This window comes from Caretta caretta, chromosome 1 (genome assembly GCF_965140235.1).
Source record: "Caretta caretta isolate rCarCar2 chromosome 1, rCarCar1.hap1, whole genome shotgun sequence".
NCBI lineage: Eukaryota > Metazoa > Chordata > Testudines > Cheloniidae > Caretta > Caretta caretta.
The window spans coordinates 281,477,965-282,476,018 of record NC_134206.1 but is presented as its reverse complement, the minus strand read 5'-3'; the positions used below and the strand labels follow the sequence as shown (position 1 = coordinate 282,476,018).

The following is a 998,054-nucleotide window of genomic DNA, read 5'->3' as shown; positions in this document are numbered from 1 at the left end:
AAGAATGGGGCCTCAGGCTAGACCGCTGTGGAAAAAAATGTTTGTCTCCTTTCAAGGTGAGGCAAAGGTGGAGGGTTTTTTCCACTGTATGTATTGTTTTCTCCATGTATAACTATCCATTGTTATAGTTCAGGTTGCATTTGTGTGTATTATAAGGCTGTTTCTAACATTCCAGCCATTTTATATTGTGTTTGAGGGAGATCTGAAATGCAGGCTGTGAGCCCAGACAAACTCATTTTATTTTGCAAAAAAATCCCAAGGAGCCATATCATTTGGTCACGCAGATACGGGATAATGTTTAATTGTCAAACTCTGTAAATTTCATCTCCAGGAGACCCATCACATGGAGGCTGCAACTGGTACGCAATTCAGAGGCTGATATGAGGGCACCACATTTGTGCTCTGCAACTTCCGGTAGCTCCCCATTTCCAGACCAAATTCAAAATCCTGGCCCTAATCTAACAGATTAATAGAGAATTAAAGGAGGGTAATATAATTAATGCAAATTAACATGGGTTTATGGAAAATAGACTGTAAATAACTTGATTTTTTTACAGGAGATTACAGGTTTGGTTGATAAAGATAATAGTGCTGACATAATATACTTAGACTTGGAACTGCATAGAATTGATATTAAAAAATTAACATGCTATAAAATTAACATAGCGCATTGTGACAGGTTTCAATCAGTCCTCCAAGCCCATAGGGGGCGATGGAGAGCTATGGTCCCACTGGCGGGCCTTAGTCACACCTTTCGGGCACTGGGGAATTAGCGGGAAAAGATGTGGTGGCCGGAGTCTGCAGCGTGCCCCTCAGGCAGGGGAGCGCCGGCACGGGTCTGCAGCGTGCCCCTCAGGCAGGGGAGCGCCGGCACGGGTTGGTAGCACACAGTTTTGCCACCCAGGCAGGTTGGCTGGGGTAGGGGAACGCAGGCCCACCCAACTCCACTGCTTTCCAGCCCAGGGCCCTGACAGTGGCGGGAGCCGAAGGTCCCGCCGCTCGGTCAGCGGGGGGCCATCCGCGCCCGCTGACCAAACACTCCCCCACCCCACAGTGCAGTTCTGCCCCTGGGCTACTTCCTACCCGGTCTCTCAAGCGGGTCTCTCCGGTCCCTCCAGCTCGTCCGGGTATTCCGCTGCTGGCAGCTCCAGCTCCCTCTCTGTGTCGGACTCATGCTGGCATGGGCTACAGCCGGGCCCCTCCAAGTCCTCCGGGTACTCAGCGGCTGGCAGTCCTGATTGCCACAGGCCTTCCTCCCGGTCAGGTTCCTCCTGTCCCAGGGCCTCCCCTGGGTCGGCAGCAGGATCGCGAGGGAGCAGCCTGTGTCTGTCTCCCTCCCTGGTGCTCTCCTCACTGGGCAAAGGGCCCTGCCCTTTGTACTTCCTGTCCCACCCCTCCCCTTCTGGGGATTGGCGTAAGCTTGGTCTGGCCCCGCCCACTCAGGCTGAGAGGGTGGCTCTTTACCCTCTGGTTCAGAGGGGAGCCACCCTGGCTCCCTTCATACCCCACCCCTCAAATCCAGCTCCCGATCTTCGGAGCTGGAGTCCTCACCCTCTCCGAGGCGGGATAGGAAATCCGCATTGGTGTTGTCTCGTCCCGCCCAATGGTGAATCATGAAGGCATAGGACTGCAGAGCGAGATACCACCGCATCAGCCTGGCATTATTGTCCTTCATCTTATTAAGCCACTTCAGGGGTGCGTGGTCCGTAACCAGTATAAAGGGGGCCCCCGAGTAGTAGCGGAGAGCATTGACTGCCCACTTAACTGCTAGGGCCTCTTTCTCCATGACAGAGTAGTTCCGTTCTCTGGGGAACAGCTTCCGACTGAGGTAAACAATCGGGTGTTCCTCCCTGTCCACCTCCTGTGAGAGGACCGACCCAAGCCCTACGCCTGAGGCATCAGTCTGAACAATAAAGTCACAATGAAAGTCAGAGCTGAAGAGTATTGGATCACTACACAGCCGTTCTTTGATAGTTCGAAAGGCCGTCTTGCACTCGTTGGACCAATGCACCCGGTGGGGACTGTCCTTGTCAAGAGCTCCATTAGCAGGGCCATAATGCTTGCGAAGTGGGGTACAAACCGCCGGTAATAACCAGCTAAGCCCAAGAATTGACGCACCTGCCTCTTCGTGGTCGGCACCAGACAGTCCTGGAGTGCTTGGACTTTCCCGATGAGGGGGCGGACCTGTCCCCGGCCCAAGGTGTACCCCAGATAAGTGGTTTCCTCCTGCCCAATTCAGCAGTTTTTTGGATTGGCCGTGAGCCCGGCTGCGCGGAGGTCCTGGAGGACCGCCGCTACTTGGTTAAGATGTTCCTCCCAGTTATTGCCATAGATGACCACATCGTCCAGGTAGGCCACAGCATACTTCGTGTGTGGTTGCAACACCCAGTCCATCAAACGCTGGAAGGTTGCCAGGGCCCCATGTAGGCCGAAAGGCATCCGGGTGAAATTGTATAACCGTGAAGGGGTGGCAAACGCGGTCTTCTCCTTGGACCTGGGATCCAAGGGGATCTGCCAGTATCCTTTGGTGAGATCTAAAGTGGTGATATAACAGGCCTCCCCAAGCCGGTCGAGGAGCTCATCGACGCGGGACATCAGATAGGCGCCAAATTTTGAAATGGCGTTAACCCTCCGGAAGTCAATGCAAAACCGCCGGCTCCCATCTGGCTTTGGTATGAGGACGACGGGGCTCCGTCACTCGCTCTGGGAGCGCTCAATAACACCCAGATCCAACATTGCCTGGACTTCCTCCTCTACGGCCTCCCGCATTCGCCTAGGCAATGGCCGGGTTGTCTCTTGGACCACCACCCCGGGTTCCGTCTGGATCACATGGTAGGTGAGCGTAGTCCACCCAGGTTTCGTGGTGAACGTCTTGGGGAATGCCCTTACTAAGCAGAGTGCCTGTTCTTGCTGCTTGACTGTGAGTGTCTCTTCTAGCTGGGGCTCACCATTATCCGCCTCCTTGGGCAGATGGGGCCCCATGTCCGGTTCGGGGGGATATGGGGCAACTAGGAGCCCTTCTGGTCCTACCAGGGTTTTAAGAGGTTTACATGATAAATCTGTTTTTCCTTACGGCGACCAGGTTGCCGAATCTTGTAGGTGACCAGCCCTACCTGGCGGAGGACCTCATACGGACCCTGCCAGCGGGCAAAAAGCTTGATTCCTCCGAGGGGAGCAGGAGGAATACTCTGTCCCCTGGCCCAAATGATTGAGCCTGGGCACCCCAATTGTAGTGCTGCTCCTGGGCTCTTTCACCTGTGTTTAAGTTCTCCTTCGCGAGCTCGCCCGCCCGCGCCAGCCGCCCCTGCAGTTGTAAGACGTATTGCAAGAGACCCTGTGTTGCGGATGGGTTGTGTTCCCAAGTCTCCCTCAAGAGGTCCAACACCCCACGGGGTCGCCACCCATAGAGAAGCTTGAATGGGGAGAACTTCGTGGATGCCTGTGGGACTTCTCGAATTGCCAGTAGTAAAGGATGGAGCGGCTGGTCCCACTGGCGGAGGTCCTGGGTGGGGAAATGCCGCAACATTCCCTTCAGGGTCCGGTTAAACTGTTCGACCAATCCGTCAGTCTGGGGATGGTAGACCGAGGTCTACAATTTCTTAATCCCCAATAGGGCACATACCTGACGGAACAGCTTAGACGTGAAGTTGGTCCCTTGATCAGTGAGTATCTCCCGTGAGAGGCCCACCCTTGCGAAGATCTTCACGAGCTCCGCAGCGATAGTGCGGGCGGTGATACTACTTAAAGGGACGGCCTCGGGGAAGCAGGTGGCATAGTCCATCAGGACGAGGATGTATTGATGGCCCGCCTTACCTTTTGGAAAAGGTCCGACCAGGTCCATTGCTACCCACTCAAATGGTACACCTATGACTGGTAACGGGACCAGTGGGGCCTTCCATACCCCTGCCGGGGCTGTATGTTGGCAGTCCGGGCACGACTCACAGTAATCCTTCACCTCACGGTGGACGCCAGGCCAGAAGAACCTGGCCAGGGCCCTGGCCACAGTTTTTTCCTGCCCTAAATGGTCGGCAACCGGGATGTCATGAGCAAGCTTCAGGACCGCCCGACGACGAATGCGGGGAACCATGAGTTGGGTCCGGATCTCTTGGGTCTGGGGGTCTCGTTCCAGGCGGTAGAGCCACTCGTGGTTGAGTTCAAACCTGGGCCATTGGGTGGTGCACCACATCTCCACGACCTCACCATCCACCTGGGCCAGCTGCTCATAGGCAAACTGGAGCGTAGGGTCCTCCCTTTGATCCCAGCTAAAGTCCACCAGGTCAAGAGGAGGACCGGCCATTTCCAGGCCATCCTGCCCAGGGGTGGGACCTGGGTCAGCTCCAGGGTCGGAGCTTGAGTCAGGTCCTGTCTTCGTCTCAGGCAGGGCTCCCTCGAAGGCCTCTTTGGTGGGTAGGGATTGGAGCACCTTGACGAAATCTGGCCAGTCACGGCCCAGGATCACTGGATAGGTGAGGGATGACGCCACCGCCACATTCATTAACTGAGTTGCTCCATTCACCATGATGGGGACCCGAACCGTGGGGTACGATTTTACGTCTCTGTGGATGCACTGAATCCGTACTTCCCCAATGGTCCACTTGGTGTCTGAGAAGAGTGCCTGACAGACAAGGGTCTTCCCACAGCCCGAATCAACTAAACCCACCACGGAGACCCCGGCAACTTCCATGGGAGCTGTCAGTTTGGCCACAGAGGGCAGATGGGCCCGTCGCTCCCCAGTGCACACCAGGCCAAAGTTGCAGTCCATCACAGGACAGCCCCGTTGCAGATGACCGTACTCGCCACATTGGAAACAAGGTCCTACCTCTGGGCACGCCGGCCGCGTGGGGGCACCAGTGGGGCTGCAGAGTTGGCTGGGGCCTGGTGGTCGGGTTAAGCGACTAGGGCCGGAGAGTGGAGTGGGCTCGGGGCATCGGGAAAACTCAGTCCTGCCGCCATCTGGTCTTAGGGTATGGTGGGGTGCGTTGGTTTGGGAAGTGGGCCCCCTCCTTACAAGTTTCTGTGCATTGGGTCCAGGGTTTGGGGGGCAGGCGGCCGGCCCTATCGGGGCCTGTGCTTCGAGAAAGTCCTCCATAAGTGCGACGGCCGTGCTCAGACTTTGTGGCCGGTGCCGCAACACCCAAGCCCTCCCCTGGGGCGGGAGGATGTGCACGAATTGTTCGAGGATGACCTGTTCAGTCACTTCAGCTACGGTTCGACGCTCAGGTTGGAGCCATCGGGTACCTGTGTCCTTCAGTTCCTGGGCCACGGCCCGGGGTCTGGCGCCCGGTGGGTAGACCTTTTCCCGAAACCGTCGCCGAAAAGTCTCCGGGGTAATGTCGAAGGCATCCAAGATAGCCATTTTCACTCGAACATAAATGCAGGCCTCATCATCTGGGAGCCCACGGTAAGCCTTCTGGGCCAGCCCCATCAGATATGGGGCGAGGAGGGTCGCCAATTGGTCAGGTGCCCAACCAGCCACTAAGGCAACCCGCTCAAAGGTCACCAGATAGGCCTCCGTATCATCCTCAGGCCCCATCTTGGCCAGATGGATCAGTGGAGCGGGAGGGGTCGGGCAGGCTGCCCTCTCCGGTTGAGCCCCACCATGGCCCGGCCACAGAGTTGCAAGCTGCTGGAAGCATTGGGTTTGTTGTTCATGGTGCTGGGCCCCCAGAGTTTGAAGCAACTGCTGCTGGTGGGCCCCCAGCTGCTGTACGAGTTGGTGCTGCTGCTGGCTCTTAGCCAGGAACTTGATAAGCCTTTCCATCTCCATCTTTCCAGTAGGGGAGCTTCAGAGGCCCCCTCACACTAACCCCTTTCTGCAGGGATAGGGGTTGACTGCCCGCATTCTCTACCACTTGTGACAGGTTTCAATCAGTCCTCCGAGTCCCTAGGGGGCGATGAAGAGCTATGGTCCCACTGGCGGGCCTTAGTCACACCTTTCGGGCACTGGGGAATTAGCGGGAAAAGGTGTGGTGGCCGGAGTCTGCAGCGTGCCCCTCAGACAGGGGAGCGCCGGCACGGGTCTGCAGTGTGCTCCTCAGGCAGGGGAGCGCCAGCACGGGTTGGTAGCACACAGTTTTGCCACCCAGGCAGGTTGGCTGGGGTAGGGGAACGCAGGCCCACCCAACTCCACTGCTTTCCAGCCCAGGGCCCTGACAGTGGTGGGAGTCGAAGGTCCCTCCGCTCGGTCAGCGGGGGGCCATCCGCACCCGCTGACCAAACACTCCCCCACCCCACGGTGCAGTTCTGCCCCTGGGCTACTTCCTACCCGGTCTCTCAGGCGGGTCTCTCCGGTCCCTCCAGCTCGTCCGGGTATTCCGCTGCTGGCAGCTCCAGCTCCCTCTCTGTGTCGGACTCACGCCGGCCTGGGCTACAGCCGGGCCCCTCCAGGTCCTCAGCGGCTGGCAGTCCTGGTCGCCACAGGCCTTCCTCCCGGTCAGGTTCCTCCTGTCCCAGGGCCTCCCCTGGATCGGCAGCAGGATCATGAGGGAGCAGCCTGTGTCTGTCTCCCGCCCTGGTGCTCTCCTCACTGGGCAGAGGGCCCCGCCCTTTGTACTTCCTGTCCCACCCCTCCCCTTCTGGGGATTGGCGTAAGCTTGGTCTGGCCCCGCCCACTCAAGCTGAGAGGGTGGCTCTTTACCCTCTGGTTTGGAGGGGAGCCACCCTGGCTCCCTACACACATAGTAAATGGATTAAAAACTGGCTAATGCACAGGTCTCAATCTGTAACTGTAAACAGGGAATTGTCATCAAGCAGGTGTGTTTCTAGTGTAGTGTCACAGGGATCGGTTCTGGGCCCTATGCTGTTTAGCACTTTTATTAATGACCTGGAAGAAAACATGAAATCATCACTGATAAAGTTTACAGATGACACAAAAATTGGGGGAATGGCAAATAATGAAGAGGACCGGGCACTGATTCTGAGCAATCTGGATTGCTTGGTAAACTGGGTGCACGCAAACAATGTGTTTGACTCTAAAAAGGGTTTTGGGATTGTGATAGATAAACAAATGAACATAGCTCCTAGTGTGATGCTGTGGCCAAAAGAGTTAATGCAATCCTGGGATGCATAAACAGAAGAATCTCAAGTAGAAGAATTGGGTTATTTTACCTCTATATTTGGCACTGCTGCAACCGCTGCTGGAATACTCTGTCCAGTTCTGGTACCCACAATTCAAGAAGGATAAATTGGAGAGGGTTGAGAGAAGAATCACGAAAACAAATAAAACATTATTGGGAAAAAATGCCTTATAGTGATATTCAAGGAGCTCAATCTATTTAGCTTAAGAAAGAGAAGGGGTGACTTGATTAGTCTATAAGTACCTACAAGGGGAATATTTAATAATGGGCTCTTTAATCTAGCAGTGAAAGATATAACATGATCCTCTGGTTGGAAGTGGAAGCTAGACAAATTCAGATTGGAAATAAGGTATAAATTTTTGACAGTGAGGGCAACTAAGCATTGAAACAACTTACCAAGGTTCATGGCACATTCTCCAATACTTGTGATTTTTAAATCAAAACTGAATGTTTTTCTATAAGATATGCTCTAGTTCAAAGGGAACTATTGCAGGAAGTTTTATGGCCTTTGTCATACTGGAGGTCAGAAGAGATGATCACAATGGTCCTTTCTGGCCTTGCAATCTCAGTCTACAAGACACTAAATGGAATTTTAGTACTTATTTATCTCATAAGACCAGCTCATCATCTGTGAGCCACTGGAGATGCCTATGCCCCACAGTAGCAATGGAGCTGCAAAGACTCTCAGAGTAAAGCTCTGAAGTGCTGGGTGGAGAATTTGTGGCAGCCGGACTGCCAGATCATGGACCACTTTGGCAGAGGAGATCAGACCAAGCTCAGACCTACATTTAGGTGAAATTTATGGCCTGTGATGTGCAGGAAGTTAGACCACATATTTTAAGTCCCTCTAGGCGTTAAACTTTATGAAAAGCTATTCACATCAAAAGGTCAGGCTCACATTTTTGATTAAGCATTTTCCCTAGCACTGACTTCCCACAAACCAACAAATCCCTAAAATGTGGGCCAGAGCAGAGAAGAGGACAGTTGCTGGAGTTTTTGTTTGGCCTTTAGGAACTAAATTGATAGTCCCCTAAGAGAGACTTAGGATGTAACCCAAACGATTCTCCCTTTAAGTGAAAGAGTAGCAGCTGGGAGGAGGTGCAGGCAGTGTGGGCTGCCGGTATCTTAGTGCCTGAGGATCCAGAAAGAATCCCATACAAACCAGGTCACTGGGGGAAAGTGCCTTCCCCTCTGCAATTAACAATCCAATGAGGTGTGCTCCCATTGGTTGCTTGAATACTCTTACCCTTTTGGAGGGGGCTGGAAATTGTGGAATGAAAATTAATGCTGGAATGAGGAAAAATTGATGTCCTGTGTTAACCAACAATTCTTCCACTGCTGATGCTTACAGCTGTTGAATGGCTTCATCTGTCTTTGGCTAGTCACAGCACCATTTCCCCCTAGTGCTTCAAATGCATATTTTGTAGAGGGGAGTATGCCACCTCAGCGGAAAAGGGGGACATACAAACTAGCCTTATTTCCCCTCCTTCCTTGATTTATGATTGTTTGGCCAGTATTTCTGGTCCTTTGGCTCCCTTGTTCCCACACAGCAGAAAACATTAGACTGTTGCATTTAATTGATGACTAGATAGGTTGATGCCTGCAGTTTAAGTTGAAGACGGTAGTTTTCATTTTCTACATTAAACGGTTGTAGGCACACGTAAGAACTTGCTGCAGTGCATTTCAGACAAAGTGTGGTGGATAAAGTGGTCCCTCCGTGTAGTTTTCATATTATCATTTGCACTTACATAGCATCTGACATCTGAGGATCTCCAAGCACTTTATAAACACTAAGCTAAATGTCAAAAAAACCCTTTGAGATCAGGAAGTACCATTATCCTGTTTTACACCTAGGAAAACTGGAGTACATACTGTAGAACTTAATTGATTTGCCTAATTTGGCACAGAAGACATGAATAGAACCTCGTTCAAAAGTGTAAGAAGAAAAGAAGACAGGACTCCCTATGGCCAAGCTACACCCAGATGTAGTAAAGAGAGGAAGTCAGTGGCTGCCTCCTGATTCAGAACCATCCAACTCCTCTGCCAGTTAAATCTGCACATAAGCCTTTCACCAGGGGAGGATTAGGAGTAGCAGCTCCTCTCCTTGTTCAGCCTACTCCCCTCCCCTGGAACCCCCTGTGACACACATGCTCATTCCCCTTACGCTGCCTCCACCAGACTTATGCTGGCTGAGACTTCCCTTGCACAGGGGGAATTTTCCACTGGCCATTTCTGACTACTTTAAGGCTATGTGGTGCAAAGTGGCCCTAGTGGACCAGAGAAGCTGGCCTGCAGAGAGAGAGATCCCTTGACTCCTGTTACAAGAGATGTCTGTGTATATATAAATAGTTAATAGGCAAGGTACCAGTAGAGGATGCTCTATATTATGTTGCCAAGTTCCTGGGTTTTGTAGGACCAATAAAACTTCTTGTTATGCACAGCAAATGGCTTCCTTTGTGCAGGTCTTTACATCAGCTCTTAACGACTCCCAGTTCTGTGCTTTACTAGCAATACCATCCAGCTGAAGTTTTCAAAGCCACCTTGGGGAGTTGAACGTCCAGTTTCCCATTATAATTAATGGGATTTGGGTGACCAAAGCCTCTAGGCAGCTTTGAAAATCTCAGCTTCCTTCTTCTTGAGTTTGTAAGTGCTTTGAAATCTTCAAGAGAAAAGCATGAAGTAGTTCTTAAAGAATTGATATTAATTCCATAGGCACTAGCTTGTCACCTGTGAAGTCAGTGTCAAAACCTGCTTTATTGTGCATGAAAGGAAATTTGGTTGATTCAGCTAAAATTATGAACATATGTCCAAAACTGAGTGTGTGTTTGGTGGTCTCTGCACTTACATATTATTGCTTAGTAATAAATTGATTAAAGATCCCAGAACATTATCGGTTGCTGTTCAGCAGGGATCCCAGAAATCTGATTCCCATGGAAAAACATGGAATTTGTGTTTTTACAGAGAATCTTTAATCTTTATATTTTGTGAAAAAATAAAAAACATATATTAACTGTGGCCATAAGAATGGCCATACTGGGTCAGACCAAAGGTCCATCCAGCCCAGTATCCTGTCTACCGACAGTGGCCAATGCCAGGTGCCCCAGAGGGAGTGAACCTAATAGGTAATGATCAAGTGATCTCTCTGCTGCCATCCAGCTCCGCTCTCTAACAAACAGAGGCTAGGGACACTATTCCTTATCCATCCTGGCTAATAGCCATGAATGGACTTAACCTCCATGAATTTATCCAGTTCTCTTTTAAACCCTCTTATAGTCCTAGCCTTCACAATCTCCTTAGGCAAGGAGTTCCACAGGTTGACTGTGCACTGAGTGAAGAAGAACTTCCTTTTATTTGTTTTAAACCAGCTACCCATTAATTTCATTTGGTGGCCCCTAGTTCTTATATTATGGGAACAAGTAAATAACTTGTCCTTATTCACTTTCTCTACACCACTCATGATTTTATATACCTGTATCATATCCCCCCTTAGTCTCCTCTTTTCCAAGCTGAAAAGTCCTAGGCTCTTTAATCTCTCCTCATATGGGACCCGTTCCAAACCCCGAATCATTTTAGTTGCCCTTTTCTGAATCTTTTCTAATGCCAGTATCTTTTTTTGAGAGGAGGGAACCATATCTGTATGCAATATTCAAGATGTGGGCATACCATATATTTATATGAGGGCAATAAGATATTCTCCTTCTTATTCTCTATCCCTTTTTTAATGATTCCTAACATCCCATTTGCTTTTTTGACTGCCGCTGCACACTGCGTGGACGTCTTCAGAGAACTATCCACGATGACTCCAAGATCTTTTTCCTGATAAGTTGTAGCTAAATTAGCCCCCATCATATTCTATGTATAGTTGGGGTTATTTTTTCCAATGTGCATTACTTTACATTTATCCACATTAAATTTCATTTGCCATTTTGTTGCCCAATCACTTAGTTTTGTGAGATCTTTTTGAAGTTCTTCGCAGTCTGCTTTGGTCTTGACTATCTTGAGTAGTTTAGTATCATCTGCAAACTTTGCCACCTCACTGTTTACTCCTTTCTCCAGATCATTTATGAATAAGTTGAATAGGATTGGTGCTAGGACTGACCCTTGGGGAACACCACTAGTTACCCCTCTCCATTCTGAAAATTTACCATTAATTCCTACCCTTTATTCCCTGTCTTTTAACTAGTTCTCAGTACATGAAAGGCTCTTCCCTCTTATCCCATGGCAACTTCATTTATGTAAGAGCCTTTGGTGAGTGATCTTGTCAAAGGCTTTCTGGAAAGCTAAGTACACTATGTCCACTGGATCCCCCTTGTCCACATGTTTGTTGACCCCCTCAAAGAACTCTAATAGATTAGTAAGACATGATGTCCCTTTACAGAAACCATGTTGACTTTTTTGCGCAACAATGCATGTTGTTCTATGTGTCTGACAATTTTGTTCTTTACTGTTGTTTCAACTAATTTTCCCGGTACTGATGTTAGACTTACTGGTCTGTAATTGCCAGGATCACCTCTAGAGCTCTTCTTAAATATTAACTAAATTTTACTGAAACTACCAGTGTCACTTATTCAGTGTGCACAACTTCACCCTCTTATGGTTGATTTTTGAATGCGTTTTAAATTGACCTTGGAACCCCATGTATCTGATCTAATTTGGACCGGGACCAGATCGGATAACCAAATTGGGATAACCAGTAGAATTGGCAAAAAGTTTCCTATCCCTATTTTCAGATGGCGGGGGGGGGGGGGGGATGCTTGGGCCATCAGTCCTGTGCCAAAGGGTTTAGATGGTCAGCCCCACATGTCCGTGGCAACCCGAGCCGTAGCTGCCTGGGGCTGACCACCTGAGCCCTGCTACTTTCAGCCCCAAGTGGCTGGTGGTTCGCGTAATATGGAGAGCCGGATGGTGGAGGCTCAGATAAATGGGATTCTACTGTATAGCAATAAAACATTGTGTTCTACTGATACCTATATATATTGTGACTAGGGAAACTAGAGTTCAGTGTTTCATTTTAATCATTGCACACAGACTTTTACGGGTTTTTTTAATCAGAGAATTTTGGGGTTTTATCACAGAAAACTAGGATTCCTGCTGTTCAGAAACTATTTTTTTTAAATGTCTTACAATGTGGCTGAATTTGGTACTCATAAAAGCGTATAAAGGCAGCCATAGGGTAGGCAGCCCCCAGGAATACAGTAGCTTTTACACATATCTAAGGCAGCTAAATCCTGACCTCCTGCTGCTGCTCCAAACCTGGTCCTTCTAGAGCAGCAAATATGTTGCTTGTGACAAACAGTGTGCTAGTTTTGATGCCCTCGGGTAACTGGCAAATAGCTTCCTCTACCAGCCAGAGGTACCCTCCAAACACTTAGGGAACACTTTGATGGGCTAAGTGATTGCTTGTTCTTCTGAACTCTGATGGGGACATACATTCATTAGAGACTAGAATGACTAGGAGCTACTTGGGGGTCTGAGTCTGGACTTGACCCTCAGTCATGCTAGTATAGTACATATATCCACCTATGGTTGTTTGTTAGTTTTTATAAAGTAGTGTTATAATTTTTAAATCTTCCAGTAGTTCATCCTACTTTATCATGAGCCACTTATAGCTTCAAGAGCACTAAATCAACACCTGCAAAAGCAGTATTACCTCTTATTCCCTTTGAGATACTACTTTCTGGGGTGCTCCAGGTACCTCTAGACAATGTACTATTGTGATACTAGTGGAATCAGCAGCCAAGGAAGGATGGTCGGACGCTTTAAAATAATAGATGGTGTAAAATTTGTGGGGGCTTAATGTAGAAGACAGACATTTGTATCTAGTCCACAATTAAAAGGTGAGTAGCAGATCAGTCACAACATTGCCATGCTGGTTAAAATCCAGTCAGGCAACAGTCATATGAGAATTCAGATAAAAATCTCTTACTTGGTTATGCTTACAGTTAATATCTAACAGTTATGTTGTACATTGCCATAGCACTTATGGCCATTAACCTAGTAGGGTTCCCATTGTGCTAGGTATTGGGCAGACACACAATAATGGTTCTTTGTTGTTGTTGTTTTTTTTTTTTTTTTTTTGAAAATTCATTCAAGAAAGGGGCTGTACTACCAATGTTCTGGCACAACAGCCTTTGTGGGGGCTTTGAATACATTGCCTCAACTCAGATAAAATTGCTACTGCATATTGGGTGTGTGTGCATTTGAATAGCTAAAACAAGTTGTGGAATGCAGAATTTTTCTGTGTATAGCTGTTGAGAAATTGCACAGGTTTCTTTTTAAGGGACCACTGGATCCCCAGTCTTTACCCAGTACAAGCCAATTCAGAAAAATAATTAGTATGTGCAGTCATTTTCTTTATTAGAGAGCCAGATGGGCTGCCTCTCAGACCTATATTGGGGAAAAAAGACAGCAGGTTTCCCAGGACGAAGCCACGTGTTGTGAAATAAATGCAGTATGTAAAGGATGTGACAGTGAGCTCAGCAGGATGTCAAGAGATAGGGATATGGTAATTTCTGCATTATTATTTGTTATGAATTTCAAAGACTGTAGACTGGACTCTAGAGCAGTTTATTAGCTGGGTTCAGTGAATCACCTCTACCCTTGTTTACTGGTATAACTGAGCAAAGAGGGAATAATACTGTAATTCAAGGAATTATAGAGAATTCATTACAGGGAGTGTTTGCACTATATAGCCAGTTGCTAAATGATATAAACATTAAAAGGCAAGACCCCACTTACGCTTTTGGAATGGGTAAAACCTCTGTATCTAAGTGAAAAATAATGCTACCCTATTTGTAAGCAATAATCCAAGAGGGTATTGTTGATTCATGTACACTTTAAGAAAAGCATATCATCATTACCAGCTTCTGCAGGCTGATAATTTTCTTTCCCCCGCCCCCCTCATGTTTGTTTCCCCCCCCCCCTGTAGCTGGGCTCCGATTGTACTTATTGGTTTTTTCATCCCCCAGATGGCAGTGCTGCATTCCTAAATTATAATGCTCAATAGCTCTTGGAGAGGAGTGCATGCAGTCTCTGCTGGTATATGTGCCGTGTTTCTTCATTTCAGAGAAAATAAGCTACAGTTTTCATGTAACAAGACTTTTGTAATGAGGAACAAATAGCTCATTCCAATCTAACACAGAAGCCATCTCCTACCAGAGGCATGTGTAGGATCATAGCCAATAATAATAAACAGATCCTTTGAATGTGATCAGATGTTAGAATTTACCTTGAACTTTATTTTAAACATTTATTTGGTTACGGTTTGAAACGGTCTCCCAGATGAAAAAGGCTGAAGAGGAAAAGAAGTGTTCATCTTGGGCAAGAAGTCCTTCACTGAGGGCCCAATCCTGCTTCCATTTAAGTCAGTGGCAAAACTCTCATTAATTTCTTTGGGATAGGATGGGACCTTAAGAGAAGCAGTGTTACTCAGTGGGTAGAGCTCTCATTGGGACTGGGAAGACCTTAGTTCTTTTCCAGTTCTGCCACTAGCCTGCTGGGTGACCTTGAGCAAGTCACTTTGCCTCTCTGTGTCTCTATTTACTATTTTGCTAAATGCTTTCACATCTATGGATGAAAGATGCTACATACAAATTAAGTATTTATTATTATTAATTAGTATTATTTTATTAGGGTGCAAACCAGCTCTCATAATCTTGAGAGCGAGTAATGCTGGGCCGTTAGTGGACAATAGCTGACACTACACACTCAGAGGGACAATTATATCCTATACACAACGAGTACAAATAACAGATACAATAATAGGTGAATGGAAACCACCTGGGAAATCATAACAACCAAATCTTAAAACTTCCCATCACTTCAAAGCCAAATCACATACACAATATCTCTTTACCAGACAAAAATAAATGACTTAAATAAAGAGGGGCCCTTGCCTAATAGAAGTTTTGGAGAACATGTGAACCACAGTGAGAGCTCGGCCCCCTAGCTCCAGTTCTTAGATCGACTGAGGAGCACTCAACATATCCCTTGCAGAGGATTGCAGAGAACAGTCTGGGGTGAACAGCTGTTATGGCTGGGTGAACTTGGGTAGGGTGTGATAAGCTCCCTTAAAGGTTTAGAACGCTCTCTTCTGTTCTGTTTAGATTGGGGAGGGATGGCCTGCCCAAGTAGCAGTAGAAGTGGGTTTCCTAAGCTCTGGCCTCCCAGTGCAGCCTCTTAAGTTGTTTGTGTTTTTTCTTTTTGGGTCACTTCCTGTTTTTTGGTTTGTTTCCAGAGCTCCCCTGCAGTCGGGCCTCTTTCTGATGAGGGAGAAAATCATACTAGGCTAAATCACAAAGGGCAAGATTGTGCTTTACTCTATGCTCCACGTAGAGTAATGAGGCTTAAAATGACCCTTATTCCCCTGCCTGGGCTACCTGCTTTGAGGGCTATGGAGCAATGAGGAGAGCAGTCTTCTGGGGCTGCTACTCTGCTTTCTGTGCAGCTGGGCACGGAATGAAAGGTCAGGGTAAGTGAGTGGAGGCTTGACTCTATCTCGTCTCCCCCATGCCAACCAGCTGGCCAATGTGACCAAGACATCAGAGAGGGGGAAATGAGCTGCTGCTGATACAGGGCTGGTGCAGATTACTTCCTGCTGGAGCAAGGGAGGAGGGAGACCAGGAACTGAATTGTGACTGTCTGAGTATCAGTTTTGTCCCTCATTTTTTCTGGGGACAGTGCAACTCTGAGCTGCTCTTTACTCAAGATTAATGGTAAATCTAACCCATAAGGTTGGGATAATAGGATAAGAGAGACACAAATTTGTTTTGGCCCAGATACTCCTATTGCTTAAATCACATATCCTGTCCTCAGTCTCCTCACAACCTGAACAGGAGCATTCTCCCTACATTCCTACCTGATGAAGTGGGTATTCATCCACAAAAGCTTATGCTCCAATACGTCTGTTAGTCTATAGGGTACCACAGGACTCTTTGCCATTCCTACCTGAGAAATCCTTCTCGAAGAAGGAAAATGTCTCTAGTCCCTCCTCTCTCTGTCTTTAATTCACCCCACCTCAGCATCCCTGTCATTCCCAGAGTTACAAACTCTTATTCCCATGACCATCCCCTCTGGAGTGCTCCTCTGTATTTAATCTAGGCAAAGCTAATCCGTGCTTCCTAAAATGAAGAGATAATCATACATAAATCATACAGTCTCCGCTCTGCTGCAGCATGGAATTTCTCTTCTCAGCTTTCCTAGCTGTAGAGAAGCATGGGGGGAAAATACAAGCAATAATTTCTTTTAGCTTCTTGATTAGGAGTACTCAGCCCTCCAGTCGATTGACAAGTCCAAGACCTCCTCGTCACTCTTGTACAATAGCTCAACAAATACGCATAGTTGTTAATAAAAAGCAAAGCCATCTATGATATTTCAGACAGAGGGGAAGCAAGCTGTCCTTCAAATGATGCCTGGGTGTAACACACTGTTTTCTCAACCTAAAACCCTTTCTCCTCTAAACATATTACCAAAGATGGCAAAGAAAATGATGTAGTATGGTTAGTGTTCAAGAGCTGAATTAATTATATCTTTAAATTACTTTTATTTTTCACTTAAATCTACCTGCAGTGGGAATCTGGAGGGGGGATTCTGCCATTTAAAGACACATCTGTTCATCACAGGAATCTGATTTCAGCTGTCACCAACTCAGCTGAAACGATTATGTGGGAAACCAAGCTTATCAACTCCAGTTTTCCATTTCTGGTGATTATAGCAACTTGCAATTCTGATATTCTTTGTTGCCTGCAGAATGTGGCAGGCTGAAAAAAAGTAATGATTTATTTTTAAAATAATAAGATTGCTCAGTTCTAAAGAAAAGCAACACATAAGAATGGCCATACTGGGTCAGACCAAAGGTCCATCCAGCCCAGTATCCTACCAACAGTGGCTAATGCCACGTGCTCCAGAGGGAGTAAATCTAACAGGTAATGATCAAGTGATCTCTCTGCTGCCATCCATCTCCACCCTCTGACAAACAGAGGCTAGGGACACCATTCCTTACCCATCCTTGCTAATAGCCACTAGTGGACTTAACATCCATGAATTTATCCAGTTCTCTTTTAAACCCTCTTATAGTCCTAGCCTTCACAACCTCCTCAGGCAAGGAGTTCCACAGGTTGACTGTGCACTGAGTGAAGAAGAACTTTTTTTTATTTCTTTTAAACCTGCTACTCATTAATTTTATTTGGTGGCCCCTAGTTCTTATATTATGGGAACAACTAAATAACTTTTCCTTATTCACTTTCTCTTCACCACTCATGATTTTATATACCTGTATCATATCCCCCCCCTTAGTCTCCTCTTTTCCAAGCTGAAAAGTCCTAGCCTCTTTAATCTCTCCTTATACGGGACCCGTTCCAAACCCCGAATCATTTTAGTTGCCCTTTTCTGAATCTTTTCGAATGCCAGTATAAATAAAATAAAATAAAAGCAACATTTTTGTTGCTTGTGCATTTTATAGATTCTTGCACATCTATCATAAAAACATGCAGTTCTTTGGAATAAGAATTGGTTGCCAATGTGTTTTCAATGCTATGAATTTGCTATGAATTCACTGCTATGAATTTACCCATAGCTAAGAGATATAATTTGGAAAAATGAAAATATTCAAGGTTTACTTCATACAAAGATGATTTATTTCCAATATGACATACAAAGCCCCCTCTCTCTCTAAAGTAGAAATAATCAAGTTTGTAACTCACTTGGAAAATATTCCATTGTAAATTTTGAAGTGGTTTTGAGGCTTTCCTTTAAATGAACCGAATAGATGAATTCAACACAATACTCAGAAATGATGCCTGCTTTGTTTCAAATATTTGAATTGGAGGATAAAAAGGTACAATATACACTTGATATAACAGAACATATTATATCTTAGCCTGCAGAAAATGGATACATTGTACACTGCAAATTTAGTACCTTTCAAAATAGAGATCATTAAAAGATTCAAGATGTGACAAAACCATCCACCTCAGACTGTCAGTGGCTTTACTTTATTCTTTAGTAGTCCTATTTGCTACATTTATAAGGAACAGTGTTTAAAAATCATTTTGCTAATCGAGTGCCACCCAGAAGGATCAATAATAGATCTACCTACTGTGGGAGAGAGGCAAGACCATGGCTCCTCGTCGTCAGTTTAAAGGTGAAGGAGACCTTCTCCCTTTGTACCTCTTCTCCGAGTTCTGTGTAAACTGTACTTCCCACAGTGTCTCCTCTTGGATTAGTGTGGTCAGAGTTCCCACTTATGTTTCAATCTACTTCAGTCATTGTTTATTATGCAGCTGGATGATAAAAATTCACTTTAATTTTAATTTACACCCGAGCCTGTAATGTCAAATGGTGGAAAGAGCAAATCCCTTGTTGTGAACCATTTTGGGTATGTCTAGGGGTATTCCACCAATGGCAAAAGGTTTCATAAAGCTTTCCGTCTGACTCAGATTCTGCAATCCTTAGTCATGTTTAGTACCTTATTTTGTGAGTTGTCCCATTGATTTCAATGGTTCGGCCTGAGTGAGACATCAACATGCTTAAGGGCAGCAAAATGTAGCCCACGGCAATCATTACCAACCAACATTATCTTCACATGTACTTGGATTCAGGCTCATCCAGATATTGCCAGATTCAATTAGCTTTTTCTTACTCTGACCCTTGAGTGAGTGAGAAGCATCCATAAAAGAATCTGATTTTTTTTAAAAAGGTCATCACTGTCAGTCTAGTGGTGAAGCCCACCACTCTCCATTCAGTAAGACATCTTAACAACTGCTGAGGTAAATGTTGCCAACATACCTGTGTATGATCACTGAGGGACAGATTCTGTCATCCTTACAATGAGCAGTGTCTTAAACCTCAAAGTTGACCCATTTAAATTTAGAAGCTAGATTAAAATGCAGAGAATGACTCTAGAGGGAACTGTACTGGGTAAGTGGGTTCTGACCCTACGGTATGATAGAGATGCTGAAAGGGGGTGAACTGGGGTGAGGGGGAAAAAAAGAAAGGAAGGGAAGACTAAAACCAGTTCACTTCACCTAAGGAGCATATATACTTTTGTGCAGTGCTTCAGTAATCATACCCTCACATTCAGCTAAATTCTGCTTTAGAGTCCCAGATTGGAAAGTGGTCTATACAGTCTGGGACATTGGAGTATCACTTCTGCTGTAGGCTTGAATGGGTTTGGCATTAGGCACCAGCTAACTCGACAAACACGCAGCCTGTGGTAGAACCAGGAACTGAACCCATATCTAAGTCCCAGTCCAGTGCCTTAACCACAAGATGATCCTTTTTCTTTATTTTTGGTTAAAGATTAATGACCTGAACCAGTTCCTATTAAAGTCAGTGGAAAAAACTTCCAATGACTTAATTGGGAGCTGGATCAGACCCTGTTACTAAACCAGAAACATTTTATCGTCAGTTGCTCTGGTGTTTTACACCATACAATTGTCCTAGCCTCCCCCTTCTGCCCCCTGGAAGATGTGCAAAGATGTTTTGGCATTCTGCACCAACCAATGTAAGAAGTACATGGGTATCTACTCCTCAGAAATAGCCTCATAAACTTCTACCAAACAGCATAAGATAAAACTTTTAGATTAATTTCCCATGCAATCAGCCAGATCCTCACAATGATCTTTGCAATACTCCAGATTGATGGTTTCTGGTTAATTGATCCCACTGTCACTTCTCTGTGATGCTGGATAATCAGTTGTCTGAAGAATTTATTTCACTGAAGAATTTGTTGCGTGGACATACAACATGATTCTTTATCTCAGCGTGATTCAGAAAAGTACATGATTAATTTGGTTCTGTGTGGTACAGCAAATCCCTCTCATGGAAAGAGGATGACTCCTTCAGAGAAGCAAACAAGTTTTGGATGGTGATAATATCAGCTGTTAAATACAGATTGTATTTTCTTTACCAAATTGGAAAGAAAAACAGTTTATGGTTCAGATTCACCAAAGATTCTACACTGAGACATAAATTTTCAAGCCTGGCCTGCAGTGCCTAGAGTGTTTTACCCTAGGCAGGCAGTGGGATTGCTGCACTCTCGCTCTCTCTCTCGAGGTTTTCTATCCAGGGGAGCACCTGAAGTCATGGCTGGAGCTCCATGGAGTGGAAATGGCTGAGAGACTGCCATCAGTCCAAGGGAGCAAGAGTTGGTAATTCTCTTACTTTTTGTCTCTGCTGGAGGATCTTTTTGTGGTTTTGCTCAATACTCAGGGTCCTAACTATAAGATCAAAAAGTTGTACAGTCCAGTTCTGCTTCCTTAGATGTTATGACTTGATTCTCCCAAAGGTGGTTTAGCTTACTTGACTCTTTCCCTGCTGAACACACGGGAGTCAGATCCTATCATTGATTTACATATGTTAGTATTCCTAACCTGAAAAAAATTAATATATTTTCCAAGTAAGTCTGCAAATATTTCTTGACACATATCCAAAATTCAGATTTGGGGGTGATATTTGGAGCTTAGCGTTAGTGAAATTTATAAAACTTTTCAACAGGGAGTTCCGTGGCACCTTAAAGATGCATTTCTTCAGATGCATGGAGTGAAAATTACAGATGCAAGTATAAATATACTGACAAAAGAAGAGAAGGGAGTTACCCTATAAGTGGAGAACCAATGTTGCCAATTCAGTCAGGGTGGATGTGGTCCACTCCCAGTAATTGATGAGAAAGTGTCAATACCAAGAGAGGGAAAATGGTTTTGTTATGAGCCAGTGACTCCCAGTCCCTATTCAATCGCAAATTAATGGTGTTAAATTTGCAAATGAATTGTAGCTCCGCAGTTTCTCTTTGAAGTCTGTTTTTGAAGATTTTTTTTTAAGTATAGCTACTTTTAAATCTGTTATAGAATGTCCAGGGAGATTGAAGTGTTCTCCTACTGGCTTTTGTATGTCACCATTCCTGATGTCTGATTTGTGTCCATTTATTCTTTTCTGTAGAGACTGTCCGGTTTGGCTAATGTACATGGCAGAAGGGCATTGCTGGCACATAATGACATATATCACTTTTATGCCTGTAAATGCCACACAAGCTACATCTGTAATTTTCACTCCATGCATCTGAAAAAGTGGGTTTTTTTACCCATGAAGCTTATGCCCAAATAAATGTGTTAGCCTTTAAGGTGCCACCAGACTCCTCATTGTTTTTGTGGGTACAGACTAACACGCTACTCCCCTGATATAAAAGTTTTCAGTTTTGTTTAGTATTCTTACAAGTAAACCCATCCATATCATAGAGTTGTCTCTTACCCCACTATCTATTCAGTTAAATATCAGTTAACTTTACTGTGATAAAGGAGAAAATGCAATTCCTAGGATACCTTTCCATTTCTAATGGCTGGATCCTTTTTGTTAGTACTCACTAGGGATCTGAGGCAAAGCCTACCGCAGTCAAATGGAAGATTTCCATTGACTTTAGTGGGCTTTGGATCAGACCCAAAAGGAATATGACAACTTTCATTTTAAGGGAAAAAAGCCTCCTTACAATGCATTGAATTGGACCAAGGAGGAGAGATAAAGTTTCTGTCCTTTCCTTTGCTCATTTAAAAGTAGAACCAAGCAGTATTGGTAGAGAGTAACATAGATGATAGAGTGGACTACTGTTAGGGTGACCTGATAGCAAGGGTGAAAAATTGGAACAGGGAGTGTGTGTGTGTGGGGTAATAGGACCTATAAAAGACAAAGTCCCAAATTTTGAGACTGTCCCTATAAAATCAGGACATCTGGTCTCTCTAACTATTCTCATGGCAACCATGGGGTAAAATGGCACTGTATTTTTGCTCAGCGCATTTTTCCACTGGTTGTAAGGGCAGTAAAATTTGAATTAATGGCCCCATTTGTACATACATGGATATTAAGATTTTGATGGGCAGGTAAGTTGGCAAGAGTAGAAATAAGTTAGTGGACCTTCAGAAATGCAGTGTTTTGCCACACAATCAATGCCTAGAGGCTGAAAATGTAATTCTGTAGTTAAAGCAATGTGCTGTGAGATAACAATAGCTCCCTGTGTTCAGTGAAAATCTCTAAGTATAGATTGCCTGCAGTATATCCTTATTGTTCAAGAGCTTACGCGTACTGCCAAGAGATTATTAGTATTTACTAAGGAAAAGCACTGTGTGGAGGAGTGAGCTGGCAAATGTAACAAACATCTTCCTGATTTCCTCCTGCTACTACCTGACTCACACTGTGACTGCAGAATGTTCTGGAGGGAATTTCCTGTTGAGAAATGCCCTGGTGGAAGGACTCTTCAGAGGGTCAGAAAGATAAAGGGCTACTAATGGTCTCACCAGAAAGTTTGGGGATTTGGATTTGGACTTGTGTCCCACTAATTGTAAGATACAAGGTTCAGGGTGGGGTTCCATCAAATCCCTATTATACAAGTGCATTATCATGCACAGAAGTTGAGACTGTGGATAAATCTATTACCCCGAGAAATCAGCACTGCACCTAAAATTAAAGTACAGTACAGTAGTTGAGAGGCACAATTCTCAGTTACAAACCCAGTATGGATGAGCTGTAACTTGATTTATTTATTTGTTGCTATATTTATATCCCTGAAGTACCCATCTGAACTGCTTAATTTGTGACTTTTCATTATACTAGTACAGGCCATGTTTGTGTACCAAACCCAAACTTCTCTTGGGTTTGGTACACAAAACAAAATAATTATTTTATTCCAGAAGGTCAGCCTTTGGCAAAAAATGTACTCCCTCATTATCTATGGCTCTTTCAAGCATGCAGCGAGGGAATAGATGAAGGCTTGTTAGTGCTGCTGACTAATTTTAGAGCAGAGCTTAGACTACTCTACTGTGAAGAGTCCAGTCAATCTCAGAACCTCAAGAAACTTCAGGGATCGATCACAAGCCTCATTTTATAGGAGAATGAGCTCAGGAAAGATTACTTATCACAAAGGGATGCTGGAAACTGGCTCTTTTTCCTCCAGTGAATTGCTTTGCATTTTCTCTCTAGTTAGCTATTCATCAGACATTTCACAGGTAATAGTGGAAAAACTTGGCAGAAAATAAATCACCAAAACCTTAGATTTTTGCACCTGAATGAAAAGAATTCCAGCAAATCTCAATATTTAAACAATGTGAGCTGTGAAGAAAAAATGATCACCACTTTGATAAACCTTCAGTTTGCCAGCTTTAATTGAGGAATTTATGCCCTGGTAAAGACTGTGTGCTGCCGAATTATTTTTAGGAGTGTTTATCACAGGTGTTCCACATGTGCACAGCACACCTTAATTCTAATCCTTTTAATATGCTCAGTAATAATAAGACAGTTTCCTGATAAAAGGCATACCATATGATTTTTGTTTTCCCAATTACCTTGGTCATCAGTTTTAAATAAGGACTACCTATATGAGATTTGCATTCTTGTTCTATCAGTCAGAGCATTATAGTTGCAGCTTAATCTGGCTAAAGGGCATCTATGCTGGATAACTCCTACTATGTAAAGATAACTGATGATATATAAATGAAAAAAATCTGAGTGTTATACAATTCCCTCTGTACACACAGGGTTCAACAACTGGGAAACTGACCAGTTGCCAGAACTTTTTCTTCTGCTGTGCCCCCTCTTGTGCTTCATTCATCTTGTTGATGAGAATGCAGTCCACACCCTAGGGTGACACTGTTATGGTGTTAACAGGAGCGGAAATAACTTGCCCTCCCCACAAGACACTGATTAGTCTCATTAATTCATTACCTGAGACAGAGTTGCAAGCTTCCCTGGTTAGATGATGGATTGCGGCAAGATTAATATGTATCTCAAGCAAAAGGCGAGGGCATATAACGGACAGTAATGTCCAGGAGACAAAGTTTAGAACTGGCAGTATCCAGTACGGAATGTTGCTCTGTGAAAAAGTTTTTTAAATGTTATTTCTGAGTGGCTTATTCAATTTTTGTCAAAATTATATGACTTTTATTAGAAGTGTATGCATTCATTTAACATAATGGGAAAAATGAGGAGACTGAATGTCCCAGAGGGCATGTAGCACCTGAATAACGTCCTCTGGAACATATTCAGAATGGTGATCCACACCATTTCTAGCTCACCCTATGGATCAGTGCTGATGTTCTAGCATTAAAATGACCTTCAGTGTGTGAAGGTCAAATATGCAAAAAAAAAAAATGAAATGGCCTTTTCTTTGTAAGCATTAGCAGAAATATAACTCACCCAGGAAGTGCATCTGTTCCTTAGCAACATTTCAGAAACTGGAGGCTAGAGATCTGCAAGCCTATTAACATATGGGAGTAGTATTTCAGTGTCTATACCAATATGCATATCACAAGCTTAAAATAAAACCCATCAACATACTGTATTACTTTATATAGCATTTTAAGTATGCTTTTTGTACTGGGATCCAGTTGCATGTGGGATTTCTTTCGGTAGCATGTAGTAAGAAGCATTGCTTCCTCCTGGTCCAAGCCCTGTGTTAGTGTTCTTTTTTGACTCAGTGGGGAGGGGAAAACCAAAAAGTAAAATAACACAGTTAGTAGGTGTTACTTTTCCCATACACAAAATGACCACATTCTCAGCTCTGCTCAACATATTCTAAGTCACCTTTCTACTCCTCTGAGCCAGGGATCATTGGGGGATGTTTGGGCTGCTTTAAGCAGAGGGAGCACTCCACCAGATGAGAATTGGCCGAGCTTCCCCTTACATGCCTCGCCCCTCACTTTATCCAGCTTTGCACCACTTTAGGCTTCTCCTATGTCAGGGGAATCTTCAGATGCTCCTTGAAAGGTAACTTTCCTACTGCTTTGCACTGCTTCAGCCATGCAAAGCAGACTGAACAAGGTCAGAGATGTGATCTCTTGTTTGTATGAGGATTGCATAAGCAAACAACACGCATGCACTGAGCACTAGTGGAACATGCCTACCCACCTCCTGTTTGAATGTTCCATGGTATTTTTCTTCACCAGTCGATATTGCAAACAGTTGCATTTTGCACGACTCTCAAATACTTAATACACGGAATGATTGCTCCTTTATTGTCTGTAAACACTCAACCCCGCCCCCCAATTTTGTCCAATATTAATCCTTCCGGCAGCTCATCCAGCTGAACCATTGTTCTCTTCTATATAGGCTCCTAAACCTTGCTTATCACCATAGTATCCGAATGCCTTCCAGTAGTGCATTAAGCATCATGATGACACATCTGGCATGTGTCTGCTTCAAATTAAAAAAGCCATTTGGAGAGATTTGGACAGGAGAACATTACTAAATACAAAAAGAAAAGGAGTACTTGTGGCACCTTAGAGACTAACCAATTTATTTGAGCATGAGCTTTCGTGAGCTACAGCTCACTTCATCATGCATCTGATGAAGTGAGCTGTAGCTCACGAAAGCTCATGCTCAAATAAATTGGTTAGTCTCTAAGGTGCCACAAGTACTCCTTTTCTTTTTGCGAATACAGACTAACACGGCTGTTACTCTGAAACCTATTACTAAATACAGTAGATCTCGAACAGCTTTTGTTCCTTCTAAACAACCTCCAAATCTTGCCAAAGTATTCTTCCTTGCAAAGATACTGTTTATACTTGTAAGCAGCACACCACACAACCCTCAATGAAAAGTGATACATTTGGTGGTTTTTTTGTTTTTTGTTTTGTTTTTCAGGATACAGCCCAAATACCCTCCCTGCCAATCTAATTTAACATCAGCTAATTAAGTATGATACAACCACTGATTTTGACTTCTTAGCCATTTTTAAAAAGAAAGTCTGAAGGCATATGCAATGTTGGCAAAAAAGGACAAAGCTATTTTTTATCACTGCAAGTGATTTAAATAGAGAAGTACAAAGGCCTACACAGTGAAGTGCACAATGCTCTGAGACTGGCACAACATTATGGAGCATCTTATTTCAGCTGTCAAAAGGCTCATATTGATTTTCTTTTATTACGTGCTATGTGTGCTTTTATGGATACTCTAAATAGAGGCTCCATTTTACTTTTATGAAAGCCACCTTGCTTAGGAAAAAGGGAATAGTGTTTTCCACTTGGAAAAATAGCAGCTTGGGTTGGCAATTCACAAGAGAGTTGTGCACCCTCATGCACAGATAGGCTCCTAATCAAGAACATAAGTGGGAGATGGGTGCCCAAGGAATGTTTAGAAGGGTGATTTCAGGACCAGAAAGGCTGCTGGGTACTCTGGCATGAATGTGCTCATATTTGCGTGTTGTGGGCATGCTCAAGGTAAAAAGTGCCTATCTGGGGAGATGAGATGAGCCAATCCTAAGTTGCTAGGTAGTGATTCAGCTTTCTTCTCAGATGTGTCAGTACTCGAGAAGCTGTCACACCCACCCTTGCCTCAGGGCTGGGCCGAAAAGTACAATCTTTGGCACTCAGATAGGGAACCTAAATTTCAGCCATTCCTCAGGTCTGAATAACTGACAGGTCAGGCCCCACTACAGCAAACAACCCAGGACTGCTCACAGTGTGGGCAGTTAAGCGCATGCTTACGTCTTTGCAGAACATGGGCTGTAAGCTAGAGGGCAGATTCACCAGCCAGGGAAATCTAAATAAAACCCAGTATCAGTTTAATATCCGCTCAATATCCGTTCCATATTGTTTTCCTCAGATTGGATTTTACTAATAAAAAAGATGCAAAAGGCTTGAAGTAACAGAACTCTTATTAACTGAGACCTTTTTTCCAGAGAGCAGAGAAGGGAGAGGGCTCATCCATCCTTTTTCCCCGTAGGTTGCCATTCCACTAAAACTTCCTGATTTTGGATCTTTGTGTGTCGTCCCTCCCCCTTCACCCCCCCCCCCCCACAAAAACCAGGCAGGAATCCTTATATCTGGCATTCTTTGTGTCACATGCTTTCTTGTAGTCACATGCTCTGTGAATACAGCATCTAATTTTAGAGTGGCCTGGGTACATAACAGGTGCACTACATGCATGTGTCCCCAAGGTCAAGTGCCTTGTTACAGGCACCCTATTCTGTTGCTATTTAGGACAAGAGAGAGAAAAAATGGCTTAATGAGCTCCAGAGTAAGATACTAACAATTTTAGAGAAGAAAAAAAAGAATCTTATGACTCAAACATTTTCTTCTTCTTATCTGGCAGAATTAAAAAGCCCACAGGAAATTAAACATATACACCTGACAAAGTGTAACTTAGGCACTGTGAAGTGTGATTATGCCTGACTCATTCCCATTCTGGGACACCGGGTTTCTTTAAACATCTGGTTAGGTCCTGTTTAAAAAATGGCATTTTACAGCTCCATTTTCAGAATGATTTTTAGTTATTGTTTAACAACACTCAAATAGGAAATTAATTATTTTATTTGTAATACGTACTTAATTCTAACTAATCAAGTATTATAAGTTTACATGCCGGATTATTAATGACAATATTTCAGCAGTATGTTTTTATGTTGTGTTGAAATAAATCTTCTGTAGGTGACTGTAAACTGTATCATTGAGTTGGTGTTGATATAGTCCCTGTTGCTTCATGTTCTACTGCAAAGGGAATTGTGCATCTTGACCTGAGGATGACAGCTTACTGACCATAAATAAAAATAATGCTTAGGATTTATACAGCACTTTTTATCTGAAGAAATGAAAACCCTATACAATTATTAATTATTTTTCATAACACCCCAAAAATGTTGTGGAGTGATATGTGGGGAGCGCTCTATCCACCACTGAATGTAACCACTTCTTGTGGATCACAGTTGCTATTGATAAGATTTCATCAACAATACACAGCAGTTTAGGGTATGAAAATTGTTTGATACCATTGAAATTGTAGAGGGATTTGGGTTTTCAGAATGTAGTAACTGGGGATGGACTTTGTTCTGGACACCTGGGCTGACAACCTTATTTACAAAAGGGTTTAAGGCTCTCAATTTTAGATCCCATCAAAACATTAAACCTCCAGCATCACAGTGGCCTCTGATAAAATCCTGTTGTGGCACTGATTCAGTCCTGAATCACCAGCGCTACGTAGCGCTGACTCAGCCTAACATTGCTTAACTTGAAAGATGTCTCAGGCTGACAGCACAGGGTGGCTCAGTGGTGGGAAGTACAGCCAACAACAACAACTGAGGACATTTTCAGACGCGTTTCTTTTATTTGTTCACATCTGAGTATTTCTATCACCTTACTCTTATTATAGATGGTGCAGGTAGCGATGCCGACAGTTACAGTTATTTGACAGTTTTCACTGAAAGACCCTGTCTTCTATTGCTCCTAACATTTGCAAACCATTCAGTCTGAAATTTTCCATGCTGCCTGTGCCGCAGATGGAATTGGTTCTGGAAAGTTTCAGCTGTTGGCGAGACCAAGCTCAGAGAAAAAAGTGATGTTTTGCAGGTTAAACAAATTCTTACATCCCATTTTATTTTAGAAGCTCTAGGGCCTCGTGCCTTTGCTCAGAGACTTGACATTTAGCAGAGGCTGTGCTGGTATCAGGGATATGCTTTTTGCTGTTACCATGGGGAAAAAACCACACCCGCATATGGCCAAAAATCTCAGTTTGCACACGCTCGGTCGCAACTAGTTAGAGTTTGGCAGCTAAATTCTCTGATGTTCCTATGTGCCAACTGGACTATGCAGGCACTGTCCCCACAGAGTGACTAAGCATGCTTCAGCCCAGGGCCATAGGGGCTGAGCAGGACTTTCCTTGCAATTGCTTCTCTGGTCAGGTATGCGCCACTGTGGCACCAGGCAAAGGAACTGACAGCAGAGACTCTCTCTCCTGTGCTAGTGCGCCCAGGCGACATGGGGAAACAGGGGGGTGAGGAACTCAGAGGAATCATAGGACTGGAAGGAACCTTGAGATGTCCTCTAGTCCAGTGCCCTGCACTAGTGGCAGGACTAAGTATTATCTAGACCCTTCCTGACAGGTGTTTGTCTAACCTGTTCTTAAAAATCTCCAATGATGGAGATTCCGCAACTTCCCTAGGCAATTTATTCCAGTGCTGAACTACCCTGGCAGTTAGGAAGTTTTTCCTAAAGTCCAACCTAAATCCCCTTGCTGCAATTTAAGCTCATTGCTTCTTGTCCTATCCTCAGAGTTAAAGAAAAACATTTTTCCTCCTCCTTGTAACAACCTTTAACATACTTGAAAACTGTTATCATGTCTACTCTCAGTCTTCTCTTTTCCAGACTAAACAAATGTATTTTTTTCCAAGCTTCCCTCATATGTCATATTTTCTAGACCTTTAATCACTTTTGTCACTCTTCTCTGGACTCTCTCCAACTTCAGGAAGGTTCACATCCTTCCTGAAATGTGGTGCTCAGAACTGGACACAATACTCCAGTTGAGGCCTAATCAGTGTGGAGTAGAGTAGAAGAATTACTTCTCGCTTATAACACTCCTGCTAATATAACCCAGAAGGATGTTCACTTTTTTTGCAACAGTATTACTCATATTTACCTTGTGTTGACTCATATTTACCTTGTGTTCCACTATGACCCCCGGATCCCTTTCCACAGTACTCCTTCCTAGGCAGTTATTTCCCATTTTGTATGTGTGCAGCTGATTGTTCCTTCCTAAATGGAGTACTTTGCATTTGTCCTTATTGAATTTCGTCCTATTTGCTTCAGACCATTTCTCCAGTTTGTCCAGATCATTTTGAATTTTAATCTTATTCTCCAAAGTACTTGCAACCCCTCCTAGCTTGGTATTGTCCCCAACCTTTTAAGTGTACTCTCTATGCCATTGTCTAAATCGTTGATGAAGATATTGAACAGAACCGATCCCTGCAGGACCCCACTCGTTATGCCATTCCAGCATGATTGTGAACCACTGATAACTACTCTCTGGGAACAATTTTCCAACCAGTTATGCACCGACCATATAGTAGCTCTATCTAGATTGCCTTTCCCTAGTTTGTTTATGAGAAGATCATGTGAGACGATATCAAAAGCTTTACTAAAGTTAAGGTATACCACATCTACCGCTTCCCCCCTATCCACAAGGCTTGTTACCCTGTGAAAGAAAACTATTAGGTTAGTCTGATATGATTTGTTTTTGACAAGTTCATGATGACTTATTTATCACCTTATTATCTTCTAGATATTTGCAAATTGATTGCTTAATTATTTTCTGGTCTTTTCGGGTACAGAAGTTAAGTTGACTGGTCTGTAATTCCCCGGGTTGTCCTTATTTCCCTTTTTATAGATTGGCACTATATTTTCCCTTTTCCCGTCTTCCATGACTTTTCAAAGATAATCGCTAATGTCTCAGATATCTTCTCAGTCAGCTTCTTGAATATTCTAGGATGCATTTCATCAGGCCCTGGTGACTTGAAGACATCTAATTTGTCCAAGTATTTTTTAACTTGTTCTTTCCCTATTTTTGGGAAGAGAAAAGATGGAGTGGAGACAAGGGGGTTAGGAACAGGAGCTAAGGGGGGTATAGAGACAGAAGATGGAGGAATCTAACAAGAGTTGGGGAGGAGACCAGGAGCAGGAGAGAGGTTAAGATATAACAGGCTATAGGGACAGGAACAGAGGGAGGTGCAGCAAGTGCTATGGAGGGTAGGGATACAGGCAGGAGCTGGTAAGGAAGGTATAAGGAGCAGGGATGGGGAAAGGGGCAGGGACAGGGGATGGGGGAATAGGAGCATAGGGGACAGATAGAGGCTGGGGGGGCCAGAAGCCAGAAGGGCCTGTAACCACTAGAGCATACTCTCCTACAGAGTTGGGAATTGAACCCAGTAGTCCTCAGTCTTAACACCTTTGCTGTCTAGCAAATACCTGTGAAACCCACTGGCAAATTGTGTTTTACCATCCTTCCTTCAGTGTCAGGTCCATATAGAAGATTATAGCCTTTTACTGCTACCAGTTACTGTGTTAGGTCAAGTAGTAGAGGGCAGTGCTGTGGACCTAAGATCAGAGTCTTGATAACCCATACTCGAAAGGGGGTTAGGATGGTTCCATATGATTACATTTTTGCTGCTTCAGTTTTTCAATTTATGTCCCTAGGAAGGGAAATAAAAGGCAATATGAGGTTCTTTAAATAATTTAGAAATGAGAGAAAGAGGAAGAAAAATGTAAGCCCTCTACTTAGTGGGAAAGAAGAACTAATAACTGAAGACATCACAAAAGGAGAAGTTTCAGAATAACAGCCGTGTTAGTCTGGATTCACAAAAAGAAAAGGAGTACTTGTGGCACCTTAGAGACTAACCAATTTATTTGAGCATAAGCTTTCGTGAGCTACATTTCACAAAAGGAGAGGTATCTAATGCTTATTTTGAGTCAGTTCTTCACTAAAAAGGATAATAGTGACAAAACAATGAATATTAACAACACAGGAAAGGAACACGAGCGAAAATAGGGAAAGAACAGGTTGAAGACTATTTAGGTAAGTTGGATCTATTCCAGTCCACAGGGCGCAGTGAAACTTATGGTAGGGTACTTAAGGAACTAGATGAAGCAATCTCAGAACCATTAGCAATTATCTGGATGAACTTATAGACATTGGGTGAGGTCCTAGAGAAGTGGAGAAGGGCAAAGATAGTACTTCTCTTCAAAAAGGGGAACAATGAGGGCCCGGGGAATTATAGACAAGTCAGCCTAACTTTAATACCCAGAAAAATACTGGAAAAAATTATTAAACAATCAATTTGTAAGCACTTTAAAGGACCTTCTTAAACCCATGCACTATTCTCATAGATAGCACAAGAGATTTACAGACCAATGGAAAAACAACAAACAGCTGAACAGAGTTCCTTCCCTCAGAAGCCTAACAACTCCTTGGAGTCCTTTGAGGTTTAGTCAGTGTCCTTCAAGAGCTCCTTCTGGCTCCTACTCGTCTTACTCTGTCTTCTGATTCTGGTGGTGGTCTGCCTCTTTTCTTGCTAGAGAACCTGTCCCTTTTAAAAGCAGTGTCTCACACCACTTCTTGCTTCTCTTCCCATGCTGGGTTTTTCCATTTTCCCTGCCCAGGAGTAGGGTTACTGACAGAAGATCATTAAGTCTGTCTCTCAGCCAGCCACAGTATAACTGAGTTAAGACTGTTCAATTGTTCATAGCCCTTGATAGCTCTGTTTCAGATGCATAGACATGGTCTGTCTTCTGCCATAAAATGGAAGTTTTAATCTACTCTGAAGATTACAGCAATAAACTGAGCTCATAAAATCAAATGGGATTCTTAAGATTACATAGATAGATTCCCAAAACTGTCACCATCTCTAATGCATTTGGAAAATTGTTGACACTTGAACTTAATTTGAGGATTTTTCTGTGTAATGTTTTTTGGCTACTACTGTATGTTTACATAATTTGGTTAAAGAGTAAAATTATGGAAATTTCTGTGAATCATTTCAGATGTTATTCACTACTTTATTGCAGTCATTAAGTCCATTATTTAAGCTCTGACTGATGTAACTTTCCATTATCGAAAGACATAATTACGACACTGTTGTGTTCGTATGCCCATGAGTTTGGAGGAATAGAAATTTTCTGAGAATATTCTTACAATTTTCCCCCCTCAGGAAGCCCTCCAAATTCTTTGGGATTCTGATTATTTCTCCATTGTATGCACTTTCTATCTCTTTCCTCATAGGCACCACAGTGGTGTAACCTCTCCTCTAATAGAGGAAGTTGGACAAAGATATCATTGGACTTTGTCATTTCTTCTCTTGTATAAACCAGATGGGATCAATAGAAAGCAACAAAAGTCCTCCCTCCATTTCCACAAGCATTGAGTTTACTACCACCACAACACTCCTAGTCTCTGCTAGTTGGAGTGCTTAGGATTTGAAATTAGATTCTATGCAGGGCAGCTTGTTGTTTGACAGCAGGGCTATTATTTTTTTAATGGTGTCACACTTTGCCCTTTTGAATTTTTAAGTAGTGAAAAATGCATTGTGAAATAACAGACTGCCTGACTTGCTTGATTTTGAATGATCAGAAAATGCTTTACCCAGTAAGGATTTTTATATTGTAATGAAGAATTAAACACCTTAACTGAATGTCAGGGAATTTGCCAGATTTACCCAGGAGCTTGCAGATACAAGATAGCAACCAGTACAGAGCAGCAAAGAATCTGGTTATTAATGGAAATGACAAGGAATCAATTTCTGTGATGGCTAGGCCATAGCTTAATACAAGCTTTCTGTGTTACCCACCAGCCAGCATGATGTAAACAGGATGAACGCAGGCTTAGAGAAACCAATACATTCATTATGTCATTCACTGTGTTCTCCGCAGAGCTCCAAATTAAGATTTCAGCCCTTCTGACCAAGATTACTATTTTTTTTAGACAGAACGCTAGAGCGAGAAGTTGGCATTATTTCTAGGGAGATATAATAGTCCGTAGGAAACAGATATTCAGAGTCTCTGGACATTGAATAATACACTTATATTAAGTAAGCATGATACTTGTAATTTCTGTGGCAAAATAAAACCTTGGCTCTTCCCAAAACATGAAAAAGCTGAAATTTTATCCCACAAGAATGTCACACCATCACAAAGCGTTTGGAACCTGTTACCTATTAGCCGTAGTTCTATTAGAGCCTTCCTCTATAAATAATATAGCAACAGCTTTGTTCAGGAAAAGAGAGAGTGAAGACTTAATTTCTACAGCAGGATTAGCTGGAGGGGGTGGGATTTGAGAATCAAGCCTTTTACTTTGGGAAATACAGAAATGTAGTATTCATCTAAGATGAATGCTTTAAGGGATTCTAATGTTAAATTTCAGATGAGTTCATTAAGAGTATGGTTTGCAGGATGCATAAATAACTGGGAATGGTTTAGCATGATGTTATCCCTAACCTTCAACTACCTGAAGGGGGGTTCCAAAAAGGATGGAGCTAGGCTGTTCTCAGTGGTGGCAGATGACAGAACAAGAAGCAATGGTTTCAAGTTGCAGTGGGGAAGGTCTAGGTTGGATATAAGGAAACACTATTTCACTAGGAGGGTGGTGAAGCACTGGAATGGGTTACCTAGGGAGGTGGTGGAATCTCCATCCTTAGAGCTTTTTTAAGGCCCGGCTTGACAAAGCCCTGGCTGGGATAATTTAATTTGTGTTGGTCCTGCTTTGAACAGGGGGTTGGACTAGATGACCTCCTGAGGTCCCTTCCAACCCTAATATTCTATAATTCTATGATCAGATTAACTGAGATCCTTTAGGATCCCAAATGTATTTCTGCTTATCATGTTTCAGTTGGTGAGGGGATTATGGAATATTTAACTCCAGTTATTGGTATCTCACAAATGATACTACAGTTTTCCCTTGACAGCCATAGAAGTGGTAGTCATAGAAATAACATTACTGCATTGACCAATCAGCTATCTAAGTAACCTTTTTGTTTATTATGGGTGGTGCTACCAGCCCCACCTATTATTAAGGTTGTCACACACTTCCCATTATAAAACGCTGTTTTAACTGTTGTTTTTAACTTTGCCAAACTTTAACCAGTCAAAATGAATTTTTCCATGCCGGGTGTCTGCCTCAGGCTGATTTCTTTTCTGAACATATCAGCCAAATGGTTCAGCCATTTACAAGAACAGAGGTAGGAAAAAACACATTGTTTTGCCCATGTTAAAAAATTCTGGAAACCTTTTATTTGAAACGCTCTAGTACCCTCATACTTTGGCACAGGGACTTGGAATCTGGCAGGGGGTGACTTTCGCCATCCCTGTGAAAATCTGTCAAAATTTGGCCAAATTATAAAGCCGTTGAAAAATTGTCATTTGCACATAATCAGTGGTGATTTCTTTGCCTTTAACAGCTAAAATCTCTGAAGATTCTGTCCCCACTAAGCTTGCTCAAGTCTTTCACAGTTACTAGTCCTAACCAGACTGCTCATGTGCATACGCTCTACAGAGCGACTGAGCTCCTACATGTAACAGGAACTCACATGTGCCATCCCCACAGAGCAAGTGAGCAGGCTCCATCTCCTCACAGCTCCTACATGTGAATAGTCTGTGCATATGCTATCCCCACAGAGTGAAGAAGCATACTCCAGGTCAGGGCCACCAGGGCTCGGAAGGACTTTCTCTGTAATGGCTGTTCCAGGCTGGAGTGCGCCAGGCACTGAGAGCAGGGAGCCTGTCACCTCTATGTTCTCACTGACCCTCCCTCTGCTGGCACCCAGGCAGCATGGAACCAGAAGCCATCTGATTTAAAACGTGAACCAGCGTGTAGTGAAAGAAGTACATATGGACAAGCATCGATAAGTTTGGGAGTAGGACAGGGAGAGAAACTTGGACTTGCTGGGCAAGAAGACTAAGTCACAACCAGGAGGAAGAGAGAAGGCTGGGAATGGTCAGATGGGAGGCTGGGACTTGGATAGGGAGAGACAGATTGGGACTGGGAGCTAGTAAGAATCATAGAATATCAGGGTTGGAAGGGACCTCCAGATCATTAACGAAGATAGTGAACAAAACCGGCCCCAGGACCAACCCTTAGCGCACTCCGCTTGATACTGGCTGCCAACTAGACATGAAGCCATTGATCACTACCCGTTGAGCCCGATGATCTAGCCAATTTTCTATCCACCTTATAGTCCATTCATCCAGCCCATACTTTAACTTGCTGGCAAGAATACCGTGGGAGACTGTGCCAAAAGCTTTGCTAAAGTCAAGGAATAACATGTCCAATGCTTTTCCCTCATCCACAGAGCCAGTTATCTCATCATAGAAGGCAATTAGGTTAATCAGGCATGACTTGCCCTTGATGAATCCATGCTGACTGTTCCTGATCACTTTCCTCTCCTCAAAGTGCTTCAAAATTGATTCCTTGAGGACCTGCTCCATGATTTTTCCAGGGACTGAGGTGAGGCTGACTGGCCTGTAGTTCCCCGGGTCCTCCTCCTTCCCTTTTTAGAAGATGGGCACTACATTAGCCTTTTTCCAGTCATCCGGGACTTCTCCCAATTAGGAAATGTGTGCATGGGGGACTTTGGCCAGTTGGCTGGGGTGATGAAGAACATAAAATTTTGGTCACGGCACTTCACCCACAATATCAAGGACAGTTGCAGACCACAAGTGTATGAAACCATAAGAGACCTTTTTAGGAGATTTTTGATAAAACGGATTTTTCTGGTTGCTGCTACTTTTATTTGGCAGAGTCTCAACAGGGTGGTCCATACTTGCAGCTATAACATTGTGAAAATCTTCCAGTCCACTAGAGACCTGAGGTAATAGAGACACTGAACTGCTTCTCAGTCTTGATCCCTTGGCTTCAGTGGTAGTATGGGAAAACCCATGGAAAGCATGCTACAAGCAGTACTTCTCTGAGCTTCATGAGGATTAGGTTAAGGCCTGTTAACACTCACAGATCAACCTTTGGAGTCCACTGCAGAATTAGTTTTTCCCAAACAGTAGCCTGAAGAACTTCCTTCTTCCACCTTGGTATCTCACCAGAAGATACGAATATGAAATGCTACCGGAGATTTTGGAGGGTGTTACTGAAAGGCCACGCAACATTAGTGAAGGAGTGCTGTGTAACTGCACTTCCTGCATTCATGATTCTGGAGCATCTAAGAGAGATACCCAAAGAACTCAATGCCAGTATGGATGTCACTCAATGCCAGTATGGATGGTGTTAATGGAGGGCATGTATATTGTAAAAATGCATTGGTTCTGTCACCCATTAAACGTTGTTGATTTACTTGGAAAATGAGAAATAGAAAGGTGTGTTTGTGGATAAGCATTCAAGCTTGTCACTCAGTATAAAGGACTGAGAATGGAGGTGAAGAAGCCAAGGAATGAGAAGAATACAGAAGACACCCATGCATCTAGTGAGTACCATCTTGTACAATAAGTGACATGCTAATTTCCTTTCTGAGTATTACATACTGTGTCCTTGCTAAAGTTTATTATCAAGTAAATTAAGCTGGTACTTACTGCCTCCAGTACATCACCAAGTCTAGAGAATAAATACATTCCATTACTTTTTTTAAATGCAGAAAAGAAAATTGACTTTATTTCTACATTACCAGTCAAGTGGAGTAATGTGTGCTGTCTACAGTGTGTATTAGGTGCTGTATCATCTGGTTACATGACACTGCATGGGGTTGCTTGGAAGCCAAGGCAAATTAGGAAAATGATCATAAAAAAGTCCCAACTTCTGAAAAGCTTGTTAATTTCATTGTTCCTCTAAGAACTCTTTTAAATAATGTGAAGTGATTGAGGCAGAATGAATTATTCTAATATTGACCTCTTGACCCTGAACTACTGTCTGAGAATAAGGTCTGTGCTGTTTCTATGATCATTTTAAAAGTAGTGTATTCACAGAACTGTGATCTCATCTTTACTTCCCCTGCTATCAAATCTCATGTACAAAAGACAATATTTTGACCAGCAGGAGTTCAGGGCCCTTATAAGGTTGAACTCGTGGATGGTCCCCAGCGAGAAACAGAAAATACAGGGATAGCAATTTGCAATAGTAGTTGCTCCCTTTGGGGGTTGGAGTGCAAATCAGACTGTTGTCTTGGCAAGTTGACACAGGTTATTTGATGTCTATATTGACAAGGTTTCTTCAGCAACAATATCTTTATGAATTGATTTTGACTTCACTTGAGGTACATGTAGTAACCTATGCTATGGGAGGTGGCGGAATGTTTGGCTGTCCATGCTGCCAATGAAGCTGCCAGCTCTCTAGCTACCATTATCTGTTGTCTATTCTCCTTTATTGGGTACAAATCTCCTTTATTGGGTACAAATCAGCTAGTTACCACAGATTTTAGGGAATCATATTGCATTGACTCATATGACCCACTAATTTCTTAATATGGGATCCTGTTCAGAACTCTCAGAATATCTCCTATCTGCACCATAGGCGGTGCTGGAGAATTTCACTGTAAAATATACAAATCCATGAAACCATAACTCTGAACAGCTACCTCTTTATGAGGTACCATTTCCCCAAACGAAGTAATGTTTCATTGGAAATAAAGAACTTTCTAGCTGATGCCATTACTGAGCTCACTGGTGTCTCTGTGTGGGCGTTCCCTATTGTAGTTATGCAGAATAAATCGGGGCTGTATGTGTGATTTAGGGGAAATTAAGAAAGCAATTACAGCAGATAGTGGCATAAAACTGGGGCAAGGTGGAGGGGTGCAGAATAGTGTTTCAGTAACATGCTGGCTCCTCACCTAACATGGCCATGAACAGTTTAAGTGGGGGGAAGGAATGGTTGGGAGTTAGGAAGAGAGATTGGACTGACCTGGAAAAAAAAAGGAGAGAAAGAGAGGTGGAATTAGGACAACCACGGAGAGGAGGAAACTGTGGGAGGAAAAAGAGGGGCAGATACAGGGGAGAGGACAGAGTGAAGAAGGAGAGGAGGGAAGTGGAAAGAGGCTGAAAAAATGCAGACCATATTACTGGGGGACTAACAGAACTTCAGAGGAAGGGGATATGGACAGAGGGGACACTGGAAAGAAAGTCAGAGGGTTCTGTTAAAAAGAGATGGAAGGCTCAATGGATCCTGGCAAAGGTAAACAGAGGCTCAGAGACTTGCAGGGGCATGCACAAGGGGGGGACAAGCACGGGTGCAGGTCCCACAATAATTGTCCGGGGCACAGAACTCCTCCAGCCCAAGAGCCATGGTGGTGGGAAGAGTGAGCTCCTGCCAGGGCAGGCAGGGGGAAGGGAAGAGCAAGCTCCTCCCAGGGCTGGAGCAGAGGGGGCACCCAAAAGGAGTTAGAGTTAAATTTCCTGGGGACTTGTGAGGAAAACAGGGATTACCCTACTTGCAGGGGTGGGTAAGATAAATACTGCAATACTTGGTTTGGTGGATCTGAATATATAATCCCTGATTTCAAGTATCACCTGAATTTTTTGACACAGTTTGCCCATCTCTAGTAGGAATAGCTGCTGTAGTGAATGCTAAACTTTGCCACCCTCATTTCATACAAAACAGACTAAACAGGGTCAGCAGCTAAAGCTCCTGTATTCTGAACAAGAGTCTTGTTCTAGTAATCCATCAGTGTTATCTCCTGAACTGCCGCCTTCTCTTGTGAGCCTGCAGTGAATGCAGCCGCAATGCACAAAGCACACAAATCATCTTTTAAAGTCATTTATATCAGGAACATCAGCTAACTAAAGGGGTGCACCATTGATCAGTTTCACCAGGTCTGAGTCAGCTTCAGCGCCTGTACTAATTCATGCTGGGAGAGGTACTGATGGTGCCAGACATTATGAGGTGGAGTAGAAGTTCAAAAGCCCCATGATAAATTCTAAAATGAAGAGCAGTGTGTGTACTCTGGGCGTAAAAATGAAATAACACAAATCTTACTGAGCTGGGTTGGGAAAAGCATGTGATCAGCAAAACAGACAACTACTTTCTCTGGCTGTGGATAGTCATGTTTTAGACCAGGTTCTCTGCTGGTGCAAATTTCTCTAAACCAATGTAGTCTATGTGTCAGATTCTCATTTACTGCAAATCAGCAGGGCTTCATTGACTGTGGTGGTGCTTATCTGACTGATAAACTGAGAATCTGGTCCTGGATCTGCCTCTAAAACTTTCATTTACACATTTGCACAGTCAACCTGTGGAACTCTTTGCCAGAGGATGTTGTGAAGGCCAAGACTATAACAGGGTTTAAAAAAAAAAACTAGATAAATTCCTGGAGGATAGATCCATCAACGGCTATTAGCCAGGATGGGCAGGGATGGTGTTCCTAGCCTCTGTTTGCCAGAAGCTGGGAATGAGTGATAGGGAATGCATCACTTGATGATTACGTGTTCTGTTCATTCCCTCTGGGGCGTCTGGTATTGGCCACTGTCGGAAGACAGGATATTGGACTAGATGGACCTTTGGTCTGACCCAGTTCTTATGTACTTCAAAATTTTTTCATGTTCCTGTGAAATAAAATGTATCTTTCACAGCTGTGGCCTAGTGGTCAGAGTCCAGAATTGGAAATCATGGAGTCCAGAGTTCTAATAGCCCCATTGACACTGGCACATCCTGTTGCCTCAAGCAAATAATTTAATCTAAGCACTTCAGTCTCCCCATGTGGGAAACAGTTTCATGCACCCGGGTATTGTGAAGATTGATCTGAATTCACCCCCGCAGTAAGTCAATGGAGTTTGTAGTGTGCTTGGAGGATGTAAATACTAATCATTTTTAAATCTCTATTTTCACTGCAAAAATGGTTCAAAAATTCCTTAGGGAAAAGTTATATCTGTGCTGTTATTTTTAAAATTGGTTTTAGCATAGATTTTGGATTTTTTTTTAATTGCCATAAAAGATGTATTTGTTGATTAAAAATAGTGAAATTTCACCTTTAACTGAATTAGAAGAAAAGTTTATTTTTTCACTGCAAAAAATGAAGCGAAGACCGTTTGATACAGCTCAATCATATGGCTAAACTCTTTTCCGCTCTGCTCATGGTTATGGTCTCTCTCCCGTGTACTGCAAATAATAGCTAGTAGTTAGATTCAGTGGTCCAGATTCACTGGACTCAAACCTGGTCAGCAGATGCTGACCCAGACCCATGAGCCATAATAAAAAAGCTTCAGGGCAGCTCTCTCTTATGCCAGCTGGTTGTTTCAAAGGGCCAACAGGGGACTGCTGGGGATGAGGTGGGCATTGACTCCCCATCTGTTCCCTTTAGGTTGGTGCAGAGGAGGAGGGGCATGACGTGGGAATCACTATATCATCCAGGATTCTCCAGTGCTGTGATAATACCTAGATCAGCCACAGTTCTAGCACATCCACATAGCATCGGTTTTTATTTTGCTGACAGTACTGCTAACCTCTTTCATGGCACAAATATTCCTGAAAAATGTGTGTGTTGGTTTACTTTAAAGTTGAATTAAATGAGAGCACAACTGTTTTCTGAAGGTGCCTGGCACTGTGCTGTTGCTCCACAACTACAGCCTCCAGACTGCAGGAGCTAAAGGGAGTGACATGACCAGTTATTTATATTCCAGATCTGAATCCTTTCCATGCTGTCTTATTGCAAAGAAGACGTGGCACTTTGGTCTGAGATTATGTGTAATGTTCTTCAAGATTGATCTGTAGTTTGAAATCCACTGATCTCGCTCACCCTTCTCAGACTTCACTTCCTCTTTACCCTGAGGACACAGGGTACAGAGGGCCGCCATCATCCCAAACCCATAAAGCAGGGTGCATGGTACATCCTGGGCAGCCTCTCTTTATGCAATGCAATCTTGGTAGTTCTGCTGCTGTTTGTACATTGCACGCCTGTGCAAAGCAGGATTTGTCCTTATACAGAAAACTGAATATATATGTATTCATCTGAGATAAATGTGCTAGAAAGATTGAGACACTGTTACGCCTGCCTCCTCCAGATTGATTCCTATTGTCTGTCAGTGTTTGATAGATGATAGTGCTTCATATCTAGCATAGCTGGTTCCTTGCTTAAATGTTCAAAAGAGAAAATGTAGCAATTTACTACAAAAACTGCCTGTAAACATTATGCACAAGCTAAAACCTACTGCTTTGTACTGCACAACCCAATGACAAAAAAAACATGGTGCCCACCAAAGATCTGCAAACTCCAAGAAACCAGGTGTGGGCTTGACAATTGCAAGAAGAGTAAAGGGAAAGCCAAGGTACTATATATGCTACATAGACAAATCAAAAGGAACAATAAAGTAGTACTGAATTAATACTGCTCAGGTCAGTGTTAACTGTGTATATTGCAAAAGTGTACACTTCTGTGTCACAAAATATAAGCATTTCAGAAGATATTTTGAGTATACAGGAGCCATCAGTAAATAGGTGGTGTATTGGATTTGTCTCAGACTGGAAAGGACTTGAAGAAAGGTCACTGCACATTTCCATATGCTGTGGTCTCTTACTACAGATTCTGCTATATCTGTAATCGTGCAGAGTTCTTCATTTTATACCACACGCTGTTCCCATGTTTTTTTATTTAGTTCACCAATGGCTGTTATAGCCACATATATAGCCAGTGACAATAAACGTTTTTTAATAATTGTTGGCATTATATGAATTAATTTATACAGTTTAATTCTGTAGTAACTGTTCCAGATCTTAGCCCTTTTCACACCTTTCTATAACAAAGCAGAGCATACCCTGTGGCACTTAAGTTCTAGCATAGATGTAATATTCTCCTAGTCTTGTTTATGCCTTGTCCCATTAAGGGAAAACAGTCAACATTTTCAAACGTGGGTGTCTAAAGTTAGGCATATCAATCCATACAATCCACCTAAATAAGTAGCCTGATTTTCAGATGTGCTGAGCTCCTGTAGCTGCCACTGGTTGCAATATATACAAAACCTTGCATGCTTTGTGTCCTATTGCACTTTAGGAACAAGTAACTGTCGGAACAAGTCACCATAGCAAGCAAAACCAGAAGAAGCTGGAAACCCAGAAAATCAAGAGAATTAGCTACTTGTGCATAATGCTTGGAAAATTTTCTCCACCTGTGTACATACTGGGATATGGTGTGTGTAAACACACATTACTTTGGTGAGCTTAGCCATGTGATAAATTGTAGCCCTGTATGATATATTACAGAGCCATGGGATGAACTTCATTTGCATGCATTTTAACCACATCACCCGCACTGTGCCCATTACTCAGTCTCCACAGGTAGTACTTTGAACATTCCAAACTTATCAAGAAGGCAAAATACCAGCATGCCAGATAAATGTTTCCTTTTTTCTGCAACTGATGTAGAATTTATATTCAAGCCTTTTCAAAACCAGAGAAAAGGGAAGGGTAAGTCTGTTTATAGGGAGGTTCAATGGCTTTACTGTGGATAAAAAAATATTTATCTCTTCTCCCCCTGTCCCCCCCGTCCCCAACATCATTTAAAAAGTGGTGTGACAACCCATGTGTGAAAAATAGTGTGGTTATGTTCCCTGATTTATAAATAGGAATTTATAATGGAAAAGTTGTCACAACCTAAAGTATACTTGTCTCAAACACACTGTCCTAATCAACAATGCATTAATTAGCAGAACAGAGATAAATACATCAGGGAAAATGTCTTTAGTTTCTCACCAGATTTCACTATTTGAATACCAGAATTCAGTATATGCTATTTTCTGTGAAGGGGACACTCACTTGGGTTTCATGGGCATATCATGTGTGGTGTAGCCTTTATTCACCAAGGGGTATAGGTTATTACCTTTAAAAACGACTGGAAAGCTCTGCAGAAAAAGACATTCTGCTTAAAATATAGAAAATAAATATTTGTTTTACCATTGATTCTTAGTATTAAGGACATTTGCCTAAAAACCATTATCTTTATTCCTTAAAGCTCTGATCCTGCAAGTGACTTCATGCAGGATGTTAGGACTGTGCAGAGCAGAGTTCCACCCACATGGAGTCACAAGCAGGAGTGTGACACAAGAGTGAGTTAGCCTGCCCTGAAGCCATATTCTTCTATCTGAAACATCATAGTTAGTTAACATGAAGAGTCTGATGTTGATGGTAGATGCTGTAGGAGAAGTGATGAACTCCTAGATAGTGAAATTCCTGTTTTCAAGCAAATGTCCACAGTAATAAAATTTGAGGGGAAAAGAAATACAGAAAATGGATGATAAATAAGCAGAGCTCTTTGGACATTCAGAGTTTGGCTGTGGTCATTTGAAAAAGAAATGAATCAGACAAATTGTTCTCAGTGTTTGTCCCTAAGGCTAGCATTATTGATATTTAACAAGTACCTGTCACTTTACTGAAATACCAAACTACCTATTTAAATCTAATGTTATAGGCACCCCTGAATCGATAAATGTTCTGTATGTAAATCAAGCCATTACTAACTTCCACATGGGTTTCAAAAGACAAATGAAATGGTTAATCAACTGATCATAAAATTTCATAATCTGTAATTAGCAATGTAGTTCTTCAACTATTCAAATTTCACTTGGAATCCCTGATTGCTTTCCTCTCAGAGTACATTATATAGCCCCATTTTTCCATCTTATTCAGATACTCAACTACTAAAACTCTTTCAGTGAAAACAATTTAAAGTACAATTTAAAATCACAATCTGGGATATTTCATACAGAGAGATACAATATACCTATATATAAATACAGAAGTATTTATACACAAATGAATATACACAATCTCACTTGGAAAATATATTCACTTTGATCATTAGCATGATGTCTATTTAATAAGGATGACAGCAGGGAGTGCATTAGGATGCATAAAGTCACTTAGGCCCTGCATTCAGTTGAACAGGGTACTTCCACAAGGAGGATGGTCTCTTGTTTTGCCTGTTTCCAATGTCCATGCTTTGGACTTGGTTCTTACAGTGTATGTGCAACATTCTGGTAAAGTGTGTGTCATGCCATCCCACAAACAGAATAACAGCCCACTACTCCTTACCTCAAGTGGTGGAGATCTGTGCTTTGGTGCAGAAGTTTCAGTTCAAACATTGCTGACAATCCGTTGTGGACATAAGGCTTTTTTTTTTTTTAATTGTGTGTAGCTGTGGGAAGAAAGGGTTCTGCCTGGATATGGAGAGGACTGTTTGTGGTCCTGTGTAATTTTATTACCAGCACATAAGTAGGACTGGTCTTGCTCAGTTTTTGCAAAGACTAGACCCCCCCCCCCCCAGTTAAATCATCAAAGAAAAGTCCAAAATAAACCCAAAACAAAAGTCTTCTAGCCCCAGTCTCAAATTGGTCACCATCCATTCTTCCTGAGGATCTGTATTTTCTTCCCAGCCAGGGAGAGAGTGGTGTGTTTAAAACTTATTAGGCACAGTATAGGTATCAGTTAATTCCTTAGTCCTGGAACATATTAATACTATATATAGCTAAAAATCAATATAAACCTTAATATGGTTAAATCTTTCCAGATCCATAATCTATTATCTAATATATGGGGCTGGAAGAACAGCCTATTATTAATGTTGCCCAACACTTCCCATTATAAGACTCCTGTCACAGGTTGCGTGGCCCTTTAAGAGGAAATGGGTCCAATCTCACTTGTGACATACTTAGCTCACTCAGCTCCCTGGGTGGAGAAAATGAGCAGTGTCACACGAGACATGTCCTGTTGCTAAGTTAGGCTTGGATGGGTGGGGTGGGGGAGGTAGTTCAGAGAAGCCTGGGGAGATCTTGGAGGAGAGACTAGATTTGACTCCAAGCTGAAAGCAGGGAAAGATTGAAAGGTTCCCAGGAGAGGCTGGAAAGAAAAGACAGGTCCTCAGAAAGAAGTGGCAGTGATCAGCTTGGGCCTGGGGCTGGAAGTATTGTTTCATGCTTACTTTGGACTTTTCTTTTATGACTTAACCAGAGGGCCTAGTCACTACAAAAACGGAGGCAGCGCCTAGCCTGAAGCCAGACTGTGTATGTGGAGCTGTTACAAGTAGTGTAATCAATAGGATTTTGTGAGACCTACCTCCCATTAAGGAAGGATGACAGAGGAGCAAAGACAGCGACAGAAGAGGTATATATAGTATCAAGGAGAGATACTGGAAAAGACACTGAAATACCTGCTGCAGCAACAGCAGACTCAGGCTGTCCTCTTGCAACATCTGCAGGATCAGCAGAGGCAGCAGGAGATACTGAGAACGTCCCAACAGAAATGGGAGGTGTGTCTTCAGGCCCATGACGGTCAGCAACAGAGGGAACACCTGGGCTCCTCTTTCAAAGGTAGGGAAACCTGGAGGCAAATGTTTGAATGCCCCAGGTGGCAACATGATGACTGTGTGGTCAGGCCAATACTGGAGATGCTGTGAGGAACTGACCTGGAAAGGTATGAATGTTTTAGGTGTGGAAAGGTGGGACACAACCATCAGGTCTGCCCCTTGAATAATGAAGAACATGGGGGCAGAGGCAACACTTTCGGGAGGGGACAGAGGGTCATGTGCCCCCCTGCTCCAGATTTCTGCCAGGGTGGGAGTCAGACTGAGCATGGCTGTGGGGGACATGGCTGGGGACATGCACCAGCACCCAGCATTCCTGCGGAGCCCAGCTAGGAGAAGGGATGAGAGATGGGGCTGGCAGCTCAGTTCTGCCAGAGCGGGTGCAGGGGAGCCCTCTGAGTCCCATCCTTTCCTCGCCACCACAGCTACTTACTCAGTAGTAGGTGTCTGGAGCCCACTCTGGCCTGTGCCACACCCACAGCAGAGAGGCGATGGGAGAAGTAAGTGGCGAAGGAGCTGTGAGGGAAGTGGGGCAAGGTGCTGCCAGCTTGGAGCAAGTGTGGGAGGCACAGTGGGAGTGGAAAAGGGGCCAGAGGCTACAAGTGGGGTGGTCACATGCCCATCCCCAATCTTTAAATTTTATGGTTCTCCCCCCCATCACCATCAAGAGTTATGGGTCATCTCTGCATGGGTGGGAGGGGCATGGTGTCTATTAGAGCGGAAGAGACCTGTGGACCCAGTATAAATATTCCCCAGGCAGAGGCCAAGGAGGAGACTTTGCAGGAGACCCCAAAGCAGAGACAAAGGCTGAGCAACCATTCACAGCATCAGAATCTCACTTTTCAGGGAAGTGTAACCTGCTGGGAGAAGTACAAGGGCTGGAGAAACTGATATCTTTCCTAACTAAGGGTGGGGATAGGGATTCCAATCAGAAAGAGGAGCTGGAGAGGCTCAGACTCCAAGTGGAGAAGATGAAACATAGGGTGAAAGTGGAGGTTAAGAAGTGGAGAGAGCTCATTAAGAAAACAGAGCAACTGCAGGCTTGGGCAGAGGCTGTACAGCAGCAGAGGAGGAACAGTGTCTGTGAGAAAGGCACAAAAAAGGTGGCTATAGAAAAACTGGAATGTGCAAATATGGCAGTACTTTGTACAGCTGCCAAGCTGACTATGTGCATGAACAAGGCTGAGAGGCACCAAGTGGTACTTGCTGCCTTGGAAGAAGTATTCTGGCCTTCAAACAACCCTCCACCCCAACCTCTCCAAGCTCATCATCAGATTCAAGCTCTCCACAGAATGATACACACAACTCAAAGCAGGACCAGAACCTGCCAGAACAACAGATGCAAAACCTGCAGACATATCTCCACTGCTACAATGATCAGTGCCCTCCCAGAACACACCTTTCAAGATCCATGGGTCCTACACATGGCTATCATAGCATATGGTCTGCCTCATTCAGTGCATCAAATGCCCCAACAACAGCTATGTGGATGAAACCAGATAATCACTATTCTCTCAAATGAACTCACACAGAAAAATTATAAAAGACACACACACACACACAAAAAACCTATCATCCCTGGGCAAACACATTTCACAAAGTGATCACTCCATATCTGACCTCAGTCCTCATCTGCAAAGGAAACCTGTACGACACCTTCAAAAGACAAGACTGGGAACGTAAATTCATTACTCTGCTGGACATCAAAAACCATGGACTTATCAGAGATACTTGATGCCTACTAACCCTCCTTTGTCGAATAACTGTGGACATATTAATTGCCCACTTCATGTTAAGTGGTCTGCTACACCATGTGCAAACCCCTTATGTTTAACAATCTGTCCCAACTTGTATTTAGCTATTATACTCTGGTTATCTTCTCCGGAGCTGAAGAAGAGCTCTGTGAAGCTCAAAGGCTTGTCTCTTCCACTATTATAAAATAAATATTTTATAAAATAAAATAAAAGATCCAATAAAAAGGTCCAATAAAAGATATTACCTCGCCCACCTTGTCTCTTTGAAAGAAGTCAGGCAGCAGGCCCTAAAGAAAAGGATGAGCTCACTTCAGACAAGTGAGGCTCGGAATTCCAGGTAGAAATGGTGGAGGATGAAAGGGATGAACTCCATTTCCAGATAGTGAGTACTCCAGGAGAGAGATCAGGTACTTTCTGAGATCAGCCAGCTGGAAGGGGAGCTGGAGGGAGTGCAGACTAGAACATAGACTGTCAAGGGTCTGAGCGAGAAATGAGGCACTCATGACTGCTGAGGATATAGACTGTAAAATTTCCCCAGGGGCTGTACAAAAAGCTAAGGGGGAGGTATGTAACAGCATGATCTGCTCCTTTTAACGCCACAAGCTGTCACCTTCAGCCCCAACTAAAACCTCTCCAGCGCATCATCAAAGATTTACAACCTATGCTGAAAACTGATACCTCAGTCTCACAGATCTTGGGAGACAGACCAGTCCTCGCTTACAGACAGCCCCCCAACCTGAAGCAAATACTCACCAGCAACCACACACCACACAACAAAAACACTAACCCAGGAACTTATCCTTGCAACAAAGCCCGATGCCAACTCTGTCCACATATTTATTCAAGCGACACCATCATAGGACCTAATCACATTAGCCACACCATCAGGGGCTTGTTCACCTGCACATCTACCAATGTGATATATGCCATCATGTGCCACCAATGCCCCTCTGCCATGTACATTGGTCAAACTGGACAGTCTCTACGCAAAAGAATAAATGGACACAAATCTGACATCAGGAATCATAACATTCAAAAACCGGTAGGAGAACACTTCAGCCTCTTTGGCCACTCAGCAAAAGATTTAAGGGTGGTAATTTTGCAACAGAAAAGCTTTGAAAACAGACTCCAAGGAGAAACTGCTGAGCTTGAATTAATATGCAAACTAGATACCATTAACTTGGGTCTGAATAGAGACTGGGAGTGGCTGCGTCATTCCACATATTGAATCTATTTCCCCATGTTAAGTATCTTTACACCTTCTTGTCAACTGTCTAAATGGGCCATCTTGATTATTACTACAAAACTTTTTTTCTCCTGCTGATAATAGCTCATCTTAACTAATTAGCCTCTCACAGTTTGTATGGTAACTTCCAACTTATCTGTATGTGTGTGTGTGTGTATGTATATATATTTATATATAATCTTACTATATGTTCCATTCTATGCATCTGATGAAGTAGGCTGTAGCCCACTAAAGCTTATGCTCTAATAAATTTGTTAGTCTCTAAGGTGCCACAAGTACTCCTGTTCTTTTTAAGGACTAGGGAGTTTTGGGCTTGCCACCCCTGATCGATTAGCAGATCCAGAAGGGAAATCGTCAGGTGATCCCTATAAAAAGCTCAATTGAGAAGGACCTTTTGGAGGGAGAAAAGTTCCTACAGTAGGCAGTGACGTGAAGTGTGTATCCTCCTTTCAGCACTCAGAGGCAAGGGGAGCTGTAGCCACGGTAGACAGAACTGCTTTTTATTGTGAGATATTGCCTTAATTTTATGTTAGAAAAACAAAACTCTGTCCTGAGAGAGTTGGGCAAGGCAGAGAGTCCTCCAGGGCTGTGGAAACAGCCAGTAGCCTACAGTGGTGGAAAAGGCTCTTGGCTAGAGGACTATTACAGACTGATTGGCCCTTTAAGGGGAAATAGGTTCAGCCTCAAGAAATCAAAAATCATTAGATTGGCCCCAAAAGCATGATTATTTGACTTATTTTTTTGATTTTTTTAAATCTTTCTTCTGACTCTCTAATTTCCCTCAACACCACTGCCAATGTGTGTGGTGACAATTTCAGGTTGGAAAGTCAACCTTTAATGCGCACAAATTGGACATAAAGAATCAAGATGTTATTTTAGATCGGAGTAGGCAAACTACGGCCCAGGGGCTGCATCCGGCCCTTCAGATGTTTTAATCTGGCCCTCGAGCTCCTGCCGAGTAGCAGGGTCTGGGGCTTTCCCCACTCTGGTGCTCCAGCAAGGGAGAAGGGTTGAGGGCTTGTCCCACTCTGTGCATTCTGTGGCTCCATGCAGCTCCCGGAAGCAGTGGCATATCCCCGCTCTGGCTCCTACACATAGGGGCAGCCAGAGGGCTGCGCATGCTGCTGCTGCCACTGCCACTGTCCCTGCCCCAAGCTCCCATTGGCTAGGAAGTGAGGCCAATGGGAGCTGCGGGGGCGGCGCCTGTGGACGGGGCAACACGCAGAGCCACCTAGCCGCACCTCCGTGTAGGAGCCGGAGGAGGAACATGCTGCTGCTTCCAGGAGCTGCTTGAGGTAAGCAACACCTGGAGCCTGCACCCCTCCCATGCCCCAATCCCCTTCCTCAGCCCTGATCCTCTTCCCACCCTCTGAACTCCTTGGTCCCAGCTCAGAGCACCCTCCTGCGCCCCCAACCCCTCATACCAGAGCGCCCCCCCCCCAGACGGAGCCCTCACCCCCACAAACACCTCAACCTGCTGCCCCAGCTGGAACCCCCTCCTGCACCATGAACTCTTCATTTCTGGCCCCACCCCAGAGCCTGCACCCCCAGCCAGAGCCCTCACCCAGACCGCTACACTTCACAGGCCTGGTTTGGTCACATGACCTAACAGATGCCTATGGAAATTGTGGAGGAGAGAGAGAGAGATTCCAAGTAGAAAGTTCTAGGAGTTGCTGCTTGATAGAGAGAAGGGAGAGATTCAAAGGAACCCAGGAGGGGCTGGGAAGAACAGATACCCTCTCAGAAAAAAGGGGTTATGATCTGCCTGATTCTTTGTTTTTTACTTATTTAGCCTTTCATTGATGACTTAATCAGAGGGCTAGGTTACTAGAGCGAACAAACCAGGTTGGCAAATTGAGAGATCGTAGCTGAGGAAGGAGAAACTGAGGTAGTGGTTAGCCTTCACCCAGACAGTGTAGGTGGTGCTGCTACAATTCTGTTTATAGCTGTTTATAACTGTAACTGCTGTGGGGTTGAAATTTCCCTTGCCAAGTGTAGACTTGCCTTAGGCAGACACTTGGCAAGGAATTTAAATTGGCAATATATATAGATTAAGTTAATAAATAAAATAAACTTCAACTAAAACAGCTGAGCTGTTTTAGAGAACAAGGCTAAGGAAAGATGTTTTGACTACGTTAACAAATTCTAGTGATCTAGTCTTTGAAGAGCTGCAGCACCCGCGTGCTTTGAAGCAGGGACTTGAAATTTGGCAGGGAGTGACCTTTGTGTCAGGGATGTGCCTTTACCGTTTACATAAACATTTGCCCAAATTTGGCCAAATTACAAGCGTTTGAAAAATTACGCTTTGCACATGCTCAGATTTCTTAGATTTTTAGCAGCTAGGTTCTCTGAAGATTGTCCTGGACATGTTCTAGCCTATGGCTGAGCAGCCCTTTACCTGCAATTGCAGCACTGAACTGCCATGCAGAGTCCAGGTAGATAAACTGAAAGCAGGGAGCCTGTCTTTACTGTGCCCCAAATGCTCCCCAAATGTGCCCCAAATGCTTGCTGGGCCCAGGCATCTTGCAGGAATAAACTGCCTGGTTTGAATGATAGGAGACAAAAGACAGACCTGTGGGGTGGAGAGAAGACTATGATTGGAGGTTGGTGGGGGAAGAGAGAGGAAATGGGGACTGAGTTGGTGCGGGGGGGGCACTGGGATAGGCTGGGCAAGAAGTCTAGGAGTGGAGGATGGATGGGGAGCAAGTGTTTGTGAGGTTGGGAGACTGAGATTGGATGAGGTGCTGGGGGTGGGAGTCAGACTGACTGGTTACGGAGACTTGTGTGGGAACTAGTGGGATGGGGAGGAAGGAAGTGAGTGGAAGGGGAGACTGAATTTGAGGAAGAGTCAGGGTGCAGTGGGAGAACGTGGATTAGGTGACACTGAGTTTGAATGAGAAGCCCAGGGAGGGAGACTAGGGTTGGGATAAGTGGGACTGGGCAACTAGAAGCCAGGGTGGAAGGAGAAAGACAGATCAGATGAGGAGCCCAGTGGAGAGGAACTGGGACTGGCCTGAGTAAGAAGATTGGGACTGAAATAGAAAACCTGTGCACTGAAGAAGACAGAGGTTCTGTGGAAATAATAGTGATCATGGAATTAGAGACTGTATCAGTGTGCATATTCACAAGGGGGCTGAATTAAGGTTATGCAGGCAACCTTAATTCTGGCATTTCCTAACTTTTGAGTGTTTGACTTTGCAACCTAACACTGTTCTTTTAACAGTTGTGTGTAATTTTTATATTTGGCCTTTTAAAATCTCTGACATGTTAGCAAGCTTCAGCATTTCTTTTCTTTTTATTTACTAATAGCAAGTTCTGTTAGACCATAGAATAGACTCCCAAGGGAAATTATGGTTGCTTCATTGCTTGTCATTTAAAACTAGAATGTACAGTACAAAGAAATTAACTGTATACTGTAGGGAACAACACCGCATAGGTAAGCCAATGGACTATGGCTTAGTAGGCTTTTGTCTCTCTTTGCTTTATATGTTTCTGGGGAAGGAAGTTACCTGTTCTCATTATTATCTTGTGACTCAACCTCAGGGAAAGACTGAACCAGGGTGAAATAATTCTGATACCTCTCCTTCTCTTTCTCCTGGCCTCACATGCAAAGTTACTGTGGTTATATGGTCAAAAGGTACATGAAGCATGTAGCTGATCAGTTCTGCTGCCATCAGCAGGAATATGTGTTACTCTGATGGCACGAGAGATTATGGAGATATTATCTGACCAGCAAAGTGAAGAAAAGCCACCCAGCCTTTAATAAATTGGTGGTATCAATGGAAGCTTGGGAAGCACTTGATAAGTTTAAACAGGATAACATTTAGAAGAAAGCTGGAGGATTATCTTTTAAACTCTATTTGACATTGAAAATGGCTAAGGCAAACTGTTTAACTATGAAAACCAAGTGCATTTTTCCTCAAAGCATGCAGCATATATGCATAAATCAGAACTCAGACTAATTTTTTCCCCTCTCATTTGCATTTCTTTTCTTTTCCTTTGTGTAGGAGTCACTCCTGCAAGATTGCCTGAAAAGAGCTTTAGCTGGAAAGCCCTAAGATTTCCACAATTGGGCCCTGCCTCCTTGATTAGTTACTAGGAAATTGGGAGCACCTGTCTGAACTGCTGTCTTTCTCTCTCCTAAAACACTGTTCTAAACTTATAATCTCCCCTCAGCAGCTGCTTGTCTTTTTGAAAACTCAGGGCATGGAAACCCAGCTTTCAGACTGAATGTCAGTGATGCTGGCATGTGAACAAAGAGCTATACATCTCAGCATCGGTGATGCCTCTAGAGTAGGCTGGAGAAAGAAGTGTTGCTGTCTAAACAGGGTAGGTAAGAAGGGGAAACAACTTCAGCAAATACAGTTGTAACTAGCACTGTGACATTTGACATGATTTCTTCAATTACCTGCTCCAAAAATCATGTGTTCCTGAATTATAGTTATACAGGGTAGTGACTACTATAGTGAAGTCTTTACAACAGTTCCAGCTGTAACCCCCTGCGCTCAGATGCTCATCACCTTGTTGAAACATTCAACTGTTGGCTAATGTCCTACCTAATGTCTTCTCAAAGGTAAAGTCAGAACAAAATCAAAATTATGTAAGATGTGCCTACATACTATTTCCAAATAATACATTATAGTCTACTGTCTTTCACTACCACCTTAATTAAACGTGTTCTAGATTAAATGTTCAAATCCCATCTACTCTGGAGAATGGAATTCGTTTGTTGTTGTTGTCTTCCTTAATTGTGTCAGGGAAAAAGTATTTTTGTATAACAAGTTGCTCTGACATGGTTACATAGTGGGTAAGACAGGTCCATTTTTTCAGTCTCTCTACACATTTGGAAGATTGTCATCTTGAGTCTGAACTAGTGCAGGGTCTGGCTTCACAGCTAAAAGGGCTAGAACTTTTTCTTTAAAAATAACACCTTAAATTTTACAGTTTACGTTAATTTGGTGGGCCTAGCCTGTGTTGCCTTGTCATGTCCTTAAGCCCCTTAGCTCCACTATTGAATAGAGGAGTCATCACCTCAGTAGAGGTTACATGTCTACAACTTTGATGCTGGATTATTACTGTAATGGTTTCATATAGGCAACCTAAGCTTTAATGTGTACTGTTAATGATGGCTGTGTAAAACTGATCTCCTGCAGGTGGTGTTTCAATGGGATGAAACTAAAACTGTGTGAAAGCACCTTTCACTGTACTAAAAGTTTGCTACTTCCTTCACAAATGATTCAATCATTTAGAGGCATGGAGTTTCCTTCTCTGTTGTTCTAGGAGACACTTCCTCGTCTGCTAACTGTTCCCTTCCCTTGAGACCTCCCTGCCTCCATTGTATGAATGCATACAGCCTCTTGTCATGGCTTCCTATTGCCTGCAGAAGATAGAAAACAGGGAGAGTAAATAACCTTCCCTGAACTGGATGTCAATGATATGCTGCACCCTGGCCACCAGAGAGTGCCTAGAGAGCAGACCAGCCAGCTCAGCAACCCTCAAGGCAGTTTTGTCTAATGGTGTGAATATTGGACCGGGAGCCAGAACCCATTTGCTGGCTTTGTTGCTGAGTTTCTAAATGGCTTTGAGAGGTCACTTAAATGCTCTCTTGCTTCTGTCTACCCAACTGAAAAATGGGGATGGTATTTGTTCATCTTTGTATACTGCTTTGAGATTTTTTTAATGAAAGGTGCTACGTAGTGGGAAACATTATCCTCTCTTCTTAGTAACATGGCAGTATCTATGGGGGAGGGAAGAATTGTCCTGAGGTCATTCCCAAAACTTTGCTCTAGTTTGTGACTTACTGCTAAATTCCAACCTTGATTTATAAAGTTTTGTTGGAGGGAAAATGTTCTATCAAAGCCAGCAGGCTATCACTCGGTTCTTAAATGTCGTGCACTAGTTTAGCGGGCACTGCCCTTGGTCGAGCAAGCAAGAGACTTCTTCCTCAATGAGTAGCATGAGATGAAGTTGAAAAATGATCTGCCACTTGTGTGAGTTGGAGAGATTTAAGAGAGCTTCATCATGGTGGACAGAAAAGATTAATGGGAGCTGGGACTTGAGTCAATCGGTGTCAAAACTAACCAAAGCAATTGGTTAAATCAAACCACTTAACAGAGCTTGTATCAATAAATAAAGATGACTATTGATGCAGACTCGAAAGAAAGTGTGACTGCTACAAAGAACAGAAATCAGTTGAAGGAGAAGAATTTCATGATCTCTCAGTAACTGATCATCACTCCATTGGGATTTGATCACTGTGGAGAAAATAAAACTGTTCAGCAGGTTTGATTCTTGACACTCTCCTAGAGTTTGCTCAGAAAAACAGACTTGTGCCATTTCCTGTCACATAGTAGTTCTGCATGTAACAAATATTCCTTCTGCAACTAGCCCATACCTCACTTACATGGCACATGCCAAATCTCGCTTGTCTTATTCATTCTGAATGTGAATCATTCCATTGACTTCATTGAGACTCATTATATGACTAAAATGAGCAGGATTTGACCACTTTGTGGGGGCTATTTTAATAACACTTTAGTATAAAAACTAATGTTCAGACCATGCTCTTCCCTGTAACAGGGTTACTGCAGGGTGTGTGTGTGTGTGGCAGGGAGTTCAGCTCGGATTGTTGGCCTGTCTTGGTCTTAGCAGCAGGCATAGGGGTGGAAATTAGTGTGAATAAGTTGATTATATTGCTGATAGCAATCCTGTGAATGGAAGCAGGGAGTGCTGAAGAGACTGAATGTAGTATGAATGTGCATCTTTCTTCTTCTATGGTGGCAAAGCGGGGAAGGGAGGAAGTTGGCCCTCCGCAGAGGGAACGAGGGGAGGAGATTGCCACTGCTTCAGGCTCCTGTTCCAACCCTAGAGTCAGGAGGGAGGAGGGAAGTGTGACAGAGACTGAGCAGGATGAGGTCTTGGTTGTAATCAGGGCTAACCCCCAGTATAGACACCAGTGTAGTTACAACAGCAAATTGTAGGGTAGATGGGCAAAGCACAAGTGGTTGCATTAGTGCAGCTACGCTGATCATTGTAACAGGGATACATTTCAAGTGTAGTCCAAGCCTGAAGGTACTTCTGCACCATAAATTAAGGTGTGATTATAGCCCAGGTAGGCATGGACTTCAGCATGGGCTAGCTGCCCCAGTACATACCCACCAGGGACCCTGGGGGTACACTTGGGTTGCTGACCCATGCTGAAATCTTTTCTTCCTCATCTTTCCTAATATTGTGACCTGCACTAACTAGATTAAAGCTAGTGTGGACAGGCATACCTATTATATGCCACAAATTAAGGTGTGATTGTAGGTGTACCCTGAGAGAGAGGAACAGAGTCAGGGTGTGTGAAATGAAGAAATGACTGTTGTTGGAGACTAGAGAAACAGAGGTGTGTGAGCATGAGTGAGTGATTTAGGGTGAGAAAGGAGAATAGAGCGTGACCTGAAAAGTGTTTTAGAGATTAATCTTGAAAACCATTTTCTTAAAGGGCTGGAGTGTCATGTATTGTAAGGGAACCCCTGGATTCTGGCATAACCTGGGGAATATAACACATTGTTACTAATACATTCTATATAGAGCTATTTGATAAGCTTTTAATAATAACAACTCAGCTAGGTTTTGGGTTTGGTATTTTTTTTTAAGGGAACTAGAATTCAGGGATGTCTGGTCAACTTCATGGAAAAACTGGAATGGTTTTACCTCTTGTTCTGAGCCCCATAATTCCTGACTACAACCCTGGTAACTTAGGCACTGGAAATACATTTAGAAAAAATATAAAGTTTTCCTAATAGCTTAATTTGTGCTTAGTGTACAGTTATCTTTAAGGTATAGATGCCTTTCATAAAGCGATGCAGCTTGGAGGGGAATATGAAGTTCCTTGTATAGAATGAAATTGAATTAAAATGCCCTTCTGAGCTGGGATCTGTCTTGGATAGATAGAAGAAACAGAATAGAACAACATCATGTGGCTTAAATTCATCTTTCTGTATCTCAGCTTCAGGAAGTTAGTGTATGGCATGACCTCACTGAGGTTGATCTTGTTGCTAAAGGGATTTTTTTTCCCCCTGAGTAAGAGCAGCTAAAAAAGCTAATGCAAAGGGAGAAAATGAATGCTACAAATACGACACTGAATATGAGAGAACAGAATTAACTCTTGGCCTTAATGTTGCTGCTAATAAAATAAATTGTGGTTTTTGCTATTAATTTAATTCAGAGCAGGAACAAACTCAGTAAGTATTACACTTTTATAAAAAGAGAGCTGTTTCTAGTACTTTCAGGCAACATCAACAGTAGAATGCTATAATATTTTTAGAAGTTAAATGTCCCTAGTCCATGTAAGTGAATGTCTGCACGCATTTAACTAAGAGCAACATTTTGCCAAATATGTCTTGTTAATAGTGGGGGGAGGTTCCTCCCAGGTTTTGGCAAAGGAACCCTGTGATTTCCCCCAAATTTGGACCTACTGTAATGAACAAATTGACTGTCTAAAAGATGAGCATTGTGACCAAAACAACACCAACTCTCATTTCTTGCTTTTTCCTTCAGACTCTTCTTTGTGTTTGCCTACCAAGGCTTGGTGTACATGTGTACAAGTGCTGTACATGAAGACAACTCCGGGCTTGTCTTCATGTACAGCACGACAACGGCTCTGCTGCACCGGTGCAGCTGCGCCCCTGTATGTGAAGATGCTACTACACCGACTGCGGAGTGTCTTCCATCAGCATAGTTAATCCACCTCCCCGAGAGGTGGTAGCTATGTTGACGGGAGAAGCTCTCATGTCGACAGAGTGCAGTCTACATGGCAGGGTTAGGAGATTTTTCACACCCCTGAGTGTTGTAGTTATACTGATATACAGGTCTGCAGTGTAGCCTTGGCCTCAGTAGGAATGGCAACTCTGTTCGTGCCCCTTGCTTGAGACTGAGGGGAAAGTGTAGGTTGCAGACTTGGCCTACGCTTAAAATGTTTTACTGCCATAACTATGTCTATAAGGGATGTCTGCCTGTCTCTGTCTCTCTCTTGCTCTCCTTTTTTTTTTTAACAGACCTATTTGTACTGGTGACAGTCCTAGCTCAGATGCACTTATGCCAGGACAAGGAGTTCTGTAGCAGTATAACTCATTTTGCTTCCCTGAACTGGAATAAACTGAACTGGGAAAAACACTCATATCAGGGTGTGTGACTGTCTCCACTGATGTGGATGTAGCCCCCAATTCAAATTACTAAACTCTAGTGTAAATTCATGGGGGGGGGGACAAAAATCATAGGCCAGCGTCCTTCTCCTCTTCCACTGCCACCACCTCCTCCTCAGTCTGCTAAGGGGGCACTGACCACCTGCAACAGCACCATCTGCCCCAGCCCCACAGCCCTTATCCCGGCCCAGTGTGGAGGGGAGCCCCGGAGGTGGGGACACTGGGGGATTGGAGAGCAAGCTTGTCCTGCATTCACCCCACAGCAATGACTTCTGTCCCACAGGGCTGCTCCCTGCTCTGGGTGTTTCAGCCTATGAGCCACATTACACCACCACTCACGCATATTTGGCCAGGCCACCCCCTATCATGACAGAGGGGCAGTCAGGCTAAACCTGAGCTGGAAGAGGAGGCCTGTGCAACTGCACCCAGTGCACATTGGTTAATCTGGGCCTGACTTCTGCAGGTGTTATTGCACCCTGGACATTTCAAAAGCGGCCACTCATGTACGCAGTGGGATTTTGCTTTTTTTCTATGCCTGCATAGTTCAAATGGCAACATTTTTCAGCATGGATAAGGTTAAGAAATTTCACCTGTCATCACCTCTCCTTAGAGGCTGCAGGTTTCTCTTCCCTGGGTTGTCGGTGTGAAATTATCCATATAACAGCAATTTCCATGCGAGAGAGTGAAAGGACGTCTATGAGAGTCACAAAGACAGGGGAATGGTGCTGCTGAAGCAGCAGTCTCCCCATACCCTGTTCTCTGGCTGCCTTTGCATACCTACCCTCAGAGGAGATGTTCAGAACCTGTCGCAAAACTGTCTCCGTATAAGTTGTCCTGTTCCCATCAGTTATGTCAAATTGATAGGTGTATAGAAATGTTAACTTTAGATGTAATCACTATGACATGCAAAAGGTAGGAATGGATAGGAGTTCTCTTGCTTTCAGTTCCCAAAATCATAGGCCAACGTCCTTCTCCTCTTCCACTGCCGCCACATCCTCCTCCTCACTCTGGTTACAGGGCACTGACCACCCCCAACAGCACCATCAGCTCCAGCACCACAACCCTCATTCGGGCCCAGCGTGGAGGAGAGGCCCTCCCTTGCTAGTGTGAGATTCTAGCCTCTCCTGAAGTTAATTTAGGTCAGGGATAGTCAGTAGGTGGAAAATCTGGACTGCCAGATGCTTTTGAACGGAACCTGAAATCTTACTATTTACTTATCATTATTGTTGGGTTTTTTTATTTATTATTTCCCCCTGGAATCTGGATCTTAACTATGCATTGACCAAGAAATTTGGACCTTGACAAAAACTAATTGACTACCCCTGATTTAGGTGGTGGTGTCTGTAATCTTAACTTAGTGTGGGTCTTTCACATTAGGCACTAGGAGATTTAGAGAGAGTCTTGTGGGCTTTTATAGGCTTTTGTTTGTTTGCATTTCCCTGAATTTGCTTTAATTAAAACAAAACAAAACAAAACAAAAGGTGGCGGGGGGGGAGGGGGGAAGGGGGTGTTCGTTCCTGAAATCCCAGAACAGAGGCAGAGGAAAGTTTTGTTTTTTTTTTGTTCTGTGATACTTCAGAGAAACTTTCTGCCCTAGGTACTGCAGGGTGTAATAAGAGTTTTAACAATAACAAGTCACTGTTGTTCACTTTATATTCTTGAGATACAAGCCTTAGATTTCCATTGAATCCAGTATCTGGATTTCTTTCTGTGTCTCCTTGTCCCATAGGATAGCTATGCAGACTAATTGGAAAATCCAAGTAGCCATTATAAACACTGGAACAAATCAAGAGCTTTCAGTTATAGGAGGGCAGTGAGAATACCAAGAGAGGACTAAAACTTGCTTCTTGAATCCGTATTTAAATATTTTACACTTTCTCACTGAAAACTGTTTACAAGAAATGCAAGCTAAGGTCCTAATCAAACTTCATAACACCAGTATGAAGTTGGTGGTTCTATATATATTTTAGCGATGAGTAAAATGAGGCACAGAGTGGTTGTGCTTTATCCAAGTCCTGCAGGGAGTCAGTGGCAGAGCTAAAAACAGAACCCAGAGTCTTGGCTCCTGGGGCTAGATTCACAAAGTGACAGGGGCACGTAAAGTAGCAGTTAGGCACCCAAGCCCAGGTGTAGGTGCTATTGGTATTCACAAAACCCCCACTCAGCTGCTGTCTAACCTTGTAGTCACCTAATTTTTTGCAGTAAAAGTTCCATAGATGCTTATGTTTGGGCCTCTGACCATGTGCACTGCTGCTTCCCTCTAGGCAACCAGAAGTCTGACCCACAGGACTGGTGGAAGATAGGCTCTCCTTCATCTAACTTGCTTGTAGGACCTGATCTAGTGGGCACGCTCACGCAAAACTGCCAGGGAGTGTGGGGGAATCTTCTTCATAACTCTTAGCACGTTGGTTGAGGTTCTTATCTTCCAGGGGGGTAAAAGGGATTTGAACAGGGATCTGCCACCTCTCAGGTGAGTGCCCTAGCCACTGTGCTATGCGATATTCTGCTCTGGGGCTTCCTCAATCTCCCCTATTGAAGCTGTTCCATTGCGTATGAATTCAATCATTGGAACAGAGAGAAAGAATGGCTTCTTAGCCTGCTGGCTAGGGCACTTACCTGGGACGTGGCAGATCCCTGATTAAATCCCTCTTCTCAAGGGGGGGTGGGGAATTGAAGCTCGGTCCCCCATGTTATGGGTAAGTACCCTAACCACTGGGCTGAAAGTTATGATAGAGGTCATTCTGTGGCTGCCACCATCACCACAGCCACAACAGCATTTCTGGCAAGAAATGCCTTAGCCACCTGACTCCAGGAGAGGGTCCACGACTGAATCCCAAGCAGAGGTAGGTGCCTCCTAGACTTAGGTGCCCTCTCCAGAGCAGGATAGGGCTTGGCACACACCCTGCTCTCCTTGACATCTGTCATGGGCTAGGTTTAGGTGTCTCTGTGCTCATCATGCACCCTTTGGTGAATCCCATTCCTAAGTGCCCCTCTCTCCTCATTCACTGTGTAGAGACCTAGGTGCTGAACCCAGGCTTTGGGAACCCCAGTGATTTTTTTTTGTGTGCCCCTATAAGTTGAGTTTTGATGCTTAGTGTTCCCAGTGTCCAAGTCCCTTAGTAAATCTAGCCCATAATATCTCTTCCTCTGGAGAAAGGGTGATGCTTCAACTGTCTAATCTTCTACAGTCACGTGGTATTTCATGATGGTCCCAATGGTTAACATACTGAAGGACTTGGTGTTTTACCCTGTGACTATAAAACAATCTGCTGAATTGCTTAGGGATAAATTAGTCACAGAAGTCAGATTTGGTACTTCAGTGTTAGCAGAAAGTAGATTATTAATATTTTAATATTAATATTAAAATTAGTGACTGTATGAGGAGTGCAGTGTTGTTTGTGTGGATAGGAAGAGTTGTCCCCATGTGTTTCGAAGTATTACTTTTTAAACTAACCAAGAGAAAATAAGCTGGAAGTAACTTTTTGATATTTATTCACTGAAAAATCTAGGTGTTTCTACACAAACTTAAATCCTTTCCTGGTGTAACTCCACTAAGCTCAATGAAGTGTCACCTGGAATGAATTTTGCCGTGTGTGTTTCCATTGTACCTACCAGGAATAAATGTTTCTCAATTGACTAGACATATTAATCACCCCCCAAATTGTAGACAAGCCTTGAAACAGCTTTGTGTTCTTAATATAGGGCTTCCAATTCAGTTTTTTTATTACAATTTTCATAATGAATTGAGTCAATACAATTAATTAATAGTGTTTACGCCCTGAATTTAGGATTACAATGGTCCCTCAATTAGTCATCCATTACTAATAAGCACTGGAAAGGTATGACTTTAAAAGCATATGTAAAGCATATTCTATTTCCCAAAATGATGCACCAATAAAAATGGGGCCTTTTTGACACTTCAGTGACTGATTTCCCACCCACAATTATGCTTAGTAAGTGCTAAACTGAAATTGCGTAGGTCTTAGCTACTGTAATCTTCAGATATATGGTGAAATATTCCTGGTTTACTGTATATATGAGAAATACGTGGGGCTGTGGTGCACTTTGACAATACTTTTAATTGGGCAGTGGGTGGGGGGTGGATGTCAAAGTTGTGTTTAGCAACTAGATCCAGTATTATTCACGTTTCCAGAAACTGTTACTATTTTGGATAAGGAGGCCAGATAAGCAGCCTTATTTTATAGTACAGAAAATATTTGTTTTGCTGAAAGTGATTTGGAATTCAGATAGCTGAGATAGTTATTGTCTAGCCACCCCTCATGACCCCAGCACAATATTCCTGTCCTCTCCCTCATTCCTGGTATCCAAATCTGAATTCCGTATCTGAGAGCTCTTTAGGCAAAATTCTTGGGACACGCTTAGTCGTGTGTCTCCCCTCCCTCCCACCCGTCCCGGTCCTCATTCCCCCCAATAATTGCATCCTGACAACCAGCGAGGATGTGCCTTCACTAGGGGAGAAGTGTGTGTGTTTAACTGGAGTTAAATAACACAAGGTTAAATCCTAAAGAAAAGGCAGTCTGCAGCTTTCATCTGAGTGTTTGCAGGTCAAGTTAGACTACGGGGGGAGCATTTTACTTTGACCACCTAACTTGGTAGGGTTTACCTTGATCTCCTAGCTCATGTGCTAACTACAAACTGCCTTGTCTTCAGTAGCATTTTACCTCATGTTATTTAACTTGAGTTAAATCACTCTTTCCCCTAGTGAAGACAGAGGTAAAGAGAGTTGGTGGATGAGTTGTGAACATAGCGCTGCCGCTTGGCTGAGAAGTGTGTGTGTTTTAAGAGAGGTATTGTTTGCACACAGAAAAGGCTTCATTTTGCAAATAAACCCAATAGCTATGGTATCTTGGATAAAATGGTTGCTTTTTTGACAGTCACTGAATATCTGCTTGCCTGGGTGTTGGCCTTGGTAGCTACTGGAGGAAGGGTGCCTTTGGTAAGGGGGAAGAAATAGAAAGAGGACTGAGCCACAGCATGTTGAGTGAGGGATGTGGGAGCCCTGAAGCAAGGACAGTTCTACAGTGTGCTCCTCAGGCAAGTCTGTGCTAGTCTGCTGCCTGCCCACGGACTGCACACGTCTGCGGGCTAAAACTCAATGGATAGACTAGCCCTAGGATACAGGGAAATGTCAAACATTATTAAAGCAGTTATTTTCTATCCACACCTAACCTCTGTCAATTATTCTTCTATTATCTTCTTCCCAAATGTTATGCTACTTTAAAATCAGACTGTATCCAAAGATCCGTAACACACGCCGTCTGAGAAAGCTTTAGTTGCAACCTTATTCCTCCATCTGACCTATTTTTGAAATCCAACTACAGAGATGTTTCCTGATCAATAAAACACTGCCTCTAATACCTACACCTCACCTATATATTTGCAGACCTAGCTAAAATAGTTTTGTGAGGGAGTTAGAGCCCCAAATCATCACATTACTTTTGATGTTAAGAGGATCAGATCAGCATTACAGCAGCATATAGTAGAAAATGATTTCTCCTTAACCGAAGAGGTTGTTTTTTTCTTTTTTCATGCCACCTTGAAATAGTCAGAAGGCCAGCATGCATTAGGCGTGAGCAGCATATATCAGGGGCACTTGAGTCAAGCTAAAGTCCTTCAAGCATCAGTTTGTAATTAGAAATGAGAGTAGAGGCATGGTCCTTAAATCCTGATTAGAAGTCACTTAAAATAATTACAAAAGCAATGCATGCAATTTGAATTATTCACACACTGCTAGGGAGCAGCTAATCCTGATCAGTGAGCAGACATTGCCACAAAACATTCTTGAAACTGCTAATGTAAAATTTAACACATTTCAGAAATTCACAAGTCAGATGCCAAACCAAAAACCAGCCCAGAGCGTAGAGAGCCAAATCCTCAGAGGGTGTAAATTAGCATAGCTCCAATCTCTCTGGTCACTCTGTTACAGACCTAAAAGTGGCAATACTTCAACAAAAAAAACTTCAAAAACAGACTCCAAGGGAGAGGCTGCTGAATTGGAATTAATTTGCAAACTGGATACAATTAACTTAGGCTTGAATAGAGACTGGGAGAGGATTGGTCATTACACAAAGTAAAACTATTTCCCCATGTTTATCCCCCTCCCACCCCTCACTGTTCCTCAGACATTCTTGTCGACAGCTGGAAATGGCCCACCTTGATTATCACTACAAAAGGTTACCCCTCCCCCCCCCCCGCCCGTCTCTCCTGCTAGTAATAGCTCACCTTAAGTGATCACTCTGGTTACAGTGTGTCTGGTAACACCCATTGTTTCATGTTCTCTACGTATATAAATCTCCCCACTGTATTTTCCACTGAATGCATCCGATGAAGTGAGCTGTAGCTCACGAAAGCTTATGCTCAAATAAATTGGTTAGTCTCTAAGGTGCCACAAGTACTCCTTTTCTCATAGCTCCACTGACTTCTGTGGAGTTCATATGCTCTATTTACAACATAATACTGATCTCATTATTTGTTTTTGCCTGAACCCTTCTCTCCCTATGTTTTAACCTGTTCCTTCTGTCTGCCCCTTCCTAAGTTTGTCTGATTGCGAGTATATCTACGCTGCAATGAAAACACCCCTGGCTGGCTGACTCAGGCTTGCGGGGCTAAAAAATTGTGGTGTCGATGTTCCGGCTTGGACTGGAGCCCAAACATCGACACTGTGATTTTTATGGCCTGCAAGCCTGAGTCAGCTGACCCGGGCCAGCCAGGGGTGTTTTAATTGCAGTGTAAGCCTGTAAAATTGTCCGCATCAGTGAGCCTTGTCTCTCTACCCTTGGAAAAGTGCCCAGTACAATGTGAGTAATAACTATTTAAGGATGAGGTTAGAAGTATGGGGGATTTGCTATTTTTTTTTTTCTGTTTTTAAATCTGAACAGTGTGACACACACGTTCTGTAGTGCAGTTGTCATCTCAAGGCAACCATCCATAACGCATTGACCATGGCTACACTTATCTGCTTAATCACATCATTTGCATGACTCATCAGAAGCAGGGAAAGACCAGTTTGCTTTTTCTGGCTAGTATACAATCATCCTTAATGTGTTTTCTGATATTCTAATTCAATGCAGAGTATTACAAGGCTATTGGACAATGAAATGTCTTTAAAAGCTTTTGTGTTGCCACTGTCCTCACCAAAAAAAGCTTTGCAGCAAAAAAGTCTTGTGTTTTGTCACACTGTAGGTGGGGATAGCTGTTCTATGACCATAATTTGCTTTTATGACCAGTAGCATTTCAGTCCTTGCACAAGTTTTTGATCCATTCATAATCTGCAAAGAAAAATCAGAATTCGTAGTAACTCTTTTCCCCATTTTTACAGCTATTGTTTATTGAATAGGAGACCAGCAGGCAACAACATGACTGTGAGGTTTATAAGATACTCATTTTTCTTGTTGGTTTGCAAGGAAGTGTAAATACTTAACATTTTTAAAGTTCCTACTGCCTTTTGGCACTATTTACATAGCTCCTTAATTGTCACAGGTGCCTTACAATGAGTAGATTTTATTAAACCAAGAACAAAACCTCTGCACTAAATTTCCAGCTTAAGTACAAGACAGCACAATAATAAATCTTTTCTGATTCATGAAGTGAGCTGTAGCTCACGAAAGCTCATGCTCAAATAAATTTGTTAGTCTCTAAGGTGCCACAAGTACTCCTTTTCTTTTTGCGAATACAGACTAACACGGCTGTTACTCTGAAATGGTGTATAGTATGACTCTGAAACATTATAAGCTATGGTGCAATCAGTACTTGATAAAAAGAAAAGGGGTACTTGTGGCACCTTAGAGACTAACCAATTTATTTGAGCATGAGCTTTCGTGAGCTACAGCTCACTTCATCGGATGCAGTGAAGTGATGAAGTGAGCTGTAGCTCACGAAAGCTCATGCTCAAATAAATTGGTTAGTCTCTAAGGTGCCACAAGTACTCCTTTTCTTTTTGCGAATACAGACTAACACGGCTGTTACTCTGAAACCTGTCAGTATTTGATGTTTATACAGTGCCAGAAGTATGCATAGTGCTTAACAGGCATGAGAGACATAGCCCCTAAAGATCTTATAATAAAAAAGGAGAGTGGAAGAGGAATATGGCAGTCCTTGTAACTTGGATTATTTAGGTTAGGCATCCTTCTTACTTTTGTGTTGACTTCACCATGAAAACAAGAGAAGGAAGATGGCCATTTTAACACGTTTGAACCTGGCATTTTGCAACTAAATGTATTCATTTGTATGCATGACTGCCACTGATCTCTACAGGAAGGAATATCTATTATGTCTGCTCAGTGTATTCATTCCCTCTATTGGCTAAGTTAGTCAAGGTTGCTTTATTAGCACACCAGGTAGAGATTTGTGTGTGTTCATGTGAAGCTCTGTGGTGTTTGCTGATGGACCAGCTTGTTTGTGTATTCACAGATCCTTAAGCTACTTATATTTTTTCCAGGGACTCATAGAAAAGGAAAGGTTGAGCATGTGTCCTGAAAAGGGTAGAAAATGGGACGGTACAGAAATATGAAGATTTGTGTTCCCCTCTAAAAATCTTTATATTTGCAAATGAGCAGATTACATACTAACCTATATGTTCAAATGCAACTCTCACATTTTAAAAACTTTCACACTGACATTAGAAAATATGTAATTTTATGCTTTGATTTCTCTCTAACTAAAGGCACATGTTGGAGTTATTTTATAATTCATCATAACATCAGATTCTAACAGTTCTTTACTATGTTACCTTAAATACTAAAATAGCTGGTACTTTCATGTTTTAATATCAGGCTGCATATTCTTATGGTATTCTTTGCGGGAGCTGCAGATGTTTTGGCTTGTCTTTTTCTGTTTGGATTTGTCTCTTTATAGAAAGTACAACACAAAGTCTCTCTCTCTCGCTTTCTCTCTCTCTCATTATTTATTTATTTCTATTTTTTTTTTAAAGAGAGAATTGCTTTCTGAGGCTCCTTATTTTTAGGACTCTCTGGAAAGGACCCACAAGGACTATTCTGTGGCTTTGTGACAAACTTTTAATTACAAAGTCAATGAATTTCTGATCCATGGTGTAATTAACTTTGTTTCATACTTGATTTGTTACCAAAATGAACTTTGAATTAGTTGGTTAAACATTGATGATAATAAGAAAAAAAAGTCATGTCTTTGGGTGAAATATTTAGATTGAATTATGAGATGAAATTATTACTTACTATCTATATTGGGGTAGTTCCTTGAGGCTTCAGTCACAGATCAGGATCTCAATGTGCTAAGCACTGTACAAAGACACACAAAAAGACAGTCCTTAAATATAGGTGGCAATCACAGTTGCTTGGTTGTGAACTCATTGCCATTGATATTTGGGAACTCTGTTCAAGAATGAGTTGAATTTTAAATTGAACATGACAGGGATATGCAAAGGCAGCACTATTGCTTAATTACACACAAACTACTTTAAAGAAAACTAAGGTTGTAAATTCAAACACTCAAAAGTTAGGCAATTCCAGAACTAAGATGGCCTGTGCACAAATCCCCTATGAAAGGGGATGGCTGCTTAGCCCCATTTTACATATGACAGGCTGGGGCACAGGGAGATTAAGGTTAAAAGTAGCCACTAAATTGGGGAGGGGTCCAATCTGAGATACACAGGACTTGATTTTTTTCAGAGTACTTAGCATTATAGGGCACTTATATGTTCAAAGCAATATCCCATTGATTTCAGTTGCAGCTGTGAGTGCTCAGCACTACTGTATCTCAGAGTTCAGGACCTCAGGTTGGACACTAAGCAACTGAAGAACACAGTTAGTAACCATGTGTGAAAAGTTTGGTTTAAGAGACTTGCCCAGCATCACATGAGAACTCTGTAGCAGAGGCAGAGATAAAATCCAGCACTCCAGGGCAGCATTCAACTTCCTTTCTCTTCCTGCAATCCCTGCCTTATTCACCACACTCCTTCCAACTTCTGCAACAAATGAGGCAGGGGCACTTAGATTCGCTATGCAACCCTGCTTCATTCCCAGAGCAATTCTGTCCTGTGGGAAAAAATTGTCTTTAATTACATGAACACATAATGCACATGTGCAAGGAGATGAATTAAGGTTGCCTATGGAACCTCAATTCTGGTATTTCCTAACTTTTTTGGGTAAGTGACATTACCACCTTCATCTTTTCATGGGGTGGGTGGGAGTGAGTGAGTCTGTGTGTGGGAGATTTCCCAGGATTTTGAAAAAGCAAATTGAAAAACCAGAAAAATCGATCAAGTGACATCATATCGATATCAATATTGTTCATCACCAGGACTGAAACCTGTAAGTCCACCACACAGATTTCTGCCATTTGAGCAAATGAGTAACTGATCGAGGATGACATCTGGCTATTGCTGTGTGCACTAAAAGTACAAGTGGACTTGATGCACACATTGCCATTTGAGTTTTGCAGCTATTTGCTGACAGCAAAGGAAGGGTGAGAGTTTGGAATCCTGGGTTGCAGTCTGCCCTCTCAAGTGTGCTCTAGTGGGCACAGACTCTTTTTGCCCCGCCCCAAGCTTGATCCCTTCTACCCCTTCCCTTCCACCCTGTCCCAGTGCTGTCTCTACTCCATCACTGACTGCTTGTCCTAGTCCCATGCTCCTCACCTAGTTAGCTCCAGTCTCCTTACACAGTAAGTCATAGTCTTATCCATCCAACGTCCTTCCCTGTCCTAGTCCCAGTCTCCAGCCCCTGCCATTCCCAGTCTCCTTGACCAGCCAATCCCAGTTCCCTTCCTCCCTCCCTGATGTCTTGCCCACTCATGTTCCCCATCCCCCTGGCTCCCAGTTTCCTCCCCAGACATCTCATCCAAGCTGTGTCCTCAGCTCCTTATCCCAGTCTCTTTGCCCAGGCAGTTCAAGTTCTCCCTTGCTCACTCCTGATCCTCGTCAGATCTCTCTCCTCTCTTCTCCTACCCCACACCTCCTCCCCCACCAGCTCCTTGTTTCCTTCTCTGGCTCCTAATCTCCACCCCAAGGTTTCTTGTCCCAATCTACTCTCCTGCCGTGCCCTAGTCTGGCTCTCTCCTCTCCTCTGCATTTGAATTGGATGCTTGTTCCTCATTGCCTGAATGCCTGCAAGGTGGGGTGGGGGTGTCATGGAGACTGCACAGGAGACAGGCTCCCTCACAGGTGCCAGCTTCCTCCTTTCCCCAAGGGCTCAACCCCTGCTGTGCCCCCAGTCCACCCCTTTGCCCGAGCCCCCACCCTGCTCTTCCCCCAGTGCCTCCTGCATGCTGCAGATCAGCTGATCATGGTGGATGGGAGGCACTGGGAGGAGGAGCTGGCTGCCAGTGGGTGCTGAGCAGCCCTGGAGCACCTATGGAGTCAGTGCCTATAGGATCCCTACTCTCCGTTCCAGTGTCTAGCTGGAAGCAGTTACTACAAAAAAATCTGTCATTGCACTGTAACTCTGGGCTGGAGGGAGCATGCTCATTTGATCTATAGGATGGCTGGTGCATGGCCTAGTCACACACAAGCTGTGAAATCTGGAGTATGCTCACTGCGCTGTGGGGATGGTGCATGTGTAACCTTTGAGTGGGCGGTGGGCTACAGTTGACTTCACTGCTCCTGTCTCAGTGCTTAAACAACTCCTGTAGAAAAGCACATGGAGACCCAGAATTCAGTCACTGAGGATTTTCACCAAGGGTTGCACAGGGTCAACCTCCTCACAATCAAGTCCAGAAAGAATGAAATCAGGTACTAACTTTATAAAATCGTATAATGATAAAGAAACATACTAGCCTTACTAGACAGCAGAATTAAGCTATTTCATAATCCACATGAAGTATCTTCAATTATACATAAATATAAACAAAAAACCCCAGGAAGCTAAAGAGGTTGGTCCCTGCAAACGCACCGGGGGAAGTAACTCAGAGTTCCAAAAGCTTAGCTTGATTTCACCTGACTCTCAGCTAGAGTTTTTGTTCATCAACTCTTAACCATCAGCTGAGTCAAAAGCACTGCAGCGCTATCTTCCCTCCTCTAGCTCACAGCAGTTTCCAGCTGGAATCCAGGCAGACCGTTTCTCCTCCTCTTCTGGACTGTGGAATTGCTATATTAGCGTGTCGGCTCCCCAGCTAACCAATCAGTCAGTATTAAGAATAAAAATAAAAAATCTTGTTACAAGAAGATTGGCAACATGTGACCTCCAGAAGAGGTAAGCGGAATGTCCGGGTTCCAGTAACACAGACACAGGTAACTAACCGCTTTCATGTTCTCTCCACAGGTATCGTTGCGGAGAGTGGACCAGATGATATGTCTGGGGCGAGAAAGCAGAAGGAGACTCCGTTGGTTGGAAGGCATGAGATGCTATGTCCTGAGGTTGGGGGTTCCACGACCACCACTCCCAAGAGGAGAAGGCGGGTGGTGGTGGTCGGGGACTCTCTCCTCCGGGGGACTGAGTCATCTATCTGCCGCCCTGACCGGGAAAACCGAGAAGTCTGCTGCTTGCCAGGGGCTAAGATTCGCGATGTGACGGAGAGACTGCCGAGACTCATCAAGCCCTCGGATCGCTACCCCTTCCTGCTTCTCCACGTGAGCACCAATGATACTGCCAAGAATGACCTTGAGCGGATCACTGCGGACTATGTGGCTCTAGGAAGAAGGATAAAGGAGTTGGAGGCGCAAGTGGTGTTCTCGTCCATCCTCCCCGTGGAAGGAAAAGGCCTAGGTAGGGACTGTCGAATCGTGGAAGTCAACGAATGGCTACGCAGGTGGTGTCGGAGAGAAGGCTTTGGATTCTTTGACCATGGGATGGTGTTCCATGAAGGAGGAGTGCTGGGCAGAGACGGGCTCCATCTTACGAAGAGAGGGAAGAGCATCTTTGCCAGCAGGCTGGCTAACCTAGTGAGGAGGGCTTTAAACTAGGTTCACCGGGGGAAGGAGACCAAAGCCCTCAGGTAAGTGGGAAAGCGGGATACCGGGAGGAAGCACAGGCAGGAATGTCTGTGAGGGGAGGGCTCCTGCCTCATACTGGGAATGAGGGGCGATCAACAGGTTATCTCAAGTGCTTATATACAAATGCACAAAGCCTTGGAAACAAGCAGGGAGAACTGGAGGTCCTGGTGATGTCAAGGAACTATGACATGATCGGAATAACAGAGACTTGGTGGGATAACTCACATGACTGGAGTACTGTCATGGATGGTTATAAACTGTTCAGGAAGGACAGGCAGGGCAGAAAAGGTGGGGGAGTAGCACTGTATGTAAGGGAGCAGTATGACTGCTCAGAGCTCCGGTACGAAACTGCAGAAAAACCTGAGTGTCTCTGGATTAAGTTTAGAAGGGTGTGCAACAAGAGTGATGTAGTGGTGGGAGTCTGCTATAGACCACCGGACCAGGGGGATGAGGTAGATGAGGCTTTCTTCTGGCAGCTCACGGAAGCTACTAGATCGCATGCCCTGATTCTCATGGGTGACTTTAATTTTCCTGATATCTGCTGGGAGAGCAATACAGCGGTGCATAGACAATCCAGGAAGTTTTTGGAAAGCGTAGGGGACAATTTCCTGGCGCAAGTGCTAGAGGAGCCAACTAGGGGGGGCGCTTTTCTTGACCTGCTGCTCACAAACCGGGTAGAATTAGTGGGGGAAGCAAAAGTGGATGGGAATCTGGGAGGCAGTGACCATGAGTTGGTTGAGTTCAGGATCCTGACGCAGGGAAGAAAGGTAAGCAGCAGGATACGGACCCTGGACTTCAGAAAAGCAGACTTCGACTCCCTCAGGGAACGGATGGCCAGGATCCCCTGGGGGACTAACTTGAAGGGGAAAGGAGTCCAGGAGAGCTGGCTGTATTTCAAGGAATCCCTGTTGAGGTTACAGGGACAAACCATCCCGATGAGTTGAAAGAATAGTAAATATGGCAGGCGACCAGCTTGGCTTAATGGTGAAATCCTAGCGGATCTTAAACATAAAAAAGAAGGTTACAAGAAGTGGAAGGTTGGACATATGACCAGGGAAGAGTATAAAAATATTGCTCGGGCATGTAGGAATGATATCAGGAGGGCCAAATCGCACCTGGAGCTGCAGCTAGCCAGAGATGTTAAGAGTAACAAGAAGGGTTTCTTCAGGTATGTTGGCAACAAGAAGAAAGCCAAGGAAAGTGTGGGCCCCTTACTGAATGAGGGAGGCAACCTAGTGACAGAGGATGTGGAAAAAGCTAATGTACTCAATGCTTTTTTTGACTCTTTCTTCACTAACAAGGTCAGCTCCCAGACTGCTGCGCTGGGCATCACAAAATGGGGAAGAGATGGCCAGCCCTCTGTGGAGATAGAGGTGGTTAGGGACTATTTAGAAAAGCTGGACGTGCACAAGTCCATGGGGCCGGACGAGTTGCATCCGAGAGTGCTGAAGGAATTGGCGGTTGTGATTGCAGAGCCATTGGCCATTATCTTTGAAAACTCGTGGCGAACGGGGGAAGTCCCGGATGACTGGAAAAAGGCTAGTGTAGTGCCAATCTTTAAAAAAGGGAAGAAGGAGGATCCTGGGAACTACAGGCCAGTCAGCCTCAACTCAGTCCCTGGAAAAATCATGGAGCAGGTCCTCAAAGAATCAATCCTGAAGCACTTGCATGAGAGGAAAGTGATCAGGAACAGCCAGCATGGATTCACCAAGGGAAGGTCATGCCTGACTAATCTAATCGCCTTTTATGATGAGATTACTGGTTCTGTGGATGAAGGGAAAGCAGTGGATGTATTGTTTCTTGACTTTAGCAAAGCTTTTGACACGGTCTCCCACAGTATTCTTGTCAGCAAGTTAAGGAAGTATGGGCTGGATGAATGCACTATAAGGTGGGTAGAAAGCTGGCTAGATTGTCGGGCTCAACGGGTAGTGATCAATGGCTCCATGTCTAGTTGGCAGCCGGTATCAAGTGGAGTGCCCCAAGGGTCAGTCCTGGGGCCGGTTTTGTTCAATATCTTCATAAATGATCTGGAGGATGGTGTGGATTGCACTCTCAGCAAATTTGCAGATGATACTAAACTGGGAGGAGTGGTAGATACGCTGGAGGGGAGGGATAGGATACAGAAGGACCTAGACAAATTGGAGGATTGGGCCAAAAAAAATCTGATGAGGTTCAATAAGGATAAGTGCAGGGTCCTGCACTTAGGACGGAAGAACCCAATGCACAGCTACAGACTAGGGACCGAATGGCTAGGCAGCAGTTCTGCAGAAAAGGACCTAGGGGTGACAGTGGACAAGAAGCTGAATATGAGTCAGCAGTGTGCCCTTGTTGCCAAGAAGGCCAATGGCATTTTGGGCTGTATAAGTAGGGGCATAGCCAGCAGATCGAGGGACGTGATCGTTCCCCTCTATTCGACATTGGTGAGGCCTCATCTGGAGTACTGTGTCCAGTTTTGGGCCCCACACTACAAGAAGGATGTGGATAAATTGGAGAGAGTCCAGCGAAGGGCAACAAAAATGATTAGGGGTCTGGAACACATGAGTTATGAGGAGAGGCTGAGGGAGCTGGGATTGTTTAGCCTGCAGAAGAGAAGAATGAGGGGGGATTTGATAGCTGCTTTCAACTACCTGAAAGGGGGTTCCAAAGAGGATGGCTCTAGACTGTTCTCAATGGTAGCAGATGACAGAACAAGGAGTAATGGTCTCAAGTTGCAGTGGGGGAGGTTTAGATTGGATATTAGGAAAAACTTTTTCACTAAGAGGGTGGTGAAACACTGGAATGTGTTACCTAGGGAGGTGGTAGAATCTCCTTCCTTAGAGGTTTTTAAGGTCAGGCTTGACAAAGCCCTGGCTGGGATGATTTAACTGGGAATTGGTCCTGTTTCAAGCAGGGGGTTGGACTAGATGACCTTCTGGGGTCCCTTCCAACCCTGATATTCTATGATTCTAAGAAAAATATCAAAAACTTTCCCCCCCACATCACATTTAACTGAGAAGAGAGTTGGTGAAACCTACTGGTTAAGACAATTTAACTAAACCTATTTAGCTAAAATCAAGTAACATTCAAGGTGTACTACTGAAATGAAAGAAGTTAGTTTTCCCTCCCACTTTCCTATTCCTTTAACTAACACTGCCAGGGCTTCCCTGGGTTGGAAAGTTAACGGTAGCACTAATCTGCTGCAAAATGCTTCTGAGTTAGGGGAAAGCAGCCTCTGTTCTGCTCCTAGTGGCTGAGCTTCTCCCAACTTAGCCATGCAGGTCACATGCCCTTATGTAAACCAGCTGCCCTGACTGCTCGTCCTCAGCGGCGTCAGAGTCCAGTTATGGGGAACCGGTCCCAAACTACCACACTCAATTCCAAACATTTCTGGGTGTGGAATGCTAATTGTACATCAGCCTAGCAGCAATGACCCAGATCCAACTCCTCTCTCCCCCTTCTCTCTAGCTCTGTTCAAGATATCTTCCCTGTTAGGCACATGTGTTACACACATGCAGTCAAGAGAGTACTAGGTGCTTTGAGAGGCTCAAGCATGCTCAATGAGGATGGAAATGTTGGAGATTTGTGCCCTTAAGCTCTAGCAAATCTCTCCTGACCATGTGAGAACTGTGACATTTATTTTATTTTACTTTTCAAATGCTTTTAACTTGGCCAAATCTGGACAGATTTTCTTATGGACAAAAAAGGCACATCCCTGACACACAGGTCACTTCCTGCCTATAAGTCCCTGTACCAAAGTATGGAGGCACTAGAGGTTTTCAAAGGCAAGGTCATTTAACATTGAAAACCATGTATTTTTTCCTAGCCTCATTCTCAAATGGCTAACCGTTGTGGCTGAAACTTTATCAACTCTCCTCCCTCTGCTCCCTCCTTCCCCAAAATCAGCCTGAGGCAGACACCTGCCATGGAAAATTTCAGTCTGAATGGGCAGAGTTATAGGTAACTGAAAATGGGGAGTTATAATGGGAAGTGTTGGGCAACCTTCATAACAGGTGGCACTGCCAACCCCACCTATTATACCCTATAGCAGGGGTTCCTAAAGTGTGGTCTAATCAGCATTTGCTGGTGGCCTGTGGAGAGATGGCACATTGAATGAGGCTGAGATCCTGTACCAATCACATAATTGAAGACTCTATCATAAAATATATGAACAAGGGGGTTGAGCTAACCTGGCCACGATCAAATTCAGTCTGGAAAGTAGCAGGCTTCTAACCACTGGAGGAGTGAGGTTCTGGAACAGCCTCACAATAGGAGTTGTGGACATAAACAACATAGTTCTAAGAAAGAGGTGGACAAATTTGAGTGGGATTGTATGACTGGGTATTTTGTCATGCCCTGGGGGTCCCTTATCATTTGTGTCTTACGTTCCTAAAGCTCATGCTTCAGGGCTTCAGCCAGTCATCTTCAGGGGTCAGGAAGCGACTTATTTTTCCCTCCAACAAAATCACGGGGTGGCTTTTTTTATTTTTTGATCTTCTTCCTCTGAAGCATCAGAGATGGTCATAGCTGGAAATGGGACACTGGTTTGTGTGGGCCAGGGCTCTGAGGTAGCACTGAACATTCTCTCTTTTGGGTGCTTGGCTGGATGGCTCTGTTACCTGGGGTTCTTTCAAACCAAAGCTCTTGGTAACTTTTACTCTGTTCCAGGTGGTGTCAGGAAATAAATCAGGGGAGACACGGCTGTCCGACCGATAGATGGCTGGCACAAACAGGACAACACGAGTGCTTTCACTTAAAGCTAAACTTTATCTAGTCTCAAGCACTTACACACGTCCGCAACAGGTTAGTAAAACACCCCCAAACCCTTGAAAATTACCAGAGCTGAGTGTGGCTCTCGAGTGGCACAGCGGCAGGCTTCCGGTGGCCAAGTCTTCTGTCTGCTGGTGGGGAACGCAAGATGTATCCAGAGGGAGAGTCCAGAAGAGTCCAACTACCTCAAGCTTTTCCCCCTTATTTATACATTAGTAATAGAATGACATGTCCCTTAAAGAAAAACTGGTTTAGGCACTTTACCGGTTTGCTGACATCTCCCCATACAGCTCTTGCTCACATGCTCAGGGTCTAACTGATCATCATATGTGATCAGTGAAGAAGGAATTTTTCTCCAGGTCAGGTTGGCTGTGACCTTGAAGATTTTTCAACTTCCTCCAAGACATGAGGTAGGGTCATTCCCCAGGATCATCTGGATATATCTTACTTAGTCAGTTCTCTGCTATTGCAGGGTCCTCAGACATTGGTCCATCTTGAGCCCTCCTAATCTTTGCCTATTGTACATTAGGGGTTGGTATACCCAGGACTGTGATACTTTGGTCTAATTTTGGTTGTTTGGTTTAGTCTGTGGGTGCTGCGCAGAGTTGGTGTCTTGTAATACACAGGAGCTCAGACTAGATAATCTGGCGGTCCCTTCTGGCCTTAATTTCTGACTCTATTAAGGTTTCATGGAGAACCTTAAATCTGGCATTTCCCCACACTGGCTCTGGAACTTTAATGTTCTATTTTAACTCTTTCCAACATATTGATTATCTGTGAGGCACTGCAGAGAAAGAATACAACGAATTATGAGAATACCCAAAGAGCTAATATCCTACATAGCTTTGCTATCAGTGTATTTCAAAATATGGCCTGTGCTCATTGACATACCCACTGTAACTCAATGGAAATGTTTTCGTTATGAACGTGTCTATAAATGTTTGTTCATCCCCCAAAATTAAAAATAGATTTCACGTACTGTAGGGCAACCAAGAAGATCACAAGACATGAATAGGAACATAATGCTTCACAATTAAAAATGCTTTAGCAGTTCAATTCCCCATGACATTACATGCTCTGCTAGAGGAAAGAAACAAATTTTAAAAAAATCATTGTTGAAAAGTGGGAAATGTCATTCCCTGTGCACAAAGTTAGCATTTAATATATCCTCAGCTGTCTATGAAAAATAATGAAATGTTAGTTTGAGGGCTGGAAAAACATTGTTAGATTATATTTTAATATGGCAGGAGGGATGCAGTAAATTTCATACTGTAAAATAAACAGTGGTGCCCGTGACACTTGTCAAGCATGTTCACAAGCACTGCCTTTCAGATGAAGGAAGATGGTATGTGTTTACTGAAACATGACTGTATATTTTTAGTAGGATGCATGGGAAATTGGGTATATTGCTTCAATGGTGAGAACAGAGATGCTGACCAAAAAAAAAATACCCTATATACTGACCAAAAAAAAAAAGTTAGGGGCTAGATCCATGCCAGGGTCTTCATTAACTTTTGCTTCCATAGACCCTGGTTAGAGAGCATGGTAATGGAAAGACCACAAGGGGAGGAAAGTATAGGTATGAGAAGTTGTAGTTGTTGTCAGATGTTCGGCTGCATGTGTGTGTTTGCGCAGATCTAGACAGCACATAGAGCAGACTGTTGGCACAGCAGACCTTGATCGGACTGCCAAATAACCATAGATGCCAACTTTCCCTCTACCCGGGGGGGGGGGGGGGGGGGAGGCTCGACCCTCCACTCCTCCCCTTCCCCAAGCCCCTGCCCTGCCTTTTCCTGCCCCTGCTCTGCTCTGCCCCACTCCACCCCTTCCCCCAAGCTCCCGCTTCCATCCCGCTTCTTTCTGCCCCTGCCCCGCCTCTCCCCCAAGTACGCCCCATCCCCACTTATCCTCCTGGAGCTCACCTGCATGCCACGAAACAGTGGCTGCCAGCAGGGGAGAGGTGCTGGGGAGCAGGGCGGAGTTTGGCTGCCAGTGGGTGCTGAGCACCTGCTAACTTTTCTGCATGGGTGCTTCAGGGCAGGAGCACCCATGGAGTCGGTGCCTATGCAAATAACTACAGACTCAGTTCATAGCAAAGGCGCTTGGTCCTAATGTCCTGGATCCATGGTTACAGGTACACGAACACATGTATGGCCATTGCAATGGACTTGCTCAGTTAGTGGTGGGACTTTCCACTATGCCCTAGGCCAGCCAAAGACACTTCCTTTGAGATACCTCTTATTACACCAATAATAACAAGTTACATATTGCCCCTGATGTTGCTTGGTGCCACCCTCTGATGTAGCAAACCAACACCCATTACCTTGTACCCTGTTGGTTTGATCAAAACATCTTTCTCCATCATGCTGTCATCATGACCTTGTCTTTAAGATGGGTCAGCATATTCCTGTTATCTTTTGGGGAATGTGTTTGTACCAACTTGATATTGGGTTTTCTGGTAACTACCCTTCTGGAATGTGTCTGCAAGAGTATTTTGTGCTTAGCACTTCTTAGGAATGTGTCTCTGCAATATCAGCCCTGATGCCAGATTTTCCTCACAACTTAACTTTGCTTTATATCAGCAAAGCTTTGACCACTACTTTAGCCCAGGCTTATGTATCAGGCTCTCTTCCTACTACAGTAGCTACCTCCCTTGCACATGAATAGCCCTAAAAGTGGTGACATTGATTGGGAAGTGGGTATGACCAGGACAGGATTTGAGCTGATTTAAACACCTTTGCAGTGGATCCTGCCCAAAGAGCACATGTTGAGCCACCACTGGGAGACTAGAGGAAGACTGGCAGTTAATACTCTTGCCCTACCTCAGAATGAACATTTCCTAGTGTGTAAGGGTAGTGTGGGGGGAAGTGATTCTCATTGGTGCAGCCCAGTCTAATTCACATTTCACTGTTCCACCTTGTTGTTCTAGCCCTGTGTCTATAGGAGGTATAAGAAAACATGTAAGACTGAGATTTCCAAATGATTCAATCCTCTTAGGCCCCTTTGAACATTCCAGCCTATATATTTAAACAAGTTATGTATATCAACATGAAAACAAGTCAAAATCAATACTGTGGCAGCTAACAAAATGTGATCTGAATTTCTCCGTGGTGCTGAGTACTAACACTTCTCATTGAAACTGAGGGACGCTGTGGGTGCTCAGCATGTCTGGAAATTGAGCCACTCTTGTTTTATGTACCCACTGTACATAATGGAACTGGGAGCCTATCTTTAAGCACTTGGGTGTCAAAATATTGGCCATCGTTCAGCAAAAGTTTCCTTTTCTAAATATAACCTTTCATTTTCTTCACAGTCCTCAGAGATAGGAAAAGGAAAATGCCACCCTCTTCACAGTGTTTTGTGCAAGATGGCGGATAGCTGACTTTAAAAAAAATCGTAGAAAAACATTCTATTCAGGAGCAAGTCTGGCTGAACAATGTGCATTTTCAGCAATTCTTTTCTCTCGGTTACAAAGAAAATTTATGAAAAGCTCCATCTGCTTATTTCCTTCATGAAGTTATAATTATGGTTGTGACCTCTTAACTATTTTCACAGCAGCCAAAGATGTCTCAAACAGATATCAGAAATAAAGCCTTACATTTCACGAAAATAACTCGGGTGGTGATGGAAAAGGGGAGAGGAATAGAAAGTGTGGCATGTTAAGCAGAACTGTTTCTAAATAGGATGGTTTCTCAAAATTCTCCATAAGCTGCCAGATGAACTCTAAAGGCTTGTGTGTTTCTGCAAGTACAAGCTATGTTTCAGCAAGTCTGAGTCTAAGTGACAATACCATAAAATGAATATTGCCCACTTCTGAAAAAAGAGCAGTAGGAAAAAAAAATCACACTTGTCTAAGGATTCAAGAAAAGGGTGATTTGTGGGTGGATGAGATTTAAGTGTCATATAAATAATCTGACTTGTGTTTCTGAGACAACTGGAAGCTGCTTTAGAAAGCAATAGAGACATAAGAATCACTGAATATAGCAAGGCTTTATAGTAAGTATATACACTGCTGGAATAGATGAAAAGTAAATATCGTATTTCTGGCTTGACATTTGTACAGTACATGTAGTTCCAATGACAACAGATAAACAGCAATGGATGTAACTTCTTGGTACAATAATGTGACAGTGAACATTACCTTGTGTATACATATTGGTAAAGAATTGCTGTAGACAGAATATATCTAGGTACCTCCATTGTTAAAAATATTTTATAAAACAGAAAATTTCTCTAGAGCTTCAAAGTATTACACTAAAATTAAAATGATCACAAGTCACTGCTATGCAATAATATTTAATATCATGTTTATGTACAGATACATATTGTAGATAATGAGTATATGGAAGATCTCCCAAATGAGATCCAGAATTAGATTGTTCTATGTGGGAGTCATTGGCGAATTACAGATCGGATCTGATGTAAATTGATTCAGAATGTAGGAAAATCTTTTAATAATAATACTTATTTGGGTACTTTCTATTTTGCAACCTGTAGAGCTTTATCATTTATTTGTAAATGAAATCTGAAAATGCTTAATTTTCCTCTTGCCTCCACAATCTGAAGTGGCTCTCTAAAGCACTTTTCAATATGTATCTGCTCTGAGGTCAGTTTAAATGACTGGGGAAATAAGGCCTCAATTCTGCAAATGCACTGCATGTGTTTAACTTTCACTTCAATGGGATAACTCACATGCTTGAAGTTAAATATGTGTATAACTTGCTTCCAGGATGAGGGTCTATGTTTGCTAGGATGACCAGATGTCCCGATATTATAGGGTCAGTCCCGATTTTTGGGTCTTTTTCACACATAGGCACCTATGTTAAGGAAAAGTTAGCACATGTGACTCCATTTTGGTTTGGGGCCCACCATTGTTTAAATGCCAGCACATCATACACCAGGAAGAGTAATCCTTAGATATTGAATCCCTGTGAAAATCCTCCTCCTTGTCTCCAGCCTGCCTTGACTCCCAGTATCTGGTTTTTGTCAGTCTCTAACTCCCTGTCTCTTGACCTTGATGTGAGGCCTCCCATCCTGATAATAAAAGTTACTGATGCATGGCTTTAGGACCATGCTGTGTAATTAACATACTGGTATAGCACGAGGAATGCACCAAGCAGGGATAGGTGGTAGATAAGACAAGGGTTTGTTTATTGGCTAAGGTTTCTGATGCACGAGGGCAACATGCTTTGCTAAAAGGTATATAACCTTTGTATAATCTGCATTCAGGGTCCCCTCCTGGCTAGCAGGGGGGCACCACGCTCGAGCGTAATAAACTTAGTGTCTTTTGGGAACTCTGCAGTTGTGGACTTTGTTTCTGTGCCTCAGCCTAGATTCGAACTGTGCGTGACCTATCAGGTATAATTCGCAGCACTGGTGTGCGTGTCCTACCAGGTGTAATTCGTAGCACTTGTGTGCGTGTCCTATCAGGTGTAATTTGCAGCACTTGTGTGCGTGTCCTACAAGGTGTAATTCGTAACACCTATTACCCCCTACCTCCTGTCCCAATTTTTTACCCTTGCTATCTGGTCAGTCTAATGTTTGCAGGCAAAATCTTCTTGGGTATTTGGATAGCCCATTCCATGATGTGATCCACTTCTCTGGTGGAGTGAACTTGTTTAGTGAAGGTGGTTTTAAGTGTGTATCCTGGACTTCCTCTTCAGAGCAAATTCTGTGATATCTGAGTGCCTGGATATAACATAGATGGATTCCTTGTTTTGTTTTGGGGTGGCTGCTGGATCTGTGGAGGTTTCTGCCCACTAACCCTTAATTGCCCACTTCATTTTAAGTGGTCTCCTACAGCTTGTGTGATCCCCTTATGGTTAATCTGGCCCATCTTGTATTTAGCTCAGAGACTCTCTCTGGTTACATTGCCCAGACCTGAAGAACTCCTCTGTGAAGCTTGTCCCTTCTACCAACAGAAGTTGGTCCAAAAATAAATGATATTACCTCACCCACCTTGTGTCTTTCATATCCCGGGACCAACATAGCTACAAACTGCAAACAACTAAAGATTAAATGTAGTACGTAATTTCTCTCAATTGATCTGCATACTCATTTGTCTGATACTAATTCATTTTAACTGACAGGATAATTCTTTGCTGCTGCTTTAAAACATGTTAACATGTTCAGAGATCATTTATGTATTTTTTACTGCCATTTATTTCTAACTCATCAAAAAAGAAAAGTCTATGAAATTTCTTGATTTAAATTTTTACTTTTAATGTTATAAACACACAATTACAACTTCCTGGGGGCTTTATCCAGGTATGGGTCCCATTGTTTGAGGTGCTGTACAGGCATATAATAAAAAATGTGGTGATTATAGCCTCTGTGTTCATCTGTAAGTTGAAGTTGCTTTGTGGCTAGTCCTCCAGACAACAATTCTCTTATTTCAGAACAGGTATCCTGTAACGTGTCTTAATTTAGATTGCTCAGCCTCATGTCATTTTAGATCTTGTACTGCTTTCTAAAAAAATTAATGTTATGATATTTATGAAGAAAAATCTAGGTCTTTTTAAAAAAAAAAAAAAAACTACGATGTTTGGTAGGTTCGTATAAGATTCTTTTTTGGGTTCTTCCAGGCATTTCAAATGAGTTTCTGGTTAGTAGTGGCTTTAAGTTGTTGCTTCCCTTGACCTTCCAGTAGGCTCTAGCTGTTCCCTCAATCTTGATGTATCTCCAGAGCCTCCAGAGGCTGATTTTTTCCCTTGTAATTCTTCAGTAAGGCTTGGACCCACTTTTCTTTACTCATCAATCTCCACTTGGTCTGTATTGCCCTTTATTAAGGTCCTGATCTAAAGCCCTTTAATGTCAATGGGAAGACTCCCATTTATTCCACCAGATTTTGAATTCAGCTCACCTCCACGCTGTGACCCTGCCAAATACCTCCAAATGTCTCTTCCTTTCACACAGTTCTCTTCCCTCCTCCTAAATTTGAAGATCCACTCCTGGGTCAAACAGCTGTCATCCTCTGTACTATATAATGAAATCTGGAGCATATATCCCACAGCACAAGCAAGCTGAATTCAACTATCTAAAGCATGATTTGAAAGCAGAAATTCATCATAAATTCATAGTTTCATTACTTTGGCATAGCTTTAAGCAACGATATCTAACTTTGCCCTCATAAAAATCTTGCTCCTTTTAATACATGATTAGCTCTTTTTGTATTCCAGCTACCCATAGAAGCAATTGAACTTGTTACTCTTTCTCAAACCATCACTATGCTGACATTTTTTTCCTTGAAACTATTGGCATATGTAATGGGAGTGGAACACATCAAGGAGAGAACAACAGAGACTGCACAATGTGCACTGAATATTTTGTTTCTTTAGGATGAGGCAGCATGAAATTTTGCCCAATAGATACAGAGAAGGTTGATTTAAGCTTACACAATAACTTTTCTTACTGACTGTGTTGCCTGTTTTTTACAATCTTGAAGAGCACAGGTATGTGTGATGGAATGGGTCTGTCATTTGTCAGAATGTTGCAATAGGAGACTCTTGCCTCCCCTTTTAGTTATTCTGCCATGTAATCACAGCCACTATTTCAAAAAATGAGTCTGGACTGCTACTCAGACTCACCACCGTGCCGCCTCCATGACAGATGGTGTTCAGTGATGCAGAGGACACAGCTGAAAGTAAGTTGTGGAGGAGGTTTTCCACCGTAAAGATCTAGCACTGCTTCGAGCAAACTCCAGTGAAGGAAGGTAACAGCTTTAAATTCCTCTGGTGTACATTAAAAAGTACACAAATGGCTTGAATATATTGCAGTGCCCGTTAACACAAATGGGAGTTACCTGACTGCCATAAAACCTCTTGAAAGGCAAGGGTGGGTGAGGTAATATCTCTTACAGGACCTACTTCTGTTGGTGAGAGAGACGAGAAGTTGGTCCAGAAAAAAGATATTACTTCACACACATTGCCGGTCCCAGGATATCAGGGAGACATGGCTACATCTACGCTGCATGCATAAAATCTCTTGTACATCCAAAGAATAGATCTGTGAAATCTTAGTTTGCAAAGATGGTGGTGAAAAATATATTCTGCCAAAAGATACTAATGTCTTGCACATTAGGGGTCATTGATGTTTAAGCATCTACAGAAAAATCTCACCCAGAGAGTTAAGGGTATCTTGTAGGTTAAAATATTCTTCTTTGTCTGGGACTACTAGCTCTTGCTGAGATTTCTTTCCATTGCAAAGCAGCTGCACAAAAGAAGGGTAAACAGCCAGGCTCATCTTTCCAGGACATTTACTCTCAGGGCTTGTCTAGACTTACTATGCAGTTGTGCCACAGTAGTGCTTAGTGAAGATGCTACCCACACCAACCAGAGAGCTTTTCCCGTTGGCGTAGGTATTGCACCTCCCTGAGAGGAGATAGCTAAGTCAACGGGAGAAGCTGTCCCATCAACATAGCACTGTGGACACTGGGGGTTAGGTTGGTATAACTACAGCACTCGGGGCTTTGGAAACACCACACCCCTGAGCAACATAGTTATACTTACATAAGCTTGTAGTGTAGACCAGAATCAGTGATCAGCCTTGCTCTGGGGATTTTCCAGATGAAAAGTGCTGGGGCTGAGGGAGGAAAAGGTGTACAGAGTGTGTGTAACCAGTTGGATATTTTTTGAGACTTACTTGAGGCCCTGGAGAGGAGCAAGACAGCTGCTTCTGGGAAGAGGACAGAGCTGTAAACCTGAAGGGGTTTTTTTTGCAATATGGGGTTGCCTATATGCAGTCTGTTACCACACCTGTACAACAGAACACGATTTGTGCACACTTAAACACATTATGCTAAGAGAATCTTTATTTATTGACTTCCACATAAGTGATTTCTGCTGCAAATGGGAAACTGACCTGCAAGGCCCCAAAGGCTACCTCTCATTGAAGGGGAAACTGTATAAATCCATTTATTTAAATTTTCATATTGTGCACATTGTGGTATCTGGATATGTGATGTAACTCTTTCTATAAATCAACTTCTATAAAATACTAGGGCCTCTAACCAGGCAAATATCTTACAGGGAAAAAAAAATTCATCCAGCAGTCTCTCTCTAACCTCATTTGGCATCTCTTAACCCCATCACATCCCTCCCGTTTATCTTCCCTCCAGTCAGTCTACTACCTCCCCAGGAAAAGTCTGGGGAAACAGACAGACAGGTCCCTCAGCATCTTCTGAATGTCACAATGTCTGTACTCTGAACCGAGGATGGAAAAGAATTCCAGATTGTTCACTAAGAACATCCTCTAGTTCAAGCAGATGTTACGGACTTGATGCAGAAATTAGCATGTGACAATCTATGGCTTGTGTTAAGCAGGAAGTTAGATGATGGTGGTCCCTTCTGATCTTAAAATCTACGTATCCTTAGAGCAGGCCCATCCAGTTAGTACAATTACTGAGTTAATGCACAAGGATAGCCATGAGCCAAGGTATTTAGGGCTTTAATTTTAATTTAAAAATACCACCTTTAATAAACACCTGCAAGTTAATTGGCCATGCAGAGAAAAGCACAGGTGTAAAGTGCATAAAATTCTGTTTAGCAACCTACATTTCCTTCTCTTCCCCTTTGCCATATCCCATCAGTTGGGCTCAGGGTTTGCAGCTCTTGTTCTTTGTCTTGTCAAGTGCACCTTTCAGGCTCTTCCTATCTCCTCTAGCATCTCGAACCACCATTTTTCTAGGTCTTCTGTGTGGTCTTTGTCCTATAACTACTTGCTCTGATATTCTCTGGCCAGCATGCCCCACATATTGCCATCTCACTAACTACTCCCTAAGCTTTTCTGTGATGTGGGCTACCTTTTTATGGCTCGTACAGTTTCAGTGGCTAGTCTATCATCTCTTATCTTACCCAGCATCCATCTGAGCATTCTCATTTTGGCAATGTGAAGCAGTTCTCTCTTCCTCACTGGCCGGAATTCCAATCCATACCTCACGGCTGACCTAATAATGATCTTATATGCTCTCCAGAGGGCCTCTTGGGGCATGGACAAGTGGTGTCTGGAAGGCACTGTGCTCTGGCTATCCACTGGTCAAGTATGGTTCCTTGGGTACTATAGGTTTTGCAGAGTTGTACAGAGCAGAGAATCAAAGCAAGGCTGGAGATTGTAGATAAAATTTAGTCCTCCCACCGTTCAGGGTACTAGACTAGATGCACTACTGAGGTCCCTTCCAGTCCTACATTTCTGTGATTCTATGATTAATAGTGTAATGAGGATCTCTGGGGAAAATATGGAAAATTCTCCAACCGTGATCTTGTTATACTAAGAATAAGTAGGGAAAAACATTGTTTGTTTTTCATAGAATATCAACTGTCTCATAGAAAGCCAAGGCTGCAGATAGCTTTGTGAAGACCCCAGAACAGGAAAGAATGAGGCGGGTGAGCTCTAGAGGGGAATGGATGTGTTGGTGTTTTTCATAAATTCTAAGGCCAGAAAGGACAACTGTGATCATCTCATCTGATTTCGTGTAGAACACAGGCCATAGAACTCCCCCAAACTAATTCATAGAGCATATATTTTAGAAGGACATCCAGTCTTGATTTAAATATTGTCACTGATGGAGAATCCATCAAACTCTTGATAATATGTTCCAATGGTTAATTATTTTCCTTATTTCCAGTGTGAATTTGGATTGTGTTATATCTTCCTCTTCTAGATTGAAGAGCCAATGATTAAATATTTGTTCCCCATGTAGATGCTTATCGGCCGTAATCAAGTCACCCCTTAATCATCTATTTGTTTAGCTAAGTAGATTGAGCTCTTTGATTAAAGTATGAGAAAATGTTTTACAGCAATTGAGTCAATCTCATGGCCCTTTTCTGACCCCTCTCTTCCTTAGCAACATTTTTCTCAAACTGTGGTCACTAGAACTGGAAACAGTGGTCCAGCAGTGGTCACACCAATGCCAAATGTAGAGGTAAAATATCCTCTCTACTCCTACTTGAGATTCCTCTGTTTGTCTCCTAGGACTGCATTAGCTCTTTTGGTCACAGTATCATGCTGGGAGTTCATGTTTCACCATGACCCCCAATTTTTTTTCAGAGTCACTGCTTCCCATGACAGTCCCTCATTCTGTAAGTAAGACCTGTATTCCATGATCCTAGATGTATACGTTTACATTTAGATCTATTAAATACACTGTTGGCTTGAGTCCAGCACATCAATCAATCCAGATCTCTCTGAATCAGTGACCTGTCTTCTTCATTATTTACCACTCACCCCATTTGTGTGTCCTCTGCAAACTTTTAGTGATGGTTTTGTTTTCTTCCAGGTCACTAATAAAAATGTTAAATGGCGTATGGCTAAGAACCAGTTCCTGGGAGACCCCACTAGAAAAACACCCATTTACAATTAGTTTGAGACCTATCAGTTAGCCAGTTTTTAATCCATTTAATGTGTGCCATGTTAATTTTATATCCTGCTAGTTCTTTAATCAAAATGTTGTGTGGTGTCAAATCATCCATATAGAACAGAATGTATTAGTAGATTAAAGAAAAAAAGGACAAATACAATTTCAGGTGAGAAAGCAGAGCATGTCTCTCATGAAAATCCTCTCTCTGTGATCCCCTCACAGCCCTGCCAACTAACAGGTGAGCAAACCTATTTATATTTAAAGGCTAAAACAGAATTGGAACTACATGATGATCACTAATGAAACCACAGTACCACTTACATGTACAAATACGCTACAAGAAACCATGCTACTGATTCATGTCACTTGCTCTCAATGGGACAGCGCATGTGAGAGTGGCAGATGGGTTAGTGAAGGTGGGCCTAAAACAAATAGATATAAACTTGCTTGGGCCTCCCACCATGACCACCCTGATTCTGAGAGGCCTCTTCCCCCATGTTTTCCCAGTTTTATACTTTTCATTTGAGGCATTGTGGTTTTCTTGTAAATAACTCTGTTGAGGGACATGGCTCTAAATTGCTTTCAAGCTGATGACTCTGTTTTATAAGCTGATACACACTGCTCAGCATGTTTTAATGTTTTTTATTTTTCTACAGAAATTAAAACACTTGCCAACATTCCTGTTTAAATGTATCTTTTACCATCTTGTTAGCTGGTGGGATTTTTATCCTACAGGTGCACGGTTCTAAGCACAGTTGTGTCTCTTGTCCTTTCAAGAAGACTTGTCATAGGTTGGCAATATTTTTATTTTCTGACTTCTCAGAGGAAAAATGTGTTACTGATTATCCATTTTTGTTTTCTCCTGTAAAATAACATGCAGGTGTCCAACTCCTGTACACACCTGCCTCTTGTGCCCCCTTGTAATCTTGTTGCAGAAAACAAAAATCTTTGCCAATTTGTCTTTAACAAATATATATATAGCACATTTTTTTATATATATAAATGTGCATCAAAGTGACAGTCTTACCATCAGTCTGGCAACCAAGGGGGAAAAACAACCTGATGCTGTTGCAATTTGGCAGCCAAAATGGGTTTCCGTTGGTTGGTGTTGGCAACAGCTTACATAGGATTAGGGTCTAGTCTCAAAGGTAGACTTTAATAGTTGGACACTAAGGCGCCTATCTGTGCAGGCAGACCTGTGTGCTGCATGAAATCCCCTGGAATGACTTGTCCACTGTGGATAAATACTTAGGTCATCAATTGGCCAGAGGAAGAGTGTAAGTATGATTGTTGTTCAGTGTTCAGGGAACCAACCTGGGAAGCTCCAGTCTAGGCCTCATGTGCCAATGACTCTATTTAGCCACAGTGGAGTAGCTTCATCAGGAGAGACTGAGGGAGCTCCACATCAGAATATCTGATAGTTCAGTGGTTAGAGCACTGTCCTTCCAGGTGGGAGACCTCTGTTCAAATCCATTCTCCCCCTCAAGCAGAAGAAAGGAATTCAATTTGGGTCTCCCACATCCCAGATGAATGCTCTAACCACTGGGGTAAAAGTTGTAAGGTGGACTGCTCCTCCACCTTAACAAGCATAGGTGCCTAACTACAGGACAGCTCACAGCTGAGAATGGCAAGCACACATAGGTGCTTCCCTGCAGCCTGGACTTAGGGTGTATCTACACTGGAAAAAAATACCCACAGCTGGCCTGTGTCAGCTGACTTTGGGCAAAAGGGATGTTTAATTGCGATATAATGCTTGGGCTCACTGGGTCCCAGAGCACGGGCTTCAGCCCGAGCCTGAACATCTACACCACAGTTAAACAGCCCCATAGCACGAGCCCTTTGAGACAGAGTCAGTTGACATGGGTCAGCCATGGGTGTTTACTTGCTGTGTAAACTACCCCAGGGGCCTATTTTGGTGTGAGGGGCAGGTCTTAGCACACACCCATCTTACGTTGGCTAGTTTAGGTGGCTTCCCATCTCCTGTGCTAGCTTTTTGCGAATCCCATTCTTAAGCGCCTTTCTCTCCCCATTCCTTGTAAAGTGTGCCTTTGTCAGGCTTTGGGAATAGCAGTGATTTTTCTAGGTGCCTACGAGTTAGGCACTGTGATGCCCAGCTGTAGCTTCTTTTGTGCATTCAGCACACACTGTTTTCTTTTACAGTGCTAAAAAGTCCTGGAGAATGACGGCAGGGTTTCCCTGCAATAAGAATGAAATAATATTCCAGCATACTTAGAATAAATATTTTTGCTGTGGGTAACTGCTGTGTAATTGAATTCTTAAATATAATAGTGTGAATGCATTTTTGCTGATATAGGCTTAACAAACAAAATAGCCTGGGATCTCTTTAACTGGCATTGATTGTATTTGGCAGAACCCTCAAAATTCAACCCCCCCCCCCCCCAAAAAAAAAAAAATCCTTGCCACTACTGAACAAATCCTGGTTATTCTTCTGATGTGACTGATTTCTTTGACTATTCCTTGCCTGCAGGGCCGGCTCCAGGCACCAACTTTGCAAGCAGGTGCTTGGGGCGGCATTTAGAATGGGATGGCAGTCCGAGTCCCGCAGCGGCAATTCGGTGGCAGCAGCAATTCGGCAGCGACTGCTTGGGGCGGCAGAATTGGTAGAGCTGACCCTGCTTGCCTGATTAAGATGAGCAGAATTTAGCTCTTTTAGAACCCTCGGTTGGAATCATGAGAATGGTGATTTAATGTTTTACTTTCTTCCAGTGTGATAGCAGGGAGGGAATTAATCAGTAACGCAGGACTATGAAAACAAAACCAAAACAACCAAGCAAAATACTTAGCAAGGGCTACTACTATAAAACTTTTAAAAACCTCTTTAAAATGCAACAGCTGACAGAAAACTCTTTAAATTTATCTTTGTTGCTCTTTTAGTTGAAGACACACCCACAAAACAGTTTGTCAGAATGAAAAGCTCTTGAAATTACAACATTCCTAGAAGAATGTAATTCAAAGCAGCAATATAAAAGATGTAGACAATATTGTTTACGCAATGTGTATTTTAACAGCTATGTTTTTTTTCTTCTAATAAACAGCTCAATCCTGATTCCATTGAAATAAATTGAAGTATTCCTCAGTGAGGCTAGGATAAGGCCCATAGTGCTTACTTGTTAACTGTGATTTTCTTTTTCTTGTTTCTGTTTTAGCTTCCTGAAAGAAATCACTAGTTTGCTGTGTGGGATATCAAAGCAGTAAAATGTTGGAGTTATAGTGACATGTGCTTTATTATCTCTTGTCTGCTGACAGCATGATTTTTGCCTTTTGTATTCCAACATCCATTTCTCCTGTACATAAAATGAGATTGTGCCATCTCTTCAGAGTAACAGTTTATTTGATATTTCTCATTCCACCACAATAAAATAGTTTGCTGTGGCTGAGGCAGGAACAGTATTTTATTTTATTAAATATGGAATGATAGCCTAGAAATTAGTTTGGTACATCACTCTAACAATGCAGGATTATTCATTAAATTCCATTAATAGTACTTCTCCTGATCCAGTTTTAAATGTTCCATTCTTCCTCCATTTTACTTGAGAGATTATTCCTCACAGCCCAGAATTGTTTCCTATTAATGCCAAATTTTATTTATTAATTTGAGCCCATATTTCCTATTTATGCTCCATTGTACCAATTAAAAAAAAACCTTCTCCCTTGTTAGTATTTATTCTTCAAATATTTGTAGACTTATATCTCCTTTTAGTCATTGCTTAGCCAAGCTGGCATTTATTAGCTCATCTAATAAATTCTCATCTCATTCCATAATTCTATCTCACATGCACTTAATCATTTCTCTTATACTTCTCTGAACTCATTCCAATTTGTCACTGGATCTTTGTAATGAGGTGTCCAGAACAGAATGCTACTGTAGGTACAGTTGAATCACAGTCCTACATAGAGGAAGTAGCCTCTGTATTCTTATGCAATACTTCTAAGTGCAGTTTAAAATGCCTATAGCCTTTGTGCTGTCTGCCATACCACAATGCAAAATCACTGCCAATTTGCTGTCTATTACCACTGCTAAGTCGTCTTTTTATATTACTGGTTTCACATTTCTCCTATCCGTGGACATGCTTGTTTCGGTATTTTTTGTATTTAGCTTGCCTTTTCCTAAACTAAATATCATTTTTCTAGCTCAAATACCTATTTATATTGTCAGTCTTCATTGATGCAATAATCCAGTCGTCTGTTCCCTGTTAAGCATAATCTACAAACACTATTAAACTACTGTTTACCATCCTTTCCAGCTAATTAATGCAGATCTTAACTCAAATGAGGACTAGTATCAATCCTATAATAACCTCTCTGCCCAGTTCAATAGGTTGATTGTTAGTCTTTTGTTTTAGACCTTCCAAATCCATGTAACAGTTTTCATATCATGCCAATTAAATTTAGTTTTTAATTAATTTCATGACACGCCATATTAAATACTTCACTAAAATTCTCCATTGGATCATAACGTCATCCCTCGATGTTTGTTTGGCAGAATGTGTTCGCTGTCTGGTAGCTACTCTCTCCCTCCATTTATTAGAGTCGCCTGTGGTTTCAAATACCTTGTTTTGTTATTTGTTTGGTGCTCTACCATCAATGCTCAAGTTGTAAAATAAGGCCTGGGCCCATCTTAATGAACTTTCATTCTGAATATGCAGGGCAGAAAAGGTGGGGGAGTAGCACTGTATGTAAGGGAGCACTATGACTGCTCAGAGCTCCAGTACGAAACTGCAGAAAAACCTGAGTGTCTCTGGATTAAGTTTAGAAGTGTGAGCAACAAGAGTGATGTAGTGGTGGGAGTCTGCTATAGACCACCGGACCAGGGGGATGAGGTGGATGAGGCTTTCTTCGGGCAACTCGCAGAAGCTACTAGATCGCACGCCCTGGTGCTCATGGGTGACTTTAATTTTCCTGATATCTGCTGGGAGAGCAATACAGCGGTGCATAGACAATCCAGGAAGTTTTTGGAAAATGTAGGGGACAATTTCCTGGTGCAAGTGCTAGAGGAGCCAACTAGGGGGGGAGCTTTTCTTGACCTGCTGCTCACAAACCAGGAAGAATTAGTGGGGGAAGCAAAAGTGGATGGGAATTTGGGAGGCAGTGACCATGAGTTGGTTGAGTTCAGGATCCTGACACAAGGAAGAAAGGAGAGCAGCAGAATATGGACCCTGGACTTCAGAAAAGCAGACTTTGACTCCCTCAGGGAACTGATGGGTAGGATCTCCTGGGGGACTAACATGAAGGGGAAAGGAGTCCAGGAGAGCTGGCTGTATTTCAAGGAATCCCTGTTGAGGTTACAGGGACAAACCATCCCGATGTGTCGAAAGAATAGTAAATATGGCAGGCGACCAGCTTGGCTTAACGGTGAAATCCTAGCGGATCTTAAACATAAAAAAGAAGGTTACAAGAAGTGGAAGGTTGGACATATGACCAGGGAAGAGTATAAAAATATTGCTCGTGCATGTAGGAATGAAATCAGGAGGGCCAAATCGCACCTGGAGCTGCAGCTAGCAAGAGATGTCAAGAGTAACAAGAAGGGTTTCTTCAGGTATGTTGGCAACAAGAAGAAAGCCAAGGAAAGTGTGGGCCCCTTACTGAATGAGGGAGGCAACCTAGTGACAGAGGATGTGGAAAAAGCTAATGTACTCAATGCTTTTTTTGCCTCTGTCTTCACTAACAAGGTCAGCTCCCAGACTGCTGCGCTGGGCATCACAGCATGGGGAGTAGATAGCCAGCCCTCTGTGGAGAAAGAGGTGGTTAGGGACTATTTAGAAAAGCTGGACGTGCACAAGTCCATGGGGCTGGACGAGTTTCATCCGACAGTGCTAAAGGAATTGGCGGCTGTGATTGCAGAGCCACTGGCCATTATCTTTGAAAACTCGTGGCGAACGGGGGAAGTCCCGGATGACTGGAAAAAGGCTAGTGTAGTGCCAATCTTTAAAAAAGGGAAGAAGGAGGATCCTGGGAACTACAGGCCAGTCAGCCTCACCTCAGTCCCCGGAAAAATCATGGAGCAGGTCCTCAAAGAATCAATCCTGAAGCACTTAGAGGAGAGGAAAGTGATCAGGAACAGTCAGCATGGATTCACCAAGGGAAGGTCATGCCTGACTAAACTAATCGCCTTTTATGATGAGATTACTGGTTCTGTGGATGAAGGGAAAGCAGTGGATGTATTGTTTCTTGACTTTAGCAAAGCTTTTGACACGGTCTCCCACAGTATTCTTATCAGCAAGTTAAAGAAGTATGGGCTGGATGAATGCACTATAAGGTGGGTAGAAAGTTGGCTAGGTTGTTGGGCTGAAAGGGTAGTGATCAATGGCTCCATGTCTAGTTGGCAGCCAGTGTCAAGTGGAGTGCCCTAGGGGTCGGTCCTGGGGCCGGTTTTCTTCAATATCTTCATAAATGATCTGGAGGATGGTGTGGATTGCACTCTCAGCAAATTTGCAGATGATACTAAACTAGGAGGAGTGGTAGATACGCTGGAGGGCAGGGATAGGATACAGAGGGACCTAGACAAATTGGAGGATTGGGCCAAAAGAAATCTGATGAGGTTCAATAAGGATAAGTGCAGGGTCCTGCACTTAGGACGGAAGAACTCAATGCACCGCTACAGACTAGGGACCGAATGGCTAGGCAGCAGTTCTGCGGAAAAGGACCTAGGGGTTACAGTGGACAAGAAGCTGGATATGAGTCAGCAGTGTGCCCTTGTTGCCAAGAAGGCCAATGGCATTTTGGGCTGTATAAGTAGGGGCATAGCTAGCAGATCGAGGGACGTGATCGTCCCCCTCTATTCGACATTGGTGAGGCCTCATCAGGAGTACTGTGTCCAGTTTTGGGCCCCACACTACAAGAAGGATGTGGATAAATTGGGGAGAGTCCAGCGAAGTGCAACAAAAATGATTAGGGGTCTGGAACACATGACTTATGAGGAGAGGCTGAGGGAACTGGGATTGTTTAGTCTGCAGAAGAGAAGAATGAGGGGGGATTTGATAGCTGCTTTCAACTACCTGAAAGGGGGTTCCAAAGAGGATGGTTCTAGACTATTCTCAGTGGTAGAAGAGGACAGGACAAGGAGTAATGGTCTCAAGTTGCAGTGGGGGAGGTTTAGGTTGGACATTAGGAAAAACTTTTTCACTAGGAGGGTGGTGAAACACTGGAATGCGTTACCTAGGGAGGTGGTAGAATCTCCTTCCTTAGAAGTTTTTAAGGTCAGGCTTGACAAAGCCCTGGCTGGGATGATTTAATTGGGGATTGGTCCTGCTTTGAGCAGGGGGTTGGACTAGATGACCTCCTGAGGTCCCTTCCAACCCTGATATTCTATGATTGTATGATTCATTGGCCTAAATTCTGCTGACTCACCCTTGTGGAAACCCCACTGACTTCAGGGAGTTGACAGTGTGTAATTTAGGACAGAATTTAGTCCATAGGCTATATTATATGGACTGCTAGGAAAGAGGTTTATCTTAACTATAAAATCAGTTTTTGGCTGATCGAGCAATCTTGAGAGTTCGCTAAAATGAAAAAAAGAGCTCTTGTACTCTCCTCCAGTTCCGGTGGCCTATTTAATGTCAATTTTCCACATGAAGTTCCAGGCAATCCTCTTTCAGCACCTGAAAAGGATGGTCATCTAAAATGTGACCTACCTAGTATATGCTTGTTTACTATATTTAGAAATGGTGAAGAGAGAAGACTGGACAAAGAATCTTGTAGGTGCATCCAGGCCATTTTTAGTTTGTAGCGTTTAGGTTTAAGCTTAGGCTATTTTTGTGGGGAAAGTATACGCTCATAAGTTAAGCTTGCTGTGTCTGAGAGTGTTAGTTTTTTTTCCTTGCAGTTGGTGGTGGTGAATATGTCAACGATAAGGTAACTCTCCCATTGGGAATTGTTCTGTCAATTCATCTTTGCTATCCCTGATGCAGCTGAAGATGTTTCAAGAAGTAGCCAGTGATCTTTCGCGTCTCTATTGGGGATGTAAAAACAGAGTCCTAATTAAAGAGTTGTCTTTTTCAGATATTAAGCTAGTTACTAGTAGACTGTCTCGGCTCCTTTCTCATTCTTTTTAAAAACAAATACCCAAAAAGAGTCAGAGGATGCTGCTGGTGGTGGCTATTATTGCTGCTGCGATGATGGCTAGATAGCTAGCCAGCCGGAACCTCTGATGTTTCTCATTTTTATGTAGCTTAAAAAAACCTCAGCCATCTAGCTGTGCCTCATCTAGCTGTGCCTTATAACTGGCCAGTAACAATGGATTTCATTCCTGTTCTCTTCATCTTCCTCTCTCAGCAGCTCGCTGTTGCGTGTGGTCTTAATTTAGGTTCTGATCCTACAATAAATTACATCTGGCTTCACTGCCGGATTGGGGCCTTAGATTGTAAACTATCTAGTTTACGGACTTCATGTGGATTTACCTGTATAGCTCCTAGCACAATGGAGTCCTGATCCTTACTGGGGGCCCTAGGTGCTATTGTGATGCTGCTGTTGATTATTTCTTCATTGAAATCCTGATCCAAAACACATTAAAGTCAATAGAAAGACTCAAATGATTTCAGTGAGTTTTGGATCAGGCCCCATGTTTTCAAAAGTGTACTAGGTGCTATGCAGACATGACAGACATGGTTGCTGGCTAAAGAGCTGTGGGTGGGATTTTATAAAGTCTCACAAAGGTGAGTAATTGCCTCTTTAGGTGCCAAGTCCAACACTTATACATCACTGACTTTCACAAAAAACCCTGCTCATCTGCTGCTTAATCCTATCGGTATCTAAAGTTCCTCAGGTGCCTAAATTCCAGTAGGATTTACAAACTATCTTGCCTTAGGGACCCTATCCTATATGCATGCTCAGAGCATGTTGACAGCCACACAAAACAGCAGGAGGTAGAGGTGGTGCCTTGTTTATAACATTTAGTCCAGTGGCTAGGGGACTCTCCCAGGATGTAGAACACTTGGATTCAATTCCTTTCTCTGCCCGATGTGGAAAATGGACATAAACTTGGGTCTTCCACCTCCCAGGAGTGTGCCATAATCTATAGCAGGGGTGACCAAACTTACTGACCCTCCGAGCCACATACAACAATCTTCAGAAGTTCGAAAGCTGAGGCACACTTGCCAGGACTAGGAGCTTCTGCCCTGCAAGAGGCACCTGCCAGGGCTTGGGGCTTCAGCCCTGCTCTTGATGAAGCCCCGAGCCCTGGCAGGCATGCCCCATGGGGCTGAAGCCATGAGACCCCCCTCTCCCCAGGGCAGAAGCCCCTAAGCCACCATCTCCCTAATGAGATCTCTAATCTCATTTAGGGGGCTGGGAGGAAATGCAGTGTTTTGATAAGTGGTTTTTTTTTTCTGTTTTAAAATGTATTTTCATATTAACATAAAATATAAACATTTCAAAATTGACACACAGTTTAATTTTAATAAAATTGAATCCATTTTTATTAACATGAAAAGTTTCAATAGAACCCAAACTATGTTGTTGGTTGTTTTTTGTTTAGTTTTTCCTCAGAGATTTCATTTCAGGGGAAATTTTGATTCTTCATCGGACATTTTTCTTTAAAACAGCAGAATTTCCTGTGTAATAGAAATTTCAAGTTTCAACTGCCTCTAGTGTCAAAGTTGGGATCATGAGTGACTTGGGCAAGGGCAATATAGTAGGAAGCTAAATTAGATCGTAACCAAGAGAAGTGAAAGACATAAACTGAGCGCCATTAATAGTAAAGCATTTAGGTTTTGTAAAAACAAGTTGTTTGTAGTTTTTTTCAAATGTGAATTCAGATAATACAGGTTAACATGAGCACAATCTAGATTTTAAATTATTTAATAATCCTCTAATTATTCCTACAATATTTATCTGATCTTCGCCTTTTTGCAGAGCTTGGTCCTACTGAAGTCCCTGTACCTTGTGCAGCTCCAAGCACATCAGTGCTTAACAGATCAGAGATATGTCACTGCAGCCATCTAGAGGTCAACATAAGTTCTAATAAACCATTTAACAGAAACTTTCTTCTGAAGAACAGTTCTTCTGCCTAAGGGAAACTTGTAGTTTGGCAGCAGCTTTCCATCCCCCTGGTTTGGAATGCTGTAAAATTTCCTTCACTTTTTCCAGAGGGCAAGTAACACAAACTGAAGAAAACAGTGCTGATTTTCCAAGTAATCACCAAGAAACATAGCACAGCAGTCAAAGAATACTCACAATTAGGCGCAACTGTGCAAAGGAGATGGAAAGCTCAGACTGATGGAAATCATAATTAATACAAAGATAACTTTGAAGTGTCCAAATTCCTTACTTCTGGATACTTTATGGATGCATCACGCAATGAACATCACTTAATGATTTTGAGTAAACAGAGTAACAACATTCGCAGTTGAACATCAGCTTCTTAAATATTTTTATGAGGAGACGGTAAAGGAGAATAAATTGCATATAAAAGCTATGCTGGTAACTGAATTCATAGTGTCCAACAGTTATTTCTTTTTGAATCAGATCATTAATTTACTTAGAGGTGAAATCCAATTAAGACTTCAGTGAATACATACAAACAAAGAATGTACCTTTTGTTCATTATTAGAATGAATGGCTCTCACAGACCTAACATTTACAAATACAGAGTGACTGTAGTTATGTTTACAGCGGGCAAACATAACGGAGAGGTGCCTAGAATCGTTCATAATACAAGCAGCATGTTCAGTCCTGGACAAGGGATTATGTTATGCTTCTAAATATAACTGGAGTTGCTGTAATTAAATATTGTCAAAGAAAATCCATTGTGGAAAGACAAGTTGTTGACTCATGATTCTTTTGAGGCGTGGCCGATAGTGTTTGTTTTGTGCAGTGTTGTTATTGCTGCTGGTTCTGGAGCTCCTGTGTTTTCAGCATAGAGTGCAGTTTGCTGATTCATCAGATGTCGATGTTACTAATAAAGACCACAGGCTCGGTTCAGTGGCAAAAATGCTCGGCCAGGTTTATTGTTGACAAAGCATGGTATCAGTGCCCTGGTTCAATTGTTACAGGTACACTAGCACGTGTATGCCCTGACAAGGTAGCAGCTCAATCAAAATAATATAATGCTGTCCCCTAGGCTGGTGCAAAGATGCCTCTCCTATGACTTCTTCCTTTATACTTTGATACAAACAAGTTATGTGTTACACTCTAGATGTTTTTAGTTACCAACCTTATACCTGCTAGTTCAAACAAAACATCCTCATCCATTATCCTGTCATCCCTTTCTTGTCTTTATGAGGGGTTGATGTGTTCCTGCCATCTCTTAGAAATGTGTTGATGTAGGGCATGGCTACACTTGCAAATATAGAACGTTTTATGTTAAACCCGCCTTTGTAGAGCGCAGTAGGGAAAGCGCTGCAGCCTGTACACACAGACAGCTGCAAGCATGCTGGCGTGGCCACATTTGCAGCACTTGCAGCGGCATTGGGAGCGGTGCATTGTGGGCAGCTATCCCACAGAGCACCTCTTCCCATTCTGGCACTGTGCCGTGTGGAAAGGGCCGGGGGGGTGCGGGCATTCTGGGTCCTGTCCCAACACCCCATGATGCATCAGTTTGCAACCCAGCAATCCCTCTGCTTCCGTCCACAATTGGCATGATCTTTCAACGTTTTTTGTACTGTGCGCTCTGTCTTCCCTTTTGGTCTGCGGGAATGGAGCCCGAACTTCTGAGGAATATGCTGACGAGTCATGCCAGCACATCACATTTGGCAGTCGAGTTACTCCTTAAGATCCAAAGTGACAGTGATATCGACGCGAGTAACGCATACGACACGAGATTGCTTGTGGCATTCACAAACATGCTCACCACTGTGGAACGGCGTTTTTGGACTCGGGAAGCAAGCACTGAATGGTGGGATCACATCGTCATGCAAGTCTGGGATGATGAGCAGTGGATGCAGAACTTTCGGATGAGGAAAAGCCACTTTCATGGGGCTGTGTGAGGAGCTCGCCCCCACCCTGCGGCGCAAGGACACAAGATTCAGAGCTGCCCTGATGGAGAAGCAGGTGGCTATTGCAATCAGAAGCATTTCCTAGTTTAGGCCCATGATAAACTTGTTACATTTTAAAACAAGCATCTCTGTGTTTTCTCCCTTGCAACCCATTGCACTTGGGAGATGTGCCCCATGCACATCTACAAAGCTACCTGACTATTCCCCTTCAAATCCCTCCTTAAATTCTCTCATTTGTTGTGACATGCACATAAAACTTGACAATGGTTAGGTGGCTGGTGTGCTGAGACCTCTGCTGATCATGCTGACCAATCTAGTTTCATTGTTTACTTGTACTCCCCTGCCTGCCTATCTGTATCTATTTGTTGCTGCTTGTCTTAAACTTAGATTGTAAGCTCTTTGGGACAGAGACTGTCCTTTTGTTCTATTTTTACAGTGCCTAGCACAATGGGGTCATGGTCCATGACTAGGACTCCTAGGTGCTACGGTAATCAAAGAATAAGTAATAATTTAGTCTAGAATACTATGAAAACAGTTGTTCTGTGGTGTTCCTAGTTTTGCAGATTCAAGTGGTTTGGATAAGTATCCTAATTTCTGGAGTGAAATTCTGGCTCTACTAAGTCAATGGCAAAACTCTCATGGGGCTAGGATTTCACCTTTGCTTGTCTAGACAATACAGAACGAATCTCTGACCCATTAGAGAGTCACCCATTACTATAAATTGTAGACATTGGAGCCAATCCGATGACATGCTGCATTAATAAAAACTGAAAGACGAATATTTTAATTGTGATGAGATACTTTCATAAAACTATAAATTAGGGGTTTCAAACACATGGCCCGGGGGCCACGTGCAGCCCAAGGAGTTATTTCCTGAAGCTCACCATAGGCACTGATGCCACCGGCAGCTAAGCTCCCCTCACCCTCACCCACCCCGTCCCCTCATTCCCCACCCCGAAGTGCACTGCTTCCCTGCTCCTCCACCTACCTCACAGTGCTTCCCGCCGCCAAACAGCTGTTTGGCAGCGCTTAGGACTTTCCAGGAAGGAAGGGGGAGGAGGTGGAGAAGAGGTGGGGGATTTGGGGAAGGGGTTGGAATGGGGATGGGGAAGAGGTGGGGCAGGGGCGGAGCCTCATGGACTAGACAAGCAGTCGGAGGTATGAAGTTCAACATGTATGATTCTTTTCTGTGAGTAGTTGGGAAGAATGTTTATTAAAAGTGGCAACGTATTTTGTATGAATAGTTACTTTAAAAAGTTCCTGCCATTACAGCTATGTCGATAGACATCAGTGTTACTGACCACATAAGGAATAGTTAGAGGTGTTTATATTTTATTAAACCCCCTCTTCACATTACAGTTCTAAAAAAGTTAATACATTGACTTTTAATAGCATACTATATTACTCTTCATTTTTTAAAATTTTTGCCAATACTTCTGTATCATTGTATGAAAAGGTTTCAGTGATGCAGCCCTCGGGCCAATGTACTAGTCCTCACGTGGCCCTCATGGTGATTTGAGTTCGAGATTCCTGTTATAAATGTTCTGTCCAAAGTGCAGCATAAAATTGTTAGACTGCTATTCCATTAGCTCAGAAGCCAGAATGAAACTATATAATGTTACTGACATAACATCAGAAGTCTTTACAAAAAAGGTGCGGCTTTTCTTTTTGTGATCGAAATAAGAGGGAGTATGGTCAGTGGAAGAACCATTCTATTGGCTCAACACTTGAAGCCACAGAATAATTAACAAGGCACTGAGGAACAATGGAAGAAATGTTCCAGGAGGGTGTACTATTGAAGTGCAGTTGATCCAACGCCAACAGTGTGGAGGTTCAGACTTGCCCACCAGTGCTGACCTGAAAATAAATATGGTGTCTTCCAGGTTTCGAAACAACAGTCTTCTAATCTCTAATGCTAGTAAATGAGAATTTACTTTAATACAATGTTAAGTTTGAGAACATGCATTCTTTGAGAAAATTCAAAATTAACTGAGCCAAAATATATATCCTGTATATTGTATGGTAAAGATTAAAGACAACACTGCAAGGTTCATGCTCCTTTGAAAACAGGAATAGAAAATATTGCAATACCTATATGCAATATGACTGATGTAACATTGGGCCTCTCTGGCAAGATGAATCTGAGTTGGGATGGCAGAGGGGCATTTTCTGTGCCCTTCTACACTCATTGGCACCTGGGAAGCACCCTGAAATGACCATAGTATATCTGTGTGAAAACAACTTGGGATTTTGTACATGGGTTGTACTAAGATTTTTCCCAGACCTTTTCCCAAGGGTGAGTATAAACTGGTCTGAAATGCTACAGTGGAGAGGTTGGCGGGGAGCTGCTAGGTTTCCATCGGTTGACAAGGCCAGAGGTAGTGTGTGTAATTGAAAATGGGAAGGATTAGTAACGACCCACCAAACTGTCATATCTGGTACCTGAGGGATGTTGGGGTACACCTCTCTGAGTGGAGTTGGATATATTTTGGCTGATGTTAGTTAACAATTCCCTCCCTATCTGGAAATCTGTTGCATGTGGGAGGGGGAGGGAGAGGCAGACAAGCTAATTGCTAGTGCCTCTTTGTGGCAGATGTCCAGTACAGGTACTCATTCCATTGGGGTGCTAGTTCCCTGATAAAGAGGAACTGGAGGTGGATTCAGGAGAAGGTATCCTCCAAAGAAGCTGGTGGGTGAGGTGCCCAAATTCTGGTACAGCAAAGAGACAACCCCTTTACCTCTCAATGGAGGGACGGATGGTGGGGTTCCAGCAATAAGCTGGGGACCAGCTCTGGAGGGATGGGGGTCTGATGGCAGCCCTTTCATAGAATCATAGAATATCAGGGTTGGAAGGGAACTCAGGAGGTCATCTAGTCCAACCCCCTGCTCAAAGCAGGACCAATCCCCAACTAAATCATCCCAGCCAGGGCTTTGTCAAGCCTGACCTTAAAAACTTCAAAGGAAGGAGATTCTACCACCTCTCTACATTCCAGTGCTTCACCACCCTCCTAGTGAAAAAGTTTTTCCTAATACCCAACCTAAACCTTCCCCACTGCAACTTGAGACCATTACTCCTCATTCTGTCATCTGCTACCACTGAGAACAGTCTAGATCCATCTTCTTTGGAACCCCCTTTCAGGTAGTGGAAAGCAGCTATCAAATCCCCCCTCATTCTTCTCTTCCGCAGGCTAAACAATCCCAGTTCCCTCAGCCTCTCCTCATAAGTCATGTGTTCCAGTCCCCTAATCATTTTTGTTGCCCTCTGCTGGACTCTTTCCAATTTTTCCACATCCTTCTTGTAGTGTGGGACCCAAAACTGGACACCGTACTCCAGTTGAGGCCTCACCAATGTCGAATAGAGGGGAACGATCACGTCCTTCAATCTGCTGGCAATGCCCCGACTTATACAGCCCAAAATGCCATTGGCCTTCTTGGCAACAAGGGCACACTGTTGACTCATATCCAGCTTCTCGTCCACTGTAACCCCTAGGTCCTTTTCTGCAGAACTGCTCCCGAGCCATTCGGTCCCTAGTCTGTAGCGGTGCATGGAATTCTTCCGTCCTAAGTGCAGGACTCTGTACTTGTCCTTGTTGAACCTCATCAGATTTCTTTTGGCCCAATCCTCTAATTTGTCAAGGTCCCTCTGTATCCTATCCCTACCCTCCAGCGTATCTACCTCTTCCCCCAGTTTAGTGTCACCTGCAAACTTGCTGAGGGTGCAATCCTCCAGATCATTAATGAAGATATTGAACAAAACTGGCCCCAGGACCGACCCTTGGGGCACTCCGCTTGATACCGGCTGCCAACTAGACATGGCGCCATTGATCTCTACCCGTTGAGCCCAACAATCTAGCCAGCTTCCTATCCACCTTAGAGTCCATTCATCCAACCCATACTTCTTTAACTTGCTGGCAAGAATACTGTGGGAGACCGTGTCAAAAGCTTTGCTAAAATCAAGGAACAACACGTCCACTGCTTTCCCCTCATCCACAGAGCTAGTTATCTCATCATAGAAGGCAATTAATTTAGTCAGGCATGACTTGCCCTTGGTGAATCCATGCTGACTGTTCCTTATCACTTTCCTCTCCTCTAAGTGCTTCAGAATTGATTCCTTGAGGACCTGCTCCATGATTTTTCCAGGGACTGAGGTGAGGCTGACTGGCCTGTAGTTCCCCGGATTCCTTCTTCTTCCCTTTTTTAAAGATGGGCACTACACTAGCCTTTTTCCAGTCATCCGGGACTTCCCCTGATTCCCATGAGTTTTAAAGATAATGGCCAACGGCTTTGCAATCACATCGGCCAACTCCTGTAGCACTCTCGGATGCCATGCATTCGGCCCCATAGACTTGTGCTCGTCCAGCTTTTCTAAATAGTGCTGAACCACTTCTTTCTCCACAGAGGGCTGGTCCCCTCCTCCTCATGCTGTGCTGCCCAGTGCAGTAGTCTGGGAGCTGACCTTGTTCGTGAAGACAGAGGCAAAAAAAGCATTGAGTACATTAGCTTTTTCCACATCCTCTGTCATTAGGTTGCCTCCCTCATTCAGTAAGGGGTCCACACTTTCCTTGACTTTCTTCTTGTTGCTAACATACCTGAAGAAACCCTTCTTGTTACTCTGAACATCTCTTGCTAGCTGCAACTTCAAGTGTGATTTGGCCCTCCTGATTTCATTCCTGCATGCCTGAGCAATATTTTTATACCCTTCCCTGGTCATTTGTCCAATCTTCCACTTCTTGTAAGATTCTTTATTGTGTTTAAGATCAGCAAGGACTTCACTGTTAAGCCAAGCTAGTCGCCTGCCATATTTACTATTCTTTCTACACATCGGGATGGTTTGTCCCTGTAACCTCAATAAGGATTCTTTAAAATACAGCCAGCTCTCCTGGACTCCTTTCCCCTTCATGTTATTCTCCCAGGGGATCCTGCCCATCAGTTCCCTGAGGGAGTCAAAGTCTGCTTTTCTGAAGTCCAGGGTCCATATTCTGCTGCTCTCCTTTCTTCCTTGTGTCAGGATCCTGAACTCAACCATCTCATGGTCACTGCCTCCCAGGTTCCCATCCACTTTTGCTTTCTTTACTAGGTAGAAACAAATGAAAGAAGGAATGATGACCTGTACTGTGCAAGTTATTGCTGCATAGTTTCCAGATGAGTTAGGTTTAATTAGGCAGCAATTTTATTAACTTATCTCATACAGTTTTTGTGTCTGGAACAAATGCCTGATGCAGAATCAGACCTGTAAGTTTTCACAGAATTTTATGGGTCCTAGGTGTAAATAGGAACACTTTTTGAAAGTTCTATCACAGCCATTACTGTGAAAACCATCCGGACATATTCTGTTTGTGCAAGAATTGTATAAAGAGCTAAGCAAGCTGAGATGGACAGTCCCCACAAAAATCACTCAGACAAAAGGAATATAGAGATTTTAAAAAGAAAAACGTTTTCCATGGATGTGTCCTATCTCTCCCTCAGCTGATCACAAAAACAATGGCCGACAATAATGTATGTCTAAAGACATGAAAGATAGTGAAATATCAACTGTAAGCCAGGAATTCAAACTCTTAATAATTAACCCAATCAGTTTCACTTACAGCAAAACATAAACCGTTACACATCCAATTCATAGTTACCATGATAAACTAAAGTACACAGTGCAACCCCAGCTGTGAATCATTATCCAAACATTTAATTATTAATTCAAGTATCTTCAGTCACAGCACCAACTATTGCCATGTCAAACTAAGGCGCATAGAACAAATACATTTAGATCATCCATGCTGCAGTACATGCAGCTAGGTGATGCACTATTCTTGAGTAGTTTTTAATGCTAGTAATGGTATTTTCAGTCCTTAGGCTAGAGAATTAATATAAATCTACAGGTTTCAGAGTAGCAGCCATGTTAGTCTGTATCCGCAAAAAGAAAAGGAGGACTTGTGGTACCTTGGAGACTAACAAATTTATTTGAGCATAAGCCATCAGATGAAGTGAGCTGTAGCTCACGAAAGCTTATGCTCAAATAAATTTGTTGGTCTCTAAGGTGCCACAAGTCCTCCTTTTCTTTTTATAAATCTACAGTAACTAATATGTATCTGCATTCATAACACAATCACTTACTGTATGAACATGTGATGGGGCAGTGAGGCCCCACACCAGCAATGAGGGGTGTTAAGGAAGCTCACAGGCTCTCCACGGGCAAGGAAAGGGCTAGAAAAAGCCTGTGGACTCAGGTGGCCCTGCTCTGCTTCGCCTGCAGCCAATGTCCGGTATGAAGAGGAGAGCTCAAAGGAGGAGAATAGCCCACTTGGAGGCTGACCAGGAAGGAAGAGAGAACTCTGTCTTTCTGGAGGGTGATTGCAGCCCTGAGATGGTACTCACTTGCCAGCCAGATCTGCCCTCCTTGAAAGACAACCAGATTTGGGCAGGGACTGGTGGAAGCACAGGCTGCTTCGGAGCCTTGAATGGAAAGGCAGGGCCCCACCAAAGGTTCATGGGATGACCCTGTTTTTGAGTTGTGAGTGTTTTGATCACCTTTGAACCTTAACACCTGAAAGTGGTAGGACTAAAGGGTGTTTTGTCTGGAAGCCCAAATCTCCATTACACTGGTCCTCATAGAGTATGTCTACACTGCAATTAAACACCCATGGGCCCAGGCCTGAGTCAGACAGAACAGTGTGAAGATGGAAGGGGGATTTTGGCTCTAGCTTGAGTCTGAGCCCAGGCTTTCTTTGCAGCATAGACATACCCTCTATTTCTTCAGATCTTCTAAAGTACAAAGCAGTACTACTGTAATAGATCTGATAAATCCAGAATGCTTTGACTCTCTAACAAGGTCATGTTTCTCTGGCTGCAAGGATTCTTCAGACTTCTTCACTGACGATGAGATCCAATCTGTTCAGCTTGCCACAACAGTAGCAGATGGTAGTGAAACTGAATGGAATTCTACCATTCAGGTTCTTTAACTGAAGTTTTGGTTATATGGGGAGTTGCCGCTGACCACTTTAAACTTGGACTTTTGGCCCTCCTGTCTTGGAAACACCAGCCTGGCAGTCTTAATTCCACTATTGATGGACATTTGTAATGTCCACTTTCTTACTATCCTGAGTGAATATTTCTTACTGAGCTCTAGCCACATGTGAACTGTTAATGTTCTGTCATTTTTTCTTTAGACGGTACACCTGTGAGTAAAGTCTTAAAAGTTAACTTTTTTCAAGCTAAAAAAGTATATTTATATCCTACTAGGATATCTCAAAAACCACTGAAGTGACTTTCCAGATCAATTAATCTTTTGCCTGAGAACAAGCATTGAAAATTTCAGTCCAAATGAAGAAACTTTCACACAATTAAATTAGTGACAGAAATGAAACTTATGAATAGCTTTTCTATTTCCTTTCATTTGGATTTATCAAGTAGCTTTCCAAAGTTCTAGCTGTTAGACATATCTTATAAACATCCACACATAACAACCATAACTGTAGCATTAGCTACCCTAAACAGTGGTTTAATTATTTTCCTCTAGAGCTGTACGAAATACAGCAAAATTGAAAATGCATAGGAATTGGCCTTTTTGAGTCTATGGAGCACCACGATATTTCAGAGTCTTCTGCGGAAGTGAAATTTTGTCCAGAATGAACCCAGAACATTTCCCATTGAAACTTTGTGGCAACTTTTCACGGTGCATTTATTTTATTTGGATGCGGATTTGTTTGGCAATCCAGTTCAATAGGATTGATATGGATTTGGCTGGGATTGGTTGCATGGTTTCAGTTATATAGTCCAGTGGAGTGAGCATTTTACTGAGTGGAATCAACATGATTGGCTGGACGACTTCTGGTGATCTTAGTAACTGGGAAGGCAGGCTGGCTGCTGGGAAACTGAACTAAGCTGAACATCTGACCCATGCCCCCCAATTCAAGTTCTCTCTCTCTCTCTCTTCCTTTTATTTTTTTTAAGTTTAAAAGACTAATTTAGGATAACTAGTGTTTTCTCCCTTCATTGAGTGTGCAGAAAGATCCTGGTTATTGACACTGCTTCTACACCCTTTCTAATTTTATTTTTCAATACAGTATTCCTCTCATGCTAACCTGAATGTAAATTGTAAATGTAAACTGAATGCATCTGATGAAGTGAGCTGTAGCTCACGAAAGCTTATGCTCAAATAAATTTGTTAGTCTCTAAGGTGCCACAAGTACTCCTTTTCTTTTTGTGAATACAGATTAACACAGCTGCTACTCTGAAACTTGGATGTAAACATGTCTTTTGTCCTTCACAGTTTTCAGCTGACAGAGGCATTTTAAACTTCTTTCTCTGAAGGAATAAGCTTCATCCAGCGAAGCACTGGAAAGCAAAACATTCACAACAAAAATAGTTGTCTCACTAAAATAATTCTCATGAGAATTTATTTTTTATAATCCATTGCCATATTTCATGATGTGTTAAGTTACTATGTGCTATTTACAGTATTTTATGTTGACATAATGGGAAGAAACTGAGGTAATGAGCTGGAAAGTACTGTAACTTGCAAGAGAGAAATTCAGATTTTCAGTCTGTGTATGTGTGTGATGGGAGGAGGGAAATTTCCCATTACACAAGGTCTTACGTTGGACTGAGGCCTCCTTTTTCGTTAATAGATATAATAGATACCAAGCCAAATTTTCAAAATGTTGTGCACAAATTATTTGTGGCACAAATGAGGGTATCTACATGCACAAAATTCCAATTGTATACAAACGTAAGTCCTGATCCAAAGCCAATTGAAGTGAATGGGAGTCTTTCCATTGACTTCAATGAGTTGTCGATCATTTCCATAGTGTTCATAGTGTCTGCATGCAAAAATCATATCTTATGTGTGAGTACAAGTGATAACATGGAAAAAATCTGCATGCCCAAGTGATTTTCATGCACAAAAAAAAAGGCCAGATTGATTGAGGGCCCTTTCAAATTCCTGTTCCTCTCCTACCTACACATTCTGATACGTGAAGGGTTAGATGCATTCTGTTTTTCTTGTGTGCCATGTACAAAACTCCCAACGAAATTCAGATTCCAAAGTCTCCATGCTGGAGAGAGAAAGGCAGGAAGCAGAGTAGCAGCCATGTTCGTCTGTATTTGCAAAAAGAAAAAGAGTACTTGTGGCACCTTAGAGACTAACTAATTTATTTGAGCATAAGCTTTCGTGAGCTACAGCTCACTTCATATGCTCAAATAAATTGGTTAGTCTCTAAGGTGCCACAAGTACTCCTTTTCTAAAGGCAGGAAGAGAACTTCTGTTTTTGATATCAGATTCAGTTTGAAGTTCCGGCAGTTGGAAATATCTTGTAAAGTGAGGAAGCTTCATACAAAAATCAGTGATGGAGAATAATTGTGGAATGCCATAAAGAACAGATTTTTGGGGGGTCATTTTGTTTTTGTAACTTGTAAAACAGCAACAGTCCTTTTCTTTATAAGGTGAAATAGGCAGAATGAGTACACTGGGAAGTTCCAGTCCTATGGCTCAATCTTGCCCCTTTTGAAATCAAATAGAAGGAACAGGGCTATATAAAGATGTGCAAACATATTTTGCCTAATTTTTTGGTACCTCACTAACATCCTGGGTTTGAAATGTTGACTCTAATATTAGTGGGGTTATTGGCACTTGAGAGACTATTAAAATGGTCTAATTCTAATTATGATAAATAAGGGTTCATATAAAGAAAAGGAGTACTTGTGGCACCTTAGAGACTAACAATTTATTTGAGCCACAAGTACTCCTTTTCTTTTTGAGAATACAGACTAACACGGCTGTTACTCTGAAAAGGGTTCATATAGAGGCTGTCCAGCATTGTCAGCCTTGGTTTTTCTATTGTTGAGAAAATGGTTACAGGAAAAAATGGATCAAAACTCTCACTAACTTTGTGAACTCTCCAAAATTGCTTGTGATTCACCTTTGTTTACTGATGACCCTAATTACCATTTTTGGGGAAAAGAAAAGGATCAACATCTTTATATAAACTGTAGACATTTTTAAAAGAGTCGGGGGGTATATAATGGACTTTCTTATACCCTCAACCATTGTTCCCTTCTTAAGACAGGGGGATTTTCTTCAAATAAATATGTTTGAAGAACATTAGGCAATGTTGATGTACATTAGAACACAAAAATACTTTAGTTTGATTCATTACCTGGTGGAATTGCTGATTGTCTGCTCCAGACTTTCTGCATAGCTCGGAAATTTGGATATGTAGAAGTCTGTTATAAATTGACCAGAAACTTGTTAATAAAAGCACCTGAATCGTCTGGTTCTGCAAAGCTGCTTCGGGAGTCTACCCATTTAAAGAGCAAGCAAGGAAAATGCTATGTTGTTCTGTCTGAATGTAAATTAGGCAAAGCCAATTAAATCCTTTGTTGTGTGTTTCGAATGTAATAACAATTTGAGATCTCCTAAGAACAGGCTCAAATGGAATTATTTAATCAGATTAGTACAGCGCCATATGGAATACAGAAAGAATAGATACATTATCACCTTTGGCGTAAGAGCTGACCTCTTTCAGGTAAGATGCCGACAGTTTTGTATTCTCCTTCTAATTCCCAATACCCCTGTCTTTTTTTTGTAGAGTATGAGACAAAGAAACCCCTTTTGTGGATGGAAAAATACTTTCCCATGATCAATTTCGCCATATGATGTGTGTTAACATTTTTGTTTACCTCACTACTTATAGAATTTCCACTATGGTATCTTTATCTTACAAGATTGATAAGCAAAAAGAGAATTCTAATCTTGTCACTATCCCTACAAGATGGGTCAACTGGCAGTTCCGCAAACCATCTTTTCATGGATCTCCATTTCTTCATTGCAGCCTGCATCTGCAATCACAATTGTTCCTGATCAATCAAGCAGTCCTGCTTATGTCACTGTAGACACTTTTGGTAGTTCGACGGGGAACGTCTCTTTTCTGGACATCTGTTTTCCTATAGACTTGAAGGTGCCAGCCAAAATGGATTATAGTCCAATATTCAATCCTAAGAAATTCCTGGATATAGGTCACTCACAGGTTATGGACCAACACTCTGGCCTTACTATCCAAAAACACTCTTTGCTAATACCATACAGATTTTTGGTGAATAGTTAATACGTAAACAAAATTAATCTTCAAAGAAGAGGATTAAAAGGGTCAATATTTACTGACAAGTACCAACACCTTTTCCCAATGTAATTTATGTGGCTGCTTGGTTCGCCCTGTGTGAAAGATCATCTTCCAAATTGTATGTCTCTGTGGCTTTTCCCCCTCCTCCATTCAACTCTGAATTGAAAGTATACACAAAGATAATCCAAGTAACTGATGCTCAGACATGATCCAGAACTATCTTTTGGCGTCCGCCCACCCAAATTCAGATGGCCAATATCACAACTCCATAGAATCACAGAAATGTAGGTTTCAAGAGGTCATATAGTCCATTCCCAGACCATGCTCAGGCAGGACCAAGTATACCTAGACCATCCCTGACAGGTGTTTGTCTAATCTATTCTTAAAAACCGCTAGTGATGGGGATTCCATAACTTCTTTTGGTAATGTATTTCAGTACTTAACCATTCTTGTAATTAGAAAGTTTTGTCCCAATATCCCACTAAATCTACTTTGCTGCAGATTAAACCTATTACTTCTTGTCCTACCTTCAGTGGACATGGAGAATAATCGACCCCATCCTCTTTATAATCCTCAGCATATTTGAAGACTGTTATCTGGCTTCCTCCCTCCCTCCCTGGTGTCTTTTTTTCTCAGAACTAAACATGCCCAGTTTTTTTTAACCTTTCCTCTTAGGTTAGGTTTTCTAAACTTTTTTATGATTTGTGTCCTTCTTCTTCCCTGGTCTCTCTGCAGTTTGTCCACATCTTTTCTAATCCTGTCGTCCAATGTACTTGCAATCCCTCCCATCTTGATCATCTGCAAATTTTGTAAGCATACTCTCCACTCCATTAGATAAATCATTAATGAAAATATTGAATAGCACTGTACAGACCCCTATGGGTTCCTGCTAGATACGTACTACTAATTTGACAGTGAGCCACTGATAACTATTACTCTTTTAACTGAAGCTCTTAATTGTAGGTCAGTCCCCAGTGAATAATCATAAAAACAGCCACAAGTAAGCCACATGATTGGCCATCTCCATGCTGAGGAGAGATGCTGAACTAAGAAAGCATGAGTACCGAATCATTTCCTCATATGTCAGGGTAGAGTCACTGGTGAAGTGCTTTAAAATGCAGCTGCCTTTAATGCCCGTGACATGGCTATAAACAGACTTTGGGCTCCATACTCACTGTGGATCCTTCATGGGTACAACTAAACAAGAAAATGAAAGATAAACTGTGAGACAAGTCCCTTGTTTATGTACACTTCAGCAAAGTGCAGTATAGGGACCTTATAGTCTCTTAAGATGACCACAGGGAACTATCTTTTAGGATAGTCAAAGACAGAAATTTTATTTCTCATATTTCTTCTCTGCTTGCCTTTTTTCATCAAACTGCAGACTTGCCTGGAATAAGAAGTGAAGTGTCTCAGGAAACTGAAACTGTCATCCTTTAAATCTCTTGCTGCAGATTTGTTCTGGTGATCAAATCAGTCTACCCATCCCAACGGAGGTGTTAGAACATCAGGATTGCAGATATGAAAAGGTTGGGATAAACTAATTACTGTTGCCAATTGCTTTTTAGGTGGAAGTGTTTATTCATGTTGGAGAGTCAGAGGATGAAAGAATAACTTTAGAAATATCATGCAGCCCTGACGGAAGAGATTGCTAAAACAGTGCATGTTCTGGGTATGTATGTGTAAGACATTCTACACAAGAGTGTAGTTTCATAATAGCTTGTTCATGGCTGGATACTATAGATCATGGGTTAGATTCCCTCCTGGATTGTGCTGTCCTCTGCTGACATATAACCCAAGGTACAGGGCTCCTGGCATCAGAAAATGTATCTGAAGGGGATTTTGGGGACCCAGCCACTAGGGGCCTGCACTTGCATCCTCAGAAGTAAAGAAGTGCAGTTTGGAAGAGGACAGGGTTAGGGAGGCTGTGGGATGTATTAATTCAGCACATGCCCCGGAGAGCCTTTGCTGGTGGAACTTTTATGAAGCTCCAACTGTTCGCTGTTCAAAGCTGCCCTCAGCAAAACCCCCGTGGGAGGGCTGCAGAAACCTGTATGCTCTCATCTGTGGTGAGTCCTTAAGGGGCACAGCCCTCATTGGTCAAGGAGGTGCAGTTTGTACTGTCTATGGCAAATAAATGGTCTGTGGCAAATCCAGCCAGTGCCTGTAGCTTATATGTTATAAGGGGCTATATTCAGTCCCATTTTCTGTGGAAAAATGGACAATGAAACATCATAGCATATTTAAAGTATGGTTACCACTAGCATTTGTGGAGCTTCTTGCCAATCAAAGAACAGTCTGTGATAAGTAAACTATTGCACAGCTCCTTGGGACAGAGACCACGTCTTCAGATGTGTTTGCACGGCGCATGGCACAACAGCTATGCAAAACAACAATAATGCTAGAGCTTGTTCCCTGTTCTCCGTCATTAAGGAACTCTCTTCCTTGTAGAAAATGGAACTCTCAAGCCATCCTTTTGCTGAAGTTCACCTTTAGCAAAGCTAGTTTTGAAAATGTGGCATGTGCAACTGTGAGAATGTCAAAAAGGCCTGAAAATTCATCGCCTCCACATCCATTACTGTCAATGTTCTTTTCATTATGATTTCATCAGGATTAATTAGCAGGATCTGTGATAATACGATGCATGTATTTGATATACAAAACCAAATTAGCTGTACAATTTATGCTTCCGTGCAGCTGCTACTCTACGTTTTGATAGTCAGGAGTATAGATTGGATGCGTTAGCCTACACCAGCTGTCTGTGACTAGCTACTTGGCTTCCTGCTGTCTGATACCCATGAGGTCACAGGCAACGCTGGTCCTAGTGGATGAACTTGCTGGAGTCGTGGCTTCTGAAGTGGGCAACCGATACAGAAAATCATAGGTTTTCTTACAAGCATATGTATTAAATGCTTTTATATTATGTTAGAATACTATATTTTAAAAATGTTTGAGGGCAGAATCACGGAATGTCTAATAGTTGGTTTTTTGTGTGTTTTCTCAACAATCATTCATGTAATAAACTTGTAAGATATATTACTGGTATGATTTACGAGTAGCTACAGTAAATCCAGGCAGAGGCTGCTTGTAAAATTGTTCCGAGGAGGAGGTCAGATTTAGCACAGACAAGCTTTAGTCGATAACGCCAGTAGTATCTGGTTAATCTCCTTTCTGCATAAATACCTGGTTCCGACATGAGAAGTCACTTGTACAGGGATTATTTTCTCAGCAATTTAGTAGAGCAGATAATAAGTTAAACCCTGGAGTCATATTTCTATTTTTTTAAATATAGTATACCATTCTATGCATGCAAAAAATGCAGTATTGACTCTTTTGAGAGCCTGATCTGAAGCACTTGAAATCAGTGGGCACCTGTTCCCTGCCTTCACAGGGTTTTGCATTAGGCCTTTAATATTTACATTTTAATTTTTCCATTTGACTTTAGTATGTGTTCATATTTGGACTCAGTCTTGCGAAAGATGCCAGGCTGACTGCCCAGGAGACTGAAGCCTTCTGTTTATTCACAAAATAGGTACAAAGTTTAAGCTTCCCTCACCAGTTGAAGTGTTTCTATCCTAAACTGGAGGGACCACTACAAGAGATGAGTTTGTTCAGTTTCCATACACAGTTCCTTCACCTCTTTGCTCAGAAGGCCAACAAAAAGAAGCCGATTTAATGTCAGCTGTGGGGAGGTGCGGGGGCGGGGGAGGGTGCTTTTTGTTGTTGTTGTTTATTTTTTTAAATGGATATGCTTATCTACTAGTAATGAAGCCACCAAATAGCCATAAGATAGTAAACAATTTTGGGTGACTACTGACCTGGGCTGGATTTGAACTGAGGATCTAGAAGCAAAAGACTACATTTCACTACAGGTCCCAATGCACTATAATTAGAGCTGGGTGAAATTTTTTAACCAGGACTTCTTTTTTTTCAGTGAAAAATGCAGATTTGGCAACACTAAAATATTTCACATTATATCCATTTTGTCAAATTGTTTCGCATAAAAAAACAAAACAAAAAATCCCCCAAAAACTAAATGTTTTGTTTCAACATTTTTGAAACATTTCAATTTTTCAGTTTGGAACAACTTTCTGTTTCGAAACTTCTTTGACTTTTATCTTACAAAATTGCAAAAAATGTTTATAAATGTTTGAACTGGAGACAGTGTTTTGATTTACTTGAAAAAATTTCCCCCCAACTTTTTGAAATTGCCAACAGATTGAAAAATCCATTCTGTGGTCAGCTCTAGTTATAAAGTTCTTGTGAGGGCCTTACCAGAAGCTCAAATATTTTTAAAAAGTTTCAGCTCATGAAGGAATGCAAAACAAATGGAAACATGTTCCATGAACTTGAAGTAGGGGTCTCTGTACTGAAATGTGATTTATATTTAATAGGTGAGGGTAGCAACTCCGATTATAAATGTAATGCCTTTGTATTATACCTGGTGCACATTTATCTCAACAGTGTCGGGCTTTAAAACAGCTTACATTAACTCTGCATGTGTGCTGTGAATCCAAAAAGGACTTGAGGTTTGTTCAGTTAAGTCATTTTTCATGGTTTTGGTAGGTGAGAAAGAGCTTGTTACTGATACATGTTTGCTTCCCTCCACCTTGTCCCCCCCATTGCACGCTTCTAAAATGGATATAATAAATGAGGAAAGTAGACTGATTCTAAGATAACAAATGGAATGAGAAGGAAGGCACCTTAAGCAACAAAGAGGAGTATATTGCAGCTAGGTGGATTATGGGAAAGCTCCAAAAAGTTTCCGGTTCTCACTTTGCTCCAAGACTATTAGGCCTGACAGTTTAACATGCATGTGCATTAGAACAGGAATTTCTCCAGTGTGTTTCCTTTGAAATGGTATTTCATGGGACACTGCAGATCTAGCAATCCTTCTGCTAGTAGATAAACATTGTGCCACCTCTTTATGGGGTTCAGTTCATTCATTGTGCTTTGTGAAGTGGTACAGAGGGGGAGAGGGAGAAATGAACTTGCTTTCTCCTTTAGGGCACTGTGCATCCCTTATGGTCCCCTCTCCTGCCTTATGTACAGTGAGGCATGCGTCTGCGTCCCCCATAGTATAAAGAAGTCTTTTCTGATTGCCCACAACCTCCCTCTTCTCCACGCTGCACACCCACATAACACCCAGGCAAGAATATGGCCTAGAATAAATTATTTGTGCAAAAGTGACCCTCTTATCAGAAATCTATTAGCTGATGCTCTGTTTCTCCATCTTTAAATATCGAAATAATTGTCTTGTGTGGGGTAGGAGAAAATACATTAGCAGGCCAGTGATTGCCACTTGGCTAGCAAATACCAGGTCATTCTCATATCCAAGTCTCTTAACTGATGCAAATAATTTCTCCTTAATGCCAAGGTCCACGTGTCTATTACAATGGGCTCTTCAGTCTGCTTGCAGTTGCAGAACCACACCTGACACTGAGAATAATAAGTCTGTCAATTCCCAGTGGTGTCCCAGGCTGCATTTGATTTTTGGGGATGTTGTCCCTTCAGCACCACTTCTCCGTCTGAGGTGTTTTCAAGCTTAATGAAGAGAGGTAGGGCGGGGAAAGCTAGAGGCAGAAGGGAAGGGTCTCTGTCTTCTGCTCCCTTCCTTCTTGAGTGACTCATTGGGGCGCTCAGTGAGCACTCTGAGAACAGAGCAGTTTCCCACACAGGCCCAGCAGAGTTACCTTGACTCCCTGCCCCTCAGCAGGAAAGCAGGCAGGCAAGATGGGAAAAGAACTGGCTCTTGGACAAGGTCAGCCCTGCATCTCCATGAGGGGAGCAAAGCTAGAAGGGCAATGCACTGCACAGAAGATTGCAGAGCTCAGTCTCCTCCCTCTCTGCTTCCCCTCAAATCACTGATGGAGGGTACCAGACACAGAACAGGCGCCATCAGCACCAGGGAATGTGGTGAGGGGCCTTCCGTCTTAGTTCCCTCCACCTGCTCCTGCTTCTATAACAGCCCCCCACACTCCCACTGGGTGTCTCTACTCCGATCCCAGGTCAAGACCTTCAGGGGAAACACTGACCTCTCCAGCCCAAGTGGACCCCATACAACAGAGAGGGGTCTAGCTTCTGGGGAACCCATCCTTGAGCCCCAGGCCCTAGTACCTCCCTTGAGAGATCCAAAAGGGCCCCATGTTGTTGGAGCAGGGACATTACGTCAATCATAGGCCTGAAGTGAGGATGAATACTATCAGATAGAAGGTCTCATCTCAGAAGGCTGGTAACAGAAGATTCAAATGGCCATAACAGCAAACAAGGGGTATCACAGAACCAAAAATCCAGTTCTGATTGGTGCCTCATACAGAAGCATGCTTCAGTGAGGCAGGGTTCATATGTTACATATTCACTAATTCTGGCTATTCCCTCTGCAGCTCAACTGTTGGCAGAGATCTAGCTCCAATTGTATATTCTCTGCTCCCTCAAATGGTGAATTCAGAGAATCAGATATTTTTAAGGGATCCTTCCAATTCAGTTCTGCAGCCTGGGATAAGTTTGGGTGCACATGCACGAGCCATTAATAACTGGTGAGCTATGTACATTATTTAATAGATGAGATTGGTGAGTCACATAAGTATAGTTTTATTTACCATCCAAATAATTAGTGTGACTGAGAAAAATACAGATGCATACAATAGAAAGGCCAATTTCAAACTCCTGGAAGCCACGCAAAATACATAGTAGAAGATAGTTAGTGGAGTACATCATAAGTGGAGGCAATGGCTCAGTTTACACCAACCCATCAGTCCCGATGTTTCTAACTATGGTCAGGCAAACACCTTTAGTAGACCTTTTTCCCATTCTAGCCACATAGATCCTGAACCATATTTGATGAGGTTTCAGACCCCTGCCCACGTGTGGTATTCCAGGAAGATTTCTTTGGTATTGTAGTTAACCAAAATCAAACTTCCAAGGCCAGCCTACTTTATTTGCATCAACTCCTTTCCCAGTACTTTTGACATGTCAGTGCATTTGGCGTCATGGATACATTTACTATAAATCCCCCAAAAGCTACTATTTTAAACTTGTTTTTGCTGCTTTAAGGTTTAATTGTTTGTCAAAAGTTGTATATTGCTAAAGCCTGTGACCTTTGGTCAAGTGCTCATGCTAAGGTAGGCTGGGCCATATTTAGGCCTCAGCCTATTGCCAATAATAATATTTTATATCTTATATATGCCCCTTCTTGTGTTTCTGCTATATTAGCATCACTTATAAAAGCACTTTTTGCACATAACATATGAGTTAAGATTGCCTCATAACTTCTATAATATCAAGCCACAGGTCACAGCTCAGAGAATGGGCACCAGAAAAAGAGAGCACAGCATCTACCAGCTGGAACACAATGATTCACTGAGGTCTCAAGCATGGCTGCTTCCATGGATAACAGACCCGTTCTGGTTGTAATAGTCAATGTGTCAGAGAGGGTTTTCAACAATAACTGGGAAGAAAACACCATCAGCCCTATCCCAAAGAGTGAGTCTCCTGTCCTGGATGAAGTAAAGCTTCCTACCTCAATGTGCACTGCTCACCCAGGGAAGATGAACTCTTACATAGCAGAAGTCGGATTAGAAGAGTGGTTCTATATATTTCTGTCATCACAAGTCAGTGTGGCTGGCTCGAAACTGACCTCTTTGCATTTGAAAAGGGTAAATAAAGTGTCCTGCAGTCTCTCTCTTTCAGGACTCAGGTTGTGGAGATGCTATATGACCTCTTGCAAAGCTGGGCAAGGTCCCTGCTATGTCTTCCTACCTTTTCCACTGCTCCCCAGGAGCATACAAACAAGACAGTGGCAGGGATAGTGTTTTCCCCATTCTGGCTGAAAAGGCAGTGGCTGCCAGGCCTCGCTAACCTAGCACTGAATCATCGGATATTTCTGTGTCTCAGGGGATGGCTGCTATGGCAATACCAATCCTCCATCCTGGACCAGACATGTTTAAAAAGAATATTTGGATGAAGTGATTTTATTGCTCTCATGGACCCTAAAAGAGAAGTGAACAAATAGAACTTATTCTACTGGCTGGTTCAAAGTTTGCAGTATAACTACTATGCTAAACCAGTGAAACATAGTCTTGAGTGGCCATGTGCCAGGAAGGCTTTAGTATGGGTTTATAAAACTGTCCAAGCAAAAAGGTCAAGTCTCTGTAGTATTATATTCTCAGCATGTTCAAGAGAGTCATGCTTTGTACAAATCCCTATATTAAATGTCCCCATAGGGCACCAATCTTATTGCAATCCGGTGAGGTCGTAGAGCAGGACTTTGGAACCCCATTGTGCTCCTGACAGCACTGTCTGAGCTGAACTCCTGCTGGATGTGTCTCTGTACTTTCTAAGCTACTACCTCCAATCAAATGAATGTCTTTATATGAAGCTGGGAACTTTTCTCTGAGACGCAGTATTGTACTTTTCATTCAGACAGGAACTCCTCACAACTGTGTCAGTACTCAGTGCTTAAGTAAATTCAAGAAATATTCCTCCTTCAGTTAAGTATCAGTCCAGTCCTTTGGTGCATTGATAATATCAGGGCAAAGTAATCATGTCACCTGTATTGAGACCATTAGTTCACCACATGTTGTATATTGGCTATCCTGTTTTAGCTGATGCCATTTCCTTCCTTTTGGCAGAAGTCTTCACCATGCTTTAGTGACCAGGAGAAAATGGAGGAAAGAGGTTATATCATCTATCTTGTTTTAGATTACCATCTTTAAAGGATGATCCTCTTTACCACCATGGAGGTATCTGTCTCTGAAAATGTCATTGTGCTTGCTTGAAAATTTCCTTTCTTTTGAGTAATAGGGTTCACAAATCCAGTCTACTCTAGGGAGAAATGGATTATGCATAAGGCTGCGATTTAGTCATGGAAGTCGCAGAATCCGTGACTTCCAAATACCTCTGTGACTTCAGCCAGTACTGCCTGGGAGCTGCAGGGTCCCCTGCTGCCTGTGGAGGCGGGAAGCTGCGGGGTACCCCCGACCCCCCAGGCAGCGGGAGCCCACCACAGCTCCAGGCCACTGTGAGCAGCAGGGGGGGACCCCCAGGGCTCCCAGCTCACCAGAAGCTGCCAAGGCTCCCCATTTTGTCATGGATATTTTTAGTAAAAGTCAGGAACAAGTCACAGGCTTCCATTATTGCCCATGACGGGTCCATGGCTTTTACAAAAAATATCTGTGACAAAATTTTAGACTTAATTATGCAGAATAGAGATGGAAATTTACATCCAAAGATTTGGGTTTGTTGTCAGTAGGTAGAATATACCATTCTCTGCAATAGGAGAAATTGTTGTTTTCCCACAATCTGTAATATAAGAAAGTAGGTTTGAATTATTCCAGCTGTAGAGGGAGGAAACTTCAGAAGGGAGGGCATTCTCCTCTTGCCAGTGAATGACAGGTCTGATTTTGACCCCAACCTGTAAGAAGGGGGAAGTATCATTATTACATCTCCGTGGATCTTACTATGTAACGGAAATGTTTAAGTAAATACTGATATAATTTCCTATTCTATCACCTACTAGCCTCTTGAAAAGGCTTACATACAAAACATCTCTGTAAAATCTCTCAGATAAAGTTCAATTTACAGACACAATTCATTACTAGTAGTTTACTGTGTATATTTTAGAAATGGTTTCATTCTTTGCCTAATGAACAGTTATTTGAATTTCACTGTCCCTCAGATCTCCTTTCCTGCTGCATACCCACATTTCTGGTCTGTATAACCCAGTTTCAAATGCTTTCTCTTTAAACAGAAAGGGAGCTTGCTTTTCATTATATGGCTTCCAAAGGCAATTGCTCCACCAGGAAGATAAGGTGAAGAGGCGACTGAAATAATACGATATATCATTAAAACTAAAATGTGTTACAATTTTGGAGTAGTGTTACTGAGGGAATTCCACTTCAACATCCTTCCATCTGTGCCCCAAAGCATAATAGACAAGTGAGCATTCCCACTTTTTGCAAAGTCCCAGTTATGATATACACTAGAGTATATGTGCCGCAAGCAAAAAACAAAACTTGTTCCCCCAACATAAAATCTCACTAACCTTAAATCTTCCATTACTGCTGGCTACATTATAATGGAGTGCTTGTACGTTGCAAAGTGCTTGTATATCCTCACTCCCTGAGAAAAATACTTTGGGTAGGGGGGTCTCAGACAAATAGCTGTACAGTATCCTCACAGTGTGGCCATGCAAAATTGTCTCAGTTAATCAAGTCACTGACATGCTTTTGGTACCATGTGGTGAGTAATATCTCTTGAAAGCTTTGTAATAGCAGTCTGTAAACTCTGTGATTAGTCCAGCACATCATCAAATCTGGACTTTCATGTCTCATGCTCAACTGGAAGCTCCACCTATTTATTTGTGTTACATTAGCCCCTAGAGGGTCAGGAGTGAGGATCTGTTGTGTTTATACATCATTTAATGCAAAGTAGAAGAGCAATCCCTGTCTCGAAGAGCAAGATATAACAAATGGTGGGAAAAGGGGGGATGAGGAAAACAACAAAAAGGCTCCCTCTCCTTCTTTCCCCACCACTCTCTCCCCACAAATGTTCATGGGGTCAAAGAATAAAAGTCAATGAGTTGGACTCTAATCCACAGGATCAGAAAACCTACCGAAGTCCACTTTAAGAGAAACAGTTCTCCAGGACTGAATAACAACTCCTGTAATTTCCTGGGTTGATACTGAGGAGGGATGCAAACAGTAACAGCTCCTCTCTTCCCATTCTCATCTTTGTGTGTGGGTGGAGGGCTTATTTCCAACAGTTTATTTCAACTTGGAAAAGGTTTTGGATGAGGGTGTCAGAGGAAGAGAAAATAAAAGCAAAATAATTAGGAGAAGGGAAAAATAAGAAGAAGTCAAAAAGAAAAACTTCCATAGTTTTCAGGTATATTTAGTGAGGCCAGCATAAGGCTTCTGCACTACTAAGCCCTATTTTGATGGCTTATGGACCTTGTATTGACCTCTGCATAGAAGTGTATTTCATCTTCATTTTATAAGCTAATCTTAATGGCTGAAGTAAATTCGATCCCTGTCACATTGTGGGCCTAATTCTGTGGCATTAACATCAGGATAAATGTGGAGTAATTCTACTGAAGACAAGGGAGTTCGTATTTATACTGAGGTAACTCAGAATTTGTGGAGTAATTCCTTTTAAAGAGTGCAGGTTGGATGGTGTAAAGTCAAGAATTCAGGCATCCACACAGAGTTTGGTTTATTGAGCAGTAAGGATAAAAATAATTAATTTTGACTTCTTTGAAAAAATAATGTGCTTCTTTTGATAACAGAAATTATATTTTAGTTTTCGTTGATGGCAACTGTACTCTGTGCTGTCTTGCTCTTTGCATCTGTTTTAAGTACTATTTCAAAGTGAAAATGTCAGTCTCTTTCCTCATTCACTGTACATTGTCCTTGGTAGATTTTTATCTAAATCCCATTGAAGTCCTTTGGAAAGACTCCCGAGGATTTCAGTGGTCTTTAGATCAGGCTTTAGATGAGGCGGGGGCTCCTGTGGAAAATAATAGTGTGAGATCTTGTAATTAGAGGTGTATGCAAAAGGGGGAAGATTTAAGGTAGCACAGGCATCTGGAACTTTATTTCTTGAGTGCTTAACTTTCCAAATTGAATGTTCTATTAATATAATACTTTGTTTGAAGTTTTTTACACTGTAATTGTAGGATCATTTCCCAATCTTCTGTGCCCTACAATCCTTATCAAGAGATTGGAGTCTTGTTGCGCATTTTTCATTTCCTATTCATAATCTTGTTCACCAAACTGGGCATCAGGAATTGAAGGTCTAATATAATCTTGGAAATTATTGTAATGTGCTAAACTAATTTTGACCTTTTCAAGGCTCTCCATTTTGATTGCCTGCCTATCCCACCCCTTCAGCATGAATCAGTGAGACTGCAGTCAAAGGAGAAATAAAAATAAGCAGAAAAATGTGATGTTTAAGTTTCATATCCTACATCTTTTGATATGAGCCAGAGCTACTGTCAAAATCTCAGGGCAGGTCTACACTACTGCTTAAATCGCTGTAACTTGCGTTGCTCAGGGGTGTGAAAAAGACCCCCCGAGAGAGAGAAGTTACAGTGACCTAAGTGCTGTCTACACTGGCGCTATGTCGGCAGGAGACGCTCTCCCACTGACATAGCTTCCACCTCTTGTGGAGGTGGAGTAAATTTGTCGACCGGAGAGCGCTCTCCACTGGCATAGAGTGTCTTCATCAGACACGCTACAGCTAGTGCGCCGATGTAGCATTTCTAGTGTAGAATTGCTCTTCGTATCAATGCTTCATCTGTCCTGGAAACACAGGAGATATTAACATTGGTTTAAATGGAATTAGTCACATACCACTCCTCTTGCTCTTGTGACTAAATGCTTGTAGGAGTGATTATTCTCACCATTCCCACTAGATTTTGACTGCATGATATACTGGAACAACCATATTTTTGTGATTTTTTTTGCTTATGTTTATGATTGGGAGCTACACAACAATTAACTGAGAACAAGACCCATTACAAATGATTGATTGATTTATGTTGCTTCTGTGTATCTGTTACAAATTGCCAATATGAATTGCATTTTAATTAAAATTACTGCTTTTATTAATAAATGTGACTATAACCATCTGAATATAAATTAGGAAAACCTTGTATGCTACATCCCCCTTTATAGATACAAAATGATTTTCTGTTTCTGTTATCAGGATAGTGTTTTGTGTCTCAAATCAAGTGTTTAACTCCATTAATAATATAAGAAAGGTTGTACTACCATCAACAAAAGAAAAGAAAAACCTGAAAGTTATATCCATGGGAATTTGTAAAGTGCTTATTGTCAACAAATTTCAATTGCTTGCAAAGTCTTACCCCCAAATCTGGGCCCCTGGCGCCTTTATAGCACGTCTGAACTATTATTGGTAAGAGATTTGATTGAAAACTGGATTTAATCCAAGTTTAGAAATATATTGGGGATATCTTGCATGGTTTATTCTGTAAAGCACTGTCCCACAAGATAAGTCTGTGGATCAAATGTCATTGAAAGCACGTGCCTTGAATTAAATGGAAGCCTGTTTATATGGTTGTATAGCTCTCAGATATACAATCATAGACACAGACATTAGAAATTGAAGAAACCTAAAGTCATCTAGACCATCCTCTTCTCCTCTCAATGCAAGATTTTTCTTTTGGGGGTATTTACTAGTTCTTTCTCTCATATAATTTTAAATGTTTGTACCACCATTCCCTTGAAAGGCTATTGCACAGCCTAATAGATCTCAGCATAAGGAAACTTGTCCTGATAATCAACCTAAATTTTCCTTTTTAAATTCAGTCCGTTACTCTTAGTTGCATCTCTTTAAATTTGTACTAGCCTAATTTCTGCATCTCCTTTGTGCTTACATTTGGTTACCTGCCACCAGAGATGACTTTGACCCAGTATGTTCAGTTGGTTTGTGAAAAGTAAAAAGTCAAAAATGAAAACACTTGTAGAGCTAATTATTGGCATCCTGTTGAGTATCATAGTTATTGATGAGGATGTTGTTGCTTAGAAGCAATTTGTAAGCGGGTCAATATTCTTACCTTAGCAAACAAGGTATTATATCTAGTATGTTTGTTTTGCATTGAATGTTTGTTTTTGCAATTTGCTCAGTTGTTATGTTGGGCTGGGGGATTAAGCTAATCATGTTGGACAGAAGATTACAAAATTCCATCCCTATTTATAAAAAAAAAGTATACAGGGTTTGTATAGCCACAAATGCAAATTATGTTTTTTCTAGGGAAGAAAAATGAACATCTTTGCAATACAATAAATGTAATCTTTAAAAAATAGTATGAAAGTAGCATCTGCCTACAGGATACATCATATGACTGTTCCTATTTTAAATCATGTTCTTCAGGGGTTTCAGGATATCATGCCATAGATGAAGCTCACTGTTTTATATAACTTCTTGACCGCATGGAGTTAAATCAAAGGAGGCTGGTTGGGGCGGAGGAAGGGGGAAACAAAGGAAATGAAATAATGACAAAGATAAGACTCCTTAGGGGAATAAAGGGATGGGGCAGCTATTCATTGGGCAGAGGGTATGTAGGAAGAATTAAGGAAGAGAATTCAGCAAGGAGGGAACAGCAGTAAAAGAGCTATTCTGCATTAAGAACATGTGGAGAAGGAAGTTAGAAGATAGAGACAGAGAATGGATGGAAATCAAAGCAATAGAAGCCAAGGAGGCAAACAATATAGAGAATTCTAAAAAGCTTTTTCTAGTATCCAAACAACTGATATCACAATTCTTAAAATGTGGCATTATGAAGGCTCAGGATTTTTCAATATTAAACCACCAAGGAAGGACAGAGACCCCATTGATAGGAATATTTCCAGGCTGTGCCTAACGAGACAGACCCACTAATACATTGAGAGATGTGAAAAAATAGTGGACTTAACTGTCTCACTAGGAATAATTGCCTTTGCAGAAGTAACTAAGGCCATAAAACAACTGAAGAGTGGTAAAGCACCAGGCTATAAGATAGATGCTGAAATGTTAAAAGCTGGAGAGGAAGGGATGTTGAATTACATGTGCATGTTGTATACAATAGTTTGGGAAAAGGTCTGTCCTAGAGACTGGAGAAGAGGTGTTATCTGTAAAATGCCTTAAAAGTGGGACCAGTTTGTTTGTGGTAACTGGAGTGTTTTGTATTATCATTTTGAAAAAAATGAAAACTGCTGTTGACAAAGTATGCAGCGAAGAACAGGCTGGATTTTGATCTGGTGGGTAGCATTCAGATCAGATTTTCACTTTGCAATGACTTATTGAGAAAGGCTTAGAATACCAGCAGAATACTGATTTTTACAAAATCATTTAATAGTGTCCACAGAGAACCCCCCGGGAAGTTCCTGAGACACTATGAAATTCCAGAAAAGGTAGTTAATTTGATCAAAGCTTTGCATGATGAATCTGCAGGTTGCATCAGGACAAAAAGTGAACCCATTGAATGCTTTAAGATTGTTACTAGTGTAAGGCAAGGTTGAGTACCCTCCCCACTTCTCTTCTGCATAGTCATACCCTTTGTGATGAGAAGAGTGAAGGCGGCTGCCAAGGACACTGGTATTGTTTCAGTAAGACATAAGTTGCAGGCCCTAAATTTTGCAGATGACATAGTCATGCTGGTGTCATGACTGGGCCATGGGCGGTCTGATCTAGTGGTGTGAGCAGGGATCTGGAGTCAGGCCAGGTCAGATACCAGGCGGAATCTGAGGGAAACCAGAGGACAAAACCAAGAGTCACGTGTAAGGAGGCAGGCAGGGTCGGGTTACCAGGAGATCAGTAGGAGCAGGTATTACACGGGGAAGCAGTCCTAAGCAGGGAGAACCCAGTTGCATGGACAACTTCCTGTTCCTGTGCTTGGGTTAAATAGAAGCTGGGGACCAACCAGGAACCCCTAGAATTCCACCAATTAGATCCCAGAACTGGAGTCCTCTGTCAGAGATCAGCTGCTATTCTGGCATCTGTTAGCAGGTCACTGGCTGGAAGGTCGGACTGCCTACCTCCTAAGATCCCTGTGGACTAGCATTCAAGATCTTCAGTCCCATACTAACTTTGATGGGATAAAGACTCTTTATGAGGATAAAAGTAGAAACTGCTAAAGTGGTACATTGTATCAGTAGATAAATGACCAAGATCATGGTGATAAGATAGAATGCCGTCAGATGTGGGACTGATGGAGCAGAGTACAGAAGAGTTGATGACTTTGTTTATTTTGGAAGTCCAGTATCTGTTAATGGCCAGTTCACTTAAGAAGTGAAGGCAAGAATTGGCAAAGCCAGTGGATCATTTTCCCACTTGTCAAATATCTGGAAAACTAAGAAGATACATCTACATACTAAAATTAGATTTATAAAATGTTGTTGTCCTTCCATGGCTGTATCTTTAGGAAATATGGCAGATGGTGGAAGTACACAGCAGGAAGTTCAATGCATTTAATCAGCTTCATTTAAGAAAAAATTTTTAGAGACCCTGTGTAACCAGTGTGGAAGTGTTGCACCACACAGGTCAGCAGATAGTGGACTCAGTAATTACACTGTGATGGAGACTGGGGATCAGTTATGTCATCAGGCTACCTTGTGGTAAAGGCACAAAATATATCTTCGATTGGATTTCACTTAGAGGGAAGAGAACGCATGGAGGACAAAAAATGACCTATTGCAGGATGATCATCTTTGCCATTGTGGAGACAACTTCTGATAGTCAGCCATCTTGCTCTGAACAGACAGCTGTGGGGAATATGGGTTGCCTCAGGTGCCACTGGGCTCAGGTGACTCTACATCTGAATAAGTGAGTGGCTAGTGATGAGTCACTGACAGAGAGATACAGAGAAACTGACAGCTTGCTTGTGTCTCTTCCAACCCACAGATGGAGGTAACTGGGCTGAATGGATTTAAGCAAAGCGTGCCAGGAAAGATTAGGTGATGGAAGCATACATGTAGACCCTCATTGTTTTTACCCTTTGCTCTACTTTTGGATGAATAAACAAATAATGCTTTGTTTTTAATACACTTTTTTTTTTAGTCGCTTGAATCAGCTGCTATCACAAGCTCCTGGAGGAAAAAGGCTTACAGGTGCCAAGCTCAGTTGGGTCTACCATGTTAACACTGTTGGTATAAAGAGGGGGGCTGCAGATCAGAGAGCCAAGCTAGGAGTGGTAAGATTGCATGGTGTCACAGGGGTGAAGGTAGTGAAACCTGTCCTCAAAGGGATGCACTGGAGATGGACTAAAGAAAAAAGCTCACCCTATAACCATGACAGCTGCCGTTCAGTATAATTGAGACAAGATGGGTGTAGTCAACTGAGCCATGGGCTGTCAGGCCTAATGGTGGAAGTGGGAGTTCAGCCTACAGGTTAGAACTGAGTCCTGCATGGGCAGAATCCAGGAAATGAGCTGAGGGACAGAAGCCAAATGCCGGAGCTGGAGGGTAAACTGGAGTTGTGAGGCAGAGGCAGAGCCAGGAATCAGTACCAGAAAGGCAGAAGCCAAATGCCAGAGATGAGCGTCAACCAGATTTATAAACCAGGGATTAAAGCCAGAGGCCTGAAGCTGAAGGGGAGCAGAGACTGAAAGCAGGTTGGAACAGGGACTGGAATAACGGCAAGTGCAGCTGCGGGCATGGTACATGTTGAGCAGCTCCTCGTCTGCTGTCGGGGCCAGACTTATAAGCAGGGCTGCTAAATCAGAGCAGCCAGTCAGGGGCTGTGACCACTCTGTCACTTCCAAGGCAGTGCAGTTGGGCTCACTGGTTGCGCAGCAGCAAAATTAGTTAGGGAGCAGGCCAGCAGCTGGTCATAGCTTGTCTGGTCCCTTACGGCAGGTAAGGTAATATCTTGGGACCAACACAGCTACAACTCTGCTTTCAACATAACTGTAAGTCAACACCTTTTGGCAATAAATTGATGGGTATGTTAGCTAGGCAGATCCTATGAACCATTTTCCCAAGATTAACTGTACAATCTAGTAATCTGGAATCAACATAAAGGCTAAGAAATTTGATTGTACTGTGTATACTATAACTGGATACACAGTAACACTCTGTCAACCTGGTGTATTGGCCTCTACACAAAATTTATATGTGAGGCAAATGGTGCATTCAGCCAAAATGTGCTTATAAAAAATTGCCCATGCTTCACCCCAGATCTGGGACATATTGTACACACATAGTCTTGTAATATATACTCTCGCGTAGAAGCATTAGTAAAATTGGGCAAAGGAGTATGACACGACTCCAAAAATTCCATGTACATCAGATATTTTGTAATGATTTTTTTTTACAAGGCAGCCCATCAACAAACTAACCATGTGACAAACCTAGAGGCGATTCCAGAGCTACTAGCTTAACTGCCAAGGGAGCCTGCCAACACGCCAGATGTCACTAGGAATGTTTCTGTCACCACTTAGCTTCTGGGTCCTGTGGCTGCCCTCAAACAAGAGAAGAAATGGGACAATATATCTCACTACTTTAGGGCAGCACCCTTTCTATCACTCTGCTGGGACTTACTGCAGCCATTTAAAGCAAATACTGGGAGTGGGGGACAGAAAAATGTCATTCCAATAATGTATAATGAAAATCCCTAATTTATTAAAAACTTTCTAGTTTGGTTGCAGTGGTTTGGTTTTGTCTGTTAGAAGCGTTCTCCATGCAGATGAGATGCACTTCAAAATTTCCCAAAGACAGGGAGAGTTCACATCTGGAGCTTGTGCTCAGACCCATCTCTGAACCAAACATCAGTCGTGTTTGTCCCCATCTTTGCTTTGGTTACCACCCATCACTTTATATATTATTGATGCATGTTAATTCAAACATTTTTCTTTTCAGAAAAAAAAATGTTTGCAGTTTCCCACTTGACTTCAGCGAGGTGGCACCTCTGAGAGTAAAATTAATGATGAAAATCGTGGTTAAGGAAGTACAGATATGGACTACTGCATGCTGCAGAGGAGGGAAGGTACAGATATACAGTAAGATAATGCTCCAAGTGGCAGTGCAGAAAAATTCTGATTTGTCTCTATTTTTAGACACATGGCATGACCTATATCTTTAGTATACTGTTACTGTGTGTGAGTGACTGAAATGCTCCGTTCATCTAGATGGCAGTTCATCTCTGTGCAAAGGGCCAGAAAAAGACCTGTGCACTACTCAAATCCCATTTGAGTTCTCAAGCAAGGGCTTTATTGTAACTAGTGTATAGGCTTTGTGTTGGTCCTCTGTATGGAGGTGATTTTTTTTGCTCTCACTGAATAGCACTGTGTGGTCTCCCCAGCACCAGCCTGCCAGCGTGCCTTATAGCTGCTCTTGAGTGACCATGCCTAGGGTTAAACGCACATTTCTATATTAGTGGCTCTTCAGTCCTTTCCTTCGCTGCTGAGACTGCCAAGGAAGGAGAAAACTGTACTGTTGATGTCTGTGCAATGGAAGATAGACTGAAATCAGAAATTTATTAATGTAAGCCATTAAATAGCCTTCACAGGATGGGGACTGGCTCTTCCTACAGCCGGAGATGGCCTCACATCATTGAACTAAATCAGCACTGAACACATTGGTGATCCCCTGAGCCAGCCAGTGTCTCTGTCCTCCTGCATACATTAAATTGTACAAAGATTGGTCCCTTATGTAAGTGTATGTGTAATACCTTTTATGAAAATTATATCTTGCTAACTGTGGAAACAAAAAAAATTACCCAAAACTAAGTGCAATGCCCCCCATTGCCTTGGATGTTATGTTGAGAGAGTCTAGGAGAATTCACTCCTTTGGTAATCTGAGACTGACAAATTCATAGTTGTTCTTCACATTTTGCTTCTCCAAACCCCTTACTGCCGCTGTAGCTTTACCTCTCTGATGATGGGGGACACCTCCACCCCTTCCCGCATTAAAATAAAATAGGAGTAGGTTTCAAAGGCCCTAATGCTTAGTGGGAGGAAAAAGAAGATTCTCATGTTCAGCATCAGCTGCTGCTACGATCATTACAGCATCTGTCCTCTGCCTCTATGGTGATCAGTCCTGTGGTGATCAGGCTTTGCAGCAGTGGGATCTGTAACTGCTATTTTCCCCCGTTTCTTTTAAATTGAAGAAAACATGTTTAAAAATGTATTTGGTACTGGATGGTCTTCCCAAAATCTGCTTGATTTGAATGGGACTATTTATGGTTTCAGATACTAATGCGTGTGAGTAAAGGCCCTTAAACTAGAATTACAATATCCCAGACCTGAATTAAAATATCCATTCAAGTTTAAAAGGAATAATACCAATCTCTCTGCAAATTAAAACTGAACAAAACATCATAGTAGGCTCTTGTAGTCTTAAATTTCCCTTTAAATGTTTTTCAGATTTTTTAAATAAGATAATACAAAACTGTGATTATGATTACTAGCAGTTTTGCTTTATTTCTTAGTCTGATATATCAGTTTCTGACTGGGAGATAGGAAATCTGAGTATAGAAAAATTGGGGGATAAAAATAAACAAAAGACACTTAGTTTTTTGACATTAAGTAATCCTGTTTGGGTTTTTTGACCTTTCTAGTTCCAAGAATTTGGCAAATTTTTTAATTGATGGTAAAAATTGTCAATACTCTACATATGTGTGTTATTTAATGTTCATAGGAATATTTTTAGACCTCCTATTTATCCAACCAAATGCCTTTAGCATATTAGACTATTCTAGAGAGATCACTTTATTGAAGGTTACTAAAATGAAAGCAAGAGCCCTGCACGTTAAATTCTTATTTAAAAAGATTTCCATTTGCTTCTGCAGGCCTGCCACTTTACTCTCCGGCTGCATTATGAAACGCTGTGCTAATAGTAAACCTATTGTCGACTGAAAATAGAAAATGCTTTGCTACAAGGGAGTAGCTAATTCAGTATTCTTCAGGGACTGATATTCATCTGTCCTTCAATAAAAGCGAATGGTTAAATAGACACAATGCACTCAGCTAATCTAGGAAGAAGTCAATGCTTGGGGGTTTGGATTCAAAGTTCACATAGAAGCGCTTGTATTGCAGGCAAAAATATACTTACATTTACCTTTAACATATGACAATGTTATCAAAATAGTCTCAAATAGTTGGGGGGTTTTTTTGTCCTGTTTTGTTTTTTAACAAGAGGAAGTACATGTCAGCAAACTGGGTCGTAAGCAGTCAGCCTAGTGGTCAGAATCTAAATGTCAGAGCCAAGAGTTTGAAGCAGAAGCAGAGACAGAACCGAAGTTGGAACCGGATTACCAGGAGTCGGGGAAGTCAGAAGTAGGGCTGGCTCTGAGGCAGAAGGAAGGCTGGAACAGGATGGGAACAAAGCTGAGTGCACGGCAGGATCTGGGCTAGAGCAGTGGAGGAGCAAAGCAGGAGTGGAGTTTGGAGAGTCAAGCACAGAGAGGCAGAGAGTCCCCCAGCATGTGTATTGAGCAGCCAGTGAGCTACTGCTGCTGCGAAGTTTAAGAACCAGCCTGTTGATTTCCTCAGCCAATCAGGCAGGGTGGCCCATCAGGCAGCCTACCTGGCTCATTAGGGCATCAGAAGTACTGAGCAGACACAGCTGAGGGCCTTACTCCTGATAGTACTGGAAAATCCATTTGGTTGCTTCTGCAAAAAAGTGTTTTGTTGTTTTTTTAAACATATAGCACTGTGTTGTACTTATTTTATTGGAAAGAAATTGAAATATTTAAACAATAGGGTGTTTTTTTTTATTATCTTCTGTTTTGGTTTCATTTAGGTTGGTTTGTTTAATAACCCACTGGCTGGTGTTTTGCCATTTGGATTCTAACATGAAAGGCAATTTTTGCTGTGCATTCCCAGGGGGATGGGAGAATAGAAGAAGTTTCTCTCCATATGAGCATCGTTCTAGTTACAGGTACCGCTGTGCTGTGCAGTACGTATCAAACAGTCCCAAGAAGGGAAGAAGCTCAGCTGAGAAATCAGTAGCAAAAACACCCAACCAAACCAAAACCAAACAAAACCACCCACAACCAAAATAGCAGCCTACAAAGTGCAGAATGGGTTTTTACAAGCCAGGTTACAACTTGAAGTAAAATATGCAGGAAATCATGTGGCTTCTGGGCAGCTGCAGCAGCCTGTGTGTGTTTTGGCTAGTCCTTCAACAGATGTAGCAAAAATGTTTCATCTATACTCAAGGGAATAGTAATATAGCCATTCATACATGCACACCAAGAGTTATATAATGGCCTGAATACGCCAACTTTTGATTTAACTGAAGTATACAATCAAAACATAGATCACAAACAGCCTGCTCCTGCTCCCACTGAAATCAATGGCTGGTTTCAATGGAAGCAGAATGGTACCCAGACTGACTGTGAGTCTGTCATTACTTGAGCAAGAATTCAGGGGGAATGAAATAATGTATTTTGTATTCAGACCCTGCTTGTGGATGTAAACTGATAACCACCAGAATGGAAATGTTTTCATGTGAACAACATGACACAATTGGATAGGTTCTCTGTGAGAGGGGCAGAAGATGCATTGCTCTCTTTGACCCATTAGGCACTGGTCACCGCCAGGTGGAGGATCCCAGACTGTGGGAATCAACTCCTATTCTCCAAATAATCTCCAAACATACCATTTAAATTTTTTAAAATATTATTCCTCCTCAGCCACTACTGCATAGCTGAAGAGATCTGTACGGATCCCTAGTGCGCCGTCACTTCAGGGTGCCTCCGGATGTGCAAGAAGAGGGAATCCTCTTGAGTTGGACACTGATACTAGGAAGATGGGATTCTCTTGTGTTTAAGGCACTGGACTTAGAACACCTGAGTTCAGTTACTACCTCTCCTATTTCTGTATGACCAAAGTGCACTGACGCGACTTCTTATCTGTCAAATTGGGATAATATTTCACTATTGCACAGAGGTGTTGTGAGATTAAATAAATTAATGTTTGAGACACGTTTATGTGCAGATATAATGGATTCCATATATGAAGTCTTTCTAGTGAGCTGGCCAGCAGTTTTCGTATGGTAAAGGAATTGCAGAGTAACGGCAACTAGTTGTCATGTATGTGAAAATGCAAATGTATTTGGATACTTCAGAGGGTTTTGTTATATACTTCCCCTTTGATACGAAAGATTTGAGTTTGGGGCCTGGGCTCTGCCTCAAGTGGGGCAATTGGAGGGAGGAGCTGCCCCAGGGGTTGGGGATGGGTGGGAGGAGACCAGTCTAAAGGGGAGAAGGGTTGGGGAGCATTACCTTTTTCTATGGTAATGGCTTGAAGAGTTATTGTTAACTTCTGGAACCAGGAAACATTCCACCTCTTCTCTTCTTAGTGGAGAGTTTGAGAGAGTTCATCTATTTCTGCCCCCCCGCTCCCCGCCCCGCTTCTTCATGTGGTGTGCATGCAGCTACTAAGCATCCCCTCTCCCTCCCTACTCTTGTGGGCTGGCCTCCTTCTGTTCTCATTTTCTTCTCATTACACTGGCACCGGTCTTTCTGGTAACAATCACATGCCTACTTGTTATTTTGTTGTCTTGTTTTATAATGAAAATAAGATCACAGTACTGTAGGGTTTTTTTTTTTTCTTTTTTTAACTCTTGAGCTTAAAAAAGGTTGACCCTTTATTTTAACCAGTGACCCACATTTTTGAAATTCCTTTCTGCTTCAGTAGGAAGGACAAAATTATGGTTCAGGTTTGGTTCTGGTTCACATAAAAATACCAGTTTAAATTGGTTCTTGTTCGATTCCCCGTTTGGCACAGCCACCAGAGTCCGATAGAAGTGGCCTGGGTTCAGCATTGCAATCAAAGGACCAGACGTTAGTGGGTAACTATTTGAACAGACGTGGCTAGTGCAGTTGCACTGGTGCTAAGCTGCTAACATAGACCAGATTTGTGAGTTTCTGTTGCTGCATCCTGAAAATCTACTCCGAGCAAGTCTGTTACGTAGTGGTGATAACACCTGAGCCCTGGCTGTGCTACTGCTTACTCTCATTGCTGGTAGTATAATATGGGTACTAGTTTTTCTAGTGTATACACTGTTGTACATATGCTAATGTTTGTATTACCGGTAGGAACCTAAAACCTGGTGGGGGAATTGAATTTATGACCTCCATAATGGAGAATACTATCACTGTGATGCCACTAGTGTCTTATCCTATCATTTAAAAGCTGCTCAGTATATTCCTTTTTAATTGCACATGAGGTTCCAATTAGCAGAATAAAATATTCTAATTTAATAAACAACTATAGTGTTATTAATTACTACTGTTACAATAACGACCTCTAGCAAGAGTAACTGCCACACACAGCACAGTTAATATACAGCAGGTAGATAGGTACTTAGATCTGCTAAAATTACTCATCTTCCAGTTTACACAAGAAGGGAATTTTAAAAGTTGTTCCGTGAAAGATCTGCAGCTGCTGTTTGCTATCATTTAGAATGTCAATGACTCCTTCAAATCGGTTTGTGAGTGACAGAATTGTTTAAGGAACGATCACTGAGGGCAATGATTGATTTAAATCACATCTTAAAACAGTTTATAAATATGTGGTATTTCATTTCCCAGAATGGTGTTTTTACTAAATTAAAATGACCTTGAAGAACTAAAATATTTGGTGAGTTCTCTGAATATGATGATTCTGAATCAATTGTGCTGAATGGTTATAAGTGGCCCATTCAAATGCATGGTTTTTCACTGAAGAGTTCTGGTAAACAGATTGCTGAATGTAGATCAGGCATTTAATACAAGATAAAGGGGTCACAGTCATCTTGAAAAAAACCGAAAGAACCAAGAGTGCAAACCAGTTGATATATGTGAGGAGGGATATGGAGTAAAAAAAAATCTCCCATAAATTCACATTATGTTTCCTTTTGCTTCTTCTGCTTTTGTAGAAACTACTGACTTTGTTTTTTAAATATCATCCATATTTATCAGACTGTATGGTTCTTGACATTTAGGAATATTTTTTCATCAAACTGTAACTGAAGCTTTGACAAAGGGTGCTAATTATCAAGGGACTGGAGGGTTTGGGGGTTTTTGTTTGGTTTGGTTGGTTGTTTTAAGAACCAGCAGGCTATGGAGACAGTGTGAATTATCAGCCACTCTCAAAGCTGTCTTTTCCCTCTACAGTTACAAATGTAGTTCTAATTCTGAATTAAAATAATGACTGAAGCATGCACAAAGTATAGTGGGAGTTGAGTAGCAGTAGATGCCAAATGACAGACAAGTCATTAGGTTAGTTACTCAGGTCCTAAAATCTAATGTTCTCTGGTAGTACTACCTGAAATAGTAATTATGAACAAAAAAGGGCTGACTGAAAATGTTGATTACTTGTTGGTGATGATTTCTTTGCCTTAGGGATGTCCAGTTTGTACAATATTAGTACATGACCCGTAACAAAAATTGCCCCTAGAGTATGGGACTAGGGCATAGAGAAGTTGTACGAGCAAATTGCTCTAATACTTAAACAGAGGATTAGAAAATGTCCACAGGGAAGAAAGCTGCATTTTTGATAATCTGGTGTTTGTCACTAAAAGTTGTGCATAATGAAAACACTCTGATGCTCTTGTCCCCCTTCATAGTAAAGATGTACTGAGCTCTGATCAGCCACACAGGGACCGTTTGTACCAATCCTTTCCATGCGCATCCAAATGAAGGCTAATGTAAGTATATGGATATACATTTGCATTCTATTATTAATCCATCCTCAGTTGCCTAGCAATGGCACAACTTAGGAAGCAAGAAAAATATGTAGTGTAGAATAAATTTTTATTTGTATCGATAATCTTGGCTCCATATAGTTCTTTTCCACTGTGACCCTGTATGCCATCACCCATAAATGATTTGATTTCCGTGACTGCTCACGTATAGCACCCTTTTGGCTTGAAGCAGGAGTTTTGTCTAAGTAAAAAATGTAGTATCAAACCCATTTAAAAATCAGATTTAATTTAGTTACTGTGTCAAAGGTTACTTTGAATATGTACTCCATGATTTCATCTGTGCTAATAGTGACTCTAAGGTCAAGTTATCAGAATGAATTTGATAAGAGCCCAAGGTAAACAGCACTTCTATATTTGGTATAGGGACACTTTAATGTTATTAAATGTAAACTGACACATTGTCCTACTTTAATGACAGATGGGCATCCAGCCCTGGTTTCTGCAGTGAAAGTATAAAGGCTTTATTTGCTGCACATGCGATGCCAGTCTCAAGTGGGCACCTATGGCAGAGGAAAAGTAATATAGACTTAAGCACTTCTGATAAGACTCTGCACTTCTCCTAATGGCGAGCCTATCTTATCTTCACTCATTTTCACCATCTGCATAGTATTTCTTAATACAAGTATAAAAATAAGAAACTTTAAGATGGACATCTGCTTGCATGCTTTGAATCCAATAAGGGAAAATAAGTAGAAGTGCCTTTGAGAAGAATGCACCGTAGGTCCCAGATTGTTCTCGCATCACTCATAACCTTATTTTATGCACTTGTTTTTATCTCTTAGAAATAATTCTGGCATTAGTGAAAAATCCATCTTTTCCAGGTTACTGAGAAAGTAAGAGTTTTGGGACTATCATGTCCTTCATAAAGGTTATTCCCACTTAGAGAACTTTGTACTCATAGGGTTTACTTCCTATGATTTTATGCAGAAGGTGAAGATTTGGGCCCCTATGCCTCCCACCCCCCATGTAATTGGTAGTAGTTTAAACCATATAATCTCTGGATTTTAGAGGATCAAAGAGAAGGCTTTATGTTGCCTTCTAATACATAATATTTCTTATACAAATATTATACCTTAAGTTTTCCTACCTTGGAAGTCCAGCTCCAAAAAAGATCTAGAGCATGGACTGGGAACGCCAATCTGCATTAACGTAATGAGGAAATTTGACCGCTGAACTGGAGACAATGCTGCAAAGAACAATACATCTTTTTGACTCCACCTCTTTCTTACCCACATGGCCCAAGCCCTACAGAGAACCAGTAGAGGGACTTCAGTGTTGGGGAACAATGTCACAGCGGTGGTATTCTCCCTTAGCCCTGGCATAGAGTTGGAGAGGATGATTTGGCCCTTGGTGCTTCAAGTGGTAGGACTTCTGCAAATTTTTCTAGAAGTCAGAGAACTGAGAGAATGTATTCTGATATCAATATAGAACACTGGATTCAGCAAGTAAACCAATAGATAACTGACATAGATAGCATTATGTCAGTTACTAGACAAACTTAAGGACTACTAAGTCCTTAAGTTCTGTGTTATATTAAACTAGGTGTGGAATTATTAAGACAAATTCTGTAGGATTTGTCCCATTTTATATATATAGCTAATTCATTTGCATACCTGGGCTTAATTCTCCATTATAAGCAGCTACACTTGAATAAAGTGGGTATAAAGTTTACCATTATTGGATTTTCCTCTTGTACAAAGTAGATGCAATTATTGTTAAGCTGTCTGTCTGTGAGCTGAGGAGTGATCATTAAAAAGGGTGTGATTAGCAAAAATCTACATTGCCCTTATTCTCTGCCGTGGTGCCTTAGTAAATCTGGTTTAATTGGCAAGTGTCTAATGAGACATGTCCCTTTTCATATTATCTGTTCTGTACTTCCACTTTTGTATATTTATTGTCTGACTGGCAGATCATGGAAACTGCATTTTTGTCTGATATGGAGGCACTCACTCACTGACCACATTTGCATGGGCATAATATTTGAAATTCACTGAGGGCTTGTGCACACAGAGAGGAAAAAGCAGCAAAGCAGCTGAGAGGATGGGACTATTTAGAGAATCTATCTACATTTATTAATTCTTTTGCGATTGTGAACTCTCTATGTTTAAGCATTTATGATTATCTTTACTGCATTCTTGCCTCAGACTCCTTGTGCAAAGGAGACAGGGAGGAGCATCTGAGTCTCTCTCTGAACAGCTGAGCCACTAAAGACTATCAATACCCGAATAGGTCTTACCTGAACAGAGCAAGAGGATGGCTGCATCCTTGGTGAAATCAGCTTTTTCCAGCTTGTCTGACGAGAGCTAGGGTATGGAGAGGTAGAAAATCCCCAGAAGGAGAACAAAGAAACCAAGTGTTAGTTCAGGCCTTTTTAAGACCACAGAGGCTGAGAAATTTGGGAGAGAGGAACAAAAGGCCAGGGTTCCAGAGCGAGGAGGAACATTTTTGACTGACTGAAAAGACACGGATGCAAATTCCACAGAATGCACAAGGGTGGTGAAAAGACTGAGGCAGTGAATAGTGTAAAGGTGTTTCTTGTTTTACCTGAATCTGGGTTTATCTTGTGCCATCCAAAGTAAAGAGTGATTGTCTTAGAAACTCTTCTGCCAAACTGTTATCATGTTCCTGAAGCAGTAAACTGTAAACTGTCATGCCCACAAGGAGGGAGCTCTGGGAAAGGGTGTTCTTAGGCAACTGGGTTGACTTGGAGGGGTGGGGGTTAGCATGGGCCTGAGGATGTAGGGCAGCTGGGCAGTGGGATCCTACTTCCAGAAGAGGTATCAGACAGAGCTTCCACCCAGGAAGTATGCCAGAGAGACTGGAGCCAGAGAGAGTTCTGGAGCGTACCCAGAGCTAGGGAAGCTTAAAAGTGCATGGGTCTAGCGTGAGGGACCCAAACACTGCAGCTTCATGACTGTTCAGCAGTGGAAGCATGAACAGGGTTATGACAGAAGGTTATATTGGCTGATAAAGTGGAGCTTCCTCTTTTCCAGCTCGGCTTTGTCAGGAGTAGGCAAAAATCACTTGTAGACTGAGACTTGATTATTGAACTAGTGCAGATGTGGAGAACTTTAGTGGGTTTGACATGGGCATGAGCATCTCTTCAGAGATGCATTCTTTTCCTCTGCAGAATTCTTCTGCATTTGCCTTAGAGCTACTTGTGCCTTTTTTCACATAAAGCCAACACAGATCTCTTTTACCAATGTGCTGCTCTTCAAGTGCCCTAAGAAGCAGTGACAGGATGAGCAGGTCACGGATTGCAGTGCCCTAGAGAGTTACAGCTATAGAAGGAAAAGAAGGAAACAAACATGTGATGGAGAAGCGGATATCTTTACCCAAAGTTGCTCCATCTGTACATCGATCTATTCATCATTCTTCGGTACTCATATGGACCTCGCTACTGTAGTATCTGAGCACCTCACAATCTTCAGTGTATTTATCCTCACAACACCCCTGGGATGTGGGGAAGCATTGTTTTACAGATAGGGAACTGAAACGTAGAGAGACTAAGGCCCAGATACTCAAAGGCAGTTAGATGCCTGACTTCCATTAATTTCAGTGGGAGTTAGGTGCCTAAATACCTTTTTGAGGGTCTGGGCCTAAGTGATTGCTCAAGTCTGAACAGGGAATCTTTGGCAGAGACGGGAATAAACTGAGATCTTTTGAGTCCCAGGTTAGGGTTGCCAACTTTCTGATTGCCAGAAACCGAACACCCTTGTCCCACCCTCTGCCTTGCCCCTTCCCTGAGGCCCTGCCCCCGCTCACTCAATCTCCCCTCCCTCTGTCGCTCGCTCTTCCCCTCCTCCCACCCTCCCTCATTTTCACTGGGCTGGGTTGAGGTGCGGGCTCCAGCTGGAGGTGTGGGCTCTGGGGTGGGGCTGGGGATGTGGGGTTTGGGATGCAGGAGGGGGCTCCAGGCTGGGGGATGGGGCCAAGGGGGTGAGGGCTCTAACTGAAGGTGCAGGCTCTGGGGTGGGGCCAGAAATAAGGGGTTCAGAATGTGGGAGGGGGCTTCGGGCTGGGGCAGGGGGTTGGGGTGAGGGGAGATGAGGGCTCCATCTGGGAGTGTGGGCTCTGGGGTCGGGCCGGGAATGAGGGGTTTAGGATGCAGGAGGGGGCTCCTGACTGGGTCTAAGGGGTTCAGAGTGCAGAAGGGGGTTTGGTGGTGCAGACTCTGGGAGGGATTTGGGATGTAGGAGGGGGCTCAGGGCTGGGGCAGAGGGTTGGGGTGCGGGAGGGGGTTCGGAGTGTGGGTTCCAGGCAGTGCTTACCTCAGGCGGCTCTCAGAAGCAGTCAACAAGTCTGGCTCCTAGGCTCTCAATTGCAGGTGCTGCCCCTGTGGCTCCCATTGGCCGTGGTTCCTGGCCAATGGGAGCTGCAGAGCTGGTGCTCAGGGTGGGGGCAGTACGCAAGCCCCCCAGCCACCCCTGCGCCTAGGAGCTGGAAATGTCAGCCACTTCCAGGAGCTGCGCGGAGCCAGGGCAGGCAGGGAGCCTGCCTTAGCCCCTCTTGCACCGCCAACCAGACTTTTAGCAGCCTGGTCAGCAGTGCTGACCAGAGCCGCCAGGGTCCCTTTTCAACATGGCATTCCAGTAGAAAACCATACGACTGGCAACCCTATCCCAGGTTAGCACCCCAACCACTATACCATCCTTTTTCACTCAGGCATTTCTGTTGTAAAATCCACTGAAAAATCAGGATGCTGAAACTCACATTTCCGTTGTCCAAGAACTATCCATGGAACTGAAACTGCAGTGTGCATTTTACACCAGCACTATCCACTCCATTGTCTCTTCATTCCCCATCCTTGAGATGTCTGTTTGGTACAGCAATTAGCAATGTAGTTGAATTGTGATGGGGTGTCTACCCCCACACAAGACTAGAAGGGGTTAAGATGACCAGGTGGGCCAATTAACTCCACAGGCTGCACCTGGAGGAGGACCCAGGGTGCAAGGAATTGATTGGGAGCAGGTTCAGCTATACAAAGCCCAAGAGATATCATCAGAAGAGGCTGCAGGGAAGTAGGCTGTAATCACTCCCTAGGAAAAGGAAGGTGCATTAGGGGCTAGAGGTTAGTCCATAGTTTCCCTGAGAGGAGGGAGTTGGGAGGCTGGTGAACCTAGAGACGGGGAAAGCAGCAAGATTGGACAGTGCAGGCCATTGCTGCTGGTCAGAGGGCTCCTGAGCTGGAACTCAGAGTAGAGGATGGGCTCAAGTTCCCCTACCAACCACTGGGAATATGGCACAGTCCAGACAGAGGACATCAGACTGCCTGGGATGGTTTGTCTGCAAAAGACTTTGTTAGATCCCCACCCCAGAAGGGGAATACATATGGTGACTCAGCCAGAGGACCAAATCACAAAGAGGAGGCTGCAGTTCATGGAACGCGAGAGGCCACAGATGAAGATAGGTTGGGTGAAGATACCACCAGAGGAGAGTTCAATGCCTGGAAGAGCTAATCCCCAGGATGGCCAGGAGGAGGCACCACTAGCAGTGAGTGGACCCCATCACATGAATATAAACCTATTTTGCCCCCATTTTAATTGTAATGCATGTAAATAATGGTACATTAGAAAAGCTAAAGTTTTTACTAAGTGCTGGAAAATCAAAGGAATCTTATTACATGTTTATATATTCAAGGTAGTTTTAAAATAAACTTAGTTTCTGGAGTTATGTTTTGAAAGTTTATTTGATCTGTTCAATCCGTTGTCTCAAGCACTGAGGCTTTCGGTTTGTGCTGGGTCAATGCATGGTCAAGCTCCCTGGCTCAACAAGCACTGAAACAAAAAGCTTTGATGTGGCGATTGCCAAAAGCATATAGTTTTCAAACTGTAATAGTACAGTGGGGGTGTACATATAAATGTCATATTATAAACATAGCTATCTTGTTGCTGACCTGGGGCATAAACGAGGGCAAGCTTGGGTTTGCACCAACTGAGCAGTTCCAGCCCTGCAGAGACCAGGATCCAGAGTGTCAGAGATGGGACCCAGCACTGGCTACCAAGACTCAGCCTAGACCCCAAAGGGACTCCAAACTAGAGAGCCAGGAGAGGACCATGCTCCACGGAGGGGTGAAGACAACTTTTGTTTTAGCTAACCAGTGTTCTCAGCACTCTTCACTAGACTTGTCCTCAATGTGTCATCCACCTGAGAAAGTGCCAGGGAAGTAGCTGGGAACTTGGGATAAATTGCATGTTGCAAGATGGGAAATTTGTTGATTTATTAATGTTTAGTACTTAGTAGTTAACTCTCTTCTTCCCCAAATCCTTTTTTCCTGTTCCTAACAAAGTCCTCCTTTGTTATATTGTTGTTTGGGATGTGTCGACTCCTTGCTGGGGTTTGTGTTGATGTACTTGGTTTCTTGTGTAGTAGGTTTTTATACACCTTGCCAGCTGTGGTAGCATTATTCATTTTCCCAGGGACAGCACCCTTTGTGTCCCATGTATAGTGAGGAGGCACCGGGTGTCTGAAAAAAAGAACTGAGGACCTAACCCATGAAGGGGAGAAGCCAGGCCAAATAGCAAGCACCAGGAAGGCAGCTTGAGACACACCTCTGGGGAGGATCTACATTGGAATTTTGCTTACACTGGTCACCAAAATCAGGCAACAGCTCTCTCAGGTTGGGCAACCACAAAGTGAAGCACCAAAAATCAGTGGCCACTTCTGGAAAATGTAGACATTACCCTTTCTATTCCTCAGTTTCCCTATCTGTAAAATAGAGACCACAATATCTATCTCGTATGAATGTTGTAATATTTTATTCATGCTTATAGAGTACTCAGTCAGCAGGCACTATTAAAATACATTTTTTTTCATTAAAAGCCATTCCATGGCCTTGTCCTATTTTATTTATTCCTGTTTGACCTTTGAAATTGGTGAATCCTGAACTTCTTACCTTTCCTAAATATCATCTGAAGTCATGTGGTTACAGAACCTTTAGTCTCTTTGCTCTTTAGCTTTACTTATCATTGCTGATTGAAGTAACTGCATCACCTGCTGATGCTTTTGAGAGGGAAAGGTTATGTTTTCTCTTAAGTATTTTTATAATCATTCTTTTAGGAAATAGCCATGCTTTGGTATTAACAGTCTTTGGCCTCAGTGCGTTAGACAACTGGATTTGCAAACAGTCACTCCAGGGACTGAGTTTGTTTCTGTAGTGCATAAGAATTGACCAGCATTCCTTTAAATAGTTTGGGGTGCCTTTTAATGGCTCTCCCTACCTTCTATTGCAGTTGCCGCCAGAATCCCACCAGAGGGGCACTGTATATAGGGAGACAGGCTTTGTATACAGTTAGTAAACTTGGTTACTTGGAACTCAGCTGTGTCTCCTTATTCTGATAGGTGTGTAGAGAGCAAAGACTCAACAGTTCCCAAATTAGAAAAGATCCTGATTTGGAAAAAAGTAACCATCTGACCAAATACAATATGTGCAATGGGCTGGGATTCGGGCAGATATGATTGGTAATAACTGCACCCTGTTAAATTTCCTTAATAGTATGTTGCTTGAAGCTAAACCCTTAGTTATCTGACAATGCAGAGGTTCAGTTATCTACCAAAAGACAGGCAGAACATTTAAATTGAAGCCTGCCTCAGTTCTTTTTTTTTTTTAAAGGCAAAGTGATGGGGGAGGGGGATGTATTTTCTTTTAGCGAAATAGCATAAAGGTCTGTGACTTCAGAGGACCACTTTAGTATAGCCAGACAGAGAAGCCATTTCTAACAGATAAATACTGCAAAGGCATGGACTACATGCATAGACATAGACAAGGAGTGCTTAGATCTTTAATGGGCTGTAAAAACCGTGTTAGCTTACATTAAAATGGTATGTGAAGGATTTAGGGATGTAAACCCTCTCCATAAAATTTTAAAAAGACTACTTTCCTGCAAAGCTTTCTAGCTGCTACCTGGCAAGGATATCACTACTAGGGGGAACAGATGGATCTCATTACTGCATTGTCCATCTTCAGGAAAACACTAGGTAAAACTACCATTGAAGAGATTCCTTATGGTAAATGGTGCTACTAAACCCTCCGGACGACATATGGGAATAATGGCTTCTCCTAGAGACTTCTTCCCTCCCTTGTGTGGAAATCACTGTATATTTCCCTCAGACCTGTTTCACGTGCATTTAATCCATTCTTCAATATAATTGAGCCACTGTATCAGTTCCTTCACAGTTTTGAAAATAGTATGACCACTTATGAGTTACATGACCGTTAACCTTGAGAGCCATTCTTTTTACAGGCCCTTGTAGTGTATTTTAAGGTGCAAGGAACCAGCTCCTGTATGATAAAGACAAGAACCTCAAAAGCCTTGCCAAGTCACAGAGCAAACTGCAGCTTAGGTGGCTCATTTAGGATTTTCTTACGCTTATTGGATGTCTGTCTGTTCACTGGAGATACAAAAAAATGTATGCAGGGTTCCAAGATTTTACAGCATCTCAGAACTTCCAACCTGTCCTCCCTTATCCTAAAAACCAATCTGCAACCTCCTTTCCCACTCTCACAGCTGCCCATTCTCTTTTAAGAGTCAATGAGCATACAGCAAGTCTGGTGGCCTCTTGGCTGGACTAAACATGTCATTCCTTTCACATTTGTCATCTTTGGAGTGTCCGGTTCTGTGCACCAGTGATGAGGAAACTCACAGAATAAAACTTGGAAGTTCAGGTAACAGGAGTAATAGTGCAGCCCGAGAGTGCTGTTAGATATAAAGATATGAAGTGCAGCCCAAGAGTGCTGTTAGATATGACATCAGCAAAATCTTGTCCAAATTGCTGCCAGTCCTTATGGGTCTTTAGCAGATATCACAGGTTGTGAGGCGGGAGAAGCTATTCAAATGGAGACCAAGGATTGGACTGGGCCTTGCTGAAGGAAGGAGGATAATGTAAATCTAGTGGGAGGGACCTCAGTAGGCTCAGAAGTTTGGTTGGGGGCTGGGTTAGCATTCAGATTCATAGGTGCTCTTCCAAGCTAATGTCCTCTGAATGTTTTGAGGTTTATCCAGTGCTTAATTCAGTGGTGGGCAACCTGTGGCCCACAGGCTGCATGCAGCCCATCAGGGCAAGCCACGGGCAGGCCGCCAGACTGTTTGTTTACATTTGCAGGGCTACTCACAGCTCCCAGTGGCTGCGGTTCGCCGTTCCCAGCACCGCTTTCCACAGCTCCCAGTGGCCGGTAACAGCGAACTGAACTGAAGGCGGTCTTGCAAATGTAAACAAACGGTCTGGCATCCCGCCAGCAGCTTGCCCTAATGGGCCGCAGATTGCCCACCACTGGCTTAATTTGTGCCAGGGCTAGTCAGAGCTGAGCCCTAGCCACCTCTAGGCTTGGCAGTTTATAGCCCCAGCATGTCTGGGCTTGCTACATCAGTTATGAGTGTAAAAAAAACTTGCTTGAACCCCGGCACCTCTTTCTTTACAAATTAAGCACTGTGTATCCATTACTAATCTGGATTGACTGCCTTGATTCCCTGCATATCACAAACCAGCAAGTGAGCTATACAAAATACTTTTGTCATGGAGGGAGTCTTATAGGACTGGTGCCAGGCTACCAAAAGTTAAATAAAACAATAGGGTGTTCGCCTAACAATATTTTGGGATGTTTCTGCAATATATCTTTCTGTTTTCAGAGAATACATTTTCACTTAAGAAGATATTTATGAGTGATGTGATGGGGGATGTAAAATGAATCTGTTTGGGGCATTTCAGCAGAGCAGCATGGGTTAGTAGATAGAGCACTGGACTGGGACTGAGGAAACCTATGTTTTAGTCCCAGCTGAGCTGCTGGCCTCCTGAGTGACCTTGGGCAAGTCACTTCCTCTCTCGGTGCCTCAGTTTCTCCACCAGTAAAATGGAGATAATACTGACCCCCTTTGTACAGTACTTTAGTTTTCTTTACAGCTACTGGAGTGGCAAAAATAAAGGGCAAGCAATGTGTAGAGGAAGGAGCTTTTGGGGATTAAAATAAAATGGTTAGGTATTGTTTGGTAGCCAGAGACCCAGGGTCTATAACTGTTTGTTTATTAGCTCTGTAACTGTGCAGTTTAATCTCATATCCAATAGTGGTGATTCACATTCTCCAACATACATCAGTCTGAGCATTTCATTCATTTAACTCATGTACGTGGAGGCTCCAAAATTGTACTTTATCTGGGCAATACCATGGCTGCTTCGCATGCCACGTAAGGATTCAATCTCCACAGGAACCAGTTATAATCTTCTCAGTGACTCTGGGTTTGTCGTTATACTTTAGCTGTTGCTGTCTGCTGCACAGTAAGTTTCTTCATGCTAATGGTCTCCTCTTTCTGTCCTTGTGACCTGGTGTGAAGTGTTGAGCACTACACTAAGCTGCTTCTTTGCTGTTGACTTGCTGTGTAGTTGGCACATCCATTGAGTGGACTTGGATGTTCTGTGCCAGGTGGTGAATTTTGAAATCAGCCACAGCTGAGCACTAAGTGATGGCTTTGACTGCCTTTCTGATTGAAGCTGTGATGGCAAGTGAATCTTAGGATGAGTAGGGTAAAGATCTATTTTAATTTACACCCTGCAGCTTCAACACCCTTAGCCAGATTCAGATCTCAGTCACACAGGCTGACATCCAAAGTAATTCCGCTGAGCTCAGGGGAGTTATTTCAGAGGTAACCAGTATAACTAAGAATAGAACCAAGCCCCTTTTGCTCACTTATACCCTGCAGGATGATCTTATCTTTCTTTTATCCTCAATACACCCACTGTTGCTACAGCACCTCTTTTCTGTGTTACACTCCCCTCTGTTGACTATGATAATTTAGGCACTGTTCTACATCAGGATGTAGGATAACATCTTATACCTTGTCCAGTCACACCCCACTGCTGCCTAATTTACTCTTGCTTAACTGGTTAAAGGCATCTTGTGTACCACTGCAAGATCTGGTCCACTCTGCTTCAGTTTCACCATCTGTACAATAGGAGAATGATACTTACTGACCCCACAGAACTAGTCTTTGACTGCAGGGGGGATGTCACCTTATGCCAGCGTATGACCCCATTTCCTCTCCACCCCTCCCCATCTCCCTTTCAGTGGGGACAGAGCACAGGTATTACTATAGAGGGCAGCACCTGAGAAGATGGCAAATAATGTGTCAAGGTTCCTCCCCCGCTCTGAACTCTAGGGTACAGATGTGGGGACCTGCATGAAAAACCTCCTAAGCTTATCTTTACCAGCTTAGGTCAAACCTTCCCCAAGGTACAAAATATTCCACCCGTTGTCTTTGGATTGGCCGCTACCACCACCAAACTAATACTGGTTACTGGGGAAGAGCTGTTTGGACGCGTCCTTCCCACCAAAATACTTCCCAAAACCTTGCACCCCACTTCCTGGACAAGGTTTGGTAAAAAGCCTCACCAATTTGCCTAGGTGACTACAGACCCAGACCCTTGGATCTTAAGAATAATGAACAATCCTCCCAACACTTGCACCCCCCCTTTCCTGGGAAATGTTGGATAAAAAACCTCACCAATTTGCATAGGTGACCACAGACCCAAACCCTTGGATCTGAGAACAATGAAAAAGCATTCAGTTTTCTTACAAGAAGACTTTTAATAAAAATAGAAGTAAATTGAAATAAAGAAATCCCCCCTGTAAAATCAGGATGGTAGATATCTTACAGGGTAATTAGATTCAAAAACATAGAGAACCCCTGTAGGCAAAACCTTAAGTTACAAAAAAGATACACAGACAGAAATAGTTATTCTATTCAGCACAATTCTTTTCTCAGCCATTTAAAGAAATCATAATCTAACACATACCTAGCTAGATTACTTACTAAAAGTTCTAAGATTCCATTCCTGGTCTATCCCCGGCAAAGACCCAGCATACAGACAGACACAGACCCTTTGTTTCTCTCCCTCCTCCCAGCTTTTGAAAGTATCTTGTCTCCTCATTGGTCATTTTGGTCAGGTGCCAGCGAGGTTACCTTTAGCTTCTTAACCCTTTACAGGTGAGAGGAGCTTTCCCCTGGCCAGGAGGGATTTCAAAGGGGTTTACCCTTCCCTTTATATTTATGACACGCCCCCCAAATCTCAGCTAGGGTGAAACACTGGCTGGGATTTCTTCCTGGAGCTCTAGGAAAAACAGAGTTAATAAGACACATGCATCTCTAAATATACTACCAAGTACATAAAGACTAACAATATTTTCCACATCTCAAGGACGATTTTAACCAGTTGATTCTGGGAAACTTTCACGGGAGAGTGCATCAGCCACTTTGTTAGAAGCTCCTGAGATGTGTTGGATGTTGAAATCAAAATCTTGGAGAGCTAAACTCCACCGAAGAAGTTTTTTGTTAGTTTCCTTGATGGTGTGAAGCCACTTCAGTGCAGCATGGTTGGTTTGCAGGTGGAAACGCCATCCCCAAACATATGGGCGTAGCTTTTCCAGAGCGTAGACAATGGCGTAACATTCTTTTTCAGTGACTGACCAGTTGCTTTCCCTCTCAGACAGTTTTTTGCTGAGAAACACTACAGGGTGGAATTCTTGATCAGGTCCTTTCTGCATTAAAACTGCTCCCACACCACGCTCAGATGCATCTGTGGTTACTAGGAACGGTTTGTCAAAGTCTGGGGCCCTTAGTACAGGGTCAGACATGAGTGTCGCTTTAAGCTTGTTAAAGGCCTTCTGACACTTTTCAGTCCACTGAACAGCATTTGGCTGTTTCTTTTTGGTTAGGTCTGTCAGTGGGGCAGCGATTTGGCTGTAGTGCGGTACAAATCGTCTGTAATAACCGGCCAAGCCTAAGAAGGATTGAACCTGTTTCTTTGACTTTGGGACAGGCCACTTTTGGATAGCATCCACTTTGGCCTGTAGGGGGCTGATAGTTCCTTGACCCACCTGGTGTCCAAGGTAAGTCACTCTGTTTAGGCCTATTTGACACTTCTTAGCCTTAACAGTTAGTCCTGCCTCCCTTATGCGCTCAGGGACTTTTTGTAGATGTTCCAGATGGTCTGCCCAGGAATCCGAAAATATGGCCACATCGTCAAGGTAGGCGACTGCATATTCTCCTAATCCCGCTAGGAGACCATCTACAAGTCTTTGGAAAGTGGCGGGTGCATTTCGCAGCCCGAAAGGGAGTACATTAAATTCATACAGCCCGAGATGTGTGATGAAGGCTGACCTTTCCTTGGCAGATTCATCTAGCGGTACCTGCCAGTACCCCTTGGTTAAGTCCAAGGTAGAGATGAACTGGGCCCGTCCCAGTTTCTCTAATAGTTCATCTGTGCGAGGCATTGGATAGTTGTCTGGGCGAGTTACAGCATTTAGCTTACGGTAGTCCACGCAAAAATGTATTTCCCCATCTGGTTTGGGAACTAGAACCACTGGAGATGCCCATGCACTTTCAGAGAGGCGGATTACACCCATCTGTAACATATCCTGGATCTCCCGTTCTATAGCAGTTTTAGCTTGAGGAGACACCCGGTAAGGTTGGACCCTAATTGGGTGAGCATTACCTGTGTCAATGGAGTGGTATGCCCGTTCAGTCAGTCCTGGGGTGGCTGAGAACGTTGGCGCGTAGCTAGTGCACAGCTCCTGGATCTGCTGTCACTGCATATGCCCAAGGGTCATGGAGAGGTTCACCTCTTCCACACCACCACCACATTTCCCTTCGTAGTAGACACCTTCGGGCCACTCAGCATCGTCTCCTCTGTGGGCTGTAAACTGACAAACCTTTAATTCTCTGGAATAAAAGGGCTTTAGAGAATTAATATGGTACACCTTAGGCTTTTGGTTGGAGGTGGGGAATGTTATGAGATAATTAACAGCTCCCAGGCGCTCCTGGACAGTGAATGGCCCTTCCCACAATGCTTCCATTTTATGGGCCTGGAGCGCCTTTAAGACCATGACCTGGTCTCCTACTTTGAAGGAACGCTCTCTGGCATGTTTATCATACCAGGCTTTTTGCTCTTTTTGAGCATCCTGTAAGTTTTCTCTAGCAAGGGCTAAAGAGGTTCGGAGGGTGTTTTGTAGGTTGGTTACAAAGTCCAGAAAGTTAGTTCCTGGAGAAGGTGTAAATCCCTCCCATTGCTGCTTCACCAACTGCAATGGCCCCTTAACCTCACGGCCGTATACAAGTTCAAATGGGGAAAACCCTAAACTGGGATGTGGTACAGCTCTGTAGGCAAAAAGCAACTGCTGCAACACTAGGTCCCAATCATTGGAATGCTCATTTACGAATTTACGTATCATGGCCCCCAAAGTTCCATTAAACTTCTCCACCATGCCATTTGTTTGATGGTGGTAAGGAGTGGCAACCAAGTGATTTACCCCATGAGCTTCCCAAAGGTTTTTCATAGTTCCTGCCAGGAAATTAGTCCCTGCATCTGTGAGGATGTCGGAGGGCCAACCTACCCTGGCAAAAATGTCTGCTAGTGCCTGGCACACACTTTTAGCCCTGGTGTTGCTTAGAGCTACTGCTTCCGGCCATCGGGTGGCAAAATCCATGAAAGTCAGTATGTACTGCTTTCCGCTGGCTGTCTTTTTCGGAAAAGGACCCAGAATATCCACAGCTACTCGCTGAAATGGAACTTCAATGATGGGGAGTGGCTGGAGAGGGGCTTTGACCTGGTCTTGGGGTTTTCCCACTCTTTGGCACACCTCACAAGACTGGACATAGGTAGAAACATCCTTGCCCATTCCCTCCCAGTGGAATGACCCCCCCAAATGGTCTTTGGTCCTGTTCACCCCAGCATGGCCACTAGGGTGATCGTGGGCTAAGCTCAAGAGCTTGACCTGGTATTTAGTTGGAACTACCAACTGTCTCTGAGGATGCCAGTCTTCCTGGTGTTCCCCAGAAAGAGTTTCCTTGTATAAAAGTCCTCTTTCTACAACAAACCTGGATCAATTAGAAGAGCTGAGAGGCGGTGCGTTGCTCCGTGCTGCCGTCCAAGCTCTCTGGAGGCTTTCATCTGCTTCCTTTTCAGTCTGGAACTGTTCCCTTGATGCTGGAGACATCAGTTCCTCATTGGATTGTGGACCTAGGCTTGGTCCCTCTGGAAGCGATATAGGGGATGGAGCTGTTTCTGTTGACTGTGAACCGCTCTCCGCTGGTGCACTATGTTGGGATTCAGGCTCCGGCTGAGCCTCTTGTATAGGGTTATCGGCTGCTGCCAGTTCAGGTTCGGTGGGGCCCTCTGGTGTTGAGGTTGCAAGTACTGGATTCAGTGCTGACATGGGGTCTGGTGTTGGTTGTTCGGCTGGTTCCGGTTCTGGGACTGGTTCCGTCTGGGTCTCTGGGACTGGATCCACTACTGCTGTTACAGACATTGGCCTGGGGTCCGGGTCCATCACCTCTGACCGGGTCCTGATAGAAGTTTCCGGAACAGAGCTAGGCCTCACGGCTTGTTTAGCCTGGCTGCGGGTGACCGTTCCCACCCTCTTGGCCTGCTTCACATGATTGGCCAAGTCTTCCCCCAACAGCATGGGGATGGGATAATCATCATAGACTGCAAAAATCCACATTCCTGACCAGCCCTTGTACTGGACAGGCAACTTGGCTGTAGGCAAATTGAAAGAGTTGGACTTGAAGGGTTGAATCGTCACTTGGATCTCTGGGTTGATTAAATTGGGGTCCACTAAGGAAGCATGGATAGCTGACACTTGTGCTCCAGTGTCCCTCCATGCGGTGACCTTCTTCCCGCCCACACTCACAGTTTCCCTCCGCTCCAAGGGTATCTGGGAGGTATCTGGGCCTGTGGACCTCTGGTGTGATTCCGGTGCAATGAACTGTAATCTGTTGGGGTTCTTGGGGCAGCTGGCCTTTACATGCCCCAGCTCGTTACATTTAAAACATCGTCCAGCTGACGGGTCACTGGGGCGAGGTGGGTTGCTGGAGAATGGGGTGGTGGGACGATAAGGGGCCTGGAGGGTTCTTTGGGAGGTAGGTGTGGCCTTGGGCTGCCCCCGGTAATAGGGTGTGGTCTGGGGTGGTCCCTTCTGGTCTCTGCTCCAACTGTGACCCGTTTTCTTCTTCTCTGCCACCTCCACCCATCTGGCTCCAATCTCTCCTGCCTCGATTACAGTTTTGGGTTTCCCATCTAGGATGTATCTTTCTATTTCCTCAGGAACACCCTCTAAGAATTGTTCCATTTGCATTAGGAAGGGCAAATTTACTGGAGATTCAACACTTGCTCCTGATATCCAAGCATCCCAATGTTTCACAATGTGGTAGGCATGTTGGGTAAATGACACGTCTGGTTTCCACCTTAGGGCTCTGAACCTCCGACGAGACTGCTCGGGTGTTATCCCCATTCTGACTCTCGCCTTGGATTTAAACAGTTCATACTTGTTCATGTGTTCTTTAGGCATTTCAGCTGCCACCTCAGCTAAGGGTCCACTGAGCTGCGGCCTCAGCTCTACCATGTATTGGTCAGTAGAGATGTTGTACCCAAGGCAGGCCCTTTCGAAGTTTTCTAAGAAGGCCTCAGTATCATCACCTGCCTTGTAGGTGGGGAACTTTCTGGGATGGGAAGTGGTACCTGGAGAAGGATTGCTAGGGTTTGTTGTTATATTCTACTGGCCTTTATCCTCTCCACCTCCTCCACATGCTTCCTCTCTTTTTCCTTCTCCTCCTCCACATGCTTCCTTGCCTCCATTTCCCTCTTGTGGGCAGCCTCCTGTACCTCCTTCTCCAGCCGCATGAGTTCTATCTGTCTTTCATGTTCCCTTTGTTTTTCCTCAGCCTGAAATTTGGCTAATTCCAGCTGTAGTCGAGCAGCAGATTTTGTCATTCTAACCTCTCTGTTTTTAACTAAATTTACACCCGAGGTTTAGAAATAAACAAACAAAACTTGGCTGTAAAATTTTGCTGTGCTGGAATAGAATACCTATTCTCTGATAGTGATTGTCAGCCTACAGAAAAAGACAATTCCCTTGTCTCTGCTCTGGGCCCAAATCAAAGCAAAAAACCTCCAACTACTTGGAAACCTGCTTACCCAGCCCAAAGAAAGAGCAAATGGGTAGAACACACACCCCCTATTTACTTTTAGGAAGAAAAAAAACAAAAAACTCTGGGTTGGAAGACTGTGAATTTCCCTGCAGGAGTTAAGTACCCTGCCTCCAGGCAAAGAAAACCTGTAATTCACAAAGATAATCCCCTTTTGTCTCTGCTTGGCCACAAAGCAGAGAAAAAACAAGCTGCTTTCAGTTTCAGCTGCTTCCTGGACTTCCTTTCCAAAGGAAAAAAAAATTTCCTTTTTAAAATCTGTATTTCTAGTTCAAAAAATCTCAACTAGATCTCAAAATGATTTCAGGTTAATCCCACCACTATGCCACCATGTCAAGGTTCCTCCCCCACTCTGAACTCTAGGGTACAGATGTGGGGACCTGCATGAAAAACCTCCTAAGCTTATCTTTACCAGCTTAGGTCAAACCTTCCCCAAGGTACAAAATATTCCACCCGTTGTCCTTGGATTGGCCGCTACCACCACCAAACTAATACTGGTTACTGGGGAAGAGCTGTTTGGACACATCTTTCCCCCCAAAATACTTCCCAAAACCTTGCACCCCACTTCCTGGACAAGGTTTGGTAAAAAGCCTCACCAATTTGCATAGGTGACCACAGACCCAAACCCTTGGATCTGAGAACAATGAAAAAGCATTCAGTTTTCTTACAAGAAAACTTTTAATAAAAATAGAAGTAAATTGAAATAAAGAAATCCCCCCTGTAAAATCAGGATGGTAGATATCTTACAGGGTAATTAGATTCAAAAACATAGAGAACCCCTCTAGGTAAAACCTTAAGTTACAAAAAAGATACACAGACAGAAATAGTTATTCTATTCAGCACAATTCTTTTCTCAGCCATTTAAAGAAATCATAATCTAACACATACCTAGCTAGATTACTTACTAAAAGTTCTAAGACTCCATTCCTGGTCTATCCCCGACAGAAACCAGCATATAGACAGACACACAGACCCTTTGTTTCTCTCCCTCCTCCCAGCTTTTGAAAGTATCTTGTCTCCTCATTGGTCATTTTGGTCAGGTGCCAGCGAGGTTACCTTTAGCTTCTTAACCCTTTACAGGTGAGAGGAGCTTTCCCCTGGCCAGGAGGGATTTCAAAGGGGTTTACCCTTCCCTTTATATTTATGACATAATGCTTAGAAGTTTGGGGTTTTTTCCCACTTGCTATACAGTGTTTTAGGTAAGAGACTAGATTATTTGGAACTAGGGTAGAAATATAGATGAGGAATAAAGATGTTGATTGTTGCCTTTTAAATGCCGTATTAAATAAAATTGTGTTCACACTGGGCTGGATCATGTCCTTCTGTGGAAAACCTGGAAGAGAGGTCAGGTTCATTTTGCAGTTTCCTCAGTGTTCCCTTCCAATGGGAGTGCAGGCTTTGCTTCCCACCCAACCCTACAGTGGGATCACAGGGGATCTGCTGGAGGTCCAGGGCCACTGTGCTGAAGACCTGTTGTTCCGTGCTGCCCTCAGGCACTGTCTTGACTCCCTGTCAGTGTAAGTCCCTTGAGATGTGTTGACAAGATTTCCCAACTGGGCAAATGTCCTTATCCTGCAGAGAATTCTCAAGGCCTAAGTCCAGGGAGATGGTGACCCTAAGGTGGTTGACCTTGCCTCTTCTGAATAGAATGGAGGAAGTCCCAGAAAGGGGACCCTTTGTGCACAGATCTCAGCAGCATGGTCTCATCCATTGTTCCATTTTCACCAAGTGCATTCTCCTATCAATTTATTGAACACAACATTTAATTAAATGGAGGGAGAGAGGCTTCCACTTAAGGAAAAAAAGTAATTTTTTCATATCTTGGCCATCTGCAAAGCTATTTGCTCCCAAAGGATAACATGAGATGAAATAATTCCTACACTTTCAAAACTGTCCATTTACACCATTTTGAATCATTTCTTCTTTTTGGTACTTGACAGCATGTAAAATAAATGGACTGTATTATGCTCCTATTCACTACATATCTGCTACTTCCTGACAATACAATGCGGCTTTATAATAAATCCTTGCTGCAAATCATTTTAAGAATTCTGGACCCATAATTCGCCAAAAGCTTTTTGACCTTGTTAACTGCAGATTTTAGAGTAGGAGTTTGAAATAAATGTCAACCTGGCTGATGCAGTCTTATTGTTTCCTTCCATTAAGATAACTTAATAGGCTTAGACGGCTGGAAGTGAATATCCTTTATAAATTTTAAGAGCAATCATTAATTTACCTTAATGAAAAGCAAAACAGAATGACAACAACCATTGTAGTGGTCTATGTATACTAATGAAGTACTGAGATCTGTAATGAAACACTGTTAAAGATGAAAGGAATAACCAAAAGAAAGTCCTCTTACTAGATATTTGTTATCCATTAGATTATCATTGCTAAGACTGGTCCAGATAAATGAATGTACTGACCCTGTAACAACAGAGGGAAGTGTGTTTTTGACGTTGCTGCTATTGTAGCAGAAATAAAACAGCAATATATACCTGGGATGCTTCATTGAGGGCCTGCTCCTGCTCCCATTGAAATCAACAGGAGGTTTGCCATTCACATCAATGAAGTCAAAGTCCCACCAATTATTAATTTAAACATAACCAAAAAAAAGTTTGTGGCCAATGCTCTTCTTCCTTTCGCTGCCTTTTCTTCAGCTGCACAATGGAGAGAAGGGGGTGGTGGGGAGGCAAAGAGGGGCTGGCAGCATCTAGTTCTTTTTGGTACAGTAGCACCATGAATCCAATGAGGAGTGGTGGGCTGGTGACTTCTGGACACTGAGATTGCTCCTCCCTCCACTGAAGGTATAGAGCAGCGCTGAATTCAGTGCATGCTCACAAGTTTGTTTTCTTTGGGGCTAAAGATTTGCATCAAAGGTCTTGCTTATGCTATGGGTGCTATAGCAGAATAGCTACTGATTGTTCACACCATGAGTGCCATAGGTATGCCAGCCTAAGTTTTAAGTGTAGTCCAAGCCAAAGAGTCTGAGTCCAGGTGCAGTGCCAGTGTAGCCTAGCAGAATCCAATTATCACAGGTGCGAATAGGAGACCTAGTGCTTCTCCCATGATAGTTACTGTTGTGTATTCCCAGAAAGACCTATCTGGAGTTCCATCTGGGAGTTAGCCATAAACATCTCATGCCATTGTCAGGCTTGGTGGGATCTCCCGCTAAGGAGCCTCATGTCTGCCTGTCCTGCTTCTCCCACATAGTGCACCTACTCTGTTACAGCCACGTAAATCCCTAATATAGTACTACACTGGCTCTTGTGTGCAGCAGGTGCAGGACAGAGTCACAGCCAAAACCACAAAGGAATGATGGATTTTTTAAATTTTTTTAAAGAATTTATATTTCTGAAAAGCGGGGTAAAGTATTTGGGGCTGGTGACAGTTTCAAAGGGACAAGCCCCCCTAGTGTACAAAACAAAATGATAAATACACAAAATAAGCATGGCATGAACCTACTGTGGTTCCATGCAAGTGGACCTTTGCACCTGTGTAGAGCAAGGGACTCCGCACAGGTAAAAGGGTCTATCTGTCCTGAGTGGAGCCAGTCACAGGATTGGAGCTCACTGCCTGCTCTTTAGAATTGTATTGATGATTTTAATCTACAGGAGTTCCTGAAGACTTTGTACCTGAGGCAAAACGGGTGGCTACTGCTACAGTCTTTTAACAAGATAGTATTTGCTCCCACTGCATCAGATCAGCTCTGCTGAGAGCTCCTTTGGGCCTTCTAGTGCTGGCTGCAGCACCAGACACTCAGAAGCACAGCACTGAGGAGACACTGCCTCAACATTTTTTTAAATGTTTCTGTTAAAGAATGGTTTCCATCATTCCCAAAAGGCTAATGCCTGCCAAGGCATCTCACTGCTCTTTGGTATCAATTTCATGCAACTCTAAGCTGTCTCACTTGTTTAATGACAGAGATTCACAATACATTTAAATGGAATTTTTTTAATAAATCATGAGTGAATTTAGTGTCCCTGAAAGTAAATGACTAATACTAGGGCCTGAAGCGAAGCATAATGCAAGCAGGTGTTCGTGTGCAAGCTGTCCTAGGACATTCTGCCAGTGATCCTCTGTCCTGAATTGCAAAATTCCTACCACAGTCTTAGCTCTGGGTTTTTCTTGAGTAAATCCAGCCCATTGGCCTGTATTTTGCCATGTAATAATGGAGGTGTATGTGTGAGGCGTGTAGAAAAATAGGACTACTAGAGTGAAGCTGACACATGCATTTTTGTTTGTGACTTGCCCAAACCAGAATATTAATCATTTTGTTTCTTTATGAAAATAAACAAATTAAACAGAAAATACAAAAAGGTGCCATACATTTCACAGGATATCCCCATAAAATTATGCAACTTTACAACCTGCCCAAGCTGCAAGACCAGACAGTACAAAACCAGACAATATTACACAGACATAACATGTTAGGGCAGCAGTAACAATATATTTTAAAAATGCATAAATAGGCAAAAAGGGGAAAAAGGGAGCGGTAGGAGAGGGAGGGAAAAGGTGGAGAGGTCGGGTGGAATGAAAGTCTGGCATCTGAGCTACTCAGCATTCTTTATCCAAATGCTATTCAAGAAACAGGGTCCAAATTTCTTCAAATTCAAATAATTGCTCTTTACGTCGATAAAACTATTCTTTCTTTCGCTGCTAACTCAGACAGGCCTCAATACCTCTCCTCTATTCTGAGTGTAAGCCTAAGGTCATTTGCTTGGCTATCACTGTCGCCTTGTGGTAGAATTAAACCCAGCGCAGTAGGTACGTAACCTAAGATATAATTTTCAGCTGAGGTTTGGTTGCTGAATCCAAAAATCATTTGCTTGGCTATCACTGTCGCCTTGTGGTAGAATTAAACCCAGCACAGTAGGTACGTAACCTAAGATATAATTTTCAGCTGAGGTTTGGTTGCTGAATCCAAGCACTGTTTTCACTCTTGTGTCCACCTCTTTCCACAGCTTCCTGACTCTGGAACAGTCCTGTAGCATATGCATCAGGGTTCCTTTTCCTTTATGACGACTCAATAAAACGGTCAGGGAAAAGGCTGCCATTTTGCACAACTCTGTGGCATCCAATACATTTTGAATAGAATTTCCTGATGTAGTAACAAAGCCTGTGGTCCACTGAAGCATTTTTAACATTCCATAATATGCTCTGCCATTATCTGTTCAGGGCTGTCATAACTCCCCTTCCCATACTTTCACAAACAACTCCTGATCAATGGAATTCCCCTTCATTAGTAAGGCAGACAGAGTGGACATGGGCCTGGGGAGTTTCTAAAGCGTTTCCAAGGTTCCAGAGCCTCTGGCAGACCAAGGGCCATCTGCGGCCGGAGCGAGAGAAGGCCACCAGGCCAGCCTGCGACGCCGCGGCCAGGGATCGGGCCCCTGGAAGTCGGAAAAAAAAATTTTCACCCACCCCAAAAGGGGTGCTCGGGGGACATCCAGACCACTCTCCGGACAAAAAAAAAAAAACAGAAAAAAGGATCGGGCCCACCCGAGGCAGGGGCGTCACCAGGTCAACCCGGAGCCTGTCCCCACCAGAGAACTCCCCCAGGCCAGCCTGCGACGCCGCGGCCAGGGATCGGGCCCCTGGAGGTCTAAAAAAAATTTTTCACCGACCACCAAAGGAGTGCTGGGGGGGCATCCAGAACACTCTCCGGCCGAAAAGGAAAAAAAAAAATGGAAAAAAGGATCGGGCCCACCCGAGGCAGGGGAGTCACCGGGTCAACCCGGAGCCTGTGCCAGAGAAGTCCCCCAGGCCAGCCATATAACTTGGAGGGAGAGGGAGGAATTGAGTTGATCAGTGGGGCCCACGGACCCCCTGGAGGACCCTCGAAGGCCCCCAGGGGTCCGTGGACCCCAGTTTGAGAAACGCTGATATAATAGGTCTTTTTCATCTCCAATGTATATCTGAAGACTTGTAAGGATGTCAGGTATTTTAAATTACTAATCTGGAGGGGTATTACCATGATTCCACCTTGTTGCAGCATCACTGTTGATGCCATACTCTTCTTAGAAGCTCACCTTCCCCTTTGAAATGCCTATGGGTAGGTTTGATATTTTGTGATGCTTGAATGTGTCCTTCCTTTCACCCCCACATATAATTTATATTGAACATGCATTGTACTCATGTTAATATATTGTGGGAGGTTGTGTATAAGAGGCAGGCAAATGTAGGCAGGTATTTTACTTATTATGTCTGATCTGAGCAGGATCACTTAGCTGGTCGCTAGCGCAAAAAAAAAGGGATCGTAATGGATGTTTAGCCTTTCAGATTCTCTCTGATGTTGAAGATACGCTTTAGTTGGCATTATAAGAATTTTACCACTTGATGGTTAGCTCATTCTTCTGAACCTGCTACAATAAGCATGAAAAAATACAACTTGCAAAATAAATTAAGCAAATTATAGTGAGGGCTTCAAAGAAGAAAATTATGTGTTGTTGCCAACTTCGGCAATAGAATCATTTTAATAACTTTCTTCATTAATTTTGTCATTCCCTTTGTCACTTGTACATTTCTGTTGGATGACTAAACATTATAATTGTTTAGAAAGGCATAGATTAAAAGTTTTTTGTGCATAAAGTAAAGATTTTCCAAGCACACTTACAGGAACTATGTTTATTTTCTTATTCTTTGTTTTCTCTTACTATTCATTTAAGATTCAAAGATCAAGAATAAAATTCCAGCTCAAAAGGCAGCCAGTGTTTAATTTGTACATGAATGCAGACTATATCCATTTGGGCAATTGATGTTTTGTTTCCAACTGACAGCACTGACATAAATATATAGTCTTTTGTCTTGTAATTATATTAGCCTGGGAAGATAGCCCAGTAGAGCAGGTCACACTATTATGATTTCAAAAGAGGTCATTTTAAATGCTGAGCTGCTAGAAGTGAAGAATGCAGTCTGTTAAGCCAGATAGCTGCATGGCCAGTGGGTGTTGGTCAGCCACGGAGTTCGAGCAGGAAGACAATGGGGAAAAAAAAGATGGGAAATAGCCAAAAAACTGTGTTTGAAAACACATGAACAATTGCAGGCCTAAGGCACTGTGGATAACCATAGAGCTTCCCTAGTGACACAAAGTATTGCTAGAAAAGAGACTCCACCAGGGCTGTAACAATTTTCAGATGGAGCCACTAAGCACCAATTCATAAACAGATATGATGTGCCTCCTTTCCCTGACCCTTTCTAGCACCCTTATCTTTTCTGGCCACCCTGTGCCGTGTCTGTCCTAACATGTGCCCCCCTCAAACAAACAAAACAAGGATCTACAATCTATCCTGAAGGATGATCCCTCACTCTCACAGATCTTGGGAGACAGACCAGTCCTCACTTACAGACAGCCCCCCAACCTGAAGCAAATACTCACCAGCAACTACACACCAAAAATACTAACCTAGGAACCTATCCTTGCAACAAAGCCCGTTGCCAACTCTGTCCACATATCTGTTCAAGGGACACCATCATAGGACCTAATCACATCAGCCACACCATCAGGGGCTCGTTCACCTGCACATCTACCAATGCGATATATGCCGTCATGTGCCAGCAATGCCCCTCTGCCATGTACATTGGCCAAACTGGACAATCTCTACGCAAAAGAATAAATGGACACAAATCAGACGTCAAGAATTATAGCATTCAAAAACCAGTCGGAGAACACTTCAGCCTCCCTGGACACTCAGTTACAGACCTAAAAGTCACAATTCTTCAACAAAAAAACTTCAAAAACAGACTTCAACGAGAAACTGCAGAACTGGAATTAATTTGCAAACTGGACACCATTAAATTAGGCTTGAATAAAGATTGGGAGTGGATGGGTCATTACACGAAGTAAAAACTATTTCCCCATGCTAATTTTTCCCCTATTGTTACTCACACCTTCTTGTCAACTGTTTGAAATGGGCCATCCTGATTATCACTACAAAAGTTTTTTTTCTCCTGCTGATAATAACCCACCTTAATTGATTAGTCTCGTTAGAGCTGGTATGACAACCCCCATTTTTTCATGTTCTCTGTGTGTGTGTGTGTGTGTATATATATATAATCTTCCTACTGTATTTTCCACTGCAGCCATCTGATGAAGTGGGTTTTGGCCCACGGAAGCTTATGCCCAAATAAATGTGTTAGTCTCTAAATGCTGCCACAAGTACTCCTCGTTCTTTTTGCTGATACAGACTAACACGGCTACCAGTCTGAAGCCTAAAACCAAATCAGTAATTCTGCCCCTTCAAATATTTGGTGTTTTGCTAAAAGCTGGACAAAATTCTTAAGACAAAACATTTTTGCCTCAAAAATGCAGATTTGATCAACCAAAATATTTCACAAATCCATGTAAAATTTGCCAAATTTTTTTCACTTTAAAACATTTTTTCAACTTTGATTCAAAACAAAAAGTTTTTTTGAATTTTACTTTGATTTTAAGGGTTTTCTTAAAAAGATTTTAAAAATACAAAAAACCCTCAAAACATTTTGTTTACCCCAAAATTATTATTATTTTTTGTTCAGCCACCAAACCAAAATATTGGTTATTTACACAGCTCCTCTCTTCACTCCCCATGATTTCTAGTCCATTCCCCTTCTGCTGCCTGGGATGCCTCTGGCAAACAAGCACAACTGCTGCTGGTTGTCAAAAGGCTACTTATGCCTATTGCTACTCTCCTGTATTCCTCTCACAACTTGCTTCTGCAGGGCCACTGGAGGGGATGTTGGAAGGTAACAGGCTGACAGTTCAGCAGGTGACTTCAATGAAGTTTTACTCTGCTTCCCCTACTCCCTTTCTGCAATGAGGATGGGATCTGGCAGGGTTTGGTTTTTTTTACTTTCTCTGGTGCCTCAATCTTTCTCGTTTCCCTTGTTCTCTATCTTGTACCTCTACCTCTCCCGTTTTATGCAACCTCTTTGCTCATCTCTTCACTCTATGGTTTCTCCTTTACCCCTTAAGTCTTACCCTTCATTGATTTCACCACAGTTTCCCTTGTCTTTCATTTTCCCTTTTCTATTTCCTCTTCACCAGTTTTTCCTGTTTTTTCCCCTAAATTTCTCTGTTGATTCTCCATTGTTTTAGTGTTTCCCTGTTTTCTTTCTCTTTGCTGTATTTTTTCTTATTCTTCATCTTTACCAGCACAGTTACACAGCAAGAGAAATCCTCTTAGCTTTGATTATCAGCCTTGGCCAACTGCTATACTCTGTAATTGATGATGTCTTTGTGGTATGTCCTGCCTCTGTGGAACAATAGACGCTCATTAGTAGCAACATCTTGGTGCCCTTTTGCTATGTTGCTCCCCATAGCACCTGTTGCTATTATGGGGAGTGGCCACAATTCACAGTAGGGAAAGTGTTCCCTGGGGAAATGTTGCTCGTGAGCAGCAGTTGCTGCAAAAAAGCATCTACTGTAACCTGAAAGAGGGGATGTCATGGTGGCCTATGGGGATTAATTGCCACGAATTACCCTTGTATGCTGCCCAAAGATGTAGACAATTACTGTATCTTCCTCCAAGCAAGAAGGTAGAAAAGTAGCTTTCAGATGGAAGAGAGTAGCATGAAAGGGGACATTTAGAAGGACATATTCTTGCTTTGAGATGGGTTATCTTACTTGGGGGATCTCTGCCATTACAAAGCATGTTTACACATGGGGCCATCCTTACCCATATGCAAAGTATGCAGTTGTGTTGGGCACCAAGAAATTTGCTTCCTGCCCTGAGTATTCCAGAAGTGGTCGTCTGGGCCGGCGCTCACCGGTAAGTAGAGCGGCCCGGCCCCAGCCTGCTCCGCTCCCCTGGCTCCCAGCAGAGCAGGCTGGGGCCAGGTCACTCCACTTCTCGCAGGAACTGGCCAGCCTCCCTCCTCCCCCCCCCCCCCCCGTCCCTGTGAAGGCCTGGGGCCAGTCCCCCAGCAGAGGCCTGGGGCCCCACACAGCCCCTCCCCCCCCGTTTGGGCACCAAAATAGCTAGGGACAGCCCTGCTTACACATAACAATATTGTGGTACAGACAGCACTGTATGACAATTGATTATCTAAAAAGAAAGATTATATAAAAAGAAAAAGAGGCCAATCAGAGATTTAAAAACATAAAATGAAATTCTTTACATAAGCAAAGAAAATGTCAGGTAATTTCACTTAGTTTTCTCTTCTATTTTTAGTTTCTATTGTTTAAAATGTAGCTGCTTACCAATTTTATCCTTTGAGAAATGAGGAAAAATTTTTTTTATTCTTTGGTTCTAACAATACTTGAAATAAGTACATTTTATTCACTTTTTGTATAGTGCGACCATCAGTGATTCAGGTGCATAGGGAATAGGTTATATTTGTGTTCTAATTCTGTAAGCAACCCTGTAAAATAATATTTAATGTTATTCAGGTCCTGTATAAAGAGTGATCATTTTCTGTTACATTTGCATAATTACAATAGTAATAATTTCTCATTTAGAAGCCAACAGGCATTTCCCAAAAGATTTGTCTTTTTTCAAAGTATACCAGGTTGGGATTTAAATAGGCTGACAATGTCCCTTTAAAGATGCACAAACCAACATATCGTCTCTGAAAGTCAGTATCTAAGGGTATGTCTACACTACAAAATTAGGTCGATTTTATAGAAGTCAATTTTTAGAAATCTATTTTATACAGTCGATTGCGTACGTTCACACTAAGCACATTAAGTCGGCAGAGTGCGTCCTCACGACCGTGGCTAGCATCAACTTACGGAGTGGTGCACTGTGGGTAGCTATCCCACAGTTCCCACAGTCTCTGCTGCCCATTGGAATTCTGGGTTAAGCTCCCAATGCCTGATGAGGCAAAAACATTGTCGCGGGTGGTTTTGGGTACATGTCGTCAGTCGCCCCTCCCTCCGTGAAAGCAACGGCAGACAATCGTTTCGCGCCTTTTTTCCATGCAGATGCCAAACCCTGGCAAGCATGGAGCCCACTCAGCTCACCATCACCACTGCTGTTGTGTCCTGGGTGCTGCTGTCAGCAGATGGTGCAGTACGACTGCTAACCATCATCATCCACCACTTCGGCTGCAACTGTGTCCTCCTGCTTTTGTAAATGAGCTCAGTCTCAATAGCAAATTTCTCCATGTTGTCATCATCCACTGCTTCTGCTGCAACTCTGCTCTCCTGCTCTCCTGGTGCCCTGAATCCACCTCACAGGTCCTCTCGTCGTTCCGTGTAAAATCTATTCTTGTGGCATCCGTCGTCATCCACCTCTTCTGCTGCAACTCTGCTCTCCTCAGACACCGTACCATGGCAAGCATGGAGCCCGCTCAGCTCACCACTGCTGTTGTGAGCATTGTAAACAGCTTGCGCACCTGGAGTACATGCAGAACCGGGCAAAGAGACACCAGCCTGAGGATGATTTTGATAGGACATGGACACAGACGTTCCTGAAAGCACGGGCTGTTGCAATTGGGACATCATGGTGGCAGTGGGGCTGGTTGATACAGTGGAATGCCGATTCTGAAGCACAGACTGGTGGGACCACATAGCGTTGCAGGTATGGGATGATTCACAGTGGCTGTGAAACTTTTGCATATGTAAGGCCACTTTCCTGGAACTCTCTGAGTTGCTTTCCCCCGCCCTGAAGCACAGGAATACCAAGATGAGAGCTGCCCTGACAGTTAAGAAGCGAGTGGCGATAGCCCTGTGGAAGCTTGCTATGCCTGACTGATACCGATCAGTCGGGAATCAATTTGGAGTGGGCAAATCTACTGTGGGGGCTGCTGTGCTGCAAGTAGCCAATGCAATTATTGACGTTCTGCTATCAAGGGTAGTGACTCTGGGAAATGTGCAGGTCGCACTGGATGGCTTAACTGCAATGGGGTTCCCTAAATGTGGTGGGGCGATAGACGGAATGCATATCCCTAGCTTGGCACCGGACCACTTTGCCAACCAGTACATAAGCCGCAAAGGGTACTTCTCAATGGTGCTGCAAGCACTGGTGGATCACAAGGGATGTTTCACCAACATCGACGTGGGATGGCTGGGAAAGGTGCATGATGCTCGCATCTTTAGGAACTCCAGGCTGTTTGAGCAGCTGCAAGAAGGGACTTACTTCCCAGACCAGAAAATTACCGTTGGGGATGTTGAAATGCCAATAATTATCCTTGGGGCCCAAGCTTACCCCTTGCTCCCATGACTCAGGAAGCCATACACAGGCAGCCTGGACAGTAGTAAGGAGCAGTTCAACAATAGGCAGAGGAAGTGCAGAATGGTGGTAGAATGTGCCTTTGGACGTTTAAAAGCTCGCTGGCGCTGTTTGCTGACTAGGTTAGACCTCAGTGCAACCAACATTCCCATTGTTATTGCTGCTTGCTGTGTGCTCCATAATATCTGTGAGAGTAAGCGGGAGATGTTTATGGCGGGGTGGGAGGTTGAGGCAAATTGTCTGATTTTGAGCAGCCAGACACCAGGGCGATTAGAAGAGTGCAGCAAGGTGCGCTGCACATCAGAGAGGCTTTGAAAACCAGTTTCATGACTGGCCAGGCTTCGGTGTGAAAGTTGTGTGTATTTCTCCTTGATGCAAACCTGCCCCCTTTGTTGATTTTAATTCCCTGTAAGCCAACCACCCTCCCCCCTTCAAAATAAAGTAACTATTGTTTTGAAACCATGCATTCTTTCTTTATTAATTAAAAAAAAGGGAGATAGCTGACAAGGTAGCCCGGGTGGGGTGGGGTGGGGGAGGGGACAAGGGGAGGACAAGGCCACATTGCGTAGTGTAGCCACACTACAAATCAAAACTGCTTGAATAACAGCCTTCTGTTGCTTGGGCCATGCTTTGGAGTGGAGTGGAGCCTCCCGCCGCCCATGTTCTTGGGCGTCTGGGTGAGGAGGATATGGAACTTGGGGAGGAGGTCAGGCGGTTGTATAATGGGTTCAGTGGGGGTCTGTGCTCTTGTTGGCTTTCCTGAAGCTGCACCAGACGCTTCATCACGTCTGTTTGCTCCCCCATTAGCCTTAGCATCGCACTCCTGCCTCTGCTCTTTGTGCTCACTTAATGCTTTCCTAGCCTCTAATACCCTATCAATGCGGGAGGTCTGCATGAGCTCAGAACACATGTCATCGCGAGTGCTTTTTTTTGCCTTCTAATCTGCAATCAGGGATGGAGATGATAGGGGAGCTTAGAAACATTTGCACCTGGGGGAAGATAAAAAGGGAGAGTAAAAATTAAGATGATACATTTCTGAGAACAAAAGGGAGACTCTTTTACAGTGAATCAAGCAATTCACAGCAGACAGCACATGTGCTTTAGGGACAAGGTCGCATTTTGCCTTTTCTATTGAGCCCCTGCCGGTATGGTGATACATCACACACGGGTGGGCATCAGAATTCGGTTTCCAGGCAGCCATGATAAGACAAAGGGTACGCGGGGTTGTCTTCTTACACATAACATGTGGGAATGGTTTCAAACTGCAGCGCCCTCCTTTCCCATAGCAAACAATGGGTTGGGTTTCACATTTAAAAGGAGGAGCTCTGGTTTTAGGGTGGATGTGCAGCACACACCTCCCCCCACCCCACTGCATGGCTATTCTCCAGGATGATCCCTTTTAGCCAAGCGCAAACAGCCCAGCATGAACGGGGTCCTTTTACTGTTCCCTTACAAAAAGATTTCCCTATTTCAACCAGGTGACCATGAATGATATCACTCTCCTGAGGCTAACACAGAAAGATATAGACCGAATGTTGCTTGAATGCGACCAAAACCCAGGACCATTCGCTGCCATGCTTTGTGCTGCAATGATTCCAGAATACTTTCAGAGTACCTCCAGGAGAGCTTCATGGAGATGTCCCTGGAGGATTCCTGCTCCATCCCCAGACATGTGAACAGACTTTTCCAGTAGCTGTACTGGCCACGAATACATCCCAATTCTTCAGGGCAAATCAAACATTAAATACTATTGCTTTTAAACCCTGTACTGTAGTTACAAATGTGCACTCACCAGAGGTGCCTTCTCCAGCTTCAGGGTCGGGGATCCTGCCTTGGGAGGGTATTGGCTCCAGAGTGATGAAGAGGTCCTGGCTGCCGGGGAGAACGGATTCACCACTTGCCTGCTGCGCATTCTCCTCCTCCTCCTCTTCCTCATCCACAAAATCCTCCTCCCTATTGCTTGAGACTTCCCCCTTGCATGTGTCCACGGACAGTGGTGGGGTAGCGGTAGGGTCCCCTCTGAGAATGGTATGCAGCTGATCATAGAAGGGGCTCTGACCTGGAGCGACCATTTTTCTCCTTTGTCTTTTGGTAGGATTGCCTCAGCTCCTTAACTTTCACACGGCACTGCTGTATGTTCCTGTCATAGCCTCTCTCCAACATGCCCTGTGAGATTTTGGCAAATGTATTTGCATTTCTTCTTTTTGATCGGAGTTCTGCCTGCACAGATGCTTCTCCCCATACAGCAATCAGATTCAGTGTCTCCCTTTTGGTCCATGCTGGAGCTTGTTTGCGATTCTGGGGGGACTGCATGGTCACCTGTGCTGCTGAGTTCACCACGCTGACCAAACAGGAAGTGAAATTCAAAAGTTCCTGGGGCTTTTCCTGTGTACCTGGCTAGTGCATCGGAGTTCAAAGTGCTATCCAGAGCAGTCACAATGGAGCACTCTGGGATAGCTCCCAGAGGCCAATATGGTCAATTTGCATCCGCACTACCCCAAATTCGACCCAGCAAGGTCAATTTTAGTGCTACTCCCCTCACCGGGAAGGAGTACAGAAGGTGATTTAAGAGCCCTTTAAGTCGACGGAACAGGGTTGGTTGTGTGGACATATTCATTTTAAAATCGACCTAATGTGGCTAAGTTCGACCTAACTCTGTAGTGTAGACCAGGCCTAACTAAAGTGGGTTGGTTTTTAAAGAACTACAGTAAGTAATTATTTCTTTTAACAAAGCACACTAGGTCATAAATGTCAGATTTGCAAACAACTGTGCAAAGCATCCATTTGTGTAGATTCTGAACACTGAAAAGAAACAGAAACAAAACTGGACGTTATTAAATACCAACACAGTCAACAGTAAGCTTAATGTTCCAAACTAGTGAAGAAAGATTTTGTCCTTTCAGGCTGAGGCTAAATGTATGGTTTGCTAACACAGATTAGACAGCAAGCTGAATTCAACTAACATTTATTCAAAAACAGCATTGTCATAGAAAAACACTGTACATTTTAGAATACAGTACAAAAAACAGTGCTTGTTTGTGCACAAATCCACTCCCTATGTCTATCTAGGTAGCTTGTGGATCCAATCATCATAGTAAATGAGTACCATAAACAAATATGTTCCTCATAGAACCACAAGTTGTCTCCATAAAAATCTACGTTGATTTGCTATTTTATTGGTTTATTGGCAATTGTCAGCTGGCAAATGTTATGAACTGTGTCAGGTTGATTATAGTATGTGGGTGATACTCCTCAAAGCTGCAGTGACATGAATCCCACTTTAGAATTCCTGCTGGAAGAATGAAGTAGCTCTGTTGGGAGCCACTTTGTTAAAGTCAGGCCTACCCCACATTTTGAAATATCCTTGATACCCTAAATAAAATGTGTTTGAGAGCTCACTATAGTAATCACCAAATGATAAGCTGACTATTAGCATCTAGACACTTTGACAAGTACCCATCACTAATATATTTTTTAAAAGCTTATATTTTGTTACGTTGGGGGATGTCTGAATAAAACAAGATCAGACCACAATTGTCAAAAAACCTGATGCTGTCAGAGCCCTCCTCACAAAGCAGTGCCTGTCTATTTATGGAGCAACCACCCCTTTGCCCACACTGTTCAAAAGAATATTTTGTTTTAATTTAATTTCCATTCCCTCCATCTCAAGACACGCTCACCTGCAACACTGCTAACCTCTGAAAAACCAGTCGCATGAGGCTGTTGGTAGATTCAGTTTATTGCTGAACTGACTTGAAACGAAATGTTTTGAGTCTGTTCAACAAATCAAAATGAAGCATTTTAATTCAGGAATATCAAAATGTTCTGTTTTAACAAAGCATGTCAAAAATAACCTGTTTTTCCCTTTCCAATTCAAATTATTTCAGAACATTTCCTTCAATGAAAAATGTTGATATTTCAACTTTCTCCTGATCCAAGATGAAAACAAACATTGAAATTTTGGATTTTTCGCTTAGCTCTGCTTATATCAAAGATGCACTAAATGTCTTACACTGGTGAGTTGTTAGTGGTTTGGAAGGTTTCTTAAAGTGAAATGCCCATAGAGTGTTCACATTTTATGGTATAAATCTTACTTTAGTTTAGAAAAAAAGTTATGAAATCATGCACATAGAGAAAAAAAATAAAAACTGTACAATTTATTTGGGAGACCAAGTGCTGCTTCAACCAGGATGTTCAGCACCTTGCAGGAGTTGCTCAGGTTTTGGTTCCTGGTTGTTTGTTTGCAGTTTATGCTTACCTGGATAGCCCCTTTTTTCGTTTATGACCACATGCATATTCATGAAGATGCCAAGGGGAGACAGCAGTGATACAATCACATTCTAGAATACTTCCATAAATCACTCACAATATAATTTAGGACATTAGGTTGTAACAACAACATTCAATGTAACAATCATCACTCAATCAAATAAACAATGCTCATTCTAGACAACTGGGAAGGCTCCTTAAAATAAGGAGAGATTTTTCATAACAAAATAATGTAGGTACCTTTTTCAATGGGTTTTAATATTGGAGGGTTGTACCCCCAAAACCCAGCCCCTTGCCACAAAATATAGGTGGCTTTCTCTATAACTGTCATCTGAAAAATATTGAAAGTTAGCATAATAATGAGTCAATTTCTATGGAAATAGTCTTGTTATTATTTAATCAAGCCAGCAACTAAGCAATTCATGAGCGGCCTGTTGAAATTCAATAAGCAGTTCATGTATCTCTCAGTTCAGGATGTCTGAAGGAAAAAAAGAAAAAAAGAAAAAAAAACCCACCCAGGAATCAGTAAATACTTTGTGTCAATGATGAATGTCACCCAATTTACTTCAAAGCAGTTATGAAGCTCCTTTAGTACCTCTGCTCATTCTGAATCCACTTAAAATCATTGTAGCATTGCTCAATAAATATGACATCTAAGCTATATGCTGAAAATATTTATTATTTGTATTGTGGTAGCATGTAGGAGCTCCATTCATGGATCTACTGCCCATTGTGCTCGGTGTTGTAAAAATCTGGAACAAAAAGACAAGCCCTTGTACAAAGTTGTTTATAGACATTAATGTGGCCAAGTGTGCTCACGTTGCTTATCCTTCATTCATTGCTACCACCATCCATTCTCCCACTGAAATTTGGGGGTATGTTGAGTAAAGTCGGAAGCTTTGCTGTACTAAAGGGTAGGAACTGAGACATTAGAATAAAGCTGTCACATGTACTTCTAATGGGAATTATTCCCATGTGAGAGAATTATTTTTAATTGTCCTCTTAAGATTCCAGGCAACAACTCCAGAGGAGGAAGATGTCCTCCACCATTATCCTTATGTTTTGTGTGTGTGTGGAAACTCTTAAGATTCTACACTCTTTTTCGTTAAAGAACAAACATAAAAAGAGACATGCTCCTGAGCTAAAGACTATTCCACTAATGTTTCCACAGAGTGATCTTAGTAGTCTATTAAACATTTATAATCAACTGAAGCTTAAAATAGGTAAATGAAGGAATAAGATTTGCATTGTATATAAGCTCATTGCGCAGAATGAACCAAGGCAGCTAAAGCAAATTTCCAGAAGAGTGGTACTGACTCCTTGGGGACTTGAAGCTTATCCACCTTACTATCATTGCTGCCACACTTAGTCTCCTACCCAATAAGGGTAGGAGGAAAAGGAAGGCACTGAGGGGAGAGGTGGGAGGATGGAATACAGCTTGCCACTGGAACAAATGACACACATTGAATTCTATTGGTGTTCTGTTCCTGTTTTTAGACTGGTGATGTGCACAGCTTTTTTTAAAATGAAGAAAAAAAATGTAATCCTTTTAAAGTACCTGACTGCCTTGCTCTTGACTTGCATCCGTTTTCTGTCTCCTTTCATCTGCTTTTTTAATTCACAGTATAAATGCAGTTCCATTGCTTTAACAGAGCACAAAAAGAAACCTTGTGATGTTTTACCAAGGCAGAAATACATTCTCTCTGCCAAACACACTTTCTTTATTATCATTGCTAGCTTTAGAATAACAAAAGCACAACTACCACCTTAATCACAGAACTTGGAAGAAATATGATTGTTTTCCAGATCATTCTGGATGTACTCTGGCTATTGAAGTCGGTGGAAATTCAGCTTGTGCTTTAGGCCCATACCCTCAAAGGTATTTTGCCACCTAACTCTCACTGAAATCAATGGGAATTAGGCACCTAAATACTTTTGAGGATCTGGGCCTAAGTACTTTGCTGAATAAGGATGAACTGCTGGATCTGGGACATGGTGCTTATACAAATTTGATTACAAAGGTGATGACAGAGTGTTGTAGGCAAATAAAAAATAAACTGGGTAATAAACGAGGCTATGTACACAGGGACTTTGTATAAAATGAAAAAGAAAGCTGAGAACTGTCTGTACCAAATAGCTGGGCTTGCTTCAACTTCTACCTTCTCTAGAGTGAAACCGGGCTGCTTGCTGTCAGAGCAAAGCATGTGTTCACAGTCTCTCTCTCTATGCTTATATCTGCCCTCTTGATTATTGTAACCTGCCCTGTAGGAGGAGGTCCTTCTATAAACAACCTCTTTTCCATTTTGGATTCTTTGTTTCTACTGGTGCACAGAGCAGCCAAAAGCAGGGAAGCTTTTATCCCAAAGAAAAAGGGAAAGAAAGACATTGTGCAATTTTCCTGTTGGTCCTAGCAACTAGTGGGATCCTTGATACTGTGTTGCTACCTCAGAGTTTTTAATTAATGGGAAGATTTGGTTTGCCTGACCATCCGTAAGAAACTATGGAGGAGGAGAAGGCTACTGGCTTTTCTCCCATCCAGTTTCTTGCCCCAGTTTGTTTGTCTGAGGCAGATTTTCACTTTCAGGCATCTGTCTCCCTGTCATGGGGCCGGTACACTCCGTCCCCTTGGAGGCGAGGCAAGGGAGGGGTAGGCCACAGTTAAAGTCAATCGGGCTCACCTTGACTGCGGGGAAGCGCGGTCCAATGGCCGGAGTCAGTGGGGGGTGGTTTGGTGGGCCACCCCACAAAGGGGGCAGCCGGGTAGGGAGACCCAGGCCATCCCTGCTACACCAGGTCTCAGTCCAGGGCCCTGGTAGTGGCAAACGGATTCACCACTAAGTCAGCAGGGAATCCACCCACAACACACCGACTGCTTTCAGGACACTGGCCTGTCCCTCCCTGGGCTATTTCTTATCATGACTCCTGCAGTTGAAGTCAGGGTGTCTTCAGAGTCTCTGGGCTCCTTAGGTGGCAACTGCAATCTCTCTGGAGTGTCCACAAGTACCTGGGCCCCTGCCTGGGCATCAGCATCTCCTGCTCCCGCGGTCTGGGATCCTGGCTGCTACTCAGCTGGTGTCAACAAGATCCATTCTTCCTCCTCAGCAGCCAGCCCAGACTGACCTAGGTTGCTCCCTTTTATACTGCAGCAGCGGTTGGAGAATGTCCAGCACGTGGCTTCTGCTGCTAGGAGCGCTGCTTTAGCCCCTTTCGCTCCAGTGTGGGGCCAGTACACCCCATCACACACTCCCATGATTATTTCCTCTTATTGGGTAAAATCAGAAATTCTGCAGTCCCCCACAAACTGATCCCCGGGTGCAGAGACCTCTATCCCTGGATTGCATCGCTATTAAGTATTATGCCTTGGGAGGGCTGCAGTTTCTAACAATAATTGCAGAAACACTCAAGGGAGGGGAGTCACATGACTGAACAGAATTAGCTGATAAAAGGGCTAGCTCTGTCTGTGTTCAGTCAGAAGAGACACCAGTAGGGAGCAGTTACAGGAAGCGCTTGGAGACTCTTGGCTTCACAAACAGCCAAAAAGGGCAGAGAGGGGAAGACTAAAGGTTAGGGAAGCCCTGGGAAAGGTCTGTCTAGGCAGAGAGCTCCCTTGCTCAGAGGACTCTGTGGAACTGAGAGAGACCCAAGGCCTAAACAGGAAGGAATCCCTGATGCAATGGTAACTTGGAAGCCCTAGGTAACAGATCAAAGACTTGGGGAGTCCTGGTGGGTTGGAAAGCCTGGAGAAGGGCCAGAAGGATAGCGGGAGCCCTGAGCTGGGGGTGAAGCATGGAAAAATACTTTTATTTTGTTAGTATTTTTATGATTTGGCTTGAGGACTAACTCATTTAGAAGCACTGGAACTTAGCCATCTGAGAGCAGAAGACTGAAGCCTCTGGAGCCGGAAGAGGGAAAACCGTGGCACAGAGCACTAGGTTAGAGGCCTGCTTGGGCCTAATTTTAAAGCCCAGTGTGGCCCTAAACCTGAGCTGAGCACAGTCAACCCGAACCTGACACTAGGCTGTCGAGTTGTTTTCAGAACCGACCCGACCCTGACAGTTCCCCCTGAACCTGTGACAGTGCTGCCTCTGCTGCCTCATCCTTGGGGCTTGGCCTGGTAGAGATTTCCCCCTCAGTGCGCTCCATGCTTGTGATCCATCTCTGGTCACCTCCTGCCCATGGGGTCAGTGCAGTGAATGCATGCCCTGCTGCTGTCTTGCTGCAGAGTTAGAAGTGCTGAGACTCCTCGGCACACACATACACAGCACAGCGAGGTGGCAGCAGCCAGCAGGATTGGGACGTGAAGTTATCTGTGATCAGAGATTACCTGACCCAACCCTGAGAGGGTTGGGTTGTTTTCAGATCAGACCCAACCTGAATCTGACACTTGAAGTCACTGGGTCCTGTCAGGCTTGGGTTGAGTTTCAAGGCCCTACACCAGGTTCCAAGGCGAGTGAGTTACACTTGCCTCAACAAACTTCCTAGGTGTGTGAGTTACACTTGCCTCAACTGCTTGTTTGCATGTTTATTTTTAAGTTGTGGTAGCTGTGGGAGAAAGTTTCTCTTTAAAAAACACCTAGGGGGACATGTTGAGGGGAAGGAGAAAATTGCCTCGCTAAACATTTAGTAACTTTTTTTTTAGGGCTGTCAAGCGATTAAAAAAATTAATGACGATTAATCACACGGTTAAACAATAATAGAATACTCTTTAAATATCTTTGGAGTTTTTCCACATTTTCAAATATATTGATTTCAGTTACAACACAGAATACAAATACTTGCACTGTAAAAAACAAAATAAATAGTATTTTTCAATTGACTTAATACAAGTACTGTAGTGCAATCTCTTTATCATGGAAGTTGAACTTACAAATGTAGAATTATGTACAAAAAATGCATTCAAAAATAAAACAATGTAAAATTTTAGAGCCTGCACGTCCACTCAGTCCTGCTTCTTGTTTGTCTGAGCAATTGGCTGAACAAGTTTCTTTACATTTGCAGGAGAAAATGTTGCCCACTTCTTGTTTACAGTATCCCCTGAAAGTGAGAAGAGGCATTCGGATAGCACTGTTGTAGCCGGTGTCGCAAGATATTTATGTGCCAGATGCGCTAAAGGTTCATATGTGCCTTCATGCTTCAACCACCATTATAGAGGACATACTTCCATGCTGATGACAGGTTCTGCTCGATAATGATCCAAAGCAGTGCAGACTGATGCATGTTCATTTTCATCATCTGAGTCAGATGCCACCAGCAGAAGGTTGATTTTCTTTTTTGATCGTTTGGGTTCTGTAGTTTCTGCATTTTGAGTGTTGCTCTTTTAAGACTTCTGAAAGCATGCTCTATGCCTCATTCCTCTCAGATTTTGGAAGACATTTCAAATTCTTAAACCTTGGGTTGAGTGCTGTAGCTATCTTTAGAAATCTCACATTGGTACCTTCTTTGTGTTTTGTCAAATCTGCAGTGAAAATGTTCTTAAAACGAAAAACATGCTGGGTCATCATCCGAGGCTGCTATAACATGAAATATATGGCAGAATGTGGGTAAAACTGAGTAGGAGACATGCAATTCTCCCCCAAGGAGTTCAGTCACAAATTTAATTAACGCATTCTTTTTTAGTGAGTGTCATCAGCATGGAAGCATGACCTCTGGAATGGTGGCCAAAGCATGAAGGGGCACACAAATGTTTAGCATATTTGGCATGTAAATATCTTGCAATTCCAGCTACAAAAGTGCCATATGAATTCCTGTTCTCACTTTCAAGTGACATTGTAAATAAGAAGTGGGCAGCATTATCACCCATAAATGTTCAGCCAATTGCTGAGACAAACAAGTTTCTTTACAAGAAGTAGGACTGAGTGGACTTGTAGGCTCTAAAGTTTTACATTGTTTTGTTTTTGAGTGCAGTTACATAACAAAAAAACCTCACATTTGTAAGTTGCACTTTCATGATAAAGAGATTGCACTACAGAACTTGTTTGAGATGAATTCAAAAAATACTATTTCTTTTGTTTATAATTTTTACAGTGCAAATATCTATAATCAATAATAATAATATAAAGTGAGCACTGTACACTTTATATTTTGTGTTGTAATTGAAATTAATATATTTGAAAATGTAGAAAAACATCCACGAATATTTAATAAATTTCAATTGGTAGTCTATTGTTTAACAGGGTGATTAAAACTGTGATCAATCGCAATTTTTTAAATTGCAATTAATTTTTCGACTTAATCGCACGAGTTAACTGCAATTAATCGACAGCCCAACTTTTTATACTTCTACTCACAAATTCTTATATTATGAAAGCATTAAAATTTGGCTCAACCTGGTTGCTGCTTGTGGTCCGCTAAGTCCATTTATTGTGCTGTGCTGAAAATAAGAGTCAATGCGTAAATATTTATAATATTCCATTACTGGGGAAGGTATTCTAGAGACAAGGGTGAAGGAAATATTCCTATCCGGGAGTGCTTACAACACAGGGAAATGAGCCTGCAATCAGACCCTTATGGACAGACACATGGACCTTTTTAGAGCCCCACTGACTTCAGTGGGGGTCCATATTGACATAAGGGTCTGTCTGTTTTGATCAGCCAGTGGGATCAGGGACTAAATTAGACAAAATGCAGATCAAGAAGGCAGGGAAGCACTGTGACACAAAAAGCAAAGGGACTCAGTATTTTTAGCACAGGTCTTGTTAGTGTGGGATTTTCAAAAGATCTATTTTTAACCATCTGTTATAAGGTGAGCTCAATTGAAAGCTTTATGAATGTGAGAACTGTAGCAGAGAGTAAAAGGTGGACAGCTAGCCACAGAAGTGAGAGCAATTATTGTAGCTACTCTGTGCTGGGGTACATCAGACCTCTAGGGGTGTGCCAGATGTACTGTGAGTCAGAGGCAAGCATTGCAGGCACTTTAGTGGCTAGCCCTTGTAAGCACTAGTGGGTCCCAATCACCACTCAGACACATGCCTAAAATGAAAGGAAATGTTGGGAAAGGTTGCAGATACCATCGGTTCAGTGGCTTAAGCAGTTACAACTCAGTGATACAACATTAGTTTTTATTTGGTCCCCTGGTGGAGAGAGGGAGGAGACCCATCAAGGGTTAGGGCTCTTTGGGTTTCCTTCCCCAGGGCAGACTTCTGTTCAAACCAACGAGGAGGTTGCAGGTTTCCAGGCCAGGTTTACTTGGTGATGTGAATCACTGGGGCTCCTCTGCACTGGGTCCTTCTTCAGTCTCAGCACAGTAGTGTCTGGGGGCACATTGTTCCCCAGCTTCTGCATACTCTGTTGTGTGCCTGGTTCTGAGGGGGTTCTCTCTCTGCATGTGACTTCTCTGTTGCTCCTGGATTCCCAGCAGCTTCTGCATCTCCAGAAATGCGTGGTTATTTCCTAGGTTAGAGTCTTTCCTTCTATCTGGCCAAAAGGAAGGGGATGTGCAGTGGGGTGGGGGTTGATAGGAATTGTAGTCTCCTGCTTAACAGGTTCATCACATGAGTTACAGGCATGAAGTTGCTTGATGAACTGGAAGAGGAAGTCTGTTAGGGAGTGAGCTGAAGTCTGTTAGGGAGTGAGATGAGATGAATAAAGGAGCAGAATTGTGAGTGGGACAGGAGAGATGTAGGGCTTCAAGGGGTAGGAAAATCTGGCTGAATATTGTGCACTAAGAATAAATGTAATAGGAATAGAGACAATGTATGCAGTGGTGATGATCCCTTTCAGAGCCTTGAAAATGAGGATGAAGAGTCTGGTAGTAGTTATATGTAAAGCTATAACCTGTTCCTTACCATACATGCAAAACTGGAAATTCATATTTTGCAATCTCCAACCTCAGCCTTGTTATCCAGCGACTACCAAACTGAATAAATAATGTGAACCATTTAAAAGCCCCATAGACTGTTCAAATGACTCGAGGCCACTTGCACTAAGCTCTGCTGCCTGGCTGTTGCTTGCTGTAAATGTGGTGCTCCCTAGGAAGGCTGCTGTAAGGCTCCATGGAATGCCTGTCCTCACTTATATGCTGACACAGTCAGATTAGTGCTCACACCATAGCCTTGCAGGCCCTGGATGAATAAATGTTCTATGCAAGTAGCAGCTCTACTTTCTGGGACACTGCGTTCATAAGGCAATAATTTATTCTGCACTTACTGTTGTGTATGACTGAATAATCAGGAAGAGCAAGGGGAACATGCAGCTGCTTACCAAAAAAATGCTGTAAATAAGAGAATCTGTGCAAGAGGCAGAAATAAAAACCTGGAGAGAAGAGGCTGCTTTCTACAGACTTCTCTGTCACCCTAGAATCTCTCCTGAGAGATGGCCAGCATATAGCTGCAGTGCCCCAGGAGTAGGACAGTAGTAACTTTTGGGGCTTCTCTTCACTGCAGAGTTAACAAAAGCTCTTACTCAGGTGTTGCATAGTTTGCTGAGGTGATAAGAACCAAGAGATGTGACCCCGGAAGTCCTAACACCTCACACACATGAGTTATGGCACTAGTGTGGACACAGTTGAGTGGACACATGTGGATACGGTTTACAGTTTGGCCACTCACTCCTCAGTGCTGATCACCTGACTTAATGCTGCAGTGAAGACATACTATTAGTCTATTTCTTCACTGCAGTGTTAATTTGCATGATCCCCTCTCAAGTGAGTGCTAACTTGATATGTAGCTTATACTTCCTGGTGGGCCATATAACTTGAGTTAAAAGCACCAGCACCCTCAAGTTAAGGGGTTTTGTGTGTGGATGGGACTTCAATTAGGGGCAGTGCTCGACTTACAACTCTAGTTACTTCAGCGGTCAGGACCAGTCCTCAGCCACAATCAGGTTGCGGCTTCCCCATTGCTCCAAGTTGGGGAGCAGTGATTGCATTAGCCCTTTGCTGGCTCAGTTGCACTGGTTGGTGCATGGTGGGTAGAACCAATGCTTTGCTCACTCCACATCCACCTGTATGAGATGGGAAGCATCAGCCCAGTACAGGCTGAGTTTTCATCCCCTAATTGGCTTGCAGGTAGCCTACACAAACAAGTAATGAAGATCCTTTCTTCCCTTTTCTCCCCTCAGATGGTATGCTACTGGGCTTACCATTGAGCCCTACATGGTTGGTTTAAACTCTGGGTTGCAGTGAATATAGCTTGAAACCATTAAAAATGTTATCTCAGTTGTGTAGATAAAATAGCTGCTTTTCATTTGAACTGCCTGCTACCTTGCAAATGTATAATATGGTCATTTCTTTAATAAAATGTTTTAATATCAAAAGTTTTATAATTCGGGAGAAAGGGAAATTTTGTGTATTTACCTCCAGTCTGATGGAAAATTTCCCACCATCTTAGAGATTAAATACCTTTTGGCAGATGCTATGTCAATACCCTTATTGCCTTGTTGCAATATCTAAACCAATCATTGTTGCTGTCAAATTGGATTTCATACAGGATTTGGGTCTCAGTGCATATGGTATGGGCACTACGAAGCCTGCACTTGAATCCAGTCAGACTTACAAGAAGTATATTTCAGATTCTTGAGCATCTGGAGACTGTGGGCAGACTGCTCAAAGAACATGTAAACTACTTAATGCATCCAAACTGGCAATATCCATGCCATATTAGCATGTGGCTTGTGAAATGCAAATTAAAATGAAAGGTTAAAGATGAGTTGGATTAGCAACATTCTGGTGTACGTAGGAAATCCATGCTTGGAAATGGCGTCAGGTCTCCTGCCATCCAACATGAAGCATTACACAACAGGTGATACACTTGAATCTTGAAGGCGTGGGAGCAATTTGGTACACAAGTAGATACACCTATGCAAAGTGGCAGAAAAAACACTACAAGACCAGCATGGTAGCACTTTACATTAAGTGTGCACTCACTCTGCGCAGTTGTTTTTTTTTTTTTGTGATTAATTTCTAATTGATTTTCAAAAAAACCAGACACTAAAAAGTACAAAAAGGCAAATGATTTACAGCTTGTATGTTTCCAAATACCGCATGCTTCACGGGATTGCTAATATAATTATGCAGTTTTATAACTTGTCAAAGCTGCAAGCCCAGCCAATAAAAAAACAGCCAGCCCTACATAGACATAACATGTTAGGGTGATAAAATAGGGGAAGACAAGCACGAACAAAGAGAGGAGGGAAAAAGTGGAAGGGGTCAGTGGAATGAAGGTCTGCCCTTCTTTGAGCCATCTCAATATTTTTATCTAAGTATATCTAGAAACAGGGTCTAAATGTCTTCAATTTCATATAACTGCTGTTTAGGATAGTTGTAAAGGTGTAAAAAGAAAAGGAGTACTTGTGGCACCTTAGAGACTAACCAATTTATTTGAGCATGAGCTTTCGTGAGCTACAGCTCACTTCATCGGATGCATACCGTGGAGCAAGTTTCCACGGTATGCATCCGATGAAGTGAGCTGTAGCTCACGAAAGCTCATGCTCAAATAAATTGGTTAGTCTCTAAGGTGCCACAAGTACTCCTTTTCTTTTTGCGAATACAGACTAACACGGCTGTTACTCTGAAACCTGTAAAGGTGTAGTCATTTAGCATTTGGCCTGTGGTGCATCAGGAGAAATAAAAAAAAAATAAAATGAAAACAAGGATAGGGAAAACAAATTAATAGCTCAAATGGTTCTTTAGAAAGTGGGTTCTTTAGAAAGCTTGGTGCCAATGTTACAAATACACACACACACACACACGCACACACACAGTGTGATTGTACATGTTAGGTGATGACAGGGGCTGTGATTCTGTAGAATAAAGTGGGCTAGAGGGAAATGAAAAATAGAAAGTTAAAGAAAATTTGTCAAACATCAAACAATCTTCAGATTGAGCTTGAGAAAAAGGTTTGTTGATTTGGGTGTCAACATTACTTTCGATACTCACCATCTCCACCTTTAATGCTGCCTATCAGTACTGAAAAGGCTGAGCTATAGTAGAAGAGAGTAAAATATCTGTGTCTGCTCTTTGCTATTGGGGCTGTTTTATGTAGTGACTCCTACGTGCCCCTGTGTCTTACTTGTTAAAATATATTATTACAAAGGAATAAACTCAGCTAATTGCTTGGGTAAGGAACCAAACTTGGTCCATCTAGTTTGCGTTTGCCACCCTTTCTTTAGTAGTCAGCATGTGATGACTCACTGGAAGGCAAAAGCCCCTCCCTCTCTCTCTCTGGAAAAACAAAACAAAAAACAACCAGCATACTGTGACCCTGCCCCTTGTGCAATGCTGGGATTTCTTTCTGAACCTTGAAGGTAATCAGTTTAGGCATAAGACTAAGATTTGATTGCTCTTAACTTACATAGGTACACAGTTATACAATTACCCTGCCTGTTTTCAGACCCATTCAGTGTTTATTGAGCTCTTGCTGCAGCATATTCCACATGCAGACCATAAGGTGTATCAAATAGTATTTGTTGTACATATCTTGCTCTTTAACCTCATCGGAAATATAGGATGCTGGATGTTAGTTTCAGCTCAATTATGTTCTTATTTTCAGGTTTTGTCATGTGTCATCATCACTTATATGTTATTTCAGTGTAGCATGAGCCTGAGAATCAACTTGTTAGTAAATAATTTGTGTCTGTTTTGTTGGCTGGCATTGGACATGTTACAAGCTGAAGCTACTAGTTCGGCAGTCAATTCAGTGAACAGAGAAGCAACTACAGATCTACTGAGCTGTGTATTTAATAAAACAAGCTAAAATTGTCACGGGATCTCTAGATGAGACCCTGTTATCTTTAGAAATATGCGATTTCTAAAAGATTTCTAGCAGCTAGGATGTATAATGGAAGTTGTCTTTCCTGGGACGTTTATATAATCATTTAATTTGATGCTTCCTGAGCTATTTCTCATCCACCACTTTAGTTCTTTGATTGTAATACAATAGGACAAATGTCAGAAAATACGAGCCTACAAAGTGATGTAAATCTTGTTTCCTATCGGAGAAATGACTAAGAACGTTACCTTCATGATAATTGCATTCACATGAATTTTTTCTGCTCTGTTTTCCCAGTTCCATGGTGAGAGTGAATGTCGATTATTTTTTTAAATTAAAGAAGAGATCACACCTACTTATCAGGTAATCAGACCCTGGCATCAACTGGTAAGGAAATATTTTGTTCATATTATAAATATTATACTACTTGTGGAGGAAAATATTTTTGATAAAATTGTCCTGAATATTTTTTGTAAACTGAGTGGTGTTACATTGCTTTTAACGAACCATAGGTATTGTCTTAACTAACTGGTACTTGCCATCATTTCAACTCAATTGCTATGATGTGTGACAAGACCTATATTTATGTGTCTCTCTCATATCAGTCAAACAACGAACAGCACAAAAAACAATGCTTTCTTACTCTTTGATAGCTTGGGTTATTATGAATTACTGTAAATTGGAAAAATAAAAGTTTCAGAAGACAGTTGATTTAGATCATTTTATCCATAAAAACAGCAACAAAGGGGACCCAGACAGATCTGTGTAGTTTCTTGCAAGTTGTATATTCATCAGTTTAAAATAAAGGGAGCTAGGAAACATTCCAGTCCTGTGATAATCTGACTTTTATATCTATTTCATCTGAGTTTCATATGAAGATATGGTACCATTCAAGATTTTACAGTAAAAGAAAAATTGGAGTAAAATGTGGAGGCCCTTGAAACAGAGTCAAAAACTGTTTTATATGCTGCCATCAAATATTTCAATGTTTTGTACATAAGGATATTTTTTCTCATCAATGAAATCCTAGCCTGCTTTTAATTAATGCCACATTACTCTTTGTAATAACATCAGTTAGATGTCTCTAACATTAAATTAATGGATGCATTCCATTGGCATTCTATTAGGTTTTCCCAGTTAAATTAGCATGATGGTCTTTTAATGGATATTTTAATAGACATTATTAACCAGAATATTGTAAAATTAAAATGAAACTCAACGAGTACTTTGAATTCCTGTTGTAATAGTCTTTGCAGTCATTGCTGTTGAGTCTCTGAGGAATAACTAGATATACATTAATTTAGTTTGTGACATTTGGCAAGAAATAGGACATGAACATGTACTGTTTATGAAGAGAAAGAACCCCAAGTGTTTACCTAATTAAATGGTTGCTGATTTAAAAGGTAATCTGATTCTTCAATTCTGTGGCTTAATGATCTTCTTAAAATATTGGTGGTACAGAGAGAAACTAAATTAAACTAGATTTAGAAACTTTTGATTATTCCTAAACATTGGGGGCAGAGGGTATCGTGGCTACTGCAGAGAGTTTCTACATCTGATGTGTATGATGCTTTGAATTGTCTACTGAAGTCAGCCCTAAAGAAGTTTTCTCTTCAGTACTAAGGAGCCACTTTCTCTGGGATGGGATGCTTTTCTCTTTATGCAGCATCATCAGCCATTTCTATTTGTCTCTGACATTAAGTCAGACCCTTCCTCCAATTTTTTTATAAAATACACATAACTAAGACAGAGATACCATTTCTTCACTAGATTTATTTGCTTATCCTCATCCCCTTCCATTCATCTTTTACACTGTAAATCCTTCAAGGCAGAGGATTGTCTGTCTTCCATGTTTTACAGCACCCAGCACAATGTGGGGCCTCAATCCCAACTGGGACCTTTGCCTGCTACCACAGCATACTTAATAATAATTAAGGTATATTGCATCAGACAAAGAAGTACTCCAAAACTGTCCAGAAGGAATGCTGCTGATCTAGTTGCAACTCTTTACAGTAGTTTCTTGGCACAAACTGAATTGAGACTAAGGAATACCTATTTAGTAGACTCCATGAATCAGTATTGGAGACTGTGCAGTGAATTCTGTGAACACACTATGATTTCAATTCTCATAATTGATTTTCTACATGCCGGCCAGATTGCTGAACATACATATGCATCCATTGCAGCCACTGTGCTCATTCTCATAAATTAAGAGCTGCAGGCCATATTCTCTCAGCAGCAATTGAGACACATGTTTTTAGTTCTGCTTTTATGTTGATTCTTCTTCTTCTTCATGCTGTTATATTGGTGCCAAATGGCGGTCATATTGTCATATTTAGGAACTTAATGGTCCAGACAACATTTTTGGATGCTGAACCCCCCGTTTTCATAAGCTAAGTGGATCAGGATTGTGATGGTCGGTCCTTGTTGGATGTGTTGCCTAGTGGTTGGAGGGGGGAGGGTCAGTTGCTTTTTAATGTGGAGGGGAGACGGGGTCGTTCTACTCCACCAGACTCCAGCCCAGGATCGTGAGAGGGTTACCAAAGGCCAGGCACCCAAGACTGCCTTAAGGCTGCCCTCCCTGCGCCATTTCCTACTTGCCACTGTCCGGTCCAAGCTTTGTAGTCTGTAGCAAAAGGTACTAACTGCATCTTCTATCTATCTGGGGCCCAGAGGTAGGCTCCTTTTTTTCCAAAGGGGCTTCTCCAGCCACCCTTCTCAGGATATTGCAGAGCAAGGTAGGTCCTTCTCCCTGCCTTGTCAACCCCCTTCTGAGCTGTCTGGCTCCCTTTTAAGCTCCACCTCCATCTGGAGCATACTCTGTGGGTGTGGCTGAGTGAGGTCATCTGGGTGCAGAGTTGCTGTTTAACCCCTTCAGTCCAAGTGCGGGGTTTATACACCCTGTCACGAGGATAACCAGTGGCCTGACATGTTGAATAATTTGTTCTCTCTTAGATTTGGGCATAACTTTGAAGAACTCTCCTCGTTTTGGGTGCTCTGGAAACATCTGCCATGATTTGTTCAAATCTGTAACTTCTGGGAATTTGGGTGAAAGGTTTTCCCTCACTCAAGTGACTTTAATCGCTAGGGAGTTTGTTTCAAAATCAAAATGTGCTTGTCTCATTGTGTAATGGTTTTAATTTGGTGAACACACAAAATTTGCAGATCTGGTTTGAATTTGACATTGAGATTTTGAGTTCATATGAATCCAAACCTTGATGAAAAGGAGGAACTAACCAAACCCCTTCTCATCTCTGTGACAGGGTATACTAACCCCACACTAGACAATAGGGGTTAAGGAGTTGCTCTGGGCTCAGCCAGCTCCGCCCCACAGCACCTGCAAAGCATGCACAGGTTGGAGGAGGAGTTTAAAAGGGGAGCAGAACAGCTCACTTGTGGGCAGATCAGGCCAGAGAACAGATGTTCAGCTCCTGAGGAAAGGGCTGACTGAATACAAGAGACTCCCAGGTGATCACTGCCTACAGGCCCTTTCCTGAGGGAAGGAAGGGCCAGACCCTGATACACCCTGAGAGGGAGTCATTTCCCTCTGTTCCTTATTAACTCCGTTTATTTGTGTTAATTTCCCTTGCATTTTTGTTCCTGGGCTACCCTCAAAGGGGAGACACTTTAAAGTGACCTGCCCGGAGTGCCACATCACAGGAAGAGGCAGGCCGCTGCAGAGGTGGAGTGGCTGTTAGCAGGAGAAGAGCTACTATGTCACACCTGGCCGCAAGGAGGCTCCAGCAGTGAGTCCACCCCTTCACGTCTCATAGAATGTCTTGCCAAAACTTGTGTGAACTGAAATCAGCATTTCTCACACATCACTCTGTTACCTGCCCACATCTAATTTGCAGTTTGTGAACATCATGGTAGGTTCCTGACCTTCCAGACTTGTCCTGTTTCCAAGTAAACCAAACAGCATTTGTAGTTTGAACTGTGTGTGCTTTAGAAGCTACACACAGTCACGAAACAAGCAGCATCATCACACACATTTGGTGGAAATGGTAGGGGAAGCATATATCGTTTGCAGCAAGAAGAGAAGTTTCTGTATTTTAAAAAGTCCAGCCTTTTCATATATAAATATTAAGACACATGCCTAAAATAAGCTGTTTGAAAAGTGGACTGGAGGGATATTTTTCTCATAATGTTGAACTTCACTCTGTCTGCATTCTCTAATGTTGTGCAGAGAAGCAGTTGTCAAAAGAACATGCCTGGAGGCTCTTTCAAGAAGAGAAGATGGTTTTATTATAATCCTGGATCTCAAAAGTTCCCCCAATGCAACAGGATGCAAACAAACATGAAAGCAAACTTTGTTATAAGAAAAGGTGAACTCCTGCAGTGCTGAGTATGCGAGAACACACTGTAAATTCCTCAGAAATCAGCATTATCAACCTTTTGGAAAGAGAAAAGTAGAAATAGGGCTTTATAGCAAATCTGTGGGAGATAGTTGTGCCAGCTTTGCCAATTTTTAAAATGGGTAAATGGGATGACCTGAGTAATTACAGACCAGTCAGCCTGACATTGATCCCGGGCAAGATAATGAAGAGACTGATACAGGACTCAATTAATAAAGAATTAAAGGAGGGTAATGTCATTAATGTCCATCAACATGGGTTTATGGAAAATAGATTGTATCAAACTGACTTGATATCTGTGCTGATGAGTTTACAAGTTTGCTTGATAAAGTAATAGTCTTGATGCCATATACTTAGATTTCTATCTGGTGATTGACTTGGTACCACACAACTAGAGTATAAAATTAACATGGCACACATTACATGGATTAAAAACTGGCTAATTGATAGGTCTCAAAATGTAATTGCAAACAGGGAATTGTCATCAAGCAGGTGTGTTTCTAGTGAGGTCCTGAAGGGATCGGTTCTTGGTCCTATGCTATATAACATTTTTATCAATGACCTGGAAGAAAACATAAAATCATCACTGATAAAATTTGCAGATGACACAAAAATTGATAAATTGGAGTGGTAAATAAAGAAGAGGGCAGCTCATTGATACAGAACAATCTGGATCACTTGCTAAGCTGGGCACAAGCAAACAATATGTGTTTTAATATGGCTAAATGTTCCTAGATGTGTACATTCACAAAGAATGTAGAGCATACTAACAGGATGGGGGTCTCTATCTTGAGAAGCAGTGACTCTGAAAAAGATTTGGGTGTCATGACTCCCACAGGGATGATGCTGTGGCCAAAAGAGCTAATGTGATCCTGGGTGCATAAACATGAAAGCTTGAGTGGGAGTAGAGTGATTATTTACCCCAGTATTTGGCACTGGTGTGACTGCTGCTGGAATACTGAGTCCAGTTCTGGTGCCCACAATTCAAGAAGGATGATTGGAGAGGGTTGAGAGGACCTACAAGAATGATTAAAGGATTAGAAAACATGCTATATAATGACAGACCCAGTTTACTTAGCTTAACATAGAGAAGTTTAAGGGTTGACTTGATTGCAGTCTTTAAATGTCTACCAGGGAAACAAATTTAATAATGGTCTCTTCAGTCGAGCACACAAAGGTATAACACAATCCAATGGCTCAAAGATAAAGCTAGACAAATTCCGACTGGAAGGAAGTCATACATTTTTGACAATGAGAGTAATTAACCATTGGAATAATTTACCAAGAGTTCAGAGTAGTAGCCGTGTTAGTCTGTATTTGCAAAAAGAAAAGGAGGACTTGTGGCACCTTAGAGACTAACCAATTTATTTGAGCATAAGCTTTCGTGAGCCACAGCTCACTTCATCGGATGCATTCAGTGGAAAATACAGTGGGGAGATATATATATATATATTTATATAGAGAGAGAACATGAAACAAGTGTTAAGTGATCACTCTGGTTACAGTGTGTATGGTAACACCCATTGTTTCATGTTCTCTATTTATATAAATCTCCCCACTGTATTTTCCACTGAATGCATCTGATGAAGTGAGCTGTAGCTCACGAAAGCTTATGCTCAAATAAATTGGTTAGTCTCTAAGGTGCCACAAGTACTTCTTTTCTTTTTACCAAGAGTTGTGGTTGATTCTCTATCACTGACAATTTTTGATCAAGATTGGCTTTTTTTTTTTTTAAAATCTGCTCTAGGAATTATTTTTGGAAAGTTCTGTGGCCCGGTTATATGGGACATCAGACTGGAGGATCACAGTGGGCCCTTTTGGCCTCGGAATCTATGAATAGGTATAATCTGGATACTGAGCAGGCTCACCTGAGTTTGCACATGCTCCTTCTTTAAATAGGGTGGACTGAAGGAACAAAATGGACACCGTGTAGAATCCAGCACGTGGGTTTATTACGCACATCGCTGGCGGAGTGTCACTTTGCTTATTAGGCTCGGAGACACTGCCAAATAATTAATTATATGGAATTTCCATGGGCGGAGGGAAGTGACGGGGTGGGTGGTCCCGAGTCCCTGGATAGGTCTAGCAGTAAGACAAGATAAGCACAGTAGCCAATAGTCAAAGATTACATAGTGTCTCTGCCCGTGGTTTCAGGTTAACATATGACACACAATTAGTACACAGGTGTTTTCCTTTAAACAATGTATAAAATATATATTGTATATGTATTAGTATAAAATATATATGTTGAATTCTGATTTGGGGTCCATAGCAATGAAGTAGCTCCTCTGATTGTCCAACAGGTACTTACCTGGGGGTTAAAGCAAAAAGACATTGCAAAGTACATGGCATTAGAGATTGTCTTTCAAGCTGCCTGTTTTGCAGACACTAGCATCTGGGACGGAGGAGGATGTCATATCTCATACTGGCATGCTTGGACCTTTCCATGAACCCAAGGCTGGTCTGTGTGGAGAGCATGACTATCTTTTCTTCCAGAGGAGTGGACATGGATACTTTGGTCTGTTTGCAGCTTCAGATAAGAGTGCCAATTACTGCTCCCCATCTGGCGTTTTGCTGACCATGCTTTTCTTAGTAAAAAGTATGGTTGTCTCTTGTTTGTTCTGCTTCTCTTAGCTAATATTGTTCACTGTTTGCTAGGCCTCTGAGCCTCTGGTCAAGCTCTGGACTTTAGGCCTGTAAAAAGAGCTGACATAGCCTGTGTTGGAATTTTACATACACAGGACATGGATTTTGACTCTTCATGGACAAAGCTGAAGTGTTTAAATTCAGGGTGAACAGGAGGCACATACGGGTCTCAGCATGTTATCACACATCTGGAATTTTAAATTTTCCATTTCTCAGGTTGTCTCTTTAAGACAGGCTGGGCTTGGATTAAGTGGTTATTCACTTTACTTATTTAGGCAATCTAACAGGAGTGGGTGAATAGAGCAGCACTAGGGAGGGGAAGGGGAAAGGGGTGCGGATGGGAGGAAAACAAGGCCAACCTTAGGAACGTTGGAGTTCATGCTGCTGAGTACTTAGGAGCAGCCTAGTGGAAGGCAGTGACAAAAATCTTGGAGGCTGGGAAGTACTGGGGGCTTACAAAGGAGAAAGCTCCTGAAAAGAACAAGAATCTAAAAGATAGAGCCCTGTGTAGATACAAAATTTATATCTGCGGATGTGGATATCAACGGATATAAAGCAGATATCCACGGAGCTGCAGGGCTCTACCAGGAGCCGCAGCAGTGAAATCAACAGCATGTTGAGTTGCCACTCGCAGGAGCCAGTGCTCAGCCCGGGCAGCTCCTCCAGTGTGGCTGTACCACCATAGATGACCCTTGCCTGATGACAGTGGGAGGCACAACCCCAGAACAGCTGAAGTCATGCCCTCCCCCATCTCAGTAGCTCTCCCTCTTCCCCCCAACCCTGGAAAAGCAGCATCCCCTCTGTGCAGCTCCCAGCTGTTCCTCTGCCTCTCCCAGCAGAGTTAAAGCAGTGGATATCCAAGCAGATCCCAGCTGTTCTTCCAGTCCTTCTTCTGCCTCCACCTGCCCAGTGCAGTTTCCTGGCTCAGCTGCTCCGCAGAGAGGGGGCCCAGCTACACCATGTGAACAAGCAATCTGGGGGGCATGTGACCCCATATTCCATCCCCCACGTGATGCCTCTGTGTATGGTCCCAAGCCCTGCCCACTGGGGTAGACACAGGCTGTCCCTGGTTGCACTAGTATGTGCAAGAGTCTCACACACTCCCAGACAGGAGACGCATGGAGGGAACTCCTGTCTGGCAGCATGCGAGCCATTTGCACACACTAGCCTGATCAGGGACAGTGGCTGGTGAGCTTGGTGTCCGCCCCAGTGGGCAGGGCTGGTAGTACATCCATGCCAGAAGAGCTGCCCAGGCTGGGCACTGGCTTCTGCGAGCAGCAGCCTGACACGCCACTGCTTTCGCCACTGCAGTTCCTGGTAGAGCCCTGCAGCTCCATGGATATCTGCTTTATATCCATTGATATCCGCATCTGCAGATATAAATTTTGTATCCATGCAGGGCTCAACTAAAAGGTAAGAGTGCATCTATGCTTATAAAGTATAGAAAAAATGTAGGGAAACAAGAAAAGGTCCTGAAACTGAAAAAGCATCTTTACAATGAGAGGTAATGTAAAAATTTACAGCAGAGATGGTACCTTATTGGAGAGCATAATAAAGTCATTAAGTCACAGGGCATTAACTCTGTTTTTTCACTGTGTTGATGTAGATCATCTCATTCACAAGAAAGAGTAATAAATCTTCCTTGTATTGAGGAGAGGTATTAAGAAAATATCTTGCAGCTAGTATATCTTTCAGATCTGATCTTATAAAATAAACAAGTGATAGAATAGGAGTACTTGTGGCACCTTAGAGACTAACCAATTTATTTGAGCATAAGCTTTTGTGAGCTACAGCTCACTTCATTGGATGCATACTGTGGAAAGTGTAGAAGATCTTTTTATACACACAAAGCATGAAAATATACTCCCTCCCACCCCACTCTCCTACTGGTAATAGCTTATCTAAAGTGATCACTCTCCTTACAATGTGTATGATAATCAAGTTGGGCCATTTCCAGCACAAATCCAGGTTTTCTCCCCCTGGAGAGTGATCACTTTAGATAAGCTATTACCAACAGGAGAGTGGGTTTGGGTGTGTGGGGGGAGAAAACCTGGATTTGTGCTGGAAATGGCCCAACTTGATTATCATGCACATTGTAAGGAGAGTGATCACTTTAGATAAGCTGTTGCCAGCAGGAGAGTGGGGTGGGGGGAGATAAAACCTTTTGTAGTGGTAAACACCCATTTTTTCATGCTTTGTGTGTATAAAAAGATCTTCTACACTTTCCAAAGTATGCATCTGATGAAGTGAGCTGTAGCTCACGAAAGCTTATGCTCAAATAAATTGGTTAGTCTCTAAGGTGCCACAAGTACTCCTTTTCTTTTTGTGAATACAGACTAACACAGCTGTTACTCTGAAAAGTGACAGTATGATTTTCTTTTATATGAGACTTTATTTAGTGGTTATTAAATCTGCTGTGCAATAGACAAAGTTGTTTTACTCTCAGTTACTTGTAAACTGTGACACTGAGCACTTCTTTCTACTTTGTTATTCTTCTGTCGTTTCAAGAAGTCAGTTGGGTATTTACAATAGAAGTGAAATAGCATCAGTGGTATTGTCCTACCTTTATTATATTTTCAGTGCTATAAACAAGAATAGAGGCAACATTTTTATGGTCAATTATTTTTAATGTAAACTATTCAATCTAAAAAGAAGCTTATTCTCACCGTTGTGGATGAATGGTCTATTCTACAGTAAAGAAAAACAAGGATGAAAGTCCCTAGTTCTGTATTAGGTGAGCAGCAGGGTACAATGGGTGAGTGGTTGAGTGGCAAATGTTGGAAGCCCATAAGGACATTTTAGTGTGAAGTGTAATAGAATGCTAAAGTGTATTACACTGTTCACCACTAGGTGGTGCTGGGATCATGTGATGGGGCACCTGCCCCGCAGTGGCCCTGAGGGAGTTAAAACCAGCCTAGGGAGGCTGAGCAGCAGGCAACCAAAGGAGTGGCTGCAGGGGAAACAGCCAATTAGGGTGGCGGCTGCAGACAATTAGGTTGGTGGCTGGACCAGCCAATCAGGGCTCAGCCACCCCATATAAAAGAAAGCTGCAGACCAGAGTGGGTTAATCTGCTACAGGGAGCCCTAGGGAGAAGACTGGCTTCCTAGAGAGCTACAGAGAGACCAGCACCCGGGGAAGAACAGGTGCTAGCGGGAAGTTAGGGAGAGCTCCTGACAGGCTGCCAGGACCGAGACCCTGGGAAGAGGGCAAAGGAGCTGGAGCCAGAGGCAGGAGCAGAAGGAACTGAGGCTGCTAGGAAGTGGCCCAGGGAATAGAGACAGTGAGCGGGAAGAAAGAGGCAGCAGGAAGTTGCTGTTTCCAGGGTCCTTGGGCCGGGGCCCGTAGTAGTGAGTGGACCTGCAGCCCTCCCACTAGCTGCTGAAGGAGTGGCCCAGCTGTGGACTGCCAAGCCGCTGCTAGGAGTGGCTGGACTCTTGTTGGAGGAGAGGTGGAAACTGGATGGTGACACGGCCGGAGGGCTGTGCCATGAAGCAGATGCTGAGAGAAAGGAGCTGTAACAGGTCTGCAGGCAGAGGCGAGGATGGAAGAGCAACCACCACTGAAGAGTGCACCTGCTGGGATTGAGTTAATTCCCAAAATGCCCAGCAGGAGGCACCAGTGTGGTGAATGACACCATGACAGATCAATTTAAGTTAATCTCAGCCATACCTGTCAGTACATTAAAGGTATTTATGGCGAACACATCTGGTTTTGTTCCAGAAGGAACTTCTGTAGCCAGTCCATACCTGGTATAGAAGACTGTCCTACTAATAGCAGTCCTGCAACCTACAGTGTACAAGGTGTACATGACACGATGTCAGAAGTAAAATATTGCCAGAGGAGAACAACAACACAGGTTGCAAACAGAAGAAACAAAGGCAAGAGAGGTTGCAGGCTTTAATCAATGTGCCATTTTTCATGCATCAGACAACTTCAACCTTGATCAGACCTTCAGAATGGACAGACTGGAAGCAGTGTTGTGCAAAATTTCAAATTGCTATAAAACTCCACATGGAAATTGAGACATTCAGATGTGCTCTTTAATTTGTGCTATGGGGGAGCAGGCATAGTATATCTTTAAATCCTTTTACTTTACTGGGGATGGTCCCAAAGATGACTATGAAAAGATTATGGCTATGTCTGATGTATACTTTATACCTCATGGAAATGTGGCTTGTGAAAGAGCATGTTTTCTGCAGAGAATTCAGGGCTAGGGGAAAATATTGCATGTTTTATAAAAGCTCTGCATGTATGAGCTTAAAACTGATTTTTTGGGGGACTACAAAACATGAAAAAATCAGAGGCAAGGTGGTTATTGGGTTAACAGTCAAAAACCTTTTCAAAGCAGCTACCAATGAAGACAGACCTAACCCTACACACACAGCTATACAGATAGCAAAACAATCTGAACTAGTCAAACAGCAGAACACCAGGCAGGAGCAACTTGGAAAAAAACTGAAAAATGAGAAACTAGCTTGGAAGGTGTAAACAGAAGGTGTAAATCCCTGAGGCAAGAAGAGAGAACTTCCAGGCTAAGCAGGCCAAATACCAGTCAAATGCCAAAACCTTTCAGCCTAAATCACAAGATGTGGAAAAATACGTTGCACAAGAGATGGTGTATGTTCAGCCAAGGGGCAAGATATAATAAATGCACAAAATATGGACATTTTGCAGGTGGTTTCCATACCAAGCCATTACTTCTGGGATCTATCATGTGTGATAAGAGAGTCTACCTGCAGAGTGAAACTGAATATTTGTGGAAAGACTATTGACTTTAAAATTGACTAAGGAACAAGATGTGACCATAATCTCAGAAGGGATTTATAATTACCGTCAAGCCCTCCCAGAGCTGAAATTACCAGACACAGCCTTGACCAGCCCTGGAGGTATTCTGAACTCCCTGGGTTAGTTCATCATAAAAACAACTTACAAGACAAAAGTTTTACATTCAGAGTGCATGTGATCAAAGAATCAAAGATCAACAACCTTCTTAGCTGCAGCGTGACAATCATGATGGGCCTAGTGAGAAAAGTGGAAGAACTCGATGGAATATTTGGTGATATTGAACTTTTGAAAGGAGATCCAGAACAAATTACTTCAAGAAACAATGCTGACACACACACTTCAAGACAGACCTTGGAAGAGGCTAGCTGAAGATTTATGCAAATTCAGAGAACATCATTACTTGGCTGTAGTGGACTGTTTTTCCAGGTGTATAGAAATAATGTACTTGAAAGACACAATATGTCATAGTGTTGTCAACAAACTGAAGTGCATTTTGCTCACTTTTGTATTCCAGAACAAATATGAAGGACAATGAACCACAATTCATTGCAGAATAACTTAAATAATTCTGAATGAAATATAATTTTGATCATATTACTAGCAGACCACATTACCCACAAGTGATTTGTGAGGCTGAGAGAACAGTACAGACAACTAAGAACATCCTACATTAGGAAGATTCATTCCTTGCTCTTCTGAGTTACAGATTAACCCCAATAGCTCCTGGATATAGTCCAGCATAAGTCCTGATGGGAAGACAATTCATAACTACTGTTCCAAATTTGAAAAATAACCTATTTCCAAAGTGGCCAGACATGAAGAGAGTAGCTAATGCACATAAACAGGCAAAAAGAGCTTACGAAACTTTTAAAACCAACATCACTCAGTTTGAGAACTGCCAGACCTTGAACTCCCACTGTCCATAAATGAAAAGAATTCAGTGCCCAGATCATATGAGATCGAGACTGACAGTGGAGAATTCAACAGAAACGTTGACATCTACAGTTTGTTTCTCAGAAAGAACAATCAACACAGTAAACTCTACAGATGGTGGAACAAGAATACTCAAATTCCAAACAACTGCAGCCAGTCACTGTACCTAATGGACAGCCAGATGACCAAGTTATTACCTGTTTGGGTCATGCAGTTACAAAAAGATTCAGAGAAACTTAGACTGATCCATACTGAATTTTCAGGATAGCGTGATAGTGTAAATTTTGTAAATGGTTGGAATGTAAAACTTAAAGGGGCAGATGTAATGAAATGCTAAACTGTATTATACTGTTCCACTAGGTGGTTCAGTGTGCAACATCCCTTAACAAGCTAACCTCAGGCATACCTGGCAATACATTAAAGGATCTTATAGTGAAATCTGGTGTATCTCTCTCCAGAAGGAAGTTCTGTAGCCAGTCCATGACAGGCCATAGCTGCTTTTCACAGCAGACAAGAGACCTTTGTGTTTCAAAGGGGGAAGGGAGCTGCTTTTGGGCAGGGAACAGGAGCATGGTATGTTTAATTGGGGAAGATGATTTGAGGTGCTCTTATGTCAAATTGGGATGAAATTTCTCATTGTATGGGACTTGGCTGTCTGAAATTTGGGTTCTTTATATGATGAGGCTTTAGTATTTTAAAAGGAGAGAGGAGCAATTAATTTTGAGTATGTGGTAAGGAGAACATAAGGAGAGATTCTGAATAAATGAAAATGTATCTTTGGGCAGTGTGTCTAAGCATTTGCATTTTGTGGGTTTCCCTGTCTCAAACTGGGTAGGAGGTATTATTCTTTGTTGGAAGACCTCATGTTTAGACTGAACGTCTAAACTCCTTGTGACTCCTTGTAGGTGGAGAGAAATTGCTGTTTATTGAGGAATAGACTTGATTTACTGGTGAATATTGTCTGAATGTTGGGGTGCCTGGGATATCTCAAGTGAAAGGCAAGCTTCTAATTTTGGTAGATCTTTGAGCTCTTAAATGGAGAGAGCTCTTCTTTGTGAAGGTCATTGATTGAGGCACTGAAATTCTCCTCTTCTTCAATTTGGGACAAACTGAGGAGAAGCTGTTCCTTTGGATGACATGCTATTTGTACCTTTACCTGGATGAGATGATAGTTTAGGAACAGTTAGTGGCTTCCTGTGTCTGAATTTGGGAGAGCATAGCTATTACTTCTGCAAGAACTGTGTCTGAGGAGCAGGTTTAATTAACGTTGTAGTAAAGACTCCAGCAGTTGATCAAGCCTTTATACCAGGGTTCCCAAAGTAAAGTATTAGTATTGAGGTTCAACCTCAAAAAGAGCCTTTCATAGACAGTGATTCTGTGACTGTAGCTTCTCCTTGAGGTCTACTGACTTCCTGTTCCTCTGGCCTTTCATTTCTGCTAAAGCAGGGGTCTCAAAGCCCTCACAACAAATCAGCCAGAGACCCCTTCTGAGACCAATCACCAGTGCTTTTTATTTTCAGTGTCGGCTCCCACCACCTTCTATTTCCAGTGTGCTCTAAACCAGCAACCTCGGGGACAGCTAGTTTCTCCAGCCAGCAGGGATGCACAGCCTTTGGCTCCTCCCTGTCCTTTCTCTTCCCCTCCCTTCACTTCCTTCCTGCCAGCCTTTTAAATAATAAGGCCGCAGGTGCTTCTCTTCTAGCAATTAGGCGTGACATACTCAGCCAGCCCCAATTAATACTTCTTAATTGGAACTGGGCTAATAGGAGCCTGGCTCAGGAAGTACCCAGTAATATGCCTCCCCCCTTAAGAACAGCAAAGTCCAGCTGACCTCGGCCCCTTCGCCCTCTGCACGGAGGGCTCCTCCAGGGAAGTTCACCGCTGTTGGCCAGGTGATCCCCGGCATCCCCTCCTGGGGTTTTCTTCATCCCCCTCCTGCAAAATGTACATTGCTCAGGGAGTGGCTGCCCCCATAGTTCTGCCTCAGCCCGCAGGTTGTCACACCAGTCGCACCCCAGCAGGCATCTCGTCTCCGGTTCCCCCTTTACTTTTGGTAGGGGCTTAGGATCCATCCCACCGTCCTGCAGGACCCTGTGTGCCTCATTTTCCCCCGTGCCACCCAGCAGGTTCTGGGTCCCCTCCCCGGGAGCGGTGTTGTGGGGTGCTCCAATTGCCTCCTTTCCCCTTCCAAGGGGCTCAGGCTGGCCGGCTCCCCCATACACCCTTTCCGTGGGTCTGCTTGTTCTGGGCTCTGTTGTCTAGGAGTCTCTTCTTTGCTATTTTGGGAACTTTGCTTGTCTTCCCCAATTGGGATCCTTGGTTTAGGAATATCTGCCCCCTCCTTTGGGACACCCCTCCGCTTTCTTCGAGGTAGTGGGCCCCAGTCCCTATCTAACACTACCAGGTATGGTATCCCCTCTAGCATCCCAACCCACTTCCATTTGAAGCAGTCCCTCACTTCAAGGGGCATCTGGGTCACCGGGCAGGACCTCTTGTCCCCATGGATACACTCAAGGGCCATCCTTGCCCCCATGATCAGCCAGTGCGACTTCACCAGCCCTCTTTGTACAAGTGAACAGGCTGACGCAGTATCTATCAGGCCTGTTTGGGGGTTCCTTCCAATGCTCACTGGGATGGACAGTTTCTGCCCCCCTTTCTGCCCTCAGCTTGAGTCCAGCCACAAAGCTCAGCCCACCCTCATTCCATATCAGGGCAGTCACGTTTTGTGTGTCCAGGTCTCCCACATAGCCAGCAAACAAGCTTGGCGGGCCTCTTGGGTGCCCCTCGGGGCTCCCCCTTTCTCTCCAGGCCTTTCCTGGAAAAAGGTTCCGCCAGGCTCTTCCCCGACTCTTTGTCTTTCCGTGGTTGGTCCTCCCTCCAAGGACCCTCTGCCTTGATATATTCTTCGGTCAATCTGACAGCTGCCTTGACAGTGACAGGCTGGTGACGCCTCACCCAGACACGTATGTTCTTGGGGAGGCTCTGCAGCAATTGTTCTAGGTCCAACATGTCTATCATTTTTCCCACCATGCGCATCTCCGGCCGCAGCCAGCATGTGGCCCAGTCCATTAGTCTCTGGGCATACGCCGGGGGCCGCTCAGCCACCGTCCATTGGGCCTCCTGGAAATTTTGGCAGTACCGCTCTGTTGACAGGCCCACCCGGTCTAGAATGGCCGCCCTCACCGCCTCATAGTTCTAGGCTTGCTCGTCGCTCAAGGCCACATAGGCCTCTCCCATCAGGTATGGAGCCAGTTGGAGGGCCCAGTTTGCCCTCTCCCACCTGGCACCTGTGGCTACCCACTCAAAGATCCCAAGAAAGGCATCTGGATAATCTGCCGGCCTCGTTTTACAGAGTCCCCAGCCTGGCAGCCGGGTGCCATCCCCTCCCGCAGGACTCGCCACTTATTTCAGGAGCTGCTGTTGCACGTTGGTCTGCTCCTGTATGAATTCTCTAAGACTCTGCTCTTGCTCAGCTTGCCAGGTCAGCAAAGCCTGTCTCTCAGCCTAGTGGGACTGCTGAAAACTTTGCAGGGCCTGCTGCATCTGCTCCTGCTGTTTGACCAGCCATTGCAGGGTCTCCTCCATATCTGGGCTGCCAACCATGTTTGCTGGCTCTTGGATCCCAGACAAGCCCCTATGTGTAATAAGGCCTTCACTTGCCCTCGCAACAAATCAGCCAGAGACCCCTTCTGAGTGTAATCACCAGTGCTTTTTATTTTCAGTGTCAGCTCCCACCACCTTCTATTTACAGTGTGCTCCAAACCAGCAACCTGGGGGACAGCTAGCTTCTCCAGCCAGCAGCACTACACAACCTTTGGCTCCTCCTTTTCCTTTCTGTTCATGTCCTTCCTGTCAGCCTTATATAGTCCTCTGGCTAATAAGGCCCGCAGGTGCTTCTCTTCTAGCAATTAGGTGTGGCATACTCAGCCAGCTCCAATTAATACTTCTTAATTGGAGCTGGACTAACAGGGGCCTGGCTCAGAACCTCCTGGCCAGCACCCTGTTAAACTCCCCAATGTCCCACAGGGCTCTAGCAATTTTGGGGCTGGGTCTCTCCCTTGGCCCTGCCTGCTACCCCCGGGTGCTCCACCTGGGCAATTTAAACTGGCTTGGGGCCCTATCCACCACCAGCAGTACAGCAGAGTGGAGTGGATTCCTATGTGCTTGGGGAAGTGGGTGCCAGCCCCGCCCTGTGTGCCTCTGTGCGCTGCCCCCACCCCGAGCACCCCTGTAGCCAATGGGAAACTTTAGGGGTGGTGCCTGGGGGCAGCAGTGCGTGGAGGCCCTCTGGCCCTCCCCACCTTGGAGCCCAGGTAAGTGCTGCACCCCCTGAGCCCCTCCAAGAGCCTGCACCTCCTCACATACCCCCTCCAGCCCCAAACTCCCTCCCAGAGCCTGCACCCCAGCCCCTCCTCCTGCACCGGCACCCAGTTCCCCAGCCCAGAGCCTGCACCCAGCACCCAAACTCCATCCCAGAGCCTGTACCCCAGACCCCCTCCCCCACCCAAACTCCCGCCCAGAGCCTATACCCTACACCCCTACCCCAGACCTCTTCCCCCAGCCAAACTCCCTCCCACAGCCTTAGGCAGGTGGGGGGCAGAGTTTTGGGGGGCAGGTTCTGGGTGGCATGAGTGACATTCTTGGCCCACTGGGGGATTTGAGGACTGGCACTGGCCCTAAGGTAAATTGAGTTTGAGACCACTGTGCTAAAGCTTAGATAAGAATGCAGCAACTGGAAGTTTTTCTGTATCTCATGCATTGTTAGTAAATGCTAAGCGATCTGGGTTGCAGCACTTTACTTTGGTGCCTTCAGTACTGAAGCATTCAAAAATCATGAGCTAGGCCTTAAAAATCATAAGACCAACTTAAATATGACATTTTAAAAAATAAATGTGGGGATCTTTTATTTGAGTTTTTGAGGCTTTAGGTTTAATGTTTTCAAGCTGTTGTCTACAACCATCAGGACTAAAAACTTACTTTAAATAAATAAAGCTGAGATCTCATATAAGCCTAAAATTCTAGAAATGTAGTTTTAAGAAAAATACCAAATATTGTGAGTTGGCAATACCGTGACTTCCCAACTTTGATTTTCATTTCATATTTTCAGAATGGTTGCTACCTTGTTTGCTAAACTGGGAATTACAAGAAAGTGCACTGGAAGCAGCAAAGAACAGATGACTGAAATCAGGTATACAAATTAGTCCTCGTCTGGATTATCATTTTAATCAGGTCATATGATTCCTGTCATATTGCATCATACCATGTTGCTTGTTTCAGAACAGCTCCTTGCAGAATCTTATAGGATGTTTATTTGACAATCAAACTTTTTTGGATAATCATGCATAAAATGACTTTCAAATGTTGCTCACGAAAGAGAGGAAGCATTTGAATTCTGTGAGTAACACCAGCCACATGGCTTACTGATACAGCAATTTTTCTTTCTGGCTGAAGACTTATTTCACTGCTTTTAAGTGATAAGCAGACCTTTCAGCTTTCAAACAGAGAAACCAAGGATTTCTTTCAAAAAAGGAAGAGAGAATGAGGAAAAGAAGGCTGAAATCATGACAGAGTCAGAAAGAGGGAGACAGAAAACAAAGATCAAAAATGTATGGAAGCTAATGCTTAAATTTTAAAGCTGGAAATGTTCTACTATAATATAACTAGGTTTTTAAAAGCAGAAGAAGATGTTTAATGAGGGATCACACGATGAGAGAGGGACGTCTTACAGTTTTAGCCCATACTAGGAACTACTGACAGATACTGAGACAGGCTTCATGCAAATCAATGTGGAAACACTTTGAACCTATCTAATAATCATTATACACTGTTGCCTCCATTGGGAAGGATCCATTTTGAGTGCTTTCAACTAAGAAATCTAAGTACTGCAGGGCTATTTTTCTCAAGTGAATCTGCTATTGAGCACCTGCAACTCCACTGACTTCACTTGGACTTGTTGCTGCTCAATACAACTGAAAACTAGGCCCCCATAATATTTTTATTTGATGTTCTGACTCCCACTTTATGTTGTTGACTGTTTTTACAATAGTTTCTTTGCATCTGAAACACAATTTAGCACTTTTCCTTAATTTTAAATAAGGCTGGCTGAGCTAGTCCTGACAAAAAAAGAACCAACTTAAATCTTTGTCTGAAATGTGAAAACTTACCAAATAGTTTCCAAAAGCTAGTAACTTCTACCCCCCTGAAGTTCATTTTTATGCAACTCTCTGTTTCTTCTTTTTATCTGGGACCTGAAGGGAAAACAATGAAATTGAATTAATAAAGCATACATGGGGGGAAAAAAAAAGCATACATATATCAAAAAAAATTTAAGCTTTGATTAAAATTTGAAGAATAAGTCAATATAAATCTTGCAAGATGACTGTAGACTAAAAACATAGGGATGGTAGGAATGGAATTTCTAGAAAGAGACTTAAATTGAGCACAGTTCCTAAGTGGGCATAGATACAGAAATCAAATTATGCAGGTAGAATGGCATTTCAGAGTGAAAGGCTTTTAATGTCAGGGTCAACACCATTAACTATATATATATATATATATATATATATATATAAGCAGGAAGTCAATTGAGGCATATAAGTAACAGGATTATATGTGAGAATTCACTTTAATATGAAGAGGGTAAAGGCTAATAAACCAGCAAATTATGGACCATTAAAATAGTCCATAAGTAAAAGAATGAAGTCATGTCCCCAAATTGTGTCAGTTAGCACATAGGCCTGGATTTTTGACAACTTGAATAAAGGAAATTGTATTGTTTAATCCTCTCAATGTAAGGGAGAATGACGTATTTTCGGTACTATTTAAATAATGCTAAAAAACTACATCTAGTCCTTGAGCTATTGGGTCTAGAGAAATGTGGGAAGAATTTTCACATAGAGACCTGTAAGTAGAATGATGAAGCCAAAATTTGGCCTCATCTATGTTCTTAAAAATAAAATAACAGTACTCCTCTAGTTGGGAACATCTCCCAGACTACAATAAATACATAGATGTGGAACCCCGGAAAATATTGAAAAAGGAATATAAAGATAACTCCACCTAAAAGTAAAAATGGGCTAAGTCATCAGCATCTGGAATAGGAATTGACTGTGAGTGTCTCCAAATTTCAGGGCTGACCAGAATTTTTCTATGAGCTCCATTTTATGGAGGAGCCTGAGTCACAAAGGTCCCAGATCCTGTAATTTACACCTGCGTGTAGCTCCATTGCAGTCATTGGGACTCTGTGTGGGTGCAATATTCCACCCTTGCACAACAAATTACAGGATCCTGGCCCAAGTGTGGCTCTGGATCCAGATGTGAACTTCCCAATAACTTGGGTGGGAGTTAAGATACAGTGTTTCTGTTCAGGGCCATAAGGGATGGACAATGCACTGAGTAGCAGAAGGTAGAGAGAAGTAGGTGTAATATAGTTCTTCTGTGGAACAAGCAACTGTAAATATTATGGCAAAGATACATCAGAAGCACAAATCACGCAAAATGACTGGTCAGAAGGTCATCTCAAAAGTGTCACCCATGAACAGGGGTGATGATGATCAAGATAATAGTTTCAGAAGATCCAGTGTATCAAATGCTGCTGATGGTTCCAATAAGAGCAGAAGAGATTACATTACCATGAACATAGCCACATCAAGGGAACTGTATATCTTTATCACAATGGTTTCCATCAACTGCCACACTCTAAACCATGACTGAAGTGGTTTTATCTGAAGATAGAGGTGTAGTAAAAGGTGTCCTAGATCATGCACTCTAACAGATTTAAGATAAAAGGAAAAAGAACTGTAAAACATCTAGAAAACTGTCAAAACAAACTTTCATTCTGTTATATTTTCTGTTGTGGAAGATTCTGATTTTTTTTAAAATAAAACTGAAGGAATAGATGTACAATGAATCTCAAGGGGAAAAGTAATATAAAAAGGAAATGTTGGTGATATTGAAACAGGATATAACAATTTATTTATAGTGAGACAATCTTTGTTACCCTGAAGTAGCCTTAACTGCATGTATATCCCACTCAACCAAACCTTTAAATCAAGGAAATACCAAGTTGAGGAAGAACCTCCTACATCTGGACAACCTGGAGAATGCTGTCAATAAACAGGGGCATGCTTTTTTATTCCAAAATATACTTCAAACCCACTACACACTCGCCATGCCTTTAGAAATGCCCTCTGACTTCATTACTATATCAGTTTTAATACTGTTCCTTGCAGAGGGTGCATATCAGTATAAGTACCATCTTCTCTTTCTAGAATGAATCTGTAGGTTGGACAGGGGTAAAGGTCTCCAAACTATAATGGGAAGTTGTACAGAGAAAGATGGGCAAAGATGCTGAAGTTTCCATCCTGTATTTGGAGAATGTGAATGGGTATGAGGTGATACCAGTGGCAGATCTACATTGTGGTACATTCAACACTCTGAACAAACATTATCTGTTCCTCTCCTGATGGACACAAAAGGACCAGAGAATTTTTTTCAGAGCTGCTTCCTGGTTTTGTGAATCTGCTGCCATTGTGCCTCCTGTAATCTCTTTCAGCTCATCCTGGAGACTACAGTGTGTCACAGTGACTGAGACATGAGTCCATTGCCAATTAAGCTGTAAATCTTTTTATATACTTCTTTACCCCGACTAGGCTAAGCTGTACTTCTTGTGGAGAGCTAACTGTAGGGAAAGCCAAAACTTGTAAAAACTCTATTTGAGTTGTAGTATAAGTGGACAAATAAAGTAGTCTTTCTGCAAAAGTCAAACATATTTTTTTGGAACTCTGTAATACAAAAATAGCTTGACCAATTTCCCACAAAAAACATTCAAGTTTGGGCTGAGATGAAGCACAATAATTTGCAAGCAGAAAGTAGTTATTTAGCCAAAGTTAAAAGGTGCTTACTAATAATGATTAGAATAGGTCTTTTAAATTTTAGAGTTATGACTTATTGCTCCTTAAATCATTGAGTTATTCTGCATATATGACCATATTTATGAGGAAATACTAACTAGTGTCACATTACAACTGTGGTGTGGGTCGGAGATTTACAGGGAAGCCAAAGACTCAAAGTAATAGCAAAGAAAAAAAATTCAGTTCACCAGAAGCAGGAAGCCCGCTAAACAACCAGTAGAGCCTTTGGACAATCGAGATGCTAAAGGAGCACTCAAGAATGATAAGGCCATTGTGGAGAAACTAAATTAATTCTTTGCATCAGTCCTCACGGCTGAGGATGTGAGGGAGATTCCCAAACCTGAGCCATTCTTTTTAGGTGACAAATCGGAGGAACTGTCCCAGATTGAGGTGTCATTGAAGGAGGTTTTGGAACAAATTGATAAATTAAGCAACAATATGTCACCAGGACCAGATGGTATTCACCCAAGAGATCTGAAGGAATTCAAATGTGAAACTGCAGAACTACTAACTGTGGTTTGTAACCTATCATTTAAATCATCTTCTGTACCAAATGACTGGAGGATAGCTAATCTGATGCCAATTTTTCAAAAAGGGCTCCAGATGTGGTCCCAGCAATTACAGGCTGGTAAGACTGACCTCCAGTTCTGGGCAAATTGGTTCGAAACTGAAGTAAAGAAGAGAATTATCAGACACATAGATGAACATAATTTGTTGTGAAAGAGCCAACATGGTTTTTGTAAAAGGAAATCATGCCTTACCAATCTACTAGAATTATGTGAGGGGATCAACAAGCATGTGGACAAGGGGGAACCAGTGGATATAGTGTACTCTAAATTTTCAGAAAGCCTTTGACAAGGTCCATCACCAAAGGCTCTTAAGCAAAGTAAGCTGTCATGGGATAAGAGGGAAGGTCCTCTCATGGATTGGTAACTGGTTAAAAGATAGGAACCAAAGGGTCGGAATACACGCTCAGCTCTCAGAATGGAGAGAGGTAAATAGTGGTGTCCCCCAGGGGTCTGTTCTGGGACCACTCCGATTCAACATATTCATAAATGATCTAGAAAAAGGGGTAAACAGTGAGGTGGCAAAATATCCAGAAGATACAAAATTGCTCAAGATAGTTAAGTCCCAGGCAGACTGTAGAGAGCTACAAAAGGATCTCTCAAAACTGGATTTCTGGGCAACAAAATGGCAGATGAAATTCAATGTTGATAAATGCAAAATAATGCACATTGGAAAACATAATTCTAACTGTACATATAAAATGGTGGGGTCTAAATTAGCTGTTACCACTCAAGAAAGAGATCTTGCAGTCATTGTGGATAGTTCTCTGAAAACATCCACTCAATGTGCAGTGGCAGTCAAAAAAGCGAACAGAGTGTTGTGAATCATGAAGAAAGGGATAGATAATAAGACAGAAAATATCATATTGCCTCTATATAAATCCATGGTGTGCCCACATCTTGAATACTGCATGCAGGTGTGGTTGCCCCATCTCAAAAGAGAAATATTGGAATTGGAAAAGGTTCAGAAAGGGGCAACAAAAATTATTAGGGGTATGGAACAGCTCCCGTATGAGGAGAGATTAGTTAGATTGGGACTTTTCATCTTGGAAAAGAGACATTAAGGGGGGAGGATATGATAGAGGTCTGTAAAATCATGACTATTGTGGACAAAGTAAATAGGAAGATTATTTACTCCTTCTCATAACACAAGAACTCGGGGTCACCAAATGAAATTAAATGGGAACAGGTTTAAAACAAACAAAAGTAAGTATTTCTTCACACAACACATAGTCAACTTGTGGATCTCTTTGCCAGAGGATGTTGTGAAGGCCAATACTACAACAGGGTTCAAAAAAGAACTAGATAAATTCATGGAGGACATGTCCATCGATGGCTATTAGCCAGGTGGGGCAGGGATAGTGTCCCTAGCGTCTGTTTGCCAGAAGCTGGGAATGGGTGACAGGGGATGTATCACTTGATGATTACCTGTTCTATTCATTCCCTCTAGGGCACCTGGCATTGTCACTGTTGGAAGACAGGATATTGGGCTATATAGGCCATTGGTCTGACCCAGTATGGCCGTTGTTATGACAGAAAGGCATTCGTTACAAGTATCAGAATAATTTAATTTGAGATCTCCTGAAAAAGAACACTTTAATTTAGAATTCCAGTATCAATATTGTATGAAATAGTCACTGCTTTGTAAAATGCGGGACCAGGTGGTATCTGGCAAAAATCCTTAAACTAATCAGCACTAAATCCTCATCCAAGCTGAGTTTTTTACCAGGATCAAACTCATTCAGCTAGTAACCGCCTAGAGTGACTGAACAGCTAGGCTAGAGTGAGCTTCTGATACTGGAGACCAGTTTCATAATCCCTTGTCTCTGCCCATTTTGGGGTTTAGCCAATCCACCTTCTCTGCCTCTCCATGCAGCTTTATTTATTTATTTATTTGGATATGTGTGATGGAAACCCCACAGAAACCCCCTTGGAGCTGCCAACTGATATTCCAAGATTATTTCTGCCCTTTCTTTCCCTGCCCTCCCAGCTTGGGACTTCAGTGCCCTGCCTGGTGTGAGCCAGATCCGCTAGCCTGCTGCAAACCCAGACCCAGGTCTGAACCATGTCCCCTAACAGCTGCAGGCTTAACTAAAAGCAGCTAAAGAAGTGTTCCTGTTTTTAACACTCAGATGCCCAACTCCCAGTGGGGTCCAAACCCCAAATAAATCCGTTTTACCCTGTATAAAGCTTATACACGGTAAACTCATAAATTGTTCGCCCTCTGTAACACTGATAGAGATATGCACAGCTGTTTGCCCCTGCCCCCGATATTAATACATACTCTGGGTTAATTAATAAGTAAAAAGTGATTTTATTAAATACAGAAAGTAGGATTTAAGTGGTTCCAAGTAGTAACAGACAGACTTGTGTGTTCTATTTTATTTTGCTTGGTAATTCACTTTGTTCTATGTCTACTAAGTAAGAAAACTGAATACAGATAAAACCTCACCCTCAGAGGAATTCCAGTAAGCTTCCTTTTACAGACTAGTCTTTTCTAGTCTGGCTCCAGCAACCACTCACTCCCCCTGTAGTTACTGTCCTTTGTTCCAATTTCTTTCAGGCTATCTCTTGAGCCAGCTGAAGACAAAATGGAGGTGTCTCCCAGGGGTTTAAATGGACTTTCTCTTGTGGGTGGAGATCCCTCCCTCCCCCTGTGTAGAATTTCAGCTACAAGATGGAGTTTTGCAGTCACATGGGCAAGTCAAATGTCCATCCATGACTCAGAACTTACAAGTAGCAGCCTTGGTTCACATGCTACCTTGAATGTCCTCATGTAGATTTCTTATGTGGATTGGAGCCTTCCAAGATCCATTGTCCGTTAAGTGCTTCTTGATTGGGCACTTAACTTGCAAATTCCTTTCTAAAGAAGCTGACCAAATGCCTTACGAAAGCTATTTAAAATCGAACAAGTATACAGCCAATATTCAAGTATAAAGCCAATAACTTTGAATACAACAATGACATATGCATACAAATAGGATAAATATATTCGGTAGATCATAACCTTTACATAGATATGTTACATGGCATATGTAGCATAAAACATATTCCAATTATGTCATATATACATTCATAAGTTCTGGAACAGCCTTCCAGTGGGGTCAAAAGACCTATCTGGCTTCAAGATTAAGCTTGATAACTTTATGGAGGAGGTGGTATGATGGGATAACTTGATTTTGGCAATTAATTGATCTTTGATTATTCATGGTAAATAGGCCCAATGGCCTGTGATGGGATGTTAGATGGGATGGGATCAGAGTTACTACAGAGAATTCTTTCCTGGGTATCTGACTGGTGAGTCTTGCCCACATGCTCAGGGTTCAGCTGATTGCCATATTTGGGGTCGGGAAGGAATTTTCCTCCAGGGCAGATTGGAAGAGGCCCTGGGGGGGTTTTGCCTTCCTCTGCAGCGTGGGGCATGGGTCACTTGCTGGAGGATTCTCTGCACCTTGAAGTCTTTAAACCATGATTTGAGGACTTCAGTAGCTCAGACATAGGTGAGAGGTTTATTGCAGGAGTGAGTGGGTGAGATTCTGTGGCCTGCATTGTGTAGGATGATCATAATGATCATATGGTCCCTTCTGACCTTAAAGTCTATGAGTCTATAAGCATATTTCCATAAAGTCTTATGGGAGTGCAACCTCACAATATGTACTTGGTTTTTTTCTCTTTCTATATTAAAACATTACTTATTACTTCTGATCACCCCCACAACACCTAAAATAAACAAACCAGAATCAAAGCCCTAATAAATTAGGGCTTCTCTTCACTGCATTGTTAACTTGAGCTGTAACTAGTTTTGCCCCAACCTGATTCGTGTCCATACACACAAATCATTAGCTTGAGTTAAGTGATGCTTTAATCTTGAGGTAGCTAGCCTGCCAAAGCGGGTTGAGGGATGGAGAATGAAAGCTCAAGTGCGGCTTACCAGAGTTGTGCAAATAACAAATTTTTGGTTTGCTGGCATTTCCAGAAAAAAGTAGCAAGTAGTAGTTTTAGGTCAAACAGTGTTTCACTTGACCGAAAACAGAATGTTTCATTTGATTTCACGCCTTTTAAATGACTTTAATAAAATTAAATAGGGCTGTCAAGCGATTACAAAAATTAATCACGATTAATCATGTGATTAAAAAAATTAATCGTGATTAATTGCGTGATTAATCATGTGGTTAAACAATAATAGAATACCATTTACTTAAATATTTTGGACGTTTTCTACATTTTCAAATATATTGATTTCAGTTACAACACAGAACACAAAGTGTACAATGCTCACTTTAAATATTTGCACTGTAAAAAACAAAAGAAATAGTATTTTTCAGTTCACTTAATACAAGTACTGTAGTGCAATCTCTTTATCATGAAAGTTGAACTTACAAATATAGAATTATGTACAAAAAAACCCTGCATTCAAAAATAAAACAACGTACAACTTTAGAGCCTACAAGTCCACTCAGTCCTACTTCTTGTTCAGCCAATTGCTTAGACAAACAAGTTTGTTTACATTTGCAGAAGATAATGCTTCCTGCTTCTTGTTTACACTGGCACCTGTAAGTGAGAACAGGCATTTGCATGACACTGTTGTAGCTAGTGTCAAAAGATATTTACATACCAGATGCACTAAAGATTCTTATGTCCCTTAATGCTTCAACCACCATGCCAGGGGACATGCGTCCATGCTGATGACGGGTTCTGCTTGATAACCATCCAAAGCAGTGTAGACCAATGCATGTTCATTTTCATCATCTGAGTCTGATGCTATCAGCAAAAGATTGGTTTTCTTTTTCCGTGGTTTGGGTTCTGTAGTTTCCGCATTAGAGTGTTGCTCTTTTAAGACTTCTGAAAGCATGCATCCCCCTCAGATTTTGGAAGGCACTTCAGATTCTTAAATCTTGGGTCGAGTGCTGTAGCAATCTTTAGAAATTTCACATTAATATCTTCTTTGCATTTTGTCAAATTTGCAGTGAAAGTGTTTGTAAAACAAACATGTGCTGGGTCATCATCTGAGACTGCTATAACATGAAATATATGGCAGAATGTGAGTAAAACAGAGCAGGAGACATGCAATTCTCCCCGAAGGAGTTCAGTCAGAAATTTAAGTAATGCATTATTTTTTTAACAAGCTTCATCAGCATGGAAGCATGTCCTCTGGAATGGTGGCCAAAGCATGAAGGGGCATATGAATCTTTAGCACATCTGGTACAGAAATATCCTGTGACGCCAACTACAACAGGTGCCATGCGAATGTCTGTTCTCACTTTCAGGTGATCTTGTAATTAAGAAGAGGGCAGCATTATCTCCTTTAAATGTAAACAAACATATTTCTCTTAGCGATTGGCTGAACAAGAAGTAGGACTGAGTGGACTTGTAGGCTCTAAAGTTTTACATTGTTTTTGTTTTTGAGTGCAGTTATGTAACAGAATAACTACATTTGTAAGTTGCACTTTCATGATAAAAAGATTGCACTACAGTACTTATATGAGGTGAATTGAAAAATACGATTTCTTTTGTTTATCATTTTTACAGTGCAAATATTTGTAATCCAAAATAATATAAAGTGAGCACCGTACACTTGTATTCTGTGTTGTAATTGAAATAGCTGTATTTGAAAATGTAGAAAAACATCCAAAATATTTGGTAAATTTCAGTTGGTATTCTATTGTTTAACAGTGCAATTAATTGCGATTAATTTTTTTGAGTTAATCGCAAGTTAACTGCAATTAATCGACAACCCTAAAATTAAATAAAAGTTCAGAAGATATTAATTTTGAATCAAAAAATCAAAACTGAATTTTGAAAATTCCAGTATAGAACATTTCATTTTTTTCCAGATTTTTTTTAGGTGGTTTTGACCTAAACAACTTGGCAAAATCCATACAGATTTTTGAAATGTTTCACTGTCACCGAATCTGCATTTTTCACTGAATTTTTTTTTCTATTGAAAACTTTGCCCACCTCTGTTGCTCATGCTTTAGCTAGCAATGAAGAGGGGATTCAACAGCTTGAATTACGACAACTCATCAGCTGCTTATCAAATCACTCTGTGTAGTTCCAGTGCGTTGCAGTGTGATCATTCTTTCTCAAGGGAGGCTACTTGAGTGCATGAACTTGAGCTAATAATGCAGAGAAGATAAGACCTTAGTGTTTGTCCATTTTCAGTGGAAAGCGGCAATACTGCCTTCCTTCCAGTACTGCCTTCGTGACACCAGATGCTGCTATGTAAGATACAAATAGCAACACTTACTAACTCAAGTTGCAGTGGGGGAGATTTAGATTGGATATTAGGAAAAACGTTTTCACTATGAGAGTGGTGAAACACTGGAATGCGTTACCTAGGGAGGTGGTAGAATCTCTTTCCCTAGAAGTTTTTAAGGTCAGGCTTGACAAAGCCCTGGCTGGGATGATTTCATCGGGGATCGGTCCTGCTTTGAGCAGGGGGATGGATTAGATGACCTCTTGAGGTCCCTTCCAACTCTGATATTCTATGAACTCCCTTAGATAACCTAAAATGGTGTCCAATACTGTGGCTTCTCATGGCTCCAGAGAAAGCTTTACCTCTTGCAAATGATGCAATTTTTGCTCCTACTCAAGCCAGTCTGGAGATAATGGGAGAAGCCCCAGCCTTCACAACATTTTGGACTGCACAGGGGGAGAACCCCTCTTATTGGCTGCTTTCCCACCTCCTACCAAAGAACAACCCACCACAGCTGCTGCAGGAGGTAGGCTGAGCAATTTCCCCTATGCCTCATGATACAGAGAAGTTTTTGGATGCGGGGGGAGGGAGAGGAGAGGACCCAACTGATACCATGTTCACAGTGTGGGAGGAAGAAGCAGAAAAGGCCTAGAATCTCAGAGTGGCTCTTCACATCCACACCCCTTGTGGGGAAAAAATGGGTTGGCTCATTTCTGCTCCTTCCTCGCCTCACTTCTCTTCAATGCTGCCAGACCAGGCCTAGAAGGGGGAGAACAGGACCTCCCCTGAATTCCCCACCTCCACACAATGTGGGGGGGGGGGTGCAGGAAGAACATAGGTATGTTGGGGGGCAAGTGGGGTGCAGCTTTGAGTGGAGACCATGGGGTGTGTTGAGGGGCCAAAATTAATTGATTTGTGGCTGGGGGTGAAGAGTTGATATAGAAGGAGGGGCACAAAACAGGCAGTTATAGAGAGAAGAAGTCAGAAAGGAGGCCAGGCAAGAGGTCACAGCAGCATTCTGCATGGCTGGAGACAGATGAGCATGGACAGGCTGTGTCCATCAGAGAGAAGAGAACCAGGAAGAATTCCACACAGCTAGAAGTTTTCTATCAATACCAAGTCCTCAGCATGGAAACTGTGGATGATACCTCTCAAGATCCAGCTGGTCCAAGAGAATGGAGAGATGTGTGGAACACATCTGTGGATGGTAGCTCAGCCCAACCTGTACAGGAATCAAGTTTGCCCACAAAGAGTTCTCCGATCGGCCAAGGAAGACAACAGTCTTTGCTGGAGGTTCTATACTCAGAAGAATGACAGGCAGACAACAGATATAAGACACAAGACTTCAATCTAAGATTGGATAGGCTTTTTGGCAAAGATCTGTTGGTGATGGTTTATACTGGCACTTACGACACTGTCACAGGATATCGCACAGATAATAGCGGACTTCAGGGAAATCGGAAGTGTGCTGCTGATGAACAAAAATGTCCATGCAATCTTCTCCGAGATCCTTCCTGTCCCACAGGGCATAGAGAACAGAAAGCAGAAGCGTCTGGATGTAAACCACTGGCTAGCTAAGTGGAGAATTTTGGTTTGTTGAACATTGGTCCACCTCTGGAGAGAGGGGGCTTGATCGTTTGGATGGCCTTGTGTAAGTCTTGGACTTCTACTTAGGAATTAGATTGATTCAGCAGAGCCCTCAAGGGTATTCCCAGATGAAAGAGTTGTAGGATTTCTGAAGGTCAGCCATTAAATAATAAATCAAACCACATGTGATAACACTCCATTGGCAATACAGCATATATTGTCATCAGTGTAGTGTATAGCAGTGATCAGAAATTAATAATCCAGGGGGAAGCCATAACATCCACATCAATAATTTATGAGGGGGAGCAACAACATCTGGGAAAACTGGAATCTGTGTTTCAGCACTTCATCATTTTATATAACAAACTGTCTGACTAAAAGAGTGAGAGGAAAACAGGAGTTCAGTGGCGATTTTGTCCTAAATGCAATGAAAATACCATCCTGCATTGGTTTGAATCATGTCAGTAGCCCTTGGCTACCTTTAGAACAACCTGATTTTCAGAGAAGGAAGGCTCAGAAAAACTTAGCTGTTAGCCCAAAGCAGGATTCCTGAACAAAGGGCACCATAAAAACATAAGAACAGCCATACTGGGTCAGACCTAGCCATTGATGGACCTATCCTCCATGAATTTATCTAGTTCTTTTTTGAACCATGTTATAGTCTTGGCCTTCACAACATCCTCTGGCAAAGAATTCCACAGCTTGACTGTGTGTTGTGTGAAGAAATACTTCCTTTTGTTTTTCTATATCTGCTCCCTATTAATTTCACTTGGTGACCCCGAGTTCTTGTGTTATGAGAAGGAGTAAATAACTCTTCCTATTTACTTTCTCCACACCAGTCATGATTTTATAGACCTCTATCATATTCCCTCTTTTCCAAGATGAAAAGTCCCAATCTAACTAATCTCTCCTCATACGGGAGCTATTCCATACCCCTAATAATTTTGTTGCCCTTTCTGAACCTTTTCCAATTCCAGTATTTCTCTTTTGAGATGGGGCGAGCACACCTGCATGCAGTATTCAAGATGTGGGCATACCATGGATTTATATAGAGGCAATATGATATTTTCTGTCTTATTATCTATCCCTTTCTTCACGATTCCCAAAACTCTGCTCGCTTTTTGACTGCCGCTGCACATTGAATGGATGTTTTCAGAGAACTACCAACAATGACTCCAAGATCTCTTTCTTGAGTGGCAATAGCTAATTTAGACCCCATCATTTTATTCGTATAGTTGGGATTATGTTTTCCAATGTGCATTATTTTGCATTTATCAACATTGAATTTAATCTGCCATTTTGTTGCCCAGTCACCCAGTTTTGAGAGATCCTTTTGTAGCTCTTCACAGTCTGCCTGGGACTTAAGTATTTTGAGTAGTTTTGTATCTTCTGGAAATTTTGCCATCTCACTGTTTACCCCTTTTTCTAGATCATTTATGAATATGTTGAATCGGAGTGGTCCCAGAACAGACCCCTGGGGGACACCACTATTTACCTCTCTCCATTCTGAAAACTGAACATTTATTCCTATCTTTTAACCAGTTACCAATCCATGAGAAGACTTTCCCTCTTATCCCATAACAGCTTACTTTGCTTAAGAGCCTTTGTTGAGGGACCTTGTCAAAGGCTTTCTGAAAATCTAAGTACACTATATCCACTGGTTCCCCCTTGTCCACGTGCTTGTTGACATCCTCAAAGAATTATAATAGATTGGTGAGGCATGATTTCCCTTTACAAAAACCATGTTGACTCTTCCCCAACAAATTATGATAATCTATGTGTCTGAATTTTTTGTTCTTTACTATAGTTTCAAGCAGTTTGCCCGATACTGAAGTCCGGCTTACCATCCTGTAATTGCTGGAATCACCTTTGGAGCCCTTTTTAAAAACTGACGTCAGACTTAGACTGCAATGTGTCCCCTGAGTATGCAGCTGACTTCTGTATAAAGCAGATGCTGGCTGGTGCAACTACACCTAAATTCCCCTCACTGGATCTTTTCCATGCACTCTGGTTCCTTGGGCAGATTTAATTTGATTTACTACACTCTTGAACTAATTGTAAGGATCTCTCTCTCTCTCTCTCCTTCCCCTCTCCCACATGCCCATGTACCTAAATTCAACTGAAGGTCTCTGGACAGGGGAACTACTAGAATATACTTGATTTCATTAGCTGTGTGTAGCTGGGTAGCTTCTCATGTATTCATTTGTCTTTCAGAGGATGGTTCTGTGGCTTACCATCGTCAGTTGTTTCCATCTGTTTCACATCAGCCTCCTGGTACAGACTCCACTTTCTATCTCTAAGAATACACTTCCTAATTGCACCATGGCCAGATGCTCAGCTGGCATAAATCAGTATAGCTCCACTATAGTCAGTGGAGCGACACCAATTTCCACTAGCTAAGGATGTGATTTCATGTCTTAGTGTCTTCAGTGAGAATCTGTCCTTGGATCCCTTATAAATGCAGTCTGGGGTGTGCATTTAACTTAAGAGAAGAAAGGAGGATATAAGATGGAGTGTTTTCAAAACACAAAAAAGGGAAGAGCTAAAAAGGGTTTGTACTCATGCCATCAGAACTTTTCTGAAAGCCTAACCCATCTGCCATCTCCTTCATCACTAGCTATGTGGACTTCCTACGAACTAACATTTCTGAGAGTCACAATAAGCAAAATAAATCAAAGAAATAAACTAATATTAGTGCAAGAAACTAAGTATGTAACTTACGAACAGAAATACATGCTTGTAACCCTAAGTAACACAGATCTGTTGGATGACATTGTTTGAGTCACAAATGAATCCTTATTAATTCACTATTCTAAATTTTCTACTTAATAAGTTAACAATGCCATCAATATCATTCACTTTCAGAGGCATTCAGGGCACTTCCATTTCAGATCCACCATCTTGTGCATCTAACTCTGGCTGTGGCATTACTGATGCCATGTCTACACTACAAAATTAAGTCCACGTAAGTTACGTACAGCCGCTGCAGCAATTAAATCATTTTTGCACGTCCACATTATGCTCCTTGTGTCAGCGTGCCCTCACTAGCAGCGCTTCTATAGATGCAGAGAGCAGTGCACCATGGGTAAGCTATCCCACTATGCAGCTCTCCACCTTCTAGCACAGGGTGTTTTGGGAAGGGTTTCCAATGCCTCATGGAGGCAAATGAGTCACACAGGGGTGACTGGGAATATGTGTTTAGTGTAAATGATGCAGTTTTCTCCATCCCATCATTCCATGGACATCCTATTACGCTTTGTACCTCTTGTCAAAATACCCGCAAACCTCTGCATTCACCATCTTTGCAAGAAGCTCCATTGCTCTGCAGTACTGTGGTGATCATTATGAACACAACCTGCAGTATTGTGATGAGTGTCACAAACGCGCCTGATCGTGCAGTATTTCCAGAGCTGTGAGACGGAATATAACTGCAGGCTGCCTTGCTGTTTGGAAAGAAACAATTCAGGGCTGTTGTTGGCATTCATGGAGCAGCTGAACACAGTGGACTGCCATTTCTGAACCTGAGAAACAAGCACTGACTGGTGGGATCGCATCATTATATAGGTAGGGGATGATGAGTAGTGGCTGCAAAACTTTCAGATTCACAAGACCACATTCATGGAACTGTGTGCGGAGCTCGCTCTAGCCCTCCAGCGCAGCGACACCAAAATGAGAGCTGAACTCACGGTGGAAAAGTGAGTGACCGTCGCTGTGTGGAAGGTAGCAATGCCAGATTGCTACTGATCAGTCAGGAATCAATTTGAAGTTGGGAAATCCACTGTGGGGGTTGCTGTGATACAAGGCCACTAATTGCATCCTGCTACAAAGGACTGTGACTATGGGCAATGTGAGGGACATAGCGGATGATTTGCAGCAAAATGGTTCCCAAACTGTGGTGGGGCGATAGATGGCATGCATATCCCTATTTTAGCACTAGACCATCTTGCCACAGAGAACATCAACAGAAAGGGCTACTTTTCAATGGTATTGGAAGTGTTGATCGATCACTGAGGTTGTTTCACCAACATCAATGTGGGCTGGTCAAGGAAGGTGCATGACACATGCGTTTTTAAGAACATAGGAGTGTATAGAAAGCTGCAAGAAGGGACATTTATTCCAGACCAGAGGATTACCCTTGATGTTGAAATGTCCGTAGTGATCCTGGGAGACCCAGACTACTCCTTTTCTCCCTTGGCTCATGAAGCCATACACCAGCCACCTCAACAGAGCAAGGAGCGCTTCAACAACAGGCTCAGCCCGTGCAGAATCACTGTTGAATGTGCCTTTGGCTGTTTGAAGAGCTGCTGGCACTCTCTACTCATGAGAGTAGACCTAAGTGAATAAAATATTCTCATAATCATAGCTGCCTGCTGTGTGCTTCATAATATCTGTGAAGCAAAGGAGGAGAAGTTGCTGCAGACGAAGGGCACAGAGGTGGAGCGGCTGTCTGCTGATTTTGAGCAGCCAGATACCAGGACTATAAAAAATGCTCAACGGGGAGCTATACAGCTCAGGGAGGCTTTGAAGGATCACTTTAACAATGCACCACAGTAATGTGTGTTGCTGTAATGTGCTGTGCCTGGCATTATTATTATTTTTTTTTTTTTGCACCCTGGTATGACCCTTGTAAGGCGTGCTCTGTGTGTGGCAATAGAACATTGCAAATGCACCCATTGCTATTATCTGTGAATGATGTCAGTCCCAGCAATCATATGTTGTAGACTAATAAAGTTTCCATAAATAGACTTTTAATCTAAACCCATGCAAACATATACACTGAAAACTGAACAAAACTTTATAAATACAGAGGAAAGTACCTTTGAAAGGGAAAGAACAGTCATTTCCATTTCACAAACACATACACTAACTGTCTCTCTTACAGGTCAGTGTATGTGCGGTTGTGATTGCATGCACTTTCCTGCAGGGTGGAGTGGTAAGAGTAGTGCTGCTACCCCGGAAGATATGTGGAATGTGGGGTCGGGCTGGGGGAGGAAGTGTAGGGAGGTCCCAGAATGTATTTCTTTATGGGCTACAGAGGGAGGCGAGCATGGTTCTGTTCAGCCTGAAGTTCAGTCAGAGACCACATCATGTCTCTTTGCAACCTGAGGAGTGCTAGCATCTCTTGCTGCCCATTTCTCCTGTCCTCTCTATCCCTCTGCAGTCTGTCCTTGAGCATGATCCTCCAAATCCTGTGCTCGGAATCTGAAGCACAAGAAACTTGCAGGACCTTCTGAAACATGTCTTCCCTTGTCCTCTTCTTTTTCCTCCTTATCTGGCCAAGCCTCTCTGCTGATGTGGATGGAGAGACCCTCAAGGCTGCATTGTCCAGCTGCTAAAGAAACAATGGACAGAGGTACTATTGTGAGTGCATTCACTCTCCTTGACAAATTAGAAGCACAACATTCTTACTTCTCCTTGGGATTCATAAAGCACAGTGGCAGTCCCACCCATGGTGAGTACAGCCCAGGGGCAGAAGGGGGTGAGTTGGGACAATGTCGGGCGTAGCCCATGGGCATCAGTATATGTGGACAGGGCACTTGAACTGAATGCTGGCACTGTTTCTACAGTGGTAGTGATTTTAGCTGATATCTCACTCCTGAGGCTAATGGAGGCTGAAACAGAACAGCTCCTGCATGGGTCCGGCTGCAGACCAGGTCCACAGGCTGCTAGCCTGTGTGCTGCAATGGTGCCTGCTGAAGTAATTGCTGACTGGCATGGGAAAGTATCCTACTGTGTTGGAAGAAATAAGGCAGCCCTCCACAGAAACCTTCAGCAGAGGATTACAGGCTACTTTCAGGAAAGTTTTCTCTAGATCTCTATGAAGGATTCACTGGACGTCCCAGTGCACATAAACAAACTGTTCTGCAGGGCCCCCTTTGCCTAGCCATATGCGGGAATAAGCAGGTAGAAAATATATATATATATATATATATTATATCTGTATTGGCTAGTTCACTACCTCTTCTAGCCTGATTTTTTTAAAAAAAGTAACTGAACATCTGAGTCCCTGCAATATTGAAACAAACTGCATACTTACCAGAGGTTCCCTCCCCCACATCAGGCTTGCCAGTGCTGGACTGCTGGGGATGGCTCACTCAGGAGTCAAAAAGAGGTCCTGGCTTGCCATTCCACAGGATCCCCTGATCAACTGTCCCCCATCCTGCTCCTCCTCCTCTTCCTCATCCAACATCTAGTCCTCAAAGTTAATTCTGATGGCCTATGACTCCAGCTCCCATGAAGTATCCATGGGGCCCTTGGGGGTGGGGTCACCGCAGAGCATGGCATGCTGCTCCTTATAGCAGTGGCATGTCTGCGGCTGCACACCAGAGCAACTGTTTGCCTCCCTTGCCTTCTGGTATGCCTGCTGCAGCGCCTTGATTTTCAAGCGGCACTGTTGTATGTCCTTGTTGTAGCCCTTCTCCCCCATGTCCCAAGTAATCTGGCCATAGATGTTGACCTTTTTATGGCTGTATTGGAGCTGTGACTGCACAGCCTCCTCTCCCCACAAGGCCAGGAGATCCACCACCTCCTGTGGACTCCAGGGAGGAGCACATTTGCTGCATGGAGCCAGCATGGTCAGCTGGGTGGTTGCTATGTGAACTCTTCATGCCAAACAAACAAGAAATGGAATTTAAAATTGGCAGGGCTTTAAAAGAGGAGGGACGTGTTCCTGTGTACCTGGCCTCCAGGCAGTGGAGTTCAAAACCGTGGTCAGAGCAGTCATGGTGGGGCATTGTGGGACACCTCCTGGATGCCACTAAAGTTGACATAAGTAACTCAGTGTCTATGCTGACACTGCATCGACCTAACTACATTGAACTAAGTGCTACTCCTCTTGTGGAGGTGGAGTTTTTAGGTCAGCAGGCAAGTTAAATCGGTGGGAGGAACATTGTAATGTAAATGCTTACACAGTTAGGTTGACATAAGCTGCCTTGTATCGACCTAACTCTGTAGTGTAGACTGGGCCTGAGTCACAGAGGGGCTGACTTAGAAAGGGAATCCTGTGGTAATATAGGCCCAGAGGCAGGGCCCCAATGGCTGGTTTCAGAGTGCTGTGGGCTGATGTATTACAAATTCTGTTATTCTTGAATCAGCTCAATGACGTGTCATTCCTGTATCATCTCTTTATATGCTGTAAAACTTGTAAGAGCTTTATTCATGTCATGGCCTGAGCATGTGTTTTTGGTTTCATTTGCTCCCAGCACTCTTAGGCTCTTTCCTATTTTGTGGAACTGGTTGGTCTCCCTTTTTCTGTCTCTCCACCACCATTTTATGGTGGACCTCTATGGTCCATATTTACTTTCCTTTCCCCCCTCTTCTTCCCGGTCATAACTTACAGAGAACAGAAGCATAAAAATGAGAAAGAAAAAATACTGTGATTGTCTCCTATTCTTATTTAATTTTTGAGACAGGCCATGATTTTCAGCTTCTTCTCTGATGCCCATTGTAGCTCCTTCCATTCCAAAGCCTCTGTACTGTGGCAGTTCTCATTGCTGAGAGAGCATTTAGAATAGACTATGACCAAGAGATACAAGGTTAAATATGGGTCTGGTCCTGCAGCCTATTGAGGCAGGATCTCCCATGTAATAACTGCATGGTTGGGCCCCGCTTAATGTCCTTTTAAAAAATGAAAAGTTAATCTAATGTTTTAGAAGTCTTGTTGGCCCTGCCTGGGTGCATTTATTCAGGAGGTAACCACAATGCAGATCATTGTGCTTCATGAATGCAGTGGGAAGGACTAACTAGCCCTTTTGGTCAGACTGGACATTCCTCCATGGATCCTGAGTAAGGCTACGAGTTGGTCATGGACTCTGCTTTTATGTGACCACCGCAACTTGAGCCCTGGATGGCAGGGGCTCTGGCTGTCAGCCCTGGGTGGCAAGGACTTGGTCTGTCAGCCCCACACTGCGACGACTGGGTTCCCGTGATTTATTGTTTATTGCCCACATCCTGTCCATGATTTTTACGCTCCAGGATTGTTGCAAGACTTGACTTTTCTCATGACTGTAAGAATTCCTTTGGAATTTTGTTGCAATTGGTTGCGCCGTTTATGGCTAGACACTCACCCTTCTTCCCCTGAGAGGCGGTGGGTAGATATTCAGTAGGGGAGTGAAGTTTGCTTACAGTAAGGGAGGCATCACCCCATAGGCTAAATAATGTTTTGTTTGTATAATGTAAAAAAGTCATAGGCTCTTTCGACTGGCCTAGAAGGAGAGCATGATCCAAATTCCCCTCACCATCACATACACACACCCAGCCCCTACCAAATATGTCATTGCCTTAAACCAGGCAGACTTCCTGTGGAGTGCCTCTAAGATAGGGAAGGGGAGCTATACAGCTCTCGTGCTGCCTTCTCCAGATGTGTTAACTTCTGTTCCTTTCTTCCTGCATTATGGGAGGGGTGCATTGGGCTTAAATTATATAAACAAAACACTGCTCAGCCATGTAGGACCTGATGCTGCATTCCTTGTGCACACAAAACTCCCATTGACTTCATTGTGCATGTGTGGGTGTGCCAGGGATGCAGTATTGGGTCTGTAAAATTATTGGCACTGAGATAGCTTTCTTTTAGCTCACCAAATAAATGACACATAGAAAGCAGTTGTTGGGGTCTTTGGATCTGGGGACAGAACAGCAGTTTTTATGGACACACTGGAAGTTGGTGTGTGATTTTGGGTCTGAAATCTGTCAATTACCACATTTCCCCAAGAGCATAGCTAGACCTCTTGGGCTAAATTATAGTGGTTCCTCTATGATGCATTAGATGGGTGCAAATAGCCCCTTCCTTTACCCTTCCTCCCCCCTTCCCACCATCATGGCCTAACACACCTCTACAAGAAGCAGTCACACTTTGGCTGCTAGAACTGGGGAGTACAAAGGGGAGTTGTCTAGGACTGATAGGACCAAAGGGTGTGTATTTAAACTGAACAGGGGCAGTGTCATAGCTTTCCCCTGGAAAACACCACTAGGGAAGTGTTGGGTATGGAAAAGCAGATTATACTTTTTTTTTCCTGAAGGTGTACTAAGACTCAACTGCTCACTGTACTTCCAAAGGCAGCTGGGGAAGAATGACTTCCAGAGTTGTCATGCCCTCGTCCACTACCGCTAGTGTGTGACCCCTCCTTTCCCCTTCCCCCAAAGCTAGATACCATAATCTACACCTTATACGTTAATACATCTTTCATTAAGCATGCTAAATAAAAACAGGCACATAGTTATGGACTATATTGCCATTTATTAAGGCTTTTATATAATAATTGTAATCCTGTTAGTCTCTACTGGCCAAACTGTGGTGTATAAAGTGTAGATTAGGATTCACCTTTGCACTTGGAGTGGTACCTTTGACCAATGAAAGGGAAAGATTAACCTGACATTATTATTTATAGAATTTAACATTTTCCATTTGGCAATTCTGAGAAACTTTGACACCCTGTGATTTACATGCAGTAATAATGTAATTTAGGCAGGAAAGAACCTTATTCCTTTTATATCCATTATTTATATTTTGAACAGCTAAATTTACATCTAGAACTGCCTCCATTTCCCTTTGGAACCTCTGAGTAGCACTTTATGTTCTATTAAACATTAGACAGAGGACAGGTCTAATTAAAAGTTAAAGAAATGTGCTTCTGTTAATTGAATTTGTGGTACAGTTACATTTTGCAGACCAATGTTAATCAAAGCTCCAGTTCAGAGTGGACGGAGCTGGGGAATTAAGTTGACTGTTATTTTTCCTCACCTGAAAACGCCAATAAAATCTGCTCTGTAAAAAGCAAAAGAACTCAATTATGGCGAATTTTATTTGCAACCATTGATTAGATGTTACTGCACAGGAACTCCTCACCGCTGTCGGGTTGGAAAGCGCCCACCCAGAAGGCAATTAAAAAAAAAAAAGTATTAAAAAGGGGCCAGAGAAATGAACAAGTTCACCAGCTCAGTTGGCTGCTGGAAAGCAGCCCCCGCCGCCGCCTCCTGGGCTCGGTTTCTGATTCAGCATCACCTCTGTGCCCCATCCCCCATCTCCTGCTTCTCCCTTACTGCGCCTCTCTTTGTGGTGGGTCAATGCCATACGATGAATTGCCTGAAGTCCCGGGGGGGGGGGGGGGCGACTCAGGTCACCCGGCCGTCTCTCTGTCCAGCGCGCGGCTTGCGGCACTGCTTGGGGGTCCTCACTTCGCCGGCCCAGAGCACGGGTTCGATGTCCTTGATTGTCATTCGCAGGGAACTCCCTCCCGGCCCCTTGCCCGCTGGGGGGGACAGAGACTAACAGATCTCCGGGATGGGCGATGCCGGCTGAGCGGGTCCGCCTATTATTGGCGCAGCCTGATTGGATAGCGCCGGCAGAGCCCCCCCCCCGCCTCTCGGCCAATCAGGCAGCCCGGGCTGCGGGAGGATGGGCTGCCTCTCACTGGAGGGATTCCTGGAGAAGCTGCAGTGTGGTGATGCTCGGCAAGCTGCACAGCCCCCAGTGTCTCTCCTCCTCCTCCGCCCAGCCAGCAGCAGCAGCTGAAACTTGACACCCAACACAAAGCGAGCCCCACTGAGAGCAGGGGGCCATACAAACCTGCCGGTGGATGTGGGAAGGCTGCCACACACACACACCTTTTTGTATTGCCGTCTCCTCCCATGAGAGGCAGAGAGAGCGTGTGTGGCTCCTACTAGACAAGGAGGCGAGAGCACTGAAGGACAAACCGACTCCTCCTGCCCTGGTTGCCAGGTAAGGCAGTGGTGTTAGAGCTTCTGCTGGATCTGTCTGCAATGTTTGCTGTCTTGCAGTGACTTGGATTTTGTGGTTACGGGGGGGGGGGAGAAGAGATGCACAGAGAAAGAGAGAGGGAGACCCAGGTGGTCTATTGTGTGGGCGGTGATGAGCGCGCACATGTTCCTGTTAACAGATGCTGGAAAACAGTTTGGCCGGTGTCTCCGGATTTGAACGCTGGGTTGAATTCTGGATTGGCAATCCCCACCCACCCAGTGTTCTCCCTTCTCGGAGAAGGCTGCTTTCCAGTCAACTGGAAGGTGGCATGGGACGAAATGGGGAAATGGGAGGGGTGGGATTCTGCAGGCGAAAGGAAACTGAAGGTAAAAAAACCCTGAACCTAAAGCAATCAAACTGCTTACAAGCGAGTAATCAAATCCTCGAGCTCTAGCTGTGGGAGAGGAAAAGCAGCTTGACTTTACTCGTCTTCCAAGTGGATCTGTCTTTCACTTGACTTATTCAGCTGGAAATAGATACATTTAATCGTTGGTTTTAAGCGTCAATCACCTGACTTCTCATTTCTTCTTTGACCCCCTCTTGCATGATTGTTTGACACTGAAAAAGAGTTTCAATATCAAAAAACTTGCAATCTCAGTTAACAAAATACAGAAGGATTCGTTTCCAAGATTTGCTTGCAATCTTTGGACAGATAGTGTTCTTATGAAGACTTGTTGTTTGAAACACTGGTGTTGTTCTCAAAGCACTATTCCCTGGAGGATCTGCTTTTCTGGTGGTAGAGGACTAAATTAATCCTCTTTGTATTGAAGTTTTAAAAAAACAAACAAACCCTTAATTAAATACCATGACACCTGTTTCCCTTTCTTAGAAAAAGCTGACAAATTAATTTTCTTTAGATTTTTCATATAATTACATCTTTCTACCTTCTCTTTTCCTCCTCTTTATACTCCTCTTTTGCCTTGTTTTCTAATATGTTACAGTCTGTATATTGTGGCACAGGGGGTGCTAATATGGGTTCAAAACTGTGTTTAAAAGTTAAATGTGTGTTGGCTTAGGCACCTATCATGTTACAAAAAGTTTAGGGAGTATAGTCAAAAAGTGGCACAAATATTTAATAATTTTTTCACAGAAAATGGTGCTTCTTTTTTGTTTTAAGTCTGTTAAAATGAAGACCTCAAACAACTACAAGCTTCTAGCCCTGAGCAGAGTAAGTAAATTAAATGTACTCATTGGAATGAGCCTTTATGGCAGTTTTAACAATGTGTAATTCAATCATCACTGATACAAGCTGCCTTTTACTATTATTCATCAGACCCAGCTGAGTGATTTCTGTCAGCTGGGAAGTGGTAGAGAGCAATCTCTAGGTAAATGTAACTGGAAAGCTTTCCAAGTGGAGTCCTAAATGAGCACAGAAAAGCACTTGGCCACAATCTGCAGACAGATGTTAGTATCCAAATAAATCTTTTCCTTTGATTGTCAGGGGGGAAGTCAAGTCTTATTTTTCTTAATATCTATTTGTGAGTGAAGAAGAGGGATCTCTGTGCTTAGATGACTATGACCTTGTACGGTTAATGTAAAATGCAGTATTTAAATAGTATTTCCCTATCTTTCAAATTCTGTATTTTCTATACAAAGGTCAGTACAGTAATTTTAGACACTCGTGTGTTGTCGCCTGCAACCAGACCCTCATTCTGTCAACTACATATTGACCCTCTGAACAGATATCCTACTTTGCCATCCATGTTTCATGTTCATCTTTCTTATGCATTTTAAAAAGCACTTTTTCATCTGTAAGAGTTATTTCTTCTTCAAAACTAGACACTACCAGCAGTTGTAGACCTGAGAGGAGACTTTCTCCCTTGTGGAGTGGCATCCAGAATTACATAAATGTAATTATTTTAGGGGTGATCTCATACCAATATTTAAAAACACAATACTTATAACCTTCCTGCTCTTTTAAGAAATGATAGATTTGGCTACAATGACAAATGTGCGATAAATTAATTTGCCTTTTAGTATGGTGTATGTATGTAGAAATTAATAAGCATTAGTCATGATAAAATGGACAGATGGGAAAAGTATAGGAAAATTCCTTTATATTCCTTCCTGATATGGTCAGAATAGTATTTTCTTGTCTTTGTTGGAAAAAAATAAAACTTGACCTGGCTTTATGTCTGTGAGACATTTTTTCTCTCCAAGTTTTTGCAGTTGAGATTCTATTAGTAGTGTCCAAAGGGAATATGCCTCAATATGGTATGTTACTTGACTTGTGATGTAGTTGCTCAAAATTTGAATACATACTGTTCATAGATTGAAAAGTATGTAGCTTGAAAACTATATAGCTTAAAAACATAGTGCAGACAGTGTGAGTGAAAAGAGATAATTTTAAAAAGAACCACAGGGCAGAGGATAATGACATACTGTAGGAAATTATCGCACTACTGCACTTGCAAAAGCATGAAATGTCCTAGTGTAGCCATTTCATACAAACCCAATTTTCCCTCACATTAAGAGCGCCTAAGTGAGCCTTATTAATGTTTGATGCAAAAGATGCTAAATCTATTTTCAAGTCTTTATGCTGGAATTTTAAGCATTAGCCCATAGATCAACAGTAGTTGTTTGCTTTTCTATGCATACGTATAAAAATAGTTGTTTACAATGTATAACATTGTGTAAATGAAATATAGGAAACTCCATATGAGTTCATGCCAATTCATCCTGCCAATAAATCATGGCTACAGAATAATATTTGGTTTATAATACAAAAATGTATTGTGCCTTATTCTTAATGTAAACCAAATATCTGGAAAACACTTACTGTTTTAGATTGGCTTGATAGTTTTATGGATGTAAGAGACCTGGAAAAAAAAATCTGTATTTGTCCAATTATCATAAAGAAACTATAAACATAAACTCAGGGCTTTTTTTCATGATCTTTTGACAGGTTCACAATTGGTATAGTATATATATTATAGCGAGGGTCTTAACACAAGTTTTTTCGAGCCATTCACCCTTCTGGAAATCAAAGTTAATTGATGATGCCTCAGGTGAAACAGCAGCTCTTATTTGTCATACTGTGTCTTGTCTATACAACAGTATATAGGATGTTACAGTTTAGGAGAGCCTGGTATATAGAATGGTAAAGATGATAGTGCATCCTTATGACATTACCTGTTGTGTGAGAGACACCAAACTTCACAATAATATTGTAAAGGGCAAGCAAAGATTTCCCAATGTTCTCAAATAAAAACATGGAAGCATCATTATTTATAGATTCCATGTTCTTCTCAAATCTGCTTATGCAGCGTATCTCCATATTCAATTTTACAAAGAAAAATATCTGATCACTTTTTGGGTTACTTTGATCCTCTACAGGATATGTTTGTTTTAAACATTATTCTGTATCTTGGAAGAGCTTAATTAGAAATACACATAAGGGAAGCTTGCTAGCCAACTATAAATTTGTATTTACCAGTGACATTTACAAAATATACTTCAGGTTAAAATAAAAGCATTTGTCAAACTGAATAAACAAATCATTATGTTAACAAATATTTTCAGAATCTTTATGTATGAAAGTCCTCTTCGCTACATTGGCTTTACTCATTTGTGATACACTCCAATCAAAGAGAGAGGATTACAAAATGCTGGACATAATATTGTATCTTTTACAAAAAATAACAGAGTAGTGGGGAGTTCAACACTGAAAAGAAAACATCTGTATAGGTTTTAGTGGTTCTTTGGATGAAAGACTAAGAACAGCTAGAGACAATGCTAATATGCTGTCTGTCTAAATCTTTCTCTTTACTCAGGATTTATGTGGATTTGAAGAGAGGTTGTTTATATAAACAATGAGCGAAAAACTTGCCCAGTCAAACAAAATGGAAATCTACAATTAGACATTTTTGTTCTAAAGAAGAACGTATTTTTGTATGCAAGACTTTTGATTGATAGTATGAGACCGGCTGTGATAAAACTGTTTTCTAATACTTTTATCAGCTGTTGCTATCAAAATGTTTTTTATATTAAGCTCTTATTTATTCAAGGGATTTAATGAATAGGCTATTGTCAGTTTTATGGATTTTCAGTTTTTTGGTTTATTAAAAATCCTTACCAAAGAGTTTAGTATTTTCTTAGTTTGTTTTTTTGTCTTTGGGAACTCCCCCAAAACTGATTGCATTTAATATCTCCTTTTCTTTCTAGAGGGAGTGGAGCCTCCCTCTTTAAGATTCTGAAACATTTGCTATGTCAAGATATCACTTTCTCTTTCAGCCAATTAGCTATTATCTAATATAAGTATTAATGTTAAGCAGTGGTTAATTGTAACATTTAATATAAAATCTCTTAGTTAACTGCGATTTAAAAATAATTATGATTACTTAACTATCTGAAGGGTAAATTTCTAATGACTCTTCAAGATATATAGGTAAGCACAATTTTATTGTGGTGTGCCTACGTAGAACTGGTGATGCATTTTGTCTGTTCACTGCTGATTTAACAGAGTTTGTTATAATGCTGTTTACCTATTCTGTTTGACACTTTTTGTCTGAAGAAATGATTTTATTGCAGTGAGGGTGAAATTCAGTTCCCCAGTGTAATGTGGGGGAGGTAGGGAGACAAAATCTACCACTATCCAACCTGAATCCAAGCCATAAATCTGCAGCAAAGAACCTCATCCCTGTCACTTGGTGGCTGACCCTTTAAGGGGTGATAGGTCCAGTCCCAACCTGTGATGCAGTTTGTGACACACTTAGCTCACCTCCCCAGGTGTTTTTTGTTTTGTTTTGTTTTTTAAAGCAAAGCTCATGACAAGCAGGTCATATGGCTAAAATCAAGCCTTCTGGGGTGGCTACAAAAACAGAAGCCTCTACACAGTGGATGGATCTTGTAGGTCTGTAATATGCTTACATCCAACAACACTCCTCATGCCAGGCTTTGAAAGGCCAGTTTGGATACTCCTTCTTTAGTATGCAGACTCATCCCAAAAAGCTGCTACATCAAGGGTCCTCTTCTAAACAAACCCAATGGCGATCTTGTGTTATGTGGATGGCATTGTCCCGGAACTCTGAACCAAAAGGAATTTCATTTTGCAGGCATTACCTTGCTCCAGGGTAACTTTATCTTGTATGCATCACCTTCCAGACCCTCTGTGTTTGGAAATAATATTCATTTTCAATAAACTGTCTTAGTGAATTGGCAAGAAAGGATGGTTGGAAGGGGCTCTTCTCCTCTGGGTGTGTCACTGAGTTGTAGAAGATGGGAAATTAGGTGGCTCAGGCCTAATTGAAAAGATGCTTATTGGGGTGGGTGAAACAAAATCAATCTTGTAGATTTCTTGTGCCTGAAATTAAAAAAAAATATTTCTATTTGAAGGGTCCAAGTTTTTAACTAAACATACATTTGGTAAGCACAGGAACAAAGCTATTGCTTTTGGTATAAATCTACAAATTGATCACCTTTTTATTCTCTTACACTTGCACTTTACCATAGCTGTTTCCTGTTTAATAATAATCAGGGTACACGTCATGAATTTGTTTCTCACTTTGATCTTTCTGAGTACCTGATGGTTAAAGCAGAGAGACAAGGGGAACATGTTCAAGTGACCTTGGCAGAGGTCAAGTACATCTTCATGTTATACTAGAATTGCTTAAAGCTATGAGCAATCTGATGTGTATTACTTTTATTTTTATAAACAGTTGCAAAATGGGATTGGAATGAGGTTTTATATATTAATGTGTATTAAAATTTAGTACCATTTAAACATGTTGGGATAAGTGCTAAAACAGAAGCACTCCAAGAAAAATCAGCTGGGACAAAATAAGCTTGCAGGCATCTAATCTAACTCTATGCACTGTTGCATTTGTTGTTTTCAAAATTTATATCCACTTTTACTGACCTTGACAATGACTTACAATTTATTTTAATACATGATCTTCAAAGGTTGAATTTACCACTTGTACATTAATTAAGATAACTGTTAGCTGGTTACACATGAAAATTAATTTACTCTTTATAAATGTGGACAGAAATCCTGTATCTTTAAAGGTAAATAAGGCCTAGAACCGTCTATGAAAATCAGCAGTGTCTAAGAAAATAGTGGCACTAAATATTTCTAGCTCGCAATCGGGCAGCTACAAGAAGTTGGAATCTTAAACTGATCACTGTTTACTCAAATGTCAGCTGGCTTCCAAAGCAATAAACAGCCAAGTGTTTACTAAAGGTGATGAATCAGATTCCTGGAGGAATAATTGAGACTGTCTACTCTGATTGTTCTTAAAGGATTCAAACCTATCCCTAAAGCCAAAATTTATTTCTGCCTTTCTGACTAACTTGTGGACCTCTTTATCCATCAATTGGATTCTAAAATGCATGTATCACATCTTGGCGAGATGAAAGATAATCAGTGCTAGCATAATGAAACACGACGGTGCCCCTCCAGTTAAGGCTCTATTAGAATTCCCTTTTTAAAATATCAACATGAGTTTTGCATAGCATATAACTAATCAATTTGCATTTTTATTAGGCTGAAATTTGGCTCTAAGCAATGGCTTTTTTTATTCAAATAATTTTTTGGTTTTTAAAAAGACATAAAACAGTTCAGCAGTCTTAAGGGCTCATTTCAGAGCTACCAGGGCAAATTCTTTGCTGTAAATTGACTCAACTTACTTGCACACTATGTGGTGCTCTCCCTCCCACACCGCAGTTTCACTACAGTGGATACCTTCCTGAGATGAACTAAAGCCATCTCCTCTGAGGAACTCCTTGTGTACAATTTGCAGTGTGTTAGCCTTGTAGGTTCTCAAGCAGATGAAAGAGTGTAAAGTTAAGGAGATCTGTTGCTGATGCACTAGAGTAGAAGGAAGGGCTCAACATGAGTATGTAGAAAGTAGTGAGCCTCGTTGAAGGTAGAATTTTTTGTGTGATAGTGTAAAAGGTTGTGCACGTTTGTTCCCTCCACTAGACCAAACATTTTCTACCACACAGGTGGTTCTGAGGATAAATTATTGTGCTCAGATACTACAGTGATGGGGCAATACAAGTATCTAGAAACAAGTGGGCATGCAAAATGTTGGGTGTAACTAGGGAAGGACTGGACAAAAGCCATGATACTACTAGGGCTGTATAAATGAAGTTGCTTTAAGCAGGCTTAGTGGTAATTATGCTGTTCAAATTCTCAGTACAATTTCTGGGACAGCTATGATGCCAATAATGTTAAAATTCTAACACAACTCAAATGTTTCCATTGAAATATCCTTAAGGGTCAGATTTAAGCTGTTTAGGCAAGGGCATTTTAATTTAAAACTGTTGTTCCGTCTTCAGTCTGATTGTGCTTTTGTGTCTTCATGAGGCTATTGCACATATGATTGGACTGCCCACTTTACCATCTGAAAGTATAATGGGGCTTGGTGAAGTTAAAGATAATGGGCTATGTTCAGTCCCTCCCTATGTGGGTGTATAAGGAGTGGGGGAAACGTGTACAGTATTCAAGAGTAGCTGCAAAAATCTGTGCCTATGGTGTTGGGGTAAATGATGTGCGTCCTAACACTACCTGCCAGAGTGAGAATGTTGCTACAACGGGGCTAACAACATGAAATAAGCAAATTCACCGCAAGGTCAGCCAGAATCCTGCGAAATGTGTACATAGCCATTTACAATAAGTGCAAGCTGCCAGCAATAGCAGCAAGTGAGTTGCTCAGAGGACCAGGTAAAGTAGCAAGCACCCTGTAGCATATACAGGCAGCCTTGAAATGGAAGCCTGCACTGATGGAAGGTTTCTTGTTGCAAAACCGGTTGCTGTCCCATATTGCGTTGCGTTTGTGCAGGACTTGGTGCTTTGTGGCAACTCAGCTCTGAATGTCCTTGCTTTTGTGCATTTAAGTCACATCTTTCTTTTTCTTTTCTTTTCTTTTTTTAAAGCATAGTTCTATAAAATGTAATTTCCTTTCACAGGAGAAGTTTAATTCCATCTTCTAAATTTTAATTTAGATTTCAAAGCACCAGTGAATAAGCCACGTGCATGATGAAGAAAGTTGCACAAAACAAATCATCCACTGTCAATCATAATTTAGAAACACGGGTCTAAAAGCCTTAACCGGATATTACTTTTCTTTATATCCCATCTCTTGTTCCGCTTTCAAGGGCGCAACAAATGATTGAGAAGATCGGTTTGAAAATGCACTCCCAGTTGTTTGACAAACATTATAAAATATAGTGGGCAAATGCATGAAAAGGAGAAGTAGGAGAGGATGGTACTTAAATTGTCCTCGTCCTCATATTAAAACTATGTGAGTTTATAATGGTGGGTTGCAATCAGTGGCAGTAGTTTCAGAAAGTAAAAATATTCCATATCAGGAAGAGGCAGCATTTATGCCGATTGTAAACCTTTCAGAACAGGGACCATCATTTTAGTTGTGTTCATATAGTGCCTAGCACGTTGGGACCCTGATCCCTGACTGGGGACTCTACCTGTTGTCGCAATACAAATATTAATGTACCCATGTGCTGTAAAGGTGCTATCATCTATGGTACCTGCAGATAAATGAACACTTTAAACAGTAGATTGCCATAACCATATCAACCATCTTCATCATTATATTATGGATCCTGATTGTGCTTTATAACTAGTGAACAGCTAGATATACAGGAATTGGTAATAATACAAGTGATAATGGGGAACAGATACAGTAGGAAATTGGGATACTGGATTCATTAACTACAATTAGAAACTTATCTGTTTGGTTACCCAGTATACCAGCTTCCTAGTATAACCAATAAATCCATTTTCTAGTTTATAAGCAGCACAAGTTTCCCATTATGCCAGTTTCCCAGTATGTTGCTTCACCAGTTTCCAGTGTAATCCCAGTTACTTGTTTGCTTATTTTAAGATAACTAGTAAACACATAGCGCCACATTCTCAACTGAGATCTGGCTCCTTTCACTATAGAGAACACAACGGGGCTGGATTTTGTCTGTAAACGGCCAGCAAGGAATTTAAATAGGCTGTAAATGGCAAGCTGATGAGGTGGCTCCTGCTTCAGCAGCTCCCACGGTCTCTGGTGTTGGAAAGGGAGGGGACATGTCAGGGACATAGCAGGACTCTTCTGTGCCTATCCTCTACTAGCAGAGGATCCATTAGAGGCCGTGCTCTGGCATAAATTAGAGTAGTCTCTAGTTGTCATCAGGGCTGGTGCACTTTTTGTCCTCTTACTGTACGTGCTGCCCACAACCCTGTCTATGTTGGTAGCCGCCTATAAGGTGGTCCCCATAAAAGCAATATCTGACAGCTTCACATCACATTAATAAATGTCCTGTTGAAGTAGGGACTTATAAACCCTCTTTTATGAATGCGGGGGAGGGAAACAGGCACAGAGCGTTGAAGTGATTTATCCAAGGTCATTCTGGAAGTGTGGCAGAGTTAAACCCAGATCTCCTGAGTCCCAGGTCGTGGTCTTAGCCACATCACTGAGGGAAGTAGAAGGCGGCCCACGGCTATAGAGCTAGCACATGAAAGGCTCAGTAGCATTGTAAACTAAATGATTTTTCTTTCAAACTCATTATGCACAATATAATTAAGTGGGTTTTGTTTTTTGTGTGTGTGCGTGTTTTAATAACGGAGGTGTCGAGCTAAGAAATGGTTAAAATAAAAGCAATCATACATTTATTTACTTTGCTGGAGTTTAGATGATGATTGTATTTCCTTAAAGGTTATACGTACCCCCACCACTGGCAGAAGATGTCATTGCAATATCTTGACAGGATAAGGGAGTAGCTAGTTAAAAATAAACCACATTATTCCGAGCTTAGAGTTTGTGCGCAGTTTTGCCTTATTATAAAGGAATTGATGTGTGGGTATGCTAAATCCCTGCAGAGCTGTCAAGAAAGAACAAACTTTCTATGCTTGAGCAGGATTTTGAATGGTAGTTAAAACTTTACTATTGGCTACTTAGAAAGCTGTAAAGTTAAGAGCCAGTAAAACTTTAAATGAAGACCTAGCACAGTACTTTTGGGGGGAAAAAAATAAAAGTTTTCTTTATGTCCTGAATGTGATGGGGCAATGGTTAAAGATAAAAGGCTAGATTTTTGTCTACCTGTCTACAAGTATTCAATAGGGAAAGGGTGAAAAGAACTCTTCTCCCGTCTTATTGCTCTTGCACAAGGGCTATCAATAACTCTGATTCTTTTTGCTGATACAGACTAACACGGCTACCCCTCTGAAACCTGTGATTCCTGAAGCATTCTCCAATGCACACTGAAGTCCATGGGAAAATTGCTATGGTCTTCATTAAGCTTTGGATCAGGCCCATCATGTTGAAGGAACCAAGGAGTTCCGCACCAACGGTAGTGCCAGAAATATCACAGTGGGTGAGAATGATGAGAGTGGAGCCATGGCTTCTTCTCTCTACAGTCTACAATGTTGGTCTAAGTTTACTAAGCAGTTATGGCTTTTGAGCTATATATACAAAATACCTTAAATGTTTTTTATTATTTGTCTGTAGAAACTTGTTCAGAAGATCTGGGTAGCTTGTGACCCCCTCAAAGTCATGGCATCACAATTCTTTAAATGGGAACAGTATGTGATGTTAAAGCCTCAGGGTGTGAAAACACGTTTTCAGTGTAGTGCTGGAAAATATGCAGGGGAAAAGAACTCTGCTATATAAAGATAAAAGAGAAGCTGGCAACGTGGAAAATAAGATATGATGTATATTTTAACTTACGAAGGTTTTTTTTAAAAAAAAATCTGAGACTGGCTGTTTCACAGTATTGTATATTGCAGAAAGTATATTTTTACATCAGTTCTAAAGAGGAGTGTTAAGTTAGAACAGTCTAGGGAGAGAAATTCAATACAGCATGTGAAAAATCAGATCACAGCAAAATGGTCGTCCTTGCTGATATCTTTTGGCACTAAAATTTATCACTCATTTCCATCCTCCTTCAAATTAACAGCTAAATGTGATGTATTGGTAGTTGATTTCTGGCTTATAAAGGTTAATTTAACTATATTTAAATGCAAAATAGTGGGTCTACAACTGATTTCTCTATAAGTATGGAAATTCTCATGTATCTGGTTTCTCTCCCTCTCCTACTTTCCCCTCTGTATTTTGATATGCATTCATATGAAAGAGGCCAATTATACTTTGACCGTAGTATAAATAATGCAAAAGTTGTTGCCGCCAGTAGAGAAAAATTTTTTTTTAAAAAACCCTGTGCCCAAACACAAGTTCAGATGTTGAGAATGGGATTAAAAGGACCTTTTAAAAAAGTTTTCATTTTCTTTATCGCCTGTTAAAATACAGTGAAACACAAGCTTGACAATTTTAGCTTATGCTGTGTCTTTTTTTTTTTTCTTGGTCTGAGTATTTAATTTGATGACGAAATCCCAGATCATCATCTATGAGAACCGTGCGCTCAAGAGCATCTTCCATGCATTGACCACCTCCTGTGATGCCTCTGTAACATTGCCCTCCTACCTTCTCTAGAGCCTGTGGAAGACAGTGCACCTTCATCAGCAGTCAATGTTGAGAGAGAAATATGTGTCTTCCAGTAAACAATTGTCCTTCTCTGGCCCTGTGGAGAATACCTAGAAAAAATTAATACAACCAGGAACTGTTAGTTTTCGGTGGTCATATATAGCTATTTTCAAGGGTCTGCTGTTTGTCAGAGGGAGTTCTTGATAGCACGACTTCAACAGAACCATGCTGCAGATTACTGGGGGTTGGGGATAGAGCAGGTACAGAGGCCCAGAGCTTCTGTGAAGGTGGTCCTAGCCTCATATAGATCCCATAGTATTTGTATGGCTTCTTGGTGGGGCCTGCAGCCTTTTTTTTTTTTCCCCTCTTCTTCTTCCTTCAAGGAAGCAAAATCCTGACCCTATGGAACAATGTGGACAGTCTCCATGTATAGAGCAAGAGTGACATTTCCTCCCAAGCGATTTCTCCCTTGGGTTTCATTTTGTGGGAGAGTGATCTGGCTTGAAATTTGACACAAGCTATACATTAACATGCAGTGGGGCTTATCAACCTCTGTAAATCGGCTTATAAAAATCACCTGTGAATTTTACTGGACCATGTGTCTGCGTCTTCCATGGTGCCTCCTATTGCAGAATCAGCATTGGCTTAAGAACTGACTTCACATAATTACTTGTTCTGTTTTCAAAAAGTGGTGCTGTTAAAGGTAAAAGGACCTTTATAATGGGAAGATAAATAAAATACTGCATCTTCACTGGGCCTTAAAACAGGAATAATGAGATAAGCAAGTATCTTTCTCTTTTTCTTTTTTTTTTTTTTAAACAGGGAACTCAAATTTATGCTTTTCCTCTTTATCTTGCAGCTTTCATGATTGAGCTGCTTCCTTCCAGATGGTGCCTATGTGTGCAAGGACTGGGATACACATAGCTCAATCTGTTCAGCTGCAGGCCTCTGCCATCAAAGGGAGCCCTAGGTACTGGATGTGCTAGTCTTTTCAGAGTGGTTCAAGAGCCCATCTCTTAGCAAACAACATTCTAATTTATAACGCTTTTATTTCCAGCTAAAAGGCTTTGGAGTAGTTCTTTTCATAGTTGATGATGATAATCCTGTTACAGGATTCAGCTGATAAGAAATGCAAAAATCCAGAGACATCAACCACCTGTCTGCAGAGGGCGAATTAATTATCGTTTCCAAACATGTTCATGCTGCCACAGAACTGTGACCTAGCATTCTGAGTTTGTTCCAGGCCTTGGTTTGTTAGTGGCCAACTTCTGTTCATTGTGTTGCTGCTGAAATGTCTGAAATGTTCAAAAACATAGCATCATATTGGAGGAAATGCCAGAAAGAATGTTTAAATGGTTGTAAATTTGGCAAGGGACTTCTACCAAAAACCCAAAGGGGTGATGAGTTGTGATCTGAAAACAAAAACTCAACATGCTTGGCCACAGAAATGCTGGTCGATCCTTGCAAAGGACTTAAACAAAAATTACATTTTTGGGAAGCTTCAGTTTTAGTCCCTCATTGTTTATGCCCCTGGCTAGATTATGTTTTACCAGATTGAACATCATTTTTTCTTAGTTTTCTCCGCTCTCTCCCCTTCACCCTCTTGGATTTCCTCCCTGCCCCCCCTTGAAATGAATACATGTGCAGTAATAAAATTTGATTGCAAGCCAAACAGACAAAACACATTTACCATACTGGAAGGCTCAAAAGGTGCCATGTTCATAATCAAAAAATAACTGTCAATAATACAGTAAACAAGATGATTATGTATCACATTGTTGACCCTGTGTGTTCATTATTGTGATTCAGTCGGTCACTCACATTGCTATTTGACAGTTAAAGAGGGTGAATTTTTCAGTGCTGCTACTATATTCCAACTGGGAGGTTATAAATTGAAAGTGTGACTGCAGATTGTAGGCAAGCATGGAAACTACATTTTAAGACCCTGATCCTGAAAGGTTCTCTGTGCATATGGACCCTTACACCTACACAGATCCCCATTAAAGTTGGTGGGCTAGTGTGCAAGCAAAACAATTCATCCACACAAAACATCTTGCAGAATTGGACCCTAAAGATATTGCCATCAACTGATACAGTATGTGGACTCAATTCCTTCAGCAATGGAAACCTTCATCCATTGCTAGTCATTTTAGACAGAGACACAAAGCAGTTTTTCTGTGCTAAGGATCATGTCAAGTAACACATTATCAATATCTTTGTTTATGAAAGAATACTATAGAGATGAATAGAAAATTATATCCTTGTGTAGAATTCTATGAGACATTTCAAAGAGCCTATGGAGAGAACATCATTCTCTATGACATTCTGTTGGTTACAAATGCTTATTAAATTTGCATAAACCCCTATTGGCTTAATCCCTATTGAACACTCAATCATTGTTTTCTTATTAGAAAACGTTTCAGAAATGTTTGTTCTTCTTAAAACAGAAAAAAACCCCACCCAGATTTATGTATGTTTGTTGCACGTAAGACTATGACTGAGGCTCTTTGGTCTTAGAATTTATTTGCCTGGAAGTTTGTCTGTGTTTAGAAACATACGTTTCTGAATCAAAGATACATTTGCTCTGCCATATTACAGCAGTGCTAAAAATAATAGCTGTAAATGTATAAGTTCAGACAGCTAACACGGCAGATAGCTGCAAAAGAACGAAGAAGTCCCATGTGGAAAATATTGTCATTACTCATGTGATCTCAATATTTCCCAGAATGATGAAGGTCATTTTACCGGTATTCAGTATCAGAGTCCAAAGAACAGAGCCCTTCTGAATTGTATTTCCTGTTCCTTTAATGGTTGTTTGAAAGAAACGAAAGAGAATTAAAGGATTGCTACTTCTTACTACAGTGAGCAGTAAAACAAAAAGGAAAGCAGTCCTTCAAGTCACTTGGTGATATCCGTGAGCCTTCTGTACATATTCCCCCTCCCCCCCCCCTTTTTTTTTTTTTTGGTGGTGGTAGTCAGAATTGATTTCTCTATTTTGCTTTTTGTAAAAACTAAATATATATCCCTGGATTCCCCATCCCACACTTAAAACTACACCATAATACATGTTGTGCTACAATGTTTCCCTCCACAAGTGGGAGAGAGAGGGGTTTATTTTCCTGTCAACAAATGGAGACAAATTATATTCCAGTTTCCCTACATCATGGGACGTAATGATGTATCATACCTTTTTATGTAGGTTGTGCTTCATAGCTTTTGCAATAGATATCCTTGGGTCATACTCCCAAACTCAAGATGTGTTTGGGGGGGGAGGGATAGCTCAGTGGTTTGAGCATTGGCCTGCTAAACCAAGGGTTGTGAGTTCAATCCTTGAGGGGGCCATTTAGGGATCTGGGGCAAAAATTGGGGATTGGTCCTGCTTCAAGCAGGGGGTTGGACTAGATGACCTCCTGAGGTCCCTTCCAACCCTAACCTTCTATGATTCTATGTGGTCAGTGTGCTACTAGGAATATTTGTTTTTCCGGGGTTTTCTTTCTTTCTTTCTGCCAGAGAAGAAATTATGTAAAATAATCCAAAAAGCATCTGCGGTGAACAGTTTGTTGCTTATACTGCTATAGTTTCAGAAAAGTTGAGTGAGATAAGAACTAATCAATTTTAATGTAATAAGTGATTTGATCTCACTGCACATTCCAGGCAACGATAGGAGCTAGTGCCCTGTAAAAAAAGGCTTAGATGAATTAATCTCCTCAATTTCTTCTTGGTAAATGACTCGTGATTTTGAGTATCCAATTTAAAACACCTTTAAAAGGGGCTTATTGTCAACATGTGCTGAGCACACACCCTGTGGAAGTCAGACCCTGCACAAGCTCCACCCACAGGCAATTTTCATTCACGTGTGGCAGAAGCTGAAGTACAATTGGATAAAAGCATTATGACAGTCCTGATATAGGTCAGGAGAAAGTTAGTTATTCTAGCTAATTAAGGGCCTGACCCATTGATGTACATGGAAAGATTCCCATTGACTTTGTAGGCACTGATTCAGGCCTTAAATGTGTAATGGTTCTACCTAAGAGGCACAATTGGGGAACATTTTTTCTCTGCTTCATGGAACTTGCTGTTTTGCCTTGAAAAGTACTGAAATCTGATATCAAATAGAAGTTGGAGAACTTCTGGTTAATCAATTTCAGGCATCGGTTGCCATAGTATACTGATGTTCAAGTGGTGATCAAGGAGCTATCAATGTTTGTCTCACCCCACCTTCAAGCAGAAAATGTGAAGCCAGATATTATTGACTAATAAAGAGGAGCTTAGAAAGATGCACAAATTCTACTTTTCTGTGAAATAAATGTAATTGATTTCCCTGGGTTCTGACCAGCTAATATGTATTTATTAGCTACAGATCACTCAAGCAATCTGTACTGGTAAGGTGGAAAAAACACTTTAAAGTAATGCATTCATACTTTTAAAATCTAATATTCTTACCTAACAGTGTGCTGGTGAATAGTTTTGTCATTATTCTTATTTGTATCTGATACATTTTTCACTTGATGTTCTACCATTGATTTGCATGCATGATGCTTTGGTTTTACAAACTTGAATGAATTTCTGCATCTCCTAAAACACAAACTGCATATGACATGAAATGTTCCTTAATAGGCTTCTGCAGAGTGCCTTTCAGTACTCAATCAAATGTTTACATGATCACTTAATTGGAAAACAGTCAGAGAAATTTAAGATTCTTTTTTTCTGTCCATAGATATGTGCAAATATCTCAACCCAAAATCTGGAAAAGATGGTGTAAAATGTAGTTGTGCAAAGCTATCTGAAAGGCTGATTTCACCACCTTTCTATTATATATAGAAATGTATAGAATTTTAGACATAACTTAAGTAAATAAAAGAGATTTGACTGAGGATACTAAGGTGTGTGTGTTTTTTTCTTTTTAATATTAAGCTTACGTTACCAAGTAAAACTGTTACTAGCACTTGTACCTCTCTTCCTTGTCTCATTGGTGAACTCTGTCCAGCATTGCTACAGATTAGGTTCTTTTATTACTGTGGTAGCGTGTAGGAACCCAGTCATGGATCAGGGTTCCATTGTGCTGTAGGAGCTCTACAAACTCAAAACAAGAATTTTTGCCACAAAGAATTTACAATTCTAGCATACTTATTTCAAACTTAATATAATCTGAGGCCAGCTCTAGATTTGCTAGAGTTACTTAATTTTTTTGTTTTGTTTTGAGGCAGCCAACATGCATAAGAATATCTAAATATTAACAAAGCCAATTAACAATACATGTTTGCTAAATACAAAAAAGGTGAGTTTAGATAAAATATCCAACCCAAATTCTCTAGGCCTTATCTAGGCAAAATTCCCAATGATTTTGAATAGGCATCAAATAAATCTCTTCTTTCTGTTAACAGTCTCTGAAGTATTTCTCTTTTGCTCCATGTGTTGGCTATCTTGTGCTCTCAACAACTGCTGAGTTTATTTTCTCATTGTCCCTAGCCAATCAGAAGTAAGAATATATTAGCTCCTAGCTGAACCATGTTTTATGGAAGATTTATTATAAAGCCATATATTTTTCCCTAGAATATGCAAGGGTGGGAACCCCCGCCCCAAAATCCATCACTTATGAGAAGATGTAATATTTGTTTTACATTGACGTAATATGTACTAGATGAAATAAACTACAACCCTTTTCACACCTTCATGAGAGAAAATCACTGACTGTTTCATGAAACAAGATCCCTTTGTATTGGAACTATCCACTGTATGTATGTAGATAGGATCATTCTTAAATGTATTCTAGCTAAGGCCCCAATTCAGTAATACATGGAACCACTCCTTACTATTAAACATGTGAATCGTCCCATACGACCTCAGATTAGTTTTCTATTTAGGGATTTTGTCATATACCGCAGTGGGCATACTCGTAAGCTTAAAGTTTCACTTAAGAGCTTTGCTGGATTTGCTGATCCAAAGTCCATTGAAGTTAGTCTACACTAGCCTTTTTGTTAAATTCAGGTTGATTGCTAATTAACTCAAGGTCTTTGATGAGCTGCATCTGGAGCTGCTCTATAATAACTTATTAATACTGGATGTTGACTTGATTGTGAGGATGTTTGCTATATTGGATAAACTGAATGAAGGGATGTTTAGAAAAGCAGGCATGAAAGACAAGAGTACAGTAGAACCTGAGAGTTAAGAACACCCCAGGAATGGGAATGTTCGTAACTCTGAGCAAAACATTATGGTTGTTCTTTCAAAAGTTTACGACTGAACATTGACTTAATACAGCTTTGAAACTTTACTATACAGCAGAAAAATGCTGCTTTTAACCATCTGAATTTAAATGAAGCAAGCACAGAAACAGTTTCCTTACCTTGTCAAATCTTTTTTTAAACTTTCCCTTTATTTTTTTTAGTAGTTTACATTTAACGCCGTACTTTAGTGTATTATTTTTTTTTGTCTGTGCTGCTGCCTGATTGCATACTTGTTGTTCCAAATCAGATGTGTGGTTGACCAATCAGTTTGTAACTCTGGTTTTCATAACTCTGAGGTTCTACTGTAGTTCAGGATAGCCACTTCTCAGCAAACACTTGATACTTGTTAAGGGACAATGCAAGGACAGGAAAAGGCCTGCAAACACAGAAGATCAAAGGAATTCTGGCAAGTTTAAATGGTACCCTCTATCAAGAGAGGTAGCAGCTGTTCAGAGAAACTAGACTGAGACACGGGCACGCTGGGGGTGTCTGCCGAAGTTAGACCTGCCTAGGTCACCATCAAAGGATGGTAAGACTCTCTAAAACAGTCTACAGGCATGTCTACCTTACGTAAAGTCTTTCCCACCCCCATCCAATGCTTATTTCCTACTGTTAAAATAAATAAATGTCCTACTGTTTTGCTTATTTCCTACTTTTTGTAAGAAGGTTTTTGGGTCTCTATACAGCACTAGTCCCAGACTCCCAAAGGGGAGAATCCTGGGTACCTGAACTCAGTTGGGTTTCCAGGGTAAGCACAATGGATTTGGGCCACTGCAGCCTAGGGTCCAGTCTAAGAGTGGGAGAATTGCAGAATTCCAGCCCATGACAGATAAAGCTTGTGATACAGCATGGCCAGAAGGCAGCAGGAGAGTGATATAGAAGAGAGATGTAAGTCCCAGGATGTGGAGAAGCCTTATTCCCTGTAGAGGGAAAAGAGGTTTCTATAGATCAATTAAAAGCACCTGAAACCAATTTGAACACCTGAAGCTAGTTACCTGATTAAAAACCCCCTGCTTCAAGCAGCTAGGGGAAGGAGTTGGAGTAGAGTGAAGTTTGGAGGAGTTGAAGTAGAGGAGAGTTTGGAGAAGTGCCATGGCTGGCTAGAAGACCAAGACTCTAGGTAAAGAGACACCTGGCTTGTGCAGAGAGAGAGAGGGCAGGAATCCCCGCAAGCTGAAGAGCAGGAGAGGGAAGTAGCCCAGGGGAAGGAAGCACTAGTTCAAGTGGCTTACCACTATCCCGAGGGCCCCTGGGCCAGGACCTGGAGTAGAGTGTGGGCCCGGGTCCCTCCCTCTCCACTACCCTTTTCTGGGTTACTAGTGGGACAGTAAATACCCTAGTTCAGGGGCAGGAAACTGTGCCTTAACCCCCCCCCCCCACCGCAAAAGAGGAAGCACGGGACCCATCATAATCGTACCGGCAATTTGCCACAAGCTATAAGGCCTAGCACCTGGTATAAGGGGACACAGATGAAGCTAAACCTGTAACTGTACATTTGTAAGGGCTAGTGTGGTTACCCCCAATGTTTGTATTCTGGAACAAATCCTAGGTAAAGCACAAACATTTTTTCCCTGGAAGAAGCATTTGGAGATTGTCCACACTGGTCTTTACAAATACATTAACTACCTCAAGTTAATTGGTAATCAGTTAACTCAGTGTAAAAGAAGTATAATGTAGATATATCCTCAATGACTATAGTGAGTTCTGGAGTAGACATGAGGTTGTTTTTTTTTTATTGAGTTCTTTTATTTGCCTTCTGTTTTTGCTTTTTTTTTTTTTAGCCTGGCAGAGGGAGTCACATTTTCAAGCTATTCTCAATAACCAGGAGAGGTAGAGCCTTTTTGCATTATTTAAAAAAAAAAAAGAGAGATTCTGGGATAATCATGTGACTTTAAAAGCTGAGACTTTAAGATATTGCAAATATTGTAAGACCTTCAGTAAAATCTTGAGACTGACAATACTGCTGTGATTTCCGCAAACAATACATGATTAAATCCCTAACATAAAACAAATCTCACAATGCATGCTATTAACGTTTAAATGGTAATTCCAGTTAAGAATAGAACATACTGAAAGTGTCTTTGTTACACAGTCACTTATTACATTTTTAATGTTCTAAGAAAATCAAGAATTTGTTTTCCTAAATAATCCCTAATGGACAATGATGCTAGGGTAAAAAAAAAATTGTTTTAAAACAAGCAATCATAAAACGGTCGATGGCAGGTTTTGTTATTAACCATTGCACTTATTTACTGAACGTTACTTAAGACTTCTCTACATAAGAGTGATGTGATAAGTAAAGCACACTAACATGCTGCACTTTAGTTGCCCTGTGTAGACCCTTCTGGTGAGCTCTAAAAGGTATCTAGTTTGCATGAACATAGGAATGTTTGAAACAGGACTAAATTAATTATAAAAAGTACCTAGTATGCATGCGCCAGCAGGATCAGCATGGGGCAGTTAAAGCACATGTTAGAATGCTTTTCAAATCACAAACCTCTAGTGCACTTTGCCAGCTCTGTGAAGACAAGCCCTTAGTTCATTAGAAGACCAGTGGCATTCAGCAGGGAAAAGTAAATCGGCAAGAATTTTTTTGTTTGTGTTTGCACCACAAGAGAAGAGTAATTCTCAGCATGTTTTTAATATCCCAAAGACCTAGAAGTCTCTCAATAAACAGGCAAGAATGTTTGCCAGCAGTTTCTCTAGAAAGGTGCAGTAAATTGAATTATGTTTAAGGGAGCACTTTTAGAAGTTCAAGAATATTTCTCTTCTCTTTGTATCTTTGGAAAAAATAAAATGAACCGAGATGCAAGTCATCTCATGCTTGACTTATAAGATGCCTGAAGGTGATGCTCTATCTTCGTAGTTGAGAACCAAATTCATTTTTATCTCATTGAGGACTGAAAGTTTTGTTCCGTTGTGGACCATGGAGCAGTATACAAAAGACATTTTTTAACCATATATTTCCTTATGTCAGCTTCATGACTGAGCAGCCAGTAGCTCTTGTGACATACATTGTTTCTTGTCACAATGTTCATGATTTGAAATGTTAGCTAGCTAGCTTTACTGTCTTGTCTTTTATGATCTACTTGAACCTTACAGATTTAGTGAATCGCTCCAGAACACACACTGAGAATAAACCCGTTTAATAATGTGCTGAGGCTTACTTACGTGATGCGATTAAAAACGAGGAAATTGTTCAGTTCAACCTACTATGTTAGAACCAAAGTTCACCAATTTCACTGTATAAAGTCAACATAGATTCCAGTGTGTTACTAGAGTGTTACTGTTTTAAAAGGTTTTTTTGGTTATAAATTCAACCTTTTTAAGTTTAGTTTCTAGCTATCTAATTTTATGAATGTGTTGTCTGAAACCTTTCTTTATCAATTTATTCTGAGACAAAAAACCATCACAGGGAATAGAAATAGTGTTACATTTTATACGAGTTAGAAGCTTGTATATCTCTGTTAGTATAATATAATACTTCATATAATGTTGAGGGGGGAAATTTACACCTATATTTGGCTCTGGTGCCTGAAAATGTGCAACAGGTAAATTAGTCTGCAGATAGTGAAGAATTGACTAAAAAGAACTGGAAGAATATGCAACTGAAAGTGATCCTGTATGATTGTAGTAAGTGTCAAACAAATAAAGGACAGTTTGCTAACTAGTATTGTAGCATTTCAAGTAGTGTTCTGTTATGGTAATGAGGAAATATTAGTCAAATCACACAATAAGAAAAGAAACCAAAAAACTAAGATTGTAACATGAAAAAGAAATTGGAAAAACAGCAATAAAGGGAGGAGTGAACAAATGGAAAGAAAAAGGAAATATCTTATCTTTAGTAGTAGATAAAACTATTTAAAGGAACCAGTAGCCTGGACAGTAAATGAAAGAGGGGTCTTCTGTATAGGTATCTGAACTAGAGGGTGTAGTCCTGGTGGTAACTGATGGAGATTGTGGTATTAGATGGCTCAGGAGAATGAAACTAGAAGAGGAAACTTTTGAACAAGGTGTTTCCAGAAGTTCTGCCACTTTGTGGGGATCTGCTTCCAGATATGACTTCCAGCAGTGCCTTGCACCAGAAGGTATGGGATTCTCCAAGGCTCTCAATCACCAGAGTGGTCTAAACTGGGGTGCTTAAGAATTTTAGTAGCTCCAACTATGCTAGTTGTAGAGAAAATATGGGTAAAATAATGAAAAAACAGCCAGAACTTTTTTTTGTTTTCTTTTCCTCATGCATAGGTGAGTTATGATGATTCTAACAGACATTATCATGCTGGGTTTTACTGTGATCAGTGAGTACTGGTAGGAAATTTTAATCCTCAGCCAAACGTTCAGATTCAGAATTCTGTGTTCAATTCAGAGTTCTGAAGATTCTGTCCAGGAAGGGATTTTTGGCTGTTTTTTTCCCCTTGAAATGATGGATGGGCTCAAGATTCCAAATTCTCTTTGGGCTAAATTCTCTTTGGGTTTCTAGGCCCTGGTCTACACTAGGACTTTAGGTCGAATTTAGCAGCGTTAAATCGATGTAAACCTGCACCCGTCCACACAATGAAGCCCTTTATTTCGACTTAAAGGGCTCTTAAAATCGATTTCCTTACTCCACCCCTGACAAGTGGATTAGCGCTTAAATCGACCTTGCCGGCTCGAATTTGGGGTACTGTGGACACAATTCGACGGTATTGGCCTCCGGGAGCTATCCCAGAGTGCTCCATTGTGACCGCTCTGGACAGCACTCTCAACTCAGATGCACTGGCCAGGTAGACAGGAAAAGAACCGCGAACTTTTGAATCTCATTTCCTGTTTGGCCAGCGTGGCAAGCTGCAGGTGACCATGCAGAGCTCATCAGCACAGGTGACCATGATGGAGTCCCAGAATCGCAAAAGAGCTCCAGCATGGACCGAACGGGAGGTACGGGATCTGATCGCTGTTTGGGGAGAGGAATCCGTGCTATCAGAACTCCGTTCCAGTTTTCGAAATGCCAAAACCTTTGTCAAAATCTCCCAGGGCATGAAGGACAGAGGCCATAACAGGGACCCGAAGCAGTGCCGCGTGAAACTGAAGGAGCTGAGGCAAGCCTACCAGAAAACCAGAGAGGCGAACGGCCGCTCCGGGTCAGAGCCCCAAACATGCCGCTTCTATGATGAGCTGCGTGCCATTTTAGGGGGTTCAGCCACCACTACCCCAGCTGTGTTGTTTGACTCCTTCAATGGAGATGGAGGCAATATGGAAGCGGGTTTTGGGGACGAAGAAGATGATGATGATGAGGTTGTAGATAGCTCACAGCAAGCAAGCGGAGGAACCAGTTTTCCCGACAGCCAGGAACTGTTTCTCACCCTGGACCTGGAGCCAGTACCCCCCGAACCCACCCAAGGCTGCCTCCTGGACCCAGCAGATGGAGAAGGGACCTCTGGTGAGTGTACCTTTTAAAATACTATACATGGTTTAAAAGCAAGCATGTGAAAGGATTACTTTGCCCTGGCATTCGCGGTTCTCCTAGATGTACTCCTAAAGCCTTTGCAAAAGGTTTCTGGGGAGGGCAGCCTTATTGCGTCCTTCATGGTAGGACACTTTACCACTCCAGGCCAGTAACACGAACTCGGGAATCATTGTAGAACAAAGCATTGCAGTCCGTTTGCTGGCATTCAAACAACATCCGTTCTTTATCTCTCTGTGTTATCCTCAGGAGAGTGAGATATAATTCATGGTCACCTGGTTGAAATAGAGTGTTTTTCTTCAGGGGACACTAAGAGGAGCCCATTCCTGCTGGGCTGTTTGCCTGTGGCTAAACAGAAATGTTCCCCGCTGTTAGCCACAGGGAGGGGGGAAGGTTGAGGGGGTAGCCACGCGGTGGGGGGAGGCAAAATGCGACCTTGTAATGAAAGCGCATGTGCTATGTATGTAATGTTAACAGCAAGGTTTACCCTGAAAGAGTGTAGCCACTGTTTTATAAAATGTGTCTTTTTAAATACCGCTGTCCCTTTTTTTTCCTCCACCAGCTGCATGTGTTTCAATGATCGCAGGATCTTCTCCTTCCCAGGGGCTAGTGAAGCTTAGAAAGAAAGAAAAAAAAACGCACTCGCGATGAAATGTTCTCCGAGCTCATGCTGTCCTCCCACACTGACAGAGCACAGACGAATGCATGGAGGCAAATGTCAGAGTGCAGGAAAGCGCAAAATGACTGGGAGGAGAGGTGGCGGGCTGAAGAGAGTAAGTGGCGGGCTGAAGAGAGGGCTGAAGCTCAAATGTGGCAGCAGCGTGATGAGAGGAGGCAGGATTCAATGCTGAGGCTGCTGGAGGACCAAACCAGTATGCTCCAGTGTATGGTTGAGCTGCAGCAAAGGCAGCTGGAGCACAGACTGCCACTACAGCCCCTGTGTAACCAACCGCCCTCCTCCCCAAGTTCCATAGCCTCCACACCCATACGCCCAAGAACGCGGTGGGGGGGCCTCCGGCCAACCAGCCACTCCACCACAGAGGATTGCCTAAAAAAAAGAAGGCTGTCATTCAATAAATTTTAAAGTTGTAAACTTTTAAAGTGCTGTGCTTAAAGTGCTGTGTGGCATTTTCCTTCCCTCCTCCACCACCCCTCCTGGGCAACCTTGGTAGTCATCCCCCTATTTGTGTGATGAATGAATAAAGAATGCATGAATGTGAAGCAACAATGACTTTATTGCCTCTGCAAGCGGTGATTGAAGGGAGGAGGGGCGGGTGGTTAGCTTACAGGGAAGTAGAGTGAACCAAGGGGCGGGGGGTTTCATCAAGGAGAAACAAACAGAACTTTCACACCGTAGCCTGGCCAGTCATGAAACTGGTTTTCAAAGCTTCTCTGATGCGCACCGCACCCTCCTGTGCTCTTCTAACCGCCCTGGTGTCTGGCTGCGCGTAACCAGCAGCCAGGCGATTTGCCTCAACCTCCCACCCCGCCATAAACGTCTTCCCCTTACTCTCACAGATATTGTGGAGCACACAGCAAGCAGTAATAACAGTGGGAATATTGGTTTCGCTGAGGTCTAAGCGAGTCAGTAAACTGCGCCAGCGCGCCTTTAAACGTCCAAATGCACATTCTACCACCATTCTGCACTTGCTCAGCATGTAGTTGAACAGCTCCTGACTACTGTCCAGGCTGCCTGTGTACAGCTTCATGAGCCATGGCATTAAGGGGTAGGCTGGGTCCCCAAGGACACATATAGGCATTTCAACATCCCCAACAGTTATTTTCTGGTCTGGGAATAAAGTCCCTTCCTGCGGCTTTTGAAACAGACCAGAGTTCCTGAAGATGCGAGTATCATGCACCTTTCCCGGCCATCCCACGTTGATGTTGGTGAAACGTCCCTTGTGATCCACCAGAGCTTGCAGCACTATCGAAAAGTACCGCTTGCGGTTTATGTACTCGGCGGCTTGGTGCTCCGGTGCCAAGATAGGGATATGGGTTCCGTCTATGGCCCCACCACAGTTAGGGAATCCCATTGCAGCAAAGCCATCCTCTATGACCTGCACATTTCCCAGGGTCACTACCCTTGATATCAGCAGATCTTTGATTGCGTGGGCTACTTGCATCACAGCAGCCCCAACAGTAGATTTGCCCACTCCAAATTGATTCCCAACTGACCGGTAGCTGTCTGGCGTTGCAAGCTTCCACAGGGCTATCGCCGCTCGCTTCTCAACTGTGAGGGCTGCTCTCATCTTGGTATTCATGCGCCTCAGGGCAGGAGAAAGCAAGTCACAAAGTTCCATGAAAGTGCCCTTACGCATGCGAAAGTTTCGCAGCCACTGGGAATCGTCCCAGACCTGCAACACTATGCGGTCCCACCAGTCTGTGCTTGTTTCCCGAGCCCAGAATCGGCGTTCCACAGCATGAACCTGCCCCATTAGCACCATGATGCATGCATTGGCAGGGCCCATGCTTTCAGAGAAATCTGTGTCCATGTCCTGATCACTCACGTGACCGCGCTGACGTCGCCTCCTCGCCCGGTATCGCTTGGTATTGCCAGGTTCCGGTGCTGCATATACTGCTGGATAATGCGTGTGGTGTTTAATGTGCTCCTAATTGCCAAAGTCAGCTGAGCGGCCTCCATGCTTGCCTTGGTATGGCGTCCGCACAGAAAAAAGGCGCGGAACAATTGTCTGCCGTTGCTCTGACGGAGGAAGGGGCGACTGACGACACGGCTTACAGGGTTGGCTTCAGGGAGCTAAAATCAACAAAGGGGGTGTCTTTACATCAAGGAGTATTTCAGGCAGGACTTCACGGAGGGTTCCAATAAGAAATGGTGTACCTAAGTTATTGTTCTTATTGGAACAAGGAGGTTAGCCTGGCCTCTGATTGATACATGGCTAGATTTACCTTGCTGTACCTTCTCTGTGAGTGACTGCAGTGTGACCTAGAGGAATGAGTCCCCTAGACAGGGGAGGGGGGGAAGCAAATGAGTACAAAACAAATCTGGTCTATTTCTTGTTTTGATCCACTCCATCTATCTTTTACATCTTTGGCTGGCAGCAGACGGTGCAGAAGGACTGCATGCCATCCACATCTCATGGCTGCTCGGCAGAAGATGGTACAATACGACTGCTAGCAATCCTCATCTCTTGCCTGCCTGGCAGAAGATGGTACAGTACGACTGCTAGCAATCCGTATCGCCTGTCTTCTCACCATAAGACGGTTCAATAGGACTGAAGAGAATGACCTGGTCAAGTCACTCCAAATTTAGTCCCTGCGCCCATGTCTGCCCAGGCGCTCCCAGCCGACGTGGCCAGGAGCACCTCGGACACGACGAGGACAACTACCAGTCATACTGCACCGTCTGCTGCCAGAAGGCAATGGGTTGCTGCTACTGTGTAGCAAAGCCGTACCGCATCTGCCAGCACCCAGGAGATATAGGGTGACGGATACCTGAGCGGGCTCCATGCTTGCCGTGGTATGGCGTCTGCACAGGTAACTCAGGAAAAAAGGCGCGAAATGATTGTCTGCCCTTGCTTTCACGGAGGGAGGGAGGGAACGGGGGCCTGACGATATGTACCCAGAACCACCCGCGACACTGTTTTAGCCCCATCAGGCACTGGGATCTCAACCCAGAATTCCAATGGGCAGCGGAGACTGCAGGAACTGTGGGATAGCTACCCACAGTGCAACACTCTGGAAGTCGACTCTAGCTTCGTACTGTGGAAGCGCTCCGCCGAGTTAATGCACTTAATGCACTTAGAGCATTTTCTGTGGGGACACACACACTCGAATATATAAAACCGATTTCTAAAAAACTGACTTCTATAAATTCAACCTTATTCCGTAGTGTAGACATACCCTAGGAGACTTACACTGTGAATGTGATAAAGTGGCTGTAACACTTTGAATGTTAAAACATTATTGCTTGTGACACTTTTTCTTTCTTCTTTTTAGCTTTTATGGTTAAAGATCTGTGCTTTACTGTTTCTAGAAGTTATTTGAATACAAGAGCATATGTTGATTGCAGCTGAAGAGATCATGAGGCATATTTTCAAAAGTGCTTGCCACCTAATAGCTCTCATTTTTAAGTATCACCATACCCAAGAGTTCAAAAATCACAAGTTAACTTCCCATCCAAAAAAAATATGAGATTGGCTTAAAAATCTTGATGTTTTAAAAATAATTATAGGTTCTTTTTATTTATCTTCTGATTTTTGAGCCGTGTGTGTGTGTATGTGCAACCATGGGGATTTGAAACCTTTTTGTTAAATGAAAGCTGATATTCTCACATTATGGCATGACTCCAGGAGCTTGAGGCTTTAGAAAACACCAAATATTGCAGGAGTTAACACTGCTTTTTGTGAACATGGGAGTGGTATATCGAAAGAGTTGATTATTTGAATGAAATAATTATGTTCTGTTGATCCTAAAATCTGAATGCTAGAAAATAAAAATAGGTTTTGTTTTTTTTAAACTTGCCAGCTGCTGTTCTCCTCCAAAGTTAGGATATACCCCCAAAGGACTTAACAAAAATATGGTTGACTGACCATTGTTGTTCAATAGAGTTCACTTAGTTGGATTCATACTGTTTACTGCTACAGTAGTATGTCAGTCTGGTTGTGATTTTAATGTTCAATAAATACTTCATACTTACATGATTGCATATCAACATTGATTTGTGCCTAGAAGCAACATTTTAAATTTGTCATGATGTGTCAGTGGCAATTTATTTTGCTTAGAACTGGAGATCAAATTGATTCAAGTTTAATTGATTATTGATGGCATATATTTGTTAAAATTCATGTGTGTCAAATTTTGTTTCCTGTCAATTTCCTGGTTGTGGGATTGCACGGGTGCAACTGAGAACAGAATTTGTCCCTCTGATTGTTATTTACTTTAGCACATTTGATGCAGGTTAAAAGATTACACTTGGACCGCAGTGAGAATTTCTTATCTATAAATGAATAAAGAGGTATAATGATAGCAATACATTAATTTATTTCTAATAAACATGTACAGTAAGATGAATTGAATGATTGAATACTGTACATTCATGTTACTGAGTCTATGGCAAAACCCCCATTGACTTCAATGGAGGCAGGATCAGGCAGTGAATATGTTTTATGTAGGTGTGTATTATAGGTGGAGCTGGTATCATCACCTGTAGCTAAGTTTCCTGACACTTCCCATTATAAGACCTGTCTTCAGTTGCTTATAACTTTGCCAAACTGAAATAATTCAGGCAGAGTATCTACTTGAGGCTCTTTTTTTAAAAAAACTAAAATAAAAAAAATTAAAAATAAAAAAAGTTTCAGTTAAAATAGTTAAGCTGTTGCCAAGAATGAGACTAGGGGAAAATACATTGTTTTGCCCATAAAGAAACCCATTTAATTAAGAAGCTTGAGCGCTTCCATGATTTGGAGCTTGAAATTTGGGTATGGAGGTTGTCCTGGGATATGCCTTTTGCCAACCCTGTGAAAATTCACCAACTTTGGTAGAGTTAACAGCCTGTGAAAAATCCCTGTACACGCATGTTGAGTAGTCTTGTTAGTTTGGCACATAAAATTCAATGAAGATTCTGTAGCCCTGAGCATGCTTATCCCTTTGCAGCTCCTAGGTGCCAACCAGACTGCTCATGTGCTAGCCATCCCAGGGGTTGAGGATTTTCCATGGCATTGCTCCTGCTGTGGCACGGGGCACAGGAAATGAGTGCAGGGAAATTGCCTGTGCGGCGAAAAGGGGCGCTTTGAGTGTACAAGAAAGACAATGTGGGGGAGGAAGCAGCCTGGCTCAAATGCAGAGGGGGGTGAGGGCAGAGAGAATAGATTGGGGCAGGGGAGACTGGAACCAGGAGCTAGGACTGGCCGGGCTAGGCGACTGCCCTGGGGTGCCAACGGGGACATGGTGGCGATGGTGGTAGTGCACTGGGGTGAGGGTTAAGGTCGGGGGAGGAGCAGTGCAGGAGGATTCTGGGGCTGGCTTGGAGAGGAGACTAGAACAAGGAATGAGGAAGGGGACAGACTGCGACAAGGAGCTGAGGGAGGAGGGACTGGAAATGTGAGGAGAAGACAAGTACAGAAGAGATCAGGCTTGGGGAGTACAGGGCAGAAAGGTCTGTGAACACAAGACACACTTCCTTCCAGAACCTGGAATCGAACCCAAGATTTCAGATTCTCAGTGTTCCTCTGTTGTCGGCCAATATCAGTGAAATCTACTAGCAAAACATGTGTTCCACTCCTCTCCTTGTAGCTGGCTCACGTAGAGGGTGACATACCTGTAAGGCTATGGCGGATTATATAAAGCTCTGAATGAGAATTGCCCTGGTTATATTCAAGACCTTGGCCCTGAGCCACCACCTGATAAGTATTTGTGCTCACATGCTACCTGGTGATTAGAAGTTATGTCATCACGCTTGAAATTAGTGGACAAACAAGACTCTTGCTGTGGCAGGTTTGACGGTGTGGAACTTTCTCCCTTCTGAAATCCAGTTTATTTCATCTCACCCATTTTTAAAAAAAAAAAATTACTTTTTTCAGCGCTCTTTTTAAATTACTACCCTGGTCACTGCACACCAGAACGTAATCACAACCGCTGGCTACTGCAAGAGTCGGTCTGCTGCTCCAGCCATGGTGAGTTAGGCCACAAGGCATGGGGCGAGGGGTCTTGTGCTGCAGCTTTTGTGAAGACATCCTTGGAATCGCAGGTTGGAACTGCGGAAAAGCCTCCTTTCCCCTGGCAATCTGCATGTTGCTTGAGGACAAGCACCAGTGTAAAGCTCCCCAAATAGTTTGTTTTTTATAGAAGCAGCACCGTGTTTTGGGGTGGGGGGGGGTGGAAAGGGAGACAAAAAGGAATCCTCCCAGATTGCAATACACGGTGATCCCTTCTAACCACAACCATGGCACATTTAGGAAAGCATGGTTGTATGACCCATATTTCACCAAATGGGGGGCGGATTCCTTGTTGAATTGTTTGCAATTTAAGGGCTAGCACTGAAAACTTCCCCCGTTTCCCCTAGGTAACCCTATGCAATATCACTCTGCTGAGGGTAACAGAGGCAGTAAGGGAGCAGATGCTGAAAGCGTCTGGGTACAGACCTGGTCCTTATGCTGCAATGCTGTGTTCTGCAATGATGCCAGCAGAGTTAATGCTGGAGTGGCATGGGAAAGTGTCATACCATGGTGGACGAAATAGGGCAGCCCTTCCCAGAAACCTTCTGCAAAGGATTGAAGAGTACCTCCATGAAAGTTTCCTAGAGGATCCCTGGAGGATTCCCGGGCCATTCCCATGCACATAAACAGTCTTTTTCATAGCGCACGCTCTGTGTAGCTGGATTGGCCACCGGTTCCCACTACACCTACTTTTTTGTTCAGATTAAACGTAAAAAATAATAGCATGTAACCCCTACAGTTTGATTGGAAATATGTACTCACCAGAGGTACATTCCCCAGCATCACGCTCTGCCGCCAACTGGTCCTGTGAAGGGATGGGCTCGGGGGTTAAAAAACGTTCTTGGCTGTTGAGGAGAATGGATCCTCAGCTTTCCTGCCTCACATTCTCCTTCTCCTCCTCTTCCTAGTCAACAATGTCTTCCTCATTGTTGCTCAAGGTTGCCCAGGGCTCCTGGGAGGTATCCACGGAGCATTTTGGGGTAGTGGTGGAGGTGCCACTGAGAATTGCATGCAGGTCCTCATAAAAGCAGCATGTCTGGGGAGCAGAACCAGAACTACTGTTCACCTCCCTTGTCTTCTGGTATGCTTGCTGAAGCTCTTTTATTTTCATGCGGCACTGCTGCATGCCCCTGGTGTAGCCCTTCTCCCTCATGCCCTGTGCTATTGTAACCCACGCACCTCCTGGGTGTGCTATTCCGTCCCATCTAGTGGCTCCAAGACCAGTTGGAGAGAGATTAATGAGTTTGCTCTACAGCCTTAATTAACAGCCAGTTGGCTTTTAGCTCATGTGGTAGAGGCTCATGCTTTAAGCTTCAGAAGCCCCAGGTTTGATTCTGCCCACTGACGACCAGGGTCTGTCTGCGTTACACTATCTTGGCATAGATGTCAGTGTTTTTTCTGTTGTATCGGAGATCTGCCTGCACAGACTCTTCTCCCCACGCTGCAGTAAGATCCACCACCTCCTGTGTACTCTATGCTGGAGCGCGTTTGTGGCCTTGAGTCTCAGTGATTGCTATGCTGGCGAGCTCTCCACGCTGATCAAACAGGAAATGAAAATTCAAAAGTTCCTGGGGCTTTAACAGGGGAGCGGCTCTTTCCTGTGTACTTGGCTGACGTGCAGTGGAGTGGAAAGCGCTCTCCAGAGTGGTCACAGCGGAGCACTGAGGGACACCTCCTGGAGGCTAATTCATTCGCATTACACAACAGTGTCTACACTATCCCTATCTCGAACTGTGGATGTCGAATCAAGCAGCACGCCTCTCGCAGGGGAGGAATAGAGAAGTCAACTTTACAGGCCACTTAGATTGGCGGAAGGGACTCAGTAGTGTAGACACATACATTATTAGATCAACTTAATGCAACTTATGTCAACCTAAGCTTGTAGTGTAGGCCAGGCCACAGTGGGGTTTTGTTCATCTCTCTCATCACCTGTTGCATGACTTCAGCAGTAATATTCCATTAAGCAATTGACACATTTTCCCAATTTATATGTGCTTATCTTAAAAACTGTAGGGTGTAACAAGCCCAAAAAATGAAGTTAATTCATTCAATAATAGGTCTTTGTTCGTTGCTTGGTCACACGAATTCACGTTAATTTTTCCTATGAAACTAATTTTCATAGTGTGTTGTTTAATAATAATAAAAAGAGATTGTTCAGTTTATAAAAGCAGATCTGCTTCTTCGATGACAGTTAAATGCAACTAAATAGAAGAACAGTTATATATATGAAAGAAACTTGATGGTAGAATCGGTTAATTTAAAAAGTTATTATCTGCAACTTATTATTCAAGCTTGTTGTTCACTTCTGCTGGCAAGATAAAATAAATTACAGTATATGGTTCCATTATTACTCTGTTTCTGAATAATATTGAGATAGAAAATGTCTGAAATGGTATATGGCTAACTGTTGGCTGCTTATTTTTTGGTTTCTTTGTTTTGCTTGTTTGTTTTTTACTGCCTCTTGTATAAAAGTAAATTGAAAAAATTATATAGGTGTTTTAATTGAAGAGCACCATCAGATTCGGAAATTTATAGGCTCTTTCCTGGGATTTATTCCAAAATCTGGATTATTTTCTTTGTTCTATAAATGAAAGCAGTTTGAAGATCTGAGCCTTTAAAATAAGCCAATTGCCTTAAAGTCAGAATTAGTTGAACAAGCAAGTGGCCTTTTATTGTATTACGAGGATAGTTGAAAATGGGCTTTAAATCCTGCTTTATCTTTCTCTAGCTAAAGAAAGTGCAAATTACAGTGGCTGGGTTAACTCTTTCATCAAGAAACATCAGAACATACCATGGCTGAGCAATGAACACAAAAGAACAGCACTAGAGAGATACATTTAGTATGCCAATCTATTAAAAACTGACCAACATGGAATCTATTTGAAAGAATTATACTGAAATAAAAAATTAAAATGTTAATAAGAATAATTTGTCTTCTAATTTTTTAGATTGAAAAAAAAATCAGAAAGGAGATGCAGTTGTTGTTTCTTTTAAATAAGTCTGATCTCTTAGGATAGAGTATCTAGTTATTTTAAATTAGCATATATTAGACTAAATATTCCAAGCAAGATAATGATGTTAGCAGAGTAATTGTGACTTTGTGATGATTGGTTATTATTGGAAGTATCTCAAAGCCTGATTCTGACTTGGGGTGCAAATGTTTAAATATATTTCAACTGGTATAAAATTATAAAAAATGTTCGTCTTTGAAATCTCCCTCAGGTTTCCAGTGGGCTGAACACTGAGTGCTTTCTTCTTACATGAACCTCAGTGATTCTACAAAATTATTATAATCTGAGGTCCCTGGATCTGACCGTTAAAACGCAGCACCACACCAAACCCAAAACACTTTAAAAACACTTGCACAGGTCCCATCTGCTGTACGAGAATTTATGCATGTGTGTCAAATGGCAGAATTTGTCCCACCAACATGATACAGTAGATTGTCCAGCTATACCAAAAGAAGGACAGGAGACACTTGCAAAATATTTAATCAGGCCGCAACTTTATTATTAGATGTCTGGCAAATGAAAGTGTACAGAGCAGGAAACTCCATGTTCATTCAAATAACTACCCAGGGCTTCCACTAACCCCCACTTCATTTTCCATCCAGGTCCCCCAGCCAACCCATGGCTGAGACCTTACCATCCAACCCCTCCCCCCCCCCCCCCCCCACACACACACCTCCCTGAGAGTTAAGGTCTGCTATAGGGAAGGGGGGTTGGCTCCCTGTCATACCAATCAAAGGAGCCCTGAACCCGTGCCCCCCCCCCATATTGTTCCTTTAAGAAGCACCTCTTTTTAAGTCCTTTAGCAGGCCATTTATCTGGTCACTGGGTGCCTTCCCTATGGAGTACCTGCACTAGACATCCATCCCACACTTACATAATGGGTGTGACATCATAGCTTAACTCCCTTTCCTTCTCACCATAATAGGTCCTCTCTGATACCTGCTGGGAAGGTGAAAAAAACAAAAAAACCATCACTCCACCTAAGCTGATATGGTGGTGAGGGAAAAATTCGTTCCCAACCCCCCTACAAAGGAGCAACTAGCTCAGTGCCCACAGCAAATCCTAACTCAACCCGATATTTATCACATCGAGGGGAGGGAAGATGGGTGCTGCCTTGCCTGTTGTGTGGTGAAAGGGCTTCTAACGTCAGGGCTTGCACCTTTTAAAGCCTTCCACCCTTATGTTCCCAGGGGATGAGTCAGCATCACCAAGCTGACCACCACCCACCTTTTTGCAGCAGTTTCTGACCTCCTTCCCCTTGTTCCCCCACCATAAAGCACTGCTACCTTCCTCCGGCAAGCCTGGACAATGTTCCCCCTGTTTCAGGTGCAGTGCAGCCAGCCTCCCTAATCTGCACTTTCCTAACCCACAAAGTTTATAATCTCGACAAATATTGGTGGTCTCTTGTCATCTCTCAGGAAAGATTTAATAGTGAATGCTAATAGCTCTATGATAAAAGCTAGTACAGTACATTTACTATTATACGAGGAAGCATAATCATGAATAATTAAAATTAAACTATAAGTGACAAAATAAATGAGTACATTTAGCAATGCCTTTTTGTTTGTTCATTTAGGGTCAGATTTTCAAAAGAGCCTAGGTGATTTTCAATGGTACTCCTAAATAATGTAGAGTCTTCTGAAAATCCAACTTTTATGCATTAATTTGCAAAATTCTGTAATTTGCAGTAAGTCTTCCACTCAAGGTTCAACTGATAATTGAACATTGGCAGATGATCATGAATTCTTAATGAGAAACATTCACTACCTTCCCATATATAATTGCATCTATCAAGGACACTGATATTTTTTCTTTCCATTGCAATATTCTAAAGGCCTAATTCCTATTTTTGACCACGGCAGACATCTTTGGGTAATGTATAACCGAAAGTAACAATGAACCCAATTTCTCATTCCATAACTTACTCTGCCAATTCCCCTTTACTTGTGTGCAACACACGTGGGTTGACAGAGCTGCATATTTCATGCTCAGATATGGTTCATAGGAAATCCAAAAATATTTAACCAGAGAGATGGGACAATAGGCCATTCTCTGTCACACCTTTGCAATTTCAGCTTTGGGCTTGGCACCCCGCACTAAGTCTGAGCACTGAATTGAGAGTAGGGAGACTGCCTCTCCTGTGCTCTCAGTGACCACATGCTGGGCCCATGCTTCATGCAGGAAGAAGCTGCCTGCTTTGACCATAATGAGAGAACAAGATCCAGACCAGGGAGAAGGGCCTAGAAACTGGCACAAGGATCTGAAGGGGAGTGGACATTGTCATTGAACAAAGACCCCTCAAAAGGAGACTGGAACTGTGAGCCAGTGGGGACAGGGAATGAAGGTGGGAGAGGACTGGAGGTCAGAATTGGGGGAGAGAGAGGGGGGGTTGAGGAATTGGGCTGGGAAAGGGTGGACTGGACAAAGAGACTGGAGAGAAGGACCTGGAAGGAGGATGGGGTGCTGGAATGGCTGTCAAGGAGACTGGGATGGGGAGTCTGGAGGAGTGAGACTAGCATTTTCTGGGGAAGAAGACTGGGACTAGGATGAGAAGCCTGAGGACTGGAGACTGGGAGTGTATAGGCAAGGAGAATGGGATTGGGAAAAGGAGCTGGGGATGTAGAAGAGACAGGACAGGGACAGTTTGGAGGGAACAGGGCAGAAGGGGTCAAGCTTAGGAGGAATGGGCAGAAGAGGCTGTGCCCAGTTAGACCACAGACCCTTCCAGAGCCAAGATTCCTGAGTGTACACCATTCCTTTGCTATCAGTACATATCTGTGAAACCCAAATGGCAAGGTGTCCCATCCCCCTCTAGTGACGCAACCTGCCAGATCTGAAGAGAATGTGTGCTGGTTCACATGGAGTATGACAATGTACTATTGGTATCAGTTATTCCATTAGCTCGAGTGACAGAGGATTGTGTGGTGAATTTAAAAGTGCCATCTCTGCTGATGCACAATGTAAGCTATGTCACTTACAGGTGTGTAAAATTCACAACCCTGAGAGACTTAGCTAAGCTCTCCTAAACCCTGGTTATAAGTACTGCTAAAGTAACGAAAGAATTTTTCTGGTGACCTAGCCACCATCTCTTAAGAGGGTGGATTTACTCCATTGATGGGAAACCCTCTCTAGTTGCTGTAGCAGGCGTCTACACTACAGTCGCATAGCTGCTTATGCTGGAGATGTGCCACTGTGGCACTTGTAGTGCGGACACAATCTAAGATTCTTCACCCACAATATCAGCCTCAGCTTGAGGAGCATCTGCATATGTTGGGGGGGAGGGATAGCTCAGTGGTTTGAGCATTGGCCTGCTAAACCCAGGGTTGTGAGTTCAATCCTTGAAGGGGCCATTTAGGGATCGGGGCAAAAATTGGGGATTGGTCCTGCTTTGAGCAGGGGGTTGGACTAGATGACCTCCTGAGGTCCCTTCCAACCCTGATATTCTATGATTCTATGTGCCAGCTCACACTGACAGTGCCTCCTGGTATCACAAAGACTGGCTCTAATACAATCAATTTTCTCATCAGAAAAGTCCTAGTGATCAACTGATGAACCTGCTTTAGGGAGAGATTGTCTGGATGCACCAGACTCTTATTTACTTCCTGGCTTTACTAAAGATGAAGGCATTCATTTATGCTAAGAAGAAATGGAAACAGGTGAAGTGGGGATACGCCCTGTGCTATCCCTCTGAGTTTGTGGCTGTTTTAGGAGTCCTGATTAGTGGTGGCAGTTATGTGTATTGTCTGTTATTGAGGTAATTTGCAGTGATGCAGATTTCCTTCAAAATTGTGAACTGTATGGTTTTGTCCCCCTTCTTTGCCACCCCCCAATTGAGACTAACATTCATAACTAAGAAAGAAAATTAACATTTTCAGCTTTCCTAAAGCTAAGAGGGAATTGTATGACATAAGATAGGGCATCAGACATTTGAGACTGCAGTTTTTTGAGCTTTTGCTTTGTCTGTATTCCTTTCTTTGTTTTGCTGATATTCTGGTGCCTTTCACTTATTAGGACCATTTGACTGAGTGCTTGCACTGAGGCTGGTTCTTGATGAAAGGTGCTTACTTTTTATCTTGCTCTGTTAGTAGAGCAGCTCTTACAGAAGAGGTGGGGATGATGTAGTAGTTGCTGCAGTGATCTGTTTAAAACTTGGGATATTGTCTTATGTTTTGATAAGCAGAACTGAAATTTCAGGAAGATGGAGTGAGATTACACATATAAGGGAAGAAAAAGTAATTGTAAATCCAAAGGAGAACACACATTGCACTTGCATAAGCATTACATTTTTCATAAGCTGTGTTTCAGAACAAGGTTGCCTGGATTTTCATGAGGTGGCTAGAGGTGTGGTCACTTCTGAAATGTAAAATCCCACTTCTCAAAGTAGCTGTGAATTATTTGTCTGTGCATCCAATGTAGTTGATTCATTTTCACCTTTAGGGTGAAATGGTTGTGCAGAGCCAGCAAGACCTATGCACCATTTAGATCCCAGGTGTTTTGAGGACTCAAGTGGTCCATAGGTCTGTGCTGCTATTCTGCACAGAGTGAATTTCACTATTAATTAACAATGATGTGTTTAAAATCATCCCAATACAGTACGTTAATCAAGATCGTGATTTTTCAAATGAATGATGAATGGATTTTATTATTCTAATTTTGGGGAAAAAAATATTAAAAATGAAAACCTCCTTTCCCCTATATATCCTGTTAGTAGGCAAAAACCCGTCTCTTCTTTTTATTTCCTTTGCATCAGTATCAATCTGACAGACTACATTTTAAAATTTGTGAGCTGTTTATAAGGGATTTGTATTTTAATTTTAATCCTCTCTGTGATTTTTTTCATTTCTGTCTCTCCATCAATAAAACTAGTATGTTGCTTCTGATTGAAGCATCTTTGTCACACGGCCTACCAGTGAGGGTGGAACTAGAAGCAGGGGACACAGAATTGTCATGGTATCTCAATGCTGCCTAGTGTTGGTAGCCAGTTAAGCTGGTTTTCCAGCTGCTTTTTGCTGCCAGAACATAAGAGAAGGTACTGGCCTAGATACTTAAAGCTTGACTGAAATATGATTGAGACCATATATATTTGCAAATATTGGGTTTCAGTTCAGGGAGGAATGATTATAATTAGTGGGCTACAACCATGCTTGGTGGTCTTTTTATTTTTATTTTGGCAGTACCTAGGAGTCCAAGTCATGGATCATTGTGTTAGGTGCCATATAAATACACACCCTTCAGTGGGGGTGGTATCATAGAATCAGTTCTGTAGCAGCTGAGAGATTCTCGGAGGTAAATATCACATATTGAATACTAGCTCTCACCCATAAACATACAGACAGTGAACTTCTTAGCTTCTGAACAGTTATATAATTATTTTTAAACCCATAAATACACATACCACCTACCTCCAAAAGCAATTAAACACATTTTATAGAAAATAATGTACACATCTTGACAATAGAGAAAATGGTTCTCAGTTGTGCATGCTCACTAACAACTTAAAAGCAGGAGACCTGCCGCAGGAACCAGATCAAGTCATCCCAAACTCCTAAGAGAAGTTTGTTTCGGGAAGGAAAAAGGCAAAAAAAAATTAGGTTCTGTCTGAACCTTTAGGGAGAGTAGTCACTGATACCAAGGCTGCAGCTATCCTTTGTCATATTGGCACTCGTTTTCAATTACTCCATATAAAAGACAGTTAAATGATTGCATTTTGAAATGTAAACAAGCTCACAAAGTGATTGCCAATACCACTCTTAACTTCAACACACTGCTGGTTCCATGTCTCAAGTATACAATGCAACAAGCTTGCTGGGCCTGAAGAAAGGAAAGGAAAAGTATCTCATGCAGTTCATGAATGCTCTCTTTTGACCTTACATTATCTTGTGCTTACACTACACTTGAGACTGCATTGTTTCTTTTCAGTGCACAAATTTCTGTGTCATGACCAGGTTTCAGCAGAGAAGCCCTATGAAAATTTGATTATAATTAGCAGTGCGTGTTATGATTTAAATTAGACATGTTTTGTAGATATTTGGATCTCTAAAATCTATACCTACCTTAGTTTTTGATGTGTAAAATAGCAGTTCAGGTTAGACATTAATGATGAGCAGGGATCCTAGAAATCCATTCCAATGTGAAATTTGTGTTTTTTACAGAGAATCTTTAGTTTTTACATTTTTGTGGAGGGGAAAAAAAATAAAAACACACATTAACCGCTAGCTAAATTTTACTGAAAGTGCCAGTGTCACTTTTTCCAGTTGTTCCCAACCTTATTAGACAGGAGGGCCACATAAACCTAAGCCCAACCTTCTTTGGGCCAAACAGATTCTACATATTTTAATAAGACTTCAGCTGATAGCAGGAGCCCAGCCACCCGGGACTGATACTAGGAGTTTTATTTTTTGTGCCTTTTAAAAAAAAATCTGAAAATATAGAGTACAGACATAGAAATATTTGATATATGTAAGAAATACACATTGCAATTCTACAGATTTTATTTTATTATAATGATTGATGGCACTGGTATGCTTTGAACTTGCCTAAAATTGTAAATATATCCATAAAACATTGTGTTCAACTGACACTTTTATATAAATTGTGGCTAGGGAAACTAAAACTCAGAATTTCATTTTAATTGCAGAAAAGCAGATTATGGTGGTTTTTTTGTTTGTTTGTTTTTTCTGTTTTTTTAAAATCTGAGAACTATTGGGGGGGGGGGGTTTCCACAGAAAACTAGGCTCACTGATGATGAATGTAATGTCGTTAATTGAAGCCTTAACTATTTTAGAGACTCACATGCTGACAATATAACTTATTTATATAAAAGAGCAACTACCTAAGACTCTCTCATAGAAGTGGAACATCCCATCACAGACAATGCATAGATGAGGAACCTAACTATCTCTGGCTTAACCAGCCCACTTAAAACCAAGGTCTTGATAAATTCTCTCCAAGATCTGGATGAGTAAACCACAGCATCTTAGCGACATATTCATTGGGCCAAAGCGAGAGTAAGACTGTCTCTATGGTCTAGTGGTTAGGGCACTCAGCCAGGTAGGTCGAAGACTCAGGTTCCAGTTCCCCTGCTCCACATCAGATAGATTGGGAATTTGATCTAACCACTGGGCTAAACGTTATAAGGAGGTGCACCCTCACCTCTTCCTCTATCCTTTGTGTGGGTTTAGGCATGCTGGGCTGGGCTCCAATGCAAGATAGGCATAGGAAGCCTAGTTTTGCATCCCATTGGGGCTTAGGTATGAGTTAGGTGCTGAGTTGTTGGGCAGTGTCAGGACTTGGGCAGCTATGCACATGCCCTGCCACTGAAATTTAGGTGACCGTGGAACTTTAATGGGGGAAACTTAGTTGTCTAGGGCAGCAGTTCACAAACCGTGGGTCAGGACCCCAAAGTGGGTTGGGACCCCGTTTTAATGGGGTTGCCAGGGCTGGCTTAGACTTGCTGGGGGCCAAAGCCGAAGCCTGAGGGCTCAGATTACAGGCCCTCTGCCTGGGACTGAAGCCCTTGGGCTTCGGCTTTGCTCCCCCCCCATCCCCGGGGGGTGGAGCTCAAGCGGGCTCAGGCTTCGGTCCCCCCTCCTGGGGTCATGTAGTAACATTTGTTATCAGAAGGGGGTTGCAGTGCAATGAAGTTTGAGAACTCCTGGGCTAGGGACTTTAAGTGCCTATAGGGTTAAGCAGAAGCTGAGCTCGGGTTTTGTGAATGCCTGTGGCACTTAAATATTGGAATTAGGTGCCTAAAGTGGCAGCTGAGTACCTAAGTCCCCCTTGTAGTTCCAACCCCGTTTAGCAAAAATGGTGAGTTGATGCCTAATTAGCAGGAGAGAGAGTTACCTGCAACTTCTAATCACTACAAGGTCGAGAGACCCAACCCCTTTGCCCACCCCGCATAGTTATATTGTCACTAAATGTAATCTGATCCTTGCTGCCAGGACCAGCTGCCACAGTGTCCCTACCCTTAATCTTAGCCATTTAAATCTGTCCAGAATCTGATTCCATTATTTCTCAAGGAATCTAGTATTGAGTAACAATTTAGACACAGTTTAGGTCTCAACCTAAGACCATGTGAGATTCAGCATAACCTTAAAGTGTGTTTATATGCACTTTCATATTTCACATGTGAAAGGAGAGATACCGTGACATGGCTAAATAGCAGCCAGAGATTACTGGTGATAAGGCAATCGAGCTGTAATTGGGCTGCACAAGTACAAAACATTGCTCTAGGATCTATGCATCATGAAGAATTTAGTTTACAAGGACTTGCTGGAAGGAATTGATACTTTAGAGGCTTCCAAAATGCAAGTGTCAGTTTAACTGATAAATACATTTTGTATTGGTGATTGGTTTATCTGTGCAAAAGGGGGAATAATAAATTCATTGCTTTTTTTTCCCCGACACTGTCAAAAGCAACAACTTTAATGACCAATTTTATGAAAGTATATCTAAAATCCATTTGCTCAGTTTCTAAAGTCACTTAAACATTAATAATAATTGTTCAGTTGCATTGCATATGCATTCAATAAACAATTAGAAAACATTGAGGTATTTAATCAAAACAAAATATATTGTCTATTTATCTCATTATGGGCTTGCCCCAGCTCCCACTGAAGTCAACAAAATTGCTCACAATGAGAGCTGGTTCAGGGCCAGTAGTAAACTAGCAAAAGTATATTTTTGTCTTTTTTTTAAGGAGGAAGGATAAAACACAGAGAGTGACTTTATCTGTCAGTTTCTCTACCTACATATTTTCTTTATCTTTTGTGTATAGAGGATGGGTTACATGCATTAGGTCTGATCTCCCTTGATCATCGTAATTAATTTTATTTTTGAAATGTTATACCTATAAAAAAGGAAAGGACAATGATACAGAACAGGATGACTTTTGATGGTATAAATTAATTCTGGTTTCACTTCTGGAAAAGTGTTTGGAAATGGCAGTCAACTTGTAAAATAAAAAGTAAGAAACTTCAGAATTGCAGATTCCAGCATGATGTTAATGTCTTAAATGATTAGCTATCAACTTGGAAAAGTAATGAATGCATTACAAAACTCATTCAGGAAAAAAACAACAACTCACTTTTGAAATGTGCACCCCCCTGTCAAGTCCAAAATGTATTAAGGGATATAAACATCTTTTCTAATCTTTCTGCCCAAAGCTGATTTTCTTTCTGAAAGCGAAAAAAAATAGCAGAATAATTAAAATTTACAGTAGGAAAGATTAAGCAACACAGGATTCTAGATTAGTTCCACTTGTTCCAATTTCAACATCAATAACCCCAAGTAATAGCTATCTGTTCTAAAGATGAAGTATACCCTCTGAAAATCATAACAGAATTATCCAACCAGAGAAAACATTAAACCAGAGATAATTCTGGTTGCTATTTTCCATATGGTTCAGAATGCTAATTATTTGGTTTGTAATAGGGTATCAGAGCAAGTAAAGTGAAGCTCAGGGAAATTTTAAAATGTGTATATGTACATACATGTTTTCTTCTCTTTATGAACAAAAAATTTTAAACCAGTAGTGGTACTAATCAAGGAGTGCTTTTTACGCAACTCTTCTTAACCCATTCCAGCTACTGAATTGTTTCTAATTATGCAGTGCACTAATCAACAGCTCTGATTCCATCAGCTTGATTAGTAGTTTTTAATCATTAGAGAGAGGTGGGAGAAAATGTTGATATGTTGTAATATAAAAGTAAATTGAGCTCCATACACATGTGTGGACATTGTTTTTCCTTGCAAAAATACATATCAGGACTGCCTAGACTAATAGATCAAAGATGCCAAGTGACTTACAGATGTGAGGCATTACACCCAGGTTGGGGATACAAAATTGTCTAGGGGTCTGGATTTGTGATACTGGGAGCGAGCAACTCCTGTGATCTCATTGTCATGCCCTTTCTAGCTTGTGAAAGAGTCATGAATAGCTGGTGCCTCTCCTAACCAAAATAGCCAATGCTTCATTCAGAGAAGGAATCTTCCCTTCCTCCTTCAAACACACAGTAATTTGACCAATTCTGAAGAAACCCGCCCTGCATACTTCAGTTCTGGCCAACTATCACTAGTGTCAAACCTTCCATTCCTGAGTAGAGAAGCTAGCCAAAGACTGACTACAAGCTCATCTAAGTGAAGCCAACATTCTAGACCCAACATAATGTATATTCAGGCCAAGACATAGAACTGAAACTTCTTTAGTGGATAGAAGACTGACATCCATGCTCATCCTTCTGGACTTCTCTGCAGCATTCAATGTGTTGACCGTGAGATACTGCTATCTTGCCTGAGAGAAAGGGCAGGAGTCCAGGGCAATGTGCTAAAATGGTTTTAGTCCTTCCTGGGAGGGATGCAACCAAAGAGTAGTAATGGGAAATTGCACTTCCACCCTTAGACTTCTCATTTGTGGGGTTCCACAAGGATCAATTCTCTCTGGCACTTTTCAACATCTATGTGCAATCACTAGATGGAATAGTCAGACATGAACTCAAGTGCTGGATATATGCAGATGATAAATACAGCTCTACCTATAGTTCACTGCATAGAACCACACCATTACTGCCAAGATAGCCCAGTGCTTGGAAGAGATTCATTCCTGGATGAAGAACAGCTGACTGAAGCTGCACCTGAGCAAACCAGAGGTGATACTGGTGGGCAGAGGAAAACATTTTGAGGAGTTTGCAGCCATGGTGCAGTCGCTTTTGATTTAAAGGTTCACATCTGTAATTGGTCAATTCAATACTTAGTCTTGGAGTACTCTTGGATTCCTCTCTGACACTGAGCTCCCACATTGCAGCAACCATGAGTAATGCTTTCTACCATCTCCAGTTGGCTAGGAGACTCATCCCATCCTGGCAGATGAAGACTTGGCCTCATTTACTCATGTCTTCATCAGCTCTCAGCCGGACTACAGCAATGTGATTTACCTGGGCATAAAAACATCAGCACATGGGAAACTCCAACTAGTACAAAATACTGCAGCATGTCTCCTCAGCAGCACATGGTATTGTGAGCATATCACTCCCATCCTCTGCTCTCTACACTGGCTTCCCATAGAATTTTGAATCAAGTTCAAGGCCTTGGTTTTCAAAGCACTTGTGGTCTGGACCCAGGTTACCTAAAAGACCATTCAAAGCTCCGCGATGAAGACTGTGGTCCCTAACTTGCTCCTCTGGCACTATGGAACTCTCAAGAGTAAGACCTTCTCTGCGGGTTGTCTGAGATTGGGGAATGAACTCCAGGAACTAAGGACTATCAAAAACTTCACCACCTTCCATTCCAAGAGCAAGGCAGATTTCTGTAACTTGCCTTCTCTAGCATAAATATGTAGCAACAGGTATGTTTAACAGCAAACCAACCCTCTTCTCCCCCTTCCCCCCCCACCAAATAAGGACATTCCATTCCACATGCTTCTCCTTCTGGGGAGCAGCTGAGAGAACAAACAACGTGTGATAGATGTGTAATCATGTTGCTTCCTGCACTACTGGAAGACACTCAGACATAGAACTGTCAGACATAGAACTACAAGTATCAGAGGGGTAGCCGTGTTAGTCTGGATCTGTAAAAGCGGCAAAGAGTCCTGTGGCGCCTTATAGACTAACAGACATATTGGAGCATAAGCTCTCGTGGGTGAATACCGACGCATGAAAGCTTATGATCCAATACGTCTGTTAGTCTATAAGGTGCCACAGGACTCTTTGCCTCAGATACTCCAGTGATTAGTGCAGTATAAAAACTTATACAGAATAGAATGGAATTGTGGCGGTGTCACTTTATAATCTTGGCTAAAATTTTCAGAAAGGAGTCCCTGATTTTTGGTGCCTCCATTTTGGATGCCCAACTTTAAGTCCCCATGAGCTTGTTCCACTCCTGCTGGCCTCTTTTGTGGCAATTTATCTGGAGCAACCTCACAGGTGGTGAGAAGGCCTTTCAATCTGGATGCTTCATCTCTACACTCCCCGCCCCATGAAGCCTGACTGCAGGGCCTGTGTGGTGTTATGTCATCAGGGTCTTGCTCCCTGGATGTGTTGGGGGAGTGATGTTTTGAATTATGGAGAGCCATTGTAGTTTTCTCATTTTGCCATAATCTTGTTATTCCAGTTATTCCTTCCTGATGAGATCAGCTTTTCTGTCTGAGGGGTTGTGGATGGCTCACTCAGCCAGTCTGCCTTACTTCAACTTCCTCAGAGTGATTCTCTTCTTCTTTGTTTTCCAGGTTCCCACACAAGACTTTAATTGCTGGCACTTGGTATTTTTTGCCTTTAAAAAGAAACATAAGCGTATTTTGCCACCTTAGGTGAATGCTAGTGACATGGTTCCTGAAGACTCGTAGGGGCCACCAAATGAAATTAATGGGCAGCAGGTTTAAAACACATAAAAGGAAGTTCTTCTTCACACGGTGCACAGTCAACCTGTGGAACTCCTTGCCTGAGGAGGTTGTGAAGGCTAGGACTATAACAGGGTTTAAAAGAGAACTAGATAAATTCATTGAGGTTCAGTCCATTAATGGCTATTAGCCAGGATGGGTAAGGAATGGTCCCTAGCCTCTGTTTGTCAGAGAGTGAAGATGGATGGCAGCAGAGAGATCACTTGATCGTTCCCTGTTAGGTTCACTCCCCCTGGGGCACCTGGCCACTGTCGGCAGACAGGGCACTGGGCTGATGGACCTTTGATCTGACCCAGGGTGGCCAATCTTATGTTATTATAGGAATGGAGGGGATTTCAGATGGATGTAAATAAAATATAGTAGATTGGTTACTTGTCTGTTTTTTAAATTTGTCTGATTAAAATTTTAGCTTCACAGTACATGACCTGAAAATAAGTTCACCTACTCTCTTAGGACATCTCTGAGAATAGAAATAATTGGACTCCAATTAATATAATTTTTCTGATAGTGGATGACTCTGTAGTAACATCTAGTTAATAAATCCTAGAAAAATCCATTACAACTTTTTTTTTCTTTTTGTGCATAGTGTAGAGTGACATAAAGCATACTGTGATACAGCATGGCTAGAGGGCAGCGGGAGAGTGTTAGAAGGGAGCCTTATTCCCTGTAGAGGGAAGAAAGTTTGCTATAGATTAATTAAAACACCTGAATCTAGTTAGAGCACCTGAAGCCAGTCACCTGATAAAACCCTCCTGCTTCAATCAGACAAGGGAAGGAGTTGAAGCAGAGTGGACTGGTGTTGGAGCAGAGAGCAGTTTGGAGGGAAGCAGAGGAGAGTTTGGAGAAGTGCTGCGGTGGGCTAAGATGACCGAGACCCTAGGTAAAGGGACACCTGGTTTGTGCAGAGGGAGGGCAGGAATCCCCACAAGCTGAGGGGCAGGAGAGGGCAGTAGCCCAGGGGAAGGAACCACTAGTTCAAGCAGTTTACCGCTATCCCTAGGGCCCCTGGGCGGAGACCTGGAGTAGAGGGCGGGCCCAGGTCACTCCCTCTCCAGTCCCTTCCTCTAGGACACTAGTGGGCCAGTTAATACCCCAGTTCAGGAATGAGAAACGGTGCCCTGAACCCTCCCCAAGAAGAGAAAGCACGAGACCCATCAAAGTAGTGCCAGCAATTTGCCACAATACGTTAAATCTTATTTCTTTGGTACTGTTGATTTGTACCATGAAGGTTGTGCTGGTCCCTGGATTTACATATGGTGGACATACATAATGTTCATAGAGCTATTACTAAATAAAATATCGCACAAATGCAGTGGAGCTATGTGATGGCATTAAATGTGATGAAGTGTATGCTCCATGAATGAGTTTTCCCTACCTTTCAGAGCTTATTCTATTCAAACTCTGGGGTTTCCTTTGCTGCAACCTACAGGACTGTAAATGAATGAGGCTAACTGTTTTGTGCAACATGACAAAGTGACCTTTTCCCCTGAAACACTGCTTGAGTCATTGCTATGTTTGATGTATTTTTCAAAAACAGCAATATGCTGGTACTGTGGTGCAATTGTGATACAGTGTGTTTAACCAGCTTCCAGATCCTTGACTACAGACAAGCGTCGAGCCCCTTAGCAGTAATTCTTCACTCACAAACTCCTCTTTTTGAAATGATTGACCATTCAGGAGACTTGGCTACACATCTATGGCTCTCAGACAGAAAGCATCTCTCTTCCAATATTTGTACAATATCATGAAAAAAGGCCTGGCTCTACTCCCATTGAGGTCAATGGCATAATGTCGATTGACTTCAGTGTGGACCAGGATTGAACCAATGGTAACTTCCAGAGTTCCTTCACAAAAACTGACTGGGAGCACTTACAGAAAAGCTAATGGCAATTCTCTTGACTCTTAACAAAGGTATGTCATCGTCCGAATACCTTTATGCTAGATACTTATAAAATGTTAGAAATTGAGTTTTGGGGGATTAAGGGTGGGATTTTCCAAAGTGTTTATCGACCATTAACTTTAATGAGAGATGAGTTAGGCCAAGAGCAGTCTAGGCCTAAATGTAAATGAATGATCCAGTTACATGAAAATAACTGGAGTTCCAGAGAAATTAGACCCATCAAACATTTCTTAGTAAATACATTTTGATTCAATACCTTATATTAGGAAAATAACTTCCGCTCCATAGTTTTGGCAGTGCACAGTGATGTGAAGAGGACATTTAGAAGAAGAGGGACTTTCTTTTGTTTCTGAAAGTGATGCACTTAAAGTGTTACTAGATCCTGCTTTTCCCCTTGGGTCGTCTTATATATACATAGTTACGCTTAGAACTTCATATACTGCTTTTCGTGTTCAAAGCACATTACAAAATTTACCTTAATTAGTCCTCACAACCCCTGTGAAAAAGGTAAAGCAAATATAATCCTTGTTTTTACAGATGGGATATTTCATCCAGAAAGGTTAAGTAACTTGCCTAATGAACCTAAGGGAGACCTGGTCAGAGCTAGTCTGGGAGCTCAAGGGTTCTTTTTCCCCAGTCTTTTACTTTGTTTGCTGCAACACAATTCTTTCATACAAAATGCTTCTCAGAGTTATACATTTTTAAGATATTACTGGTCACTGTTGGACTACAGTGTTTCGGTTTGTGTTTACCCTTTTTGGCTGAAGCAATAGTTTAATCATGGAAGCAATCGAATTTGCTGAAGGTAGAGTATAACACAATCACTTTCAACAAAAATGTCATGTTACTAGCCTGTTTGGTCTGTAATTAGATAGCAAAAGGTAGTAGGCAATGGTCATTATGATTGGATCATGCGATTCTGCAAAGTCAATAGTCATCTAGATATTTAAACATATAATGGAATAGGCGCTCTTCTATGAAAGGAAGATATGTTTACTCTTCTCCTGCAATCTATTGGTTCAGGGCACATTAATATAAGAGTGCCATACAATAAATGCACAACATGCTGCTTGTAAAGATTTTTTTTTCAGTGCTATGCATTTAGTTTAACTTCAGGAAAAATGCACATGCTGTGCATATATTTATTTGAGTAGAATTCTCTGTTCTGATAAAAAGGAAAAACAGGATATGGGGTTGGTAATGTTTATCCATTTTTTGAGTGTAGTTTAGAATTCCAGGAATTGAAAATCAATACTGTGCTTCTACAATTATACTTTCAAGGGAGGCATGACTGTATTGGGTGTCTGCAAAAATTCTACAGTAACATCTATATTTTAGGTCTCTAATCCCTCAAGCAGGAAGACATGTAGGGGCTGAATATGTTAAGTGAGTTTCCTGTTTGCTGAGCTTTTGAGGGACAATTTGCCACAGTATAAAACACTAGAGTCTGGAAGGTTAGTAAATAATACATTTTAAGGGGGAGATGGAAGAAGATGAAGGAGTGGGATGGAACTTTGGGATGCTCTGAAACACATCTCTGTCCACAATCTGAGAAGTAAATCAATACATCACAGGAAATGGTAGGAAGTATTGAAGTGTATTCAATGCATAGCACAACCATGAACCCATAAACTGAGACTGTGTTAACATCAGGACAGTATAGCAGTCTAGGATGTCACAGCTCTGGCTATCAATAGATGAAATTGATTTGACCCATTATAGTTGGGTTGAATGTGAGCAGCTGTCTAATCAAAGTAGGGATGGAGAAGGATATGAGAGATGGATCTGACTGGGGAAGTTCCCTTGAATGACGGTATCTCTGAGTAGGTATTTAATGATTAGTGAGAAAGAGGGATTGAGCTTGGTTTGTTTTTCCATTTTTGTCCTAAGCCAGCCAAAGTTTTTAACAACCAACAAGTTTAACACTGGTCTGCATGTTGCATAGTTGAGAAAATTTCTGAAACAGCCCAAACTCTTTTACCATCCCTGGGTTCACATTGGAGCCATTTCATCAGCAATGTTGGAAACTGTAAATCCCGCAGAACATGTCTGAGGAATCTTTGGCCTGATTCTCTGCTGCCTTATGCCATTTACACATGTGCGAATAGATTGCAAAAGCAAGTGTAAAATGCTACCCCTGGAAGTGGAGAATTCTCCATTGGTAGGTTTTTACACCCACTTCTGCACTCATTTACACAGGTGTAAATGGTGTAAGGCAATGGAGAATCAGCCCTTATGAATTTAACTAAAGGACAAGATTTTAGTAATTTTACCTGACATTTGACTGGCTACATGTGCAGGGGTAGCAAGAAAGAACAGGATCATTTACCCACAGGTCACAAAATTAGTCATCGGCTGAAGTGTCAGGTAATTTTCTAGGGTAATTATTAAGCTTACTACAGTTGCTAGGGTAGTTACTATAGGATTTAGAAACCTGAAGTGTCATTAGCTAGCACCCTCCCCCATCCTTTTTAAATTTTAAACTGCAGATTATCCTCTCTTACGATTTAAGCAAAGGATTGGATCACTTACAAATGTAACAGTTTATGATGCATGTTATGGGAAACAGTCATTTCTTACCAGTCCCTCAGTTCTCTATATAATACATACACTTATTTTACAAATCATGGTTTGTGAGTGCCTTATTCCATTAACTATATAGAAAGTGTTTATCCTTTTTGTTTTTCACAGTATGAATACATTTAGTAGGCAAGATTTATTTTAAACTGTTCTTGGAATCTTAACATTATACACTCAATAAATTGCCTCCTTGTCACTGGATTTTATTTAACAACCTCAGAGAATTTCAGAAAAAAAATATGCAATTTTTAACTATTAACATTAATAACTATTCCAAATTATTTCACATTTAAATGTCTTTATTGCTAACCAATTAAATCCTCTGTCAGTGTCCTTCCAAAATAATCTACTATGAATATAGCAGTGATTATTTTTCTTTTGTTAGCTAAACATTTAGTGAGACAAGACATTTTCCAAAAATATGAACACTAAGGACTTTTATTTCTTTCACTCCCCTCTGCTGCAATCTTGTACAAAGGCTTGAGTTTGAGACACTCACAAAGCTGTGCCAGGTTTTGATTTACAGGTTATTTTGTTTTGTGAAGTCTTCTGATGGATTTATTCAGATGGTGATTAAGGCTCAGCTGGCAAGTAGAGTCTAAACTTTGAATGTTACACACACAAACTAAAAGGTCAGAAGGTTACAATCTTTTCTTTCTGATCCCCTTTTCTGTCATATTTCTCCAAGTGGTCACAATCCTTCTTCAGGACAGGCCTAACAAAGAAAATAACAGAACGCCACTAGCCGTCACCTTCAGTCCCCAACTAAAACCCCTCCAACGCATTATCAAGGATCTACAACCTATCCTGAAGGATGACCCAACACTCTCACAAATCTTGGGAGACAGGCAGTCCTTGCCTACAGACAGCCCCCCAACCTGAAGCAAATACTCACCAGCAACCACGTACCACACAACAGAACCACTAACCCAGGAACTTATCCTTGCAACAAAGCCCGTTGCCAACTGTGCCCACATATCTATTCAGGGGACACCATCACAGGGCCTAATAACATCAGCCACACTATCAGAGGCTCGTTCACCTGCACATCCACCAATGTGATATATGCCATCATGTGCCAGCAATGCCCCTCTGCCATGTACATTGGTCAAACTGGACAGTCTCTATGTAAAAGAATAAATGGACACAAATCAGATGTCAAGAATTATCACATTCATAAACCAGTCGGAGAACACTTCAATCTCTCTGGTCACGCGATTACAGAAATGAAAGTTGCGATATTACAACAGAAAAACTTCAAATCCAGACTCCAGCGAGAGACTGTTGAATTGGAATTCATTTATTTATGGAAATTGGATACAATTAACTTAGGCTTGAATAGAGACTGGGAGTGGTTAAGTCATTATGCAAAGTAACCTGTTTCCCCTTGTTTTTTCCTACCCCTCTCCCTTCCTCAGACGTTCTTGTTAAACCCTGGATTTGTGCTGGAAATGGCCTACCTTGATTATCATACACATTGTAAGGAGAGTGATCACTTTAGATAAGCTATTACCAACAGGAGAGTGGGGTGGGGGGAGAGAAAACCTTTTGTAGTGATAATCACCCATTTTTTCATGGTTTGTGTGTATAAAAACATCTTCTGTATTTTCCACAGTATGCATCCGATGAAGTGAGCGGTAGCTCACAAAAGCTTATGCTCAAATAAATTGGTTAGTCTCTAAGGTGCCACAATTACTCCTTTTCTTTTTGCGAATCCTTCTTTAGCTTCTGTGCCATGGCTTCCAGGATTCTAGGAAATTTTATCTGTCTCTCCTCAAAACCATTGAGTCTGCATCATGACTAGATTTCTCCCACAATTCTACTTCCATTTTGTACTCGGTCTCATTTCAAGTCACCTCAGAACTCTTGGTCATGTGTCATACTCATCCCTGGAACCCTGTGACACAGTGAACTCACACCTCCCTGGTTCCTTCGCAACTGGCTAGCACTTGGCTCACTCATGCCTCTCCCAACTGAAATGCATAGATAGCTGTAGCTTTTAACAGCTTGGGAATCCCTTGAACCGGGTCCCTGGAAAAAAAACTGGTAGGCTTGAGTTTTTCTCAAAGTCTTTCTTTGCTTTCCCCCAGAGTTTATTCTAAAATTTGGTTCTGAAGAGAGGTGATTTTTGGTGCCCTGTGTTGTTGTTGTGTTTTTGTTTTGTAAGTGACCTAACAACTGAGGAGTAAGGGCACTGATATGGTTACTAAGATAATAGACAGAGCCACAATATGCAGAGGTGTTTAAGTGTGCAGGTATCTGAGGAGGTTTTTATTAGAGCTTCAAGAATAACTGGTTTGTCAGTTCATCAGAGGTTCAGAAAAAAAATGTTCTGGGGTTAAACAAAATGTTTCATTTTGATTTCATGCTTTTTATGTTTTGTAAATGAAAATTGAAGAAAATGTCAAAACCAAGTCACTTTGGATCAAAATGGAAATGTTTCATTTAGAAAATGTCAGAACAAAGCATTTTACATTTTGTTTAAATTTAATTTGTTTTTGTTTTTTAAGCAAAACAATTCAGCAAATTTGACAGAAATTTTCAGAATGTTTTGGTTGACCCAAATCTGCATTTGTGGCTGAAAAATGTTTCAGTCAAAAATGTTCACCCAGTTCTAGTCATTATAGCAGATATCAGAATGAATAACTCAAGGAGCAATATAATTTTTCAATAAACTGGGCAGACCTAGAGAAGGGAAAGAGATTTAAAAAGAGGAAATGGAAGTTAAACCACCTGAGTGCAGTCACTCATTGTGAAGTGAAGGTGCCTGCACTATTCAAATAGCTGGCAAAGAAATATAAGACTCTATCTATAATCTAATCTCTCTAGGTCCTTATGTGTATATAACTTTATGCACACTGAGGAAAACTTTCCCATTCTAGGCTTACCTGAAGGATGAAGGGGAAACGCAAATCGATGAGTAATAAGGATACAGATTGTTTAGAAAGATATTGGAAGGGAAGTTTTAGAAATAACAGTATATTTGAGGTATTAGTTATGTTCAGGTTTGGATAAAAAATAAAACCGAGAAGAGAGATTGTGTCCCCAGAGCTCAAACACTTACATAGCTCCAACAGATGGGTCTGGGACTTCAGTGGATAAAATTCTCTGAAATCCTTGGCATATTGTAACCCCCTGAAAAAAAGAACAGGAGTACTTGTGGCACCTTAGAGACTAACAAATTTATTAGAGCATAAGCTTCCTTCCTTCCCCTACAGTTTGGGAATGCATAAAGTTTTCAAGCATCTGAGGATATTATTCTTGCACTGCACAAAAGAGATAAGTGAAACCACATATGGAATACCGTGCAGAATTCTAAACAAAAGTCTGCATATCAAACCAAAAATAATTTCAGGATAATTCTTTACAATGCAAATAGATAGTACCTGGGATAAATAACTAAGGACAGCAATAAGACAAATAGTGTAAACAGTTTAGTAAGTATAATTATTGTGAGTTACAGTAGCTAACCAGATTTACTTTCAACTTGAAACTTCCTGTGTTTCTGTTTTTTTTTTTTTTTTTTTTGGCTGGTATTCTACTGAGGACTGTTGTCACGAGAGAGAGAGGACTACCACATCTTATTTACTTTTCTTTGCAAACAGTGATGCAAAGAGGTTCTTTTTCATTATGCTTGATGAGTAATAACAAAAATCTGCCTTTTTAAAATTTAACAGCTTGTAAGTTCCACAAAGGGTAAGTTTATTAGTTTTTTATTAAGTTGGCATCCTTGGCCTAGTAAATGAATCCATTTCTTAAAAGTAACTTTTTCTTGTATGGTAAAGCTTGAATAAAATGTGAAGCAACTAACCTGACTCTACAGTTACTCTAATATATTCCTTTTGGGTAAGGTCAGTTGGATTCTAGTCCAGCAGATTTTGTACATCTAAGATTAAGTGAAGGAGGCCAGACTTTCCCTTATATCAAAGGAAAAGAATTAATGTTCTCCATAAGCTTGTTATTTTGCTACTGTTCAGTATAACATAGCTGTGATTAATCTATCTAGCTAATCTATCTATAATATGAGAAAGAGAGACACATTGCCAAATTGTCCTTCCCTCCTGTCAAGGCCGATTCCCCACTCTGGCACTTTGAGTGCAGAAGGTTGGGGGCTCGCAAGGATTTTAAAAATTAATACTGGCCACTCCAGGCCGGTATTAAACTCCCAAGGTTACAGCTTTTCTTTGACCTTGAATGGGTAGATGCTGCCACCACCCAAGTGCAACACGCCCTCCTCCTTTTGAGAACCCAGGAAGGAGCACTTGGGATTTCTTTCCTGTGGTGTACTCTCAAACGCCTTCATCCCCCACCTCCCCCAGGAAGAGCAGAGAAAGAAAACAAAGAAAATCAACCATTCCCACTAGCTAATTAAACAACGTGCACAAACCTCTTAAGACACAAAAATCCAATCTTGTTCTTAAAAAAGGTAAATCTTATTAAAAACAAAAAGAAAGAAAATACATCTAAAAATTCAGACTATTGCTAGATTTTAAAAAGAACCACTTATAAGGATTAAGCATCAAAATAACTTCCTTGAGGTCCAGCTGAAAGGTTACAAGCAAAAGAAAAGCGCCTGGAGTTGGCACAGAGGAGTCAACAAGCCATAAAGAAATAAAAGAGATATAAACCTAATTGCGTCTTCCTAGACATTTCTTGATCTACTTACATATCTGGGGTTTCAAGTGAGTAGTTTCTAGGGATGATTTTTCATACCTGGCTCAAAGCTTCTTACAGCATTGCTGCTCTGTGTCTCCTCCCCGGGAGAACAACCACAGACAGACAAAAGGGGAGTCTTGTTTCAATTTTAAAAAGTTCTAGCCTTCCCATTGGCTCTTTTGGCCAGGTGCCCACTCACTTCCCTTTACCTGCGCATATAGTCAGACTTTTTAACCCTTTACAAGTAAAGCAAATAGAGAACAGCTACTAACAGGAATTTTATAGCTAACTGGCTGGCTGGGTATCCATAAAAGGTAGCTTCCCCCCTCCCCCCTTCATTTATCACACTTCCTATCCCCAATTTTCTTCTGAAGAGACCAGGTCAAATATACAAAATTTGGGCAGCATATTTGCTACTTGCTCATGAAGAGCTTATTTCATTGGAACATTTGTAATTCCAGACTTAAAGTAAGTGAAGTAAAGGTATACATACAAATGATATATAAGCAAGTTACTTTTAAAGCATATGGACTCTGATCCAAATCTCACTGAAATCAGTGGGAGTCTTTTCCATTGGCTTTACTGGGAACTGGAGCAAACCCAAACTAATTCAGTCTGGGGGGAAAAAAGTCAGTTCAATAAAGCATGTCACATGTACTGTATAGAAAGAGTATTTAGTAAAATAATGTAAATAGGTTTAAGAACAAAAATACATTTCACACCAATGGGAAGAGCAGTCCTTTGTTTCTGCACAGAGCTTCACTCACTTAACAGGGACTACATGGTGGGCGTAAAGGTCCATTCACTCAGGCCCATTTGTAGGATGGGGCCAAAGTGAGACTACTGTTTTCATATGGAGCCTGAACTTGAATGATTGTTTTAATTGCACAACATAAAATCTTAATTCAGTACACATTATAGATCAGATATGTCTTGTCAGCAATGGCAGCAATATCAAATGGTGAACTTTTCAGTGACCTTTATATATATTGCTGACAAGACATCATCTGATCTTTAATGTGTACTGGAATAAATTTTTATATATAATATGAGAGAGAGACACACACTTTGCAGTGCCTCATTTTATGATACTTTGTACAATACCGGATGTTTTTTACATGATAGGGAAGTTCCCCACGGTGATTATGTATGAGTTTGTTGTATGCATAAAGTAATTAATGGCATTCATCAAACAGTTTTAAAAATATCTCTTCCAAAATGCAGGTTGTGCAAATACTAATTGTGACCCAAGTGCAGCTACCCTTACTCAAATTAAGCAGTGCTTTGCTCTACAAGGAGACCCGTTGATTTTATTGGGACTAGTCACAGAGTAATAGACTACTCTGTATGTGCAAGTCCAGCAGAATCTGGCCCTATGTTATTCTCAAAATGCCTCAGTCAAAAACAATTTTATCTTTATAATCTTCATTAGAGAGGCTAGTCTAGGGTATCATTTTACACAATAAAGACAGCCCAAAATCTGTAAACTAACGTTTATATTGTGTTGTTTTTCTATCCAGTTACATGTGCATTGTATAATATTCCCGACAGAAAATCAAAGATACTAAGTAAGCACTCAAGAGGAAATGCAAGAAGCAAGGCTGCCCTCACAATTTTAAATTTGTCCACCTTTTGTGTACATGTTATTGTAGCCTTTCCCAACATCCCGGAGGAAATCTATGGTAGAGCCAGTTACAGCACCCAGCACTCCTGCATCCCCATTCTGTGCATTAACTTCAAGACACCCTTGCTCTTATTGCAATCCTCAGCTTTCTTTACTGTCAATCCTATAAAACGGGGGTCCTGCAGAACATAATATGTGATTATGTAATTAAATGCTATCATAATGCATACACGCAAGGAGGTTGAAGTAAGGTTGCTTGGGCTTTGCTCAATAATAACAGCTAGAAAGTGCACAGAATGATTAATACCGGTAAATGGAAGAGATGGGTGTAGAACCCCTGCTTTCTTCCTGGCTCCTATCCCAGCTCTGCTTCCCATAGACCAAATGTATGCTGCTGCTCCATTCTGTGTAGATGTAAGATCAGTAGGATATGAGCGCATCCTTAATGAAGAAAGGCTGTTCAGAGACTTTAGCAAGCCTCCAAAAAGCTCTGAGCGTGTCAAGTGGCAACTTTCAGCAGCTTATATGGTGCCCAAATCTAGGTATACTGTCATGGGAACAGCACAAGGCATCTTTCTGGATCCTGAACCACGCCTGTGTCAAATTTTAGTCTTCTTATTCCAGACAATAGAAGCAACTGGGGGGGTATGGGATTAACACTTGCAAAATTACCTGTTTTTTCCCCATACTCGTTCTTGGAAATGGCTGAGATACTTTTGCTGCAACTCTCCAAACAAACTTCAGGCTGATGCAGAGACCAGGCATAAAAAGTCTCAGCCCAAATGGTTAAAGTTTGGCATGATTATAAGCAACTGAAAACAGTGGTTTTATAATGGAAAGTATTAGGTAATTTTATCTATAGATAACCCTGCCAGCTCTGCCTATAGATTTATGAAGAAGGTTTTTATTATTATTTTAATACTGACATCAAAAAAAAAACTAGCTGCCAGTTAATAAACACATTGTTCTAATAGTGAAAGTCTGAACAATATTGAATAGAGACAGATCTTCAGCTGGTATAACTTGGCATAATTCCATTGAAGTCAATACTTAATATAGTTTAAAAAGAAAAAGAAAGCAAATGCCATCTATGATTATTTTGGGAGCTGTAGAAAATTGTTTTTATGTGACCTTACAAGCAATTTAATAAACAACATGGATAGAGAATTGTAAACCTGATTATTGATCAAATATTAGTAAATTAGTTTCAACATACAATGTTTAGAGTCCATTATAAAGTCTGCTGAAGTAAATGGAAAGACTCCTGTTAATATGGAGCTGCTCTGTAATAATTTATTCATACGTTATGTTGGTTTAACTCAGTGATTCTCAAACTTTTGTACTGGTGACCCCTTCACATAGCAAACCTCTGAGTACAACTCCCCTCCCTTATAAATTAAAAACACTTTTTAATATATTTAACACCATTATAAATGCTGGAAGCAAAGCAATGTTTGGGATGGAGGCTGACCGCTCGCGATCCCCTATGTAATTATCTCATGAGCCCCTGAGGGGTCCCCACCCCCAGTTTGAGAACTCCTGGTGTAACTATTGGGATGATGTTAACTGTATGTATATATTGCTTTAACTCAGTAGGTGTCCATCTGGATTACTGGACCAACATGTATAAGATATTCTCTCACCCACTTTGTCTCTCTGTCTGAAATACAGGCAGGAAGGAAAAGAATAGTTCAAGATAGCTACCTATGAGCAAACACTTAAGAGTTGTTAAGGGACAGTGCGAGTTCTGTTATCCTTGGTGAATTTGTCTTTGGTCTCCAGCCAGCCTATGAACCTGGTTTGTCCAGGAAATGAGAAGACCTGAAAAACACGGCAGAACAAACAACTCTTGAGTGTTTAAAAAGGGCTCTGTCAGGGGAGGGAGATCAAAAAGTGTGTGTGTGGGGGGCGAACTGAAACAAGATTCAGACACAGGAACCCACTGAGGGTATCTAGAGAACACAGGCGAACTTAGGTGGCCATCATAGAATGGTAGGACTCTAGGTAAAATAGACATGCATCTAGACTGTTTGTTGTTTTAAAATCCTTTGTTCTCTAAAGCTTTGTTCTGACTGATAAATAAAAAACACTTTAATTGTTAAGAAGGCTGTTGGCTGCATCACTGGTCACAGATGCAGGTGTCCAGTCAGACCTGCAGGGTAATAATTGGTTGGCATAGTGGTTGTGCCCAGATCCCATCTAACAGTGGGAGAAATGCAAAATTCCAGCTCAAGACAGGCATGAGGCGTACAACCTAGGGGCTGCACTCAGAGAATCAGAAAGGGGACAGCACAGCAAGCAGTCCCATTGATTTCAGTGGCCGTTGGATTAGGCCTTTAATGGACATGGTCAAATTGTGCAAAATTTAATAACGGAAATGAGCCCAAACCAAAACCCCAGATTTGAACACTTTTGAATTTTGGAGAAGTTCAGATCCAGATCAGAAATTCAGACCTGGTAACCATGGCTAATTATCAATATAGCAGGTGAAATTGATTAATGATGCCTATTGTCAGAGCTGGAGCCTCAAGGAACAGTTGTACAATCTATATCTTGATCAGATATTTCATCTATGAAATGTAATAGCAGATGTAATTTCTAATAATAATGCTTTTTTTCTTACAGGAGAACACATTTGTATTCACATTTAAGTATTGCTCAGCTAAGAAGTCACACAGCTGAGGGAGAAGGGAAAACTTTCACTTCCCACAAATTATGATTTTCTTCTGAGTGACTAAATTTGACAAAAGGGGAGGGAGAGAATGGTAAAAGGGTCACAGAAGGATAAACACTGTTGTTCCTACCTGCCCTTTGATATAATGTGTGCCAGTTTTTCAGGGGCTCTCTGTGGTTCCACTCTCCCACCAGCTTATTCCATCCCCTACCAGAACCCTTCCTTGTGACAAGCCTCACCAATGACCCAGATCTTCATTTTGAAAGGCAACATGTAGGAGGTGGCTCCTGCAGCCACAGCTCTTATTTTGGGGACCAGCTGCCACTTCTAGGTAACAAGAAGAGAGAACTTGGTGACTAGTTGGCAGGGAGAGAAAATGTTGTTCTTTTGCTAAAAATTGTTGCATCTATTTAAAAACAATCTTGTTACCAACTCTTCCCAAAGATTCCAGTAGTCCAGTCTTTCTTACTCTTTACTGTCACGTGGAGTTTAAAGAATTCACTAAATGTTCTTTAATAGCATCAGATATTACACAGAAAATATATCTACAGTTATCATTCTCTTTATGCTGACTGTTGACATGTGCAGCAAAATTTAGGTACCAGAGTTTTCTTGCAGCTTTTAATAGCAGTGTAGTTTTTCTTAGTATTTAGTAGATTTAAGTAGTGGAATATAGTGAATTTATTCTATATCCTCAGAGAAAGAGATTTATAGTCTGGACATGATGTACAATATTCTAAACTTACTATGCATTATAACATTGAAATACTCTCCAATTACTAATTGGGCCATTTTGGGCCACCATCAAATGTAATCAAGATGCCATACATACTGGAAATATTCAGTTTGGACAGGCTGCTACTGGAACAAGGAACAGTGGTAAAAGAATTAACTTCATTCCTTTTGCAAGATTTAGTGAGAGATGTTTTCTGAATTCTGATGAGTTACTGCATCTGTGAACCATTATTTGAATTGGGGTAATGGCTCACTGTGGCATCTGGAGCCTATCTTGAGATGTTCAGTGCAATCATGTAAAATCTTCTGAGGTGTACAAGATTAATCTGCATCACCTCTATATTATGTGCATTGAACCCTGCCTGTTTTGGAGATCAGCAATAGTGCAACCTTGGGGAAGAATCCCTACAGTAGTTACATATTCAGGATATTAGTGTAATTTCATTTTTATACCAAGAAGTCTGTTAAGAACAACATCTAATGAGGAAGTAGAATGAAAAAGCTGACTGTATGCAAGGTCCCAGTTATCTTCCTAGACAGTTCCACAAAAAAATGACAACTGAAACGCTGGCATCCCTAAGGCCCCATAGTTTAAAATAATGGTAGTCTTGGATTTATTTAGCATACACTGAGCTGCTTAAGTGACCTTAACATGATGCATAGAAAGGTTACTTTTAGAAAGGCAACAGTGCCAAAAATGTTAGACCATGCAAAGTGAACAGAAGGTTGCTTACAATGTGTGCAGTTGTCATTCATGTGTACCTGTGAACATTTGTACAATATAATATACGATGCTGGTCCTCAAATGTCTTATATAATAACAGCTGGCGACACATAAGTAAAGGTTACATCATCTTTTCATTTATAAACTGCCATTTCTATCTCAGCTATTCCAATTTATTTTCAGTTTTACAAATGTTCTCATTTTTTTTTAGCTTTCTTAAAGTTCTACAGATACAAAATAATTTAGATCTAGTTTCAGATTTTTTCTCAAGCTACAGGCAAAATAGCAAACACTGTTCAACTTTGACAAACAGCATTTGGCAGGCAATTAGTTCAGAGATGTAGTACAATTGGTATATGGACTAACAATTCTTGTAAACATTTGAGGTAATGAGGTTTTGAAAACTAGCTATTCAGAGTACCTAGTAGACAATTTCAGTAATTGACAAGTGAACAATTTTATTCAGGGATAGGCTAAGAGCAACCCAAACCTGAGCCAATCTTTTTAGGTGACAAATCTGAGGAACTGTCCCAGACTGAGGTGGTGTTAGAGGAGGTTTTGGAACAAACTGATAAACTAAACAGTAATAAGTCACCAGGACTGGATAGTATTAACCCAAGAGTTCTGAAGGAACTCAAATGTGAAATTGTAGAACTATTAACTGTAGTCTGTAACCTCTCATTTAAATCAGTTTCTGTACCAAATGACTGGAGGATAGCTAATGTAATGCCAATTTCTAAAAAGGGCTCCAGAGGTGATCCTGCCACTCAAGAACAAAATTGTCAGATACATAGGTGAACATAATTTGTTGGGGAAAAGTCAGCATGTTTTTTGTAAACGGAAATCACGCCTCACCAATCTACTAGAATTCTTTGAGGGTGTCAACAAGCATGTGGACAAAGGGGATCCAGTGGATTCAGTGTTCTTAGATTTTCAGAAAGCCTTTGACAAGGTCCCTCACCAAAGGCTCTTAAGTAAAGTAAGCTGTCATGGGATAAGAGGGAAGATCCTCTCATGGATTGGTAACTGGTTAAAAGATAAGAAACAAAGGGCAGGAATAAATGGTCAGTTTTCAGAATGGAGAGAGGTAAATAGTGGTGTCCCCTAGGGGTCATGACTGGGACCAGTCCTATTCAATATATTCATAAATGATCTAGAAAAAGGGATAAACAGTGAGGTGGCAAAATTTGCAGATGATAACAAAATTGCTCAAGATAGCTAAGTCCCAGGCAGACTGTGAAGAGCTACAAAAGGATCTCTCAAAACTGGGTGACTGGGCAACAAAATGGCAGATTAAATTCAATGTTGAAAAATGCAAAGTAATGCACATTGGAAAACATTATCCCAACTATACATATAAAATGATGGGGTCTAAATTGGCTGTTACCACTCAAGAAAGAGATCTTGGAGTCATTGTGGATAGTTCTCTGAAAACATCCACTCAATGTGCAGCGGCAGTCAAAAAAGCGAACAGAATATTGGGAATCATGAGGAAAGGGACAGATAATAAGACAGAAAATATCATATTGCCTCTATATAAATCCGTGGTATGCCCACATCTTGAATACTGCATGCAGATGTGGTCGCCCATCTCAAAAGAGATATATTGGAATTGGAAAAGGTTCAGAAAAGGGGAACAAAAATTATTAAGGGTATGGAACGGCTGCCATATGAGGAGAGATTAATAAGACTGGGACTTTTCAGCTTGGAAAAGAGACGACTAAGGGGGGATATGATGGAGCTCTGTAAAATCATGACCGGTGTGGAGAAAGTAAATAAGGAAGCATTATTTACTCCTTCTCATAACAAACTAGGGGTCACCACATGAAATTAATAGGCAGCAAGTTTAAAAGAAACAAAAGGAAGTATTTTTTCACACAACGCACAGTCAACCTGTGGATCTCCTTGCCAGAGGATGTTGTGAAGGCCAAGACTATAACAGGATTCAAAAAAGAACTAGATAAGTTCATGGAGGATAGGTCCATCAATGGATATTAGCCAGGATGGGCAGGGATGGTGTCCCTAGCCTCTGTTTGCCAGAAGCCGAGAAAGGGTGACACAGGGATGGATCACTTGGTGATTACCTGTTCTGTTCATTCCCTTTAGGGCATCTGGCATTGGCCACTGTCAGAAGACAGTATACTGGGCTAGATGGACCTTTAGTATGGCCGTTCTTATGTTTATGTTCTTAACCAGTTATACAAATTCCCCTAACCTTTCAGGAGCAAGTTGTTACAGTGGTTAGAGCAGATCAGAGGAACTCAAGAGAATTGTGTCCTAATCCTGTCTTGGCTACAGTCTCACTTTTTGACCTCAAGCAAGTCACTTAACTCCTTTGTGCCTTTTCCCTCCTTCTGGATAATAGTATAGATAAAATAAATCCAAATTTTATGACATGTATTCAAAAATACCTGGGCCTCCCTAACCTAAAAATGGGGTTTTGTATTTTCCTCTGACTTTACAAAAGGTGGCTGTCCCCTGAGACTTTGTAAAATCTAGGTTTGCCTGTAATAGGTTTTCTTTAAAGCATTCTGACATTCTAGAAAGGTGGTTGCTATATAAATGCCATTTTATAGTTATTATAGTAATGAAATACGTCTAGATCCATACCACCATTTGTTTACATTTAACAAAATAAAACCTGGACTGGTGAGAACTTGCAAACCCAAAGTCACTCAAAGTTTTGCTGCAGACTGGAATACCTAACCAGGCTGCTCTTCCCAAACTCAGAGGTTTGTCTAAAATTGGACAAACGTTTGAACCACTCCTACTTTGCAAAACAAAACCACAGTATAAAAAGTTCGTTTTTTTTTTTTTTTCAAAGCCACTCATGTTTTTCCCCAGCTCTAGTTCTTTGGACTCCACAGTCAACTTTTATCTGAGGATCTCAAAGTACTTTACAACCATTATTAAACTTCAGAACACTCCTTTGAGTTGATTAAACATTATTTACCTTATTTGACATATGGGGAAACTATGGCAAATTGATTAAGATGCCAATCCTGTGTGGAGAACTAAATAACTGTGGTAAGTGCTGTGTTTGTGAGGGGTCACATTGAAGTAAGTATAGGCATACACACTTGTAGCTGGGACACCTCTGTGACTTATGCCAAGCCATGCATTGAGTCTGTGGCAGAATTCAGAGTAGAAAATCCTAGGAATGTTGATTCCAAGTCTTTTATTCCCAGGACTAAGCAACACTTCCCTATTATAACTAGGGCCCTATCAAATTCATGAAAAACGCTTCCCAGACCATGAAATCTGATCTCCCTCAACCTGAAATCTGGTCTTTTGTGTGATTTTACCCTATACTATAAAGATTTTGGGGTGGGGGGAGACCAGTGTTTTTCAAATTGCGGGGTCCTGACCCAAAAGGGAGTTGCACTGGGGTTTGCAAGGTTATTTTAGGTGGGGTCATGGTATTGCTACCCTTACTTCTGCACTGCCTGCAGAGCTGGCTAGACGAAGAGCGGTGGCTGCTGGCTGGGCACCCAGCTCTGAAGGTGGCACCCTGCCAGCAGCAGCGTAGAAGTAAGAGTGGCAATACCTTACCATGCCATCCTTCTGTACTGCAGCTGGCGGTGGCTCTGCCTTCAGAGCTGGGCTCCTGGCCAGCAGCTGCCGCTCTCCAGCTGCCAGCAGCAGTGCAGAAGTATGGGTAGCAGTACTGCAAACCTCCCCCCCCCCCACAATAACCTTGTGACCTTCCCCCCCTCCCCAACTCCTTTTTGGGTCAGGACCCCTACAATTACAACACCATGAAATTTCAGATTTAAATAGCTGAAATCATGAAATTTACAATTTTTTAAAATCCTATGACCATGAAATTGACCAAAATGGACTGTGAATTTTCTAGGGCCTTAATGATAAACTATTCAGATTTTGTAATACAATGGATTGAAAGCTAAAACCATTTTTGACTCTGTTGTACATTGTAAATAAGAACAGGATGAATTATATGGAGAAAAGACTAATGCTTTGTATCTCATCCTTACAATTAGCGTGAGGTTTTTTAGAGTTAAGTGGGGAGGTAAGGCTACCATGTGTTGTTAACTTGCCCTGTATTATAGCACATATGGTACTCTACCCGGAGTTCTAAGAACAGTGGGAGAGCTTACAAACCATATGTTCTGCTATACCTAGTCACTTGCAGGGAGTTGAAGATGATGTGGCAGTTTTAACTTCTTTTTATTGGTATGTATCTCTACTTTAATGTCCTCATTTGCATAAGTTTAAATAACTATGTAAATTATAGCTTTGAAACTGACATATGGTATTTTTATGTGCACATCTATCCTCTAATGTATAGTTAAGGAATACACCACTTTGACTAATAGAGCCAAAATGCCACACTAGAGACATGTTGCGTGCTTCTATCATTTCTACATTTCATGTTTGTTTGAATTTTTTTAAAAAGTCCTTTTTTTTCTGGGATAGTTATTATGTAGGATGCAGTTGAGTCTAGCTTGAATTCAAAAGGAACACAATATAACAAAAACAGTATGTCATAGTGAGAAGTCTGAGGAATTTACAAAACAGACTTATTTAGATTTTTAAAATCTAAATGGACCTACAGTTTAATGACTAAATTCTTAATGAGAATATTCTCGTAAAAGGAAATATTTCACAACTCTCCCAGAACTCCTATTTGAGAACACTTGGCAAAATTCTCATTTGCTACTTGTATGCTTTACTAAGATGCACCTTGCAATCGTTTACAAAAGGTACCATTACAATAGTAGTTACTACTGTTTGTAGTCTCCACACTGTCACCACAGATACCTCCTATAGTAAGTATAAGTGAGAACTATGGTAAACTCAGATATACTCAGTATGTGGTAATTCTTTGTCAATGTGATTTATTTTAAATGAAAAGAAGCTGCATTCAGGTGGTGATGGTGCATCCATTTAAACAAATACAAAACTAAGTGATAGACAACTCAATAAGAAGGTAATATTAAATATAAAAGTTGATGAGTTGGAGAGTTTGACATCATAGAACATAGGGAAAAAAATGGAAAAGTGAGTGATGAAATTACTAAAATCCTGAAGCTTCATTTCCCTTAAATTAAGGCTACTGGTTAAAAGCAGTTGTCACTGATGATAGCTGCTGTGGAGCTCTATGACTGGCAGATCCATTTAAAAAAAGCAAGCCTTATTTATTTTTTTTTAGATGTGAAGAAAAACCAGGGATTTTTTTTCCAGCTAGCAAGATACTTACCACTAATGTTATTACATTTCATGTTTAATGCAGAGGATCATCCACTTCCCTATTTTATTTCCCTCCGGTGAAATTCTTAGCTACAGTGCAAATTCTGAGTAAATGGATTTTGCGTAGGTGAGGGAAGGTTGCAAAACACCTTCACAGTTGATCTTGCAGGTAGAAAGGCCTCCCAGTTCACAGAGTGGCTGACCATATCCCTGCTGCAAGCTCAATCGACCTACAGATTCTCCTGTATACCTTTATGGAGTTCTGCTACATTTCTGCTCTTCCACCTGCCTCCTCTCACCGGATCATCCTGTTTCTTGCAGGACCGTGATGAGTTTCTTGTCTTTTGACTTTTCCACAGTGGTGGGATGGGTCAGGATTTCACTTTGGGGAGGCTAGGCAAAGATAAAGGCAAAGAGCAGGAAAAAACAAAAGCCATTTTATTATTTTCCCTCTTATTCCAAGTGTAATATAATTTGCTAAGCAGCTCCAGAATTTACTATTTAAAACTCTGGAGTGGGAGAAACAAATATCTCTTGACTTATCTTTTTGAATAAAAAGTGGAGTTTTGCCCATAGCTGAAGTGCTCTCAAATCCTGTAGCTGTCCCTGTGGGGTGAGGGATATGCAGTAGGTGGTAAATCAAGGAAGCTTTTAAAAAGCTAATATTAATGTTGCACTTAAACCATTTGTAGATTAAGAATTTTGTTGTAAATAACTAAATGTATTTATTTTACTAACTTTAAGTTTACTTCCATCCCTTGCCCTAGCAATTTGAAAAGATGTTTGTTTGAATTTCACAGAACATGCATGGCAATATGCTGAATACATAACTCTGTATTTTTTTAAGTAATCAGAACCATATTTGTTGCAGTGGATACTTTCCCCACCCATGGTTTATTTTCCTTTTTCTTTCTTACAATAAGACTAATCAGATGAGACCAAGCAACAGACCAAGTGTCAATAGAACAGTAATTCTTCAGTTTGAGAGCAACAAACTCAAATGATGAACAGTAGCATTATTTCAGGCTATATGAGTGTCGCTCATATCAGAATATGGCTAAGTACTGTTCGGGTTTCCAAACTTTTTTTGAAATAATGGTTTTATTTTGCTAAAGAAGTGAAGTTGAATTCTGTGCCCCCCCCCACTCTCGGGACCTCAGGTGGCCAGTAATAGAATAGTGAAATCAGGTTAGCTGGGTTTTTATGGGGAATTATGTACACTAGTTGGCTGTCCAACTTCTCTGTCTATTCAATGAACAGTAACTAAACGCTCAAGAATTTCTCTTTCCACAGATGCTTCTATAAATTATTTTTCAAATAAGAATATACATTCACTTTTTAAAACCCAGGTTATAATAGCAGCAACATGCCAACTAGCTCATTTCCATTGCTGTTTTGCACTTCTTGGGTGCTATAAGGTGATCTAACATGCATGTTTCATATACGCGTAGCGTTGGATTAGAATTCAAATTAAGAAACAAAAACTGACAATGTTGTGCACTTCCAGTTATGTCATCTAGTGCACAGAGCACAGGATTGAGACTCAAGAGATGTGGGTTCTATTCCCAGCTCTGCCACTGCCTTACTCGGTGACCTTGGACAAGTCACTTCACCTCTCTGTGCTGTGGTTTTCCCCCTCTATAAAAAGAAGATAGTGATACTGACTGCCTGATGAAAAGCACTATATAAGAGCTAGGTGTTAGATATTAGAGCATATAAGCCAAAGCTTACATTCCTGCATCTTATATAGAATTTATAGTGTAGTCATTTCTAAAAAATATTCAGGCTTAATTTGCCACTGTTACTCCAGTATTACACCAATGAAATGCCATAGAAATCAGTGAAAATGGAGAAAGGCAGTGGTAAGTCAGACCCAGTACACTTATAAATGAGCACGAAAATGGCTGGCCGCTGCTTTCTTCTGTATCTTCTATTTCATTTTTCTTCTCTATGCCCCCGCCGTTAACAAGCAAGTGTTTATTTTTTAGTATCTTACTCATGTAGTGTTAAATTAATCCCCTCTCTGCACAAGTCGCATGTCACCAAGATTTATGCTGGGGGTTCAAGTGTCCAAATTTGCTTCCATTTAAGTCAACGGCAAAATTCATATTGACCTCAGTGGGAGCTGGATCAGACCTTTAATGGGTAAGGGATGAATTATTGAAACATATGTATCGACCTGTTGGCAGGCCTAGTGGCTGCAGCATAGTCTCTCTATGATCACCATTGCAGCCTATGGATGCTTGGGACTATTTAGGAGATTAGAACTATATAAGCATGAGCCACCCCCACTCTGCCCTGTAATACTGGCCTCTTTGGAACAGACTGGAATAACCTCTGTGGTATCTCGGAGGTGTGGGGACCTGCTTCTCCTTTCACACCTCTGCTGCATAGAAGGCCTATGTGAGCCCTGTACACCTGGGTGGATTTTACCAAAATTGCAGTTTTCATTCAGCAACATAGTCAGTTTTCTTTAGCTTCCTTACTTTTCTTTACAGTTACATTTAAAATGAGCAGAATTGCATTTTGATTACTAGTGAGCTTGATGAGCCCTGCCCATTATGAAGCAATCAAAATGCTTTTTAATTACTTTCATTACCGTATGTTTGATTGTATTTGTTCAAATTCTAATTGCGTCTTTAGTAATTCATTTCTGCTAAGGAAAGTCATTCTTTTGAAACTGCCTTTTCACATCTTTTGAGGTTTTACTTCAGTGTATTTGTGAAGCACCTCCAATGCAGCTTGTATTTGTGCCTTCTTCAATAATTGTTAGTCCCTATGCCAGTCTCTCCTGCACATTGTCCTTCCTAGGACAATATCCTTAGAAATACATGCTTGATGCACCCGTATGCGAGGTTGATGCCGGCTTCTTTATAACAGAAACATATTAAAGCTGCCTGCTTTGACATGTGCTACTGCCAAATCTCTCTCTCTCTCTTCCCCTCCCCCCCTTGTTTTTCTTTCTTTCATCTCCAGGGAAAACTCCTCTGTGGAGCCACTGACTTGCTAATAAACACTATGGCCTTCCTCCCCAGCGCTGCTAAAAACATCTACTACTCCAAAAAGCTCTGTAGTTTGTTAGGTGACACATTAGCTCCCTATTATTCCAGTCCTGTAGTCAGTATAAAAGGTGCCACCACGATCCAGAAAAGGAAAGCTTGACTAGCTGATTCCCACTGTTTTTCACAGTGCTAAGTAAAGATCACTTATCACATCACCATTATGGAGCTACTGAGGAAACAAATTCACCTGACTGAGAACTGCAGAAAAAGCAGCTTTAACTTATCCAGCCTGTGAGTAGTTTTTCAGCGACAGCAAGTGTGTAATGATGCAAAATGATTCTAATATCCTGGGATTTAGACATTTCAGACAGGGAAACCTCTGAGGCACCCTCTGTCGGGGATTTAGTTCTCTAGATTCTTCATGAATACAAAGACCTGTGATGCAAACAATTGGTGGTTAACTGTGTTTAGTTGAAATGATTAATTTGAGAACCTGCCAGGTGCTTAGGAAAAATAAATTTAGTAAGTAATAAATTTACTTTTTCCAGTAAGAATCTGGCATATCTGGGGCAAAATTCTGTCCTGGTTTTTGTGGAGCACTTTGTGGGGTGGGTGGTGGGAGAGAAGGTGGGCAGGAAAGAGATAGAAGGTCCAATGAGCCGCTTGTCGTCTTCATCCCAAATGGGCATCTATTTAATAGTAGAGCAGGTTAGACTTTTTCTGGCGCTCTAGCTCTATGCCTGGCTAACATGCACGCTGAGGCTCCACAGGACCAATGGGAGAGGCCATTAACTCCACTGTATGCATTCTGCAATATGCATCATGGGAAAGTTGGATGCAACCACATTCTGCTCCTTTGGGGAGCAGAAGAAATGTGTGCTCCGGAACACTTCCCTCGGGCCTCCTTAAGCATCCTGACCTGCACCAATGTGATCGCTGCAAAAAACTGTTTCTAGCAAAAGGAAGATTTGCTCTTAACTGTAAAACCACATTCAAATATGTTTTTGTTGTTGAAAAATTATCTAACCAAAATGAATGGTGAAACAGGGGAACTTAGACATATTTCTAAGTTCATTCCTCACAGGTCTTCATTAATCAGAAGGTTAATAAGATCAGCTGCATTATGAGTGCAAGGTCTTTCACACCCCAATTCTCTCCCACCTCTGGTTTGTGTTTGACATGTCAAGGTTTGATTAAATGTGTAGTCTTTTAGCTTTGCTCTTCCTAATACACCAGTATTTTCTGTCATTCACTGCACCCGAATAAAGCAGTCAGTGTTCCTTTGTCTTCATCAGAAACTCCTCTTGCTGTGTGTTCTAATCTACTGATGGACCAACAAGTACATATTTAGTACTTTAATTACAATTGTGACAGCAGTTGCTTGCTTAAATATGAATTGACCCAAGTTAACTTTAATATTATATGTTGGAGCAGGAACACCAGAGAATGTTATACTGTATTTCTGTTAATTCCCTTGGTCCCTCATGGACAACTGCTCTGTGGAACTACCTCTACTCTTGACCCAGGGACAGTTCTGCTGCCAGATCAATGCACTCTTGGAGTGAAAGAAAAATGTGAATTTATCTCACTTGATAGCGAAAAGGCTAGGAGGCAAGTGTGAACTGAGTGTATCAAGAAGTGAATTAATTATATTGATGTGTGAATGGGGACTGGTGGAATGTCACAGGATGAGTGGGAGAAAGACAATCACAGAGTCCCTCTAACGTCATTAAGAAGATCTAAGGAACCAGTAGCTAATGTCAGGCAGTAAAGGGGACCATTCAGATATCACAGCAAAAGGGCAACTTTATAAAAAGCCTCAATAGATAAATATACTTGGGAGCAAAGCAACAGCCATGAAAATTGCCTGGTGTCAGTGTGACATGGGGAAGTTGAATGTAAAGTCTTCTAGAGGGTCATTGCATTTATTTTTCTTCATCTGTCAGGAAGATACCCAGCTATTTTTAAAATCTGAAGTCCACATAAGCAGCCAAATAAAATGGCTATAAGAGCAAAAAGAAGACAAGAAAAGATTTGAAATGGCCTAACAATTCTCCAGGCACTGCTCCTTGTGTCCCTGAGTCATGACTCCAGTATATAAAGCTTTGTTACCCAATAAAAAAACAGGAACATTACCATGTAATGTAGGTGGCCAATCACACAAACCGAATGATCATAATAAATATATATAGAATTTGTATATTGTCTATAGGCTGTCATTTGTTCGTATTAATAAATTGAGAAACTCTGGCAAATAATGAACACGATCGGTTGCTAGATAGATCCCAAATAGACAAGGGGGTTAAATTCATCAGATAAACTAGTTATGAACAGTTCAACCACCTCTAATTATGACAACAGCAGTAACAGAGTGAGTGCAGAGATGGGGCCAAAGAAACGCTGGAGAGAGAAGGTGGCCAAGAGGCAGGGGGTTGGTGTGTGTGTGGGAGGGGAGGCAGGGGGTGAGGGCTCTGGGGTGGGGCCGGGGATAGGGAGTTTGCGGTGCAGGATGGGACTGGGGCACAGGGCTGGAGTGTTGGTGGGGGTGTGGGCTCCAGGAGGGAGTTTGGGTGCTGGAGGGGACTCTGGGCTGGGGCTGGGGGTTGGGGTGTGGGAGAGGGTTCAGGATGCGGGGTCCTAGTGGAGTTTACCACAGATCCCAGGAAGTGGCTGCCGGGTCCCTACAGCCCCTAAATGCATGGGCGGCCAGGGAGGCTCCGCACGCTGCCCTCATGCCTGCAGACACTGCCCTCGCAGCTCCCACCGGTCGCGGTTCCCGGCCAATGGGAGCTGTGTAGCCAGCCCTTGGGGCTCCTTGGTCACCCATGCATCTAGGGCTGCAGGGACCTTGTGGCCGCTTCCAGGAGTCATACGGAGTTAGGGCAGGCAGGGAGCCTGCCTTAGCCCTGGGCCCCTGCTGTACTGCCAACCAGACTTTTAATGGTTGGCAGTTAAAAGGGTCCCTTTTTGACTGGGCATTCCACTTGAAAACTAAATGCCTGGCAACCCTAGCCCTACTGTGTTTTTAAATGCTAACCTGTACACTTGAAGACCTATATTACCAAAGGGCACTTGTTATGCATACAATAGTGCAGATTTTTATAGCGGCGAGTTGGTTAAAGGGATAGGACATAACAACATAGTGTGACAATGTTCTTGAGAGATTAGTGAGACAGGGTAACTTTCTGAAGGGAGAGATGATGGAGAAGGTTTTCAGATAAAACCAGGGATTGGTCAGCATAGATGAGATCATGGATAAAAGAAGAGAAGGGAAAGGGTATGTTGTCAATAACCAAGGATAAAACTGGGATAAATGGCATGACTATGGAAGCTAAGGATGGAGTTGAAATTAGAGGAAAGAGAGTGAAGATGAGTACTTGACTGACTCTCACTACTTGTAGGCAGATGAGCTTTAACTCCTCATAAGTCTATGGAGAGCTAGTCCAGCACCAATCCACTGATCTCCAGTTCACGGTGAGGGAGAGAGATGAGAGATGTGTCTGGAGGTGGTGAGGATACCCCTGACCATTCTCTTGTAGAGAATGTGCACTGAGGATTAACAGTTGGAGGAGAGAAAAGGCAACTAAAAAAATTTCAACAACACAATATTCATAACTTGGAGTTGGAATATAATTAGTAAAGTTAATGGAAAACCAAACCACTCTGCCCAATGGTTTCTGCTAGGTTAAAGGTGGCTAATTTGCAACACTATAACAAAATTTGTCACGCTGCCTTTGTTTCTTACACAGAACAATATTGAAGTGTGTATGTATTCATAGTATTGTATAAAATGGTTGAGGTCCTCAGCTTTTCTGCCAGATTTTAAAGTTGTCCATGGTACCTTCAATTGGAATAACGTTGGTTGACGGTAAGTTGTGGTTTAGATTTTTTTTTAATTTAATAATTATTTTTTGCATTCTATTCAATTTGTAAAATCCTCTTTACAAAAACAAATTTTGGACCTAAACTATTGTAGTCACTATAATTCAACTGTACGATTATTATTGTCTTTCTTGTTGAAATACTCTAATTCATCAATAGTCTAATGCCCTCTCCCTCTCTGTTCATATTTCGGATTAGGTCAGAGTAACCAAAAATAGTCAATGGTTAATGACATATATGTTTTGTACATTCTTGTGAGTGACCTACTGTATGAATTCCATCAGATTCAAAGTCATGTCTCCTAACCCAGGCACTTCCAACATTAAATAATCACGAAAGTGCTTACATGTTTAAAGCACTTTAAATATTTCATTTAATTTTTGTGATTATTTCACTTGGATGGAATAGGAGATGTGAAGGTAGAATGATTCTGCTGCAACTCCACAAGGATCATAATTACTTGACCCACTTTGCGTGGGTACTGTAATAAGCTAGCTGTGTTTGCCTCAAACACTTGCCTCTCCTGTTTTTAGCTTGCGTTGCTCCTGCTTAGAGAAGATTTAATAGGGCTCTGCTGATTCACATTCAGGTGAGTTATTAACCTACTGGTATATAAAGGATATGTGAGTGTCCCTCTGAAAGGAAACAGGCTCTAAGATGTGGATTGAGCAGTCCTGAGGGGATACTCCTAGGATCACTGGAATCCGGAGAGAAAGTTTGAGCTAATGTTTATTATCTTATTGTTGTCATTGTTAATCAAGTCAAAGGAATGAGTGTGAACAGTGGTTCTAATAGCAGCTTGGGGAAGGTGTCTGCTTAAACAGGATGTTGGAAATTATGAAAGATGGGTTTTTTTTAAAAAAAACCCTCTGCAAGAAAGGTATACAAAGGAAAAATGGAAAAGAGACTGAAATGGATAATGAAGCAAAAATGACAGCAAGCCCAAACTATAGCTCAACACCACAGACCGTGCCAGGAGCTGATGTTACAGAAGCTCACTAACCTCAAGACAACGAACTGGAACTGGCCACAATTTATTAATATATCTAGGCTTTTTCACCCTGGCTTTGACCTTTATCCTAGAGGTGATGACGTATACTAAACCCCCTCTTGGAAATTACCCTAAGATTACATTGTGTCACCAGTGCTTCCACTTTATTTGACAGGTTTCAGAGTAACAGCCGTGTTAGTCTGTATTCACAAAAAGAAAAGGAGTACTTGTGGCACCTTAGAGACTAACCAATTTATTTGAGCATGAGCTTTCGTGAGCTATAGCTATATTTTCGTGCTCAAATAACTTGGTTAGTCTCTAAGGTGCCACAAGTACTCCTTTTCTTTCCACTTTATTTGTACACCCACCCAAAATGTTTGAACCCCTCTAAATTTTCTCATATGCTCTGAACCCCATTTCTCTTGTGATATTATAACACCTACATTACAGGCCAGATTCTCCTCTCCATTATATCAGGTAGGGAAAGTTAGTGTTGAACTGGTATACCTGAGTGGAGAATTGGGCCCCATACCTTGCTCAACAACATTAGATAAGAATACAAAATGAGATTAACATCAGTGACATTTGACCACTTCTTAAATGTTTCCAATTACAGTGTTCTCACCAAGTAATTACTCTATAAATAGATATTTAAGTACAGGTTTGTTACATGTAACTATACATACTAGCAATTTACATAATTGTTGTAATTTGTGATATCTGTAGGGTACATAATTACATCAGTTTATTGGATGGATTTGTTGGGTACAAAGTATTTCGTTTAACAATGTCAAGTCTACATTTTCATAGTGTCACTGGTTAGCTCAATTTATAATTCACTACATTTGCCATTATCCTTAATTACACAGATCAGGAGACAGGATTACTCCATTAAATAAAAGTCAAAATGCAGCCAGCTTCAGATCTCACAATGGACTTTATTGTGCTTTAATTAGACATTTCAAATGTACTTATTGAATAAGTACATGGACTTCGTATTTACAGTCTTCTCCTTGTATATGTACTTAATTTAGAATCTCCTCATATATGTATATTTGAGGTGTCCAATGCAGCCAGAAAAACTAAACCTGGGAAAAAATAACAGGTTTATTTCTAGAAATTGTTACTTTAATAATTTTCAGGTATGTAGTGGTAACATACAAACTTCTGGTAAAAATACTATGGAAATAAAATAGACTTTAATGATCCTAACGAGAAAGTTTTATCATCTATTCTTGTTTCTACTATCATTGTTTTGCATAACGATGTATACTATAACTAACAGTGATAATTAGATAATATCTTGGTTGGTTTTCAGAGTGGCAATACCGAGGAGTACTTCCTGTTATACAGGATGCATCAGTAAAAAAAGTACTGCATAGCAATGTTCTTTTTTTGCTATCAAAACTAATGTAAAATTCTAGCATTTATTTGAAAATTGTGTGGAATTGTTGAACCAAAAAATCAAAATGGTTGCACAGAAATTAGTTCCTCTTTGACAAAATATGTACTTTCAGCTACTCTGTCACATGTTCACTGTCACATGTTCACTCTTACACCACTGAGGGGAAATTTTTCCTTGAACAAGAGAGTGGCTATCTGTACTGATGATCTCTTTCTGGTGTGTAGGTGTTTTTTTGTTTTGTTTATGGTGGTTTCTCTGATGTTTTGGGGATCATCTGGACCAGTAAGAGTTTCTGTCAGCATCTACCTTATAACTTTGGGTGCTTTAATACTATGCTACTATGACTCAGAGCCCTGGCACCAATAGCCAGCACACAAGGATGAAATTCTCACCGTGGCTGTCACCAGCCTAGTTCCTCCTTGCAGGATGACACTAATAGCCCTGCTGGTCCTGAATCTCCCCAAATCCATCTATCCTGAATTATTAACTACGAGCCACTTGGACTTTTCCCCGCTGGTTCATCATACCTGAAGGTGTGAAAACCTCCTCCACTTATCGGTTCACTTCGGCATCCGCATGCCACACAGTTTGCAAACCAGAGACCTGCTTGGGGTAAAATTAAACAAAAAGTTTATTTAATAGAAAAATGACCGATTCAAAGATGAAATAATAAGGAAAAGCAAACCCGTACAAGTCACACAGAAATAAACAGCAAGACACAACTTCAGGCTTTACATGTCTGTGTTAGATAAATTCCCTTTTCTTATAAAAGTTGCCTATTGCCTTTGAACAGTTTCCCAGCATGCCCCAGCCCTAAGGGGTGATCTAGTGTTCCCAGACAGCCCCCACAACTCCACTGCCTTTGAGACTGTTCCTCGGTTCTGGATCAAGACTTCAGTTTCAACTTCCCTTTTTAAAAGGCCTTTTTTCCTTTTCTTTTTCTTTTCCTCCTGGCATGGTTACTCATGGTCACTTAGGGTAGGGAACCTGTAGCTGGGATTTCTCAGTGTTTTCCCATTAACCCTATCGGCCCATCATTTGTCTTTTTCCTGAGTTGTACAATGCCAGGTGCTTGGAACTAGTCTCCTCTGGTTGTGGAGGCAGCCCCTGCCTGCCTACCTGCTTTACTGCTCTGTTGTCAGGTGATAAATTGCATCACAGTTACAATTAGAATTTGCTACATATATAATACATATGACCTGTATACAGAGCTCATAGGGACCAAGTTCAGAACATTACAAGCTTCCATAAAAGACCTTGACATATTTTGATACACAATAACATTGTATACAACCATTTGATTCAATTACTTATTCTTTGGGGCTCAGACCCCCTATTCTCCTCTTGCGGGTGTCTGCACCCTGATTGTCACAGTTTGTTTAAAAAAATCACATTTGGGATTTGTTGGTTTATATGAAATTGTTGTACAGGTACTTGGAGACATTTCGCAATGGATCCTTTTTTAATACACTGAAATAGATAAATAATTTATAAATAAATAATTATCTAGGGAAAAATAGATACATAATCACAAGGCATCTGATGTTTTGGACCCAGATTCTGCAAGTTACTCCATGTGGGCAGATCCCCTGTATCTTCCCTGAAGTGGAGCTCCACACAAAAACAGAGTAAATTGTGGGATTGGCGCCTTGGACTGTGATCTTCCTCAGGGAAGGGATTATGCCACTATCTTTATTTGGCAAGCACCCAATATATTGTGAGTGCTACAAGAACTATGTAATAGACAATAATAATTTACTTTGACTGTTTATTGGATAGTTTTGGAGACGTGTCTTAGTCTAGACTGGTATGATACAGAAAGGGAGAATTGTGTCAATTCCCTCCCTGCCTCCCCCCTTTGGGATATATTAAAAAGCACTGTGTGTTGAACATCCTCTTTTAAATCTGATTTTTGCTGTCTCATCCTTACGCAATTTAGTATTGTAAGAAAATCAGATTTAAGACAATCCCAGAGTGGACACTGTACCATTTCAGAACCCCTGTAGTGAATGGACGCGACTTCATGGAATGGTCTAAAACTAACATACAAAGACATGTTGGGGAAAAATTAAAGAGAATATCAGCCTGGAATTTTCCTGCTCCTGTGAATCTGACAGATATTTCACGTTGGTTTTAATTAATCTGTTTGCTTTAAATTTCATGGATATGTGACTTTTGTGTTTTAGAAAACAGCATTTTTGTTTTGTTGATTATTTTACCTCTAGATACTAATTTTCATTTCAATGATCTTCTACTAGATGTGCTTTATAGTGCAGTATCAAATGTATTGGTATACTTTTGCGCAACCCCTAACCTCAGATGCATAGTAACAGATTGTTTTCAAGATGTGCTGTGATGGGCTTTGTGCATTTGACTCTTTCTATGATTAAAGTAATATTTTAGGAACGATTTTCAGTTTTTCCCCACCATGCAAAAGTAAAGTATCAATTTTTTGCCTTAATTTGATTTAAAAACCTCTAATTAAATACATATTTTAAAAATGATGTTGGGACTTGTGTTCCCCCACCACATTAGATGAAGGGTATGTCTACACTTCGATTAAACACCCATGGCTGGCCCATGCCAGCTGACTTGGGCTAAGGGGTTCGGGCTAAGGGGTTGTTTAATTGCAGTGTAGGATCCCAGAGCTCGGGCTCCAGGCTTAGCCTGGACATCTACACTGAAGATAAACAGCCCCTTAGTCTGAGCCCGGTGAGCTGAATCAGCTGGCCTGGGCCAGCTGTGGGCTTTTAACTGCAGCATTGGCATAGCCTTAGAAGTGATTTCTTTAGACTAGGGAGTGGAGGAGCATTAGGAGTGCTGGCTGTACTGTTCAGCACTCTTAGATAATGCCTGGAAGAGCAGGCTGCATATATTACTGCAGAATCAGGGGTACAGCTGCTTTCTTTGTGCACTTTCACAACTCCCTTAAACAACTGGCTGATTAGAAATTGAGAAAAAATGCTACTCAGCACAAAACAAGAAGGTAGGTGTCTTTCATAGATTCCAAGGCCAGAAGGAACCATTGTGATCATCTAGTCTCACTTCCTGTATAACAGAGGCCATAGAATTCCCCCCAAATAATTCCTAGCACATATCTTTGAAAAAAGCTGATCTTGATTTAAAAACTGTCAGTGATAGAGACTCCACAACTCATGGTAAACTGTTCCAATGCTTAATTACTCACTATTAAAAATATACACCTTCTTTCCAATCTCAATTTGTCCCAGCCATTGGATCATGTTATACCTTTTTCTGTTAGATTGGAGAGCCCATTATTTAATATTTATTCCCCAGGTAGCGACCTAAAAACTGTAATCTGGCCACAAAGGAGGACAGAGAAACAGCAAGAGGTACAGCCTGGTTTAATGGACAAAGCATGGAACTGACAGCAGAGGATTCCTGTCTTCTAATCTAGCTCTGATATATAGTCTGGGGTCTTAATCATGTTGCTTAACCTTCCTACCTTAGTCTCCCTGCCCGCAAAATGGGAACATGTACCTCTGTCACAGCGATGTTGTGATGATTGTATAAAAAAAGCTCACCTGTATGCATACACAGGCCCTCAGTGACTGAGGCTTAATAGACTACAGGCACCTGAGCCAATTAGAGAGAATTTTTCCTTGAAACACTTTTAATTGTTGGCAACCATGCACGGCACCAAGTGCATCAGCTAGGCTCCATGCTTCCTCCCTCTGTATGTACATTGAATTAATTACATTTGTTGTTATTTGAGGATCTTACTGACTCCAGACTCCTAAATGCCCTAATCCTGGCCTTGCCTGCACATATTGTTTTCTGTTACATTTGGAGTGGAGTGGATGTAAAAAGAGGTTTTACAAGCCCACCCCAAAATGCAAAGCCTGGATCAGTTTATGACAACAAAATGTTTTCCAGCTACCTCTGCCATCAGAAATGATGGTAATTATTGAAACTCCGCTATATTTCCCACCAGTCACTCTTCTCAGATGGCTGGAGACTTCATTTAACTGTCAACAGCCAAAGGAGGGACTCTGAAATTCCACATGAAACCAGTGAATGTGCTACAACAAGGGCAGGAGATGGATTTATATTTATATTCATCTTCATCCCCATCTTACAGAAGATTCCTCTTCAAAAGCCAGGGCACACTATGAAAACAGGACAGACTGCTTACGTTGACGGAACACCTCACTTCAGACAGCCATCAGGGAGTAAGTACTAATCATGCCAGTACTCAGTAAGGCATGTCTGAAAGCTTGCTTGTTCCTCTGGGCTTAATATGGATAAAGCAAGTAGTGAAAAGAGAAATTGGGAAATGTGGCTTTACTGATAAGAAAACCTACCATAAAGTTTGAATTAGTGTACCAGACTTGCTTCTGGAGTGTTTCATTAGTATTGTCGGGGCTCCATTGCATTTTAGCTTTCTGTTGACATATCACCTGAGGTAATTCTTGCACCTGTTCAAATACATGCATTTAAGAAACAAGCTAGTTTCCCACAATCTGCCCCGGCCTCCAGAAAAAATCAAAATAAAATGACAGATTGAACCAGAGACACAGATCTAGTCTGTCCAGGCAGTGAAGCTGTGTATGACAACATTAAGCAAACAGCTGCTGTCTTTGTGTCGCTCACTATAGGCTGTTTTTTGCAGACCCTAATGAGGACAAAACCAATTAACAGATCAGAAGTTGCCAGAAATAAAAGAGAAAGCATTTAAGTAGCACCAAAAGTAAAAATGCATTTCATTAGAAGTGTTGCCAAGTACTGTTGATTTAAGGATTGTAGGAGAAATCATTGAGCAATATATTGTTTAAAAGGTCATATTTGTCCAACTCCTTTTTATTTTGTTTATTTTAACTGAGATCTTGATGAAATTCCAGCATTAAACAAGTTTACATTCTGCAGCTGAAATAGTATGCTTTTAAAATGGAACAGCAGAGAACTGATCAAAGCTAATATTCAAGGGCTGCATAAAATAAAACTCCCAAACTGAACATTTTAATAGTTTTAAAGTAACATGAGAGTTATTTTTCAAAGAATATCTATATCTCATTTAAATGTAAATTTATGGGTTCGGTTATCAAAGCAGACATGGCTTTTTATAGTCCTATATTTATAGAGATCTGGGATCAAAGTCATTGATCGGGCTTGCTAACCAAGTGTTTGAGGTAGCTAGTGGTAGGGTATGAATTACATTGAAGGTAGAAAGAAAAGGAGTACTTGTGGCACCTTAGAGACTAACCAATTTATTTGAGCATGAGCTTTCGTGAGCTACAGCTCACTTCATCGGATGCATACTGTGGAAACTGCAGAAGACATTATATACACAGAGACCATGAAACAATACCTCTTCCCACCCCACTCTCCAGCTGGTAATAGCTTATCTAAAGTGATCATCAAGTTGGGCCATTTCCAGCACAAAGCCAGGTTTTCTCACCCCCCCCCACCCTCTTTTTTCAAAAAACACACACAAAAACTCACTCTCCTGCTGGAAATAGCTTATCCAAAGTGACCACTCTCCCTACAATGTGCATGATAATCAAGGTGGGCCATCTCCAGCACAAATCCAGGTTTTCTCACCCCCCCCCCCGCCCCCCCCCCACACACAAACTCACTCTCCTGCTGGTAATAGCCCATCCAAAGTGACCACTCTCTGTAAAATGTGTATGAAAATCAAGGTGGGCCATTTCCAGCACAAATCCAGGTTTTCTCACCCCCCCCCCCCCCACACACACAAACTCACTCTCCTGCTGGCAATAGCTCATCCAAACTGACCACTCTCCTTACAATGTGCATGATAATCAAGGTGGGCCATTTCCAGCATAAATCCAAGTTTAACCAGAACGTCGGGGGGGGGGGGGGTACAAAAAAACAAGGGGAAATAGGCTACCTTGCATAATGACTTAGCCACTCCCAGTCTCTATTTAAGACTAAATTAACAGTATCCAATTTGCAAATGAATTCCAATTCAGTAGTTTCTCGCTTAAGTCTGGATTTGAAGTTTTTTTGTTGTAAGATAGCGACCTTCATGTCTGTGATTGCGTGACCAGAGAGATTGAAGTGTTCTCCGACTAGTTTATGAATGTTATAATTCTTGACATCTGATTTGTGTCCATTTATTCTTTTACGTAGAGACTGTCCAGTTTGACTAATGTACATGGCAGAGGGGCACTGCTGGCACATGATGGCATATATCACATTGGTGGATGTGCAGGTGAATGAGCCTCTGATAGTGTGGCTGATGTTATTAGGCCCTTTGATGGTGTCCCCTGAATAGATATGTGGGCACAGTTGGCAACGGGCTTTGTTGCAAGGATAGGTTCCTGGGTTAGTGGTTCTGTTGTGTGGTACGTGGTTGTTGGTGAGTATTTGCTTCAGGTTGGGGGGCTGTCTGTAGGCAAGGACTGGCCTGTCTCCCAAGATTTGTGAGAGTGTTGGGTCATCCCTCAGGACAACCTATCCTGAGGGATGACCCAACACTCTCACAAATCTTGGGAGACAGGCCAGTCCTTGCCTACAGACAGCCCCCCAACCTGAAGCAAATACTCACCAACAACCACTTACCACACAACAGAACCACTAACCCAGGAACCTATCCTTGCAACAAAGCCCGTTGCCAACTGTGCCCATATATCTATTCAGGGGACACCATCAAAGGGCCTAATAACATCAGCCACACTATCAGAGGCTCGTTCACCTGCACATCCACCAATGTGATATATGCCATCATGTGCCAGCAATGCCCCTCTGCCATGTACATTGGTCAAACTGGACAGTCTCTACGTAAAAGAATAAATGGACACAAATCAGATGTCAAGAATTATAACATTTATAAACCAGTCGGAGAACACTTCAATCTCTCTGGTCACGCAATCACAGACATGAAGGTCGCTATCTTACAACAAAAAAACTTCAAATCCAGACTCAAGCGAGAAACTACTGAATTGGAATTCATTTGCAAATTGGATACTGTTAATTTAGTCTTAAATAGAGACTGGGAGTGGCTAAGTCATTATGCAAGGTAGCCTATTTCCCCTTGTTTTTTTGTACCCCCCCCCCCCGGCGTTCTGGTTAAACTTGGATTTATGCTGGAAATGGCCCACCTTGATTATCATGCACATTGTAAGGAGAGTGGTCAGTTTGGATGAGCTATTGCCAGCAGGAGAGTGAGTTTGTGTGTGTGGGGGGGGGGGGGTGAGAAAACCTGGATTTGTGCTGGAAATGGCCCACCTTGATTTTCATACACATTTTACAGAGAGTGGTCACTTTGGATGGGCTATTACCAGCAGGAGAGTGAGTTTATGTGTGTGTGTTTGGGGGGGCGGGGGCGGAGGGTGAGACAACCTGGATTTGTGCTGGAAATGGCCCAACTTGATGATCACTTTAGATAAGCTATTAACAGCTGGAGAGTGGGGTGGGAGGAGGTATTGTTTCATGGTCTCTGTGTATATAATGTCTTCTGCAGTTTCCACAGTATGCATCTGATGAAGTGAGCTGTAGCTCACGAAAGCTCATGCTTAAATAAATTGGTTAGTCTCTAAGGTGCCACAAGTACTCCTTTTCTTTTTGCGAATACAGACTAACACGGCTGTTACTCTGAAACCTGTCATTATTGAAGGTAGAGTTCTTATGTAACTTTTGCAGCAAACAGAATAAAACTGAATTAACAGTAGAGAGATTCTAGAGAGCTCCATAATATAAAAAATATTTTGTACATATATAGCATTTTTAACTACGCTCTCAAATGAGTTTACAGACATTAAAAGCCAGATTTTGCCTAGGCAGGTGCGGAAAGGAAAAAGAGGGTGGGGAGAGGAGCTGGGCATAATAGTAGTTCTTGCCCTCTGGCAGTGCAAGAACTTGGCAGCACCTCTGACACTAGCTTGTGTAAAGGGGGCATGGATGCACCTGGAAGAGACCATGCCTTGGGGTAAGTAGGTCAAGCCAGTCATATGTAGTGGGAAGTGCCTGCAGCACTTACTTTGAAGGTGGCATAGCAACTGCAGCCCAGCTACCATTGTGTTTTCTTGCATTATAGTGCCTCCTGGAGCCCCTTCCAGGGCAGCGTGTCTCCACACTGACCCCAAAGCACACAATTGAACCCTGACAGAAGCATTCCAGGGTGTATGCACCTACGTAATCTGTAAGCAAGGTAAATTGAAAGATTTCTGTGAGCTCTTGCGGATAAAAGAAGATGAACAAAAATTATTCAGGAAAGATTAAATTGAAGGTAGTAGAGGCACTGAGCCAATTCCAAGTAAATCCAGAGTAACTTCACAGGAGTGAAGACTAATCAGAAAAGAACTATCTTATTAATAATCTAGAGAAGTAATGTTGAGTAGCCATATGGCGTAGTGAGACAGAAGAGGAAGGGCCATACATATGAGTGGCTGGTCATAAAATTGTCAGCAAAATTTAATCAGGGATGTATTTCTTTTCTCTCTCTTCTGTTGGAGTATATAAGAAATCTCTTTTTTTTTTTATTATTATTACTTGTATCACCTTTCCTCATATGCAGTAAGCTGGGGTAGAAATGAAGCATTATTATGATGTCTAGTCCTTATGGAATGGTACATTTATCTTTCCTACTATCTGCCTTTTTGTAACTGTTTGTTTGTTCTGATATAGGTGATTTTTATTGTGGGGGGGTTGTTATTAAAGGAGCTGTCATTTTAATAGGCAATTAAATCTATGGTCTGAAAGTGGGAATTGAATGATTGCATTTCTCTTTAAAGTCATTCTAATAGTATGGAACTTCACAAACTAATTTTTGGAACAGTGTCTGGTGCGGTGAGTCAGGTGTTAGGAAGGCTCAGTATCATGAACTGATCACCACCAATGGGACACTGAAAATCCTCCAGAATAAACAGGCTTTGCAGAATTCAATTTTTCTGTTTTTATAACTTTGAGAGACAATATCAATGTTTAATTCTGAGCATTTTTTAAAATTTTTATGTATTTAAATTTTTACAGTTGCAGAAAATTATGGGGGGAGGATCAGACAATAATTATTTTGAGATTCAAAAAGTTCAAGCTTTATAGCTGTTAAAACACCAATGATCAACATCACATGTAAAAATAAACAGAGTAAATAGCGATAAATAAAACTCTTAAGTTCTCAAGCAGCATTTTTCTTACTTTGCCTATCTGTAACTTTGATTATTATTGATGGAAATATTTTGTCAGTTTGTGTGTTTGTATGATGGAATTGACATTCACTGATTAAAATCCAATCCTTCTAAGCCTAAGAATAAAGTACAAAACCACCCCACAATGGCAGACTACAGGATACGTATCTGGATGTTGCCAGCTTGGATTTAACTCAGTCACCAGCTCTACATTACTCCATAATAACCATGTCTTGGAAATTAGATCCCAACCATCCCCAAAGGTGGGCTTTTCCCAGCCTGACCAGACCCTGCCTGTTCACTCAGCACCAGAGAGAATCCTGTGCTTAGCCCTAGGGAAAGGAGTAACTGTACTGCAGAGGCAACTAACCTCTTCATCCCCCTTATCCTTAGTCTGATCCTTAGTCATTCTTATTTTAACAGATGACAAGGGCAGTGCTCTCTAAATATCCCTTTGTAACTGTCTAGAATAATTCAAAATCCCTAAAGTCATGTGTCTAGTTAAATTAGCTTGTTCCTTTATAAAATAGTAATCCAAAGACATTTATTTCTAAAGAGGTCAGAACTGTATGCACATGCATATCTAGCTGTGGTTAATTGAAAGAGCTCAGCAGATTCGTTCAACTAAGCCCATTTTGTACTATGTTCATATAAGTTTAAAAAAATAGCATGCCAGTGTTGTATCAACCGTTGGCCTCCAAGAATGTTGTTACAATATATTAAACAAAAGTGTATGTATATTGAGAGAGGAAGGGTGGTCTATTGGATCAGGCACAGAAGTGGGACTTGTGAGATCCATGTTCTGTTTCAAGTACTGCATTAATATACAGATGAGGGTCTCATATACTATGCTGATGAGCCATAGAAAAGCCTGTAACTAAACATATATTTCCTCTTCCTCTAGGTGATGAGGGGGATTTCTTATTATGTATAGAAGTTGAAAGTTTCTTACTTCTGACATATGCCCATTTCAGATCAATATATACAGTCCCAGGTCCTTTGCAGCATAGGACCACTGACATAAAGCAATCCTAAAATTAGTATAGCCAGCCAAGGTATGATCACCTCACCAACATGGTGACTTCTATGCCTCATCCCTATTGCAGTTTTACAGGCTTCCTTATGCCCTGAGAATTAAGGTTACAGTGTTACTTCTTGGAATTTAAAGCGGGATTGGGGTGGGAACACAGCCAGGCCTGGTTAGGGATGTGGGAAAGCTATTTTTGCACAAATCATCTCCTGAGTAGAGCTAGGCAAATGAATTTTTGGTTTGCTGGAAATTTGAAAAAAAAATCAGTTCAGATCAAACAGTGTTTTGCTGGAGCTGAAACAAAACGTGTCAGTTTGACTTCATGCATTTTTTAATTTAAAAAAAATTAAAGGAAATCTTGAAACACTCATTTTGAATCAAAACTTTTTGACCTTTTTTTTCAGAATGTTAGGATTTTTGGACCAAAACAATTCAGTGAAATCAACATGAACACTCAAATATTTCCATGTTGCCAAATCTGCATTTCCCCCACTCCCCCCACCCTAAAAAATAAGTTTCAACAGAAAATTTCACCCAGCTCTATTGCTGACCAATCCTGTGTGTTCCTTGGCCATTGGTGAGGATTAAAGGCCAGGAAGTCCTATTTTGTAATGTCATTCTTACCTTTTGTGAGTTTAACATCTTTTTAAAAATTAAGTTCTATTGCAATGCTCTGATTTTTATGGCACTCCCATATCTCTAAATGTATGTTTATACTCTTTTGTTGAATGTATGAGTATTGTAGCAGAATTCTTAAGCTAACATGTTATAAACTGTCTAAATAGCCAGTAGGCTGCTACTTGTGTACCGAAAAACAGTATTTGGACTACCAAGGAAGGAGGCTTGAGCAAAGCACAGACAGCAGGATCAGAATTGTGAATTTGTTCTGAAGGTGAAGCTCAAGCTTTTTATAGAAGAAAGAGGAAACTGGTGAAGGTATTTTAAAAGAGAGATGATATGGTCTGAGTGTCAGGACAAGAATCTGATCTGTTGAACTTTGTATAGACTGAAGCAAAGAGATAGGAGAGGACAAAGTCAGAGTGTCAGGGATTGCAGTAGAGATTTATGTAGGCGATCTTGCCTTGTAGTTATGACAGGAATCCGATGTAGAAGGCAGAGCAGGTGGCCAGGTTGGGGAATGAAGCGAAGGGTCAGCACCAGAGTCAATTGCCAATTACCAGAGCCAGGGGCCAAGCCAGAGTGGGAACCATTAATTAAAGCTCAGGGTCAGAGCTGAGGTCAGATACCAAATGCCAGAGCCAAGGGTCAAGCCAGAAATGGGGTCAGAAGTCAGAGGCCGGGGTCAGAGCCAGAGTGGTGATTGGAGGCAAGGTGTAAGGCAGGAATTGGAGGAGAGGCAAGGATCCAAGCACTAAGCAGGAGCAGAGGCAGGAGTGGAACAGGAATAGGGTTGGGTACAGAAAACAGGCACAAGCCTGGTCCAATGCAGCCACAACAGAAAATCACCTCACTGGTCAGACAGCTTCCTGTGCTTCCTTTTGGCTTAAATACTATGGTTCGCCCAATCAGTGGAGCCGGGCAATCCTCCAATCAGGACTTCTGTGGGTAGAGCCTGGCTGAGGCTCTAGTCCTACTACCTTCTCTATCCACCAGGGTTTAGCAGACATTAGGTGGAGGCCAGGCTGCAGCAGCTGTCTGAGGACTCCCAGGCCTGGGTTCAAGATCTGGAATATGACATAAGAAAGATGAGAGCTAGCTACCATACCGATGATATACATGGTATAGCTAGATAGACAGGCTGAATTTTGTATGTTATAAACATAGTAGTGACAGGATTTACTAGCTTTGAGGAGAAAAGATGAGAAAATTATCAAAGAGGACACTAAGATGTCAAGGCTGGATAATGAAGAGAGTGGATGCTCACAGAAGTCTGCAGTAATAAGGTTAATAGAGAAAGGTTACAGATGTATGGCTGTGGGAAGAAAATCAGAAGTGGGTCTAGCAATGTTGGGGTGAAGTGATAGAGGTTAAAAGGAAATACCACTTAGAAGTTCTGAGATTTAATCTGAGTTTAGTATGGCTTTTTTGCTTCGCTATGGAGAAACATTTTGGAACCTTATGCCAACTTTCTTGACCTCATTCACCCGTAACATGGCTGTTAGTGAAATGTAATTTTCTGGCCTTTGGAAAGAGCAGACAAAATATTTTGCATGCTGATGAATAATGCAAGCACACTATAATGTGGTGCATTAGAAGTGAATTACATTTTCTCTTACCTGCCAAATGCTGGGGCACTGTGTAATTTAGCTGCATGTCTCAGAAAAAAAATAGTTTAATTTCTGATAGAATTCAATATTGAGAAAATCTCCTTTGCATTATCTGTTATCAATACCCATGTAAATAATTCACTGTTAGATCTCTTCTGTATATTAATGTATAATGCAGAGCAGTGTCTTCTGAAGTTTCATATCTCAGGAAGTTCACAGGGGTTTCTGTTAAGACTTCTTCTTAGTCATTTATTTATTTATCGTTTGGATTTCCTCCTACCCCATTGTTTTAACTTGTATAGAAATCAGCATGGCTTCATTTTGTTTGTTCCCTGGCATGTGAGACAACCGTACTGATGATGCTAACAACATTGTGCCTAACTCTGGAGAGTAATGTTGGTTAATAGCTGCTGCATAGCCAGGAGAAGAAAAACAAGAGTATTGAAGATTGATTGGTTCCCCCCCGCCCCCCAAGTACCATTTGAATAATGTCTTCTGGGAGGGGTATGTGTCTTTATTTTTACATGAAATGTAGCCAAGTTTCACTACACACTGCTGATTCCTGACTCTGTTTGGCAGCTGGCATAACTTACAGTAAAGTTTAGACTGCTCAAAATTGCCCTTGGGGATTGGTCTGCCAAACATCAGGCTCAGCGCTCCATCTTTGCACTTCATCTTGAATAGCGTTGTACTTTCCAAAGCTGTGGCTAGGGAGCTGTGCCTCTATATTTGATGGGCATGCTAATACGAGGTATATAGCTAGATGAGTGTTCCTTTCCCCTCGTTCTTGAATGCTTATCTTAATCCAAGATAGTGTAGTTTGTCAGATTATTTTTTTTAGTTAAAAATGAGACAAATTTCTTGTATGTATCTCTGTAATGGCTTCATCAATTCCATGATTCTGAACATCATATACTTTGGAATACCACCATATACTGAGGTCGTAACTTTGAGACTCAAACCCATCCCTTGTAATTGGTGAAATAATGTAATTGATGTAGCTCAAGTTGTTGTACCAAAAGGTCCCAGTTGGGGAATATAGTGTCAAATGCTGTGTGTACGTACACACACACACACACACGAAAGAGAGTCCCTCAAAAAGCTTACAATCTAAATATAAGACAAGAGTCAATAGGTGGATGCAATAGAGCAAGGAGGAGACCAAGTTAACTCTAATAAATGGAGGTCGCAGCTAGAAGTGGGTGAAACTTTTCAGGCAAATAGCTAATTCTCCCAAAAATGCAGTTTTGGTTGAACCAAAACTATTCATGAATTTGACACAAATTTGCCAAATAGCTTCAGCCTCCCCGCCCCCTCCCGGCCCCAAAAGGTGCCTGTGGAGCCATTTGCAAAAGAGGAGGAAATGGAGGTGGTATTGCTGCCTCCCTACCCTCCCCACAACCCATCTAACCTTTAACCCAGTGATTAGTGCACTCACCTGGGATGTAGAAGATCCAGGTTCTAGTCTTTCCACTCCAATTAACATTTAATTATTTATACATAGTGGAAGAGCTTCAACAGGAGAGAGAGCGAGTGAGCCACCCCTGATTAGCCTAGGGTTAGGGCACTCTCCTGGGAGGGAAGGAACCTGACTTCGAATTCCTGTTCCAGAGCAGTTATTCAAAGCTGGGTCTCCCCCATCCCAGGTGAGTGTCCCTTACTACTGGGCTAAAGGTTATAAGGAGGCACTGCTGCCACCTCCTCCAGCCATTTTATGCATCTATCCCCTTAAAATGCTCAGAAACAACCTGTTTTGGATTGAATGTAACCTTCAGCTCAGTCCAAAATGGACTTTTTCAGTTCAGCAAAAAATTCAGATTCCGTTTAGTCTAAAATGACTTTTTCTTTTTGAACTATCACCAAACCCCACCACCAGGTCTTTGGCCAGCGTCAGTCATGGCACACCAACTGCCTAGCCACGTGGCAGGGCTACAGCTTGAGAAGCTTGGTTCGAATCCCAAAATGGACACATTTTACAGGCTATATAATTACTCTGTAATTCAATTTGTGTAGTGATTCCCCCCCCACACTTTTTCATCTGAATTAAAATCCCAGTTCTGCAGCCTTTATACTGAGTACGGTTTACTCATGTGAGTAGTGCCATTAATTTAGTTAGTACCACGTCATATAAAGACTACAGATTCAGGCCCTATATTAGCAGTCATGAAGTACACATCTGATTTTTGTTTTCCAAATTTTAGTGGCCTCTGTCCCACAGTAAGGAGCCATGACTCCATGCCTGTCAAACTTCAGTTTAATTCTCAATGAAAAATAGCAAGTGATGTTTAATTGCACTTGCCATACGGCAAAAATGGCTTACACAGTGACATGAGAAACCTTTCGTAGCATTATCTTCTTTGGGTGAAGGCCTTCCACTGGTGTGGAAAAAATACCTCATGCAACAGGAGGAGTTTCACAAGAATAATAACAAAAGGTGTTGAACCCGATTCATGTTCCTAATTGAAAGGCTTATGGTAATTCAAGTCTTGCATGCAAATATGTTCTCTAATAAATCATGGTGATAGCTGATTTAGGTGAAAAGGATAAAAACACTCTATAGACCAGTTTTTTCAGTGGTATTGCCACTTACAAATCTCAGCATCACAGAGTTTATACTAAAGGAATTGTAAGTGATTTCGAGGACTAATATTTTATGAAAACACACCTTACCTCCATAGCATAATATTTAAATGATTAATACAGTATAAGGAATAGCTATGAACAAACTGCAGGCAAGACAATAAATTCTCTTCAGGTAATTTTAACCATTTCATTAAGAAGATCATCAATAATATTTTTCTTGAATTACATTCTGTGTTGTCAAAGTACAATATGATGACTTGCTTTATGAAACATTTTCAGTCTAAAGACATTAGCATCATTTTATTTGCATTATCATAGCACCCAGGAGCTCTAGTTATGGAGCAGGACTCCATTGTGCTATGCACTGTACCAATACTGAACAAAAGATAGTCCCTATTCCAGAGACTTTATAGCCTAATCATAAGAAAAGAGACAACAGATGGATAGAGGCAAATGGGGGAGTACAAGGGAGCAATGAGACAATATTGGTCAGCAGGATAGGCAGTGCACTCAGCATGCCAGCAGTTTAACTGTGGTCAATATTTTTTTTAAGCATAATTTTGAGGAGGTATTTGGGGGATAATGAGTGAGTTTTGTAAATGTTTATGGGGAGCTCTTCCAAAGCATGAGGGGCAGCATGGAAGAAAGCACACAGGTGCTTATCTGAACATTTATCAAGTGAGTGATGGAGCTATCATCATGGTCTGATCTGAGGCAAGAGTCAGCCTAAAGATAGCAAATGAGAAATGGGAGGGAGGGGATGGGCCTTGAAAATGAATACAAGCAGCTTTTATCTGATGCACTAAAGAAGGGGACTGTAGACTGTGCTCAGTGGATTTAGCGATGGAAGGGAAATGGGTAGTAGCTGGAGAGGCAAGTGGGATCAAGGATGTGTGTGTGTGTGTGTTTGGTTTTGTTAATATATATGGAAGAGATTAATGCATGATAATATTGTGGGGAGGAAGAGATGGGAAGAAATTGGTGAGATTCTCTGTGGAGAGAAAGAAGTGGAAGCAGGAGGAGAGGAAGATTTGAGGAGTGAGTCAAAGGTGGTGAACAGGATTGTGGGCATAGAATTCAGTTAAGGTGGAGAAAGAGTTCTTTAGCAAGGAACGTGGCAGAACTTAAAGAGGAGAGAATGAATTTGTAATAGAGGAAGTTGGCTTGGTCAAGGGATTTCCACCAGAGACACTCTCCAGTGTGAGAGCATGAGTGGGGGAAATGGGTGTAAAGGATGAGTCTGGGTGGTGGTTGACAGGGTGGACCTTGATATAGGACAGGGGGTAAAAAAGTTAAGGGTGGGAGAGAATGGACAACCATATCAATGGGAAAGAGGGAACACAGGGCAGGGAGGAGAAGGCTGAGAACAGATGAGAAGCCACCAACGCTGGATGGACTGGAAGTCCCAGAACAGCTAAGTAACAAGGCGTGGGTGCGGGAGGGCCTTTCAGCATAGGTAATGCTGAAAGAGACCAAATGATGATGGGAGTGAGAGATGGGAGAGAGAGAACTCAACAACAGAGATTAAAGGGAGAGCAGTACTTGATGAAGACCAAGTCAAGTGAGTGGTGCTTTTGATGAATGGGAGAGTTGAACTAGGGCTGCAGGTCAAATGAAAAATGTGCAGCCAAGTAGTTGGATGGGTCATCAGCACGGACGATTGTGAGGACAGGATGAGAAAGAGAGAGATAGGAGTTGAAATAGGAGATGAAGGCTGATGGGGAGGAGTAGGTGCATGGTGGATGACAGAAGAGTCTGATGCAGTGCTGTTAAAAAGACAGAGTGGGAAGGGGAAAGGGTGGAGAGGGAGGAGATGGAAGCAGCAGGAACAGGGCAGAAGCCCAGCATGGTCTGATCCAGGGGATCTCATCCTGGAAAAAAATCTTTCATGAACCCTCTCTTCTGGCCTTCAAATAACCCCCTAACCTCTCCAAGCTCACCATCAGAAGCAAGCTCCCATACACCAGAACACACCAACTCAAAGTGGCACCAGACCCTGCCGGAACAACAGATGAAAATCCTGCAGACATATATCCACTGCTACAATGATCAACACACCACACCTTTCAAGATCCATGGGTCCTCTGCATGCCTGTCACAACATGTGGTGTACCTCATCGAGTGCACTGAATGCCCCCATAACAACTATGTGGGTGAAACCAGACAATCACTATGCTCTCGAATGAACTCACACAGGGAAATGATTGATAAAAGAGAAAAGCATCTTATCTGTGGGTGAACACTTTTCACAAACCAATCATTCTATAGCTGACCTATCGGTCCTCATCCTCAAAGGAAACCTGCATAACACTTTCAAAGGACAAGCCTGGGAGCTTAAATTCATAATTCTGCTAGATACTAAAAATCATGGACTGAACAGAGACACTGGATTTATGGCTTATTACAACAATCTATAACCCACTAACCCTCTCTTTTTGTCTTATGACTCTAGAGGTGTTAACCGGCCACTCTACTTTGAATGGTCCCTTGGAATATGTGTTAACCATTTATGCTAAACCATATGTTCCACCTTGTATTTAGCTGTGACACTCGGAGTACCTTTTCCAGACTTGAAGACCAGCTCTGTGTGGCTTGAAAGCTTTTCTCTCCTACCAACAGAAGTTGATTCAATACAAGCTATTACCTCAGTCACCTTGTCTCTCTAACATCCTGGGGCCAACGTAGCTACAACATTTGTAATTACTGACCATTATCTTGTGTAATACTGAGTTTGGCACTGAAAGTGAATGCTCACGGTAGTCTCTAGTCATGGCTGTGTTTATTGGAAAGGGACCAATTTTACATGTGGTCAGATGCTTCTGTTGCTGTCCCTTCTGTAGGTACGATGGCTGTCCAACCAATATCCAGTCCACTACAATTTAATACAGACTTTCCGCTTTCTTTTCAAGGTAGCATGCACTATGAAGTAGCCACTCCCCAGCTCTAACCCCACTCTGGCTTGTCTCCTCCTTTATCCACTCCAGGTGGACACCCTGAGTGACCTTGTTGATTAATACCTATATGGGTGAGTTAAATATACATTTCCCATATATCTCATATGCAAATCTACATGAAGAAGGGATCGATCTTCCCAGATTTCATGGAGCTAACAATATGCTCTAGCGTAATAGAGCACTGCGAATGGGTTAAAACGTTACTGCTCTATTTTTCTGTGCTCGAATGATGGTAGTTGTGGGAGCTGATCTGTTTATTTAATCACATTCTATAAAATCATTCCAGTATGTCACCTGAAATGAATTGCTGTCCAGAGGCCTTATAGGGTCTTACTTCTGAGTTTCTTCTTGAATACTAATGTAGGCTGTAATTAATCATTTTTGATTTTACAAAGCATAAAGCATTTATATGATCTTCATACTTGACATCTGAACTCCACAAGAGACTATCTGAAACAGGAATAAAACAAAAAAAGGATATTTCTTCTAGAATGTTCTTACATTTATAATGCTAGAATGAATGTATTTAAAATCTGTTTTGAGAGAGATTGTTCAGATACATCATTTGATCTATAGCTCTAAATACAGTCTTGATTTTTTAGTGTTTAATGTTCCTTGTAACTATTCTTAATAGCTAAAAGGTATTTAATTAAAAAAATACTTGCTTTGGTTCAGTACTGGTGTTTTAGAGTACAAAATACGAACTTAAACGTTAATTAAAATATTTAAATTATTCTGTTAAACTGTCAAAATTGTAATTGTAGCCTTCACATGACTATTTCTGGCTGACAACCCTGTTAGTTAAAATGTTTAAAAAAATTAAGTAAGGACGAGTAGTGCCACTCAAGAAATAAGTAGTTTCTTAAAGGACCTCAACAAGTTTTGTTATTTTTAGTAACATTGGAAATGTCTTTTTTTTTAAAATTTCCCAAATCTTCAATTAAATAAATCAGTGCATTGCTGTAAATAACTTTTTGCCAGATATCAATTAGATTTTGACTTTTTAAAACATTTTTTTCTTAATAAAGTATCAGTTGTAATATATTAACTACAGGTTTGTACAGTGTCTAGCACCCGTGTTTGGCCCTGAGGCTCTATCGTAATAAGCATATTGATGAATAATAATAATCTTAAGGGAAACAAATTTTCAGTTTCTGTAAGATCTTGTGCCTGATCTGTCACTGGTCAATATGAGCTATCATAGATGTGAGTCTAATTTTCAGTACAAATTATAGTTCTTGTTACCCATGACAGTTTATTAAACGTACTTGCTATATCGTGCTTTCACCTTAACAACAATATTGTAATTAGATAAATATAATCTTATATTTTCACAACCAGCACAGTGCATTACTAATCTTGATTGGGATATCTGGGTGCTGCTGCAATAGGAATAAATAAGAATTCTAAGGGAAAAAACATTCATTATAACACTTGGACATACAAACACCATGACACCTTAAAGAATGATCAAACAACTTTTCTTATTTTGAATAGATTAAACAAGGAATCGGATGCTCTTTGGAGTTACCATGAATCCATCTTGCTATACATAAAGCCTTGTTCAGTAAAATGCATTAGTATATTCATTTTGATATAGTTTTCCAACAGGACCAAATAGGTGTTCTGGATGTACATCTGTGATTGGAAAAACTCTGAATTGCCCATCTGCAGAAAGCCATTTTATTAGCAAGTTTTCTTTTCTAAACACCACCGTAAGTCATTTCCTAAAAGGAGCATTGTGGAACTTGGCTACAAGGAAGCCAGCAGCTGCTACGGCTTGTTGAACAACTGAGTGCTCTCTGAATGAGGACCATACACTTAAATTTGTTCTATATTGTCTTTCACACACACAAGAAATGGGTGAAGATAACCAACTTTATAAATGACCCTCAACAAGGCCTTTCCTATTTTGCAGGTACATTTTTGTGTACATAATAAACTGTGGTGTTAAATTGCAAGCACAATTAATTGTATGCATAAATAGTATTTAGACATCTGACTTATTGATTGTATCTGCCAACCAGGTTATTAGCAAGCTGTATGATCAGATTAGCATTAGTAATTAAATTGAGTAATAATGACTGCTAAAATACTCTCTCAAAACTGGAAATCTTTATTTAAAATGTTGGCTTTGTGTGAAAATATTAAATATGGCATGTAAAAGAAACATCAAAATGAGAAAAACGTAACCTTCTGATTGGGCTGGATGGTGGAGAATCACGCAATCTCAGAAATTAGAGGTGGAGACTGGGGTTAGGTTATCTCCTTCACACACAGCCACATTAGAGTTTTATTTCCTTTAGCACACCTTGTAGAGCCACTTCCTGCAAGTCAGGTATCCTCCAGTTTAAGGTTTGTTGTGCTCCTTTGAACATTATGCTCTGGTAACTAAATCATGGGAGAAGAGCCTGTGCTAGTTAACCTAGGCCCAGATTTAAAGGTTTTTAGATGCCTAAACATGCAGATAGGTGCATTTGTAAATTCCACCAGCTGCCTAGATGAGTTAAACTCCCTGAATTGAAAGTAAATGGGAGCTAGACCTCTAACCTGCTTAGAAGATTCTATAAATCCCATTAGGTTCCTAACTCCCATTGACTATCAAAGGGGCTTAACTCGCTTAGGAGCATTTGTTAATCACAGTAGGAGTCTAACTACCTTTATAAATCTGGCCCCTAGTCTAGACAGGACCTCATACTGATCATACATTGATGTAAATTAGGGGTAACTCCTATAGAAGCCAATTGAGTTACACTGGTTAAAACCAGAGTGAGTTCAAAATTGGGCCCAATGTCTTTGGTTACCAGTAGGCAGAGAAAACAACAAAGATGCAGAAAAATGCATTCTGAAGACAGGAAGAGAAAAAATAGAATTACATCCATGTGACCCAAAGACATTAGAAGCTTGATAAATCTGGATTAGTTGCATGTTTAACAATAGCTGATATTAAATCCCTGGCCAGAAGATAGATAATTGGAATCACACAATACACAGCACTTTGGTTTGGCATCAATTTCATAATATAATAAAACTTATCATTTGTAAGCTTGTCTGGTTTTTAGAAAGACTGAGAACAATTTGATCTGTCCTGGTACATCAGACAGCACAGTGCAGGTGGCTTAAAAACAAAGCATTTAATCAGGCAAAATTTTACTTAAACTACCTGATGATTCATCATCCAGTCCTTGTTCATTGTCCGTTGTCTTTCTAAGCTATTATTCACAGAATATTTAAAAAGCCTGGACTGCATGTGCCACTGCCATGAATGCTATTGTACTGTAAATTACAGCTCCAATTTGTTTCAGCTTCAGTATAGACTGTCAGCATTGCAGTGACTCATCCTTCTGTGTCTATGAATACTCTGCAATATCTATACAGAAAATCAAGCTTTGCCACCAATAATTTCTTGGTAACACTGGAATATTCTTAGACTATTCTTTAATGGGCTCAAAGAAATATTAGAAATTTAGGCAAATCAGACATTTAATATTTATTCTTTTCTTCATGTTTTCCCTTTCTCTTACACATGCTGCAATGTCGAAAATTGTGCCTTTGCCAATATGGGCTGCTATTTAGGTGCAGTCCTTGTGATCCCCATATCAACAATGCATTTAAATTCCACACTGTTAGTCACATTTTACCTGCTTCTCCAGAGTAATTCCCCGATGGACAGAGTAAAGCAAAATAAGGAGCTTTCATAGCTGCTTTTTGGTTGGGTTGCATGGAGTATGGGGAATGTCAGGGCAGTCAGAGGGAAATTGTAGTAATCAAAGTATGAACTGATCAAGAGCTGCACAAGACTTTTGGCAGCTGGAATAGAGATGAAAAGATAGAGTTGGAGCAGCTGTAGAAAGGGTGGGGAAGCAGGATTTTCTGGTAGTTTCTCTGTGAGGCATCAAAAATGGCAATATAATTGTGAGGCTGAGAGATGGGAGAAGGTGAAATTGCCCTTGGTAGTGATGGGTACAGGACTTGAGAGAGATGAGTATATTTTTTAGTTTGACATTGAATTAGTGGTTGAGGCTAGAGATGAGAGACTAGGTGGAGAGGGAGAGGTCGTCTGGGAGTCGGTGACAGTAGTTTAAGCTTAGATAGAGTGGCAAAGTTAGGGATTGTGTGTAAAGATAGAGTTGGAGAGCCAAAAATGGATCCCTCCCAAGGGACAGGGGTAGTGACTAGAGCTGGCTAAGGGGGAAAAAAAAGAGGTAAAATTTTAATTAAGAATTTTTATCAGTTTGTTTTTTTTTTTAAAGTTGACCACTCTGTTAGGTGGTCAAAAACCAGCAAATATTTTTAATTAAATTAATTTTTATTAAAATCCATACATCATCTGGCACTAGCAGTGACCTATTGCTTTTTTGTATATACTCCTGTATTCACACATGGTAATACCTTCCCACCACACCCTTCTGAGCCAGTATTCTAAAGAAGCTCCTTTAGGCCCTATCTGATGTCCTAGAGCCAGGGGTTATCACAATCCCTGGGTTCACCTCAGTAAACAATTGTATAGGGTTTCAACAAGAGAGACAGTACCAGTGGGTATTGGGGTATCATTCACTGGCAATGACTGACCAACCTTCAGTACCACAGGATTGCCATTAGGTACTGCACAATCACCCTCAGGCCTATGTCTTCGGCATCAGGAGACACCCAGGAGCAGCAGGAAAACGTATCTTCATCAACTAAGGCTCAGAAAGCTTCCAATACTGAGCCCTTTCCTTCGGGCACTTCACAGCCCACACAGTATTTACAAACTTCTCACAACAGTGGTGGCCCATCTATGTCAGAGGAGCACAGCAATATTCCCTTACCTGGATGACTGGCTCCCCAAGGGTCAATCAGCTCTACAGGTCCACTCAGTGAGCAACCTCCAGGACTCTAGCCCTATTTCAGTCTCTGGGCTTTTGCATCAATCAAAAGAAGTCTACATTCGCCACTCTGTCCAGTCTAGTCTCGACAATACAACATAGTCCGCAAACAATGGCAAGCACCTGCCTAAAACTCGTAGGCATGTGTCAGTCTCCATGTTCATCACCTTTCATGCAAGACTGCACCTCAAGTGCCTTCAATGTGGCTAAGGTTGATGTACACCCCAAACAGACAGTCTCTCCAAATGCAATGCAGAACCTCAGAAAGTTCTGGACTCTCTCAGGTGGTGGAAAGACCCAATGAAGGTCTGCATGGGAACCACATTTTCACATCCCCCACCCTCAAGGATCCTCACAACAGATGCTTCTCTTCTGGGATGTGAGAGGCTCACCTCTAAGCCCAGGGCAAGTGGTCCATACAAGAGGTAATGCTGCAGATGAACATTCTGGAGCTGAACACAGTTTGTTGTGCTTGCCAACACTTCCTTCACACCATCAGGGTAATGCTTGACAACAGAGCAGCAATGTATTGTATCAACTAACAGGGAAGAGCAGGATCCGAGTCCTTGTGGATGAATTGTGTAACTGGTGCATTTTCCATCAGATAGAAATCTCAACAATATATCTTTCAGGCCTCCAGAATACAATGGCAGACTCCCTGAGCAGACGCTTGCTTCAGGACCACAAATGTGAGCTCAGTGATTCTGTCTTCCACAGCATCTGCCAGACATGAGGCTCCTCAGGAGCAGACCTCGTTTGTCACCCTGAACAATGCAAAATGCCATCTTTTCTGTTCCCAGGGAGGATACAGCTACAACTCATAGCGAACACTAATTTATAGGTAGTGAACTTTTTTTTTCCTTTTAGTGCGAACACTAATTTATTCATAGGGATATGTCCTCATGACACTGTGGCCCCTTACCCTACTGTATGTTTACAGACCTCTACCTCTAATCCTCAAGAACTTACTCATACCATACCAGGGAAGAGCAAAGGTTATCTTCATAACACCATCCTAGCCAAGACAAATGTTGTACGTGAACTTCCTTCACCTCTCTGTGCAATGCCTCTTTGAATATCTCTCAGGAAGGATCTCTTGTCACAGAACTCGGGGGGCCCAGTTCCATCCCAACCACTTCTCCTTGAACCTGAGAACATGATTCTTAGATGATTCACAGACATGGAACTCATCTCTTTTGATGAGGTCCAGTCAGTTCTCCTATCTAGCAGAAAACCTAGACCATGCAAAATTTACCTTCAAAAGTGGAAACACTTCCACTCCTGATGTTCCTGTCACTCTTCCCAAACCTCAGATGTTCCACTCTCCAAAATCCTGGACAACCTCTTGGATTTAAAAATGCAAGGTCGATCAATGAGCTGAGTGAGGGTACGTTTGGCCACTATAACAGCTTTGTATCATTTGCAGAGAGGATGAAGTGTCAACCTATTTCCATTCAAAGACTGTCAAAGTGGGTTTTGGGTTGCATCTTAATCTGCTATGAATCCACTGGGATGGAAGCCCCTCATAGAGTGACAGCACATTCCTCTAGAGCTCAGTACACATCTATGGCTCGACTCAAGTACATTCCCATAAGAGAAGTTTATAGGACTGCAATTTGGTCTTCCATTCATACCTTTTGCCAAGCATCTTACCTGTTACCAGGGATAACTTTAGCAACAGTCCTCTGAACCATCTTGGACTTCCCTCCTTAGCACCCACTCCTCATTGAGTTACTGCTTGAAAATCTCCTATGGTGGAGCACCCATAGGGACATTTACTTGAAGAAGAAGTGACTTGAGTTCTTTGAGGTGTTTTGTCCCTACGGATTCTCCACCTCCTGCCCTCCTTCCCCTTGGGTGTGGAGGCTCTGCTTCACTTTTGAGACGGAACTGAGTGATGGCAGGTCCACGCCTACTTATATGCTCTACTTTGGAGTCATGAGGTGCTGCTCTGCACAGGTGTGTTCTCTGGTTGAGAACACACTGGTGCATGCTCATCCTGTGGTGGAGAATCTGTAAGGACAAAAAAAAAATTCTAAAAACTCAAGTTACCGTAAGGTAAGTAACCTCTCCTTTTTTACTGTGAGGCAGGATTTTTTTTGTGAGTGATGTATCTGTGAGGAGATAATGTATCCAGGTGGTGCTGTATCCTGCTGCTTTGCTAGTCAGTTAGGGACATGTAATAAGTAAGAACTTACTCATGCTACTCATGAACTATCGAGCATTTGTATCTGGTTATTTTCTGCACATTTCATTTTGAGGCCTTGGAAAAATAAAAGCATTAATCTGCAATTAGATCATTTCATCTTTCAAAATGTCGAGTTAAGATGAAGTGTATAATTAGATGTATAAAATTGCATGCCATTGCCACCCACTCAGAGGCGACATGTGCTATTTTCCTTCCCCATCAAGTGTTGTACAAGAATTCTTTCATGGTATAAGAGAGCCATGGCTTCCAGGGTAAATAAAAGTAACTGAAAATGGTATTTCCATCGTTATATTGGATGTTCTGGTTTGATAAAATGGATGTTGTGTGGGTATACTGTATATCTAATATATATTAATAGAAGGTATTAATAGAAAAGACTCAGTAGGTTGTGTAGTCTTCCCTCTGCCAAGGCAGGATTGTACCCTACAGTGTATTTTGTTGTATTTGCACAAATTCATTTCAAATATCTTAAGAGTTAACTCCCAAAAGATATGGTGGAAGACAGTTTTGCTCTTGGGGAAGTGATCTTTGATGTTCCCCTACACAGGCAGGTCTTTTCCATCACCTCGTTCCCCCCACCACCCAAAATAATAAGAAAACAAAGGAAAACGTAAAAACTATATTGAGCTAGCTGAATTGTTGTCTTTTAGGCAACAGAATCTCATAAATCTAGTTTAAAAGGAAACGATTCACATTATAGTAAATAGTCTACTGGTTGCAACTAAGCTATAATACAACAATAAATGACTACACTATGTGAAAACGAAGTGGTAGTGAACTTTTTTTTTTCCTTTTAGTGCGAACACTAATTTTCAAGGGAGCTAATTAAAATCTTTATCTGATCCTTAGCTGTGAGAAAGCTCTGCCTGGATGCACGTGATAAGTTCATAGCCTTTGGGATTTATTTTTTTTTATTGTATGATTTTGAGTTGTGATGACTAGAGGTGTTTTTTTTAAAAATTATCATAGGCATTTGTTGGAGCAAACAGCAACCTCTCCTCTAAATGCTGTTGCTAAGAAACAACCATTTAAAAATGAAAGGGGTGTGTGCAAATAATGTTTATTTCAGTTCACCATGGCTGACGGGGTAGGAGGGGAGAGAGACACATCCTCTCAATCCTTACTAGTTAATGAGTTGTTGTCTTAAATTCTGTCCAACAGAGGGTACAGTTTATAGTGCTCAGTGTGATACCTTGGTAACTTGCAAGATCAATAGTCGAAGCTCTGGAAAAAAGTATTGTTTTATCAGCTTAAAAAAGTCACACAGGTCTTTAGATACAGAGTGATATTCTGTATTAGTTGGACATCAGTAAAGAGCACTAAACTCTTATGTTGGGGTTATAGGCTGTCAGCTGATCACATCAGTTGACTTTAATATTTTCTAAATGAACACTTGCATGAATCAGGAAGAGAGAACCTCAAAAAAATTGCCCTTTCTCTGACAGCTTGTTAGTTTTGTGTGTGCAGGTTTTTTTCCCTTGTAGCATTAAAAATAAGCAAGGTTTTTTTCCCCCATCAGCACAGGGGTCTTATACCAGCAGATTGATCATGTTTTTTTGAAGTCTTTCATAAATTGAAGGTCACGCTCATAGTTTAAGCTTGAGGTATTGTGCTTTAGCAGCAAGTAAATGAGTTGATCGGTATGGAATTGGGTTGGCGAGGGAGGTCAGAATGTAGACTTACGGACAGGACCTGCTGCATTATAAAGAAATGGTTTAAAATTCATGTGCTTATTGTGTAGTGATCTACAGATTTATTTATTACTGTGTATTCCAGCATTTGTGCATGGGGATAAAGCTTATGGGACATCTAAGCAAGAAGCTCTCTGTGTATTCTAAGCTAGCAATAGAAGAAAATCAAAGTTAATAACTTGAATTATAGTTTAAAACTAAAAATATCCTAAGGAGTAGGAGAGATCCAAATTCGGGGATTCCATCTGATTCTGGTTACTTGCTGACATATAGTTTGTGTGTGTGTCTGTTATGGCCAACAGGCCTCTTCAGAATTTGATGGTGAATGCAGAAGGAGCACTAGCAGATTTTCTAGAAGTGTTATAATCTATGTGACAATATTGAAAAGATATATAATTGGGGGACTCATGCTGATAGAATTTTATAATCTCACTTTCACAACACTGACACTTTTCTAAAAAACTATATACACTTTTATTGTCCTATGAATCTTGAGAAGGAAATAGAGAAAGAGGGCCACACACATCGTGAAAAGTAATCAGTTAAATTAATAACATGCAAGTGAGTTAAGAATTTTGCACAAAGACTCATTTACATGTTGTCCTGGTAGATATACTGGAAGTTAAGAAGCAGGCAAATATTTTCTTGGAAACAAGGATGGCTTCCATGGCCTTAACACACAAGGTATTGTACAAGTTTTCTATTGAGCAGAGAACATCAGTCACAGAAAAGACAAATGGCCTAGAACAACATATGAGGATCAGCTGGGTAATGTTGAAAGGTGGTAACACACAGATGTTGGCAAGAGAACTTTCAGGTCATGATTCTTATAGACGTTCTTATAAACTATACCTAATACAATTTATATGAATAACACATACTTTTAGCGGCTGCCAAGGAGAACAGGATCAGCCCTATTGCATGGCAGCCCTTCATGTGCAGCACTGGCTTTACTAAGAGTTAGTCACGCCACCAAGCTGGCAGAATCTGTGCTAAAGTTGTCTCTATATAAGCAGATGCAACATCTGTATGTAAAAAAGATTATTTATGGTCTCTCATCCCTTATCGGAATACATCCTTAGTTGCAGGAAAAGAGCGTGGGTTGGTGAAAATATCCTGCAGAATGTAATTCCAAGATGGTTGTTACTTGGCTGGTCCAGAGTTATTTCATCTCCAGAATAGGGTTATATGTGTTTATGCAGTTCTTTCTGATCTTCTGTTTTGGCAAGGGGACTCAGTACTCCTGGTATTGGCACTCTGGTATCCTGCAATAATTTTTGCCAAGTAATGGAAAGGAATTCTCCGAAGCATCCTCAACTTAAAGCCATAAAAGTAATTTGGCACAAGTGAATGTGTATGTTTCTCCCCTATTTTCAGTTCATGATTGGTGCAAAATGCATTCTTCTCCCCATGCTTGCACAGCCTTGCCCAATCCCTTGATTGATCAGGCATCAATTTACATATCTGCCTTTGTTCAGATATAAAATGTAGTCTACGCTCAAGCCTTGCCACGCTGGATAGGATCTTTCATACGTACAGTACTCTACTAAGCTTTCAAATTCTATAAAAATACAGACTTGGCCCTTTGTTTCAATACAAATTATTGCAAAACACTTAGTCTATGGAATACAAAAACTATACCAGAAATCTTCCATTGATCATTTTTACATCGAGAGAATATAATTTCCAACTGTGCAGTTCTAGGGCAGAAATGACAATACTGACAAATGTTTCCCCACTGCATTATTTGTGGGGTCCATTGTGAAGATGGTCTCTATTACCGCTACACAACATCCCATTAACATTGTTAATAGAATTAATTGCAAAAAAAAAAATAAAAAAATGTGGAGACAGCTTTTGGCTATAGAGTGTATATCAAGTTTTGTAGCATCTAAATGTTCGTTAATATCCTAGCTATTATTGTACAAGCTGTGTACGAAAGCTCTGAAAAAAGCGTACAGTGACATAAGCCGGATTTTGCTGAAACCTGGGCAGTTGTCCAAAGCATCAAATAGAAGGGCAAGGAGGATCTGTTATATACTATCCAAGCCCTTATTATTTATATGTATTGTGATTTTCATTTAGACAGGAGAATCATGTAATAAACTTTTTATATTTTCCCCAATTTAGTGTGGAGTAGCTTAAAAATTGTAGTGTAACTGAATCATAACACAACATAATGTGATCATCGAAATAGCTGCATGTGTCACCTAGTGCATTTAGGTCAAGGCTGACTGAACGATCTTACCGTATAGGAACAGATGCCAGACTTCTTAGAGATTCTTGTCCCCATTGCTGAACAGAGATAAGTTTTAACCTGCCTCAGACTAAAATAAATGCTATTATGATGCAGGAGATAGAAGTACAGTAGGCAATCAGATAAAAGTTGAAATAACTTAGTATCTTTTAGAATTATAATAGTATTTGAATTTTACTTGTAGATTAATGATGCTTCCTGAAATTATTCGGCATTTTTATGGCTCTAACATCTTGAACTAAAAAAAGGAACAATGCAACACATTGTATAGGATTAAAATCTGATTTGAGAAAGGATTGAAAAGTTTAAAGGAGGTATAAATATTGGGTCGAATCATAAGCTCCTTGCTTTGCTCCAGTCTTTGGTGAGACCCAATTTTTCCCTTGTGTGTATATTTTAGAAATAAAAAGCCACATAAAACCCTCAAAGCTTTGTAACCCTCAAGATGCATTCATTTACTAACTTCAGTAGCTGCATAATCATTACTGTAGCCCTTGTCTTCCCAGTCTCTTATCATCCCAGTATTTATCCCCATCCTTTGTTAGCTTTTTTGGGTCTTACCTGCTCCAAGAAGGTTGCAGTTTATGGGCTCTGTATTGTTTGTAAGGCACCATGCCCTTATGGCATCATAGAAATAAACTAACTTTGCTGGCTCATTTGATGGAGTTGTTGCCATTGTGGGCATAGGTGTTGCCTATGCACCCTGTGGCTTGAATTGGTTTCCATTATATACAGGGTTTACAATTTGGTTCAATGGCTCTTAGCACTCCCACGATAAAAGTTGTTCCAGCCCCCCGGCTTTGGCCCGTAGGAGTTCGTTTTTTTGTGTCTGCGGAGGAAATATATCGGATACACAAGTTCAGCCACTAACTGTTGAATGAAACCAGTCTGGATTTTTTTTCCCCCCAATGAAACATTTTTTGTTGGAAAATGTAGATTCATCAAAACTGAAACTTTTTGTGGAATTTTTTTTGGCTAAATAGAATTCTTGTTTTTTCAGCCAGTTCAGGTGTTGAACAAACTAGGAATGTCTCATTAAGTATCTCGGCACCAGTTGGCAGATATCAAATAATCTGTTGCACCAAATTTTCCTCCGGACACTACAGTAACATAAACATATTTTTGTAAGCATTCAGACATGTTCGTTTGGCTAGCATTACATCATGTTAGCATGAGCTCATCATGTGGTTCACCAGACTTCTTTTTTGGAAGTCTACAGAGAATATTTTCCTCTTGCAGAAAAAATTCAACTTTTGTAAAATATCTCTCTCAAGCTACATTGACTGTGTTAGAGATGTTGGGAAGTTACTCAGGCTAACACACATCAATTTATTCTAGTCTTTACAATGCAACTGAAACCATAATGGTCTTAAAAAAATTCTCAAACATCTTCAGATTTAAATAAACACTGCAGTCTTCATATGCAAGCAAAACAAAGGAATGCACTGACCTCTGTGCCCTTCTAAAAGGGAGTAAGCACTGAACTGCACTTCTTGGGTCTGGATAATGAAGTCTACTGTAATCAACTGGTAACAAACATTTTGTTTCAAACTATGGAAATCGCCAGTCAACGTTGTTGTTTTTGGGGGTTTTTTTGGACTGATTTTTTTTCTAGACAAAGTTTAAACGTAATGTTTGATTTTACCTACATCTTCCAGTGCTGCTAGTACCATCCTGTACTAGATGATCAGAGCTTTCTAGATAAGAGAGCCTTTTCCTGCCCATTCATGATGATTTCTCTCTCTTTCTCCCCCTGCCCTTGAAAAAAGACACTAATTGTGTTGGGAAACTGTCTGAGGACCAGGACCTCAATGCAGAAAGGCTAGTTCAATTTTTTTTTTAAATGGGCTGCCTAAGCCACTAGCTTGAACAGGTATGAATGAATCTGAAAATTTGGATACAAAATACAAATGGAAAATATTTCTGAATGTGATTTGTATGTATACAAATGTTTGTCAGAACTTTTTCCATAAAGAACCATTGGTATCGGGCAACAACTTCCAGTTTGCTACATAGCCCATCAAAGGGCTGTTAGATGCAGTATTGGATAGAAATTTAGGGACTATATTCAGGTGTTCTATATGCATCCTGCAAATAACTGAGTACTGAGAGTGAGAAGTATTATGAGAACAAAGCATTTAAAATCTTCTATTGCTGCTGTGTTTCATAATGTAGTAGGATACCAAAAACATCTGCTTGGTTTTCCTGCTGCATTTTGTCTCATTAGCCATGTTTGCATATATTTTATCCCTTTTTTTTTTTAAATACTAAACTGTTCCTTTGAAATTCCTGCTGGCACAGAAGAAAAGAGGATATTTTCAAGTGTCTAATCGAGGAGCTGAAGAAAATAATCTAAAGCTATTGAAAATATTTAGAAAGTATTTAGCAATATCTCTTAAGTACAATCTCCTGTTTTTCTCTGCAATTTTAAATTTAATACTGTGGTTTTAATGATCTTTAAGAAAGTGCATGTAATGTCATCTGCTATAATTGTTTCCAAGACCTTAAGAATATGGAAAAAGCCTGAACTTCACAATAATGTGAAAAAGTCACTTACTTTTCTGTGCCTCAGTTCTCCATCTGAAAAATGAGTAGGACACATCATTTCTCCTGTCCTTTGACTGCCTTGTCTATTTAGATTTGTAACATTTTCAGGTCAGCGACTATCTCTCATTATGCGTTTGTACAGCACTAACACAGGGGCCTATAGTCACAACTCTAATGTTAATAATATGCAGAAAGGCTATTTAGCTCTTTGGCTGCAACACCCTAATGTGGACTTGTATCAAGGGACCTGTAACAGAAATTTTGAATGAAACACCCTACCATCTTCAGAAGATATTGATCTGGGGGGAAACTGTTTCTACTAAATCACTAGGGGAGGTGACTCATTTACCCCACCTGAGGTAGGATGTAAGCTGTGGGTGGAAATTTAGGAGTAGCCAAGCCTGTGGAAAAAAATTAAACTTATCTTTGTTACTGCTGCACCTTTGTCCAAATGGGTTAGCCAATATTCAAGGCCTTGCTTGGTTGTTTCATTAGGAGGAGAAACTGATGATGAGTAAAGTCCTGTTTTCCTGACCCCAACCGGAATAAGCAACAGCAGGGAGTTTTCTTGCTTATAACTTCCAAGCCTCCTTTCCACCCTCACTCATGCCTTCTTTTCTGCCTTTGTCACCCACACCCCACACAGAAAAACACAGCTGCAACCAAACAACCTCCCAGGCCTTGTGTTCACAGTCAGTCCCAGGGAAAACCCTCTAATTCTCCCTGAGTTCTTGCTCCAGTCTTCCCTCATGGCAAAGTGCCAGGGGTGGGGGCTTCTGGTTTTTCATGTATCCTATTCCATAAATGAGCTTAACTGCTCCTTCCATTTGGATGAATTAAGTGTGGCTCACCTGCCCATAAGCTTTAATGAGGTCTATGATTGCCTACCGCTCAAAAGACCTGCTTGCTCTCAGTCATTAACTCCTTCCAACATAACATTATGTTGTTGTCGTTGTTTTCGTTGTTGATAAAGCTGACCAAAGGAAGACTTTCCATACTGGGTGAACTGTGTTTATAGAGCAGATTGGAAAAGCTGTCTGCTTAGAGGGCCAAATTCTATAAAGACTGATCCAAAGCCTATTAAAATCAACTGGAGTCTCTTGATTTATTTCAGTAGACTATAAATCAGTCTCCATAATCTTTACCAGCCAAAACGCCCACGGTAATCAACTGAATTCATTAGCTATATTAACTGAGTAAGACCTGTGGCTGTGGCCCAAAACAAAGTGTGGTTTCTGCAGAGGGAATTCTTCTATCGTCACATTTTACAGTAAAGAGTTTACTCAATACTGACTAAAGTAAGGATACCTGGGTTTCCTGTCTTCAGTTGCCACAAGTTTCCATGACTTTTCTAAAGTCCATATCAGCAAAGCGTTGTGGTGAGAGTGATAAACATTCACATAATTATGGTTATGTATTATGGCCTTTAATCTCAAACAGGCAGCAAGATGAATGAATGATCAAGAAGTTAAAACTATGGAATCATTCTCTCACGTGTTTATCAGCTGGCATACAAGTATCTCATTGGGGTGACAGCACTAAAATGGCAAATTCACCACATTTGCCTCAGTTTTAAAAAGTGCAGAAAACAAAAAATATGGTCACATTAACAAAGTAAATAAATAAAACCCCACGTGTCAATGATAAAGAGTGACAACATACAGAAGGAAAAAATTTCTTCATCCAAGGTTCATTTTTGTAGATCTTATGATTGATTCTCCTTTGTTGCCTCTCAACCTCTCAAAATCAAGAATTGAAGGGGATAGAACAAACCAAGAATAATTAATGTGTGTTCTAAACAGCAGTTGATTGTGGGCAAAGAGATAATAGCAAATGCAAGTAGAGATGTGCCAGACAGTGTTTAAATGGAATCTCTCTCACTTTCTCTTTTTAAAGTGAAAAAGAAAAGGGAGCTTGAGCAGTGAAGAATCTAGAACCTGACCGGTACATATGTCACTCAAGATTTCCCTGTGAATAGAAAACTGCATTGATGCCGATCATATAAGGTATTTTAAACACACCAAAAAATGTTTGGTATCCTTGTGGATGTTGTATAGCTTGTGAAATGTTTTAGTGCAAGATACTTTTCGATAGAGAAAATTAATTTTTTTCTAAAAATGGCTTTTTCAGACTTCAGGGATATGTCAAATTAGTGGAGGCATATTTTTATGGCTCCTGTGTTGCTATTTCAGATTGCAAGGATAAGCAAAAAACAGTCTGTATGCATTTGCTGACTGTTCAAATATTTCTTGCATTCCTTTGCCTTCTTTCACTATTGACTTATGCTTCATCAAATTCAGAGTTGTCATGGTTCATTATCCATAGATGATCCTGAGCAGTCTTGCATCATAAAAAAAATATGCTGTGCCATCTGCCTTTGAGCTTTTGTGTACCACTGTTCATATCCCTTCTAGGCAAGGTTTTCTATCTTTGGTTTAACCTCTGTTTTCATATACAGTATTGATGGGTACAGCAGCATGTATCATTGGCTTCACATATGTATGTCTCAATCCATGGAAACTAGATACATGAAGTTATGAACAGTTGTGTTTATAAAATGTCTGCTGTATTGTTTTAGCTAGTGATTCCATCCAATTCAATTATTACACAGCTCAGAATCTTCATTAGCCAATCAAATTGCTTCCTCAGTCTGTCATTTTGAGTTCTTGTACTGAATGTAAGAGTGTTTTGAAGTTAGTTGTAATTGAATTATGAGTAATGATCTTTTTATTCAGTCCCATGTTTTCTGAATATTCAGATTTTCGAAACCATAAATGAATTCCACAATCCTGACACTTTATATCATTAATATTGATTATATTCATAAAAGTTAATTATGTCCAGACACTCAAAATTATGTTTAATGAATTGAATTACCATAGAGGAAATAAAGATTCAAGTGGTTACTAGTATTAAAAAATACTTTTTTTTTTTTAATGAAAACTTATGTACTTAAATAATGGTAAATAAATGCCAGTTCACGCTCTTTTGTATCCTACAAATCACATGTTGAATGCCTTTGATTAGGGAAGTTTTGAGGTTAAAATTTCTCTATGTACTTCTTTCCCGGGGTAATATTTTAAATTTAATCAGAAGTTAACTTATTATTAAAACTGTATTCATTACTTCTAACTTCTTTATCTGAAAACAGATGTCAGTAGTGACATTCACTACTAATTTTAGCTTTGTTTCAATGCCTCTTGAATTAGTAAATGTTTGAAATCATATGAACTGAAATAAATGGCTTTATATATCCAACTGTAGTTTATTCTTAGTAGACTATACACAGGTACCTCTGCCTACTACAGCCCAGAGATCCAGAGACACTTGGGTGACATTCTCCCCTTGGAAGTCATAGCACAAGAGAAACGTTAGATTCCCTATATTGTTACAAGCTTGATACAACTTCTGATTAAAATACCATAGTATGTACCATTCCTTCTAACTGTTGAAAGGTATTTTCATAGTCTGAAGTTATTTGCAAGACTTTTGATGCATGTCGCACATTATTCATACCACTTTTTCTTGCTTACATTTCAAGGACTTCATTCCGATAGAGCTTTCTTGTGTGTGTGTGTGTTTTGGAGGGAGAGCTTCTAGAATTTGAGATAATTCACAGGTCAAATGACCGACAAAAACCTACAAAGCTGAGAAAATGCCAATAAAAGTTCACAAAACAAGTGAAAGTCTAAAAGTGAATGAAAAGCAATATGTCCTGCTCTGTCCCCTATGAAAATAATACACTTACAAAAGCTTAGTATTGTTTTTTCTATTTGTAGAGGGGGTGTCCCAGTGAAGCTAAGTCTTTCTTTCAGTCCATCTGTGACCTTAGCTCTGGCTCTTGTTTTGCCTAAAGCCTGTTTTATTTTCAGTACAAAAAATTCAATACAACCTTTTGCAATTTGTAAGAAAGGGGAGGAGAGATGGAGATTGGAAAAAGAATTATTTTCTTACTCCCCCAACACTTTCTCCCACAGATACTGTTGAAAATGAATCTTGATTGCAGTAGGAGTGTGTTCATTAGGATGATAAATATTAGTTTCCATCTCTGTTCTCAATCATGTGTGTCTCAGTCATGTGTAGCTTCTTTTGGGCATATGAACTACTTCTCATGAATGTGTCTGGGAGTTAAGTAAGTCACCAATGCTTAAATCTGTTCTCATAGATAACTCATTCTAATTGAAATGAGGACTGGCAAATGTTTTGGGATCTGAGAGCTGAAGTTCCTATTTGAACTGTGGTTTCCAGGACTGGCATTCACATCTGACTGTGTTTGAACCTGGATTGCTACTAAACAGCTTCCCCACATATACCAGTGATCAACAATAAGATACGTAACTAAGAACATGGAATAGAATAAAGTTTCCTGTGAGGTAAATATAAAGTAGAAAGCACAAAGGGAACAAAACTATGTCAAGGCATATTTCAGAAAAATCTATAAAGGGCATGTTGGGACTGAATGGGCTTCACAAATCCACTTCAAGTACTTTTAGCAATGAACTCTAAATGTCTGCCAGGTAGCAATCACCATTCTTACTTAGCTGAGCATTCAGGCATTGCTTTTTTAATAGCATCTTCCAATCTTGATAATCACACAATGTGTTATAAGTTATCAGTAAAATTTTGATTAAAGGGAATTATCTACTAAGATCTCAATTACACAATAGGATCCATGCTGATGGACAATTATGCTGGCACAAAGTCCATTGGACTTCATTGGGATCCTGTTGCATGATCAGAGTGTATATCTTTCAAATTACAGATTTTAACATTTTGTATCAAGTGACTTTGGAAACTTTGGATAAAATCAACCTTTGGGCCAAACTCTTCCCTATTACAACTATCTTGGCCTCTCCAGAAATGCAAAGTGACTCACCAAAGATGTAAAATCACCTTATTAGAGGCCCTGGGGATTCTCATACTTTAAGAGGAATCCTCAAAAGGCATAGAGCTTTCAAAGCAGGTCTACTCCAGCCCACTAGCTCTGACACTGTCATAGGTGAAATACCCAGGAGAAGGCAGGATAGCCAGTGGGCCACTATGCCCCAGTGATTCCCCAGTTATTGGAATGGTCCCTTCGGGATCAGTAGCAATTGCTACAACTTAGAGCTGCCCCCAGGCTTCTGTAAATTGTGCTTTTGTGAGTTTGGTACTTTTGGCCCTAAAATCAGGGAACCCAAAGCTAAACGGTCTTGAGAATATTGCCTCTTAAGTTCAGTGAAGTCATGCCTGCTTATACCAGAGCTGAATATGTTCCTGTTTGGCAACTCTTCCACTTTCTTTTTAACAGTATTCTGTAGCCCATTGATTCAGGAACAGAAGAACAAAATCTGGAATCCTTATTCAGTTCTCTTGCAGGAAAAACTCTGGTGACTCTAATGGAGTACAGGGAGTACAGGCAAAATTCCATTATAGTCCATGGAGTTGACCAATGGAACAAATGGAGGATTTAGCTCACAGACATTTTATCTTCACTATAATGCATTTATTAATCTTATAAACATATATAAATATCTACATGTTTTTATGCAGTTAGCAATGCCGAAGTGTTGCTTCCTGAGTGTTGTTTAAGTGGGTTGAGAAAAATGACTGGTCTTCCTAACTAATCCCAAGTATTTTTTCAGAACCCTTTTTCCTTGCCAATAGACTTACCAAATTCTCTGGACACCAAAAGTAAGGCGTAGTTATAAGGTGTTTCTATATAAACACCAACTATTTTCTGAAGTAAGGGATAGTCCAACTAATGAACTCTCACTTGAAACTTGTTCATTGCAAGTGTGCTTCAAAGCTGTTAGAATTTGCAGACTTGTCTCAAAGAACAAAGGTCATAAAGTGTAATAACACACATGAAAATATGAACGTCTGTCCATGATTCCTCTTTCCCATCTCCCTCCTGCTCTCATAACCAGTACTCCTTACTTTTCTTACATCCTTCTCTGGTGACCCACTGATAAATTAAAATCCCTCTATGAAAACCTCTTGGTATTTCCTCGTTAACTTGGAAGTAACACCAAATTCCTCATTCCATGACATCACCAATACCATCAGTTGCAATGAGACTTCTGTTTTGTTTTTTTGTTTTTTTCAGATATCAACAGTGAACCAGAAGTACCATGAGGATTTTGCAGGAAAAACTAGAATTTAAAGCAGGTAGCATAGCTAAGCACAGGCTTTACTTTTCCGTATCAGAGAGACAATAGAAATGGTGGTCCAAAAAGTTTTTTTCCTCTTCATGGGATGCTGTATTTATGATAGGCTCTTAACAAAGTGTGTAAAGACCCCCCCCAACAACCATCATGGGCCTCTCTACCTTGGGTCCCGAGCCTACTGTTTCTGTTAGTCTTAAACAGAAACAATTGTGCACAACCAGTTCAAAATCTTGAAGAATCACCCCAGCTAACTAATTGGAGCAGGGGCCTTACTGTGAGCTCCCTACTGTCCTCGGTCTCCCAAGAACCTTCCCAGTGGAAGTCAACAGGGAAGCTGGTCAGGAAATGGGCTGTGTTTCTATAGAAAACTTCCAATTGTTTCAAAAACTTGAAAACCGAAAAGATTTCAGTTTTCGTCAAGGGGGAACTGAACAGCTTTTGAGGAAAGACAAGGTTTGCCGCAAACATTTTCATTGGGATGAAAACCCAATTTTCTATGGAAAAAAAGTTTTGAGGGAAATTGTTTGACTAGCCCCAATCACCTTATTGTGATCCTTAATTGGCAGGGTGATAGGTCCAACTCATTGTTGCATGATGCCATTGAGACCAAGAACATAGCAAAATTCCAAAAGCCATTGGACATTTATATAGATAATAGGAATATCTAAAGTTATGTTAGTAAATACCAAGAGAAAGTTTTAGAAGAGAGAGAAAACTGTTCATGTTCAGGGCATGAACCAATCTCCAATTACTAGATGTTAAGAGGAGTCTCCCGTGGAGGACAGATTATATTACATCTAATTCCTGCAGGGTTTCATGCGCCTTCCTCTGAAGTATTTGGTCCTGTCAGATACCTTGAGTCAGATCCACTATTGCAATTTCTATCTCTCTAGCATCATAGTATGATGTAGACCCTCTTCACTAGAAACTGAATCAAAACCAGCAACTTGACATCCAACTATGGCAATCCATTGTGGGTACATCTGAATAATTACATTTCCCATCCCTTTACTCCCTGTGCATGGAAGGTACTTAAGATAGCATGAATCAATATTTTGATTATTTTCCCAGACATGCAATTTTTTTTGTTTTGTTTTGTTTTCTGGTTTATACATTGGCTGAAAGATAGGCCAAATTTATCCCTGGTGCAACTCAACAGACATCTGGAGGGCAAATTTGATTCAATATGACACACTGTATACTTCGTTGCAAAGCTCTGAGACCACTGTGTAACTTCCCCCTCAAGGAATTTAGTAAAGAAATCACTATGATTAGGCCTGTTATCTTCATTGCTTCTTGTTTCCCACTAATGATGAGCTCATGCAATTTTTTTTTCTTATCTTGATGTTTCTGTGTTGTGGTGAAGAAGCATTAGCTGATGAGCAAAAACAAAGAATGCAAAAATAAATAGTTTTGTGTAAACTAGGAGACCATGTAGACTGACTGGCTTATACAAAAAGGCAAATACTGTTCTCAGTTACAGCAAAGTAAGTTAGGAGTAACTCCTTTTTAAGTCAGTGGAGTTACCTGAGTGTGAGAAGAAAATGTGGCTTGATATACATTTTTGGGGCCATTTTATTTTTCTTCCAGGTGTATAGTAATCCAGAATTTGACTTCCTGGACTAGGAAGAAGGTAATCTCTTTCCTAGGACTCTGAGATAGATTTCTCTGTGCCCCAACGATACTTCTCCTCCTTACAGTCCTGGAAAAACTTATATTCTATGGACACAAGGGGACTGGCTCTTCTTTTATCTTGATATCTAGACATTTATATTTGAACAAATCAGAATGGTGTCTATAAAGAGGATCAGAAGTTTTGTGCTATGGCCTAAGACCAACAAGGGTCTGAACTAGTCTGTCTTTTTATAAATGGTATTGGAGTCATGGGCCTGAGAGGGGAAAGAGCCTTTGCCAACACTTAGTCCTTTCTGCGCAGAAGGGACTAAGTGTAATAGTGAATGACTCCTGATATTTGTGTACGATCTCTATATAGCAAACACTGTGTATCACCTTAAACATGAAATGCACATTTCATATTTGAATTTATAATGAAGAACAAAACTGAGCTGAGTTTCTATTATTAGCCTATCCAAATGATGAAGAAATTCTACTTAGGGCTTAATCCTATAGTCAAATGTTTCACATTTAAAACTCCCAGTAAAGCAGAGTTTTGCCTATGTGGGACTTCAGGATTGGGTCCTAAATAGGGTTGCCAACTCTCCAGGATTGTCCTGTGCTCTCCAGGAATTAAAGATCTATTTTTAATTAAAGACTATGGTCATGTGATGAAACCCCCAGGAATATACATATCCAATATTGGCAATCCTAGTCTGAAATATATATTGTGTTACTGTTTCATAAATACTGGGCCTGCTTCGGATGTATTTTTTTACTACTGTAAGAACATTGATTTCAAGGAAGTTCTTCTGTCTTTATGCTTCCTGTGAACTCAGAATCTGCCCCAAAGTTTATTTTATGGAAATAATTTTATTTTCAGCAAAACTGTGTTTATGGTAGAAGTGGAGACCTACTGATTTTTGTTTTCAATTATTCATATCCAGTGTGGCTTGAATTTTGTGCTGGTAAAGAAAAGCAAGCAGGCTAAATTCTGCCATGGTGCATCCTACTGACCATACTTCCTGTTATCCATTCAGCCCTGCTGGCCTAATACAGATAAATAATGCACAATGTACATAGTATGTGTGTGTTTATAACCACCTCTTAACTGTCATCATTCAAATTCTATGTTAATGATTCCGCAAACACCACATTAATGGTCAACTTTCTAATGGCAACCAGGGTATATAATGACTGGTATTTATATTGTATATGCCTATATATTATGGAAATGTGTAGGTTAGAGTGTTATCAGCATTACTACTACTGTTTGTTCCTAACATTGTGAGAGAGAAGATGAACCAAGCAAAACAATTCATTGACTTGTACATGACCAACTGTTTTGAACAGTTTGTCCAGACAATGGGTTTATTTTCTCCTATCTTTTTTCTTTTAAAGAGACAATATGATGTGAAATCTTTTTGTATTTTTGAAGTACAACTGCTTATCTGTGCCTGACACCACATCACATCATTATGAGAGGTCCAAAGTTTGCAGTTCTTTCTTGGATTTAATTATCTAGCACTTTTCAACAGTAGCCTGACTGCTACTGACATGCAGAATTTCAATTTGTTCAAATATCTTGTGTATGTGCGTGCCTCCTTGATATTGATAACAGTGGTTTCTGTTAGTGCTTATCTGCTTTTGAGTCTGAAAATGGAATAGAGAAGGAAAATAGAAAGTAATAGCTACATGCTCTAGTTAGCGAGGCAGCCATCAAGGCTTTTTATCACACTAATATTTGGAAAAATACAGTATGCGTGTTGAAGCTTAGTTTTTCAGATATCTCAAGGAAACAGAGATTGCAAGGAACAGGTTTGGCACGGCAAATATGCCCACAAAGCAAAACAAATCATCATCCAAACAAGGAGTGATTGGTCTTGTGGGATTCTTTGTTACATTTTCCTGATAGCTTTCTGACATGTTAATTATCATGTTTATCTCGCTTGCTAGCTACAGTTTTTTGACTCTGTGGTGTACTTGATGTTTGGGTTTTTTCCCCAAACACAGCAGAGATGAGAAAAGAAGCCATTGTTAGTTTTTCAGTGTAACATGAACCAGTAAGTGTGGACAGTCAAGGTAAAGAAAACTGTAAAGAAAGGAACCCTGTATTCTTGTGTTTGCAAAATAGATTCTCTAAGTAATGAGCAGTTAGTAAAATGGAAGCAGAATTGAAAATATGGGTGAATTTGAATTCATCTGTAAAGGAAGTCATAAAATTCAGGAAGCATGGATAATGTAGGCACAGGTCAAGTGTTATATTGTGCTCCCTTTTAAATGAGTGGAAACATTGAAGACCTGTATTTTGAAATACAGTATAAAACACAACTTGTGCCTATAAAATATTCTTGTTTCCCTGCCACACCCTACCCCAGAGAAGTGTGATAAGTAGAGAGGTCCTCCAAGCTGCCTAGAGTGGCTGTGTGGGAAGCAGCCAACCAGGGCCCAGTAGGCTAGTATAAGAAGAGCTGCAGGGCCAGAGCAAGTTCAGTTCCTTGCTAGAACTGGACGAGAGTGGATGGTGCTCCAGGCTGGCTGCTGGGACTCCACGAGGACAAGGTCCTGAAGTAAGGGTGAAGAGTGTGTGGGAGCCACGGGGAAGTGGCCCAGGGAATTATAGCAGCAACACAGTTTATTTAAAGGGACATTGTGAACGGCTGCTATCTATAGGGTCCCTGGGCTGGGACCCAGAATAGAGGGCAGGCCCAGATTTCCCCTCCCCCCAAAGTCACTGGGAAAGTGGCCTGGACTTCGAGGCACCCCATAAACGGGACTGAACTGTAGTGGCCCAGCTGAAGAGCTGGGGCCAGAAAGGCCCTGAGAGGGCAAAGACACTGCGTCCAGGAAAGGAGCCCTGGAACACTGCTCTATTCCGGAGCAGGGATGAACTGAGAGACACATCACAGAGGGCACTGAGAGAGGCCCCTGTTGGACTTGTACCCCAAAAGGGGTTTGCGTTGCTTTTTTCACAGATGGACAGTATATGTGACTCAGCCAGAGGGCTGAATCGCTGAAGACCTGCCATAGAGAGAGAGTGCAGGCACATGCGTGGTCTATCAACCAAGCAAGATCATAACAAGCTTTAACAGGACTTTATTTTCAAAGTGGAAACCTCTTTACCAAGTGAAATAGTCCCTTGTGTAATAAATGCTGTGAGGTCTCTGCTATCTTCATGCAACATAACCTGGTGGTATGCACTCTGCAAATCAAGAGTAGAAAACATCTTTGCTCCACAGAGTTCTGCAAACACTACTTCTATTTGAGGAAGAGGATGACTGTCTATCACAATAGCTTTATTTGGCTCTCTTAAGTCCACACAAAGGCGAATGCCTCCACCCTTCTTCTGCGTCACAACTATAGGTGAAACCCATTTCGAGGAGTCGATCTCTTCAATAATGTCCTTTTGAACAAGTTTTCTAAGTTCCTCTGAAACAGCTTCCCTGACTGAAAATGGTAAGCGGCATAACTTCTGTCGTACAGGCATCACATTGTTCCGCATTTTAACTTTATGAAGAAACCCATAAGCACAGCCGAGTTTCTCCTCAACCTGGTGTTGTGTCCCAGCTGAAACTGGTGTGTTTACTGCAAGAGTGCTTTGCTGAGGAAGATCAATTCGTCCATTAACTACCCTGAGATTTAAAGCAGCCAATAAATTTCTGCCAAGGATGGGAGTGCCTTTGTGGACAATGTAGAACTCTGCAGTTACACAGCAATCACCAAAAGTAACCATTACTGGCAGGCAGCCATGTACTGGAATATGGTTTTTCAAATAGAACACCAAGTGAAGTTTGGGGTCAGTATGAGGCACATCTTTAAAGTAATGTGGATAGATGGAACCAGATGCTGCTGAGCCAGTGTCCAACATTAGCTGAATAGCGTGTGGTTTGCCTGAGGGTATGGCGGAAACGTTTACAGTGTACTTTATCTGTTCTGGAATATGTGCAGTAGTGATTTTGTCCACACTCAGCACAGTAACATCTGGTATTGTAACTGCATGCACCTGTTGATTGAACGGGCTACTGCGACACACTTTAGCAAAATGTCCAATCTTTTTGATTGCACTGAGATACTTTTGACAGACATCCTGTGTAGCTTGCAAGGTGTTGTGGGGATCCACAGCGAAAACATGCTTTTACTGTATTTTGAATTTGCTGATTTGGTGGCTTTTCATTAGTTTTCCTCTTGCAATTGTGTTTCTGCAGTGGTAGTGAACTTTTCCTGCAAAGGAGTCACAGCTTGGACTGTGCCTCCTGTATCCATGTTCATTATTTTGGCTTCAGCTGTAGCTGACTCAATCTGAGTAGCAATGGTTATTGTTTTTTCTAGTGTAAATTGTGGTTCTAGAAGTAAGCGTTCTCTTACATGAAGCATGGTTGTTTTCTCAATGAGCTGGTCTCTAATCATCTCATCTGCCATATTCCCAAAGTCACAGATTACAATCAGACTCCTCAGGGAAGCAATACACTGAATTATAGTTTCCCCTGGTTTCTGCTCACGCTGGTGAAATCTGGAGGGATTAGCTGCTACATTCACTTTTGGCACAAAAAAATTCTTTAATGCAGTGAGTTCAGTCTCATATTTATCATCTGCAAGGGGGAAAGTGTAAAATATACGCTGCCCTTCTGCTCCAAGGCAGTGGATTAGCAGAGCACGCTTTCTTTCTTCAGAAATCTCTGTAGCACTGATTGCAAGCAGATAAATCTCAAACGTATGGATCCAGGTAGTAAAAGCAATTGGAGGCTCACCTGGGCTTTGCAGAAAGGGTGCAGGTGGGTTAAGAGGCAGAAGATCCATCTTCGTCGCCAAAATGTTGCATCAACTAAGCAAGGTATTAACAAGCTTCAACAGGATTTTATTTTCAAAGTGGAAACCTCTTTACCAAGTTGCTGCTGCACCCTCTGTAGCTCTCTCCCAGCCTCTCAACTCCTCTCCCCTCCTTCCTGTTTCCTGTCCTTTCAGACTCCCTACAGCCAGTGCTCCCAGTTCTAATAATTACAAGCAACATCTAAACACCACAATGTGCTCGGCCAGGGGGCGCTCTTGAGAGGTGAGTGCAACCCTGTTACAATAATAAATACAGTATGGTGGTGTTTAGTTGACATTTTGGGGGTGAAAATCAAACAGTCTATAGAAATGTGAAATGCTGGTATTTTCAAAGTTTCAATTTACACAAAGGTTTAGTCTTAAAGAATATTAATTTCATTTTTATAGCTGTCACTTAGGAAACTATTTTGGTGGAAGCAAAATGTTCTTAATATACTGGGCCCTAACCAATGAACTATTGGATACATGCAGGCTATCAGTGCCTCTGTGTTGTTTTTTGTGAATGCAGCCCTTTATTTCATTTGCTTTTGTAATGTCCAAACCAAAACACTTTGTGTGACAGACTACATTCTTATGTTCACCTTTTTTTACAAAACTATGAAAAATTTTGTAGAAGTATGCCGGCTGAGGTGTCATTTGAAAACTCATAATCTGCTGAACATTATTGTTCTGGTAAAATATGCGTGGTGCCATTGTATGTAAAGTTTATAAGATTCTACTATATAACATTGCTATAACATGTTCCAAAGGTAGAAAAGCAGGCCCAAACCAGTTCTTCAGAGTCAAAAAGATACACTGATGCACTGGCCACGTATCGGCATAATCAAATGGACTATCCTGAACTATCACCTGGCTAATGGCCATTCTTTGGCAGAAAGAAGGGTGTAAGTGAGAACTTTACATATTGGCAAAGACACAACTGGGGTTTTTCCATGTGAACAGACTGTTGCCTGAGCCCCAACTGGAGGTAATCCTCAAATTGGGAAGAAGGGTATAAGAATGAGAAACAGAGTCACCCAAATCACCTCTTTCCCCATCTCTACTCACAACATCAACATCTGAAAGACAAAGGAAGCATCACTGAACTGGGGGGAAGTCCTGGCTGAAGCAATCCAGCCAGACTGCTGTTAGCTTATAGCGAGGAAACATCTTTTGCTTTTAACTACACTTAACTTGATAAATTAGGTATTAGTTTGTCTCTTATCTTTTATTTTCTTTGTGACCAATTCTGACTTTTATACCTCATTACTTGTAGTCACTTAAAATCTGTCTCTCTGTAGTTAATAAACTAGATGTATTGATTTTATCTAAACCAGTGTGTGTTTGGATTGAGGTGTTGGGAACCTTCACTTAAGATAACAGGACTGCGCATATCATTTCCCATTGATGAAATGTCAGACTTTCTCTGAGCTTGTATTATTCAGGATGGTGCTGGACAGTACAAGATAAACATTTCTGGGGGACTGTCTGGGACTGGGAAGTTGCTGGTGTCGTCCTATAATAATTAATGAGTGGCTAGCCAGAGCATTCATGTAATTCAGCCGGGAATGATGTTGCATGAACTGGCCAGGAGTGGTTGTTCTCACAGCAAAGAAGAGAATAACACATCCTAGCTTGGAGAATTGAGGGGACACAGCTGTTGAGCAGTCCAGATTGTACTCTGGGGAATATTGCACTTCGTTACACCCAAAATGAAACATTTCCAACTTTTTCAATTGGCTGACAATTCTGAAAAAATTTGGGTTTCGGTAGAGCTGACACTATTTTTCACTTTTTTGGAACTGCCTGCTAACCAAACAATGAGTTATTTGTACAGATGTGGCTTCTATTTCCATGCCTGCCTCCATCTTGTCAATGTCAGGGATTGAACAGGAACTTCCTGAGTTAACCACATGAGTCTGTATAATTTGATTTTAAAAGCCAAACTCCAAAATTATTAGCTGTAACATTCAGATATTCTCTCTGGATTGTGTATATAGTGGCAGGGGACATGTAACATGCACTGACCAGCATGGGGGTGGTGGGGGGAATCTGTGTGTAGTTACAGAGGGTGGGAAGAAATCTTTCTTTATTATGTGAGCCTCGCCAGGAGGTAGGACAGTTAGGTACATCTGATATATTGGCTCTTGTAAGTGAGCTCTAAAATCTACTGGAACAGCACTAAAAAAATTAAAATAAAAAGAAAAGATTAAAATAAAAAGAACAGGTGGAGACAGGACAGAGAGCTTCCATCACTTAACATCATTCCAGTTCTTTCTTTCTTAGAAACAGATGGCTGCAATAAAATGGGATTCCTTTCTATTTTATAAATCTTAGTACAGTATAAAGTAAATTTCATTCAACGGCAGCAAAATTGTACATATTTATGTAAGTGGGGGATGCATGATACTACTTCGGTGAGCTTGAAAATACTTTTCAAGTGAATAGGTTTCAGAGTAGCAGCCTTGTTAGTCTGTATTCGCAAAAAGAAAAGGAGTACTAGTGGCACCTTAGAGACTAACCAATTTATTTGAGCATAAGCTTTCGTGAGCTACAGCTCACTTCATCGGATGCATTCAGTGGAAAATACAGTGAGGAGATTTATATACACACAGAACATGAAAAAATGGGTGGTGTTATACACACTGTAAGGAGAGTGATCACTTAAGATGAGCTATTACCAGCAGGAGAGCGGGGGTGGGGGGGGGGGTGGAGAAAACCTTTTGTTGTGATAATCAAGTGGGCCATTTCCAGCAGTTAACAGGAACGTCTGAGGAGCAGTGGGGGGCGGGTGGGGGAAATAAGCATGGGGAAATAGTTTTACTTTGTGTAATGACACATCCACTCCCAGTCTCTATTCAAGCCTAAGTTAATTGTATCCAGTTTGCAAATTAATTCCAATTCAGCAGTCTCTCGTTGGAGTCTGTTTTTGAAGTCTTTTTGTTGTAATATTGCGACCTTTAGGTCTGTAATCTAGTGACCAGGGAGATTGAAATGTTCTCCGACTGGTTTATGAATGTTATAATTCTTGACATCTGATTTGTGTCCATTTATTCTTTTACGTAGAGACTGTCCAGTTTGACCAATGTACATGGCAGAGGGGCATTGCTGGCACATGATGGCATATATTACATTGGTGGATGTGCAGGTGAACGAGCCTCTGATAGTGTGGCTGATGTGATTAGGCCCTATGATGGTGTCCACTGAATAGATATGTGGACACAGTTGGCAACGGGCTATGTTGCAAGGATAGGTTCCTGGGTGAGTGATTCTGTTGTGTGGTGTGTGGCTCCTGGTGAGTATTTGCTTCAGGTTGGGGGGCTGTCTGTAGGCAAGGACTGACCTTTCTCCCAAGATTTGTGAGAGTGATGGGTCTCCTTCAGGATAGGTTGTAGATCCTTGATGATGCGTTGGAGAGGTTTTAGTTGGGGGCCAAAGGTAATAGCTAGTGGCGTTCTGTTATTATCTTTGTTGGGCCTGTCCTGTAGTAGGTGACTTCAAAAACAGACTCCAATGAGAGACTGCGGAATTGGAATTAATTTGCAAACTGGATACAATTAACTTAGGCTTGAATAGAGACTGGGAGTGGATGTGTCATTACATAAAGTAAAACTATTTCCCCATGTTTATTCCCCCCCCACCCACTGTTCCTCAGACGTTCTTGTCAACAGCTGGAAATGGCCCACCTTGATTATCACTACAAAAGGTTACAACCCCCCCCCCCGCTCTCCTGCTGGTAATAGCTCATCTTAAGTGATCACTCTCCTTACAATGTGTATGGTAAACATCCATTTTTGCATGGTCTGTGTGTATATAAATCTCCTCACTGTATTTTCCACTTTATGCATCCAATAAAGTGAGCTGTAGCTCACGAACGCTTATGCTCAAATAAATTGGTTAGTCTCTAAGGTGCCACTAGTACTTTTCTTTTTATAAGTGAATAGTTGTGTACAGCACACTATAACTGTAACTTGCACACATTTTTTCCAGTATATTTCTGCACTGCTGTTCATTCTGCTTCTCTTTTTCACCAGCAACAAAATGGCTCCTTCTGTGTTAATACATTTTCCATGTTTGCTGCTGTAAGCAAGATACATTCTGGTCTTTCTACACTCCATGTTTTAAAATGTGCACTTTGTCCATTTATAAGCAGCACAGGAAACTACCTAGCTTTAAAGTCTCGCATGAATTCCTGCATGGAAAATATCGCATAATTATAGTGAGAGATGTATATGCAGCTTTATGTTTAGAATGCAGGCTCATCCATATGGCCACTCAGACATGTTCTATCTTTAACAGCATAAGGAAGCTGGCTAGATTATTTTAAATTCCCAGATATTTTCCTCTGCTCAGTTCCTGTGATTCAGCTACTCCAGTTACAAAGGTTTCTTTCTCTTTTATTATGAATAACACAAGGCAGCTAGGGGTTTTTGTTTTTATTTTTGTTTGTTTGTTTTCATCATCACTTCCATCCTCTTCTTCAGCCTGCCTATTTCACAGTTCACTTACTAGTTGAGTACTGGAGGGTCTTCCAGAACCAAAACTTATTAGGATCAAAAACAAATGGGGCGGGGAGAGCACTGAATGGAGACGTATAAGAGTATTGGACAGACTGGCTTGAATAAAATAAGCACTGGTGCAAACCTTTACCCATCCCTAAACCAAAATGTGAAGCAAACACTTCGAAGGTTTGAAAAAGTTCAGAACCTCATTTACTTACCTGTTGCAGTGGATCTTTTGGGGGTGGGAGAGGGCTTTCTCCTGTCTCTGAAGAGGCGTACTTCCTTCTCCGTGGGACTGGTATCAGCAAGACCCACCAATCCTTCTGGGCTTTGGATACAGTATTTTTAAATGCAAATGTACCATATCACCAGTCTTCTGTATAACTTGTGCCCCGTTGTGTTCCTCTGAGTTTGTAAAATCCCCAGAACAAGTGTGAATCCCTTTCCCAAGGTTAGCAGGAAGGGAGGCAGCGATCTAATGTGCTCTGGAATTTTACTATCCATCACTGCTTTCCAGGAAGTTTCGGAGTACCTTTCCATTTTGAAATATAGCTCAATAGAACTGAGTTCCACATGGTGCCTACCTTCTGCATCCAGGTGGGGATGGGGAAAGCTGTTTACCTGACTGTCCTCTAAAGAGGAAACCTGCTTCCTGGCAAGGTAGCATGGACCAGTTGAGCCATTTCTCTCAGCTAAAGGGGATCTGCTAGATGAAGGCTGGTTAGATGAGAGGGTATTCTTTACTGGGGAGGGTGGTGCTGGGAGCCTATGGTTAGGACAGCTGAGAGAGAGATTTTGAATAAACATCTATAATTTCAGGTGCTTATCTAAATCTTTGAGGTTTGTCCACCACTAATGTATGTTATGTGCTCCCACCACCCATAATACGATCTCTTGCAGGAACATTTTGTTCAGTTAGTGACTTGGCCAGCCATGCCCTGATGAACAGTTAACATGAGTGCAAAGATGCAGTAATGCACAACATTAAGTCACTAAGATCAATTCAAAGTGCTTGACTTGTAATGTTACCACTTTACTTTCCTGCCATTGCTTTTGCAGCATGCTGAACATACTACTACCATTACCAGGGGAGAAAGGGCTTTTACAGCCTACATGACCAGGAGGAATTCTTTTTGATGCAATTTTTGCCCCTTCTGAACCTCTGCAGCAAATGCCCAAGAAAAAGCTTCAACTCTTGCTAAACTCATGTTTAGCAGCTGCCTCTTGGCAACGAGCCTCAAGTTTATCTGTGAAATTCTGCTGGGGATATATGGATATTTTTGGCTTTGATTTGTATCTTATGCAGAACATCATAAAGTAAAGACTTGTAATGGGCGGAAAGTGTTGGCCTAAACTACTCCACTCTCCGAACAAAGAAAGCTGTAGCTCACGAAAGCTTATGCTCAAATAAATTGGTTAGTCTTTAAGGTGCCACAAGTCCCCCTTTTCTTTTTGCGGATACAGGCTAACACGGCTCATACTCTGAAACGCTCTGAACGGATGTTGATGTTATGGGAGGAAGAGTTAAACTGGCTCTGAATTTTTATGGCAGGTGACTTATTTCCCTACTTCGATATAAGAGAAGTGGGAGTAACTCTCAAGAGAGATGGAGGATCTAGGGTGGAGGAACTAAGAAGTCTTGGGATAGCAGTCTCTTGGAGCAGTCAAGCCTGGGAAGAAGGCTTGAGTTGAACTTTATTTTTAATTCAGTTTTTTTGTTAGCAAAGCTAGACTCCAAGAAGGGGGTGAGGATATTTTTTCTACCCGATGTGCAGACTTAATTATAGAGTGGGTTCAGAAAGGTGCTGCTCACACACTCCTGTTGACATAAGTGGTGATGTCACTCGCGCTTAGGGAAGAAAGGGCCCTAACTCATTTGGGTCTGCTCTCCCCTTGCACTCATCTGTTCAATTCCCATTGATGCTAATGGGACTTTTCAATATGTATTGACAGGAGAATTAGACTTCCTTTTTTCTTCTGTCACTTGGTATTTATGTAGCTGGAGAGCTTGAATGCTTCACCGAGAAAACTGCTGTTTTGCTGATAGAACTAAGTGTAGCGCCCCTCTCCATCTGGTTACCTCCTTTAATGCCAATCCGCTTACAGGTTTTGATGGACAGGTCTGGGTTCTTTTGGATCCCGCCACCCACTCAGGTGTATCCTTTTTCTTTTTCTTTTTTTTTAAAATTATTTGGCAGTGCCTCCACCCCCCTAGCTCCTTCCTGGCAGGGTCACTAGGGCAGCTTGAGCAGAAAATTCTAACTACAGAGTAATCCCCACTTACTTGCCAGCTAGTTGGAGACTTCCAAGAAATAACACAAACACAAAAATATATTCAACACAATAATTATATTAAACAGGAGACAAAACAGGGTAAAATACTATTTTTAGGGTCACTGGTGCCCACGCTGCAAATACTCGTGACTTGATGTAGCAAATGTAAAATTAGTGTCCCGTTGGTACGCGTACGTTGCTGTGGCCCTTGATGACCTATAACCACAAAATTCTTCTCTGCAGTGGTTTAGCAGTGTGGCTGACTGGGTTCAGTACAGCCCAAAGGACTCACAAGTGGGAGAAGGTGGTAAATCCCTCCACAGGTGTAATATGCATCAGGTTACAAAATCCTCAAACCCTTACTCCCTGGCTTGAGGACACAGTTCAGGGAGCAGGGGGTACCTAAAACAAATTCCCTGACTAACTAAAAGATGGTGCACTCACAAACTCCATGAACAATCCTCAGGTTCAAAGATGACTCTGGACTCCTCAGTCACTGCAGAGGGGCTGCTCTCTGCTGGCAGGGATCCTCCTGAGGCAGGAGTCAGGTTGCGTCAGTCCCCGGATTTCCCCTCACCACAAAGGGGTGCAGGGGCTCAAGGTGTAGGTTACACAACTATACTAACATCCAAACGGTAGCCCCCTAGCCCAGCCTCCAGTTACACTCAGCAGGCAGCTTCCCTGGCCTAGCAGACAGAGCAGAGCTGACCATGTGGTGACTGGTCTCATCTAGGGAGCTGGATGGCAAACTCAGCCTGGCTGGGGAAGTTTTCCAGCAAATGCTACAAATTGGGAATCATCAGTGGGGAAGGAAAAACCCAGCTGAGGGATCTGCTGTCAGGTCCCTAGAGGCCTGTTCTCAGGGGAAACCTGCATGCAGGTCTGGGACTCACCAGCTCCCACCACAGCCAGTTCTGCCCTTTCCCTCGCTGGCTCCAGACTGACTCCAAAATGTCTTCTCCTTGGGAGGGCCTCTCTTTCCCCATTGGTTTCTGGGTGGACTCAGAGTCTGCCTTGGCTCCCCTTCCCTACGAGGGACAGTGTGTGCCTCTCCCTGAGCTGCCAGCAGGACAGAGTCGCAGGAATCTATGTAATCTCGGGGGTTACATAAATTTAAAGGAAAAATCAAATGGGGTTGACATAGGGGAGGCTGTTTTTTCTCTTTACTTCAGTGTACTTCAGTGCCCATCACCTTGAATTTCTTCCTAGATACTAACGGTACTTCTGCTGATGCACTGACTTCATTTTAACAAGTGTCTGTTCAGTCAGGACAGTGCTAGTGTTAATCGATTACATGGCTAGGGCCAGCAACCCCTAACCGCCAGTTAAGAGGTGACTGCTAGATTGAACACATCTTTTCTTGAACACCTAATATCACATAGCATCACTGCAGTATCAGTGCTAGCCTTGGGATTAGACATAGATTAAAATTATGTAACCCTTCTGCCATGGACTGTCTGCAGCAAAAAGGGCTGTGTTCAAATATCTAGGGGTTCCTCTTGAAATTTACAAATGCCACTGGTGCAAATCCCAACCCAGAAACCTTGGAGAAACTAAATACCTTCCCTGGCCAGCCTTAAGAAGCACTGCTTCCTCTCTTGCAAACACAATCTGTATATAACACAAAGAACTTTTATTAAGGGGGAAACAACCACAACATTAATTTGGGAAAAGAAAACAACACTAAATTTAAAGTATGTTTGTACAAATTGTAAGTAAAATGCTCACCTTGGGCAATAGTTCTTTGCCTCAGTCTCTTGGCCTGCTGGTTTCAACCTTGGATCGACAAACAGTCCTGGTTTGTTGTCAGTGGTTAGTGAAGGCCCAGAGCCAAGGAGTGCACTCAGGCAGGTCCATCTCAAGCCCCTGTAGTGGGGGAAGAAGGTCTGCCTGGCTTCCATGAAGAGACACTGTCTCTGCCGGTAGCCATGATGCCATCTCTGTGTTGTGCTGATGCCTCTAGCTGCACAACTGTCTTACGTGCTGTCGCTCCTAACCACCTCTGTATCACTGTCATTGCACCACTGTCTCCACACCTCACCCTGAGCATCTGTCACCTCTAGTCACCATTCCAGGTCTAGGTCTTCCAGCTCCTAACTCGGCTGTAGTGATCACAGCTCTTAGGGTTGCTGGATCCAGCTCCTTACCAATGGTCATTCAGCTCTGTCATTGCACTTGTGGGGAGTTCAGTAGTACTGTATATAGGACAACTGAGTAAAGCCCTTGCTACTAGGGATTCACTCCTCCCGATGAGGTAGGAGTCTGTCTTTCTAATTTCCATTACTCAGCAGTTTTGTTTAGGGCATATCTTCACTCAGGTCATATCAAGTATAGTTGTATTGTCCTTTTGTCACATAATAAGAATATTATTATTTATTTGTATTATTGTAGCACCTAGGAACCCCAGTCATGGATCAGGACCCCACTTTTAAGAATTTTAACCAAAATGCTCCCACTGGGAGGGAAAGTAAGAGACATGCAAATAAGGCCTGCTCATTCTGGCTCAGCCTGTCATTCATCAATAGAAGGCAGCAGAGAGCTTGTTCCCTGGAGCTGCCAAAGGTTTCCATATATTATCCTGCTGCTACTGTTGCTCTGTTTAAAGAGTTGTGTTCTTTACTGATTTCAGATAATTAAAAGTGACAATGAAGCTACTGACAAGCTTTGTGCTAAATTTCATTTCCCCAACCAGTTAGTCCATTCTGTGAATCATAATACTCATCATAAACTGTGTCTATGACGTAGATGTGTATGGGTCTATCTGTATGTGGAGAGAGACAGAGAACACAGAAACATAGCACTAGAGCTTTACAATTACGTTTATCCTGTGGGAAAGTAGTTTCTGTATTTTTGGGGTGGAGAGTAGTTTCTGTATTTTTGGACAGTTATTTTTATTTTAAAGTACCTCAGTGTTCAGTGTCTTGCAGAACATCCTCTGTAGGAACTGTGAAATCTTGAGGTTCAGAGGTGTGTGTGTGTGAGTGAGAGAGATTTATATAGTTATTCAAATGTATGCTCCATAAGAGTACCCATGCCTAGCTCTGACCACCCTTCACAGACTCTTAAAAATACAGATTGTGGCAAGTACCGACAGATAATAGTACCCTGGCAGCAGCATAAATATAACAAAAGCTTAATAAATCCGATCAAGAAAACCACAGCCAAAATCTTCCTCCATTCTTTGCATGATTTATATGGCTTTAAAAAGCAGTCTGTAACTGTCTACCATAACACAAACTTGCACTGCAGAAAGACAAAAGAATCTTGGACTTCTATGCGCCGAGTAATGGATAGCAATACTAAAGGTCAAACATCATGATGTCAGCTGCACTTTCAGACTCTGATTGTATTAATCAAAAGTAACATAATAAGCAGTCTAATATTGCATTCTTCATCCCTGTATACTGTAGCATTATTGCAGACCTTTAACTATTTTATGCAATACTAACCCAAGAACCAAACAATATAACAACCTATCTGCTGAGAAAGAAAAGACTGATGTACTGAATAACTGCTACCTTGTGGTGTTTAAATACATAGGAAGTAAAATGTTTGCTGCAGCCTCTTATGTTACAAATCATAGTTTTTCTTTTCACTTTTTACGTGGATTTTCTTGTAAAACCAATAAACTGGACAAAGCAAGATACAGCATATTGGAGTATACTTTTTGTCATAAAATGTCTAATCTCATAAAAGTGAGAGACTACTGGCACAGGCTAAGGCCAGAAATCATGTAGCTAACTGCTATATGAATTTCCTCACACAGTTCTGCCAATTTTGAGCTCAGTTCATACTGGTAAAACTGCTATTTCAATCCTACCCACTCTTGGGCAGAAACTCAGCCACATTAAACTATCCAAAGGGTTTGAATTGTGGACAGATATGTACTAGTTACCAACCTCATTTTTACTTTTTATCAAGCTCTAGTGTAAGCAGTGTCAGGATGAGCTCCACCCTGACATCTGGTGGTGAGGTGTGGCAAGTTGTGGAAAAGAACTTCAGGGGCTGATCTCATTTGCATAGACACACCCACCCTGCCTAGAATGAGACCATAGCTGCCCAAATGCTCACTTTGGCTGCTGTGCGATCCCCAGTGTCTCTGTTATTGGGGCAGGAAGAATAAATTGTTATTACCCTGACTATGGGAACTGTGCTTGGAACTGTACTTGGCCTTTTGTTATGATGGAGGGACTCACCATCAACTAAGTAGCACTCACTAGGCAAGGGTCATGGGTTCCAAAACTCTGTGAATTGAGAGAGGCTGGGGACAAGTATTAATACTTGGTGGTATGGGCCCCTTGGTGAGGGCCTTACATGCTAATTGCACTTCCTCCTCTCTCCACTGTGGAATATCAGAGCTAATTTTGATTTCATTAGAATCTAGTTACAGGCTGCTGAGCTCACTTTGGGCTAATAGTGCACCAGCACTGAGGCTCCCCTACTACAAGCTGAATTCACCAAAGAGCTGAACTGACTAAGAGCTGAAATCATTGAGCATTGTGTTAAGTAGTGGCGGAGCCTGAAGATATATTGTGGAGCAGTTTGCGGGACGGCTGGAGTGCCTTGTGGACAGGCTGGTGGAGCAGTTCATAGGACAGCGGGAGCGGCTGGTGGGATGCGGAGCAGTTCGTGGATTGGCTGGACGGCAGGAGCTGCGTGTGGGCCACAGAGCGGAGCTGAGCGAAGCAGTTTATGGTGCAGCTGGCGGAGCGGAGCAAAGGCCTATGGAGCTGTGGGGCGGTCAGCTTCAGATCATGTAAGGTGCCTCTTACCTCCGCCCCCATCTCCACCCAGGTTGGGAGGTAAAGCTCTGTAGATAAACTTTTGAACTCTGGGGCTGCCCTGACCAGGGACAGAGACTTTTGGGTCATTGAACTTTTGGGACTTTGGGTGATATGGGGTTGCTGGACTCAAGAACCAAAGGGAAAGGGCATGCCCCAATTTGCTTGGGGTGGGTTTTTTGTTCATGGGTTGTGTTATGAATCCTGTTGGTGGTGTTTCCCCAACATAATGCCACATTGTTTCTCTCTGATATTAAAAGGCTTTTTGCTACACTCAGACTATGTGCTTGCGAGAGGGGAAGTACTGCCTCTTGGAGGCGCCCAGTGGGGGTGGTATATATTTGTCCCAGGTCACTGGGTGGGGGCTCGAGCCGGTTTGCATTGTGCTATTGGAATGGATCCCCTAGATATTGAACCCGGCCCTTGTTGCTGCCAACTCTGACGGGCAGAAGGGTTACATTTTTGGTGTTGTGCCAGGTCTTGAGAAAGGACCATGCCTTGCAGTACATGTCCTTTTTATAACTAATGTATAGCTTTATACTGTATAACTACAAACCCAGGAGTCGGTACTGGGACCAGTACTGTTCAACATATTCATAAATGATCTGGAAAAAGGGGTAAACAGTGAGGTAGCAAAACTACTCAAAATAGTTAAGTCCAAAGAAGATTGCGAAGAATTATAAAGGGACCTTACAAAACTGGGTGACTGGGCAACAAAAGGGCAGATAAAATTAAATGTTGATAAATGCAAAGTAAAGCACATTAGAAAACATAATCCCAACTGGACGTATAAAATGATGGAAAGAGATCTTGAAGTCATTGTGGATAGTTCTCTGAAAACATCCACTCAATGTGCAGTGGCAGTCAAAAAAGCTAACAATGTTGGGAATCATTAGGAAAATGATAGATAATGAGACAGAAAATATCATATTGCCTCTATATAAATCTATGGTATGCCCACATCTTGAATACTGCATGCAGATCTCGGCATCCCATCTCAGAAAAAATATATTGGAAAAGGTACAGAAAAGGGGGGAAAAAAAAGATTACGGGTACGGAACAGCTTCCATATGAGGAGAGATTAGTAAGACCTTTCAGCTTGAAAAAGAGACGACTAAGAGGAGATATAATAGAGGTCTATACAATCATGACTGGTGTGGAGAAAGTAAATAAGGAAGTGTTATTCACTCCTCATAACTCAAAAACTAGGGGTCACCCAATGAAATTAATAGGCAGCAGGTTTAAAACAAACAAAAGGAAGTATTTCTTCATTCATAGGTTGACTGTACGTTGTAACTCTTTGCCAGAGAAGATTGTGAAGGCCAAGACTATAACAGGGTTCAAAAAAGAACTTAGATAAACTTATGTAGGATAGGTCCATAAAGGGCTATTAGCCAGGATGGGCAGGGATGGTGTCCCTAGCCTCTGTTCGCCAGAAGCGGGGAATGGGCGATGGGATGGATCACTCGATTACCTGTTCTGTTCATTCTCTTTGAAGCACCTGGTATTGGCCACTGTTGGAAGACAGGATACTGTGCTAGATGGTTCTTTGGTCTGACCCAGTATGGCTGTTCTTATGTTTTTAAGTACAATACCGACTATTTAGGGCAAGGTTCTACCACCCTTGACTATGTTGAGTAGCGCCTTACTTCACAAGTAGCCCACTGGTTTTAGTGGGAATAATCATGGATTAAGATGCTATTCAACATGAGAAAATGGCAGAATCTACCCCGTAAGGTCCTAGTCTTAAAAACCCTTAAACAACTAGTTCTTGTCAGCAGCTAATGAACTCACTCATCGGCAAGAAGTAGAAATAAATCTGAATGTAGTTAAAGTTACAGCATAGTGTTCATTAACTTTAGCAAGAGTTGATTTTGAGGGAAAATGTTGCTGTCATCCAATGTGTTAAATAAGCAATCATACCTTTTACCTGTGGTTTTCAAAAGGAGGCTGGATAACCATCTGTCTTAGATGGTTTAGACCCAAAAAATCCTGCATCTTGGCCTGGGGTTAGACTAGATGACCCTTTATACTGGCTCCCAGCCCTTGTAGCTGCTGGCTTGCCAATCCCCAGGCCAGGCATCAGGCCTGTTCCACCAGCCCCAATCCATTTCTCTTGATTGGAGCTGGCTGAGCAGGGGCTCATTAGGTGCTTTTGCACCAGCACCATGCTACAAACTGTAATAAGAAATTTTGTGTCAGATATATGAATCATATATACTTTCATAGAAGCTGAGAAATTTAAAGACACATTTTGAAAGGGTTCTTGTATTTCTTTATTTGTTTTGTGCTAGACGCCTCTTTAGGGGTTCAGGCCTGATTATGCTAGGCACTGTACACACACATAATGTAAAAGACAGTTCCCACCTCAAAGACATATTTATTTAGCACTAATTTGTTTGTGCTCACTGAATTCAATACTGCAGCAGCTCTCCTCTGTACTGCCCATTACTTGTGTAAAACATCACTCGGATGTGGAATATTACATCTATAAAAATGTTGATCTTTTGATGGGGGTAGTCGGCTTACGCATGATGAAATACAAAGAGTAATATGATGTGATGGGTGAACAGGTTTGGATAAAATAACTCACAACCTGATTCCTTGACCAAATCTTTCACTAAATAATTTTTTGAGATTTAGAGGGGGATTAAAAGCATTTTTGTGTTTTGGGTTTTTTTGCCAATACTTTTTAATTTAGCTATCTCATTTGATTATTAGCTTTGGCTAAGAATGAAAGTTTGACGTTTCAAAATATTCTTAGAAAATCTGTTCTTAGGAAATTTCCAGTTCTCTTGACTTAAAGGTTAATATTCTCTAGTTTTGTTCAGCATCTCAACTTTCAGTGTTCATCCAAACAGAACCACTGACGTCTCTGAGCTTCACCTTTCACTAATACTGTGTGTTCACTTTGTCATACTGTGTGTGACTCTCCACTGCCTTAAACCTTGCATGATCACACTGGGGCAAAAACTGAGTGAAACACTCCCATTTGGATTTGCTACTATTTTATACCTGTTTGGCATAGTTACTTTCACTTGGTCAAGGTACACGGCAATGAAGAATCAGTCCCATTGTGTCTGGGTAGGTTCTGCATTATCCTGGATGAGCTAGGGATATAAAGGTATGAAATATTCAACTGAAACCCCTTTTCTCAGACTATGTGGGTGGTTGTTAAACTTCTCATGGCACATTTCAAACAGAATTGTCTGGTAGTGTCCACCCCTTGTTCTACTGAACACACTCAGATTCTCTACTCCCAAAGGAATAGTACATACTGGCTTACTAGTTTTAACCCAGGATCACTATTGCACTCAACACATAGTACTCAAATATATTTAAAGTGAAAACAAGAATAAATTTATTATCAAAGACCAGAGATTCAAATGATAGCACGTAAGAATATTGGAAATAAATGGTTACATATAAAACAAAATCATAACATCCTTTCTAGAGCTGAAGCTTAATTTACAAGATATGCCCCTGTCTACTACAGCATAGCTTACCCCAAATCCTTTTCCCACCAGTTTCCCCTAGGATGGCTGAGATTTTTTTCCCCCATAAGATAAAGCCTGGTGGCAACTTGTCTTCTCAGACCAAAGGCTACCTGGGGCGGGGGAAGTTCATCAACATCCTAGATAGACCAGACCTTTCGATCTTCGCCTGAAGACAGGGTCACCCCACACTGTTAATTTTCTTTTGGAGTCCCATTTCCCACCCCACCCCCCAGCTCTTCATTAGTATTTGACTTGGTACGGTAATAGACTTCTGTTATAAGATACACACTACACAATGGTTAAGTAAGGAGATAAGTGTCTCCCACCTCCCGTCTGGAGAAGTTTGTCTCAAGGAATGCACGCGCCCTTTAAATACAAGGCCTTAAGAACATAATTTCCAACATATCTTCTTACACGTTATTCACACAAACAACTTGCAATTATCATGATGACCAGTGTGGTGCAGGCTTTCATTAGAGACCTTAAGTGATATTCTTTGAGAGATTAGGATATAGACACCAGACCCAGGGGATTCCTGTAACACTGATTTACCCCTGTGCCCTCTGTCAGTTGGCACAATGAGGGTTACAGGTGGATTCTGTTTTAATAGCTTTGCTTCCATGAGTCAGTATTATTCAGCTGGAGTAAGGGCTGAAGGAATGGGCTATCTGAAGTGGAGCAAGACGTGGAGCAGGAAGCTGAGCCGAGATTAAACCCTTGCTCACCACAGACTGAGCAGTGCCTATGCATCCAATCACAGCTTTCTGTACAACCCGCTTCCTATCAGGGGAATGACAAAGAACCACGGAGAAGAATAATTCAATGACTGTGTGAAGTGTGTGCCACTGTCTTCACTGGAGAATATTTTTTGAAATATTAATCAAAAGGAGTAAAAAATGTGTTTAATGATCTGAAACTCAAAAAAGAGTCCTACAAAAAAGTGGAAACTAGGTCAAATTACAAAGTATGAATATAAACAAATAACACAAGTATGTAGGGACAAAATTAGAAAGGCCAAGGCACAAAATGAGATTAAACTAGCTAGAGACATAAAAGGTAACACGACACCATTCAACAAATACATTAGAAGCAAGAGGAAGACCAAGGACAGAGTAGGCCCATTCCTCAAGGAGGGGAGAAAAACAATAACAGAAAATGTGGAAATGGCAAAAGTGCTAAATGCAGTGGTGAGCTGGAGTTGGTTCCCACCAGTCGCTAGAACCAGTTGTTAAATTTAGAAGCCCTTTGAGAACCAGTTCTAAAAGAGTTTCTAAATTTAACCGGCCAAAATTGGCTCCTTAGGCGCTGACTCCATGGGTGCTCTAGCCCTGGAGCACCCAAGGGGAAAATTTGGTGGGTGCAGAGCACCCACCGGCAGCTCCCCTCCCTGCCCCACCCCCGGGCCCGGCCCCAGCTCACCTCTCCGCCTCCGCCTCTTCCCCTGAATGCACCGCCCCGCTCTGCTTCTCCGCCCCCCCCCACCCCAGGCTTCCCACGAATCAGCTGTTAGTGCAGGAAGCTGGGGCAGGCTAAGAAGCAGGCCACGGCTTCCCGCTCAGGCCCAGGGAGGCGGAGGTGAGCTAGGGCGGGGGATGCAAGGAGGGTCACCTATGCTGCAGCAGGTAACCTGGGGGGGAGTGCAGGGGAACCGCTCCCCGCCCCAGCTCACCTCCACCACCCTCGGCCTGAGCGGGAAGCCGCCGCCTGCTTCTCAGCCCTCCCCAGCTTCCTGCCGAACAGCTGATTCGTGGGAAGTCAGGGCGGGCGGAGAAGCAGAGCGGGGCGGTGCATTCAGGGGAGAAGGAGGAGTGGAGGTGAGCTGGGGCCAGGCGCGGGACAGGGAGCTGTCGGTGGGTGCTCTGCACCCACCAAATTTTTCCCGTGGGTGCTTCAGCCCCAGAGCACCCAGGGAGTCGGTGCCTAAGGCGCCACTTTTGATGTGATTAGTGGGGGCGCAGCCCTTCCCCCCAGCTATGCTCCTCTGCCCCTAGGAGCCAGAGGGACCTGCTGGATGCTTCCTAGGAGCTGCCCCACGTAAGCCTCTGGGACTCCCCACCTTGCCCCACGGCAGGTGCCTCTGGCTCTTAGGGATGGGGTGGGCCCCACTATGGTGGCCCACAAGACCCTCCTGCCTGGTTCTGGGGGCAGTCAGGGGACAGGAGAGGGCGGTGGATGGGGCTGGGGTGAGAGGTGTCAAGGAATGCGGGGGGGTTGGATGGGGCAGGAGTCTCGGGGGGCAGGGGTGGGCAACGACCCCCGCATGGGGTGAGGAGGGAATCCATTGTTAAGATTTTGGCAGCTCATCACTGGCTAAATGACTTTTTTGTTTGTTTTCATTTAAAAGATTAGTAGTGATTGGACATCTAACATAGTGAATGCCAGTGAAAATGAGGTAAAGAACAAGTTAAAAATTACTTAGATGTCTTCAAGTTACCAGGGCCTGATTAAATACATCCTAGAATACTCAAGGAGCTGACTGAGGAGGTATCTGAGCCATTAGCAATTTATCTTTGAAAAGTCATGGAAGACAGGAGAGTTTCCATAGGACTGGAAAAGGGCAAATATAGTGCCCATCTATAAAAAAGGGAAATAAGAACAACCTGGAGAATTACAGACCAGTCATCTTAACTTCAATATTTGGAAAGATAATAGGGCAAATAATTAAGCAATCAATTTGCAAACACCTACAAGATAAGGTGATAAGTAACAGCCTGGATTTGTCCAGAACAAATCATGTCAAACCAACCTGATAGATTTCTTTGACAGGTAACAAGCCTTCTGGATAGGGGAGCAGCAGTAGATCTGGTATATCTTGGCTTTAGTAAGGCTTTTGACACTGTCTTGCATGACCTTGAACTAGGGAAATACAAACTACTATAAGGTGGGTGCATAATTGATTGGGAAGTCATTCCCAGAGAGTAGTTATCAGTGGTTCACAGTCAAACTGGGAAGACCATATCAAGTGGGGTCCCACAGGGATCAGGTCTCAGTCCAGTTCTGTTCACTATCTTCCTCAATTATTTAGATAATAGCATAGAGAGTACACTTATAAAGTTTACAGAAGATACCAAGGGAGGAGGGGTTGCAAGTGATTTGGAGGATAGAATTAAAATTCAAAATGATCTAGACAAACTGAAGAAATGGTCTGAAGTAAATAGGATGAAATTCAATAAGGACAAATGCAAAGTACTCCACTTGGGAAGGAACAATCAGTTGCACACATAATGGGAAATGACTGGCTAGGAAGGAGTACTGTGGAAAGGGATCTGGGGGTCATAATGGATCACAAGCTAAATACGAGTCAATGGTGTAATGCTGTTGCATAAAAAAGGAAACATCATTCTAGGATGTATTAGCAGGAGAGTTTTAACCCAGACACAACAAGTAATTGTTCCGCTCTACTCTGCATTGATTAGGCCTCAACTGGAGTATTGCGTCCAGTTCTGGGCACCACATTTCAGGAAAGATGTGGACAAATTGGAGAAAAAACAAAAATTATTAAAGTTCTAGAAAACACGACCTGTGAGGGAAGATTGAAAAAATTGGGTTTGTCTGGAGAAGAGAAGACTGAGAGGGGACATGGTAACAGTTTTCAAGTACATAAAAGGTTGTTACAAGGAGGAGGGAGAAAAATTGTTCTCCTTAACCTCTAAACATAGGACAAGAAGCAATGGGCTTAAATTGAAGCAAGGGAGATTTAGATTGGACATTAAGAAAAACTTCTTAACTGTCAGGGTGGTTAAGCCATGGAATAAATTGCCTAGGGAGGTTGTGGAATCTCCAACATTGGAGATTTTTAAGAGCAGATTAGACAAACCTCTGTCTGGGATGGTCTAGATCAGTGGTTCTCAAAGCTGGTCTTCCACTTGTTCAGGGAAAGCGTCTGGCAGCCCAGACCAGTTTGTTTACCTGCTGTGTCCGCAGCTTCGGCCGATCGCGGCTCCCACTGGCTGCAGTTCGCTGCCCCAGGCCAATGGTGGCTGCGGGAAGCAGTGCGGGCCAAGGGACATGCTGGCCACCCTGAACAAGCGGCGGACCGGCTTTGAGAACTACTGGTCTAGATAATGCTAAGTCCTGCCATGAGTGCAGGGGACTGGACTAGATGACCTCTCGAGGTCTCTTCCAGTTCTATGATTAAGGAAACAAAAGATTTTATTTGGTTCTTTGTTGTGATTCTCAGTTCTTCAGCTAGATGTTTCTTTCAGCTTTCACTTTTTCTTTATTGTATTAAATGTTAATCTTTTGGCAGGCGCTCCCTCCAATTCAGAAAGCCTGGGAATGTTTAATTTGCATGGATTAAGCAAATGATTAGATTAACTGAGAGGTTTGCTTTAGGTAATTTCAAGGTTTTATAATTCTACTTTACGTGCATCCTCGGCTTTAATTATTTGCATGATGAAAGAATTTAAATATTTAAAATCAAGGACCACAGGGCACATCAAAGAGTTTCTAAATCATTATTGAACAAAGTCTAGTTTATACTGGATCTGTAATGCTACAAAAATGCCTAATTAAAATCACTTTACAATAAAGATTTTCAACACTAGATGTAAACTTTAGAAGAAATTGTATGGAAAAGGTAAGTTTAATAGCGGAATAAAGTATGTCAGTGCGATCTCCCACTGGGCTGGAGGGAATAGTAAATTAAAAGTCGTCATGGCACATGCTTTCTACTCGTTCTTTATAATGTACATTCATTAATAACTTATGTTTTATAGCTGTGATTTTTGGGAGAAGGAATAACAATATATTTCTAGCTTCAAGATGAAAGATTCAACATACTGCATCTAATCCTCCCCAACCAAATGCTTTTGATTTCTACTTTAAAAAAATGCTTTGAAAATATAAATATTTTCTGACCATCTCCTCTTCTCCTGGTTGGTTCTTCTGAAATGGTTTGGCTCTTGATCATCCATTTCAGTATCTAGGTGACTATACTATTAATGGTCTGATGTTATATTTATTGAGTTGTCCTGAACTGTCGCCTCCAGTTTATTCAATTTATATGCCACGTTAACTCTGGCTGTGCAACTAGTATAGTGTCACTTAAAACTATCTTCATTTAATGATCCTATTATCTTTGCAGCTAAATTGTTAACAATTCCTATATCATTTGCCCATTCTTAGTTAGGCTGAGGGAACGAATAACTGATTTTAAAAAAATCCTGTGTGAATAATGAATTATGGTAAGTCTCTATCTCTCTCTCTCACACACACACACACAGAGAGAGAGAGACAGATGCATGGTAATACGTGGCAGTACAGTATAATGATTTTACAGGCATAAATTTGCAGTGATCAAATTTACTAATGAGTGAGTTATGTAGGTCATTCCAGCTGAGTGTACATTAAAATCTTTTTATTCTGCAGCACACCACATATTGTGTTTATACCATATATTTTAGATAAGTTATATTAGAAAATTTGTTGAGTTTCAGTTTTTTGGGTGGATGTAAAAGTATTATTTTTCATATCCTCTTAACTGTAAAGTCAGTTTGTTTTAGTTCCCATATACAGAGGGCAGAAATGCTATTACATTTTTAAAACCTCTTAAAGTGAACTTCAGTAACTATTTTATAAATCATGAATTCATTATTTTAAGGTCTGAAAGCTTGCAACCTTCCATCAATCAAAATGTATGTTGTTTCTCACTGGTAAACCTGGAATCTTAACTTGCCAGTGAACAGAATGTATTTGTAGGCAAAGCAAGTCACACTATCAGACCATAAACTGTCACAGGTATAAACATGAATATTTCCAGTCCTTGATCTTCAACCAGAGTAACTTGCTTCTCTGTTTTCATCTGATCCATTTTTGGGGGTGGGCTGAAAGGGGGAAGGAGAAATAAATTTTGAAAGATTCTAAGTTGCTTCTTAAATATCAGAATTTGATATGTGGGAAACACAGAAGAAATAGAAGCAATTTTGACATCTTCAGCTGCAAGGCATGTTAGCATATGCAAAGTATCAATAGTGATTAGAATGTAAGTGAGTTCAAAGATGCAGAATAACAGAAGTTTATTTCATAGTTCTACGGTTTATTCTGGTTATAGTAATAATGGAATTTAATCCATGCTTATATTGACTGTATATGTGATATAAATAAATGTGTGTGTAGTTTCAATATCCCAGTAGAGTACATTTGTATTGTTGGAGACATGGGGGGGAGGGAAATTTTCAAAAAGTACAAATGACAGTTAGGACCCAACTCAATGGGAGTTGGGCACCTAACTGCATTTGTGCCTTTTTTTTTTTTAAATCTTCACCAGATTAATTTAAAAACTGAGGTTCTGATCACTTAAGATCATTAATAGCCAAAAGCACTCTTTGTAAGAGCTCTTTTCGTAAAGACACCAATTTAGATTATTATATAGTGTCCACCTATGCCTAAAATTTCCCCTGCAGTAGTATGTGTATTTACACAAAATACAGCAGCCTCGAGAGTGGAACAGAGTAGTTTATCAACATGGCACAGGAACATCACAATTTAGGACAGGAAGTATGTTTTAAGCATTTGGAATTTTAGGTAAGTGGCTTTAGAGAGAGGGGCTAACATCCTTCTCTTGCAGAAACTGTGAGAGCTCTTTAAAAGTCATATTCAATCAGGATCTGAATTTTATTTGTCAGGACTTCCACTTCACGTGAAAGTGCCTCCAACAACATGATGCCATTTTAACACCATGCCAGAGTACTCTTAGACCTGGTCTACACTATGAGTTTAGGTCAGATTTAGCAGCGTTAGATCAGTTTAGCCCTGCACCCTTCCACACTACAAAGCCATTTTTTCCAACTTTAGGGGCTCTTAAAACCGGTTTCTGTACTCCTCCCCGATGAGTGGATTAGCGTGAAATCGATCTCGCTGGGTCAAATTTGGGGTAGTGTGGATGCAATTTGATGGTATTGGCCTCCGAGAGCTATCCCAGAGTGCTCCATTGTGACCACTCTGGACAGCACTCTCAACTCAGATGCACTGGCCAGGTAGACAGGAAAAACCCTGCAAACTTTTGAATTTCATTTCCTGTTTCGCCAGTGTGGTGAGCTCATTAGCAGAGGTGACTATGCAGAGCTCTTCAGCACAGGTGACCATGGAGTCCCAGAATCTCAAAAGAGCTCCAGCATGGACCGAACGGGAGGTACTGGGTCTGATCGCTGTATGGGGAGATGAATCCATGCTATCAGAACTCTGTTCCAAAAGACGAAATGCCAAAATATTTGAAAAAATTCTCCAAGGGCATGAAGTACAGAGGCTATCACAGGGACCCGCGCAGTGCCAAGTGAAACTTAAGGAGCTTAGGCAAGCCTACCAAAAAACCAGAGAGGCAAATGCCCGCTTGGGGTCCGAGCCCAAGACATGCTGCTTCTATGATGAGCTGCATGCCATTCTAGGGGGTGCCCCACCACTGCCCCACCCCTGTACATGGACTCCTGCAAGGGGGGAGTCTCATGCAACAGAGATGAGGATTTTGGGGACGAGGAAGATGATAGCGCACACCAGACAAGCAGAGAAACCGTTCTTCCCGACAGCCAGGAATTGTTTATCATCTTGGATCCCTCCCAACCTGGGATCCTGGACCTTGAGGGTGGAGAAGGCAACTCTGGTGAGTGTACCTTTGTAAATATAATACATGGTTTATAAAAAGTAAGCATGTTTAATGATTAATTTGCTCTGAAGACTTGGGATGCATTCGCGGCCAGTACAGCTACTGGAAAAGTCTGTTAATGTGTCTGGGGATGGAGCGGAAATCCTGCAAGGACATCTCAATGAACTTCTCCTGGATGTACTCCCAAAGCCTTTGCAAAAGGTTTCTGGGGAGGGCAGCCTTATGACACTAGGACACTTTACCATGGCAGGCCAGCAGCATGTAGTCTGGAATCATTGCATAACAAAGCATGGCAGCATATGGTCCCCGTGTTTGCTGGCATTCAAGCAACATCCATTCTGTATCTCTCTGTATTATTCTCAGGAGAGCGATATCATTCATAGTCACCGGTTGAAATAGGGGAATTTTATTAAGGGGACATTCAGAGGTGGCCGTTCCTGCTGGACTGTTTGCCTGTGGCTGAACAGAAATCATCCCTGCTCTTACCCACACAGTGGAGGGAGGGGTGAAGCGATCATCCCAGAGAATTGGGTGTGTGTGTGTGTGTCGGAAGTGGGGGGGGTTAGTTGGGTTTGTGCTGCATGTTAACCTGAAAACCGCAACCCCCCCTTTTAAATGGCTGTGACAGGCATCGGTCAGTCCTCCGAGCCCTAAGGGCGATGGAGAGCAATGGTCTCCATGGCAGGCTTCGGCCCCACCTCCCGGGTGTTGGGGAATTAGCGGGAATTAGAGCCGGCCGGAGTCAGTAGCGCGCCCCTCAGGCAGGGGAGCGCCGGCAAGAGTCAGTAGCGCTCCCCTCAGGCAGGGGAGCGCCGGCAAGAGTCAGTAGCGCGCCCCTCAGGCAGGGGAGCGCCGGCAAGAGTCAGTAGCGCGCCCCTCAGGCAGGGGAGCGCTGGGGTAGGGGAATCAGGCCCACTCAACTCCACTGCATTCCAGCCCAGGGCCCTGACAGTGGCGGGAGGCGAAGGTCCTGCTACTGGGTCAGCAGGGCAGTCCGCGCCCGCTGACCAAACACACCCACCCCACAGTGTAGTTGGGCCCCTGGGCTACTTCCTACCCGGTCTATCTCAGGCAGGTCACTCACTGGGCAGAGGGCCCCGCCCTTTCTACTTCCTGTCCCACCCTTCCCCTTCCGGGGATTGGCAGAAGCTTGGCCTGGCCCCGCCCACTCAGGCTCAGAGGGTGGCTCTTTACCCTCTGGTTCGGAGGGGAGCCACCCTGGCCCCCTACAATGGCCAACCCATTTTAAAGGGCCAACCCAACGGGTGCTTGGTATGTGAAATGAGGGTGCTGCTGTTTGAAACCATTCCCACATGTTAGGAAGGTTAAAGAAGCCAAAAGACTGTGGCTTACCAGGTCTGCCTGCAAGCCGAATTCTGTTGCGTGCCAGCCCTGCATGTGTGATCTCTCACACCATACCGGCAGGCCCTCGATATAAAAGGCAAAATGCGACCTTCTAAACAAACCACACGTGCTAATGTAATGTTAACAGCTTGGTTCACCGTGATGGAGTCTACCCATTGTCCTCCAAAATGTCTCTTTTTAAAGATGAATCTCCCTTTTTTTCCCTCCTGCAGCTGCAAATGTTTCAACGCTCCCCCTATCATCTCCGTCCCAGAGGCTATCAAAGATTAGAAGCTGAAAAAAACACACTTGCGATGAAATGTTCTCTGAGCTCATGCAGGCCTCCAGTGCTGAAAGAGCCCAGCACAATGCATTGTCTCCCTCAATGTCAGAGTCCAGGAAAGCACAAAATGAATGCGAGGACAGGAGGGATGAGCGAGAGGAGAGGTGGCATCAGCGTGATGAGAGGAAGCAGGATGCAATGCTGAGGCTACTGGAGGATCAAACTGATATGCTCCGGCGTATGGTTGAGGTACAGGAAAGGCAGCAGGAGCACAGACCGCTGCTGCAGCCCCTGTGTAACCAACCGCCCTCCTCCCCAAGTTCCATAGCCTCCTCAACCAGACATCCAAGAACACGGTGGGGGGGCCTCCAGACACCCAAGCACTCCACTCCAGAGGACTGCCCAAGCAACAGAAAGCTGGCATTCAATAAGTTTTGAAGTGCAGTGTGGCCTTGTCCTTCCATCCTCCCGTCCTCCCCTACCCCACCCAGTGCTTCCCTCCTCCCCCACTCCTCCCGGGCTACCTTGGCAGTTATCCCCCCATTTGTGTGATGAATTAATAAAGAATGCATGAATTTGAAACAACAATGACTTTATTGCCTCTGCAAGCGATGATCAAAGGGGGAAGGGGAGGGGCAGTTGGCTTTCAGGGAAGTAGAGTGAACCAAGGGGGTGGGTTTTCATCAAGAAACAAACAGAACTTTCACACTGTAGCCTGGCCAGTCATGAAACTGGTTTTCAAAGCTTCTCTGATGTGCAGCGCGCCCTGCTGTGCTCTTCTAACTGCCCTGGTGTCTGGCTGCATGTAATCAGCAGCCAGGCAATTTGCCTCAACTTCCCACCCTGCCATAAACGTCTCCCTCTTACTCTCACAGAGATTGTGGAGCACACAGCAAGCAGTAATAACAATGGGAATATTGTTTTTGCTGAGGTCTAACTGACTCAGTAAACTGCGCCAGCGCGCTTTTAAACATCCACATTTACACATTCTGCACTTGCACATTCTACCACCATTCTGCACTTGCTCAGCCTGTAGTTGAACAGCTCCTGACTACTGTCCAGGCTGCCTGTGTACGGCTTCATGAGCCATGGCATTAAGGGGTAGTCTGGGTCCCCAAGGATAACTATAGGCATTTCAACATCCCCAACGGTTATTTTCTGGTCTGGAAAGTAAGTCCCTTGCTGCAGCCATTTGCACAGACCAGAGTTCCTAAAGATGCGCGCATCATGTACCTTTCCCAGCCATCCCACATTGATGTTGGTGAAATGTCCCTTGTGATCCACCAGTGCTTGCAGCACCATTGAAAAGTACCCCTTTTGGTTTATGTACTGGCTGCCTTGGTGGTCCGGCCCCAAGATAGGGATATGGGTTCCGTCTATCGCCCCACCACAGTTAGGGAATCCCATTGCAGCAAAGCCATCCACTATGACCTGCACATTTTCCAGAGTCACTACCCTTGATAGTAGCAGGTCAGCGATCATGTTGGCTACTTGCATCACAGCAGCCCCCACAGTAGATTTGCCCACTCCAAATTGATTCCCGACTGACCAGTAGCTGTCCGGCATTGCAAGCTTCCAGGGCTATCGCTTGTGAATTGTTAGGGCTGTTCTCATCTTGGTATTCTGGAGCTTCAGGGCAGGGGAAAGCAAGTCACACAGTTCCATGAAAGTGCCCTTACGCAAACGAGAGTTTCGCAACCATTGCGAATCATCCCAGACCAGCAACACTATGCGGTCCCACCAATCTGTGCTTGTTTCCCGGGCCCAGAATTGGCATTCCATGGCATGAGCCTGCCCCATTGCCACCAGGATGGCTAAACTGCCGAGGCCCGTACTTTGAGACATGTCTGTGTCCATGTCTTCATCACTCTCCTCACCACGCTGCTGTCACCTACTCACCTGGTTTTGCAGGTTCTGGGTCTGCACATATGATAATGCGTGTGGTGTTTAGAGTGGTTACAGCTGTTGTGGTGATCTGAGTGGGCTCCATGCTTGCCGTGGTATGGCATGAGCAGGAAAGCAGAGGGGCAGCAGAAGTAGTGGGTGGATGAAAATGTTGAATGCAATGTGGCGCCAGCACAGAAAAAGGTGCGAAACGATTGTCGGCCGTTGCTTTCACGGAGGGAGGGAGGGGTAGGCTGGCAGCAGATGGTGCTGCTGGCTGGCTGAGCAGCCTGAGGCAGAATAGCCCCCTCAAGGATTGAACTCACAACCCTGGCTTTAGCAGGCCAATGCTCAAACCACTGAGCTATCTCTCTGCCAATATTCCAGGCAGGATTGAATCTCCATTAGACAAAACTTAAAGAAGAGAATGACCTGAGTCACTCCGATTTATGTGCAGGCGCCCCTTACAGACTTTACCAAGGTCCACCAGGAGCACCCATGTGCGCCCAGGTGCCCCCGACATACCTTACCAAGATATGCCAGGAACACCCATGTCTGCCCAACCGACTTGACCAAGGCCGGCCAAGAGCACGCAGGAGACGATGAGGACGGCTACTAGTCGTACTGCACTATCTGCTGCCAGAAGGCAATGAGCTGCTGCTGTGTAGCAATGCAGTCCCACATCTGCCAGCACCCAGGAGACATACAGTGACGGTGAGATGAGTGGGCTCCATGCTTGCTGTGGTATGGCATCTGCACAGGTAATCCATGAAAAAAGGTGCGAAACGATTGTCTGCCATTCCTTTCATGGAGGGAGGGAGGGAACAGGGGCCTGATGACTTATACCCAGAACCACCCACGACAATGTTTTTTGCCCCATCAGGCATTAGGTTCTCAACCCAGAATTCCAGTGGGCGGTGGAGACTGCGGGAACTGTAGGATAGCTACCCACAGTGCAACGCTGTGGAAGTCAACGCTAGCCTCTGTACTGTGGATGAACTCTGCCGACCCACTGTCATGTAGGATGTGCCCTGAAAGCCTGCTTTTACAAGGCTATGGACCAGTAAATCTTAATTATTGGCCAAATTCTATTTCAGCATATCTTAATTATTGGTGAAATTCACCTAGTTGAGGGTTCTCAGCACCTAACATTATCAGGCTCTATGTTCTTGTTTCTGCCTTCTAGTAAAAACATGGTAGTCTTTTTGAAGCCAGATTGATTCTGCATACTACAGGGGCAAAATTTTAATTCTGACTCTGTAAATAGACTATTTTCCACTTTTCATGTAATTATGACAGACTCTTAATACATCTGTTCATTGAAACTGCCTTAGCTATGAACTCAGTATGGTTTTAAAAAACAGTACAGTGTGTGAGAGGCTGAAGTCCAGGAAACATTGTGAATCAAAGCTTGGGCCAAGATTTTCAAAAGTGTCAACTCATTCGGAGTGGCTCATTTTTGGGTGCCCTACTGGAGATATCTACATGGAACCTCAAAATCAGGACCCTTTCAGTTGTCTCAAATTGGATACCCAAAAATAGAGGCACCCCCACATCTCTAGTCTTTTAAAAATCTTGGCATTGGTCTTTTTTCACCCAAAGAACTCAGATTTGGAGTGGGTTCTTTTCTTTGCTTTGAGGGTTGTTTGTTTTGTTTTGTTGCTCTGTCTTTCTTTGAGGTGGGGGAAGATTGGACCTATAAACCTTGTGGCCTTGTACCTTGCATCTGGCCTAGCTCTAGTCAGTGCCGACCATGTGGTCAGGGCACAGAAGGCTTTACTTTACAGACCTCTATTCTCAGTTCCTGTCCCTAGCACCCAGTGAATATTAGAGTAGCCTGACTTCTGCTCTAACTTGTGTCTGTCTGCAGCAGTCTCCAAGAGGCCATCCCAGAGGCTGAAGATCACTGGCGCACAGCACTGCTCCAGGCACATCCTCTGACACACTCCCTTTACCACCCAGAGATTCCTCTGTGCTGGACTGGAATAAAGCACCTACAATCAGAGCTAGAATTTGGCCATGTATACTTCCCACTGGATTAACATTAATATTTAAATAACTGCTGTCTCATTGACAAAGATTAAGGGGGCTTAAGTACATGCTTAGGAGCTTTGTTAAATAGGGACCTATGTTGAGAATGAGTGCACCTACAAAATTTCAACATCACCCAGAGTCGCCTTTTCAGGAAGTCCTATGTTAGCAAAAAAATTACTTTTAGAAGGCGCTGAAAGATCAGAATAGGCATAAAAATATTTTGCATTGGAAATGTAAGGGCCTAATTTTCTCTTGGTTTGGCTTCTCTGAAACAAATCTGCAGGGAGAAGTTAGTGCTAAACATAGGCTAGTACGTCTAGCGTTCAGATCTTGTAAATGTTAAAGTTACTTTTTACATTTTCCATGGCGATTTATCTGAAATGGCATGATCCTGACAGTCTAGCTGTAAAAGAGTCATTCACTTTACTTTCAGCTAATTAGAAAGCAGTGTATTTAAGGGTAGAAAAGAGTAGCAGTTCATTAAGACCTCTATAAAATAAAAACCTAATTTCTTTTAACATCCACTTTTGTGTGCTATAGAGTTTGAGTTAATGGTGCACTGATTGAGCAGACTATGCAGTAATACTTTCAGTGCTGCTTGGGTGGGTGTGGCAGCAGGCAGGAATCAATATTGCCTTCCGCTTCTACAGAATTATGACTTTTTAAAGAAATTCTATTACAGTTGGGACATTTTTTAACATAGTGCTGGGACACTGTCCATTTTAATGTTTATGACACAGCTCTTTGTAGATAGAATGGAATGACAACAGCAATAGCAGACTATTAAAATGCATAACAAGGTTTCTTGTAGATGCAGTGCTGCAAGAGTTAACTGATGCAAAAATATCAACAGTAAGGTTTATATTAGGACATTTTACATCACTTTCACTTTTACTTTTTGATGTACTAGGGTGGGTTGTTGGGGTTTTTTTTCATTTCTCTCCTCCAACAGATAAGAGTTCTTAGGAGCTGTGCTTCCTACAGAAACCCATTTCTAATCCTATTTATTTTTCTCCTTTTATTTACATTTTTAGATCTTCATTTCACCTATAAAAATCTTATTTGCTGCTCCTGACCTGATTTGGGATGTTTTGTTTTTTCTACGTCAAGATTCGTGTTTGTGTGGGTTTTTTCTCCTTTCAGTTTGATGGTGACAGTTAATTTTTAAGTTGATGCTTGAAGGCACCAACACCTCTGTGTTAGTGTCTGACAGCTTTTGTTGTGGATATTGTGAAATGCAAGGTAGTAGTCTAATAGAAAGCTTGTCAGGTCCCTGTACGTAATCTGAACACTCCCCAATCTGAACACTCATCTATGTAAGATAAAATCCTACTCACCTAATATATATTTAGGTAAACACCAAAGATGTACAGCTCTGTACAAGACACAAAAACATCTCTGGCTCAAAGTCTTTCAGACAAAGACAGATGTATGTAAAACAAGATGCACTAGAAAGCCTATGGCTTTTTGGTAAGTTAGCAAATGTGTTTCCTTCCCCTCTAATACAATATTGAGGTGAAGAGACTATTTAACCAATGCGGATTAGTGTTTGTGACTTCACGCATTAGTCTTTAGAAGTGGTTTGAACTGGAGAGAAGAGTAGAGGCTTCTGTGGCACTGTGATTGCCTTGGGGGAAGCTTGGAAGAGGTCACAAAGCCAGGAATTAGAAAAGGAGAAGAACAGAGTGGTGAGGCTGGTATGACCGATAGGGTGAGAAACAAACAAGCTCTGAGGAGTAGCTTGAAGCAGGGACATGAAAGTGAGGAGGAATAATTTATACTTGATATAATAGGAATTTCAAGAAGATAATTATGTGATCTGCTTGGGTGAGGAAGGTAACTTTAGCTGCTGTATTGTAGGTGGACTTCAGCAAAGCAATGTGGTAACAGGGAAGCCAGAGAGATGGAGGTTAAATAATGAAGGCAGGAAATGACCAAACCCTCACAAATGTTTTAAGCTGTTGAGAAAGAAGGGTTAGAGGTGGGAGGTTTTCTGAGCCTGAGTGATGGGGAAGATAAGGGCTTTGTCCACAGCAATGAAGAAAGAGGGAAGCATTTGGGAAGAAAGATAAGAACTTAAAGTTTGGCTACATTAAGTTTGAGCTGGTAGCAGGTCACCCAGGATGATACATTGGAAAGACAGTTAGATATAAAATAGGAGACTGAACAGTTGGAGAGAAATAGATGTGAGTCATAGATATAGAAATGATAGTTGAACCCACATGAGGTCCCACAGGGATAAAGTTAAAGAGAGGGTGACCAAGGACTGAATGCTGTGTGGAAGAGGAAGGAGGAACCACAAAAGAAGATACTGGAGGAGTAGATGGAAAGGTGAAAACAAGACCACAAAATCTAAAGGATATCAAGGAACAGGGAGTAGACAATAATATCAAAGGCTGCAGAGCAGTCAAGGAGTATGAGGAATAGAGGCCCAAGAGTTAGTTGGTTGGGAAGAGATCACTGGAACCCTTGGGGAAACAGTTTCAGTGGAGTGCCCAGATTGGAGAGCATCTAGGACAGAGTCACAGGAAACAAAGTGGTTATAAGGAGATCTAAGGTGAAGGGGATGAATAAGATGGTAGATAAGAGACAGATGTACAGTCTATTTTTTTTTTTTTTTTAGAATGGGGACTATAGTAGCATGCTTGTACTTTGAGGGGAAGGAGTCAGAAGAGACGGTGAGATTGTTGATAAGGAAGAGGGAGGGGTAGTAGCAAGGGAGCAAGCAACAGTCAAAAGGGAACAGGGTCAAGGTAAGATCATAAAAAGGTTGGAGGCAGAGTGTGAAACACTTCAGACAGAAGCTAAGAGAAAGAAAGAAAACACTGGAGGAGGGAGAAATAACCTCATGCCAGATTTGGCAGTCTTCTCTTTCGAGAAGTCTGAAATAACTCACGGGCAGTCAAAGGTGGCAAATAGGCATTACAGTTATTGTCATTGGGCTCAATGAGGCATGAGAAATTGAGCCATTTGGTGAGGAGAATAGCTGTGCTGAAGTGTGGGAGGACAAACTGAAGTCAAAATTGAACTCACAGCTCATATGAGTGAGACACCTAAGGTTTGGTCCATAGTATATTTTCATTACAATTCCAAGAATGGATTGATAGCACATATCGTAGGAATAACACTTCTAACCCATAGATTCCCAGCAATAGCTTAGTCTTTTAAATGTTCAGCTATTAAAATATTAACCATTTTGAAATACCACATTATTTTGTGTGTTATCAAGTCAGACTAAATCCTGTTCAGTCAAATAGTCCCACTGATTTTAGTTAAAACAGCACATTGTATGTTAAGGGTGCAGATAAGTATTGATCCACCTAGCCCATGCAGCACCCACTGGGAAGGAACACCCGGTTTAGCAGCAGGCAGACCCAGTAATGTTATTGAAAATGTAAGAACATGTCAATCCTGTTATCATTCTTTTTCCTTCTCCAGTCACCTTTTGTGACAGCATAGAAATACATCGTCTCCCTTCTCTCAGATATATCATGTTACTCCTTTTTCCAGCTTCCAATTCAGCTATTTTCTATAATCTGAGCAGCTCTTTTTCAAGATCACCAATACACGCTATGATCAAGCCCCCTTTTACTCTTCCTTTAAATGCTGGACATATTCAGAGCTTTTCAAGCCTTTCATCATAAAATAACTTTTTAATCCCCAGATAAGCCCTCCAGCTCTCCTTTGCATCCTTTCAAGAATATGAATGTCCTTAAACTTGGAGTCCAGGACTGGACATGACATTCCAAGTGTGGCAAACAAGGTAATGTTTGTACCTTGCATCTTTGAGTTATTTAGCCTTCCGGTGCCAACTATCCCTGCTCTGTGGGAAGACTTCAGCCTTTCTGTACTGGACTCTATACTCAGTCACCTTTTCTTTGCCTCAGTGGAAGCCTGTGACTAATTCACTATCAACACCCAATTCAGTTTAAAGTAAACAAAAAAGTAGTATTTATTGGGAACTAACCGAGCACAGAGAATACTGCAAACAGAAACAAACTAAAATTTGTACTCTCTAGCATGGCTCCCCTACAGGAAGAACCTAAAAGCTAGCGTGACAAGTATGAGTAACAGAAGAAGATTTTAAGGTTTCCTGGTCTTTACCTTTACCTATCAGAGATACCGCACCTCCAGAAATGGTGTCTCTTCAGAAAAAGCAGTGTTTTGAGCCATGGGAAATCTAGCTCACATGTAGTAGATGGTTCCTGCAAACTCAGTTTCTCAAAAGATAGGTTTGCCTTGTGATATCATATCAAAAATATATCCGCTTTTGTTGCAGACACTGGCCCATGTGAAATTGAGTGTACAGAGCCAACTACCTTCCTTTCTCTTGGATCATCACTGATTTTCCATTAATATGCACAATTATATTTTCCTTATATTATTCCAGTTCATATATAGTCATCCTCTATTACCATTTCTGAATAAATAAAATTACTGTGTAAAGTTTAATCATCTCTTCAAGTTGCCTAGCTAAAGATTGACAGGAACATCATTTCTGCCATTGAAAAGGCAAATGATTGTCAATTATCTGCTTTATGTAACGAAATCTTAAGCTCACAGAACCGTAGAGATTTAAACTCTTAAAATCATATGTACAGTTATTTCAAAGATTAAAAATCGGCGAGGCTGGATGTAGCCTGCAACATGAGGATTTGGTTTAATGTAACCATTATTTCTTTTGATTCATAACTAATCCCTTTCCCTGTGCATCCTAAGACCCTACTAGTCTTTTCCTTTAACAGTTGTCACACTCTGGTTATCACACTCTTCTGTCTTCAAAATTGTGACATACTGTTTTCAACAGTGTTACCTGAAACGTAGGATTTCGGCTTGTATTGCTTTTTGATTTGCCTTCCCCAGGTGCATAACACTTATTAACCTTAAATGTTATAATTTTATGTTCGGCCCATATTCCTGTCCTATTTAAATCCTTAGTCTGGCAATGTCTCCCCTGCTAACCACCTCCAAGACTTGTGTCTCATCTGAAAATTGTATCATTATTCATTTCAAATCCATTTGTAAATCATTAATATGAACGTTAAACAAAAATGGCATATATGTTAACAGTTCAAATTCTGCCCAAGCCTGTAGTGGCTGGAAGTCATTATCAGCTGATGTCTGCTTGGTGGTTTATTTGAAGTGAGCCATTTGTTACTCCGTTTCTCCAGTCCAGTATGAACAGCAGCATTTTTGACCTTTTTATGCTGGCTTCTTGTGAGATACTTTATCAATACTCAGCAAAAATCGAGATAAATTAAGTCAGAAGATCTCCCTTTGTCTGGTTAGTAATTCCATCAAATACTGTGGCTGTTGTTGCAGATTGGATAAGTTTGGTCTGTAGTAAAATCAAGCACAGGAGTAATCACTGTACAAGTTCTAGATTAAAATATGCAATAATAGACATACACATTAGTGATCCTTAATGATTGAGCAGGTGGTTGGACTAGATGACCTCCTGAGGTCCCTTCCAACCCTGATATTCTATGATTCTATGATTCCATCCTCCTGGTAACTGGAATTAAAGCTCAGTTTTTTTCATAAGTGTTATGAAATATGTCCGTAAGTATTATGTCTGCCTTTAAATAACATTGTTCATATTTAAACAGCTGTTGTGTCTTCAGCTGAGTTTCATTTATGCTGGTTATAATTGCAGTGCTATACAAAATAGCCATTCTATTTTAATTTAAAGCCTGACATATGAGTAAGTTTAAAAGTAAATAGAGACAGGTTTTTCAAAATCAGAATCAATTTAAATATTAAGTAACAGCAGCAGTGGTGGAAACATGGAACTGTGGATTCATACATTTAAAGTAAAAGTAAAGATTCATTTAAAGTAAAAAATACATTTATAAAATTCATGAGTACGTGTGAAGATGCATTATGCTTTATTAGTACGACTTGATTTTTGAACTGGAAATACTGTTTCCTGCAGAAAAGTGTAAAATTTTGTCTTTTACTTAATATGAGTCATTTTCTTTGACTGCAGCTGTTATAAGTGTTTAACAGTGTCATCTTTTTATATTTCTGCTCATGCTTGGGATTTTAAATGTCAGTAGCCACAGGTAAAATCTGGCACCTTTGCCAGTCTATGGCAGTACAATCAATAACTGCCAAATATTCCTTAATTTTCAAGAAAGCAAGCTTTTACTAATTCCACTGGGGAACAATCAATTAAAATAGCCCTTTACTTTCTCATAAATGTGTAATTTATTCACTTTCTAATCTCTGTCTCTACCCATTTGGGTTTCTTTCCATCCTCTTTGCAGCACACCTTTGTTTTCCTTAAAATGGGGGAAAAACCCTCCTTTAACTTACTCCCTTGTTTCCATCTGTTTCTAAACTCATTGAGTGGTTTCCTTTTACTCTCTTGACCTTCTTTCATTTGTTCCCCTGTAATTTGGCTTTTCCCCCTTTTACTCCGCAGATTAATCTTTAAGTCTTAGAGAAGTGCCTTTGCTTTGTCCTTCTGAAATACCATTCAAGTTTGGCTGAATTATACACTATGAAAATTACCATTTCCCTTCTGTTGTGTGCTTTGCGCAGGAAAATGTTGGCAGCCTGCCAGTATCCTTGAACATTCTGGGGCCAGGCTCAAATTGCCACCAAAAGCAGCAGCACATGGCTGTATTTTCCAATGCCCTGTTGTTTTTTAAAGGTTTAGCACGCCAGAGTGTGAGGTCCTGGTAGCCATTCAAGCCGTGGGCTTTTGTGTGCTGTGTGTTTGTGGTTTGAGCCTTGACACATTTCAGTTAAATGATCTAATGTGAAATAGTTCAACCTGGTCTGGGAGTGTAGGGCATATGCTATACTGGGAATGCCTGAAAGTTGCTGAGGCAGCTATAGTTGGGGGTGAGAGAAAGCCAGCTGGACTCTGCCCAGCCATCTGCCCCTGAACCCAGCACATGACCTCAGTAAGGGTATCATGGGGTAGGAGAAGAGAGAACAGTGCCCAGGCCTCCTTCTCGTCCTTCATTGGCTGGACCAAACAACTGGGCACCACAACCTATCTTCCCACCTTTCCCATCCGGTATAATAACCTTCACCTATGGCTAGCTAAAGCAGTTTGTCCTGTAGTTCAGGTGGTTGAACTCTGTACCACAGTGTGAAAGGTTCAGGGTTTACATCCTCATCATGTTCAGTTGTATGTAATTTGTTTTTTACCTTTTTAAAAAAGAATTTAGGAAATGACATTTAAAAAATATGTTAAGAGAACATTATCTAGGTTGCAAAAGTCAAGCACTCAAAGATTTAGGAATTGTCAGTATTTAGGTTGCCCCCAAAACCTGAATTCTCTCCCTGATGAATATGCATTATGGTACAATCTTAATTACATGCTCATATACAGATATTTTTGTTCTGTAGAGCTCTTGCCTCATTCAGTGCACATGATGGAGGCACAAGTGGGCAGAATTAAGGTCGCACAGCAATCTTAAACTGGCCTGTCAAAGAAGGAGCAGGGCCAGTGTACCCGTGCCACATCAGCTGGACAGGATTAGGCTTTAAAAGAGGGCACTTGGGCCTAGGGAAAAGGGCTGTCCAGTGAGTCAGAGCTAGGAAGCTGCAAGATGGCCAGAGTCCCCTGAGAGGGTAGGCTGTGAAAACCTGAGAGGACCTGTTCTGAAAAGGGGAATCCACGGATAAAATCTTGAGGGGTGGTGCTCAGGTAAGAAGGCAGAAGAGATGGGAGCAGGGCTGCCAGAGTTTCCTGGGTGGGGATGGAGTCAGAGTCTGTGCTGTAGAACGGAAAAATTCCCTGAGGTGAACTGAAACTGTTTGTTTTTGTTTGTTCTGTTTAAGTTTGAAGTAGTAAATCTGCCTCGAAAAACTGTGGATGTGGCAGTGTCTTTGGGAGCTGGGGAGGAGCCCTGACTAGAACTACATGTTGGGGAATGTGGGCAGGCAATTGGTCCCTGGAACTGAGGTTTGACTGATATTCTCCCACCCAATTTGGGTGACCAGGGATTGATGGAGCTGAAGTATGTGGAAGCCTGCTTTGCTAAAGGTAGATCCATCCTCCCAAGTTGGTGCATGGAAGAATGGCACCAACTGCAGGAGTTCCTGCTCCAGTTTCCGCAGGTGGTCCGATGACTAAAGCAGCAGGAGGAGGTGCAGCTTGATCTACAGAAGTGACTATCCATACTCAAGGAACAGCAGCAGCAGTATCTCCTGGAGATCCTGCAGAGGGAAAAGATTGGTGGACACAGGTATAAAACATTAAAGAGGCATTTGAGGATCATGCAACATGAGGCCCAAAGGAGGGAATGTTTTGCCTCAGGGCAAGAAGGACATATAAGAAGCATTTGTCCCTATGTGAACTGTGCTTTTAAGACTGGCTCAGCTGTTCAGGGCATAGAAGAAACAGGCGAGTCCTAGTGAGTCAGAGCAGACTGCTTCAATTCGAAAGGGCAGGTGACAGCTGCCAGAGAACAGGGGACTGGAGGAATCCCAGAGGGCAGCAGGGAGAGGCTGAAGGCAGGAGAGCAGTAATAGGGGTTTGCTGGCTTGTGTCTCCAAGCCAGAGAGCCAGGGCTGAAGGCAGGAGGAGCTTGCCAGCTCTCCAGCCCTGGAGATGACAGCAGGTAGGAAAGAGGCTGTGGAGGTTCCCACTGGAGAAAAGTGGGGCTTGCACTCCAGTTGTAAGGACTGAGGCTGTGAACAGGAGAGCACTGCACTGAATCCAGGGCATGGTGAGGGCTCCTGGCACTGCACTGGAGAGCCCAGGTAAAGGCAGAGGGGTACAGGGGAGCGGAAGCTCATGGTGGAGGTGAAACACTGAATAGCGAAAAGAAAAGGAGTACTTGTGGCACCTTAGAGACTAACCAATTTATTTGAGCATGAGCTTTTGTGAGCTACAGCTCACTTCATCGGATGCATACCGTGGAAACTACAGCAGACTTTATATATACACAGAGAATATGAAACAATACCTCCTCCCACCCCACTGTCCTGCTGGTAATAGCTTATCTAACGTGATCATCAGGTGGGCCATTTCCAGCACAAATCCAGGTTTTCTCACCCTCCACCCCCCCACACAAATTCACTCTCCTGCTGGTGCTAGCCCATCCAAAGTGACAACTCTTTACATAATCAAGTCGGGCTATTTCCTGCACAAATCCAGGTTTTCTCACATCCCCCCCACCCCCATACACACACAAACTCACTCTCCTGCTGGTAATAGCTCATCCAAACTGACCACTCTCCAAGTTTAAATCCAAGTTAAACCAGAACATCTGGGGGGGGGGTAGGAAAAAACAAGAGGAAACAGGCTACCTTGCATAATGACTTAGCCACTCCCAGTCTCTATTTAAGCCTAAATTAATAGTATCCAATTTGCAAATGAATTCCAATTCAGCAGTTTCTCGCTGGAGTCTGGATTTGAAGTTTTTTTGTTTTAAGATAGCGACCTTCATGTCTGTGATTGCGTGACCAGAGAGATTGAAGTGTTCTCCGACTGGTTTATGAATGTGATAATTCTTGACATCTGATTTGTGTCCATTTATTCTTTTACGTAGAGACTGTCCAGTTTGACCAATGTACATGGCAGAGGGGCATTGCTGGCACATGATGGCATATATCACATTGGTGGATGTGCAGGTGAACGAGCCTCTGATAGTGTGGCTGATGTTATTAGGCCCTGTGATGGTGTCCCCTGAATAGATATGTGGGCACAATTGGCAACGGGCTTTGTTGCAAGGATAAGTTCCTGGGTTAGTGGTTCTGTTGTGTGGTATGTGGTTGTTGGTGAGTATTTGCTTCAGGTTGCGGGGCTGTCTGTAGGCAAGGACTGGCCTGTCTCCCAAGACTTGTGAGAGTGTTGGGTCATCCTTTAGGATAGGTTGTAGATCCTTAATAATGCGTTGGAGGGGTTTTAGTTGGGGGCTGAAGGTGACGGCTAGTGGCGTTCTGTTATTTTCTTTGTTAGGCCTGTCCTGTAGTAGGTAACTTCTGAGAACTCTTCTGGCTCTATCAATCTGTTTCTTTACTTTTGCAGGTGGGTATTGTAGTTGTAAGAAAGCTTGACAGAGATCTTGTAGGTGTTTGTCTCTGTCTGAGGGGTTGGAGAAAATGCGGTTGTATCGCAGAGCTTGGCTGTAGACGATGGATCGTGTGGTGTGGTCAGGGTGAAAGCTGGAGGCATGCAGGTAGGAATAGCGGTCAGTAGGTTTCCGGTATAGGGTGGTGTTTATGTGGCCATTGTTTATTAGCACTGTAGTGTCCAGGAAGTGGATCTCTTGTGTGGACTGGACCAGGCTGAGGTTGGTGGTGGGATGGAAATTGTTGAAATCATGGTGGAATTCCTCAAGGGCTTCTTTTCCATGGGTCCAGATGATGAAGATGTCATCAATATAGCGCAAGTAGAGTAGGGGCTTAAGGGGACGAGAGCTGAGGAAGCGTTGTTCTAAATCAGCCATAAAAATGTTGGCATACTGTGGGGCCATGCGGGTACCCATAGCAGTGCCGCTGATCTGAAGGTATACATTGTCCCCAAATGTGAAATAGTTATGGGTAAGGACAAAGTCACAAAGTTCAGCCACCAGGTTAGCCGTGACATTATCGGGGATAGTGTTCTTGACGGCTTGTAGTCCATCTTTGTGTGGAATGTTGGTGTAGAGGGCTTCTACATCCATAGTAGCCAGGATGGTGTTATCAGGAAGATCACCGATGGATTGAAGTTTCCTCAGGAAGTCAGTGGTGTCTCGAAGGTAGCTGGGAGTGCTGGTAGCGTAGGGCCTGAGGAGGGAGTCTACATAGCCAGACAATCCTGCTGTCAGAGTGCCAATGCCTGAGATGATGGGGCGCCCAGGATTTCCAGGTTTATGGATCTTGGGTAGAAGATAGAATATCCCAGGTCGGGGTTCCAGGGGTGTGTCTGTGCGGATTTGATCTTGTGCTTTTTCAGGAAGTTTCTTGAGCAAATGCTGTAGTTGCTTTTGGTAACTCTTAGTGGGATCATAGGGTAATGGCTTGTAGAAACTCGTGTTGGAGAGCTGCCGAGCAGCCTCTTGTTCATATTCCGACCTATTCATGATGACAACAGCACCTCCTTTGTCAGCCTTTTTGATTATGATGTCAGAGTTGTTTCTGAGGCTGTGGATGGCATTGCGTTCCGCATGGCTGAGGTTATGGGGCAAGTGATGCTGCTTTTCCACAATTTCAGCCCGTGCACGTCGGTGGAAGCACATAGAGTGCACATAGCACATAGATGTTCTGGTTTAACTTGGATTTAAACTTGGAGAGTGGTCAGTTTGGATGAGCTATTACCAGCAGGAGAGTGAGTTTGTGTGTGTATGGGGGTGGGGGGGATGTGAGAAAACCTGGATTTGTGCAGGAAATAGCCCGACTTGATTATGTAAAGAGTTGTCACTTTGGATGGGCTAGCACCAGCAGGAGAGTGAATTTGTGTGGGGGGGTGGAGGGTGAGAAAACCTGGATTTGTGCTGGAAATGGCCCACCTGATGATCACTTTAGATAAGCTATTACCAGCAGGACAGTGGGGTGGGAGGAGGTATTGTTTCATATTCTCTGTGTATATATAAAGTCTGCTGTAGTTTCCACGGTATGCATCCGATGAAGTGAGCTGTAGCTCACAAAAGCTCATGCTCAAATAAATTGGTTAGTCTCTAAGGTGCCACAAGTACTCCTTTTCTTTTTGCGAATACAGACTAACACGGCTGTTACTCTGAAAACTGAACAGCGGGGATCCAGACAGGCTTTTGGCTGATCATTGTGCAGCGGGGACCCAGAGGGCTCAGAAGAACAGTGTCTGTGAGAGGGGCACAGGTATGGAGGTTGCAGGACAAAATGGATGCTGCAACACTAAATGCACGAGCACACTGCTGAGAGGGGAGGCAAGCCCTGTTTTTTGTGGAGGAAAAACTCTGGGTGGAGCTTACTGCTTCTGAACAGGTCTGGCAGAAAGCACTAAAAGGGAAGGAGTATCTGAAAGAAATATAAGAGATGAAGTTACAGGTTGAGCTCCTGGAAGATGAGTGGGATTTGAAATATATCCAGGGTTTGCAAGAGGTGCTCCAAGGGAAATGAGTTATTCTTTGAAATCAACCAGCTGAAGGGAAAGCTGGAGCAACTACAGATTGAAAAACACACTGGTAAGGCCAGAGAAGGGGATGACGCTCTATTGGTGGTGCCCTGGTGCGGGTACGAACTACAAGGCTAGCATAAAACCTGAGTGGCAGGGACTGGGGACTTATTCCCCCTAGGACTGATTTTTAAAAGAATGTGGGGAACCCTCTGTGTCTGAATGTACATGGAATAACTGGAGTAAAACATTGGTAGAGAATGTGGGGAAAGTTTGAGGGTCCTCTTTGGGGGGCAGGCTGGACTAAGGATGGATTTTAAAAGGCTTACCCCAGGGGTTAGCGAAGCCTGAATGAGAAGGAGTGTTACAGGGTGACACTGGCCCTCTAAAAGGGAATAGGGCCAGTGCACCTTGCTTCATCAGCTAGCCCAGATTAGGCTTTAAAAAGAGCACCTGGGCATGAGGGATACCTGATGAGTCAGAGCTAAGAAGTAGGACTGCCAGAGTCTTCTGGGAGAGAAAGTAGTGAGATCCTGAGAGGTAAAGGAGAGCTGAAGAATTGTTTGTTTATTTGTTTTTGTTTTTGCTGAGACTGTGGGTGTAGGGCAGTGTGTCTTTGGGAGCTGGGGTGAAGCCCTACCTTGGGACATGGCCTTTCCTAACTCTCAAGTGCTTGACTTTGCAACCTAAATAACATTTTTAACAGACTTTTTATATTTAATATGTATCTGCTTGGGTGTGATAACATATATTTTAAAACCATCTTAACAGAGTAACTTAAGTAATTTAACTATTAAGTCTTCTTTCCAGAGAGTTTCTAATATACTTATCTTTTATGTTTGTTTGTATGATTGACACCAGTTGAGAACAGCTGACCTGAGTTCAGCAGTTCATTAGTAAGATTGGCATGGGAGTTATCGGAGCTTGCAACAGCATAGCTCATTAACATAAACATTAAAAATGAAAGCATGTTACTGCTATCTGATAGACACTCTATTTGTACTAAATGGCCTGATGGATAGTTAAATAATGCTGAAGCATTGTCAATTAAGTCTGACTCCAATAGCATACTTCAGCCTATTTTTTTCCCTGCAATGTAGCAGATACAGAATAATTGTGGAAAAGATCATGGGAAGGACTAGTTGTCTCTTTATTTGTATTAAAATATTTTCCTTTTTCATCATTCATCTTACCAGTAGGTATTCCCTATCAAGCAAAATAGATTAATCTTTTCTATCCATAATGTTACACATTGCTTTTGAATGATACACTGCACTATGTAATGACACTCTCACACTGAGCTGATGCAAAACCTCATTTTGAGAAACAAAACTAGTGTCACTTTGTGGCAAGAGAATGAATATTATATTCTTGGCTCATATAGGATCTACATTTCAAACGTAAAATAAATTATTTGGAAGGCCTACCCTCTTCTTCATTGACCTTGGTATTAATAATTTTTGTGCCCCCAGAATGTAAATGAGGCCCGTTAGCAAAGACCTTCGCCATCAAAGTAAATTAATAGCTTTTTAATTTATATATCTATGAACACCGATTTATTTTCAAACAAGTAATTTCCATCTATCTAAATCAATTTAACCAGGAACAAGGTTCGGATGTGACTCATTTGTTTCGTGCTAGTGGTTAGTATTACGTTGTCAAACAAGAAGTCCTGACAGATTTGTGAACTTTCCTGGCTATTTCCAATTAACATAATTCCCAGCATCTTCCCATACTAAATGAGGGATGCAGAATGTGACAGAAACTATACATGAGGGTGACAAACAAATTAATCTAAAAATACTCTCAGATTCATTCTTTTAGGGTAAATTCTTTCTATAACCTCAGTTTCACCATCCTTTCTTTGTGACATAAATATCAATCTCAAAAAGGAGGCAACACCAAACTTGTGTGGCTGGAGGTAATTTTGGCATTAAAAATGAGTGATGTCCCTCACCGAGGGACATGTAAAGAGGTATGCTTTCCATACCAATAAGATAAGAAATGTAAAGCATTTGCAGTCAGTAAAAATATGGATATTTAATGGGTCAAATCCTGAAGTCCCTACTACTTGCTGCTCAGTCCTATAAGGTGAAGAAAGCTTCTTGAGAGGGGTTCAGACAAGTGCTGAGTTCTTCCCAGGAGGCAGTCAGCACTTCTATTCGATCAGGTCCTCACTCAGGCAAAGGCTCTGTGGAAGTCAACTGGAGTTTGGACTGAGAAAACCAATGAACAAGTACTTCAGGTGTTAGTATTATTAATCAAACCATCCTAGTGACAAAAGCAGTAGACAACAAAATAAAAGCAACAGCAAAATACTAGCTGGGCATGAAGTGTGTGACTTAGCTTCTGGGCACATATTTGGCATATTTTTTTCTTCAGTTGTACCTGTGAGACCCCAATTTACTCTTGTCTTCGGCCCTGATGCTCTAAACCAAGGGTTGGCAACCTTCAGAAGTGGTGTGCCGAGTCTTCATTTATTCACTCTAAATTAAGGTTTTGCGTGCCAGTAATACATTTTAATGTTTTTTAGAAGGTCTCTCTCTATAAGTCTATAATATATAACTAAATTATTGTTGTATGTAAAGTAAATAAGGTTTTAAAAATGTTTAAGAATTTAATTTTAAATGAAGCTTAAAATGCAGAGCCCCCCGGGCAGTGTTGAGTGCCACTGAAAATCAGCTTGCGTGCCGCCTTTGGCACGCATTCCATAGTTTTGCCTACCCCTGCTCTAAACGCTGATCCATGTGCCTCACTTGATGCCTACTTTCTTCAATGGGACTGTTCACATATATAAAGATAAACATACCTGTAAGCATTCAATACAGGACTGAGGTCTTTTGAGGGAAATGTTTTGGAAATAGTGGTCAGTACACTTAAGCCTTCTTTACTTGCAACTGTATCAAGAAATGTGTTGGTGTACTTAATTCATTATAAAATTCTGGCATAGATGCTGGACAAATGGACAGAAGTGGAGATCTGTGTAGAGCAGATGTGGAAAGACTGAATCAGGTGTTTAAAATGCCTAGCTAATGAATTGGGTTTATTTTTCTATGATAGCTCAAAGCCTGGTATTTCCAAAATCAGAGTTAATGTTTTTATTTATTATAGGATCTTTGCTTTTTGTTTAAGTTAACACTTACTTGTTGTAGCTATTATCAGTGTAGCAAAATCTGCAGTACTGAGTTTTGAAAAGGAAATTAACAAACCAATATCTGGAAGTACACTAAAATATTTTTAAAAATTACTCTTTTGGGAATATATTTTTGATCAATGTCCCTTTTTATTAAAAGATTTTAAAGAATGATAAAACTGAATCACAAGGTATTTGTTGGAGACAAGGCAGTAAACACAAGCAAAACCCCCTTTAAAATTGAGGGGGAAAATATTAGTAATACTAAAAGCTGACTCAAGATGAAGTGATATGAATAACTTGTAATGTGAAGCACCTTGATTTTTACACCAAGTCAAAATACTCAGCATAAGGTTGACTAATGCACAAAGTTAGTTTGGGGTTGGTTTCCTCTTTTATGGAAGACCCAATCACAGATGCACAATATATTGGGATTTTTCATTTTGCTGTCCACCAAATGTTATGGCCGGTACGTAAAGAAAAAGTAGTTAAACAACATAATTGAAGATGGTTATCAGGTCCCCTCTCAGTCTTCTTTTCTCAAGACTTAAACATACCCAATAGTTTTGCTTTCCTCATAGGCCAGGTTTTCTAAATGTGTTATCATTCCATATTGAAATCCCTCCCATGATAGTGCAACTTTTTCCCCCTATATATGATAGATCAGGGGTTCTCAACTTTTTCTCTCTGAGGCCCCTGTCAACATGCTATAAAAACTCCAGGGCCCAGCAGGGGATGAGGGATTCCGGGCTGGGGGTGGGCTCTCAGGCATAGGCATAGATTGAATTTTATTTTGGGGGGAAGAGGCCAGCAGGGCTTGAGGCAGCTCTGCACAGCAGGGTCGAGAAAGGCAGCGCCACTTGACCCCTTGACTCACCTCAGTAGACCACCCAGTCTGTCTGGGTTGTGAGTGGTGGGGATTCAGCTCAAAAAGTTAGAAAATTGCTCAGGGAACAGAGAGAGGGTAGTTAGGGACCTTGTGCAGACAGGGGGGTTGTTCAGGTTTCAGGGAGGGGGTAGCTAGGGGCTGTGCAGTGGCAGGGGTAGCTCAGGGTGCAGACAGGGGGTACGTAGCAGCTGTGTACAGGCAGGGAGGTAGCTCAGGGTGCAGGGAAGGGGTCACTACAGGCTGTGTGCCAGGAGGGCTCCCCTGAGGTCACCGCTCCCCAAGAGCTCTGCTGGCCAGAGAGCAGGGTCCCTCTGTCTGGGCAGCTGTTACCAGCTGCGTGAACTGAGAAGCAGCTGGAACCCTAGGCACCAGCAGCAGACGGGGGGAATGCAGTGGCTGCCTGCTCCATGACACCAGCCAGACCAGCAGCTGCCCCACTGCCCACTCTGGCTTCCCATCTCCGACCTGGCTGGGGATGGGACCTCAGGGACAGAGAGAGGAGGAAGGGGGTGTGTGAAGCTTCTCCTGGGACTACCCCCCTCTGGCACCACAGTGGGGAAGGCAACCAGTGCTCGGGGTTTCATCCCCATGGTGGGAGATGCCAGGGCTAGGGGTCCCACGGCATCTCTGAAAGGGGGGCTGTGCCCCCCCCCAGTTGAGAATGGCTGTGATAGATGGTCAGTCTATTCTTTAGTTTGATTTAGTAGTCTGTAGCAGGCAACTACTGGTATTCCATTTTGTGTGTTTTATCAGTTAGAGTGTCGATCCATAAACATTCAAGATCGCTTGCTTCTGAGTTGTCAGTGACCCTGAAACAGATATTTGATGTATCCCCCTCCTCTTTTGCCAGCTTGATCCTACCTAAATAGATTTGTAAAATTGACTTTAACATTCCAATCATGCATATCTTCCACCAGGTTTCAGTAATACCAACTAGGTCAAATTTACGCTCATAGTAGAGCAGTTCCAATTCCTCTTGTTTTTGTTATGCATGCTCCTAGCATTGGTGTACAGGCCATTAAAAAGTTTCTTCTCCTTGGTCCTTGGTGTCTTGATTAATTTTGTTCTTAATATCTTAATTTTGTGCTAATTGAGTGTTCATTTGTTTCCCCTCTTCACCCTCCCCTTTTGCTGTTCGTTTAATAGCCTCCTGACTGCTCTAGCTAGCCAGTCCCCAGGCAGATTTGCTCCCTTTCCTACTGAAAGGGAGGCCATCAAACCTGTATAGCCCTCTTACCCCATAGAAGATGAACCAGTGTTCCACAGAACCAAAACTCTATTTTACACCACTTACCTAGCCTGTGGTTTGCTTCTAGAATCTTCTGACTTCTGTCTTCCTTCACTTGTGGGACAGGGAGGACCTCAAAGAAAAACATTTGGATGTTCTTTTCTTTCAGCACCCTTCAGAGTTCCCTGAAGCCATCTGTCAGGTATTACGTGAAGCAGTGTAGCTAGCGCCCACATGCATCATCACCAGTGGTTCCTTACACGCCAACTTCAGATGTCTAGCCAATCTTAGAGTCTCATCTCTTGTTTTGGCTCCAGGAAGACAGCACAGCATCCTGTTGTCTATTTGTCCCTTGCAGAGATTGTTAGTATAGAACACCTCAACAAGGATTTTCTGTCTTCTTTAGATGGTTGGAGATCTTTCTGGGAACACTTGATTGTCTTGTAGGTTGGGCTGAGCTGTCATTCACAGTTATGTCCTGTATAACTACTTGCTCAACGTTTCATTTGAGCAGCTTACTCTTCAGAGATAACTTCTGTAGTTTCCATGCTGAGAACCTGATGATAATTTGAAAACTTCTATCGGTGCGGAATTCCTCCTGGACGTCTTCTTTTTTTTGCTCGGGACAGCTTGCCCATCCTCCACCTATGTAGAATGCCACCGGGTCCAGTTTCCTCAGGTGCTCTGCCAAGCACCCTCTTTGATTAATTCTCTCTCCAGTTCCTTGATGTCCAGCTCCTTTCTTCCTTGAATTTGAGTGGTGACGTTTCCTGAATCTTTTACAAAAGAACTCCTCTGAGCCTCTCTAATGCTCCATAGTGTCTGTACTTACAAACTGTTAATCTTTTCTTCCTGCATGGCCACCAAGTTGCATTTCATACACCAGAAATAAAAAACACAGCACATACATTGTAGGTCATAAGCATTGATTCATTACTGGCCATTACATTTTTAAGTTTTAAGTTGTACCTAGAAAGAAAGCCTCATACACTCCGACATACTTGGGTATAATCCAGACCAGTGGGGGGCTGTGTCACTCCTGCCCTGTAACCTGGGGTGCCTTGCAATGCCTTGCAGTTGTAGCCTCCAACCTGGTCTGCTCACAACCAGCCACCAGCATACAGGTCACTCCATATATATTTGTGTAACTGCAGCCTGCCAGTCACACCCTGGCTCTCACCAGTGTTGGCTATACTGCAGGGTGACCCCAACACACTCCCAGTCCTGAACTCTCCCCAGAAAGGTGTGTTTTGTACTGCCCAGCCCTCTCCTAGAAAGACCATATGTATTAAGTCTGCTATTCCTTTAAGAGAATAATATATACTAACTTGTTAGTTAAATAGCTACCCAGACACTTCCGCTTAAACACAGTGGGTTAGATAAAACAAATTTATTAGCTGCAAAGAGAGATTTTAAGTGCATACAAAGTGATTTTTATGCCTCATTAGAAATGGTTACAAGAAAAATAAAGATTAAATGCTTACTAGTGCCTTACTTAACAAACTAGATTAGATTCAAGCAAAACTTCTCACTACATACTTCCAGCAAGATTACTGATCAAACTCTTCAGATCAGGACCACCCTTCTCCCAGTCCAACAGCTGTTTCATTCTGTCTTTTCAGGTGTGGTCAATGTGATGGGTAGGGCCATGGGAGTGCCTTGGGCTATTTGTTCTTCCTTTTTATAGTTTGTCCCCTTCTTGAAAAACATTTCCAGCTGAGAATCAGCAGACAAAGAATCGATGTAGAAGGATGTTCCCTTCCACCTATTTGAGCATCCTTTGTTTTCCCTTCCTGCTTGATGACTATTTACTGCTTAAATGCAAATTAAGACAAGCATATAGTCCTTTATTCAAGACAGACCTTTTTGGCCAGTTTGGTGCTACATGATTCTGAACATGTGTTTTTAACATCATTCAGGGCAAATCGATAACTTTATGCATAAAACTGCTGCACACACTTTATCATGATATTACTGATCAGCACATTATGAGCTTTCAAATGATACATTGTAAGACGAACCTTGTACAAAGATTATTACAATAATGTGTAGGGTGTGAATACAGGGGTGTGGTCCATCATATGCTCCTCCAAAACTCCCCTGTTTGACACTTTTGTTTGCCTGCCAGAGCTGATCTCTCTTGGAATTTAGTGAAGAGGCAAAAAGCTTGTTGTAAAATCAAGAAACACATTTATATGTAAACTCTAGCAGCAGTCTTTCATTTTGTACAGAGGCAGGATGCAACTCTAGAAAATAGGGCAATATAATGGCCCTGTAAGTTGGAAAATATAAGTCCAATCCATCAAAAAAAAAGTTGTAATAAATATAAAGGGAAGGGTAAACACCTTTAAATCCCTCCTGGCCAGAGGAAAAACCCTTTCACCTGTAAAGGGTTAAGAAGCTAGGGTAACCTCGCTGGCACCTAACCAAAATGACCAATGAGGAGACAAGATACTTTCAAAGCTGGAGCCGGGGGGAGAAACAAAGGTTCTCTCTGTCTGTGTGATGCTTTTGCCGGGAACAGAAAAGGAAGGGAGTCTTAGAACTTAGTAAGCAATCTAGTTAGATATGCGTTAGATTCTGTTTGTTTAAATGGCTGATAAAATAAGCTGTGCTGAATGGAACGTATATTCCTGTTTTTGTGTCTTTTTGTGACTTAAGGTTTTGCCTAGAGGGATTCTCTATGTTTTGATTACCCTGTAAGGTATTTACCATCCTGATTTTACAGAGGTGATTCTTTTGCTTTTTCTTCAATTAAAATTCTTCTTTTAAGAACCTGATTGCTTTTTCATTGTTCTTAAGATCCAAGGGTTTGGGTCTGTGTTCACTTATGCAAATTGGTGAGGATTTTTATCAAGCCTTCGCCAGGAAATGGGGTGTAGGGTTTGGGGAGGATTTTGGGGGGAAAGACATTTCCAAGCGGGCTCTTTCCCTGTTATATATTTGTTAGACGCTTGGTGGTGGCAGCAATAAAGTCCAAGGGCAAAAGGTAAAATAGTTTGTACCTTGGGGAAGTTTTAACCTAAGCTGGTAAAAATAAGCTTAGGGGGGTTTCATGCAGGTCCCCACATCTCTACCCTAGAGTTCAGAGTGGGGAAGAAACCTTGACAAAAGTCATGAAGGAAGTTTGAGGAACTTGGACTCAATTACTGTCAAAAATACTAACTGGGCAATTACAGCGTTCTTGTTATAGATTTTCTCTAGTGGGGAATGCATATGTATCAGCACACCTGCAATGTATCTCAGAAACATGCTCTCGTGTGACTCTGTATATTTGTAGAACTAGAATTAATTTAACTATTTTTTAGTAAGAGGTCTCAAGGACCAGATCCAGAATCATGCTTTGCCCTGCCCCTTGCTATCCTCCTTCTCTGATTTTTCTAGGATGATATGCTACCCTCCCCTATCCAGGGCAACGGATAGCACACTGTGGCAGAATAGGATCTCATTTTAACTGTAGAGCAGCAGCTCCACGGCATGCCCTTCTTTGGCCCTAAACATGTGAGTAGCCCCACTGGCACTACTTCTTTTTTTCAGAGGCTTCATGACTGTGGTAGAGATGGGAACATTTGTGGAAAACCCTGTACAAACATATAAGTGTTCACAATCTGAAATAACACATGACACAAGTTGATATAACAAACCAAAGGAATAGAGGAGGAAGGTCAAGGGGAATATTGTTCACTGGCCTGTAATTTTGTTCCGGAAATCAAGTGCCCGAGAATCACAAAGTTACAAACAAATGATAGAATTCAGAGGTGGAATTCTGAAGTGCTCAATGTCACTCTAATACATCCCCTGTTGAAGTCAGCAATTGTTAGGTACCAACTAAGTCCCCAGGCCTACAGTCTGATTCATGCAGGCACCTATTAAGGCTTAAAAGGCTATATTTAAAAACTTGATCTTGTGTGTTCAAACCACTGTACAGACATTAACTAATTAATCCTCCCAACTCCCTTGTGAGTTTTAACTTAACTAAGGTCACAGTGAGTCAGTGGCCAATCCAGGATTAGAGCTCAGGAGTTCTTGACTTCCAACCGTGTGCTCATTCTTCCAGACCATGCTGCCTCCATAACAACAACTCGGTACTCACTGAAAATTTTTTTGAAACAGTGAAAAATGTATTTGTCAACTAGCTCCTCTTCCTGCCAGTATCAGAACGGTTCCTATAGTGCATTTTCTAATGCTTTTCTTCATTTAGTTTTAAGTGTCCAAGCAATAGGGCTTCCACTACTTTTCTTGGAGGACTATCCTCCAGCCTACCTTAAGGAAGCTTTTTCTGATAGTGAGCCTACACTTTCTTTTTCCTGATTTCATTCTCTTATGCCTACTTACACCTGCTGGTAACACTTCTGTCAAGGTCCCTTCCCCACTCTGAACTCTAGGGTACAGATGTGGGGACCTGCATGAAAACCCCCTAAGCTTATTCTTACCAGTTTAAAATTTAGGTTAAAAACTTCCCCAAGGTACAAACTTTGCCTTGTCCTTGAACAGAATGCTGCCACCACCAAGCGTTTTAAACAAAGAACAGGGAAAGAGACCACTTGGAGACGTCTTCCCCCAAAATATCCCCCCAAGCCCTACACCCCCTTTCCTGGGGAAGGCTTGATGATGATCCTCACCAATCGGTATAGGTGAACACAGACCCAAACCCTTGGATCTTAAGAACAATGAAAAAGCAATCAGGTTCTTAAAAGAAGAATTTTAATTAAAGAAAAGGTAAAAGAATCACCTCTGTAAAATCAGGATGGTAAATACCTTACAGCGTAATCAGATTCAAAACATAGAGAATCCCTCTAGGCAAAACCTTAAGTTACAAAAAGACACAAAAACAGGAATATACATTCCCTCCAGCAGAGCTTATTTTACAAGCCATTAAACAAAAGAAAATCTAACTCATTTTCTACCTAGATTACTTACTAACTTTACAGGAGTTGTAAGGCTAACATTCCTGATCTGTTCCCAGCAAAAGCATCACACAGACAGCCCAAACCCGTTGTTCCCCCCCCCCGTCCAGATTTGAAAATATCTTGTCCCCTTGTCAAGGTTCCTCCCCCACTCTGAACTCTAGGGTACAGATGTGGGGACCTGCATGAAAAACCTCCTAAGCTTATCTTTACCAGCTTAGGTCAAAACTTCCCCAAGGTACAAAATATTACACCCGTTATCCTTGGAATGGCCGCTACCACCACCAAACAATTACTGGTTACTGGGGAAGTGCTGTTTGGACGCGTCTGTCCCCCCAAAATACTTCCCAAAACCTTGCACCCCACTTCCTGGACAAGGTTTGGTAAAAAGCCTCACCAATTTGCCTAGGTGACTACAGACCCAGACCCTTGGATCTTAAGAACAATGAACAATCCTCCCAACACTTGCACCCCCCCTTTCCTGGGAAATGTTGGATAAAAAGCCTCACCAATTTGCATAGGTGACCACAGACCCAAACCCTTGGATCTGAGAACAATGAAAAAGCATTCAGTTTTTACAAGAAGACTTTTAATAAAAAATAGAAGTAAATAGAAATAAAGAAATCCCCCCTGTAAAATCAGGATGGTAGATATCTTACAGGGTAATTAGATTCAAAAACATAGAGAACCCCTCTAGGCAAAACCTTAAGTTACAAAAAAGATGCACAGACAGAAATAGTTATTCTATTCAGCACAATGCTTTTCTCAGCCATTTAAAGGAATCATAATCTAACACATACCTAGCTAGATTACTTACTAAAAGTTCTAAGACTCCATTCCTGTTCTGTCTCTGGCAAAGAGCAGCACCCAGACAGACACAGACCCTTTGTTCCTCTCCCTCCTCCCAGCTTTTGAAAGTATCTTGTCTCCTCATTGGTCATTTTGGTCAGGTGCCAGCGAGGTTACCTTTAGCTTCTTAACCCTTTACAGGTGAGAGGAGCTTTCCCCTGGCCAGGAGGGATTTCAAAGGGGTTTACCCTTCCCTTTATATTTATGACACCCCTTATTGGCCATTTTGGGTCAGGTGCCAGCGAGGTTACCTTAGCTTCTTAACCCTTTACAGGTGAAAGGGTTTTGCCTCTGGCCAGGAGGGATTTTATAGCACTGTATACAGAAAGGTGGTTACCCTTCCCTTTATATTTATGACCACTTTAAATAGCTCCTCTTCAATCTTGGGTGTTTTCATCCTTCAAATTCTTACTGTTCTAGGGTCTGCTCTGAGTTTTTACCCACCACATTTACATACATTTCCTCCTAAATCAATCTGTCCAGGTTTCTAATCACTTATGACAAATTGGAGGAAATACAGAGAAAGGTGTTGCGTGATATTGATGAGCCCAGAACTGAATGCAGTATTCTAAATGTCATCTCACGAGACCCTTATAAAGAACTATCGCCTCCCTGTAACATGCACTGATGCCTCTGTGTGTGAAGCCTGAGTTACATTAGTGGGCTTTTTTTTTTTTAATTTTAGCTGTTACATTGTAAACTCCCACCTTAGGACAGTGCTCTGGTTAAATGATTGGAATTAGAGCCCAGGTCTATAGTCCTATCAGAGACTTCTGTGTTACTTTGGCCAAGTCACTTATCCTCTCTCTGCTTCAGTTTACCCTTGTAAAATACTCATTCTAGTCTCAGGGATGTTGTCAGGTTTAATTTGTAAAGTGCTTTCCCAGCTTGGGCTCAGAGGAGCCATTGAGGTGCAAAGAATCCCTTATTACTCTATTATTATGCAGATGTGACTCTACAATTAAAGGCAAGTCTCGCATTCTATTAAGTCCCAGTCTTGGGGTATATCTGCACTACAAGCACTACAGTGGCAGCACTGGAACCATGCTGCTGTAGCGTTATAATAGCAAGTGTCTATATAACCATAGAAGGGGGTTTTCAATTGCTATAGTAAATCCACCCCCTCAAAAGGTGGTAGATAGGTTGACAGAAAAATTCTTCTGTCAACCTAGCTGCATCAAGAGGCACAATGTTGCACAGGGCTGAGTGATGTAGCTAGTTTGACCTAAGTTTTAGGTGTAGACCAAGCCTCAAGTCAGGAGGAGGGGGCAGAAGGTAAGGAAACAAGACAGAGAAGGGGGGTGAATCAGGGAGAAGGGGGGGATTTTTGGTTTCTTTTCGGTTACATCTTGTCCCTGAATTTTTTGGGGTTTCTGTTGTTTAATAAGTACAAAGTGAGGTAATTTTGTCCTTAAGTTACTGATATGTGCTATCAATCTTAAAGTCAGTTAAACAAAGTTGATTTAGTTGGGATTGGTCCTGCTTTGAACAGGGGGTTGGACTAGATGACCTCCTGAGGTCCCTTTCAACCCTGATATTCTATGATTCTAGGAAAGATGTTTGGTTATTAGTATTTATTAACCCTTCTTGCAATTTGTTCTGAGCAAGGAACTTTCCTTGTTGGATCCTAAAATCTCCATGTGTCACAACTCTGTGTTAAAGATTTGCTGACTGCATTGTAGAATGCCATCGAGTGAATTTACTTCATGTGCCACATTTCTGTTACCCGAGAGAGAGCGCTGAGAGTTGATGGGAGAGGGCTGATTTTGCCAAAGGGAAAAGAAACAGACAGTCAGAGTTTGCTGACTGTATATTTAATATCACTGGAAAGTTGAGATTAAAAAACTGTCTGCTTACTTCAAAGATAGTAGAAATTGATTGAAACAGTTGATTGTGTTCTATTCAAGGAAATTTATGGTAGTCATGTGAACACCAAATGTGCCAGCCAACTTCAGCAAGTGCATCTACTGATTTGTTGACTTGAACTTCAAATTTCCTTTTTACAAAAATTTATATTAAAAGCTTCCCCTCTCCAGATTATCTTTATCAGATTTTTCCCCTTTGCTGAAATGTAATTTTAGAGACAAACATTCCACGGTGCATGGTGGGATTTTTTCTCCCCAAAAAATCAATTTTAAGTGCTCTTAAAGGTGCTGAAATGACAGCTCTGCTTAGTGAAGTCCTGTATGCAAACTCCCCCACACATGCACCCACATATTCTTCACTCACTCACACATCCACACCACGTTCACTTGTGTCCATCTATCATTCATAGCTTTATTTTCCTCAGTGCCCCCCAACATCCCCCAGCTCTAGTTGAAAGAACTGTTCAGTGGCAGTTGGTAAGTGCTGTCCTGGGATATCCAGTAACGGATGTTTTTGGAGTTGGTATGAGGGCAACAGCAGCAGTTTGGAAGCTCAGATGGAGAGAGAAGGAAAAAAATCGTCACTTGCTGGACTGATTCTAATAGTGGGAATGCCATTGAAGAACTGGATAAGGAGGCTAGTAGAAGTTATTTATGTGAAATTATTGCAGGGGTTGCTCCCTTGAGTTTCTACCCTCAAGCTGTTCTAGAAATAGTAGCATTTCTTTCCTGAAAGAGGTGTGAAAAAGAGCCCCCCTAAGAACATATTACAGTACTGTGTACACAATGGCCAAACCTCACTTTGTCAGTGGGAGAAATGAACACCCATTTTGGAGGGTGATTGTGCATTGAGCGAGAGTGCATACCTGCCTCTAGTCTAGACTATACAGACATCTCTTATGTTTTCTAACTTTGTTTCTTGCTATTTTGTGCTATGGGTAGTTCAGATTGCTTTTATTTTATAGGTTTTGCTAATGTGTTTGCAAATTACAATGAAAGAATCTCAGAAAATTACTCCATACATCAGTACAGACAGTACAAATGATTTTTCTCCTTCAAACTGTTCTAATGTGCCACTTGAGTGCAAATCGGTAGTTATAAAGTGGTTAAAATCAGGTCTGAATAAGGTAGCTATGCTGTAAAGAACCTAATAATAAAATTAACATGTTTTCCCAAACAACTAGAAAGATTAAATTAAATGGAGGTTTAGGTCAAATGTGGTTCTACAAAGATTTACAAATATTTCTACATGGATTACTTAGCAGTCTCTACATAAAAGAATAAATGGACACAAATCAGACGTCAACAATTATAACATTCAAAAACCAGTCGGAGAACACTTCAATCTCTCTGGTCACTCGATTACAGACCTAAAAGTGGCAATTCTTCAACAACAAAACTTCAAAAACAGACTCCAACGAGAGACTGCTGAATTGGAATTAATTTGCAAACTGAATACAATTAACTTAGGCTTGAATAAAGACTGGGAGTGGATGGGTCATTACACAAAGTAAAACTATTTCCCCATGTTTATTCCCCACCCCCGCCACTGTTCCTCAGACTTTCTTGTCAACTGCTGGAAATGGCCCACCTTGATTATCACTACAAAAGGTCCCTCCCGTCGCCCCCGCCCCCGCTCTCCTGCTGGTAATAGCTCACCTTACCTGATCACTCTTGTTACAGTGTGTATGGTAACACCCGTTGTTTCATGTTCTCTGTGTATATAAATCTCCCCACTCTATTTTCCACTTTATGCATCCGATGAAGTGAGCTGTAGCTCACGAAAGCTTATGATCAAATAAATTGGTTAGTCTCTAAGGTGCCACAAGTACTCCTTTTCTTTTTGCGGATACAGACTAACATGGCTGCTACTCTGAAACCTGTCATTAGCATCATTAGTTAAACTGGTCCAATTAAAATATTTGCCGTATATCTTTTAGAGTTTCAAATAGACCTGGTTTGAATTTTCCTTGATACAGAGATATCAACACTGAATACAGCACCTTTTATTTTAGCTGAATAAATCAACTATCCCTATCAGATGTCCTCTGGCAATATCTGGCTGAGGCTGATAATGTTATAGCCAAATGCAATATCAGTGTCTCTTCTTCATTCAACTATGTAAGAAGCAATAACGTCAACTGCCTTTTTTGCTGTTTCCAGATGTCTGCACCTAGATGCATTGCAATGCAAGATGTGTTGCTTTCTGATTGGACTGTCAGACTTTCTGAAGATGTTCTTGATGGTTCCTGAATTGTCCTTTCATGTGAATTTGCAAAATCAGGGCTTGTCTTATGTGTTGTATCCTGTCACAAATTGCTTCCATTTAATCTGCAAGGATTGCTTCTCTAGCACTCTATCAGCAGAGTCGAGAGTAATAACTGTATAAAAGAATTTAGGACTGAACTCTCCAGTCTCTCTAGTGTTTGGGTCCAGTTTCGTGACAAAAGAAGTCCATGGTGTTTGGAATTTTTATCTTTAGCACCCCAAAATCTGCATTACAAAAATTGTTTCAGAGTAACAGCCGTGTTAGTCTGTCTTCGCAAAAAGAAAAGGAGTACTTGTGGCACCTTAGAGACTAACCAATTTATTTGACCAATTTATTTCATCACTACGTCGATGAAGTGAGCTGTAGCTCACGAAAGCTCATGCTCAAATAAATTGGTTAGTCTCTAAGGTGCCACAAGTCCTCCTTTTCTTTTACAAAAATTGTGTTTATTTGTAAAGTATATGTAATGTTATGAAGGACAAAGTAGTGCATTGCAATATCTAAATGCCTTATCAAAAGGAATTACTTTCCGCCAGTAATAGGGCAATTAAGTACCATAGCTATATGATCTGATACCTTTACTCGTTTAGGCCCAAATCTGCCTTTCCAGGGCACAACCTGAATTCCAGTCAGGTTTTATACAGGCTTGCTCCATAGGAAAGAGACCTATACCCTCCAAACTGTAGAACAGCTATGCTGCCACTGTGCAGCTGCAGTTTCTGAGGCTGCTATAGCCCCTATGGCTACACACCATATCCTCCAATAATTTTCAGAGGCCATGGGCATGCAAGATCTCCTCTCACTCATTCAGATTATATCTTCTTCAGCAACTTGTACTCTGAACAAAAAATTCACATTAGCTTGCATTTATATTAATTACGCATAGCTCTCAACTTACATGGATTTTTCACACAATTATGAACTTTGGCTCTTCCCCCTCTCTTCCCTTTTGCCCTCCTGGAGCTGCCATCCATGCACTTCTCTTGTGTGTCTAGGCAAAAGCTTTGCAGGAGCAGAGAAATCCAGTGACTGGTGCTCAAGTAGAAATCTGTGCTCCTTAGCATCTACTTCCCTAGTGGTACTATATGCTGATTTCCCCAGGGCACAGTCTTGACTGTTACCTTGATGATGGGTGATAAAAGTTTGCATACTGCCAGGCAGGTGGGAAAGATTGGTGATGGTGGCAGTAGCAGATTTGCAAAACAAATTTAAAAGTTTTTTTACAAAAAACTAGACTAGTCAAGCCTCACTGGCACTTCTTTAAAGTCCTGTCTTCTTTACTGTTTGTCAGTTTTTTTTCTTGTTTCTTTTTTCTTCTTTTCTTGTTTTACAGCTTCTGAGTGTTGTAGAATCATCAGCCAATCAAAATGCAATTTTTTTTACAACTGCATAGTTTTTTCCACTAATTATGCAGAGAATTAATATTCTGCTGTCTTATTCCAATGAAGAAGAATGAAGACGGCATAATGTGAATTCATGTTCTTTTGGGGGGGAAAATTGTAATGAGTAAACAGACGCTCCTTTTTTTTTTTTTGGTTAAAGGGTTAGTAATCAAGTTTTGGGTAAATTTGATTAATAAACCCCTGTCTATTTTAGCTTGAAAACAAATGACTGGCCACTTTAAAACCTACAAGTAACGTTTTTATCAACAATTTCAATATGCTCCTATTTAAAACTATTAGTATTTATGAATTTGGTAGCAGACTTTCACAGTGTCTTAAATAAATGGGTGACTATGACTAGAGACCACAGGAAGAGACAAAAGGCCAAACCACTTTCTGGTGCAAAGGGCATAGCTTTACTGAAGCCAGTGGAGCTTCACTCGCTTACCCTCGTTTAAGAGTGGCCAATGAAATCCTCTTTGACAGTGGTTAGGTGTCATGCAAGGAGGCCAAGGTAGTTTTGTGTTGCACAGTTTCCAGCTCCTTGTACAAAGGTTAAAAGGGGGCAGGAGTGTGGTAGAGCAAATCATGTGGCAAAGAATGTGACAGATCGTGCCTGAAAGGAGTCAGAAAGTGACGTATATTTATATAGTATTAGTTCTGCTACTTGCCAGTCCATACCTTGAGCAGTCCTTACCTCTTCGATTAGTAGATAAGAGAATGGGGAGGAGTGAAAACTTTGTTTAGGATTGGCTTCACCTGAGGTATGTTTTAAAAATAACACAACTGAAGGGTCCCTACTATATGAATAGGTTCATAATTGTTATGTAACCCTTTGGCCAGGGGGTGTAGGCAGCAACAAGGGCTGGATTCAGTATCTCAGGGTTCCTCTTAACCATATACACCAGACCAGGCTCAAGCCCCCACCCAAAAATCTGAGAAAACTAAACATCACCCCTGGATGTTTCTAAGAAGCAATACTTCCCCATGCACGAGCACTGAGTCTGTGTATAACAAAAGAAGAAGAAAGCACAGCAGTAATTTGGGAAAATACTGCAACACTAACTTGAAAGTACCCAACCAATAAGTAAAACATCCACCTTACAATATCTTGGGCGGTGTCCTTTTTGTCTGTTTCCTACCTTGCAGTGGGAAAGTCCAAGCCATGAACGTCTCTTGCACATGCCACTCTCCTTTTCCCTATGCACCCACTCATAATTTGTTGTCTGAGGTCAGCTATGTCTCCAGAGTCCAGGCATATGTTCACCAGTGTCCGTCTTTGGCCACTATTTGTTGCTATCACTGCTGCTGTCATCACTGCCACTGTTGCTGCCACCTCTCACTGCAATGCTGTATTCTGAGGTCCTACCAGTTAGCTGAAATCCCTAAGAAGTGTGCTGTCTAATATTTCACTGGGTAGTAAGGAACCTTTCTGCTGCCTCTTTGTTGTCTTTTCACCATAACACTGTCTCTCTAGCAGGTCTAAGGTTCAACCCCCTTACGTCAGCAACCTTGGCACTAGTGATCACGGAGAAAAAACTAAGTTGCTCAAATGCATCTAGTCAGCTCAGTCTTTAAACACTGGAGAGGGAGGTTCAAATGGCTTCTGGGAGTCTTCAACAGGGCCACACCACCAGGTAGGAACACCTGTCCCCATCCCCAAATTGCACTTTGATTTGGCATCACTACCCTCTGCCTAGCAAGTGAAGTTAAAGTTAGGATGACCCCTCAGTTAGAGTGATCAGTGAGGTGCCATCCTGCTGCCCTTTACTCAGGATAACATTTCATTACCCCTGAATTTTAACCCAAAACAGCCAGAATTAATCTTTAACAACACAAGTCTGTCTGCTGCTCCCTTAGGCAGAGTAGGTGTCTCCATGCAAATACTGTTTGTTCTTGAGGTCTTTTCCCCCCCAGTTCATTACCAGATGTCAGGGGAGAGCTCATTCAGACCCTGCTTATGGTTAGTTTACTTTTATTTTCAAGCTTTTGTTTTACAATAACTTTTAGTGTACTTTCCATTAAGCCAAATACCTATTTTATAATAACTTTAAGAGGAGTTCCATCATCCGTATTAAGACAATAGTAAAAATTAGAAGGAACTGTCTATGAGAGAACATCTAAGGTGCCACTTAAACCCCAGTCACTCTTCAACAATCCACACTAGTTTTAGTGCATTTGTTCTCATGCACTGTGGCTGTGTAGCTGTTTGGCTCACTCTTAATAGTTTTCTTTGAACTGATGTATCTAAACTGCCAGTAAAGATTGAAGTTGCTGCTGTCTTTAGTCACCCTTTGTGTATTATCACTATGAAAACAATTCACCCATAGGATTACATTGTTTGATCTGCTAAGGTGCTACTTAGCAAGTTAAAAAAAGTATGGATTGGATGAATGGACTATAAGGTGGATAGAAAGCTGGCTAGATTGTTGAGCTCAGTGGGTAGTGATCAACGGCTCGATGTCTAGTTGGCAGCAGGTATAAAGCGGAGCGCCTCACTGGTTGGTCCTGGGGCCGGTTTTGTTCAACATCTTTAACAATGATGATGGGATTAATTGCACCCTCAGCAAGTTCGCAGATGACACTAAACTGCGGGGAGAGGTAGATACCCTGGAGGGATAGGGTCCAGAGTGACCTAGACAAGTTGGAGGATTGGGCCAACCGAACAAGTGCAGAGTCCTGCACTTAGGACGGAAGAATCCCATGCACCGCTACAGGCTGGGGACCGACTGGCTAAGCAGCAGTTCTGCAGAAAAGGATCTGGGGATTACCGTGGATGAGAAGCTGGGTAGAGTCAGCATTGTGCCCTTGTTGCCAAGAAGGCTGAAGGCATATGGGGCTGCATTAGTAGGAGCATTGCCAGTAGATTGAGGGAAGTGATTATTCCCCTCTATTCAGCACTGGTGAGGCCAAATCTGGAGTACCGCATCCAATTTTGGGCCCTCCACTACAGAAAGGATGTGGACAAATTGGAGAGAGTCCAGCGGAGGGCAACGAAAATGATCAGGGGGTTGGGGCACATGACTTATGAGGAAAGGCTGAGGGAATTTGGCTTGTTTAGTCAGCAGAAGAGAAGAGTAAGGGGGGATTTGATAGCAGCCTTCAACTAGCTGAAGGGCGGTTCCAAAGAGGATAGAGCTAGGCTCTTCTCAATGATGGCAGATGACAAACAAGGAAAAATGGTCTCAAGTTGCAGTGGGGGAGGCCTAGGTTGCATATTAGGAAACACTATTTTAATAGGAGGGTGGTGAAGCACTGGAATTGGTTACCTAGGGAGGTGGTGGACCATCCTTAGAGGTTTTTAAAGCCCGGCTTGACAAAGCCATGGCTGGGATGATTTAGTTGGTGTTGGCCCTGCTTTGAGCAAGGACTTGGACTTGATGACCTCCTGAGGTCTTTTCCAACCCTAATCATCTATGATTCTATGATACTCCTTAGAGAATTGCTGGCCTACATTAATGCTTCGTTGTAAAGCACTATCAAGACATTTATACATCAGACTTTTTGAACAATAATATCAGCAGCATTTTGTAACATGTAATCATGTCACACAGTGGATTGCATAGCATTTTGTTGGCTCTTTTGTCCTGTAATAAAAGCAATTAGATATTGAACCTCTTAACACTGAAAGACAGCCAAGTGAGTATCGAAGATACTGAAGTTCGTATAAGTGATTGCCACTCGATAAAATAGTGTTAGTTGCATAACATACACCATCTGTAAATGTCAAGATCTAAGTTATCTGGCTGGGAAGGAGTTGGAAGACTGATTAATAACCTTCATTTGCTACTGAATAAAAGCTTTGATTTAGAGTTGTAGTGAACAACCCAAATATGATTTCTGAAATCCACTTCATGCTAAAAACTATTTTCTTTTAGATCTAATATAATCAGAGAAAATCTCAGAATTTACTCCTAGTTTGTTTAGAAGCAATATGGGGGAAAGAAGTTGATTTGTTTCTGTGATTCTCCATGGGGAAATGATTCAATAGTGGCAGATTTTTTATTTTTTGTCTAGGAATGTCAGAAAATATTTCGATTCAGATTTGATAAACTACTGTCATCAATGGTAGTTTCTACTGATGTCATGGGAATCTTTACCAAGCAAACTGAAGTTAACTTCTGATGCATAAGCTACTAAGGACTTAATGGCATTAATATGCATGTTCTAATGGTTTTATCTGTGCGTGCATATCTGGACCTATATGTTTTGTGCTTCATGTAGAGCCTGAGGGATGCTTATGTCTTTATCTTCTAAGTGCCTTTGAACCCAGGGCCAAGCTAGAGTAGCAAGCTTTGCACTGGATACATGGAAGTGGGAGTCGGGGACCTGTGAGGGGAAAAGAATTCTCTTCCCACACCTAGGAGCACCTGGAGAGTTGCTACATGGAAGTTATAGTCCAGATACTGAAGAATCCCTCCATAACTCATTGTTCTGCTCCATCTACCACCTATTCACTGACACAGAGAGCTCCTTGGAGATGGGTCCCATGCCACATGAAGTGCATGCTTCTTGTATATCCACCCCCCTGCCCTTCATACAATAGAACCACATCAGTTCTGCTGCCTGGGATATCTCCATGAAGCTGGATGTAGCATTGAATACAAGGGGAAAACCACAGTAAAGATTCAGAACTCATATCTTTTCAGGACCCCTAGATATAAACATGTCTGCTCATATGAATATGATTCTAAGTAGCTGATTCAAATACTGATCTGTGACTGTGCTGTCATTGGCTAAACAGTGTGTATTGTTTCACTTTAAGTGCTTAAAGTGAGAATTATTTTGTGGGTAAATAAAGGTGTCACAGTGAAGTAATTAACAGGTTTTTTTCCTCATGAAAAGAGAGCACTGTAATGCCCACTGATTCCTGTGATTGTTTATTGATCACGGAGCTCTGATACAGAGTCAAGCGTTATCATGGTTCAGTTATCAGAGTAGTATGCTGTCAAATGATGTGCTCTTTTCACTTGGGATCAAACTGAGGATGAAGCAGAAGTTGTAGAAAGCTACTGTATATAAATCCATCACAAGTGCTGTGGGGGCCTTGAATCCTTCCAGACTTCTGTCCCTGCTGTGCTGCCCCATTTCAATGTGTCCACCTACTGCAGAGCGATATTGACCAAGATATTTAGATCCCGGAAGTTGTGCTTCCAAGGCTGGGGCCCTATTAACCAAATTGCCTCTATGGCCTGGGCTCAGGCCACAATTATAGGGGGCACCCACACTTTTAAGACAATGAAGGAAAATGAAGCTAAGCCCTTCATTTCATTTTAAAACGTATAACACGGTGGTAACTGGGGCAACACCTTAAGGAATGAGGTCACACAGGTGTGCAGCAGAGTGCGTTCTGGCAGTACATGTAGTAAAGAAGTTGGCCTGGTGAGGATGGAGCCAGAGAGGCAGGCAGGAAATTGGGAGTGGCAGCAGCTACTGCTGTGCCACCCAGATTACTGAAGGAGCTATAGCTGCCTGTCAGCTATGCATAGCAGAGAAACAGCATGTCAAAGGAGAGACGATGGGGGAGTAAAGAGGTGAAATTGGATGGAAAAGGAAAAGCTGGCAGGAGGAGTCAGCTGTGTCAGAAGAAGATTATAAGCTGCAACCTTTGACCTCTAAACAGTTGTGGACTGACTTTTTTCCCCCTGAGGTGCCAGTGAAGTTATATGGAAGCAATGGTGCTCACCACCTTTGAAAATCTGGTCATTGAGATGTTGGCCTAGCTAGATTAGAATATGAGTGAAAAGAGGCCAAAAGATTCAGGCCTATTGCATTGTTGCTAACATTATAAAAATGTTTCCAGGGACAATTCTCCTAATGGGCAGGGTTCTGGGGGATGTTTTGGAGGCTGCAAGTGGATTTTGGTGAACTACAGGCCAATTTAAATATGACTATCCTAACTTTGAAATGCAACCCCCACCCCAAGGCAAGCCCTCCACAACCACAAGTCAACTCCGTAACCCCCTCCAACAGCCACTTATAGTATCTAGAGAGATAACATTGCACGTCTCCTCACTTTCATGTGACCCAAACCCTCTCTCACACACACGCTCGGTGCACTTGTGTGTTGGTGGGCAGACAGCTGCTGTATTTTCAGCAGTTTTGATCTGTTGTTGCTTAAACTGCAGAAGTGAGAACACTACAGCATCTTTAGCTGGACACAAACTTTTAACATTGGCTATTCTAGTTTATTGTGATGATGATAAGAATAATTAATAATAATACAAACCTTTAGACCCATGTAAAAAAAACCAAACATGCAGCAGATTAAATTATTTTTCTAGCAACTGGCAGGTAGTAACCCTAGTTTGGGGCCTGAAAAAGTTTGGGGTCTTGAACATTTGGATATTTATCCAAAACTGTGGAGATCCCACAACAGACCCTTCCTCTCAACAACCTTTTTGTCTCTGCATGTCTTCTTGTGTGAGGAGGCACTCGCTGGTGTATTTGGGGGAGGACGGCAGTCCTCCAGCATCTCCCTCTTGGGGAGAGGTAGTAGAGACAGTTTGGAAAGGGATGGTAGGGCTTTTCCTCTCTCTGGGATACTTTCCTTGAGGGGAGATGGGGTTCCCTTCCCTCTTGGGAGGAGCATGAAGCTTCTCCTTTCCTTGCGTTCTCCCATTTTTCCTGCTATTAAAATCCCATTTCTCTCTCTGCTTGGCCTTTTGTCTCTGTGTGTGTATCCTCCAGTCCTGGCTCCTTCTCTGTCTTCCCCTTTCTGTGTGTTCCATTTATCCTCTGTGCACCCATTCCCTCCACCGCCACCCCTCTGTCTTCCTTTCCTCTTCCAATTAGATTCCCTTTCCATTTCCTTTCCCTTGCCCTCTCTTTCACTGCTGCATTGGAGGGGTTCATGATCCTCCTGCACTGGGCAGAGGGACGGAAACAGGGAACAGACACTCCTCCTTCTGTGTAGAAACTGCACGCAGGCAGCCACATGCCATGATTTCCTTTCCTACTCCCTATATTAGCTTCTCCTGCTGGTGCATTAGAGATTACAGAGAGGCTAAGGAAGGGCCTGGCCCCACCTGCTCTGTACAGTGACATCCAGTGGCAAGAACACTGTTGCTTTTGTTTGTTTGTTTTTTTTAATTGCTCGGCCAGCTGCCTGTCTCTTTTGGCTGGGACTCTGAGCTCCTGAGACTGGGTTCAAAAACCCCAGGAAGTCATGGCCAACTTGGGATAGTTGGTAAGTGTACCTAGGATTGCTCATGGAGTTTATCCAGACCTGTACACAATTTTAGAGGGCCGTTTGAAAACGTGGCCCAGTGCAGTGTTTGCATTGACTATGAAACTTTACTTTTGAACAAATAGTTCTCAGATTTAAATCAAACGTTTTGTACAATACACGTGTGTTTGTGGTGTGTCTGCTCAGCAGAGCACTTTCTGCTACACATTTTTGGTATACAACATAGCGATGACTATTGAACGTCTCTTCCCTTCATTATTCTCTCACCAAACTGTTTGAGTCATCACTCACAACCATTCAGTACTGACATATTTGTAAAGCAGCATGGATACTATTTTTTGCTGAATACTGTCTACCATTTGTCTATATGGTGGTGAATGTTGTCATTTAAAATTTATGAACTTGAATAAATGATATTTAGTCTTTTTGTTTTTTCCTGGGTGTATTTAAAAGCAGGTTTCCATTCTATTACATTAAAGGCTTCAGTTCAGACAGTAATGACCTGAATAGTGCCTGTTTTAATGTAATCTCTGCTGACTGCTGTTCCAAGAATAAAAATTTAAGCCCAAAGATTTAATGAAATCCCTTGGGATTAGTGCTCACTGTGCTGAAGAAATTGCATATCAACCTTTTCTCTGCACTCTAACCATAAGGTTTGGTGTCTGTATAGGAGGGGTCCAAGAGAGAGACAACTCTGAGTTCATCAATAATTTACATTTTGTTACTTACAAACCTGGTATTTGGGATTTTGTTGCTATAGCAATCCATCTGGGCCTGAATGGATAGTGTTTTAAGTGGTGGTTGTATATGGATTCACAGTGTGTGCTTTAAATCCCATGTTAAACTAATCCTTAGGTCTGTGCTGTGAATTATTTGAGGCTTCAACAAAATCTGTGTTACTTACAGTTAATGTTACAGACATATTGAGCAAATTAAGATTATTAAATATTTGAATATGAATATTGGGAAAGAGTTTGAAATTGCACTACATTGTAACTTTCATATGAATATGTGAGGCACTTAACAAATTTACACAACTCCCTCTATTCAAAATAAATCTAATTTGTTGTAGATCTGGAATTTAAGTAGGATATGTATTTTGATTTAAGCTATAAACCGGCTTTCTACATAATATTACATATCAGAATATTAGCTTGTCTTTCTTAGGTACCATTTTTATGTTTTAAGAGCATCCATGTAAATCAGCATACAGTATAACTCCAATCTTCAAATAATCTGGTTTTATCGCTCAGTGATGGTAGCCAGGGTTCTAAGGCTGAGAACAATATTTTAAATTCCCATCTGCTTTGCAAACATTAAACTCAATTTACTATTTGCAGTTGAGGTTTTAAATCCAGCTTCATAAAGCCCATCAGTTTTATTTCACACTTTGGTTTCAATTTGCATGGTTTTACAATCCCAACATTCAAAATGAAACTAATTTGACATCACCTGGTATCTACATAAAACCATAAATCTGCCAAAGGTCAATGAAAAATTCAAAGGCATCTCAGTGAACCTGAGCTGAGTTTCAAATTTACTGCAAAACCAGAAACATAGCAAGTTTATAGATTCATGGATTCCAAGGCCAGAAGGGAGCACTGTGACCATCTAGTCTGACCTCCTGTATAACATGGCCCATAGAACTTCTCTAAAATAATTCCTAGAGTAGATCTTTTAGAAAAACATTCAATCTTGATTTAAAAATTCTTAGTATTGGAGAATCTACCACGATATTTAGTAAGTTGTTCCAATGGGTAATGCACAATTTCATGTGGCTTCTGTTTTTTATAAGAAAAGTTTCATGTGGTTCAAATCTAAAATTGTAGTTAAATCTGTCATATGCTGTCATTACTTTATTACCCCAAAATAAAAGTCCAGTTTGGAAAATATTTCCAGTGTTCCAAAGAATAGCTATGTAAATACACAATAAACTAAGCAGAACCTGGACATATTGATCCACAAATTTAAGGTGATAGGAATTATCTCCATATAAAATAGACATCCCCGTTCACCTTGGGGGTGTTGTACGTGCAAAACAGTAATAAAGTAAAACTGTCACAAATGGTCCAAGTCTTGAAAAATGTTTAATTACTACACAGATACTCTTTTTAAAACAGGTCTCTTAGAGAAGAATGAAGCATAAAATAGAGGGGGTCTAGTTTGCTAATGTTTTTATAAAGTAGAGGTGTTCCATGTCTCCAGTAACAAGTTCCAATCTACTTCTATTCTATTTAAATGATTTAAAACAAAACAAAACCATATTTATTTTAAAAATTATAGGTGACGTTCTGGCTCCATTGAACTCCCCTTGCCAAGGTATTAAGATTTCACCCTATATCAACATACTTGGCATATTGGACTAGGTTTATTTTAGGGGTCCCTAAAAAGTTTTATTTTGATCCCCTTACTTAATGGAACTGTTCTCACAGTAGGGTACTATTCTGTGTAACTGGGGGTTGAGGAGTTAGAATGAGACCCAAAATGGCTTTGTTTTGTTGGGTGAGTAATCATGAGTAAATGAAATAGACATTGCAGGTTATTTACGTGACTATTTAGTGCCCTGAAGTATCTTTTGCAGACACCATATGTAAAATATAGATTATGCTTCAAACAGATATTGTAAAATGCAGCCAAGCATATCTAAATGTATTTTATTCTGTTGGTATTTCTAATGGCTTTCATTAGAAAACTGTTTCCTTTCAAATACCATTGAAATGAAACCAAATCGTGCAAGAGACTAGTAATGTGACAGATGCTACATCTGTAGCTATGGAAATGTAACTGTCACTACAGGGGATCTTTCGCACTGAAGACCCACAGGAGTCCATAACTAAAGCTGAGTAAATTAATCTTCCAGCACATCTCATCAAAAATATTCTGTTTAATAGTAAGCAATAGAAGCACAGATGAATTCCCATTGTAGAGACATTTTTGATCTTCCCTTTTCAGTACGTATTTTTTATTTCTTTTGTGTATCTATTGTACTTCTGAACTCTGTTAGTAGCTTTGAGAAGAATTTCAGTATTTAGTCTAGGCAAAGCTGTCTGGTCATTGGTGCTATGATTTTTTTAAAATTATTTATTCAAGGCTGCTAATATGTCACCAACTGTAACCTACTCTATGTACCATTATTACCTTGAGGGAAACTCCCTCTGTTAACACCAAGAAAGGTAGACAGGCTCTCTTTATTTTTCACTTAATAAACCACCTGACATGATCATGATGTTGCATAATTTTATTTCACTTTTTTGTCTTCTCTGGAGCAGGGACTATATTTTTATTCAGGCCTTTACGATTAATACTCAAGTAGGGAGCTATATTTTTATAACTTTCTCTGTCATTCTCTGTCTTTATGGTGAAAAGAAATAGTTTTCATCTGAGACACATAGTGATAATATGACACAGCTTGACACAGACAGTTTATATAAACAGAGTAAGACTGAGATGGTATACAACAGCTCAGGTGTGACTGTGTGTGTTAATTTGTCTGAGTCTCGGTAGTTGTATCTGTTTTAATACTAAATATACAGATGGATCTGAATCCCAGGAGCAGGTTTGGATCCAAATTTCTAGCTGAAGCATATCTTTGTAATGAGCCAAATGTGAATATGCTACAATTTGGGAAGGTTCAGATTTGGGTCTGAATTTCAAATTCCCAAATTTTCAGAGGGTTTGAACCACAGTTTGATCTAGAGGTTTGATTCAGCCCACTGTAGAAATAAGAAGCTGGCATCCAGGAATTTGGATTAGGCCCAACAATGGCAGAATCAACAGAATGTATACTGTATCTAAGAATGACCAAAGTCATTGTTCCGTAGACATACATGAGATTACACACAGCTGAACTGAAAAATCTGGGGAGGAAATTAGTTCATCCCACAGCTATGTATTGCTAGATTATTCTAACCCTAACCTCTTCTTTTTGAAATAATGGTCTCCTGTAATCCTGACAGTCAATCTTCTGTTACTTCATTGCTCCAGAACTCTTCATCATTTTGTCATACCAGCCACCCTGCTAGACAGAGGAGCTAGAACATATGGTTTTGAAAAAGATTTAAAAAGTAATGTTATATCCCAAAGGCTGCAAAATAATGTTTTTTCAGAGTAATAGAATATGTAACCCATCCAGCTCCATTGTCCAACAGGTGTCTCTAGCTGTGACATGTGAAAGGATGGATTTTGGGGCACCACAGTGACTGGAAGAACAGCCCAGGAGCTAAAATTAATGCTTTAAAAAAAAAGGGGGGGGGGAGCAGATTTAGAATTATTTACATGCTGAGTCCTTTGCTAATTGTGTCATAAAACATAGTTGCAGGGCTAACTAATTTGGAATGGGATGGTGGAGAGAATCACAAATTATCTTTTTTTAAAATATGATGAGGATTGATATGCCATGGTTTAAAGGTTTTTCGAAGACCCCAGCCCTAGGTACTGCCAGTGCCATTCTTCTGTAGAAAGGTTAAGGTAAAAGTACAACTGCATTTACCTCTCTTTGTAACCCTCCACCTGGCTTTCTGGTCTCCACTGCATCAAACAAATTGCTCATCTTCACTTTTAAGTTCCTTCAAAGATTGACCCTGCCCTCCATTTAATCTCTTATATCCTAGCAACCATCGAGTTCTGCCAATAATGCCTGTCTTTGTCCAGCAGTCCAATTTTCCCTCAGACACCTTCCCTTTTTCACCATGCTGCCTTTATGCATGGGAATTGCTCCTTGTAACAAACTGTGAAGTCACTATGTTACGCTCCTCCAAATCCAGTCCTAAAACTCATCTCTGCTGTGATGCCTGTAAAACACTTGAAAATGGTGAGGTAGCTGGTATGTTGTGATCACTGCTTATCATATAATTGACTGCATGACAAGATGGTCTGAAGCATGAGGCACCCCTGCAGCATTTTCCCCACTCTTCCTCTGGCAGGGGAGGGAGAAGGTTGTGGCAGTAACTGGGGACATACATTATTTCTTCCCTTCCTCTTCACTTTCATGGGAACCCTGTGTAAGAGTTAATACAACCAGAATGTGAAATTTAAGTGGAGGATTCCAGGAGGCATTGCCCCTAGATGAAGGCGTGTCAGCATAAGAGTTGAGGAGAACCTCAGGAGTGCCTCAGAGGCCCAGATTTCAGAAGGTATTGGACAATCCATGGGTTCCGGCGGGGAGGGAGAGAGAGAACTCTCTGCTTCTACTGCAGGATACAAGAGTTGAAACTACTGGGTTCAAAGGAATCTTTGGAAAGGGAACCTTGAAGATTTTCCTCCCACTGTGCCCCCTCCCATGGTAAACCTGGGCTGTAAATCTTAAGATATGTCTACACTGTAAATGAAGCTGTGATTGTAGCATGGGTAGGAATACCCATGGCAGCTTTGATTGAGCTGGTCTGGGTAACAGGAATAGTAAAGATGTGGTGATGTGGGCTAGTCACCTCACTACAAGCCCATTCGGGATTCTGTGTATGTTCTTGGGGTGATGACCTACACTGGGTCGTCTTCACTGCTATTGTTAAAGCTAACGGAATTAGTACCCGCTCTAGCTAAATTTAAACTAGTGTGAGTATGTCTACCTGGGTTGCAATGACACCTGCATTTGTGGTGTAGACATACCCTTAGAGGATACACAAGTTAACTTAAAAAAAGGCAAACCTATGGCATGAAGTAAACGACCTGATTTGTTTTATGCATATGAGAAATCAAATTAATGTTTTTCTTACAGAAACCTGGACTCCTGAACAAAGAAAAGAGTTGATCACAGAATCTGTATTCTGAACAGTAAGTAGTTTGATTACACACTATAAAGATGAACATTGTTTTTTTAACCCTACTGTAGGTAACTTTCCACATTTGCCTTTCTTCTACTTGTGTAAGAAATTTAGTGTAGTAAGCAGTTTCTGCCTTCTCTGAAAACTCAATTTCATTTCACTGGAGTGGATTTTTATTAATTTACCCTATAATCCTCTTAGATAAAATCATGATAATCCATGCAATGTATCTTTGGGTCAGTACAAAGTGAAAATATTGGTATTGCTTTTACTTTGTTTTGTTTTGTAACAAAAGTGCATTGTTGTAATACTGGAAGTTAGCAAAGTAATAAAGAATAAACTGAAAATTGGTCAAATCTGGGATTCTATGTAGTTTAGTGATAAAATAAAATAGCTGGCTCTTGGGTTTGAGATATACAATTCATTCAGTGTGGACAGGGTGAGGAGAGAATTCTGTGTGCTCATGTTATCTATTTAATCATTAGTTCAGAATCACAAAGTGCTGACATAGTCACCTACAAGCTTAAAACATACAGCTGTTCTGAAAAGATTAGTCTTTGATTTCTACTGCTTCATAATGCATCAGGAAATTAAAATTGTGTGCAGAGACCAGACAATGAACTATGATGTCTGTGTTGTGAATAATATTATTGGTATCTTCTTTTAAAAGATTTTTTCAAGTTAGTGATGAGGTTCAAATTGTGGCCTGAAAAAAATGCAGACAGTGTTTTTATTTCCAATCATCAATAGTAGTCTTTGCAGAAAGTAGCAAAAGGTATAATAGTCCTGTGTCTTTGGGAATCAGAAGTGACAACTCTGATAATCAGCATAAATAAATGTGTTTAAATCATTTCTATTTACAGTTCAATCCAAACAGCTGCTGTGCATTATGCAATAGTAGAGGCTGCCTCTTTGTGGCAGAATACTGTGGGCAATATGTATTGTACATAAGACATACTATTCTTTACTGTGCTTTGTATACTGTACAGAGGAAATGAGGGACTTTTCATGGCCATATTTGAAATCTCTATTCAAATAGCTAGTTTGTTGTATAGTTCTATATAGACTAGACAAGAGTCACATATTGTGAAGAGGTTTCAGAGTAACAGCCGTGTTAGTCTGTATTCGCAAAAAGAAAAGGAGTACTTGTGGCACCTTAGAGACTAACCAATTTATTTGAGCATGAGCTTTCGTGAGCTACAGCTCACTTCATCGGATGCATACCGTGGAAACTGCAGCAGACTTTATATACACACAGAGATCATGAAACAATACCTCCTCCCACCCCACTGTCCTGCTGGTAATAGCTTATTTAAAGTGATCATCAAGTTGGGCCATTTCCAGCACAAATCCAGGTTTTCTCACCCTCCACCCCCCCCACACACAAACGTGTGGGGGGGTGGAAGGTGAGAAAACCTGGATTTGTGCTGGAAATGGCCCAACTTGATGATCACTTTAGATAAGCTATTACCAGCAGGACAGTGGGGTGGGAGGAGGTATTGTTTCATGATCTCTGTGTATAAATAAAGTCTGCTGCAGTTTCCACGGTATGCATCCGATGAAGTGAGCTGTAGCTCACGAAAGCTCATGCTCAAATAAATTGGTTAGTCTCTAAGGTGCCACAAGTACTCCTTTTCATATTGTGAAGACTCTTCAACCACACTGTGTGGCCAATATACTTTGGCTGCATAGAAGATCCATGGGAGGCTGTGGGAGCATTTATATATGTAATATTTAAAAGCCAGAATACAGCCCTTGATCTCTGTATGTACCCAGGTTCAGTGAATGGTTTTAAGATTAGGTTAATCACTGGCATCATGAAAGGAATTGTGTGACATTCTGTTAATGCTGAGTCAAGTGGTACACTTCTTTGAAAATCTTAAGTTCTATCTTTGCTGTTGTTCATACAGCACCCAAAAGTAGGCACTTTACCAGCATAGAGTGAATGCATGTCCTATACCCTAGGGAGCTTATCTAAAAAGAATGCAACATTTTTTAACGTTTTATCCATCAACCAGTATTGTGATTGCAACCAACCCTGACCTCTTATTTTCCATTTTTAACTATACTAAATATGTTTAATTTTTTTACGTTTGGTTCATTCCTTGCAACTTTTGTCCATTCACCCCAAACTTTAACCTTTCCTGCAATTGTTTTTCCCCATTTCCTACTGATCGTAACCCCATCCACTCCTCCTCCCACCATATAGCCACACAACAATCCCTAACCTCACTTAGTTTCTCACCACACACTCCCACCCAAAAATCACCCTTTTCTCCTCTTCACAGAGTTGGCTTTTAGTATGTTTCAGGTTAAAATATTACAGTATACAAATCAGCTACTATGGATAAACTTGAAATTACAAGCTGAACTAGTGTCCTAAACTAGGCAAAATGTTTAATTTCCAAGTGTAGTATGGGATAGAGGACATGTGTGTCAAGGCAACCTGATGATAATGCAGTGAATAGGTTCTCACACATATATCTAAGGAAGTTGAGGGGGATTGCGAAACATGAAATATGGATGAATTGCTGCAATTTGTATTTGAAGTTAGACCTGCAAAAGGATAGCTTTTTGACATTGGAAAAAGGTGCAAATCAATCAATTATAATTTTGCCTCAAAGGTTTAGGTTCTAGCAGCAGATCATTGATGGAGGTATACATGGATTTTAGCAACTCCCCAGTATTTTGTATTGCATTAATGGTTTATGCATTACAAGAAATTTCATGAACCGCTATATTTCTGTCTACAGAAGGTGAATTTCTCTATCCTCCCTACACATTCACATACTCTCACAAGTAGTCCTCACTTGTGTTCCTCTGCTAACTGGCCAGAACTTTTTAAATAAAACAGCTGTTTCAAAAGAGTTTGGATTTATTTGTGTACATGGAGAAAAATTAATCAACTTTCACGGGTGCTCCATCACATACAGATTCCTTTCCTCCCGCTGGCAGAATAGGATGATGGAACCTTTTCAGAGTATCCATTACTTAATTTATCAGTCATGGTATTATGGTTATAGAATACAAATGCCCTATCCATGAATATATAATTACAAAAATGGAAAATACAGTGATCATTTAACATTTGAAATACATAATTTATTTAATACCCTCTTTGTAGTATACACTAGAAATTAAAATAAACATAGAAATTTATTTTTATCTGACACCCATCATCTTCAATAAGTCACATTACTAACTTAATTAGGCTATACATCCAACCATATACAGTAAATTCAACTCACATTGGCTTTGTACCATTCAGCTTAATGTTTTTCACATGAATTGTACATTCCTTATACACTAGAATATTGTCATTCATTTGACCTGGGATAATAAATTATATATTACCCTTTTAAAGTATTTTTATTTCTCAACTGTTTCTCATAATGAAAACCCTGAAATGTCTAGAGTTAGTGTAAAAATACAGACCTTATCTCAAAAATAGGAGGAATATAATGAATATTGCATTAAATGCTCAATTTGTTTCGCTATAAAATTTGACATTTTGAATTATGTTGATGTGTTATTTTACTGTGCACTTACAGATGCCCAGAAAATGCACAGAAGACAGACTTCTTCAAAGATATACAGCCTAAGGCCCCTTAAGTTCAGGAAAACACTTAAGGATGTGCTTAATTTTAGGCAAATAATTACATCCCAAAGTTCAGAGAGGTAGCCATGTTAGTCTGTATCCACAAAAACAAGGAGGAGTCTGGTGGCAGTTAGACTTTAAGGTGCCACTGGACTCCTCGTTTTTATCCCAAAGTTAAGGACTTGCTGAAGTACTGTCCTGAATAGGGGTACTTTCCTAACTCCCATTGTCTTCAGTGGGCTTTGGATCAGACTCAAAACGTACAAATGGATCTACATGAGTATATCCCTGTGTTTGCATGGAGCTCTGTTGACTCCAATGCAGCTGCACACCAGTGCCCATTCTATTTGTGTACGTACGATTGCAATATTAGGGACCTGATGACAAACCATTGAAGATATAATACACACCATCAAGGTGGACGAGCAAGGAAAATCACAGGTTATGAATATACAGTTATGCACTTACTTTGTTTAGGCAGGCATATGTCTAGTCTACATGTCTCTGTTGGGTTTCTTTTGTTGTTGTTAAAAATACTCTGCTGCTTACACTTTAGGAGTGACTCAAGCGAGGTTACGATGTAGGTTTGTTGAGTAAATTTGCAATAACGTCAATAGTGTCTTCCAAATCTATAAAGCTCTGATTAATAAAAACATTCCTATTCAAGACAGCATTTAAACAAGTACTTAAATTAAGCATGTGCTTAAGTCGCATGTAAGTTAATTGTCCCATTATGTTTAAAAAATAGCCATCCTATATTGTTATTACATCTTTGTCTGGTTGGTATAGAACGAGTGATAACGAAGGGGCTGACTTACCTCCCATCTTCCTATTGACTTTCAATGGGAGCTGGCTCAGTTTCTAATGCTCTTCTTAGAGCTCTGCTCATTTCTGTTTATTTTAATGAGAGTTCATGCAAAGACAGAAAAAGATCACGGAAGGGGCAGCCATCTTAGCTTTTGCTTAAAAACCATAGACACCAAAGTAAGTGGGGAAGGGGGAGGGGGATGCAAACTATTCTGTGATTTTTTTTATTTTTTTTAACTTTTACCATCTTCATTTAAAATGCAGCCGCTCTTGTCAATTGGATTTGATATTTTAAAAGTTCAGAATCGTGCGGCTGTGGAGGAAGAAAAGAATCTTGCAATATGTGTACCACAAGCAGCGCTCATCATCCTTCCGCATTTAACTGCAATCAGATTTCATCTGTCACTGCACATATTTTGGTTTTTCATGTAATTGACAGCTTTGATGGATTTTAATGGCTGTCTGGTTAATGACAAGTTTTTTTTTCCATTATTTATGCATAGTAAAGACAAATTCATGTAATGTAATATAAATTAGGAGACGGCTCAAATCAACCATCAGTGCATGAGGAGCCTGGTAGAACTATAGTCTGCTACAATGAGATGAGAGTGGATTTATTCTATAGAAGATAACTGCATGGGCAGTTTCACTCCATTACTTCTAGAAGAATTGAATTCATGTTTTACTTATTAGCTCACAAATACCCAGAATTATAGTGTGTTGTTTACTCTAACTTCTGTTCTGAAGCTACCATAGTATAGAACATTCATGTATTGTAATATCGAAATGAACAAAGATCCTGTGAGAAGCAGGTATTTTGATTTTGGAACCGTCAATTTTGTATAAGATGAATTTAGAAAGATTTGAAAAGAAATAGGTCAGTGCTTTCTGCATCTTTCATGGCAATCAGGATAATGTTATGTTTCATTAAAATAATATACATGCTTTAAAATCTAGAAGCAGCATGCAGTCATACTCATTCCCCATGCTCCTAGTTTTCTGATTGCCCATCAAGACTTGTGTACATACACCACAGCTCAGCTATGGATAAAATAATTCATTCTAATGCTCACACTACCTGACTTACTCCATGGTGTTCTCACATAAATTGATTTTACATAATTACATAATTTCAGACTTTTTGTTACTGCAGGATATAGCATTTGCACAGAATAGTATGATTTATTTGCTTTTGCCTCTCTTTTTCTGATGAAGTGAGCTGTAGCTCACGAAAGCTCATGCTCAAATAAATTGGTTAGTCTCTAAGGTGCCACAAGTACTCCTTTTCTCTTTTTATTGTCGTCTAAGAACTGGTGTAAGCAGTACATTCTTTGTGACTTGCCCGCTCATGAATTCTTATGCACAAAAACTATTTTCCTTCCCCCATCACTTGTCTGTATCTGATATTAGGGCTACAACGTTACATTTTCAGCTGAGAAGCCTCAGACATAGATTTAGATTCTGTAGTGCTTTGAGATATACTAGTTATGCAACCTAATTTTGCAAAATGGCTGTCTACATACTTCCCTGGGGCATCAGTTTATTTGTCGTCTATCATTTTAGCACCTTGATTGATTATTCTCTGCTATTTAATTTATCTTCTGCTTCTTAGCTTTTTCTTCAGTTGGCAAACACATACTTTTCTAGACACATTTTTAAATGCAGTGCTTGCCAAGTGCACTAAAAGTCACTTTTTTTCCCCTGAAAAAAGAAAAGGAGTACTTGTGGCACCTTAGAGACTAACCAATTTATTTGAGCATGAGCTTTCGTGAGCTACAGCTCACTTCATCAGATGAAGCTGTAGCTCACGAAAGCTCATGCTCAAATAAATTGGTTAGTCTCTAAGGTGCCACAAGTACTCCTTTTCTTTTTGCGAATACAGACTAACACGGCTGTTCCTCTGAAACCTTTTTTTCCCCTGAGAATTTACCCATTAAAACAAATGATGGGTTGATGATATTTTGTCTATTGTCCATGGACTGTAAATCTGAAATTATTGGTTGTCAAATTTTCTATTATACATCCAATTTTCCCAGTGTTTTCAACTCCACTGTGTAAATTAATTCTGACATATAAAGATGCAGCTCTGAAACTGTGTGTGTATTGCCCTCTGCCCTGCAAATAAAAAAAGGAGCAGCTTCTTAAAAGTTATGGGCCAAATTCAGCATTGATGTGGATCTTTAGACTCTCATAGACTTTAAGGTTAGAAGTAACAATCATGCTCATCTGGTCTGACCCCCTGCACATTGTAATAGACCCCTAACCTCTGGTTGAATTACTGAAGTCTTCAAACAGTGATTTAAAGACTTTATACCCTATAACTGCAAATTTACTGGCTTAATATGCTTCTTTGTCATTCACAGAATTTTTTCACTTGAAAATAGGAAAGTAAGCACGTGTTAAATGTGTTGGTTTACTAACTTTTGACATTTTGAAATATGAAATAACCAACACACTATTGTAACTTTAAATTAGGTTACTACACACACTCCTGAGAACACTTTTCCATTTAAAAAAATCAGGATTTTTTGCATGAAGCTTTAGTGTATATGTACATTTGGCAGCAGGAGTGACATGACTGACCATAACATTTCCAAGGAAGCTACTGCAGGTGATTGGGTCTGTGATCCATGAATCAAGAAGCTTCAACTTGGAATTTCTTTGCTTTCCTTGTTTTGTGGAGACTTTAAGGCCAGAAAGGACAATTGTGATCTCCTGGTCTGAACTTTGGCACAGTGCAGGCTCCAGAACCTCACCTTCCCACTCCTGCAATAGAGCCATAACCTCTGGTTGACAGGTTTCAGAGTGGTAGCCTTGTTAGTCTGTATCAGCAAAAACAATGAGGAGTCCTTGTGGCACCTTAGAGGCTAACAAATTTATTTGGGCATAAGATTTCATGGGCTAAAACCCACTTCATCAGATGAAGTGGGTTTTAACCCACGAAATCTTATGCCCAAATAAATTTGTAAGCCTCTGGTTGAGTTACTGCAGCCCTCAAATCATGATTTAAAGATATCAAGTTACAAAGAATCCACCATGTACTCTATTTTAAACCAGCAAATGAGCCATGCCCCACACTACAAAGGAAGCTCCCTCCACCCCCCAAAAAACACACACAAAACAAAACAGAAAAAAACCCAGGGTCTTTGCCAGTCTGACATGGGGGAAGAGTTCTTCCTGACCCCAAATATGGCAATCAGTTAGATCCACCAGCCAGATACCTGGAAAAGAATTCTCTGTAGTAACTCAGAGCCCTCCCCATCTCTGGCCCTTAAAATTCCCCCAGGAGTAAAATATTTTCATGCCACTGCTCATGTCCAGAAAACAGAGGTGAGGCATTGGGGGGAGGGGAGACATGGGGTCATGTGCCACTGACCCCACCCCCCCGCCATTTCTGTTAGTGCAGAGCTACCCGGCTGAAGGAGGTTGCCGCTTGCTGACTATGCAGCTGGATACCGTCTCCTGGGTTCTTGTGTTTGGTTGTGATCCCCTTCTGTGTGCTGGGAACCATCCTGTTTTCTGTCCAACAGTGAGTGCCCATACCCAGACCCCCCCCCCCCCCCCCGCTGAGCCCCAACCACCCTCACCTCGACACCCTCCCTCCCCCGCAGTCAGAACCACACAATGAACCCCTGTACATCCAAATTCCTCACTGAGCTGCCCACACCCAGATTGCTCCCACACAGAACCCTCTTACCCCACACCTCAATCCGCCTACTCTAAGCCCCTGTACGCTTGGATTCTGCTGAGCTCAGCCTGCCTGCCCATACCTGATGTGTCTGTTGCAGAGGAGTAGGGTGCCAAAGTGTTTCTAGGGCAGGCCCAGACCTTGCACTGTATCAGGGCCGGTGAAGCCTCACTGCTGAGTCTGTGGCCCAGGGGAATGGGAGGGGTGGGTTGCAAGGTGATCTCCCAGTTCTGTGCAGCCAGTCACCTGTGCTCCCCACTGCCATGCTGGAGACTCCACATTTATTTATTGACAAATAAAATTTGCAGAATTCTAACATATTGTTCAAAGAATTTTTTTTTTTTGCGCAGAATTCCCTCAGGAGTAATATTTGCTGCTAGCAGTTGCATATGGGCCACAGGACATTGTAGATAATCTCATCATACTATCCCCTCCATAAATTAATCAAGCTCAGTCTTGAAACCAGTTAGATTTTTTGTCTCCACTAATCCCCTTGGGAGGCTATCCCAGAACTTCACACTCCTCTGATGGTTAGAAATCTTCTAATTTCAAACCTAAACTTGTTGATGGCCAGTTTATATCCATTTGTTCTTAGGCCAACATTGGCACTTAACTTAAATGATTCCTCTCTCTTCCTGGTGTTTAATCCTCCTGATGAACATACAGAGAGCAAACATATCTCCTCTCAGCTTGTCTTTGATTAGGCTAAACAAGCCAAGACTCCTCTTGCGAGATAGGTTCTCCATTTCTCTGATCATTCTAATAACCCTTCTCTGCACCAGTTCTGGCTTGAATTCATCTTTCTTAAACATGGGAGACTGAATTGTACACAGTATTCCAAATGAGGTCCCACCAGTGCCTTGTATAACGGTATTAACACTTCCCTGTCTCTGCTGGAAATACCTGATGCATCCAAAGATTGCATTAGCCTTTTTCATGGCCACATCGCACTGGCAGCTCATGGTCATCCTGTGTTCAACCAATACACCCAGATCTTTCTCCTCCTCTATTGCTTGCAACTGATGAATCCTCATTTTATAGCAAATATTTTTGTGCATGACCCTGCACTTTACACTATTAAATTTCATCCCGTTTTTTTACTCCAGTTTTCAAGATCATCCTGATATTCTGATCCTCTTCCTTATTGGTGATACCTCCCAATTTTGTGTCATCTGCAAATTTTATTAGTATGCGCTCACTTTTTGTGCCAAGGCCATTAATGAAAATGTTAAATAAAGATTTGACCCAAGACCGATCCCTGAAGAACTCCACTAGTAACCTCTCACAAGCCTGACAGTTCACCTTTCACTATGGCCTGTTGTAGACTCCCCTTTAACCATTCCTTACCCACCTTTCAATTCTTGTATTGATCCCCATCTTCTCCAATTCCCTAATAATTTCCCACATAAAAATGTATCAGATGCCTTGCTGAAATCCAGGTAGGTTAGATCTACTACATTTCCTTTGTATAAAAACATCAGTCATCTTCTCAAAGAAAGAGACCAGATTGGTCTGGCACAATCTATCTTTTGTAAAATCATGTTGTATTTTACCCCATTTACCTATATGTCCTTAACTGCTTTCTCTTTCAAAATGTGTTCCAAGACCTTGAGGTCAAACTAACAAGCAGGACTTTGGAGCTGTGCTCCGGCTCCACTCCAGCTCCAGGCAAAATCCTGCAGCTCCACTGCTCTGGAGCTGCTCAGCACTCCAGCTCCAGGCTCCACTCCAAAGCCCTGCTAACAAGGCTGTAGTGTCCTGGATCACGTTTTTCCCCCTTTCTTAAAAATAGGCAATTTTCCAGTCATAGGGTACAACTCCCGAGTTTACAGATTCATTATAAGTCCTTGCTCTTGGACTTGCAATTTCATGTGCCAGTTCCTGTAATATTCTTGGATAGAGATTATCTGGGCCTCCGATTTGGTCCCATTAAGCTGTTTGAGTTTGACTTCTACCTCAGATGTGGTAATTTCTATTCCCATGTCCTCATTTCCATTAGCTCCTCTGCCACTACCGCTAAGGTCCTTGTTACCTTGATTAAAAACTGAGGAAAAGTATTTGTTTAGATGTTGAAACAGGCCTAGATTATATTTAATCTCCACCCCATCCTCAGTGTTTAGCAGTTCCACTTCTTCTGTAAAGTGGAAACTGTAGTATACCTGAAGGATTTTCTTTGGTTGTGGATTGTACTTAACATTTTGTGGAAAAAAAACTCTGTTCAGAAAAGCTGTTCAAATCACAGATTATTAGGTTTTTTTTACTGTCTCAGCATAGTTCCAACTGTGCCATATTCCTGCCTTTAAAACAACAAGTAAATAACACATGCACTTCTCCAAGATGCAATCAACAACCTGGCGTACACATGTCAAAGACAGTGTGATCAGCAGCTGTTTTTCTTTCTTTGGATCAAAGACTGTCTCTTCACATCCTCCCTCATTCAGGGAAATATCACTTTGGTTTCAGATATATATTTATTTAATTACCAGTCAGTAATCTCCAGCCCATATTTCATTAAAATGCTAGAGATAGCAAATGTCACAATCCTGTCATACCTCTTGACATACCTTCCTGACTTTGTCTTATGAGACTATCAGAATTCTCTTTTCTATTGATCCAGATGTTTGATAGTTATGGCACATGAGGTTTGACTTCTCAATGGTACGTTACAAATAACTGCATGTGTAATTTAATCTTGCCTGGCCGAGATGGTTTCTCCAGTGTGCAGATAATGCTATCTCATGATATTGAGTCTTCATTATCTTCTAAAAATAATTTGGTAGTTTTGGGTAAGCTCTGTGTAAAGAGTTATTCTTCAATGCTACTTTTTCTTGTCTTCCTGCTTTTTCTTTCAAAGATTTCCAAGGTAGACTTTCATTTTAGAGATTTGTAACCACCATAAATATTACAGGTTTCAAAGTAACAGCCGTGTTAGTCTGTCTTTGCAAAAAGAAAAGGAGTACTTGTGGCACCTTAGAGACTAACCAATTTATTTGAGCATGAGCTTTCGTGAGCTACAGCTCACTTCATCGGATGCATACCGTGGAAACTGCAGTAGACATTATATACACACAGAGACCATGAAACAATACCCCCTCCCACCCCACTGTCCTGCTGGTAATAGCTTATCTGAAGTGATCATCAAGTTGGGCCATTTCCAGCACAAATCCAGGTTTTCTCACCCTCCACCTCCCCACACACGAACTCACTCTCCTGCTGGTAATAGCCCATCCAAAGTGACCACTCTCTTCACAATGTGTATGATAATCAAGGTGGGCCATTTCCTGCACAAATCCAGGTTCTCTCACCCCCTCACCCCGCTCCAAAAACCACACACACAAACTCAATCTCGTGCTGGTAATAGCTTATCCAAAGTGACCACTCTCCCTACACTCTCCCTACAATGTGCATGATAATCAAGGTGGGCCATTTTCAGCATAAATCTAGTTTGTGTGTGTGGTTTTTGGAGGGGGGTGAGGGGGTGAGAGAACCTGGATTTGTGCAGGAAATGGCCCACCTTGATTATTATACACATTGTGAAGAGAGTGGTCACTTTGGATGGGCTATTAACAGCAGGAGAGTGAGTTTGTGTGGGGTGGGGGGCGCGGAGGGTGAGAAAACCTGGATTTGTGCTGGAAATGGCCCAACTTGATGATCACTTTAGATAAGCTATTACCAGCAGGACAGTGGGGTGGGAGGGGGTATTGTTTCATGGTCTCTGTGTGTATATAATGTCTACTGCAGTTTCCACGGTATGTATCCGATGAAGTGAGCTGTAGCTCACGAAAGCTCATGCTCAAATAAATTGGTTAGTCTCTAAGGTGCCACAAGTACTCCTTTTCTTTTCACCATAAATATCACACTCAGAGAGATTTTGAATCCAGTTCTCAGCCTGTACACATTTTTTTGTGCCTAAGGTTAGAGACATTTTGTTCAATTGGCTGAAGATCAAACTGATTTAAATGGGTTCATCCAGAGTGGAAGAAGGTATGTCTGGAACATATTAACATCAAAATTGACCTTCATCTGTTTTGAGTCAGTGATATGCTGCCAATATTTTAACACTGAGCTTCCTGTAGAGAGAAGGGAGAGAGGATTGGGAAATCTATTCATTCATTTTCTTAGTATACAAATACTTTTTCAGAACCATAACCAATGAAGGATACAACTGCTTGGCAAAATATATTAAATACACATTCCTAGAGAAATTTATACTTGATTTCTTAAAAATAATTTGCACTACTGGTGATATAGCATTGTGTTCATTTTGATATCTGAACTGGGGTGAGGGGATCAAGACCTTGTAAGGGTCTTAGAATTTCTTCCCCTAGGAATTATTTTAAAAATATCTATTACTTGTTGCTGCTGGGGGCATTTTGAATAAAAATAATTTTGCATTCATTGGAGACGTATTTTTCTGTTTCCTCTGAATAAGGGGACAGAGATGAGTTAGTAGCATCCGGAATGAGAGTAAACTCTTTCACAGGCAAGAAAATCACCTCTCACTTCAATTTTGCTGGAGTGTTAACAAGCGGCTCCCACAACTCCAAGTGCAATACAGCACTGATTTGAGCTGAAGGTAAAAGCTTTCTTAATTATAGTTACATAACATGGTCTAATATATATATATGTGTGTGTGTTTTTAAAGGCAAGACAACAGGTGGCTGTAAGCGAAGTCTAAAGCTACATCTTCAATACCATTGTTTATGCCTAGGCATGGCTATACAAATGGTGTATAAGCAGTACTGCCAACCCCAAGGACCCAAACGACATAAGTCAGGCTGTTGAAAATCATGAGATTGGCTTTAAAATCATGAGATTTTTTCAAACTACAATAGACGTGGGTTGTTTTTTTTTACTTGCCTTTTGGTTTCTGAGTCCTGACGCTGCACTTTGGTCACATTTTCAAGCTTCCTTCACAACCATGAAGGCTAGAAACTTACTACTTTTTTTGTCTGAATTGCATGAATCCAGAACCTGGGGCTTTAGGAGTAAAAACAAATATTATGAGACCTGTGATACCATTCACAGTGAGATTTGACAACACTAGGTAAGATCCCTCACTGGTCACAGGTCTCTGTTAATACTATTAATCTTTTCCATACCATGACCTGCCCAGAATCCTTCTCCCATGTAGCAGAGACCATCCCCTGCCATTTAGCAATCCAGGAAGGGTCAGGTAGTCTTGACCCCTGGGCACTTATTCACATGCCTGCGCGTTCATGATGGACTCCTGCTGAGAACGTATACTTTAGAGCAAGATGGTAAGAAAAAGGATAACATGTCACTTGGGATGTAGAGCTTTAACTATTAATTTTTTTTAATGGAATTGTGCTCTCGGTAGCACATGACACTGAATGTGACTCTTTCATTTGAATCAGACCCATAACACAAATAGGGTGTTTACAGGTTTTTAGCAGTAATTTAGGAACCCCAAAAGGTCTATTAAAGTGCAGTTTAAAACTATTAGCTATGCAATTATGAATTTATCCCATAGACCACAATGATTCCTTCTGAGGAGTTATGGTCTGTTGGGCAAATATGTATTTAGGGAGCTTTTAACATGTGAATTACTTCCTATACTATATAACTATGTATTTAGACCTTTCAAAAAGTGTATTAATGCCCTTATTTATACAAGGAGTATCTGTTTTGTTCTAAACTGTAAGTACAGAGTAAATCTGCAGTAGTTACATTTCAGTTGCAGTATCTTTGTCACTTTAATATTTTAAGGGAAATATCTTCCAGGTCAGTGATGAAAAATGTAAGGCTAAGAACAGATCCGTGTGGGACCCCCCACTAGAAACAGAACCGTTCAATGATGATTTCCTGTTTACAATAATATTTCGAGACCCATTCAGTAGTCAGCTTTTAATAATATGATGTGTGCCATGTTTATTTTATATCATTGTAGTTTTTTAATCAAGACGTTGTACAGTACCAAGTCAGTGCCTGACAGAACTCTAAGTACATTGCATCAACACTACAAATTTGGCTGATAAAGGTAATAATCTCATCAAAAAAAGATAACGTTAATTTGACAGGATCTATTTTCCATAAACCCATGTTGATTGGCATTCACTATTTTATCCTCCTTTAATTCTTTATTAATCAAGTCCTTTTTCAGCCACTCCATTATCTTGCCTGCCATACGTGTCAGACTGACAGGCCTATAATTACCCATCATTCTTTTTACCTTACATTTTTCTTGCACTCAACCGTTTGCGGGGTTACAAAGGGAGAATTTCCCTTTACTTCACCCCACTGTGCCAAGTGACAGAGTTGCAGTAAGTTGTCACTTTCCTTGTTTTTATAGCCCATAACTACCATTTGAGACCCGCCATATGAGTGGAGCACTCAGACACCACCTGCTTCCCATGGATCTTACCATGGCTTTTTTACTTATTCATTTTCAATTGAGTAAAGGGAATCATACTTTGGGATGTTCCCTTCTCCACTTGTTTGTCTTCAGCTCTTTCCTCTTGGAAGAAACACGGAAAGACATTTTTTTCTTAAGAATGATTTTTAATATGATCACTATTGTTCCCATGTTCTCTTCTTCCGCACCACATATTTTGGACCCTATGGATTTCCTTTATATAAATTTTAAGGGGCAGCGGAGGTGTGCACATAAGAGACTTTTTTCATGCTGTCATCAGTAATATTGTGGAGTGGTCTAGAGGAACAAGCGTAGGATGCAGAGTCAGGAAATCCTGACTGTTAATGCCAGATCTTCCAATAACTTTCTATGTGCCCATGGGCAACTCACTTAAATGGTGTCTGAGCCAGTCTCCTGACCTTTGAAATAGGGATGATTGTAATTGCATGCTTCCCAGGGGTTTTGTGAGGATAATCCTGCCCTGAAGTCAATAGGACTTTTGTCATTCCATTAAATGGAAATGGGACTGAGCCTTTCATTAGTTAATAGAAAAGGAGTACTTGTGGCACCTTAGAGACTAACCAATTTATTTGAGCATAAGCTTTCATGAGCTACAGCTCACTTCATCGGATGCATACTGTGGAAAATACAGGAGATGGTTTTTATACACACAAACCATGAAAAAATGGGTGTTTATCACTACAAAAGGTTTTCATTCCCCTCACCCTACTCTCCTGCTGGTAATAGCTTATCTAAAGTGATCACTCTCCTTACAATGTGTCAGTTAGTTAATGTTTACACAGCACTTTGAATATATAAAAGCTATATAAATGCTAAATGTTGTTTATTTTTATTAATTCAGACTTTGAAAGCTCCATAAAGATCTACTTGCTTGATAGACCATAACTACATAGAAGAAGCTGTTATGATGGAATATTAGGTTAATGAATTTTCTGTGCATCTAATTATGTTGAGACCATTTTTATTTAAGCTGTTCTTAACCAGAGAAACTTTAAATTCCTGTTAGTTTTCCTTGACTTCTTGTGGTTTGAAAATAGTTGGTGTAAAACCAACGAATGCTCAGAATTCAGTTCCATCGTGGGCTTTTAGTCATCAGTACCCTTGTTTTTGTGGTAATGTCAACATTTGAGTAGGGGGGGGGGTTGGGAAAAGGGAAGAGAAGGGGAATGTTCTGATATATTACCATCTTGATCTGCTGCCCTCTTTTATTTTTTTTCTGCCTACCAGTTAGACCTTCCCCTCCCCCATTTTTTCTTGCCCTCATCTCTCCTTTGAGTTTTACTCATCTTCCCCCTGCAAACAGGGGAGAAAAGGGGAAAAGAGGGGGAGAAGGAGATTCCCCCCTGCTGAACAAACAAGGTGTGAGTACGAACATTGGGGTGAGTGAGTTTGTTTGGCTGTTTGTGTTTTTCTTTCTCTTTCAGGTTATTTCAGTTATTTTCAGTTATTTCAGTTCCTGCGTCAGTTGGGATTGTGTGTCTGGGGACTGTTTTTTTTGAGCCTTTGTTCCCTGGATCATCTTTGATCAGCCTCCGTCAGCCTTGTGATCATCTGTGTGATTAACGAGGAGAGAAGGCCTTAAAAGCCAGAGGCTAAGTGACCAAGGGGAGCTAGTGAACAGGGGAGTTGGAGAGGGAGTTGAGTTCTAATATTTATATATAATAAATATAATAATTTTAATAAATTTATAATAAATAAAAATAATAATCTAATATATATATCTATCTATCTAATATAGTCGCTATGGTTAGGAACGCACGAGTGCCAATGCTGCTCCTGTCTCCTGCACCTGAATCCAGACAGACAGCCTAACCAGGGATGCCTCTCCTGGTGTGGATTTGCAGCGCTTGTGGCCTGCAATTCCCACTCTCAGAAAGCCAGGCTGGGGGCACCATCCAGTGTGAAGGATGCCTGCTGGAGGAATCTCTCAGGAAGCAGGTGGGAGAGCTACAGGAGGAGGTTGGTAGGGAGGAACTGGTTGAGAATTTGAATGTGTAAGGCAGCTTGGGTTAAAGTGATCATGAAATGGTAGGGTTCATGATTCTAAGGAATAGTAGGAGGGAAAACAGCAAAATAAAGAGAGTGGATTTCCAGAAGGCAGACTGTAGCAAATTCAGGGAGTTGTTAGGTAAGATCCCAGGGGAAGTAAGTCTAAAGGGAAAAACAATAGAAGACAGTTGGCAGTTTTTCAAAGAGACATTATTAAGGACATGTAGTGGGGTGATCACCCCGCTTCAAACCTGAAGGAGTTAAAAGCAACCATGGTGAGGGCTGTGTCTGGGGAAAGGCTGATTGGGGAAGCAGCCATAGCTGTGGCCAGCTCAATCAGGGCCCAGCTGGCCCTTATAAAGGGGCTGTGGGCCAGGAGCTGGGATGAGTCTCTCTCCAGCTCTGGAGGGAGAAGGGCTAGCTGTCTATGAACAGGTTTCAGAGGAACAGCCGTGTTAGTCTGTATTCGCAAAAAGAAAAGGAGTACTTGTGGCACCTTAGAGACTAACCAATTTATTTGAGCATGAGCTTTCGTGAGCTACAGCTCACTGATGAAGTGAGCTGTAGCTCACGAAAGCTCATGCTCAAATAAATTGGTTAGTCTCTAAGGTGCCACAAGTACTCCTTTTCTTTTTGTCTATGAACAGGGTACCTGAGGCAGAGCAGTGCTGGGGAAAGGCAAAAGGAGCTGGGGAGCTCCAGCCTGGCAACTCCCCAGGCTGCAGGCCTTGAGCAAGGCCTATGGAGGTACAGGGGCTGCAGAGGGGCAGCCCAGGCATAGGCAGAGGCATCTGGTCCTAACCCCTTGACAATGATGAGTGGCATTACAGCCTGCAGTCTGCCCCAGTGAGCAGGGGCAAGATGATGACTGGTAGTAGCCATTGTGGCAAGGTGGGGATAGAGAGTTGGGGGTTCCCCTGGGAGGGGAGACCCAGAGCGTCAGGGCACTGCCAGGGGGCAGCACCCCAAGGTAAAAGGGCATTGGGGTCCAGGAGGGACACGGAGGCCAGAGGCAGGCGAGACACTGGCCTGCAGAGGGCACTCTGGGCTGGAAAGTGCTAATTCCTGAGATGACCAGCAGGAGGCACCGTGGCGGTGAGCATTGCTTCGCTACAGGGCACAAGAAGAAACTATCCCTCTGTGTAGGAAAGATAGGAAGTATGGCAAGAGACCACCCTGGCTTAACCAGGAGCTCTACAATGATCTAAAAATAAAAAAAGAGTCCTACAAAAAGTGGGTCAAATTACAAAGGATGAATATAAACAAATAACACAAGTATGTAGGGACAAAATTAGAAAGGCCAACGCACAAAACAAGATCAAACTAGCCAGAGACATAAAGGGTAACAATAAAACATTCTACAAATACATTAGAAGCAAGAGGAAGACCAAGGACAGGGTAGGCCCGTTACTCAATGACGGGACAAAAATAATAACAGAAAATGTGGAAATTGCAGAGATGCTTAATAACTTTTGTTTCGGTTTTCACTAAGAAGGTTGGTGCTGATAGGACGTCTGACGTAGTGAATGCCAGTGAAAATGAGGTAGGAACAGAAGAGGCTAAAATAGGGAAAGAACAAGTTAAAAAGTACTTGGACAAATTAGATGTCTTCAAGTTACCAGGGCCTGATGAAATGCATCCTAGAAGGATGCTGAAGGAGCTGACTGAGGAGATATCTGAGCCATTAGCGATTTATCTTTGAGAAGTCATGGCAGATGGGAGAGATTCCAGAAGACTGGAAAAGGACAAATATAGTGCCCATCTATAAAAAGGGAAATAAGGACAACCAAGGAAATTACAGACCAATCAGCTTAACTTCTGTGCAAGGAAAGATAATGGATCAGTAATTAAGCAATCAATTTGCAAACCTCTAGAAGATAATAAGGTGATAAATAACCATCATCATGGATTTGTCAAAAACAAATCATGTCAAACCAACCTAATCGCTTTCTTTGACAGGGTAACAAGGTGGATAGTGGGGAAGCGGTAGACATGATATATCTTGACTTTAGTAAAGCTTTTGATACTGTCTCGCATGACCTTCTCATAAACAAACTAGGGAAATGCTACCTAGATGGAGCTACTATAAGGTGGGTGCAAAACTTGTTGGAAAACCGTTCCCAGAGAGTAGTTATCAGTGGTTCACAATCATACTGGAAGGGCATAACGAGTGGGGTCCTGCAGGCATTAGTTCTGGGTCCAGTTCTGTTCAATATCTTCATCAATGATTTAGATAATGGCATAGAGTACACTTATAAAGTTTGCAGATGATACCAAGCTGGGAGGTGTTGCAAATGCTTTGGAGGATAGGATTAAAATTCAAAATGATCTGGAGAAACCGGATAAATGTTCTGAAGTAAACAGGATGAAATTCAATAAGGACAAATGCAAAGTACTTCATGTAGGAAGGAACAATCAGTTGCACACATACAAAATGAGAAATGACTGCATAGGAAGGAGTACTGTGGAAAGGGATCTGGGGGTTATAGTGGACCACAAGCTAAATATAATCAACAGTGTAACGCTGTTTCAAAAAAAGCAAACGTTATTCTGGGATGTATTAGCAGGAAGGTTGTAAGCAACACTCAAGAAGTAATTCTTCCACTCTACTACACTCTGATTAGGCCTCAACTGGAGTATTGTGTCCAGTTCTGGGTGCCGCATTTCAGAAAGGATGTGGACAAATTGGAGAGAGTCCAAAGAAGAGCAACAAAAATGATTAAAGGTCTAGAAAACATGACCTATGAAGGAAGATTGAAAAAATTGGGTTTGTTAAATCTGGAAAAGAGAAGGCTCAGAGGGAACATGATAACAATTTTCAAGTATGTAAATGGTTTTTAGGAGGAGGAGGAAGAAACATTGTTTTTCTTAATCTCTGAGGATAGGACAAGAAGCAATGGGCTTAAATTTCAGCAAGGGAAGTTTAGGTTGGACATTAGGAAAAACTTCCTAACTGTCAGGGTGGTTAAGCACTGGAATAAATTGTCTAAGGAGGTTGTGAAATCTCCATCATTGGAGATTTTTAAGAGCAGATTAGACAAGCACCTATCAGGAATGGTCTAGATAATTAGTCCTGTCACAAGTGCAGGGAACTGGACTAGATGGCCTCTCGAGGTCCCTTCCAGTTCTATGATTCCTCTCTCTCTCTCTCTCTCTCTCATTTGTACCCATTTCTCCAGATTTTTGTCTCTCTTCCCCTGTCCCAAATCCAGGCCAACCCCTTCCCCTCTGTTTCTCTCCTCACTCCCCAGAAAAGGTCCCTGATCACCTGTGACATAAATTGTCCTCCTTGATCTAACACACCCTCCATTGTCACCCATCACCTGTGTTCCTAATGTCCCACTGTAACAGAGCGCACCTTCCCCTCCCGGCTCCTGCCTCAGCTTGGCTCAGATAATATCACTCAGAGACCTTCAGATTCTGAAACCACTGGTGCTTTTATTTACAAGTTTGTGCTCCCACCACCTTCGCACCATGCAGTGTACACAGCTCTGGGGTTCCTTGTGTCTGAACCCAGAAGAGAAGGGCTTTCTCCTTGCCTACACTCGCTCACTCTGCTCCGTCCCACCACCCTGGCTTCCTACTTCCCAGCTTCTTATATAGCCCTGGGCTAATTGGGCTGGCAGCTGGCTCTCATTCCCCAATTAGGGCAGGTTCTTTCCAGCCAGCTCCACTTTATTCACCTAAATGGGGCTGGAGTTGCAGGGGGGTGGTTCTGCAGTCTTCCTCCTCAGCACCCTGTCACACCCACTCACTAGTTTCTTTCCCACCCACCGTTCCTCCACATAACAGTGGTTTCAACAAGTCATGAGTAAGGAGCAATGAGGATTGCTCTGCTTTGTGGCTGGCTGTGGATCTCTGAATGGGGTGGAGGTGGCTTCCAGCTGGTGGTGAACAGCACAACTCCCTTTCAGTTCTAAGTGAAGTCACTGAGAAGAATGAAGACAGTTGTCTTCACATCCACATATCCTCATCTGGCTGCTGACAGTTCTTGCAGCATGCTACAACGAATAGCACGGTGGTGGGGTAGGGACTTTGGAGCAAGTTTTCTTTCTCAACTGTTTTCTTCACTCCCTGACCTTAACTTAGAGTAGAGGTTCTCAAACTGGGGAACATGGAATGTATTCTGGAGGGAGGGTAAGAGAAGCTTTAGGGGGGAAAAAAGTACTGCTCACATTTTACCCACAACAATGAATAACTAGCAAAGCTGATTCAGATGGCACTGTGCTTTTGACTCTAGATCAGGGTGGGCAAACTATGGCCCACGGGCCGCTTCCGGCCCATCAGATGTTTTTATCTGGCCCTAGAGCTCCTGCTGGGGAGTGGGGTCGGGTGCTTGCCCCGCTCCGCCTGCCCCGTGCTCCCCAGCTCCTGACTCACAATTTCCTTGATGAGCACCATCTTCCGGCATGCAGAGCCACACTGCGCAGGCCCCGCTTCACGGCAGCCCCCGACACACACACACAATGCCTCCACTCGTGGGGGTGTCTGGTATGGCTGCCTTGGTGTCACTGCCAGCAGGGCTCCTAGGAGTTCCCGGTATCAATCCTGTAGAACCACCCACCCCCCTGCACCACACCCCATGAGTCCCCTCCCCCCCGTAACATCACTTATAGAGCGCTCCCTCCCCCCCCCCCCCGTGTTACACCCCACAGAGTCCCCCTCCACCACCGGGCATTCATACAATTTTCACACCCAGATGCGGCCCCGAGGCCAAAAAGTTTACCATCCTGGCTTGAGATGGTGCTGTTCATTTTGACAGATTTCTGTTAAGCTTGCACAGTGTTATTCAAAGTCGTTGCCATCTGTATATTAATCCGTTTGCTATGACATGATGTGCACTTTTAATTGTAGCATCGACCACCATAGCAGTTTTGCTTTTGCTCTTATTACAATGGATCATTGGCTCTGTTTGAATCAGTGCCTTACTGTTTTTTGATATTTAGTAAGAGCTGCATATTTTGTTTTGTTTTTTATCAGTATAGGTACTTGTGTGGTCGGGGGGAGACATAAACAACTACAGATACACAAAAATGGGGGGCGTGATCAAATAAGTTTGAGAACCACTGGCTTAGAGAGACACTGGAGGACTTAGTTTACTTGACTAGCAAACTGCCTCCTGCTGCTTCATTCCCACCACTTTCTCCCCATCTCTATTCTCTGCAGTGTGCAACGTAGGCTTCTATTGGCCCAAATGAAGCATTGTTTAAATTATGCAGTAAATGCTACAAGAACACTCTCCTTCCTGTCCTTCCCCAGCTTCTTGTTGGTAGTTTGTTAACATTAGCAAATGGAACTGTACCTAAATTATCTGACTATAACAGGCATTGTCTCTGATCTGTTTGAAGAGTTTCTGTTTGCTTCTGTGATTAGGTATTTTGATGAGAGCTCCATGAAACTCTATGTTTATGGGGAAGGAGGAGATTGTTGAGGGGTTTTTATTATGTTTGCTGGTACATTATGTCCTCGGTTGTCAAATAGCTTTTCTCAGCTGAAGTTTCAATGCTCAATTGAAATAAATTAAGCAGAGGCACTGGAGAGTGGCTCATTATTACAATAAAACTGAATTTTAAAACACAAACTATTCTAAAACACAAACATTATTTTAAAAAAAACACCCTGCTATCTCCACGAAAGAATCACTAAATTACAGTACATAAAAATACAAATGGTATAATAGAGAGATTATGGAACTCCACAATTTTTATGATGTACTTGTTTGGGTTCAAAAGAAAGCTCCCTCTCCTTAATTCTAAATGTCCTTTCATTTGTTGCAATATGTTAAATCAGGGATAAACCTCCAAGGTGCAACTTCTCATTAACATTAGTGTCCTGGAGGTAACAAAGCTAATCTGTAGCAATCAATCAACTAAAGACTGACACAACACAAGAAATAAATATGGATGGTTAGGCAAGAAGACATTAGTGGTACATAGAACACAACATCCTTCTTATTCATGCAACACCAACAGATTTTAAAAAAAACAAGCTAAAGTATACAGCATTCAACAAATGTATAGCTGTTAATAATGTGTCTTTATTGACTTGTTAAACCAGTGTGGTGAGTTAGTATGTTTGTCTGAAGGAGAATGGGAATGACAGATTGAGTTATAGTCTTCCAGGAGCTACAAAGAAAGCAGTTAATATTCATGTAAGAACTATATGACATTGGTGAATCATAGCTGCATAAAAAAATCTCAGGTCTACAAGCAGATACCGCAATCTGCAGTAACATTTTCTGCAAATCTCCCTACCTGAATTTTCTCTCTTTTTTTTTCTTCTTCTTCTTTCTGAGGTGGAGATCACACTAAAGGGATTTCTGTAGCACTGAGAGCAACTATGCTAAAGTTACTATGGAGCTTGAGGACCAGAAGTGAAAATGCACAAAGCCCACCTATCTCACTGCAGCCTGTCCCCTTCCCAGGCAGGAAATCCAAATGCCACAGAAGTTGCTCCATCAATTTGTTGGCCTGGGGAATGAAGGGGAAGCATCATATAAGGGCTGCATCTGCTTCCCATTCCACTTGTAACAGGAGTGGACCATGAAAGCAGGGTCTTCTCTTCAGGTTGATTGTGGGGTAAAGAGGCAGTTCCCTGCCCCACCCCCCAAGATTTATAGTGGATTCCCACTTTATTGAGCTAACCCAGACAAAACCTGTTGGTTTGGTCAGATTGTGCTAACTGCTTGGTGAGAAGAAAAGGAGTACTTGTGGCACCTTAGAGACTAACCAATTTATTTGAGCATGAGCTTTCGTGAGCTACAGCTCACAGTGAGCTGTAGCTCAGGAAAGCTCATGCTCAAATAAATTGGTTAGTCTCTAAGGTGCCACAAGTACTCCTTTTCTTTTTGCGAATACAGACTAACACGGCTGTTCCTCTGAAACCTGCTTGGTGAGAATCATCTCAAATGAGGTTTTAAAGAATTCTTTGCAAGAAAGACTTGGATAATTTTCACTTGCAAAAGTTTTTAAATTTAATCAACTGTTTTATAAGAACTGTTCTTTTACAAGGGATTAACAAAAGGAGCAGATGAACCCTAAAGAAGCAGGGTTTCTGTCGTAATTTTAAGTGTCATAAGTAATAAAAAGCCAGAAAAAGAAATACAGGAAATAGGATATGTCAGAATAGTTTCTAAATAGAATGTGCTCTAAAGTTTTCCATAAGGAATCAGGCATCATTCTACTTATTTTACACCATCCTCTAGGTAAACTCAATCTAGCCTATGGAGGGAGGAACATGTTTTAGAGGAGGAAAAAATATAATATTTGGGGTTGGGAAGGCGTTTTCCCCCGGGTCAAAATGGCACAGATCCTGAAGGGATTTTTTACCTTCCTCTGCAGCATGTAGGGTTGCCAACTCTCCAGGATTGTCCGAGAGTCAGGAATTGAAGATTAATCTTTAATTAAAGATTATGTCATGATGAAACCTCCAGAAATGCATCCAAACAAAATTGGCAACCCTAGCATCATGGGGGCACAGGTCACTTGCAGGTTTAAACTAGTGTAAATGGTGGATTCTCTGTAACCTGAAGTCTTTAAATCATGATTTGAAGACTTCAGTAACTCAGCCGGAGTTTAGGGGTCTATTACAGGAGAGGGTGGGTGAGGTTCTGTGGCCTGGAGATCAGACCAGTTGATCGTGATGGTCCCTTTGGACCCTATGAGACTCTTGAAGGTGAGTGACAAGTGCCTACGCCAGTGAAGTGACTCCGTGAGAAAGACATGGTTGAGGCAATGAGCAAAAGAGCAGATTTTAATTTAACAACAGGAAATTGAATGCATTGGAGAGGAAACTGGTATAAAAAAAGAAGGTGTGAATGACTGGTTTTGGCTTTACAGACAGAAAATAAAGGATGGGCTTTTAAATGTTATAAATCAAAAAGCAATAGGATTTACCCACCTTGTCATCATGAAAAGAGAAGGCAACGGAAGAATTAAAGATGACCCCAGTGGTATGGGGCCTGTGTGTTGAGGAAGATGGTGTTATCCACTGTAAGAGATAATTGAGGTAGCCCATTGGATGTGGGAGGAAAGATCATGGGCTTGTCTTAGCCATGTTGAGCTTGAGATGATTTTGAGCCATCCAGAATGAGATGTCAGAGCCCTTTAAGAGGCCAAAGTGCAGGAGATAGGTGTGAAATGTCAGCACAAAAGCGATGGTCAAATACATAGATGGGATGGGATGAGTTTCTCTATGGAGTTATCCAAGGACAATGCTGTAGTGTTCTTTATTGCTGTGGTTCTTGTTTTATAGTTTAGCTAACATCTTCTCCACTGCATCTCTTCTATTAGGATGTTTCAGAGTTCTAATCATGGCCCAAGTGGGCCATGATTAGAACTCTGAAACATCCTAATAGAAGAGATGCAGTGGAGAAGATGTTAGCTAAACTATAAAACAAGAACCACAGCAATAAAGAACAGAGCGCTTAAAGAAGGAAGGTATCGTTCTTACCAGAAAATCCTTGCTAGACTGCTTGGTGGAAAATGTACAGTGTGCTGATTTCAAGGGTGGTTTGCTTTTAATAGTAACTTTGAGATTTGTTATACTTATTAAAGCTGTTTCACCCAAAGTAACTACAGAAAACTTTTGTTTTATTTAATAGTTTAAGAAGGGTGGGGAGGATATTTGACATTGAGCCTGATCTGAGAGCTGTGTGTATATTATGAATTTATGTGAAAACATTTAGGAGGAAACTTCTGACTATAATGCTAAATATATATAATTATAATGTCTATAAGGCTAAATATTCCAAATATGGCTCCTGTGCACGTGTAGCTTTGCTTGGAAAACACTTTTGTGCATTATTATTTCTGCATACAAAGGATAGAATTAATGCATGTATTCCTAATTCAGTTAGGACATTAGAAAATGGATTACAGAACATATGCAGGACTTAATTTTTGGTTAATTTAATGTATGCTTACTGAAGTGGCTTCTTTACACAAGAGTGTGGATGTATTTATTTGTGCATATGTGAATTGGACTTATTTATTTATTTTACACAAATATCTTGCCTCCAGTAAGCACAGTCTTTGAGCATTTTTTAAGGCTTTTGACAGTAGCTCTTCCATAGTTTGGATGCCTTGTCATTTTCTGGTGCTGCGAATACAGTGATTCTTTTTCTGTTGGGTGAAATTTATAGGAACATTACCCTGCTTTTCTGGAACAGTGAGCTACAACACAAGATTTTCCTCAGGAGAAACCTGTGAATGAGGTTTCTTTTTTACTTTTGCATACAGTTTAATTTGCTAACTCTACTAATTATGCTATTACCCTGTGATACAACCATAGCTAAAATACTGTGCAGACCTTTTTAAATTACACTATCTAGGACTTTTTTTTAACTACTCATGTAAGAAGATAACTTGTAGCCTCAAGATTTCTTAAAAAATAATCCAAGGCAAAATGAATTGAGACATGGTGTCGCAGGTATTCACTGAATCTAATGCCTGCATTGGTGCTCAGGTGCATCTCTGTTAGTGCAGAAGGTCCAATGCGACCTGATGAGTGCCTTACTGACAATGTAGAGGTGGAGGCAAGAGAATGGCCAGTTGTTCTGCCACTATGTGGATCTACAAGTCAAATCTCATTTACCCCAGCAGAACCCCAGTTACTACTGCAGCTGATGGGCTGTATAGAAACTGATCAGTGATAAAGATTCCTTCTCCTCTATCCTTTCTTGGATGCCTTGTGCAAAGCCCATTTACTCTGAATTAGTCAAAGGACCACAGCATCTCTCTATCAGTGGGGGAAAAAAAATACCCTCGCTACAAGTTGTTGCTATGTGGAGGTGATTTTCCAGCAAAGCAAGTCTTGCTAACAAAGAACTAGTTGGGTGAATTTTACAGCTAAGTCACCAAATTAATTTCTTCCATGTTTAAAGTAATCTGTTATTTCTTGCTCATTAATTATGCAGAATGTGTGATTCTCTGCACTATGCATCTTACCATGTATTTGTGATTTTTCCTGTCTGAAACAGTATGTAGTTTATTCATTGTACTTTAGATGCTAGGGTGGCTGATTAATAATTATTACGGTGTTCATATTACCAGGCCTAGTGATTGTCTAGTTAACTCCGGACACTGGTATTTTTCATGCAGGAAAGTTGTCTTTTTTCATTAATTTTGATTTGTACACACAATCCTGATTCTTAGCAAAAATGTAGTTGATTCCCAGGAGCAAAAAGCTCTTAGAACATTTCATGTGAAAAGCTGGCCCTTTGCGTGTAACAGAAGGCCGTACGTATTAAAATGTTGGCTTTCATCACTCATTACTCAGCCATCATCATAAGATAGACATTTGCCAAGAGGCTGTCTCCTCCATAGCAGGAACTCAGACAAAATACTTTAGTCCAAGTGTGTGTGCGTGCGCGCACTTTACTGTAAAACCCCACCCTTTAAAAACTTCTCTTTATGCCTGTTAATGGAAACGCAACATTTTCAATAGTCCGTACAGTAGGTAACACTCGTTATCAGGGAAGTCGTTCAGTCCACCCTTAGGTCACGTCATTGCTGCTTCTTAAGCTAGCAGCTGAGGCTTGCTTGAGGATAGCACAATATGGGGCATTTCCCCAGAGACTGAGCCTGTCACATCCAACCCACTCTGTGATGCCTTTGAAATTTAACTACAAAAATATCACCTGCTTGTGCCAGTGGAGCTGTCAAGACAGCCAGGTAAATTGTGAATTAAACATACATCTGATGTACAATAGTCTACCAAAGGGAATTCCCATAATGAGCTTGTTCGGACGCCCCATGCTATAATTTACAGCCGGTATGTGAACATCTGGATATTCGATCTCTCTCTCTCTCCATATCTTTAGGTGAGGGATGTACACATGTAGCACATCTTTCTGGGAAAAGAATAAACTGGTTAAACTCCATAGTTTTCTTTATGAAATAATCAAAGACTCTGCAAGCCATGTTGCAAATTAAACAAAAATGTTGACTGAATGCAAATCTGCAACATAGGACCATTGACTAATAAACAAGATATCTGGTTTTGGAGACTCTTAAAAAATAGCTCTCAGCGATCATTTTGGCTCCTGAAATATATGGAAAACTGTAGGTTGACATACTGACTGGTGCAGCATGTAAACAATGTCCTTCCCAAAACAATACCAGCACACATGATGTTACTGTTTTTTATGGCTACATCTGAAAAAGACTATTTACCTCAGGGACTGTTCATGGTCTAGTGATACTCCAGGTCATAAAAGGGAAGTTGATAATGGCCTTTAATGTAGTTGAAGAAGTATGTAACAGTCCTATATCCAAGGTCACGGTATAATAGAGTTGTTTTCTGAAATGTGCATAATTATCCACATTTCAGTGCAGTAACTAGCAGATGTGAACAAAGACACATAATTTTTGCCTGCACTGTTGCTTTCCATTCCCTAATAAGTATTAAATTCATTCTATGCTACCTGAATTAATATTGGATGTCAAAGCTGGGGGGAAAAAACCCAAGTTTTTGTGTTTATCATGGAAAGTTACACTGTAAACTGTTTTTGGTTATTGCCAACTCATATACTTAGTTCCAAATAAATATGCATCTATAAAGACCATTAAAGATTTTGTTATTGCTGGGTGGATAAATGTGCAGCAATTTATTATCATTTATCTACATAACAATTAAGTGATCAGATTTGCTCTTAGAAATCCATCTTAGCCCTTCTACTTTGCCTCTTACATATTGCCTATTTTAATCATGGTTTTGTTTATGGGTTACCATAGGGTTAGATTTTTCTAATTGTGAAAGTGTTTTTGAGGTTTAAATAACCTCTGAACCTTTTTATTTAGTCATATTGGTTTACTTCTTTCCTTACTGTCCCTCTCCTTGTTCAGAGGCATGAATGCCTTCTAAGGAGCTATTATTGTATTTTTATATAGCATCTATGCCACATCTAAGAATTTTACTTTGTTTACTTTTAACTTTTTTAAAGCATTTTTGACTAGATGCATCGTTTTACTGAACTCACTCATGTCATGGAAACTGTTGTGGTAAAATAGAGCATGATCACCTAACTTGAGCATTAATTAATACGTAATTAGGATCAGATTGCTCCTGAGAGAGTGTTGTTGTTTTTGGCTTTTGCTAATTATTGAATCTAATTTTTGGTTTAAGTGCTAAGAACATATTAAACATGTGGAAAACGTAGTTTCAAGCTATATTGGCCCAGGTCCTGGGCTGTGTTAGGAGAGGTTTGTGCCAGTCCTCTAGTCTAGTGGAAGGTTACTCGACATTACACTGCTGCAAATCATCCCTAGATCGGTGAGCACAAAAGGTTGCCTAAAACTAGAGCTGGTCAAACTCTGAATTTCCATTTTGTAGGGAATTTTGACATTTCAAAATTTTGTTTTCATTCTGAATCAGAACAAAACCAAATATTTTTGGAATTTCCTGCAAAATAGAATTTCTGAAAAAAATCAACTTGGAAAAATTTATTTCCAAAAATTTTGAAATTTCAATTCAAAATGTATTTTATGGTTTCTTTGTTTATATTTATTATACTATTTCATGACATCTCATTGGTGAAGCACATAATATGACATACTACTGTATGCCTACTACTGTAAGTTGCTGACATGACATAATAGTCAAAATACTCTATTAATTTATTTTCAGATAGTACATAATAGTACATAAATTTAATTAACTTTAATTTAATTTATTTACTATTAGAGCAACAACAGTTTTCAATATCTAGAAAAATTATTTCAGGATAATACAAGAATATTGAAAACAGCTGCTGCTCTAATAGTACACTTAGTGCTTATCTGATTTTCTTGTACAAAGTGTCACACTGTTTCATTACAACACAAAGCATGAGACTTTGTCCTAAAAAAAATAGGAAGTTTCAAGCAATACAAAGTAGCAGCTGCCCTCAATATGTATAACAATAATAAAGAAATATTCCATTATTTTATTTTAATTGCTATAATATGCCATATTATATGTCATAGTATGTCATAAAATGTAAAAATAATAACATATACAAATGAAAAACTTTTCAAAACAAATTTTTCATTTTGAAATGAAATGTCTAAATTTCAAAACAAAATTTCCAAACACATTTTTGCTATCCAACTATTTATTTTTGAAGGAAATATTATTGAATCGCTATGATTTTTGAAAAAATACTTTCAGTTTAGATGAAACAGCATTTTCCATCTGAAAACTGTTTTGATGAAAAATTTTCAACCAGCTCTATTTAAGGCCACCTTTCCACCAACCCCTTTTTCCTGAGCTGCACAGAGTGCTCCTCTGTCACAGCTCAGGATCGGAGTATGCAAGATATATTTGCACGTCAGCAGTGGTTCCAGTCTAGTTCTGTTAATGGAGTTGAAAGGGGATTGCAAATCTGACGGTCACATCAACTTTTCAATAGGAAAATAAGAATGACCACAGTAACCATATGAGGTCAAGGCTGGAGAGACTTTCATCCACTTCCTGTCTAAGGCCACTGGCCTTCTCATGTTGTTGTTACTAGAACCAGCCAAATTACAAGTAAGTCATAAATTCAAAATGTTGTATAAAGAAAACTTCCTATAAAATTAAAATCCCTTTTTCTCTTCCTTGTTCTCCAATCTGTTTTCCTATATCTTGGTGCACCTTCTCAGTCCTTTTCCAGTGTCCATATTTTCCACCTGAATAATTTTTCAAATGTTTCCGTTAATTTTCAGACACTCTTCTTTTTTTATATTTGCCTTTGTCTCTCAGTATTTGTCTTTACCCCCGGTATTTTCTCTTTCCTATCTCTATCCCAACTTCTCCCCACCATTTCTTCCTCTACCCAAGACTTTATTGGATGAGAGCTGAAGCACAGGTCCTGCACCCCTACACCTGCAGATGATGAGCGGTGACAGAGTGTATTTGCTTGTGTATTGCTCCATATGTGAGTGAGCTGGCGGCCCTGCATGTAGCTGGCTGGCAAAATCCCTGTTGTCTGGAAGGCTAGAACAGTGAAAAAACAGTTTGGACAAATAAAATGTAATTACATGTGGCCCCACAAATAAGCAGTTGACTTGTACTTTAAAATCCTGAGTACATAGATTGAGTGACATATGTCAAACCTGAGGCTGAAATGAGAATGGACCTTCCACCTCAGATTCCTTGTATATGCCACTGAAGGACAGAATTGTAGGACTTGTTCAGCTAGCCAACTGCTTTGCTAAAAATTCTTCTTCTGGCCCTGCTTAGTAAGTTATATTCCCTGTATTGTATCTTAGAAAGAATGGACATGGCTAACTAAGTATTTCCTCTACTCTAAGTTTTTATATGGGGCACAACTGCAGTTCACTGGTATTTACAAGAAAACTGAGGCAGGAGAGCAGTTCTCTTTTTCAGCCCCAAATGTCCAGGATTTCTACAGTCAGGTCAGATCAGGTCAACAGCTTGTCCTTGAGAGAGAGACATACAACATTGTCATTTTGGGCTGGTTTGAGTACCAAATTTCAGGATTCAGGTTATTTCTGGACAAATCGGTAGTAAGTAGCATGTGTGTTTTAAAGTTTGGCTTGAAAACACCCACTCCATTATTCATACATCTGAGTAACTAAAATAGTCTCATGGGTGAATGTTCCAGTTGTGGCAAACAAATGAGGCAGCCTTCTGAATATGCTTTTCAATATTGTCCACAAATAATGCAAGTGAATTCTGTGTTTTCATACCTTATTGAAGTATGACTTAGTAATATTCTTTACAAATGAATAACAACAATTAGACTAGAAAGTCAGTGAATAAGAAAAGCATTGAAAAGGATCAGCAGAATAGGTCAGAAACACATTTTTGCATCATACTTTTCCTGTAGGGATATTTTTAAAGATTGACATTGCTGTTTGCAATGGTGTTAGAAGGTGAAAGCCCGGAATGTAGTTTAGCTTGCGTATCTTAACAGACTGTTTCACCAAATGCAGTGCTGTGTACTGTTGAAATTATCTTAATTCATTCCCTGTGTATCTAACAAGTTTCCATGATAAATAGCTAAGGAAAACTCATATGGAAGTAGATAAAAAAGCACAGCTTTGAAAATACTAATACCCTCAGTCCTGTCAAAAAATACTCATTCTTCAAAAAAGAGTAGAGCTGGAGTTTGTTCTAGTGCAAATTAACCATATGTCTTGTTATTCCAGCTGAGATTTATTCATGTAAAATTGTGGCTGAAGGGAGGTGGATAAAAATTAATGGAAGGAGGGCCCCATCTTGTTGTGTGTGTCTCTGTGCTTGTGTATGTGTGGTTTCATGTCCACGAGAGTTCTACCTTGATGTTTTCCAAAGGTTTGACACTAAAAATGTCAGAGTAATTAGTGGCAAACATGTAATGTCTAGACTACGGAAGAACGGAAAATGGCAGTTCTTCGATATATAATGCTTTTAGTGGCCATAAATCCAAAGCCTGGAATAGAAAGGATTGGTCAAGAAACAATTAGTTCTGTGAAAAAATAAATGAAGTCACATCAGAGTGAAATATTAGGTCACGTATATTATATATAGAATCAGAGAAATGTAGGGCTGGAAGGAATCTCAAGGAGCCATTAAGTCCATCCCCCTGCACAATGGACAAGTATACCTAGGCCATCCCTGACAGGTGTGTTTTCAACCTGTTTTTAAAAACCTCCAATGATAAGGATTCCACAACCTCCTGTGGAAGCCAATTATAGTGCTGAACTACTCTTACAAAACTAGACACAGTTTTCCAGGTGAGGCTTCCCAGTTCTGAGTAGAGGGGGACAGTTATTTCCAGTGTCTTACATATGAGGCTTTTGTTAATGCACTCCAGAATATTTGCCTTTTCACAACTGCATCACATTGTTGACTCTCATTCAGTTTGTGATTCACTATAAGTCCAGCTCCTTTTCAGTGGTATTACCACCTATCCAGTTGTTCCGCATTTTGTGGTGTGCATTTGACTTTTCTTTCCTAAGTGTAGTACTTTGCACTTATCTTTATTGAATTTCATCTTGTTGATTTCTGAACAGTTCTTCAATTTGTCAAGATCATTTTGAAGTCCAATCCTATCCTCCAAAGTTCTGGCCACCCGTCTCAGCTTGGTGTCATCTGCAAATGTTATAACCATACTCTCCACTCCATTATCCAAGTCATTAATGAAAATATTGAACAGTACCAGACCCAGGACTGACCCTACAGGATCCCACTATATGCACCCTCTCAGTTTGACAGTGAACTATTGATAACTACTCTTTTTTGTATGGTCTTTCAACCAGTTGTGCATACATCTTATAGTAATGTCATTTAGAGCAGGGGTTCTTGCAAGACATTTTTGGTGACCTTAGAGAGTGCGGCCACCAATTCTTGCTGGTGGTCGCTCTGACAATTTTCCTAAAATACTTAACTTTAGGAAAAACAAATATGCACATATACATGTCCAAATCATTGTAATTTATTTAAGGTATTTATTTTTGCTGACTCAATAGTAAAAATAATGTACAATTATCTCTATTCTTTACTGGACATAAACAGAATAGAAATAAAATAAGGTGCTTTGCAGAGTCTTGTCTTTTTTATTCCTTTTCTTTAGATTTGCTAGTAGTAAGTCTAATGCTGTGTAAACTGATCTTTGCATGTTTGTTAATATCACTTTTAACAGCAGATTATCTAGCTGGGAGGCAGTGAAAATCGACATTAACAAACATACAAATATCACTTTTCACAAAAGACTTACTCAGCCCCAGCCAGGTGGCAAATTAAGTCCTGGATAGAGAAATGGGTAGGGAGGCAGTGCAGGTCAGGGCGATGGAGGGCAGAGGGAAGTGGTGGGGTCCAGGAACAATGGGGCTTGGTGAGCCCACAGCTGGAGCTTGAAGCTCTGCAGCCGGGGGATGGAGCCTCACAGCCAGAGCCTGCCGCCCGCCACCCCGGGCGGAAGCCAGAAGCCTGAGACCCACTGCCCCTGGAAAGATGGGGAACTCACAGCAGCTGCCTGCTCTTTTGGCGTTCGTGGCTCCAGAGAAGGCCAGGACCCAATTCCTGCTGGTAGCCCCAGGAGAGGGGCCACTGCTTTGCCCCCCCAATCACTGCCCAGAAGGGTGTGGCTGGAAGAAGAGCCCCTGGTGGCCACATTTGAGAAATGCTGATCTAAACCATATTTCCTTAGTTTGCTTATTGAGAATGTCAAGTGGGACTTTGTCAAAAGCATTACTAATATCAAGATATTTCACATCTACTTCTTTTCCCCCACGCAGTATGCCAGCAACATTGTCAAAGAAGAAGATTAAGTTGGTTTGGCATGATTTGTTCTTGTTTCTTTGCATTGGGTTAGTTTGCATTGGGTTAGTTTGTGCCTTTAATATTGTTTCCTTGAAAAATTGCCAGCTCTCCTGAATTCCTTTTTCCCTTAGATGTTCTTCCCAAGGGACCCTATTTACCAGTTATCTGAGTTTGTTAAAGTCTGGTTTCTGAAGTCCATTATCCTTATTCTGGTGCTCTCACTTTTTCCTGTCCTTAGAATCATGAAATCTATCATTTCATGATCACTATCACCCAAATTGCCTTCCACTTTCATATTTGCTAGCAATCCATTCCTGTTGGTCAGAATCAAGTGTAAAATGGCTGTCCTTTAGTTGCTTCCTCCACTTTCTGAAAGTTGTCCCCAGTACGTTACAAGACATCATTGGAAATGTTATGTTTTGCTTTATTACTTTTCCAACAGATGTGTGGGTAGTTTGTCCCGCATTACTACCAGTTCTTGTGTTCTAGATATTTATTTGTTCTAGAAATACCTCATCCACATTCTCTTTCTGATTTGGTGGTCTATAGTAGACCCCTACCATGATGTCAACCCTATTTTTACCCCTTTTATCTTTACACAGATATTCTCAATTGGTCTGTCTCCCACCTCCTTCTGGACCTCAGAAAAAGTGTATATATTCTTGAAGTATAATGCAACACTCGTCCTTTTTTACACAAGCTGTCCTTCCTGGACAAGCTGTAACCCTCTATACTAATATTCCAGTCATGACACTTAGCTCACCAAGCCTCTGTGATGCCAATTTGTGATAATTTAGTGTCATTTTCCATATCCCCCTGCAACTTTTACCCCTTTGTTAAGATTGCCTTTTTTTATACTTGTATGCTTTTGTCACCTGCCCCCTTTGAAGGTAGTTTAAATCCCTCCTCACTAGGCTGGCTAGTTGGTGTGCAAAGATGATGGGTCCCTTCTTAGTCAGGTGGACCCCATCTCTCGCCTTCTTCCCAGAACAGCATCCAAAGGTTGTGGAAGGTGAAGCCCTCCTGGCAACACCATCTGTGCAGCCATGCATTCATCTTCAAGATGGGGTGTCCCTGCATGGGCCAACACCTTTAGTCGTGAGGATGGATGAAAACACAACCTGTGCTCCTGACCTTTTCAGCGTTGCTCCCAGAGCCCTGTAGTAACTGCTGATCTCCTCATTGTCAGACCTGATAGTATCCTTAGTGCCCACGTGGATGAGCAATGTGGAATAGTGACCAGAGGAATGGCAGCCTTTCTCTAGTGTCTCGGATGTGGGCTCCAGGCAGACAGCATGCTTCCCAGAACATCATATCAGGTATGCAATGTTGTTGTAGCCATGTCAGTCTAAGGGTATTAGAGAAACAAGGTGGGTGAGGTAATACCTTTTATTGGACTGACGTCTGCTGGTGAGAGAGACAGGTTTTTGAGCCATACGGAGCTTCTCTTCAAGTATGCAAAAGGTACCCCAAGCATCACAGCTGAATGCAAGGTGGTATAGATTGTTTAGCATAAGTAGTTAGCACATTTCTAAGGGATCATTCAAGGTAGAGCTCCATGTGGCTCAAAAGCTCTGTCTCTCATCAGCAGAAGTTGGTCCAATATTACCTTACCCATCTTGTCATCATATCAGGTAGGCAGATAGATGTCTCCATTCCCCTCAGAAGGGAGTTGCCAGCCACCAACGCTCTACATCTCTCCTACCTGTGTGTGGTAGCTGTAAGCTTCCCACCCTTGGGGATGAATCGCTCCTCCTCAGCCATTGGGGTCTGCTCCTCACCTTCTGTTGCCATTACAGCATACCAGTTCTTCACATCGATGGACGGGGCACCTGGGTGGGTGGAGCACTGCCTACTGCCAGAGGTGGATAGCAGCTAGTTCTCCTTCTTGTACTGTAGCCAGTTTTCCCTTCTTCCTCTGGTATTGCTGTAATTCTCTGTAGTCATCAGCATCCTTCATCCCAGATGTCTCCATGTGCATCCTGTCAATGAAGTTTTCATGTTCCCGGATGCTATGCAGATGAACTGCCTCCTCCTGCGGCTCTCTTACGTGCTTCCTGAGGGACTCCACCAAAGGACTCTTCTCACGCTGGGTGGTTTTCAATGGAAGGAAGGAAACAGGCTGCATTCCCAGCAAGTCAAGATCAGGGCCAGGAGGAAGTCTCAAGGATCAGAATACTTGTCTGACAGGGGCCCCAACAGGTGCAGGCAGAGGAAGAGCAAGCAGTGGTGTTGACAACATGTCATTTTCCTCCGAGGGCAGGTTCTTTGTGGTAGGGTACCCGCAAGGAAAGCAAACAAAAAACAACACACAACTCTGCCGCCCTCTGCTGGCAAAATCAGTTGGCTAATTCTCTTAGTCTCCCATCTGTCTTCATTTCATATACAACATATATTTGTGTGTGTGAGAGAGAGAGAGAGTTGTATAAATAAAAAGACTTTGCAACCTTAATAATGTTCTTTTAAATTCAGGCACTCAGAAGTTAAGTAATGTCAAAATTAAGGTTGCCAGTGTAACCTGAGTTCAGCCTCATTGTATATATGTATTTTCATACAGTCTTTAATTACATGATTACTTCCTATATTTTCCCCTGCCTTATTCAATGCACAGAATAGATGGTGCTAACTTAATGAGGAAAGATTCAATTTTTTTTTCTCCTCATTGTTTGATGTGTGCCCCCTGTCTTATTTACTGTGCACTCTTCCAGTCCTGCTCTGAAGACAGAATTATTTATTTCCTCATGGGCTCTTCTATGGTGCTCATCTATATGGCATCGGAGTGCTTCAGAAACAATAACTAAAAGGGGATGAGAGACTCAACTTACCAATGGGTCTCTCCGATATTTGCTGACAACAGAGGAATGATGAGGAACTTTGGGTTCAATTCCAGATAGTAGAGGAGTGTCTCCTAGTGCAGTGGTTTTCAAACTGCGGGTTGCTACCAGTACTGGGTCGCGGAATGTAAGGCACTTGGTCATAGCGGCTCTGGTCAGCACCACCAACTGGGCCATTAAAAGTCCCGTCGGCACTGCTGCCTAACTAAGACAGGCTAGTCCCTACCTGTTCTGACACCGTGCTGCACCCCGGAAGCGGCCAGCAGCAGGTCCAGTTTCTACGCGCAGGGGTCATGGGGCTTCACGTGCTGTCCCCACCCTGAGCACTGGCTCCACACTCCCATTGGCTGGTTCCTGGCCAATGGGAGCTGGGGGGGGTAGTGCCTGCAGGCGTGAGCCATATGGAGCCGCTTGCGTGCCTCTGCCTATGAGCTTCCGTTTCCGGGGCACAGTGCTGGCTGCTTCTGGGGCGCAGTGCAGTCCACAGTGCCAGGACAAGTAGGAAGCCTGCCTTAGCACCCCTGCTGCGCCATTGATGGGGAGCCGCCCGAGGTAACCCCAGTCCTGAGCCCCCTCCAAACCTGGAGCCCACTCCTGCACCCCAAACCCCTCATCCCTGGCCCTGACCCCTTCCTACACTACAACACCCAGCCCAGAGCCCCATCCCAAACTCAGAAAAGAAGTTTGAAAACCACTGTTCTCGTGGGCAGAGCCCTCCTGCCCCTGTGACTCCTCCCCAAACCTGATCCCTTCTTCCTGTATCTCCTCTAGCCTTCCCTGTGATAGTTCTGTTTTCTCCCAGCTCCTCATCCCTGTCTCCCCCGCTGAGTACCAGTCTCTTTGCCCAGTCAGTCCTGGACTTCCACTCTGAGTTCTATGTCAAAGTCCACATCTCCCTCATAACTCAGTTTCCTTGCCCTGCAAGATCCAGTCTCCTCACACTCCTGTTTCTACTGAGTGATCTTCTCCACACCTACCTTTCCCCACCTCCATCCCAGTTTTCTCACCCAATTTTCTCCCCAGTCTTCTTGCCCATACTGTCCTAGTATGTATGTATGTATGTACATGTACCCTTCCCCTCCCCCCCCCAGCACACACACACCCTTAGTCTTCCCCTAAACCCCCTGCTGGCACCTTATCCCAATCTATTTCATGTCTGCCAGGATTAGCTCCTCACCCCACTGAATTTCAGTCAGTCAGCTTCCTCCTCCATACTGCGTGGGAGCCAATGGGAAGGTTATTGAGACCTTAGGGGAGACAAGCTCCCTGTTCTCAGTTCCTGGGTCCAGGAGCCCTACAGTCTTGGGAAGGAACATCCTTAGTGAAGATGGAATCTTTGGAAAATTTAGCTGCCAAACACTAGCCAATCTCTACTGAGCATTTATGAACTGAGACTTTTTCAAAGGCTCATCACTTAGCTATATGTCGATGATTTTTCACAGGAATCAACACATTTCTGACACCAGACCAAATCTCTTGGCAAATTTCAAGTCTCTGTGCTCTAGACCATGGAGGTGCTAGAAACGCTCAGTGAAAGAAGTGTAAGAAATTTTTTAACATAGATTAAAACAACATATTTTTCTCTAACCTCTTTCTGAGAAATGGCTGAACTGTTTTTACTGAAATATTCTTGAAACATGCAGTATGAGGCATAATCCCAGTGTGGGAAATCTCAAAATGAAATTTTTGAGTCTATCAAAGTTATAAGCAATGGCAAATGGGGTCTCATAATGTGAAGTGTCGAGCAAATTAAGTATAGGTGGCGCTACTTGTCCTGTCTATAACATTTTAAAGAATTTCTTTTTTTACCCCTCTCTCGTATCGTCATATAATTTATATGTAATGTCAACATCAATAACTTTGGTGTGGAGGGAAAAAACCTTTAAGCTAGAGTTCCAAATGACTTTTTATTAAGTGAATGGATGCATAAATCTAACTCATTAGGCTGGGGAACAAAGCAAGAAAAAATTCAATTATAGGATCTAATAGTACATTGTTGTGATTTAAATGAGTCCCATGAAAGGACGAACGAAGTGCTTTAGACTTTTATTTCTTGACAAATTATTTCCATTCAAGGCTGTAAGCTTATTTTCATTAAAACCCTTAACTATGGGAGTATCTTCCTTTCTTCAGGAATCTGGTTGCTACATGTTTTCAGTAAGTGATTTTGCAGTTTTGAATGTCAAAACTTTGTAAAATATCAAGGTCAAATATAGACTTGCAAATGAATGCAAAACATGTAATTAACATACCAGTAGATATTATTCTAGTCAAATGCCACTATTTTTACACTGGGTGCATTTAAAAAAAAATCTTTAAATTCCCTTTTTTTTCTTTTTTCCTTTTTCTTTTTTTAAACAATTTTATCAGCTGAACCTGATGGCTGAGTGTCATTGGTTTTAGCCAGGCATAATGCAGGCAGGTGCTGTGTAAGATTTTCCCATGGAACTCTGCCAATGTAACTCAGTCCTGACCTGAAAAAACCCTGCTAATCTAGTCCTGGCTCTCTTGAACAGAGAATGTCACTCTTGCCAAGCAGCATGGTACTTTTTTTATTTTTAAGTGAACAACATAGAAAATAAAGATAATGCTACTGAATAGGTAGGTTCCTGATTTGGCTAAAGTTCAGCTTGTTACAAGGGGCTACCATTTTTGTCTGTCTTAAATAGAGAACAAAAATCATGTTTTTACTTTATTTTCTAGACCTCTTAGCATGAAATTCACCCTTCTGTGGAAGTGAATATATGTAAGTGTTCCCAGGCCTTGTCCAGGCCCCCTACATTGTGGGTGATTTCAGCCTTTATTCTTTTATAACATACATGTCTTTGCAGAGGTCACAGCACTATTAATATCATGTAAGTGATAACAGAACATCTTTCATGTTAATATGGGAAGATCATGTTCACTTCCATGAGTTCCCTTACACAGGGAACATCTTATTACATAAATTGTATAATGAGTAGTACTTCTGGTCTCAAAGTGCTCTTGTTATGCTGTCTCTCTCATAGAAATTGGAAATCATGAGTAGAGCTGGTAGGGAATTTTTCAATAAAACATTTTTTCTTTAGAAAATGTAGATTCCTCAGAACTGAAACTTTTTGAGGGGAACATATTGGTTTCAGTGACCTTTCATTGGGAAAGGATTCTCAGGTCCAGGATGGCATTGAGAAAAACACCCACCCTAGAATAACTAATAGCCCAGAGGTTCAGGTGCTCACACACCATGTGAGAGATACAGGTTCAAGTCTCTGTTCTGCCTGATTCCGATGGGAGAGCTGAACCTACATCTTCCTATCCTAGGTCAATGCCCTGACCTAGCTATTCTGAGGTGGAGTGTGTGTGAGGTTTCTCTTGTTTTTCATGAGAAATGCCAAAAGGTCTTGGGTTTGTCACAATGTGGAATGGGAAACATTTCAAAAGTTTTCATGGGATGGGAAGACTGTTTCTCACCCCACTTTAGCCATGATTCTAGGGATGTACCAAACAGTTTTCATTTGCAACTCTAAAAATGAAACCATAATTTTCACTGGAAAAAAATACCCTGGAAGTGAAACTAGTAAAGGCTCGGATAGTACCGCGGGAGAGCCAGTAAATAGGTAAATCTAACTTAGACATGAGGCTAGTATTAATTCAGCAAAAATCCTTTTTTGAATTTAGCAAATTAGTAAAGTCCATAAAACTGTGCAAAAAACTTGTGGAAAATGTGGGGCAATGACTAGATTGTTGATCCATGTTACAGGACTGCAGAAGTATAAAAGTTAGAAGCAGGCTAAATATCCTACTTGAAACAGAATTGCCAAAGGACCATTTGATCTTTGTCTTAGCCATTCCAACTTTCTATTGTACTTTAATTCCTGTTTTTTAAAAAAGTGTTTTGAGCTGCCTGTCTTCCTAAAAGAATCATTTTAGAAACTGAAACCCACAAGTCAGTTAAGTACAGCAATTTGGTATTGAAACCTTAGGATATCTTTGAATATTGGCCTGTTAATTGTCAAATCAAATGAACATCACAGAAAATATCTAAAAAGCTAAATAGTTTAGCTGACTAGTGTCTTCATTTTAGTTTAGGCTTCTAACTTGAGCCTTACATACCAATTTCTATATGTGGCAATGACATTGTGGGGAGGGAGAGCTGTTTGACAATGTCCACACCATGTCTGTCTGCAAGTATAGACTGTCTTCAGCTAACAGACAGAATGAGGCTGTGCTGTCCATCAGGATAGGATTTTAAGTTAAAGGCAAGATAATTTTAAAAAGTGATAGAAGGAAGAAAGTAGTCAGAGAGCAAAATCACTTAGACAGGAGGTTAGGTATCTTTTTGTCTAAATCTTAAAGAATTTTGATTTCTAGACACCTAGAACTATGGTCCTTCCTAACCCCATCCTTCTCCTACACCTCCTTTGGACTGGGGGAGGCTGTAGAATAGAAATACTCCTGCCTTGGGCTAAAAAATTCAGTACCTAGTTGTGACTTATGCTTTAAATGGCTAGATGAATTTGTCAAAAGGCTCTTCCACCAGCTTTTGTGAGCCTCATATCTCTGCAGCAGGCCAGTTAAGTCAGCAGAAAGCCAAGACTGGTACATGCAGACAGCCACTGATAGTTACAGCTGGTAAGAGCCCAGAAAAGTAAGGCATAAATTTCCGTAACCCAGCTTCATGTGCAGGATGCACCCTTATTGAGATGAAACCCTCACTTGCATGAAAATGATGTACTCTGATTGACTGTTGCATTCTAATGATTTTATAATAATAAACATCTGATGCCATTTTGTTAATAAGTAAATATAGTAATTAATATTAAATTGCTGGGAGCAATTTGAAAGGAAACAGCTCACTAGTTAAATGCAAATAGTTCTAATTATTAGCTATTAGGCCACAGGTTTGAAGAGGCTAAGCACAGTATAACAGCAAGGGAGACAAAGCAAAACTTCATATTAGTTCCACTGGGTGTCTTGTTCTTTGGTTTGAGTAATGACATGGATAAATGGACAGTTTCCAAAAGAGGATGGAAAAGTTGGTGCTTGCTGTGTGTGAATGAGAGAAGATGAGCAGTCGGGAACGGGCAAATCGAATATGAAATTTGACAAACAGCATGAATGCTAATGATATCCAGCTGGGTAGTACTTTGACTCAGCACACTTCACTAATATCTGTCACAAATAGCAGAGGTTTTTCATACTCAGTGCACTCTGGGGCATCTCGGAGCCCCAGATTTAAAGGGCAGCATAGAAGCAGCAGAATGGTTTCCTGGCCCACTGTTTTCCAGTAATTAAAAAAAAAAAAAGTTTGTGTTTCGAAGCAGACCTACCTTGCTGGCTCATCAGGGGGAAAACAGAAACTAGGAGACGGGTTCAAGGCAATGGCTGGTCACTGAAAGCATTGGAAGGGAGCAGGGCTGTCCTTAGGCACATGCAGCATACGCATAGGGCACCCGAAATTTTGGGGTACCACCGGGACAGCAAGTATGAGCGGGTCAGCTCCCGCACACCCAGCATGCGCTGCAGTCTCCTCAGGCAGGGGCTGTATTCACAGAGCCAAATGCACCGGCGTGACACATTCTGCGTGAGGGAGAGGGTACGGGGGTCTCTGCGGAGAACTGTGATTCTCCATTGCCGTGTAGCGGGCCGGGTGGCTCATTATCCTTTGCTGCCTCGTCCCTCACTCCCCCAGGCTGTGAGTGTCTGCTGCATATGAAGCTCAGTGTGTGTCAGCAATGGGCGGGGGCTGGGGTTCTTCTGGGGCTCCATGGGTGGGGGGGTGGCTGTGCCCACTCAACACACTGGGGTTAGCAGCACAGTCTGGGGATCGCCTTCAGTGAAGCCCCCGCCTTCCCCTCCCCGTCCCTCAACATCCCCATTGTAAGCTTATGTTTGTGTTGCTACAAGCCGGTCGGGCACAGGGGCACCAGTTTAATAATACTGCATAGGGCCCCATAAATCCTAAGGACAGCCCTGAAAGGGAGTTAACTGCAAGTAAACTTCCCACCTGTCACCTGGCCTCTCTCCCCCCAGTATAACACTGGAGAGTCTTACTGGAGGGAGAGAACCATGGAGAATGGGACAGAAAGATGAGTGGGTTTGGATGTCATTCACATTGGGGGTGTGAATGTTTTCAGAATAGTCAGACCCCCAGTTACTGTGTGAATATCACCAACACTAAATAATTAGATACTAGCCCTTACTAGTGAACAGCCCCTACCACTGGACCAGATTGTGATCCTCTTACTCCTGCTACTGAGCAGTTACTCTCAGGAGTCCCCCGCACAGACTGCTGCTGAACAGGAAGAAGGAGGCAGGTTCAGGAGAAGTCACAAGGAAAACACCTCTGTGTCTTGGGTGCTCTGTGGCAGTGGTGGGCAACCTACGGCCCATGCGGGTAATCTGATTGCGGGCCGCGAGACATCTTGCTGACATTGACCATCTGCAGGCATGGCCCACCGCAGCTCCCAGTGGCCGCAGTTCACCGTTCCCAGCCAACGGGAGCTGTGGAAGCGGCGGGCCGCAGGGACATGCTGGCTGCCGCTTCCTACAGCTCCCATTGGCCAGGAATGGCGAACTGCGGCCACTGGGAGCTGCGGGGGTGGGGTGGCTGTGCCTGCAGACGGTCAATGTAAGAAAAACTGTCTCCCGGCCTGCAATCAGATTACCTGTGGGCTGCAGGTTGCCCACCATTGCTCTATGGCCTCAACTGTCCATGAACATCCAGAGGGAAGAAATACGACAAGGTGGAGTAGGGGTCAGTGGTGCATGAACTGCTGACCTAACACCTGGCCATTACTGCTGCTCTAGCCCAAGGGCTGGAGTAGCATCTGCTGTGTGGAGGCTCAAGTGCTTCCTATTTAGATGGAAGAATTTTCTCCTCTTTAACCTCAGCATAGGTCAACCTTGCAAAACCCATTCATTTCCCAAGGGAATAAACAGTTATTTGTGTTTTAAACTACCTCTTTGATGTTGGATGCATAGATAGGGAGTTTCCCCAAGAGCTGTGGAAAAGTTCCTGGTGCAGCAGCTACAGCCAAAGAAAATCTATCCTGGAATTTCAAGTATCAGACATTTTTAGTCAAGCTTCCATACAGATGTGACAGGTTTCAGAGGAGCAGCCGTGTTAGTCTGTATTCGCAAAAAGAAAAGGAGTACTTGTGGCACCTTAGAGACTAACCAATTTATTTGAGCATAAGCTTTCGTGAGCTACAGCAGTATGCATCCGATGAAGAGAGCTGTAGCTCACGAAAGCTTATGCTCAAATAAATTGGTTAGTCTCTAAGGTGCCACAAGTACTCCTTTTCTTCATACCGATGTGGAAACTCTACTAATGGCTGCTGAGGAGACAATCAAAAGTGACCTTGGGGCACTGTGGAAAAGAAATAGTTGCTTATTGTCAATCACAGTTGAATGTCAAGCTAACTGTAGGTAATTTTGTTGTCAAGAGCTCTTTTTGGTGACTTCAAGCTATTGGATTTCTGTCCCACCTTTTCTTGGTACTTCATCAGCTCAGAACTTGGAATATGAAATACTGTGTGTTCATTAGGAAACTACTACAATTGCTGCTTTGAAACGCTGATGCTGACACGATAGCTCTTTATAAACTATTTGTGTGTTGCTTTGCCTGGAATTTGGACAAGCTGGCCACCGAAGCAGAAAAAGCACAGCCAGTGTTGTCAACTATTATTGGTGCAATGTGCCTTTATAGGTGCCTGGCTGAGCAGCATCAAATGGCATTTGACATGGTTCTTTCCCAAGGCCATAGCTTGTTGTGTACAGCAGACTCCAAGTTAAATCAGTTACAAATAGAACAAGATTAACGTGAAGAAAAAATGGTATTTTACAAATTCATGCAAAGTAGGCTGACGCATTATACTTGGAAACCCTATATAGAGGTATATATATATATATCATACCATGTGTATAGGGGGCCTTGTTATAATGCCTCAGCCTGCTTTGCATAAATTTGTAAAGTACCATTTTTTCAGGTTAATATTGTGCTCTGACTGATAAAACATTTTGAACCATAGCATCATTCCTAAAATAGCTTAAATGAACAAGCATGAATGCATACAACAGTGATGTTATACAGCAGTCAAAAAAGAGATTTCTTTAATGAGAAATAAAGAGCAGGCCTAAAAACAGTAATTTAGCTGCTATTAAAGGATACTACTGCAGTTTTCTAGGTGATTCTTTTGGATGATGCTTTTCAAAGCTGTGAATATTTGTTTATATAAAGCAATGAATTGGTCTTAGAATTATGGGAGAACATAAGCATTATTATTTGTTTCTGGTATCAGTGCAAATACAAATCAAGTGCATTAAGTAATATGTTCAACTCTGAAAGAACAGGGGGAAATGTCAAAGTAATTCTCAAATAGCATTATTTTAAAATAAGCCGGGGCTTTATTAGTAAAGACGTCTATAAAAACCTGTGATTCAGCTACAAAAAACACAATGCTTGTGTACAGCACTCCTTTATTAATATTCACTTTGGAAGTGAGGAAAATAGTATTTCAGGTCCTAATTACGATTGATGCCCAACATGTATAAACCTAACTCACTAACAGATGTGCTTCTCTTTTTGCACAAAATGATTTCCAAGACCAATAACCATAGTTAATAATTGGAATTAATATTGGATACAGGCTGTGAGTGAATATAGCTTGTGTAGGTCTAAAGAACTGAACATGTATTTATTTTTTAGTTGAATTCTGGCTAGTACAGACTGAATAATAAAGGTGAATCTTATTCTTTTTTCTCCATGCTGTTTTATTTTCTGTATCCTAACTCACTTGAGGCTGAGGAAAAAAACACGTGCCAATCAGTACTGAAACATTTGAGTTTCATTGATTGCTACCTGCAGGGACTATCATAGTAATGACTGTGTAACAACTTTGGGGTGAAATGATCTCCTTGTCTAGCCTTGTGTGGGATAATGCCCTAGTGTGAAGGACAAATGGCCAAAACCCCACTGCTGCTTTGCTCTAGGCTTGTCTTTTCAGTAAGATTTTATTCACCATACTTCCTTCCTGCTGCTAGTTGCAGATGTATTTTTTAGATCTTACATTCTTTCTTATGAAAAGACAGTTTTTCTTATCATATTCAAGTGATCCTATTAAAAGCTTTTGAAAGGTTTGAAGCACAGTGCAATTAAAGCATGTGCATTCTGTCCTTATCTTGACAAGACAAATCAAATATTAACTTTTGACTCAGATAATAATCTATTTTTTAAAAATTCTTCTAGCATCAAATTGGAAAGAAAAAAATATGGTGGATTATTTCATGAGGTAGAAAATAAACTTTAGATGGTAAGAATAAGATGTTTTGGGGCATGAGGTAAAGCTACCTCACATTTACTAAGTCTCGTACCTCTTACTCAACCCGATGGTACTTAACTGTACTACTTTATGTTGGTGATCAGAATGTAAAGGGACACCATCATGTTAGCATCTTATTATCTAAAAAATGTATTTAAATAGTTCAGATACAGTCCAGGCTCTCTACCAATTTATGTGATTTTTACAGTAACATTTTTCTGTTTTTTCAATATTTTTCTCCTCCCCTTGGTGTATGAAAGACCTATGCAAACAAATGAGGAAACTGCCTCCATAACAGACACTGTGAAATTGACTAGACACAGTGTGCTGTGAGTAGAGCTAAGTGAAAATTTTCAGATAAATTATTACAATCTTCATAGCACCTAAGAATGTACCAGTCATGATAAGGTCCCAATTTTGCCAGGCGCTGTTCAAAGAGAATTTTTGACATTTTCAAAAAAAGAACATTTCAGTAAGAAATTCATTTCAGTAAGAAATTCAGCTAGGTTTATATAAGACACAAACTGATTTTAAAAAGCTGCAAATTAAATGAAGAAAACCTGTTTCAGCAAGAAAAAATGAAAAATTGCTGTTTCTGGTCACCTTGAAACACATTTTTCAGATTTTTTTTGTTTCAGCCACTAAACCAAAAAATTATTATTCTCTCAGCTTTAGCTGTCAAATGCACAGAATAAACTGTATAATGTAGAGACATATTTCTCCTCTAACCTTTTTCAGTTATGGCAATGTCAGGTGTAATCGAATGGTTCAAAAGAAGCACATACAAACCATATCTTGGTGCCATTTCTTTCATTTTCTGTAGATTTTATGTTTAACATTTATTTAAACTCTTGCGCAGTAGTTCATATCTTCATGCGACAGTATTCCTAGGGAAAGTTTATTTCCAGGATAGCTGTTTTTAACTCATTTGAACTGAGAATTGTGGCTTCTAGATACGTTTTGCTAATTGAAAGAACAGATTTCTCATACTGTGTGTAGAGTAAGGATGGGTTTATGTTTATAATTTTCTACAAACCTGTCAACACAGCAAAATGTCATAGCAGACTTTACTTTTTTCTTTCTTTCTTTTTTTTGGAAAGCGGGATGCCTTTTTTTCCATTATATTAATGTAACCTGGCTGGATGAATTCAACTGAATAATACTGAATACCTGTTAGAAAGACATTGTTTTCTTGTGGGACAGGAGGAATTTTAAGCCTTCAGAAACAAGACTGAATAGGCTATTTCTATAAGGCACAATTCCTATAAATGATTATGCAGAAAACTATCTATCCCAGAGAATGTTGCTTATATTATCAATATGCAAATCATACTATTTTTGGTGAACAGAAGATTCAGGACTTCATCTGATTTTAAACTTCTCCCCCCTGAATATGAACTCTTAATTTTGTGACTGGGCACAGGTAGATGAAATATTCCTCTTCCTTGTCTTCTGGCTGCTTGAAGCTTGAACATATTGGCCAAAAATTTCAAAAGAAACTAGAGCGACAAGGTGGGTGAGCTTGTCTCTCTCACGAACAGAAGTTTTTCCAATAAAAGATATCACCTCACCTATCTTGTCTCTCTAATATCCTAGGACCAACACAGCTACAGCAACACTGCATACAAAAGAAACTGGTAATTTTAGATGTCCAACCTGAGATGCTTCAAAGGGGGCTGATTTTCAGTCAGTCCTGAGCATGTACTCTCTGAAAAGCAAAGTGCAAGGTATCTCAAATTAGGCACTCAAAAAAATCATGTTTAAAAATCTTGGCTATTGCATCTCTGAAGTGATCATACCTACTTGCAGCTACTTGCCAATGGCGACCCTTTTCATGATCTGTTGATATACTGAATTGTTTTGTGAACTAATAGGCGTCTTCTGAGGCAGATCTGATTTAAGAAGAACATAACTTTCATGATCCTAGAATTGTTGCCTCACCACGTATTATTTCAAAGCTTGTGAACAGCACACTAGAAAGGTTGTTTGAAGAGCAACTTGAATTGGTCCACTATATGAGCATTGATTTTTGTCCTTTGGAGCTTTACCATAGTTACACTAGGAAAAATAGAGAAATAACTGCAGGAGGCACAATCCAAAAGCAATTTTCTACATTGTGAGCACAGCCTGTTTTAATATGCTCAAAACTCAGTAGCCCTGTTTATACTCAACATCTTGGCTGGTGACAAGACAGCAATGAAGACTGAACCAAAAGAGTAGGTAGGATTCAGTCCTGGAGGATGTGGTATCTTTAGTGTCCCTGCTAGACAGGAAGTGAAATCATTCACATCCGTATTACAATGAAAATTATTTGCACATCATTTTGTCTGACCTTGGAAACAGCTAATCAAATATTTTAAGTTATCCTATTCAAATATAGCAATCCACCTAGCATTCAAAAAGATTTATTAAACCAAACACTGAAGCCTGGTTGCAAAAAAGAAGATCAAGTCCAATAAATGTTCCTTTCTGATGGTCATTATTTATTCATTGCAAGTAGAACTTTACAGCAAGGTAATTTGGAGTAAACGGATACATTGTTAATGGTTACTCCTCACATAGGAATAAAAATTAAAAATTTAAGACTGATAGGCCTAGAAGCTGCTGTTTTGATGAAAGTGCCCTTTCTAAGTGCATAAGAATGTAATCATCTACTTAAATGGATTTTGGAAGTATGCATTGTATTTTTTCAAATACTGGGTCACTTCTTGTGACCAGAGAGAAAAAATTAAGTGGTTTATTTTTTAGTAACAGTCACAGCTTTGTTTTGTTTTGTTTTCATTTTAGTCTTAATTTTCACTGAGGTTTTAGAAAGTATGCATGCCTTGAGAAAGGAAAAAACACATCTGAAGTCTGCCTAATTAGCTTTTAAAAGGACTCTGACCAAAGACAATTGGCAAAACTCAACCCTTTTGTATCTCTATTGAATTTTAATGCTTAACATCCATGGATTTACAGCAGAGATGAGATTGACCTACAATATTTTGCCTGTTGTCAAGCCATTGTTTCTATTTGTACATGGCTCAGACAAGATTATACTTATTTATATGTGTACACACAATCTTGAAATAGAATATAACTATTAAGACAAATGAGATTGTAACTTTAGCTTAATGGTATGTACTCTCATGGGAATAATTTACATACACAAATGTTAGAAAATGTGTTGAAAAAATATTTAAGATTCCTCACAAAGGGATTTGTCTTTTCAAAAGATTCACTGATAAACCCAATCAGTGAGATTCTATATTCTGCTTCTTTGAGGCCCCTGTACCTATGCAAAGCTCATTTTAGCACCAAAGCCTAGCAATTCTTTGAAAAACAGTGGACTGGCTGGAGAGCCCCTTTCCAATAATTATATTTCATTATATGTCGGGATTCACAGATAATCCAATCGCCCTTGCTCCTGAAGTTCTGTATACCTCCTTAAAGACATCCAACACACACAGTGGTCACCAGGACTGAAGTAGTGGCTTGCAAAGCTGCTTTCCAACCTTAGAAGAGGATTTGTATTCCTTACCTTTTTCTTTCTTCTCACAAAGTTGTATTCTATTTCATCTGTGCTGAACTCAGGAAGGACTTAAGTAGACACAGAATAAGGAAAGGTCCATGAGAGCAGCAATTAAATACTATGAGAGTTGAACATGCTTCTTCTGTTGCTTTGGAAATGCTGTGTACCATACGTCATGTTACTTGCTTAAATATTTGACTTTAATTATAAAAGTTTTTTTTTTTTTTTAAATCAGCAGCAGAAAAAAATTAGCCCCACAGACTGTTGAGGTTTTACTGTATAAATAGTAGGAGGAATTGTAAAGAGACTCAGGGCGAACTGACTCATAAAATCCTCAATCAATTAATAAGTCATTTTAAAATATATAATCTTCAAACCCATCTGAACAATGAATCACAGCATTTTGTAACTCATAAATCATTATTAATGCATTAAATTTCTTAGAATACACCTTTTCTGAATTAACTCATTTAGGCATCATTTATGTATTCCACGGGTATTCCAATCAAATTTAACATAAATATTCCTTTGCTTATGCCCTAAAATCCTGCACAATGGGAGCTGTCCATATGGTTGGAAAGCTAACACTAGATAGTAAATGGTAAAGGACTCTTTGGGACAGCCATATGGAACAGTCAGTACTAATGCTAAATCAAAGCATGCAAAACTGCTTTGGCTTCATCTGCCCACTTCATATTCTTTTATGTGCTCCATGACATGGTAGATGATATTGGATGCCATGATATGTTATAAATTCTAAGTTAGAAAAACAGACGAAGGTGAATAAAGGAGTATGGAATATTTCTGGTGAAGCCAAGGACACAGAATGTCAACTGGAAAACAAATACATTGTTTGTAAAAATGAGGCACTAGTGAATCCACGGCCATTTCAAACATATGGCCTTCTCTACAATTCTTTAATACTGTAGTATCATTACAACATAGGGAAATTGGAAGTCCAAATCCTTAACATAGTTTTGCTTGGGAGTCATAAGAATTAGGTGAACTTAAACAGGTTTCAAAAATTGTCCTAGAATGTATGATTCCAGACAGCTAAAATGTTTGATTTAGCCAATACTACAGTGATATCCCTTTAACCATAGTTAATCAGTTGTGTTACTCTGTGTCTGAGAGAACTGTCTAAAAATCATCCATTAACAACATCTTTAGTTATTCCAGGGCCACAAAATGATGCCTGTACTCCTGTTCAGTGCATTTAATAGTTTACTTATAGGGAGATTTGTACAATTTACCCTTATTATGGAGCAGAGAGTGCGTCACAAATAACAGTTTCTGTAATCTATAATAATACAAACTAGAGTTTTTGTAAAAACCAATTCATGGGCATTTTGATGGACAAATGCTGCAGCTCACTCTACACAGACAAAGTAAATAATTGTTGATCATCTAGACGGACCCTTGGGTGCTCATCTACTCTATGTAGGTTGTGGTGTGAATCTAAAATGTGGCATAGCTCTGCACTATGGTTGGTGTGAAGTTGCATTTCACCAAGGAGCTCGGCAGTGGATGAAATTTGTGGATCATAGTACGCAAAAGGCCAATCCCCACAGATCTGTGGCAGACCATTGAAGTGGCTTTTCCTCCACAGTCCTTTCCAGCCATCCCGAGCAAGTGGCCTAGTTACAATGCTGCCATTGGCTCCCAAGCTGTTGTAACCCATACTAAGGTTGTGTGGCTCTTTCTCCCCCTCTAGCAGCTAGATTATGTGTAGAAATGTATGAGTCTGCTACTGCATTTTAGCTAATGTACATGGCTTAAGCAGTAGAAGTTCATGTATTTAAATTTGGAGGTTCTGAATTCATTCCCCAGAGAATATCTGTTTTGGGGGCACTGTTACAAGTGTGGCTTCCTATAATGAAGCTTTTGATCAGGTCAGTATGCTTGGGACCAGATGCTTTTCTGTATGGCTGTGCTCTGTTAGTCAGCCTCCATGTAAAACCCCTGGAAGAGATCGTGAAACAACATGAACTCATTTGCCAGCACTGTGCAGATTATATTCAGCTCTACAGCACCTTTGCATTTGGTGCATACAGCACCATCTGCCAGTTATCTCAGTGCCTGGATCAAAAGAAACTTTCTGAAGCAAAAATGATGGTGGAGAAAGACAAATATTTTGAGGAACTGGATTCACTGATGGCCACAGCTGCTAAAAATAATTTCCCAGCTCTGGCTGCTCAGAAGTCTGCAACCTCTCCTCAAAGATGAGAACCAGGACATCATGATCCACTTATTTTGCACTTCCAGGTATGGCTATTGCAGTACATACCAGGGAATTAAAACCAGGTCCCTGAAACAACTCCTGCTGGTTCAGCAAGCAGCAGCACACCTGCTCATCAACCCAAAGCGCTAAGAATATATCAATCCTTGCCACCAGACACTCCATTTGCTCCCCACTAAATATTGGATCCAATTCACAATTTTGCTCCTAATCTTCAAAACCCTTGAGTGATGCAGTTCAAGGCAGGGTTTACATTACTGACTTTTGTCAGCATAGCTGTGTCAGTCAGGTGCATGACAAGTTGTGATCCCTGACCAACATAACTGTGTGGGCAAAGGCCCCTAGTGTAGACTGCTGTAACATCAAAATTGTGCTACTGTTGGTATAACTTGTTTTGCTCCAAGGCTGGAATAAGTTATATCAGCAAAACTGCAGCTTCGCTGATCTAAACAGCATCTAAGCAAGGAGCACTTTATTTGTTTAGTATACTGTTAAAATTATACTGTGCAGGCTAGGAGCATTTTGCCCTGGCCAAAGAAACCTCAAAGATCACCTGTCACTTTGACATTAAAGACAGCTTCATTACTTGAGGATACTGAAGTTGTCAACAACTAGAGTGAAATTAGTGTGAGTAGGGACAAAACTTTCCTGTTAGATGGTCCCGTTATGGAGTTTCCTTCCTAAAGATCTTGAAAACAGACCTGGCTCTTAGCGCATTCAAGACAGAATGAAAAATCCACCTTTCTGTGTTAGGTTTGCCAAGATGGTGACTTATAAAGCAAACAACATCCACAAAAGCAAAGCAGAGAGGACAAGTATGGAATAAAACTGGAGACAAAAGTCCTGTAGTTTTTTATAAGTCATTGTTGAAGACCAGTACCCCAGGGGGATGGTGGGCACTTGTATTTCAGCCTGTGCTGTGCCTGTTCTGTGGATGAATGAGACTCCAAGTGCCAAGGCTGTCAACAAGCAATTTTTAGGAATACTACATTCACTTAACTTTTTAAATAATATGGATGTGTCTTCAAATAAAACAAAAAGAACATCCAATGGATAATCCTTTTATTCTTCATTGAAGTTTACTGTAAATGGATGATTTGGGGAAGTGTGACTGCATCATGCACATTTCTGTGATGAACTCTTTTTTGTGCTATTTATTTTTAGATAATGAACCTACTGTAAGAGCAGAATATACATCTTTTCCGCAAAACTATACTACATTGGCTGAATCGTGGCCTGACTAGTACAGGCTGTAAGGAAGTTTAAGGCACCCCCTTTATACCTCTGTGTTGGCAAAGGCTTTACAGAGCTGCTACATCCCCTCTGCTTGCAGGTGAGCAGGAGGCAGCAGGGAATGGATGGAGCCTAGGCTCTACTCCCTCAATATGTCCAGCAGCATAGCTGTGCTGCCAAGTTCAGGCACATACACAGTCCCAGTATAGGTCAGAATGTCATGATCTAGCCCCAGATAAGTAATGAGAAAAGGGAGTGGTTCCTTTGTAGCTGGTGTACTTTTATGCCCATTGCACTTTTAGAATACAAATAGTTGCTTAAAACTATCGTTTCTTTTGTAGCACTTCATCTGCAAGAAGTGATGTTGGCAACTCTTGACATGCACCATTAGCACCTTAATGAAATCGGGCTTTTATTTTTATAAGGGCATGAGTAGAAAAAACAACAGGATACTATTGTTTTTAGCAATTATTTACCTGAACTGATAGGCTGGAAAATTGACTAGAGTCTTCCTTGGTCTTCTTACCAGATTGTGATAGCCTGGAGATAAAGATGTGCGACAGAACTTTTTATAGATGAGCACTGTGTCACTGCTTAATGTTCGTCATCTCTTCTCTTTTCTTTCTTTCTTTTTTTTTTTTTTTAATTTCCTTGGTGAGAAATAAATAAAACAGAAGACTCTACAAGTAAATGCATTGTCTGTGCTCCAGGAAGCTATGAGCAAAGACAGACAATGGTACTGTAGCATATAACATATGTAGCATATATATGTAACATATGTAGCATATATAATGCATATAACTTCAGAACGTTAATGAGGGAAAATATTTATGCTCACTCTGTGGACTCATGCTCAGTTCAGTCGTATTTGTAGCCCTTTGTGTGTGTATTTTTGTGAAAATATTTAAGTTATGGATTTGTTCATCTGAATTGATAAAAAGTTTAGGATTGTAACTAAAATTCTTTTTTGTGACTAAGATACATTTGGTTTGCCTGAAAACTAAGGTGGAGGGTTGTGAATGACAGGAGACTGAGTAAAAATAAGGGGTTTAGTTGGAGAGAGCGTGGAGGAAGAAATAGGAACAGAGGGGAGTTGGAGTTTGAGGAGGAAGGAGTTGAGAATGAGGGAGGAAGGGAGAAGGCAGATTGTTTTTGTGTAAGTATTTTCAGCATAAAATTTGTATCATAATTAGGTGTTACTTAGTTTGGTATAAAGCATTCTGTAGTTCTTTGACATAGCTCTGAGCTGGAAGCACATTTGGGATATTGGCATACTGAAAGAACCCTGGTGACCACTGTGTGTGTTGGATGTTTTTAAGGAGGTACACAGAACTTCAGGAGCAAGGGCGATTGGATTATATGTGAACCCCGACATATAATGAAATATAATTATTGGAAAGGGGATCTCCAGCCAGTCCACTGTTTTTCAAAGAATTGCTAGGCTTTGGTGCTAAAATGAGCTTTGCATAGGTACAGGGGCCTCAAAGAAGCAGAATATAGAATCTCACTGATTGGGTTTATCAGTGAATCTTTTGAAAAGACAAATCCCTTTGTGAGGAATCTTAAATATTTTTTCAACACATTTTCTAACATTTGTGTATGTAAATTATTCCCATGAGAGTACATACCATTAAGCTAAAGTTACAATCTCATTTGTCTTAATAGTTATATTCTATTTCAAGATTGTGTGTACACATATAAATAAGTATAATCTTGTCTGAGCCATGTACAAATAGAAACAATGGCTTGACAACAGGCAAAATATTGTAGGTCAATCTCATCTCTGCTGTAAATCCATGGATGTTAAGCATTAAAATTCAATAGAGATACAAAAGGGTTGAGTTTTGCCAATTGTCTTTGGTCAGAGTCCTTTTAAAAGCTAATTAGGCAGACTTCAGATGTGTTTTTTCCTTTCTCAAGGCATGCATACTTTCTAAAACCTCAGTGAAAATTAAGACTAAAATGAACACAAAACAAAACAAAGCTGTGACTGTTACTAAAAAATAAACCACTTAATTCGTAGCTTATGAAGTCAGTTGGTTACAGGAAAGTTTTTTGGTTGAATGTAAAAAAAAAAGTTTCTAGCCCTCATGGTTGGAGAGAAAACACTGAAAATGTGATTCAAGTACACAGACTCAAAATTAGAAGGCAAATAAAAAATTCCTCAAATTTTATTTTATTTTATTTTATTTATTTTAAAAGCTCATGATGTTTAAGCCAATCTCATAATTCTGGAGTCTGAGTCATAATTCTTGAATGCCTAGGGTTGGCAATAGTGCTATAGTTTCTGTTTCAATTCAAGCTATATCAACATACATAGACGTCAGAAGGACATTCTGGCTACTCGTAGGCTGATAAACTCATTAAGAGCTTCCCAGAATGTAAGAGTCTCCTGTTGTAAATTAAGGGTTCAGAGTAGCAGCCGTGTTAGTCTGTATTCACAAAAAGAAAAGGAGGACTTGTGGCACTTGATGCATCCGATGAAGCGAGCTGTAGCTCACAAAAGCTTATGCTCAAATAAATTTGTTAGTCTTTAAGGTGCCACAAGTCCTCCTTTTCTTTCTGTTGTTAATTGTATATTTTGACACGTAGCAGGGCTTACTGAGGACAGAACATGACCCCCCAGATACGTGTATTCATCCTATTTGAGGTCCTCTGTGTGGAATAGCAATCTGGCTTAGATAAAACTGGGTATATTTCCAAATGCATTCTTAGTAATGGCATAGACTCACAGAGGATGAATTTGGAGACTACTCTCCATCACTCTCACTTGCAAAGTACATTCTGTACAGGGAGGGGAGTCAGTGTCCAAACCATTCACTGTGTCACCAATTTGCCTGCAATCTTAATTGAGCTGGGAGAGATTTCTGTGTACTGGAATGCAAATATTCATATATAAGGCAAAATAGTGCTGATTGGTACCAATTCATAAGCTACCACTGCTACTAGTAAGTCATTCTTCTACTTCACAGCTACGTAACAGAAGTGCAAGCATATTAGTGATGTACAAACCTTTAAAGGTTTGGAGGATCTGTTCAGTTCTGTTTCAATATGCACCCCAAAATAGAGAGTTTAATTTCATACCTACAGGCTTTCCTTCTGGCCTGACTGGAAATCCTGAAGCGAAGTGTGGGCCTCCTTTCTCGTGGTATTGCTGCTTTTGACCTTATCCAGAACTGGAATTGCAGAGAAAATTAAAAGTGAAAACTTATAGGCTCAAACGTGTTTAAAACCTTTTCAAACTTCTTAAGTTGCATTTGAACAGAGTTTTCATTCAAGGTTTTGTTTGGCTCATATTAGGTCTGACCTGGTTTACTCATCCCCATAGGAGTAGAAGCTCTGAAAAGTAGAATTTAGTGTGGAATTTTCAAAGAGGTCTAAGAGTCAGGTGCTTGACTCCTGTTGAATTCCAAAGACCCTTTAGGCATCTTTGAAAATCCTAAACATATTAAGTATAAAGAATGGCATGTAGTTTACTTGCTAGTTTACTTAGAAAATGTCACTGATATTTTAACCACTCTTCAATCAAAATTCTTAACAGCATTCCAGCTGAGCAATTATTTTCTGCTTACCTCAAATTGTGTCTCCTTTGGTACCATACTCTGTCCAGAACGGTGACATCGTGCAGTGTGCTTTTAAAATGCTGCTCCCTTCCACCCCAAAGATGCCTGCACTCAAGAAATGCGTGAGTGATTTCCTTCCAGTGTATTCTGGGAAAGGATGGCAAGCACGCCTGTTCTCTTCTCCAGCATCTCCCCTTCACTCTTTGGGGTCATACTAAAGGGGTCTCCTCTTTCTTCCCTTGGGCAGGCAAGAGGATGCTCCCCTCTCCTTTTACTTCTGGGAAGTAGTGGGCTTCTGCTGGAGGTCTCCTCCCTTCCCCCACAGCTCCCGGATCCCTGAGAAGATTTCTTGTGAATTTTAAGGCTTTAGGACATGGGACTTCAGAACTCTATCTTGAAAAAATGGATGAAGTACCTGTTGGCCTTTTAAGCTGAAATCCAATAACATCTACCAAGAATGGCCCTAATGATCATGATAGCGAGAGACTTTTTTTTTTTAATTGGAAGGAGTGTGACTTTTGTAGCCTTATTACCACTTTAATTGATTTACAATTCAAATGGTGAAAAGTTGGATTTTCTTATGCCATGTAAATGTCTAGCTAGAATCACACCTCACCAAAATGAAGAATGAGCAAATAAATATGTAACTTTGTTGTTGCACATAACTGAACTATTGTTCAGCTTTACAACAAAAGCTACCTGATTTCTCCTTGTTTTAAGCCTCTCAAATCCTCATGATTTAGTTCTACAAATATAGCAAATTATTTCTTTCCCTAGGTTGCTCTGTATTGTTAAAAAACAGAGGAAGCTACATGAGGCCAGTATGAAGAGACTGTTAGTGTCAGTACTTTACAATACTTACGATTGTACTTGAAGATGTCTTTGCATTATCTAGGTATTTTTTAAGAAGTGCATTCTTCTAGGTCATTCCCATAAATGAGAAGGACTAGACTTGCACCTCCCCATTTGATGAGTTTTTCAGGCTGTACAAAATGGCTATTAGGACCAGAGAATTGTGACTCAGTGGGGTTAAATTAGATTTGTTACTGCTTGCAACTGAACTCCCGTTGGTAGTTGGAGTGAGCTCCTGTAGCAGATGGAATAAAATAGAGCATGAGGCACACAGCAGTTTTTCATAGTTATTACAGGTGACATATCTAAACTGGCAGGATGCAGGCACAGGAAGGGCATATAAATTAGACAAATAAAAGTTTCTTTAGACTCATTCGAAATCGCCAACAGAAATATAGATAGAAAGAAATGAACTTCAGTGGGGTATGAGTGTGAATAAAATTATCAAGCCATCTTAGATATCTTTCAGTGAAAACAATCTAGAGGAAAGAAATGTAGCAGTGGTCTTTCATTGTGCAGTGCATCAAAAAACAAGTGTGACATTTAAGCAAAATCTGTACTAACTTGCCCTGCTTCAGAGAATGGTGTGCATAATACAACGTCCTTTCATTTTAGAAAGCATTTAAAAATCCAGGTCATTAATGATCTCTTCAAGGACAAATATTTTGTAAAGGGTTGGATCTTTCTGCTCCATGGACTTTATTAAAAGACTGTACACTTTCTTCACATTTTTATTGTGTGAAAAGAAGATTCAATAACAATAGGTCACAAGTAGCATGTGCTTCATGCTTAAAAGCTAATTCCTGTGAACATTTTCCCCCATTGCAATACAGCCAGACTATCTGTTAGGGGGCATTTGATTATTGCAAGTGAGGGCTACTGATAAAGCTGTCTGAAGATTAATTCAAGCAGTGGTGCTGGAACAATTTGTATAGTGAGAACCATTGAACCAAACTGTAAACCCTGTATATAATCGAATCCACTTCAAGCCAGGGGTGCAGCAGCACCTCCCGCATCCCTAGTTCCAGCACATGTGAATTAAAATATTAACCTGTGCTACAGTACTCTTGTTAATCTATCTAATCTTATCAGATCTAAGGCATTTGTAGTGCACACTCTGCAGTGTTAAATACAATAGTGCAATTTTAAAATCCTCACCTCGATGCAAAATGAATTATTTATCTGCTCTTCCCTCACACAGGAGATCTTCTTATGTCCTGTGCTGGGGGTGGGTAGGTAGGGGAAGAGAACCTTTTTCCTCTTCATTTCTTGTTTTGTAAACCAATTTTATTGGAGATGAAACATGGACTCACCTTGATCTTCAGTGGTGAGAAGCTACACAGCCAAAGGCCTCTGTACCCCAATTGTCCTTTCTCTGTTTTGATAGAAACGTATCATTGGCTCCATCTACTGTAATAACCCCACAGAGCAGTGCGTTCTTGGTTGGCTACATGAAGACAATGGTCCCTAAGATTGTCAGACTGAAGCCCACTGAGATCTTCTACTAATCTTTCATTTCAGGAACATCAAAACTGTAAAAGTGAAAGTGGAAAAACACAGGCCTTTCACTTGAGAGACTAACATGAGGAGAAAGAGTTAGGAAGAAAATAAATATTCTGAGATGTAAAATGTATATTTAAAAGAAACAAGTTGTTACAGAGTTGAAATATTTCTCTCTTTCTATAAAAATGACTGTACTTTTGCATTCATTCCAAAACAGAAGATGAAACGTCACACATCACCTTGTGCTATTGCTCAAAAGTGATGCTACTTTAATTGCAAGTACTCCACATTTTAAAGCTGTGAAGTCTGAATACTGGTCCTAGCCCTACTCCACAAAAACCACAATAACTCTGATGCACAGATAACCATTAAAACAATGCAATATTCAGAAGGGGACCAGAATTCTGGAGAGTCCCTGCAGAGAGTCCATGACCTTTGTGTGCTGTGGAATACAGCTGTGTGTGCCCCAGGCCACAGGGATTTTTGCTGGGGGAGGGAGGAATTTGGGAGAAGAATACCAGCAGGGTTGTGGGATATACAGCTAAGTAGATGCACCTGCCATTCTCACCTGTGGATTGGGGGCCTGAATGGCCACAGAGTGGCTCCATTGGCCCAGTCCAGCCTGATGGAGGGGAGGTCGGATTTACAAAGCGGCCTCAATTGAAGTTCGCGGGGTAGGAAGGAATAATTTTAAGTTGTTGGAGGCCAAGTAATTTTATTTTAAAAATTACTAAAAATATTTACTGCAGATAAATAAGAAATGTTGGACCCTCTTGTTCTAATAGTTTCTCTTCCTGCGACTCAGGTGTGTGACTCCCACTATTTTAGTCACAGAGGTTCTCTTATATACCTTAGGGGCTACCAGGATTGAGGCCAAGCAAAGTAATTACAATTATTACGCATGGCTATTTCCTTATTAAAGAAAGCAGAAGAAAACATTAGGAATTATTATTGGAAATTCTATGGCCTGTGTTATACAGGAGGTCAGATTAGATGATCACAATGGTTCCTTCTGGACTTGGAATCTGTGAATTTTAAACAAAACAGCACAAATGACAGAACATAAATGATAAATTGGTTACTTCCATTACTGACTCTTCTGTATGCCTCTCTGTGGAGAACTTTAGCAGAGATTACACTTTGAGAGTGGACCCATTTTTGGAGGGGCACTTTTCTCTCAATAAATCGAGGCTAAGGTTTATAAATGGTCAAAATAATTTTGTTGAAGAAAAGGTGGATCATGTTGGTTTATTAATAATTGGGCAAAATAGGCAATCTTAATCCCATGAAATTGAAGAAAATATTTAAATCAGTTACTTGGAAGAAGTCATTTAAGGAGCTGTCTTAAAACAGGCATATTACAAGTATTAGGAATCTCAAAGCAAATTAAATCCCGCCCTTTACTTGTTTACCAATGGTATCTTCTCAGGAATACGTGGTCTCGCAATTTGGTGATTAACAAGAGATACTGTTAATATTTTAAATTACAATAGCATTTCAACATTCCAATAAAATCATGACAAGAGTTTTTAAATCTAATCCGTTGGCAATGTCTTAGTTAACTTTCTTTCACCAGTCCATGTTGACGTTTTTGGGAGGATTTCCTTGGACTGGTTTCTTCTTGAGTCTTCTCTGTCCTTCTTAGCTGTTTGTAATAGTTTGCTTCTTGAGATGGACAGGATGAGTTGTGAAGCATTTCCAGGGTAGCAAAGGATGAGTGTGGGGAGGGGGGCTCACTTCAGAATTTTTATACTCTTCTCCTTCCTACTTCCATTAGATTATAGGAAGACACACCTGCTTCAGGCTTGTTTCGATTCACAGTTGGTTGCTGTCACCTTTTACCTGGCTCCATGGCTTTGGGGTTGGCTTAGGTGACACCTTCAGCTCTTCAATATTCAGTCTCCTTAATGAAAATGCAGCTAGCTAACAGGAGTAGCAAACAAGAGTTTTGCGAGGAAGTTCTCCAAATGAAGGATGAAAGACTACATGTCTCTTGAGGTGAGTTTGTCTGCTAGTTTGTTTTGTTTGTTGTGTGCTTGCTTGTTTTCTGACTGATTAAAGAATACAGTGTAGTCTGTTATGGAAGCTGTGTGCTGAGCCAAGTGGGCCTTTTACGCTAGGCTGAAAGCTAGCTAACAAGGCTCTAGTCTCCAATCTTTTGATCCCTCACCCTTTAAGCATTCCTTGAAGGTGGGGGAGGGCACTAACTCAGGGAGAACAGGGGTTTAAAACGGTAGCTCCTAAGTGGCAAGAGCAACAAATGGGAATTTTTTGAGGGAGTTTAGAAAAGGAGTGTGAGAGGCATCACTTAGCAAACATACTCTAAACTTAGGCCAAAACCATGCCCAAAAATACCCCTTGCAAGAGTGAAAATGATGCAGCCAAAAGTTCTGCGGACAACTGGAGGCTATCCAGGTTATTGCTCTGAATGCAGAGTACATGATTACCTCTCTCATGGGCAGGAGGCATATGTGTGCATGTAATGCAAGCAGCTCTTGGCCTTCAGAAACACTGTAAAGAGTTTTGAGGCCAGAATGGCTGAAGTAGAGAAGCAAAGGGAGACAAAACAGTACATAGAGGAGATTTTCAGAGACACGGTAAAGCTTTCCCACCCACAATCTTATAGGTTGTTTACTGTTAAGGAAGATTAAAGTATCTTAGGGTAGGAGGCCATAAGGCTGGAGTGGCTATAAACAATCCCATAGTTTGGACCCTCCTTTCAGATGATGTCATGGTACCCTCTTGCACTGAGGCTATCCCTCTAGGTGAGGGAACTCCAGTTACTAGGAAGAGCCTGATAATATTAATGAGGTATTTGATTCTTAGAAATAGTTGAGTTTGTGATGACCGGGAGAACTGCATGGTGTATTGCCAGCAGGATGTGAAAGTGGCAGACCTCTTGAGACATCTAGACAGACTTATATGCAGTGCTGGGGAGGAGCTAGTGGTTGTGGTAGCAATGTAGGTACCAGTGACATAGGGAAAGGTAGGAGAGAGGTTCTGAAGGCCAAATTTGGGCTTCTAGATAAGAGATTAAAGTCCAGGACCTCCATGGTAGCATTCTATGAAATGCTTCCTCTGCCAGCACAGGGCCAGGAAGACAGGCAGAACTGCAAGGTCGCTATCCGTGGAAGAGACAATGGTGTAAGAAGGAGGGATTTAGGTTTATTAGAAACTGAGGAACTTTTTTGGAAAATAGGAGCCTATATAGGAAGGATTGGATCCACATAAACCAAAAAACCAGATTGCTGGCATATAATGTTTTTTAAACTAAAGGCTGGGGTGCAGAGGAGCGCATGGTTTGAGTGGAGACATCCCCTAAGGATGCATTTGTAACACCGACAGATCCTGGTCGTCAGCAGGTAGGATGAAACCTGGGATTTCTGGAGCTAAATGCATGACCCTCTACTGCATGAGCTAAAAGCCATATAGCTGTAAGCTAAGCTGTAGAGCAGATTCATTAACCTCTAAGTGGTCTCACTGCCACTAGATGGGCTCATTAATTACTCCGCTCCACCGTCAGTGTGGGGAAGATACACACTAGCCTTTGTTAGCAGAGCTAAGATTCCCTAACACTTCACTCAAAAACACACTGGTTAAGATAAAACCTAATACAGGTTTATTAACTACGGAAAGATAGATTTGAAGTGATAGTAAGTTATAACAAACAGACCAAAGCAGGTTACCTAGGATTTGAATCAACAACCTGATTGATGATACAAGCAGGCTTACAGATTCTTGAGGCACAGGCTTCTTCTGGGTTCTCCTCCACCATTCAAAGTCCTTTGTCTTCCAGAGGTTCTTTCAGGTGTTGAGTTGTGGGGGAGTGAAGACATGTCATGATGTCCTTCCCCATCTTTTATAGTTTCTTCCAGCTTGCTGGAAAATCTATGCACGTGATGTGGGGGGTCCGCCCCCATTGGTCAAACAGTCTCCATTATGTCCGTACTCCCTCAGAGGAGGCTTCCTTATACAAAGTTCCTATGTTAGTGGATTCTTCCCTTGATGCGTGGTGTTGACAGCAATTAACACGGTCTGGCTACACCATTGTTGTACCTGAAAGGCTGGTTTGGGTGTTTCCAGTCTCGCATCATATTTTAGTAACACACACATAGTAAGATTTCATACCTTCACATACAATGGTAGCACACACAATCCAACAAGATATTAACGTTTAGCACATCAAGACTTTTAGAATGATATCTCACAGGGCATACTTTGTACAAAACATATCATAATTATATCACCATGGTAAATTGGGTTTATTGGGTCCAGGGTTGGAACATGGAGTGGTGGGCAGGCCCAGGTTCCCTCACTGGCCACTAGCAAAGTGGTCTAAATCCCAAGAAGAGGATAAGGCTTGCTTAGAAGCTTGAGTAAAGGACAGGATTTAAAGGGTGGGGCTAAAGACCCTGGTGAAAGCAGATATGGGGGCACGGGGGGGTTGGACTTTTGCTACCCCAGAAGGGGTTCATCTATTTTGACTGTGAGACTTGGCTGAAGGGCTGAGGCACTGAAGACCTGCTTAGTGAGTCACCAATCTACAAGGGGCACCAGGAATATGGAAAAAAGATTGCACACTCAGCTGCTAGGTGTGAGTGCACATCACAGGCATGTTTTGTAATCCTTTAATAATTCTTGTGGCTCTTCTGTCAACCCTCTCCAATTTATCAATATGCTTCTTGAAATGTAGACACCAGAACTGGATACAGTATTCCAGCAGTAATCACACCAGTACTAAATACAGAGGTGAAATAACCTCTGTATTCCTACTCAAAGTTCCTGTGCTTATGCATCCAAAGATTGCATTAGCCCTTTTGGCCATGGCATCACACTGGGAGCTAATGTTCAGCTGATTATCCACCACGATCCCCAAATCTTCTCAGAGTCACTGCTTCCCAGGATAGAGTCCCCCATCATGCTAGTGTGGCCTACATTCTTTGTTCCTAGATTAACACATTTACATTTAGCCATATAAAAATACATACCATTTACTTGCGCCTAGTTTAGCAAATGATCCAGATCGATCTGAATCAGTGACCTGTCCTCTTAGTTATTTACAACTCCCCCAAGTTTTGTGTCATCTGCAAACTTTACCAGGGATGATTTTATGTTTTCTTTCAGGTCATTGATAAAAACTATTAAATAGCATAGGGTCAAGAACCAATCCCTTTGGGACCCCATGAGAAACACACCCGTTCAATTATTTGTTTACAGTTATATTCTGAGACCTATTACTTATCCAGATTTTAATCCATTTAATGTGTGTCATGTTCGTTTTATATCTGTCTAGTTTTTAATATAAATGTCATGCTGTGCCAAGTCAAATGCCTTACAGAAGTCTAAGTAACTTATCTCAATACTGTTACCTTTATTAACCAATTCTGTAACCTCATCAAGTTAGATTGACAGGATCTATTTTCCATATATCCAGGTTGTTTTGTGCTAATTACATTACCTTCCTTTAATTCTCTATTAATCAAGTCCCATATCTGCCTGACCCTTCCCAGGATCAATGTCAGACTGACAGGCCTGTAATTACCCAGATCATACTGTTAATGCTTTTTAAATATTGAAATGACATTAACTTTCTTCCAGTCTTCTGGAACTTCCCCAGTGCTCCATGTTCAAAATCAACATTAATGTCCATCGAGTTCCTCAGCCAGTTCTTTTACAATTCTTGGATGCAAGTTATCCAGATTGTCTAGTTTAAAATTGTCTAATTGTGTAGCTGCTGTTTTACATCCTCCTGAGATATTAGTGCAATGGGAAGAGTATTATTGTATGATATGATTACATCATATTTCTTTTTCAGATGCAGAACAGAAATATTAATTGAACTCTATTGCTTCTTCTGCATTATTATTGATAATGCTATCATTTCCATCTAATAATGGACCAATATCATTGTCAGGATTCTTTTTGTTCCTAATATACTTTAAAAACTCTTTGTTGTCCTTAACATTGCTGGCCATAGATTTCACCTTGTGTTCCTTGGCTTCCCTTATCAGTTTTCTAGCGTTCTGATTTATACATATTACAATCAACTTCCCCTTTCTTTCATTTGTTATATATTATTTTTATAGCTGTCTTCACTTCCCCTCTAAATCAGCTTGATTTTTAGCCAATACAACTTTCTTCCTCAGTTGTGGGATTGTGTATTTCGGGGCATCTAGTAAAGTGTTCTTAAATTATTCCCAATGATCATTCACATTTTTTCTGATTTAAATTCTTCATCTCGATTGATTTGGCTCATAATGTGTCTTCAGCTTTGTGAAATTGGCCCTTTTAAAGCACCACTTATATATCACTGGTCTGGACTTCATTCTGTTTGCACATCATATATGTGATCAGGTTATGATCAGTTGTACCTAAATTACCATTAGTTGTGGTCAGTTCTTCTATCTATCAAGATGAGGTCTAATATAAAATTCTCCTTTGTTGGATGCAACACTTGAGGTAGGAAATTGTCATCTATAATATTTAGAAATTTCAATGATGTTTTAGTACTGACAGCATGAGACCTCCAGCATATGTCACTTAAATTGAAGTCCCCCATAGTCACACGCTTTTTTTCCCCCTACCCAATCTAGACAGGTATGTGGAGCTGGTTATCTTGTTCCCCGGTGTGATCTGGTAGTCTATACCAGACACCAACTAATACCTCATCTTGTGTTTTATCTGTTATGACCTTGATTCATAAGTATTCAAGATCATTTTCTCCCAATTCATCACTAAGTATGTCTGCACTGCAATTAAACACCCATGGCTGGCCCTTGTCCGCTAACTTGGGCTCGCGAGGCTCGGGCTGTGGGTCTGTTTAATTGTGATGTAGACGTTCAGGCTCAGGCTGGAGCTTGGGCTCTGGGACTCTCCCACCTCGCAGGGCCCAGATCCCAGGCTCCAGCCCAAGCCTGAACACCTACATCACAATATAAAGAGCCCCTTAGCCTGAGTCAGCTGACACAGACCAGCTGCGGGTGTTTAATTGCAGCATAAACATATCCAGTGACTTGGAAACAGTTTAGTGCCATGTCTAACATAGAGTTAAGTTCAGTGAAAAGATTAGACACGTTTGTAATATGAATGGTATGGTGTTTCTGAAAAAGTAGATGAGAATACACCTGAGCAGTGGAAAAATGGCATGACGTGTCACCAACACACATCGGACTCCCTTTTCTAGAAAAGTTTAACTTGCTGGTTCTTACTTGTTAAACTCAGTGGTGGTGATACTTTAAGAAACCATAGAGGGATTAGCCAAGATTTTTTAAAAAGCAACTAGTGATTTGGGGCACTTCAATTTTGGGGTTCTCATCTTCTGCTCCATGCAAGGAGTGCTCAGCACTTCCTAAAAATCAGACCCCTGGAGATGTCTTGAGTTGGGCACCCCAAAATTGAATCACCTGAAATAACTACCTGCTTTTGAAAACCTTGACTTTACATATTTACACTAGCTGAGGAACTGGATCCAAATGGTGTAGGTGGCACCACTTTAATCTTGTAATTAACTGTGACTAATCCTGCTTCTTACTGCAAGGCTGTGAGTATAATGGGGTGGTTTTATATTTCTGTATGCATGCATAGTACTCTCTATTAAAGATCAACATCACATTTTGAGGAAAAGAACTTTGTGGAGTTTGACAGATTTTTAATTTACCTTTCAAATTATTTTGGGGGCTCACAGTGTTCACAAATCTGGTTGGTTTGTGAAGCATTTCTTCCTTTTAATTTATAGCTGTGGATTTTTGCCAAGAGAGGTTTGGTTTTACAAAAACGCTTCAGATATCTTTGCTCAGTCTGTGTTCTGTGTTAGGTACAGTATTAGGAAGAAGAAAATGCCTCAAAAGCTAGGCTGACATTAATCCAGTGCCCTAATAAAGTAAATGAACAACATTTTTAATTGAATTTTTCTCTTGCCTTCTCAGCTACTTGTTTTACGGACTCTTTATATTTATTTGTCCCTCTTCAAGCTTTGTTCCATTTTCTACTCTTCTCCTCGCCTGCCCCCCTCCCCCCCGACACATACACATACTGGATTTTTCTCTGTTCCTTCATTTTGGGGGGAGGGATAGCTCAGTGGTTTGAGCATTGGCCTGCTAAACCCAGGGTTGTGAGTTCAATCCTTGAGGGGGCCATTTAGGGATCTGGGGTAAAAATTGGGGATCAGTCCTGCTTTGAGCAGGGGGGTGGACTAGATGACCTCCTGAGGTCCCTTCCAACCCTGATATTCTATGATTTCCATCCCCTAAACAGAATGTGAACCCAGCGATATTCAGACAAAGTTTTAACCCCCGTGTGTGTGTACTGAAAGTAAGTACAGCAAGCAGTCCTATTCCTAAGAATGGTATCATGATGATACTTGCATAGCACCTTTCAACCAGGGATCTCACGTAGCTAAAGTTGCATAACTTAGATCGATTCCCCTCCCCTCCCAGTGTAGACCATGCCTGTGTGTCTCTGGCTCACACATACACACACACTCTGTCTTTCACACTCACCTCCCAACACATACTTGTGGTGGTGTTGTTATTTCTTGATACTACTTTCAAAGGGTATTATTTTGGTTTTTTTGACTGATCTGTGCATTTCATAATTTTTATTTCTCTATTATGCTTAAATTTAATCACTGGGTAGTGAGATCTAAAATGCCTAACCTGTCCTGGCTAGAGTAATTATCCCTATGGTAACTTTTTAAAAATATATATTATATCTAGGTTTTTGGTTTCTACTGGTGGCCCACGTCCACACATTACCTTGATATGGTGCACATAACAAAATTCATTCCACACACATGGAAAAAATTAGAGGGAACACTGCTTATGACTTATAATGGGGCCAGAGACAATGGCATTCTTAATATTTTATTTTTATATTGCTGGGTAGTCAATGCTTAATTTTTGCCTGGCCTTGCTGGCATGAGCCTCGGTGCATCTAGGCTTGGCAGTTCTTAGCCCCGGCTCTCTGGGCTCCTGGCCATCAGCCGCTATTCTCTGGCCGACCAGCCTGTGCTTAATTTGTGCCAGAGCTTGCTGGGGCTAAGCCCTGGCACCTCTTTCATTACAAATTAAGCACTGTGGCTACTATTGTTTCCATTTTGGAAGGTAGTCCAGAGCAGTGCTTCTCAAGCTATCGGATGTGGGGGACTGGCAATTTTTTTTTCTAATGTGCGCGCAGACCGGCAGCCGATGGCTCGTGGACACAGCACCGGTCCGCGGACCACCACTTTGAGTAGCATTGGTCCAGAGACCTCTGCACCCCAGGGAGAAAAGAATGCAAGAGGTGTAAATATACCAGCTATTTAAACAGAAGTACTGCATAATTTTTATGGTGCAATATATGGGTAGTAATTATAGTATCTTTCATTTCTAGGCTAGTTTAAAGAACTCAGACATTCACTGCACCTGAGTTAATCTGTATTTATATGTATACAGCTTGTGAATTATTACTTAAAAAATATACACACACTCTGTGAAGTAGGGAAAATTATAGCATACATTTCCCAAAACTTTATAAAGAGAGTTGACAAAGGAAATGTAAAAGAATCTACTAATGAATCTTTTGTGTGTGCAAAAGCTAATTAAATATTTTAGTTGACTGCAAAGTAAGAGTAGAAGTTACAAAGAAAAGGTAAAAGCTTAATCATCTAATTCTTATATGTTTTCTTTCCATAGTATTTTTATTGTTTTATATTTTCCTCCATTATTCTCTATTCCAAAAATTAATAAGGTTTGAAATCTCTTTTCAATATGCACCCCCATGTGAAGATTCTTGCACTAATTATTGCTTTCCTTATCTACAGCAGCTCTTCTAGCAACAAGCTGTCTCTACATGAACCATATGTAAACATTTGTTGGGGGGGGGATCAAGATTACCTCTCTTAGAACAAACTCAGTGGTTTATTTCAGTTGGAATAATCCAAGAAATACTATATAGAACATAAAACGTAAAAGGAACTTATTTAATTTTTATAACAACATTATTTTGAAACAGCTCAACATTTAAATTCAGTGGGTGAAATCGTGGTCCCATTGAAATCAATGGGAATTTTGTGATTGACTTCCGTGGGGTCAAGATTTGACTGATAGTGGGTGTTAAGGGAATATGTGTAGAGATTTCATGGAATATATAGATGTTTTAACACACAAATAAAATTCTCATATGGATTGCATTGTCTTTGTTATCAATATGAATAACATTGCCTATTCACCAGTTTCTTGTGCCTCCCAGGTAGCCTTTTTCTATTTATGTACTTGCTCAGCGCTTCCAGTAGCAACCACTAATGCATCTCCGTAACATAAGTAATATAAAGAGGGTGTTTTAAAAATAAATCTATGCACAAAATAAACATATCAAAGAACGAATGCTACTTAGTTCAGGTGAGCAAGTACCTGACTTTTTCCACTGAATGCGTCCGATGAAGTGAGCTGTAGCTCACGAAAGCTTGTGCTCTAATAAATTTGTTAGTCTCTAAGGTACCACAAGTCCTCCTTTTCTGTTTGCGGGTACAAACTAACACAGCTGCTACTCTGATGCCTGACTTGACAGTCTATACTTGTGGGCCAGGATAAAAACGGTTTCAGCAGACTAAATAATATATGCTGAGTGCAGGCTTGGGAGTCTGAATCTTCATGAATTTCGTACTGCATGTTCATTTCTCAAAGTCTAAAACAAACCACAATGGCCAGTTACACCAAATCTACATATGGGCAATGATTAGTAATTAAATGGTTCATTTTTCTTATTCAATAGGAACACAAAAAAGAAGTTATTCAAATAATTCTAAACAACATTTCTAACGTTCAACTCTCTCTCTCTGAAGACCTAAATCTCTCATCCAGATTCTCATTATCTCTCCCATCTTTGTCAGTGCAGCTTCCTCCTTACTGATATGCCCAACACATGCATTGCTGTGCCCTCCTCCCAACAGTCCATACAAAACCACCAGAAAAGATCTTATCTTCTCTTCCTCATTCTGACCGCATCTTTTCTGTGAATCTCTTCTCCACCACATCAAGTTCAAGAGTCTTGTGAAAGCCATTGTGACACTACACAGCTCTGCCCTACTCCTGTTCTTGTCTCTCCTTGAATAACCCTCCTCTTTCCATTCTGTCAACAATTTCAGCTTCATAAAAATAGGGGGGAAAGAGACATATTTTAAAGGTGGGTGAGGTTATATTTTTTTAATGCACCAACTTCTGTTGGTGAGAGACACGTTTTTGAGCTTCTTCGGAGCTCTGTGTAGCTTAAAAGTTTGTTTCTCTCAGCGACAGAATTTGTTCCAATAAAAGATATTATCTCACCCACCTTGTCTCTCTAATATCCTGGGACCAAGATGGCTACAACAACACTGCATACATATTTTCAAGTTTGATAATGTGTGTATAAAATTCACTGGTTAAATCTAACTGCACTTTGAAGTGTTTTAAGAAACTTTGGTAGAAGGTGTAAACTTTAAAGTTGCTCTTTTGCATGATTGTTTCATTAGTGAGAGGTGATCTCTTTGGTTAAACTAGCTTCAAATGATGATTGAAAAAGGACATCATTTTATGGAGATATCTTTCAAAATTTTATAGAGGAGATGAACAGTCTTTCTAGACCTCTCCTTTTTCTGTATAAAAACAAGCAAATTTCAGTTGTCAGAAAAAGAAAAGGAGTACTTGTGACACCTTAGAGACTAACAAATTTATTTGAGCATAAGCTTTCGTGAGCTAGAGCTCACTTCAGCTCACGAAAGCTTATGCTCAAATATATTTGTTAGTCTCTAAGGTGCCACAAGTCCTCCTTTTCTTTTTGCGGATACAGACTAACAAGGCTGCTACTCTGAAAGTTGTCAGAGAGTTCATCTAGTTTGCACATTTTTCCATGTTAGTAGCATACTGCATCCATTAAACTTCGATGAAAGATTAAAAATGGCAAGATGTGATCACTTTTAGAGGGGATTTTTGGTGATTTTTTTTCACATTGTCTCTGAATTTAAATGAAAAGTCAACCCAGCTGTCCCACTTTGTTGTTTAAGTGTCCTAGCTGTGGCTGCTTTGAAAGTGCCTGTGTGCAGGCAACAGTTTTTCTGTAGAACATCCCTTCAAATAAATGGAATGTCAGTTTGTGCCAGGTACTTTTCATGTGCCCTTAGAAAAGTGCATTCAGTCGGTGTGTCTGCTCCATCATTAACTGTGAAGTGGTTGACATCATTGACATTTACGTTTTGAGATTAAAAATTTAACAACTGAAACTTCAGCATTAACACCACAATCAGATGAATGAGGAAGTTCATACTTTTTTCCCTTGGTGCTATTGTGTCAACCTGCTAGGTTGGAGGCTAGGCAAGATGACAGACAATTGTTTTACTTTGCAAAGGTTATCTTCACAAGCAGAAGGGCTAGCAGCCTCGTCACTATAAAAGAAAAGCAGAGATTTTGGAAGACCAACAATCAACATAAGGAATTCCTAAATCTGCACATTTCCATTGTCATTGGTTACATTAATAACTTTGCAATGTGAAATAATGTATTGCTAATATAGATTGTCATATCAAGAATAAATGGCATATAAAATAATGCTTTAGTATTGTCGCGATTTCCAAGGATTCAAGATGTGAGTTAATTTCTCTTTAAGAAGATAAAGGAGTGGACTTGGACAGACAACCAGAAAATGATCCAGTAATCTTTATTTACATTATGTTATAGTTTCTGTGTGTGGCCTGTCTATCTTGATTACCATGGAATATGAAGGAAAACTGCTTGAAATTAACTGCTGTGAATAATCCTCATATTATTTCAAATGGGCCCTCTGTGTGAGAGACAATAGCCTATCACATCTCATGACTGCCAAATATGGCTCCCATCCAGCAAGTTGCTGAGCATTCGCAACACCCACTGGTGTTAATGGGAGCTGAGGGAGTTCAGAACCTTGTAGAAAGCACTCTGAGGGCTTGTCTATATGTTCATCTCCTGGGATCCCGCCAGCTTGCTTCTGAGTGAGAATTGTTTGATTGTTTTAACTATTTGTTGGGAAACTCCTTTGCATTTTGTATCAATCTTACTTTATAAAATAATACAAGAGTGTTAAACTTTTGACACATCACAGGACCTTGGGCCAGATCATGTTCTCAAGTAATAGTCTCCCCAGCCATATGTCTCGCACTTCTACATAGATGGGTAATAACCAGTTAACTTCAGGGCACTATCTCCCCTTCCTAAAATCCTACAGAAGGTTGTCCATGGAGTTGGGATCTGCAAAGGAGAGAGGAGAGGGGTAAGGCAGGCTTAGGAGCAAGAAGAGGATAACCCTATATTGGGCAGAGTTCAGGTCAGCTGATATACGCTGTCTCCATTCACTCCCAGGCAGCACAGAGCTTACATGGTGAGGATTCCCATTTAAGGTATCCTTGTATTCCTGACTCTCTTAACAGTCCAGGAGGAATCATTTTCAATTGACTCACCATGTGTTCCTTTGGTCCTAAAGCATCTCCAGGTGGCTTATATTATTACTTTAAACTACCACAGCTTGCTGTAAAACAATCTCTTCCTTGCCTTTTGGAAGCCCTTCTGCCTATTGATTCCCACTTATAGAAGGTCTGGTGTGGTAAACTATTTTTAACCTGCAATGGAATCCAGTGACACACTGAGTCACTTTAGGGAATAGATGAAAATTAGTTATGTTCGGGTTAAATTCTCCAAAAGTATTTTTTTATGCGAAACTTCCTTTGACTTTCTTGGATAAGCAAACAAGTGGATAAACCTTGGGCTCAAAGGAGTTAGATGACACCTCCTTTCGGGATGAGTTTATAATTTTCCAGAGATGGAAGCATTGGGTGCACCACTGGTAAAACTTGAGGACCACTGGGGAGAGCTTGTTGGATCCAGAGTTTTTTCACCGTGGGTCCTCCCAATTGAGTGCCCTCTCACTCTTTTGACAGGATGAGTCCTTTAAAACCAGTGCTATTATTAGCTTTCTATCTAGATGCTGATGTGGATCTCACAATAATTAACTGATTTTTATCTTCACAACACCCCTGTGAGGTAGGCAGTGCTATCCCCATCTGTGGAGCCGAGGCACAGGATACAGTAAGTGACTTGCTCAGGAAGTTTGCAGCTAAGCTGGGAATTTAATCCAGGTTTCTTGAGTCTCAGTCTTGTGTTTTGTCTTAGTCTCTATCCTTCCTACCACTGTGCCTTATCCTTATCCATGCCTTCCTCTAAACCCTTGTATTTTCCCAGGCCCATCCACAGAACTCCTAGAGCAGAGGTGGGCAAACTACGGCCCGCAGGCCACATCTGGCCTGTGGGACCGTCCCGCCCGGCCCTGAGCTCCCGGCCAGGGAGGCTAGCCCCCGGCCCCTCCCCTGCTGTTCCCCCTCCCGCGCAGGCTGAGCACGTCATGCCGCCAGCGCTCTGTCCCGCCACTCTTGCCAGGTAGCCCAGCGGCTTGGCTGGCTCCGGCATGGTAAGGGGGCGGGGAGCGGGGGGTCCCGGGGCGGCAGTCAGGGGACAGGGAGCAGGGGGTGGTTGGATGGGTCAGGGGTTCTGGGGGGCAGTCAGGGAGCAGTGGGGGTTGGGGGTTCGGGGGGGGGCAGTCAGGGGACAGGGAGCAGGGGCGGTTGGATGGGACGGAGGTTTTGCAGGGGGCAGTCAGGGGATGAAGAATAGGGGAGGTTTGTTAGGCTTGGGAGTCCCAGCAGGCCTGTCGGGGGTGTGGATAGGGGTTGGTTCAGTCAGGGGACAGGGAGAAGGGGGATTGGATAGGGGGTGGGATCCCGGGGGGAAGTTGGGGTGGGGGGGCCCAGGAGGGGGTGGTCAGGGGACAAGGAGCGGGGGTGTTGGATGGGTCAGGGATTCTGAGAGGGGCAGCCAGGGGGCAGGTAGGGGGAGGGGGCCAGGCTGTTTGGGGAGTCACAGCCTTCCCTACCCGGCCCTCCATATAGTTTTGCAACCCTGATGTGGCCCTTGGGCCAAAAAGTTTGCCCGCCCCTGTCCTAGAGGATTTCTTCCCTGTTGGGGAGCTACGGAGGAGAATGCCGTGGACATGCAGACCTCTCCCTTCATGTCTATGGCCTGTTCTCTCCTGCCATGTTCTCTTTTGCCTTGTCGAGAGGAGAAGACCCTGTTACTCTGAATAAGGAGTACAAAATCTAGCCTTTGGTAATTTGTATTCTATACAGAACCTGTGCTGCCGCATTGTTCCCTCGAATTTTTGACAGGCTGTGTGTGCAAAAAATTTCTTCTGTGCAAATTGTGCTTCTGTGCAAATTTTTGTGCGTGCGGTGTTTCGCCACGTGTGCAGGTTAGGATCTGTGTACACGTCCACAGCTTAGAGGGAACAGTGGCAGCCAGGCTTTTTCTTACCGTGGGCATCATTTACAAATGTAACATTTGCTGTTCTGCAGTTATTGTCATGCTGCAAAATCTGCTATCCTAAATGCAGTTATTGCAGGTATTGAAACTGTGTTTCCAGGGGTGCCCACAATATGCAAGCCCAAACATTGGTGGAAGGCTCAGTTATTGTTGCTGCTTAATATATATCAAGCCTTTCATTTGTTTTTAAATAGGTAACTATTGAGGTGGCTTTCAAGAGACATACACTAGTGACACTGGGGAGAGTATCAGTTTAACACATCCTGTATCTTTAATTGGAAGAACAAATCCTGATACTGTACCGGAATGTTTTTCAAATTGTTCTCCTGTTCCTCATTTCAGAATACAGAACAGCCCTGTAGCAAATGCAATAAAATTCAGAGAGCTGAGAGCAGTGCACCCCTTTTCTCATAGCAATATCTTTAAACCTGATTTCTCCTTGGCCATACTCTGTTCACTGGTTCATATTTTGTTGAACTTGATCTCCTTTGGTCCCAGTTTTGGAAAATGCTGGAATTTTGGAAAATTCATTATCGTCGGTAGAAACTGTGATCCTCATTCAACAAAGCAATTAAGCGTGGTTAAGGCCAATTGAAGTTAATATTTTGCTGAAAGGGGCCTTGGGACACTCAGCACCTTGCTAGATATGCCCTCAATATACTTAATTGATTCCAATGCAAAGTAAAGAGTCTTAATGCACTAATTACTGCATTACACATGAATGCTGTAATTAATACCATTGTTAATAAATACAGATTCCAAATAATACAGAATTGTATTTTCTGAACCTTTTGGCCTGTAAACAAAGAAATGAGTAGAACAGCAATGGGAAAAGAACATCTAAAACGGGCTTTGATGGTATAGGTACTACTACTTTTCAGCTATCTAAATCCTATCATTCCTGGGGAGTTTGGTACACACCTCTCTAAAATGTAGCCATGATGTCAATTCATTTCATTTACTGTTATCAGAATTACCTTGTCATGTTACAAGACCATTTGATGTTAGCCCACATTGAAGACTATGTGATAATCAGAATGTTGCATTAGAAAACATCATTTTCAATTACAGTTGGGCACCTCACTTTCACTACGTCAATTATGAGTTGTCTTTGGTTAATGCTTCATGCATTGTAAAGCTATAGCTAACAGTGTAATTATCACATTAAATCAGCTTCTTACAGAGGTGATTTCATACTAGACCAACCTTCCAAAATTCTACTCAGTTATCTGCCTGGAGGAGGTGCCAATGGTTTTGATGGGCAGATAAAATGTCATCATACCATTGTCAGAATGAGCATGTGGGGTTTTTGCTTAAGGTAGTATATTTTTCACAGTGACTTAATAAATCTCTATTCGCCTATTTTGCATGTATTTATAAAGGTTTTCCTTTGCAAAGGAAAGTTAAATTGCTGCTGCCACAAAATATCATTCTGTGTTACTTTAACAGAAAGATCTGTATCTCTGAAGTGAATGGTTGAGAAAGCTGCCCACCATGTGGCTTGGGAGTTTATGAATAGAGACTATAATTTTTTAGTACGGTGCAAGTTCCTTGTTTTTCATTTGTAAAAAGTGCAAAAATAATAATAATATTTTAATGTCAATATGTAATGTTGTCATCTTGCCGCTCATCCATTTATAACAGAAACCACCTTCCATAGAGATTAAGCTCATTTTGTGAAATTTTCCATGTAACAAAATATATTTTTATTTAATGCCTTCTGACTGCTAAGTTTTTACTTGAAGCAGGTATTTTATAAATGCATTCACAGTGTTTTCCTAGATATCAATCAGAGTTTTAAGAAGTTTAATTTGGCCTCTCTTCCTTTAGAGCTTAGTAGGAATTCTTCAATTTTAATGCTGAGGATGAACCTGCAAACACCATGGAAGATAAATGTGCTAATGAGAAAATATTCTGGAATGCTTCAGATCTGTTTGCAATATTTTATTTATTTATTTATTTTCACTTCCTGCATTGACTGTTAAGTAAGAGAGGGTAGCTTAATGACTTACAACATTAGAATAATGTGCCATGGTAATTAAAAAGGTACGTGAACATTTTGCATAAGATTGTAGGCTTTCTAATTACAGCCTGAGAAAACCCACCTGGTGAGCAAGCTTGATTATTATAGTTAATTTTATTTTACTCTTTTATGTATTTTATGTAGTAATTTTTTTCTTTAAAAAAATCACTTCACTAATGCTCAGATTCTGCCGTGGGTTGTAAGCCCCATTGAAGTAATTGTTTTAGTCACAGCTCCCTGATTGTCAGGGCAGATCCAGGCTACAGTGAACTCTGGTGTAGGTTTGAACAGCATGGGGGCTGCTCTAATTTATGCCAGCTGGCTATGGTGCCTAAGGAAACATACACCAACTCAATATAGCTGAAGTGCAGTGTGCTCCAGTTCCTATGCTGGAAACAAGTACAGGGGCATGGTGCAGCAGACAGCTATGCTGGTTTCATGCCTACTGAGAACTCCTCCCATGCGAGGAAAATTCTCATTTTAGTCAAATCTAATTGCTTTCCAGTCTTCTGTGCTGCTCATGTGTCTCAAAGGACCATGTTCTTGGTTGCTTTCTTGTCCTACTATGGAAACACTTATGGTCATGAATGATATCGTGCAGCAGCAACTTATGTTCCTACAAACTCTGTAAATTTAAAATAAAATTTGTGGCCCTAGGGATAGCATAATTAAAGTAAAAGGATAAGTGAAAAAGGGAAGGTAGGATTGTAAGAAAAACAAACTAGAGAGGAAGCAAAGACAAAAGGAAAACAATTAGGAAAAAATAAGTGTGACACTGTGGACTTTACCATTACCAAATCCTCCCTTCTCAATTCTGTCTACTCCCCCTATTTAAAGTATCCCATATAGGGTTCTGCATAAGAGGCATATGCACAGTTGTGCATATCTGCACAGATTGACAGGGAGAAGAACAAAAACACTGGCTCTGAATCTACACCACAACAGACTCCATGCTGAAACAGTTCCATTACTCAAACTTCCCTTTCCTGTTCCACCCCTAAGTAGCTGCCAGATTCTCAACAGTTGGGAAATAGATTTTTTTCCCTAATCACATTGCATAATGCTGCACAATGGGAATATTGGGAATAACATATAGAGATAGGAAGATGAATGAAGAAGTCAGAAAAATTACTGGACAAGATACCCTCTCACAAATTATCAACAAAGGAAGACATCAGTGGCTGGGACATGTGCTGAGAACGGAAAAAGAATGCTTACCAAATACCGCCCTTGAATGGAAGCCAGAAAACACAAGAAGAAAGGCCGCAAATAACATGGAAACTATCAGTTCTGAACAACATCAAGCACCTCAACATGAAATGGGAAGATTTAGAGAGAAGGGCAGTTGACAGGCAATGATGGCAAATGTGGGTAGCCCAATGTGCAGCAAAGCACGGGATGGACTAAGGTCTAAGTCACCATGGTATTAATGAGCTTCTGTGAAGGAAAAGGATGTAGTGAAAGTGGTATCTTGAAAGCGTTCACTGGTATCCCTGTTTTTTTAAGCCTAGATTTGGCACTGATTCCGTGTGTTGTACCTTTGCTGGACTTTACCCTGGCTAGCCGCAGCGGTAGTACAGGAACGTTTTATAACTGGTGCCTGGGTTGATATATTACAGAACCCATGGAGGTAGAACCCATAGTAGTGGCCTTAAATGTTCTTTTATTATTTGGCTTTTTTCATCATCTCTGAGTCTCATGTGAGCTTTTTCCAAACTTGTAGCCTGTGACCCAGGACTAAGGAGATAAAACATCTTAGAAATATAAAAGACAGAAAAAGAAATTATGAGGAAAAATTAGTTTCAAGCTTCTGTTGATAGATTTTGATATAGCAAAATAAAATCTTTGCCCATTATGCGTAGACAATGCAGTGATGCTAGGCTGTTGTAATAGGAGTGCAGCCCAAAGCACAGCAGAAAGGAAAGCATACCATGATCCAAGAGTCAGGTGGTGACGAGTCTGCACTAAGGAAAGATCTCTCCTCCAGAGTTTCCTATTTTACTGTAACTTGGGGGGCAGAATCAGCACCAGCATCTGGTATGGATGGCAGAGCTGGCGAGAAAAAAATCTGTTTCCTGAAAAATATTGAGGTTTCAAAATGTTTTGCCATTCCAACATGGGGCAAAAATAAACTCTTTCACAACATTTTGTGAAAAAGTCAGAGAAAGACACCCACCTCAAAATAGCCAGTAGCCTGGTGATCAGGGCACTCCTCTGGGATGTGAAGGGCCCAAGTTGAAGTCCCTGATTCAAATCAGATACAACCAGTACATGAACATGGGTCTCCTACATCCCCTGTGAGTGACCTACCCACTGGGCTACTGACTATTCTGGGTTGGGGTAGTCTGTCACTCTCTCTGAATGAAATTTGTGTTGAAACCAACATATTTCTATTAAACACCTTGCTTTTGACAAAATAGCATTTTTGATGGGAATAAAAATCGTTTTTTTCAACCAGCTCTTCCAGAGAGAGGCCAGGTGATGGAGGAAGTAGAACTCTAGAGATGTGGGTTCAATTCCTGGATTTCCCACAGGCTTCCTGGATGACCTTGGATAAATCCTTTAATCCCTCAGTGCCTCTCTTCCCCACGTGTAAAAGGAGGACAATAACACTTCCTTTCTCCCACCCATTGTGTGTTTTGTCTGTAAGCTGTTCAGTGTACAGTGTACCCCTAACATGAGGGAACCCTACACTTGGTTAGGGCATCTGAGCACTACTTATTAATTATTGCACTGTATTGTATTAATTTAATTTAAAATTATTTATTTTACTAGATGATTGCTTACCTACATAAATATTGAAATGTTCACAACTCAAAGTTTCAGAAGATAGAGTAGAGAATTTAACTTAATGAACACATAGAAGGGAATACAAAGTTGCAAACAAAGCTTAAAAACACAACGGGCCCAATCCTATCTTCCTTAATCATGGAAAACTCTGATTTACGTCTGTGGGAGTCTTGCCAGAGTAGGATTGGGACCTATTTGTGTTAATTAGAAGTGCAAAAATGGTGTGAAAAGAGTGGTGATAAAACAGCTGTGGGAATGAATAAGCTGTTTCCTTCCCCCATGAACAGAAATACAAACAGCCATAATATGACTGCAACATGCTGCCCTGATTGCTGTGTTGCCATGTTTGCTTTGTAACACTTCATCAGTATGCAGTATGTCACAATGCAGTGTCATCACATATTAACTCACTACAACACAAGTATGTCAACACAATGCCAGGAATGAATGGCTCCATTCAACACAATATATCCTCTCCCTCTTTCTCCATCCTCCCTTCTGGCTGCCAAAGAGGAAGAGAAAGAGATCCCAGCAGCTCCTTATCTCAGATTTGCGGTTTGGGGTGGTGCCCAAACCTCTGATCTGTTTTCATTAGGGACCACTAATCAGACTGGTGGAGTCAGTAAGAACCATGTACAAACAGCTGCTACGGATGAGGCACATGAGCTACAAGCAAAGTATCTCTGGCTTAAGACATAGGAGAGATGGGGCTACAGGGCACCATTTAAAGTGGGGGACTATGCTAGGCAGAGAGATGAGTCCTGCCCCCAGAGGTTGTGATACAGAGGTGGGGGTAGCATCCTGCCCCTGTGGGTGAAAAGTCCTGGTTTGGGGGTGGGGGGGGATTGGACAACAATCCTATCCCGTATTCACCCCACAGTGGCTCCTGTCCCAGAGCTGGTCTGCTTCTCCACTCTGGCCCGTTGACTTTCCACATCATGCAGGCAGGGCCCTCCTCCCATGATTCCCGACCCCCCACCACTGAGTCTCCTGCCCCAAGCTGGGCTAAGGTGAGCCAAAAAGGTGTTGGGCCATTTTTCAGATGACCACCCACCTCTCCCGCTCCATAGCATATGCAGGACAGTATTGCCAACCCTAAGAGTTAGCAAATCATGAGTCAGAATAATTAGAATTCATGAGAATGGGCTAAAAATAATGAAATTTAACAACAACAACAACAATATTTTTGGTCTGGTTTTTGAACTCCCCAATCTCTGCTGGTATGTGTGTGAGACAATTACAGGTTGAAAATTCAATTTTAAATGCCAACAAAATGTGCGCACAAGCCCTGGGCTCCCCAAATCATCCCCACTGGCAATCTCCCACAGATGCCCCATCATCAGCCAGCCCAAGAAGGGCTTCCAGGGGGGCTCCTCTGACCCTTAACTCCCCCTCACTGGGCTGTGGTGGAAGAGAAGAGGGCGCTACTGCTGAGCATGGAGTGGGGGCCAGCTCTGCTGTACTGGACCTGCTCTTGGACCCAGCCCTCTAAGAACACACAGAGGTGTCTGGTGCTCAGGTGCTGGAGGCAGCTGTCTGCAGTGGTCAAAGATGGAAATTGCAAGGAGTTCTGGGAACTTTCCTGAGCTGGCTGTATTTCGTCACAAGAAACCCTCAAAGTCTATAAAATCACAGTAGTGTCACAAAGTTGACCCCCCCCCCCCGTGTAGGATGACCTTGTAAAACAATGTTCTCTCGTCGTTCAGTGTGAAAATGTGTGCTGATTGCACATGTAAATTCATTTAATTAATTTCTAACTGATGTTTGTGTGCACTAGAAGTTACAATGGGTATCACAGAACACTTCAAAAAATATTAAATACATTCTACTCCCAAACTTAATTATTGTTGTACATCCCATTTATAATAGGATATTTGGAAACCAAGAAAATCCTTAAGAATATGTTGCAGTAATTGTTACTTGACAAAAATAATTATTGTGAATGATCATTCACTTGAGATAATTCATTGCTTCAGTGTCAGCTGGGAGATCAACACTTACGCACTACACTTTTTTGCCTTGATCATGCAATCAGTGTCTCACTTGCTAACAGCCTGTATGTGGTCTCACTGAAGGACAGGCTGGATTGCATAGATTCATAGACCTTTCTATATCATTCTCCTTTCTCCTCACTTCCTCACCCCTCTTCCCCATGAAAGAAATTGTTTTTAGCCATTCCAAATAGCGTTCATGCTGCATAGGCTTTTTCTCTGCATAAGTGCCTAACTCTCCAAGGAAGATAGTTGTAGTATCCATATCCATGACTTTTGTTACTATGGGAATTCTTATATTTTGGATTGTTTGGCTGGTGTTTGTTCATTTTCTTTATGCACATTGATACAGCTGCAGCAGTGTTATATAACTCAAAGTGTTAATAAAAAAAGCATACATATGCCTAGAAATGAAACATAAAGATTGGGAGATAGCTCAGTGCAGCAGCTAAGAGACATGACATATTGATATTCCCCCTGTTGAGAGGCCATGAAAACATTCAAAGTATACAGTAAAACTTTATAGTTTTAGATCACTGTCTGAGTATCAGTAATCAAATGTATTTTACCTCTTTAATCAGTCTAGACTGTTCCACAAAGAACATTGTGTTTAAATTAGAACTAGACTGTAGAATTCATTGCATTTTCTATCATGACTTTTAATAATTTATTGATCATGTGTGTATATGACATTATGAGGCAGTAATAAAACATTACATTGTGAAGTATTATTCATTAGGTTAAATAGTTTGTCATTGGCTCGGGTATCTTTCTTCAGTGTACTCTGATGTGCACCAGGACCCAGCAGCTTGAGATATGGAATTAGCACATTGTTTCTCGGGGAATGCCCTTGAATGTGCTTGAGTAGCTGTCTTTTGCAAGACGTGAGCTGCATTGCTGAAGGAAAGAGTGGAAATTTTATTTCTGGCACCATATATTAATCCTGTGTGGCTGTGTCTACTTTTATATCTCAGGAAAGCTCTTCAGAAATGTCAGGATCACTGTTCAGTGATTAACGAACAGCCAGTGCTGGACGAGTGTTGCAGCTGGGGAATCAGTGCTAGGTCACTTTACAGCAACTTGTGTAGAGCTCCAGAAAGGGACTATATTGGGTACCAGGTAAGAATCCAATCCTCACTTCTAATGCTCTGAAGATATTGCTAAGAAAATGATAAGCAGAGCTAAGGCCTCTCCATTGCTACCACATGAAAAATCCCCTCATGTAAATTTTTAAGAAAGACTTTTATAATGGGTGGATTTTCTGAAATGTATTTAAGATTTAAATAGCGGCATGATTGACAAATCTCACTGATCATAAAAAGCTACCAGAGATCAACCTTGATGTGACCAGCCAAGAGAGACAGCCAGCATGACTTTTTATTAATGTCACATGCCAAGGAACATTGTGTCACTTGCTAAGATGGATGGAACAAAATGTTTCCATTTGGCATAATGCTAAGATATGGAGAAAATTGCAATCAATCAAATGCAGCAACCTTAGTAAATCAGGAGAAAAAATAACACTAGCAACATACTGTGTAACTGTCTCCTATTAACACTCAGTTATTTTATGTACAGAAATGTAAGATTTGAGTCTTTTTTTTATTTTCAGACTTTTAATCAAAATTTGTATTGTGAGAATTAAATGTGTGTGGACCTACTGCTTGAAGGAATTATTCTGTACTTCCCTCATCATTTAAAGCTGAAAATGTCTGTGCCTGCCTATAGTGTACAGTACATTAATGAATTTATTTATGATAATCATGTCAGCCACAGAAAACTGGAAAAATATTACTCTTTGAATTAGGCAATATCAGACAACAGGCTGCAAATTGTGATGAGCGCTGGCCTATGTCCACATGTACCTTTTTGTGTGCAAGGTAAATCCAAATGCTACCAATACATGTGAGAAGTAAGGATATACAGCAAAGTGCAGACCTTGGATATTTTTATTGTAATGATATAGGTTTTTTAACATTAAAAAAGTCATATACTATGCAGGATCGTAGAGATACATTTGTGTGTGCAGGTATGTACAACATCTAATGATGATGCTAAGTATAAATTACATCTTTAGCAGGAGATCTTTCAGTAATCATAGGAACATCACTATTAGTGAGTGTTACATACATGTATGCATACGCTTTACCATAAATTCTTATGTATTGTGCTCTCTGTGTGTGTTTGTGTGTTATGTTGTCATAGGTAAAGCTTAATAGATGTTCCCTTCCTGTTAAAGAACATACTCTTGGCATTAAGTAAGGCCTCGTCTACATGGGGAGTTATTCAGGAACAGCTATTCCTGATTAACTCCCCGTGTAGACACTCCTATTCCTGAATAAGCATGGTTTTATTCCAAATTAACTTAATCAATTTTGGAAGTGAATTAAGCTAATTCATAGTAAACTAATTTGGAATAAGAGCATCCACATACGGAGTTAATTTGGAATAGCTATCCTGCTTGAAATTAAGACCCAAATTTCATCTGAATTAATTTCTTAATGTAGACAAGTCTAACTGTAAATAAAACATCATTCTTTGCCTGCAAGCTTCATCTCATTTTGTTTCTCTTTTTACTTTACTATAAAAACAAACATGTTTAGCTTTCTCACCTTTATTTTTCTTCATGAAGAAAACAAACTCTCTGCCATCATGGGTGAAAATTGCTGCTGAAAAGCCACGGAGGGATCAACACAGTCAAAGAGCAAAAAATGTTTGTAACAAAGAGAAGCTGTTGTCATTGCTGCATATTGTAGTAGTGCTGCAGCTACAGTTATGGCATCTTTAACTTAGATTTTGCTTTGGAAACCCTAAATCAGGAGAAGTAAACATCTCTCGGTTTAGCTATTCTAGATAAAAAGGGGCAAACTAGAAGCAATGAGGCCAAAAGTTAAGGGGTTGTTTGAAGACTAAAGCCCCAAAGAGATGATGAAACACAAAGTCTCTGGAGCAAGAAGCACATTTTCACTAAAAGACATTATGACCCTCCTTGTGGGTCCGTTACACTGAAATAAATCTGGAGTGGCCTATTGAATCAACTGGTGTTAATTCCTAAATTTTTCTTTGATGAAAATGGGAGCATCTGACCCTATACTAATCCTTGTTATAAAACTTTGCATACTCATTTTTAAAGTTCCATTCAAAGGATATACATTTTACAAAATGTCATTGATATGCCGTAGACTCTGTCGGATAACATTAAATTAATTGGGCTAAATTCTATTCTCATTTACGTCAGTCGAAATTTGCAGCAGCTCTGTTGAGGTCAGTGGAGTTACTCCAGGTTTATATTCATCCAGCTGAGAGCAGAATTTGGCCTGATAATTTTAGATGAAAAAATGTAAAACCTCATTCTGTAAAATGCATTATTTAGTATTGACTCCACCATAATCTTATTTGGTTAAATTAAGTAAAGGAAACAATCAGTGTTTCATTTCCTTTTAAATATCTATGTCCATCTTAGTTAAACTAGTTTCATAAGCACTGACATTGTTTAGTTCTTTGTTAATTAAACAATGTTTCAGTCATTTGCAGTCTTTATTTTTATTGACCCCATCATGTGTGACATTTTTCATTTGCTTAATATCTGGCAAAAGCCTGTTGCTGAATTTCCTATTCCCCACCAATTCATAATTGCCTCTCCCCACCCCCACCCCCAAAAATCAAAGTGTTTCAAACACATTTCTACTAATTTCCATCACTAGGTTGCTCAAAAAGCCAGAAGAACTGCTCCTAGTGAGTGTCATGTCCTGGTCACCTACTAGGACTGCTGTGAGGAGAATCCAAGCTGCGGTTGCTCAGTATCCCCATGGTGTTTAAAGCCTGAAGTCCAGCCATTGTCCTAGTACCAAATATCAGAGTCATTGGACACTCAGGGCACAGATTTTCTATCAGTGTCTAACCTGCTATCCAGCTGCCTAGCTGTGCCTTTGCGCACAGCGCTGACCTTTCAGGCTCCCTGGCACTTAACAGATCCCGCTCCCAGAACTCCATCCAAAAGGTCTGAAGCGTCTGATTTACAGTTAAATTCTCTCAGGAGTCCACAGCAGTTGTGGAGCAGTTAACACACTCACACACTTTGCACAATCCAACACCTTTAAACTGAATCATATAAAGCACAGGGGAGTATGTATCCTGCAAAACAAACATCTCAGATGGCAATATTCCTCATTTTCTCACATCCCTTCCCTTGTGCATCCTTGAGGAAATATCTGTGTCCAGGAAGGCATGTAAACAAGGTGTTCCTTGTTCATGCAGGCTGTTGCATGCTAATTGGTCTTTCTCCCACATTGGTGAGGGTACTCAGCTTCTGTGACCTTACTGTCTCCTGCACCATGCTTCCTCATTCTGTTTGCCACCCCATCTTGTTCCCCTGGGTTTCACTGTGCAACCCACCTAGCTTTCTTCTTTCTGTCTTTTGGGTGACTTTCCACTGTGCTTGTCTTTGTCCCTCCCTTTGGAGGAGTTAAGCTAAAACTGGTTTTCTAAGGATGCAGTTCACCCATTGTTCAGGTGTGTTGAGTCCCACCCCATTGTTTCTCGGGGGTGGGGGTAGGGGGGTGTATGGTATAGGACTTGCTAGCAGTGGTAGATCCACATACATATTGGTATTCATGACACAGCAGTTTTTCATAATACAATTTCACAATGTCAGCCAGAATTCTTAAGTGGTACAGATTTAGTGACAATGCATCACAAAGGATAATAAGCAAATCTTCCCTTTTTATGGGGAAAAGTGTATAATAAAGCAGACCCATCTAGATTTTATTGTTTTCCAACATTATTCTTTGTACTTCATTCCCAAGAACTCTGTGCTTAGCTTGTTCATTTATTGAAATTTTCTTACCACTGTGGTTCTAAACTACATAGAATGGATGGTGCTCCTCAGATAAACTCTGCTCTCAGTTATTCCAGTACCTTCAGTGGATATATTGACTTTGGTTAATTTACCTTGATGTAAAAGACAACAGACTTTGGCCCCTTGCCTTCAAATAAAGAGGTTCCAGGCATGAGTTCTTGCAGCCTTCACAAAAATCCCATACACAGCAGACATATGATGAATTAGTGACTTCAGAGAAGAGAATGAGAGAACTTGTTTGCCATAGCTCAAGCAATGCAATGAGCACAAAAAAGCTGCCTATGTTTTACTGATGCGTCATTACATATATTATCAATCTACAGCATATAATGAGTATCCGTTATGGTATATCATCTGAAGGAATTTATCTGTCATTAAACTGGTCAGCATCCTAAGATTTATCTTTAAATAAAAACTAATCTGTATTGGTTTATGAACTCATTTACATATTTAATTAATGAAAATGTTGAGAATAAAATGTAGCTGTGTTTCAATATTCAACCCATGAAGTATGCCATAAACTACTGTAAAAAAACAAAACACCCCACTTGTTAATGGTGAAGCGTAGAAATGGACAGAAGACTGAGTAGCAAATAGAAAAATGCACCACTATGTTGGTGCACGGGGCACTTAATAACAGGCCGGAGAATTAGATTCTGAAATTTCATTACAATGAATTATTAATTTTGAAAGCCAGAAGATTTTTTTAATCCCTTTTGTAAGGATGAAGAATAATTTGTTGGCTTGTGCAGGGTTAAATTACATTTGGAGAGCTTGGATTTAATGTGTCTGCCAAGCAGTGACCAGACAATTTAAGTGCATTTAGGCAATCAAGGATGAACCCCTACTAATGGCTGAGCTTGTTTTTGTGTTCACCATAAGTGACACAGCAGCCGTGCCTCACAACATGACATTCTGTCTGCAGGCAGTGTTTTACCTGATGTGGTAATAGGAGCCAGTAACATCTGTGAGAAGTTTTCCCACCTGGAAGTCACTTATACATATGACACAGAGATGAAGGAAAAATAATTAGAACTGGTTAATATGTAAAGGAGGCAGAACTACTTAGGAGAAAGGAATATGGAATATGAGCAATAAGAATTTGACTCTTGTGGTTTTTATGCCTGCTATGCTAAAGCCAAAATGAGTAAAGATCTCTCTTTAGGAGACCGTGTATGAAAACCTTTTTGTGTTGGTGATGGAGGAGGAGGAAAAATGAACACCCATGTTAAGGTGTAATTGGACTCTACAAATTTTAATGTTGCATCTGGAGAACAGATTAATGTAAACTTCTGCAGGTATAATTACTGAAGATAATTGCAGTGCAGCATGGGTCGGGGGAGAGGGGAGGGAGGATTTTAAAAATTGCCAAGCAAATAAAACCACAAGCATCAAAAAGACACAAAGTTTGTGATAAATGGTTCATTTAGGCATACAGTGCTGTGTGGGCAAAATTGGACTGCAATCATAGCCGTTTCAAAAAATGAAAACATTAAGAGAAAAGGAAATTGGACAGAAATGGCATGGAAATTACAGCCTTTGATCCGTTTTTGAAGAACCTTTTATGAGGCATCATCATGAGTGGGCAGCAAATTCTTTCCAATCTCCTCTTAAAGCACTTGTGAAAGCCTGGAGACCATGAGACAGAAATAAATGTTTAAGTACAGATTGTGGTGGCATATCTCTCTGACCGTTTTTTTAGCTTTTATAAACAGTATAAAATTGCACTACATATTTAAATTGTTTTCACATTTTGATATGGAAAGGAGACCATATTTTTGTTTCACACCATTGACCTACTCACCAATGTTCTGTTAATAGTCAAGAGCTACTGAATGAAAAACACTGGATATTACTGTTCTTGAGGTATTAGAACTGCAGGTAGTATTTGCAGGTTTACTGTCTGAAGGCTGATCTGAGTTGGGTTGATTGTTTTTCTCTAGCCAAGACAAATCTTGCGTCTTTATTCTTCTTAATCAAGCAAAGTTTTGAATCTTCTGGTTTATCCTGCGATCTCAAATGAATGATGATGTCCTTTGAAATGTACAATAAAATAACTAAATGTAGAACATGTTTAGAGTAAGAAAGTAAATTGCTAACATGAATAAAATACTGTAATTGCCAAGGCCTGCACAGTCCAGCTCTGTATTAGGTACAATTAGATTAAGCTCTGAGGCTATAAAACAATGATGATCAGAGGCTTGTTCAATCCAGTATTAAAATATCTGTAATTCTGCTGTAACACGTTAATGCATGGATGTACTCTTTGGTGTTCTTTATTAAGTACCAGTAATTAATGGATTCAACATACACTGAGCTAGCTGACCCATTTTGTAAAATCAGAGTAATTAGCTTTCAGGTAATTGGTCAGATTAGTTACTGTACATATAATGATTGCAGATTGTTGTCCATGAAAGGAAAAATGTTACATCCTGATTTCAAGGAGCAGGGATGCTGTCATATAAAAGGAATAAGCACATTATTTTACGTTTCAGTAAACAACAGCTGGATTCTTCTGAGACTGCTGCTTAAATCAGATTCGGGCTGCCTGAAGCAAAATCTCTGTTTATTTTCTTATTTTATTTGACTTGACTGGGTTCTGTTTTCATTAACATTTCTATTTGACCTTTTGAATTAGAGAACCTTTCTATTCTACGAAGATGTTGCTATAAAAAAAGGTGCCAGTTTGCTTTAGATCTGTGAAATTTGGGATCTATGGCTTTTTGTAGCATTATTAATGTGAAATAGAGGCCAGATATTTCAACCAAAGCTAGAAGGGGAAACAATATAAATTCATTAAAAATGTTTTTTGGACTGAAAGTGACATACAACAGAATGTCTGTCTGTCTGGGTTTTAGAGGAACAGCCGTGTTAGTCTGTATTCGCAAAAAGAAAAGGAGTACTTGTGGCACCTTAGAGACTGCTCAAATAAATTGGTTAGTCTCTAAGGTGCCACAAGTACTCCTTTTCTTTTTGTCTGGGTTTTGTTATTGTTTTATTGCATAGATGGCGGAGATAGATTTGTAACTTACACTGATGTGGCTGATATTGTTATTATTATTATTAATAATCTATATATTTTCCAAAGGTTGCTATTCACTTTACAAGCAAATAAAAGATGGAGTCTCTGCCCTGAAGTGTTTATAATCTAAAATTAGACAAAGCACAACAAGGGAGACAACACATAGCGGTGCCTGGGGCAAAGGACGAGGAGAACAAGAACTATGTGATGAGAGCATATTGTTGTGCTTCTTAAAGATTCCACATTTGAATGCTTACGTTTTCTTCTCATTTTATATACAACAATAGCTAACAACATCAGCAATGGGACTAGCCTGAAGTGATAGGGGTTGATATGAGAGAATTGAGCATTTGAGAGGGGAGGTAGAAGAGATCTTTTGCAGGAGTAAAAGGAGAGGGAAGAAGATGGACACAGTAAGAGGTAAGGATGAGAAAGAAGGAAGACAAGAGGGGTGCATAGATGGAGGCAGAAGGTAGATCAGAATGATGAGATGCATGATGGGCATGTGAGTGTGAAGCTGGTAAGCAGAGGCAGTAGCTAAAGGCCTCATCCAATGCCCATTGAAATCAATGGGAATCTTCCTGTTTATTTCAACAAGTGTTGGTTCAGCTTATAAATCCTGAAGGTGGCAGGATGTTAGAAACAAGAGATACCACAGTCAAGACAGAGTTCACTCCTGAAAGTTCAGCTGATGCCCGGGGCCTTTTGGGTTTGAAGCTTCCCTCCTCTACCTCCTGCTGCTGTTGGTGGCTGGTGGCTGCTGCTGTTGGGACACCTGGAGCTGGGGGCCCTGTCTGAGGCAGCGTTAGGAATAACCATCCACAGAGGTGTATTCTGAGTTGATGTAGCTGTATTGGTCCCAGGATATTAGAGACACAAGGTGGGTGAGGAAATATCTTTTACTGAACCAACTTCTGCTAGTGAGAGAGACAAGCTTTGGAGCTTGCACAAAGCTCTTCTTCGAGTTCTGTAAACTCACAAGCTTCTCTTTCTCACCTTGGTCCAATAAAAAATATTACCTCATCCATCCACAGGGTCTATTTTAATACGTCTCTTCAAAACACACTGAAGTGGTGCAGAATGAACTCTGGGCTAAAATAATATTGTAAATTCCCAAGTTCTCACAGGAAAAGCTAAAAGCAAAGCTTTGATTTAAAATTTAAATTATAGTATTTTTTATACCGAGCCACTGCACTATAAAGAAACTTAAATGATCTTTATCAATTTAGCACAAGGTTTGCCAGTGGGTCTGCTTTGCAAGAAATTATACTGTATGCACAATATATCATGAAGCCCTGAGCTGGTAGTTTAATTCAGTCTTCCCTGCCTTTCTTTACATCTTTGGCATCCACATGCTTTTTTCTTCATTTTAAGACTATTCCATCATCTAGTTGTGTGATAATGTGTGGTATACATGCCCATGTTACTTAGCCAAGAAATTAAATGTAACTTCATCCAACCTCAAATGCTAATCTTCAAAATCATTTAAATTTCATCATTGAGAGCTCTTTCCATGTTTAGGAGCATTGCTGGCCTGTTTGTTTCCTGGTGGGAGGATAAGTAATTGGGACTTGGCTGTCTTCTGTAATACTTCCCATATTGGTCCATGTGGTGTTGTTGGAGAATGCTACAATGCATATTTATTTATTTTGATTTATAAAATGCACCAATAAACATAGGAACTATAGAAATCCTCTGCAAAAAATCCTGAAAACTTTATACTGTCTCATTCCCAAATGCTCCAAAATAAAGACAAGTTTTATAGTGTGTCCAAACAGTTGGTAAAGCAGACCTCTGGCCAACCAAGGCAGGGAAATGCATTCCAGAGTGTAGGGGTATTCATGGAAAACACGTAAGAACATAAGAATGGCCCTACTGGATCAGACCAAAGGTCCAGCTAGCTCAGTATCCTGTCTTCCGACAGTGGCCACTGCCAGGTGCCCCAGAGGGAATGAACAGAACAGGTAATCTTCAAGTGATCCATCAGCTGTCCCGCATTCCCAGCTTCTGGCAAACAGAGGCAGGGACACCATTCCTGCACATTCTGGCTAATAGCCATTGATGGAACTATCCTCCATGAACTTATCTAGTTTTTTTTTAACCCTGTTATGGTCTTGGCCTTCACAACATCCTCTGGCAAGGAGTTCCACAGGTTGACTGTGCGTTGTGTGAAGAAATACTTCCTTTTATTTGTTTTAAACCTGCTGCCTATTAATTTCATTTGGTGACCCCTAGTTCTTGTGTTATGAGAAGTAGTAAACAACACTTCCTTACCTACTTTCTCTACACCAGTCATGATTTTATAGACCTCAATCCTATCTCTGTCTCTTTTCCAAACTGAAAAGTCCCAGTCTTATTAATCTCTCCTCATACGGAAGCCGTTCCGTACCCCTAATAATTTTTGTTGCCCTTTTCTGAACCTTTTCCAATTCCAATATATCTCTTTTGAGATGGGGCGACCACATGTGCACACAGTATTCAAGATGTGGGAGTTCCATGGATTTATATAGAGGCAACATGATATTTTCTGTCCTATTATCTATCCCTTTCTTAATTATTACCAGCATTCTGTTCTCTTTCTTGAGTGGTAACAGCTCATTTAGACCCCAACATTTTATATGTATAGTTGGGATTATGTTTTCCAAGGTATGTTACTTTACATTTAGCAACATTGAATTTCATCTGCCATTCTGTTGTCCAGTCACCCAGTTTTGAGAGATCCTTTTGTAGCTCTTTGCAGTCTTCCTGGGTCTTAACTATCTTTAGTAATTTTGTATCATCTGCAAATTTTGCCACCTCACTGTTTACCCCTTTTTCCAGATCATTAATGAATATGTTGACTAGGACTGGTCCTAGAACAGACCCCTGGGGGACACCACTCTTTACCTCTCTCCATTCTGAAAACTGACCATTTATACCTACCCTTTGTTTCCTATCTTTTAAACAGTTACCAATCCATGAGAGGACCTTCTCTCTTATCCCATGGCAGCTTACTTTGTGTAAGAGCCTTTGGTGAGGGACCTTATCAAAGGCTTTCTGAAAATCTAAGTACACTACATCCACTGGATCCCCTTGGTCCACATGCTTGTTGACCCCCCTCAACACCTTACCAATACCCCTTTCGTGTAGATCCAGAGAGCTCCTGCTTGAGCACAACTGTACAGAAGTTTGGCAGCAGTATAAGAGAGGGGGGTCAGGTATAACACATTTCCCCCCCTTAGAATCATAGAATCGTAGGACTGGAAGGGACCTTGAGGAGTCTAGTCAGTTCCCTGCACTCACGGCAGGACTAAGTATTATCTAGACTGTCCCTGACAGGTGTTTGTCTCTCCTGCTCTTAAAAATCTCCAATGCCAGAGATTCCACAGCCTCCCTAGGCAATTTATTCCAGTGCTTAACTAAAACTCAAGCACATTAGGCCTTAATAGATATTCATCTGCATCTCAGATCACAGCATACAGTAGGTGAAGTGAAAAAGGATTTAAGTATAACAAGCAGGTAACAAAGGCAATCTTGCTTCAAGTGGGAACTCTCTACACTTAGAATAGAATTTTATGGCAATGGAAAACAGGCTGAGTCCCATAACAGTTTGTTTCTAGTAATTTTTTTTAATTGGGATTACTTTAAATATTAGAGGTTTGTACAGAAAATGTAATTGTTGGTTTTCGGCATTTTCTGGAATCCATAGAAACACACAATCACCCTTATTTCTTTTTAATAAGATTTTTAATGTGTGTGTATGTGAAGTTCTTCTGTCTTTCAGTCCTTTTCTCCATCCAAACTGAGATTGAAACTGTAAAGTATTGTTTTATAGTAAGGATTCCCATTTTATATACAAACTTCAAGCCAATAGTATTGAAAGTTGTTGTTGTTCAGTAGTATCTGTAAGGATATTGAAACAATCGTTTATAAAAAGATGGTTTTCAGGTTTTAACATACTGACCTTTTCATTACTCTTTCCAGTGGTCATTTTCATATAAATGAAATTTGTAAATAGCAACCTGATTCCTTTCCACATTGGATTGATTCCAGTGAATGCTCTCAAGGCCAACCATGTAGAGACAATCTTACCTCTGCCAATCTCTTTCAAACTAAGTCATGGATCCAGAACTTTTTTCAACAAATGCTGGATGTTATCAACATAATAACAAAGAAAACAACATTAAACTAGCTTTCTCCTGTTTCTCTTGTATTTCCGCGTCTCTTTTCCCATAGTCACCACTAGAGCTATGCAAATATAATTTTAATCCAAAGTGAAATTTGCTAGTTCTTCTTTGCGTAAAACATTTCTAACTGTGTCTGAAATGTCACTGTCAGACTGGAATACTGGCCCTTTCCTTACCTCACCTTCTGCACTAAATAGAAATGAAACCCCCTGAAAATCACAGGCCTCTTTGTTTTTTCTTTTTAAAAAAGTTCTCTAAGGAAAGGGTTCATGCCTCTGAGTGCTAGCTACCTCTTCCCTTTCCCTCCTGTGTTTTCCTGTCAGTTTCAACTCTCTGTTGCAGCATCTTTTCCAGCCTGCTGTTTTCCTAGAACAGAGCTGTAAGGCAGTGCATTGCACCTTCCTGCAGGCACCAGTGCTGTCTGCAACCTTTAGAAACTTGCCACTATGCCACCAGGGATTTGGTGGCTCCTAGGAGGACAAGGTAGAATACAGGCAAAGTTGTTAAAATTACTTAGGAAAACTCATCTCTTTCAAACTATTATTTCTTTCATGAAAAGGAATCATAGAATCATAGAATATCAGGGTTGGAAGGGACCTCAGGAGGTCATCTAGTCCAACCCCCTGCTCAAAGCAGGACCAATCCCCAATTAAATCATCCCAGCCAGGGCTTTGTCAAGCCTGACCTTAAAAACTTCTAAGGAAGGAGATTCTACCACCTCCCTAGGTAACGCATTCCAGTGTTTCACCACCCTCCTAATGAAAAAGTTTTTCTTAATATCCAACCTAAACCTCCCCCACTGCAACTTGAGACCATTACTCCTTGTCCTGTTCTCTTCTACCACTGAGAATAGTCTAAAACCATCCTCTCTGGAACCACCTCTCAGGTAGTTGAAAGCAGCTATCAAATCCCTCCTCATTCTTCTCTTCTGCAGACTAAACAATCCCAGTTCCCTCAGCCTCTCCTCATAAGTCATGTGTTCCAGTCCCCTAATCATTTTTGTTGCCCTTCGCTGGACTCTCTCCAATTTATCCACATCCTTCTTGTAGTGTGGGGCCCAAAACTGGACACAGTACTCCAGATGAGGCCTCACCAATGTCGAATAGAGGGGAACGATCACGTCCCTCGATCTGTTCGCCATGCCCCTACTTATACATCCCAAAATGCCATTGGCCTTCTTGGCAACAAGGGCACACTGCTGACTCATATCCAGCTTCTCGTCCACTGTCACCCCTAGGTCCTTTTCCACAGAACTGCTGCCTAGCCATTCGGTCCCTAGTCTGTAGCTGTGCATTGGGTTCTTCCGTCCTAAGTGCAGGACCCTGCACTTATCCTTATTGAACCTCATCAGATTTCTTTTGGCCCAATCCTCCAATTTGTCTAGGTCCTTCTGTATCCTATCCCTGCCCTCCAGCGTATCTACCACTCCTTCCAGTTTAGTATCATCTGCAAATTTGCTGAGAGTGCAATCCACACCATCCTCCAGATCATTTATGAAGATATTGAACAAAACCGGCCCCAGGACCGACCCCTGGGGCACTCCACTTGACACCGGCTGCCAACTAGACATGGAGCCATTGATTACTACCCGTTGAGCCCAACAATCTAGCCAACTTTCTACCCACCTTATAGTGCATTCATCCAGCCCATACTTCTTTAACTTGCTGACAAGAATACTGTGGGAGACCGTGTCAAAAGCTTTGCTAAAGTCAAGAAACAATACATCCACTGCTTTCCCTTCATCCACAGAACCAGTAATCTCATCATAGAAGGCGATTAGTTTAGTCAGGCATGACCTTCCCTTGGTGAATCCATGCTGACTGTTCCTGATCACTTTCCTCTCATGCAAGTGCTTCAGGATTGATTCTTTGAGGACCTGCTCCATGATTTTTCCAGGGACTGAGGTGAGGCTGACTGGCCTGTAGTTCCCAGGATCCTCCTTCTTCCCCTTTTTAAAGATTGGCACTACATTAGCCTTTTTCCAGTCATCCGGGACTTCCCCCGTTCGCCACGAGTTTTCAAAGATAATGGCCAACGGCTCTGCAATCACAGCCGCCAATTCCTTTAGCACTCTTGGATGCAACTCGTCTGGCCCCATGGACTTGTGCACGTCCAGCTTTTCTAAATAGTCCCTAACCACCTCTTTCTCCACAGAGGGCTGGCCATCTATTCCCCATGTTGTGATGCCCAGCGCAGCAGTCTGGGAGCTGTCCTTGTTCGTGAAGACAGAGGCAAAAAAAGCATTGAGTACATTAGCTTTTTCCACATCCTCTGTCACTAGGTTGCCTCCCTCATTCATTAAGGGGCCCACACTTTCCTTGGCTTTCTTCTTGTTGCCAATATACCTGAAGAAACCCTTCTTGTTACTCTTGACATCTCTCGCTAGCTGCAGCTCCAGGTGTGATTTGGCCCTCCTGATTTCATTCCTACATGCCCGAGCAATAATTTTATACTCTTCCCTGGTCATATGTCCAACCTTCCACTTCTAGTAAGCTTCTTTTTTATGTTTAAGATCCACTAGGATTTCACCGTTAAGCCAAGCTGGTCGCCTGCCATATTTACTATTCTTTCGACACATTGGGATGGTTTGTCCCTGTAACCTCAACAGGGATTCCCTGAAATACAGCCAGCTCTCCTGGACTCCTGGAATCCCTTACTTAGTGCTGATTACTCTCTGTAGAAGTTACAGATTGCTGATTACTGGGTGACTTTTATATTACTTTGGTGTCATGTGTTTTAGCTGCACTGTGACAATTTAGCTTGTTGAGGTGCTGTGACAGCCTCCCTTACACCTGGAACAGAGATGACCAGATTGGTTGGAAAAGCAACGAAAAGCTCCCGGAGAAGTACTTCAATACAAGTTCCTGTATATCAGCTCGGGGGAGGAGGAGGAGGATTTATCTTATTAATAATTAACGAGGAATTAATTAAATAGGTCACTAGGACCCACAGTGAAAAGAAATGCTGCTGCTTGTGGATTTCCCTGTCTAATCAATATTCCAAAATCTACTCCTCAAGATGCATTTTAACAAAGCTTCTACTGTCATGGCCAAGCGGAAGCTTGCTTGTGGCTCGGTGGCTGCTGTGTTTGACCCATGAAGTTCCTCATTACAGTCATGGATAAAATAGCACAAAGGTCTTGCACAAAATGGGGGGCTCTTCCAAGTCCTTAAATCTACTCTTCTCTCTGACCACCTGTTGGCAGACAAAGGTGTCTATTCATATCCCTGGCATTTCAGAACCTTTTTATCACAGCTTAAGCAGACTTCCCCCATTAACGTCTGTTCTGTTGTATTTACCTCTGTGGAAAATGATTCCAAAGAAGCTTGTATTTGCTATATTCTATTACAGTTGATTCCTAAGATGTCCAATAGCTCTAGTAATTAAACTTCAGTTTCCCTGCCCAATTTAGCAAGATTTAAATCACTAGGTTGAAACTACTCAATTGTGTCTTAAGGACTGTTGCTGAGATTTGGATGTTAGAATGCATAAAAAAAGTTAGCTTAAATTTATGATGTCTTAGTGTTTACTTTGACACGCAGTTCATATCTTTTTTTAAATGACTGTGATTAAGCTCAACTGCTGATGCAAAATAGTATGCATTAATTAGTGCAAGGACTGATAAGCATATTAAATCAGGCACATTATTTGTTGCATATAAATTATAATATTATGAAAGAGAGGTTGATGATCGGGATGTACTAGTGCTAATAGTGATTTACAAAACAATTTTTAAAAAGGAAGTTGATAAAAGCTGCCCTCAGAGGTAGACATTTAACATACAGAAAACTTCCTTACTTGTCTGTCTTCTCCCTACCTCAAGCCAACCCTTTTCTTGATCAGCTACTCTAATTGCATCATTTTAATTCAAGAAACTCCATTTTCCCACTTCTTCAACATGGCCTCTGAATAGAGTCTGGTATTTAAGTCCATGCAGGTTTCTTGTATTAGACAACAAACCTGAGCATGGGTCAGTGCTAATGGCAGAGGAGCAAATGATCAGTATTGTTCATCCATTTTGTAGTTTGACAATATGTATATCTATTAAACTTTACAATCAAATTACCCATAAACCAGTGGTTCCCAAACTTGTTCCGCCGCTAGTGCAGGGAAAGCCCCTGGTGGGCCGGGCCGGTTTGTTTACCTGCCGCGTCCGCAGGTTCGGCCGATCGTGGCTCCCAGTGGCCGCGGTTCGCTGCTCCAGGCCAATGGGAGCTGCTGGAAGCGGCGACCAGTACGTCCCTCAGCCCGCGCCACTTCCAGCAGCTCCCATTGGTCTGGAGCAGCAAACCACAGCCACTGGGACCTGCGATCGGCTGAACCTGTGGATGCCGCAGGTAAACAAACTGGCCCAGCCCTCCAGGGGCTTTCCCTGCACAAGGGGCGGAACAAGTTTGGGAACCACTGGTCTACGTGAACAATACATAGCTGAACAGAAGGGGGAAAGACTTGACAAATATTTTTTCTCTCTGGTTTAAACATCTTTTAAATAAAATATTTGCCAGCTAAATGGTTATAAGATACTTAGCTTAATAACAAATTAAAAAGTAAGCATGTACATTTTCCAGCTTACTGGTCCCAGCGGCCACAGTTCGCTGCTCCAGGCCAATGGGAGCTGCTGGAAGCGGCGCGGGCTGAGGGACGTACTGGCCGCCACTTCCTGCAGCCCCCAGGAAGCAGCGAACCGCAGCCACTGGGAGCCGCGATCGGCCGAACCTGCAGACACAGCGGGTAAACAAACTGGCCCGGCCCACCAGGGGCTTTCCCTGCACAAGCGGCGGAACAAGTTTAGCCATAAACTATTACCTGAACTACATAGTTTACTCACTTAGACTAGAGAAATGTCTCTACACCTCTACATTTATATTAACATCTACGGTTCAAATGTACTGAAATTTAAGCCACAGCAAACTTTTTGCATTATGTTGACATCATTTCACATAAACTCTTAATTCCCTTCTTTGAAACCACACACAATAAATAACAATGGTAATAAAACCTGTTTAAGTGCAAACTACCTTGATAAGACACCAAAGAACAGGTATTGCTCTCTTGTTTGTGAAACCTTATACAATTGTTAGATTAAAATTAATATGTCCTATAATTATTATTTATATTGTAAACAGCTTTTCACTCCAAAAGATTCCAAAGCATATGAGTGGTGAAGGGCTCCCACTGAGAAGTTTTGCCTGTATAGGGAATGCAGGCTTGTGTGTGTTTGTACACACCCACACCTACAACCACCCAACCCTCCCCGCCCACACACACACATAAAAGAGTGCATTATTAAATGTGTCCACCTCTGGGGAGGAGAGTGCAACATATTGCACAGCAATAGTTTGAAAAGTTTGGCCAGAGGTTCTCTCTGATCTGTCGACTTTGTAGATTTCATGGCTCTTTTAGGAAAAGCAGGCATTAGAACTGGCTTTCTTAAGTTTGGTTAAGAAAGCCAGTTCTAATGCCTGCTTTTCCTAAAAGAGCCATGAAATCTACAAAGTCCACAGATCAGAGAGAACCTCTGGCCAAACTTTTCAAATGTAGGTGCTTAAAGTTAGGCATATAAATCTATATTTAGGTACCTAAATAAGAGGCCTGCTTTTCAAATGTGCTGGGAACCCATAGCTCCCATAGGCTTTAAAAAGCATTACATGTACACAGCAGCTGTGAATAGCTAGTCACTCATTTATATGCCTATGATTTTAAGTACCTATCTTTTTGGCGGTCAAGTTAAAAACTGAGTCCAGTGTTCCTTAAGGTTTCATCTGAAAGACTCAGCCCCCATTCGACCTCTGCAGTAAACATCATGGTAATTAGTCTATAAAGGATGAAGAGCTAAATGAACATTGTTGAGATATGAACCACTGTCATCTAGGAATTCCACATTCTAAATTTGTGCCTGCCAGATTCAGATTATATTATAAATAAAGAGCTATTAAGAACCCTAAAGCACTAAGTTTGAAATATTAGCTATTCTCCATTTTCTGATATAATTGCATGATTGTTTTAGAATTCACTTATTTTAAGCAAAGTAAAAAGTATTAAAATACATTTTAATTTAAGATATAGTATTTGCCCAATGGGCATTGACATACAAGCTGTCAATTGGAACTGATAACTTTTTTTTTTAATTAACCATAATTTATTTTTTTGTCGAACTTATAAGGCTGACTTAATGCCTGTAGTTTGTAAAAAGCTGTTAATAATTTAGAGTTGTCCTAGATTCAGAAAATGTTTTTAAAATTTGTGGATTAAAGTATGCCTGAGAAAGACACATTGTTATGGGTTAAAATGGCCTTTCTTATGTGGAATATATGTTTCCTATATTTTTATTTGCTCTCTAGTGGAAAATAAGAATTTCATCTTGTGTTTGCATACACACGCTAAGTTTCCTGAGTTCCTTAATATTTACTCTAGTGAATGAGATGCAGTCACCTCTCTGACAATCTATTGGAAATTCTTAACTATGCGTCAGTTTGGGGATTATGACATTTATGTTGCCTCTCAATAATTCCTTTACTTTTTTTTTTTAAGTGCTATTTTAGTGATCTAGCCTTTTGGCAGGCGGCAATAATATACTTACAGTCTTAGGACCTAATGCACCATGGTCAATCAGCAAATGAGTGGTCTCACTGAAGTCAAATTTGAGTAGGCAAGGCCGGCCTTAGAGGGTAGCAGGCAGGGTCGGCCTTAGAGGGTAGCAAGCAAGGCAATTGTCTGGGGCCCCATACCACAGGCGCCCAGTGAAGTTATGTTACATCATATCTACAGAGTCACTGTGGGTAAATGGAGTATGAGTATTATAGTAATTTAATTTCCAAAAGTGGAAATAAATCACACTAAAGCAGAGGTTTTCAAACTATGGGGCACATCCTCCTAGGGAGGCATAGAGGAACATTTGGGAGGGCAAGTGGTGACACCAGCAGGCTCAGGCTTCAGACCTAGATGGTGGGACTCAGGCTTCAGCCCCAGGAAGCCAGGCTTGAGCTTCGGCTTCAGAACCAGCTGGTGGGGGTTGGGCTTCATCTTTAGACCTAGGCAACAGGGCTTGGGCTTGGGCTTCATCTTCAGCCCCAGGTGGCCAGGCTCAAGCTTTGGCTTCAGAACCGGCTGGTGGTGCTCGGGCTTCGGGCTTCTGCTTCAGATCTGGATGGCCTGCTGAGTCCAAGTGCTGTCTGCCTAGAAGTACTTTATGCCAGTCAGCACAGCATTCAGCTAAATAATCAAAGTGAACTATTATTATTACCTGCTGAAAAAATCTTCTCTTCTTTAAGTAGCTAGGTTTTAGGGTAATTTTAGGCTCTGTAATGTTTGGGGCGAGGGCTTGCAGCAAGAGCTGTTACAATGATTACATCTCGAGACATTTACATTGAACTGGTTTTTCCCAGTGTTACTTGCAGATGACAGTTATAGTAGTGAAAGGTTGTTCCAAGACTAAAAATTCCACGTAAATCACATTGTGCAGTTCGGAAATGCCAAACATGAGTCAATATTTATTGCGTTAATCTGTACAGCACAAGCCAAGTCTTCTGCCATCAGGGCAAACTTTGCTGACATAGGTTGAAATTTATCGAGGCATGGAAGGACTGTGCCAGACTCTCTTCATTTACCCTCCACGTTGGTCCCAAACAGGTTTCTGTTGGGAAGATGATGTGGGAGGGCAGAGGTTTACACAGATAAGTGGCCCTCACACACTGATCCCATGTTTTCAGAGTTGCTTGCTGCAGAATGATATTCAAGCTCCATGTCCTGGCCCCAAACAGAGGGTTTGAATTTTACCTCTGGACCCCTGCTAACTTTAGTTCATCAAGAATTTTGTCTGCATAAGGGCTACAGAATTGGAGAATTTAAAAGGGGTTGTGGGGAGAGAAGCTGATAGCGACTTTGTTTCCTTTCTTGCTGCAGGAGGAAAAAAAACATAAGCTCTGCAGAGCAGTGATTATGTCTTTCTCTGTGTTTGGAAAGCACCTAACTCATTTTGGTTACCACTGCAATTATTATTAATAATAGCTGATATTAACTATAACCACAGGCTACTGCTTCTATACACAGTGTAAAAAATGTACAGTGTATGACTACAATATGTTACAATCTACATGTATTCAAACAGATGCTTAAGTGATCTGTAATTGGCTATTGCAATTTGCGGCCAATTATTTATCATTACAATGGCTGAAGAGGTTTTTATTGGCAGGCATTTGCTATTGGAAGAGTTGTTTTGTTTTCTGTTCTAAAAAGACTTTATAATCGGTCAATATTTGTTTTATTAATCTTAAATCTTTTATCGGCCTGCGTTTATGGACATTTTATTAACATTTCTCTTCCATGATTTAGTCTGGGGTTTTGGGGGAAGTAAGAGTATCCCTATCTCTGTTTATCTGAATACATATTGGTATCTGTAACCTCATTTCTGGACTTAGAATAGCAGTTATCTGTGGCTAAATGTTGGCTTTTTAACGGTAACCGCTGTATAAATCATATACATATAGATGGGAAGGAAAACTCATACTTTTCAAATGTATTATGGTGTTTGGTAAAGCTGGAAGATAACACAGATCATCAACTGTTTGGGGTTTCCACCATTCTATCTGAAGTCACCAAGTGATCAGATCTCTCTTATTGTGGTGAGACTTTGTTGAATCCCCTCTGCCTGAAATTTCATCCCTCTTTACTTAAAAAACAACCACCACCAAATCTCAAATACTTCTTTAAATCTCCAAAAGTGTTTTTAGAATGGCTCTCTTAATGTCTTTCTTTTCTTTAAGATTGGATACCCTCTCTTGTTTTGTCTTTTGATTTTCAGGTTCTGTTGTTTTATTAGGCTTTTATTATATTGCATTTGTTTTTATTCTGTTGTATAACAGCTCAAATGCTTTGCCTAGGCCATTCTATGTAAATAAAATTATTTTATTGTTGTAGTTGTTAATGAAGGAGACACTGTCAAAGTTGACAGGCCAAAATCCATTAAGAAAAAAATCCTCCTGGCATATTTTACCCTTCTTATACTCTGGTTGTTGTATCATTTTTGTGAGAAGATGGGGCATTGAAATGTTTAAGAATCCTGCTCTTTTCCCCCCCTCTGGTTTACTTCAGCAGTAACTCCTGCATGATTTTCCACTCATAATTCTGTGCTCAGGGAAGGGGAGCATGCTGTGCGCACGGGGAGCGCCCCTTTCCTTTTTAAACCTGCAGAAACAACCTCATGGGTCTTTGATGGAAGGACTTCCACAGTGTCCAGAGGCAAGAAGGGATCATGCCATGGTGGTTTCTCCTGCTCCTGTAGATTTGTGGAGTTTTCTGCCTCATTTTGCTCTTTGCCCCACATTCTGGAGGGCTGCCTATATGACGTACAAAAGGCAGCATGATTGTAGCTCATTACATGATATCTCACTAACTTTAAACTCAAATTTACCTCTGTGCTATGAAGATGTGGTGTTACTTCCAGTGTTTATTTTTTGCATGAAATGCTGGTGTAGCCATCTGGGTCCCAGGACATGAGAGAGTCAAGCTGGTTGAGGTAATATCTTTTATTAGACCAGCTTTTGTTGGTGAGAGAGACAAGGGCCTGGTCTCCGCTACAAAGTTAGGTCCAGGTAAGGCAGCTTACATCGACCTAATTCTGTAAGCATCTACACTGAAATATAGCTCCAACCATTGTAAGTAGCCCACTACATCAACTTAATAACACGACCTCTGTGAGAGGCATAGCGCTTAGGTCGATGTCATTAGGGTGACTCCGTGTTGGTGTCGACACTGCTTTACTTACATTGCCTGTTGGCTGTCAGCCCCATGTGGGGGTCAGCTAGAGCCCTGCCACAGGTGGCTGACAGCCTGAGCTGTCAGCCCAGCATGGGGCTCACAGGTGGAGCTTCCCCTCATCTCCGGTGGGGAGGGCTCCAGCTATGAGCCGCATGCCTGGCTGACAGCCCAAGCTCTGGATGTGAGCCATGTGCTGGGCTGACTGCTTAGGCTGTCATCCCCAGGGCAGCAGGACTCCAGCTGTCAGTGCCCCACAATGCCCCGTTTCAGTTGATGGAAGCGCTCCTGGTGAGGGCGCGCACTACTAAGAGAAGGAGCATAGTGTGGATGTGAAACACTGGTATAATTACTGTGGTGGCTGTAAATCAACTTAAGTCAGCTTTTGTAGTGTAGACATAGCCAAGATTTTGAGCTTACATACAGCTCTTCTTCAGGTCTGGGAAACTGACTCAGAGTGTCATGGCTACATACAAGATTTGAACAGACTGTTTAGCATAAGTAGTTAACACATATTTCAAGGCACCATTCAAGGTGAAATGGCCCGTTAACATCCTTCCAATTCAAAGCTGCACCAGACCCTGCCAGAAAAACAGATGCAAAACCTGCAGACATATCTCCGTTGCTACAATGATCAACACCCCCCACAACACACCTTTCAAGAAACATTGGTCCTACACATGCCGATCAACAAGTGGCGTACCTCACCCAGTGCAATAAATGCCCCAATAGCAACTTTGTGGGTGAAACCAGACAAGCACTTAAGCTCTCGAATGAACTCACACAGGAAAATGATAAAAGACAAAAACACCATGTCACCCATGTTTGAACACTTTTCACAAACCAATCACTCTATATCTGCCCTATCAGGCCTCATCCTCAAAGGAAACCTGCACAAGACTTTCAAAGGACGAGCCTGGGAGCTTAAATTCATAACTTTACTAGATACTAAAAATCACAGACTGAGTAGAGACACTGGATTTATGGTTTATTATAACAATCTATAACCTACTAACAAACCCACCACAATTACTTCCCCCTCCTCCTTTTTCTCACTATGACTGGAAGAATGCTAAAGGGCCAGGTTTCCCAGACCTGAAGAACTTTGGGTAAGGTCAAAATCTGGGGGCATGCCTATGCTACAAAATTAAGTCGACTTCGACAGTGACACTTTGAATTAGGCCATGTCTACACTTACAAGCTTACAGTGGCACAGCTCACGCAGCTGTGTTATGCCAACAGGAGAGAGCTCTCCTGTCCACGTAATAAAACCATCTCAACGAGCGGGAGAGCGTCTCCCACCGACACAGCACTGTGCACACGAGCTCTTACGCCAGCAAAATTTAGTGTCAAAAGTTTTGCCGACATAAATGCTAATGTAGGCATGGCCACGGTTTCCCAGACCTGAAGAAGAGTTCTGTGTAAGCTCGAAAGCTTGTCTCTCTCACCAACAGATAAAAGATACTACCTCACCCCATTGTCTCTCTGTCTATTTGTCGTAAATTAAGACATCAGAGATGCTCTATCTTAAAGCAGAGGCTGCTGGATATGTGCTTGTTAAAGAAATTCACCACACAGCATTTTAAGGTTTTGGTTGTGTCTCACTTCCATTCTATTGTTGAATGTTTATGTTTATATATTGAGGGCCATCGATGTCACAGCATGCATGATGCTCTTGTGATAAAGGCACTGAAATGGGATCTGGGAGATCTGGGTTCCGTTTTGAGTTCTGTCACAAACCTCTTGTGTGACCTTGGGCAAGTCTCTTAATTTTTATGTGCCTCAGTTCCCCACTTGTAAAGTACAGATATAATACTTTTACACTCCCCAGGGATAGCCCCGTGCTGAGGGAGTCCTCAGCTGTCCCATTATTACAGTCCTCTTTGCAGTGCTGGTGTAATGTGAAGGGCCATATCAGACCAAAAATCTTCCTCTACTTGTTTCATGCAGCACTTTCCTTTACTAATTAGTGTGTTGTATGTATTATATGGGAACAAAGACCCGGCACAAAACAGGTTACTAAGGTGCAGTAAACCAAAATTATATATTTCATTGTCATGGGATAAAATCCTGGAGCCACTGAAATCAATGGAAAAACTCTCATTGATTTTTAAAGGAGCCAGGATTTTAACCATTATTTACATCTGCTTCTTAGAGTTCATGTATTTTACACAAGTCACTGATCAAAGGAAAAGTTCTGTTTAATATTCAAGTTACTGTGCCAACGTGTGAATGCAGTTTATGGGAATGTAAGTGGGTATGTAGTGGCAAATTTTCTACATGGCCTTTAACCAGCCTCCCTCTGTGCACTTTCAAACAGCAATATGCACGGGCGTTCCATAACCACCTAGGTGTGGAGGTGGCAGTGTGGAAAGCTCAGGTGCCAGTATTTGAGCATGCAGTGTTGCATGCACGTGGATGGGAGCTGTGTTAGAATAGAGTCCATAACTTTCAGAACTTCACAAAGGGTAGCATGGGTTAATTTGTTTCTCTCTGGGGAGGTTGTATTTATACACAATACCATTTTTAAAAGCATTGGTTTGAATCTGTTTGGCATTAAACACTATATAGCTTTACATGGCTCTGTGAGAGTTAGAGTACTTGGCAATATTTTGCAACAAAAAATATCAATCCAGTAAATATAAAACATGGTTTTTGAAAGTGGGTTTAAGTGCACATTATTCCAAGAATTCAATCTACCTAGCCTGGCAAGTTTGCCATATCTCAGATAGATTTATAATGAAAATAGATTTGGGAAGTGCTAAGTAGAAAGGTTGACGGTGACCATATAAGAGAAATACCTATTGCAAGATATTGCCTTGAAATGTAGGACATTAAAATAGCGAGCAAAATCAAGGATGATTTGTACCTTACTCAGTCAGCAACATGGAGGAGCCAAGAAAAGGACCATGACCAGGTTTGTTTTCACATTGTCTTCTATAGGGATGCTGTCAAAGCAAAAATCATTTTCTTAAAAACAAATTTTCTTCTTTATATAATAAAAAAACAAAACACAACCCCCAAAGCCTACAGTCATTAAAACTGAGAGGGTTTTTATCATCTGATGTTCTTCTCTCCATGCTGTTTGCTAACTTACAGCATTTCTCTCAGCTTGGTCAATAACATGGACAGGTTTATAGTCAGTTTCACAAAAAGGTTCTCATTCTTTTGCACAGTGCTGCCACATTTGGGTTGCAGGCACTTCAGAAGCATGTTTACATTCAAATAAAAATGGTTTCCATTGGGATTTTTAAAAATTAAACCCATGGAGTAATTTTAGTTTGTCTATGGTTGTGAAACCTAAAGTTTTAATTTTTACAAATCTAAATTTTAGGGCAAATTTAACCTGGTGGTATCCTTTCAAAAGGCACTTAAATGTGAAACACTCTAAATTAAATCACATTGTACCAATTTTCATGTAACATTAAAAATATACTCTGGCAGAGCACCCCTGTTCATCGCCAGAGCTGGACGGGAGCAGGTGGGGTGTATGCATTAGGTCTGCCTACCCAGTTATGGATGTAAACAACTTCTATTGGTTCCCTTAGTATCTCGCGGTGTTGCCATTTTCTGCTCTGATCCTGTAAATAACTGAATTAGTGCAGACCCCTATGTGATGGGATCTACAAACCCCACACTGGGCAGCAGGGAGTCAATGAGGGCCTGTGGACCCAATCAACCCTGCCTCACGACAGCTTCAGTCAGTGTCAGAAGTGGAGGGGGAGTTAAAAAGAGGGCTTAGGTCAGTTGGGGGCTGTCCAGAGAGGAGAGCAGACGTCTGCCTCACCCTCTCTGAGGAAGTCTCATTGCAGCCAAACCTGAGTGTGCTTGGCAGCTAGGTGGGCCTCCCCAGGGACAGGGAGACAGGCTCAGAAGTGAAGAGCAGGGTCCTGCTGAAGACATGATATATAACCCCCTCTTGAGTTCCTTGTTCACCCAGAGAGAGGCGTAGGGTGACCAGATGTCCTGATTTTATAGGGACAGTCCTGATAGTTGGGTTTTTTTTATTATATAGGCACCTATTACCCCCCAACCCTGTCCTGATTTCTCACATTTGCTGTCTGGTCACCCTAGAGAGGCGGCAACCAACTAGCAGAGACCCTATGGCAAGGTGAGCTGTGCCACGTTGGGCCATAACGGAGGCCGCCATGGAGGTGAACCCTGCCATACCCTGCAACTCTTTGGAAACTTGTGAAAGTCTAGAGCCCTGCATGAGCACAATTGTCTATATTAGCATACCTGCTTGCAGGAACAGGCCCTTAGTTTTGTGGTTTCCTCTCACTGTTGGATCCTTTCCTTGCTGTCAAATAATGTTGTCCAAATGAACAATTAAAACATGTCAAGTGGGCTGTTGTTGGCCCACTTCCTTGTAAAGCATGTAACAGAAATGACCTGGAGGTGGAGTATGACATCTACTGACTAATGCTATTGCTAGGATGGGACACAGCTTTGAAGGGAGTCCACAGGGCAGCACCGCCAAAACCAGCCCGTAAAGGACCTCTGTCGTTTTTTGGTTTACATATAAAATCAGCTTGACCAGTACCTGACTTAGCTTCTCAAATTATTACTTATTAAAAGAGCTGCTTTGAATTGGGTCTGCAGCAGCAAGAGGGTGGTGGCTAAGACGCCACTTAGGTCTGGAGTGTAGACCTAGCCTATGTGGGTATAACTACATCGCTCAGGGGTTGAAAAATTCACAGAACCTGAGCGACGGAGTTATACCAACCTTAACGCCTCATGTAGACAACGCCATGTCAACGAGAGAGTTTCTCCCACCAATGTAGCTACCATCTCTCAGGGAGGTGGATTAACTACACTGACAGGAGAGCTGTCTCCTGTCAGCGTAGGAGCGTCATCACTTAACAGCTACACATCAGTGCAGCTGCACCAATGCAGCGTTTTTAGTGTAGAGCTGCCCTGAGAAAAGCCTTTGTGTGGTATACTGCTTTTAATGACTCATGACTGGACTTTCAAAGGTGCTGAATACCTTCCTCTCCCATTGAATTTAATAAGATTTGTGACTGTGCCATACCTTTGAGAATCAGCCCTTGAAGTTTTTTTATTTTCTTAATGTGAAAGTATTTTATACGTTTTACTAACAGGTAAAACAATCACAATTTTCCCTTTCCATTTTATCAGTGTAATAAATTACTCCCTGCTGTGCTTAATCTGATCATTTCTCTTCTCAGGTGAGTTGGGGTACTTGGCTTCTCATAACTCACTGTGCACTGAAGACTTCCATTAATCAATATGAAATATGTCTCTTCTGTTTTCTTTAGAGGCAAATAAAATCGTGACAACTTTAAACTAATTTTGCTTTATTTAAGTGAACAGATTCCACATTTTATTTTGATAGCTTACTGTAATATACACAGTGAGTGCATCTTTGTAATAACCATATTTTCTGATAAAAATCATTCACTCAGCACCTTAGATTACAGATACAATACAAACAGCCTCCAGGTTAATAATGGAGAACACGCTCTAATAATGAGTAATCACCTCTACAGTGAAAGCAAACCAGTGTGCTCAGCTCTTTCTTAGACAATTAAATTATAAATCAAATTCTCATTAAAGGAGATGAGGTGCTTCAATCTGTTTTGAAGTGATATAATTGGTGCCACTTCTCTGTGTTTTTGCACATGGCAAAATCCTGCTGCTTCTGTGAAGTATGGGTGCACGAGAACTTCACGGGCTGCCATGCTACTGCAGCTCAGGCATGGGGTGGAGCATTCATGCTGGCCCTCATCAACGTACTACTCAATGCTGAGACCTTAAGCCAGTTAATTCACCTAGTCGAGGATCCCCAGAACCCTACCCTACCCTTCACCTCTCCCTGCATATACCCATATCCTTCCAAACTAACTACTGGGGCGTTTTACAGCCCCCAAACACCTTGTCCTTTCTTCCATAGTGGAACTGCACTATTTATACTGCATTAAGGGCTCCTCATTTGGTCAGGAGGATTTAGCCCATAGAAAGTTGACGTTTTTACAGATGTAATTTCAATGGTGCCCAAACTTTGCTTCGTTAACACCAGTGTTGGTGATTTACCAGGAAACCCAGAGCTATAGCTAATTGCATTAAAAGGAGCATGTTGTACCCACTATTCTATTTAATACAGAGGTACAGTCCTAAGGTGCTGAGACCAACATACAGGAAAGTTTAGAATCGAAGTTGTTCATGTCAGGGATTGTCTACCACTCTGTGTTTGTACAGTGCCTATCGCAGTGGGGCCTGGTCTTGGTCATTACCTAGCCACTACTACAATAAATATGATGAATATAATTAACACTGTCATCTGTGTAGACTGCTGCTTCGTACTGTTTTAGTTTGTTGGACCATCATCACATCTAATTTAGTAAATTAAAGCTGTACAACATTCATTGTATCTAATAATGCTAAATGGTAGTGTTACATAATCAGAATTATTCTATGTTCCATGAAAAATATTCCTTGTCTAATTGACCTTATATGTGGTTTCTTTCCTCGTATCCAACTTAAATGTTCTCTTAGTTTCAAGCTATTACCCCTTGTTTACCACTTTAAACAATTCCTCCTTCGCTTATATATCATTAGCTCTCAAGCACATTGAGAATGAGAATGAAGCACGTTGAGATATTTAAAGTATCCTGGCATTACTAATAGCCTTTTTTAGAATTAGACCAATTTCTTCATTACACAATGATTTTAAAATCTTTTTGGTAATTTTTATTCAATACATTTTCTAGATAATCACTAACGATGAGGACAAATTAAAAGGATGCATAAGTTGTGCTTAAAATTTTTCTATCCGTATGATTCATTAGCTTCAAGGATTTAGACTTCCAAGACCTTTTGAAATGTTCTGGTATGGACAATATCGGTTGATAGTAGACATACTGAATAATACAGTCAAAGTAATCATTTCTATTTTGCTTTTTATAGCTTTCAATCCTACCTCCTGTTGCTGTGTGCGGATGTATCAGTTTTGTTTTGCAAAATGTAATTGGATTATGCCATTTCAGAGGTGGTTAGTGTGACAGCAACTCACACCAGGCTCTTACTGGTTTTCACTCAGCTTCAACAAGTCAGCATTTGTTACTTTTGAACTAAGACAAGGATTTGGTTTGAGAACATCTTTTTGGAGTTCATGGCCCACAGAAAAAGTAAGACTTTTCTAAAACTGAGTAGGACTATCGTTTTAACAGTAGGAAAAGCTCTATGGAAATGAATAGGGAATGATGAACTTTGTATAGAATTTTTAAACCAATCTGTAAAACTTAGATATATGGGTATAATTCTATATTAAATTGTTTTGGGTGGTTGAAAATCCTGTAGAGACGTAATAATTCCATACATTTTCAGTGTAATTTCTGTAGTAATTACTGTTGGATTCTTTCCTGTTCAATTTAATAGGACTTTTCCACTAGAGACTGATATTGTAATTATGTCAGAGCCTGTCAGAGAAACAGAGTTTTACCAGAACACTGTAGTTTTTGGAGACAGAGAGATGGTCTTTCTATTGCATTTGTGTGAAGCTGCAATGCCATCCAGTGCTTTATCTGGTTAATATTATTGGGTTTTTGTTTGTCCCAAATCATATATCGTAGGTAAGGGTAGTGTTATGAGAAGGTTCTTATCATTTTATTTCTCTATTCAGGCTATTTCTATTGAGCACTTTCTTGTACTGACAGAGAAATCATGTAGCAGTGATCATTGAAGATCCCATGGCAGCAATTTATGCAGCATATGGGGAACTCATAACTCTACCCTTGGTTGCATCTAGTGATTTTTAAACAAGTATATTAGAACATATCCAGAGTGTACAGCATGGGAATTTTATTAACTGATATTTTATGCACTGATATACTAGCTTCAGAAAAAACGACATTTAATGACTATGGCTAGCTGTGAAAGGGGAGGATTATGCAAGTAGCCTTACTAAAATAAATTGTATTATATAAAAACATGTTATAAATTCCTTCATAAAGTATGAGGGCTTTGAAATAACCTTTGTACTATATGAATTGATCCCATTTGTTTTCTTAGAGAGGGCTGGATTTAGAATAGCGCTGCTCAGTCAATATGAAACACAGGCCAGAAGTGAGTCACAAAGACCACACACTATACCAGCAAAGGATGGAGGGTGGGATCAACAAAATTCCCCACTCTTTATGACCCGGCTGGAGCTTGTGGAGAGGAAGAAAAGAACAACACACTCCCACACAATCGTCCTACACTCACCGCTTCTGCTGCTGGTGCCACCCCACCATGGCATGCCTCCTACATCTAAGCCAGTCACACTGGAGCTCCCCCCTTGGCTAGTACTTGGCTTTCCATGCAGCACTTGGCTTTCCATGCAGCAGTAGCAGCCTCTGCCACCAAAAAAAATTGCTAAACAATTCCTCCATAGGTTATGCTGGGTTAAAGAACCAGAGGATTAGAGAATATACAGTGATCCCTGTTTAAAAAGTCGACATCTGACAAAATACGTAAATAATATATGAAAAGATTATGTAGTATTTACATTTCCTAAGCAATCCGCTATGGAGTTCCCCGCTGCAATTGATTTTTAAAAAGTGACCTAGTCAGTCTTCTTTTTTTATGCTTTTTTTTTAATCCACACTCTATCCAGTATGAGGACTCTTCAGTGCCTTGATGATTGTCATCTGACTTATATCACAAAGCCAGGCTCCTTTAGTGTCAATAACACATATTGGGAATGTGTCCAGGAAGCAAGGCCTAAAAGAAAATGCAGTGTTCACAGCAGAGAGAAGACAGTGCTGATCATAAAAGGTGCACATGGAGCACCTATATTCTGCAGTAATTACTGTCCTATTGGTGTCATTGTAAGTTCAGTGCCAGTCAAGATGTTCTCGGGGCCTCTCCTCTCTTTCGAGATGCTATGCTTGTCCATCAATATCCTGGCAAGGACAGTGGCTGTTCCCCTGCATGATCTAAAGAGAGTGTATTGGAAATGCTGCTTCCAAAGAGAGGCAGCAGCTGGCACACACCTGGGATTAAGCTCATGGTGTATTTAAGGAGAGTTTGTCATTTCTGTGAGTTTTAGCAGTGAACACATTCCGAAACATTTGTTGCAGAATTCTATTACACATTCATGTATTCCTGCTCCACATCTGTCAAGGAGCATTAAAAAAGCCTTTATGAAAGAATAAGTTGAGCCCTGTTCCTCCTCTTCCTCACAAACCACTTTCACATCCTTTGCAGTTTGTCTATTGGGTAGTTAGAAGGACACTCCCTCCAATCAGTTGGGGTCAGTTTACAGATGATGAGACTTGACGGCCTGCAGGAAGCAAAGCACATTTTCTGATCCTTAGCACATGACTCCTGCGATATAAAGGAATCAGAACTCCATTGACCTGGGCAACAAGAAAAGTAAAGCTCTTAAACCCAGCTTTCACATATATCAGCAGGCAGAGACGATGCATAACTATGGATAGTGGGGGGCGCACAATTTAAAGGTTCTGGAGGGGCATTTGACTGTCCCACACGTCGGCACTGGATTTAGAACAGAGGTTTTCAAACTGTGGAGCACGCCACCCTACGGGGGTGAAGAGGAACATTTGGGGTGGGGGTGAGCGATGATGCCAGGTGGCTTGGGCCAGTGATGCCAGGTGATTTGGGCCAGTGACACCAGACAGCTTGGGCTGGCCCCACACAGTGGGGTTCAGGGAGGGAGTGCCACCTCCACCCCATAACTCACCTTAGAAGCTATTGCTAAATGGAAGGCAGGGCAAGGGGAGCAGTGCGAGGGGAGCAGTTTCCCCTGGGCAGAGCCCCTCCTTATAGGAGTGAGAAAGCGGCCTCTGCCCTGGGAACAGGCACCGGACATTCACCCAGGGCAGTCTGCAAAGCAGGCAGCAGGAAGTGCTGAGACTCCAGCAGCAGGGAAGGAGAAGCAGTCCCATGCAGCGAGGGCAGGGGGCAAGGCTCAGCCCGCAGCCAGCCGCCTTACTGCTTCCTCCCTCCCAACGCTGCACAGACACACAGTGAGTGCCACCACCAAGGGGAGCCGCTGCCTCCCTGCTGCTGAACATCCTGGCGAGAGGTGGCCCTGTGGGGCACAGTGTGCAGCAGCACTGTGGATGGGTCCCTTCAGAACATTTAGTTGTTGCTAAATGGAAGGCAGAAATCTGGAGGAGCATGTGACCCAACGTGCCCCCACCTCTCCCCACGCATCATCTCTGTCACCAGGCTCTGATACTGTGAAACGATCAGACCAGCTGTATCATCTCTCTTTCCTGGGCATTTGTATCATTGGGATCACTTGTGATGTCTGGTTTTGTCCACACATTTCAATGAGATGTCAGGTTCAAAACATGCATATTTACTTTTAAATCGCACTTTTATTGTATAAAACATTGTATCATTAATCACATGCAACTCTACCACAAGCTGCATGTCACTTCACGCACTATTTGGCCTGTCATTGTACTATATTTTTATTTGCACCACCTAATTTTATTTGATTGTACTGATATATTCAGAGACTAGTAGATTTTCAAAAGACCAGAATGCTGCATCATAGTTTTTGAATGTGTTTTCCCTTGCATTTACACTTCTCAAAATACCTTGAAACTTTGTCATGGTGCCTTTCATACATATACATGACACACCACTGGAGAAGACAGAACTCTTTATTTTTAGAACTTATGAAAAATGCATCCAAACTTCAAAGATGAATTAGAAATCAAGCTTTCTGATCAGATATTTTAGGGTTTAAATGATGTGAGACTACGGGAGTGTAGCCACCGGGCTGAAAGCTTTATAAGTGAGAACCACCACTTTCTGTGGGTTTAGACATACTCAGAGCATATCTACTGGATTGGGTTGGCAGGCAGGGGAATGACTAGTTTGTGAATCCCTCTGGGGCTAAGGTATTAGGAGCTGAGCTGTGGGGTGATGCCAGGACTAAGGTGACTAAGCACATGCCCAGCCACTGAAACTTAAGGCGCCTAGAGACATTAACCACTTATGGAGTTAGGAGGCATCTGAGCAGGGATTTTGTGAATACCAGCGGTGCCTAAGGTGGCAGTTGAGCATTTCAATCCTCCTTGTGAATCCGACCTGATATGTGAAAGTTGAGGTTGAAAGGAGAACTTGACTCCCTAATTCCTGTGGTTTATGTTGTGTAAGGCTTTTTCACGTAATCACATGCTATTTCTAAAATATAGGGATAGATGTCTGGCAGCTTGTAATACTGTGTATTACTCTGAGGAATGTATGCTTATTATATTCATTAAAGTAAAAGTATATAGTAACCAACTTAGACATTATAGTATAATGATCTATAATTCCAGAATAATTAGTGAAAGGCATTCTCTTGGCATATATAGAGCTTTCCAATTAAATTACAGAATTGACTCCCCATAACTACATTACCATCCATACTGCTTCATTAATACACTTATTATAATTATACTATTATTATTTAGTGCAATTAAATATTTTGCTGGAACTATACATTTTTAAAATCAGATGATGGGCAACAAACAGTTTTATTTTACTTGTAAAGTTAGAAATACCTTGTTAACATTCAAACCAGCAGTGCACAGATATAAATTCTTTACAACAAAAGGATGTACAATATTTTAAATACAGTAAATCAGAACCTTGCTAAACCATGCTCTCTATTCTGCACAAAAAAACTTTGGTATCTCATGCCACCTTTCAAAAAGATTTAACAGATGCAGTAGTGAAGTCCATTGTAATGAAGAAATTATTGTAAACATATAAGACTGGAATCATATGTGAATCTGATGTAGAACATAATTTTCTGCAATATCATTTGAGGAAAATTATGCGATTATAGAATTAAAGACTATTCATAATTCACATGAGTAATCAGGAAAGTTAGTTTCACATTCAACATTAGCATTGCCTGTCTATTGAACATTTAAATTTGTAACAAAGCTTTGGTAACATTATATTTTAATTTTCCTGTTTCTCTGCAAGAAAAAGTAGGAAAAATCAAACCATCTTATGTTCGTGAAGCTTCTAAGATCTTTGAACTATGTTCACAGCCTCGAGCTTTTGGAATACACAAGCTTCACCATTTGAAATTGTTTCATCAGTTTGCTCTTCCAGTGATTATATCTTGTGCCAAAGAAAGTGTCTCTTCTATAGAGTTCTCAAGCTAAGCCCAAGAAAGAATCCTTGCTGTGTAGTTTACAAGCTGTGTAGCAGAATAAAGACTTCAAAACAGAATCCGTTTCCACAGTGAAATCTGTCTACAGAGAAAATCTTCCATGTTTTAAACTTTATATGTATTGCACTAGATCTTCAGTAAGAATGCCCATTTGGGCATAGCTGTGCTCATTCACACCAGCTGAGGATCTGGCCCATTAAGTATAGTATTTACTTAGCATTGCACTTAGCATAATAATTCGTCCCTAAGGCAGTGATAATTCGTCCCAAAGTTACTTTTGCACATATTCAGAATTGAGGTTTTAAATAGTTGCAGCTTATTTTCTTCAACCAACAAAAGAGCTTAGTTCTCAGTGGGGACTAGACAACCTGAACATTTCAGATGTGCAAAGTTCTGCTTTTTATGTTGTCGTGTGAGCAAAATCTGTCTGCATGGACTCAAAACAGGAAGTGTGCATTTTTCATTCTTGATTAATTCAGACCTGTGAAGAGATTTTGTTCAACAATTAGCCCTTCCTCTCCCTCCCCCACCCCCGTCACTAATGTGCCTCATGGAAAATTTCAGAGAAGAAAATTTTTGCTAGGCAAGAACACATGAAAACGGAATTTTAATTGAAAGTCCTGACGTTAACTTTGATCATAGAAGGCACTGCGAGGCACCCACTAAAATGACTTCAGAATTTTTCAAGATATCGTGTTGGACTGTGAAAGGGCAACAGTGAAAGTGGTTATTGCTGGTACATTCAACAGCTTAACTGAAACCGTGTTTAAATGTTTAGACTTCTTAAATGTTTGTAACTATTTTATGATAATTAAATGTAGTAGTGTTGGATAATTATCACCTAAATTACCATATTTAGAGAGCTTACTCATGATTCATATCTTGTGTGAATTATGCAGCAAAATCACAGTTGGAATCTGGCCAGATGCAGCTGCTCCACATGTATACGTATGGAGGAATATAGGAATTAACTATACCTGATCAAACCTATGGTCCATCTAGTCCAGAATCCTGTCTCAGACAGTGGCAAATGCTTCAGAGGAAGGTGCAAGGCTCCACAAAGGGGGTTGTTATGTAACAGACGCTTCCCTTATGGGCAGGTTATCTAAACCTCTGTCAGCTGGAGGTTACCTTATGCCCAAAAGAATGAGCTTGTATACTTTCAATACACTGAAGGTATAGATGTATATATGGGGGAAGGGAGAGGGTATTGGAGAAATGAGATTTGATAGGTCGGGGGGGGGGGTGACTGTCACATTCTATTTCCCCTCCACATGGACACATCTGATGTGAGCATGGTCAGTAGAATGATTACTGCTTACTTTTTATTAGTGTGCGCGGTGGAGGGGAACGGGTGCAATTTCTCAAGCTGTTAGATATCTGGTTTTGGTGTTTTTGTCCTAGGAGAGCATCAAAGAAGAATCACATCTATATCTATATCTATATATGTATATGTGTGTTGATTACAGGCTTTTCTTGACACAAATTATTTCAGATGAAAGAGCCCCAAGTTATGAGTTGCCCTGAGTTTATGTAGTGCTACTTTCCATTACTAGTGGAAGAGATGATCTTAGAAATATAGCTGTTTAAATTCTACACAGTATCATCAGGGTGCAGGACTCAGCAGGACACCCAGGGTTGGGTGAAGAGCTTTGGCTTTTGTTTCCTATATTATTATAATGACTTTTCTAGAACAAAGAAACCTTTCAGCAGTCTTATACATAATGGGACAGTCCCTTCATTTTAGATTCTAATTTCTTTCACCCCCACGCAGTTGTGATTTACTAACATCACAAGTATGAGCAAGGTTAAAAAAGGCCTGCTTATTATTCATATGGTATTTCCAGCTATACAAATTGGATGGATTCTCCACACCTGTACCCTCTCCTAGAAGGAGAATATCAAATGAGCACAAATATCAAAACTGTGATCTCTCTAGTAGTTGAACTAATGACGCTGCGGCTTTAACCCACTGCATGGATGCCTGTATTATTTTTTGTAGGCAACTGTCAGGAATTCTATAAGTAACTTATTAAACATTAAACAGCCCCATTATCAATTTTACATGGTACTTTCCGGGGAATGTAAAAGGACAGTCCCTGCCCCAAAGAGCTTGCAAAATCTAAATTAGACAAAGAAAAGAAAAGATAGTAGACAAAGGAAGGGGACAGGAAGGCAGGGAGAGGGAGACAAAGAGTACAAGAAATAAAAATTAGTCTTATTCTAGTATAGGAGAGTTAGAGATGTAGGGGGAGATTTTTAAAGGCACAAATACAGACACCTAAGTTCCCTTCATGCCTTTGAAAATCTCCCCATAGAGAATGAGGTAAGGCAAGTGGGAGGAGTAGAGAGCAAAGAAGTGAAAGAGCAAAGCAGGAAAGAGCAGGAGAGGAGTGGGCTTTGAGGAGGAAGCTGAAGAAATGGTGTGAAGGCGCTGATGCACAGGAAGAGGGGTGTTATTCTAGGGATAGGAGAGTAATATGGAAAAGGCACAAAGGTGAGACTTGGAGGAGAGAAATGAAGTAAAAAAAGGCAAGAAACCTGAAGCAAGTGCAGGGGTGAGGTGAGAACAGCTGGAGATAATAACTGAGATTGAAGCAGAAACAGGATCTTCGAAGGGAAGTCAAGGAGTGTGAATTTATGTAGAAAGAAACAGACCTGCATGATACCCACATAGGGGGGAGGAGGGCATTGGGCTGGAGGTGATGGTTTAGGGCCATGACATACCCTTTATGAAAGGCAATATGGCAAAGAAGAGGAGGCTTGGCTCTGTATGTCAGATGAGATTCTATTCTCAGCTGTACCTAAAGTGACCAACCACTTAGTTGTTACCTTATTTGTAAAACGGGTGAGTGACACTTGCCTGCTCATAGGCCAGGGGTACGAGGATGTGGTCAGAAATACAGGTTGTGAACTGTACAGAAATTTTAACATAGCTCCAGGCAACACTCTCCTCCTAAAGCAAGAAATAGAAAGCTGGAATTCTCATACCCAACACTCCACAGTTGTGTAACCCTCTGGCAAAGTGTGTGTTGTATTCTCCTCTTAGAGGACAATAGACTACTTCTGTTACTAGTTACTCCTTTAACTCAAGTGGAAATTCTCTATTGTTGATCTAAAGATCCCGGATTCAAACAGCGTTGATGGTCTAGGTGAGAAAAAATACTATGTGATCATAATATATAGGCAGAAAAGGATAAAATTCAAGTTGCACAGGTAGACTCTATGTCATACTCCCTAACATTTTAGTTCTAAACTTTGCAACCTTAAAGTTCTTTTCAAACAGCCTTTTTGTATGGTAGGTATATAGACAGATATACAGACAGGAACTCCTCATAAGTCAGCATTTATTGGAGGACTGCATGCCTTGGGACACTTCTAATCAGCTACTGTGCTTCACCAGGTAGGTCATCAGTTGAATCCAGCCCAGACTGTAAGGATTAAAAGGATGCAATCTTCAACTAGTCCCAATGTCACATGCATGGAATGTTATACCACCATGGATTGTTACAGAAGGTTGGTAAATTGTACAAAAGGAATGCAAACCCTGAGTTGTGTTCCTTAAAGAGTCCCCTACTGATTTTGGACTCCTGGGATTGGTATGTAGGATAAACAAATAATTAGTCAAGCAACCATCAAGCTTTAATCATGGTTCTCCATCCACAAATGTTAGGAAAGGAATGTTTGAGTGGGAGGGCAAAAGGATGAATTTGTTGAATGTAAAACTCATTAAAGAAGCATCATTACACTACGCTGCTTCTGTTCAATTTTATTTTGCACACAGGCATGAGATTTTCTAATTAATTTGCTGATTGCACTGTATCTAGAATTCTTGTTCTACTAAAGTGACAACCTTTAGTTTGGTTGGTAGTAGCACAGTTTCTACATCTTCAGCATATCTTCCGCAAGAGCTGAGAGTGTTTTACAGAGATGGAGCCCCTCCTTCCTTGGAGACAGCCAGCTGCCACTATATTCTTTCTCTCCCAGTGGAGTACTTTGGCAGTAGATTTCTTTTACAGTTATGACTACAATTTCAGTGAGGAGAGTATTGGTTTAGAAAAGGAGGTATTTAGCAGAGCACAGAATTATTGTTTTAAATGGCTGGGGAAATGATGAGAATTCCATTCCCTGGGCTGAGCTTGCAGATTAAACACAAATATCACTGGCTACCATAAATGTTGCCTTTTACCCTGTGTGACACAGGGGCAGCTGAGATAACTGAAACACACATGCAGCTAACTCCATGAGTTAAATAGGAAAGGGCTTTCAGAGAGGGTCTATTGACTCTAAAACTTCAAACTCCAGTGCTGCTCATACTGATCACAGATTTGTTGATCTCTTCAAGGACTATCCCATTACATGGGCTTTTGTATGAGGGGAGAGATCTGAGGTTCTTTTTCATTTGTGGGGTTGGAGTGGGGGGGGGTGCAAGTTGGAGTTGTTTATTGGTATTGAGCCACTTTGTAAAATTATTCATTATTTTTATATTGTAAGCATGCTAAGAAAATATTCGGCTTAATGCAAGTTAGAGAACTAGCAAAGTCAAATATGGCCCTATTTGAGCACAAATTTCCTTCTATTTTTTGAAATGGTCTTAAGCTAGTCTGTTCGACTTCCTTTAGCAATAATAATGTAAATAAAATGAAGTCTGGGTTGCCTTACATAAAGCACCATGACTTAAAAAACCCAGAACATAATGCAGTTACCGTAGTTTGAAAACTAAACCAGTGTTTGATATTTACAGTATTTATTTAGAATGACTCTGACCTGTTAGGTGACTTTTTCTCTGGTACCACCTTCTCTTCTGGATATAATGTCCTTTGTTGATATGTCTCCCAACAAAGTACTAAATTCTGGCCTGACTTAAATCATTGGCTTTGTTTGGGTTGCCCCACTAGACTTCAAGCTAGAACTTGGACTATAGTCTCTTTGTAACATTCCCTGTATGTTGAATCCATTTTGATTCCAGTGTAACTCTAGGCTCCATTATAATAACCAACTTTCTACTTCTACTGTACAATCCCTAAACTATCCATCCTTTGGTGCTCTGTTTTCATCAAGGACCTGCCCTTGGCAACTAGGATAACAGCCTGCTAGAGAAGATTTCTTCCTTTCACACACCACAATACATCTTTGCTTTTCCAAAGAGATTTCTGAAGCTCCTCAGACAATCTCACTACGAAACAATGTGTCCATGTGCTCTGTCCCTGATAGCCACCTTTTCTTCTCCCACAGCTTTGAAAGAATGCCAACTTATTTATTAGGTTCATCTAAACATAAAGCAAACAATTCATTATTCATGTTAAATCCTTCTGTGCTCCCTTTTTATACAGTAGGTATAATAGCTTCTGAGGAGCTCTGTGATTTCTTAAGCAACCAATTCTGTAGTCATTGTGCAGCAACCAAGTTCCAACAAGTATCATTTATTTCCAGTCCAAGATTCAGAACCTCTGATGTAGCTGAACTGCACAGAGTACAAATTAGGAATATGTGTGCAAAGGTGGCTCAAAACTCAGGTTGCGATTCTGTGCATACTAACCCCACCCTGTGCTGAGAAGGCTTCTCTAATTTATGCCAGCTACAAATGGTATAGGACTGCTACAAGAGGTTGAAACTGAAGACAAGGATCTATGTTGCATCCCAGCCACTCCCCTTTCCTCTGACCGCACCTTGTTTTCTCAGCTATACCAGCAGCAGTGAAGATGAACGACATCAAAACTCCTCATACTCCTCATACTGTCTCTTCTCCACTAGAGAATCTATGTTTTGTCGGGGTGACTCCTTCTTGAGTTGGTTAAACCCACTTCTCAACCAGATTGTGCTGTCACTGTAAAAGTACTCATACCCCATTGAAGGATCTGTTCCTTAATGTCTTTGAGTTCTATACTCTTAAATGCTCTCTGACTTCAGGGTGTCTGCTTCTCATATTGTGAGATGGTCAGTAACCATTTTTTTTATGGTTAATGTTGTGTTGATTAGATCAGTGACCATGATTGCCAATTTATTATGTCATAGCTGAACACTGAGCTTTCCAAGAAGTTAAATATAGTAAAGACAACAAAGTCAGGACAGAATCTCTGATCTGAAAAAACTTCAATCAGAGGACATGCATATGGTCATGCTAGGACAAACTAAGTGTGAAGAGGTGACCAAATTATTAGCATGTTTCACAGGTGGGTTTTTAGAAATAAAGTGTAGAGGCAGGGTATCAAAGAGAATTGTTGAGTTCTTTCATATTTCTCTCTTGACTTCAAGCTATTCTGACATTTTGTTGCACAAACATTTGCTCATTTGCACATCCCTGTTGGTATTCAGCAAAACCCAAGTGTATCTTTACTGTGTATTCTCTGCTTGAGTAAGGTCCATGTAATCTTTCTGGATCTTCTGCTGTGTTCATTCCTTCTTAAAGTGAAGACCTGTTAGCAAAGATGAATGTAGCACCCCTTATCCACCCAGTTACCTCCTTTAACACCGATCGCCTTTCAGGTTTTGATGGATAGGCCTGGGTTCTTCTGGATCCCACCTCCAGCTTAGCAGGGTGTAACGTAGTTTATTTTCTTCCCATATGAATTTATTTAGTGGTGTCTCCACCCTCCTTGCTCCTTCCTGGCAGTGTCACCAGGGCAGCTTGAAAGGAAAACTCTAACCACAAGAAAACGCCCAGTTATTTGCCAGATAGTTGGAGACTCCCAGGAAATAACACAAAAACACAATATATTCAATTGAGTAATTATATTAAACAGGAAGTGAATATAACAAAACAGGGTAAGACAATACTCTTGGGGTCACTGTTGCCTGCACTGATAATACCTGTGAATTTCCACAGTTATGTGTCTGGATATAGCAAGACTAAAATTTAGTGTCCCGTTGGTACGCGTACTTTGTAGGGGTCCTTGATGGCCTGTGACTTTGATGTTCTCTGTGCAGCAGCTAGCAACTTGGCCGACTGGCTTCAGTGCAGTCCAAATGACTGGGATTTGATGGGATAAGATGGTAAATCCCTCCACAGATTTAATAGCAGCAGCTAATAACATCCCCAAATCCTTACCCCCTGGCTTGAGGACATTGGGATCTCCCATGCAATTTCTCTGACTATCTAACTAACAGATGGTACACTCACAACTCCATGAATGCGCCTCAGGTTCGGAGATGAATGTGGACTCCTCAGTCACTGCACAGTGGCTGATGATCACTGCTGGAAGGGATCCTCTTCATGCAAGAGTCAGGCTGCTTCTGGTCCCCAGATTTCCCCTCACCACAAAGGGAAGCAGAGTTCAAGAGGCAGATTACAAAAACTCTATGAAAGACCCTAACTTTAGTCTCTACTCTAGTGCTCAGATATACTCACAGCAAGCAGGGGGCCCTGGTCTAGCAGCCAATGGAGAGCTGACTGATTTTACCTAGAGAGCTGGAGGGCTTCCTCTGCCTGGCTGTGTGGATGGTTTTCCCTACAAAACTCTAGAAACTGAAAGTCACCTTGAAGAGAAAAAATACCAAGCTGAGGGATGTTGCTTCCAGGTCCCCAGAAGCCAGTTCTCAGGAGACCTTGCATGCAGACCTGGGACTCACCAGCTTATCCACAGCCAGTCTTGCCCTTTCTGTGGCTGGCTCCAGACTACTCCAAAGTGGCTTTTCCCCTCTCACAGTGGTCTCAAAAGTGAGCATCCCACTTCCTATTGGTCAGGCTAGCTCTTCTTCCCGACTTTCACTTGTCAATCATTTGACTCTGCCCTCCTCCTTTCCCTCAGACATAACTTTTCCTCTGAGCAGGCACCATGCTATCCTCTCCCATGCCAACAGGGCCCCTGTCAGGTCTGATTCTGCCTTTGACTCCCTTCCTCCCAGGGTCAGACCCACTCCCTGAGTTACGAGCAGACACATACTCAGGAACCTAGGTAAACTCCTTAGGGGATACATTAGTGAACATGTTCAGATCTATAAGCCACACTCACCTCTTCGATAAGGCCTTTCGCCAATAGATAATATCTTCACAACGTGTAGTGGAGATTGGAAGGGCGAAGTGGAAGATGAGAGGAAAAGAGAGGAAGATGAAAAAGGAGGGGAAACACACACCCAGAAACAAGAAAGGCTGTGAAAATATTCCCATTAAGGGTGCATGCATTGCTATCTTTAATTGCTGTAGAGTATGTAGATACCAGGATGACAGGCACTTTAAAACAGAGGAAACACATGCACTTCCAATTTTCAAGCACTGTAGATTTGCTTTCTGGGGTTCCCAAATTTTTCCATAATACATACCAGATATTAATAGAAAGATTGCTTTGTGTACACCTCCCCTCCCATTCGTAATCATATAACATCCCTGTGGCAACTACATGTTACATAAAAGAGTAATAGTAGGAAAATAAGATTTTTAGCTCCTTTAAATATGGTTTAGCAACTGGAAACCAGGAGGAGAGTTAGAACTGTGCAACAGGCTAGCTCACTGGACCACCAGAGAGCTGCCCCATGGCCTCCAGTGTCTCACAAACACAATTTAGGATTACACATCTAATTTATAGATTACACATCTACCATAGGTACAGTACTTCTGCCCTAGTTCAGATCTATCTCAGATGGTTTCAATCCTGAGTTTCACAGGGCAAAATGTCTATAGTTTGAGATTTACTCCTGGAAATCCCTGAATAAGAGCTAAATGTCATTAAATTCAAAATTCTCAGAGTGCTTTCGTCCTCTCCCTTTGTTTTACCTCCTCATCCTCATGCAGATGTTGTCTTCACATGTGGTCTATGTATATATTCAGTTGTAAAATCCTTCAAACAATGCCTTTGTCCTGAGTGCCTTGCTCTTCTCTAAATCCATAGAAATAATAACCAAAAAAAAAAAAGATTGTGATAAAATTTTAATATCCTAATTCACCTTGGGATCATCATTCATTGCTAAAATAATTGAAAATGTAAATATCACTTAGATGGACTATTTATAAAGATCATTCTCCAATTCACCATAGGGACTCCAATCCTTATAATCGTAAATTAGCTTGCTTTTATTTTCAGCAGAAAAACTTACAAATTAGGAACTGATTGTCCCATGATCGATTGATAATTTTCCCTCCCATTGTGTGTGGAAAGCTACTAGATGGCAAGCATTCCGCTTCCAACAGCAGGGGAAAGTATCAGTCAAGTATGAGATAATTAGTTCCAATTTCTACTACTTTTTTGCATGTGCTGACAAGATTGCCTTAAAAGTATAAAAACAGTGATTAACCATAGACAACATGTAACTTACTTTTAAACTTAAAAATCAAACCTAGAGGCAGATGCTTCCAGAAGCCATTGTTTCCTGGAGAGGTGAAATTAATGAAATAATAATTACTGTTTGACAGCAATTAGTAGAGGCTGTCATGACCAAGTCAACTTGCATTTGTGGTTTTTCAAGGCAGTTCATGATTGCGGCTTTGACATGACATGAAATGTTCTTGAAAACCTCCACATGAACATTGTTAATTAATTTAGACTGTGCATCATAGACAAACCCCTTATTTCACCACAGCACCCCCGAAATAACCCCCAAACATAAGTTCCTTTATGAGAACATTCGTGGAACAGAAAACATCACAAACTTCTAGGATCAAGACATAATATTCATTAGGTCATCTAGCTTCATTCCCGCCCTTACTGAATATAATGTATCACTAATCAATATACAGGATGTGTCTGAGATTTATTCATGTAACTTATGTATGTGTATGTACAGTACATATATGAAGTTAATATTCGTGTGCTAAACTCATGGTCATTTTATAAATTACATTTATCCTGCACCTTTTGAGTGCAACATTTGAGTCCTTTATTACAGACACTTCTGAAAAGCTTTGAAGCTGATCTTCATGATTCAATCAAATGCAAGTATTCTTCCCATTAGAATGCTTGGGTGACAAATGTTAAAGTTTTAATACCAAATACCAACCATTTTCGAGTAAAATGTTTTTTCTAAATGCCAACGGTGTAAACTCATCATAAGAGCTGAAAGACTAACTGAGTTATTTCCTTCTCCCACATACCACCAGTAATGCAGGCCAAATTCTATGCCCTTTGGTACACAACCAGGTGTAACCCCAGTATCCAAATTATGCCTTCAATGACCATACTGCCCACAATAGGCTTTCACAAATGTACCTGACTGGCCCTTGGAATTTAGTAAATAATTCTGTTGATGATGATGCAGAGGAGGAATAGAATCCAGCCCACATTCTCTTAGTTGTTTGGCACTGCAGATTTAACAGGAAGAAAAAATAGTCAATACTTAAGTCCAGATTCTTTAATCATTAAAGTCAGGAGATACGACTGAATATACACAGGGAGCAGATCTTTTCAGAAAGAAGGTTCCATTATATATAGTCACTTGTCAGAGTAGAACCACACTTTAAAGTACCAGTTATTTTACAACCTAATTCTAAGGATTAACCCACACCGTGAGGTAACACTAAACTGTGCTTCTCAGCTCCCTGTATTTAATACTTCAATGCATGCATCATCCTGCATGTTCCTAATTAATTTAACTAATCCCATGGTTAATGACTGCAGAAATTTGGACAAGTAAGAAATATCAATTGAAGGAAAATTCAAATGGGAAAAAAAGTGAATTCAGAATTGTGCCCTACAACTACTAAAGAAAGCATGTTACAGTAATAGCATCTGTCTTTCATGAATTTTACCATATCTGTTGTATTACTACTTATGAATTTTATCACTTCATATTTAATCTCTATGGCTTGTTATTAGTTCTAGTCTTTTTTTAAAGACGGTGATTTGACAGTAGTCAAATATGTGAATAGATATTGATTATATGCAATACACACAACAAGAATTTTATTGATATAAAGGGCTTCATTATTTGTAGAATTACTCTAAAATTATTTTGGAACAGCAAGAACTCTCTCTGGACTATATTAAAATTTCATGCCTAAATGCAGTTGAACATCAATTTTTATGTGAGTTCTTTGTTTTGTGCTGCAGTATAAAAGAAGTCTGTTGGAAGTAAATATCAGGGGAGTACAAATGCAGATTAAAGCTTTGGGAAACAAGATGTAAGTGTGAAAGATGACAGAATGATCATGTGGGAGGAAATAGCTGTAGCTTTTTTCTCTCCTTCATTCCTATTCATAATTATGGTTAAGAGCAAGGACCTCAGTCATTTTACTGCAGCATTTGCAGATAATAGCGGAAGATAGTATGGTTAAATTATAGGCATTCAGATATTTTGGCAGGCTTGATAATCTTACCGATCTTGATACACAGCAACAATGTTAACATCTAGAGATACAACTTTGTCTCCAGCACAGTTTCCTTTAATATTAAGAAAAAACAGATTACTAAGAATTTCTGTATTTAGGGTCAAATCCTGGCTTCAGTGCATAGCCCATTTAACAGGTGCTGGCTGGAGATCAACTCCAGCCACATGTATGTATTGGGAATGTTTGCAGGGAATTTGTGTATCAGGATGATGGTGTCTTTACTCAACCCCAAACTGCCATTTTTAAACGGTTATGTCTGCCTTATAGCTGCTATACCCTCTGTGACTATTATGGTGCCCTCTTTGCATAGTGGAATGGCTATTGCAATCAAGTTGGTAGGCTGCAATTTTCAAAATCACTCACTTCAAAAGTATTTGTTGGCCTAACTTTGCTCTCATTGAAATCAATGGGAGGTTTACTGATGACTTCTGTGGAAACAAAGATACACTAGTCCTGAGCACTTTTGAAAATCCCACCCAGAAACTGAATGTTGACTGATATTACTTATCATTACATTGGGCTGATGTATTATCTAAGCATGTCGCAAAATGAAAATTAATGGAAGCACGTGCGATGTAAAGGCTAAGATAGAAATTCTATATGCCATTTATGCTTCTCGATACAATGACTGTAAATCCCACTTTTGGCCCCGAAACACAGTGTTCTTTGGAAGAAAGTTCAGAATTGTTTTGAACCAGGAGTTGATCTTGTGTTATCTGCCTAACCAATGAAAGGTGGCAGTCCTAGAGCTTTTAAATGGTTGGTACTGGTAACAGGGCTCGGTAGCACTGCATGCTTTTTGAGTGGCTGTTTTTCAGTTTTGTGTATGACTGTTGGACAAGAGTTTTAATGTAGCGCTATAGCCCTGGAGAAATATTTTGAGTCGCAAAGTAGTAACTTTGGCCTGGATACACAAAAGGAATTAGGTGTTGTGTTGCTGAGCGTCACGGCACCTAACTTTTAGGCACCTAGAAAATCATTGAGATTTGCAAAGCCTGAGTTAGGCCCCTAGACACTTTATACAATGAATGCGGGGAGAGAGGCACCTTCACAAAAGCCAGAATTCTAGGTAAGGAGCCACTTAAGCTAACCAATGGGAGATGCTGATCAGAGGGATGTGTGACCCTCTCTCAGAGATAGGTCCCTAAGTCAGCCTGCAGTGAGGTGATGATTTTTGAAGTTAAGCAACAGCTTCAACAGGATAAATTGAAGGAACCCCACATCTGAATATCCCACAGGTTAGTGGTTAGCTCGGACAGATGTCAGACCCCTTTTCACATCCCTTCTTCCCCCTGAGACAGAGAGGAGACTTCAGCTGGGGGGTCTCCCACATCCAAGATGAGTATCCTCATTCCTAGGCTAAAAGTAAGAATTGATGTCCTCCTCTCACCCCATAGCTGTTTTGTGTGAACTTGCCTGAGGGGCACAAGCTAGTAGGTGTGCTCAGAGGGCACCTACTGGATCGGGCTCAGCACATGACTTAGTTAGCCATTGTCAATCTTCCACTGCAGCTTTGGCAGGAGATAGAGACCTGGACGTCTAGAGAGACGCAGCAGTGTGCATGCCCAGAGGTGGAAACATAGGCACCTCTGGGAATGTTTACTGCAAAAATCTAGGTGCCTACAGGGTTCAGCATGAGTTTTGTGTACCATAGAGATGCTGAAACTGGGATTTAGGTGCTTAAAGCAGGGATTTAAGCACCTAACTACTTTTGTGTATCTGAGCCTTAATAGACATGTGCCTATGGCTGGTGATCACTTTGAGGCTATACAGCATGTTAAATTAGAGCTGAAAGTCTGGATTCAACTCTCAGCCACATTATTCCCACGACAGACACAATAAGATTCTCAATATGATATACCTGGTAAGCATCAGAAAGCAGTTTTAATATTGATTATGTACAGCGGTCAGTTGGCCTGATAGTTCCTAGAGCTGCTGAAGGAGTCTATTCTTAACAAACAGATTCATAGATTCCAAGCCCAGATAGGACCATTCTGATCATCTACTCTGACCCCCTGTATAACATAGGCCATAGAACTTCCCCAAAATAATTCCTAGGGCATATATTTTATAAAAAGAGCCAATCTTGATTTAAAATTTGTCAGTAATGGAGACTCCATCATGGCCCTTAGTTATTGGCCACTGTCGGAAGACAGGATACTGGGCTACATGGACCTTTGGTCTGACCCAGTATGGCTGTTCTTATGTTCTTAATTGTTCCAATGGTTAATTACGCTCACCGTTAAAAATTTACACCTTATTTCCTGTCTGAATTTGTCTAGCTTCAACTTCCAGCCATTGAATCATTCTATACCTTTCTCTGCTAGATTGAAGATCCCTTTATCAAATATTTCTTCCCCTTATAGTACTTACAGACTGTAAGTCACCCCTTAACCTTCTCTTTGTTAAGCTAAATAGATGGAATACCTTGAGTCTATCACTATAAGGCATGTTTCCTACTCCTTTAATCATTCTTGTGGCTCCTCTTTGACCCTTTCCAAGTTATCAACATCCTTCTTGAATTGTGGATACCAGAACTGTATGCAATATTCCTGCAGCACTCATGCCGATGCCAAATATAGAGGTAAATTAACCTCTCTACTTCTACTTATGATTCCCGTTTATGCATCCCAGAATCTCATTAGCTCTTTTGGCCACAGCATCACATGGGACCCCGTGATTACTCACCATGGCCCCTGTGACTGAATGCACCTCTATATTCACACCCATGCACATTTATAATAATCTCTGTAAATATATGCCTTGTGAGGTATCATTTGAAAATAACTCACTCATCAATAATATCATGATGAAATGTGTGTAACAACATTATATATAAAGTTATAAACATAAGCTGAAATTAGGTCTGAAATGTGTTTACCAGACAAATCTGGGTAAACCAGTTTCTCAAAGAGAGAGGACAAGCTGACGCCTCTAGCCAACTGTCATCAAAGTTGATGGTCAATCTGCTATAAGTGGCCTTTTTTGGCAAGGAAGGGAGGCAGGAACAAACAGATCATGGAACAACATCGTGGCACCTTTTTTACCACTAGATTCCTTGTCTCCATCCTTAGCAGGAATGAGCTTCCTCTAAAGGTAACCCTCAGGAAAATGCATGTCCAAAGGGTGACTGAACTATAAAAGAGGGGCAAAAACACCCCAAATTATCTCTCCCTATCCATCTCTCTCTCTCTTCCATCTAAGAAGACAAAAGAAACACCCGTTGGACTTTGGGTGCAGATCCTGGCCTCAGAATTTGGTCAGCAATGTTACTGGAAACATGTGGCAAGGGATTTCACGTTGAACCAAGTCTAATTCACTAAGTTTTCGTACTAAGAAGCATTTTATCTTTATTTCTCTTCTAACTATTTCCGACTTTAATGTCTTGTACTCACTTAAAATCTCTCTCTTTGTAGTTAAATAAACTTGTTTTATTCTTTAATCAAAATTAATCCAGTGTTGTGAATTGTTTGAGTAACTCCATTTGGGGTAGCAAAGTGTTGTATGTTGTTCCCTGCCAGCGACAACAAACCTAAAATATCTGAACTGTCCAGGCGAGGCTGGACAGTGAAAAACACACGTTTTGGGGGGGAAATTCAGGAGTGTTTTGGGAGCCTCCCTGCAAGTAGTAAACAAGGCTGCTGGAAGCCAGTGCATAGCTGGAGTGTGCTGACAAGCTGCTGTGGTCCAGTTGCTGGACATGGGCTAAGGCTATAAACAGACACTCTCAGCATGACCTGCATGCTGACAGGCTGATTGTGAGCGACCCAAGTTGGAAGCTACAACAGCAAAACATTGTGGGGTACCCAAAGTTGCAGGGCATGAGTGACTCAGCACCTAAGTTCCCTCTAAGCTGCGCAGCCGTGCAACTGTCTATTAAGCCCCCGGCAGGGGCTCAGGGCTGTGGCGGGGAGAGATGCCTTTCCTCCAGCACGGACCTGCTGCGGCAGGGAGAGGCACCCCTCCCCAACGGCCCCAGCACGGACCTGTCCCGGACTTGCTGCGGCCGGGGGAGAGGAGCCCCTCCTTCGGCCCAGGCCCGCCGGAGTTGCTGGAGAGAGGAGTCACTCGCCAGGACCACTGGAACTGCCGGGGAGAAGAACACCTCCCTTGGCCCAGTCTATCCCCACCGGAGCTGCCATGGCCAGGGAAAGGTGCCTCTCTCCCAGCCGCAAGCTTCTGCGGCCACTTGGCGAGAGAGGGCTGGGGGGAGTCCTCTCTCCCCACCGCAGCCCTGAGGCAGCCTGCACCCCAAACCCCTCATCCCCAGCCCCACCCCAGAGCCTGCATCCACTGCACCCCAACCCTCTGCCCCAGCCCTGAGCCCCCTCCCACACCCCGAACCTCTCATCCCCAGTCCCACCCTAGAGCCTGCACCTCCAGCCAGAGCCCTCTTCCCCTCCCCCACCCCCACCCCCGGCACCCAAACCCACACCACATGAATTTTGTTATGTGCACCAATATGAAGGTGATGTGTCACACATCACCTCCATATTGGTGCACATAACAAAATTCATTCCGCACATGGATGTAAAAAATTAGAGGGAACACTGCCTAGCACCTCACTGGTCTGGATTTCACCCTGGAATGTTACTGCCCCCAAGTCCTTTTCAGAGTTGCTGCTTCCCAGGATAGAATTCTCCATCCTTTAAGTATGGCCTATGTTCTTTGTTGACAGATGTATCCATTTAGCCATATTAAAACATACATTGTTTGTTTATGCCCAGTTTACCAAGTGATCTACATCGCTCTGAATCAGTGACCTATCCTCTTCATTATTTACCACTCCCTCAATTTTTGTGTTATCTTCAAACTTTATCAGTGATGATTTTATGTTTTCTTCCACCTCATTAATAAAGATGTTAAATGGCGCAGGACCAAGAACTGATTCCTGCAGGACCCCAGTGGAAACAGACCCATTCGATGATAATTCCCTGTTTACAGTTACATTTTGAGATCTAGCTGTTAGCCAATTTTTTGTCCTTTTAATGTATGCCATGTTAATTTTATATTCTAGTTTTTTACTCAAAATGTCATGTGGTACCAAGTCAAACACCCTACAGAAGTCTGTCTATTACATCCGCACTATTACCTTTGTCAACCAAACTTGTATTCTCATCAAAAAAGATATCAAGTTAATTTGACAGGATCTATTATATATGCAGATAATGCCCATAATTGTTCGCATACACATTCCTTCCACATAAAGGGCAGCATAGGTCCCAGGGAGATTTAAATTCCACCTCCATCATGTTGCCTTTTTCACAAGAAACACTGGCCATTTCCTGTACATTCTTTAAAACCGTAGTAAATACAGTTTGTATTTGAAGGCTCTGTGGTGGTGTTGAAATGGCTGTTTTGATATAACATCTTTATCATGACCTGTCCATTCTTCTGAAAACATAGTTACAAGCCTATCTTTACAAAATGCTTAGAAAAGCTCTTTTTGGAGCTTGTCTTTTTAAAATAAATGTGAGTTACTGAAGCTAGTAAAAGAGGCTATTTCATTAATGGGGAGATGAATGAGGAAGAAATGTATTATTAACACCAGAATATTTAAACCTGGGAAGAGATCATTTATTTCAGATATCTTTAGACACACTGCTAATGCTTCCATTTTGTTCATGATGAATTCACTTCATTTAAAGAAAAAACTAATGGAATTTGGTACATTTTCAGTATAATGTGAAACCTTTTTCCATTCCCAGTACATACTTATCCTGGCCCTACTGTCACTGAAGGTTAATAATGTTGTCTCTCACCTTCATTGTGCTACAGGATATAGCTGTAAACAGAAAATGATAGAGCAACTAACGTAATTTTTACTTGCCAAGTATTTAGTTTTATCTTAGTGGGGTTTTTTCCTAGAATGTGTTTTGTAATTATGTTCAAAGCTGAATGTAATTATTATGGTGAACATGTTTGGGGTGCTGAATAGATCCTCTGCCTTGAAGGGATGGCGCCAATTCTTTGACAACAGGGCTAGAGGTGCTCCACCAGATCCTTTTGCTGCTGCTGTGCTGGACCCATACTGTACGCCATTCTGGGACCTGATATGCCCATAATGTATAGAGCAGAAAACCATAGAAACTTGACTGATTTAGACTCTAGCCTGCACATCCTGAAGGAATGCCAAAAGGTGATGTACTTTGGTGAGTTTCACTCTCAATGAAACCTGAAACTGACAAGTTTCACCTGCTTGGGGGGGTTTCACTGTGAGCATTTCACACATCTCTAATTGGCACGTCTTGAAAGAACAACAAAGATTTCACCTAACTGTTAGAAGTAGTTCAGGTTTCTTTTCAAGAACACTTTAGAGCTGGTCAAGCAGAATTCTAATGAGGTCAGCCTCTATCCAAATGGCCCCATGCTCCTTCCATTTCCCTGTGTGATGTCCCGATTTCAGCTTCAGTGTGCATGTGTTTGAAAGGGGGCAGTGCTACCTCTGCAGCATATTCCCCCTTCTCCAACTCTCCAGTCCTATGGATGGGGAGGATGCAAAGTTAAGTCATGGGTTTAAACCCCCTCTCCCCCCATAGGTTACATCAACTCTGTCTATAAAAATTTCCACTGCCTCCCGCTTCTCATTATGACCCTTTGAGATGGGTTCGAAGGGATCTCCTTGCAGCTGGACTTCTGAAGGAATCCTGCACAGGGACAGCTGGGCAGAGGCAGATGCCTCCATTAAAAAAAACCCTTTCCTCTGATGAATCCCCAAGATTTTCAGATTTGTGTGGTTGTAGACTGTTCAGATACTAAAGAATTAACAGTGTCATACCTGCCCTAAAAAGGTATGTACCTTCTTCAGAGGAAGAGTTAGGAAGAAACCGAGTTGACACTAATGGAATGTCCATTCTCTAGTGATTATTCATGCATAGTGGAGATTGGGGCCGTAAATTCCAGCATTCTCCGTGGTTCAGATAATCATCTCCCCAGAATTAGTTTCCAATTCCTGCAAATTTCTATATAGAAGAGAACAATTTTCCTTAATAAGAGCTCCCAATATCACTTTTACATTCTCTGTCGGCTTGTTTGGTTCTTTGTTTTATATTTAGGCTTTAAATATGACTTCTAATAAACTCAGCACTAACATGTGTGGATAGTAATAGTGATACACAAAGGGATCAGGATACATAAGGATAACAATTGTCTGTTGGGTATTTCAAAACACGCAATGTTGACAGTATTACACTGTTTGGCAAATGCATTAGAATATAACACAAGGAGACTGCACTTTTTCTGATAACTGTAAATCCATATGTAGTATATAGGTCAGTATAATCATAGAATAAAACTGTAATAATGCTGCAATGGGAATCATAACCACATTCCATAGCTACTTATTTCTTAACCTAAATTTAGTTTTGATTATTTTTTGTGCTTGTGTCTATGGCTGTCACTTCATAAATGGCAAGTATGCTCTTATTGTATAAAGCTTTACCTTCACAAACACACTGTAGTATTAAAGTAACTTTTATTTTACAAAAGAACAGTACACTAATCATTCAGACTCTATGTTCTATAAGAATGCCACCACAGTGTTTATACCATCACCGTGAAATAGAATAGTAATATGATAATGGCAGCCATTGGGTGCCATCTCTGTGCACATATGTGCTGTTCAGAAGCTTGAAATGTATTGCAGGGAACTTTTCTGGATCACGATTTTTTTTCCTTTTAGGCCTGTACACATGTTTTAGAAATACAACTGTCTTTGGTGTGTAAAGGTGGAAGGCTTTATGGCAAGTCTCAGAGCATTTGTGCATGCCTCATTAGATATAGTGACCTCTAACTGCACTATGAATCTAGAGAGGACTGTTCCTAGAGATCAGAGGAATCTACTTGTTTCATTATTTTTTCTTACTTTTTTTTTAAGAAACATTTCAAATTTGCTCTTCCAGTACATTTTTTTTAAAATGTGACTCCAAAATTATAAGTAAATAAATTACAACATTTGCCTTAATTTTTAATTAGCTGAAAGTCATCACTGGAAATTGTGTCTTCCATTACAAGCCAGAATATTCAACTGCCAGGCCTGAAATAATTAAGCAATATATTACAATTAAGCAATGTAATTTTAATTTAATTATGATATATCATAGACTCTGCTTCTGATTTAACTGACATTCATTGACAAAATGCTATAACGTAAAATAACACTAAAATATAGAGCTAACAGCTCTGCATGTTTTGTTTCATAGTGTTTGGCATTCATCAGAGCATATGGAGAGAGATCCTTCTAGTCTGAAATAGCTGGCATGTTTTTTAGCGCTGGGCACAAATGCTGCAATTTTCATTTTGCCCTAATGTAATTGTGGGCAGTGATTGCGGAGAGTTACAGTCATAAAACCTGATCCAAAGTCCACTGAAACCAATACAAATATTTCCATTGACTTTAGTGTGCTTTGGATCAAGCCACTATTGAACTCCCCCCACACCATTATAAGCAGCAGGTAAATAGATTCATGTTTGCAAATAACATAAGCAATGAACTATTAGACAAAGCTATATCATATAACCCCTGGTGCATCAATGTCATCATCCTTTTCTGTTAGGCTGGAAACTTCACAGGGCAGATGCAGAATGCAGAGAACAATGTAAAAAGCAAAGAGCAGGACAAGGAACACAGGGGCACTCAGTCCTGCATCAGTGACATGGCTGCATAGCCACTGAGGCCTATTTGCACAAAAGGAATTAGGCGCCTCACTCCCTGTTGTAGGCTCCACTGCGATGCACACAACTCCCACTGAAACCTGTAGGTGCCTAAATTCACTCACTTAAATTCACTGGTGGTTGTTGTTTTTTCAGTAAAATTTCCCTAGAAGCCCATGTTTCTGCCCCTGGTCATAGAATCATAGAATATCAGGGTTGGAAGGGACCTCAGGAGGTCATCTAGTCCAACCCCCTGCTCAAAAGCAGGACCCATCCCCAATTAAATCATCCCAGCCAAGGCTTTGTCAAGCCTGACCTTAAAAACTTCTAAGGAAGGAGATTCCACCACCTCCCTAGGCAACGCATTCCAGTGTTTCACCACCCTCCTAGTGAAAAAGTTTTTCCTAATATCCAACCTAAACCTCCCCCACTGCAACTTGAGACCATTACTCCTTGTCCTGTCCTCTTCCACCACTGAGAATAGTCTAGAACCATCCTCTCTGGAACTACCTCTCAGGTAGTTGAAAGCAGCTATCAAATCCCCCCTCATTCTTCTCTTCTGCAGACTAAACAATCCCAGTTCCCTCAGCCTCTCCTCATAAGTCATGTGTTCCAGACCCTTAATCATTTTTGTTGCCCTTCGCTGGACTCTCTCCAATTTATCCATATCCTTCTTGTAGTGTGGGGCCCAAAACTGGACACAATACTCCAGATGAGGCCTCACCAATGTCGAATAGAGGGGGACGATCACGTCCCTCGATCTGCTCGCTATGCCCCTACTTATACATCCCAAAATGCCATTGGCCTTCTTGGCAACAAGGGCACACTGCTGACTCATATCCAGCTTCTCGTCCACTCTCACCCCTAGATCCTTTTCCGCAGAACTGCTGCCTAGCCATTCGGTCCCTAGTCTGTAGCTGTGCATTGGGTTCATGTATACTGCTGACTCCCTCTAGGCATTCAGATGTGTATCTCTTGCCTAAGCCCCAGAACCATGGAGAAACCAAGGAGAAACAAGCATTTGGTCACCAAACAACCATGCGGGACCTGATCTGGTAGGGACTTGCTGGGGCATGCCTACTGGATCGGACCCCTCAGGAAAACTTACACAGAACAGCTGAGGGAGGGAAGAGGAGGACCTCCCTCATAACTTTTCGCCGAGTGCTCAGTGTAATCACCTGAGATGTGGAAGATACCCCCACCCGTTCAAGTCCCTGCTCTGCCTCAGGGGGAAGAAAGGATCTGAACAGGTATCTGCCAACCAGTGTTCCCTCTAATTTTTCCCACCCATGTGCGGAATGAATTTTGTGATGTGTGACACGTCACCTCCATATTGGTGCACATAACAAAATTTGTGTGGTGGGGGTGAGGCCGAGGGATTCAGAGTGTGTGAGGGTTGGGGCAGAGGGTTGGGGTGCAGGGGTGTGAGGGCTCTGTCTGGGAGTGTGGGCTCTGGGGTGGGGCCGGGGATGAGGGGCTCAGGGCTGGGACAGAGGATTGGGGTCCAGGGGGTGTGAGGGCTCCGGCTGGGGGTGCGGGTTCTAGGGTGGGGCCAGGGATGACAGGTTGGGGTACAGGAGGGTGCTCAGGGTCTACGGTGGAGAGAGAGAACTCCCCTCGGCTTTCTCCCCACAGCAGCACCTGGGCTGGGGGGAAGAGGGGCTTCTCTGTGCCACAGCAGCTCTGGGGCTGGAGGATAGGCGCCCCTCCCCTGGCCCCAGCCCAGTCGTGGCTAGGTCCGGGCCTCTCTGACCGTGTTGGCCACACCGCAGCAGAGTTGGGGCCGGGGGAGGGGCGCCCCAGCCACGGCAGGTTGGAGGCCGGGCTAGTTTGGGGTTGGGGGAAGGCGCCCCTCCCCCAGCCATGGCAGGTACCCAGGCGTGTTCCTTGAGCACCAGCATCGCGGTAAATAGGCTGCTGCATGGAAATTTAGCTGCCAGCTCTCAGATGAGCGCTCTAACCAGTGGGCTCTGGGATAGTCTGTTGTGGGGCACCCTCAGTCTCTCCTGCTGAAGCTGTTGCACTGTGGATAAATACAGTCATTGGAGCAGGGGGATTGGATTCTGGGTCTCCCACATAGTGGGTGAGTGCTCACTGGGGGAGGGAGTGGGAGAGAGAGATGATATGAAAAACACCTTTATTCACATAAAATCACGTTAAAAACTATTTTAAAATGTTATAAAATTACAATATATACGCACAAAAGATATTCATAAAAAAAGTAAAACATAGTTTACTTAAGTGAACATTTATCATGCAACACTAAAGCATCATCACTGAGTTCACTCAAAATACTGTTAATACCAAGTCACCCGAAAAGTGTCCAGGTTACATGTCAGTTTATGCAAAGTATAATCAATCCATAGCTGGGCCACAGTTGGTGCACATCGAACAGCTCTAGCACATCACACCCCATAACCCCAGCTACTATGTTCTGGTGAGATTTCAAAAGGGCTAGTTTTGCCTGACCCGGAAACCAGCCAAATGAGAGCACTGTCTCACTCCCAGAACAAACAGGGGCTTGGAGAAAACTCATCCCAAACCACTGAAAACTGCTGCAAAAAAACCAAAAAGAGGAATCAAACAGGGGTGTCTGGAACCAAGCAAAAGGGATACTGTGCAAACACCTCAGGGGTAATATGGTGCACAGTATGATTGGTTGCTACAAGTCACTAAAGCGCTTAGGAAGAGGTTTGTACAACGTAATCCAACCCAGAGACAGAGGCATCCTACAGGCTGAATCAGGAAAATCAGAGAGGGTGGCATAATACTGCACTTTTCCTCATATATTACAGAGTTGCTTCTTGGTTATGGTTGCAAAAGGAACATTCACCAAATCTGTCCAGTACCAACAATCTGCCTGGTTGCACAAGGATCTCATCCACAGAAGGGGAGACAGCTAGGGCGGGAATACAGGATTCATTCTCTGCAATCTTTGAAAAAACTTACTGCCCTACTGAGCACTCTGTTGCCGAAGCAACCCCTGGAATTCAGTGAGGATCTTGTCCAAAAAAATGCACAGACCGGATTCTGGTCTGAACAGCAAGTGTTGTTGCCAACTTCCAGCTTGACCAACTAGGAATAATCAGGTAGGAGAGCTTGGCCAACCCCTACATAAAGGCAGACAACAGGCTCCTGGAGGAGAGCACTTCATCAGGAAAACGTGGGTTAAAAAACAGCAGCTCTTCCAAGAACCATAAACTGGAAAACATCTGCTCAGGCTGCACACTTCGCAGAAGTCACCAGGCATTAGAGACCATTATAGAATTGAAGCAAATCTAGACTCTGTAACTGACCAGGTGCAGTAAAAATAGGTGAGAGTCAAAGTCCATCCCCCCAGCACAATGGAGGAGAGAAAAAGCAAGGGACTTCCAGGCCAGCAGGGAGTCAGAGTACAGCAAATGGCAAACAGACTAGAGGCAAAAAGCTGCCACCGTGCTGACTAAATCAGTGAGCCTCTGGCCTCCTTCATCTAATGACAGGAACAGCAAAGCAGGGCACAACCAATGGGAACTCTTTAAAAAAAATGGTTAATATGCCTCTGAATCCTGTCCCAAAAGCCTGGGGGGGAGGAGGGACGGTCCCAGACACATTAGCGGGAGCCACAACATTGAGGCCACAGTGTTGTTGGCAATCAAAAACCTGTCCCCAAAAAGAGCCCTGGAAGGAACCAGCACCATTTCTTGCACCTTCTCCTTGGCCGCCTCCTAGTTTCTTAGCATACATTGCTCAGATCCAAAAAAAGACTCTTAACGTGTTAGTCCTAGAGGTGCCCTATGGCAATTGTTGGGGCAACAAAGGGGGACCACTACACTGCCAAGAGCCCAGTAAGACTGAATTGCTCTGAGCCCAGTAATGCAGGCAGATGATGCCTGTTCTTATGCTTGTAAACAAGCACACAGTGCCTGCACGTCACTCAGACATGAATCATAGAATCATAGAATCATAGAATATCAGGGTTGGAAGGGACCCCTGAAGGTCATCTAGTCCAACCCCCTGCTCGAAGCAGGACCAATTCCCAGTTAAATCATCTAAGGAAAACTATGAGGAAAACTTGCAGCGAAAGGCCAGTCAAACAGTTTATGAGGAGGTGCAGGAGTGGCTCCAAACTAAAAGCATACAGCATCCCAGAGGACACCACTGACAAATGCCTCTGTGAACTGGGAAGTTCAGCCTAAGACCCCCTTTAGTTTTTTAGGAAAATAACATTATGGTACAAATAAAGAAATGTATGAAGAGAACTCTGGTCCAATCCCAAAAGCTTCTATCATTTATAAAAGAAAGCTATGGTTAATTCTGTCAAAGGCCTTCTCCTGGTCCATTGAAATAAGCCCCAGATCCAGATTACAAAGGTTGGTAATAGTAATACATCACCCATTAAAAACAAATTATCAAAAATACAGTGTTTAGGAATACAATATATTTGATAGGGGTGCATCAAAGAGTCCAGATAGTCCTTCAGTCAGTTAGCTAAGGCCCTGGATAAAATCTTATAATCAGAGAAGAGAAATAGGTCTCCAGTTCCATGAATCACAGAGGCCCCTTTTTTTGAGATCACTGCCCTGCAGCCACTGAGGAGCAATTCTTTCTCCTGGATACACTCCAGCACCACTAGAAAAAAAGTCAGGACTGATGAGACACTAGAAATGCTTGTGTCAGGGTTCCCTCCCCATTCTGAACTCTAGAGTACAGATGTGGGGACCCGCATGAGAGACACCCGAAGCTTATTTCTACAGCTTAGGTTAAAAACTCCCCAAGGCACAAATTCTCCCTTGTACCTTGGATTAGGTAACGCTGCCACCATCAAGTGATTTAGGCAAACTCAGGGAAAGGACCACTTGGAGTTCCTACTCCCCCCTAATATTCCCCCAAGTCCCCACATCCCCTTTCCTGGGGAGGCTTGAGAATAAACAAGATGAGCACAGACCAACCTTGGGTTTTTTTAGGACACTAAAAAAAACCTCAATCAGATTCTAAAAGAAACAGAACTTTATTAGGAAGAAAAAAGGTAAAAGAAGCACCTCTATAAAATTAGAATGGAAGATAATCTTACAGGGCAATCAGATTCAAAAACACAGCGGATTTCCCTCTGGGCCAAACTTTAAAGTTACAAAAAGAAAACCAGGAATACACCTTCCTCTCAGCACAGAGAAAATCACAAGCCAAAACAAAAACAAGCTAATGCATTCCCTTGCTAGTACTTACTAATTCTAATGGAGTTGGATTGCTTGCTTCCTTGATCTGTGTCCGGCAATCACACAGAACAGACAAACCAAAACCTTTCTCCCCCACCCCCAACCCCACCCCAGATTTAAAAGTATCTTGTCCCCTTATTGGTCGTTTTGGTCAGGTGCCAGCCAGGTTACCTGAGCTTCTTAGCCCTTTACAGGTAAAAGGATTTTGTGCCTCTGGCCAGGAGGGATTTTATAGTACTGTATACAGGAAGGTTGTTACCCTTCCCTTTATATTTATGACAGCTTGTAAAATTCAGATTGCAGCCCATCTATATTTGTGGCCTTGCCTGTAGAGAGCTGCTGGACTGCAACAGAGAGCTCCTGCAGTGACAGAAGGGTGTCCAGGAACTGCTGTTCCTCACCAGTCAGACGGGGTAACCCCTGATCCAGCTCCTCTATTGCCAGCACATCACAGGCATCAGGTGAGTACACAGTGCTGTAAAAAGAAACAGCTGCTTTCCAGCTCTCACCAGGGTCAGCCATCAGATGACCACCCACCAGTTGTAGGCAAAAATCTGCTGACAGCCCATAGATTCTTTCTCCAACCCGAAAAAGAACATTGTAGGAGCATCAATTTTATGCAGCTGAGTAAAATGGGCCTGAACTAGGGCTCCTTTGCACCTTCTCTTCCAACAAGCACCTCAGGAGCTGGTAGTCCTCAATTAAGCGTTGGTGAATCTGCACCTGGTTTCCCACGTCAAGGTTGCCATGAGAGCCCAAGATGTCTCATTCCAGGGCACTGATGGCCTGATGCAAAGACCGCATGGCAGCATGGGTATACTGCTGGCAGAACAGTTGAATCTGGACCTTTCTGACATCCCACCACTGCCTCAGGGACTCGTACAAGGCCTTGTGCTACCTCCAACACTCCAAAAACACAGCAAACATCTGGGTGAAATTCAAGTCCTGTAGTGATTTAGTAATAAAGCACCAGTGGGCAGCACAGGCAGGAACAAGGAGAAACACACTGACAGAGACAAAACGATGATCAGACAAATGAGTGGAATACATGAAAGACTGAACATACATATTCATGCTGGTCTTCATGTTATAAAAGTGATCCCGTCTAGCCCCCTGCGACCATATTGGGAGTAGCCTTCAGCCAAGAGTACTGCCTAAGAGTGGGGTAAGAGAACCTCCAAACATCTACAAGCCCAAAGGTCTGCAGTAGACACTACAGTTCTCTGCTCATGGTTCCTGTCTAAAACATAATCTACAGTGCAACTGAAATTTCCTCCCAGGACAATAATATCAGGGTCACAGTCAACTATGGTATGGGAAAGGAGAAAAGATGTCAGTCCAGACATGCACAGTAAAAAGATTAAAAACGAAAGTGCCAGTACGTGTTCTCACCTGAAGGAGCCAACCCTGCACAGTCTCCTTCACAGAGATGATCTGTGCCACTGCACCCTGGGAAAAGAGAACAGCCACCCCAACAGTGACATTGGCTCAAGAAAGCTTCCTGTTCCTTCAACCACTTTCCCTGATTATCAGGGTCCAAACGCATATCTTGCAAAAGGACATCAGCTTGTTTTTGTCCAAGAAATTCAAAGAGTTGTGTCCTTTTATGGCCATCCCAGCATCCATTAATATTTAGAGTGCCAACGTTGAGCAGCACCATAGACTAGAAGGAGAGAGCCAAGCAGCAGAGAGAAACAATGGAAAGTGGAAATACTTTGAACAAAATGAGCCATGGAGAGGCCTATATATTTTGAACAATCCCCACACACTTCCTCACTTTGCTCAACAACTTTCTGAGATGGAACTGTTTCCTACAGTCAGCCAAGGTATCCCTCTTTGTGCTTGTGCTGGGGTTCATAAGCCCCATACCAGAGAAAAAAGGGGTTAACGAGCAGCTCTGGGCCCAGATAGCCTGCTAAGCCACACCTGCTGGGCATGCTCACAACTGAGGCAGAGCTCAAAAGGAAGCATCCCAGCTCAGTCAGGGCAGACCACGCAAGGGAGCAGCCCTAGGCTTGTAGCTCCTCAGAGGCACTGCAGGAATTCCTCACCACCTGGACCCCAGACCCTGCTGCCGAGCTGCCAGAGGCCCTCATGGAGACCGGGAACAGTGTGCCACGACTGACAGAGAGGAGCCTCCAGACCATGGTCATGGAGAAGCCCCCCTTGTAGAGTCCATAAGCTGACTCCACTTTGACTTTGGAGGGGCAGAGGCCATGATAGGAAGTGACCCAGAGAGTAGGCTTTGTGGCATCTGCCCCGCAGGCTACATATCCAAACTACTAGTCACAGGGCCCTGCTTTGCAACCTGGTGGAGCAGGAGGACCCAGTTTCCCCTACTGCCAGTTGTAGACTCTTGCTGCTTGGCAAGATGGCCACAGGCTCTCAGCCAAGGACTCTTTGCTGGGCAATATCACCAGACTCCGATGCAAACCCCACAACAGAGCTGAATGAACACAGCACTCTAAATCAGGGAAATAGGCCTCAATGTCAATTCCTCACATCTCTTTAGCACTATCCAAAAAGTTACTAATCTCCTTCATGCTATACTCACCCTTTCTATAAAGCTGACTGGCTGGAACATTAGGAGCCAGTGAAGAGTCAGAGAGATCCTCATCTTCTTCTTCCTCTCCCTCAAACTTCACCAGCTCAGAAGAACATTACGCTACTATTGTAACATTCTCATTATTCATAAAGGAGCATGCTGACATATCTGTTTTCCCAAGAGTGGGGGGCAGCGCAGCCCCAGGCTGGGACCCAGCATCATCACTGCAGCATGCAGAATTGGGGGCTTGAGGAAGGCGGTACCCCACTGGGAGATCCACACATGGAGTTACAACCTATCACAACACTGTGCTCCTTTTTAGGGCATGCAGCTCCATTCTCAGCCACTGCCAGCAGCTCAGAGGTTTCCAACATCTTAGCTCTTTTAGAAATAATCTCGGATAAATGTCTCATTGGTTTGTTCTTCACCTCCATCTCTAGAACCTGTCTCTGCTTCCTCCACAGGGAGGGGCTCCTCAGCCTCCAAACTTGCTTCTGTCCAGATACAAGTGATTGAGTCACAGTAGAGGTTTCCTTGGAGAAAGGGAGGAACTGCTCCCTGTTCAACAGCAGACCATATATGGCAAGGGGGGAGATAGATAGATAGAATCTGGCAATACAGTTGCAGGCTGTTTCCTGCTGCTCCCTTGATGTCCCAGCCCCTTTCCCACTATTCCTGGGTCTCACATTCTTACCAGAGACCTTCTAGCCAGCAGTGGGCAGGAACCCTTCAAATGACCAGGGCCACCAAACAAGAAACATTTCATGTTTTCAGAGGTAGCAAATATTGTATAATCCACCCTTTCTATGTGGTACTTTAAAAACGGGTTCAAGGACTATTCGGGGTTATTGAGAGCCCCATAAACCTGGTGCCAGAATGACATAAGATGCCTCACATTTGGGTTCTTGCATCCACATAGAAACACCCTAACCGCAGAAACTGCCTTCCCATTATGGGAGAGAGCAGACATTAGCATCTCATTGTGAAGGACGTGTAGGACTTTGGAAAAAACTACTTTAGCAGCAGGAGTAAACAAGGGGAAAACATGAACAAAAGACTCCTTCACCCAAAGTACCTCCGGTACCAAACAGTTCACAAACTGTTCCTGGCTCAGGAAAATCACTATAGATTTGCTCATTTGAGAGGCAGACTTTATATTAGCACAGCCAATAACCTTACCTACACTCAGCAACATATCCTCCCCAGTGCAAGAGAGAGCAGAGACACCCAAAATCCCTTGCTTGAGGGTCAAATCGCTAAACCCATCTGAAGTGGGCCCCATGGAGAACCTTCACCTATGGCAAAGGGGGAGACCCAACAATGCCCTAAAACAAAGAAACCGCCAGTAACAAAACAAAAAACAGACTAACAGAAACCAGCTACTGCACACAGCATGTAACAAACACATCTTCAGTCTCAGGGGAGTGGGTGTGTGTGTGTGTGTGTGAGAGAGAGAATAAGAACAAACGCACAAACATAAACACAAGTGACTTTATAGACTGGTGGTTGGAGCTCTGACCCAGGATATGGGAGACCCAGGATCTAGTCTTCCTACTCCAATGACTCTTAATTATTTATCCAGAGTGCAGCAGCTTCAGCAGGAGAGGTTAAGGGAGTCCCACATCAGAATATCCCATAGCCCAATGGTTAGAGCACTCATCCAAAAGGTGGGAGATCTGCAGATAACTCCCTTCTCCCCTCAAGCGGGGTGGGGAGGGCGGGAATTGAAGTGGGGGTCTCCAACATCCCAGCTGAGTACCCTAAGCACTGGGCTAAATGTTATGAGGGAAGAAGTCCTCGTCCTCCTCAGCCTCGTGCAAACATGGCATAGGGGCCTAACACCAGGAGAAGGTTTACACTTGAGAATTGCTAGCAGAGAAAGGTGCTCCTCTGCAGTTTGGAATTAGGCCCCCATCTCCATGAGAAGGATGGGGCTTACACACATCTCTCTGATCAGCATTGCTCATTGGCTAGCTTAGACAGCATCCTGCGTAGTGCACTGACTTTTGTAGATCACCATCTAAGGCTCCTATCTCTGTCCATTTATTGTACAGGAACCTACGTGCCTAACTCTGGCTTTGTGAATCCCAATGATTTTTCTAGGCACCTAGAAGTTAGGCACTGTGATGCTCAGCATCACAATGCCTAACTCCTTTTTTGCATCCAGGCCTAAGTTACTTCTGCACATCAAGACAAATTCCATGTTTTGGTCCCATCCGTTTCATAGACTGGAAATGCTAGATTGTGGCTTAGGAGGGCACTTAAATGCATGTCCATGTTTTAAATGTGCAAGTAGTCCCAGCAATTTCAATGGGATTACTCATGCTTAAAGTTAGACTTGTATTGAAGTGACTTCCTGAATCAGGGCTTATAGAAGTAAAGTTAAAGAAACAAAGAGCCAATCCTTATTACCTGAATAACTTGAAGAGGCCCGTGATGTAAGGTGAGAAAGGTGAGAAGGTGAGAAAGATGTGGGTCTTGATTCATGAATTTGCTATGTAGACGTTTTTTGCTCATTTCATTTTCATGTGTCTCATTTTGTTCATTTGGTGGTTATTTAAATTTCTCTACGGATGGCTGTAGGCTAAGCTCCTTTTGGGACTGTGAGAGCAATTGTATACTCAGAGCAATAATGAATGATTGTTATCTCTCAAATCCCTTCTCTCTCTGGTTTTCTGAAATAAAAAATGAAGGATGATTAGTCAAGTCAATGATATTTAGGACACAGTGGTACATCAGAACACTGTTCAAAACCAAGGCAAACACTTCAACTTCTGGTAACACTAAAATTGTGCCATGCGGGCCCCATAACAAGTCTGCTTTATCCTATAGCACAAGTAAAGGTTTTGCAAAATGCACATCAAATAAACATTACATTAAAAGTATGTTAATGTGGGAGCATATGTGTGTCAACACTGCGGTTGCTTCAATCTGGCTTCAGTTAACTACTTCATAGACATAGTCCATCAATACACCGGTGAAACAAGTGCATAATTTAGGGGATTATTGTCTGTAGCAAATGTCAGAGGAAATTACTAGAAAGGAAGTTACTTTCAAAAAGTGAGGATCAGGAATGGATGCTAACCAATTTCTGCATAATGTACAATTCTGCTTAACTAGGTACAACAGTAGATTACTGGTTTTGCAAGAAAGCTTGGAGATGTTTTGCTTATATGATTATAATTTCTTGATTTATTTTACATAAACATCTTGGCTCTGACTCTTCTCACCTCCTAACAACACACACAATTCTGTAAATACAATATAGTGTTTGTTTATCTTGAACTGCTGTCAGCGAATTTACTTACACTTTCAAAATGAAAGGGCAAAAAGCTAAATCTAAGCAATAGGGTTATAGCAACTGTGAGTATCTAACAGATTAAACAGTTCAAAACTCAGCAGTGTTGGAGAAGGATCATAAGGTAATAACTACAGCTGATATTACCTCTGGAAAAGACCCTTCCCTGTAGTCTAATAAATATTGTATGAACCAACAAGAAGCAATATGTTAATGATGTGATATTTACCCAGTGTGCTGGAGTATCAATTGATGTCCTGTCTCTTTGAGACCTGTTGATATGAGAAACATTTTAACCATTTAAATATTTTCTTTTGTTTCTATTTTTCCAGTAGCTGTTTCCCTGGGAACGAAAATGGTGAGTGAAAGTCGTCACGAGGCCCTGGCTGCACCACCAGCCACCACCATTGCAGCTTCACTGCCAATTAATGTCACAGAACCAGCCAGTCCTGGAGCAGGAGGTGGAAAAGAAGATGCATTTTCAAAGTTAAAGGAGAAGTTTATGAATGAACTGAATAAAATTCCATGTAAGTAAAATATGGTTGGATAGACACTCTAATGGTAAAAAACTACTGCTAATATTCTAGATCTTTTTTAGAAAATATTTCGACAGTTTAACTAAAAAATATTAAAACCACATTTGTGGGCCTTTCAGCAAATCAGGTTAATGTACCAGGAATGCTGACACTTGGTTAATTTTATTTTCAGTTTCCAAAATGTTAACTATATAGTTATATATTTTCTGAAACTTTATTATATGACCAAGCCTCTCTACTACATATAATTATATATTATTAATAATGATAAATAATCATACTTAGTTTCTGAAAACTGAAAATAAAGTACAATTAATAGAATATTATTAGAACTGAGGTGATATTGCAAATAATTATAAAATTCCTTTTCATTTAAAAAATTTCACACAGCAACGCAAATAGGTTATTTTGATACTTTACTAAACTCCAAAATGAGTTAAGGTTTTTTTTAAATAGCAGCTATCATAGCAATGTCCATGCTCTTAAAAAATTAGCAAGTAGACAGTACAAGCAAATTAAAAATATATTTGGAAAAACATTACATTTAACAGAATAGGTTTTTTCCCTAGAGTTTATAACTTGTGGAAAGGTATAATATGGTGTGACCAATAATGACAGGTAACAAATCAGAATATTAATCGATTTTTGTCTCTGAAATGGATCTTGGCAATCTGGCAGATGCAATTTTTGCTAAATTGATAGCAAACAGCTTTGGTCCATCACTCCAAATTCCCACTTGTAAGAATAGAGGTGTTACAATGGCAAGAAGGCTGCATGTCATTAGTTTGGTAATCTGCACAGTCCAACATGGACCACATTCAGGCAGAATTGTCTGATAATATCGTCGGGAAAACAAAACTACTAGGAGCAACAAGAAAAAGAAAAAAGCATTTAGGAAAATGGTAACATGGGAGCATCTTTATTGTTTAATTTATAGTTCAGGGTGTTCTCTAAATGAGGCAGACTAGAATTTTATATGGGCTATACCTTTATTTTTCAGCTTTGATGTTAATATGACTAAGGTCATGAATGATTTGTACTATGCGAAATTCTGTAGTTTGCAGGTCTGGGAATGGAGTCCGTAGACAGAGATGAACTTGAAATGCAGCGCATCTTTCCTTTCTAAAATAACAATGAAAACAACCGGAAAGCCTAATATCAAGAATTTGCCTTTTGTTTGAATAAAAAGCTCCCATGGTGCACAGCATTATGGATGAAGGAGGATAACCTACGATTAGTCTCTGAAATTACTTTCTGGAATTTTTTTTTTAAATCCTACATGTTTCATGCACTATTTCATAGTATACTGAAAGTGACATGAGTCTGTACCTTGACAGTTTCAACATGACTTGTTCTTGCTACCTGCGTTAACTCTTAGAGAAATACTGTTATGTATTTATAATTTAAAAATGGAGGAAAAAAGGCCTGTATTGGATGCACAATACTAGTATTCCTGCCAAGCCTCAAAAGAATTTGGTTAAGCCAACTATCTATATTCCTGCATGCTGCTGTGCTGGAAGTGGATCAGATGACCAGCTTGGTCATTTCCATGTGTATTACCTATCCTTTAGATAATTCCCCTACCTGGAAACATCTGTGCATGGAGACAGAAAACATCACAATGTTCCTTCACAAAGTTTCACCAGATCATTCTTTTTGGAACAGAAACCCCTGGTCCTTAAAAAGTCAGGACCTTCATTGCATCTCCACACTGCCTCCTGGCACTTTACCGCTCTCTCGTTCTCCACCAACACAGCATCAAGCGAGCTCTGTAGCGCTCCCAGTATATCCCCGCTGCCACTCCCCAAAAGAGGGTTGCATAGTGCAGAGGGGCTTCACGAGAAACTTAATGCAACCAAGCTATATTACGCATTGATATGGGCCCCCATCACGATCGTCTGAGTTCCTCAATCTTTAATGTATTTGTCCTCCCAACACTCCTGTGAGGGAGAAAAGCACTATTATCCCCATGTTGTAGATGGGCAGTTAAGGCACAGAGAGGCTAACAGCTAGCTTTTTAAAGGGATTTAGGCACTCAAACGAACAGATCTATGTCTACGTCCATCATGTAAGCACCACTGGTATTTTCCAGATCTCAGCTCAGGTGCTGGCTAACTCCTGTGCTTCCATCAGGTGACATTTTCAAACCAGCCAAAATGCTTACTCAGAGTGATAACTCAAACTGCAGCTCTAGAGGCCCTGGAGCAGGATTTTTAAATTAGGCAGGGGAACACCTATCTTGCTAGCAGGGCCTAAACCTGTAGGCCTTCTCCGAGCACATCTAAGACCGGTCAGATCCTGCAGAAGGAGGGCTAGATGCAGGCCACCAATGGTGGAGGGCAGCACAGCACCCAAACAAAAGACAGCCAGGGGCACAGAGCACTGTAGGGTGACTGCAAGAGAGCTATTGAATGTGAGCAGGAAACACGGAGTGAGAGACATGGTTTTGGCTGCTAGGGCATGGGGCTGTACCAGCATAACTATATAGGTAAACATTGCACCCGTACCTAATACAGTTATACTGGTACAAAAACTGTGTGTGTGGACTAAATTGTTTACAGTCACATCTCCCTACCTACACACACAAGTCCTAAAATGTCAAGTCATGGATATTTTGTAAAAGGCCATTAATTTGTGGCTTGCATGATGGCAGCCACAAAAATGTAGCCTCCCTTTAATGATCGGTGAAACACGCCTGAAAAATACTTTTCCTTACAGTATTTTTCAGTAAAAAATGCATAATTTATTTTAATGTGGATTAAAAGGGAATCAAAAATCTTTTAAAATGGTGCATTTTGTAGAACACTTAAGCTGTAGAACATTAACATGCTTAATGTCATGTGCAGACCTAAATAAGAACAAAGACAATGTTTTAAAGCAGAAATGTTAATATCAGCCGGCTCTTAACGAACCAGCCAAGATTCCAGTCCAAAATGTTAAATTTCACCTTACTCTTTACAAAATTCCAGCGTGGGGTGCGTGGATTTAAGTGACATTTTAGAACACAAAAACTCCATTCCTACCAAAGGCCAAGGAGCTTACCACAGTGAGGGAATAAAATTATTGCCAAGAAAAAGAGAGGGGACCAATTACACTATTGCTGTTATAAGCTTAGTTAATACAAAATTTAAAAACCTTGTTACAATTCCTACCAATAGAGGCTCAAACCCTGGCCTATCACTGATATCTATTCCCCTAAAAAAGAACAGTGGGCTGTCCCCCATGTTGTGTACAAAGAGTCTGAACATCTGAGGACATGCAGAATGTTCAGGAAGATGTCTCATCATTCATTCTACTGTGGATAAAATGATTGGAGTCATTTTATTACAGTGACTCATACAATTAAAGTGCAGAGATGCTATAAGGTTACTGAGGCGCGACTGTAGAGATTTTTTTCTCAGTAATGCAAATCCCTGCACTCTGGTTGTGAGTGTCTGATTTGCATAATCACAGAACAGTTTCTGAATAACTGTACTGTATGTAAATCTCTCTATACTGATTGGCCACTGTAATACTTCTGCTTTGAATTGTCTCCTGTATGCAGAAATTTCAAACTATTTACAAGCAACAAAGACTCCATCCTAGCTTTTTACTTCCTTCATTTTAAATAGAAAAATCCCAACATTTAAACGAAAGAGAAGGAAGAAGAAACCAAAAGGAAAGAAAATGGCACTGTCAAACTGATGAAAGGGAAATTGCTTTTGAAAAGTTTTCCAGACAGCTTTTTATTCATTGCTTTCCTTTCTCTCATCGTTTTCCCTCTTGGTCCCTCTCTACAGGCCAGCAAAGCTCTTGTCCTTACAGTAACTGATGTATATTAGCGTTCATTTTCTTTACATTAGAGAATCCCAGCCCCTCCTCCTAAATTCTGTATTGAACACTATGTAAACAAAAATGTGTTGCGAGTGGTTCTGGCGACAAGGGCCTTATAGAACTAAAGGAAGGAGAGATTAGGGAGGGAGAAGGTAAAAGGGAAAAAGATAAGTCCTAGAACTGGGGAGGGGAAAGTAGAAAGGGCAAAGTGGGTGGGTTGCCCTTTTAAAAAAAAATCCCTTTCAGCTGCTGGACAGTCCCTGTGGGATTTTTATTAGGGTGTTTTTCCCCTTAATTTGACGATTAAATGTTTAGTTTAAAAATTTGATGACGATAATAACAAAAATTACATGTAAATATAAACAAATGTTTATTATTTTACACTACATAAATGAGCACCCATCTCAAATGCTAAATGACCTTGAAAAACTCTTAAAAATATATTCATGAACAGATTCCTGTAATTGCCTACAGATAACACTCTCCTAGGAGCAACATAAGTAAACAATACATGAATAAGCTGCGCAACAAAGCCTACCAGAGTTCCCCTAATAATAATGAATATGACAGTGCTTCCTGTACTCTCAGTAATAACTGTATTGAATTCAGCTGTCATAACTCCCACAGCTTGATGTAGGTTTCTCCCTCCCTGTCTTTCTTTTTCGATCCATTCTGGCCCCCTTGATTGGCCAGTTTAGGTTGGATTAAGTGTTCTTATTACCCCTTCTGTAAGTGACATTAAACTCATTTCTTGATTTTTTTTTCTCTTCCTTGACACCAGAATTCTGGGCTATTATTTTGAATGATACTTTCTAATCACATTTTGGGACTTTACACACACTCTTACATGGTATTTCTGAAATCTAACTTTTATGGGCCTGCCATTTTGACTGTATTTAGAAAATAACTTAGGACTTTGTTCAGCTTTCAACTTTCTGCATAGTTGCCATTCCACTGAGGTCAATGGGACACTCATGAGGTTCTGGTCAGCGTGACTAAGGGTGGATAGATCTGACCCCATCATGCAAACAGTGCTGAAGAAGACCTATTGAGTTCCAAAACTGTTCTAATACACAGAGACAACAAATATAGGGAAATCAAAGTGAACTTATTATTAATTATTTGTATTACCATAACACCTCGTAGCCCTGGCTATGGATGAGGACCGCATTGTGCTAGGTGCTGTACAAACACCAAACAAAAAGTCATCGATGCCTTAAAGAGCTTATAATCTAAGTATAAGACAAGAGGCAACAGATGGAGACAGGCAGACAAGGGAGTGCAAGGAAACAATGAGACAATATTGATCAACTGTTTTAGTACTCCAGCATTCTAATCCTTGCCAAGTATTTTATAGGCTTCATGGCAGAGGAGAGTTTTTAAGGAGGAATTAGAAGGAGAGTAAATAAGTTCGTTTTGTGGATATTTATGGGGAACCCCTCCCAAGTGTGAGTGTCAGCACTGGAGAAAGCACAAAGGTCCTAGGCTCACTTCCTCCTGTTTCACCCACATCTTGCAACACATGTTCCATTGGCTCATGTCATTCAAAGACATTCATTGTTCTACATGGGTGGCAAATATGAGTAATTAGAAGTAATGCCTTATTGGTGACATACAATAGAAATGGGAAGAAGATGTGACAAGGCAATAGTGGGACAAGGCAAAGATCCAATGTTCTCAACTAGTGCAAATTTATTGCAAATCTCACAATATTTGTTCTTTTCATTAAAAGCCCATCCCCTAGAGTCCTGTGATTTACATAAAATCTCAGCTTTCATTCTTTTTTTAAAAAGTTTCTAGCCCACATAGTTGTGGAGACAGGCTAGAAAACGTGGCACAAGTGCACCCTGAAGACTCAGAAACCACAAGATAAATAAAAAGAACCCATGTTTATTGTTTTTTTTTTTTTGAAATCTCACTTTATAAGCCACCTCAATTTTGGGGAGCCTGACCCTTAATTTTTGAATGCTCAGGGTTGGTACTATTGAAAATCTGGTTCCAGAATGCATTACTCCTTATGTAGCTCTGAGTGAGTGGAAAATATAAACTAAAAGCTCGTTACACAAAGCATGACTAAAAAGAAGCATTTGTACTCAAACAAAAAATTTTCGCTTAAGGAAATAATGATTAACCCATGTTATCCTAGTAAAATGTTGATTGATATCACCTCTTTAAAATGTTCTGTACATCATGTGTTAGGATGCATGTCTAACAGGCGTCATCTTGGCTCTCAGGCAAGGGACTGAACTGGGGACCTACAGAGCTTAAAAGGGGCTATAAGAGACACATATTCTCTGCAGATCAGGCACAGAGGGGGAGCCGTAGCACACACTCACGATCAGGTTACATCCTTCCTCTAATAAAAGAAAGCTTGTCACAGACAGCTGAGGTTTACAGCAGTTCTAATCCAGGGCAAGCCCCAAGTTACATGATGACTACCATCTTGGCTGACGTGCCAAGGACTGAACCAGAGACCTCAATCAAAAGTGTGAGTTGCTACAACCTCAGCTGAAGAGCCAGCTGTAACAGAATATACCCACTGGTGCTTGGGCACAGAGGAGGGCACACACACTCAACAGTGGAGGGAAGGATCTGGCAGCCTATCAATTTGTCATCCTAAGTATAAAAAATGCTTTCTCTTAGCCAGAATCCCAGAAAAAGCAAAATCTCCCTGCCAAAGAGAGTGACACAGTATTAATTACATTTTCTGGAAACCGTATATTTTGTTCCTGAAAAGGATACTAATTAAACCGCTCATATAATATAGTTTTTTAATTGTGTGGTTTGAAGTGTGGGGAAGACAATTAAGACCTCATAGGAGACGTCTCATGAATGTTTTGGAAAACACTTAGTGCCATCAGATTTTCTCTACCACAGGGAGAAAAGTATTCTATGGTAAAGAGGGGGTTGAACACATACCATACATTTGGTAACAGGATTTTAAGAAGGGACTCCTAACAAGCCCCAAGGGTCCCCCTGATGGGGTGTTCACCCCACACCAGAAAGGAAGGGATTAAAAGCACTTAGGGTGGCTGGGCAGGGAGCAGCCAATCAGGGGCTGGTGGGCTTACATAAAAGGAGCTGCAGAACCAGAGACAGTCAGATGCTTTGGGGAGCCCGAGGAGTGAGGACTAGAAAGCTGCAGAAAGGGTATCACGTTTGGCAGAGCAGTTGCTGGTAGGTACTGGGGGAACAAGAGAGAGCTCCTGGCTGACTACTGGGATTTGCTGGCTGAAAGCTCTGAGAAGAGTAGTGGGCGGAGCCAGGTCTATCCCTTCTCCCCCCCCCCCCCCCCACAACTGGAGAAGTAGCTGGACTGTTGAACTAAGACACTCCCCACCCGGGAAGGGGGGGGGGGAACAGATGGTGAAACGGCTGGAAAGCCAAGTCATGAAGAGAATGCTGTGGTACTTGGACTGAGGCAGGCCTGCAGGCGGAGACATTGATGGGAGATGCACCACCTGGAGAGGGCACTCCAGCTGGTGGAGCTAATCCCCGTGATGGCCGCTGCGGTGAGTAGACTCCATCACAGTCGCCTCCAGCACATCATTGTAGTTATTTCTTTATAGTCATTACAATGACTGTGTAGCTATTTTATTGCATTATGGATATGTCAAGTTGTGGCAGTTCTTATTAAACTGAGTAGAGAATTCAATTTGCAACCAGAAAACTGTGAACATGTTGTTCACAAGTTTATTTTCAGCACTGGGAATTTCTTTTTTAATTCTTTATATTAGAAAAAGACAGTACAAATGTGTTAAATATTATTTACATATATTTTATAATAATTTGCATGTTCTAAAAATTACATGTAGAAGGATTATCTACAAAAATTACGCTATGTGTATAGTTCATTATGCACTATTGTACTGAAAATTCTTGTGGAGAAAGGGTGTATAGGACAGTTATGAACTCACAATTACCAATATATTTAAACTAAGTTATTTTTGCAGCAATATATTATGTGAAAGAAACATGACATTCAGTACTAAGTTAAAAATCTAATCAAGGTACCACAAAATCAAGAAAATTCAAATTTAAGCCTGGCATTGCATCTTTAACTCATCTATTTGTGCCTAGGTAGCATAGCATCTCTAAGACATTGTCACACAAAGTTATGAAAAACCTGCAGTAGGTTGGCACAGAGGTACAAATTAAGAATAGACCATCCGTCTTTGCTATTATTGTTTGTTAAACACTAATGTTTCACTGGATGTGCTTGGTTATGCAAAAGATCCGAAAACAAATAAGACTTCCCTGATGCATACTACAACATTAATTTAGGTTTGTGTATGTTAACTATTTTGTTTTGTTAACTTTTAAAAAACCATTGATATATCTTGGAAGGCTTGCTCAACACTTCTGACAATCAGGCCAAAGTCACTCATGTTGGGCACCCAAAAACTGAGGCACAAAACTGATGGATCCTTTCAAATATTTGAGCCCATTAATTGTAGTCCAAAGTACACTGTATGTAGCTTTCTTCACCTTCCCCTGTTCTTTATTCAAAAAAAGGCTTCCATGGCTAAAACGAATCCTATGTCTAATATACATCATCTGTAAGAAAATATGTGCAGTAATCAGGGCAAGCAAGTGAGTGGCCACAACTTCATTAAAACTGAACATTAGAGTGGTGGGAGTTTTTTGCCCCTCTCCCTATCCCAGGCATTCAGGCGGGTCCAGTGCAGTGTTTACAAACAGGCCATCTATCAAGTAGCCTATAACTCGGGGTAAACCGTCCACTGCCTGTTTTGCAGAATCCTCTCACCTTCCCCCTTGGTATAGAAAGTACCAAATGGGACCCCGATCTGCAGACTTCAGGTCTCCTTTTTGCCCATAGACTTGGGGTCCACCAGCACAATCCCATGTCTCTGATTTTCCATTTGTTTGCTCTTTGGACTTTTATTTGTACTGGACACCGGCTGCAATTTATGACAAACTAACATTCATACAATTCCTAACGTTAAACTCCGAAATCCTATATCTATTAAACCTAACTGTGTCTCCATGATGGTATGAGGGGGGCGGGGTGGGTACTACTAGGCCCCAGCCAATTTGGTTCCAATGGGGAAAATACCTTCCTGGCCCCATGAGCAGGTGATCAGTCAGGCCCACAGCAACCTGAAAAACACAGTCCCTATACCATATAACTATAAGGAAGGAAGGTGGGTTCAGTTAAAAGTAAGGCAAGAGGCCTAAGAAGCAACAGGCCAGGGTTTAAATAAATGATTGGCTCCTTCTTCCCACAGTCAGCTCGCATCTCTTAGGCTGGCCAATGGCAAGGGGAGGAGGGGCCTATCCTTGTACTCTCTTACCTTTTATCCTATAGCTGTCTGGCAGCTTGCAGATCCAATAAAGTTTCCCACCTGTTAATTCACCGGGTGGCATTCTAATACTCGGATTTGTCAGAATGAAAGGAACTAAGTATTTACTCTATTGCGTGGTTCCTAAATATGAAGTTAAACAATTTTATAATTTCCAAACATTTACAGATGGAATCATGGAAAACATTTATAGCACTAGGAATAGGTTAACGTTCATTGATTCTGTAGACAAAAAGACTTTGGTACACATTTTGGATCACTGCTATCATTGACAGTTTCACTGTTCTTCTGTAGAACTGCATCCCTTCCTGAATTCTATTGTTCTGTTTAGGCTTATAATTGCACTTCAAACCAGATCCTCGATGGGTGTAATAGCTTTATTGACTTAATTTGAGTTATGCCAGTTTGTACCAGCAGAGGACCTGACCTCAAACCTTCATAAGAATCGTTGTGTGGGTAGGTGAGACTCTTTTATTATACAAAAGAGACAATATCACCCTGTTTGAATGATGGGTTTGTGAAGACTCAGTTCCAATTGAGCAATCCATCTGCTAAATCCCATGCAGGCTTCTCAGTCTGAATCTAATCTTAATTATTAGCTTCAGCAAGAGCAGCCTAATTTGCTCACTGCCCCTGTATTATCTGGGGGTACGTTTCAGTACTCTAGTAGGCATCATTTCCCAAACTTGGGAAAGGATTGACAAAACGAAAGAAAAGGGGAGCGTGGGTCTTTTCAAATGACACAGAAATGTACTGTGACCTTTGACTAAAACACATCCTCCATCTCTTGGACTTCATGACTTGTTGTCAGAATAGTGTTCTGTAAGCAAGACTTTGCCATTCAGTATGTTATCTCAATTCCCACTGAGTGAAACACTTCATTTACTAAAGGTGTGAAGTTTACTTTTCCTGTCATGAATTTGTAGTCCAGGAAGGCAACATGTTGTTGGTGTTTAATAGTAACAAGTGGGGATGTGTGAAGACAACGCTTTCCTCTCCTAGGTGGTGGTGATATTTATTTTTATGAGTTATTATTGCAGTTTTCGATCACTCCTCAGCATAGAAGACTTCTCCATTTCCTTGCCATGTTATTTCATTTATGCATTTATTAACACTCCCTTATTAGCCAAAGTCACATAGAAGATTTGGCCTGAGCAGGGCCATCACTATGCCAACGTTGAGACTTGTTTGTTGTTTTTGCTTAGAAATCTCCTTGCTCTTCCCTCAAGTCCAGACCTTTTATAACCAGGTTTCTCAACTCACAGCAACCCACTTGCTCTGTGCTGAAATATAGTATTCTAGGTCTCCATCCAGGAGCCAGCTATTTGTTTGTAAAATTCCACTGGTGCAGATTTACGTGCAGCAGGGGCAATGGAAGAAAGACAGTGAAAGATAAGGCAGGTTTACTATTCATAATTTGAAGTCTAGCATATCCTTTTAGATTATATCTCTGTGATGGTAATCACTTCACATGAAACTGGTCCAGAATACCAATTTCTAAACTGTCTTGCCTTGTGAAACATTTGTTGAAGGGTTTTAAGTCCTAGGACTGGCAAGATGTCCCAATGCACAGAAAAATAAGGTTTTTTTAAAAAAAGTATTAGTGGATAAATAGAAATACCTAATGTAATCTTAACTCGGGCATAGCATTTAGCCTTATAAAATGTCATGAAAAAATACAAGTCAAAAGTGATTTGACTGATAGCAATTCTGAAGCAGCCATGCGTATATTTAATAATGATTGTGTGATATGGAACTATTTAGTCACATCACCCTCTTTATCTAAATACACATACTGTAAGAAGGAACAGACAAAATAGGAGAGAAAAATTCTTTACTTAAAAGTCTTTTTTCTATTAAATTAGTGCATAAATAGAAGCTTTAGGGCAGGGGTGGCCAACCTGAGAAGGAGCCAGAATTTACCAATGTACATTGCCAAAGAGCCACACTAATACGTCAGCAGCCCTCCAGCGCCTGGTGCCTGTTGCAGTCAGCTGTTTCGCATGCACAGGAGGCTCTGTGGGGGAGGGGGAGGAGTGAGGGCATGGCAGGCTCTGGGGCAGGGGCTTTGGGGGAAGGGGTGGAGTGGAGGCAGGGCTTGGCACATTGGAAAGTTAGCATCTGTAACTCTAGCCCCGGAGTCAGCGCCTATGCAAGGAGCCGCATATTAACCTCTGAAGAGCCGCATGCGGATCCGGAGCCACAAATTGGCCACACCTGCTTTAGGGTATGTCTACACATACTGCTGGGAGCTAGCACAAGAAAGTAGCAGTGTAGCCAAGGGTTAGCTTGGGCCATGGCTCAGGCTAGCCACCTGAGTACACACCCAGGGGGTCTGGACAGGTTGGTATTCAGGCATCTAACCTGAGCTGCCCTCCATGTTACCCATGGCTACTGTGCTATTTTTAGCATGCTACCTTGAGCAGAACTAATGCATGTCTGTCTATCTGCACTAGGAAGCATGCTCCCAGATGCTGTGTAGACATACTGAGAGGCCTGCAACATCTCAAAGCCTGCTTTTACTGAGGGTAGGTTTACACTATGTGGCTATGCTGCCATAATCCCATAGTGTAGACATAGCCTACACTGATGGACAGAGTAGTTCCGTGGTGTAGGAACATCTCCTCAAGCAAAGTTAGTTAAGTTGTCAGAAGGATTCTTCCATCGACATAGCTGCATCTATGCTGGGGGTTAGGTGACTGTGCTGACCTATGTCAGTCGGGGTGTGGTTTTTTCACACCCCTGAACAACATACCTATGTCAACCTAACTTTTAAGTGTAAACCAAGCCCCAGGCACAGAGGTAATTGCAGGATTGGGGCCTTACTGCCATGGTTGTGTGACCAAAGTGGATTTCCAAAGAAGAAAACAAAAAAAATAATTCTTTAACAATAAGAACAACTAAAGTGATTCATTTTTCTATTCAAAGCTGAATAATGAATAACCCCATGGAGGCAGGAATAGATTAAAGATTCTTTTAAAAAAAAATCAACATAAGTTGTCCCACTTCAAACAATGTCAACATAATGAGTCCAATTAACAAACTGGTGTGCCACAATCTGCTACAGGTTTTAGAATCATATAGGCCTCAGTCCAGAAAAGCACTTAAGCATTTGTTGACTTTTAAGCACTTCAGTGATCCATTGACTTCAGTACAGCACACACTAAAGTGCTTTGCTAGTTCAGGGCCATAAAATCTTAATACCTCAACTTCATTTAGTTTCATTTAAAACAGGGGCGGGGGGGGGGGGGGAAGTGGGTAGGAAACCTGAAAAAAAAAAGACACATGCAGCAATTTATTTAATGGAATATTGTGTTCGTTCACCTGTTTTTAGATTGTTTTTCCACATGTAAAATCGTTTCACTGTATCAATAACTTTATCGTAACAGAGAAGATATTTAAAACAAAATAAGATGCAGTAGCAAAAAAGTATATTGCCACTACGTACTATATGTCAGAATGTTCAGTACCAGAAACATTTCCTATCAAAATATTCATAAATACAAGCCCATTTTTCCTCCCAATTCATTATAACGTTATTGTTTTCGACAGCTGCTTGTTGAGTGTGTGTCCTTTCCATTACATTGACCCAGTGATTCATTAGCACAACACGCTTCTTCAAATGTGCTTATCAAAGAGACAGTATTTAGCTAGTGTTAACTTCTAAATGTGCACTATTTTTCCACTTTGACATAATTATTTGGGAGAACTATTGAAAGCTTCCAATGAAACTGCTCGGAGGATTTAGGTAGGAAGAATATAATTACTTCTGTTGAAATTTTGGCCAGATTGCTACACATTTTAATCCAATTCCTTCTGAAACAGTTGAGCATCTTTCCATTTACTTTAATAAGAGTTGGATGGGGCCCTCAGGAATTGCTATCCTTGTCAGAAGTTCCTTGGGGATGTTTAACAACCACAGGCGCTAGGACATAAGTTTTATGCCTTATCCAAAGTACAGTACCTTCTGCAGTAGAGTAACAGCCGTGTTAGTCTGTATAGTCGCAAAAAGAAAAGGAGGACTTGTGGCACCTTAGAGACTAACCAATTTATTTGAGCATGAGCTTTTGTGAGCTACAGCTCGCTTCATCGGATGCATACTGTGGAAACTGCAGAAGACATTATATACACAGAGACCCCCTCCCACCCCACTCTCCTGCTGGCAATAGCTTATCTAAAGTGATCGCTCTCCTTACAATGTGTATGATAATCAAGTTGGGCCATTTCCAGCACAAATCCAGGTTTTCTCACCCTCCGCCCTCCCCCACACACACAAACTTACTCTCCTGCTGGTAATAGCCCATCCAAAGTGACCACTCTCTTTACAATGTGTATGATAATTAAGGTGGGCCATTTCCAGCACAAATCCAGGTTTTCTCACACACACACACACCCCACACACACACAGACTCACTCTCCTGCTGGTAATAGCTCATTCAAACTGACCACTCTCCTTACAATGTGTATGATAATCAAGGTGGGCCATTTCCAGCATAAATCCAAGTTTAACCAGAATGTCTCGGGGGGGGGAGGGTAGGAAAAAACAAGGGGAAATAGGCTGCCTTGCATAATGACTTAGCCACTCCCAGTCTCTATTTAAGCCTAAATTAATAGTATCCAATTTGCAAATGAATTCCAATTCAGCAGTTTCTCGCTGGAGTCTGGATTTGAAGTTTTTTTGTTTTAAGATAGCGACCTTCATGTCTGTAATCGCGTGACCAGAGAGATTGAAGTGTTCTCCGACTGGTTTATGAATGTGATAATTCTTGACATCTGATTTGTGTCCATTTATTCTTTTACGTAGAGACTGTCCAGTTTGACCAATGTACATGGCAGAGGGGCATTGCTGGCACATGATGGCATATATCACATTGGTGGATGTGCAGGTGAACGAGCCTCTGATAGTGTGGCTGATGTTATTAGGCCCTGTGATGGTGTCCCCTGAATAGATATGTGGGCACAGTTTGCAACGGGCTTTGTTGCAAGGATAGGTTCCTGGGTTAGTGGTTCTGTTGTGTGGTATGTGGTTGTTGGTGAGTATTTGCTTCAGGTTGGGGGACTGTCTGTAGGCAAGGACTGGCCTGTCTCCCAAGATTTGTGAGAGTGTTGGGTCATCCTTCAGGATAGGTTGTAGATCCTTAATAATGTGTTGGAGGGGTTTTAGTTGGGGGCTAAAGGTGACGGCTAGTGGCGTTCTGTTATTTTCTTTGTTAGGCCTGTCCTGTAGTAGGTGACTTCTGGGAACTCTTCTGGATCTATCAATCTGTTTCTTCACTTCCGCAGGTGGGTATTGTAGTTGTAAGAATGCTTGATAGAGATCTTGTAGGTGTTTGTCTCTGTCTGAGGGGTTGGAGCAAATGCGGTTGTATCGCAGAGCTTGGCTGTAGATGATGGATTGTGTGGTGTGGTCAGGGTGAAAGCTGGAGGCATGTAGGTAGGAATAGCGGTCAGTAGGTTTCCGGTATAGGGTGGTGTTTATGTGACCATTGTTTATTAGCACTGTAGTGTCCAGGAAGTGGATCTCTTGTGTGGACTGGACCAGGCTGAGGTTGATAGTGGGATGGAAATTGTTGAAATCATGGTGGAATTCCTCAAGGGCTTCTTTTCCATGGGTCCAGATGATGAAGATGTCATCAATATAGCGCAAGTAGAGTAGGGGACGAGAGCTGAGGAAGCGTTGTTCTAATTCAGCCATAAAAATGTTGGCATACTGTGGGGCCATGTGGGTACCCATAGCAGTGCCACTGATCTGAAGGTATATATTGTCCCCAAATGTAAAACAGTTATGGGTAAGGACAAAGTCACAAAGTTCAGCCACCAGGTTAGCCGTGACATTATCGGGGATAGTGTTCTTGACAGCTTGTAGTCCATCTTTGTGTGGAATGTTGGTGTAGAGGGCTTCTACATCCATAGTGGCCAGGATGGTGTTATCAGGAAGATCACCGATGGATTGTAGTTTCCTCAGGAAGTCAGTGGTGTCTCTAAGGTAGCTGGGAGTGCTGGTAGCGTAGGGCCTGAGGAGGGAGTCTACATAGCCAGACAATCCTGCTGTCAGGGTGCCAATGCCTGAGATGATGGGGCACCCAGGATTTCCAGGTTTATGGATCTTAGGTAGTAGATAGAATATCCCAGGTCGGGGTTCCAGGGGTGTGTCTGTGCAGATTTGATCTTGTGCTTTTTCAGGAAGTTTCTTGAGCAAATGCTGTAGTTGCTTTTGGTAACTCTCAGTGGGATCATAGGGTAATGGCTTGTAGAAACTCGTGTTGGAGAGCTGCCGAGCAGCCTCTTGTTCATATTCCGACCTATTCATGATGACAACAGCACCTCCTTTGTCAGCCTTTTTGATTATGATGTCAGAGTTGTTTCTGAGGCTGTGGATGGCATTGTGTTCTGTACGGCTGAGGTTATGGGGCAAGTGATGCTGCTTTTCCACAATTTCAGCCCGTGCACGTCGGCGGAAGCACTCTATGTAGAAGTCCAGTCTGCTGTTTCGACCTTCAGGAGGAGTCCACCTAGAATCCTTCTTTTTGTAATGTTGGTAGGGAGGCCTCTGTGGATTAGTATGTTGTTCAGAGTATTTTGGAAATATTCCTTGAGTCGGAGGCGTCGAAAATAGGATTCTAGGTCACCACAGAACTGTATCATGTTCGTGGGGGTGGAGGGGCAGAAGGAGAGGCCCCGAGATAGGGCAGCTTCTTCTGCTGGGCTGAGAGTATAGTTGGATAGGTTAACAATATTGCTGAGTGGGTTGAGAGAACCATTGCTGTGGCCCCTTGTAGCATGTAGTAGTATAGAAAGTTTAGTGTCCTTTTTCTTTTGTAGAGAAGCAAAGTGTACGTTGTAAATGGCTTGTCTAGTTTTAGTAAATTCCAGCCACAAGGAAGTTTGTGTGGAAGGTTGTTTTTTTATGAGAGTATCCAGTTCTGAGAGCTCATTCTTAATCTTTCCCTGTTTGCTGTAGAGGATGTTGATCAGGTGATTCCGCAGTTTCTTTGAGAGCGTGTGGCACAAGCTGTCAGCATAGTCTGTGTGGTATGTAGATTGTAATGGATTTTTTACCTTCAGTCCTTTTGGTACAATGTCCATCTGTTTGCATTTGGAAAGGAAGATGATGTCTGTCTGTATCTGTACAAGTTTTTTTCATGCAGTTGATAGATTTCCACTCCATACGGCTAAATGCAGTGCCTTGCATAATGACAGGTTTCAGAGTAACAGCCGTGTTAGTCTGTATTCGCAAAAAGAAAAGGAGTACTTATGGCACCTTAGAGACTAACCAATTTATTTGAGCATAAGCTTTCCTGAGCTACAGCTCACTTCATCGGATGCATACTGTGGAAACTGCAGAAGACATTATATACACAGATTTGTGCTGGAAATGGCCCAACTTGATTATCATACACATTGTAAGGAGAGTGATCACTTTAGATAAGCTATTACCAGTAGGAGAGTGGGGTGGGAGCAGGTATTGTTTCATGGTCTCTGTGTATATAATGTCTTCTGCAGTTTCCACAGTATGAATCCGATGAAGTGAGCTGTAGCTCACGAAAGTTTATGCTCAAATAAATTGGTTAGTCTCTAAGGTGCCACAAGTACTCCTTTTCTTCTTCCTGTAGTAGAGTGTTTTCAACACCATCCCTGCGCAGTGTTAACTCAGAGAGAAGTCTGCCATCTTCAGCCTGCCTCAGTGGGGTCCAGAATATCAGCAAATGGCATTGTTAACTTTCTTCCTGTCTATTACGTTTATGTGGTCACACAGAGCATGGTGATCTGTGTGGCTGGTGGGATAGTGCTGGAACGTCTATAGCAGTGATCGGGAAGTGGTTATAACTTCTCGCTAATTCCTCTATTCTTTGGGTTCTTGGTTGGTAGAATTTTCTGTAAGTGAGCTTTGGAATCTGGCAGGGTCCAAGAGTTTTCAGTGTCAGTGCAGGGTGATGCTCTTATCCTTGTGGAGAAATGAGTTTTCAGGATACTCTGGAGGCTGGCCCCCAGACCGTATACTGCTCTCTGGCTGAGCTCAGGCATGGAGAAGAATACAGCTGAAAAAATTGTATTGGCGGTATATGCTGCAAAAGCAACTGCCACTGATTTGTGAGCTCAAGATCACCATGTTGCTGAAGTAATGGATGGCCTTGAATAATACTTAGGACTTCCAGACTGTGCTAGTATTATTGGTGGAATTCACTGCCCAGTTCTTTGCCAAAACTATTATAAAAGGGGATAGTGGGGCACATTTTGTTATTACTGTAATTTGTACTGTGTGGTCATACAGGCTGTGGAGTATCACAGAGGGCCACTTTTGGATTGGCTGGTAAATTTCTCAATGCCAGAATATTTTGTAAAAGATATACAGGAAAGGACAGGCTGTGATACTGTTACCCCAATACAGCAGGGAAATAAATGATGTGCCTGGTACTGGGGTACACAAACCCCACACGGAGCAACATGGGGTTAATGAGCTAATGTGGGCTCAGGTGGCCTCACGCCTTTACACCAGTGAGTGATGTCAGAATTGGAAAGAGGAGTTTAAGTGGGAGAAACCCAGGTGAGTTAATGGTAGGCCAGGAAGGAGCAGACCTTCATACCTCAGCTTCCGGAGAGAGGGCTATGTGAAGGCAGGAGCTCCTTGGAAGGCCCTTCACTGAAAGACAGGAGGACCTAATCCTGGCTCACTTTAAGAGAGGCTATTCCTTACTGTTTACCAGTGAACTCAGAGAGCCTTAATCCAGTTTTGGAATGATTCCTCTTGGTTTAATTCCCCTTTTGTTCTGTTCATTGACAACCCGAGAAGGGGCAGGCTATCCGGGGCCCAGCTGGAGGGCTAAGCCTTTTAGGACTGGGACTAGAGTGGGAAAACCACCTGGATGCTGCAGAGCTGTGGCCCAGGTTAGCGCTGGGGCTCTGCCCAGAGCCTAGTGCAGGGGTCGGCAACCTTTGGCATGCGGCCCATCATGGTAATCTGCTGGCAGGACGCAAGACATTTTGTTTTCATTGACCAGCATCAGCACGGCCCCCCGCAGCTACCAGTGGCCACGGTTCTCTGTTCCCAGCCAATGGGAGCTGTGGGAAGCTGTAGGCCGCAGGGACAAGCTGGCCGTTGCTTCCCACAGCTCCCATTGACCAGGAATGGCAAACCCCGGCCGCTGGGAGCTGCAGGGGGCTGCGTCTGCGGATGGTCAACATAAACAAAATGTCTCGCAGCCTGCCAGCGGATTATCCTGATGGGCTGTGTGCTGAAGGTTGCCGACCCCTGGTCTAGTGGGTGCCCAGGGAAGTAACTCCAGTGACAGTCTGTACTTACTGTAACAGCTGGGGAGCTTGCTTGTCCTTTATTGCCCTGGAATGGGCCTGTATGATGAAGCTATACTCAGGTTCTGAGGGTGTTGAGTAACAGCAGGTAAGTCACTGTCTCAGCACTGCCAAAGAGGTGGTGATTGCTGACTCTGTCCATTATCCCAGACAAGCATGGTCTGTGCCATTGTTTCATTCAGACTGTTATTCAAAGAGTGGGTAATGAGAAGCAATGAGATCTCCATGTTCATATTCTGATGTTACATGACCTTTCATTAAATTGTATTGTAAATAGATCATTTTGATGTTAGTCAATCATTCCTGCACGTAATAAGGAATTTGACTGAAAAATATTTCCAGGGATTCCAGTGGCACAAATATGTTTATTAAACAATAACGAATACTTTTAAAAACATTTCAAACTATGCAGAGCCTGCAAGCTGATCAAAAAGATACACTGAAGTGCAGCTAATGTGCGTAAAGGCAACTGATGGATCACAGTGAAAGTTCATGTCTTCACAGTACCTACAGGAAGTAGATCTGCTGTTTTGGAATGAATAGGCCCTTTGTTCTAGGCATAGAGGAAATAAGAATCATTGCTATGAAGCATGTTCATTAGAGATGGGGCTGGAAAGTATCAGAAGTCATATCTGTGGTCTGGGAGCAAATGATACTAATGCAGCCATCATCATTTTCACACTATAAGCCCATATCTCTATCTGTTAGCTGCAACTCTTCTTGTGAGTCTCCATTTCCTCTGTCTTGTCTTTAATCTCTTTCTTGGTCTCTCTCCCTTCTGCTTCTCTAAAAAAACCAACATTCTGTCACCCTCATTATCCATAAAGACCCTCACGGAATCTATAGTCTTCTCTTAATTTTTCTTTCTATCTGCCTTAAATTATTAAGATCCTCTGACACCCTCATAGGCTACTTTTGACATATAGGTGGTGCAGGGACACCACGCATTGGGGAAGGGGGGCTGTCTGTTAGACATGGCTGCATCCTCATGTTGTCTGGCAGTCCTGGGATTCTGTTAGTAACAAATGTGAAGCATTTCGCTCTGTGAAAGTAATCTCATCAACCTCTGAATGCGAGCTACCCTTTCTCTGCTGACCATTGTATCCCAGGTTAGAATTGTGACCTTGATGTCATTTTTTTTTAAAGCTCTTCACCGCACTTCAAGTCAACTGTGCTAATTTTTTTCCTTAGAAAGGACAAAGGAGGGCTGAAAAACATCCAGCTAGGCTTACAGCAAACCAGAACATGGGATAGTGATTTTTAAAAAATAACTTCAAGTCTAATATATTGCAAAACATATAGAATTCAGTAACACAATAGCAGGAATAGTGAATAGAGGACTCACTCGTTCTGCCATTGATTGCCCATTACCCACAGTGACTCCATTGAACATTCCTCCGTGACCCATGAACTAGAAGCTAAATCTCTGCTCAGATTTCTCAGAACTGATATGCTCCTATACAGTTGGACAAGAAGGGTTTTTGGAAGTAGGGTCAGAAGGCAAATATGTACCCCCTGTGACCCTGGTGCATCAATGGCTGTCAGGAAAGTTCTATGTCGTCTTAGATAAAGGTCAGGGAAAGATACAAGCTAGGATAAACTTCCTCATTGGCTAGATCACAGAGCTATCCATCAAGAACTGGTTACAATGCTGGCTCCCAAAAAGCGGTAGGGTTTGTCTGGCACGAAATGGCTTCCTTGAAGGCATCCCAAGACCATAAGATAGTTACTAGCCACCTTCAAAGGGTTTATCTAACAGAACTGGCTACAATCTGTGCACCCTGCCCCCATGGGGATGTCTAGCAAAAAGCTCCTCACTGATGGCCCCCGGATCTGATAAGTAAAATAAATTGACTGCCTACACAACAGTTTAATAATTTCTTTTAACGTGTTTTGGATGTTCTGCTTATGGAATCCATTACAAGGATGCTGGATCTCTGAGCTGTCAGCACTGAAGGGCATGTCATTTAACTTCTGCACAGTACTGCTTATGCTGTTAACAAAAGCTGCATCCACTATGATGTTCTAGGAAATGGGGCAGTTCCATATTCTGTTGTGCAATCCAGGGAGCTTTGATGGAAGGGGCCGAGGCAACATTACTAATGTGAGCGATTATTGATTGCGGATTGGTTGAATATTAGAATTGTTTTCCTGCTGTGACCATCTTCTGGGCTCATTGCAGACTGGAGGAAATAGAGAGAAAGCTTCTACCTTCACTGTAGGACAGTTTCACCATAGCAATAAAAACTGGCATGGCTCTGTTCCAACCCTCACCATCCACTGTGACCACGCCCCAGACTGCATTCTATATGTAGCAGTTGCTGTGGTTCTACAACCATTCTGTACTTCTAGCATGACCGATAAAACAGTTTATCAGCGTCTTCTTCCTTCTCGTGCTCCACTTGCAACTGGGAGACAGTGGTGAGCCTGATCCCAAGATTCATGGGTTCTGTGGCAGGTCGGGTTATGACCACCCAGTCCATCTCCTCAAAAATGAAGCAGGTTGTCTGCCAGTTGCTGGAGACCTTATTTGAGTTCTTAAGTATTGGACTTGCATGAGCTTTATTTTTCCCCAGTACTGTAGCAGTCCACATGGTTAAGATTCAGCTGTTAATAGTATGGCACAGTAAAAGATGTCTGTGTGGTCAGAGTCTTAGAATCTGATTTCCCTTGATCTTTGAGTCCCAATGTGGAATATTTTAAAATAGTTCATATATGGCTAACATTTTTTTTAAATACTGTCTTATTTACAATATATTTTTATTTACTACCATTTTTACATATGCTATAGAAGGCTCCTGGGCTTGCAATCTTGACTGAGGTACAGGTACTTCACTGGTTACTGATCCTACAAGGCATACATATGGTATAAAAGGAGTTTGCTCTGTATACAGTTTTCTCTGTATATTTCAAACTAACCTAGAAAAACAAAGTGATGAAGGCCAGAGCAATACAAGTAACTGCACTATGTCGGAAGTGCTAAACATTCAGCCAGTTGCTTATAGCCTTTTAAAATCCATGGTACAAAATACAGTGAGATCAAAATAAGAATTTTAACAATAACTATTTGTTTTAAATTCTCCTATGCACTCTGCCACAAAATCATGATATCCGGAGAACTTCACACCAAGGAAACTCTACTTTGGATTTTGATTTTTAAAAATCTGTCTAATTATTTAAGTGCCCTAAAGTGTTTTCACTCACACCTCTCTTCAGTTTATAAACAGGAAAAAAAAATGCAATACCTTCTAAGAGGGTCCAATTCGTCTATGCCCTTATACTGTAGTTCCCAACACCATTAATCCCGAGTGTACTTATTCACATAGGGCAACATTCACCCCAGTGCAGAGGTCTGTACAAGAGTCCATGCAGCACTTAAACCTCACCTTAACGTGGGTCTTAAATTATGCAGTGCTCCTTAGCAGGCTTTCTACACTGCAGTGAATTTAACATATGAATTTTTAAAAATACCATGAAGATTAATATTTGATCAATGAATTGAGTCTGACATTTGATTTGAAAATTAATTATGACTTAATAAAAGACACCTTTTTTGGGAGATGGCAGCTGATGGTCCCTGGCAGGTTAAAGTGACACTGTCAAATTTAAAAAAAAAAAACAAGCACAAACATTTCCTTGCGTGTGTTAATAATTCCACCTCAAAACCTAGTTCCTGTCCACATTTGCGAGCACAGTGCTTGTTGCTGTTAATGGAACTACTTGTAGCAGAAAGTACTGCACCCTGTGTTTGCAGGAGGGGCCCTTCAATGGTTTAAAATAAAATAAATAAATAAAAAGTAATGGGTTTTCACTCTAATCACTGTTTTACTGAAACACAGTTAAGCATAAATGGGTTTCATTGTGTACGGAACAAAATATTAGAATAAAGATAAACAATAGAATAAAATATAGAGTACAGCAATCAATCATGCTATCCTTAAACACACTAACATTCCTAAATCTGTTACAACATGGCTCTCATTTCAATGATGAAGCCTTGTTTTATCCTTACAGTGTATCCAGATGGGAGCTGCTCCTGTCCAGAGGCAATGGGCAAGGAGGAAAGTGACTTTAGCCTTCTTTCTGATTCACAGTTTCTGGCCCCAGCCAGGAGCTTGTCCATTTTAGCAGCCCCTACAGTGCCTTTCCACAGCCATCTCTGGGCTCCTCCAACAGCCCAGAATAGCTATAGCAGAGCACAATCTGGCCCCACCTTGTCCTTCCCCAAGATGGGGTGGCATAGAGCAGTTCTGCCAGCCCTAAACGAGCAGGGAAGCTTCTTTATGCTGTTGTTTTTCCCAGGGTCTGTCCCCCTTCATACTCCTTTCCCACTACATGAGCAGAATGAAGTGAACAGAGCGTGGACGAGAACAAAGGCCTGCATCGTTAGTTCTCCTAATGCTACACGTTCTTGTCTAAATTTATTATTACTTTACTTTTAATCTAGACTTTCCCAAATTGAAACTTCTCTTATTTGGTTCCCATCTTACTTTGTCTAGATACAATGGTGAAGACCCTGGGGTTTGTTCTTTTAAAATTCCCTGTTAGTGTGGTTTCACACCCTAAGGGAGTATACGCTGAGAAGATGGGCCTGGGAACTAATTTCTAGGTGTTATTTTGTTCCCTCATGGCACATTTTGATTCTCTGCATTGGTAGCTGTTAGGTCACGATTTTGATCATGACCAGTGAGTTCCTTGCCAAAAAGAGTGTCTGTGAAATGATTATTTACTTGGGGAAAGTATATTTAAAAAAAATATTCCAGCTACTTCACAAGAGAACATCCTGATCCTGCAAGCACTTATGCCCATGCTTAGCTTTACGTGCTTGAGTAGTTGTGTTGAAACTCAACTATTCACACAAGTAAAGTTACACATGTGCTTTGGATGAGCTATTACCAGCAGGAGAGTGAGTTTGTGTGTGTATGGGGGTGGGAGGGTGAGAAAACCTGGATTTGTGCTGGAAATGGCCCACCTTGATTATCATGCACATTGTAGGGAGAATGGTCACTTTGGATAAGCTATTATCAGCAGGAGAGTGAGTTCCTGTGTGTGGTTTTTGGAGGGGGGTGAGGGGGTGAGAGAACCTGGATTTGTGCAGGAAATGGCCCACCTTGATTATCATACACATTGTGAAGAGAGTTGTCACTTTGGATGGGCTATTACCAGCAGGAGAGTGAGTTTGTGTGTGGGGAGGTGGAGGGTGAGAAAACCTGGATTTGTGCTGGAAATGGCCCAATTTGATGATCACTTTAGATAAGCTATTACCAGCAGGACAGTGGGGTGAGAGGAGGTATTATTTCATGATCTCTGTGTGTATATAATGTCTGCTGCAGTTTCCACGGTATGCATCCGATGAAGTGAACTGTAGCTCACGAAAGCTCATGCTCAAATAAATTGGTTAGTCTCTAAGGTGCCACAAGTACTCCTTTTCTTTTTGCGAATACAGACTAACACGGTTGTTACTCTGAAACATGTGCTTAAATGTTTGCAAGACAGGACCTCAGTTTATTAGTGTCCAGTGCTGCTTTTCTCCCCTATATGCAGTGTTGTGCAATGAAGAATTTTAACACTGGGTACAAGTTATTGTGTTAAAAGGCAATTCCAAACAGTGAGGGAGCTAAATAGCAGCCTTAGCAGCTTCCAGGAAGCTCTTTACAAGCTCAGAAGGCATTCTCAGTGCAACTGTGTTCTGTGCAGCTCTCAAGCTGCTTTGCAGATTCACCCATATTTAATTAGACTAGTCTTAATTAGATTACAAAGGCAAAGTTGCATCTGTGTATCACTTTCAGCCAATAACAAACCAGCAGCTCATTTTCATTTGTTTTACAATAATTAACCTTTTATTTGCTGGATTAAGTGCTGTGCAAAGAATATATATAACACACGCATTGATGTGTCGTTATTATTGAGCAGCACCTTTAGAGCAAAAACAACAGGCCCAAAAGGTAGAATGTTCAAGGGAAGAGGGAGGGAAATTGCACTGAAGAATAAATGCACTGTTAATGTTTCTGAAAACTCATTAATACTTATCCAAATACCTTTAAGAACAGTTATTTTCAAAGGCAATTTTTGCTAGCCTTGGACTTTGATTGCTGTTTTATCCTTAATAACCACTTTCTTCTGAAAGTTATGTTTTCTTTGTTTTTATTTCTTCATGCTTCATAGACACCATTTTCTTTTGCTCAGTGTATCTCTCTCCTACAGCTAACTTACTCAGGGACAAAGAATTAATTGTTCAGTGCTGGTGATTCTACAGGTTTGAAAGAATTGTCAATTAACTATAACAAAGTTTCTGTTAGCATGAGAAAGCACAGCTGCTCCTTCAGTTAATGGCAAAATACTTGCCTACGTAAATGAAGACCCAGGGTGAAATGCTTGTTCCATGGAAGTCAATGGGAGTTTTGCCATTGACTTCACTGGAATAGGGATTTCACTCTTGGGTTCCAATTCCAGTGGTGATTATTTTCCCTGTGTCTTAATTGGGTGTTTTTTTAACATCTCCTTTTAATGTTTTTATTTCTACAGGATTTTGCCTGAACATAAGGCTTAATTACTTGCAGCATATTTGCATTTATGAAAAGACTGCAGCAAGAACCCACTTGTGTGGTTTTTGCTTAAGATGTGATTTTCAGCTTAACAGAAAACTTGATCTATAGCATTGAAGTGGATCCACAGGCAAATTGGTTTTTCTGGCTTTTGCCACACACACAAAAGTAAATTAAAGCACAAGGCAGCGGATCCTACTTGGCATTTTTATTTTGATTAAACAGTCAAAAAGAAGACTAGTCCATATGCAGCAGCTTCTGGGGGTAATTCACAAATTCTGAAAAACAAAACTGTGCTATAGTGGAAATGCTGATAAGATGCCATCCTAATAAGAAAGATGTGGTCTGAGTATAGGAGTGGGGAGTTAAGAGCTGTCAAGTTGAAATCTCTCTTTTGACACATACGTCCTCTATGGCTTTAGACAAGTAACTTATTCTCCTTGCCTCAGTTTCTCCTCTGTAAAAGAGGAATAATACTTCATCTCTCAGGAGTATTATGAAGATTAATGACTTCATGTTCATAAAATGCTTTGAAGATGAAAAGGAATATTTAGAAGCCAAGCATTAATATTACTACATGGACACTTGGAAAAGTAAGCATGTTGGCAAACCCCAGATTGTAGGTCTGAGTTCTTTATGGGAGGTATGGAACAGACCCTAATGGCCATTAATGGAGTAAGATTTTACATGGCATTTATTGTTTAATAGAGTGTGTGTGGAGGGGAGTTCAGAATATACAGTTCTAAATATCGCTTTTCTCTGGAACTGTGGAAGTTGGGGACATTGCAGAGGTTGGGGTTTTACTATCCCAGTAGCAGATATGTCAAATCCATTTGGTGAAGGCGGCTTGACCAGGACATAACTTTAAGACTCCATGGCCAATTGGCACTTCCATTCATGGCAAGATACCCACTAATATCAATGGAAGGCTGCACATGGAGTAAGGATAAAATCCAGCCTTTATCTAATCACTAACCGTTTAGTTACTAAAAAAGAAAAGGAGGACTTGTGGCACTTTAGACTAAAAAATGTATTTGAGCATAAGCTTTCGTGAGCTACAGCTCACTTCTCACGAAAGCTTATGTTCAAATACATTTGTTAGTCTCTAAGGTGCCACAAGTCCTCCTTTTCTTTTTACGGATGTAGACTAACACGACTGCTACTCTGAAACCTGTCATTTAGTTACTATTATATATGAAGTACTTTGTCACAATCAGTAGGCTATTTCCTCTCCCCCACAACTTGGGCCACTTTTTATTTCTTTCCTTCATATCTTTTCCTTTCTCACACTCTTTTCTCTTTTTCTCATCATCTTCTTGATCTTTACGTCTCCTGTGTGCATCCTCTGCGTTTCCTTTCCTGCAGCAATACCCAGTTCTCACCCCCATTAGACTTCTCTTCCTTTTCCCGTCCTCAGTCGAGCCACTCATATAATCAACAATGCAATAGTTAATGTGGACATTAAAGTGTCACCATTTTAGCTGACATTCCAAGGAGTTTAACAGGCCACAGGAGCGTTTGCAGCTCTGAGTCATTATTTCAAGCTCTCTACAAACTCAGGGAGGTAACACAGCAGTGGTTTGCCTTCACTTCCCATTTGGAAGGGTTTTTTTTAGCAGCCATGAGAGCTAGAAAGATATTATTTTATGAAATATAATCTCCCTTTATTCTGGGTGCTCACGTTAGCCCAGTGGCTCCACTCCCGTGTGCACTAGTCTGGAGAGCAGGCCAGCTATTCAGGGCAAGAGCAGGGTCACTTGTTTTTAGGATGATGCCTATGTGCACTCAGTGAGACACAGTCCCTCCCAAAGCTCCCCCCAGGGAGGGACAATTCCATAATACTCCTACTCAAAGTTTCGGCTAAATGCTGCAGTTTAGCCCTAAAAGTCTTTTGGGCAGATGTGAACCTTGTGCTGTGGCTGTAACACAGAGTAAATGGTCTAACAGGGTTGAGGGCCAGCCTAGAGCATATGTGAATTAATTATGCATACTATAATTAGCCCAAGTCTAAAGCACAACATGAGGCAAAACCTATTCCTGGAATGCAAAATACACCATCCTCACCTGCTAGGTATGGGAAGTGAAAAGCTACAGCAGAGATTATGATTGTCTCACACGGGTGCCCTCCAGAACAATAGATGAAGGATAAGAGAAACAATTTTCAGTTAGAATGTAGAAAATCTAGATTAAAAGGTCAAAAGGCAGATTGCAGTCTTGTCATTTCACAGTTATGGAGAAGACAGGTTATCCATAACACAATCCAGCCTTTCCTGTAGATTTTTCAGTGTTTGTATGAAATTCATGCTATATAGGATTTAATAGATTAGGGGTTCCTAAGTCCTAGCAAATGCTAGAAAATCAACCCTGCAGATATTTTCTCCCTCGAATTAAATACAAGGGACTAATTCATCAAAGAATATTCCCACACGTTCTTGTTTGGCATTCTATAGTCACATAGGTTTTTCCTGATATTTGGTAAAAATTTCCCTGATCTTTTATAGTTATGCAGTTTAAGCATTCAACACTGCCACTGCGCACGGTCCCCTCTTCTAAATCTGACCAGTAGGTATTTTAAAAAGCATTCACAATATCCATTCATTCAAGGCTAAACATTTTATACCATGTATAGCACTTCTTCAGTCCAAACATCCAGCTGCCACAGAGACCAATAGAAGTTGCAGATACAGTTCAAGATCGGTATCTGGCCTTCTGTATATGGACTGTTGGGATAGTTATGAAGAATGTTAGGGACCCAGCAGCAAATGCTTATTCTCCATCCCCAAGTTATTGTTACTTGAGCTTACAGAGCTTCAATACTAACATAAATGGCTTTTGAAGGATGAGCAATTTGCCAAGGTACACAATCTTCGTTGGCCCTGTACAAAATAAAAGATTGTAGTTGTTTTGTTGTTTTTGAATTGAATCCTAAATATGTTTAACTGACTTTGTAAAAACCAATGTTCTCCAAAGCCAAACAAAAAGAAAATAGAGAGGAAAGAATGAGGCAATGACATTTGCTTTAAAACATTCTGGGTGAAATCCTGGGCCCACCTGATGTTCAGTGGGGCAAGATTTGACCATTTGAATTTATTGGGACTGGCAAAAAGAGTCTCAGTCTACTCTCCTAAAATAATTGTCCCTCTCTTTAGGTAAATGTAACTTTGGATTTGATTAGAAGCCATTAATGAGGTCAAATAATGCTTTAGTCTAGTAGCTAATGTAAACCAAATCTATTTATCACCTTGGCAGTGGCTTCTGCAAGGAAGTTAATGACCATTACTGCTGTGCTACTTAGCCAATCAGAAATCATGCTTTTTGTGCAGAAAAGCAGAAACCGCAATCAATCATCATCATCCCCATCATAATAGCATGTTAAATGGGCCTCTAAAAAGGAAAGAAAAGCAACTTGGCTATTAAGCTCAAATGCATCTTCGAAATTGGTTTCTTTGTACATAGCCCGTCTCAGAAATCTGGATTACATTGGAGGTGAGAGTTCCTTGCAACATAAAAAAGGTGGAATCACTAGGCGATAGGAGAACCCGCATTCGATATTTTATTATATCTTTTTAAAAATAAAAATATATGTTTAAAAAAAATTGGAAAAACAAACCTTTTATTTCCCTGAAGACTAGTTCAAATAATAGGTAAAAGCCTCAATTTCTTATGCAAGAGACACAAGTTTCATGCAAACCATGGATAATCAAATGGGATTTCTTTCTTGTCTCAGCATTGTAAATGGTTAATAGCTTCCATTTTCCATGCACAGATTTATTAAAATTACCCCTCTCCCCCACCAACAACTCACCTTTGTAGTAATGCTTACAAAGTACTCAACAATAGCTAGGCAGTTGGGTAGCTGACACTGCTACATAAAATGACAAACATAATTGTTTCACTTGTTTCTTTTTCTCACCCTCATTTGTTTGTTTTATCCACCTGTTGTCTCATGTCACATGCTAAAGTCCCCTTCCCCCAGTCCTGCACTGTAATCGGCAAGGGTGAACTGGTACACACAACACATCACAGACTTGAGGCCTTAGGGCAGGGGTGGGCAAACTTTTTGGCCTGAGGGCAACATCGGGGAATAGAAATTGTACGGTGGGCCATGAATGCTCACAAAATTGGGGTTAGGGTACAGGAGGGGGTGAGAGCGCTGGTTTGGGGTGAGGGCTCTGGGGTGGGGCTGAGGATGAGGAATTTGGGGTGTAGGAGGATGCTCTGAACTGGATGAGCAGTTCGCAGGGTGGGAGGAGGATCAAGGCTGGGGCAGGGGTGCTGAAAGGGGTGCAGGCTCTGGGGTGGGGTTGGGGATGAGAGGTTTGAGGTACAGGAGGGTGCTCCAGCCTGGGATCGAAGGGTTTGGAGAGTGGGAGGGGGTTCAGGGCTGGGGCAGGGGGTTGGGGCATGGGGAGAGGCTCAGGGATGCAGGCTCCAAATGGCGCTTACCTCAAGTGGCTCCCAGAAGCAGTGGCATGTCCCTTCTCTGGCTCTTACGCTGAGGCACAGCCAGGCAGCTCTGCACGCTGCCCCATCTGCAGGCACCACCTCTGCAGCTCCCATTGGAGCGCCAGAGGGGGCCATTGGAGCATGTAGGAGCCAGAGCAGGGCCATGCTGCAGCTTCCAGGAGCCGCGTGGTGCGGCCTGCGACCCAGCACCCCAGCTGGAGTGCCAGTGCGGGGCCAAGCTACAGACCCCCGCTCCCCAGCAGCAGCTTGTGGGCTGGCTTAAAATGGCTCACAGGCCGTAGTTTGCCCACCCCTGCCTTACGGTATGACAACATGGCCAAAAAAAAACCAACATGGCAGAGGGTGTTGGAGCCCAGGTTTACAGCCCTGGGCTCATGCTCTGACACTAAAAATAGCCGTGTAGATAGGTAGGCTCAGGTTGGAGTTCAGCCTCTGAAATCCACCCCAGTTCCTGGCTTTCAGAGCCGAACCTCCAGCCCAATCCAGAATATCTACATGGCTATTTTTAGTGCCACAGCCCGAGCCTTCCCCACTGGGTTTTTCTTTTGCTGTGTAGACATACCTATAGATTGTAATTAAGCCCTTTGGGCAGGAACTGTCTTTTTGTTTTGTGTGTGCACATTGCCAAGTACTCTGGGGCCATGAGCTTTGATTGCGGCCTTTAGGCACTACCATAATTCAAATAATGTAATATTAATAATGATAGTATTGCATATAAAAGAATCTCTGTTAATTCAAAGCTAAATGTGTACAGTTAAAATATGAGGAAATGTGGAAGTTGAATTGATTTGTTGGGGTTGCTGTTCAGCAAAATAAATATGCATATTCAGAATCATTAGATACCTTCCTGGCACAGGAAAGACACAACCTAACTTCTTAACAATTACTACATACCTAATACAATTGACCTAACGTTCAGTATATAAAAAAATCTGAATAAAACTCTCAGAGTAATTGGGTTTTTTGGTGTGTTTTTTGATTGATTTGCTAGTTGAATTTTCAATACTCCAGGCGTGTGATTTAAGAATTTAATGAGAAAAAAAATCGCTGACAAATAGGGAAGACTTTAAAAGAGCTCCTGTCCCTACTTGGGAATGAAGCCACTCCAGCTAACTACATTTAAGCAATGCTTTCCTAGTGAAGTAATAAGAAGAGGGGTTTCCTTTTGAAAAATTACAGAGGTTTTTAGGACTGAAAATGGTAACTCTTTTTCACAGTCAGTTGTTTCCCTGATTTTTAACAGCAAAAGGTACTTGAATCCTGGGTCATTATGCTGCAAGTAAGTTATGGAGAAAGACCCAGTTCTGCATCAGTGCCTTCACAGAGACGATCCACAGTCAATATAGCGCCACATAGTCACTCTGGTGGATCCCAGTGCAAGATCAAGGCCTATGGGGCATTTCTGTCATAGCTCTCTTGGACTCCATGAAGTTCATCATTTAAAAAATAAAAATCCTTGGCTCTTTAACATGTTGGTCTTATATCATACGGGTAGGCAATAAACCATTGCAATTACACTGAGAACCTCAATGGCTGCCAGTTTAAAATCTGAGCTGGATGTAAGGCTGAGCGAGAGCAGGAACTGTCTGATATTAGGATTAGTGGTTTCCCACAGGGATCTGTGTAAGTGATTCCAGGCAGCTCCCTGCAGAGATTCAATACTATTTTGATTAAAATAATACAAACCATGGGGATTTTAGCATTATTTTTATTATAAATTCATGCCTTGTGCCTTTTCTCCAACATCTAGTCCATGAGTTTTTTGGATAATTTACCATAAGAGAACCAGTAGGAAAGGGAGCAGGGAATCAGATCACACAAGGGACCTAAAGTCATCGCTGTTTGCTGTTCTCACAAACTCCCATCACAACTGGCACCTATATGATATTGTCAATAGAGACTGAATGAACTCCCTCCTAGAAGTAGCTCATCTACAGTAGAATTGACTCATTATGGTGAATAAATGTGCACTGCTGTTTGCCTGCGTTGTATGTATGTGGTGGATAAACAGAGGACATCATTCGCAGAGCTGCAACCCTGACACCTTTTGGACCACTAAATTTATTTACAGTTTTTATAAGCTAATACACATGCTGCTGATATTGTGCTCTGAGGAGATAGAGCACTGGCATGGGACTCAGGAAACCTGGATTGTATTCCCAGCTCTGGCCTACTGGATGACCTTGGGCAATTCACTTTCATCTCTCTATGCCTCAGTTTCACTACATGTGAAATGGGGCTAATGATACTGACCTCCTTTGTAAAGTGCTTTGACGTCTATTGATGAAAAGTGCTTGAATCTAAAACAGTATGACCCAGGATGACCTTAAGCAACAAAACTTAATATTCCTCTGTACTATGCTTGATGAAGTTAACACTAAGTCATCATTCTTATTTTGAGGTCTTCTAAATTAATGTGGAGCATCAATAAATCGAAGCAATGACTTTCCCTAGGAGTTGGGCACCTAACTCCTAAGACTGCTGATTCACACAATGTTATGTGTTTTCTTAAAGTCCCAACTCCTGGATTCTTGTGGTAAGTTAGAGTATCAGATTTATTTGAAAAAATGAAGTATATTTCCATCCCTCGTGGCTGCAGGACAAACATTGAAAATGTGACCCAAATGTGATGCAAAAGATCAAAAACTCAGACAAATAAAAATAACCCAAAATGTATTATTTTGAAATATCTCATAATTTTTAAGCCAATGTAATGAATTATTGAGGCCAGACTCTGGATTTTTGGATGCTGGGGGTTAATATTACTGAACTTTCTTAGCTGCCTTGAAAATCCCAGGCTAAAATCATAGGCAGATGTCTGAGTTCTTCATTTGTTTTTTCTTCCTCAAGACTATCGGTCAAAGCTTGAAGTGTAACATACAGTAAATGTCACAGGAAAAGTGAAATGCTCTTTAACCACAAAATACCATTGTCCACAACATGATTGAAAATGCTGTCTCAAGCTTCTACAGTTTTTTAGTGCTGAATATTAGCTCCTTGAATTGCCTTGTTGTCCTCCATTGGCAAGTTACCTGGCATCACCGTATGTTTGCAAATGCACCTTTCCTGAAAGCCTGCAGCAGAGCTGCCTCCTGTCCAACTTTTGGCTGGAGGCTCCTGCTTTCTGCACTCTTCTCCAGCTGTGCAGCATGCCCCTGCTGCCTTTGGCTTTTCTGGAAGTCATCCAGAGCTTTTCATTTTGTTTTATTCTAAAGGCTTTATGGCCACAGCTACGGAGCATTCCCCACTAACTGCTAGACAGGCAGGAAGCATCAGGCTCAGAGACTCATCTCTTTCCCTGGCCCAGTTGCTATACATGCAGGGAGTGCACTAGGGATTTGGAAGAGATTTGGAAACCCCTCTGCCCTACTTTCTTGATTCTGTAGAGTCTCTTAGAAGGGATGGGTCAAAAGGAGCAGGTGAGAGGGGGTAGGCAGAGAGATCTTGGGGAGGGGGGGGAATAAACAAATGGCGGGGGCAGGGGGGAACTGGTGACAAGGAGAAAGGAAAAAAAGACTCAGCCATGCAGAGGAAGATGGGGTGTTGGCCTGATGTTTCTCTAGGGAAGAGAAGCCTACCATCTGCCCTGAAGATGAATTAATTTTAAGAATTGCATTTTCCAATTGTGTAACTGCATTTCCAATAGTCTGTAAAGCATATTTATGTAAATGAGCATCTACTTTATGCAGATTTGGCCTCAGGCATTTGAAGGGCAAGGTAGGCAGGTCTGCTCAGCCAGCATTCCAAGTGTCTTGGCTAGGTGTATAGTCCTGTCTAATGCTGCCAGATACCAGGCTGCAGCTCCTCTGTGCCTGCTAGACTGCAGGTCAGTTCATTTGCCAAGTTTGGAATGTTCGGCAATATGACGTGTGAGTGATTGTGCATGATAAGAGCTAACAAACAGTTTAGGCAGCAGCATATTCAACAAGTGAAACCCATCCGATCAGCACACTTTCATGTCACACTATTTTGCATGGAGGGAAGTTTTGCTGTCATAACACACATCTCTTAGCTCAGTTACAGCTTCAGTAATTTCCAGAAGCGATTCATGGAGACTGCCTTCTGCAATAGGACTCTGAATGCTCAAACAATAGACAGAGGGGTTGGGAATGTCAGCATCATTCCATTTCATTAAGATGCTTTGTCTTGGTTCCCTCTAGTGGTAGGCAGGAGATAAACACACATTATAGTAAGCACTGAGCAGAGCCATATAGAGAATCTAAGATAGAAGTAAGGAAGTGAAAATGGGAGTGAAGTGTGAATGCCATATGCAAAGTGTGCTCACAGAGCCACATGGCATATGTAACTGTGTCTGGGGAAAAAACACACACATGTGCAAGTAGTGAGTGTTAATATTTAAACTGTATTGATATGATAGACAGGTGCTTCACGCCTTCCCAGTGCATTCTGGCATTCTAACTAGTGCACATCAGTACTTATATTTATGTTTTCTGGTAACCTGCATACAGCCTCCTTAGTGAGCTGTGGTATCCTCTCCCACCGTTACATTCCGGGGTGGGTTCTCAGAGCATATGTTCTTCAGCCAGCCTCGGCCTCATCCTCTTTCACCTGTGTTACAGGCTACTTTGGTGGATGTGGATTTTGGGAGATAGGGAAATTGTTTTAATACCTCCTGAACTGTAAAGGTACTGTTGGGCAGCTGTGAATCTGCCCTTTCTTTTCTGTTTTGGCACCATCAGAATTAAATAGCAGGAGTAAGTCTAGAGCATATTATAGAAAAGACTTGACAAAAAAGTACCAGTGCATCTACATAGTACTGCCTAATAATAAAACAGAGGTTTGTTACTCAGATGTGCAATCTGGAGGTTTTCAATGCCCAACTTCTTGTGGATGGATGCACCGAGAGCAGCTGTTTTCAAAACAGCTTTCCAACATCAGCGCCTGGCAAGAAGCTTGCAACCTTTTTTTCATATGTGAAAGTTGTCAGAGTTATCCATGCTTTTCCACCACAGTTGGAATGCTTCATTGTGCTTCACATGGGATTACACCTTCAAAACATTTGGAAATTGCAGCTGCCTGCTTACCAAGTAGTATGTCTCTCAGAGAGCATGATTTCTGGCTGAGATGCTGATTTTGATCAATAAATTCCTAAATGGTTTGGTTTCTGACTGCCTTAGAGACCACCTACCCTTTCCAAGTGCCAACCCTCCAGGATTGTCCTGGAGTCTCCAGGAATTAATCTTTAATTTAAAATTATGTCATGTGATGAAACCTCCAAGAATACATCCAACCAAAATTGGCAACCCTAAGACCACCTGTTTCCCTGTAGTATACCATGGCAGTTGCCATCAGCTATGGGGATTTAGCTACTATTCCCCTAGCTTAAATAGGAGTGGGATACTGACAGGGCCTTCTTGATAAGGGGCCCTTAATTTTGGAATTCAGTTCAACCTCTTGGTCCAAAGAGCACTGTTCTTTCTTTCCCTCTTCCTTGTTTTTAAGCTTCAGGGCACCAGGCTTTTCCCTGACGTTAAAGACTGGATGGAGGAAGGGGAGATGCTTACTGGTGTGGGTGTTTGGTGGGTAGTGGTGGTTTTTGTTTTGGTGGGTTTTGTGCCTTCCTCCCTCACCCCCACTTCTTATAATAACTGAACAGCACATAGAGCCCTTGAGCTCAGATAAATAAACTAAATTTAGGAATTTTAATATTACATATGCTGTTTTTTGCTTTTCCTCTTTGTTCCTTTCTTTTTCTTTCCCTCTCCCACTTCTCTCTTTTTTGTGGCTTGACTTTTATCCCAGACTTAACTGGGTCTTCCTTGTTATGTCCTTGGGTGATTTCCAAGCACTAGTCCTTTATACAATTTTTCCTTTTTTTCTGCTGTTTTCTGCAATCCTTGATACTTCCTTACTCCAGTCTCTCCATCTTTTTTTCCCCTGCCTTTCGCCTTCCAAACATCCAAGCTCCCTCCAAGGGAGGAGAATTTTTTCTCCTGGTATTGAATGAACATACCAACCTGTCTGATTTGGCTAGGAAACTTAGGGTTTGGAGGGAGCGATCTCTGTTTAATGCATATAAGTAAGGGAATTTGGGGGCCCAGGATTTGGTGTATTTAATTTAATTAGAATATATTTTACCAGTGTCAAGCTGTTCTGCTACAGAATTCCATCTGCATACAAAAGTAGGATTACATTTTTTTTTATCATTTAGTTGTTAAAATATTTTTTTGATTGTCTAAAACCCAGGAAATTTCCACTGGTATTTTCAAATCGGTTTCCAAAGGCAGATTCCAAGATTTCAATTTAAATCAAACTAAAAGCCTTAACAAAGTTATCCCTTCTGATCAATTGTAAATGTTGGCAAATATGGTAATTTGTGTCTATTGGCAATTATCTCTTTCTGCCCTATCCTACCCTATGTGTGTGTTGCTAGGCTGTGTAATATAAGACGGGCACAAGTCAGTAGGACTTATAAAAGCAAACTGGAAAATATGAGTATTTCACAAACCGAACCCAAGCATAAAACTTCTGCTCTACTGAGGTAGCAGCAACTAATGTGCTAAATTAAGTACTACTTTTCTTTTGATTATTCCAAAATAATTCATTATAGTTGGAGCAAACTAGTCATCAAGCTCTGTTCCTATATGCAGATTCATACGTCTGTGTTAGGGTGATACAGTTCAAAACATAAAACTAATTGGACTTCTGGTCACCTTGTAGTTGTCTGTAAGTTACCCAACACCAGGAGGGTAATACATGTCTGAGAATTATGACAAGTCTGATGCCGCAGTTATTGCAAATGTTCTTATAAAAATACAGATTCATTCAACTGGGGAGCGTTGAAAGCCAGTGGTGCATGCCCTGAATTAGAACCTGTCAAAATCAGTGTTGAAGCTTTCCAAACAAGCTATTATAGATATTCACATTTATTAAAGCATTTTTGAGTTGTTTAGTAGGAGGAACTCTATCTATGCAGTGTACACCAACATTAGTACTTTGATGCTGATATGCAGCTTTCTTCTTCCCTCATGTTGCCTCTTTCTCTGGGATCAATTGTCCTCCCTGGCATTTAATAGTTTTAGATTGTCTCGCTGGAATGTCAGCCCTGGTCTACACTGGGGGAGGGGAAGCAGGGGGATCGATCTATGTTATGCAACTTCAGCTACGTGAATAACATAGCTGAAGTCGATGTACTTAGATTGACTTACTGTGATGTCTTTACCACGGTGAGTCGACTGCTGCCACTCCCACGTCGACTCCGCCTGCGCCTCTCGCGGCGGTGGAGTACAGTAGTCGACGGGACAGCGCTTGGGGGGGGTCGATTTATCGCGTCTAGACTAGACACGATAAATCCATCCCTGCTGGATCCATCGCTGCCTGCCAAGCATTTTTTTGTAAAGCTAATAAAAAAAAAAGAAGTTTTATACAAAGGATGCAATTTTGCAACTCTTCCCATTTTGCAGCTCACTCACATAAGTTGTCCTTTTGAACTTGGTGGATTCAGTGGGACTACTCGCATGAGTCATTGCTGCTCAACCTGAGTGAGGTCTACAGAAATGGTCCCTAAAATATCTTGGCTAATGATACAGTCCTGATGCTTATCTCTTTAGTTCAGTGTTATTCTTCGGGGGGAGCTATACCTTTGACCTCTGTCTCTCCATGGGTACCCTTTCCAAGTGACAGCCCTACACCTGAACTTCTCTGCATCAAATCCCGTGATTCACCCCACTTCAGACTGGATCACCAGGCTGCAGCATCCTGTTGACAAACCATGCTACCTTCAATGGGTCCATCTGGGTTTGGCCCCTGTTATAGACTTCTTTCCAAAAGCATGTGACAAGTATGAAATTGCAGTGATTCAGGACAGCTTTTTCAAAACAAGTATTAGGTATTTGTCCACAAGAACATATCAGGTAGGGAAGATAACAATGAAAAGCCTACATGCATGTTATCTTACTTAAACTTTAGCCTTTCCTTGCAACAATATATTATATTATTTCTGCTTGTTTCAGGCACGCACACACACCATTGGGGCTGGGCGAGACAGGCTGTACTTCCTACTGCTCCTGCCTTTCTGATGTCTGACCCACCAGTCAATGTGTCTCCCTCAAGTCACAGACTGCCTTTTTATCCTTTTCAACCATTCAATGATTATTTTTTTCAAGAGTCCCTGCCCCTAGATCTCCTGGGGCTTTGAGCAGCACGCCTGAATCTGGTCACACATTTCTTCAGAGGGAGTCTGAGATCGCCTTCCAGCAATGTATTGTCCATTGAATTAGAGTCTTTGCCAGACTCCAGCTGGAATTAACCTTTAGGGTTCCATAAAGCCAGCCACCACACAATAACTACCAAATCTACAGATTATAAACTTCATAAAATTAATACAGATATCTCCCTCATTCTTCATATTCGGTATGTCAGAAAATTAACGGCCATAGGCATACATTTGCAAAAGTGACGAGTGATTTAGAGTGCCAACTTGAGACATCTTAAAGGAGCCTGATTTTCAGAGGCTCAGCTCTTTCTGAAAATCAAGCCCCTTTACCCCTTTAAGGTATCAGAAGTTGGGGCACACAAAAAATGGAAGCACTCAAAATCACTAGTCTCCTTTGAAAATCTTGGCTTTATCATAGAGCATGATTCATTCAATTCAGAAAGTTTTAAATAAAATTTCTATGAAACATTTTGAAAACAAACACCTGGTTCTGTTTCAAAACCTATACAGTTGAAATTTTACTTACGTTAAACCTCATTTGTACATTCAGCGCCAGTAATACAAGGCTGAGTGCTCTCTGCCAGTAGCAGTATTGTGATGAGCAATCTTCTTAACAGAGATTGTGCACTCAGATAGAAGAAAATATTCTTTACAGTCTGTCTGGTTTGGGGTGTTTTCCTTTCTTTTCCTGAAGCTTTGGCTGTTGAAGCCTTTTTGAAAGTCTCCAGAGCCTGGACAGCCTTAAAAGCTTCCTTCCTTTATACCTGTATTTGCTTTAACAAAAAGAACTGGGGAGTGTCTTCTTTGAAGAGATCAATTAAAAATTCTATATCACTTTGAGCATCATAGTCATTTGTTCGTGATTTAATTATAACAAGAGTTATTGTCTGCAATTAATTACAACTGGATTAAAATAAACAGTAAACAGTTTAACAAAGGAGCTGAGGGTCTGTGTGTCAAGGCAGCAGTGCTTGAAGAACTCCCCATGGTGCTGCTGCCTCATTACTCTGGGCTGCAGTGCCAGAGGGCCCCTTCATTCAACATGGTTTCAGCATGGAGGCACCTGACTGCCCCAGACACCTTCCTCTCATATTGTCTTTCTTCCCATGCAACATGCACATCCAGGCTAACCCCCATCCTGCCCACCTCAAGTCTCAATCCCTTGTGTCCCCCACCCTGGGTATATTCTGTTTGCCTCTCCATATCCTCCCTTTCCTCCCATGGCTCCCCCGCCACAGAGTCCCCTCTTTCTTCTGGAGTCCATCTTCATGCCTCCTGTTGCCAGCCTGCCTCCCCACATCTCTGGAAGTATGGGCAATGCACAGCTGGTGGAGCGGGTTGGCAGCACTGGAAAACAGAAATAGCTGCTGGATCTGAGCAATTCCTTTGGTTAATCTTGGCATAACTCAATTTAGATGATACTGAGTAAGGAGACTAGCACTTTGTGTTTAATTTCAGATGTTAAAAGTGGCCTGCACCTCTGTTGTAGACTGTGTTTACATGTGATGTTTGGAATGTATGAGGACTGTGGTTGGTGCGGTGGGGGGGCTAATAACAGAGGAACCCAATGAAACATGAGGAAAATAAGGTAAAATTTCCCAAAAGACGCATTTTTAAATGGTTTCTTTTGGAAGAGTTAGTAAATGCTTTACAAAAAAATAAATGACATAGAAAAGTCAATTTCCCTCTAAAATATTGTGCTGAAATTTGAAAACAAAATTCAAAATGTAAAGCATGAAATGGAGATTTTAGTCTTGCAATAAATGCAGATCTCAATGCAGTCTTAACTATGGAATTGCTACTGCCACGTCCATAAAATATTTCTGTTAAACAGCTGCTAATCTGCTCACTGTATCTGTTAACATTCATTTCTTTGATAATCAGTTCATATTTATTCTACGTCCCGTACAACATCTCTTTTATGGCAACTACATTAAATGAACATTTGGAGGCACATAAAGTGTTATGGAATTTATTATTTAACTATTCCAAACGTGTCTCCTACAGTCTTTTTTTATATCTATCAGTAAAGCAGTGTGAAAAATAAAAAGTACAAATAAGGAAGCTGCTCACTAAAACTTTAATTTCCTTTTGAAGTGGCAGTCTCTAGTTCAACTTCCAGTAATCATGCTTTCCACTCTACTTGGCTGCTTTAAGCAATTAATTTTTCTGTATTTTCACTGTCAGCTTTCCTTTTGTGATTCACTGATGTAAATTTGTCAAATTCGGTTACCGCTTTTGTTGTGCCCTGTGTAATTTTAGAGATTTTTATGTGTTGAGTTGAGAGAATACCTTGCAGATCTGATAGGCCGAATACATTTCAAGACACACAAATGATTCTCCTCTTTAAAACCCCATTGGTTATCACATTATGTATTTTTGTCACGTATGTGAATGAAAAGTGTGGTAATCAGAAGAGGTCATATTAAAGTTTACTTATGTGAAGATAATTCTCATCATTCTCTTGATTTTTTGCAAGACCAATTCATCATCATTATTATTATTATTATGTATTATTTGTTTGTATTACAACAGTGTCTAGAAGCTTGGACTGAATCAATAAAATAAACAGACATGTTTTTCTTTATAAGACTTCAATGAAAACATAGATGTACACTGAAACATTGCCAATATCAGAAGGACTTGATGGTTATCAGCATAGATGCCTGATTGAACAGTCCTCTGACCTTGGTCATTGTTTACTGGTAACCTTGACCTGCATCTATGAGTAGTCCACTAGTCTGTCAAATAAAACAGTGGAGAAATGCTGCTCATTAAAATTGACTGTGTGGATCAGAGGCACTTCTTTACCTAGGCTCTGTTGGAGGCAAGTCCCCAGTCAGAGCCACATGACTTCAAGCTAGGTTGGTTTATCAGGCCATAATGCCAGGTGGGTTACAAGAATGATTATACAGAGAGAAGTAAACAATTTCCTCTAAACATGATTAACGTTTTAAAGATGGTTTTTAAATTTTTGCTACATGCGTACCTTGTGAGTACATTAGACAAATCAAATAATTCCTGCTGATTAATCTAAACTGCAAGTTACATTCTTTGTTGTTTATTTCCAAGTATGTAGATAGATCATGCTTGCTTTGTTATATTAATGTTCTTTGTGTAAATATTCAATTGAGGGAAATATACAAATTCAACACAGTATTTTTAGATACTTGCTCAAAGGTTGATAAAAGGTTTGGCTACAAATGAAATCTGTTGGTTTTTACATTTAAATTTACTAACAGTGTGCCACTTTGTGTGTGTTTCTTTTTCTCTTCCAGTGCCACCTTGGGCCTTAATAGCCATAGCCATAGTTGCAGTCCTATTAATCCTTACCTGCTGCTTTTGTCTCTGTAAGAAATGCTTGTTCAAAAAGAAGAACAAGAAGAAGGGAAAGGAAAAGGGAGGGAAGAACGCTATTAACATGAAAGATGTTAAAGATTTAGGGAAGACCATGAAAGACCAGGTAAAGTAGCCATCCTGTTCTTGGACACTGTTTATGTTTAAAGTGTTAAGTCTTCTAGCAATTATCTATTTTTGGTATTGCTCAATGGTTGGATAGTGGTGCTGTGTAGTGGAGACCAGCTGTATGTGCTTTGTCTTGGAGTTTCAGTTAGTAACCCCCTGGTGCCCATTGAAGGATACACTGGTGCATGCTACTGATGGCAGCACTAGTCAATGCTTTCAAGGCAGCCAGTTAACTTCTCTCCTAATGAGAGGAGGAATACTGCAACTGGTCCATATAGAAGAGAGGTTTTTTGAGAAAATGGTGGTCTCAAAAATATAGCTGTGGGAGAGTCTTACAGCCATATCTATACAGGACTTTGACCAGGACCAGGTGCAATAGTGAGGTAGAGAGAACCCATGTTTGGATGAGTGGGGTACTAATCAAGGTCTTGTGAGACTAGATGACATGCAAGTGTGGACCTGGGCTACTAAAGCTCTTGCTGCACAAAAACAGAAGCTTACCTAGAGAAAGACCGAAAGCAAAGTGCAGCAGAAGAATGGTGGAAGAGATGCAAAGGAACAGGGGAAAGGGATGAGAAAAGGAAAGAATAAAAGAAAATTGGACAGGGGGATGAAGGCAGGGTTATATATGTGGGAGGGAGAAGATTAAAGGTGACAGAATACAGTTTTAGCTGAGAGCCAGTGAATGGCTTAGGGACAGATTCTCATGCTGCTGTTTGCACAACATTAATTTGAGAACAGCAGAGAAATACTTGCTTCCGACCTGTTTTGTGTGAGAGAGGTGCTATACTTGGGCACTAACTGGAAGGTTGCAGGACCCTGCATCTAATCCAATGTTCCCTTGGAACCACAGAATAGATTAGCATTGATCTGGAAGAAGACTGACTTTGACCAGAGGAAAATTCCACAGTGTTGGCTCTCTTGTGGGATGGGATGGTAAAGAGTTCAGATATAAGGTAAATACACAGGGTGGCAAAATACAAACGAAACATCTTCACTAGTTATCTGATTAGTGCTAGGGTTGATAAGTGGGGATAAAATCACACTGTTGTGTAGATCATTTGGAAGTATTTCAGCAGCTAAGGACACACACGGAAGTATGTTTTTCAAATGTAGATTCAGGAGAATTAAGGAACTGCAGGACAAAACCTTTTCAGCTGGAGTAGGTGCTTCAGCTTCACTTCTGCAAATAATTAAGATTTTGCATGGGGAAGATTAGAATCCAGAGGCACTCTTTGTGCACTTGGGATCTAATCCTGCACCCCTGGAGTCAGTGGAAGTTCCACAGTTGACTTCAGCAGCAGCAGGATCAGGCCCTTTACAGCATGCAGTATCAAGCCAGAGAGCTCTTTAATATTTCCTTACTCCTTACATTTGCAGGCCCATTGACTAAATTTAGAGGCATAGTTTGCACATAACTGAAAATGGACTCTTCATTTACAGTGGCTAGCGCTGAAATGTGGACACACCATTTGAAAGCAATTAGCTTTACCAAGATATTACAGGCATTCCCTATACTTAGTAAGTAATATTGTGGGGAAAGCTCATTACCTTAAGACTGTATGGATCAACATTTTAATGGTGACCACTGTATATAGTTTCCTGTCATCAGAAGTCCCACAAAATATGTTAAATTCCACTGTTAAAGGGATCAGTGAGGTGAAGCTCAGAATATTATTGAACAGAAAACTTGGATCCTCTCTTGCAAAAGTCTAATGAGAAGTTTGGTTTACTTAATATGATAAATGTAAAAGAAATTTCTTATACTGTCTTGATTCAGGCACTTTGAGGAGGCATTCTTGGACTCCCTGTGTTTGAGCTATAGAATTTGTTCTCGTTTATTAATATTAAGTAATTGTCAGGTATTTCCCTCTGAGAAATTGTCTGAAAAAGCAGTTAATTAAATGCTGAGTTCGTCCTGGCCAACTTTAGCAAACTTTTACCCATGGAAGCAAAAATAATTTGAAAATACTGTTTGAGCATATTGGGGATAAAATGCAGTGTGTTTGTTTGTGTGCTATCAAATGATACTAATGATAACAAACCTAACATTTCTTTGTAGGACAAGTAGTAGATATCTATGTGAGATTTGTCAGTAGATATCTGTGTGAGATTTGTTCTATATCATATAAGACTGTTCTTTTACTTATAGTATATTATTAAGTGTTGTTTATTATACTTGTTATGACCTGGATAAATGACCAATGACTCTAGCATTGACATGTATTTAAAATATAAAATTGCGCTTAATAGTTAATGATGAGTTTGACACACAGTCCCTTTTTGGAGGAAAAGAAAGGTCAAATTCCAGTTACTAATTCATTGTCACAGAGATAATCAGAACTTTGCGAAAAAGCATAGAGTTTCAAGTCATATAGAACTTAACATCTTCAAATGGTTTTTATATTTATTGTAAAACAAATGTGTCCATATATTTAGAATTTAACCAGTGGTCTGTTAAGAAATGTATGCACCAGGAACATATAGGGTTGGATCCTCAGACGGTGGAAATTGTCATATCCATTGAGGCTAGTGGAGCTATCACAATTTCCACCAATCGAGGATCTGCCTTGCTTGCCGACATTTTCAGAAATGGATTGCTAAAGTTAAGCTCTTAGGTTCATATTTAGGCATCTAAATCCGTGGCCTTATTTTCATAAACCCTGAGTACCTAGCAGCTCCTCTCAACATTAATTCCTAATCTGGAAAATCTTGACCATATTTGCAGCATTTGTTTTTCAGTGTAAGCACAATCAGTTAATGATTTATTCTTGAATCAACACCGCAGGTTTTAGCACATGAAGACAGTGTACTGCTAAATTTAATGTAATATATTTCAGAAGGTAATCATTTTAGCGCCTCGGTTACAAATAAAATGGCAAGAGAGTGCCTCCAAGATATCAAGGAGATACATTTTAAAGCAAACAGACAAATAGATATAAAAAAGGTTTACTCTAATCCACCTGGAAAGAATTATTGAATTGGCTGTGTATGGTGCCAGAAATCTGAAATGTTGCCAAAGCACAAAGGCTTGATCCTGTAGTCATTAGGCCCTAACTTGCAAAGTTCTGCTCACCTCCTGGATTCAACACAGGGCCTTCAGCTCCCTTTGATTTCAGTGGAAGTTGAGTGCTCAGTATCTCTTGGTAGGCAATAAGCAGCCTGCAAGTTCCAGTCCATAGTGCATGCAGAAGTCCCATTAACTTCACTGGGAATTATTCCACTTGATAGAACTAAAGGATTGGGCCCTCAAAGTAGCTTCTTTTTTTCTTCTTCCAATAAATAGTCATTAAAACCAATAACATTCCACTGACTCTAAGCTCTGATCCTGCTGGTAGCAGCCCTGTGAACACCTAGAGCCCCTCTGAAGCCAATGAGGCTCTGCATGGTCATTGGGGTCCATGCTAGTAGATCTGATTGCAGAGTCAGAACTTTAGCCTTAGCACTGGTAACTGTTAGACACTGAATTGTGTAATATCCAGTATTCAGATAGATGCATCATTTTTCAGCATGTTCTTTTTCCTTAACATAATTTTAATATGATATTTTGAATAAATGTTGCTGTGACGAGGAAGAATAGTTGAAGTACACATTAGGGTACTGATCTTGAAACCCTTACTCATGAGAGTAATTCTTATTCATGCAAGTAGAGCTATCCGCTCCAGGAAGACCAATCGCATGAGTAAAGGTTGCAGGATCAGGCCTTTCTTGTGTAAAGGAGGTGAATAAAGAATATATTATCTGTGGAAAAAGGTCATTTCTCCTTGGTTTCTACTAATGTTTGTGTGTGGATATTTTAATTTTTATTTCTTCCTTCTATGTCATCCTTATCTATGTTGTGTCTCATGACTGTTCTGGATTGTCACTTGCGGTAGGTTTATTTTGCTATTTGGACACGCCTAATCTAAAGCTCTGATATATTTAGTCTCTTGACAGCTGTGGCTCCTCAGTGAAGATTTATACATAGCTTTGACACATCAAAAGGCTGAACTAAATTGATTTTTTTATGGGATAAAAGGTTGTCATTTTCTCCATACTTAAAATATATTGAGTCAAAATGTACTAGAAAGCTCAAGTTTAAAATTGATATACGCAAAAAAGAAATGGACTGTTTTTATTTCTTTTTAATATGCATTTTCACTGTATCAAATCTAGACCAAAACAGAAAAATATTCAAAAACACAATGGTCTCTTTCTACTGGTGCTAAAATAATCAGCATCTCATGCTACTACTTTATTCTCATTATTTTGTAGTCTTAATACAGTGAGTACACTTCAAGCTGTCAGCCAAAGTCTACTCCACACCAGATTGATTTCAGTGGTGTATTTCCAGAGTTACACTGGTGAACCTGGATGCAGACTGAGTCCAGCGATTTTTAAAGATAGCCCTATCACAGTTTTCTGTGCTGCAGTTTATCAGTCTCTACCTATCTTCCAGTCTCTACCAATCTCCCATAATTTTCTCCTGTAGTTTTTTTTTATCGGTAGAAAAACATCCAGCTCTAGAGACACTATAATAGCTGCTGATTTAATGGGTCTGAATTTAATTCATTGGTACAGCAAATTTCTTGCTTACGCTCAGCCTTTGGGAAAGGAATAGACTTAATCACTTCTGTGATGAACAGTGGCACTGAAAAATTATCAAAAATTCAGCCCTGTTTCTTGGAGAATAATTGCTGTGATGGTCTGCACCTTTTATTGGGTCACAGAGCATTTGTGGAGAAGGAGATTTAATATCTCAGACATTTCTAATTGCATCAGGCTGAAATACTGCTATTTGTGAGAGATTTTTATCTTGGGGGGAGTTTGTGTATTAGCTAAAGCAGGAGATTGGAAATCAGGCTGTATGGATTCCGTACCCAGTCCTGCCATTGACTCCCTGTGTGACCATGGGTAAATCACTTAAGAACATAAGAACGGCCATACTTTGCCAGGCCAATGGTTCATCTTGCCCAGTGTCCTGTCTTTCAACAGTGGACAGTGCCAGATGCTTCAGAGGGAATGATGGACCTATCCTAAATGAACTTGTATAATTTTTTAACCCAGTTATATTTTTAGCCTTCACAACATCTATTGGCAATGAATTCCACAGGTTGATAGTGCATTGTATGAGGTACTTCCTTATGTAGGTTTTAAACCTGCTGCCAATTAATTTCATTAGGTGATCATTAGTTCTCGTGTTACTTGAAGGGGTAAATTACCCTTCCCTATTCACTTTCTCCACAAACCATCCATGATTTTATTGACCTCTGTTGTCTCTCCGCTTCGTCACCTCTTTTCAAAACTGAACAATTCCCATCTTTCATGGCTCTTTGTATGGAAGCCATTCCATAACCTGGATCATTTTTCTTTCCCTTTTCTGTACCTTTTCCAATTCTAGTATATCTCTTTAGAGATGGGGCAACCAGAACTGCATGCAGTATTCAAGGTGTGGGTGTATCACAAATGTATATAGTGTGTGATACAGCATGGCCAGAGGGCAGCAGGAGAGTGTTAGAAGGGAGCCTTGTTCCCTGTAGAGGGAAGAAAGTTTTCTATAGATTAATTAAAGCACCTGAAGCCAATTAAAGCACCTGAAGCCAGTCACCTAATAATCCTCCCTGCCCCCCGCTTCACTCAGACAAGGAAAGGAGTTGAAGCAGAGTGGATTGGTGTTGGAGCAGAGAGCAATTTGGAGGGAAGCAGAAGAGAGTTTGGAGAAGTGCTCCGGTGGGCTAAGAAGACCAAGACCCTAGGTAAAGGGACACCTGGTTTGTGCAGAGGGAGGACAGGAAGTCCCACAATTTGAAGGGCAGGAGAGGGAAGTAGTCCAGGGGAAGGAACCGCTAGTTCAAGCAGTTTACCGCTATCCGTCAGGCCCCTGGGCTGGGACCTGGAGTAGAGGGGTGGGCCCGGGTCCCTCCCACTCCACTCCCCTCCTCTAGGACACTAGTGGGGCAGTTAATACCCGAGTTCAGGGGCGAGAAATGGTGTCCTGAATCCTCCCCAAGAAGAGAAAGTGCGAGACCCATCAAAGTAGTGCCAGCAATTTGCCACAATTATGATATTTTCTATCTTATCTATCACTTTCTGAATGGTTCCTGTTGGCTTTTTTAACTGTTGCTGCACATTGAGCAGATATTTTCAGAGAACTATCCACAGTGACTCCAAGATCTTTCTTGAATGGTAACAGCTAATTTAGAACCCACCATTTAGTATGTATAGTTAGGATTATATTTTCCAACGTGCATTACTTTGCACTTATCAACCTTGAATTTCATCTTCCATTTTGTCACCCAGTTTGTGAGATCCCTTTGTAATTCTTTGCAGTCAGCTTTGGACTTAATTATCTTGAGTAATTTAGTATCATCTGCTAACTTTGCCATGTCACTGTTTAACCCCTTTTCCAAATCATTTATGAATAGGTTGAACAGAACAAGTCCCAGTACAGATCCTTGAGGGACCCCACTATTTACCTCTTTCCATTGTGAAAACTGATCATTTATTCCTGCCCTTTGTTTCCTATTTTTTAATCAGTAATTCATGAGAGGACCTTCCCTCTTATCCTATGACTGCTTACTATACTTAAGAATCTTTAGTGTGGGACATTGTCAAAGGCTTTCTGAAAGTCCAAGAATACTATATCAACTGGATCACCCTTGTCCACATGCCTGTTGACACACTCAAAGAATTCTGATAGATTGGTGAGAGATGATTTCCCTTTACAAAAGCTGTATTGACTCTTTCCCAATATATCTTATTCATCTATACACCTGATAATTCTATACTATACTTTGCTATAATTTCAGCCAATTTTCCTGGTACTGAGTTTAGCATTACTGGCCTGTAATCACCAGGATCACCTCTGGAGCCTTTTTCAAAAGTTGGCATTATATTAACTACAGTCCAGTCATTTGATACAGAGACTGATGTAAGCAATAAGTTACATACCACAATTAGTAGTGCTGCAATTTTATATTTGAGTTCCTTCAGAACTCTTGGGTGAATACATCTAATCCTGGAGATTTATTACTGTTTAATTTATTAATTTGTTCCAAAACCTCTTCTACTGACACCTCAGTCTGGGACAGTTTCTCAGCTTTATCACCTAAAATGAATGGCTGAGGTGTAGGAATATTCTTCACATCCTCTGCAGTAAAGACTGATGCAAATAATTCATTTAACAGATTCTCTGTGATAGCCTTGTCTTCCTCGAGTGCTCCTTTAGCAGCTTGATTGTCCATTGGCCCCAGTGATTGCTTGGCAGGCTTCTGATGTACTTAAAATATAACTGCTTTTTCATTTTTGTTTCTTTTGCTAGTTGCCCTTCAAATACTTTCTTGGCCTGCCTAATTATATTTTTACAGTTTACTTGCCCGAGTTTGTTCCTTTCTATTTTCCTCAGTAGGATTTGACTTCCAATTTTTAAAGGCTGCCTTTTGCCTCTAACCACCTCTTTTACTATGCTGTGGCACCTTTTTGGTCTTCTTACTGTTTTGTTTTGTTTTTATTTGGGGTGTACATTTAGTTTGAGCTTCCTTGTTTTTGTGTAGTTCCCCTTTTTGAAGTTAAATGCTGCCGTGGTGGGTTTCTTTTGCATTTTCCCCTTTACAAGGATGTTAAATGTAATTACTTAATGGTCCGTATTACCAAGATGTTCAGCTATATTCACTCCTTGGAACAGATGGTGTGCTCCACTTAAGACTAAATCAAGAATTGCCTTTCCCTTTGTGAGTTCCAGGACAAGCAGCTCCAAGGAGTAGTCATTAATGGTATTTAGAAATTTGATCTCTGTATCCCATCCTGAGGTGACATGTGCCCAGTCAATATCAAGATAGTTGAAATCCTCCATTATTATTAAATTTTCTGTCTTTGTAGCCTCTCTAATCTCCCTACGCATTTCACAATCACTGTCCCCATTCTGGTCAGATGGTTGGTAATATACTCCTACTGCTGTATTCTTATTATTCAGACATGGAATTACTAAAGATTCTATGGTACTGTTTCATTCACTTAAGATTTTTCCTATATTTGACTCTGTTTTCTTTCACATATAATGTGCTGACCCCCACAATCACACCTACTCTGTCATTCCTATATATTTTGTACCATGTTATTACAATGTCCCATTAATTATCATCATTCCAGCAAGTTTCTTTGATGCCTGTTATTTATATCAGTGTCCTCTTTTAATACCAGGCACTCAAGTCCACACAATTTAGTATTTAGCCTTCTTGTGTTTATATACAAGCACTTACAAAATTTGTCAATATTTACTTGTCTGCCTTCCTGTGATGTAATTGAAAGGAGCTCTCTTTCATTTGACTGCTTCTCTTTGGTTCTTACCTGTATTTTATCTACTTCTATCCTCTCCTCTTTACTATAATATAAAGTATCCCCGCTCCAATGGGATGTATCTGTCTGAACCATGTGCTACACTGCAATTGTTGGCTTTCCCCCAGCCCTTAGTTTAAAAATTCCTCTATGACCTTTTTAATTTTATATGCCAGCAATCCGGTTCCATATTGGTTTAGGAGGAGTCCATCCTTCCTGTATAGGCTCCTCCTTTCCCAAATGTTCCCCAATTCCTAATAAACCTCTAATAAATCCCTCCCCACTGTGACCACCATCATCTCATTCATGCATTGAGACCCTGCTGTTTTGACCGTCTAACTGGCACTGTACAAGGAATTGGAAGCATGTCAAAGAACGCTACCATGTTTAATTAATGTTTAACAGCTAGGAGATATTTACTCCATTAAACTCATTAAATTATACAATGGTAACGTCACTTCACCACCCTTCAGTGTGTAACTGATTAGTTAAACTAACTCCATATTCTTACGGGCTATAAAACTCTTTGTCGGCATGGAAACAAAATATGCTGAAGGCATGAGCTTTTTAATGCTAGATGCCTTCAGCTATCTACGAAACAGTGCAAAATAATGTACATTAACCCACAAAAAAAGCAAGCATCAAATCCCAGTCCCAATGAGGAGTCACAAAACTCCCATTGACTTCAGTAGAACCAGGATTTCACCTGAGGGCCGATAGTGCCCAGCAAAAAAGTCAACTGTCAGGCAACCGGATTTCTGGAACAAAGGTTCTCCAGCTGACACTAGCCTTCTCTTCTGTGATCCCTTTTCCAAACTGGACTCCTCTGAGTAAAGTTTCTTTATCTGGTAATGATCTGCTTCACTGCTATGAGGTAGGCCATTTCCCATTCTGTGGTGTAGACTGTTTCCCTCTTTAATGTCTTCTGACCAGCACATGACCTCTCTATAACTTACTGGTCCACGCTAATTCAAACTAATGCAGACTTCTAGAATGCCCTTATTCAACGTCCTTTACATTTTTACTAGTAAAATTCATTTATTAATTTTTTAGGAAGTTCTTTTACAGTTAGAATGATTTTAAGTTATAATTTATACTCTAATATAAAATTATCTTAGATCTGTTACTTTCTGAGGTAAAGCAGTTGCATACTAGTTTCAATTATAATACCTTGTTTTCACTTACTCAGTAGACCAACCTCTGAGCTCCTTATTCAAGACCAAATTCTACTCGGCCCTTAACGAGTGCACCATAGCGGTTGGGGAGCGTGCGAGGAGCCTTTCCCATTGCATAGTCCTCGCAAAGGACAGGCAGAATTGCAGCCTCTTCACTCTTTGATACAAAGGGCCTACTGCCTCGTTACTCCCTCGGGGTGCTCTGTGCCCCAAAGGGGAAGGGAGAAAATCAGACCATGTCTCTATCCTTCCCCCTCACGACAAACTAGCCAGTAGGGTTGGCCAGGCAGAGGAGGGAGAGGAGTAAGCTTCACACCTAGAGGGGTATAGTAGCAGTCCCCAGGTTCTTCCTGAACACACAGGTTCAGGTAGCTGTTCCCTGAAGCAGAATGCTTCCTAGTGGTCCTGAAAGATGCAGCTCCCCATCACCTCTTAGTTGTATGGGCTGTGCCTAAATGGCACAGTCAAGCTTTCAGTTGTTATACAGGAAAAGCACTCCGATACTACAATGCTGAGTGTTATAGCAAATCCATAGAGAGAAAACTCAAGCAAATGTATCTGACCAGTAACTCTCCAAAATGTTCCCTTTTTAGGCTGAAATTTTCCATGTTTGGTCTCTTCCCAAAAATGATTTTTTCTGGACCATATTTGAGTTATGGTACAGTAGAAAAGGCATACTTTTCCCATTCTAAACATTTCTGTGCACACTTTTTTTAACCAAAGCCACACCAAAAAAGGTTGAAGTTTGACATTTGCCAACATCCTATTGGTATGTTTGGACACGGGGAATTTTAAAAAATAGCTGTTGAGATAGGACTTCTGAGCATGTTTAGGGAGAGCTGCCCCCAGCAAGATATTTGCAGTCCATAATAATGTTATTGAACCTACAAAATTATGAACAATATAACAGATGCTGCTGTTATTATTATTAAGAACATAAGAATGGCCATACTGGGTCAGACCAAAGGTTCATCTAGCCTGCATCCTGTTTTCCAACAGTGACCAATGCCAGGTGCCCCAGAGAGAATGAACAGAACAGGTAATCATCAAGTGATCCATCCCCTATCGTTCATTCCCAGCTTCTGGCAAACAGAGGCTAGGGACACCATCCCTGCCCATCCTGGCTAATAGCCATTGATGGACCTATCCTCCATGAATTTATCTAGTTCTTTTTTGAACCCTGTTATAGTTTTGGTCTTCACAACATCCTCTGGCAAAGAGTTCCACAGGTTGACTGTGCATTGTGTGACTATTCAAAGGTTAATATTGTTAAGCAAAGGCATTTTCTCTTTAAAAATAAGCACAAAACCGAGGAATATAAATGCAAAGGCCTTCATTGATGCATTATTAAGACAACACAGTTAAAATCTCAAAAATCAGGAAATCCAAAAATTAATATCGAGATCCGCTTTAAACACAAGCATAGCAAATGCTTTCTCTGGTAGTTCCACTCTGCAGCTCCGAATATAGTCCAGTCGCTATCTCAAGCAATTATGCCAAAGGGGAAGACAACTCATTGCCTGATTTTAGCCTTTATAGCAACCTGGGGCTTCACATTTCATAAGGCTGGCTATGCTTATGTTAATTGCACTGTAAAATGCATACAGTCCAAATTGGATATAGTGACCTATTGTGGTTATAACGATTAATTTAGATTATCATGTTCAATTTCAGCACACTGATACTGGCTGCAGATAAAGGGGCTGCTTGTGGGGAGCTAACAGTGCCATATCTCCCACGCTTAGTAGAGTCCATGTTCAGATTGCACCAAAGGTGGCAATATGGCCACAAACAATACCCAAACGAGCCAGTGAGAGCTAATGAAACACTTCAAAAGCCTTGTCTAAACTCACAACACTCCTCAAAACCAAAACATTTTGAGTAACTGGCTGTCCATTTAAAACCTGGATAACAAGGGAGAAAGTGATGTCAAAACACCCCGTGCTGGACACAGCTCATTACATGCGTCGCTATGGCCTAGTGCTGATGCAGGACAACAGTCTTGCAGCAGTAATGGATAAAGTAGATTTCACAGTAACCAAAGCCTGGCTCAGCCACTGGAAACTGTGACACAAAATGGGTTTTTAATGAATTCATGGAGAGAAAGCAGATGCTGGAAGAATGAGACTTGCCTCTCCTTCTGAGGGACTCTGATAAGTGGATGTAGTTACAATAGCGAGGAGACCAGGCTGTTTTTTTGGTGGATGATGGGAAATCAGCCAGTAACTTTTAAAGGTCCTCCTGTCCCTATGGAATAAAAGATCGGGGGGTCACAGCTATGCTGTTCTTGAATGTGTGTGGAACTAATAAGATATGTACTCACATTGTGGGGATTTCAGCAGTTTCTTATTGTTTTCTTTGGAAATTCAATACACCTGTGGAGGTTAGAAAAAACAAGCCTGAATGATTGCACTTGAGTTTGGCTTAAAATAAAAGAGAGGGATGGAGCTTGGCCATCAAATTTGGGAAAAGGAGGGGATTGCCCTTGTGACAAACTGCATTGTTGGACAAAGCACAGAATTTTCTCTTTATAATATGAATATTGTTTTCCTGCCTGCACACTCAACAAGCTTTGCACAATCCTGAGGCCAGAGCAGCATGCAGGCATTAAAAATAACCCCATTTTTCACCCTATGAACGAAAAGGTTGGCTGATGGGATAGCCTTGGGTGGAATTCAGACTGCAATGAATGTTGCTTGGCAGGTAGACTTACAGACTGTACTCTACATGATTTTATTTTGTTTTCACTACCAGGTTGTTTTCATGGTTGCTATTGTTATCCGTTTCTTGAAGCATGAATTCATGGTCCACTTAGTGGGTGGAAACAATCCTGAGGACACTATTGATGAAAATATCCCTCTACAAAAGCACTGAAACAGTTTCGCCTATTTGGAGCCCTAGCTAGGTCATAGTGAAATTACTGAGGAGGTAGCAAATGCAATGCTGTAAGATAACAGAGACCAGATGCATAAGGGGCTGGAGACGTCTTCATGGATCTTTGCATGGAGATCCCTCATACATGATTCCTCTACCTTTCTATATAGAAGGGGGAGGATGACCACCCCTGCTGCAGTATTTTCCCATTTTGTGGCTCTCGTGGCTCAGCTCCGTGTTGATAGAGATTCAGGAAGTTGAGGTGGATCAGAGGACCCACTGTGCTCAGTCCCTTGTAGACCTTCAGAGTTTCCATGTGAAATTCTGGGAGTAGTAAATAGAGCCTGGGACTGTATTAGTCCTTTAGGGTCCTCTTTGTGGCTAATGCTGAGAAGTTACAGGGTAACCCAATCATAATGGGAGCTTGGCCCTGATGGGGGCTATGCTGTGAGGGAAGGAAGGACAGGAGAACCAGCAGAAGAAGAGCTGTCCCTGCAGATTGATTCCTGTCTGCACATGAAAAAGGCCTGTTGGGGAGCAAGGCCTCCATGAGGAAAAATTCAAGAAACACTCTTTGTTGAACCCTATAGAATTCTGACTCTTCCCAAGTTTTTCTAGCACTGAGGGAATTGAAAAGAGATGAGACTACTGAAAATGAGGAAGGATCTTTGTTTACAGCGATGCACAAGGAAATAGACGTGTACAAATCCACTGTGCTATGGAAATGAGGAAAGAACAAGCACGCTGTGACTGTCACTCACTTTCTGACTTGAATTGCTCTATTGTAGTTTTCTGGAAGGCACTTAAACAGCAGAAGAGCTTTAAAAAGAGTTAACTAAAACATGGCACAGAAACGGAAATCAGAGTGGCATATGTTAATTGATGTCTGCACCACTGGCTAGAACTAGTTACAATGGCCATTCAAATATGGATCAAATAACACATTTGTCAACAATCCTTGTAATCCAGTAATCATCAGAGTTTACTGTAAAACATACAAGATATATAGTGGGGTGACTTATGTTGTGGCTGCAACCTTAACTTTTGCATTTCCTAACTTTTTGTGACATGAGTGTGAAACCTTTCACCTTTATGTTGCACTAACACAGGAATTTTTTTGCACTGCTCTGCATGTTTACGTATATGTGCACACACAAATACGTAAAAAACATACATATGATGATATGATACCATGATTTTATTGTTTTTTGTGAACATTACTCAGAAATGGTGAAATCTCATGAGTGAATTACGAAGTCATCCCAAATTAGTGCAAATAAAACCCATCCCCACAACCACACCACAACGTATTCTATTTATGCTGGATATTTTACAGAAAAACAAATTTTAAAATATTTAATGGCCTTTAAAAAATTATTAGAGAAACTTTTTACATCCCTCTCCCTGTAAACCCGTGCTGCCGGAGCACCATGAAATCAATTGTACAAGCTTGAAGAGGAAGAGAAATTATAATTATAAACTTTTTAATAGTTCTAAAAACAATCTAAAATAGTTTGCAGGCATGCTCGATCACAATATATTGGACCTAAAAACTAAAACACTACGATCAGTTGAAAAAAAAAAAGACGAAAAAGACCAGGAGGGTCACAGTACATTTCCTTTAAATATTCCCTTTCCAAAGAAGCTCAACATAAAATGAAAATCCCTAGGTGGTGCTTCAACTACTTTGACGCAATCCAGTGCTGCTTCCTCTTTGGAACAGAGTAGATGCATCACATGAGAAACTTCTGTGCCAACTTCTTTTGACCCAGATTCTATTAAAGTACCAACCTTTGATTTAAAAGCAAATTCCTTCCTTAAAGATAAAAATTATTGTATGCAGCTTGCTATGGTAACATCCTGTCCCTCCTCTTCTCCTGACCTTGGTAAAATCAACGCACTTGATCCTATTCTCAAAGTTTTATAAGTCTCCTGAATTTCTGGCCCAAGGTCAGAAAGAACGATCTCGCTGCTGGAATGCCACTTTCATGCTGATAAAATTTGCAAATATAACACTATATATTCATAAAAAGAAAAGGAGTACTTGTGGCACCTTAGAGACTAACAAATTTATTTGAGCATAAGCTTTCGTGAGCTACAGCTCACTTCATTCAGTTGAATGCATCCGATGAAGTGAGCTGTAGCTCATGAAAGCTCATGCTCAAATAAATTTGTTAGTCTCTAAGGTGCCACAAGTACTCCTTTTCTTTTTGCAAATACAGACTAACATGGCTGCTACTCTGAAACTATATATTCATACAATCTACTGGAGCAAACATGCCAACTATCCCTAGGTAAAAAGAACAGTCTCTGATTTTTAGCAAAACATTTAACATTTTACCCTCCAGAAATCTTAGTCCAATATTTTAAAGGAGTTGAAAGGTACAACCCTATTTTTATTTCCCACCAGTCCCTCTTTCTAAAGTTCAAGTGCTGACATATATCCTATATATGCAGTAAAGAGGTTAGAACTAACAAAAACAAGGATAGTTGGAACAGGTCCTTATTATTTGACTTTCTGAGCTAAATCTTCTTCACATCGAAGTAAAAAAAACTAAACTCCCATTCGCTTCAATGGAAGTAAGATCAGTGTATGTTGTCTTCTCCGTAATCACTGGCTTTTGGCGCATTATAGAAATTTCAGAAGCTTTTCAAGCACTCCCTAAAAGGTACATGCAAGAGTGTAAATCTATGATGAATGCAATTTTCTCATATCAATTCCAGGTAAGTATTCAGTGTTTAATTCTTTGCCCTTGTGCTCTTGATATTATTTTCATGCTTATGAGGAAATTTTAATAATTTCATTTTAATATTTGGCTCATTACCCTGAGCCCCATCATTTAGTTCTCCCTCAGGCAAAAGTTTGCAAGATGGGGCACTTTTAATATGTTTTAATAATTGTATGTATTCCTTTGCAACAAGAATACTTCTGCTTTCTGGTACAGCACAAAAGGATGTTTTCAAATTGTATTTTTCTCTTGTGTGGCATCTAAGATAGTTGCTAAGTCTTAAAAAGAAGATTGCTGTTTTATGTAATAGACAAAATTATATTTCTCTCTAACTTTATTAAAATCAGTGCACCTGTAAATCAGTTTGGTTCAGCCTAGCTTTGTATAAAGAATGAATAAAAGGACAATGGGACTAGTGTGGCGGCCTTTTCTATGAACATGCATTTGCTAGTAGCATGGTGATACCTTTTGCTTCCATATTCATCCTAAATAACAACCTGTCAAATGTAGGAAGAACCTCACCCTCAATACTCTTTTTACCAGCCGTAATCCTACAGAAACACGTGGCTCTGTTGCAAATAATTCACAGCATGCACAGCTAGATTTGACATTGCTGAGATCTCTTTAAGGGGAATGAATGTGACTTTGCCTACTGAATAGCATGTTTGTCCACATTTGGCCTCTTTAAGAGGCAATTGGATCAGAGCAGACTTTTAAAAATATCAAGTTGACATTGACTTTCTGTTTTCAGACTTTGTAACAGTTCTTGCTGGCCATGTCCCAAGAAGCTTTCTTCCTACTTCCATTGCTTCCCTGCTGCTTGCTGATTTAAAAAAAGTTTTCTTGTGCAACTTGAATACTGTAAATATATGTAAACAGCATATATGGATTTGTGACATCATGCTTGCTTTTAATGGCTTTACAATAGATTTGAGGACAGAGTATCTATTTTAGGTTAGTGTGAAGAAGCTAGTCATATTTATTATTGTTTTGTTTTTTCTTTGCAGGCCCTTAAGGATGATGATGCTGAGACTGGGCTGACTGATGGGGAAGATAAAGAAGAACCCAAAGAAGAGGAAAAACTAGGGAAAATCCAATATTCTTTGGATTATGACTTCCAGAACAATCAGGTGTGGAACAAACAGCCAGTGATACATTGCTGTGCAGGTGAAAGGAGACTGCAAAAATACAGACATGCAGAGTAGATACTCAGCATTCTAGCTTGCACTGAAGAAAATTAGAAAGCAAGTGTGAAGCTTTATGAAACAATTCCTTCTCCATTTATGTTTAATACATGTTAAGGGTACACTGCATTTCTAATCAAACTTTATGCCAAAGTTTTTTCTAATTATTATTATTATTTATTATTTATCATTTGTTAACTATTTGTATTACAGTATCGCCTACAAACTCCAATCAAGATTGGGCCCCATTGTGCTAGGCAGTCTATGAATGCATTGTAAGACAGTCATTGCCCTAAGGAGTTTATAATCTAAACAGACAAGACAGACAAAGTGTGGGAGGGAAAATGGAGGCACAGAGAGGCTCAGTGACTCATCCAGAGTCTCACAGCAGGTCAATGGTACAGTGGAGGATAATCTCCTGACCTCCAGTGAAATGGTCTATACATTGGCCCATGCTGTCTCTCGAATTAATTAGAATTCCAGGCTCTCTTATCTAGTTCTGTCGGGTTTAGCAGAAACGTACAGCCTGCTAATCAATCCTTAGTCTGTCAGTGAAGTTCAAATAAAAGGGTTCTGCCCTTAAGAACTCTGCGGGGAGTTGGATAGAAAAAAATCTCCTATCTCCACTAATACCACCACCTGAAATTTGGAGGCTGGAAATTGATACAATCGAGATTTGGCTGCTTCTCCAGACTATGAACGGGAACAGCAGCCGTGACCCAGTGCAGACCACCATAAATGTGGAATTTCAGGGGCGTGGATCTGTTTTCTATGGACCTGCTTCTCATGTCTTTCACCACTCCCTGAGCTTGCCCACATTCCTCTGCTCTGCCAGGCATGGAGTGCAAAGCTTCCTTGTTTGGTATCTGCACTCTTCAGTCTCCACAATTTTCATGCTCATATGCACAAGCACACACTAATTTGAAAAAGGCTATTTCATTTATTTGGGACAGAAAACTCCAAAGAATGTTTCTTCTCCAAGTTATTGTCTTTGGGTGAACTTTTCATTTGAGAAATCAGATCAAAGGTTTGTTGTCTTTAAGGCTTTTAGTCAGAACAAAAAATTAGTCTCTATTTAGGGAAAGAAATGAATATTGACTGAAATTCCTGTAAATTTCTTCATCTAAACTAACTTCCATATGTAGTTTGCAATCTATTTCCACTAACATACATTCAGATTCTTTATCTAATGCTCTTCTTGGCATAAAATATATTTGTTTCAGTAGTGGAGGGGGGAGTATAGGCAGAAATTAAGAAATTCCCTGTATCTGCAGGAGGACATTGCATAAGGCTATGTCCCAGAACTATCAACTATATTCCCCAAATCATTTTAACTAACGTCTAACTGCCACTGCTTCTGCTTTTCAAAGCAAGAAGCAACAAGAATTCTGAAGTCTTTCTAGAGCCTATGGATGAAGGAACTTTTTCCTCAACTCCCCAAGCAAACCCTGTAGTAAGAATTCTCTGCCCTATACTCCTTTACCTGGCCTGTCTTCATCACTTGAAATCCATAGGAAACTTTAGAATCTTCAAAGGGCAGAAGATCTAAGGGAGAAAAAAGAAAGAATAGCTGCAAATCTTTTGTGATGAATAGATCTGAGATCCCATAGAAGATGAAAATAAACTTTCTTTGTGAATTTTATTAAGGAAATGCCACATTGAGTTTGAGAACTAAATTTTCCAAAAACAAAACAATGTGATTAAAAACCATTTATTTCTTTTCCTCACACCACATCTTTGATAGTGTGCCATGTTTAATTAAGGTGCGAAATTGTATTTGTTGTGTGTTCCTATTTTATTCTGCTGCCCTAACTCTAAGATTAAATTTCCCTTCTGAGCTCTGGTACTTCCTTGGATGTTAGTGGTGTGATGGTGCAGCAAAGTTGCATGGAGCTGGAAACTGGAAACCCAATTACCATTTGGTGTATTCAGCGGGGTTAAAAATGGGAACAAGCTGACCAAAATACTCTTTCAGGCATGATGTTTGTGTTTTAGAGCGCAAGCTTTTAAAATGGAAGTGAATTCCTTTTCCGCTCTGTTAACTGTCATAGGCTCATTTTTCACTCTTTTATATGAAAGATTTGAGGTGGATTCTGAGCCTGTCCATGTATTTATGAACTATTATGCATCTAGAATAGCAATGAGAAAGAGAAGGGAAAGTGCCGAGTAGAGGTAAAGGAAAAATGCTTCATGGAGCTTAAGAAGGTAGGAAAGCACATATGACACATTGTGAATTTAAAATAGGCAAAAATAAATCCCACTTTGAAGAATCTGGGAGAATACAGTTACTTTCCCAGGTGAGAATGTAGTTGTTCCAATTGCTTGAGCTCCTATTTTTAATTTTTACATAACTGATCTATGAGAACAAATAATGTCTTGTGGTAAAGGCACTGGATTGTGACTTAGAAGGATCTGCCTGGGTGTCCCAGCTTTGCCTCACATTTCCTTTGTGACCTCGAACAAGTCACCTAGGCCCAGAGTTTTAAGGTATTTAGGTATTGCTGCACACAGTGTTGCAACGTTTAACTAATTTAGGAGCCTAAATCTCTTTTTCAAAAAACGATTTAGGCACTCTGAGTCGATGAGATTTAGGCTCCTGTGTGCCTAAACCCCTTTATGCTCCTAAATCAGTTAGGCATTACAATGAAGTCTACAAAGATGGCTAAATGCCTTTAAAAATCTGGGCCATAAAAACTCTTTGTTCTCTGCCTGTAAAATGAGTTTGCAAATACTGCCTTTCTCTAACCCGTTGTATATGTTGTCTGTTCAGCTTGTAAGAGCTTCAGTGCTGGGAGTGTCTTTTACTACCCGCATGTACAGCGTTTAACAGAGTAGGGCCCTGATCTCAGCTGGTTCTCTAGGGGCTACTGTAATACAAATAATAGTCATCGTCAGCTCTAGAGCAGGACATCCATCTTTCTGTGACTGAAAAAAAAAGATATTGTGGGTAACATTATCGAAAGTGCCTAGGCCTGGGTTTTTAAAGGTATATAGGCATTGCTGTGCTCAGTGTAGCAACACCTAATTGATTTAGGAGCCTTTCACATTTTGAAAAGGGATTTAGGCACATAAGTGCTTAAATCCCTTTTAAAATGAGACTTAAGCTCCTAAATCAGTTAGGTGTTGCAGTGTTGCACACAGAAGTGCCTAAATACCTTCAAAAATCTGAGCCAAAGTGCCTTTACCACCTGAGTCTATTTTCAGAAGTGATTTAGACACTTAGAGTCTATACCTCATTGACTTGCAGTCACTTATATGCCTTTAAAAATATTACTGTTTAGTGCCTAAGACCCATGTTTGCACAGAGAAATAAATGTGAAGATTGCAAGACCCACTTTTTCTGTGAAAATTCTACCCCATACCAAAGATTTGCATTTAACTTTCTTGTTTCTTTTATTAGGTAGTTTGGGGATGGTTTTGGAATACAAATTTCATAGTCAAAATTGCACATTCATGATTGTTTAACAAAGTATTTTCTAATCACAGTGCCCTGCACAGAAAACGAGTGCACAAGCAACTATAGCAATTGGAAACCTATTTGATTGCAGTCTTTTTTAAAAAAATGAATTTCATATTTAACTGTAATCAGCTGCTCTTTAAAGAGCCTCTTTTCTGCTTAAAAACACACTGCTTACAGTCTCCTTCCATAACTGGTTTTATGCAGTCTATAGCTTTGCTCCGTTTGCCTTTTGTGGAGAGGCTCTTGAAAGGATGGTAGATGTTTTTGTTTGCTTTTTTCTTTTAAAGCTGAGCAACAAGCGAAAAAAAAAAAGTAGTAATGACCGAAAAATATCCATTTTTGACTACAGAAATCTTGTCTCTTCAGTATTCTGTTCTCTCTCTCTCTCTCCTTTCAGCTTTTGGTAGGGATTATTCAGGCAGCTGAGCTCCCTGCTTTAGATATGGGTGGAACATCTGATCCCTATGTGAAAGTTTTCCTGCTGCCTGATAAGAAGAAGAAATATGAAACAAAAGTCCACAGAAAGACCCTTAACCCTGTCTTCAATGAGCAATTTACGTTCAAGGTATTCCTTTGATAATTATTTGGAACTTATTTCTTTGTTCATTACATAGAGTAAAGTTTCATCTCATGCTCAGTATTGCTCATGTCTTTGTTAGTTGGTGACCTGAGGCACAGTGGATTTTTCTCTTGCAGAAACCTTTGAGATTCAGTTTTGTGATGAAAAATGTAGTCACATTGGGCCAGATCCTTTGAGGGTATAATTAGACTTAGCTTCACTCACTACAATTAAGCTATGCCCATTATTCTAACTGGAGGACTGGCCCATACCTTGTAGTTGGAGACTACTGCAAAATAGAGTGACACTTTGACAAAGGTATATGTGAATTTCACTCAGCTAGCATTTTGCAACAGTCTGATTTATGAATTCTGCTTTACTACTCCTTGTTTCCCTCCAAAATAAATTAAAGCATGAACAAGGCATATGGATGAAGGGAACAAGTAAGAGATCACTCTTGCTCGGTTTTCTTATATCCTGATATAGTAATGCTTTACCATGCTACTTTACATAAGAGGCGAAATCATGACCCCAGTTTACAGGGCACATATTAAATAAATGTAGTTAAGGGTTTGATTGTAAAATTTCAGCAGCACTATTAATAGTGACTTAAGAAAATTCTAGCCATGCTGAAAGTCCAGTTAAATGTAATAAAGAAGAATCAGGGAACATATTTCAAAGGGATTTCCTAATGCATGTCTGTCTTCTGTTACTTTAGGCTCTTCCGTGTATATGCTCCGTCTTATAATGACAGCTCCAGTTTGAGAACAGGAACAATAAGAGACTCAGGCTATGCAATCACTCAACAAGAAAGATATCCCCAGAGGTCACAGCCACTACTGCATACATAAGTCTGTTTTTCCCCTTGAAGATGTTCATAAAAATAATCCTTTTTTGGGACATTTCTTTACTGAGCTTTCCTATGAGTGTATTTAAAAGAAACCAGAGCTATAAATTACAGATCCCAGGTTAGCATACGCAAGAAACAACAAACAAATTTGTCATCTAACAGGAAGACACAGTGAATAAATCAGAATACTCACTCACAGGCAGATAGTGTCCACTTATTTTAAGTCACGACTTTAATAGTCACATTTTGGAACCCAGAAGGAAGTGTATACTGAAATCTTTTGCCTAACAAGCTGTGATTGAGGTGTTTAGGTGCACCACAACACAGTACTGATAGTGGTCTAGATCCTGCAGTCTTTACTCAAGCAAAACTGATGGTGGTTTTGCCTAAATAAGGACCGTAGGCACCGGCTCAGTGGTATAGCTGCTTTACTTTCTGCAACCTCAGTAGTTTGTCTGCATGGCTGCATACATGCATTGCTTTCGGGTACTTCAACACAACATGATTTTATCTTGGTTTCACTGCTTTGAAGGATAAAAGCAGCTGTTCTTTGAAATACCCACGACTTAAAACATTCTAAAATCTTAAATTAACACATTTATTATCATAAATATTAAAAGGCAAAAAATGTAACCTATACAGCTACAACTTGCCCAGAATGCATGGAAATGGGAATCCAACTGAATGGGATTTATTCCATTAGCATCTGGAGGTAAAGTGCTGTTGTAATTTAAAGGGTTCTCTGTGGAGGGAAACCCAGAAACAATTTCTTGGCGGTGTTCGGTGGAATAACTTCTCAAAAAGAGAGAAATCTCTGTGTTTTTTCTGGGCTGCTATCCAGTGTCTTGCAAAGAGAAAAGTTCACCGCAGTATCTCAATTAGTGTAAGTTTTGCCATTGCCTTCACTGGTGTCCAAATTTCATCCTTTGTATTGTACATTACACCTGGGGGGATTCTGCACTACGGCATGCGTGCATAATTAACGAGCTGTGCAGAGTTTTAATTTTTTTGTGCAAGAAAAAGCTTCTGCTGAAATGTTGCTGCAATTCCACCTTTTGCCCACCCAAGGGCCTTGTGGCGCAAGAACAGCAGCAGCTCCCAGCAGAAAATAACTTCTGCAGTTCCGCCTTTTCCCCTCCAGAGCACGTGGCGGCACTAGAACATAGCGGCAGCTCTCAGTCAGCTAGGGAAGAGAGAGAGCCTGCCTTCTTCACAGCACCTGTCAGGCTAGGTCAGGAGACAGGGGCTGTAGGGAGATGGACAGAGTGAGATGCTGGTGGGGGGGGGGGTCAAGCAGAAGCTCATAAGAGCTAGTGGGGGAGGACAGACTAGGGCAGGGGCTGAATGGGAGTGGAGGCACATGGCCACATGGGGGAGGGAGGTGCAGGGCCACCTAGTGATGGGGGAGGAGGTGCAGAGCTACATAGGGATGGGGGCACAGAGGCACATGGAGATAGGGCGGGGGGAACAGGGACTTATGGGGACAAGGGGAGTGACTAGGTGGGGGCACAGAGACATATGGGGATGGGGGAGGGGGTACAGAGCCACATAGGGTCAGGGAAGGGGATGAAGGGCCACATGGGGAGGGGGGGAGTGTGTGTCTGAGTGGGGGTGGAGGGATACATGTGAACAGGGGGTGAAAGGACACATAGGGGTGCAGAAACACTTGGGGACAGGGGCATATGTGCCTGACTGAATGGGAGAGGCTAGGGATCAGCCAGGTTCTGCATGGGGCAAGCTCCCTAACAATCCCTCCCTGCTCCCCCAAAAAACCTGTTCCATACTTTTTCCCACCCACACCCAACAACTCTTCAAGTTCACACCCAGGGTCCTTCCCAGCAATTTAATTCTCTCTCCCTCAGCTCCTCCATTACCCCTGATTGGGGGAGTAAGCCTTTGCACTGCTTCTGAGGGGTGAAGCAAATACATTTCTGTATTGTAGTTTAAATGAATTATTACTCAGAGCTCTATATTAATATGCCGAGTAAGGAATCTGTTTGTCAAAAAACATTTCCTGAATTTTTTTTGTTGTCTGTATTGTTACAGACATACTTGCTGACAGGTATTTTGAAATAAATGACCAAAATAATTGAAACTGGTGTGATTATATTGTGTTATTTTGACAAATAAAATATGCAGAATTTTAAAATATTGGGCGAAGAATTTTTAATTTTTTGTTGCAGAATTTTAAAATTTTGGTGCAGAATTCCCCCAGGAGTAGTATGTGGAGCAGGGCTGCATGGACTTCCAGCTGTCAGTGAACATGAAGGCAGGCAGTACAGCATAGACCATCTGAAAATAAGATTGGTGACAGTGTGCTGGGCTTGCCAGATGCTATCATTTTCTTGGACACAAGAGAAAGAAAGTCAAGACACCAGGAATGTGGTTTAACTAGGTTTCAGCTTTATTAATTAGTGACACATCTGGAAACTAGCTGGCAATAACTTGTTCAGTGCAGAGACAAGTACCTTCTTAGTCTGTACCCACTTGGTGGAGGGCTCAGCCCCCTTCTCCACACACACCATTTGCCTGGCCCTAGGACCACTGCAAGAAGAGCTTGCACAAGGGTTAAGGTAGGAGCGGGAGAGTCTCCGTACTGCATCAGACATTGGAAGCCCCAACCCCATTCCCCACCTTCTTTTGTGGATGCCTTCTTCTAATCCTCTTACAATTCATGTTTATCAGAGAACTAGACCCCCTAATGAATGAGTACCTGCACTGGGCACCTGCCAAGTTGCAACATCTTGAATTTTACAACCTAACTACCCACCAAGTTCCTGGGCTGCTAAAAGAAAGGTTAAAACCCTGCTCTGCACAGACCAGTATGGGAATGAGGGGGAAATTTCTTCCCAGATTACAGAGGGTGACTAGTGCAATGCCCAGATCGAGGCCCAAATGTCCAGTCCTACTCTGATCCCAATTGGAGGAAGGGGGAGCATTTCCTCGTGGTGCAGAATGTCACCCTGAGCAGGGGGAAGGGCTTATAAACCTTCCTCTTATGAGTGAAGGAGCCAGTAGACTTACTTTGTTTCCCTTCTCTCCTAACCAATCAGCAGCAGAACCTGCCTCCTAAAGCCCTCAGAGAAAGAAGGAAACGAGAGGAAGCAATCCATAAAGGGACCAAGGGTTTTCTTTGCCCTGCTGGTCCAGACAAACCCTCCCAGCCTCTGAAGCAGAGGGGAAGAGGAGGTGGCATTGTTGCCAAATCTTCTTTTAAAATGTATTTGAATAAACTACACTTTAACAAAATACAGTGCCTAAAGTTACTGAAGATAAAAATTAAATAATGGCTAATATACCTTTCCAAATTGATAGGGTACATTAAGTCTAATGCACAGTGAATATAAATTTATGAAAAGGGACACTTTAAGACACATCTGTGTTCAGGAACTTAATTTTAATATTGCTGTAAAGACAAGCGTAAATGTACTTAAAACTTTTCTTACTGTATGTTTAAACCTCCTGCGACATTTAAAAAGCGCTCATTACAGAACTAATTTACAGTATTCAAAATTACATATATTCAAAGTATACACAATTTTGCTATTGTGTTTTATCATGTTAATGCACGGGCCTGTTGCCATTGAACTTGTCATAGACTTTGGCAGAAGCAGGATCAGGTCCTTAACTTGAAATATTCTGTGTAATTTTTCTATAACACTTTTTGACTAAAGGTTAAATGCCATCAGGGCAGTCAATATTTTAAAAAGCAAGTGAAAGCCAAATAGTCACATAATATTTGAAGACCCAGAGCTCAATAGACTAGAACATTTACTTATTCATGTGGCCAAATATTGTGCCATGCTATGGTTTCCCTTTTTATAGAGAAAATTACTAGAGAAAAGTTTACTGAAGCATATGGTAACCATCTAAACTCTAACAAAATATAGAGAATTTATTAAAATTGACCAAGCCTTCAGTGCAAGTTCCAACAATTTTAATTAGGCTTTTCTAGCCAGCTACTCAAGTGTAGCTTACCTGAACAGCATCAGTTACCCCGAATATTAAAAATGTGTCTAATAAAGATCCTAACCCAGAGCATCTGTCCCATACCCATCAGAACAGCTGGAGAATTAGGAAGGACTTGGCCTGTTGCCTCTGCAATTTCTAACCATATATTGTGTCTTAGAATGAACCTTAGTATCTATGGTGTGAAAGGTATAATGTTGAAAAAATATACCTGGATAGGTAATAAATAGTTACCATGTAAGAAGACTATCTAGTCTCTAATTACCTTGTGTCAGATGCAGTAAGTCAGTTCTGTAGTTTTTCATCAGTCTCTGGGCTACTCTTTTCTGAGTGTTGACAGTATGATTTATTGGCAGAAACCATACTGCAGTATTAAAGCTCATGTATCTTTGGGGCAAATAACTGGCCTCCAGTTTCAGTTTCACCACACACACAAAATAATATTTGAGGACAGAAGGCAAAAACTGGAGAGTGATAAGTGAGCTGCCACATTGTTCTATTGAGTACCATATCCTGGTCTCAGGAAACAGTGCATCAGGTGACTACAAAAATATATACCTCATAATTTTCCTCCTGTTCAATCTACCCAGGATGACAGCTGGTAAACCAAAGAAATTGATTTGCATTGCGGTGAACCCATCTTTATTGTCTGAGCTAGAGAGCTTGTCATTTTTTCTTCTTTATAGGTGCCGTACTCCGAACTGGGTGGAAAAACCTTAGTGATGGCAGTATACGACTTTGATCGTTTCTCCAAACATGATATCATTGGGGAATATAAGGTGGCCATGAACACAGTGGACTTTGGTCATGTGACTGAGGAGTGGCGGGATTTGCAAAGTGCTGAGAAGGAAGAGGTAGGAAAAACAATTGTCATCTTTTTGGCTGCATACTTTTATCATCGGCTGGGGAAACAGTCAAACTAGTAAGTGGGAATTGACTTATAGCAAGAAACCTATCAATATTTCTCAAGTTAGCCTGATAAACCTTTCCATAGCTTGATGGAACTAAACCGTCTTGTAAACATGTATTGCTATCAGAAGATTTTCAAGGTGCATTATACCTTATTACCCCCTACTTCCAATCATTTGTGACAGTTTAGGCACTATGTTGTGGGACAGACTTAAAAAGGTGACCTTTCTCTTGAGTGGGTGCAGGTTGCACCCACAACATTTGCACCCTCATTTGCAGTTGAATAGTGAGAGTGATTTGCCCCTGCGGTTAATAGTGAAACATACATTTGAGAATTTGTATCTCTATGGATCAAATTGTGAGGGAAGATGTTGGTTTTAACATGCTAGATTGTTATTATCATGTAACAATTCAAACAGTATTCAGTGATAAAAACGATGTATTAAAAAAGCATGCATTGGAATGAACTGTACTGTACCATAATATTATTCTCTCCCTTGCCTTTTGCTGTCTCTAAAGATCTGTTTTGTCACAGTCAGCTTCGGAGAAGGACATTTGTAATAATTTGCTATCTAAAGTGCTATGTACACATATAGCACTCTTTAGAAATATTTAATGACTAAATGTTCATTCTGCAGTGTTGTTCAGACCAGCATATCCACATTTTTCTTATCATGAGAACATTTTTCTTAAATTTTACATTAGTTTTCATTTTGATTATCAGATAATAAATAGCTTCCCACTCATAATAGACAGAATGTACAGCATGTTTCAGTTTTCTGGCGAGGCTAGAATGAATCTGAGTCTGATTTCCTTATTGTCTAGTTTAGCCAAAAATTGCTTTAGATTCCAACCTTGTTTTCTATGATTAGAGGGGCAACCTCTGGACAAAATCCTTCCCCAATCCATGTGAAGAAAAGCTGAATACTGGATTCAAGACCCCTGTTCTGAACAATATATTGGTTTAAATTTTCTTCCTTCCCTCTTTATATCTTCATCACCAGTGTCTTCTCAGATCTTCAGTTATGTATTTCACACTCTGCCTTTTCTGTGTTAGCTTTTGATGACTGTATCTGCCGACAGGTTTCTGTTTTTCTGGTGTATACTCATTTGAAAGTCACTGCTGCATTTAGATTTTTTTCTGTGGCATTTTCTTGGTCGTCACATCTTTCGTAGGTTTCTCTTACTAAAAAAGTATGTAACATTAGTAGCCGTGTATTGTGGCATATTTCTATCCCGGTCTTAAAGCAAAGATCAAAAGAAGTGGAAAAGGACCTAGGGGTGACAGTGGACGAGAAGCTGGATATGAGTCAGCAGTGTGCCCTTGTTGCCAAGAAGGCCAATGGCATTTTGGGGTGTATAAGTAGGGGCATAGCGAGCAGATCGAGGGATGTGATCGTTCCCCTCTATTCGACATTGGTGAGGCCTCATCTGGAGTACTGTGTCCAGTTTTGGGCCCCACACTACAAGAAGGATGTGGATAAATTGGAGAGAGTCCAGCGAAGGGCAACAAAAATGATTAGGGGTCTGGAACACATGACTTATGAGGAGAGGCTGAGGGAGCTGGGATTGTTTAGCCTGCAGAAGAGAAGAATGAGGGGGGATTTGATAGCCGCTTTCAACTACCTAAAAGGGGGTTCCAAAGAGGATGGCTCTAGACTGTTCTCAATGGTAGCAGATGACAGAACGAGGAGTAATGGTCTCAAGTTGCAGTGGGGGAGGTTTAGATTGGATATTAGGAAAAACTTTTTCACTAAGAGGGTGGTGAAACACTGGAATGCGTTACCTAGGGAGGTGGTAGAATCTCCTTCCTTAGAGGTTTTTAAGGTCAGGCTTGACAAAGCCCTGGCTGGGATGATTTAACTGGGAATTGGTCCTGCTTCAAGCAGGGGGTTGGACTAGATGACCTTCTGGGGTCCCTTCCAACCCTGATATTCTATGATTCTATGATAAGTATGTGAATCATATTACCTGAAGAGGGCCTGATCCTGGGTAACTCTTCTTTAAAGTCTGTGCACACAGGAGAGTCAGAAAACGTTAAACCAGTGTGTATTTGGTCACTCCAATCTGTAGTAAGTGTCATGAATGCCAAGGAATCAGATTTTTACTTCACTATCTCATGACTTCTATTTTGTCACAATAAAAGCTACAATCAGACAGTATTGGTGTCTCACACCACTGCACCTCAAAAAGCATAAAATAAGCCAAATGATGCATGAAAAGTATTTGAACCTTTACCTCTTTAACAAAAACTTAACCTTTTAAGCAAACTATTATTCTCATGTGCAGACAGCCAGTAAAATAATACAGGTTAGTGCTGGGTTTAGCTTGTAATGTGACAGATGGAAAGTACCTGTTCAACAGACTGTTATGTCTGCAGTAATATTTGACTTAGTCCCTCTGTTCTTTGGTAAAGTTCACACACTGCTAATACACAATGATGTTAAAGTTGCTACAGACAGATGTTCTACAGGGCATGCTACCCTTGTCAGTCAAATACTTGCACAGCAGACTTCTGACTTGACTGGAGCCTGGCTTTTTATTAAAGGTGAAGCTAATTAATTAAAAACATACATTGTTCCTGAATTTGGAAGTTAATAAATATTATAATTCATGTAAAGTACATTGTGGACTTAAATTTCAAAAGGGCAAAAGCCTAGGGCTGCATGTAATAATGCACTTTATTTGTAAATGCAGTGGCCGCAATTGCACTGACAAATGTGATATTTGTATGTACGCATAGAAGTTAGACATCTAACTGGCCATGTGCACATACAGATACCATATTTGCATGAGCATTGTGCTAACTAATGGATCCCTTCATTGGTTCCCACCAGTTCACATTTAAGTTTTTGCCCTCACAAGTAAAGCCTCTTACAACATTGCCCCTCCCTATTTATTCACTTGGTCTCTTATCTCATTGCCCTACCTTCTTCCATTGTGGTTTGATCCTGCAAGGTGAAGACTCCTGCAAGATACTAAGTGTCCTCCACTCCCATCAGTGGGCTGAGAGTGCTCAGCTTTTTTCAGAATCAAACCCTTAATGGCATGGTGGAAAGATACTTGTCAACATGTCATTTCCTAAACCACCCCACCCAGGTGCAGGCCCAGCTCAATAGGTGAAGCTCCATGTCCAGCAGCACCAGGGCCAGGAAGGGAACAGGACAGCATAGCCGTGGGAGGGCCCCGCCTGTACACAGACATGCATATTGGTGATGCTCTGACAGGTTCCTCTAAACCCAGGAATGGCAAGAGGCAGTGGGCTGGAGCAGGGAGCCAGACCCAGCCACACAGGACAGGAACCACTACTGCAGGATCCAGGCAGAGCTGGTTCAACACCGCCCCCCAAGAATGTTTTCCCCAGATGCCTGGAGCTAGGGTAAATAACCCCAAGAATGAATCATTTCCCGCATCCTCCCTCTATTCTTCTCTCTTTGTTAATTATATTCACTCACTGAAGCAGTTTCAAATTTGATTGCAAGGTCTTTGGTGCTACCCTAAGTTTGTATGGCACCAAGCATGATGTGGAACTGATCCTGATTGGTGTTTCTAGATGTGATCACAATATGAATAACAAATAAAGATAATAGCTGCTATGCGTGCAGGTCAGATGTACAATTGTGCATAGCTCAGGGCTTCTGTCCCTTTGAAAATCAGGTCCCTAAATCTCAAACACATGCATCAAAAGACCAAATAATTCCCATTTCTCATTCATTTTAAGCTTAATTCTCTTCTCTATTGCTGCCTAATCGCTCCTGGCTATATTCCAGGTATCATATGTACAGAGGAGAATTTCCATTTGTGTATAATCTAGTTTGGTTTGGTTTCCAACTATTATTATGTGGCGATTTCCTTTTATAACCATTAGGCAATTTGACATGGAAAAATTTCCTACTGCATAAAAATATTTTGTCTTGTGGATGATTGAATCCAACCACTAAATACATTCCAATAGTAAATTTCCAATTTCTTTTTATATCTCTGATTATATGCCACATCTATTCATGTGAGTTTCCAATAAATGTGGAAAATTATCATTGTTTAGGTTAGCTGAAGGCTTAGATTAAGTTTAGATTTCTTAATGTTAGAGAGTTGTTCTTTTGACAATAGACAGCACTGCAGTATACAAAGCTATCACGGCACCCGTGCCAGTTGTGGCATTTTTGTTGTTGTCGTTAATTATTCTAAACTCATTTCTTGTGGACATCATGGAAAAAGTGGGATTTTAGGAGTGATTTGAATGAGGGGAGGGTTGTTGTGCAAACTGTGATGCATTTGATAGATAAGCATTTTCACGCAATAGACTCAGACCTTACTTCCACCTTGCTCCCCCCTCTCCTTTCCCACACCCATGACAGACTTATTCAAACCTCCAAAGACTAGAAGAGAAGAGCTCTTTGTTTAAGAATATTGGATTTTGCACTGTTCTTAGTTGATCTCTGAAAGATGAGCCTTGCACACAGTCTCCTCAGAATGGATTTTGTTATTCATTTAGATTCTAAAGGACTTATTCAGATGAGGATAATAATGCTATGGTGATTGCATAAGAGTTTTTTGAAAACATTCACTAGTCTAAAATCACTTACAGGTTCTTTACTAACCAATTTATGCAACGTGCAGTGCAATACAACGCAGTTTAGCGTGATACTGTATTGTGTTTTGCAAACAAAAGTGTCATAATGTACCTCCCTTATAGCACCATATAAAGTTTTCAAAATGTAGTAAGAAGAGAGGTAAGCAGGAATTCAAGGAACAAGCCAGGAGATATCTGGATGTAGTTAATATAGTAGAGGTGCTTTCTGAACTGTGTTGTTAAAAGTGTCAGTGAGAGGCTTAGCCAAGGTTCCCTTTCACCTAGGAGGGGGAAATTAGCATGCAGAGGGTCTCCTCTGCGCGTGGAATTGTGGTGCGGGAACAATCCTTCCCCACCCGTCCCCTTGGGTGAGATCAATGACAAGGGGAAAGGCAATTCTGAACTTCTTTCCTTATGTTGATAACCAGTATTTACCCCCCACCTCTTGCCCCATGTTATAGGGGTTGGATTTCACTTCTTAAACCACTCAGCACTTCACTCACATTTATGGCTACCTCTTCACTGCAGAGTTAATTCAAGTTGACTCCTCTTGAGTTAACCTAATCTGAGTGAAAATTAATCCTTGAGCTGCAAAGAGTGTTGTACTAGCCGCTGACGAGTTGTGCTAATTCAGGCTGTAGCCTGTGCTCACAGTGGGCTAGCCAACTTGAATTAAAAGTTCCACCAGGCTCAAGTTACAGGTTTGTGTGTGTGTGGATAGGACTCAAGTTGCGGGCAACACTTGGGTTATAACTGCAAGGAAGATAAGCCCACCTAACCCGGTTATTTGGGTTCTATGCAATGGATTTCATCCAAAGAGTCTTAATTTGAGCCTGATTCAGAAACACGTCATTGCTTATGCTAATTCTGGAACCTAAATCTCTCCAAGAACAACAGAGAGAAATCTGTAAATGGTTTGGAGAGATTTATTTTGCAGGACATTTCCTTGTTTTATATTTTCTATTTCTTGGCATTTAGCTATCAGCAATGTTACAATCTGCTCCCTAACTCTGCAGTGATGATACCAAACAGCCTAATGGCAAGACCTGACTCAGGAGAATCTCTGGCAGAGCTTGCTCTGAGGACAGAATAACTTATGTTTGGTGCCCTGTTCTTCTCTCCAAAGATTAAGGGGCTGCGCCCTCAGGATTTGAACAGCCTGCATTGATTTAGGATCTTAGGATATTCCCAAAATACTGTTTTCTACTTACAAATGAGGAAACATTTTAAAATAATGGTAGTCTACTTTATATGAAGATACAAGGAGTCTGGATATTTTGTAATTGAGGAAAAAGAGAGCGAGAGAGACTGGTTTGGTAGGCTAATAGCAAACTTCTACTGCATGCATGCAAATAATAATACCTTTCAACTTGCTCCTGTCATGACCAGATAATGGGGAGTCTGGCCTAGTGGGTAGAACCAGGAGTCAGGAGCTGACAGTCAAACGAACAGTTGGCACTAGAGTCGGGGTCTAGTCAGAAATTGTAGCTGGAGCCAGGGATTAAGCCAAGAGTCAGAGCTGGAGAACAGAGCCAGGGTCCAAAGTACAGAACAATAGGAGGGTCTGTGGTAGCAACAGGCCAGATACTGCCAAGTTGCACAGACAGTTTCCTGAAACTTATTCTATGTTTGAATAGTGCACCTGGACCCATCAGAGGTCATGGGGCATTCTGTCAGTTGGGTCTTCTGTGTGCAGCACTTCCTGAGGTGCTTAGTTGCCCAGAGTTTATAGTGCTTTAATCACAGCTCTGTGATGGCTGCCGGGTGGTGGAGTGGAAAAGTCAGCCACCTGAAGACCTGGGTTCTAGTGTTCTGAATCCTTACAGCTTCTACAGCTCAGGTTCTAGCACTGATTCTGAATCAATCTGGGTTTTAGCTTCAAATGTGCACATCAAACACCATCCTTTGCTTCAGCGTTACTACCTACAAGACTGCCACTACAAAGACAAGAATAGAGTTTACCTAGGCTAGATGTACAGCAGTGGACCCAGGCCTATGTCTTGTTAGTGCTCATGAGCATGGTACGGCAACCTCGTCTACTAATTACAACCAAACATGATAAAAATAGGATAAAATCCTAAGGAATTGGCCAAAATTGTATGGACAAATGTAATTATGTTAGATTACAGCAGCGACATTTTATAGCATATTCCACATATAATAACTGCAGAATGTAATGTTCATCATTGAAAAGCAAAATCCGTATATAATCCGTTCATTTATAATATCCATTATATGAGGGATATCATGTAATTTATTTGCTTACTACATCAGTTAGGTTTTTTGGGTCCTAACAACTTGTTACTAAGTGGAATTATAGATAAATTGGCAATTAAGTAGACGTGAAGTCAGATGCTGAAATGCTCATAATGTTTTAAATTATGACCCTGAAGTAAGATGTATTCCAAAGTGTGTTAATAGCAGTCCTGAGCAATCACTTTGAAAGAGTCACCTAAGTGACCTCAATCGACTTTAGCATGAAGATCCTGTTTTATCGCCCTTTACATGGAATTCAGTTGTTGCACTACATTTTAATGAACAGTACAATCACAGAGGAGAAAAGCATCTGTTGAGCAGTTAGCCTCCTTTTTGTCCACAAACTTCTTCTGTGCTTCTCAGCCTCTTCCTAAAAGTATCTCAGAAGAAGTCAGAGGGTGAGGATTTAATGAGATATTAGAAGCTTCCTTCTACTCTTATGACCCAGTCAAATTTGAATGCCATCTTTTTCCATCTCTCTTGGGAAAGGATGATTAATAAGTTAATGTTGTAAAGCCCTTGAAAGACAAAAGTCTCTATATAAGGATTTGTTATGCACTATGCGAGTTTTAAAGAACAGGGTCACTCTGCTCAATGATTGCCTGATATTGAGCAGTCCATTACGCATGAACTACATGCCCAGAATCCATTTTACCTTACTCCTGCTATCTTTGTGCATAATTGCTGCTGATATAACGTATTCTTCAGGCTCACATGACTGGAAAGTGGAATTGATGGAAGGACTGTTTTCCTGCACCAACTCTGGCATGTAAAATTTTGGGCAGAGAATGTAGAAAAAAAGGTGTTGAAAGGAGTTTGCTCCTCTGTGGCATAGACCAGATGTTGTTGTTTCCACTAACTTTATATGCATCATGTGGATGTTAACACTCCAGTACAGTGGACCAGAGAGACCTCCTTAATGCTTATTGCTTTGTGAATCTTTTTGAATGTCACCTTCATTTACTGCACATGATTAATTTGTTTTCCTTTGGACATTTTAACAATATTTGCACTTAGGCCCAGATGCAGCCCCAGTGACCAGTCCAAGGAACTCAGCTGGCTGATTGGGATCTCTGTGGGGGGAAGGAGAGAATCTTCCTCCTGGACAGCAGAGCAGGAGCAGAGCCATTAAGGCCTGGAGTAAATTCCACAACCCTAATAACTCCCTTCCCTGGGGAGAAGGGCTGCCAGCACCCACTGCAGAGATTTTTTTGTGTGGACTACTGGTATCCTTCCCCTTCCATACACAGTGGTTCTGCTGTGTTGAGGACCATCAGTACCTGAAGATGAGGAGATAGAAGTTGGGCTTCAAGGGGGGACTTCTTATTTTAACACTCAAGCAAGCTTCATAGAAATTAAAGATGGAAGATGCCAATTAAGCCATCTAGTCTGTTGAATGCCCGGTGCAGAAACTCTGTAAGCGAGAGTTAAGGTCATTTATACAAAGAGCAGTTCACTTCACCAGTCATTTTCTGTTATATAAAAGATGGACAAATGATCTAATAGGCCTTTTCCATCTCTAAGAATAATATTTGGCTCTTACATAGCTCCGTATATAGTGCTTTACAAAGGAAAGTATCATTATCCCTATGGAGATGCTGTCCACCGTGCCAGGCACATTTTTTAAAATTGAAGTTTTTATTTAACTGAATATGAAAATGAACTTCTGTGTTTTCCACTGTGGTGTTTAATTACATATTAAAATTATTTTACATTTTTAAAATTGTCATGGTGGTGCAGAATTTTGTATTATCAATGCACCATGCTGTGTTATAGCATTTCTCAGCCGGAGAGATAGGGGACAATTGGGGCTTTTGGAACCTGCGAGGCAGATTAGGTTTGTGGAAAAAGCATCTTAGCTGGATGTTAAAATCACCATCACTTAAATTAGTTGCTGTTTACCAGGAAATTTGCACCATGAAATGTTTTAACTTCAGAGATAACACCCCACTGAGATGAATGGTGGGTAAACGCTGCTGCTTGGAACTTTTGTTTCAGGATTTGCAGAACTATATATTTCCTTCAGGGCCCTTCACATTCATGCTGTTGGTAATCCTACCACACACCTTCCTTGAAATAGCATCCTCTTTCTGTACGCCCGCTCTGGAAAGAAATGTGCATATGGTGGTCATGGGCATTTTTATGACATAAATGAGGGATTTAATTGGCTCATTGAAATCAAAAGGGAACAAAAGCCAATTTGTGTGTCTAGATTCATCTCAGATTATATGGAGATACAGCCATTAAGCATACCAGCAAAGACAGTAGAAAAGAAACCAAATATTCCGCGGTGGTATTAAAATCTGCCTCTTTGGGGCCTTTCTGTTTCTGGGTAGCAGGCTGAACAGAGTGTGTTCTGAGGTCAGAAACCCATGTGTTTCTTATTTGTCAGAAACAAGTTAATTACCCATTTGACTTCCACACGTAGAAATGCATCTCGACCTAATCTGCTGAAAAAGTTCTTCCCTGCATCGATATATTTGCAGCTAGTGTTAAAACCTCGTTTACCAATCAATATACAAAAAAAAAGTATACCAGGTAGAGTACATTCCTGACAACGAATAATACCAGACAGAGTACATTCCTGACAAGTGTGCAGAAGGTCAGTGGAGCAAAATGGAGTTACAACAAGAAAGGTACGAATAGCAGAGAGAAACTTTGCTTTTTTTTTTTTTTTTTAAACAAATGCATTTTTTTTCATGTTGAAGTACAGGACAGAGAATAGACGAAATAGATAATTCAGGTTCACTAAACTTGAATGTTTAACATGCTATAGCATTTGGAAAGGAATGTTATACAGTTTTTTCTATAAGCTTCTTAGAAACAAGGTGGGAGAGGTCAAAATGATCTCAGCTAATTCCTTCTAAAAGGTTTACAGAGTGCGTGGATTGCTAAGCGGCAGGCAGTGGTCTGCCAACCAATTACCTTGAGGTCTTTAGTTCAGATGATTGATAGGCCAATCATTTACATTGGTTGAAATCCAGTTCAAGAGAGAGATTCTTCCCTCTATGGTGGAGATGCATGGGAGAGGGCTTTAGACAGGTGTCTGGCTGTGGAGCTGCAGGGGGAATTCTGGTCTAGTCAGCTGCAATTTCTTTTGGGGTCTCCTGGTGTGCACACATTGTGACAGCAGCTCTGGCACCCTGGAGGAGATTTCAGCACACTCTGTGCTCTGTTATATCTGGTGGCTGATGCAGAGGGGCAGTGGATATGTGTCCCTTGTTTTGTGTCTACGGGTTTGCCTGCGTCCCTCTTTCCCAGCCTTATTTAGACAACCAATGTCTGCGATGTACTGTCCAGAAGCAGAAACTGCATTCCTCAAAAGGATTCTGGTCATCTCCCTTAACAAGAGTCCAAGAAGAAATGGGAGCTCCATGCCTTTCCCCACAAACCCATGCAGGGTGTGGTTAGATTCTGGCCCCACGTCAGTAAGTGACCAAAGTCATTATCTGATTGCTGTTAGATGAACTGAGTTCATGAGCCAGATATTTGTATCTAAATAGTATCATACCCCATCATAGGTGTCAATAATTGGCGACCTTGTTTGGCAGTCTCTCAGCATGGAGATCTGCATTGTAATAGACATGAGGAAACACCAGCTTTCATACTGGAGAAATTGGCCCACTCAAAAAAAAAATAAAAAATTGAGGCACATTGGTGTTGCAGTGTTCCTGCTATCCATGCTGTGTCCTCTCTGTGGAGAACTAGAGCTTTCCAGAAGCTTCATAAAAATGCATTTTTGAAAAGGTTAAGACAAAGGTTTGGGAGTAGTAGTCCATGAAAAAGGGAAATTAGTCATTTTCTTCATTTTCTTTTTTCTGGCAGTTCTTAAACACCAATTTAGACCATGTCATTGATTACCATAGTAACCATTTAGCCTCTTTTCAGAGCCTTTTGTGTTTCAGTTTAGTTTAACATCTTGCTTAACTGGCAGCTGAAGGACTTCATACTGTAGCTATGGTAGGTACTGGTAGCACGAATTGCCTTTTTTAAAAAAAATTGCAGCTATAGTCTAAAACACAGCACAGTATTGTAAACTGTTGTGTGTTGGGCTTTTACTGTCAATTACTGTATGTCAAGGTTCCTCCCCCACTCTGAACTCTAGGGTACAGATGTGGGGACCTGCATGAAAAACCTCCTAAGCTTATCTTTACCAGCTTAGGTCAAAACTTCCCCAAGGTACAAAATATTACACCCGTTATCCTTGGAATGGCCGCTACCACCACCAAACTAATACTGGTTACTGGGGAAGAGCTGTTTGGACGCGTCCTTCCCCCCAAAATACTTCCCAAAACCTTGCACCCCACTTCCTCTCCTGGGAAATGTTGGATAAAAAGCCTCACCAATTTGCATAGGTGACCACAGACCCAAACCCTTGGATCTGAGAACAATGAAAAAGCATTCAGTGTTTTACAAGAAGACTTTTAATAAAAAATAGCAGTAAATAGAAATAAAGAAATCCCCCCTGTAAAATCAGGATGGTAGATATCTTACAGGGTAATTAGATTCAAAAACATAGAGAACCCCTCTAGGCAAAACCTTAAGTTACAAAAAAGATACACAGACAGAAATAGTTATTCTATTCAGCACAATTCTTTTCTCAGCCATTTAAAGAAATCATAATCTAACACATACCTAGCTAGATTACTTACTAAAAGTTCTAAGCCTCCATTCCTGTTCTGTCCCTGGCCAAGACCAGCATACAGACAGACACAGACCCTTTGTTTCTCTCCCTCCTCCCAGCTTTTGAAAGTATCTTGTCTCCTCATTGGTCATTTTGGTCAGGTGCCAGCGAGGTTACCTTTAGCTTCTTAACCCTTTACAGGTGAGAGGAGCTTTCCCCTGGCCAGGAGGGATTTCAAAGGGGTTTACCCTTCCCTTTATATTTATGACACGCCCCCCAAATCTCAGCTAGGGTGGAACACTGGCTGGGATTTCTTCCTGGAGCTCTAGGAAAAACAGAGTTAATAAGACACATGCATCTCTAAATATACTACCAAGTACATAAAGACTAACAATATTTTCCACATCTCAAGGACGATTTTAACCAGTTGATTCTGGGAAACTTTCACGGGAGAGTGCATCAGCCACTTTGTTAGAAGCTCCTGAGATGTGTTGGATGTCGAAATCAAAATCTTGGAGAGCTAAACTCCACCGAAGAAGTTTTTTGTTAGTTTCCTTGACGGTGTGAAGCCACTTCAGTGCAGCATGGTCGGTTTGCAGGTGGAAACGCCGTCCCCAAACGTATGGGCGTAGCTTTTCCAGAGCGTAGACAATGGCGTAACATTCTTTTTCAGTGACTGACCAGTTGCTTTCCCTCTCAGACAGTTTTTTGCTGAGAAACACTACAGGGTGGAATTCTTGATCAGGTCCTTTCTGCATTAAAACTGCTCCCACACCACGTTCGGACGCATCCGTGGTTACTAGGAACGGTTTGTCAAAGTCTGGGGCCCTTAGTACAGGGTCAGACATGAGTGTCGCTTTAAGCTTGTTAAAGGCCTTCTGACACTTTTCGGTCCACTGAACAGCATTTGGCTGTTTCTTTTTGGTTAGGTCTGTTAGTGGGGCAGCGATTTGGCTGTAGTGCGGTACAAATCGTCTGTAATAACCAGCCAAGCCTAAGAAGGATTGAACCTGTTTCTTTGACTTTGGGACAGGCCACTTTTGGATAGCATCCACTTTGGCCTGTAGGGGGCTGATAGTTCCTTGACCCACCTGGTGTCCAAGGTAAGTCACTCTGTTTAGGCCTATTTGACACTTCTTAGCCTTAACAGTTAGTCCTGCCTCCCTTATGCGCTCAAGGACTTTTTGTAGATGTTCCAGGTGGTCTGCCCAGGAATCCGAAAATATGGCCACATCGTCAAGGTAGGTGACTGCATATTCTCCTAATCCCGCTAGGAGACCATCTATAAGTCTTTGGAAAGTGGCGGGTGCATTTCGCAGCCCAAAAGGGAGTACATTAAATTCATAAAGCCCGAGATGTGTGATGAAGGCTGACCTTTCCTTGGCAGATTCATCTAGCGGTACCTGCCAGTACCCCTTGGTTAAGTCCAAGGTAGAGATGAACTGGGCCCGTCCCAGTTTCTCTAATAGTTCATCTGTGCGTGGCATTGGATAGTTGTCTGGGCGAGTTACAGCATTTAGCTTACGGTAGTCCACGCAAAAACGTATTTCCCCATCTGGTTTGGGAACTAGAACCACTGGAGATGCCCATGCACTTTCAGAGGGGCGGATTACACCCATCTGTAACATATCCTGGATCTCCCGTTCTATAGCAGTTTTAGCTTGAGGAGACACCCGGTAAGGTTGGACCCTAATTGGGTGAGCATTACCTGTGTCAATGGAGTGGTATGCCCGTTCAGTCAGTCCTGGGGTGGCTGAGAACGTTGGCGCGTAGCTAGTGCACAGCTCCTGGATCTGCTGTCGCTGCATACGCCCAAGGGTCATGGAGAGGTTCACCTCTTCCACACCACCAGCACATTTCCCTTCGTAGTAAACACCTTCAGGCCACTCAGCGTCGTCTCCTCCCTGGGCTGTAAACTGACAAACCTTTAATTCTCTGGAATAAAAGGGCTTTAGAGAATTAATATGGTACACCTTAGGCTTCCGGTTGGAGGTGGGGAATGCTATGAGATAATTAACAGCTCCCAGGCGCTCCTGGACCATGAATGGCCCTTCCCACGATGCTTCCATTTTATGGGCCTGGAGCGCCTTTAAGACCATGACCTGGTCTCCTACTTTGAAGGAACGCTCTCTGGCATGTTTATCATACCAGGCTTTTTGCTCTTTTTGAGCATCCTGTAAGTTTTCTCTAGCAAGGGCTAAAGAGGTTCGGAGGGTGTTTTGTAGGTTGGTTACAAAGTCCAGAATGTTAGTTCCTGGAGAAGGTGTAAATCCCTCCCATTGCTGCTTCACCAACTGCAATGGCCCCTTAACCTCACGGCCATATACAAGTTCAAATGGGGAAAACCCTAAACTGGGATGTGGTACAGCTCTGTAGGCAAAGAGCAACTGCTGCAACACTAGGTCCCAATCATTGGAGTGCTCATTTACGAATTTACGTATCATGGCCCCCAAAGTTCCATTAAACTTCTCCACCATGCCATTTGTTTGATGATGGTAAGGAGTGGCAACCAAGTGATTTACCCCATGAGCTTCCCAAAGGTTTTTCATAGTTCCTGCCAGGAAATTAGTCCCTGCATCGGTGAGGATGTCGGAGGGCCAACCTACCCTGGCAAAAATGTCTGCTAGTGCCTGGCACACACTTTTAGCCCTGGTGTTGCTTAGAGCTACTGCTTCCGGCCATCGGGTGGCAAAATCCATGAAAGTCAGTATGTACTGCTTTCCTCTGGGTGTCTTTTTCGGAAAAGGACCCAGAATATCCACAGCTACTCGCTGAAATGGAACTTCAATGATGGGGAGTGGCTGGAGAGGGGCTTTGACCTGGTCTTGGGGTTTTCCCACTCTTTGGCACACCTCACAAGACTGGACATAGGTAGAAACATCCTTGCCCATTCCCTCCCAGTGGAATGACCCCCCCCAAACGGTCTTTGGTCCTGTTCACCCCAGCATGGCCACTAGGGTGATCATGGGCTAAGCTCAAGAGCTTGGCCCGGTATTTAGTTGGAACTACCAACTGTCTCTGAGGATGCCAGTCTTCCTGGTGTCCACCAGAAAGAGTTTCCTTGTATAAAAGTCCTCTTTCTATAACAAACCTGGATCGATTAGAAGAGCTGAGAGGCGGTGGGTTGCTCCGTGCCGCCGTCCAAGCTCTCTGGAGGCTTTCATCTGCTTCCTGTTTGGTCTGGAACTGTTCCCTTGATGCTGGAGACATCAGTTCCTCATGGGATTGTGGACCTAGGCTTGGTCCCTCTGGAAGCGATATAGGGGATGGAGCTGGTTCTGGTGACTGTGAACCGCTCTCCGCTGGTGCACTATGTTGGGATTCAGGCTCTGGCTGAGCCTCTTGTGTAGGGTTATCGGCTGCTGCCAGTTCAGGTTCGGTGGGGCCCTCTGGTGTTGAGGTTGCAAGTACTGGATTCAGTGCTGACACGGGGTCTGGTGTTGGTTGTTCGGCTGGTTCCGGTTCTAGGACTGGTTCCGTCTGGGTCTCTGGGACTGGATCCACTACTGCTGTTGCAGACATTGGCCTGGGGTCTGGGTCCATCACCTCTGACTGGGTCCTGATAGAAGTTTCCGGAACAGAGCTAGGCCTCACGGCTTGTTTAGCCTGGCTGCGGGTGACCATTCCCACCCTCTTGGCCTGCTTCACATGATTGGCCAAGTCTTCCCCCAACAGCATGGGGATGGGATAATCATCATAGACTGCAAAAGTCCACATTCCTGACCAGCCCTTGTACTGGACAGGCAACTTGGCTGTAGGCAAATTGAAAGAGTTGGACTTGAAGGGTTGAATCGTCACTTGGATCTCTGGGTTGATTAAATTGGGGTCCACTAAGGAAGCATGGATAGCTGACACTTGTGCTCCGGTGTCCCTCCACGCGGTGACCTTCTTCCCGCCCACACTCACAGTTTCCCTCCGCTCCAAGGGTATCTGGGAGGTATCTGGGCCTGTGGACCTCTGGTGTGATTCCGGTGCAATGAACTGTAATCTGTTGGGGTTCTTGGGGCAGTTGGCCTTTACATGCCCCAGCTCGTTACATTTAAAACATCGTCCAGCTGACGGGTCACTGGGGTGAGGAGGGCTGCTGGAGAACGGGGTGGTGGGACGATAAGGGGTCTGGAGGGCTCTTTGGGAGGTAGGTGGGGCTTTGGGCGGCCCCCGGTAATAGGGTGTGGTCTGGGGTGGTCCCTTCTGGTCTCCGCTCCAACTGCGACCAGTTTTCTTCTTCTCTGCCACCTCCACCCATCTGGCTCCAATCTCTCCTGCCTCGATTACAGTTTTGGGTTTCCCATCTAGGATGTATCTTTCTATTTCCTCAGGAACACCCTCTAAGAATTGTTCCATTTGCATTAGGAAGGGCAAATTTACTGGAGATTCAACACTTGCTCCTGATATCCAGGCATCCCAATGTTTCACAATGTGGTAGGCATGTCGGGTAAATGACATGTCTGGTTTCCACCTTAGGGCTCTGAACCTCCGACGAGACTGCTCGGGTGTTATCCCCATTCTGACTCTCGCCTTGGATTTAAACAGTTCATACTTGTTCATGTGTTCTTTAGGCATTTCAGCTGCCACCTCAGCTAAGGGTCCACTGAGCTGCGGCCTCAGCTCTACCATGTATTGGTCAGTAGAGATGTTGTACCCAAGGCAGGCCCTTTCGAAGTTCTCTAAGAAGGCCTCAGTATCATCACCTGCCTTGTAGGTGGGGAACTTTCTGGGATGGGAAGTGGTACCTGGAGAAGGATTGCTAGGGTTTGTTGGTATATTCTGCTGGGCCTTTATCTTCTCCACCTCCTCCACATGCTTCCTCTCTTTTTCCTTCTCCTCCAGTTCTTTGGCCCTTGCTTCCATTTCTTTGTCCCTTGCTTCCATTTTCAGCCGCATGAGTTCTATCTGTCTTTCATGTTCCCTTTGTTTTTCCTCAGCCTGAAATTTGGCTAATTCCAGCTGTAGTCGAGCTGAGGATTTGGTCATTCTAACCTCTCTGTTTTTAACTAACTTTACACCCGAGGTTTAGAAATAAACAAACAAAACGTGGCTGTAAAATTTTGCTGTGCTGGAATAGAATACCTATTCTCTGATAGTGACTGTCAGCCTACAGAAAAAAACAATTCCCTTGTCTCTGCTCTGGGCCCAAATTAAAGCAAAAAACCTCCAACTACTTGGAAACCTGCTTACCCAGCCCAAAGAAAAAGCAAATGGGTAGAACACACACCCCCTATTTACTTTTAGGAAGAAAAGAAAAAAAAACCTCTGGGTTGGAAGACTGTGAATTTCCCTGCAGGAGTTAAGTACCCTGCCTCCAGGCAAAGAAAACCTGCAATTCACAAGATAATCCCCTTTTGTCTCTGCTTGGCCACAGTTTCAGCTTTCAGTTTCAACTGCTTTCTGGACTCCTTTTCAAAGGAAAAAAAAAATTTCCTTTTTAAAATCTGTATTTCTAGTTCAAAAAAATCTCAACTGGATCTCAAAATGATTTCAGGTTAATCCCACCACTGTGCCACCATGTCAAGGTTCCTCCCCCACTCTGAACTCTAGGGTACAGATGTGGGGACCTGCATGAAAAACCTCCTAAGCTTATCTTTACCAGCTTAGGTCAAAACTTCCCCAAGGTACAAAATATTACACCCGTTATCCTTGGAATGGCCGCTACCACCACCAAACTAATACTGGTTACTGGGGAAGAGCTGTTTGGACGCGTCCTTCCCCCCAAAATACTTCCCAAAACCTTGCACCCCACTTCCTCTCCTGGGAAATGTTGGATAAAAAGCCTCACCAATTTGCATAGGTGACCACAGACCCAAACCCTTGGATCTGAGAACAATGAAAAAGCATTCAGTGTTTTACAAGAAGACTTTTAATAAAAAATAGCAGTAAATAGAAATAAAGAAATCCCCCCTGTAAAATCAGGATGGTAGATATCTTACAGGGTAATTAGATTCAAAAACATAGAGAACCCCTCTAGGCAAAACCTTAAGTTACAAAAAAGATACACAGACAGAAATAGTTATTCTATTCAGCACAATTCTTTTCTCAGCCATTTAAAGAAATCATAATCTAACACATACCTAGCTAGATTACTTACTAAAAGTTCTAAGCCTCCATTCCTGTTCTGTCCCTGGCCAAGACCAGCATACAGACAGACACAGACCCTTTGTTTCTCTCCCTCCTCCCAGCTTTTGAAAGTATCTTGTCTCCTCATTGGTCATTTTGGTCAGGTGCCAGCGAGGTTACCTTTAGCTTCTTAACCCTTTACAGGTGAGAGGAGCTTTCCCCTGGCCAGGAGGGATTTCAAAGGGGTTTAGCCTTCCCTTTATATTTATGACACTGTACCATTTTAAAAGGTTAGATTACAAGAAGTTAGTGTATGATATTGTCATGTTTCCGTTGGCCCCTTCCTATTTACTTTCTGTGAGAGATGGAAGGCCTGTAGGGATTACTAATACCTATTTTGTATCTTAAAAACTGTTTTGGATCCATCTAGTTATGCACATAACTGGTCTCTGTAATCATGTGTCCTTATTGCTATAACTCTCATACTTTCTTTCCCCTTTCCTTCATCTTTGTTACACTTATTTGTTGTTGTTGTACCCCTAGAAAGACCATTGACTGCATCATGTCTTAAATTTGAATATAAATTCTTTGAGGGGAGCCTTTTATTAAGTGTTTATACAGCACCTAGCACAGTGAGACCCTAGTCCTGACTGGGCACTAATCAGTTATACAAAACATAAATAATAATGTGTAGAAAAACCCCTTCCAGTTAATTTCTGTTTCAGGATTTTATGCATTCCTTCCTGCCATGCTAGTAAGAGACTGACATCTCTAGGTTTTAAGACTTTGCAGTGTGTGTTACATACACGCAATCTATTTTTGTAGGACTGATTATAGCGAGTCTTTAACGTCTTAAAAAGATCAAGGTGAATAATAAATTTATAATACTAATTATTATTCTCAGATATTCACAGGTAGCACATACGGGGTTCATAGAGAAAATATTTAAGAAAACAAAAGATGGATATAAATGCTGTTCTGTACATTAATTTAGAACATACATTTATAAAGGTGGTAAAGAACAATTTGAATTGTATAGTACCATCTGTATCATCTGGGTTTCTCACACTGGAATCACTCTCAGAACTAGACTAATCTGTGAAGGTCAAACCAACACCCTTCTCGATTTTCTCTCTCGCTCACTAAAATCATTGACACCTCCACCTCCCCTCCTCATTGGAGAACGTAGTAAAAGTTAGACTGATCTCCTAACTTCTCATCCTGGTTGGCTATTTTTGAATTGTACTATCATTCTGCATATGTGATTTGGATAGTGATAGCTTAGTTGCACTTTTTAACCTGTGTACTTTGAGGTGCTGTTGCTCTTTCATGATGGCTCTTTGGTCAGGATATCCAACTTTTGTGAATCGTTCTCTGCTGAGAGCATTCTCATTGTGCGTATGTTAAAAATGCAGGCCTGGGTATGGCACAGAAACATATCTGTCATTTTTGATCTAGCCACAGTGGAAGAAACCAATAAAGCCTCCAAGATCATAGATTTAGTTCTGTTAGCAATCTTTAGTGCCACTGACCATGACGTTTTGTTGACTCATTTGTAGTGCTCTGATTGGATAGAAGGATGGATGAAGAGGTCCTCTCCTTCTTCCTTCAGAGATGACATGGTGTAGAGTGAAATCTGCTTTAAAGAGGCTTTAGAATATATATTGCCATGGGGTTCCATCCCATTACCCTTGCTGGCTGCTGGGACAGAGTGCAAGGCATTGTGGGCTGCAGTCTTCCATATGCAGGTGACATGCAGCTCTGATCTCCTTCTGAATCCACATTATACTGTCTCTGTGCTTCTCAGTTCTGAGTGAGGATTTGGATCTGGATGGGAGAGAACTGACTGTGATTTAACCTGACGATGCTGGTGGGCCTGAAGATTCATTTTAAGGATCGCACCTGCACTTACAAACATAGAAATAATGCCAGAGAGCAGCTGTGGTCTTGAGTGCCTTTTTTTCATTTGTGGCTGACCATGATACTGCATTCTTTCTTCTTCAACACAGACCTTGTCACAGAAATCTATACCTATGGCACTTCCCAGCAGAGTTAGTGTAATGTGCAATTTATAGGGCTTCCAACCTATAGAAGCTAAAGTTGGTGCAGAACATGACAGCCCACCTTCTAAGTGGGTTGGATGGCTGGCTACATGTGTTCCATTACCTCCCAAATCAGTTGTGGTACAATTTAAAGTGCTTCTAGTAGTCTTCTAAAGTTCTACATAGTCTGATACCCAGTTCTTTATGTTCTGCCTCTCCTTGTCTTCCATAACAACTTTTAAAATCCATTGAGGAATCTCTGTTGTTGATGCCTGGCCTTGCTGCCAGTTCAGAAAATTGAATGCATTATCATCTGAGTACCCTAATATCTTGAACTTACTTCTCCTGACTGTCTATGTGTATTAGTGCCCAAGCCAGAAATTAGTTTCACATTATACTGCACGTTTTTGGTTCTTTTAGGCTTTTATATTAATCAGTCAGGCTGAACATTAATTTCTTCTGATGATGTTTTCTATGAAAGGCAGGACATTTGAATCAATTTTGATTAATCTAATTTTCGTTTGCACTTTTGTAGACCCAATTGTTAAAAGTGCTATACCACGCAAAATAAATGCTGTACATTTCCCCACACAAGGAAGTTTCCTTTAGTAACTATGGTTTTCTTTTTTGTAATTGTAGATGTAATTTCCTTCATTTTCTTACTTTTCATATTACTTTTTTGAATATTAACCTGTATATTACAATGTGCATCAAAACCCTCCTAAAGAAGCCTCAGCATTCGCATGAGTTATCCAAATACGTAACAAAGCTAATGCTTTTGCCCCATTTCTACAATGGGAGATGTTTCATCTCATTGACATTTGACAAAGCTACCCTGATTTTTTTTTTTTAAATCTATTATTGACTGAACAGTGTCAGTTAATATTTGATACTGATTGCTACAGGAACACACAGGTATACAATAAATGTGCTTTTATGTCACCAGATCCTGGTTAAGGTTTGAATTTTCAAGTAGCAAATGAATCATAGAAGGCAGAGATAGAAATAATCTATTGGACTATCCAGTCAAATTTCTCGCCGCTGCAGGATTGTTCTCTATTGTACGTTTGCTAGTATTCTGGTCCTGTCTTGTTGTATATGTTGCATGTGAAGGGGGTTCCATGTCTTTCCTTGCAATCCTATTCCACTGCCCTAATGCATTTTTGTCAGGAAGTTTCCCCCTGATACTATATCATCAAAAAGGAGTGACTGTAGCTTGGTATTATTCACAAACAGAAGTATTGTCCCCCTTCCTAGATTGGACACAGCTGCAACGAAACAGAGGAAGTATATATGGGAAAATACTTTTGGAAAAGAAGCAAGTAATAATGCAATTGTTAATTAAGTGGAACTAATTTTATGCATCAGTTTACTAAAGTGTTCGTCTCCAGAAATAGTATATGGGACAGGGTCCAAACTTCAGATAAAATTAAAGAAAGCTAGAGCTAATTCCTACAAAAAAAACAGCCATTCCTTTAAATCAACTGACCAACAAAAGAAGAAGTTGTGAAAAAGAATGGGCAGAATGATCAAGATGTTACCCATCTTAATAGCAATCTGCATTGCACCACGCATCCAAAACAGCCATAAAGGGAGTTCCATAGATTGGATCCGTGACTGGAGACCCCATCTCCCACAGACAGCTCAGATGGAACTTGTGGAGAGAGAAAATTGATATGATCTCAGTATGCTTGGAGAGTCATGTGGGAGAGAGAGTTGCTCAAATATCTTTATTGGACTTCATACAGTACAAATAAGACCTTAAATGAAGTATGTGTACAACTTCTGCAATATTTATAAAGTTTAAAAAATCTTCTAATGTCTGTGAGAGCTGTGTCTAAATCCATAAAGGTTTCTTCATTTGCAGTGCCAAGCCCCCTTCCCAGGTTTCTCAGTCCCAGCAGCACTGGTCCTTTTCAGGCTGCGCGCCACCATCTTAGCTCCAAGAGTACTGAAAGTTCCATGGTTTGCTGTGTTCTCTTTTTCATACTCTTTCTTTCCTATTGACACCATTTTAGGTTTCTTGGCCTCCTTGATGCTGTTTTCTTGCTTTTCATCCTCTTTAATTTTCTTGGCCATCTTCTGGCTCTCCAGCTGCTGTTTCTTGAGTTTTGAACGGACTCAGGGTACCAGTGTTCTCCCTCTGCTGGAAGTTACCCCTTAGTTACCAGGCTCCCAAACCTTCTTTATTGCAGTTGCTGTTCTTTTAAACATTTAACATTGAACCAGAGCTTTCTTGTGTGCAGCTAGGGAGGACCTGCTGTGCTGGAAGCAGACACACCCATGGTGTTTCATTCTAAACGACATACTGAGGCTGGAGGATTTGTGGATTTTAAAACCTCTTGATAGTCTTTTTCTGGAATCTTCACAGCTGGAGGAATGGATGTAGCCAGAGCTGTTGGGATATTTTGCAGAATTTACCAGCAATTATAAATAATTGTATTACTATAACCCTATCCACCCTTCCCTTTATCCCCACAACACTGGTTTGTTTAATCTATCTGTTTGCTTTTGTCTTTAATCAAGATTGTAATGTCATTGAGTCCGGAAATCTAGTGATGCTACATGTTTGTACAGCACCTAGCACAGTGGAGCACCGATTCCTGACTGAGACCTCTAGGTGCTACTGTAATACAAAAAATAATAATGTACTAGGAGCTGGTTTGTGTGTACAAAATAAAGCTTTGTTCACATGTATTCTTAAGCTTTTAGAATCCAAACATTTTAATTACAGTGCTCGGCTGGCTACTGGCCTTGTACATTTTCTGATGTGTGGTATAATGTCAATCTCCAGTCTAAAATCTCTGGTACAGTCGCTTTCAGAATCCCAGGCAATCTTTCGATAGTAGAACTGTACAAACTAAGCAGTAATGTGCACATACTTATTATAAGAGATATCTTTAAATCAAGCAATGGCACTGTACTATGGCTTCCCTTGTCCTCTCAGAATAGGACAAAGATTATCTTTAGAGTGGCTACAATAGACACATAATTTTGCCATAATTATGGGAAAGCATTCCTATTTGACTTCTTACAATGTCTGGTAATCAAAAAAAAAAATTCCTTCAAACGTATTACATTTCCTCTCAATGTTGTACTTAGACTATTCACTCGGAGAAGAGCCTTGTGACATGCTATAGTTAATAAGTTTTCCATGCTGTCAAAAGTAATAATATTAATGTGCCATTCTTAGTTAAATTAATTTTGTTTTGTGCATTGGCCTGCATAAACGTGAGTGACATTTAGAAATATGATCAGGCAGGAGCTGAGGAGAAGCCAAGTGGCAAAACAGAATGAGATGCAATCATTAGAGCATAACAGCCAGCTGCAAGCATTTGTGGGGTAGGCAGAGAGTTACAAAATGCCATTCCATCATGCTTTTGGGGTATTTGTTTTAGTTCATTTTCACCCTTCTAATTTATTCAGAAATTACATTTTTCCCCTTTTTAATTAGGAACTCAAGCTGTTTGGTAGCGTGGCCCCTGTTTCGAAATGGAAGTGCACAATCCTGCTAATCTCTGATTTCAAGTGCCTTGAGCCACAGCTTATTCTCATTCCACAAGAGGCAGCTGATTGTAATAGCTTTTAAACTGATGACCATGAAGTGGTATTTTCAACTCATAATGACGGTGTTTGTTCGTATTTCTTCTGCTTTTTTTCAAAAAGCATCAGTAAAAGTGCTTTCTATAAACAGTTAAAAGTAATGAAGAGTACCAAAAGGAGGAGGCTAACAGAGGATGACTAATAAATATTGTGATTAAAATGATTGGCCCAAGTTGTTGCCTAACTTGCCTTCAGCTCTGATTTGCCAATACACTGGAGAGTATTAAATTATTAGGCCATTTAACAAAATATGAATCCATTATTTTTCTACATACTTTTCACTGCTTTTGTTATTTGTGACAAGAGAGAGAGGCCATGAAGCCATGTGCTAGCAACCGGTGATATAAATTAGTACAGTCGGATTTAAAAATAAACAAACAGCCCAATTTCTATAGTTCTGCTCCCCACACTCTGTCTTCCCTCTCTGTGAAAAGGTCCTACCACTGGTGGAACCCTCTGCTCTTTCTAACCTATGGGGAATGTATGTAACAGATCAGTAGGTGTGAGAAAGTTACATGCCAAAGGAGTAAGAAGAGTAGGATTGTAGTAGGAAAAGCAACTAACTGGAATGTACAAGATAAAGCAGCTCCTCCTCCTTTCTTACCCAGTCCTATTTCTACACTCAGATGTCCACCTACTGGCTCAGCATGTAATTTACACCAGATTTTTCTCTTTCCATTACACAGATTTGTAATTTACACCACTATGAACAGCATCTTCCAATTTGGTCCTTTACTTCCACTTTTAACCCTGACTACCATTTTTTCACTGAGGAGCCAGAGCTAGGATAGATCTTCTAGTACTTTCAATAAATTCTGCTGATTCACACAACCATTTCAGGTTCCAGTTCAAAATTGCCCTCCTAGTTTTGAAAACCTACCTCCTGGACCTTGCCTCTTTGATTCCATCTCCCCTCTCTCTATTCATTTAGCATCTGCCTCCTTTCTGTCCCTTCCGCTGTGGTCCCCTCTCCCCCACAGCCACGCCGCAGCGTGGGCAGCATGGCTTGGTCTGCCCGGGCGGCGGGGCTGCAAGCTCCTGCTGCTCTGAGTGGCATGGTAAGGGGGGAGGTGCAGTGGTGGCGGGAGGGGGGTGGGTTGGATAAGGGGTAGGGGATCCCAGTGGACAGTCAGGGGACGGAGCAGGGAGCAGTTGGGCGGGGCAGAGGTTCTGGGGGGGGGGCTGTCAAGGGACGGGAAACAGGGGGGGTTGGATAGGATGTGGGAGTCCCAGGGGGCGTGGATGTGGATAGGGGTTGGGGTAGTCCGGGGACAGGGAGCGGGGGGGTTGAATAGGGGGTAGGGTCCCGGGAGGGTGGTTTGGGGCAGGGGGTCCTGGGAGGGGGTGGTCAGGGGACAAGGAGCAGGAGGGGATGGATGGGGTGGGGATTCTGAGGGGGGCAGTTAGGGGGCGGGAAGTGGGAGGGGGCAGATGGGGTGGGGACCAGGCTGTTTGGGGAGGCACAGCCTTCCCTACCCGGCCCACCATACAGTTTCACACCCCAATGTGGCCCTCGGGCCAAAACGTTTGCCCACCCCTGATCTAAACCATACCTGACAGGTGTTTGTGTCATTAAAGTCCCTAAATGTATATTTAGAGGGTCTATAATCTACATTTCAAAAGTCTATAAGTATGTAATAAGTATGTATTTCCATAATCAGCTTTTTGAAAAAGGCTGAGGGAAATTGTGCTACTAGTCTCACTGAAAAGCACCTTTCCCCAAGAGCAGTTCATGAGCCCATGGGCAAGATACTACTCAGTGTAAATGAGGGTGGCAGAATATGCCCCTATGCAAATATATAGTTATGTTGTTGTTAAGCCAATTCTGAAGATTTCCTGGTTTGTCGTATGAATAATAATTACCTCCAAGTGATTTTCTGTCTTTCAGTGCAGCTTTGCCAGCACAGTTGCTATTGATGTGATTGAGTTTATTTTGAAAAGAAAATTTATTACACACACAGCATTGCTTGAGTAATGCTCACGTTGTTCCACAGATTGACAAATCCAAAAAGATTCAATGCTATGACTAACTTTCTATTCTGAATTCTTCCCAGTGCATCTCTAGACAGTGCACCTCTTTCCGATTTCGGTGTCCATGAGAGAAACAGAGACATCTTTGGCATCATGGGCCCATCATCCCCCTTTTGCAAAAAATACCATGAGAGAGGACAAGATACTAAGGAAGGTCTGTGTGGTTCAGCATGTGGAGTTTCCTAGCTACTACCTGCTCAAGAAGAGAGATTTGCAAGGATCTGAGGGCAGAGGGAGTGAGGGTGGCCTTCCAGCAATGTGAAGCATGAGGCCCAACCTGGCAGAACTTGGTGCAGTTGAGAGACTGCCCCTCCATGGGTCTCCATCCTCACTTGAGATATGTTTATAGCACCTAATCCGTCCCTGTGCCATCCCCACTTTTCCCAGAGAGTTTTAGAAGGTGTTGATTGGCATGAATGCTACCGAGAGCAGCATAAAGTCGGTCTAGAAATGTTGCTGGGTGGCCAGGGGACAATGATACACAAAGGAGTCCTTTTCTCCCCACTCCTTCCAATCTAACATGTAACCCTATCACCAAACCCAATGAATTGCAACTGCAACTTTCAAAAGCCACATTGCAGCCCCTTTAAATGCTCCTTTTTCTGGTAGTTTTCTCCTCCTCTTAGCCCTGCACGCTACAAGATGATAAGGCCCAATATTGCTTTGGGTTTTTTGTTTCTTAAAGTATGTCAGAAACATCAACTTTTTTGTATCATTCTATAAAAAGTATGAAGAATATTATATGCTAAAGAGGGGCACTGTTCCTAGAGATTAAGCACCAGGAATGAGAGTAATCTGTGTATACAGCATTTTTTTTCAGTACCTCATTAGGAAACTATTTTACCAAGACAAAAGTGCAGAATCAAGAGGAGAATCACCAGAAAAGCATGAGCCACTCAGAGCCTTCTCTGCAAGACAGTTTCTATTTTAATAGCTCTTAAACTGGCCTTTTGTAAAGCAGCAAAAATGGTGCCTGTGCTATCTGGTAAAGTCTTGAATTCGTTTCTGTTCTGCTCAGTTGCAGCCTCTTTAAAAGTAATGAAATTATCAAGCTGCTTAGATGGAAGGAGCCTCCTGACTGGCAGTTGGACATTCTAAGAGAATAGGTTAATGTCTGTGAACCTCACAGTTGGAAGTTTCTGACACTATAACTGGAAGTTTCCATTCAGTGATCAAAGTAATTTATTGAAATAAATTATTTATACATAAAGCTGAAAGAAATTCAAAATGACAATAAAGCACTTGCATGAGATAATCACCCCACCAGAGGCACTCATCTGTACCCTGTAGCCCTGTAGGGGTTGGCAATTATCTCACAAAAACCACACCTCTACTGATGGCTTTTTATTGCTTCACAGCAGTGCCACCACTCAGAGTATTTTGGCTGATGAATATTTCAAAAAGTTACCAGATAAATTACAGTACACATTAGATATACAAAATTGGATGCAATACGGTTCATATTAGCCGGGGTGGCTCTACCAATTTTGCCGCCCCAAGCAGTCGCCGCCGAATTGCCGCCACCACAAGAGCGGCGGAGCTGCTGCCGAATTGCCGCCGCGGGACTCGGACTGCGGCCCCATTCCAATTGCCACCCCAAGCACCTGCTTGGAAAGCTGGTGCCTGGAGCCGGCCCTGCATATTAGGAATAAAAATTAGATGCAATAATTTACCCCAGAGGCAATTTCTTTGATGTGTAGGAAGCATTTATGAAATGCACTAGCACAGATTTGAACAAAAAATTGTGCACTGCATGGTAGTGTACAAGCTTTTAAAGAGGTGCCTAAGCTGTTTTCTCAAGTTTTTCATTTAGATGGGCCCATGTTTTAGTGCAGTTTTCCCAACTAGGGTCCATGTAATGGTTGTTGGTGATTTGTGAACTAGCTGTTCACTTGGTATTGCCTTCTTCTCCTTGTTTCCTAGATGCTAAATTGCATGAAAAGAGGTTAAAAAGAAATGCTTTCCTAAAGTTACTCCTGCATGTAAACAATTGTAGTAGCTGCCACAGAGATCTTACGTGATTGTGAATGGGAAGAGAGGCAATTCATGACAGTCTGTCTTTGAGACATGACAATCTGTCTTTTAAGATGTGGTTCACCCCACGAAAAAATCTGGAAAAGGCTAATTTAATGTGTTGGCATATGAGTGCCTGTAACTTTTAAAAACTAAAAGCATTATTGAATTATATGAATATCAAGGATTAAAATCCCCTAACCTGGGGTAAAATGGTGTTCCTTGTCATAAGGGGAGCTCTCTCTTGAGTTCTGTACTTAATTTTAGAATAATTGAAAATTAAAAATTGATTTAAAGGAATACTGGGTGCATAATGCAGAGATATTCTCACTATTTAAAGCCCTGATTCTGCATTCTTATTCTTATTCTTTCTTTTCTTTTTTCGTATGGCTTGGGTAGGTAGTGCCAACTACAAATTTATATCTAAATTTGATAGCCAGCACATTGCCGCAGCACTGAGCTGGTGAACGTCCTTCAGACCCCTCGACAAAAGAACGAAGGGGACACTCAGATATGACGTGCTCCATTGTTTGTGCCTGCTGACTTAGGTTGCCAGGCATCCAGTTTTTGACCAGAATGCCCAGTTGAAAAGGGACCCTGACGGCTCTGCTCAGCACCGCTTACCGGGCTATTAAAAGTCCAGTCAGCGGTGCAGCGGGGCTAAGGCAGGCTCCTTATCGCGGTCAGGTGTCCTCAAGGTGTTGTCGCAAGATCAAACTCCAGTCCAGTATAACACAAAGATATTTTGGATTAGCCTCATGGTTGACGCTCTCACTGCAGAACTGCACATCAAGTTTGGTATTAGCCAATTTATTGTTCAGATGGAAAGCAGTTACCATGTTTTTTTTTCAGGTTAGGCCTAAGTTTCCAGGGTTGGAAATAATCAGCCATTGTGCAAATATCTCGGATTAGGGTACAGCTGATAGTATGAAGGCTTGTATGCTGAAGAGCTAGGGCAATGTCATCTGCATATGTGAATTTCCTGGACTCCATCACTGGTATATCTGTGGTGTATAGATTAAAGAGTATGGGAGCCAGGTCAGAGCCCGGAGGGATGCCATTTTGCATTGAGAACCATGTGGGCAGGCCCCTGCTCCCGAATGGAGCCCTGCTGAAGTCAAGCCATCTAGTTCTTAATGTAGCATTGGGGGGTAACATTTTAGTATGTGCTGAGTGGATAGCATGTATGTCTCCGCGCTGAAAGGCGATGGGTTCAAATCACACAGCAGGATCTGGTTTATATCGAGTGCTGACTCTGAAATGATGGTGTAGAGGAGGTACTGTCCTATTCGAAGTATTGATAGAGAAGTTTAACAAGAACTGCAAAGTAAATATATAAAATATATATTAATCACTATGGATGATATTTTCAAAAGCACTTACGTTATTTAGGAGCCTAAATCCCAGTGAAAGTCAATAGAAATTATACAGCCAAAGTCACTTTTGAAAAATGGAACTTATGCTCCTAAGTCATATAAGCTCTGTCAGAACTTTTACCCTGAGTGCCTAAAGATGAAGATAGGTACCTAGCTGCCTTTTCAAAAGCAGCTAAACGGGTAAGATGTTTCACTGCTGTTGCCAGAAATAAAGTTGCTCTGAAATCATTTCCTGACTTTGCAACCTTTAAAAATGTTCTTTTAATACAGTTATTTGTATGTAATATTTATCTAAGGGGTATAACCTGATTTTTATGCAGGACTTTCCATTGTTTCCTATGAGGAGTTCTGCCTGCAGACTTGTGGCAGTCTGTGGTTATTAAAAAGTGGTACTCAAACTTGCAGAGCTAGACAGCAACTTTGTCACTGAACAAAAATTAACAGAATCCCATCCAGTGTGGGAAAATATGATTACAGCATAGGGTAGGCTTTTCTGGATGTCATAGTGGGGTTACACAGAGGGTAAAATAATACATTTGTCCAAGTCAGATAATGACAATGCCATTGTGAATTCATTCCCTCTCCATGTACTGAAGTACTCACTACTTAGGAAAGCAAAAATTAAACCTGCCCAAATAATGCAATTAAAATACAACCGTGTATCATTAAAAATAGATCTGATGTGAAACACAGGTAATAGACACAAATAATATCGTTACTTTTTATGCCTCCCTTATCTTTCCTAATTATCATCCTTTCCATGTTTCCATCAACATGTCTTCCTATGTTATGTCTAATTTAGGCCCTGTCCTTGACCATGGTGGGATTTTGTGCCAGAGTAAGAGTCTGTGCATGCAGGTTTACATTGTAGGCTCCTTAGGACACGAACACTCTCTTTTACATGTCCGTAATATTTCAGGCACACTTTGGATCTGTTTAAAAAATATTCAGTGATGTTTCTCCTCTTTCTTAGCTGAGGCTCTGATCTGTCCCATTAGTTCCTTCAAAACTGGCAGCTGCCATATCCTCACCATGTTCCAACTTGGGAACCAGCTGCACTTTCAAAATGGGCCAATTTGGAGAAAACAAAAAATCTGTCAAATAAATAGACTTGTATTGTACTGCAAAGATGCATTGGTGGGATGGAAAGATTTCTTTAAGGATAGTTCTTTTCTTTGCTTCCAAAATTAACTGTGGGATTAGATTATGTGCCAAAAGGAGTGCCATTGTTTGAAACAGAAGCAGTGATGTCTGAAATGCCTAATTGAAATGTTTAGTGTACCCTGATTCTTCTGTTTGCTAAAGCAACACAGATAACTCCCCAGAGGCACCATTGTGAATGAGAAGAGATAGCAGATCTAATCACACACATGATCATTTCTGGCCAGTGTTTTTGTTCATTTATATCTTTCTTGTATCTTAAAGTTCAGAAGTATTTGTCCTTATTTTTAACACAAAGTTTCCATAATTGTGAGAGTAATTCAGCCTTCCTTGAAGCGCCATCACTGTAAAGAATACATTTAACAGCAAAACACAACAGATGTGGTCGCAGGCTCCCCACTGGTCTGTTGTGATGCTCAAGGCAAAATGAAGTGCCTCCAGGCACTCAAGATGTGTAGAGGTTAGCATTGTGACCTTTCCCCAAGCTGCCATCTTATCCAATCTAGTACAATATGAAGGAGACAAGACCCTTTTGCAATCAGAGAAATGTAGAGCGGGGGGGACCTTGAGAGGTCATTTAGTCCAGTCCCCTGCACTGAGGCAGGACCAAGAAAACCTAGACCATCCCTGACACATTTGTCTAACCTGTTCTTAAAAATCTCCATGGTTGGGGATTCCACAGCGTCCCTAGGTAACGTGTTCCAATGCTTAGCTACCCTTATAGCTAGCAAGTTTTTCCTAATAACCAAACTAAATCTCCCTGGCTGCAAACCAAGGTGATTACTTCTTGTCCTACCCTTGATGAGCATAGGCAGAGGGTGAAAATATTGTTTGGGGGTGAGGGGCTGAGGAAAACTTAATAGCTACCCAGAGAGGACAGGGGGGTTGGAAAGTGAGCCTGCCCTGCATTCACCGGCCTGCAGTGTACGTACTGAGGTCTCCTACTACTGCCACTTCCTGCAGGAGAGAGGGGACCCTTTCTGCTCCCTAGGGGAGTGAAGGCCCTGCTACCATCCCTGGGAGGACAAGGAGCCCCAGTGCCACAGTTCATGCCTCACTGGGAGAGGACCCCTACCACCAACACTCCTAAAAGATGGGGGATCAGAGTGCAGGGGCAGAGTTCCATGGGTGGAGCCATGAGTGACCCAGGACATAGTGGGCCTAGTCAGGTGGCTATTAAGTGGCCTGCCAAATCCTTCTATGGCATGTTTAGAGCATCCATTACTGTGGTATGGAGGCCTATGGGAAGCAATTCGATGGTCTCAGTTCCTTTCCTGCTGAACAAATATCCATGCTTGATGCAAATATTTACAAGTATTTTTCCAAAGCACTGCAGCTCACCATGAAAAATGAAGGGACATTTCAAGCCAATAACTGACATTCTTAGCAGAAAGAGGCCAAAGACTGTATGGGTCATGGAGATTGATATATTCTGTTACACACAGATCAGGGAGAAGTCATGTTGGTAGTAGTGGCTCCTGTCCCCCAGGGCTGGGCCCAGCTCTGTGCTGGCCCGGCATGGGGAAAACGAGGAAGTGAGGTTGGAGAGTGGGCCTGCACTCACCCCGGGGACTTGGAGAACAAGCCCACCTAGCCCCACACTCACCCCAACAGCCGTGGCTCCCTCCTGTCCTGCAGGGCTGGAGCCAGGGCTTGCAGAGCCAGCTCAACTAGCTCTGTGTTCAGTCTGGGCAGCAGCAGTTCCATCCTGTCCCAGAGTGCTCGCCAGGGCCCAGTTCCACACTGCCTTCCATTGGCTTTTGGCGCTAGAAGGAGCCTGTGACTGTGTCATGTGGTGCACATCAGGGCTTCTCCTCAAGCTGGGCATGTGGTGTGGAGGCAGGGGGCAGATGTGTGCTGAGTTTATAGATTTTGGAGGGCCAGACCCACTCTATCCTAACCCCCCGAAGCCTGTGTTGATGGGACTGGAGAATATTGATGACTGTCTCTTTATAACAGCTTCTGACATATTTGAAGACTGCTATCGTGCACCTCGGTCAGCCTTCTGTCCTCTAAACTTAACATGCCAAAATTCTCACCTTTTCCTCATAGGTCATGTTTTCTATACTTCTTGTCATATAATGGCTTCTGTTTGCATGGCAAAGCATGATAAGAATGACGATAAGAATAATGATTTCACTGACAATAATGTAATGGTTATTTGGACGAGTGCTAACCAACCAACTGAGGCTGAAACATGTGAGGAACAAAAATTATCATGCTGCTGCTTTGGGTTATAGCACAAGTGGAACCTCTAAAGGCCTGACCTCGTGGGGTGCTGGCTTCGTGCAACTTGCATTGAAACCCATTGAACCCGTGGGCATTCAGCACCTCACAGGATAGAGCCCAATGAGTTTAAAACAGAGTTGCTGAAGCTGGGTTCAGGTTTCCCACTTTTTTAACTGAACAGCTTGAAGCTGATTTCTCAGGCTGTAATATTACACATTTTATTTTAAAACAAGTGTTTGAAATACAATCCAATTAACCTACTTTGTGGGCTTTCAGAAGTCCATGGTTTGGCTTAGTTTCTTAAATGTACTTAAACTGATTAAAAATAGCACATTTCCTTGTTTGTTTTCATAGCAAGAGAAGTTGGGTGATATCTGCTTTTCCCTCCGCTATGTGCCTACTGCTGGCAAGCTGACTGTCGTCATTCTGGAGGCAAAGAATCTGAAGAAGATGGACGTGGGTGGCTTATCAGGTAAGTGTAAGAAAGTCTGCATGTAGCAGATACTCTGCTAACCTGTAAAGCAAAGGAACTGCTTTTCCCCTTCCCTTGAGAAGGTGAAGACTCTTGCTTATATTCCGAAGTGAATTTTGCAGTCACTGATACTCATTGGATAGCTGTGTGCATGAGAGCCCATACATAGCTTAAAAACAACACAGTGCATTATGCATTGCATTCAGGACTTAGACAAGATCTAAACAATTAAACAGTCAGATGACACTGCAACCTCGCTGTAATTTCCTCCTTTCCTGTTGCCTGGAGATAAAAATGGATTATTCAAGAGGAAAAAATTTGATTATACTTCCTATTGTATTTCTAATCTTCCACCAAACCTTGAGAATGAGCTGCATTTCTCTGCAATGTTTCAGACACTATAATAGAGGTACTTACAACAGGTCACTATACTGGCTAGTGATTGAGGTGCTGGGGGTGATTGCTTCTACATTGCAAGGGCTTGACTGTGACTGGCTTATGCACAAGGGTAGGAGGGACACCCTCTCTCTTGTCCCTATGTGCAGGGGTGGTCACAATTGCAGTCCCTGTACTTGTGGAAGGACAGGGGTTGCTTCCTCCATGCCCCATTGGATGCACAATGCCCCAAAGGGGTTAGGAAAGCATGGCCCCATCTCCCTTTTGGCACCAGCTCATAGTAAGGCTGGCACACTGTAGGTAGGATCATATGCCAGTCTAAGAAATGGTGAAGCCTGCACATGGGAAGTTTGGATCAAGATTGCGAATCACAGTCCATCCCCAAAATCCTTTGGGAGTGGTGGAGCTCCACACTGATCTCCATTCATGGCTGTGTCTAAAATACAGAATCTAGCTAATGCATGAATTACACATTAGCAGAAATCAAATTATGTGCTGTTAAATAAGATATTTTGCACAAGGAGAGATCTTACAAAAATATTTTTTATTCACCTCATGTTTAGAAGTGACTATTTGTAATTTCTCATCAGTTTATACACACGCAATGGGAATGGGATTGTTTCTAATAGCAACTAGGTCATGGTCTAGAAATAGAAACCTTTAGTGATGTCATTACAGTGGAGAGAGGACTGGAGAACATACCACAGGGAATGATCTCCAGTTGGCACGGAGATGATGGATGAAATGATCTCATAGGTGTGTGTTTGCTTATTTCTACAAATCTATGTTAGGACTAGATAGAGTTGTGTCAAATATTCATACAGAACCCAGGAACTTGCTCAAAGTACGTACTGCATTTGATAAACATAAGGAGGGAAAGTCACAAAGTGAGGAAATCTGTCTAGGTCCCTTTTTTTCCCCACCACCAAATTTTGGGTCACCACCCTCCCCCACTATGTGTCATTTTTTTTGTCTTCAGGGAAACAAGGTGATCTCCCTTCCCTTCTGCTACTTCCTGTGCCTTTGGGGGCACAGGTACCCACTACTCCTATCTTTACAGAGGGACTGCCAGTCTGGGTCACAGGCCCTAACTTCTACTTACAGGAAAATAGAAGATGGAAACACTACGGTTCTCATCACATCGAGCTCTGTAACAAGCCAAAAGGCAGCAAGTACCCTTAAGGTTTAGCATAGTAATTAAAGATTCCCTAGGAAATCACTATCTATCATGTTCTATCAGTAATGTATTAACAGACCATAACGATAAGACAGATAAACTTGTATTTTTAAGATAGCAGACAAGGGAACATTCATAATGAAGATTCATAGGTTTTAAGGCCAGGAAGGATCACATGACCATCTAGTCTGACCTCCGGCATTACACATTTTATAGAATTTTCCCCAGCAATTCCTAGATGAAATGCAATAACTTCTGGTTGAGCTAGAGCATATCCTTTAGAAAGATATCCAGGCTTGATTTATAGCTTCAAGTGGTGGAGAATTCACCCCATTTTCTGGTGTGTGGTTCTAATGGTTAATTCCCCTATTAATTCTTTTATTGAAACTTTTGCCATTCTGAATTTGTCTAGCTTCCTCTTCCAGCCATTAGATTTTTTTATGTATTTGTCTGCTAGATTAAACTGCCAACTACTATCAGAAATCTCTTCCCCTTGGTAGGTACTTATGTACTGTGATCAAGTCACCTCTTGACCTTCTGTTTGGTAAACTCAATAGTTTGAGCTTCTAAAATCTTTCACTTTAAGATAGTTTTCCAGAACCTCAAATCATTCTTGTATCTCCTTTCTGAATCATTTCTAATTTTTCACAATCCGTTTTGAAACGTGGACAATGGAGACGTAGTACTGCAGGAATCAATGCTGCGTATGGAACTAATTGCAAATAGATGCTAACGAGCATCTTCTTTGGGCCTTATACTGTGATCCTTTCAATAGCATTTTTTAGCATTCTACTTTGTATTCTAACCTATGATCAGGTTCACATCATGGGGTAAGTCTTGTGTCTCAGTTACAGGGCAGAGAATCGGGACATCTGTATTCTACTCCAGGCTATGCTACAAACTTACTGATATTGGAAAACAGTAATTCAACTGTGTAAGTAGTAATAGGACTTCTCATGTGAGTAAGGGGATCACAATGTGGCCCTTACCGCTATGTACCTTGGTGCTCTTGTCTGTAGAAAAGGGATGATAATTCCACAAAATTGTTCTGTGAGATTTACAAACCTTAATGAATTAAAAGCATTCTGTGAACTTCAGATGGAAAATGTTATCTTAAAAATGATTTTCAAATAAGCATGTTTAGTATTGCTCTAAGTGCTGAAATGCCTCAAATAGTGCAAGAGGTTATTTCTAGAAGGGAATTAGATTCTGCGTTCCTTTGCTAGGACCAAGCCATCCTAAAGATACCACCACTCCTCAGCAACAAGCAAACCCAACAGGACCCAGCAGTTGTAAGTTGGGGGGTCTAAAAGTCACTGATCTGAGGTCAGCTATAGAAATATGAATTTCTGCTAGAGCCTGTTTATTTGGAGCCTTTCAGAACATAATACAAAACTTATTCTAGGGTAGGTGTTTAAAAATAATAGAATAGAATTTAAATAAAAAATAATCAAGATGATTGATCACAGATGGCAGCAAATTACAGTCCTCCACACAGTTGACCATCCTCATTTTGCAACACATGAATTGAGAGCCCCTCCAAAAGAGTTTGGTTTGCCTGACCGTCACAAATAGCCGTTAATACAATATCTCGAATATAAAAACCAAGGCCTTGTCTATACTACATGGTTTTGTCACAAAAGTCAGCTTTTGTCGACAAAGCAGCGGAGATGTACACCTGAAAATGCTCCTCCCACCCATGTAACTCCTCTGTTATGCTGACCTAATAAAACCACCTCAACGAGAGGCGTAGGACTCATGTCGGTGTAGTAAGGGCAACGCCATGACAGTGTAGATGCTGCGTTCCTTACAACAGCTGTTAGCTGTCATTCTTGTCTGCTGCCTGGTCTCCTCTCCAAGCTGGGCTGCCTCCCAGGGTCCCAGCTTGGGCTGCCACCCAGGCTCCCCACTCCCTACTGGGAGCCCTGCTGCCCTCTGGCTCCCTGCTCCCCCCACTGGAAGCATGGCAGCCAGCTGTACTCCAGGCGTAGATCTCCCTGCCAGAGGCGAGAAGCCCCAGGCAGCTTCCCCCCTGCTCCTGGCTAGAGCGTGGAGGCGAGAAGCCCTGGGGGGCAGCTGGGCTCCCAGTGGGGAGCTGCGTGGAGCTGAGAGCCCTCGCTCTGAGTCTCCCACAATGCCCTTCTTCAGTCAGTGGACGCACTGAATGTGCACCTCTGGCAGAAGAGGGAGGGTAGTGTGGATATCGGTAATTATTGCGGTGGCTGTAAGTCAGCCTAACATAGGTCGATTTATCTTTGTAGTGTAGACATAGCCTGACGGTGAGATAATGTTGGTTTAAAGTGGGAGAGTAGTTTTTTCTAAGGAATCTCTCTCACACATAAATCATGCAGAAGCAACTTTCAAAACCAAGACCCAGATTCTGCCCCCACCTCACACTAAATGGCACCTTACTCTGCAAGTAGAACTACTCTTGGAATAAGATGTTATTCAGTGTAAGTCGGGGCAGCAGGATGTGATCCCAACAAATGAACTCCTTTCCCAGTATAGTTTTGTGATTTCTTTCCCCCAGAAGCAAAAATTGCTTTTCATTTTGTAAAACTGAAAGTAGTGCATCACAGTGGAGGTGGGAAAATGTGAACAATCAAACATGATCTCAAGCTGAATATTGCCCACACATTCCACAGCACTTACTGTCACCCGGAGGAGGCCATTAGCAGGAGATGGAAATTATGTAGGTGTCACATGGGAAAAGAATCTTAAAAGTTTGTGAAAAATAGAGAAAAATCTGCTGTTTTTCAAGTTAAAAACCATTTTATTTTTGTTATCCTTTCCTGTTGTGAGAAGGGCATGCAAAAGGGGGAGTAGGAAGGGATACAGCATTACGTTACACCTGAACTCTGTGCCCCACAGAAGAGTTTGTTACCTGTATTGCATGTTCAAAGTAGGAGCAGCACCCCAGTTCCTGTGGAATTCTGACATGGACATGCTTCTGGGCAGCACACACATTGCAGTTGCATCAGAGAGAGGGCAGTAGGTTTCCTTCATGCTTTATCCCACACTTTTTGGGTTTTGTTGCTGGTGTTGGTAAATGTGTGCAGTGCCTTTTTCACATGGAGGAAGATCACTGTGCAGCATTTTAAGGGAGTAGGAACTAGTACCCTCAGGGTATGTCTACTCTGTAGCTGGGAGTGAGCCACCCAGCCCGGATACACAGACTCACTCTAGCAGGTCTTGAGCTAGGGTGCTAAAAATAGCAGTGAGGACATTACGGCTTGGGCTTGACCCCCTAGGCTTGAGAGCCCCGACTCCAGCCCAAGTCAGAACAACCACATTGCTATTTTTAGCACACTAGCTCGAGTTGCCCTAGCATGAGTCTATCTAGCTGGGCTGGGAGGTTCAGTGTAGACATACCCTCAGTCTTCCCCCATGTAGAACTGGCCACAATGTAGCCCAATAGCTTCAAAACCCTTAATTTAGCAATTTGTAAAATTATTGTAGTTGTTCTAAGGCACCCCTATTCAGGACAGCATTTAAATTTACCATTGTTGTCAGTGGGATTTAAGGACACACTTAAAGTTAATCATGCATTTAAATGCTTCCCTAAATAGGGACGGGCTTAAGTGCTTTCCTGAATGGGGCCTAAAACAGCAAGAGGTACATTTTGTTGAAATAACTTCTTCTAACCACATTGCATGGTATTTCTGTGATGACTTCACTGAAATTTTAAACTTGTGAGTCAATATATGTATCTGATTTAATTCCTACTGTAGTTGCAAAAAAACCCAAAAAAACTTGACTCCAGCATTTTGTACTTCTCCATAAATTACAGGCCATTTAAAGACAAGCTCAAATTACTTAGGAAATAAACAATAAAAGACAACAGACTAATCATCAAATTCATTAGACTCCTTGTGACAAGCTCAGATCACCCATCTGACCAATAAACTTCTAGGCCTTCAACTTAATTGCAACATCAGGCAGCAACTAAAGCAAGTCTTAGCTTGAAAACTGGAACTGCTTGGCCCTAGCTCATCAGCTCAACAGAACAAGTGGAAATTATTGCTGTTGCTGAATGAAGGCTTCTAGCAAACAACTACGTATGTTTTAAAATGACATTTTAAATATTTTCCTGCACTTTGATATCTGGAAAGTGTTTTCTAGAAATGTTGGGTATGACAAGATTGTCTCTGTTTGCCAACATTCGGTAAGACCTTGCTACATGGTTTTATAGGTAAAATTTTCAAAAGCATCTAAGTAATTTAGGCACCTAAGTCCCTTTGCATGTCAATGGGAGATAGGCTCCTAAGTCCTTTAGGAGCTGTTCAAAATTGCATCTATATTATTTGGACAAATTAAAAAGATTTCAAAAATGGGTTGCAACTCAGCCTTCCATACAGCCCACAAAGTAAGCCCAGATTTACAGCCACCTCTCTGCAGAAACTGTCTGCATTTTCCCAGCAGGCATAAAGCCTGTGTGGCAAGCTCCTATGACACCTGTGCATAAAGGATGAGGAGTGGCATGGCTGGAGTGTGCTGCATTGGACAGTAACTTTGGAACCATTGCCAGGTTGCATAAATTATGGCAGCCCCTAGGCTGCTCTAATCTATGCCAGAGTCAGGATTTAAGAAGAATTGGGAAGAGAAGAGAATTGTAATTGGCTCCTTGGTGGTCCAGTGCCACTTTCTGCAAAATCAAGCATATCTTGGCATAAAAGAGAAGCTGGCCCATAATCCAGTGCATTATGTGTCTCCACTAATCTCAGTATTAATGGATTATAAATAGAAAATAAATCAGATTTTCAGCATTTTTTGTCTGCAAAGCCAATATCATAAACATAAAAGTATCCCAAGGGACCAAATTATATTACAACAGAAATAAAGCTACAGTTTCCTGTAATTAAAAATCTGTTTTCAACACCACCTTCACATTTAAAAAGCCTTTCTTGGGTGTCTTATAAAAAAAAAACGTCGTTGACAAGAAAGAATAGTTTAGAGTCAGAATTTTTGAAGAGATAGTGAATGCTCATGAATTATGCAAGTCAGAACTTTCATTTTAATAACTTCATTAAAATATAAAAAACCTTAAAAGCCAGCCAACATGAATATAATATTGTAGAAGAGAAATACATTGAGTACTGTGACCTTGCTACCAGCCGTATTGAAAGAATAACACGAAAAACCTTACTGGAAAAGAAAAGAGATTTATTAATGGGCAAAATTAACAATAAAAAACAAACACCACAACAACTACATATCCACCTATATTAATCCTAAAGACTCCATCAGAGCCTTTACACTCTGTACAGAAGCTATCTAGCCATCTTAGGGTTGTCTGTGATGCCTATCACCATAACGTCTAAGGTGTCACTGACTGGCAGAGACAGAGGCAAAAGATGAGTGTAGCCTGCATAGTTATCTAATCCCTCCTGAACAGCCTCATGTATGACCTCAAGGTAAATTTTGTTTGTGTTAGATTGCCCATGGGGGATGGGATCAAATCAAAATAACCAGGTGTATCACCTTCATAGCACCCTTGTGTTGAAACTGACTCTTCTCTGTTGATCAAAATACCACCTGATGATGTCCTCCGTATCACAGTGTAGACAGGAATTTACCTCTCTGATCCTAGCTTTTCTCTGCTCTGGCACAGCTGGTAATTTCTGTGCTGTCTTTTACCTGACAGGTTGCTATTTCGGATTATAGAAAAGGCCTAAGGGAGTTGGTCCCTCCAATCCAACTCTGTCCTTTCCATCCATCAGTTGATCATACTGGGGAAGCCAGTTCTGAGGCTGAAAGCTTGGAGGGATTTGACATTTATATGGGCTAAAAATCTCCATATTATATCAAAATTAAGAGCTATAAACCCTCATACTTCAGGGCATACGTCAACCTGGGTTAGGAAGAAACTTTCCTTATGAATGGATTTTCCTATGTTTGTTCATTTGCGGGGTGAGTTGAGGAAGGGAAGAGGGGGTTGCACTTTCCACTGAATCATCTGCTACAGGGTACTTGACTGCAACAACATATTGAATTAGATGGACCATCTAAAATATGGCAATTCCTACTAAGAAGGGACATTATTTCAGCAGAGTCAAATTGTTCTGCTATGTTTTCTTGCAATGCCTAGGGTGAGAACTAGATTGTACATGCCGATTAACAATTAAATTAGAATTGTACCGAGCTTGTAAACATTGCTGTCAGAAGCTTTAATACAGGCGCTTTACTACAAGCAAACGGCATATAGATTCAGTCAGAATTAACATACAGTTGCTATTTTAGCAGCTGGATTATTTGAGAAGGGAGAGATTTCTAATTACATGTATAAACCCCTATAGTAATAGACGTTGACCAAGGATGGAGTGATCAACAATCAGCTGGTCAGATTGATAGATGAACCTTGTAAACAAACTGCTCATTATCTCAACTTCAGATCCGCAACAACAAGGAGGAGAATTTATCCTTCCAGTGCTAATTTTCCATTCCTTTCCTTTCCACTTTTAAAAAGTAATAATCTTGCCTTTTTAAAACTGGATTTTCTCATTTGGTCTAATTTTAAGAGGGTTTTTGTTTAATTTATGTTGTATTTGTTTTTATTCTGTTGTACAGCAACCCTAAGGAAGAGGAAGGCCTACCTACATATAATTATTATTCACGTATTAATAATGATTTTATTTAAAATGTAGTGATTAACATCCAAGATTTGGCTTAACTCTATAAGAACATCATAACAATATGTGCAGCTGTGAAATAGATTCAGAAATACTGTAGCTAGTGTTGCAGTGCTGGAGTCCTTGGGGCAATTAGTCAAACAGAGTTGCACATAGGCTTACCAGCAGGCTTAATTTGCTTTTAATAATGCTGAAAGCTGCCGCAATTGAGATACTGGCTGTAAAGCTGCTGCCTATTTCTTGGTTTTGCTATAGTTGAAAAGAAACAATTTTTTAAAAAATATTATACTCAAATCGGGGGGGGGGAACCAGACTAAATACATTTTTAGATCAATGCTTAAATTTTGGTAGAAGCTTGAAAAATATAGTTAGGATTTTGGGGTTGGGGGAGGGACTCTGTAAAGCCACATGATTTGTAAAGCACCATAAGCATTTTATTGACATTGCTGTGCACTTCAAGTTCTAGGGAGCTTCTATTACTTTCTAATGAAATTATAAGACTGATCTGAAAATCTGATTACACATTACTTACATTTTACATGCTTTTTTTCCCCTGGTCTAAGCCCTGTGTGGGCAGGACAGGTGATTGATGTGTACTATTTTGTGTGTGACTGTTTTATAGGTTTCCCTGTTTTGTTTCCAGGTGTGAAACTGGCATGTGTGTGCATCTCAAAGGAAAGGGGGGAAAATCGCAAATTAGAGCCTTGATCCTATATTCCCACTGAAGTCAGTGGTAGTTGTTTACAGTGATGAGAATTGAGATGCCTAATGCCCAATCCTGTGCTGAAAATATACCTGTGAATGTATAGGAAATGGTGGTTCTGGCACTTCTATTGCTAATGTATACTTTTCTAAATAAAATGTATAGGAAAACGGGTTACATATTTCTTATTCTCTAGCAATATTGCCAGTTTATGTATACTTTTTCAGGTGGTTTGTTTGTGGAAATTTGTTTACTGGTCTGAAGACTCAAGGTTCATCAAATATGTTAGAAAATGTGACTTGTCACGGGGGAAGCTCTCCCTTGATAGCGGGAGATTAGATTGCCAAACAAAAATAAAAGCAAAGTTCCAAGGTACAAAACTGCCAAATCAAAGCTCTTCCTTTTCAAGGTAAATAAAATTAGGAGAACAACACGATTTCTTCTCTCATTGAGTCCAGGCTCCTCCGCTTTCAGTTATCCATTTCCTCTTCTGCTTTCTGTGAACATCAGCTTGATTCTGTAACATAATGGGCCTCCATGGCATTCTCTCCCCAGCAACTTTACCTGTCCTGGTTTATTTCCATAACCCTGCAGAAGTGACAGAGAAATCAGGATTATGGGCCTTCGTCCTACCTGGGCAACACAGGCCAAGCTGTCTTTGGGCTACAGGTACAAAGGGGTAGAATATCCATGACAGTATCTTAGTTACATGGGAATTTAACCACTTAAGAGGATAATCAAATAGCTACAGAAAGTGTAGAATTATCACTTTTGCCTCTTGCAAAAGTAGGATGATGATGGAGCTGAGAGAGCAGTGTGTATGAATAGCTGCATGTTTGTTGATTTCCCTTCTGTGACAGCTGTGGCCCTGAAATCTCCAGTCCTTTTATTCTAGATGTTATCAACCTAAATCACAGATTTGGGGGGGAGAGGGGGAGGGAAGGGGGAGGGAAGGGGGGAGGGAATTAAAAGGAGCTGAGTGTACCTCATTATGTAAGAAAGTCACAGTGTCCATTTACTTGGGCTCATACTAAATGAGGAAGACTAGGGGCATCATTAGAGTTCAGTGGCCAATGGAAATAAAAATGTCAGTGTTTTGAGTTCAAAGATCTGGTGTCCACTGAGAGCACTTGCTGCTTCCAGCACATGAGTGAATTACAAAACTGACTGGGTAAAATGCTAATGAATGACTGTTCTTTTGAGACTATTTTTCGTTGCATTGGGTAGTTTCCTGTTAGTACATCTGACAACATTGCTGCACAAGTTTTGGGTACCACAGTTTAGGAAAGATGTGGGTAAACTGGTGAGAGTCGAGAGGAGAGCAACAAAAATGATAAAATGTTTAGAAAACCTGACCTACGAGGACAGGTTAAAAAAACTGGGTGTGTTTACTCTTGAGAAAAGAAGACTAGGGAGACCTGATAAAAAGTCTTCAAATATGTTAAGGGCTGTTGTAAAGGGGATGGTGATCAATTGTTCTCCATCGCCGCTGAAAGTAGGACAAGAGGTAATGGGTTTAATCTGCAGCAAGGGAGATTTAGGTTAGATATCTTTTTTGGATATTAGGAAAAACTTTTTCACTAAGAGGGTGGTGAAACACTGGAATGCGTTACCTAGGGAGGTGGTAGAATCTCCTTCCTTAGAGGTTTTTAAGGTCAGGCTTGACAAAGCCCTGGCTGGGATGATTTAACTGGGAATTGGTCCTGCTTCGAGCAGGGAGTTGGACTAGATGACCTTCTGGGGTCCCTTCCAACCCTGATATTCTATGATTCTATGATTCTATATAGTTAGAATTTTTTTCCCTAATAAGGATAGTTAAGAACTGGAATAGGTTAACAAGGTAGGCTGTGGAATCCCCCTTATTGGAGGTTTTTAGGAACACGTTGGACAAACACCAGTCAGGGATGGTCTAGGCATACTTGATCTTGCCTCAGAACAGAGGGCTGAACTAGATGACTTCTCAAAGTCCTATATTTCTATGATTCTCTTAAAAGAATAAATATTTTATGCCTTGTAATGAGAATAGTTAATAGGCTGTGTCCTATAGTATAAACCATACAAAATTCAGTGTATATAATACTTCATAAACGCTGAACCGCTTCTGAGTGTATCAGGTATGTCTTTAGCAATTGGGTAATGTTTGCATAAGCAGGTGCAATGGGGTTTAACCAGCAAATGAGGTTAAATTAAAATAAATTATACTCATTCACAATGCTCTTTATTGGAAAAATACAAATTTTCAAATAATTTTAAAGGGGAAAAAACTTAGGAGAATTATCCACTTTCCATGTTAAGACACATCAAGCAAAGCAAGGATGCTGAAATATTTTATAACCATTTGAATAATGAGTTGATATGAGAAAAAAAAACCTAAGGCTGAAATTTTTAAATTAGGGCACCTAAAGTTAGTCCCTGGGATGAGATTTGCAAGTGGGATTTGAGCATTTAATTGTCAGGTTCCCTTGAAAATTCATAGATTCATATATTTTAAAGCCAGAAAGGATCATTAGATCATGTAGTCTGACTCCTGTAAAACAGAGGCCATAGAATGTCCTCTAGTTATTCCTGTGCTGAGCCCAAAAACTTGTGTTTGGCTAAAGCTTATCTTCTAGAAAGACATACAGTCTTAAAGACTTCAAGAGATCGAGAATATTTCACTTGCCTTGGTAGTTTGTTCCAGTGGTTAATTTCCTTCACTGTTAAAATTGTTTGACTTGTTTGTAATCTAAATTTATCAGGCTTTAACTTCCAGCCATTGGTTCTTCTTATACCTTTAAAAAATCCTTTAGTACTAAATATTTTTTTCACCTTCAAGGTACTTATATATTATAATCAAGTCATCTCTTGATCTCCTTTTTGATAAACTAAACGGATTGGGCTTCTTAGGTCTCTCACTGTAAGGTATTTTTTTCTAACCCTCAAATTACTTTTGTGCCTTTTCTCTGCATCCTTTCCAATTTTTAGTGATAAGCATGAGCTTGCAACATGTACATTTTTTAAGATCAGAAGCTGTGGCTGTGCAGATGAATAAAGGTTTGTTTGACTTCACGATAGCATTTGCAAAGTGTTGTACAGCAAAGCTGTTCCAGTTGGTCAATTGCTAGATTAAATCTGGGTTAATCTGAGTTGCATCTTCTTGGTTATAGGGTATTGCGGGGACAGGGTGAATGGTGAGAAAAAAGTTTCATGTTACTTTGTAGATAAAATCACTTGGATGTTTACAGAATTGTCTACTGCAGTGGAAACACAGCACTATTTTGAGGGGCGTCTTCTCTTCTTGCTACTTTCACTCATGGTCCTTTGTGCTAGGACTGCTCCAAGTTAAAGGGGTCCAATGGCAATTGAACCAATGTCCTTCCTGGCTGGTGCAGGCAAATAGGGAAGTACTGTCTCAGCTGTTGGTAGAGATTGTCCATGTTACCTTGTGTGTGTGTGTGTGGAGGTGGGGGATATAGTGATTGCTATTCTTAAGAATGTTGTTATCTGGCTGTGATGGTAGCCCCGGGGTGCAACCTGGATTATGGGACTGCTGAGCCCTCCAAACCCACCAACCTGGGCTGCCTCTCACATTTTGATGCTGATGTCAAGCTACAAGCCTCTGACAGGCACTGCACTCACACAGACATCCACAGGCAGGGACATGCCTATCTAGTTTCATGAATGATCTCCCAGCTAACCGTGAACCATCAATAGGGAGGCTCCAGCCAATTCCCCCCAGCTCCCCTGTCTTGCACCCCAGAACTGTACCATCTTGCAATGGTCAGAAGCCTGGCCAATGTAAACCTGGTTTGCCACTTCGTCAAAGAAAAGTGGACATGCACCAGCCTTTGTAATCTGAGCAGATTTCACAAGGACTTTAGGCAAAGTCACTGATAAGGATAAGACACTAAAATAAGTTTATTAGCTACAGAAATATAGATTTTAAGTGATTATAAGTGGTAGGCACAAAGGTCAGAGATAGTTACCTTAAGAAAATAAAAAGTAAACATGCATTCTAAATCCTAAACTTTTAGTGTAAACAAGAGTTGAATCAAACCACTTTTCTCACCCTGACAGATGGTACAAGCAGGTTACAGTTCCTCAAAACACAGGCTGGAACTACCTTCCCACCTGGGACCAAACTTCCCCATTTCAAAGTCTTTGTCTTCCAGACATCCTTACAGGTATTGAACTGGGGTAGGGGGAGAGACAGGCCAAGTGATGATGTCACTGTCTCTCTTTTTGTACCTTCTTCCAGCTGCTAGAAAGATCCTTGCTGTGACGAGGGGGGTCAGTCAGTCCCCATTGGTCAAGCAGTCTCCATTGCATATGTGCCTTCTCTAAGGACTTTCTGGAATAGTGGATTGTGTGTTGATGGCTACTCCCTTGTGTTGGTGAGCCGTTAATGCCGTCTGGCTATTGATGGCTACTCCTTTGTTGTAACCGAAAGGCTGGTTGTTGGTGTTCCCAACCTCACAACATATTTCAGTAACACATATAACAATAGTTCATAACTTTACATATAAGGATAGCACATACAATCCAACAGGATATTAATGTTCAACAGATCAAGACTTTTAAAATGGTACCTCACAAGGTATACTTTGTACAAAACATATCATAATTATAAGACAGTAGTGAATATGAGGTTTCCAGGGTGCTACTTTGAGGTATGGAGTGTCACACTGGCCTCTACTTAAGAAACCAAAATTCAATGAGGATAAGCAATTGGCCTGGTTCCAACCTTTTTCTTTGTTGGGACTGGCCACTGAAAAGGTTGTAATAGAGCCATTCTGGAAATTTCTTGAATCTGCAGATTTCTTTGACTTCTGTCAAAACGGTGTCAGTCCTGGGTGTGGGGTAGAAACTGCTCTTGTGGCACTAGTTATTGATTTCCTCTTGGCCATTTATTATGTTAAAGGGCTTGATTCTCCTCAGACTTACACCTCTGTTAATCAGGAGTAACTCTTGGGGTGAGGTGTGTTGCACTGGTGTAAACTGGCACAAGTGAGAGAAGAATCAGGTCCCAAGTATCCATGCTCTCCCTTTTAGCTCTGATAGCAGCCTTTACCCCCACTGACCACATGTTTCTATAGACTTATCTTTGTACCCCAGCTTAGGTGGGACAGTATCACTCCTAGGTGCCTCCATTCTTATTTGCCTGAGAGGAGCCAGAGGGTAATGGGTGGGCAATTGCTTCTCTGCATGTAAGATAACGTGGGAGTCTATTCTGTCTTTCCTGTTGTTCAATGTATATAAGAGGTTGCTCAGAGGGTTAGTGAGGAGACAGAGACTGCAGTGTACTCAATATGTTCATGTCTCTGCTTCTACCATACCCAGGGCTGGCCTTACCATGAGGAGAACTCAGGGGGCTTCCTCAGGTGCCAGGCTGGGGGAGGGGGCGCCACTAGGACCCAGAATGCAGAAAATTGGGTCTGCTGCTGGTGCATATGTATTCTCTCTGCTCTAGATGCACAGAGATTGTGGAGTGCTGTACTGGAGGAAGGAGGGTATAAGGGACACATCAGGCAGGCAGGAGAAAAGGTGAGAGGGGATAATCTTGGCTCAAGTGATCATGAGCTAATTCAGTTCAAACTGAACGGAAGGATTAATAAAAATAAAATCTGCAGCTAGGGTTTTTGACTTCAAAAGGGCTGACTTTCAAAAATTAAGGAAATTAGTTAGGGAAGTGGATTGGACTGAAGAATTTATGGATCTAAAGGTAGAGGAGGCCTGGGATTATTTTAAATCAAAGCTGCAGAAGCTATCGGAAGCCTGCATCCCAAGTAAGGGGAAAAAAATTCATAGGCAGGAGTTGTAGACCAAGCTGGATGAGCAAGCATCTCAGAGAGGTGATTAAGAAAAGCAGAAAGCATATAGGGAGTGGAAGAAGGGAGGGATCAGCAAGGAAAGCTACCTTACTGAGGTCAGAACGTGTAGGGATAAAGTGAGACAGGCTAAAAGTCAAGTAGAGTTGGACCTTACAAAGGGAATTAAAACCAATAGTAAAAGGTTCTATAGTCATATAAATAAGAAGAAAACAAAGAAAGAAGAAGTGGGACTGCTAAACACTGGGGATGGAGTGGAGGTCAAGGATAATCTAGGCATGGCCCAATATCTAAACAAATACTTTGCCTCAGTCTTTAATAAGACTAAAGAGGATCTTAGGGATAATGGTAGCATGACAAATGGGAATGAGGATATGGAGGTATATATTACCATATTTGAGGTAGAAGCGAAACTCAAACAGCTTAATGGGACTAAATCGGGGGGCCCAGATAATCTTCATCCAAGAATATTAAAGGAATTGGCACAGGAAATTGCAAGCCCATTAGCAAGAATCTTTAATGAATCTGTAAACTCAGGGGTTGTACCGTATGATTGGAGAATTGCTAACATAGTTCCTATTTTTAAGAAAGGGAAAAAAGTGATCCGGGTAATTATAGGCCTGTTAGTTTGACATCTGTAGTATGCAAGGTCTTGGAAAAAATTTTGAAGGAGAAGGTAGTTAAGGACATTGAAGTCAATGGTAAATGGGACAAAATACAACATGGTTTTACAAAAGGTAGATCGTGCCAAACCAACCTGATCTCCTTTTTTGAGAAAGTAACAGATTTTTTAGACAAAGGAAACGCAGTGGATCTAATTTATCTAGATTTTAGTAAGGCATTTGATACCGTGCCACATGGGGAATTATTAGTTAAATTGGATAAGATGGGGATCAATAGGAAAATTGAAAGGTGGATAAGGAATTGTTTAAAGGGGAGGCTACAACAGGTCCTACTGAAAGGTGAACTGTCAGGCTGGAGGGAGGTTACCAGTGGAGTTCCTCATGGATCGGTTTTGGGACTAATCTTATTTAATCTTTTTATTACTGACCTTGGCACAAAAAGTGGGAGTGTGCTAATAAAGTTTGCGGATGATACAAAGCTGGGAGGTATTGTCAATTTAGAGAAGGATAGGGATACCCTACAGGAGGATCTGGATGACCTTGTAAACTGGAGTAATAGTAATAGGATGAAATTTAATAGTGAGAAGTGTAAGGTCATGCATTTAGGGATTAATAACAAGAATTTTAGTTATAAGCTAAGGACGCATCAATTAGAAGTAACGGAGGAGGAAAAGGACCTTGAAGTATTGGTTGATCATAGGATGACTGTGAGCCGCCAATGTGATTTGGCTGTGAAAAAAGCTAATGCGGTCTTGGGATGCATCAGGAGAGGTATTTCCAGTAGGGATAAGGAGGTTTTAGTACCGTTATACAAGGCAGTGGTGAGACCTCACCTGGAATACTGTGTGCAGTTCTGGTCTCCCATGTTTAAGAAGGATGAATTCAAACTGGAACAGGTACAAAGAAGGGCTACTAGGATGATGCGAGGAATGGAAAACTTGTCTTATGAAAGGAGACTCAGGGAGCTTGGCTTGTTTAGCCTAACTGAAAGAAGGTTGAGGGGAGATATGATTGCTCTCTATAATATATCAGAGGGATAAATACCGGAGAGGGAGAGGAATTATTTAAGCTCAGTACCAATGTGGACACAAGAACAAATGGATATAAACTGGCCACTAGGAAATTTAGACTAGAAATTAGACGAAGGTTTTTAACCATCAGAGGAGTGAAGTTTTGGAATAGCCTTCCGAGGGAAGCAGTGGGGGCAAAAGATCTATCTGGCTTTAAGATTAAACTCGATAAGTTTATGGAGGAGATGGTATGATGGCATAACATGGTTTTGTTAATTAAATATTCATGGTAACCTGTAATGGGCTATTAGATGGGGTGAGATCCGAGTTACCCAGGAAAGAATTTTCTGTAGTATCTGGCTGATGAATCTTGCCCATATGCTCAGGGTTTAGCTGATCGCCATATTTGGGGTCGGGAAGGAATTTTCCTCCAGGGCAGATTGGAAGAGGCCCTGGAGATTTTTCACCTTCCTCTGTAGCATGGGGCACGGGTCACTTGCTGGAGGATTCTCTGCTCCTTGAAGTCTTTAAACTACGATTTGAGGACTTCAATAGCACAGATATAGGTGTGAGGTTTTTTTGGTAGGAGTGGTGGGTGAAATTCTGTGGCCTGCGTTGTGCAGGAGGTCAGACTAGATGATCATAATGGTCCCTTCTGACCTAAATATCTATGAATCTATGAAAGAGTCACCACCAAAGAAATTCACACACACCACTACCTTGGAAAAACCTTTCAAAATGAGATCATACAGTTACTGGCAACGAAAGTCAAACAGAAGATTGTGGCAGATCTGAAGTCAGCAAGATATTACTCTGTTATTCTGGACTGCACACCTGACATCAGCCATATGGAACAAATTACTTTAATGGTGAGTTTTGTAACAACAACAGAACCTAGTGAAAATGTCCCTGCAATGGTGACGGTCAGAAAGCGTTTTCTAGAATTTATTGACATTGATGATACTACAGGAGCTGGTATGACAAATGTGCTTCTTAAAAAGCTGGAAGATACGGGTATTGCAATAGCTGACATGAGAGGTCAGGGCTACGATAATGGTGCCAACATGAGAGGAAAGAACAGAGGAGTGCAGACACGGATCTCAGAGTTAAACCCTCGAGCTTTTTTTGTCCCATGCATTTCTCATTCATTGAACTTGGTGGTCAATGATGCAGCATCAGCTTCTAGTAGGGCTGCTGAATTTTTTAATGTAATTCAAAGCATCTATGTATTTCTCTCTGTATCAACTCATGGATGGCAAATTTTGAAGCAACATCTGGGAACAACCTGTCTGACACTGAAACCACTGAGTGCCACACCATGGGAAAGTCGAGTGGAGGCGATAAAGCCTATCAAACACCAAATTGGAAGATAGATGATACCATAGTTGCCATTATGGAGGATAATGCTATGACAGGAACTGTTCGTGGGAGAACAGTGGCAGAGGGAAATAGAATCACCAGAAACATACATAACTTCAAATTTCTGTGTGGCTTAGAGTTGTGGCATGACATACTGTTTGAAATAAATTTTGTAAGCAAGAGACTCCAAGGTGTTGACCTTGATATATCTGGAGCAATGGAACAACTGGACAAAGCAAAGTCATACCTACAGCCTTACTGGTCAGATGAGGGATTTCAAAATGTTCTGAAGAGTGCACAGAAGTTGGCAGAGGAACTTCACACTGAAGCTATTTTCCCACCCATTCAAGAATACAAGAGTCACCGAAGAAGAAGATATTTTGATTATGAGGCCCGGGATAATCCCATAAGAGACCCCAAACAACAATTCAAAGTTGAATTCTTTAACCAGGTGCTAGATTGTGCAATACAGTTAGTTGAAGAACGTTTCATGCAGCTCAAGGAACACAGCAGTATATTTGGGATGTTGTATGATATTCCAAAACACCTCACTATACCTGAAGAAGACCTACACCAGCAATGCAGGGCACTAGAAACAGTGTTGACACATGATGACATGCACGATATTGATGCGAGTGATTTAGGGGATGAATTGAAAGCCCTTTCAAGATGCATTCAGCAGGATCAACTCCAAAGGCTGTTCTGGAATATATGTGCACAAATAAGATGACCGCCCTCTTTCCAAATGCTTTTGTTGCTCTGCGCATACTTCTAACACTTCCTGTAACAGCTGCCAGTGGAGAACACAGCTTCTCCAAGCTGAAGTTAATAAAAACACATCTACGCTCCACAATGACACAGGAGAGGCTGGTCGGCCTTGCAACCATCTCAACAGAGCATGAGCTGGCCCAGACTATGGACCTTCAGCAGGAAGCAGTTCAAATCTTTACAGCCAAGAAGGCCCGGAAAGCACCACATTGATTATTCGAACAGATAAAAATGCCAGTGTTTACTATGCAGACAAGAAAAGTTACATTTGCTGTTCAGGCGTTTGAAAGTTAAGTGTTACTTAAAATTGTTGAACAAGGCATTTTAAGTTGTTTGTTCTCCTTTATTGGGGTAGGTAGCAGAGCAGTACCATGAGAGGAGTAGAACAGGAAGAAGGCAGAACTAAGACCTTTCAATATTTTGGCCCAAGCGAGAGGGCATGGGGGCATCATTTGAGCTCCCCGCCTCAGGTGCCAAAATGTTGTGGGCCTGCCCTGACCATATTTGACTTGGTTCGAATTCCTCTGTGAGTCCAACTTTGCTTACCTTCTGGGCGCACTGCAAGGCCCATCTTTTTTCCCAGGCATGTGGGAAGCAGTGGAATGCAGGTTGGTAGATTTTATTTCTATGCTCGCTGTGGAGGAGGTTTTATTTTGTTATTAAGTCATCTGGGGCACATTTGTTCATTTATTGCAAAGATATTCATAGTGAAAATTAAAATTATGTATGTTCCCCTCCCCCCCAGAACCTGGGATAGATGCTCTTTTATGTTTTTTTTAATCTAAATTGGTTAATTAATCAGCACATCTCCTAGGTACCCTGGTCACACCCCTCTCTGTCCAATATATTTATGCCATAATATCAAGGCATTGTCACAGTCAACTCCAAATCCTACAGAGGATGGGCTTTACACTGATGGAGTACCCCAATGCCCTAAAATAAGCTGATCAAAGACAAGGCTGAAGATAGTCCTATATATATATATATATATATATATATATATATATATATGTAAAAGATTGTACATTGTTCTGTTCAACTGCAAACTGCAGAGACAAAAATTCTTTGCTGATTTGTATTTCACTCTGTTCCAATTTACTCATTGTGTGTCTGGTTTCAAGCCCTGGCTAAAAGAAATTAATACAATTTTTCTTTTTTGTTTCTTTACTGTTCATAACCAGTCCTAGAAGCCATTACATTCCTCTTTATTTCTGATTGTACTGTATCCAGAGAGGACCCTGAATCTGGGGATTCAGTTTCAACAGCCAGACTGAGTGACCTAAATCGCACAGATTTTATAAAGCAGTTTCTGCAGCTTCTGTTCACTCTTGATTTCAGCACAGAACACACACAGTCCCTAAGCATACCAGAGCCATTGCTATTTGCATAAGGGTTTGCTTACTTGGAGTCATTCCTAGTATAGACACATTGGCTCTCCTTGTTTACATTCTATTTGCTATATTTTCCCCTTGTTTACAGTTTTAGCATAGTTGAATGCTGATAGAAGGTGGAAAGGAAGAATAGAATCACCCAAAGTGTTGCTGCCTGACCTACCCAACACACATCTTGCTTTTAAAAAAATCCAGCAGTGCTTTGAGGTACATTCAAATCTGCCTTAGCATCTGTCCAGCCCTGCATAATATCAAGCAGGGGACGTCCTGTCTGAGAGAACAGATTGTTAGTTCAATTATACTCCTGAAATTGAGTTAAATTTCTATGAAATCTGCTTCAAAATGTGAAGAGCCCCGGGGGAATTTTTTTTGTTTGTCTTCTATTACAGCAATCAGGCATCACAAATAGAAGAATGACATATATTGTATATGTGTGTGTTTTGTATGCTGTTTGTGGTTGTTTATTTCACGTGTTGGGTAACAAGGCAAAGGTGAACTGCGATAGCTTGAATATGTTGATAGGGCTGCCATCTAAAGACAAAATCCAGCTGCTGTACATGCATCAGTAATGAGAAAAGAGGAGCTGTAACTTTTTTACATTAAATTATATAATAATGTGGTTATATTAAAACGAAAAGGAAAATAGGAGTGATTTAAGATTCTATCTCTGCAAAGATGACAAAAGGAATTCCTCAACAACATAGCAAGCTGTTTATATCATAGGTTTGGGTCAACAGTCTTTAAAATGATCCTTGTGTATTGTACTACCCAGAATCTTCAGGACCGACTTGGTAGCAACCACTCTGCCAGTACCTTATATTTTTGTTGCTAGAATAATAACAATATTTCCCCATGAGCATCACATCTGGTGCATAGACAAGCACGATGAGGTTTCTCTGAACTTTTTAATGCATCACACAACTTTTAGTTCACTTTCTGGCAAAGGGACATACGGGTGCAACTTTTTTGGCAGTGCCCCAAATATCCATATGGTACAAACTTGCGCTGCATTGATTTCAATATTGTTTTAATAAAATATATTCTTCTAGTTACATGGATCCTGTCACGCCTGGTTTTACATGTTTCACCTTTGATTTTCACTCTCATTAATAAGAGAGAAATACTTATTAATCTCTATGCTGTATCTTAGGCAATTCATTGCTTTTAAAATATTCTGCATTTTACTTGTCAGGCAGTAACATTTTTTACATTTAAGTATAACATGCTTTGATTCTTTCCTGCAATTTTCCTGTCAATTTTTACTTGCAGAGAATGAAATTGGGCTGAATAGCACATATTCCAAAATGGAATTTTAAGGCATAGAAAAACAACAACATATGATCAGATATTGCCTAGCAAGCTGATCAGATATTGTCTAGCAAGCTAATCAGAATGTCGGAAAGACAACAGGATATACTAGAAACAATAAATCACTTGATTATTTAATTAGGTTAGCATGACTTCCACACAGTGATATACTGTAGTTTCTTAAAACCAGACCACAAAGAAAAGTATTTGAAAGTAATGACATGCAAATTGTCAGGAAGGCAATAAGCTTGGCTTTCTAAAGGACACCAAGAGGTGCAAGCTATGCATCACCACAGATCGTTAAGGCTGAAAGCATGCTCACACAATGGGTTTGATAAAGATCATAAAACACAAAGTAACGTAGAATAGTACAAGCTGTGCAGTAGCCACACTAATCCACACAAAGCTTGCGCATGTATGTATGTATTTATTTATTTATTTATTCATTCGGTTTTTTTGAATGCACTCTTTCTCTGGAAAGGTCTAAATAAGCCCGAGCATTAGGAGTGGTTCAAAAGCATATTTGCCAAGCTTTATGTCAACTCAGTTACAGGATGACATCAAACATGCTGCTCTGCTGTATCTTTTGGGTATTACTGGAATAAAGCTTAACATGCAACATATTAAAATAAAGGCAGTTTAATGTAATAAAGAACTTTATTAAAATAACAAGGATCTTTTGCGACAATTTTATTTCATACAGGACAATCCTTAAATTTTCACTGAGTTGGGATTTTGGCAAGTTGCATGTTCTTGTTTATTCCTTTGCATAGTACAAACAAAAAAGTGGCATTCAGTTAAGTTAAGCAGAAGCAAATTTTAACAGGCAAGAGGAAAGACCACATATAATTAACCTCTGGAACTCACTGGCAAAGGATATTGAGTCAAATAATACAGTGAGTTGCAAAATAGAATTGTTGGCATTAAGACCAGATTTTTAAAGGTATTTAGGTGTTTAATGGTACTGATAGGATCCTCCTAGTGAGATTTTCAAACATGCTTAGGCACTTAAGTCCCACTGAAATTAATGGGAGTTAAGCACCTAGGTGCTTTTTAAAATCTGCTAGGCACCTAACTGTTTCTTTAGGCACCTAAATACTTTTAAAAATCTGGCCTGCAGGGTCTGCTTCTGATCCAGTTGAAGATAATGACAAAACTCTCATTGGCTTCGTGGTACAAGATCAAGCCTTTATACAATGTGTATAAATTAGAGGGCTGGTTCTCAGTTATACTAAGGCCCTTTTACACTGCTCTGACAAGTAAAGGAACCTTCAACTGGGCAGAAATCTCCCCACATAATACCCCTTGTTTGTTAATTAAAGACACTTTAATTCATATAATACCTTCTAATACAAGTGGCTCTATAAAGAATCTTTTGGGCTTAAGTTAATGCCTATCTGAGCTTTTTCAGATGTGCAATCAATAGGGAAATACTTGACTACATCCAATTTTAGTCATCTATCAGCTAACTGAGTTATCCAAATTCAAAAGGAGCATTTGGAAGAATCATGTGGATTTGTATTACACTCTGTTAAGTCGTTAACTCCACAAACCCAAGACTGGATTTCAATGAGAGTTAAGCACAGTGACAAACGATAAAATGTTATTTAAATGATAGTTGTGGCCATTTCTTCAGACCACTACTCTGAAATTTTCCAAGAGGTAAAACAAAGAGAGATGACTAAAAGAAAAAGAGAAATGAATGCTATATATCTGGAATATGCCACTAACTTCCCACTCAATCGGTCTTTATATATTACAGTATCTCCCATGGCCTGGGCACCACTGCTGTTCATGATCCAGTTGTTGGGGGGGAAGAAAATCAAGATAAATGGTCAATTTCTGCTCTGATGTATAAGTCTGTTTGCCTGTATTGACACCTTGTGTTTATGTAATCGGAAATCGAATTTGATTCAGAGAATGTAAGGTAGAGTGTAGCGCATTGTATTGTAGTAAATAGGGCAGTGGTGAGGACTCAGGAGACCTGAGCTCTATTTCCAGCTCTGCCACTGACTTGTTGTGTGACTTTGGGCAAGTCACTTCATTTCTCTGTGCCTCTGTTTTCCCTTCTGCCATTTGTATTGTCTATTAAGGTCCTGAGGTACAGGCTACCTCTTACTGTATGTATGCACAATGTGACCTGTAGGTGCCACTGTAACATTAATAATAGAATAGACACAAGTTCTTTGAGCCCTTCTGCACTCAGGAGCACTAAGCTGTGGGGGTTTTCTGCCTCCTTTTGGCCTTGCAATCCAGGATGACCTTTTCTCCGTATACATGGCCATATTACTATTGTTTATTATTTGTGGACTGTACAAACACAGAACAAAAAGACAGTCCCTACCGCAAAAAGCTTGCACTCTAAGTAACAGTCCAGAATAGTCAAGTTAAACAAGAACCAATTTGTGCTAAATGTACTTGCTCCTCCCTACCACCTTAACATGAGAGTCAGGAATCATACTGATAGGCAGACAATTTTGTGCACGTATGATAAAATGTTTGGGGTAGAGCTTTTGTTTTTGTTGGCTTATTTATAATTCATTGTTGGTGGCATGTAAATTTAAGAATCATATAATATTAATCCAACCCCGTACTTACAATAAAATGCAGGTTGAAAAAATCGTGACTGAAAATGCACTTGAATGCATTTTTATACCCACAAAAAAGTCGGTTTTGCTGTTCTCTGTTCTCTCGTTTAACTTTCCTATGTACTCAATCGTCTTGATTGAATTAGAGAAAATCTCCACTCCATTCAGTAGTAGTGTGTACCTGAATTTTGCTAAACTATTTGGTACCTCTGTAGCTGAAACTGTCTCAAGTTTCCACTGAATCAGATAATTCTTATCAGATATCCTTGAAGATGATAAGAGGATCAGTGCTGTCACCAAGTGCAAAGCAGCACAAAATTATGATTCCGTTTAGAGCTGTTTGCTGCCATCCTGGTACTGTGTGGCAAGAGTTTTGAATTATTTGAATAGGAGATTTCTGATACAATAATTTCTGCCATGAATGAGACCTGAAATGATTACTTGTCCCTGTAGAGTAAATGGAACAGCTCATCATGAAGGTCTTTGTAGAGATAATGCATATACCTATTAGGAAGATTTAATATTCTTGGTTGAAATACCAGGTCTGCAGCTCAAGGGTTAGGAAGGATGGTTAAGCTAAAATTATTTGGAAGCAGGTGATTTTAAGTTGCCATGGCAAAGGATTTTCAGACAATGAGAGGTTTTTACATGAATAGCATTGTAAGGCTTGTTGTGATAGAATTGTCTCCCTTAAGAGCAGCCTCTTTTTGCTCCTGCCGACACACACGCTGATAAAATCATAAACTAATTATATAGTGTTATAATGATTTCTGGATACCTTCTCTGAGGGCTTTGTAACTGGGTTGAAGATTACTTTTCTGATAGATTTTTCTAATAGGACCTGTACTATTCAATATTTTAATCAATCAATTATCAAAATATGCCCCGGGACTATAAAAATGCTGCTTTATGGAAATGACAGTGGATATCAGTTATGTTAGTCTATTAAACTAGAGGCATGGCTGGCTGTGAATAGACTGCTCTTTACTTGAAATGGAAAATATTTTCTTATGGTTTATTGTGATTTTCCTTTTGTTTCTTCAACTTTTGGGCCGCAGTGGCCTCTATGCACTGCTGATATTCAGGTGCACATCTTCTCAAATCCAGATTATGTGTCTTTTCTACTTTCCCAGTGTGTAGCCAAGGTAGAGGGCTGGAGAGTGTGATCTGGCTGAGGTTTAACCTGGATATGACAAACGCTTTTTGATAGGGTAAAGTGTTTAGAGGAATTGATTGGGATTTATTCTCCTCCCTTTTTTGGATTCCTGGTGTTGTCTATCCTTTTCCAAGATCTCCATAGAAGCAGTAGTAGCCTATAGTGCTCCTTTCTATGTATGGCTAGCTAAAAAATAAAGCAGCTTCTCTTTTGTAATGCAGACCATGAGTGAAATTCTGACTCCGTTAGGGTTAGTGGGAGTTTTGCTATTGACTTCAATGAATCCAGGACCACACCTCTTGTCATTGTTATCTACGTCTTTGTAGCCTGGGATACAGATCCTCTCCCCTTGTTCCAAGTGCTTTGCACTTCTCAGGTGGTGCAAAATGGCTGGAATCTGGCCCTAGTAACTGAAAATTTGTCTGGCAAAGGAAATCTCTCAAATGGCATAAATCCTGTGTAAACAGCCCATGTATGGTGTATGGGGCATGTTGGAGGTGGCGGGGGATGGGGGAAAGCTGTGGAGGCAAGGTGGAGTGGAGCAAGTCTGTGTCCTGCCAATTCTCAACTGGAGTTTGGTCCGTTGGGGACTACAGCGCAGTGGTGTAAGCTGGAGTAGCTCCTAGGTTGCTCTAATTTACACCAGGGCCACAACTGAGGAGTAGTAAGTAGCTGCCTGACTGTACCCTACCTGTTTCTCGTCCCTCTCCTTTCCTGACTAGGCTTCAGTAACAAAGAGAATATGGGCCAGTACTATATGGCAGTGTCCCCTACCACTCCACCCACTCAGAAGCCTGCAACTGGTGCAAAATATTGCTGTTCACTCTGACATGGGAGAGGATGCTGGAAGCCCATCATGTTGGTGCTCGGTGTTTTGCCCTTTCTCCCTATTGACTTTGGGGTGAAATTCCAGGTGCTGATTGCAGTTATGAATAATCTGGAAGTCCATTATTCAAAAAGCCCCTTCTCTTCCATGCTGCAGTGACAGGATAGATTGTCACTAGTCACTCCTGAGATAGAGCTCTCTAGGTGGACAGCAAGGCTGTTTTGGAGCATCTCATCTTCATTTCCTGTGGCGCTCTGTCAGACCAGAGTTTGATGGGCGTCAGGACATAGTATGAGGCACATTTGTTCTGACGAGCTTTTAATTAAGGCTTTCATCAGAGGCTTTTAATTGAATTTTTGCTTGACACTGACCACTTCCTTGTTTGTGGCTCAACAGGTCTAGAGAGATTTTAGTGGGTGGGGGGGGAGGGTTATAATTGTAGGTTTTAAATGCAGTTATGAGTTATGTACTACATGGGAGTGCACTGTTTCTTATGTGTTAGCATGGTGCAAAGGCTGCCTAACTGAGCCGCTGTGCTTGAGTTGAGGACTGAATCCCCATTACAAAGCATTGGCTCTGCGGTCTATACTGGAGCCCAGGCAACCTATTTATGTCATTTTAGTGATAGCAGCAGCACACAAGATAAAGGGGGTCTGACAGCACTTTGCAAATATTGTTAATTTAATGCTGTATTGTAAGCTATATGAAGCACCCAAGTGCCATGGTGATGTACAAATGTAATCCATTTAAACAATTATTTAAAAATAAATAGATTATGGACTGGAGATTCATTGGATTATATTTTTGTAGTAGCATGTGGCCTTTTAGCTCCTCAGTTCCCATTAAAGCTAATGGCTGTTGCACAGAGGGGCTTGAAACCCAAACAAACTCCAAACCCTGCTCAGCTTTGAAAACCCTCAGTCATTAATCCTTGAAACTAGTCTAATTATTTACCCTGGGTGAAATTAAAAGATTAGGTAAGGATTGTAGAGACAACTGAAATTATTCACAAAGCTATATTAAATGATTTATCGTGCCCCCCTGAAAAAATGTGAAAAAAAGTCATTGTGGAGGAGCCAAAGATATTAAAATCTGCAAAAGTATAGACAGAGAAGATTCTGAACTGTTGAGATTAAGATGGTTACATGATAAAGAAATGTAGAATGGCAGTCATTTTTAAAAATATGTTACAAAATATTTACTTATAGATACAGAAATATAAGAGAAAACATAACTGCTAGTTGTTGATCTTGTTAGCACATGACAGATTTATCTCAGAGACCCCAGTGTTGAGAAATAACCACACTGCAGTATTTTCACGTGTTCAAAACTCCTCTGAAATCCTAAAGGGCCATAATTTAAAGCCGCAGTGAGATTTTAGGGTACTTTTGATCATATGGTTTGCTTTTTTAAAATTAAACTTGTATTGGTATTTTCAATATAGTTGACGAGATATTAATTCCAATCCTAGCCTTTTTATTTAAAAACAACCATAAAAGATCCTAGGTTTGATTTTCAGATGTGTCAAGGTCTCAGTCGCCTTTCCAGCTACCCTGAGCCTGGCATGGGAATGAACTGACCCCCAGCATACCTTAGAGATGCCACAGGGCTGCTTTAACATCCAATGGCTGGAAACAGTTTCTCAGGGGCCATTCCACTGACTGGACACATTCACAGAAGCAAACCACACTCTGGCCATACTGCAGCTTCTCCTTTGGAACTCCTGCTGTGTGGAAGCGGGCGCAGTGGGTGGTATAGAGACATGCCACGGTGGCCTCCCCTACATTAGGAATACCCAGTTCTCCTTTTAAGTCCTGTTTGCACCAATGGAGCAATCTGATATATAGACCTGGCCTCTTTTACATGTGAGAGAACTTGCACACTGAAGTGGATGAAACAGGAAACTAATCATTTAACACTCTTAAAGTTTTGCAACAGAACAATTTTCTATGTCACAGAAGTAATAATAACAATGAAGTAAATGAAAAGGAAAACTGAAAGGATAGAGGTCCAAAATATGGCAGAAAAAATGTACCATAAAAAGGGCAACTAGAACAAATAGCTGCAATTTGGGATGGGTTACGATTAGCAATAAAACCCTATAATCTAGAACATAATGCTATTTATCTACTCAACAAGATCTTGTAAATGTTAGCATTAATGAACAAATAAATCCCTTGAGTGGGAGTACAGATGCCCTCCAGTTGCCCCCACATCAGACCACAAGGAGAGCAACTTGTAGTTTTCAGAACCAGGGCAATATGGAACTAATGAATGAATAAACATCCAGCACACAACATTAAGCGGATGTTCCACATCTATGTTCATCACTGGCAGGCATTTAGGATACACATATTTGTGTGCTTCGCTACTGTCAACAAATGCATTGCAGAGTTTTTGATGATAAGTGAAAGTCTCTTATTTTCCAAGTATTTATTTTTCCATCTGGATTTACATTTAACCTATACACCGGCAATACATAAAAGAAGAATGGAGAATGGAACTAAACATGACAGAATTATTTAAGATTTCAATAAGGTGTATATCAACCTTGCTGCTAAATGTCTAGAAAACCAAAGCCCACAAATTCTAGTGGGGTTCAGGGACCATAGAATGAAGAAAATGGTTTCAAAAGCCTAAGCTATTACCATGTAGTAGGTATGATACCATACTACTATTCAGCATAAAAAATGGCCCCATTTTGATGCCTTTTGTGTATCACATATTGGATTGGAGTCAGGGCAAACCAAACTACTGTGGATGATAGCTTGGAGAAACAACATAACTATATTATAGACTTATAGTGGAAACATAATGCCTGTTTGGGTGGCAATAACTTGCTATTGGCAGAAATTTTCTCCTCAGAGTGGAAGAGTATTTAAATGATCCAGTAGATTCCAGAGTATCCTGGGTAATCTGCAAATGCTGTGGCATGTATCCCAAAGAGGTGAAAAAGCTCATTGCAGGTGTATCCATAAGTGTAGCAGTGCGGTGCTGCGTTTGGTTCCCCAGCAAGGGATTTGACTTTTTTTGCCTTTCTTTATTGGTCATGTCTCATCATTCTTCCTGCCAGCTACTAAAAACACTTCCTTTTCGATTATGACTGGGTAGTATTCTGTACATCCATTTGTGCAGCCCAGTTTTGTAATGAATTTGAATAGCATTTTCCCCATTCTGCGCATGTTTATTACCTCTCAAATAATGAAGTCAATTTACGTGCAACCCAATTATTTTGGAGGAATTGAAGTTTTATCATTACATTTTAAATTACACTGTGAGTCTAGTGGATTTGAGTGGCGATTCAGTTTTCACACAAAAATACTGGAGCATTGTAGCCCCCATACTATATTGCCAGTTTTAATGAATGGTTCCATGCTATATCATAACACGTTTTGAAGAGTCACATCTACCTATGAAAGAGTATGTTGATTCTGTTTTCTTCGCATATATGAAAGAACTTTATTGCTCTTTATATGTGAGGCTTAATTGGCTTTCTCCTGAATTACACAGACAATATGTTTCTTAATTTGTTTGTATATAGGGTGTTTAATATAAAAAACTCTGAATTATTGTTTGATGGTTTACCCTTTTCCAATAATGATTATTTACAGAGAGTAATTTATTGTAAACATCTGGTTTGTGGATATTGGTATCCAATTTGGAATAAGCTAACTATTACACTGAAAACTGTTCTTTAAATATCTAGGTTTAAGCATGTAAAATGTAATCATATTTGTCAATGAATTCTTGTGGTATTTGAATGTCACTTTTGTTTGCTATATTCCTTGTGAATAATTATAGTTTTATGCGTATCCATTGCTTATCTGGCCACCTGATTAGCATTTATGATTATTCTTACTTCCTCCTTTTTATACAGTTGACAAAATATTCAGTGAAATACTAACTGAAGCTATGTTTCAACAGCAAATTAGTAAACAGGATGTTCAGGAGATTGTTACCTAATCATGGCATCATGAATCCTTGCTGTACTGGATGGATTTTTTTATATAGAAGCTGTTAAGAGGTTCCAGATTTGCTTAGTCATTTGAGATTCAATAACTATTGTGTTGTGAGTTCATTTTGAGGAAAAAAACAACACCAACACCACCACTTTTTGAAAACCATGTAGAAAATGACTAGGTTAATCAAAATAAACCCAGCCAGGATCATGCCAAATGTGCCATCTGTTGAGAGAGAGAGTGGCCTGACAGTCCAACCTAGAATTGTTCAGTCATTTTGGCTGCAACCACACTGATTCCCTTCCTTCCTCTGCTAATGAGTTCTGACAGTTAACCCTGCTTCAACACTCATATATATGCTACCATGCAAGGTACTGCACCAATTAGACAATAAGGGAAAATGTTACTTTTTATATTGGTGGTTGGAACGAAGGTGACCTCTTGCCTCAGATTCCTCTCTCATATTAGTACATAGCCATCCAAGTGGTCACACAATGACTTAATGTGGAGAATTTAGGAGCTTTACTTAATACAGTGGTTGACATTAATAAGTCAGCATTTGTCAATATTTAGCCATAGAGTGCAGTCTCAGACACTTGTTTTACATATAACTATTATGTGGTAAGTGTTGTTAAAAGTTCAATTTTAATTGGTACTTCTCTACTGTTGGAGGGAAAAAAATCTACATACTGCCTAGGACTCATCTAACAAATCAGAGTTAAAGGACTGTCTCAGCTGTAGTCTCTGGAACTGTAAAAAAGAGAGTGTTTACATATAGCATTCATGGTTTTTACATTGTATTTAGATTATAAGCATTTGGGGGCAGGGATTATCTCTTATGCTCTGTTTATAATGGTGCCCCTTTGACACTATCATAAACATAACAGATAACAATATATCACATTTCTGTATTTTAATACCAGAAATAAGAAATGTTAAAGTACAGAACTTTTTACCAGAATTTTATGATTCGGAAAAACATATTACCCAGGAAATGGTCACCTGAGCAAATTTCTGAATAACATGAGTCATGTAGACTTGTTTTGGTGGCTCAGACATAAACGTGTCACAAAAGAACAATGATTTAGAAAACAGAGAAACATTTTTTTCCAATGCCAGAATACCAGGATTAAGGGGAATTTGGAAGCCTGGTGCTTAGAATTTTGAAAAGCTCCTTGGGAAGGGAAGAAACTAATTTAATAAAGAAAGACACAGTCCATAGGTCATTAACTCCAAAGCATATATCGGGAGGATGGCCAAGAGCTAAAGTGGGCTCCTTTGATTATTTTCTAGACATGGATAAGATTGCCAAGAGCAAAGAAAGACATTCTCTTTTCAGATCATTAAAGTAGAATCTTTAGTTGATCCTCCAACAGTGTTGAGTGTAGCTAGCAAGAATTACACATGATTACACCACTAAGCGAAGTGAGAATAGAAAATAGATAAAATTTTTGTTCAAGCTGCTTTGCTTGTTGTGATGAGAAGCCAAAGAAATTCTAAAACACCTGAGAATGCAAAATATGTGAGAAAATACAAGACAACAACCATGAGTCTACATATGGCACCTAGCTGAAGCAATGAACAGAATAATTGGGCACACAAGTTTCTGACATAAGTCTGCAAGCTAATATGCTCTAGTGTTGATAACCCTCGTGCACTAATGAATATTTTAACAGTTCCCAAAAATTACAATATTCTGCTCCGCTTGAGCATTTTATATGGCTGTGAGAATATTCATGTTGCTGTAACCAAACACACTGTGGAAAGATAGGCAACAACCACTGATGGTTCTGTTTTGTTTCATCCAAAGGCAAAGGTTAAATCTGTTTGAATAGTAACAGTAAAGCTGAATTTCAAGGCCTTACATATCTAAATTAAAGAGGAACAAAAACTGAAGTTCACAAGAACATTTTTTGTTAATTTAACATTTCCAGTGAATTTAATGCTAGGTATCAGATTGACCGCCCTGAGACGGATGCCCTCTCTTCACAGACCAGGTAATGCCACTGTTGGGCAATATGCAGCATCAGCCATGTTCTGAAAGGAGCCACTCATAGGCATGAAAGCATTAGTTCTGATTAACCTATTGTATGGTAAGAAAGTCAGGACTCTGACAATATAGTAAGTAACATGAGCACTTTATACAAGAAGAATCCCTTAGATAAGAGGTCATGTCACAGGGATCTGAGAATAAGATTCCAGAAGGTCGCAGGTGAGCTCATCTGGAAAAGGTAGAATGAGAGCAGGATGGGGAGGAGTTGACTATATTTTTCTTATTCAATACACATAGACATTTATAGCAAATACTATTACACAGCGTATTGTGTGTGTGTGTGTGTTTGTATTGTTAACTAAACAAGAAAACCTATTGTAATGAAGAAAATCAAAGACTCCCTTACTGTGTGCATACTGTACACACAGAACATGCAACTAACAATTCAGAGAAGGTTATGCCATTTCCATGGAATGTATCTTTTTAAGTCAGTACCGGTTGCTGTCTAGGCCTAAGACCTCATGCTACGGTGAATAAAGACGATGCTCTCAGTCTCTGCAGGAGAGTACAAAGCATCTGTGAGGTTTAACACACTCGAGCAGTAGAGTACCAAGAAGAGGGTATAGTCTCAATGGCAAATGACTCCGTAGCTGCATGTGCAGTGACTGCAGTTGCCAAAAGGGAGCAGGGACTGAACAACTCAAGTAAGATATGAGGAACACACAAAATGTTGTTCATATCAAAATGTTGACAATACATTCATAACATTTATATATTGTTATTTAGAACTGGAATTAGGGAAATCATTTGGGGGAGAAGATAGACTCTCTCTCTCTCTCTCTCCCATCAGCCCTTCAGCTGGACTTCAGATTGCAAGCTAGAAAAATCATTATTAAGGAATTGTTCTAGAGACTAGATGAACCCAGATTTCCAAGGTGGACAAAAGGTTTTACTCATTTACCTCTATGCAAAGTAGGTATAACATGCCACCAGATTGGAATTGCAGGAGTTTACATTCACTTTCCACACATGAAAATAACAATGTAAGGTGTAATGCGGTGGACAATGAGGTCTAAGGAAAATATCCCCACAATTTTGAACTGTTAAGGGGATTGCATCATGCTGGAAGGTGTCCCAGGTGTCCAAATGGTGAGTTTAGACTGCACTTATTAAATTCTGACAAATTTACCATTCCCTGCTGCTTATCCTGATATTTCTAGTGGACATGACTAAATACAAGTAGTAATATATTGATTTGAATAGAAATGGGCAGACTGATATTAATATAAGTTGGGATGTCCCTCGGGCACTTGTCAAAGGGGGAAACGTTATCGCTGGTTTTGCTTGGAATAAGCAATTGAGAGCAGAGCAAATAAAGAAGGAAAAACTTACAGGAAAAAGACAAACAATGGGCCAGCATTATCCTAATGCAGCTTGCAATTGATCTGATCTAGTGAAGATGATGTGCTGTAGTATCAAAAGCAGTGCACCTGTTGTAATTCATTATTACAGTATAATGCCATTTGACTGCATAACATTCAAACCCAAGCAGATGTTGATAGTACAGGATCCTACCCAATACTTTGTTCATATACATAATGGTGGGAGGGGAGTCTATCGGATCTCTGTTAGCAGATTTTGTTGAAGGAAACATGCCTGAGTTAATTGTCTGTTAAACCTGATTTAATTGGTTGTCTTGTGAAATTCTCTGCTGGTGTAAATTGCCAACATTTCATTTAAGTGAAGGGTGATGTACCCATTTACACTAGCAGAGAACTTGGCCCCATATGTTTGCCGTAGTTTGAAATGTCTTTCTGGCTTTGTTTTGTTAGAACCCTTTTACAACTATATTAAACCAGTGCACTGTGGCTTGGTTCATGGAAAGCACTGAGAGGCATTATTATTTATTTGTATTATGTAATGGCAGCTAGGTGTCCCAGAAATGGAACAGGGCCCCCTTTGTTCTTTGCACTATAGAATCATAGAATATCAGGGTTGGAAGGGACCCCAGAAGGTCATCTAGTCCAACCCCCTGCTCAAAGCAGGACCGATCCGCAATTAAATCATCCCAGCCAGGGCTTTGTCAAGCCTGACCTTAAAAACTTCTAAGGAAGGAGATTCCACCACCTCCCTAGGTAACGCATTCCAGTGTTTCACCACCCTCCTAGTGAAAAAGTTTTTCCTAATATCCAACCTAAATCTCCCCCACTGCAACTTGAAACCATTACTCCTTGTTCTGTCATCTGCTACCACTGAGAACAGTCTAGAGCCATCCTCTTTGGAACCCCTTTCAGGTAGTTGAAAGCAGCTATCAAATCCCCCCTCATTCTTCTCTTCCGTAGACTAAACATCCCCAGTTCCCTCAGCCTCTCCTCATAAGTCATGTGTTCCAGTCCCCTAATCATTTTTGTTGCCCTCCGCTGGACTCTTCCAATTTTTCCACATCCTTCTTGTAGTGTGGGGTGATGGTCCCTGCCCCAAAGAGCTTACCGTCTGTTCTGCTCCAGGGGGGAGCAGGGAGAGCTCATCCATTGTTACAATCCTTGATGGGGAGCAGAATAATCTCCAACCTGCTCTGCACCACTTGGAAGATAGAGAGAGAGCACTCCCTCTGCTCCTCTGAGTATAAGCCTGTTCCAGGCTCTTATGTGAGTCTCTTAGGGGGGTGGGGAAAGCATGGTCTGGCCCAAAGCCATAAGTCAGACAAAACTTCCAGTGACTTCAGTTGCCATTGGTCATTTCTCTCTGCTTCCATATAGCTCACCTGCCCCAGTGTACTTCAATTAATATTCAGGAGACCAGTGTTTCTCAACAATCAGTCTGTGTCCCGGAGATCTCCCCGACACAATTTAGGAAGGCAGCAAGCCATTCCCTGGTATGAAAGAAGGTTGAGAAACACTGCAATAGACAATGTCATTGATTTTTGACAGCCTGAGTCATCCTTATTTCTGAGGTTACCTGTGTTTTTGTGACTATGGTTTTTACTAGCAATGAGTCCAACCCCGAAGTCCTTGTTCAGGCAAAAGACATATTTACTTCAGTCTGAAATATCCTACAGCAGGAGTGTCAGAACTTTCTGCAGAGATGGGCAAATTCCATTTTTAATTATAACCTGTGAGGCACAGTATAAATTTAGCACTGCACCCTACCCTCACGCCAAAGCACAATTCCTACTGATGTCAGTGGGAGGGCTTCACAAAGATCCAGAGTAGAATACAGCCTTTATATAGTAATTAAGCTCTTTGTTACGATATTATATCTGACTTTTTCAGTGCCTTATTCCTGTACTCAGCTTCAATTAGCAGGAAAATATGGTCATTGCTGTTACTACTCTTTCTCTTCCTTCCCCATCATCCTTTCTCTGTATCTCTCTCCATTCCTGTTTCTTATATCTCCTATCCTGTGTTCCCTCATCAGAAAGCTTTAAAGGGAACACCCCAGTGAGATGAATGCTAGGTGGGAGAGTTCACTCCTCTCCGGTACAGGTAGCCTCTGGGGTTACAGGTTGCCTGTTTGCAGACTCAGAAAGATAACAGTGCAGTAGTTCACATTTATTTCACATCTGGAAGGTTATCTTTGCAACCATGTGAATTAAAAATGTACACAGACAGGATCTGAACATGGCATGAGGGCCACAAAAATAAATTTAGTCTGGTTAGCTCCAGCCCGTATGGGCTGGGTGTTTGACATCACTGACAAACAGGATCCAGCTACATTATATGGAATATATTTTACTTATCAGTAGCCATAGGCATTTGTTAATTTTGTGTCACTGCTTGACCTTATTAAGGAAGTGTAGTGGATGCAAATCACACAAATGCACCATGTCTACGTAAGGGATTTGCACTTTATCCAGCCATGCTGGTGGCTACAATTTCCACTGAAAGCAAGGCCCTAGTGACTCAGAAATATACCCAATTTATCATTTTGTAACTGAACACAGAGAGTGATTGGTCTGTCGTGTAACAGAGTGGATTGAAAGGGAGAGTGAAATCTCCTAAAACATGTTGTACTGATTTTGTACCTCCAATACATGAGTGGAGCTGGGATTCACAAAGTCAATAATAGAACATCATTTGTGTGTCAGTAGATATCAAATTAGTATAAAATAATCAGCCCATATACTTCTTGTAAAAAGAATGTTTCCCCCTGGTCTTTTGAGTTGGGTGTACAACTTTCTTGTTACTAGAATGGTTATTGGGTAAATTTGAGATACCAATTTATACAATTTTGGATTAATTTTAATATGACTTTTTTCTTTGTCCCTACATTGTGCAGTTGTCATTATTTCCAGCTTCTACAGCTGCAGAGAAAATAGCGTGAAGATGAAAGTCAAACTAAAATTTAGGTCACTGATAGTGTAACTATTTAAATAAATAAATATCTATAAATATATATATATGTGTGAGTGTGTGTGTGTATATATATATATATATATTTACACTGGTTATATTGCATGTAGCTGTCCACTGGAAGTCTCTTTAACAGACAATTTACATTCTTACTATTATACCCCATTGACAAATATTGCCAGGAAAAATGACAAGAATTTCCAGTCTGAATCTAATAAATGCAAGAGTTGTGTCAAGGGCACCTTTTCTTTAGATGGTAAAAATAATTCTACAGGGGAATTATGGAACAAAGCATATCTAGAGATCTCCTGCTGTTCTTGTGAGACATGATATTTGAAACTAATCAACTGGTTTTATTGACATTAAGGACTTCATAGGAATAGATTGCTGCACCCTGCCAATTACTTTTGACAAACTCTACCAAGACACAAAATCTTGTTTTGATCTATAAGTTCACAGATAGAAGACCCTGAAGGGGTGCAGAATTATAATGTTTTTCTCCCACTCTGACAACTCTCCCCCTTAAACTTATTCTGAAAAAAATAATCCAAGTCACGAATTAGCAATGGTATAGCCCATTAACCAAGGCTGAGTAAATTCAGCAGTGTCATATGTGCTGGGTAAATAGACATTGAGATGAGCATTCTTTACAGACTCTTCTACAATGCCTTTTGTTGTACAATGCATCTTTAAACATAATCCTCTATAAAATGGTTGCCATAAAAAAATCAAGATTTTCTATTCCTCTGTGATTGTGTTGCTGTTGCAGTCCAGTTCTGAATATGAATAGTAAGTACTGAGTTTGAGTCGCACCTACTATGTAAGCTTCTACCCTAAGAATCAATACAGAATCAAGGCAAAAAAATACATCAAATTCAAAGGTGCTTGTGGTTCCTTAGCGATGTCTGGGTTCACTGGATTTCTTTAAATCCCACCAAAGCCAATCAGGGGACTGCAGAGGGCTTATAATGTATGTAACAGGAATGTATATTAATGCAGTTAGCTCACATTGTCTAAATGCAGATTGTGTGAGCCAACTGCATTAATCTGAAGTCTTTAAATCAAGATTTGACGCCTTTCCGAAAGGTACGCTCTAGTTCAACCAGAAATTATGGGATTGATGCAGGAATCACTTCATGAGATTCTGTGGCAGGAAATCAGACTAGTTTGTGATTCCTCCTGGCCTTAAAATCTACACATGAAACTGAGATTTGAGGAAAAATAAACTGCAAGGGAGGGTGTGCACTGGCTTCTGGAAATGAGTGATCAGATTCAGGACATAATTATGACTTAACAACAATGGAAGTAAGATGCCCTTTCATGTAAATACAGGCAAGAAAGTGATATTATAGCTGAGTAACAGCCCCAATTTTATATAGTATAGTTTAAGATTAGGGTTGCCAACTTTGGTTGGCTGAATTCCTGGAGATTTCATCACATGACATGATCTTTGATTAAGGGTTAATCTTTAATTCCTGGAGACTCCAGGACAATCCTGGAGGGTTGACAACCCTATTTAAGGTCAGCAGACATTTTCTTCTAGCTACAGTTGACATGTAAATAGGAAGAAACAAGGTGGGTGAGGTAATATCTTTTATTGGACCAACATCTAAGGGTGAAAGACCAGTTTTTGAGATTACACAGAGCACTACTTCAGTGTAAACTCAAAAGCTTGTCTCTCTCACACACAGAAATTGGTCTAATAAATAATACTACCCCACCCACCGTATCCCGCTAATATCCTGGAACAACAATGCAAACATCATGTAAACAAGAAGTAAGACAACTACGGTTTAAATAATCCAGAGCATGTAAATGCATGCTAATAGACCATGGGCAAGAAACCTGGTGTTATTTGTTGAGCATATTAGCCTACAGAAGCATTCTAACTCTACCTATTAAAGTCCTCTTCCTAAATATCATGATCCTGGGCACGAGGACACACATGCATTCTTGTTTCATGCTAGTCTTGAGAGTGTTGCCAAAGCTGTAAGTCTGACCTCCATAGAAACGGAGCAGAACATCCTGGCACCTGAATCAGAATTATGCAGCACAACTGCTTTGCTGTGGAAGCAACAGGAAGATTTTGTGGCAAGGACTGCAACAATCTACTTTTGTCTGATTAGATTCCTAAATTCGTTTACTTTTTTGCTCATGAGTGGCAACCTACATAACAATAACTGACAGTGGTGGTTATTTCCTCCTACCACATTTTGAACATGAGCTATAGGAACTGTGCTGAAAAATCGAACAGCAGTGAAGAAGCATAAACTGAGGTCAGAGCTTTGAGAACTGGTGCGTGTTTTAGCTCACAGCAGTCTGATAGTGAATCAACCAACACAGTTTGAAACCTCTAAGAAGAGCCCCTGCCTCCAAGACTTTTGTAGCACTTATAAAAGACAAAGCTGATGCCTCGCCCAGTTCAGTTCACTATGAAACAAATCCCACCACAACAGGTTGAGAGTAGCAGGCAGGGACACATGTAGAAAACTCGGGAGGGTGAGGGGGGCGGCCTATCGTACTACTACTCTCTCTCACCCCAACAGAAGAAGGTGGGAGAGTTGGCAGGTAGGGCTGTTAATGAAAGGATTTCATTGCTATTTTTTTAAGATTCATATCATGGCTATATTATTATTTTTGGACAGAGAACCACAAGGTGAGAGGTAGTATGGTGATTTATGTTCTTCTGTGGATAATAAGGAGAGTGTCAGTACTGCCAATGCCACATGTTCAAAACCCTCGAGATTGGGTTAAAACCCATGAGATTTTTTACACATAATAAATGTTGGGGGCTTTCCTGGTTCTGAGCCTTTAGGGTTCACATTTTCAAGCTTTTCCTTACAATTAGGATGGCTACAAAAATACTTTTTGTTTTAAGTGAAAGCTGAGATTTTCAGATGATAACATGCCTCCAAGAGTTGGGGTTTTCAGAAATACATAGCATATTTCAATACTTGCGATAAAATTGCACAGAAGTTGGCAGCCCTGCAGTATTCCCAAAGGAAAATGTGTACACAGTTGATTTTATAGTCTCACTTCTGTAGTGATACAGATCTTGCGGCAGCCAGTTGTTAGTAAAGCTGGAGTTGTTAAATCTATAGCCATTAAAGGGCTTGATGCATTAAAATGAAGTGCCTATTTTGATCCACATTGAAAGAATGAGAACAGCACCCTTTCAGAATTCAAACAAGAGTGCGAAGGCAGCCTGAAAGCCAATCTGACACCCAGGAACCAGTGGCAAATGAGAATGTTTAAAAATAGAATCATAGAATCATAGAATATCAGGGTTGGAAGGGACCTCAGGAGGTCATCTAGTCCAACCCCCTGCTCAAAGCAGGACCAATCCCCAATTAAATCATCCCAGCCAGGGCTTTGTCAAGCCTGACCTTAAAAACTTCTAAGGAAGGAGATTCTACCACCTCCCTAGGTAACGCATTCCAGTGTTTCACCACCCTCCTAGTGAAAAAGCTTTTCCTAATATCCAACCTAAACCCTCCCCCACTGCAACTTGAGACCATTACTCCTTGTCCTGTCCTCTTCTACCACCGAGAATAATCTAGAACCATCCTCTCTGGAACCACCTCTCAGGTAGTTGAAAGCAGCTATCAAATCCCCCCTCATTCTTCTCTTCTGCAGACTAAACAATCCCAGTTCCCTCAGCCTCTCCTCATAAGTCATGTGTTCCAGATCCCTAATCATTTTTGTTGCCCTTCGCTGGACTCTCTCCAATTTATCCACATCCTTCTTGAAGTGTGGGGCCCAAAACTGGACACAGTACTCCAGATGAGGCCTCACCAATGTCGAATAGAGGGGGACGATCACGTCCCTCAATCTGCTCGCTATGCCCCTACTTATACATCCCAAAATGCCATTGGCCTTCTTGGCAACAAGGGCACACTGCTGACTCATATCCAGCTTCTCGTCCACTGTCACCCCTAGGTCCTTTTCCGCAGAACTGCTGCAGAGCCATTCGGTCCCTAGTCTGTAGCGGTGCAGTAACTGCTTTACTTGTAAAACAAGCTTGTCAGCATCACGCTGCTTGGCATAATTCAAGTTTAAGCATTAGTCTTCATCTGTGACTTTTTGTCTTCTGATTGTTGTGATGCAGTGGCTGTCTCAGACAACAGGGAGGGCTGTCTCAGTCATGAGGAAGGTCAAGAGACTCAGCTGACATTTTGCTAGAGACCTTTAACACTGCATGGTCATCTGTGACTCAGACAAAATGCTGGAAAATAAAACACTAGCTTTTGCTCTCATTGAACCAGCAATATTTAAAATTGCCACTACTTTCTTGTTGGTTTTGGTATTGTTGTTTCCTTTATTATGAGAGTGATGCACTGAAAGTGGCTACAAATTTCCCAAAAGCATCTTTCTTCCATTGTTATAAAGTGATTTAGTGCATCTTACAAGTTTTGGTGTATGATAAGTATACTTATTACTGTGGTACGAAATTGGTGGTTCTTTTAAATGCCCCCAACAATTTTCCCCTAAAATGTATCTGTTTGCAGAACAACAGTAATAACCATTGAAATGTTGGAATGCTTCCTTTCCTTCCAGAGCAGGCATTTTTCAAGACAATGAAGATTTAGGTTAAAATTTTCTTAGATGCCTAATACTATATTCTGACCTAGTCAGTAACTGGAAACTATAAGAGGTTTTCTCCCAGCATTTGTGCTCTGTGGCTGCATTAGTGACTGAGTGAAAAATGGGATATGACACAGGTTTCTTACCCATGATAAAAGTTAGGCAAAGTGGCCTATTTACTCATATAAAGGCGTTTTTTTTAAATCACTCTCCGTCTTTTTCGCTGTCCACTACTGCTTCTCAGTCTGGGATTGGATAAAGAATAATATTGTCACTGTGAAGACATGTTTATGACATGTTCAAAAGCTTAAGAGGCAAAGATACCGTTGAAGGAAGAACACCGTGCCTTGCTACCAGTTCCTGGGACTTAGGTTAAGGCTCCCTTTTGGGGTTCCCCAAGGGCAGCATGTGAGGGTAAATGTAGGATGAAGGGGAAATCCATAAAAGGATTATTGTGGTGCAGTGGATGTTGCACCACAGATTAAGTTAGGTTTACAGAGTTCAGTTTTAATAGGAGCCTTAAACCTTTATTTGTAAAAATCTCATTGAATCGCGAAAAACCAAAACATAGTATTTCACTGGATTATCTCATGTTTTTAATACCCCTTTTGCAACAAATCTAAAACAGTTTGGGACCTCTGTTGGGACCACAATCTCCTCATGTGCTTATTCCTAGAATATCAGTTACACGTTGGTAGTGTTTGTTATAGACTATTTTATAACTTTAGCCATAACAGAAAATGTGCCCATCAAACTGATGACAGATTGGTTGTGGTGCAAATGCCATCATTCTCTTGCAGAAGAGAGCTGGAGTAAAATGAGACCCAGTTCAGGTCATCCCTCCCACCAGCACCCACCTATATACAGAACTGTGCAGGTTGGGGCCTCCTGTTTTGAGGCTTGTGAGAAAACTGTAGAGAGGAGCCAGTAACAGACTGTAGCCAGTGGGGGCAGAAACAGCCAAAGCAAGGGTCTTTGGACATCCAGAGAACTTTTTACAGATTTGTTTGGAATTTGTCTGCCCTAGTGGTTCTCAACCTGTTTACCATTGTGGGATGCATATGCAGTTCTCTATATGTTATATAGGCCGCATCCACACAATATATACACACTACCTGTTTGGCCCTGAGGATGGATGTCACATGGACCGCAGCTGTGTGTTGATTGGGCCACAAGCGGCCTATGGGCTGCAGGTTGAGAACCACTGTCCTATACTGATTGGCTGCTGGCTCCTGGTTCCAACCCTGCTGCTTCTCCTCTCGCAGCCTCTTCGCCTTAACTTCACTCCACACCTGTTAGGGTGACCAGACAGCAAGTGTGAAAAATCTGAACGAGGGTGGGGGGTAATAGGTGCCTATATAAGACAAAACCCCAAATATCAGGACTGTCCCTATATAATCAGGACATCTAGTCACCCAATGCCTGTCCCTCTTATCCTCTCCTCCCCTGCCCTGTCTTTTTTCAACCCTTTCCTTTCCCCCCCACCATATTGCCAACCTCAAGGGATGAAAAATCATGAGATTGGCCCAAAACATCATTAGATTTTTAAAATATATTGTAGGTGGGTTTTGGTCTATCTTTTAATTTTTTTAATGCCCCCTGCCCATCCTGTGAGTCTGTGGGTGGGAGTATGAGAGAGAGAGAGAGACAGTTAGTGTTGCCTGCTCTCCCATATGTATGGGGTAAGATGATTTTGGCTCCACATCCACAATCTGCCCATCCCCTACCTAGCAATTAATCCTGTCCCCCAGTCCCCACATTAGTTATGTGCCAACCCAGCCCCCTCATCAGTTCAGGCCCCACTCCTCTCAGTTCAGCGCTGCCCCCCAGCCGTACCTCTGCTCCTCCTGGAATTTTTCACACCACTCTTCCAGGCCTGGGGGGGTGGGCTGCAGTAGGGTCCCCTCTTCCTCTTCCTGCCTGCGGGGGCAGCTCAAGGGGCTCTTCATACCCTTTTCCTCCTTGCTAGGCCAATGGCTATGGCGGGAGGAGCAGAGCCACCATCCTGTGAGAATGGTGACGGAGGGAAGACACTCTGCTGGCTACCAACAGGGCTGAACATCTCCAGGGGACCAGAACCTCTTGCAGCATCATGAGGCAAGCTCCAGAATCCCTCAAAATCTCATCATTTATGAAAAGTGTCATGAGAGTTGGCAACACTACTTTCTATTTCTCCTAACCCGCCCACTCCCTTCCTTCCCCCACAAAAAACAACTGTGGAACTAATATGTGGTTTGCTATCATCACAGTGTTCACTGCTTTTGTGTTACACTCCTTCCCCCACCCTTGTGTCTGTCATGTCTATTTAGATTGTAAACTCTTTAGAGCAGGGTCAATCTTTGTACAGTGCCTAGCACAACAGGGCACCACTTTTGGTCAGTCTTCAGGCACTACTGTAATAAACATGTTAAATTTAAAAAAAGGTCTATCAGTCACCCCTTCACTAAATACCTCAGAAGGCTAGGGCACAATCTCTGAGGTAAGATAGAGAAGGCTGTTTAAAGTCCCATGTAGTACACTAATCTTATTATTGACTTCAGCTATGAACACAACCTAGAAAACATTTACAAAAGAGCTACTTTGAACATTTCCCCCCTTTTTAAAATAAGTTATTTCATTTTTATTTATTCTTATCCCTCCTTAAAACTCTCAGTAGCTCTGTAAACTACTCTTATCAGTGGCAGGTTTTGTTGTCACCTCTAAATAGAAAGGAACCTCAACCGTGTTAAAAGTCCCAAATGCATGGAATTTGTGATAGATGTGCTGACCTGTTGATATAATTGCATATGAGGTCCTTGTTACCATTTTGAGTTGGAGTATGAGTTTGCAGAGGGGCACATAATGCTTTTTGGGCACAGACAGAAATGAAAGCTTTATGGAGTGCTGGAGTGTGCTGACGTATTGCAGACAATATAAAGGTGAAAGGAATGCACAAATCTTTCCCGTTACTTTTTTATTTCCTTCCTTTCTTTTAAGGTTTTATGTGAATAGGGATTGTCCTGTCACAGTCTTGATGGCCACTAAGGGTATGTCTACACTACGAAATTAGGTCGCATTTATAGAAGTCGGTTTTTTAGAAATCGGTTTTATATAGTCGAGTGTATGTGTCCCCACAGAAATGCTCTAAGTGCATTAAGTGCATTAACTCGGCGGAGTGCTTCCATAGTACCGAGGCTAGAGTCGACTTCCGGAGCGTTGCACTGTGGGTAGCTATCCCACAGTTCCCGCAGTCTCCACTGCCCGTTGGAATTCTGGCTTGAGATCCCAATGCCTGATGGGGCTAAAACATTGTCATGAGTGGTTCTAGGTACATATCATCAGGCCCCCGTTCCCTCCCTCCCTCCGTGAAAGCAAGGGCAGACAATCGTTTCGCGCCTTTTTTCCTGAGTTACCTGTGCAGACGCCATACCACAGCAAGCATGGAGCCCGCTCAGGTAACAGTCACTGTATGTCTCCTGCATGCCAGCAGATGTGGTACTGCATTGCTACACAGCAGCATCAACCCATTGCCTTGTGGCAGCAGACGGTACAGTACGACTGGTAGTCGTCATCGTCATGTCCGAGGTGCTCCTGGCCACGTCAGCCAGGAGCGCCTGGGCAGACATGGGCGCAGGGACTAAATTTGGAGTGACTTGACCAGGTCATTCTCTTTAGTCCTGCAGTCAGTCCTATTGAGCCATCTTATGGTGAGCAGGCAGGCGATACGGATTGCTAGCAGTCCTACTGTACCATCTTCTGCCAGGCAGGCAAGAGATGAGGATGGCTAGCAGTCCAACTGCACAGTCTTCTGCCGAGCAGCCATGAGATGTGGATGGCTTGCAGTCCTTCTGCACTGTCTGCTGCCAGCCAAAGATGTAAAAGATAGATGGAGTGGATCAAAACAAGAAATAGACCAGATTTGTTTTGTACTCATTTGCTTCCCTCCCTCCCCTGTCTAGGGGACTCATTCCTCTAGGTCACACTGCTTTCACTCACAGAGAAGGTGCAGCGAGATAAATCTAGCCATGTATCAATCAGAAGCCAGACCAACCTGCTTGTTCCAATAAGGACAATTACTTAGGTGCACTATTTCTTATTGGAACCCTCCATGAAGTCCTGCCTGAAATACTCATTGATGTAAAGCCACCCCCTTTGTTGATTTTAATTCCCTGTAAGCCAACCCTATAAGCCATGTTGTCAGTCGCCCCTCCCTCCGTCAGAGCAACAGCAGACAATCGTTCCGCGCCTTTTTTCTGTGCAGATGCCATACCAAGGCAAGCATGGAGGCCGCTGAGCTCACTTTGGCAATTAGGAGCACATTAAACACCACACACATTATCCAGAAGTATATGCAGCAAAAGAACCTGGCAGAGCGATACTGGGCGAGGAGGCGACGTCAGCACGGTTACGTGAGTGATCAGGACATGGACACAGATTTCCCTGAAAGCATGGGCCCTGCCAATGCATGCATCATGGTGCTAATGGGGCAGGTTCATGCTGTGGAACGCCGATTCTGGGCTCGGGAAACAAGCACAGACTGGTGGGACCGCATAGTGTTGCAGGTCTGGGACGATTCCCAGTGGCTACGAAACTTTTGCATGCGTAAGGGCACTTTCATGGAACTTTGTGACTTGCTTTCCCCTGCCCTGAAGCGCATGAATACCAAGATGAGAGCAGCCCTCACAGTTGAGACGCGAGTGGCGATAGCCCTGTGGAAGCTTACAACGCCAGACAGCTACCGGTCAGTTGGGAATCAATTTGGAGTGGGCAAATCTACTGTGGGGGCTGCTGTGATGCAAGTAGCCCACGCAATCAAAGATCTGCTGATATCAAGGGTAGTGACCCTGGGAAATGTGCAGGTCATAGTGGATGGCTTTGCTGCAATGGGATTCCCTAACTGTGGTGGGGCTATAGACGGAACCCATGTCCCTATCTTGGCACCAGCGCACCAAGCTGGTGAGTACATAAACCACAAGGGGTACTTTTCAATAGTGCTGCAAGCTCTGGTGGATCACAAGGGACGTTTCACCAACATCAACGTGGGATGGCCAGGAAAGGTACATGACGCTCACATCTTCAGGAACTCTGGTCTGTTTCAAAAGCTTCAGGAAGGGACTTTATTCCCAGACAAGAAAATAACTGTTGGGGACGAGTAGTCAGGAGCTGTTCAACTACAGACTGAGCAAGTGCAGAATGGTGGTAGAATGTGCATTTGGACGTTTAAAGGCGTGCTGGCGCAGTTTACTGACTCGCTTAGACCTCAGCGAAACCAATATTCCCACTGTTATTACTGCTTGCTGTGCGCTCCACAATATCTGTGAGAGTAAGGGGGAAATGTTTATGGCGGGGTGGGAGGTTGAGGCAAATCGCCTGGCTGCTGGTTACGCGCTGCCAGACACCAGGGTGGTTAGAAGAGCACAGAAGGGCGCGGTACGCATCAGAGAAGCTTTGAAAACCAGTTTCATGACTGGCCAGGCTACGGTGTGAAAGTTCTGTTTGTTTCTCCTTGATGAAACCCCCCGCCCCTTGGTTCACTCTACTTCCCTGTAAGCTAACCACCCTCCCCTCCTCCCTTCGATCAATGCTTGCAGAGGCAATAAAGTCATTGTTGCTTCACATTCATGCATTCTTTATTCATTCGTCACACAAATAGGGGGATTACTACCAAGGTAGCCCAGGAGGGGTGGTGGAGGAGGGAAGGAAAATGACACACAGCACTTTAAAAGTTTACAACTTTAAAATTTATTGAATGCCAGCCTTCTGTTTTTTGGGCAATCCTCTGTGGTGGAGTGGCTGGTTGACCGGAGGCCCTCCTGCCGCGTTCTTGGGCGTCTGGGTGTGGAGGCTATGGAACTTGGGGAGGAGGGTGGTTGGTTACACAGGGGATGTAGTGGCAGTCTGTGCTCCAGCTTTCTTTGCTGCAGCTCAACCATACACTGGAGCATACTGGTTTGATCCTCCAGCAGCCTCAGCATTGAATCCTGCCTCCTCTCATCACGCTGCCGCCACATTTGAGCTTCAGCCCTGTCTTCACCATGCCACTTACTCTCTTCAGCCGCCACCTCTCCTCCCGGTCATTTTGTGCTTTCCTGCACTCTGACATTATTTGCCTCCACGCATTCGTCTGTGCTCTGTCAGTGTGGGAGGACAGCATGAGCTCAGAGAACATTTCATCATGAGTGCGTTTTTTTTTTCTTTCTAATCTTCACTAACCTCTGGGAAGGAGAAGATCCTATGATCATTGAAACACATGCAGCTGGTGGAGAGAAAAAAAGGGACAGCGGTATTTAAAAAGACACATTTTATAAAACAGTGGCTACGCTCTTCCAGGGTAAACCTTGCTGTTAACATTACATATATAGCACATGTGCTTTCGTTACAAGTTCGCATTTTGCCTCCCCCCACCGCGTGGCTAACCCCTCAACCCTCCCCCTCCCCGTGGCTAACAGTGGGGAACATTTCTGTTCAGCCACAGGCAAACAGCCCAGCAGGAATGGGCACCTCTGAGTGTCCCCTGAAGAAAAGCACCCTATTTCAAACAGGTGACCATGAATGATATCTCACTCTCCTGAGGATAACACAGATAAAGAACGGATGTTGTTTGAACTCCAGCAAACATACACTACAATGCTTTGTTGTACAATGATTCCCGAGTACTTGTTACTGGCCTGGAGTGGTAAAGTGTCCTACCATGGAGGACGCAATAAGGCTGCCCTCCCCAGAAACCTTTTGCAAAGGCTTTGGGAGTACATCCAGGAGAGCCGTGAATGCTCTGGAATGCTCTGGATGACTGGAAAAAGGCTAATGTAGTGCCAATCTTTAAAAAAGGGAAGAAGGAGGATCCTGGGAACTACAGGCCAGTCAGCCTCACTTCAGTCCCTGGAAAAATCATGGAGCAGGTCCTCAAAGAATCAATCCTGAAGCACTTGCATGAGAGGAAAGTGATCAGGAACAGCCAGCATGGATTCACCAAGGGAAGGTCATGCCTGACTAATCTAATCACCTTCTATGATGAGATTACTGGTTCTGTGGATGAAGGGAAAGCAGTGGATGTATTGTTTCTTGACTTTAGCAAAGCTTTTGACACGGTCTCCCACAGTATTCTTGTCAGCAAGTTAAGGAAGTATGGGCTGGATGAATGCACTACAAGGTGGGTAGAAAGCTGGCTAGATTGTCGGGCTCAACGGGTAGTGATCAATGGCTCCATGTCTAGTTGGCAGCCGGTATCAAGTGGAGTGCCCCAAGGGTCGGTCCTGGGGCCGGTTTTGTTCAATATCTTCATAAATGATCTGGAGGATGGTGTGGATTGCACTCTCAGCAAATTTGCGGATGATACTAAACTGGGAGGAGTGGTAGATACGCTGGAGGGGAGGGATAGGATACAGAAGGACCTAGACAAAATGGAGGATTGGGCCAAAAGAAATCTGATGAGGTTCAATAAGGATAAGTGCAGGGTCCTGCACTTAGGACGGAAGAACCCAATGCACAGCTACAGACTAGGGACCGAATGGCTAGGCAGCATTTCTGCGGAAAAGGACCTAGGGGTGACAGTGGACGAGAAGCTGGATATGAGTCAGCAGTGTGCCCTTGTTGCCAAGAAGGCCAATGGCATTTTGGGATGTATAAGTAGGGGCATAGCGAGCAGATCGAGGGACGTGATCGTTCCCCTCTATTCGACATTGGTGAGGCCTCATCTGGAGTACTGTGTCCAGTTTTGGGCCCCACACTTCAAGAAGGATGTGGATAAATTGGAGAGAGTCCAGCGAAGGGCAACAAAAATGATTAGGGGTCTGGAACACATGAGTTATGAGGAGAGGCTGAGGGAGCTGGGATTGTTTAGCCTGCAGAAGAGAAGAATGAGGGGGGATTTGATAGCTGCTTTCAACTACCTGAAAGGGGGTTCCAAAGAGGATGGCTCTAGACTGTTCTCAATGGTATCAGATGACAGAACGAGGAGTAATGGTCTCAAGCTGCAGTGGGGGAGGTTTAGATTGGATATTAGGAAAAACTTTTTCACTAAGAGGGTGGTGAAACACTGGAATGCGTTACCTAGGGAGGTGGTAGAATCTCCTTCCTTAGAGGTTTTTAAGGTCAGGCTTGACAAAGCCCTGGCTGGGATGATTTAACTGGGAATTGGTCCTGCTTCGAGCAGGGGGTTGGACTAGATGACCTTCTGGGGTCCCTTCCAACCCTTATATTCTATGATTCTATGATTCTATGCCAGGGCAAATTAATCCTTTCACATGCTTGCTTTTAAACCATGTATAGTATTTTAAAAGGTACACTCACCGGAGGTCCCTTCTCCACCTGCCGGGTCCAGGAGGCAGCCTTGGGTGGGTTCGGGGGGTACTGGCTCCAGGTCCAGGGTGAGAAACAGTTCCTGGCTGTCGGGAAAACCGGTTTCTCCGCTTGCTTGCTGTGAACTATCTACAACCTCATCATCATCATCATCTTCTTCATCCCCAAAACCTGCTTCCATGTTGCCTCCATCTCCGTTGAAGGAGTCAAACAACACGGCTGGGGTAGTGGTGGCTGAACCCCCTAAAATGACATGCAGCTCATCATAGAAGCGGCATGTTTGGGGCTCTGACCCGGAGCGGCCGTTCGCCTCTCTGGTTTTCTGGTAGGCTTGCCTCAGCTCCTTAAGTTTCACGCGGCACTGCTTCAGGTCCCTGTTATGGCCTCTGTCCTTCATGCCCTGGGAGATTTTGACAAAGGTTTTGGCATTTCGAAAACTGGAACGGAGTTCTGATAGCACGGATTCCTCTCCCCATACAGTGATCAGATCCCGTACCTCCCGTTCAGTCCATGCTGGAGCTCTTTTGCGATTCTGGGACTCCATCATGGTCACCTCTGCTGATGAGCTCTGCATGGTCACCTGCAGCTTGCCACACTGGCCAAACTGGAAATGAGATTCAAAAGTTCACAGTTCTTTTCCTGTCTACCTGGCCAGTGAATCTGAGTTGAGAGTGCCGTCCAGAGCGGTCACAATGGAGCACTCTGGGATAGCTCCCGGAGGCCAATACCGTCGAATTGTGTCCACAGTACCCCAAATTCGACCCGGCAAGGCCGATTTAAGCGCTAATCCACTTGTTGGGGTGGAGTAAGGAAATCAATTTTAAGAGCCCTTTAAGTCGAAATAAAGGGCTTCATTGTGTGGACGGGTGCAGGTTTACATCGATTTAACACTGCTAAATTCGACTTAAAGTCTTAGTGTAGACCAGGGCTAAGCATAGTTGTGTTCATAAGTTTTGAGGCTGTTTGGCTGGCCAGATAAGACTGACTTCCATCTGGTTGAAAGCTCAAAGCATCAGTATATCCAAATAGGTGAAAAGACAGCACGCAGCCATTAAGCCATTGATAGAAGAAGAGACACCTTTTAGGATAGAGCCAGTATGCCTGAGGGGAAAGGAAGTGTCATATTACTACAAACAGCAGCTCCTTTCCCATATCAAAGACCAGAGAAAAGCGCAAGTTACAACTGCCAGGGCCACTTCTTCCATCCGCTCAGCCACTGCTTATTTCCATACCACAGAGAATCCCTTTGTGTCCCTCTGTAATCAAATCCCACTCTGGGCTGCTTTAGGTTCCCACCCTGTCAGGGTAAAGGTTAGTGGGACAAGACCTAGACGGAAGTCAAAGAATCCCAAGGGAACAGGGCTTAGTCTAGGCATGTATGCAGCAATTCCCTTGCTTCCTCCCCAGTGCTCCCAAGCAAAGGCTACCAGTGTTTTCCCCAGGAATTGAAATTAGGGCGAGGTGTTCGAATTTATGGGGGAGCGGGGGAAGGGGGTCCAGGGTTGATGAGGGGTGAGACCATGAGCGTGAAGGTGGGCTGTATGGCACCATAGTAAAAACTGAAAAATGTTTCATGACCATTTTATTAGATTTAACTCATGTTTTAAAACCATCACACAAATTAAAGTCAACTACTGAAGCCTTCTATGAAGCACTACATCTACATCCTTCTTGGTTTCTTGTTATAATTTTACACAACTCTCTTAATGAACTTATTGAATGCAGTGCATTCATCTTCGGTGGCTTCTTGTGTGTCCGGTATTTCCATTCTTTGAATTGATATGCTCATTAGTTCATTCACATGATCAGGCAGAAGGCAACTTCTTTCAGAACACAAAATTCTATTCAATGAGGCAAAAGAACGCTCAGCTGTAGCTGTTGTGACTGGGAGTAGCAAGAGATGAATTCCTACTTCTTTCTTCTCAGGAAACATAACACAAAGATCGGGTCGAGCCATTAGTGATGATGATAAAGAAGTTGAAGTCAAATCTTCTTTAATTCATCGTATTATATTCCACTCTGTGTTCAAATTCTCTATTCTGTCCTGAGCACATGGCAGCCCCATTGCTGGTAGTGCCTCACTCCACTCAACTGTCAGTGTTTTATAGGACAGGGATCTGTAAAAGCTACGTAGAGGTTGAGTAGAATCTAGAAGTCGCTGTTGTAGATTTTTAAGAATCAAGTCTGTGTACTTTTTCAGTTGTCGTAACACTTCTTGTTCTGTTCACTTAAGGATTCAATATAAATGCTTTCATTAGTCAATTTCTGGACTGAAGTCTTTGCTTCTTCTGGTACTTTTTCAATGGATAGCTCTCTGATTGATCCAAATGTAGCTTCTATTGCCGGACAAAGATCTACTACTGTTGTAGCAGATGCCTGGATGGCATTGTTTAATGACCCAAGTGGTTTCAACAGTAGACTTACAAGAGAGAGAACAGCAATAGTCTTCTCTGAACATAGTAGCAAAAGTAATCCACCAGTCTCACTGCATAGATCCATCCCATCTTGGTAGATACTTTCCAAAGCCAGTAATAACGGCTGGAGTAATTTTAAGACAACAGCCAGGGATTGCTCATGAGAAAACCAGAGGGTTTTCCCAAGTTGGACTAATTTGAACTTCAGTCCCAGTATATCGTCTATATTTTCCAAGATATTCAGTCTTTTTGGACTTTTTGGACTTTTTTTTTTGCTGAAAAAAAAATATAATGAAGACATTAAATTTATGGCTTTTTTAATGTCTTTTTGAAGAGTCTACAGCTCATACTAGCACTAGTTGGAGTAGATGGCCTCTGCAGTGTGTATAGGAAAGATTAGGGCTACACTTTTCTCTGAGCAAAGCTTGATCTCCACCAAGTCTTCCAGAGAAGTTTGCAGCTCCATCAAATGCACAAGCAGCCATCTGTTAGGGGTCCAATTGACAAACATGTAACTCTTCTAAGATGTGGATTGTCACAGATGCAACCGATGTGTCTTCTATAACTTGAACATCTAGAAATGCATCTACTGGCCTATCACTGACATCAAGATAACATACACAATGACTTAATACTTGATGCCTATTTGCATCGGTGCATTCATCAGCCATGTACGCACATTTTCTGAATGTGGCGAGAAAGTTCTTCACTTTTTCAACTGTTGAGTCTTTCACCGTTGCACCACACGCGTCTAGCCAATCAGCTGAGTTTCTTGCAGAAAGATAGTGAGCATTTGCTGGTCCTGTTTGGAACCAGTGTTCAACTTCGAGATGAACAAGTGACAATGCACTTAACATTGGCCTCCAGTTTGCAGTGTGTGGTATCTCTTGCTTAAATAGAAAGTATGATGCCACAGCCATGTTGGTTCGCATGAACTGTGTTGTGTCTCCAGCATTCTTAACAGCCTCATTAACACTCACCAGTGTTGTCCTTGGTCAGTGGAGACTCGGAGTTCAGAGGTGCTTTCACATGAGTTCACCTCCCATGTGGGGGGTAAGAAGGCACCTTCCTTGTTTCTCCAGCTGTTCACTGTTCGCTCTGGCCACGATTGTTCATTGTGCTACCGTTCCCTCCATTGCTCTGTTGCCAATGACCCTGTGCTGTCACCTGCCACTGTGAACTCTGCGAGTTGGTCTCATGAGGTTCCACCCAGCTCTCAGTGATTTCAGCTGAGCTCTCAGTGGGGGAACCTTGCTGCAAGTGCAGACTGGGCTGTCTCTTCCACAGAAGCACTGTCCCACAGCAGGCCTAAGCGCTTAGACCTGATTATCAGTGATTTCAGCTGTAATGCTCACTTAACAAAACAAAGACTATCTATGGAGCCTAATCAGCTCTGTCTTTAAACAGTGGAGAGGGGCAAGTCAAATAGTACTTGTGACTCAGGCAGACCATCAAGCAAAACACGTGTCCCCACCCTCTCTCTTGATGCCCTCAATCAGCACAGGCTAGGTACAGTTCTACTGCCCTTTATTCATACAATAAGAATAACTACATTTCATTACCCTCCGCCCCCGGCATTCAAGTGATTTGTAACCCAACCCTAGCCAAAATCTATCATCTGGGCAATGCAGCTCTGTTTGCTGGATACCTAGGTAGATTAGGTGTGAATGTAAATACAAACTGGTCCTGAAGCCATTCCCCCTCAGCCCCCTGACTAGCTGTCAGGGAGAACTCATTTAGACTTTGCTTACAAATCATAATTTGAAATTATTAGGTTGGCCAACATCACCGAAATGAATGCACTGACATTGTCATAAAAAACAACAGCTGTATAAGGAAGCTAGTGTATGTTCATACTTTTCAAATCTATTATCCTTTTTCAGATACATGTATTTTATATACACTGTATATGCTTTTAAAGTGTGTGTTAATGTTTCAATTTCAATTCAAATTTCCAAACAATCACTCACTTGGCAACACTGCATGTAACTAGTTCACAAAACTGCGGGGGGGGGGGGGGAGAGGGAGGCTCTTGGGGAAATTCAGGGGAGATAGAGGTACTGTCCTGCTGTTGCTTAGCAATGTATCACGCCTACTCCTCTCCCTGCTCTTACCAGGCTGATGGTTTTATGTCTGTGGAAATTGCAGCTGTCTAAAACTGAGTCCACGTGGATTTCAGAAGGAAATATCTACCAGTAGACTGTTATAAAGAAAACTGACATGCAGCAGAAATATTAATTTGCATGAGGTGAGAAAAGGTCTGCTTCACGGTTAGCATGATTATATTATGAGGTAGTGAGTAACGTGCCTGAGATGACAAGCTAAATGATCTAGTTTTAAATAAAGGGAGTTCCAACCACCATATCTGTTAGGAAGCTGGAGTCTTTCCAGTCTAAATGCTAGCTTTCTCCCTGCTCAAATGAAATCAGGAAAGTTTGTGCATTCTGAACACACTCATTATAATCCTAGGAATTTGCAAAGCTTGAGGTAGGACTGGAATTTTTGGAGTACAGTCTATCAGTCTCAGTGTGAACTCCTGACCTGCCAAGCAGCAGGAGTGAGCATTTTCTTGTGTTTTAATGGCTTTTGGCTTATGTTGTTATTGTATGTTGTGCCATTACTTTCACTCATATTTACTGTTAAGTTAAGTATTCATGCTTTATCTACACAAGCCATTTCTCCTACGTAAAAACCCCAATCCTCCAAAGACTTATGCATGTGTGTAACCCTTCTGCCAGGTGGAGCCAGCAGAAACTAGGGCCAGGTTGAGTATCTAGGGGTTCCTTTTCAACAATACAACGCAAAACCAGCTCAAGCCTCCACCCCATGACCTGGGACAATTACACACCACCCCCTGGGCGCCTCTAAGAGTCAATACTTCCCCTCTTGCAAGCACAGAGTGTGAGTGTAGCAAAAACTTTTAATAAAAGGAGGGAAGCAACTCAGCATTAATTTGGGAAAACACTGCAACTAGGGTTCATAAACATAAAACATGAGCAAAAGACCCCAAGTAAATTGGGCAGTGTCCTTTTCCTCTCAAGTTCTTAAGTCCAGCAACCCAAAAGTCCCTTTAATGTGCCCGTCCCTTCTCTGTACCCCACTCACAGTTGCTGTCCTTAGCCAGTGCAGCCCCAGACTTTAGAGGTTCATCTGCAGAGTTCACCTCCCACCCTGTGGTACCTTACATGCTCCGCTGTTTGGGCAGTCACTCATTGCCCCAACAGCTGATTGCCGCGTCTCTCTGCAGGGCTCTGCTCTGGCCCTCTCCACCAGCCATCCTGCTCGCCACTTGCCAAGATGTCTTCATGGCCCCCCACTTAACACAGCTCTCAGTGATTTCAGTGGGGGAGCCTCACTGCTGGTGCACACTGGGCAGTCTCTTGCCATAGATACACTGTCCCAAAGTAGGTCTAATAATTAGACCTAGGTATCAGTGATTTCAGCTTTCCAGCATGTAACAAGACTCTCAACTGAGTCTAAATTAGATCTTTTATTATACTGTGGAGAAAGGAAGGGTCAAATATTGCCTGGGGCCCACAACACCCAGTACAAATACCTATCCCTGCCCTCTCTCAACTCATTGGGCTTTGGAACTCATGTCCCCTGCCTAGCGAGTGCCTTTGAGTTGAGAGTGAGTCCGTCCATCAGAGTAGGCCGGATATAGTTCTGCTAAACCTCAGTTCACTCAACAAGGATAATACCCTTCATTACTCCTGCCCCAATAACAAGGAGACCGGGGATCCAACACCAGCCACAAGTGATCATTTGGGCAAGCAATCCCATCATGCTGAGCACCTAGGCAGGGTGGGTGTGTCCATGCAAACAAGATCAGCTCCTGAAGTCCTCTTCCACAGATCACCACTAGATGTCTGGGAGAGCGCATTCAGACTCTGCTTACATATGCTTAACTTTAAGCATGTGTGTAGTCCCACTGGAGTCCACAGAACTACGCACATGTGTATATTTAAGAAACCGTGTAAGTCTTTGAAAGATTGGAACCTTAACTTGTAACCTTCTTCCTGTATAATGCTATTTTACACTGTGCCATCTGTTATTCACTACAGCAAGAGGATATATGCAAAAACAGTTATAGAGGCCCTGATTCAAGTTGATCTTGCCATATTTGTACTGTGTCACTGGATTTTACATGGTTAGCTCATTGCTTATAAACCATGGTCTTGGCCTAGGCAGTCTTGAGGGAATTAGAAGGCATTACACAAGACATGATCCTATTTAAATTGTCTTCATGCATGTCTGTCTATCATGTTTTTGGCAATATGTACTATAAATAACAACAGACGACTTAAATGGACTACCTAGTTTCTATCCTGTACCCACAACTTCCATGGGAGCCATATTATTAATTGCCTTTATTAATCTGTGAAGTTTTAAACAACATTCCATATGACAATGAATTGAAACTTGCAATCCTATGTTTCCAATTCTCATGATTTTATCTTGTTTTTCTTAATGTTCCAGCTTCTGGAGGCAACCAATTATCAAAGAATCTCAGCTTTCTTTTATTTTAAAAAAAAAAAGAAAAAAGTAAATTCTAGCCCTCATGGCTAGTGAGAAACACCTGAAAACATGAACCAAAAGGCTCAGAAACCAGAGGGTAAATTGAAAAAACAACAACAACAAAACCTCATGATTAAGCCAATCTCAGGATTTGGGGGGTGTGGGACTGACTCATAAATTTTGACTACTTAAGGCTATCAACACTGCAATCCTCACACAGCCCAGACTCCCAATGGGACTTCAGTAGGATTTTGCCCTGAATAAAGACTGCAGGATTTTCTCCTTTAAGTTTAAGTATCTCAAACTTATATGCATCTGAGCATCTCTCCCTTCTATCCTTTATTTATGTTTCTTTACCAGTTTGGGTATTTTGATTATTATTATTATTATTTTATTTATTATTTATTTTATTTTGTATCTGTATTATGGTAGCACTTAGGAGCCCACATCATGGATCAAGACCCCATTGTGTTAGGTGCTGTACAAACAGAGAACAAAAAGATGATTCATGCCCCAAAGAGCTTACAATCTAAGTTTAAGAAGAGAGATAACAAGTTTAAGAGTGATAACAGATGGACACAGACTAGACAGGCATGGGACTATGACAAGGATAGGCAAACTTTTTGGCCCAAGGGCCACATCGGGATTGCAAAACTGTATGGAGGGCTTGGTAGGGAAGGCTGTACCTCCGCAAACAGCCTGGCCCCTGTCCCCTATCTGACCCATCCCACTTCCCGCCTCCTGACTGCCTCCCTCAGAACTCTCGACCCATCCACCCCCTACCCCCGCTCCTTGTCCCCGACCGGCTCCTCCTGAGACCCCCCTAACCCTAACTGCTCACCCGGGATCCCACCCCCTGCTCCCTGTCCCCTGACTGCCCTGACCGCTATCCACACCCCCGCCCCCTGACAGGTCCCCCCGGGACCCCACCCCCTGTCCAATCCTTCCCGGTCCCCTGACCGCCCCCCCCCCCGAATCTCTGCCCCATCCAACCGCTCCCTGTCCCCTGACTGCCCCCCGGGACCCCCTGCTCCTTATCCAACCTCACAGCCCCCGCCCCCTTACCATGCCGCTCAGATCAGCATGTCTGGCAGCCGCACCATTCAGCTGGAGCCAGACAAGCTGCCACACTGCCCTGCATGAGCCTCCCAGCCCCCGCACGGTGGCATAGCTGCAGGAGAAGGGCTGGGGGCTAGCCTCCCTGGCCCGGAGCTCAAGGGCCAGGCAGGACGGTCCCGTGGGCTGGATGTGGCCTGCGGGCCATAGTTTGCCCACATCTGGACTATGAGGAAACAACGCTACAGTATTAGTCAACATGATAGGCTGTGCTATCAGCACACCTGCAGGCTGTTTTGTCAAGTTTTTGGTGGGCTTTACAGCTACTGAGTTTTAAGGAGGGATATGAAGGAGGATAATGACATGACTTTGTGAATATTCATGGGGCGCTCCTCCCAAGCATAGGACAGTATGGGGAAAAAAACAAAGATGCTTGTTTGAAAATTTAACAAGGGAGCAATGGAGGCTGGCATCATCAGTGAATTGGAGGTGGGAGACAACATTTCAATAATGAATGAGAGATAGGATGCAGGAGGACTGTGAAAGGTCTTGAAAGTAGCTTAACAGACAAGCATCTGATGCAATAGAAAAGAGGGAGCCAATGAAGGGATGCAAAAAGAGGGGTGATCTGGTCAAAGTGATAGGTCAATAGGAGAATGATCTACGCAGCAGCATTCTGAATGGATATGAGTGAGGCAAGACCGGAGAAAAAGATGTGGCAGTATTCGAAACATGAAATAAGAGACCAGACAGGAGTTCTAGCTGTGTGGATGGATAAGGAAGGATGTATCTGAGCGATGTTACACACAAAGAATCAGCAAGATGTAGACATAGCCTGGATGTGTCGACCTATACAGAGGTCTGAGTAGAAGATGACACCCAGGTTTCAGGTCTGAGCGACAGACAGGATGGTGATGTTATCCTCAGTGATTGAGAAAGGAGTGTGAGTAGGGGGTGATCTTCAGCAGAAAATATTAGGAGCTCTGTTTTAACATGTTGAGCTTGAGCTGACAGTTGGACATCCACAGGGTAATACAAGAGAGACAGGCCAAGATTTTAGTTTGGACAGAATGAGACAGGTCTGGAGTACAGAGGTAAATCTGAGTATAGAGATGGTAGCTGAATTTGTGTTTGTGTATGAGATTACCCAGAGACAAGGTGCAGAGGTAGAAGAGAAGGGGACCAAGGACAGAGCCCAGTGAAACCCCCCACAGAGAGTTGGAGAGAAGCAGAAGGAAGATTCTCCGAAGGACTTCTGTTGCTTCAAATTCCTGCATCAGGCTTCATCTGGCTGCATGTAGTGATTAAGAATTTCAGTCCCAGCACTTCTCAGTACTTGGTACCTAATGTTTAAGTACAACTGAAGTAAAATCTATAGATTTTAAGCATTTCCACTTGGGACTTCTCCCTTACACTGATGACACAATGAGGTAAATAGCCTGTAGGCTATCTGTTACTGGAGATGGTGCAAAAAGCATCCATAGATATGTCTTAAAGTATGATATCAAGTATTACAGCTCTGCTTTCAGACACAAAGGGCTGGATCATTTAAAAAGCATGTTCTTTAGATGAGATTTTCTATGAAATACAAGACAGATCTCCAGTGAAAAAATTACTACACCTGTGATTACAGGAAATCTCAGTAGAAATTGAATGGCCAGATTATCAAGTGGTGTGAACTGACATTTACTTCAATAGAGCTATGCCAATTAACACCAGCTCAGTTTTTGCACTGTAATATGGGCTGTGTATCTGACCCAAAAGGATTTATTAAAAATATTAGCGACGGTTTGAAACGAAGGATTGGTGTGTGACTCACGGGTATTTAACTCAGAGGCAAAACAAAATGGAAGTAACAAGGTTTTCTTGTGTGTCCATAAGATCTGCTGGTTTCTAGCCAAGATTTAGTAGAAAGTGTGATAGAAGTGATGGGGCACTATTCTAAAGCCTACTAGTCATTTTTTATTACTACTGTTATTTATTTTGTTTCCTCAACCATTTTGCTTTACTCATTTAGCTGGAAGGCAAACACATTCCCTGTTGATTATCCCCACTCAGCCATAAGCTTTTGCTACACATTTTGATTCCTAATATGGTAGCAAGAGATTTTGTATGAGTTCCAAAGAGCTCCTCTCAGCTTGTGGAATGCAGCAAGAAAAGAATCCTGCAGAGACAAAGATCTGTGTACTTGCACTACTAAAGAACAGAAAATTGACTCTGCATACTCTAAAAGTTTGTGCTTTCATTACTCTTGAAATCACCGCTTTACACCAATGCTACACATTGTTTTCTGTTATTTTCCTGAGCAGACTTTCTTGACCACTTCAGAAATCATATTTCCAATAATTTGAGGTTTTCTTTACCAAGTCTACTCTATCTAGATGAAGTTTGTATTATAGTAGCGTATAGCCTGAAAGCATGCTGCTGTCACAGTACCAGTAGATTAGTTATAGCACAAGGAATGAAATGTTAGGGGAATTGAGGAAAATTAGAGATTTCATTTTAAAAAGTATTTTAAAACATTTTAAACTTTTCAGTGCTGTGAAATATCTGCTGTCCATTCACTGGATCGGGCTAAGATCAGTTGTTTATAATCAGCTTTTGTAATGTTTATTAAGTGCTATCCAGATAATTTTCTGGCCACTTCACCAAATCCAAAAATTTTTGCTGTTTGAGCAATAACCTTGTGGGGGCCCTGTTCACTGAAGAAATTTAATCCTTTGGGACTTGGGAGTGGGGAGTTTATTTCACCCAAAATAATGAACAGTTTGTAGTAGTCTGGTTTTGGATAAATATTTCTTAAAACTATATCCTCTTTAAGCCTCTCTGTTGTTTTCCTGTTGCTATTAGCAACCTAGCTTCTGTAGAAGAGGTGTCATAAAGGCAAATGTAGTCTTTTCTGAATCTTACACTGATCACTTTTTTGTGTTTGGGGGTTTTAATTTTTGGTAATAGACCATTTGGTCTTTCTTACCGGCATCCACATATTTAAGATTCTTGCTGCCATTTGCCCTAGCTCTGGATGGACAGTAAATAATAAGAATTTAAACTATTACTGTATTGACAGGTGACAATCCCAATTCTCAGCATTCAGAGATAAAAGGCCTGATTTTCAAAGCTATTTAGGTACCTAAAGATACAGATAAATGCCTAGTGGGATTTTGAAAAGTGCCTAGGCACTTTACTCCCATTGATTTCAACACAGGCACCTAAATAGAAAATTTGACCCAAATTAAATATTTCTCCACCATCATAATGTTTTCTGCCATTGTTTCTATCCTGTATCACTTACAATAAGCAGTGCCTTGACTTGGATAGATAAGACCATCCATCCTGTCCCAGCTATCATATCATTTTATTGAGCTTCAATACAAACATTTATCAGTTGTCATACCTGCAAATAAGTGTAATAATCTCAAACAACTAGACTCAGTTTTTTAACTCTGAAATTTCAAAGGTCTTCTGAAATTCATACATGATTTATGGGTTGTTGGTTTTTTGACATAGCAGATGGTCCTTTGACTAGACTGTGTCCAGATCTTGTCTCAATAGAATGGCAAACAGAAATATGCTGAACTGCTCAAATTTAATCGAAGTAGTCAGTGAACCACAAGACCTGCCTGCCCACTTTCATACCGAATTGAATATCTGCAGTCCGAATTTGTAGCTGAAAACTATCATGTATCTTCAGGTTTCTGATGGTTTGTGTCATGTTTCACTGCCTTTTAAGCCAAAGTGAGATGCAGTAAGTGGCAAAACTGCAACATGTCAATCAAATATCTACTTGTATTGGTGAATGGCGGGAAGAATTTGAAGCATCCTGAGATACATTGGGCCACAAGGTACTGACCACATTATCAAAAACACTTTCTCCCTTTTTCTAATGATGCAGTTTGCCAGGCCTTCTTTTCTGATAACAGGAATAATGTTCTTGGTGTTGGAGTATTCTCACCTCTGTTGTTGATAGCCTTGAATGCTTTTTCTGCCTTGAATATTAGCACTGAAATACTTTTCAGAACTATTGTGTATGAGACAGAAACGTTTTCATCTTGTACCTGTCTGTAAATTGGCATTCACACATATGGTGTTATACAATAAATAACATGTTCATTCTTCCAAACAGTTTCAACAGTTGTATATATCTTTTGAGGTCTGAAGATCAGTCACATTGCAGTTGTTCAGAGAACTGAACATCATAAGTTAGCGGCTGCTAGTTTTCAAGAAGAATAACAAACAGCTCTTGAAGAGATGCACCTAAGCCCCAGATGTGTCTTTGCAAGCACTTGTGTTCAAAGTCTGCCTTCAGTACATTTCAGATTTGAGTGGAGAGCGGAAAGAAGTTCGTTTTATTGTGAAACAGCAAAATTGCTTTTCACCAGATTTGAAGACGTCAACTTGTTTCTTGTTCAACTAATTTCTTGCTACCAGTTAGCACAGTTGCAATCTAAAGTTCCACTGAGACATTTTTAGGAATTGGAGCCCTGATCATTAATATTATTTAGAAGCAGAAATCATGAAGTGGGGCAAAACAGTAAATCCTGGAAGCTTAATCTCTGAATAACATCTGTGAGTTGTCTTTCACGCTTCCATTAGTATAGATTTCAGAGTAGCAGCCGTGTTAGTCTGTATTTGCAAAAAGAAAAGGAATATTTGGGGCACCTTAGAGACTAACCAATTTATTTGAGCATAAGCATGTAGCTCACGAAAGCTTATGCTCAAAGAAATTGGTTAGTCTCTAAGGTGCTACAAGTACTCCTTTTCTTTTTCCATTAGTATAGTAAGGGACAGATTGTGGCTATAAACAACTTAGGGTATGTCTACACTACGAAATTAAGTCGAATTTATAGAAGTCGGTTTTTTAGAAATCGGTTTTATATATTCGAGTGTGTGTGTCCCCACAGAAAATGCTCTAAGTGCATTAAGTGCATTAACTCGGCGGAGCGCTTCCACAGTACCGAGGCAAGCGTCGACTTCCGGAGCGTTGCACTGTGGGTAGCTATCCCACAGTTCCCGCAGTCTCCGCTGACCAGTGGAATTCTGGGTTGAGATCCCAATGCCCGATGGGGCTAAAACATTGTCGCGGGTGGTTCTGGGTACATATCGTCAGCCCCCCGTTCCCTCCCTCCCCCCCCCCCCCCGTGAAAGCAAGGACAGACAATCATTTCGCGCCTTTTTTCCTGAGTTACCTGTGCAGACGCCATACCACTGCAAGCATGGAGCCCGCTCAGCTCACTTTGGCAATTAGGAGCACATTAACCACCACACGCATTATTCAGCAGTATATGCAGCACCAGAACATGGCAACGCGATACCGGGCGAGGAGGCGACGTCAGCGCGGTCCCGTGAGTGATCAGGACATGGACACAGATTTCTCTGAAAGCATGGGCCCTGACAATGCATGCATTATGGTGCTAATGGGGCAGGTTCATGCTGTGGAACGCCGATTCTGGGCTCGGGAAACAAGCACAGACTGGTGGGACCGCATAGTGTTGCAGGTCTGGGACGATTCCCAGTGGCTGCGAAACTTTCGCATGCGTAAGGGCACTTTCATGGAACTTTGTGACTTGCTTTCCCCTGCCCTGAAGCGCATGAATACCAAGATGAGAGCAGCCCTCACAGTTGAGAAGCGAGTGGCGATAGCCCTGTGGAAGCTTGCAACACCAGACAGCTACCGGTCAGTTGGGAATCAATTTGGAGTGGGCAAATCTACTGTGGGGGCTGCTGTGATGCAAGTAGCCCACGCAATCAAAGATCTGCTGATATCAAGGGTAGTGACCCTGGGAAATGTGCAGGTCATAGTGGATGGCTTTGCTGCAATGGGATTCCCTAACTGTGGTGGGGCTATAGACGGAACCCATATCCCTATATTGGCACCGGAGCACCAAGCCGCCGAGTACATAAACCACAAGGGGTACTTTTCGATAGTGCTGCAAGCTCTGGTGGATCACAAGGGACGTTTCACCAACATCAACGTGGGATGGCCGGGAAAGGTGCATGATGCTCGCATCTTCAGGAACTCTGGTCTGTTTCAAAAGCTGCAGGAAGGGACTTTATTCCCAGACCAGAAAATAACTGTTGGGGATGTTGAAATGCCTATATGTATCCTTGGGGACCCAGCCTACCCCTTAATGCCATGGCTCATGAAGCCATACACAGACAGCCTGGACAGCGGTCAGGAGCTGTTCAACTACAGGCTGAGCAAGTGCAGAATGGTGGTAGAATGTGCATTTGGACGTTTAAAGGCGCGCTGGCGCAGTTTACTGACTCGCTTAGACCTCAGCGAAACCAATATTCCCACTGTTATTACTGCTTGCTGTGTGCTCCACAATATCTGTGAGAGTAAGGGGGAGACGTTTATGGCGGGGTGGGAGGTTGAGGCAAATCGCCTGGCTGCTGGTTACGCGCAGCCAGACACCAGGGCGGTTAGAAGAGCACAGGAGGGCACGGTACGCATCAGAGAAGCTTTGAAAACCAGTTTAATGACTGGCCAGGCTACGGTGTGAAAGTTCTGTTTGTTTCTCCTTGATGAACCCCCCCGCCCCTTGGTTCACTCTACTTCCCTGTAAGCTAACCACCCTCCCTCCTCCCTTTAATCATTGCTTGCAGAGCCAATAAAGTCATTGCTGCTTCACAGTCATGCATTCGTTATTCATTCATCACACAAATAGGGGGATGACTACCAAGGTATCCCAGGAGGGGGGGTGGTGGAGGAGGGAAGGAAAATGCCACACAGCACTTTAAGCACAGCACTTTAAAAGTTTACAACTTTAAAATTTATTGAATGACAGCCTTCTTTTTTTGGGGCAATCCTCTGTGGTGGAGTGGCTGGTTGGCCGGAGGCCCCCCCACCACGTTCTTGGGCGTCTGGGTGTGGAGGCTATGGAACTTGGGGAGGAGGGCGGTTGGTTACAGAGGGGCTGCAGTGGCAGTCTGTGCTCCAGCTGCCTTTGCTGCAGCTCAACCATACACTGGAGCATACTGGTTTGGTCCTGCAGCAGCCTCAGCATTGAATCCTGCCTCCTCTCATCACGCTGCCGCCACCTTTGAGCTTCAGCCCTGTCTTCAGCCAGCCACTTACTCTCTTCAGCCCGCCACTTACTCTCTTCAGCCCTCCACCTCTCCTCCCGGTCATTTTGTGCTTTCCTGCACTCTGACATTATTTGCCTCCACGCATTCGTCTGTGCTCTGTCAGTGTGGGAGGACAGCATGAGCTCGGAGAACATTTCATCACGAGTGTGTTTTTTTTTCTTTCTAAGCTTCACTAGCCTCTGGGAAGGAGAAGATCCTGTGATCATTGAAACACATGCAGCTGGTGGAGAAAAAAAAAGGGACAGCGGTATTTAAAAAGACACATTTTATAAAACAGTCGCTACACTCTTTCAGGGTAAACCTTGCTGTTAACGTTACATACATAGCACATGTGCTTTCGTTACAAGGTCGCATTTTGCCTCCTCCCACCGCGTGAACGGATTTTGGTTGAATGCCAGCAAACATACACTGCAATGCTTTGTTCTACAGTGATTCCCGAGTACGTGTTACTGGCCTGGAGTGGTAAAGTGTCCTACCATGAAGGACGAAATAAGGCTGCCCTCCCCAGAAACCTTTTGCAAAGGCAGAACCGCAAATGCCAGGGCAAAGTAATCCTTTCACATGCTTGCTTTTAAACCATGTATAGCATTTTAAAAGGTACACTCACCAGAGGTCCCTTCTCCGCCTGCTGAGTCCAGAAGGCAGCCTTGGGTGGGTTCGGGGGGTACTGGCTCCAGGTCTAGGGTGAGAAACAGTTCCTGGCTGTCGGGAAAACCGGTTTCTCCGCTTGCTTGCTGTGAGCTATCTACAACCTCCTCCTCATCATCTTCTTCGTCCCCAAAACCTACTTCCGTATTGCCTCCATCTCCATTGAAGGAGTCAAACAACACGGCTGGGGTAGTGGTGGCTGAACCCCCTAAAATGGCATGCAGCTCATCATAGAAGCGGCATGTTTGGGGCTCTGACCCAGAGCGGCTGTTCGCCTCTCTGGTTTTCTGGTAGGCTTGCCTCAGCTCCTTCAGTTTCACGCGGCACTGCTTCGGGTCCCTGTTATGGCCTCTGTCCTTCATGCCCTGGGAGATTTTGACAAAGGTTTTGGCATTTCGAAAACTGGAACGGAGTTCTGATAGCACGGATTCCTCTCCCCAAACAGCGATCAGATCCCGTACCTCCCGTTCGGTCCATGCTGGAGCTCTTTTGCGATTCTGGGACTCCATCATGGTCACCTGTGCTGATGAGCTCTGCATGGTCACCTGCAGCTTGCCACGCTGGCCAAACAGGAAATGAGATTCAAAAGTTCGCGGTTCTTTTCCTGTCTACCTGGCCAGTGCATCTGAGTTGAGAGTGCTGTCCAGAGCGGTCACAATGGAGCACTCTGGGATAGCTCCCGGAGGCCAATACCATCGAATTGTGTCCACAGTACCCCAAATTCGAGCCGGCAACGTCGATTTAAGCGCTAATCCACTTGTCAGGGGTGGAGTAAGGAAATCGATTTTAAGAGCCCTTTAAGTCGAAATAAAGGGCTTCATTGTGTGGACGGGTGCAGGTTTAAATCGATTTAACGCTGCTAAATTCGACCTAAAGTCCTAGTGTAGACCAGGGCTTAGCACAACAAAGGGTAACGTGACAAGGCACTGCGTCCCACAGGGAGATACTGGGCAAGATCAAGTTGCTGGTGCGAACTGAGCCTAAACTACATCACAATCTACTAAAACTGAGGTAAGGGTGTTGCCCTGCACTAGAAAATGTGGTCAAGTTTAGTTGGGTTTCTCTAGCTTGTGGTAACTAAGCCCTATCTAAACTTGCCCACTTTTCCTAATCTGCACAGAGCCAATATCTCCAGGAGTGTCAAGGGAGTATGGGCCAAAACAGCCCTTTTCACACCTAGAAAGGGTGCAGTATGTGCTCCTCCCTGTGCCAGCCCCTCTGCCAGTTTCCAGTGCCTCCCCCTTTAAGGAGGCAACAAGAAGCACACCCGCTGCATTTGTCACTAGCCCCCACACAGGGAAGCAAAGAGTGGGGAACGTGTCCTCTATCCCTGAGAATGCAGAAGTAGATGTCCATATCTTATTGCTTGAGGTTTCAAATGTAGGATTCTTGATATAAGCTTTGAGACTCTAAAGATTGCTCCTGCCTTTTGTTAGCCTTATGGAAACCAGTACAAAACTGTTCATCGTGTATTCAGAAAAGGCTGCTTAGGGAAGGGGTGTATATGTGTGTGTTGGGAGGGAGGGATCGGTTAAACAAATATTTTGTTTGGCAGGCAAAAGCAACACAACAATCATTCAAATATACTGAAGATGTGGATTTTTTTTCCTTAAAGCTGTAATTGCTAGGAAAATGCAGACACTTAAAAAAACCCACATCACTGAGCTACGTGTATATATGAATTTCTTAGGTAGAAAAGGGAAGTTGTTTCAGATTGAGAAGAAGAAAAAAATGTGAGCTAGTAGGATCCTTTTTATATAAAACCATTGATGAGTAAACTGTGGTATGAAAGTCATGATACGCTCTTGAAAATAAATACCAGCTTTGATCAAGCGTAACTAGGACTGGTTTCTCACTCAGCTGTGAAGTGTAGAGATCAGGATTCTTTGATGGTACTTGTAGTTGCAGAATCTATAAGAAGAAAACTCCAGGACTGTATTTTTTTTATTCTTTCTGTACTGCAGCATTCCCACGGTATTAGATGTCATTGATTTGATATTTTTGATTTCATGATTTAAGTCATAAAACATGCCTCTTTCATGCTGTCGGATGTCAAAAGACGGCATGTTTTCCGAAGCTCAGCTAAGAAAAACACGGTCCATAAAACCGCAGCAGGCGGCTTTTCAACGAAATTCTATAGCTGTTGTGCAATCTGTAGGTTTGCACATTTCTCTCAATGAAACGTACACATTAAAAGCACAAAGGTAAGGAAACCAATTATTCAGGCCTGAAAAATAATGTATGTAACTATATTGATGTGAATTTAAATTAAACGAATTACATTTTAATCACTCGTACATTACTTTCCTATTTTATCATCTCCCTGTCCTCTCTGCTTTTTCTCCAACACACTTATTTTTGATGAGGAGTACCTCATATCCAGTCATAACCATGTTTGCTGAATTTGGGGAAAGAGTAGCTTGTAGGTAGAGTCAGAGCACAGTAGTCTGCAGAACGGGAAGCCTTTTTCTCTGCTTCAGTCTTCTTTCCAAATACATTGCTTCCAGTTCTCTCAATTGGGGAGGAGGAGAGAGATTATTCTTAAACAGTGTATCATCCTTTTTTCCTGCACTGAAAAGCAGAACCATGTTGATATGCTGTCAAGCCACAAAGCTGTAGTATGATGATGCCAGCATTAGAAGACTATCACATGAAATGTACATTTTTGCAACAGTAAATTGCTAATAAACTAATTGGACTTGTTGCTGTTGTTAATATACTTCCTTTTGATAAACGTTGTCACTCAGATTCTCTTTTCTTATCCTGTGATAATGAAAGTGTTGCCTGCCCTCAGGTCAGTTTGGGATTGGATCAGGTCTTGTTACTTCACAGCGACCTGGCTGACATTGTTTTGGTCTCAATTACTAGTTTCTGAGAATGTAGACGGGAGTTAACTAGAGATAAAGAAAAAAATCTATCAAGTCATTTGGGGAGGCAATGCCCCTCCCAATACAGGATTATTCCCTATAGCAATATATACTTTACAATGCTTTATCCCATCCATTTCTAATTGATTCAAGTGGTGGGACCTCAACCACTTTCCAGGAGAGACTGTTCTAGTATAATACTTTATTTCCTGATATGTGTTCAATCTAAAACTTCCTTTAGTTCAGGGGTGGCCAGCCTGTGGCTCCAGAGCCACTTGAGACTCTTCAGAAGTCAATATGCGGCTCCTTGTATAGGCACCGACTCCGGGGCTGGAGCTACAGGCGCCAACTTTCCAATGTGCCGGGGGGTGCCCACTGCTCAACCCCTGGCTCTGCCATAGGCCCTGCCCCCACTCCACCCCTTCCCGCCTCCTTCCCAGAGCCTGCCATGCCCTCGCGCCTCCCTCTCCCTCTCCAAGCCTCCTGCATGCCACGAAACAGCTGATCAGGAGGTGCAGGGAGGGAAGGGGAGGCGCTGATCTGTGGGGCTGCCAGTGGGCAGGAGGCGCTGGGAGTGGGGGAAGGGGGGAGCTGATGGAGGGCTGCTGACTTATTACTGTGGCTCTTTGGCAATGTACATTGGTAAATTCTGGCTCTTTTCAGGCTCAGGTTGGCCACCCCTGCTTTAGTTAATTTCACCCCCATTTCTCCTAGTTATATGCCCCCTTTTGACACTTTGAACAATTCCTCTCCTCAACCTTCATTGACTTTCACACAGCATCATAACCCCACTTAGTCAGTGTTTGGCCAGGCTGCACGCATTTAGTTCTTCTATTCTTTCATCATGTCAGTCATTCCAGTCACAGTCTCTTAATCATTTTTGTTATTTTTCTCTGAATTACTTTGTTAAATAGCTGTCCTGGTTCTGGAGAGCTCAGAACTGTACCAGTATTCCAGATGCTTCAGCAAGAAACCGTTTCTGTGGTTCCTGCCGCCTCCGCTTATGCATCCCAAAACTAACTAATTTCATTTTAGGACTTTTCTGTGTTGCACATCTCACACATACACACACATGCACGCACCATGCACACACCACACACACATTGTGCAATGGATTAATATTCCGCAAATGTGTTAGAAACTTTTTTCCCATTGGCTTCCTGATATTTCTAACCTTTCTAAGCCCCTTTGTATTCTCTCTCTGTTCTGCTTATATTTGGTCTACCACCTAATTTAATAATATCTGTGAATGTAACTAATGTCCTGTTTAGCCCTTCTTCTTCCATAGCATTAATCATTATCATTAAAATGTTAACTAAAACCATGCCCAGCACCGATCCCGGCAGCACCCTATTGAACCTCTTGTTCCAGCTTGATAGATTGCCACTTCCCTCTGTATTGAGTCTTTCAGCTAGAAATCAGTCCCTGTGATACTGTTTATAGCCACACAATTTGAATTCATGTATTGAGAAAGATTCCATTAAAAATAATGTGTAGGTTTGAGTTGTACCCACTAGTTCATGCTCGCCATCATTTAGTGTCACATCTACTGCAGCTAGATTATTATTACCTGCACTGCTTGTGGTTTTGCATAGTCTCAAAGTATAATACCATTCCTTTCTATTTTTGTTGTTTCTGTTTGTTGTTGCCTAAAATTGAAGGATTGCTACCTCTTCTTACCCAAACTAGAAGCACATGCTGGATATTTTTAAAGCCTGATCAACAAGCAGCACTGCCCCCTTTGAACTGAGTAAGCTGGTACCCCATCTGATGCAATGGAAACAGGTTTACTGCTTTGTAGTTCGGAATTTCATTTGTAATAAAGTGCTTAATTCAGTTGCTTTACTATTGCAGCAGGGCGTTTAGTTTTGGCTCAGGATTAAAACATAAGGCATGTTTTGCTGCTGGGTTCAGCCCAGATTTACTGTGCTTTCTAAAACAATTTGTTTTGCATAGCTGAAGCTAGGTTGAAATGGCTGCCAGTATTCAAGTGAGACAGATCAATTGCCCATTCTTTGGCAGTAAACTTTACCTCCAGCTCATAAGCACTAAGCTGTGCAGTTTTTAACTAAGTTTGGGGGCGGGGGTTGTTTTGGGATGGTTTTTATTTTTTTTTTTTTCATTTAATGCATCTTTCCCCATCTGGAGTTCTAACATTTTTTGTACAATTCTGGTTGGAGACCACTGTGGATGGAATTACAGCCTCAGCTTCTGTCTAAATAGCCCTCAGGCCACTCTGAACAATTCTGTTTCTACGGTCTGCTTTACATAGTTAGCAATCCCAGCCTGGAATTCTCAGATGAATAAATCATTGGCTCTTTGTCAGTTTTCCTCCTTCGCCTCAATGTTCTCTGATTCTCTGGATTCAGCGTTTTAAGACCAACTTCATATTCATTTAATTGTACAACAGTGAAAGGTTATTATTTTTGAATCATGTTTGACTTCTTTCCCCATTTTAACTTCCTTTGCTGCATAGAGGTTATTGTTAGTACTTACAGGGCTGGATTCACAAAGAAACTTAAAGATGGTGCTGCTGAATAAATTGTAGGTGCCTAGAAAATCGCTGAAACTGACAAAGCTTGAGTTAGGCTTCTAGGCTCTCTATTCAATGAATGGGGAGATATACACCTTAGACTGGGATTCACAAAAAGTCACTAAGCTAGCCCACAGGAGACGCCAAGCTGAGGGATGTGTGCTCAGCTCTTTCTCTCCCCCTCCCTCCCCCCGCTTCAGATCCAGGCCCAAGTCCAGGCTGCACAGAGGCGCCTTCCTCTGCTTGGGATTCTCAGCTGCAAACCCTCTCTTGAAGTTAGGTGCCTATGCTGTTCTTGCAAAGGAGAAGGAGGGGCAGCTCTCTCATCACTTTTAGCCCAGTGGTTGTGGTACTCACCTGAGATGTGGGAAATTCCTGGTTCAAGTCCCCACTCTGCCTAAAGGGAGAAGGTTTTTGGACAGGGATCTACCACCCCTCAGGTGAGTGCTCTGATATGAATAGGGCCCTACCAAATTCATGGACATGAAAAACACATCATGGACCATGAAATCTGATCTCCCCTGTGATATCTGTGCATTGTAGGGGAAGGGCAGGGCTGGGGCGCCCCAGCCGAGGGCTCCTACCCTCTGCCGGGATCCAGCTGCTAATCCTGGCCATGCTGGGGAGGGACAGAACTTCCTCTTCTCTTGCAGGGGCCACTCACGGGGCCAGGTCAAGCCCACCTCTGGGAACCTTCCCCAGCTGCAGGAAGCTCTGCAGCCGCTGGCTGGGAGCCCAGCTCTGAAGGCAGCGCAGAAGTGAGCATGGCACACCTTCCCATGCTTTCGCTCTCTGCCTCTCGCCCAAGGACTCTTTCGTTATTTATTCACAGTGGAACAACTTCAACAGCTTTCCTCTCCTCCTCTTCCACCCCATTAGCCATTTTGTGCGAGGTCACCTATAGGGGCTTGCTTCAGTAGGCGAGGTCTGAGCATGCTTACCAGATCAGCCCCCATAGATGAGTTAGACGGAGGGACACCTATCTGTCCCTTGTTTGTGCATTGCACTGAGGCTTATGCGTCTAGATACGGAGTAAGGGGCTGCAGTATACATGCACAGAGGCAGAAACATAGATGCCTGGCAAACTTCTACTTCAAAAATTAGGTACCAAGCAAATTTAAGCAAGTTTAGAGGGATTAGTAGCAGCTGAGCAGGTGGTTTGTGAATCCCCATGGACCTGATTCTGGAATGTAGACACCTGAAGAGGCATTTAGGCATCTAAGTCTCTTTGTGAATGTAGCCTATAAATGTGAATTCCCTGTAGTATAAACAAGGCCTTGCTATTGAAAAAGTTTCACAACTCTGTGAGAAAGATGTTTAATTTTCCTGGAAACACATCTATAAAATGCTTCATCTCAAAATTCAACACTCTGTGGGCTCCTCCTTTAAGGGTCTTTTTTAAAGATATGTAAAGAAGTAGGAGTCTGTCAAGATATGTAAAAATATAGACCTCATGGGCAACAAATTCCAAGGCCTGGCCATGCTGCATCTGGTTCAGGCCTCAAAGGAGGGGCTGTAAGCAAGCACCGACCTGCTCTCTGACAGAAGGTAGAGCAGCCTTGAGCAACCCAGTTGCATATGATGCTCAAGGGCCATTCTGGCAGCCTTAGACTAACCTGATCAATGACTCTTTAACCCGGCCCCGGCCACTATCCCACGGGGTGACATAAGGCCAGCTTTCAGGAACTCCCCTCTGTAGCAGAATCTCCAGCATGCTGGTTAGACTGGCTTTAAAGGCCGCACTATATTGCTGGGGCCATGGGAAATCACCACAGAATCAGGGTGCTAAAATGGGCACGTTTGCAGCCCATCCTTTCCCACCCCCAGCTGAACCTAGAAGATACTGGGCATCTCAAGATCTGGCTCAAGTGATAACCCTCAAGTGAATTATGCTGTTATGGAAATTGTGATGATGTCCCAATCAAAGAACTCCTAACAGTGGCTGAGGAATAAACATTAAGCACCAAATAAACTCCAAGGACTCAACAATCCCATTTTCATGCAAATATTGTTGGCAAGAAAAAACAAACAAATTATATTTTATGCCAAAAGAATTGTTTCTAATTAGAAGGTTTTTCAGTGTTTTCCTTGAGAAGTCAGCTGCTCTTAAAAGATAACACTACATCTTGCTCATTTGTGGAGAAATGTAGAAGGCACAGCAGCATGAGTTAATGAATATAAATCATAACTTTTATGAAATCTAGAATGCAGCACAGAATTTGTACTGATTCTTAGCCGTTGTGCCATATATTGCTGCTTCCCCGGAGAGTTCAATCTTTCGCCCTCTGGCTTTCCTTCCAGGTCCAAGGCTTTCCTTTCGTCTAAAGCATATTGTTTTAGACAACCCATGCATGTGATCACTCAACACTCATTAGAGGTTAGTTCTGAGGCCTTAATTATCCCCTCCCACACATAAATACACAGAAGGAGAAAAGTTAAGGCAAATTATCCATGGCTTGAAAGCCACACGCATCATATTGACTCATCCCCTCTCACAAGGGAGGGAATTGTGTGCCCAAGGAGAGAGGTTTCAGAGTAGCAGCCGTGTTAGTCTGTATTCGCAAAAAGAAAAAGAGTACTTGTGGCACCTTAGAGACTAACCAATTTATCAGAGCATAAGCTTTCGTGAGCTACAGCTCACTTCATCAGATGCTAGTTAATCTCCAAGGAGAGAGGATGTCCCAAGATCCATGGGAAAATCCAGCCACCGTGAGGCAGCCACATGGAGGGCTTGCCCTGCTGTGCTTCTCTCTCAGGAGTTATGCTGCAATTCTAACCCTATGTTTCTGCCAAATTACCAGTTTTAATTGCCAAGTATTATCTGACTTATATTATTTTGACATGTGAAATTTTATGATTATGCAACTGCATTTATTACTAGATTAGTTTGGCTTGGTTTTTCCTTTTTTAATAAGCATGCTGGCTCACTCAAGACTTACGGAATTTGGGAGGTTGGGGGGGGGGGGGGGGTTTCTGATCTCCACTCAGGCCGGTGCAGATTTATTTATTTTTTAAACAATCATACACACTCCTAGGAAAGTAGTCACTCTTGTAATCAGTTTCCAGTGTTTTCACCTACAGCATTTTCCAAATTTGTCAACTTTCTATCTGCTAGCTTTTCATACTTTGATTAGATTACCACAGAACAGAGGCCTGACAAATGATCAAAGATCAGCACTATTTTTATAAAAAGAAAAGGGCTTGTGGCACCTTAGAGACTAACAAATTTATTTGGGCATAAGCTTTCGTGAGCTACTGCTCAGTTCATCGGATGCATTCAGTGGAAAATACAGTGGGGAGATTTGGAAATTCATGAGTTCTATAAATTCTGTTCTTTCTGAAGGAAAATAATACTGATTTTTCATTTAAGACTAATCACCTACAACTTGATTTTCATCTTAAAATCCGCAACAAAGGCTCTCCAGCTCCATATTTTGTTTGTCAGAATATTTTTATTTCCATTTTGTTGCGCTCTACAGACTCTATCTTGACCTTGAATTTTAGATGTTGCCAACAGAGATGATTGACTGATACATGCCATTTTCTGTGATACACATTATTTTCACTTGAACGTCACATACATCATTGTTTTTTCTTATCTAACAAATTAAATACACCCAGGCCACAAAGTGGTGGTGATCTGGGTATTAGTTGGAATGATTCTGGTATTTTAGCAGCACTGACTCTAAAGTCAATAACAGTGTGTTTACCTCGTTGTTGAGACTACTTCAACTTCTATTTCAGAGGAAGCACAGATCTTTTAGTTTCCTTTAAATAACATCCTGATATTTTTAAGGTAAACTGCAACAAAGCAGAGGATGTCAGGTTGGCACCCCAATGCTTTAAAAGCTGCCTTGTTAGCCTCCCTTGAGATATTTTTGTAAAACCCACGCTGCACAATTTGAGTGAAGATTTTTACAGCTTTTTTGCACGTGTGAATAGAATGTTAATGAGAGAGCAACTGAAGTAGAAGCAACTAGTATTTAATCCCACAGTCCTCTTAATAGGAAGTTAGCAGGGGAGCATGGCCAGTCCTATCCCCCATGGAGCCCTATCAGAGGAGTACCTGTGGAGTTCCACACATACAGTCCTTCCTCTTTCACATGGACCAGGGGAGAGCCACAACAGAAGACTGCCTCATTGTGGAGGTAATCTGGGCCCCTGTCTCAGTTTGATTCAAAGTAGTTCACTCTGCCTTGTGAGTTGTGTGTACATTCATGCTGTACAATTTTGGTTCTTGTCCATTGTGCTCAGGTCTGTCACCCATACTCATGTTGAGATCACCTTACTCAGTTAGACTATTCACATATAAGGTATACTCAACATGAGGAATGCTGGCAGAATTGAGCCTTTGGTAAAACTAGAAAGTATACATGTCTTCACTAAACTTTATCATTGAAAATCACTTGCAATATTTTTCTGTGACTTTTCAGATAAAGAACAGTCTATCATCATTATTTTTACTCTGTTATCCTGTGTTCTTGCAATGGTTTGCTTCAGGCAGTTCACCTTCTGTTAGTTTGTGGAAGAGAGATTCTTTTTTAAAATGGATATCTTTATTTTATTTTTTTAATTGAAAAATCCTTTCCTTTAAATCCTTACATATTCTTTGTCATGCTTTGCTCAAGAGGGATGATCCCACAATCTAAAGGAAATATTTTTAATTATAAATATGCGATACAATCTTTCTTTGCTAGTAGTTGTAAAATTTGTTGAATTATGTAATGATGTAAGGCTTTTCTTTTTCTTTTTTTTGCTAGAATAAGCAGGGGAAACAACAAAGTAATAACCTTCAGTGTTATTATTAGCCAGGATGGGCAGGGATGGTGTCCTAGGCCTCTGTTTTCCAGAAGCTGGGATTGGGTGACAGGGCATGGATCACTTGATGATTACCTGTTCTGTTCATTCCCTCTGGGGAACCTGGCACCAACCACAGTCGGAAGACAGGATACTGGGCTAGATGGACCTTTGGTCTGACCCAGTATAGCCTTTCTTATGTTCTTATATATGCCATTCTGGTTGAAATTTTATTATTAATTTAAGTTCTAACACCATGCTTCTCTGTAGCAGTTTGTAGCCTGCTAAGGTGAATGGCTACTTCAGGTTACATGCAGTGTTGTTGTAATCGTGTTGGTCCCAAGGTATTAGAGAGACAAGTTGGGTGACGTTATATCTTTCATTGGGCCAACTTCTGGTGGTAAGAGAGACAAGCTTTCAAGCTACACAGAGCTCTACTTCAGGTCTAGGAAAGGTACTCGGGGCATGTCTACACTTACTTAAAACACTGCATCAGCACAGCTGCGCCACTGTAGCTCTTTAATGAAGATGCCCTATGCCGACTGGAGAGAGCTTTCCCATCGACATTGTTAATCCACCTCCCTGAGAGGTGGTAGCTATGTTGGCAGGAGAAGCTCTCCTGTCAGCATAGGCCTGATCTACACAGGGGGTTAGGTTAGTATAACTACATTGCTCAGGAGTGTGGATTTTTCACACCCTGGAGCAATGTACTTATACCGATATAGGTCTGTCATGTAGACCAGACCTCAGAGTGTCATAACTAAATACAAGGTGGAACAGATTGTTTAGCACAAATAGTTAGCACGTATTCTAAGAGACCAGTGAAGGTGAAATGGTTAACATCCCTGTAGCCCAAGGACAAAATAAGGTGTTAGTGGGTTACAGTTTGTTGTAATAAACCATAACAATGTGTAACTCACTAAACCTCCCTTTGTCCTATGACTACAGAGGTATTAATGGGCCACTTCACCTTTTAGGTGGCTTGCTGCCTAGTGGAATCCATAGCCCCAAGTTAGTCACCTAGGTTCCCTGTACCCTGTCTGGGGAGAGTTAGGAGCATAAGAATGAGATTCACAGAGGCCAGCAAGCTGAGCAGAAAGCTGCTAATGCTAGGGAATGCTGAAGAGAGGTGTGTGGCCTCTGAGTGATTTAGGTGCCTAAATCTAGGCTGGAGGGAAGATCCTGCCTCTGCCCAGATTCACAGCCATTAACCCTCTCCTGGAGTTAGGCACTTAAGAAGGTTTTTGAAAGACACAACATTGGTACTGCTGCTACTGTGGTGGTGGCAGCTGCTGCTTTGGACCTCCCTCCTGCCCCCTTATAATCTTTATCCTAGTGGTTAGAGCACTCACCAGGCGGAGGGAGACCCGTGTTCAAATCACTCCTCTTCCTGATGTGAAAAAGAAATTTGAACTTGGCTCTCCCACCTCTCATGAGAGTTCCCCAAGCACTGGGATATTCTGGGGTGAGGTCTCTCTCAATCTTTCTTTTTCAAACCAAGCCACTACATGCAAATAATTAAGTATGTATTGGGCCAGAGAGAGAGAGAGTGAGAAAAAGTGACTCTATAGGCCAGCAGTTAGTGGCATTTAGGCTCCTAAGTCTCTATGAAACTAGTCCTTTGCTTCTGTGATTTTCTTCACACACCCTAAACTTCTTTACCACTGTTTTCCAACCAGTACGGATGCTGAAATGGTCTTTTATTTCAAACCAGCTTTACACTTTACACTTAGCAAAACCGACAATCTAGACCACTTCTTTCAGAGAGCAGAGAACCATCTGCTTTACACCATCAAATCCCTAAAAGCACAGGTGCTAAACCCAGTGTTGAGGCTGCAGGGGCAATAACTCTTCTACTGAGAAACAGCCAGGAGAGTTTTAAAGCTTTTCACACAATACTTCCTTATTGTAGGAGGATGCAATTATTCCCAGATTCTTCAGGCACCAATTCCATTGGACAGTCCTGAAAGATTGTGTACTCATAGTAAAGACAAGGAAATTTAACAACAAAGTGTTCACTGGTTTCCCTCCCTCTCCCTGCTTTCATAGAAGGGAGCGATGCTCTCTTTGATAGAAATAATTTAATAAGAACCTTCATGCAAGATATGCCAAGAGCGACTTCCAACTAGCAGGCATTTGGCACAGATCCTGTTACTTTGCCCTAGGAGAGGCTTCCTTGTGGCTTACATTGCAGAATTGCTATCTAAAGCCACAAAGGTTGTTAGTCAAGTCATGGCTGCAGTAACGTACAGGACATTACAGTGAGCCTGATTCTCTCTACCACTCAGTGCTTTAATTGTGCATGGGTGTAAAACATGTGACTTAGTGAAGTTACTCCTGATTTACACTGGCACGAGAGGAGAACTGGGTCCAGTAAGTCCATTCTCTGAATGAGGAAAAGGATCTACTAAGCGCTCAGTTGCACATGTCCTAAGCAGGCACAATTCCCTTTGACATTCTAGGCACCAAGATATCCTTTCAAAGCAGTCACTTCCCTGGGAGTTGAGCTTGTGCAAGGAGTCTGTGATTAGGTGATAAATCTGTTCGTACAGTACTCATACAAACTCATGAACAATGAGAATTCAGCAGAGAGTAACAATGCTTAGTTATATATGTCTGTAAAGAGGGCAGTAGTCCCTTACCACTATGTAATCTAGCTGCTTCCACAGACAATCAAACCCAGTGCACATGGGAGTTCAGGGGAGCAAGAAGACCAGCACATGCGGGGAGATTGAGATAGAACTACTATGCAGAGTTAGAGTGGCTGGGACTGTCTTCCCAGATCATTATTCTCTGTGTTCTAGTAGTGCTAGATGCCAATTTCAGTGAAAGGGGTCCTATTGTGCTAGACCCTGTACAAACATGTAACAATCCTTGGACTAAAGAGATTATGCTGCTGTGAGAGAGAGGAGTAATATACCACAGAGCAGAGTGAGGCTGGGATTTACCTCCTCCTTGGACTTTTGCGTAAGTGAATATAACAAGAACTGGTATGTACCTTATTTAGTACAGTTTGTATTCAAATGCCAGAGATAGCACTTGATCAGATTTCATCTGATGTAAATACAGACTTTGTTAAAATGACCATTATTTGCTATGAACATGTTTAATTTTTCACCTAATAGTCATTTCAGGGATTACTCTCTATACGGGGTAGTCAATTATTTTTTGTCAAGGTCCAAATTTCTTGATCACGGAATAATCAAGGTCCAGACGCCAGAGAAAATAAATAAATAATGATAAGTAAATAAAAAGATTTCAGGGTCCATTCAAAAGCATCTGGCAGTCTGGATTTGGCCGGCAGTCCACCTGTTGACTACCCCTACAATACACATTAACTTGATTACCATTTCTTAACTACGCTTTTTCATTGTAATTATTCAGATCCCTATGTGAAAATCCATCTGATGCAGAATGGTAAGAGACTGAAGAAGAAAAAGACAACAATTAAAAAGAACACTCTGAACCCCTACTACAATGAATCGTTCAGCTTTGAGGTACCCTTCGAGCAAATCCAGGTAATGTCAAACCCTGCTTTCCCCTTCCTCTGAATTCCATTTCTCAGCCTTCATAAATACTTAACAGGGACCTTGTTAATTCTGAAGTGTGCATGCCTTCATTAGCACCTATGTGCCAACCCCGCTCTACGTTAGATAAGTGTGACTGCTTCAAGAGGGAAATGATAACATGCACGGAACTTATGAAGGGTTGATTCATCAGTGAAAAATGGATAACTGGCATTTTATGGTCAGAAGCAATGGATACCCAAAAGAAAAACCAAACAGGAAGATAGTGATAAGAGAAGAAATACACTGACAAAAATTTTAGAGATAGGAGTTAAATGAGTTTCGGCCATTTTCCCTATATCATATTCATTATTTAATTAGGCTCATTTATAGAAAAACATATTTAAACATTATTTAAATGAATACTGTAAATGTTTCTGTGACCTTTGTGTACTTCACGTATAACATTCATTTTGATAAACTTCCACTAACATGTCAGGTAATGGAATAATGGTTATACCAGGTCCATGATCATTAAGAGCAAAGAGAAGAGAGGGATCATAGAGGCAAAGCAGAGTTGTCAAAACTAGTAGAAACAGCTCATTAGCAGCAGCAATGTGGAACGTAAAACAGGATAAGAATAACATCTTTCAACAACCTATCATAAGTTCAGATTTGTGTATTTGTGAACAGTCTGCCAGTATGCATGCGCACAGAACTGTGCAAAAGAGAGAGGTGATCCTGGAGCACTGAGTTTTAAAAACAAGACTTTAGTGAACTGCTATCTTAAAAGGTGCTGAGTGGACCCCACTGGAGTGTGAAATCCTACACAGGACAAGCACAAAATAGCTGAACACTGGCAGAGCAGAATGGGGTAGCTGCCTATTAACCTCTGAGTGTGAAAGAATAGTTCAGTCTCCATGCCCTTTCAACCTCTGGTCACTCTGCTGAGGTTGCTTATACAGGTGCTTATTGCTGTTAGTGGTCTTTTATAGCAATATCCACAGACATTTGCACTGAAACCTACATTTCAAATAGGCCACCAATCAGCGACCAGATGGCAATGATTTTCAGTCACTAATTAAGCCGTGCAGATTTGAACCAGTGACCAGAAGATGAAACTCATTTCATGATCAGTCCTCTGAGCCCTCCATTCCCACCCCCTCAAGGCCACATCACTGTTTGTACTGTATCCATCCTTGGCGGGTATGACAATAAAAAAAAAACATTCTGCTAGTCATTAGGCTAATGGTTCCCGGTAACATCAGGCATTTTATTTTTTACCATAATAAGAACTTTAAACAGTCTTACACTAAGATAAAGCCAATACACTCTAGGGCAATGATCGTACCCTGCATCTAATACATAAATGTCCATTTGGGGCTATCATTGACAATAAAAGCAAATACACTGCAAGCAACATTATGTTGTAAGACATCATTCTGGCTTCTAGAAATAGAAGCATGAAAGATATTGCATTTTATCATGAATGGTCTTAAGGAAGAGAGTCTGAGTTTGATGTAAAAAGAAAAGGAGTACTTGTGGCACCTTAGAGACTGTGCACTTCTGTCATAAATGCTTATGTAAATACTTACATGCCTGGAGCTGTCATATCCTCCTTTGGCTCATTGATTTGTGCACGCTGTCATGGGAAGGGGCTACAAAGAGTGATTATGACTCAGCCCTTGTAGCCTTTACTCACAGGAGTAATCCCATTAATAGTAGTGGAACTCCTACTGCAAGTAAGGACTGCAGGATCTGGCCTTTTTAGAATAAAAGGGTGACTGACCCCTTGGCACCAAAAATATTTTTCTGTGTAAATTACGTTTTCCCGCAATTCATAAAACCTACCTGGAGAAACAAATCCCAGTCTGTCATGAATCCAGGAGCTGTGTACATTTATAATAGCATGAAGCAGAGTCAGGAAAACTGTCATAGATTCATCCTTTAAAATGAAAGTCTCGAAGGGAAAGTGTGTACAGTTAAGTCAAATCAGCCTGAGGCTGTTTCATCTCAGATGCTATTGAGGAAAACCCAGTTTCACTAGGGGAATAAGTTATGTTTGTGCTATTCAGACATATAGTAAGGACCAAATGAGCACACATGCACTTACTAATGCACAACACAGACACCTGAGATTCACTTAGACTGGGCCATATGGCAGGCAATACATAACACGGTATAATATCCAATCTCCTTCCAACCTCCTCAGCATGTAGATTACATTAGCCTGACTTGCCTTAGACTCTCATGCGCCTAAATGTAATTTACACCCTTATGTAACAACTCTGAATTTGGTCTCCCGAGTCTACATTGCTGTAACTAACATGCTGGAGGGCTAGGAAAGAGGCCTGGAACACGAAATGCAACGAACAAATAGGCGAGTCTAAGAAGTTGTAAATTACACTTCTGAATCTGATCTTCTGAGTTTGTGGGTGTAACTTACACAGTGGGGAGGATATAAGTTACACCCACAAACTCAGAAGTCAATACCTCTTTAGACTCACAGCTCAAGTTAGCCCTACAAGCCTATGCCAGTCTAATCATCTTTCCACAAAAACCACAAGTTCCGCTTTTTTTTAAAAAAAATATTGCTTCAGAGCCCATTTGAATAAGAAATTTGATTAGAGGAAAGCTGTGGGAGGGGCTTTGGCTCAGGACCCAGCTACAGTAGCTTTCTTGGAACATGCTGTTTGTTGTCCTGCTTTGGTGACCTGGCTTCTGTTCCCGGCTCAGCCACTGACCAACCTTGGAGAAACTGGGGCACAGAGAGGAGTAAATGACTTGCCCATCTGTAAAATGAGGATAATGATGCTTACTTCCTTTGTAATGCACTTTAAAGTTTACTGATGAAGTGTACTATATAAGAGCTAAGTAGCATTATTATTGACTTCCAAGGCGGGTGCGAAAGCCCATTCCATAGGTAGATAAAGTGCACAGTAGTCACTTCACATGCTCTGTTGCTGCCGGCAAAAAACAGTAGCACTCTGACTCCTATGTAATTCTGTTTGTTGGGATTTCACATCAGAAGCCCAAATAAAAAGGAGAGAATAAACAGCTGTGTTTTGTCTCTGTGCGTGGGTTCCTTCTCTGGAGGGTTGTACTTTTGCAGTCCTGTTTCCTGTCGGAGCTAATTAAGATAATAAAAAATTTGCATGTGGTTTTGAAGATCTATCTCATAGTGGGCCAAAAAAAATAAATAAATAACAAAAGGTATGCCCATACCTGGCTATTGTATTTTACTTCACACACACCTGATCCCTACTCACATGGGTCCTTTCAGCCAACCACTGCTTTCTTTTAGAATCTTTCCAAAGTCCATATCTTCAAACATGTAGAAACAGGAGCTACATCATCTTATGTTGCTTTAAATTAGTGTAGACCCAGATGGGAGGGTGCAGCCCTTTTGGTGTGGCAGGGTGGAAGACCCACCCTACACACTGGCTGTGTGTCCAAGATATGGGGAGCACAAGGAACATCTAGTGCATGACACCTCTTGAGCTGCACTGTGCATTCCTTCGCCATAACAAAGGATCTCTTCCATATAATGAGCATACCAATCAATTGACATGGCTGTTTTGATCTTGATTTCATTCATAGGAGTTTGTAACCTGTTATTTCAGACTTTGAATTCTCATATCATTCGAAATCTGCTACTACTTGTTGTGCTATCCACCCTCCCCCTTCTCACCCACAAACTCTGAATTCCAGTTCTGTACTCTGTTTACCTGCAGGTCTTGCTCATTGCTCTTTGTTATCTCCTTTTAGAAAGTGCAAGTTGTTGTGACTGTTTTGGACTATGACAAGATTGGCAAGAATGATGCTATCGGGAAAGTCTTTGTGGGCTACAACAGCACTGGTGCAGAGCTACGACACTGGTCAGACATGCTGGCCAACCCAAGGCGACCCATTGCACAGTGGCACACCTTACAGGTTGAGGAAGAGGTAGACGCCATGCTTGCAGTCAAGAAGTAAACAAAAAACAAAAGATGAAAAAGAAGCCTTTCTGCATTTGCCCACATAGTGCTCTTTAGCCAGTATCTGTAAATACCTCAGTAATATGGGTCCTTTCATTTCCAGCCATGCGTCCTAACACAGATGAGTGGTACTTAAAATCCTGTTTTGATTTGCACAACTTTTAATGTAGAGAGCCCTCTAAAGGCCTTTCATTTCACCTCTGCCCCCCAGATCTACTCTTCTTTTAAGCAATATGATGTGTAGATAGAGCATGACAGAAATTATTTATTGTATCACACAGGTGTATATACCAGTATGCTGAGAATTTATTTCTAGTTTGTGTATTTGTATGTTGTAAACGTTTCCTAATCTGTGTATATCTAGATGTTTTTAATAAGATGTTCTATTTTAAATTATGTAAATTGACTGAGATATAGGAGAGCTGATAATATATTATAGGGTAACTATTGTATCGTCTGCATTCCAGCAAAAATTCCAACTTGTAAGGCACTAGTAGTGTTACACTGACATATTAAAGGACAACTTAAATCTGAGCTTTCAAGTGAACCATTTAAAATAACAAGATATGCCTACGCAGTACACCTTGGAGGGGTGAATCCAATTTTGTAGACTTCTTTTTCACAGGCAACTTAACATGATCTGAGCAGTTCCATGGCTGACCTCAAGGAAGCGTAGCCAATAGATCATTTTTTCTGTATATATTTAAAAAAACTGAAATCATGGCTTTACACTGACAATTGAGGAAGCAGTTCCATGGGAGATAATTTCACATAACAACAACATGGGGGAGACTGGGGGCTGGGGGGGGGGGGGGGTAGGGGAATTTCAGCAGTAATGAAATGCTGCATCGAACCATGAAAAGAAAAGGTAGCTCTCCATTATCACCTTTATACAAAATTAACATACTGTGAATTCCAGTTGTGATTTCACACTCTAGGATTCTAATGAGTTTGCACATTAGACTTTGTAACAAAATATTTTATTATACTAACAGATTAGAAGGGAATGCAGAATATTTTTAAGCACAGCCGTGTATGTTTATTATACAAGTTTCATGGTGAACAGACAGTATTGTAATCCCATCAAAAGAAGACAAAAATTAGCCATAGTTCTGAATGCACTTCAAAGTAAGCCAAAAGAGAACAGCTAGTGACCTTTTTTATATACTGTTTATACTTAAGTTTTAATTTGTCCTTTAAAAACAAGTGAAACAAAACAAATAAGTTCAAGAAAACTGAAGCAACCTCTTATGTATACCAGATGCTCGTTTCAGGAGGAGTTTTTAAATGTTTTCAATGTTATTATGTAGTAAATGGCACTATTATAAAGCTATTAGTCATTCCATAAGAGTCTTGAAAGACTGCTCTGTGTACCACTGTGACTGCCGTGTGTGCTTAGAAATGTAGTTTTCTCAGTGGATAGCAATCAATTTATTCCGTAGTGATCTTGTAATAATACTGCCATTCCCTTCTACTGCACTGCTGAAGGAGTGCATAGCACAAGCAGTTCTAGTTACTATGGACCAATTTAGAACTGACACGCTATGCATAGGACAAGGATGTTATATAGATTTGGACGACCACACAGCATTTTGTCCAGCACTGTGCAATATTCCACATTCCCCCCCTCCCCCCCCGGCCCCATTTGTAGACAGTTTCATCTCATGGCTAGACAGCATATGATCTCAGATTATAGCATTTCATCCTGTCATTTTGGGCATTACATTTGATCTCACATCTCATCCTTTGAGACTCTTTATTTTAAGGACTGTGAATATATTTATAATGCTTTGAAGACTTAGTTCTTTTCAGTACCACTAAACACCAAAAAATGGGGCACAAATACACCTTTTGGAGGTGTGATTTAAAAAATAAATAAATAAAGCTACAGCCTGAAATTATATTAAACTAAACAGGGGTGTGAGCAATGGAGTCCATGCTGAAAAATAAATTCCCCAACCCCCTCCAGATGTTATTTATGAGGGATAAGGTGCAGCCCTACAGAATTCAGCCCATGTGTAGAAAACCAACCCAACCCTCATTAAATTGGGAAGCACAAAATGGATATGAAACCGCTATAGTCTCTCCCCACTCCAAAATATAGGAATAGCAACACCAATCATTTTTAGAGTTGTTTCTTTTGACATGAAACATGGAAAAGGTACAACTGAGGCATATTTTGAGATAACATATGTGAACGCAGGAAGTGTCAAGCTGGAATATTTTTTAAAGGACCAAACCCCACCAGAGAAAGGAACTAGGTTGACAGAGTTGCAGCAAAGAACAGGTATTCAGCTTCATGATATCCAGCTTTAAGTTGTTCATTCAAGAAATTTGCGTGTTCAAATTTGCAGGTTCAAACTGCCAGAACCGATTCAGTGTGTTAAGGTATTCTTAATGCATTCTCTTCCTATACTGCCAGACTGAATGTCACCAGAGAATTGGTTTGTAATGTACTATGACTCTCAGAGACCGAACCTGCTATATGACCAAGATGACATTTTCATCCTCAAAGAAGCCACATGTACCTTTCTGACAAAGCTGTGTAAAGTATTAGAATCTGATGCTGTAGAAAGATCCTAGTTGCCTTTGTGTATATTTACTGCCTGCTTGAGTGTTTCTACATGTGGGTTTTCTCTGTATCTTGTAGAAATGTTTGGGGTGTTTTATCCTGCCATATTGCTCGTGACCCACGAGCTGACAACTTTAGCTGTATTTTACCTTCATTTTTGATGAGGTGGTTTATATTTTGTTTCACTTTGTGTAGTAAATCCCCCAGTAGAGCTGTCGTTAAAATAGCATACATACATATTCAATAAAAATGTTTTATTTCCTGTTGATGTCTCAGTGTTTCAACTCTTTTGATTTAAAATGAAAAAGATGTTGCTCCCTAACGTTTTTGAGCACAGTCACAGTCTGGCTTTGCTCTGATACAAGTAGACAAGTCACCAAAATCTGAAACTTAACAGCTGCCTGGTCTCTGTAAATATAAGGGCTAACTACGAAGGAAACCTAGGCACTCTAAATGTGCTCCCATTACTTTCCACCAGTCAAGGGCAATAAATTGTTTTCACAGCTGAAGTACTGTTTTCCCAAGTAGTTTGAAGTTCTGAGTGTTTATTGGTGTCTATATTATGATTTAGAACTCATACTGTCCCATCACGAGATGCATTATCTTCTATACCGAGCCAGAAGTAAACCCACCCAGCCAGCTTCTATCCATTTATTTTGTGTTAAAATGACAAACATCAGAAAAAATACTCATCTTTTTATTTACTTTCCACTCCAAATAGTGAGGTACTTGACTGAAATATCTGGAGAAACATGTCTAGTGGCAACACAAAGCACAGAGAAAGAGCTCAGGATTTAAGTAACTCCTTCCAAGAAGAATGGTAAAAAATGAAGTACGTTTTTAAAGGCATTTAATTTAACATTTACAAATATCTATCACCCTGTAGGATCCCACCTACTGTCATTTCTTTCCTGTTCTCAGACAAGGAGATAACTGTTTTGTTGGATCTCCCACAGCAGTAACTGTTGATAAATATCTTTTAGCAGCAACCTGTGACTGTATTGCACCACTGTTTACCAAGAAGTATAGTATCAGAGGGGTAGCCGTGTTAGTCTGTACCCACAAAAACAATGAGGAGTCCAGTGGCACCTTAAAGACTAACAGATTTATTTGGGCATAAGCTTTTGTTCAAGAAGTATAGCTTGTTTTCAAATTTGTTTTTGTAACTTTTTTTCAGTTTTTACACATCCCAGATTATTTTGTTTTATGAGTTATACTGTCATCACGTAATCCTTATTTCATTTACATTCAGGGATAAGGGTAGTTTTCTTTACTGTCCGAATAGCATTTGCACAGTACAATGTGCTAGGCTGGTTCCCTCTCTCCTCTAGGCCTTGATTCATCCCTATTCAGTAGAGCACTTATGTCAAAGAGAAATTAAGCACATGCTTAAGTGTTTTGTTCAACAGGGACAGACTTAAGAAGATGCTTAAAAGCTTTGCTAAATATGGGGCTCTAATGCTGCCCTTTCTAAGAATAAATGACAGCCTTACAGTCAGCATTTAAGGCCAGATCAGCTAATCTGACCTCCATAAAGCACAGGCCACCAATACCGCCCAGCACCAAAACACCGAACCCAGCAACTGAAAATTAGACCAAGTCTTCCAGCCCACAGGAGCCTCGACTGTTATGTGCCACAGGCAAGGAACAAAAGGAACAAAAACATTAAATGACAGGTAATTCTGGCAAGTGGTCCCAACCCACATGCTGCAGTGAAAGGTGAAGAAGCTGACCACAGGAAAATTCCTTCTGGATCCCCCACATATGGTGAGCAGTTAGACCCTGAACACATCACCAAGAACCAACCAGCCATATACCTGACAGACAGAGAATGCTCGCTGTCACCTAAGAGCCCTGGTCCATCCGTCCCAGTGTTCCATCACCAGCCGTGGACATCCCTGATGCTGCAGAGAAAGATTTTTTTAAACTGAATACATTCGGTGGGAGAGAGAGAATCCCTTCCTGACCCCTTCGGGGAGGCCAGTTGAAACCCTGAAGCTTGAGCTTTTAGGCACACAAGATAAACCAGAAGTGAGCCCCAGGGCTGCTAATTCCTGCTTCCGCCCACAACAAACAACCCTGTTATATAGTTGCATTCATAAATTTGTCCAGCTCTCTCTCAAGTTGTTTGCCCCCACAACTCCCTTTGCAAGGCTGGTCCAGAACCTCACCCTGAGCTAGTTTGAAACCTTCTAATGTCCAGCCTCAATTTGTTCATGGCCACTTTATACCCATTTGTTCTTGTGCCAATATTGTTCTTCATCTTAAATAACTCTTCACCCTCCCTGGTCTTTAGTTATAACGAGTACTCATATCCCCTCTCAGCCTTCTCTTTTTGCTAGACTGAACAAGCCAGGCTCTTTTAGGCGCTTCTCGTACGATAGGCCCTCCATTCCCCTGGTCACCTTATAGCTTTTCTCTATACTTGTTTCAGTTTAACTTCACCTTTCTTGAACATGGGTAACCAGAAACGTACACAGTAGTCCCAATGAGATCTTTCCAGTGCCTTGAACAAAGCCATTAATACTGCTCTATCTGTGTAAATGCATTGCCTGATACATCTTGGGATCACCTTGGTGGTTCACAGTCATCCTGTGATCAACCCACGTACCCAGGGCTCTCACCTTGTCTGCCATTTCCAATCAATAAGGCCCCAGATTGTAGCAGAAATTCTTATTATTAGATCCTAAGTGCATGACCTTGCACGTTGTACTATTGAATTTCATCCCATGTCTATCACTCCAGTCTTCAAGACCATCCAGATCTTCCTGTATAATAGTCCAATCCTCCTCTGTATTGCTGATGCCTGCTAACTTTGTGTCATCAGCAAAATTTCATTAGTACGCTCCTACCCTTTGTGCCAAGATCATTATAGGCTTGATTGCTGCTCAGATTTGAGAGCCCTCAAAGCCTACTGAACACCATGGAGGAGTTTAGCACCTCACAGGAGTGCTGAGCAGTTCACAGGAGCAAACCCAAAATGATGGAAAATGACACAACTCATTGTATTTTATGATACACTTAAGAAGAAATGTATGCATCAACAAACAACAATTACAAAGCAAGACTTTGCTTACATCCATGTAACTAAAGAAGAACTGCTTTTGTTCTTATCTACCCCTACGGAGTGTCTCATCAACAGCTTCTGACAGATGATCAGAGTTAGCGGGTTGGTGTCTTTACAGCCTTCTGGAACCCTGAGAAGTTCTCCCAAATAAACCTGACCTTTCTGAGAATGCCTTAAGACTCCAGTGTCCTCAGACTATTCAGAATGTCCTCTCCTCCATTAGTCACACTTTCCCCCACCAACCAACTAAAACCTTGTATAGCTGCCAGCTCCAAGCAAGACAAAGCAGTCATACGTCTTCTCAAGGTTCCAGCCTCAAAGTGATCTTGAGAGCAGTCAGGCTTTCAGGTAAATGATTCATGGAATCTGCATCTATGTATTGTCAGAGATGCTGTAAGGACCTCTCCCTACAGGTTCTGCAGCACCGAGATGTTAACATTTCTACATTGCAGGGTACATATCTTCCCCAGAGCTGCAAGTGGTACCAACTTCAGGAGAAATTGGCTGCTTTTTCTCCTTCCAATCTAGGCTTCTGTATGTTCATAAGAAGCAGCTGGTGCCTCGGCTCAATAGCTTCTGATTCCCATATGAGCAGCAGTTTGCTTGAACACAGTTTTTCCACTTTGTCCTAGCGCATAGGAACAAACAAACAAATACCACAAACCCCCATGCTTCCGTTATCTGCTCAGTTTCCATTCTTATCAGCCATTTTAGCTGATTTTCAAAATGCTAGCCTTATGGCAGCCAAAATCAGTTTTTCTACCATGAATAATCAGTTAAATCTTGTTTTTACAACTAACATGGGGGGGGAAATGCTTCAAATAATAGCTGTTATACTAAGTGGGAAAAGCAGAAAAAATTACTCATTTTATTCAGCTCATTTAACCCCTAATCAACTGTCAAGTAAAATATTCTTTCCAACTGACAGCCTCAGTTAGCAAGGACCTACATCGCTCAATCACTTTTCACATTATGAGTTACTGAAAGAAAGCTAATTGCCTCTTACTTATGCAAAAGGAGAATGAGGACATCATATATTCTGATTACTGTATGAGCCAGTTTCCTTATTTATTTTTGCATTAGCAGTTTCATTTTATATATTGCCAGATCAATGCCTTCCCCTTAAAACTGATTTCTCAAGATATGCATTAAAAAAAATTACTGCCAGATTCCTATTTCTGGTGTCAGTTGAGGCACAATTTTATTATCCACACTTTGCATGAGTAGATTTTTTTTAATTTTTAAGATGTTCAGTGTGCTAAAAGTTATTTTGTTTCCTCCTACAGATACCAGTGTTAGCAGGACTTTCTTAGGTCACAGGAAGAACAAACGCATCATTTCTGTCTTTGAGTGATACAGTAGTGGCCTTTGGCAATTTTGCCAAAGATAAATAGTTATGGTTACCTTGTCATCTGCAGTATTCCTTTGTACTTAATACAGGGTAGACACTGAATATTGCAAATACTGAGGTTACCTAATTTCACTCAAAAGTTTAGGGGTGAAAAGTTACATTCTGCAAAGTGGTATTAAACACTATATGGTACCTGGTGCTAACTACAGTAATGATCTCTGAAACAAGTAGTTTATTAAGATTTTCCTGTATTCAATATAAAATGATACTTAGTGGCTCTTCTGAGGCACCAAACCTGCCAGTGGGAGGCAAGAGTTTTACTTAGATTTTTAAGCTCCCTCGGCTTTTTATTGTCTGTATGTACAGTGCCTAGGACAATGAGGCCTGGATCAGTGGTCTCTAGGCACCGTCCACAATATAAATAAATAATGGGGGCTCAGCCTCTCACAGGATTGGGCCCACCATATGACTCCTCAAGCTGAGCTCTTAAACTGATGAAGTGAAGATTTATTAACTCTCAGTAGTGACATGTACTGTATGTATCATCATTATTTAAAAACATTAAGTTTTGAAAACGCTGCACAGGCTACTAAACTAATACCACTAAACAGCACTGCTAATAAAAGCAGCCTTTTGCCAAAGAAAAGGAATGCATAATTCCCAGTGGCCATTAGACGTAAATCTAATCTCCAAACCTATCCCACATTCCTTCACAAATCCTGCAACATTTTACCACTTCATCCTTCCAGCCCTCTGATCTGTGATTCCAGGGCCATCTCTGCCCTTCTATGCTTATCACGTGTGTACAAGTGCACTTGGCCAGGGATGCGTATTTTCTCATCTTGTCTCTTGTTCCCAAAATATAACTCACATCACCCCTAAGAAGTTGTTTCCAGGGCCCTGAAAATGGATTTGTCATCAAAAAATTCCAAGTATGGGCTTCGGATAAATGATCTGTGGGACAAGACAAACTTATCACAAGGAAGTGGTCTGTGACTGTAAATCCTGATTGAAAGGCTGTCAGTTTGGAACGCAGCATGTAACACTGCAGTCAATTGTTTCACACCTAGTCAAAAATGTTATCAACCACTTGTTCTGGCAAAAGACAAAATGGAGTGTACTCACTCATATCCCACTTGTCACATTTTCTTCTTCAGGAGAATGGCAATTTTATTCAACCAATTTCTTGGAGATATTTTCTGTGACATTCAGCAAACCAACTGGTCTTTCATATGCTGTTTCTGAGTTTCTTTTTCTTATAAAAGGTTGTTGTCCTACTCGTACACCACGAGGGTTAAGATTTTCAAAGATGATTCACTGAAATTAATAATGTGTGGTTAACTTGCCTAGTTGGCTTTGACAATCTACACTTAACTTTGGTAACATCTGTCAAGGTCCTCAGAGTTTTCACTCATTCCTTCCTCATAGCTGATCTTGACAGACAAGGTCCCGGATGGAAGTTAATTAAGGAATTTAAGTGAGCATAGGTTGAGAGGTAGAGCCCTCATCATGGATTAAAAAATGTCTGCACGATAAATCAAAGATTAAAAATAAGTGGTCAGTTTTCAATATGTTGTGACGTTCCAAAAGGCTCACTAATGGAACTGATATTTATTAATTATCTTGAAAGCAGAGATGAACAGTGAGGTGCTGCATTTGCCAATGCACAAAATTATTTGTGTTGGAACAGATCTGAATTATCATGTTCTGACTGCTTCAGAGCAGAGGGAAAGAGATCTCCTCCCCTCCATGCTGGTTGATATAGATAACCACGATCAGGCCCACCGACAGCAATTCCCAGCCCCAGGGAAGAACAGTCAATGGGCCCCCTAGAAAGGGATGGCTGAGGTTTGATTCATGCAGGGCAGGCTGCAGCCGGGCCCTATGCTGTTGCTGGCCTGGCATGGCATCACCGCATGGGCGCAGAGCTGGACCATGTGCAGCAGCTGGTACATGCACACACAAGCCACACCCATGTAGATGGAGTCCAACTGGCATTTGGGTGGTGCTGCACCTGTGCTGGCTGGTGCCCAGCAAGCTGCTGCTAGGTGCACTCTTCCAGCAAGGCCAGCATAGCCTCCTACTCCATAGGTACTCCGGGGCTGGAGCACTCATGGGAAAGAAATGAGCACCCACTGGCAGCCCCCGCTTTCAGAACCTCCTCCTCCCCCAGCACCTCCTGCCCACTGGGCAGGGGGGGCGGCTGATCAGCCTCTTCCCCTTCCTCCAAGCACCTACCGCCTGCCGCGGATCAGCTGTATCACAGCATCTGGAGGTGCTGGGGGAGAAGGGGGAGAAGCGAGGGTGCAGCATGCTCAGGGGAAGGGGTGGAACTGGGTGGGGAAAGGGAGGGGCAGGAAGAGACAGCGCAGGGTGGAGACGGGGTGGGAAGAAGCCGGGTGGGATTGGGGCCTTGGGGGGAGGGGTGGAGTGGGGGGGGGCAGGGCCTGGGCAGAGCCAGTGGGGAGCACTCCCCAGCAGATTAGAAACTCGGTGCCGATGACAGCCAGGGCTTCCATGCCTGCCTTCGCCACCACTGATACCACCCCACGCATGCCTAGGAGCCCTGCAGCCTGCCTGAGCAATTTAAAAGGGCCCAGGGCTCCCAGCTGCTACCACAGCAGCAGCAACAGCCAGGGGCTCCTGGGTCCTTTTAAATCACCAGGGGCCCTGGGCAATTGCTCCCTTTGCACAAGTCGGCGGGCCTAACCAGGGTGATATTGTTTCATAGGATCTGCAGGTGGAGAGCGCATATGAGGGGAAGAAAGGTTTTACAGGCTAGGTAGACACCTCTAGTATATTTATATGCAGCCTGGTTTCCCATGGTGTCCATTCACCACCCTCTGCCATGCGGTAGTCCAGGTGGGCACCCCATCCCATAAGGGAGCTGTCCATCACAATGGGGGCCTTTGGTAGGGGAGGGCTGAAGGGGGTCCCAATCATGACCTGGGAGGGATCAGACTACTAAGTGAGAGACTCCAGAACTTCTGCTTGAACAGTGAGTCTGGAGTCGATGAGCTCCCTGGTCTGCCTGTTCGTCGAATGGAGCCAGGCTTGTAGGTACCGCAGGTGGCATCTGGCCAGAGTGTCCCACAGATGCAGGCAGCCATCTGTCCTAAGAGGGAGAGGCACTGACGCACCATAGCGCGATACTTGCAGAGAATGCGGACGAGTAGGGTGCCCATTGCAGAGAACCTGGCTGCCGGAAAGAAGGCTCACATGGAGACCAAATCCAGCTTTGCCCCTATAAAGTTTATTGTGTGTGTGTGACAAAACAGACATGCCTTCATTCACACAGTACCTAAGACTATATCAAGAAGACAACTTCTTGTTGGGATTGTCCCAACAGAAGCCAGTTGTCAAGGTATGGGAACACCATATGTCCTTGATGTCACATATGGGTTCGCTACTACTGCGAACAATTTTGGTGCTGTCTCAAGACCATAGGTGAGGAAATGAACCCGGTAGTGCTGCTGCCCCACCTTGAATTGGAGAAACCTCCTGTGAGATAGGGGAACGTCGACGTGGAAATATGCATTTTTCATGTCTAGAACCACACTCCCTCCCGGAAGGAGGAGATTATCAATGCCAGTGTGACCATGCTGAATTTCAGCTTCCTGATGAAAATATTGAGAGGCTGAAAGATCAGGATGGGCCTCTGCCTTGTTTTTTTGTTGTTGATTTTTTTGGAGCAAGGAAATATAGTGAGTAGAACACTCTTCCCTGGTGTTAGGCTGGACACCCTCCATCACCACCTTGAGGAGCAGAGAGTCTGCTTCCCACTGAACAATCATTTGTTGGGATGGGTCCCTGGACGGGGAGGCGGGGAGGAGTGTGGTAAAGTGGGAAGGAAAGGAACTCTATAGAATCCATGATGGCTTATCTCCAGTACCCAGATGACCTATCGAGGTCCCTGCCAGGCCTATATTTTCCTGATTATATCCAAATGGAATTCAAATTCCCAGTTTCACATAAGCATTATATTCAGCATATCTTTTGTTATATAAATACTTTGCGGTTCCATAATGTCTTCCACCCAAAGTGCTTTACAAATAGTGAACTAAGCCTCAAAATGCTTTATAGAGAAGTAAATTGATGTAAAAGTGTGCTGTAGGATCTGCCACCGATTTGGCAGAGCTCTTCTGTTGAATCTCCATGGCAGCCAGATCAATAGCTCTACCAGAGGATATAAAAGGATTTGAGTGTTTCTGCAGCAGAGGGGCACTCAGGGAGCAACCCAAAACACAGACAAGCTCAGGCAAAAGCACTTGCAAATTTATTTTGGTTGCCATTTAAATTAATAGCAAAGAAACTCCAGAAAGTGGCTTTGTACGGAGCTTGTCTACAGTCTGTGCATTGTGTTAGACCATGTCTACACTATGGATGCTTCAGCGCTGCAACTGTAGCACCAAAGTGTTGATGCATCCTACATTGACACAAGGGGTTTTCCCCAATCTCTGTAGGTAATTCACCTGTCCAGGAGGCAGTAGCTAGGTCGATGGAAGACTTAATCTGTTGACCTCTCTAAGAATACACCAGGGTAGGGTTGGTTTAACTATGGCGCTCACCCCTGAGAGATGCAGCTAGGTTGATCTAATTTTTAAGTGTAGAACAGGCTTTAGACACAGGTGAGAATGCCCCATACTTATGGAACATATTATAGATGAAGAATTTGAGGTCCAGACAAAGGCAAGGAAGAAGCGCAGCGATGTGGGTTGTAGTCTGGGTTCTGCCATGAAACCCTCTGTGCTTTAGATACAAGACCATTTTTTTAATTTGAGATTCCAGTCACCATACCAACTGAAATCGCATGTTAAAATTATGAAGATATTCTTACACTTTGTTATTTCTTAGGATTTAACATTAAAAAGAATATCCATACAAAAGCTCTGAGGACCGTGACCATAATCAGACTTGCAGTGGCCACCAATCCAGCAGCATACATACTAATATACAAATAAATTAACTCCTCCACCCAGCAACCTTAATAATCAAATGGATATAATAATTTACCTCAACCAGCTGATAATAAAAATGTCCAGAAAAAAACCACACATCATACCTAGGATGGCACCCTCATATATCCTCCAAATAGGTAATTAAATGTTGGTTATTTTGGACCAAAATAGGGAGCAAATTCCAGAGGTTGGGGGCCCTCCCTGAGAATACCCTGTGACCAGCCCCCTCTCTTTTTTAGAAGTTTAAGCATGTCATAAAGTTTCTCAGATGAATGCATCTCCACTGGCCTGCAGACCAGGATATTAATCATCATGATGTGCTCATAAAATCTGTCCTATATCTACCCAAACCACTGTAGATAATACATTGCCCATCTGATGTATTATCTTATTTAGAGTATAAAATCTTCATCAAGATGAAAGGAATGTTAGAAGATTTACAAAACAAAATACTTTGTGGAAGAAACTAACTCCCACCACCATCAGAGTGATTAACTTTTTATGATTGGGTTACCTTCATTTGCATTAATGGATAATTTCCTGTGGTTTGTACTTCTCTCTACTCTGCAAGTGTGTGTACTTTCCCTTTCTGTTCCCAGACCATATTTTGATCTCCCAGCTTTCTTCCCCTCCTCCTATTAAGGACCGTTGCTGTACCGAGGTCCCATTTTTTTCATTAGGCTCCATCTTCCCCCATATTCCTATCATAATAATGTGCACATACAATGCCTCCCACCTCAGATTTTGATCCCACATGTTTGCTAATCTATGACAGTATGAATCACCTCTGCAGTGCTCCATCATTCATCTCGCCAACAAACAGCTCAGCTATTAATTCTTCCCATCCTTCTCCTTTCTGTACTTCTGTACCTCTTCCCTTCCTGATGCTTTCCCAGACTTTACCTCATGATTGGTTCCCTCATGCAGGGAACAAGTAACAGTCACTTAATATACACAGGATTTGCTGTACTAGCCTTTACAGTTAGCCAATACCTGATATGTCAAAGGACACAATGCCTCTAATCAGTTCCACAGTACCATATGTGCTGTGCACGTGTGATGTGATTTGATCAGTATATGCAATTCCTTCCTGATGATCACTTTATGACCAATCAGCATATCATATACTGCTAGGTTAACACTATCTTGAATTCCTCAACCAAATCCCCTGTAATCCCTTTAGATTTTCCAGGTTGAATAACCTTAGTCTTCTTCAATTTGTCATTATCAGTAAATTTAATTGTAGCCAAGATTGATATATGGATCATCCCCATATATTCTGGCCGCTGCCAGTTTTCTACCAGCCCTGGTTGGAGAGTGAATTGCAAACATTTTTCCCTTGACTAAGCACTAGACAATTGCCTCAACTCCTGGCGCAGCCTCTAAGGCAGGGGTGGGCAAACGTTTTGGGCCGAGGGCCACATCTGGGTGGAGAAATTGTATGCAGGGCCAGGGCAGGGGGTTGGGGTACGGGAGGGAGTGCAGGGTGTATGGGGGGTGCAGTGTGTAGGAACGGGCTCAGGGCAAGGGCTTGGGGCAGAGGAGGAGTGCGGGGTGTATGAGGGAGCTCAGAGCAGGGGGTTGAGTGCCGGACGGGTGCGAGGTGCAGGCAGGAGGCTTAGGGCAGGGAGTTGTGGGGCAAGGTGCAGGAGGGGTTCGGGCTCCAGCCCGGCGCTGCTTACCTAAAGCTCCCTGCCTGCCTGTCCTGACCCCATGCTGCGCCACTCCGGGAAGCGGCTGGCACCACGTCCCTGCATGGCCCCTGGGGGTGGGGGTGGGGCACAGGGTTTCGCGCGCTGCCCTTGCCACGCCTCCAGGTACCTCCCCTGAAACTCCCATTGGCCACGGTTCCCCGTTCCCAGCCAATGGGAGCTGCGGGGGGGGTGGTGCCTGGAGGCAAGGGCAACACATGGAGCCCTCTGCCCCCTTCTCTCCCCCTCAACGCCGGGGCCCCAGGGACTTGGTGCTGGCCACTTCTGAGAGCGGTGTGGGGCCTGCGGTGCCACAGGGGTGGCAATCCCAGTGGCCAGATCTAAAGCCCTGAGGAGCCGGATCCGTTTGCCCACCCCTGCCCACCCCTGCTCTAAGGTCTCAGCTCAGGTTCCTTCTCTCCAAAGCATCTCAGAGTGAGTAATGCCAATTTAAGCTACTACAGCACATCCAAATCCAGTTATCTTAATGAAGAACAAAGTTATAGGGTAGAAATTAAACATGAGGCAGAATGCAAGTATAGCTAATCATTATGCAAAGCACAGCTAACTGGGATCTAAATTTTTAACTGTATATTAAAGGTAAACAAGTTGAAAACCTTTAATATTAGAATTCCTGGCCTCACCCCATCTCTGCCGCCAGGATATCTTCTTTAAAGTGTCTGAGTCAAAGTCGCTTTAGTAATTTGTATTACATCAGTTATTGATTAAGTATCAACTCCTTCATCCAGCTTATATTCTTGATATTTCCCACAGTTCAACTCTCCAAGGACAAAGAGGCTCCTTCACACAGTAAAGTTCCTGCAATAACACAATGTGGTTCTTGACCATCAGTTGTTGAATATAAAAACTTCTTAAAATGTTGGGTCCCCTGTATCTCCGGAAAGTGCATGCCTCATTACCATATAAATAGCAATAACCCATTCCCTGTTGACTATGCTGGATGACATAACTTCCAGGGCCACAGCATTAAAAAAAATTTCAGAACCCTAGCAACTAACTTTGCAGATTTTTAAATACCTGAAGATATAATTTACAGACAGACACAGCAACAGTCATGTACGCCATCAGTCAATCAACAGCCAAGTACGCCTTCAGTCAAATCATCTTAACTGAAAACCATGTGGACTTTCTCTTAAAACTCCATAGAACTTGCTGCACACTTCCTCCTCCAGATATAAAGAGCAGTAGTCCTAATACTCTCTCTCAATCCATCCCCTTATTAACTGCTTTCCATGTTGTAGATCAGCCATTCACCATAACTTGGTTTCATTGTGCTTAGCCAGTTTTTAAATCCATGCCAATAGCAAACCCTCCACAACTTTGCTACCTACCAGAACACAACTAAACATTTGTTTCTATTCATTATCAAGAGGCTGCTCTAAAATAACTGATTCCTAACACATCAGTTCTTCAAAGACTGTCTGAAGTAACTGGGCTAACTTTAGCTGTCAAGGTAGGAGGAGGTTAACAGACACCTGGGGCCAAGTTTAGAGACACTGGCTACTTGCTTACATTATGAAATCTGTCAGCCAATTTTCCTTTATCTCGTAATTGCAGAATGCTTAGTGCCAAATCCTCTGCCCCACAAGAGTAGCACAAAGCAACCAGCTTTGTCAGGACCAGGTCAGGGCCTGTCAAACAGGTGCTGGTTAAGGGCAGGACGGGGGCAGAACCAGAATCTCTGAGCTCCTCTGGTGGCCGGCCTAAGTCAGAGCAGCCATAAGCCAGATATCAGTTAGACCTCCAGCAGCCACAGAACTGGGAAAGGAAAAAGGTGGCTTAGAGCCATTTTCTCCCCCAAGCCGTGCCAAAGTCTGAGGTTAATGAAGTCCTTGACCTCCAAATACATTCTTGTAATTTTATATCAACAATATGGTTCAATCTTCTATACTGCATACAAATCTCTTCAGTCATATTTTTCCTGAAAAGCCTTTGTATTTCTGTACATAAAGAAACAGATGAAGCACAGTTATGAAACTTTCCGAGTGTCTTTCACCATTTGCAGCACCTGTGACCTCGGCATAACTCCTTTTGCATTTGATATTTTCAGCACATCAGCATTTTGTATGGTTCTACTTAGCAACAAGAATGTTTATAGAGAGGTGCTGTACACATTTTAACTATGTCTTGCTGAAAATACCTGTGAGAATGGTAGCACTGTTACCCATTTTTCACATGTAGAAACTGAAGAACAAAGGTTCTGTGTTTTACCCCAGGCAACGTGGTAACTCAGGAGCACAGTTGCAGTTAGAACATTGGTCCCAGCTCAAATTTCAAGACTCTGTGGGTTCTCTGACACTGGGAGGTAATGATAATCAGAGGAATTTATCAAAGGATTTTAACAAAGCTATGTTATTATTATTGTATTATATATCACTGTACATTTACATTTTACAAAGGAAGGAAAATATGAGCCTAAGAAAGCAACAGCCTCTGCATACAGATATAACTAGATTTCTGACATAAGGCCTGTCTTTACTACCAGGAGATTGACACTGCTGCAATTGATGCAGCAGGGATTCATTTAGCGGGTCTAGTGAAAACCCACTAAATCAACAGCAGAGCACTCGCTGGTAGATTCTGGTATTCTAGCTCCCCTAGAAGAGTAAGGTAATTCAACCGGAGAGCATCTCCCATCAACGCAGTTCAGTGAAGACACCGCAGTAAGTCGACCTAAGCTACATCGACTCCAGCTTGAGTAGCGTAATTTAGGTCAATTTACCTTGGTAGTTTAGACAAGGCCATAGTTGCAAGACTGAGCTGCTACGTACTTCCAGTTTAGAGATGAAAATATTATCTGCTGGGCACAAGTCACTATGCCTAAATGAAAGCACTATGGGACCTGGTCTGAAAAACCAATAACTCACTTCCTTGAGAGAAATATACTAGACTGCTGTAAAATAAGATTTGTATCCTAAAGTAAAGAAATGGCATGGCACAAGGAAGCCTCCATGCATTTTTCATTGCTCACTCATGCTGGATTAAGATCAGACGCCCAATTTCTGCACCTAGAGATCCACAAAATTAGACTGATGAATTATCCCCTCCTTCTCTTTCAACTGACAAGCAGCACCTTTGGGTCAGTTCAGCCTATGATTTCCTTAAGTGTTGATCCCTGATACACATTCCACTTCTCTTAGTGCAGTTGTAGCTCCACTGTGTGGCAAATGAGGGAAGACAGAAAGAGCTCCAGGTGTGATACTTGCATGGTTATGTAGAGGATTTCCAAGCCTTGAGGATGTACAGAAGATGTGTATTTAGAATCTAGGGTATGAAAGTTCTCATCCATCAAGAATTAGTCACTAAGCCTTTTCTGTATCTGGTTATATATTCACAATTCTATCTGAAGAAATATAGCTGAGACTTGAAGGAAAATTTATAGGGACTAAACCAACCCCTCTCCCAGTTCATTTTCAATGGCTTGCACATTCTCCCATAAATCTTTGCTACTTTTCAGCTCACTACATATAGATATCACTGAAACAAAATGCATCTGCAAGATACTGAAATCAAGAGACTGAAGGAAAACAATTTCCTGCATATCTAGGTATGCAGCCATGGAAACTACCAGGCCACAGTTTCCGGCTCTGTAAAAGGAAAGGATGTTTTTTCAGCATATGCAGTCTCCTGTTGAGTATTGTGATGGGAACTAAAATTCTTTCCCCCTTCCATTTTTAGCGACAACGATGGAGCTGCAATAATATATATTTGGGTACCCAGATACTATAGCGGTGGATGCATTCAGAATGTGTGTAATAATTAATAATAATAGTGATTTTCAAAAGACTGCTTTCCTCTTTCACACACTGGGCTGGGTTTCATGGCATTTTTTGCCAAGAGGGCCTGTATTTCTTGAAGGAATCGTCTGGCCATTTGCTCAGAAACCTTTAAAAAACCTGGAGGTTTTTCCTGTTTAGATGGTAAGGGCTTAGAAGCCTCTGCATCCAAGTAACACCCCTCTTCCTTTTCATAGGCAATGATCATCTTATCACAAACAGGTGACACAGTACAACATGTTGATGCTGTCAGAATACCACTGACAGAGACACTGTCTGCACCTTTCCTACCAGCACAGGTTGTGCTGAAGGGCATGTCACTGAATGGACTCCTCTCACCACAGACCAGGTTCTGTGCTTCTGTGGAAAGTATTCTTCTCTTGACCATGAGTTTGTGTCAAATTGGACATGCTGAGAGCATTGATGCTCTGATCAGTGCTGGATACACCAATTCAAGTGATATCACTTGTCATATCAAAATAATGGAAGCAGGGATCCAGGACTTATCTTTTCAGACTTACAGTGCTGCAGGTAGGGACACCAGTCTCAACTCTGGATCCTTTGAGGCCAATGCCTTCAATGTCTAGGCCACCTTCAAGCCATGCTGAGTAAAAGAACTGGGGGGCAGCCAGGAGAGCTTTGGAATGTTTCCTCACTGGACCATCACTCTCAGCTCAGTCATTATCTTTGTTGAGGAGAAATCCATGGCTCTCTGTGAGGAGTCTGATGCAGGCATTCTCTGAACACTTCCAACATTTCATTTGAGTGTTGCTCTATCCGAAAGAAAAAAGGAAAAGGAGAAAGGGGGGAAAAGTAACAAAATAATTTGATGTAACATTCTGAGAGTTGAGTTGGATGTCTCAACTACTGCTGAACTGGTGCTCTGAAGCCTACGCTCAGCATCAAGGGATGTCTTGAAGCAATAAGGCATGAAGCTCATAGCACGTGAGGAGAGCACTGAAAGCTCAACAGTGGTCCAAAGGGAGCAGAGGAGAAAGCTTGATGCTGTGGGTACCTCGCTGATGGCCATATGAGCAAAGAAGACCTCCCTAAATAGCTCTGCAAATAGGCCTGGAGCCCTCGTGTTCATTGACTCTGCAGCTGTACAATAGTAGCTCCAATAGGAACAGGAGGAGAAGGCACGAAGCTCTACTGAAATGGACAATGCCAGTAAATCTAAGTCTGAAAGGAATCACCATAGAGTATTGTGTAAAGGGATCTGGGGGGGACATAGTGGATCACAAGCTAAATATGAGTCAACAGTGTCACACTGTCACAACAAAAGAGAACATCATTCTGGAATGTATTAGCAGGAGTGTTGTAAGCAAGACACGAGAAGTAATTCTTCTGCTGATATGGCCTCAACTGAAATATGGTGTCCAGTTCTAGGAGCCACTTTTCAGGAAGGATGTGGACAAATTGGAGACATTTCAGAGGAGAACAACAAAAATGATCAAAGAGCTAGAAAACATGACCGATGAGGAAAGATTGAAATAATTGGGTTTGTTTAGTCTGAAGAAAAGACTGTGGGGGAACATAACAACAATTTTCAAGTACACATAAAATTGTTACAAGGAGGAGGGAGAAAAATGTTCTTGTTAACCTCCAAGGCTAGTGTAGCAGGGCAGTTACCCCGCTCTGGTGGAGGAAGGCTGGGCTGATTGGGGAGGCAGCCACAGCTGGAGAGAGAAGGACCCAGCTGCCTGAAGGAGCAGGTGTACCTGAGGCTGAGCAGTACTGGGGAAGGGCAAAGGAGCTGGGGAGCTCCAGCCTGGCAACTCCCCAGGTTGAGGCCTTGGTTAAGGCCAAAGCAGGTACAGGGGTTGCAGAGGTGCAGCCCAGAGATAGGCAGAGGCAGCTGGTCCAACCGCCTTGCCAATAATGAGTGGCCATGACAGACTGCAGTTTGCCCCAGTGAGTGGGGGTGGGAGCTAGGTGATGACTGGCAGTAGCCACTGTGGCAAGGTGGGCATAGAGGGTTGGGGTTTCCCTGGGAGGGGAGACCAGAATGGAAGGGTACTATGCTGGGCAGAATCCCAGGGTAAGGGGCACGAGGGTCCAGGAGAGACATGGGGGCCTTAATACAGATGAGACACCAGCCTGCAGAGGGCACTCTGGGCTGGACAAGAGCTAATTCCCAAGACGACCATCAGAAGGCACCACACCAGTGAGTCTTCGCTTTGCTACAGTTAGGACAAGAAGCAGTGGGCTTACATTTCAGCAAGGAAGGTTTAGGTTGGACATTAAGAAAAACTTCCTAACTGTCAGGGTAGTTAAGCACTGGAATAAATTGCCTACTGCGTTGTGGAATCTCTGCCACTGGGGGCGGGGGGGGGTTAAGAGCAGGTTAGGCAATCACCTGTTAGGGGTGGTCTAGATAACACTTAGTCCTGCTTTGAGTGCAGGGGACTGGACTAGAAGACCTCTTAAGGTCCCTTCCAGTCCTACAATTCTATGATCTACTCAACTAGCACTAGTACAAGCTGCAGACTCTTCAAAAGACATTTTAAAAAGCTATAAATGTAATGTCTTCATAATACTCTTTTTTCAACAAGAGTCCAAAAAGATTAAACACCTTGGAAAAAACAGAAGATCCTTTGAGTCTGAAGGTCACATTAGTCCAACCTGGGAAAACCCAGGCTTTTCTGAATAGTTACTACAACACCTGAGGAAGCTCTTAGAAGGAAGGTAATATGGATGGTGAGCGTTCAGCTGTTGTTACCTGCACAGGATGTGCCATGTTTGTCTTTCTTCCACAGGACAGAAGCGACTTTCTCTGTAAAAGGTGCAAGCTGGTCTCCATATTGGAAGAGAAGGTTCAGGGTCTGGAGAAACAAGTATCGACCCTGAGTTGCATAAGAGAAACTGAAGATTTCCTGGACAGACGTCAGGATATGCTTCTACAGACACAACATTCTGAAGATTCAGAATAGGCTGCACAGTGGGGACAGGACGGTGAAGAAATTTGGTAGCATGTGACCTCCAGAAGAAGAAAGGGGAGCATCCATGTACCAGCAATGCAGATACAGGTAAGCAACCGTTTTCATGATCTCTCCACAGGTACTAATGCGGAGAGTGGACTAGATGATTCATCTGAGGAAAGGGAGCAGAAGGAGACTCCGCCAACTGGAAGGCATGAAATGCACTGTCCTAGTGATGGGGGTTCCATGACCACCGCTCCCAAGAGAAGAAGGCAAGTGGTGGTGGTTGGGGACTCCCTCGTCAGGGGGACTGAGTCATCTATCTGCCACCCCAACCGGGAAAACCGAGACGTCTGCTGCTTGCCAGAAGCTAGGATTCATGATGTGATGGAGAAACTGCCGAGACTCATCATTTCTCATATCGCTACCCCTTCCTGCTTCTCCACATGGGCACCAATGATACTGCCAAGAATGACCTTGAGTGGATCACTGCAGACTACGTGGCTCTGGGAAGAAGGAAAAAGGAGTTTGAGGTACAAGTGGTGTTCTCGTCCATCCTCCCTGTGGAAGGAAAAGGCCCGGGTAGAGACCGTCGAATCGTGGAAGTCAACGAATGGCTACGCAGGTGGTGTTGGAGAAAAGGCTTTGAATTCTTTGACCATGGGATGGTGTTCGAAGAAGGAGGAGTGCTAGGCAGAGACGGGCTCCACCTAACGAAGAGAGAGAAGAGCAGGCTGGCTAACCTAGTGAGGAGGGCTTTAAACTAGTTTCACCGGGGGAAGGAGACCAAAGCCCTGAGGTAAATGGGGAAGTGGGATACCAGGAGGAAGCACGAGCAGGAGAGCACAAGAGGGGAGGGCTCCTGCCTCATACTGAGAAAGCAGGATGATCAGCGAGTTACCTTAAGTGCCTATACACAAATGCAAGAAGCTTGGGAGAACTGGGAGGGAGAACTGGGAGCCCTGGCACAGTCAAGGAATTATGATGTGATTGGAATAACAGAGACTTGGTGGGATAATTCACATGACTGGAGTACTGTTATGGATGGATATAAACTGTTCAGGAAGAACAGGCAGGGCAGAAAAGGTGAGGGAGTTGCATTGTATGTAAGAGAGCAATATGACTGCTCAGAACTCTGGTATGAAACTGCAGGAAAACCTGAGAGTCTCTGGATTAAATATAGAAGTGTAAGCAACAAGGGTGATGTCATGGTGGGAGTCTGCTATAGACCACCAGACCAGGGGGATGAGATGGACAAGGCTTTCTTCCGGCAACTAATGGAAGTTACTAGATCGCAGGCCCTGGTTCTCATGGGAGACTTCAATCACCCTGATATCTGCTGGGAGAGCAATACAGCGGTGCACAGACAATCCAAGAAGTTTTTGGGAAGTGTAGGGGACAATTTCCTGGTGCAAGTGCTGGACGAACCAACTAGGGGCAAAGCTCTTCTTGACCTGCTGCTCACAAATTGGGAAGAATTAGTAGGGGAAGCAAAAGTGGATGGGAACCTGGGAGGCAGTGACCATGAGATGGTCAAGTTCAGGATCCTGACACAAGGAAGAAAGGAGAGCAGCAGAATATGGACCCTGGACTTCAGAAAAGCAGACTTTGACTCCCTCAGGGAACTGATGGGCAGGATCCCCTGGGAGAATACATGAAGGGGAAAGGAATCCAGGAGAGCTGGCTGTATTTTAAAGAATCCTTATTAAGGTTACAGGAACAAACCATCCCAATGTGTAGAAAGAATAGTAAATATGGCAAGCGACCAGCTTGGCTTAACAGTGAAATCCTTGCTGATCTTAAACACAAAAAAGAAGCTTACAAGAAATGGAAGATTGGACAAATGACCAGGGAGGCATATAAAAATATTGCTCAGGCATGCAGGAGTGAAATCAGGAAGGCCAAATCACACTTGAGCTGCAGCTAGCAAGAGACGTTAAGAGTAACAAGAAGGGTTTCTTCAGGTATGTTAGCAACAAGAAGACAGTCAAGGAAAGTGTGGACCCCTTACTGAACAAGGGAGGCAACCTAGTGACAGAGGAAGTGGAAAAAGCTAATGTACTCAATGCTGCTTTTGCCTCTGTCTTCACGCACGAGGTCAGCTCCCAGACTACTGTACTGGATAGCACAGCATAGGAAGGAGGTGACCAGCCCTCTGTGGAGAAAGAAGTGGTTCGGGACTATTTAGAAAAGCTGGACAAGCACAAGTCCCTGGGGCCAGACGCGCTGCATCCGAGAGTGCTAAAGGAGTTGGCAGATGTGATTGCAGAGCCATTGGCCATTATCTTTGAAAACTCATGGTGATCGGGGGAGGTCCCGAACGACTGGAAAAAGGCTAATGTAGTGTCCATCTTTAAAAAAGGGAAGGAGGAGGATCCGGGGAACTACAGGCCAGTCAGCCTCACCTCAGTCCCTGGAAAAATCATGGAGCAGGTCCTCAAGGAATCAATTCTGAAGCACTTAGAGGAGAGGAAAGCGATCAGGGACAGTCAGCATGGATTCACCAAGGGCAAGTCATGCCTGACTAATCTAATTGCCTTCTGTGATGAGATAACTGTCTCTGTGGATGAGGGAAAAGCAGTGGACGTGTTATTCCTTGACTTTAGCAAACCTTTTGATATGGGCTCCCACAGTATTCTTGCCAGCAAGTTGAAGAAGTATGGGCTGGATGAATGGACTCTAAGGTGGTTAGAAAGCTGGCTAGATCGTCGGGCTCAACGGGTAATGATCAATGGCTCCATGTCTATTTGGCAGCCAGTGTCAAGCGGAGTCAGTGGTGGGGCCGGTTTTGTTCAATATCTTCATTAATGATCTGGAGCATGGCGTGGACTGCACCCTCAGCAAGCTTGAAGATGACACTAAACTGGGAGGAGAGGTAGATAAGCTGGAGGGTAGGGATAGGATACAGAGGGACCTAGACAAATTAGAGGATTCGGACAAAAGAAATCTGATGAGGTTCAACAAGGACAAGTGCAGAGTCCTGCACTTAGGACGGAAGAATCCCATGCACCGCTACAGACCAGGGACCGAATGGCTCGGCAGCAGTTCCGCAGAAAAGAACCTACGGGTTACAGTGGACGAGAAGCTGGATATGAGTCAACAGTGTTCCCTTGTAGCCAAGAAGGCTAATGGCATTTTGGGATGTATAAGTAGGGGCATTGCCAGCAGATCGAAGGACATGATCTTTCCCCTCTATTCAACATTGGTGAGGCCTCATCGGGAGTACTGTGTCCAGTTTTGGACCCCACACTACAAGAAGGATGTGGAAAAATTGGAAAGCATCCAGCGGAGGGCAACAAAAATGATTAGGGGACTGGAATACATAACTTATGAGGAGAGGCTGAGGGAACTGGGATTGTTTAGTCTGCAGAAGAGAAGAATGAGGGGTATTTAATAGCTGCTTTCAACTACCTGAAAGGGGGTTCCAAAGAGGATGGATCTAGACTGTTCTCAGTAGTAGCAGATGACAGAACAAGGAGTAATGGTCTCAAATTGCAGTAGGGGAGGTTAGGTTGGATATTAGGAAAAACTTTTTCACTAGGAGGGTGGTGCAGTACTGGAATGGATTACCTAGGGAGGTGGTGGAATCTCCTTCCTTTAAGGTTTTTTAAGGTCAGGCTTGACAAAGCTCTGACTGGGATGATTTAGTTGGGGATTGGTCCTGCTTTGAGCAGGAGGTTGGACTAGATCTCCTGAGATCCCTTCCAACCCTGATAGTCTATGATTCTATGAACCCACTGGCTTTCTCATGAGCGATCCTTGGCTGTTGTCTTAAAATTAGTGCACCCATTGTTACCGGCTTTGGAAAGTATCTACAAAGATGGAACAGATCTAAGTAATGAAGTGAGTGGACTACTTTTGCTACTACCTCCAGAAAAGACAATCACCGTTCTTTCTCTTGTAAGTCTACTGTTGAAACCTCTTGGGTCATTAAACAATGCCAGCCAGGGATCTACTACAACTGTAGTAGATCTTTGTCCAGCAATAGAAGCTGCTCTTGGATCTATCAGAGATATATCCATTGAAAATATACTGGGAGAAGCAAAGACTTCAGTCCAGAGGTTGGTTAATGAAGGCACTTACACTTAAGTAAGGAGGACAAGAAGTATTTGTTAAGCCAGCTGAAAAAGTACACAGACTTTATTCTTACAAATCTACAACAGCAACTTCTGGATTCTACTCAACCTCTATGTAGCTTTTACAGATCCCTGTCATAGAATCATAGAATATCAGGGTTGGAAGGGACCTCAGGAGGTCATCTAGTCCAACCCCCTGCTCAAAGCAGGACCAATCCCCAATTAAATCATCCCAGCCAGGGCTTTGTCAAGCCTGACCTTAAAAACTTCTAAGGAAGGAGATTCTACCACCTCCCTAGGTAACGCATTCCAGTGTTTCACCACCCTCCTAGTAAAAAAGTTTTTCCTAATATCCAACCTAAACCTCCCCCACTGCAACTTGAGACCATTACTCCTCGTCCTGTCCTCTTCTATCACTGAGAATAGTCTAGAACCATCCTCTTTGGAACCACCTCTCAGGTAGTTGAAAGCAGCTATCAAATCCCCCCTCATTCTTCTCTTCTGCAGACTAAACAATCCCAGTTCCCTCAGCCTCTCCTCATAAGCCATGTGTTCCAGACCCCTAATCATTTTTGTTGCCCTTCGCTGGACTCTCTCCAATTTATCCACATCCTTCTTGTAGTGTGGGGCCCAAAACTGGACACAGTACTCCCGATGAGGCCTCACCAATGTCGAATAGAACTGTCCTATCAAACACTGACAGTTGAGTAGAGCGAGGCACTACCAGCAATGGGCCTCCCATGTGATCAGGACAGAATAGAGAATTAGAACACAGAGTGGAATGTCATATAACGAATGAATGAAGATTTGACTTCACCTTCTTTTTTTTATCATTACTGGTGGCTCAACCCAATCTTTGTGCTATGTTTCCTGGAATGAAAAAAGTAGGAATTCATCTCTTGCTGCTCCTACTTACAACAGCTGACTATAATGTTGTGGTCTGAAAGAAGAAGAAAACAAGAAGGATGGAGAGGTCATGCTTCAGCAAAGGCTTGAGTAGCCAACTTTAATTTGTGTGATGGTTTTAAAACATGAGTTCAATCTAATAAAATGTTTGTGACACATTTTTTCAATTTTTACTATGGTGCCATACTGCCCACCTTTGCCCTCGTGGTCTCACCCCTCCCCCCCGCATAAATTCAAACCCCTCCCTAACTTCAATTCCTGGGGTCTCTCAGCGGCCCAGGGCAGCTACAGCCTACAGCCAAACGAACTGACTGTTGGAGTAGTGGCAGCAGCCTACGAGACACGCCCAGCTAGTGCCAAGGGCTTAAAGAGCTTTAAATTCCTGCCTGCTCCCCCCACAGACCCATTAATCCTGTGGTGGGAATTCCCGGAGACAGACCTCTTTAGAAAATCAAAATGTCTCCTTTCTTGGCTGGCCCTAGGGCTGCAGACCATGTAAACAGTTTGAGTCTCTGAATGAATGGAATGTTGAGTGGAATGAAGATGAGGGAAAGACAAATAAAACAGGCAGCTTTCTTAAAATTAAAAACATACCTCTCTACCCACTGCTTCATACACATGCATGACTGGTTCAGGTTGTTCCCAGGAAGAACAAGATCCAGTGGTGCGGTATGCAGGGAAAAGCTGCTTTAACCTTTACTTAAGGAAATGAACTTTATGAGACTCTAAAGCCTGTGTCATGGTGAGGCTTATCTGTCACTAGGGAGAGACCCTGAAGCTGCCGAGTGAATTGCTGAGTTAATTTGAAAGCAGTCCAGAGCCATCACAGGAGAGTTAAACATATCGATTTTATATCTTGTGCTCTTAAAAAAAAAATGTTCTTCCCCTTATTTCTGAGCCACGATTTTAAAAATAGAAAACTATGAGCTGGTGACCTAAGAGCTAGGAGAAACTTAAAGACGAGAGACTATCCAAAAGTTTGGGTGAGATTGTGTGTGTGTTCATATACGAAAATAACCTTAAATGGTTGTGAAACTTTAATGCAACTATTTCACAAAAGCCTGGCTCTTACGCATAACCTGATGCTACAGTCAAGCACTTCAGTACATTCAGGGTTAATTAAAGGCTCGCCCAGGGCTAAGCTATACCTTGCAGTGGGTGACAGTCAGCACAAGGTGGCAGAAACACACTGTGAATTCGTGCTGCTTAGCACGACAGAACTGAAAAAAGGTGTCTCAAGCTACAGGAGCCTCACAGAATCTGCGAGTAGTAAACACTCCCTTCACAAACAGCAGGCTGGCACAGATGCCAGTGCTAAAACTTTCATTATTATTTCCCACTCGCAGAGGGTGAGAAAACTAGGAAACATGTTTATGACTATTTGTTATCCCAGCAAAAAGGTGAAACAATTATTATCCTTTCCACCTGACGGTGTTAGTGCTCTCACTTCTTCATCAGAAAAGTGATCAAGCCATTGCAGAGGCAGGTATTCTTATTTTTAAATACCAAGTGTTCTATACAGATTATACATGCTTAGGTCAAGGGACCAATGCCTTTTTTTGTTTGAAATGTAGTATCATAAATCATTTTGATAGCAGAACACATTGGAGCCAAAATTCAGTCTGTATGCTGCAAAGTTACCATGTTTCCAATATGTAAAGCCATTGAAGCAAGGCTTTGAACCAAGCCCTTTTACACCATTTTATTTAAGGAGCCTGGGGAAAAATAAACTTGAATATTGTATTGTGTATATTTTTTCCTGTCCACTAAAATTCCTTTTACTTCATGCAAGTGAAGCTGTCAATTGTCATTAGTGAAACTGAATTCAGTATAAAGAAAAGGAGTACGAGTTGCACCTTAGAAACTAACCAATTTATTTGAACATAAGCTTTCGTGAGCTACAGCTTACTTCATCAGATGCATTCATCCGATGAAGTGAGCTGTAGCTCACGAAAGCTTATGCTCAGATAAATTTGTTAGTCTCTAAGGTGCCACAAGTACTCCTTTTCTTTATACGGATAAAGACGAACACAGCTGCTACTCTGAAACCTGAATTCAGTATACTGCAGACCTAAATATTTGTGAAAACTAAGAATATGGCGTCTCATCACTCTTTGGTCTTTCCTTTCACTAGGAAAATCTTGACGCTTCGCAGGTTTTTGTGATGACACACTCTTATGTTTTCAGAGTGTGTCTAAACCAATGAAAACCCCCATCCATAATCCTTAGTGACTGGAAAGTGCAGTAATGCAAAGAAGCAGTAACAAGACTCTGGAGAGTTCACTCGCAGGTGGCTTGGGTCATCCATCATAGGCCGGTTAGGAATTAATCTCCAGCCTATTTGAAAACATTCGGTACAAACGTGTCCCAAGAGCTTTCAGTAAATGGATTACCAAGTCTTTATGCTGTCCAATTCTAAATCACTAAGGATCCTATAGACACTTGACAATCACCACTGCTTTGGCAAGTCTAAATTCAATAGACTTCAAGGCATGTGATTTGGCTGTCTTGGGGACTCTTTCCATAAAGCTCCATTTGGCAATCTCCACGTTGTTCAGACTCCCACAGATGCACAGAACTTCAAGAAAGAACAGCCTGGATTTTGTTTAAGTGCCAGAGTCCTTTTTCAAATCCCCTGGAGATAAGGCCTTGGCTGTCCCAAATTTAAACAAAAGGAGTTGGGGGGAGGGGAGGAAATGTATTTTTGGTTCAGTAACTAAACTGACTTCATGAACTAAGATCAGAGTGTTTTCTTTCTATAATTCAAAAGACAATTAAAGCGTTGTTTACGATAAATAAATACTTTACTGCAGTTTTTAACTCTTACAGGCTTAAAATAAGCTACATTCACTGTCTGAATATGTTCATTGGTTATTCTAATCATTCAATTGCCCTGCAAAAAAATGGTTCATTCTAGGGTCTAGTAACTCTAATGCTGCAGCTGCATTAATCTTTTAGTTTCTAATAAATAGACACTTGGACACTATTGTCCATGCCTCACAGAAGTGGATTACCATTACACTAAGATTTTTTTTCTTGTTGTTTCACATCAAATGAGCTAAATTAACTCAGATTAACAAAGCCCAATTTGATTCTAATCCAAACCACACACCCTATATGTTCCTGCCAAATGGGCTTTGAATTACTAAAAATCATGAGCCCTTCTAATTTAGTGACCTGCAGTACTGGAATTTATAATAGGGTTGACAGGATAACATTGCGGGTCAGGAAAAGAATGTTGAACATGGCAGACAGTAAACAGATTGGCCCAGAGACCTGACTTTATCAAAACTATGTTTCTTGTGGAATTCAAATGCTAAGAACAGAGCAGAACTTTGTAACAGGAAAGACGACAGAGAGAGAGAAAAGCACTTTCTTTATGTGCACAAAATAATCTTTCGTTGTTTTAGTTACAAGGACTGGGTAAATCTGCTTCATGAAATATTTTCAATAAAATTAAAGTGCTATGTGGAGCTGTACAAGAGACTAGAGACTGAAATTAATTTCCCCCCCTTTAATCAATGAGCAAGTGAGTCAATATTTGAGCAAAATGATGTAAATGAAGCCTCTTCCTTATTACAGACACTTGGGAAGTCCCTTGTTTAAAGTCCTTTACTTTATCATAAAGACGCACTAAGCCAAAATTCATTACTCTTTTTGTCCATGCCTTCCCCCACCCTTTTACCATAGCTCTAGTAGTTATATTTAACGTGTGTTAAGATATAGTAACTTTTATACACTGAAAATGCCGATGGGCTGTGAGCTATAGCTCAGCAGTTTGAGCAGTGGCCTGCTAAACCCAGGGTTGTGAGTTCAATCCTTGAGGGGGGCAATTTAGGGATCTGGGGCAAAAATTGGGGATTGGTCCTGCTTTGAGCAGGGGGTTGGACTAGATGATCTCCTGAGGTCCCTTCCAACCCTGATATTCTATGATTCTATGATTCTATAATATCCCTAAACAGTAATGCCAAGTACCCCTGCAACCTATTTCAGATTAAACAAAATGACACAGTGATAGCGTGGCTCACTCTCTGGTGCCACCGGGCCTCAGTCTCTCTCTGGCTGTTTTGGTTGCCTCCAGGTTTGTAGAATGATTTTAGTACTTTGGTTCACCCTTTCCATATCAGAATAAGAATGCAAATGAAACACACAAATCCAAATGGAACATGTTCTTCAGTGGGTGACTCGGTGTCTTTTGCCCTATCTCGGCTAATAATTTCTTCACCCTCAATGCAGGGCTCCCCTCCTCCCCTTGTATCAGAGCTGACCACAATCCCCATGTTACACAGCTCCATTGTCTTTTGCCTCTGATCTTAATAGTCTTTATACTTGAGGCAGGAGCTTCTGCACTGTCACTTTAGGTGACATCATAGGAAGGTCCTAGCCATGGAAGCCTAAACTGTAGGCAGTAGTTTGCCCCAAGCCCAAGTCTGCCCTTTCCACTACTTCCCATGGCCATTTACTCCTTCAGGTCTCAGTGAGTTGGCCCCCTTCAAATGGTCCTTTGCTGAGCCCGTCTTGGGTGTTTCCCTATTTCCTCTAATCCAGCCAATCACCAGATGTGCTTCAAACCCCTCGCTGCTGAAGAGCTTTCTCAGCTAGCTGTTGCCCACTCCAGAACTCTCTGCTCCTGTCTCTCCCAGGTCAAGCCCCTCTAGAGGCTTGTTTCTTCTTCAAGAAGTGCCTCACAGCATATACTGCTCAGCTTGAATCTCTGTCTTGAGTAAGGCACTGTGATGAGCAGGAAGTCTTAAGTAGTCCTGCCCTCACATGATCCTCCGTAGTATGATCCTTCCTAGTTCGTTTCAAAGAGCCTATAAACCTTAACAGAAAGATTGGTCCTTAATGGACCAGCTCACACTAACAAATATTTGTTCGAAATTTCTTGTCTGAAACACATGTTGCAAGGAACCACTTAAAATGAAGTGGGAAATTTACACCTCTGCTGTCATGCAACAAAGGAAATTAGTCAGTTACAAATTGTTGTAATGAGCCATACAATCAGGGTCTCTGTTGAATCTAGCCCTTTAGAATTTAAGTTCCAAGGCTTATCACAATTCTCTAAACAGTTCATCAGATGACACAGAACTTGTTTCATTAGCAATAAGCCATGCAGTAGACAGGCAGAGTTGTAGGAAAGAGATTGTTATTAAGTATGCTGAGAGGCCTGTGTTATATGCTACAGCTTCAGAGTTCGAATGGAAGCAGCCTCTGACCCGGGGTGGTTTCCTGATTCCCTTGGTATGACACAAGACTAGGTCCCTTCTGAAACCTGACCTTTTGTTCTTCCAGGTCAACTCATATTACAGAATGTGGAGGAGATTTGGGTTTCATAAACAACTTAATACCAGTGGCTCCTCAATGGTGGTCCTTAGAAGTTTGTGCCGGTGTTCTAGGGAGAGATGGCGGGTCATATGATGAACCTTGTTTTTTTCAGAGAGAAACCAAACAGGTGGAGAAATGCATCTGATGAAGTGAGTTGTAGCTCATGAAAGCTTATGCTCAAATAAATTTGTTAGTCTCTAAGGTGCCACAAGTACTCCTTTTCTTTTTGCGAATACAGACTAACACAGCTGCTACTTTGAAACCTAAAAATAGATAGTGTGGTTAACATTTTATGCAAGCATTTTCTGTAGTTGTCACAGGGGTATTCTACCATCCTCAATGGAAGGAGGGGTGTTCACAATACTCTATATAGTGAGGTTCATATTATGGAAAATTGTGGAAATTCCTGCCTTATACTTATTATTGTTGCTTGCTGTAGGGTGACATTTTTCTAATGTGAAGGCCTTCCACTTGGCTTGCTGTAACATTTAGGCCCCACAACAGGGCTACATGAGGATAAAGTGGAGGTGGAGTCCAAAGAAATGTTGTTATATCTGTTGTTTTTTTTAAGTACCTTTTTATTTACTTAGATGTGTATACAAAACAGATTCTAGAACCCCCATCCCAAACTCTGGGCACCCCTTCCAAAACATAAAATTCTAAATAAAAATAAGACATTAAAACAATTACCTTCCTGTGTTTCCAGTCATAATCAGATGTGGGTCTAGAATGTAACTCCCCCTTGCCAATAAATAACCCCATCCAACCATCTTCCCATTGCCTTTCCAAATGCTTGGGTGGGGTTGGGGGGAAGCTGAGCCTAACACTGTGTCTGGAAGGGTAATAAGTCCAAGCTCCTACATAGTAAACATGAGTGCATAAGGGGAAGTGCAATCCAGAGTTGAGGACTTCTCATGGAACACACCCCAACAGCAGCTCCCTCTCCTTTATCAAGGAAACACCCTCATGAGTACAGTGACTTGCCCTTTAAAATAATCTGGAGAGTAAGCCCAAGATTTTTGTGTAAGATTAATTTTATTAATTTTCATAAAGAAGCAGACAATGAGAAGTACAAAAAGGTAAATGACTTCCAGCAAATACCACATGCTTCACAGGATCACCAACAGAATTATGCAATTACTCAGCTTTACAAATGGAAAGCTACAAGACCAGACAATACTACATAGACATAATATGACAGGCAGGGGAAACCATAATAAAATAGGAGAAGACATACAGGAATAGGGATAGGAGGAAAGAATGGGACCAGCAGGGAAGGGAAAAAGAGGAGGTCAGGCATTCTGAGAGTCATCTCACTACTTTTTATACAAATGTATCTCCAGAGAGGCCCAAATTTCTTCAGATTCGTATAATTGCCTTCTACATCAAAATGCCATTCTTTCTTTGACTGCTAACCCAGACAGATCCAGAACAGGACCAACACCAACTAAATCATCCTAGCCGGGGCTTTGTCAAGCCCTGGCCTTAAAAACCTCTAAGGATGGAGATTCCATCACCTCCCTAGGTAACCCATTCCAGTGCTTCACCACCCTCCTAGTGAAATAGTGTTTCCTAATATCCAATCTAAACCTCCCCCACTGCAACTTGTGACCATTGCTCCTTGTTCTGTCATCTGCCACCACTGAGAACAGTCAAGCTCCATCTGCTTTGGAACCCCCCTTCAAGTAGTTGAAGCCGCTATCAAATCCCCCCTCTCTCTTTTCTTCCGCAGACTAAACTTCTATGATTCTATGAACTAAGTGATATGTGTTGGAAAATACTGCCCATCTATTGGTGACCACTGTATCTCAATGCCCCATTCTGTATCCTGATGATCAGAGGGAGTTTCTTCTCTTGTTGGGAATTATCAAATCCCAGACATTTCACTCACTGCTTCATGGACTCCCTGGGGAACTCTCTTTGTAGTCTGCAGAGCATGCTGAGTCACAGACCTGTGTGCAATGCCCCCACCTACATTCCGTAGCTGCTCATCCATCCCCAACATATGAATTTCAAACAAAAGACTAGAAGGACACACCCACACATACTCAGAAAACCTCTTTAATTTCAATGACTGATTCTAAATCCAGAATCTGCTGCTGCTTCTGTTCTCTTGTTTAAACACTCCATGTGGAGCAGAGAGACACCTCATTTCTCTTTCCACGGCTTCACTTTGACTCTTTTTAAAAATGTAAGCTAAGTGTCCTAAGAATAAATATACATAGTACATCTGCTACCGTGTTCACTAAAGACCACTACAGTAACATTCAGACTTTTTATCAACTAAGATTGACCAAACCTCTAGCATCTAAAAAAAATTAACTGCCTGGAAAAGGAGAACCTTTGGCCCTTACTTTTCAGTGTATCGTGTGGAGGCCATTTTAGATGACTGTTTGACTGCTACTATTTTTGCTGAATGCTGGGACAGGCTGTCTGCTGGCAGACGGGGCTCCACTCACTCTTCCCTTGCATTTCACTAGCTTTCCCCATTTTCATTTGTTTGTTATTTTAACACCTTCCCTGATCAATTTTATTTGCAATATTGTGCTTTGATTTGTTACCTTTCTGCCCCTTGCCTTGAATATCGCTTGCCTCTATACCTCCCACTGCCATCACTCCATATTGCACTAAACAAACAGTCCTAGAGTCAGAAAGCTCAGGATTTAGATTTTAAACAGAAAACAACACATTTCTGCAGCTTCAGTGTTGCTTGGCTAGCACAAAAGCTCTTTCCACAACACAAACATCTCACTCAACAGCACTGTCTTTGCCCATCCCATGTCTGAGTCTCCTACCCTCCTATTGCTCCAAGCTAATGCGTCTTCCCACACATGCACCTTCTAACTCCACTGTGAGTCCCCTACCTGTTGTGCAGTCTGACCTTTGTTCCAGTTCCTCTCTTGCTGACACACCCTAGAATTCTTTAAGCAACAAATAAAGGGATTTTTCATACGAAGCACTAGTCGAGAAAGATAAGAGACTACATAAATCCACTAGGCATTTTCCATGACTCTATTATATTTAATTTGATTCCAAAGGCTTCCTTTCACCAGTCTGGCAGCTTACTATTCTAAGCCTGTTACTTTAGAGCTGTGCTATTAAGAAAATCCAGCTACTTGTTCAGCACACCTATTTGCTGCGATCTTGGGCCTCCAGCACTAGGTAACATAAACTATAGCCAAAGCTGTCTTTTTTTCCTATGTATTTAAACTATAGCCAAGTCTAATAGAGCAAGTCCTCTAAAACATGCTTGAAGACTATACTTGTTCTGTGACTGGTAAATTACAGTATGTTACACTGTGGATTTTTAACAATGTTTATTAAAACACTCAAATCTGCAAATTACTTTTCCATTTTGACATTTAAAAGATTCAGTTATAAACTTCTATTAAGATCTTATTTTACAGGGATCTAATTTTATAAGTACTGAAAAGGTTATTCTTCAGAACTATGTATTATCTTTTCTGTGACTTGCAAGTGCCAAGAATGTTTAACAAACCAAGGAATGGAAGATTATTCAAGGAACAAAATAGGATTAACTTTCCTCACTGCAGTTCTGAATTAGGACATTTTTTGCACACACAAACGCAAAGACTAAAAAAAAAAAAATCCAAAGTACTATTTGTTTTCTATGTCTTAAAACAGTATGTTATTTTAATTCTTGTGTAATTGAGGCGGTAAAATATGTTTTGTTCCAATGTCTTTGGAGAACTTTGTATGGCTTTGTGCCATAGTGCTGGGGGGGGGGGGGAAATCTCTCTTTCGTGCCAATGCATAGTAAACTATATCCTGTGTCTCACTGCACTCCAGAACAACCAATAGCCAACTTGCTCTGAGGCCTCGCTGTTCCTTGGTAACAGAACGTAGTGTAATTTGTAAGCATGCATTAAAAAACGGGACAAAAATTCAGATATTGGGGGGGGGGGGGGGAGAAGATGACATGTTGCCAGTCCGCGTGAATTGGAGCTGATTCATATTGTCTTTGGGGTCTCCAGATCAGCCTTTGGTTAATGATTCTGCCCTGTAATATGTTGGTTCAACACTCTAGTCACAGCAGGTTAATAAGACAGGGCAAGTGTAAGGCTTAAGAGAAAAACATAACATTATTTACCAGTAACTATTCTTCACCTCAGTGGATTACTTTCGCCTGGGCTCTAGACATCTCTGTGCTTCCAGTGTGTAACCACACAGGACTTCTCACAGATTCAAAATATTGGGCATTCAGATGCACCACAAGGAGTGTCTCATAATATTCTCATCATCGTGTACTCTTCTGTCAGTGCCTTAGGCTGCCCGTATTAGACTAAAAGTCCAGTAAAATATACAAAAAAATTACAGAACTCTCAAAGCTCCGAGAAAGAAAGAGGGAAGGTGGTAATCCACTTGGATATCCTTTGGCAGATAAACTAATACATAAATAACTGGCTGCATCTCAGGGGATTTTAGCTCTTGAAGACTAAAAGACAAAAATCAAGGGATGTCTGTAAAATGAAGCATAACAGAAAAACTGCAATGGAAGAAAATTGCCAACTACACTTCTGTGATGTGGAACACTCAAGAAAACAGCAGCCAAATGAAACTAAAATAATAACAACTAATACTAACAAACAGAATGGAATGGTGTTGAAAAGGTACCAAACTGACTGTCTGGAGAGTAGGAGTACTTTATTAATCTACTGAGTAGGCAGAGCATAGACATCAGCTTCACCAGTGCACCCTAACAGTGTTCTGGAAGTACTGCCATGTAAGGGTAATCCAGTAGCTCAGTCTCTTTATTGACTGAATCCTCAGCCTCTCTGCTGAAACAAACACCCTGCACCACAATTTACAACCTTGCTGTTAATGGGGATCCCTGTTTACTTGTACCTGGAATGGAACCACCCACTTATGTTATGTAAACCGGCATGAAACTTTCTGTCAGTCACCACCATCTTTGAAATATTAAAGATTTCCAGCATCTGTTATACATCCTACAAGGCAACCTACACTGCTGGATTAGGAGATCATTAAAATCTGCTGGGCGACAGGAGAACAGTTCTCTACAAATTCTTTGCTGCTTCCATTGGTGGAGTAAATTATAGCTACTGTGAACCATCGCTTCAGAATATGGACTCCTGCAGAAGGAGTAATTTGATCTGTTGTCAGCTATCTCAGATGAAATATTGATAGTGTTCAAAAGCCTTCTGACATTGCAGTAGACAGTTTTTAAAATGAAAAAGGATGAGACAGCTAAACAGACTGTTACTGAGAGGGGCAGCTGGCTGCTTTAAAAGGAGTTTGAAGAAAGAGAGCACTTAAAGGCATACTAAATTTGAAATCTAATGAGTTTATTTAAAAAAAAGGAATTCAAAGAGGTTTTAGGTAAGTGCCTTTCTTGAGACCTGCTCATTTTTGTGATTTTACGGTCACAAAAGAAACATGTATACAAAATATTTTTCTCCCCCTGTTGCTGTGCAAAAGAACCACACCAAAACAAAACAGGAGAAACTGATTAACTCAACTGACTTCAGAGCGGAATCAATAAAACTATTGTACACATAGTAAAATAGAAAAAAGAGAATTTTTTTTCCTCTAATCTCTTTCAGTTTTAGTCATCATAGGTGTTACTTGTAACAATAATTACTGCAGATAACCATTACAACACATGGCTTGCGAGCGGCCAATACTAAGGATGATCCGAATGTAGTAAAAAATCTTAGGTCACGACACCAGCCAGCACAGTTGCTAATCCTAGTTAGTATTTCCTGGAAGACATAGCTATTTGACAAAAACAAAATCAGTGCAATAATTTAAAATAGGGTAGAGCAGAAAAGTATGTTAGTTGTAAAACCAAAAGGAATCTTTAATATCTGACACTTAAGGAAAAAAATATAGTACCAGGGTGATTTTAATGTAACATGTTTAATATGAAAATCTTATATAATTCTATTGCCTCCAAGAAATAAATGATACATTAGCAATATTTTAACAAGCTTCCCATAAAACATCCCTGTCTCAGCATGTAATGCACCCTGTGTACTAGCTGGCTGTTTGTTTGCAGAACTCAAGAGATGAGTGGCTGAGGAGTCCATTAATGCATTTCTGCATTTAACTAAAACACTATCTAATAACCAAAACCAGGCACAAGACTCTGATGCCAACTGGCAGAGGGCACAGGGGTTGCACAGAGTTTTACAGGGATCCCTTAGTCAGATATATGCATATTAAGTTTACGAAAGGGTGGCATGTGAAGTCTCTACCGAGACTCAAGAGGTCATCATAATCACTGCAAAATGTTTGTACGGCTAATGTCTAAGGAATAACGTACCTGTATTGAAAATTATGTTTTTAAGGTACATGAGTTAAGGCAGGTCACCAGAAGGTGATAAAACGTGCTCCTGTCAGGTAGGAGGGAAGAGATTCTTCTCTATCTCTGGCTGGTCATATGTGTATTGACCACTTCACAACAGAGGCCAATTTACAGACTAAGCCAAATGCTAAATCGAGAGATTGCGTAATTGAGAAGAAAGAGGCACACACGAAAAGATAAGGGGGAAGCAGCCTGTTTGCTAGTAAACACAATGGATTAGTGAGCATAACTGGGGGCACAGAGAGATACCTGGGATCTTTTTCACTGAGGAGGCAAGCTAACAGTGCGACTTGTCTCGTGAATAGAAGATCGTAGGGAAGCATGGCTGTAATACACCGGAAGGACCTGTGGTGCGTATTGTTTTTATTTTATAGGTAACCATTTGTTTCCAATATTCCTACTTGCTATCACTTGAATCCCTGTCCTTTGTCAAATAATCTTTTACTTGTTTTCACTATAAACTTATCTAAGTGCTGTGTGCTAAGCAGAGCAGTGATCAGAGGTGAAGCTTATAAGCTGGGGTGTATTCTTTCTTGGGGAGTAGTGACTCTGTGAACACTGTATGTGTCAAGTGCAGCAGGGGCTCCAGAGGGACCTGTCACTAACCTGTAGCCAGCAAGAGCCTGTATAGGCTGAGTGGGGAATACTTGTGGTGCCTGTGGCTGATGGAATCAGGGAGTTAACTCATGACTGGCACAGACAAGGTTTTCTTATGCTAAGGGCATAAGGTGGGAGCGAGGTACTTCACCATACTGGGTACCCCCAGGAAGTGTCACAGGACTCTGCAAATATTTAGCCAATACTTGGTTCCTAAAATATAGGTACATTTATGTTTTAAAAGATGGGATAGTTGGTGTGTGTTTTTGAACACCTGACATAATGCAACATGGTACATTCCACAGGCAAAACATTTGTCTTCAGAAGCCCCAGGAATAATTCATCTTTGGCACATTTGATTTTGCAGCATGCAGAGAGAAGGAAATCACAACTCCTCTGCAATTTGCTGATAGAATTTTAACAAGAGACTCCCACCATAAACCAATAGCCACCTCCAGCACATCACTGCAAGGGATAAATAAAATGCTCAAAACCAGAGCCAGTTTTAGACATTCACTACCCAGTCAAAAACATCAACACAGTATTACCATTCCCAGACAGTTTGCAGCCCCTTACAACTGGTTGGGACTGGAGCGGGGAGTGTGGGGGGATTGGATATCCAGGAAGAGTGGTATGATTTAGCATATAGGCCCAATTCCTCTGCCTACAACTCAGCCAGGACTGAGAAAGAGGATTAGAATTGTATTTCTTAAAAAAAAAAAATGGAGTATTCCTTGAAGCAGTAGCTAGGAGCTATTGTCTCTTGGTTTCTAGGAATTCTAGTTCAGTCTTGTGCAGGATAGGGGAAAGTAAGGGCTGAAGCCACTATTGTTCTGAGTGGATCCTGAACTGAATAGACAGCAGGAGTGGCTTCAGGCCCTTATAAAACAGGGGCTTCAGCTCCCAATTTTTCTGTCTACAACTGGAAGCTCTGCCAAAGTAACCTTGTTGTATAAAACCTAAATCTCCAACCTCCATAATTAGTTCTTTTAGGTGCGCATTTTTATTAAGTATTTCCACCTAGGTTTAACCTTTACCATAGCCTGTATCTAAGCAATAGGATAAAGCTGAAATTTACCACTAGAATAGTTCGTCTCTTTCAGTCCCAGCATCTTACATCTCTATTTGACGCTGCCAGAGTAATGAAATGTCGCATCATTTTGCATGTTTCTTTTAAAACAGAATACAGTAAGCAGGAGCAGGCTCATAAATGGAGGTGGGGAGAGAATGTCTCTGATAGACAGCATTTCTCCATGGAGAAATTTGAGAATTGTTTCAAGTTTATTCAAGAGTCTAAACTTGATAAACTTGTATTCACTCCTCCTCCCACCCCTTTAAGCATATCTGGTGGCTGATTGCAACCACACCTACACCGCTGCAATCAAACATTACAATGTTTCTAAAAATGCATCATTGGTATTAGGAGCCTTAAGGCAAAAACATGGATTAATTAATACAGAGAAACAAAAATTTAATTCCAGACTCTTGGTCTACAGAATCGATCCGAGTTCCAGGGATAAATACTAATGGGTCAATGTCAAGATACCAATAACCATATTGGAGTTTTTTCAGGTAGTCTTATGTAACACCCCAAAACCCCATGTTTTCTTACAAATTATCATTACATTCCTTATACAATGCCTAGAATTATAAAGAAAGGGCACAACAATACTGATTTGTCACACATGGTTAAATGGTAGACATTTAGCATAATGTTTGTGGTCATTGTGTGCGCTGCAACACCTCACTATCATCTGGTAATTTGGATTAAGAGAAGCTCTGGTAAAAACTGGTCAGCTGATCTTCTCTGGAAGAGCTATGATAGCTACCAGAGTAATGACCTAAAAAAAAAAAAACGAGAGAGAGTGTGAGAATTTAATCCCTTTCATCCAGGCTGGGCCAGAGCTTTCCAGTCTTTCACACTATCATGAACTATTGGGAATAATACCTTTTCTTTTCTTTCACCCAGTGGCACAATGATCTTTACCAGGAGGACTGTAGCTTCCTTTGATATTGAGAAGTGTGAGATCATTTGAGGCAATTTGGAGAAAGTTTTGTTTTTCTTCAAAGAACTGGATCTTATAGTCCAGTCCTGAGACTTGTTCAGTGGTGTGTTCAGTCTGTGGTGACCATGGGATATACAGGATAAAAGGTTCCTCTGTCTGAGGCAGACTTGAAGCCCCAGCGTGCTACTGGTAATAGAAGACTATATAAATACTAAAAGCTTTTGGAAAGTTTGAGTGCTTGCTGAATGAGGACTTTGGATCCCTTAGACAAGTACGCCATGGAGGACCTCCATGAAGGCTACTAGGTCTGAAAGCCTGATTTCCAGACAGACCCCTTCCCTTGATGGAGGGACCCAAGTGACTAGCCCAAAAGAACAAAGTGCAGCTTTTTTAAAGTGTAAAGAGGTCTGCACCTGTCTTCCAAACAAGTTCTGTGGTTTAAGGCATGTGTTTGAGATTTCTCCAAACCTCATGGTGGAGTCCAGATGCCTTTAGTCAATCAGGCCTACAGGGAGATCCACCTTTGAGGCAATGGTGAGAAGAGCTATGAATGCCAACAATAAGACCAGAACTTCCTGAAACAGAAATGCCAGTTGGGGGAAAGCATCAGTCTCAGTGCAAGAAGTGCTCCAACTCCACAATATCCTCTGTCAATACAGGCCAAAAGAAATGCAACAAAGGTGATAGCTGGGCGTCATGGTGGTATCAGAAAGAACCAGGTTTGATCAAGCCACGTCACTGAACACATGCTAAAGGTCAGAACTGCCATCAACTGCTCTCTTTGAATACTTAAATACAGGAGGGAAACATTTGGAGACTTCAGTACAGGGACCCTGACAGAAACATGTCTGAAAGCAGCTGGTCTTCTCTTGGTACTTCCTGCTTGGCTGCTTGCCAAAACTCAGCACCATTGACTTTAAGCCCTGAATGCATCAATGAGTCAATGCTTGGCAGTGCCAGCAGCTTTACTGGTAATAAATGCAGGAATTTCAGGATGCAAAGCCACCCCATTGGGTTTACCTGTGAGAGAGTGGTCCTGAAACTGAGTTCTGGTGCTCAGCTACTCTGTATCAGACTTAAGGAGGGCAACAAAAATGATTAGGGGGCTGGAACACATGATTTATGAGGAGAGGCTGAGGGAACTGGGATTATTTAGTCTGCAGAAGAGAAGAATGAAGGGGGATTTGATAGCAGCCTTCAACTACCACAAAGGGGGTTCCAAAGAGGATGGATCTAGACTGTTCTCCGTGGTAGCTGATTGCAGAACAAGGAGTAATGGTCTCAAGTTGCAGTGGGGGAGGTTTAGGTTGGATATTAGGAAAAACTTTTTCACTAGAAGGGTGGTGAAGCACTGGAATGGGTTACCTAGAGAGGTGGTGGAATCTTCTTCCTTAGAGGTTTTTAAGGTCAGGCTTGACAAAGCCCTGGCTGGGATGATTTATTTGGGGATTGGTCCTGCTTTGAGCAGGGGGTTGGACTAGATGACCTCCTGAGGTCCCTTCCAACCTTGATATTCTATTCTATGATTCACCCTTCAAAGCATTCTGGCCAGCTGAGTGTTGAATTTACAAGAGATTCCCTGTAATGTCTCAAAAAGAACTCAAAAGATGCTCACTGTCTTTCTTCAGCATGTGGTGTGACATCTGCAGAAATATCTGGCACTCAGGCATGTTCTAGGAACACAGGAATTGCTATACTGGATCAGATATGAGGTCCATCTAGTCCAGTATTCTCTCTCCTACAGGGGCCAGTACCAGATGTTTCACAGAAAGGTGTAAAAACACTTAAATAGGCAGATGAGGGTAATTCTGTCCCCCACTTAAGGTCTCATCCTGATTTCTAACAATTAGAGATGGTCTTGAATCCTGAAGCCTGAGGTTTAACATTTCCAAAGTTTATAATAATTAGAACTCTAGATAATCTTGTTATCCGTATAAGTGTCCAATCTCTTTTTTAATCTTTCTAAGTTCTTGGCCTCAACTGCTTCCTGTGGCAATGAATTCCACAGTTTAATTACTCACGGTGTGGAAAGTATTGCTTTTTATCAGTTCTAAATTTTATGTTTGACTGACCAGACAACACAACAAAAATGGTTGCCAATCATAGATGTGTTTTGCCATACAGACGTGCTTCGAAGATGTTAAATGGTCTTCCTTCTTCCACGGATTCCAAGCCTAAAAAAGAAAAGTGGATAGTTGTGCTTTGAGGGAAATATTGGACCAACCAAAGAAATGTGTGTCCAATACCAAGATCATATAGATGTTGAGTTGCAACAAAGAAATTTGGCAGCGAAGAAGCAGAGCAGGCATCTATGCACTTTGACTTAAGGTTTCCTAACAAGAGTTGGGGCACAAAAAAAGAGACATTGAAGTGGCATGAAAACAGATGCCAAAGCACCAGAGGTGCTCTGAAGTACTCAAGGCAAACACCTAAAATCTGAGACTCTGAATTGTACCTTGCTGGAAAGATTAGATCCAAAATTAAAAAACAAAACAACCTTGAGAAGATAAAGACGTGTCATCAGTCTCACAAAGGAACTAATATAGGAGGGATACCATCTGTGCAGGTTTATCTTTAAAAAATAATTCCAATAATTAAATACGAACACATATCATGTCTTATCCAAAGCAGGTGTTTTTAAACACATTAATTATTAACATCATTGTGGTATTTCTGTAGCAAGTGGGTTGTTTGAATCAAAAGATTAAAATATTATAAGCTTCAAAAATAATTCATTTAAATCTGTTCCATTTCCCTAATGCTCCATACTGTTGCACACTGATACTAAACAAAGAACAAGTGTATGTACTAGGCTGCCCAAGAGGCCTCTGCATGTACACACACACACACACACACACACACACAGCAAGAGTGCGAGCATTCACACATGTGCAAGTTCCAGAGGAACTGGGTGTATTGTGGAGTCAGTGCACTCAGCACCTCCAGGAGGAAGCATCTTGTAAACATCCTCTAAGACCTTCAGGCAAGCAAATTAGCTGGACTTACAGCTCTAGAAGAAGCCACTTCCTGATCTCCTTACTGAAGGTTAGTCATGATTTCAGTCTGTGAAGGTGAAATGGGGTATAGGATAAAAGAAGAACCAAGTAAAAGGCTACAACCGGAGGTGGAAGGTAGTTCTAAAGTAGAGATTAGATGCAGCCAGACACAGAGAACGTTGTAGTTGGATCTGAATTTAAACTTTGTTTTTAATCTATAGGTGTGAAGTGTAATTTCAATGAAACTATAACAGCAACTTACATGTGAGAAGTTCCCAGCTTTGATGATAGGCCCCAGTTAGTGTATTTGGTATTAATTTTAGTCATATACTATTATTTCTCTTTGAACACATTCAAGAACAAACTGAGACTAAAAAGCATTTTGTTTTTATTTGGACAAAAGGCACGCAGTCTTTATTGGTAGGTTAATAGGGATATCTTTTAACTGAAAAAGTAAATTTCTCAATACCATTTTTTAAAACAAATGTTATCACAAGATAGGAAACAACACAACTAGCCAATGTTCAAAAATAAAAAGAATATTTAGTTCTTTATAACTAAGCGATGATTCAATTTTTTAAATACATATAACAGTTATATTTTAAAAAATGACTTTACAGAAATTTTAAAGACTGGATTATGACATTTTTAAATGAAAAATGTAGTGGGTATAACAATTTTGCCTCCTCCCCCCCGCCCCAAATCACACAACCACAACCCTGAACAGTACACCAGAAATCCAAGAATATAAGCAACAAGACTAAATTAACAGAATAACGTACATCTGTTACAATATGAGGAGAAAGGCATACATTGAGATACAGAAAAAGTGATTTTAGTAAGTTAACACTTTAAAATCATGACTTGGTACATCAGCTGCATAGTTACATCATTTGTGTCCTGCATACATATTATAAGCGGTTCTACATAAATGCATAACACAAGTATAAGTCATGTCTACACATGTATTGACACCAAAATTATTGACTGGGAATAGACCTGTAGTGGTATGGAAGTTTTCTTTTACAACTTCAAGTTATCTGATAGCTCCCAGTAGCCAATTTGTTCATTTTTTTTTTTTTTTTTTTTTACTGTTTGTAGAAATGCTATAATAAAATGATTAAGCTGGAAAACACATTTTTATGCTTTCCTTCCCATTAGCTGATTATGACTGAATTCACTGGGTTCATAGATACTAGCGCAGACGGGTCCACGGTGCTCATCTACTCTGACCTCCTGCATAGCACAGGCCATAGAACTTCCCTGAAATAATTTGTTTGAACTGGAGCATACCTTTTAGAAAAGCATCCATTCTTTGATTTAAAAATTGCCAGTGCTGGTGATTTGACCACAACCCTTGGTAAGTTGTTCCAATAATTAATTACCATCATTGTTAAAATTTTACACCTTATTTCCCATCTGAATGAGTTGGGGGGGGTGAGGGGGGAGAAATCTGTTTGCTCTGGCAGTTCTCCATGACAAAGGCCATCTTACTTGCTTGTGATGCCAGCTGTCAAGATTGATAATCAATACTGATGAAAATGCATCAATACAACTGACATCTTCACCCAGAGAAGTCTTTCAACTCAAGAAATACTGAGAGGCAGATACAAGATAGTAATACCTAAATTTAAAAATAAATTTGCTTCATCTGTGTCCCCAATAATCACCTCTCTACTTGGCTGCTATACCGAATTACTTTGCTTCCAGCTGGAATAAAGTAGCAAAGACCATGCTCCAAAACAACAGTTGAAGCCTACATCTCTCTATGTCGGTAGTGCATTTTACAAAGTAATGCAATCGCCATTCTTCCCCACTGACCTCTCTTACGGCAGCAAAATCTGCATGTTGCCAGTATATTAGGCAAGCTGAAATGCCACTTGCTGTAGATTAAAATCAGCTGGTTTGAGTTATATTAAAGCTCTTTATATTATTGAATGATGTTAATGCTGGTCCTATTCACTTTAGCTAGGTCTCAGTACAAGTAACTGAGAAACATATTGCTAGGTTATGCCTGATACTTCAGGGCTATCAGTTTATTTCCTGTTTCCAAGCTATATAGTCCAAACAGATAAATTAGTATCAATTACTTCCTCCCCGCGCAAAAAAACCAAAAACAAAACCAGAGTCCTTCTAAAGAAAAAATACAATTTATGTTTCTGAATGTATGATCCAATATCTGGTTATAGAAAGGGAAAACTTTTTGGCTTTTAAGATATAAAAAGTACCAATTTTCAAATATAGGCTGTTTCTCTGTTTAATAAGTACATCAAGTAATGTTAAAGCTTGAGGATGACAGCTTAATTCTTTTAAAAATTAAAAAAGCTGTTCTGATTATTTAAAATATTCATATACCATTAATTGCTTATCTTCAGGAAAAAACCCCAAAATATTAATGCATACCATTCATGGTCAGTATCTCCATGTGCTAATTTTAAATTTCAGGTCTTCGGACATATCTGTCTGCTACACAACAGAACTTGACAGTCATAGTCACAGAAAAACCTCATAATGCATTATCAGGACAACACAAATTAATGCCTGGCAGCTCATCCACTATGGAATATACTGTGTGCCATTCATTATGAAAATAAGACAAAAGGAGATGTCTGCCCTATTAGTTTTATTAATAATCTACACAGACATTTGTTAAAATTTCCCATGGTGACTGGGTTTACAATTTAAAAAAAAAAAGTTAAGTCTATGTAGTTTGGTCCCATTTTTAAGAGATGAAAGTGCAGAAATCTGTCTCACAAATTTACTTGCACAATTTATATCAGAACATTAGTGAACCCAAAACCTCTTGCATGTTAAGTTCACCTTACTACAAAATATCCAGATCAGCTTCGGAAACATACAACCTTCCCAAATGAGGTAGGTTTTCACTTTAAGGCCTATTAAACTATTGCTCAATTTCAGTGTCCCTGATATTTAACTCACCCCAATTTACATTAATTCCGAACAATCCAGCAGTAAGTTAGTTACATAGGAGAAAGTAAACAAACTGTAAAGGGTCAACAAAAAGTCCTTATACTAAAGTAGCTAAAGTAACATCCTCCCAAACTACTTAGATTAAAAGCTTGCTGTATGTTTGAGTTTAAGGATATCCTACTCAGATAAAAAGGTACTGTATTGACTACACAATTATTGTCAGTCTAAGTAGTGCATCATTTTTCTATAGAGACTAGCAAAAACTTCTGCCAAGAGCCTGATAATACCATAAGTTACCATAAACTATTGCCGTGATTGAAATACTTTCCTCCAGAAATATTTAAGATCAACAGGACTGTCGGCTGAAGAGTGTGGGATCTTCATGGTGCAGTTGTGTAAGATCATGCCGGGTATTACCTATGTGCATTTATGCAGAGCCACATTAATGCCATAAGTCGCTTTCTGTCTGAACTCCTACAATTTGTATTAAGGGACCACACTTAATGATGGCACTGTTCTTGAGTTGAAGCCCTGTCATTTTCAAGAATGCTAAAACTTTATTTCAAAAGCGCTCAGGGAAGTCTATTGTAAATCCTTCTCCCATACCGTCAAAAAAACCCTCTCAAATTAAATGTGTCAAAATGAAAAAAGTTTGTTAACTTCAGCCATTATCTTTTACTTAATTAATAAAAAAGTTAATTTATGAAGAGGTAATGAGATATAGAGAAATACTGGCCCATTTGCTTTGTTGTTCTTTCATGGGCTGAAAATACACGATTATCTATGAGACAATATTAAAGACAACAGTAAACTATCCCGATGCGAAGAAAAGCTCAAAAGAAGAATAAGGGACCATATCCTGATGCAAAGAAAAACTCAGAAGAATAAGGGACCAATATGCCTCCATCAGGAGCTCTTTAATGACCTGAAAATCAAAAAAGAAACATACAAAAAGCAGAAACATTGACAAATTACTAAGGAGGAGTAACAAAAGAATAGCACAAGCATATAGGGACAAAAATCAGAAAGGCTAAGGCACAAAATGACTTACACCTGGCAAGGGACATAAAAGACAGTAAGAAGAGTTTCTATAAATACATAAGAAACAAGAGAAAGATGAAGCAAAGTGTAGGTCCTCTACTTAGCGGGGAATGAGAGCTAACAACAGACAACATCAAGAAGGCTGATGTGTTTAATGCCTATTTTAATGCCTTCAGTCTTCACTTAAAAGGTTGACTATGACCAGATACTTAACACAATATTAACAAAAGGGGGGAAGAATGGAAGCTACAATAAGGAAAGAATGGGTTAAAGAATATTTAGATAAGTTAGATGTATTAAGGGCCTTAAGGAAATCACGCTAGATTACTCAAGGAACTAGCCAAAGAAATCTCAGAACCGCTAGCCATTATCTTTAAGGACTCTCAGACAACGGGTGAGTTCCCGTATGAGAGAAAACATAGTACCAAAGGGGAACAAAAAGGACCTGGGTAATTTTAGGCTAGTCAGCGTAACTTCAATACCTGGAAAGATACTGGAACGAATTATTAAGCAATTTCTATGCACACAGAGGATAATAGGGTTATAAGTAATAGCCATCCTGGATTTGTCAAGGCTGGCTATGGGCGTTGGACTAGATCACCTCTTGTGGTCCCTTCCAATCCTGATATTCTATGAAATCATGACAAACCAACCTAATATACTTCTTTGACAGGGTTACTGGCCTAATGGATGGGGACAAGTTGCAGATATGATATATCTGTATTTTAATAAGGCTTTTAATAAGTCCCACATGACATTCTCATAAGCAAAGTAAGGAAATGAGGTCTAGATGAAATTACTATAAGGTGGGTGCACAACTGGTTGAAAAATTACTCCAAGAGTAGTTATCAATTATTTGCTATCAAATTGTGGGGATTAATCTAGTAGGATCTTGTAGAGGTCTGTCCTGGGTCCGGTACGAGTCATTATTTTCATTAATGACTTGGAGAATGAAGTGGAGAGTATGCTTATAAAAATTTCGCAAATTATACCACCTTGTGAGGGATTGAAAGCACTTTGGAGGTGAGAATTAGAATTCAAAATGACCTTGACAAATTGGAACATTAGTCTGAAACCAACAAGTTTATTTTGCACTTAAAATAAAGACAAGTGCAAAATGTACACTTGGGAAGAAAAAAAAAATCAAATGAACAACTACTAAAATGGGGAATAACTGGCTAGGTACTTTTGAAAAAGATCCGGGGGTTATAGTGGATCACACATTGACTAGGTCAGTAATGTGATGCAGTTGTGAAAAAGGCTAATACTCTGTGGTGCATTAACAAGAGTGTTGTATTTAAGACACAAAGTAATTGTCCCACTCTACTCACGTGGTGAGGCCTCACCTGGACTACTGTGTCAGTTCTGGGCAGCACACTTTAAGAAGAAAATGGACAAACTGGAAAGGGTCTAGAGGACAGCAACAAAAATGATAAAAGGTTTAGAAAACCTGAACTTTGAGGAAAGGGGTATGTTTAGTTTTGAGAAAGGAAGCCTGATGGGTGATCTGATGACAGTCTTCAAATATGTTACGGATATTATAACGACGATGGTTATCAACTGTACTGTGTCCAACTGAAAGTAGAACAAGTAGTAATGGGCTTAAACTGCAGCAAGAGAAATTTAGGTTAGATACAAGGAAAACCTAACTATAAAGATAGTTAAGCACTAGAATAGGCTTCCCTGGGAGGTTGTGGAATCTGTCATTGGAGGTTTTAAGGACAGGTTAGACACACACTTGTCAGGAATGGTCTAACGATACTTGGCCTTGTTACAGCATAGGGGACTGGACGACATGACCTCCTGAGATCACTTCCAGCCCTACATTTTTCTGTGATTCTATGTGAAATATAATTTAGAAATATCCAAAACTTTGTTTATATCTGTATGTTCAGAGTATGACGTTAAGCATCTAAATTCTCTTGGTATTACATCAAATATATATTTGGAAGCACACTCTACAAGTCCTTAAGTTTTGCCTACAGATTAAAGGGAGAGGGAAATGGATGCTCTTTCCCAGAAAGTTTCAATGTTAGGTTTCAGATCCATTAAACCCACTTACATGTGTGATTATATATCAAGTTGTTTTTTCCCCCTACATGTTTATATTTCCAATTTTGTAAAAGTGATCAAATTAAGGGCTTATTATTGCTGGACCAAGATATAGATTAGTGCTCACTCGTGATCTTCACCCTTGTGCCAATTAAACCCTGCATTAAGGATTTAAGCTCCAAGACAGACTGTGTGGGCTCACTCCTACTGTGAGCACAACTTCCAAGCACATTAGAAGGTAAATGTACTGTGTAATACTTCAAGCTCTCAACCGCTTCTCTCTCACTGGAATATAAAATAAACAAAGCAAAATAACCTGTTCAATATTCAGAACGAAACCGAAGCATCTAACATGCAGTAATAATTTCTGGATTTAAAAATTTAAGAATTCCTTAGTCTCATTAAATACAAAGAATGTTTAACTCAAAACGAAAGCTACGGGCAAATCTTTGTAGATGGCCATCATTACGTATTAATGTTATATTTATATTTTAAGGCAACAAAAACTGTAGATGTTTCAAACTTTGTACTTCGGCACATTCAAGTTATGAGAGGAAGAATGCTTGGAACTTCAGGAAGGTTTTATATCTGATTTTGTAACTCAAACGACTTACATATTTGTTAAAATCAGGAATGAGTTATGCCCTACCAGGATGAGTCCAAGCATAAGTTGCAGTCTAGCAAGAATTTTTAGGCCAGAATTATTTGTGACGGAAGACAGTGGTTTTTATATCAAGAAAGTGTCATCTTGCACTAAAAAACGCTAGCATATTGCCCCAAGTGACTAAAATTAACTGCATATGCAAGCTTTAATTTTCATACACATTAGTGGCAATCAAGATTGAATGTTTTATTGTATGTTGCATACTTCATGTTTTTCAAAGGCCTAAATAATTTATGAAACTTTCCTTTCATACATTATAACTAACAAGCTTTATCACAGCTTTAAAAACCCTTAAAACTCACATTTATTATGAGCACTAAATATTTAAAATAGGTAGATTTAAATATAATTATGTTTTAATACTTTTGCAAAATGAAAGCTCCAGGCTTTGTTTATATTCTCAATACACAAAACAAACTTACTGTAAGACAGTAAATTTGCATTTCACTGCTAAAGCACAAGTATTATGATATACTATAGTGCACAACTGAGACATGTTACAAAAAAATTTAATGTTGGTAACTACAGTTGGTTTATTGCATTTTTTTTTAATAAAACAACTTATTTTTCCCCAAGACAACTGCTATACAGAAGAAAATTGCTACTCAAACATGGTCAGTCTTTCAGATATAGTAAAAAACTCACAACTACAAGATTTGTATTTTAGAACAAGTAATCAATCTGCAAACTGTTACACATCAATAAGGCACCTACACTTAACAGCGGTTGAAACAAAATGAAAATATCTCCCAAAATATATATTTTGGATCTGTGTAAACAAAGCTTATTTTTATTGCTTCCTTTCATTCAAGAAAAAAATATACAACCAACATAGACCAAAAGTGATCCTGGTGCTCTGATTTTTAAACTACTATAACCAGATTATATGTAGTCAGAAGACAAATCCCAGTACAACAATCATGAATTTAATGTTTTTGAAAGATGTCATAATTGTTAATTATTCTTAATGTGAAAGGTAAGGTTAAAAATACCCACAAAAGTTGATGCCATTTTACTGAATGAAAAATAATGTATTATGAAAATAAACATCCATCTGGTTTCCTAATAATAAATATAAAGACTTGGTTATTTTAACATACTGCAACAAAGGAAGTATTACTGTAGTGTTGACTTTAACAATCAATCAGTAGTTTTTAAATCTCTCTCTCTCCTCACTGAGGTTTGAATCTTCTACCTTGTCAGCTGTCCAACAACTTTTAAGAGGGTCTTATTTTCCTGCTTTAATTGCTCATTTTCATCCTCTATATCATCTAGGTCCTTTGGAAGAAAAAAATAAAAACATTTTTCAGGATGCAAAAATGGATTCTTAAACTAGTAATTTAAAAGTCCTGGAATTTAAGAGATCAGTACTTGAAACCAAGAGATTATAGGGTAAAGACAGAAGAAGAGTTAGTTTCACAGCATCTATATATAAAAGGGCTAATGAAGCAAAGCAAAAATTGCTAAAAATTCATATTTTTCCAATGCTACTCATGACAAAACATTCATTTCACATTCCCATGTGACAAGCATCTTTTCAAAAGAAATATATAATCAAAAACGGACTATGTCATGAGATTAATAGTAAGAAGCCTCTTGGCACGTGCCCGTATTACTTCATATTTGCAAACCAGAGGGGCTTTCGTGCACCACAGTGCACTAGTAGCTTACTGACTCTCTCACACACACACAGTTTATTAGCATAGGACAGCACATTAAATTTTACGTATTTTTTTTAAATATAGGTTTGTTGTCAGAGGCTTATGAAAAGTATCTGTTAGAAAATGAGAACTGAAAGTGTGCTATTGGAAAAAACAGTTGAAAAGCCGTATCTTGCCCTCATCAGAATTCTGATTAAAGCTAGATGGCTTGAAAAGGCCATAAATTAGCAGTCCAATTAATTTTTTTCAATAGAAGGTGAGTTTAAGAGGACAAGAGAACAGCAGGGTTCATAGAAAAAGGGGCAGTTTAAAAACAGACACCTATTTCTCTGCTTCCATCTTTCCTTCCCTCTTCCCCCAACATTCTGCCTGCCATTCCCCCCACCCATCTCCCTCCCCAGCTTGCCTCTTATTCCTCCCTTGCTTCTTCACTTCTTCTCCCACAGTGAAGTTTAACTTGAAAGCAGCACAGCTGCTATGGTTGGCAGTGCCTAAACTGCTTTTCAATTCAATGTTACTGTCGGAGAAGGGAAAAGAAGAGAAGTAAGTGGAAGGAGAAAGGGAAAAGGCAGAAAAGTAACTTTAGTGAGAGATAAAAAGAGGTGGATGGTGGAAGTTCAGAGGAGGAAAACCAGAGATGGGGGATTAGGGGGTTCAGCTTCCTTTGCAATGAGAGCGTGTAAAATTCCCACAATAGTTACGTCAGATGGAAGGGGGAGGGGAAAAAGGGGGTGAAAGATTATCCGCCCCCCATTCCTTTAATTTTGAAGCACACACTTAACAAAATGATCATATGAATTTGCCTGTTTCTTTCGGTGGGGTCCATCCCAGAAGTGCACCTTTGGGAGCAGGTGCTTAGGTGTGCCACCAGTAAAAAGCTCCAGCCTGCCAGCCAAAACGTCATTCGGCAATCAGTGCTCAAAGCCACACTGCAGTACCTTTGCAGTTACTCTTTTGTCCTATGTAGCATGCAATGCAGAGATTAGCAACAGAATGTCTTATTTTAGAGATCAAAATACAGCTGGCTTTCTGGAACAGACGATATTTAATTGTTCTGAAGACACAGATGAACGAAACATTTAATCGTGATATAGAATCATAGAATATAAGGGTTGGAAGGGACCCCAGAAGGTCATCTAGTCCAACCCCCTGCTCGAAGCAGGACCAAATCCCAGTTAAATCATCCCAGCCAGGGCTTTGTCAAGCCTGACCTTAAAAACCTCTAAGGAAGGAGATTCTACCACCTCCCTAGGTAACGCATTCCAGTGTTTCACCACCCTCTTAGTGAAAAAGTTTTTCCTAATATCCAATCTAAACCTCCCCCACTGCAACTTGAGACCATTACTCCTCGTTCTGTCATCTGCTACCATTGAGAACAGTCTAGAGCCATCCTCTTTGGAACCCCCTTTCAGGTAGTTGAAAGCAGCTATCAAATCCCCCCTCATTCTTCTCTTCTGCAGGCTAAACAATCCCAGCTCCCTCAGCCTCTCCTCATAACTCATGTGATCCAGACCCCTAATCATTTTTGTTGCCCTTCGCTGGCCTCTCTCCAATTTATCCACATCCTTCTTGAAGTGTGGGGCCCAAAACTGGACACAGTACTCCAGATGAGGCCTCACCAATGTCGAATAGAGGGGAACGATCACGTCCCTCGATCTGCTCGCTATGCCCCTACTTATACATCCCAAAATGCCATTGGCCTTCTTGGCAACAAGGGCACACTGCTGACTCATATCCAGCTTCTCGTCCACTGTCACCCCTAGGTCCTTTTCCGCAGAACTGCTGCCTAGCCATTCGGTCCCTAGTCTGTAGCTGTGCATTGGGTTCTTCCGTCCTAAGTGCAGGACCCTGCACTTATCCTTATTGAACCTCATCAGATTAAACACATGAACACACAGCACCTTATTTTAACTAACCACTGTAGGCTTTTCTTTTCCTATTGCAAAGTCCGTGTCAGCAACAGATGTACTGTGAACCAACAGTTGTAAGGAATAATGAAACAGCACCTTTTCAATAAAATGGTTGAAGTGCAGCCTTCTGTAATCATAATTTTATGCTTTTTTTGCTGCTAACTCAGCCAATTAGGTACTATAACTAAATGGTAGATGACTGAATTACATTGAAACAACTGTTTAAAAGCCTTTGGACAAAAATATTTCAGAGTTACTCAAAAATTAGATCAAATATAAAAGACTTTGTGGAATGTTTATGCTACAAAAATAACATTCCACAGATTACTGTAAGTATGAGCTACTTGAATACAATCCAGTAACAACTGACTGTAGTTTAAATATCTAAAGAAATAATAATAATGGATGCATACATGTAAGTGACTTTTACCACTTTAGATTTAAAATTACATTATTAATTTAATATGGTTTATAATTTAATTATAAAAGAACAACAATGGCAGAGAAGTGTAGGCTTCACATACCAGAATGACCGATGACTAAACAGCTGATACTTTAATCAGAGTGCAAATGATCTCTGAATATATTCTCTCCAAAAACACATTTAACTACAGTGACTACCCAGTGAGGTCACAGATGACCAACTCTAAACTACTTCAAAGTTGAACTAAGGCAACAAACATTTTAATGTCTTCAGACATTAATGCACATTTTAATGTCTTCAGACATTTCCTTTCAGACAGCTGGGAACTTTATGTACCCATTCTCCCTTTCTTTTAAAACGTAGCAGAAGTTCATCAAATAGCTCAGCCATTGAATTGAGACCACTCCATTTATGGCACAAGGTTTTTGTGGGTTTCTCAATGCAAAGGGACCTCCTGTTCTAGAACCTTCTCTGTAATCTGCTGACTGATTTTAGTAAAAGTATTTCAAGTAAAAAGTTATTTAACCTAATTGACTTAGAAGGGACACAACTTAAGAAGTTTTCTAGATTAGTTTAAAAAAAAAAAGTTACAAAAGTGAAGATTTACTTACCACTGACTAGAGCCCTTGAAGAGCCTTTCTATACCCACACTAATGGAGAATCATCACTGATGCAGCCGGACCAGTGGAAACCTCTAGAAGTGGTACCTAGAAGCTGGAGTACGAGTCCATGCCCGCTTGCAGCTCTGAGTGTTTGGAGAGCGAGACTATAAAAGGGGGCATCGTAACAGCTTCAGTTCTTTTCACCACAAATCAACCACCTAGTAAATAGCAACAGGACTCTAAGGAAAAGGGGGAAGGTGGAGGAATAGCTTGAATGTCCAGAGGCACTATTAGAAGAACTCTAGCTGCTTGTAAGGAACTTTCAGTACTTCTGTGGCCTCTGCTAAACTCCCATTTGTGGGAATGTGTAAACAGTGCATCCTCTTTTCACAAGAGTGGGACGAGGCTGACAAGCTAAAGAGTGATTGTAGTACTGATCTCCCAAATTGGGATTCTGAACCTAATGCCAGGTCCACTGCATCATGTTCTGTGAATGGGTGGATTGAGCTCTAAGAGGCAGTTCTAAAGAACTCAACTATTATGTTATGCCTCAGATAAGCCATAGAGCCCATTCATCTAGAGCTAAGGCAACCTCTCAGTCCCTCTCGCACAGGGACATTAGCTTTCCCCAATACACAGCCTGATCCACTTGGTCAGGCATTAGGTTGTAGTGACCTTTTACCAGAAAACACAAATGTACCCTCAGCAACCTTCTATACTCTTTTGATCTACATATATGAAACGCTACCATCCACAACCTCACCTCCTCAGGATATGAGTGTGGTTTTGGAAGAAATACTATTAGAATCAAGGTTTGGTTAAGATGAAAACCAATTACCATCTTGTGCATAAATTTAGCTGCCTCCTTAAGAACTAGTTTGTCCTCATGGGAGCCCATAAAGGGTGGAGTCAGCAATGAGCACTTGCCGTTCAGAAACTCACAGCTGATGTCATGTCTAAGATAAAGACTGTCTTGATGAAGAGATGGGAAAGAGAACATTCTTCCCTGGATTCAAAGGGGACTACATCACTGAGCATCACACCTCACTGAATCCTTCAGTGACTATTTACGCTAGTCTTGCTGATTCCTGCCCATGTGGCCAGCAAGCATGTTGCCCTTTCCTGCCAGATGGTGACAGGTTGAAAAGGTCCCTGAAAAGTTATAAGTGGCTAACTTAGTAATGTCAACCTCATTGGGGATGATTTGTTGGTTTTATGGTTTTTCAAAAAAGAGAGAGTCTGAAGGGGGCCTACAGAACTGGAAACAGAAACTGGAGAAGTTTTCACTCCCATACCTGCAGTCCTAACTTTTGCCCTGGAACCATGACGAAATGTCTCTCTCAGGAAAAGAAGCCATCCCTGTGTATCTGTTTTATGCTTCTGTCCCTTGTGTGTAAGGGTCAAAGAGCGAGAGCTGACTCCAGTTGCAATTCTCCCTCAACCAGATCTAATGCCAGGTTTGAGGGCCATTTATGGCCTGGGACCTGAACTGAAATGGGAGCCATGAATCTGTAATGGCCATCAACTGGGGCGCTAGGAAAGACTGACTCCCCATACTCTGACAGAACAGCTGAAGCTTTCAAACAAGGCTTGGCCAATGGAATGAGCCAGCAGGTGGACGTGGTCAGATTCATACGTGATGGATCCATGACTTAACATCTTTAGGCTTAGGTCTGCACCCAGAAGCCAACATCTTAATAGGCCAGTTCCTTTCTAGCAGTCAGATATGCAGGTCATAAGATCCTTACCAGCTGAATCTTTAAATTTGGCTCCATGTATGCAGAAAGATACCTGAGAAGCAATTTGGCCAGGTCTCTTAGTCCTTAGGAAGGGCATTAGGACCTGAGGAGCACCTCAAAACTTAAAGCATTCAAGGAACCAGGAGTATCTGAAGCAAACAACTTTCCTATCCGAGCCTCTAGTAGGAAGACTGCCTACAGCCAGTTCTGTAGCTCCTTCCTAGCTTGTGGGGTGAAAGTCTTGCAGACAGACCACCTAGTTGCGGAATAACGTTCCCATAGAAAGTTCAGACAGTCTCTGGATATCTGAAACCAGGAAAGTGGCAGGAGTAGAGGGGCACCTCTTAAACTCTGGTCTCTTAGCTTTGGGATCTACCCTCATGAGTATGGAAATATGAAATAGGATGCAAAAATCCCTAAAGGCCCAAAATATTCCTAAAAACTATCTAAGTTACAGATAGTCACTACAACTAAAATTTTATTTAAACTACAATAAATTTGTCTAAGAAAAGTATTGGGAAACCAGGTTTCCAGAGAACTGGGTCAAAGTGTCAGCAGAGGGGATCAGGAGCCTCATTATTGTGACTGGAAGGAACTAAAATGGTTAAGCCCAGCCCTACCCATGTTTATAGCAGCAAGGGGGAACATGCAGGCACTCTAGTGGGCATTGCTTCTAGACGTTTCCTCTGGTCCAGGAATGGGCACACTACTGAGAATGGGCAGAGGCCACTTCAAGAAAGAAGTCTATTAAATCTTAGCTGAAAAGTTAAACACAAAATAAATGCCGAATCCCCTTGTCCTGGAAAATTTAGGGAGGGTGGGGAAGAAGAGAAGAGATGGAAGAATTTGGAAGCTTTTCTCATCCTTGTGTAATACATGTACTTACTCTGTTTAATAAATCAATTTCTTCCTTCAATTTCCCAATCTGTTCCTCTTTGTCCTGTGTCATCCCCAATAATCTTACATTTTCTTGCCTCTCCTTGGCTAGTTCCTGAAAAAAACCCACAAATTAACAGTTTCAAATGTAATGTTCTTCCAGCGCTCCTAAAAAATTAATTTGAAAAAGGACACTTTTAGTATATTGCAATTAGAAAATTTCAGGTAAGAAGCAAAATTTTCCTTTCTTCAGATAGCTAGGCCCACAAATCCTGCAGTATGTTTTCAAGCCCTTTTCGCTCAAGGAGGCCAAGCAGACCTGTTAGTCACAGGTCTAGGGCAAAATTCTGCCCCTGAAGAACCCACCACATGATGACCTCCAAAGCTGACCTTTTAACTGATTAATTTCTAATTTAAGCCCTGATCTTCTAGTGAGTTCTGAAACCAGGTCCAAATTGGATATTAAAATCAAAGTATCAACTCCTAAAGTAATCACGCTGGTGGGCTTTTCAGAGGCAGAATTTTGCTCCGAAGTATGACTAAGATCTACTTGGCCTCCTTGACCTGTAAGAGCCCGAAGACCCACAGGCCTGGATACAAAGGTATATGAAACATGTGACATACATAAGGCTTCAGTTACTGAAGAAGCTATTCCAACTCCTCCCCCCTCTCTTGCCATCCTTTTGGTAGTTTGACTGGTTTGGGAGGAAGCCAATTTTGGAAGGGAGAGATTACAAGGCAATTTCAGCTAACTCAAGGATTCCATAAGTCCTAAAAATATATATAAAGGCTTCCTTGTGTTTTACTCCCATTCTTTTCAGAAGGAAGATCTCCCATATATATATATATATATATATATATATATATATATATATTTAGCGACTTTCATCTACAAGGATTCAAGAATATTTGGTAGGTTATATTACAAGGATACTTCAGAGGGAGCACAGAACATCAGGAATATTACAGATCAATGGCTCAAGAAAACATCTGTAAGGGATCAGGGTTTAGGTTATGTTTGAGTGCCTGAGAGGAGAACAGTACATGGCTAGTTCTCTGATCAAATCACCTTTAGCCTTGGTTTTATTCCCTGGTTGAGCAAATGGCAATTTAGCATTTGTAATTATATAAATTTCACATTCTTCTCAGACAATCTGATTCTGTATGCATATTGGTATTCACAAGGAATTACTACTACTTTTTATTAAAAATTTAGGACCACTGCCTAATATTTTCATAACACTGACCACCCCAGTCGTTGTCATCAGTGATCAAACCTGGGACCTCTTGAGCTCATTGCAGGAACGTCTACTGCCTGAGCTAAAAGACACGTCTCTTAGCCAAGACGGTAGCAGGCTCATCAATCTCTACCTGGCCTAGCTACCACTAGAGAGGGACAGAGTGCCACACTGAGTTGGCATGGCACTAGCATCTCCTCATGGAATTTATAAGATATTTTATTTTGAAACTAACACTGGGCATAAGTTAAATTTGTATTTACCCTTTCAAGTTCTTCAATCCTCTTTTCCAAAGCACTGCTTGGTATAGAATTCCCAGAAGAATTTGCATCCCTGCTGTATCTGCTATATCCTGTCCTGTCTGTTCGGGAATATCGATTTGGAACATCATCTTCAGGTGCATTAGTTGCACTGTGAAGTAAAGATTAAACATTAGTAATATGCCTAGTGCAAAAAATAAGTTTTAGCAAATATTTCCCGTGTCCCTTATATTTTTCTCCTAGTGGAAATACATTCATGAAAAATTGACTTATTCATATTGTAAATGACCACTACTTCAAGACAACATGTATAAAACTAAAATTTTCTTACCTGTAATTTTGTCTTCTCTGAGAAACAATATCAGTTGCTCAGTCAGACCTGCAATTTCTGGGTTTTTCTGTCTCTAACTGGATTTTCTCTTCTTGTCTCTAAGGCAGGACAGCAGTACCTGTTTCCCAACACCCCGACTGCAATCTGCCCTCACTGATCTATATAAAACTGCACAGCTGTTGCTTCAAAGTCCCTGAGCTTCTAGGAACTCAGGTTAATTCCTTCAAGGGCTTCATGCCTCAGAAAGTGCTGTCTGTATCTAGGGCCCAGAACCAGATATTTCCTTATGCCTGTGTGTTGCAAAGAAAGAAGAATCTGTTGAGGTCACTAGAGGAAATTTATCTCGATAGAATCTAATTTCTTATTAGTCATTCCTCTCAGAAGAGGTCACAGAGAGAAAGAGAGGGAGAGAGAGAGCATGAGTGATGGACAGAGCCATTCAAATAGGTACCATTCATGCTCTGGCAGAAAGGTTTTTCATCTTCTGTTTTCCTCTGGAAAACTCTCACTTATAAACTGAGATCAAAAGCTTCTTTGCCTGAAAACAATCTCAGTTAAGATTAATGAAGTAGGTGGCAGTATCTGGGACAGAAGACTAAAAACAGTGACTAACCTTTCCATAACTGTTGTTCTTTGAGATGTGATGCTCATATTTAAGGCTACAATTTTTTTCCACGGAGGTCACAGAATCCGTGACTTCCAGTAACCTCCGTGACTTCAACCCACAGCAGGTGGGAGCTGTGGACCCCGCAGTTGAGCTCCCCATTTTGTCATGGATATTTTTAGTGAAAGTCACAGACAGGTCACGGGCTTCCATGAATTTTTCTTTATTTCCCGTGACCTGTGACTTTTACTAAAAATATCCATGACAAAATCTTAGCCTAACTCATAACCATTCCATGTTAGGTGTGCATGCACCACATGCACCAAAGATATTTCCTTCACTGCTGTTCATTGGGCCAGCTCTAGTGCCCACTGGTGCCATGTGCTCATATGTCAGTACAAGAGGCCCAGCTGGCCCCACGCCCTCTCAGTTTCTTCTTGCAGCTAACTCCAACAGAGGTGCAGGAGGGTAGGTCGTGGAATGGACATGAGCAATGCACCTCAAAGAACAGTTACGGAAGGGTTAGTAACCATTTTTTCTTCTTTGAGTGCTTACTTGCGTCCATTCCATATTAGGTGACTCACAAGCGGTACCCGAGGCAGTGGGTTTGAAGTTCATGGACATGTGGATTGCAACGCTGCTCTTCCAAACTTGGCATCATCTCTGGCCCACTGGGTGATGGCATAGTGGAAAGAGGAGATCTGAACTGACAATCAGGTCGCTGCTCTGTAGATGCCTTGGATTGCGACCTGGGCCAGAAACGCTGATGAAGCCTGAGCTCTTGTTGATTGGGCGGTCACGATGGCAGGGAGGTGGGATGCCCGCCTGCTCCCAACATGGGTGAATACAGGATGTGATCCAGGATGAAATTTTCTGGGCTGAAACCAATAGGCTTTTAATCTTATCTTCTACTGCCACAATGAGCTGCATTGTTTTACGGAATAGCTTGGTCCTCTCAATATACCGGGCCAGGTCACATCTAACATCCAGTAAGTGGAGATGGTGCTCCTCTGCATTCCTGTGCAGTTTCAGGAAGAAAACTGGCAGGAAAATAGCCTGATTACTATGAAACAGAGACCACCTTTGAAAGGAATGCTGGATCTGGGTGCAGTTAAACCTCATCCTTAAGGAACACCATATACTGGGGCTTAGCCATAAGGCCCTAATCGCTGAGACACTTCTGGCTGAGGTAATCACTACCGGGAAAGTGATCTTCCAGGAGAGATAGGACAGAGGGAACAATGCCAGCAGTTCAAAGGGAGGACCCGTAAGTCTTGACAGGATGAGGTTTAGGTCCCATGGTTGAATCCATTTGTGAATTTGAGGATGAAGTCTCTCTAATCTCTTGAGGAAGTGGATGGACATTTCATGAGAGAAGACAGATTTACTATCCACCAGAGGGTGGGAGACTGAGGTTGCTGCTAGATGCACTTTGCTTGATGAAAAAGCCAGTCCCTGTTGTTTCAGGTGGAACAGGTATTCCTGGAGGGATGATCGAGTCGGAGAGAGACCTCATTGGGAAGATCACCTGAGAAACACTTCCACTTGGCTAAGGCACTCTAGTAGAGAACTTCCTACTACCTAGCAAGACCTGGTGGACTTGTTCTGAACAGGTCTGTTCTGCTGGGTTCAACCATGGCTTTCACATGGTCAGGTGGAGGTTCGGGTGGAATAAATTGCCATGATCCTGCGAGATGAGGTCCGGGCGGGGCAGAAGCAGCATCACGAACGGAGAAGTCCAGCAGTATGCCAAATCACTGTTGCAACCAGGCAGGGGCTATAAGGATGACCCATGCTCTGTCTCACTTGACTTTCAGGAGGACCTTGCGTACCAGAGGAACACGAGGAAAATCATAGAACAGGAGCTCTGTCCATGGAATTAGAAAGGCATCGGAGAACCTGGGCTGGGACCGCACAATGAACAAAACTGCTGGCATTTCCTGTTCTGCCTGGTTGTGTACATGTTGACATGGGGAGACCTCCACCTCTGGAAGATGGATCTGGTCACCTCTAGGTGAAGGGACCACTCGTGGTGAGACCAGAAGGACTTGCTGAGGTGATCTGCCAGAGCATTCCAGGCTCCCAGAAGCTAGGAAGCTTCGAGGTGGATGGAGCGTTTCACACACAAGTCCCACAGGCGAACGGCCTCCTGGCACAGGGTAGAAGAGCATGTGCCTCTGTGCCTGTTAATGTAAAACATGGCTGCTGTGTTGTCCGTGAGCACGCGTACAACTTTGCCCATGATCTTGGGTAGGAACACTTAGCAAGCTAAGCCGATCGCTCTGAGCAATCTGATATTTATGTGCAGAGAGAGTTCTTCCCAGGACCACCTGAGATGCTCGAGGTGAGCCCCCCCCAACCTAGATCAGCTACATCTGAAATTAGGGATACTGAAAGCTGGGGGGTGACAAAGAGAATGCCCACAGCCATTGATCGGAGATCCTTCCATCAGTCAAGGGAGGAGAGGACTAGGGTGGAAACTAAGCACTGAGCCCAAGTGGTGACGGTTCAGTGAATACATAGGCCCCTTCAGACTTGGCTGGTGTCAGAGGCATAGACTTGTGTGCTGTACCATCTAAGTGCATGAGGCCATGTGACCCAAAAGTTTGAGGCAAAAAAATGTGCTGTCGTGACCAGCTGGGCTTTGACCTTGGATATCAGATCTGACATTGTCTGGAACCGAGCCTCCAGGAGGAAGGCTCTAGCCCAGGTGGAACTGAACACTGCCCCAATAAACTCTATTCTCTGGACAGGGACAAGAGTAGACTTTTGTTAGTTTATCAACAGGCGCAGGGCAAGGAAAGTGGCTTCGACCAGGTTGATGCTGGTTTTCACTTCAGTCTCTGAGAAGCCCTTGATAAGCCAGTCATTGAGGTATGGGTAGACTTGAACGCTTCACCTTCTGAGGAAGGCCACTACCACTGCCGTTCATTTCGTGAAAACCCAAGGGGCTGCTGACAGACCACAGGGAAGGATGGCGAACTGGTAATGGGTCTGGTTTACGCTAAATCTGAGGAACATTCTGTGGCCCCAGAAAATGGAGATGTGGAAACAGGCATCTTTCAAGTCAAGGGCGGAGTACCATTCCCTCCCTGGATCCAGGGGACTAATTAAGGCCAGGGAGACTATATGGAACCTCAGTTTCTTGAGATAACTTTTGAAGTGGTGCCGGGCTAGGATGAGTCAGAGACCCCCTTTTGCTTTCAGGATTAGGAAATAATGAGAGTAAACCCTCTTCCCGCTCAAGTTCTGAGGCATCTACTCCACAGCTCTTACCCAAAGGAGGGCTTGCACCTCCTGAATTAGAAGTCGCTCGTGAGAAGGGTTCCTGAAGTGGGATGGGGACAGGGGAGTGGGTGGGAGAAAACTGAGGGGTGTAACCTTCCTCCACTGTACTCATCACCTTGGACCACTGGGTGCCAAGGAACAATGCCATGCTGAAGTAGGAAAGATCGTCTGAAAACAAAAGGGGGGGGCAGGATCCGGTGTGTGAACTGATATTATGCCATTGGATGTCCCTTCAAGAGTTCTGTTTGGGGCATCCTGGGTATCTGTGCAACCTGGGTAGCGAGGTTGAAATAGAGGGGGGAAGTTGTCTGTGCTTATAATCGCAGCTCCATTTTTAACCAGGTTCTGGCAAGGTGCTGGAGCCAAGAAGCGGGTCAACAGTTGAGGCATGAACTGCTTCCTCAAAAGTGCTGAGGACTAGAGGCCCAGGGATCTGAGGGTAGTCCTGGAGTCCTTCAGACCAGAGAGCTTTGAGTCCATCTGCTCCAAGAAGCAGGAGGTACCCGCAAAGGGAAGATCCTGGATGGACTACTGGACTTCAGGTGGCAGTCTGGACCTCAGGATTGAAGCCAGGAGCATCACTTCATGATCACTGCTGAAGCCCACTGTTCTGGCTGCAGTGTCAGCAGCGTCCAGGGCCACTTGAAGAAGGGGAGACCATAGCCAGAGCCTCTCTCCCATCAGGCCAGAGCCTCTCTCCCATCAGGCCAGAAAACTCTTGGAGTTTCCCTGGAGTCCTGTGGCAGCATGTCTTTAAACTTCGCCATGGAGTCCCAAATGTTGTAATCCTACATCCTAAGTAAGGTTTACTGGTTGGAAATACGAAGATGTAACTTACCCATCTAAGTAATCTTCCTACTGAACAGGTCTCTTGTCTTTAAATCCTTTTGCCTGGGGGTTGTGCCTAACTGATCTTGCCTGTCCCTCTCATTGGCTGCTGTGACCACAAGGGATCCAGGAGGGGGGGGGAGAACAAGTTTATATCCCTTGGCAGGCACATAGTATTTTTATGTGCCCTCTTTGAGGTGGGACGAAGAGAAAATGGAGTTTGCCATAGGGAACTGACAGGACCCAAAATGGCCTCGTTGAGGTGTAGGGTCAGCTTTGATGTGGTCAAAATGTCAATGAGGCTATGAAAGGACTCTTTAAGAACCTCTACCTATAGCTCCAGGTTAGAAGCCACCCTTTTTAATAGCTCCTGGTGATCTCTAAAGTCATCCTGTGGCACTGAGCCGCTCAGTCCCAAGAACGCTTTGTCTGAGGAGGAGTAGGAGTAGGAATAAGCCTGTACTGGTGGGGGCCACTCTTTTTCAGTCCCAACTTTAGTCCCAGGCTTAAGTCCTGGGAGGCAGTACTGGAGTCTGGGTCAGGTGCTGGCTGGTGCAGTGGAGGAGCCCTCCTCTCGGACACAACCAAATAGGAATGGCTGGACGTTGTACCAGGGAAAAACCCCAAGGATTCCAGAATAGCCGCTCGATCTGCATCTGCCACTGTCCTCCAGGCCAGATGTCGGTGGGGGGGGCCCACACTGAGATCTGGTGGAATTTAGGATGGGAAATGGTGGTGGCTTTTTGGCAGTGTTCACAGTTCCACCTGAAAAAGAGTTTTATTGAGGAGACAATGGGGGAGCAGTACCCATCGCTTCCACTGGTTGGTGCTGAGGATCTGGGGATTGGTGCCTGATCAGGGAAGTCCTCACCAAAGACAGGACGGCCAGTTTGCCTCTGATAGGTACCAAAGGGCCCGGTGCCAGGTATGAGCTCGGAGCCACATGCTCCCCTTTGCTCAACACACTTGGAGCTGGTGGTTTTCCCATCGGGGTTGGAGGAACCAGGAGCGTCATTAGGTCCCTGGCTGCTGCAAAGACTTCTGAGGTGGAAGGTGCTGTAGTACGGTCTCTCTCCAAGTTTGAATAAGGGGCAATGTTAAATAACTCTGAAATAGTCCATAGTTACGTCTCCAGGACAGTTGATATTTACAAGATATTTACATGCCACATGCACTAAAGATTCATATGTCCCTTCATGCTTCAACCACCATTCCAGGGGACATACGTCCATGCTGATGACAGGTTCTGCTTGATAACCATCCAAAGCAATGTAGACCGAAACATGTTCATTTTCATCATCATGAGTCAGATGCCACCAGCAGAAGGTTGATTTTCTTTTTTGGTGGTTTGGGTTCTGTAGTTTCCGCATCAAAGTGTTGCTCTTTTAAGACTTCTGAAAGTATGCTCCACACCTCCTCCCTCTCTTAATTTTGGAAGGCACTTCAGATTCTTAAACCTTGGGTCTAGTGCTGTAGCTATGTTTAGAAATTTCACATTGGTATCTTCTTTGCATTTTGTCAAATTTGCAGTGAAAGTGTTCTTAAAATGAACAACATATGCTGGGTCATCATCGGAGACTGCTATAACATGAAATACATGGCAGAATGGAGGAGCAGGAGACAAACAACTCTCCCCTAAGAAGCTCAGTCACATTTCTTTCAACAAGTGTCATCAGCATGGAAGCATGTTCTCTGGAACAATGGCTGAAGCATGGAGAGGTATATGAATCTTTAGCGCATCTGGCACATAAATATCTTGCGACGCCAGCTATAACAGGGCCATGCGAATGCCTGTTCTCACTTTCAGGTGACATTGTAATTAAGAAGTGGGCAGCATTACCTCCTGTAAATGTAAACAAACTTATTTCTCTTAGCGATTGGCTGAACAAGAAGTAGGACTGAGTGGACTCGTAGGCTCTAAAGTTTTACATTGTTTTGTTTTGAGTGCAGTTATGTAATAAAAACCTATATTTGTAAGTTGCACTTTCATGATAAAGAGATTGCACTACAGTACTTGTATGAGGTGAACTGAAAAATGCTATTTCTTTTGTTTATCATTTTACTGTGCAAATATTTGTAATAAATAATATAAAATGAGCACTGTACACTTTGTAGTCTATGTTGTAACTGAAATAGATATATCTGAAAATTATAGAAAGACATCCAAAATATTTAATAAATTTCAGTTGGTATTCTATTGTTTAACAGTGCGATTAATCGGGGTTAATTTTTTTGAGTTAATCATGTGAGTTAACTGCAATCAATCAACAGCCCTATATATATTTATATATATTTTTATATATATATCTCTAATATAAAAAACACACTGAAGAAAGCAAATATTTTGTGATTGGGTGGAAGAGTAAATGAGATAGCTATAGATATAGATCACACCCCACACACAATCTTAACTGCCAGAGAAAGGCAGCAAAACCTAGTTGGAATCATCTTCCAACAAGAGATTTCCAAATCAGAAATCATGTGACTGAAATGAGCATGTGATGCAGGGTACCTAGGATGCGTAAACAAATTACCACCACTGTACCATATAATATTTCATTTAAAAACATTTAGAGTCTGTTTAAAATGTTCATTTAACAACCATGCATTTCATAATTTTAGAAAGCCCTTGACAACATGCAAATCTAGATGAATAAAGTGCAAATCAAAAGCAGGCATAACATGGCATGAGATCTTTTCATGGACATAAATATTGTTATGCTCCAGTATGTGTGAAGTTTCCAAGGCACACTGACACAATTGTAAGGAATTTCCTAGTTTAATGTTATCACCATATTTAGCACTGTTTATTCTTCATTAGAAGGCTTAAAAAAAATTTCTAGGACCGGATACGCATGTTGCAACACAACAGAACAGAAATATTTTTGGATTAACCCCATAAATCCTAGAATATTTGATTTTAAAAAAAGACATACTTTCTACTATTCTATGCTCTGAGTGCCAGGAGGGACTCAGAACACTATAAAACTAACATGCTCAATCTCTAGCCTCATCACCCAACAGTAAACCTTTTGCCAAGACTGGAACGGTATTGACTTGTTTCAGTCATTGTTGGCAATGCTCTTATGTGAAACTTGGAAGAAAAACTAGAGAGAGGATTGTTTTCAGTGGTAGTGAAAAGAATACTTCAAGGGAAAGAAGGTATTTTTAATTGGTAATGTTCTCTTCACATCCTTGCTTTAAAGGAAACCACAAGGATTAATGTCTTCTTGTATTTGACGAGGGTAGTGGAAGTGGAAGGGAGACTTAGATCCACCTCTCAACAGCCCCTGCTAACCATAGCTGATGTCTATTTATTTAGCCTCAGTAACAGAGAAGCCAGATAGGAACATTTTCATGAACAGGCAAGTAGAGCCAAGAGCGTGGCCTGGCATGCTATAAAGAGAATTCTGAAGTGGCATTGGAAGAAGAATCATGGAAGAGCTCATCTATCAAAGACGAATCAGACATTTTCCACTTAGCTGAAACAGAAAAATGATAGAGAGAATTTATTATGCTATCAATTGTCTGATGGCCAGTTACTCTGATAGCTGTGCCCCACCAATAGCCACACATAGTGCCCAGGAAAGTAGAGCAGCACTGAGGATCTCTTGAGATCTGGTGGACAGGAAGAGGAATTTCACAGACCTATTCTGACAGGTATTAGAAAATTTGTGGGGAGGGCAGAAGAGTCCCTTTATCAGATAGAAATTAAATAATTTCCTGTCAATCCTTTCAGCTTAATCCAAGGCTGTATACCAAGGGTGCAAGGCAACATCTACCAGAGGCTCGAAATTCCTGCCCTTGCTATTTAAAAAGGGGTTCGTCACTGATAACATTGTTACCATGCAGAATATAATCATGGATAAAACACCTGATTTGCTCTTGGTCTGATGAACTATATGAGATCGCAGAATAATCTCAGCACATAATCTGCTGTTCATGGAATACAGATAGTGGCACCTAACCCTCCTTTCCAAACACGTCTTTCCTCAGAGGCCAACAAATCATGCAGACAATTTACAAAAGACATCTGTGATGGAACACTCTGAAAGTGTAAGAAACAGCATCAGAATGTTTGGTACTTATGTTGTTCTCATGGATGAGGTTGGCTGCTGTATCTCCAAAATGCAGATCAGCAGAATTTTGGGGAGTCTGAGGAGGGCTGCTTCAGCACAACAACAAAATCTCTCTCATTGCAAAGAACTGTCAATTTATTTCTCAGATCAATTTAATCAGATTTAACACTTCTGTGGGAACAGAGTGGAAGCAGAAGGGAAGAGATATATATCATCTATTAACTGGTTTTCACTCAATTTGGATTACTGAAGTTCTGGGTGTGTTTAGGACATTCATTATAGCCAGCTACCAGTGAAATGAAGCTGTCTCTTTCACGGCAGATTAAAAGATGCACGCTGGCCCCTTTCTATCTTTTGAGAGTTAAGGTTCTTTTTCAGGAGGGCAAGCCACTGAATATGCCTACACAGAGGATAGTTGTTTAAACATTGCTTACTCAAGAAACAATCTTTGGACTTTAATAACCTTTCACATGATCATCCTGTCCTGAACTTCCTTTTTTGAGAAGATAATCAACAGGATGATGTGCCCGTTCCAGCTAAACCAGTACTCCATTATTGTTTAATTTTATCAGTTTTAGTTCAGATGTGGGCATAGAACTGGGAGTGTATGGCTGATTTACCTCTAGCAATAAACAAACGAACTGGCCGTGCCGAGTACTAATCAGCAGCTTTTGATACTGAATATAAGGTATTGTTTACTTGCCTACAAGATTTTGTGGTATCATACAAAATAGCACCTTAGAAGACTCCGGCTTCTCACAGAAAAAGAGGTTACCACAGCAGTTTGAGGCCCTGGTCTCCCACCCAAGTGAAAACATAACTACGTCCAGGGAACAATGCTGTGTTTGTTTTGTTTAGCACTGGATTAACTTTTGTGCATGTTTCAAAACCTGCAGTTGAAACCTCTTGCTGCCTTGGCTATAGGTAGTAATTGATATTATAATTTTTCAGGAAGAACATTTGACAGCTTAATTATAGCTGTAGCTAGGCTTCTGTTCTTATATTTGAAGACATATTTGAGCATTAAGTTGAGTAGGTCATCATTTGGGTGTCAGACAATGATGCTTTAGGATTGTTTAGCAAATGAGAATGGATGTCGTTGAACACACTAGTCACTGTTGCTTTGATAAGGGAAAGAATCTGGCCCAAGTGATAAGATGTTTAATAAAAACCTTGTTACTGTTACAACATTAAATAGTTAAGCAGAGTACAGAGTTTTCTGTAAAGTTATTGCTAGCTCCCCGAATTGTAACTGCTATAATCAAAACCTTTTAACAAACATAGTGTGCGGAAGAGGAACATTAAAACATTTGAAATTTTAAAAATGAAGCACAGCTTTTATTTTGAAAAAAGAAATTACCCTTACTCCTTTTTTCCTTCGTTATACAAATTTTTTTAATAGGGAAATTTCCCTCCTTGACAGTATGACTGTCCTTTGGGTAAAAAGGGAAAGTCAGTTTACGTGATTTTCATGCATTTTCTGTTTTATTTTGCTCACATCCAATAGGCTCAGAAATTGTAGGCACAGCACTGTCTTGTTAGCTACTCTGAAACCTGGCAAATTTATCAACCTCAAGATTTTTAAGGCATTACTTTAAGCTTATCTCTAAGGTCACAAGATTGCAGCAGTATTGCAAGCGGGTGGATGTGTCTTGGCTGGCTATGCTGAACTCTTTACTAGATGGATGAGAAAAAAAGACAGGAGAAGACATAGAGAAGGAAAGTAACACTAAGGAGAGGGTAAAAGCAGGAGTTTAAGCTCACATCCTAAGTGTTCTTCATGATTTAGCCAAAGCCAATGAAGGTGGCAATGTCTGGTGGTCTCTCTCTCTCTGACTTGGCCTGGTCAAGACAAAAGGCCCAGTGGTGTTATGCAAAACCACAAAGTGAATTCCAGCAGACAGATGTGAGGGCTGCTCCTTCCAATCCAGCTCCCCCATGCACCTCATTGTCCTACTGGTTCTTTCAATAGCTCCCAAATAAGCAGCATCCAAAAATGGTGCCAACCTCATCTCATTGAAGTTACCCAGTCAAAAATACATTTTTGTTATTTAAACTGTAAACACTTCCTTGTATTTCTAGAATGTTTCAGCTTTATGTTATGCCAACACACGATGTTACAGGAGCCTTGAAGCCTCCTAATCAATTTTCTTAGCCAGAAACACATCTACTTTCTTTTTAGTTTCTCTTTCTTGAATTTTTGCTTTCTTTTTATACATTATATAAACAGGTTGGACGGACTTTTGTTACGTTGGACAACTTAGTATGCAGAACTCTGCACAACATCAATAGGGGCTACAAGAGGATTAAGAGTAAAAAGATCAGAGTGTATGTGCCCACCCAACTTTCTTCTCTCAGACCCTGCAGAGGACCCTGATATCCCCATCCCATCTTAAAGAAACTCATGGTCTAGCACCATGGTAGCTGCCTCCTCCCAAACATAAGACACCTTAGTTGAGACTACAAGTCTATTGTGAGGCCCAAACATAACCGTTAAGGGTAGCATTTAAAACCCCACAAAAATAAAGGGAATCCTGGTGTTACAAAATATTTTTGTGGTTACATATTTTGGTTTAGTGAGACCCAGGAGCTGAAACTGGTATGGGTGAAAGCTTTTACTCACTGAAGACAGACATTTAGCAAGAAGTTCTAAAAGGCTTTAACATTTCATTCATAGTATTTCCAGTTAAGCTCTACATATCTCTTACAAGTTATTTAACATGAGGGTTTTAAAAATGCATTTCAGAGCACAACATACAATCTCTTGGAATTAGAGGGGACAATTTCTACCTTCTAGGCTTCATCTCAGTGTTCAGTACTGTAAATGAACAAAACCAAGAAGTGGGGCTTCTATTGTATTTGTAAGCCATATTGTATCAATTTCCAGTACTGAATAAAAACTATCAGGGGAGCATACCCCGCAAGAGTCACCAAGAGTGTGATAAATTAAAGTGGGGGGGGGGTAAGCTCCCTTTTATGGACACCCAGCCAGCCAGCTAGCTATAAAACCTCTCTTGGTGGTAGTTTTTAACTCTTTAAAGGCAAAGCAAGTAAAGTCTCTGCATGGGTAAAAGGAAGGAAGTGGGCACCTGACCAAAAGAGCCAATGGGAAGGCTAGAGCTTTTTAAAATTGGGAAAAAAAAAACTTCCCCTTTGTCAGTCTGTGTTGTTCTCCTGGAGAGCAGAGACAGGGCTGAAACTATGCCGTAAAAAGCTTTGGGCCAGTTTTGAAAAACCATCAGATCATACCTACAAAGTACTCATTTGAAACCCCAGATATGTAAGTAGATCAGGAAATGTCTAGGAAGATGCGATTAGGTTTCTCTTTTATTTCTTTATGGCTTGTGGACTCCTATGTGCTAATCACACGTGCTTTTGTTTGGCTTGTAAACTTTAAGCTGGACCTCAAGAGAGCTATCTTGATGCTTAATCCTTGTAATTTTTTTTTTTTAAATCTAGCAAAAAGCCTAAATTCCAAACTATTTTCTTTCTTTTTGTTTTTAATAAAATTTACCATTTTTAAAAAACAGGATTGGATTTTTGTGTCCTAAGAGGTTTGTGCACATGTTGTTTAATTAGCTGGTGGCAACAGCTGATTTTCTTTATTTTCTTTCTCAGCTCTTCCCAGAAGTGGGAGGGGGGGAGTGAAGGAGCTTGTGGGTACCCCACAGGAAGGAATGCCCAAGTGAGCCTTCCTAGGTTCTCAAAGGGATTTTTTTGCACTTGGATAGTGGCAGCATCAACCCATCCAAGATGAGAGAAAAGTTGTACCTTTAGGAGTTTAATACATGCCTGGAGTGGCTGGTATTAGTTTTTAGAATCCTTGTGGGCCCCCACCTTCTGCACTCCAAGTGTCAGAGTGGGAAATCAGCCTTGACAAAGAGGTTCTCATCTGACTCTTATTGTAAATTGATTCAGCCAAATCTGTCTGTTCCATAGACCATTGTAAAACCTTGGGGTTATTTTTAAACCCTGATTTGCAAGTTTGTTGTTTTCTTAAATTAAGACTAAGACATTTTAAAAACACTTGATCATAGAAGCTAAATAGCTCCAGAGCTAGTAAATGGAATTCAAAATGAGATGTTAAAGTGAACCGTATCTGTACTTTTTCCAACTCTTCTGTGTTTAATTCCTTGCCTTGATGTTATATTTTCAACTGAATTTCTGTTAACAAAAAAGTTGATTCCTGTGGATATGCACTCTATGATCAAACATTCAAATAAAGACAGCCTGATCGTATCATTTCACCATGAAACCAACAATTATATATTCAAATAAATTAGTTTCTTAGGCCAGGTGATATAATCATAACCCACTCAGAAGAATCAAAGTTACTTCAAAGGGATGCATGCTTGACTCCCAAAAAATGAGTGCCCACATAACTCGGGGACTGGAAAAATCCATAGGTTTGACAGCTTGGAATGAGTAAAATGAGGCACACAGCTCTGGGTTAGGATATAATTGAAGACATTTAGAAGATGCTGGGGTTAGCTAGGACTATAACCTGCTTGTCAAATACTGCTTGGTGGAAAACACAGCAGAGGAAGTGTGCTCTAACTAAGTGGTGCTTTTCTTTGATTCTGTATAGCTAATTTTCGTCACTTGGGATTCTAAATGCGCTCCTTATTGTCGAAAACTGGATGAGGATTCCTCTCTGGTTCTGAAAAAATATCCTGGGCTTCAATTCGTTGAGTTAAGTCTTACTTCAGGGAATGAACTTCTTTGCCCTCTACAGAGCCCTCATGGGGAAGGATTTTCAACACAACAACATGACTGGTAGCTGCATTTGATTTTGTCTCGGACAATACCCAGATGTTGCAGCCTGCGTACTGAAAAGGGGTGATTATTTTCTTTTGCACGTAACAAATTCATGCTTGCAGACAAATCCTAGAATGCTTCTCCTTCGAAGATGTGATGAGCAGAAGTCACCCAGGAAAGGGTCAACGTGGATCCCTCACACAACCATGTCCAAGATCACCTAGGTAAAGGCCCTTAACAAGGTTCAAAAATCAAAAAGGAGAGACTGGCACTGTACTGAAAATGCTTCCAGTGATAGCAGAATGGCAGATACTTGCAATGTTGAAGGGTTTTTGATTACAGGAAATCCAGAGGCAGGGTCCCGCAACTGTAAACTTTAAGATCAGCATACTGAACTTTCATTGTCCCGTCATTTAGTGAGGCAGACTCGGTTTGTCTGGTCAAGACATGTCAGTTGTCAAGAAGCACGATGCTTCCTGTCCACAAGGTTTCAGGACAAAGACTTCTCTATCAATAGAATGTGTGTTTAACTAGGAGAGGGGAATCTGCATCCACATCAGGGAATCTGTATCTACACTACTCTGACAGGAAATAAAACCTGTAGTACTGGTTGGCCTTCTAACCTACTGAGGTGCTCCAGTTCCACTGGAGCTGAAAGTAGGGAGTCTCTCCTGTGCTCTCAGTGAGTGTTCTCTGCTGGGCCCATGTAGCGTGGAAGAGGAAACTGACAGTTTGAATGCAAAGTGGACAAGAGACAAGGGTGGGAGGCTATGGACGACAACTCTGTTCATTATTCTTTGAAAAAATGATTGGCCAGGAAGAGGAAATGCTGTAACAATGGGAAGTATTCACAGACAACATAGTACTAAGGGCTTGAACGCCACTCACTTATGTTGGTATAACTTATGTGGCTTAGGGATGTGAACAAGCCAGTCCCTTGAGTGACGTAAGTTACACTGACCTAAGCACTGGTGTTGACAGCGCTATTTCAGCAGGAAAGCTTCTCGCGGAAGTAGTTTTATTATGCCGACAGGAGAGCTCTCTTCTATCGGCATAAAGCATCTTCACCAGACGCACTACAGAGGCCCAGCGTCATCAGTGCAGCTGTGCCGCCGTAGTGCTTCTAGTGAAGACTAGCCCTAAGACTACCGAGGATGCAGAATATCAGCCACAGACATAAAAGGAAGGACGAACAATTCTGTGGGGTAGTATGCCACTCCACACTAGTTGAGATACTAAGGGTTGGTTACAACTATTCTAATACAATAGCCTATGAAGACAGAAAATAAATTTGGTAGAGAGAACAAAAAGATTATCTTTACCTAATCAGGAAAACACAAAGGCATGTCAAAGTAGCTTTTGAATAAAGGACAGTAAAAAGGGAACATTCTTTGGTTGAGTTTAAAACAAAGATCTATTGAAATAGGTTTTGTTTTAGCTGACATGTCCACAGATTCTCACTAATACTTCCTAATAAACTGACTGAAACCAAGTAGTAAAGGATGGCTGTATCTAGATTACTTTTAGGTTGCCAAAAATTACAAGTTATTGGGTTTCTATACTCTTCCCCCACCGTACCAAACAAACTACTGAAGCGCTATTCTTCTCTGAAGTACCAAGATTAGGACCACAAGACTGCTTGGCTCAAAGGCTACGAACAAGACATTAATGAATAGAGAACAGAGTTTGGGGCATGTCTATCTCTAGTGGCAGGTATGTTGGTGAATAGGACAATACCAAATTAGCCCAAGGACAAACTGTCCCACAAACCGTTTGAGTGACTCAAACAAATACTGGCAATTTAAACTGACATTAGAATAGACAGCAAGAAAACTAACTTCAAACATTAAACCTCAGAGTGGTGGTTCACATGCAAGATTGAGAAAAACAGGTGGCTCCTACATTACTTCAGCCAAAAGCCAGCTTACCTGGTTTGGTGGAGAATGCTGTGGAGAGCACCAACTCCAGTAAAATCAGATAAAATGCTGGCTTAGTTGTTTAAAAAATGGCAAAATAATAAAAGAACTATTAAGAGATTGTTACATCTCTTACTCAGGTCCTGTGATTAAATACTAGCCCAAAAATCAGGTCATGATATTTACAGCAGAGGGAAGGCCCTACTGTTGACAAATATTCCAAATGTTTAATGAACTTCATTTTGCTTTAGACAGGTTCACAATATGCAAAGAATATTATAAAACACGTTTAAAAACTAAGTCCCTTACCTTTTAAATCTGCTTGGAACTGTCCTAGAGGATTCCTAGAAGAAATTGAAAACACAGAAGGAAAATATAATTTCATGCTTTTCATTAAGTACACTAATGCTTTTATGAACACTCAACCATCTCATATACAAGCAATTTACAAATACAATATACTTGCAATTTCAGATCAAGATATTCATCTAGCTTTTACATTATCCTCTCTATGACCTACTAGTCCAAAAGTAACAGCAGGTAGTAACTATGGGCTGGGGTTTGGAGAAGAAGAAAGGGCCCCACAGCAAAGGTAGAGCCAAAATTCTGATGAGAAATCCAGATCCCTGCCTCATCCATGTGCTGCAAAATCCAGATCCCTGCACCAGTCAGCTGTTAAGGGGCAGGGTCTGAGATTGCTACAAAGACACTCTTTCTAGACCCCCAACTGGAAGTTTTTCATTTCAGCCTTTGGTTAGTAGGTGTCATAAATCTGAAGATCCTTTTACCTTCCAGAATGTTCTGGCTACTGAAAGTATAGATGTCTCTCCATTATTCTACCCTTCCTTATCAAAACTCCAATGTCTGTTTCTACTGCTGCTCCTAGGTTTATCAAAGGACAGCTGAGTGAAACTGCTATGATTCTTTAGGGCCACTACTGAAGGACAAAAGTAAAACTGACCAGTGTTTTAATTTCATTTTGTAACTGCTGATCAGCAACACTGGAGTATTCTGTCTGCAGACTCAGTGAGACAGTACTGTGTTCATTTGCAGTCAGATCATGCTTGCAAGATTATCTTCACATAATAAGAGCTAGAAATATTTCTAGACAATAGTTCAAATGTTGCAAAATGTATGTTTGAGCTTCAAACTTGACAGAATCAGCTTTGTACTCACTGGTTTGTGGATTTATTTTACTTTTAGAAAACCTCTACTTTTCTAAATGCAAGCAATTAACATGTTTGCTTTTTTCACCGCTGCTATGTAATGGATGCAGGTTTTCACTAAGTGGTCTACAATGCTGCCTAGGCCTGTTTTTCTTTAGTGTTACAGTTAAATATAGAACTTGTCAATATAAGAGCTTTCTACATTTCAAGCAGTCCCAGGATTCAGAGTTTGTGTTTACTTATCTAATTTTTTCAATTAACTGAGTTTCATTTTTCTTTAGTGTTCATAGTATTCAGCTTAGATCCTTTTTTTTTTTTTATGACCTTGAAACTATACCTCTTGCAACAACACACTTCAAACTGGGTATTTTTAACTGATATTTTGGTCCATCAACCATAGCTGGGATACCTCCAGCAGAGATCAGAGTAACAGCCGTGTTAGTCTGTATTCGCAAAAAGAAAAGGAGTACTTGTGGCACCTTAGAGACTAACCAATTTATCTGAGCATAGCTTTCGTGAGCTACAGCTCACTTCATCGGATGCATACTGTGGAAAGTGTAGAAGATCTTTTTATACACACAAAGCATGAAAAAATACCTCCCCCCATCCCACTCTCCTGCTGGTAACAGCTTATCTAAAGCGATCTAGATAAGCTATTACCAGCAGGAGAGTGGGGTGCGGGGAGGTATTTTTTCATGCTTTGTGTGTATAAAAAGATCTTCTACACTTTCCACAGTATGCATCCGATGAAGTGAGCTGTAGCTCATGAAAGCTTATGCTCAAATAAATTGGTTAGTCTCTAAGGTGCCACAAGTACTCCTTTCCTCCAGCAGAGAGATACATTCTCTGGGTGGTGAATGGGTGTAACTTGGGGAAACCTAGAAGGTTGCAGTGAATATTACAGAATAAGGGGCTGTGAACCAATGGTATGGAGGAGAAGGATGGCCAGACAAAAAAAACCAGACTGACCACATTATGATTAAAAAGGCACAGATGGCACTTCTATGGACTAACATCCAACAGTGACCGAGTAATGATGAACTTCTAGCAGGAAAAATTAAGATTAAGTGAAAGAAAGAGATGGTGCAACTGGAGCCAAATTTGATCTTGATAAGTTAAAGGATAGCTCTGTAAGGGAGGAATACATGGTAACGCTTGCAGGGCATTTCAGGCCATTAGTTTGCGATGATGAAGAAATCTCACTACGGATGGGAGGGGAAATATTCAAGGAAGCAATAAACACAGCAGAGGAAGTTACTGGAATGCATAAGCAAACAAAAACTGGACAAGGAAACAAGAATATTACAGGAAAGGTGTAAACAAGCTAAGAATGCTTGGAAAGTGAAAGTAGTAAAAGCATTATGCAAAGTGGAGAAGTCAAAGGTTGGAAAAGCAAAAGGTTTGGGAAGAAGATGCTCAAGAACTAGAGAAGGCATCAAGAAAACAAGGTGTAAACAATATACAAAAAGGTGAAATTGTGTGAAAACCCAATCAGGCCAATGATGCAAGTGGTGAAGAAGGCTGCCAGTGAATGGGCAACAAATGCCAAAGAGTTGCTGGAAACCCAGAAGGAACATTTTGACAAAGTGCTGAACCCTGCATTTCACCTAGAAGCAAGCATTCTAGACATGCAAGATAAACAGGGCAGATTGCAAGGCAGAATGAATATCAGCTCTGAACCACCATCAGATAAAGTAAGAGCAGTGAAGCAGTTAAATGGGAAAGCTGCAGGAATAAACAACATTAACAGCTAAACATCAACATCAACTGCTAAAAGCCAGTGCAACCAGTGCTATCAAAACATAAGGAAAAAAACAGGACGTATCTGAGCAAGAGGAGCTATTAGACAACTGGCTAACAGCCATAGCTGTACTATCTTGAAGAAAGGAGATTCTGATAATTCAAATAATTATAGATATATAATGCAGAAAAACACAGATCACATGGTGGCAAAGAAAATAACGTAAGCACAACCAAGATCAGTTTGTCCTAGAGGCTGACCACTGGCTAAATGGCAGGATATTGTACACAGGGACACGAGCAGGCTGGGCTCAATAGAGAAACAAGTCATGGACAGGAATGAATGGTGATGCTGTAGTGCTCCATGTCTTCAAAGATGCTCTGGGATTAAAACAAAACTGATAGCTTACTGAATAACTATTCAGTGTTGCATTCTTTTTCTGTAATAAAGAAACTGAGCTACCCTGAATCATTTCCCCAATTGTACTGGTTTGGGGGTTTGTTTGTTTTTTTTGGTGTGCACTGGAACAGCAGAAATGAATATAGCATTTTATACCCTGCTGAGGGATCTTTGCCAAAAAATGATCATGCAATTATTTTTTTTTATTATGCCAACTGGTAGGAGTATCCTATGATTACCCACTTAAAGATGCTGAAAAACAAATGTGTGTATTCAGAGAGTTTTACAGCAACCTGTTCCTCTTCAGGCTCTGTGTGGTTTTCCCTCCTCTCCTCCCCACCCCCCCAGTGTGAGTAGGTAAAGTTCTAATGGAAGTAGAATTCACCATTTCTCTTTATTATTAAAAAAAAAATCATCACTTTTCTATTCTGACATTGTAGAGAGGAAAATGGAAGAAAAGCAGAGTCAAGAAGACATGTTTTTTCCCCTTGTTACAGTACTTTAATAAAATACATTATGTACATTAAGAAACAGAAATATTATATGCAAGGATATAATCACGTCAATACCAAGTGGCCATGCAAGATCAGAGGTTTAGAGAGGATATACATGGAAAGGCAGGACACGTTCAATCTAGTGAAAAGATGGCTGGGGTTAGACAGAGCAAGTCTACAAATATTTAATGGGATGTCCTAAAAAGAAGAGGAATCAATTATTCTTTTGGTCAAAGACAAAGCTGGCTGCAAAATAAAGACAAATAGTTTAAAATTGAGGAAACGTTTAGAAAAGTTAAGCAAGGGAAAAGGTGCCTAATGAGGCTGAACAATCATCATCACTGATTATAGTAAAGAATGCAACAAGACACCTACGGATTAAGGATGATCTAAAGGTCTAAGTTTATCAATGAAGCAAAAGGTAATAGATATTGTAGTTTCCGCTCTTGTAAGAAGTCTCTAGAAGCCCTTCGCATCCTGGGTGTTAAGGGAGTAATGTCTTGAGTGTAGATAAGAGTACAAAAGTAAATTAGCCAGAGATGATAAAGAAAATTATGATCTCATTATGGAAAGATGCAAGCTAACTATTTTAATCTGACATCATGTTAGCTATTTTACAATTCATGATGGCTAAAAGTGGGACTTTTATACCATTCAAAACCTAGTATTTGACAGCTTTCAAAGAGGAAACAGTCACTTCTAGCTCTGGATGGCCATGGAAATAGAACTTTAAAATTGTGACATTAAGTTTACCAAGATTTATTCACTTACATTTCCCCTCCCCCCAGCCCTGTAGCAGTGAACTCTAAGTGACAAAGAGTATGGCTTTATAAAAGTGGAAGGATGCAAGAAACAGTACCAATTTATTACATTACAATACGGTGTTGTATAAAGTTTCACGACTCATAAGTTAATGCAGCAATCCTATGCTCCTGCCCCCCAAAAAACTGAAACACACACTTGTGTCCCAAACAGCATCATGTACTTCTTTAAACTATTTGCATTATTTGTAAAGCAACAAAATTCAGTAAAACAAAAACAGAGGAAGTAATTTGCCACAAAAAAGTTTGTGATCTACAAGAGAAACAGAAAACAGGATTCACTGGAAATCCTACAGGAAGGGGCTAACTTGTACAGTTTATTATTACAGCTCACTGCTTGTGAGCCTAAATATATGATCAAGACCCATCCGCCCTGAACTTTCCTCAAGATCTTATTTCTTCATGCCCTAGTTACATTATTACACTGAGTTATTATATATAATTATTATTATCATCATCATCCTTGCTCTAAGTTTACTGATCATTAATAATAACACCATATAACAGGGGAAACAACAAGAGTTAAGAGATTTAAAATAGGCTGAAGTGAGGGTGAAGACTGGAAGAACCCAATTCTTCTATACATTTCAGCAAGCTTTGTTCCACTTAGGTAGCTCCAAGCTGCCATAACCCAGCAATAGTGATCACTGGAAGATTCCACAAGTACAGCGGAATCGTCAGGTGCCACAGAATAGAGATCATTCTAAGCCCTTTTCCTCCATACTCCAGAATAACATTTGACCACCAAATGATATTTCATTGAATAAAGCTTTATTTTATTAAAGAAAAATGATCTTTTTAATCACTTCCTCACAGTAACAAAAGGTACAGATTCACTATCACATACAAGGGGGAACTCCCTCTGGAACCAAGGTCTGAACTGTCAGCACTCCGAGTTCAAGAATTACTGTCCTTTCTTGTTCTCCTCTCCTTGATCTCCATTTTTCACTTCTATTAGCCTAGTGACAGAAGAGTCAAAATGAACATGGATCTAATACTCAGCAATTCCACAGAATGCCACTCTGCCCCCTTATTTTTAATCTAGAGAGTGGCCTATATAAATATTTTTATATGGGGGACCAGAAGGCTCAGGAAATGGAATATGGGACATAGCACTTTTCAGCCTTCAACCACTAGTCAAAATATGGCCAAATCAATAGTGTGTGAAGAGATGGCTGTTTGTTACCTTATGTGAAAGGAATTTGGTGATCTCAGTCTAACTCCCCAGAACATCAGTCCATGTTATTAAAAAAAACCCAGCACCATGACTGACACTAACTAGTATCCTATAACAGTCTCAAAAGAGGCAAAGAACCGAATCAGTACATACAAGCAGTTATTCTCTTGCTTCTACAAGAGGTAGATATGCTGGAGGAGATCGATAGGGTCCAGAGTGACCTAGACAAATTGGAGAACTGGGCCAAAAGAAATCTGATGAGGTTCAACAAGGACGTGTGCAGAGTCCTGCACTTAGGATGGAAGAATCCCATGCACTGCTAAAGGCTGGGGACAGTTCTGTAGATTACTGTAGGATTACAGTGGACGAGAAGCTGGATATGAGCCTTCTTAGTAACAAGGGCATGCTGTTGACTAACGGCATATTGGGCTGCATTAGTAGGCGCATTGCCAGTGATTATTCCCCTCTATCGCCACTGGTGAGGCCACATCTGGAGTATTGCATCCAGTTTTGGGCCCCCCACTACAGAAAAGTTGTGGATAAATTGGAGAGAGTCTATGAGGAGAGACTTATGAGGAGAGGCGGAAGGAACAAAGCTTATTTAGTCCGCAGAAGAAGAGAAGAGTGAGGGGGGATTTGATAGCAGCCTTCAACTACTTGAAGGGGGGTTCCAAAGAGGATGGAGCTAGGCTGTTCTCAATGGCGGCAGATGACAGAAGAAGCAGCAATGGTCTCAAGCTGAGCTAGGTTGGATATTAGGAAAAACTATTTCACTAGGAGGGTGGTAAAGCACTGGAATGGGTTACCTAGGAAGGTGGTGGAATCTCAGTCCTTGGAGGTTTTTACAGTTCAGTTTGTCAAAGCCCTTGCTGGGATGATTTAGTTGGGGTTGGTCCTGCTTTGAGCAGTGGGTTGGACTAGATGACCTCCTAAGGTCTCTTCCAACCCTAATCTTCTATGATAGGTGACAACTAGGGGTGTGCAGTCGGAGGGGGTTTTATTTCTGTATTGAAGCAGGTTGTCTCTGGGTATTTGGCCCGTTCCATGATGCAATCTACTTCTCTGGTGGAGTGCCCTTGTTTGGTGAAGGCAGTTTTGAGTGTGCTAAGGTGTATATCCCTGACTTTCTCCTCAGAACATATTCTATAGTATTTAAGTACCCGGTTGCAGATAGATTTCTTGGTGTGTTTGGGGTGGTTACTGGATCTATGAAGGTAGGTGTGCTGATTTGTGGGCTTCTTGTATATAGTTATTCATAGGCTTCCATTGTTGAAACTGATTGTGGTTTCCAGAAAGTTGATGTTAGTATAGGAGTGTTCCAGGGAGTTTAAAGGACAGGTGGTGGTTGTTTAAGTTGTAATGGAAATCTATGAGGGAGTTTAAGTCATCTGTCTATGAGATGAAAATATCATCCATGTATTGCAGGTATTTCACTGATTTCCTGGTGCATTTGTCCAGAAATTCTTCTTCAAAGTTGGTATATTGAGGAGCCATTCTAGTACCAATGGCTGTTCTCATGGTTTGGACAAAGTATTTGTTGTTAAATGTAAAACTGTTATGATGAGGAAGAAATGGATGAGTTTGGTGATGTATTTGGGGTGGCTATCTGAGGGTTATCCATTGTCTTATAAATATTTGAGGCAGGCAGCTATGCTGTCATTGTGAGGGATGTTGGTGTAGACAGAAATGAAAACCCTGGTGGCAAAGATGGTGTTCTGAGGGAGGTTGTTAATGTCATGGAGTTTGTGGGGCAAGTGGGTTGTGTCCTGGAGGAAGCTGGTCCTTTGTGTGGTCTTCTCTTTGAGGATGGTTTCTACGAGTCCCGATATTACTTCGGTAAGAGCGCCATGGCCAGATATGATGGGTCTGCCTAGGTTCCCTTGTTTGTACATCTTTGGAAGCATGTAGAAGGGCCCTGGAGTAGGTTCATGGGGCATGAGTTTATAAAGTTTCTCTTGGAGTTGTCTGAGAAAGGATTTGATTATACCCAGAAATTTAGGATAAACTATCATAAGAGGTCTTCTTTGAGTTCTTTATAGTAGGTGGTGTCAGAGAGTTGTCAGTTGGCCCCCTTAACATAGTCATCATAGTTGAGGATGGTGCCCCTTTTGTCTGCAGGTTTGATCACTATCTGGTGATTAGATGTCAGGGACTGTATAGCTGTCCCCTCAGCAGTGGACAGACTGTGGTAGATGTGATCTTTGTTAAGGATTTCACAGTTATTTTTTTCCCCTGACGCAATCAATCAATGTAACGATCAAGAGCACGGTTTTGTCTGCTCTGTGATGTCCTGTCAGATGAGGTACAGTAAGTGGTTCCTCAGTTTTTCTAAAGTCCATCTGCAGAGCTGTTCATCATATTCGGAGCTGTGTATAGTGGTTAGAAAATTTGGCAGTGGTATTAAGATAACCAGTTTTGGAGGAAGGCAAAGATAGAAAAGGGGAAATAATCAGGAGCACAAGAACGTCAAGCTAGGTATATTTTTTCTACAAATGGCAAGTATTTCAACACTGGAAAAGCAATTAACAGAGCATTAATCAACCAGCGTGCTGTGTAACCAATGCCTCTGCAGTGGTTGTTTTTTAAACAAGCTATCAAACACAGAGATCGAGTTTATAAACGGATAAATACAAAAAACCCCATGAACTAGTATTCCGATCAGCAAAATTGCCTTGCAGACTTGGTAAAGTTTGGCTTATGTTACTTTGGCATTTTTATAACAAACACACAGTTTAAAGTAAAATATTCTTTTGGGTCTCAGTGCAAGCAGCAGAACAGAACTGTGATGCCAAAAGCTGTGTTTTTGTGCTGTCATTCTATTTTGAAAGATTATTAGACTATGCATTAGTTATCCAAAAGACATTTGGAAGATACAAATACATGCACTTTTATAATAAACTGCATTATGTATCTGCTAAGACAAAATGGGTCTTTCACAACTTTTCCAAGACATATTAGTTTAAGCAAAACATTTGTTTCTTGCCTGAGGAAATTAAAAAGAAAGGGAAGGGAAATGAAATACAAATGATTGTGAAAAACTGCAAACTCCTTTTAGACGGCAAAATCTTTGGGGAAGAACAGTGACTTCATCTGTGTCTTGTCTTCAAAGTACATAGTACCCATGCTTAATAGATAAGAATAGCACAATGTACCTCTGGTTTATAGCCTTTTTAGTGTGACATCCTCCTGGAAGTTTTGAACTTTGTTTTGATTATATGAATATTTAAAACACTGAGTGAATTGGTAAAATAATGCATTCTGTTTCAAGAGCTGCAAAGACAAAATAACTCATTTAAGAGTCTCAGGAAGACCTCCCTGCAGAAAGCTGGACTGGAAATAATTTGAGTGTCAGAGAAAGTTTGAGTGCAAGCATACAAGCAATAAACAAACGAATAAATGCTCGGCACAGAAGCTGGCAGAGAGAAGAGATGAATGTATGAAGTCATTAGTAATACGAACACTGATTTCTTTTATAGTGGGAAAATATTTTCAGAGATAGATTCTGTATTTAAGAAGTGAGGTTGTAGTTAAGTACAGTATTGGTGCAAAAATGTTTAAAAGTAACTTCAAAGGCATGCCTTTCACCTCTTGCACTTTATTGCGACAGCTTTCAACCATAAATGTTACGGTTAACAATTCATGTAATTTAAGACTGTTTCCTCTCTTTCCCCATCTAAACAATTCAGATTAACTTTCCTTCCGGCTACTGGTTATTTCACTTGGGCCACATGTAGTTTACAAAAAATCTGGATGTACTCAACAACATGTTAGCCAACAGGTTTGAACTAACAGAGTTGTTTGGTGTTAGCCACAACTAGCTTACAAAAGATCTGTTAAACCTCAGACATACTAGTATTCAAAAACCATGTTAGTTAAAATGCATTACTTAAAATTTTAAAAACATGATTTTCTTAGTTTAGTTGATTCCTGTGTTTGTACATTAGAATGTTCATCTTCAGGCACTATTCCAATTTTTAAAAAATTTGTTACAAGCCACTGTTGTTAAAGAAGACTGTATTGCCTGAGTACAACCATACTATTGACATGCACTAGTAACCTGTGGGTATGTCTACATTACAATTAAAAACTCACAGCTGACCCATGTCAGTGACTTAGGCTTGGGCTAGGGGGCAGTTTAATGGCAGTGTAGACTTTCAGGCTCAGACCATAGCCCAAACTCTGGGACCCTTCGACATCACAGAATCTTAGAGCAAAGGCTCTAGCCCAAGCCTGAACGTCTACCCCGCAAATAAACCGCCACTGAGCCCAAGTCACCTGGCATGGGCCAACCGTGGGTTTTTAATTGCAGCGTAGATATACCAGGAATCAGCAACCTTTGGCACGTGGTCTGCTACGGTAAGCCCCCTGGTGGGCCAGACTGGTTTGTATACCTGCCGCATCCACAGGTTTGGCCAATCGCAGCTCCCACTGGCCGTGGTTCGCTGCTCCAGGCCAATGGGGGCTGTGGGAAGCAGCGGCCAGCAATCCCTCGGCCCATACCGCTTCCCGCAGCCCCATTGGCCTGGAACAGCCAACTGCGGCCAGTGGGAGCAGTGATCGGCCGAACCTGTGGATGCGGCAGGTAAACAAACCTGCCCGGCCCTCCAGGGGGCTTACCCTAGCAGGCCACGTGCCAAAGGTTGCCGATCCCTGAGATATACCCTCAGTGTCTATCCCCTAACAGGCTCAAACTACAGCTCCATCAGCTTTTTAAACACAAATTTAAAGTTCCAAGATGCAGGAGGGAGGACACATGAAAAAGTGGGAAAATAGATCCCAACCCTTTCAAGAATTTCAGGATGATAGGATGTAAGAGACTGAAGACCCCCAAGACTGCAGGACAATATACAAGTAACTGCAAGAATAACTGTAACCCGAACTAAACTAAATAATCAGTAATATTTACATAATTGCCTGCAATTTTGATTAAGACTACCATACTTGTTGAAAACTCAATGAAAATGTTTTCCATTTTAAGACATAGGCTTTCTTTGTTGAAGACTAACAATTGTCCAAGTAAATCCTGCTTAAATTCTCTGGAATAGTCTAAGCTTTTTTTTTTCCCCCCCAGTAAAGACAATGTGTGGTTTTTTACATCTAGACAGTGCTGGTAGAGACATGGCACTGGTAGATTTAAACATCTGTGTAGCTAGAGGAGGTCTATACCCCAAAACTTGTACCTTGACTATGTCTACCACTGTCTTGTATGATTTTATATTAAAATATCTATTAAAAAGGATTATATGAATGGTGAATAGACAGCCCGTCAGAAAATTGCCACATTCCAGATCACCAAGCTAAGGAAGACCTTGAAGGGTCTCACTGATCAACATATTTGGAGTCAGGAAGCAATTTTCTCCTTGGTCAGATTGGCTGAAAACATGGGTGGGTGGTTTGTTTGTTTGTTTGGCCTTCCTCTGCAGCATGGGGCAAGGCCACTTGCAGGTTTAAACTAGTGTATATGATGAATTCTCTGTAACTTCAAGTCTTTAAACCATGATTTGAAGACTTCAGTAACAAAGCCAGAGGTTAGTGGTCTATTTCAGGGGTGGGTGAGGTTCTGTGACGTGTAACGTACAGGTGGTCAGACTAAATGATCACGATGGTCCCTTCTGACAAAGTTTATGAGACACACTCATCCCAACTCTATGATTAGACCCCGAAGAAACCGTATCTGAGCTGGAGATTCTGATGCGAGGGCTAGGGAGGTTCAAATCCCAAAACTGATGTGCTCAAATAGAAAAACTACTATGAAAGGTTATATCCAATCTTATCACTCTTTGAAGCAGACTTATTTAGAAGGAAAGTGTATATAAAAACAAAATCTTGACTCCAATATAGTTGGGAGTTATTTATCAGAGATGCAGGGTCTTTCCTGGCTCTAGAGCAAGACTGGAAACACTGTGTTCTCTGTCATAATTGTGCTAACTGGGATTTTCTTTATTTATGAAAAACTGATGTAACGTATGAATCCTTTGAGGCTATTTCTCTGAACACTGTATTTTCCACTCAGATTGCTCATAAGCATGCTGTCTTGGCTGTGGCCCTCTGTTCCTAGCAAAGGCACTATGTAGCTTGCAGTATGCTGGATTTAAATTTTGTGATGAAGTCCATGGGATCTGCAGAACTTAAGCATGGCAAAATACAAATATCTACCAAAGGTTTATTTAACCTTAGGGAATTGCAGAGAAAGATGATGCAGAGAGAGTATATGCTCCAGAACCCTAGAACAAATAGCTATGGGAGTAGTGAGGAGGCCAAAGAAGTACCCCCTCTACTTCCCCTACCTTAAGGGAACTGTTCTCTTAGTTACAGTGTCATAGAAATCCCACCTACAGTTGATTCCAGCCCCCATCCCAACCATGTGAAGATTTCTGGATGGAATTTTCACACAAAAAACACTGAAGTTGTTTTACACAGTAAAGCTTTCACAAGTTGCAAGCTATACTTGCGGCTTCCATCCTGCCTCCTCCTGTTCACACCATGATCCCGTGAAACTGAGTAGTGGTATTTATGCTGTTTTCATCACATTCCCATTGCTCCATCTATGCCAATGTAACTGTAAAATTTCCAAACCCTTCTGCAGACAGAGGAATCCCACCCTCAGTAATAAACTCCCCATAAGATTTTATATTCAGATTTCCAAAATTACTCTATTAAAATATTTTTTCTGTTAAGGATTTTCTAGAGATTTCAAAATTTCAAGAATCTTTATTCATCAAGTAATATCCCTCTTATAAGTAGCCATCCTAAAAAAGTAAGTTTTATTTTTTGGAACTGTTAGATGGTGATTACCTCATATATTCTTATTAATCAACTAAAATAAATTTTAAAAGGAATCTGCTAAAATCAAATAAAAATAAAAGCTGACTGATTGTAATTGAATAGCTCGACAAAAATTTTTCAAGTTTTGATCTTCCTTTGATTTGCACACTGTCAAGGCTGGAACCAAGACAATTTAAAAGAGCGTTATGTAATGTATACTTTTTTTGGTTAACATGGCTAACAGGATTGGCAAAGATTAGACCACACACACACACTTTTATTCCTAGGATTAACACTCAATTGTTAATATTTACATATTGTAGACCCCAGAAGTCCCTATTAGGATCAAGACTCCACTGTACTTGACACACACAAAACACATGAAGACATGGAGAGTATACATTCTAAGACAAGAGTTGAGATTTTTGGAGGATGGGGTCAGGGGAAGATACAAACAAATACATACAAGTTCTATATATACACACACACACCCCTACCTTAATAAATCTGCAAATGGCAAAAGTAATATGCCCACTACTCCCAAGCTCTGGATATTTGGCCAACTGCTTTGAGGCATTGTGGCAGATATCAGGGTTGCCAACTTTCTAATCACAGAAAAAACCGAACACTCTTGCCCCGCCTCTGCCACTTTCCTGAGGCCTCACTCCATCCCCCCCTTGCTCTGCCGCTCGCTCTCCCCCACCCTGGCTCACTCGCTCATTTTCATTGGATTGGGGCAGGGGGTTGAGGTGTGGAAGGTGGTGAGGGCTCTGGTGTGGGGCCGGGGGGCTCAGGGTGCAGGAGGGGGCTCCGGGCTGGGGCTGCGGGCATTGGGCTGGGGGTGCAGATTCTAGGGTGGGGCTGGAAATGATGGGTGCAGGAGCGGGCTCCGGGAGGAAGTTTGGGTGCGGGCTCCAGGCAGTGCCTACCTCAGGCGGCTCCCGGAAGCGGCAATGTGTCCCTCTGGTTCCTAGGCGGAGGGGCAGTCAGGGAGGCTCTGCGCGCTGCCACCACCTACAGACTCTTCTCCCGCAGCTCCCACTCACAGTACTGGGAGAAGCATTTGCTGTCCACCGAAGTGTGTACAACCCTGGTTGTCAGCAGTGTACCTGACTTATCTAATGTCAGATACACCAGGTTCACAGTTTTACAGCTTCTATACAGAGAGAGGTGGATCGCGCTCTTGTTAGTTGATACAGAATACCTCAGACACGTTGTCTGACATCACCTGGTGCATCAGCCTGCTCAGTTCCTGATGGTTCATGTGCTTTCTGTATTCCCATGTCAACCATGAGCCCTGTGCTGTATGATTTTCCAGATGGGCACCCTAGCCAAACATTGAGGCTTCTATAATCAAGGTTTTATGTGGTGAGGATGGACCAAATGGGACTCCCATACACATCTGGTCCTTGTTCTCCCACAGACCAGGGAAGCTCACAATTTGGGAAAGAGCCTAACTTGCTCCTACTGTCTCTGCTGGTTGACTAAACTGAGTGAAGCCAGGCCAGCAGGCAACAAAGTCAGTCTCAATAAAAGGGTTATGCAACTGCAGGATGCCATGTGATCCATGTGGATGAGACAGGAGTGAACCCCAGCCTCAGTTGCGCAGTAAGTTCTTTTATGGTCTATAACCTATCCTGTGGGAGATACACTTTAGGGATGACCATGGATTCAATCCCTGCCACAGGCAGAGTTGGCATCAATGTGGACTTTGTGTTTATCCTAGTGACTGCAGGAGGCTGGTCAAGTCTGTGGTGGTTAATGTTTCTTGGTAGGATTCTCCCATCAGTAGTAAGTGGTCTACCTGGGGGGAAACTGATAACCCTAGGCGTCAGAAATGAGCTGCCAGAACTGATAAAACTTTGGTCAATACCTTTAGCAGTTGCTAAAGGAAGCACTTTGTACTGGAAGTGGTCATTTTCGATAGTAAACTTCTGAGAGAGAAGTGAATGGCTATATGGAAGTAGGTATCCTTCATATTGAGAGCTGTGAACCAGACCCCTCTGAGCAATTAGGGGATAGCTGATGCCAAAGTAACCATTCTGAATCTCAATTTGCAGATGAAGATATTGAGTTGCCTGAGGTCTAAGATGGGCATCCATCCCCCTTTCTTCTTTGGTATGAGGGAGCATTCTGAGTACAACCGTTTCTCTCAGGCGTTGAAGAACTAGCTCTATAGCTCCTTGAAGGAGGAAGTCTACCTCTTGAGCAAGCATCCTCTCCTAGAAAAGGAATGAGAACTTGATGGTATAACCTGATTGTACTATATAGAGGACCCATCTGTCTTCTGTCATGGCCTGAAAAGCTAGGCAATCTCCAAACTGAGATCAGTGGAGACTTGTTTGATGGAAGTAGCATCTGGGTTTGTTCACAATTCTGGAAGCTCCCATCAAAATTATTTCTTGACTGATGGTTAAGAACAGAAAGATGAAGGAAGAGTATTCTGTTTAGCATACTGCAGCTTTTGTCTCTTTCAGGGAGGTTCAGATGCCCTTTGGTGGTGTCATAAATATAAAGGGAAGGGTAAACCCCTTTGAAATCCCTCCTGGCCAGGGGAAAGCTCCTCTCACCTGTAAAGGGTTAAGAAGCTAAAGGTAACCTCGCTGGCACCTGACCAAAATGACCAATGAGGAGACAAGATACTTTCAAAAGCTGGGAGGAGGGAGAGAAACAAAGGGTCTGTGGGTCTGTCTATATGCTGTTTTCTGCTGGGGATAGACCAGGAATGGAGTCTTAGAACTTTTAGTAAGTAATCTAGCTAGGTATGTGTTAGATTATGATTTCTTTAAATGGCTGAGAAAAGAATTGTGCTGAATAGAATAACTATTTCTGTCTGTGTATCTTTTTTGTAACTTAAGGTTTTGCCTAGAGGGGTTCTCTATGTTTTTGAATCTAATTACCCTGTAAGATATCTACCATCCTGATTTTACAGGGGGGATTTCTTTATTTCTATTTACTTCTATTTTTATTAAAAGTCTTCTTGTAAGAAAACTGAATGCTTTTTCATTGTTCTCAGATCCAAGGGTTTGGGTCTGCGGTCACCTATGCAAATTGGTGAGGCTTTTTATCCAACATTTCCCAGGAAAGGGGGGGTGCAAGTGTTGGGAGGATTGTTCATTGTTCTTAAGATCCAAGGGTCTGGGTCGGTAGTCACCTAGGCAAATTGGTGAGGCTTTTTACCAGACCTTGTCCAGGAAGTGGGGTGCAAGGTTTTGGGAAGTATTTTGGGGGGAAAGACGCGTCCAAACAGCTCTTCCCCAGTAACCAGTATTAGTTTGGTGGTGGTAGCGGCCAATCCAAGGACAACGGGTGGAATATTTTGTAACTCGGGGAAGTTTTGACCTAAGCTGGTAAAGATAAGCTTCGGAGGTTTTTCATGCAGGTCCCCACATCTGTACCCTAGAGTTCAGCGTGGGGGAGGAACCTTGACAGGTGGTAAAAACATTAGGGTACTGTATGAGGTCTACAAGATAGAGTTTTGCGGTGCTTCCACTTTGGTGCCAGAGTGCAGATCCCCAGGGAGCAGAGCACTGCCCTTGAGTTCAAGAGCAAGGATTTGTCTCTTGTCACTGAAAAGATTCCTACCTTTGAAGGACAAATATACCACTGTTGATTGTACTTCAAGGGAACCCCAAAGAGTGAAGCCACAATGCACTGTGTATAATCCTTATAGCTGTAGCCATGGCTTGTGAAGCTGTGTTGGCTGCATCTACAGAAGACTGCAGGGATGATCTGGCTATCAGCTTTCCCTCCTCCATCTTGCCTGGTGTTGTCTGCTCCTTTTACTCGCAGTCTGAAGACTAAGGATTTTGGGGCTGGGTGCGTTAATAGAAATTCTGCTCCCTTACCTTGCACACAATACTTTTTCTTGAGTCTTTTGGAAGTAGGGGGCTCAGGTGACCAAAATGTGCCAAATGGGCTTCGTCGGCTCCACAGTGGCTTTGTTGACTGGGAGCACAACCTTTCTTGGCTCTGTGCTTCGCAGGATGTCACAGCGTTCATGAATTTCTTGTACCTACTCTAATGGTACTTGCAGAGCGTCAACTACTCTTTTCAGTAAGTCTGGAAACTGCTCAAAACATCAGGTGGAGAAGATGGTGCCACAGCCTCGCCTGGCCACAATGATGCTGCTGCTGTCTGGACTAGCAGTATCAGTGGATCCGATTCCAATTCCTTTTCTTCTGTTGGCAGAGAAGAGAAAATGGTTTCTTCTCCTGGTGGAGATGGTTGGCATCAACTGAGGTGTGATTGAACTAGCTCAGGGTACTGTGCGCATGTGTCCCACACAGTCTCTAGTAAGGTCAGTGTGATGGTTTGTACTTCGGTAAAGGGAAGTCCCCAAGGCACGGTGTACCACCAGTCCTGGATAGGGTAAACCTGCCTAGGCAATTGAGAAGTGGGCCCAGAGGTTCCAGACCCCCTATCTGGGTTATTCTCATCTTTGAGAAGGGAAGGATATAGTTCTTCCTCAGCATCTAACTCTGAGGATGAGAACATGGGATCCATTTATCATGGTGAGACCACTGGAACCATGAACAAGGACGTTTTGCAGCTAGTAGGAGGGATTGGAGAGTGGCTCCTCTGGTTGCTCCATCCTGGTACCAATGAAGTCAAAATCTCTCTCATGAAGATGAGGTGTAAAGCAGGAGAAGACTCTGGGTCAGGAAAGATAATATAGTCCTCTAGACTTGTAAAGCTGTCCTTACATGTGGAATGTTTGTATGCACCCTTCGGACCAATGTAGCAGGGGGCTCTACTTTCTTGCTGACCCACAGAAGAGCCATTGGATGTTTGTCTCTTGCTGGTGTCAATCAACTGCAGGAGATGCTTATGTTTAGTTGATGCTCGTAATGATCCTGACCCCACCCATACTGTTGGTATAGTCTTTCTCTTCTGAGCCGGTGGATCCACTGCAGGCTCTTTGCAATTTTCTGAGGATTTAAGTGCTTCTCCCAACTTGGAAGGCATCAGGGAAGAGGTCCTCTTGGAAGACAATTTCAATGGGATTCTCTCAGAAGGCATACAAAAAGGCTTTCTGCTCTTGTGCAGAGTACTGGAGGAGGAGTCCGTCTGCTCCTGCCTACCCTACATCTAATGTTCAACTGGACAACGCACTCCTTTTGGCCGCTATACTGGGGGTTGGGGGTCAGGGGGGTCTGCTTGGCCTCTGTCAGACTGCAGCCTCACTGCACGCTCCACAAGGTGCTTTCTAAGTCTGTTCTCCTGTGCCTGTTTTGTTTGGCTCATAAAGGAGTGGGAACTGGAGAGATCGCTTTTGAAGCCTGGGATTTTGGACATACCACTATGGGAAATATCCTCCCCCCACCCAAGCCTTAACAAGCTAACACACATTAAAAATGACACTACGTTGTTCTAAAAGTTATAAAAACGTATGATATTTACAGGAATGCTGGCTGAATAAGCTTCAGTGACACTAGAGAAGTTCTGTCTCAGACCATCTGGTGGTAAGAAGGAACTGAGAAGGAGAGACGGCTGGTCTGCACTACCCATTATGTCCTTGGTTTAGAGCAGGAGATGGTAGACACTAATGCACAGTGGGACACCCATAGGAACCAGCATTCGAAGGAGAATCCTGGACTCTGCAGAGGAATCTGACATAAGCCCAGACAACTATCCAAAGTAATGAGGAAACTAAGGCAGGGACAAGAGTGTATATTTTTCCCTTATACAAGTGAAGAGTAATTTGTGTTTAGAACGCTTTGCAAAGCTTACCTTGTCTGTTTCCGTCACCCATCACATGCCCCTGAAGAGTTAAACGGTAAACTCAAAGTACCCACAAGGTGGAACTGAGGGAGAGGGTGTGCTAAGCTACTGAGGAGTCAGCAACCTGATCTGTGTGGTCCCATTTTCATGAAGGGGTACCAGACAGGGAGCTCATTCCCAGAAAGCGTTCCTGGAAGCCAATGTGGAGAGTGTGTGCCGCAGCCTGCCCACTGTAAGGGAAGCTACTGGTTCACTGAGTGGGACCCAAAACACAGCAGCCTGATGTCGGGTTAAGCTCCCACTGCCAGATAGTCCTGTGTGAGCTTCCCTGAAAATGGTGCTACCAGCGGACAGGTGAGGAGCACGTCCGAGAGAACAGGGATTAAAAAAGGACCAAATAGCTGGCCACCACATCCAGTAGAGAAGGCAGCCAAGCAATAGGACAGGAGGTGACAATCAGGAAACAGAGAAGCTTGTATAGAAGAGAGCAAGGAACAGAAAAGATGGAAGGAGACTAAATGAAGAGCAGCAGAAAAATGAAGTGTAATTTGCTTTTTTCTTCCCAAGAGCAAACACGTGGCAATAAAAATATATCAACATTTTTCATGTAAGTAATTGCTGTTTTTGCCACCATGATGTTATGCAACTGTAAGTAGGAAGGACAATATTATGATACACACTATGAAAAGGTTTGGGAATCTGGTATAGAAACCTGTTTCTATAGCAAAATATTTTTTTGCCTATGTTTTCTGCAAGATAGAAAAGTAATCTATTTTACTCAATTAGACGTGTGTGAAAATATTTGACAGGAGTCCACCACATGCCAAGCCTTGTTCAGGTCTACCACTTCCATCTAGATACTCACATGGCCCACAACATTGCAGTGTAACCTGCCTTCAAGCTCATGTCACAATTTGCATGAAAATAGTTCTTGGAGATTCCAGATGGAATGAACTTTGCTTGACTACCAGTTACATGGATCTGCTCTCTTGGATAAGTAAAGCCAGTGAAGATTGAGTGATATAATGAAATACCTTTCTCAGGAAAAGCAAGCTCTCAAGAGATCTTAAATGTTCTGTGGTTCAGACCTTGTTCAAAAACCCAATGCTGAAAAACAATCACCTTGCCAGTACTACAAAGAAACAATGGAGGTGACTGAGAAAGCCATATCCAGTAATGACACCCTCCGATTTTCTTGGAGCCTTGTAAGCCAACTTTCAAACTTGGTTCTGGCATGAAAACAGCATTAACTAGAGTGCTCTCTAGTTTAGGGGTAGCGGACAGATGCCAGACATCCATGCTACTAGTATCAGCAGCCTTTGACATCAGTCATATGATGCTACTTACTACATCAGAGGACCTGGGAGGAGTGGACCTGCCAGTTTAAAGGGGCTTCACTTGTTCCTTTCAAAACCTTTACAATTTATAGTGCAAGGCCGCAGTTTGTGGGGGAGGGATAGCTCAGTGGTTTGAGCGTTGGCCTGCTAAACCCAGGGTTATGAGTTCAATCCTTGAGGGGGCCATTTAGTGATGTGTGGGGCAAAAATTGGGGATTGGTCCTGCTTTGAGCAGGGGGTTGGACTAGATGACCTCCTGAGGTCCCTTCCAACCCTGATATTCTATGATTCTATGATTCTCCCTTCCCAGAGACGTCTCAGCTGAGTAATGTCACAGCACTCTATCCCATCACCACTCCTGCTCAATGTTTATATGAAACCATAAGGGAAGACTGTAAGGAGCTGCAACAGCATTCAGCACTGCACCTTTTTTTTTTTTTTTAAACAGATTAACAAAATTTTCTTTCTTGTTCTCCCTAGTTGTTTGAGAGAAAAAGACCTGGCTGCAAACCAGCAGTCTTATGTTCATTCCAGAGGAGACAAAAAGTGATGCTGGTCAGCAGAGGAATGCACATGGAGGAACTGGCAAAGACATCTGCTTCTTCAATTGAGGGCATCTGCCTACCAAATTAAAAAAAAATGGCTTGAGTTATGGTGCTTTCTATTACTCGTGCCAATACAAAAGTTCCAGCTGGTACAGCATGGGCTAAAGAGGAAAACAAGACAGGAAAACAACTTCATGAACCTGAGGGTGAAAGAAAAAGTAATAGTTCAGGCTACTAATGCAGAGTTAGGAAGTATGACATTTAGCACTTGCATGCATGACCCTGTAAATAGATATTCATCTCAGCTGCATCCATCTGTAAATGGGAAAACCACAAAAAACTGAACAAAAATTTCTTAATGAATACATTTTAATTGAATTTAGAGAAGCTAAAGACAAGAAATCCAGACTTATTGCATCTCATTCTGTCTTTACAATTATTCAAGGTACATGAAAGCACACGCTGCACTAAGACCCCTAGAATTAAAGGGCACAAAAGTCTGAGAGATTAAGTAAGAAGCCTCTACTATGACATGCCCAGTTCTTGGAAGTTTAAGTTGGTCCATTGTTATTTTTATGTAGTTCCTATGATTATATTTATACAAGAATTCGTAATCAATTATAAAAGACTTCATGGGTAAGTTTAATGTTTTGTTAGTAGCATTGAAATGCATTTGTGGAACAAAAACTATCTAAATTTAAACCACTGATGTACTAAAAGTACATTTTATTGAACACAGATGATGAAAATATGTTACTTAAAAAAAAGAAAATGAAAATTTGTCTATCATCAGGAGTTCAATCTATTCTAACAAATGTTAAAATACTGAGTTCACATCAAACTTTCCAGCAGAGATTAAACTCTCTCAATGGTTACATATACAACTGGCTATAATTATATATAAGTTTTCTTCTGCCAAAATAGAGGTCTATGTGATTTCTCTTGAACTATCGGTCACATTTAAATACGAAAAGTATACGTGACACCAAGTGCACAGACCTCTGACACTTGTGCTAATGGAGTATCTGATAGAGTGGGCTGTCAGCCATTAATTATGCGGACCAGTATTAAAGGGAGAAGGACACTTAGCCAGTGGATTTCACAGATATTTGCTCGCAGAAGAGAAATGGTCAGACCCAAGAAATCTGGGCTCAGTTCCAGGCCCTAGGGGGAATATGTTCTAGTGGTCACAGACCCTTCTGTCTGTTTCCCCACCAGCTTGACCCCTTCTATCCTAACCCAGTCTCTTCCCCAGTGCTGGTTCCTTGTCTGAGTCTCACCTAGCCATTCTCCTTGTCCACTTCTCAGGCTTCTCATCCCAGTTTCAGTCTCCTTGACAAGCTACTTCCAGTTATCTTCTCCTCATCATATTCCTTGCCCAGCCAGAGATCAAATTCCCCACCATCCCAGCTCCTCACCAGATCTATCTTCCCTCTACCACACCTCCTTTCCGCTGCCTCACTAGTTCCCAGTCTCAATTGCCTTGCCCAGCAATCTCATCTGCACCCTAGTTTCTCATCTGATCCACCTCTCTTTCCCTCCTTTACCCATGTTCCATGGTCTCAGCCCCTCTTCTGCCTGCCATGGGCTCCCCCTCCAATCTGACACCCACTCCTCTCCCCATGCTTCTTGTCCCAGGCTCTTTTGCTCAGCAAGTTCTAGCTTTCTCCCAGCACCCTGACTCCTTATCTGATCTCAGCCCCCCATCCTGCATTTACTGGCTCCCAGTCTCCTTGCCCAGCCAGACCAGTATTTCGCCTCCCACACTCTTTGCCAGTCTCCAGTCCTAATCTCCTCTCCCAGCAGCCTGGCTCTTCTCCCTCTGCATACAAATCAGGCAGCTTCTTCTTACATGCTGCTTGGGCCCAGAAGGTGTCATTAAATGAACAGGGCCAACAGGTTCCCTGCTGTCAGTTCAGGTGCCCTGACACAGCAGCAATTGCAGGAAAAGTCCTGCTCAGTCCTTTCCTGAGCAATGCTCAGTACGGACAGAATTTGGGGGAATTTAGCTAATAAAAAGCAATTAAATCTAACTGAGCATGTGCAAATTATCATTTTTCAAAGATTTAGAAAAACTTATCAAGTTTGGGAGGATTTTCAAAGAGATGGAAAAAGGCACATTCCTGTCACAAAGACTATTCCCCTGCCAAATTTAAGTCCCTGCTCAAAGACATCACTAGTGCACTAGAACTTTTGAAAGAAAAGAGATGTCAAATTAATTTTTAACATGGGCAAAACAATGTATTTTTGGCCCTAGTCTTATTATTGAAAATGACTGAACTGTTTTGACAAGAGATTTTCCAAAAATAACCCACTCTAAGTCAGACATCAGCATGTAGAATTAGAGCCCAAACCATTAAAGATTGACAAAGTTATAAGCAACTGGTAAGAGGGTCTTATTAAAGTTGCCTCACACTTTCCTATAAGTGGGGATACCAGACCTATAAGTTAGTGGTCTGTCATGTTTCTAATGGATGCATCCGCATCCCACTACCACCACCGGTATATATGCAGAACAAGTATAGCCTGGGCAGTAGCATGCCAACATTCCCTCCACATTATGTTTCACCTAAACTTCCCCATGAGGAACAGAACCTGCTTTACAGGACAGGGTGTTTCAGATAAATATTGCCATTCTGGTACTGCCAGTCTGGCACAAGATGCCAATTGTGGTGACAGAAGCAGAAGTGGTAGTGATATAGTGATGTGAATTCCTGGTCATTAGAAAGTTGACAGACTAGTAGTTTATTTCATGTAGAACACTGAAAGATCAGAAAATTTTCTGTCACTTCCATCACGTGCTAAATTCAAACTGTGAATACAGAACTGAAAATCCCCTTGTGCATCTCATCTCCAATACCTTGAGCCACCCAGGTCATCATCTCTGTCATTTTGAGAGAAAATTTGCATTACTGCACAATCGATCTATGTCTAAATTCTACTTAAAAGTTCCAACGTACAAATTCACAACTGACTACTTTTGGAAGCAGAGTGATAGATCTTCCAAAACCAAAAGTAATTTCCTGTTCTTTCCAGTACTGCCTCCCTATTTAATAAATGGAGCTTTTTATAAATACTACCAGTCTTAAGATTATGTCGAAACATGTTACAGTAGGTCTACCTGTTACTATTCACAAAATACAAAATTTATAAAATACACACACCATGAAATCTCAAAATCTGAATTTGTTCTTGACCTTCTTTTGCCATTAATACTTCCTTTAGCAAAAGTATCCTTAAAGTAAATAGTGTACTGAAAGGATGTTAGTCCTGACATAGGGGTTTTTTTTTGGTTTTGGTTTGTTTTTAAGTTACTCTGGGGTGCTGCAGAGAGTTTAATTGTAATAAATACCATGATTAGTCTGTGTGAAAGCCTCAAAGTTTCTCTTCAGGCTCACTTATGAATTACTTCACTTTCTCTTCCCTGTAGAAAGCTGTCTATCTGTATTTAAGTCATCAACACTCTATGCACATTCTATTTGCTCACGGTGTTTGGGTACAAATCCCATATCACTTGCATATTACCTTTTGCACATTGTATAATGTCTCTCCTTATGATTTGGGTCCTTAGAGAAGTCTCTGATCATGAGATACAATTGTTTTGATTACATTTAGACAAACTATGTAGTACTACTACATTTTTTTTTTTTTTTTGGATAGGCAAGTTTTCATTTCTGCATTAGGAAAATATTGTTATAAAGTATTAATGCACACCTGAACACATATGCAGGGCTCCCATTTACTTTAGTGGAAACCGAACACATATCTAAGAGCAAAATTTGGTCCTTAAACTGGAATGGTCAAGTAGATATGAATTTCACCATTATTTATTTTAAGGTAATAGGGCCGCTTTCAAAATACATTGTATAACAACAGTGTACTGTCTGTCTGCCTATGTAGTGTTTACCAACACTTTTTTACAACAGTACAGTGTCATACAGCTTACCTGGCAGCATATTCTTTGGCAACAGAACTCTCACAACACTCTGACATCAGGCAAGTTTTCAGCTCTATTTACTAGTGGGAACTCATGTAATACATAACAGTTTTTTCATACAATTAGAGTGATGTCACATTATCTGATTAAAATATGACCGTATAGATCATTGTTGCAACCACTGTTCTATATTTGCAACAAATCTGGTAAAAAATGTGGTATGTAAGGTGTCTATAAAAAGGTTATGATCTGCTGGTTATTATGCTATCTGTATGCATGTATCATTTTTGTATTTGAAGTTATGAGTATTGGCTCTATACCTGTATCTCAAATGTTTACTCCTGGGGTAACACCCACAAGGTAGCTAGCCAGCACATCTTGAAGGGACTATTCTAATTAAGTGGCTCATCAAGGGACACTTAACTCATAACGGACCATGGGAGACGCCCATCTACACAGAATGGACTTTTCTGTGGCCATTCCACCTGAAGTATAGGTAATGACTTCCTACTATGACTAAGCGAAATCAGGCATGCACGGGTGCCTTACCCACATGACTCCAAACTCCCATTTTCCACTAGCTGTGCTGAGGGCTTTGTTTGAAACAATGGGTTTCCCTCCACATGGCAGAAGATATAAAGGGCCCTGGAAACCCATCCATTTTTCCTCTTTCCTGCTCAAACCTCTGGACTATGGACTTATACTAGTGGGAGCATTCTAACCAAGGGACTGAGGTCCTTCCAATGATTTGGAAGCTACCACAGACTTGACTTAAGACAGCAGTTTATTCCATCACTGCTACAAGCCTGAACCAAGAACTTTGCAATTACTGTATGTATTTGATTCCTTTAACCAACTTTAACTCTCATCTTTCTTTTTATGAATAAACCTTTACATTTTAGATACTAAAGGATTGGCATCAGCATGATTTTTGGGTAAGATCTAAGTTATATATTGACCTGGGTGTGTGGCTGGTCCTTTGGGATAAGAAGAACCTTTTATTTGAAGAGACTGGTTTTAAAGAACCAATTACCTAAGTGTAGTGGTGTTTTCAGTGGTAACACAAGGTCTGGAATGCCTAAAGAAACTGCTTTGATGACTTGTTAGCCAGTGTGGTAAAGCAGAAGTTTACTTTTGTTGCTGGTTTGGTATATCCTATGGGGGGATTAGCCACCAGTCTGTAGGTGTATCTGCCCTATTTCTCAGCAGTTTGTCCTGAATTTGGCACTCTCAGTTGTGGCCCACTGAGGCACGGTTACAAGTGACTAGACACTAAAAATTAGTTTTATTTACTGCTTTCCATATAGCTCTTATGGTACCTCTATTAAACATTTATAGCTTTGTAGCATTAGTGATACATAGCTACTTTCAAATAATTTGTACACATTGGATCACACTTTATTCACGTCAAGATATTTAAACAATTAGAATGGCAATGTGCTGCTGCTCTTTTGTAGAAGTACCTCAAACTATAATAATGGAATGTTCCAATTTAGAACCAGTCAGAAAAAAGTCAGAGTTAAGGCTCTCAAACAATCATTCTCTTGTTCTTAGGTGCATTTTTTTCCCCCCATCAAATGGGTACAACACAACATTATACAGAAGTTCACAAACCATGAGGAACAAAATCCAGCAGAATCCTTAGGCACTAAGTGCTTTCTAACTGCCCTGTTGGGGACTTCAGAAATAATGCTAGATGTTAGGTCACCAGTTGGCACAGGATTAGTCAAACAAGCACTTTCATCCTATACTCAATAGGAGACATCTTGTCAGGGAACTGGGTCACGGGCAGCCTGGCCTCAGGTGCAGAGCAGGAGTCAGAATGCCAGCATTCAGGAACAAGGCAGAGGGTCAGAAATGGGATTACCTGGACTCAGGGAAGGCAGGAGCAAGACTGGAGCAAGACCGGTATAAGGTCTGATGCAGGGCAACGTCTAGGCTGGAGTAAGGCAAGGTGCAGAGTAGGATCTAAGGCTGGAGGCAAGACAGAACAGTGGTGCTGAAGCAATTTTTATAGTGATGTTGCTAAAGGTGGAAGCCATGTATTTGGATCGTTATTACTGCTTCAAGTCAGGGGGTGCGGCAGCACTCGCTGCACCCCTAGTTCCAGCATCTATGAGGCAGAAGCAGGGCTTGGAGAGAGGCGAGCAAAGGGAGGCAGAGAATCTGCGGCTGTGGGCGCTGAGCAGCCAACAAGCTACTGCTGTGCTTAACCGGCCTGCTAGCTTCCTTAGCTAGTCAGACAGCACAGTCCATCAGGCAGTCTAGCTGACTTGTTAGGCTATTGGAGACTGAGCAGGCGCAGCTGTAGGGCCTTACTCCTGACATCTCCAAGGTCGTTAAGAGAATTCCTTTCAGAGTGTCAAATGGTTTCAACATTAAATGCAATGACTTTTGTGAGCAGGATGACCAGGTAATGGCTATGTGGAATGTTGTGTTGATTCTAGAAGTTGAAGTGATACTCTGACAGCAGGCATCAACCCAGATACACCAATGTAATCATATACATGACAGTACATTGTACACTGACAGAAAAAAAGTTTAAATTCTTCACTCTGGATGCTAAGATCTCCAAGGGAATTCTGGAACCAAGCTTTGGCTATTGCGATGAAGTACACACATCTTTGAAGCAGATAACACCGAGCTATGGAAACAGGATAGCAAGGTATCCTGTATGTCCTCCTCAAGGATAACTGGCACGGACACTATGGAGGCTGCAGTCAGTGGCAGTTTAGCTTCCAGACGCCGTGAGTAAATGGGAAAGTGTCTCAAGACTTCAGAGGGCTCCTTTCTGTGCAGAGCTATGTACTTCTGGGGAGATTAAGTATATACTTCAAGTCTATTCCAAGGCAGTACACTGAGTGAGTCAATGCTTCACCATAGCACCAGGGTATCACACATCTGGATGCTGAGAAGGCAGGAAACTTTGGAGCCTAGCACATTAAACTTATACTGATGTAAGCAGCATTGACACCATCAACCAAAAGGTAGGACGTTTAACTGCCTCAATTGGTCTTCTTCCTTTGAAGCTTACCAAGTGAAATAATGCATGAGACATTCAAGGTGTGTGTAACTGCAGGAGAATTTTATACGTTATAAGCTTCCCTCCAGAAGAGAAGAGGATAACTATAGAGACATTGGAAAAAGGGTATGATGAACAAGGTATAATTTTCTTGGAGATTCCATCATTGTTGCAGCAACATCTGAGATCCATGCAGGAACCCCCAAGAAGCCCCTCCATGTTCAGAAGAAGAAATTAACTGATAGTTGAGGCACTAGATTGTTGCTTACTGTTTCTAATTACAGTTGTGCCTAAGGGCCACATATTATACACCCACAAACACTTACTGAAAAGACAATAAGCACAACTGCAATAAAAGGAAAGTGAGCCACGTCTTCTCATAGAGCCTCTAGCTTTAGAGCTTTTAAGATATGGAAGACTCCCTCCCCTCCCCCTGGTTTGTGCTAGAAGCACAACTCAAGAGCAGGGATCTATTGGAGCTCCTTTTAGGCCTGGGCTACACTGGGGGGGGGGGTAGAGGGGGGGTGTTTTCAAACTAAGATACACAACTTCAGCTATGCTATTCACATAGCTGAAGTCAAAGTATCTTAGTTCAACTTACCTGGCCATCCTCACGGTGGCAAGTCGACTGTGGCAGCTCCCCCGTAGACTCCACTTACTCCTCCTGCTGAATACAGGCATCTATTTGGGGATCGATTTATCGTGTCTAGATGAGACGCGATAAATCAATCCCCGATGGATCGATCACTACCCGCTGATCCAGCAGGTAGTGAAGACATACCCTGTTTCTTAATCTTTTGAATACCATGAATGCCCTAAGCTCTCACCCCTTCCTTCTCCTCATTTAGCAATATGGGAAGGGCAAAATGGCTGAGACTCCCTGACAACAGCTATGGACCTCCTGTGCCTCAATGCCGAGGAAGAGAATGCATGTCATGTTTTGCCCCTGGAGAGAAGCATTCAGAGCAAGCCCAAGCTGAACTGTGAGATATTCAGCAAGGGCAGAACCACATTCAGCACAGAAAATCCTCGCATCTAATCTGAGTTTGAACAAGAGATTCAAAACTTTGTTACACAAGGGCCAATAAACTTCTATGTGGAAAAGAAGTTTCCAATGCTGACAGCCCATTTCTTTGCAGAAAAGAGAGAGGAGACATGAGTTTGTGGGTTTACGTTTAATACATTTCACAAATTTTACAGTCTCATTAAGTATCTTTTGCAGTTCCATTGTCATCTCTACTGCTAAAGCTGTTCAATAGAATGGATGGCCCCTTTGCTTTCCCTATCATAGCCTGGGCATCATCTGTGCAGACACCTGTTCAATGACGCAAATCCAACCAAGCTACAAGAGAGTTAGCTGTTGGAAAGATTAAAAGATACCCCGCTCTCTCCCCGTTTTGGGCAGCAAGTCCGGTCAGTGGACAGCAAAATTTATGTATGGATTCTTCCAACTCAGATTGCACAAATGTTAGAAGTTGAGCAGAAGACTCCACATCTGTAGTTTTATCCAGTTGCATTGAGAAGTACTGGCCCTCCTGAACATCTGCAGATATGGTCAGGAATACACAGGCTGATTGCGTTACTCGGAATTGTTTCAACTTGACTCTCAGTAGCAGATTCCAACATAAGTTAATGGCATCTAAGACAGATGCAATCTACGGTTCCCCAGTTTTGATAAATTGGCAGCTTTTGCTATTTGCATGTTTGATGGGCATTTCTGTTTTCAACATGGTCATTTAATAAAATATTCTAATTTTGTAAACCCATTAGCTTTCACTTGAATTTAATGGATTTCTTTTGTAAAGTCTGATGCATAGTCTCCAACTGGCTCAATGCTTCCTCCTTTTAATGGCCATAGGCACACCTTTGGCAGCTTCTGGAAAAACGACTTTTAAGTACTGCAGTAGAAGTCTGGTGTACATTTCAGTCCATGACTGCCAGAAAAGAGAGTCAGGCTGCAAGTGTCCTGCTGTATCTTGGTGCCCCCGTCTCTCTGTATCCACCTGTTTCACCTTATATTTCGATTGCAAGATCTTTGGAGCATAAGTCTTGTACAAATCTTGTACAGTTCATGACTGGGGTTCCTAGCCACTTCTGCAATACAAATAAATAATCAAACTTTAAGGCTAGAAGGAAACCCAAGATCATTTAGTTTAGCCTCCTGTACATCGCAGACCATTAAATTTTACACAATTACCCCTGTATTTAGCTCAACAACTTGTGTTTGACTAAAGCATGTTTTCCAGAAAGGCATTCAGTCTTGAATTTAAGATACCCAAGAGCTGCAGAGTCCACCACTTTCGTTGGTAGCTTGTTCCAGTAATTAACAAACAAACATCACTGTTAAAAGTGTGCCTTATTTCCAATTTCAAGTTGTCTGGCTATGACTTCAGCCGTTATGATTTTTCCACTAGATTAAAGAGCACCTTAAATTTCTAGTATTTTGAATTAGGAGGGCCAAATCGCACCTGGAGCTGCAGCTAGCGAGAGATGTTAAGAGTAACAAGAAGGGTTTCTTCAGGTATGTTGGCAACAAGAAGAAAGCCAAGGAAAGTGTGGGCCCCTTAATGAATGAGGGAGGCAACCCTAGTGAAAGAGAATGTGGAAAAAGCTAATGTACTCAATGCTTTTTTTGCCTCTGTCTTCACGAACAAGGTCAGCTCCCAGACTGCTGCGCTGCGCATCACAACATGGGGAATAGATGGCCAGCCCTCTGTGGAGAAAGAGATGGTTAGGGACTATTTAGAAAAGCTGGACATGCACAAGTCCATGGGGCCGGACGAGTTGCATCCGAGAGTGCTGAAGGAATTGGCGGCTGTGATTGCAGAGCCATTGGCCATTATCTTTGAAAACTCGTGGCGAACGGGGGAAGTCCCGGATGACTGGAAAAAGGCTAATGTAGTGCCAATCTTTAAAAAAGGGAAGAAGGAGGATCCTGGGAACTACAGGCCAGTGAGCCTCACTTCAGTCCCCGGAAAAATCATGGAGCAGGTCCTCAAAGAATCAATCCTGAAGCACTTACATGAGAGGAAAGTGATCAGGAACAGCCAGCATGGATTCACCAAGGGAAGGTCATGCCTGACTAATCTAATCGCCTTTTATGATGAGATTACTGGTTCTGTGGATGAAGGGAAAGCAGTGGATGTATTGTATCTTGACTTTAACAAAGCTTTCGACACTGTCTCCCACAGTATTTTTGTCAGCAAGTTAAAGTAGTATGGGCTGGATGAATGCACTATAAGGTGGGTAGAAAGTTGGCTAGATTGTTGGGCTCAACGGGTAGTGATCAATGGCTCCATGTCTAGTTGGCAGCCGGTGTCAAGTGGAGTGCCCCAGGGGTCGGTCCTGGGGCTGGTTTTGTTCAATATCTTCATAAATGATCTGGAGGATGGTGTGGATTGCACTCTCAGCAAATTTGCGGATGATACTAAACTGGGAGGAGTGGTAGATATGCTGGAGGGCAGGGATAGGATACAGAGGGACCTAGACAAACTGGAGGATTGGGCCAAAAGAAATCTGATGAGGTTCAATAAGGATAAGTGCAGGGTCCTGCACTTAGGACGGAAGAACCCAATGCACAGCTACAGACTAGGGACCGAATGGCTAGGCAGCAGTTCTGCAGAAAAGGACCTAGGGGAGACAGTGGACGAGAAGCTGGATATGAGTCAGCAGTGTGCCCTTGTTGCCAAGAAGGCCAATGGCATTTTGGGATGTATAAGTAGGGGCATAGCGAGCAGATCGAGGGATGTGATCGTCCCCCTCTATTCGACATTGGTGAAGCCTCATCTGGAGTACTGTGTCCAGTTTTGGGCCCCACACTACAAGAAGGATGTGGATAAATTGGAGAGAGTCCAGCGAAGGGCAACAAAAATGATTAGGGGTCTGGAACACATGACTTCTGAGGAGAGGCTGAGGGAGCTGGGATTGTTTAGTCTGCAGAAGAGAAGAATGAGGGGGGATTTGATAGCTGCTTTCAACTACCTGAGAGGTGGTTCCAGAGAGGATGGTTCTAAACTATTCTCAGTGGTGGAAGAGGACAGGACAAGGAGTAATGGTCTCAAGTTGCAGTGGGGGAGGTTTAGGTTGGATATTAGGAAAAACTTTTTCACTAGGAAGGTGGTGAAACACTGGAATGCGTTACCTAGGGAGGTGGTGGAATCTCCTTCCTTAGAAGTTTTTAAGGTCAGGCTTGACAAAGCCCTGGCTGGGATGATTTAATTGGGGATGGGTCCTGCTTTTGAGCAGAGGGTTGGACTAGATGACCTCCTGAGGTCCCTTCCAACCCTGATATTCTATGAATGCACTTATACACCACAATCAACTCATTTCTCAATCTTCTTTTTTATAAATTAAAACAGACTGAGCTCCAAGTCTTTCACTATAAGGCATTTTTCTAGCTCTCAAATTAGCTTAGTGGTGCTTTTCTGGCCCATCTCCAAATTTGCAACATTTTTAAAATGTTACCACCACGCCCAAATGCAGTATTCCAGTATCAGCCTCACCAGTGCTGTATACAGAGATCATCATCATCATCATCTCCTCCTCCTCCTCATTCCTACCGACTACTTCCCTGTCTACACATCCATGGATCACATTAGCTATTTCAGTCACAGTGTCACACTGGAAGTTCATGTTCAGTTGTTTGTTCACTAGGACCCTCAAAATCTTTTTCAGAATCACTGCTTTCCAAGATACAGTCCGACATTCTGCAGGTCGGGGTTTCAATTCTTGTTCCTAGATGTATGAAAGTTTGCATTTGGCAGTATTAAAAACTCATTTTGTTCAAATGGGCAGGTCCATATTACCAAACAATCCGGATTGCTTTGTATGACTTATTATTAAATTACTCTGCCAATTTGTGTCATCTGCAAATTTATTCACCAGTGATTTTATATTTGCTTCCAAATCATTGAAGACACTGAATAGTATTGGGATCAGTACTAATCTTTGAAGAACCCCACTGGGAATACCCCCATTCGATGACTCCCTATCAACAACTACTTTTTCGAGGGCTGCGGGTTAGCTAGTTCTTCATCTATTTAATATGTATTTCACGGATATCGTTTTGGGCTTTTTTCTTTTAAAGCAATCTGAATGTAGTACAGTGCTGCTTCTTCACCTTACCCCATCAGTCTGGGTCAGTGGCTCTTGTTCTCCACCTCCAACCATTCTTGTCAAGTGTTTCTTCCAAGCTGACAGCAACCTTCCTCAGGTTTTCCTTCAGCATCTCGACCCACTTTTTTTCTAGGACTTCCTTGGGGTCATCATCCTGTGATTATTACTCTCTTGTACTCCCTGATGAACATATCCCACATCTTGTCATCACATATTAATCTCAGCCAATACTCCCTCAGCTTTTCGGCGATGGAGGCTACTTGTTGCAAGGCTCATATGATTTCACTGTGTAGACCACCACCTCTAGTCTAACCCAGCAAGCACCTGGCATTCTCATTTTGGCAGTGTGAAGTAGTAATTCTCTCCTCCTCATTGGCCAACATTCAGACTCTCATGTCATGTCTGGACTAACAGTATTCTTAATATGTTTTGCTTGGTAGTCTACCTGGCATATTCTTATCACAGACAATTCCCATTAACTCCTTGGACTTACACCAATCACTCTTCATGAAGCTCCTAACATCTGCATTCATATTCCCATCATGGCTCAACACTGAACTAATGAATTTAAATTGTTGCACAGTGTGTGACGGATTGGGTCACAGAAACCCTCTTGGGACTGCCATCTGATGTGCTGAGACTACCTCTGAGCCAGTTTTCCCTGTTAGCTTGGGACTTCAGTACCCTGTCTTGAGCCAGACAAGCTAGCCTGCTGAAAAAAAAAAAACAACAGACCCAGGTCTGAACCACGTCCCCCAAAAGCTGCGGACTTAACTGAAAATGGCTTAGAAGGTGCTCCTGTCTCTAGCACCCAGATACCCAGCTCCCAATGGGATCCAAACCCCAAATAAATCAATTTTACTCTGTATAAAGCTTATACAAGGTAAACTCATATTGTCCGCCCTCTATTACACTGATAGAGAGATATGCACAGCTATTTGCTTCCCCAGGTATTAATCGCTTACTCTGGGTTAATTAATAAACAAAAGTGATTTTATTACATATAAAAAGTAGAAATTGAAGTGATTCCAAGTAATAACAGACAGAAGTAAATTGCCAAGCAAAATAAACAAAAACACACAAGTCTGAGCCCAATACATTTAAGAAACTGAATGCAGGTAAATCTCACCCTCAGAGATGTTCCAATAAGCTTCTTTCACAGACTAGACTCCTTTCTAGTCTGGGCCCAATCCTTTCCCCTAGTACAGTTCTTGTTCCAGCTCAGGCAGTAGGTAGGGGATTTCTCATGACTGCAGCCCTCTTTGTTCTGTTCCACCCCCTTATATATCTTTGCACAAGGCGGGAATCCTTTGTCCCTCTCTGGGTTCCCACCCCTCCTTCTAAATAGAAAAGCACCAGGTTAAAGATGGATTCCAGTTCAGGTGACATGATCAAATGTCACTGTAAGACTTCATTACCCACTTGCCAGCACACATGTATACATGAAGACTTACAAGTAAACAGAACCATTTGCAACCAATTGCCCTGGTTAATGGGAGCCATCAAGATTCCAAGACACTATTAATGGCCCACACTTCGCATAATTACAATAGGACCTCAGAGTTATATTTCATCTTTCTAGTTTCAGATACAAGAATGATACATTTATACAAATTGGATGACCACACTCAGTAGATTATAAAAGATTTATAATGTTCCCTTACAAGAAACCTTTTGCATGAAGCATATTCCAGTTACATTATATTCATAAAAAGAAAAGGAGTACTTGTGGCACCTTAGAGACTAACCAATTTATTTGAGCATGAGCTTTGTAGCTCACGAAAGCTCATGCTCAAATAAATTGGTTAGTCTCTAAGGTGCCACAAGTACTCCTTTTCTTTTTGCAAATACAGACTAACACGGCTGTTCCTCTGAAACCTGTCATTATATTCATACTCATTAGCATATTTTCATAAAATCATATAGAGTGCAACGTCACACAGACTAACTCTATACCACTAGTTTAACTGGCTTCTCATTGTCCCTCTCAAAGAAGTATGTATTCGGTCTTGTCAGAAGAAAATGGCTTACAAATCATCTCATACACCCCTTCCATAGTACTAGGTCCATTTCCAGTTTGTATTTATCTTTGTGGCATAATCGACAATAATGTCATTGACAAAAAAAGCTTGCTTCACAAAGTCTCCCCCCTAATTTCCTGCATAAAGGTGTCCATTCCAAATCACAAACAGTAATGGGTTTAACACTGATCCTTAATGTAGGCCTACCCTCACAGTGAATAATTCATGTTGCACCATACTAACCACACTAAGCTCCCTACAGGAGTCTAGGACGAGTACATCTATGCAGTTACCTTTATCAACCAAACCTCTAACCTCCTTAAAAATGAAATCAGGTTTGTTCGACAAGACCTATTCCATAAAACTGTGACCGGCTGGACAAGAAACTAGGACAATGCACCTGGGAGGAGAACAGAAAGGGACAGAAAATTGGATCGCTGCCTCATTCAGTACACGGAATGGACTTGCTCGGGGGATAAATAAGGATTATGTAGTGAAGCGGACTCATCTGTAGAACCCTTGCCTCATTTGTTGCATAAGTTGGAAGGCAGTGAAAGAGGCAAGGGATTGAAGGAAGCGAAAAGATGAGCTCATGGTTCAGGCAGTTGAATGATACCCTGGAGAACTGAATTCTATCCCTGCATCTGCCACAGAGAGCTCCTATGTGATGCTAGACAAGCCATAGGCGCCAACTTTCCCTGGTGCCGGTGGGTGCTAGCACAGCCCCTGCCCCCCAGCCCTACCCCCATTCCAACCCCTTCCTTAAAGTCCCCGCCCCAACTCCGCCCCCATTGGACCTCTCCCCAAATCCCCGCCCCGCCTCCTCCCCCGAGCACACCGCATTCCCCCTCCTCCCCCGTAGCTGTTTCACGGTGCAAGCGCTGGGAGCCAGGGGAAAAGTGGAGACGCAGCGCGCTCAGGGAAGGAGATGGAGCAGAGACGCAGCTGAGCTGGGGTGGGAGGGTTGGCCGGGAAGCTGCCGGTGGGTGCAGAGCTCGTCTTTTGTGTGCTTTTACCCTATACGATACAGATTTGATGGGGGAGACCACCATTTCTCAGATTGGGAGTTGTGACCCAAAAGGAAGTTGCGGCGGGTGAGGGTGGGGGGGGAGGGTTTAAAGGTTATTTTGGGGGGGGGGGGGGTCATGGTATTACCACCCTTATTTCTGTGCTGACTTCACAGCTGGGCAGCCAGAAAGCAGCAGCTACTAGCTGTAAGCCCAGCTCTAAAGGCAGCACCCCTCCAGCAGCAGCGCAGAAGTAAGGGTAGCAGTACTGCAATCCCTCCCCCACACATAATTCCTTTTTGGGTCGGGACCCTTACAATTACAACACCATGAAATTTCATATTTAAATAGCTGAAATAATGAAATTTATTATTTTTAAAATCCTATGACCGTGGAATTGACTAAAATGGACCGTGAATTTGGTAGGGCCCTACTTATGTACCTTTTCTTACAAAAGAAAATCAGGCAACAATGTAACAAGACAAATACAATTAATGAGCATTTTAAATGTGATAAAAATGAAGGATGACTAAATCAATGTACATTTTAAGTAATACAATGGACTACCAGTTTTGATAACTTGTTCCCGCTTACAAAATAGTTTATAGTTAACCAAATGCCTTGGTTGGCATTGAAACAGGAGTCAGAAACATGAGATTAACCAAATTTAAGTCTGGAATTAGCAACTGAATTACATTTTAAAAACGGAACAAAATTTTAAGTTCTCACCTGTATTAGGTATGAGCCACCTGGGTCTGCACTGGCAGATTCATTCTGCATTGTATTCTGCTGTGTGATAGCATCTTCCCTCTTTCGTTCCTTCTGTCCTGTTTCATCATCATCATATTCATCTAGACTCTAAAAACAAAACAGTCAACTGTAAAAAAAGCTGTATTACATTTTGGATATCTATGCAAACAAAAACTGAAGCAATCTATGAAGTTTATATATTAGTATTAATATTTTCAAAGATTAGTTCAAGATTTATGTATTTTGTTTAAATTAATATGGCATTTTGATTCTATATTGGTCAAGCTATAATAGTTTAAATATAGGGATCAAGTCTGGGAAACTAAGATTTTTTTTTCTTAAATAGTACAGTAACCCCTCGCTTAACATTGTAGTTATGTTCCTGAAAAATGTGACTTTAAGCGAAACATTAAGCAAATCCGATTTCCCCATAAGAATCAATGTAAATGGGGGGGGTTAGGTTCCATGGAAATTTTTTTCCACCAGACAAAAACACTATATTATTTAAGTTTTAAACAAAATTTATTTCTAGACACAGCAATGATAACTGTGAAGCTTGGTTGAGGTGGTGAAGTTAGAGGGTGGGATATTTCCCAAAGAATGCCTTACTGCTAAATGATGAACTAGAACTCAGCTGAGCCCTCAAGGGTTAACACCTTGTTGTTAATGTAGCCTCACATTCTACAAGGCAGCATGAATGGAGGGAGAGGAGACAGCATGGCAGACAGAGACACACCCTGTGTGTGGGGGAGAGAGAGATGCCCATTGCCCCTTTAAGTATGCGGACACCATTCTAAGTACATTGCCTTTAAAAAGATCAGGAAGCTGAGACAGCAGCTGCGGCCAGCTCTCTCGATCCTGAGCCCTGTTGTGTCTCCCCCTGCTCTATATGGAGAAGGGGTAAGCGGGGGGGAGGGGGAGGAGTAGGGAGAGGGAGACACCCTGACATTAGCTCTCCCTCTTCCCCACTCCCCCAAACAGCAAGCAGGAGGTTCCTGGTACCAGCTCCAAGGCAGAGGGCAGGAGCAGCACATGGCAGTGGGGGAGGGACAGCTGAACTGCCAGCAATTGAGAAAAAAACCTGCTGGGCAGCTGCTGCACAGGGAACTTAGGGGAGCTGATGGGGGGGCTACCGTTCCACCCTGCTTCCAAGCCCCCACCAGCTAGCTGCAATGGTCTGCTCTTCCTGCAAGCAGTGGACAAAGCAGGCAGCTGCCAAACGTTATAAGGGAGCATTGCACAACTTTAAATGAGCACGTTCCCTAACTGATCAGCAACATAACGTTAACTGGGATGACTTTAAGTGAGGAGTTACTGTAGTTAAGAAAAAGTCAGTTGCCCCCCAAAAAACTCCCAATTGTCTTCAGCAACATTTGTAGGCCTGTATAAGCCCAACAAAGGAAATGAGAGGAAATGTAGAGTTAAAATAGAAAAACCAGACTGACACTTCAACACATACCACTGGACCTTCTTTTTGGCACAGCAGCATTTGTTAAGACTGGAATGTCAATCTGAATGTTCTGCCTTAATTCTACGTTTCCATGCTTTTGTCATTTCAGTTGCACTCTTAACATTAAACCAATCTAGTGGTCTGATTCTGTTTGCAGTAGTTTGTGTAGCTCGAAAGCTTGTCTTTTTCACTCATAGAATAAAAGATTACCTCACTCATCTTGTCTAATTACTACTAATGAGTAAGGCTGCTGTGTCACAGAAGTCACGGATTCTGTGACTTTCCGTCACCGTCATGACTTCTGCAGCTGTCAGTGCTGGTTCAGGAGCTGCCCGAGCCAGGCAGCCCCTGGGCCAGCAGCAGCAGTTTGGATGTGTGGAAGGGGGCTCAGGGTTTGGGTGCTGAGTGGCACTTACTTGGGCATGCTTCCTTGCTTTCACCAGCATGTCCCTGCAGCTCCTAATTTCTCACTGGCTGCGCTTCCCAGCCAGTGAGAGCTGCCGGAACTGGAGCTTGTGGCAGGAGCAGCACGCGGAGCTCCCCTGGCCACCCTTCCCCCTAGGAGCTTCAGGGACATGCCTATCGGTCCCAGGTAGGGAGCCTGCCAGCCCCACCAACTCCTGCCCCCCGCCCCAGCAGGGGTCCCGGGCCACCCTCCTCCAGCAGCCACAGTCCCCCCACCCAAGTTTTAGTTAGGAGTAAAAGTCATGGACAGGTCACAGGCTGTGAATTTTTGTTTACTGCCCATGACTTTTACTAAACATACCCATGACTAAAACATAGCCTTAGTAATGAGAGGTTCTCCTCTTAAAGACAGAATACACTAGCATTTATAACATGGCAAATGCTATAGGCTATAGCACTAGAAGCTGAAGACCAGCCATTTTCCTAATAATTCATTCTGATGGAACACAAGACTTTAAATAAAACAAAACAAACCCAAACAATTGAAAGCAAAAAGAGAAAGGAATTCATCTTTAGTTCTTATAAAGCCAGACTTCTACAAAAATAACTATTGACCTGATATAGGATTTCTCAAATGAAATGAAGATTAGTGTCACACAGTGGATGTATGATACTTTACTGGAAAAAATAAAAACGAAGACTAAAACTCAGTGCAGATTCTGCCCCCACGTTTCAAAATATTCAATTAATAAAGTGAAAACCCTGGAAAACCTCAAAGGAAAGAAGTTTTCAACTTTGAGATAGTTTGAGATTAGAGTGAGGAAAGCTATCTTAATAAACCTTAAAGTTATAAAAAACAAACAAAGCAATAATAATTTCAAATAAATTCTTTAAATTTTTAAAAGGTTATCTGAATTTACACAAAATGTACATAGAAAACAAAAACTGTCAAATTGCTATTTTAATCAGAAAAAACCTCTTCCTCCTCTGCTTCAACTTCATCTCAAATACACCTAATTCAGATTTTGTAGCAATCGTAGTGAGATGAAACATTTTCCCCCCCATCAAATATCATTAGTTCTTCAGTGCAAGGATTATCTACTTGTTACTAACAATTGTATTGAAAATACCCTTAGCAGTTTTGGACATTAACATTGAGATTGGTATGGGTTTCCCACCCTCAATGTTCTAGAAAAAAAATATTAAGTTAGCAGCACATTGAGCAGTGCATCTCCTCCACCCCCATCACCATTCCCATGAGCTCAAAGGACACACAATAGTGACAATAAATCAATATTGTCAAACTGCATTACACACAAATACTCCAAATGAGATTGCAACTGAACTGTGTAGTGTCAGGCTCACTCCCTGACAGGAGAGCAGCTATGTAAAGCCTGAAACTGGAACAGCATGGGGGGCGGGGGGGATGGATTGCCTCCCTACCCAACAAAAACATGGTGCAGAACCCACAGACCAGCTCATGCTAAGGCAACTGTGAGTGGTGTAGAGCCACAAAATGCTGTGGTGCCTTATGACTGCTTATAGATGCACTAAGAGAAGTTTGCTGAGATCCACCTGTGAAACGGATCATCTGCTCCTCATGGTTCCTTACAGCTAATGAAGCCTTGACAAGGATTGTTAATCTCTCTCTGAAATGGACAACCTGCCACAGTCTGGCCCATTCTCAAGAAAAAAATACACTAGCTGAAAACATACTGATGTGCTAACATAGATTTAATATTTAGAACTATACTAAACACAAGATGTTTACCCTAAAATTTTCAAAAATATTTATGAAGAGCTAGTCTTAGCTTTCAGTTCTAGTGGCCATGGTTCTAAGTTTTGGAAGTAAAATATCATATGTGATAAAACTTGAGACTTTTCTTGACTTTAAGTGGTAGATTTAATTAAGAAGGTATTACTTAAAAGTTAGAAATATACAAAATCTTATCACAGTCTGAGGCTGTTTTAATAACCATATTATTATCTTACTGCTGCAATTATCTAGACCATTAGGACATTTCAGTCAATCGGAGTGTTGTTCTGCCTTGCATTCCATTCTTCTCTGAAATAGTTTGCTTTGCTTTATAAAATGGTTTCACATCATTAAGCACAACAAATACAAGAATTCATGTCTCTGTCAGCAGTATCAGAGTACTGTACTGAACCACAGAGGTGTGATGCTGACATCATACTTTTCTTGCTTTTTTAATTTTGCTGCTTGATGCAAGGGATTTCAAATCTCTTAACAAAAAAAAAAGTATTTTCCATTCAAATCACTTGTGTTCTGGTACAGCAGATATTCAGTGTGACATTTGCACATCTGATCTTAATACAAACAATCCACAAAAATTCCTAAGGTTTTCTAGCATTTCAATAGATATTTGATGCTGTAGGATAAACAGTTTTTCTATAAACCTCTACTGTGGAAAATAAAAGCAGGATGTTTTCCTCATCATTCTAATTCACTTGAAAACAGCCACGAATATAGTCCTGCACTCCCAGCCCACTGCCAGTTTGCAGCTGAATTTGACTTAATAGAAAGAAAACATTTTAAATGAATCACAGCTGTACACAAACTTTAATGGAAGTGACTAAAAAACAATTAGAGATTATGTTTTTTCCCGTAACTGAAAATGGTGTTCTTCTAATGGAAGAAAAGTCTCTAACTAAATCAGTTTACACTGAACATCACATTTGAACACACATGAGCAAATAATGAAATTGCAGAAATCAAGCAACACTGCTTATTTTGAAACTGCTTTTCGCTTCCCAGTCATGAATACTATATGTTATAACAAAGATAACTTTACCATTTAGGAGGCAAGACAGATATGATTGTACAGAAATTGGTTAGAGAAAAAAATTCTAATACCATTTGGGGATATACTACCTTTCCCCAAAAACCTTCTAAGGAGGTGGAGCCACCACATATATACTTCATATCTTTTTGGCAATTCCTGAAATATTTAGATCAGCGTTTCCCAGACTTTTTTGGCCATGGAACACTTATTATTTTGTAGTCGTCTGGTTTTCAAATAAAAAATTGTGTTATTTATGCTCAGATATATTTCATTTTATAAAACAAAGCAAAATACAAATTTAAAATAACGAACTAAATTTCTAACTGGAAAGCGCATATAAAGTAGTACAAAAATCAAGTGCAAGAGTCAAAATTAAATGCTAGATTCTTTCACGGAACACCCTATTCACATCGTGCAGAACACCAGTGTTGCGCGGAACACAGTTTAGGAAACGCTGATTTAGATGAACTTGTAGCAATTTCTTTGCATTTTTACAGAATTCTTCGTATGGAAAGAACCTAACAGCTTTGCAGAATTAGCTAGTCTACAGACACAACCATCTCACGTGTGGAATGTTCCAGATGTTTAACAGAACATCAGCATTATAGAATTGTTTAGGCCAAAGAATGGTGACTACAAGGTAAGCAAACCGTGTTCAAGCAAGAATCAAATGTTCAAATTCTGCCTATTTAGGAGCTTTACAAGACTCTTTAATGGCTTCAACACTCTTCCCAGGAACCTGCTTAACAGGTTTTAATAACCTATGAGTGGTGTGAAATTTATGGATCTTATACAGGGCTTTTTGTATGCCACATATCTAAGTGCTTTCCATGTAATAGGTTAAATACTAGCAAGCAGTGACTATGCTGGACAAAAGGACAGGTATTATACACTCAATTCACTTAGTCTTTCAGTCTATAATCTAGAAATTATTTTATCGAAAAGGGAAACAGTGACATTAGGATTAGCCGCTCATCTAGCATAAAAAAAAGCTTTTTACTGCCCACATAAAATAAACATGAGTGTCCCAAGCAGGGGCTTCAAACATCTGAACTCAAAGAAGGAACTTTCAGAAGTGCAGAAGGTAACCACATCCAAGTAGAGCATTTCAGCATCTATATTGGTCATGATCATAAGCATGGATTTTCAAGAGACAGATTAAAGGCAGAAATCTTTGGTATCAAAGAACATCTGAATGCAGCACTGGGTCGTGAAAAGCAGGTGGCCCACAGTTGGTTACATACTGCATGGTGGGATGCTTTGGGGTTGACTGTGATGCCTCATTTGGAAAGAAATACAAGGGTTCAAAAAAAAAAAATGACACATGTCCCTTGGGGTGGAAATAAGAGCAGGACTCCCTGTGGGGAACCTCAAGCTTCTGGTGGTTATAAGCCACATTTTACATGAATCTTTTCAAACTGATTGTCACAGTAATACAAGTTTTGCAATCAGTTTCACTGCTGCTCTTCAGAGCATCATGTGTAAAAATAAAATTAAATAATTATGTAAGTTACATGCTGCTGCTTGGAGAAGCTACAAAATGAGTAGCTGCAGGCACTGTTATCCAAAGAAAAACATCCCTGCCACCCCCTACAAAAAAAGGGAAAGATCGGAAGAATAGTGGCCAAAGCTCCCTTTTCTCACATCAGCCAGGAGGCTTCAGCAATAAGAGACAAAGCTCTGCCTCCCTCCAGCAAATAGAGGGGTTGGCGCTTCAGTTTAGTAGACATGTACATGCTAAAGGCTGATACTTAAGCTGGAACTGCCCCAAAATATCACACTGGTAGAAATCCCGAGCACCGTACTCCTTCCCACAACTGGGAACATCAGTCTCTTTACCAAAATGTTGTACTTGGACTCACTGGTGGGGGCTCCTTTACCATCAACAGGGCTGACCTTAGGGGTTGATGGGCTGGGCTGCCACCCAGGGCACAGTATTTAAGGGAGCACCCTGCTAGTATCTCCTGCCCACCTGACAGCCAGCAAGGCTTAGAAGCAGCCAGGCAAGAGAGGGCAGATGGACCACGCTGCAGTTTTATTCATGTGCTATGGAAATATTCCCAGATATAGATAGTTAGGGTTAAGAACACCTCTAATATTACATTTTGACATGGAGTCAATTCCCAAAGCTGCCATTCTTGGTGTTACACAGTTCCATGTGATCTTGAAGTGATGCTTCTACTAGGGAGGAGCTTTGTATGGATAGCGAATGGGTGGGTGAGTGGCAGAAAGGGATTAAACCAGTAGCAGCAGCAGGAAGAGAAGGGAAGGAAAGTATGGGGTCTCCCATTCACAGGTTTTTGCCGATTTTTGTTTTTCAGCAATGTGTTCCAACAGGCAGCTTAAACTTTCGATGACCCCCAAACCCAATATAGGTTAAGAAACATTACACTAGACAACAGGTTTCATGTTAAAAGAACTGGGAAGAAAGCATCCATTAGATTCACAAAAATGACCATAGTTTTATGTTTTTATGGTATTCTTGGGAAGATCATTATGACAAGTGTATCTATACTACCAATTTTTTCTAAAATTCCCTCCTGTTCAGCTTGGTGGAGTAAATGTAAACAGTTCAAGATTGTGTGCAATGTTACCAACATGTAGTCTCACCCTGCTCAGAGAGAGTTAGAGGACTACTGTGAAAATAATGCTCTTACTTGTGCTACCCTTGTGTGTATCACTGCTGAAGCAACTGCTGGGTGGAAGCAACAGTGGGGAATTTGGAAAAAAAAATCCTAATGTAGATAAGCCCAAAACGCAGTGATCCCCAACCTTTCCGTGGCCAAGAGCAAATCCAAGGGCAGCGGCAACGCTTCTCCGCCAGAAGTGCTCATCGGCGGCATTTCAGTGGCAGCCCTGACGGCGGGCGCACGTAAATGCCCCGGCCAGCGCCATGGCACCCGCAGGCACCACATTGGGGACCACTGCCCAAACAGATGATGTACCGTTGCCTTAGGTGCCAGAAGAGAACTCTGAAAAAGATGCATACTGGAAAAAAACAGACTGACTAGAATAGTTGCTACAATATTTTCGGGCATCTTCTAAAACAAGCAGACTTGTAGATTTTTATTGCACTCTATTTCCTTCCATTACACTAGAGACTGGCATCTTAAAGAGTTATGGGGTGGGTGGGATGGATGGTTGGGGGAAGTGTTTGAGCAAATGAGTTTATCAATTCTGTGTGTTTTGAAATGTATATTTTATTACATTTGTAAACTAATAATTTCATCAATTTGCAATACAACCTTGATATCAAGTTGCATTAAAAATATTTGTTAAAAGTTGGTATGAGGCTTTCATATTTTCTATTCCCTGGTTTAGTGAGCTAATACTCTGTTTTCTGGTGCTATCCACCTGAACCTCATTCAATGTTTACAGCAATCATTATCACACTTGAAGGGTTGGAGTCAGGTCATGTCACACTGTTTAAGCCAGACATGAATACTGACAAGCAGTGACGCTCAACAGGCAATAACCAATACCTTATATGTGAGACCAATACTAATGGGATTGAAGAGTTCATAAAATTTCAAAATTACAATAGGTACAGTGCATAAGCTGCAGTGTGGTGCACTGCATCGCTTTCTCCTTATCCATCACCACAAAGCAATCACAAAGCACCACTGAAGGCACTGGAATATGAAGAGATGTTGATTTGTTCTTCAACACTTGCATTAAGGGTGCCACTGGCTTCATATTACCGGTCATTTGTACAAATTGGTGTTTCCTAAAACCCACCACCACCATCAAGGTTCTACTATAAAGTCAGATTTTTCACTAAATGTATGCTGGAGGTTTCTCGTAGATGGATCCAAGTTTTCTATCTGCACTTATACACCACACAGTCCCAGAAAGCATGTGCACTCTGGTCTGCTCAGTCTCTTCAGAATTATTAGAAGTTTCTGAGCTGTTAGGGACACTACTTACATAGAGGTGGAATTATCTTCTTTTGGTGCTTATTTGAAAATTTAAGCAGAGAGTGATGGAGACTAGCATCATGGGCCAAAGAGAGGCAGAAGGCAACATCTGAACAGCAAATGAGAGATGACGGGTAGGATGGGGATAAACTGTGAAGTCTCTTGAAAGTGAAGACAAGAAGTTTATATTTGATGCAATAGAGAAGGAGGAGCCAGTGGAAGGATGCAAAGAGGAATGACATGGTCAAAGAGACAAGGTAGGAAAAATCTTTGCAGCAGAATACTGAATGGATAGGAGGAAGAACAAAATTAGAGTGAAGGAAGCTAAGAGAGGACAAGATTTCAAGAAGAAAAATACGGACTATTGTGTCAAAGGCAGTTGACATGTCAAGGAGGATGAGGATGGAGTAGTGGTTCTGCACTTTAGCTATGAATAAGTCATTAGAGACTATGGCAAGAGCAGTTTCAGCGGAGAGCAAGAGGCAGAAACTGGATTGCAAAAGGTCTAGGATAGAAGTGAAGGAGAGGAACTCCAGACAGTGATTATAAACATCACATTCATTGACCTTAGAAAGCAAAGAAAGAAGTGAGATGGGGCAGTAGTTAGTAGTCATTTTTGTTGTTGTCGTTTTTAAAGATGGGAAAGACTAAAGCATACTTGTAGTATGAGAGGGAAGAGCCATAAGGGAGTTTTTTATAATTCTATCAGAGCTTTGGCACAGCTGTAGGTGTTGTCCCAGGAGTGCCCCTTCAACCTCATATGTTCCGATAGCTGTTTGTAGATCTTTGCATTGGACTCCTATTCAGATAGCCTGGACATGCTCCTCCTCCAGAGAGGAAGGAAATCAGGACTCCCAGATAGAATGATACAGAAACATAGCAGCCATGCCCTATAATACATTCTGGGTATATGAACTTGCCCCAAAGGGTGCACCTGAGAGTTTTAAACAGGGAGGTGGCATCCAATCAAGATGACCCCAGAGCAATGGAGGGCACACAGGTAAATAGAGATGATGATCCTGATATGAAGCATTGCAGAGTGGGATAGCAGTGGGAGGACTGCCTGAAGTGGTATAGTTAATTTGAAATATGAATGCATCCACACAAAACTTTTACCAATATTATTCATTTTAGCATAGAACAGTGTTGCATACAAAGTGAATTAAATGGGGGATAAGTCGACAGGCAGATATAAATAGATAAAAGAAAAAGAGAACTTGTATGTGGACACAAACTAGTTATAGCAAAAAAAGCTTTCCCATGTAGACAAGGCCTAACAAGGTATTTTTCAGTTTGTTGAAGGAGTGATGCTGTTTTTGTTGTTTAGGGATTTAACATCAGGCTATTCCATGCTTTAATTGTAAAATATTGGAAGTCCTCTGTCCAATATTCAGTGGTCAAGATTTCAGATTCCTGTGGGAGGCTGCTGTTTTAGGACAACAGATTCTTTACGGTTTGTGTACTTTCAGGTCACATACTTAGCAAGATATCAGCTTGGTCCTAGTGACTGTTAGTAATAAGACATTTTACTTAATAATGAAGCAAAAAGTCAACTACATGTAGTTTCCTATCTGTAAAATGAGAATAATGATACTAGTTTCCTTTGTAAAGTGCTTTGAGATCTATTTATGAAAAGCACAACTTAAGAGCTAGGTATTATCTACTGAAATTATGGTCTTTATATGCATGCATCCTATTGGGGGTTATTCTGTATTTTATTTGCCAGGGGCTCAACTGCTAAGGCAAAGAGAAGTAAGGATAAGGGTCATCTTTATCTGCTTTTCTACTGTGTGTAAGGGGGTTCTGAGTTTAAGCCATTCACTCAGATTGGTGGGTGGGTGAGGAAATGAATACAAGATGTTCATCCATGAGATGAATTAAACTCCAAAACCCAGGTGGTGCAAATAAAAATGCTATTACCACCACTTTTATTCTGTGGTAAACTCTCTCAGCATCCAGTGACAGACCAAGAAGGTTACTTCCAGAAAGTTTACGGTTCAGGTAAAAACATTTAGAGTTATTGCTACAACTGCACTATAATAAATCCATTTGGAGGAGGTGGGGAGGAGTCTGGATGAGGAGTCTGCTACTCATGTTATTAAAATGTGCTTTTAATTTCTCCGACTACAGGCTAAAGCCTGTAATAATGTCACTTGGAAAACAGAAGGCTGAGTGAGCATGAGGGTAAAAAGGAATGTTTTCACAGGCGCAGTTAGTAAATACCACTGGCTCTAGCAGACATTCTTCCTTAAATGGAAACTAGCACTGACTTAGCTAAAAGAATCTTTTGCTACAACAGAAGTGACAGGCTAGCTATTAACCTTTGTAGCACCTGCACTAAAACCCATACAAGCAGTAGGATACTTGAACACATACATTGCCTTTAAAGTGTGTTTCATTTTCCAATACTTTAGAAATGCTTCATTTTCCTCCCATTTTATGTTTGGCTTTTGCACAGCTTTGGAAGAGAAAAAGGAACCAGAAGTGTTATATACAAATGTAAGCATTATAACAACAGAAATTGCTCAACTAGGACAGATCTTATAAGGCCTTAGACAATTTAAGGATGGGAGAACTAGTTCAGATAAAATCAGAACTGAACCTTCATCCGAAATTGTGGCCAAGTTTCTTTTGCGGATTTAAATTATAATTGCTCTTAAAAAAAGGTGAAAATAAAAATTTACGCACCTCTGCAATTCCTTATTCCGTCTGAGAAACACCACAGTGCTCTCTTCAGCTTCCCACCCAGATTTCCAGTCCAGTTTTACAAATATAATAGACTGATAGTTCAAAATAGGACTCAAACACCCCAAAGTCTGGATGTGTATGTGAACTGATTCTACTTTATTGTATGCCTCTGAACAGAACATTTCTAAACCTGACTGTCAACCCACATTAACTGTACATGCTTACAAAGGACAAATGCTGTGCTTCTGGATTAAAGATGAGGTCATCACCTCAAACCTTCAGGCTGTGTACACAGTAGGACTTTTTCCCTAAAAATTCCCATGGTAGCAGTTTCCCATTTCCACTGGTTCTTCTCCACTGGTGTTAGCAATGGTAAGAACACTAGTTTAGGACAGAGATTCTGCAGCTGCTAGAATTTTTTGCTATCACTTTGTTTAACACCGCTCAGAGAAGGCAGACACACACATCTTGGTAATTAAAGCATTATCACCTTGTACACTCAACCATTATCAAACACTGCTACTTCTAGTGGAGCTGACCTCCTGGTAATGAAGGTGGGAAATTTTTAGCAAGAAAAATATGGTATAGACATGACCACAGAGACTTCAACATAGCAGTTACATTCCACCTAACATTCTAGGGTTTTAGGCTTCTTTTATTCCTGTTTTAGGTAAATTTTCTGCTGCATTAGGTTTACAAAACCACTTGTTTTCCTTAACACAGTTATGCTCTATCTAGACTTCCAGCACATTGTTAAGAGCATATTTAATTATTATCTGAAGGCTTTGGACATGCCTATACTATAGTGGCACAGCTACGGTGCTGCAGCTGTGCCACTGTATTGTAGATAAGAACATAAGAATGGCCATACTGGGTCAGACCAAAGGTCCATCCAGCCCAGTAACCTGTCTGCCAACAGTGGCCAATGCCAGGTGCCCCAGAGGGAGCAAACCTAACAGGTAATGATCAAGTGATCTCTCTGCTGCCATCCATCTCCACCCTCTGACAAATAGAGGCTAGGGACACCATTCCTTACCCATCCTGGCTAATAGCCATTAATGGACTTAACCTCCATGAATGTATCTAGTTCTCTTTTAAACCCTCTTATAATCTTAACCTTCACAACCTCTTCAGGCAAGGAGTTCCACAGGTTGACTGTGCGCTGTGTGAAGAACAACTTCCTTTTATTTGTTTTAAACCTGCTGCCCATTAATTTCATTTGGTGGCCCCTAGTTCTTATACTATTGGAACAAGTAAATATCTTTCCCTTATTCACTTTCTCCACACCACTCATGATTTTATATACCTCTATCATATCCCCCCTTAGTCTCCTCTTTTCCAAGCTGAAAAGTCCTACAATTGACAGTAATAGTTTTTTGGTTTATGCAGGTAATCCATCTCTCAGAGGCAGTAGCTAGGACAACAAGAATTATTCTATCAGCCTACCTGTATCTACAGTGGAGATTAGATTGATTTAACTACTTTGCACAGGTATGAATTTTTTCACAAGCCAATTTTTAGGTGTAGACCAGGCCTAGAGCCCTGTCTACACTAGCTTTATTACAGAGCCAAAAGAAACAAAACATGGCTAAATAAGGTATAAACTACTGTAGCTGTACTGGGTTCTAATAGTTTGTCCAAAATGGGCTAGAACCCTCTCTAGGAACAACAGAGTTAGAAATGTGTGCAAACATACAGTTTAAAAGTGTTTGGGCTGCAGACACATGCATGGTATGTGCTCCACTTTCAAGGAGTACCTTAATTTTTTGTTTTGCTTCCCCGAGTTGTTAAAAAAAAGTCTATTTTTTAAAAAAAATATTACAAATTGAAAGAGTTTACAGAAAGGAGAAAATGTATGTGCTTAGCATTAGCACTTGAAATAGTCCATGTAAGTGCTTACATTCATATCTCTTTTATATGAAAGCTGAGCGGAGGATTTCTGCCACAGGTGCACAAATGCACACACAGATTAACCAACCTTATTGGGTCAGTGTTGACAAAATCCCACTTTGTTAATGGGATACAGCCTTCTTGATGCATTTATGTAGCCCTCAAATCATATTCTGATTCTGCAGAACTTCAGCTTTCATTTTAAAAGTTTCTCTTGTGCTAGCAAAAAAAACCACCTACCAGTGTAAACCAGTGCAGCAATGTCTTCCAGAGCCTGTAGAAAACCTGCAGCAGTGACTGAGGGTGTGCCTACACTGCAAGTGAAGGTGTGAGTGTAGCACAGGTAGGCATACCTGCACTAGATTAAAGCTACCTAGCAAGAGTAACACTGTTAGTGTAGACAGGACAGCTCAGACTACATTCCCTTGGCCCCAGTGGACTTGTACTCCATTTGCTAGCCTATGCTACCAAGTCTATACTTAGATGTGTTACTCGTGCTTGCTAAATTTGCAGTGTGGACATACACTGAGGTATGAAATGCAGCCTAGACCAAACGACTTCAAGGTGGGTGCAAAACTGGTTGGAAAACCATTCCCAGAGAGTAAGTTATCAGTGGTTCACAGTCAGGCTGGAAGGGCATAACAAGTGGGGTCCAGCAAGGATCAGTTCTGCATCCAGTTGTGTTCAGTATCTTCATCAATGATTTAGATAATGGCACCGAGTACACTTATGTTTGCGGACGATACCAAGCTGGCTGGGGTTGCAAGTGCTTTCGAGGACAGGATTAAAATTCAAACTGATCTGGACAAACTGGAGAAATGGTCTGAAGCAAATAAGATTAAATTCAATAAGGACAAATGCAAAGTACTTTGTTTAAGAAAGAACAATCAGTTGCTCACATACAAAATGGGAAGTGACTGCCTAGGAAGGAGTTCTGCAGAAAGGGATCTGGGGGTTATAGTGGATCACAAGCTAAATATGAGTCAACAGTGTAACACTGTTAAGAAAAAAAAAGCAAACAGCATTCTGGGATGTATTAGCAGGGGTGTTGTAAGCAAGACGCGAGAAGTAATTCTTCCACTCTACTCCGCGCTGATTAGGCCTCAACTGGAGTATTGTATCCAGTTCTGGGCATCACATTTGAGGAGAGATGTGGACTAACTGGAGAAAGTCCAGAGAAGAGCAACAAAAATGATTAAAGGTCTGGAAAACATGACCTATGTGGGAAGATTGAAAAAAACTGGGTTTGTTTAGTCTGGAAAAGAGAAGACTGAGGGGACATAACAGTTTTTGAGTATATAAAAGGTTGTTACAAGGACAAGGGAGAAAAACTGTTTTTCTTAACATCTGAGGATAGGACAAGCAGCAGTGGGTTTAAATTGCAGCAAGGGAGGTTTAGGTGAGACATTAGGAAAAACTTCCTGTCAGGATGGTTAAGCACTGGAATAAATTGCCTAGGGAGACTGTGGAATCTCCATCACTGGATATTTTTAAGAGCAGATTAGACACACACCTATCAGGAATGGTCTAGATCAGAGGTGGGCAAACTACGGCCAGCGGGACCGTCCTACCCGGCCCCCGAGCCCCTGGCCCTGGAAGCTAGCCCCCAGTCCCTTCCCCGCTGTCCCCCCTCTCCCGCAGCCGTACTGCTGCGCGGGCAGTGCTCTGGGGGGCGGGGCTGCGTGCTCATGCAGGGCAGTGCGGCAGCATGTCTGGCTCCAGCCAGGTGGCGCGGCTGTCAGACATGCTGCTCTGAGCGGCATGGTGGGGGGGGTTGGATAAGGGGCAGGAGGTTCCGGGGGGCAGTCGGGGAACAGGGGGCCATTGACTGGGGCGGAGGTTTGGTGGTGGCAGTCAGGGGATGGGGAGCAGGGATGAAATTGGGTAGGGGGTGGGGTCCCGGGAGGGGGCAGTCAGGGGACAAGGAGCAAGGGGGGTTGGGGGTTTTAAGGGGGGCAAGAGCCAGGTGAGCCACAGCCTTCCCTACCCCACCCTCCACAGAGTTTCGCACACCGATGTGGCCCTGGGGCCAAAAAGTTTGCCCACCCCTGGTCTAGATAATACTTAGTCCTGCCATGAGTGCAGAGGACTGGACTAGCTGACCTCTGAAGGTCCCTTCCAGTCCTATGATTCGACTGAACTTGCAAGTTATTTAATTTTGGTCTTATGGTGACACTAAGCCCTGGTCTACATGGGGGGGGGGGGGGAGGAAATCGATCTACTTATGCAACTTCAACTAGGTGAATAACATAGCTGAAGTCAACGTACTTAGATTGACTTACTGTGGTGTCTTCACCGCAGTGAGTTGACTGCTGTCGCTCCCCTGTCAACTCCGCCTGTGCCTCTTGCTGCGGTGGAGTACAGGAGTTGACTGGAGAGTGCTCGGGGGGCGGTGGGGGGGGAGGGAGGGTGTCGATTTATTGTGTCTAGCCTAGATGCGATAAATTGACTCCCGCTGGATCGATCGCTGCCCACCAATCCAGCGGTTAGTGTAGACATACCCTAAGTGTCATCATTCACTATTTGTTGATCATTATTGTTTACTGAATAGGGGAGGGGTAGGAATGGACAGTTGCTGATAGGAAATACAGATAGAAGAAATGAGGAGCTACAAAGTACGGAAAGAGCTGAGAAATAGAAAAAGGAGGAATGGGAAGGAAGAGAGACAAAGTGCAGGCATGGCACAAAGGACACGAGAGGCATAATGGCTCAGTTGATTGAGCACTGGACTGAGAGCCAGGAGACCTGGGTTCTTTTCCTGGCTAGACTACTGACCTGCTGTACGACTGTGGGCCAAGTCATCTCACCTCTTTGTGCCCATTTCCCCTCCTATCCTTTGTTTGTCTTCTCTGTTTGGATTGTCAACTCTTTGGGGGCAGGAACTGTTTCTTACTACATATCACAGTGCCTAGCACAAATGGGCCCGCTTTTCAGTTGAGGCCTTTGGGTCTAACAATGTAATTACCCCATTCCCGCTCCCCAGCAATTTAGAGGAGTGCTGAAGAATAAGTATATTTTTCTCCCTTGCTATGCTATGATGAATGCAACAATAATACATTGAACAAATAAGTTCAGGTAACACTTTAATCACTATATTAAAAGGACACATTTTACTTACTTTTGATCATTGTGCATACTTCCCATGGGCATCAGTGGGAGCTGCACCGTGCACTGAGAGGAGCAGTGTACTGTGTTTAGATCTTGCCCATAAACCATAATTACAAACAGAACTCTGCTCGTTCTGCAAAGGTTGCCAACCCATATATTGTTGAGGGGCTCAACTACAACTTGATGCCAACTCACCTTTTTAAATACTGTTCTGGCTTGAAGGGTCTGAGCACCAAAACTATGGCACAGATTTATAGTAAGGAAAAAATGTTTCCAGATTGCTTTACAAAAAGCATGGAGTTTTCTCCCTCTGAAGGTAGTTCACCTTTCATTATTCTTTTTGAAAAGCTTAATAGATTGAGCTCTTTAAATCTCTCACCATAAGGCATTATCTCCAACCCTCAAATAATTTTTATGGCTTTTTTCTGCATTCTCTCCAATTTGTCAGCATCTTTTTTAAAAATGTGGACACGAGAACTGTACATAGTATTCCAGTATCAGTCTCACCAATACCATATACAGAGGTAAAAATCACCTCCCTGCTTCTACTCACTACTTCCTTGTGGTCCTTGGATGAATAAACATTAGCTCTTTTCCCTCAGCATCACACTGGGAGCTCATGTTCAATTCCTTGTTCCTAGACATAAATCTTGGCATTTGGCTGTATTAAAATCCATTGTGTTTGCCTGGATACAGCTCACCAAGTGATCCAAATCACTTTGTGTGACTGCTGTCCTCATCATTTACCATGCCAATCGTTTGGGTCATCCCCAGATTTTAAATCAGCAGATTTATTTACTTCGAGATCAACGACCAATACCTTTGGGACCCACAGAACCCCCACTACAAACATCCTCAATTCAATGATCATTCCCCATTGGCAAGTACTTTGGCAAGCCATTTTTTAATCCATTTAACATGTGCTTCACTGATATTGTACAGTGCTAATTTTTAAATCAGAATGTTGTGAGGCACCTTAGGAAAGTCCAAGTTGCATCTACATTTTTACCCTTATCAACCAAATCTGTAATCTCCCCAAAGAAAGAAATCAGGTTTGTTTGACAAGACCTACTTCATATAAAGCCATGTTGATTGGCACTTATATTACTATCCTTTAATTCTTTATTAAATGACTCTCATATTGGCTTTTCCATTATTTTGCCAGAACTGATGTCTGGCTAACCTGTCTATATTTACCCAGGTCATCCTTTTTGCCCATTTGGCCTTTTTGAATTTTGGCATAACGTTTGCACGCACTCGGTATTCTGAAATTTTTCCAACATTCCAACCTATTTAGAAAGTCAGCCACTCCAATCTTCTCAGCTAACTCCTTTAGGACTCCTACATACAAGTTATCCAGGCCAACTGATTTAAAAATGCTTATCCCTTGTAGATGATGTTTAACAGCTTCCTTGGTTACTAATGAAATGGAAAGTATTTCATCATTCTCTAGTGATGAAAGTGCACCGCTTTTTTCCAAATACAGAACAAAAACATTTATTGAACACTTCCACCTCCTCATTCATGGCAAACACCTCAAACTTAAGAACTAAATTAAGAACTTGGGTGATACGGAAGGGAGAGGGGAGTAGCATGCCTTGATTTAAGACACCTCCTTGAGGACCCCTTGGTTAGAGACACGTAATCGGCATTGAATTCACTGAGTGCATCTGTGTCCCTAATATTCAGTTTTCCCAAGAGTGCAAGCTTTGAATATTACTCATGATCTCCCCCTTCATGAGAAAGAGCTGAAAACCACTAACTGAGCCACTTATGGCCCAATTCTAATGTTAGACTAACTCCATGACTTCAGTATCACTACTTTTTATTTTTACTAATGATGAGATCCAAATTGGGACCTCAGAGAAATCTTACCCAAGATTTCTTTTAAAGATATAGCCAAGCCGTACCTTTGATTTTTAAAGTATTTCCTGATTGTTTAATTCATAATCCCCCACTTCAGGAGGAAGAGTACAATGTGCCCCACTGCATCAGAATAGTTACAATAGTGGCTAGTTTACACTGGACCGGGGGGTGGGGGGGGAAGTGGGGGGGTTGGCCCTTAACCTATGGGTGCATAAATACGTACAGGATTAGGCTCTAAACTAAATACCAAAATGTATTTGCAAAGAATGCACCTTCTGAAGCAAGTCTTTTCAATCACTATGTGAAAACCCCTAGCACAGATAGCTTGCATTCCTAGGAGGATTTAGAGTAGCAGCCCTGATAGTCTGTGACTGTAAAAAGAAAAGTAGTATTTGTTAGTCTCTAAGGTGCCACAAGTACTCCTTTTCTTTTTAGGAGGATTTAAACTTGTTTGAGGAACAGCAAAACCTGCGCTTTGGGGAATGGTTTGGATTAAACCTAAAAAATGTGACATTTTTCAACTCCTGAAATATTCTACCAGTTCTGCTGATCATTGCCAGATGAGGACAACAAATCTGTTACAACTGACTTTGCATAGTGTATGAGATTGAAAAAAAAAATATGCAGGATTAGTATGCTGTATTTTTAAAGTGTACTTAATCTTAAATATTTTATACTTTTAGTAAGTTTGGATTCCAGAATAGGTTGTTGATTTCAACTGAATCTTTGAAAAGTACTAAGTTGAATAGTTACCTGTAAATTTTTATATTAAAAATTAGGGATTGTACCCCAGGATTCTTCTTCCAGTGGAAGTCCTAAAAGGTTTTTGGTTTTGTTGTTGCTGGGATTTGTTTAAAAGGTTTTTCCTGCTTGCTTATACCAAACCTGGATTTCCCTTCTCCCTGCAACTATAAATCAGTCATGAGAATAAAATATGTTATTAAAAAAAAAAAATCAAAGAATTTCAAAATAGTCTTACTAAATCCCCTCCCTTCTCAAATATTCAGCTTTCAGTCTCTCTTCTTGTCATCCATGGTAAACAAGGCCATAATTACTTACCATAAAAACAAGTATTTTAGAATGGTCTGTAGGCAATACATAAAATTGTACCACCAAAGGTGGGGGTAGAGGGGAGGGAGGATATGAGGGATATTTTTGACAGTGGAGTGCCTTTTTTAGTTGCTGCTGTGGCACTTAGCAGCCAAATGCTGCACCAGCATTAACCAATGGGAACCACTTTTTAAGGCGAGAACCCATTGGTAGTTGGGCCCTGCTGCACCACCTGGATGTGTGGTCCAACCCACCGACTGCCTCATAATCCAAGTCAATGGGGAAAACTGACTCAGTACCGATATTCATGGGAAGAATGAAAACTGGCATAAAGCTAAAAAGAGATAAGGACAGCTACGGACAGTTTCCCAATAATTTTATACCTTTTTTGAGCAGCTAAGAAAGAACTATTCCAATACTAAGAGGTATGAAACAACAAAATTAACACAATTTCACAATAGAAAACAGATTGCAACAAAGTAGTAAAGTAGGTATTTTTAATTCTATAGACACTTTTCATTTAAACATTATGACATCAGTTACTGTCTCTATTTAGTCCATCTGCAAGTACTGTACTGAAGTCTTCCTATCCAAATACTCTTTAAAAACAATATTTGCTAGAGAGGGGATTGGGTGGCAGTAATCAGCATGGAGGAGTGGAGGGCCCAAGGCAAAAGCAATGAGAAGAGGACCTTAACATGGATATTAACTCCCAGAAAACGACAGACCCAGCTATCATAACTGTGAAACATTTGAGATTAGTAAATGAAGACTGAGTATTTAGTGTTTTATTCCTGTGACTGATGTAAGCTGTAGGGTTTGTTTTGTTTTAAATACCACACATTTCACAGTAGTTGGCAAAAGGTTGAGTAAAAAAGAGAAGTAGGATTTTAAATCTAATGGAATTTGAGAATAAAGAGACCTCCATTAATAGTGCAAAAAAGAGGCCAGAGAACCAGAACTCCCATTAATAGTTCAAATCATAAGTCTAAAGAATAAAAGTGATGAGATTTCAAATGCATGACTTGTAATGTCATGGGTAATGCACAGCTCATGCATTAAGTTATCCTTACATGGTTCATGTTAATCTAACTATCTCTACAGAGCCAAAATGTTACATGAGTTATATTCTAGAAAAATAATCGCACAATAGTTCATTCCTACTGACATTCACCCAACCTTCAGTTTAGTAAAAATTAAAGTATTTTACATATATAGCTTTTCAATTGCAAGATGAGGAAGAGGAAGTGCTTTTATTTATCTTTTGTGGGGAAGTACACCATGACATCAAAATATACTACACAGCATAGGTATATTTGCCATACGCATACATAAAGACACATGGAGGCAAAGTCAGATATTTGAGCTAAATGTTAGGTGAACCTGAAGAGCCCTGTATAAGCCTGGAAGCTTGTCTTTCAGAAGTTAGTCCAATTAAAAGAAGCATTACCTCATCCACCTTGTATCTAATAGCCTCATTTTATATACAGAGATCTATATAGACCGCCAAATAATTTTAAAAATTGCGATTAAACATGAGAAAAAAATTGCAGTTTTAATTGCACTGTTAAACAATACTAGAACACTATTAATTTAAATATTTTGGATGTTTTCTATATTTTGAAATACACTGATTTCAGTGACACCACAGAATACCAAGTGTACAGTGCTCACTTTGTTATTATAAACATTTGCACTGTAAAAAACAAATTAGTATTTTTCAGTTCACCTCATACATGTATTGTAGTGCAAGCCCTTTATGATGAAAGTGCAATTTTTGCAGATTTGTGTGTTACATAACTGCACTCAAAAACAAAACAATGTAAAACTTTAGCGCCTACAAGTCCACTCAGTCCTACTTCTTGTTCAGCCAATCTCTAAGACAAACAAGTTTGTTTACATTTACAGGAGATAATGCTGCCCACTTCTTATTTACAATGTCACCTGGAAGCGAGAACAGGCATTGGTATGACCCTGTTGTAGCAGATGTTGCAAGATAGTAACGTGCCAGATAAGGGGTATACAAATGGTTAGTCTATCTGGCACATAAATACCTTGCAACAAAACCAAAAAAAAAAAAAAAAAGGTCTGCATTTGGAAGTTTCACTTTCACGAAGAGATAGCACTACTGTACTAGTATGAAGTGAACTGAAAATACTCTTGCTCCCAGGTCTCCAAGATAAAAAAAGCTGCACTGCCTTTTCACAGCAAGCCCAAACCAAGCCAATCCCATTTCAGAGGCACCTCCAACTGCCAATCACCAAGCAAAAAACAAGATGCACATTTCAATGACAAAGCTACTGAAAGAAAAGCAACAGGCTACTTAATTTAAATAAACGGGCAATTACATACACAAAGAAGCCAATATAGGCTTACTAAAGCAGAAAACCTCCCAGCCCATCCCCACCCCAGAAAGCCCCAAAAGAAGCAACAGGCTACTTAAAGAAATGAATAGGCAATTAAAGTAACAAAGAAACCAATATCCGCTTTGCTTGGAGCTACCTTGGCAACAAAATATATTTGTAATAAAAAAATAATATAAAGTGAGCACTGTACACTTTGTATTCTGTAATTGAAATCAATATATTTGAAAATGTAGAAAAACATCCGAAAATATTTATAATAAATTTCAGTTGATATTCTAGAGTTGTTTAACAGTGTGATTATTTTTATATATATGCCAAATGCCATGGCATTTGGCCGGCAATTTTGCAGAAAAAGTGTTCGGGCAATTAGGATGAATTTAAGACAAAGGATGGGGCGGGGGAGGGGAGAAGTTACTTTTACTGTTATGACAAGAAAAGTTGCCATTCAATTATGGACTCAAACTCCATACCTTACACCCAAAGACAGCTAGCGATTCACTGTTTTTTAAAAAAAGACGTCCTAACCTATTTACAATATACTACTACAAAAAGGTTCACAGATTAAGTGGCCTACAAGTCATAACATTTATCACACAAGATGCAACTTCCAAAACTTTTATTAAATCCTTGACATGCTTTGCTTTGGAACTATCTCCTCACCTCATTCCTTTAGAAAAGGTTTTACTTTTCATATTCGCAAATGTTAGCGTGATCATAAAAATTTTGTTTATTGTAATAGTTAAGAAAATATGAAGGGAAAATTTGTGCGCGCACTAATGACAAAGCCCTGGCTGGGATGATTTAATTAGGGATTGGTCCTGCACTGAGCAGGGGGTTGGACTAGATGACCTCCTGAGGTCCCTTCCAACCCTGATATTCTATGATTCTATGAATACAATTATTTTTTAATAAAACTGGTCAGGTAACAAAACATGACACTTGTATTTTTAATTAAATTATTTCATATCAATGAAGGACATCTTCGGAGCAAAATAATACCCTGCCCAAAGAAAAAGACATTTTACTTCATTGTGTAAAACAGCTGTTACCCAATATTGAACCCAATAACTTGTCCATGGCTAATGCACATCTTTCAGAAAGTCAGTCAGTCATGATCCGAAGATACCAAAAGACAGAGTCTACCACTTCCCCTGTTAGTTTGTTCCAACGGTTAATCACCCTGTTAAAAATTGGGCCTTGTTTCTAACTTGAATTTGTCTGGCTATGCTTTCCAGGCATTTCGCCTTGTTATACTTTTCTCCACCAAATTAAAGAGCTCTTTAGTACCTTTAGTACCTCTTTCCCCATGAAGGTATACTGTGCAAACAGTGTAAGCACCCCTCAATCTTCTTGAGAAGCTAACCAGATTGATCTCCTTAAGTCTCTCATTGTAAGGAAGTTTTCTCCAGCCTAGAAATAATTTTTATGCCTCTTTTTTGCACCCTCTCCAATTATTTACCTCGCCACCAATCTGAGTCATCTGCACATTTTTATCAGCAGTAGTTTGGTATTTACTACCTGACAAATCAATAGAAGTATTCAATAATGTCCAGGCTAGTAACACTCCCTCCGGAACCCCACTAGAAACATTGCCATTGGATAACTATTCCACACTGAAATCTGTCAGTTGGCCAATTCTTAATCCATTTAATGTATGCTTTACTGATAAAATAAATAATTCCTTGGTAACAGAGATAATGTTAACAGGTTTTAGGATTACAGGATGGCTTTGTTGGCTTTTCCTAGAATGCTCTGAGAGAGACTCCTTTAGACATGGGCAGAAGAGAGGTCAGGGTTTGCCAGATGGACTTGGCAATGTTCAAGACCCCTTCATGCACCAGGAGTGAGGCCCGGGCTGGGGTGGCCACTGAGAGCACATTGAACAATATGTCCGTCTCCTCCTCCATCTCCTCTGTTTTGAGGCTCAATTTCAAAGCCACCCTACAGAGCAGCAGCTGATGCTCCTTGAAATTATCCAGTGGGCTAGCTGTGGAGGGACCCGCCACCACCTTGCCGGGGAGGAAGAGGAGGATTAGACCACTGGGGGAGGCCCGCTGGAAGGTGCCCTTGGGGTGGGCACTGGCTCCTCACCCATGACGGTCATGAGAGTGTACTGCACCCAACCTGGTGCTGGCGGTGCCCCAGGTGCCAACTTTGGCCTATCCAATGCAGCAACTGAGGGTTGGCAAGAGTGGGGCAGTGGCATTACAGGAACCCCCCCAGGCATTCCAATAAGGCCATTGGGTAGGCCATTGGCCCCCTGGGGCCCAGTCTGTTGCTGCTTGGGTGAGGGGCTGAACTGCACCTCCGATCTGGAGAAGACATCGCCCTCTGGTGACCACTGCAGGGCCGTCGAGGCCTGAGTCTGGCAGCTAACCATTGCCACCGGTGACTGCTGCCAGGAGCGTTCTGACCGGTGCCGGAAGCAGGGAGAACGTCACCATGTTGGTGAGCAGCCTTGAGGTCTTGGTGTCAGCGACCGGCGACGTGACGTGAACCGGTGCAGCAGGGAGGGGGAGAGAGATCATCTACGCCTGGGAGAGCGTCAGCATGAAGATGGGGACTAGGAATACAGTACCAATGACTGGTAATGACGGGCAGGAGACCTGGACTGCAGAGACCAAGAGCACGGCGACTAGGGCTCTGTCTTGGCTCTGGAGATCAGTGGCGCTTGCTCGTCCTGCGCGAGGCCTTACCAGCAGGCTTGCCTTCATGGGGAGCATTAGCCAGTTCCATTGCCGAATGCAGTGCCGGCTGCAGCGGGAGTCCCTTTGGCTCTGCAGACGCTGAGAGCTGAGCGAGTGTCGACTACACCACTGGCTTGGATTCTGTACCGTTGACCTGAGTCTTTCTGGTCTTTCTGGGGGGAGGCACTCCCCAAGGCGGAGCCCTTGTGTGGGTCCAGGAGTGGGTGTAAGGCCCAAACAGGGTCCTTTGCCCAGCGCGCCTTTATCAGGCTTGCGCGGGGCCGTCTTCTTCGGCTTTTCTTGGTACCAGCAACAGTGCAAGTGGAGTCCGGTGCCGGAGGTGCACTGCACACCGAGGCCAAAGAGCTGGGTGTAGTTTCGTACTGAGCCAGCTCTGAAGCTGGGCACAGGCCTGCCTGCATCAGGAGGGCCCTAAGATGTATGTCACATTCCCTCTGCATCAGAGGACAAAAGTTCTTGCAGATGTGACAACACTCCTTCATGTGGGACTTCCTGAGGCACTGCAGACAACTATTGTGCAGGTCACTAACAAGCACCTGTTACACGTGGAGCAAAGCTTAAAAACCAGAGAAGGGGTCATGCCCCACCTGGGAGAGGACCCTAACTAACTAAACACTTAACAGCTACTTAACTACTAACAAATAATAGAATTATTTACAGCTGGAAGCACAAGGCTGAAGAAGGCAAGAAACTGCTGGCGCTTGTGAAGCAAGGGACAGAGGCACTCCGACTGACCACCTCAGGTGGTAAGAAAGAAATGAGAGGGCACAGGGACGGCAGTGCCTGATATACAGTGGCATGAGCGTGGCACTCCACGAGGCACCACAATAAGCCTTACGGATACCACTAAGGCAAAAATCTTCAATGGCTGCACACCTAGAATAGAATCAACATGAGCAAGCACTCCAAGAAGAACTTCACTTCTCAGAGTACTTGCACCTAGGCATTCACTTCACCTTTTGAAGGAGGCTATAAAATAATTATTCTTTGTATTTTATATATTTGTAGGCCCTTCATATGGAGTTTGGCTCCTTGAAGAATAGACAAACTGAAGTACTCTTAAAAAGAAAAGGAGTACTTGTGGCACCTTAGAGACTAACCAATTTATTTGAGCAAAAGCTTTCGTGAGCTACAGCTCACTTCATCGGATGCATACTGTGGAAAGTGTAGAAGATCTTTTTATATACACACAAAGCATGGAAAAAATACCTCCTCCCACCACACTCTCCTGCTGGTAATAGCTTATCTAAAGTGATCACTCTCCTTACGATGTGTATGATAATCAAGTTGGGCAGATTGGCTCTTTATGAATGGTAGTGTTATAGCTGAAATCTGGTTTCCACACTCCCCCACCCCCTCAAACTTGCCCTCTTATAGGGACTATCTAAAACAATCTTTCTGTATTATCTCCAAAATGAAATGTTTTTACAAGCAACAAGAATACTCTTTCCACAGTTGAGGACAAAGACTTGTTCCTGAAAAGCTGTCAAAGCAAAGGAGGTATTGATGGCTTCCGAGAACTTGAATGAGGATGCTGCCCAGGTCAAAGTAAAGGCAAATGCCTTTAATCAATAACAGTGCTATCAGAATGACTGGTGTCCCTTGGGAAAGTTCCAGACAAAAAAAGTAATTAAGGTCAAATAGACTAAGCACTAATGCCAAACTATGTAGTTTGGATTGAAACCTCGGGTGTCTGAGTTTGATGAATATGTCTGTGCATATATTCTGTGATCAACTGAGGTGAGAAGTAGGTCTCCTGGAGACAGAGTTCCATGGCATAACAGAAGTCCTTCTATCCCAAATTCTGAGCATTTACTGGCATATATCTAATCAAAACTACTGGTCATCTTGAATACTCAAGAAAATTTCAGGTTCAAACACCCCAATCTCAAAATGAACAATCTAAAAATATATGACCTAGTTCAACCACAAGTTACTGAACTTGATGAAAAATTTACTGGGTGCAAGTCTATAACCTTACTGCAAGTGGTCAGACAGATAATCACAATGGTCACTTCTGAACTTCAAAATCCCAGGAAACTAAAATGATGATTTATAGATTCTTAAAGTATCCCAGGAGATCTAGAATAGGACAAATCTGAGAGGAAAAAAAATTGAACTCTATGGAGTAAGCTTCCCTGAGAGGCAATATAATGTTGGCTCTTTCCTAGATATCTGATAACAGTTCTGCAAAGGGATCCATTACAGATTTGGGAATGAGTTTTATTGTTCCTGTTCCCTCTGGCTGGCTTTTTTCAAGATATGGACATTGCAGAAATGGCTCTAATTATTCAAAGCTTATTCTGTTGATAGGCCCAAAATGAACTCTTCATTATTTTCTGGTTTATTTAGTTATTAACTTTTCTACATTGTAAGCAAAAGCCTAGCTTAGTATTTCCTAAGGAGCTTTCTTGCACAGAACTTTGAAGTAGAGAGGGTTTTGCCTGATTTGTTGGGCATAAATCCAGACATGTCTTCTGAGAACAAAGGAATCAACAAACCTGGAAGAAACAATCAGAAGCACCATTTGCCATGAAGGATGCTGCAAGAAACATTTCCTAACTGTGCAGCAAAAAAGCTGCTCATTTAAAAAGGATCATACACCAAACAAATCATGGCTTAAAGAAAGTTGATATTTATCCCTGATTGGAACTGAGGAAATGTCAGTGTTTCACATAAAAGATAAACATCCTTTATCTAGTTATAGGTCTGCTTTATATAAAAATAGCCATGTATAAAGCAGAAGGGAACTACCATATCCAAAACTGACTATAGAAGACTTATCTTATCAAATTTGTAAAATTTCACAAAATTGGCAGTTTATTGGACTGCTCCCATTCAGTCTGACCTTTGTTTAGGGGAATGACTCAATATTTCACATAGACATACCAAATCCCTCAATAAACCTATATACTAAAATTAGGTTAATTTAATGTATACTCCTCCCCGCAAAAAACAGGAAAAAAAAAACCAAAAAAACCTGGCCAACCCTTCTTCCCCCCACTGATGTAAAGAGGCATTAGATTTCTGACAAGGATAACAGAGTAACTATGTGCTTTCAAGAATACGTACTCCAGAGCACCACTTGGAGCATGAACCATCTAAATTAGGAGCCTGCTGGTCTTTTTCCACTGCCATTAGCTTTCACATGGTACTGGAAGAATTTTTTTTTACTACACTCTTTTCAAGCATCTATTTCAAGCCCTACCCTATGGACTGTGAAATCTGATCTCCCCCATGAAATCTGGTGCCAGCTGGGGGCTCCTAACCCGCGCAGGCCCCAGCTGCTAGTCCTAGCCAGGGATAGGGAGGGACAAGACTTCCTCTTCCCCTGCAGGGGCTGCTCCTGGGGCGGGTCAGACTCACCTCCAGGAACCTCCCCCAGCTGCAGAAAGCTCCACAACTGTCAACCTCCCTGCCTGGAGAGGCTGCACCTCCAGCTGTCAGCCCCTAAACCCAGGCGGGAAGCTGCCAGGAAAACTACATACAGTAACCCACCCTCACTTCTGCGCTGCTGCTGGTGGCAACGCCAGCTTTAGAGCTGGGTGCCTGGCCAGCAACTTTCCTCTCTGGTTGGCCAGCTCTGAAGGCAGCACCCCTGGCAGTAGCACAGCAAAAGTAAGGGTGGCAATCCCATGACCCCCCTACAACAGCCTTGCGACCCTCACTCCCTGACCACCTTTTGATCCCCATGTTTACAATACTGTGAAATTTCAGATATAAAATCTGAAAACGTGAAATTGACTAATTTTAAATTCCCCTGGCCATGAAATTGTCCAAAAGTGCCTTACCACATTCACAGTTCCTAACTAGAACCTATAATCGGCAGCTACAGTAAGGTTCCAATTCAATGAGGCACTTAAGCCTATGTCTAATTTAAGCAGGTGTCTTACTTATTCAAAGGGAATACTTCAAGAGTTTAAAGTAAGGTACCTGCTTAATTACCTCATTAAAATCAGGACGTAAAGACAAAAATCAATCATGTTGTATTCATTTAAGTCATAATGACACACTATAGAAAGCTGATACAGCTTCTCTCCTGAATCATGACAGTTTCCAGGTTAAATGCAAAGGAAGTTTTTTTAACTGCCCCCTAGTTTTATTTTTAGATCTTTCTTGGTTCTCAAAATGAACTGCATTTAAAGAGTTTCAAATACCATGCCACTACCTCTTGACTTTCCCCAGAATCCTCCGGGGGCGGGGGGAGGGGGGCAGAGAATGAGTATAATTTAGGTGTTTTGCTAGCAGACGGCAACGAAGGTGCACTAGCAGTTATGAAAAATTTATATCAAATATTCATTATCCAAATAGGATGAAACATCTAATCAGATTCTAATCAGATTGCCTTATTTTTTGGACATCTATTTAATGTTAACATACAACATGACAAATGAATGACAAAGTTGAATTCTGTTTACCTTTAACTTGTTATAAAAGTTTTGTATTTTCCATTTAGATTTAATCATACCAAATACTAGAACGAACAGGACATTCTGATCAGTTGTTCCTCCACTAACCTTTGGTCAAGCATTTCCCAAAAACACCCACAAAGACATTCTGACGGAGGAGCAGAAAGTTTAAAAATAGTACTACTATTTGTACAGAGATGCCGACCAGTTACGTCTGGTGCTGCAGAAAGTGTCTTGTTGACAAAAGCAGTACAAGTTCAGACTGATTGGGCTGAAAGATAGCTACCTTACTGCTATCTTCAACTCCAATATTTCCTAAAATGGAGAAGAGATGATACAGAGCAACTGCAATTTACAGCTCCCTCAAAGAATAAAAGCTCAGGTATCTGAGCACAGAATTGTGTTTTCAACAATGGAAAAGGAGACTTCTAGGGATTCATCAGTTAGATTCATTTCATAAACCTATCAGAAATGAAAAAAAAGATTTTTTAAATTGTGGTGGTCAATCTATATGCTTTATTAAAATTAAAACTAAAAATCAATAAGGGTTTGCATTTAAGAAGCTAGTATCACATACACAAAGGACAAATTCTTCAAAGGTTTTCCAATAAGAAATGTTGAGATAGACATTTTATCAGAATGAAACTTGTTTGTATTAACTTTATAGCCTTCAACAGTACTGAGTGCCAACTGTAAAGCAAAAGGCAAAAAGAACCAAATGCTCACACTGTTTAAACAAAAAACCAGAACATTTTCTAGCTAATTCTAGTAAAAAATAATCTCTAGTCCACCTTAATTCCACACCGCCTGCTTTTTGGGGAATTTATTTAGATCACTATTGTGATCTCCATCCCCGCACATTTTCAACACAGAGCTTGATGATACTGGCCTCACTAAATTCAAGGCTGCAAATTCCTGACATTCACATCTTCTTAGTCTACTAAAGTAACTTGAGGAGCTGGTTAAAAGTTGACCTGTGCTCTGCCTCATCTGCACTTGGAAAAGAAATAGACTGTCTAGTACATGCAATATGCATTCATAATCTGAATGAACAGGGTTTTTTGTTTCATTAGGTTTTTGGCACTCAAACTTTAAATAGTAAATCATTTACAAATCCAAAAGGGAACTGTGTGTATATGTGTAAAATTTATTATGACCATCACAAATTCATGCAACTAGTGAAGCTGATAAATTGAAGAGCAACAAGTCTCTAGAACATCCATGAGTTCCACAGGATGTTAGCAATTATTGACTAAACTGTTTATGAACATATAAAAATCTCCTTAAAAATCAACTACTACACTAGATGACAGAGGTAAACAACGTATAAGTTTCATAGTTGACAAAGGTTATTGAGAAAAGTAGTCATGGGACAGAGAAAGTACTGGCATGAATTTTAAAACTGCTTAGAAGACGAAGATAACATCTTGACATATTAAACATAACATAACAAAAGATAACATCTTGGGGGGTGCCCCAAGGGTCTACATTAGGATCAGTTCTGCTCATTATATTGATTCGTGATCTGGGAAAAAAAAAAAAGGATAAACAGCAGACTGATAAAATTTGCAGATGACGCAAAATTACATAAAATAGTCAGACTAAGGAATTTTAAAGACCTAACAAAGCCAGGTGAGCTGGCAGCACAGTTACAGATGAAAGCCAATATTCACAAATGCCAGGTGCACACTGAAAGGAATAAATTTGAGCTACCCTACATACTGCTTGTTTTTTTATTAACAGTCATTCAGGAAAAGATTCTGGGTGTCATTGTGGACAGTTTAATGAAAACCTCTGTTCAACGTATACACTAAAAAAAGCAAAGAAAATATACAAAACTGGGATCAAAATTCCTGACATTAGGAAACTACAATATCACATAAATCCATGGAATACCCTAATATGGAATTCTGTATTCACTCTGGTTACTCTATCCCAAAAATAATTTAGAAAGAAAAGGAATGAAAACTAAGGGCATAGAGAGACTTTTGTAGGCAGAGACATTGGAAAAAAACTGGGACTATATAGAGAAAGAATATGACAGAGCTATAAAAAACAATGGTGTACACAAGGTGAGTGGAGGGCTCCTATTTATCTTCTTCTGAAATACAAGAACAAGGAGACTTCACTAACATGACAATGCTGAGGATTCAAAAAAGGGTTAATACAATTATATGGATAAAAAGGAACATTTAAAGCTACAGCAGAGAGGATACAATATTTTTTGTTTGATGTATATTTTTGTTTTGTTTTTAGAACAGATATAAACATTCATGCTTCAGTACATAATTTAACTAACTGATGAGATATTAGGAAGAAGTCTTCCTCTAAGAGCATATTATTCCATGACTAACATGATTTCTTGAACTTTCTTCTGAAACATTGATATGGGACATCTTCTGAAACACAGGATACTGGACTAGATGGACCAATGGTCCTACATGAGCTGACAGGTCATCTCAAATTAATATCAACGAAACCTTCATGACATACCACCCCGTAATCTATGGTACACCTCTACCCCGACAGAACGCTGTCCTCGGGAGCCAAAAAAAATCTTACCATGTTATAGGTGAAATTGTGTTGTATCTAACTTGATTTGATCCACCGGAGCGCTGCTTTACCGCTTTCAATCTGAATTTGTGTTACATCGGGGTCGCGTTATATTGGGGTAGAGGTGTATATGTTTTACAGAACATAAAATAGTGGTAATAAAAATGATGAGTTTTAAATTTAAATGTTTTATCTCTAGTCCCCCCGTCCCACCTGCCCCCACACCATAACTCCAACTCTATAGGACAGGGGAGGGAACAAACGTAGCGTACAATACTTCTAGAAATCTCTAAAATACCTTTCCAAAAGCTATGTCCCAGTTACCAGCCTTATCTCCTTATGCTGCTGCCCTGCTTTCCAAGGTGGCTGCTGCTCCCCTTTACTGTCCCCATGGTGGTTCACTTTGAGCCCTTGAGTGTAATTTGGCAGGAAATAGGAGAAAAATCAGGACAGGTTTCCTAATGGTGAACCCTATAAGCCTGTCTCCTGCAAATCAAAGCTCCACCATTTGGGAGCTTTAAAACAGAAACTGACAGTGTATAGGAGAAAAAAAGAAAAGGAGTACTTGTGGCACCTTAGAGGCTAACAAATTTATTTGAGCGTAAGCTTTTGTGAGCTACAGCTCACTTCATGCTCAAATAAATTTGTTAGTCTCTAAGGTGCCACAAGTACTCCTTTTCTTTTTGCGAATACAGACTAACACGGCTGCTACTCTGAAACCTGTCAGTGTATAGGAGAGTATCCAATAGGAAACAATTTTTCAGTAGAAGAGGTGGAGAAGATGACCTAGAAAAATCTTTTCCATGTTGAATATTTATGAAATCCAGCTACATGGGATCAAGATCACACTTTCTGCCAAAAGATATTAGATACTCAAAACAATGACCACTTCATCATCTTTGATCCAAAGCTGATAGAAAAAAGTATTTCTTATAGCCAGAGAATATTAGTTTTTCTTTGTGGAAATAAAGAAAAAAATGCCTACACTGGTATATATTTGTTTTTGCTGATTCTTACATGGTATCAGCTCCATGCATATTTATCAATTAACTTCCGTATTGCTAAGTGAATTCATGCAACATATCTCCAGGAAGAGCTGTATCAATATGACACAAGTTCATACTGGGAACAGCATTTGCAACAATCACAGTGGTTATTTTGAATAATGCAAACTGCTAGGAAGAGGTGGGTATTTATTTTTTGCTTTAACAACATATCTAAATAGTTTAAAAAAAAAATCACAATTATACATCACAGAATCTCTTTTCAAAACCTTTTATCATTTTTTCCCAGAATTTCTCTTTATTGGTCAAGTTCAAAACACTCAAGTTGACATTGACCATTTTATTTATATACCTTCCCCCTGCTCCTCTTGATTTGAGCATAAGAATGGCCATAGTAGGTCAGATCAGTGGCCCATCTAGCCCAATAGCCTGTCTTCGGATAGTGGCTGGTGCTGGATTCTTCTGAGGGAATGAACAGAACAAGGCAATTATCAAATGAGCCATCCCCTGTTGTCCAGTCCCAGCTTCTGGAAATGAGAGGTCTAGGCATATCCAGAGCATGGGGTTTTGCCCCGACCATCTTGGCTAATAGCTATTGAGGGACCTATCCTCCATTAATTTATCTACTTTTTTTTTTTTAAACCCAGTTATACTTTTGGCCTCCACAATATCCCCTGGCAACAAGTTCTACAAGTTGACTATGCATTATGTGAAGAAGTACTTCCTTAGGTTTGTTTTAAATCTGCTACCTATTAATTTCATTGGGTGACCCCTGGTTCTCGCATTATGTGAAAAGTAAACAGTTCCCTATTCATTTTCTCAACACTCTCATGATTTCATGGACCTCTATCATATCCCCCCGTTAGCTCTTTTCTAAAATGAACAGTTCCAGTCTATTTAATCTCTCTTCAGATGGAAGCTGTTCCAAACTCCTAATCATTTTTGTTGCCCTTCCCTGTACTTTTCCAATTCTAGTACATCTTCTTTGAGAGGGGCGGCCAGGACTGCATGCAGCACTGAAGTTATGGGTGTACCAGGAATGTAAATAGTGGCATATTTTCTGTCTTACTATCTCACTCTTTCCTTATGGTTCCTAGCATTCTGTGAGCTATTTTGACTGCCACTGCACAGTGAGCAGATGTTTTCAGAGAATAACCCATGACTACTCCAAGATGTCTTTCTTGAGTGGTAAAAGCAATTTAGACACCATCATTTTGTATGTATAGTTGGGACTTATCCCATGACTGCTTACTTTGCTTAAGAGCCTTTGGTGAGGTGACCTTGTCAAAGGCTTTCTGAAAGCCTAAGTATACTATATCCACTGGATCACACTTGTCCACACACCAGTAGACTCCCTCAAAGAATTCCACTATATTGGTGAGGCACTATTTCCCTTTACAAAAGCCACGATGGCTTTTTCCCAAAATACTGTGTTCATCTGTGTTTCTTATAATTCTATTGTTACTATAGTTTCAACTACTTTGCCTGGTACTGACAATAAGCTTACTGGCCTAGAATTACCAGGAGCACCTCTAGAACATGTGTCTTTATAATATATATATAAAAAAATCTGTTACACATTAGCTATCCTCCAGTCATCTGGTACAGAGGCTATTTAAGTGAAGGGATATATACCACAGTTAGTTCTGCAATTTCATATCTGAGTTCCTTCAGAATCCTTGGGTGAATACCATCTGGTCCTGGTAACTTACTGGTGTTTAATTCATTCATTTGCTCCAAAACTTCCTCTACTGAGACTTCAATCTTGGACCTTTCCTCAGATTTGTCACCTAAAAAGTGTAGCTCATGTGTGACTTTACCTCTCAGCCTGGTTTTCACCATCTATAAACTGGGCATATGACTGATCCTCCAAAAGGGGAGTTATGAAGATTAATACTGTGCTATCAGATATGGCCATATAGAGACGCCACACTATAATTTTTATTACTAAAAAAATTAAAAGGGGAATTATAAAAAATCATTGAGTCAAAAATAGACCTTTCTAAACTGCACATTTCAGTAAACAAGATCAAATCAATATTTTGCAGAATGCAAAAAGTCAGATTGAGTACGAGATCATAAACAATATAAATTCATAGAAATCTAGGGCTGGAAGGGACCTTGAGAAGTCAAGTCCAGGCCCCAGCCCCTGTGCTGAGGTAAGATTGAGTGTACCTAGACCATCCCTGACAGGTGTTTGTCTAACCCTGGGGTTCTCAAACTTCATTGCACCGCAACCCCCTTCAGACAACAAAAATTACTACATAACCCCAGGAAGGGGGACTGAAGCCTGAGCCTGCCTGAGTGGGGGAGCCAAAGCCCAAGCCCTGCAGCCCTGGGTGGGGGCTAAGGCAAAACCAAAGCCCAGGGGCTTCAGCCCCAGGCAAGAGGCCTATAACCTGAGCCCTGCCATGCAGGGCTGAAGCCTTCGGGCTTCAGCTTTGGTTCTTGGTAGCGGGGCTCAAGCTTTGGCTTCAGCCTTGGGTGGTGGAGCTCAGGCTTTGGTCCCTGGCCCCAAGGCCCAGTCTAACCCCAGCCCTGGCGACCGCATTAAAACGGGATCCCGACCCACTTTGGTGTCCCAACCAACAGTTTGAGAACTGCTGGTGTAACCTGTTCTTAAAAACCTCTGATGAAGTATCCATGACCTCCTTCAGAACCTTATTCCAGGATTTAACTATCCTTACAGTAAGAAGGTTCTTCATAATAATCTAATCTAAATGCTGCAGATTAAGCCAATTACTTCTTCTCCATACCCTACCTTCAGTGTACAACAACTAATCACAGTGTTCTTTGCAACAGCCCTTAACAAATCTGAAGGTTTTTTTTGTTTTGTTTTGTTTTTTTAAGGAAAATCCCAGCTTTTTAAACCTTTCCTCATAGGCCAGTTTTTCTGGCTCTCCTCTGGACTCTCTCCAGCTTGTTCATATCTTTCCTGAAGTGTGGCACCCAGAACACAGTATTCCAGCAGAGGCCTTCCTAGTGTCAAGCAGAGCAGGACACTTATCTCCCAGGTCTTACATACAACACTCCTGTTAATACAATCCCAGAACGATATTAGCTTTTTCTCAACTTAATCACATTTTTTACTCATTCAACATGTGATCCACTATAACCCCCAGATCCTTTTCAGTGGTACTACCACAAAAGCCAGTTACTCTCCACTTTTTATGACCAATGCTGCACAACCAGAAGGCAAAAGGGTGTCAAGAGAGTAAATATGTTTGGAATTTGTTTAATTATACAAAAAAATTAACATGCAATGATAATTACAACAGCAGACATAAAATACAGAAAGAACTAGGAAACTTTAAAGGGGCTGTTAAATACCCCAGGAAATAATTACCTGTTATCCACACATTATGAGTAAACCGCTACCACTACATGTTAAATAAATATGTTTGGTTGTCAGGCCACATGAGTTTTTCCATTTATAATTTATCTGATTTAGAGATTCCTATCAACTTCTGGTTGAAATATCCCAAAGATAGATCATGGGTTAATACAAACTTTGAAAAAAATCTTGCATTTTTATGAAAAAACTAAATTACTATATTCTTGGCTATATTTTAATTTGTTAATCCAAACATTTGGGAGGTAGTTTACTAATGAAAGGTAATCTAGGGCATTATGCCCATTAATTTATGTTGTACAAAAGCTTGTTCTTCTATTTGTAAATCATTTTCCCTCCAATGGATTCCAAAGTATTTTACAAACCGTAAATCTACACTATTCACTTTCGACAGCATTGAAGAGGTGAGCAAAAACATTACTGCATAGTAATGTTACACAACAGTTTGGGCAGGAAGAAAAGGTTACCATATTCTACTGAAACTGTGAAGTTAGACAGAATTTGGTCAAGACTGTGGCTTCAACACTGCTATCACCATGAAGCATCTCTGGATCTGTAATATAAATGGTCAAGACCTCATAGCATCAGAGATGTATAGGTCTTGAAAAGGAACTCAGGAGTTCACCTAGTCCATTTTCCTGTGCTGAGGCAGGACCAAGTATACCTCGATCATTCTTGACAGGAGTTTGTCTAACCCGGGGTAGTCAACAGGTGGACTGCAGGCCAAATCCAGACCGCTAGATGCTTTTGAACAGACCCCAGAATTTACTCACTCTTATTATTATTTTTTACATTTTCTTCTCTGGAGTCTGGACCTTGACAAAAAAACCTGACTACCCCTGGTCAAACCTCATCTTCACAATGAATCCAAAAGACAGCATCTTCAATAGCAAACACCAAAACCATTCCAGAGCAATGGTGCAATATATTTAAAAAGAATAAAAAAACCACACAACCTAGACATAACATCTGATTTACCAACACCATTTTATGCAATACTCCATATTTTTCTTAGTTTTTCTATTCAGTTATTGATCAGGCTCAACCTTGCTTAGCTTACAGTATATTTCAGAATCAGTCAAAAACGGAAAAGCTGCATACAGGCTAGTCACACTTCAGGGTCTGTAATGGAAAGTTGTTCATAAATGTTAAGGCCAGAAGGGACCATTAGATCATCTAATCTCACTTCCTGTCTAACACAGGCCACAGAATTTCTCACAGTTATCCCTGTATTTAGCCCAATACAAGCTACCAGACTCAAGCATGTCCCTCAGAAAGGCACCAGTCTTGATTTAATTATATCAAGAGATGGACAATCCACCACATCCATTGGGAGTTTGTTCCAATGGTCAGTCACACTCACTGTTAAAAATTTGTGTCCTATTCCTAATTTGTCCAGCTTTAACCTCCAGCCATTGATTCTTGCTATGCCTTTTACTGCTACATTAAAGAACCCTTTAGTAGTTGGTGTCTTCTCCCCGTTCTTATAACACCATAATCAAGTTGCCTCTCAATATCCTTTTTTGATAAACTAAACTGATTGAGCTTTAAGTAACTGAAAGGCATTTTCTCAATGCCCCAAATAATTTCTGTGGCTCTTTTCTGAGCCCTATGCTATTTTTCCATCTGGATACAATATTCCAGTACTGTTCTGTTGCTCTACACTAAGGTAAAAAGCAACAGAACAGTTATTCCTATTAACTACTTCCCTGTTTATATATCCCAGGATTGCATTAGCCCTTTTTGCGACAGCATTGCACCGAGAGTTCACGTTCAATTGTTTGTCCACTATGATCCCGAGCCCTTTTAAGTTTGTTTTGAACAAACTAGCTAGATCTACAGGACTAATTTAACAAATTGTCATGAAAATTTATCAGTCCAAGTAGAAAATTTATGCCCACTCTTTACCAAAGTAACTGATAATTCCGGAAAAGCACAAAAAACACACTTCACTTGTTCATAAGTCTTACCCTTGCTAAATATACTTTTTCAAAGCTATGTTAAACCTAGTTAATTTATACAGAAGTGTAGCTGCAACTAATCTCTCTCTGTAATGATTAGGAGTTCTATAATCAGATTTATGTCTTTTTAACTAGTTCACAAAGTGACCAGGAAGGTTTTTCTCCATCTACTCAATAAGTTACAAGCATTCCTTTTAAGCAGAACTTGCTATGCACGTTTGTCATTGCCAAGTAACTAATATGGCAGATTTCTATCACATAAAACAAAACAAAGAGTATCACCTTCCCTCATAAGGCTTTAATAATTCTTTACAGCTTGTCTCGGGATTTCCTGCAACGTAACCTTGAAGGCATACATAGGATAAATAACTAGGTGTGAGGTTAAGAACTGAGTAACTGACTAAGTATAGGTCTTTAAAAAAAGCAATTGATTCGAGTAGTGGTTCCAAAACTTGTTCCACTGCTTCTGTGCGGAAAGCCCTGGCGGGCCGGGCCGGTTTGTTTACCTGCCACGTCCGCAGGTTTGGCTGATCGCAGCTCCCAGTGGCCGCGGTTTGCTGCTACAAGCCAATGGGAGATGCTGGAAGCGGCGTGGGCCAAGGGACGTACTAGCCACCGCTTCCAGCGGCTCCCATAGGCCTGGAGCAGCAAACTGCAGCCTCTGGGAGCCGTGATCGGCTGAACCTGCAGACATGGCAGGTGAACAAACCAGCCTGGCCCGCCAGGAGCTTTCCCTGCAAAAGCGGCGGAACAAGTTTAGGAACCACTGGATTAGAGGAATCATTTGAGTTGAGGAGTGATGCAAGCGGACATGGGGCTTCAAGATTTGCAATGGCACAAGGTTTCGTTTTATGGGTTGTTAGCAGTATTTTTGTGTTTACAGTAATCAGAAACCTAATTTTGTTTTCACTGAGAATCTCACTAGAAGACAACATTGTCCAAGATGATACTTATTTTCATTCTGGATCTTTCAGAAGCACTTAAACTTCTTCACTGTTAATACTCCAACACTAAGTTGTCTCCAACCCTCCTTCTAGAAAGGATGTCAAAAGGGTCATGATGGGCAGCTGCACCTGTGCATCAAGCTGTTTCATCTATGGAATTACAGAAGGCTCCACCCAGGGTCCTCTGCTTTTTAACATGCAAGGAAAGTTTCTGCAAGAGACCATGAGACAACAGGACCTCAAAGGGCAGCAACACAGACAACATCCAGCTCAGTACCGTCTATACTGTGGTAAAGGAAATACAGTCACCCAACTGCTCTGGTATGGAGATCAGAACATGAACAGAAAGAAAGATACTGGTTGAAACTGATCTAGGTAACATGGAAGAGGAAAACATTTCAAGGTAACACCATTTTTACCTTTCTGTTAAATCTCTAATCACTAGGACAGTACACAATCTAGGAGTCCCCCCTCCCACACACACACACACCCCTGACTCTTTACTAGTACTACTACTGAAGACCCAGAAGCCTCAGCTTCTAATAACTCCTTCCATCTACAATGGCCAAGAAGCTAGACCTCCCTGAGAGATCACTGAAATGATAATGCATGCTTTTGTCACCTTTACTATCTATAACTGAATACGCTGAAGTGGGGAATGTCAACAGGGTCACTGCAAAAGCACAAGCTGGTGAAGAATGCAGCTTCTTGTCTGCAAAAATACAAACCTACAGTTAACATATCACCCCCAGTGATCTGAACATTCTACTGGCTCCCAGCTGAATACCAGCTCGAACTCAAGGTCCTGGTCTTGTTCTTCAAAGCCCTCAACAGACTTGGGCCCAGGCTACTTCAGAAAGTGCTTCTCATGGAGACATCAAGATCCACCACAACAGCTATGATGAAGGATAACAGAGGTGTACACAACTAAAATGAAGATTATGAGAGCAGAGGACAGAGCTCTTAGAAGCTCAATGGCAATTACAGAATTCCACTCTGCAAGACCCAAAAATGACCACTTTCATAGTAAGACCCTTTGACTTTTCATTACACTTACGAGCGCACACATGCAAAAAAAAGTAAATGCACAGGTTGTCAAACATATAGCCCAGGAGATGGATCCAGAACCCAGGGCTCTTTATTGCCGTGCAGCTCTCTTTTAAAGTTAGAGGGATGCATCCCACCGCTACACAGCTCAGAGGGGCTGGGGAGAGCCTGTGTAGGAGATACTGAGAGGAAACTCATGCCTGATTGAATAGTGATAATATTGTTAGCTTTCATCTTAATGAGGCTTTTCAGTCATGTTGAGATTACTCAATAGAGGCTTAAACTGAAAAGACACTCCTTCCTTTGCTGCCCATCAAGACAAGACCTTCAACACCACGGTGACAGAATATGGAAGTGTATACCAATAAAATTACTACTTACAATTTTTCCATCTTATTCTTAAATAGTCATTCATATAGCTTTAGAAATAGTGACTTGTGTGCATCAGAACAGATCAGTAATATATTTTAATTACATTTAACTAACATACATATAAGCTAAATGGTATCTGACTGGTTTAATCGATCAAGCTAAGTAAATAATGCTCAGCTATACAACAAAAGAATTAGCTAGCTACCACACATTCAGTTTGGTACAGAATTGAGTAAATATGAGAAAGTTGCACTCACTGTGCTTCTGTTTTAGTGTATGTTAATCCATCCAGATTTGCTCAGAATATTAGTGTTGAATTTAAGATTTCAAGATAAAGAAGCTCCACATGTAAGCTTGTTCACTCCATAAACCAGTTAATTTGATGTAGTCATACACAAATTCCTGGTACCCTCCAAAATTGATGGAGATTTATTCTTAGGAGTACAAAGGCTTCCATACCTTAAGTGAGGTTAACACTTGAGGATAAATTTCAAATCTTAACACAAATGGCCAATTTATTCACTATTTGTTCTTTCATTATGTTCTTAAAGCATTGTTCTAGCCAAATAATGTAACTTTTTCCAAAAGAAAAAACCACACAAGTTAAGTAACTAGCCAGTCTTCTAAAAAAAGGCATAATGTAACAAATTTGTGGAACCCCTGCTTAAGTATACTCCTGCATCATTGCAGAGGGTAAGACCAACTGGGGAGCAACAGCAGCAGCAGATGCCTAAAGAAAATAGACTCCTGCTGCCGTGACCAACAGTCAGGGCAGATCCAGAAAGGAAGAGCACTTGTCCCTTCAACAAGTTTGTGTCAGTTGTGGATATGAGCAAAGAGGGAACCTATTCCCAAATCAGGAAGCACCAACAGGGAAGGAATGTTTTAAGAAGCATTATCTGCTCCTCTTCTCCCCCCCGCCCCATTTCTTTTTCCTCCTTTTCCTCTCTAAAATCTGTGGTAGTTCAGAAGGGCCACCTGTCCCCAGAGATGGCAGAGGCAGTGGGGAGAAAGCACCTGTGCTCATCTCTCCCAAGACTCTAGCAGCCCATATTGCCACCCTTTTCTCCTTCTTCCCAACAAGAGGAAAACATGTCTGTGCACCACACTCATTTACACACAAAAAAAAGTGATGCATGGAAAGAATTTTTCCCCTCCCTCTCAGAAAGATAGCAGGGAGATATTGCTACAAGGAGCTCAAGCTGGTTATTCAAGCTGGCCCTGAGCTTCTTACTCCCTCCTACCACCTCCAGGATCACAGGCACACCATCTGTGCTCCCCTTATAGCCACCCTTTAAACTGCTGCAGTAGGATGAGGTTGTGTTTCACCTTTGCTAATTTTGGACTCCCCCCCCAGCTCCAGAAATCTCCCTGAGTTCAGAGAAAAACCACGGAGGTATGGAGGTGACATCCCCATCTCCTTTCCCTCTCAGAAGCAGCAGATCAAAGGGTAACTGAACACCCTACCATCTACTCTGGAAAGAAGTCCCTTCTACATCTCCTCTCCCCTCCCCTCAGTTACAACAGAATCTTAAGATAGGGAGAACTCTAGCCCCCTGTGCTTCTTAAGATTATGGGTCTGAAGCAACAGAAGTTTTCCCCTCCTCCCCCAATCTCTTCAGTCATTGCTGCCCCATTTCGTCTTACCTCTGTGCATATAAGTAGGATTCTACATGGCTGGGGCCTTCCCCTACAGTCAGGAGAGGATAACGCTGAGAGAAGATTCCTGTAGGTAGGAAGGGGACTAAATGTCAACGATTCATTTTTTTCCCCCTTTAATAAAACAACTGGGTTGCTGTTGCACTGTAAGTCTTTTACACCCATCTGAAGAGAGGCAAAAATATAGCTCTATAGAAGTTTAGAGTTAAAACGACTAACTGAATTCCTTCTCCAATCCTTCAAAATATCAACCCCACCCCCAAAAATTCTCCATCTTACTTTGTTTAAAAAAAAAAGTAAAAATGTGCAATTATATTCAGATGGTTTGTCAGCTGAAATTCCTGTAGGATGATTTCTTTCATAGATAGGTGTTTCTTTGTTTCACTTCAGAAACATTTATTATTAATTAAATCCCTCGTCTGTCAATGGGAATTTTAACTACCGATATCATGCATTATTACCTCAAATGAACTTGTTAGGACATTTAGACTTTTGGTCCTTTCGCCCCTTAATTACTAGCACACACAGTCCTGCTAGTATCTTGGCACTGCCAGAATTTTGAGGAAGAAAGGAAAGTGGTGGTTGGGAAGATAAGAGACAAACATGATTGTTTAATGGTCTTATAAACCCTTGTGCTTCTGATAGAGAGAGTTCACATCTGCCCTCACTGGTATTGGCCTCAGGCATTTTATTTCTCATGTAATTAGGACATGACTGAACTTGCAATGTTGAGGAAATTCTTTGACTTAAGTCTGCAGCTACAAGTTATTAAGGGAGTTCATTTTTTTGTCTCAGTCTATGTAAAATAGTCATGGGCAGAAAATGCTTGAGGGTAAGGTAGAAGCGAGGCCACATTTAATAAGGAGAAGACCTGGCTTCATTGTTAATACATTTTAATTTCTACTCACAGTGGCACTTATTTTTAAACTTATCTCCACCACCTACAGCCATTAACTAGTTATGAAAAAACTAGCTTGTAGATTTGTAACTGTGTGCTTAGAGTTACAATTACTATTCTGACCAGGCTTACATAGCTAAAAGTGAAGTACACCACAAAAAAGTGTTTGCGCCCTTACTGCTCCTTCATTTCCAAACAAAAGCTTACTTGACAAACAGCTGAAAACCTTCATTGGAAGCTAGTTACCACCCCACAACAATATTACATTCTTTTAAACCTTTTGTATAAAAAAAAAGGGTAGAAGTTTGTAGACATCTGGAAAAAAGCAGTTAAGGAATCCAGCAGGCATCCCAGTGCTCCTCCCCCACCAATTTACACCAACCAACCTTAAACTTGTCCCCTAACAATTGCAATAGTATGTGCAAGAAGCAACACAAGTTGCTAAGAAATTATTGGCAATCCCTTGACTAGGAAATGGGGTTATATGATCTACTAGAAAGTATTTTTTAACTTAATGTCGCTCCCAACCACTTATTTCCAAGTATTTTAAAAAGGTGTAGAATTTTTCTGGAACAACTTAATATTGGTTAAAAGAACAGGAGTACTTGTGGCACCTTAGAGACTAACACATTTATTTGAGCATGAAGTGAAGTGGGCGGTAGCCCACGGAAGCTTATGCTCAAATAAATGTGTTAGTCTCTAAGGTGCCCCAAAGTGTTCCTGTTCTTTTTGCTGATACAGACTAACACGGCTGCTACTCTGAAACCTGTCATTAATATTGGTTATGGGTTCCAGATAGACTAGACAATGAAACAATTTTCTGGAGGAACTGCAAAAGTGTGATTGGTATACAAGATCTGAAGGACAGGAGTTCAGCTCTGGCAAATCTGATAAGGGCCACAAAAACTGGGGTCTCCTCCTGCACACTTTGGCAAATTTATGGAAGGAGCAAGGTGGAGAGAGAGAGATGGACGTATCTGTATCCTCACTGGAGGGGTTAAAAAAAAACCTCATCTCTCCATCAAGGATGTAAAATCGTGGTAGAGACAAGGAACAAGAAAAATTGTACCTCAATGTAGCTGGTTGAGGTCAGCCCTAGGTGAGGACGTAGGGCTGACCATGACCAGTTACAATTTTATCTGACAGGTTTCATAATAGCAGCCGTGTTAGTCTTTATCCGCAAAAAGAAAAGGAGGACTTGTGGAACCTTAGAGACTAACAAATTTATCTGAGCATAAGCTTTTGTGAGCTACAGCTCACTTCACTGGATGCAGACTGAATGCATCCAGTGAAGTGAGCTGTAGCTCACGAAAGCTTATGCCCAGATAAATTTGTTAGCAATTTTATCTGAGCCTTTCCTCCATTAGAATTTTACATTAAGACAGCTATTCAAATGTTTAAAAAACACACACACACTTTTTGCAGTGAAGACAAAGCTTTTGAGAGGGAGGGTTTAAATCAACAAAAATTAATTTTTATTTCTAGAAAATGAAGTATTTGAAGTCTCTTGCCTTTCTCTATCCCTCTGCATGCTCCCTCTCCCTGTCAATTCCTTCCATCCTCCTTTAGATCACCAACACTGGACCACTGCACTTTTCCCCCCCATTATCCTTCCCCTCCATGATCTGCCATTCTCTTAGTTCCTATTTCATCCCATCTCCTGCATTCCAAAGACCAGGGGCCTGCCTTCATGGAACCTGCAAAAGAAATAACTAAACAAACTGTAATTCACACTGTTAGGACTTGTCTACACTAGGAGCAAGATGGATGGGCAGCAATCGATCCAGCGGGGGTTGATCTATCCTGTCTAATATAGACACGATAAATCGACCGACGATCACTCCAGCATCGATTAGAATCATAGAATATCAGTGTTGGAAGGGACCTCAGCAGGTCATCTAGTCCAACCCCCTGCTCAAAGCAGGACTAATCCCCAATTTTTGCCCCAGATCCCTAAATGGCCCCCTCAAGGATTGAACTCACAACCCTGGGTTAGCAGGCCAATGCTCAAACCACTGAGCTATCCCTCCCCCCCAAATTCTGGTACAAGAAGCGCAAGGGGAATTGACGGAAGAGCTTCTCCTGTCAATACACTGCAGTGAAGACACCACGGTAAGTAGATCTAAGTATGTCGACTTCAGCTGCATTATTCATGTTGCTGAAGTTGCGTAACTTGACGATCTCCGCCCCCCCCATAGTGTAGACCAGCCCTAACTTTGGTGCAAGTCTGTGCAGACAGACATTTCATAATAAGAGCACTCATATATAAAACTTATGGTGTGAATTACAATCAAGTTATTTTGGTTCCAGTTTTGGAGTAAACAAGTGCCTGGAAACAGCTCTATACCATGTAGTCAGGTACCCCCTCCCCAGTTCATAATCTGCCAGTCCATTGGCCCCTCAAGCACACCTTTCCCACTCCTCCCCACTCCAATTCCATCTCCCAATCATCCCTGGAATCAGCAGAGGCTACTTAAAAAATATTTTAAATTCTGCCTTGCATACATATGAGCACAGTTCTAGGAGTTTATACCCCAGTTAACAGAAAGAGGGGAGAGAGGATGGTAACAATGACAAAATATTGCCTCTAGTCTCTTTAAGGCACACACTCCCTTTGTGCAAACCATTTCTTCAGCCAAACAATGTACAAGCATCAGAATCAGCATAAATCCAGCATGCAACAGACCTCTCAGATAACACAGTCCTGTACCATTCAGCACTTTATCCTATAAAGCCAACACCTGGAATACCATTTAGCAGTTTAATGGAAGCCAGTATGGATCATGAAGCCTGGTCTAATGTGTTCCCAACATACAGTTGCACTTAAATAGGCCTCAATGTTTTGTACTAGCTTCAGCTTCTTTATGCTCTATAGGCCTACAGAGAGTGCATTATAGCAATCTTCCTTCAACGGGAGAGAGTATCAAAGAGAAAAGGATACATTTATCTTGACAGGTGGTGAAGATAGTAAAAAGCCATTTTTGCCACAGCCATTACTCATGAATACAGGGGAATCCCAAGTTACACACCTCTTTTGTTAACAGTGATTGCACTCCCTCAGTGAAGAGGGTCAATATAAAGTTCTGTTCCAGCTACTTCCCCCAGGAGACCAACACTGGTTTTCAGTCTTATCTGGATTAAGTCGCAGCCAACTAGCTCTCATCCAAACAGAGCTGAGTGTTTTCAGCAAAGGGAAAGCGCTGCCACCTCATATCTCACCATTAACTCTCTTCACAGTCTCATACACGTTGAGCAAGAGAAGTGACAATCTATATTCCTATGGTATTTTGCAAGAGAACCCTCAGAACAAATTAACAATTGCCCTCAGTTACTCTATGTGTTCTCTCAAAGAAGGAGCTAGAGCTACTCAAGAGCAGATCCATACACCTGTTAGTCTTCAACTCCACAAAGGCTCACGGTCAGCAGAATTAAAGGATATGAACAGATCTAGAAGAATCAGCAAAGACTATCGTCATCCACCGTTTGAGATGAGGTAACGCAACCACTGCGGTTCCCGCTCCATATCCAGGTCTATAGTTAGATGATTGCCCAAGGTCAAAAAAATTTGAGGCATCAAGAAACTGCTTAAGTTACCCCACCACAACCTTTTCAATAACTTCTCTAACAATGGGAGGTGGGATACAGGTTGATTGTTGCGGTTTTGATCTGTCATAACTCCAGGAGTGAGTTCAGCCAATGAGGTAACAGAGGTTTCAGTCAGTGAAAGCAAGAGGATTGTAGAATGACACTTGAGGATCCCATAAGAAAGGCTACTGCAAGAGAAACACTTGAGGTAGATTGTATCTGCATTTCTCTGGTCACAATATAAGTAGTGGCCAGAGGCAACTGAAGAAGAGGTAAATTTTCTGCACATGGTAGGACTCAATCTGGAGAGAAAGCTGTTTTCTTCTTGATGCAGCACAGGAGTCTGTCTGGCCAGAAAGCCAGAATCCCAGCTATCTCAGATTTCTTACAGAAGCTTTTGATCAAAGAGCTAGCTTCTGTGTTAAAGCACATTAAGAGGACTGGTAAAAAGGAGAGAGAGAGAGAGAGAATGAGATCCCCTGAGATGTCATCTTTCCTAAAGGTGGGAGCCTGTCTCTGCGCCTCTAGTTTATATACTGCCGCTGTGCTTCTTGAACTCTAAACCTAGCCTTCCTCTGGTTACAAAGCTCTTTTAAAACTCTGTTTTGTAGATTTGCAGTTCCTGGTCCTAAAACTAAATTCCTGGTACCATAAAACAGTCACCTCACCCAGAACAAGAGAGCTCGCTATGCTGTACTTAGTCTTGTATAAGCCTCTGTACTTAGTCTTGCATAACAACCAGGCAGCCTTTTGCACCTGTCCCAGATTTTTCACCAGACACCCTGCCCCTTCATGCATCAAAAGGATCTCATTTTAGAGAATGTCTAATTCTAACCAAGTGGAAAAACTTTCCAAGCAGCTTTGGCCTAAGAAGGGCCTTTCAAACATACTTAGGCTTATTAAAAAGCTTCAGGGGAATCTGTTTTCCATTTCTCTTGCATGGTCCAAGGGAATCTTTGTCATGGTCAAATGGATGTAGGTTTACTATTCAGGAAGCTTACAAAGCTCCTGTCCAGTGAGACTGAGAGCCCACTTCACGGCCACCCCTAGCTTGGAGAAAGGAGGCACAGGTGGACAAGCTTCACAAAGCTGTGATTTCAGGTACCCTGCACTCTTTCATTAGGCACTATCAGCAGAACACACAGATATATGCAGGTGCAGAGACAGCCCTTGACCACAGAGCATTTAGAGCTTCTGTGAGAAGCCCTTACTTTCCCTTTCTAGTTCCCCGCATTCAGTCTCTTGTTCTGCCTACCTAAGCTAGGTACTTCCACGCAGAACTTAGTGCCTTCGCTATCGTGAAGAAACCCAAAAAAAGGTCTTTGAATGTTTACTCAAATTTGGGTCAATGTATTAAGCTTCCTATTATGTAAATACAGTCTCAACATAGAAAAATAACTTAATTTCTTGCTTTAGTTATATGTGCTATAATACTAGCATTTGAGATTAGGACATGCTTACAAATATATACATTTCCTTATGGATAATTAAAAGCATGAATTGCACCTCTTTGGCATGAACTTCTTCCATTCCCCATCTTCTTTCTTTTCCAAATCTTTTTTTCTGGGCTTTGTCAACATGACTGTTTAAAACAGGTCTCCTTAGCCTCATACACACTCATTTTAGAAGCATTTACTAAAACAAGATGAGAACCCAGTCATCTAAGCTTCACTGATATTTAAAACTGTGTTAATATCTCCTGCAGCAGAGTTTAGTGTCTTCTTTTATCATCTTCTAATATATTTTCTAGTGATTTCAAGAAGAGGCTACGATTAAGCAATCACTATTAACAACAATCATATGTAAATGTGAGAAGAGGGCAAGGAAGAGAAGAAGAAAATTAAGAAAAACAATAGACAAAGGGGGGAAAAGAAAAGGATATTAAATCGGAAGTGAAAGAATGTCATTAAGTACTGAGTTAAAGCAAGGAGAGATCAAACTTCCTCGTATCTTCCCCAACCCACTTCTTTCAGATTTTGGACTAATTCTTTTCTAGAAATCAAAAAGGTACTCAATCTAGTTAATCCTTCACCAAGTGGTGCCCAAACTGTGGGGCGTGCCCCCCTGGTAGTGCAAGGAGGAACATTCAGGGGGCACAGCAGGACCCAGTCTGCCCCCACAAGGGGTGGGGAGGAAGTGCCCCTCAGACCCAGCTCTGGCCTTGGCCTCTGGGTCCCGCCCCTGGCAGGGGTCACAGACATTTTCCTTTGCAGGTAAGGGCGTGACAAAGTTTGGGGGCACTGCCTTAGCTTGTCTGCTTTATGTACAATATTCAGGATGTGACAGTGAACTGTGATTTATTTTACTAGAGCCAACAAAACAAAAGTTTAAGCACTCCTTGCTAAGTAAAGCAGAAAGGGCAATAGATTGATGAGACTGAGCTGCCTTCTTGGCTATTAATTCTTATTTTAAGAAACTAGAATGCATTCTAGTGGCTCTCCCTAGACAACCATTTTTCATTTTTGTTTTCATGCTCTTGTAAATATATTAACTCTAAACTGATAAAAAAATGAATAAGCCTATATTACTTCAAATGTGCATCTAAAATAAAATGTAAAATGAAGATATTTTCTATCATATTGCATTTACTGTGGCCAATAATATACTATACTAGTTCAGCTATCTAATTTTAGTTTAATCTTAATCATTTGTACAGTATTAACTACTAAACTTGTGACAATGTAGAGACAAAATTCCCGCTCCAGAGAGCTCAAAATCTACATAGACAAGAGACAAATGAAGGGGGGGGGGGGGGGGAGTGTACACAAGCATGCACACACCCACAACTGACTGGCTCCAACATCCTAATTTTTGACTCTAGACCAAGTTGAGCAGCAAGTGGATACAGGGCCCCACCCTTAGGGAAGGGTTGGAATGACTGGGCCTACCAAAACCCCATAAGATTGTGTGCTTGTTCTGAGCTGAAGTTGTGATGAACTGAAACCACAAAGAAACTCGTTGGGTGTGGTTTTGAAAGTCTGCTCCTGCCTGAGCCCATAAAATAAGAGATTCAGCATTCCAGAAGAAGTGATACCTGACACTGAGCTGCTCAGTCAACATGCAGTAGCACCTATGCTCAAATTACTTTAAGGTAAAGTTGACAAAAAACTGAACTGACATCTGTAGGTTCCAAGTTTAAATTTGCTCTTTTAAAGAAGAAGAAAAAAGAAAAATACAAACATGCACCACAGGCCTATATGATGATGCCTATTTTAGTTTGATACTATGCAGTGGCTGAAAAATGACAGATGTGGGAAAAGTTTCAGAGTAGCCATGTTAGTCTGTATTCGCAAAAAGAAAAGGAGTACTTGTGGCACCTTAGAGACTAACGAACTTGAGCATAAGCTTTCGTGAGCTACAGCTCACTTCATCGGATGCATTCAGATGTGGGAAAGTGTCCTGTAGCTTTCCTTCTCAGCATCTTCCTAAAAATGACTGTGTTAAACACAATGATAATTCCTGCATTTACTTGTAAGAAGCACCCACTTGAGTCTTCTTACTTCATACAAAACAGAGATACATATATTAGTCTCATCAGAATGCAAAAAGTCTTTACGAACACTTAGACAATAACTTTTCTTGCCTGGTAATTTTTTGAGACAGTTTATGGCCCAGCTGCTTTTTAAAAAAATCCTAATATATTTGGTAATACTAAAACTTCCATGTCTTGCTAGCACTGGGAATCCATGTAAGGCGGGGGGTGGGAACTTTATCTACCAAGTAATTATATCTGTCTCAGAGTTTCACATTCCTCTAGCTTAGAAACAAAAGCCAAGAAGTAGAAAAATAGCTTTCCATTCAAGATGCCTAATAGAGAAGATTAGGACTAACAACTCTGAAATTTAGTGGCCTAAATTTAGACAGCTAAGCCATACTTAGCCACCTAAATAAGTGGTTTAATTTTTAGAGAGGCTGAGAACCCACAGTTCCAATATACTTCTTGGACTTTTCAGTGCTCAGTACCTCCAAGTCAACCCAATTATTTAGCTGCTTGACTTGAGATTCCTGACTGAGAAAACTTTAGCATGAGCTGGTTCACACTTCAGCAGGCAGCTTCAGAAAGGAGACCATCCTAGGGTGTAAAGATATAAGAAAAGTGGAAATAAGTTTAAATTCTCTCCTAATATTGTCCATTCTTAGTGTGTAAGAAATGCTTACAAAAATGTCATGTAAAACCTAAACTTATCACAGTACACTTTGTTACTTGGAAGACTAGGGTTATTTGAGCCAGAAGCTGAAACCAAAGCTAAAAAAAGGTATCAGATAAAGAGCAGCTCAGTTCAGAGCAGCTAGCCTTTTACCTGCATTAAAAAAAACAAACAAAAAACCACTATTGCTAGAGAATGCAAATGCTACAACCACTGAGAGCTTAGCTATAAAAAAGCCTCTAATTAATGTTTTCCCAAGTATATGTATAGTACAGTTTATTTTACTCTCTCACATACATACACCTGCCCATATTAATTTTTTTGGGTGGAGGGAGGGCAGAATCCTAACAGTATCTACATTTCTCAGGATTTCTTCAGAATACAAAATGACCAAGCTTTCTTGCCCATGACCAACATAAGTGATAAGCTCTCATGCTCAAATAAATTGGTTAGTCTCTAAGGTGCCACAAGTACTCCTTTTCTTTTTGCGAATACAGACTAACACGGCTGTTACTCTGAAATAAGTGATACAGTACTTTTCACTAATTTACACCAAGGAGGATGCATCTAAATATTTTAGTGACACAGGTTTATTACACTAGCATAAATAAACCTACAAACTTGTGCATCCTTAAATAACCAAAATACACCTATTACTTAATAGAAAAACTGCTGTCCACTAAAAAAGATATTTAAAAAAAATAATGTGTGAGGTACTAATGGATGGTGAAGAGAAATGTGACTTATACTGGTGGCTTTTGGGGAGAGATTTTTTTTGGGCGGGGGGGGCGGGGGAAATCCAGAGAATTCTGAAATTTCCATAAGGATAGTCATAAACTCAGCTAAAGTTACAATCAAGAATATTTCAGGTTGTTAGTCCGTTACTGTGACAGACAATATTAGACAAACCTTATGAAATTAAGATTAACATTACTGAAGCGTAATACCTTCAGAGTCCATTGCATTAAAAAAAATGCAACTGTCTGTTTCTATGTGTTTCCATGGGAAGGGTAGATAGGAGAACAGCAGGGAGCAAATTCACCCACACTAACATCTCCAGAGAAAAACACCCCCCCCCAGATATACTAGTTCAAACTGGTTTCAGAGGAACAGCCGTGTTAGTCTGTATTCGCAAAAAGAAAAGGAGTACTTGTGGCACCTTAGAGACTAACCAATTTATTTGAGCATGAGCTTTCGTGAGCTACAGCTCACTTCATCAAACTGGATTCTCCAGGGACAAACAGACAAAGAAAGGATTTTTGGATAAACAGCCTGTTTTTTGGGTTTTTTTTAAATTAGATCTGGGCCTTCTTTCTGATCCAGCAAATGGACAGGGCCTCTCATTCATGGATGGAAGGCCCCACCCTTAGGAAACGGTTGAAAGGACTGGTCCTACTGAAGCCCCATAAGACTGTGAGCTTGTTCTGAGCTGAAGCTGTGATGAACTTGAAACCATAAGGAAACTCCTTGAGTGGTCTGCTCCTGCCAGAGCCCATGTTAGAGTTGGGGTGATCTCTGGAAAGCTTTAGTATGTGTGTAGGTTCTTTTATTATTTAATATGTTTTCTCTGTGGTGCTTTTACCTTAAGAATACATCACTTCCTATGGAAGCCTGTTATGTGGTACCTTATAATGGTGGGGGAAAATCACTCTGTTTTTAGTCTCCAAAGAGAAGGCCAGAGAAGCTTGCTGAGGGCAGCCTGATTTTTGTTGGGAACAACAGAGCAGCAAACTTATCACCCTGGAAATACCCTGGTCAGGAGGGAATGAGATACGTCTCCACCCAAGAGAAGTGACAGCCAGAGGAGCCGGAAGCCTGAGTACAAGTGCCCTTGCTGAACTATAGAGTGGGAATACAGGTGCAGTTGCCCTGAACCGTGGCAATTACCTCATGAGCTGCTATTTCCTTCTGTCACTGCCAAATTCCCTACTTCTAGACAGCCTCAAAGACTTATAAATCCTGTAGATTTCTGCAGTATTTCATTCTGATGGATATTGGTGACCTGATACCAACCGATTTTTAGGATTTCCATGTGGCACTTCAGAATCATATTTTACATACAAAACAGTTTCTAGGGTGCAGAGCTCACTTGGTCTAAATGTCTGCTTCAGTTCATCTCCCTTAGGTAAAAAAACATTTAAAGGTTTTTCCAGAGAAGGTCTCTTTTGGGAGGTGTTGGACACTTGGAGCAGCTTTTTCAAATTTATTTTTGACACCAGATCATTTGGCTTTTGAATTATATAATCCTTTTTTATATTCATTACATGTAATTGCATTTTAAAATGTTTGTGCTGTAGAGAGAACATCTTGGTTCTTTACAAAAAGATAGGTACAGCAATTACTGTATACATAAGCCACACCTTCATCCATCCAAGTATATGGCAACATGCAATAAAACTTCTGCTCTTGAACATAAAGCATTATAATTTATATAGGATATTTTATTGTGGGGAATCTCAAAGTGCTTTATGGGAAAAAATTCTGAACATAACTGAGACATTGCTTTTGTATTTTACAAATTGATAAGAGGTGAGATTAAATAGCTTGTCCAGAATCAAGGACAAGTCAAGGACAGAGTCAGAAACAGAACCCAGAACTCCTGAATCTGTACCATGTTCTAGCTACTAGACTGTACACCTTCCAAAATACATAAATTGTTAATCAAAGTTGACTTCAGAGAAAATTGAATGTAATAAGTTTTTATTACTACTGTGACAGGGTCGGGCCAAATGGCTAGAGGAGAGTAACAGAAGGCAGATATATTAGCCCCAGGTTAAGTAGCTCCCTTTTCCCTGGGTAAGGTAACAGGAAAGGTTTTTTTTTTTTTTTTTTTTTTTTTTTGAAACAGAAAGAAAGTTTATTGGTAACGCTTACAGAATTACCAAAGAAACAAAACAACTATGCAACAAAACAACGCAATCAGAAGGTACAACACAGCAGCTTTCAGGAGGGAGAAGTGTTCAGGCTAGCCTGGGCCCAGAGCGGGGGGGCTTCCTCGACACTCGTGGTCTTCCACCCTCCTGAGTTACCTGGTGGCCTAGAGCGGGGGGGCTTCCTCGACACTCGTGGTCTTCCACCCCCTCGAGTTACCTAGTGCCGCGCCCAGTGTCACCGATCCTCCCTCTCCTGAGAGTGCCCGGTAAGATGGGCACGGCTGCGGGGTGGGCGGTTTAGGGAGGGGGGGGGTAGACACCCATGTATTATAGAACCCCTCCTAGATGACAGGAATGATGGTATCCCCAGCGGCGACGGCTGGGGCTGGCGTCTCTCGCTCTTACCCTCAATCAAAGGGTCAGACGGAGGGAACCGGACGGGGTCACCGAGCAGAGAACCCCAGACAGCGCCCACCGCTCCTCGAATGCTTCAAGGGAGTCGGTGGATGTCGCCCAGAGGAACTCCGCCCGGATACGTGAATGTACTGAGGATCGGAAAACGGCCCCACAATCGCAGGACGTTTCGTGGGCCAACCTCCTCTCTCTGGTTTTATAAATGGCTGTTTTAGCCAAGGCTAGGAGGAGGTTGACCAGAAGATCCCGCGACTTTGTGGGGCCACGGATGGGAAGTGTATAGATAAAAAGGTGGGGGGAAAAATGAAGCCAGAAGCGTAATAGAATATTTGTGAGGAGCCGGAAAAGGGGCTGCAATCTGGCACACTCTAAATACACGTGCGCCAGGGTTTCCCTCGCATTACAAAAAGGACAAGTGTCCGGAATGGGGGTAAACCGTATCAAAAACACGCCCGTGCTCACAGCTCCGTGAAGGAGCCGCCAACTGATGTCCCCGACGGGCCTTGGGACCAAGGTGGAATACAGGCTGGCCCACCGAGGTTGCTCACCCTCCAAAGGTGGCAGGAGATCCCGCCACTTTGTATCGGGGCGGGACACCAGGGTGTGGGCGTGAAGGGTGTGAAGCGTAAGTGTATATAAGTATTTCCGTGAAGCAATTTGAAAGCTAACCGGCTGCAGTTCGTGCAGCCGGCTTGCAGTGAAAGGGTGAGGGGTTTGTTGGGATCTACGGGGTGGGGGCCCGATGAAAAGGTCCGGCGGGCCTGGGGTAAGGGATGGGCGGGGTGCGCCCTCGCACAAGGCTCGGCTAACGTAAGCCCGAGCAGCGGGGGTCAAAGCGGCCTTCACCTCCTGAAGTACGCGCCGGGGGGTTCGGAGGCTGGAGAGCCCCATGCGCCGAGCAAGCATCAGGGGATCCAGCCAGTCTCTCCGGTCGTAGTCCAGGAGGTCTCCGACCCTCGTGACTTCCGCCAGGACCAACCTCTGGCGCACCGAGCGGGACTCCGCCACCTGCACACGGAGCTGGGGATTGTGTAGCAGGGGCTCCGTGAGGAGATCTGCTCCCACGGTGGCCGCCACGGACCTGGTTGTTAGGAACAATTTCCAGGCCCGGAGGAGGTCCTGGTAGAAGACCGGCAGCCCAGAGAGGTCTCGCGGAAAACCCCTCGGTGAAAGATAAAAGAGCTGCCGGTCATATCGAAACCCTTGGAAACGGCGCAGGAAGGCGTGCGCCAGTATGCTCCACGCCGAACTACGTGCACTATAAAAGAGCCTCTGCAGGGCCTGGAGGCGGAAAACGCGGACCTGAGTGTACAGACACTTCAGGCCCTGCCCTCCTTCCTTCAGGGGTAGATGAAGAACTCCAACAGGGACCCAGTGCATTCCTGACCAGAAGAACTCTAGAATCAATCTCCGGAGGTGGGTCAGGAAACCCGGGGCCGGGGCCAGGGTGTTGAGCCGGTACCAGAGCGTGGACAGGACTAGTTGGTTAAGCACCAGTGCTCTCCCTCGGAGGGAGAGACATCGGAGTAGCCTCGTCCATCTCCGGATCCGCTCTATCACCCCGCCCTCTAAATTTTGCCAGTTCTCCGGCGGGGAGGGATGCGTGGCGGAAAGGTAAACGCCGAGATAGAGCAGTGGACCCGCACTCCACCGGATGGTCTGAAGTGCGGGTGGGAGGGAGCTTACCTGCCGCCAGTCCCCCACCGCCAAGCCAGAGCTCTTGACCCAGTTGACTCGGGCGGAGGAGGCTGCCGAATAGATGGCTTGGCATGCCTCCACTCGCGCCAAGTCTCCCGGGTCCTGGACCACGAGGAGTACGTCATCGGCGTACGCCGACAGGACCAGCCGCAGCTCCGGCTCCCGCAGCACCAACCCTGTCATCCTCCTGCGGAGGAGACAGAGGAAAGGCTCGATCGCCAGAGCGTACAACTGGCCCAAGAGGGGGCACCCCTGCCGCACTCCTCACCCGAAGCTGACCGGTTCAGTCAGGGTCCAGTTGAGCCTAACCAAACACTCCGCGGAGGCATACAGCACCCGGAGAAAACTCACAAACTGAGGTCCAAATCCAAACGCCTGCAGAGTGCTCAGGAGGTACCCATGGTCTACTCTATCGAACGCCTTCTCCTGATCAAGAGACAGGAGGGCGAACGATAAACCATCTCTCCGCCCGAGTTCCAAAAGGTCTCGGACTAGAAAGAGGTTGTCGAAAATGCTGCGACCTGGGACAGTATAGGTCTGGTCTGGGTGGACCACGTCCGCCATCACGGACCCTAGCCGCAGCGAAATTGCTTTCGCTACAATTTTGTAATCCGTGCTAAGGAGTGAGACGGGACGCCAGTTTCGTAGATCGCGGAGGTCCCCCTTCTTCGGCAGCAAAGCGAGCACCGCTCGCCTGCATGACAGAGGGAGGACCCCGCTCTGCAAGGACTCAGCCCAGACGATGACTAGGTCTGGGCCGAGAATGTCCCAGAACGCGCGGTAAAACTCCACGGTCAGCCCGTCCATGCCCGGAGATTTATTGGTGGGCATGCGACGGAGGGCTTCCGAGAACTCGGCCAGGGTGAGAGGCAACTCTAGTCGGTCTCGGTCGCCCACGCTGACCGTGGGGAGTTCCTCCCAGAGCACCTCACAAGCGTCAGGATCGGTCGGGTCCGGGGAGAAAAGGCTTGTGTAGAAGTCACGGGCCCTCCCACACATCTCCTCCGGATCCGTGAGGGGGGTACCGTCTTCTGCAAGAAGGCAGGTGACGTGTTTCTTGGCCCCCCTCGTTTTCTCCAGGGCATAGAAGAAGCGGGAGCCGCGGTCCATCTCCCGAAGGAGGCGGATGCGGGACCGAACAAAGGCACCTCGGGCCCGGTGGTCCTCAAGGGCCTGAAGCTCCTCCCGCTTCTCCCGGCACGCTCCGCAGAGGGACGGGTCCTCGGGATCGGCGGCCAGGCGCCTCTCCATCTCTAAGACCTCCCGTTCCAACTGCTCTATCGCCGCATTTCGCCGTCGGCTGGTGCCCCGCGTGTAGTCACGGCAGAAGAGCTTGGCGCGCACCTTCCCGAGATCCCACCATCGCCGCACCGAGGGAAAGGCACGCCACTGCTCCCGCCAGGCCAGCCAAAACTCCCGGAAGGACATCACAAAGCTCTCGTCCTCCAACAGGCTGTTATTAAAGTGCCAATAGGCCGGCCCCGGTCTCTCTGCACGGAGGGAGACCATTACAGTAACTAAATGATGATCGGAGAATGGGGCCGGCCGAACGGCGGAGGAGTGGGCTTGTGAAAGGTGGAAACGGGATAAATAAATACGGTCCAACCGAGAGTGGTGTGACCGATGGGCCTCCACCCTAACAAAGGTGAACGTGGAGGTGTCATCTGGGTGATGGTCACGCCAGACGTCCACTAGGGAGTGATGGTCAACTATCCCTTGGAGAATATTTGCAGCGGCCGGACTCGGTTCGGCCCCTGAGCGATCCCGTTCCTCGAGGGTGGTGTTAAAGTCCCCTCCCAGGACCAGGCACTCGTGCGAATCCAGGGTGCCGAGAAAGTCGGACACCTGCTGATAAAATTGTGGCCGCCTGGAGCTCATTTGCGGGGCATAAATATTGACAAAATTAACCACGAGCCCCTCCATACGGACTCGAAGGTGCAGCACGTGGCCCGGCACGGCCTCATTAACCCCTAGCACCTCAGGCCGTAGGTTGGGGGAGAACAGGGTTGCCACTCCAGCCTGCCAGGTCGCGAAGTGGCTAAAGTATACCCCGTCCCCCCACTCCAGCCGCCACCTGTCCTCGGCGGTCGGGTCCGTATGAGTCTCCTGCAGGAAAACTATAGAATACCTCCCTTCCCGAAGGTAAGAGAGCACCTGGGACCTGCGGAGAGCCATCCTACAGCCCCTGGTATTCAGGGTCGCAATAATAAGAGGCGTCATGCGGAGGGCTGGGGGGGTGGGGGCCTCGTATTGGCGGGGGGATTCAGGGCCCCCGGCGGGTTGCGCAGCAACCCATGACCCATCCCGTGGGTGAGTAGATCGTGTCGGAAGCTGCGGGCTCGCTCGTAGGCCGCAGCACCGCGCTTTCCTTGCCCCCTGCCTTCCTTTATAAGGGCCCTTGTGGCCTGGAGGATTTGATCAAAGTCCCCCCATAGCTGAAGAGCCAGCTGTGCTCTGTCGCGGGCGCCACGGGTGTGTTCTAGGAACTTCCGTAGCGCATGCCGCAGCTCATGGGGGGGTGGGGTTACAATTCCCGAGGTATTCCCTGATGGGACTCTTAATACAGCCTCGTGGTCCGCTAAGGCAGGTAGACAGGGTGCGGACCACCGACGGGGCGTCTGACAGGCTGGGGTTATTAAATTCATTTCATGCCTTGGGGTGGAGGGGGATGGCAGGGGAAAAATTGCCACTCCTAATGGGTCGCGGCTAGAAAGTGCAAAGACTGCTCCCTGGGGGGAATCTGCAAAAGGCGGAAAGGAAATAACCCCAGGGGCGGCATTAACATTACAGGAGGAGGGACTTTGGGCAGGGGCAGGGGTGGGGGCAGGGGCAGAGGTAAGGCTCTGGGGTGCAGGAGGCAAGCAGCTAAAGGAAAGTGCCTCCTGAGCAGAGTCAAGGGTTAAGGGGTGAGGGAGGGGGCTCCCAATAATGCTAGATGCTGGCTCCATGGTGGTCTTGGCGGCCATGGCATCAGGTGGTGGACCACTGTCTGCAGAGTGCTCACCCGGGAAGACAATTAAGGGGAGGGAGCATGGGGAAAGGGAGGCTGGGGTAAGGCTGCCCAGCTCAAGGCCAGCCGGCAGCAAATCATCCCCTCCCTGGGTGACCGGGGTCAAATCTAGGGCCTCAATCTCCGCATACACGGGGGAGAGGCCAACTCCTGCCACCCCGGGGGCCTCTCCTCTAGGGCCCGCCTCAATGGCCACCTCAGGATCCGCGGGGGGTTCGGGTAGCGTCCAGGCAGAAGGGGCGTCCTCAAAAGTCTCGGAGGGGAGGGTCTTCCGTGGAGGGGGGATTCTGCCCTCCAATGCCAGTCCGTCTTCCCCTCCCGACACCAGCGGATGGATCTCGCTCACGGCCGTGGCGGGAGGCTCGATAGCAGTGCCTCCTTTCCTGGTCTTCCGGGGGGCTTCTGCGTCGGGTGGATGCAGCGGAGCTCGTGCCTTCCGCTTGCCTCGCTTCCCCTGGACTAGGGTCCAGGCCTCCATAGCATCATCTGGGGGCTGGTTAGCAGGGGTCGTGTCGGGGGGCGGAGGCAATGGTTTAGGGGTTCGGGGAGGTAGCGGTGGGGCAACATGAGGGGTGGGGGCTTCTCCTTGGGGAGGGCCCTCTCCTATACCCGATAATATCCTTGCCCCACCCTCCTCCATGGGCTCTGTTGGGTTGGTACTAGCAAGGGTGAAACTCCCTTGCTCGTCCGGGCGTTGTAGGGAAGGTATCTCCTGGGCCCGGACGGGAGCAGCAATGGGTCGAGTAGGAGGAGGGTTGGTTTCAGGTGCCAGGCAGCCAGGGGCGTCGGCAGCAACGGGGCCGATGTCCGGCTGGGTCTCGGGGGTTTCGGGTGCCCCTCCCCCCCGGGCCAAAGGGCAGTCTCTGCGGACATGCCCCGCTGAACGGCAGAGGTAGCACCGGGCCTCTCCGGTAGAATAAAAGACCCGATAGCGGGCTCCCTGGTAGGGGACTAGAAAGGACCCCTCAAGCGCCTCGTCGTCACGCGCTCTTGCCGGTGGTAGAAGCTGCACTTGCCGGCGGAACGAAAAAATGTGACGGAGGGTGGGGTCCTTGCAGCCCAACGGGAGAGGGCTGATGACAGAGACAAGTTTCCCCAGGGTGGAAAGAGCGGGTAACAGGGCAGCATTGGGTAAGAAGGGAGGAACGGAGGTAAGGACGAGGCGGACACCCAGGTCTTCTAACAGTTCTAGGGGGACAAACACCCCCCCCCACCGTCAGGCCCCTCTCTACCGCCTCCTGGGCGGCATCCTCCGAGGCTAAGAAGAAAACAACCTTCCCATACATCTTGGAGGCCGCCACAATAGCCGTGGGTCCTACCACCTTCGCCAACGCCTGCACGTATGTCTCCACGTGGGGCGAGGCGGGCACCAGGAGGCAACGGACGCCGTGCTTCCTGGTCAAGGCGGGGAAAGGGCCTCGGCCGCTGGTGATGGTGGCGGAGGCGGGGGGGGGGGCGAGATGACGAGGCGGCAGGTAGGGGAGAGCCCGCCGCCGCCCGGGCATACGTCCTGGGGGCCGGGGGAGGGGCAATCGCAGAGCTGGTGGAGGGAAACACAGGGAGGGGCGCCACGGTTGATGATGAGGCCGCAGCGGTGGGGGCAGCCCCTGCCATGGCGGGCTCAGTGGTTTTAGCGGGGCCCTTTCCTTTCCACCCGCCCTGGCCCTTCCGGCGAACCGGGGGGGGTTTCCTAGAATCTGGGTGGGCGGTGGGTGCAGCAGCAGCAGCAATCACCCTGGTGCCTCCTGCTACCGGTGCCCCAGCAGGGGGGGTGGCAAGTATCTTAGCAATAGTGGCAGGGGGGGGACCTTGGGGGTCGGGCAGAGGTGGTGGTGGGGAAGGGACAACTAATTTTGTGGAAGCAATCTCACCCCTCTCGTTCCCCGCCATTGTGAGCAGGGAAAGACAGGGAGACACCGGAAGGAGGAGGGGGGGAGGGGAAAAAACGAAATAGCCCCTCCTTCCGCTAGATTGCAGACAGGAAAAGAAGGAATGCCGAGGGGGGGGGGGGACTGGGAGGAGGGGGGGGACAAAATCGGGGTCCAGTAATAGGGGCAAGCTGTGGGATAAGCAATCCGGGGGGGGGGGGGTGCAGACCCACACACGTTTGTCCAAAGAGTCTCGGTTGGTCGGCTGTTGTGTCCGGTCCGGAAGGCAAAGTTCAAAGCAAACAGCTGGATCCGAAAGGAGATGGCAGATTGCCAGCAGGGACAGACGGCGGGGGGGCCGTGACAGTTGTAATAACGATGGGGGGGTAGGGGCACCGATGGATCGGGGGTGGGGGTCTCCACGCCACACCCCCTGTGCCGCCACAAACGCAAGTAAGCACAGTCAAACTCCCCCCCACGAGAGTATAATTCAGAAAGTTACTCAATCTTACGGCCCTCTTCACGATGATTTATAGCTCCCTTGAATTATTTCTTCTGTCCGCTGAAATCTCCTTCTCCGGCTGTGTTGGCTGTGTTCCAAGGCCTTCGGCATATTAAGAATGCTGTAAAGTCCGAGCTGCTGGCAAGACGGCTGGGTCTGGGGGTTTCCACTCCCCCCCCCACCCGGACAGCAAATCGGCAATCTTCCCCCCCCTCCTCCGGGGGCTCAGCTGAGGCAAGTAGCTGCGTCCGAAAGAAGGCGTGGGGGGGGCGGATGCTGGCGAAGGACGTAGACGGAAAAAAAACACAAAAAATGAAAAGAAAAAACAAAAAAGCGTCTGGCCCGGTCGGGGGGGGACTAAAGCAGGTGCAAAAAGTAAGAAAAATCCGGGCCAGGGGGCTTTAGGAAAGAATAGAAAGCAAATAGCTGAGGAGCAAGCAAAAGACGTTCCGTTTCCTAACAGGGAAGGTTCCAGAACAATCAGGAACCTTCTGGAGACAATTAACACAGACAGGCGGATTAGAACACCTGCAGCCAATCAAGAAGCTGCTAGAATCAATTAAGGCAGGCTAATCAGGGCACCTGGGTTTTAAAAGGAGCTCACTTCAGTTTGTGGCGTGCGTGTGAGGAGCTGGGAGCAAGAGGCACTAGGAGCTGAGAGTGAGAACGCATACTGTTGGAGGTCTGAGGAGTACAAGTATCATCAGATACCAGGAGGAAGGTCCTATGGTGAGGATAAAGAAGGTGTTGGGAGGAGGCCATGGGGAAGTAGCCCAGGGAGTTGTTGCTGTTGCACAGCTGTTCCAGGAGGCACTCTAAACAGTTGCATTCCACAGGGCCCTGGGGTGGAACCCGGAGTATAGTGCGGGCCCAGATTCCCCCCAAACCTCCCAATTCCTGGTCAGACACAAGAGGAGTTGATCTGGACTGTGGGTTCATGAAAACGGCCAAACTGAGGGCTGCTGTGAAGCTCCAAGGCAAGCAAATCTGCCAATAAGTGTAAGACCCACCAAGGTAGAAGAAGAACTTTGTCACACTACTTACACGGAGGAGGAGTTCTGCAATACTCAGTTGAGTTCAAAAGGTGATTGTACCTCTAGAACAAATACTTAGAGATAAAGCATATCATGGTTGATTTAAGAAGGTTAAGGATCCATTTATAGTGACCCTGAATAGACAGCAGAAAGTATAAACAAGGCATATCTTTGGACTTGTGACACTATCCTTAGCCACTTAATTTCGAATTTGGGGTACTGTGGACACAATTCAACGGTATTGGCCTCCGGGAGCTATCCCAGAGTGCTCCATTGTGACCGCTCTGGACAGCACTCTCAACTCAGATGCACTGGCCAGGTAGACAGGAAAAGAACCGCGAACTTTTGAATCTCATTTCCTGTTTGGCCAGCGTGGCAAGCTGCAGGTGACCATGCAGAGCTCATCAGCAGAGGGAACGGGAGTCTGACGATATGTACCCAGAACCACCCGCAACAATGTGTTAGCCCCATCAGGCATTGGGATCTCAACCCAGAATTCCAATGGGCAGTGGAAACTGCGGGAACTGTGGGATAGCTACCCACAGTGCAACGCTCCGGAAGTCGACACTTGCCTCGGTACTGTGGAAGCACTCCTCCGAGTTAATGCACTTAGAGCATTTTCTGTGGGGACACACACACACTCAAATATATAAAAACAATTTCTAAAAAACCGACTTCTATAAATTCGACCTAATTTCGTAGTGTAGACATACCGCTAGATATTGTTCTAGCTCTATGACTGCCACTGATTCTCCTTTGCTGTGCCTAGCAGCTTTAGAGCTTGCTGAACAGATGCAAACAGATATGAGTCGTTACTGTTCAGACTATATGGTTGCAAGGAAGATCTTACAGACCCTGACATCTGCCTCTGATCTGTAATCAGTACTGTAGCAATAAGTCTGTTTATATTCAACACTATAAAGTTAGAATGAAGAATCTGTTTAAACAGAACATTTCAAAAATAAGATGTGCACCCAACAGAGTTATAACCTAGCTAAGTATTAGTTATTTATATAGCCAAATCCATTCAATCAACTCCTAATCCAGTCTCCAAACAGAAAGGAAAAGACTTTTGTGCAAAGAGTTGGAAGCTATATTTCATGTAGTTGACTAAAACAGTTGAAAAATATCATTCTAATTGCATTTTGTGGAATATGTAGCCAGACTAAGTAATCTGCTTTAAGTATTCTTTAGAAGGGACTGAAGATAGAAGAACTTCACTTTTAGTCCCAACTGTAAGAACTAAAGAACTCAGTGTAAGGTGTAATAGAAATAAAGTCACTTAACTCCTGCTCTATTTCAAAATTTAAAAAAAAAATATTTAAAAGGCATTGAAGAATATATTTTGATATTTTTCAACTCTCAACAGAAAGCTCCCCAATCCCACATCAGCACTCTTTGAGGAGTTCCATTCATCTGAATCAGTAGATTAATAGATAAGACCAGAAGGGACCTTTGTGATCATCTAGTCTGACCTCCTGTGTAATACAGACAGAACTTCCCTGAATCAGTTCCTGTGAAGAAGGAATGCTACTTCCTAATAAAAATAGAAAGAAGCAGTTTTATCAAAATATGTAAGTTCAATTTCTAAGAGTTGTCTGTTAGTTTATCCAATTGAACATGCAAATACATAACATTTATGAAGAACGGGAGGCTGAAGGTGATAACTACAAATGTCCAGTTTCTGATTTACTACCAGCCACACCACCGACATTCAGGGGTGTGGAAAAACCCTGAGCGATGTAGTTAAGGTGACCTATCCCCCAGCGTAGACAGTGCTAGGTCAACAGAAGACTTCTCCACTGACCTAGCTACAGAGCTCTTGAAGGTGGATTAACCACAGTGAGGGGAGAATCCCTCCCATGACTGTAATGAGTGCCTGCACTGAAGTGCTACAGCAGTGCCGTTACAGCGCCTTAACTATATACATAGCGTCCTTTTCCTTTACTATTGCCTGGTGGGAGACAGGGTGTCAATAAGTACTATAACAAGGCAAAAAACTCCCCTGCTAACTATTAAACTATTTTTTTAAGTCAATGACCCAGTCAAGTTTGAAGTGGAAGTGTTTTTACTGTAAATTATTATTTGTACCAGTGGAAAATTTATATATATGTTAGGTTTATTTATATGGGAGGTTAAGATAGGTATTTTTAAACAATGTGGGCCCAATTTACATTGGCGTTTCGACATGCCCCACACCTGTGTATATTTTGTACTAAAAATACCCAAGCATCACTACAAAAATTAAAGACTTGACATAATCTACAAGTGATCTGTTTTGAAAAAGGTTTTAAAGATAATAGCTATATAAAGAAAAAATATCAAATAAAAACTTGAGCAGATTGTTTAGCATTTAAACTTGTAACAAATTTCTTTAGGCAAAAAGCTAAGTGCTAAAGCCTTGTTGTAGATATACCTACCTATATCTATGCAACGTATCTTTTATATAGCACTCAACACCTTTCTGCTTTTATGCACCATATAGGAAAGAACGCATACAGATACTTCTGAATATGAACATCCAACCAAACTATAAGAGATAGCCAGGGCTGCCATCTCTCTCTCACAACACTCATGCATTTGACAGCCCTGTCATGCCTCCCCACAGCCCTTACTCAGATGTCATGCATACGCAGGGCTACTAATCCTGTTCTGCAGCACTCCTCAACATCACTGTGAGCTGTGGTGGTGCCCGGTCTGCAGCTGCCAGACACCCTCTCTCCGTCACCTTTCACAAAGCCCTGCTGCTGACTGAGGCAGCCATGGCAGTAGCAACGGCAGGTCAACAACTAATAAAAAGGTGGGGAGGAGCACTGGCCCTACCACACTCTCCTCCCAACCTTCCCAAGCCATCTGTAGGCATGCAGGCGCACACCCACCACTGCTCAGACACATTACCGAAGCCACCACTCACTCCAGCTTAACTCAGATTGCTGCAGGCACCCTCATCTCCCAATGCCCCAAATGCCTCACCAGTCTCCTCCAAACCAGCCTCCAGCAGAAGCCCTTCTCCGTCCAACATGCTGCCAACCTCAGCAACTCCTACCCCCATTCCTCCTTAGACAGGAGGTCTCCAAACATGTACACAGAGGGCAACCCCTTCAGTATGTGTTTCAGGAGGCTTTCCCCTACTATTCAGGGTGATAGGTGGGATGAGGACAGAAGTTATTCTCTCGCCTGCCTGGAGTCACCCTGAACTTTGCAGCTATGTATAGCCCCTTTGACCCATTGAAGTTCATGCCAGACAAAGGAGCTGGTGAACACTGCATACTGCACTATGCCCAGAACAATACATATTAGCCGTTTTATACAGCTATATTTGCAGCTACCACAATAGTTTTCATTAACTCAAAATGACACTATCCCATACAACAGTAATAGCTGCAGATCAAGCACGTTAAAAAAACATTGAATAAAACATGGTTTGGAGATGTTGTTTTACGTTATTTCCCATGCTTCACAAGGTCATGGGAAACAAAAGTTATCCACCTACACTTTTCCATTTGAAAAGAAAACATCTTTTAACTTAAAAAAAAGTAGTACCATCCAGAGGCAAAAAAAGACACACAGTAAAGAACAAAAGTGCAAACATTATTAATGAGCGTGGGTAAGGATTCAAGGATACTGTATGCCACAAACTTCACAACTGATTCTTAAGCAATGCTTACCAAATCAAATAATTACAAGGCTTCTTTACACATCTGTGTTCTCTGAGTTATGGAAGGATTTTTTAATTATATAACTAAAGTTTTAGAGATATTGCTAAGCCTAAGATATGGGACACTACCCCTCCCCCCAACACTTCCTGTTGACGAAATCTTTGCCCTTTCCAAATGGAAATCAAATGTAGTGAAGAAAGTGTTTTTAGAATACAGCATGTAAAACTGCATTGATTAAGCAAGTTCCGACTTGCTTTGTACATGATCCTCAATTATGGCTAAAAATAGATTTAGTAAGTTAGATCTAGAACATTAATGCTGCATTAAGCACATGTTTCTATGGGAACCTTAACTTTTGCACTATTAACTTGCTCAGACTAGATGTACTACAGATATTAAAGTATACTTTTAGTAATTAGCAAAAGGGGAAATCCCCCGATTATATAACAGTTAACAGGATTATTTGTACCTCCCAGAACTGTTTTGTAAATCAAATTTTAAAAATTCAGGACAATTTACTTGTTTAAGATTGTGACTTTATCAATATATGAATTATCAAGTCTTGGTTGAAAAATGTTATTTTCAAAAAACCGAGGTACAATTAGTAGTACAAGAAATAGAAAGAACAGCCATTTTGCAAAACATAACCATTTTGTTTGTCATATCTCAAATATTTACAAACTACTGGATAATATTTACAACTATGGAACACTGAAAATCTGGAATTATCATTCAAACTAGCTGTAGGACTATCATGTGTCAGGAGATCATCTCCTGTTCTGCTTATCTGCAGGTCATATTTCCATATCTTAGGATTTAAAAGATTTCAAAATTCGAGAGTTTCTGTGTCTTTTCACCTCCTTTTGGAGGGTGGGGTATTTAAGTTTTTCCATTCATAAAGATGGTGTAACAGGGTGTGCTCCATCCCCATCTTAAGACACCCCAGGAACCTGTCACTCCACTGAGTGGCAACTTCATGTTATTTATTTACACTTCCATCCCCAACAACAGAGTCCCATGCAACAATGTTACACATAGTGCTTCTCTATCTTTATCTTTTCAGCAGGGCTGGAGAAGAACTGAGATCTCTGCAAACACTGGGCTCAGCTAGCCTTGGTTACTCCCTTTCCTGTGTCCTCCTTATACCCAACAGGTGTTGGACTAATTGGCTCACCAGGCAATCAGCCTTTCCTGGCAGGGGGACTGACTGATGCCTCATGATCAGAGTGCTGGCTCACCTGCAAAGTTAACACCTGCCTCTCAAACCTTCCTTGAGCAGGTCCTGCAGGAAGGTTCTCCCTGACCACCCCTCACCACAGGCCCTCCGGACCTTTTCATCAGGCCCCTACCCTGCGAGCCTCCCACAGCCGCCCCCTCTGCATACCGGAAGTGGCTATGCAACTTGTAGCTGGTTCACTTCTGAACCATGCCAAGGACACATCTGTACATGCTCATGCTCCACACGTTTCATTTTCTTTCTCATGACCTGCCCTGACACCAAGTGGTGGGACCTTTTATCACCTGTGGAGGATGAGGAATCCCAGTGGAACAGCCTGTATTCCACCAGGAATATCAGCTGGCAGCTCCTTAATGGAGCTGTGAGCATGGGTGTGTACCTGGAGCAGTTCATTTCCATCCCTGACTCCTGTCCTTTTAACGGCATATGGGAGACCCTGGCACACGTATACCTGCAGTGCACCAGGTTGCAGCCTGTCATAAATATAAAGGGAAGGGTAAACCCCTTTGAAATCCCTCCTGGCCAGGGGAAAGCTCCTCTCACCTGTAAAGGGTTAAGAAGCTAAAGGTAACCTCACTGGCACCTGACCAAAATGACCAATGAGGAGACAAGATACTTTCAAAAGCTGGGAGGAGGGAGAGGGACAAAGGGTCTGTGTCTGTCTGTGTGCTGCTCTTGCCAGAGACAGAACAGGAATGGAGTCTTAGAACTTTTAGTAAGTAATCTAGCTAGGTATGTGTTAGATTATGATTTCTTTAAATGGCTGAGAAAAGAATTGTGCTGAATAGAATAACTATTTCTGTCTGTGTATCTTTTTTGTAACTTAAGGTTTTGCCTAGAGGGGTTCTCTATGTTTTTGAATCTAATTACCCTGTAAGATATCTACCATCCTGATTTTACAGGGGGGATTTCTTTATTTCTATTTACTGCTATTTTTATTAAAAGTCTTCTTGTAAAACACTGAATGCTTTTTCATTGTTCTCAGATCCAAGGGTTTGGGTCTGTGGTCACCTATGCAAATTGGTGAGGCTTTTTATCCAACATTTCCCAGGAAAGGGGGGGTGCAAGTGTTGGGAGGATTGTTCATTGTTCTTAAGATCCAAGGGTCTGGGTCTGTAGTCACCTAGGCAAATTGGTGAGGCTTTTTACCAAACCTTGTCCAGGAAGTGGGGTGCAAGGTTTTGGGGAAGTATTTTGGGGGGAAAGACGCGTCCAAACAGCTCTTCCCCAGTAACCAGTATTAGTTTGGTGGTGGTAGCGGCCATTCCAAGGATAACGGGTGTAATATTTTTGTACCTTGGGGAAGTTTTGACCTAAGCTGGTAAAGATAAGCTTAGGGGGTTTTTTCATGCAGGTCCCCACATCTGTACCCTAGAGTTCAGAGTGGGGGAGGAACCTTGACACAGCCCCTTTTCCAGCTACTCCAGAACCTCCTTTTGAGGTTCTGGCTGCACTTCCCCCCAGCCCCCCACACACCCCTTTTTCTTCTATGTACACCCTGTCCATTGCCCCATGAAGTCACAAGACCTCCTCAACAACCTCCTCTGGAGCTGGCCAAAGCGTCCATTTAGGACACCAGGAGGAGAAGGATGCTGGACATGGATGTGCTCTATGACTGTGGGGGCTATTTCTGCTACTCCCTTGGCTCACATATGTGGGCAGAGTTCCTCTGGGCCGCATCCGCTGGCTCCTTTGACATATTTGAGGAGCAGTGGGTACTGTCTGGAGGTTCTATCCTCTGTGTCCCCTTCTGGATCTCTAATTTTGAACCTATGACCCTCATGCCCATTCCCATTTTCTCATTTGTTGTCCTCTGCTTTCATTTGAACCCTTGGTATTGTACAGTTTCTCTCAAATGTGGCTACCAGGGGCTTTTCTTGCAGCCACAGCCTTCGGGGCAGCGACTGGAGGGGTGGGGGAAAAACAGCAGCCCCTCCCCTGAGAGGGCCAGGATGGGTTGGCCCTGCCCCCTTCTGGAGTCACAACGCTAGAGGAGCAGAGAGGCGGTGTGAGTTCACTGCCTTCCCAGGAGCAGTAAGAAAAATGTAGAAAATCAAATATAATCATTTTCAATTACAACACAGAATACAAAGTATACAGTGCTCACTTTGCACTGTAAAAATGATAAGAATGCAAATATTTGTAAACAAAAGAAACTGTATTTTTCAATTAGCCTCACACAAGTACTCTAGTGCAATCTTTATCATGAAAGTGCAACTTAAAAATGTAGTTTTGGTTACATAACTGCACTCAAAAACAATGTAAAACTTTAGAGCCTACAAGTCCAATCAGTCCTACTTCTTGTTCAGCCAGTTGCTAAGAAACAAGTTCACTTATATTTATGGGAGAAAATGCTGCCCACTTCTTAATTACAATGCACCTGAAAGTGAGAACAGGCATTCGCATGGTACTGTTGTAGCTGGCGCCGCAGGATAGTCACATGCCAAACGCGCTAAAGGTTCATGTGTCCCTTGATGCTTCAACCACCATCCCAGAGGACATGTCCATGCTGATGACGGGTTCTGCTTGATAATTATCCAAAGGAGTACTGACAGTGCATGTTCATTTTCATCATCTGAGTCAGAGCAGAAGGTTGAGTTTCTATGATGCGGCAACTGCAGAACCCAAACCACCAAATGTGTGTTGCTCTTTTAAGACTTCTGAAGGCATGCTCCACACCTCATCCCTCTCAGATTTTGGGCGGCACTTCAGATTCTTAAATCTTGGGTCAAGTGCTATAGCTATCTTTAGAAATTTCACATTAATATCTTCTTTGCATTTTGTCAAATATGCAGTGAAAGTGTTCTTAAAAAAAAGCCATGCTGGGTCATCATCCAAGACTACTGTAACATGAAATATGGCAGAATGTGAGTAAGACAGACATACAATTCCCCCCAGCCCCAAGGAGCTCAGTCACAAATTAATAAACGCATTATTTTTTTAACGAGCGTTGTCAGCATGGAAACATATCCTCTGGAACGATGGCTAAAGCATGATGAAGCATATGAATTTTTAGTGCATCTGGCTCAAATATCTTGAGACACCAGCTACAACAGTGAATTGTAATTAAGAAGTCGGCAGCATTATCTCCCATAAATGTAAACAAATTTGTTTCTCTTAGCGATTGGCTGAACAAGAAGTAGGACTGAGTGGACTTGTAGGCTCAAGTTTTACACTGTTCTGTTTTTGAGTGCAGTGGTTTTTTTGTACACAAGTCTACATTTGTAAGTTCAACTTTCATGATAAAGGGTTTGGACTACAGTACTTTAGTAGGTGAACTGAAAAATACTATTTACTTTGATTTTTACAGTGCAAATATTTGCAATCAAAAATATAAAGTGAGCACTGTACACTTTGTATTCTGTGTTGTAATTGGTTTCAGAGTGGTAGCTATGTTAGTCTGTATCAGCAAAAAGAACAAGGAGTACTTGTGGCACCTTAGAGATTAACAAATGTATATGAGCATTAGCTTTCATAGGCTAAAACCCACTTCATCGGATGCATGCAGTGGAAAATACAGTAGGAAGAGATATATATAAAAATTATCTTCCTACTGTATTTTCCACTGCATGCATCCAATGAAGTGAGTTTTAGCCCACGAAAGCTTATGCTCAAATAAATTTGTTAGTCTTTAAGGTGCCACAGGTACTCCTTTTTTGTGTGTTGTAATTGAAATCAATATATTTGAAAATGTAGAAAACATTGAAAAATATTTAAATAAACAGTATTCTATTATTGTTTAATCACGCGGTTTGCGTTTTTAATCGCTTGACAGCCCTAGAATATATTAATAGAAAACTATTTTAATTTGGAAGTCATCTCCTGGGGTCACTACAGTGCTGTAACAAAATCAGAAGGGGAAGAAAAAAGTTTAATTGCAATGGAATGTGTGGTTGTAATCCATGAGTTGCACCCAGACCAGCATGCACCCTCCAGTATTGGGGGGAGGAGGAGGTCAAAGGAGGAGAAGAGAAGAGGGGGAAAAATACAAAAAGTGACAAAAAAGGGAACAGTTTTAAACTAACCATTCTGTATTTTGCTATTTACGCTATGCAAGTCTTTTCTGATGTCAGTCCAAACAGAGGCACTCTCAGTATTGCCAAGCCCAAGCATTCAGAAATCATGAGACAAGAGAAAACCATGAGATTTTTTAAATGATAAATTTGGATTTTTTTCTTTAATTTTTTTTCTAGTTTTTGTGCTTTTAGAGTTACCACATCTCAGACTTTTTTCTACAACCACAAAGGCTAGAACTTAGTTAAAAATATTTAACATCTGAGATTCTCATGTAAGACGCCCAACTCTGGAACTAGCTAGAGCATTAAGACAGACAACTACCATCCTGAGAGGTAGCAACATGGCCTTGGAAGTAAAGCCAAAAACATCTGGGCAATTTTCCATTACAGAATACATTTTCTATAAAATAATCTTCATTTATACAGTACTCTTTTTTTTCGGGGGTGGGGAGGGGAGGTTTGAAGGGAGGAAGAAGAAAAATAGCTAGCATATTTCCATTGAAAATCCACTTGAATAGCCTTTTCAGACTTAATAGGTTCATGTGTTCGAAAATTTAACAAAACATGGGTTACAACTGAGAAAGGAGAGGTGCTGAATTCCCACTATGTTTAAATTTGTATCTTTGACTTGTCCTAGCATGTTGTGTGCAAGAAAAAGTGAAAATGAGTAGTTTGTCCAAGCTCACTGAAGAAAAGGTAAAACCATTCAAAATAGTGATGAGTTAAACAAAAAACCCAACTCTAGAGTGTTTAGTTGTAAAAGAAACATGATTATTACAATTACCACCTTATCAATATTCATTTAAATAAACATTTTCCTCTCTGTAGTAGGAAAATTTTCTAAAAGTTTCCCTGCCATTGCCAAATCCAGTTCAGTTCCACCACAGCATTAGCAAAACGGAATTTAACACTATGTCAGTCAGATTTGCTCTGAACCAGGAATAGGTGAGAATGTTAAAAATGCCAGTAGAAGCCAGCAGCTTGTCTATGCTAGGGCTCCCTACGTTACCAGCACTGGTGGAAAGTTAAAAAGTTTCCCTAAAATAGAGACAGGGCCTATAGTCTGTTATACTAAACTATGCCATGAGTAATAAGGGTTTGTCACACAGGAATGCTGGAAAGCAATGGACTTTAATTCCTGGCCTCAATCACATGACCTAGGTCAGGATGATGAAGGTTAATACCCTGGTCTTATGACAAAAGTCAATGCTGCCCGAATTCCAGCAGCTACTGTAAACGCCAGGTAGTTTCTACAGAACACAGAGCAGGGATATAAGAAAGGTTCTATTTAGATTTGAAATACAATCTCTTGGAAAGTAACTAATAATTTGGGATGGCATTTACACCTGTGAAACAACAGAAGCTAACTAACGCAAAAGCAATGTCTTCTCCACTGCAGGAGACCATTAACCTAGTAATTAAATAAGGCATTTATCGTTCATCCAGCTTGAGGGTAAGATTAAAACACTTTACAAGCCACCACAAGTAATTAGCAAGTGCTTTGAAAATGACCACCACGGATTGACAAATTATACACAAATTCACTGACTTGTTAGGGGGCATTATGAAATGCACTCCATTCTTGTGGAATAAGAGTACTGAAAGGACAGACACCTATTGGTTTAATCTGAAGTGCCATAGCACAGATTTTCTATAAAGATCATAGGGGTAGATCGATCATCTCTCTTCAGTCAAGAGAACGTAAAAAGGTTTAGCTTGTAAGTAGGTTTGCTGTAGGATTGAAGAGTGGACAGCCCTGATAAAGAGGCAAGAGAAAAAGGTTATTGGGCAGAGACCAAAGCTACAGATTTGAAGGAAACTTTCAACCACTGATTAGAATATGAAGTGAGAGGACAGAAGGAAATATCCTTGTGTGTAGTCCCTTAAATTTATACAGACATGAACACTTGTTTTCATTTTGCTTACATTGAACCTATTTTCTCCCACTGGAATTTTTGTCAATCCATACTTACAAGTAAACTTGAAATACACAATGGAGAGAATAAAGCAGTCTAAAATAAAGTGAAAGAGTACCCAGAATAGCTATACCTAATTACTAAAGCTAGTCAAGGAATACCATTATTCCAGAGACTGCACTCAAAAGAAAAAAAAATGCTGAAGTAAAAAGAAGCTGAGGGGATTGATAAGGACTTCTGCTACTTTTCACCACTGTCCATCTCATGTCAGCAGCATTCAGTGGCACAGAAGAGTTACTAGTCTCTGGTCAACTGCAGATATTCACAACACAACAATCACCATCACAATCTACCTTTGATGAAAGTCTCACCAGAGAACAAAGATTAAAAAGATTGACCTCATCTCTTAAAGTGATCATTCCGCAACTGGAGTATAGTGCATGAGCACTGTAGCATGCAGAAGGTTGCACTATCCTATTTTATCTGCATGAAGAGGACTTCTGTTTCCAGTGCCACCAATCCTGCAGTTTCAGGAGCTCTACATTTTAAAAATATATGAAAGACACCAAAAAGAGAGGAACATCTACAAAAACAAAGGAGAGGAGGAGGAAGTGGTGAGGTCAAAAACAGAAAGGGGCAAGGGCTGCATTATTTTTAAAATAAGTTCCAAACTAGGCAATGAGATGTAGAAACTGTAGCTATGTTCCCACTGGGAACAAATTTGTTCTGTTTACACTGGCAAACTTTACAGCTGCAATGCATTATCAGTGCAACTCCATCAGCAGTAACAGTGGTAGAAGCAGTACTGTAGCCTGGACTCCATAATGGTAAAATAAATAAGTGCTGGACACCATACTATCTATCTACACTATACCCTCTACTGTCGCTACAACTTGTCATGAGTTAGTATTAACAGTTTTTGGTATATAGACAAAACCTGGGAGCAGAGGGTACTCCTCACAGGATTAGGCACTTACGTTGTTTCCAACTAGAGTTCACAAGCTTTGAGAACTCATTTTCCCTCCAACTGAAATGTTCTGTCAGCCCTGCTTTAGTATCTTCCCCCCCTCATAATACCAACATTTTGACAACCAACCATTCATGTCACCAAAACATTTACTGTGTTAATTTTGTCAAACCAAAGTTTGAACTTTAAAACCACAGTTGCATACTCAATCTTTGAGTTAAAGTTTTAAGAAGGGAATTTCTTTTTGGGGACTTTGTTATCTTATCTTCCCAGCATGAGCAAGTTTTAAAAAAAAAACAAAAAAAACCCTAACATTAGACAAAAATGTAATTACTGTAATTTGGCAAGAGACATTATTTGAAAGCTAGATTTATAGTCAAAGGGGCTAATATAAAAACAGTTTACAATTTTGTAAGAAAAATATTTTGAAATATATACTTTTACTTTAGGAGTGTTTTTATTGCTGTTAAACGTAGTTCATGTCAACCTTGTGTTACCTACTGATATTAATTCTGCTGCAATTAAGTTTTCCCTATAACATTACATACAGCTCTCTAAAAGAGAACTGGCACTAAATATATTCCCAACAACCCGTGAAAATCCCCTCACCTAGTCTCATTTTTCAAATTAAACAGACATCCATTTGTGGGCAGGAAGGAGGAAATCATACCTAAGATTTTTTACCTACTGTAAATTAAAAGATCAAAGGAAAGAAGTTTCTGCTTTTTTCCAGCTTGATTACTTTGAATATTGAACAATTTATATATGCACTGTGTCTGTTTTGTGGACGTCTCATACAATTGAGGAAAAATACGTTTTAGGAAAATAAAAGTTAGGATAACTCAAGAAGCAGATGTCACTGAAAGTACTTTAACACCAAAGATTGTGAAACATGATAAAAATCAAGATAGCTGACAATACTGAATCATTAAAAAAAAGTTATTCCTTAAGCCTCCCTTCTGGAGTCTCATGATTATATGAGAAACTCTTAAAAAATGAAAAGGAGTACTTGTGGCACCTTAGAGACTAAAATTTATTTGAGTATAAGCTTTCGTGAGCTACAGCTCACTTCATTGGATGCATTCAGTGGAAAATACAGTCGGGAGATTTATATACACACAAAACATGAAAAAATGGGTGTTATCATACACACTGTAAGGAGAGGAGTGATCACTTAAGATGAGCTATTAGCAGCAGGAGAGCGCGGGGGGGGGGACGGGGGACACGACCTTTTTTAGTGATAATCAAGGTGGGCCATTTCCAGCAGTTAACAAGAACGTGGGGGGGGGGGGGGGGAGGGGAATAAACAAGGGGAAATAGTTTTACTTTGTGTAATGACTCATCCACTCCCAGTCTCTAATTAGGCCTAAATTAATTCCAATTCAGCAGTCTCTCACTGAAGTCTTTTTGTTGTAATATTGTGACTTTTAGGTCAGAGATTGAGTGACTAGAGAGACTGAAGTGTTCCCCAACTAGTTTATGAATGTTATAATTCTTGACATCTGATGTGTCCATTTATTCTTTTACATCGAGACTGTTCAGTTTGACCAATGTACATGGCAGAGGGGCATTGCTGGCACATATCACATTGGTAGATGTGCAGGTGAACGAGCTTCTGATAGTGTGGCTGATGTGATTAGGCCCTATGATGATGTCCCCTGAATAGATATGTGGACACAGTTGGCAACGGGCTTTGTTGCAAGGATAGGTTCCTGGGTTAGTGGTTCTGTGGTGTGGGGTTGCTGGTGAGTATTTGCTTCAGGTTGGGAGGCTGTCTGTAGGCAAGGACTGGCCTGTCTCCCAAGATTTGTGAGAGAGTGATGGGTCGTCCTTCAGGATAGGTTGTAGATCCTTGATGCATTGGAGAGGTTTTAGTTGGGGGCTGAAGGTGACGGCTAGTGGCGTTCTGTTATTTTCTTTGTTGGGCCTGTCCTGCAGTAGGTGACTTCTGTATACTCTTCTGGCTCTGTCAATCTGTTTCTTCACTTCAGCAGGTGGGTATTGTAGTTGTAAGAATGCTTGATAGAGATCTTGTAGGTGTTTGTCTCTGTCTGAGGGGTTGGAGCAAATGCGGTTGTAACCAGAGTGATCACTTAAGGTGGGCTATTACCAGTAGGAGAGCGGGGGCAGGGGGAACGGGACCTTTTGTAGTGATAATCAAGGTGGCCATTTCCATCAGTTGACAAGAACGTCTGAGGAACAGTGGGGGGTGGGGATAAACATGGGGAAATAGTTTTCTGAGAAAGGTTATAGACCTTATGCTTGCAGAGAAGAGTTTGAAAACATGAATCCTGAAGGTGTGCACACATGGAAAATTTAAAAAAACCACCAAAATTATTATTATTTTTTCAAGATCTTATTTTGGGGACCCTGACTCACTTTTTGGATGTTTGGGGTTGATAATACTGTTAATTAGATTTCACATTTGTGTTCCTTTACAAATCACATACAGCCAGTGGTGTAGCAAAGAAGCATTCACAAACACCCCATGAGTTCTGCCCTCCGAGAAGAAAGGAAGTAAGGAGCACCACAAGACTAGAAATGCAAGCTTCTACTCCACTTTCCTCAAAATCAAACATAGCATGTATTGATGGCAAAGAGGACAGAACACCTGGCTAGGAGTGACCTACTGGCTTGATTTAAGTGTGGGTCCCAATTCTGATTTGTCTTTTATAAAGCTCTCCTTTCAAATAGTGGTGTCAAACTTCATAAATGGTCTCACATTTGTATTTTAAAGCTTGACTTCCTGTTAGACAAGCATTTTGCTATAAATCTGGAAGAGTGTGTTTGTCTCTGAATGTATTGCCCCCACAGATCCTACCATGGAGCATTTGTTCTGTGACAGAATGACAGCATCCATTTCAAAAGCAGGTAGCTCTTGGGGAGTGCTTGCATGCTACGGTTGCCAACTTTCTACTTGGACAAAACAAAACACCCTTGCTTCCCCCCCCATTACTCACTCTCCCCACCCTCACTCACTTTCACTGGGCTGGCTCAAGGGGTTGGGGTACAGGACGGGGAGCAGGCTCCAGAGTGGGGCCAGAAATGAGGAGTTCAGGGTGTGGGAGGGGGCTCCGGGCTGAGGCAGTGTGTTGGGAAAGGATACGGGCTTTGGGCTGGGGTTGTGAGTTCCAGGGTAGGGCCATATATGAGGGGTTCAGTGTGTGGGAAGGGACTCCAGGTTGAGGCAAGAGGTTGCAGTGCAGGCTCTGGCTGGAAGTGCAGGCTGGAGGTGAGGGATTTGGGGTGCAGGAGGGTGTTCCAGAGGACGGGAGGGGGAATCAGGGCTAGGGTGTAGGGGGGTGAGGGCTCCAGGTAGAGGTGCAGGTTCTGGGATGGAGGATGAGGGTTTTGGAGTACAGGAGGGGGCTCGGGGTTGGGACATGGGCTTACCTTGGGCAGCTCCCAGTCAGTGGCGCAAAGTCAGGCTCCCTGCCTGCCCTGGCTCTCCTCTGCGCCCAAGCAGCAGCCAGCAGGTCCAGCTCCTAGGCAGGGGGACCAGAAGGCTCCGCGCGCTGCTCTCATCTGTAGGCACCACCACCCCAGCTCCCACTGGCCACGGTTCCCGACCAATGGGAGCGCGGAGCAAGTGCTTGGGGCGGGGGAAGCACACACAGCCCCATGGCCCCCCTGCCTAGAAGCCAGACCGGCTAGCCGCTTCCGGGGCACAGAGTGATGCCAGGACAGGTAAGGACTAGCCTGCCTTAGACCTGCAGCACTGCCAACCAGACTTTTAACAGTCCGGTCGGCAGTGCTGACCAGAACCACCAGGCGTTCCGGTCAAAAACTGGACACCTGGCAACTCTATTGCATGCTCCTCTGTTTCAGCATTCTATCTTTACCAGGTGCTTGAAATGGGTTCCACTGCTTTGTGACAGCATGCACATAATCTGCTTAAAGAAAAGGAGTACTTGTGGCACCTTAGAGACTAACAAAATTTGAGCATAAGCTTTCGTGAGCTACAGCTCACTTCATCGGATGCATTCAGTGTAAAATACAGTAGGGAGATTTATATACATAGAGAACATGAAACAATGGGTGTTATCATACACACTGTAACCAGAGTGATCACTTAAGGTGAGCTATTACCAGCGGGGGGGGGACAACCTTTTGTAGTGATAATCAAGGTGGGCCATTTCCAGCAGTTGACAAGAAAGTCTGAGGAACAGTGGGGGGTGGGGGATAAACATGGGGAAATAGTTTTACTTTGTGTAATGACCCATACATAATCTGACATAATCTGTTTAGGCAATGTAATGAATTAGAAAGATTATTTTCTCTACAGTAATGACAGGTTTCAGAGGAACAGCCGTGTTAGTCTGTATTCGCAAAAAGAAAAGGAGTACTTGTGGCACCTTAGAGACTAACCAATTTATTTGAGCATGAGCTTTCGTGAGCCACAGCTCACTTCATCAGATGTGATGGTAATGGTAATGGTAATGGTAATGGTAGCTCTATCTTCAATTGCCTGTCCACACAGCAGATTCCATTCTGTGACTAATTGCTTGGAGATGGGCATTAGATAATGACTGCAGGACAGTCCTATCAAAATGGGTATCTGATTGGAAGCCTTTAAGGAATAGTAAATAGTTTAGTATTACTAAAACAGGTGTTAAGGTATTCAGCTGGTGATGAATTGTTCAAACAGAAAACCTTGTCCATTTAGCTACACAAGTAAGTCTGGTTGAAGGTTTCCTGCTTTGGAGAATAAAAGTTCTGATCTTCAGTTGAACAGCTTTTTTAAGTGGACATCAGCCAGCCAGGATTCCACACGGTTAGATTGGCCCATTGAACCGTAGGAGAGTGCCAGCCAAAGCCCTTCAGACATGGGGGCTGCAGCAATAAGTCCATTAGATCCAAGTACCAGAAATGCCTGGCCCATGCTGCAGCTATCCTAATCAGTCCTACGTTCTACCTCAGTGCTCTTGGTATCATGAGAATAGGAAGAAAGGCATACATCAGTCCTGGCATCCAGAGGATGAGAAAGTCATCTGTCAGGGAGCCTTGGCTTGAACGCAGTCTGAAACAATGTCTGATACTTATTTTTGCCATAACATCTAATTCTTGGGAATCCCCATTAGCAAAATCTGTGAAACTAGTTCTTTTATGGACCATTCATGGCTGTCAGAGAATTGCCTACCAAGTTGATCCGTCAGGATGTTCTGAAGGCCAGAAAGGTGCAGAGCCACCAGTAGGATCTGGTTCAAAATGCACCCATTCCAAAGTCAGAGGGAGTACAATCTTGTGCCCCTTTGCCACTTGACATCATACATAGCTTGGTGCTGTCAGCACTTGTATTATGGATCCCTGAAGTAGAGACAGGAATGCTTTTTACATGCCAGGCAAACAGCTGAGTGCTAGGACTTTTTAGGACCTGAATCTCAAGTTTCAGAGTAACAGCCATGTTAGTCTGTATTCGCAAAAAGAAAAGGAGTACTTGTGGCACCTTAGAGACTAACCAATTTATTTGAGCATGAGCTTTCGTGAGCTACAGCTCACTTCATCAGATGTATACCGTGGAAACTGCAGCAGACTTTATATACACACAGAGAATATGAAACAATACCTCTTCCCACCCCACTGTCCTGCTGGTAATAGCTTATCTAAAGTGATCAACAGGTGGGCCATTTCCAGCACAAATCCAGGTTTTCTCACCCTCCACCCCCCCACACAAATTCACTCTCCTGCTGGTGCTAGCCCATCCAAAGTGACAACTCTTTACATAATCAAGTCGGGCTATTTCCTGCATAGATCCAGGTTTTCTCACATCCCCCCCACCCCCATACACACACAAACTCACTCTCCTGCTGGTAATAGCTCATCTAAACTGACCACTCTCCAAGTTTAAATCCAAGTTAAACCAGAACATCTGGGGGGGGGGGGGGGTAGGAAAAAACAAGAGGAAACAGGCTACCTTGCATAATGACTTAGCCACTCCCAGTCTCTATTTAAGCCTAAATTAATAGTATCCAATTTGCAAATGAATTCCAATTCAGCAGTTTCTCGCTGGAGTCTGGATTTGAAGTTTTTTTGTTTTAAGATAGCGACCTTCATGTCTGTGATTGCGTGACCAGAGAGATTGAAGTGTTCTCCGACTGGTTTATGAATGTTATAATTCTTGACATCTGATTTGTGTCCATTTATTCTTTTACGTAGAGACTGTCCAGTTTGACCAATGTACATGGCAGAGGGGCATTGCTGGCACATGATGGCATATATCACATTGGTGGTATTATAACATTCATAAACCAGTCGGAGAACACTTCAATCTCTCTGGTCACGCAATCACAGACATGAAGGTCGCTATCTTAAAACAAAAAAACTTCAAATCCAGACTCCAGCGAGAAACTGCTGAATTGGAATTCATTTGCAAATTGGATACTATTAATTTAGGCTTAAATAGAGACTGGGAGTGGCTAAGTCATTATGCAAGGTAGCCTGTTTCCTCTTGTTTTTTCCTACCCCCCCCCCCCCCCCAGATGTTCTGGTTTAACTTGGATTTAAACTTGGAGAGTGGTCAGTTTAGATGAGCTATTACCAGCAGGAGAGTGAGTTTGTGTGTGTATGGGGGTGGGGGGGATGTGAGAAAACCTGGATCTATGCAGGAAATAGCCCGACTTGATTATGTAAAGAGTTGTCACTTTGGATGGGCTAGCACCAGCAGGAGAGTGAATTTGTGTGGGGGGGTGGAGGGTGAGAAAACCTGGATTTGTGCTGGAAATGGCCCACCTGTTGATCACTTTAGATAAGCTATTACCAGCAGGACAGTGGGGTGGGAGGAGGTATTGTTTCATATTCTCTGTGTGTATATAAAGTCTGCTGCAGTTTCCACGGTATACATCTGATGAAGTGACCTGTAGCTCACGAAAGCTCATGCTCAAATAAATTGGTTAGTCTCTAAGGTGCCACAAGTACTCCTTTTCTTTTTGCAATTTATTTGAGCATGAGCTTTCGTGAGCTACAGCTCACTTCATCGGATGCATACCGTGGAAACTGCAGCAGAATCTTAAGGTTACCTAGATGAGCCTCCTTCCCCTCTCCCATGCCAATCCCTGAATAGAGGCATCTGTGACCCAAATCTTGGGAAGCAGAGGTGCAGAGAAAGGCTCACTACATGTATGAAGAAGGTTCTTCCAACAGTTCAATGCGGAGAGGACTTCTTATGGGAAACATGACCATCACATCCATGCGGTGTCTGCTAGGTAGATCCACTGATTGCAACCACCACCAAATATGGAGTGTAGGTGAAGTATGGCATGCTGTGTGATAAGTACATGATACCATCTGTCCTGGAAGTCTTAAAAATCTTCTCACTGATGTTCTTGGGTGTCTCTGAAGCTGGTTGAAGAGACTTATTGTTTAGAATCTCTCTCTGATCTGGAGTCTGTCAGCGCTCCTATGAACTCTATGCTCGGAGTCAGAGTTCATGGGGACTTTTGTCTGATGACTTGAAGCCTACAAAGGCAAGGAACTTCAGAAGTACTTGAATCGAGTTGTCATTTGTTTTGATTATCTTCCTGGAATCAGCCAGTCACTGAGGTAAGGATAGACCTGGGTCCCTCGTCTCTTTATATCAGCGGCCACAACTCTGAAGCACTTGTGGAACATCCTTGGTGCTGCAGAAAGACCAAAGGACAGGACCCTGAACTGGTAGTGAGATGTTCCTAACAGGAATTTGAGGTACTCCCTGTGAGCTGCATGGATTGATATATGGAATAGGCATCTTGGAGATCAATAGCTGCACTCTAGTCCTGAGAATCCAATACATTGAAAAGTAGGAACCTGTAACAGCAAATGAAGACGTTGACATACTGAAGATCCAGGATGGTCACTAACCCCCTTTCCGCTTTGGGATAAGAGTAAAGGGAATAAAACCCCTGCCCTTATGCCCCAAGGGCACCTTCTCCACCACTCCCAACTGTAGAAGGGAGTCTACTTCTTATCTGAACAGTCTCTTAGGAGAAGCATTCCTGAAAAGGGACAGGGACGGGATTGGAACTGGATACGATGCTCTTTGCTTATGATCTCCAACATCCACCAGTCCAAGGTAATGCCAACCTTTCTGAAAATAAAAATAGGTAGTTGCCAAAGAAGGGGTGGGAGTGTTAAGCACATAGAGCCACAGGTCATTCTACCAGGATCTTGACAAGGTCATCATGTCTGCTGCCTGGTGGAAGCCCCAAACTGTGGGGCAACACAGAAGACAAAGTTGTTTATGATGGAGTCTGTCTCCTCCTCTGAAGTTCTGAGGTCCTCTTGACTCATTGTAATATTGACCTGGGAAGCACTGTCTGAAGGCAGGCCATTGGCATGACTGTTTCCACCGTGAGGTGGAGATGGAGAGGCCCAAATAGGGCTGTGACTTTGAAAAGTTTAAGGAAGAGGAGAAGGGTCTCATCCATTTAATTGTTTAAAAGTTCATTACCCTTGAATAGGAAGTCTTAATTTCTTACTTGGACCACGCTGTGGATCCCTGAAGATTGAAGCCATGCTGACCTCCTCATGGTTATTGCAGGGGCCATCATGCATGCTGTAGTGTCAGACATGTCTAGCACTGCCTGTAGTGACATGCAGTCAGTCCTCCACCACGAGAGACACGTGTTGCTTCTCTTGAACCACTTTGAAGGGGCTATTCAAAGTTTCTGCCATGCACTTCATCAGGTTCCAAAATACTTTGAATTAATCAACTGAGGCACACATGGGTGAATTCACTGCCTCATCTAGGGAGGATGGAGAGATTGCAGCAGTTCTTCCCCTGTTAGCTAATGTTCTTCCTCAGTCACCTCCTTCTGCCTCTCATGTATCAACTGGCTTGCACGAAGCAGCTTAATTTGTCTCTTTGGAAAGGGTGCCCTAGCCCTGGAGACAGTTAATTAAACCAGATTCCTGGAATATGGCTGCCCACCCAAGGGTGTGCAAGAAGATCACTCTTGGTAAAGCTAGAAATACTGAAGTGGAGGATACAGAGGGGTACCAAGTAGGATAATCCCTACAAACCCCTGGCCTCTTTCTACTTCCTATCATGGGCTCCTCCCTAGCATCCTTCCCTGGCTCCCAATGCAAAAGCCAGGGAGGGAAAGGTGATCAAGGTGAGTCTCTGCTATGCTCAGCAAGAAGAGGAAAAGGAGGAAAACTCCTCTGAAAGGGGCCACTCTGTCAGATGTGACTTGTCTTGGATTAGGAGTTTGGCATCTCTAACCTGGCATACTGACAGCTCAAACTGAAATTACCCTCAGTATCTCAAGAAGAGGTGACTGATACACATATAAGTCATACATGTGCTGAAAGACCTTGTCATAAATATAAAGGGAAGGGTAAACCCCTTTGAAATCCCTCCTGGCCAGGGGAAAGCTCCTCTCACCTGTAAAGGGTTAAGAAGCTAAAGGTAACCTCGCTGGCACCTGACCAAAATGACCAATGAGGAGACAAGATACTTTCAAAAGCTGGGAGGAGGGAGAGAAACAAAGGGTCTGAGTCTGTCTGTAGTCGTCTTGGCCAGGGACAGAACAGGAATGGAGGCTTAGAACTTTTAGTAAGTAATCTAGCTAGGTATGCGTTAGATTATGATTTCTTTAAATGGCTGAGAAAAGAATTGTGCTGAATAGAATAACTATTTCCGTCTGTGTACTTTTTTTGTAACTTAAGGTTTTGCCTAGAGGGGTTCTCTATGTTTTTGAATCTAATTACCCTGTAAGATATCTACCATCCTGATTTTACAGGGGGGATTTCTTTATTTCTATTTACTTCTATTTTTTATTAAAAGTCTTCTTGTAAAAACTGAATGCTTTTTCATTGTTCTCAGATCCAAGGGTTTGGGTCTGTGGTCACCTATGCAAATTGGTGAGGCTTTTTATCCAACATTTCCCAGGAAAGGGGGGGTGCAAGTGTTGGGAGGATTGTTCATTTTTCTTAAGATCCAAGGGTCCGGGTCTGTAGTCACCTAGGCAAATTGGTGAGGCTTTTTACCAAACCTTGTCCAGGAAGTGGGGTGCAAGGTTTTGGGAAGTATTTTGGGGGGAAAGACGCGTCCAAACAGCTCTTCCCCAGTAACCAGTATTAGTTTGGTGGTGGTAGCGGCCATTCCAAGGATAACGGGTGTAATATTTGGGTGTAATATTTTGTACCTTGGGGAAGTTTTGACCTAAGCTGGTAAAGATAAGCTTAGGAGGTTTTTCATGCAGGTCCCCACATCTGTACCCTAGAGTTCAGAGTGGGGGAGGAACCTTGACAGACCTAGATGCCAAGATAGTGCTGAGGTAGTAGGTACCATAGAGGTAGCTGATATCAAAGTGGAAGGTACTGGGGCTATGGTCACCTAGGCACTCAGTGCTGAGGATCTGGATACCAAGGCACTCAGTGCCAGGGTCAATACCAAAGGGTCACTACTAAAGGCAATGCAGTCAGCCAGTTAAGAGGGTACCACATATGCCGACATGGAAGTTGGTACCAGGAGTCAAAAGGGCCTTCTCAGATTGATGGCTTTCAGTCAAATGAATCCAAGACAGGTTATCCATCTGATGACCCTTTTATCTCAGACTGCCTGTGCCGGGGACAGCAACCTGTGCCTTGGATCATCTTTGGAACAGTGTTCATTTCTGCCCATCAGACATCCACACTGATGCAATGGCAGACAAATGGGGTCTCAGAGTGGATGTGGCCTGGGAGCTTGTGATGAAATCATGGCTCACCAGGTCACAGAGAGACTGCCTCAATGGTTGAGGTTTGGTTGTAGCCTCTCTCTCTCTCTGTGCCCAAGGGAGCATGTATCAACTTCTCTAGGAAGAACAGCTTCAGGGTTTCATTCACTTCAGTGTGCTCGGAGAAAGAGCAACAGATGGATCATCATACCAGGATTTGGCTTCCAAGACAGAACAATCACTGTTAGTGTCTGTCATTAATAGGTACTGAAACATCACACAGGTCTTAAATCCTGGTGACTTGACTTCTGCCATAATACTAATTGCACTTAATTGAGGGCGTGGGGGGACAGGATGGGAGAGGAAAGAAGGGGTTAGCCTCACCAACACTGATTGAAGGTTTTTAAAAAATATATATGTTTCGCCAGGGAGTATAACAGAAACTACACTACCTAAATAGTATATACAAGCCTAAGGAATACTACACAATACAGAGAAAGTGGACATTGTAGGGGTTCTGTCTCATGTAACAAGGAACTGAGGGACAGTTGGGCCTGCTCTGCCCTTTATGCCTTGAGGCAGGAGGGCACAGACTTGGTCCAAAAGGATACTGCTAGCCACAAGAATCCATGCTCTCAGTATGGGGTACATCTATGCCAAGTGTGAAATCCGTGTGGACGTTCACTCTAAGACCACTGTTAGCTTACACGGACTATGCTTGGGGCATTTGCTCACTAAATTTGTCTAATGAAAACTAAGTTACTCTCTCTTGTTCCACACAACAGAACATACTGGAATGCTGTGGTAACAGGAATTTTACTTTTAGAGTGTTTATTTCTCTGCCCCATTTAGAACTTTCATTTCTGTAAGTTCTGGAAGTATTAAGCACCACAGATACAGTATGCTCTAAAACGATTAGGTATACATTATTATTTATTGAATACTGTGTTTGGAAATGAGCCAAGAGAAGGTAGATTTCAGAAAGATGGATCCTTGTAGCCATTACACAGAGGTAGACCACCACTTCTGTCAATACCCCTACAAAACAGATTCAGCCCCAGGGTTCTCTCTCCTTTAGCTCTTACTCGCTAATAGTTTCTCTAATATTCTTTAGAACGAGGTCAGGAGATTGCCATGTCTAGAATATAGTAGCCACAAGTACATGATATACAAATCAGAGTTGTTTGCACCCTCTTAAATCATTCATCACCCTGTCAATAACAAAAGAACACCTCTGAGTTTAGATGACTTCATTTCCTAGTGCAAAAACATAAATGCTGTCAGAGAGCGTATTAAATCAAAACCAACTGTCTAGCTTGCTGTCCTACATCAGCATCTATCATCTGAACAGTAAAATTGAGATTCATTATACCTTTTAAAATATAATTAATTATAATGTGGAAAAATGTAGTCCATAATATAGCTACTGTTTTTTTGCAGCTTAAGTGAACATTTACAAAGTACTATGTGAAAATAAAACACCTGCTGGCATACCTGAGAAACCATACCAGCTTACACTATATGACATATACTTTGTAGATTTATGGCTAACACTGCCAGCAAGCAGACAAGTGTCTCAAAATTCCTGGGCGGGAGCTCTACTGTAGAACTAAAAAAGTCTCAGGTCTAAGATTAATGCTTCTACCATTAACAAAAAGGTAATAGTTCTTCCTGCTAGTAGTTTTCCAAGTCCCGCTTAAAATCCCACTCCTACAGACACTTATGCAAAAAGTGGCCCTATTGAAATCAATGTAATTACGCAAGAACATGCTTAACTTTACTCATAGAAGTGTTTAAGATGGAGCCCTAAAACTTATTTTCTTGTTGCTTACAAGGAATGAGAAACTTGACCATTAAAAAAATAACCTATTGAAATCATAAAGATAGGGCAGTAGGACAGAAACAGGTAACCCTTCTCCTGCCCTATTCCACTACTTATTTGTCAAATTTTTTTTTTTTGCATTACATTTAAAATAAAAGTGTAAGTTCCTGGAGCAGAGACTTTTATTATTATTATTCCTGTCATAGGTATAGAACATTATGATGCACTATATAACAGTTACAATGCAAATTTGCAGCTAGCATATTATTCCCTTCTACTACTACCATCACACACAAAAAATAAAGATAAACCATATCAGACCCACTAAGGAATTCTCATTTTCACCAATGCCATCCTGCTGTTTGGCAACAGAGGTGGAGGGACAGTAGCATTATGAGTAATTAAGGATTTTTTTGCCACTATGCATATTGAAAAGTTCTCAATACTGATACATTAGGGCATCTCAGTGGCGAACTTAGAGAACATGAGACTCTAAAGTAAAACCCACTTGAGTCCGAACATACTAGGGATGTAAATATTTTTTAAAAGTACCCATTTAAATTATTAAAATTATATCGGTTAACCGTTTAATCATTAACTTCACAATCTACCCCAGGCTTGGGGGGAGCACCCACCCTACTGTCTCTTCTTGGAAATGGAGTACAGTGGGCTGGGGGATCATTTGTGTGTGCATGGCTGGGCACCATGCGCCTTGCTCTGATCCTACCCCTCACTCTTCCGGTTAGTAGGTGCTGCCTAATGCTGCTAGTTTGGTGGATCACTGCCAGGAAAGCAGCAGTGCCAGGGCAGACCCACTGCTGCAGCCAGCTGCAAGGAAGGGGGCTGCCAAGCGGGGGGTGTCCTCCCCACCAGGCACGGGCTGCTCCAGTGGTGCCTCGAGTTAGAACTGCAAGCTCAAATGCCCCCACCCCTATCTGCAGAGTTTTTAAATGTGCACATTGGTAAAATAATTGTGACATTGTAATACCTAATCTGTTTTAAACGTTAATTGTAATATATTAAAAGGTAAGACTAGTACTTATCGGTTAGCTGTTTAATCATTTAATATTTTACATCCCTAGAACATACTAGGGTAAATTTTAAAAGTGCTGATGGGACTAAAAATGCTTCTGTCCTATCAAAGTTAATATACAGAACAGCTAAGTCACTATGCGTAGCATTAGAAAAATCTGTCTAGCTATCTGAAAGAGGAAGGCATCAACAGGTACCACTATTTCTGTGTTCCTCGTTCTAACATTTTCAACCCAAGTACAGAGGTCCTCATCTGTCCAGCAAACTTAAAGGTTTTTTTTTGTTTTGTTTTAAAGTCATGTAAAGGGGAAAGATGTCTTTATGTGCACGTTACTTTGAGATGAAAATATGCATTTTAAACTATATGCTGAACATATGAAAGTACGTGTAGCTAATATTCAGAATACTAATTACATAATTAATTTGGTTTATCAAGTACTTATACTAGAATATTTTCTTGAAGTTCAGATACAGAAAAGTCACAAAACACAGAATTCATTAATACAATAACTATAATCAAATCTCAGGGTTTCAGCTAGTCACATGCAGGGGTCAGGAAGGAGTATTTCCTCTCCCCATGCACAACTGGCCAAGTGTACTCTCAGGTTTTCTGCCTTCCTCTGAAGCATCTCTGATTGGCCAGAGCAGAAAACATAACACAGGATGGGATGGATCAGTGCTCTGAGGTGGTACAGAGAATCTTCTCTCTTAGATGCCTGGCTGAAGTGTCTTGCTCAGGTCAAAGTGACCACCAGATTTGGGGTCCAGGAGACATTTTTCCTTACTGTCAGATTGACCATTATCTGCAGCACGGGGAGTGGATCATTTACGCATCTGACCTAATCAATTCCCTCCCATTGCAGTGGCCTATTCTCTGTCCATGGAATACAATTTAGGGCATGCCTACTGTGCATCTGGGAGAAAGCCTCCCTGACAGGTCCACAGACTCATGCTAGCACTCCAAAAATAGCTCTGCAGATGTTGTTTAATGTTGTGGCTTGGGTTGTCAAGTTCACAGACCCCAGGTTCCAGAGCCTGATCCCCCTGCCCAAGCCACAACATCTACATAGCTATTTTTAGCAAGGTGGCACAAGACATGCTAGCACAAGTTTGTAGACCCAAGTTGGAAGGCTCATTCCCAGAGGCAATGTCGACATGTCCTAAGTCTTTTGAGAACTGAAATGCTTGGGTCAAACATCATTAGGCTTAACATAGGGATAGCTGGATGAAATGTAATGGCTTGTGATATGTAGACCAGACAATGATCTGAGGGTTCCTTCTGGCCTTGAACTATAAATTCTTACTGTTACATATACTCCTATTTTAAAATGTTAGTCTTAGACTTTCAAGAAATTGGCCTTATCTCAAAAAGTCAGTTTCATGTAAATATTTGCCTGTCAAGAGGCAATGTTCATCACCAATGAATTCTACCCACAAGCCAGACCAACTTAAAAAAAATGCACTAAGCACCTTAAGCACTCCCTCAGATCTGCAGGTTAAGTAATTTTATTTAGCTACCATCATAAATATAAATGTTATAACAAAAGTTGACAAAGAAAATCAGAGTTTCTCGGTCCAAGTGTACCTTATTTTAAAAAGGCAGACACTTAAAGGTGTGAAAGAACCCTTTGTTTATTGTTACTGGCTATGAAGTTATTCAAAGTTTTAAGACAAAACATATACCATGGCAAAAACTTCATTAAGTTATTCCAAGTAATGTTGACACATGGTGAAAGATTTTGCGAAGTTATTCTTAAAGAGACAGAGATAGAAAAAAACTGGTCACCCAAGGCAAGCAGATATTTGGGACCAAATGAGAAAAAAGAAGTTGGCAGTCTCTGGAGTAGAGAAGAAGCACAGTGGCCCCAACAAATCCATTCCTTTAGTAACATAAGAGGGAAATAAGGGAGCAGATCCATTCAGGCTACTTGTTACTGAAGGGAAGGAGAAACCGCCCCCCTCCCCCCCCCCCAAAAAAAAAGGTAGAGCAGGCCCTAAGCCACTGCTCTTCTAATAGTAAGGGATTGGAAGCAAAAAGCAGAGGTCCCAGGTTCAAGAGAAGGGCAGTAGGGGTGGGAACAACAATAAGAAGGAAAGATACTAATTGGTTCAATGTGCAGGAGCAGCAATACCTGGACACATGGAACTGATTAAAACTATTTATTTGGGGATGAGTCTTCAGGCTTGTAGGTATCAAGGAAGTTTTCAAACTCCTAGTGAGTACTTAGGATCCAGTCCTGCAACCTTTCACTTCAAAGTGAAGACTGTACAAGTAATGAGGCTAATCACTTGAGTGAAAGTTATGGGACCAAGCCCTAAAACAGAATTTTTATTTAAGACTTCACTTGCTCCTGCTGCTTATTCCTCACCTGACAATGCTTCTGGTATTACAAGTGGTTGCTGTGAAAGTGATTATGTCATCACAAAGAAAGGATTAGTGACTTCAGGTGAGGAAAATAGGATTCTATCTTCTCCAGCTGCATAAGACACAAAAGATTGTTTTTCATGCAGCAGTCCCTAGTTGATGAGGAGAAAGAATGATATACATGTTTTCTAAAATAGTGTTGTTCTTTATCATCAATATAAAATTGAAGAATGCAATTCAGCTTTGTTTTCAGTCTCCTCTAGCCTTTAGCTGTAAAAAGCAAATGATCTGGTTATCATGCTTCTGAATTCCTATAAGAGTATTTTACATGAATGCCAGATTTTCATGCTAGTAGCAAACCACAAAGAACAGTTGTGTTGGCTGATACAAATATTCTTCCCTGCTTCAAAAAAAATGCACTTCAAGCCACTGCATTTTTTCCAGTGCAGGAAATTGTTTTAGATTAAGTACATTTACACCTGAATATTTATCCAGAGCTTGATACCATGACTTCTTCTCTTCATTGTTTAGATCAGTAAAGTAACTGACATGTACTTTTTGATTTTACATATTTATGAAGATTAAAAACTTACCTTCAGATTAGAGTAATACATGACAAAAGCAGAAGATAATCATTAAAGATTAACCTTAGACAAAAGATCACCACACCAAGTCTTAAGTGGTGAGATAACCAGACTATAATTAGAAGGGTGTTTCATATTGATGAATACTTTGCAATTCTTCTAAGGCTCACACACTATTTCACATCCTAGTTTCAACCAAGACACTAAAAAGTGCTATACTTGTACTTATTTTAAAAAGTGCTCAAGGATATATTGATGATGCTCTTCCTATCAACGTTCACTAATCCTTCCTCGCTAGGAGCCCAAGCCTGCAACTATGCAAGCATCAGGACTTTGGGCTCAGACCCAGCCCAACACGTTTGGACCCCAGGACTCTGTCTAGTCTTGTTTTTAAACACACAGTTTAAGGGGGTGGGGAGAAAGAGTGGGGATGACGTTACAACCCTGGTCCAGCACACCACCAAACGATTCCCAAACCAAAACTTTTAGCTTTGCCACTGACAGGCCTATTATTGGTCCCCAGAGGGTTGCAGACAGGACGGAGGATGCTCAGCCCGCATCAAGCGCGCACCCTGCGATACAGCACAACTCACGGGTGAGGCAGCTTCCCCACACCTCATTCTGAGCAGGAGAGAACAAGCCTCCTTCGCCACAAGAAACTGGACGCAATCCCGCCGCCTGAGCAGCTCCAGGGCTGAGTTGGGATCGGCAGGCAGCGGAGTTCACAGCTGGGCGCTGGCTGCTCAGGTGCAGCATCGCAGCAGCCGCCCTTCGCACACGCGGCGAGCTCACCGAGCCCCTGAACGCACCCCAGGCACCCCCCCTACCCCGGGCAGGGGCGCGGGGCTCACCTCGGCGGCGGGGATGTTCACCACACCTGTCGATCGCCTCTTCTCCCGCAGCTTCCTCTTCTCGATCTGCCCCTTCCCCTTCCTGGCGCTGGGACCGGAGCTTTTCCCCTTCGCCGCCGCCGCCTTCTCCTCCTCCGGGGAGCCGGGCGCGGCGGAGGGCTTCCCCGCAGGCTCTGCCACTCTGCCCCCGGCTGGGGGCGGGGGCTCCTTGGAGCCGGCTCTGGCGGAGAGGGGGACACAGTTCGTGCCCCCGCTGGGGGGCGGAGCGCCCCGCTCCGGGGGGTGCGGCGGGGCGGCCGGGCCGGCGGGGTGCAGGGTGCTGTTGAGCTCGGCAGCCGAGGAGACGCTCCCGGGGGCTTTGCCGTCAGTGCCGGCCGCCGACCCCGGCACAGGCGGCGCCTGCTTCGCCCGCATCTTCTCCCGCTTGGCTTTCCACTCCTCCAGAAAGTCCGTGGTGCTGCCCCCGCTGCTCCGGTAGCCGCCGGACGCCATGTTCCCAGCGGGGCAGATGGGCGATGCTCCGGGGGGAGGGGCAGCTACGGGCCCAGGCACCACAGCCTGCGGAGAGCACAGGGGCGCGCGTGAGACAGCCCCGCCCCCAGGGGGCCCCGGCCGCCCCAGGCAAGCGCCGCTCAACCCCCCCCGACCACCCCGACCCCAAGGGGGGGGGCCCTCGCTAACCCCCCCCGACCCCAAGGGGGGGGGCCCTCGCTAACCCCCCCCGACCCCAAGGGGGGGGGCCCTCGCTAACCCCCCCCGACCCCAAGGGGGGGGGCCCTCGCTAACCCCCCCCCGACCCCAAGGGGGGGGGGCCCTCGCTAACCCCCCCCCGACCCCAAGGGGGGGGGGGCCCTCGCTAACCCCCCCCCGACCTCCAGGAGGCCCGTATCAAACCCACCTCGCAACAATTCCACCCCCCTTCCCCAGGATAGCCCCATTCGGCTCCCCCTCCCCCGGGAAATCACTGCTTAACCACCCCCCCCCCCCACACACAAAAACCCCAGCCCCCGCATGAGGGCGCCTCTCCACCCCGCCAACAATCCCCATCCTACCCCCCAGGGAACGCCCCCCCCCACCAGGTCACCACGCTCCAGCTGCTCCCGCGCCCCCTCCCCTGGCGGAGCCGGAGCAGCGAGCGCCCCCCAGCGGGCCCCGGGGGACGGGGGAGTGAGGAAGGGAATAACTACCGGGCTAGTCCCAGGCCCTCCGGCTGCGGCTCTGCGTTACCCGCTGCAGGGGGCCACCCTGCCCGGGGAGGCTCCGCCGCGCAGCCCCGTCCCCGCACCACCCCGCCTGCAGCAGCGCCCAGCGCGACTCCCCCACAGCCGCTGCCCCGCTCCCGGACGGGGCTGCTCACCTACCTCGCCGCTGCGGGGAAAGGGGCTGCGGTCCCAGCTCCAGGTGAGTCGCGGGTGGCTGCTCGCACTGCCCCACTCCCGGAAGGAGCTGAGCGGCTCCGAGGTTTCCCAAGCGCCCCGGGCCGGGCGGCGGCGAGCCGAGCCGAAGCGCGGGCGGAAGCGGCCGAGAGGGCTTTAACAATGGGGTGCGGGGGAGGAGGGGCGGGGGGGACCCGCCCTGCCAGTGCCCGGGAGCGCGGCGTCCTGCCCGCAGCGCCCGCCCCCGGGCGACGCGAGCCCCGCGGGGACACCTGCCCGGACGTGGCGAGCCCAGTGAGGCGTCGGGCTCGGGGACCCGGATTCTCTGCGGGGCTCGGGCAGGGTCCTTGGGGGGCAGCTCGAGTCCGTAAGCGCCGAGCGGTGCGAACCCGCCGGTCCGGCCGCTGCGCTGCCTCCCTGTGTGGGGAGAGCCTGCTCCCGCGAGCAGCTCTGCCTTGCCGAAAGCCGGTCCGCTGCTGAGATGGACAGTTCTCACCTAGCCAGAGACTGCCTGTGTTTCCAGAAACAGCCGAGTGCCACCCACTCGGGGGTTTGCTTAACCATTCCCACACCTCAGAGGTTATTCCCAAAGCTGCCCCCAGCTCTTCCGTCTGCAAAGCCGGCTGGAAACGGTAGATTGTAAGGTGTCTGGCACAATGACAGTGTGTTTGTACAGCACCTTGCACAATGTGATCTTGGTCTTCCAAGTGCTACCACTATATACATAAATGGTAATGATAATGGGTCTGTGGGGAGGTATCTGGCCCTAGTCTGACCAGAAATACCATGAGAACATCCTTTCCTGCCTTGTGCTTGTGGTTAGAGCCGGAAAAGGAGATATATAAACTTATCTGAACATTTCACAACCTCCTAAGTTTGAATCCAAAGATCTGAGAAAGGGTGTTCTTATTCAACAGAGCCATTGTCGGATCCTACCTACAATACATGTAAGAAACAATTGGTTTAATAGTATGTGTCGCTGTTATTTTATTCCTCCTATTAAAATCTTTTCTTGTTTAACAGCCTTGTATATACAGTAGGCTGAGTGATGCTTTGTAGCCTCTCTAGCTGATCACAACTCATATGAGTTACTCTGTATGCCATACTAACTTCCTTTTGCTGTCCACAGATCTGGTAATCAACAAACTGAGATTTGTTATTTACATTAATTCCCTAAGAATTCATTTGCTTCTGAAAATGAAAGATGGCTATAGTCAAGACAAGGCATTCTCTCTCTCTGACAAACATTGAGGCATCTTCCCATTCTAAATAATATTGGGGCTATCCTGTCCTTGAGACTGTAGCTGTGTAGGTCTCACTATCAAGTACAACCAATGGTTTGGTTAAAGTGTACAGTATTCAAGGACACCCTAAATTTCTGGTTTCAGAGTAGCAGCTGTGTTAGTTTGCATTCGCAAAAGAAAAGGAGTACTTGTGGCACCTTAGAGACTAACAAATTTATTTGAGCATAAGCTTTCGTGAGCTACAGCTCACTTAGTAGATCAACTGGCAGAAGTTTGCATAGGAAGCATGATCAACCAAGGTTTAGTTCCCAGAATATCATGATAGATACCCTGAAATGTAACTGAATTTTCAGACATTAGTGGTTTTAATGTTGTGGAACTTCGTGATCCACTTAATCCTGGTTCACAAGGGGTATATTTACTAAATTGAATGATTTGTTTATTTCAGTAGATTCAGGCATCTTGGGACAGTAGGTGGGAGATATGGTAGCATGATATAGAAGTTTGTGTCACAAACAAAGGAAATCTAGATACCTGGGACTGTGGAGCATATCTCATTGTCATCTCTTTCCTATCTCATTCAGGTTCCATTGCAAATTTGGCCATCTGGTTAATAAAACTCTTAATGGATTTTAAAATGTAAACTCTTGGGGGGATGGGGGAAGTTCATTGTGTCTTTAGCACAATGGTGCCCTAGACCCTGACTGGGGCCTCCAGGCATTCCTACAATATAAATAATAGACTTAGTCCGTGGTTCTACTTTGACCTCATGTACCTCTCCTTCCTGGTCTCCTCTCCAATGTTAGAACTCTGTCACCTGGCCAACATTCAATGCCTCTCTGGTGATCATTTAATTCACTTCTAATTTTCACTCTCTGTGACAGTATTTTTGAGGGGCACCTGTGAGGAAAAAAGTTCACACTTGAGACTTGTCAGTCGAGAATGATTCCTCTTGTATTTTTCAAGGCAAGGGAATAGTCCATCATACAATTTAATCCTTTGGGATATTTTGGAAAACTTTCAATAAGAAGGATAGTAACTTCAGAAAAGTTAATTCTGCACTAGTACTAACATTATTTACCACAGTATTCAATCAATAATATGTACATACTACAGCTGGCTGCCATTTTTCTAATTTCCATTTATCAATGACATTTTTGTTAAAAAATAATAATTTTGTCTAAACCCTCTCAAAAAAAAGTTGATGAAAGTTCTCAGATTTGGTTGTGGTTGTTTTTTTTTTGTTGTTTGGTTTGGTTATTCCTCAGGCCATAGAGCTGTCAATTTTTAAAATGATTGAAATGTAAAAACAGTAAAATTAAATATCCTTCAGATGAGTTCTGAATTTATGTGGCAGATATTTCTTCCACTCTGTAGCACTCTCCCTGACAGTATGCAAAAGGGCATTCTCTTCAGAGAGATGCATCCAACACAATACCAATTCTTCTCCACTGCACACACTCCCCAGAGTTGTTAAAAACGGACCTGATGTGGAGAAAGTGTAATATATCGTGTACATGAGTTTCTACCCCTTCTGATGTAGCTGCATCAGTCACTGTTAGATGTTTTTGCTTCTCAAAAAATGTTGTTTTTTAATGCCAAAAAAGGCTCTATGACCCTCACAGTCTGTTATTTATTAACAGAAGTTATGTTGTGGTGAGGTTGGTTTAAGTGCCCAATTCAAAAATGCTGACTGTCAGATGTTTGCATCTTAATAAGGGTGGCTGTGCTGGTGAGCTTTCAGGGATAAAGTCCCAAATAGTTTTAGTATCACACTGCATGTTTTCCTCAGCCGCAATTGGGAGAAACTTACTAAGTTGGAAAACATTTTCAGAACAGCCTTTTTCCTTCTAAAAATCTTAAGCACATGATATTTTCAAGGCCTAGAAATGCACTTTTATTTTTATAAGTTAAGTATTAAACAGCATGCAGACAGAAGATCATAAGCCTAAAATAGTGAATTTTACATAGCTTTTATTATGGAGTGAGAGTCTCTTCTCCTTAGGTAAGGTTGCAACTAGGATTTGGAAGGCTAATTTTGACCTCCTTTGTAAATGAAAAAACAATAAAACCTCATGTTTCAAATGTATATGGTTAAACCTGTGCATTCTTAAAAACGTGGGGAAATTCAGTATGTATTTTGTGAGACTAAGCACCTTAAAACTGGTTCCTTTTTAAAAGGTTGCAAATTGTCTAATGTTTCTGTCTCCTTCTAGCAGTGCAACCAAATTACTCAACCCCCCAAAATTCCACGCACACATAGATTTTAACATAGACTTATGGAAAGAGGCAGTTGACAAGGGCAGGATAGTAAAATGTTAAAGAAATTTACATTATTGTCCTAATAAAGCAAGGCCCTGAACTCAACTTCATGGCATTTCTCGGTTTGTCTGCTACACACAACTTCCCAAACCCAGTGAAAATCCTTTCCCCACTGAAATTTACCCTTCCCCCACCTCACCACCTTTAGAAAAATCTCCCCCTTCTGGTGAACTTCACCATCACCACCCTCTCTCACCCCTCCCCCCCACCCCCTGGCCCCACACACCACTCCTCCACTTTAGTTCCATCCCACCCACTTTACCTAACCCCCCTATGAAATACCCACTCTCCCTAGGGCCATCTCCCTGCCACTCCTCCCAGCATCCCCTACCTCCCCCAATGAAATTACCCTACTATCTTCCTCCCCTGCTGCCTCCTCTCCCTTGAAAATCCTCCTACGAAAATTCCTGGTGTTCGTCCCCTGGTACAGCCAGTACAGCTTGTTGCCTCACCACCCCAAGTAAGAATTATCAGTGAAATCACTTCCAGTGCCTCAAACCGATCCCATTAAATCTACCTTCCTACTTCCCCTTTTGAATACTCTTCAAGTCCATTAATTCAAACCACCATCACTTACATGTCCACTGTCTCAGCACTCCCCTATTGCCAGTAAATCACCCTCACGGTCTCATCTCAAGCCATATCTGGTGACAACCTTGCCTCAGACCAAAACCCCTTGATGAAATCTCACCAACCTACCTAGTGAAATACTCCCTCCTTCAGTCCTTGTCCATGAAATCCCAAACAACTGCCTCAGTTCCTCTTTCCCATCCTTTCCCTTGCTACTATCCCCACCCTCTGTAAAATAACCCCACACTGCACCTCATCCCCTCACAAAATCCCGGTATTGCCTCACCCATTCATGCTGCTGCCTCCACACCTCAGCTCAAATCCTCCCCCTACCCTCACACTGCTACCCTGTTGCCTCTTCTCTTTCTCAGGCTCCTCTTGAATTAATCACCCACTCCCATTCCTCATGGTGGTACTTACCTTCCCCTGTACTTCAAACCCCTCACCCAGCTATTACACAAGACCTTAACCTTGTGGGACATGTTTCCCAAATGCTCATTCATACCCCTCTCTTCTGTCTCTCTGTTCTTTTACTCAGAGATACCTTTCTGATGGCTGCAACATAAGTCAGAAGAATTTCAGAACTTGAGGCCTTATCCATAGAACTTGAATATTGCCCCTTGCACACTGACATCAGTGGGACTCTGCCAAGGTGCAGGGGTTTATTGTGTAGTTTCGGGGCCTTGAAAAGTAACTGTGGATCATTCTTTCTGATTGCCCTCTGGCCACGCATTCTGTCTCACCAGCAGGCTTCCTACTTTTCAGATACTCAAAGAGTTTCATATTTGTCTTTAACTTGTAGCTGTTTGTTCTTCAAATTCCCTCTTAATCTCCATTTTACAGTTTATCTATCAAAGTGTAAATTCTGTTCTGTTATCACTTGAGCTAGGTTACTTTTTTGAAAAGATTATTTTAGTGTGAAAAATCTCATATTCCCTGCTATTTAACATAGTATTTTTCTCACTCTTTGTTCTTAGCTATGCTTACCACCTGTGATTCTGATAAGACATGCTGAGGCTGCCCACATGTTGTGAGTCCCAACTGATGTCCCAATTGCCACAGCCCGTGCTTTCAGGAACATGTATGTCCATGTCTTCATCAAAATCCTCCTCATGCTGGCATCTCTTAGCCTGGTTCTGCATATAGTCCAAGATAATGCACGAGGTGTTTACAATGCTCACAACAGCAGCAGTGATGTGAGTTGAGCGGGCTCCATGCTTGCCATGGTATGGCGTCTGCACAGGTAACTCAGGAAAAAAGGCGCGAAACAATTGTCTGCCGTTGCTTTCACAGAGGGATGGAGGGCGAGCCTGATGACATGTACCCCGAACCACCCACAACAATGTTTTTTGCCCCATCAGGCAATGTCGATGGGACTACTTGTGTCATAAGTAAAACTTACTGGTTTAATAGACCCAATATATGACACAAAACGACATTCCAACTCCTGCCATCTTATGTCTCCAAACAAGAAAGTATGTAAAACTCTCTAGATCTGAATATTCAGAAACCAAAACCAACACTTACTGGCTCTCTGTCAATTTGTGTCTTGTGTGTACTAGTTAACAGAAACTCAGATACCTTTAGGGCTCTTTTACATCAACAGCTCTATAAATCTTTCCATTTATTTTGATACTCCCAAGGACCAATATAGAACCACTAAAATAGCTTAGGCCCTGATCCTGCTACACTTTGGCAGAGCCCGAGTGACTTCACTAGTGCTGTCTGCAGGCAAATGGTAGCTCTGCATGCACATTGCAGTCCTCCAGGCCATGCAGTATGGAACATTATGGAATGCATTGCCAAATGTGTGACAATAACAGTGCCTTGTCCCAAAACAATCAGAGTTATGGTTTACAGGTCTCCTCAAAAAGGCGGTGCAGATTAACATGCTTGGCCTTGGGAGGTGCTGCATGCATGGTTTTAAAATGTTTTATGTGAGCCTGCAGTTGATTTGGATATTTTATTTGTTTTTCTTTTTTTTCTGAGGAACAATATTTCAAGAATCTACACGCATTAATAGAGTGAACAATAAAGGAACAGCCCTGTAAAGAGACATGATAAAATATCTTAGGAATTTAGTAATTAGCTGACAGTGTCCAAACCAAACACAAAAGAAATCACAGTCCTTGCCCCCATAAGCAATCAACAAAAGGCCATGATATTTCTGTGGGGGGTTTATGGGAGAGGCAGGTGTTCACTTGCATTGAGCTGATAGCAGACTCAGGACCTAAGAAGTCAAACAACGTTCAAGGGAAGAGAGAGGTTTAAAAATATATACAGTAAAACATAATTTCACAAAAATAATAAATGTCTGAAGTTAAAATTGTTAGCATTTTTCATTATACATCATATTTTGAAAGATGTGTAATTTTACTGTAAAAATTTGCTTACAGAGTGAAAATTTAGTCGTAAACTGTTTTGGGAGAAACTGGAGCAAAATCTATATGACTATAATTATAATTAAAGAAACAAATATGGAGGATATTTAAAACATTTAGGTGCCTTAAATATTACTTATTTGTGATCTGTTTTTCATAAGATACTATAATTACATACCTGTTTTGAGAGAAAAATCAAAGCCTACCAAATTAGTTTATTTAAACATGGATCAATTTTGCTGTGAATGGGTATTAAAAAGAGCAAGGAATTCTAGCACAGAAAGTTACTTGAAAAGAATGTAAATTTCAGAGCTGCAAACCTGAGAAAATTCACAATTAGTGTTCAGATGTACCGTTTGTTCTACAGCTATGTATAGGCATAACAGGAAATTATCTTAATTACTTCCCTATTGTTCCTCCTGTGATCTATTTCACCAGAAACTGTAGATATGTTTGCTTTTACTCTTTTGACACTAACTTGAAGCCAAATTTTGGCAGACCTTTAAAAATTCTATGAAAACCTCATTAAAGACATAAATCCTGCACTTCCCTCCCCACACACACAGTAGGCCCTTACTTATAGAGCTGGTCAAAAAACTAAAACCTGTTTTCAAGTAAAATTTTAAAAAGTAAAACTGATCTTTTTGTGGGGTTTTTTTTGTTTTTGTTTTTTGTTTTTTGGTATTTTTCCCCCAAATTTATTGACATTACCAAAAATGTTAATGAATGTTTTGTTTAAATGACAGTAACTATTTTGATAGTCATTTTGTTAAAGTTTTTGAAAAAGGGGCATGAATTCTTCTTGCAAAACATAAATAATATCAACAATTAACCAAAAAATAATTTTTGAAACAAGGCTTTTTTTTTTTATTTAAAAACCTTTCCTTAAAGCGCTTCAAGCAGTTTTACTTATGACACAAGTAGTCCCATCGACATGAGCAAAGGTGGCAAAATTAGGTGTTTTGTTTTCCTGTGCAATACTTCCTTGACTATCATTGTTGATTGATTACCTAAGCGTTTAATATAAATAGAAATTCTCTCTTTTATAACCAGCCTCTTCCTGCTTAATGTATTCAGTGATGCCACAATTCAGAATTTGTGACATCATAGGTAGCTCTCTTCATGAAAACACTGGATTGTAAACATCAGTTGATTACTTTTAGACATCAAAGACATTGTAAATGAAAATGAGGAATGTTCTTCCAAAGGATCTGGTGGAAGTTCCATCATGAGTCATTTAAATCAGACTAGACAAAGTACTAGAAAATATAGGGAAAGAAACAAAACTGCATAGGCAGTGGAATGGACTGGATGACATACTAAGGTATGTCTACACTACAAAATTAGGTCAAATTTATAGAAGTCGATTTTTAGGAATCGATTGCATATGTCCCCACTAAGCGCATTAAGTCAGCGGAGTGTTTCCTCACTACCGTGGCTAGCATAGACTTATAGAGCGGTGCACTGTAGGTAGCTATCCCACAGTTCCCACGTCTCCGCGGCCCATTGGAATTCTGGGTTAAGCGCCCAATGCCTGATGGGGCAAAAAATGTTGTTGTGGGTGGTTCTGGGTACATATCATCAGGCCCTCCCTCCCTCCCTCCCTCTGTGAAAGCAACGGCAGACAATTGTTTCGCGCCTTTTTTCCTGAGTTACCTGTGCAGACGCCATACCATGGCAAGCATGGAGCCCGCTCTGCTCACCATCACCGCTGCTGTTGTGAGCATTGTAAACACCTCGTGCATTATTGTGGACTATATGCAGAACCGGGCTAAGAGATGCCAGCACGAGGAGGATTTTGATGAGGACATGGGCACACATGTTCTTGAAAGCATGGGCTGTGGCAATTGGGACATCATGACGGCAGTGGGGCTGGTTGATACAGTGGAACACTGATTCTGGGCCAGGCAAACAAGCCCAGACTGGTGGGACCGCACATTGTTGCAGGTATGGGATGATTCACAGTGGCTGCGAAACTTTCGCATGCGTAAGGCCACTTTCCTGGAACTCTGTGAGTTGCTTTCCTCCACCCGGAAGCACAGGAATACCAAGATGAGAGCAGCCCTCACAGTTCACAAGCAAGTGGAGATAGCCCCCTGGAAGCTTGCAATGCCAGACAGCTACCGGTCAGTCAGGAATCAATTTGGAGTGGGCAAATCTACTGTGGGGGCTGCTGTGATGCAAGTAGCCAACGCGATCACTGAGCTGCTGCTATCAAGGGTAGTGACTCTGGGAAATGTGCAGGTCATACTGGATGGCTTTGCTGCAATGGGGTTCCCTAACTGTGGTGCAGCGATCGATGGAACGCATATCCCCATCTTGGCACCTGACCACCTTACCAACCAGTACATAAACCGCAAGGGGTACTTCTCAATGGTGCTGCAACCACTGGTGGTGAATGGTGAAATGGTGAAATGTCCCTTGTGACATTTCACCGACATCAACGTGGGATGGCCGGGAAAAGTGCATGACGCTCACGTATTTAGGAACTCCGGGCTGTTCAAGCAGCTGCAAGAAGGGACTTACTTCCCAGACCAGAAAATTACTGTTGGGGATTTTGAAATGCCTATAGTTATTCTTGGCAACCCAGCCTACCGCTTGTTCCCATGGCTCATGAAGTCTTACACAGGCAGCCTGGACAGTAGTCAGGAGCAGTTCAGCTATAGGCTGAGCAAGTGCAGAATGGTGGTAGAATGTGCCTTTGTATGTTTAAAAGCTCACTGGTGCTGTTTGCTGACTACGTCAGACCTCAGCGCAACCAACATTCCCATTGTTATTGCTGGTTGTTATGTGCTCCATAATATCTGTGAGAGTAAGGGGGAGACATTTATGGCAGGATGGGAAGTTGAGGCAAATTGCCTGATGTCCGATTTTTAGCAGCCAGACACCAGGGCAATTAGAAGAGCACAGCTAGGTGCACTGCACATCAGAGAGGCTTTGAAAACCAGTTTCATGACTGGCCAGGCTACAACATGACAGTTGTGTGTGTTTCTCCTTGCTGCAAACCCGCCCCCTTTGTTGATTTTAATTCCCTGTAAGCCAATCACCAGCCTCCCTTCGAAATAAAGTAACTATTGTTTTGAAACCATGCATTCTTTCTTTAATAATTAAAAAAAAAAAGAGATAACCAACGACAAGGTAGCCCGGGTGGGGTGGGGGAGGAGGGAAGGACAAGGCCACATTGTTTATTGTAGTCACACTAACAATCAAACTGTTTGAATGACAGCCTTCTGTTGCTTGGACCATACTCAGGAGTGGAGTGGTTGGGTTCTCAGAGTCTCCCCCCCCTTCTTGGGCATCTGGGTGAGGCGCATATGGAACTTGGGCGGGAGGGCATGCGGTTATACAGTGGATGCAGTGGGGGGGTCTGTGCTCTTGTTGGCTTTCCTGCAGCTCCAACAGATGCTTCCTTCATGTCTGTTTGCTCCCCCATTAGCCTCAGCATCGCATCCTGCCTCTGCTCTTCGCGCTCACTTAATTCTTTCCTGGCTTCTGCCACTGAATGCCTTCATGCATTAAGCTCTGCCCTATCAGTGCGGGAGGACTGCATGAGCTCGGCAAATGTGTCATCGCGAGTGCGTTTTTTCACCTTCTAATCTGCAATAACCTCAGGGACGGAGATGATAGGGGGAGCATAGAAACATTTGCACCTGGGGGGAAATAAAATGGGAGACTAAAATTGAAGATGATACATTTCTGAGAACAAAAGGGCGACTCTTTCACAGTGAATCAAGCAATTCACAGCAGACAGCACATGTGGTTTAGGTACAAGGTCGTATTTTCCCTTTTATATTGAGCGCCTGCCAGTATGGTGTCACATCACACACATACGGCTGGGCAACAGAATTCGGTTTCCAGGCAGCCATGGTAAACCAAAGGGTACATGGGGTTGGCTTCTTATGCCTTCATAACATGTGGGAATGTTTTCAAACTGCAGCGCCCTCCTGTTCCAGAGTAAGCAATGGGTTGAGTTTCACATTTAAAAGGAGGGGCTGCGGTTTTAGGGTGGATGTGCAGCACACACCTCTCCCCACCCTTCCGTGTGGCTATTCTCCGGGATGATCCCTTCACCCCTCCCCTCTGCCATATGGCTATTCTCTGGGATGATCCCTTTTAGCCAAGCGCAAACAGCCCAGTATGAACGGGGTCCTTTTACTGTTCCCTTACAAAAATTCCACTATTTCAACCAGGTGACGATGAATGATATCACTCCACTGAGGCTGACACAGAAAGATAAAGACCGAATGTTGAATGAATGTGACCAAAACCTAGGACCATTCGCTGCCATGCTTTGTGCTGCAATGATTCCAGAATACTTTCTACTGGCTTGGTGTGGTAAAGTGTCCTACCGTGGAGGACGAAATAAGGCAGCCCTCCCCCAGAAACCTTCTGCAAAGGCTTTCAGGGTACATCCAGGAGAGCTTCATGGAGATGTCCCTGGAGGATTCCCGCTCCATCCCCAGACATGTGAACAGATTTTTCCAGTAGCTGTACTGGCCACGAATGCATCCCATTCTTCAGGGCAAATCAAACATTAAACGCTATTGCTTTTAAACCCTGTACTGTAGTTACAAATGTGCACTCACCAGAGGTGCCTTCTCCAGCTTCAGGGATGGGGATCCCACTTTGGGAGGGTATTGGCTCTAGGGTGATGAAAAGGTCCTGGCTGCTGGGGAGAACGGATTCACCGCTTGCCTGCTGCGCATTCTCCTCCTCCTCCTCATCCACAAAATCCTCCTCCCTGTTGCATGAGACTCCCCCCTTGCAGGTGTCCACAGACAGTGGTGGGGTAGTGGTAGGGTTCTCCCCTAGAATGCCATCCAGATGATCATAGAAGCAGCATGTATGGGGCTGTGACCCGGAGCGACCGTTTGCCTCCTTCGTCTTTTGGTAGGCTTGCCTGAGCTCCTTAACTTTCACGTGGCACAGCTGTGTGTCCCTGTTGTAGCCTCCCTCCAACATGCCCTGTGAGATTTTGGCATATATATTTGCATTTCTTCTTTTTGATCGGAGTTCGGCCTGCACAGATGCTTTTCCCCATACATCAATCAGATCCAGTTTCCCCCTTTCAGTCCATGCTGGAGCTCGTTTGCGATTCTGGGGGGATTGCATGGTCACCTGTGCTGCTGAGTTCGCCACGCTGACCAAACAGGAAATGAAATTCAAAAGTTCCTGGGGCTTTTCCTGTGTACCTGGCTAGTGCATCGGAGTTGAAAATGCTGTCCAGAGTGGTCACAATGGAGCACTCTGAGATAGCTCCCAGAGGCCAATACCGTCAATTTGCATCCACACTACCCCAAATTCGACCCAGCAAGGGTCAACCTTATCGAGGAGGAGTACAGAAGTCAATTTTAAGAGCCCTTTAGGTCGACGGAACAGGTTTGGTTGTGTGGACAGTCATTTTTAAATCGACCTAACGCGGCTAAATTCGACCTAACGCAGCTAAATTCGACCTTATCCCGTAGTGTAGACCAGAGCTAAGAGTGTGTCTAAAAAGGGAAATTGGTATAGCTATTGTGGAATAAACTAATCTGCAATAGCTACTCTGGTATAGCTCTCCATGTGGACACACTGTTCCAGAATAAAAGTGACTTTTATTCCACAACAAAGTGTCCACACAGGGAGCTATTTCAGAATACCTTACTCTGAAATAGTTTATTCTGCTATCACTATGCTAGTCAATTTTCCTACATAGACAAGGCCTAAGTGTTTTAAATCTCTAATTCTTCTTGTTGTTTGAAATTCATGGAGAGGTGGAAGGAGACTAATTAGGAAAGAGCGAGCATCTGCCCAGAAAATGTCTTGATGGGAAAGAAAACAAAAGAAAAGAATATGATCATAGAATCATAGATTTTAAGGTCAGAAGGGACCATTATGATAGTCTAGTCTGACCTCCTGCACAGTGCAGGCCACAGAATCTCATCCACCAACTCCTATAACAAACCCCTAACTTATGTCTGAGCTACTGAAGTCCTCAAATTGTGGTTTAAAGACTTCAAGGTGCAGAGGATCCTCCAGCAAGTGACTCATGCCCCACGCTGCAGAGGAAGGCGAAAAACCTCCATGGCCTCTGCCAATCTGCCCTGGAGGAAAATTCCTTCCCGACCCCAAATATGGTGATCAGCTAAACCCTGAGCATGTGGACAAGACTCACCAGCCAGGCACCCAGGAAAGAATTCTCTGTAGTAACTCAGATCCCACCCCATCTAACATCCCATCACAGGCGATTGGGCATATCTACCGCTAGTAGTCGAAGATGAATTAATAACAAAATTAGGCTATCCCATCATATCATCTCCTCCATAAACTTATCAAGCTTAGTCTTGAAGGCAGATGTGTCTTTTGCCCCCATTGCTTCCCTTGGAAGGCTGTTCCAGAACTTCACTCCTCTGATGGTTTCAGAGTAACAGCCATGTTAGTCTGTATTCGCAAAAAGAAAAGGAGTACTTGTGGCACCTTAGAGACTAACCAATTTATTTGAGCATGAGCTTTCGTGAGCTATAGCTCACTTCATCGGATGCATACCGTGGAAACTGCAGCAGACTTTATATACACACAGAGAATATGAAACAATACCTCCTCCCACCCCACTGTCCTGCTGGTAATAGCTTATCTAAAGTGATCATCAAGTTGGGCCATTTCCAGCACAAATCCAGGTTTTCTCACCCTCCACCCTCCCACACAAATTCACTCTCCTGCTGGTGATAGCCCATCCAAAGTGACAATATTTTGTCTAATTTCAAGTCTAAACTTCCTGATGGCCAATTTATATCCATTTGTTCTTGTGTCCACATTGGTAATGAGCTTAAATAATTCTTCTCCCTCCGTGGTATTTATCTCTCTGATATATTGATAGATAGCAATCATATCTCCTCTCAGCCTTCTTTTGGTTAGGCTAAACAAGCCAAGCTCCTTGAGTCTCCTTTCATAAGACAGGTTTTCCATTCCTCGCATCATCCTAGTAGCCCTTCTCTGTACCTGTTCCAGTTTGAATTCATTCTTCTTAAACATGGGCGACCAGAACTGCATACAATATTTCAGATGAAGTCTCACCAGTGCCTTGTATAACAGTACTAACACCTCCTTATCTCTACTGGAAATACCTCGCCTGATGCATCCCAAGACCGCATTAGTTTTTTTCATGGCGATATCACATTGATGTTTCATAGTCATCCTGTGATCAACCAATACTCCGAGGTCCTTCTCCTCCTCTGTTACTTCCAAATGATGCGTCCCCAGTTTATAACAAATTCTTCTTATTAATCCCTAAATGCATGACCTTGCATTTTTCACTATTAAATTTCATCCTATTACTATTACTCCAGTTTACAAGGTCATCCAGATCTTCCTGTGTGATATCCCGGTCCTTCTCTGTATTGGCAATACCTCCCAGCTCTGTGTCATCCGCAAACTTTATTAGCACATTCCCGCTTTTTGTGCCAAGGTCAGTAATAAAAAGATTAAGATTGGTCCCAAAACCGATCCTTGAGGAACTCCACTAAACCTCCTTCCAGCCTGACAGTTCACCTTTCAGTGTGACCCGCTGTAGTCTCCCCTTTAACCAGTTCCTTATCCACCTTTCAATTTTCATATTGATCCCCATCTTTTCCAATTTAGCTAATAATTCTCCATGTGGAACCATATCAAATGCCTTACTGAAATCGAGGTAAAATTGATCCACTGCGTTCCCTTTGTCTAAATAATCTGTTACCTTCTCAAAGAAGGAGATCAGGTTGGTTTGATACAATCTACCTTTTGTAAAGCCATGTTGTATTTTGTCCCAATTACCATTGATCTCAATGTCCTTAACTACTTTCTCCTTCAAAATTTTTTCCAAGATCTTGCATACTACAGATGTCAAACTAATAGGCCTGTAATTACCGGATCATTTTTTTTACCTTTCTTAAAAATAGGAACTACGTTAGCAATTCTCCAGTCATATGGTACAATCCCTGAGTTTGCAGATTGAGTAAAAATTCTAGCTAATGGGCTTTCAATTTCATGTGCCAGTTCCTTTAATATTCTTGGATGAAGATTATGCTGGCCCTTCGATTTAGTCCCATTAAGCTGTTTGAGTTTGGCTTCTACCTCGGATGTGGTAATATCTGCCTCCCTATCCTCATTCCCATTTGTCATCCTACCATTATCCCTAAGCTCCTCATTAGCCTCATTAAAGACTGAGGCAAAGTATTTGTTTAGATATTGGGCCATGCCTACATTATCCTTAACCTCCACTCCATCCTCAGTGTTAAGCAGTCCCACTTCTTTTTTTGTTTTCTTCTTATTTATATGGCTATAGAACCTTTTACTATTGCTTTTAATTCCCTTTGCAAGGTCCAACTCTACATGGCTTTTGGCCTTTCTCACTTTATCCCTACATGTTCTGACCTCAGTAAGGTAGCTTTCCTTGCTAATCCCTCCCATCTTCCACTCCTTGTAGGCTTTCTCCTTTTTCTTAATCACCTCTCTGAGATGCTTGCTCATCCAGCTTGGTCTACAACTCCTGCCTATGATTTTTTTCCCCTTTCTTGGGATGCAGGCTTCTGATTGTTTCTGCAACTTTGACTTGAAGTAATTCCAGGCTTCCTCTGCCTTTAGATCCACAAGTTTTTCAGTCCAATCCACTTCCCTAACTAATTTCCTTAATTTTTTAAAGTTAGCCTTTTTGAAATCTAAAACCCTAGTCACAGATCTATTTTTGTTTATCTTTCCATTTAGTTTGAACTGAATTAGCTCATGATCGCCCGAACCAAGGGTGTCCCCTACAACCATTTCTTCTATGAGGTCCTCACTACTCACCAAAACCAAATCTAAAATGGCATCCCCTCTTGTCAGTTCAGCAACTACTTGGTGAAGGAATCCATCCCCTTTCGTATCCAGGAAAATCTGAGTCCTATTATTATTACTAGCACTTGTCTTCCAGTCTATATCTGGGAAGTTAAAGTCTCCCATGATCAATTCCCATTAGTATTTACTTCTTTAAAAACATTAAAGAGGTCTCTATCCATATCCAAATCGGATCCCGGCAGTCTATAGCACACCCCAAGCACTATCCCAGGGGAAGCTCTAGTAGCTTTCTTCCCCAATGTGATTTTTGCCCAGATGGACTCTGTCTTAACCATTCCATCACTTCTTATTTCTTTACAGTCTACCTCATCATTGATATACAGTGCTACTCCACCACCTTTGCCTTTATTTCTGTCTTTCCCGAACAGCACATACCCTTCATTACCCGTACTCCAGTCATGACTACTATTCCACTATGTTTCTGTTATCCCTATAATATCTGGTTTCACTTCCTGCACCAGTAGCTCTAGTTCCTCCATTTTGTTACCTAGGCTCCTCACATTAGCGTACAAACATCTTAATTCTTGCTGTTTGGCTTCGCTCACATTCTTTACCTGATTGGGCTGACATTCTATTGCCAATATTACCTATTAGATTGGTATGTACACTGCTCTTCCGCCTTATGTCCATTCTCCTACCCACTACTGTATCCTTTCTTACTTCATTTTCTTCCCTCTCAAAGAGAAAATCTGCCATGGAGATTACCTGGACATCTCCCAACCATCTCCCCCAAATTCCTAGTTTAAAGCTCTCTTGATCAGTTGTACCATCCTCCATCCTAGAAGTCTGTTTCCCTCCTTACTCAGATGAAGTCCATCCCGAGAGAATAGTCCTCTGTCCATGAATGCTTCCCAGTGGCCATATATCCTAAAGCCTCCTTATAGCACCACTGCCTGAGCCATCTGTTGAGCATCATAATCTTGTCACACCTTTGTTGCCCTTCTCTGGGAACAGGCAGAATCCCACCGAAGATCACCTGAGCCTCGATTTCCTTAAGCGTCTTCCCCAGCCTGGCGTAGTCTCCCTTGATACGTTCCAGTGGGAATCTAGCCATATCATTTGTTCCCACATGAAGGATAATCAATGGATTCTTTCTTGCTCCCGTTAGGATCCTCTTCAGCCTCAGGTCCACATCCCGTATCTTAGCACCCGGCAGACAGCACACCCTTCTGTTCTCTGGATCAGCTCTTGTTACAGGCCTGTCTATTCTTCTCAATAATGAGTCTCCAATCACGTAGACCTGCCTTTTCCTGGCAGTGGTGCAATTCTCCAGTCCATCCCCTGTTCCATCTGGCTGCAAATCCTCTCGATTCCTATTGTCCCTTGCAATCCTCTGCAAGCCATCCCGTATCCTCCTGGGGCTCATATTTGGTGTTATCTCCATTGACTCTTACCTTCTTCCTATAGGACTATCTGCTCTTCTCTTCTTCCTTGCCCTCGCACCTTCAGTGACCACCTGCTGTGCCCCTTCTTCATTTTCCAACTCCACAAACCTGTTCCTGAGCTCTGTTTCTCCTTCACTGGCCCATCTTTTTCTGTGGCTGGTTCTCTTAGTTCACTTTCCTCACCCAGCAGTATCCCCTCAGAGTTCTTTGGTCCTGCTTCCATCTGCAAGTCTGAGCTTTTCCCTTCAGCCTCCTCATGTCTTTGCTCCATCATCCACTCGAACCCCCTTCTAAACTCAACCAGAGTCTCCACCTGCATCTCCAGTCCTAGGATCTTTTCTTCCATCAGCTCTAACAGGCGGCACTTCATGCAGACAAAATTCTTTTCAGGTACCCCTTCCAGGATCATGTACATGCCACAGTTTCTACATCCAGTCATCTTCATTATGTCTTCCAGTACTTGGGTCACTACCACTGCTGCCTCTGTGTCTGTCATAGCCTTCTCACCTATGTCCTGTTAGTCTGGGAAACACAAACCAAACCAAAACACCACCACCCTCAGCAAAACAAACCCCCCAACGAGCACCAAAACACAACCAGACCACCACACATTCCCTTCACTAGCCTGTCTGTTCCTTTGCCTGATTCTTATCCTTCCCCCCCCAAACTCCCCTTACAAACTCCCCTGTTTACAGCTCTGTTTGCTGGCTTCTGTGCCGCTGCAGCTGGGTAGAGGCAAACAGGAGAAGGGGATGGTTCCTAAAGACAGAATAATTGGGCTGTGGGCAATGGATGGATGAAGTAGGGACAGAATGGTATTAGGTAATAAGTGTTCAGCCACTATACTGACGAGGATGTTACAAGAACCAAAATGGATTAGAAGTGATGGAGGGGAAACGAAGTGAGTAAGGAGGGTAACTGGGATGTCATGTGGGGAGTGAAATGTGGATAAGGGAAAGGCTGGGAAAGTAGACTCATTTCTTATGAGGAAAGATTGGATTGCAACCTTTGAGTTCATCAGGGATGTGTGTTTCTGAGCAGGGTGGGAAAAGTAGGTGGAAAAAAGTAGTGGGAGAGGGACAGGAGGAGGAAGAGACAAGTAGAGCAGGAGCAGAAACAGAGAAGTGTGTACGTGTGGAAGCCACTGAAGTGCTAGAAAGACAAGCTGAGGAAAGAAGCTGTAGTGGTAGGAGGTGGCTGGAGAACTTTTGCAATGAGGAAGAGTTGGAGGAGTGAGTAGCGAAGAAGTAGGCGGGAAGCAGCAGGATTAGTAATGGAGAGGTGGGGAAGGAGGTATTTAAACGGGGTGAGGCTGGGTGTGGGACTAGAAAGGCCATTAAGAAAGAGGCATCTGGAGAGCAACTGCATCAGGGAAGCAGTGCTTGGCTGGAGCCATTGAAGCAGGGGAGAGATGGAAAGACCAGCTAAGCGGAGAAAGGCAGAGAGAAGCTGTAGCTAGAAAGAAGAAAGCAAATGGGGAGGGGTGAGAGAAGCATTATAGTGGAAAGGAGGGGGCAGCAGAAACCAGGGAGGCAGCTTGGGAAGAAAAGCTGGAAAACAAATGGTGAAGGAGGAACTGAAGAGCAACAGGAAGATTTCTGAGGGGCAGAGAGGAGTTGCTGGGGAGACTGGCAGCTGGCAAGAAGCTGATGGGTGGGCATGTGTGTGTGATTGAAAAGTTGTGTCAGGACAGGAGTGCTGCAGCAGTTTGTTTCCTGAGCAAAGTGAGATCTTACACTCAGCTCAATGGCATTTCTCTTTTTGCCTGTTTGTCTGTAACATGATAACTTTTGAATGCTGCATCTGATCAATTCCAAAATTTCAGGTAATGTTCTAGGCTTCAGTGGCCAAAACCATTTTGATTTCGACACCCTCATTGACTTATCAGAAAGAAGAGCAATAAGAATGGTGGAGTAGAATGGGGCACATGGAGCCCCTGATATGGGGGAAAGTCGGATAGTGCACAGAGCCTCTGGTAGAGGGAGCACATGGGAATCTCTGGCGGGATGTGCGGGGAAATAGGAGACCCTGGTATGAGCAAGAATCGCAACCTGGGGGAAAGGACAGAGAATGAGAAGGACAATGAAGGACAATAGCTTGGGGGGCACACACAGCTCCTGCCACGTGGCAGAGGGTAGAATGGGTTACACAGTGCCCCTGGCATAGGGGGAAAATGAAGGACACAGAGAATCCCTGGCATAAGGGAGGGGTGAGGAGGTTGCTGGGGGTCCCTGAAATAGAGGAGATGGAAGGGTGGCACATAGGGAGTTTGAGGGGGAATTAGAGGAGGAAGGTGCCCCTGGGACATGAAATGTGCTTGGCCTACAAAAGCAACAGAGTTTACAAAAGCCTACAAAAGCCCTCTAGTTTACACAGTGACAATAACATGCTGTGCTGATAAAGTAAGGTGTTGGGGTGATGGGATTAATAATGTTTTTTTAATATTTCAGCCAGATTCAGTGCTGATGTAAAGGGCTAGCTGGTCAGCCTTTGTCATAACCATAGGGGTAGCCTAAATTCCTCCTTACCTGTAAGGGGTTAAGAAGATCAAGTAACCTGGTTGGCACCTGACCAAAGGAACCAATGGGGACAAAAGATACTTTCAAATCTGGTGTGGGGGGGAGAGGTTTTGTTTTGGGTTCTTTGTTTTCTGTGGCCGTTCGCTCTTGGGACTAAAAGGGACTGGACATCAATCCATGTTCTCCAAATCTTCCTGAACAAGTCTCTCATATTTCAAACTTGTAAGTAATAGCCAGGCAAGGCGTATTAGTTTACCTTTGTTTTCTCAACTTGTGAATTTTCCCTTTGCTAGAGGGAGGCTTATCCCTGTTTTGTTGTAACTTTGAAACTAAGCCTAGAGGGGGTTCCTCTGTGCTCTTTGAATTTTCTGCTACTCTGTAAGGTTAACTACCAGCCTAAGTTTACAGAGGTGATTCTTCTACCTTTTTCTCTTTAAATAAAATCCTTCTTTTTAAGAACCTGACTGATTTTTCCATTGTTCCAAGACCCAGGAGCTTGGGTCTTTGATCATTTTGTAACCAATTGGTTAGGATATTATTCTCAAGCCTCCCCAGGAAAGGGGGTTTATAGGCTTGTGGGAATATTTGGGGGGAATAGGACTCCACGTGGTCCTTTCCCTCATTGTTTGTTAAATCACTTGGTGGTGGCAGCAATCCCAAGACAAGAAGGGAGTCTGTGCCTTGAGGAAGTTTTAACCTAAGCTGGTAAGAATAAGCTTAGGGGGTCTTTCATGTTTGTCCCCACATCTGTACCCCAGAGTTCAGAGTGGGAGAGGAACCCTGACAGCCTTAGAGACTGAAGTTCTTTCTGGTTTCCCACACTGACTCTGATCTGGGAGCCTCAAGGGGAGTGAAAATAGTTTAGGATCGAGGTGATGGTTGGGCACACTTTTTGGCCCAAGGGCCACATCCGGATATAGAAATTGTATGGCAGGCCATGAATGCTCAGGAAATTGGGGTTGGAGTGCGGGCTCCAGAGTGGGGCCAGAAATGAGGACTTCACAGTGTGGGAGAGGGCTCCGGGCTGAGGTAGGGAGGGTGGGTTTTGGGGAGGTGAGGGCTCTGGCTGGGGATGCAGGCTCTGCAGGAGAACTGGGATATGACGGGTTTGGAGTGGCTCAGGGGCACAGGCTCCAGTCAGCGCTTATCTCAAGCAGCTCGCGGAAGCATCGGCAGCTCCTATGCGGAGGCGCGGCCAGGCAGCTCTGCTGCTTGCTTACCTCAAGCAGCTCCTGGAAGCATCCTCCAGCTCCTACGCAGAGGCGCGGCCAGGCAGCTCTGCTGAGTGCTGGTTCCTGGCCAATGGGAGCTGTGGTGGCAGCGCTTGGGGAAGAGGAAGCATGTGGAGTGGAGCCTCCTGGCTGCCCCTATGCATAGGAGCTAGATGGGGGACATGCCGCTGCTTCTGGGAGCCGAGTGAAACAGCCCCCAACCCTGCTCCCCAGCTGGAGCGCTAGAGCAGCGTAAGCCTCAGAACCTGCTCCCCAGTGGGAGCTTGAGAGCCGGATTAAAAGGGCTGGTGGGCTGGATGCGGTCCGTGGGCTATAGTTTGCCTACCCCTGATCTAGGTCCACTCATTGCATAGTCTGACACTTCAGTGCTGATTATGAAGTTGCAACCTGTCAATAGGAATCAGATTGAGCCCACAATCTCCTTTCCCAAAGACTGCAAAGTAGCCATCCTTGGGTAACAACTAACTGTCAGTAATGACCTTTGCTGGATTTCAATTGGCAACCCAGATGTGAAAAACTCGGTGTCCCATTTCCAATCTTCTGAGTCTGCAGACCCCTTTAATGAGTTCCTCATAAAATATATTTAAAGGGAGCCTCTGCTACACTCACACTGGCTCTGCATGTTTTTGTGTGTGAATGAACTTTAGATTTCTATTCAGATCAAAACATTTCATTTCTCATTTCAGAATTTGTTTAACATTCATCAAGGCATATTTTTCTTGAGCAAATACTATATACTCATGTCAAAAAAAGCTATAGAAACCACACCATCCTTCCAGGCAAATACTAAATGGAACTCATAGACTTTGTGCGTAACTCTCTAGATCAGATTTTGTTCAGAAGGGTGGTGGTTCATCCTATCATGCATGGAGATAAACTGTGGGCAGGACTGAAACAGCTTTCTCATGCCACCTACTGGCTCACATTATAATATGTAAGAAATCCCTTCAACCACGTTGATGCTTAATCTGGAAGGTTCGCAAAACTACTCTGAATGTGATTGTCTGTTAGTATTAGTAAAGTAATATTATAGCATTAAACATTCATGCTATAACTGAATCCACATGAGCAACTTTATTTTTTCCATCTTGTAATCATCTTTGGTAACAAAGCAGTAAATCTAATCATGGAATCATAGAAGGGTTGGAAGGGACCTCAAGAGGTCATGTAGTCCAACCCCCTGCTCAAAGCAGGACCAATCCCCAACTAAATCATCCCAGCCAGGGCTTTGTCAAGCCTGGCCTTAAAAATATCTAACTAGGAGATTCCACCACCTCCCTAGGTAAAGCATTCCAATGTTTCACCACCCTCCTAGTAAAAAGTTTTTCCTAATATCCAACCTAAACCTCCCCCACTGCAACTTGAGACCATTACTCCTTGTTCTGTCATCAGCTACCACTGAGAACAGTCTAGATCTATCCTCTTTGGAACCCCCTTTCAGGTAGTTGAAAGCAGCTATCAAATCCCCCCTCATTCTTCTCTTCCGCAGACTAAACAATCTCAGTTCTCTCAGCCTCTCCTCATAAGTCATGTATTCCAGTCCCCTAATCATTTTTGTTGCCCTCCGCTGGATGCTTTCCAATTTTTCCACATCCTTCTTGTAGTGTGGGGCCTAAAACTGGACACAGTACTCCCGATGAGGCCTCACCAATGTTGAATAGAGGGAAAAGATCATGTCCTTCGATCTGCTGGCAGTGCCCCTACTTATACATCCCAAAATGCCATTGGCCTTCTTGGCAACAAGGGCACACTGTTGACTCATATCCAGCTTCTCGTCCACTGTAACCCGTAGGTCCTTTTCTGCAGAACTGCTGCCGAGCCATTCAGTCCCTAGTCTGTAGCGGTGCATGGGGTTCTTCCGTCCTAAGTGCAGGACTCTGCACTTGTCCTTGTTGAACCTCATCAGATTTCTTTTGTCCAAATCCTCTAATTTGTCTAGGGCCCTCTGTACCCTATCCCTACCCTCCAGCTTATCTACCTCTCCTCCCAGTTTAGTGTCATCTGCAAAACTTGCTGAGGGTGCAATCCACACCATCCTCTAGATCATTTATGAAGATACTGAACAAAACCTGCCTGAGGACTGACCCTTGGGGCACTCCACTTGTTACCAGCTGCCAACTAGACATGGAGCCATTGATCACTACCCGTTGAGCCCGACAATCTAGCCAACTTTCTATCCACCTTATAGTCCATTCATCCAGCCCATACTTCTTTAACTTGCTGGCAAGAATACTGGGGGAGACCGTGTCAAAAGCTTTGCTAAAGTCAAGGAACACGTCCACCGCTTTCCCCTCATCCACAGAGCCAGTTATCTCGTCATAGAAGACAATTAAATTAGTCAGGCATGACTTGCCCTTGGTGAATCCATGCTGACTGTTCCTGATCACTTTCCTCTCCTCTAAGTGCTTCAGAATTGATTCCTTGAGGACCTGCTCCATGATTTTTCCAGGGACTGAGGTGAGGCTGACTGGCCTGTAGTTCCCAGGATCCTCCTCCTTCCCGTTTTTAAAGATGGGCACTACATTAGCCTTTTTCCATTCGTCCAGGACTTTCCCAGATCGCCATGAGTTTTCAAAGATAATGGCCAATGGCTCTGCAATCACATCCGCCAACTCCTTTAGCACTCTCAGGTGCAGCGCATCCAGCCCCGTGTACTTGTGCTCGTCCAGCTTTTCTAAATAGTCCTGAGCCACTTCTTTCTCCACAGAGGGCTGGTCCCCTCCTCCCCATGCTGTGCTGCGCAGTGCAATAGTCTGGGAGCTGACCTTGTTTGTGAAGACAGAATGCAAAAAAAGCATTGAGTACATTAGCATTTTCCACATCCTCTGTCACTAGGTTGCCTCCCTCATTCAGTAAGGGGTCCTGTCAAGGTTCCTCCCCCACTCTGAACTCTAGGGTACAGATGTGGGGACCTGCATGAAAAAACCCCTAAGCTTATCTTTACCAGCTTAGGTCAAAACTTCCCCAAGGTACAAAATATTACACCCGTTATCCTTGGAATGGCCGCTACCACCACCAAACTAATACTGGTTACTGGGGAAGAGCTGTTTGGACGCGTCTTTCCCCCCAAAATACTGCCCAAAACCTTGCACCCCACTTCCTGGACAAGGTTTGGTAAAAAGCCTCACCAATTTGCCTAGGTGACTACAGACCCAGACCCTTGGATCTTAAGAACAATGAACAATCCTCCCAACACTTGCACCCCCCCTTTCCTGGGAAATGTTGGATAAAAAGCCTCACCAATTTGCATAGGTGACCACAGACCCAAACCCTTGGATCTGAGAACAATGAAAAAGCATTCAGTTTTTACAAGAAGACTTTTAATAAAAAATAGAAGTAAATAGAAATAAAGAAATCCCCCCTGTAAAATCAGGATGGTAGATATCTTACAGGGTAATTAGATTCAAAAACATAGAGAACCCCTCTAGGCAAAACCTTAAGTTACAAAAAAGATGCACAGACAGAAATAGTTATTCTATTCAGCACAATGCTTTTCTCAGCCATTTAAAGGAATCATAATCTAACACATACCTAGCTAGATTACTTACTAAAAGTTCTAAGACTCCATTCCTGTTCTGTCTCTGGCAAGAGCAGCATACAGACAGACACAGACCCTTTGTTCCTCTCCCTCCTCCCAGCTTTTGAAAGTATCTTGTCTCCTCATTGGTCATTTTGGTCAGGTGCCAGCGAGGTTACCTTTAGCTTCTTAACCCTTTACAGGTGAGAGGAGCTTTCCCCTGGCCAGGAGGGATTTCAAAGGGGTTTACCCTTCCCTTTATATTTATGACAGGTCCACACTTTCCTTGACTTTCTTCTTGTTGCTAACATACCTGAAGAAGCCTTTCTTGTTACTCTTAACATCTCTTGCTAGCTGCAACTCCAGGTGTGATTTGGCCTTCCTGATTTCACTCCTGCATCCCCGAACAATATTTTTATACTCTTCCCTGGTCATTTGTCCAATCTTCCACTTCTTGTAAGCTTCTTTTTTGTGTTTAAGATCAGCAAGGATTTCATTGTTAAGCCAAGCTGGTCGCCTGCCATATTTACTATTCTTTCTACACATCGGGATGGTTTGTGTCGTAACCTCAATAAAGATTCTTTAAAATACAGCCAGCTCTCCTGGACTCCTTTCTCCCTCATGTTATTCTCCCAGGGGATCCTGCCCATCAGTTCTCTTAGGGAGTCAAAGTCTGCTTTTCTGAAGTCCAGGGTCCGTATTCTGCTGCTCTCCTTTCTTCCCCATGTCAGGATCCTGAACTCGTCCATCTCATGGTCACTGCCTCCCAGGTTCCCATCCACTTTTGCTTCCCCTACTAGTTCTTCCCGGGTTGTGAGGAGCAGGTCAAGAAGAGCTCTGCCCCTAGTTGGTTCCTCCAGCACTTGCACCAGGAAATTGTCCCCGATGCTTTCCAAAAACTTCTTGGATTGTCTGTGCACTGCTGTATTGCTCTCCCAGCAGATATCAGGGTGATTGAAGTCTCCCATGAGAACCAGGGCCTGCAATCTAGTAACTTCCGTGAGTTGCCAGAAGAAAACCTCGTCCACTTCATCCCCCTGGTCCGGTGGTCTATAGCAGACTCCCACCACGACATCACCCTTGTTGCTTACACTTCTAAACTTAATCCAGAGACACTCAGGTTTTTCTGCAGTTTCATACTTGAGCTCTGAGCAGTCATACTGCTCCCTTACATACAGTGCAACTCCCCGACCTTTTCTGCCCTGCCTGTTCTTCCTGAACAATTTATATCCATCCATAACAGTACTCCAGTCATGTGAGTTATCCCACCAAGTCTCTGTTATTCCAATCACATTATAATTCCTTGACTGTGCCAGGACTTCCAGTTCTCCCTGCTCGTTTCCCAGGCTTCTTGCATTTGCGTATAGGCACTTGAGATAACTCGCTGATCGTCCCTCTTTCTCAGTATGAGGCAGGAGCCCTGCCCTCTCGCGCGCTCCTGCTTCCTCCCAGTATCCCATTTCCCCACTTACCTGAGGGCTTTGGTCTCAATCTTAATCAATATCCAAGTTTTGTTTTAAACTGTATTTACATATGGGAACAGAAAACATATTCAAAGTTTGCACCAGAGTTTTCTCAAACTTCTTCAGTATGCAGATCACATCTTAATAGAACCTGTCTTGTGTACATTTTCCTCTCCTATTTGGAGTAAACTACATGTGGCAAGTACAACATTTGCTTACATAGAATGGAGTCTCACATTGCTGTGGACATACAAGGATTCCGCAAATGCTGTCGGTGAACACATATCTGTGAGATCAGACCAATGGGAGAACTGCTGGCAGGGTAAAATGTGGGACAGACAAGATTGTCCATGACCATTGCATGCTGTTGTATCTTTGCTTTGGACTGTTCATGTTTTTCACATAAAATGTTAATGCCCCTTGCTTCAAAGCAGTTAATAGCAACATGACAAATCTGCCACTATCTTTCTCTGTCATGGATTATTGCTTCCCAGTTGCTGGGGTCAACCAGACATGCTTTCAAGTATGACTTCAGTGTGTCTATATTGTTTGCACTGGTCCCCATGAGAATGGGTACCTTGATTTAACTGACCATAAAACGTGGCCTTAGGTATTCTCGAGTCAGCCATACATGAGGTAGAGGTGTCCTTTATGTGCTCCTGCCTGGAGTACACTGGAGTTGCTGGATTTGTTGGGAGAGGAGGCTGTGCAGTTGCAGCTCTGATGCAGCCGTAGGAACTTTGACACCTATGAGCAGACTGCTCATGGCATGGATGAGAAAGAGCATGAAAGGGATATGCAGCGGTGCCATGCTAAGATAAAGGAGCTGAGGCAGGTGTACCAGAAAGCAAGGGAAGCCAACTGTCACTCTGGTGTGGCACTGAAAACATGCCGCTTTTACAAAGAGTTGCATGCCATGCTCTCTGGCAACCCCACCGCCACTACCCAGAGACCCTTGGATACTTCTGGGGGACTGGAGGCAGCAGCCAGTAGACTTAATCCTGAGGAAGAAGGTGTGGACGAGGAGATCAAGCTGGAGGAAGGGGTGGGAGAGGCTCGTCCAGTGGCTTGGTGAGCCAGAACCTCTTTTTGACTCCAGAGGGTTATAGCCAGTCCCAGCAGTCTGGCTCAGGTGCACCTGAAGTCAGAGAGGAAAGCTCCATTAAGTATTTATTTTGCTTTGATACTGCATGGTTACATGAGTATGAGGTATAGGTGTCCTTTATTTTGTTACATGGTGCACTTGGGAGAAGGGATTGAAATTAACAATACTAGGTACTGTTTGCATTTGCTTCACATACCCCTGTGCAGCTATGCAGTGGGGGTCTTGCAGAAAAGTTTGTTAATGCGCATCGAGATCTCCTGGGAATTCTCCATAAAGGCATCTAGGAAAATTTCCTGCAGATACTCTGCAATCCTCTGCCGAAGGTTCCTTGGCAGAGCTGCTCTGTTTTTTCCCCTCTTTTAGGAAACTTTTCCGTGCTAGTTAGCAATTACTTCTGCAGGAACCAAAGCAGCACACAGGTGAGCAGCATACGGACCCTGTCTGAAGCCGCCCGCATGCTGGAAATGCATCCTTGCCTCTTTGGTTACCCGAGTAGTGTGATTTCAGCTTCGATCACCCCTCACCTGTGGAAAACTGTGCCAGTATTCAGAATAGTGTCCCTGGGCGCTTGCACTAATCCCCTCTGAAACCACCCAGACCCTTTGTCCCATCTTGCACCTCCCCACCCCACTCCCAGCCAAACTCACCATGTTTAGTGTTCTGGCCAGGCTGTGTGCTTCCCAAGGGCAAGTGAGAAAGAGGTGTATGCAACTTCTATGATTCAAGACTGAGTGCACACACAATACTGATTCTGTGTATTGTTTCTTCTGCTGATTCAAATGTGCCCTTGGGGGCCAGCTCCTACACACTGGCAGAGGACATATTTCAAGACATGCTGCAATTGTCTGAGCAGGCTTATAGCGAGCACAGAACATAGAGAGAGACAGTAAATGAAAAACTAGATTGGATATCCAGGAGAGCAGATGGGGGCAGGAGCAGATAATAGAAGGGCAGGAACGGATGATAAAGCTCATGGTGGACCAGAGATGCTCAGGTCCCAGTTGGAACACGTGTGCTTGACTCCCCCTGCAGCCCATACAGAGGTGTGTTCCATGTCCTCCCCAAACTCCCCCCAAACATTCTTCGCATGGTCCCAGCCCACCGCAGTACCCTTTGCACTCTACGCCGGCGGACATTTTCCATAACGACAGCTGGACTTACACACAGCTGTGAGATCCTCATTTCAGAGTGCTACTCAGTGTCATGTCTCTTGTAAGAAATGTTAATCTGTGTATTGCTGTTTAATAAAAATGTAGTCTTACAAAGACAATGATTCTTTATTTGTGACCTACACATGGTGGTTGCAGCAGAAATTCATACAGAGTGGTAATCAGCACATTTGCAGACTACAATTAACACTCAGGCAGGAATCATTAGAAGGGTCATTCAAGGTGGCAAGTAAACAGTGCCTGGCTGAATGCATTACAGAAAGAGATTACTACAATGCTGCTTCAAAACCTTCCTGATTCAAATAGCCCCCTGTTGAGCCCCTCTAATAACCCTAGTGTCTGGCTTCTCAAAATCAGCCACCAGGCGATTCACCTCAACACTCCACCTCTGGGGAAATTTTTTGCTCCTTGGCTTCACAAATGTTATGCAGAGTACAGCAGGCTGCTATGACCATGGAAATATTTTCCTCACTGAGGTCTAACCTTCCAAAAAGGCAGTGCCAGCAACCCTATAATCTGCCAACTGCACATTCTATGGTCATTCTGCACCTGCTGATAGTAGTATAAGGGCCCTATGGTCAATCAAACCCTAACCCTGCCCCTTGACCCCTTAAACGCTGCCAACCTGTCACCAGAAGTCCTGCCCCATGGGGGTATTACTTCCAGGGTCAAGGCGGACACATGACCGGAAACAAGGTGCGTCATGTGACCCCCTCTAAGAACTCCTCCCACTATCCTCTACCAATCAGGATGTTTTTTCCCCCCATAGGCCCACCCCGAGAGGAGATTTGACCCATTAGGGGGAGTTCCAGGGTGGGGTGACCCATCCTTAAGTGGTTTATGGGACCCCTCTAAAACTCCTCCCACTGCCCTCTATCAATCAGGAGGGGTTTCAGCTGTTGGGGACCAACCCGGAGAGGAGGAATTCTGGGGCAGGGTGACAGGTCCAGAAGTGGTTCATGTGACCCCTCCAAGAACTCCTCCCACCACCCTCTAGCAATCGTGATGTGTTTCGGCCGCATAGGACCTCCCTGAGAGCAGATTTGACCAAAATTGGGCAAGTTCTAGGATGGTGTGAACCGCCCAGAAAAGGGTCGTGTGACCCCTCTAAGAACTCCTCCCAGCACCCTCTGCCAATCATAGCACAGCACCATTACCCCATAAGTCCCAGTACCAGGCAGAAGAGGCCATCTTTTACCAAGAATGCATGTTTTAGAAATCATGGAAACATGAACTCCTTCACCACCCCCATGAGAACTTCAGACTTTCTTTTAGCCCCGAGCACCTTTGGATTTGTGTGGAGAAAGCGCTACATCAGCGACAGTTCTGACGAGGGCCCTTTGACTCAACCATTGATGGATACACAGGAACCCGACCCCGAAACCCAAACCCTTGTGAGGCACCCTGATGAGTGTGACGCCCTCTCATTGTCCACCCCCCTAGAGGTGGAAGGCAATCATGGCTTGGAAGAGTCACCGGCGGACAAGGTAAACAGAAAAGACTCAGGTAAATGAATGATTAAGAAGTGATGGTTGAGGATGGGATGTAATGGGGTTAGGAACCGACCTCGGATTGCGTAAATCTAAAAACAAGCAGTGGGGTGCTTATACTGTTTCTTTTCTGAAAATCTTTCAACAGCTTGACTATGCCTTTCTAGAGGCTTTTGAGAACTTACACATCGGTAGCCCTGTAGGAGTAAATATATCTTGCATCAGCTGTTTTTGCTCATGTCTGAGACACAGATCTCAAGAAGAAAATCTGGAAAAGGACAAAATGGAAGAATGAACCAGCTCAGACTTCCTTAAGGTAGGGGGTCATGGCATCCATTTTTACAGGTGGCTGTAAAAGGTTGTGTTAAACCAGGCAATTAATAAAACTTATTTAAATGTGTCAATATGAATGTGTCCCCCTCCATATTCGTGTTAGTAAAAGATGGTACCAATAATAGTCATTTCTATACAGACGGCTCTGTTAAAGAAAATATATTACACCCCCAGGGAAGTTGGGAGCTTCAGTGGGGTGAACCCTCTTTTTCAAATGGCCAAAAAGCATAGTAAAACTTTAAATAGAAAACAGGTAACAGCCTGGCTTTCAGACCAGGATGCTTACACTTTACACAAACCAGCTCAAATACGTTTTAAAAGAAACAAGACCGTTGTTTCAGATGTGGATACGCAATGGCAGGCAGATTTGGTGGATAGGCATCAGTTCTCCAAACACAACAGAGGTTTTAAATACATCTTAACAGTGATAGACATTCTATCCAAACGTGCCTGGGCCTTAGGCTTAAAAGACAAGACAAGTGGTGAGGTATCCAAGACCTTTAAAGCTATTTTCTGCGAAGGTCGCGTGCCTCAAAAATTACAAACCGATCTGGGGAAAGATTTTTTAAACAAACCTTTAAGCAGATTGTTAAATCGGCATGGAGTCCACCATTTTGTTACTAATAATGAAGTCCAAGCAGGGGTTGTGGAGCGATTTAACAGAACTTTAAAAACTAGGATGCGGAAATATTTTACAACCCATAACACCTTTCGCTACATCAACGTGTTACCTGACTTCCTAAAGAGTTACAACCAGAGCTTTCACAGAACTGTACATACCAGACCCGCTGATGTTAACCCTTCACATTCTTTGAAGGTATGGAAAACTGTTTACAGAGATGGTTTTAAAATAAAACTGGTTGTTGCCCCTTTTAGAAAAGGCGACCACGTGAGTATCTAAAACCAAAGGAGCTTTTGGAAAAGGTTATGAACAGATGTTTACCGATGAGATATTCATAGTGGATGAAGCCTTAACCAGGGGCCAGAGACCTGTAAACCAATTAGAAGATTACAAGAGTGAGACAGTTACTGGATCTTTTTACCCTGAAGAATTACAAAAAGTAAACCCTAAATGAGACAGGATTTACAGGATTGAAAAAATTCTAGCGGAGAAAGGAAAAGGGAGAAAAAAGCAGCTACTGGTGAAATGGTTGGGGTGGCCTGATAAGTTTAACAGCTGGGTGGAAGCTTCTCAACTCTGCGACATTTAGACACGAAAAAAAAAAAAAAAAGATTCCTCCTGCAAAGACAGAGAGAGAGAGAGAAAGAAATAAGCGATGGCGGGTTTTACATTACTTTGCCCAGCAATGCCAACTCTGCAGTTTTTCCCCAAAACACCAGCTCCAACTTTACAATATGGCTAATTAAGCCCTTTGATCTCCCAGGTGCCTGGGAGGTGGGGTTAGTGGAAATACAATACCCACACAGCTGATACACTATCAGCGAAGACACCTCTTTCAAAATCACCTTTGGAGATATGACGTGGAATTTCATCCTACGATAAGGTTATTACTCGACCATACCCAAATTACTGGATCATTTGAACAGCACCATGGCTCATCATCCCGGACCGCCTGAGGTGGTCATGAACTATGACCCTGTGGGTAGAAAAGTTAGACTTAAATCTGACGATTTTACATATATGTTTTCTACTGGCGTGGAGCTAGCTAACATTCTGGGTTTGGGCCCCAAGTGCGGTGTCCAAAAATTTCCCTTCTTGGCAGACATCACAGGGAGTTTCAACTCCCTGTATCTGTACATGGATATCGTAGAACACCAGTTTGTGGGGGACTTTTCTGTTCTCCTGTTACGCTGCATCCTGTTCCTCTGTTGTATGGGGCACGGGCCACTTGCTGGAGGATTGTCTGCTCCTTGAAGTCTTTAAACCATGATTTGAGGACTTCAGTAGCTCAGACATAGGTGAGAGGTTTATTGCAGGAGTGGGTGGGTGAGATTCTGTGGCCTGCATTGTGCAGGAGATCGGACTAGATGATCATAATGGTCCCTTCTGACCTTAATATCTATGAATCTAAAACAACAAGTTTGTCACCATCACCTACAATAAACCTCATTACATCCCTGTCAGTAAACACCACATCGACACCATCACCATTGAAATAAAGAAAGATCAGAACAGACGCGTCTTGTTTGGCTTTGGCAAGGTGATTGTCAAGCTGCACCTGCATCCATGGAGAGAGCAAGCTTTCTAAAAAGCAAAACACTATTATGGCAATCCTAAAAAATTACGGTGACCCCACTATCTACAGGAACTATTACAAAGCCCAGGCTGGATACACCCTTCCTGGATATCATGGGGCCCCCCGTGATGTACGGGGCTGGTGTGGGTGAAATATTTCGTAACCTCTTTCAAAAAGCCATACTGTTTTTGAGGAGGGGGCTAGAGATTATTAAACCCCACATAAAAACTGCCGCTCAAAACATAGCTAAAGATGGGGTAGGTCATGTCTCCCGCGCTGTTCTGGAGAAGGTGGGGAATACAGCTTCACAGGAAGGATCAGGGCTGATGTACATTAAAAGGAGGAAGAGAAAGAAATGAGTCATACCTGCGACGCACAGGTCCCCCGAAACCCTTTAAAAGAAGGGCTTTGACACGCACGGCCAGCCATAAGCGAAAGTCCAAGAGGAAGCCTGGGCAAAAGAGGAGACGCTCTGCCTGGTAAAAGAGAGATATTTTAATTAACATGGCTTTTGTTCACTGCAGGTCTGAAGAGTGCACCAAATCAGAACTAGACTTGTTCCAAATAGCCGCTACTCAGACCAGCATCGAGAAAAGCATCTACATTGAGGTGCTAGCCTCTATCAGCTGTTATGGAGTCTGCCCCCATTGACTTTTTTATAGCAGGGAATGGCATAGATTATATGGATTTAAACAACATGCTGCTGTACCTGTGTTGCAAGATTGTAAAAGGAGATGGAACTGAACTCGCCAGGGATGCCAAGGTGGGCCTGGCAAATTATCCCGTGGCCTCTATTTTCAGTCAGTTGGATGTCACGCTGGGAGACCGCCTCATAAGCCAAAGCAACAACTGTTACCCTTACAGGGCCTTTATAGAATCAGTGCTCAATTACAGCAGTGACACCCTCACCACGCAATTTTCCGCTGGCCTGTTCTACAAAGACACTGCTGGACAACACGAAGAAACGGAGTTGGATGGAGGGAATCTAGGGTTTGTGAGGCGGGCAAAGCTGACGGCCCAGAGCAGGACGGTAGAGCTGCTGGATCATCTACACAGCGACCTGTTTTTTCAAGAAAAACTTTTGTTGAATGGAGTGGATGTGAAAAATAAACTGATGCGCAGTAAAGATGTTTTCTGTTTAATGGGCAGTGCGGCCGAAGGCTTTAAACTGCGCATTGTATCAGCATCCCTTTTTGTGAAGAAAGTTACGGGTGTTCCCAAGTGTCCGTCTGGGGCATGCGGAGGCCCTGCTTACCGCTAATGCTAAATACCCCGTGGACCATGTGGGAATGAAAGTGTTTAGCATCCCCGTGGGCAGCAGGGTCAATAACCAGGAGAACCTGTTGCTTGTCCTAGAGTTTGTGGATAATGATGCCTTTAGCAGAAGTTACCCTAAAAATCCCTTTCATTTTAAACATTACAATATTAATTTTGTGGCCTTGTATGTGGATGGTGAACAGATACCAACCAAGCCTCTACAACCAGACTTCGAGGCAGGACGCTGTGTGAGAGAATACATGAATCTGGTACAGACGGCTGGTAAACACATGAAAGATCGTTCTCTGTTCATCGACCATGAGGAGTTTGCTCAGGGTTACATCTTGTTTGCCTTTGACCTGATTAAAACAGGGAACCTGAGAGCAGAAATACATTTTGGGAAGGCTTTAACGGTTACCGTCAATATGATCACGTATGGGGTTTTTGACAACGTCATAGAGATAAATCAGAGGAGAAATGTTCGGTTTGACTACATGTGAACATGGACACCATACAGCTCTCACGTGTCTTATCAACGGACCCTTACACGAAAAAGTATTTCTTAGATGTGTTCCCTTGTGATTGGCTCCCTGGTGGCAAGCTCTGTCAGAGACCCCTCAGTTTGGTGGTCAACACGCATCCACACAACCAAGCGGGTGAACACTGGCTCACCTTGTATCTGGCGGAGCGTAACCGTGGAGAGTTTTTTGACTCATATGGGCACCCCCCGAACAGTGTGTTGTTTCCTAAAAGCATTATGAAATTTTTAAACAAAAATGCCACAGACATTGTGTTTCACAATAGACAATTACAAGACCCCCGCTCCGTCGCCTGCAGCTATCACTGCGTGTTTTTCTTACATCATCGTAGCAAGGGTTTATCTTTTGACCGGATTTTAAAATTGTATTCTAACGACTTAGTGCAAAACGACAAGATGGTGATGAATTTTGTAGAAAATAAATTTAAATTCTTGGGCAGGCCTAGCCTTGCTCAAAACATGTTTCAACAAGCCCAGACATGTGCATCTTGCAATAATTTTCATAGCCATGTTATCCAATAAAGCACCCCAGGTGAGGGGTTTAATAACAACTGATGTTTGGTGGGTTTTTGTTAAAAAAAAATAACAATGACCAATTCAGAAAAAGTACACCGATTATTTTATTTTTTTTTAAAAAAAAGTATAGAAATATTTTATTTAAAGCAAAACATTACCAGTTTTAAAAATTTTAGAATGTAAAAAATTACACATGGAGCCATTCGGATCTTTTAGCCAGTTTTCATTTTTTAGATGGCAAAAAAGGGGTCATGGTTTCTCAATCTACTCCAGTGTCCGTGGTTGAGGCCTTCAGGCGTTCCAAAAGATCTCTGTTGGCTGCGTTGCCCATGATGGAAGATGGTACGTTCAGTTCCACCATGTCATTCATAAACACATCCCATCCTTTAGGTACATGTCTGCTAGGAACAGAGCGTGTCTGGGTGACGGCCCTGACTAAGTCCAGCATGTTAGAACTGTTAACCACAGAGCCTTTGTATACAAAAGTCCCTTTATCGTTCCATGAAGAGATTTTTTTATCCTGGCCCAGCTTATTTAGCAGTACTAATGCATTTTTCTTATAACACTTATTCATGTTATCCATCACCTCCTGAGCAAAAGACTCTGAGGTCTTTGGTGTTTCTGGGGGTTTGTCAGTCACACTCTGTTCCTGTTCCGGTAGAAACAGACTTATTTTCCCTTTATCCACATCGCTCTGCTTCACATATGTTAGGTACCTTTGAAGCACGGCACTGTAAAGTTTAGCCTTTTCGTATTTGGCCAAGTCAGTTCTTTGAAGAACAGACTTCATTTCAGCATCCCATAAGTGAGTTGCAGTCATTCTGATATTTTCCTCTGCTGGAGGGGGAGCTCTTAATTGCTCCAGTTGGCGGCTGGGCACCAGGTACATTTTTTCTGCATACTCCATTATTGATTAGTCAAAAGCCCTGTTATCAGAAGGATAGCAAAACTTAACAGAGGTCCAATAAACCCCACAGACTGCTTTACCAGATGCTTCTTTCTTTTAAGTGAAACCCTTTTATTACACAAAGATTTTATAAGCCTGCGTCTCTTTTTCAGCACACACACTTGATTCTGTGTCAAAGGTACATTTCCTTTTAAGGTATTGAGCGCTATTTCTGAGATGGCCGCTACTAAATCATCAGAAGCTGAACACAGTATAGACCTCCTTTGCTGCGGGGACAGTTTGCTAAGTAATTTTAAAAGGAGCAGGTTTCTCTTCACGCACCTAGACATGTTATCGGTCAGCAACCCCAGCTGTTAAAAAGGGGCCTGCCAATAATTCATCTCTTTTTATACCAGGCTGTTGTAAACCACCGACCAGTCTGGAGAGAAAAGACCAGTTCTTAGTCTATAAGCTTCTGGTGTGGAAGCATTTAAATCCACCACGAGGTAGCTATAAGGTCTTTTGGTAACATCCTCAAAAGCTTCTAGAAAGAATTGAGCTTTGCCGGGGTACTTTGCCAAGCGAGTTAGTGATTTGTTATTTATCCCTGGGGTTTTTGAACAGAACCATATACTTTGTGTTTAGGTTAATTGTGCGACACTTTTTCCCCTGACAAAATGTGTTTTGAAATATATACATAATGCTCAGGTTTCTGTGATGCACATACTTGGTAAAGGTTTTCTCAATTTCCTCGCTTTCACAAGCAGAGTTCATCAGATTGTCTATGATAATCATATTTACTTTATTGGTAGGAAACAAACGGTCATCGTCAAAAGCAACAGGCAGCCCCTCCACAAAACTGATAAAGGGATATTTACAGAGCAGTTCCTTATATAGATGTTGCCAACAACTGTAACATCACTCAATATTCTCGGGCATAACAGACAATGTTTGTTTGGCATTATCCAACATATTTTTTATAAAGCAACTTTTTCTGCAGTTGCTAGGCCCTGCGAGAATTGCAGGAAAGTGGTGTTTCCACCTCGTATCCATTTTTAAAAGCCATAGGGCAGGGTTTTAAACCCTTCTCCTAGGATCCTCTTGTTGTAAATGACTTTCTTTCTGTTTTCTTAAGGGTTTTTGTCTCTATTTGCCACTGCACCTCTATCTTTTTTGAGGTGTTTTCTCGCAGGCCCGTGCCATAGTCCAGGACTAGATCTTTCCAACTAGATCATCGTGCCAGTAATGCCCCTCTGCCATGTACATTGTCCAAACCGGACGGTCTCTACACAAAAGACTAAATGGACACAAATCTGACATCAGGAATCATAACATTCAAAAACCGGTAGGAGAACACTTCATCCTCTCTGGCCACTCAGTAACAGACTTAAAGGTGGCAATTTTGCAACAGAAAAGCTTCAAAAACAGACTCCAATGAGAAACTGCTGAGCTTGAATTAATATGCAAACTAGATACCATTAACTTGGGTTTGAATAGAGACTGAGAGTGCCTGGTTCTTTACACATATTGAATCTATGTTCTTTACACATATTTCCTCATGTTAAGTATCCTCACACCTTCTTGTCAACTGTCTAAATGGGCCATCTTGATTATCACTACAAAAGTTATTTTCTCTTGCTGATAATAGCTCATCTTAATTAATTAAAAAGAAAAGGAGTACTTGTGGCACCTTAGAGACTAACCAATTTATTTGAGCATGAGCTTTCGTGAGCTACAGCTCACTTCATCAGATGTTTACCGTGGAAACTGCAGCAGACTTTATATACACACAGAGAATATGAAACAATACCTCCTCCCACCCCACTGTCCTGCTGGTAATAGCTTATCTAAAGTGATCAACAGGTGGGCCATTTCCAGCACAAATCCAGGTTTTCTCACCCTCCACCCCCCCACACAAATTCACTCTCCTGCTGGTGCTAGCCCATCCAAAGTGACAACTCTTTACATAATCAAGTCGGGCTATTTCCTGCATAGATCCAGGTTTTCTCACATCCCCCCCACCCCCATACACACACAAACTCACTCTCCTGCTGGTAATAGCTCATCTAAACTGACCACTCTCCAGGTTTAAATCCAAGTTAAACCAGAACATCTGGGGGGGGGGGGGTAGGAAAAAACAAGAGGAAACAGGCTACCTTGCATAATGACTTAGCCACTCCCAGTCTCTATTTAAGCCTAAATTAATAGTATCCAATTTGCAAATGAATTCCAATTCAGCAGTTTCTCGCTGGAGTCTGGATTTGAAGTTTTTTTGTTTTAAGATAGCGACCTTCATGTCTGTGATTGCGTGACCAGAGAGATTGAAGTGTTCTCCGACTGGTTTATGAATGTTATAATTCTTGACATCTGATTTGTGTCCATTTATTCTTTTACGTAGAGACTGTCCAGTTTGACCAATGTACATGGCAGAGGGGCATTGCTGGCACATGATGGCATATATCACATTGGTGGATGTGCAGGTGAACGAGCCTCTGATAGTGTGGCTGATGTTATTAGGCCCTGTGATGGTGTCCCCTGAATAGATATGTGGGCACAATTGGCAACGGGCTTTGTTGCAAGGATAAGTTCCTGGGTTAGTGGTTCTGTTGTGTGGTATGTGGTTGTTGGTGAGTATTTGCTTCAGGTTGCGGGGCTGTCTGTAGGCAAGGACTGGCCTGTCTCCCAAGACTTGTGAGAGTGTTGGGTCATCCTTTAGGATAGGTTGTAGATCCTTAATAATGCGTTGGAGGGGTTTTAGTTGGGGGCTGAAGGTGACGGCTAGTGGCGTTCTGTTATTTTCTTTGTTAGGCCTGTCCTGTAGTAGGTAACTTCTGGGAACTCTTCTGGCTCTATCAATCTGTTTCTTTACTTCTGCAGGTGGGTATTGTAGTTGTAAGAAAGCTTGACAGAGATCTTGTAGGTGTTTGTCTCTGTCTGAGGGGTTGGAGCAAATGCGGTTGTATCGCAGAGCTTGGCTGTAGACGATGGATCGTGTGGTGTGGTCAGGGTGAAAGCTGGAGGCATGCAGGTAGGAATAGCGGTCAGTAGGTTTCCGGTATAGGGTGGTGTTTATGTGCCCACATATCTATTCAGGGGACACCATCACAGGGCCTAATAACATCAGCCACACTATCAGAGGCTCGTTCACCTGCACATCCACCAATGTGATATATGCCATCATGTGCCAGCAATGCCCCTCTGCCATGTACATTGGTCTTTTCAAACTGGACAGTCTCTACGTAAAAGAATAAATGGACACAAATCAGATGTCAAGAATTATAACATTCATAAACCAGTCGGAGAACACTTCAATCTCTCTCGTCACGCAATCACAGACATGAAGGTCGCTATCTTAAAACAAAAAAACTTCAAATCCAGACTCCAGCGAGAAACTGCTGAATTGGAATTCATTTGCAAATTGGATACTATTAATTTATGCTTAAATAGAGACTGGGAGTGGCTAAGTCATTATGCAAGGTAGCCTGTTTCCTCTTGTTTTTTCCTACCCCCCCCCCCCCCCAGATGTTCTGGTTTAACTTGGATTTAAACCTGGAGAGTGGTCAGTTTAGATGAGCTATTACCAGCAGGAGAGTGAGTTTGTGTGTGTATGGGGGTGGGGGGGATGTGAGAAAACCTGGATCTATGCAGGAAATAGCCCGACTTGATTATGTAAAGAGTTGTCACTTTGGATGGGCTAGCACCAGCAGGAGAGTGAATTTGTGTGGGGGGGTGGAGGGTGAGAAAACCTGGATTTGTGCTGGAAATGGCCCACCTGTTGATCACTTTAGATAAGCTATTACCAGCAGGACAGTGGGGTGGGAGGAGGTATTGTTTCATATTCTCTGTGTGTATATAAAGTCTGCTGCAGTTTCCACGGTAAACATCTGATGAAGTGAGCTGTAGCTCACGAAAGCTCATGCTCAAATAAATTGGTTCGTCTCTAAGGTGCCACAAGTACTCCTTTTCTTTTTGCGAATACAGACTAACACGGCTGTTCCTCTGAAACCTTAATTAATTAGCCTCTTACAGTTGGTATGGCTACTTCCACCTTTTCATGTTCTCTATATGTGTGTGTGTGTGTGTGTATATATATATCTTACTATACGTTCCACTCTATGCATCCAGTGAAGTGGGCTGTAGTCCACGAAAGCTTATGCTCAAATAAATTTGTTAGTCTCTAAGTTGCCACAAGTACTCCTGTTCTTAAAACTTTTAGCTCACTTAAGGGCCAGAGACCTTCTAACAGAAACATAGATAGTCACAAAGCCGTTTTCAATAGCTTTTTAAAAAAAATTTACAGCTACCAAGTTTTATATCACATATTTGTCCCCTCACAATTCTCTAACTTAATCCTTTTAGATTTCTTACAAATAGTCTTTTTCTTAAGCAGGGTTCTGTAACTTTTTGTGCAGACCAGACGGTCAATATAACACTGTAAGCGGGCATCTTCTGGTTGGGTCATTTTCTTTAAAACATGGTCAGGGTCTCCACTGAATTGCACAGCATTTATCAAGGTCACCCTTTGCAATAATGTTCTGGGGTTAGGCACAGACACTGCATAGCATAACTTATGGCAATAAAGGTGTTTAATAAGCTTTCCAAACACAGCTCAGCACACAGGCCCCGGAGCTTGCAGTTTATATCCACTGGAGTCCAAGTCACGGTGCTGTTGGGCTGGCGCATCTATGATACAGCCCTCACAATCTTCAAAAAGCTTTTCCGGAAGGCAGTGTGTAAAAGTTTGGACTCACCCCTGTAGCGCCTCTTGCTGGTCGTTGGAAATTAGCTCTTTTCCAGCCTGGAGTGCCCTCTGCATGCCGGTGATCTGCACAGCTCTGGCCCCCGTGTCCCTTACAGACCCCCAGTGCCCCTTTCTCTAGGTTCTGCCCCCTGACAGCACCCCCAAACTCTGCCTCGGGGTCTCCCCTTCCTGGGGGACCCCCAACCTACTATCCCCACCTTGCCTCAGTCTGGGCAACTGCCAGTCATCACCAAGCCCCCGCTCCCTGGGGCAGACTGCAGTGTAAAGGCCACTCATCATAGGCAAAGGGGTTCAGACCTGTTGCCTTTCTCTGCCTCCCAGTACCTCTAAGGGCCTTGGACAAGGCCTTACAGCCTGGGGAGTTGCCAGCCTGGAGCGCCCCATTCAGCCTGCTCCTTTCCCAGCACTGCACCACCCTCAGTACCCTGTCAGGCAGGCAGCCAGGCCCTGCTCTCTCCCAGCCTGGAGAGACACTCCTTGGGCCTCTGCCTCACAGCCTTTTTATACAGGCCAGCTGGGGCCTGATTGGGGAAGCAGCTGCAGCTGGGCCACGCCCCAATCAGCCATCCCCAGCCACAGCCCTCTCCAGGGCTGCTTTTAACACCTCTTATTTTAGGAGCAGGGTAGCTCCCCCAAACACAGTGATTAAGGACAGCATAAACAGCAACGCGTACAATAGTCCGCATGACTTTTTTACACTCACAACGTGGCACTGGCTCAGTTAGTTCCATGCCAAGCCTCCTCCTAAACTCCTCATAGCCATCATCCTTGGAGTCATTTTCAACAATTTGTATCGCGTTGAGCAAAAACAAGGTGGGCCTGGTTCATCTTCGCTGCTTGATGCAATGCTGTCCAGGACCTCCGGGTCCTCTAGCAAGGCATCGTTAAGCTGTTGAGAGATTTTCAGACAAGAAACAAGTGTAAGTTTCCATTGCTTGTTTTTAGATTTACACAACCCCCGGTTCCTAACCACATTATACCCCATCATCGTCTGTCACTTCTTAATCATTCATTTACCTGAGCGACATCTTTTCCGTTCACCTTGTCTGCCGGTGACTCCCCCGAGCTGCATTCGCCTTCCTCTTCCGGGGGGTGGAGGACAAGAGGCCACCATGCTCATCTGGGTGTCTCACAAACAGTTCGGGTTCGGGTTCTGGAGTATCCATCAACGGCTGGGCCAAAGGGCTCCCCTCGGTTGCTCCCTCCTCCTCCTCGGAGCTGTCGCTGATGTAACACTTTCTCCGTACATGGTCAAAGACCCTCTGGGCTAAAACAAAGTCCCAAGTTCTCACAGGGGCAGTGAAGGAGTCCATGTTGCCACGATTTCTAAAACACGCATTCTTGGTAGAAGATGACCTCTTCTGACTGGCACTGGGACTTCTCGGGTGATGGTGCTGCACTCTGATTGGCAGAGGGTGCTGGGAGGAGTTCTTAAAGGGGTCACACGACCCTCTTCTGGGCGGTTCACGCCATCTGAGAACCTGCCCTGTTTTGGTCAAATCTTTTCTCGGGGCAGTCCTAGGCAGCTGAAAACCATCGTGATTGGTAGAGGGCAGTGGGAGAAGTTCTTAGAGAGGTCACATGAACCACTTCCGGACAGACCACCCCACCCCAGAATTCCTCCTAGTTGATCAAATCTCCTCTCAGGGGTGGTCCCCAACATCTGAAACCCCTCCTGATTGGTACAGGGCAGTGGGAGGAGTTCTTTGAGGGGTCATACAAACCACTTCCAGATGGGTCACCCCACCCCAGAACTCCTCTCCTCCCCCAGTTGGTCAAATCTCCTCTCAGGGTGGTCCCCAGTGACTGAAACCCGTCCTGATTGGTAGAGGGAGGAGTTGTTAGAGGGGTCACAGGAACCACTTCCGAATGGGTCACCCCGCCCTGGAACTCCCCCTAATGGGTCAAATCTCCTCTCGGGGTGGTCCTACAGGGGCAAAACCCAGTGGGAGTTGGGAAGTGGGAGGAGTTCTTAGAGAGGTCACGTGACACACCTTGCTTCCGGCATCAAGGTGGACACATGACCGGAAGTAATACCCGCCATGGGGCGGGATTTCCGGTGACAGGTCGGCAGGGTTAGGGTTTAATTTATGGTAGGGCCCTTATACTACTGCTGACCCTGTTGTTGAAGCTTTCCTTGCTGCTGTCAAGGTTTTTAGTGTCAGGATGCATGAGGCATGAGAGTAAGGGGTCGGCTGGGTCCCCCAGGATCAACATCGGCATTTCCACATCCCCTATTGAAATCATCTTCTCTGGAAAGAAAGTCCCAGTGTGCAGCTTGCTGTACAGTCCAGTGTTCCTGAAAATACGTGCATCGTGCACATTCCCTGACCGCCTTGCATTGATGTCAGTGAAACGACCCGGATGATTCACTAGCACCTGCAATACTATAGCAAAGAAGCCCTTTCTGTTGACGTACTGGGTTGCAAGATGGTCTGGGGTCAAAATGGGGATGTGCGTGCCATCTATTCCCCCTGTCCACAGTTAGGGAATCCCATTGCCACAAAGACATCCACTATTTCCTGCACATTTCCCAGAGTCACAGTCCTTCGTAGCAGGCAACAATAAATGGCCTTGCACACTGGCATCACCACAAACCCCACGCTGGACTTCCCAACTCCAGACTGATTCACAACTGGCCGGTAGCAGTCTGGAGTCTCCAGCTTCCACACAGTGATCGCCACTTCTCCACCCAGAAGGCAACTCTCATTTTGGTGTCCTTGCACTGTGAGGGGGGACTGTACACAGTTCAAGAAGATGGCTTTGTGCCTATGAAAGTTATGCAGCCACTCCTCCTCATCCCAAAACTGCATCACAATGTGATCCCGCCACTCAGTGCTTGTTTCCCGAGCCCAATAGCGACGGTCTACTGTGTGAGCTGCTCCGTGAATGCCAACATCAATCTTGAATTTTTTCTTTCCATGGTACACAACAGGACAGGCACCACGGATTCCTGTTCAGATTCAGCTGCATTGTGTTCATAACCCTCATCACAAGACTGGTGAACAGTGCAGGAGCCATGATTTCAGGCAGAGATGGCAGGCACAAAGTTTACAGTTTACAGGGGCAATTGAAAAATGGTGCAAAACCGTAGTCGCAAGCCCTTGGACTTATGAGACTGAGAAAACTGCATCATGGGGCAGTGATCCTGCCCCCATGATGGACTGCAATTCATTCCCAGAACTCCTAACAGCAGAAGCTGATGATTTGCACAGAGGGATAGCTACCCACGTTGCACTGCTCTCTCTGATGGTGCTAGAGCACCAACTGTGGATGCGCTCTGTCAACACAAGGAGTGTTGTGTGAACATGCACAAGCGATGTAATTACAGCGGTTTACGATCAGCGATGTAACTTAAGTTGACTTAACTCTGTAGTGTAGACATAGCCTTAATGCAGTTTAGCATTGAGAGAGGCGGCGTTGAGCTGACAATATGTAATCTGGCAGTTCAACAACACAGTTTGAGAACCAGTGGCTAAGAGTCATGATTCGAGTTTTATGGGTTAGGGTCCTCTTTAATATTTCATTTTTGTTTACTTTAAATATCAGTGAATAGATATACGTTGTCTTGGTAAAGCATTTATTATGCCACAGGCACTATCCCCAAGCAGTTAATGTAAATGGGTTTGGGAAAATCGACTTTCTTCTTTCCTATGTGGTATTTAGATAGTTAAAACCCATCTGTTATGTGTATTCACCCTGGGCATTTCCAGATATAACATAGAATCTTTTCCTTTCTCTTGGGAGATTTGGACTGACTCATCCTATTTAAATACCCACAGAAGGAAGTTAGGAGAGGGAAGAAACTATTAAGATTCCCCCCAGTGATGTTTTCCTGGGATTTCCTAGCCAGCAGCCTTATTGGAGCTGCAGTGTAAAAAATCTCTGAAGGCTGCTTTGTGAGCCCCCTTAAGCCAAGTTAATTGAGAGACTCCATTGAAGTAATCTGTAGTGTAGATCTACCCAAAGAGGTCCTTGAAGGAGAGTGAATAATGGCTCGGAGTGCATTAACTCTCCTCTCTGTTCCTTAAACGGTGGAGCTATATATCCCCATTCCTGCCTTTTTCTGGGTATGTCTACACTACGAAATTAGGTTGAATTTATAGAAGTAGATTTTTTAGAAATCGATTTTATACAGTCTATTGTGTGTCCCCCCACTTAAGACCATTAAGTCGGCAGAGTGTGTCCACAGTATTGAGGCTAGCTTCGACTTCCGGAGCGTTGCACTGCAGGTAGCTTTCCCACAGTTCCCGCAGTCTCCGCCTCCCATTGGAATTCTGGGTTAAGCTCCCAATGCCAGATGGGGCAAAAACATTGTCGTGGGTGGCTCTGGGTACATGTCATCAGGCCCTCCCTCCCTCCATGAAAGCAACGGTAGACAATCATTTCGCACCTTTTTTCCTGGGTGACCTGTGCAGACGCCATCCCACGGCAAGCATGGAGCCCACTCAGCTCACCATCACCGTACATCTCCTGGGTGCTGGCAGAAGCGGGACTACATTGCTACACAGCAGCAGCTCATTGCCTTGTGGCAGCAGATGGTGCAGTATGACTGGTAGCCGCCGCCACCACCGTTGTCATTGTTGTCTCCTGGGTGCTCTTGGCCATCCTCGGTGAGGTCTGTCAGGGGCGCCTGGACCTAAGTGGGAGTGACTCTAGGTCATTCTCTTCTTAAGTTTCATCTTATGGAGATTCAGTCTGCCTGGAAACTATGATGGCTACAGTCGTTCTGCACCATCTGCTGGCGAGCACCCAGGAGACGACAGCTAGCAGTCATATTGAACCGTCTGCTGCCAGCCTACCCCTTGCTCCCCCCTCCCTCCGTGAAAGCAACAGCCAACGATTTCACGCCTTTTTCCGTGCAGGCGCCATATTGCTGTCAGCATCATCATCCACCCGCCGCTTCCGCTGCCACTCTGCTCTCCTGCAGATGCCATACCACGGCAAGCATGGAGCCCGCTCATATCACCGCAGCAGTTATGAGCGTTGTAAACACCACACACGTTATCCAGCAATATATGCAGAACCAGAACCTGCAAAAGCAGGCGAGGAGGCGATGGCAGCGCGGTGATGAGGACATGGACCCAGACTCTCTCAAAGTCCGGGCCCCAGCAATTTGGACATCATAGTGGTAATGGAGAAGATTCATGCTGTGGAACACCGTTTCTGGGCCCGGGAAACAAGCACAGACTGGTGGGACCACATAGTGTTTCAGGTCTGGGACGATTCCCAGTGGCAGCGAAACTTTCGCATCTGTAAGGGCACTTTCATGGAACTTTGTGACTTGCTTTCCCCTGCCCTGAAGCGCAAAAATACCAAGATGAGAGCAGCCCTCACAGTTCACAAGCGAGTGGCAATAGCCCTGTGGAAGCTTGCAACGCCAGACAGCTACCGGTCAGTCGGGAATCAATTTGGAGTGGGCAAATCTACTGTGGGGGCCAACGCAATCACTGAGATGCTGCTATCAAGGGTAGTGACTCTGGGAAATGTGCAGGTCATAAGGGAATCCCATTGCAGCAAAGCCATCCACAACTGTAGTGGGGTGATAGACGGAACCCATATCCCTATCTTGGCACTGGACCACCAAGGCAGTGAGTAGATAAACCAAAAGGGATACTTTTCAATGGTTTTGCAAGCACTGGTGGATCACAAGGGACGTTTCACCAACATCAAAGTGGGATGGCTGGGAAAGGTACATGACGCTTGCATCTTCAGGAACTCTGGTCTGTTTCAACAACTGCAGCAAGGGACTTTCTTCCCAGAGCAGAAAATAACCATTGGGGATGTTGAAATGCCAATAGTTGTCCTTGGGGACCCAGCCTACCCCTTGCTCCCATGGCTCATGAAGCCATACACAGGCGGCCTGGACAGTAGTCAGGAACTGTTCAACTATAGGCTGAGCAAGTGCAGAATGGTGGTAGAATGTGCATTTGGATGTTTAAAAGCACGCTGGTGCAGTTTACTGACTCGGTTAGACCTCAGAGAAACCAATATTCCCATTGTTATTACTGCTTGCTGTGTGCTCCACAATATCTGTGAGAGTAAGGGGGAGACATTTATGGCGGGGTGGGAGGTTGAGGCAAAGTGCCTGGCCGCTGATTACACGCAGCTAGACACCAGGGCGGTTAGAAGAGTACAGGAGGGCACGGTGCACATCAGAGAATCTTTGAAAACCAGTTTCATGACTGGCCAGGCTACGGTGTGAAAGTTCCATTTGTTTCTCCTTGATGAAACCCCCCGACCCTTGGTTCACTCTACTTCCCTGTAAGCCAGCCACCCTCCCCTCCCTGCTTCGATCACCACTTGCAGAGGCAATAAAGTCATTGTTGTTTCAAATTCATGCATTCTTTATTAACTAATCACACAAATAGGGGGATAACTGCCAAAGTAGTCCAGGAGGGATGGGGAAGGAGGGAAAGACAAGGCCACACTGCAATTTAAAACTTATTGAATGCCAACTTTCTGTTGCTTGGGCAGTCCTCTGAGGTGGAGTGCTTGGGTGTCTGGAGGGCCCCCTCCCCACCGCGTTCTTGGGTGTCTTGGTGAGGAGGCTATGGAACTTGGGGAGGAGGGCGGTTGGTTACACAGGGGCTGTAACGGCAGTCTGTGCTCCTGCCTTTCCTGCACCTCAACCATACGCCAGAGCATATCAGTTTGATCCTCCAGTAGCCTCAGCATTGCCTCCTGCCTTCTGTCAGCAAGCTGACATCACCTATCATCTTCAACCCGCCACCTGTCCTCGCGTTCATATTGTGCTTTCCTGGACTCTTACATTGCTTGTCTCCATGCATTTTGCTGGGATCTTTCAGTGTGGGAGGACTGCATGAGCTCAGAGAGCATTTCATCGCGAGTACTTTTTTTCGCCTTCTAATCTTCACTAGCCTCTGGGACAGAGATGATAGTGTGAGTGTTGAAACATTTGCAGCTGTGGGAGGGGAAAAAAGGGAGAGTAGTCGTTAAAAAGACACATTTTAGAGAACAATGGGTAGACTTTCACGGTGAACCTTGCTGTTAACATTACATAGCACATGTGCTTTCGGTACAAGGTCGCATTTTGCCTCTAATATTGAAGGTCTGCCAGTTTGGTGTGAGAGATCACATACACAGGGCCGGGCAACAGAATTCGACTTGCAGGCAACCATGCTAAGCCACAGTCTTTAGCTTCTTTAACCTTCAGAACATGTGAGAATGGTTTCCCATACCAAGCAGCCATTGGGTTGGCCATTTAAAATGGGTTTGCAATTTAAAAGGAGGGGCTGCGGTTTTTGGGTTAACGTGTAGCACAAACCCAACTAACCCCCCCCACACACACACCCAATTCTCTGGGATGATTGCTTCACCCCTCCCCCCACCACGTGGATAACGTCGGGGAATATTTCTTTTCAGCCACAAGCACACAGACCAGCAGGAACGGTCACCTCTGAATGTCCCCTTAATAAAATTACTCTATTTCAACCAGGTGACCATGAGGAGTTACCATCCAGGAGAGCTTTATGGACATGTCCCTGGAGGATTTCTGCTCCATCCCCAGACACGTTAACAGACTTTTCCAGTAGCTGTACTGGCCGCAAATGCATCCCAAGTCTTCAGGGCAAATCAATCATTAAACACGCTTGCTTTTAAACCATGTATTATATTTACAAAGGTACACTCACCAGAGGTCCCTTCTCCACCTGGTGTGTCCAGGAGGCAGCCTTGGGTGGGTTCGAGGGGTACTGGCTCCAGGTCCAGGGTGAGAAACAGTTCCTGGCTCTCGGGGAAAACAGTTTCTCTGCTTGCTTGCTGTGCGCTATCTTCCTCAGCCCCAAAATGCACATCCCTGTTGTGTGACAATCCACTGATGGAGTTAAAGCACAGGGGTGGGGTAGTGGTGGCTGCACCCGTAGAATGGCATGCCGCTCATCATAGAAGCCATTTGCCTCTCTGGTTTTTTGGTAGGCTTGCCTGAGCTCCTAAAGTTTCACATGGTACTGCTGCGGGTCCCTGTTATAGCCTCTGTCCTTCATGCCCTTGGAGATTTTTTCAAATGTTTGGACATTTCGTCTTTTGGAACGGAGTTCTGATAGCGCAGATTCGTCTCCCCATACAGCGATCAGATCCCGTACCTCCCGTTCGGTCCATACTGGAGCTTTTTTGCGATTCTGGGGCTCCATCATGGTCATCTCTGCTGATGAGATCTACACTCACCTGCAGCTTGCCGTGCTGGCCAAACAGGAAATGAGATTCAAAAGTTTGTGGGCCTTCTCCTGTCTACCTGGCCAGTACATCTGAGTTGAGAGTGCTGTCCAGAGCGGTCACAGTGGACCACTCTGGGATAGTTCCTGGAGGCCAATACCATCAAATTGTGACCACACTACTCCACACTACCCCAAATTCGACATGGCAAGGTCAGTTTCAGCGCTAATCCCCTCGTCAGGGGAGGAGTATAGAAATCGATTTTAAGAGCCCTTTAAGTCGAAAAAATGGCTTCATCGTGTGGATGGGTGTAGGGTTAAATCGATCTAACGCTGCTAAATTTGACCTAAACTCAAAGTGTAGACCAGGGCTCCTTCTCTGCTATGGAGTCCTGACCCCGCTGAAGGATCTCCTTTGAAGAAATTACACGCAATTGTGTGGCAGAAGCAGCTGACTCCTCTTCCTCGCATGGGATGGGAGAGATCCAGACAGAGGCTAATTCCACAGTGGTTGGATTGGGGGAGCAATTAGGCCCCGTATGTCTGTTCAACTAGAGCAAATACTGACTTTTCTAATCCTTACTGATGTGTAGACTGTGTGGATCTTGCAACAATTTTTGAGGACACCAAGGGCCCCATGTCTGAACTGAACAGTGACAGATACATAGGAACATAAGAATGGCCATACTGGGTCAGACCAAAGGTCCATCCAGCCCAGTGTCCAATGCCAGGTGCTTCAGAGGGAATGAACAGAACAGGTAATCATCAAGTGATCCATCCTGTTGCCCATTCCCAGCTTCTGGCAAACAGAGCTGTAAGAGAAAGTGGTATGATTGCCCAGAGCTCCAGTTTGAAACTGGAGAAAAGCCTGTTGACAGTCTTTGGGTTAAGTTTAGAAGTGAGAGCAACAACGGTGATGTTGGTGGGCATGTGCTATAGACAACCAGATCAGAAGGATGAGGTAGACGAGGCTTTCTTTGGACAACTAACTGAAGTTTCCAGATCACAGGCCCTGGTACTAATGGGGGACTTCAACCACCCTGACATCTGCTGGGAGAGCAATATAGCAATGCAGACAATACAGGAAGTTTTTGGAAAGTGTTGGGGACAACTTCCTGGTACAAGCGCTGGAACAACTGACTAGGGGCCGTGCTCCTCTTGACCTGCTGCTTACAAACAGGGAAGAATTGGTAGTAGAAGTAGAAGTGGGTGGCAACCTAGGCAGCAGTGACCATGAGATGGTTGAGTTCAGGATCCTCACAAAAAAAAGAAAGGAGAGTAGCGAAATACAGACCCTGGACTTCAGAAAAGCAGACTTTGACTCCCTTAGGGAACTGATGGGTGGGATCCCCTGGGAAGCTAATATGAGGGGACAAGGAGTCCAGGAGAGCGGGCTGTATTTTAAAGAAGCTTTATTGAGGACGCAGGAACAAACCATCCCAAATTGCAGAAAGAATAGCAAATATGGCAGGCAACCAGCTTGGCTTAACGGTGAAATCTTCGGTGATCTTAAACTCCAAAAGGAAGCTTACATAAAGTGGAAATTTGAACAGATGACTAGGGAGGAGTATAAAGATATTGCTAGAGCATGTACGGGTATAATCAGAAAAGCCAAGGCACAATTGGAGTTGCAGATAGCAAGGGATGAGAAGGGTAACGAAGCGTTTCTACAGGTATGTTAGCAACAAGAAGGTGATCAGGGAAAGTGTGGGACCCTTACTGAATGGGGAAGGCAACATAGTGACAGATGATGTGGAAAAAGTTGAAGTACTCAATGCTTTTTTTGCTTCGGTCTTCACAGACAAGGTCAGCTCCCAGACTGCTGCACTGGGCAACACAGTATAGGGAGGAGGTGAGCAGCCCTCAGTGGTGAAAGAACAGGTTAAGGACTATTTAGAAAAGCTGGACTTGCACAAGTCCATGGGTCCAGATCTAATGCATCCAAGGGTGCTGAGGGAGTTGGCTGATGTGATTGCAGAGCCATTGGCAATTATCTTTGAAAATTTGTGGTGATTGGGGGAGGTCACGGACAATTGGAAAAAGGCAAATAAAGTGCCCATGTTTCAAAAAGGGAAGAAAAAGAACCCAGGGAACTACAGACTGGTCAGCCTCACTTCAGTCACCAGCAAAATCATGAAGCAGGTCCTCAAGGAATCCATTTTGAAGCACTTGGAGGAGAGGAAGGTGATCAGGAACAGTCAACATAGATTCACGAAGGGCAAGTCATGCCTGACCAACCTGATTACCTTCTATGATGAGATAACTGGTTCTGTGGATATGGGGAAAGCAGTGGATGTGATATATCTTGACTTTAGCAAAGCTTTTGATATGGTCTCCCATAGTATTCTGGCCAGCAAGTTAAAGAAGTATGGATTGGATGAATGGACTATAAGGTGGATAGAAAGCTGGCTAGATTGTTGAGCTCAGTGGGTAGTGATCAACAGCTCGATGTCTAGTTGGCAGCAGGTATAAAGCGGAGCGCCTCACGGGTTGGTCCTGGGGCCAGTTTTGTTCAACATCTTTAACAAACAATGATGGGATTAATTGCACCCTCAGCAAGTTTGCAGATGACACTAAGCTGCGGGGAGAGGTAGATACCCTGGAGGGATAGGGTCCAGAGTGACCTAGACAAATTGGAGGATTGGGCCAAAAGAAATCTGATGAGGTTCAACAAGGACAAGTGCAGAGTCCTGCTCTTAGGAAGGAAGGATCCCATGCACCGCTACAGGCTGGGGACCAACCGGCTAAGCAGCAGTTCTGCAGAAAAGGACCTGGGGATTACAGTGGACGAGAAGCTGGATATGAGTCAGCAGTGTGCCCTCATTGCCAAGAAGGCCAACGGGATATTGGGCTGTATTCGTAGAAACATTGCCAGCAGATCGAGGGAAGTGATTATTCCCTTCTATTCGGCACTGGTGAGGCCACACCTGGAGTAGTGTGTCCAGTTTTGGTCCCCCCTCTACAGAAGGGATGTGGACAAATTGGAGAGAGTGCAGCAGAGGGCAACCAAAATGATTATGGGGCTGGGGCACAGTACTTATGAGGAAAGGCTGAGGGAACTGGGGTTATTTAGTCTGCAGAAGAGAAGTGTGTCGGGGGATTTAATTGCAGCCTTCAACTACCTGAAGGGGGATTCCAAAGAAGATGGAGCTTGGCTGTTCTCAGTGGTGGCAGATGACAGAACAAGAAGCAATGGTCTCAAGTTGCAGTGGGGGAGGTTTAGGTTGGATATTAGGAAACACTATTTCACTCGGAGGGTGGTGAAGCACTGGAATGGTTTACCTAGCAAGTGGTGGAATCTCCATCCTTAGAAATTTTTAAGACCCGGCTTGACAAAGCCTTGCCTGGGATAATTTAGTTGGTGTTGGTCCTGCTTTGAGCAGGAGATTGGATTAGATGATCTCCTGAGGTCTCTTCTAACCCTAATATTCTATGATACCATCCCTGCCCAACCTGGCTAATAGCCATTGATTAACCTATCCTCCATGAATTCATCCAGGTCTTTTTTGAACCCTGTTATAGTCTTGGCCTTCACAACATCCTCTGGCAAAGAGTTCCACAGGTTGACTATGCGTTGTGTGAAGAAATACTTCCTTTTATTTGTTTTAAACCTGCTGCCTATTGTGTTAGAAGGAATAAATAACTCCTCATTATTTACTTTCTCCACACCAGTCATGATTTTATAGACCTCTATCTTACACACACGTCATCTCTTTTTCAAGCTGAAAAGTCCAAGTCTTATTAATCTCGCCTCATATGGAAGCTGTTCCATATCCCTAATAATTTTTTTGCCATTTTCTGTACCTTTTCCAATTCCAGTATATCCTTTTTGTGATGAGGTGACCAGATCTGCACACAGTATTCAAGATGTGGGGCATACCATGGATTTCTATAGAGGCAATATGATATTTTCGATCTTATCTATCGCTTTCCTCATGATTCCCAACATTCCTTTTTTTGACTGCCGCTGCACATTGAGTGGATGTTTTCAGAGAACTATCCACAGTGACTCCAAGATTTCTTTCTTGAGTGATAACAGCTCATTTAGACCCCATTATTTTATATGTATAGCTGAAATCTTTCTGGCTCATTTGTGGGTTAATATTGATAGGATAGGTATTAGAGTTATAAGGAAGTGTTTAGTGTCTTTTTGGATGCTTGTGAGTTGCTGAATGCATTAATCTTACTTGTAATATCTATATTCTATATTACATAGTGTAGTGTAATATCTGAGTGGATATAATGTGAGCCTCATGACCATAAGAATCACATACAGGAGAGGGGCATTAATCAGTGGGAAGAGTTGCTCTTCTCTGGAAATGGTTATGCCCCTCCCAAAAGAAGAAACCCATGGATATCAGCCAGGCTACCATTGGCTCTTACAACTGGAAACTCCCTATCTGTGGATTGAGAAATCATTAACAAAAGGATTAAAGACTTGTGTTGTTGTTCTGCTCTCCTACCTGTGAAGATGAATCATGTCAGTGGACTCCTCCCATCATCTGAGTTTGCAGCTGAGAGCACATAGCAGGAGGGAACTAAGGATCTCTATGTTGCTTGCAGGGGGCTGTGGACAAGGAGTTTCCTAAACATAAGAAAGAGATCCCCAGCTGCTTAGCCTGGGGTAACCCTAAAGGACAAATAGAGCTTGCTGATTATAGAAACCTCTATTACCTTTTAAAATTTAGGGCTGTAGCTCATTTGTGTGCCCATATTCACATGCTTTAACATTGTAAATAATTCTCTAGTTTCCATTTCCTAATTACTAAATCTTCATATAGTTTATTACAGAATTGGTGGCAATCATTATCCTTGGTGTGAACTCTAAAGTGCAATTGACCTGGGGTAAGTAACTGGTCCTTTGGGACTAGAAGTAATCTGAATTTTGGTGTTAAGGGACATTTGGGGTTAAGGGACAGTAATCTGTGATTTTGGTGTTAAGGCAAATTTATCACAGAAATATGCTCGCCTGGTGACAACACAAACTGGGGTATCCAAGGGTACTGTCTTTGACTCTATTTAAGGCTGTTAATGGGCCTGAGTAGTTGGTTAGTGGAATTTAAGTTTAAAACTCATGACCAGTTTGGGGTTTATGCCATCAGTGTTTTACTTTCCACCCTGAGGTTGGTACTCACACTCTCGTTTCACTGTTGGGAGCATCAAAAAGATTCTTCAACTCCCATGACAAAGCAAACACATCCAAACAGTTAGGATAACCCTCATATTAGTTCTACTGCTGTACTGTGGGCTAATCACCACCAGCACTAGCTGCTGGCCCATTTTTACTAGCCATAGACTAAACTAGTCTGTATGATTACTAATGATGGAGAGAGGAATGACTGGCTTAGTGGCAAGGTCTACAACTGGATAAACTTAATACAGATGAGCAAAAGTCATCCCATCAGCGTTTTTAAAGTGTGGGATCCAAGTTGTAGGAGAAGGGTTGGGTTATTTTGATTATCAGACTTGAGGGTTGGTCCCTTTCTTCCTTTTGTCTGATTGACAGGTCCATTCCTGAGATAAGAAATTTATACCATCCACTAATTCTTCCAAGAAATGGGTTAGGTAAAGTCAAATAGCTGTCAGAAAAAAGCTCCTTGCTTGAATTAATGAATAGACTTGTCAGTCAAGAAGGAACCGCACAATCAACTTCACTGCTTTGTGCATTTCCAATTCTGTCTCAGTTGCATATCATCTTAGCAATCAGAAATGAATCATCTCTGATATTAGAAAAGCAGAGAGACTTTAATCTTACCAAGGAGCCCAGGTATGGAGTCATTAACACAGGGATCTTGAAAACAGATATTCAGAGGCTATGAAAGATCACATTTTCAAAGAATGTTAGAAAATACTCCTGTGCTGTTGGGTAAGTTAACATTTTTGACTAGATGAAGCTCCATGTGATACATAGGCAGACAGTGTTTGGGAGTGAGATTCAGACTTTGATTTATCAGTAATGTTGATTTCAATTATAAAAATCCTTCTCCAATCTAACTGTGGCCAGAAAACTACAGCCTTCTCAGTTCATAGCGATTTCCACAGACATCATCCATGCCCTTTTCACTCTAAGATTAGGCTACTGTAATGCATTCTATATGGTACTATAACTAAAATCCATTAAGACACTGAAGCTGGTACAAAATGCAGCAGGCCACCACTGAAAGCACATCACCAGGGCTCCATAATTCACAGTGGCTGCCTGTTAGAAACAAAGGGGTTTTGTTCTAGCTTTCATGATCTGGAACCTGATGGTCCAAAAATCTGCTTCTCCAACCTATGCCATGCTGTTGCAGTTGGAATCAGCAAGGCACTTAAGCTCGGTTTAGGAGAGGCATTCTGCATGTAGGATGCTTGCCACTCAGATACATTCTCTTCCTCGGCTCAGAATAGACCAAATTTACTGGCCTTCAGGGTGGTGAGCAAAGTCCCAGCTTTATGGGGAGAATGAGGGAAGGAGAGATAAGATCTTGGAGGCAGGATGAGAGAAGGGATGTTGCTCTAATTATAAAAGTTATTTGTGTTATGGGATTGAGCTGACTGGATTGGCTTTTTAGATTTCTAATTTAATAAAATATAGGTGTCAATGATCTTTTAATTTTCAGGGGACCTAGAGCTCCCCATTTTTCTCCTATTACTGGTTACACATGGAAAGTATGTATCCTTTAGATGAGGAAAGAACTGTGGTTCTCAAACTTTTGCATTGCTGACCCCTTTCACACAGCAAGCCTCTGAGCGCAACCCCCCGTTATAAATTAAAAACACATTTTTTATGTTTAACACTATTATAAATGCTGGAGAAGCAGTATTTAGGGGTGGAGGCTGACAGCTGGTGACCCTCCGTGTAATAACCTCACAACCCCCAGTTTGAGAACCCTTGGTTTAGGGTTTGTTTGAAGTGCTGTCACCTGTTCGATGTCTAAAGTTTCTGTTCACTAAATATTATGAAGGGGAAGGTGCTTTTTTTTCCTGATTAAACACTTATTTTGTGGAGTTATTTAATATTCGAAGGAATAAGCAGGCACATCTATTGTCCAGTTATGTCTGCAGTATATTTTAAGTGCAGAATAAAGCATATTTAAGACTAAGTGAGAAATAGTTTGAAACTTGGCTTCCCAGGAAACATCTCTTCCCAGGGAAGAAACTGCTTCTCTTCTGCCTCCTCTCCCCTTTCTCACTGTTTTTCCAGGGTGTTTTTTCAAATTAATTATTTTTTTAGCAAAAACAAACAGTGCAAGTTTGTGTTGGCCTGGGCTTGCTGGCATGTAACACAGGGAAGCAATCCTTTGGGAGATGGATTGTGCTGCCTTGCCTAACTGTTCTTGATAAGCTTCACTAAGTCTGCAAGGCAAAAGTGTAAGGGCCAACTAAGTAAGGAGGATTGAAATAATTACAAAGTTGGAATGTGAGGCTTCGGTCCCTGCTATAATTATCCACAGATAGAAACATTAGACATCCAACACGTGACCAACTTAAAAAACCCTCAAACCCTAGTTTTCTTTTTTTCTGAAGATTACATACTTTCGGTATCTAATCAGTAAAAGCAGCAAAAAGGGGAGGTGCTGACATAAGCAAGAATAGATGATTTAATCAGCATGGCAGCAGTTTTGTTTGTGTGGGTAAGCGATTCATTAGGAATGTTTTTAAATCCTATCATGTATGCACCTTTGGGGCTGCTGTACACGACTACTGTAAACTCTACTACTAAAACAGAAATCAGTCTAATTTTGAGCAGGATACAGGTGCAGCTATTTGCTACCAAATACCAGCTACTGCTCAGGCAAGCGAGACAAATGCGAAAAACACCTGCTTAATAAAGCTCACTGGATATTTTCCAGCAGAACGTTTTTGTATTAGAAAGTGCCCATTAGTTAAAACCAAGAGGTTTTGTGGAATCCTGTAGATTTCAATGAATCTTCCAACAGAACATTAGAAGATTTTGAAACCCGCCTGGTTTCCTATCAGTTTGACTAACCAGCTGTTCAGCTGCCCAGCTGAAGGACTGCCTTGGAGTTGGGGATCCCAGAGCTTCCAGACTTTTATGCCAGTTGGCTCCATGGGCTGCCTGACTTCCACAGCCTGGGAGCTAGCTCCCCTGAGAGTTTGGCAGCTGCGGGGTGGGGTGGAGGTGTCAGGTAGCCCTAGGGTCCCTGACTCTAAAGCAGGCAGCATGGTGAGGCTGTCTGGAAACCAAAACCCCTGGGAGGCCAAGAAGCTGCTGACTGAAATTGACACAATGCTGGTCAGTTTCATTGCTGCCCACTACTGAATTACAGCTATGAAACTGATCAGATTGGCCAGTCAGCAAATACAGAAGAACCAGGAGAGCCAGTTTGGGTGTTTTAAAATGAAATATTGCAGGATTTATGTTCCATGAAAAATTGAGTTTTTGGCCTTGTTCAGATATGGAAAAGTTTTTCTTCCAAAAACTCTATTATGGAACAAAAACCTGTTCCCTGGCCAATTCTAGTGCTTAACAACACTTTTCCCTACTACCTGTAGTTTTGGCTTAAGGTGAAACACAATCTCTCTCAACCTAGATGTTAAAACTCAGTATATGTGAACACCACCCCCTTTAAAAAATATGTAAAATAGGTGAATGTCATCCCTGTCCCCCCAAAGTAGTCTAGGTATTCTCATATGAAAATGTCCAATAAATGTCAGATGTAACCAAGAGTTCTACAGAAGTTCACTTTATTTAGGTTTTTTAAAAGATAATTCTTATAAGATTTTTAAAAAATAGCAGTATTCTACTAACTTTGAGTTATAAAATTTTATAGAAAAGTTCTATAGAATTTAAGTATAATTTAACTTAGAACTGAAGAATGTCTTTTTCTTAAGCCACACACAAAGGAAGCATTGCTAGATGTTGTGGAAGTAACATGTCTCTCAAGAGGTATTATGTACAGATGAGAAGAAACCCCCAAAGGGCATTTGGAAACCTTATGTTCTTAAGAGTATTGTCACAACCCTATTTGGTGGAGTCCTAGCGTTATACAACATTCCATAATACACACACACACAATTTTGTATTGGCTGGGTACTTACATCTGGTCCAACAGTGAATTGCATCTTTATGGTTTGGTGCAACAGAAAAGCTGCTTTTCCTACTTGTATAAGCTTAACTTCAAAGAAATTAAAATTGTTGCACAACTTCCAGTTTGACAAGTGGATAAACGGGTAATAAAAGAACAAAGTTTACGATCTTCATGCTGCATCATGAAGTCAAGTACACGGAAGCTCCAACTGAAAGAGAGGGAAATTATTCAATCTAGTAAAAATGTAGGTACCTTTTAAAGTAGCCCTCCCTTTTCAAACGGAAGTGAACAACCACATCCTTCCTCAGAGCAAAGTGTCAGCCAAATATGAAAAAAAATCAACAAGATAAAATGTATGTCATTACTAACCTTATAGGCCAGGGACACAAAATATGGGGCAGGGAATTCCATGTTTGAACTGGTTCTTGTTCTGACAGATGGGTTTGCTGCCTCTCCCTATACAGAACAGGCATAGGGGTTCAGCATACTGGCCTAACAGATCTGAGGACACTTGCAGAAGCCTCTCTACAGAGATTCTCAACTTCTAAGGTGGTGTGACAGTTGCTCCCTGCCATTTCATTCCTCTCAACACTGTGGAGATTTCATATGTATGATTATGCTCACCCTGTTGGAAATTAAGTAGTGTCCTCTCTATTGAATGAAAGCCTCCTGATCAAAGCTATGAGGGATAGGGACAGCAGCTCTCCCATTTGGTAGAGCCAGATTCCTGTACTAGACATGTGGAAGACTTCTGTAGGAGCAAGGTAAAAAGGAGGATCCCATGCAGTTAGCACTCCCCTTCCTTACACCCAAAGGGAGATGTGGGATCAGTGGATCTACATTTGGAATTCCTGCTTGAGGAGACACACCCTTGCTCGCCCGGATTGAGCTAGCGTGCTAAAAGTGGAGAGTAGCTGGGGCAGAGCAAGGGCTTCCCACCAAGTACATACCTGTGGGTCTCAGACAGGATCATATGCAGGGCATACCTCCCTCCTGCAGCTACACTCTTAGCACACTATCTCAACCAGAGGGAGCACAGCACAGTATGTCTCAAGCTAGAATTTACACCTCCAACTTGAAAGTAGACATACCCGAAGCTCGGTATCCTCTGTCCACAGACATATGAATGCAGGGGTCAATTGACCCCCCTCCCCATGTTTAAAGTGGTGATTTGACCCAAATACTTTTCCAGTTTATAAACTGAAAACACAAATGCTTACCCCTTGTCTCCAAATAAGAGTACATTTGTTTTGCTTTAGTCTAAACATGGTGGTGTCCCTTTTCTTTAAAAAACAGCTGCTGCACAATGAGGTGGAATAGGTAATATGAAGACCCAGTAGGTCTGTAATGTGGATAGAACAGATCTGACTTTACAATCTGGAGCACAAAGCAGAGTTTTGCATGGAAGTATGCCAGCGCAGACAATGTCAATAGAAGCTCAGTGAGATAGGAATGGATGATTTTTTGATTTCATGTAGGTGAAAGAACTGGAAACAGAAGAGCAGGGTGCACAAAGACAGAAGGGAAAATGAATGGTGGTTAACTGAAAACTAACCTGTCTTTTTTGGGTACAGGGAGGAAGTGGCAGAAGGCTGCATGGTGTGTGTGCGGTGGGGATTGGGGAAAGCACAAAGGGTGGTTTGGGGAGGGGAACTAGAATCCAGGAGTTCCAATTCTCAGTCCTCTAGCTCTCTAGCCAAAAGCCAGTCAGGGATTGAACCAAGGAACTGATACCTTTTACTCTTACATGCACAGATCTCCCTTCTGGCCTCTCAACTCCCTCCAATTGTTATTTATCTAGTCTGAATCCTCATACATGGTCACTCCT

General features: G+C 42.1%; 2 protein-coding genes and 3 long non-coding RNA genes across 12 annotated transcripts; 4 read left to right on the top strand and 1 right to left on the bottom strand.

The window, feature by feature from the left end:
- The first annotated feature begins 220,536 nt into the window (after window positions 1–220,536).
- SYT1 (synaptotagmin 1) lies at window positions 220,537–740,243 on the top strand. Of its 7 annotated transcripts, XM_075124341.1 has the most exons (12): window positions 220,538–220,849; window positions 299,550–299,640; window positions 328,821–328,930; window positions 409,157–409,212; window positions 555,334–555,528; window positions 596,450–596,634; window positions 612,735–612,857; window positions 616,769–616,936; window positions 622,436–622,603; window positions 654,975–655,092; window positions 733,305–733,438; window positions 737,195–740,243. In XM_075124341.1, the coding sequence occupies exons 5-12, from the start codon at window positions 555,357–555,359 to the stop codon at window positions 737,399–737,401; spliced, it is 1,275 nt and encodes a 424-aa protein (XP_074980442.1). In that variant the 5' UTR covers window positions 220,538–220,849; window positions 299,550–299,640; window positions 328,821–328,930; window positions 409,157–409,212; window positions 555,334–555,356; the 3' UTR covers window positions 737,402–740,243. The 7 variants fall into 7 exon arrangements, with proteins under 7 accessions (XP_074980446.1, XP_074980442.1, XP_074980441.1 ...); XM_075124345.1 differs by lacking the exon at window positions 299,550–299,640 and having other exon boundaries at window positions 220,537–220,849; window positions 612,744–612,857; XM_075124340.1 differs by lacking the exon at window positions 299,550–299,640 and having other exon boundaries at window positions 555,337–555,528.
- On the top strand, window positions 230,846–234,090 carry LOC142070589 (uncharacterized). Its single transcript, XR_012666459.1, has 2 exons — window positions 230,846–231,211; window positions 233,177–234,090. It is a non-coding gene; the product is annotated as an uncharacterized LOC142070589 (long non-coding RNA).
- LOC125630150 (uncharacterized) lies at window positions 358,647–364,362 on the top strand. Its single transcript, XR_012666458.1, has 2 exons — window positions 358,647–362,144; window positions 363,725–364,362. It is a non-coding gene; the product is annotated as an uncharacterized LOC125630150 (long non-coding RNA).
- Window positions 740,244–781,076: 40,833 nt separating the features above from the next.
- On the bottom strand, window positions 781,077–939,758 carry PAWR (pro-apoptotic WT1 regulator). Of its 2 annotated transcripts, none has more exons than XM_075124338.1 (7): window positions 939,265–939,758; window positions 937,908–938,465; window positions 847,218–847,346; window positions 811,527–811,561; window positions 795,417–795,564; window positions 793,926–794,030; window positions 781,077–787,981 (listed from the first exon to the last, which is right to left on the bottom strand). In XM_075124338.1, exons 2-7 carry the CDS (start codon window positions 938,397–938,399, stop codon window positions 787,895–787,897), a joined length of 996 nt encoding a protein of 331 aa, XP_074980439.1. In that variant the 5' UTR covers window positions 938,400–938,465; window positions 939,265–939,758; the 3' UTR covers window positions 781,077–787,894. The 2 variants fall into 2 exon arrangements, with proteins under 2 accessions (XP_074980439.1, XP_074980438.1); XM_075124337.1 differs by having other exon boundaries at window positions 939,269–939,758.
- On the top strand, window positions 939,043–968,913 carry LOC142070588 (uncharacterized). The gene is made up of 3 exons (XR_012666457.1): window positions 939,043–939,308; window positions 968,313–968,524; window positions 968,676–968,913. It is a non-coding gene; the product is annotated as an uncharacterized LOC142070588 (long non-coding RNA).
- The last annotated feature ends 29,141 nt before the right edge of the window (window positions 968,914–998,054 follow it).

Excerpts from the sequence above, each read along its gene's own strand:
- SYT1 (XM_075124344.1), top strand. The coding sequence starts at position 555,357 with ATGGTGAGTGAAAGTCGTCACGAGGCCCTGGCTGCACCACCAGCCACC. Across the intron at positions 622,604-654,974 it reads AAAGTGCTGAGAAGGAAGAG|CAAGAGAAGTTGGGTGATAT; the intron begins GTAGGAAAAACA and ends TTGTTTTCATAG. Across the intron at positions 733,439-737,194 it reads TACCCTTCGAGCAAATCCAG|AAAGTGCAAGTTGTTGTGAC; the intron begins GTAATGTCAAAC and ends ATCTCCTTTTAG.
- PAWR (XM_075124338.1), bottom strand. The coding sequence starts at position 938,399 with ATGGCGTCCGGCGGCTACCGGAGCAGCGGGGGCAGCACCACGGACTTT. Across the intron at positions 794,031-795,416 it reads GGATTGAAGAACTTGAAAGG|GAACTAGCCAAGGAGAGGCA; the intron begins GTAAATACAAAT and ends GGTTTTTTTCAG. Across the intron at positions 787,982-793,925 it reads AAATTGATTTATTAAACAGA|GACCTAGATGATATAGAGGA; the intron begins GTAAGTACATGT and ends TTTCTTCCAAAG.